General features: G+C 40.9%; 3 protein-coding genes and 1 pseudogene across 4 annotated transcripts; 3 read left to right on the forward strand and 1 right to left on the reverse strand.

The window, feature by feature from the left end:
* The first annotated feature begins 114749 nt into the window (after positions 1-114749).
* GRIK2 (glutamate ionotropic receptor kainate type subunit 2) lies at positions 114750-958142 on the forward strand. Of its 2 annotated transcripts, XM_040350159.1 has the most exons (18): positions 114750-114918; positions 129138-129578; positions 420828-420995; positions 445411-445668; positions 538875-539056; positions 546710-546763; positions 551751-551924; positions 658558-658701; positions 663801-663908; positions 666851-666964; positions 675862-676068; positions 717263-717486; positions 748932-749050; positions 813864-814081; positions 875718-875943; positions 917494-917744; positions 922017-922302; positions 956516-956589. In XM_040350159.1, coding segments are annotated over exons 2-18 (2865 nt in total). In that variant the 5' UTR covers positions 114750-114918; positions 129138-129448; the 3' UTR covers positions 956518-956589. The 2 variants fall into 2 exon arrangements, with proteins under 2 accessions (XP_040206093.1, XP_040206094.1); XM_040350160.1 differs by lacking the exon at positions 922017-922302 and having other exon boundaries at positions 114758-114918; positions 956516-958142.
* LOC120937159 (60S ribosomal protein L23a-like) lies at positions 270057-270597 on the forward strand. The gene has a single exon (XM_040350163.1). The coding sequence runs from the start codon at positions 270067-270069 to the stop codon at positions 270550-270552; it is 486 nt and encodes a 161-aa protein (XP_040206097.1). The 5' UTR covers positions 270057-270066; the 3' UTR covers positions 270553-270597.
* Positions 789322-791118, reverse strand: LOC120937158. The gene is made up of 2 exons (XM_040350161.1): positions 790594-791118; positions 789322-790410 (listed from the first exon to the last, which is right to left on the reverse strand). Exons 1-2 carry the CDS (start codon positions 790983-790985, stop codon positions 790191-790193), a joined length of 612 nt encoding a protein of 203 aa, XP_040206095.1. The 5' UTR covers positions 790986-791118; the 3' UTR covers positions 789322-790190.
* A 27687-nt stretch (positions 958143-985829) lies between the features above and the next one.
* On the forward strand, positions 985830-987500 carry LOC120937160 (annotated as a pseudogene).
* Positions 987501-1153433: the final 165933 nt, after the last annotated feature.

The following is a 1153433-nucleotide window of genomic DNA, read 5'->3' on the forward strand; positions in this document are numbered from 1 at the left end:
AAACAATTGCCCATAGATCTCAATGCATAACTGATGTAGCACTTATAATTAGAGTGAGAGAAGCACATTGTGATTTAAAGTTGAAAGTAATAAAAAATGCACATTTGACACCATTCTATAAATGGCTTATAAGTATAAAAAAAATGAAATGCTCAAAATACTGCTTAGTACATAACACACATTACATTATTCTTTTTATAACTACTGTTTTCTGTGTTTATTTTTCCATATTCCCTGAACTGTTACATTTGAATAGAACCATGTTTATTTCAGAACAAAAGATATTTTATGTTTATATTTTTGGCAGATAAACATGCTGTTAATTAGTTACTGATGTGAAGAATTCAAATAGTCTCCGCTCAGCTGCAGAAAGCTATAATCATAGGATGTAAATGCTTCCTTTGACAAGTCTGTAGAACTCTATTGTATTTAACTGCCTGTAAAAATAGCATTCAAAGATCACTTGATTTACATTCTGAGTTTGGTATCCCAGCACAGGATAATGGGAGATATCAATTGTAAGTAGAGATTTGCATGTCAAATATATAGAAACAAATTGGTGATCAGGCCAAACCTATTAAATTATATTATTGGTTTGTGCATTGAAAAGTAAGGGGGTCATTTACTATCATGAATGTGTGTGTTCGTTTCCACTAGGACTTTTTTTGTACAGTACACACTTGTGTGGGATTTAATAAAGTAAAATAAATCAAAGGGAAATTAGGCAAAGAGCAGTGTTTAAAACATGTAATGTTTAAAACATGTAATCTTGTACAAAAGAAATGTTTTCTTTTTACATTCCTGCAAATTACTATACGAATGAATGTTTGGAGGAAGCACAAGCTTATCTGACTTTACTTCATTTTTATAAACCATCTTACAGTACATTTATGCTAGGATTCAAAATAAATTAAACATTGCCTTTCATCCCCTTAAAGGTGTTGTAATGTAATGTTTTCAGGGGACAGTCCCCGGATTGAGGACACTGTCCCCAGACCAAGTCTGGGGACAGTTTTGTCCCCGGATTGGATTTGAACAGGGGCTAAAATAATTTATTGAGCCAAGATCTGGCATTGTAATGGCCCCCCCACCCCTAAAATAATAGACATATTGGTGCCACACAGCACGTGTGCTTTGGGGGGCCAAGCCTGTATGGCCACAGGCTCACGGGCCACCATTGGAACATCAATGGACTCATCAGGCACAAGTGTCATGTAGTTTGTTGAGAGTCTCTTTAGGAAATTGTGCAATATGCAGCAGCAAAGTATGACATGGTTCAGATTCTACAAACCTACAGTCCTTGTCTTGTTTGCACTGCCTGTATACTGCTGTTCAAAGTATATAGGCCCAAAAGGTCTTGTCAGGGCCGATCCTCGCTATAGGCTCACTATGCAAGCCGCTTAGGGCCCCGCAAATCTGCAAAGGGCCCCCCAAATTACTAGAGGCCCCGTCTGGTGAGAAGTGATTTTCGCACCCTCACCCGCTGGCTGAGTCATTTACTACAGCAGAACACCCCCTCCCCCCGCTTCTCAACTTTCTTTAATGTGACATGTCACTGTCATAAGCGCCCCCCGATTCTCATTTTTAATTTGCCATGTCATTTTGCTTAGGGCCCCAGGGAGATCAGGATCTGCACTGGGTCTTGTAATGACCTGGGGGGAGTGGTGGCGGGGAAACTCATGCTATTTTTTTCAATGATTTTTATCCATATTGCAGGGACCAGACATTACATTAAAGCCGCAAGCAGTTTAAAATTATTTTTTTCTTATAGTAATCTCATTTTGTGCAGGCACAGTTCTAAACACGTGCCACTTCACAGGCATACTATAGACACCCAGCAGGTACGATATTTAAAGGAATTTTTCATTTTTTTTTTCACTTTAAGCATTATTAAAATCACTGCTCCAGAAAAAACGACAGTTTTTAAAACTTTTTTCATTGATACATGTTCCCTGGGGCAAGACCTGTGTTCTCAAAGATGTTTTAGGACAATAACTTGCATATTAGGCTTTAAAATGAGCACTTTTGATTTCGAACGTTTGAGTCCCATAGACGTCAATGGGGTTCTAAATGTTCACACGAACGGTCAGTCCCTTCGAAGGTTCTGGTGTGAACCAAACCGGGGGGGGGGGTGTTCAGCTCATCCATACTGGTGAGGCTGTATTGATGGACGCTGGTAGGCTACATTTTATGGGTGCTGGTGAGGCTGTATTGATCAGCACTGGTGAGGCCGCATTTGACGGGGCGCTGGTGAGGCTGTATTGATGGATGCAGGTAGGCTGCCTTTGATTGGGGCTGGCAAGGCTGTATTGATGGGCACTGCTGAAGCTGCAGTTGATGGGCGCTGGTGAGGCTGTATTGATAGGCACTGGTAGGCTGCATTTGATGGGCACTGGTGAGGCTGCATTTGATGGGCGCTGGTAAGGCTGTATTGATGGGTGCTGGTAGGCTGCATTTGATGGGCGCTGGTGAGGCTGTATTTATGGGCTCTGGTGGGCTGCATTTGATGGGCGCTTCATTAAAAAAGTGGGGTATACATGGGCAGGGCAAAGGGGGTAGAGCTAAGGGGGGCAGCAAAATGAGATTCCACCTAGGGTGTCAAAAATCCTTTCACCAGCCCTGGTCACAGTATATGTTGGCTATTGTGGTTCTTTTAATGAACTATAGCTCTCCAGTGTCGGCAGTACTCATGCAGCTCCCACCACCATGCTTGACTGTAGGCAAGACACACTTGTCTTTGTACTGCTCACCTGGTTTCTGCCACACACGCCTGACACCATCTAAGTTTTCCTTGGTCTCATCAGACCACAGGACATGGTTCCAGTAATCCATGTCCTTAGTCTGCTTGTCTTCAGCAAACTGTTTGCAGGCTTTCTTGTGCATCATCTTTAGGAAATGCTTCCTTCTGGGATGACAGCCATGCAGACCAATTTGATGCAGTGTATGGCGTATGCTCTGACCACTGACAGGCTAACCCCCCACCCCTTCAACCTCTGCAGCAATCCTTCCTGGCAGCACTCATATGTCTATTTCCAAAAGACAACCTCTGGATATGATGCTGAGCACGTGCACTCAATCTCTTTGGTTGACCATGGCGAGGCCTGTTTTGGGTGGAACCTGTCCTGTTAAACCGGTGTATGGTCTTGGCCATCGTGCTGCAGCTCAGTTTCAGGGTCTTGGCAATCTTCTTATAGCCTAGGCCATCTTTATGTAGAGCAACATTTTTTTCTGCTTCTCAGAGAGTTCTTTGCAATGAGGTGCCAGTGACCAGTATCAGAGAGTGAGAGGAGGGAAATGGCTAATTGGGCCCAATTTGGACATTTTCACTTAGGGGTGTCAATGGGCAAGGGGGGAGGGGGGGCGTTTTGGGGGGGGGGGGAGTGGGAGGGAGGGGGAGGGTACTTTTGGGGCGGGAAGTATTTCAGGTCTCCTAAACACTTTAAACACCATCAGAGACGAGAGAGGATTCAGTCCGAACAAATAGTTGACTGCAGAGTGAAGAGCTACTCTATGTTATTGCTCATATCTATATATTCCCTATGGTTCAAGGCCTATGGCTTGGAGAATTAGGTCATGGAATGTAAGAGGGCTGGGGGATCCTACTAAGAGAGCACTGGTTTTGGCATCAATGGATGGGAGGGGACCAGGGATACTCTGTCTACAGGAGACTCATTTAACAAGAGACACTATGGCCCATATTCTCGTAGATTGGCGCATATTTAATCTGGCGTAGCGGATCTCCGATGCGCACCGCCGGCTTAACTTGGCGAGAGCCGGACCGTATTCCCGGACCACATGCGTCCTACGCTGCGCTCGCGTAACTTAAATGTGTCGGCGTAAGTAGGCGCAAGTGACGGTAGGAGGGATGTGGGCGTGAAGCATTATAATGATCCGTGACCCCATGCAAATGATGTCCAGACCGAACGGCGCATGCGCCGGACGTGCCCCACCCTCTGCGCATGCGCACAATGACAATAGGCGTAAATCCCTGCTGAGTTGGGCCGGCCCAGTGTATAAAAGCCTCATCACATCCGCCCAGCTAGTGCAAAGTGACTCCCTTGGATTTCCTGTTTTTTGGAGTTTACACTTTGCTGCTATGCCAGGCCCAAGGAAAGACTGAAGAAAAAAAAACTTCAGCCATGCTGAGAGGGCAGTTGTTGTCTCAGCAATGGAGCGTTTTGATGCCAGGCTCCATGGTGCTGATAGTGGCAGCATGAGCAAAATTAAAAAGGAGGAGATTTTAAAAAGAGTGGCGGCACAGGTCAATGCCCTTGGCCATGAGGTGAGGACCCCCCAGGACATAATAAAGAAAATGAATGACCTGCGGGGTGTGGTCCGAAATAAAATGGCCACCATTGCCAAACATGCCAGGGGCACTGGAGGTGGGCCACCCTGTCCGATCCGGCTTACAGAGGAGGAGGAAGTGATAGCCCGCTGCCTGCGGAGGGAGCAGGTGGAGGGCCTGGAGGGCCATGACTCCAGTGAGCCGCCCATGAGGACAGGTAAGTGTGTTTTATCTTCTATCTGGTGTGTAGCATGTTTGGGGGGGGACAAGTGTGTGGGACCACCAACATGTGAATTTTTTGTGTCATCCACAGGTGTGCAGGAGGGAGCTGGGCCGTCTACTGATGGCAGTGTCCGTCCAACACCATCCCCCCAGCAGCCTGCTTCAGTGGCTGACCCCCTGGGAAGCCAACAGGCTTTGTTGGAGGGGAGTGGGCAGTCCTCCGCGCAGGAGGTGGTTGAGGAGGAGATTGCCCATGAGGAGGTGGTGGGCAATGAAGAGGAGGTGGTCCAGAGCGAGCAGGAGGTGTTTTTATTTTTAGAGGAGTCACATGAGGTGCCCGGACCATCACAACAACACCGCATCTCCAGCCCCTCAGGGTCTTCCAACACCCTCTCCAGCCCCTCCCGTCCCATCCCCCTCATCACCAGCCCATCAAGGTCCTCCCCCGATTCAAGGGCCCCAGCCACTCCTGTCCCCAGGAAGGCGACCCACAAAACAAGGGGTGTGGCAGGAGTCCTGCAGGAAAAGCTGGCCAGGCAGCAGGACCAGCAGAGCCGCCATATGGGGGACATTGTTGAGGAATTGAGGCGGCTGAATAACAGCCTGTCCTCCTCTGGAGCAGTGCCCGATGCTCTACAGGATGTGGCAGGAAACTCTGCAGCCACAATTACCAGCCTGGGTGAGCTGCATAACACCACAGCCGAACTTGTGGGAGAGGTCAGGTGCCTGCAGAAGGCTGTTCAGGCCCAGACTGCTTGCCAGGAGGCCCTGCTTACCCGCATAGCAGTGGCTTTAGAGGGCAGACAGCCAGCCAGGGAGGCACCTGGGGATGCTCCTCTACCCCCAAATGAGGCTCCCCCCAGGCAAGTGAGGGCCAGGAACCTGGGCACCAGGCGCAGTCCGCGCCGGGGCCAGTGATATTTTTTTTTAAGATTTGTGCTCTGATTAAGAGTTTATTTTATTATTTATGCTCTTATTAAGAGCTTTCTTATTATTTATGCTCTGATTAAGAGTTTATTTTATTATTTATGCTCTTATTAAGAGCTTTCTTATTATTTATGCTCTGATTAAGAGTTTATTTTTTTTTGGGTGCTGCACAAAGTAGTGCATAGTACAGTGTGAATGGTGTGTGAATGTGGGGGGGTGACACTCCTGCCAGTAAGGGGTGTCACCCTCGGTCGCTGGGGATAAGTTCTCCCCAGGTCCGTGTGAAAGGTGTATGAATGGACAGCAACATCATTGGGGCCTTGACACGGCGTTGCTGCTCCTTAGTACCGTGCGGTGTACTTCGGTCTAATCCAATGGGATGTGCATGTGGGGTGTGTGTGCTAGGGATCACAGTGGTATGCGTGCATTCTCATTGTGCAATGATTAATGTGTATTTTTAACGTTCAAAGATTCGTTCCACTAGACATCTCCTGATTGCTGATCCCTCAGAAGACGGGGTACCCTCGGTTAAGGGGGTAATGTCTGGTTGTGGGGTCAGGTCATCACGTAGATCAATCTCCAGGCCCTTTCTCACTGCAAAGTTGTGCAGCACGCAACATGCAGCGATGATCTGGCACACAAAGTTTGGGGAATACAGCAGGGTACCCCCAGTCTTATCCAGGCATCGGAAACGGGACTTCAGGAGGCCAAAGGTGCGCTCCACCACTGCACGGGTGCATATGTGTACAGCATTGTATCTTTCCTCTCCTGGGGTTTGTGGGTTCCGGAATGGGGTCATTAGATGAGGTCCCAGTGCATATGCCGAGTCACCTGGAAGGGAAAAGACAGGAGGATGTTAGTCATGCATGTGCCCCTCGTGATGTCTGCATCATGGGGGGGACAGTCATACCTGACACCCATGTCACTCACCAACCAGCCAGCTGTCCCCATACACGTTCTCTTCAAATTGTCTTGGGATGTCGCTTTGACGGTAGATGAAGCTGTCATGGCTGGATCCTGGGTGTTTGGCACGGACGTGCCATATGAGGCCATGGGCATCCACGATCACCTGCACATTGATGGAATGCCAGTGCTTCCTATTCATATAAATGTGCTGTGTCTCATGGGGGGGCTGTATTGCCACATGGGTGCAATCAATGGCCCCGATGGTGCGTGGGAATCCAGCAATTTCGCAGAACTCACGCATTACCTTCAGCCGCTGGACCTCCTGGGTGGGTCTGATGATGTGGTGGGACATGCGTCTTAGGATTGCAGGGACAACCTGGTGCACACATCTGCTCATGCTGGTTTGTGATATCCCAATCACGTCTCCAGTGGCCAGGAAATGCAATGTTGCCAGGACCTTCACCAGTGGCTGCACTGCATGTGAGCGTTGTGTTGGGCTGGTGATGTCATCCTGCAGGGCTCTGGTAATTTCCAGGATGGCATCAGGGCTGAATCTGAAACGCCGATACACCTCCACATCAGCCATGCCAAAGAGGCTAATGCGCTGTGGGTATACCCTCTCACGTGCCCTCCTACGTGCCCTCCTCCTTCTACGAGCCTCTGCCTCTTCCTCTGCCTCTGCATACACTAGTAGTGCTAAGACCTCGCCTGCCCCCGGCATGTTGGCATACGAATGTGTTGTCCTATAAGTGTGGTTGCTCAGCTCGTCCGGGATGGTGCTGCTGTATTTGCTTTCAAGCTGACTTACTCAGGTCTGGAGCAAAGTTAACCGAGCTTTATGAGGAGTAACTTTCAGCCGGACATTCGTCTTACGCGCACAGCGCGTAGCCTACGCCGATCGCGCGTAGGTTCGGGAATCTGCTTATGTACATCATTTGCATATTTGAATACTAATTCTATGGCCGCGTAGGATGCCTTCAGTGGAAATATGCGCCTACGCCGCGTAAACTTAAACGAGCTAGGACGGACGGGAGCAGCCTTGTTTCTGGCGGATCTGGTTCTGTGACTGCGGCACTTAGATAGGACGGCGCATCTTTACACTTACGCCGCGCATCTCCATATACGCCGGCGGAACTTCTTTAAGAATATGGGCCTATGTCCCAATTGGGCATGCGTAAATTCCCATTTCGTTACCACTCAATATATTCCTCATACTCAAGAGGGGTCAGTATACTGGTGAGTAAAGGACTGGTATTCTCCTGTGAAAACAGTTGGATAGACGAACAGGGACGATACATTTTTTTGGCTTGTACAATAGAAAATAGACCCTATGTATTAGCCAACATATATGCCCCCCCCCTTTTAATTTTACTGTTCTACAGAAGCTAGTTGAGTTTATGTTGGATAAACCAGATATCCCTTTGATAGCAGTAGGGGACTATAATGAAGCCCCTGACAGAGCGTACGATAGATTCCCCCCAAAACCTGACTTAAAAACCGAACGTGGGGGTCGACTGGCTCAGTTTATGGAGGAGGCAGGGCTAAAAGATATCTGGCGTATCCATCACCCACAGACTCGTCAGTATTCCTGCTTTTCTAGCTCCCATGCCACCCTGTCGAGAATTGACCTGGCCATGGGCAACGAAAGATTATCGAACAGGGTGAAGGAAATAGAGTATGGCCCAAGAGGGATCTCAGATCACTCACCATTAGAACTAGTAATTAGGAAACACGAACGACCAACCCCACGGGAGTGGAAAATCAGCCCTTATTGGCTGGAATTAATTGGGGAATCACAAGAACTGGTTAATAACCTTAGGGAATATGTGCAAATTAATGCAGATACGGCAGATGCAGACGTGGTCTGGGACTCCTTGAAGGCATACTTGAGGCGTTTGTTAATACAGAGGGTGGCAAGACTACAAAGTGAATCTAGAAAGTGGGAAGAGGAGATTAGGAAAGAAGCGATGCAAGCTGAGTGGCGCTACATAGAGGACCCCTCTCTGAGTAGACAAGGTGAATGGCTGGAAAAACAACAGGCTTACAGTATAGCAATTAAGAGAAAGGCTGAGAACCGCCAAATCTTCCAAAAACAATCTCAATTTGGGGAACGAGAGAGGGTGGGGCGTGTGCTGTCGCTTTTGAAACGGACCAATACTCCTTCTTCTAATATTGGGGCCATTAGGGGTCCCATAGGTGAAATAGTAACTGAAGGGAGCGAGATAAGACACATATTCCATGATTTTTACAAATCCATATATAAATCTAGGGGCGAGAATGAAGGCATGAAAGCTTTCTTTCAGGGAATCCCGTTTCCAAATTTGCCAGATAGCGAAAGAAAAAAACTGGAATCCCCGGTCACCTTAGAGGAGCTGAGAGGCGCTGTGGCGGAGATGGCTAACCATAGACCACCTGGTCCCAACGGGCTTCCAACAGAAATCTACAAGAAATACGGGGATGGAATGCTACCGGAGCTATTGCACACTCTGAAATTCGCCTTCTCTGAAGGACATCTCCCTGCCTCCATGATGGAGGCAACAATTATCGTCATCCATAAAGAGAGTAAAGACCAACTTGACCCCTCCTCGTATCGTCCAATATCACTACTCTGTACGGACGTAAAAATCCTTGCAAAAGTTCTTGCAACACGCCTCAAAGGGTGTATTGAGAACCTTATTCACCCTGACCAGTCAGGATTTATACCAAATAGATCAACAAGCCTTAATATAAGAAGGGTCTTCTTAAACATACAGCTCCCTACTGACAATGTGGGCCCTAGGGCATTGCTGGCTTTGGATGCTGCCAAGGCATTCGATAGCCTGGAGTGGACTTATCTATGGAGAGTATTAGAAGGTTTTGGATTTGGCCCGTCCTTTATTAGGTGGGTCAAGCTTTTATACAATAAGCCATGTGCAAAAGTCAAGATCAATGGGGAAGTTTCAGACCTATTTGAACTAGAGAGGGTAACGAGACAGGGGTGCCCCCTGTCCCCACTCCTGTTCGCACTGGCTATGGAAACCTTAGCCATCAAAACCAGGCTCAAGAAAGACATCCAGGGGTTCAAAAGGGGCTCAGAGGAAGACAAGATAGCGCTGTTTGCAGACGATATCCTATTTTTTATAGGGGACGTTAGTAACTCGCTGACCCCAGTGATCCAAATGGTCGGGGAATTTGGTAAGTTCTTAGGACTGATGGTCAACTGGGACAAGTCGGCCCTGCTCCCAATAGATACACTACGAGATCAGACGCTAGCCGAGATGCCCCAGCTAAAAATTCTAGCTACATTTAAATACTTGGGGATTTGGATTACCCGAGATGTCAGAGATTACATCAGCATAAACATAGCCCCATTACTCCTAAAACTGAAGCAAAAGAAAGATGTTTGGAGCCGCCTCCCTCTCTCTGTAGCTGGGAGATGCAATTTAATTAAAATTATCTGGCTCCCCCAGATATTATACGTCCTCCACAACTGTCCGATCTGGGTGAACCAAACATGGTTCAAAAGATTGGAAACACTTTTCCGTGAATTAAGGGGGATGAGAGGGAGGGGGAAGGGAGGAGATGGAAATAGGGTAAGATAAGTTGTTATATGTAAACTATGATTAGCACAGTTCCCTTTGTTTATCCTGGAAATGTGTATTACATACAATGTGTACGAATATGTGCAATCATGTAAAGTAATATCTTTTGGAAAACAATAAAGAAAAATTAAATTTAACAGGGGTGTACTCAATTTTGTTGCCAGCAATTTAGATATTAATGGCTGTGTGTTGAGTTATTTTGAAGGGACACCAAATGTACACTGTTATACAAACTGTACACTCACTACTTTACATTGTAGCAAAGTGTAATTTCTTCAGTGTTATCACATGAAAATATATAATTAAATATTTACAAAAATGTGAGGGGTGTATTTTGTGAGATACTGTACAACACAATATGGGGTAGATGGCTATCTGATGACGAAACCTGAATTTAATTGAATGTGGTTCTCTACATTCCTTATAGTTGATGATTAAGTACTCTTATACATACAGTCTGCTCTTGTACCTTATAATCATATTTGATTTCTACTGCATATACCCACCATTAGACAAACTATGAGCCACAATGCGCATTGTACTGTGATCTCTTGTTTAAATTTACAATCTGTATATGTCCCCACTTGTTTATTGTTTATACCTTATTTCGCTTCAAATACTTGTACCATGTACGTTCTTCCAATAAAGTTGGTTTTTCTCATTTAAAAAAAATACATTGCATTTCACTATATTATACATGCACAGATTGTGAGTGAGAAACCAACATGGCGTTAAATTATAATCATTTTAGAGCCCGAAACTATACGAAGCTGATTTTACTCACTAAAAAAGGAATTCACTTAAAATTAAGAAATGATTTCCCCTCAGAATGTAAAATTGGCATCAAACTGACTTGCATATATGCATACATTAGTTGGTTTCTCATTTATTCTTCAAAACAAGAAAATGTCTTCTCATTTATGTTGCCATTGCTGTGTGTAGTTTCACAATGTTTTCAGTCACTGACCAAGGACAATCATGCAACAAGTGAAGTCAGATCTAATGATCTTAATGCTTTCTCCAAGTGCGATTTAATCCATTTAATCGGCAGGACAGACAGGAAACTGGGAGCATTTTCAGAAGGATATGTTAACAATATTATCCTATGAATTCAGTACAGCTTTCCTTTAATATAAATCAGCACATACAGCTACTTAACATATTACTACTTACTACACTAAAGTATGATGTCCCAAACTTATGTTTGATATTGCTGAAATATAGTAGAATAGCAATATAGTCATAAAATATAAAGCAATACATTCGATCTCTGTAGCTGAAATTCTTGTCACAAACTCAATACAGTGGTATCCACATCCCTTCAAGGGCTATCCTAACTAACATTGTTTATCTTGGGACTGTTCTAAAGGGTTTTTTAATTGTATTGCTCTTGTGCGGTAATGCCAAAAGTCCCAAAATAAATATTAGTTTTGATAGCTAGTTGTAATAACTATGAAATATAACTTTGAGTGGAATGTTAAAACCAGTGTACATCAGCAACAGAATAAATAGATACAATGCTGTGCCCTAGGTTCACTCTATTGGTGGTGTCAATGGCATGCACATTGCCTTCTTTTCCCTGCTACACTGTTTGACCACATATAGTGAAGAAAAATACCTGCTACTTCTGGGTGCAAGGGACATACTTTCCTTACATGGGACAGTGCTGGTGCTTGGTGATTATTTGCTTATAGACCCAGTGCTGGAAGTGGAGAAAGAGTCCCCAGTCTGTATAACCTGCTAGAAATGACTTGGAGCTTACACAGAGCAAACTTTGCTTTGACCCTGGTTAACCAAAGCGAGAACAAGGGAGTAAAGGGAGCTGCTAGGGCCAGCATTAAAGACAAACTCCCCTTTACCCCCAATGTCCAGTCTTCTGGTGGGTCCACTGACATCCTTTTTCTTCTTTTCTGGCATTGGCAGTATTTCCTCCTAGACAAACTTTGCTTACTAAAAGAAGAATACCCATTAATTATTTTTATATAGTGTTCTGTACCTCAGGAAGCAAAATACATATAATATTGTACTAGCTCCCTTTGTGTTGTGGAAGGCTAGTTATGTGGCAAGACAGAAAGCCCTCCTACTATACCCCACTCCACTGCATTAATCACCACCACTTGTCTCCATTTTCTAACACTTTCCCTACACAAGCACAAGCAAAGGGATGGGAAGTTTACAAGCCCCTCCCACCTGCATTCCTCTTTCTTGCGCATGTGTTTAAGGAAAGTATTTGGAAATTACTTCTTTAATGACCTGCGAGTTAAGTGTCATGTCATCAGTTTGGCTGGGTGCATCAAATCCTGTGAGAATGGCCCTGAACAGTGTAATAGTCACTCTATCAAAGGTGCTGTCCCTCACAGACTCACCAATCTTCTTTTGGATTGAACGATGAATCGTTATGTGGTGCTACTCTCTGCAGCATTTAGGATCTGTCTTCCACCAGAGAAAGAAGAGAATAAAGATGCCTCATGATGCCACATAACCAGATCAAAAATCCAAGTAATAAAAGGTATGTATACAGGTCGATTTAAGGGTGCTAGGGGGCTCCCAAGGGGAGAAAAACAGAAGGGAGTCCCAAGCATGGATATGGGATTTAGATCTTCCAAATACTTAAAAGGATACTGGAACGCGGATCTCTGTACATTTATCTTAGAGTTTATTTAGCCTGCAGGAATTTCAACTGCTTGAAAAGTGGTCTCTTGATCTGAATGGATGCAAGACTTCCTGTGACAACCATTAGCATCGAACAACTGACAGAATTCCTCTACTGCACTGTTTAGTGGCTTTCTCGGCTATCCATCATATGACTTAGTTGCCTACCAGATCAAAGAGGCAGTCACAAGGGAGAAATGGAGTGCATCTGTCATAAGAACCCCAGAAACAGTTGTTAAAGGATGCCTCATAGCTGCTTCTGTAGATAAATCAGCAGGATTGAGTGAAATCTGTAAGTCTATGGAGAATATACTATAATAACAGAAGAAATAAATGATAATAATCTGACCAACGGTGTGCCATAAAATAGTCATGCATAGAAATATTGGTGACCACATGACCTTCTCAATGCAATTTAGTAGTATCATTAAAATGTTACGCTAGCAAGAAGTCCACTGATCTGAACCAAATTATTAACATTACATTTATATAAGTGTGCATGTGTGCCAGTGTGTGTGTGTGTGCAAAATGTGACACAAATTTGGTAATATAAATATTATCTTGCAAATATGACCTAATTAATCTTAAACAGCAACAATTTCTATGCCTAAAATATGAGTGCCATATTTCATGCCTGTAGTCAATCTGCTTTGCTAAAAGTAAATAAATATGGAATATGAGACCTAGCATATTATGACAGTAGGCTCTGATAACAGCTTCAATGATTTATTATCATAAAAGTGTATTGATACGGTAATGGAATTTGTCATTCTGTATTTTACTTACAGTCGGTGACAGCCTCAGCAGTATGGCTTGCAGATGGGGCTCAGTGATTTCCTACATTTTACAATACCCTTACATATGCCATTCAGCTATTTATTTTCTGCATTTGTCAAAATATTCTCTCTGATGTGGCTGGAATGATGTTATTTACATTCATTGAGCACTATTCACATTCAACTCAATTCATATCAGGCAAAGCTTTGCAAGTGGTGTAGTTGAATTACAAATGATGCAATTTAGTAACAAATTCTAAAGTACATCACCTTTTATTTCCCCTTTTTCACATTTGCCTGTTAAAAAAGCAAGCCAGAGGCAAATAGTGTAATTATGTGCACCAGTTATTCAATATTTATGTTCAGAGCCAAGGCACTGCATAATAATAATAAAATGTGTTGATCAATCAAGCCACTTACAGTGGAAATATATTTCTAGGGTAGATTTGGCATATTACTTCATTGTTCCGTGTTAATTAGGTACACTTTGCTCAGCTTGCAAGCCTTTTAAAAATTATTTTGTTTATTGGAAATCCTGTCTCTTTTAAATTCTATTTCTATGGGGGTGTTTACTGTAGAGCTCGTGCTGCTGCTATTAGCTTCCCTTTCCCTTTCTCTCAGTTCAGCTAAATGGAAGTGATAAGCATTTACAGAACATAAACATAATGTTTCTTCTTCCTTTATTTCTTTTAAAGTTAATAAAAGAGGATCCCTTTTGCAAAATTTATTGGTATGCATTTAGCTGTGTTATCTTCATTGCAGCCCGAGGCAATTGAACTGAATAATTAATTTACATTTGGACATGCAAGAGTGGTTGTAATTAAAGCATGTACTATAGGTGCCAATTAAGCTGCAAGTCACAGAAAACAGCAGAGGCCAATCACACCCAGTCAGGCTCATGTCTGTACCTCCTTGTTCCTTCATTACAATACACTCATTGACTATTTATTTACTCACTACAAAAAGCTGCTGTTTTATTTTTCCTTTTTATTATAGGATCTTTTCAGCCTCTGAACTATGAAAACTAACTCTACGAACTGGTATAATGATGCCTAATTCTGTTTGTATAAAAAGGTCTTAACCAAAACATTTACTGTAGTTTGTTTCTGAATGAATAGATTAATATAGACTTTCTGGAACGTTTTAATGGTCATACTCGGAAACCAGTGTAAGAACTAAAACAGTGATTGGATAAAACAATGAATGACCATAATGTATTTCTAAAAACAACCTAGTGAAAGTAACACCAAGCTTAATAGAGGGAAGATCGTTTATTACAAGTAATGAATATACTGTGGATGTTTGCATGATTAACAGGACAAGACAACAGTCATGTGGTATTTAATTATGTTATATAGGAAATACTAGAAATGTATGTCATGCAGGAATTTCTATATTACAGAAATGATCAACCTAAGTATTATCTTTCTTTGTAAAAACAGTCACAAGAAACATCAAAGGCCTGATTGTATTCCCCCTTCTTTACTGTACATGAAGGGAAACACGGTTCCGGCTGACTGAGATAATATTTTTTTATAGAATATGCCTATACAGTCTCACAAAGTACAGCTTAAAGGGGTTGTAAAGGAATTTTTTCCCCTAAATAGCTTCCTTTACCTTAGTGCAGTCCTCCTTCACTTACCTCAATCATTCGATTTTGCTTTTAAATGTCCTTATTTCTTCTAAGAAATGCTCACTTCCTGTTCTTCTGTCTGTAACTCACCACCGTAATGCAAGGCTTTCTTCCTGGTGTGGAGAAAGCCTCTTGAGGGGGGAGGGTGCGAGCAGGAGTGTCAGGACGCCCACTAACACACAGCTCCTTTCTCTATGTGCAAAGTAGAGAGTGTCCTGACTTGCCTGCTCGCCCCCTCCCCCCTCGAGAGGCTTTCCCCACACCAGGGAGAAAGCTTCGCATTACGATGGTGAGTTACAGACAGAAGAACAGGAAGTGAGCATTTCTCGGAAGAAATAAGGAAATTGAAAAGCAAAATTGAAGGATGAGGTAAGTGAAGAAGGACTGCACTATGGTAAAGGAAGCTATTTAGGGGGGAAAAAATCCTTTACAACCCCTTTAAAGGCTTTTTATTGCACAATTCAACAGTACTGCTATGGCCAAAAGTGGCATGTTTTGCATTATAGGTATGCATCACCTTTTCTGTTCTTACGATTTTGGGTTCTTTAAAGTGGTAGTAAACTCCTGAATGTAATTTTTACCTACAGGTAAGCCCATAATAAAGCTTATCTGTATATAAAATGAATATCTCCTAAACTTGCACTGTTTAGGACAGGGATATGCAATTAGCGGACCTCCAGCTGTTGCAAAACTACAAGTCCCATCATGCCTCTACCTCTGGGTGTCATGCTTGTGGCTGTCACAGTCTTTCTATGCCTCATGGTACTTGTAGTTCTGCAACAGCTGAAGGTCGGCTAATTGCATATCCCTAGTTTAGGAGATATTCCAGTGAGCAGCATCCAGTGACGTCACCTTTCTATGCTGTTCCTTCAGAGCTGTGTGCCGCGGCCGAGATGACATAATCACAGCATAGCCATTCAAGCACCTGCAGCTTGGGAACCCAGAAGGAACATCCAATGACGAAACGTGTCTGGGAGGACATGCAGTGACGTCATCGCGTTCAGGAGGAAGGGCTCCGCTCTGTGTGTTCGCCGGCCTGCAACAAACTTTTAATGCTCGTTTACTCTTTTAACAATGTGAGTAATTTTCTATTGCTTTTTTTAATAAATATCCTTTGCGGAATTACACTATATTTGCTATCCTTTGTACAGGATCGTGCGGTGGTGTTTCTGTCACGTCTGCGGGAGCCAAGGTATAGATTCTGATCCAGGGAGTGGGATCTCTCCCAAAAGGCCGCGGCTGGGTTACAGCCGACTGCTGTCTATTACAGTCCATCTGGTAAGCTGCTTGAAATTAGTGGTGGTGGGCTCTCACTGAAAGGAGTGTGCTGTGGAATCACGCTGGTGACTGAAATATCCTATGTATAGCAGATTCATGCCCAAGTTGGAAGGAATATAGACTTTTTCTCACCATCACAGTTTCTATTGAGGATCAATATTATATATATGGACTATAGATCATACTGAGTCCGGGTGCTATGGCGCAGTTCTAAACCCCTCTTTTTTAACCCAGAAGGAAGACTGGGTTAAAATGTAAACCTCTGCAGCAGTGACAGCGCACCACTGGAGGGCTTTGTTTCAGGTTAAGTCTTTAATAATGTGCTAGTATGCAATGCACACTAGCAAATCCTAAGTGTGTACAAGTACATACGGCACTCCTAGGAGAAGTGCAGAGTCACTTGGGCCATTGGAACTTAAATTTGTATCTTCAGACAATCAACAGGGTAGAAAAAGGGATGAGGTAACTGGATGGATGAAAGAGTAATCGATGGATGGCTGAGCAGGAGAAGGGATCGAGTCTGGAACTTCGGCAGCTCCCGCAAAAGATCTGGGTAGGGTCACCTTATGTAGAATAAAATAAACAGCGGGGTGCAGAGGTCAGTTTCAAATAAAAAAAATCACTTTATTAAAATAATCAGCAGACTTACATTGAAGTTAGCATGAAACAGCACAGACAGGGTACACCAGGGACCAAGCAGCTGTGATCAGTGTGAGGCTGTAGGCATAACTTTGCAAACAGAGACTGAGGATGACAGAGAGCCAGCCAGTTCAAGATATGGATTTTAGCGGTGGTGTTCTCAACTGCACACAAGGATGACAGCTGTCAAAATACCTGATGGATGTCGCATTTTCAGAGACTTTGCCCTCTTTTCCAAAGGCATTTGAAAAGAGGGCGAAGTCCCTGGAAATGCACCATGCACACTCCCATTCCCCCATCCCCCATGCTGCATGTAATTGTAGGGTGTAATTTGCTTTCATTCTTTCTCTCAATAGTGAACAGTCTGAAAAAGGGTGTGCATCAAATCTGTAAAATTACTTTTACAGATTCCCACTCTTAACAAAGGGTTTGGAGTTGTTGTAAAGATATTTGCTATTTCCATATTCACTGTCCATAACAAAGGCACTGATATACAATGTTCTGGTATAAAATGTCTGTCTTCTCTATCCAATTTACAGACTGCCCAGCTAAGCTGTATACTTTTTTTCATCCTCAGTGTGTGTTTTGTTTTGCAGATGCTAAATGCCTTCTCAATCTCTCAGAAATTGCAGCCTGTTCATACAGGCTTCTAGCTGTGGTGCACCTGTATGCTGTTTCCATTATAAGTGTCCAAAGATGGATGCTAAATCTGTAATTACACGTACAGCTTTAAAGCATCCCCCAAGCATAATATTTAAAGTAATTACATATTTTTTATGTTCCTTTATGAGACAATAAAATAAAAAGCCATTTTAAATTGTTTTCCTTGATGTCTGCCAGGTCAGTGTCCAGCCCTCCATGACCTTTATTTTTCATTCTCTTGACTTTTAGCTTTAAAATGACTATTGCTGAAAATGGACATCCAGCTTCCAATAAATTCAATGGGGTTCAGATTCAGAATCAGAACTTTGATAACTTTTATCGAACGTTTGCCAAATAAAACCTGGGTATGTTCAGCTCAACGATAGTCATAAGGAAATATGTAAAATGTGATGGTTCACTGGATGCTAAAAATTCCTACTGTTCAATATATGGATTTTCAAATACAATATTGTATATGGATTATTGTCTATTGTATCTGACACAGTTGCTTAATTGGGACAGCACTTGTTATCCTCAAGACTCAATTGAGTGAAGGCACTGGGACATAAATGAGATTCTGTTCTGTTCTGACAAATGAAGTGATAGCTCTGCACTGGTGGCACCACAACACACAAGTAGCCTGCAAAGGGTGTAAATGTAGGGTTATACATACAGCAGAGGGTGGAAAAATAGGGCTATGCATACAATTGAATAGGATTGCCTTTATTTCCCTACTCCCCTGCAAGTGATAACCCTGACAACAGGGGGGGGGGGCATCACCAAGGGAAGATGCTTATTGGGTAGTGCAGCCAATGCTGGGTAGGCATTTCCTCCCTTCCCCCAGACATTTAAAAGCAGGTGTACATGCTTTTCCCAATGTCATGAATGAGAAGAACCCTCAGGCCCCATACACACGAGAGGATTTATCCGCAGATACGGTCCAGCGGACCGTATCCGCGGATAAATCCTCTCGAGGATTTCAGAGGATTTCTATGCGATGGCGTGTACACACCATCGCATTGAAATCCGCGCTGAAATCCTCTGCCGATGACGTGTCGCGCCGTCGCCGCTATTATGACGCGGCGACGGGCGCGACGCTGTCATATAAGGAATTCCACGCATGCGTCAAATCATTACGGCACGTGCGGGGAATCCCTTTAGACGGATGGATCCGGTAAGTCTGTACAGACGAGCGGATCCATCCGTTGAAATGGATTCCAGCAGATGGATTTGTTGTGCATGTCAGCAAATATCCATCTGCTGGAAATCCATCCCAGGGGAGATTTATCTGCGGATAAATATCCGTTGGCGTGTACACACCATAGGATCTATCCGCAGAAACCCATTTGATGGGATTTATCTGCGGATAGATTCTATGGTGTGTATGGGGCCTCACAGTTTAGCTGCTGCTGTTGCCAATGAGTCAGTTATATGAACGTTTTGATATTGTGGTTTCGGTTATACTTTCAGTTTAAACATATGCATGCAAGAAAGTACAGTAGTGTACAAATTATTTACTACTCTATTGGCAGTTGTTTAAATAAAGAATATAACACATGATACAACATGAATTTACCTTTTTGGTGTTTGGGGCATATCCTCTGTTTCGGATAAAGCACTTGAGTCTGATGCACCACTTGGTTGAACAGTACAATCGGACTCTCTGGGATCATCTGAGTCAGCTAAAAACATCAGGTCTTTAACCACTTAAGGACCGCCTAACCAATTTTGTTTGGGAGCCACATCGCACGACTGTGCAATTGTCAGTTAAAGTGACGCAGTGCCGAATCGCAAAAACTGGCCAGGTCCTTTACCTGCATAATGGTCCGGGTCTTAAGTGGTTAAAGTTTCACAAACGTGGCGCATATGTAGCACAGAGTTGCTATTAAAGGTATTATGTTAAATAGCTTATTATTTCTTAAGTAAGGGTTTGGGTCCCTCTAGTGACCGCTGAAACTTGACCAGGATTTATTTCCTTCAATTAAGAAACAAACAGTTATGCATTGTGGGATATATATAGTTTGATGATGAAGTGACTCATGTTGTTAAATCAGTCTGGGAACTTCTGGATCCACAATGCCAAGACATAGACCCACAATGCCAAGTCCCAGGACAGCCTGCTGGGTAAACAGATAAAAGGGACAGGCGTGGCATGTTTTCTCTCTCTCAGGACACCATTCAACAAATAGCAGGAGGTCTGCGGCCTACAGTAGGGAGCGGATCGTCCGCCCCAGAGGGATCCCTGTGAACAGCCCTGCTGACCGAGCAGGAGGATCAACCTGCGCTTCAGAGCATTTGAAGCCATCTGCCTTCCAGCACACCGAGAGGAACAGCACGGCGTGGGAGTGCCATCTATACTGACAGAGACACCTGCAGGAGGTTCCGGACAAATGATCCGCCTCCGTATGCTCCGTAAGCTCAGCGGGGATCGGTACGTTGATCCCCGCTGAGCCGACGGATGACAGGGTGGTCCCCGCACACTGTGCAGGGACTGCCCTGTCTTTTCTCCGCTCTCCCCCATGGGGGGATCGGATGAACACGGATCTGCAGACGGGAGAAAAAATAGGGTTTTCTTCCGTCTGAAATATCGGATCTTTGCGGAGGTGGACGATTACGGGTGTCAATTGATGTTCATCCGCTGACACCCGCATTTACATAGGGACCAATGTATGTCCCTTTTTCATCCGCAAACGGATGGATGAAAAAGCGGACATACGGTCCGCATGTGTGAAAGGGGCCTTAATGTTTGTTATGTTGTACATGATTGAAAGGTCCATTACACATGCATAGACACTTGTGTTTGTTCCACTTTGCTCGCAGACATGTTGGTACCTCCTGGATGACGCAGGCTTGCTGTACTTTTTTTTTTTTCAGTGAATGAAGTGTGAAACACTGAAGTAGGTCATTCTTGCCTGGTTTCTTTATATTTTTCCTGCCATGTCATAGAAGGTGTAAACGGTCCATTATACATGCAAAGACAAATGTGTTTATTTCACTTTTCCTGCAGACTTGTTGGCACCTCATCAGACTTTGCTGTGGTTTATAGTTTTTCCTGTATTAATATGATTATATAGTTGTATTCAAACATGTGTTTAAGATTTTTCTGTATTTTTTTCTTCTGGTTCAAACTGTCCGGGGATCATGCACAGTTCTGTTTCTTAGGTCAAATCGTACAACTCTCCCATTAATGATACAAAATTTGGATGGGTTTTTCGTAAAAAAAAAAAAAAAAAAAACACGTTGGATCAGTTAATTTCAGCTGTTGTATGAAAATCGCGTGTCACACATACCACACTAACTATACGTAAAACGAACAATTTTATTTTTGTTTTGTATTTTGTTCGAAATTTGCACCGTGTATGGCCTGCCTTCGCTTGATTATAACAGTACCTTTTCAACAGCAGCAGAGTCCCATTCTCCCTCATAATTGTGTGAGAAAAATATGGTATTGTGGGTAAATCGTATACCCATAAACACATGTTCTTTCCTTGTGGTTAAGAGGGCAGGGCTGGAATGGAATGGAGCATTTGTCTTTTAGACACATGCCCCTTCTATGACACTGCAGTGAGAGGCGTGCCTCCACTGCAACATTTTTATTGGACAGCTGGGGAACTTTACCATTGGTCCAAGACTCCAAGCTGTACATTGAGCTCAGTGCCTCTGACAAGAAGTAAGAATGGGCACTATGAGCTCAACCTCTCAGTCTGCTGCAAAACAGAGTGTGCCAGCTTGTATTTAAACTGACCACTCTGTATGTAACTTCTGACAGGCTGCACAAGGATCTCTGTATCTCTGGTCTTATGATCACTACCAGTGGTGGGGCAGGAGTTAGGCTACCTACCCCCCAAATTTGGGGTCTCTGTGACCCCAGGTCGCTGAGCTACAACCCTCAAAGCTCAATTTTTTTATTTTATTTATGTTCATGGCAGGTGAGGCTCTGCCTCATTTGCCTCCCCTGACTGCACATCCCTGATCCAGAGGATGGGTGCCTTACACTGCTCCCAACTATATTCAGAACAGCGTTACCATTATAGCCAGCACATCTTACACTAAAAAAATGTGTACCTAGTGCAGAATAATACTTCTAGGACACCTAAAACTGTACAAAGATACACCCAGCTGATTGTAGAATCTTCCAGCCAATGCACCTAACATTCAGAAATGTTATACCCAGCATGCTTCACATTGCAGAACATCATATCATACACCGGTACATTACACCCAGCATTAGATACACTGCTGAGCATTACACTCAACAGCATATCAAAGGACAATGACACCACAAAAAATTTGATCTGGTTTGTCAGTACTGTATGACCACCAATGCACCCATTGAGCATGGACTGCAATGTCCAGGCATGCAAATATTGCAGCTTTCAGCATCTCATAATCCTGGGCAGCATCTGGTTCCAGGTCAAAATAGGCCTTTTGGGATTCTCCTGTCAGAAATTGTGCTAGCATTCCTGCCTATTGAACTTTTTGCCATCCTTCTCAAACAGCAACTCTTTCAAAAGCCACTAAGTAAGCTTCCATATCATCTGCAGGTGTCGTCTTCTGCAGGAAATAGCTGGCACACACCATTTTCTGTCTCACCAGCAAAGGTCCTGCAGACCCCTTCTTTAACTCCACCAGGGCCTCCACAAACTGGCAGTTATTTTCCTGATGGGCTGCAATGGCCTGGTGATTTTCCTCCTGCTGCGCTGCAGCGGCCTCTGCAATCACCAGGCTTCCTGATGCTGGCCATTGGCTTGCTGCTGACGTAACATGTCCTCCATCATTCCACTTGTCCAGGAAGATGCCTGCCAAAAATCCACCATATGTGGGGGTTAGCTCAATGGGGATCACCTTCCCTGGAAAAAGCAGTAGCATAATGCACACCCAAATCATAACATCAGTAAATATAGTTATTTACCTAAATGTGGGTGCTATGACCATAGATTGAAGACAAATTGAGAAATAACACACTCTAAATTAATAAAAGACAGCACCCCAAATGCCAAATAGGAATATGACATAACAGTAAATTATAGAACATGCACAAGATCTCCCTGCCATTCCTCTTTCTAGACCAAACAGGCTCTCACCTACAAACACCATATCCATTCTTATTAGAACATGGAGCATACCCAGGTAAAAATACAGCAATTAACAAACATTAATACACCTGGGTAGATATCATAAAGAACTTTCTGCTGGCATATGGCACAAGCTTGCACCACAGTTCCTCTATCTAGAGGTTTTCTTCTGACTGGATAGAGAAACTGTGGGGTGATCCTGTGCATGTACTATCATCTCCACCTGATCCTGAATGTCTGCATGCCAGCTGAAGGATCTTTTTAGTATCTATACATATGTATTAATGTTTGTTAATTGTTGTACTTTTTGCCTGGATCTCCTTCCTGTTCTAATGAAAAAGAACATGGGGCTTGTAATTGCGTTTGCTTCTGTCTATAAAGAGGAACTGTGAGGAAACCTTGTGCATGTACTACAATTTATGGTTATATCTTTACATGATGCTTCCTTTCATAAATGAAATGGCATTTGAAAAGTTAGTTGTTTTGGAGTACTGCTTATTATTTATTTTGAGTAATTTAACTGTCTTCATCTATGCTACTGCAAGCCTAACTAGTTGTTATTTAGGTTGGATGACTGGTGTTTGTAACCTGTTGATGATTATGAGACTGTAAAAATTGTTGTCACCTATTACCGGGTACTCTGCTTTTGCTTGAGCTGCAAACTTTTCTCCACGTATGCTGCTGCTTACTAAAGTACATTTTCTATTAGAGCTGAAAAGACTGGAAAAGTCTTTATGTGAATGGATATGATATTTATATCCTTCCAGGCAACACTGAGGCACATCACTGTTAATAGGTTCCTTACTGGGAAATTGCTCATATACACATGGATTTCCCATACCGATTTATGCTGATACCTTTGAGTTACTTTTAAAGAACATATTCTGATAGCCAGCTGCATGTCTCTAAAACACCACGGTCCTCTAGGCAATTGTTTTATGTCTTTAAGGGAACTTTAACTATCTATATTGGGAACTTGGTACATGCAAGTGATCTTTACACATTCAGATAAAACCACAGAGATAAAAGTGCCATGTGTAAAAGGTGCTGAAAATTATTTTGCATGGATGATGATGGAACTACCACACAGGGATATAGACCTGTAATAACTCAGCTGGAGTCAGAGTCACACAAAGTGCTGTAAGCAGGGGGTACGAGTGAATTAAACCCAGATTACATTAAAACCTCTAGCTCTGACTGGTGGTAAATGTATCCAAGTGGATTCCTACTATTAACATGCCTGGTTGCTTGTGCAGGTCTTCATGTCCTTGAATTAATCACATGATTTATGTGTATAGTGACTATAGTTGAAACTGGGGACAATACAAAATAATGGATAAAGAAGATATAAAGGGTTACTTTCATATTTGTGTCGAGATGAACATGCTGGGGGGAAATTTTAAGTGATTTAAAATTTTTGTATGAATTGTTAAATCTGTGCAAAAATTATTTAGGATTTTGTATAATGTTTAGCAATATGTTTTTTGTAATTTTGAAGTAAGTTGATAAGTTTGCAGGGGACAACTAACTGTACTGTATAAGCTGCCATTCGTTTTGGCACTAGACCTTGGCTAGTAGATCTTACTATGCATTCTTTTTTCTACAGCAGGCCTATATGGTGAGGAAAGCAATCTACAGTATAACCTTTACTTGTTTAAAATCTTTGCATATTTTCATTGAATACAGCTGGTAGTTAGAGTTGAGCGAACCCGAACAATTGGAAAAAGTTTGGGTCCGGGTTCGGAGTTTGGGAAAAAAAAATGCGCGGAGGTCCCCACAAATTCAATAACCAGATCCTTTAGGTCTGGTATGGATATTAAGGGGAACCCCGCCGTCAATTTAAAAAAAAAATGACGTGCGGTTCCCCCTAAATATCCATAACCAGATCCTTACTTGATGTAAGTGCACATCTGTTTTTACTATTGAATAAACCAAAGGATTTTATACTATGCGAGTTCCTTCTTCCTTCCCATTTATATTCCTTGCTGGCATATGGATTGAGACCTCTATCATATGATTGTCCCGGGTTGGAGATACGTTTAAAGATACCATCTTGCACGCTGTTTTTTATCTCCTATAATTTGGAGATCATTCCTTTTCGGTAAGAGGCAGTGTTTGATCTTGGTGGAAGTGCTTCTCTCATCACTATTTCCTTGGATTGTTTTTTTTGGGACCCTTTTTCACCTGGGAGATTACCCTCTATGAACATTCTTTCTTCACGTATTATTAATCATTGTGGACTCTATAGCGAATATGTTCTATTCATAATTGTGCAAAGATTTTTGAATTTTTTTACCGATTTTTGAATTTTTTCACTCATTTGACCTATTGATGTTCACAAGTTTACTTACAGTCGCTAAATTTACTGTTTGCACTCAGTCACACTGGCCACAGTGTATCACATTTAAATGTATATTATTATCACGATTCTTTCCATTTATAAGTTAGTTTCATGTAGTATAACATTTTTAGTCGCTGCTTATCTCTTTCTTTTTTGAACAAGCGCAGTATTTTTTCCATTATTGTACATCCTTCCTGAGGACTGGTGCCCAGAACTTGACAACATACTCCAGGTGTGGCCAAACCAGGGTCTTGTAGAGTGTGAGAATTATTATTTTATCTCTGGAGTTAATCACCTATTCTGTTGGCTTTGCTTGCAGCAGCATGCATACCATTGCTGAGCCTGTCATCTACTAGGGCCCCTAGGTCCTTTTCCATCCTAGATTCCCCCAGAGGTTCTCCCCCTAATTAGTAGATATCATTCATATTTTTGCCACCCATATGCATTATTTTACATTTTTCTACATTAAACCTCATTTGCCATGTAGTTGCCCACCCCATTATTTGTTCAGATCTTCTTGCAAGGTTTCCACATCCTGCAGAGAAATTATTGCCCTGCTTAGCTTAGTATCATCCACAAATACAAAGATTGAGCTGTTTATCCCATCCTCCAGGTCGTTTATGAGTAAATTAAATAGGATTGATACCATTTTCATTACTAAAATCGTTTATAGTCCCTTATCATCCTTGTCATCTTTAGTTGTATAGATGAACCAACCAGGTATACCTCTTAAGCAAGGCAACAGTTGAATGCATGACAACTGATGATACCATTGAAAACAGAATGGCAAAGATACCTATAACCAAAATTATGATTGTTTACTACATTAACTACTACTACTACATAAATTAATATGTTTATAATTTGGATGCCTAATATGATGGCCAATCTCTTTTATTAAGGGGTAACTATGTGACACAGGCTGGAGACTACAATCGACAATTACAACACAAACTACAAAGGCAGGTTTTACTGTTGTCACCATCAAGAAACCCTTCCTGAGAAAAGCCATATAGTCATAAAAGTAGCGTGTGCATGTAGATAGGAAGTGGCATGTACTGTGGATGGGAAGGGGCTTCAAATAGCTTCAGGAAATCAGCAGCACTGAGATCAACAAATAATTTAAAAAGTCACACAGAGCTTTAGCAAACAATATCATTAAGAGAGGGTTGACATCTACTGTTAGGAAGAAAAAAAAATCTGCTGCATCATATTTATAAGCTAATAGCTTCTTACATTTATATTGATAAGGACAAGGGTGTATCAGCTACCCTTTATTTGCAAGATAATATAACTTTCCAAGTGAGTTTACCAAATATCTCAGTTAACAAATATCAATCCCTGCACATATTTTGGCATTGAATTTGCTTTGACCACACATAGGTTTATACAAGGGATGTACCAAGACCCACATAAGAAATCAAAACCTTTGACAATTATGTTATCAATTACCCCTCAATTGCTTTCTTTTGAGCATCTAGATTTATTGATTTTTAAGTGAACTCCTGACAATATAGTACATGAACCTATTATCCAAATAGAAAATGTTCTATAATGCCAGTGTAATTGACTTATCTTTTTTAAACTGTCACATTAGAGATGAAAGAAGCACTGCCAAGAACATGAAACCAATCAAGATGCAATACAAAAGACAGTTAATATGAGCCCTAGTAAGACCAAGAAAAAAACAGGAAGATTTTGAAGACCGGATCTGAAAATAATAAGGTAGACAGACATACTTGAACTAACATTCACAAGCACAGACACATGCGTTCTACTGTATTATAATATTGCGACACTTTACTGCTGATTTTGGAAAAGTATTGTTTAGGAACAATTATTTAATTGGAAAGGCATTGGGCATGTGTGTAGACTGTTTGAAATGAAATGTCCTAATGGCAATTTCAAAATGTGAAGTGTATTTGATCAGTGTGTCAAGCTGAAATATGTGTGTGAGGATATAAGTAAAGCTTAAGGGTGCTCTTGCAGCAAAATTTAAAGATCATCTCACCATGTCACTGTTACAAAGAGCAAGTGTTAATGAGTAGAGATGTCTAAATGGAATGATTTATTTATAATGATTTATGATTGATTTATAATTCCAAGTGCCATTTAGATTTGATTACAACAATCACCAATAATAAATCACATTTCAGTTGAGAGAATCCAAAAAAGCAGTGCTTTTTGCGGTGCTTGCCATGTTTTTGGACATGCATTTTTACAGTGATTTTGCAGCGATTTGCATTTTTTTACACTGTATATAGCTGGTTGCTAAGGGGGGGGGGGGGGCTGGGAAGCCGACCGCCATGTCCTTGCCAAACGATGAGTCATCAGCTGTCATAGGGCTTCCCCGCTGAATGTAAAAAAAAAAAGAATTAAAAAAAGAGAGTAAAAGCTGAACCAAACATAAAGTCCACTGAAGCCAAAAATGTTAGACTAAATATAGTCCAAGTGTGCACCAATCAGTGTGTACACAGATAATTCAATCTTGAGAGATATGCTCCAAAACTTCACACCACAATGACTTATTTTTTAAATAAACCAATCATACGGAATTATGCTATGGTGCACCTTCTTTCTACACATGTTCATTCGGTGGAGTCTATGAATGTGAAGGAAGCCAGCTCTGGGAATTTCCACCTCGGAAATCCACTACAGCTTGTAAAGGCCGCTGCTGGGCTATAGCCGATTGCTAATCGAGCTTGCCCTTTTGGTAAGCGGCTTTGATACTTGGTGGTGGGTCTTCATCTAAGTGTGTAACATCAGTGAAGTCACTGTGGTGTGAAGTTTTGGAGCATATCTCTCAAGATGGAATTATCTGTGTACACACTGATTGGTGCACACTTGGACTATATTTAGTCTAACATTTTTGGTTTCAGTGGACTTTATGTTTGGTTCAGTGGCGCAGCTTTTACCCTCTTTTTCATCCCTGTTCTGTGTATCGCACGCAAGCTGCTGCCTTCCCTATTATTTAATTAATTCAATAAAATTTTTATATTTATTTTTGTCTGATTGTTTATAATTTGCAACTAGCGCAGTTTTTCTTGTTTTTCCAAAAAAAAAAGAATTGCAGACTAAAAAAAATAACCGTGAAAAAAAATGTCATGGGGTCCCCCCTAGGTTCATACCAGGCCCTTGGGTCTAGCATGGATTCGGAGGGGACCCCCCATGTCATTTTTTTTTAAATGGTGTGCCCCCCCCCAAAATCCATACCAGAGCCTTATCAGAGCATGCAGCTTGGCAGGCCATTCACCCCAAAAAAGTAGTGTAGTGTTTTGACAAGTCTTTTATTAAAAATATCTTCTTCACCGCTTCTTCCTCCAGTCTTTCTCCATCTTCTCCCACCTCTTCATCCTCTGGGCTTCTCCTTCTCCCGCTGCTTCTTCTTCCACTCTTCTTCTTTCTTCTTTGTCTGGTATTCTTCTTCCTCTGCCGCCACCCCCCCCCCCGACGACCCTCCTCCGATGCTGCGTCCCGCTGATCTGTCCGCGCCGATGTCAAGCATTTCTTAGATAACGACGGGCATGGCAATCAGATTATGTTATCCAGAGGCCACACCCCCTTGCGACGTCACTGACCCATCATGCCACGGGCGGTGATGTCACAAGGGAGCGGGCCTCCAATAAAAGTATGTTTTGTAGTGCTTCTACTACTTTATATTTTTCTCAACAAATAAATGAATTTTTCAAAATTTAAGACTTCATGATAAAACATGAAAAAATAATGGCAAGTCTGTTCAAACCGTTTTGATTGAATAGTTAATATTATGCATTTCAATGACTAAATAAAGCTGGCATAGTAGTAGGCTGATACATTGTGGCCCAAAAGACAGTAAGGACCCATCAACAATCTGGAGCATTGGACAGGGTAGGATAGTATCAAAGTGTCAAGATATGAAAAAAAGGGTATAGTTGGACTTTACTGGTATAAAAGGGCAAACACATAAATGTATAAAAACATTAACACAAAGTTTATTACAGGTTTTAAATCACAAAAAAACATTCCAACAACCAATGGGACGCCTATACAGCAGACCTCCCTGGCGCTCTGATTGTAGGTCTGCCTGTTTCTTACCATAAGCCATTGAGATGATTTAGGTGTCCCACAAATCCAGCCAGTATTCTGTCTGGTTAAATCCAGCTCAAAACCAAAACCGACATACATGGATAAGGAATGGGAAGGCCCAAATCCACCTGCTAGAGATCCCCCAGGGCGTCCCACAGTATATATGATGTTGCCTCAATCTTCACTGCTAACACAGTGGACCTTTTGAGTCCACGCTAACAACGTTCGGACCAACGCTACTTGTTTTGGTGGACTAGCAGGCCTACTTTTACTTCCAGATTCATTCCCCCTACCTTTGCTGTTCCCTTAACTCCACCTTTGCCCTACCCCACCTTTAGCCTTAAAACCCCCTTTTTTTTCCTTTTCTATTTTTCTCTCCTGGGAGTCAGCTCCCCCTCTCCCCACCGCCTGACCCTCTTACGGCACTTGTATTTCTGGACACCTCTCCCACTTGACTTCAGCTTTTTTTCACATTTATGCTCCAATATCATGGTGCTTCATGCAAGCAGTAAGCACAGAGCAGACATTATATACCCACATATACCCACAAGAGACGCATTTCCACAGAAATTGCATATACATCTCCACAATGCTTATTATCCTAAGGTTTATCACACCTCGAATGATCCCTCTAAACCAAAAGGGGTTTCTATACTGATAGCTAAACATTGCCCCTTTGAAGTAATAGACTCTCTAATCGATCCTGGAGGCTGACATCTTTTTCTCAAAGGGTGCCTGGGGAACAGACCAATGACATTGAGGAATATACTGTATATAGTCCATTTTCCAGCCTGCAAATCTTTTTCTAAATTAACACCACCTCTGATGTGCCTCCCCTGACCCAATGGCAGGCTCACAAATGTCTTGTTCAAGGTAAGCCTCTGGCCATTGCAACTGAATGCAGGTGGCAGAAACAAGCAACCATCTGAGTGTTAACTAACTAGATTTGGAACTTGGAGACTGCACACAAGAAAACCCAGGCTGAATGAGTCTTCCATGAACTTACTCTGGTCCGGTCGTTTCTGCTGGAAGGACTAGGCAAAGTGACAAAGCAAAAGTTTGCCTTGACACAGAAATTATACTACAAGCAAGGCAATAAGAGTAGCAAGCTTTTAACCGGAGCCCTACAGGCTAAAATGGCAAACACTACAATACAACAAATACAGGACCCAGACGGCTGTCCTTTGGGCACTACTCAAGCCACATCCCTTTTAGACTGGTTCCAGAGAATCAACAAAATTGCATAAACTAAGGAACTTATTGCTATTTTGCGTGATACTCTCACAATATAGCAATAGGTTTATTACTTGCTGCTCCTGTTGGACGCATTTTCAAACAACAACAAAATACACCCGCAAAATGGATATTAATCCTGACCAGTCCACGTAGGAAGTGAAGTCCACTCTCAACACGACTGTCACAAAGACCCCTGATGCCCTTTGGGGATCCTGAGTGGAGATATGGGGGAGGAGGAGAAATAGAGGGTCCCCCTCTGCCTACCCACTCTTTCCTGTCTACTGTTAGGGAACACCCCCTTATAGGTCCCACTATACAATGTTTCCACGAGACCTGCAAGACCTCTCTCTCTTCTACACCAGGCCCCTTGACACCCCTTTGCCTCAACCCTGATTTCCCCCGGGGATGAATCGACAGTTCTTAACCGGGACTTGGCCTCACACGCAAGTACTGACTAAACACTTTTTTTTAGAATGGTAAACTTCTGAGCCATGACTCTGTCACTTCCCTAACCCTGGCCAGTTCACATAGGAAGTGAGGCCCACTCGTTCCCTCCCAACACTACTATCACAAAGACCCCTAATGCCCTTTGGGGGTCCCTGAGTAGAGAGATGGGGGAGGAGGAGGCATGGAGAGTCTCTTCACTCTACCCACTCTTTCCTATACCTCCTTCCCTTCTACTCATATCCTTCCCCCCTTTTTTTCTCCTTTCCTATGACTATGGTACTTATCCAGGCCTTTCAGCTCCCTTATATATATACACAAAAAGAGATTGTGCAAAAATACAAGCACATCAATACATAATTGTGCAAACACAATATACCATGTGAATAAAACAATATGTCTCAATAAGTGAGTAAGATAATCAATAATTGATTAATTAATTATTATCGAGATGCAGTAATGGTGGAACCCCCCTGTGAGGGCTACTGATGTATTTGTGAACTTTTTGTGCTTTTAAATCAAAGTGGGCTACCAGACCCTTAAAAATTCAGTTCTGGACTGGCATACTCACTAAAAATGCACCTACCGCTGGAGTCTGTTTGATAATTGATTAATTAAGTTATTATCGAGATGCAGTAATAGTGGAGCCTGCCTGCTCTATCTAACTGAAATAAAATGACACTCTGACACTCTCTATCTCTCTCACAACGCCACAACACACTACACAAGGCGAATGATCAAACAGCTGATGTTTGAGTCGAACTCAATAGGGATGAGCCGAACACCCCCCCCGTTCAGTTTGCACCAGAACCTTCGAACAGACCAACCGTTTGCGCGAACATTTAGAACCCCATTGACGTCTATGGGACTCGAACGTTCAAATTCAAAAGTGCTCATTTTAAAGCCTAATATGCAAGTTATTGTGGTAAAACGTCTTTAAGAACCCGGGTCTTGCCCCAGGCAACATGTATCAATGGGAAAAAAGTTTTAAAAACGGTTGTTTTTCCTGGAGCAGTGATTTTAATGATGCTTAAATAAAAAAAAGACAAAAAAGAAAAATTCCTTTAAATATTGTACCTGCTGGGTGTCTATAGTATGCTTGGGAAGTGGCACATATTTAGAACTGTCCCTGCACAACATGAGATTACTATAAGAAAAAAAGTAATTTAAAACTGCATGAGGCTTTAATGTAATGTATGGTCCCTGCAATATGGATGAAAATCATTGAGAAAAATAGCACAGACACAGACAGTACACACACCACGTAGCTTTAGGTGCACACTGCAGAGTACATGGGCAGTACACACTATGTAGCTTTAGGAGCAATCTGCAGAGGACACGGGCAGTACCCACCAAGTAGCTTTAGGTGCAAACTGCAGAGGACAAAGGCAGTACACACACTACGTAGCTTTAGGTGCAAACTGCAGAGGACACGGGCAGTACACACCACGTAGCTTTAGGTGCACACTGCAGAGGACACGGGCAGTACACACCAAGTAGCTTTAGGTGCAAACTACAGAGGACAAAGGCAGTATACACACCACGTAGCTTTATGGTGCACACTACAGAGGACACAGGCAATACACCACGTGAGAATACTGCAGCTAGCACAATCACCTGCCTGTCAGTAAATTAGGAAGAGCTGATCTAGCTAAACTATACAGTGTATAAATATATATACAACACCTGGGATGCATATATATCCTATACACACTGTAACTTTAACTGACTAGCCTGCCTGCCTGCCCTGCTCTATCTACCTACTAAAAATGACACTCTCTCTCTCTCTCTCTGTCTTCTCTCTTTTAACCAATGCAACACACTACACAAGGCTGACCTGCAGGCGGCCTTTTATAGTGTGGGGCATGTACTAAACCCCCTGAGCCTTATCTGGAACAATGCTTCCCATAGGATTGCACAATCAGTAGTTTACGCCCTTAAGCATAGAGGAGGGATGGCGGCGCCGGACATTATTAAATACTATTATGCTTCTCACCTCCGTATATTAACCTCTTGGGTGTCTAGAAAGGCCCATTCCAGGTGGGCAGAGATAGAAATGGGGATTACTGCACCGGTGCATCCCTGTTATATGCTTTGACCATCGTCCGCTAAATTTATGCCCCAGCTTAGATCTTTATGTCTACCCCCAATGCTGTTTACCCTGACTATTTGGAGGAGATGTGTGGAGCGGTTCTCCCTCTCCTCCAAGTGTTCCCCTCTAATGAACGTTCTTTTCAATCCAGATGTTCCTGATGGCCTGTCATTTGGGAGAATGTATCCCTGGACTCAAGCTGGAATTTTTCAGTTGCGACATTTGGTTAACCCGGTCACACGTATCTTTCTATCTTTTTCAGAATTACAGGCGAAACACGATCTGCCAACTTCTCTTCAGTACTCTTATCTACAATTTAAGCATTTTTTCCTCTCCATGTTTCCCTCGTTGTCACTAGAGAGACCCACAAATTTTGAGCTTCTATGTGTAGCACCTCCCTATGCACCTAAGCAGATCTCATCAATATATAAAATTTTACATGAAACCCCCCCCCCCCTCTGACTGACTCCACGCATAACTATATGAACAAATGGTCTACTATACTTAAGCGCCCGATTTTGCTGCTAGATTGGGGGAAAATATGGGCTAACACTTCAAAGATTTCACGCTGTGTAGTGCATATGGAGACTGCCCTTAAAATTTTGTTATTTTAGTATAGGACCCCGGACTTACTGCATACCCGTGACCCTACCCTCTCTAAGTTTTGCTGGCGATGTGTGGGGGCCGTGGGCTCTCTTTTTCATATTTTCTGGGAATGTCCTCTCATTGGCCCTTTTTGGATAAAGATTCAAGAGCTCCTACAGGCGCTGCTATCCCATCCCGTACCCTTGTCACCTTTACATTTCATATTGGGCCTGCCCCTTATGGGTTTGCCTAAGACATCGCAGAAAGTTATGTCCTTTGTCCTTTTAGCCGCGAAAAGAGCCATCCCTAGGCTCTGGCTCTCCACTTCACCCCCCACTATTCATCAGGTTCTTTCAATTATAGTAGATACACGTAGGATGGAACACTTAACTGCTAAGATACTGTGCCTTTGTTTGAGAGCATTTGGAAACTGTGGGATGATTCCGAGTTCTCATCCGGTTACCTATCTGAACCATCTTAAGAGTCTTGGGGCCAAATCCACAAAGCAGATGCGCCGACTTAACTCGAGATTTCTAATTTTACTCCGCGCGTATCTTTGCGCCCGATCCTCAAAACGAAAAATCCGGTTTTTCCGTCCTACCTAAAATAATTACTCCGGCGCATCCTCTGACGCAAATTACGCTAGTCACGCCGCTTTATTTGATAGGCAAAGATGCAAATGAGGGAGATAGGGCGATCCTCAAAATTAAGTGTGTGCGCCGTAGATTACGCCCTGTGCGCCGTAGATAACGCCCTGTACGCACCTGTTAGTTTTCTGGAGCAAAATTAGACTTTATAAAAGCAGCCCTAATTTTACACCAGCCCTGTAAAGGTCTGCTGAAGCAACACCATTCAGGAAGAGCTGCCAACACTTCTTTGCTGGACTTCATTGTGACTGCCAAAATGCCCGGGCCATCCATGATTATAACGGCACTCGCAACTTTACAGGCGCAGAGAAGGAGGAGGGCACAGAGGAGGAGGAGGAGGGCACAGGAGAGGGTATACCGCCCACGCCAAGATCTCTTTGGCATGACTGCGTCTGAGGTCTTTGGCAACTTCAGATTTAACCAGGAAGCCATCCTGGAATTAACCAGGATCCTGCAGGATGATCTGAACACCCCAACCCAACGATCCCATGCCCTGCCAGCTCACATTAAAGTTATGGCCACCCTGCATTTTCTTGCCACTGGGTCTTTTCAAAGAACATGTGGAGGTCTGGCTGGGATGGTACAGTCCTCGATGAGCAGGTGTGTGCACCAGGTTGTCCCTGCAATACTGAGACGCATGGGCAGTCAATTTGAAAAGCCCACCCAGGAGGACCAGCGAATGAAGAGCATGGCCGACTTTTATCAGATTGCCCGATTCCCACGGACCATCGGGGCCATTGACTGTACCCATGTGGCACTACAGCCCCCCCATGATACAGAGCACCTGTTCAGGAATCGCAAAAACTGGCATTCCATAAATGTGCAGGTAATCGTAGATGCCCATGGCCTCATCTGGCATGTCTGTGCCAAATTTCCGGGTTCGTGCCATGACAGCTACATCTTCAGGCAGACCAACATATCACGTGAATTGGAGCAGAACGTGTATGGAGACAGCTGGCTGGTTGGTGAGTGACATGGGTGTCAGGTATGACTGTCCCCCCCCCATGATGCAGACATCACAAGGGGCACATGCATGACTAATATCCTCCTGTCTTTTCCCTTCCAGGTGACTCTGGATATGCCCTGGGACCTCACATGATGACCCCCTTCAGGAACCCCCAAACCCCAGGAGAGCAACGCTACAACGAGGCTCATATTCGCACCCGGGCAGTAGTGGAGCGCACATTTGGGCTGCTGAAGTCCCGCTTCAGATGCCTGGACAAGACTGGGGGTACACTGTTGTATTCCCCAGACTTTGTGTGCCAAATAATAGGGGCTTGTTGTATTCTTCACAACTTTGCAATGAGAAGGGGACTGGAGATTAACTTACGTGCTGACCTGACCCCCCACCCAGGCAATCCCCCCCTAGCCCACTCTACCTGGTCTACTGAGGGCACAGTAGCCAGGAGACGCCTCGCAGAAGGCATCTTTTCTCAGTAAATGGCCATAAATCATGTCACAATGATATTATTTGTTTTCACTGCAAACGCACATGAATTATGTCACAATGATATTATTTGTTTTCACTGCAAACGCACATGAATTATGTCACAATGATATTATTTGTTTTCACTGCAAACGCACATGAATTATGTGACAATGAGAATGTTGCTTTGCACAGTAAACGCACATGATTAATGACACATTGAGAATGTTTTTGTCTCTGGAAACGCACATGATTTATGTCACAATGAGAATGCATGAATGCACACCACTGTGGTCCCTAGCACAGACACATCACATGCACATCGAATTGGATTAGATCCAAGTACCCCCCCCCCCCTTTGGTACTTGGGAGCAGTAACGCCACGGCTCCAATTATGTCACTGTGCATTCATACACCATTCAGGAACCTAGGATCACTTCTCCCTGGTCCTGGGGATCCCTTCTCCACCAAAACTGAGGGTGACACCCTTATTTTGTCAGGAATGCCACCCCCCCACATTCACACATCATTCACACACATAAACCAAATCATAAGTACAGTATAATAAACAAAATTATAAAACCAAAAAAAAAAGTACCCCTGGTATTTAAGTCTGGCGGCGAGAGCTCCGTCTGGGCTGCCCACGGGCAGGGGCACGGGCACGGGCACGGCCACGGGCACGGGCACGGCCACGGGCACCTGGAGGATCTTCACTGGGGGGGAGCAGGGGAGGGAGTATCTTCATTGGGGGGGGGAGCAGGGGAGGAAGTATCTTCATGGGGGGGGGGGCAGGGGAGGGAGGAGCCTCCCCTGGTGTCTGACCTCCGGCTGGCCTGCCCTCCAAGGCCACTGCTATCCTGTTCAGGCAGTCAGTGATGGCAGCCATATTGGCCTGGCCAGCCCGTGTGTTGTCCTGCACAGCCCGGGTGTTGTCCTGCACAGCCCGGGTGAGGGCAGTCACCTCCTGGCCCACGCCTGTTGTGGCGGTATGCAGGGACCACAAACAGGTGATGACACCCAATGAATTGGTGGCCACATCACTGAGTGACTCCCTCATTACATCCAGGCTGTGCTCCATCTTGGCCATAGTTTTTTTGATGTCACCCAGACTGCGGGTCTGCTGGGCATTGTCCCTCAGCAGACTGGCCGGCAGATGCTCAGACCCCCCCTGGTCTCCTGGGTCGCCATCCTGCCTGCCCCTGAGGCTTGTGGCCAGGTAGGAGGGGATAGAGTGACCCTTGTGGGTTGCGGCATGTTGTGGGAGGAGTGGGAGGGGCTACCCCTGATGGTGGCCTGACTGGTGCCAGCCTCTGGGGTAGCCTCTGGGATAGCCTCTGGGGTAGCCTCTGGGGGAGCCTCTGGGGTAGCCTCTGGGGGAGCCTCAAGGGGAGCCTCAAGGCTAGCCTCAAGGGTATCGTCAAATGTCATGAGATCAGTGGCAATAATGATTTCCCAGCCAATCTGGAGATCTTCTTCCTCCTCCCCCTCATCCTCCTCCCCCTCATCCTCCTCCCCCTCAGCCTCCTCATGAGGGGAGGTTTGGCCACTCCCCTCCCCTGGGGACTCCTCAACAGCCTCCTGTCTTTGTGGTGGTGCAGCAGCCTGGCCTGATGGCCCAGCAATCTCCTGGTCATCTGTGGAAGACACCAAACAATCACAGGTTTGAGGATCCACACACTTGGCACATGTTCCCTTCCCCCACCCACACATGCTAATCACCAAATAGAAAAACAAAAACCTTACCTGGCCTCACAGGAACATCAGACTGATAACCAGGCAGGCCCACCACCTGCTCTGGCTCGAAACACCGGGCCACTGCCCATTCCTCCTCAGTCAGCCGGATGGGGCATGGTCCCCCTCCTCCAGTGCCCCTCCTATGCGCAGTGAGCTTGGCCACCTTATTGCGGACCACGCTCCTCAGATCATTGATCTTTTTCTTAATGCCAGCAGGGGTCCTCGTCTCCCCTCCCCCCGCCGCATTTATGTGATCTGTAATTTTTGCATATATCCTCTTCCTTTGGGCCGGGGAGGTGTTCCGGCTATCAGGCCCATGTAAATATCTTCCATATTGGATGATATACCTGGCAAGGATTTGCTTTTCAACATGGGAAAAATTCAGCTTCCTGCGTTTGGGAGCCATCACAAACACCACACTGCAACAAGAAAACAAACAGGACAAACACACAAAAATACACACCAAACAAATACACAAAAATACACACACAAGCAGACAGCTACTACAAAGTCAAATACAAACACACAAAAACCAAACACAAAATCCAAGCAGAAAAAAAAAATATATAAACTTAGCAGAAACAATCAAACAAAAAATACACTTATCACAAACAAACAACAACTACTATCTACTACTCCTCCAACACTTCTCTATCACACACAACTTACCAACAAACACTGACAAACTAAGAGCAGAAGCAAATTGCTCATGGAAGGAAACACAGGGAAATACTTTTGCAAATGAAGTGTGTTTGACTGGAGCTAGTTAAGCACAGGGCGATCCTCAAACTAAGTACACTTGGCCTTTTACCTATCTCACTGATTGCGCCAAGCAAAGTTCTGCACATGCGCAGTGAGCAGCAGATTTCTGCGCGCATGCGCAGTACGGCCGGACCTTCATTTGCATGGGGTCACGGCTCATTACAATGAAGCACGCCCACTTCCTTCCCACTTGCCATAACCCCGCCTTACGCCTCCGAATTTAGGTTACGGCAGGCGCAATTTTGTGCGCAAATGCGCTGTGGATACGGCACTTACGACACCAACTTAGGGCGCCGTAACTTAAATGACATAAGTTTTAAAAAACTTATTTTGCGCCGCTGGCTGTGGATTTGGCCCTTGATTCCCATGGTGCATATTTTATTTTTATTATTTCTTTGTTTTCATTTTCTTGTTTTTTTTTATATCTTTTATCTGGTAATGGTTAATTTTTTTATAGTTCTGTCTGTCTTAGACTGTGGCTAGCTTACATTGCCTTGATACTTGATTATCTTGCATGATTGTGTCAGATTGTGCCTGTATCTCCACATTGTCTAAGATTTGTCTGCTATGTATTACCAAAAGTTGAATTTACTTGATACATTGTCATACGCTGTATACTGTTTTTGAAAATTTCATAAATAAACAATTAAAAAAAAAAAAAAACCCTGAGCCATAATTGGCCAAAGCCACCCTGGTTTTGGCCAATTATGGTTTTCCGTTTTTTGCAAGCTGTGATTGGACAAGCATGTGAATTATGGGCTGTGAAACGTAACTCGAATTTGGTACGAACAGCCCAAAACTTTCGTAATTCGACAAACGATCGAACATACGAAATTCGAGTCGAACATGAGTTTGACTCGAATATGAAGCCCTAATATAGAATGTCACTTGGCTAAGCCCCTCATGCGTTTCATCATGTAACTTCTGATGAAAGGTATCAAGGGCGGGGGCCACATGACATTATCACATACGCCCAACAGAATGAAGACATTTTACAGGTGTTGATGCCAATGGTTCTTCTTAAGGGGGTAATACTTTTACATTAAAGGGGCAATTACTCTCTGTGTATTGAGTTGGTTGCACATCATTTGGGAGTGTTTTAAAAAAAACAAAAAAACAAAAGGGGACTGTGTTTGGAACATACTGCACTATGAGAGTTATTTTATTTCTTTGAACAACTATTACTGAGGGAAGGATTGGGACATCTGGTATCCAGCCCTATTTAATGGGCAAGGCACAAATAGACCTTACTTCACAGTGAGTCAAATATAAAGTTAAGCACTTTGTTTGGACAGTGGTGGAGCACTATCATTGGTGGTGTGTAAAATAATAACTGGGCACATATACACATTTGGAGGTAATGAACTTTGGTATAGTATGAGTTGTGATTAAAATACACAAAGCAAAAGCAGAAGACATTTTTAGGGATATATGGACATTTATTTACAGGTGAAATTGGAAAAAATGTAATATCGTGCACAAGTTAATTTATTTCACTAATACAACTTAAAAGTAGGGATGAGCTGAACACCCCCCAGTTCGGTTCACAGCAGAACATGCGAACAGGCCGAAAATTTGTTTGAACATACAAACACCGTTAAAATCTATGGGACTCAAACATGAAAAATAAAAACTGCTAATTTTAAAGGTTATTATGCAAGTTATTGTCATAAAAAGTGTTTGGGGACCTGGGTCCTGCCCCAGGGGACTTGTATCAATGCAAAAAAAAGTTTTAATGCTTAAAGTGAAACAATAAAAGTGAAATATTCCTTTAAACTTGGTACCTGAGGGTGTCTAAAGTATGCCTGTAAAGTAGCACGTTTCGCGTGTTTATAACAGTCTCTGCACAAAATGACATTTCTAAAGGAAAAAAAGTCATTTAAAACTACTCGCAGCTATAATGAATTGTCGAGTCCCGGCAATACAGATACAAGTCATTGAAAAAAACTGACATGGGTTCCCCCCTTAGTCCATTACCAGGCCCTTTGGGTCTGGTATGAATATTAAGGGGAACCCCGAACTAAAAAAAAGGGGGGTCTCCCCAATCCCATATCCAATCTCCTGGATTTTAAGGGGAACCCCCTGAGAAAATGAAAAAAACATGGCGTGGGGTTCCCCCCAAAAATCCATACGAGACCCTTGTCCGAGCACGCAACCTGGCAGGCCGCAGGAAAAGAGGGGGGACGAGAGCGCCCCCGCTCCTGAACCGTACCAGGCCACATGCCCTCAACATTGGGGGGGGGAGAATGTCAATGTAAAGGCTCAGGAACCCTTTGCAGGTGTGGCTTAATTAGCTGATTAGAGTGTGAAACTTTTAGCCTAGAATATTGCACCTTTTTCACAATATTGTAATTTTCTGAGATTGTGGATTTGGGGTTTTCATGAGCCATAAGCAATGATCATCATGATCACCATCACCGCGATCGGTCCCCGGAGCTGAAGAACGGGGAGAGCCGTGTGTAAACACGGCTCCCCCTTTCTTCACTGTGGCAGCGTCATCGATCGTGTGATCCCTTTCATAGGGATACGATGTCACACCTACAGCCATACCTCTCTACAGTTGTTAACACACATGAGGTCACACATAACCCCATCAGCGCCACCTGTGGTTAACTCCCATACTTCAACTGTCATTTTCACAATAAACAATGCATTTTAAATGCATTTTTTGCTGTGAAAATGACAATGGTCCTGAAAATGTGTCAAAATTGTCCGAAGTGTCCGCCATAATGTCGCAGGCACGAAAAAAATTGCTGATCGCCGCCAAAAGTAGTTAAAAAAAATAATAAAAATGCAATAAAACTATCACCTATTTTGTAAACGCTATAAATTTTGCGCAAACCAACCGATAAACGCTTATTGCAATTTTTTTTAACAAAAATAGGTAGAAGGATACGTATGGGCCTAAACTGAGGAAATTTTTTTTTTTATATATATATTTTTGGGGGATATTTATTATAGCAAAAAGTAAAAAATATTGATTTTTTTTCAAAATTGTCGCTCTATTTTTGTTTAAAGCGCAAAAAATAAAAACCGCAGAGGTGATCAAATACCACCAAAAGAAAGCTCTATTTGTGGGAAAAAAAGGACGCCAATTTTGTTTGGAAAACGTTGCATGACCGCGCAATTGTCTGTTAAAGCGACGCAGTGCCTAATCGCAAAACCTGGCCGGGTCCTTTAGCTGCATTTTTGTCCGGGTCTTAAGTGGTTAAAATTTTGACTTTTTGTGGAAATATGAAGTTATACCATTATTGATTATTTTAATATTTTAACTGCTTTTATTTTGGTTGCACTTCGCTTATTTATATAATTTGGGTGGATGTGGGAATGCATGATAGTGATTTAACAACAACACTCAGCCACATGCTCCTGCTCTCTGCTTTTCCCTCTCCACAATCTACAGCCGTGCCCAAAAGTTTAGAGAATGACACAAATATTCATTTTCACAAAGTCTGTTGCCCCAGTTTTTAGGTTAGAAATTTGCACATACTACAAAATTTTAAGAAGATGATCAGATGAATTGCAACTACTTGCAAAGTCTCTTTTTACCATGGAAATTAACTTGAGATTCCATAAAAAAAATTCTACTGCATTTGTGAAAAAAGCTTCAGGGCGCCCAAGAAGGTTCAACCAGCACCAGGTCCATCTCCTACAGTTGATTCAGCTGTGTGATTGGGACACCACCAGTAAAGAGCTTGTTCAGGCAATAGCAGCAGGCAGAAAAAAACATTAGGGACAGACTGATATTCTGTAAAAGGTGCAGAGATTTGACTGCTGATGACTGTGGTAAAGTAATTTTCTCTGATGAATCCCCTTTTGGATTGTTTGGGGCATCCATAAAAAACCTTGTCCTGAAAAGAAAAGGTGAGCGCTACCATCAGTCCTGTGTCATGCCAACAGTAATGCGTTTTGAGACTATTCATGTGTGGGGTTGCTTCTCAGCCAAGGGACTGGGCTCACTCACAATTTTACCTAAGAACACAGCCATTAATAAAGGATGGTACAAAAACATCCTCCAAGAGCAACTTTTCTCAACCATCCAAGAACAGTTTGGTGGCAAGCAAAGTCTTTTCCAGCATGATGGAGCACCTTGCCATAAGGCAAAAGTTGTAACTAAGTGGCTTGGGGAACAAAACATTGAAATTGTGGGTCCATGGCAAGGAAACTACCCAGACCTTAATCCCATTGAGAACTTGTGATCAATCCTCAAGAGACGGGGGGGGGGGGGGAACAAAAAAAATTCTGACAAACTCCAAGCATTGATTATGTAATAATGGGCTGACATCAGTCAGGATGTGGAAGATAAGTTGATTAAAATCATACCAGAAAAAAAGGGTCAACACTGCAAATATTGATTCTGTGCATAAACTTAATGTAATTGTAAATAAGCCTTTGACACTTATGAAATGCTTGCAATTATACTTTAGTAAACCATAGTAACATCTGACAACAAGATCCAAAAACACTAAAGCAACAGACATTGTGAAAATTAATATTTGTGTAATTCTCAAAACTTTTGGGCACAGCTGTACATTCACAGTTGCCATACACAGGATGTTACCTCCTGATCCGGCCATGTGTACCCACTCTCTGCTGCACTCCTCCCATTGCCTTCTGAGTTCACAGGCGTTACAACTACAGAGGAGGCATCAGGTATCATTGTGCAATGTTAGTGCTTTGTGAAAAAAAACATTGGGCCGATATACATCAGCCACAATATTGACTTGTGGTGGAACCCCTGGGGACTTCTCTCGGAACCTTAGTTTAGAGGCCTTGTGTCATGGATTTGCAAAGTGGTGCAGGGAGGCACACTGTTAATTACTGTGCTGTTCCTCACTGGTCCTCCTCTTCTGTCTGTCCAAGGCTCTTGTATGTGATATCACGTGGGATAGATGAGAGGTGGGCTAGCAGGGATCAAGAGAAAAAGGCATGTTACAACTAGACATATGCACACTGAAATATTTTATTTCGGAATTTCGTTTTCGTCCGAAAAATAAAATTATTTAGTTACTTCCAAAATTCTTTTATATTTATTTTGTTTTGTTAAAAAATGCATTAGTCTGAAAATCTGAATGAATTAAGGTTGAATCTGTCATTGAAGGCTCATGGTGTCTGTCGAATGTAATAAGGAGATTTGACAAAGCAGCTAAACTGTACGATTCCGCAATCATACATTTCCGGTTAAAATGCTCCACCCACAAGCTATAGTAGAATTCTAATGTTGTATGACTAGTAATAATTATATTTATAAATTATTATTACTAGTCAACCAACATTAGAATTCTTCTATAGTCTTTGGGCCACGTCGACGCGTCGTAATTTCACGCAAAGCGCGTCGGGAAATTTGCGAACGGAGCATGCACAATACGTCCGGCGCGGGAGCGCGCCTAATTTAAATGGTACCCGCCCCATTTGAATTGTGCCGGACGTGTTTACGATACACCGCCGCAAGTTTACAGGTAAGTGCTTTGTGGATCGGGCACTTAGACTGAAAACTTGCGGCAGTGTAACGTAAACGGGTTACGTTACGCTGCGCCGCAGGTACGAGAATCTGGCCCTTTGAGTGGAGCATTTGACCATAAATGTCCGCTCGTGGCAATCGTATGTTTTTAGCTTCTTCGTCGAATCTTCATGTCTCTTTAATGTCAAATCTTTTCTCTCTATGTCGAATAATCTTGGACTAATAAAGTTAGGTTAGGCACATTCAACCGCAGGTTCGATAGACACAGATCGCTAGTGTCACCGTCATGTCGAATCTTCTGTCTATTTTGAACTGTTGTCGCAATGAAACGAAAATAAAGCATTTTTTATATTGGATCTTTTGGATTTCGGACTCTGCACATTCGTTATCGTTTGTTAAAACATACGTGAAAATCCCTGAAATTTGTACAAAAATGCATTAGGACAAAACTGAATGCACATGTCCAGTAACAACAGCTGCATCCCTGCGCTGCTCCGCAATGTGGAGGAAATCAACTCTCTATGGGCCAGATTCACAAAAGGGATACGATGGCGTATCTCCTGATACGCCGTCGTATCCCTGTTTCTATCTATGCGACTGATTCATAGAATCAGTTACGCATAGATATCCCTAAGATGCGACAGGTGTAATAGTTTTACACTGTCGGATCTTAGGATGCAGTACCGCGGCCGCCGCTGGGGGGAGTTTGCGTCGTAAACCAGCGTCGGGTATGCAAATTAGGAGTTACGGCGGATCTCCGACAGATTTTCGTGTTCGCTACGTCGCCGCTAGTCTAGTTTCCCGTCGCAAAGTTAGTCGTCGTTTTAGGTGCCCTAACTTTAGTCAGCAATCGTATTTCTGTCTAAAGTATGGCCGTCGTTCCCGCGTCGAAATTTAAAATTTAACGTCGTTTGCGTAACACATCCGGGAATACAGAAGTACGCTACACGCGTCACCGTTCGAAAAAATTACGTCACGGCGCGCAAAGCACAGCGGGAGTTAGGAAACGGAGCATGCGCAGTAGGTCCGGCGAGGGAGCGCGCCTAATTTAAATGGCACACGCCCATTTGAATTGGCCCGCCTTGCGCCGGAGGCCACGGTGTAGTTTTCATCGCAAGTGCTTTGTGAATCAGGCACTTGCGATGAAAACTTGCGGCGGTGTAACGTATCTACGATACGTTACCCCGCCGCGATTCTACGTGAATCTGGCTCTATGTGCTTATCTCAAGTTTGACCCAGAATTGAGCATCTGTGAAGAAATAAGCAAGGCCTGGTTTTACATTGAGGAAGCAAGTTATTTTATTCCATCATGTAATGCTGTTTGCTAATTGTTGTTATATCTAAAACTCTCTGATCTGATCCAATGTTCTGTGAGCTGTAGCTCTGAAAATTTGTTTTTAGGGGTTCCCTGAGATTCCAAACTTTTTACCAGGGGTTCCTTCAAGGTGAAAAAGTTGCAAAACCCTGATCTAGAGAGACAACAAAACCACTATGCTGTGATGCAGCAGCACTATGGTCGTGCAGGCATAGTCTTCTAATATTATCATGTGAACCCTTAAACTGCATAAAATAAGATTGATTTGGGCTATTAAGGGAAACAATAACTTTGGTTAACTGCTTGCCGACCAGTGCACGACTATATACGTCGGCAGCATGGCACGGACAGGCAGAAGGAAGTATATATACATCCCCTTCAAGATCGTGGCATTGTGGACACGTGCGCAAGCCCACCGCAAGCTCTGTGACTTGATCGATGCAGGATACCCGCGATCGTCTCACAGTAAGGAAGAATTTTCACAGTATATCAGTGCATTTTTATAGCACTGATCGCTGTAAAAATGACAATGGTCCCAAACATGTGTCAAAAGTGTCCAATGTGTCCGCCATAATGTCGCAGTGAAGATAAAAATCGCTGATCGCCGCCATTACTAGTAAAAAAAATGTTAATAAAAATGCCATAAAACTATCCCCTATTTTGTAGATGCTATAACTTTTGCGCAAACCAATTAATAAACGCTTATTACGATTTTTTTACCAAAAATATGTAGAAGAATACGTATCGGCCTAAACTGAGGAAAAAAATATTTTTTATATATATTTTTGCTCTATTTTTGTTAATAGCGAAAAAAATAAAAACCGCAAAGGTGATCAAATACCTCCAAAAGAAATCTTTATCTGTGGTAAAAAAAAGGATGTCAATTTTGCTAGGGATCCGCGTCGCATGACCGCACAATTGTCAGTTAAAGCGACGCAGTGCCGAATCGCAAAAAGTGGCCCGGTCATTTAGCAACAAAATGGTCTGGGGCTTAAGTGGTTAAACAGGACAGTAAAATTTTAACTAGTATTTTAACATTATAGATACAAGTTTAACTAGTATTTTAACATCCCTGTTTAATAATGGAATTAGTTGGTAGTATGCACATTGAAAACTATATTTACCAGGTTTATGTAATAGAATAATTAGAGCTTCCACAATAGAGTTATGCCGCATAAACACGATAGGAAATTCCGACAAGAAAACCGTGGATTTTTTTCCGACTGAATTTTGGGTCAAACTTGTCTTGCATACACACGGTCTCACCAAATTCCGACTGCCAAGAACGCGGTAACGTACAACACTACGACGAGCCGAGAAAAATTAAGTTCAATGCCTCCAAGCATGCGTCGACTTGATTACGAGCATGCATAGGATTTGCAGATGATCGGAATTTCCAACAAGAACTTTTCCAGTCGTAAAATTTAGAACCAGCTCTCAATTTTTTCTTGGCGGAAATTCCCACAGAAAAATTCCGATGGAGCCTACACACAGTCGGAATTTCCCACCAAAAGCTCACATCGGACTTTAGGTATACTTAAATTTTCAATTACCTCTAAAAATAGACTATGCAATTTGGCAGGTGAGCATATCTGAGCTGAACTGATACCACTTGGGTTTTGTTAGGGAAAGGAGAGTGAATAGCATCAACTATCTCTCCTGTATTGATCTGTTTATTCAGTGACTGTCTTTGGGCTTGGCTAAGTTTTGAGAAAACCCCAAAAAAGGCATCTAAATCAGACTCAGGGAATGGTAGGGCATTAGAATGTAAATGTTCATAATAGTAGATTATATTGATTGTTGTGGGATCTTTAATAGTAATACTGTCAGGTAGGCACATGCTAGGGATGGTGGTATTGAGGTAGGAGTAGTTCATATCTAAATAATGGCAATGTCCTGCTTGAAAACTCTTTCCACCCTGCTGACAAAGTTATCTTTTGTAGGGAGGCAACATGTGCATGATCTAAGGTCTCTGTCTACTTCCACATCACTGCCTTTGTGATAAAGCTGTGAGTGTCTGCTGACCTGGGTGAGCCATACTTACTACCTCAGAGAGAGAAAAAGATTGTATCCCTACCAGAACTCACTACTGTATATCATTAAGAGCCTTGTATTCAGGTTCTTTAGTTATGGCTCACTGGTAAGGAAAAAAAAATTGCATACATGGCACCAGTGTGAGGTTTTGGTAGGTTTTGAGGTTGGGGAGAGTTATTTCATTCATGTGTGGCTGTATTTTGCTGAATGTGTTCAAATTAATTTGACCGCTGGGAAACATGTCTTCACTCCTGCATGTCCAAGCCACATCCCCTGCATAATTAAGCCCTATTGCTGTGTCTACCCCAGTATGGATAACCTTGCAAATAAGGACGAAAACAGATGAGCAGAATCAAATACAGTGACTTTGTTTAAATGTAGTTTTAAGTATTTACTCATTCATTTGATTAAGCAAAACAAATAAGTTACAACTTGGATATTGATGAGGGAGCATCTTATGTGATATTCTACATGACAGATATACAGTTCTATGAAACCAACTAAAAGAGAGCTTGAAAATTATAAAGGACAAGAAACTCTGGGCAGGATTTAGGCAAACATCCCGTTCACTTTGCAAGTGCAGTTGCACTAATTTTCCCTGAGTGTAGTAAATAATGGTAAAGCTCTATTGATTTGCATCATCCAAGCATGTGCAAATAAAAATGCTGTTTTTTTTTCTGGTACCTGATTGGATACTGAATGCAACTTTACTTGCATAGTGCACAGTCTACTTGTCTTTAGTAAATCCAACACATCATTATTTTGTCCACTCAAGAAGACCACACCTGGGAGAAGCTAAGCAGCTGCTTCCTTTTGGAAGAATGAATAGGAAGAAAAGAGTTCCCACATAGGAAGTCAAGTGACTGGTGAAGCTCTGTTTAGTGATTACTTCAGTGTTTGTGATATTCACCAGTCAACATGGCTTCAGATTTTCGAAAGAGAAGGTTTAATGGAGATCAAGCCTAGATGCAGAAGGACTTCCCCCTACTTGGAATGTTGAAAAGGAATAAGACTTGCCCCTTTTATGTGAAAGCAAGACAGGAAGGAAAGGCCCATCGATACTTGATATTTTGGTTCATCAATTGTGAGAAGAGAGGTTTTAGGGATCTTCATTTCTGGATGGTAGATGGTGCTAAATCCATGAAAAGCTGGATTGCAGTCCGCTGCAAAGTGAGTTCAGATTTGATTCTGGCTGCAGCTATCAGTTTTTCTTTAATTCTGTTGACGTGTGGCTTGACTATTAGGTCCATTATGTCAAGGTGTGGTAAGGGCACAGTGAACCCTGTCCACCTCCATCTGGTGGGGCAAAATGTCAGATATTGGGTCTTTCATCAATGCATGTATGGCCTCATTCAGATGACTGACTTTTTAAAGGCCTTTTCTACGGTTGTTATAGCTTTGTGATCTGTTTTCCCAATCCTCAACTTTTGGGAGGCCCTGATCCCGTTGCGCTTGTAGATTGGTGATCGTGTGAGAATTTTGGTTGACCTTGGTATGGTGTTGTCCATATTGGAGTTGATAGTATGCAATCATTTGCCAATGTTACAGCTGCTCAGTTAGCAGGATCAATGAGGGGAGGTCTGTGCTGTGTGAGCAGGAGAGTTGCAACCTGCTGTGTCCTTCTGGCCCAGCAATAAAAACAAAATATCACCAGCACTAAAATGTGGATCGGTGTGAAAGTTCAAGTGCAGAAGGGGGAGCAGAAATCAACAGAGAGGGGTCTAAGCCCAGTGCAGCTGGATGAAAACCATAGCTGGGGTGTACGGATATACACAATCAAAACACAATACTCCAGCGCTCAATGGGCAAAAAGAGCAGGCAGTCTAATAGCAGGTGCAAAAAGTAAACTAATTTATTCATCCTGAATGGGAATAAAAACCAGTCCTTAATAAAAACACTGAATATGAAAAGATATATAAGCTTGTGAAGTCACCTAGGATCCACTGTGCAACGAGGAGCCGACAATCCTGTTCGGTTCAGGTCCCTCACAGCAAGGGGGAAGATGAAGGGGAGAGGCGGCCGCCAACAGCCTTGCTGTGTGGTGATCAGAAATCAAACATGCGGACCAGCGTGTGGATGGTCTTCTGACATGTAGAAAGCGGAGACTGGAGAAGCCAACTTCAGAGGGATGGACTGGAAACCCTGTCCCGTGAGTGTCAGTGATGTCAGTCCAGCTGAGACACTGACACAGAAGACGTGAAAAAGCTGCAAAGCTGCGCTGCCGCACTGGGTGAACCGTGGGTAATTTTTCCACATGAAGGTCCATCCCCAACTGGTTGCTAAGGTGGAGATGAGTGGAAAGATCACACCCTATGAGGAATCCTGAGCTGGGCAGACCTGCTGGAAAGGCTGTCACGCTACCAAAGTTGTTTAAATGCTAAAAAATTGTGGCAAATGGAACATGGTGCATCACAAGCAGTCCTGGCTTGCCTTGAAAATGTGTTTTGCGCACATGCGCTTTGTCATAGTCCTTCCGGCCCAGAGCCATCTTTGGTGAGGCAGGCAGGTACAGGGATGGATGTGTGTCTAAAGGCTGCTATGCCAGCTGACAGGGCTTTTTTTATATGGTCCTACTGATCTTTGATGTCTGGGGGCTTTAAAGTTTGCTTGGGAATTGAACTCGCTTCCCCAAGTTGCTGAATATCACTGTGAAAGCCAGAGGTGTGCAAAGCCCAGTCAGAGCTTGTCTTTCTATGGGGCCACATGCCGGTGCACTTACCCCCCTCCATTTTCATCTTTCTCCCCTTTTGCTATTGTGGTTTTTATTTCTTTACCTGTACATATTTTCCCAATTTTCCTCTTTCTTTCTTTTTCTTCTCAGGTGGGATTTCAATCTTCCTATACTTTATGCTACTTACATATGTTCAAATTTCTACTGGCATATGCTCTATTTAAAAGGAAATTATTTAAGAGAATAATTCTTTGAAAGGAGAATTAGATAAAATTTGCAACTGCATTTGCAACTGCAATCTTGCATTGGATTGTTTGAATTTGTAAATATTTTTTTTATATTTTTCGATATTTGTATTATTTTTTTCATGTGTATGAGGGTAAAGACTAATGTTTTTTTGGGGACAGGGCTGTGATATTTACATATGCTACCATCAGGTAAGATATCCATCTATGGATTGATGTTATTTGAGGTGCTATTTGGGGTATTATTGATAACATAGTAAATAATTATGTCAACAAGTACCTGAACTCCTTACTAAATAAATTATGTTCACATTGGAGTATGTTTGATTGTTTTAACTATTACTAGTCGATGGACCTTTTATGTCTTCCTTCGAATGCCAGCACATGTGAATATATTTAAAACAATGTTGTATTTAAATATATGTTTTGATTTTTGGATATACTGTACATGTTTAAGATGGAATGGGATTATGTGGAAGTATTTAAACTTGCCTGTCTATCTACTGATGACTCTGTGCCCTGATGACTCTGTGCCCTAGGAGGTAAGGTGAAATGCATCACTGGATAGAGTGTCCTCTCTGCTTCCCCTGTGCAATAAAACATGTAATGAACATTATGAATGTTATTGATTATATGGAGTGTGCCCTCAATATTTAAAGTTCTACTGTTTGTGGAAAAAGGCAAAGCATGGAGGGAATTCTGCACCAGTGACTGGTGATATGAGGTACTGGAGGAGCTTGAAAGGGGATATTGTGAGGCAGGGGCATCGTTAGGCCCGGGCTTAGGGGGCTGGAGCCCTGAATGGGTCCCCATAAAGCCCTCGAGTCATGGGCATTTAGCACTCCATTGTTAGCCCCGAGCCTTTTCTGATCCCGAGCGCAGCCGAGTGCCGCTGATGGAGAGGAGGCACTGGCAGATCAGTGCGCTTTGACAATTACAGAACCGTTGCTGTGTATCTCTTCCTCTCCCTCCTGTCAGCATCATTTCTGTAACTGTCACAGCGCACCGATCTGCCTCCCTGTTCTAGCCGCATGTGATCCTCCTATAGGTGCCTGGTCTCCCCCCAGCGCTGCCTGTTTTCTTCTTCCTGAAAGCTGGGGGATTCGTCAGACACTGAGAGCGGGGGAGGGCTTGCCTGTTTTAATGCACAGGCACTTCTGCGAACTGCCCAGGGGTCCTAGTTGCATGGGGGGCCTTTGAAGTTTCCTCCCAGCAGGTTCGGGCAGCAGTGGTAACAGGTCTCCTCACGTTGGCTTTACAGGTGAGTTCTGTTATCTGGCTGTGTCTGCAATGCTCTCTCTCCCTCTCTGGCATCTTCCTCCCCTCCTCAGACACTATCTGGCCGGCCGTCCTGCTCCCTGACATCCTCACACAGATCCATTCCTCTTTGCCTGTCACACTGCTCCTCTCAGATGGTTATCTCTCCCCCCTCCCCCCTCCCTTCCCTGACTTTTCCCAGACTTCACCTTCACGCATGTGTGTGTGTCCTGGGATCTACAAACATTACACATGTCTGTAACCCCCCCACCTTGCACACCCCTAACACTGTCTCTTTACTAGGAAATGGAGATCACTCCCTCTCCCCTCCCTGTCAGACAGCCCATTTACTTTTTATACTATGGCTAACTATTAATAGCTGAGAGTATGCCTCATGCCTATCTCTGGTTATCCCTCTCCAGTCCCCTTGACAGCCATCTATCTGAATTTTTTTCAATGCTTAAAGATGAACCCCGAGGTGGACCATATTACTACTGCTGCTTGTGTGGGTGAGTTGTGTACTGTGTACTGCGCCAATCCCTGCTGACCCTCTTCTCCTATTCATCCCATGTGATTGGCGCAGTACACATCCCACATGCACAATCATAAGTAGTAAGATGCTCCACCACAGGATCATTCTTTAAACCCTGCAAAGCACCTGAAGAGAGACAAAAACTCAGATGGGGAAGAAAGAGGGGAATTGTAATTTCTGTTGTATATTTAGCCCAGTAACAGCCTGCCAGAATAGATAGGATCTGTGACATCAGCTTCCCTGCACAGCTCTGCTTCAAGAGACCATATCTGTATTCTACATTACTGCCTCTATACAATACCTTCTTCCCCCCTGTACTATGTCCACTTTCCCTCCCCCTGTACCGTATCTGCCTAACCCCACCATACTGCGCCCTTCTGCCCCCGTACTGTACTTTCCTGTCCCTCTCCTACTGTGCCCCTGTACTGTACCCTCCTAACTGCTGTACTGTGCTCTCCTGCCCCCTCCCCCCACACTGTACTCTCCTGTTCCCCTGTAAGTTTATAAGTTTTGTTGTCCTTGTGTATGCTAAAAATTATGAAATGATGAAAAAGGAGACATCAGGCCAGCGGAGGAGCGATCAGGGCCGATAGCAAGGTATTTAAAAGGTAACCCACACACACATGCTTGTCTCTGGTGGTCCCCTACAGGCCAGACAAAATGTTGTGCAATGCACATAGGATTCCATTGCCAGTATTAGCTAGATTAGAGGCTTTCTGCCCCCTCCCTGGAGTTCTCGGTCCTCTCCATGGTTCAGGCTCTGCATTTGTTTTACCATGCATAGCTCCCTGCAGCCAGACTCTCTATCTTCTCTGGGATCAGCAGTTGTGCCCCCTACCTGCAGTTCTGGACACACAGGACTCTGCCCAAATAAAAAACACACCACGACCACCCTGGATCCCCCTCCCATGTCAGGTAGGTAAGTGTATGTAGGTCAGGTAGGTGAGGTCAGTGTATGTCAGGTAGGTGTATGCAGTCAGTGTATGTATGTCAGGTAGGTCAGTGTATGTCAGGTAGGTGTATGCGGATCAGGTAGTCAGCGTATGTATGTCAGGTAGATGTACGTATGTCAGGTAGTTAGTGTAATGGTCAGTGCGTCAGGTAGGTGAGTTTAGTGTTCAAAATTGTTGGGCAATGGTAAGCCAGGCAGCAACCAGCAAGTGAGCTTACCCCCCCACCACACAACCCCACCGCCCAGCCAAAAGACCCAGTGCCATGACCATCCCGGATCCAAAGCCGCCGACCCCCCCCTCGCTGCCGGCCTCGGGCTGAAGCCCCTGGTCTTCTTGCCACCTAGCAACGCCCCTGTTGTGAGGCATTTTTCTTAAGTTCATATTTTTTTCACTATGGAAATTCAAATATTTGTCTCCCGGTGCTGAAGGCTAAAGTACCTTCATGTGAAATTTATTTTTGTCAGGATTAATGTTATTGCTTGGGTCACCTGCTGGTGGCACTATTACTTTCAGCACCAAAAGGTGTAGTTATGGTGGCCCCAGCGGGTGTCTCCCAGCAGATGGACGTTCTGATGATCAAGCTGCACCTGACGTGGAACTGCTGGGAGTATATAAGCCTGTCCTTCACTGAGGCTCAGGGCTTCAGTATTCCCTCTGTAAGCCTTGTCACTGCCTGTACCTGATCTGTTTCCTGCCCTGTCCTGGAATTCGTTTCATGTATCCTGTCATTGAGACCTGTCCCCTGATACCTGCTTCCAGCTCCCCCTTGCTGACTGCTCCCAGTACTTGGCCTTCTGTTCCCTTTTTCTCTCGCCCCTGCCTTGTTTATGTGTGTGTTCCCTTTACTTGTGTATATATATATATATATATATATATATATATATATATATATATATATATATATATATACAGTATATATATATTAGTTAGGTAGTTAGATTAGGTGTATTGGGGTTTTCTTTGTATTAATTTCTTGTTTATGGTTTGCACATGTGTCTTTACCTTAAATGAATATATATATATTTTCCCTTACTTCGTGCCTAGTTCCTGCCCACTGATCTGTTTACCGTGTGCTGGATGCCTGCGTTAGGCATCCTTGACACTCTTACTGTAATCACCTTTTAACAGTACTTAACTAGTTCTGAAACTATTGTTGTATTACCCACTTGCAGACATTGCTTTTGTTATTTGCCAGAAGATTAATGCATAGGTCAATGTCTTGCAAATTTAGAAAATGTGTCAACAACCACTTTTTTGTAAGTTGTAAGAAAAGAAATGGCTGCACATCCAGGATTTCCGATTGCCTTTTATTGTTCAAAGTGATAACACCAAAGACACCAACACGAGGTCACGTAGATGCGTTTCATGCAAACATCTTGTGCTTAATCATTACTTTTTTGTAAGTACTTTATGTTGTTCTGCCTTTAGACATCTGAGCTTGCGTAGGTGCACATTATGAATTTCTCACTGTATGTTGCCAGCTCCACTCACACAGCTCTTTTAAGAAAAAATTCACAGCAACTGAAAAATCTGTATATAAACATGTGGATGAGCTTGCTTTGGTGATACATTTTAAAATATAAAAGGTAGTTGTTCTTAATTTTCCACTGTACAACAAAAGTTAGGTAAAAAAAATGTTTGATAGCGAAAGCCTATAAACTAAATATACAAGTACTCCTCACTTAACGACCATGTTCATTTCCAATGACCAGGTCATTAAATGATTTGGATGTTAAACGTGGAGCCACAAGTAATCATTATTTTAAGCATTCTTAAAGGGGTTGTAAAGATAAATGCATCCTATGCATTAAGGTGAAAAAACATCCGACGGTGCCGCCCCCCCCCTGAACCCCCGTTTTACTTACCTGACCCCTGGAAAGTCCCGCCCACGTCCACGTGATTCTCTTCGGTTCCCAGCCTGGCTGTTGATTGGCTAGGCTGGGCGGATTGATAGCAGCGCAGCCATTGGCTGGCGGCCGAGTGATACAGTCGGCGGTTATGCCCGCCGGTTATGCCCGCCGCTGTATCACGGGATGCGTGCTCGCAAGAGCTTTCCACCATGCAAGCTCGCTCGCATGAAGGTGGAAAGCTTTTGCAAGGAGGAGCCGAGACAGCCGCCGAGGGACCCCAGAAGACAGGGTTAGGGGATACTCTGTGCAAAACGAGCTGCACAGTGGAGGTAAGTATAACATGTTTGTTATTTTTATTTATTTTTTTAAGTTTGCCTTTAGTGACCCTTTAACAACTGTACTGTACTGTATTGTGAAAAAAAGGTCTAAACACATAGGGCCAGATTCAGAAAGAATTGCGTTTGGGCGGGCGTAGCGTATCTCATATATACTACGCTGCCGTAACTTAGAGAGGCAGGTACCGTATTCAGAAACAACTTGCGTCCTAAGTTACGGTGGCGTAGCGTATATGGGCTGGCGTAAGCCTGCCTAATTCAAACTAGGCTGGTAGGGGGCGTGTTGTATGGTAATGAATCGTGACCCCACGTAAATGACGCACCTAACGAACAGCGCGTGCATGCTTAGTATCACGTAGAATTTTCACCCTAAGTTATGCCAGGTCAATGTTTAGTCGACGTGAACGTAACCTACGCCCATCCCCATTCACGGATGAATTACGCAAACGACGTAAAATACAACGCTGTTCCGACGTTTCCGACGTCCATACCTAACATGACTTACCCCTGCTTTATGAGGGGTAAAGTTATGCCGGACCGATGCCTTACGTAAACGGCATAGCTAAATCCGACGGGCGCAAGTACGTTTCTGAATCGGCGTATCTACCTCATTTGCATATTCAACGCAGAAATATACGGAAGCGCCCCTAGCGGCCAGCGTAAATATGCACCCCAAGATACGACGGCGTAGGAGACTTACGCCGCTCGTATCTTGGCAACAGTGAGGCGTATCTGATTCTTTGAATCAGGCGCCAAGATACGACGCCTCACATTCAGACTTACGATGGCGTATCTGGAGATACGCCGTCGTAAGTTGTTTCTGAATCCGGGCCATAAACTCCAGCTCAATGACGTTGTGTTAATTTGCACAAGTACAGCACACAAACAAAAATTCTGTACTCTGCTGTACAATACAATGATGTATAGCGCGTCGTTCAGGTGGAGAGAGCTGGTCATAAGTCTGAGTGGTCGTTAAACAGGTAAGTCATTAAACAAGGAGTATCTACATATATAGAGCTAGATTCACGTAGCTGTGCCCCTTCTTACGGTGGCGCAGCATATCGTATTTATGCTGCGCCACCGTAAGTTTGAGAGGCAAGTGCTGTATTCACAAAGCACTTGCCTCCTAACTTACGGCGGCGTAGCATAAATGGGGCCGGCATAAGCGCGCGTCATTCAAATGATGTTGAGAGGGGCGTGTTTTATTTAAATTAGGTTGACCCCACGTATTTTACGTTTTTTACGAATGGCGCATGCACCGTTTGTGAAAAAATCCCAGTGCGCATGCTCGAAATTCCGACGCAAATCGTCATTGCTTTCGACGTGAACGTAAATTACGTCCAGCCCTATTCGCGAACGACTTACGCAAACGACGTAATAAATTCAAATTTCAAAGTGGGAACGATGTCCATACTTAACATTGGCTGCGCCACCTAATAGCAGGAGCAACGTTACACCGAAAAAGCCTTGCGCAAACTATGTAAAAAACTACCGCCGGGCGCACGTACGTTCGTGAATCGACGTAACTAGGTAATTTGCATATTCTACGCCGAAAACAATGGAAGCGCCCCTAGCGGTCAACGTAATATTGCACACAATTATACGGCGCGGCATTCAAGTTACGTCGGTGGATGAAGCCTATTTTTTTGACGTATCTGCCTTTGAGAATCGGCGTATCGCTACGCTGACACAGATTTAAAATTACGGCGGCATATCTGGAGATACGCCGCCGTAATACAATGCTGAATCTAGCCCTTAGTATATACTGTGTGTGTGTGTAAAATATAAAACGTTATTATTGGTTAGAAACTTAAAAAAAAAAAAAAAAACATAAGGCAAAGTTGCTTGGCAAAGGTAGTCACAATGGGCCAGATCCACAAAGAACTTACGGCGGCGTATCTATTGATACGCCGCGTAAGTTCTACAATGCGCCGTCGTATCTTTGTTTTGTATCCATAAAACAAGATACGCCTGAATGTGGGCTAGATCCTACTGACGTACGTCTTAGTACGCCGTCGGATCTTAGGTGCATATTTACGCTGGCCGCTAGGTGGCGCTTCCGTTGATTTCCGTAGAGTATGCAAATTAGCTAGATACGCTGATTCTCAAACGTACGTCCGCCCGGCGCATTTTTTTACGTCGTTTACGTAAGGCTTTTTTCGGCGTAACGTTACCCCTGCCTCTATGAGGTGTACGCAATGTTAGGTATGGACGTCGGGACAGCGTTGAATTTTCCGTCGTTTGCGTAAAACGTTCGCGAATAGGACTTTGTGTAAATTACGTTCACGTCAAAAGCATTGACTATTTGCGACGTGATTTCGAGCATGCGCACTGGGATACCCCCACGGACGGCGCATGCGCCGTAAAAAAATACTTCATTTACGTGGGGTCAAGATGAATTAACATAAAACACGCCCACATCTTAGTCAATTGAATTTCGCGCCCTTACACCGACACATTTACACTACACCGCCATAACTTACGGTGCAAATTCTTTCTGGATAAGGAACCTTCTTGTGGATCTGGCCCAATATGTTTAATTGTAACTATACAGGATTATGTAAACGTTTGTTTCCTCTGCTCAAATTGCATGGTTTGTTGATTTTCTCACTATAAAAAAGTTAACATAACCTCTGCAGGGAACAAACTTAAACATATGCTACTCCAAAATTTAAAGAACAGTTACTATTTTTTGATGAATTTAATAGCCTGCAATAAAGAAAATACAACTTGGCTTGTGTACACATATAGTACTTTTTAAATGCCTTTAGCAAAAATCACAAACTATGTGTCTTGTAGTCAGATAACATTTGTTCTATTCTTTATAATTCTGTTCTTGGTATATGCATCTGGTTCTGGAATATTTCTAGGCTGTCCTGAGGGCACTGCCCTCAGGATTTCAATAACATTTACATTTAGGGACAGCAAAAGCCGAAGCAAAACCTTAGGTTATTAATTTTCGCAGTAGTAAAAGCATATCTAAACCCCCCAAAAAAACTAAAATGAGTTATGCCCTGTACACACGATCGGTTCGTCTGATGAAAACGGACCGATGGATTTTTTCATCAGACATCCGATGAAGCTGCCTTTCATCAGTCTTGCCTACACACAATCGGTTAAAAATCCGAGCGTGACCAACGCGGTGACGTAAAACACAACGACGTGCTGAGAAAAATTAAGTTCAATGCTTCCGAGCATGCGTCGACTTGATTCTGAGCATGCGTGGATTTATGACCGATTGATTTCCCCACAGACGATCTTTTTTTTCTATTGTTTTTTTAACCATAAGAAAAATTTAAAACAGGTTCTATTTTTTTCACCGATGGGAGAAAAAAAAAACGATGGGGCCCACAAACGATGGGGTCCATCGGTCCGTTTTCATCAGACAAACCGATCGTGTGTACAGGGCATTACTGTATATTGCAGCTTACCAGTTCTTAGATGAGATGTCTCCTTTTTTTCCCTTTATTTTCATTCAGCAATCCTGAAAATAACACACTTTTGTCCCTAGATTGCTACACTCACTCCTCTACTGTATCTATTAAGAAATCCATTGTTTCCAAGCAGGCTGGACTATAACCATTTTTGCTTTTGCTTCTCCATTACATGGCAGTTAGGGAGTTTAGTATTTTACACATAACATTGTTTTATGCTTTCATTTAAGCACACAGAAAGTGACAGACTCTGTGTCTCTGGCAAGATCAACCAATATTTTCTGTAGTTATGGAACATATACTGAAAATGAAAAACCCTGCCATGAAGCCACCACATCTAAGGATCGGTAAACAGAAATATATTACATTTTAGTTTTTTGGTTTAGTTATCATTTAGTGACATATTTCAGATTATTGCATTGGTGGAATATCCAACTTCATTTAATCTTCCTTAAAAATGTTTAATGACTATGGAACATTAGCCCCCAAGATTTGCTGAACCATAATATAATTAATTTATTGTACTGTATGTTTACAATACTTCCTATAACACTGACTGTACCACAATCCAAAAACATAATTACTTATCAGTTGGCAAAGTGCCTTTTTAAAATAATTTTCCTTTTAAATCCAAACATACCTTTGGCAAATGTTGCCAAAGTGTACAATTTTGTTTTGTTAGGACACAAGATTTGCTACCTAATGCCCCTAGCTTATCTAAGTATTACATAATTTGAATTTTGTAATGGAATTACATGGATGCTACAGTTTGCAGCACCATTTCATGTTTAGATTTATTTCAAGAAAATATTGCGTTTACTTATTTTCATTGAGAAGGTCACATTTTGCAAAAGGGCATTTATATGTTGTGAGGCGCTGGCTGGTATGACTGCGGATAGCGTGCATATGTCACTTAGGTTTCTCACATACACATGATGAGGGGCTTTAGGGTTTATTGATGTAGAGAAAATAAACTTTATGTTTTTCTAGAATGTTAACAAGTTTTGTTTAGGGTCTTGAAGCCCAGAGGCTTTGTGATACTTTGGGTGGTATAACACTTATTCCTAGACCTGCATCTTTCCTGGTAGCCAAACCTTGCTATTAATCTGACCTGGGTGGGCTTATATAAATACAGGCTGCTCAGTCTTCTGGTAAAGAAAATCAGAGTGACCAGAGTGCTGAATTAGTAAAGTGTAACAAAGTTTATTTCCAAACATAATATCCTCATTTACATCAAGGTCAAGAACCAGCAGCTTCCAAAGTAGAAGGGTACACTGTGAGCAGACACCGACCCCTGTGACATGGAACTGAGCAGCTGGAGTAGCGTGGATCCAGACCTGCCTGTTCTGCCCATCAGGCTTCTATTCAGTTTATGTATGTTTATGTGCCTGAAATAACATGTTTTTTTTTTTTTTTATGTATACCAAGATAGTTATATGCAGAGCGCAGGTGCCAACTACTGTTCTGTTTTTGGTATAGCTTGCTGTTTTGCATAGTTAATTATTGTATTCTCCTAGAATGTGTTAATAAAGTTATTAGGAACCAGTGCATTCTGGGAAATTCTCTAGAGGAAGTGAGTCAGCCACCATTTTAAGAATCTTCAGCAAAGCTGTTTCTCCAATCTCTCGCCATCACCTCTTAGCGAGCTTAAAAATTTCATCTGGCTTGTTCTAATAAATCAAATAAAAAGATCAAAGACATATGATATTTGAAGTTTATGGAGCGGGAAGGTTTAGCTCTCTGTCCTACTGACAGTACACTGCAAAAACAGAGAGACATTGGCGGAGTTTGACAGCCTCCTTCTTGCTCTGAGATTGCAACTGAGATCGGAATGAGGGCAGCCGCAACCCTTTGGAGGACTGGCCTCCTTTGTCAAATGTGCCCAGGAAGGAAATTAACTTGTTTTTAAACCAGCGGATGACAGAGAAATTAAGGAATCTGCCACAAGCTGGCAGAAAAATAAAAAGGGAAGGGCAAGCAATAAGCAATGCTTAGTTCAGTATGACAGCAGGACTGGTGGAAAAAGCTTACACAGTGGGGACAAAGCATAAAAATACATTATATTACCAAAAGTATTTGGACACCTGCCTTTACACACACATGAACTTTAATGGTATCCCTGTCTTTATCTGTAGGGTTCAATATTAAGTTGGCCCACCCTTTGCAGCTATAACAGCTTCAACTCTTTTGGGAAGGCTGTCCTCAAGTTTTAGGAGTGTGTCTATGGGAATGTTTGACCATTCTTCCAGAATTGAATTTTTGAGGTTTTGCACCGATGTGGACGAGAACACTAATTTATCACAAACGTGTTCTATAAGATTGAGGCCAGGACTCTGTGCAGGCCAGTCAAGTTCCTTCACCCCAAACTTGCTCATCCATGTCTTTATGGACCTTGCTTTGTGCACTGGTGTGCAGTCATGTTGGAACAGGAAGGGCCATTCCCAAATTGTTCCCACAAAGTTGGGAGCATGCCATTGTCTAAAATTATGGTATAAAACATAGACTGCGTGCCAGGCCTTTTCGTCAATATCAGTGCCTGACCTCACAAATGCACTTTTGGAAGAATGGTCAAACATTCCCATAGACACACTTCTACAACTTGTGGACAGCCTTCCCAGAAGAGTTGAAGCTGTTATAGCTGTAAAGGGTGGGCCAACTCAATATTAAACCCTACGGACTAAGACTGGGATGCCATTAAAGTTCATGTGTGTGTAAAGGCAGGCGTTCCAATTCTTTTGGTAATATAGGGCCAGATTCAGGTACATTAGCGCCGGTGTAACGTAAGCCGTTTACGTTACACCGCCGCAAGTTTTCAGTTTTAGTGCCCGATCCACAAAGCACTTACCTGGAAACTTGCATCGTACTTGTATCGTAAATACGTCCGGCGCAAGGCAGTCCAAATCGATTGGGCGGCTAACATTTAAATTAGGCGCGCTCCCGTGCCGGACCTACTGCGCATGCTCCGTTTCTTAACTCCCGCCATGCTTTGCGCGAAGTGAGGTCATTTTTTCGAACGGCGACACGCGTAGCGTACTTCCGTATTCCCGGACGTGTTACGCAAACGACATAAAATTTTTTATTTTGACGCGGGAACAACGGCCATACTTTAGACAGCAATACGATTGCTGACTAAAGTTAAGGCACCCAAAACGACGACTAACTTTGCGACGGGAAACTAGACTAGCGGCGACGTAGCGAACGCGAAAAACCGTCGTGGATCGCCGTAACTCCTAATTTGCATACCCGACGCGAACTCCCCCCAGCGGCGGCCGCGGTACTGCATCCTAAGATCCGACAGTGTAAAACAATTACACCTGTCGGATCTTAGGGATATCTATGCGTAACTGATTCTATGAATCAGTCGCATAGATACTCTGAGAGATACGACGGAGTATCTGAGATACTCCGTCGTATCTCCGCTGTGAATCTGGCTCATAGTGTATATACACATTTACAATACATAAGAAATTCATGATAATGATTACCATCAACATTTTTGCATTAGTAATAAATGTTGTTGTAACTGAGGATATTGGGGCAAATCCACAAAAAACCTGCCTAACTTAACTTTCAGCAGTTAAGTTACACTGGCGGAAAATTTCTACCTAAGTGCCCGATCCACAAAGCACTTACCTAGAAATTTTCGGCTGTGTAACTTAAGTGCCTCCGTCGCAAGGCGGTCTTCTCATCCAGGGGGCGATGACAATTTAAATGAGGCGCGCTCCCGCGCCGGACGTTCTGCGCATGCGTGTGACGTCATTTTTCCCGACGGGCAGCGCGTGAAATTACGTTACGTCGGGCTTTGTGGATTGCGACGGGACAATAAAGTTGCGTCGAGAAAAAGAAAAGTTACGCGGCAAAAGATAAAATTTGAAATTTAAAAAAAATAGCGGCGATCGAAAAAAAGGTATGTTTTTACAAGGTGTTACTAGTTTACACCTTGTAAAAGCATCCCTAATTTTACGCATGCAAAACGTAACTTACGCAGAAAACACAAAGCTAAAAAGCTTTGTGGATCTGCCTAAGTACTCATTTGCATACGCAAAGCGGCATTTCGACTCGAAATGCCCCCAGCGGCGGATGCGGTACTGCATCTTAAGATCTGACAGTGTAAGTGTCTTACAGATGTCAGATCTGCTGCCTATCTTTGGAAAAATCCTTTTGAGGATCAGATCCAAAGATAGGCACAGGGATACGCAGGCTGAACAGCAGTTCCGCCTGCGTATCTCCTTTGAGGATTTGGCCCATTATGTTTACAAATAAACTTTGTTACACTTTACTAATTCAGTGCTCTGGTCACTCTGATTTATTTTTCAAGCTGCTTTGGATCCTTCCCAGATCTGGTTTACATGAGCTGCGAATTACAGTGTAACCTTCTATTACCTTGATGGCTTCCACTCAGAGTTAATTGGACTTGCCTTAACGGCTAAGTTCACTTTTTTTCTAAAATCCAGCTCCCCTATCTACCAATATACCAGTAATATAACTCTGTTGCACAAAAATAAAAAAATTCTTTGGTTTTGAAGACCAGGCCTCACCTCCATGCATGGCTGTAGTTTGCAGATCACTTCAGAATTTTCCTGGTAGACAGAGGACAGACACACAGGACGGAACAACCAGCATGACCCAGGAAAGAGTTTACCAGCTGTCCACATTAGCACACCTTCACCCATTAACTAAGTTTTCACAGCACTCCTGGCATTCCTCCATGTGTGAATTTGCCTGACTTCCCAAGCGTCCCTTCGGACGTGCTCAGGGTGCATGCTAAATTCCCTGGGGCCACGTGCAACCCATGGGACTGCAAGTGCCTGCCTGATTGAAGTGATTGGATTGATGGTTTATTCTCCTATTATATTGTTTTGGAAAATCTAAAAGAGATTGTACAATCAGCTTGCATAGTGTATGGCCACATTTATACACCTAAAATTACCTAGTTGCGCTTTTAGTGTCATCAATTGTTAACGACACACAAACACAGAAGGAAAGACACATTTTGCTACATGAAAAAACAGGTGACAAATGCAGTAACACATTTACAAAAATGTCCTATGAGCCACTTTGCCAGATGGAGCGCAGCCCATTGAAATCAACTGGAAAATGAGCTAAAAACATGCACTCCCACAACTCTAGGCGTGAATAAGGCCTGAAAGGGAAATTGGTGCATTTACAGAAGAAGAATAAAGCTCCATTTACATCTGTGTGTTTCCAAAAGCATTGCAGACTGCACATAAAATGTACGCTTTGACATGAGTTTCATAAATGCTGCAAATGTGCATCGTGTTTTTTGTGTCATCACATGTTAAAGGCTCCCCAAGTGCGGCAAACACACTGAAAACTGCAGTAACACACCATGCGTACTCCAAAAATTGTTCTGGAGCTTTTCTGGGGCGATTGTTGTGCGAAGGGCAGTCTATTCTGGTGAATAGGCTGCCCTATGCGTGACGAGTGAAAACACTCCAAATCTCACAAAACAATCGCATGCAGTAATGTGAGTTTTGTTAGGTGGAGATGTGAATGAGGCCTCATGACTGAGTGTCTCCGTCCACTCCCTCCTATGTACCCACCCACCTGAACAATCCATTCAATATGTAGAAAAACAGGCAGGCCCTTGTACTACATACCTGATGGGAGAGCTAAAGGAGATTGCACAATCAGATTGTATGGGAAGTGGGTGGAAGGTGGTATTGTGATGAGGGGGGGGTGGTCCGGAGAGGTGAACACACCCTATCGCACTCTCTCTTCTGTAATGCAACAAGGAAGTGATGGCTTCTGGGAGATGACCTAACAAAAAGTGAATGCTGATACAAGCTACAGGAAGTGATGTAATCTGACAATTCATTCAAAGATACAACAAGACTGACAAGAGTCTAAATATTATGTGAATGAGGTAAGTGAGAGAAAATCACACTGGGAGGATTGGGTCAGGAATGGCATTGGAAAATGCCTCTATTTAATATGAAAAGTGAAATTCTGCCCAAAAAGGTGAACTCATCCTTTAAATCCCAGATGGTATTGTAAGTGTGGTTTGATTCAGCCACAAACTGACCTTTTTTGCAGACTGATTAATATTAACTTTATGCTATGGATCCCCTTACTGTAGGTTTACTACTGCTTCATTGGCAATTGCACTGTGTTTTCCTCTGTATAGCATTTGTATTTTTGAGCGCTGAACATATGTTCCTTTAGTTATACCTGATCAATGTTGCGGGGTCTCTCTCTCTTTGCTTTGAGAACCTCCTACTAAGTACAGAGGGTCTTAACTGAAGAAAAGCCGGCACTCTGGATATATCATCTGTGGTCTTTATTGTATCATGGCAAGTATAAAAAGGACAAGCAGATGTGTTTCGGCACAAGCCTTGTTCACAGCTCTGTGCAAGAATGACAAACACAACATATATATACACAAGAAAATGCCCTCCAATCAATCAATTTTATCAAATGATGTCAATTAACACAAGTGGGAAACATTTGATGCATGATTGCGAGGGAGGTGCAGGATTTGGCTGCCCAATGCGATTCGGCACTGCGTCGCTTTAACAATTTAGGCCGAAATGTATTCTTCGATATATTTTTAGTAAAAAAAAACGCAATAGGTGTATATTGATTGGTTTCACAAAAGTTATATCGTCTACAAAACAGGGGATAGTTTTATGCCATTTTTATTATTATTATTTTTTTACTAGTAATGGAGGCTAATTTTATCGTGACTGTGACATTATGGCGGTCACATCGAACACTTTTGACGATATTTTGGGACCATTGTCATTTATAAAGCAATCAGTGCTATAAAAATGCACTAATTACTGTGTAAATGACACTGGCAGGGAAGAGGTTAACCACTAGGGGGTGAGGAAGGGGTTAAGTGTGTCTTAGTGAGTGATTCTAACTGTGTGGGGGCTGGGCTACCAGTGACACGACATTAACCACTACTTCCGATGACAGGGAGCAGTAGATATAGTAGTAGTGTCCTGTCACAAGGCAGAACAGGGAAATGCCTTGTTTACATAGCCATCTCCCTGTTTTGCAGCTCCGTGAGTGACATTGAGTCCGCGGGTCCCGCGCTCACGGAGCTTGCGGCTGGAGCACGCGCGTGCCGGCGGCGCACGTGCATGGCGGCGGCGCACTTGCGCCCGCACAGCGGCAGATTTAAAGCAACGTATTTGTACGTTGCTTTGCGCAGCCGTGCCATTCTGCCGACGTATATGTGCAGGAGGCAGTCGGCAAGCGGTTAATATTTGCCGTGGAACTTAAAACAAAATGCTTAATACATTCAATACTTGTGCATTTGCGGTGTGAAGAGATCACAGTCTATCAGTAATAGATGTTTTGAGAGGGAAAACATGTTTTTTACTTGTTTTCTATTGCAAGACAAGAAACTATTGAATTTGAACCCTGAGACTAGAATAGTAGGAACAGATTGGGTAAACTGCCTGTAGAGTGTTATTTTATATATTTGGATACTTAAGAGTATATTCTCTATAAGAATTGTGTATGAAGCATATGAAAGATGACATGAATAGTGAGTAAAAAGATAAATATGTTTTAAAGCAAGCTTTCAATTTGAGTTTGAGCTCTGTTTCCAGATTTCAAGTCTGTAGCTACTAATACCTGCTGAAAGAATATTGGGAAGATTTATAAGGAAAACAATGTCATTTTTGTCCTTGAAAAATAAAATAAAGTCTGGATGTACTCACTGGTTTTGGAACAGTGTAACAGATATTTTATATATGTTAAAGTCACGGATTTATTAATTTCAGTGAATATGGTCCAAGATTATTCAGATGAATCATTTGTCTCCACAAAATAGATAGATAGATAGATAGATAGATAGATAGATAGATAGATAGATAGATAGATAGATAGATAGATAGAGTGCATCCTCACTAAAGGTTACCTCTTTGACTTAATTCACATTTATCACAAATTTATTCTAGATTTACTTAGTCTATGTAAAATCCATTGACACATGCCGACCATTCAGATCCGCCTGTCCTTATTTCAGGCGGACCTGAACGGGCGCTCCATGTACCTCTATGGAGCGTAGGATGTCAGCGGTGACATGTCCGCTGACATTCGATCAGCCCCGATCCGATCCTCTCTGCAAAAGTGTGATGGATGCAAACGCTATTTTGCATCAGTCTGGCGGATCGTATGAAAACGGACAGACGGTTCATTTTCATCCGATCCCCCAATAGAGAAGAGTGGTCTCTGACTGGTCTGTTTTCGCACAGTGTGCAGAGACTGACTAGTCATCCGCTGGCTCAGCAGGGATCAACGGAGCGATCCCTGCTGAGCAAGCGGATGTTTAAAAATAGATCCTCACGGGAACTGCACATGTGAAAGGGGCCTTAATCTGTTTTTCAATATGGTTGGCATAGCACATTACTGTACACAAGTTTATAAAGCAATTTTTTGTAACGTATATTATAAAGCTTTTTTTTATTTTTTTACATGAAGATCCTGCCAATAACATAATTTCCTGTTATGAGCTGGCAAAGCTAAGCCACTGCCTCTCAATTAGCAACAACATTGTTAGATCATGTATCTGATGGACCTGATAAGCAGTCCAGTGGCCAATTGTATAACAGACCAGAAAATGCTGCTTCTATTCAGAAGGCAGTGATATTGTTAACCTGCAAAAAGGAAGTGTTTTTAACAACAACTTCTTCAGCTAAAATGTTCTTTCTTTTTTTTCTTAGACTAAGATTGAAGTCTAATTTGAATTTAAAAAGACACTGCAATAATACAATCTGCTCATTATAGTCCTAAACAAAAGGCTAAACTTTACAGGAGATATTTTTTACAAAAAAATGCTTTATTTTATTTGTCTGCCCAGAAATAACAGGATAATGGCATAATTGCATTTCTTTCTTTTTCAGTTTTTTGGCGTGTGTATTAAATTGAGATACCAGAAAATAAAAAAATATTCCAAACTGATTTAGTAAAGATTGTTAATAGAAAATATATGTGGTGTTTTTTGGGTATTTTTTTGGTAATATTTATCAAAATATACCCGGTCTTTTTAGCCAAAACTGATGTAATCTAATAAGGGGGTTATCTGCTTTTTAGAATCAAATTTCCTCTCATCCAGTATTCATTGAATGCATTTAATGGTGGGCACAGGAACCCTTCCTTTGTTAGAATGATAACAAAAAACAGTCTTGTAAGACTGGACTTTGAATACTTCAATCATATTCAATTTTATCAGCAGAAAGTGTAAATTACTGAGGAATGAAGGAACTTGAAAGGGTGACATAGAGACATTGGCCCTGAGCAGGAGAGAAAAATAAAGAATCACTGGCAGCACCATAAAGCATTAACTGTAGGATCTGCTGCCTGGGTGTGTGCCTCAGCCACTGGCAGTGTCTTTGGCTAAGTTAATCTTCCATTAAATTGGTAGATGGATAGTAGATCTCAGAACAGGGTTTCTCATTCAATACTTTCGTGTGAGGACATGTGTTTGTATTCTGCAGTGCATGCTTTACGTTTTTCCATATGCTTTATGTTAAGCATAACACCAAAACTTTAATTTCAGTGGAAGTATTTCTCTTTTTATAAATTTTGATTTGTATTATTTATGCAGAAGCAATACAGCTGGATCATACAATTTGCGGATTAACTTTTAACAGGAACAGTGTCCTATACTGAAACATTGAGTAATTATTATCTGACAGCTGTGAGTGCACACAGGTATATGTCTCTGACAGTTCTGATCTCCAATAATGATGGAGAACTAATTAGTGTGGTTCCTGATTAGTGTGTGAATACTATGAAATAGATATCACATGAGGTTTGTTAGTAAACAAAGCCTGTATTACTTCCTGTGCACAAAGAAAAAGAGTATATAAAGAAGAATAGTGCTTACAAAAATGTTTACATTTAGTTTTTATTTGTCAGACGATAAGGCTTAATGTACACGGGATGTTTTGCAACCTCTCCTGTATGGTTTAACCTGACAGATAGTAAGCAACATTTTAAAACGTTAAATTCCAATCGTGTGTATGCGGCATAAGGCTCCATTCATACCTGAGTGTATAGATTTACTGGAGTTTTTTCGAGTGTTTTTTTAGCATGATTTTTACAAGCTTTTTTAAACACTTAATCACCCTGGGGCGCGCACACAGGAGTATGCGTGACCGCCGGGTCCAGAGGACTTGGCGCATCACGGTAAATGGCTGCTGATAGCGGCCATTTACCATGTGAATGCTCTATTAACCACTTACCCCCCGGACCATATTGCTGCTCAAAGACCAGAGTACTTTTTGCGATTCTGGACTGCGTCGCTTTAACAGACAATTGCGCGGTCGTGCGACGTGGCTCCCAAACAAAATTTGCGTCCTTTTTTTTCCACAAATAGAGCTTTCTTTTGGTGGTATTTGATCACCTCTGCGGTTTTTAGTTTTTGCGCTATAAACAAAAATAGAGCGACAATTTTGAAAAAAATTAATATTTTTTACATTTTGCTATAATAAATATCCCCCAAAAATATATACAAAAACATTTTTTTTCCTCAGTTTAGGCCGATACGTTTTCTTCTACATATTTTTCGTAAAAAAAAATCGCAATAAGCGTTTATTGATTGGTTTGCGCAAAAGTTATAGCGTTTACAAAATAGGGGGTATTTTTATGTCATTTTTATTATATTTTTTTTACTAGTAATGGCGGCGATCAGCAATTTTTTTTTCCGGTACTGCGACATTATGGCGGACACTTCAGACACTTTTGACACATTTTTGGGACCATTGGCATTTTTATAGCGATCAGTGCTATAAAAATGCATTGGATTACTATAATAATGCCACTGGCAGTGAAGGGGTTAACACTAGGGGGCGGGGAAGGGGTTAAGTATGCCTGGGTGTGTTCTTACTGTGGGGGGGGGTGGCCTCACTAGGGGAAACACTGATCCTCGGTTCATACATTGTATGAACCGAAGATCAGCATTTCCCCTGCTGACAGGACCGGGAGCTGTGTGTTTACACACACAGCTCCCGGTCCCCGCTCTGTACCGAGCGATGGCGTGTGCCTGGCGGCGATCGCGCCCGCCGGGCACACGCACGGGAGTCGGGGGCGAGCGGGGGGCGTGCGCCCCTAGTGGCGGCTGGGAGAGAGGACGTCATACTACGTGCTCTCGCCCAGCCGAGCCAACTTGCCGACGTATAACGGCGGTGGGCGGTCGGCTAGTGGTTAAATGACGGATCGATCACATGTAAACAAACCGGCACCACGTCCGGTTCCTCTCTCCCCTCTCTGTACCGATCGGTACAGTGTGAGAGGAGAGGGGAGAGATCAGTTGCACTCACATGGGCACTCAGTTTGTAATTTTAACCTGCTTGATGCACAGTTGATGAATTTATTAATATGGAAACACTTACTCCTATTAGAAGATCAAAACATATTGCTTATTTCAACATATTTAGAGATATTGCATCCATTGCACTTGAACATACCAACAAGATTTCTAAATCTATCCTTACAACTTACTTTTTACAAAAATGTTCATCAAACATAGCTCTTCTAACTATCATACTTGGGTATGGGCCCACAATTCCAGCTATTCCTGGATTAATTAGAATTCCCCTTAGAGCCCATTCACACAACGCACTTCTAGGCAACTTGGACACGACTTGAGTATGAATCATCAGGCAACTTACAAGGCAACTTCAAGTCGCCTCCAGGACAGGACGCTTTGCAGTGGTCAATCAAACAACAATCAGTCTGTGGGAGGGAGGGGGGGTTAGGGGTTTGCCTGAGAAATTTATGTTATCTTCCTGTATTGTTGCTTCAATTAAGACAGTGATCCAACTTTTGAGGCGACTTCCATTGAAATCAATAGCTAAAAGTTGCCTACAAGTCGCCTAGAAGTCGGATTGAAGAAGTACAGGAACCTTTTCTGAAGACAGAGCGACTTCATTGGTGTACATTAAAACGGCTCCCATTCACTTCCATTCATTTTCTGGACCGCACGACTTGGGGGAACTTGGGGTGACTTGAAGTCGGATCCCAGGTCGCCCCAGTGTGAACTGGCTCTTAGAGCCTTCCAGTTAGACCCAGATGTAGTAATTAGGCCTAACAGGATGATCATGATTTTGTTTGTTTTTAACTGCAGCATTATCTTCTATAAGGGTTCAATGGACATACAAATCCCTTTCTAATGTGTCAGAAACCTTTTGCCCTTTTAAATTCTGAATTTTTTTTTTTTTTTTTGCTAGAGCCCCTCACTTCATCATAATGCAGCCAGAGGGCGAGATGCTCACTGAACCTCTGGGAGTGATAAACTATAGACTCTTGCCATCAGCCTAGATGTAAACAAGCATAGACTGCTACTCCTATGGCTACACTGTGTCTGTTTTGATAGAAATGACCTTATAAAGTTTAACAAATTTGCAATAAATGTATAAGTCTCATCAAATCCCTCAAACCCCTGACAAGGACATTCTCATTAGCTAGGACATGTGTAAGCCATGATTTTAGGTTGCTTTTGGTAACCTTAAAATAAGTCAGAATGTCTATACACTATGGGCCGGATTCACGTAGCTCGGCGCATCTTTATACCGGCGTAGCGCATCTCATATGCGCTACGCCGACGTAACTCAGTGAGCAAGAACAGTATTCACAAAGCACTCGCTCCCAACGTTGCGCCGGCGTAACGTAAATTGGCCGGCGTAAGCCCGCCTAATTCAAAGTAGGAAGGAAGTGGGCGTGATCCATTTAAATGAACCAAGACCCCATGCAAATGAATGGCCGAACAAATGGCGCATGCGCCGTCCCGTGGACGCTTCCCAGTGCGCATGCTCAGAATCACATCGGACCTAACGCCTAAGATACTTCGAATCACTGAACATAACCTATGCCCAGCCCTATTCCCGTAGTTCTACGTAAACAATGTAAAATCTGACGGCTGTTCTGACATCCATACCTTTGCATGGCTTGCGCCTCCTATGTGGTGGAATAACTTTACGCCGGACGTAAGCCTTACGTAAACGGCGTAGATTACTGCGACAGGCATAAGTACGTTTGTGAATCGGCGTATCTCGCTCATTTACATATTCAACGCGTAAAACAATGGAAGCGCCCCTTGCGGCCAGCGTAAATATGTGCCCAAGATACGACGGCGTAGGAGACTTACGTCGGTCGGATGGAGCCAAAATTCAGGCGTATCTTATTTCAAGAATCAGGCGCAGAGATAGGACGGCGCATCCGTGAACTTACGCGGCGTATCAGTAGATACGTCGGCGTAAGTCTTTCTGAATCCGGCCCATTGTATATAGATGGAATTAAATATCCTGGAAGATTATTTATTACAATTGTAAAGTTTACATTTATAGATTGAGTGAAATTACCAGTTTACATTTATAGATTGAGTGAAATTGCTAGTTTACATTTATAGATTGAGTGAAATTACCTTTTTAAAGGATTTTGTCAAAAAAAGTTTCATTTGTTTTGCAAAAGTTTGAGCATTTTTATTTTTTATATTTTTCCATCTTGATGTTTGTTATAATTTCCTAACTTACTTTTGAAATCCTTTTATAACCATTTTCATTATATAAACTGTAACAACTGTCCTTCTAAGGTCCTCTGAGATCATGTTGGAGTTCAACATCAATCAGGTGTGAAGAGAAGAATACCATGTATGCGATCTTTTATTCTACTGCCCCACTTTTTCAGTCCTTGTTTTTTTAAGCCATTTGGTATTGAAAAATACAATGCGTTGTTTATTAAACAACACTGTCCTACTGTTAGCTTTCAATTAAATTCAGATTAAATTTTAATATCCAATAATGCATATCTGAAAAAAATCTTTCTTGCACACCTATACCTGTATCCTATGAACCAGAGAAATTATTATATTGTTGCTATAATTCAGCAATAACTTTGCCATTACTGTATAGCTTTATTTTATTTTTATTTTTTATTTATTACTGTATAGCTGTATTTTACAACAAAAAGGACTTATTTTGGTGATATTAGCTTGCAAAAATGTTTTTATTTTTTATGTAAACCATAAACAATTATATAAAAAATAAGCTGCGCTCACATAATGTGAGTAATCACAGATAGTGAATAAAAAAAACAAAGAACACAAAGAACACAAATACAATACTAGTGAAGTACAGAACGTAATAATGAAAAAAAAAACAATAAATGAAAATAAAAATGAAAAAGTCTCTATGATGAAACGCATCATCAATAAAAGTCCACATAACAGGAATAAATTCCACAGTGTGGGAAATGGTAATTCCAATGGGGTGATAGAATCCAGATTCCTTCCACCTTCACCAAGAGAAAGAAGAAGAGGGGGATTTCTTGAATCAAAAGAACCCCACTCGATACGTGGGGACCCTTACCCGAACTGGTGGACTCCCTAAAGAGCAAGGACATGTGCGCCAACAGATTTAGCCCTCTGCGGGGTCTGATGACCCTCCATATATTTGGAACCCTCCAGTTGCATATGGAAATCCTCCATGGTATCCTAACTGGAATTAGAAAGGCCGGTCTGGGGGGCGCACTCTGATGAGCTGCCAGACATGCTATATGAGGAGTGTCCACGGTCTGTATATACACGGCACGTCTATATCTCTGCCTTCCCCAACACAGCTACAGACAGGGTGTAGGAAAAGAACAGATAATGTAGGAGAGGAGGGGATGAAATTAAAGGCGGGGGAAAAGGGTGGGGGAAAGGGAGGAATTAGGTGTCGCATCCAAGACCAAGATCCCAATCAAGTGCTAAAAATGCATTTCACAACTATTAGGAAATAGAGAAAAGCTACCAAAAGCATTAATACTCATAAAGCTATTGTGAACTCGCAGAAACATCGTCAGAGGCCATTAGCTCTGCCTATCGAGGAGTGGACTTGAATTCCAGCCGGCATGCCCGAATTTTAATAAAGGAGGACGTAATTCAAAAGTAAGGTCTATCATTTCATAAATATGATCTATGGCTTGGAATCATAGTTTTAGTGAGGGTACCTGCTATTTTTTTCCAAAATAAGGGGATACAAAAATGCTGTTGCATTACAGCGCTAGTAAAGTTAAATGGGTTGTAAACCCTCATGTTTTTTCACCTTAATGCATTCTATGCATTAAGATGAAAAAACTTGTTTCAGTCACCGGCGCCCCAGCCTCCCCGCTTTACTTACCTGAGGAAAGAGCACACCAACTATGGCTGGTGTCACATGTCCTGATTGGATAGATTGATAGCAGCGCACCCATTGGCTCCCACTGCTGTTAATCAATTCCAATGACGTGGGTGCCGAGTCATACATTCGTGGCTATGGACGCCTAATGAATGACTCGGAAGCGCGTCCGCAAGGTAACCCCCTCTGGAGAGCGCGTTATTTAAATCGGAGAGGAGCCACGAGAGCCACGAGGGACCCCAAAACAGATGGATTGGGGCCACTTTTTGCAAAACGAACTGCACAGTGGAGGTAAGTTTGACATGTTTGTTATTTAAAAAAATAAAATTGACCCCTTACAATCACTTTAACATAAAAAAAAGAAGAAAAAAAAGAGGGGTCCCTTCTGCAGGTTTAAGCCAAAATGTGCTAGTATGCACTGCATACTTGCACATTATGTTAGACTTACCTTTAGAACGGATCCCTCCAGCAATGCTCTGTCACCACTGACAGGGGGTACATCTTCACCTGATCTTCTTCCGGATTTGTGAACTCCGGCCTTCTGATTGGCTGGACCCACGATGACGTCACTTCAGTGCATGCTCACAGGAGCCCTGAAAAAGCAGAGCTCTGAAGGAACGGCACAGGTTTGCTGTTCCTCAGAGCGCATGCACTGATGATGTCACCCGGCTGCTGCTCACTGGAATATCTCCTAAAGCAGCCGTCATTAAATAGTGGCCCGCGGTTCAGGCACGGCCTGCCGGACGCTTCTGCCCGGGCCGCCAGGCCGCCAGTGTAGTACCAGTCATTGGTTTGCTGGGACCGCGGGTTTCCCAACAACCAATGACATTGCGTGTATGCACCCCTTCTCCTGCTTCTCACCGTGGCTCTCACTCTCTCTTGGCCGGGCGTGACATCATGCGTGCCCCGTCCCTTGCTATTTGCAGCTCCCTGCTCCTGGCTCTGTTAAGTGGCACGCTGATGGGCACAACTAAATGTGCCCATCAGCATGCCCCTTAACGTAAAATGTACCCATCAAAGTGCCCCCTAACATAAAATAAGGGTCAATCTGATGGGCACATTTTATTTTAAGAAGACACACTGATGAGCACATATTTTGATAGTGGGGGAACGCTGATGGACAAATATTATGTTAAAGGGGCACTCTGACGGGGACACCTGAAGTGATGGGGACACCTGATGTAAGGTGGCACGCTGAAGGGAATACCTAATGTAAAGGGGCACTCTGATGGGAACACCGGATGTAAATGGGCACTCTAAAGGGCACCCCTGAGGTAATGGGACACTCTGATGGGGACACCTTATGTAAAAGGGCACTGTAATGGGGACCCCTGATGTAAAGGGACACTCTGATGGGGACACCTGATGTAAGGTGGTGCTGTGATGGGGACACCTGATGTAAGGTGGCACTGTGATGGGAACACCTGATGTAAAGGGGCACTCTGACGGGGACCCTGATGTAAAGTGGCACTCTGATGGAGACCCCTGATATAAAGGGGCACTCTGATGACAGCACCTACTGTAAGGGGACACTCTGATGGAGACAAACAATGTAAGGGGGCACACTGATGGGAGACACTGATGGCACAGACTTGTCATTGGGACCTCGGCCATAAAAAAATCTAGTGACCGGACCTCCTTGAATTTTAATTCACTACCCCTGTCCTAAAGAGTGCACGTTTAGGAGATATTCATTTTACCTACAGGTAAGCTTTATTGTAAGCCTACCTGTAGGTAAAAATGTCACAAAGGGTTTACTACCACTTTAAGTAAGTGGGGGACAATGGAACATTTGCATGAACTTATAGATTCAGGAGAGCAGTGGAATAGAATGTTGCACTTTTTTAATGCAACACTAAAACAATCATTGAATAAAACTAATAAACATAAAAAAAGTTTAAATATTAATGGTTAGAAAAAGAAATTAATTAAAATAAATAAGCTGGAAAATAAAAGTCAAGTGGAGGAAGAGAAGAATGAGTTACTTTGGGTGGATTAGGGTAAACTGGGGGTTAAAAAGGAATATATTTTAATTACTTTTTTTTTGTAACTTTGTAACTCATCACGTTGCTTTAACGGATATCATTATGCAGATTAAGCTCATCCCTTTGATCTGTAGATGAATTAAACAAAGATACAAAGTAACAATATGACTTTCTATTTCACATCTGATCAATGCCTTTAACCCCCTTGGCGGTATTCCCGAGTCTGACTCGGGGTAATATTTCAATACCAAAAGCGGTATCCCCGAGCCAGACTCGGGCTCGCCTCGCAGCATCCACAGGCACAAGTTATTTACCTTGTCCCTGGATCCTGCGATGCATTCCCGCTGTGTGAGCGAGTGGCGTCCTCGCTCGTTTCACACAGTGCCTGTGTGCCGCCGATCTCCATTCCCTGCGACGTTACGACGCACGGGGGCGGAGAACAGCGCCAAATTCAAAAAAGTAAATAAACACAATACATACAGTATACTGTAATCTTACAGATTACAGTACTGTATGTAAAAAATACACACCCCCCTTGTCCCTAGTGGTCTGCCCAGTGTTCTGCATGTACTTTTATAAAATAAAAACTGTTCTTTCTGCCTGCAAACTGTAGATTGTCCATAGCAACCAAAAGTATCCCTTTATGTCAAAAGTGATTTTAGAGCAGCTAAAAAACAGCGATAATAAATTATAATCACTTGCAGAATTGAGCGATAGTGATTTGTGTGGAAATTTGTCATAAAAAAATAAAAGTAATGACAGCGACAATTCTGCAACTGAGCAAATTTTAGTGTTTCTGATTTGATTACATTATTGAATATTTTTTATTATAATTACATTATTATTTGTTATAATTATTTATAGTTATTTATTATATTATAATTTATGTTTTGTGTTTTAAACGTTATCATACCTGGGATATCTACTAGACTCTTATTTGGACAGATTTAAGTGAGTTATTCCTAAGAATTACAGGCCTACAATGTAAAACACCAAATTTCCATGCAAAATAATTGTACCGCTTTTGGTACAAAATTCCAGACATAATCATACCGCCAGAGAGGTTAAACACTGTTTCAGATAGTCTGTTTTCTAACAGCAGCTTTAGCATCTGCTACGGTATATTTATTAAGAAACTAATTTTTGCCATTTACAAGTGCAATGGAAATAGGGGGTAGAAAAGCAGGGCAGAGGTAAAGGACAAAAAATGCCCTGTGTACTTTGGTAATGTTTTTTGGCCATGTTTGGTACACCCAGTGTCCACAGCTGGTTAATTATATTGGTGTTAAAAAGAACCAACAGAAGAAACAAACTTTAAGCATGTGGGTATCCCACATACATTCTTTCACAAATTACATAATTTTGTCACTGACATTTCGGCAAGTGTTTTTTTCAGATTGTAGAGAAGTAAAAAAAAAAAAAAAGCAAAGCTCCTTAGCAAGCTAATTTATACACTAAACATCCCAAAAAAGTCAATTTTAATTATAATTCACTGGTCTTACTCATATACCAAATATATTATCATGCAAAGATGCTTATACATGGCAACAGCAAAAGAGTAATTGCAGGTAAATGCATTAGGCACAGTACTCAAGGCTTTCCTATTAGGATGAGTATCTTTCAGAATGAGTCCAAGCTAATTGGAATTATTGGGTTTACATAGAATTTGAAATATAAATATAAGTATGGTTACTATGCAAAATGGTGACCGATTTTTATAGTACAAGACATGGTGCACTTAATAATCATGATTAAAAAGGAAAGAAACTGTTTCAGTGCATGTCCTTTCAAATCAGCAAATCAACCTCTCCTGACGGTTTATGCCATTACATCACTTCATCAGAAAGAACAAGAGTTTGCACTTACATTGTTAAGTACTTTTGGATGTCATGTGGTGTTAAATTAGACTGGACTATTTGACATAGCTTATAAAGTAAAAAGAGAGCCTGCAGATTTTCTGAGGTCAATGTTTATATTTTATTATACTTTCAAGTATTTCTGTTCCCTACAGTTATGGTTTATATCGCTGGAATCTGCTTGCCCCTCTTCTAGAACAAGTAATTTATATACTGTGTATATATACATTACGATATTTGTACTTGGAGTCTCTTGTAGATAGTCCAGGAAAGGTAAGGGAGGAAGGTGGGAAAAGTAACCGGGGTGTGCCGTGGTCATGAGGTCAGTATGCCTAAAAGAAGAGCGTATTTATTGGCATATAACGCGCACTTTTTCCCCTTAAAATCAGGGGGAAATCGTGGGTGCCCGTTATACGCCGATCCTGTCTTTGTCGGCTGTCTCAGAGCGCCGACCGACAAAGACCGAGCCAAGCCGAGTGTACTGGGCACTCAGCTAGGCTCAGCCACGCTTGGCTCTGCCCGTAGCCACGCGAGAGGAGCCGAGAGAAGCCGAACACACTGGAAATCGGGTTCTGCACAGCTCGACCGAGGCGCCAAACTCAAACAGACAGACGCCGGACAAGGCCGCCGATGGACGCCGGGCAAGACAGCAGACGGACACCGCCAAGGCTGGACGGACCCCGCGCAAGGCCGCAGACGGACGCCGGACAAGGCCGCCGATGGACGCCGGGCAAGACAGCAGACGGACACCGATAAATACGGTAATTAGTAAATAAAGAAGAAGTAAAACAAAGGGGGAATGGGTGAGTGGGTTCTAACGTAAAAAAGAAACTCTGACAGGATGAGAGGATTGAGGGCAGGTATTACCAGGGTCGAAACTCCTCCTAACAATTCAGGCTGACCGCCTTCCTATATATATATATATATATATATATATATATATATATATATATATATATATATATATATATATATATATATATATATATATATATGAATCTGACAATTACCAAACATTTACAACAGGTGAATCTTTCTAGTGTATTTTTAAATGACAGTGACTGAGTCTCAGTTCACAGCATTGTGATGAGACTTTGATGCAATTTACAGTGTGATTATGTTGTGCGACTTTGATGCGACTTAGCATATTCTATGGGGTCTAGTCGCAATGTAAATCACACCAAAGCAGTGCAGAAACCTTTTCCAAAAGTGCATCATCCAGAGTCACATTGATTAGAACAGACACCAATGAAAACAATGAGAATTCCCTTTGGCTTGCCACTCTGTTCAACTCAAGTTGCATCAGAATAAGGCCTGATTCGCCACCAGTGTTGGTATGAGTCAAATTCACTATTGCCCTTTCTCAAAGCACTCAGGATACCAATCTTAATTCACTCCTTTTGCACAGAGAAAATAAATCAGTATAATCTATTGCATTTTTCTCAAGCAAATAATTCTGAAAGTGGAAATAAGCCTACCAATTTGTATCTCAAAACAAATTAGATACTGTATGTTTAATAAATATGAAAAAATCCTCATGTTAGAAATGTTTAATCAATGTTTTTAAAACCTTAATCACAAAGAAAACAATGTTGTTTTTTGCAATGTTTGTTATTTACACTCTGCCTACTAGTACTTACGCAGTGTATGATACATCATATGCCTATGGTAATAACTGTCAGAGTAGCTAGTGTGCTTATTGTGCTTAGTGTGCCCTCAAGTCATATTTTTTAAGCCCTTATGATCATAGCTGATCATGTGTGCAGCATAATGGAAATGTCAGATCAAAATAAATGCTAAGATGGCATCATCTTTGGATTCAAAAGGATAGCAGAGTTTCATCTTAAGTTAAAGCAGAGTTCCAAATGTGGCACTACCCCCGAAGGAGCTGCTGGATATTTTCAGGCGGCATGTTACCTCTGTCTTCTTGCCGTCTAAGGTGGTAGATGAGAGTTGAGAAAGTTCAATGTCCACACTTTAGACTTCTTTTTCTAAGATTTATTTGTAGAACTTGGTAAGGAAAGAAGAAGTAGATGGAAAAGGGTGAAAGGGTAATAAGTAGATGCAAGATTCCAATCCAGAAACACTTCTGCTTCCAGTGACACAGCTTTCGTCGCCACTCTAGCCAGAGTGGGTATTGCGCACCGGTTAGGACTCTCTCACCGGCATAGCAACTGGAGTGGCGCACGGAACAAAGTACAGTCTCTGCCACAGACCTTCCTTTGAGTTGAGACACTTTCAATCCAGAATCCCCTATCTCAGGATTCAGCACCCGGATCTCTTTAGGTTAATTCTCGCAGAATTCAAGTCTGATAGGCGATCACCATCAAGCCTCTCAGTACACGGTGCATCCTTTGATGAAACTTCCAGGCCTCTCCCGAGACACAAGCCTCCAGCTTGATCCTCTCCAAGATAGGTCCTTCATCAAGTGGCTTCCTCCCTCCAGGACAGACAGCACAGGATCACCTTGAAACCGTAAACCCAGTCTGCTTACTGGGCCTACTCAACATATCACAACCAATGTGGTCCCGGAGCCAGGATTGCAGGAGCATGCACCCCCAGCCAGGAGGGCTACGAGGTGGTGGGACGACAGACCAATGATCAACGACCTTGGCTCCGTGGCATCTGTTTCTTAAGTACCCCTCCCCAGCATGCACAGTGGGACAATCAACCCCCACTGATTGGCTGCTGAGGGAAGACACCCAATATCACCCTGATTTAGCTGCTACCACCCTTGGCCTGGGGTGGTAGCAACACCCCGGACAAATAATGGTGGTTACTCTCAGCACAGCCACAGCTGAAACAAATTTAGCCAAAGTTATACATGTCTGGGTTAAAGTGGAGTTTCCATCTAAAAATGTTTTTTTCGCTTTATAGTGGACATTAGTAATAACAAAATAAAAAATATAGTGGACATTAGTAATAAAAAAATATAAACATGTTTTTACTCACCTGGAAATGCCTGTTGCTATGCGGTCCCACGAAATCTGCCTTCGGATTCACCCAGGATCCTGACGTCAGCTCCCTTAGCTCCTCAGAACGCTCCTCAGAACGTGGTGACACACATTTCCCAGGATGCCGTGCGCTTCCCCTAGGGCAAGAATCGCGTTACTTCGATACTGGAAGTGATGCGATTCAATTAATATTTCGGCTGTATGAATCTCCCGGCTTGTTCTTGTTTATGGGTTGTCATCACAACCGCCGCCGCTCGTTGTGATGGCAACCCAAGTGGTTAACAGTGCGGCGCTGCTGCTCGCTTGCGTATGTGCGAGAATGGGGCGGGACGGGTGGCCCTTTCAGATTCATCACCAGCGGATTCACAGAAGTAATTGCTTGTGGGCCTACAGCCACGCCCCCTACAGTAAGAATCACTCCCTTAGGGCACACTTAACCCATTAGCGCCCCCTAGTGGTTGATCCCTTCACTGCCATTGTCATTTTCACAGTTATCAGTGCATTTTTATAGCACTTTTTGCTGTGAAAATGACAATGATCCCAAAAATGTGTCAAAAGTGTCCGATGTGTCTGCCATAATGTCGCAGTCATGAAAAAAATCGCTGATCGCCACCATTACTAGTAAAAAATAATAATAATAAAAATGCCATAAAACTATCCCCTATTTTGTAAACGCTATAACTTTTGCACAAACTAATCAATAAACGCTTATTGCGATTTTTGTTTTTTTTACCAAAAATATGTAGAAGAATACGTATCGACCTAAACTGAGAAAAAAAAATATTTTTTATATATATTTTTTGGGGGTATTTATTATAGCAAAAAGTAAAATTATTGCATTTTTTTCAAAATCGTCGCTCTATTTTTGTCTATAGCGCAAAAAATAAAAACCGCATAGGTGATAAAATACCACCAAAGAAAGCTCTATTTGTGGGTAAAAAAGGACGCCAATTTTGTTTAGGAGCCAAGTTGCACGACCGCGCAATTGTCAGTTCAAGCGACGCAGTGCCAAATCGCAAAAACTGGCCAGGTCCTTTACCTGCATAATGGTCCGGGTCTTAAGTGGTTAATACAGCAGCATCCAATGATCATGCATACAGCCCTGGCAAAAAGTTTTGAGAATGACACACATATTAATTTTCACAAAGTCTGCTGCCTCCGTTTTTATGATGCCAATTTGCATATATTCCAGAATGTTATGAAGAGTGATTAGATGAATTGCGATTAATTGCAAAGTCCCTCTATGCAATGAAAATTAACTAAATCCCATAAAAAAAATTCCACTGCATTTGCGTAGAATGCTTCAGGGCATCCAAGAAAGTGCAACAAGCACCAGGACCCTCTCCTACAAGTGATTCAGCTGCGGGATCGAGGTACCACCAGCAAAGAGCTTGCTCAGGAATGGCAGCAGGCAGGTGTGAGTACATCTGCACACATAGTGAGGAGAAGACTTTTGGAGGATGGCCTGGTGTCAAGAAGGGCAGCAAAGAAGCCACTTCTCTCCAGGAAAAACATCAGGGACAGACTGATATTCTGCTAAAAGGTACAAGGATTGGACTGCTGAAGACTGGGGTAAAGTCATTATCTCTGATGAGTCCCATTTCCGATTGTTTGGGGCACCCGGAAAAAAACATGTCCGGAGAAGAAAAGGTGGGGTCAGAGCACTGGGGGGATATCTGGGGTGTAGAGGGGTCAGAGTTATGTGCGGATATCTGAGGCCTGGAGGGGTCAGAGTGCTGGGAGAATATCTGGGGCTTGGAGGAGTCAGAGTGCTGGGGGGTTATCAGGGGCATAGAGGGGTCAGAGTCCTGGGGGGATATCTGGGGTGTAGAGGGGTCAGAATGCTGGAGGGGGAATCTGGGGTGTAGAGGGGCCAGAGTGCTGGGGGGTATCTGGGATGTAGAGGGGTCAGAGTGCTGAGGGGATATCTAGAGCATAGAGGTGCCATTGTGCTCAGGGGGCATCAATCTATCAGATATATTATATCCACAGGACAGCTTTGTTACTTTATGTATGTAGTATTTTGCCCACTGTTTCTTTGATGTACAGAATAATTGTTTATGTAGTTAATGTGCAGCTCCACCCAAAAGGGGAAGCTCCGCTTGTCTGCCTCCTACCTACTTGATGTCTGTTTACCTGCACTTTATCCATTGTAGGGGCCCCAGAGCATTACTTTGCCCAGGGGCCCATGATGTTATTAAGAAGGCCCTGACTTCTCTCAACCATCCAAGAAAAGTTTGATAAGGAACAATGGGGTAGATTCAAGAAGCAATTGCGCCTGTGTAACCATAGGTTACACAGCGCAATTGCTTACTTGCCCCGGTGTCACGAGTGCTCCTGATTCAGGAACCTCGTTACGCCGACTGCAGCCTAAGATCTGCGCGGCATAAGGCTCTTATGCCTGCATATCTTAGGCTGCATTCTTGCGGTGGCCACTAGGTGGCGTTCCCGTTGTGCTCAGTGTATAGTATGCAAATTGCATACTAACACCGATTCACAACGTTGCGCGAGCCCTGCGTACGCAATTTACGTCGTTTACGTACGGCGGTTTTCGCGCAAGGCTGCCCCTGCTATTGGCTATTAGCAGAGGCAGCCCATGTTACGTATACCCGTCGTTCCCGCGTCGCGAAATTTGAATTTTACGTAGTTTGCGTAAGTAAATCGTGAATGGCGCTGGACGCCATTCACGTTCACTTTGAAGTCCTTGCGACTTCATTTGCCGCAATGCACGTCGGGAAAGTTTCCCGACGGAGCATGCGCTCTACGATCGGCGCGGGAACGCGCCTAATTTAAATGATTCCCGCCCCCTACGGGATCATTTAAATTGCGTGCTCTTGCGCCGGGCATTTTGCCGGCAAACTTCAAGCATTAATTATGCAAGAATGGGCTGTCATCAGCCAGGATGTGGCTCAGAAGTTGATTGACAACATGCCAGGGGGAATTGCAAATGTATTAAAAAAAAGAAGGGTCAACACTGCAAATATTGACTCTTTGCATAAACTTAATGTAGTTGTCATTAAAGCCTTTGACACTTCTGAGATGCTTGTAATTATACTACAGTATACCTTAGTAACACCTGACAAAAAGATCTAAAAATACCGAAGCAGCAGACTTTGTAAAAAAATTATATTTGTGTCATTCTCAAAACTTTTGGCCACAGCTGTACACATAAAAACAAACAAGTGTAGGCTGATATGCTTATCCTAAAAAAAGTAATTTAACAGCAGTGTTCAAATTATTGTAAGCAACAGAGAGCAATCAGTTTCCAGTTTCCTGCAATCACGTCAGTACCGGGGTGGCTTTTGATTGGTTGGTTGGTATGATTACACTATGCATGTCTTCATTGCTAAATGCATCACCTTACTGAGTAAGCCTGCAGATGTTGAAATCTGTACAAAAGAGTTAGAACTAAACAAGAGACACTTATTGCCTGACATTGCAATCGTCATGAATGTGTGATCAAGCTAAACAAACCAAAATGACTGCAGAAAATTACTGTGATCAAGCAGTACAAACCAAAATGATTGTATTGCAGCCCAATTCTCTGTATTTCTCTTTTAACCAATGGACAGGAGTAGACAATACATTGTTTTTATAATACTTTTATGGTTCAGCATATACAGTACATTTGGCTGTTCACTTGCCATTACAAAAAAACATGATGTGCAGAAATCTCCATGTAAATGGTCATGGTTAGTAATAGCCAATTTAAATTCTATTTGATTTTTATTGACTGGTTTATGTCATCATTTTGGTTGCTTGCTCAGTGGTGTCCTTTACATGCTGGCCATGTCCAGCATTCATATGGATTAGTATTACACATAAACATAAATGATATACTTAGATTCTCAAGAAAATGTACTTGATTGTTCTGCTTTTGTTGTGGAACTATTACAGCTGGGTTTGAATCATCCAGTTGATTACCAGCTGCAGTTCAATGACTTACTAATGCAGAACTGCAGTGGCCTTGGTTATCCTTTCCTGTGTGATGGGCTCATCAATAAGTACAATTTCTCTAGGGCTGCGGTATTGTTTTGATGCTTAATTTGCTTTCATGAAAAACAAGAAATATTCCGTTGCCTGATAGGTTTCTGTAAACATGACAACAATAAATTGACCAGATGGTCATATTTTCATGTTTATGATGCTGTAAGCTGAGAGAAAACAGAGATTTTTTTTTTTCCATCATGTGTCCTGAGATAGATCTTCAGTGCAATAAAGTAAATGTATAATCTTCACAGGAAAAAAAAAAACAACTAAAGAAGCTCTCTCAATATTATTTCCATTGTCCCTTGACTAGCTGGGATTTTAGGTCAATGCATACTAAAACAGCTTGCTTATTGATGTTCACACACATGATTGATTGTTGAATAATTAAAAAAACTCTAACACAGAGATCACTGTTGGATGAAAGCTGCATTGGACATTTCTTAGCTTACAGCGACTGATCTTCCAATGAATGCAGTTGATGCTGTTCACTTTGACGTAACTTCACAAAGGAAGGCATGTAATTGGCAGAGGTAGGATATGCCTATTTCCTTGTTCATTAACATACAGTTATATGTTTGGTGATAGGTAATTACTCTTTCTGCCATGAGACAATCAATACCATTTTAAAGCAGTCTGTTTTAAATATACCTTTGTCTTGTGGAGTGCACACATTTGCATGTAGCTCACAATGCTGACAACAGTATACTATGAAAGTTCATTCTCTGAAAATGATTGGGCTTTTGCAACTGTCAGTATTTATTTGAGATAAGAAACATTATGGGAAAGTTTACAAATTTACATGATTTCTGCTTTGTTAATGTATTAAAGAGAAGTGCCACAAATATTTGTTTGTAAAAAGCTGCATATCATTTGTGTCATTTCAGAATAAAGCAGCAAAAAATATTTCTGTAGAAAAATTCAATTTGATGCCAATTCATCAATGTGACAGATAGATATAAAAAAAAAGTTAAAATGCATATCACCAAAGTGGTCACTCACTCAGTATATCACAGATCATTGGGTCTAAACCGCTAAAACATTCTTTACCCCTTCTCATATTCTAATCTATGTAAGCTGTGCTGAGGGTTGCCACACATCCTGTACAATACAGGATTATCCTGATCTCAAAATAAAATATTACTTCCTGTGTTGGTTCAATACAGGATGCAGTGAGTCACATATTTGTGGACATCTGTTCATACCCCTTCCTGGTAGGGTTGCCAGCTTATTCCTTTAAAACTAAATGCATATTAATTACACAGGTTCTGTGGCTGAGGTGGTAATTAAACTAACTTGATGTCTTATGTGAAATAAATTAGCCTCAGAGCCTGTGTAATTCATATGTGTAACGGAATGACCCGTGACACAGAGACTTTTGAAGGATAGGGGGTACTCCTGTGCCAGCGTCACTAATGACTCTTGGGTCTAGGGTCACCCTGTGCCCCTGTTGGGCATATGGTGACTGAGAAATATTAATTATAAATTAAATGAGATGGGACATAATTCATGTATTGCAGGAGATCTGGACATATTACAGGTGATTTCATTCTGACCCCCAACCGGTCAATAAGAGTGTCTCCTTCAATGCTAATACGTTTTTGTGTGAAAAGTCGATTGATGATAGAGGTGTTGTGAGTTAGCAGTCTAAAGGTCAGATGTCTCCTTTCAGGGGTAGGGAATTAGCATGTCAATTATGTTTATTAAAGGAATGTGTATTATGCAGGTGAATCACTTATTGTCGGAGACGGAACATCTAGGGGATAATTAACTCCTCTGAATGTCATTATCTAAAAGAATGTGATTGAAGCCCCATTGTGTGATGTGTGGGTGGAGAGTTTCTTTGTCCCTGTGCTTAACTGTAACATGCTTGTACTGTATATAAGAAAGCTAAGATACCATTAACCACTTGCCCACCAGGTAAATTCTGGCACTTCTCTCCTTCATGTGAAAATCACAATTTTTTTGCTAGAAAATTTATCAGAACCCCCAAACATTATATATTTTTTTTTAGCAGACATCCTAGGGAATAAAATGGCAGTCATTGCAATACTTTTTGTCACACCGTATTTGCGCAGCGGTCTTACAAGCGCACTTTTTTTGGATAAAAATCACTTTTTTGAATTAAAAAATAAGACAACAATACATTTTGCCCAATTTTTTTATATATTGTGAAAGATAATGTTACGCCGAGTAAAATGATACCCAACATGTCACGCTTAAAAATTGCGCCCGCTCGTGGCATGGCGTCAAACTTTTACCCTTAAAAATCTCGATAGGCGACGTTTAAAAAATTCTACAGGTTGCATTTTTTGAGTTGCAGAGTAGGTCTAGGGCTAGAATTATTGCTCTCATTCTAACGATCGCGGCGATACCTCACTTGTGTGGTTTGAATACCGTTTTCATATGCGGGCGCTACTCGCATATGCGTTTGCTTCTGCGCGCGAGCTCGTCGGGACGGGGCGCTTTAAAAAATTTTTTTTTGGTTTTCTTATTTATTTTTATTTAGTTTTATAATTTTTTACACTGAAAAAATAAAAATAAAAAAAATTGATCACTTTTATTCCTATTACAAGGAATGTAAACATCCCTTGTAATAGAAAAAAGCATGACAGGTCCTCTTAAATATGAGATCTGGGGTCAAAAAGACCTCAGATCTCATAATTAGACTTAAATGCAAAAAAAAAAAAAAAAAAAATGTCATTTTTTCAAATGACAAAAAAAAAAATGTCTCTTTAAGAGGCTGGGCGGGACTGACGTTTTGACGTCACTTCCGCCCAGCAGAGCTATGAGGACGGGTGAAGGAGATTTCTCCTTCAGTCCCGTCCCCGCTCAGCTGCCGGACACATCGGATCCCCTCCGCCGCTACCGACGGCTCCGGTAAGCGGCGGAGAGCGCGGGAGAGCGGCGGGAGGGGGGGGGGCCTCTCCCGCCACCGATAACGGCGATCTCGCGGCGAATCCGCCGCGGAGACCGCCGTTATCGTGTACACCACCGCCCCCTGAAAAGATGAATATCTCGGTTGTGGCAGCAGCTGCTGCCGTTATCGAGATATTCAACTTTAAAAAGGAGGACGTCTTTTTGACATGGGGCGGTGGTCAAGAGGTTAAAGGTTCATTCATTTGACTCAGAACACAGAGTGTATGTCTCGTCTCTCTGAGGGAATTCTTATGGATCGTGTCTGCTGGATTGTGGAGTGTCAGATAAGCTGTCGTTGGGTGATGGAATGGGAATATTGTAAACGGTGGTGACCGTTACAATATGTGTTCAGGTTTAAAGGGATAAGGTGGCAACCCTACTTCCTGGCTTATCAGTCTGTATAGTAAACAAGCAGGCTGGTCAAGAAACAGGAGGTGATTTCATAAGGGAGAGATTCATGATATACTGTTGTACCTGCATCACTTCCTGCTGGCTGCTCAGCCAATAAGTGCTGTGGCAAGTAACTCACACACAGATGGGCTGCCCATCATGGTGACAGTTCCTTCACAGGATGCACTCTGCACAGGAAATGCCTAGCATCAGGTCCATGTTTGCGGCAGCATGGATTTAAAGCCTACATCAAATGTTTTTGTTGTTTTAGTGTGGGTTCTGGAGCAGGATAGAGCAACTCTAAGTGGGGGCTCTGAGGTGGGATGCACAGAGCACTGTTTAGGAAAGGGGGAGTCCCTGAGCTCAATAGGTGGCCTCCCAGAGCTGACATCCTGCTCTGAGCACACTTCTGGACAATGAAACTCTGGAAAGCTCAATGAGTTAATCACAATGGGGAGGTCCTCACTTGCTTTATGTGTTACTTACTCCTGATCCCTGCACTCTGTTGGTACACGCTCATTGCCTCTGTATTCTCTGCATTACTTACTCCTTACCTCTGTACACTGTGTGCTGTGCATAACTGACCTCTGCACTTTGTGTTTTACTTGCTTCTGACGTCTGCATTCTGTGTTTAACTTACTCCTGACCCCTGCACTTTGTGGGTTACTTACTCCTGAATGTGAATTTTTCCCTTCTGACCTGGGCACACTGTGTGTTACTCCTAATCGGTGTACTCTGTGTGTCACTCCTGACCGCTGTGCTGTGTGTTATGCACTGTTGATTCCTGCATATTTAACTTTATACATCAGACCCCTCCCCGTCTTGGTAAAATTTGGCTAACAAGTGAGGAGGGAATTTCAGTAGTCGAGGCGATCTGACCAGAAAGTGAATTAGAAGCTTTGTGGTGTCATTGGTTATGAAGGGCGTATTTTGGAGATGTTGTGTAGGTTAAGGCAGCAAGTTTTGGACAGTGATTGGATGTGGGGCCAAAAGGATAGTTCAGAGTCCAGGGTTACACCTAGAATCTTGGCATGCAGGGACGGGTTTTTAGTTGTGCCATGGATCTTAACGGAGAAGAGACACATGGGGGCGGAAATAATATGAGCTTGGTTTTGGATAGATTGAGTTTGAGTTTAAGTGAGATGAGGGGTAGAGCGATAGATTTGGGTGTCATCAGCATAGACATGGTATTGGAAGCTATGGGAGGCTATCAACTGACCCAGGGAGGAGGTGTAGATCAAGAATAGGAGAAGTCCAAAAATAGAACCTTGGGGGACCCTGACAGAGAAAGGAAGAGGAGGTTTTAGAATTGTAAATTATGCTAAAGGTACAGTGGGAAAAGTAGGATGAGATACAATGGACAGTAAGGCCACGGAGTCCAAAGGAGTGGAGTTGTTTGAGGAGAAGGTGGTGGTCTACTGTGTCAAACACCTCAGAGAGGTCCAGGAGTAGAAGAACAGAATAGTATCTATTGGTTTTAACCATTAGTAGATCGTTTGTGAGTTTTAGGAGAGCAGTTTCTTGTGACAGCTAGCATTTCATAGAATGTGGGGGCAACTGTGCCAGTCCCCCGCCTGGTGTACCAGCATGCTTCTTATATGACCAGGAGGATGCTACCTATGTTGAAATTAGCTTTTTTGTTTAAACTGTAACCTAGTCATGAATTCATGAAATAAAGCATGTGGAGTGTTAAGGGTGAAATCTAGATTGAAAGGGATCAAGAAGTTTATTCTCTGTGAGATGGTCAGTCAGCCGGTTGTAGACTAGATATTTAAAGAGATTGGCTAAAAAGCAGAGCAAGGAGATGGGGTATAGGTTGTTATGCTTGACAGGGTCCAATAAGTATGGGGGTGACTAGTGCATGTTTTAGAGCATTGGGGAAGATGCCAGATGAGAGGGAGAGATGTAAGATGTTAGTTAGGGAGTGTAGGCTGCAAAATTGACAAGGATTCTGTAAGAGCTAACCTAAAATGAGACTGAACTATCTCAAAGAGGATTGCACTAAATATCCTCTGAGCTTGTGAGAAAGACAGCCCTGAACTTCTTCAGCCTCAGATGTGGATTCAATCATCTGACCCTCCTCAAGTTCTATCTCGACCACTTCCATATCATTATCCACCCATTGTTCCTCCATAACTTGAGAGGGAACTAGTGAGGGGCACCTCTTCCACTTCTTAACGCTTTGCACCATGGAGGTGAGCATGCCAGCAATTTTCCCTTCCAGGCTAGCTAAAGCAACAACCAAGTTGTCCTTAGTAATATAAGCTATGGTTGATGCCCCTGCAGTGGCACGCAATATCAGACAGATGCAGTGGCTCAGATGCACCTGTCACCCTTGATCTTAAGGAGATAAAAACTCAACAGGACTTCAACTACAGTCCTCTGGACCTGACGGTGGTGCAGCTTTACTCACTTCCAGTTGTACTCCCCTTCTCACTTTCTGGAAGACTTCTTCCAAGTGTTCTGGTAAATCATAGGGCTCTACCTCAAGCTACCCTCCATAGTTTAAGAGAGTGTGCTAGTGAACAGCGGTAATGGGGGAACCTTGGAGGACCACCCAGTTGCCAGCATCCCTTCCCAGGGGTTTACTTACATACCCCTATTTAAGAGCGAGAGCCTGCCCTGTGACCCATTGTTGCACCTGAGTATAAATGGACTTAACTGCCACCGCTGCCAGAAGCCCCAAGGAAAACTCTGGCTTCTTTCTTTCTAATCTGCTTTACAGAGATTAAAACTTATATACTGTAGATACAGCAGCACAGGAAACATGGAATCACTGCCCCTAGAGGCCAATAGTGAAGCAACACCTTAGACAGTTATAGCTGATCCCACTTAAATTGGCCCCAACAACAAGAGACTCGCAGGTTCTAGCCACAGGATCCTGACAAAGACAAGGTCAAGGATTCATCTTTCACTCATCATGGCGGGCTTGTCCCTCCAGACCCTCAGGGACTTGCTCCTTCCTTCTTTTGGGATCCACTGCCATGGGCATGTACAGCACCCTACTGGAACACCTTTTGTCAGTACAAGAACTGTCCAGTGTACCATGTCTGCAGGGTCCAGGTACCATCCATCTTAGCATCCCTGGTGTGGGAATGGATCCGGTCTACCAAGTTTACCAATCTCTTCATCCCTGTTGGAATCAGTTGAGAACGCGGCACTATTATGCAGAGAACTGCATTTCAGTGACTATTACCTTACAGACACTTTCTGTTTCAATGATTTTAATAGAAAATTAACATTTAAACATTTGAGATTAAACATCATTCCATATCTCTGTATTACTATACAGTGAATGTTTCTAGAAGAAAAAGTTATCATCTTTTGGCCTGCACTTCTGTTGCAGCTTATTGCTCTAAATCAGAAGAGGAGAAGAATAAAAAAAAACTCTCAGGAAGTGTGGGAACTTTCTAAGTAAAGAAAAAAGGGGGTTCCCATGGGTGGACTTTTAAGGCACTAATAATATTTCAAAATATACAGGATATTGAGAGTAAAAAAGATTTTATTCACAATTGTACATATTCATCAAAAAATGTTTAAATATTAAATTAAAATACAGAGTTCCAAAGATTGTCACCATATAGGTAAATACAAGAAGAACCTTCTTTACACCCGACGCGTTTCGGGATAACCTTCTTCAGGGGTGTGTAGAGAAGGACAATTAGTTCATCTGGAGCGTAAGAATACATAGAGTTAATTACATGCATGTATAGCATTATTAAATATATACAAAAAGTTTTTATGTAATATATATATATATACACATGTAATTGTTCACTTACGTATTATAAAGGATGGTGAATATTTCATTGTATATGTTTTAAAAGAATTGAAAATATACAGCACGCTGGGTTCAAGCAATGGGGTTGCCAGTCAAAAAAGGTATCGGGATGTACAATTAATGCAAGTTTTGGATGTTCATCCCGTTAGGGAGAAATTATTCCAAAGATCAAGATGCCGGTGGATCAGCCAGAAGGGATATACTGGGACTGGATTGGAGGTCCCTAAAATTATATAAGATAATAAATACCAATGATAGAATGTACCCAAATAAGGCTAAATAGTACATATTATATAGAGAGAGTAATAATTTGGTAAAATAGCAGCTTATATGTTAATGAAAGGTTATATGTACATGTACCTGATTATATGAAAGCCGCAGCAAACCTAATAATGTCCGCTGTCAAAGAGTACACTGAATTACTACAGGGATAGAAAAAGATATGACATTACTATAGGGATTTATCTAGTCTTCATTTTAACCTCTATTTTAAAAAAAAAAAACTTTCTAAGTAGGAGAGCTTATATTGGGTGAATTTCTGTCTGTTCTTTCTGCCAGTGTCCAATCATCTATAGGTGGCACAAAACCCAGGTAATCATGGTTTATTGCCTATATATTCCTGTGATGTATGATAAAGAAAAAGTATTTTTTTTTCCAACAGGTACATGTGTCATATTGTTTTAGACAGCTGTCTATTGAAAAGTAAAACAATTTACCCCAAGGTTTCAAAAATGCTTAAAAGATCCCAAGAGGTAAAGGTTTTAAAAAAAAAAAAAGAAAAGAAAAGGAAAACTGCAATGTTATTTTGCATAGATAGACATTAATGATACTGTGCATGAGAAATTTGTGGCCCTGACTTCATTGGAGGGTCAAAGAGAATGAGGAAGAGGAAGCTAGCCAGTGATGTCTTTTTTGAAGTTGGCAGCATAGGTTTCAGACCCAGTGGGGATAAAATACCATGGAGCCTGGACTGAAGATGAAATAAAGAGGCACGTAATTGTACCAACTGTATTGCTTGACAAAGAAGATTACATTGTTGTTGCTGTAAATGGGGTGATAAGGTCCACTTTGAGAAATGTGTATTCAGTGAAGCATTGTGCCACCACACTGAGAAATTGATTTTGTGTTTCCATGCACCTTTGCTAAACCCACACCAGTAAAATTAGTCTGTATATCCAGTAAATAATGTTTGTTATACTTACTGTGGAAGGGATTAATCCTCTGCACTGTAGAACAAGGATGTTTGATCTTGTATGCACAGACCCTCCCCTTCTTGCATTGCCCCCAAAACATGTCTGCATAAGACAGTTAGTGGAGTCAGTATGCACATGCTCTGTTTTGTGGTAGTGAGCTTTTTTTCTTGGGAGAGTGCATGTGATCAGCACAGGGCTAATCAGCACTGTCCACACAGAGGGTCAAGGGCCCTGCATCCTGATAGGACAGCCAGTGCAGTAAGAAAACTCCTCCTACAAGCTTTAACCAGGCACTGATAGAAGTATATATACTGAATATACTGCTGATGAGAAAAGGTATTTTGCAGTTTATATTTACTAAGATTATTGCATTTCCACATTCTGTGTGCTGTGGGAGACCATATATAGTGAATGCAGGGTCCTGGGTTTAGTAATACTTTAATGGTTTAATTGCAAACATTTACCATCTCCCTCTAATCTTCTGATGACTATGGCTGACCATTTTGTGGATTTATTTTGTCAGCAATGTTAGGTGACAGTGCATATTGCAGAGCCACAGCTCAGGAGATATATGTCCCAGCCTATTATTTTCTAATTCGTTAAAGTGGTGTAGCGTTTCCACATTTCCAGTATAATTCAAACATCATAAACACACAATGCAATACAAAAAATGCCTGAAGAATTTACCAGAAATGCAGTAATCTCCTAAACATATGTAGTATGTAGTAGCCCTTCTTTCTCATTTCTATAGCTGCTTCTTGTTTACGTTTCCATCCTATACCAGGGCCTGCTGACCCCGCCCCCCTCCACACACACACGCCAGCAATTTCATTGCTGCTGCATTTCTGGCAAATATCATGCATTTTTTTTGGTACTCACTCACATAATTTTTAAAGAAGAACTCTCACCTAGTTTGAAGTTCAGAAAGGAACTCCCCCTACCCCCACTGCCATTCAACAGAGCCACAACTGCTTGATAACCTGCATTTATCTCTACTCCAGACCCATGACATGTGGCAACAAAAGGGAATGGAGAGGGGCAAGGGCAATATAAGACTTCCACCCCTCTGTATTCCTCTTGCCACTGCTTGTCTTAGGCAAGTGCTTGGAGCTGAGACAAGCAACAGTTATCAAGCAGCTGACTACTTACTAGCTGTGTTGTCAGATGGTAGCGCAGAAGGGGGGTCGAGGGGGGTGCATGTAATTGTCCCCTGGGTAACAAGACACAGAAGCAATTAAATTAAAGTGAGAGTTCTAACTTCAAGAAATGTGATTAATGTTTATTTTTTATACTCAACCATGCTATTTTAACAAAAATGTTGCAGAGTAGTGTTTTATAGATGATACGGTCATAAATCAGAACTGTGTATAATAGTAACCAGTGAAGATTATACATTGAGTGGTGTGACTGGTTGGAAATGCACATAACCAATAATGTACAGTATATGCACCAATCAAAATACAATAGTTGCTGATGTTGCATGTACCCATTGATTAATAATACTTTCCATTAGGATTCTGATCATTAAGCTCTTAGAGTTGATTTAGTTAAAAGCTTTTTGTAGTTTTTAGGCTGTTGTTGGACACCACAATATTGGAATGTATTGAGTTTGGCACCTCTGTGGACAAGAGACTGACCAGGATAATTTTCTATAATTTGTGAACAAGATGAGGAAGAGTGTTTTATTGTGAAACAGGGGTAAAACATTTTAAATAAATCTTTTCCTCCCACAAATCTGTGTATATACAGTATATAACATACGTCAGGCGCACGCAGGTACATGAATCGCCGTATTTCCCTCATTTGCATGTTTGAATGGCTAATCAATGGGAGCGGCACCATACACCCAGCCTAAATGTGCGCCCACCCTACGCCGGCGTAAGCAAGCTACGTCGGCGGGGTGTAGCCTGGTTTTAGGCACATATCTGTTTGTGGGTCTGGCGCACAGAAACGACGGCGCACTTTTGCACTTACGTCGGCATAACTTGTTATACGTTCGCGTAAGTGCTTTGTGAATCTGGGCCTAAAAGTATTAACTATATATATATATATATATATATATATATATATATATATATATATATATATATATATATATATATATATTTTAACCTTTGTTTATAATTTGTTCTTGCTTTCCTTTCTTTCCCCCTAAGTGGTGTCCCTAGCATATAAGTCACCTGCATACCTGTAGCAACCTCAATTTCAGCTTTTTGGTTTTCAGATAGAGCATTAGGCTAGATTAGGATGGAACCTCTGTCAGATTTTTATAGGCATTCATGCCCCTATTGGGGCATTTCCTTTTACTTCCTGTAAAAACAGAAAGTAATATTCTATTCTATTAGGGACACCAACAAAATTAAAATATGTTTTAGTAGAGTGAGTTAGTGTTAAAACATCTGACGCCGAGTTTATTGCCACCCATGCTTTCCTGTCCCATTGACCCCCCCCCCTCCCCATTCTTTTCTTGTACGAGCATTAAAGAGACAGGAAATGAGGGAACATTTCCCAAATGGGCTTCTGGACAGATATACAAAAACTGACAACAATTTTAACTCTCTTCCACATTTTTCAAAACAAAAAAAGTACCTGCTCTAATACAGTATATGGCGGGGGTGTTAACATTGCTTAAGCCAGGCTCCACACTGACACAAGTATTTAATTATCTCTGCCTTGGCTCAAAGAAGTGCATACTCTAAGCTTCTGTACTGTGGAGCATAATGTAGTTATTGACTATTTTCCATTATTTAATGAGGTGGCAAAACACCTGTAGAAAATCAAAATGTGTCAGAAGAGTATGCTTTGAGTTTGCAATGCCAGGAGCATATTTTAGTAGCCTAAAGTGCTGCTACATTGGGTACAAACTATCTTGATTTTGTCCAAAACCTTTTCCAACTCTTCATAAGTATTTTTTCAGCATGATTAACTGTGAACGAAATCAGTGCAGAAATGATGTTCTTGCTGTCAGTATTTGTCAGGTTTCCCAGTAGGAGAAGGAAAAAGGTGCGAAGGGAAAACAGCGGCCAGTTATACTGGTTAAAGCATGCAGCAACTAATCTATTGTTTGGCATTTCTACTCTAGATGGATCAGGTAAAATATGGCCTGCCAACATTTCAGTTTACACTATGATAAGAAGTAAGAGAAGCAGAGGTTGAGTGTGTTGCTTTTATGGAATGCATAGAAATAATGCAAAGAGCATGCAAAGAATTAGGATATTTTTCTGTTCTTCAAGACTGACCATTCCAGTTCTGGTGTTATGTTTCCTTGTATTGTTGCCATAATATATCATTGTCACAAACACTTACTGAGCTGATACACTGGCTAAAAAAGAAGAATATTTTCCTTGGTTGTATTTACAGCTACTGATGGCATGCAATTATACAGAATTTCAGGATGGTGCTGATTTTTGAATCATACAAGTATGCCTTGCTATAATACATATATCTTTAAAATAGAGGCAGCTGGGTATTTACTATCAGGGCTGAACACATGCCATACATTTTGTAAAAAAATTGGATACCAGTGACTGCACTAACAGCAACTTGTTCAGGTGAATGTTTTGTTTTCATACTATCCCTCCCATACTCTTTAGCATCCTATTTCCTTTTACAAGGAATGAGTAGTATATATTTGTATAACACTGTGCATATTAACATTATTTTTTAAAGCAGACTTATATGTGTGGAATAGAATGTCTTAATTTGTGTAGATATTTTTTAAAATTATTTTTGAACTAACAATACTAATGTAGAAAAAATATGCCAGATTGCATAGATTGCTACAAATGTGAATTTGGCCGAGACTGCAAAATAATTTGAATGAAAAATTAAACCCATCATTTTTCTAGGAATAACTTTTGGAAGACCAGTAATGCACAAAAGTCAGCCAGTGACCTTAGTAAATAAGGTGAATCAATATTTGTGTCAATGTTCTAGGAACATCCATACTGCAAAATGAGCATTCAATTTTGATGGTGAAAAAAGTACCGTATATAATACAATAGCCGTTGTTCCCTTTCATTTATTTATGGTCCTTTTTTATTTAATTATTGGCTTGTTTGTTTATTTTTTTTATTTTAATTAGTATAATTATAATTTTACTGACATTAACAAATAGCATTTGTTTCAGTGCAGACTAATATGGGTTAAAACATTAATGGGGATTTTTTTTTTGCTAAATCAAACAGAAATTTATTGAAAAAGCAATAATCAGATCAGCTGGGACCAGGCAAGGAACTTTTCAGCCTTGGTGTCCAAATTTAGTGAATTTTCTCACTATCCTTGTGTTAGTAAATACATTTTCCAGCCTGATAGTGTTGCCCATTTGATTCAGCCACTCCTTCACTGTTGGGGGATCCGTTGAGTGCCTCAAAATTAATTCCTAGCCTGGAAAACAGCCCTGGCTATAGCTAGTCTAGAGCCCTCCTCCACTGGAACTTCATCTGCAATTCCGAACAAGCACAGTTCATGGTTTTCGGTAAGTTGGATCTGAAATACTCTGTTGATAATCTCCATCACCTCCCTCCAATAGAGATGCAGTTTTGGGCACCTCCACAACATATGGATCAGGTCACCTCAGGTCACAGTGGCCCCTCATGCAATGAGTACAGGAAGGATCCTCACTTACACCCATCCCGCTCGTCAAGCTGGTGTGTAATGGACACACAGGAGCAGATATACCTGGGGATAGCCTTTGGGCCCCATTTAAGGAACTCTGTGGGACTGCCGTGAGTGCCTCCTCCATTGGTCCGCCTCCAAAAACTCCAACACCCCTCTCCCATTTGGAAATTACCCCTGCGGTACTGTCAGGAAGGAATTTGTTAAGCAATATAGAGTAGCTGCATGAGATAAAACTCTTGTATAAGGTCACCTCCCACTTATAGTCCATGCATCTAATTCCAGTTGGGCCTTGACCACATGTTGGAGTTGGAAATAATAAAATAACATGGACAAAGGGAGTTTAAATTCTACCTGGAGATTATGGAATGGGCATAGCTTACCATCCCTAAATATTTTGGCCATATGAGTAATCCCATAATGTTGCCATCTGGTGCCATATTGTAATTTCTCCAACTCCAAGTACCGCCTGTTTCCCCATATGGGGCTGAACCTAGTAAATACCTCAACTTGTTGTAATGCTCTGGCTTTGTTCCATATTTTCTGCAATCAGGTTGTAAGTGGGATACAACTTGTTTGATTTAGAAAAATGCAACGCTTCCAGGCCCTCAGCCACCTCCACCCTAGTTGTAAACTGGAGGAGCCGTGCTGTCCAGTCTACCAAATTCAACCCCGGAGCTTTATTAGGGCACAGAACTCTGGGTATGTGTTGTAGTTGGAAGGCCAGATAGCATAGTCATGGGTTCAGATATGCCATCCCACCTGCTTCCTTAGGGCGCTGCAACATTTCCAGTTTCACCCTGGCAGTTGAATTGAGCCAAATAAGGGACCGAAAAATTGAGTTAATTATATGGAAATGCTTCAATGGAACCACCATTCGAGAATTGTGGAGTATATAGAGAATTTGTAGCCTAAAGGTCATTTTGATTAAGTTGATCCTGCCTATCGGGATAATTTCAATCTAGAACATAATTTAATCCGGCAAAGGGGTCAGATTTAAAGTAATGTATTCTAGGGGATTAGGTGTGCCCTGTATATCTAAATACTGGAATTCAGTAGATACCGGGATATCCATTAGGTTTTCCAGCTGTGGGTCAGGTTTCTAATCTAATAGCATGAGAGATGACTTAGTCCAGTTAATCACTAGTCCTGAATAAAGGCCAAATGTTTGAACAACCTTCATAGCCTCCTTCAGGGGCGATGACATGTCTCCCAAAAGGAGCATGGTGTCGTCTGCATACAGCATCACTTTTTTCATGGAGCTCTCATACTGAAAGCCTTGGATATTAGAGAAAATAAGAGCTGCCAATGGCTCTATGGCAGGAGCAAACAAAAAGAGGGGATAAGGGGCACCCCTGAGTGTCTAGTGCCCCTAAATAGACTAAAGTATGGGGATACCTTCCCTGCCTCCTTAATGGCCGCTTTTGGGGAGCTATATGACAATTGGACCCACGCTATATACTCTTTCCAAAACCCAAATGTATGCAAGATAACCCATAGATAGGTCCACTCAATATTATCAAAGGCCTTGTGGGTGTCACGAAAGAGCAACCCTCTGTCCCCCATATTATTGGACCTGGATTGTAGATAAAAAAAAAAAGGCTAAGTAGATTTATATGATATTATCTTATTCAATCTTAGGGCAAACACGTTAGCCAGTATTTTTACGTCAGATTGTAATAGGGATATCGACCTATAGGAGCCATGGTCTAAGGGGTTCTTTCTGGGTTTCAACAATAAAACTATAATGGCTTTTGTCATAGAGGGAGGAAGGTATCCGTTTCCTTTGGCTTCATTGAACACCTAACAGTTTAGGTAATAAATGCGCACTGTATTGCTTATACACCTTGGCAAGAATTCCATCCTCTCTTGGTGATTTGGAGTTCAGGAACGTTCCAGGCACCACCTGTAGCTCCTCCAATGTCAAATGAGCATCTAGATGTTGCCTAGCTGTGTCAGACAAAGTAGGTAACTTCACCCCTCTAAGAGAAATGTGTAAAGAATCTTCCATGTAAGTCTGATGAGAATTATATAAAGCTGAATAATATGATCTGACATGATAGCATCCAGAGCATTGGCTACTATTCCATTGGATGACGTTAAGGCACCAATAGATGGAGATGCCTGTTGTGAGTGGGCGATTTTTGCTAAAAGGCAACCAGTATGTTCGCCCTTCTCATAGAATGCTAATTTGCTGAAAAAGCATTTCCGCTCTGCTGCTGAGGAGGTGAGATGACTTAATGCATCCTGAGCTGACAACCATGCTTCCCTACAGTCCTCAGTGGGGTTAGAAATAAACTCGACCTCCAAGTCATGCACCAAATGTTCCACCCCCTACTTTTGTGCATTGGATTTCCTCTTGAAAGCTGTAATTTCCCTAATAAAGTGCCCGAAGAAAGGCCTTGAAAGTTTCCCACACTACGCCCTCATCTGGATGCCCCACCTGATAATGCCATAAATCAGCAATCTTTTGAGATATCTGGGCCTGTGCCAGAAGGAGATTAAGCCAGAAGGCATTTAGCTCTGGCCACTGTTGAGAAAGGAAAAAAATCCAGATTCAGAACAAGCAGAGAATTATCTGAAATTCCCCTAAGGGCATAGTTAATCTCTGCCTCAGATCGGACCTCTGTGTCCAAGAAGATCTATGCGTGACAATGATAAATGTGATTTTGAAAAGCAAGAAAATTGTCTCTACCCAGGGTGTTTACCCCTTCATGGATCAATCAAACCCACTTCCTCAACTAGCTGCGCAGAATATGCCTCTTCCTGGAGCCACTGGGGGTGCTTATCAAATAGGGGTCCAAGTAGCAATTGACGTCATCCAGAATATATAACAGCACATCTGGATGACCCAGCTGAAACTCAAGCACAGCCGACAACACCTGATGGAGGCGGGATATAAACAAAGGCAAGTATACATTTCTATGAAAACAGGCGGCAATACAAAATTACATAATTTTCCTCATTGTCTACCAAGTTCCTGTAAGTCCAATGAACTATGTATTATTACACTCACCCAGTGAAAATTCAGGCAAAACAGGGAGTCAGGGGTGAGGTGAGTCTCCTGTAAAGCACAGATAGCAGGGATATATTAACATAATGAAGAAGAAACCATAGTACACTTAAAGGGGTTGTAAAGGTTAATTTTTTTTTCTAAATAGGTTACTTTAAGCTTGTGCATTGTTGGTTCACTTACCCTTTTCTTCGATTTCCCTTCTAAATGTTTTTTTTTCTTTGTTTTCTTTGTCTGAATTTCTCACTTCCTGTTCCTCCTCAGTAAGGTGTTCAGTAAGCTGTTCTAAATGACTTTCCACCGCTCAGATGATGGTGGAAAGCTTACTGAGGAGAAACAGAAAGTGAGAAATTCAAACAAAGAAAAAAAAACATTTAGAAGGGAAATCGAAGGAAAAGGTAAGTGAACCAACAATGCACTAACTTAAAGGAACCAATTTAGAAAATAAAAGACGAACATTTACAACCCCTTTAAAGGGATCGCCAAGCCCCCTAACGTTCCATGACACCACAGATACAGTAGTCATCACCCCTGCCATGGTAAATATACATCAGGATACATAATAAATGTTACACTCCATAGTAACGCACGTCCCTTCCACCCGCCTAAAGTCCAATGGCAATGAGCCAACAAAAATCTGAGCATGCGATGAGAGGCCCATAGTGCCTGAATGTTAATTTTTTTTAATTCTCTGTACTGCACTGGATAACAAGTTTGAAACAAACTGAACCTTTGAGTGCAACGAACAAACTCAGTGGGGGTTATTTCCTAAAGGCAAATCCACTCTGCACTGCAAGTACACTCGAAAGTGCACTTGAAGGTGCACTGAAAGTGCACTTGGACATGCAGTCACTGTAGATCTGAGGGGGACATGCAAGGAAAATAAAAGAATAACATAATTTTAGCTTGCACATGATTGGATGATACACTCAGAAGAGCTTCCCCTCATTTCAGATTTTCCCCTCAGATCTACAGCGACTGCACTTCAGTGCAGTGCACTTGAAGTGAAAAGTGGATTTGTCTTTCGTAAACAACCCCCAGTGTGTATAATCCGTATAGTAGCAGCATGGCGAAAGGCAGATGTTGCAATGCATGGGTCTCTACAGAGACCCCTACATTTAACAGGAAAAGTCTTGCAATAAAGCATTGAACAGCAGACTTAATGGGGATATTAATTAAAAAAAAATGCTATATGCTCAGCCCCATCTAGTGACAAAAAATTGATATTTCTCAATAATACCTTGATCAGGGAATACCGCGTTATGGCCACTAGATGAAGTTAACAATCATAAATAAATATATTAGACACATTATGGGGGTTATTTACAATGGCTGCGTGAATGTTGAAGACATTTTCTTAAATAAATTGATCCCCCAATGTTGTTTCTTACTTAGCCGTCCTAAAGAGGAAGCAATGTATGCTTTAAAACTCTTTGAGTTTTAACTAATCTTAATACATTTGGAGTTTGGAGTATGGAGTTTTATATTAACCTCCCTAGCGGTATGATTATTTCAGATTTTAGATGCTGAAAGCGGTACCATTATTTGCAAGGAAATTTGGCGTTTTATACTGTAGGCCTGTAATTCTTAGGAATAACTCACTTAAATCTGACCAAACAAGAGTCTAGTAGGCATCCCGGGTATGAAATATTTTTAAAAACAAAATTATAAATGATAATATAATAAATAATTATAACTAATTATAACAAATAATAATATAATTATAATAAAAATTATTCAATAATGTAATCAACTCAAAATCACTGAAATTTGCTCAGTTGCAGAATTGTCGCTGTCATTACTTTTATTTTTTTTATGACGAATTTCCCCACAAATCACTATCGCACAATTCTGCAAGTGATTATAATTTATTATTGCTGTTTTATAGCTGCTCTAAAACCATTTTTGACATAAAGGGACACTTTTGGTTGCTACAGTTTTTTAGGCAGAAAGAACAGTTTTTATTATATAAAAGAACATGTAGGGCACTGGGCAGACCACTAGGGACAAGGGGGGGTGTGTATTTTTTACATACAGTACTGTAATCTATAAGAATACAGTATCCTGTATGTAATGTGTTTGTTTACGTTTTTGAAATTGGCGGCGTTCTCCGCCCCCGTGCGTCGTAACGTTGCAGGGAACGGAGATCGGCGGCACACAGAGGCACTGTGTGATTCAAGCGAGCGCCCGCTCGCTCACACAGCGTGGTGGCATCGCTGGATCCAGGGACAAGGCAAGTAAACACTGCCTGTGGATTCAGCGAGGCGAGCCCGAGTCTGACTGCGCTCATGCCGTGTTTATCTATAATCATCATTAACCTCCTGGGCGGTGTTCCCGAGTCTGACTCGGGGGGAGATTTTTGGGCAAGGATCGGTAACCCCGAGTCAGTCTCGGGCTCGCCTCGCTGGATGTACAGGGAGTTTTACTTACCTTGTCCCTGGATCCAGCGATGCCACCGCGCTGTGTGAGCGAGCAGGACCTCGCTCGATTCACACAGTGCCTCCGTGTGACGCCGATCTCCGTTCCCTGCGACGTTACGACGCACGGGAGCGGAGAACGGCGCCAAATTCAAAAAAGTAAACAAACACATTACATACAGTATACTGTAATCTTATAGATTACAGTACTGTATGTAAAAAAAACACACCCCCCTTGTCCCTAGTGGTCTGTCCAGTGCCCTGCATGTCATTTTATATAATAAAAACGTTTCTTTCTCCCTGCAAACTGTAGATTGTCCATAGCAACCAAAAGTGTCCCTTTATGTCAAAAATAGTTTTAGATCAGCTAAAAAACAGCGATAATAAATTATAATCACTTGCAGAATTGTGCGATAGCGATTTGTGGGGAAATTCGTCATAAAAAAAAAAAAATAATGACAGCAACAATTCTGCAACTGAGCAAATTTCAGTGATTTTGATTTGATTACATTATTGAATAATTTTTATTATAATTACATTATTATTTGTTATAATTATTTATAATTATTTATTATATTATAATTTATAATTTTGTTTTTAAAAAAATGTCATACCCGGGATGCCTATTAGAAGCTTGTTTGGACAGATTTAAGTGAGTTATTTCTAAAAATGACAGACCTACAATATAAAAAGCCAAATTTCCTTGCAAATAATGGTACCGCTTTCAGCATGTATTTTCTGAAAGAATCATACCGCCAGGGAGGTTAAAGTGGTTGTAAAGGCAGAAGGTTTTTTATCTAAATGCATTCTATGCATTAAGATAAAAAAAACATTCATGTGCAGGAGCCCTGCTCAGTTCCCCTTATACTTACCTGAGCCCCAGCTCTATCCAGCAATGTGCACCAATGCCTCAACCATCCGGGACTCTCCCTCCTGATTAGTTGAGACACAGCAGTGGTGCCATTGGCTCCCGCTGCTGTCAATCAAAGTCAATTAGTCAATCAGGAGAGAGAGGGGTGGGGCCGGGCTGCGGCTCTGTGTCTGAATGAAAAAAAAGAAAAGAAACAATATCTAACGAGTGGACATTGATGGTCAGACTTTAAGGCCAAGGAAGTAGTTTAAAAAAGTTTTAATTGATAGCATATAAATACAAAAGCAGATACAAAAATAATACAAAGAATTGTTATAATTATTAGCCACTGTATATTCCTCAGAAGTCGCCAACGCACGTTTCGCCGTGGGGCTTCTTCAGGACGAAGACGAGGAATGCATGTTTAGCAGGCTTGGGTGCCTGTTGGTCTCAATAGATGTGGAGGCACTGTATTCATCTATTCCACATGATAAAGGCCTCCAAATTATTTCCAATTTTCTTGCCGAGAAGGGACCAAAAATGGACAAATTAAATGGTTTTGTGCTCAAATCTCTCTCCAACATCCTTACGAAGAATGTGTTTTCTTTTGATGGGTCCCACCTCCTCCAGGTACAGGGAGTCGCTATGGGCACTTTGTGTGCCCCTAGCTACGCGAACCTGTACCTGGGGGGGTGGGAACGAAAACTTTTTTCTTCTGATTCTAATACCTATTTTTTATCATTTGTACTAAGCTGGTTTCGATACATCGATGATGTGCTGATGTTCTGGACGGGTACAGTAAAGGATCTGCTTGCTTTTATGAGTTTTTTAAATTGCAATGAATTTAATTTAAAGTTCACTATGAACCATAGTGACTCTGCCATTGCCTTCCTTGACATAATGATCTATGTCGATGAAGGCAAGGGCATACAAACATCCTTATACCGCAAACCCACCGCGGGCAACACTCTGCTACATGCAGCTAGTGCCCACCCGGCACCATTACTAAAGAGCATACCGTACAGCCAGTACCTTCGACTACGTCGAAATTGCTCTGATAATACGAAATTCAAAAGCGAAGCGGATAAGCTCTACATCAGACTTAGTGCGAGAGGATATAGCAGATCCTGTTTAAAGAGGGCATTCAATCGAGCAGCAGAAAGAAAAAGAGCCAGTACTCTGCTTAAAAGTAACCCCACCAAAAAAAAGTCTGACAATGTGGTGATGCGTTTCATCACAACTTTTTCAGACCAACATGTCCAAATTCGGCAGCTCATCCAGAGACACTGGCACCTCATCACGGCAGATGCCACTCTCTCTAAATATGTGGCAAAGAATCCCAATATTACATTTAGACGATCCACATCGGTAAGAGATCGATTAGTTAAAAGCACTTACTGCAAGCCTTTAGCAGGTCTGTCAGAAATACCGGGCCTCTATAAATGTGGGCACTGCAAATTTTGTCACCTTATCAAAGAGGGTCAGACCGTTGAACTCCCCAATGGGGAAACACATAAATTACACAAGCATGTCACGTGTCAAACTCAAGGAGTTATATATATAATTTTTTGTACCTGTGGATGCTTTTATGTGGGTAAAACTATTCGACCCTTATGGAAACGGGTCAAAGATCATATGTACTATATTACCAATGGTCTACTAAATAAGACCATGGGTTACCACGTTTCTTTCACACACGGCTATGTAACCCCCCGAATACATTTTTCGGTATTGGATTGCATAGCCGAGGACCCCAGAGGGGGCAACTTTGATCAGAAAGTCCTACAGCGGGAAACTCAATGGATCTATCGCCTTAAGGCAAACGTATGGCCAGGGTTGAATGACTCAATGAGCTTCAAGTCATTTCTATATGTCTAATTATCCTTAAACAAGGTCTCTGTCACTTACCCTTCATTTTCTGTGCTATTGTAGGCCTGTCATCATCACCCCTGTTTAACCTGCAATATCCTAACCTCTCCCACTTTTTCCAACTGAGATGGTTTATGCATTAGATTTTAGATCATATGTATATGGATGCTCTCTATAAATACAGTATAAACGATATTTGGAGAAATCAAAAATAAGAAAAATATATGTTTTACTAGTTATTTTTTGTCTTATAAACAATGTTAAAATATATGTTATGTGCTATTTTTTCATCATAATGATAATGGAACTACCATACCAAATCTCAGGAAGTAATGTGCAATCATATATTTTTATATAATCTATGGATGAGTATTTTTAGATGTTTGGATATCTCTTTGTTGATTGCTTGATCGCTTGGTCCTCTACGGTTGTACCGGGGGCAGATGTATTGAGTCTATGACTCACTGTCAGCATTTTTGGATTCGGTTGCTGCAATCTACCATTTTTATTATTATTTTTTATATTTTTGGCCTCACATCGGCTAACCTGGAACTGATCAAATATTGGCTGTATTTACTTTCCTATTTTTAGGATATAATCACTATCCTCTATGTATATACACACTCTTCTAATTTTTTCCTTTTAATCTATAGTGTGTCTACCTTACTATCCCCTTTTTTCAAAGCTTAATATCTGCCTATTAATATAGGATGTCTTGTCCCTATTTGTCCACATGATGGCAAGCTCGAGATCGCCAAAGTATCCACTATTTTTGATATTTAAATACAAGCTTTTCCCTTTTCCCTAGTCTTACTATGTGAGTCCGTTTTTTCTCTATAAATTCCTTCTTTCCTTATTATTTATGGTCCCTCTTTATTAGTGGCCCAATCCTCCTATGTGCGCTTTTTTAATAGCCTTTGCTTGGCCGTGATTCACGGCTATGCTATCATATTTGTTCCGCTGTCACATCGATAATTGCGACCTGTCTATGCGCCGCCGTATTGAGTGGGCGCATGCTAATGACGTCATACGTCGGACGCTGACGCAGGGATGTGCCCTATTTAAGGGAACAACAAACGCACTTGCCTTGTGTTGCCTCGTGTACACCCTGGGACACAGATACCCGTTAACTACGCTGCTCTATGGTAAGTACTTATGCTTTTGCGCCATCGGATGTCCCTCGATGCTTTCTGAGAGTGTTATCTGTTACACCTCCATTTATATCCCCTCTTATTCATAGACCCCCTGTTTGAATTGCAGTGTATGTTCACCAGCGGCGTCACCGGTCTGAACATTTGGATTCACATGCTGTACATGTTGACCACTATCTGTTGTCCCAGCAAGCCTGAGACCATTTCAATTAGGTAAATTAAGGCTCTCCCTCTTGTTTTCAATACTGGTTATTATTTAGCTGCTCAGCATGAGGTGCTTTTCTATTTATTTATTTATCTTTATTTATGCATTTTTTCTCCTTCTTTGCAAACACAGTCTTTTGTGAGCTGTGCAGCTTGTTGGGGATTTTCTAGCCCTGCAACCCACGGACCCTTTGCTTTTGACCTCTATTGGCCCACCAAAGGTGATTTGCTGCGTTGCTATGTCAAAAACGCTATACCTTTATTATCAAGGACATTTCTATTATTACCTATATAATTTCTCTCTATTTTTGTATCTATACTTATTTCGGCTATACTCTAACCCCTATTATATGTCTTCTTTTTTCTTTTCTATGAGTGTGCTTACATTGTGGATCTTGATTACCACTTATTCAGCATATGTATATAATAATCTTTTTTACACTAAATCAGATTCCTGGTGTTACGCTTGAAAACTTCTGCCAAATTGCACTTTCGACGAATGCTGTCGTTTACTATGCATCATATATGCCCTATGAATACTTCCATTGAGGACCATATGTCATGTAATTATACACTTAGATATTCATTCTTTTTATTTATTTAAAAGCATCATATATGCCCTATGAATACTTCCACTGAGGACCATATGTCATACACAAATCTGTTTTTCTGCTAAACATGCATTCCTCGTCTTCGTCCTGAAGAAGCCCCACGGCGAAACGTGCGTTGGCGACTTCTGAGGAATATACAGTGGCTAATAATTATAACAATTCTTTGTATTATTTTTGTATCTGCTTTTGTATTTATATGCTATCAATTAAAACTTTTTTAAACTACTTCCTTGGCCTTAAAGTCTGACCATCAATGTCCACTCATTAGATATTGTTTCTTTTCTTTAATACTTTACAGATGTGGCCCATGTGAGTGCTTTCCTTACGTTTTCTCCCATTTTTTCAATTTTCTTCCCTCTTCTTCCCCCTTTTTTCCCCCCTCCCCCCCCCTTTTTTTTTTTTTTTTTCTCCCCCCCCTCCCCCTTCCCCCCCCCCCCTCTCCCCTTTCTTTCTTTTTTATTTCCTCTTCCTTTTTCCTTTTTTTTTTCTCTCCCCCCCTTTTTCTTTTTTATTTTTTCTTTTTTGCCCCTCATCTATTCCCTTCCTTCTTGAAATCTGTGTCTGAATGGACACACAGAGCTGTGGCTCGGGTGCCCCCATAGCAAGCTGCTTGCTGTGGGGGCACTCAAAAGGAGGGAGTCAGGAGCACTGAAGAGGGACCCAATAAGAGGAGGATCAGGGCCGCTCTGTGCAAAAGCAATGCATAGAAAAGGTAAGTATGATTTATTGTTTTATTATGTTTTATTTTTAAAGAAAAATAATGAGACTTTAGTATCACTTTAATATCTAGTGAGTCCTTTCCCTGGGGTATGCTTTGTTGCTGGTTACAGAAACACTTAGGCTGGCCATACATGGCTCAGATGTTTAATTCAGCCAGTAGGCTGAATGAAAAAATCTGAACTTATTTCTCCATCCATATTATCAAAGTGGATAAAGGAATCCTTCCCTTTGTGCTATTGTACTCTGACGGGGTCAGAATACACAGATCAGCACATGCAGACATTGGCTTCATGCGCTGATCGAGTGGCTGCAATACAACAGAGCAGTTGAACAGAAGTCAAATGATAGATCGACTTCCGTTTAAATTCAGTGGCCACATATTAATTGAAATTTGGCTGGTCCCTGCTAAACTGGCAGAATTTTGGATCTTGTATGGCGAGTTTTAAATGGATTATTTTTAACTACATACATTCAAAGCTTATTGTGGTTAAATTGCAGAATCTTAATACACAAGCTTTTGCTGAGATATATACTAGTGTGCTTTCTTGTTCACCTGTAAAGGTAAGCATTGTATATCAAGTAAATTATTCATCTGAATCCACTGAAACACTTAGCAGTGTTCCTTCTTTTTTGCTTTTTCAATATATATTCTCTTTTGAGAATTAATGGTCAGCTGCATATTTGGCAATGAATCTCCAGGCTTACCCAGTTTGTAAGAGGTATTGAACTTTGTTTGTGCATCTTATCTAGCCTAAGATAGTTCAGTTTTCTTTTTTTTATAATACCATAAGTAAACAAATGACTTTTGGAGATTGAAAGCCTGAGGCACTGGAGGAGTAATATGTTTGGGTAAAATAGCACATTAAATAAACAGCATAGTCAATATTAGCAAAGTCGATGTTAGTCATAGTCAGCCAACATCAGCAAATTAAAAATAATATTATGTACCTTGAGACCAGTTACATATTTAGTATAATGGGAAAAGAAAACCAGTTAAAATATAGGCAATAATAAAGTCAAACAAACCAAAGCTGAAAACAATTCCTTTACAATTTTTTTTCTCTAAATTACAGTTATCCGGTCCCCTGTAAATTTCATTAGAACTAGAACTGTCAAAAGACAGATTACTGTAACACAGAGGTACTGTTACAACTGTACAATAAAGAAGAGGTTAAGGTATGTATTGTAACTGTTAATTAAAGATTTGTAATAATAAGAAAAAAGCTTCACCTAGAAAACTCTTGAAAAATACAACTTATATTGACTGAACAAAAAGGGGAGTATGGCCTCATGTATAAAAAACTAAAAATAGTACCTTTTCATCCTGGTTATGAATAGAATATAAGGCTCAATACCTATATGTTTAGACATACTACTTTTATTTACACCCAGATTTTCACAATCGACCATCCCCTTGTCCGCCGCGGGGGGAATCCCCTGGGCCGCCTGTTTTCCGCATATTATCAATTGACTCATTTGGTAAGCGATGATTAATGTTTTTTATTACTTGTATATTGTATTGCTGATGTTTGTTACATACTCTTATTGCATTACTCTTATTGCATTACTCTTTAGATTGGCAGTCCTGACGAAGCAGCAACCCCGCGAAACTAGTCGACGTTTGACCAATCATCGAAGTGTTTTTATCTGTTTTGCAATGCTTATATATAAATAAACTCTTTTACATTATTATGTTTTATGTATTTTTATCAGTACCGAGATAGTCCCTCCCAAACCATTGAATGGGTGGCGCCGGGTCCAACTTCAGCTATTGGTCCCTCGCCCCCTTCTATTCCTAACTTATATTGACTGTTATCTCTGATTGTTTGGGAATCATTAAACTGGCAAACCTTTAAGGGGCTCCATAAGCTTTTGAATGATGATTTTATAATGTGCATTGGGATGGCCATGACTATAACTGGCCACTACACTTCAGAATTCATGGAATGGTCCAACAACAAGAATAATTAAGAAAACAAAATCAGATTGAAAGCAATAGATGATTAGTTTAAAAGTCATGCAAGAGTAACCTCAAAATAGCCAAGTGTAAATTGTGCACTTATTCCACACATTAGTTTTGTTAAAGGGTTTGTAAAACCTTGTGTTTTTTCATCTTAATGCATCCTGTGCATTGAGGTGAAGAAAATAGGATTTTTAAATACAGCTTACCTGTAAAATCCTTTTCTTGGGAATACATCATGGGAACAGAGCCTTAATTACTTAATGGGTTATGTAGTCACCACAGGTGATTGGACACCAGCAAACCCAATTAAAATTGAGCTCTTCCCCTATATAACCCCTCCCAAATGGAGAGTACCTCAGTTTTGTAGCAAAGCAATAAGTGTTCCACGTTAACTCTGAAGAGGGGTGGGGGCTCTGTGTCCCGTGATGTATTCCCAAGAAAAGGATTTTACAGGTAAGCTGTATTTAAAAATCAAATTTTCATCATGGGGCACAGAGCCTTAATTACTTAACCTTCCTGGCGGTATGATTATTTCAGATTTTAGGTGCTGAAAGCGGTACCATTATTTTGCAAGGAAATTTGGCATTTTACATTGTAGGCCTGTAATTCTTAGGAATAAGGCCCCTTTAACACAGGGCGGATCAGTCAGATGGATGGAAAAGGAGGTTTTTCCTCCGTCACACTTTGGCGGATCAGAGCGGTTCGGATGTCAGCCCATGTGAAAGAGCCCTAACTCACTTAAATCTGTCCGAACAAGAGTCTAGTAGACATCTCGGGTATGAAAAAGTTTGAAAAACAAAATCATAAATTATAATATAATAAATAATTATAACAAATAATAATATTTTAATTATACAAATTATTCAATAATGTAATCAACTCAAAAACACTGAAATGTGCTCAGTTGCAGAGTTGTCGCTGTCATTACTTTTATTTTTTTATGACGAATTTCCCCACAAATCGCTATCGCACAATTCTGCAAGTGATTATAATTTATTATCACTGCTTTCTAGATGGTCTAAAACCACTTTTGACATAAAGGGACACTTTTTGGTTACTATGGACAGTTTGCAGGAACAGTTTTTATTATATAAAAGTACATGCAGGACACTGGGCAGACCACTAGGGACAAAGGGGGTGTGTATTTTTTACATACAGTTCTGTAATCTGTAAGATTACAGTATACTGTATGTATTGTGTTTATTTACTTTGAATTTGGCGCCATTCTCTGCCCCCACTGCTCGATCACACAGTGCGGCAGCATCGCAGGATCCAGGGACAAGGTAAGTAAACTATGCCTGTGGCTGCTGCGAGGCCATCCCGAGTCTGGTAACCGATTTTGGTTCTGAAATTCCACCCCGAGCCAGACTCGGGAATACCGCCAGGGGGGTTAATGGGATGTCCCATAGCAATGCTAACATTTTGAGGGGAGAGAGACACAGATCAGAATAAGACCACCATCGATCCAGAGGATCTATGCTGCTGCCTACAGCACACTATGCCCGAAGGCAGCAGCCGCCTCGTACCCTCTCACATCTACCTGATAGAATTTGGTCAATGTATGGACCGAAGACCGAAGTAGCAGCCTTACAGATCTGAGCCATGGAGGCCTGGTGATGCACTGCCCATGAAGCACAAACTGCTCTAGTCGAGTGCGCTTTCACCTGAAAAGGAAGGATCTTCTATTCTAAATCATAGGCCTGAATAATGACTTTTGACGCTGCCTGGCCCTTCTTTGGTCCTTGTGGCAGAATGAGCAGACAATTAGCCATCCTTACGACTTTGGCGTACCAGGGTCTCCTGGGCCAAGCCGGGGCGACCAAAATCACTGTTGAAGTCTATGGCCCCGTACACACGTCAGAGAAACTCGACGGGCAAAACACATCGTTTTGCTCGTCGAGTTCCTTGTGAAGCCGCCGAGGATCTCGCCGAGCCAACTTTTCCCATTGACTAACGAGGAAATAGAGAACATGCGAAAAGTGTACACACGACCGTTTTTCTCGGCAGAATACGTCTGCCATCGAGTTTCTGGCTGAATTCTGCCAAGAAACTCGGTCGTGTGTACAGGGCCTAAGGGACACAAACATGAAAACTCAAAAGTGCTAATTTTAAAGGTAAATATGCCAGTTATTGTCATAAAAAGTTGTTTTGGGACCTGGGTCCTGCCCCAGGGGACATGTATCAATGCAAATTTTTTTTTTTTTAAAACAGATGTTTTTTCGGGAGCAGTGAGTTTAATAATGCTTAAAGTGAAACACTAAAAGTGAAATATTCCTTTAAATTCCGTACCTGGGCGGTGTCTATAGTATCCCTGTAAAGTAGCGCACGTTTCCCGTGCTTAGAAAAGTCACTGCACAAAATGACATTTCTAAAGGAAAAAAGTCATTTAAAACTACTTTTGGCTATAATGAATTGTCAGGTCCTGGCAATACAGATAAAAGTAATTGAAAAAAATGACATAGACCCCCCCCCAGTCCATTACCAGGCCCTTTGGGTCTGGTATGAATATTAAGGGGAACCCCAAACCCAAAAAAATGTGTGGGGGTCCCCCAAAATTCCATTACCAGGCCCTTCAGGTCTGGTATGGATATTAAGGGGATCCCTGTGCCAATTTTTTTAGACCTTTAGGTCTGGTATGGATTTTAAGGGGAACCCCGCACCAAAATAAAAAAATGGTGTGGGGTTCCCCCCAAAAATCCATACGAGATCCTTATCCAAGCATGCAACCTGACAGGCCGCAGGAAAAGAGGGGGGACGAGAGAGCGCCCCCCCCCCCCTGAACCGTACCACATGCCCTCAACATGGGGAGGATGTCCTCATGTTGATGGGGACAAGAGCCTCATCCCCACAATCCTTGCCTGGTGGTTACACTTGGGTACACTTGGAGGCAGATTTATTAATACTGGTGCACTCAGAATCTGGTGCAACTGTGCATGGTAGCCAATCAGCTTCTAACTTCAGCTTGTTCAATTAAGATTTGGCAATAAAACCTGAAAGCTGATTGGTTTCTATGCACCAGATTTTGCACTCTCCAGTTTTAGTAAATAACCCCCTTGGTGTCCTGCTTTCAATGGCTTATTCCTTGCTAGCAGTATTAGCAATGGGCAAATAGCCCTCTCAAAAGTCCCTGAGATGCTTCAGTGACCTCTCGTTGTAGAAGGGGGGCCCAAACGGCCTTTTCCCAAAAGCCTTCTGTGATCAATGGTGGTAAACAGAGGGCTAGTGGATGCTCCAGTCTCCCTGCGCCAGCGATGCAGGTGCTATGATGTGGTGCACTGCCCCTGGGTGTCCTCACTCCCAGTCCCAGGCTTGGATCTCTGCTGGTAGAGTCTCCTGATGGTAGACAGAGGGCATGTTGAGGGCATGTGACTTGGTATGGTTCAGAAGGGGGAGGCTCGCTCACCCCCTCCCCCTTTTCCTGTTCTGCCAGGCTGTGTGCTTGGGTAAGGGTCTGGTATGGATTTTGGGGGGATCCCACGCCATTTTTTAAAAACATTTTGGCTTAAAATCCATACCAGAATAAGTAAAGGGATGGTTAGCACTCGGGATGACATCCCAAATAGTATTCCTTTAGAGAGTTGAGCGGACACCTGGATGTTCGGGTTCGACGGGTTCGGCCGAACTTCGGGAAAAAGTCTGGGTTCGGGACCCGAACTTGACCCCGAACCCCATTGAAGTCAATGGGGACCCGAACTTTTCAGTACTAAAAAGTCTCTAACAAACTAATGGAAAGGGCTAGAGGGCTGCAAATGGCAGCAACATGTTGGTAAGAGCATGACAAGTACTCTGCACGGTGTTCCGTATGTTAGTCAAATCTATACTAGACCCAAAGGGCCTGGTATGGACTGGGGGAAGGGGAGGGGAGCATGCTGTTTTTTTTTTTTTAAATAGACAGGTGTCGGCAATTGCAACCTTGAGTCAATTTAAATGTGATTTGGCTTTTTTCTTTAGATATTTTATTTTTGCTGCAGCAGGTTCTATGCTTGCTACAGATGTGCCACTTTACATACAGACTAAGAGGACCCCCCATGCACTATATTTAAAGCAATTTTTCATTTTTATTGTTTCCGTTTAAGCATCATTAAATTAACTGCTCTTATAAAAACGATTGTTTTAAAAAAAATGGCATTGATACATGTCCCTCAGGACAGTACCAAGGACCCTTTGTATGGCTAATTACTTGCACATAAGCCTTCAAAATGGAGACTTTTAATTTCTCATGTTCGGCTCCCATAAACTTCAATGGAGTTTGTTGTTCAGGGCCAAACATTTCCCCTATTTGGGAGTTCTGCTGCGAACCGAACAGGGGGTGTTCGACCAGATTAGTATGTCCAATTGATACATACTAATAATAAGTATAGATCCACCAAACAGCATCTTTTGAATTTCCTAACATACAATTTAAGAATGTTTTTAGTGTTTCCACACTTGAGTATGTCATGCATAGAACACTACATCACAAATATGAGAACACTGATTACATCTTCAATGCCTGAGTGCACTCTTAGAAATTCCTCTGGAAGGATCCTGGGATTTTTTTTTTTTTTTACTTAGATGCACATTTTATTCCCTGGAAACTTGCTCCATTTACTCTCAGTGCATCTTACCAGCATTCTGGAGATAACACACAGCGATAATTATAATGAGCTCTGTTTATCCTTTGCATCTTGGAAAAAAAAAAAAAACTTATGTTAGCTAAATTAAAAGCTATGCCATCTTGCTGGATTTGTAAAATAGAATTGAGAATCATCCATAGCACATAACATATTTTCTTTGTCAGTGATGCAACTAGTGATTTTCTCATTCGGCTGGAAGCTGCATTTCAGATGTAGTGCCATATATTACCCTTTAAATAAATGGAAGAATAGGGACTCATTAAGTGAACTTTATGTGCTTTATATAAGATAAATGTTCTATTGCACAGAGTCCACTCTATATTTACAGATGGATGAGTAGGGGAGCCTTTGTATAAACATTGATGCTGCTACATTAAACTCCATCGTGGTGTATGTGATCAGAGGGGTTCGTGTTTGATGCATATACTGTAGCGTGTTCATGTATTAGAGGAAGAAAGTAGAGAGCAATGTTGGACATCGTTCGCACTAACAGTGGGAGTGTCTCTGTCATTCAGCTCTTAGGACTCTTTCTGTTCCAGCGTTACTGCCATAGCTGAGGTCTAAGCCAAGCCAAGCTGTCCCACCCTCCCCAGCCAGTAATCGCTTTTCATCAAACAGCCAGCAGCCCGGGGGCTGACCTCGCCTTGACAAAGGTAAGAGTTCTCAGCACCGGGACACATGATCCTGTACATGGCACCCGACCCGATCATTGAGACAGCAGCTATGTAACTACTGACACCCTAGACTAGGGGGAGTCGCCGGGCTTGTCCACTAGACTCCTCCTTTCCCTCTTTTCATTTGCCTTGGCATGCCATTACTACCTGTCACTACACAGGTGACTCCTTCATCAGAGTCTCCTTAATTCTGTCATAAACAATCTCATACAGTATGTTAAGCTTGCATTTCATCCATGGCATCCACTAGTCCTGCCTTCATCTGTAAAATGTTTCACATTCCAAGACAATTCATTTTCCAAGATTGCCTCTACGATAGTAGGATCAATAGTTAGATAATATCATCCTTGTTTTTCCAATAATCATTATTGGGAAGGGAGCAATGGTCATAGTTCAGTTTCTATTCATATGATCAGTCTTCTATACAATGTGATTGGATAATGCAGTTTCCAATAGCAACCAAGATCTGATCAGTCTTATATAAAATGTAATTGGCTACTTCAGGTTATTTTACTATTGTCGGATCAAGTTTATCTAGTTAGATAATATCTAATAATCATTATTGGGAAGGGAGCAATGGCCATAGGGCAGTTTCCAATAGCAACCAAGATCTATTCATATGTCAGCCTAAAATGTGATTGGCTACTTCAGGTTATTTTACTATTGTCGGATCAATAGTTAAATAATATCCTGCTTGTTTGTTTTTTTGTTAATCATTATTGGGAAGGGAGCAATGGCCATAGAGTAGTTTGCAATAGCAACCAAGATCTATTCATGTAACAGCCTTATATAAAATGTGATCGGCTACTGCAGGTTATTGTACTATTGTCGGATCAATAGTTAGATAATATCATGCTTGTTTTTCTATTAATCATTATTGGGAAGAAAGCAATGGTCATAGTGCAGTTTCCAATAGCAACCGAGATCTATTCATATGTAAGCCTCTTATAAAATGTGATTGTCTGCTTCAGGTTATTGTACTATTGTAGGGCTAAACGTTAAATAGTACCATGCTTGTTTTTTTTTTTTAATTAATAATTATTGGGAAGGGAGCAATGGCCATAGTGCAGTTTCCAATAGCAACCAAGATCTTTGCATATGTCAGCTTCAAATGTGATTGGCTACTGCAGTTTATTGTACTATTGCAGGATCAATAGTTAGTTGATACCATGTTTGTTTTTTTATTGATAATTGTTGGAAAGGGAGCACTGGCCATAGTGCAGTTTCCAATAGCAACCAAGATCTATCAGCTTTATATAAAATGTGATTGGCTCCGTCAGTTTTTTTGTACTATTGTAGGATCAATCCTTTGGTAAAAGCATACTTGTTTTTCTATTCATCATTATTGGAAAGGGAGCAACGGTCATAGTGCAGTTTCCAATAGCAACCAAGAACTATTTATACGTCAGCCTTATATAAAATGTGATTGGCTACTTCGGGTTATTGTACTTTGTACATCCCTGCACATTGTCATTGGGCTTTGACTCGATTTTGTTATTATAAAAGGCAGTGCAAAGGACAAAGAGGACGTGTAAACTGCAATACCCATGACAACAAGTATCCCTTGTAACTGGTCTGACAATAGTAAGCTCAACTTTGGTTGTCCTAATCTGCACTACTTGAAGGTACCCTTATTACTAATACTCATTGATCTGCCTTCTGAATGAGCTCTTTAAATCATAAGCATTGCATATCTAGCATTGCATATATTACATCAGTGCTTTAGTAACATGATGTCCTTATGCCATAATGCAATCATCTGCAGCTTTGCAGCAAATCTATGCATGTCTGAGAAGGCGGGTAATTCTTATTTCTTTAGAAAATAGACAAGATAGAGAGAACTGGGATTGACTAGAACAGTAAATCTGCCCCCAGAAAGGATCTTTGATTAGATAAAACTCCAGATTTGATAGCAGGGAAACATTAATTACCATCTTAAGTTGGCATTAATCATCAACCTAGTAGGGGCAGATCATAAATCAGAAATACAGTGAGCTAAATTAGGAAGCATGGGAAATCCCAGACTCTGTATATTTAGAGGGAGTAGACAGGTATGTAGGGCCTTTGTCCATCTGATAAATCAGAACAGATAACAGCTGATTAGTTAAATCGGCACCTACATTAAGTCAAGTGATATGCAGAAAGCTGGTGATGTGTGTATGCCTGACCATCCGTTAATAATGGCTGCTCTTCACAAATAGTATATTATGCCTTCACCAAAGCTTGCAGTATCTGATCACCAGTTCTCATGCTTAATGAACAGAATCTGAAAACAGTAGCCCTTTTATAGGTACTGCATTCACTGAAGCGTCGTCAGAGCCCCTCATTTAAACTGAACGTGATATGTTAACATACATTGTTACTCTTCATTAACTGCCATACCTAATGTTGATTACTGCAACATCAGATCTATTCAATTTTGACACTCAGGAATCAGGAAAAATCAGTACTGCAATTAGATAAAGAACAGAGCAAATGATAGAAACTTAATGAGATTCAGTGGTGGGAAAAAAAAATACCTTGAAATGCATTCATAAACACAAGCACAACAATGCTGAACACTGTGACAAATGTTGTGTTCCTGGGGTTTTAAGATTTGCGCTTGGTTCAGGTGTTTGCAATGCTGAGTCAGGTAATGATTTGTCTTCATTATGAAGTGCTGTATGATATCTTATACAAAGAATGGAGGAGCAAGTACCGTCTTTATAATACACAGTACATAGCAAAAAAAAAATAATCATTGCAAGGGTTATAGAAATATGACTATACGGAGGGACATGCAGGAGGCAGACATTGATATACTAAATGCATTAATAAGAAATCAATCAATCCCCAAGTATAATTGTTTTTTTTAATCCATTATTTTAACTATTTAAGCTACCACTTTGGCCTCAAATCAAATATGTACTTTGCTAAGACTAGGCAAACTAAGCAATGGACTCCATATTGTACATGCTGTTGCCACCATTGTAATGTTCCCCTATATCAATCATCTGCTGGTGCCCCTAAAAAATCTTTGCAAGGACCATCTTTCTGAAAGTTGATACCTTCACATGCTTTCCCCAACACTTACATGACAGAGTCCTGTTGTTTGGTTAATTAGGAACCTATGTGCACACATGTACCCTGTACCCAGGGTACACTGCCATGGGTACAGGGTACATGTGTGCAGATGGGGTTGCAGATGGGGGAGGGGAAGAAAACTGTAGACACCTTGTACCTGCTATGGCTTTTTATCTACGTGGCCTGCATAGAGCATACTAAAAAAAGTCTACTGATCTAAAGCCTACACACAATGAACACATGAATAGTTGGCTACCAAGAGCTTTGTTGGTGTTTCACATGAATTGAGCCTGCACACAACTTTTGCATTCAGTCAGACCAGGCCAGACAAATATTGCTGCTCTCATGCAGATATATAATAATGAAGAATAAAACATTAACCCAGTAATATACTTGTTTTTACATTTAAATGACCTCTTTCTTTAAACATATATAGTATAATTCACCTTTGAAGACCTTACGAGCCTAAAAAAAACTGCTAATACGATTTTAGGCTTATCCAACAAACCCTAGTTATATATGCACACATTGCAATAATATATAACATCCATTTATATTTGGGTTCATTGTAATGAGACTAGAGAAGAGTAAATTCGTATTAGTTGTGTGTATCAGTGCAGTGTTCATTGCTGCGTGCCTTGTTGGAAAGTGCAATTTATCATTTTATTGCTGGTAAGGTCTCCAGTAGTAAACAAATACAATAAAATACCAGTTTAACCTTTTATCAGCATGAGAAGCAAGGTCTTTAATAATCCACAAAGGACATCTGAAAAATAACATCAGCACATAAATAAAGCCTCAAAACTTGGATTTCATAATTAAGTCTAACCTATATGCAGCTGAAGCATTTCCAGACACCTAGGAACGTGGCTACTATGTAGGCATACTACATTTAAAAGAATGATACAAACTTCAATACGTTTGACTCTGACATTAACAGGCTTGGACAAAAATTCAAACCGAATAGTCTGTTTATTGATTTTACAGCGATCTCAAGCCTGTAGTTCCCTGAGCTCAGATATTTAAATACACAGGCCCTCTCTAAGCACATCAGCAACACTCACTCTCAAAACATATTTCACATTTGGAAGCCAAGGTAATAAAAGATACATTCCCACAATATAGCATATCAATTCTGAGATAAGCTTGCTGCAATGCAAAGGAAAACACATTTTTTTTTGCTATTCTCAAAGCAGCGCCTTCAGTTCTGTGGTGTAATAAATCAACCCAACGCACGTCAGTACGTGTCAGATAAGTTCCAGGCTGGCGTTCAGTGGGTTTTGTTGAGGTAAACATATGGTGCAAAGTGTCCCTTTTCAATTGTTTCGGTGCGAGGTGCACAATCTAAGCGCATTGCTGCAGGCCTTCACAAAAAAATAAAAATAAAAAATAGTGCTGCAATCAGTGTAGTTTTAGCAACGATCTATGTAGCAATTGAGTTTGGATCTGGACCCTAGGGGTGCGGAAGATCTAGTAGTGACGGTGATTGGATCCACAGATATCATGCAATCGTGACTCAGAAGTCAGATCATGTACTAGTACGGTGCTCTCCAGGGTGCTGAAACTACACACACCATTACAGCACCCCATTAGCACCAATACGCGTCAAATCATATGCTACAACGGGACTGTCCTTGGTGCTGAAATGGCACACACAATAACTATAGCCTTATGTATCATACCAGTACCACTAGGATGCAAATCAAACTATTCCCGAAACGTGTTAAAAACAACAAACAGTAGTCCTATTTTCCTCATCAGTATTACAAGGAGTCAGACACTCTTTGGTGCTGAAATGTAATACAAATCCCTACTGCCCCATGTCCCTTGTTCATATTGCAAGCAGCCAAGTCATGTTACTCTCCCAGATGCTGAAACGTGATAAATACAGTGGCGTCCCTAGGGTTGGTGTCACCTGGTGCGGTAAAACATGGTGTCACCCCCCCCCACTAAGTAGGCTAGTGTATCGTGTGGCTCTCCCCCCTCAACCTACCACAATGGATGGAGCCGGGATGGGTTTGGGGGGAGGGGGTGGAGCTGGGATGGGATGAGGGTGGTGGATAGAGCCAGAATGGGATTGGGGAAAGGATGTGCCAGAAAGGGATCGGGGAGATGGATGAAGCCAGGATAGAATCAGGGGAATGGATGGAGCTGGGATGGGGTGGTAGGTGGAGCCGGGATGGCATCAGGGTGGTGGATGGAGCCCAGATGGGATCAGGGTGGTGGATGGAGCCTGGATGGGATCGGGGTGGTGAATGGAGCCTGGATGGGATCGGGGTGGTAATGGGGGAGGCGGGTGCAGCCAGTGGGAGAGAGATATGATTGCAGCATGTGGGAGGTCGGACCCCGGGCACCTCTGTCTCACTCCCTCCTCCTCCACTCCCCCTGCACGACGCGTGCAGCTGAGGAGATCCCGGAAGGGAAGGAGGGAGCCATAGAGACTGTGCCAGTCAGACCGGTCTGAGTCTGGTGTCACCCTCTGGCGGGTGTCACCCGGGTGCGGGCCGCACCCCCCTAGCAACGCCACTGGATAAATAATAGCAGTAGTTCCATTTTTCTCATCAGTACAACAAGGAGTCAAATTATGTCCAGGCAGCACACTCTATCCCTAACCCCATCAGTACTACAAGTAGCCAAATCTTGTTACTTCCCTTTGGTGCCCAAATAGGACAACACAGTCACAGCAGTCCCATATTTGTCATCAGTACTGTATACAAAGAGTCACATTATGTCCTAGCACCATACACTGTCCATAAACCCATCAGTACTACAAGCGGCCAAATCATGTTACTTCCCTTGGTGCTGCTGAAATAGGACAACATAGTAACAGTAGTTCCATATGTGTCATCAGTACTACAAGGAGTCACATTATGTCCTTGCACTATACACTGTCCATAAACCCATCAGTACTTCAAGCAGCCAAATCATGTCACTACCTTTGGTGCTGAAATAGGACAATACAGCAACAACAGTCCCTTATTTGTCATCAGTACTACAAGGAGTTATATTATGTCCTAGGAGCACCATACACTGTCCATAACTCAATCAGTACTACAAGCAGCCAAATCATGTTACTACCCTTGGTGCTGAAATAGGACAACACAGTAACAACAGTCCCATATTTGTCATCAGTACTACAAGGACTCAAATGATCTCCTAGCACCCTACTCTGTCCATAACCCCATGAGTACAAAGAAGACAAATCATGTTACTTCCCTTGGTGCTGAAATAGGACAACACAGTAACAACAGTCCCATATTTGTCACCAGTACTACAAGGAGTCACATTATGGCCTAGCACCATGCTCTGTCCATAACCCATAAGTACAAAGCAACCAAATAATGTTACTTCCCTTGGTGCTGAAATAGGACAACACAGTAACAACAGTCCCATATTTGTCACTAGTACTACAAGCAGTCACATTATGGCCTAGCACCATGCTCTGTCCATAACCCATAAGTACAAAGCAACCAAATCATGTTAATTTCCCGTGGTGCTGAAATAGGACAACACAGTAACAACAGTCCCATATTTGTCACCAGTACTACAAGGAGTCATATTATGTCCTAGCACCATACTCTGTCCATAACCCCATGAGTACAAAGCAACCAAATCATGTTACTTCCTTTGGTGCTGAAATAGGACAACACAGTAACAACAGTCCCATATTTGTCATCAGTACTACAATGAGTCACATTTTTTCCTAGTACCATGTCCTGCCCATAAACCCATCAATACTTCAAGCAGTTAAATCATGTTAATTCCATTGGTGCTGAAACAGGACAGCACAGCGACAACAGTCCCATATGTGTCATCAGTACCACAATGAGTCACATTATGTCCTAAGAGCACCATACACTGTCCATAACTCAATCAGTACTACAAGCAGCCAAATCATGTTACTACCCTTGGTGCTGAAATAGGACAACACAGTAACACCAGTCCCATATTTGTCATCAGTACTACAAGGACTCAAATGATCTCCTAGCACCCTACTCTGTCCATAACCCCATGAGTACAAAGCAGACAAATAATGTTACTTCCCTTGGTGCTGAAGTAGGACAACACAGTAACAACAGTCTCATATTTGTCACTAGTACTACAAGCAGTCACATTATGGCCTAGCACCATGCTCTGTCCATAACCCATAAGTACAAAGCAACCAAATCACGTTAATTTCCCGTGGTGCTGAAATAGGACAACACAGTAACAACAGTCCCATATTTGTCACCAGTACTACAAGGAGTCATATTATGTCCTAACACCATACTCTGTCCATAACCCCATGAGTACAAAGCAGACAAATCATGTTACTTGCTTTGGTGCTGAAATAGGACAACACAGTAACAACAGTCCCATATTTGTCATCAGTACTACAATGAGTCACATTATGTCCTAGTACCATGTCCTGCCCATAACCCAATCAATACTTCAAGCAGTTAAATCATGTTAATTCCATTGGTGCTGAAACAGGACAGCACAGCAACAACAGTCCCATATGTGTCATCAGTACCACAAGGAGTCACATTATGTCCTAGCACTGTGCTGTCCCAGCTGCTGAACTGTTCTATGTCCCCCATTAATATTGCACAAAGCCAACAATGCTACCTCCCTTAGTGCTAAATAACGATACACAATAACAGCAGAAACATTATCTCCTCATCATTACTACAATGCACCTGTATAAGTGCACTATGGTATACCTCATCACTATTACAACAGGTCAAATCAGGTACTAATGGTACCAGTACCTCAAGAGTTAAATCAAGTACTAGTGTGGTACTGCCCTTAGTGCGGAAATCTAGTCACTGTCTGCTCTGCCATATTCCTCACCAGTACTACAATGCATTAAATCAGATACTAGGGTACTGTTCTTGGCGCAGGAACATCCTTTACACGCAACTTCTGCCTCATATTCCTGATTGTACTGCAGGGTCTTAAATCGGGTACTAATGTGATGTTGTCCATAGTGCAGAAACATCCTACACACTGCTCCCCTATATTCCTGATCAGTACTGCAAGGCGTTAAATCAGGTACTAGTGTGGTACTGCCCTTAGTGCAAACATCCTACACACTGGGGGGCAGATCCACATACATACACTGCGCCCGGCGCAGATGTAAGATACGCTACGCCGCTGTAACTTACTTGGCTTTGGTTTGAATCCTCAACGAATTTGCGCCGTAAGTTACGGCGGCGTAGTGTAGGGGGGTGTGTCATTTAAATGAAGCGCGTCCCCACGCCGAACGAACTGCGCATGCGCCGTCCGTAAAAACTCCTAGGGTGCATTGCTTCGCAAGGACGTCTTTGTTTTCAACGTGAACGTAAATGGCGTCCAGCCCCATTCACGGACGACTTACGCAAACGGCCGGTCATACGTTCGTGGATCGTCGGAAATAGCTAATTTGAATACTCAACGCGGATTACGACAGGAACGCCACCTAGCGGACGCCGAAAAATTGCATCTAAGATCCGACGGCGTACGAAGACGTACGCCTGTTGGATCTAACACAGATGCCGTCGTATCTTGTTTTGTGGATACCAAAACAAAGATACAACGCGCAAAATTTGAAATTACGCGGCATATAGAGATACGCCGTGTAATTTCTTTGAGGATCTGCCCCTGGGGGTTATTTACGAAAGGCAAATCCACTTTGCACTGCAAGTGCACTTGAAAGTGCACTTGGAAGTACAGTCGCTGTAAATCTAAAGGGGTAGATCTAAAATGAGGGGAAACTGCTGATTTTATCATCCAATCATGTGCAAGCTAAAATTCTGTTTTTTATTTTCCTTGCATGTCCCCCTCAGATCTACAGCGACTGCACTTCCAAGTGCACTTGTAGTGCAAAGTGGATTTTCCTTTAGTAAATCACCCCCACTGTCTGCTTCCCATATTCCTCGCCAGTACTGTAAGGCAATACATCAGATACTAGTGTGGTACTGTCCTTGGTGCTGGAACATCCTTTACATGCAACTTCTGCCCCATATTCCTGATCAGTACTGCAGGGCCGTACATCAGGTCCTGGTGTGTTATTGCCCATGAGGCAGAATCATCCTACACACTGTCTGCTTGTTCATTTTCCTCACCAGTACTGTAAGGCAATACATCAGATACTATATAGTGTGGTACTGTCCTTGGTGCTGGAACATCCTTTACATGCAACTTCTGCCCCATATTCCTGATCAGTACTGCAGGGCCATACATCAGGTCCTGGTGTGTTATTGCCCATGGTGCAGAATCATCCTACACACTGTCTGCTTGTTCATTTTCCTCACCAGTACTGTAAGGCAATACATCAGATACTACAGTATATAGTGTGGTACTGTCCTTGGTGCTGGAACATCCTTTACACAGAAACTTCTGCCCCACATTGCTCATACTGTAAGGCATCAAATCATGTACTATTGTGGTATTGCCCTTGGTGCAGAAACATCCTACACATTGCTCCTCCATATTCTTTGATCCGTACTACAAAGTGTTAAATCAAGTACTACTACTGATCTTAGTCCTTAAACACCCTACTCAATTACAGCTGTTCGGTCCCATGTTCATCATCAGTACTGCAAGGTATTAAATCAGGCAATATTGTGGTTCTAATCGCACCCTACTCAATAACTGCTGCCCCATATCCTCACCAGCAGTACAGGACGTTTAAACTAGGCATTATTATGGCACAATCCTTTGGTGCTGAAACATCCCCGTCAATAACTGCTGCCCCATATTCCTCGTCAATATTATACAACGCATCATTGTCAATATGGTGGTCAGCCACAATCTGTCTCTTAAATGACCAGCCAATGTGTACTTGTACAATATGGCTAGATAACCAGATTTTAGAGCAGCTGCCTTTCAAGTGAATATGCATTGTCCTCTGGGGGATACTGTGACAAGCTTTATTATAAGATGTTTTCCGACGATGCATGCACTCCTGGGTAGGCACTACTGGAATACTAAATTGAAGTGGCTATATTTAGGCAGAACTGAGAGCCCGAACACATAGGGGATAATATTCTACTTGCATTTGATCTCCATGACAGTAATATTGCTCTGCTGATGTTTACTACACGTGCCTGGTGCTGCTAATCAACAAGAGCTTTGCACCTACTTTTTTAACATGGGATTTCTTTTAAACCCTGGCTAGGCTCTTAGCACATCTTCAAAGCCAGTCATTCTATATTACCATCTATGGGTAAATAACATAGCTTAGCCTTTTTAATTTGAAAGTGGCTGTTGTGTGTTTAAAAAAAAAAAAGATCTATGCATGTATATAGGAACTGAAGGAGTCGCTAGCTCCTTGATTTTTGTATAGCTATTCTCATAGAGAGCCTGCTCCAGCCACAGCATGCCTTCCAGATATCAGCCCCGGCCATTTGTGATACTTACTTTGACACTGCATTTATGCCTCCATTTGGAAGGGCAATGATGCTGAATAATTTCACAATGGGCTATTGATATCGACAAACTATTTGTCTTCAGTAAATATATTCTGATTCATTTTGGAAACCTATAGAGCAATCCATATTTCACAAAACACAGCCTTTTTTTTCCATAAAATGTCATTTTATTTGGAGGGGGAGTGCATTCAAAATTCCATAATATAAATGATCACTTCTGTGATTGAATGGAGTAACCTTTTCCAGCATCAGTATTGGTATGTGACATGCTGTAGGAGGCACTTCAAAGTTAAATCCCACTTTCTCATCCCCATCAGTAGCTCTTTACTAAGAGGAAGGGCAAATCGCACACATAATGAAGGCAATTGCTGCATTAGCTGTGTTTCAATGTTAATCCCCATCAAAGCTCTTTTTTCATAAGGTACAAAGTGTAGGTGTAACTCATTTTAGTAAGTTAAAGCAGCTTTTTTCAACCAGGGTGCCCAGGTACTCTGGGGGTGTTTGATGTATCTTCAGGGGTGCTTTGGCAAATGCCTACAAATTCCCCCCAAATTATATACAAGCCAATAGAGGGATGAAGCTTGACTTTTAGTCACACAAAGCCACAGGTTTTCACTGTGCACCATTACAACCTTCGAGCCATCTGTGTCACAACAACCAATGACCCTACCCTGCCCCTTTCTGTCAGTGCTGGGGTCACATTAGCTGAGTGATGGAGAAAAACTAAGGGAGAAGAGAAACATTAGAATACTAGTCACAAAAGTATATTGGATATGGAATAATATATCACCTCTAAGGCTGCATTCACACCTGAACGCGGCGTATGTTACCGCGATTTGCCACGACAAATTGCGGCGTTTTGTCCCGCGATTTGCATTTTTAAGCCTAACATACGCCGGAGGGGTGATTAACATTGTCGGCTATGCCGAACGCCGAAAGCCGCCTGAAAAAAAGGGTCCGGGACTTGTTTTGAGCTTCAGGCGTACGGCGTTTCAGCGTTTGGCGTGGAGATGTGAACCATCTCCATAGCCGACAATGTTAAATCTATAGATTTAGAGGGTACCTTGAGATTGTCCATAATTTTAGAAGGTGCCTTGAGATTGTCCATAGTAGTTTTAGAGGTGGCCTTTAAATTGTTTATAAATTTAAAGGGTGCCTTGAGACTGTCTATAATTTTAAAGGGTACCTTGAGACTGTACATACATTTAGAGGGTGCCTTGAGACTTTCCATAATATTAGAGGGTGCCTTGAGATTGTCTATAGATTTAGAGGCTGCCTTGAGACTGTCCATTATTTTAGAGGGTGCCTTGAGACTGACCATAATTTTAGAGGGTGCTTTGAGATTGTCTATAGATTTAGTGGCTGCCTTGAGACTGTCAATCATTTTAGAGGGTGCCTTGAGATTGTTAATAATTTTAGAAGGTGCCTTGAGACTGTCCATCATTTTAGAGGGTGCCTTTAGATAGTCTATAAATGTAAAGGGTCTCGTAAAACTGTGCATGTTTAAAATGATGCTTTGAGACTGTCCATCATTTTAAAGGGTGCCTTGAGACTGTCCATAGTTTTAGAGGGTGCCTTGAGACTGTCCATAGTTTTAGAGGGTGCCTTGAGACTGTCTATAGTTTTAGAGGGTGCCTTGAGACTGTCCATAGTTTTAGAGAATGCCCTGAGACTGTCCATAATTTTAGAGGGTGCATTGGTGCTGTCCATAATTTTAGAGGGTGCATTGAGGCTGTCCATAATTTGAAAGGGTACAGTGATATTGTCCATAATTTTTGAGGGTGCCTTGAGATTGTCCATAATTTCTGAGGGTGCCTTGAGATTGTCCATAATTTTAGAGGTTGCCTTGAAACTGTCCATAATTTTAGAGGGTGCTTTGAAACGGTCTATAATTTTAGAGGGTGCCTTGAGACTGTCCATAATTTTAGAGGGTGCCTTTAGATTGTCTATAAATTTAGAGGGTGCTGTAAGATTGTCCATATTTTAAAGGATGCCTTGAGACTGTCCATCATTTTAATGGGTGCCCTAAGACTGTCCATAGTTTTAGAGGGTGCCTTGAGACGGTCCATAGTTTTAGAGGATGCCCTGAGACTGTCTATAATTTTAGGGGGTGCCTTTAGGTAGTCTATAAATTTAGAGGGTGCTGTAAGACTGTCCATATTTCAAAGGATGCATCACAGCTATGCAAATTGGATGCGGTCTTCCCCGCATCCAATTCGCATGACAGGAGATTGCGACAGGCTCTCTATGGAGGCTGGTTCACATATATCTGTTGCGGCTGCGGAGCGGCTTGCACAGGAAGGCTGTGTGTCTTTGGCTCCATTTCGGGGTCGAATTCAGGCAAAAATTAGTCAGTGAGAACAGGGACACACCGGGTCACTGCTGCGAGCCGCATCCGTTGGAGGTGTGAAACCAGCTTAAAAATGCAGTTGCACTCTGCAAGTGCAGTTGCTCCAGAGCTTAGTAAATGAGGAAGGCTTCACTTTACAAAGAATACTTAAAGTGGAGGTTCACCCTCAAAAAAAATTCTGACATCACATGGAGTCGAACCATCCTACCGACAGAATGCCGGTGTTTTTTTTTTTTTTCTCAGCACATACCTCGTAATCACGATTTTCACCCCCCCGGCAATCCCGCGGGACTGGGCGTTCCCAAGCACTGCCTGTGATTGACAGGCTTCCGAACGGAGCATACTGCGCGTCACAGGTTGCCGACAGAACCCGAACGTCGGTGCGCAGGCAACCTGTGACGCGCAGTATGCGCCGGTTTGAAGCCTGTCAATCACAGGCAGTGCTTGGGAACGCCCAGTCCCGCGGGATTGCCGGGGGGGGGGGGGGGAAAATCGTGATAACGAGGTATGTGCTGAGAAAAAAAAAAACACTGGCATTCTGTCGGTAGGATGGCTCGACTCCATGTGATGTCAGAATTTTTTTTGAGGGTGAACCTCCACTTTAGTCACGTGCAAGGCAAATAAAAAACAGCGTTTTTGCTTGCGCATGATTGGATGATGGAAGTCAGCAGCGCTCTCCCTCATTTACCAAGCCCTGGAGCAACTGCACTTGCAGAGTGCAATTGCACTTTCAAAAGTGCACAGTTTAGTTGCCTTTAGAAAATCAACCCCATAGAATAACACTGAGCTGCTTCTACACAAAACTTCTGTTGAAGCAGCGTTTTTTTTTTTTTTAAAGCCAGTGTGCATGGAAATGATACCAGAAGCGTTTAGCCTGGAGTAGCATAGCCCTTCCGCCAGGAAAGGGTTAAACCTAGTGATAACTGGAACCTAGGAACCCGACACATCTCAAAGTTGCTGGTTTCCAGCATCAGCATCATCAGCAGCAGCAGCCACAGTCACCTAGCGATCAGCACGTATTGATCTTCTTCCATAGGAGGCTGATCGCCACCAGCCTCCGTAGTTGTCGGGCACGACTGAAAAGCATGCAGCACGGGGGGAATCAGATCGGTTGCTGAACGCTGGCTGGCTGGCAGCCTTTAAAAAAAAAAAAGAAGCGATGTGAATTTCTCTCACTTAATCTTGGCTGCACGTCAGAAGCTGTGCAGCAGTGCAGCAGAAAGGGGAAAGCAGCAAAGCACTTTTCCCATCACTAAATCGCTTCTACACACAGACTTCGCCCCTCTGCTACTATAGCTCAGCGATTTTTTCTTTCTTTTTTTTTCTTCCGAGCTGGATTATCTATTGATTGCCTTTCCCTCCCTCCCTCCCTCTTCTTCCATCCCTTCCAGGCTCACCGGGATGGACATAGGCGTTTGGATTTCTCAAGGATTCTCCCCCCTCTGACTAACATGGATGTCCCACCATTCCTTGCAGTTGAAGGTTGCTCCTTGGCGCAGTGAATGAAGAACATGCAGGGATTGCTAATGGCTTTGGGAAGCGGATCCCTCCTCGCTGTTGTCTGTGTGACCATGCCGTGATCGTGTCTGAGGGCCAAGTCTCATTCTTCTTACCTTTGCCTGGAGGAAAAGCTCAACGCTCTATAGAGGCTGAAGGTGGAGGGGGGAAAACAATAAATATAAAATAAAAATAAAACGTGCGGATGTACGCTGGAACCATGAAGAATATTTGCCTTTTTCTAACTCATCCGTTCTTCAGGTGCCACCTAACACTGGCAGCTTGCTTGTTTTGGATTGGCTATACTCAAGGGACAACACACGTTTTGAGATTCGGTAAGAGATTTGCTTTTTTTACTTTGCCATGGCAAGGATGCTCCATGTCTGAGGTGGGCTTATTGTGTGTGTGTGTGTGTGTGTGTGTAGCCAGGTCCCTGTGATAGGAAAACACACACTCTCCTACATCTACTGTGCCTGCAGAAATGGATTATTGTCACTGCAGTCCATTGGATGATAATGATGGATATATAATAGGAATGTGTCATTGTAGCTTTAGCACCATTCATTTAAGATGTGTGTCTTTTGTAGCATGTTAGTCATCCCTTTCCTGTGTGTGTGTGTGTGTGTGTGTGTGTGTGTTTTTTTTTTACAAGCAATTGTGTATTGAATGTCTGAAGGGGAGTTGCTAGTCAGCAGTCACATAAAAATGTCAACAATAGTATTTCTTTCAAAGCCCTGCAAGCGTTTTCCTTTCCCACTATTTAGTTTATTGGGACTAGGCTATCTCAACAGCCTTTTTATTTTGTTTTAATGGTCTCTTTATTATAAGTAGCCATAGGCACAATTTATAAAGCTATATGCACTTATTAAGACTTGTGGGGTGAGGAATGTCACCACCTTATAGTTGGAGAAAGAGGCACCATGCTTGATTCTGTACTTCTGCCCATAGTGGGCTGTTACTCATCATTAAGAAACAATCAGGGAGCTGAGTGTTAAAGTGCATCTATCTTTGGCATTCTCAGTTAAGGGTTAAACCTTCAAACCTGCTAGCCAATCCATTTTCTTGAAAAGTCTGAGAAAACTTTATCCAAGTAGAACTAGGCAGAGCTATGCCATCAAACAGGTGCTGGTGAAAAAAAAAAAAAAACACTTATGGGAAGGGCATATTGTTAAAGCCAACGCTTAGCTTCCTTTTCAATGGTACAATGGTTCTAGTTTAGGGTTACCACCTCACCCCTTTAAGACCCAACACATATTAATGACACAGGTTCTGTGGCTGATTATGGTGGTAATTAAACTCACTTGGTTCCTCATCTGCATTAGCCTCAGTGTAATTCATATGTCTTTGGGCTTAAAGGGATGAAGTGGCAACCCTATTCTAGTTATTCCTGCATTTTGAAATGTAGACCTATCAGGTCCATATAACGCAAAAGGACGTTTTTTTTTTGGGGGGGGGGGGGGGGTTAAAGGTTGAGTGTGTATAGTGCTCCATTTTTCATGGTCACTTAATGGCTAAGTGGCACCTATATTAAATGCTTGGTAAATAAAAAAGCCCAGATCTTGCAGAACACATTGATCTGCTAATGTTTTGTGTTTATAGTGGCCTTCTCCTTTGCCTTCATCTGCTTATAAGGTGATGCTTGAAGCACGTTGCTCATAGAAACGGTCTCTACGAAGACTGGTTTCTTCTGTATAGCCCTGCCTGAATGGCTCTGCACAGTATGAACAGAACCAGTGTATCACAATACAAGCAACGCACTGGTTAAATATGTTTTTGTAATGATGGCTTGACAATGTCACTCATCCATTAAAGCAATCACTTGCTAGCTACAGCATATGTGTCTACTCCTTCAACTTCCAACTACAGCTGTTTAACTGATTGGGAAATGTGGGGGAAAAAAAAGCCATTGTCTCCTATAAATCATATATAACATAAGTAATCGTGCTGTCAAGTAATATAGAAATATGAAGTAATGTTACTTGTACATCAGCTCCTCATTGTCACTTATCATTACTGGAAGCCACCTTATAGAGCACTATCCATGGATATGTCTGAAGAGTGTGCGGCTGACTTGTATACAGTGCCTGGGCTACAACGTGGATAGGAGTGATGAGGATGATGTTGATGATGACCCTTGCCTACCACCACACTGGGGAATGTTTAATACTCTGCAAGCACTGGGCGTTTTACAGAATATTTCCCTTTGCCATCGCCTCGTTATTTGACCGTGACAGCTGGCTTGCGGATGTAACTCAGCCTTCATAGTAACATGTGCCTTCATAGTAACATGTTTTCCCACATCAGTCCCCTTTCCAAAGACAATGGAGCATTCTTTTCATTCTTTCATCCAGCTTTTTACACAACATTAGACAATATTAATAACAATAGTACGAGCAATCTTCACGTTCCCTTCTGCTCGGTTGAGGTCAAGAGTTGTCTGAAGAGAGTCTTCAAGGGACAACTAGTCGCTGATTTTCTGCCTTTGCCTGCAGCACTATGGCAACAAGCAAGTCTTTAAACAATCGCTGTGCTTTGACGTCCTATGCAAGGCAACAATGCAACTGTACTGCCTACTGACACCCTCACAACCCCTCTATGCTTACCTACTATAGAGCCAGGAATCCAGCTTGTATCATGCTTTAATGGAAATGTGATCCAAATTCATAAAATGTCACTTACAAATTATATTATACCTCCTTGTGTTACAGTATTTTTATATTGATAAACTGTAACACAAGGATGTATAATTTTTAGATATATACAGATTAATGGCACATTACATGTGTCATGCCATCAGTTAGAAATGCACAGAAACATCTGTCCACTATTCATTGAATGAATACAAGTCTCACTGCTAGGCAACCTGTTTTACTCATTATATTCTCCCCAGTTATTAATCCAGTATTCCACATTTGTTCCCGCATATGCTCTTAGTCATAAGTTTAGAACATTGCCTGCGCTTATCTGTCTGTGGTGTTGTGTCAGTGAGGCGTATAAGCCAACAAAATCACAAAATGTGATTCATTTGTCGAGAATGGCAAAGAAAAATAACTGGCATGGGTATCCTTGTTCTGTTTTAGTATTTTTACCCCTCACTAACAAGTCTGGTGGCATATTCATATATTTATGAGGCTAAGTAATGGTAATATTACATTTGTTTTTAAGAATCATTTTTACTAAGGCCACTTATTTACATTGCCTGTATGCAAATGTACACTTTATAAAGGTAGACTTATGGTACATCAAAATACATAATTCTAGTGAAAGCATTGTTAAATGCATTATACATGTACATTATAGTGTTGCACTATGCTTTTATTTTCTCAGGGATATGCATCTAGGGATGATTACAGAAATAAAAAAATGAGCAATGGTGATTGTGGTTCTTAAATTGTTTAAGAAACTAGACTTAAAATTGAAAATATTGAACATATTGCATTTATGATGAACCATTGTAAGAGGTGTTCACAATCACAATACTATGGGACAACTATTACATTAACGTGCTGTGCTGATAGCCACTGAATTGTGTTATATAGACACATTTTAAATATATATCTAAAACAACGACTCTTTTTGTCACAGCTTGAAAAATTCACCCATTCTGCAGTCCTATTTCTTCCCTCATACAAGCTACTGTCCATCAGTTCCATCAAGGTTATATCATATCAGGCATCATTGATAAATGAGCCAAAGGGAAACTTGGTGTTCATCAGCTCAAGAACTTTAAAGCACATGAAAACACCTTGGTAGAACGTGAGGTTGAATATCCCTTGAAGGGAAGAGTTGAGGAGCATTTTTATTGACTGGTCCAGATTAAACACCAGAGAGAAAGATTTCAATTTGATAACGTCACATCCCTTCCTGTTTTTCTTTGCTTTTTCTACTGACAATTTTGTAAGGTAATTAAATTGGCTGATTGAAGTCACAGTGGTCATGGGGTGATAAAGACAATTTGGATTTAATGGAATTTAAAAACAACAGCGAATAGCATACAACTCTTACCGACCAAGAATGTTAATGGCCCATTCAGGTGCTGAATAAATAGAACATGCTGAATATGTTTAATTGAAAGGGCAAACCGGATTAGCTGTATACCATCTTTATAGCGACAGATAGGGGAATTAAAATTATTATCCCTTAAAAAGAGTCATTATTACGTTATCAAGATTTAATGTGGGTTAACTAAGCTTGCTCCAGTACAGTTTCCAGGATAGAAAGTACTTAATAACAACAACTAAAGCACTGTTAAAAAAAAAAAAAAAAGGCTGGTGAGTACTGGTGATATTATATAATTCAGTTTAGACATTCCTTTGGTCTGCAGGGTGTAATACCAACAATATACTAATTGTAATATTAACACTGAATATAAGTTCATATATTGGAATATAATTTTGACACCCACTATTGCACATTTCTAACATTCTTTTTCTTAGTTACCCGTCTGTGGTGAAGTGCATCTCTATGCATGGTTTATTCACATCTAGGGATGCCAATTTTCTAAATTGTACACATACAGTAATGGTATCAGCATCCTGCCAAAATGAGTAGTCAGCTGAAGACACAATCATTTTCTATCCACATAGCACGCATAAGATATATTGCAGAAAGCACAGGACATACCGCTTCACTAGGTTATTAGGAGCATTTTCTAGGCAGTGTCATAGTCATTCACTGACACATTATAGGCCCTTTAGGATCCTTACCTCCCTATTTTTCCAGAGATAGAAATCTCATATTGAGTCTAACAGCTTATGTGATATATATAAATCTCTCTCTCTCTCTCTCTCTCTCTCTCTCTCTCTCTCTCTCTCTCTCTCTCTCTCTCTCCCTCTCTCTCTCTCTCTCTTTCTTTCTCTCTCTCTCTCTCTCTCTCTCTCTCTCTCTCTCTCTCTCTCTCTCTCTATATATATATATATATATATATATATATATATATATATATATATATATATATATATATATATGGCTAACCCACAGGAGCTCAAAGTAATGTTTCAGTGCAATTTATTTAAATTGTTTTATTCATTTTTGGGATCAATATATCATGCAGTTTGAGGCAGGCTCTATAGTTTTGTCAGCATTTACTGCAGTGTTAGGGTAATAGAAAAACATCATGCATAAAGGTTACTTACTCAGCTTTTCAAATGCTGTTTACCACCTTGCATACTACAGGTAAATTCATATTATTCAGCATGATAAAAAAGAGCTTTTCTGAATATAAGTGCAAATTTGTAAAGGGTTCATTTTTGGTTCTTATGCTGTTATGTAGAGCTATTTATAACAGTACAAGACAGTATATTGATAAAAAGTGTGCCACGCAGACTACTTTTCATTGTTGTTGTTGCTATTATTGATATAATCATTACTGTTATTCCTTTAATCCATCTACGTTGAGTTGGTTTACGCTGTAATAAATAGTGGCCAATATGTAATTTGCGTAAGAATATGCACTTTAATGTGCAGGTCATTTATATGTTGACATACACAGCTTTAGTAAATAAACCCCATTGTGTACTTAAAAGTAGGGTATGCCTGTATACTGTTAGCTTATAAAGGCATGCAAGCAAATGGCTTTCTTTCTTGACCTTAACAGATTCAGGGCAATTTGGGCCTACATTCTCACATTGTTAAGCCATGTGATATCAGTGGAATTTATTTTAGAAACATAAAAAAGGTTCAGGTTTTTATGAATGCAGTGTAAGGAAACCATGGTATTACATGTAATCCTCTTAAGTCTAGCTTGATACCAGAGATAGCAAATGCGGTGTCAACAGACATTTTCAAATCCAAATGAACAAGTGGCAACCTAGTAAATGACAGCCTGGTGCAAATTAATAGTGACCTAAGGTAAATATTGACTTTCTGTGAACCTCGGCATTGCTATATGCTAATATAATAGAAGCAGACTCACAAGCTAGTATGATGCAGAGATTATTTATTAATGTTGATAGATATTTCATAGAACTTTGGTCATATCTTCAAATGTAGGCTTATCAGCGACATATAAACCAGGATCACAATGTGGTAGAGCAAACCAAGTCACTGGTGAAATTTATTTTACTTGATTCATAATGTGCTGCCAAATAATCAAGAATGGAATATCAGAGCTTTTTTTTACATAAAGCTTCAATACTGTTACAGCAAGCCTTACATAGTCAACATCTTTTAATGCTGTAAAATGCCTGGACATTGAAGACAACTAAGTATTGGTTTTATGAATAGTTGGTATCTTGAAGTATTCAAAAAACATTCTAAATCGATTCAGTGTCGCATTTATTTTGTTGAGAAGAGGTCTTCTATACGTAATAACTCATGACATAACTGTTTTGTATTGGATAGTGATGAAGAGTGTCTTTCTAAGGCCTCTTTTTGGAAATGTTTTCTTAGATCCTACCCCAACAACAGCATTGTAAGTTATATTGGAACCTCTATCAGTTATTTTCTACTATCTGTAGACCAATTGGGGGGATTTACCTTCACTTTCTTTCCCAAGAACAGTGTATCACCAGAAAAAGTCAAAGAACATCTCAAAGGGGTTTCTTTACTAAAGGCAAATAGACTGTGCACTTTCCAAAGGTAGAACTTTACTTTGCAAAAAAATTCCCAATCACGTGCAAGGAAAAAAAAAAAACAGCATTTTTTCTTGCACATGGTTGGATGATGGTAGTCAGAAGAGCTTCTGCTCATTTATTAAGTTCTGGAGTGATTCTGAAGTCGATTTGCCTTTCGCAAATAAACCCCCAAGAGAGCAATAGAAAGCTGTTATCTGGTGAAAACCCAGTGTGGGATACAACTTTTTTTCTTTTTGTTTAGGATAAAATAGGGAAAGGTCTGTTGTCAGTTTTTTTTTTCCACTGTAAAAAATGCACATCACCAGCACAACAGAATGTTCATCAGGAGCATATATTTTTCACCTAGATATCAACTTTTCAAGGCTTGATGAAGGGTATCTTCTGTGGCCCTTAAATGTTACAATACAAGCTCTTGACAAGCATTTCAGTGGGCTAGTGATGCTTATATTTCACTGGGTTTGGTTACAAATTTTCCATCCATTGTTTTGTCAATGTACACTCTATCAGCATCTACTGTGTGTTTATACACTGTATGGAAAGAACCTGAAGATGTGAATTTTGTTATTGCTGTCTCCCTTCTGATACTTTTTTGTTCAGCTGTATATGCCATCTTGCCTCATTTTAATATGAGCGTCACAGCAACAGGAAGTGAGAACAAATCTGCCCAAATGAGGTCATACAGAATAAAAAACCCAAGAGACATTTGATTTAAACCTCTTTCCCACCCTGGTGCTAAAAACAAGATTGCTGTAGTTTGAATTTAAGGCAATAAATAGCTTCCTGCTTGTAGACTAATGTTATACCTGCAGTAATGTAGTTTAGGAATGAGTATCAGTGGAGCATTTTTACGGCAGAAGTCAATTCACAATTGCAGGTTTCAGGGCTTTCTGCCCACGTTTATGGCTGAAACTCACACACAAGGGTATATTCTGCATGATACAGCAACATGGGCCATAAAAAGAATTAGCAGCCTCATGGCTTCCTGTCTTTCAGTTCAAGCTTTTTGCTAGACTCTTCTGGTGTGTTCTGGTCACAGACCAAAATTCTCTTGAAAGTCTCTAAGGTTAGATATCCTACTCAAACACTGCGTCATGAAAGGTTGTTTGGGTGCAGCATGTTCCATTATGGGCTAAGGCCCACTGGACTTCTCCATTGAGCTGCTTGTTATAAGATATCAGGTATCCTTTCTCTATCAATTATGATTTTAATTTTTTAATATTCAAAGCAAACTCTCCCATCCATCCATGTCTCCATGCTTGATTTTTCATAGAAATCACTTTGAAAAACATGCTCCTAGCATTTCAAGCTGTGGCCATCTTGAGTAAGGGCAGTTGATTCATGAAGCCTTTACTTCCTGGAATTCATCTGCCCTTGGCTCAGACATGCAAACAGGAGGGTGTGTTAGCTTATAAAGCTGCTCCTCCCCTCCTGAAGACTCCTAAGATGTTTGACATCATTGCTGAGGCCAGAAACCAGGAATTAACTGCAGAAATGTAAAACAAAAGTTTAAAACAAGTAAATATAATATTCCTTTCTATGTATTTACTAATGCTAGCAGCACAAGGATTAAAAACAGAGCGAGGTAGGGAGCTGTGGTGGCTCAACGCGATTGGCACTGCGCTGACAAGCCATTCACCTCTGCAGCTAGAGGTTCGGATCCCGGTCTCGGCTTCATGTGAATTGAGTTTGGTGGTCTCAGCCCGGCTCCCGGTGGGTGTGCTATGCAAGGTAAGCCTGTGCTTAGTACGCCCACCCCCCTCCCACAAAAACCACCACACCTACACAGGCACTCTAAATTGGGTTAACACACTCACATTGACCACGCGGTCTCTAAAAGAGAGGCGAAGGACTAATGGGGCTGGTTGAGCGGGCTAATCCTCTCACTCCCTTATAGGGAGTCCCTCTGCCCCGTTGGGCTTCAAAGCGGAGCAGGTAGGGCGGGCTGTGTGGGAGGACCCCCTCACACACCTGCCATTGCCACCCGGGGCATGGAGAAAGGTGGCAGATTGCCTCTGGGGGAGGCCTGCCTACTCCCAACTCCTGCAGTCCGGCTCCTCTCTCGAGTACACGCACAAAAATACACTTTAAAAAAAAGAAAAAAAAAAAAAACAGAGCGAGGTGGGGTTCACCGTTCCAGGTAAATCCCAAGTGCAATTGTGGATAAGTCCAGGTGGATATGGGTGCTGGCAATGCACTAGGCAATGGAAAGTAGCAAAGGACGGATGGACGGCCGCACACAAAAACAGCCGACGCGTTTCACACTTGGTTAGTGCTTATTGAATAAGCACTAACCAAGTGTGAAACGTGTCGGCTGTTTTCTGCTGTGTATTTGCGGTGTTTGCTTATGTTCCTTCAATAAAGACAACTCAAGAGTTCTTTGGTGTGCGGCCGTCCATCCGTCCTTTGCTACTTTCCAAGGATTAAAAACAGTTCATGCTGATTGAGAGAGTGAAGTTCAACTTTAATGACTAAACTCTATGACTAAAATATTTTAAACTAGTATACATTCTCAGGGGATGAGAGAGAGTGGGTGATTGTCAGTCTTTAAGTAACAATTTATACCTGAATCTAAATAAAAGATTTACAAGGTAAAATTGTGTATAATATACTGTAAGTGGCTATATGCCATGTACAATGGGGCTACATTTTCAGGTGTATTTTAAGAAAGAACATTGAATAGTAATACACAAACTGCGTAATCCATAGAAAACAGTCAGATTTTAGATTACTTTAGTCACAATCAGGAAATTGGATTCTGTTAAAGATTGTTTTTAGCACATCTTTGTTGCTGTCAGTATTGCTTTTTTTAATAAGCTAATAATGACCTAAATAGAGTGCATTGGTTAAAAACATGTAATGTACAGTATAGCAGAATGTATAGCAGGACAAAGCACTTAATGTATAGCACAGCATGGAAAACAGACTGAAGCAATCTCTCCCTTTATAAAAGCCCCCTTTGGTAGCCAGTGATAAAGCCTCCTCTTAAATTGGAGTCACCTACATAGAGGAACATCTTGCAACTTACCACCATTGTAAGGGAGTACGTCACTGAAAACCAATAAAAGTGGGTACTTTAAAGTAATCTCCAACTTGGTTGTGTTATGTTTTTATAAAGATACACTAACTTAGTGGTCACTGGTGAACTGTTCCTTACATTTATGATCAGTAAAGAATGTGCAAACCTAAAGTGTTAATGAGCCCTTAACTTGCAAACAACCTTTTCAGTTTAGAATTGAAAAGCAACTGAGAACAGAGAATAAGTGATCACTTACAAGGATAAAAGGTGTATATATATTCCATTTTTTTTATAAGTGATTATATAATCTCAGTTCTCAGCTTAGGGAGCTATACAGTCAATGGCTGGGAGGGGGTGACTGCATGTCATGGGTTGTAGTGTGACTGCGTGCCATAGGTTGGAACATGGGCAGGCAGGGTGCAGCTACTGTTGTTGTTACTAAATCCAGGTAATAGAGCCAGGCAGGTGAAGAAGCATTTTGATGGTAATTATACTCTATTAGCTTTCGATGACTGTGGTTCCCCAGGCCATGGTCTAGGTGGCCTGGGAAATCCAGGCCTGTGCTAATCATGTTGTAACATCACTGAAACAAAGCATCTGACATACATGTGGATTATGCTGTATGATTCAAAATAATATTATATTGGCTTTCAATAACTGTGTTTTTATCAACATCCATATGTGGAGAATATGATATCCTGAATATTAACGAGCACTGTATTTAGTGCAATTCTTTAGAATTACACTGTAAGTATAGAAAAGGAAAAATCTAGATTTGTGAAACATATTGCTGTCTGCCCCCATTAATTGTATTTTTAGTTACAATAGCAGAATTGTTAAACTTATAATATGTATAATCAAAAGTATGACAGTTCAAAGCTCAGATAATACTGGAAATAATATTTTAATATTTATAGAAAATTAACCTATTCAAAGAACGATAAAAAGTCATGCTTTATTTTAATTTCTAACTTGTTTTACGTATACAATACAGAATAAAAGAATAAAGAATAAAATACACTTACATTTTTTTTTTATGAAAAAAGAGTTCAAAAGTCATCTCTGGGAAAATATAAACCCCTTTGCCACATGCCTCTAACCTGTCCTGCAGGTTTTTTTTCCTACTTAGTAAGAAGAAATATATACTCACCTAAGTCTGCTGCCTGGTCACTTTCCAGTGCTGTTTCTAGATAAGGGGACTGCTAATTCAGAGCTGCAGATGTGCCCATGCTGGATGGTCCCTGACAGTTGTCTCACACAAGATTACCAATGCAGACTTCTCCTCTAGATCCTGAGAGAACCTTACAACTGGACAGCCAATAGGATGTGTTCATTCTATGCAAGTAGTGACATGGACACCAGAGGAAGGACCCTGCCTCCTGTATACAGAAGAAAAGAGAAAACTTAGGACTGGAACATCAGGTGACCGCAGCCTTAGGTGAAATAAAAGAGCATTTTGATATTTTACAAAATTTTGTAATGCCAGAATTAGTTAGAGGCGGGTGGGGGTTAAGCACAAGCAGAGCCTGGTGATTATCTTTAAATTCCAGGTATGACTTAGGCCGCGTACACACGATCGGTTAAAACCGATGAAAACGGACTGAAGGACCTTTTCATCGGTCCAAACCGATCGTGTGTGAGCCTCATCGTTCAGTTAACCTTCGGTCCAAAAATTTAGAACTTGCTTTAAAATTTAACCGATGGACTGATAACCGATAGGTCAAAACCGATGGTTAGTATGCAAAAGCATTGGTTAAAAATCCACGCATGCTCAGAATCAAGTCGACGCGTGCTTGGAAGCATTGAACTTAGTTTTTTTCAGCACGTCGTTGTGTTTTACGTCACCGCGTTCTGACACGATCGGTTTTTAACCGATGGTGTGTAGGCACATCAGACCATCAGTCAGCTACATCGGTTAAACAACGACAACGCTCCTTCGGACCGTTCTCATCGGATGGACCGATCGTGTGTACGCGGCCTTATCCTAGGCAAGGGGTTTCAGGTTTGAAAATGTGAGCATTACACTTTTGCAGTGGGTGCCAGGGTTTTCCTGAATTTGCCTTCCTGTGATATTAAAGCAGTATTTAACTCAAAAGCAAACATTTATTATATTGAAGATTACCAATTTTTAGATGTGATGGCTGCATTAGTCTTCTTAGGCTTTATTTATCTGATGACACAGCCACTAAGCTGTCCTGTAGATTTAGCGTGGTATTGTCGAGGCAAATCATTTGACACTGACAAGGTGCTTACAATGTTCCGCTTTTTTATTTATATAAAACCTTTATTTCACTGTTGTAACTGCTTATAAAGCATTAGCTGTATTTTAGCTTCCCTTGTTAGTGTGTCTGCTAGTATACCTAAAGCTCCCCGTCTTCCTCCATGGACACACTTGCCCCCTTACTACACACAGAATTAGGCCCTGACCCCTACAGCCTTTGCAAACAGATGACACAAGAAGTCTCAAAAAAAGTAGCCACACTCTTAAGAGCCTGTGGCATAAGACAAGTCTCAGAAAGACTTCAACTAATATAAATTTGCTCTACAAAAATACAATTCCTGCCTCCACATTGCCAAGAAGACTAAATGTATCACTCTCATTAACACCCTCTCATCAAGTATTCATCAATTCTTCTATATCCTTAAAGCCCCTTACACACGATCGGAAATTCCAACCGTGTGTATGCCCCATCGGAGTAATTCCATCAGAGTTTTGATAGAGAACATGTTCTATTTTACTCCGATGGAATTCCATCGGAATTCCGATGTGATTTTGGTCGGACAAAGGTCCGATCGTGTGTATGGGGCTTAACTCTCTACTTCGTCCTCCAGTGCCCACACCCACTAACTTACTCACTATCCAGGGGATAGCCAATCACTTCAAAAATATGAGTGATGTGATTTGTGATGCAATCCCCACTGTACAGATATTTCCCTCACTTAACACTCCATGTACACAGGTGCACTCTATACTTCGCTCATTCCAGAACGCTACTATAAACAAGGTTGTTAAACGTTTTTCTAAAGCCCACCTAAACACTTGCCCCCTGGACCCTGTTCCCTTACAAATATTGTGATCACCCTCTGCCTATATCCTACACTCTCCCTCTTTTCTGACATCTTTGCCAACTCTCTAAAACATGCACTAGTCACCCCCATACTTAAAAGGCCCTCATTGGATCCCACCAATATTAACAGCCTTTGTCCCAGCTCCTTGTTCCCCTTTCACTCCAAGCTCCTTGAATGTCTGGTCTACAACCAACTGAGCTATCACCTCACTGAGAATAACCTTCTCAGTCCCCTTCAGTCTGGATTTTTTTCCCCTTACTACTCCACAGAAACTGCTCTCCTAAAACTCACAATTTACTAAAGGCTACAACCAATATTCATTGGTCACTACTGTGTACTCCTACTCCTGGACCTCTCTGATGCCTTTGATATGGCTGACTACCCGCTCCTCCTCAAAAAACTCCACTGCTTTGGTCCCCATGACTATACTCTTTGTTGGTTCTTTTCCAACCTTATATTGTAACTGTACCACCTGCCCTCATGTTGTACAGTGCTGTGCAAACTGTTGGTGCTATATATCATAATAATAATGATATCTAACAGTAGCCTTCCTCCAGACTGGCAGTGCTGCTGTTCAAAGGCTGATCCTTCATCCAGAGTGTATGTACCCTGAAACAGGAGGTGTGTTATTGGCCAGATCACCAGGTGAAACCAGAGGGAAAGAAGCCCCAAAAGAAAAAGAAAACGAATGCAGCCACATCTAATGATTGGTAAGCGGAAATCTATTGCATTTTTGGTTACGGTTTAAAACCGCTTTAAGCCAGTGTGCTTGTAGCTGCATGTGCAAACACATTAAAATCACAAGGAGATGATTGATACCATTCCCATAAACCCCCCCCACCTCTTCCCTTTTCTTCTTCTTCTATCCCCCTGTCTTCAATACCCAGACACTCCTTTGCCTATCCATCCCCCCTTTACCCCCCTAGTAATTTTCCCTTTCCCACAGGTTGATATATTTCGATATCACCAAGCAACCAAAGATAAAAACACCTTGCATACACCATATAGGAACCTCTCACAACACATCACACAGATCCCCATAAAGTTAAAACCTCCTTTCCTGCCAAGAGAGACACCATATGGAATCATACACCAAAACACTGGTACTCCCAGAAGGTTACCAGAACATAATATCTCTTTCCAAGCCCATGCGCAATGTCGCAACTAAAATACTAAAGAATTTCTGAACCAAATATTGAACACTGCTCACTCTAGGTTAAGCCGTGAGACTGGAATCAGCACACCAAGGTTTATGCTGGGTAAATTGAGTTGGATTATGACTGTGTGTACATATACTTTTAGCCAGTGTTGATGTACCATTTAAGTCAAATGACAACCCGAACACTGCTCACTCTAGGTTAAGCCGTGAGACCAGAATCAATACACCAAGGTTTATGCTAGGTAAATTGAGTTGGATTATGACTGTTTGTAAGTATACTTTTAGCCAGTGTTGATGTACCATTTAAGTCAAATGACAACCCGAACACTGTTCACTCTAGGTTAAGCCGTGAGACCGGAATCAATACACCAAGGTTTATGCTGGGTAAATTGAGTCGGATTATGACTGTTTGTAAGTATACTTTCAGCCAGTGTTGATGTACCATTTAAGTCAAATGACAACCCGAACACTGCTCACTCTAGGTTAAGCCGTGAGACCGGAATCAATACACCAAGGTTTATGCTGGGTAAATTGAGTCGGATTATGACTGTTTGTACGTATACTTTTAGCCAGTGTTGATGTACCATTAAGTCAAAACAATCTGTACAATGTTACATGTAATTTTTCTTGATTTCATCAATAAAATATTTTGTGAAAAAATAAAAAGATTTAACAAATGCAGTAAAGGGCATTTTTTAATACCGCAAGGATCGACAGCCCATCTAAGAAATCTTTGCTGTTATTAAATCCGCCCTATGGAGTGTATATTGTCCCTCAGGGTAATATAGGAAGACAGCAACATGTGTGCATTTCTAAAAGAAAATAAGGAAGTGTTAGATATTATTTTCCAGCCTGCAAAATAAAAAAGATCATCTAGATTGGCTTGTTTGCTCTCGGCAACAAAGCTGCTTTGCTTTCCTACTTGCTTTATACATAGAGCAAAGAGAAATATATACAGTGAAAACATATAGCGAAAGTTGATAAAAAGCAAAAAGACATTTACTAAGGCAGGATTTTTACTCTGGTCTGTTTTCATTTCAAACAATCAATTAAGGTCAGGGGAATTGAGCAACAATAGAAATGTTCCCAGAACTCGATTTGGTATTTGAAGTAAATACAACCTAAGGTGAAAAAAAAGCATTACTTTAGTAAATACATATAGTCACACATGCAGGGCTTCCTTTATTTGTGATTACTAAAAAACAATTACAAAATGAGAAAGATATGTAATCTGTTATTTTTTGAATAGGCTCAATATGTTGATCTACAGTTAACTAATATATTTAGGAGCCCAAGCATTTGTGATTTTTGATTTATATGATTTACTAAAAATGCTATTTACTGCTTTGCCTGATTTGCAAATAGAGTTGCTAAGCAAAATGTGTAATTTAGAAATATAATTATAGTCTTACACCAAAAAAATGACTGAATACTGTCATCTCCCCTATAAAGAGAACAGTTCCATTTTGGGCCTCCGCTGCACCCTAAGTACAAAGAAGGAATAGCTTACAGCGCCATAACTTTCTGTCTCTGTTGTACTGTAACCTCAAAAAGTAATTCTTTAGGCAATCTATATATAGATATATATCTATATATAGATATATATAGATATATCTATCTATATAAAGAATAATATATATATATATATATATATATATATATAGATATAGATGCATATCTATAGATATATATATATATATATATATATATATATATATATATATATATATATATATATATATATATATATATATATATATATATTTATATACACACACACACACACACAGTAAAATGTTGGTTTGAGAGTATCTTGGTTCAAGAGCGTTTTTTAATACAAGCTAAATTTTTAAATCAATTTTGACTTGATAAGCAAGCGATGTCTTGATATACAAGTAGCATCATGTCACAACTGAGTATAAAAGAGAAGAGAGGTGCCTCTAAGTGTAGCAATATGGTTACATTTATTGAAGGTACAACATTTAGCAACTCACATGGTTGATGATTAAAACAGGTACATCTAAGTATGCAGGGATCCGGTGTAAAGCTGTCCACATAAACCGTCCCCCGCACTGCCATCAACGTCATCCCTTCCACTTTGCGCTCCACGAGCGTTTCAAGCCTCACTTTAAGATTTCTCTACTGCAGGGTAGTCCTCCCGATCACGATTGCAGACTGACAGCGGTGAGAGCCGGAGGTGAGGAGGATGCCTGTTTTAATAATCAACCATTAAATGGAACCATATTGCTACACTTAGAGACGCCTCTGTTCTCTTGTATACTGTGCAGCTCCTGTTGGATTTTGCTTCTTGTCCCCTTGTGAAGGCTTCCATTTGTGGATGGACATTTTATGGTTACACAACCTATCACGTTGCTATATTCTTTTTATATGGACTATAAACTGAAGGACTTAATGGATGAATAAATAAATGGTTGTGGAACGAATCATTTGAGTTTCCATTATTTCTTATGGGGAAATTTGCTTTGATATACAAGTGCTTTGGATTACAAGCATGTTTCCGTAACGAATTATGCTTGCAATCCAAGGTTTTACCATATATATACCTGTGTGTGTGTATATATATATATATATATATATATATATATATATATATATATATATATATATATATACAGTTTTAAATAACTAATAGCTGTTTGACAGTTGCCAGATCCTAATAGACATTCATGTAACTGTTAGACTGTTGGAGTGTGAGTTACATATTCTTGTGCAGCCAACCTCTGTGTTCACAGTTCAGAAATCCAACCTAGCAGAAGTTTTTGTGGTTGCTGTTTAGCTGTTGATCTTCTCTCCCTTGCAATTGTTTCCTCTTATTTCATCCATTTTTATTCTTTGCGTGGTAAAAATGGTTGGAGTATAGTGTTTCAGGGTTTGTTTACTTTTGGGGGGATACAGTATGTTTTTATTTTTTGTTAGGGACTTTTTTATTTTGGGGTACACAATGTACACTTGCTGTTGACACAAGTAAAGATACCCTTTGTAGCATACTTCTGCAATAAATTACTGTGCACCATAACACTGCATATTTTCCCTCTATTGCTATGGCTGACTTTAAATTTAGTCAATCCCCTTTATTACAAATATCAGACCTAAATAGAAAAGCAGAGGTTCTGCATTTGGAGGTGTTAGGAGGTAAGGAGGTTCTACAGAACAGATAGGAGATCTCTGTCTTTACTTACCCAGAATGGCTGCCATAGCACACACAGGAGGAAGTTGAGTGGCTGACAAAGTATTCATATATCCCTTTCAGGCACAGAAAAACATAAAGTTATACAGAGAAACAAGATGTCTGCAACTGCTAGTTGCTATTCTTCCTGCTCCTCATCATCTAATAAACCTGCCCGTAAGCTGGCAATGATCAGTTCACAGAAATGTTTGATCACATCATCACTGACTTGCTGCAGAATTGTGATCTTGGTCATGTGTAAGCACTCCTCATTTCAGATATTGGGGATGAGGATGGTCAGTATTTTTTTTTTTTTTTTTTACTTTTCAAAATAGTTTATTGAAAGGCAGTACAGTACATAGTATGAGCCTCCAGCACATCCTGGGGCTAAAAGGTATACATACATTTCAGAGACTAAAGTAACAATATTGTCAAAAGGAGTTTAGATCAAGGACATCACTTATACATGTAATAGGGTATTTTCACCACTTTGGGACTAATGTCTTCAGAATGGGGAAAACGAGAATAAGAATGCGATTAAAAAATAATAAAATGGCAACTGGTACTGACTGCATTCCCGGCACCCCCAGTGGGTTCATACTGTGCCTAAGAACCAGTGAATACTTTCAGCTCGCAATGTGTGCCTAACTAGGGTGAAAGTGGACCCCCTGTCCCGGAATAACTGATATTTCCGGGATCATGGATCCATCCCAACGTAGGGATTAACCTAGCCTAATTCCCTATCTTAGTGAAAGCATGAGACTCCTGACGAGAGCTTACTAAACAAGCAGTAATCTCCAGTGCTCAATATGACACATAAGCATAAACAAAGAAGAGAGAAGATAAAGTTCTCTACTGTAATCTTTTCTAGGTGCAACTGCCTAACATACCTTAATGTTTTTATAGAGATATGTAATGGAAAAAGAAGAAGAGAAAAAAAAAACAAAAAAAAAAGGGGGAAAGAAAAGAAACAGAGAGACAGAGGGAGACAAGAAAGAATGAGAAAGAGAACATAAATTATTGTCGCCAGCTACGGACTATATGATTCGCTCTATACGTCCCAACATCAACAAATAACAGCAGTCCAAAAAGGATGGATATCCTCCACCCTCCCTTATCCCTATAACAGAGAGATGCCTATATATCTAGCCCAGGGTTCCCATACAGCCTCGAAAGATTTAGAAGAATTGAGTATTGTACTGACCATTTTCTCCTGGTGCATGATCCATGAGATTTTACTTTTGGTCTTCTGGAAAGATACAGACTTTTGTTTCCACGCCCCAGCCAGTGTGATCCTAGCCCCAGTGAGCAAGAAAGCTATCAATTTTTGAGTGTATTTGTTGGCCTGGGGGACGTCAGCCCCCAATAACGCTATTTGTGGAGATTTATCCACCGGTATCCCGGTCACCTTCCTTATGAGGGAGAACACCTTGTTCCAAAATCCCCTGATTTTAGGGCATTCCCACCAGGTATGCAACATAGAACCCTGGGCTAGGCAATTTCGGAAACACAATGGGGATGTGGTTGGGAACATTGCAGCTAGCTTGCAGGGGACCAAATACCACCGCATAAATACTTTGAGGTTAGCTTCTATTAGAGAGATGTTGATGAGACCCTTGGACGCCCTCGACCCTACCTCATGCCACTTCTCCATGGTCCATGACATCTGTAGATCCCTCTCCCACGCTTCCATGTAGGAAGATTTGGATGTAGGTTCTGATAATGAATTGTATACAATGGAAATGCCACCTCTTTGTTCTGTAGATTTGATGCACCATTTCTCATAAGGAGTGAAGTCAGGGGGATTTGGCTTATTTTTCCAGATTGAGTTAATAAATTGAGATATTCGGGAGTATCTAATTTTTTCTGTATCCGGCATTCCTAAGGTCCCCACACAATGTGCTAACGAGATCAGTCCCGATGGGGCAAGAAAGTGTCCAATCCTATAAAGTCCCTTGTCCGACCACCATCGAAAAATTGTAGAGTCCCCCTTCGGGTTAAAGTAGGGATTTTGAAATAGATTAGCCAAAGGTTGTATGGCAGAGGTTATAGCTGGAGATTTCCGCAAGTCATCCCAAAGCCTGAAAGCTTGGGAGAGTGTAGGGGCCATAATGGCCGGTCTCAATCTTTGGGGAAACCAAAGCAGGTCATCCCAGTATTTTTTTTTTTAATGCTTTGTTAAATGTCCACCATGGCAGTACCCAGCACGCGCTGCCCTTTTTGACAATAGCTTTCCTATTAGCCTTGAAAATGGTCTGAATTAAGAATACAAATTCCTCCCTCCTCCTTTCACCCTTATAGACCTCATTGGGGTTTGCTGCCTGGGTTTAGTGGTTATGCCTATGTGTGATAGTTTAGTATACAACATAAGTAGACATAGATATCCTTTAGATGGTTATTGTAAAACAGGCACATTTACCATTTGTGGATTATCTTCTTGTACCTCTAACACAATTGCATATGGTTTCCTAAATTCCTTTTTCTAAAACATTTTGAATGATAACATATATATTTTTAGAATATGAACTATATTCAGCATAATTTAGCTTGGCTGGAGCATTGTGTAAGAAAAAAAAAAATATACAGTCGTTTTTTTGTTCTCTGTGGATAGCTTTGCTCTTCTATGCATATTCATACAAAAGGAAATCTAGCATAAAAATACATGTGCCAGGAATATTGCATTTATCAGCAATGGAAAAAAATATTATTTTGGCTTTCATATATTGAACCAAATATTAATGATGCATTGCTTTGATTTTAGTTCTAAAAACCCCCAAAAACATTTTACTTGGCTTGTCAGTGAGTGACAATATTGAACTCTTTAGAAAGGCACTCACTCGATTAGAGTTTAAGGCCCCGTACACACGAGGAGACATGTCCGATGAAAACGGTCCATGGACCGTTTTCATCGGACATGTCTCCTGGGAGCTTTTGGTCTGATGTGTGTACACACCATCAGACCAAAATCCCCGCGGACAGAGAACGCGGTGATGTAGAAGACACCGACGTTCTCAAACACGGAAGTGCAATGCTTCCATGCATGCGTCGAATCAATTCGACGCATGCGTGGGATTTCGGGATGCTGGTTACACGTCATAACCAGCGGACATGTCCGATTAGGTGTACTAACCATCGGACATGTCCGACGGACATTTTTCCAGCGGACAAGTTTCTTAGCTTGCTAAGAAACTTTTGTCCGCTGGAAACCTGTCCGCTAGGCCGTACACACGGTCAGACATGTCCGCGGAAACTGGTCCGCGGACCAGTTTCAGCGGACATGTTCGACCGTGTGTACGGGGCTTTAGTGTCAGCCTCTGAAGTTCCAGACCAATCACTTTATCTCTGTGTGTGAACCAAAAGCAATTGCATTTTTTTTTTAAATTTCAAACTTATTCAGAATAAAAATGATATGGTTTAAAGGATAAGTTCACCTTTACAAAAAATAAATAAAAGAATGTGCATTTTTATTCAGGTTAAAAATGTGCATTTGTTATTTTATTTTATTAGGAGCCTGTAAAGCATTGCACCCATGATCAGCAGATTGATAAGTCAATTTAGCATAATAAATGGATAATGAAATATAATATACACAAAGTACATCAAAAACAAAGGGAAGAAATCAAGAAAAAGTGTCTGAGACAAACTTTGTCCCAACTCTGTCTCAACTGGAGTAAAGCCAGTCAGCTTTTATGTTGTCATTTTCTAAACTGTGGAAAAAATGAAAAATATGAGCTGATTAGTCGCTATGGGCAACAGCACCACTTGAAAAAAAATATGCCTTTTGAATATTAATAAAAGCAATAAGTAACCAGGAAGGTAATCATTTTAGAATCCACAAGGATATGCAGAAATGAATTCATAATATATTGCTAATCTTATTGATATATGTAGTAAGTTTTACTTCCATTCATTGTTGAATGGGTACAGAGGACTTTTTGAAACATTTAATGGTTAAGAGCATCAGATACAACCAACATGTTTTTGGAACCTTTACTTTCTCCTGTCAGGAGACACCATCCTTATCCAGCCTTAACCAAGGTCCCTTTGTGCATTCTGTTGTGATTTTAATAACACTGACTGCTCAAGATCTGAAAAGGGGGAGGAGTCTTTTTTATCCCTGAACTGCGTTGGCAGTATTTGATGATCCTAACCATTAACTGTTTCAAAAAGTCTGTTACAAGGCATTCCTCTATAAATGTTCAAGAAGATACTATATAAAGAGTACTTCCTTGTTTCACTGTGAGAGAGGTAGCAGACTAGGACTAGAACAGGGTCCACCTATACTAGACCTAAATACTTAAATCACAGCAATCATTTTACAGTAGACCAATTGAAACCATTTTTTATTATTATCGGTCCAGCACATTCACACACATATCAGACATCTTCAATTCATTGTTAGATAGGCAAATACATTACTATTAGTAATCATGCAAGCAGGTTGGTCATATTCAGAGGTGATGTTGAGCTGTTGGCCCAGTCCCAACGCTACAAAGGCATCTACCATTGCTGGAAACATAATGCATGGTGGATCTCTAGATGGATACACAGGGCCACCATGAAGACAATGTAGGTATTAGGGGATCTTGGAAGAAACTATCAATATGAGGTCCAGCCATCCAAACTTCACATCACTTCATTAGCTGCACCCACAACCTTCAAAGGATCTGTGTCAACTGGCTTTTGTTTTCTTTAGAAATGCTTTTTCCCCATGGAGACTACGAGAATGCAAAAAACAGCTGGAACAGTTAAATACAGGTCAAATGTAGTTTAAATATACCTGCAATGAATTGTGTTAAAATCATGTTTTTTATTGACCCATAAAGACTCTTTAAGGGTTACTAAGGAGACCAGCTGTGGCTGGCTCTGGCACTTGGCAATGGAAGAGGGATATAGCAGACTTAAAAAGCCACCTGAGTTGATGTATCTCCAGGTCTCTGTATTATATATTCACATATGTTAGGAGTTTTAGAGATATAGTGGGATAACCTCCACACAAATATCTTTTTCAATACCACTCTTGTTACAGTTTAATCTTAGAGAGAGTATAAGTAATCATATTAACTATTAAAAGCTGAGGGGGGTGTAGTATATTAAGACCTGTACAGTTTCAGTGTATGCAGCATATCCTATTTTAGTGGCATAGTTTCAATGATCATGTGCTATTCTGCTACCCTGTATCAACTGGCAAGCTTAAATAAGGCTATCCATACTCCTCTCTAGGCTATTTTTTGTGGAAAAATAATATTATTTGTTCTTCGCACATTGCACAGCAATTTTGAGTATATGATTTTTCTTTAAGATACAAAATTACTATTGATGCCTACAGTCATGTATTTTGTTACTTACAACTAACTGTTTCCCCTATAACCTTCCCCCATTTCTTCTTCTTTTATAAGATTATTGTACCATGTACCTTTTCTTAATAAAGTTGTTTTTTCCAATTAAGGAAAAAATAAGGACATTCAGATGAGGTTAACTATTGGAAGCACTTATCTAAAGTTTGTGGGTCATAATTTTTTTATGTGTTCACAGTTATTTTGTGTGTTATTTTGTGTGTTAGGTTGATGATTACGTCACCAGGTCTGTTTTCTGCAAATGCTATTGATTTGTATTGATTCCCTTTGAGAAACCCAATGTTTGCATTACCTACATGTTTTTTGCATTTGTCTTCATGTCAGTAGTGATGTGAGGAACCATTATAATGACACATATAATATTCTTTACCATGTCAAATACCACTCTGAATAATGCAGTGACATAGTAATCATTCAAAGTTTCCATTTTAATAATCTGACTTTAATAACAATTGTTTTTGTATCAAACATGCTAAAATAAGTGTATTCAAATGTCTGCAAAATTAAATAGTGTTTCCTCTACTTTATTAAATAACTTGTATATCTTAAACAACTGGTACTCTGGTGATATTTTGTGTCAGACTCACAATGTATGACTTAATTTGCTCTAATAAAATGGCGTATTGGTGGTTATTTACTAAAGGCAAATCCACTTTGCACTACAAGTGCAAACTACAATTGCAAAGTGCACTTGAAATTGCACTGAAAGTGCACTTGGAAGTGCAGTCACTGTAGATCCGAGGGGGACATGCAAGGAAAAAAAAAACAGCATTTTAGCTTGCACATGATTGGATGATAAAATCAGCAGAGCTTCCCCTTTTTTCAGATCTGCCCCTCAGATCTACAGCGGTTGCACTTCTAAGTGCACTTTCAGTGCAATGTCAATGTCAGTGCCTTTTGTAAAAACCCCCATTGTGTTAATATGTTCTTCAATTTAGATGCACCTGTCTTTTTGGCTAGAATACTATGCAGGATTAAAAAAAAATTTTTTTAAACTAAAGCCCCATTTTATAACAAGTGTGGATTTTGTGTTGTAAAGTTAAAGTATAGCTCCACCTAAAACATATTTATTTTGCTTGGAAAGACTGAAGAAGGGTTAAAGCCTCTGGCAGAGTATTGCTGCAATATGTGTTCCTACTGAGAGTATTTTATTTACTTCTTGTCCCAGTGATTCCCTATGCAGTTTCTTCAATGAGGACACATTTACTAAAGGCAAATAGACTGTGCACTTTGCAAAGTACAGTGGCACTCTGCAAGTGCAGTTGCTCCAGAGCTTAGTAAATGAGGTAAAGCTTCAATTTGCAATAATTACCCAATCACATGCAAAGAAAATTAGAAAAATGAATGTACATGATTAAGCTCTGGAGCAACAGCTCTTACAGAGTGCAATTGCAAAATGCATAGTCTATTTGTCTTTAGTATACCATAATGCATTTGTTGCAAATGTTCTTTATTTCCTAGCTCGGTACAGCTAGCTTTACAGAAAGGGCCAGCAAATCTTCAAACTGATTATGTTAGAAAAAAAAACTACAAACGGTTCTATCCTTTCCTCCCTCTGTCCAAAACTCTTAATCAACATTGACTATTTTTTAATCTTAAGGAGAAGTATAGCTAAAGCTCTTTTGGCTGTACTTCTCCTATGGATCACAGGAGTGCAGTTCGTACTGTTACCCATTTTTTAGCCCGCTGTCGGCTGCTGTCACAGAGCCAGTCATATGGTCGGGTGGATCCCGACCATATGGGATCCACCCATAAGCCTGGACCGGCAGCTGGCTCAGCTTCTCAGAGAGACGCTCCTGCCCTCTCTATAGGTAAGTGCTCCAGTGAGCGCTGGAGGGGCAGAGCAGAGAGTCAGTGACTGACAGTCATTAGCTATTAGCTCATGGAACACTAGAAATGAGTTATCAGTGGTTGTTGGTCACTCAGTTCTCAATCTTAGAGCCAGCGGGGGACAGATGCAGCACTGGACTGATGCTGCATTCACCTAGGTTAGAATATATATATACCCCTTGTTTCTCTTATAGGTTGCTAACATATTTACTTGTTTTAAACTTTTATTTTTATATTTCTTCAGTTACTTCCTGGTTTCCAGGCCTAGGCAAATTATGTTATACATCCCAATGGTCTTCAGGAGGGGCGGGTGGGTTTTCTCAGCTAAGTACACCCTCATGCCACCATGCCTGAGCAGGTTGATTCCATGAAGTAAATGCTACATGAATCATCTGCCCTTAAAAATGAACATTTCCTTACCCCATTTTTATCCTATCTCACCACTAGGTAATAACTTGAAATATTGATGGATAATTGACACCAAACTGTCAGGCGAACATACATCTTACCCTGCAGGCAGTTTTGCTAGGAAACAGATCACGTCCATGGCAAAAGTTTCTGAAACCATTATGATATTTTAAATCAGGATAGATAAATTATATATTTTTTTACAATAATAGTATTCTTTTAATCTTTTAATTGACTGTAAATATTATGTCATCATTTTGCAAAGGTGATAACATTATGACAGTACTGGGACTGATTAAAAATAATCTTTAGGGAATACAGTTAGAAGGAGTTAGACTGTCCTTAAAGGAAAATATGGCTAACTGCTGGTTGTTCAAGGGCCAAGACTATGCCATCAGCAGCTATTATTATTCTGACCCAGATCTCAGCATGTTTTCCAGGTAGCTGCATCCTGGAGATGTAAACCGTGATAGTATGCATCTAGGTTAATCAGGCAATACTCATTATAATAATGACTATTGAATGAGGTAATAATAGAGAAATTGTCTCTTAGAGAAAAACCCTGTAAATAGCTGTTTGCAAAATGTGACCTGTTGCCTGCCCTTAACATTATTATATAGATTTATAAAAAAAAAAAAACATAAGCTGACTTGTATCTCATGTATGCAGTAAATTAATACAGTATGTAAACCTTTCTTTTTTAATTTCATGAGACCTCTTTCTCCACAGCTGTAAAATAATATTTGTTGTTCAATCTATTCATTTAAGTAAATAATTTCACAAACATTAAAAATTTAGTTGAACATCCTAAATTAGAAACAATAGAAATAGGGTTCTGCCTTGTGATGGCAATATCTTACTTTACAAGGAATTTGCAGTTTAAACAATAACAAACACTAGATTCCTGATGGAAGTTCCTCTGCATAGTATTATGAAGAGAGCCTGTCTTCCTGCACTTGCCCCATTTACCTGCACCAAAATGTGTGATTTTTGAACTTCTGTGTATTGCCACCTGCAGGTAAAATTGGTGTAGTGAGCTAACTATTAATGGATATGTTACCCCAACATTTAAAATGTCTGATAAGTGTATGTGGTAATATGTACGTAATAAAAACTAGTCTGTTCTCTTTGCATTGCATCCTCTTTCAAACTGAAAAACAGGACATGGAAGCACATCCATCCTAGCGTGGTCAGTCTGCTTTTTTGTATTCTACGTGGAAGCACAGCCTGCTTGTATTCCAGTGGTCAGAGTTGTTGATACCCATTGCAAAGCTCATCACTGTGAAAATCAGTGTACTGCTGTTTCTCTGCCTCCTACTTACACACCTCCCTGCCTAGATTCTCTCTATATTTCTGTCTCGCATTTTACACTGGAGTGTGTCTGTGTTCTCTTCAAGTGGCTGCTGTCATGCTCTTCTAAACTTTGGCCAATCAGGGTGCAGTAAAAGCTGGTTGTTAAGGAACAGGGCCGGGAAGCCGGCCGCAGCATCCTTAACAGCAGACGAGTCATCAGCTATCAATGGGCGTCCCCGCTGACAGCTGAATAAAAAAAACATTTGTCTGTAAAAAAATTGTTTAAAAATGGCGTAGGGTCACCCAGTCTGCACTCATTGACCGCTGAATGCCTCCTTGCCCACTTGACAGTTCTTATATAGGTAAGAGCATGGCCACCTGGCAACCTCACCTAGTGGCACCACCCCTTCTGATGTCAACGACAAAGCATGCACCAGTTTGTTATGTCACAAGGGGGGTTCCACCAGGTGACAATGCCAGGTGGCTCGGCCCTTACCTATATAAAAACTGTCAAAGGATGAGGAGGCATTCGGCAGTCAGCCGTCAATGAGTGCAGAGCGGGGTTTTTTGGGTGCGGTGGGCAGCGTGATTGACCATAGATTTACATCGGGGGACACTTTTTTTTAAATAAAGGAATTGTCAAAAATAGTTTTTATTATTTTTTTAAAACAATTGGGACATCTCAGGCACTATATTTAAAGGATTTTTTCATTGTTACTGTTGCACTTTCAGCATAATTAAAATCATTGCTAATGAAAAAACGATTCAGACCCCCATACCCCTTTTATGGCCAATTACTTGCATTTAACTCTTCAAAATGGGCACTTTTGTGTTTTCCTGTTCAGCTCCTATAGACTTCAATGGGACTCGCTCTTTGAGTGAAAACTTTTCCCCTGTTTAGGAGTTCTGTTGCAAACCGAATGGGGGGCGTTCAGCCTATCTCTAACCACTAGGCAAACATCTCGTAATTAAAATGTTCAATACTTTCTTAGAAAGAAGTCACAACACATTTGTTTCATCCTGTTTCAATACAATTAATGCCTCATACACACGACCGTTTTTCTCGGCAGGAAAAAAATTATTTTTTTCCCAACGGGATTCCTCTCAAGCCTGCCTTGTATACACACGTTCAGGCCAAATACCGCCCGTCCAAAGCATGGTGACGTACACCACGTACGATGGGACTATAAAGGGGATGTTCAATTCAAATGGCGCCACCCTTTGGGCTGCTTTTGCTGATCCTCGTGTAAGTAAAGGTTTGGTGAGAGACGATTCACGCTTTTCAGTTTTCCAGCTTTTTAGTCCGTTACAGCGTGATGAATGTGCTATCTCCATTCCGAATGCTAGTTTTACCAGAACGAGCGATCCCGGCATACACACGACTGATTTACCCGAATCCCGGCGGGAAAAAAGAAAATATGTTCTTATTTTTCCCAAAAGGATTCCCAGCGGTTATCCTGTTGGGAAAACTGCGATGGAGCATACACACGGTTTTCCCTGCCAAAAAATGTCATGGCAGTTTTCCCGACGGGAAAACCGGTCGTGTGTACGAGGCATAACAGTTTGAATTTTTCAAATTTTTGTGAAAAAAATGCTCAGCTGAAATTTGTTTATATCTATTATACTTATCTTAAAAAGTTGTTTTTATTTATTTTACTGTAATATTAATATATATTAATGATAGTAATACATTTGTGGAACACCTAGTTGGGTGTAGACAAAAAATTATTTTAAAAAAATTACGTTTTCCTAACCTGGCTGCCTGTTAGACACAAACTCGGGTAAATAGGTTAGCATTTCTCTAAAATATTGTGTATTCTCACACTGAGCACTTAAAAGGATTTTTACAGTGTATACTTAAAAATGTTCATTAAAAACAGTGTGTGTTTTAAGAAGATTCAATAACTTTCACTGTATACTGCTGTATCAAATTGCTTAGCCGAATGAGTTTTATATTTTAATTAGGTTCACAGTGTTTCAGTGTTTTTATTCTGTAATGAATTTGGGTCAAAGGTTATATCAGAGTTTTGCTTGGAGGATTCTATTATATGGTGTCTTCATCCTTTGAGTTAAATAATAGCTCTTTAAAAATTCCACTTATGTTGTATTAATATGTATATGTCATCATTTGGATGTTATTCACAGTGCCACTGGAAAAAATAATATCACAGTCTTGGTGCTACTGGGGAATATAATGATGGTAATTAATCATGAAAGTAATGATTATTTTGTGTTTATTATACAAAGCAAAGGGCTTTCATGTTAAACTTTGTTTAAATGTGTTATAGCTTCACTGGCAGGCAGTCAAGGGGCATATGTTTAACTGCTTTTCCCTGCTGAAACCTAAAATGCTTTCAATTCAGTTTTTTTTTATTTATTTTTTATTTACCATATATAAAATGCAATTGTTAAAGAGGAACTGCAGTCTGCTCAAATAATATGTAATAAAAATATCTTTACCGTTCTGAAGCTTCCCTCCAACCACCTTGCATATTGTTGTGTATATACTGTGATTCTGTACTTACCAAATATGCTGCAGAAATCTCCCTCCACTGAGACTGGCTGCTTCCATTGTAACTATCTGTTCACTTCCTGGATTAGTAATAAGAAATAATTCAGCGCTGGAAAAAATATAAAAACTAAAATATGCAAGCCAGCACTAAGGTAAATTCAAATAAAACACCTCACATGGATATACAATAGTAATAGTGCAGCGCAAAACATGAAATTAGATAAATAAAATAACATACACAAATTATACAATATAAACTATATAAAGTCCATATATAGTGCTCAAAATAGATCCAAATCGGAATAAATTATATAAATAAATGATAAAAAATCCATTTAAAGTGCTCTGGTGCAAATAAATTCCAAATACGAATAAATCAGTGCAAAAACTCCAAAGGGTGAATCCAGAAGAACCTCCACCATATGACAGGAATGGCCTCTCACCTTAATGCTTCGACCTACAATAGGTCACAAAGCTTAATCAGAGAACCTCCCTGTTCTCAGAGGACAGCAGCCACATACAGCAGAAGCACCACAATGTAATCAAACTCAGGGACAAGCCATGGCAGTCAGGGCATGAAAGACAAAAAAGAGGGAATCTAGTGCTCTCTGAAGCCAAAAGCCAATCATTTATTAAAATACAAAAGAGTACACTCACATTTAAAAGCACTCTCAAGCAAGTGCAGCGATAAAGCATAGTGAGACATCCATAGCAGCATGGGTTTCTCTGTAGGTTGGCGATCGCGGGTGACGTCACACGTGGCCCCTCCCCCTCGTACGTCGTTACGTCCCTATGGGCGGGACTTCATCAGCGCAGGGATCTTCCTGGATTTACACAGACAAACATAGGTACACCTCCAGCTCTGCAGCTCTCATTGGCCCTCTTATGACTCACCCCCTCCCTTCCTGTCAAACTCTTGTGAGAGTGAGAAAGAGAGAGCTGTGCATGATGTCATAAACCTAGGCTAAAATAAGGATAAATACCCTGAGGAATACACCTTAAAAACAAAATCAGTAATTGCAGCCAATTAGATCAAGGTTAAAATAACCCATTGTATTTGCAATGCCAAATTTGTTTGCTTAAATTCTAAAATCATTGAAAAAACATATTGAATGAAAAAAAAAAAAAAAACAGGAACTAAAAATTAATTGTATCATCATCCCACCATAAAAATTGTTTTCTTTTAGCAGCCGCTGTGGGTAATATACAATAAACTTTTCTCTTTCAAGACACCTTCTAGTTGCAGGGGTTTACATTGGTGGACCAGGAAAGCTAATGGTGGCATAATACAGTACAGAATATAGCAATAATATCCTAGATAGTAATGATAATTAAATTCCTTACTAACATATTTTCATTTTCAGTTGTTTGCATATTTTCAATAAATAGTTTGATAGATGATGTGTCATTAGCATGGGTTTGAAATGTATTCAAATATCTCCTGGTGTTGGGTATAATGTGAAAATAAGTAAGCTGTCTTTTCAGTATACATTGTAAGAGATTCTACAGGCTTCCAGACTAAAGTTTCATCTTGTTTTTAAACTTACAGAGCCCACAGGGATTAATGAGATATCTCGAAACGACAATGTGTGTGAATTTATAAATCATTTTAAAAGGACCTCTCAGACTTTACACCTTTATCTTTCCATCAAATGCACTTCAGAGGGGAGCTATTTTGACATAGTTCTTTTTTTTCTATTTGCGCACAGAATCCTAATAAAAAATGTCAGAGATACTTTTGGAAAAAATGGCAAGGTTGTCATTGGAGTTTATAAGGAAGTTTTAATGCTGTAAATAACAACCTGTATGGAGATTACATTTTATCTATAATTTCTTTGCTTAAATATTTTTTGTTCTGTACTTAAATTTTTTCTGGTCTGCAATGAAATAGTCAAGCAACAGCCATAGTAGCCTATGCATAGTAGGTCTGCAATGAAATAGTCAAACAACAGCCTTAGTAGCCTAAACTAGTCTAATCTGAAATTGTTTAGTGCTTAGGAACAGATTCATTAAAACCAGGGAAAATAAAAGAACACTTGGAATTGTTACTTACAACAACCAATAAAATGTTACCTTAGTAAGAATTCTTATTGGTCACTATGGGCACAAGCTCCAGTTGGACACATTTTCAAGCCTACTTAGAAAGTTAAGTTTGAGATAAGAAAAGGGGAGGTAGCATGTCAACCACAAGTGCACTGCTTTGTAGATCCAATCCGGTCACCCATGAACTGTAGGCTAGTTGTAGCAGGTTAAGAATGATCTTCCTACACATGACTCTCTGGATCCCCTTGCACTGGCTATTTAAAGAATATAATGATCATGTTTTTGACCAGTTTTAATCAAAACCAAAAGCAATATAGGCACACAAACGGCTCATACAACAATGCGATTTAGTTGACCCTTTTGTCCATCAGGATTAGAAACACTAATTTATTTCCTATTTGTTGTTTAACCACTTAAGCCCTGGACCATTTTGATAGCCAAAGACCGGGCCACTTTTTGCAATTCGGCACTGCGTCGCTTTAACTGACAATTGCGCGGTAGTGCAACGTATTTTCCAAACAAAATTGACGTCCTTTTTTCCCACAAATAGAGATTTCTTTTGGTGGTATTTGATCACCTCTACGGTTTTTATTTTTTGTGCAATAAACAAAAATAATTGAAATTTTTTTTTTTTACTTTTTGCTATAATAAATATCCCCCAAAAATATATATATATATATATAAAAAAAAAATCCTCAGTTTAGGATGATATGTATTCTTCTACATATTTTTGATAAAAAAATCACGATAGGCGTATATTGATTGGTTAGCGCCTACAAAATAGGGGATAGAATTATGTAATTTTTATTATTAATTATTTTTTTACTATTAATGGCGGCGATCTGCAATTTTTTTATCGAGACTGCGACATTATGACATCAGACACTTTTGACACGTTTTTGGGACCATTGTAATTTTTACAGAGATCAGTGCTATAAAAATGCACTGATTACTGTGAAAATGACACTGATAGTGAACGGTTTAACCACTAGGTGGCGCTGAAGGGGTTAAGTGTGCCCTAGGGAGTGCTTCTAACTGTAGGGGGGATGGGCTATGTGTGACAAGACTGTGATCACAGCTTCCGATTACAGGAAGCTGTGATCACTGTCCTGTCACTAGGAAGACTGGGGAAATGCTTGTTTACATCAGCATTTCCCCATTCTTCCTCACCGTGACACAATTGCGGGTATGCCCGTAGACATAGAGTCCACGGGACCCACAGTTGGAGTCATGGAGCTTGCGGCGGGCCCACATAGCCGCTCCTTAACCACTTGACACCCGCACGCCGTCATATGATGTCCAAAACGGGGACCTGTTATCCCGGGTGGACGTCATATGACGTCCTGGGCTTTGCGGGGGGATATCTCAATGATGCCTGCACCCGGAGGCATCATTGAGATATAATTTTTTAGCAGCGTCGATCCTGCGCACCGTAAGAACGATCATAGCGGCGGTTCCACCGCTAGATCATTCTTACAGGCGGCGGGAGGGGACATCCCCCCTCCCGCCGCCATCCAGTGCTTCTCCGGGCTCTCCCGTCCCACCGGGGGCCCGGAGAGATGATCGCCGTCCGCCGGATGTTTGCCATAGAGAAGACTGGTGACCAGATGGTCACCAGTCATCTCTATGACCGTCGGAGGCCCAGGCGCGATGTGATGACGTCACGCCCGGGTCCCCGTAAGTAAACAAACCGCAATTGCGGCTAGTTTAAATGAGATCTGTGAATTTTTTTTCACAATCTCATTCTTTCCAGACTGGAGGAGAGATGTGGGGTCTTATTGACCCCGCATCTCTCCTTAAAGAGGACCTGTCACACACATTCCTATTACAAGGGATGTTTACATTCCTTGTAATAGGAATAAAAGCGATTGAAAAAAAAAAAGTGTAAAAAAAAGTGTAAAAAATAAAGAAATAAGTAAAATAAAAAATAAAAAATAATAATAAAACAATTAAAATGCCCCTGTCCCCGGTAGCTCGCACTCAGAAGCGTACGCACATGTAAGTCCCGCCCACGTATGTAAACATCGTTCAAACCACACATGTGAGGTGTCGCCGAGTGCGTTAGAGCGTGTGCAACAATTCTAGCACTAGACCTCCTCTGTAACTCTAAACTGGCAACCTGTAAAAATTTTAAAGTGTCGCCTATGGAGATTTTTAAGTAACGAAGTTTGGCGCCATTCCATGAGTGTACGCAATTTTAAAGCGTGACATGTTAGGTATCTAGTTACTCGGCGTAACATCATCTTTCATATTTTACAAAAAAATTGGGCTAACGTTACTGTTTTGTTATTTTTTAATTTATGAAACCATTTTTTTTACAAAAAAAAGCCGTTTGAAAAATTATTGCGCAAATATGGTGCAAGATAAAAAGTTGCAATGACCGCCATTTTATTCCCTATTCCCTCCATGCTAAAAAAACATATATAATGTTTGGGGGTTCTGAGTAAATTTCTAGCAAAAGAATGAGGATTTGACATGTAGGAAAGAAGTGCCAGAATAGGCCCGGGAAGGAGGTGGGTTTTAAAGCCCGGTATTGAAGTGGTTAAAGGGGACATATGTATACGTCCTTTTGCCTGTCCGTGCCATGCTGCAGATGTATATCTGCGTGTGGCGGTCGGCAAGCAGTTAAAGAGGGGGTTCACCGAATTTTTTTTTTTAACATGACATTCAGCCGAGTTGTCAGAATGACAATCGGCTGTTTTTTTTCAGTGCCGTACATACCGTATTTTCACCACCGCTTCCGGGTATGTAATGTGCGGGACTGGGCGTTCCTAATTGATTAACATCTTTCCGACCGGTGCATACAGCGTCACGAGTTGCTGAAAGAAGCCAGACTGCGAGTCGGCTCTATACGGCGCCTGCGCACCGACGTTCGCCTTCTTTCGGCAACTCGTGACGCGCTGTATGCGCCGGTCGGAAGGATGTCAATCAATTAGGAACGCCCAGTCCCGCACATTACATACCCAGAAACGGCGGTGAAAATACAGTATGTACGGCACTGAAAAAAAAAAAAAACAGCCGATTGTCATTCTGACAACTCGGCTGAATGTCATGTTAAATTTTTTTTTTTTGGGATGAACCCCCGCTTTAAGAAGAGTCACATAAAGGTATATGTAGCATATGTAAATGCATGTTTTGCACATTAACTTGCAATCATATGGCTGTGTTTATAAACAAAGGGCCATTGTTACCAATAGGCTTAGCATTATAGTTAGCATTAGGTATAGAGGAATTATTAGGGTTCATGTGGATCCAATATAGTTAAAAGGAGCTTCTCTAACCCTCAGGGTCTATTTTAATTATAAAGGCTTGGGTTTATTTCCTTTTAAAATAATAAACACATCAAACTTACCTGCTCTATGAAATGGTTTTGCACAGAGCAGCCTTAATCCTCCTCTTCTCGAGTCCCCTACAGGTGCTCCTGGCCCCTTCCCCTTGCCGAGTGCCCCCAGAGAAATAATTCACAAACTTAAGCTTAGGTTTACATGGTAGTGGGTCCTGTGTGCTATGTTTGTGTAGGCACAGCAGCATATTGATTTGAATTGGGTGATATACCTGATGGAAGTACAGGGAAAACGTTTCTAAACTGTTTCAAAAAATGTGGGTGCATGGATTTGCATGGTGTTCCGGCACCATGTGGTTTCATACACCCAAAAATGTGCTGTATTTTCAGATTCGTCCGGGTACCACTATGAAGTAATATCACCCCTATGCATCTGCAAAAGAGTAGCACATTTTGCCTTTGGGTTGGGGACATGTGTGATTTACGCAGATTCCCTGCTTAATAAGACACGCTAAAAAACATCTACAAAATACAGTATGGAATTTCAGACAGCAGCATGTTCATCCCTTGTAATAGCAAATAGGTTGATCCAAAAAAAGATAAAAAATACAGTGTAATATTTAAAAAATTGCTCCTGCCCCCCCATGTTGAAATGTGAATGTGCAGTCCTGTGCGCATATGTAAAAGCTGACTGCACCACACATGAGGTATTGCTATGAACATTAGAACAATAATTCTAGTGCCAGATCTGTTTAACTCCAAACTGGTAACAGGTAAGTCTGTAAAGGCTTTTAAAACATTCCCTATGGATAATGTGTTGTGATATGTTAGCTATCTATTTACTCAGTGTAACCTCATGTTTTGCATTTTACAAAAAAAAAAACATGTATTCTATTGTGTTTGTGTGCAATAAAATTAAATAAAGTGTATTTTAGCATCAACAATTTATGTTTGATAAACTGTTGAGCAAATATTGTGTGACATAAAAATTGAAACAACCACAATTTTATTCTCCAAGGCCTTTGCTTTCATAAAATATATATTGTTTGGGGTTCTAAATGATTTTAGAGCAAACAAATCCAATTTTTACATGTGTGTGAGAAATGTCAGAATTGGCACGGTAGTCATGTGGTTAGCATTTAATCTGATACCTGACTTATTGGTGTACATGAAGCTCTGTGTGCACATCATCTGCAAATATAGCTGAAAAGTAGTATGCCCAGTGTTTATTTTAACACTTGGTGTTTTTTATTTATCTTCTTCAGTGTATAGCATTTTTATTTTGAAGTGTCCTGTATACCTAAAGTTAAACCTTACTTCGCCCAATCATGGCATCAATCATCAACCAAGCAGTAGGTTTATTTTAAAACCACTTCCAGACCACCCACTGTATATATATATACATGGGCGTCCGCTCCATAGGGCAAGGGGGGGCAATTGACCCTCCCTGGAAAATCGAGAAGATATTGAAGAGTTTTGCACTTGCGGGCTGTCCGAGCGGTCCCGGGCTGGATGTCACACAGGCACAGCGAGCAGAGTGAAGCCACCCCCCTCCAGTGTTTATGTGTACACAGGAGGAGGGAACCTGTTGTGTCTGTGCCGCAGTGATGGCTAATCTGAGGTACTTAATGGGATGGGGGGAGGGGGGTCCGTCTGTGCTGAAGGGGGTTTGTGCTGAATGGGGGGTCCATCTGTGCTCAAGGGAGGGTCTGGACTGAAGGGGGGACCTGTGCTGAAGGGAAGGTCCATCTGTGCTGAAGGGGGGTCTGTACATTCTCTAGGCTATATTTATATGGGCATGGAGTGAAGATGAATTATCGCAAGAGCTATTTCAAACTGCCAGCTGGCCGCGTTATCGGTAAAGCGACGCTAAAAAGTGACGCTTTACCATCGTCTTAGCTGCACTGTTCAGCCGCTAGTGGGGCACAATTAATCACCGCTAGCGTTTTCGAAGAAAGGGTATCGCAGCTGCCAAAGCGCCCCTCCCTGAAAAAATGTCAGCGGACGCCCATGTATATATATATATATATATATACGTCTACACTTTAAAGATGGATATCTCGGTTATGGCAGTAGCTGCTGCCATAACTGAGGTATCCATCTTTTCAGCGGGCGGTCCGGTTTACAATAATGGTGGTCTCAGCGGTGGATTTGCAGCAAGATCACCGTTATCGGCGGTGGGAGAGGGCCCCCCGCCGCTTACTGGAGCCGTCGTAGCGGCAGAGACGATCAGGTATTGTCACGCCAGTGGTATGGATACGAGTGAGGACAAGATGGCCCCCACCCATCTCCATACCATAGCAGGGAGTAAGCAACGTCAAAACGTCACTTCCGTCCATATCTCTTAAAGGGCCTTTTTTTTGTATTTTTTTTTTTAAGAGGACCTGTCATGCTTTTTTCTATTACAAAGGATGTTTGCGTTCCTTGTAATAGGAATAAACGTGACCCATTTAAAAAAAAAAAATATGTTTTAAAATCAATTACTGTAAGTAAAGTAAAATAAATAAGATTTTTTTTTTTTTAAAGAGCCCCATCCCGACGAACTTGCGCACAGAAGCGAATGCATTTGTGAGCAGCGCCCGCATATGAAAATGGTGTTCAAATCACACATGTGAGGTATCACCGCGATCATTAGAGCAAGAGCATTAATTCTCGCCCCTCCTATGTAACTCAAAACATGAAACCTGTAGAATTTTTTAAACGTCGCCTATGGAGATTTTTAAGGGTAAAAGTTTGATGCCATTCCACGAGCGGGAGCAATTTTGAAGCGGGACATGTTGGGTATCAATTTACTCGGTGTAACATTATCTTTCATGATATAAAAAAAATTGGGCTAACTTTACTGTTATCTTATTTTTTTATTAAAACAGGATTTTTTTCCAAAAAAAGTGCACTGTAAGACCGTTGTGCAAATACGGTGTGACAAAAAGTATTGCAATGACCGCCATTTTATTCTCTAGGGTGTTAAAAAAATGTATAATGTTTGGGGGTTCTAAGTTTTTTTCTAGCAAAAAAAGTGTTTTTAACTTGTAAACACTGGGGCAGATCCACAAAGGTATTACGCCGGCGTATCTCTTGATACGCCACGTAATTTCAAATTTTGCGCGTCGTATCTTTGTTTTGTATCCTCAAAACAAGATACGACGGCATCTCGGCTAGATCCGACAGGCGTACGTCTTAGTACGCGGTTGGATCTTAGCTGCAATTTTTTTTGGCGGCCGCTAGGTGGCGTTTCCGTCGAATTCTGCGTCGAGTATGCAAATTAGCTAGTTACGACGATCCACGAACGTACGACTGGCCGGCGCATTTTTTTACGTCGTTTGCGCTCGGCTTTCTCCGGCGTATAGTTAAAGCTGCTGTTATGAGGCGTACTAAATGTTAAGTATGGCCGTCATTCCCACGTACAATTTTGAATTTTTTACGACATTTGCGTAAGTCGTTCGCGAATAGGGATTTGCATAGAATGACGTCACCGTCGTGAGCATTGGCTTGTTTCGGGTTAATTTTGAGCATGCGCACTGGGATACCCCCACGGACGGTGCATGCGCAGTTAAAAAAAAACATTGTTTACGTCAGGTCACGATGTATTAACATAAAACACGCCCCCATCACTGAGATTTGAATGGCGCGCCATTACACCGCCACAGATACACTACGCCGCCGTAACTTACGGCACAAATTCTTTGAGGATTAGAAAAAAAAGAACACAGTTACGGTGGCGTAGTGTATATTAGATACGCTGCGCCCGGCGCAGAGGTACATGGATCTGCCCCACTGAGTCTAAAAAACAGGCTCGGTCCTTAAGTGGTTAATGCCCAGCTCTCCACCAGTACATACTCTCATTTCCTTTGCTTCGTCATAGCTCTATATGGCTGCCCGGAGTGAGGAGAGGAAACCCCGTTTATGTTTCAATATTTATGGTGAGAGAATGAAACACTGTAGAAACCCTCTAGCCATCCTCATGTGACAGCACTGAACCAGGCATAAGCTTTGAAAATGACCCCCACATTACAGCACTGAGACAGCTATGCTCTTCTATAATTGAAAATATCAGGCATTCCCTTTGTAGCAAATAAATGTAAAAATCTGCACACTGGTTCTAGGCCAGTGACTCTGAAAACAATTAATTCAATAAATCACCAGGACAGCAAGACAATCTTGTATTTTCAAAAGAAATTTAGCAATGGCAGCCTGCTTTTTTTTTTAACTCAACACAGGTTTGCTTGAACCATTTAGAGGTGTACTGGGACTTTTAAAGCTAATATCTGAAGGAAACCTTATTTGGTGCCTATGGAATGAACTTTACAAGTATGTCTGCTGCAGTGGGACAGATTTCTGTGTATGAATGAAGATACTGTAAGGATGGAGCCCCACACAGCTCCACTGATTTCAAATGTTACAGTGGCTGTGGTTTGAGGGTAGGGTGAGCCAATATACAACTTGTTACATAGTACACCCTAAATAGTGGGGTAACATATACCATGGTGCAAAAGATGAAGTTAGCCTTTAAATGTCATATATTACTTAAATGGTGATAACAGTAACTGTAACTTCCTGTTGTTTACACATTGCACATTCAGTGCTGCTGCCCCCTTTAGATCATGCCATCTCTATGTATTAGGAGGAGCCATGGCACCAAAATACATATTATATTATCTATTACACTGCAAAGCAAGAACTGGCCTAAAGTAAGAAAAGTAATATCATTAGTGCATAAAAGGAAATGTAATTTTTACGTGTTTAACAAAAGTAGCAAAACCTATTAACTTTTTTTGTATTGACAAATGCGTCCTCTTTAAGAACATGTCAAAAGAATCATTTATATTAATAGCACAATATTGGATTTTCTAAATGCTTTTATATGATTAATCCTTGCAGTATTGTATCAGGGAATAAAATCAAATATTATTCTTTCATTTAAAACAGATCTTCACCTTCCTGTCACTTTCCGAACTCAATTTAGTATCGGCCTCTCGCTTCATTGCACACAGTTATAACTAGCAGTAATAATAATGGTTTGACATAGCAGTGAGAATCTAGAGTACAAAATCTTGCCAACAGTAGCCATGAATTAATAAGGTGAGATTTTATTCTCACTTTCAAGCTATTAAAACTTGGCACAAAGTAGAAAAAGAATCATATAGGTTTAATACTTCTCAAACATAAAAAAAAACATTCTTATTACTGCATATGTTTACCTTTAATCAGTTTATTATTAAATATTTAATAACAGTTTATAAAAAAAAAAATTAAGGTCAGCTGCACTCCAAAAATACATTTTAGTGTGGTTTGGTTGCTGGCTTGGTTTCCATCTATTAGGGATTAAGGATGAGCTGAACACCCCCCTGTTCAGTTCTCAGCAGAACACCCGAACAGGGGAAATGTTCTAACCCAAACGGCAAACCCCATTGAAGTCTATGGGAGCCAAACATGAAAAATCAAAAGTACCCAATTTGAAAGCCAATGTGCAAGTAATTGGCCATAAAAAGGGTATGGGGGGTCTAAGTACTGCCCTGGGGGACATGTATCAATAAAACTTGCGACAATAAAAATGAAAAATTCCTTTAAGTATAGTGCCTGGGGGGGGGGGGGTCCCCTTAATGTGCTTTTAAAGTGGCGCATCTGTAACATGCATAAAACATACTGCAGCAAAAAATACATTCTAAAGAAAAAAACAAGTCAAATTCCATCTAGATGACTCGTAGTTGACTCATAGTTACAATTGCCGGCACCTTTCGGGACTGTGGTTTTATTTATGTTATGGATTTTACATTAAAGAGATTTATCATACCTCGGAGTGCAGCCATTAATTTCTTCTTACCCTTCGGGACTGGTATGGATTTGGAGAGGAACCCCACGGCAAAAAAAAAGCATCCCAAAAATCTATACCAGACCCTATCCAGTCATACAGCCTGGCAGAAAAAAAGGCGGGGGCAAGCGAGGACCAGGCCACTAAACCTTAACACATGCCTTCAACAAGGGGGATGGGTCCTTTGGGAGCCCCCTGCCCAAAAGAACCATGTCTCCATGTTGCTGGGGACAAGGGCCTCTTCTTGACAGCCCCAGATCCCGGCCCCCCATGTGAATGAGTATCGGGTATATAGTACCCCTACCCATTCACCAAAAAAGTGCCAAACAATAATAAACACAAAAAAACTGTTTTGGACAAATCCGTTATTTAAAAAAAAAAATAATGTCCCTCGATTACATCCATCATCAATCATGCCGTCCGCTGACCTGAAAAAAAAGCTTCATCTCCTGAGAGGCCTTCTGCCAACTGCCTCCTCTCCACTTTGACATTTCTTTTATAGCTACGTCATCTGATGACACCGCTCCTTCTGACATCACAGACTGCTGCATGCTGGGCATGTGACATCATGTGGGAGTGGGGGCCACCATATGATGTAGATATGTGGCCCCGCCCCTTATCTATATAAGAAATGACAAAGCGGAGAGAAGGCTGTCGGCGGGAGGCCTCCCAGGTGGCGGAGCATTTTTTATTTTATTTGTAGGGTTAGCGGGCGGAGTGATTGAAGATTTATTTATTGTAATGGACACTATTTTTTAATTTTGCAAAAACTGTTTCTTGTGTTTATTACTTCTAGCCACTATGTACCCGATACTCATTCATGTGGGGAGGGCGGGATCTGGGGCCCCCTTGTTCCAGATTCTGATAAGACCCCTGTGCGCAGACCCCAAAACCACAGCCCAGGGTTGTCAGGAAGAGGCCCGTATCCCCATCAAATAGGCAGGAGGTGTTTTGGGGTGGAAGGGGCAGAGCTCCCCCTGCCCCCAAAGCACCCACCCCCCATGTTGCATAGTTACTCTGGCTGAAAAAAGACACAAGTCCATCTAGTTCAACCAATAAAAGGAAAAAAATGTACATATATATATACAAATATAAACACACATGTATAGTCCTATATATACAATCCTATGCCTACAGTTGATCCAGTGGAAGGCCAAAAAACAACAACAATAAAGCATAATTCAATTTGCTTCAGCAGGGGAAGCAATTCCTTCCTAATCCCCCAAGAGACAAACAAATATTCCCTGGATCAACTTTACCTATAAATGTTAGTATCCAGTTATGTTATGAACATTTAGGAAAGAATCCAGGCCTTTCTTAAAACAATCTACTGAGCTGGCCAGAACCAGCTCTTGGCGGAGTCTATTCCACATTTTCACAGCTCTTACTGTTAAGAAGCCTTTCCGTATTTGGAGATGAAATCTCGTTTCCTCCATACGTAAAGATTGCCCCTTGTCTGTCATTAACCACTACGCTCTTAATTCTGTTTTTAGACAGTATTCTATTCAAATACAAATTTTTCCAAGCCTGTAGACTTTACTTTACACATTAACCCTGTTTCAAACGATTTGGCAAAATCTAAATATACTAATTCCACAGCCACCCCTCTGTCCAGGGTTTTACTTCTTCATAAAAATAAATCAGATTTGTCCTTCATGAATCTATGTTGTCTGTTATTTAAAATATTATTATTTTTCGCAGCAAGAGCTCATTAATGTGGTCTTTTTTTTAAACTCTTCAGTATCTTCCCAACTATAGAAGTTAAACTAACAGGTCTGTAGTTACTTGGTAAAGCCTTTGATCCCTTTTTAAATATAGGCACCACATTGGCGGAATGCCAATCCGGTGGGTACTATTCCAGTCATTAAAAACTCAGTCAATGACTTTGAAATGACAAAACTCAATTCTTTTAGGATCTGCTGGTAAATGTCATCTGGTCCAGATGGTTTGTTCACCTTTATTCTATCTAAATATAGGGGAAATGACTGATCGCTGTTCATACATTGTATGAACAGACGGTCAGGCATTTCTCCCCTGACAGGACCAAGAGCTGTGTGTTTACACACACAGCTCCCGGTTCTCGCTCGTTAACGAGCGATCGCGGGTGCCTGGCGGTGATCACGACCGCCGGGCACGCGCGCGGGAGTCAGGAGCGAACGGGGGCGCACGTGTGCGCCTCCTAGTGGCGCGCGCGAGCCCTTATTGGCTGCTGGGAGAGATGACGTAGATCTATGTGATCTCGCCCAGAAGAGCCGACCTGCCGCCATAAAACTGCGGCGGCTGTTTGGCAAGCAGTTAATAAAACTAATGCAAAATACTCTGAAACTGGTCTAAAAATAGATATCCACAGAGCATTTCTTGTAAGACCTAAATAAATAGTTAGTTATGTTTAACCTCATGATAATTTTTCTTTGAAATCCATGATATAAAAAATAATTATAAAACGTGAATCAAATATGACCTTTTATTATATACATCTATGCTTCACACATTCTATTAACATTGATTACTACAAGTAGCAAATTATATATAAATTAAATAATTTCAGTGGAATATTCTTACTTATGAATTTGAAAACATGTTGTCTGTTATTTAAAATATTATTATTTTTCGCAGCAAGAGCTCATTAATGTGGTCTTTTTTTAAACTCTTCAGTATCTTCCCAACTATAGAAGTTAAACTAACAGGTCTGTAGTTACTTGGTAAAGCCTTTGATCCCTTTTTAAATATAGGCACCACATTGGCAGAATGCCAATCCGGTGGGTACTATTCCAGTCATTAAAAACTCAGTCAATGACTTTGAAATGACAAAACTCAATTCTTTTAGGATCTGCTGGTAAATGTCATCTGGTCCAGATGGTTTGTTCACCTTTATTCTATCTAAATATAGGGGAAATGACTGATCGCTGTTCATACATTGTATGAACAGACGGTCAGGCATTTCTCCCCTGACAGGACCGAGAGCTGTGTGTTTACACACACAGCTCCCGGTTCTCGCTCGGTAACGAGCGATCGCGGGTGCCTGGCGGTGATCGCGACCGCCGGGCACGCGCGTGGGAGTCAGGAGCGAACGGGGGCGCACGTGTGCGCCTCCTAGTGGCGGGCGAGTGCCCTTATTGGCTGCTGGGAGAGATGACGTAGATCTATGTGATCTCGCCCAGAAGAGCCGACCTGCCGCCGTAAAACTGCGGCGGCTGTTTGGCAAGCAGTTAATAAAACTAATGCAAAATACTCTGAAACTGGTCTAAAAATAGATATCCACAGAGCATTTCTTGTAAGACCTAAATAAATAGTTAGTTATGTTTAACCTCATGATAATTTTTCTTTGAAATCCATGATATAAAAAATAATTATAAAACGTGAATCAAATATGACCTTTTATTATATACATCTATGCTTCACACATTTACATCTATTAACATTGATTACTACAAGTAGCAAATTATATATAAATTAAATAATTTCAGTGGAATATTCTTACCTATGAATTTGAAAACATTTTAACATTACTGTCGCATTTGTTTATATTTTACATCTCAAATTTATAATATATATTAAATGAACCATTCAGTAGCTGTTGATAAAGGTTTCTGTTCTCCTGCAGTGACCACGAGTAAGTTGAAACACCAGTCAAGAATACTATCAGGCCCCATACTCACGAGCAAACATGTCTGCTGAAACTGGCCCGCAGGCCAGTTTCAGCAGACATGTTTGGTCGTGTGTGGGCGCGAGCGGGCCGAATTCCAGCAAACATTTGCCCGCCGGGCCTTTTCCCAGCAGACAAATATTCCTGGACTTGTTTTAAAACAGCCCGCTGGAATTCTGCCCGCTCGGACATGTACGGTCGTCAGTACAGACCTACCGTACATGTCCAGGCGCCCGCCGTCCCTCGCATGCGTCGAATGACTTCGACGCATGCGTGGAAGCATTTTAAAGGCGGGCCGCCCACGTCGCCGCGTCATTGTCGCGGCGACACTGCGTCATCGACGCGGCGACACCGCGGACACGCCCCGCGTATTGTTTACGCGCGGACTTCTGTACGATGGTGTGTACAACCATCGTACAGAAGCCCTCTGGCAGACATGTATGGTGAAAACGGTCCGACGGACCGCTTTCACCATACATGTTTGTCCGTGTGTACCCGGCCTCAGAACTGTTTGCCCACCTACTGCAGATACCATATACAGTAGAATTGTACTCCACTACATTTACGCTGCTTTAAAGTGGAGGTCCACACAAAAAGTGAACCTCTGCTTTTCAAAACCCTCCTCCCCTCCGGTGTCACATTTGGCACATTTCAGGGGGGAGGGAGGAGCAGATACCTGTATAATACAGGTATTTGCCCCCACTTCTGGGCATAACCTCCCCCCCCCGCTGTCTTCTAGGAAACACACTGGTCCCAGGAGACAGCGGGGACCAGTAAAGACACGCAGCGCGACTTTCCCATGCGCAGTAGGGAACCGTAAAGTGAAGACGCAATGCTTCACTTCCTGATTCCCTCACAGAGGATGCCGGCGGGGGCAGCCGAGACCCGAGCGATTGCTCGGCTTCAGCTGCCGACTTAAAAGTCAGCAGCTGCAGTATTTGTAGCTGCTGGCTTTTAGGTGACATTGAAGACATAGATGCTGGGACTTGTTGGGTCTGGATTTGTTATACAATTTTTGCAGAATGGGACTGAGTCTTCCCACTGATAGTATTCACACATAGAGATGCTGGAACTTGTTTTGCTAGAATTTGTGACACAGAACTTGAATTTAAAGGGGTTGTACTGCTATTGATCTGTGACCCATTTACTCCATCTTGGTTTTTGGTGGGATGTAAACTTCTTTTATTTGAACTAGGTATACAGCTGATGATTTTTACGAGTTCCTATTATACAGTACATACAGTGCCTTGAAAAAGTATTCATATCCCTTGACATTTTCCATATGTTGTCATGTTACAACCAAAAACATGCATTTATTTTAAAGGGATTGCATGTGATAGACCAACACAAAGTGGCACATAATTATGTAGTGGAAGGAAAATTATAAATGTTTTTCATTTTTTTTTTTACAAATAAATATGTGAAAAGTATAACCACCTTTTGCTGCAATTACAGCTGCAAGTCTTTTTGTGGATACCTCTACCAGCCTTGCACTAGAGAGTGAAATTTTTGACCATTATTCCTTGCACAATCGTTCAAGGTCTGTCAGATTGGATGGAGAGCATCTGTGAACAGTAATTTTCAAGTCTTTCCACAGATCCTATATTAGGATTTAGGTCTGGACTTTGTTTTCAATCTGAGTTTTATTAAGTTCTAGTAGTTCCCAGTTATACATACATTACTACTATAATCGTAGCAATCAAGCATACAAATATGATACATATTATCTTAACCAAAACGTCTAACAAACATACATGAGGGAGATAGAGGGAAAAAAAAAAAAAAAAAAAAAAAAAAAAAAAAAAAAAAAAAACAAGGGGGGGGAAAGAAAGAGGTAGAAAAAAAAAAAAAATAAAAGGGATAGGAAGTAATCAAAAAAGGGTTATGATCCACTAGTGATAATCCCCCCAGCATGGCTACTCGTCTATATGGTTCCCTTTGACCCAGCTTAAGAATTCATCTGACTTTCGAAATTCAGACCATGCAGTCCAGGTATAAGAAAACTGCTCTTCCCTTCCCATTTCCCGTGCCAATAGGCTTTCCAAGTCCCTAGAGCGTTCCAATTCCTTCGCCCATTCCCCCAGGGAAGGCACTAACCTCGTCTTCCAATATCGCGGGATAACTACTCTAGCTGCTGAAATGAAGTATCCAAGCACCTCATCTCTTGCCTTTTTTAAGGGACCTGGGGTCATGTTTAGGAGAGCCACTCTGGGTGATGCGCAAATTACTGTACCCTCCAGTTTTCCATATAAATCGAAAATTTGTTTCCAGAACCTTCTTACCGGCGGGCAATCCCACCAGACATGTAGCATGCTACCTTTTGCCTCATGGCAACGCCAACAGGTGTCAGGTATATCTTGATTAATTTGGTGCATTATAGAAGGACACCTATACCATCTACTCACCAGCTTATATGCCTTTTCTTGTGATCTTGTGTCTATTGAGGTTTTATGAGTCATAATGAAACTTTTTTGCCAATCTGGTAAAGCTATATTCTCTTGGAGTTCTTTCTCCCATTTCCGTGTAAACGGGGGTAGATCTGGACGAATTAAAAGCAAAAGGATAGAATATATTATAGAAATTGAGTGTGACAGTGGTTCTTTTTGTAATAACAAAGATTCAAATGCGGTTGGTTCGGCATAGAAATCTTGTTTCGATGGAATTGATCGTATATAGCATAAGGCTTGATGTCTCTGTAACCACTGCGCAGGGTTCTGAGAGGTCTTAGTCAACGGAGAATCTACCACTGATAATGAATCTGTCTGAAGTACTTGAGCAATTCTCCTATGTTCTTGTTTGTACCAGGGCCCAAAGGTGATTGCGTGTAAAGCTGGTATAAAATCCGGTGTTCCAAAAAAAGGGGTCATGGGGCTCAACTGTTTTGATATTTTATATATAGGTATCAATCGGTCCCATATATACAGTGTTTGCCTAGTAAGGTCTACTGGTATTGAAAGGCCTTTTCGTAAAATAGGCGATGTCCATGGAAGGGCACATAAATCTATAGGATTCATATGTCCTTCCAATTGAACCCATTGCTTCGAGGAGGAGTGGTGAAACCAGTCAATGATACGTACTAATATGGTCGCTTTATGATAGATCGAAACGTCTGGTACCCCCACTCCACCTTTATTTTTTGGTAGAGACAGTGTCTCAAAACTAATTCTTGACTGGACTGAATTCCAGATAAACCTAGAAAAGAGTCGATGAATTTTACGAAAGAACACTGCCGGAAGATGGATTGGGATTGTTTGAAACAGGTATAGAAGACGAGGGAGTATGTCCATCTTAAGGGTATTAATTCTACCAAACCACGAGAGACGTTTAAGTGTATATGATGTCAGAGTTGTTTGGATTTTATTGAGCATAGGGAGAAAATTTAGAGAATATAGTTGTGCTGGTGACGCTGGGATACTAACCCCCAAGTATCGAATCGACTCCATACACGTCTTAAATGGAAAGTCCTTCGATATTCGCTTCATTTTGGCTTGCGGAACAGATATATTGAGAAGTTCTGATTTGTTATAATTGACTTTAAAATGACTAACTTCGCTAAATCTCTGGAATTCTAAGAGTATAGAAGGAATAGAGGTATGTGGATTTGTTACAAATAATAATAGATCATCTGCAAATAGGGCCAGTTTTTCATGTAAGGGACCTACTTGAATGCCCGTTATGTTTTCATTTTGTCTCAGTGCATTTGCAAGATGTTCCATTATTATAACATACAACAATGGGGAAAGAGGACATCCCTGACGTGTTCCATTAGAGATATGAAAAGCTAGGGACAACGATCCATTCACCCTAACTCTAGCCGAGGGCAAATGGTAAAGAGACATAATCCTTGCCATCATACAGGGACCCAAGCCAATTTGTAAGAGGGCAGCTCGTAAAAATTTCCAACTAACCCGGTCAAACGCCTTTTCGGCGTCAACTGTTAACAGACATAAAGGAATCTCATGAACACGGGCATAGTCCGTCAGCAGGAGGGTTTTAAGCGTGTTATCTCTTGCCTCTCGACCACTGACAAAGCCAACCTGATCTAAATGGATTAGTTGAGGCAATAGTGGTTGTAAACGGCCTGCTAGAATTTTTGAAAATATTTTTACGTCTACCCCAATTAGAGATATAGGTCTGAAATTTGCGCACAGCGAAAGATCCTTATCTGGTTTCGGAATAAGTGAGATATGTGCTTCCAGCGTTTGTTTCGGAAAAGTAGATCCGTTTGCTATAGAATTAAATACTCTAGTTAGAAAGGGAGTAATAAGAGAAGAAAAGTGTTTATAAAATTTTGGTGTAAAGCCATCGGGGCCTGGGCTTTTACCCCCCGGGGTATTAACAATAGCTTTGGTAACTTCTTCTTCAGTGATTACAGTTTCCAACTCTTCTACTATATTTCTCGCCAAAGCAGGTATCGAATTATCTACTATGTAAGATGTTACTTTATCTTCTTCATTATCAAATGCGCTTAGAAATTTGTTTGGGGGTATATTGTATAAAGACTGATAAAAGTCACTAAATGTATCCCTAATTAAAGATGGTGAAGATATTATTTCACCATTTGAACCCTGAAGCTTTGAGATAAAAGTAGGGGTCTGGTATGGATTTAGAGAACTAGCCAACGACTTTCCGCACTTATCACTAAATTTGTATTGGTGTAACGCCACCTTACTTGAATATGTGCGGGCAGATGACTCATATAGTTTACGCAGACATGACCTTGCTAAATCAACCTCTAATAGAGTTTCTGTCGTGTTTAATCTCTTGTGTTCTGTTTCTAAGCTTCTAAGTTTTTGAAACGCCTTTGTAATATCTGCTGACCGCTTCTTTTTCATTCGGGTACCTAATTGAATAAAAGACCCTCTCAAAACTGCTTTCATAGCTTCCCATTGAATGGGAAGTGACGTAGAATCTAGGGCATGGTCTAACAAGAAATTTGAGATAGTTTCCGCTATATGGTTAGAGCACTCTGTATTTTCTAATAATGCGTCATTTAAGCGCCATGTCCATTCTCTAAGTGGAACAGAGGGGATAATAAGTTCCAAAAAAAGAGGTGCATGATCTGACCAAACCATTGTACCGATATCACATGTTGGTGACCAATCCAAGCAATTATGATCAACAAAAAAGTAGTCAATTCGACTATAGGATTGGTGGACCGTTGAGAAGTATGTATAGTCTCTTGATTTAGGGTGTAGTATCCTCCAAACATCTATCAAATGATAATCATAGAGAGTACGCTTCAATGTCTTCAACCTAGACCCTGAAACCACTTTTCTTAATGGGGAGGTGTCTATTTGCGGGTCCATTGGAAGATTAAAATCTCCCCCCAGAATAAGTCTCCCCTCCATGAAGCCAGACAGTATTTCCAAATATCTCATTGCTATTTGGCTTTGGTTTGTATTCGGTAGATATATATTTGCCACTGTAAATTTAGTTCCCCACAAGAAAAACTTAACAAAAACGTACCTTCCCTGAGGGTCTACCATATCATCAATTAATTCAATAGGCAAGGTTTTATGGAACGCGATAGAGACTCCTTTAGTCTTCTGTTCTGGATTAGTGCTATGAAACCACCGATTGAAATGTCCACTAGGGCAGATGGGGAAAGAATCAGTCTGAAAATGGGTTTCTTGAAGAAAGAGCAAATTAACTTTATGTTTATGCATTTGATATATAATTTGCCCTCTCTTAGATGCTATGTTTAGGCCCCTAACATTGTAGGAGCATATCTTTAGCACTGGTTGGGACACCATTGTAGTAGCCATGATAGAGAGAGAGAAAAAGAAAAAAGAAAGAGAAAGAGGAGAAAAAGAAAAAAAAAAAAAAAAAAAAAAAGGGGGAGGGGGGGTGGTGGACGTCTCGAAGAGACCCTAATGTACTAACTTGTGCAGTACACTGTGTGATATTTCACACCATAGGCACAAACTGTGCCTAGCCTATATAGGGGGTGAACAACAATACTAAACACACAAACGACAAAACTACAAAAAAAAAAAAAAAAAAAAAAAGGGGGGGGGGAGGAGATTGGGAAACACAGAGAAAGAAAAAAAATAAAAAAATAAATAAATAAATAAATAAAACCCACCCCAGAAAAAGGGGGGAGGGGGAGAAATAAGAAACACAAATTTAACAAAACCACGAGATGCGCTCCCTGCGCTATCGCAGACTTTAAATCATTATTGAATTTAAGGGAAAGTGTATACCCAATCAATTCACTAGTTATTCTAAAAAGCTTTTTAACACATATCACAGAAATCATATCCCCTTATGTTCAAGTGGGTTAAAGTACCTATCACATCATATAGTTTCCTACTTACCACTAAACAAAAGGCATTTAATATGTAAATTTCCCTCTACCCTATCCCCTTCCCTCCACTCACCCTCCTCCTCTGCTTACCGCTATAGTTCACTATCTGACCAAAAAAGAAATTCAAACAGAAATCCGACCAGGGCTGGTCGTTTCTCCATATTAATCCCATTATGAATCGCCGTCAGACTGACGGATAAAAAATAACTAGGGGGGGGGGAGAAGGGAAGGAAAGGGACAAAAAGGGGGATACCTAGAACTTCCAACTTTATTCTAACTAGTTTGTCCCTTGATTAGCGTCTTGGATCCCAGATCGAGATCCAACACTTCCCTGTTGCTGATTACGGGTGACAGATAGTCTTCCTGGCTGGCGGTGTTCCTCTGGTGGATCAAGCCAATTAGGGATAGGAATATGATTCTGTCCAAGAAAATCAAAAAATGCTGGAAGAAGTTCTGGTTCATAGAGGACGAACGTCTCATGTCCCTTTGTTACTTGTATACTAAAAGGGTGACCCCAAGTATAAGTAGCGCCTGATTGGCGAATTAAGTCTAGTAGAGGACGAGCCATCCTTCGCATATACAATGTATTCCTAGACAGGTCTGGATATAGGTGGATAGTGGAGTTTTCATTGACAACCGGGCCGTGACTTTAGAGTGTAATAATGCACTCGACATACAACATCTCTAGGGCGACTGGCTTGATCCCTCATCCCTCTCCCCACTCGGTGTACTCTGTCTAATTCGATATTAGAATCAGTCTCCCTACCCAAAACTTGATTAAAAATAGCAACCACTTTAGGATTTAAATTAGCGCCTGAAATATCTTCTGGGATCCCTTTTAGACGGATGTTATTTCTCCGGTTACGATTTTCGCTATCTTCAATACGTAGTTGGTGTTGACGAAGACGATGTATGTTTATTTGGGATGCAGTCTCCAAAGCAATAAGGCGTGCAGTGTGATCTTCTTGTGTATGGGCAATTCCAGATACTACATTACTGGTAACTGTTACTTGTTCTCTAAGTGTACTTACTTCGGAATGAATAGAAGATTCAATTTTTATAGCCCATGATTCAAAATCAGCCCTAAATGCAGAGATTAAAACAGCTATTTCAGACCCCGAGCCTAAGGAGTCCCTTGACGCGCCTTGCTGCGTTGTGACTGGACCCTTCCCAGTATGTACTGAAGAGGAGGATAACTCCAAGTCCATAGGCCTAGCCTGGTTAACATTATCCGTATATGGTACATCTACTCCATCTGTTCCTTCTATCGTTGTTGCCTTGTAAGTTGCCTTATTTGCCCTTGCAGCTTCCTCTCCTATAGACTCCTCAATTCTATCAATTTTATCCATTTTATTAGATTTGTTCGATTTATCAACTTTAGTTTTATCAGCAGTTTTTTCAACAGTTTTATCCATGGATAGCATGCTTTCTTTATCTAATTGGAACGATGGAAGAGACTGAAAGGCAGCGACTGCTGCAGCGGCCGCCGCTGCCCTAGTAGATAAAGAGGATTTTGTTTTACCTGAAGTCATCTTGTCTCTGTCGCTGAGAATAACTAAGTTTTCGATATTGCAGAGAAATATAGAGAGAAAGGGAATAACGGGGTATGAAAAACACCGCTATAGACCAACCTCTATAACCAGCCACTATAATTTATGACCAGTGTATAATCAGTAAGATCGGTAAAATCAGGAATCAGGAATACGTTTCTTAATAATAGATCTTAACGTCTGTAGCGGTACTGTAGCGGGCACTCCAGCAATCTTTCTAGGGGCACCTTGGGGGTTCCTCTCTTCCCCCTCACCACCACAGGCGGTCACTCAGCGTCAGCTGGTAAAAGTCTATATAATTCTATAGGAGTCTGTTGGAGTCTGTAGTCTATAGTCTGTAGGAGAGTATATTTATTTATTTATTTTTTAAACCTCTCAGGCTTCTCCCACAACACCTTGGGGGTTCCCCTCTCCAACACCACCGCGGGTGACCACTCAACGTCAGCTATTTGAAAGTCTGGTAAAAGTCCTTTAAGAAAGTTTTTTTTTTTTTTTACCTTTTAGACTTTCTTTTATATTTTCTCCGGATCTCCTGGTCTCCTGGTTTTCCTGATTCACCTGCAACAAACACTCAGACAGACAGCGGCAGCAGCTGGCACCAGCACCCGACCTCCAACTACAGAGATGTGCGGGTGTACGGATGAAAATATGTGACACTGTCCGCATCCACTCACATCCACGCGCCGCCTGCAACTCCCTTCAATCTCCGGTAACAGCTCAGATAACCGCTCAATTCACCGCTCAGTTCAGCTCGGTTCAGCTCAGTTCAGGCTGTTGCACGGATTTGCACGGCTTTGCGGGGTTTTGCGGTTTTGCGGGGTGTAGAGTGTTAAGTGGGGAGTGGAGCGGAGGAGTAGAGCGGGATGCACACCAACACACACGCCAGGCACGGATCACGCCAGGCACAGGTCACGCCGGTCACAGGTACACAGGTACCGCTATTAGATCAGGTTGATAGATCTGGTCGGCGGGCAGCAGCTCTGTTCCCTAGGTCACTAGGTCACTAGTCATCCACAAAAAAAAACGATCGGGAATCTGACACCTCCAGCGGCAGCACAACGGCAATGGTAACAGTAGTGGTAACAGTAGCGATGAGTAGCGATGAGTAGCGATGAGCAGGGGGAACTCCCAGGCACAGTCAGGCATCAAAAGATCAAAGGGATCAGTCCAAGATAGCACCCATGTAACCAAATGTATCCAAATGTATCCAAATAGTGTCCACACAGAGTATCCGCTCAAACAAGCTCCAGAGAGGCTATCTGTCCATTCAATCTGCCTGTTGCAGGGAGACGCAGAGCTCGTGGAACACGTGCACGCTCAGCAGCTCATTGTTAACCCCTGTCTGGGCTGCTAAATCCTGGACTGGACTTTGACTGGGCCATTCTAACCCATCAATATGCTTTGATCTAAACCATTCTATTGTAGCTCTGGCTGTATGTTTAAGATCGTTGTCCTGCTGGAAGGTAAACCTCTGCCCCAGTCTCAAGTCTTTTGTAGACTCTAATGTCGCGTACACACGGTCGGAATTTTCGACAACAAATGTTCGATGTGAGCTTGTTGTTGGAAAATGTGACCGTTTGTATGCTCCATCGGACATTTACTGTCGGAATTTCCGACAACAAATGCTTGAGAGCTGATTCTCAATTTTTCTGACAACAAAAGTTATTTTTGGAAATTCCGTTCATCTTTATGCAATTCTGATGCACAAAAATCCTACGCATGCTCGGAATCAATTCAACGCATGCTCGGAATCATTGAACTTAATTTTTCTCGGCTCGTCGCAGTGTTGTACGTGACAGCGTTCTTGGCGATTGGAATTTCTGACAACATTTGTGTGACCGTGTATATGCAAGACAAGTTTGAGACAACTGTCACAATGGTACTGATGTGAGCCCACAGGCAAGCAGGTGACACGGGATCCCCCAGGGAATCTAAGGGCCAGCGGGTATTCTGCCAGGGACCCCCTCATGAGGGTTTGGGCTTAGCTGCGTGCTGACCCCAGGTCACGACCCCCAGGTTCACACTGCTCGTGAGGAGAGTACTAGAAGATACAGTCAGACACGGATGGATGGATGAAGCAAAAGGAGAGTCGGATAGCGAGCCAAGGTCAGGGCGGGCAGCAGACAACATAATCAGGAAAACTAGCCGATTTGGTGCACAAGAGATCAGTTCACGAGAAGTCAGGTAAGCAGGTTACAGGAAGGGTGCTCAGAAACAAGTGTTGCTCAAGCAACCAGAAACTGGTCTGAGTGGAATTTAAATAGGGAGGCACAGGGGGGGCTGGACAGGAAGTAGCAGAAAGGAAGGATATATTAAACTACAGGTGAAGCCGGCGACACCCAAAGCTGCTGAGTGCAGCCAGAGCTGAACACAAGCTTGTGGAACAACAGTGCCAGCCAACCTACAGCAGTAAAGGTAAGACACAGATCTTGTGTACGCGGCATAACAGGTTTTGTTCTGAGATTGCCCTGTATTTGACTCCATCCATCTTCCCATCAACTCTGAGCAGCTTCCCTGTCCCTGCTGAAGAAAAGCATCCCCACAACATGATGTTTTACAGTGGGTATTGTGTGTTCAGGGTGATGTGTAGTGTTAAGCCCTGTACACACGATCAGTTCGTCTGATGAAAAGGGACCGATGGACAGTTTTCATCAGACGAACCGATCATGTGTGGGCCCTATCGTTTTTTTATCCATCGGTGAAAAAAAATAGAACCTGTTTTACATTTTTCCTTTGGATAAAAAAAATATAGAAAAAAACGATTGTCTGCGGAAAAGTCCATTGGTCAAAAATCCACGCATGCTCAGAATCAATTTGACGCATGCTCGGAATAATTGAACTTTTCAGCATGCCGTAGTGTTTTACATCACTGCGTTCTGACACGATCGGCTTTTTAACTGATGGTGTGTAGGCAAGACTGATGAAAGTCAGCTTCATCGGATATCTGATGAAAAAATCCATCGGATTAGATTCCATCAGATATCCGATTGTGTGTAGAGGGCTTAAGTTTTACACTAGATTTTAGTTAGGGGTATCATAGCAAAGGGAACTGAATACAAATGCACGCCACACTTTTAACATATTTATTTGTAAAACATGTTGAAAACCATTTATCATTTTTCTTCCACTTCACAATTATGTGCCACTTTGTGTTGGTCTAGCACAAAAAAATCCCAATAAAATAAATTTTATGTTTTTGGCTGTAACTTGACAAAATGTGGAAAATGTATAGGGTATGAATACTTTTTTAAGGCACTGTATACCATGATAAAAGGAATGTTCCATTCATAGTAAAAGGGAAGCATCTGCGTTTGGTTCTTTTGATGCTTACATTTTAGCATACAAAGTGTTCATATGGGTTATGGAAATCTATTTACAAGGGGGAGATTTATGCACATAAATTGCACTGTCTACATATTACCCAGTGGACCTTTTTTCTCTAAGGATATTGTTGGAGAATATTTTTTCTCCACTGTAAAATAACTATATTGTTTTTATTGACTATAAACCGAAATAGCGACTAAGTCTTAAATATGTTTTGATCTAGAATTTAAAAGTCTGATACCACACAAATGTTTATATGTGTATATTTTATTGAAAAAGACAGTACTGAAGTTTAGTTATAGTGCAATCTGTATTGTAGGTGTGGGATAACATTTTAAATAATTTTAAGTTTTACTTTGTGAATAAATAGATGCTTGATTGCAGTCTTCCTTGATAAATTCCAATAAATAGTATATTGTTCTAAGTCATTATATAATGTGATAATAAACCACCTGTAATAGTCATATAAACTATTTTTTGTTGTTATAATATTAACTGCTAATGAAGCAACAGAATAAATACTTTAGGATGCCCACTGATTGGTATTTGCTGCTTACAGTTGTGATCATTTCCAGCTCCATATTCCAGGCCTGCCTAAAACAGTGCTGATTATTGGCTTTGGCTTGTCTAGCAGGTGCACAATAATCTATGTACCTCCTATGCTCTTAAACCTAAAAAGTTCAACTTAAAAATTAAAGTAATTTAGATTTTTCCACATTTTTACCTCTCTCATTTACAAATGAATGCTAGTAACACTCTTCAAAAACTTTCTAGTTACTTTAGGGAAAACCTTGTATTTTTGCTGCATGGGGCACATTATAAATGCCGCCTAATTAAAAAGTGTGATGTTCTTGCGTCATCTCTATGTGAGTGTAATCCACATACCTGGGTAACATTCAAAGCTTCAGAGCCTAACATTTTTCAGGATTACAGGTAACTAGAGGCGTGGGACTGTGCACTACACCAAGTTAGAGACATGGTCAAAATATGTATTTTAGAAGACATCTTTAAACATTAACATCTTGAATGTCAGGGATAAAACCTTAAGCCCAGGTTCACACTGGGCTGCGGGAGTGAAGCCATGCGAGTTCAGCTGAACTCGCACGATTTCACTCCCACTGGCAGTCCCGATTTCGGACGTGATTTAAGAGACATCTGTGCAGGTTTCTGCACAGACGTCAATGTAAATCGAGGGCCGAAATCGCAAAAAGTAGTACAAGAACTACTTTTTTAAATTGGTGAAGCGCCGCAGATGCAGCGTCGCACCGATTAGGACGGTGTCATTGCCGACAATTGCCGGCAAATGCCGCCGATTTGAGATGCGATTTGACATGTGAAATCGCATCTCAAATCATACCATATCATACCCAGTGTGAACCTGGGCTAATACTAGTTTCTTCCGCAGGTCCCAGGTGTAACTGATAATAATGACACTGAGATCATTACTTTAGTCACTCCTTAATCAGCAAAGTGATAAAATGATAGTCCCAGAAGTACCCAGATCCAGTAGTCTATATAGACATTGCAAAATAAAAATAAAAAGTATGCTGCAACAAAATACATTCAGAGAAACTTGTCACAGAAAAGGATATTTTTCCTAGGGAAGGACTATATACAGAATGGAGAAAGCAGAGGAAAATTGCAGTTAAAGGGAGAAGCTTGGGGAAGTTAGGAGGGCAATGGAGCTGGAGGCAAGGCACAATACATGAGGTAAGCTGGAGGCAGAGAAGAGACATAAGCAACACTGGATGAAAAGGTGAGACATGGTAAAAAGAGTGCAGAGGACCAAAGGAGTACATGAAGGATGCAGAAGAAGTAGAGGTTCAGTATAATGAAGATGTTAAAGTGGGTAGATGTACATGGAAATTTTTGCAACCTCTCCTGAACAATTTAACTTGACAGATAGTAACCCACGTTTAAAACTTCCTCTTTGTCACGTTTACATGCCGCGTTTGCATTTAGAAGTGTTTAAAAAAAAAATGGTTCAAAAATGAAAAACGCTCATAAACGAAATGCTGCTAAATGTGTGTTTTAGAAGCGGTTGGCATCTGAAATGTCGGAAACTTCGGCATCTGAACTCATTTTTTTGCTTTCAAAAAAGGCCTATAAACACAACTGCCTAAAAACGATAGTAAACAAACCTGTATACATGTACACATAAGATAACATTGAATGAGTTCAGGGGCAGTTGAAAAAAAATGTCCAACTGCCTCGTTTAGAAGCAGCAGTGTACAAGGGGCCTCACTGTACAGTGGATCACTGGTGAAAAAGAAATTTAGTACAACAAGGAGGCTCAAGTTGAAGGAGAGGAACAGTACTTGGGGGGGGGGGGGCTGTAATGGAAATAATATATGCAGTAATGTCTAAACAGTTCATGTCTTTTGATGGTCTTAGCAATTGTCCTCTGTCTATTTCTGTCAGTAAGCTTTGACTTTGAACTATCAGTTGCTTCTTTTTGCTCATGATAGTACCTTACACTAATAAAAGCTAACAAGGTTGTAACATAAACATATGACTTTACAAAATATGCAGTGTCATTATGGAGATAAACCAATTGTTTTAAATACATTCAAAAATGTGAAATACACATGGAATGAAGAGAATAACATTTCTAACCATCATGTATTATAATATTTTTTCATAGTGCTCAAAATATATTGTCATCTGTAGAACAGCATGGCTGTGCTTCACTTAGTACTATTGAGAATGACCTAGGAGGGCTTAAGGCTTTGAGCCTGACAGCATGGGCATGCGGTCGCCCCTCCCCTCAGAAATAAAAAAATATAATTAATTAAATAAATAGGTAAGGATAAGTTTCAAGTTAATGTATTTGGGGCAATGTCCCTTTAGGAGAATTTCAAATGCAGGCTGGGGGTGGAGTTAACGGTCTCAAGGCTATTGGGAATTTCCCAGATGGTCATGTGACCACTTTGGAATGTTCTGGATAGGGGCTTATTATATATACGACCCTCTCACAGGTGTATTCCAGCCAGTTCCCAGCCAGACAGTGAAGGTGCAATAAGCTCCCCCCCCCCAATCCCTTGTCGCTAAGCACGATTATGTGGTCTGTCACCCTATGTGATGTAGGGGGGACTTTGGTTATAAATATTCTGTATGCTCAAGTCCTTTAAGACTGAGCTGTTTGAAGTTGATTCTTTGAAGTGTAAGAATTTTATGAAGCAAAAAAATTATCCAAATATGGTTATTTATTTATTGATTTGAATACACCAATAAAAGTGCTGTGGCCAATTTTTTCCAAAGTAGTGGTTTGAGTTGTTATTTAAATAGGTATATAAGTTCTGGTATTCGGGGAGGGTAGGTGCGGCCTGCATTCCCATGCAAAACACAGCATGATGATTTGTAAAAGTGATTAATGCTACAACTATTGTTATGCTATTAACAAATTACCTTTAGTTATTAAAACTTTCTATTCCCTGTACAGTAATATTCCATATAAGCAGGACATTCATTAATCAAAAACTCTACATCTACAGTAATTGATAGCATTAATAGATGTGCATTGTCTTCAAATTGCAATGTAATGTGAAAATTTGCAATTCCTTATCCACATTTATATATATTAAAGGCCAACTCTGGGCTTTGTGCTCCCCCTCATCAAGAAGACACCCCTCTTAAAGCATGCATCGTTATGTTTTCTTTTTACTTTTTTCTGGTATCTTCTGTCCGATGGATGGGTGTTCTTTCACGTCAGTTTTTTCCCGGTGGTGAGTATTCCTAGGTGAGGTATAGAGTGGTGCTAATGTGATGTCATCTGCAGTTCTCTTTATATCAATACACTGTGAGTGCAGGGTGCTCTGCATAGGGCATGACACCCTACACTGACAGTCTTTTTCAGTCTTTTGAATTAGGTGACACTGGGGATCATCCAACCTGGAAGACTGGGGATATCCCTTTGACAAGAAAAATATACTGCAGGGTATAGCTCTGGTTTGAATGTGATTTTGTTTTTGTTCTTGTTTAAAACCTCCAGGGGAACGTTAAAAAACCAAGCCTGGTGTTGTTCTCTAATGTTGTCTTTTTACAGCTATACACACATTTAAAATGTATTAAAATGTCAAAGAGTACCAATCCTAACTGCATTTGAGGAAGAATTAGAACATTTAATCTTAAAGGAGAAGTACAGCCAAAGCTTGTTTGGCTGTACTTCTCCTGTGGATTACAGAAGTGCAGTTCGTTCTGCACTCCTGTGACCCATTTTCTGCTGAAGCCTGCTGACAGCTAGTGTCACAGAGCCGGTCCAGGCTGGTGAAAGATCATGACCATATCATAGGGATTTACTTAGGAGTCTGGACTGGCACCTGGCTCAGCCTCTCAGCAAGCCACTGAGAGACTGAGCTAGCTGCTCTCACCCCCTTCCACAGCCCAGCGTGGGAGGTGGAGCAGACAGGGGCGACTGACATTTATCAGCTCTCTTTGGGTGGACCACTGAGAACTGAGTGATCAGCTGTGATTGATCACTAATTTCTCAGTCTTAGAGCTGGGGGGAGCAGATGTAGGATTGGACTGATGTTGCATCAATCTAGGTAAGTAGGATTAAAAAAAAAAAAAAAAAACTTGTATCTTAAATTATTATAATGCTGCTGGCTTAATTGTAAAATATTTCATTCTTGAAAACTTTGTATTCACACATTCTTTGTTTTTAATCAATTTATCTGGGGATGACTATATGAGGTGTGAGAGGCATTGTAAGGTCTAACAATAGCTACCTTGTCTAATTCTGGAACTTAGGAATACATATGTGTAGCGCTAAAATTAATAAATGAATATCAAAATACCAAGATGTGTGTAATATTAAAAATAAAACACATATAACATAAATAAATGTTAGACACAAATCGTAAAGCATGTGTGAATCCCTCTAATGCGAGGAGTGACAATTGTGCCAACTGGCACGTGATCTGATACACCTATGGTAGTATCAGATATAAAAGCAAAGTCCAACACAAAACTGTAGTAATCCAATATGTGTGACGAAGTTCATCAAAATCCACAGATCATTCAAGTGAATAAGTGAATCAATAAAAAATGCGTGACTTCTTTATCGTGACAATCCCACCACCGATAAAAGTGCAGGCTTACCGGAACTTGTTGACCACTGATGGCGTATACCAAAAGAGGTCAATCAAGGCTTAATATGACAGATATTAAACAACGATCCTTGGCAGGAAGCGTAGGCCCAACTGGTTGGTAGGTCTTTGGATGGAATGGGTCCCCAGGAGTAAGCAGGAAGCTACACTGATGTTGGAATCCCGGAACCAATTGGCTCAGTATATTAATGGTGCATAGAGAAAATAAAAGAAAAGTGGCTACATAGCGTAACTCCGTATAAAATTAACAAATTAATTAATTAACAAATTAATCAATTAATACATTTTAACAATAAGACTATATTATGTAAAAAAATTATGCATATAGAGTACATCATTCTGTATTAGCATAATGTCAAGCAATTGACTATGTTAAGCTAAAAAAGAGATCAAATACAAATCATGCATAGATAAGCCCATTTATTTGTTCTAATTTAGGTGTAGTGCTGGGCTGGGCTCCTTACATTCAGCCTATGAGTACTGACAAAATCAATGCAGCAAGAATGTTTTTTTAGTCCTTTTTTTTCCTCCTTGATTGGCAGCCAAGGAAGAGAGGAAACTTGATTGAGCTCTGAATGGTTGCTGCAGCTGAAGAGGGCCCTAGCAGGAAGGGCTGAGGATAACTGTAATTAGATGCTTGGATTTTGGTTGGTCAGCACATTTAACCTCACCAACCACATAGAAGAAGAGCAGAGACCCACATTAGGCATGAGGGAAGAAGAGTTCCAGGAAAGTTTTTGGCAGTATCTCCTTGTATTGTCAGGATGTGGGCACAGAACAGGGGCAAGGGCATGCAGTGAGCCCAAGGAATACGTGAGTATACAGGGGCTCAGGGCTGCTACTGCAGAGAACTTCATGACATTCCACATGCTGAGAGACTTCTGCAGAGTTCAGAACTGAGGGCTCCCTGCACAGAGACCTTGCTACTGAATGATCAGGCAGAGTGAGTGTCATTACTGTGACCATGGTGGTACTGTTTACAGAGGCTGCTGCTGTTTCCACTGCTGGAGGATTGAGACTGAGAGACGTAAGCTACTGCACAGACTGTCTGCTGCTGATGAAAACCAAGGGCCGGGTTCAGGTAGATCCGCGCATCTTTCTGCCGGCGTAGCGCATCTCATATGCGGTACGCCGACGTAACACAGAGAGGCAAGCAGAGTATTCACAAAGCACTTGCTCCCTACATTGCAGCAGCGTAACGTAAATTATTCGGCGTAAGCCCGCCTAGTTCAAAGTAGGTGGACGGTGGGCGTGATCCATTTAAATGAACCGTGACCCCATGCAAATGATGGGCCGAACGAACGGCGCATGCGCCGTACCGTCGACACATCCCAGTGCGCATGCTCAGAATCACATCTAAAATATTACATAAGATACATCCTACGCCCAGCCCTATTCACGTAGTCCTACGTAAACGATGTAAAATACGACGGCTGTTCCGTGGTCCATACCTTTTCATGGGATGCGCCTCCTTTAGGTGGAATGACTTTTTTGCCGGACGTACGCCTTACGTAAACGGCGTATATTTCTGCGACGGGCGCAAGTACGTTCGTGAATCGGCATATCTCCCTCATTTGCATATTTGATTTGTAAATCAATGGAAGCGCCCCTTGCGGCCAGCGTAAATATGCTCCCACGATACGACGGTGTAGGAAACTTATGTCGGTCGGATGAAGTCTAATTTCAGGCGTATCTAGTTCTATGGGAACGGCGCATAGATACGACGGTGCACATTGACACTTATGCGGCGTATCTCGAGATACGCCAGCGTAAGTGCTACGTGAATCCGGGCCTATATGACCACTTGCTGAGCTTCTTTTTTAGAGCTGATCCAGTTTCCAGAGTGTTACAGCTACCACTGCTTGTTATAGTTAAAGATGTATGAGAGGGGAGCTGCGGTGGCTCAACGCGATTGGCACTGCGCTGACAAGCTATTCACCTCTGCAGCTAGGGGTTCGGATCCCGGTCTCGGCTACATGTGAATTGAGTTTGGTGGTCTCAGCCTGGCTCCCGGTGGGTGTGCTATGCGAGGTAAGCCTGCGCTTAGTACGCTCACCCCCCTCCCACAAAAACCACCACACTTACACGCACTCGAAATTGGGTTAACATGCACGCACTTTGACCACGCGGTCTCTAAAAAAGAGAGGCGAAGGACTAACGGGGCTGGTTGAGCGGGCTGGATCCTCTCACTCCCTTATAGGGAGTCCCTCTGCCCCGTTGGGCTTCAAAGAGGAGCAGGTAGGGCAGGCTATGTGGGAGGACCCCCTCACACACCCGCCATTGCCACCTGGGGCATGGAGAAAGGTGGCAGATTGCCTCTGGGGGAGGCCTGCCTACTCCCAACTCCTGCAGTCCGGCTCCACTCTCGAGTACACGCACAAAATACACTTTAAAAAAAAAAAAAGATGTATGAGAGGAAGGACTTGATCACCAGTCACCTAAGTGGCTTCTTGGTACAATAATTGGGAGTCATCAGTGGTAAGAGGCCTGTGACCACCATCTTGATGATCTAACTGAACTTTCCAGTGCAAGGGCTTCATCACCTGCAGGGCTTAAATAGTGTACGACTGGCCTGGCTAATGAGTTCTGGCCTGGCTATTTCACAGGTAGCAGGGGGAAACAAACATTGCCATTGTGGTAATTGGTGTTACAAAACTGTAGTTGCTCTACTATTATTCTAATTGTTTAACAAACCCTTTCAGTATGCAGGGCTTTTCCTCTTGAATACAACTCATTGAAACATTTAGAGGTTTGTCAGTTTAGTTGGTCCAGATAAGGGCCAGTCATTACAGGTGCAGGACAGAAGGGACCCAATACATCCAGCGTCTCCTTCTGGGGTGAGCGCTACATATAAGAGAAAATATCCACATTCTTATGTAAGTTCCTTTTGAAGAGAAACAAGTGGACAGAAGTTGTTTTTTTCTCTGAAAGGTTGCAGTAGTGCACCTATTCTTTAAAGGTCTTGACCCATGTTTTTCTCTCCATACACCTTAAATTATATCTGTCATGTCCTTCAAATGAAATGCATGCAATTTTGTAACAAAGTACAAAATGGTTTTGTCTTTGCTAAGACCTCATTCCTGCCAGTTCAATAGAAATTGAACAGTTGCCATTTGCTTCAATGACAGGTACATCATCTATCCTAAGTTTAATAATATTTCCTTCCTGACACTGCATGCTCTATTACCTTGAGCTTAAGAATCTGCCATGCTCAAAATCACATAGACATCTGGGAAAATGTATGTTGACTATACTGTGGACACATTTAATTTTTTTGGGTGTACTGTATATCTTTACAATAAATATGGCCATACAAATCATGCAAGTGGATACAATATATTCAACAAAGCTTTGTTTATTGCAATTAGAATAGCTTTTGGAAATATTTAAATGTGGTAATTTCTATATTAGAACTTTGCCATGCTTGGTACTGTAGCAAAAATGTTATATTTATTGTATGAGATAATAATTTTGATAAATGCCATCTTTAATAGTAAGCAAGCCTAGTTGGGTGGCTAGTATCCAACAACAACTTTAGGTTGCCTGTTAATTTACAAGGTTATGTGCTAAAGAATATTTACAGAGAAGGCTGTATAATGTGTGTGGTAATTGATTGGAGAAACTACGAATGTGATAAAAGATTGTAGAGTAATCATTATCAGTTCTTATACAGTAGGCGCCATTTTCAGCCTATAGTGAAAAAAGTATACCTATATGGATTTATAACAACCTGGGTTGTATCTAAATCTGTGTGGACGTTCTTAAGACATCTAGTGCAAAACTTCATCTCTAAAGGTTTTTGTTTAACAGTTCCAGAATAACATTCAAATGTACCACCAGAACAATTGGCACGATATTTATACTTTTTTAACAAGTGTCACTTAATGTAGTGTATAAAGTGCAGGGACCCTAAGTTAATGACAAAGGTTGTCAATTATAGCTTCTTGTAACAGAGTCATACTTATTTTTTGTGATTTTTGTAACAATAGCTATCCATAAGATCCCAAATGAGAACATGTATATAATTTAAGGACTTAAAAGGACTTACATTTTTGTTTGTAAAACAGAATTTTAATTTCAGTTTTGTTTCATATGAAGTATTACAATCACTTTTTGCCTAACAACTAACTTGCAACCATAAATGTACATGCTACCCTGCAAAAAAATACAGAACATTATTATGAAGCCAAGTGGTATCATGAAAAAGCACAAGGATTACATTTCCTACTAATGTGGACCATTTTAAATAAAGCAGTTTCTATGTTATCCTACTTTCCATCTGAATATATATTATTATGCTGTATGTTGAAGATTTACATACATTTACATATTTTGTAGTCTAATCAATTTCAATATATGGGAAGTTCATCTTAAAAACACATTGTTACTTTACAGAAATACTGTGTCTTAGCTTTATAATCACATTAGCCATTTTTTTCTTCCCTCCCCCTTTCCCCAGCTGTTTTATAATAGACCATACTTATCTGCAACCCTGATCCTCACATGTGCCCTGTACACATGTGCTCCATACCACTTATTAATTTCAATAGAAAACTAGTCTGTCATCCTGTCATCCTGTATGGCTGCAAAAGAGATTTCCAAAAAAAAGAAAATTTAATAGAGAAAAAAAATCAAATGAGAAATGTAGGCTCACATTCCCAAAGTAAGAGGGTTGCTAGTGTGTTGATCTTTGCTGTGTTAATACCAGTTCACATTCCCTTTAGAGTCAGGTGGGTGCTTTTAGTGGAGTGCAGGTAAGTACACACTTTCCTTATACATAGGTACAGGTCCCCTTTACTTGCAACTCTCCTATATCCACAAGAAAGTTTTTAGGGCACAACTAATGTAGAAGAATCCAGAGCTAATGAGCACTGTGGTTTTGCCAAGTGTGCCTAATTTTTTTACACCCTTTTGAAGAACACGAGTGATGCTGAAAGGACTGTGTGCTGGGATAACCAATGGAATATAATATAAATCCTTACATGTTTTTTAGTGTTAGAAATTATCCCGCTTATTTTTTATTGTATCGTAGAAGCAGAAATAATATCACTAAAAAAAACGTACCATTTTGTTGGAAATGTGCTTTCTTTTTTTAATGCTTTATTAACAATAGACTGTTGTTAGCTACAGTACTATAGCATCCCTGTTGTTCACACCCTAAGTAGAGTTTGTCTTAAAATGACTTTTTTTTTACAAGAGACATGACCCAGTTTTGAGATGCTGTCTGTAAATCATTCATAGTGTATAAATAATGTATATTTGCTTCTCAGATATATAATAACACTATAAAAAGGTTATTTGCCAGCTTCCAATTCACAAGTAAATACATCTGCAATATTCACAGCAACAAAATCATGAATATGATATTTATTAACATAATCAAATAAACATCTTATTTATAGTGTCTGACAATCCATCCAAATTTTAGTTTTTGGCTGATGCTGATGAAGGGCAATTCCAGCCAACAAGTGATATTAGTTAGTGAGTTACTGATACAATGCAGCAAACACTGTAATGGTGCTTAACTAGAAAAAAAAACCTCACCCAATTTACCCTAATCAGTGATCCCACTCATCACAGTGAGTGCATTTCATATTCAAAGTTCCAGTTCAAGTATGAATCTCGTTGGGGACAGTAAGAAACTGCTGAGTACTGTCAGGCTTTGTGTGAACCTCAGCAAGGAGTCTGCAGTGCATTTGTTTTGGAATTTCTCTTCTGCATTGAAGGTAGAGGGTCCTAGATAATCACTGTACTACCAAAAGGGAATAGTGTGGATTGGTGTACTGAAACAATGCCCGGATAAGAAACTAAATAACTAAACAGGTATGTTGGGCTAAATGTATGCATATTGAGGATACATTTACAGTTTGACTGGAGACTAACTTTAAACATTGACAGTTGATCATTTATTCTAGCTCTTTTGATAGCTATGTGCTTGAACTGCACAACAGGCGCAAGCTTTATATGGGCAACCTGTTCTCCATGTTTTGTTTTGTTATTTGTTTTATTTTACATATTATGGAATTTGAAATAGAATGAATGGGAAGGAACACAAACCTGGCAACAACATTTTGTTAATGGAATCTGTAAATGATTCATATATTTAAAGAGTGATTCAAGAAATAAGATTCTATCTATATCATAAATATCACATTTTTAATGGCTGACCCTTTAAATTGTTGAAGAATGCTTAACTTGGGAGGCATACATACATTTTCTAATTTTGATCTGCAATAGAGTACATTCCAGGCTGTTACAGGTTAAACAAAGATTTGGTTTAAATAACAGTTTTTACCAACACTACCTGAAGACTAGCAATTCTAAGATGTTGCTAAAAACCAAGAGTTCTTAATTAAAGCAATGCTAATAGGTTTTGTGCTAAATTAATCTATGATCAAGAACAGCATAAGGCAACCTACATTTTTTTTTCAAAAGTGTTGTCTGTGCAAAAATAAATCATGAAGCAAATACTGCAAAGCATTACAAGGTCTAAGCATATGCATGTTGAAAAGAAGACATATGGGGTTCCATATGTTATAATGCTTAGTCCGAGATGTTAGAAAATTGCAAACAAAGGCTAAACCACGTGGTGATGGTTACAAAGTGCCTTACATATCGTTATCACGTTTAAAATATTTAGAATCATTTTTCAGAACTATCATTTTTATAATAACCCTTTTTGTACTGAACTTTTATTGAAAACTATCTATGGCTTGTGAGCAGGTAGTAGGTAGGGTAGTATGTACAGCAATATCTCCCTACTACCCTCCTAGTCCTTTTGTATTGAACTGTATTGTAACTGTACTCTGTCCCTTATATTGTAAATTGCTGTGCAAACTGTGGGCATTATATAAATCTTACATAATGAAAATATGATAGTAAAAATATCAGTCAACTTCAGGTTTTAAACACACAAGTTATGCAATGAAAATAACATAATGTCTAACAACAACAAGTGCAATAGGGAAAGAAAGTATAATTCCAAGGTCACAATAGAGCAGCTCATATGCATATAGCATGCTTACATGTGGGAATCACTGCTACAATTGACAACTGTGCTGAACCACATTATCTTACAATCATTGACATTCTTGTTCAAACTGCTGACATGGGTGCAGGAAAAGCCCCAAAAGTCCTCATGATGCCACAGGGTTTTTAAGTGAGCCTCAGTATCATTGCTAATAGCAGGAATTTGCCTTCACTGTATTAAACGAGAATGTGAAAAACAGCTTCTAGGACTCTTAGACAAGATACGAGATCTAGAATCAAACACAAACGCACCCCAACGCCCTTATTGGAAACAGAACTCCTGACTGTTAGGAGACAAACGGTAGACCTGCTGCACTACAAACCCAAAGCGGCACTCCAAGTCTGTAGGAAATTATCCTAAGAGTCGTGTAACAAGTGTGGGAAGCTGTCGGCTTATGCAGACAACCAACATATATACCCCACATTATCTCCTTATCGGGACACAAAAAGTTATGCCCACCCAAATTGCACGTTAGTTTAAGGAGTACTATTCCTCCTTTTATAACCTCACAAAACAACATACCAGTGACACAGATATGAGAGACTATCTTACCCAATTGGACATCCCTAAACTTTCAGAGGAGGCAGGGGCAGCCCTGGAGGAACTTATTACTTTGGTGGAACTGCAGTGCGCCATCAAGGGCATGAAATCAGGTAAAGCACCAGGCCCAGACGGCTTTACCCACAATATTACCAAACTCTTTTGCTGGTACTAGGTCCACACATAGTCAAACTATTTAATAATCTTATGGACGGGGACACTTCCAAAGAGATACTTTAAAGGCCCTTATTCCTAAAGAAGGAAAAGATCCCGCCGCTTGCGGCAGCCTTCAGACCTATATTCCTCCTGAATATAGATCTCAAGCGCTTCACTAAAATCTTGGCCAACAGACTATCTCAATACATGACAGGCCTCATACATCTAGACCAAGTGAGTCTTTCCCCCTTCCAGAGAGGCCAGAGACAACACCATAAAGGTACTCAACCTGTTGGTTGAGGTGTCCCTTCCAAACCTGATTAAAGAATTTGAGAGATATGGGAACATGTCTAATTTGAAAATTAACTTCGACAAGTCTGCGGCTATGGGCATCAACATGACACCAGCGGTCATGTCTCCTCCGAAATCTAATTTTAAATTCAAATGGTCTAACAGTCACCTCATTTACCTGGGGACGTGTATCCCAAATGACCTGACATGCACATTTGAACTCAACTTTCCCCCACTGCTGACAAAAGCTGACAAAAGCCAGAGGACTGCTTGAGGAGTGGAACTCCACTCCTGGTTTGGTAGAAGCAATCTTCTCAAAATGTGCATTCTCTCGAAATTCCTATATCTGTTCCAAGCTCTGCCAATCAGGATCCCAGCTCTATATTTCAGACAAGTACAATCCCTCTTTACCAAATTTTGTAGACGGAGATCGGTGGCCATAGATTCAAGCACTAACGTATGGTATGGGTAGTTTCCAACTTTCGTTTTGGAAAGCTATACAGTTACACCACTTTATCCACTCGATACCAGATCCCATACGATTTACCTGCGACTTCACAACGTTTAAAGAATACTGTAGAGAGGAAGGGGTACTGCCCCAAGTACTCACGAAAACATACTCCCTACTTAACACCCCATCTACACAACCTGAACTGGTGTTTTTACGAACATGGGAAAAGGACCTACAACAGACTTTAACTGACAGGCAAACACAAAACATCCTTAGATTTTCCCTAAAGTCGTCCATTTGCGCAAGAATCCAAGAAACAAACTATAACATACTAACTAAGTGCCAATATACCCATCACCCCCGTGCCGGTTTCCCCCCCTTTTTTCTCCCCCCTCTTTGCTTTCTTTTCTTTTTTTTTCTTTCTCTGGTTCTATCAACTGTTGGTTTTATGAACAGATATGTGGAGGCCGTGTACCTGGCCAGGACACGGACACTCCGACTGAACATGCTATTGACCAAAAATGCTTTTGAGTGATTAAGGTGGCATTTTGGGTGTTCGCACCCTAGATCGGGAACGTTTATGGTCAAATTGTAAGTGCTCTAGGTTATTTCACCTGTCTGTTGCGACAGCTTAGGTGTGTTATGTTACAGATAGAAATGGGACCCTCATTAGAATGCCTGCATGTTTGTTTTATTGTCTACTTTGACCACAGTTGTTCTGTACCTTTTCTGTGTTTCTTTGTGAAAAAAAACTAATAAAAAATGTATAATTGAAAAAAAAAAATCTAGTCCATGGAATCCAACATTGACTTTTCTTCAAGGAGAGGTTTCCCTTTATCTACTCGGCTCCCATGCTGCCATCTTGAACTTTTTTTATGCAATTATGTAAGAGCGAGGAGGGAGGAGGCAAGTGAAATAATTTTATGTAAATAGTTGAAGGTCTTCTTTAACCACTTAAGGACCGCCTAAGGCCGATATACGTCGGCAGAATGGCACAGCTGGGGACAGGTACGTCGCCTTTAAGAGCCCAGCCATGGGTCCTAAGCTCCGTGACCGTGGCCGCGGGACCCGCAGACCCGATCGCCGCCGGTGTCCCGTGATCGGTCACAGGAGCTGAAGAACGGGGAGAGGTGTGTGTAAACACACCTTCCCCGTTCTTCACAGTGTCATTGATCGTCTGTTCCCTGATATAGGGAAAGACGATCAATGATGTCACATGTCCAGCCCCGCCCCCCTACAGTTAGAAATACATATGAGGTCACAATTAACCCCTACAGCGCCCCCTAGTGGTTAGCTCCTAAACTGCAATTGCAATTTTCACAGTAATCAATGCATTTTTATAGCACTTTTTGCTGTGTAAATGACAATGGTCCCAAACATGTGTCAAAATTGTCCGATGTGTCCGCCATAATGTCACAGTCATGAAAAAAATTCGATGATCGCCGCCATTAGTAGTAAAAAAAAATATTTATAAAAATGCTATAAAACTATCCCCTATTTTGTAAACGCTATCATTTTTGCGCAAACCAATCGTTAAACGCTTATTGCAATTTGTTTTACCAAAAATAGGTAGAATAATACGTATGGGCCTAAATTGAGGAAAAAAAATGTTTTTTTATATCTTTTTTGGAGATATTTATTATAGCAAAAAGTAAAAAATATTGATTTTTTTTCAAAATTGTCGCTCTATTTTTGTTTATAGCGCAAAAAACAAAAACCGCAGAGGTGATCAAATACCACCAAAAGAAAACTCTATTTGTGGGAAAAAAACGACGCCAATTTTGTTTGGGAGCCATGTCACACGACCGCACACTTGTCTATTAAAGCGACGCAGTGCCGAATCGCAAAAAGGGGCAAGGTCCTTAACCTGCATATTGGTCCGGGTCTTATGTGGTTCAAGCTCCCATGTGACATTCTAAGCATTATCATAATCCAATTACTATGTGATACATAAACCTCATAATGCAAAATAATGACTACCTTTACTTTCCTTGACTGAGCCAAATCCTTTTTCATTTGTCCCTCACATGCCTCTCCTCCTTCCCCAGACCCTGTATCATCTTCCTATCCCATGGTAGTGCAAGCAGACACAGTACATGTAAGAGCATCATCTCTGCTCTGAATTCAGGAGCAGTTCAGCATCATTGCTACATCATCACAGATTACTGCATTAGGGCTCTTTCACACGGAGCGGATCTGTATTGATCCGCCCCGTGTGTGTCCGTCTGCTTAGCGGGGATCGTCCGTAAATCCCCGCTGAGCTGTCGGCGTACAGGGCGGTCCCCGCACACTGTGCAGAGACCGCCCTGTCTTTCCTCCGCTCTCCCCTATGGGGAATCAGATGAATACGGACCGTGTGTCTGTATTCATCCGATCCGTTCCGCCAGACGGAAGAAAAATAGGGTTTTCTTCCGTCTGAAAAAGCGGATCTTTGCGGAGGCGGATGTTTGCGGACGTTAGCGGATGCTCAATCCGCTAACGTCTGCAATCCCATAGGGAAGCATTACAAGTCCGTAAACGGACTTGTAAAAAACGGACCGTTTATTCAAGCATTACTATTGTTCATCAGTACATTTAATCTTTATTATATCAGTAGTATAGTGATCTAAGAACCTCTGCTTGTGATGAAGTATATCTATTTTCAAACACACCCACTGCAGGATCCTTGCTGTATCTCACAGAAAGTTTTACATAAAAAAACACCACTTGCTGTTTCAAACAGCCTTCAATTAGATTCAGACTTGGAAGTCTGAATGTCAATAGTGATACACAACACAGACAGAGAGTAAGTTACTAAGCACAGATTTCAAAAAGTACACTTCTAGTTTTCAATTTAAGGCACTGAATATTGTCGGCAATTCATATTTGAGTTCTTAAGATTAGGTGGATGAACTTTCAGCTTTAGCAAGCTGCAGTTCTTGCTGGGAAGTGTTAATAGCTCATTGAATGGCATTATTTGTTGCCCAGATATGCTCTTAAAAATCTAGAGATGTGTTTATCTTTACAAATCAGCTCCACTTGCATCCTAATATACCAACAGCTTAAAGTTTTTGAAGTGTGTAGGTACACCACGATGCATATCAAACATGCCCTTTAAATGGAGCTTCAAAAGGACCCCTCTCTCAAAACTCTAGCCCAGTAATGACAGAGACAGGGCTCTTATGTACCAATAATGTCCCAATAAATGTGGTACAGAAATTGTGGAGGAGGTGCGTAAGAGTTGGTACAGCATCCCTATAATTTGTCAAAGGGGGGGAAATTATTTAAACTAACACCCGATGATGTTAAAATAGAGCTAAACAATAGAGATTTCATTTATATTCACTGTTGTGTTTTAGATAATAATTTTATGTACGTATTTTGATAGAAAATAATTTGATATGGGCAATCAAAGGTCAGTAATCTCCAAAAAGTAAAGAACAAATGAAAAGAAAAAAATACACATACAACAGAGACCTAAATAAAAAATCCCCACCATGGATGACCATCTTCTTTATGATAAATGAACTTTAGGACATTTTCTTCAGATTTTTGTGTTGTGTGATATTCCCTGTATATATTTTTACTTAGCTTGTCTTTAAATTTATTTTGCATGATTGTGACTTGTTTTTTAACTTTCATTTGTTCGTACAAATTTTGCAGTGGCACTGGTTGTACGGTTCCCTTGCAATATTTTAATATGAACCCAAGCTCATAATTTGGGTGCAGTTACAAGAAGCACAACACAGATACCGTATACTTGTATTCTACAATTGGTACATTACACCAATTCCCTGGTGTAATGTACACTCATCCAGGGGTCAAGTCCTGGGAAAAAAAGTGTGGGGTCTCCCACTCAAGATCCACTCCCCACCAAAAAATAAATAAAAAATGATACGCTCATATGCATGATTACTAAACCGCATGTTTTTTTTTTCGATCCACTGTACCTTAGTAATCCTTTATGTTACTGGCCGCTTCCTGTATATGAATTCATATGTACGGGTATTCTGTCACTTCCTCGATGCCTCGATGCCGCAATGTCTCCTGGGAGCTTTTGTCATTGTTCCCAGGAGACATTGCGGAGGTCTGCCGCAAGTTATCGCGGGATTTAGAAATAAGCAAGTTCTTTCTAAATCCCGAGATAACTTGCGGCAGACCTCCGCAATGTCTCCTGGAAACAATGACAAAAGCTCCCAGGAAACATTGTGGCATCGAGGAAGTGACGGAATACCCGCACACAATACCTGATGAATCCATATACAGGAAGCAGCCAGTAACATAAAGCATTACTAAGGTTCGCCTGCCCCTGACAGTGACTCGAGCTGGGCATCGCCGCTTAGTGAAGGATTGGCTTGGGCGGCTCGGCTGCTCTCGGCTGCTCTAGTTCGGCAAAGGGAACAGAGTTCCTCCGTTCCCACGCGTTCCCGCAGGACTTGAGCCCTGCACTCATCACATTGCATTCATCTCACCTGTTTTGTTACAATGCTCGCAAGTGGATAGTGATATGTCCTTGACGTGTTTCTGAAATCTGCTTCCTCAGAAATGACATTATAAAAAGTATCTAGAAATAACATAATAAACTAAAATAATTTCACTGAACACATAGGTACTTACTATTGCTTTAGGTACTTACCTGTTATGTCATGTGCCTACACAAATGTATACCCAAGGGGAGACTAAAGGGAATAAAAAAAGTCACCAAATAATCCTGTCCCGACTATGACCCTAGAATTTACACATCATAGCTTTAAAATATGTTCCAATTCTGCATCTGTGCTTTATGGTCTAATAAAAAAAAAAAATTAGACGTCAAAGGCTAGCTTGATTTCTGTTCTGAGTGAGTGAGTGAGCAACTTGTATAGCACTAACAAATGCAAACTAAATTGCTTCAAGGCGCTTGTATCCAGAGTCATCCTTGTCCTTCAGAAGAGGTTGGTCGTCAGTTTGTTCCTGAAGGCGCAATGGTTATCTTCCATGCGGATGATCGTTGATAACACGTTGCACAGCCGTGGCCCCTGGACTGCAAATCTTTGTTCTCCTTTCGATTTGTAGTGGGTCTTGGAGATGCAGAGCAGGTTTTGATTTGTCGACCATAGAGCCCGCCCAGGGTTGTTGTGGCGTATTTTCTCACATGGGTTTTGCAGGGCTTTTCCTTGTTCTGTACTTCTCATTGAACAGACTAGTATTTAAGTAACTGTTACACATCAATATCATGTACACATAATCTATTTATTACATCTAAAAGTGTAAAAAGCCCAACAATTATTTCAAGTCAACCTCCCACTGCTGTTTGCTCATTAATAGATAAGTGAGTTTACTATAATTGCCTTGTAAAAAAAAAAGGGGGACACAAAGCAAGTTACCTCCAGAAAATGGGGGATTCAATCCCGTGTGGCTGCAGTCTCCAATAATATAATACATTAAGGGGCTGACCAATAGCAACACACTTTTATATACATTGGTAAAAATTTTAATTTTTATAAAAAGGGAAATAATCAATGTCAACCACATAATAAACATAGTGAAAAAGTATAACAAGAACAAGTTGGTCTATTATTAAAAAAAAGGTACAGATCATCATTGAGGCCAGGGAAATGTATTGTTCTCAGGTTATAAATAACCAATATTTAATGCAAAAAAGGTGATAACCAATATGCCATGGCAGTTATGGTACATGTCCATGTGCCCAAACATGGGGGTTTAAAATCTGCCCCTATGGAAAGCATACAGATGACCATAAATCCTCATTTACACTGATGACATAAAGGTGGACCCATCTGATATGGTGAATTTTTCACTCTGAGTTTGCCATGATACTAGGTGCAAGAATCGCGCCTTAATGTGCATTTTTTTTAGTACAGAGAATTTGCCATTATTGTAGTTGGAAATGGCTTCATATCATGTGACATCAATTCGATTTGGATCATCTAAAGGTGAATTGAGGATATTCGCTTACATATTTGTACACTATAGTGTCACTATTCAAAAGGTAACAATATATAACATTTCTTGGTGACAGCAAGTATATTGTGTGATTAATAGTGAATAATCACTATTGTGGTTAATAGTAAATAATCATATTGTTAATAGTGATTAATCATTGTATGTTTAGGGTGTCTTTTCAAAATACAGTAACACCTTGGATTGAGAGTAACTTGGTTTGAGAGTGTTTTGCAAGACAAGCTAAATTTCCTTATAAATTTGGACTTGATAAGCAAGCGATGTCTTGATATACAAGTAGCATCAAGTCACAACAGAGTATAAAAGAGAAAAGAGGGGCCTCTAAGTGTAGCACTATGGTTACATTCAATGAAGGTACAACATTTAGCAACACACATGGTTGATGACTAAAACAGTTGCATCTAATTATGCAGTCATCTGGGGTAAAGCTCTCCACATAGACCATCTTCTGCACCGCAATCAATGTCATCCCTTCCATGCTGCGCTCCATGAGCACTTCAAGTGCACTTTCAGATTGCTCTACTGCAGGGTAGTCTTCCTGGTCATGATTGCAGATTGACAGCAGTGAGAGCTTGTTGCTTATGTATGTTTTTTCTCTTGAGTAGGGCATTTCTGTGCTATTAAGCTAAGGAGGTCCTGAGGAAGCATGTTGCAAAATGCGTCAACCCCTTGAATCATACAGTAATAAGATAATTGATGTCATTTCATTAATATGACTTTCACCGCGTTAGAAAACTATTTTCTATGTTTTAAAAAAATATTTTTACTGTGATTTTGTAATACATACATATTTTTAAAATATGTGTGTGACCGTCTCTCTCTGGTACCAGTAAAATCCGAAATACAAAAGGTTTTTGATAGATGCTTAAAATAAAAATAACCCATAGGCTTGTTTGGACATTAGCCCCAAGGGCATCTTGTAACTATTCCTGTGAACAATGCCTTGTAGCAATACTGAAGTTTCAGTGACCATGCATTGTATAAAAGGTGTATCTTTCAATATAAGAGACTATAATCCCATTATGCTGGATGATATTCTTTACCATCTTTCCATAGCAACATTGTGATATAACAGCCGACACTTTGATTTTCATGAAAAATAATTGATTAAAGTTCAGACAATATACATAGGAGTGACTATACAGTATTGCTGGATTTGTTTGTCTTTAATTTAAAAAGGCATACATTTTTGAACATCTTTGGGACACTTTGAGGAGTCATTAATGGCTTCCCACGTTATTTCATAAATATTTAGATATACTGGTACATATTACACTCAATATATATATGAGGCTCTGTACACACGATCGGACAAAACCGATGAAAACGGACTGAAGTTCAGTTTCATCGGTCCAAACCTACCGTGTGTGGGCCCCATCGGTCAGTTATCCTTCGGTCCAAAAATGTAGAACTTGCTTTAAAATTCAACCGATGGATGCCTAACCGATAGGTCAAACACGATGGTTAGTGCGCAAAAGCATCGGTTCAAAACCCGCGCATGCTCAGAATCAAGTCGACGCATGCTTGGAAGCATTGAACTTCATTTTTCTCTGCACGTCGTGTTTTACGTCACCTCGTTGGACTCGATCGCTTTTTTTAACTGATGGTGTGTAGGCACATCAGACCATCAGTCTGCTTCATCGGTTAACCGACGAAAACGGTCCTTCAGACTGTTCTCATCGAATGGACCGACCGTGTGTACGGGGCCTTAGAGGTGGACTTTAGGATGATCCTTTTAGTAACTCAGTCCCTGTACAGAACTTTACTATACCATATTTGAGCACTTTGTAAATAAAAAAAAAAAATTACATCTTATAAATAATTCAATATCCATGGATTCTTGTAGTGTGTGTTGTTTTTAGGGGGTGTTTTAGTTTTTTTTTTTTAGTTCTAAAATAAAGTATTTGTTATGGGGAATCGGTTCCATTGAATGTATTTTAGGCACCTGCAGTTAATGTAGCTACAGTGTTGGGTTTGGATTTGGTCCACTGGGTCTAAAAACATTTATAGAGAGACTCTGGACTGCTTGCAAAGGGTTTGCAGGTCATTTTGTTGATTTTGATGGCCATTGAAATGTTTTCAAAAATAATCAGCAAACTCCAATTGATTCTGATTTACTACCACAAGGTACTTATGGAATGTTTTCTTAAATACTGCTGAGTACACAATAAATACACATCTTCCCTTAAATGTACTTTAATTCATCTTTTCAGTTAATTTCTTTCTCCATTAATCTTTCAGGTTTATCCAACCATTGCAAATTTAGGCCGCAGAAAACAAATTAAAAAAAAAAGCAGTTAATTGACTTTATTTGCTTTAATGCTGCCAGTCCATATTATCTGCTTTTTCTTAAATTGAGTTTTGGACTGCCAACTTTGATGGTATTACACTGCGTCTTGAGCTCCTGCCAGCATATCCTCAGCAAATATATTTAAATGAAAACTAAGCTTCTTAAAATATTCATGTTATGCTCTAAGTATAGTTTATAGAAATGTGAAACCATTTAAGGCTTTAAAACCTGTTATTTAGTCAAAAAGATTTCAACTGTGAACGCACATATGGGCATTTATAACAATTTGCCCATCTTACCAATTCAAAAAAGAAACATTTATAATTTTTGTAAACAGTCCTAATAATGCATCAGCAATAAAGTATGACCCACATTTTTTCAGCAATTGTAAAAAGATCAACTTATTGGTTAGTCATACATTTACAATTAGGGTAAATCAAACTACATTATGTCTTAACCCAGGAGCAAAACGATTTAATAGTTTAACCATTAAGGACCAATCCTCTTTCTGAGATTTGTTGTTACAAGTTAAAAACAATTTTTTTTTTGCTAGAAAATTACTTAGAACCCCCAAACATTTTACTTTTTTTTTAACACCCTAGACAATAAAATATTGCAATACTTTATGTTACACCGTATTTGCGCAGCGGTCTTACAAGCGCATTTTTTTGGGAAAAAATACTCTTTGAATTAAAAGATAAGACAACAGTAAAGTTAGCCCCTTTTTTTTATATTGTGAAAGATAATATTACGCCGAGTAAATTGATGCCCAACATGTCACGCTTCAAAATTGCATCCGCTCGTGGAATGGCGACAAACTTTTACCCTTAAAAATCTAGACTAGGAGGACGGGACTGTCACATTGAATTGCCGTGGTGGAGGGAGTATAAATAGACAGTGATTGCGCCGTGTAGCCACGCCCTCTGTTGAAGTCAGAAGTGACGAAACGCGTCAGGGAGTGGCTACAACAGCGTAACCAGGAAGGAAATTGCGTTCCACTGTGTTCCACCGCCGACCAGACAGGTCTCATCTGCATAGTGCTGTTCAGCATGCGCGCGGCCCCTGTGTCCGGAGGATAGTGGTGAACCATTTATTAATACCTTACATGTTCTTGACAAGTGTTGCTTTTGTACGTGCATTTGAAGCAGGATTGTATTTTTTAGGGGGGCATTTAACAAAACAGGATTACACTATTTCAGTACCTTTGTTTTCTATGTGCCCTGATTGAAATTAACCCCTGCTGTCCCTGGAGAGATGGAAGTTTGAGTAAGAGGAATTGCTATTCAAGGCTCTATCTGATTTTTCTTGTGGTGAGTTTGAACCCCGGAGGGGGAGTGTGACCCACGCTCGAGGTGAAGACTGGGAATTGGTGTAGGGTGCACTACAATATCTGTCCTAGGATCACTTATCACCCTAGAACTCTTACTTCTCTCTTTGGATTTTTATGAGGATTTGGACTCCATCCAATTTATTTAGCGCTGTTTATCATTTGGACTTTTGTTCTATGGTTTTGATATTTTGTTTCATATATAATTGTGCAGTTGTCCGGAAGTGGTTAACTTACCATTTTTTTGATGTGGTGGCTGCATTCCTTTTAATTTTTTCAGGATTTTCCCTTCCTTTTAACTTGGTGATCTGCCAGTAACACATGGGGTGACAATGCTCACTTAATGTTACTAAAAAGAGTGCACATGAAATTGTCAGCTGAAAAGATTCCTGGCAAGATCTACTGGTATATAATAAAATGTTTTTAATAGTATACTTAAGGCCTTTTTCACACGATAAGCCTGTTTGGATTCGCCTGTCCATTTTTCAGGCAGATCTGAGTGGGCCACCCATTGACTTATATGGGCAGGCGGTTGTCAGTAGAGATGTATCCGCTAACACCCGCCTGCCATCCGAACCGCTTAAGACAGACGTATGGCGGATCGGATGAGATTTGATGAAAATGGACATGCTGTCCGTTTTTGTCCGATTTCCCCATAGAAATCAGTGGGGCTCTGACAGGCTCAGTGAGCAGAGATGGAGCTGTCATCTGCCGGCTCAGCGGAGATCAACGGGCCGTAGAAATGTGCCATTGATGCAGATATCTGACACACAGGGCAGGATGAAAAGTATTTTTATGTTTTCTAAAATACCCCAGTCCATTATAACCTCTTCACTATTCTGCCTCAGGTTATCTCTGCTCCCAAATGCTCTCCTAGGATGTGCCCATGGGCCAATTCTGGAATTACTATTTTGTCAGGTACCACCAGCTACTCAGTGGTTTCCCCTGCCATTTATGATACCCAGTATAATAGTTTATTTTCCGTGATGTATGAGAGAGCAAACTCCTTCTCTGGCTGACCAGTTTTCCATCTACTTATCCCACATACTCCAAGCCCCTAATTAAAATGCTGTCCTTTAATTGTTCAGTGCTACACGTTTCTCTGTGTACCTTCAAATTGGAAAACTAAAAAGGCTTTTGAACCTTTTTTCATGATGCAGGATCCTCCCAAGGTCCTGTTGCTTCCCCTACTAACACAGCAATGGAATCCTTGTATCCTAATTAATGAAGATGGGTCTTAGCAATCCCAAAGTTGTCCGAAATTTTGGAAAATCTCTTCCAACATTTGCAACAAGGAGCTGGTTGGAAAATAGATCTACCTAATGACACAGATTACCTACGAGAGGTCTATAGCCATTGATTCTGCTTTTACCAATGTTACCAGGCTAACTACATTTAGCAATACAACAACATTGTTACCATTAATACATATTTTGCATAAATGTTTCCTTTTTCACATTATTGCAGTGCATGTGACTGCTGAGAATAGCCACTGATGCTTGTCTCTTAGAAAATCAGTGCATAGGCTCATGTACATCTGGGCATTTGTTGCTGCAATATGTTCATCAGTAAAAAAATAAAATTCAGTTATGAACGTTCTGCACCTAAACAGCCAGGGTTATATCAAGTCATGTCCATATTTACCCTTTCAGACTAGTATAGTCCCTTGCTTCCTCAGGATTTTGGTCATAGTAGGCCCCTTCGAACTCTACAAATAATAGTGGGCCCACTGTTCTTTAGGGCAACTTCCCCATTCAGCATTCCTTTCAAAATGGTCAAAAACACATCAGGTAGATCATCCACTGGCATTTATAAGAGTATGGGGAAAGACAGTGTATTGCTTGAACCACTCTTGTCATTAGCCAGTTGTCTCTCCACAAACTGCTTCATAATTGTCCTAGTTTGTTTCTGATATTTCTGCTGCTGCAGTAAAAGCAATTCCCTATGGTGGTCCTCGGCTGGATCGCAGCACTTTTGTGTTTTTGTCATTTGCTTGCTGTTGATTAATATTTCACACCACTAAATCAAGGAAAAGAAAATTAGTCAGCAAACAGTCTAAATCTGGGACAAATATATTTCCTGCCCTGGACAAAACCAATAGTTTTTATTGGCCTACTGTCACTATATTTAAGGGCTAGTTAACGCATTTCTATTTTTCAACATGTTGTATGCATTACTTGAATAATTACGACGTTCATTGTTTACTGCATACAGAGGCAATGCATTATAAAGAAGTACAGTATATATGCAAAGGAAACTAAAGATACAAGTATGGTAAAATATCCAAGTCATTTATTGAAGCATATAAAACAATGTGATGGCTGTAGCAGTTTTATCATAGAAAATACTGTATTATGCATTCATTAAAAATGAAGAAAATAAATCTCTCATTCTAAGGACATATATCAAATGTACTGTGATTGCACAATAAATGCAACCTTAATTAAGCTCATATACATATTCTACAATTAATCAAGTTGATAGGAAAAAAAAATTCTCTCTCATTTAGCTTACAATAAATCACATAATAACCGACACTTTATGATGGTAAAATACAGGACAAAATCTTTTTCCTCAGTTCATGGTGATGGAAGAGTAAAAAAGAAGATTTCAACTAGCAACATTTCCCTATTACGAACCATATATTCTTATATTAAACTGTATACATAAAGTCATAAATGCAGAAAATATGCATTGTCAGTACCAGCCCATCACCGTCCAGTGCTTGATTTCTGTAAGAATCACCTCACTTTTTGCCTTGTCTCTCCTCTGTTTTATACTTGCACTTGGATAATTGGCAGAAAAAAAAATGTTAACCTGTAAAAAATCTTGTCAGATGATAGGTTTATATGCTCTCTGCCTGTTCTGCAGTCTTATCAGTTATATCATTCCCAGTTAACTCTGAAGACTACAAACCCCCCTTCCATGTTATGAAGAATAGGAGAGTGGGAGGTTTCAGTAGTTTTATCTTTGGGTGACAATGCTGCTCTTCCACCATAGAACAGGATGTGTGTTACTGACAGAATCACTAGTTGAATATAATTGAAAAAAAAAAAACTGATGCAGTTACCACATCTAATGAGTGGTAGACTGGAATACATGCCATTTTTCTTCTTAAATTTGCAGCAGATACATTTTATTACATTTTTTAATTACTGCTTTATCTATACAGCCTGTATGCCACAAATCTATTGATATTTGTTGTGTAATTATGATCAATTTAAAACAAATTCAATTTGGTAAGCTGGGGCTTGTGGTGTTGACAAATTCTTCTTTCTTACTTCCATATATATATATATATATATATATATATATATATATATATATATATATATATATATATATATTTCTTGCTTTTACAGAAAGGACTGGACACACATGATCTTGCCTTAATGTACCCATGCTAAATGGTAAAACAAACGTACAGTATGAATTCAAATACACATAAAAGTAAAGGCTGCAGATTTAAAGTAATCAATTCATTCACAGCAACCTCCACAGTTTATCATTATTTGTTCATTTTGAAGTGAATTGCGAGATGTCTATCACAATGAAAAGAACATAATGATAATTGGAAGTATATTTCTTTACTGTGTGTACAGGCTCTCATGTAATCAGAAGTAAAGTTAGAGAAATAATTTAGGGAGTGACTGTATAAGTCTTATTATTCACTATTCAAAGAGAATTATTGTTCAGCTTAGTTAAAGCGGGGGTTCACCCAAAAAAAAAGTCTAACATTACATTGAGCCGAGTTGTGAGAATGACATTATGCTGTTTTTTTTTATTCCCTTGCCGTACAAACCGTTTTATCTATATTTTCACCGCGGCTTCCGTGTATGTAATCTGGGGGACTGGGCGTTCCTATTCACATGCTAATTGATTGACATGCTTCCCACCCACGAGTTGCCGAAAGAAGCCGCATAGAGCTGACTCGCAGTCCGGCTTCTTTCGGCAACTCGTGACGCGCTGTATGCGCCGGTGGGAAGCATGTCATCAATTAGCATGTGAATAAGAATGCCCAGTCCCGCAGATTACATACCCAGGAAGTCGCGGTAAAAATATAGATAAAACGGTTTGTACGGCAAGGAAATAAAAAAAAACAGCATAATGTCATGGGCTAGTACAGAGGTATTGAATAAGGAGACCAAACAACAATTTGATACAACATTTTTATTTAACTTTGGTAAAATTGGCCACGGTGTCATCCATAAAATGTGGGGGCGGGGTTACAAAAATTTTCTCAATAAATAAATTAAATTACAAAAGGCCAAATTGGCTAAACTTAAAACTTTAAAATCAAATTAATTTCTGTCCATCCAGCAGAAGCTGGACGACTACTCCCCCCATACAGACGACCCCATGACTTATTATGACAAACTGACAGGTAAGGGTGGGCGGGCGGGCGATGCTGCTTGTCAGGAGATGTGACTGAGCAAATCGCCTCAGCCTCTCCCTTATATAGGCTCGTCCAGTGCGGGTTTTACCTCACGCGAACGGACCTATCAGGGAAGGGGGCTGCCGCAGCTGACCAATCAGAGGCTGTTACTACCCCAGAGCGCGGCAGCCCACTTCTCCCTCTGCTCTATCCCATGCAGGCTCAGCATACTGCCGTAGCCTCACATGGGCTAGTACAGAGGTATTGAATAAGGAGACCAAACAACAATTTGATACAACATTTTTATTTAACTTTGGTAAAATTGGCCACGGTGTCATCCATAAAATGTGGGGGCGGGGTTACAAAAATTTTCTCAATAAATAAATTAAATTACAAAAGGCCAAATTGGCTAAACTTAAAACTTTAAAATCAAATTAATTTCTGTCCATCCAGCAAAAGCTGGACGACTACTCCCCACCGGCCGGGGCCAACCGCGAAGCTGTTGGCCGAGGCCCCCCCACCACCGTGGCTGATTCGATCATGGACTGGATACCCATATTAAAAATGTCCAGGCCAATGCCTGACAGATGAATTAGGTCAACCCGAAACAACCCAGGCAAAAAACCCTCTAACTCGGAATGACGAAAGGAAGAGCCACCAATTGAAGGCATAAAACTATGAATCGTCCTATTTAGCCGTCTGCGGATTCTATCCACGTAGAAAAGGGTGCCGTGCGGCGACCATAACAGCCTGGGAACCATCTCAGAATATACTAACACTGAACCTGGGAACATTTGAGTTATGGAATAGAGATCCCTTTTAATTTCACATAACAAGTCCCATGTGTTGAATTTACCCAAGTCATTAGCCCCCACGTGGATAACTATCACTTGGGGTTGAGGCCAGACAGAAGACAAATAAGCTAGGTGGTCTTTTAAATTGCGCCACCGCATACCTCTAACACCTGACCATAAAATTAAAAATAAATCAGGATCAAGCCCCAGGTTAGCAGAGTATGATCTGGATCCGGAGTGCTTGTAAGCCCAGAACACGTAGGAGTGACCTATGACCCAAGCGATATTCCTGGATAAATCTGAAAGAGAATCATAAAGTTAGAAGACTGGGACGAACATATAACTTATATCTATTGCTGCCCCACCTGCCCACTTTTTTAACCTTACTCTCTGAAAAACCTATAGAATCAGCTGTGGTGGCAGCGCCAATTCGGAAAGAATGGGAAGAAAATTGGTACCCAGATAAATTCAAGCGCTTCAAACAGGAGGCCAAAACAGCTGAGAACTGGTACCTAGTTAGAGAGGACAAGTCTTCATGAATAAAAAAGGAATCGTTACTCAATGGTCTGACCAAAAGATAATTACGAACATGAAACACGGGACAGATAGCCTCATTAGGAGAACTGGATAAAGAAAACCACTGGCCAACCTGAGAGGACTTTGATCTGGACAAAAACAGACGGACAGAACCGACGTCAAACTGAACATGAGAAAAACGGAGAAATGAAAAAGCGTTTCTATTTGCTGCAGTAAACTCACCTAACCGAAGGGCTCCAAAGAATGCTATAGAGAAAGCAGCCTTAAAAAGCAAAGATTCGAAATTGGATGAGCAGACATCTTGAAGGATCTGAAGAAGATCGATCAAAATGGGGATAGATATGGGACGCCTATTATCTAAAGAGGGCCTAGACTTTTTGAGGCCCTTCAAAACCTGAGTGACCTGAAAGAAAGAGGTAAGAGCAGGAAGGCCTGCAAACTTAAGGAAAAAAGAAACTCCAGCCAATATTTTACCTATGGAAGCCGGGGACAGATTAGACTGAATGAGAAAGGACAAAAAAGACAAAGCCACGTAAGAAGACACATCTAGTGGATCCAAACCCAATGGTTGACAGAAAGAGCACCATTTGTGCCATGAAAGCCTATAATCCCTCCAGGTGTTTTCCGCTACTGAAGCCTTGAGATTCCGGAATATTATTCCCAAATTAAGCCCCAGAGGAAGTCTGGGCAAGGGGTGCCATGTTGATCCGCTGATGGCGCCAACTCTCGGAATCTCTTGAACTGTGAACGAGATAAAGAATCTGCTATGTTATTTCTTTACCTGCAATATGCTCAGCTCTCAACCATATATTACAGTTCATACAATGAAGTACAAGGAAACGCAATAACCTCAGAACGGGATCAGACTTAGAGGACAGAGTATTGATGGCAAAAAAGACACCTTTATTATCCGTATGAACTAAGATTCTATGATTCCTAAAGATGTCTTCCCACACAACCACTGACACAATCACTGGAAAGAGCTCCAACAGAACTAGATTTTGAAGTATCTCCTTCTGGAGCCAATCAGGGTGCCAGGACTGGGCGCACCAGCGCCCATCCAAGAAAGCCCCAAACCCAGCAGAGCCAGCTGCATCGGTGAAGAATTCCAACTGAGAACTATTAATAAAGTCCATTTGCCAGGCCGAGGAACCATTAAACTCATTTAAAAAAGCATCCCAAATTCTTAGATCATCCTTGATGCTTTTTGAAATTCGGAAATGAGCGTAAGGGTTCACCATACCTTTTATGGCTAACGAGAACCTGCGCGAAAATACCCTCGCCATAGGGATGACTCTGGCTGCAAAAGCAAAAAGACCCAGCAAAGATTGTGCCTCCTTTAAGCACACCTTCTTACTGACAAGAAAGGTTGCAATCATAGACTTCATTTTATGTATCTTCTGTTGTGGTAATCTGAATTCCATTCGCTCGGAGTCAACCGTGATCCCCAAAAATTCAATAACTGTCGTGGGAAAAACTGTTTTCTCCTGGGCCAGAGGCACGCCAAAGTCATGACAAACGTCAAAGAAAACCTGTAAAGCTTCCATACACACTGATGACCCCCGGGGACCTAAAAACAAGAAGTCATCTAGATAATGTAGGATAAGGCCTTGAGGGATAACGACTGACACGACCCAATGTAAGAAGGAGGAAAAAGCCTCGAAATAAAAGCATGACATAGAAAACCCCATTGGCATGCATTTATCAAAATAATATTTAATCAAAAATTGAAAACCCAAAGAATTGAAGCCTTGTGGATGCACGGGAAGAAGGCGGAAAGCCGACTTAATATCAGCCTTTGCTAGCACAGCCCCTTGCCCTGCTTGCCTCAAAAGACACAAAGCCTCATCAAATGAGGCGTAGCAGACTGGAGCCTCCACAGAGGCAACTTCGTCATTGAGTGACGAATGCGGTGGGTAAGATAGGTGGTGGATCAGTCTGAACGCACCCAGCTCTTTCTTGGGTACGATGCCCAAAGGGGACAACCGGAAATTAGAGAATGGCGGGTCATTAAAGGGGCCAGCCACCCTACCCTCAGACAATTCTTTGCAAATTTTCTCAAGCACTAAGTTAGAGTGCATGGATACCGATAGTAAATTTTTAACTGGTGTACACCCTGAACCAGTAAAGGATGGCACTAAGAAACCATTGGCAAAACCTTCAGTTAGCAGAGCCGCCATCCTGTGGTCTGGATAGCGCTCGAGCCATGGGCGCATTCTTGCCAGGCTCACCGGAGTCGGGGCCTTTCCCATGTGTGTCCTTGGGTCCTGAATGAGAGGAACTAGCGGCAGCTTTACGAAAACATCTGCTCGCCGCGTGAGTACCGCCACAATAAGAACACTCATGTTTGTATCTACAATTCAATAAGAATTTACATTGACCCTCATTGAATGCAAAGCATACACCCTTCCTGACTGGACTCTGACCATTTGAAGCGGGGCGAGGGGTGAACTGGGGCCTAAGTGGCAGCATAAGGTTTAACCATAAACCAACGTCCTTAGCCCCCCCAATGCAGCGATGGGTGCACAGCTAGTTTTTGACGGAAATTCTCGTCATATGAGAACCATGCGGAGCCGCCAAAGTGGCGAAAGGCCTCCGCAATAATATCCAGGTGTTGGAATAAACCTGAGCACTTCCCCGGGAAGCGTTCTCCCATAACTGCTGAATAAATACAGAACGCTTGCAGCCAGTTTTGAAATGTCTTAGGAACCGCTCTCCTCCTATCTTCCTCTGTTCTTTCGCTGGACTGCCTGTCAGATTTAGCCAAAAACTCCTTAGAAGCAGGGAGAAGTGATAATATATCGAGATATTCACCCCTCCAAATTTTTTCTTTGACTGACTTAGACAGATGAAAACCCAGCGGGGATAAACTGCAAGGGAGGGGTTCCTTAAAGGAAGACTCGCTGACCATAGCAGCCGAGGATCTGAGGGGTAAAGTATTATTAACAGCAGGACACCTCACACTCGATCTGACAGTAACATCCTTATTTAGCAGAGAGGGATGACCAGCCTCATGCCACACCACACCAACCTCCTCCATATCAATAGCATTATCGCTATTTCCAGCACCAGTCTCCTGTGCACTCTGACTTACTGTGCATGCCTGAGTACTCAGACTCTCACCTGGTTGCACATACATATTTACATTTTGTGAGGTAAAATCCGCATCATGTATACCTTTGAACTGCTGCACAATGACAGACAAAGATTCAATTAGACTAGCAAATGCAGATAACTGGTTAACATTACTGAAAACAACTTCAGGTAAAACATGCTCACCCAAGTCCCCAGGAGGGGGGGAAGAGGCAGCGCTGCTCCCTTGCTGGCAAGAAGCACCTCTTGTTGCAGCTCCCTCAGCTTGAGGAGCTAAATTATTGGTCTTACATTTCTTTTTTCTTCCAGGCTGTTTCCTGGGGGCGCCCACGCTCATCTCTGGTACTGCAGCTGGGCTGACAGATAAAACAGAGCCACTCTCCTCAGACAGGCAACGCTTCAGCCACTCTTCACCTCCCCTGCTCTCCGCCTTCTCTAGGAGTCTACATAAGAGCTCCTCACGGCTGTCCTGCACAGCGCGCTTCATCCTGAGAGAGAAGGAGAGGCGGGCGATGCTGCTTGTCAGGAGATGTGACTGAGCAAATCGCCTCAGCCTCTCCCTTATATAGGCTCGTCCAGTGCGGGTTTTACCTCACGCGAACGGACCTATCAGGGAAGGGGGCTGCCGCAGCTGACCAATCAGAGGCTGTTACTACCCCAGAGCGCGGCAGCCCACTTCTCCCTCTGCTCTATCCCATGCAGGCTCAGCATACTGCCGTAGCCTCACATTCTCACAACTCGGCTCAATGTAATGTTAGAATTTTTTTTTTGGGTGAACCCCGCTTTAACAATATGATCTTATATAGTTTTATCACATTGTATTTCAAATTTAAATAACATTCAGTGGTAGTTACTGACATGCAAGCTTTCCATTTTGTCTAGAGCCATGAAATGACCCCATAACTTATTATATAAATAATAGGAAGCACATCTGAAAAGCTTTGAAATAAATGCATCAAAAAGCCTCATGGGGAAAATGTAAAATATGCCTGCTCTTATTGAGGTCATCATCACTATCATTGCCTGGAAATGGCTGAATAATACAGTGGCCAATGAAATGACATAGTTTGACAAGCATTTACATCCTTTGACCCATAGCAGCTCACTTTTAAGTTTTTACTTTGCGATGCTTCAAATTTATGCTGATATTACTTGCACATGAAAATTGTTGCATCAACATAATTCACGCAATAACTGTCATATCCGAGCACAAGCTTTATATACCAGGGTGGATTTTCATTAAGCTCGATGTCATACACTGCATTTGCTAGAAATTATTTCCCATCCTTGCTGCCTCAGACAACTATTTGTTTTTAAACATCTAACTTTATGGCTCAGAATAAGGATACAAAGTGCAACTTTATTTTGTACATAAGCATGCCAAAAATGCCATAAGCTGTACTCACTAAAAAAAAGGGATGGAGCAAATTTGCTTGTAATTTATTTTAAATGTACTTTGCAAAATAAAATACTTTAGTGTAATTAATTAATGTGTCTTGTTTTAATATATGTGATCACATACTGTCCTATTTCAGTTCAGGCATGTGTATATATTCTGCAATGTAAAAAGTAATTACATCTCACAGTTACAAACCAAAATGTTATTATTAAAATTGATTCTTATTTGGTATGCTCTTATTCCTGTAAATATGCAATCTTTGCTCTTTTACAGGTTAGAAAATGCATTTCAAGGGCTAAAGATATGAAAACACCAACAGTAAACTAAATATAAAGCCCAAAGATGTAGTACTAGTAGAACAGGGGCATATAGGCCAATCTGTGACAGAGTCAGTTTGGTCAAAAAAATCAAAAAGGGTTTGAAGGAGGAAGTTGGAGCCTGCATAAGTATTAACACAATATATACAAGGATGGGTGTCTGTCTGCCTTATTTCTGACCTTTTAAGCATTTTAAGACCCATTCAGACTTATGTGTTGATAATGTAAAACTGGCTTTCTAACTTGCTAGACCAAACTCATACTACATGATCATGCATTTGAAAGCTCTGTGTTTGTTTACATTGACATTTGTTTCTAAACTTCCATTAAAAACACCTGTTTTAATTTTACTGTAAACACACAATGGGGGAAACATTTACTAAAACTGGGGATGACACAACCTGAAACTGTTGCACATAGCAATCAATTAGCTCCCTACTTCAGCTTGTTCATTTAGGCTTTGAAAATGAAAGTTAGAAGCGTATTCGTTACCATGCACAGCTGCTCCAGATTAAATCAGCTCAAGTGACCATTGCTGTTTAATGTGGGCCAGATTCTCAGAGACTTACGTTGGCGTATCAGTAGATACGGCGTCTTAAGTCCGAATCTGCGCTGTTGTAAATTTAAGCATATTCTGGAAACCAGATACGCTTAAATTAGGCTAAGATACGAGCGGCGTAAGTCTCCTACGCCGTCGTATCTTAGGTTGCATATTTACGCTGGCCGCTAGGTGGCGCTTCCATTGAGTTCAGCGGAAAATATGCAAATGTCTAGATACGCCAATTCACGAACGTACATGCGCCCGTCGCAATTAGTTACGCCGTTTACGTTAGAGATACGCCGGCGTAAAGATAAAGCTGGTCTCTAGGTGGCGCATCCCATGCAAAGTATGGACGTCGGAACAAGCGTATCTTTTTACGTCGTTTGCGTAAGTCGTACGCGAATAGGGCTGTGCGTAAATTACGTTCACGTCACAGGCATTGAGCCGACGTATCTTTGGGCGTAAATACGACGTGATACTGAGCATGTGCGCACATGCGCCGTTCATTCGGCCATGCATCTACATGGGGTCAAGCCTCATTTAAATACAACATGCCCCCTACAGCCTACTTTGAATTACGCCGGCCCATTTACGATACGCCGCCGTAACTTAGGAGGCAAGTGCTTTGTGAATACAGCACTTGCCTCTCTAAGTTGCGGTGGCGTAGTGTAAATACGGTACGCTACGCCCGCGCAACGTAGATCGGCCATACCTGAATCTAGGCCTAGGTGTTTAAATGGCTTCTTGTAGTTTCCATGAAATGCCTGTGTGACAAAGTGACAACACAGGAGCAGAATTGGGAGATGGTGGCAAGAAACTTGTCACAATATAATACGACATTTCCAAAGAAGGAGCTTCATGGATTACCAGGAATTATTTTACCAAAAGCTGTAGATTACAAAAAAAATGTAAACTGAAATTTGAAATGTAACTAATATTTAAAGCAACTAATGGTTAAAGCTTATATGAGATTTTAGGCATTATGTTTACACATACTTTATGTTAAACTTTCTCTGTGTATTAAACAGAAATGTTTCATCATTAGGAATCAAGTGAAAAATAAAATAAAGATTAAAAAAAATAAAACAGAACTCCACTGAATTAATTTTCTACATTTTGTTGTTACACTTACTACATTTCCTCCACGGAGTAGTTACTGTGCCTGTAAAAAGAAGAACAATTCCACACTGACTTAAATGGAGGTCAGTATAAATTGTAAAATATATTTTTATCTTAACCCCTCCAGCAACAATTAATTAGTGTTGTTTATGTCAATGTGGGATTTCTCCTTCTTTGCACAGTCACAAAGGATGGGCAGCATAATACTTGTGTTTATACAGTAAAATAAATATTTTTTTTAATTTTATTTCAATGATACACAAAAATCAAACTGCTTTCTATGAGCAAACACATTGTTGATATGCTGAAAGCCTGCAAGAATTTAAGAATCCCACTACACAGTGGATCAGCTCTCAATAATGGAGCATAAAAAAATCACAGTCAAAATGATTATTAAATGGATCTAATTCTCTATAATAATCCAAGTAGTCATTCAATAGCCAACAGCAACTAGTGTTGGGATCCTGTCCCCCAGCAGATCCAGATTACAGATTCAGATTGCATTTCACATTCCAATGCTGGGATCAGAAGAGTTCAACAGTACAGGTATTCAATAATGAAAAGAAATATAGAGGGCACTTTGGGAAAACACCAAGAGGTACAGGAAAAAAACAGGAATATACCACCAAATTTTGAAAGACCATACATTTTGCCTGGCACTGATTTTTTATTTATGTTTCCTTTACTGAGCAGACATAAGGCATGTCATATTATATATGTGAAAACATATTAACACTGCAATTAAAATGGTGCCTGATGTCAGACAGGCAGTTTTGTAGCAGAAGCTGATTAATGCTACAAATTGCAAATTCAAGTAATTACCAGTGATCTGTTTATTGTGAACAGTGATCAATTTATTGCTAGAGTCACTGGTGATTTGTCACTAAGAAGTGATTGTAACTGCTGCAAGCTAAACTAGTGATTAGTTGAGGAACTGGATGGACAGCCGCACTCCAAAAAAACATAAGGTTGTCTTTAATATAGCCATGATTAAGCACTGATTTGTAGTGTGAAACGCGTAGGCTGTTATTCCCATTTTCTGCTTGTTTTTGTAGTGCATTTTTCCATTTTTATATTAAAGACAACCTTATGGTTTTTTGGAGTGCGGCTGTCCATTCTTTTTTCCTCAACTAATTGCTTTGTGCATTGCCGGCACCCTTGATTTCCTGAACAGTTGCTGATTGTTCAACATACCCACCTGAAGCGGTCACTTCCTTTCCCTAAGCTAAACTAGTGGTACAGTATTGGGTTGGTGTACTGTGTTACAAATCACTTTCCTTCAGCTGGCAATCTTGACACCAACGTTTTTAAGCCTCATAGTAGTTGCAGATATATGGGGGTAAAGGGTACCATCATCAAAAATGATTTGAGAAAATTGGGACATGGGAACATGTCCCCAATAGGTTACCACAAAGGGAAAAAGGACAATTGGGATGGACTATCATGGTATCAAGTTGAGCAGAATACACAATTAATTATAAGTAAAATATATTTTATTAATACAAAATATTAAAGTGTAGGATATATATGCCAAAATTACATAAAAAAATCAAGTTTTATACGTTCTAATGCTGTTCAGAGGTATATATCAACATTAAATGAAAATAACTGAGATATATCAACACATGCAAATCCAGGTTTGGTGATAGTTCTTATGAAACAGCTATAAGGCCTCGTACAAGATGGCGGCGACGGCATTGAATGTGGTAGTCGATGATGTCACCGCGATCTTGCCATTCAAAAGAACGGCGGTTCTTTTGAATGGCCCGTGTGTACACTCAGCGAGCAAAGAAAGCTTGCAAGGAATCTCGTCAGGAAAACCAATGTTTTTTTCCTGACGAGATTCCTGGCCGTGTGTACAGGGCTTAAGACTATTAAAGTGATGGCATGTTGCTTATTTATTGATTTAAATGTTTGTTAACCACTTGCTTACTGGGCACATAAACCCCCTTCGTTCCCAGGCGAAATCTCAGCGTCCGGCACTGCGTCGCTTTAACTGACAATTGCGCGGTCGTGCGACCTGGCTCCCAAACAAAATTGGCGTCCTTTTTTCCCCACAAATAGAGCTTTCTTTTGGTGGTATTTGATCACCTCTGCGGTTTTTATTTTTTGCGCTATAAACAAAAAAAGAGCAACAATTTAAAAAAAATATATATTTTTTTTACTTGTTGCTATAATAAATATCCCAATTTTTTTTTAAAAAACTATTTTTTTTCTCAGTTAAGGCTGATACGTATTTTTCGACGTATTTTTGTATAAAAAAAAAAAAAAATCGCAATAAGCGACTGGTTTGCGCAAAAGTTATAGCGCCTACAAAATGGGGAACAGAATTATGATTTTTTTTATTATTTTTTTTTTTTTACTAGTAATGGCGGCGATCTGCGATTTTTATTGGGACTGGGATATTGCGGCGGACGTATCGGACACTTTTGACACAAATTTGGCGCCATTCACATTTATACAGCGATCAGTGCTATAAAAATGCACGAATTACTGTATAAATGTGACTGGCAGTGAAGGGGTTAACACTAGGGGGTGAGGAAGGGGTTAACTGTGTAGCCTGGGTGTGTTATAACTGTGTGGGGGGAGGGGGGTGACTGGGGGAGGGGACCGATGCTGTGTCTCTATGTACAAGAGACACAGATCGGTCTCCTCTCCTCTGACAGCACGTGGAGCTCTGTGTTTACACACAGAGCTCCACGTCCCTGCTGTCACCTGCCGTGTCACCGACGATCGCGTGTACCCGGCGGACATCGCGGCCGCCAGGTACACGCATCGGGTCTTCGGCGATGCGCCGGGACAGTTTTTACCCGCCGCGCGCCACCCAGTGGCGCGCGCGGGTAATGCACATAAAAGGCCGTTTTTAAACGGCCACTTGGCACTTGAGAGCCGCGCTGCGGACGTATTTCGTCTATAGCGCTGATCTCAAGTGGTTAATATAAAGCTGCTTTTTTATTAAATTTCCCTATTTATGTGTTATCTACTTTTGTTTAAAACCGTTAGAATGCACAAAGGTAATCATGCCAATATAATTAGTACTTGTACCTTGTGCATGTTACGATAAACTGTTGAAACCTAAAACACACACACCTTATTACCTAAATTTGGTAAACTACAAAACCGGATCAACACTAATTGAATTTTACAGTTTATAATCATATGTAGGTGGTACTTGTACAACTGTAAAATATGTTGTGTTAAAGGCTATAGCTTTATTCCAGCCTCCTGCAAAAAATAAATAAATTGTCTTAAGCAATTGTGCAGATTAGGGCTAATCTTTTTTTTATTTTTTATTTTTAAAGTTTACTATATGATTAAAAAAAATAATTGTTAGCTAAACAATTACATTACATTGTAATGCCCTTCACCATGGGTCTTCAAACTACGGCCCTCCAGTTGTTCAGGAACTACAATTCCCATCATGCCTAGTCATGTCTGTGAATGTCAGTGTGTTACAATGCCTCATGGGATGTGTAGTTCTACAACAGCTGGAGGTCCGTATTTTGAGGATCCCTGCCCTACACAAACAGAATGAGATAGTTTACTTCACATTCTGACAAACAAGGATGAGACCATAAGCATATTATTGAGCTCTAATGCTGCACAAATAGGAGTTACATTTCTAGAACATTGAGCTATTGAGAGTTCGAACACTAATGCTGAGTACACATGGTCATTTTTTGTGATGAAATAAAACAACGTTTTTAAAAACGTAATTTAAAATGATCGTGTGTGGGCTTCACATCATTTTTTGTCTTAAAAAAAACGACCAAAAAAAATTCGAACATGCTTCAATTTTTTATGTTGTTTTTCAAAATGTTGTTTTTTGTGTCATTAAAAATTATCGTGTTTGGGCTAAAACAACGTTTTAAATAACGTTTTAAACCCGCGCATGCTCAGAAGCAAGTTATGAGATGGGAGCTTGAATGGAACAGAGTGCCGTCGTACGTGTTGTACGTAACCGCGCTTTGCTAGAGCATTTTCAGAAAACTATGGTGTGTGGGCAACGTCGTTTTTTATGATGACGGTTTTTTTTTCATGATGAAAAGCGTCATTTTATTTCATCACAAAAAAACGACCGTGTGTACGTGGCATTAAAGTGATTGTAAATAATCACCTTGCCCAACAGCCCATTCAGTTTAAGTACCTTTTTTATAAGCGTTCTAAGCTGCATAAGAGCTAGGGGGAGAAGAAGCAGCAGCACACTGAGCTTCCCAATTACAGGCTGTGTGTGTGTGTGGGGGGGGGAGAGTTGTCAGAACATGCTTTTATGTTTACAAGTTATATATTTGGGCAGCTTTATAGCTGCACCTATATGTGCACTATTTTCAAGCAGAAAGATATGCTCTACTATATTTTTACTAGTTTAGAAAAAAGTAAGGAAAAACACTGGATTCTGGGTATTTCTGCACTTTTGCTTTGATTAACCCCCCAAAAATGTACTTCTTCTATGTTTACATGATATTTCACCTGCTTCAATTCCCCGTATGGATTTGCTCAGCTTGTCCTTTGTTATGTTAGTATTCTCAATAACTGTTGCACCAAAAAAAAGTTGAAAAATGTGAATGCAAATAGCAATATCATATAATGACAGTACATAATCTAAATTATATGTGAATGTAAATAATGCTAAATAATACAAGTTTACCAGTGATTAAAGAAATAAACTGACCTAGCTAGTAGTAATTAGATGTGAATTCATAACATAAACATCAAGGTAACTTTTTTCTTTGTGTGTTGTGGCCATTAATATTGGATGCATGTGGATGTCTGTGCAATTAGCCATTACCCCTGACATTGCATTTCTCTTGGGGAATAGCAGTCTACTGTGAACAAAAAAATAGTCTGGCAAATAAGCATTTCCCCTGAGAATGACTGGCTTAGAATATCTGCAGGAGCCCATTGCCATTGCAGTTGTCTTCTAATATGGCTGAACCTTTCAGGCGGTTATCAAATGACTGGTTAAACTTTAATTCTCATCCATTTCCAGCATAAATGAAAAAATGTGGTTGTAAGATAAAATAGGTAAAATATATATATATATATATATATATATATATATATATATATATATATATATATATATATATATATATATATATATATATATATATAGTATATATATTTTATGCTGTATATAATATAGGTAAAATAAATAAACCAAAGCTGCCTGCCTATATAGTCAGTTAGTAAGTAGTGGATCTGTAGTCTGAAGTGCTGGAAGTGCTGTTTGATTTAGGAACACAAACCTATATATACTGTATTTGTTTCTGTTTTTATACTGTATGTTAGATGCTAAAGCTTCCACTTTGCTTTAATATATGTTAATATAAACATCTGTATAATCAATGTTATAGTTTACCATGTAAAGAAAGATCTTTGACAAAAATATGCTACAGTATTTGATCATACATAAAAGCTGACATTCATGGCTGTTTTACGCCTACAATACTTTTTTTTTCTCATTTTATTATTTCTTATGCCCCGTACACACGATCAGGCTTTTGCCCGGCCAAACTCACATCAGAATTCCGACGGAATTCCATCAGAGTAAAAGAGAACATGTTCTCTATCTAAACTCCGATGGAATTCCTCTGAATATCCAATGGAAAACTCAGATGGGGCATACACACGGTCGGAATTTCCGATGGAAAGAGTCTGTTGGACTTTTTCCATCGGAAATTCCGATCGTGTGTACGGGGCATTACACTCTTAATTGATGTACATTTTATCAAAGTAAAATAGCTCTCAAAACAGAACATTTTAAATCAAAGTTACCTCTGGTGTCATAAGTTATGTTCTCCAATAGTGCATTTACACAAAATATTATAGTAACCAAAGTAGCTACCATAAATTGATAATTATTTCTTTAGGACAGCATCAAGTCAAAGCACAGGCTCAGTTACACACGATTCAACAAATTGCATCCTAGGAAATCTACATATGCAAACAAACATGAAAACAAAATGCACAATACTTTCCAGCTATCTGGTGGAACGGATATGACGTCTTGGTATGCAAATGAGCAGAACTTAAATGGTCAATTCTTCTAAAACATATATTTTGATTTTTAAAAGTTAAATCACCTGACACTTTATTTATCTTTTTAAACCTATTAGTGAGATCTCCATTCACTCTTGTAAGTTTGTCGATCTGCACACCTGCTATAATCATTATAATGATATATATTGTATTTTGGATAATTCAACAAAAGATTCTGGAACACTGAAATGTGGATGCAAACACAGGAACAGTATCTGGCATTATGACAGGATGGTCTTGTTTGATTATCCAAGACAAATAAAAATCTAGAAGGCATCTTAGCTCCTAAGGTTCCAACTATGACTAAAATGTTACTTTTCCCACTTTTGCATACACTGGACCTTTAACATATTGTCTGTTATTTGGCCTAATATTTTCATAACTGAGCTGAAAGTGGAACTTCGGATAAAAAAAATGACATGTACAGTATCTCACAAAAGTGAGTACACCCTCATATTTTTGTAAATATTTTATTATACCTTTTCATGTGACAATACTGAAGAAATGACACGTTGCTACAATGTAAAGTAGTGAGTGTACAGCTTGTATAACAGTGTAAATTTTCTGTCCCCTCAAAATAACTCAACAAACAGCCATTAATGTCTAAACCGCTGGCAACAGAAGTACACATGAAAATGTCCAAATTGGGTCCAAAGTGTCAATATTTTGTGCGGTCAGCATTATTTTCCAGCATTGCCTTAACCCTCTTCGCCGTGGAGTTCACAGGTTGCCACTGGAGTCCTCTTCCACTACTCGATGATGACATCATGGATCTGGTGGATGTTAGGGACCTTTTGAGCCTCCACCTTCCATTTGAGGATGCCCCACATATGCTCAATAGGGTTTAGGTCTGGAGACATGCTTGGCCAGTCCATCACCTTTACCCTCAGCTTCTTTAGCAAGGCAGTGATCTTCTTGGAGGGGTGTTTGGGGTTGTTATCATGTTTTAAATACTGCCCTATGGCCCAGTCTCTAAAGGGAGGGGATCATGCTCTGCTACAGTATGTCATAGTAATTGTTGGCATTCATGGTTCCCTCAATGAACTGTAGCTCCCCAGTGCTGGCAGCACTCATGCAGCCCCAGACCATGACACTCCCACCACCATGCTTGACTGTAGGCAAGACACACTTGTCTTTGTACTGTTCACCTGGTTGCCACCACACATGCTTGACACCATCTGAACCAAATACGTTTATCTTGGTCTCATCAGACCACAGGACATGGTTCCAGTAATCCATGTCCTTAGTCTGCTTGTCTTCAACAAACTGTTTGCAGGCTTTCTTGTGCATCATCTTTAGAAGAGGCTTCCTGCTGGGACAACAGCCATGCAGACCAATTTGATGCAGTGTGTGGCATATGGTCTGAGCACTGACAGGCTGACCTCCCACCCCTTTAAGCTCTGCAGCAATACTGGCAGCACTCATAAGTCTATTTCCTAAAGACAACCTCTGAATAGGATGCTGAGCACGTGCACTCAACTTCTTTGGTTGACCATGGCGAGGCCTGTTCTGAGTGGAAATTGTCCTGTTAAACTGCTGTATTGTTTTGGCCACCATGCTTCAGCTCAGTTTCAGGGTCGTGGCAATCTTCTTATAGCCTAGGCCATCTTTATGTAGAGCAACAATTTTTTTTTCAGATCCTCAGAGAGTTATTTGCCGTGAGGTGCCAAGTGACCAGTAAGAGAGAATGAGAGCGATAACACCAAATTTAACACACCTGCTCCCCATTCACACCTGAAACCTTGTAATACTAATCAGTCACATGACACCGGGGAGGGATAATGAGTAATTGGGTCCAATTTGGACATTTTCATTTAGAGGTGTGCTCACTTTTGTTGCCAGTGGTTTAGACATTAATGGCTGTGTGTTGAGTTATTTTGAAGGGACAGCAAATTTAGCCTGTTATACAAGCTATACAATCACTACTTTACATTGTAGCAAAGTGTAATTTCTTCAGTGTTGTCACATGAAAAGGTATAATAAAATATTTATAAAAATGTGAGGGGGTGTACTTACATTTGTGAGATACTGTAATAGGATGTAGTCTACCAATAGCATTTACACAGAAGTTGTTATCATTGCCCACGTAACACTTTTATTGCCTGTTAGTCCTGCCAATAAATCCATTATATACACTTTCTGTAACTGGACACATTGTGCAGCAAATGGGGCAGTTGGAACATTTGGGATAATCTATTTAAAGTGGTGGTTCACCCTAAAAAACTAGTTTCTACCATGAAATCCAGAATACTAGCGTGAGCTACAGTATGCCTTTATTTATATTTTTGTGCCGTACTCACAGTTTAATCCCGTAGTTAAGTTTCAGACTCCCCGCGGGGAATGGGCGTTCCTATGCAGAGGGGAACATGATTGATGGCCGGCTATGGCGCGTCACGCTTCCCGAAAATAGCCGGAGTAGGACTCGGCTCTTTACGGCGCTACACGGCGCCTGCGCACAGACTAGGAGCTGACTGCGCAGGCGCCGTGAACCCCCGCTTTAACAAAGTTGAGCTGGGGGGGTCATAAAAGGCAGCATTTGTTCATATGGCTTAAAACGTTTTTTCTCCAAATATATATATATATATATATATATATATATATATATATATATATATATATATATATATATATATATATATATATACACATATACACATCAGGTGTTGTAACTGTTTAGAAAGTATTAGCTAAAGATGGGCTTTTTTTGTCTTAAGCTTCTACTTAAAGGCTACCCTGTCCAACCCAGTGTATAAGCTACTGTGCAAGTTCACTTCAGAATGAACAGTATTGTCACCCTATTACAGAAGTGGAAAATAACAAATATACTAGCAGGATCAATGGGTAATAAAACAATGTTATGGGGGTACTTTGAAGAAAAAAAAATATGTTGTTGATGCTGTATAAGATTGCTTTATTTGTGTTCATAGTTAAACTTCAAATGTAATAATTTAAATCACAAAATATTGATAGGTAGATAGATATACACAAATGCATACCCAGCTCAAGTTAATTGTAATGTACTGTATCTTAAATGTTATATATACTGTATCCACTGCCTAAAAACATTATTCCCTTTTTACATGTATTACAATAACATTTTTGTTGAACATTTACTTTTTATTTTGCATGTTATAACTGCTAAAAGCTATTTTATATAGGCTGGCTTATTGTATTTGGTGATTTTATTGCCAATTGCACTTCTGCATTGCACATTGCTATTTAAAAAAAAGATGATTGCCAAGTTAAAATGATGAGTCCCTGGGGATTGCATAGCTGAATTCGGGCATACATTTATTGTCTATAGTTTTTTTTTAACCCGTTTAAAAAATGCTACTAAAAAATGTGTAAGAAATACATACAGCTAAAAGTGTGCCACTTTAGTATCTTTACCGCCAAATGCCTTCTTTAATCTTTACACTATATTTATTTAGGTTAATGTAAAAACAAATACAAAATGTATCATAATATGTTTGCATGTTATAACAAAAAACAGTTTTGCCTTTGTTAAAAGAAAAACTCAAAGTGAAATCCAATTGTTCAAGTCCAAACAGAAAATGGCATCTGCTAGTGGTGGATGTTCAATATCCACTGACTAGTTCATTAATCTCTACTGGAATAGGTTCTGTTTCTATTGGATTTCATTGATTTCATTAACTACTTAAATTATACCCTTTTTTGCTCAGTGACTTTGAAGGATTTTTTTTGTTTTTGCTGCATCGCTTAAGTTTGTCATTGTCCTTTTACTTAAGGAAAATTGCTGCTTATTAACCACTTCCATACCGGGCACTTACGCTCCTTCCCGCCCATGCCAATTTTCAGCTTTCAGCACTGTCGCACTTTGAATGACAATTGCGCGGTCCTGCGACGTGGCTCCCAAACAAAATTGGCGTCCTTTTTTCCCCACAAATAGAGCTTTCTTTTGGTCGTATTTGATCACCTCTGCGATTTTTTTTTTTTGCGCAACAACAAAAAAAGACTGAAAATTTAGAAAAAAAATGACGTTTTTATTTTTTTCTGTAATTTTTTTTGTAAATAAGTAAGTTTTCTCTTTCAATTATGGGCACTGATATGGCGGCACTGATGGGCACCGATGAGATGGCACTGATGGACATCGATGAGGTAGTACTGACGGGCACAGATGAGGTGGCACTGATTGGCGGCGCTGGTATGCAGCACTGATGGGCACACATAGGCAGAACTGATGGGCACACATAGGCGGCACTGATGGGCACTCATGGGCGGCACTGATGGGCACTCATGGGTGGCACTGGGCACTCATAGGCGGCACAAATGGGCACTCATGGGTGGCACTTATGTGTGGCACTGATGGATACTTATGGGTGGCACAGATGGGCACTGATAGGTGGGCACTGGGTATGGATGGGCACTGTGGGGTGGCACTGATGGACACTGTGGGGTGGCACTGATGGACACTTGGGGTGGCACTGATGGACATTGTGGGGCAGCACTGATCTACCCATGTTGCCAGTCAGTGCCCATTTGTGGGCACTGATTGGCATCTTTTTTTTTTAAAAGCTTTTTTTTTTACATGCTTTTTTTGTTTTGTTTGGCCCACCCTGGTGGTCCAGGGTGGGCTTCCCTGGTGGTCCATGTGGCGATCCGAGGGGGGGCTGCGCTGATAAACAATCAGCGCGAACCCCCCCTGTCAGGAGAGCCGCCGATCGGCTCTCCTTTACTCGCATCTGTCAGACGCGAGTGAGGAAGAGCCATCAACGGCTCTTCCTGTTTACATCGTGATCAGCCGTGATTCGACACGGCTGATCACGTGGTAAAGAGTCTCCGCCGGAGGCTCTTTACCCACGGGCGCGCGCGGCATGAAATCCTGCAGGACGTCCATGGACGTCCTGTCAGGATTGTGTAACCACTTCCCGGACGTAAATCGGCCATAGGCTGGGCGGGAAGTGGTTAAACAGGTTTGTACTGTTGAAGTTTAGAAATATAGTAAAGTGATTATGGACTATTGCAAACACGCACACACACAGTTTATCAAATTACTTTGTTCAGTTCATTGGCTGAGCCCCAACAGGCAGAACAAAGGAAAGTTTACCAGTTTATTCAGAAATACCCTAAACCAATACTAGGTTACATGATGGGTTGCAAAGTACCTGTTGCAGATTAAAGTAATCTTTAGGATATCCATTGTGATATGGTACACTTTTAAAATAGGTGAGTAGAGGAAGAGCCTGAAGCTGACTAGCACTTGGCTATCATTTTTTTTTTTAGCTTGTATCACAGCAAAGCATCTTCTTGTTATATGATAAAACAGCATGACTATTAGACCAGGCTGGTAACTTTTGGGGCAAACTGTTATTTTTTATTTTTGGAGGGCCCATTAACACCTATCAATTTTAAAACGCATTCTTTTCCACTGTCTGACTTCCTTAAATTTCCCTTCTAAATGTTTTGTTTTCTTTGTCTGAATTTCTCACTTCCTGTTTCTCCTCAATAAACTTGCCACCATCATCCGAGCGGTGGTTAGTCAGGCAGAACAGCTTACTGAACAGCTTACCGAGGAGGAACAGGAAGTGAGAAATTCAGACAAAGAAAAAAGAACATTTAGAAGGGAAATCAAAGTAAAAGGTAAGTGAACCAACAATGCACTAGCTTAAAGGAACCTATTTAGAAAAAAAAAACCTTTACAACCCCTTTAACTGATTGCTATAAACAAGATTTTCCAGTAAACTTGTATGTTTTCCTCATCTATGATGTAGTGCGGTGGAATAGGGAAACGTTTCTTCCTTTAATCTGTCATTTTTTATTGATGTATGGAAATGAGTTTCACAAAACACATCCCATATTTAAAGAATAAATTCACCTTTTTGGGAAGAATTTCACTTTTCATAATAAATAGGAGTGTTTTCCAATGCCATTTCTGGCCCAACCATCCCAGTGTGCTTTTCTCTCACTTACCTTATCCACAGGAAGTTTAAAATCTTGTCAGTTTATTTGTATTTTTCCCCCCACAAACAGAGCTTTCTTTTGGTGGTATTTGATCACCTCTGCAGTTTTTATTTTTGGCGGTATAAACAAAAAAAGACTGACAATTTAAAAAATATATATATTTTTTACTTTCTGCTATAATGCATATCCACAAACAAAATATATATATATATATATATATATATATATAAAAAAAAACGAATTTATTTATCAGTTTAGCCAATATGTGTTATACTACATATTTTTGCGCAAAAATTATAGGGCCAGATTCAGGTAGAAGTGCGGCGGCGTAACGTATCGTAGATACGTTACACCGCCGCAAGTTTTCATCGCAAGTGCCTGATTCACAAAGCACTTGCGATGAAAACTACGCCGGCGGCCTCCGGCATAAGCCCGCATAATTTAAATGGGCGTGTGCCATTTAAATTAGGCATGCTCCCGCGCCGGACCTACTGCGCATGCTCCGTTTCGTAACTCCCGCCGTGCTTTGCGCAAAGTGACACCATTTTTTCGAACGGCGACGCGCGTAGTGTAATTCCGTATCCCCGGACGGCTTACGCAAATGATGTGAATTTTTAAATTTCGACGCGGGAACGACGGGCATACTTTATACAGCAATACGTTTGCTGTGTAAAGTTAAGGCACCAAAAATGACGACTAACTTTGCGACGGAAACTAGACTAGCGGCGACGTAGCGAACGCGAAAATCCGTCGTGGATCACCGTAACTCCTAATTTGCATACCCGACGCTGGTTTACGATGCAAACTCCCCCCAGCGGCAGCCGCGGTACTGCATCCTAAGATCCGACAGTGTAAAACAATTACACCTGTCGGATCTTAGGGATATCTATGCGTAACTGATTCTATGAATCAGTCGCATAGATACTCTGAGAGATACGACGGAGTATCTGAGATACTCCGTCGTATCTTCGCTGTGAATCTGGCCCATAGTGTCTACAAAATAATGGGATAGATGAAGGGACTTTGAATTTTTTTAAATGTTTTTACTGCTAATGGCAGCGATTTTTAGCAGGACTGCGACATTGTTTATTCAGAAATACCCTAAACCAATACTAGGACTGCGACATTGTGGCAGACAAACCTGACCCCAAGTGACACTTTTTGGGGACCAGTGACATTATTAGAGTGATCAGTGCTAAAAAAAAGTAGTGATCAATGTATAAATTACACTGGCAGGGAAGGAGTTAACACTAGGGAGGCGATCAAGGGGTTAGCGGCTGTTTTCTAACTGTGTGGGGGGTGGGATTACTGGGACAACACAGAGATGTAATTTAAATGTCATTTAACCACTTAAGGACCGGTGCACGACGATATACGTCGGCAGAATGGCACGGCTGGGCACATCAACGTATATGTACGTTGCCCTTTAAGCCCAGCCGCACGCCCGCGACCCGGTCCGAAGCTCCATGACCGCGGGACCTGCGGACCCGATTGCCACTGGAGTCCCGCGATCGGTCCCCGGAGCTGAAGAACAGGGATGGTTGTATGTAAACACAGCTTCCATGTTCTTCACTGTGGCGGCATCATCGATCGTGTGATCCCTTTTATAGGGGGACACAATCGATGACATGACACCTACAGCCACACCCCCCTACAGTTGTAAACACACTTCAGGTCACAAATAACCCCATCAGCGCCCCCTGTGGTTAACTTCCAAACTGCAACTGTCATTTCCACAGTAAACAATGCATTTTAAATGCATTTTTTGCTGTGAAAATGACAATGGTCCCAAAAATGTGTCAAAATTGTCCGAAGTGTCCGCCATAATGTCGCAGTCACGAAAAAAATCGCTGATCGCCGTCATTAGTAGTAAAAAAAAAAATAATTATACAAATGCAATAAAACTATCCCCTATTTTGTAAACACTATAAATTTTGCGCAAACCAACCGATAAACGCTTATTGATATTTTATTTTACCAAAAATAGATAGAAGAATACGTATCGGCCTAAACTGAGGACAAAAATTTTTTTTTATATATTTTTGGGGGATATTTATTATAGAAAATAGTAAAAAATATTGAATTTGTTTCAAAATTGTCACTCTATTTTTGTTTATAGCGCAAAAAATAAAAACCGCAGAGGTGATCAAATACCACCAAAATAAAGTTATATTTGTGGGAAAAAAAGGACGCCAATTTAGTTTGTGAGCCACGTCGCATGACCGCGCAATTGTCAGTTAAAGCGACGCAGTGCCGATTTGCAAAAAGGGGCCTGGTCCTTTAGCTGCATTTTGGTCCGGGGCTTAAGTGGTTACAAAGGCCGTGTGTGGGCTTCACATCATTTTTCGGGTTCTGAAAAACGACAATTTTTTTCGAACATGCTGCATTTTTTAACAACGTTTTAAACAATGTCATTTTTCGGGTTGAAAAAATTATCGTGTGTGGGCTAAAACGACGTTAAAAACCTGCGCATGCTCAGAAGCAAGTTATGAGACGGGAGCGCTCGTTCTGGTAAAACTACCGTTCATAATGGAGTAAGCACATTCATCACGCTGTAACAGACAGGAAAGCGTGAATCGTCTTTTACTAACACGGAATCAGCTAAAGCAGCCCCAGGGGTGGCATCATCCGCATGGAACTTCTTCTTTATAGTGCCGTCGTACGTGTTGTACGTATCTGCGCTTTGCTAGAGCATTTTAAAAAAAACTATGGTGTGTGGACAACGTCGTTTTAATGATGAAGTTGGAAAAACTTTGTTTTTTTTTCATGCCGAAAAACGGCCTTATACAGTGAGTTTCGTTTTTTCCCCCAACAAAAGTGATAATTCTGTCATAGACATTTGATTGTTTAACCAAAATCATCTGGTACACTCTTATCAAACTCTTCATCTTTGGCAGGCTAAGGTGTAATGTGTGCTTTGGCAATCAGAAAATATTTATGTGCTTTGATCTGTTTGGCATCTATGCAAGCACTACAACAAAGTAAGCTAGATAGAACACCTTTGGCATCTACATCAATCCTCTTTATATCAGGAATTGTATTTGGTATGAATACAATATTTTTGTTTCTGATACAGAGACAGATAAATTCATAGGTATACACATCTGTGGCAGTAGAAAAAGGTTGTCCTTGCCTTAAATCGGGATGTGATCTCTTGAAAATGTTTTAGAAACAGCCTTGCAGTATCTATGTGCCATCTTTGCTTAAAGCTGAGCTTCAGTAATTTTTTCAAATTTCCATCTATTAAATCCTCTGCCCGTCGTTTTAACTTTGGATAGTATAACTTTTTTTTTTTTTTGCCAGTAAATACCTTATACATCACACTTCCTGTTTATTGTCTGGTCATTACCCTAGGCATCTGACATCATGCACAGCTTTCTCTCTCACTCTTGTGAGAGTTTGCAAGGAAGGGAGGGAGTGATGAGTCATAAAAGGGCCAATGAAAGCTGCAGAGCTGGATGTGTGCATCTGTGTGTCTGTGTAAATCTAGGAAGTGAACTGCTTCAGCTGCCCACAGTTAAAATGGCTGCAGCCAAACGTAGTGGAGGGATATTTCTGCAGCATATTTGGCAAGTATAGAATCACAGTATATATAAAATATTATGCACAGTGGTTGGAGAGAAGCTTAAAGGAGAAGTCCAGTCTGAGCTTTTTAGGCTGGGCTTCTCCTCTGTGCAATTCGCTTTGCACTCCTGTGACCTGTTTTCAGCGGAGAGCGGTCTGAAGTCCTCGCTCCGCTGATGTCACTGTCATCAGTCGAGGCAGCGCGTCATCACGACTTCCAAGTCAGAATCTGCCGCAATGTCTCCTGGGAGCTTTTGTCATTGTTCCCAGGAGACATTGCGGAGGCCTGCCGCGATTTATCGCGGGATTTAGAAAGAACTTGCCTAAAGTTCTTTCTTGTTTAACCACTTAAAACCCGGACCAAAATGCAGCTAAAGGACCCGGCCAGGTTTTGCGATTCGGCACTGCGACGCTTTAACAGACAATTGCGCAGTTGTGCGACGTGGCTCCCAAACAAAATTGGCGTCCTTTTTTTCCCACAAATAGAGCTTTCTTTTGGTGGTATTTGATCACCTCTGCGTTTTTTTCTCAGTTTAGGCCGATACGTATTCTTCTACCTATTTTTGGTTAAAAAAATTGCAATAAGCGTTAATCGGTTGGTTTGCGCCAAATTTATAGCGTTTACAAAATAGGGGATAGTTTTATTGCATTTTTATAATTTTTTTTTTTACTACTTATGGCGGCGATCAGCGATTTTTTTAGTGACTGCGACATTATGGCAGGCACTTTGGACAATTTTGACACATTTTTGGGACCATTGTCATTTTCACAGCAAAAAATGCATTTAAAATGCATTGATTATTGTGAAAATGACAGTTGCAGTTTGGGAGTTAACCACAGGGGGCGCTCCCCGCTCTTCAGCTCTGGGGACCGATCGCGGGACTCCAGCGGCAATCGGGTCCACAGGTCCCGCGTTCCTGGTCACGGAGCTTCGGACCGGGTTGCGGGCGCGCGCCCACGACCCACGGCTGGACAATAGCACAGCACGTACCTGTACAGGAGGCGGTCCTTAAGTGGTTAAAGTTCTTTCTACTTAAGCAAAGTTGTAAAGTAGGGTGGAGCTCCGATTTAAAAATTACAACGTTGTCACATACAGGTCTGGTAACTGCTCACACCACACACCATCAAGAATGCTTCCAACAAAGTTATGCCCCATTTTAGTAGAGGAAAGGACAAAACTGTAGTGATCAATGGGGAATACTCCATGCGTACTCTTTAGCAGTTGATTCCCTTTGTTTGCCCAAGACCTCAATAGAAAGCACATGCTGGTGGGAATTGCTCTATGGATGTTAATCTCTTTAATGATTTATAAAGTATAAAGTAGAGTTAATGGACATAAATAACTCTCATAAGCACAGGGAGGTTAAATCCTAATAATTCAAGTCCCAAAATCCAGCCTAAAGTCTAGGCAGGCGACTGTGGCTTGGCATACACTGGCCGGTACGAATACATTGGTATTAGACACCACTGATGGAATATAAAGGCTGCACAAGATCCAATTAAGAAATGTACTCAGACATCCACAGGTAACTTACTAATCATCAGCATCCCATAGTAAGTGCCTGCACAGAAGTCCCATGGAGCAGACACCTCTCTCTGGACTGTAAGGCCTTGTACACACGGTCCGCGGACTGTTTTCATCTGACATTTCTGCTGTGACGTGCGCGAACCCGGAAGTTCAATGCTTCCACGCATGCGTCGAATCACTTCGACGCCATGCGCGGGTTCTCGGGCCAGCGGACATGTCCGATGAGTCGTACTGACCATGGACAGGCTTCCAGCGGACAAGTTTCTTAGCATGCTAAGAAACTTTTGTCCGCTGGAAACCTGTCTGCTCGGCCAGGAATCCGGTCCGGTAGGCCCTACACACGGTCGGACATGTCCACAGAAACTGGTCCACGGACCAGTTTCAGCAGACATGTTCGGTCGTGTGTACGAGGCCTTAGAGGAACTAGTCTTCCCTGTGCCAGACAGCACTAATCCATCAACGTGTAATGGTCAAATGCCCTTACCTGCCATGAGCCTCCAGCCTCAGGTGCGTATTCTCACAGCAGCCGACCTGCATGATGCCACAAACGTGATATCACTGAGACCGAGCTTCTTCAGAGCGAGCCTGACTTCAAAGCCTCGAACCTCTAGACTTGGCCCTTCTTTATTTTTGCTGCCTGCCTATTCCCTTGCCCATAAAATGTTCCTCTCCATTTGTTGCTGTCTCCTATACTCTCCTAATTGTAAATGGGTGGGCAGATTTTTTTTCTAGGTAACTTTTATTTTTAAGTTTTTTTTATGTCGATTTTGGACCTCATGATGGTTTTGGTTAATCCTCCCAACCCTAATGTGCAGCAACATGACACCTGCATATTTTTTTGAGGCTAATATTTCATTGTCATCACCAGATAGGAAAATTAGAGGGTTTCGTTTTGTGCTAACGAATGTGATGGTAAGTGAAGATAATGTACAAAAAGTGTTCTCAGTAGGCAAAGCGGTGAAAAGTGGTCGGCACCTGGATTTACCCTGTGGAAATAACCATATTTTGCTGAAAGCACCTAAAATCATATTGAATTTGACTTGCCAACTTGCCAATTTGACAACCTCTTACTTATATGTTATTTGCATCATTATTATTATTTTTGACATGTTAAGCTAGGCATATCCATCTTTAAAACGTCAACATTTTTAATTTCATATGTAAATGTATCATATGTCAAACAGAGAGAAACTCAAATTTACATCTGCAGCATAAATAAGGCAAATCTGGCTCCACCAACTGTCACTTGACAGGTAGTGATTATATTATTTCCATGACTGTATACAATTGCCAGCTAAAGATAATTGTTCTGGCTCTTTTTTTTATTTTGATGCTGAGCTGTGTTTTCTTATTTTGTTTAATGAAGTTAATGGAAATTGCAAACAGACAGCAGGGCTGTGGTTTACATTAAGAAGATGGCAATTGTAGAGAATACATAATGTAGGCATAGATAATAATGTATTAACATGGCCAACCCTTATTGTTACTTACTGGTTACTGTGTATTACACATACAGTATATCACTGCTCTGTGCATTCACTCATGAATTACATTACAATCCATGTTAATAAGTATATAGACACACACATATACACAACCACAGGCACATATAAAAAGTACACTAACTAATTTGTATGACTTAAATCAGGTACTTATAACTACTTCAGGTCTGTGTAGATGCTGCTGGATTCAAAAGTCACCACACCAAATTTCTGTACCTAGATCCCCAGATCCACCCAGCTGCCATGGTCATCACTATATTAGGTCTCACTTTTACATTATTATTTCTAAACAGACGCATAGCCTGCTCTCAACAATTTAGAAGAGTTCTTGTAGCGCAAACTATTTGCAGATGATGGGTTTTAGTATTTTCTTTTTGTTATTATGCATTAATAATGGAAAGGTCAATAGCCATTACTACAGATTTAATAAATACTTTCTCCAAGTCTACAACTTACCACTGCATGAATAGTCACTTTGACATTCATTCTGTTTTATCTTTTATGCTGTAAAATGAACAATTTAGCACAGTGCTCTTTTAAGATGCAGACTCTCAAATTAGGAGTAATTTTGTGCAATGTAGTGAAACCATGAGCTATACCAATGACTTGATTTTAACTCCCAGCACATGTTCTTTTGTAATATCTATTCAATCTACAACTTGAAGGACACGGTACTAACAAATAATTAAGATGCAATGTATTATATTTTTCACATTAACAATAAAGAAAACAAATCCAAAGCCTCATATAGCATACTTACAATTTTTTTTTAATTAATCCAGCATCTAGAGGCATTCACCATTGTTTGCAACAGACACACTTTGTTGCTTTGGTTGAACAGAACAAATATTGTAAAAATTGGGTGCATATAATTAAAAGAACTACAAAAGCGTTGCTAACTTTAGTGAATCCCTCATGCACCATTCCCTTGCTTTGACTGAAGCTGTGATACTGAAAATGAAATAGTGGCCATCAATGCTATTATATTTGCGTCATCAGAAAACATTACATTTTTTGTGTTAGCAGGGGCATTGTTCATTGTGATTGATGGATCTATATTTGTAACCTTGCCAGGAGACATGGGTGTCATCTCCACATCGCTTGTGGGGGTCTGTGAGGGGATCTTGCTAGAATCTGGAAGCCCCTTTAACCCCTTCACGTCTAAGGGTAAAACAGATATTATTGCCTAAGCACAATTTTTTAACTTTGACACTTGTTAGTAAAACTGTACGTATCAACTACTTAATGCATCCAGCTAGATTATTCTTTGTTTGTTTTTTCAGAACAAATTGGGCTTTCATCAGTAAATAGTAATAAATAACTCCTGATTTTTTATTTATTAATAAAGTAAAACTGGCCCAAAATAGTATTTTTTTTTTAAACTTAACTGTATATTTCTTGTTACTACCATAACCTACCATCAAAGAACAACTCGAAAATAATCCTGCTTCTGACAATTGCAGCTATATCATATATGTGTATGTTATTTGTTGTTTGTACCCATAGTACAAACCAGAAACAATAGTGTGCAGTTTGCTTCTTCTTTGTCCTACCTAGACCTAGAGCTGCATGATTCTAGCCAAAATGGGAATCACAATTTTTTTGCTTAGAAGATAAATCACGATTCTTTCATGATTCTTGCGACGTAACATTATCTTTCACATTAAAACCCCAAAAAATGGGCTAACTTTACTGTTTAATTTTTTTTTTTTTTACGGAAGTGTATTTTTCCCCCAAAAATTGCATTTGAAAGACCGCTGGGCAAATACAGTGTGACATAAAATATTGCAGAAATTACCATTTTATTCCCTAGGGTCTCTGCTAAAATATATATAAGCAAAACATATTGTGCCAGATTCACGTAGAATTCCGGCGGGGTAACGTATCCCATTTTCGTTACACCGCCGCAAGTTTTCAGCGCAAGTGCTTGATTCACAAAGCACTTGCCTGTATACTTGCGGCGGCGTAACGTAAATCCGTCCGGCGCAAGCCCACCTAATTCAAATGGGGCGTGTATCATTTAAATTAGGCGCGTTCCCGCGCCGAATGTACTGCGCATGCTCCGTTTTGTAATTTCCCGCCGTGCTTTGCGCGAAATGACGTCGCACTGACGTAATTTTTTGAACGGCGACGTGCGTTACGTCCTTTCCTATTCCCGTACGACTTACGCAAAAAAAAATTCTAAATTCGACGCGGGAACGACAGCCATACTTTAACATGGCTAATCTAAATATAAGCCATTGAAATAGCATGCGTAACTTTACGACAGGAAAAGCCGACGTAAGAGAATGCGACGAGCGCGCGTAGCTTCGTGGATCGCCGTAAACAGCTAATTAGCATACCCAACGCGGAAAACGATGCAAACTCCACCCAGCGGGCGCCGAAGTATTGCATCCTAAGATCCGAAGGCGTACGAAGCCGTACGCCTGTCGGATCTTAGCCAAATGCCGTTGTATCTTTGTTTGAGAATTCAAAATAAAGATACGACGCGGCAAATTTGAAAGTACGCCGGCGTATCAGTAGATACGCTGGCGTACTCTCACTGTGAATCTGGCCCATTGATTTTAACTTAAGAGACAAGTGTCAGAGAAATATTTAGGGGCAGATCCACATACAATTAGATGGGCGCAGCGTATGTGAGATACGCTACGCCGCTGTAACTTACTTTTGTCAGCTTTGAATCCACAAAGAATTTGCGCCGTAAGTTACAGCGGCATGGTGTATCTCTCGCGGCATAACGGCGCCTAATTCAAATCGGCGAGTAGGGGGGCGTGTTTCATTTAAATGAAGCGCGTCCCCGCGCCGAACAAACTGCGCATGCGCCGTCCCTAAATTTCCCGCCATGCATTGCGCAAAATGACATTGCAAGGACCTCATTGTTTTGACTTGGACGTAAATTACGTCCATCCTGCAATTCACGGACGACTTGCGCAAACGAAAAAAAAAGCAGGTCTAACTATACGCCACGAAACAGCAGCTTTAACTATACGCCGGAAAAAGCCGACTAGAGACGACGTAAAAGAATGCGACGGCCGCTCGTACGTTCGTGGATCGTCGGAAATAGCTAATTTGCATACTCGACGCGGAAAACGACAGGAACGCCACCCATCGGACGCCGAAGCATTGCATCTTAGATCCGAAGGCGTACAAAGACGTACGCCTGTCGGATCTAACCCAGATGCCGTCGTATCTTGTTCTGAGGATTCAAAACAGCCATACGACGCGGGAAATTTGAAAGTACGCCAGCGTATCAGTAGATACGCCGGCGTACTCTCTCTGTGGATCTGCCCCTTAGACTTTAAGTGGTTAAACTTCCTGCATTTACACATAGAAGTTTGATCTAAGAAGTAAATTAGTTACAATGTTTCATGTTGTTAAAAACTTGGCAGACTGCCCATATTTTTTCTTTACACACACAGATAAGTTTATCCCTTTGATCTAAGAAGGATGCATTAATTACAATGTTTCCTGTTAAAAACTTGGCAGACTGCCCAGATATTTTCTTTTGACAGCTGATAAGTCTCTCCACTTGTTATATGAAAGACTCAACAACTCTGCATTCAAGATCGTCAGGGGGGTTGAATCGAGATCACGATTTTTTAATGATTAATTGTGCAGCTCTACCTAGAACACACTAACAATAATGCTAATAAAAAAAATAATCCTGCAATGCTATGTCTCCTTCATCAGTGGCTGATCAGTGGCTCCTCATCAGAGACTGATGAAGGAGGCATGGCTCTGCCTTCCGAAATATGCTCCGGTTGGCCAATTTGACTCCAGACCAGACAGCGCTCTTACAGCTCCTGTCATCGAGAGGTTCCCCTGGTGTCTGCACGACTCCCTGCCCATCCACACATGGAGGAGTCTGCTACATGCTGAAAAGACCCAGTTCCCTCAAGCTGACACCCAGCATTTCCTACATGTCTATCTTTCTGGACACTGTGAGTGCATTAATTGTGTTCTTATCATTGTTCCTACCTAATAATCTTTCACTGCACTATAGGTGGCTTTGGCGCTTCTCTCTCTCTCTCTCTTCTTCTCCCTTCTTGTGTTCACAGTGTTTGGGTCTCCCAACCCACCATCGAGGCTGCCTTTCCCCCTTCATGCAGTATTTTACATAGATTGATTGAACTCACATATCGACTAGCCATTTTACTCTCTGGAACTATTGAACTTGTGTCTGTTTTTTATTTTTTATAATTTTTTTGCTTTATTTTCCTTTTATAAGAAAATTATTTTTCCCTGGGTTAATACCACAAGAGTTTTTTATACTTGTATACTCCATGAACAATAATTCAGATAAGCCCCACACACAGTCCAATTTTTCTTGCTTCAAATTTTATGGTTTGTTGACAATAAGTGTAGCGCTAAGCATAACATTTAGTTTGTTGTTTTTATGTTACAAAAAGAAAAAAATATAATTTAAATTGTTGGGTATTAAATTACATTTCCCTACCACTTCATTCTGTTTGTTAACAAAGTGGCTGGGAATTCCCGTCATCCCTACCAGGCCCTTATTTGGAGTAGGATCTTGTATGGGTTATAAGGGGACCTCATAAGAAAGTCCTAGCTATTGAAGATTCTGTCTGGACTGGTCACATGTGTCCTAGTTATCAATCATGACACCATTTGTTGCTATGATCCTGGTGGTCATACAGTCATGGGTTGTTATGGTGCATCATAACAACTGATAATGCTTTGAAATAAATGGTGTGGTGCTTCGCTCAAGCATACATACCAGACCCTTATCTTTGATGAGGGTATGGTATTGATTTTATAGGGACCCCATGCAAAAAAAGTGGGGAGGAGGCAATATCTTTGAGCCCCCTATCAAGTTATTTTTAAAGAGGGCTTCCATATTCTAATTATTCTCTCCACAGACCCACATGTGTCCCTTGCAAGGTACCCATCCTATGTTAAGGGTTACCAAAACAGCCAAAGAATTTCCTTCTTCCAAACTAGACTCTTATTCTGGGATGGCAGCCTGTGCCTTAGCAGTCAATTATATTGTTGATTGCTATGATGCTGGTGACCATACAGTCATGGGTTATTATGATGGATCATAACAAAATAATGCTAAGAAATGGTGTGGCACTCTAAAAAGGATAAGAATGCAGTATTGATTTTTGTTTTTTGTTTTTAGGTGTATTTATATATGAATCATTAAATCTTAGTAATCATTCTTTAGAAATACTAATCAGTTTATAAAGTTGACTTTCTTACATCCTACAGTGAGACTGTAGGTGTCTGAATTTTTAAGCTCTGTTTGTAAAATTAGTTTGTATAAGATGCAAAAAGTATATTATCAATCAAACCTGAGAAATATTTGTATTATTTTTACACTAGAATCAAATTGGTATTTGTCATTAATGACTCCTTAGGTATAATTTCGCTGTATTGCATCACCACAGCTCATGATTCCTACCTAGTAAAATTTCCAGATAGTTAGAAAAAATAGACATTCTGTAAAACTGCAAAAAGCAGTTCACATAAGGTCTTACATGACTCAATTCAACAACACTTTCTTAAATTATTCAGTAATTAAGTGAAAGTTCTTATAAAAAGGTTCACTCTGTGTTTTTTACAGTAGTAGATTATATTTATTATATGACCCCATCATATAGTCAGTGTCAATCTTTCATTACATTTATAAAACATTTATTTTGTGAGTATTTGCCTCACTAGGTGTGAAAAAATTGGGAATTTCACCACTGCTGTTGTAATTTCTTTTAAATAGCAAGTGTCCTGTAAAAAAAAAAGGAAACAACTGACAATTGCTAACTATACTTGTCAATTCATTGAAAAGCCGTTGTGCCATTAAAATAATTAGGGGAATTATTTCAACTGCCAGTGATATTTTGTGGAATGCTTCACAATAAATGAGATTTTACACCACTAAATAGAACATTTATTATATAAGTCCCAAATTACTCTGGTGCAGATTTTTATTACATGCTGAAATTTTTCGTTGGGATTTGAAAAATCTTAAAATAAGTATGTTATTCACATTCTGTGCGTCATGTTAAACTTTACATATGATACCTAGTTAGGCTTAATAAAGGTATTGGTATAACTGTGCAGAATATGTCATAGTGGTGTGGACAGGTTTACACCATGTATCTGTAAAAAGCCACTTGTCATATTACAGTGATAAAATGCAATCAGTAAGCAATCCTGTGCAGAGCTGTTGACAGTTTGATTTCTAACGGCTGATAATAAAACAGATATATCAACTACACACCAACCACTCCTGGATAGTGTGCAGTGTCACGCCAGTTGTCACTAGTTCTGAAAAAAGTTCAATCCAATTTGCACAGGCTAAACATACTCGATTTTTAGATACAATACATACCTTCAATTTGTATCTCTTGTAAATAATAGTGTGTTAAAACAGATATGTAGTACTTTTCAGGATAGTTGCAACTATTTTTTTTTCTAATATGTTTGCTTTAGTGCTATGATCTTCTTCTTATGCCTACACATACATATTTTATTAACATATAAGTAGGGAAATGTTTACAAATAATAACTATTTTTCATCCTACTAAAAATATGACATGCATTTTGTTTTCATTTTATATTATTTGTGTACTGAACTATTATGCCAAAAAAAAAAAAAAAAACTTTTTAACATATTGTCTTTATTTAGCATCCATGGTTATCGGGTAAAAGAGCATCAATTTATATGCATTAACACACCCAAATATGTGTTTGTCTTGGTTTTTACATGCACCCATATGGTGGGTCTTGATGTGATATATTGCACAGCAATCTGCTACTGATTTGCACTGAACATGCATGCTTCTTAGAATTTTATTGTGGAATAATAAGGCTGGCTCCATCAGTAACATTAAGATGACAGAGTGTAAGGAATTGAAGACACTGGATATTAGCAGGATGCCTTGCAGAACACTGAAGAAAGCAGATTTAATTTACATTAAATTGTACTCTGTGTTGAACAATCTAGCAATGACTTAAATTAAAAGGTCCAGGATGTAATGAACCACTAAATCACTCTGGCGTTTGAGTGAAATAAATCTCTACACAAAGGAAACGCACACCTTATTTATACACACATTTTACATTTAATTTTTAATAAACATTCAATATATCATACAGGCATAGGTTGTTATTCAGTTTCAGTGCCTTTGGTTCAAATTTTCATTAGTGTAAAATGAAAGCAGCAGCCATATTAACTGCAAGTACAATTATGTCATACATTCTATTGATGCTGATGACATCTACACAAAGAAATTAACAAGACAAAACTGTAGCCTTTTTGCCTAGCTTTACCATGTAAAATATTAATATTTTAATCTAGAAATAAATGTTATAGAGTACACATTTTTCCCACAATAACAACGTTTGCATTGATCTATTAAATTGTCTTTGAAATTTCCCTCTTATCAAAGTGGGGCCATGCAAATCCTGAATAATTAATAATTTAAATAAAATACGTTTTCTTTAAATAAACCATTTAAATAAATTGGTTATTTTATTAAGACTAAATTATAATATTTCTATTTTGTATCAATATTTATTGTAAGAACTTAGTTCATGTTGAGAAATTATAAGATTTAAAATTAGGCGTTGCTATCCTGGGCCTCCTGTTATTTCTGTAAATGTTTGGAGGTTCATCAAAAAAAGCATTTCAGTGCCGGGAAAATTCTGGTGAGTTTCCTATTACCCTAGTGAATGACTGCCTTACATCTAAATTTTCTTCCCTTTAACAGCCAATCAGGTAGTAAAATGTTATTAAAACAACCAACATATGAATGCATTGCAAAGCAGTCTCACAATGTCATTACATTCTATTAATAGATTATTCGCAGATAGTAACTTCTCTCAAGGGTCAGATTTCTGCATAGCCAAGACAGCCCATAACCTAGGATGACAGGACTGCCATGGTAGCACACAGTCACTTGCACATCATGTTGCCACACATCATGCTGTCAGCAGCACATTCCTGTGTGTACTAAATAGTTTTAGAGTGCTATTCTGCATGCCAGTGCAATCAAACCTTATTTCTGATGACCCTGCACAGGTTGTGCATTTATGTTGCTGAAATAGTGCAATGTGTAATAATAGTACACCCATCTTAAGTTCATAAATGCAGAACCAAACTACTATGTTCAGATAAATTCTTGGCCATAAATTTTAAGTGCTCACTTTTCTAAACCCAACTATACATTCAAAAGAACTGCGATAGGAGATGGCAATACATAAAAACAAAGTAACAGGCACAACATATGGTATACAATGTGGTCAAGAATATAAAACAATATGTGCTACATTAAATTAGGATACTATATACCAAAGAATCCACTATATAAATATAAAACCACCAAAAAGAAATTCAACACATCCAAAAATATGTTCATTGGCACCTTTAATTAATATTTAATGTGGTGTGTTTTTTTGGTGACACGTTTTATGTATATTTAGGGCATGCTGTGGAGCATCACTTTTGAAAATAAACACTTCCAAAAAAATTGCAAATTAGCTGGTGAATTGCACCAATGTACAAACATTACACATATATTTTATGTAGTTGTCATTCATTAAAAATTTCAATACACTGAAGAGTGTTATCTACCCTTGACGTACAACTCAATACTGTTTCTCAACTAGTCCATTAAAATACATGCAGGTGAATATGATTCGGGTGTTGGCAGTAGTTTACGTGAATGTACATGGTGAAATATAACACAAAATACAAGATAATACAGCGCTAATAACTTAACCTATGACAATTATGTGTGAAAAAATAACCAATAATGATATGAGTGAACACAATGAGTGAATAAGGCAGCCAATCCCCGTAGACGTCCGTATTGCGACGAAACGCGTAGGAGGAGCTTAGCCGTAGTGACGTCATCGCGTTAGACGGAGAGACACGTGACGAACGGAAGTACGAGGCAAACGGAAGGTCGAGGAAACGCCATCCTCTCCACGCTATATCCCACATGCAAATTTACCAAGTCTTTGTTGTAAGTGCACACTTGTTTTTATTAAATTCAATCTTTATACAGTAACGCACTATGTGGTTTCCTACCATTTTTTATTTTATGAATATATCAACGCCAAATTGCTAAACTGGAGTGGATCTGATCAGGATCTTGTCCCCTGGAGCTCTTATGCTGGTGTTAGTAGCAGTGTCTGGAATAGTCTTTTTCAAGAAAGACTTTAAACATCCTTATACCCTATGAGACCGTTGAAAACCCGGTCTTTTTCTCTGGTAAGGAGATTTCATTTCCCACACATTGGGTGTCCTTTTATTTCATCTTCGGTGGAGGATCTTTTCACATGCAGATATTGTTGGTCACTTAAATTGGACTCAATTCACCGTTTTTTATGGACTATTTTTTATCACACTCATTGACTAATTGGATGTGTCCGATATTTTGAATGGTTTATTCTTTATTCACTCATTGTGTTCACTCATATCATTATTGGTTATTTTTTCACACATAATTTTCATAGGTTAAGTTATTAGCGCTGTATTATCTTGTATTTTGTGTTCTTTTGTTTACTATGGTAATTAGTAATTAATACTGGCAGCTTTTTTAATTCACACGATCATTTAATTGATTTTATTTTGTTAGCGCAGTGTTTTTTTCTGTTAAGACAGAGAAATCCCTTTCCATGGTGAAATATAAGACATAGTAGTTATAAACATTTGTTTTGCATGTGGCAATTGATGTGGAGGCTCCATATTCTTCACCTCTACCTTAATTTATCTCCACCTTCCTATTTTTGTATAATGTGGTATACACTGAAGATGGTGACTATCCCACAAGTTCATGTTATGTGTTTTAAGTAGCAGTCAGACATTGAGATAGGGTTATTTTTTTATTTTTTAATAATTTATAATTAAGCCTGGGACAGCAGTGAAAAATGTATCTGGTAAGGTGTTTTCCATGTTCCCCTCATAGGGATCTTACTATTGTAAGTACTGGACTATTTTTGTGGGCTTCTCTGACCCTATAGGGGTCAGAGAATCTTGCTATGTTTTGTTTTTTATCAATTTTTTTTCTTCTCTGTGGTTTTTTTGAGTCTAGAAATGGGTCTACGCAAGTTTTGTTCCTTTAATATCAAAAGTTTGAATTTTCCATCTAATAGGTCTTAAATCCTATATTCTCTTCATAAGCAAGACCCATTTTCGCCCGAATCACATACCTAATATGCACAATTTATATAATTCAGCATCGCATAATTGTTCCTTTCCTTTGTCTAAATCCTGGGTGCTTATATTGTGATTCATACATCTCTTTCTCTTGAATATTAGATACAGACGGACGGTCTCTGCTCCTAAAACTCTACATTTATGGCAGGGATATGCAATTAGCAAACCTCCAGCTGTTGCAGAACTACAAGTACCATGAGGCATAGAAAGACTCTGACAGCCACAAGCATGACACCCAGAGGCAGAGGCATGATTGGACTTGTAGTTTTGCAACAGCTGGAGGTCCGCTAATTGAATATCCCTGATTTATGGGAACATTTATAATATTGTTCATTTATACCTTCCAAATCAGGGTCATATTATAACTGGGCTCTTTGGACTTCCTGGAGTGATCAAAAGGGTTGATTCCCATTGGGGGTGATTTTAACTTTGTCCTTCATCAGAGTCTTGACACTACTGCTCCTCGCCCTCTTCGGGGCTACAAATAAACAGATTTTTTTTAAATGCACTTCAGAGAGATACCAATTGCTAGACACATGAAGGTTCTTGCATATGACAAGTAGAAACTACTCTTTTTATACTCTTTATATTTAAACATGGCCTGACTATGACTCCTCGGTCATCATTCAGAAATTTTCTTTGGTCCGATCATGCTCTGATTTTTTGGAGTTGACTCTCCTGGATCACCCATGTTGGTCTTAGAGATTAAGTGACAATCTCATTAAAGATTCACTTTAGGCGTCTGAAATTGGCAGGCAATTTTTGACTTTATAGCAATTTATGAGACTGATTTCACTTCCTTTCCAATGCAGTGCGAAGCTTTAAAATGTGTTGTAAGTGGTATTTTAATAAACATTGCACTAGACTAAAAGCAGATAAATCTCGTAAAATATCTTCCCTCTTAAAGGAAATATCGACTTTAGAAACAGTTCATAAGCAGAATCCTAACTCTGATATTTTAATGGGTCTTTCGGACAGACATACTGTACCGAATGATAGCTACCATTGAATAAAAATACTCTTTTCACCATAGACGCATGCACGGAAGCAATGAACTTAATTTTCATGGCTCGTTGTAGTGTTGTACGTCACCACGTTTTTGACGGTCGAAAGTTCAGAGAACTTTTGTGTGACTGTGTGTATGCAAGTCAAGCTTGTGCAGAATTCCGTCAGAAAAAACATCCAAGGTTTTCCCGACGGAAAATCCGATCATGTGTACGCGGCATTAGTGTTACTAAGCAGGCTGTGTTTTTATGTAGACCACCCTAGGTAACACACACATGTGATGCTGATCCTCTGTGATTGAAAGAATTGAATAGGAGGGGCAGACCAGGGAAAATTAGGCTGAGCTGGAAAGAGCTGAGATGATGATGGACACAAGGAAATTAGGCAGATTCTGTCTGACTTGCTGCGGTTACTAATGCACACACTGTGAAGTTGCCATCATCTCCATAGCTCCCAACTGTGCCTGATTTGGAAGTCTATCTGTCCCTCTTTCCTCTTCATTTGTTCCTCAGTTTGGTTTGATCTATTTAGTTGTATACAGTATAACATGCACTTTTTATCTTTCAAAAAGTGTTTCCCAGTGCTAAACCTTCAATCAGTTTCTAAATTGCTACATTTGTAAGTTTGAAAAGCCAGTATAAAGAAATAATAGTGGTAAAAAAGCACTTTTGGGTTTAACCAATCTTTTTTTTTTGTATAATTCTTCTTTAAAGGAGGGGTGGCAGAGTGTGTGTCCTATGCCTGCATACTTTTGCTAATAGATGTCCTTTGTTCCCATCTTAAAAGGTTAGGAGGTATGCATCCCTCATATATACAACACAATATCATATTCCTGTAATAAGATTTTAAAGGCAACCAAGAAAAAGGGTTTTTACATTTAAACAGTAAACATTATTTACAATGTAATAAAATCATCATCAATAAAACATTTTTTTTTATCAACAAACTGCAGAATGATGTTATTATATAGCAATATGCAAATTATATTATGATACAATAACTTATCTAAATTCAAGTGGTACTCCCAGAACTAGTTTACATCGTACAACCATAGAATCTCTGATTGAAAGCTTGTTCATTAGACTGGGACATCCAATGCATTTTGAATCTTCGAAAATACTATTTTCATCAGGGATATAGTACCACTCTGTAAAAGAAAACAATCATATTATAGATGTGTTGTTCAAAGCATTTCAAAATAATCATTAAACATAGCACTTATGATCACATCACAATATCAAACATCCTCTCATATCATAGTGTGGGAGCCAGCCATCCAAATGGGCAAAAGAATCAGGTATGCAAGGACCGCACACAGGATCACACCAGCCCCCATGGAATACTGCCATTATAATGATAGAAGGGAATCAATATTAAATTAAAGTATGTCCCTCTGCCTCATCAATATTCTAAAATATAGGGACCAATACAGCTACCAAAGATATGCCAAACACATTTTTATGGTCCAAAGCAAGGAGCTTCCCTAGTACCCCCTCCATTATGTTTGTTGCAAAACTCTAAATATATAAGAAAAATCTGCTTACTCTAAACAGAAAGGGTAGGGGAGTTATTTTAATAACACTTACACCCAGGGATGATCGCTTAATGATGGCGTCAAAAGATTGCATTTAAGATCCCTCAATCGCAGTTACAAGCATAGTGGTATGTTAACCTTTAAACTATTATGAAGGGTCTTTCTTTCCCTGATTACAGTTTGTTATACATTAAAAAGGTGCAAAAAGACAAGGGAGAACCCACTTGCAGGAGCACTGAGAATCCATGGTGAGTTAGAACAAAGCTGAGGAATCCTGCTAAATGTCCAGCAGGTGACATAACTAATTAGTCTCCGCCTACAACATATTTAAATAGTCTGACCCTGAAATTATATAATATTTAGCATTGTTCTTTAAAATAAATAAATGCACATTTTTTTGCAGGTAAAAGTGCATTTACTATTGTTTATGAGCCTGGAAAACATTGCACCAGCGATCAGTAGTTCGCTGATGCCATGCAGGTCTGCAGACTGTCAGTATGAGCTGTCTGCCCTGTACATCATACGGTCAAGCAGTTTCACACTGACAGGAAGACTCAATGAACTACCAAAGAGCTCAACAGCACCATGATAGTTCATTGAGAACTACAAGCCGACAGCCTCAAAGGATGTCTGGACTTGCAGTTTATTCATACACAGATCTCTGTGAATGAATGATGTGGCTCTCAGGGCAGAGCCCCACACAGCTGTACTGTTGTCAGAAAGTGACAGCTTGTAAGGGCAACTTTTCCCCATAATGCTAAGACAGGGAGAAAGAGAGCAGCGGTGAGTGGCTGCAGCAGTGGGAACGTGTTACATGTTCCACCCTAAAAATAGGAGGAACATGTAACATGTTTTCTGAACTTATCCTTTAATTGTAACACATTCTTTTTTCATATGTAACCTGATATGAATACCTTTGCCAATATATCATGATGAAGTTATTTTGCATTCAGAATATTTATAAAGGGATTTTCTTTAACATCAACCTTTCCACTGCAACATAAGCAGTTTTAAAAATTCTAAATATGTTTAAATATATCACCTTTCATGTCCACAAAGGTTTAACTGGTTTGCATAGTGAACTTGACATACGTCTTCTTCTCCTAAAACCTCTAGAAGACTGTTCATCTTTTAGGCCAGTAATGATTAAAATATTTCTCACCTTTAATACAATATTAAACCTTTTAAATCTAAGAAGCCAAATCTAATCTTTTTAAGATTGGGAACTACTATACGTTAGTGATTGCCATTTATCTAGCTTAAGTTCCTACTTCACATTCAATCTATGTGATAATTTGAGGAAAGAATAACTGAAAGCTGGACTGGAAGACAGTCTTCTGTAAATGTAATAGAGTATAGAATAAACGTTATTTATTGTCAATAGAGATGTGTTTTGTACATTATTAAATGGTAGTTATTTAAAGTGATTGTAGTTAAAACTAAAAACTAAATAACAAACATGTTATAGTTACCTTCTCTGTGTAATGGTTTAACCTTGAACCTCTTTTTCTAAATTCCTTCCATCCTGCTACTTGCTATGTGGTCACTGGATGCAAGTTCAATGCTGAGCTGGTCTATGTGTGTCATTTACACACATAGCTCAGCTTAGCCCTACCCTCTTTAGTTCTAGAAGCCCAAAAGGGTGCAGAAAAGGTCAGTTATTACCATATACTGTATTGACACCTTGTGACACACCTAACATAAAAATGTACACATATTGTGACCATTATACGATCTGGCATTAAGGCCTGGTTCACACTGGTATGATTTGAGATGCGATTTGAGATGTCAAATCGCATGTCAAATCGGCGGCATTTGCCGGCAATTGTCGGCAATGGCACCGTCCTAATCGGTGCAACGCCGCATCTGCGGCACTGCACCGATTTAAAAAAAAGTAGTTCCTGTACATTGACATCTGTGCAGAAACCTGCACAGATGTCTCTGAAATTGCGGCCGAAATCGGGACTGCCAGCGGGAGTGAAATCGTGCGAGTTGAGCTGAACTCGCACGGCTTCACTCCCGCAGCCCAGTGTGAACCTGGGCTAAACAGCAGTTGATCAGTAAAAATAGACCAGACTATTTTTAGACACATATATGCTGAAATATACCTACTTCCACTGGTCTTTGTTTAACCTTTTGCCGACCAGCCGCCATTGTTATACGGCAGCAGGTTGGCACAGCTGCGCAAAAGGCTTAAGGTGAACGTCGGCCGCTTTAAGAGGTATAGGGGGCGCGACACCAGAGCTGCTGCGCGATGCTGCGATGTCCACCGGCGACCCCCGATCTCTCCTGAGAGAGACAGAATGGGGATCTGTCAAACAGACAAATCCCTGTTCTGTCAGGGAAGTAGAGAGAGATCTGCTGTTCCTAGTGATCAGAAACAGCGCTCTATCTCTACCATCTCCCTAGGGAGCACTAAACCCCTTGATTGCCCCCAGTGTTAACCCCTTCCCTGCCAATGACATTTATACAGTAATCAGTGGCTATTTATAGCACTGATCCCTTTATAAATGTCAATGGTCCCAAAAAAGTGTCAAAAGTGTCCGTTCTGTCCGTCGCAATGTCGTAGTCCAGCTAAAAAATGCAGATCACCGCCATTACTAGTAAAAAAAATTATTATAAAAATGCCATAAATATATCCCCTATTTTATAGACGCTATAACTTTTGTGCAAACCAATCCATATATGCTGATTGTGATTTTTTTTTTACCAAAAATATGTAGAAGAATACATATTGGCCTATGGTATTTAAGAATAATTTTTCGGGGGATTCATTAATGCAACAAGTAAAAAATATTGTGTTTTTTAAAAATTATTATCGCACTTTTTTGTTTATAGCGCAAAACATAAAAACCACAGAGGGGATCATATACCACCAAAAAAAAGCTCTATTTGTGGGAAAAAAATGACATACATTTTGTTTGTATACAACGTTGCATGACTGTGCAATTGTTAGTTAAAGCGATGCAGTGCCATATTACAAAAAACGGCCTGGTCATTAAAGGGGCAAATCCTTCCAGGGCTGAAGTGGTTAAAATACACTTATTCACAATGTAGTTATTATTGTAATCAACAGGATTACCAACAGTGGTTTGATATTTTATTATAAAATGTATTCCTATTTTCTTTAATGCAAAGCTACAGCAGTGCCTATTTGAGGATATTAATACTCTGCAATATATTATGATTAGTTATTCAGGTAACATGCCAAATTCAACAGTGCAGCACAAGTATGATTTATGACCTCATAATCTTTAAGGGTATATTTTATAATTGTGTAGCACTGCAATGCAAACAACTGAGGCAGTATAACGGCGTATTAATGTCTTAAGAGCTGATGTAGGCAATCAAGCATATGGCTGCAATAGTGCAATTGACAATGACCACTACATGATGCCTGCATACATCAGACAGTTTTTGCATAGTAAGTGGAGCTTATACAGTATCTACAATTTAAACTGTAGAATCAAAACATTGTAAAAAAAATTTAATGATTTATTTAAGACATTGGGGGTCATTTACTAAAGGCAAATCCGCTTTGTACTACAAGTGCAAATTGCACTTGAAATTGCACTAAAAGTGCACTTGGAAGTGCAGTCGCTGTAGATCTGAGGGGGGCATGCAAGGAAAATGAAAAACAGCATTTTAGCTTGCACATGATTGGACAATAAAATCAGCAGAGCTTCCCCTCATTTTAGATCTTCCCCTCAGATCTACAGCGATTGCACTTCCAAGTGCACTTTCAGTGCAATTTCAAGTGCACTTCAAGTGCAAAGTGGATTTGACTTTCATAAATAACCCACATTGTGCAAATGCAATATATAATTATGTCCAGTGTTGCAAACTGCATGTCTGCACTACATAAGCATTACTTCAACAGGTCATATAAATTAGAAGTCACTTAAGAAACATACAATCCTTCTGAGGTGCAGAGCTTACAAAATGTTGGCATGGCCTGGCCTTAATGTAGTGAGGACAAGCCTGCTCTGAGCTCCTGTTACCCTGGGCCGATTAGAGCTACAGCTGTGAACCTTAGCCTCCCAGTACACACCAGGGCATGCCAGCAAAATGCCACCTGTATTACTAACCACCCAGTGGTGGTGTCTCTTGAGCGGGGGTACTGGACTCCTTTTTCTCCCTGCATTTAGATAGCTGTGATGCTGCAGCCAAGATGGCACCACATGTCCTCTCAGTCTTCCTCTCCTGCCCACATTAGTGGATCTCCTGGACCCTCAGATGCCTCTTAGGTACCGTTCCCCAGCCCCACCCCTTCTTCCCACTCTGGAGGCAGACCATCCACCCCCTCAGATCTTGGGGATATTGATAGGGACTGGAACCTCCAGGAACATATGCAGGCTCTCCCCACTATGGTAGACATTACTTATGATTACCACAATTGAACATTCCTTTAAACAAGCCATTGAGGAGCTCCATGTGGTGGACACAAAGGCACTGGAAAATGTGGAGTTGAGACCCTGGAGACTGGGAAAAATGATCTTATGCAGACTGTCACTGCCTTACAGGACAATGCCAAGCATCATGGGCATTTTTAAACTTCCTACTAAAATCGAAGTGAATAGGGGAACGGAAAAATAACAGAATATTTGTATCAGGGGTCTTCCAGAGGCAACCCCTGCATCTGACATAACACATACAGTTCAGAGCTTATTTTAACAGATCCTGAGAAATGCTGCACAAGTTTTAAAGGGGTTGTAAAGGTAAAAAAGATCTTAAATAGCTTCCTTTACCTCAGTGCAGTCCTCCTTCACTTACCTCATCCTTCGATTTTGCTTTTAAATGTCCTTATTTCTTCTGAGAAATCCTCACTTCCTGTTCTTCTGTCTGTAACTCTACACAGTAATGTGAGGCTTTCTCCCTGGTGTGGAGTGTTGTGCTCGACACAGGGTTCAAAGAGACTTGCTTCCTGTTCCACAGGATGCTGACTGGCCCAGGGATGTCATCTGAAAACGACACAAATTCTTGCTTAAAGTGGTAGTTAAGCGTGTGGCACGTTGTAAGCCACACAAAGACTTTGACGTCACTAAAGTTTCCCTTTTTCCAGACCTGGCCAGAAGAACCCTCATGCAAAGGCATACGCTCCTCCCCCTGCTGGAATGTAGCTTGTTTCTGGGGGTTCCCTTTCCACCTCATGGCTATGAAGAATCAAAAGTCAGCAGTTATGTGCAACAAAGATCATCTGCCTCAGTTCCTTGACACTCTGGAACTTCCAACTGTCGATTTCCTAGATTGTTGATTGCAAAGCACCATCCCTCTACCACAACGTCTCACTCACATAGCTGACAAAGGAGCTAACAGCTCATGGTAAACAACACAGCAAATCCTCTATGGATATCACAGCTCATACAATCCATCCATCGGTGGTCTTCTCATCACAGTTTCTACTCTGCACCACAGGGGTGAGCCTGAATCACATCAACACTGGGAAGAAGATTGCTCACTGCATGGAGCTAGAAACATCAGGAGGGAACAGATATAGGGGGTGATTTACGAAAGGCAAATCTACTTTGTACTACAAGTGCAAACTACAAGTGCAAAGTGCATTTGAAATTGGAAGTGCAATCGCTGTAGATCCAAGGGGGACATGCAAGGAAAATAAAAAACAGCATTTTAGTTTGCACATGATTGGATGATAAAATCCGCAGAGCTTCTCCTCATTTCAGATCTTCCCCCCAGATTTACGACTGCACTTCCAAGTGCACTTTCAGTGCAATTTCAAGTGCACTTTGCACTTGTAGTTTGTATTTGTAGTGCAAAGTGGATTTGCCTTTAGTAAATAACCCCCATAGTGTCCATTTTATTAAACTAAATTCACAAAATAATAAACTATTTAAAAAATGCATCCAAACGCAGTAGTGTATTTACTCTAATGGCCATCAACTCTAATCCAAAAGCAATAGAAGAAGGAAAATCACCGCTCAAGGTGGGTCTGCTATAGGGTCATACACAGGTGTAGGATTCCAAGGGTGCTGGCAGTGCACTAGGCAAGCATGGGCGTAAAATGAAGGATGGATGGCCGCACTCCAAACCAAACAGGTTGTCTTTATTTAAACGAACAGCAAAACATACCAGATCACAGCAACAGAAACAGGAGGATAACCGACGTTTCGCACTGACTTAGTGCTTATTCATGGCCATGAATAAGCACTAAGTCAGTGCGAAACGTCGGTTATCCTCCTGTTTCTGTTGCTGTGATCTGGTATGTTTTGCTGTTCGTTTAAATAAAGACAACCTGTTTGGTTTGGAGTGCGGCCATCCATCCTTCATTTTACGCCCATGCCATCAACTCTAATACTCTAATGACCATCAACTCTGAAAATGGAAATGATGGTGTGACATCAGCACATAGTCCAATGCTTTGCGAGGAAATGTCTCAAAGGCTGCAGGCACACAGCCTTTGTTTACTGCCTTTGTTTACTGCTGTGATTGATGACAGCGATCAAATGGTACAGAGCCAATCTCATTGGCCTGTACCCTGATATGTAACCCATGTCTGAGGAGTACAGCAATCATAAAGCACACTGCAGCATTCCCTAAAGGGCACGCATTAAGTGTGCGATTGGGAGTACATACAGGTACATCCTCCCTCATCAGGGAAGCTCCTGTCTGGCTGTTTATATAAAAGTTTTGTAAATGTTGGTCATATATGCAAATGTGGTTGGCACTACAGTGCCTTTTAAAATTGGTATTACATCCATGACATAAATAATCTGCCACAACAATTTGATCTACTTTTGACGTTCAGAGAAAATCATGCTCAATGAATATTACTTTGTTCTTTGATGTCCTTACACCACTAAGTTCAACTCATGTATTCTTTTACTTGTCAGCTAAGTACAGTCTGTGTAATTTTTGACATTTACAAAAGCAATGTAGAACAAACTGTACCTGTCACAGATTGTGTTTATTGCCTTTTTTCTAACCTATTTTATTCATTTTCATGAGGCATCAGACATGTAGACAATATAAATACAGCCACAATTCATATGCAAGTGTCATATATGTACAAATGTCAATCATATAATTAAACAATTATAGTTATGAAAGGTGCAATTAGTCTTAAGACTGCCTAGAAGTATAGAATTATAGATGATTGGACCAGTTGACATACTTATTAAATAGCCGCCAGTCTTTCAAAGACCACCCTTAACTGCAATCCTACATTTGAGGTCAGTATGCAAGGCTTAAGATTTTGGGTTGATTGATTTTTTAGCAATCTGCCAAATATATCAGGACAACATGGTTATTTATTTTATCACATTTGCCATAAGGATTGTTTTTTGGAGAGTGATAGGTGTCCTGGGAGCTGCACATCAAGTCAAAGCCTGCTGTGTGATAGTGAATGGCAGGCTAGGCCTTAACCCCCACCAGGCCTTGCCCCCTAAATGTTTCACCCTGCCCACCAGAGCTTACTCATGAGGATCACTCTGGTGGGTGGAGTGAAACATGTTGGGGCGTGGCCTTGTGGGGGTCCAGGCTGAGGCTACCATTCACTGTCCCACAGCAGGCTTTGACTTGATGTGCGGCTCCCAGGACACCTATAACTCTCTACCATTGCCTGGAGCATAGACAAGCTCCCTGTTCTAGAGTGACAACGTGGTCTCAGGTACTGTACCTATGGAGGGTCAGCACTGAAAGTTTAGGACATGAACTGTGCATGGATTACATAACAGTTCCTCCTGTCTCTTCTGTATATTAAAGAGGGTGGTCTGTTGTCCATAGAGAGCACTGTGAATATTGTTAAAGCTGAGTTTCAGCCCCCCCATTAAAAATTTAAAGTCAGCATCTACAAATACTGCAGCTGCTGACTTTTATTATATAGACAGTTACCTTTCCACGGAGCCCACAATGTCGGAACCACATCGATCTTCAGATCGTCTGTCGGGTGCAGCCGCCACCATTAATGGTAAGGGAACCTGGCAGTAAGCTTCACACATGGTTCCCTACTGCGCATCCACTAAGCGCGCTGTGCATTCTAATTGGCTCAGCGGTGGAGGAAGGTGGAGGGGGCCAAACTTCCAAAAGACGGCGCCGCGGCATCATCTCCAGAAGGTGAGGTATTTGTTCCCCCTGCAAATGTGGCACCGGAGGGGGGAGGAGACGGATAAGCGGAAGTTCCACTTTTGAGTGTAACTCTGCTTTAAGTGATAACAGTGGGACACTAGTAAAGTGCTCAGGAAGCTCAGTAGATTTCTGGCAATATCAACAGATATTTTTTTTGTCAAACAGATATAACAGACCACTTTCAATGTTTTTTTAACAAACCAAAAGGGTGAAAGTAAGAGTTTTTACTGATCACAACTCTGGATCTGAGCTCACCAATAAGTGTAAATCCTATACACTGTGGCCCAGATTCACAAAGACTTACGACGGCGTATCTCCATTCTGCCAAGATACGAGCGGCGTAAGTCTCCTACGCCGTCGTATCTTGGGTGCATATTTACGCTGGCCGCTAGGTGCGCTTCCATTGATTTCCACGTTGAATATGCAAATGAGCTATATACGCCGATTCACAAACGTACGTGCGCCCATCGCGTTTAGTTACGCCGTTTACGTAAGACATACACCGGCTTAAAGATAAAGCACGTCTCTAGGTGGCGCAGCCCATGCAAAGTATGGACGTCGGAACAAGCGTATCTTTTTATGTCGTTTGCGTAAGTCGGACGCCAATAGGGCTGTGCGTAAGTTACGTTCACGTCGTAGGCAGTGTTCGACGTATCTTAGGCATTCTATCCGACGCATGCACACTGGAATACGTCCACGGACAGCGCATGCGCCGTTCGTTCAAAACGTCAATTACGTGGGGTCATGCTTTATTTACATAAAACACGCCCACCTCTTCACAATTTGAATTAAGTGCGTTTACGCCGGCACATTTACGCTACGCCGCCGTAACTTAGGACGCAAGTGCTTTGTGAATACAGCACTTGCCTCTCTAAGTTGCGGCGGTGTAGCGTAAATACGATACGCTACGCCCGCCCACACTTACGCCGCCCTACGTGAATCTAGGCCTGTATATAGTACCATTTAAATAAATGCACATTTTGTCATGTTTGAGGGCTGTTTATCTTAAGTGTACCACTCACCACACAGTCTACACCAGATATGCTGTTTAAGGGCTTGTTGGCCAGCTTTTAATAAATCAGAATGAGAAAATACAACAGAACAAATGGTTTACCTCACAGCGGATTCTACCATCAACAACTCTCTTTAGCAGTGACGCTGCCCAGGCCTTGTACTCCAGTCCTCCTGACCATCTAACAAAGCATCCCTGTGTTCATGTACAAACGCTGTACCTCTGTGAGCTCTCCTTCTGGCAGCCCCTCCTGCTCCGGCCCTGTCTGTCCTATCACAGACTGCATTATGCAGACATCCAAACTTCTGGCTGCATCTTTGCGACAACTTGGACTCCTCAAAGATGTACTTAAAGCTGACCTACAGCTTAGACCTGTGATTGGTAGATAAGCACATTACAGGTATTCTTGCTACAACTTGACCTGTTCCTTTAACTTCTATAGGGTGAAAATGATGTGCCCGTGAAGCAGCTAGAGCAGCCGTAATTACATTTAAATTTTAAGTAGAGCCAAAACATTGTGTTTTGTTTTGGTTAGAGTAGGGAAAAGTTAAAACCCAGGGGGCAGAGATCACATTAAAAACTTGAGGGTTTAAACTTTCTGTACTCTAGCCAAAACATTTTTTTGCACACATTTTAATATGTTGTACGTTTAAAAATTGTAAATTAAAGAAAAATATAATTAAAAACATTAACTTTTTAAACACAACTCTCTTTTCTATGGAGAACCTCATTTATAGCATTTTAAAGTAGGACGTCTTCAAAGGCAAATCTTCCACTGCTTATCACAGTGATGTTAAACATAGACTGATATCCATACCTTTTATTAATTTATAACTTAGACCATTAAATTAAATGTCACAGTTATCAATGAAGTGTGCATATGAACCCATTACTGTAATCATCAGAGTAATTCCCTTAATGGCACTAACTATGAATATTGGTTTTGTCAATAATTAAAAACGATTCAGTATGAATATGTATTGAACAAGAAATTAAATATCAGCTCTAGAAAGCAATTCTCCTGGACCTGCTTTTAATCTTATAAGAAAATCAGGCAAAGGAAAAAAAATTAAAGCAGAACTTCACTCAGAAGGGGGAGTTCTACTTGTTTGCATCTGGTACCTGTTTTTTACAGATGTGCAGTGGGAAGCCGATTGTGAAGCCTTAGTTAAGATTCCAACGCCTGGACCCAAAGCTGCTTGAATATTTTTTTTGGGGGGGGGCTAGAGCTCCTCGTTATCATTAACAGATTACAGTTTTAAGTGCTAATTAGAAAAATAGATATCTTATTTAAGTATATGTAAACCCAATCACTGTTATGTTCTAAATGTTTTAAAGCAAAGGTAAACCCATACTAAACAGCATTCATTTTTATAAAGCGCTGTGTATCATAAACAATTGACATTATTCAAAATAAAAAAATATATTCTCACCTTTTTCCATTTGTTGCATCTCAATGCTACTGATCTTCTTCAGCCTCTTTCTCACTACATGCATATATTCTAGTGAAGGCTACATGGCATTTCTCAAAGGTTTCCTGATGGTGAAAATATAGAACCATACTCGTGTAATGTATGTATAAATAGCCACTTGAAATCTCCATAGAAATCCCATTAGAAATCCATTTTTTATGAAATCTGCAGATTTTAATTAAATATATATATATATTTTTTTAGAGTATGACCCCATGCAAATACTTTTAGCCTTCTGTTTAAATTCATAGTTAAACCATACATCATTTTGAAAATTGTGTATACTCTTCTTTCATAACAAAGTTCACAATGTCTCTCTTGTTTAGTCAATTCTGAATCAATAGATAATGTCAAAAAGGGGAAAAATTTTAAAGTTTGACACTAAGCTGTGATAAGAAACAGATCCATAAATAGTCACTAGGTATAAATTAAATATGTTCATACAACAAGAATATAGCCCAGTTTCTCTAAGAGGGCTAGCTGAGATACCAAAAATGACATGGGTTTTATCATGTACTCTTGATGTTTATATAAACTATACAGTGGATCTAAATTAATACATTTTAGATATGTTACGATTTAGAGAAACACACACATTGTGTAAAGATTCATTCTTAAAGACCAGTCACCAAAAAGACCAGAGTAAATACAAAATGCCTGGAGGTGATGAACTCCGATGGGGTTAGTGATTGATTGCTTTGGGAGCAACATTATGAATTAGCCTTTAGGATAGAATTTTAATCTAACAGTACAGTTCCTGAAGGAGTCTTGTGTTATGCTTCATTGGTAATGATTGCACAGTAGAAAAAACACAAGAGTAACACTGTTCTATCATCCAAACAAAGAATTGAAGACCCTTGTGTGTCCTACAGGCTTGCTTGAAGCAAAGTTGGATTGCAAACCAAGCATTTATTTTTCCAAACATCTTTTTCACAAGTTGAAAAATGTTTATCTTACTTTATCTGCATGACACCATCCTAATTTTGCTAGTCTGTTTTTTTTCCTCTGAATTCTAGCTTTTATATTTCTTAGTTCAGTTCTTATATTCTGCTGCCTATAATATATTGGGAGCACTAGTCTCTCTCCTAAAGCAAATATATGGCCAAAAAAATAGGGATTTTTAAAAGATTTGCTACAGTAGTAGTTCTGTCTTCAACCTGTGTTCATTTCAAATACCCAATCAGGAAAATATGTGTTTACATATGTTTAAGTTGTTGGCTAGCTGTTATTCATACTTTTTCATTTTCCTAATTACATTGAAACAAAAAATTGTACGAAAGGGAACTGGTAACTTGTTACTGTTGATCAACATGTTCCTTATTTCAAACCTTTTAAAAAATATCATACACAATTAAAAATTAAACAAATTATAAATCAAATCAAGCATTTTTATGCCCCGAATTTACCTCTACTTTTCCTCTAAACTGGTTGACCTACTTTGAAAATATTTGTAGACAAGATCCCTATGCCATTGGCCTTGTCTGTTGCCTATACCTCCAGCTGCTAGACAAGACTGATTTGAACCCCCCATGCACACATGCCGATGGGAGCAAGAGCCTGGACATTCTTATAAAGCCATTCATTTAACTGATGTTTGGGCTGCAAACAAATCCTCTGTGCAAAATATCAGTGCCTTAGAGGCTAATTACAAAGTCTTAACCCACTGGTCCCCAGTGTCTGCTTGAATCTCTAAATTTGTCCCTAACCATCCTCTAACATGCTTTTGAAGTTGTGCTGGCAGCAGGCGGAGTTCAGAGAGTGTTCAAGACAAGCTGGGTAAACATCTAGAATTGGGATACAGAATTACAGGAACACAGGATACTGTCACGATCAGGCGTCGGGCTTGAAGACCAGTAGCTATAGCAGTTGCATGACAGGTATACAGACAGTCAATTCTGGCAGATGACACAGGCTCACCTGAGGTGCGGAGTCTAAGTACTAGCTGGTGTTCACCAGAGCTCCTGATGGTGGAGATGGATTTAGCTCCGAGCTAGTTCCAGGTCGCGGTCCTCAGGTTTGCCCCACCAGGGTGTGAGCAAGCTGGGGTCCAGTAGCGGATAAGCATATAAGGGTTAAACAGCAGCATGGTCAATAAACAAGCCAAGAGGTCAATCACGAGTGGTTTCAGGTTGGGATTAGGCAGTAGAGTAGTCAAGGAACAAGCCAAGGGTCAATCACGAGTGGTAGCAAATACAGATGGCAACAGGGCAGACAAATAGGAATGCACTGGCTGAGAAGGCACAATAACCTGGCAAATAGGAAGTGCTGAGACAAGGATTTATAGGAAGTTCATGGGAGGATCAATGAGTTCAGGGTTCAATAGCAATCAAGACACAAGGCAGAGTTGTCCAATGGATAAGATAGGATTGTTTCAATAGATCAGGCATGGAGCTGTCCAGCATCCCAGATAGCTCAATGGATAGCTCAATAGAGTCAATAGAGTCAATGCCAGACACAGAAGAGGTCCCAGGCTCAAGCCCATGCCCTGACACATACAAAGGAGTCTGAAGATAAAGCAGTAATGACCCTGAGCACTGGTCTTGTTTAAATAGCCCATTTGACACCAACATCTGTCACAAGTACAGTATGAACATTTGAATTTGTCAGAGCACGAATGGCAAGATGTGTTATGCACAGAGCTTCATCCAGAGGAGCCATCTTTTCCATTGGCATGCCCTTTCTTACAATTTATTTTAGCAGGTAAACAATAAACCATGTATTTATCTGTTTGCCTTGCATTTTTAGGTAAACATTTTCAACAGATATAATGATAAGTATAGTACTTACGCTCTTGTGATTCAGTGGTCATTGGAAACTAGCATAATATATACCATGAGATAACAACATTGAAGGTGGGTATACAAGAGAATTAAGAAAAGGAAAGAAAAATAGTATGGGAGAAGAAATAGCCAGGGTAGGGTTACTGAAAATATAAAAATACATCTATACCCTGACTGAATAACAATAAGTTTGCTGAATATTTTTTTACCCTTTACCCATATGCTGTTAAAGTCTTGCTGCCTCTTTGCAGCTGTTTTCTGTCTGCATGCATGCACTCTAGTGATGATGACATGAAACATTGTCCCTGTTAGAGTACTGAAGGGTTTTTCATCACTGCCTGGCCCTCTGTCCTCCTTTTAATTCAATAGGGAGTGGGAAGATATCACCCCAGACCCAGACAGTAATAAAATCCTCCCCCAGGATCCTACACCAAAACCTGATCCTACACCAAAATGTAACCATTATCATTTTTACTATAACGTTAATATAACGTTACTAAAATGTTAATGTTTTCCTGCACCAACTCTCTGCTGTTGAAATGTCAACTTTTGTGCTGTATGGACCCTGTCTCAAAACATTTTTTATTGCTGGCCAAGTGGCTAAATATTAGAGCTTTTCCATAATAAATAGGAGTGATATAGACAGAAACCATGAATTTCTAAATGTTTTAGTCCTGTGTGTTCATCTAATGTATACAACATATATTATTCATATACTGTAAATGTGGCTGGTCCTTTTGAACTGTGTAATGGTTTTAATGCTTTTACAGCATTGTACATATGTGTGATTTGTTCTCCCTGCAGTATATAATGATTTGATTTCAAGGTCAATATGGAAATCTCTAAGCTTATCTGGTACATGTAAGTTCTTGACAGCTAAAACCTATGATGTGCACCCACCACTTCCTTCATAGCAGAACTTCTTATTCAGCATTCACAAAAAAGTGAAGCTTACTAGTAAATTTTGCTTTAATTGTGCTCATCAGAGCAGGTTTAAGAGGCAGATATCCTTCATAGTGAACTTTGCAGATTTTCTTACTAATATTGAGCCACATGGATACCCACAGTGCATCAGGATTCTCATTATCTCGTTATACTCAGGTGACAAGTCTTACAATGTGTCTCCACAATGACAACTCTGAGAGTTGTCAAAAAGCATTGAGGGATGACAATTCAAAGACGTTTTATTGCAAGTATGCATACCAGATAATAATACTTTTATTTGTAGTACTGGTATGGATGATTATTAGGAACAGGTATAGACTTAGGTGCAAGGTACATAGCTTTGCTTTATGTTGTAACATTTGTGGCTACAGATATAGGGCCAGATTCAGGTAGCTCGGCGTATCGTTGAGCGAGCGTAGCGCATCTCATATGCGCTACGCCGACGTAACTCTGAGAGGCAAGAGCAGTATTCACAAAGCACTTGCTCCCTAAATTACAATGGCGTAGCGTAAATGGGCCGGCGTAAGCCTGCCTAATTCAAATTTGGAAGGTAGTGAGCGTGTTGTATTAAAATTAACCGTGACCCCATGTAAATGAATGGCCGAACGAACGGCGCATGCTCAGAATCACGTCGCATATACTCCCTAAGAAACGACGGCTCAATGCGTACGACGTGAACGTAACCTACCCCCAGCCCCATTCTCGTACAACTTACGTAAACGACGTAAAATACGACGGCTGTTCCGACGTCCATACCCTAACATGACTTACCCCTGCTTTAGGTGGGAAAATTTTACGTCGGACGTACGCCTTACGTAAACTGCGTAGCTTACTGCGACGGGCGCAAGTTCGTTCGTGAATCGGCATATCTAGGTCATTTACATATTTGATGCGTAAATCAGTGCAATCGCCCCTAGCGGCCAGCATAAATATGCACCCAAGATACGACGGCGTAGGAGATTTACGTTGGTCGGATGGAGCCAGAATTCAGGCGTATCTGGTTTCAAGAATATGGCACATAGATACGACGGCGCATCCGTGGACTTACGCAGCGTATAAGAAGATACGTCGGCGTAAGTCGTTCGTGAATCTGGCCCGTAGTATACTTTTATCTTAGAAAAATATACATAACATACATTTTATGACAACTTTTGTGATATTCTAGGATATCTTCTCTTGAAGATTAAGCGGTGTTTCAGAAATCATCAAAAAATAAGTACATGGGGATATTATACACAATTTTACTACCTAACCTAACCTAACCTATTAAATATAATCCTAACAATAATGATAAATAGTTGTACAAATAATGATTGAAATATTTCTAATTTATTGTTATTGCATTATCAATTTGTAGATCTCCTCTAAAATTAATACTTAATACACATCAAGTGCACATTCACTGCCTTGTATCTTTTAATCATCCTTTATTTGATTTTAAACAGCAAGGAAAACAGAGATTCACAGGTACAATCCAAAGAAAGAAAGGAAAAAGAAACCAGACCCGAGGAATATTCCTCTGGATTAGCCCCCTCAAATCACGTATAACAGGGATATCAATTTAATTTCCCCCCCAAAAGAACAATTCAAAAACATTTCCCCATCATATCATTCTTCATTTATAGCCAGGGGAAGGGAAAACAAAGTATATTTGAATATTTTTATCTTATCCCTATTTCTTTCCCCTCCCTCAATCCTCTGAGTTTGGGGCTCTCACCCTAATAACACCTTTGTTACCCCATTACGGTTTTGTCCCCTTCATAGCGGGGAGCCAAAATCCCGCCATGGTTGGGACATTTCCCCTGTGTCTCCTTGTTTACTTTACTTAATCCCCCCAAATCCCTAACCCAACCCCCATACCCAACCAAACAGAACAAAACAAAACATAAAAGAGAAAAAAAAAACGCAAACAAAACACCTGCCTGTCTCCACCCCCACGGACCTCGCAGCAGTCGTCCCGCCTTCAGTCCACATCCATCAAGGCTTTCCCCTCCTCCGAATATCTGAATCTATTCCATTCCGCCCACGTTTCAAAGTAAACCCTCCGCTTCTGCCTTGAGGTCCATACCAAGTCCTCCATTCTGTTCAGGTCTTCCACTCTGTTAAGCCACATCTTAATGGATGGGGCCCTTGTCTATTTCCACAGCCCTGGAATACAAGCCCGGGCCGCATTCAGGAGATGACACACCACTGATTTTCTGTAGCGCCTCACTGATATCTCCACATCCTGGAGTATAAAAAAAGACCATTCAACTGGTAATTGTTCCCTACTAAATCTTTGCGTTATTTCCCGAACCCTTCTCCAATAACTTTGAATTTTGGGACAGGCCCAGAAAATATGCATTAGAGTTCCTCCTTCCTTCCCACATCTCCAGCATCTGTCTGTCGTATCTGGATAGCATTTACTCAAAATCTCGGGGGTCCGATACCACTGGGACAAAATTTTGTAGTTCATCTCTTGTGTCTTTATACACATGGATGTTTTAAAAATATTCCCTATTATCTTGGTTTTTTGATCTTCTGTAAAGGGTCTTCCTAATTCCCGTTCCCACTTATTAAAGAAGGGCATCTGAGAATCAGCTGTTGGAGTATTAAGTAACTCACTAATTCTTGACAGGGAGTGCCGTAAAGTCCCCTGTCCGCTGCAATACCTCTCAAACCTTGTCAGTCTTCGATAGTATCTAGCTGGTGGTTTTAAAGTGTCTAAGAAATGGTGCAGTTGTAAGGATCTCCAGAAGTCTAATTGGCAAGGCGAGTCTTTCCTCTCCATTTCCTGCCTAGAGATCCAAGTACCCTCCTTCAAGAAATGCGATGCTTGGAACCGCCCCTGTTCCATTAGTTTACTAAAGGGACCGTTCAACGACCCTGGTTCAAACTGCGGATTTCCCAAAATTGGGAAAAGGGGTGAGTCTTCCGTTGATAATATCCCCCTCACAAATAGCTTATGTGCCACCCGCAAGGTGGGGCCTATCAACGGATGTCTTTTCATATCTATTGGAAGAGCCCGGTAACACCATGCTGCCCGATGTAGGATACTGCCACATTGGTCTTGCTCAAGCCCTGGCCAAAGCTTTACTCCAGCATGTCGGCTCCAATCAATGAGTCGACACAATAATGTTGCTTGGTAATATCTAAAAACATCTGGGGCCGCAATTCCTCCGTCCCGCTTAGCCAATGATATTATGCGAGCCTTGATTCTTGGGCGTTTGCCCATATGAACCTATTAATAAGAGACTGTACTTGCCTGAAGAAGGATCCGGGAATTGCTATCGGGAGGGTCTGAAAGAGGTACAGAAATTTAGGTAGTATACTCATTTTAATGATGCTAGTTCTTCCAAGCCACGAATGAAACCCCCTATGCCATCCATCCAGGAGGACCCGTGTTTTGGATAACAAAGGCAAGAAATTACGTTTATAAACTTGTGTTAGGTCCGCCGGGATGGAAGTTCCCAGGTATGTAAGGGCAGTGTCAGACCATTTAAATCTGAATTTTGATTTCAATATCCTTAATTCTTTCCCCGGAATCTCCACTCCCATCGCCTCCGATTTATCATAGTTAATCTTGAAGTTTGACAGCTTACCGTACAAACCTAGTTCTTGTTCCAAATTGGAAAGGGATTCCATCGGGCTGGTCAAACTAAACATCATATCATCAGCGTAAGCTGAAATTTTGTATTCTGTACCTCTCAAAGACACCCCCTTAATACCCGGATTCAGGCGGATCCTGCTCAGAAGTGGTTCCACTGTCATAGCAAACAAAAGCGGTGACAGGGGGCAACCCTGCCTTGTCCCGTTTGATAATTTAAAAGATGGTGACAATATTCCATTCACTCTAACCTGTGCCATTGGTTGTGTATAGTTACTTATGATCCACTGCAGCATCTTTCTCCCGAACCCCATGTGCCCTAACACTGCAAACATAAATTGCCAATTAATCCGGTCAAATGCTTTCTCTGCATCTGTTCCCAGAAAGACGCATGGGGTTCGGGTGGTGCCCACCAGATGGATCAAATTCATAGTCTTAACCGTATTGTCTCGGGCTTCCCGCATCTGGACAAACCCCACCTGGTCTTTATGGACAAGTCCTGGTATGTTCTGCTGTATCCGCCCTGCCAAAATCTTGGCAAAGAGCTTCAGGTCTTCATTCAGCAGCGAAATTGGTCTATAACTCCCACATTGGGAGGGGTCCTTTCCTTCTTTAGGGATCACCGCTATCACCGCCTTTAATGACTCGTTATGGAGGGTACCTGAATCCCCTAGGCCGTTAAATAGTTTCACCATAAACGAGCCCAATTCAGGCATAAAAGTTCTGTAGTATTGAATGGTATATCCATCCGGCCCTGGTGTCTTCCCTCCCTTCCCCTTTTTCACTACTTGTTGCAATTCCTCCATTGTAATTGGTTTTTCCATTTCCTGGCTCATTTCTAATGTTAAACTCGGGATGCCCGAGGTTTCTATGTAGTTACCCATTTCCGCCTGATCCTGAGGGTTTGTTTGTAGATTATATAGGGCGCTGTAGAAATCCCCAAACCTCCCTGCTATCTCTCTAGGCAGCGCAATTTTCTCCCCCTCTTTACCCTGAATCGTCGGGATATAGGTTTTGATCTGTTGTTCCTTTAGTGCACTAGCCAATTGTTTTCCACTTTTATTACCCATTTCGTAATTCTGCCTTCTGCCATTTTGAATTGCCCATTTAGCCCTCTGTAGGAGTAATTCTGTAATTTGTCTACGTGCCGCCCTTAGGTCGCGTTCCAGCACGGGGTTGGGATTATGTTTATGTTTTGTTTCCAAATTTGCAATTTCTGTCATAAGGGTTGTTACCCTCAGCTCCCTCTCTCTTTTTATCCTTGCCCCGTGTTTCATTAGAACCCCCCTAATTACCGCCTTGTGGGCTTCCCACACGACACCCAGGTTACAATTTGGGGTCATATTGGCCTCGAAATACCACCTCAGTTCCTTCCGCACGTCCTCTAATACAACCTCCTCCTGTAATAGGCTTTCGTTCAATCTCCAAGATCCCATCCCCCCTGCCCATGAGTCCCCCAGCGCATATTTTAGGACAATTGGTGCATGGTCTTTCCACGTGATCTCTCCAAATACAACCTCCTTTACAGCGTGTAACTGGTTATGTGGGGTGAAGTAATAATCTATGCGCGAATAACTCTTGTGCGGAATGGAATAAAAGGAATAGTCTCGCTCCCCTGGGTGCGTCAGTCTCCATACATCTGTCAACCTTGCCTGATGCAGTATCTGCTGGACTCTCTTCCGGGTCCCCCCCCGTATCTGATGATCCACCCGAAGATGTATCTAACTTTGGATCGAGTGGCATGTTCAGATCTCCACCCATTATCAACTGTCCTTCCTGAAAGCCTGCCAATTTATCTAAAAACCTTCTCAAAAAGCGGTCTTGGCATGTATTGGGGGAATAAAAGGTGGCAAGGGTTATTACCTTGCCACCTATATTCCCTTTCAGGGCCAGATATTGGCCCCCCGGATCCACCAAGGACTCCGTCAGAGACCATGGGGTATTATTTGATATTAAGATAGACACTCCCCTTTTCCCCAAGATGACACCGAAAGCGAAGAAGGAAGCTGTCCCTGCCAAGACTGAAGCAAAGTCTAAGGCTCTGAAGGCCAAAAAGGCCGTGCTAAAAGGAGTACACAGTCACAAGAAGAAGAAGAAGAAGATGAAGAAGAAGATCCGAACCACTCCTACATTCCGGAGACCCAAAACCTTGAGGCTGAGGAGGCAACCCAAATACCCAAGGAAAAGTGCCCCCACACGGAACAAGCTTGACCATTATGCCATCATTAAGTTCCCTCTGACCACTGAGTCCGCAATGAAGAAGATTGAGGACAATAACACTCTGGTTTTCATTGTTGATGTCAAAGCAAACAAGCACCAGATTAAACAAGCCGTGAAGAAGTTGTATGACATTGATGTCGCCAAAGTGAACACCCTCATTAGGCCAGACGGTGAGAAGAAGGCGTACGTTCGTCTTGCTCCCGATTATGACGCGCTAGATGTTGCTAACAAGATTGGCATCATCTAAACCGGCTGGCGCGCATGTTCTGTACAGAAATAAATCCTTTAAAAAAAAAAAAAAAAAAGACACTCCCCCTCTTTTAGCCTCTGGGTTTGTCGCATGGTATACCAACGGGAAAGGTCTACCTGCAAGAAAGGAGGGACCCCCCATCCTAAAATGGGTCTCTTGTACCAAAGCAATGTTACATCCCCTTTTCTTCAGATCTTGCACCAAGATCCTCCTTTTTTCAGGTATGTTTAGACCCTTGGCATTGATTGATATCACTACCAATGGATCCATTTCTGAAACCAGTGTAGTACCCCCTCAGAGTTCCCAAATATCCCAAAACCCGGAACGCAAGGACGGATCGCACCGCGAGGGCCGTGGAGGAGACGACACAGAGGAAAAAAAAAAGAAAGAAAAAGAAACCCCCCCCCTAAACTACCCCCCGAATCTAAGCTGGTATCACCTAGCAGCGGGCAGGAGATCTTATACCCCCCCGGGATACCACCAAGCCAAAGCTTTGGACACTCTTACCCCCTTACACCCTACGAGTGTTGGCCTAACAGGGGAAGATTGCTTGCGCACGCCCCAGTGAGGGATCCTCCTCGTCCCCCTACCCCGCTCCATCCATCCACCCCTTCCAGTCTAAGAAAGGGAGAAAGGGAGAAAAAAAAAAAGAGAGAAAGAAAAAAACATCTTTCCCTACCCTCCTCTCCCTTCCCCTCTCCCTCCCCCTTGATCCTCTCAGGAATTATATCCTCCTCCCAAACAAGGAGGGAAAAAAAAAAAAAAAAGGGGAAGGGGGAGAAGGGGGGCAAGCCCCCCCCGAACCAATAGAAACTCCAGGCAGAGCTGGCACAACTAATACTGATAACAGACACCGACTTTGCCTTGTAATATCAGCCAAAAAAAAAAGAGACTGAGACTGAGTGAGAAAAAAAACAAAAAAACATTAATAATTTACCCCCCCCTTAATACGCCTACTAGTGCCCCCCCTCCCCGGGTACCCCCTTCCCCTAGGTTCCCCTAGGCTCCTGCTTTACTCCTTATATTTAGCCTTTAAACTTGGCCCCTGCTCAGGCCTTCCGTATCCATTATTCTTCCCAGCGTTAGAATAAAAATAATGATGGTTAGTACTAATTGTAGACACTGAGAATCCATCCCCTTGATGGTTTATTCCAGGCATCCATATGCTCCCCTCCTAATAAGCCCAAGTTCTTTGCATTTATCAGTCGATCAAGGTGGGTTCAGGAAGAGTTCAGGCTGGGTTCATACTAACTCTACAGTGCCAATCTTACCCCCTGCCTCCCCCCTCCCCTCTTTCTCTAGTAAACTCCCATCCCCAACCCCTTAAACCCCCCCCCCCCCCGGGTGCCCCCGTGCTCTTCTTGTGCTACTCTTTACGACCAGGGTCCCAAATAAGCAGGATTAAACCGTGACACAAAACAAAAAAAAGAAATAAAGTTTATTCTTTTGTAATACCCCCCAAGTGGGAGGGAGTCCAGGGGAGGGCATTCAGCCTCAATCCCCCCCTCCCCCTCTTCTACGTGCTATATTAAGTGATTCCCTCCCACCCCCCCCTCCTGTAGTGAGTGACATGTACTGCGTGCAGTCCTCTCTACAAACCTACCACCTCCGTGTCGGAGAGAAAAAAATATATAAAAAATGTAATAAAGAAGAAAAAAATAAAACCAAGAAACTTAACCCCCCCCACCCCACCCCTACTACTTACCCCAACCATATGTCACTAATTAAGTTACTAGTTTCTTAATATAGGTCGAGGGGAAGCACCAGGATGCTGAGAAAAAAATAATAATTGTACATCTCGCGGGCGTCTACTGTCCTTTGATTTGGGACCAAGGGCCCTATGCACTCTGTCCATCTCATAGTTTACTAAGGTAGAATCGTTCATCAAATTCTGCAAAATACCCTTAATGATTTCTTGTAAATCCTCCTGGTCTGCCGGTTCTGGGACACCCCGAACCCGTATTTTGTTGCGGCGGCTCCTGTCCTGGAGCTCTTCCAATTGTAATTAAAAAAGATATCGACACATCCCTGTGCATGTCTCTCTCATTCTCTAGCAGCCCCACCCGTGCCTCCAGGGCCTTCAGCCCGCTCTCTCCTACTGACGTACGAGCCTCTAACTCTTGTATTTCACCTCGAACTTGCTCAAAGTCCCTAGTATGTGCCTCTTCCACTTTAATGATCAAGTCAGTAATATCGGCCCTGGTAGGGAGAGCTTGAATCAGGGTTTTCAAAACATCAATCTCACTCTTCAGCCCCCCAACCTCTCGTGGAGGGAGGTTTACTGAGGCCCCCGGTGAGACCGCCGAAGAACGAGGGCTCAGTGGCGGAGCCTGTAGGACCTCCATATCTGATCTAGTAGACATTTGGTGTTGGGGTACAGTCCTATTGAGGGCACCAATCGTCTGCCCCTTACCATCCAGTGCCCCGCTCTTACCTTCGGGGAGGCGACCCCCCCCCTGAATTGCCGGGAAGTACCGTTGAATCTCTTGTTGTTCCGCGGGTCTGAATGTGTGTATTGATATCTGTGGATGTGCTGCCAGAGCCGCGTTGCGTGATGTCCGACTCTCGCGCTGCTTGCCCGGGAGCATCCCTTGTGTTCCCCACCACTACTTTCCGATCCCGTAGCAAGGGCTCCCACAGTCTGAGTACTCAGCTCCCCCCTCTCAGCACAACAGCAGTTATTATCAGAAATTAGCCAAGAGAGTCATAGAGATCTAATGCCGATAATGCTGAGTGTATTAAATGTCCAGTCCAGTATTGCTCTGTAAGTATACAATATTAGTAGCTGCCAGCTGCCCGGGAGAAACTCAGTCTCCACACCTGCTTTCCTCTCTCCCCGAATCTCCACGTGGGCGCCGAGAGCGACAGAAGCCGTCAGTGCTGTTTACAGTGCTATGCTGTTTACACCCGGCGAGTGATCTAATTTTCCCGGCAGGCGGGCGCCCAGTACAAGCAGGTATCCGGGTATCAACGAGTAAGCAGCAACCAGTGAGCACGCTGCCCTCAGAACCGCTTCATCCGCCGCTGTGCCCCCACTCCGTCCTGCTCCTCTGACCTGTCAGCTGCTTCGCCTCGGTCACACTCCACTCTCCCAACTATGCACGTGTGTAGCGTGAGCTGCTACTGCCGACACACTGCACAGATAGCACGATTGCAGTGTTCTCACCCCGGCGTGTCAGTTCTCCTCATGCTATGCTGGGCAAGCGGCACCCACCCGAACAGGCAGCTGGTATGCGGTCCCCTAGTTTGCCGGTAGTTTAGTCCTGGAGCTACGGAGGACGGGAGCTCACCATCTCACTCCCTCACTCCTCCATGCGCAAGCCACACCCCCTCCTTGCTCCTGTCACTGCCTTGTATCATGCTTAAATAATGTAATGAATTTTATTTTTATTACAAAAATATTTAATTGTTATTTATTTGTGTCAGAATTGACAAGATGGTTATGTGGCTTGTCAATATACTAAGGAGAAGGCCCAAATGATTAGTAGCACCTTCTGACATAATATATGCCACCAATTAGGGATGAGCTTTATGTTCAGGTCGAACATGAGTTTGACTCGAACATTGGCTGTTCGCCGAATAGTGAACAATTTGGGGGTGTTTGCGGCAAATTCGAAAGCCGCGGAGCACCCTTTAAAAGTCTATTGGAGAAATCAAAAGTGCTAAATTTAAAGGCTTGTATGCAAGTTATTGTCATAAAAAGTGTTTGGGGAACTGGGTCCTGCCCCAGGGAACATGTATCAATGCAAAGAAAAGTTTTAAAAACTGCATTTTTTTCGGGAGCAGTGATTTTAATAATGATTAAAGTGAAACAATAAAAGTGAAATTTTCCTTTAAATTTCATACCTGGGGGTGTCTATAGTATGCCTGTAAAGTAGTGCATTTTTCCCATGTTTATAACAGTCCCTGCACAAAATGACATTTCTAAAGGAAAAAAAGTTATTTAAAACTACTCGCGGCTATAATGAATTGTCGGGTCCCGGCAATACCGATAAAAGTAATTGAAAAAAACAACATGGGTTCCCCCCAGTCCACTACCAGGACCTTTGGGTCTGGTATAATTATTAAGGGGTACCCCAAACAAAAAACAAAAAAGCATGGGGGTCCTCCCAAATTCCATTACCAGGCCATTCAGGTCTGGTATGGATTTTAAGGGAAACCCTGCGCCAAAATAAAAAAAAATGTTGTGGGGGTTCCCCCCAAAAATCCATACCAGACCCTTATCCGATCACGCAACCTGACAGGCCACAGAAAAAGAGGGGGGATGAGAGAGGCCCCCCTCCTGAACTGTACCCGGCCACATGCCCTCAAAATGGGGAGGATGTCCCCATGTTGATGAGGACAAGGGCCTCATCCCCACAACCCTTGCCCGGTGGTTATGGGGGTCTGCAGACATGGGGCTTATTGAAATCTGGAAACCCCCTTTAACAAAGGGGACCCCCAGATGCCAGCACCCCCTATATGAATTGATAATGGGGTACATTGTACTCCTACTGTTTCACCCAAACAAGTGACAAAAAAGGTAAAAAAAACACACACAAAGCTTGGGACAAGTCCTTTAATAAAAAATAATAATAATTCCTTCTACGACCCAGACCTGCCTCCACAAACGATACAGCCTCCATAGGTGGCACCCGGCCGAATGACGCACGACCGTCTGACAGCTCTTAAATACCCAAGGGCGGGGCCACGTGACATGGACATGCGACTCCGCCCCCTCTGACTCATCAAGGTGTCCGGCGGTTTTTCCGTGGTGACCCCGCCCCTCTCACATGCCACAGGAAACCCCTGTTGCATTATAGAGTAGTTTTAAATTACTTTTTTTCCTTTAGAAATTTCATTTTGTGCAGGGACTTTTCTAAGCATGGGAAACATGCACTACTTTACAGGCATTCTATAGACACCCCCCCCCCCAGGTACAAAATGTAAAGGAATATTTCACTTTTATTGTTTCACTTTAAGCATTATTAAAATCACTGCTTCTGAAAAAACATCTGTTTTTAAAACTTTTTTTTTGCATTGATACATATGCCTTGGGGCAGTACCCAGGTCCCCAAACACTTTTTATGACAATAACTTGCATATTAACTTTTCAAATTAGCGCTTTCGATTTTTCATGTTCGTGTCCCACAGACTTTAACGGTGTTCGCATGTTCGAACACAAATTTTGCCTGTTCGCTTGTTCTACTGCGAACCGAACTGGGGGGTGTTCGGCTCATCCCTACCACCAATGATAAATCAAGGTCTTGGAATTATTAGTTAATTTCTTCCTAACATTGCATATAAGATAGATTTATGAAATGATTTCTCATGTTAACGCCATTACTGTATTGGAATGGAATCTATTCAGATTGATCATGGAGTCATGATAAATGTATGTTGCATTTACCATTCATTGCTATTTTTTCACACTGTGAAGCTTAATAAGACACTCATTTGAACTCTAACATAAGATCCTGCTCTTGTGAGTAGTTACAAGACCGAGAGAATAGGATTCATTGAGTGCTTAGTATTCTGGCAGTGTACATACTTTTCCATATGGTGAGGCAGGACACATCCAATCACTTTATCTACTCATTCAAACCAGTCTGCTGCAGGAAATTAGCACTGTTCACACTTGTTTAGACTTAATAAAAATCATTTTAGCTAAAGCTCAAAGTTAAGGTCACCATCTGCTGCACAGAAATGCCAATATGAAATGAACAACAACAAGAAAAGAATACCTGAAACTCACAGTAGCATAATCCTATGTTTACACAAAATGTAATTATTTGTTTAAAATAAGTATCTAAATATATATATATATATATATATATATATATATATATATATATATATATACATATATATATATAGTTAACTGTTTACTATACAAAAATATACTTGGACAGGCTAAAAGGATTAAAAAAGGACACAAATAGCTCTCACTAGTAAATAGTATTGTTATTGTGTGTGGACATAAGGGATACAATTGTAGACCTGCACAAGGCTGCGGTGGGATACATGACAATAGGCAAGCACTGGCAGCTTGGTGAGATTGCAACAACTGTTGGCGCAATTATTAGAAAATTATAGAAGTTCAAGATGACGGTCACTCTCCCTCGGTCTGGGGCTCCATGCAAGATCTCACCTAGTGGGGCATCAATGATCATGAGGAAGATGAGGGATTTGCCCAGAACTACATGTCAGTACCTGGTCAATGACCTGAAGAGAGCTGGGACCACAATCTCAGAAAGAAGAAAAACCATTAGTAACACACTACGCCGTAACAGATTAAAATCCTGCAGCGCACACAAGGTCCCCCTGCTCAAGCCAGTGTGTGTGCAAGCCCATATAAAGTTTGTTAAAGACCATCTGGATGATCCAGAGGAGGAATGGGAGAAGGTCATGTGATCTGATGAGACAAAAATAGACAAAAATAGAGCTTTTTGGTCTAAACTCCACTTGACGTGTTTGGAGGAAGAAGGATGAGTACAACCCCAAGAACACCATCCCCACCTTGAGGCATGGAGGTGGAAACATCATTCCTTGGGGACAGGACGACTGTACCGTATTGAGGGGAGGATGGATGGGGCCACGTATTGTGAGATCTTGGCCAACAACCTCCATCCCTCAGTAAGAGCATTGAAGATGGGTCGTGGCCGGGTTTATCAGCATGACAATGACCCGAAACACACAGCCAGGGCAACTAAGGAGTGGCTCTGTAAGAAGCATCTCAAGGTCCTGGAGTAGCCTAGCCAGTCTCCAGACCTGAACCCAATAGAAAATCTTTGGAGGGAGCTAAAAGTCTGTATTGCCCAGCGAAAGCCCCAAAACCTGACGGATATGGGGAAGCTCTGTATGGAGGAGTGGGACAAAATTCCTGCTGCAGTGTGTGCAAACCTAGTCAAGAACTACAGGTAACATATGATCTCTGTAATTGTAAACAAAGGTTTCTGTAAAAATATTAAGTTCTGCTTTTCTGATGTATCAAATACTTATGTCATGCAATAAAATGCAAATTAATTATTTAAAAATCATACAATGTGATTGTGATTTTCCCCACCCCCCTGCTTATTCTGCCTCAACTGGCAAAAAATACCTGATGCTTCTAAAGCCCCTAAACAGGGGCTGAATGTATGGAGACATGCATGGAGACATCGGCCGGTTAAAAAAAAAACAGCCAACATTCAGCTCGTCTGTATGCCAGCTATGGCCGGTTTCTGTCAGACGAGTATGCTGGAAAACCAGCAGCCGACCATCTCCCGATCGGTGCCAATGGTGGAGAGCGTTAATAGGAGTGCTCTGGCAGAGGGGGGGGGGTGCCCCCTGTCAGAGCACAACAGCTCAGCAGAGATTATTGCTATACTAACCGTCAGTTGTTTCCTTTTTCGTTCAACCCTCTGGGTTGAACAAGAAAAAACTCATAGTGTGTGTCAGGCTTAAGTATGGGAAAACAAGCAATCTTCTCCTCCTTATAGACCACTGTCACATGGTGAAAGGTAATATGTCACTACTCACTCTAGGCTCTGGCACCTACTGACATTGGGTATTTTGGTGCCAGCTGTGACAGAGGAAAGAAAGAGGGGGAGTGCTGGAATGGGTGGAATGATTAGTTGTTTATTTAGGGAGGGGGATTGACTGATGCTATCCATTTGTCCTTAATGGGCAAAGTGACATGTATCCTGAAAGTGAGCACAGTTTAACTAAGTAAAAATACATTTTATTGGTAAATAAAATCAATGGTGTATAAGTTTTAAACTATTGGTATTGATATAAAAGAATTCAGTGTGAAAAAAGAGACTACAAAAAGATAAATAGACATCAGTAAAAATATATATTTATATAATATAATTATTAGAGGTTTTCTACACTTTGGACCACCAAAAGCCTTCTGCCCAACCTGTATTCAATGTTAAAGAAGAAGTAATTTGCAAATAAAAGAACTCCCTCCTCCTCTCTGACCCCCTGCTTCTCCTCATGACAGCACAATACTTCTTCACATCTGCGGTTCTTTACTGGCATGGTCAAAGAGCAGCTTGGCCATCATGATAGCAACCATGGTGGGCTTAACCCACATCTTCATCCTTATGCCGCGTACACACGGACGTTTTTTGTCTTGTAAAAAAACATTGTTTTTTCTCATGAAAAAAAACGACGTTTTTCAAACTTCATTTTAAAAAACAACGTTGCCTACACACCATCGTTTTTTCAAAATGCTCTAGCAAAGCACGGTTACGTTCAGCACGTACGGCGGCACTCTGTTCCATTCAAGCTCGCGTCATAACTTGCTTCTGAGCATGCGCGGGTTTAAAAACGTTGTTTTAAATGTCGTTTTAGCCCACACACAATAATTTTTTATGACACAAAAAACGACGTTTTGAAAAACGACATAAAAAAATGAAGCCTGTTCGAATTTTTTTTGTCGTTTTTCAGAAGACATAAAACAACATTTTGCCCACACACGATCATTTTAAATTACGTTTTTAAAAATGACGGTTTTTTTCATCACAAAAAATGGCCGTGTGTACGCGGCATTAGATTTGTGAACCTTACTTTTTTTTAAAAAAGCTGCTTTGGGAATGCATGTATGCACAAGTAGAAGAATCAATTCGGAGAGTTGAGGAATATCTACAAACAAATTGTTCATAGAAACTTTACAGGGAGTAATGCAAACGATCAAGAATAGATGTGTTCTGCAGCAGTAATAGTGGGCTGCAGTCTATGATAGTTATATTTGTGATAGAGTAGAGTTCATTCAGAAGGGATATGTTTTAAAATTAAAAGGGGCTCTAGGGCACCTAAATGCACTACTGGGTGTGGGGTGAAATCAAATTTATGGCACCTAGCTTTTTTTTTAAACTACAAATGGATAAAAACATATTATTTAGCTAGAACTTTAAACTAATTCACTACTGTAGTATTTAGGGATCCACACTGTTAATTATTATAGGTATTTTGAAATGAGAAATCTTGACATTAAAACATGAAAGAATATACTGCCATCTTTGTACTCAGATCATCCTGGGATTGAAATCTGGGCATTTTACAAGGCCAGGTATAACTTAGGGCTCCATGACAATTTGCCCTCTTTGGTGGTAGACCCAAATAAGTCCTGGAAGATGGGAACATTATTTACAGCTGGAAAACCTATAAATAATTTTGTTAATGGAAAATATTTTACACAGATTTGGTCTAACTTAGAGCATTTTTTACTACAAAAAAAAAGAAAGAAACTGCTGAACCAATAGATAATGCCCATGCAGCAAGTGCAGTAGATAAAATAGTTACGCCATAAGCCGAAAAAGGGATTTATTTCAGAAAATAGAAAAGCTGAGATTTGTGCATCTAGGCAGCACAGCATATACACACTGCAGCTTAAACTATCAAACAGGTGACAGTTTTTATCTCATGGCAGATGTTTCCATCAGTATTCTAATTATTTTAATCAGTTCATAAATATGCATTATCTTATTCATCTTTTTATTTAAAAAAATCACATAACATATACATGCAATAAATAAATGTAAAACTGCAATAAAAATTGCTCACTATAGAAAACTGCACAATAACAGTCTAACCTGGTTTAAAATTTAGACTTTCTTAAATTATAAAATATTTCAACTTACCAACATGGAATGATACCTTTATATGTCTGTGAAGTCCGGATCATGTTTCTTGAATTTCTTCAAGCAGATATGAACTTCAGTGACCCTTGGGAAACTCAAACTTAATTAAAGGTTTGTTCAACTCAGGCACAGCTTGACAATTTGATTTCTATGAGTCTAAACACTGCATATTTTTTCGAAGGACACTTATAATTAATGGAATGATCTGAGAGCTTCTCTGCTATTTTACCTGAATATTTTTATTTTGAAACACATTCTTTTTACATTTCTTTTTAGCTTTCTTCTTTTCTCATTTCGTTCTTTTTTAATATCTAGCAATAGTGATGTGGAATGCTACATTTGATGAGATAGGGGTATGACATAGAGTGCTCCAAAACAAGGTCATAGATTGCTGTATGAGTACTGCATTTCATAATCCAATCTTTAATAATCTAATCTAAAACTATTAATGTGGCTAACCTTTTTATAATTTACTTTTATGCTTGCTAAGAACAGCATTGATTGGTATATTTTCTTTATAACAGGTAAATTAGCACTAATTTGAAACAAGGTAAAAACATTTGCTCTATATTTTTCAAAAGGATTATATTTGTTGTATGTAGCTTTACTTATATATGTAACTATATATGTAGAATCTGAATACCTATTTAGTGCTGCATGTTTAGGAGAATAATGTTATGCAGGAATACTTCTAAAAAACAGAGAAAATGCCAGCTGCCCAATCAATTAAAAATGTAACCAATATACATTGAAAAACACTGAGCCTAAAAGCCCCCATGTACATACTTTACCAAAATCAGCTGGAAACCTGGTGCAGAAGCTTCAGCCTATGTTAGACCCAGTGGTGCTCCTGTCCTTTTCCAAACAATGAAGCCACATGATATTGAATATACATGATCCATTCTTTATTGGCTCGAATAGAAAACCATTTCTATCTGGCTTGTAAGTAGAAAAATCTTGGAAGTTGCCTGCTAATCTAAGGCATGTACAAAAGAATATGCATAGTATAGAAAGGATAAGGGATGCTGTTAGGCTTAGGTTTCTTGAGAGTATTGTTATTCTTTCATGGGCTGGGGATGCATTGGGGATGGCAACCAAATAAAGGCATATAAAATACAAAAAATCCTTAACACCCCTAGAGGTTTACGACAGTCTGAATATTATATTTTATGCATAATCCAAACAAATATTATTAATCAAAATTAAATATTTTAGAAAGGTTTAAAACAAACTGTTTTATACACCTCTACAGAAACATCTTATAGGTTTGCATTTTTATGCCAATGGCAGCAACCAATTAGACATGTTTGGTGATCTTGTACAGATGTAAGAGAGCATTAGCCAGTACACTTAGGTAGACATAATCAAAATCAAAATAAAATAGTACCTCTCTCTTGTTATTTTGGTATATTTATTTAAAATACAGGTTTAACCTTTAGAAATTGTAGCAAAAGCTATATGCTTTATTTGTTTGCATTGCACCAGGTAGATCAAAATTAAATTAGTTGGTAAGATTTATGTTTATTTGACAAATTCTGAAGCCAAATGAATGGCAATAATCATAACATCTAGGAACTATTGCTGTAGTTTTGTTATTCTATCCTTAATTTACATTTATGATTAACAGCGTGAATATACTTTTTTTTATATCTACATCATATGTTTTTTGACTTAGGTTGACTACCTTTTTTTTTTAATTGTATTTGATCATGTGTTGAATATTGCTAAGCATTCTACAGATGTCAGACATTAGAACTTTATTAAACCAATCAGCTTCTAACCTCAGATTGTTCAATTAAGCTTTGTCAATAAAATCTGGAAGTTGATTGGTTTCTATGCAGAAGTGAGTCTGATTTTGCACTCTCCAACATTTTAGTAAATAAACCCAGGTATGTCTTCTTTTGCCCTTGAATTGTTTTTACCAATGACCAACATAAATATGTACAGTATATGTGAAAACGTATATCATAGGAATATACCTGTTTACTGATCATGTTTTTCAAATGAACCCGTTACTTGCTCAACCCTGCAATTACATACAGCATCATGTAATTATTAGCTGGAAATAAATGATTTTGGGTAATGACTGGAAAACGAGCACACAGAGATACTGTACATTATGAGGAATGGATGTAATCAGTACCGGCAATGTATTTTCACAGCACATGAACAATCTTGTTTTCCTATCAGTTTCAAATCCATTTCAGCTAGTTATCCAAAGTACAATTGTTGTCCGTCATTATGATAGTCATGCTTTTCACACCTGAGTGGAATAGTTCATTTAAAAGCATAAAGTCATAGAACATCTGCAGCCGTTAGTTAAGTGATATTTGAGCCAGTTAACATGATTAATGTGGAGCACTACTAATAACATAAATTCTGTCTGTGCCACCTAGAATGTTGAATGTGATTAGTTTTCTTATCTGTAGAGCAACAGAGTATATTGTGAATTACCTGTGGAACTGTGAACAAAATCTTGTATTTGTTTTTTTTATCTTAGCTAAATTGAACTTTTCCAGTTATAGTGTCTGAAATATGGGAACTTTTAAAAACACTTCTGGTTGTCTTAATGCAATGGATTGCATAGATAAAACTAAAACTCCCTGAGTTCCTGGATATGCCCAGCAAAGATATGTTTCTCTTCCAGCAACTCGTGGGGGGGGGAGTGGTTACACCCGATAAGGCAAAGGAAGCTGGGAAGTTCTACAGACAGATGAGATGCACTCCACTGTCAGAACTAGCAATCAGGCAGCCGAGCCAGAGCCTAAAAGTAATATTACTCCAGATGGAAGCAGGCATACTACGACCCCTGCAGAAATGACCCAAATACATCATTGATTGGGTGATTTGACAAGGATATTGTGGGGCCTGATTCAATTGAAATCTCACCCAATCAGGCAGAACTGAGCTTTATCTCCTTACGGGAGGAAGCAGAAAGATTAATTATTCACCTCCCAGCCGAAGGTAAAGGATTTAATTTGCAAGCTAGTTAATTGCTTAGAAGCATTGTATAGCCATGTGGCAACATTAGGGGACCTTAGAGTCCACATCATCTTCAGAAAGCAGAGCATGGGAGAATCAATTCCACAATATTCAATGTAACTGCAATATATAGCACCGGAGATGCAAAAAGGAGAAAGGGGCACTGGTAGTATGGCCCAGCTGGAGTGATGCTGCAGAGTCACCTGCAATTGAACAGGTAGCTTAATGGGAGGTGGCCATCTGGAAAATGACAAAAGGGGTGGCTCCCTTCAGACAGAGATATACAAAGTCCAGGCAGCGGTATTTGCATTGAAGCACAGAAAGAAATATTCTTACAAATGGAGAGGGTGAACACTGCCTTGGAGGCAGCCCAGGAAGCAGGGTCACCATCCCCATACTGAAGCAGTTGAGTTGGGACATTTCTGGTGAGACTATGAAAGCCATACAGAGTAAAAGCTGTTGCACTAGACTCATCATTGATCTGGCAGGTTGTACTGTCAAGGGCCTGGGATCTCTTAATGGAGGCCCATGGAAACAGATCACTGTGGTGTCCGCAAAATGTTCATCTAGTTCAAGAGACAAGACATTGTTAATTTGTCTCTTAATTTGTCTCTTTAATTTTCCAAACAGTGTGTGGTCTATTCGATGTTATAGGGAGGCAGAAATTCCACCTCTAAAAATCTAAATAATGCTACATTACACATGCCTCCAATAGTAAGTCCAAATTCAGTTTAAAAGAATAATAAAAAAAAAATGTTATTAATATATATTAAAACCATACTGACAAATATTAAAATACTGTATATACTCAAGTATAGCTTTTGCCACCCGTGTCCTCATTCATATCCATCCTATGTCCTAATACCACCCCTTGGTTTCAGTGCTGTTGTGCTGACATTTATTGCATTTTGATTAGTCTCCTGGTTGCGTTCCAATCTGAAGTGCATGTGGGAGGAGTCCTTTGTGCCATTTTCATTTTGCTGCATTGGTGGATAGGAATCAAGTGCAATCCGGATATGACGTGGTGATGCCATGTCACTTCTGGTTCCGCTGCTGGAAGCTCCAGCTCCAGCTTCAATCTGCGCAGGCATGTGTCCATAATAACAGCTTTCCCATATGGAAGCATGTCATTGTGAATGAGTGGGGAGGAGCCTGAAATTGACTGTTTTAAATTTTTAGTGTCTTTTATTGCATTGCAATGATATTAGAATATCTACGAGGCCTGTAAGGTCCTGAGAAATAGGAGGTTTCCCGCAAAATGCGTCAACCTCTTCACAGCGACCTCCTTGACACCCCATCTGAGTTTCAGCTGTTGAAACATTTATGACCTGAAATATGTATTTTTACATGGTTTTAATGTATATTAATATAATTTTAAGATTATTCTTGTAAACTGAGTTACTATTGAAGGCATATTTATAGTCCCATTATTTAGCTGTTTGTGCTTTGGATATATATGCAGGGATGATGCCTCCTTTGGTAAGAAGTCTTATATGAAGACCAGGGATGAGCCGAACACCCCCCAGTTCGCAAAAAATTTGTTTGAACACACGAACACCGTTAAAGTCTATGGGACACGAACGTGAAAAATCCAAAGTGCTAATTTTATAGGTTAATATGCAAGTTATTGTCATAAAAAAGTGTTTGGGGACCTGGGTCCTGCCCCAGGGGACATGTATCAATGCAAAAAAGTTTTTAAAAATGGCAATTTTTTCAGGAGCAGTGATTTTAATAATAATAAAAAGTGAGACAATAAAAGTGAAATATTCCTTTACATTTCGTACCTGAGGATGTCTATAGTATGCCTATAAATTGGCACATTTTTCCCTTGTTTAGAACAGTCCCAGTACAAAATGACATTTCTAAAGTGCTAGAGCATCTTCTTGCAAAAATTGAGATATACAGCGTACCCTGATGTCTCATTGGAAGGGTGGTGATGAACCTGTGGTTTGGAAGCTGGGGTAAGGTAAGTATATTTACTCACTTTTTACCCTCAAAAATATTTTTTCTATTTTATTACATCATTTCAACATTGGGGGTTAGGGACGTGAAAAAAGTGGACTATGCTTAGGGATTCAAGGTCCACCTTAAGGATGAATAACTCTACAGTATATGCAGCTAGAGAGTTTATTGAGAGCTTGGAACTCCTCTGGCCACAGATTTACTTTAACCTTTGTTCACTTCATTACTTCAATTACGTGAAAGCTTAATCTTGTTTTTGTTTTCCCTTGCAAATCATTTACAGTGTTTAATAGCTTTATAAAATTAACTAATCTTAGCTTAACATTCAAACTTACATTTTCTACTCCTTTAGTGAATCAACCTGACAATCTCAAGCTGTCCAGTTAGTTTCCTATTACTATACTGGTCATTTCCTTACATTTTCTTCTCAAAATCACTATTTCATTTAATAGTTGTTACTTTAAAAAGTGAATACAGTTTACCATTACCATGATGCAATTGTTTTCTGAATATGTATAGCTATAACCGGTGCTTTAGGCAAGTTTTAGGTGGTTACTGCATTAGGAAATATAACAGCTGCAGTATTGATTTCGATAGCTCAGTAACCATTTGCATTGTCATCAAAAAACAAATGCCATAATGCATTTAACGTGAATCTAATATGTATTTTTGTACTTAGTGCAATGTAGTTTCAGAAGATGAAAGCATAATAAGATAAATATTCATACATGGCTTGTGCAGAATACTAAAAATATGATATTATATTTCCTTGTCAGCTACATTACATTGCTGGTAAATCAAAAGATCAATTGCAGATAATTAGGCATGGTTCTCAGAAAATTGCTTAACCCATTAACCTTCTGTAATTTCAGTAAGAATTTGTGATAACAAAATCTATTTTTTTTTTTATGTTTTTTTTTTTTAGAAAATTAGCATTCAAAAAAAGGTTTGAATAAGAAAACTGTGTTGATTTAGTTTGAAAGTTGTGAAAAAATGTAATAAACATTGTGAAAATAGAAGAAAGCAATGGTGGATATTTTAAAATAGATTTTTTTTTTGTACCTAGTGCATAGGTGACAAAATACCAAATGCTGGTATCTTGTAAAACAGACATGACCAGATATGTATGGCTCTGCACAGAGATCACCAGGCTCAACAATGAATGAAAGTCAGGGTGAAGCTAGACATTCTTTCACCCGGGGCAAAGACCCCCCCCCCCCCCCTCCAAAAAGCAGCAGAGCAGAGGTTGGTGTCAGTAGGGCAGTGGACACTGTCAGTAGTTTTTAATTTGTATTATTTTATTACTTTGTACAAAACATGGACATTTTTTTACTGAAATATGACAGAAACTCTTATTATAATCTAACAGAGGAAGAGGGGGTGGAGCGAGAGAGGGGGAGGAGGGGTGATAGGAATAGGAGGGAAAGAGAGAGATAGGTAAGTAGGAGAGAGATGAATAAAGAGGAGAAAGAGGGGGGGAGGAGGTGAAGGGAGAGGAAGGGAGGTGAGAAAGGGGTTGTGAAAGAGAGAGAGGAGTGAGAAGGGGGAGTAGGATAGATGGGGTGATGGGGGTTAGAGAGAGGGGTGAGAGGGCAGAGAGGAGGTAAAAGATAAAGAGAGGGGGTGAGAGAAGGAGGAAGGGGTGTGAGAGAGAGGGGGTCAGAGGGTGAGGAGAGGTGAGAGAATGGGGTGAGAGGGAGAGGGGGAGGAGGGAGGAGAGAGGGGGCTAAGAGAGAGTAGAGGTCTCCCCTATTCCCCCATACTACACCAGGGGACCACCCCCATCCCCCAAAATTACAGCTTTTAGATAACTGATACCTGTAATGTACCTTGATCCTGGATGCTATCAGCAGGGTTATCCAATTACTGCATTATACCTGATGAAGGAGTCAGTGCTTCGTTATTCAATCTAATATCACTGACTCCTTCTTTACCTTCCCACTGCCCGCCAACTCCCATTCACCATCTATTGTCAGCACTAGGGATGAGCCGAACACTCCCTGATTTGGTTCACAGCAGAACATGCGAACAGGCAAACAAATTTGTTCAAACACGCGAACACTGTTAAAGTCTATGGGACACGAACGTGAAAAAGTGCTAATTTTAAAGGTTAATATGCAAGTTATTGTCATAAAAAGTGTTTGGTGACCTGGGTCCTGCCCCAGGGGACATGTATCAATGCAAAAAAGTTTTAAAAACTGCAGTTTTTTCGGGAGCAGTGATTTTAATAATGCTTAAAAAAAGTTTTGACCCCTTTTTTAAGTACCGAAGTTTGACGCCCTTCCACGAGTGTGTGCACTTTTGAAGCGTGACATGTTAGGTATCTATTTACTGGGTGTAACTTAATTTTTCACATCATGCAAAAAAATTGGGCTAACTTTACTGTTTTTTTTTTAAAGCATGAAACAGTTTTTTTCCCAAAAATGCATTTGAAAATTGCTGCACAAATACCGTGCGAGATAAAAAAAAGTTGCAATGACCGTGCAGCTTTGAGTACAGTTGAATATTTCTCTTGCTATAGGTTTAGGCCATGTACATACCTTATGAAGCCTGACCTGAAAACTCCCAAAACATTGCTAGGACATTGTTAAATGCAGCACAGGTATTATTTTTCACATTCACTATCTGAAGAGTGAGGCCTCGTACACACGACCTTTTTCCTCGACAGAATCCATCAAGAAACTTGGTGGCAAAGCTTTTTTGCCGAGGAAAACGTGTGTATGTTTTTCATCAAGAAAACTGTCGAGGAACTCGATTATAAAAAAAGACAACAAGTTCTCTTTTTCCTCGTCGGGAGTCTTAATTTCCTCGTCGTGTTCCTCCCCGGGCTGGTTTTCGCCGAGAAACACGTTCGTGTGTATGCTTAGAAACCCGCGAATGCTCAGAATAAAGTATGAGCCGGGAGTGCACCTTCAGTAAAAGTAGCGTTTGTAATGGAGATAGCACATTTGTCACGCTGTAACAGACTGAAAAGTGCAAATTGTCTCTTACCAAACTTTTACTTAACACGCAGTAACATGAGATTAGCAAAAGCAGCTCCAAGGGTTGTGCCAGTGGAATCGAACTTCCCCTGCCGTTGTACATGTTGAACGTCACCGCGTTTGAGAACGACAAGATTTGGTCTTGACAGTGTGTACGCAAAGAAAGCTTGTCAAGATTCTCGACAAGCCTAACAAGGAACTCGTCGAGGAAAATTATGTTTCATTTACGACGAGTTCCTCGGTCGTGTGTGCGAGGCCTGAGCTCTCAACTCGGAGCTCAGATTTACTGCATCAGGGGAGAAAAAACACATATGAGAAGGTTTGAATCAGAGAAAAAGCTCACTCTTGTAATAGTGAAGACAGCCCTCAAATTTTCCACTTGTGTACTGGAAAATGAAGGCTGGTGAGAAGCTGGGCTGCCTGGGAGCAGAGGAGCGAGTACCACTGGCGGGCGGGGGGATCGGGTTAGCCATTCTCCAAGCGATCAAACCGGTGAAGAGAGCGTGGAGGAAGAGGAGAGCTACAGGATTACAGAGCGTGGATAGAATGCTGTTACAGCTTACATTACAATTGTCTTCACTCTGCTTGCCGTCACACACAGCCCCACCTCCTCCTGACCTGCACCTGTGATAGACAGAATGTAGGTCAGCTGCTGGGAAGCATTCTGTCTATCACAGTCACAGGTCAGGAGGAGGCAGGGCTGTGTGTGATGGCGAGCGGAGGCAATAGTAATGTAAACTGTAACAGCGTGCTACCTGTGCTCTGTGATCCCGTGGCTCTCCTCTTTCTCTAGTCTTGATATGGCTGCCCTCTCTCTTCCTCTGCCCAGGCCAGGCTGCATTGGTGGGCACAGTGTGGCTGCTATAGTGGGCAGTGGGCACAGTGTGACTGCAATGGGCACAGTGAGGCTGCAGTAGTGGGCACAGTGTGGCTGCAGTAGTGGACACAGTGTGGCTGCAATGGTGGACACAGTGTGGCTGCAATGATGGGCACAGTAAGGCTGCAATAGTGGGCACAGTGAGGCTGTACTGGGCACAGTGTTGCTGCAATGGTGGGGACAGTGAGGCTGCACTGTTGGGCACAGTGAGGATACAGTGGTGGGCACAGTGAGGCTGCACTGGTGGGCACAGTGAGGCTGCAATGGTGGGCACAGTGAGGCTGCAATGATGGGCACAATGTGGTTGCAGTGGTGGGCACAGTGTGGCTACAATGGTGGGCACAGTGAGGCTGCAATGGTGGGCACAGCGAGGCTGTAATGAGCACAGCGAGGCTGCAGTGGTGGGCACAGTGAGGCTGTAGTGGTGGGCACAGTGAGACTGCAATGGGTACTGTATGGCTGAAATAAGCACAGTGTGCCTGCAATGGTGGGCACAGTGAGGCTGCAGCGGTGGGCACATGTGAGGCTGTAATGGTGGGCACAGTGTGGCTGCAATGGTGAGCACAGTGTGGCTAGAAAGGTGGACACAGTGAGGTTGCAATGGTGAGCACAGTGAGGCTGCAATGGACACAGTGAGGCTACAATGGTGGGCACAGTGAGGCTGCAGTAGTGGGCGCAGTGTAGCTGCAATGATGGGCACAGTTAGGCTGCAATGGTGGGCACAGTATGGTTGCAATGGTGGGTAAAGTATGGCTGCAATGGTGGGCACAGTATGGCTGAAATGGGGGGGCACAGTGAGGCTGCAATGGTGGGCACAGTTGAGTCTCCATTGATGAGCACAGGTGAGGCTGTGCTGAGGGGCACTGATAACGTTTCTGTTAATATTTATTTTTGTAACTTAATTCTGCATAAAAAATGTCAGTGTCATTTTATGAGATCATTTATGAGGGCGAGTTTAGGTGGCGGAAATTAGGAGCGGGGCAGGGTAGGAGTTGGGTGGGGCAACTGGTGGCAAATAACCCTGAGGCTTGGCTAATAACACAGGACTTGCAATTTTGAGCCCTGGGTGAAGGTGAATAGTAATAGTTGGGCCTCATTTAGCAATTTCCTAGCAATGTTCTGGGAGTTTTCAGGTCAGGCCTCATTGGGTACACACATGGCCTACACCTATAGCAAGGTATTATTAAATTTTGGTCAAAGCTGCACAGCTTGTTTTCAGCTGCAGACATCCTTTATTTTTGATAAAGGTGAATTAACCCTTTAAAATATTACTGATTTATTATAAAGCAGGTTGATTATTAGAAAGCAGGTTGTATAACTATATCTTATTATAATGTTTTATTATATTGTCAAATTACTGCACTTAGACTTTTATTTTCCTGAATAAGCTAATTAATTTATTGTAGAGAAAACAGTAGCGAGCTTTGCATGAAAATGCTTAGCCTAATGTAACAATATTTTCCAGGCCATATTTATTGCACTCTGTGTATTTCAATTCCAAAAATAGAATTAGCCCATTGAGAAACTCAAAATCAATGTATAACTCATTCAGTATTAATTGGTTACATTAATTAAACATGTAAAATGAAATTCCCAGAACCATGGATAAAAGCCAAACGGTGCATTGTTTTGAGAACAGTTGCAGGTAGTAAATCATCCAATTTCAGAAATGTCAGTAAAGCCTCTCAGTGGAACAGGCCACTTTCTGTGCTTGTGTAATGAATATGGCATTCATCAACTTGCTAAGCATAAATAATAAGATTATATATTGTGTTATTTCATATATACTATAGTAATAAATGTATAAAATAAATGCAGATAAAGCACAATATTTAAAATACACAACACAATAAACCTGAACTATTTTTTTAAGTGCAGAAATTAAAACTTGTTTTCATTAACTTTCATTAAGTTAAAACAAATGTATTTGATCAAAAACTCAACAAACTAATTGATAGCAGTTGAATTTATCAAAAAACTTACAAACTAAAGAAGGAAATTACTTCAATCGCAATTTACAACAGATGCATTGGCGTAAAGTTTTTTAGGCCGTGCAAAGGGCATTGCAGAATTGCAAAGTGCAGTCATTCAAACTAACCAACCAGCTTTCAGTTTATAGTAGGTGATTGCTAAAGGATGTTGTTTTTTCATCTGTTAAATAAGGGGGGTAATTGTCCCCAATTAAAATGTATCGAAACCCAAGAAAAATATTTATTATATTTCAGCTTTTCAGTTCATTAATTGTGGTGGCTAAATACATTTTATTCTGTCAGTGTTTTTTTTCCCCTTATTTTCACCTGATCCCACCCATAACACAATTCCTTTCCTAAGGTGACAATGCTTACTCACTGTGCTGTATCAATGAAGTAGCAGCATTATCACCCTGGGGCAGGAGTTGTTTTAGGCTACAGAAAAAAACACAATATATTTTTCTTTTTGATTTATTACATATCACAATTTAAAAAAGAAATGAAAAATTCCTCAGTTTAGGTCGATATGTATTCTTCTACGTATTTTTGGTAAAAAAAAATTGCAGAACGCATATATTGATTGATTTGCGCAAAAGTTATAGCGTTTACAAAATAGGGGATAGATTTATGGCATTTTAATTTATTTTTATATTTTTACTAGTAATGCCAGTGATCTACCCGTGACATTGCGACAGACATATCGGACACTTTTGACACAGTTTTGGGACCATTCCTATTCACAACAATCAGTGCTATAAAACTGCATTGATTACTGTGTAAATGTGACTGGCAGGGAAGGGGTTAACACTAGGGGGGCGATCAAGGGGTTAAATATGTTTCTTAGAGAGTGATTCTAACTGTAGGGGCGGGGACTCACAAGGGGAGGAGACCGATCTGTGTTCCCCTGTACTGGGAACACACATTGTCTCCTCTCCTCTGACAGGACGTGGATCTGTGTGTTTACACACACAGATTCACGGTCCTGCTGTGATCACGGCCAATCGCGGGTGCCCAGTGGACATCGCGGGCCGCCGGGCACGAGTACCGCTTCCCGAGCGATGCGGCGGACGCGTGCGCACTGCCAGCGGTGCATGTGCACCCCCTAGACAGCCGGGAAGCCAAGGACGTCATATGACATCCACCCAGGATGGGAGATCCCTCCTGTGGATGTCATATGTACATGGGCGGGATAGGAAGTGGTTAAAGTGTAGCAAAATATGTGAGTATAATCCTCCTTATCATACTTTATAAAGGCACCGAAAGATTTAAAAAAAGAAGAGGATCTTAGAAGTGAAATGGTATTATAAATTGCTATGGTAACTGTACAAGAGAAAGCCAATAGGTCTAGAGCTAAAAATGAATAACAATGCAATGCTTTATTAGCACAATTCCATAAACCACTCTCATATTTTTCTTTTTTTCTTATGGTATATTTATTTTATAATATTACCTTGAATCAATGTCACCCTGTAAAACCACAGAAAAAAAAAACTTTTAACATTATTTTTTCCCATAAAGCATCTAATGCATACAAAAAGGGCACAATATTCTGAACAGGAAAATATAATTGAATAAATCTCATATTTATGTAAATCTTATTGAAGAGCAGCTAAGAAAACTCTGCCATGATTATAGGATTCTGAACCAAGAGAATTGTTCTCTCACTGTCACATTTTATCACAAAATCAATCAGGGTAATGCTTAAATTATTACACATTGGTGTTTATGGTAATAAAAAAGCAATAATTGCAAACACTTATATTGTAGTTTTGTAAACCCCCCCCCCCTTAGATTAATTATTGTATTACACTGAATATTTGTATGATCCTATTTATTTTAGTATAATTGACCTATTTCGAGACTAATGTTAATAAGTACAACTAAACTAGTTACCAGCACCATCAGTTTCTTTCTATACCAATTCAAGCTTGTGACACGGCTCAGACAGACAAAATAATTTCATGTATATGAGGCAATAGAAAACAACATTTCTTAACAGAAAGATCATTGCATAAAATATTAAAAATAGAACTGTAAGATGGTCTTATTGTTGTAGTTGTAGTTTACAACCTACCTAAATGTGAGACTGTTCCTTGCTCTCCCCAGAAGCACATACATTGAGAGTTATATCCAAAGTTGTAGCTCACACAGGAATTGTGAAAATTCTGTGTTACAGTACCGATTGGCCCAGTGTTGTCACATGAAGTGGTTTACAAGCTCCATCAAATCAGGGGTACTGGTGTTTCTATCTGTTTCCAGAACTAAACAAAACTGTAAATAAGTGAAGGGAAAAAAATGTATGTGGGGGGATGTGATGCCAGCAAACGTGTTGCTTTGCTTTGAATGGTTAAAGCACACATTTTCTTTAATATAACTCAGCTATAGAATTTTCATTCAGAGGGGAGTGAGTTGAGTGTGCTCTTGGGCTAGGTGTCACACCTTAGCGTTTTGCAGTGTGTTTTCAAATTTACAGAAATGCACTACAGTCCATTTAACATGATTGTTCACATCTGTGTGTTTTTAAGTGGTGCATTTTTAGAAAGGACAAGGGTCAAGGACTTTAAGGACTTTTTTGCCCGCAACAGATTGTGTTTTTGGTTGCCTGAATAACTCATGTAAAATAAATGAATGTTGCTCTCAACCTCCTTCAGAACTATGGATATTGCTCTCAACCTCCTTCAGAACTTTGAATTTCTTTTTTTGGTTCTGTGATCCGACTTTCTGTTAATTCACCATGGTCTAACTGTAAGTAGGAAAGTAGCCATCATCTCTTGCTTGCTCTCAAGATGGAATAGGGACTTGTAGTGTGCATAAAGCAGTGCACATGACCTCAACTAACTAGCACTGATCATTTCAAATAAATTACAAGGGAAGGGAAAAAAGCGAGGCTCAGGAGCTCACAGATGACATTGCAGGGATGCAGAAAAACACAGTAAGAAATTATTTAATGAAAAATAGATGACAGGAACATACAGCACCTTGCAAAAGTATTCACCCCCTTGTTTTTTTTATTTTGTTACATTACAGTCTTTGGATCAATTTATCTTTTAATCTGAATTATATGTGATGGGTCAGAACACAATAGTCTAAGTTGATGAAGTACAATTAGAAAAATATATACATAAAACTATTTTTGAGAAATAAAAAAATGATAATTGGCATGTGCATATGTATTTACCCCCTTTGTTATGAAGCCCAAAAAAAGCTCTGGTGCAACCAATTTCCTTCATAAGCCACATTATTATTTTAATCATGCCCACCTGTGTGCAATCTAAGTGTCACATGATCTGTGATTACATATACACACTTTTTTGAAAGGCCCCAGAGGTTGCAACACCTAACCAAACACTGCCATGAAGACCAAGGAACTTTCCAAACAAGTAAGGGACAATGTTGTTGAGAAGTACAAGTCAGGGTTAGGTAATACAAAAATATCAAAGTCTTTGATGATCCCTAGGAGCACCATCAAATCTATTATAATTGAATGGAAAGGACATGGCACAACAGCAAAACTGCCAAGAGACACTAAAACTCATGGACCAGGCAAAGAGGGCATTAATCAGAGAGGCAGCACAGAGACCTAAGGTAACCCTGGAGGAGCTGCAGAGTTCCACAGCAGAGACTGGAGTATCTGTACATAGGAAGAAAATAATCCATACACTCCATAGAGTTGGGCTTTATGGCAGAGTGGCCAGATGGAAGCCATTACTTTCAGCAAAAAACAAAATGACACATTTTGAGTTTGCGAAAAAGGCTTGTGGGAGACTCCCAAAATGTATGGAGGAAGGTGCTCTGGTCTTATTTTTTACTAACACTACAGTGCTTAAAAATGAGTTTGTACCTGGCTAAACATTATGAAAAAGAACCAGTGGACCATTACTTCCCAGAGAAAAGTTTGTCCACTGGTACTTGATTGTATTACCTGTATTGTCAGAGCAAATATGCTTTTTGTCAGGATGTAAAGCCCTCCAAGGAAGGTAACCTGTCTCTTGCCTAAGCTCAGAGCTGATAACTGCCCCCTCCCCCCAAGATGTGTCAATTACTAGAACAATGTATTTTCTTTCTTGTAATCCTTTGTTATATTTGAGTATCAATGTTCAGCATTAAGCACAGGCAGTAGATAGATTGACACAACTTAACATTCAGTCTTCTCTGACAGGGAAAACGGACAATCAAGCTTTGGGAGGTAATTCTGAACTAATATAACAAGTCAGGAATAGGTTATTACATATGCACATTGATGTCTGTTTCAATTTAAATTTAAAGAGAAGCCAAAAACATTCCTAAAATAGACTCCCCTTAGACCCTGTCTACTGTACACACATGAAAAAAAACACATTTTGTGGTATTTAGAAAATAATGAGAAACAGTAGAGAAACATCACATTTTTGTTAAAAATTAACAAGCATTTTATTCACAGTACAAGGAATGATACAAGAGCAGGTTTTTAAAAACATCTTTGGATATGAAAGGGATATGAATAAATAATTTGTATAGTCTTCTTTAAGCCATCATACTTATTAATTAAATGTATGCATAAATGTGTGTGTTGTATGTGTGCTTAGAATATGAGAGGTCATTCTGCTAGTCATTTGCTAAGATGCAGTAGAAAATTTACAATACCCTGTGGCAAACAAGAGAATGACAATATGAGGTATAAATTAACAACTTGCCGGTGATCCCCACACAATAACTCCTGCCAGTATGAGGCATTTTCCAGCAGTTACCATCTGGAAATCATACAGATTAATGGCTTTACAAAAAAGTTTTCATAGTTGAATTAATTGACATGCATTAATAATGATAAATCATGGTACACTACACTAGAGCTAATAAAACAATTACTGAGAGCAATCAACATTTTTTTTTCAAGCCACATTCACATTAGTTACTAGAATAATAAATCAGTAATTGTAATTGATCTAATACCCTTTTTTTTTAGTAAAGGCTGCATAGCTGTATGATTAGCATTGTTTAATTCTCAAAGCATGTACATCTGCAGGGGACATCAAGCTTAGCATATATATGATGTTAAGATATTTGTTGAGTAACATACATTTTAAAGACATTACACAGTTTGGCAACCTTTCTGCTTCATAATTTAACCACTTGCTTTGTGGACACTTATACCCCCTTCCTGACCAGGCCATTTTCAGCTTTCAGTGCTCTCACACTTTGAATGACAATTTCGTAGTCATCCAACACTGTACCCAAATGGTGGTATTTAATCACTACTTTTTTTTTTTTTTTTTTTGCTAAACGAACAAAAAAAAAGACTGAAGGATTTGAAAAACAAAACAAAACGTTTTTTAATATTTTGTTATAAAATTTTGCAAACAGGCAATTTTTCTCCTTAACTGATGGGCACTGATGAGGTGGCACTGATCGACACTGATAGGCTGTGCTGATGGGCACTGATAGGTGGCACTGATAGGTGAAACTAATAAGTGGCACTGATAGACATCACTGATGGGCACTGGTAAGTGGCACTAGTGGGCACTGATTCGCAAGAGCTGGAGGGCACTGTTTAGCAGCACTGGTGGGCACTTGGAGGGCCGATGTCCCTTTAAAGCCCTGTACACAAGATCAGTCCATCCGATGAGAACGGTCCTTCGGATGGACTGAACGCGGTGATGTAAAACACAACGACGTGCTGAAAAAAACGAAGTTCAATGCTTCCAAGCATGCGTCGACTTGATTCTGAGCATGCGTGGATTTTTAACCGATGCTTTTGCATGCTAACCGTCGGTTTTGACCTATCGGTTAGGCGTCCATCGGTTCAATTTTAAAGCAAGTTCTACATTTTTTGACCGAAGGATAACTGACCGATTGGACCCACACAAGGTCCTTCAGTCCGTTTACATCGGTTTTGACCGACCGCGTGTAAGTGGCCTCACAGAAGCTGGGTAATGGCTTTCTTCTTTTCTTCACGCTAATAGTTCTGTTTACTTCTGTGATCAGCTGCCATTGGCTGACAGATGATCATGTGGTAAAGGGCCTGCTGTGATCGGCCCTTTGCTCTGTGATCAGCTAAGGACTAAGCAATCACAGAGCATGCGCACACATGGTGAGAGAATGGTAGGATGTCCATGTTCGCTCTCCCAGCACAGGAAGCCGGCGCTGTAGGCATCTTTCAGCTATAGCACAGGTGTCAAGTGGTTAATATTGTTTACACAAATTTCTAACTGTGTTTTTAACCTATTGTTTTTATGTGTTGATTAGAAATGAATCCTAATCATGTAAAAAAGGTAATAGAAAATAAAAGTAAAGCAATAGCTTTTCAAGCTGTGATAGAAACAATAGAATTTGCAAGGATTCTATTGATGTAGCCTTAGAAGTCCACATACCACAACTGTTTTGCAATATTGTACATTAATTCTTACCTAAAAAGTATGTACTGTACATACAGTATACTTTTTAGTTTATGCATTCCATTTATCAATATAATAAATACAGGTAAAGAATGTTGCTTGGTTTACATATTTTAAAATAATAAATTCAGTTTTTTTTGTAGTGTTGTTATTAATCTTAGCCTTATAAAAATAAAAAAAATGTTGTCATTATATTTAAGCAATTATTAATTCATTCTATCAGTAATTAGGTAGCAAATCATATTGTGAATTTGTAATTGTTCCTTTGTACAATGTGACCTAAGCACACCTAGGGAAAAGTAAATAAATACTGAAAATATGGAAGGTAAGGCTTCTCATATCAGTCAATATGACTGATATGAGAAGTGCTTCTCATATCAGTCAATATGACTGACATGTCTACAGTGTTTTTATACACTGTAGACATGTTTTTTTAATATCAGTTAATCGGACTCCTGCTGTTCTACTGTGAGATTTTCCTCCAATGTTTTTATACACTGTAGACATGTTTTTTTAACCTGCCCCAAACATTTCTATAGTTAGATTTCTGGGAGAAAGAAAATGTGAGGGTTGACTTTCTGCAATATAAAGCTTACATTTGTATATAATGCCTTATGAGATGATAGAATTACTGAAAAGTTATATCAGTTGTGATTGAGACAAACTTTATAGAAACTCATAAGCTTCCAAAATTTGGAAATTTGAAACTGGAATTTCTATTGAAGTCAATGTGAATCTGAGCTAGGATCCAAATAAGTGAGAATTACAGAAAAGCAAAGGATTCAGCTTCTGCCAGCCCCTATCAGGATTATGAGGTCTAAATGTGAAACCAAAAAAAAAAATTGGATGTACTCTGGGGAACCTTTAATTTGCTTAGCAGCAAAATGAATATGGCCAGAACTAGTTTAAGTATAAATAACATGAACTGCATAAACAAGGCTTTTTTTTACAGAGCCTGCAACAAAAGTGGGCCTGGCAGGTGCCAGGAGCCTAGAGATGGCAAAGTAACTAGAGATGATAGTCATGACAGATAGATTGATAGATGACAAAGATGCACAATCAGTTTGAGCCACCAAGTCTCCCATAAAAACACTGAAATTCAGATTTGGTTTGGTTCATTTAAAATGATTAGTTTGGTCTAACTCTAAGGCCCTGTACACACGATCAGTCCAAACTGATGAAAACGGACTAAAGTTCAGTTTCATCGGTTCACCGATGAAGCAGACTGATGGTCTGATGTGTGTACACACCATCAGTTCAAAAACCGATCGAGTCCAACGCGGTGATGTAAAACACAACGACGTGCTGAAAAAGTTCAATGCTTCCAAGCATGCGTCGACTTGATTCTGAGCATGCGCAGGTTTTAAACGGATGCTTTTGCATACTAACCATCGGTTTTGACCGATTGGTCAGGTGTCCATCAGTCCGATTTTAAAGCAAGTTCTAAAACTTTGGTCTGAAGAACAAAAGTCTGATGGGGCATACACACGGTAGGTTTGGACTGATGAAACTGAACTTCAGTCCGTTTTCATCAGTTTGGACTGATCGTGTGTACAAGGCCTAATGCTTTCCAAATTTGAGATCATTTATCAATGTGATGATAGTAAGTTTGTAATACTTCTTGTTCCTTGACAAGTGAATCTTACCTTCAGTTGGCCTGCACCTGATTTGCATTCTTCCTCATTCAAAGCTGCTTTACATTCTCAAAATCATTTGGGCACAATGATTGACATTTCTCAGTTAACAACAAGTAAGTACAATTATTAAAGTTAGGTATTGTTGTTTCATTTTACTTCATTACATGTGGGTCAAATTAACTGAGTGGCTTAAAGTGGTTCTAAAGGCAGAAGGTTTTTTCAACTTAATGCATTATATGCATTAAGATAAAAAAAAACGTCTGTGTGCAGCAACCCCCCTCAGCCTGCCTTCAATCTTTGACCCTATATTTGGGAGGGGGGGTAACTTACAGTTAGTAGTGAGCACTGGAAGTTGGCAAACACCGGGGTTTTACGAAAGGCAATTAGGCTGTTCATGTTGCAAGGAAAGTTGCACTTTGCAAGAGGATTTGCCAAAGAGTTTATTGAATGAGGTAAAGTTTCATTTTGCAAAGAAAAACTTTAACCTCTGCAGCTCCGGAAGGTTAACCCCCCCCCTTCACAACCAGGCCATTTTTTTGCGATACGGCATTGCATTAATTTAACTGACAATTGCATGGTGGAGCGATGATGTACACAAATAAAATGTATGTATTTTGTTTTCTTACAAATAGAGCTTTCTTTTGGTGGTATTTGATCACCTATGCAGTTTACATTTTTTTGCGCTATGAACAAAAAAAGAGCGTACATTTTGGAAAAAAAAACAATATTTTTTTACTTTTTGCTATAAGACACACACAATACCATTTTGAAAAAAAATCTAATTTTTTCATCTGTTTAGGCCAATGTGTATTCTGCTACATGTTTTTTGTATAAAAAAAATCCCAATAAGTGTATATTGATTGGTTTGCGCAAAAGGTATAGCGTATAGAAATTATGGGATATATTTTTTTCCCTTTTTTTTATATAACATTCTTTTATTTTCCAATAGATAGGCAAGTACATATTTACACCAGTCATAGTAGTTACATCTTAACATACCGTCAACATGTATTTCAAACCACTAGATAAAACATAGAAAATAACAGACAAGAGATTCATAATATGGTCTTCCATATTTAAACCTTGACTTATTAAACATATTACTTCCCTTCCTGTTTCCTACAGTCCGGTGTTCCCTTAAGACTGGCTACTCCGTAAAACAAGCATCTCCTATCTAGTATCTTCCCCCCCTAAGGTCCCCCTGCCTAAACAAAACAACCCCAAAAAAGAAAAGAAAGAAGAAAAAAAAGAAAGGAAAACAACCCCCCCTTCCTATCATGCCCCCTTGACGGGAGGTCGACCCTATGCACATTTTATGCCCTGCCCTTTTCAAATCTCCTAATTCACTTCGGCTTCTAGCAGAGTTCCCCCCTCCTCTGAACCAGAAAAGAGTTCCAGGGCTCCCAAATCTCTAGGTACCTTTCCTGTTGTTGGCGTGAAGATAGGACCAAGTCCTCTAACCTACTAATCTCCTTCACCTTCCGGGCCCACATTTGTGTTGTTGGAGGTGCTGCAGTTTTCCACTTCAATGGTATGCAGGCCTTCGCCGAATCTAATAAATGGCAAATAAGAGACTCTTTATATCTTTTCTCTGACATGTCATTCATGTGTAGGAGGCAAAGTGCTGGGTCTTCCGCTATATTTAAATCTGTAAAGCATTGGGTAATTTGTATGATCTCTGCCCAGAAGGTTCTCAGGTCGGAACAGCCCCAAAAGATGTGCAGCATGGTACCTATTTCCTTCTGACATCTCCAGCATATGTCTGGGGTGTCTGGAAAGATCTTGTTCAATTTTTCCGGTGTTTTATACCATCTAGTAAAAATCTTAAAGTTTGTTTCTTGTATTCTCGTACACCTTGTTGTCTCGTGTATCAACCTGCACATCCTCTGTTGCTGCTCCTGACCGAAAGTCCTCCCCATTTCTCTTTTCCATTCCCGTATACATCTCAGTGTGGATGCCTCTGACTGTATTATTAGTAGTCTGTAGCACGCTGAAAGTGTGTGGGTTATTACTCCCTTTCCATTACAGAGCTTCTGAAAACTAGTAAGAGGTCTAACAAACCTGTCTGGTTCTGGGAGTACACTGAAAAAATGAGCAAGTTGAAGTGCACTCCAAAATTTAAGCCCAAATCTACTCCCTTGCTCAGTCATTTCCTCGATCGTCGGCCAGGCGCCATTTTGAATGAAACTGGACGCATAAATGCATCCAGTGTCCCTCAAAAATCGGAAATCCTTTCCTTCACATCCTGGTTGAAATATAGGGTTACCCAGTACCGGGTACAGAGATGAGGTTTCAGGGACTATCCCCAGTGTAGGGAACAATATCGAGCAGAGTTTAGCCGTATTTTCCACCACCGGGTGTTCCCTCATTTCTCTCGGCAGTACCATATAGCACCAGGAAGCTCCATTTAATAAAATCCCTAATTGGGCTTGTTCTATCTGAACCCATAATTTAGTCTCCCTGTGTCTGTTCCAGTCTATAATTATATTCAGGTGTACAGCCTGATAGTATTTCCGTACGTCTGGTACTGATAGTCCTCCCTGTGCCTTATTAAGGGTAAGTTGTTTACGCTGTATCCTCGGATGTTTGTGTGCCCATATAAATTCAAATATTATCCTCTGACACTGTTTGAAATAGTTTGGAGGGATATACACTGGCAATGCCTGGAGTAGGTATAGAAATTTAGGAAGTATACTCATCTTTACGATGTTACATCTCCCTAGCCACGTGTGATATCCCGGGTTCCATTTATCTAATAGGTACTTTACTTTTTGTAGTAAAGGTGGAAAATTTAGGTCAACATTTTTTGCTACATTTGTTGGGATTAGGGTACCTAGATATGTTAAGGCTTTATCCGTCCATTTAAATTTAAAGTCTTTTTTCAATTGTATTATCGCTATTTGTGGAAGATTTATCACCATTGCCTCAGATTTATTAAAGTTAATGCGTAAATTTGAGATCGAACCATATCGTTCAAACTCTCTCATCAATTTTGGTATTGTAGACATGGGGTTAATGAGTGTGAATAACATGTCGTCTGCATAAGCCGAGATTTTACACTGTATATTCTTTATTTGTATTCCTACTATGTCTTGATTTAGTCGGATCGTGCAGAGAAAGGGTTCCAGCGACAGGGCAAAAAGGAGTGGAGACAGGGGGCATCCCTGTCGTGTCCCGTTAGAGATTTCAAAGGTTTATGAAAATATTCCGTTGACCCTTACTCTGGCCGATGGGCAAGAGCAAATGGCGGAAATCCATTGTAGTGCTTTCTCCCCGAAACCTATATACTGTAGTACCGCCTGCATATACCTCCAGTTCACCCTGTCGAAGGCCTTTTCAGCGTCTGTGTTTAACAATACCGATTGTGTCTTTGTTATATTTACTACCTGTAGTAGGTTAATAACTTTGTAGTATTATCTCGGGCCTCACGTGCGGGTATAAATCCCACCTGATCTAGGTGTATGATATTCGGTAGATATACTTGAATCCTATTCGCCAAAATCTTCGCGAATATTTTAAGATCTTGGTTTAGGAGGGAGATTGGGTGATAGCTTCCACAGAGTGCCGGATCTTTCCTTTCTTTCGGTTTTAATGCTATATACGCTAGTAGGGTTTCTTTTGTTAACGATGCTGAAGACCCGAGTGCATTAAAAAGTTTAATCATATAATCCACTAATAAGGGGAGTAGTGTTCTATAGTATTGCACTGTCAATCCATCCAGACCCGGCGATTTCCCCAGTTTCATCGCTCCCACCGCTTCTTCTACTTCTTTTTTGTGATAGGTTCCTCTAATTTCTCCCTAGCTCCTTCCGGGAGTTTAGGCATTAGTGAATCTGAAAGGTATTGCTCTATTTGGTTTGCTGTGGGGGTCTACCCTGAAGATTATACAAGGCATGGAAATATTTTTGAAATTCTTGAGCTATATCCCTTGGTTTCATCACTTTAGAATTATTAGATCTAGTAATCTGTGGGATATAATTACTTAACTTTTGGTCTCGCAGGGCTCTAGCCAATAGTTTCCCACATTTGTCTCCTGACTCATATGGGATAGATTTATGGATTTTTTTGTTTATTATTTTACTAGTAATAGGGGCAATCAGCAATTTTTAGCGGGACTGCGACATTGCAGTGGACAAATCTGACAGTAAGTGACACTTTTTGGGGACCAGTGACACCAATACAGTGATCAGTGCTAAAAGATGCACTGTCACGGTACTAATGGCACTGGTAGGGAAGGGGTTAACATCAGGGGTGATCAAAGGGTTACATGGGCTCCTAGGGAATGTTTCTAACAGTGCTGGGGATGCTTTGGCTGTGAGAAGACAGAGATCCGTGTTCCTGCTTAGCAGAAACACAGAATCTCTGTCTCCCCTACTAGCAGAACAGCAATCTGCCTTGTTTACATAGGCAGACCTCCGTTCTGCCTCTCTCTAGGGAACAACCGGCGACATTGGGTTTGCCGAACCTGCTTATTGGCTCCTGCTGTGTCCAATCACAGCGGGAGATGGTTGCTGGCAGCGTACGTGCGTGTCGCAACCCCAGAAGAGCTTAATCACGTGCCAGTACATGAGTTTGTGCAGGAGAGCTGCCGCCCTGCAGTATATGTACGTGGGGAGGTTGGCAAGTGGTTAAAAAAGCAGAGCTTCACCTCATTCACTAAGTTTTAGGGGAAATTCCCTTACAAAGTGCAACTTAATTTGCAGAGTGAACAGTCGTTTTGCTTTTAGTAAATCTACTCTACTGTTTCATCGTTAACAATTGTGCTAATGACAATATAATCTCCCAGTGCACTGTGACTGATAATGGATTGACTGTGTCTGGTTATGCATCCTCATCTAATTTACAGTGTGAACAGGTGAGATGTTGCAAGTCAAGATAGGGAGAGAATTTAGTAAAGCAAAGGGAAGCAGGCCAAAGGTCACAAAAAAAACTGAAAATGGACACATGCACACTTCAATCCCCCTAACAGATTTGCTTTTATGGAAGAAACAACCTAAACAATTGCAGTGAATCTCCTTTATTTTTATAATGTTTCCAATAAGCCAACCATTTTTTATATCAGCATATAACTATTGTCCAGTATTTTCTGTTCAAATGTATACAATATAATAGAAACAAAAAGACTAAATCATTTATATAATGTTTCCATTGTTACAAGATTGCCTTGGACTTCTTTTAGTATGTTCTGGCATACATGTACATGTGTAATACAATTTCCCTAATAAACATTACCAAAATATGAAAATGGTTCAAAGGGCCAACATTACATTGATATCCATATCAAGCTAACTGACATGATCTAGTTAAGTCCCGGTCAGCACAAATCACTTCAAACATCTCTACCTAACAACCTGAAATAAACAAGCATACCATTTAATGCTGTATCATGCAATTTGCATTTCAGGAGGAGGTGGAGAGAAATAAAATCTTTAAACAAAATTTTGGCTGAGGCTTATAGGTTATTTTGATATAACTTTTTTCTTTGACATTGATAAATAAACTTGCTGCAGCTTTTGTGATAATTCAGCATATTTAATTTTCTTACCTTCAGTATTTCAATAGATCATAAAATTGATGATACTTCCAAAGTGAACACACAGACTATGCATGAAACCACTTAATTAAAGAAAGATATCTGGAAGAATTCTGAACAGGATTTCTGCATCTTGTGTTTAATTTTTTAACATAGTAAATTTGCACATATGGAACTGTAGGGTATATTGGGTACATTTTGTTATGCTTTTTTTAATAATGTATGATGTTTTCTTTCTCACTTGATGTGTTCACAAATGTGTCTACTTTGTCATAAGTAAGGAGTTCTTACAGTGCATGTTTTTTTGCTAGTGTAATTTGGACACACACACACCAGACTAGTATAAGTGAATTTTACTTTTTGTAAACTACCTTTTAATTTGTTGGAAGAATTAAACATATGCAGCCCTTACATATTTATTTATTTTGCAGTTTAATGGTTTATTGGTGTATAACAATTAAGATTCCATCTTTATTTTGCTTGTGCCTTATTGTAACTTATTTTATTTCTGAAGAGGGCCTGGATTTTGATCTGAATTGTAATGAATCATGTATGTGTCAGCAGGTATAAAAAAAATGTATGTAGTAAATAGTGCAATTCTTGTTTATGATCAGCTTAGCATTTTATTTGTAAAGGGTAAATGTATTTATTTTCAAGAAAAAACAGAAAATACATTGTTCAAAACAATGACATTATATAGGATCACAAACATCATATGAAGTACCATTCACATATAACATCAGGAAGTTTAGCTTCCGTGTAAAATTGCATATCATGTTACCGATCCATATATTCAGCCAAATTAACAACAACCTCCACCCCTTTCTGGTTAAGTTCTCTGTACTCATATCATGGAGAGAACATACAAAACAAACAAACCCAACATAGGCGCTAAAGTATTCCACTTTAAGTAGGACATGGTAGCTGCAACTCCTACATTCCACCGTGATATCTTTTTGGAGTCCCGCTAATCTGCATACCACCCCTTTTGGTCCCCTCTATTCAGCATTTACACCACTATCTCTCTGGACACTGATTTAATCCAACCTGTCCATATTTGATTAAACTTTTTCGGGCATCCCCTGGAAATGTATGTCAATTTGTATTTTGGTAAAGCCTCTTTAAACAGGTCCATCCAGAACTGAAGGGATGAGGTCTGGTATCTTTCCATTTTATCGCTATAGCCTTCTTTGCTTGGAAAGAGAGTACACACACTAGAGTCTTTTTGGATTCTGATAATTCCTCCTCCCCAAGTCACCCAGTAAGCATCTGGCTGGGTCATATATGTTTGGAAGGGCTAATTTTTCATCCATAAATTTCAGAATTGCTGCCCAGAACCCCCCCCCCCCCACCTGGGGGCACTGCCACACCATATGGAAATTGTCTCCAACCGCCATCTTATACCTATGGCATTCAGGAGTTTCCACCCTGCCCATCTTGTGAAGACGCACAGGTGTACAATTAACCCTGTGGAGGTATTTGAACTTTTGTCCCTGGCCGAAATCACAGACGGCAACAATGAGTCGATGACCCAGGCCCAAGATTCCTGTGTAAGAGCTGGTATATCACCTCTCCACTGGGCCTCCACCCTCGCCATCCTAGATGAAGAGGAGGACAGCAGGGCAAAATAATATCTTGAGATAAGCTTGGAGTGATCTCCGTCTAACATTAATTTCTCCAGCTCAGAGTGAACAATTTGGACTCCCTAAAGACCAAATTGGGCTGCCACAGCGTAGAATAATTGCAGATACCTATAAAAATAGTTGTTGGGGCAACAAAATGCATTTTGAATATCCCTGAATATTTCTGTAAATTTGGGATTGCACCACAAGGGTGCATTCGGAGAAATGGACAGCGGGCTACCCCCCATTTGTTTATTACATAAATGGAAGATCTTGTATGAGAGGTTGAGAATGTCTACCCCTTGATAGAGGTAAGGGACATTCATGTATATCACATTGGTGAGTGCTTTAAACAAGTGCGTCAGGGCAGCCTGGGTCTCCAATAAAGCTACCTCCATCTTTGGAAAATACCACCAATGAATGTGCATTAGTTGGGCTGCCAAATAATAGCACTGTAAATTTGAAAGAGCCAGACCACCCGACCGAACCGGTAAGAACAGAGTATCAAGAGAAACTCTGGGTGGTTTCGTACCCCATAAGAATAGGGACAACAACATATTAATTTCCATAAATAGTTTTTGGGAAAATAAGTTGGTGCATGCCATAGTATATATAAAAATCTAGGGAGGTACACTATTTTGAATATATTAATTTGATCAAGGTGGTTGAGGGGCAGCTTTGTCCAGGTCTGGAGGTTATTCCTCAGGCGTTCTATAAGGGGACATATATTATTTTTGATATATACCCTCACTGGTAGCTGGACCTCAACCCCAAGGTACCAAAACCGAGAAACCACCTTCAGAGGGTCATCAGGGGGCAGGCACGGAGAGTAGTCCGGGCAGATGGGCAAATACAGGGACTTTCCCTAATTGACTTTAAATCCGGAGTACCATACAAACCCAGTGATTCTGCTCAATGCTGTGGTCAATGAGCCCTCTGCTTCCGCCAAGTATAGAAGCATATCATCTGCATATAGAGAGGTTTTCTATTCCTTGGTGTTTATCCAACAACCCTTCACCTCCCCATACTCCCACAACAGGGTTCTATAGCCAGGGCAAATGACAGGGGCGACAAAGGGCACCCCTGCCGCGTGCCCCTGGCTATTTCAAAGGTATCTGTTACAATATTTTTGACCCGCAACCGTGCCAAGGGTTTAGCGTACAGTGATTTTACCCATGCTATGAATTTAGGTCTGAAGCCCAACCGTGCCAGGACTGCCCATAAATAGGGTAACTTAATAGAGTCATATGCTTTATGTGTGTCCAATGACACTACTACCCGGGTGTCTGGGGTGGGTCCTTCGGATTGCAATACTGTAAAGAGTCTCCTCTGGTTTATAGCCATTGATCTCATGGGGATGAAACCCGTCTGAATGGAATGAATAATAGAAGCTATTACCATGTTCAAGCATTTAGCTAGAATTTTGGCTAAAATCTTTACGTCAACATTAATTAATGAGATAGGCCTATATTATTCACAGTACTCATGGTCTTTGTGGGCCTTAGGTATCAATACAATTAATGCCTCCCTCAGGGAGTCTGGGATCACTCCCCTCTCCAGTGCGTCATTATATACCTCTGATAGTTTAGCTGCCATGAACTCTTTATAAGTACCATACCACTCGGATGGGTAGCCATCCAAACCAGGGGTTTTGTTCAAATTTAAGGATAGCATTGCAGACATAATTTCATCTGTACTAAAAAGAAGGTCCAAATCCTCCGCCCTCTCTCTAGGCAGTACCCAGAGAGGAATTGTTGCCAAAAACTGGCCAACCTCCTCCTCTGCATAATCCATTCTGGAGGTATAAAGACCAGAATACAATTTAACAAAAGCATCTGCTATATCCTCGTGTCTGGTGCAAAGAGCATGTTGATAATTATAAATTCGAGGGATAGAAGCTGATGTTTGCTGCGAGTGAGCCAGGTATGCTAATAGTTTACTATTTTTGTCACCAAACTCTAAGATACGCTGAGTCTGGTATAATATATTTTCTGAGTCTTTTCCACCAACACCAGGTCCAATTGGCTAGCCTTCTCCCTCCAATCCCTGAAATTGTCTGGAGTGGGGTTTCTAATATATTCTATTTCTGCTACTGTGACGACCTGTTCCCTGTCTTTAACCTTCCATTCCCTATCTGATCTCAGTTGTTTAATTAGCCTTGAGATGGATCCACGAAAGTAGCTTTAAATGCAGCTCAAGTAGTTCCAAGGGGGACCTCACCTTTATTTTCAGACCAGAAGTGTGCAATATCAGTGGCTGTTGACCTCTCAAAGCACTCCTCCTTTAGCCATAATGGGCTCAATCTCCACAACATATAATCTTGCGACTGGGTCATACTCAAGGAGATCAGCAAGGGAGAGTGGTCTGAAATGGCCATGGAAAGATATCTCACATGAGTTACTCTCGCCAACACCTCCCTAGTCACAAAACACATCAAGTCTGGATAAGGTATTATAGGAGGAGGAGAAACATGAATATTCTAGAGCCTGAGCATTCTTCCATCGCCACACCTCCTCCAGCCCATACTGTTCTCCGAGCTTGGATTCCTGGGATTTGTGGTCCGCCGCCACCTCCCAGACCATTATCATAAGCGGGTTCAGATCATCTTCAATCGCACTGATGTGGTGCTCGGTAGTGGTGGCCCGGGTTCCTCATTTTGTGGACATCATCCTTTAGCAGGGCAAAGTCCACTCAGATGGTCTCAATCTGGGTTGAGAGGGACGCATGGCATCTCTTAATGGTCGCCATGATCTGGGACAGTGACGGCTCGCCTACCTGGGAGCCTGAGTCTGTGGCCTAATCATCCGAGGGTGGGACCGGGATAGCCAGGGGATCTGTAGCATCCATCCATTCCACCTCACTTTCTGCCCAAGGCTGTTCCACTACAGGTGTGTGTGGCCTCCCCTCTTGGTGTCGGGCGCCATCTTGGCCAGCATCATGGGCTAACCGTGCAAGCCTGTCCACGGGCGACGGGTCCAGGCTCGGCCCATATTTGACCATATTTGTGCTCCTTAAAGCGGAGGTTCACACAAAAAGTGAACCTCCACTTTTTGGAACCCTCCCCCCCTCAGGTGTCACATTTCGCACCTTTCAAGGGGGAGGGGGTGCAGATACCTGTCTAAGACAGGTATTTGCACCTCTTCCTGGTTCTGAATCCCATGGGAGTTCGGCCCCCCTACGTCACCCCTCCGCTGTCTTCTGGGAAACACTGTTCCCAGCAGAGAGTGGGGACCAGTGATGGCGCGCCGCGATACTCGCGCATGCGCAGTAGGGAACCGGGCAGTGAAGCCGCAAGGCTTCACTTCCTGATTCCCTTACCCAGGATGGCGGCGGAAGCACCCGAGGACCGAGCGATCGTCTGCTGACATCGCGGGCACGCTGGACAGGTAAGTGTCCATTTTTTAAAAGTATTTGTAACCGCTGGCTTTTGAAAACAAATTGGCGGAACCTCTGCTTAAAGTGTTCCCCGATCTATCTGTGGGGTTGCCGTGGGTCAGCTCCGGTGTATAGTGGCACAGGATACTGTAGGATAATAGCGTGGTTCACATACCGGAAGTCGACAAACCCCCCCATCAGCTTAGCATTTAGTGACTAGCAACAATACAGCCATCAGCTCTGTTTTTAGCACTCTTATTATTTTTCACCATTCGTTAGTCTTGAACACAGCAATCAGTCACAGTTTGAATTTCAAACAGTTATATTTTCCAAGCACAGTACCTATATTGCTTCTCAAAACATCATTAATATCACATCAAATGCTGCTGTCATTTAGGGTGTAGATAAAAAGAACTAAATAAACTTAATGACTGTGTAGAAAAATATGTAAAAATGTATTTTAATTAGTAAGCTTGGTGCAGTTTAGAAAGGCATACACTAGAAGGCTGGATTACTGATTTTTTATCTAGTTGGTGAAGCATATGTTCAAAATCCACATTCATTATCTGGATAAGAATATAATTATATAAAAAGCAACACTTTGAAAAGGTAGCTGTTTGTTAGTTTAATAAATACTTTTCATTTTGTACCAATTTACTTAACAGGTTTCATTTCATTTAAAAATATATTGTCAAAAAGGAATAATATAAGGGTGTATTTACCAAGATGTGAAACATAATGTACTATAAGTTTTAACCCATTTTATAGATAGCTTTATCATGGCATGAATGTAGTACTTTTGAAAAGTCAGTGGGATTTTGCAAGTTTTCCAAATTCTTGGCTACTTTAAAATACACTTTGTTTTTTTTTGTTTTGTTTTTTATATCACAAGTGTATTTTCAGGCAACTGAAAGGGTGGCCTATTCAGTTGAATTTAGTTTTGTACGCTTTTTAAGTTATTTCCTATAAATCAAACACAAGTTTTGCCGGTTAAAAATGAGTGCCTTTCAGAATAAGCATAACATTACTGTAACACTGTTTATTAACATTTTAATTAACAGCTCTTGAATGTATTTTCAATTCCAAAATATTAACAATGCTTTCTGTAATAAATGGTTAAGGGTCCAAAGCATCCCCTGCTGGTTTACAACACAGAGTGGCAACCTATGGAAAAGTAAACTGTAGCTTAAGGCAGTGGTCATCAACCCTGTCCTGCAGGGCCCACTAACAGGCCAGGTTTGCAAGATAACTGAAATACATCACAGCTGAAATCATTTGCTCCTCAGTGATTGCAGTATTCTAGACTGCATTTCCCCAATGTAATACATAAAACCTGGCCTGTTAGTGGGCCCTGCAGGACAGGGTTGATGACCACTGGCTTAAGGCACTGCGCTCTCCAGCCTCCAATAAAGGTGTAGTTGATTTGTTATAAATGGAGTCCTGCAGGAGTTTTCCTGCCTCCTCTCACTATTTACAGTACAGATCAAGAAAACTTTGAAAGCAACAAACAACAAAACAACAATAGTTGATCTAATAAAGAGTTATGAGTTTGGAGAATCTCAATCTAGTCTCCATTTTTTTCAAACTGCTTTGCTGAACAGTCACAAACTTGACATTGCCAGTGTTTCTAAAATCTTACAGCCTTTTACCCTAGTGCATTCTATGCATCAAAGTAAAACAAAAATGTTCTGTGCACCCCTATACTTACCTGAGCTTGATCTTGATCCAGAACTGTGCAAAAGAACAATGGCTTTCTTGGCACTCTCTCTCCTCACTGGTTAGATTAATAGCAGTGGGAGCCATCCTCTAATAAGGGATCAGGGGCAGGGACAAGCCACTCTGTCTGTGTCTATAGATGCAGACAGGGTAGTTCAGGAGCAAGCCCACATAATATGTTTATTATTTTAATTTAAAAAACTGAAGCTTTAAATTCTTTTTTTTTTTTTTTTAAGTGGTTGTAAACCCACATTTTTGACTTTTGCCCACAGGTAAGTCTATAATAAGGCTTACCTGTAGGTATAACAAATATCTCCTAAACCTGTACGGTTTAGAAGAAATTCCCCTCGCAATGCGCTGCTGATTGCAGCGGCGCATGCGCAGGGGGGATCCTCGTCTGAAGGGCCGGCATGCCGGAATGAAATCTCCCGCGCGCATGCACGGGAGTGACGTCATCGCCGCTCCAGCCAATCACAGCGATGGAGCGGTGATACCCGGAAGACACGCTCGACTCGGCATGGACCAGGTAAGTTCCCTACACCTCGTTCCGAGGTAAGTATTTCATAATGAGCTAATATGCGGTGCATACTAGCTCATTATGGCTTTTGCCTTGCAGGTGTAAAAAAAAAATGTATATGCGGGTTTACAACCGCTTTAAATTACCAAAAAAAATACATTGGGGAAAAGCAAAATACATGCTCATAAAACATGCCCAACATTGTCACTTCATTTGGTGATGATATAGCCATATGCATGATAAAATGTATCTATAGACAAAAAAATATGTTGTCTTCATTTCTGGTTAAAGTGGAGAAGGATTAAAACTTCTGTAATTTTTTCTTTGCAGACTCTTTTTGCGGACTCTTTTTATTGTTACTTGTTTCCCTTTTGCAGATTTTCCTCACTACCTGTCTTTTAAACAGTTGTATCTAGAATGGACAGTAAAGAGTAATCGATTTAATGGAGCCTAAGATATCAATAAAACCCAACATTAACATTTTGGAATTGTACCTAAAATGAAAACCCAAAAAATTTCATTGGGGGTATAGATATTTTTTAAGATACATTTTTTTTTCCATGTCATGGTTATTAATATAACAAATGCATATACCTAATAGTGAATGCAAATCAATTAACTTTCAAATGGAAGTAAACAATATCAGACATTAATAAGAAAAAAAATTAGATGAGTATAGAAATGATAAGAGGGCATGAAGCAATTGTTTTGTATGAAGATCCCGAAAATCTCTTAACATAGGATACACCAATGTGTAGATTATCCTATGATATACAGTACTTTTGCTTCTGAATAGTTTAGAAATAGGGATGGTCCAGATTGGACCAGGGATGGTCCAGAGTGTTTGTTTGTTCGCAGAACAAACAAACATATGGGGCGTTCGCTGCAAATTCAAACACCTCAGAGCACCCCATAATGCACTGTAAGATCGCAGTGCACTGATGGCTGCTGATTGGCCAAAGCATGCACCTGACCTGCATGCTTTAGCCAATCCCAGCATGATCTGCTGCGAGAGCCATGATTGGCCAAAGGCGCTAAGTCCATGCCTCACACTATATAAGGCTGCTTACACAGCGGCCGTGTATAGTGGGGATTAATGGAGAGAGATTGAGAACTTGAGAACTTGAGCTAGATTAGGTAGGTTAGTTAGTGGCATGCAGGCAGTTTAATATATACATTATATATACAGAGTAGTCAATGTAGAATATATATACAGTGCAATCAGTGCAGAGTATATAATAATGCATAGAAGTGGTTAAACAGCATGCCCCCCCAATCCATACCAGGCCCTTTGGGTCTGGTATAGGTTTTAAGGGGAACTCCACGACAATTTAAAGATAAAACAGTGGGGATCCCCCAAAATCTACACCAGGCAATTTTTGTCAGAAGGGAAGCTGCATGGCAAAATTAAAAAAAAAATAATAATTGGTGTGGGGTCCCCCCAAAATCCATACCAGACCCTTATCTGAGAAAGCAGCCTGACAGGCCAGGAAAGGGCTGGCCAGGAAAGGGCTCCTCCTGAACCATACCAGGCCACTTGCCCTCAATATGGGGAGGGTGCCCCCAAAGTTCTTTGTCCCCATGTTGATGGGGACAAGGGCTTTTTCCCCACAATGCTGGCCCGGTGGTTGTGGGGGTCTGTGGGTGGGGGGTTTATCGGAATCTGTAAGCTCCCTTTAACAATGGGGCCACCAGATACCTGCCCCCCATGTGAATGGTATAGGGTACATTGTACCCCTACCTATTCACCAAAAAAAGTGTCAAAAAGTAAAGACCACAATATATTTTTTTATAAAGGAATTGCCACAAACTAAGAAAGTGTCCCATGTTGTCCATCCGTCTTCAATCACGCCCGATGGATCCAACACAAATAGAAAAAAAAGCTCTGCCTCAATGGGAGGCCTCCTGCCGACTGCTGTCTCAATGCTGTCTCTTGGCTGTGGCAGCTGTTATTTAGGCAAAGGCGGGGCCACACGGTGATGTAACTAAGTTACCATATGAAATAGATTTGGTAAGTGCAATTTGTTCTAGATGGCCATATGTTGCTTATAGTTCACGACTTTTAGCCCCTGTTCACACCCGTGTGGTTTAAAATCGTGCTACTTCAGCGCGATTTCAAAGCCGAATATCAGTGCGATTTTCATTGCCTATTTAATTTCAGTTTGCGACTTTAAACGACAGAAGTCTATGCAAGTCGCAATGAAAATCGGCAAGAAGTAGTGCAGGAACCTTTTTCAAAGTTGCTACGGCATGAGTCATAGCAATTTGACCAGTTTCATTACCAACAATGTGGTGCGACTTGTCATGCGATTTGGAACAGTCATAACAAATTGCACCAGTGTGAACAAGGGCTAAATCTCTCATATTGGGTATGTGCATCAGTTAAATTTTATTGCATTTATGTTTTTAATTAAAATGTGCTGTAGCTGTGATAATAATTTTTAGTGTTGCGCTTGAGGTAGGTTATTGTATTCTCCTGTAAAATTTTTATCAGAGCAATATTTATAATTTGCCATTATCCTAAGATCTCTTTACATTCTTCTGGTGCAGCACTAGTTTTCATGTACCAAGCAGTGCTCCTTTTACATGTCTAGAATAGAATAAAAAAGCCATGCAGAGTTTCAGACTTTATAGCTCAGACTTTTAATGTGCTAACCAATATGCTAAAATGGTAGACTGAATTGATGTGGCATTGTTATTGCAGTACAATGTGGTTTCTAATGATTTGCTATGTCCATTTAAAAGTCATTGTGCTACACAAGCACTTGTGACCTCCAAGTTAAATTTAAAGATGCATTAATATTTATTGTGACAAAAAATAATACCCTTAGGCACTCACAAAGAATCTGCTGTTTTTATGTTAGTTTTAACTCTCTATTATTTTTCCCTTTAGCATGCCATGTGATTTATATTGTGTTTTTTCATCCAGGAGCCTTTCTGGGCTGAATTTTTTATAACTGAGATAGAATCTTTTATACGGTAAAAAAATTAACTTCTGCATTTATCTTAATATGCCCCCTGACTGGCCGATCTCTTTCTTTGTGAACTGCAATCAATCAAGTGCACCACAGTCGGTGGCTTCTGTGCATTTCACTGTTGCTGACTATCAAACCTGTGGCAGCCTGACACATTTCAGATCTTAGCTTTTTTCCCGTCATTTATCTTTAATTTACTTTAATGTTATTGAATGCTGGCTGGCAGCATGAGTAGATTTTACATTAATTTATTTTTGTGCCTGTGTTTTTCTCTGTATGAAGCTACAGTGAAATATATTATGTGCTTTGTTTGTTGCAATACTATTTACACATGTTAGATTTAGGGTTAGGGAATATTAGAATTACTATTATTTTTATCTAAGTTGTTATATTAGCAAATTGGAAAACTTAGTATAACTAGAAAGTCACTATTTAAAAAAAAATATATATGGAGTGATTAAATGTGATATCTTTGTTTCAGCTAGAAAACATTTTGTTGTTTTTTTTTTTGCTGTTTTAAGATGGTCGTCAATCTATTTATATTATTATACAGCACTGCAGATCGACTACAATGTATTTTGTTAATTGTGCTTTATTATCACACCATTTTTTGCTAGATGTAAGAACAACAGAACCATACAAATAATATTACTTTCAGGGAATTAGTCACTCAGCCCATTCAGGAGAAAATGTCAAGTGCTCTTGATAATCCTTTCCCAACCCTACCACCGACAAATTCTGCTCTTTTCAGCTGTCCTCCTTTACTCTGTTTGTCCTCTGAAATACTTCAGGTATGGGGAAGCATGTGACCTTTACCCTTATTTCCGGGAGCTTTCACACTGACTTGACACATAACACCAATAAAATAAGTGGGGGAATGCAGTGAAGGTGAGTAGGTAGGTGGATGGTAGCTGTCTAGAGAACCTGTCTCTTTAACCACTTCAATACTGGGCACTTTCACCCCCTTCCTGCCCAAGCCATTTTTAAGCTTTCAACGCTGTCACAATTTAAATGGCAATTGCGCGGTCATGCAACACTTTACCCAAATTAAATTTTAATAATTATTTTCCCCACACATAGAGCTTTCTTCTTTTGGTGATATTTTATCACCTCTGCGGTTTTTATTTTTTTCGCTATAAACAAAAGAAGAGTGACAATTTTTCTATAATAAATATCCCCAAAAATATATAAAAAAAACGTTTTTCTCAGTTTTGGCCGATACGTATTCGCAATAAGCATATATTCATTGGTTTGCACAAAAGTTATAAATACAAAATAGGGGATAGATTTATAGCATTTTTATTTTCTTTATTTTTTTACTAGTAATAGTGGTGATCAGTGAATTTTATCATGACTGCGATATTGCGGCGGACACTTTTGACACTATTTTGGGACTATTCACATTTATACCGCGAACAGTGCTATAAATATGCACTGATTACTGTGTAAATGTGACTGGCAGGGAAGGGGTTAAATGTGAATCCTAGTGAGTGATTCTAACTGTGGGAGGAGGGGACTGACTGGGGGAGGTGACCAATCTGTGTCCCTATGTACAAGGGACACAGTATCAGTCTCCTCTCCCTGACAGGATGTGGATCTCGCCGGGCACGCACATTGCTTGCTTTTTTCCAGTACCAGGGGATAGGGAGATTAGTAGTTTACAGGAGGGAGAGGGTATTGAATTTCAAGCAAGATCAACAAGCATATTCTGGGCTTGTTAAAAATTAAAGATAAAACTAATGCAGCCACCATATCTAAGGGAATGATAAGTTGCAATAAATTCATGTGTGCTCTTGGGTTACATTGGTTTAAATGTTAAAGTTGCAGAATTAAAGATCTAAAAGACAAAACACTCTTAAGCCGCGTAGACACGATCAGTCCATCCGATGAGAACGGACCGACGGACCGTTGTCATAGGTTAACCGATGAAGCTGACTGATGGTCCGTCGCGCCTACACACCATCGGTTAAAAAAACGATTGTGTCAGAACCCGGTGACGTAAAACACAATGACGTGCTGAAAAAAACGAAGTTCAATGCTTCCAAGCATGCGTTGACTTGATTCTGAGCATGCGTGGATTTTTAACCGATGATTGCGCATACTAACGATCGGTTTTGACCTATCGGTTAGCATTCCATCGGTTAAATTTTAAAGCAAGTTGCCATTTTTTTAACCTAAGGTTAAATAACCTATAGGGCCTACACATGATCAGTTTGGACCAATGAAAGCGGTCCATCAGACCGTTATCCTCTGGTTAACCGATCGTGTGTACGAGGCCTTAGGCCTCATGTACACTGTGGCTGGTAAACCGATGTATAGGAGCATTTGGGCATTTTTTTTCAGAAGCCCCTGAACTCTCCTCAATGTTATCTTACATGTACACTCTGGCATTTATAGTAGTTTAGAAGCAGTTGAGATTAGAAGTATTACGTTCTTGACAGTAGTTTAGTGGTATTTGAAATGCCAAGTGCTTATAATAGCACATAAATATGTCTAAACACAGTAACCAATGTTTATAAGTGTTTTCGTTTATAGGCATTTTCAATGGGGAAACATTTCTGACCATTTACCATGGGAAAAATGTATTTTCCTGAACCCTTGTTGTTGGCTGCAAGGAGAGAGAGAGAAAGAGAGAGAAAGATATTTTCCTACATTGTGGGCATTTGGGAGGGTCTACTGGGGTTAGCTGTAAATAACGCTTCTAAAAGCAAACGCTAATAAACGCCACTAAATGCGCATTAAACGACCGAGCGCAGTACACTCGTGTATAGTCGGGCAGGCTCGGCTACTCTCGCGTTCATGTCCTGTACGTCCAGGACGTGAGCGCTCAGTATATGCCGGCGCAGTATTCAAACTCGGCGCGGGAAAGCGGGTATCGGCGTATATCGCGCACCCACGATTTTGCCCTGATTTTCAGGGCAAAAAAGTGCGCGGTATATGCCGCTAAATACGGTACATAAAAGAAGATTTGCTAAAGGCAAATAGGCTGTCCACTTTTCAAGAGAAATTTCCATCAAATCAATTGCAAGCATGCAAATTATATATTTTTTCCTATCACGTGTCTGGATATTTTTTGCAAAGTGAATTTTCACTACATTCGCTGAGCTACTAGAAAATTCCCTGGTAATGTGAAAATTCCCTTGCAAAGTGCAGTCTCCTTTTTTCATATTACTACATTTTGAACATAGACAGAATTCTCACCGCTCCAGGTGAGCCTCGTGATGATCAGGGGTTGTTGAACCACCAGGGTGCTGGCGATGCGGTAATAGCAAAAAACAAAAGAACAAAAGCTGGACAGCCGCACTCCAAAATTTTCTTTAAAAGAGATGTCTTTTATTTTCAACTGTGCATACAGTCACTGCAAGCCCACAAAAATCGGTATGGCCAACGTTTCGCACTGGCGTCAGTGCTTAGTCATGGCTCAAGTGCCAGTGACGCCAGTGCGAAACGTTGGCCATACCGATTTTTGTGGGCTTGCAGTGACTGTATGCACAGTTGAAAATAAAAGACATCTCTTTTAAAGAAAATTTTGGAGTGCGGCTGTCCAGCTTTTGTTCTTTTGTTTTTTACATTTTGAACATGACTGGCTTGACCCCTTTCCAGACCCAGAGGAGTAAAGACAACTTCTCATTTGACTATTTCAGCATGCACAATTGTATCCCGAATGGAGGGATTTTGCCCAAATGCCTGCATCAGAATGTTTGTGAATTCCTCAGTGTTAGGATAAGCTTTATATAATTATGGTGTACTTTTTTATATGCTCTTTTTATTGCAGACTTTCTACAGAGCAGAAGGAACTATCTTTTATTATGTATCACTAGTTACACATGCTGCTTAATCCTTATTACAGTGCTTCCCTTTATGCATTTGACATGTCATCCAGTGGCTAGCCTGAATCTATTTTTCCTCATTATTTGGTATCTTGCTGTATGTGTCATATGGTGTAAAATGGGAATAGCTTGACAGGATTTTTGAACCTTTATGAGCAAACAAATTATGTTAGCTGCAACCCCTTTGTTATGTATATGTACACAGAGGGTAAAATAGGTATTGAACGAGTCACCATTTTTCTAGGTAAATATATTTCTACAGGTGCTATTGACATGAAATTTTCATCACATGTCAGTAACAAACCATGTAATCCAAACATACAAAGAAACTAAAACACATACCTTCAGAAATTAAGTTATGTGTAACAACATGGAATGACACGGGAAAAAATATTGCACACATGAAGATAGACAGGTGCAAAAAGGAATGGAAAGCCAAGACTCCAGCTGAAATATATCAGTAATTAGAAAGCAGTCCTGCCCCTTGTCAGTGCAAATTAATATCAGCAGGTCTCAACTGATGGCCTATAAAAAGGTCACTCATTTCCAAGGTGTCACACAAGAAACATCTCATGATGGGTAAAAGCAGAGCTCTCTCAAGACCTTTGCAACCTTAATGTTGCAAAACATACTGATGGCATTGGTTACAGAAGGATTTCTAAATTTCTGAATGTTCCAGTGAGCACTATTGGTACCATTCTTTCACCATAAAGCAGCCCCGACCAGGTGTTCCTCACAAGATTTCTAACAAAGGAGTTAAAAGAATTATCAGAAGAGTTGTCCAAGATCCTAGGAACACCCGTGGAGAGCATCAGAAAATCTAGATTTAGAAAGTACAATTGTATAAAAAAAAAAATTAAGTAATGCACTTGGCCTGTATGCATGATCACCATGCAAGACTCCACTGCTGAAGAAAAAGCATGGTGAAGCTAGTTTAAAGTTTGCTGCACAACATTTAGACAAACCTGTGAATACAGTCTGATCAGGTGAGACCAAAATTGAACTCTTTGGATGCCATAATACACACCATGTTTGTAAGTCAAACAGGACTACACATCATTCCAAAAACACCATGCCAACAGTGAAGTTTGGAGGTGGGAACATCTTGATGTGGAGCTGCTTTTTAGCATACTGTATTTGAAACTTCATGTCTTTGAAGGAAGGATGAATGGAAAAATGTACCAAGAAAAGGACCTTAATTTTGCACAGGTGTGCAGTCATGTTGGAACAGGAAGGGACCATCTCCATGAAATTGTCCAAAATACCTTGGTATGCTGACAGCTTAAGAGTTCCCCTCACTGGAACTAAGGGGCCAAGCCCAACTCCTGAAAAACAACCCCACACTATAATACCCCCCACACCAAATGAAGTAAGGTCCATAAAGACATTGATGAGTGAGTTTGGGGTGGAGGAACTTGACTGACCTCAACCAGATAGAATATCTTTGGGATGAATTAGAGTGGAGACTGCGAGCCAGGCCTTCTAGTCCACATCAGTGCCTGACCTCACATATGTGCTTCTGGAAAAATTGTCCAACATTCCCATAGACACACTCCTAAACCTTGTGGAGAGCCTTCACAGAAGAGTTGAAGCTGTTATAGCTGCAAAGGGTGGACCAACTCAATATTGAACGCTATGGACCAAGACTGGGATGCCATTAAAGTTCATGTGTGTGTAAAGGCAGTAATCCCAATACTTTTGGTAATATAATATATATATATAGATAGATAGATAGATAGATAGATAGATAGATAGATAGATAGATAGATAGATAGATAGATATAGACATATATAGAAAGATCGATATATATCTTTATAGATATAGCTATCTATAGATAGATAGATAGATAGATAGATAGATAGATAGATAGATAGATAGATAGATAGATATTCTTAGGGTGCTCATGTATTTGCTTTATTATGCTAAATTACATTTCACAAAAAAAAAATTGTCATTCCCATAGTTTATCTAGTTATGTTGGGAGATTTTAACAATTCATCTAGATGTCAAACAATGTCTGGGAATAAGATTTTTTTCAACAGAATTGCACAGAGCTGCCAAAATACTAAAATGTATCTGACCAGGGATGTTTGTGGATTTCTTCTAACCTCCCCTATTACCTCACACAAGTAGTTTTCCCAACAAAAGAGCCACTGTCTACGGCAGATTTGATTTATTCTGACACTGCAAGAGTAAAAAAAAATGCAATCACAGTATTAAAACAAATAGAATGTACACTACAGGACTTCCTATTACAACACAGGTAGGACTCCAGCCATCCAGAACAGTCAGACAAAGGGAGACTTTTAATGCAGTCATAAGCCACAAACAATAAAAAGGAGAAAATCCTTTTTTGTTAGACAATCTAATTATGAAGTGGAAATTCATGGCGAATTGCACATTCAAATTTCATATACTTTTTCTATGAAGCTTAGCTAAATTGCATAAATAACTTGCCAGATGCATACCATTTACATTGCATTATTTCAGAAAACCGTTGGAAATATAAAGTGCCTATATTGGCTTTGAAAGACACTACGGGGAGTTTAATTATCGCAGCATTCATTCAACACATCATTACCACTTTTGTCATCATTATCAAATAGGGAACAAACTGTTTAACATTTATGAAATGTTCAAAAAGTTTACCTCAAAATATAAGCCTATAAAATATTTAGATAGGTATTCAGAAAGTCAACTTCATTCAGCATTTTGTTGGGGTATATTTCATCAATTACATTGGGGATTATTTAATTACAGTTCTTAGTAGTAAGCACAAAACCTGAGAGATATGGGAGTGGAAGACTCCTAACACAAGGGTCCCAAGTAAATAGTGCATGTCCTTTTTAAAATTAACTTGTGTTTTGGCCATGTAGAGAGCCCCCATGCTGGTGGGGCTCATTTTAATGGTGGCCCCACCAGCTAATTGTACTTATTTTATACTCTCTTCCTTGCCACTCCTGTTAGCCAATAGGAGTGAATAGAGGAAGCTCTGTGTGAGCTTCAAGTCATCTCCCTGTCCCTAAACTAACTGACATTGCAGTAAGGAGATTAGTGCTTAGTGTTTCCTTTCCCCCAATGGCAAATAGATCAGCAGGGTAGTGAAGAAAAGGTATATATATATATATAGGCATCTTGAAGGGTCCCCAATAATAAAAAAGTTGAAGTCTGGCCACAGAGTATGTAAATTCTTGAGGAATAAAAATACCTATTATCAGGTGTGCTAAATGTTCAGATCAGTTTTCTTTACTATAAAAATCCAATTATATACACCAGATACTATAGCCAGTACTGTTCAGTAAAGCAATCTGAATATATTTTTCTACGCCCCACACACAATTGGCCATTTACAGAATGCCTTACATTCTCTAAACCAATTACAGTGCTGGCTGTAATATCCATTGTATAATAATGAATGAATTATTAACACACATTGAAAGAGGTAACTTTTCCCCCCTAAGAATTTTTAGAGATGTCTTTGGCTGAAGTTCAATTTACGTTGTTGATTTGCATAGCATGAGTTGGTTTGTTTTAAGTGGAAATCTTTGATAAAAAATGTTAAGTTTTACAGGATGGGTCATATGAATACTGTACTTACAATACAATGTACTAACTTGATAAAGCTTATTTGGTGGAAGGTGAAATAACATGCACAGTTAGTGGAGATAAGCCAATCTGCAAACATCCTGTCATGTAATTTGCGGCTGACCCTGTCACGCAGAGGGGGACCTTTACTATAGCCCAGGCTGGGGGACCACTGATGTTGGGACAGTGGGTGTGAGAGCATGGAGAGGTGCGAGTGTCTGTGTAGTCTTCCGCTGGTAGCAGTGATGCATAGCAAGTGCATCACCAAAGTTGGCGGATAACTGGAGCAGCAGATGGCAGGAGGAGCAGCAGACCCTGGGCTAGTAGACAGCAAGCAGCACGCAACAGTAGGTGCAAAAAGACTGACTGCCCACAGCAGAAGAAGCACCAGTGGGAGCTAGGCAAGATGCAAGCAGGACAGATGAATAACTGAATGTGAGGTCAGACAAGCCAGGTCAGCAACTGAAGGGTCAGATGCAGACATAGGCTGGAAACAGAGAATCGTCAGGGTACAGGTAGAAGTCAGCAACACAAGATCAGGCAGATTAGCAGAAGACAGAGTAAAGCCCAGGGACACGCCAAAGTCAGGGAAGGTAGTGTTCAAGCACAGTCGGGTGTAAGCTGTGTCAATCACAGAAGTCAGCAGAATCAGTAACAGGAACATGGGTACAGATGTAGATCAGACAGCAAAAATCTAGTGCAGCTGCTGCACTTATATGAGCCATTTGGCACCAGTGTCAATGGTAAATGTGTACAGCAAGGCGGGCTCCCGTAAGGCCGCACCTGTGCATTTGCATGCGCCTCAAAACTTCAGCTGCACTTTGGCCAGAACTTTCCTGATGCACCCTCTCCCATGGCAGTTTTCTTAAGCCACTCCAATCAGATCAGAGGTTTTGTACCTGTGCTGACTCACTCCTCTTTACCATTCTAACATTTTTAACTTTTTTATGTTAAGAGCAAATAGTTCAGTGTGTCAGATGCAATGGGCTTGTATAAGTGAAGTAAAAAAGAGCAGGCAGTTCTTCTTCACCTCTTGAGTTTTAGTGAGGCGCAAATCTCTTAAATATTGTAGACTTGCATTAGCTATGCTGATACCAGCCATGTGGCTTTACAATAGTAATTTACTGCATACAGTATATACAGTATATAGTGATGAGCAAATGTGTCTTGGCTTCATTCATAGACCTTTTGTCAAACCCATCGTAAATTCAGTATATTACACATTTTAAACAGTCTACAATCCCTCATAAGTTTCAGGCTGTCTTTTGTTATCAGCACCTGTGTCTGCAGCCTGCTCCATTATCTTCCTGTTTATTGTTGTCTGTTTCCTGATCTGCATCCCTGTGCACTTCTGTCTGCCCCTAGTGATTCCTGTTTGTTTCTGTATATTACTACTCACTTCTAGTAATTCTGTGAGTCACCATACACTACTACCTATTCCTAGTGCCTCTGTTTGTTTTCATTCACTCCTTCAGGCTTGGGCTGTACTACTTATTAACATGTTAATCCAAAATCCCAGCTCTGTAAGGGACACTTACCTGCTTATCATACTTTAGTTCCCAGTAGCTGCCTGCTTGTGTGAACCAGAGGGCCACAACCTGGGAATCATCTGAAGCACAACCCATCTCCACCATCAGGAGCACTGGAAATTTCTAGATTCTGCACGTTTGCCCTTACCATTGTTTTTAGCTCTGCTGAATGTGTAGACATTCTTAGTTCTTTTCCATCGATACCAATGGATATCCTCCCTGTCCTAAACCCATTTGCACCTTTGTGTTCCTTATACATAGCCTTATCCCTGCTTCCTGAAACCCAAATCCCACTGCTGCAGTATACCCCTGCACTCCTGCTTACCTGTAAAGTCAAGCCCCCCCCCACCACGTGTGATGTACTATACTGCTGCCAAATATGTGGTCACGTTAAGTGTTCTGTGCTTTTACAGTTCCTTATTTCTTGTGCTTTCTTGTTCCTGATCAGTTGTAGTTTTATGGCTAAGAAAATTTTAGTAAGTACAGACAATACCTGTTGATCTGAAATATCATTTTTACTTCCTGTGAACCGAAAAGAAAGCACAAAGTCCTTTCTTGTCTAAACTAGTGGTCTCATCAACCAACCATGAAATATAGATGACAAAAATGCGAACATGATATCCATGAGTTTAATATCCAGCCTGTGTGATCATGCCCCCTACATATAGAGAAAATAATGTAGACAAGAAGGAACAATAAACAGGTGCAAATAAAGAAAACCAGTGCTGCTGCCACATCTAAACACTGGTAAGCTGCAATATATTATATTATTTTTTTGTTTTTAGGTGTAGATAGAAATGTGTCAGCCCTTATGGGGTAAGGTAAACATAACCATACTTTCCTTGGGATAAATAGCCACCTTTTTTTGGGAATCAGTGTAGAAAAGTTTGGTAATCCTTCAGGACTAACTTGGTGCTTTTGAGAGAATTGCAATGCTGTAATTTAGGATCCCATTCCTCCTGAAACAATGTCCCATTTCAGACAGGCATTGCAAGATAGCTTTACATTTTTAAAAAGGGGAAATGCAGGATTGGTTTTGTGTATTATTTGGTGGGAAGACTAACATTTGTAAATATTATATCAATCCTGCTGCAAGGTCAGCTTTCAGTTTACACAGTCAGGTTCACTTTCTTCTAGAAATACCCATTCTAACTGGTTCCTGCAGTCTAGTTTTGTCATTGTCCTATGAAATAAAGATCTTATTGAATAATACAGTGGAAGGATTTGGTAGAAATGCATTGGAATACGTTAAAACATAAATCATTCTATACTGCAGATGCTAAATCAAATTAAATGGAAATTTAAAAGAAATCCATATGACTGACTAGGATTATGAAATTAATGTACTGTAGGTATGAAAAACTGGCATTGAATTCATAGCATTTCATAAATCACGTCTAAAATGTATACATCTATTTATGTTAAAAATGTAGAAACTTGTATGATAATCAGGAAACAAAAAGATAATTTCCAAAGGCTTTTAGTAACTGTGGAAAAGTGAGAAACAAACAATATTATTACTTTTTCCTTTGTTTAAATATATACATTTTCTCTGGAGAGCTAATTGCATTAAGAATAGGTTAGACGACTTCTGGTGTACAAATTGAGCTCAAGAAAAAGAATTTAATTATACCTTATTGATGCCAGCAGTTGGTATTTTGCTTGTCTAATTCAAAGAGAGTAAACCCCATACTGGGCCCATTCATTTAAAATACTGATTTCAAACAGAGGAATGAATAGCTGTGGGGCGTTGAATACACAATTAATGTCACCATTTGTGGTAAGTTTGCCATTTAAGTATTTGGAAATACTGTTTGTCCTACTTTGTTTAGCTACAACAAAAGTTCCACTTTTGTTTTTCTTTCTGTGATGAAAACCTTTCTTAGCTGCTCCAAAGTTACTGCTAGTACATACAGTATACTTACAATATAAATAATACGGTAGTTTATGCATAAACTATGCAACATTAAGGTGATAATTTACTAAACAATGAATGTTTTACATCTGTGATTTGTGCATCTCTGTTCGTTTCAAATAAGCAATCAAGTTTGAAAGTGTAAAAACAACCTTTTTTTTGTTTTAAAAGACACTCCAAAGTAATCCAGCATATTGGAATAGGTGTAGCAGGTTCAGTTGGACAAAAAATTGAAATTTCATGCTTCGATGGTCATATTCTATAAGTCAAGAGCATAAGGCCATGTACAGACGACCAAACATGTACGATGAAAGCGGTCCGCCGGAACCGTTTTCACCGTACATGTCTGGCCGGGGATTTCTGTACGATGTCTGTACTAACCATCGTACAGAAACCCGCGCGTAAACACTACGCGGGCGTGTCCGTGGCGTCGCCGCGACGATGACGCGGCGACGTGGGTGGGCCTGCCAGTTAAATGCTTCCACGCATGCGTCAAAGTCATTCGACGCATGCGAGGGATGGCGGGCGCTCGGACATGTACGGTAGGTCTGTACAGACGACCGAACATGTCCGAGCGGGCAGGATTCCAGCGGACTGTTTTAAAACAAGTCCAGGAATATTTGTACGCTGGGAAAAGGCCCGGCGGGCAAATGTTTGCTGGAATCCTGCACGCTCGGGCCTACACACGACCAAACTTGTCTGCTGAAACTGGCCCGCAGACCAGTTTCAGCAAACATGTTTGGTCGTGTGTACGGGGCCTAACATTCCTAATATAAGCTTTATTCACAGCATGTGTCTTGGTTCTTTTAAAATAGGAATCATTTGTGTAAGTTTCTTAGGATCAAACGCTGAACATGTTTTTGTTTAATTTTGTATAACGTTTGAATAGTTAGAACCCCTATCAGGTTTTTAATGGCACCTGTGCTCATACTGGGGGTCTAACAGGGACACTTATTTGTCCTGGTGACCACTCTCACTGGGGCTAAAAGTGTGTTAAACATTTGGAGTTGTCACTGTGTCAGGAATGGGGGCCATTTTCCATTGGGGACACTTTTCCAGTAACAACTGTCCAAGAGTGTATTTCATAAATTTTTGAATTAAAGTGGTTTTAAACCTAAGTCATAGAATCTGAAAAAAAGCCAATACTGTATATCTGTAGTGTTTATTTATCTATCTCTAAAGCGCTAAGTGTTGTTTCTCTCTGGTACTTCATTTTATCAGCAGTCACTTCTGAGAAGTTTTACCGACACAGGAGATACATTTCTGGTGGGGAGGGAGCTCAGCTTTTTTATTCAGAACACAGCTCTGTTCATTCCTTCCCTCCTGTTGGCTATGTGGAGAGGAGTGTGTGCCTAATAACTATTTACCCGCCTCAATACCACTGTACATATATATACAGCCCTGTATACCCTGAGTTGGGTACCAGGATAATGCAGCTACAGACATGATCCTGGTACTATTCATTTTAACTTGTGATTCCCTTTCTTGTAAAAGTAGTCTGAGTAGCTATACATTCTATATAAAATGAAAAGTGCCTCTGGTCCTCAGAGAATACGCATGTAGGTCCCGAACACATATGTAAATGGCGAGCCCCCACACATGTGAGGTATCGTGGTGAACATCAGAGTGAGAGCAATAATTCTAGCACCAGACTCTCTGTGTTAAAACTGACAACCTGTAAAGGCTTTTAAAATGATGCCTATGGATAATTTAATGTAATGTAGTTTGTTGCCATTCCACGGACGTGTGCAAATTTCGAAGCATGACATGTTTGTTTTCTATTTACTCATCTTTTATACTTAAAAAAAAAAAATGGGTATTATATTGTGTTTGTGTTCACTATATTTCATTAAAGTGTATTTTTCCCTGAAAATTTGTGTTTGATAAACCACTGCACAAATATTGTGTGACATAAAAAAAAATCAGCACCAACTATTTTATTCTCCACAGATTTTTCTTTCAGAAAATATATATTGTGTTGAGGTTATAAGTAATTTTCTAGCAAAAAATGCTGATTTTTAAATTGCATAATTTGTCTGATTTTGAAGTGATTAGTGCCCACAGACCCTCCAATTCCACTTTAAGCACTCCTCACTCCCTTTTTGGGGGGGGATTAGGGGCTTCAGTAGGAGTGGGACTTCCTGTCCCACTTCCTCCTTACATCCAGGGACCGCCTAGGCGACTCCTCCTCTCGCCTTAGGTGGCCCCTCCCTTTAGGCGATCTCCTGGGACACTTGACAAGTCCCGGGAGATTGCCTATCCACTCATACAGTGCAGCGTGACTCGCGCATGCGCAGTGAGTGCCTGGCCATGAAGCCGAAAGCTGCCCACAATGTGAATGGAGGCGCCGGCGGAGCGGGGGACCGTTCTCATTGGATGGACTCATCCTTCTGACCGTTCTCATTGGATGGACTGATCATGTGTACAAGGCTTCAGATGACACAACACTGAATGTTTTTTTTTAATTGATGTAATAAAATAATGTTTTGATATTCAATAAGCTAAAGGAAAATTCCTTTGCAAAAGTGAACTGCCTGGTTGCCTTTAGTAAATCAATACCACTGTGTCAACTCACAATCTAAATATGTTACTTGAGAGTCCATCAAAAGGGATATAAGGGATGGGTATGTTTTGATAAACTGTTCTCTGCTGAAAAATCAGACAGAAGCCACTCTGCACATGAGGAGATAATCATCTTACTACCTTACCTAATGTGCATATCAGATGATAATAATAGACCTGTTTGGAAATTAATGTTCAGATTCTTTTTATATATAGCCACATTTCATCCTTTTTATTGCTGCATTTAACCACTTAAGGACAGAAGGTGTTTTTCAGATTCGGCGTTTACAAGACTAAAACATTTTTTTTTGCTATAAAATTACTTAAAACCCCCAAAAATTATATATTTTTTTCTAACACCCTAGAGAATAAATTGGCGGTCATTGCGATACTTTTTGTCACACCGTATTTGCGCAGCGGTCTTACAAGCACACTTTTTTTTGTAAAAAAAAACACTTTTTTTAATTAAAAAATAAGACAACAATAAATTTGGCCCAATTTTTTTATATATTGTGAAAGATAATGTTACGTCGAGTAAAATGATACCCAACATGTCACGCTTAAAAATTGCGCCCGCTTGTGGCATGGCATCAAACTTTTACCCATAAAAATCTCGATAGGCGACGTTTAAAAAATTCTATAGGTTGCATTTTTTGAGCTACAGAGTAGGTCTAGGGCTAGAATTATTGCTCTCGCTCTAACGATCACGTCGATACCTCACTTGTGTGGTTTGAACACCGTTTTCATATGCGGGCGCTACTTGCGTATGTGTTCGCTTCTGCGCGCAAGCTCGTCGGGACGGGGCGCTTTAAAATATATATTTTTTTATTATTATTGATTTTATAATTTTTTACACTAAAATAATAAAAAAAAATGTATCACTTTTATTCCTATTACAAGGAATGTAAACATCCCTTGTAATAGAAAAAAGCATGACAGGTCCTCTTAAATATGAGATCTGGGGTCAAAAAGACCTCAGATCTCATATTTAGACTTAAATGCAAGAAAAAAAAAAGGAAAATTTGTCATTTAAAAAAATGACAACAAAAAAATTGTCTCTTTAAGACGCTGGGCGGGACTGACGTTTTGACGTCACTTCCACCCAGCAAAGCTATGAGGACGGGTGGGGGTCATCTTGCCCTCACTCGAGTCCTCACTGAAGAGCCAGCAGCATCCGATCTCCTCCGCCTCTACCGACGGCTCCAGTAAGCGGCGGAGGGCGCGGAAGAGCCGCGGGAGGGGGGGGGCCCTCTCCCACAAACCGATAACGGCGATCTTGCGGCAAATCCGCCATGGAGACCGCCGTTATCGTTTACACGCCCGCCCACAGAAGAGATGGATACCTCGGTTATGGCAGCAGATGCTGCCGTTACCGAGATATCCATCTTTAAAAAGAGGACGTATATATACAGTGAGCGGGCGTTAAGTGGTTAAAACAGTATAAAACCATACATACACATAGCTGGGTCATAGTTTTGAACTACACAGTGCTTTATAACCACCATCTTGTTTGTCTAAAACAGCAGTGCAAATGTAAGTGCAGATGTCACAAATGAGGACAAATGGCTTTAATGATCTGCTGCATTGTGTTTCAAATCATCCCCAGTGTCACTTAATTAGGCCGATTCATATAGCTAGCTCTGAAATTTTTGGTAACGTGTTATTTTACTGCCAGGGAGAACAAGTAAACTAAAAATATGCATGAAACATAAGCTGTTCATAATTGTTAATGTGGCAAGCCATATATCAATGTCTTTAAGTGGAATCACACAACTTCAGAGTCAAGGTCTATTCCCATGAAGTGAGTCAGAGTCTGCAACACATTTATCACAATACAAAAAAAAAGAAAGAAAAAGATTTCATAATTAATTGTCACCCTAATTATAATCCCCATGTGTCACATGCTACCCATCAACGGAACAACACAATGATGCAATTGCCGAAAGCGTTTTAGTTTAGTTATGGTTATCTGCAATTTAAAAATTAAAAGACCAGTTATTTAATTCACAATAAACAAGTCTTTTAACAAGTTAAAGTACAGGGTGGGCCAGTTATATGGATACACCTTAATAAAATGGGAATGGTTGGTGATATTAACTTCCTGTTTGTGGCACATTAGTATACTGTATGTGAGGGGGGAAACTTTTCAAGATGGGTGGTGACCATGGCGGCCATTTTGAAGTTGGCCATTTTGAATCCAACTTTTGTTTTTTCAATAGAAAGAGGGTCATGTGACACATCAAACTTATTGGGAATTTTACAAGAAAATGGTGTGCTTGGTTTTAACGTAACTTTATTCTTTCATGAGTTATTTACAAGTTTCTGACCACTTATAAAATGTGTTCAATGTACTCTCCAGTGACATGCGCTGAGTGCTACGCTGTGGGCTCTTGCTGAATGAAGCTAGGACAGCCACTGATGTTTCTTCATTAGACCCCTTTCACACTGGATATGCCTATAGCGGAACGTTAAAATCGCAGTAAAACACCGCTATTTTACTGCGATTTTACCGCAATTTTAACGCTCCGCAATAGGCGTATCCAGTGTGAAAAGGGGTCTAATGAAGAAACATCAGTGGCTGTCCTAGCTTCATTCAGCAAGAGCCCACAGCGTAGCACTCACTGCATGTCACTGGAGAGCACATTGAACACATTTTATAAGTGGTCAGAAACGTGTAAATAACTCATGAAAGAATAAAGTTAGGTTAAAACCAAGCACACCATTGTTTTTCTTGTGAAATTCCCAATAAGTTTGATGTGTCACATGACCCTCTTCCTATTGAAAAAACAAAAGTTGGATTCAAAAATGCCGACTTCAAAATGGCCGCCATGGTCACCACCCATCTTGAAAAGTTTCCCCCATCACATATACTAATGAGCCACAAATAGGAAGTTAATATCACCAACCATTCCCATTCCCATTCTCACAGCGACAATAATTCTTTGCAGTGTTAAAGATCCACTAATTTGAATTTAATTGCCTGATTTGTGGCAGGTTCCCACAATCACAAATATCTCTACAAATATTGGGTTATTTAGATGGCTCATAGCACTTGTTACAGATGAAAGTACAACAACTATAATTGCTTCCTAGTAATCAAAACTCATTCATTGTTTTATAGTATCTTGATTTCCCCACTAAAGTCATAAAAAAAACAGAAATGTTGGTCCTACAATATAGCCTTATAGCATATGTACAGGTTACTATTTGTCACTTTGCAAAACGTTTTTAGGGAGACTGATGTGTTTTTACATTGCTGAGTTACTTTAGAACATATGATGCATAGCGTAGGAAAAATATCCAAAATATAAACTTAAAAGCCAACTTGGCCTTCATTGTCTCTGGCTGCTATAAGATGCCCAATGATTGAAGATTGCAAGTTTGTGTCCCTTTGTGATTGCCAATTATATTGTCCAAAACCTATATAGTTTGAGATATATTGTTCATTGTGCTATGATTTTGTAAAAAGAGATTGTACATGAGTACAAAGTGTGAGTGAAAGCTTCAACAAAAATAAATGTATTGGTAAATAATAAAGTGCTCTAAATCTAACAAACCGGCCATCTATCTATTTAGAGAAAATAAAAATGATTAAGCAAAAAGAGATTAAAAATGGTGTCATTAACCGCTTCCATACCGCGTCATAGGGAAATGACGGTAGCAGGAACCCCTCGCTGATCCAGGTGGACGTCATATGACGTCCTGTGTTCCCGGCGATCTAGGGCGCGCGAGTCGCCGGCGGTGCGCGCCCGCGGCAGTGCTCCAGACCCAGTGCGGGTTCCCGGCGGCCGCGATTGCCGGTAATCACGGCAGGAGTGTGGATCTGTGTGTGTAAACACACAGATCCACCTCCTGTCAGCGGTGAGGAAACCAATGTGTGTTCCCAGTACAGAGGAACACACATCGGTCTCCTCCCCTTGAGAGTCCCCTCCCCCCTACAGTTAGAACACACCTTAGGGAACATATTAACCCCTTCAGCGCCCCCTAGTGGTTAACCCCTTCCCTGCCAGTCACATTTACACAGTAATCAATGCATATTTATAACATTAATCGCTGAATAAATGTGAATGGTCCCAAAAACTTGTCAAAAGTGTCCGATGTGTTCGCCGCAATGTCACTGTCACAGTAAAAAATTGCAAATCGCCGCCAATACTAGTAAAAAAATGAATAAAATAAAAATGCCATAAATCTATCACCTATTTTGTAGACGCTATAACTGCGCAAACCAATCAATATACGTTTATTGCTATTTTTTTTACCAAAAATATGTAGAAGAATATGTATTGGCCTAAACTGAGGAAAAAAAATGTTTTTTTTTTAAATTATGATATTTATAAAATAAAAAAGTAAAAAATATATATATTTTTTAAATTGTCGCTCTTCTTTTGTTTATAGTACAAAAAATAAAAACCGCAGAGATTATCAAATACCACCAAACGAAAGCTCTATTTGTGGGGGAAAAAAACATAAAGATTTAGTTTGGGTACAGTGTTGCATGACCACGCAATTGTCATTCAAAGTGCAACAGCGCTGACAACTAAAAATTAGTCTGGGCAGGAAGGGGGTGAAAATGCCCTGTATGGAAGGGGTTAAGTATCTTTAATCAAATAACTCAAAAAACACATCACAACACAAACCATTTCCATCAAATAACCCTATCTACCAAAAAAAAAAAGGAAAACAAAAAAAAATATTATATTTGCGCTCACCAGACACTTCAACCATTACTCAGAACCCTCCATCACAGCATGTCCATTAACCATCCCTCTTTTTAAGAAAATTAGCAGCAATATAAAACTAACCTGAGTACTGAGTATTAATTAGACATCGCTGCCTTTAGAGAGGATAACGTGTCTCCCCTAAAAAAAGTGTATCTTCAACATATTAAGCAATCTTATCCTCTCCCAGAGGTCTACGAAACCCAATAATATTCAATGATTGACGAATAGAAGCAGCCAAAGGTTCAAGGGCCAAAGCAAAAAGTAAAGGTGAAAGTGGGCATCCCTGTCTTGTTCCTTGTTGCAGTGAAAAAGGCTCTGATACATGTCCATTTACCTGTACCCGTGTCACCGGGGCAGCGTAAAGGAGTTGTATCCAACTTATAAACTGGGATGCAAAACCAAATTTTTCTTTAAACAATGGCATAAAAAAAATCCCATTCTATACTATGCTTTTGCCGCATTGAGCGACGGTATAGCTCTGTTGCACAGATTTTCAGATTAAGAAATAAGCGCCTTATATTCACTGAGGTAGATCTATTTGGAATGAAGCCAGATTGATCTCAATGCACTTTAGATATTAATTTCACCAATCTAATGGCTAACACTTTTGCCAATAGCTTCACATCCGTTGTAAGTAATGATATTGGGCGATATGATTCAGGATTATTAGGAGGTTTGTCAGGTTTTAACAAAACTATAATAATGTATTCATTTATAGAGGGTGGGAGATAACCACATTCCAATTGAAACAGGGCATAATAAAACCCATTTTAAAGAAACCCTCCCTTGACCCCAAAGACCCAAAACACCGTCGCCCCATAACAGGCCTAAACGTCTTCTCCAAGGTAATGGAGAAAGTAGTGGCACAACAGCTGCAACAACATCTAGATTCCCATAATTTGCTCGATCCTTTTCAATCGGGTTTTCGTCCCAGTCACGGGACAGAAACAGCACTGCTTAAAATATGGGATGATGTTCTCGAGGCCGTAGATGAAGGAGAATCTTGTCTTCTGGTACTGTTGGACCTAAGCGCAGCTTTCGACACGGTAGACCACAAACTACTACTAACTTGGCTAGCTGAAGTTGCCAGAGTCGCGGAATGTGATCTATCCTGGTTCTCCTCCTTTTTGGAAAACCGATCACAAATAGTGAAATTGGGACCTTTCACTTCTGAAAAACGCACGGTGTCATGCGGGGTCCCGCAAGGATCCCCCTGTCGCCGGTACTATTCAACATCTACCTCCGCCCTCTCTTTGAAATCATCAGTAGCCAAAAGCTACTTTACCACTCTTATGCAGATGATACACAACTGTACTTTCGAATCTGCAACAAAAAGGATCATCATCTCGGTTTAGAGAATTCCCTCTCTTTGATAGAAAACTGGATGACAAAGAGTTATCTTAAACTCAACGGATCGAAAACAGAACTTCTCCTGTTTCACGCCAATCGAAAGAATCAACTGGAAACAACTTGGACACCCCCGCCCATTCTGGGCCAAATCATCGCCCCTAGCACCAAAGTCAAAAGTCTCGGAGTCATCTTCGACACTTACATGACAATGGATGCACAAATAGGGTCAGTAGTCAGCGGATCGCACCATCTTCTGCGCCTACTACGTAGACTTATTCCATTCATTCCCAAAGAAGACATAGCAGTCGTGGTGGGAACAATTGTGAACTCCAGACTGGACTATGCAAATGCCCTTTACCTCGGACTCCCTAAGTACCAAATCACCCGTCTGCAAGTCGTTCAAAATACGGCTGATAGACTGGTGACTGGGAAAAAACCATGGGAATCAATCTCACCTTCACTGAGATCCCTTCATTGGTTGCCAGTAAAAGACAGAATTACTTTCAAAGCACTCTGTCTGACGCACAAATGTGTTCAAGGAAATGCCCCCCAATATTTATGCGAAAAACTAAAAGCTCACAACACCAATCGCGTTTTGCGATCCACCAATCAAAATCTACTCCAGATACCCAAAGCCAGATACAAGTCCAAGGGAGAACGAAGATTTGCGCTCCAGGGCCCCAGACTATGGAACACTTTACCAACCAGCATTCGGTTGGAGGAGAATCACCTGACCTTTAGGAGAATGATCAAAACCCATCTCTTTTAAAGAGAAATGGACAAACGAGCGCCCAGAGGCGATTTAGTTCGCATGTGCTGCGCTATATAAGTTTCTCACTCACTCACTCACTCACTCACTCACTCACTCACTCAATGCTGTGTTAAGTACCTCTAATAATTCAGGCAACAAATCAGCTCTTTGAATTTTGTGAACTTCCCCCGGTAACCCATCTGCACCTGTGGATTTATTATTAGGCAAACTAGCAGTTTGGAGTTCTTTCTAATGTCAACGATTGATCCAGCATCTCCCTATCAGCCACTGATAATTTTGTTAACATAATAGAATTAAGAAAAAGTTGTAGTCAGCCTCCTTATAGGATACTTTACTACTATATAAATTCGTAAAGAAATCAAAAAACACTGATGAAATCTCTAAGGTAGATCGTATAGTTTCAGTTGGAGGTTTGTGGTTATACTACCTGTGTCATTGACTTTTGAGCTTTCACTATTGTTGCTAAAAGATGGGTTGCTGAAGGAAAAACCATTTATGTGCTGCTTTTTTACAAGAGATATCAGCATATATATGTTGTTTTTGTATCCACATCTGTTGTGTTTCTGTAGTAGGATTCGATATATATAAGAGTTCAGCCTTTAAAACATCTTCGGTCACTGAACGTTCCCATATAGTATTGAACACAAACAGTAAGACAAAGTCTAAGATGAACACATTTATATGTAAGTGCCAGGGATATATGTATTCCATATTTACCATTAAACTGTGCACAATTTCCCCATTATGATGTCCAAAAGAGCCTTACTAACTTCTCCCTTCTAAATGAGTGGATTGTAATAGAACTCACTTGCATAGGCTTGCATGGGGTAACTCAGATTGGTGGGCCTATACATTCCATTTATTAAAATCTGACTCATCTCTTCAGGATTGGACAATTCCCAATCCCCTTTAGTTAGCATAGGTCAGCCCCCTTTCATGCAAAAATCCTTAGCCCAGCCTTTTTGGAAGGAAAATGCTGCATTGTTGAAAAGACAGCAACCCTCATTGCATATCTAAATCAGGGGATTATTTGAAGTGGATATATAGAGTTGGTTTCTATTGTCCAGGTAAAATAACCTGGCCTTGAACAATCTGTATATATTGGAATATTCCCGCAGGCAGCAATTCCCATGTATCTTCAGAAGATGGAGATATCAGAAGATATAATTCTCACACACACTGATCAAACTCTAACTAAATATATTCAAAATTACAATTATATTATATCTGTTTATGGAGTTTTCAGATAAACTCATGTGTAACTACAGTATATGCAGTATCCTAGAGATACAGGAAACATATTAGGGTATTTCTCTTCAGTAGCACACCATGTGAAAACATATTTTACCCCCAAAAATACACCTTAGTAAAAAAAAAAACGTTTTATCTTTATAAGGCGTACTCTAGTACAACAGTGAATGTGACATTTGCCAAACTTTTACTGCAGGTGTACCTTCCTGTTACATGTGTTGTAAATCAGTTATTCACCTATTGTAAAAAGTTAGTGAATGTGATATTTACTGCTCTATAAATATGCCTCAACATAGTTAATTCATTATTGTTGTTTAAAAGGAATAGAACATATTATGCTTGAAAAATTAATACTCATTTTGTAATATGATTGTTCATTTAGTTTAGCAAATAAATGAAGGTGTGTGCACTTCAAATGCATAATTAGGTTTAGAGTATTTTAACAGAAACAGGATTTTGCTTGTTTGGATGATTTAATAGAACACAACGTTTGCCTGTTTAGTAAGCTCAATGAACTTTCTCTTTACAAATTGAATATCCTCTCACCTCAGCCTTCACAAAAGTTTCCTTTAACCACTTCAGCCCCAGGAGAGTTTTACCCTCTTAACCACTTAACCCCCGGACCATATTGCTGCCCAAAGACCAGAGCACTTTTTGCGATTTGGGACTGCGTTGCTTTAACTGACAATTGCGCGGTCGTGCGACGTGGCTCCCAAACAGAATTGGCGTCCTTTTTTTCCCACAAATAGAGCTTTCTTTTGGTGGTATTTGATCGCATCTGCGGTTTTTATTTTTTGCGCTATAAACAAAAATAGAGCGACAATTTTGAAAAAAATGAATATTTTTTACTTTTTGCTGTAATAAATATCCCCCAAAAATATATATAAAAAAAAAATTCCTCAGTTTAGGACAATACGTATTCTTCTACATATTTTTCATAAAAAAAAGAACAATTAGGGTTTTGAAAAAAAAACAAACAATAATTTTTACTTTCTGCTATAAAACATATCCAATAAAATTTCTTAAGAAATCAAATGTCTTCATTGATTTAGGCCAATGTGTATTCTGCTACATATTTTTGTTTAAAAAAATCCCAATATTGATTGGTTTGCACAAACGCTATAGTGTCTACAAAATAGGGGGATATATGTATGGCATTTTTATATATTTATTTTGTACTTTTACTTTTTTAGCGGGACTACAATTTTTACGGTGGACAGATCGGACACCTAGCTGACACTTTTTTGGGAAACAGTGAGATTTTTACAGTGATCAGTGCTAAAAATATGCATTCAAATTGTACTATTAACATCAGGGGCTAACATCAGGGGCGATCAAAGGGTTAACAGTGTTCCCTCAGTGTGTTTCTAACTGTGTGGAGGGATTGGCTCACTGCATGGATGCTCTGATCTGTGTTCCTGATAAGCAGGAACACTAGATTAGAGTGTCCATGCCTGACAGCACGGCAATCTGCTTGTTTACATCGTCAGACCACCGTTCTGTCTCCTGGAGGAACGATCGCCAATCTCAGCACATGATCTTGGCTCCGGAAGAGCGTGTGCGCCCCCAGTGGCCATCGACAAAGATACATTCAGGTACCTGATTTTCCAAAATAGAGCCAGCTTGTCGCAGTATATATACGGCGGGAGGTTGTTAAACAAAGCATTGTCCCTTTAAAATCTAATGGATATCTTTTTAGGGATTTACAGTACTCATAAAGCTCTCATTTTAACACCTCATAATTCTATAATTCATAATAAGTCATATATTTTATTTAATTTATGTCTTTACGTACACATTTAGTACATCTTTACATTTAAGCACTAGTAAAGGTCATTGCACAATATAGGGCTAAACTTTGCTTTGAAATCCCAAGTATTATATATGTCTGACATTGTCATATTAACTATATACTATATAATATCTAAAATCTTAATTAAGCTCTGCTCAAAAACATTACATTTGAACTATAGTTGTATATTCAGTAAATATAATATTTATTTTTTTCTCATCATAATATGAAGAAAATGCAGATATATGGCTATTTAAAGACATCTGCTATCTGTGTAGGTTAAATATGTTTTTTCTTCTCACAACAAGTGCTTTTATTGAAAACAGGAACTGCAGTTTTAGAATCCAATCTTCTGGTAAATGTTGATGATGCATTGAGAGATACAGTTGTATATGATTATTTGGGCTTCAGTTGAATGAGCAATGTAGACTACAAGTATGTTAGACCATGCTCTTACCCAAATAGACCACCACATGTCCACAACTGCAGATACCATTGGTCTCCGCTGTGTCTGCTCTTCTTCCCCCTAGTGCGTATTAGATTGCTACAAACAAACAAAAAGTGGAATGTGTATCCATAATGAGGATTGCCTGCTTGACCACACTACCTGCAGTCACCAGCATCCATCTACACATACTGCACCCCTCTTCAGTGCCAAGGTGGACTTTTATTTCTTCCCACCATTTCCCACAGAGGCACACTTATCTTTTATAAAGTTCACATGCCTGTCATTATGGGTAAATTTGAACATGATGCTTTTGCCTGGATTTGGCTATAATGATGGGCATCTGGACCCTGTAAAAGGTTAGTATGCCACTGTTGAGGTTAAATAAAAGGTTAAACTGCTTTCAAAGAGTTTTATGACAACGGTTTAAACTGTATCTTTTAAAGGAATTATGTGTAGGGAGAGATATGCAGGCAAGCATTGTGATCACCAATGGCAGCTTCAATATTTCGCACATCTGGTTCTGTTATTTTCACCTGAAGTACTATGTTATTTTAATGTTCAAAAAAAAGAACACTAAAATGTAATCATTATCTCAAATAAAATACTATTTGCATAAGGAATTTAAGCTTTAGTGCATTTACAGGCACTGTGTGATTTTTCCTTCAAATGCTTTCAATACATTAATTGCTTTTCTGACTGCTTCATGTGGATTTACTGGAATTAGGAGTTGGGTTGTATTTGTGTACAGTAATGCTGGCATTTTCCTAACCAAGTGAGATGACACTTGGCCAGTTGGAGAAGAAAAATGTAACAGAACATTATCTTTAACCAACTGTACAATATATATTAAAATATTGTATCACAATGCAGTGCTTTTGTAAAATAAACACATTTAACATAAGTAAAAGCAACAGCAAAAGACTAATAATAAAAAATATCATTCTTGTAACTGTGCCATCAGTTTCAGCAGAAACAGCATTGTTTTTAGTAACCAAGGTCAAACATCTGATTACCAATACTTAAAGATGGTTATGACATCAGAAGGGAGAAAACAAATAGGACACAAAAGTTTGAAGAGCTGCTATAGTCTGTTTAAAGGTTCATCTTTTTGTTAAATAGTGCATCAATGTGGTAATGTTTTACAACCTTATTTCTAGGTATGTTTTTCTATATACATGTACATAGGGGTAGTCATATTAGTCCACAAAACGATATATTTAAACTGTAAATTCTACTATGTAGTGCTTTACGGTAATTGTGTATTAATATTCCTTCTTAATAAAAGTCTACCAGACAGGCATGTCAAATTTAAAACAATGCTGTAGATCAGGCAGACAAGTGTGAATACAGTGAAATATAGATATCACACTAGTGACTAATCTACAAATCGGTACATTGAACTAAATACAAATTAAAAAAAATAAGAGAATTATGAAATTTGATAACCAAAATAAACATTATCATATACCTTTTAAATATAATTTTTAAAAATGCTCTCATTTAAAAAATGAGAGGACTTTTATAGTTCCCCATTTAAGAGATTTGAGTCATTCTAAAGCTTACACAGGGATGATAAGTGTTTCCCTGCCTCTTTGTGACAGCACTACTCCAGCTATTTTTTTTGCATGAGGGAAAGAGGAATAGGTCACATGCTTCTCCATTCCTAGAAGTACTGGGTATTTTTTTACCAAACAAAACAATGAGGGGAGGGTGATTGTGTGCTGCTTGGGTGGGATGCTGGCTGAAAGTACAGTACATCTTGTTATTCTTCACTGCATAGCACAACACATGTTTTCTTTGCACTGATCATCCATGGGTAAATGATCCCAATTTCTGATAGAAAACAATATTTTAATTTCAAAATAATAACTTATACATGCATTTGTTAACTCCACAATGTTAACATTGCAACAGGAACACCATATATAATCTGTTATAGGCAACAAAAAGATAGCACTTGTCCAGGACTTGAAAAGACTGTTTTTTTTAATAGTGAGAATCACAAGAAACTGCACTTATAGAAAAATAAAAACACGATTTAGAAGCTTGCACAATATTGAATATACAATATAACATAAATGCAATATATAAAATGTGCTATGTCCTAGATCCATCATCAGCTATGTAGTACAAGTGCCTGTCTGATTTGATACCAATTGAATGGATTGGTCAGGTGCAGCCTCCTATTCCATAATTCTGGTAAATCTAAAGGAAATTGTACAGAGATTGTACAATCAGATTGCATAGTGTATGGCCATGTTACCTGTAAGTTATATTTGATATTTATTATCTCTCAGATAGTATTTGGGTTAATGAGAGTTCTTTGACCACGAGTGAAAGCTTTAACACAATAACAAAAATATATTAGTAAGTAGTAAGAATGCCTAAACTAATACACAATAATCTATCTATTGTACAGGAAAAGGATTAACATCACAGATTACATGAAGGAATACAAATTACTACAAATTACTACATAATTACTACATAAGACATTAATCTACAAAGCAACAGGACAGAGAAAGACATAAGACAAACATTTAGATATAAGTAAAAGGGATATTTCCCATAGTTACCATGCTTCTGCCCACCAATTCTGGTGACTGCTCTACCATAGAGTGTTGTCTCCCCTCCCATCTAGTCTGTGTATAGCATTATAGGCCGGTGTCTCATTGGTTGGCATGGTGTGGCTCTGATTGGTGGGCCTCCCCATTCCTGGTTAAGGATTGGCTAAATCTCCAATCCCTGTACTTTGTCAGCCCTCTACTAAGTCAGCCCCCTGTAATGCAAATCCTTGGCACAGACTATTTTCAGTGAGAGATTTAACTCATAGGTATGTGACCTTTGCAGGGAAGTTCTGGTAAAACTAGCGTTCGCTATGGAGATAGCACATTCATCACGCTGTAACAGACAGAAAAGCGCAAATCGTCTTTTACTAACACAAAATCAGCTAAAGCAGCCCCAAGGGTGGAGCCATTGGATTTGAACTTTCCCTTTATAGTGCCGTCGTACGTAGTTTACGTGACCACGTTCTGACACGATCGTTTTTTTTAACCGATGGTGTGTAGGCACGACTGACCATCAGTCAGCTTCATTGGTTAACTGATGGAATAATCCATCAGACCGTTCTCATCGGATTGACCGATCGTGTGTACAGGGCATTAGTCTTTTTTGTTAGAAAATGACTTATTACCCCCAAACAGGTCCTCTTTATGGAGCAAACTGGGGTCAATAAGACCCCAAATCTCTCCTATGCCTTTAAAATCAAAAGATAAAAAAAAAAATCTTTTGCTTTAAAAAGAAAATAATGCATTCATGAAAAAAACATTCGCTGGCTGAAAAAGAAAAATACCAGGGTTATAGCTGATAGCTTCAGCCATAACCCTGATAAAACAACTTGCAAGCCACAAGGTTTATATACTGTACATATTGAAGTCTGCAAGTGGATTGCTAAACAAATTGAAGTTCAGAACATATTAAATGGAGGATGATAAAAAGGCAGACATGGGACTAATTTACTACAAAAAAACACTGCAAAAGAGGAAACCTGTTATGTCTTACTTTTGTACTTGATGCAAATTTTTGTTAAATGGCTGCATTGTCTTATATAGAGGACTCGTGGCTCATCATGAAGTATTGTGTTAATGTATCTATAACTTTGTATGAGTGAATCATCCACTGTATTTATTAATGAACAAAAATGATTGTTTGCCAATCACTATAGACAGTGGCTTTGTTTAGTTTGAAGGTTTTTAAGATTTTGTAGGGTCAGGTTAGAAATGAAATGTAGACCAAATACACATAATGTGCATATACAGGTACATCCCATGTGTCATTTGTTTAATGTATGTTCTTCTGCCAGTATGCGTTACCCAATAGACATAAAATGGATTCAATACGCCGAATATAAGGTAATATAAGAGAACTGTGGTTAAGTTAGTTAATTGTTACAAAGTTATGTTAAAATAATTTTTTTGCTAATTTGGATGTTTCTTAGTTTTAGATAATTTAATTATTATACCCTAACACTTTTTGGCACCATGCAACATTTTTACCACAGTCAAGTACTTACATTATATTGTGGAGGTTTGTCTATATACAAATTGAGAAAATTCAAGTGCATGGAGCATTTCTTCTAAAAATAAATTATAATGTGAAACATAAGTTTTAGTGGACTATTGTTGCTATATTTCCTTGGTTATATTACTTCTTTGAATTTCACACTTTCAGGCAGAATTTTACTTTCCATAATACATAGAAACCATTTCTAATGTCCTTCCTGCCCAAGCCTCCCCACTGTGCTTATCTATCACTTACCTCATCGATTGAAGCTTTGAATTTTCACCTTTCTGTTTGAAATTTTAAAAAAAAATTCTTCTGCATTGATTACTTCCTGTATGTAGATCATGTGGCCATTTAGGAAGCTTCATGTCACATCATGCGTTGCCTTATGCATCACAGAATCTCCTTTAGGTCTACCATCATCTATGTAGTGCTCAGGTGTGTCCTTGTACAATCAGATTGCATAGTGTATGGCCATCTTTACACAAGTACATAGGAGGGAGTGGATGGAGACACTCTACTGTCAGGCTTGTTCACACCTCTACATAATGGGAACTCATTTTTTTTGGAGCGTTTTGGAGTGTTTCCGCTCGTCATGCATAGGGCAGCCCATTTTTTAGAATGGTGTGTGACACATTTTTTTACTGCTCTTTTTGGTGAGTTTGCAGCACATTTGTTGCGTGGCAAACATCCACCTGTTACCTACTCTTGTTGTATATATAGTAATTTTGTTTTCAATTTGTTAAAAAAAAAATTACAATTGCTGTTTCTTTTTTTTAGGATTTTTTTTTACATACTAGTGAAATACAGTATATGCAGCAGTGATTTATGTGAGCCAAACGGCGCCCAAACTCAAACAAATCAATCAATCAAGCGCTTATGGAAAACCAGCCTATAGATTGAAAATAAATGTCACAATTAGTGATTACAGCTGCTGCCTTATATCAAGGAGACTCTTTGTAAACAAAAAAACTCACGTAGAAATAATTTTTGCACAGGGTAAATATAAATTCACAAAATATATAAATATCCACCAGGCAGCGCTTATGTATATATGTGCCAAAAAAAAAATTGAACATATCAATGATCTGATTAATTTCTGTCCATAACATGTATTAAACCCATTAAAAAGGATTTGTAAAAGAAAATGAATAGTCCAATTAATCCCAAAGAGGAAAAGATGAAATCCTGTTGCCAGAAGACTACACCACCACGCGTGTGCTGAAAAGAGAGGGGGGGGTGTGGATAGCAGCCCCCTCTTTAGAAAGACTCTTACCAGAAATCAATCAAAATACAGCATAGGCATAATCAATCAAGGATCAATCTTGGTATATGTCTCCTCAGCTGGACCGATTATTTACTCAGTGATCACCATAGGAAGAAAAAGGAGTTGGACATAGCGTAATCCCATTTAAAAAGTTTTAATTAAATTTATACAAAATCCATCTAGATGTACACTCACATAAAACATAAAATCATCAGCATTTTGTCATGAAATACCATAAACGCCCAAAGGACAGGTGTGTAGATAGCGTCTCCTACCACTCTCTGCTTAAGGAGCTGTGGGGGTAGACACACTCAGCTCCAACTCCGTTGGCATCCTTACTCACGTTACTTGACTCCGCCCTGACTAGTTTCGTCATTCGACATCATCAAAGGGGAAATACAGTGAAATACAGTGTTACCATAATAATAATGTACTACTCTGGGGAGGTCATTATTTTTTATTTTTTTAAGTTACACACTATGACTGCTTATAACTGTCTTATTATTGCTTATTACTGTTAAAAGCAACCATTTTTTATGAATAAAATGCATTTATTCAGTGTGCACTATTGTGGTTAGCTGTTATTGGCCACAGCTAATCACATTGTACAGATGGGCTATGATTGGCCCTGTCTGTACCATGTGATCACTGTGACCAATCACATAGACCAACACAATAGAACACCATGAATGGTATGAGTGGAAGCCATTCATTGTTTACAATTGCTTTGTGTTCTGCTGTGATTGGTCACAGTAATCACAATGTATCGGCAGTGGCCCAGTACACCGATCTGTCATCTGCTGTGTCAAGTGGACACAGTGGGTGACAGATGGTACTGTAGCACAGCCTGGGGAGCACGTGTGAGGTGATATCCTGGGAGGACATCATATGCCATCCACCCAGGATGAGAGAGCTGGTGAGATGAGAGCGGTGGTTAAATATTAAGTAAAGGATTATGGTATTATTGAATTGTATACATATGCTTTTATAATAACAGTTCAATGGCCTATTGTAGACAATAACAGTACATACACTATAACAGGATCATGGTATGAAAGTGTCCTTACATATCAAATGAAATAAAGATGGGTAGAATATCTTAAAGTAAATAACAATTCCAGACAGGTGCCATTCAGGTTGATAAAGTGTTTCTTAAACAACTATAAATATCCAATTTATTTTTATTATATAGTGTTTACTTTTTGTTCATCCTTTGTTGCATCTCAGTGTTGTTGACATTTTGGAGCCTAGTTCAGCCACTTCCTGCATTGTGCTGCCCCAATAGGGGCATAGAATATGAGATGCATAGCCTCAGTGAATATTAGCATTGTTATATAGATTAGAGTTTATATAGTGTGGTTTGCCTACTATTTTCTCATAGCTAAATCTATGTGTTATCCTATGCTGCCATCTAGTGGCCTTTGTTGTAATGCACATGTTTTTATGTGATTCTTTGAGTTACCACATATTTTCACTGTATGTATGCCCCTCCCTGCTTCCTGTGTGGAGTACTTCCTGTGTCATTTCTTCAGCCAGCAAGCCACATGTAGAAGGACACTCATGTACTCTGCTCAGTACGTAGGAAAGGCATCATCTTTTGACCGCACAATACTATCACCATTCATCTGCTGTTCCTGTTATCTGCTGTAACCCCTGAAGTTTAAAGAATAAACACCTCTTTTGAATGAATCGGTATTGACGAGTTCAGCTGTCTGACAAGGATTGTCCACAGTGAGTATATCTGCTTATACAGGCCAGGCATAGAGGTCTCAGCAAGGGATATATCGCTATCACAACAATCGGAGTCAGAACAGTCAAAAGATGCATAGAATTCTTACCGCATGCTGGGTATATGTGTGTGCCTAATCTGCAATCAAGCTCAGTGCCAGCCGCCATCTTGTGTAAGCACATGGTCGCACAAGCTTACTGCGCTTCATGTGAATGTTGAAAGCTGTTTTTCTAATTGAACTGTGTTACCCCACCTGTCTAAGCTGCTGTTCGTCTTCTTAAAGAGACAGTACCATTTTTTACAAAACCGTGAGAAATGTCTAGACAAGGCTCTGAACACTCTTTTACGGCTGAACCAACGCAGATTCATCATGCCTCTGAACCCGCAGACGTACAGGGAGCAGACTCTGCAGATATTGCTGAACAGAGTGTAAGACCCAAGCGTACAATAAAACCAATACAGAAACTCAGAGAAAACTATGAATACACTAGAGATAAGTTCTCCAGCAAGCTATCAGACTTCTGGGACAGAACTTCACACTGCATGTCAGTTTTGCCACACTTTAATGATCGACCAGCTGAACTAGGAGATTCTATAGTTCGCCTATCTGCTGCGTATGAACATTACCAACGGCTGTCTGCAAAATACACTGCTTTCTTGCAAGACTGTAATATAGAGGACTCTTCAGCAGAACTGACCAAGACTGATGCACTGAACCAACAAAGGGATCTCTTAGTGCAAAATGCTCAGTGTAAGGCAGAACTCCGCATTGCTCAACTGCAAGAGACCAGATCTCACAGATCAACATCAACCAAGCACACTGCACGTTCTTCTAGATCCTCTCGCTCCAGAAGTTCAACATTAAGCGACAAGCTAATAGAGGCCCGCGCTGATGCTGAATCCAAAAAAGCGCAAAGCTCCCTTGCTAAGAAAGAAGCAGAGATGAAGGCCCAAAGCAAAGCTCTTGAAGCAGAGATGGAAGCCCAGAGCAAAACTCGCCAAGCAGAAATGGAATCCCAAATAAAGATTCTACAAATAGAGAAAGAGGAAGCAGGTGCGCTAGCAAGGCTGAAAGTCCTTGAACAAGCAATGGGTCAAAGTACTAATTCAGACTGTCTTATCCCAGCAGAACTGGAAGATCCAATTGATCGCACCAGTGATTATGTGCTAAAGCATAATGTTTACAAAGATACAGAGTCATCTCCTGTACCTCCTACTAACAACACTGTTCTGACTCTCAACTCAGGGACCTCCCAGCTCCAAATGCCTGAGTCTCCTCAAGTCCACAACGCAAGAGCATCTACGCAGCAAACCACATCAACTCCTGCCATCAACAAGGTGACTTCCAGCGACAAGCCGCAGCTCCAGCCACAGCCAGCAGAAGCCTTAAAGACTACACCAAAGTTAAGCGCTCATGCAACATCATTTCATCCTGGTAAACCTCACCCTTCTTCACCAGAGAACTTTCACACCCAAGGGGTTCCACAGATTACTTTGGCACCAAAGAGTGAGAGATCAGACTTGAATGACTTAGCCAGCTATATGGCGCGCCGTGAGCTCATTATCACCAGCCTCTCAAGGTTTGATGACTGTCCAGAGAGCTACAGGGCCTGGAGATCAACCTTCAAGGCTGCTATTGCTAATTTCAACCTTACTAGCAAGGACGAACTTGATTTGCTCATAAGGTGGCTGGGGCCAGAATCTGCAAATCGTGTTAAAAGACTGAGGACAGTACATGTTGACCACCCAGATGCAGGTCTTGTTGCCACATGGGCAAGACTTGAGCAAGCCTATGGTAGCTCAGAAGCCATAGAAAGCGCTCTATTCAAGAGACTGCAAAACTTCCCAAAAATAGGGAACAAAGACTATCGCAAGCTCCAAGATCTAAGTGACCTCCTCATGGAGTTAGAGTTGGCAAAGACAGACCCACGTCTACCTGGACTAAGCTTCCTGGACACTGCTCATGGTGTCAATCCAGTGGTGTCTAAACTGCCATACGGCCTGCAGGAGAGATGGGCGCAGCAGGGCTCAAGGTACAAAAGAGACTATAACGTATCCTTTCCTCCATTCTCATATTTTTGCAGGTTCATCAGTGAACAAGCCTGGATGAGAAATGATCCCAGCTTCAGCTTCAGTGAACCCAACTTGCCTGCTTCATCACCATCTCCAAGGTATGACAACACAGCAGCTAAACACAGAGACTTTCATAGAGCAATATCTGTTAAAAGGACAGACATCTCACCACCCGTATCCTCTCATGCATACCAGAGTGATTCGGGTGATAAAGATAAAGATCCTAATCGTCAGTGCCCTATTCACAAGAAGCCTCACCCTCTTAAGAAATGCCGAGAGCTGAGAGCAAAGACTTTACAAGAGCGCAGGGAGATTCTCCAGAAACTTGGAGTATGCTACAGGTGCTGTGCTTCTTATAGTCATTTTGCCAAGGACTGTAAAGTTGTCATCAAGTGCACAGAATGCAGCAGCGAAAGAAATGTGACAGCTATGCATCCTACTCCACTTACAGACAGCCCACAGCAGCTACCTACCTCCACCCCTCTCTCAATTCAAGCAACGAAGCCACGCTCTAGCCCAGGAGAATGTTTCTTCTTCATGCACAGAAGTCTGTGGAGAAGGTTTAGATCACAAGTGCTGTGCCAAGATATGCCTTGTTAAGGTATACCCAGAGGGTCAACCTGAAAAAGCTGCCAGGATGTATGCCATAAAAGATGAACAGAGCAACAGATCCCTGGTCAAGCCTAAATTCTTTGAGATCTTTGGCATTGAGGGTCATGCCACACCGTATACTCTCAGAACCTGTTCTGGTCGCGTAGAGACTTTCGGCAGAAGGGTCGATGGGTTCATGGTGTCTCATATCGAAGGGAAAGAGGGCATACTCCTACCAACATTAGTCGAGTGTGACCAGATACCAGACGAAAGAGAAGAGATTCCTACTCCAGAGGTTGCATATCACCATCCTCACTTAAGGCACCTTGCTGATGAGATTCCCGCAATGGACATGAATGCTGAAATCTTAATCTTGCTAGGAAGAGACATTCTTAGAGTACATAAGGTACGTGAGCAGTGTGATGGACCTGAGGATGCCCCTTATGCACAAAGACTTGATCTAGGCTGGGTAATAGTGGGCGATGTATGCTTGGATAGAATGTGTACATCATCTGAGATCCACTCCTTCAAAACTTACATGTTAGGAAATGGACGTGCATCCCACTTCAAAGAGTGCCCTCACCATTATGAAATAAAGGAGAAGCCTCTTGACATCATCCAAGTACCTGATGTCACTCCTATCCTTTGTGATGACAACCTAGGTACCACAGTGTTTTGTACCACAAGTGACGACAACAAAATAGCCTTGTCAGTTGAAGACAGAGAGTTCATCAAAATAATGGACAAAGAATTCTTCAAGGATGAGTCTAACAGCTGTGTTGCACCATTGCCTCTTCGTGCTGCAAAGGTCAAACTGCCAAACAATCGGGAACAGGCTTTATCCAGATTCAACTCACTTCAACGGACATTAAAGAACAGGCCTGAAATGAAGGACCATTTCATTACCTTTATGAAGAGGATCTTTGACAATGAGCATGCTGAGCCAGCTCCACCTCTTCAAATACACGATGAGTGCTGGTACCTACCCTTCTTCGGAGTGTACCATCCACGTAAGCCAAAACAAATTAGGGTAGTGTTCGACTCCAGTGCCAAGCATCAGGGCGTATCCCTGAACGATATTCTTCTCACTGGTCCTAACCTTACCAACAACCTTGTAGGTGTACTCATGAGGTTCAGAAGAGAGCCAGTTGCCATAACTGCGGACATTGAACAAATGTTTCATTGCTTTATTGTACGAGAAGACCATAGGAACTTCCTAAGGTTTCTGTGGCACCGTGACAACAACATGAACAATGAGATGATTGAATACCGCATGAAGGTTCATGTTTTCGGAAATAGCCCCTCACCTGCCGTCGCAATATACGGTCTACGAAGGACTGCTCTTGACGGAGAACAGGAGTATGGTGCAGATGCTCGACATTTCGTCGAGAGAGATTTCTATGTGGACGATGGACTTAAATCTTTACCTACAGCGGAAGAAGCCATAGACCTGCTCCAAAGGACACAAGTTATGCTTTCTGAGGCTAACCTCAGACTACACAAGATTGCCTCAAACAGTGTTGCTGTTATGAAAGCCTTTCAACCTGGCGATCATGCCACAGGGTTTAAAGACTTAAATCTGGGGATGGACATGCCACCTGTGCAGAGAAGTCTGGGCTTACGGTGGGACTTATTAAAAGACAGCTTCGGCTTTCAAGTCAGCTCTGCAGACAAGCCATTTACCAGGCGTGGAGTTCTGTCAGTGGTGAACAGCCTATACGATCCAGTGGGATTTGTGGCTCCCATCACCATACAAGGTAAATCCATACTTAGACAGCTCTCAGAGACTATCAAAGATTGGGATGCCCCACTACCAATAGACAAACTTTCAAGGTGGGAGTCCTGGAAACAGTCGTTACATGCCTTAGATGGAATCCGTATACCACGATGCTACACTCCGACTTCCCTTGCTACCAGTCGGAGGAAAGAGCTGCACATCTTCTCAGATGCATCTACTGAGGCCATAGCGGCTGTTGCCTACCTCAAGGTAAGGGATTCAGCTAATCTAACCCATGTAGGGTTTCTGTTTGGGAAAGCTAAGTTAGCACCCAAGCCTGAACACACAATTCCTAGGCTTGAACTTTGTGGGACTGTGCTAGCTGTAGAGATTGCAGATTTCATACTGCGTGAGCTAGACATTCAGATAGATGACGTCAAATTCTACACAGACAGCAAGGTTGTTCTGGGCTACATATACAACCAGACTAAACGTTTCTATGTCTATGTCAGCAACCGTGTAGAAAGAATAAGAAAATCATCTAAACCTGAACAATGGCATTATGTTCCATCTGAAATTAATCCTGCAGATCATGGCACCAGGCCAGTGTCTGCGAGTGCCTTTGTAAATTCTTCTTGGTTAACAGGTCCTGAATTCTTGCTGACTGATCCAGAAGAAACCACGGCTGACGTCTTCAGTCTTCTAGAACCCGACAAAGATCCAGAGGTCCGTCCTGAAGTTAAAACCCTTGTCACCAGAACTGAACAAAGACGTGCCTTGGGCTGTCAACGCTTTGAACGTTTCTCCAAGTGGACAAGGCTGGTACGCACCACCGCAAGGTTAGTTCATATTGCACACTGCTTTCACACGAAGCTCACAGATGCTCACTGTCAAGGTTGGCACATGTGCCAAAAGCTTCTTTCTGCAAAAGACATTGCTGAAGCTGAACTGATCATAATACGCAGTGTACAACAGGATGTCTTTGGCTCAGAAATCAGACGTATCCGTGACAAGGGGGACATTCCAAAAAACAGTCCAATTGCTAACCTGAACCCATTAATTGACAATGATGGCACGTTAAGGGTTGGCGGACGCCTAAACAAGGCTAAGTTCAGTGAGCAAGAACAGAATCCTCTCATTATACCTGCTCGCCATCACATCACCACTTTGCTCATACAGCACTATCATGAAAGGGTGAAACACCAAGGTAGACACTTCACAGAGGGAGCCATAAGAGTTGCAGGCCTTTGGATTATAGGAGCAAAAAGACAGATTACAGCTACACTGCACAGCTGTGTTCAGTGCCGCAAACTAAGAGGGAAACATCAGCAACAGCAAATGTCAGATTTGCCAGCTGACAGGTTAAGTACTGACCCACCCTTTACTCACGTTGGTCTGGATGTCTTCGGACCATGGATGGTAACAGCCCGCAGAACACGAGGTGGCCAAGCCAATAGTAAGCGATGGGCAGTGCTGTTCACCTGCATGAGTGTACGTGCAGTACACATTGAAGTAATAGAATCTATGGATGCCTCAAGTTTCATCAATGCTCTAAGACGGTTCCTTGCCATCAGAGGACAAGTCAAGACACTAAGATCCGACTGTGGAACTAATTTCGTTGGAGCTTGTCGAGAGTTACAGCTCAACTCTAGGCCAATACAAGACCTTTTAGCTGAAAGAGGCTGCACATGGATTTTCAATCCTCCTCATTCTTCCCACATGGGTGGTTCATGGGAGAGAATGATAGGAATCACGCGAAAAATACTGGACTCAATGCTCATGGACTTGAATTCCACAAGACTTACCCATGAGATTCTAACCACCTTCCTGGCAGAAGCATCTGCCATAATCAATTCAAGACCACTTGTTCCAGTGTCTACAGATCCAGAGACCCCAACTATCCTTACTCCAGCCACTCTTCTTACCCAGAAGCTTGGGACTGTTCCCGTGCCACCTGGAGACTTTAAATCAGGAAATCTGTGCTACGATCAGTGGAAGCGAGTACAACACCTTGCCAACTGCTTCTGGAATCGTTGGAAGATGGAGTATCTTTCTACTCTGCAAGGACGCAGGAAATGGCAGCGCCCGAACCTCCAACATCCAAGTTGGAGATCTCGTTCTGCTTAAGGATCAGCAAGCTGAAAGAGTCGAGTGGCCTATGGGTCTTATTGTAAAGAGCGTTCCTAGTGATGACGGTAAGGTACGTAAGGTGGAGGTGAAAGTTTCAAGACAAGGGACTGTAAAGACTTTCATCAGACCTATCACGGAACTCATTTTGCTCTTGCCGTTTGGAGGCTGAACTTACTTGGGTATGCTGTTGGATCCTACCTGCAACTTCGAGAAGGAAGTATCTGGAACTTTAGTTGTCACAACTTGAAGCCTTATATTATAGATGTTGTTGCATTATATGCATGTTCTCCATTATGTCTTTCAGGTTTTCAAGACATCAAGCAAATTGCGCTGTTGTTTATTTGCATAACTACTGTTGTATTATGTAAATAGTGGCATTATCATGCCAGACGGGGAGTGTGCTGCCCCAATAGGGGCATAGAATATGAGATGCATAGCCTCAGTGAATATTAGCATTGTTATATAGATTAGAGTTTATATAGTGTGGTTTGCCTACTATTTTCTCATAGCTAAATCTATGTGTTATCCTATGCTGCCATCTAGTGGCCTTTGTTGCAATGCACATGTTTTTATGTGATTCTTTGAGTTACCACATATTTTCACTGTATGTATGCCCCTCCCTGCTTCCTGTGTGGAGTACTTCCTGTGTCATTTCTTCAGCCAGCAAGCCACATGTAGAAGGACACTCATGTACTCTGCTCAGTACGTAGGAAAGGCATCATCTTTTGACCGCACAATACTATAACCATTCATCTGCTGTTCCTGTTATCTGCTGTAACCCCTGAAGTTTAAAGAATAAACACCTCTTTTGAATGAATCGGTATTGACGAGTTCAGCTGTCTGACAAGGATTGTCCGCAGTGAGTATATCTGCTTATACAGGCCAGGCATAGAGGTCTCAGCAAGGGATATATCGCTATCACAACAATCGGAGTCAGAACATGCATCCATTCACCCACTCCATCATTGGCAGCAGTGGTAAGCTATTGCCCTGGACTGGATTTGTGATAGTGACAACAGTAATACATGCCAACAGAATGTGTGTCAGCATTGCCACTTGTAGTCTTCACAGACAGGGTGAAAATTCAGGAGCACAATTGGGAGACAGCTGGCATCTCCTAAAAGGAAATTCCTGATCAAGGATCTTCATAGCAGAATCATCAGATATTATTTTAACAACATTTTTTTTTAAACTGCATTATCATGTTAAAGTGTATATAATATTTTGCTGATGGTTTTATGTCTGAAAATTGCTGTAGGCAGTATGCTAACTGAAAGTGTGGACATATTACATGTACACTGACCAAAACTGCACCTTATTAATCTGTTGGAAAGTTAGAGAAAGTGTGTCTATGCTATAAATTATCTTAAATAATGTGTTCTGTGCAGTGTCCTATTAGATATTTTGTATAACACAACAGCTCCACGTTCCCTCTTATTCCCTCTTATTCCATCTTATTCTGTCTTAACTTGGGTATGTTAGCTGTTTAGATAAAACTGAAAAAGTCTTAATAATTTTATATATGATTCTTCTATTACCACAAGAATGATAATACAACTTAACATTAAACACCGTCAACACAAAACATTTTCCATTAATATAATTGTTAATAAAAGAAACATTGTTCCAGTAAAAGCAAGAAGCAAGACAATGAAGTGTTACATTTGATTCATGACACTAGACATCATCTAGCAGCTAGCATTCTACAGAAAACAGCGAGCCAGACAAATAATAAAACAATTGTAAGTTATACTGCGACACCCTTGCATATTTCTATGTATAAATAGCTGCCTGAAGTAACTATATATTGCTATCAAGGAAACAATGCACAAAATAAGAGCTCTGACAATAAAAACATAAAATACAGTCTGTTCACCCAGTCACAGAAAAGTAGGTTTTTATATTTTATAAGAAGAAAAAGAATAGAGTCATTTTTCCACTTATCTCACTGAAGTATCCTTATAATCAGCTTCACAGAACACTGACAAATAATATGTACGTTCCTTCAGTAGTTGAACTGCAGTTTACTCTGGGATCATGCACAAGGGTTGCACAAGCTTCAAAGCATAAGGGAATAAAACGAAATGCATAATTAGTGCAGTAAAACACTTTATTAAACTGAAAAGATAAATAAATCAAATGCATTTACATTACCCAGAACAGGTGTGTGCTTTTAGACATTCCACATAGATTACAGAAGAATCCTTGTCACAGATACAATGTTTCACAACATCCTCTCTCTCTCTCCTATTGTAGGCCATGCAGGCAGACAGGGGAAAGGATCATGTGCACTCCTGGCTGGGGTCAGCTCCACAGCGAAACCCACAGAGTACCGTCAGTGTGTGGAGGAGCAGGCCATAGCCGGGGTGCATGTGATATTTCCCCTTGTCTTCCTGAACAGCCTGCAGTGAGAGAGAGGAGGTTATGAAACATATATCAGAATTCTTTTGTGATCTATGTGGGATGTTTAAAGGTGCACACCTTATCTAGTTAAACACTTAAAGTGGCATTCCACCCAAAAGTGGAAGCTCCACTTATCTGCCTCCCCCCCCTCTGGTGCGACATTTGGCCCCTGTCAGGGGAGCGGGTACCCGTTTTTGACAGGTACCCGTCCCCACTGCCGAGAGATCTCACCACAGCGAGATCACTTGGAAGTTCAGCCCCCTCCTCATTGCGCCGGGTGATTTAGAAAGTGCTTTACGCATGCGCAGTAGGTAATGGCTGTGAAGCCACAATTTCCCTAACAGCTAATGGTGGCAGCAGCACCTAAGAGCCGATAGAAATATTGGCTGGGGTGCCAACATCGCTGGATTTCAGGTCAGGTAAGTGTCCTAATATTAAAAGTCAGCAGCCACAGTAGCTGCTGACTTAATTTTTTTTGCTGGGGGGTGGAACTCTGTTTTAAAGACCATCCCATAGCATGTTTACTTCTACAGGGTTGTTCTGCTGTGCATAATTATGTATATATATATATATATATATATATATATATATATATATATATATATATACACACATGTGATTCTGCACTTGCATTTGCAGGGAGTGGGCACATGCCACCGTCGGGCAGCAGAAGCCGATCAACAGTAAAATACACAGAACGGGGATCTGCCTTTGTAAACAAGGCAGATCTCCATTCTGACAGGTGGAAGGGATGGATTCCTGGAAAGCAGGGAACAAAATCCATCTCTTCCCTTAGTATAAGCACCAAACACAGTACACAAAAACACTGGCTAGGCACACAGTAAACCCTTTGATCGCCCTAGATGTTTAACCCTAGCCAGTGTCATTAGTACAGTGACAGTGTATATTTTTACCACTTATCACTGGTTCCGCCAAGTGTCAGTTAGTGTCCACCGCAATATCGCAGTCCCACTATCGCCGCCAATACTAATATAAAAATAATACATAACGATATACCATAGTTTTCAGACGCTATAATCATCCCTTAAAATTTCCGAAGTTTACTTTGTTTAGGTTTAGGTTGTTCGGACCACCTAGATACCAATCACCAGCTTGTTAATAGGAACAGTTAACTTTGGCAGCTCCTGCTCCCCTGTGCAGTGCTGTGCATCACTGTAATGCAGCGTACACACGATCGGTCAATCCGATGAGAACGGTATGATGGACCGTTTTCATCAGACCAAACCGATCGTGTGTGGGCCCCATCATTTTTTTATCCATCGGTTAAAAAATGTGAAACTTGTTTTAAAATTAACTGATGGATACCTAACTGATAGAAAAAAAACGATCGTTTGTAGGCACGTCCATCGGTTAAAAATCCATGCATGCTCAGAATCAAGTCGACGCATGCTTGGAAGCATCGAACTTTGTTTTTTTCAGCACGTTGTTGTGTTTTACGTCACCGCGTTCTGACACGATCATTTTTTAACTGATGGTGTGTAGGCACGACTGAGCATCAGTCAGCTTCATCGGTTAACTGATGGAAAAATCCATCAGACCGTTCTCATCGGATTGACCGATCGTGTGTACAGGGCATTAGTCTCTGCATCAGTAAAAGTGTCATTCATTGGTTTGAATTTTTTAATGCTATATTAAATTACATCAATGTCCTTTGAACTTGGGTGTATTTTATTTCATATTAATGTATCCTAATTGACTGCAGTTTTAAACATCACATGGCAATGTATAACATTTTCAGGCCTATATGTCTCCATCTTTCTCTTTACTGGTTCTTTTCAGATACATAGCACAGGGTAGAAACAACATAGTAAGGGTTATAAGAGTTGTTTTAGAGAAATATGAAATAGAGCTTAAAATCTTTTACTTGTGCAGGTGTTTCTGGTTTTCTTCTAGTAATGGATCTCCCAGTGGCAACCCACAAATTCACTACTACCTTACTATTATCGAATAGACTGTACAGATATAACATTAATTAATTAATATAATTTTGTTAAGACTTTTTATTAATGTATAAATCTATTTGTAATTGTTTATAATTCTGTTTGTCTATATACTTGCATTAATGCATACCATACATACAGTAGCTTCAAGGGACCATTCAAGCCAAACTGTTTCCAGATCAGTTAATCTCATCTGAATTGTCTGAAATTTTTATTTATACTAGTGTGTAATTAGAAGATGTTAAATCATGATGATTTTTCTGTGCCATCCTACTGGAACAGTAGAAGTGAAGTTGAAAGATTTAAACATTATTGTCAAAAACATTATATTCAACATTTAATCTTGTATATGTATCATAAAAATAGCAATATTTATATTAAATAAACTACTTATTTTCACCTTATGTTCATCTTTGTATATAAGCTCTGCCAATCTCCTGGAGCATCTTTGCAACCATACACTGACTAGATGTATGTTCTCCAGAAACTGCTACAGTATATGCCATTTTCTGGCCTGATTTTCTGATGATGACAGCAAAGAAACATGCCTGTAGAATGTGGGCCAGATTCAGATAGGTCAGCGGATCTTTAGATCTGCGTAACCTATCTGATTTACGTTACGTTGCCGCAAGTTTTTGAGGCAAGTGCTTTATTCAGAAAGCACTTGCCTCTAAAGTTGCGGCGGTGTATCGTAAATCCCCCGGCGGAATTCAAATTCCGCGGCTAGGGGTGTGTAAAATTTAAATCAGGCGCGTCCCCGCGCCGAACGAACGGCGCATGCGCCGTCCGTAAACTTTCCCAGCATGCATTACTCCAAATGACGTCGCAAGGACGTCATTGGTTTCGACGTGAGCTCTTTTCTGAATTGACTTACGCAAATGACGTAAAATTTAAAAAATGGCGTGTGAACGGCGGCCATACTTAACATAGGATACCCCTCACATAGCAGGGGTAACTATACGCCGGAAAAAGCCAAACGCAAACGATGTAAAAAAAATGCGCCGGGCGGTTGTTCGTTTCTGAATCGGTGGAAATCCTCATTTGCATATTCGTCGCTTAAAAAAAACGAAACCGCACCTAGCGGCCGGCCTGGAATTGCAGCCCAAGATCCAACGGTGTAAGTCACTTACACCTGTCGGATCTTAGGGATATCTATGCGGAACCTGATTCTATGAATCAGGCACATAGATACGACCGACGGAACTCATAGATACGACGGCGTATCAGGAGATACGCCGTCGTATCTCTATCTGAATCTGCCCCAGTGTGTGGATGACACATAGCTATATAGGGACAGAATGTTGTCAAACTGAAAGGGTCTTCACCAGCACCAAGTTCTATTTTATTTAAAGTGCACCTGTATCTAGATTATAGACATTAACATTTTTATATATACTGAATTTATAAACTAGTAAAAGAGCTTTAAAACAAGCCATCTCTGACCTGCCTAGCTACGTGTTCTGTGAATGAACTCATTCTCAAAGACCCTCAGAAAGCAAAAAAAAGAATCTAAAATCACCACTTTAGAACCATCTGCTGTGTGTTTACATTTGAGGCACTCCAAGATTATGGTGTGCATGGTCTGAGAACTGGTTCACTTTAAGCAATAAGTCTTGGCATATTTATTCTTCAGGGTCATGTACATGGGGATGTGGCAGGGGTGTGCCCTTGTCTAAAAAATGTCCCTCTATCGTATCATAAAATATTAGAAATTATTTATTATGTACAGTCCTCCAATTTTTAACTACATTCCAACAATAGTAATGTCGCATGTGGATCATTCAGCCAGAATCATTTTATAGTTGGTGCAATATATTGATGCTATTTCCTGTAAATGTATTTGTGAGATTTAAATGCTTTTAATGAATACTGTATACACATATATAATTTTAAATGATCCAATATATATGTGTTGGAAAAGCTTTTTATTTCCACTTTTAACCGTTTAATACAGTTATAATTTATTCTTTTATTCCCTAAGATTTTAATAAAATGCTTAAGCATATGCTTGAAAATACGCTGTTTAATAATCCCCAACTGTGCAGCTCTGCAGTTGATATCAGGAAAAGACACTTCACAAAATAAATGAAAAACATTGCATTTTATTGGAGGAATAATAAAGAATCATGCCATTAAAATTGATTTTTAAATGAGTAATTTTCACAGCTCCTGCTGCAAATTTGCCCATATCAGTACTGCATCGTCTTTGATTATTAATTGCTTAAGTTGTTTGGATGGCACTGTCTTGCAGTTGAACATCTGCTTCTGTTTTCTGGATTATTAAAAGCGTTATCTTTTGGTATGCAGAAATGTACTTAACATATTATGAAACCAAACTCTTTATTGAACATTAAAATATAACCTTGAATGTATCCTTGTTTGTATTTTATAAAATGATGACTATTAATAGTATTTTTTAAGAACATTTTTAACAATTTTACCAGAAACCGGAACTTGCTAAAAGGTAGCTTAGAAGTCACAGGGCTTGCTACTCATCATTATATACATTTACAATGCACTTTACATAGCCATTTTAGTGTTTCTAATGGAATTAACTGAATGAAAATGTTCCATCCTTTCATCACTCATATAAGGCTGATGGGGAGTTTGCTAGGCCAAATTGTATTTATTATATGATTAATGAAGGGAGCAGTTTAGGTAAAGTTTGAGTAATGTAAAGTGAAATAAAGTAAAAATATGTGTTTTTTTAATAAACTTTGTGCTGGGTAAATAGATACCAAGTCCTATTTTTCTATACATGTTCATTGGGAAAGTATGTATCAAATTATCATTTCCCATCATTTCCCATCATCCCAGCATCATCTGTGTTTCAGAAGTGCATGACATCTAGCAGAATTGAGCTTGAATTTAGAGAGGTGGACCTCCTTTTGTCAGGGAAGATTTGCCGTAGTGCAAATTAGGTGTCCCGGTGCATACATGTCACTTATGCTGGCACCAAACAGGCTATTTAAAAAGGCTGCAGTATTGGCTCCTTTCTGTTTGGTCTACAGCTTCTGTGTGCTCCTTCCTAAATTCCTGTGTTTGACCTTTGATCTTGACCCAGCTTGCTCCTGACTTTTGTTTGTCTGTTCCCTACTCAGGCCTTGGCTTGTCTCTAGATTCTGCTTCTTCTTCGTCATGTTCTTGCCTGATCTACCGCTGTTTTCTGTCTTGGCTTTTGACCCGACTATCCTGCTGCCTTCTGTCTATGCCCGATTTGCCCAACTGTTACTGACCCAGCTTTCCTGACTCAGCATCCTGCTTAGCCTGCTACAGTTTTTCAGTTCAGCAAGCTTGCATCTGGTTCATGCTTCCTGCTGCATATCCACAGTCTTTCACCAGCCAAGCTTTGCACCAGCTCATCTGCTACCAGACTGTTCTGCTGCCACATCTGCCTGATGATTGCTGCCACACAGGCAGACTACTGGACTGATCACAGACACTCATACCTTGCCATGCTCCCATAGCTGCTGTCTTAATACCAGTGGCCTCCAAACTGGAGCTGTACGAGAGGCCTTCCTCTTCACAGTACCAAACAGCCATGTCTCTGAACCTGCCAGAGGTCTCTCTCAATTGGGTGAAATCTGTCAGCACCTTTCTGCTCTTTCACAAGCAGTTAAGACCCTGCTGCTCAAACAGAAACTCCTGTAAGCCCTGGAGTAATGATGCTATGCCCTGAACCTCGAATGCCGACCCCTCAGAGGTTTTATGGTGATCAGAGTAAGTTCAGAGCATTCTGCAATGCATTTCAATTCTACTTTTCTCCACAGACACCGACTTTTTCCTTGGAATTTACCAAGGTTGGGTCCATTATTTCTCTACTCCAAGGTGAACCACAGACCTGGGCTTATCGATTATTGGAGGAGAAACGCGCAAAACTGAATACCATGTTCTCCTTCTTTGATGCTATGGCTCAGCTATATGATGATCTGCAATTCTTCATGCACTTTAGCACCGGTTTGCAGATACCAGCTGGAATGACACAGCCCTGCATCAGTAAATCCGTTTGGGTTTCTTAGAGGTCCTTTAAGGATGAACTTGCTTGGGTTGGTGTGCCAAGCTCTTTGGAAGCTCTAAACACTCTATCAATCCACATTGATTGTCACCTTTGCAAACACAGATTTAAAAGATCCATTCAGCAATCCCATTCTGCATGGCTGAACCCTAAGATTCCTGTTCATCCTGTCAACCCAATACCCAGTAATTCTGCTCCATCTGCATGAGAGGCACCTGAACCCATGCAACTTGGCCTGATCCATCCTACATTAACCCCGGAAAAACACCAATGCCATTCTCTGAACAAACTCTGTATTGTGGAGAAGCTGGTCACTACGTGCGCACCTTCCCAGCTAAGCTGCGCAAGTGTTTATCCCACTCTTTGGCTAACCAGTCACCCTTGTCTGCCAGCTAAGCTCATATAGTTCTTCCTGTTTTCTTCCAGTTTATGGGAATAGTTGTGTGGGTGACCGAAATTATTGATTCAGGAGCTTGGACCTGTTATTTGCAGCCCGGCAAAACATTCCACTACTAACTAAAGGACAAGGACTTACTGTATTTCTGGCTGATTAATCTTGCATAAAATAAAGACTTGTGACTAAAGAGACCCCACCACTCATGACACTCACTTCCACCAACCATCAGGAACTGCTACATCTAGATGCAATCTCATCACCATTATTCCCTGTCATTTTGGGCCTACTATGGCACAGGCTCACAGCCCACAGATTGACTAGAGTTCTGGAAGTATTAAGTTCCTGTCATCATTGCCAAAAACACTGCATGTCAGTATCATCTCTGCCATGCACCAACCTACTATGTATGGACTTAGATGTACTAAACAAGCAGTCCCAAACGCCTACCATTAATACTTCCACATTTTCATTAGATACTCTTCCATCACACAGACCCTATAATTGTCCCATTGAGCTCCTTTCTGGAGCCAGAATTCCCTATGGATGCATCTTTACATAGAAACATAGAAAAGTGATGGCAGAAAAAAGACTGAATAGTCCGTCGAGTCTGCCAGTTTTGTATGTTTTTGTATTATTATTATTTTTTTTGGTAACCTTTTTGTCTGAGTAAAGATCTACAGATCTATTTTTTTCCCAAGCATTTTTGAAACCATTTATTGTTGACTGTCTCACTATGTCTGCTGGAAGTTTATTCCAAGCATCAACTACCCTTTCAGGAAAATAATACTTTCTAAAATTAGTTTTGAACTTCAGTTCCTCCAGTTAGTTTGAGGTCATGTTCTTGATTTTGGTTCCAAGCTTATTCACCCTCTTGGTGTATTTAAAGGTTTCAATCATGTCTCCCCTTACCCCTCTTTCCTCCAGACTGTAAATATTAAGTTTCTGAAGTGTGTCTTGAAATTTTTTATTCCCCGCACCTTTCACCATTTTTGTTACCTATATCCTGGAGAGTTCTATCGCTCTATTTATTGTGACAGTAGGCAGGTTAAATCCCCTGGTTTCATCCAAGATGCTGTATTTATATCTCCTAGGTTCAGGCTTTATGCCAGTTTGTACCTCTAGGGGGAGTGCTGGGAGTCCTGCTGGGAGGACTTGATGAGCCCAGCTGAATTAGGTGGGCTCGTTAGGTCCTCTACAAAAACTCCCAGCATGCTAAGAGAGATGCTCCAACCTGGAACCAGATCTGTGTGAATAGTCTGGGTAGTGTGTGTGCGGTGAGACCAATGCCTGTGTGGCTACTATTACTAAAACTCTAAACATCTGGGAGTTAGGGACTGTGGCAGCACAAGGCTGTACCCAGTTGTTAGTTAGGGACACCTACGTGTAGAGCGAGCAGGTCAAGTTGACCAGGATTTCTTTTTGTATTTCCTTTGTTTTCTGTCACATTTCTTTTTGTATATAGTTCAAATAAAACCGCACCTTTTTGTTTTCCTCCTACCATTGTCTGCTGTGCCTAACTTTTTTGTGTGCTGAACCTATACAGGGGGTCACACACACCCGCTGACAGGCTAATCCCCTCACACTATCTATCGTGTCCAAACTTGAGGCTTTAAAGGAATATGTTGATAAAAATTCTTCTACCTCACTGGCCAGTGCAGGAATATTTTTTGTGGAGAAAAATAACCTGAATAAGATCACAGTAAAGAATCACTATACTCTTCCCTTGGTACCTGAATTTTTCCAAAGACTTAAATCTGCAACTATGTTTTTGAAAATGGTCTTGAGAGTCCATAATTTGGTCCACTTCCGGGAAGATGATGAGGCGAAGATTGCGTTTCATACTCGTTTCGGTTATGTCATTCGGCCTATGCAACACACCAGACACTTTCTAGCACTTCATTAAGGTGATTGTAAATTCTTGTTTTTTTTTTTCTTTTAAATACCAAACATGTTATACGTACCTCCTCTGTGCAATTAGCTTTGCACAGAGAAGCCCAGATCCTCCTTTTCTCGGGTCTCTCTTTCACTGCTTCTGGCCGCTCCCTCCTGTTGAGTGCCCCCACAGCAAGCAGCTTTCTATGGAGCCGAGTCCCAGCTATGTGTGTCCATTCAGACATGGAGCCCTGACCTGGACCCACTATCTCTCTGTTCTGATTGGCTAGCTGACTTTGATTAACAGTCTCTGGAGCCAATGGCACTCATGGACATCGCTGAAGAGAGCTGGAGAGAGATGGACCTTGGGTAAGTAATTGGGGGGTGCTGGGGCGTCTGCTACACACAGACGTTTTTAATCCTAATGCAGAGAATGCATTAAGATAAAAAAATATTCTGCATTTACAACTCCTTGAATTACATTTTAAAGACTTCCTAGATACCTTTGTCTTTGTCTATTTTGACGATATCCTGATATTTTTTGTATCACTTAAAGAGGAAGTAAACCCTCAGGGACAACTTACACCTACAGGTAAGCCTAGATTAAGGCTTATCTGTAGGTGCTTGCAATACCTCCGAGACCTACACAGTCTCTGAGATATTTTCAATTTCCCTGAGCGACGCCTTCAACGGCACATGCGCCATTTTTAAAGGGCACGCTGTGCCATTTCAAGCTGAGGTCATGCGGTTAAAGGCGGCTCACACGTGCATGCATGAGAGTGACATCATGCGACTCCAGCCAGTCACAGAGCCTGAGTTCGTTGCCCCCTGAAGAAGAGGGCTGAAGAATGGATGCTCGCTACCAGCATGGAAGACAGTGACATTGCAGACTTTTCCTGCATTTTTACAGCGTTTTGAGCATGTCATTTTTTCCCCACAGAACAAGTCTGTTCTGTGCAAAATTATTGTACCAGGCAAGTAAGTTACAATGCTTGTTATTTAAAAAAAAATTGTAGGTTTAATATGACTTTAACACCTGTTAAGCTGAGTGGAAGTAGTGGCTGCAGCTGAATTCCTCTGTTCTCTGCTGGTGTGCTGTTTGGTTCCCAATCATTTCAAGGTATTTACAGTGTTTGTTAAGTAACCATTGAAGCTTTCAGGTCTGTTCATCTGAAATGAGGCTCTCATTTTCTATATTGGTGGTGGATGCATAAGGTGTTTTGATGAAGCTTTGATATCATTTGATTACACTTATATTAGATATTGAACTGATATACACATATTTTGCAGTTAAGGGTGTTATGCATGTTTTTTTTCTAAGCTTCCTATTATAATCACCATTTTGATCATTCTGGAGTTTCAGTTGCAAAAAAAGATCACAACGCTTCAGGCATTCAGCGGAAAATCTCTCGGGATTGCTAGTGATTTCACACAAAGGTTGAACTGTGTGTAGAGTGTTTCACCTCTAGGGATTCTATTCGCAGTGATATTTGACCAGCATTAAATAAAGTCAGAGAATACTTTTATCTTTCTGTAAGAGGTGCTCACAGTCTCATTAATTACAGTGATTCTGTCAGATAATTCATAAGTAACATACCCTAGCTGATCCCAAGGGATTATGAAAGTGCACATGTGCAACTTGTCACTTGCCAAATTGAAAATATAATAAATATTTTACTACACCACTATATTTACCTGTAGTATGACTTAAGACTGTCTTGGGCTCCTGTTCTGCTTTTATTAAAAAATATTTTAATGAAACAACATGTGCTAGAAATTAAGAATTAGGGTTTAGTAATATATATATATATATATTCTGTCTAAACTGTTATTATTGTTTATTTATGATAAAAGGCATGTACATATTTGAAAAAAACAAACAAAGGAAAATGCAGAAGAAATTTTTACAACCCTTTATGATTTCAAATTTAAAAAAAAAACATAAACTGTACTGTATCTTATGGTGAAAAAGCACCTGCAGAAGACATATATTTCTGTAGGGCAGACATTTTGGAATGAAGCTCACACCAACACCTTTTCAGCTATAGTTTTACTTTATTAAAGTGTTACTAAACCCACAACAGTAAAACCAGTCTGTATATGCAGTAAAGCATGCTTGTTATTCTCATTGTAAAACCTAATGGGTTAATTCTCTGCATTGTGTAAAAAGGCAGTTTAATCCTCTAAGATCCTCCTCTTCTTCCACTGACTCCAGAACAGGTCTGGATAGTACAGAGGCTTTGGAGTCAGGCTTCACATGCTCAGTTTGGTGTGTATTGCTAGAGTTTTTTTGGGGGGGAGAGTGCATGTGATCAGCACAGGGCCAAACAGCACTGTCAAGACAGAGGGTCAGGTGTCCTGGATCCCGATAGGACAGCTCAGTGCAGTATGAAATGCTTCCTACAAGCTATAACCAGGAGCTAGAAGTCTCAAAACCACTATATACTGCTGATGAGAAAAGGTATTCAGCAGTTTATATTTACTAAAAGGATTACATTTCCACATCCTGTGTACTGTGGGAGACCAGATATAGTGAATGCAGTGCAATAGGTTTATTTTTATTTTTTACTTAATAGAAAGTTTTAAACAATTTCAAATAAGCCATGTGAATGATAAGAGGGGGGGGGGGGTGTTAACATAACACTGAAAGTAGCAAAACTAAAGGCTAAATATAAAAAAAAATGGTGAACAGGCAGTTTTTTTATTATTGCAGAAGAGACATTTTGTGTCTTTTCTGCAATACAGTACACTTATCTGTCTATTTGCAATTGTTTGTGTAATATATACTTTACATTCTGGGATGACTGCGTTTCGGCGCATACATAGAAGTGATGTCATTTCACACCAGCCAAAATGAAACAGCCAAACAGCCAAAGACCGAAACCCTGATAAACCTGGGTAGAAGATGCTAGAAGATTCGCCTTAATACAGTCTAATAGGTCAGAAAATATACCACATTTAAGTGTTGGGTTGTGATTCATTATCCACAACTTTGAGATTTAAAAAGATATATGTTCTAAATGGGTACTATTTGACAATACATTTGGCAGTTAGAGACAGAATTAGGTGGGAGTATAGGAAAATAAGTAGGCATTATTATTAGTATTAAAAAAAGTAAGGTCAGGTTAAAATGGTTGTAATTGTAAACCTGAAAAACATAAATTAATCTAATCATACAGTTGAATAGATATTAGCTATACTAATCATTTGAGCTTAGTTTGGTAACTTGACACAATCCATCCCCAGAAATCCTGCTGACTTCATTAATCCAATCATGTACAGGTAAAAACACAATTTTTTTGTACTTTCCTTGCATGTCATTGGGCATTCTTTGCAAATTGAATTGTCACCACATTCAATAAAGTAAGAAACAATTCCTTTCCAAAATGAAAATGTACTTTTCTATTGCTAGTAAATTAACCACTTGACCACTGGGTACTTAAACCCCCTTAATAACCAGATCAATTTTCAGCTTTCGGTGCTCTCACATTTTGAATGACGATTACTCAGTCATACAACACTGTACCCAAATTAAATTTTTGTCCTTTTTTCCCCACAAATGGAACTTTCTTTTGGTGGTATTTAATCACTGTTGTTTTTTTTTTATTTTTTGCACTAAAAAAGAAAACATACTGAAAATTCTGTGAAAAAATGAATTTTTCTTTGTTTCTGTTATACAATTTAGCAAATTTGTAATTTTTCTTCATAAATTTTGGCCAAAATTTATACTGCTACATATCTTTGGTAAAAATAAGTACAAATTGGTGGATATTATTTGGTCTTTGTGAAAGTTATAGCGTCCACAAGCTATGGTGCCAATATCTGAAAATTGATCACACCTGAAGTACTGACGGCCTATTTCATTTCTTGAGACCCTAACATGCCAGAAAAGTACAAATACCCCCCAAATAACCCCTTTTTGGAAAGAAGACATTCCAAGGTATTTAGAAAGAGGTATGGTGAGTTTTTTGAAGTTGTCATTTTTTCCCACAATTCTTTGCAAAATCAAGATTTTTTTTCCACAACATTTTCACATTAGCAGGTTATTTCTCACACACAGCAAATGCATACCACAAAATACACCCCAAAACACATTCTGCTATTCCTCCCGAGTATGGCGATACCACATGTGTGAAACTTTTACACAGTGTGGCAACATACAGAGGCCCAACATGCAGGGAGCACCGTCAGGCGTTCTGGAGCACCCAGACCAATTCTGACATTCCTCTCCTTCATGTAAAAATCATCCTTTATTTGCTAGAAAATTACATAAAACCGCAAAACATTATATATTTTTTTTAGAAAAGACCCTAGAGAATACAATGGCGGTCATTGCAACTTTTTATCGTGCACGGTATTTGCACAGCAATTTTTTGAACGTGTTTTTTTTGGAAATAAAAATGTTTTGTGCTTTAAAAAAAATAAACATTAAAGTTCACCCAATGTTTTTGCATAATATCAAAATGACACACGCTTGAGGAATGGCGCCAAACTTCGCTACTTAAAAACCCACATAGGTGACGCTTTAAATATTTTTACTGGTTACATATTTTTAGTTGGAGAAGATGTCTAGGGCCAAAATTATTGCTCTCGCTCTAACGTTCGCAGCGATACCTCACATGTGTGGTTTGAACACCGTTTTCATATGTGGGCGGGACTTACGTGTGCGTTAGCTTCTGTATATGAGCACACGGAACAGGGGCGCTTTATTTTTTTTATTTTTTTATTGTTCATTGAACTTTATTTATTTTAGTTTGACATGTTTTTCCCCAAAAAGGAATGTTTTGATCACTTTTATTCCAATTACAAGGAATGTAAACATCCCTTGTAATAGGAATATAGCATGACAGGTCCTCTTTACAGTGAGATATGGGGTCAATAAGACCCCACATCTCACCTCTGGGCTGGGAAGCCTGTAATAATAATAAAAAAAACGATCCTGGCTTCAATCGTAGCAGTGAGTCAGAAGAAGCACCGGAGGGCGACGGGAGGGGGGGGATGTCCCATTTTGCCTACGATCAAGAGGTGGAACAGCTGCCATGATCATTGTTATGGTGTAGAGAATCGCCGGCTGAAAAAGATGATATCTGAATGATGCCTGTAGCTGCAGGCATCATTCAGATATCCCTGCACAAAGTCAAGGACGTCATATGACGGCCGGCGGGGCAGGAAGTGGTTAAAACGCATTTTTTTCCAGAGTATTTTCCGGGTATTGCAGAGTATTGGTCGGGTATTGCAGAGTATTGTCTGGGGTATTGCAGAGTATTGTGCGGGGGTATTGCAGAGTATTGTGCGGGGGTATTGCAGAGTATTGTGCGGGGGTATTGCAGAGTATTGTGCGGGGGTATTGCAGAGTATTGTGCAGGGGAATTGCAGAGTATTGTGCGGGGGTATTGCAGAGTATTGTGCAGGGGAATTGCAGAGTATTGTGCAGGGGTATTGCATAGTACTGGCAAGGGTATTGCAGAGTATTGTGCGGGGGTATTGCAGAGTATTGTGTGGGGGTATTGCAGAGTACTGGCAGGGGTATTGCAGAATATTGTGCGGGGGTATTGCAGAGTATTGTGTGGGGGTATTGCAGAGTATTGTGTGGGGGTATTGCAGAGTATTGTGCGGGGGTATTGCAGAGTATTGTGCGGGGGTATTGCAGAGTATTGTGCGGGGGTATTGCAGAGTATTGTGCGGGGGTATTGCAGAGTATTGTGCAGGGGAATTGCAGAGTATTGTGCGGGGGTATTGCAGAGTATTGTGCAGGGGAATTGCAGAGTATTGTGCAGGGGTATTGCATAGTACTGGCAAGGGTATTGCAGAGTATTGTGCGGGGGTATTGCAGAGTATTGTGTGGGGGTATTGCAGAGTACTGGCAGGGGTATTGCAGAATATTGTGCGGGGGTATTGCAGAGTATTGTGTGGGGGTATTGCAGAGTATTGTGTGGGGGTATTGCAGAGTACTGGCAGGGGTATTGCAGAGTATTGTGCGGGGGTATTGCAGAGTATTGTGCAGGGGTATTGCAGAGTACTGGCAGGGGTATTGCAGAGTACTGGCAGGGGTATTGCAGAGTATTGCATAGGGGTATTGCAGAGTATTGTGCGGGGGTATTGCAGAGTACTGGCAGGGGTATTGCAGAGTACTGGCAGGGGTTTTGCAGAGTATTGTGCAGGGGGGTATTGCAGAGTATTGCGCAGGGGGTATTGCAGAGTATTGCGCGGGGGTATTGCAGAGTATTGCACAGGGGTATTGCAGAGTATTGCACAGGGTATTGCAGAGATGGCCGAGCAGGGATGGCTGGATTTGTGACTGCAATAGTCACAGATCCAGCCCACAGCGCTGCTGACACCCGCTCTCTCCTCTCACACTGTACCGATCGGTACAGAGAGAGGAGGTAGGAACCGGCATCAACAAATGACGCTGGTTTGTTTACATGTGATCGCTTCGTCATTGGACGGAGCGATCATGTGGTAAATGGCCGCTATCAGCGGCCATTTACCACGATCCGCCAGGTCAAAAAGACCTCAGATCTCATATTTAAACTAAAATGCAATAAAATACGGCTCCGGTAAGTGGCAGAGGGCGCAGGAGAGTGGCAGGGGGGCCACTCTCCCGCCACCGATAACAGTGATCTTGCGGCGAATTTGCCGAAAAGACCACCATTATCATTAACCGAACTGCCGCCTGAAGAGATGGATACCTTGGTTATGGCAGCAGCTGCTGCCATTACCAAGATATCCCTCTTCAAAGTGACTACATATATAGTCGTGCGACAGTCGGTAAGTGGTTAAAAAAAGAAGCCAGGAGGGAAATGTAATTTTATTACAATTTATAACTCATTTTGTGAAAAACTCACATGACATTTTAAAAACATTGGGCCGGATTCAGATACCTGAGCATATCTGTCAGGCCGGCGTAACGTATCTCCGATACGTTACGCCGCTCTAACTTTGAGTGCGAGTTCTTCATTCAGAAAGAACTTGCGCCCTTAGTTACGGCAGCGTAACGTATGGGGATGGGGATGTAGGGGGCATGTTTTATATACATTTGGCTTGACCCCGCGTATTTGACGTTTTTTTTGAACGGCGCAAGCGCCGTTCGTGAAAACATTCCAGTGCGCATACTCTAAAATCCGCCGCAAAACATCATTGCTTTTGACGTGAACGTAAATTACGTCCAGCCGTATTCGCGAATGACTTACGCAAATGACGTAAAATTTCAAAACTCGGCGCGGGAACGACGGCCATACTTAACATTAGCTACACCTCATATAGCAAGGGTAACTATACGCCGGAAAAAGCCGAACGCAAACAACGTAAAAAAAAAGCCCTGGGCGGTCGTTCGTTTCTGAATCGGCGTAAATACTCATTTGCATATTCCTCACGTAAGAATACGGAAGCGCCACCTAGAAATTGCAGCCTAAGATCCGACGGTGTAAGTCACTTACACCTGTCGGATCTTAGGGATATCTATGCGTAACTGTTTCTCTGAATCAGTCGCATAGATACGCCGTTGTATCTCTTTCTGAATCCGGCCCATTGTTTTGCATTAGTACATGTTCCCTAAAGCAGTGCCCATCCCCGTGCTTTTTTTTTTTTAACATCCCCTTTGAAGTATAACAGATTTGGCTTCAATGATTTGATTGGGGTTCAGATCCGGCATCGGAACTTATTTAAAGTTCAGTAAACCCTTGCTCGACCCAAGCCCAGGACAGTTCAGCTCTTCACTTTGTTAATGCCAACTTTTTGTAAACTACTTTTCCATCCAATGAAGTATTGTTACAGCTGGAAATATCTGTGCTATACTGTTGATGGTTTCCCTTATACCTCTTTTTTTGTTGAAAATTTTTTGATTATAACTTCTTGCCAGGATGTCATAAATGGATAAGCACAAGATCTGTATTAAACCTGGAAAGGCTCCTCTTCTTATCTTTTGCTAAAGATAAATAATAATATTTTTTTTAGTGTAGTCTGTTTTGTTAATGTTGTGACATTATCCATTGGGTCATGCGTTGTTGAATTTAAAGTGGTTATAAATCTTAGACATGAAATATGAACAAAGCAGATCCTTTTATAGTGTGTACTTGTCTCAGTTAAGAGCACTAAGTGTCATTTCTGTCTGCTGCTTTATTCCTCTGCTATCAGCATTAATCACTTCTGACAAGTTTTCCTGACACCAGGAGAAAAAAGGTAACAAGGAAGAGAGTTCCAACGGATTGAAAACCTCAGTTCTGTTCCTGTGTGATGTGCGAAGGGGTTGTGTCCCTTCCCTCCAATCAGCTCTCAGAGCTGTCCCCACTGAGCTCTGCAGAGTATAACTGCAGCTCTCCGCCCCCCTTTTTTGACAATTCAGACAAGTTTAAAAAAAAAATGGACTTTAAACAGCTGTGGAGAAGAGATAAACATGTAGAACTTATGTAGGAGGATGTGTTACATCTCTGTGTGTCACCTGAGGCCAGTCACTTCACTGGGTACATGTAATGCCGCGTACACACGGTCGTTTTTTGTGATGAAATAAAACAACGTTTTAAAAAACGTAATTTAAAATTATCATGTGTGGGCTTTACATCGTTTTTTGTCTTCTAAAAAATGACCCAAATTTTTTTCGAACATGCTTCAATTTTTATGTCGTTTTTCAAAATGTTGTTTTTTGTGTCCTAAAAAATGATTGTGTGTGGGCTAAAACTACGTTTAAAAAACGTTTTTTAAACCCGCGCATGCTCAGAAGCAAGTTATGATGCAAGCTTGAATGGAACAGAGTGCCGTCGTACGTGTTGTACGTAACCACGCTTTGCTAGAGCTTTTTGAAAAAACGATGGTGTGTAGGCAACGTCGTTTTTTAAAATGAAGTTTGAAAAACGTTGTTTTATTTCAGGACAAAAAACGACCGTGTGTACGCGGTATTAGGGTTTACAACCACTTTAAGACTTTTTGTCTGCTTTAATGAAAATATAATAAATAACTGACATTTTTCAAGCACCTTATTATATCTCCACTCGCTGAATCATTCCTATTAATCTCCACATCTACATCTCTTATCTGTATATATTACTGCGCAGTTTTAGTTGAATGCTAAACCTTTGCTAACATGACAAAATAATCAGCATATGAAAAACAACGCATACTGCAACAGCTGTACACTGTACAGTAATGCTTTGATGGCATAATTGTTTAAGTTTGCTAATTTTATATAGAACATATGATAAGAAGTTTGCTGCTACTCCTGTAAAGGATGAAATGTTTACTTTTTTATTTGAAGCATTCAGCACTCTCACAACTAAAAGCCCTGCAGTAAGGATTTTTAAACTATAGAAAGCAATTAATCTTGGTTCAGTGGCAGCACAGGAAGAAAATAAAATAAAATTCAGGTTAAAGATTTTATTATATATTTTGTAATACTAACACTTTTTGGTCTGTGTACACTTTTTCAAATCATGTAATATAAAAAAAAACTAGTGCCACTAGTACTAAAACGGGACTGTATATAAAAGTAATACTATGAATACTTTTTAGTTACATATGATTTGCTAATATAAATATACTTTTTACCAGCTTGACAAAAAATACTCTCATTAAAAATACTATTTTTAATGGCTATTATTTTTTGTTAATTGAAAGTTATTGATGTGAACTGGATATCAGTTTTTGAAGCATGGTAAAAAGCAACATTCATATTTAAAAAAACTCCCACGCTTAAAAATCTGCCATAAAATTTTAATGGGATTGCTTTATTAAGAAGTGGTGGTTGCTCAGGTAGGCCCCTTTTACACTGGGGCAGTATGTGTGGTGGCGGTATAGCGTCAACATTTTTAGCGGCGCTATACCATCGGAATTGCGGCGATATTTGGCCGCTGGCGGTGCAGTATTAACCCCCGCTATAATCTGCTGAGGCGCATTGCTGGCGGTGTCCCATTGTTTTCAATGGGAAGGAGCGGTATACACACCGCTCCTCTCACCACTCCAAAGATGCTGCTGGCAGGACTTTTGGAGTGGTCCCGCCAGCACATCGCCTCAGTGTGAAAACTCTTGGGCTTTCATATTGAGACTGTAGGGAAGGAGTTTTTCAGGCGGTATTTAGGTGCTATTTTTAGCGCTAAACCGCCTGAAAAACTCCTCAGTGTGAAAGGGGCCTTATTAAACTGAATGTTTATTTTAACAAGCGCATGATCACTAAGCCATGTGAAGCTCAATTAGGCTGGCCATACATTATACCATTTTCTTATTCAATTTCCTTTACCTTCAACTATGTCAGTGGTCTCCAAACTGCGGCCTGAGGCCCTTTGCTTGTCTTTATCCGGCCCTTGGGGCACTATCCCTTCCACTGATATGAGACACTATTATGCCATCAGACACCGACAGTGGAGCACCAACCTAAACAGCAAAGTGTTTAGATTTTGACCTCATATTATATGGTTTTGGTTAAACTAAAGGAAAATTGTACAAGATAATTGTACTATATAATGTATGGTCAGTCTTAGCATAGTGAATGAAACTGCATTCAGCCAGTCAAATAAAATAAAAATCCTTTTCTAAATGCCATGTTGTAGTTATAAGTTACCATGGTTTCTTCTGCTTTGCTGTCTTTGTTTTTTTTTTTAAAGACTACAAAATTGAATGCTCACTTTGCAATAGGAATAATCATTTGGCTTATTAAATAATGTGAAGCTATGTTTAAATATAAAGAAATAAAAAATTTGGTGCAGAGAAAATTTGTAAAACAGGGTTTTGGATTTCAAGTTGTAAATGATTGAGGTAAGAGGAACTTTCTTACTATCTTAAGAGAACATTCAATTTACAAGCTGATTAGTCCCTCATTTAGTAACTTAATCTTATGCCATGGTTCACAATGAATATAATTTTTTTTTTTTCACATCAGCAGGATGTGGCAGTCGACAGGTAAGTTGTATATAGTGTACACAGTATATTTACCTAGTTCCTTCTATCGGGGGGGGGGGGGGGGTGGGTATGCTTGAAGGTTTCCAGACGTGAAGCTACCAGTCAGTATTGGTATTGTGCTATGCTTTCATGTGAAGTTCAGATAGGCTTTGCTAAAGAGATACGTTTTCAGATTTTACTTAAAGGCAGACTGAGTAGGAGATAGACAGAAAGATTGTGGTAGGTAGTTCCAGAGGAGGGGAGAGAGTCTGGAGAAATCCTGAAGTTATGAATGGGAGAAGGTGACAAAAAAAGATTGAAAGCAGGGGGTCTTGCAATGAGTAAACAGAATAGTTTAGGTGATATTTTTGGACAAGCTTGGTGATGTTTTTTAACAGTCACCAATTATATTCAAGCCTTCCTTGGCAGTTTTAAAGTAATTGGTAACAAAGGAAATTAAGGGAGAAAGATAGTATTACAACATGCTTCAGGAACTCAAATCCTTCTTCTATTAAGCCTTTTAGATGGTCTGTGAAATCCAATCACTGTGGACCAATAAGCCCTAAAATAAAGATTAAGCTAAACTGAGTAAACAAAAGTTCATAACACTAATACAGTGTTTTATAGCATTAATAGTTCATTGTTTGTGTTTACCTGTTGCCTAGAAGTGTTCTTTAAGAAAAAAAATTGCAATATTTGCTTTTTCTATTCACTTTAGCTATAAAAATTGTTGTACAAAGTTTTCTCTGTTGCAGCTGTTTATTATAAAAAATATAAAAAGGTGCCCATTGATGTGTGCTATGCATCATCATCATAATAGAAACTCAGAGTCCAGTGTATCTAATCATTATAATGAGTGTTTGCATAATGGACCATTCTATCCTTCTCAGTACCATAATGTTGTCAATTTGTGCAGGTGCATTTATAATAATTCACAGAGTTATCCTAATTAGTGTCTTTGTGCATTTAATGTGCCTTATTGTTGTCAGATTGGCTATTGAAGGCTTCACAAATGATATTTAGATCCAGCTGTTTAAAGTCAGCTATTTGGTTTTATCACACTTTATTTCACATTAACAATACTCAATTCAACTAAATAGTCTTGCTTTCAATTGCATGTGTACATTATCTTTGTTTTATCAGTGAAATTCATGAAAATGTATATTGAATTGAATTCACAGATTTTCAGGGAAGCTACATTTGTTAAAAAATGTACTTAAAAATTGTATATTCAACCCTCTCTTTAACCGCTTCAGCCCGAACCATTATGGTGGTCATAGACCAGGCCACTTGTAGCGATTCGGCACTGCGTTGCTTTAACTGACAATTGCTCAGCCGTGGGACGTGTCTCCCAAACAAAATTGATGTCCTTTTTTCTCACAAATAGAGCTTTCTTTTGGTGGTATTTGGTCACCTTTGTGATTTTTATTTTTTGCGCTATAATCAAAAAAAGAGTGACAATTTAGGAAAAAATTATATATTTTGTACTTTTTGCTATAATGAATATCCCCAAAAAATATATAAAAAAAACATATTTTTCCACAGTTTAGGACGATACGTATTATTCTACATATTTTTGGTAAAAAAAAAAATCGCAATAAGCGTTTATTGATTGGTTTGCTTCTACAAAATAGGGAACTGTTTCATGGCATTTTTATTTAATCTTTTTTTTTTTACTAGTAATGGCGGTAAGCAGCAATTTTTATCGACATTATGGCGGACACATTAGACACTTTTGACACCATTTTGGGACCATTGTCATTTTTACAGCGATTTTACAGCTATAAAAATGCACTGAGTACTGTAAAAATTACACTGGCAGTGAAGGGGTTAACCACTAGGTGGCACTGCATAGTGATTCTTACTGTTAGGGGGCATATGGCTTCACATGACATGTCACTGATGACCGTTTCCGATCACGGGAACGGTCATCAGTGACAGTGTCACTAGGCAGAATAGGGGAATGCCTTGTTTACAAAGGCATTTCCCTGTTCTGCCCTTGCAGTCCGCAATCGCGGGACTTCCGGGAACACCGAGTTCCCAGGACCTGTGGCTGCACTCACGAGGCACGGGGCGGGTGTGCGTGCCCACTGGGCAGCAGATTTAAAGGGACATACTTGTACGCCAATCTGCCTGCCCGTTCCATGTTGTTGACGTAAATAGTCATGCAACGGTCGTCAAGTGGTTAAAGCGTAGTTCCGACATTTTTTTATTTTAAAGTCAGCAGCTACAAATACTGCAGCTGCTGACACTTAGACATAAAGAGACTTACCTGTCCAGGGCGCCCACAATGTCGGAAGTTGTCCCTCGGCTCTCGGGTGCTGCCGCTGCCATCTGCGGTAAGGGAATCAGGAAGTCTCCCAGAAGACAGCTGGGGGTCAAGGATGTGCCGAATGTGGTGTAGAGCTGTGGCTCAGCTATCTATGCCCGGAAGTGGGAGAAAATACCTGTATTATACAGGTATCTGCTCCCCCCTGAAAGGTGCCAAATGTGACACCGGAGGGGGGGAGGTTTCTGAAAAGTGGAAGTTCATTTTTGGGTGGAACTCCATGTTAAACTTGAAAGAACATTTCAATAAACCCAGTCTATTGATGTGAAACCATTCCTTTCTTTTGTGACAACTGAATAAATAAAAAACGAATTGGCGTAAAACTTGGAAAAATGCACATATAAATATACAACATTCTTATGCACACGTATCTAAAATACAAACTCCAATAGTACTGTACATTGAAGCTTCCAGCAGCGCGCGTGCCCCTATTGGCTGCTCGGCGAGGTGACGTATAACTACGTGCTCTCGCCCAGCAGAGCCAACCTGCCGCCGTATAACTGCGGTGGCTGGTCGGCAAGCAGTTAATAATAGATAGGATAGCAAAATTAATTAATAGATGAGCAAAATTAAGAGTTTTTATTTTTTCCCAAATTGTTATAATTTTAATTATATTTATTTCCACAAAATGTGGTAGTTTTGTGGAAATAAATAGATTAAAAAAAAAGAAAAGATGGAGTATTTTGGTGATTTTTAATGATGAAATAGACTTTGAGGGTTATGGATGTACCTTTGTATTATTTTGGACATGTTCTTGGGCATCCTCATTATTTTGCAACGGAAGAAAATGAAAGCAAGTAATAAATGTATACAAGTAATGATTAAATTCACAAAAAGGGAAAAGCCCACAACAGCAAATTAAGCCATATTCTGATTTAGCAATTTTTTGGAATTTATGGAAATCACTCTGCTCATTCTATGAATACATTAAATTAGACAATCAGTTATATCTCTATACGCCAAAAGCTGCAGAGATGTCAGACAAGCTAACTTTTTTTAAAAGGCGACTAACTAAAATTATTTAAATGTTTAAATAAGCCACCACTGAAAATTAATATACTGTATTTTATATTATGTATACTATATTTACAAAAATACAGTACGTATATATATATATATATATATATATATATATATATATATATATATATATATATATATATATATATATATATATTTTATTATTATTTGGCTCAGTAAACTTTTATAACTTTTGTGAAGTTTGCAGCACTTTGCACTTACCGGCACTTTGATTTATTGATAGAAAAGACATTCCATGATGTCATGGCAAAACACAAAATTCCCTTCCCATGTCACAAGATTTATGCCTAAGATTTTCTTGGAAGATTATTGTATTTCAAAAACATTATTGATTCACCTGGGGAAAAAGTAATTATGGAATGAAGTTTCACTGAAAAGCTGTATACAGATTTAAGAAGGCAATGGAATTATTTTATTGCAAGACTGTATACATTTTCTACTAAAAGCTCTTATAGTAAAGCATTGAAATGAGCCTTACATTCCAGATCTAGTGACAATATGAATGTTTGTAAAGATCATGACGATGATGATGCCTCTATAGTTTTTATGCACTTACTCGCCGTGTTTCCTCAAGCACAGCTGTGTGAAACTAGTTTAGTTCTCAGATCTGAAATTGTGCCAGACAATTGCTGTTTCGTGAAGTACAAGCTCACAGCAAGTTCCTTCATCTGTTCCCATAAAATAAGAAGATCTGATCTGAGCACTGCAGTGCAGTGAAAGTGCCGACATCTTCATTTTTACATGCTCTTGATTTTGAGTTACAGTACACTGTTTCTATTTATCTTGTTATTACTGTTTAAATAAGACATTCTATCAAGTCTTAATCACTGCAGAACCTGTGTAATTTTTCCCTTTTAAAAGAACCTGCTATCATTTGGTTGGTTGCATCAACAATGTCTTGTTTTCTGTCTCATATTCAGAAAATGATGAAGCATTAAACAAAACTTGATTTGTACCTTTTAAGTTTGTTCCTGAAAACTTTAAGTCGAATCAAGATACCTGAAATGCAATTGCTTCTTATCTTGTGTAACTTCTCTATATGTGTCCTCAAAGGAACTATTTACCACCTTTCATAGAGGCATATTTAAGCAGTTAAGAATTTTCACTTCAGTATTCACTTCAATTATCCAAACGTATTTTTGCTTTAATTACCCAGTCATGCGCAGATGCTTTTCCATGACTAAGTAATTAAAGTTAATTTTCACAAAATTTTTCTTAAATGAAGATTCTCAACTCCTCCTAGTTGAGAATCCACTACCCAATTGTTTCTGTATTATGTAATTTTCATTCATGGTCATGTAAAAAATGTAACTTCCCATAATATAAGAGGTAAGATGATAAACAGATTCAAATATATCTAAAAGATAAGTTACAGATTATATTTCTTCTTGCTCAGTCCCTCACCATGTACAATTTGAATTGGGATGATGAGATTTTATTTTTACTTGATTTCCCAAAAGTTACAAAATGGCAAAAGGAGATCCTGCTAGTACTGTGGGATCATACTAGCAGGCTTTATATGTGCATCTATTTGCTGTGTAGATGAAACATGCTGTCTTTGGACTTGCATAAATATTTGAGGTTTCAGCCACTCAAATGGAAATAAAAGGGGTCGCATGCGCAGCTTCTGAAGATGGTGGACGTGTAGAGGGAGAGCTCTGGTCCCTGTTTCACTGTCCGCGGCTCCTGCAAAGCATCCAAAGCTGACACGGCCCCAGGAGTGTACTGAGAGAGTGCCCGAGTCTCCCCTCAGCATCCTATGGGAAAAATCAGCTTCCAAAAAGCCAACTACAGAGGATTTGTTCCGCCGCCGCACCCGAGGCCTGACCCCAACATGGAGCGCTTCCTATATAGGCCGCAATCCCCGGCCTTGAGTATCCCGGCCAGCCCGCCGGATCGCGCCAATTCCTGTTCAGCAGATGTGACGGCCCTTTTGGCAGACAACGGGTCTCAGCAAGCCCAGTCATCGGGGACCACAGACGTGGTCACAGTGGCGGTTCTGGACCATAAACTGCAATCGCTCCTCCAGGACCTGACCCATAACATCACCAAAGAGGTGGGTAAGATTACTTAAGAGCTCCGGAGGGAGATTTATCAGTTAGGGGAGCACACAGACACGCTGGAGAATAAATTTGACAAACTTACCCAATATTTACATGTTTTGGAAGAAGATAATGCTGCCATTAAACATACACTTTCCCAAATCCAATTGCAACAAGAGGATTTAGAGAACAGGGAAATGCGCCAGAACCTTCGGATAAGAGGGGTTCCTGAGTCGGTCTCTGATAAAGAGCTACGTCCGTATCTTTTGGGACTATTCGTCACTTTGGCGCCCCACATCCCAGATATTGATTGGCGCCTGGATCAAGCTCATAGGTCTCTGGCCCCTAAACCACCTGCTGGCTCCAACCCCAGAGACATTGTTGTTCGCTTTCATTTTTATGAGAGCAAAGAAGCCCTTAATGTTGCGACCCGTAACAAATCTCGCATTGACTTTAAACAGGCCAAAATACAGATATTCAATGACCTTTCTCCTATTACCTTAGCAAAAAGACGCAGCTTTCGTCCTGTTACAACCCATCTGCAAAATCATTAAGTGCCCTATCGCTGGGGGTTCCCCTTCCGCCTATCTGTCATGAAAGATGGGGTCCAATACTCTCTGAGAGACCTCTACGAGAGTGAGGCCTTCACCCGCAACCTAGGTCTCCCACCCATCCCTGAAGAGGATCTTCAACTCCCCGTCTTGAATCCTAAGCCTCTTATGACACCAGCCAAGATCTGGACCCCTGTGCAGCGCAGATCGTGAAAGGCCTTCTCTACTTCACAACGAGCTGATCCTTCCAGATTCCAGACCAGAAGAGACTCTCTCCTGTGCAATTCCTTGCAACCCCCTTTTTTTTCTCTTACCTCGTGGTCAGTTGATGTTTGATCTGACCTTGCCAGAGGTCATATGCCCAAAGTTCACTGCTTTATGGTCATACAAATGATGCCTGTTTGAACTTCCGGTCCTATCCTCTTTGATCCTTCTTATTTTGGAAGTGACTGCCGCCATGGACAGCCCTTTAGATGCTTTATTCGATGGCTCTTCACAGATCGGTGCTGACTGTTTCTTCCGATGGGGGGACCCACCCTTGGATGTTGCAGGTTGCCATGCCCCTCGCCCAGGCCCCATGCTGCTGTCTGGGTTCCCTGGAGTTTTTTCATCCTTCAGGGCTTTTTGAAAAAATGTGTTTTCAATTATGTTTTTTTTTCTTCAATTTTTTATTTTTTTTATTTTTGCACTTTCTTTTCTAGGTCTTTTTTTTTACCTTGTTCTGGTATCTAGTGCTTTTTTTGTTGCACCATTTCAACTTATAAGCTTGTTTACTACACTATGTTTTGCACCATGGTTATTTTACAGTTTGGTTATAGTTTCTGGTATAATAGCTGTATTTTTGATTGACTTACTATGGCTCTAAAGATTTACTCCTGTAATGTGAAGGGTCTGAATTCCATAGGTAAAAGATGGCAAGCTTTGAAGGAATTCAGGTCCTCCGCTGCAGAGGCGATTATGGTTCAGGAGACTCACTTTAAGCCTGGGGGTTCCTTTAAATTTGCGTCCAAACTATTTCTCACAGCATATGTGGCTTCTGACCCATATGGAAAGGCAGAAGTACAATCCTTATTAAGCGCTCCTGTCCGATCCGGGTCCTTTCCTCAACCTTGGACCCTGGAGGTTCGCTATGTGCTCCTGGACTGTAGTCACCTGAATACCCAGTTTACATTAGCAAACATATTTGCTCCTTATGTGGGCCAGATTGGTTTCCTCTTGACAGTCTTTGAGAATTTACAAACAATCTCCCATCCCTTTATGATTTTAGGGGGTGATTTTAATGTGTGCATGTCCCCGACCAAGGATAGACAGGCCCTATTCCAGGATACTCCGAGAAGTGCTGTCCAGAAATTGTCTGCCTCATTTCGCAAACTGACTAGATCATATAACCTTTTTGATACACGGAGAGTGAAACACCTGACTCAGAAGGGGTTCACTTTTTATTCCCCGCCCCATAAGCTTTATTCCAGATTGGACCACTTCTTTGTAACGGCCCCCCTGCTTCCATATCTTGTCTCTTCCGAAATGAACCCAATTACCTGGTTGGATCATGCACCCATTGAGATCGATATTGTACTGTCTGATCCAACCCCCAAGACTTGCCATTGGCATCTCAATGAGTCCCTGATTAAGGATCCATTGATGCAAGCCCAGTTGCAACAAAAATTGTCTGAATTTTTTCATTTAAATGTGGGTTCAGTGGCGGAGATTTCCACCCTGTGGGAGGCCCATAAGGCTTTTTTCAGAGGGGAGTGCATTTCTGCTTGTTCTCGTTTAAAACGTGATTCCATGAAGCTAAAATCTGATCTTTTGGTTCAGCTTAGGGCTGCAGAGGCACTCCCCCTTGATTCCCCCACAGTGGAACGACTGAGAGTGGTGACGTCATTGCGGAATCGGATCAAATATTTCAATATGAATAGGATTTCTAATGCCGCGTACACACCATCACTTTATGTGATGAAAAAAACGACACTTTCTGTGAAGTAAAAAATGACGTTTTTGAAACTTCAATTTTCAAAGACGAAGTTGCCTACACACCATCGTTTTCTCACAATGATCTTGCAAAGTGAGGTTACGTTCCACCACGTTTTACCATTGAAGCTTGCTTCATAAGTAGCTTCTGGGCATGCGTGGATGAAAAAACGTCTTAGAAAACGACGTTTTTTGCTACACACGGTCAATTTCTGTGAAGTAAAAAGTGCACTTTTGAAAAACGACACATAAAATTGAAGCATGCTTCAATTTTTTTTGGTCGTTTTTTACAAGACCTAAAACGACGTTTTCCCCCACACACAGTCAATTAAAGTGACGTTTTTAAAAACGTCATTTTTTTTCATCACATAAAGTGATGGTGTGTACGCGGCATAAGTCTTTGTTATGGGCTAGACAAAAGTTCTACGAATACGCTAAAAAAACGCATAGAATGCTTGTTAACAGACTGAAACCACATCCCCACCTCTCGATTCCTGATCATCTAATGCAACCGGACAGTACCCCCACGTACTTTCCCAAAGCTATGACCCAGGTTTTTGGAGACTTCTATGGGAAATTGTATAATTGTTTGAATGCTGATTCGATGCCCCAATTCTCTCAGGTTAATTTTGATACCTTTATGTCTTCCTTGGTCCTACCCAAGTTGTCTAGTGAACAAAACTCAACACTTAATGCTCCTGTCTCTATTGAGGAGATAACGGAGGTGATAAAGGGTCTCCCAGCTCATAAGTCCCCAGGCCCAGATGGACTCTCCTATGTATATTATAAAACCTTCTCAGATATTTTGAACCCTCATCTACAATCTCTGTTTTCCTCCTTACTCAAAGGTACCGTCCCCCATGCGCACTTTTTACATGCATTCTTAACTGTTATTCCAAAACCGGGTAAAGACCCCTCATTACCATATAATTATCGCCCCATTGCATTATTGACCTCAGATTATAAGATTTTTACAAAACTATTGGCCAATCGACTTTCCCCATTATTGACGACATTGATCCATAAAGATCAAGTGGGTTTTGTTTCCACAAGACACGCAGGTGACAATACCAGAAGGACTGTAGATTTGATAGATCTTTTAACCAAAACTAAGCAGGCAGCAGTTGTACTAAGCCTTGACGCGCAAAAAGCATCTGAATGCCTTAGCTGGCCTTTTATGTTTGCTGTCCTTGACAGGTATGGGTTCTTGGGTCCTTTTATTCGAGCCTTGCAAGCTATTTACTCCACTCCTTCATCTCAGGTACAGCTTTCCACCTGTCTGTCTCTGCGGTTCTACTTAAGTAATGGCACCAGACAAGGGTGCCCTTTGTCGCCCTTGCTGTTTATTTTGAGTCTTGAGCCTCTGGCGGCGGCCATTAGGCAGCATCCAGATATACTGGGGGGTCCCGTTGAGACAGAGGGACTATAAGTTATCACTCTTTGCTGACGACATCTTGCTGACCCTCACTCACCCTTCTTCCTCCTTACCCGCTTTACACGACACTCTCTCCACGTTTGGTGCCCTGTCAGGGTTTAAGATCAACCGGTCGAAAACGGAGGCTTTACCAATTAATGTATCACCAGACATGCTTAAATCTCTCCAAGATAGGTATAATTATCATTGGTGCTCCTCTTCACTGAAATACCTGGGAGTGTATATCACATCCCCGTACTCCACCCTATATCAGGCTAACTTTCCCCCCAAGTATATCACATCCCCGTACTCCACCCTATATCAGGCTAACTTTCCCCCCATGTTTGCAGAGATAACCCGTCTCTTGAATCTGTGGACCTCTCTTCCGATCTCTCTCTTGGGCAGGTTTAACGTCCTTAAGATGTCGATACTCCCTAAAATGTTGTACCTTTTCGAGACACTCCCAACCTTGGTCCCAATGTCGCAGCTGAAACTTCTCCAGAGGCAAAGCCTCAAGTTCATATGGAATAATGCTTCCCATAGGATCGCACAATCTGTAGTTTATGCTCTTAAACATAGAGAAGGTCTGGCGGCGCCAGATATTATTAAATATTACTATGCTTCTCATCTTCGTACACTAACTTCCTGGGTATCTAGAAAGGCTCCTTCTAGATGGGCAGAGATAGAGATGGGGATTACTGCCCCAGTACACACCTGTTATATGCTTTGGCCTTCCTCTACTAAATTTATGCCTCAGTTGAGATCTTTATGTCTGGCTCCGATGCTGTTTACCCTTGCTATTTGGAGGAAGTGTGTGGAGCGGTTCTACCTTTCCTCCAAATGTTCTCCCCTAATGAATGTCCTTTTCAATCCGGATATACCTGATGGTATGTCCTATGGGAGGATGTATCCATGGACTCAGGCTGGAGTCTTCCAGCTGCGACATCTGGTTAACCCGGTCACACGTATTTTTTTATCTTTTTCAGATTAACAAACACAATATGACCTTCCAGCCTCCCTTCAGTACTCTTACCTACAATTTAAAAAAAAAATTCTCTCTACATTCCCCTCTGTCTCGCTGGAGAGGCCCACAGATTTTGAACTCTTATGTGTTGCTGGTCCCTATGAACCCAAACAGATCTCATCCATACATAAGATTCTACATGAAACACCTCCCCTAACGGAATACACTCATGGCTATATGAAAAAGTGGTCTACTATACTACAACGCCCAATTTCGTTACTGGATTGGGGGAAAATATGAATATAAAAAAGTGTAAACATAAAAAAATATTTCTTTTTACCTGAAGCCATTATTGTTTCCTATTAGGAGATTCTTTGAAATGTCCTGTCTAGCATACCTTCAATGCTGTGATAGGAAAGATACAAATATATAGCCATCAATAAATTTTTTCTCATGCACAGCTTCACTCTAATGCCTTGCTTTTGTCCAAAGCACTGTTGTAAACCCCTGCTGAGAAAATTTCATCCATAACCACAGGTAGACTTGGACTGAAATATGCAGGAGAGATGTCTGAATTGTTTGTGTTTTCAACAAACAATGAACAAAAGACCTCTATATTCCTGAACAGAGTTATGACAAACTCAACCTACATTTTTTTATTATATTCTTCTGTATTTGTAGATCAGGATACCACTTATATGTACTTGGTTAATTTAACATTATTATTATTTTTTAATTTGGATATGCAACACAAGTCATAGGTGAAAATAAGCTGTGAATTCCCATATTGTTATTTTCACACTAGTCACTGCAGCAACAGTTAATATTACACTTGATAACACAGGAGTTTTTTTAAACAAATGTTTTAAGTTTCAAAAGCACTTGCCTATTTACTCATCCAGTATCATATTGTGAATAAAGATCATTGCCCCTTGTGACAGCACTTTCAATTCAATGAACAATTAAGGCAATGGGCTGCCATGTGCCTCATGAATATCATTTTTCCCATTTAGAACAAAAGGCTTTTACATTTGTAAATACTAAGGGGCAGATCCACAAAAGGGATACGCCAGCGTATCTACTGATACGCCGTCGTATCCATGGGCGTAGGAACCGGGGGGGACGGGGGGGGACGAATCCCCCCCAGGAAATAATGCGGGGGGGACAGGTAATGTAAAATCCCCCCCAGGTTAAAAGGACTTTTTCTGAACTCCGGTACTGTTATTGTCACCACCATTTTGCGGCAGATGGCGCCCTGGGATTGGGCGAATGTGATCAGGTGCTCCAGCGTGGTTGGCCAGTCCTTGAACGCGGGCGGCGCATGCGCGAAGGCAGCCCGCGCATCTGTAAGCCGCCGCCGTCTTCTCCTCCACCCTTCCTCTCTGACCGGACCTGGAAATGCTCAGAGCCTTCATCTGGGACCGGGAAGTGGAACAACTCGATGGACAACAAAAAGTGAGTCACGAGTGAGCCTGTGAGGGAGGCAGAGCAACCACCGGTCAGCAGCAGCAGCAGTTAGTTAGGGAGAGGATAGTATAGACAGCGAGACCGTTACATGCCAAAAGTCCCCTCCCCTCAGGAATCAGATTAATGGATTTACTGAGCTTCATGATAGTATTCCTCAGGGCTTTCAGCATCATGTAAGGGGTTAAATTATGAATCCTGCTAGGTATTTGGCATGTCGAATTCCCTGAGGGATACATCATATAGCAGGATTATTTAACCCCTTGGGGTTAATCCTGCTATATAATGCATAATGCTGAAAGCCCTGAGGGATAACATCCTGAAAATCAGTAAATTATTAATCCGGTTCCTGAGGATTAATAATTGCACCTATTGACATTCATTTATTTATTCATTTAGCGCTGTACTTCATTTTACATATTTCAGTGTAGGTGTATGTGTCAGGTAGGTGTCGGGGGTCAATGTATGTGTCAGGTAGGTGTCGGGGGTCAGTGTAGGTGGCGAGTAAAAATGCTGTCCCCCCCAGATTTGTAAGGGTTCCTACACCCATGGTCGTATCCCTGTTTCTATCTATGGAACTGATCCACAGAATCAGTTTCTCATAGATAGGCAGAAGATCCGACATGTGTAAGGGACTTATACTGTCGGATCTTAGGATGCAGTACCGCAGCCGCCGCTGGGGGCATTTCTTGTCGAAATCCAGCGTCGGGTATGCAAATTACCACTTACGGAGATCCACAAAGCTTTTACGCTTCGTTTTTTCTTCGTAAGTATTAGTTTGCCGTTGCAAAATTAGGGCTGCTTTTACAAAGTGTAAAGTTAGTACACCATGTAAAAGTAGACCCTTCTTTCCCGCGACGCTGTCAAATTTTTTAATTTTTTTTTTTTTCCCGCCGCATCTCTTTTTTTTCCCGACGCAACTTTTTTTACCCGGCGCGATTCACAAAACTTGGCGTAACTTAATTTCGCGCAATGCACGTCGGGAAAATCGCATCGGGAGCATGCGCAGTACGTCCGGCGCGGGAGCGCGCCTTGCGCCGGCCGGATTTAAGTTACACCACAGAAAATTTCTAGGTAAGTGCTTTGTGGATCGGGCACTTAGGTAGAAATTTTCCGGCGGTGTAAGATAAATCCGAATATTTAAGTTACACACGCTGGCTGTGGATCTAGGCCCTAAGGTTTCTTGGATGGAGATTTGCAGTGTTTAAAATCCCCATGTTTCATGAACCTTGCCCATGTTGCTTTTCAATAGCTACTGTATAGGACCATCGTCCTGTGTGTTTACACACCTAGTTTTACAAAGTGGATTATAAATTGACAACCAGGCATTGTTTGCAGGTTTAGAAAATGTATTGTTAATTTTATTAATGTGCGTTAATTGAAAAAATACAGAATCTGAGACTAAAAACAACAAAAAAATTATTTCATGTCGATTTTATTTATACATTATTGCGTGAAAAAAAACTGTGTCCTCAGAGCTCCAGATCCACAGTTATAATAATAAAAAGAGAGTTGACGAGGAATGTTGAAAGAGAAAGGACGGGTGTGCTTAATTACATCAAACTGTTTCCAAGTCAGTTTAAAAATATAACCTAGGGGTTGGTTTTCTAAAACTAGAGATTATAATGGTGCAGCTTCTAATGTCAGCTTGTTTAATTAAGTTTTGACAAAAAAAAAAACTACAAGCTGATTGGTGTCTATGCAGAGCTGCACCACATTTTGCACTCTCAAGTTTTAGTATATTACTCCCTAGTGTGTTTTGACTTATTACTGTGTTTTTTTAATGCAAATTAAGTTATTTACAATAGCCACTAAAGTTTCAGCTTACTTAAATTAGTAGTAAAACACATCCAAAAAAAACATTTTGACAGTCTTACCAGAAAACAAAGCCCTCCTGTGGTGTGCTGTCACTTCTAAAGGCACTTCCATCTTCACTCTGTCTTCTTTCCAGGTTCGCAGGCTTTGGCGATATGAATGGCCAAGTGCGCGGGAGTCGCTGTTTACAGGATGGCTCTGAAGGAACAGTGACGTCACCGGCTGCATCTAAAATAAATATCTCCAAAACAGTGCACGTTTAGGAGATATTTACAATATATAGCTAAGCCTTGCTCTCACTTTAAATTATTCTAGAATGCAACATATTGTAAATGGCTGCTATGCATTATAGCATTTACCTAACATTTTTTTAGTTGGAAGTCATAAGTAATGAAAAATTTATATTTGACAGTGTTTCATTTTTTTCAACTGTACAGAACACTCCTTTGCCTGAATTTTTTTTGAAAACAAGAAAAATAAAAAACACAATACAAGTCTTCATAGCCATCATTACCAATTGTTATTTGAAAATGAAAATACATTTAAGAGCTCATATACTAAACATTGTGTACAATATATTTTATTGTTTGAATTATATTTTCTATAAAATGTATTTTTTTCATGTTTTTTTCATAGCTCAAAGAAACACAACAGAAGCACACAAATTATAATGCTTCAAAATTATTTTCTTGTCAGTATTGGCATATTTGCTCTAGACAAAGTACATCACACAATTCGCATGAAATGTCTCTTTGTATATACAGTCACTTGTGAGAGGATACCTATTATTACACAGTGCTGAGAATTCTGAAAATGAATTGTAGAATAAACCAAGTTACCTTAAAACTGATGTCTTCAAAAGTGTGTGTGTACTACTTTCAAGTAAAAAAGGGCAGGCAACTGTACAATTATAATATAAAATTGTATTATGTTCTTTGCCCCGCAGTCACAGCAGCACAAACTACATGGACCCTCACTCTCTCCTTCTAGCTCCCTCCCATCCACCTCTATGTCTCGAGCAGAGGGACACCTAAGCTGGCCATAGATAAGGCAATTTTCCCCTTGGGGGGAATCCCTCCTGCTGAGCTATTGTATTTTACGGGGGGAGCTGCCACACTGTGATTATTGCCAGCAGCTATAGCTGCTGGCAATTATTACATAAAAAATCTGTCAGGCTGTGTGACGGATCTCAGATACCCCAGGTGGGCACATCCGCCAGACCTGTGTCTCCTGTCCTCCAAACGCACCCGCACCCTAATCGCCATAACCAGCCCTTAACCCCTCAATCACGAGACAATCCACACAGGTGTTGAGGGTTAAACATGCAGAGCATAAACTGTTTATTAAATACAAAACATACACTTTTACACACAGTTAGGGACACTCCCCTTAGGCTTGTCATAGAGGGGAGGGGGTAGGGGACAAGGAACAACCAATGGTAACTGAACACTTGTACATTGAAACAGAAACTACAGATAAACATAAAGGGAGAGACGTCTCCAGTCCAGACCATTGTCTATGTGACATGAATCAACACAATTAGACACAGCAACAAGAGGGGGGGAGAAGGGATGTAGCATTACATTACATTATCTCAATGCCAGCTTGTCCCCAGGTCTCCAGTCTCTTCTGGGCCATAATCTGTGGGTAGGAGGCCCGCCCACAGTCCCTTCCAAAACACACAGTGACAGTGGGTTCTGTCACAGGCTGGTTGTACCCAAGTTGATCAGCTATGGGGAAGACTGCAAGCACAGAACGTATTGTTTTGTCTCTCTGGAGAAGAGACGCTTGAGAGAACACTGTACTGGTGAACCCACAATAGGGATACAACTTTTACATTTAAAAAGACACATGGCCATTTACTAAAATTCGAAGAGAATCGGTTTAACCTTAAACTGCATAGAGGGTTCTTTACTGTTAGTGCAGTAATGATGTGGAATTCTCTTCCACAAGCAGTGGTTTTAGCGGGGAGCATTGATAACTTAAAAAACTATTAGATAGGCACCTAAACGACCACAATTTACAGGTATATACAATCTAATATTAACATAAAAGCATACACACACAGGTTGGACTTGATGGACTTGTGCATTTTTTCAACTTCACCAACTATGTAACTAAATATAACTATGTAACTGCATGCAAATTCACTTTTTGTAAATGGGGAATAACAACTATTATGCTAATATTTCTCCAGTTCAAAATGTTTTCATTTACAGCCTTTATGTATATGATTTATAAGAATAGCGAAAAATCCAGAAAATATTGCATTATAATCGCTAGATGAAGCTGGTGGTCATAGTAGATACGTATTTGAGTGTAATGAATCAGCTCAATGCAGAGTGAACTGCTGTACAAAATTGATACAATATTTCAGAGGTGAAATTCCATTGTTTGACAAGTCTACCAGGCTGAAACCCCTTACAGATCTAAAATAAATAACGGAGTTTGGTCTCTGCAACATTGTATTAGTTCTCTGCAGTAGCTGATTCACTACATTGTCAGTGGTGAGCACAGGAATCTCTGTACACTTAACAATATCAGTCTCCAGCGCTTAAGTGTTTTGGGTATACACGGGTGGTGTAGTCCACTGTTTGGATTTAGGCAAAGCCTATAATCTTGCAGCCCTCCTTGGAACAATGAGTATTCTTTAGAACAAAAAAAAAGGCAAATAGGAGGGCGCATCGACCTTGTGCATTACCATTGATAAAATATTTTATTACGAACATAAAAGCAATATATATACTCATAAACAAGCAATAAACAAAGCTTGTCAAATGATCGGACTGCGTCCCATGGCACCTGCAGACCGGACCTGATGTTGAGGGGATTTGATGGTACCCCAAACAGCTGATGCATTTCAAAGGTGTACCTTTTTTCTCAGAGATCTCTGTACACTTAGCAGAGGTCTTACTCATATTGGTTCCTCTTTTGGTTCAATACTTTGAGCTCCCATTCATACCGATGTGTTTGTTATGCAATTTGACAGTTCCAAATTGTAAAGTGTATGTCTGAGCAAAATAAAGAAAAATTCCAAACATTTCTATAATATATGCACATTTCACCATCTTTTGTCTTCTCAAAAATCATCTATAAATACTTGCTGTTGCTGCCAGAAATCCCTACATACTGTAGTGAACTGACAATATTGCCTCTGTTTCACTGAAATCAGAAAAGTGTTGTCAGCCCTGTCTGAGTTCTTCTCTGCTGGACTGGACTACAGAACATTTTCCTCTATACCCATCCCCATAAAACAAGGGGGTGCTGTGTAGTCCAGAAGAGGAGAACTCAGATAGAGATGGTGCAGCAGAAGTGGTGTTGACAGCTTATTACAGGGGCATAAGAAGCTCATTGGTTTTCTTGCAGGATCAACATGTATTTTGTTTGCTTGCAGGGTTTTTAATGAAGCAAAATATAGAGAAATATGCATTTATTGCAGAGATGTACTGAATATTGTTTTTATATTTACATTTTCCAGGGCATTACCTTTAACCTTTTGCCTACTGGACACTTAAACCCCCTTCCTGCCCAGACATATTTGACAATTGCGCATTCATGCAACATTTTAACCTAATGACATTTTTATATATTTTTTTCACACAAATAGAGCTTTCTTTTGGTGGTACTTAATCACTGCTGGGTATTTAACTTTTTGCTTAAAAAAAAATTGTCAGAAAATCTTGAGAAAAAAAAAAACAAACCTGTTTCATAGTTTGTTATAAAGTTTTGAAAACCAGTAATTTTTCTCCTTCATTGATGTGCACTGATGAGACTGCACTGATGGGAACTGATGAGCACCGATAGGCTGAACTGGTGGGCACTGATTGGCGGCACTGATGGGCACTGATAGGCACTGGTAGGCTGCACTGATATGCACTGATAAGACAGCACTAATAGGCACTGAAAAGCACTGATGAGGCAGCACTGATAGGTGGCACTGATGGGTGGCACTGATGATTGGCACTGATAGGCAGCATTGAAGGGCACTGATAGGTGGCACTGATGGGCACTGTTAGGTGACACTGATAGACAGCACTGATCTGTGGCACTGTTGATGAGGCACTGATGGGCATTGATTGGTAGCACTCATGGGCATTGATGGGTGAAACTGGTGGGCACTGGTAGGTGGCACTGTGGGCACTGATACAGTAGGTGGTACTGGTGACTACTGATAGGGGGCACTGGCAGGCAACACTGGTGGGCACTGATGAGGCAGCTGCGGCTCTCTGTGTGAGGAACCAATGTCCCTGTGTGAGGGACCAAAGTGATCTTCTTTTTTCCCTTCATCAGTGATTAGAGGAGTCCCATAGATGTCCGTAGATGCCCTCCGGGCAATTAAGGCCCGGGTTGTAGCCGTCTTTCAGCTATAGTGCAGGCGGCAAGTATTTAAATAACGATGCAAAAGATAACATCTTAACAGGTGTAAGATTTATTTGTGTAATTTGTTTATTAATATTATAATAAATGCAAAATGAATAATAAGAATAATGATAATGACAAATAAATACATAAATAATATCTTAATAGGCCTTTTTATTTCTGTAATTTGTTTAGATATATTTTGTGATTATCATTTTGAATCGGCAACACATTAACACAGGTATCTATTGAAATACAGATGAACATGTTCTGCTGCAATGGAACTTTTTTTTATCTGATTGAAAATATAGTTTCAATTCTTCTAAAAACTATTTTTTTTATTTTTTTCCCTTTTAAATGTCCTTCTTGAAACTTTCTCTGAGGTATTCCCTTAAGATTTTTTTTAAAGTTTGGCTTAATTAAGTTTGAAATAAAAAGTATATTGCAGCCACACAGCTTTTATCTGCGAGTTAAAAGTATAAAGATGTAAACAAATAACCGTTGAGGGAAAATAATAAGACTAATTATTTAAATGCACTAAATAGAAAAACTCTCAAGGGACAGACTCACAAAGAGCAGTAAAAAGTACTTGCAAAGTTATTGATGTGTGCAGCCGTTAACTACAGGAGAAGAATTAGAAAGGACTATGCTTTGCAGCTAAGTTGACAGAATTATCAATTTATCAGGTTCACAGTTTCTTAAGACATTTTTACTGCCTTCCGCTAGCATAATAACCAGAAAGTAGGCCAGAAGAAACATTTCTATTAATGTTGTGTTCATGCAGTTGTCCAAAAGAAAATCTAGGTAATAACTGCAGTTAAGTGCACAGATGTGAAAGACAGGCTGAAGTAAATATAAAATAACTTAGGATTTTTAACCCCTTCATTTCCTAGGAAATGCTGATTTGTTGTGCATTCCATCACCACAGGATCCATGTTAACCATTTATTACCACCAGAGCATGTTCTAATTAGTACACATGACTATCCATATAAATGCACACATTTGTTTGTATGGTATGCTTTCCATGGCCAGGTACACAGCCAGGAGTCACAGTGAAAGTTGTGCTTCACATGCTATAAAGTGAGGTAAAGTTCTGTGAAGTTATCCTGTGTTCATTGAAAACATTCAGTCATTGGTAAACTCTAAGGCCCCATACACACGGGAGGATTTATCCGCGGATACGGTCCAGCGGACCGTTTCCACGGATAAATCCTCTCGAGGATTTCCGCGGATTTCCATCCGATGGAGTGTACTCACCATCGAATCGAAATCCGCGCCGAAATCCTCTGGCGATGACGTGTCGCGCCGTCACCGCGATTATGACGCGGCGACGTGCGCGACGCTGTCATATAAGGAATTCCACGCATGCGTCGAATCATTACGACGCATGCGGGGGATCCCTTCGGACGGATGGATCCGGTGAGTCTGTACAGACCAGCGGATCCATCCATTAAAATGGATTCCAGCGGATAGATTTGATAGCATGTCATCAAATATTTATCCGCTGGAAATCCATCCCAGGGGATAAATATCCGCGGAAACAGATCCGCTGGAGTGTACACACCATAGGATCTATCCGCTGAAACCCATTCGCTGGGATTTTTCAGCGGATGGATTCTATCGTGTGTATGGGGCCTAAGATTTTAAGTTCCAATGTAAATGATTGGATGTTTATGTGTACTTCACTGCACATCACCTTACTTAAATTGTAACTGCACTTACAATGAATGAGTACATCAATGATGAGTACATCAATTAATTAATTAATTAATTATACAAGTAACATAATCACATTGCTTGGAATGCTCAAGGAGTATACTAGTAAGGTTGTTCCTTACAAGGAATGATAGAATATGCGGCATCATTTCTGCATGCCCCAAAACATGATCTTAAACATGATATGAATAATAGGGAGGCAATGGGAAGCTGGACAAAGGAAAGTGGGGGAGGGAAAGAAAAGATATGGAAAATGTTTTGAGGAACCCAAGCTGATGAGGGGTAGCCAGTGGAGACAGTATCTGCAGGGCTATGGAAAGGCATGAGTGCCAGGGCACAGACACTGACAACTGGAACTTGGGAGTGCTCTTATCAGCTTAGCAGGGCACAGTTGGAGGTACACCATGGATACAAAATGTTTGGTTATGAGTGGAGTTGAGTCAAAAGCTAGGTCCTGTAGCAGCTCAGCAAGAAGGCACCAAATTGTTGTTAGTATCTGAGGGAGGAATAAGTAAAGGTTGTCATTCTGCAGGGAGTGAGGTTCATAGTTGATGGACAGAATCTTGGTCAGAGGTTAACGTCAAGGATAATAGTGAAGATGAGAGGCAAGCATAGGCAAAAAAGGGTAATCCAAAACCAGGTCAGTTAAGCTGGGTCGATAACAAGGTCAGCATATGTTTTAGGACTATGTTACAGGAGTAAAGACTGAAAGACCATTCAACAATGATCCTATATGAAGCTCAGGTTTAAATAGCCCACATGGCACCAGTTGACGAGCCTGCATGCTCGCACCCACACTATGATGTGTGTATGCTGGTGCGCACATGTGTGTGCAACATCGTGCTTGTAGTTAGGTTTCTATGCGCATAAACATGTGCACTTTTAGTGGGGGGCACATTTTTTAATGTTTGGGGTACCAAGGGATGTCTCATGCCGCGTACACACTACCGTTTTTCGGGTTCTATAAAATTATGTTTTTATTTATGTCATTAAAAACGACCATGTGTGGGCTCTAGAGCATTTTTCACGTAAAAAATTGCCATTAAAAATTTAGAACATGCTCAAATTTTTCACGTCGTTTTTAACGTTGTCGTTTTTAAAGTGGATGTAAAGTGGATGTAAACAATGTCACAATGTAGAGAATAAGATTTCCTATCATCTGTGCCCAGTCTTGCCACACATAGTTAATCCAGCTCTGAGCAATCCTCTTGTATTGCTCAGTGAAAAACAAACTTCCAGATAAAAACCTGTCTAAATAAAAAGTCCTTTCCGTCCCCTTGCTTCGAGTGACAGGGTTTTTACATATCTCGTGCACTAGCTTGGACACATGCACATTCCTGGATGTTTATCATAATATGGGGGGTGATCCACAGTTCATTGTGAGAGGTAATGTATGTCACTTGAAGCAAGGGAACGGAAAGGACTTTTAATTTAGACAGGTTTTTATCTGGAAGTCTGTTAAATTTTCACTGAACAATAAAAGAGGATTGCTCAGAGCTGAATTAACTCTGTGTGGCAAGACTAGGCACAGATGATAGGAAATATTATTCTCTACATTGTGACATCCACTTTAATGGTTGTGTGTGGGCTTTAACGACGTGAAAAAAACTTGCATGCTCAGAAGCAAGTTATAAGACGGGAGCGCTCGTTCTGGTAAAACTAGCGTTCGTAATAGAGATAGCACATTCATCACGCTGTAACAGACTGAAAAGCTCAAATCGTCTTTTACTAACACAAAATCAGCAAAAGCCCCAAGGGTGGCGCCATCCGAATGGAACTTCCCCTTTATAGTGCCGTCATACGTGTTGTACGTCACCGCGCTTTGCTAGAGCATTTTTTTCACGATCGTGTGTAGGCAAGGCCGGTTTAACAATAATCGGGTTGAAAAAAACTTTGTTTTTTCTAGATCATTAAAAATTTCAATTTTTACAACCCGAAAAATGGTCGTGTGTACGTGGCACTAGGTCTATTTAGAGCTAATAGAAAAGTGATCAGCATATTTTGCCAGCTTTACAGGATACATTAAGTAAAAGGCAGTTTGATATTTGAAACTCAATTGGAATCATTATTTCGCTTAGGATTTTATTTTCAGTCCTAACACTGTTTCCTTTTCTGATTCTTTTCACCATCTGTTGAGGGAGTCTTGCGCTCTTGATGACTTCCAACTAAATGTGAATTGAACCCCTTCTCTGTTTGCAGAAATTCCAGCCAACAAAAGTTATTTTCCTTTACATGCAGATGTGATGCTGTCCATTACTGCACCCAAAGGTGCACTGTAGCACTTTGATAGAAAGACAGCTCCTCCCAATTTTGAGATGCCAAAAGCATTTGAATGGGGATTTGTCCTGCTGACAAATTATGCATGCATGCTATAGCATGCCAGCAGGGCTAATAGTCTGTGCTAAATCGACATCAACACTCACAGATCAAACTGTGTCTTGCTCTCCATCTGTCCTTTTAATTTTTCTAGCTACTTCAAAGACTAGTAACAATTACTTGATGAAAGATGCAGTCATCTGCTACGGCTATTTTATTAAGATCACTTTTGTCCACCTTAGATACTTCTATCTATCTAGCTATCATGTGTGCACATACAGTGTATATATTACAGTATAACTCTTATTTAAAAAAAAAAAAGAAAATACAATGGAAAAAGATAATAACTAATAGAACAGTTTTGTTCATACTTATTTATGTTATGCATTTTTTTTTTATTTGGTTTAAAAAAAAAGAGATTGTTTTAGAGCATACAAATGTCTGAATCATAACAAGAAAGTATAACATGTACAAATAAACAATGTCCACATATGCAGAGCAGAGGGTGATCTGTACAGTATATATATTAAAAAAAATGAACAACTCGTAGGTAAATACCAAGAGACAGAACAGAGGTCAATTATGAAAATAAGAACATTTTTAGGGGTATACAAGAAGGAACAGAGATCTCCAAAAGGTACCAATTGGTATGTATCAAAGGGGGGTTAAGAGGAGGGAATTTACAGAGGTTAATACAATTTAAGATGTAATGGTTGGCAGAGGGGTCCCATAGCCTGATCGATCCCAAGATTCCCAGATTTTTATCAAATTGGGGAATAGCGTCATGCACAGAGGCCGTCAGGTGTTCAACCCTTCGAATCTCCGCTTCCAATTGCAGAAATTTGGACCGCGGAAGAGGTGTATTGGACAACCAGCACAGTGGAATGAGCCTTTTGGCAGCTAGAAGGATATACAAAACCAGTCGGTTGTCTTTTTTGGCTATGCCTAAAAAGGGAAGGCCTAATAGATAGTTTAAGGGATCAAGCGGAAGGGACACATCCACCACCCTTTGCAGTAATAACATCACTTCATGCCAAAAGGGCTGGATCTTAGAACATTGCCAGAAAATGTGAAACAAAGAGCCTACATCAGTCCCACAATGCCAGCAATGTGCCGGGATTGAGGAATCATATTTGTGAATGACTTCAGGGGTTTTATATAAATATAATATAAGCACCACAGGTGAAACATAAACGTGTCCACCGCCCCATTTATTGCTGGCAATCGCAGTAAGTGGCATAGGAAGGCTAACACAGATAACAACAAAACCTGGGGAATGCCCAGGGAAAAACCAAGCCTCCTTACTGACCAGCCTGCAGAACAACCAAACTAACATGTCTAACAGTATGCGTTAAAAACAGGGGTTTTGTCCGCACATATTTGTAAACGCATCTGTTGTGACCTAACCTTAATTTAACTGCAGCGCACCACAGCAAGGAATATATGTGTTGTGGTGCACTGCAATGCTGGAGTGTTGCCTGCTATTATATGGTTGGATTCACACAAACATGCCTTTGTCATTAATGGGCTGTGTAAAAAACAAAGAACAATGCACATCAACAAATCATGCAGATGGGAAGTATCCCCATTTAAAACAGTGACTAGTCTCTGTATATATATTGGCATGCTTTAAATAATGTGCAGTAAATTTAATAGGTGTAAAATGGCCCAAAAAGTGCATTGTGATGCAGTTCGCATCATCCACACCTCACCACACCACAGTTTACATGTTACTGTGTGTTGTAGTAACATGTATCAAAACACACTTTTTACTGCATGTTACTGCAACATGTATACGCAAACTTAAAAGCAGATGAATTGAGAGAAAAGGCCTAATCTCAAAACTGTCAAGCGCTCTTGGTACAATGAAACAGATCAGAAAAAAATAACACCTATATAAAAAAAAGGTATATATATATATATATATATATATATATATATATATATATATATATATATAAAATTATAAATATAAAATATATAGAAATTGCCAACCCTAATGGCGAGAGCTTCTACCTAAAATAAGTTTTATACAAAACAAAAAACAATGTTATACAATATAAGTCACATGTGACCCAGGCAGCGCTTGTACATATAAAAGTTCTTCACAAAACATATGTAATATAATCAATAAATGTCCATCCTGTGAGGTCCATGAACAGAAATGTAGAGGTGTGTTTATATACAAGAAAAGCTATAGTCTTTAAATCCCTTAGAATCCTGCTGATGCCAGAAAATGACACCTCCATATGTGCACTTAAACAGAAAGGAGGGGGGGTGTGTATAGGAATCCCCTCTTGGTTCAACTCTTACCAGAAAAAAGATAACATCCATAATATCTCCAATCCCTGCTCAATCCCGGCCAGCCACTCTAATCACTGTTTCTCAACATTTTTGTTGAGGTTTCCCATCAGCACTGTTGCGCTGACTTCCATGTCATCTCCGGCCAGCTGATTGAAGACCCTTCGGAACTGCCGATCTTCATCATTCTCATTTGCCTGAATGACAGAAGGATGGCTTCTGGCAGGAGGAGAATCTGGTTTGTAGTTTGCCGCAGCCTCACCCGGGGATGCGCTCTTCGGTTCTGGGAATCCATTCCTCTTCCTCCTTCTCGCTGGACCTGAGGAAGAGCAAATCCCCGGGTGAGGCTGCTGCAAACTACAAACCAGATCATCCTCCTACCAGAAGCCATTCTTCCGGGAAATGAGAATGATGAATATCAGCAGTTCAGAAGGGTCTTCAAGCAGCTGGTCGAAGATGACATAGAAGTCAGCGCAACAGAGCTGATGAGAATCCTCAACAAAATTGTTGTGAAACAGTGATTAGAGTGGCTGGCTGGGATCGAGCAGGGATTGGAGATACCCAGGTGGATTGCCTTTCTAACCAATGACACACATGCTGTTCTCATAGCTTTTTCAGGTAAGAGTTGAACCAAGAGGGGATTCCTATGCACACCCCCCACCTTTCCGTTTAAGTGCACGTGTGGAGGTGTCATTTTCTGGCAGGATGGACATTTATTGATTATATTACATATGTTCTGTGAAGAACGTTTATATGTACAAGCGCTGCCTGGGTCACATGTGACTTTCCTTTTGTGCTACTGTCTGATATATCACAGGTTTTACAACAACTAGCACACCATTTTAGATATATGTTTAATTATGGAAAAATATACTCTGCATTAGCGTTTTCTCAGTGGTAATCAATATGCCTGCAAGTTCATGTCATATTTGTAGTCCCGTGCTAATGTCTGTTAAATACTGTCAAAATGAACTGCTGTATGTAATGTGTATACATTGTGGAGATATTCTCCGGAGTACATAATTAAATTATGTTTCATATACAGGACTGGCACAAGACATTTCAGAACAAAGCTGATTTTTGGAAAGAAATGTACACAGATTAATTTAAAGATATTTTTAATTTGGTAATAGTAACAGCAATGTTTCCCTTGTTCATGTCTTCACATTTCTAAATGTTATCAATGTTCTAAGTTGTTTTCATTATACTGAAAGTTGTCAAATATGTTAAAACAGTTGTGGCAAGTTACCTCTTCATTTTAGATTGCTTTCTATTTGCATTTAAATTATTTTTAAAAGACAAGCTGTGCACAAGCAGTGAAAACCTACTGCTGATAACTAATTTCAATAGGGGAAGGAGGCCACTGGATTCAAAGACAAAATCTATTTATAAAATAAATGTGTGCATTTGTCCTTATGCATCTTACAATGAGACTGCTAGAGTCTATATATTCTGGAAAAATACTGTAATTTTCCAGCAAACATGTGTGATTTTTAAAGTATACATGCATGAATAATTACTTAGTTAAATATGTGTTAAAACCTTCTTCGCTTCTGCCAATTAAACTAAATTAATCAATGCAGCCAGCACCATATATTAAAAACTATATATGGTGCATATGGTTGCACCATAATTGGATTGCTTTTGATTGCACTTTATGTTGTATTTGAAAGTGTTTTAGCACTGCACATATTTTTACTTCATAAACAATTTCGGCTAAAATCATTTTAAGTTACTGTAATATTTTATATTGGATTTTGCAAATGTTACTAAATTAATTAAAATCACCTGAGTATTACATTTAATATGCTTTATTTTGGGATCAGAAAGTGTTTCTATAGATTCAATAGTTGATATTCCCCTGGGCCAAATATAGGGATGAAGGAAAGATTGAATCAGAAGTAATAGATATGTGGACATTGAAAAGTTATTATTTAATATTTACAAGCGAACTGTGGTGCTAATAATTTTAGTTTTATATGTAGACATCAGATAAGCGCCCAGAGGCGATTCAGTTTGCATGTGTTGCGCTATATAAGTTTCTCACTCACTCACTCATCAGATAACTCTAGACAATATTCCTGTGTGGATCTATATTACCCTTTATTACCAAATGAGGCACATTGGGCTAGAGAGTAGAGAATGGGCAAATACATTTTTCTCTTCAAAATGTGATGTGTGGATTAAAAAAAATAATAATAATTTTAGCTGACTAAAGCCTAGTTGAACTCACATAGTCATAGTCAAATAGATATTGAACTAACAACCATTTTTCTAGTCTTACCTCCATGTTCCTGTTACATCAATTGTAAAGAATAGCTAAGCAACTCAAGTGCAGTCTAATAGGCATCAGAGTTAGACTCAGTAATTCAGCACCCAGTAACTAGTATGACAAACCCATAATATTGCTCTGCAAATTGCTATTAGGTACAAGGTTACTACTGTATTTTGTCAGCAAATAGTGCTGGTATGAGAAAGCAGTATTTAAGGAAAAAATACATTTTAGGACAATTCCCAGCAAACATGAATTACAAATCATGACATGGAGGCATAAGGGCATTTAAAGAGATATCACTGCTCCCAACCAGTGAATGAATGAATATAGCGCAACACATGCGAACATACCTGCCTCTGGAACTGGTTATTTAACCAAACAGAGTCCAAACAAGCTATTTAAACTCAATATAAGTACCCTCACAAATGGGGTCAGATCATATCCAGATGGAGGAAAAAAATGGAGGGAGAGACATAAAGGGGAGGAAGGGTAAAAGCAAGGGTAGAAGGGAGAAGGGAAATCTGTATTACCTGTTCATTCAGTGTAAGGATCCAGCTGCAGATGCAACGTAGCTTGATCAGCAACATGCCCCAGCCTTCTAATTTGACAATGTGGCACTGTAATAAGTTCATTATCCTCTTCTTATTCAGTTAGAAGGATCCCTTTCGACATGTGTTGGCAGTGGATGTAGCCGGATACACAGGCTGCAAGCCCTGCTGAATATCAGCACAAACATCCTGAGGGCGAATCTCCCATAACTTCTTTTTGGACACCAATGCTACCGCAAGCCTCCTTAAGCATGGGGCTACACACAGACACCTCCATCCCAACTTTTTGACATGTCCAAGAGTGGCAATAGCACCCGCCATTTCCAGACCCTGCACATTTTTTAAAAAGCCTGTAGCAAACAACTTTCCAGCACAAGGGGATTGTGGTGACTGCCATTCAGATGCAGATGACACAGCACTATTAGAGGAGCTGCATGCCACTCTGGGACACAGTGAGTAACCTTACTATAACTTCTGTTGCATGGCCTTCTCATGCCTCTAACCTGGATGAGCCAGAACCCATTCTGAGTGACATTCTTTTAGCTGTCACCTCATGCAAATCCTCCATCAATGAACTTACATCAGAGATTAAAGGGGTGAAAACTGAAATCTTCTTCATTCGCCATGACATGCAACAATTGCGGAATCATATGGCTTTTTTGGAGGGATGCTTGAGCACATTGGAAGATGGGTGGGCACCATTACAATGGGATGTGCATTATCAACAATCCTTGTTTGCTAAGCATGTCATCAGGCTGGACAACATGGAGAACCATCTCCGTAGAAACAACATAATGACCATTGGTGTCCTGGAGAAATTGAAGGGAAGAATCCAGTCACTTGCATTAAGAATTGGATGCTTACCATATTTGAAAAAGACACCTTCTTATCCATGTTATCCGTAGAAAGGGCGCACAGGGTGCCCCCTCATCCCTTACCACCTGGAGCTCCCCCTAGACCGTTCTTGTTCAAACTACACAAGTATAAGGACCCAGATGCAATACTATTCAAAGCAAGGTCTTTGGGAGTGGCCCTAGTGATTAACAACTTTAAAGTATTTTCGGCGGAGGTCCAAAAGCAAATATACCAGTTTACGGAAGTGAAAAAATATCTCTGGGCTTTGGATCTTCAGTGCGCTATGCTTTACTTGGCACGCTTATGTGTGGTGGCCAAGGATTAGGGAATACTTCTTTTAAAAAAACTACTAATGCCGCATACACACAATCATTTTTCAGCATGAAAAAAAACAACGTTTTTAAAAAATGTCATTTAAAATGATCGTGTGTGGGCTGCACATCATTTTTCAGGTTCTGAAAAACGACTAATTTTTTTTCGAACATGCTGCATTTTTTAACGTCGTTTTAAACAATGTCGTTTTTTGGGTTGTAAAAAATGATTGTGTGTGGGCAAAAACGACGTTAAAAACCCACGCATGCTCAGAGGCAAGTTATGAGACGGGAGCGCTCGTTCTGGTAAAACTACCGTTCTTAATGGAGTAAGCACATTCATCACGCTGTAACAGACAGAAAAGCGCAAATCGTCTTTTACTAACACGGAATCAGCTAAAGCAGCCCAAAGGCGAATGGAACTTCCCCTTTAAAGTGCTGTTGTACGTGTTGTACATCACCGTGCTTTGCTAGATAATTTTTTTAAAACGATGGTGTGTGGGCAATGTCGTTTTAATGATGAAGTTGGTAAAACTGTTTTTTAGACATGCTGAAAAACTACATTTTCTTTCATGCTGAAAAATGATCGTGTGTACGCGGCATTAGTGTCGCAATTGCTTGATAGAGAAGAGCATTGCCTCAGAGAAGAGGTGACTAAACGTTGGCAGAAGACCTGACACCACAAAGCCCTACTTACCTAGTTTTACTGCCTCAAGTACTGTTGCACTTGCCCACGAAGATCCTGGTAAGGTGGATGTCCCTGAGTGTCCGGCACTTTTGGTTCTTTTGTTAAACTCGCTCATTTAGTGACGTATTGTACAAGCCAATTTTTTGTAGCACCCCAGGTTACTAGTCCCAGGTTTACACTTTTTTCAAATTGTTTTACCAATGTGCCTCTGTACACTTGTTATAATAACCTTTTCTCTTAGGCCTTGTACAGACGAGCAAACATGTACGATGAAACCGGTCCGCCGGACAGTTTTCACCGTACATGTCTGCCCGGGAATTCCTGTATGATGGCTGTACTCACTATTATACAGAAATTCACGCGTAAACAATACGTCGCGAAGATGACGCGGCGACGTGGGCGGCCCTGCCAGTTCAATGCTTCCACGCATGCGTCAAAGTCATTCGACGCATGCGAGGGATGGCGGGCGCTCGGACATGTACGGTAGGTCTGTACAGACGACCGAACATGTCCGAGCGGACAGGATTCCAGCAGGCTGTTTCTAAACAGGTTTGGAAAAAGGCCCGGCGGCAAATGTACGCTGGAATCCTGTCCGCTCGGGGCTACACACGACCGAACATGTCTGCTGAAACTGGTCCGCGGACTAGTTTCAGCAGACATGTTCGGTCGTGTGTACGGGGCCTAAGATTCATGTTATACCAATGCATTCTGTGCCATATGGTAGTTTTTTCCAGAATGACTTACTGTATTTTATGGATATTTCTTATCAGCACAATAAAAAAAATCTGATAAAAACTAAATAAAAATACTAGTTCCTTAATACAGTAAAAAAAAAACATATTACGTAGAATACAAATAATCAATTATGGCTACATCTACTGTGGAAAAAAGTAATTTTGTGTACTTTTTGCTTTTAACACATGTACAGTAATGCTTGCATTTCATCATATACAGTATATGCTTCATCAGTGGACCATTTATTTTGATAGTATGAAGTATATAAATAATTCTGCAGATATGTAGGCTACATGCAGGAGCAATTATGTTCTTAGGTTACCTGATACAAAAATGTTGAATACAGTAAATTTTCATGTTTCACATGGATTCCTGTGGACAATTTCTTGGCCTTAGTACAACCTCATTCCATGGATGAATACACATATGTCTATTACTGTTTTCTAGCAATAGCATGTTTATCCTCTAAATGTTTAAACACACACGGGAACCCCTACTGTGCTAAATCCTTATGTGCATTCCATCATTTATGTTAAAAGCCTGTTTTCAAATAAAAGCTGTATATTTGACATTATGAACCTCAACTATAGGATTGTTCTGCCTAATTATTCATACCTGTATTTATTAGCCTATTCACACTAGCACTATGCACATAGGATTGTAGTGAGTATATAATTTAGCTGCAACTAAACTGAACATGTGTTTGTTTTCCTTTATGAGTGATCTGCATCTGCCTTTGTAAATATTTTATAAAATAAATAAGTCATCTAAATGAGGGAGGACACAATTAATGGCCCCCTGCTTATATTTTACTTTAATTATAAATAACTTTTAACACATGTTTGTATAGCCCTTTCCGATGAATAACTTAACTATTTGTAAAAAATGTAGCATAAAAAAGTATTGCTAGTTTTCGGATTTGCTCTTAAACTCTTAAACCAAAATCATCATTTACTGGGAAATGGCTGTCATGAAAAAAGATGAAAATTCCACTTGGGAAATCAAGGAAAGAAAGTTACTTTAGGACATATATGTAGCTTGTTGTGATCAAATGTTTCAATCCTGTATCATTACAAGAGAGATGTGAAGTTAGAAAACTAGTGTACCAATGTGCATATATTATATTCTCCTAAACCTGTAACTGTTCTAAAATATGATTTTGCTACAATTGAATGACATACTGTACACCTATTAATGAGAGGCAACACTGCATTATTATAACAACTTTGAATATTTTATGATTCTTCACATTATTATTGTCTAATTTTCTGCTTGATTTTTCCGCCCAACATAATGATGCCTAAACCATATGTTTGAAGTACTATTCATGTATGTTTTGGAACACAGAATCCCTTGTATTCCTCTTTCACTGAAGACTAATAAGCAAAAAAGGTGTAAAGCAGCCTAGATATACAACATTCAGGGGAGTTTAATAAAACATTAGCACCATGTTTCTGGTGGTATAGCACTTTAAAAGGTCCTGAACCAGATTCAAATTGCCCTGCTGTCAACTGTCGAAGGACACATTGTCAACTGGTGTATAGAACTTTCACAGACATTTATTTTTCTGCTTTTTTGATTGGCTCACTGATTTGCCTAGACATCTGATCTAAGATAACAAGTCAGATTTTAGGCATCCTCTGCAACACAAAATGTATTTCTGGTGAGGTACATCTAAAGGGATAGTACAAAGAAAATATTGCGCTTATTTTAGCAAAAATTATGTGAAGCTGCGATCAAAAAGTGTTATACTACACAAAAACAGATTATAAAGGAAAAAAGATCGCGCTATAAAATAACAGTGAGTGGTGAACAAAGTTTCGTCGCAATTGGACTTCATCCCGTGATCAAGTCCAATTGCGACGAAACGTTGGGAGGCGGCGTGCTGACGACACCGCGTACCTTTCACCCGATACGGGCTGTGATTCCAAAGCTGGCCGGCTTTTATGTGCTCGTTTTTAACTACTTCATGTAAGTGTGTTTGCATTTATCTTCTCCATTAAAACATAAGGATTTTACACTATGTGAGCCTTTGTTTTCTTGCATACCTGTGGATGATCTACTGGGAAGTTTCTGGCTAATGAGGACTTGCTGTGATAAGGATTCCAATGCTGTGGTTGCCTATGTGATTATTCCATTACCTCTTATCATGCTGTGTGAGATCTCCTATAACTTGGAGATCAATTCCATCCGGTAAGAGGCCCTTCTTAACCTTGGTGGAGGATCTTTCCTTTTAAGCACTCTTCTTGTGGATTTCGTTGGTGCACCTGGGAGATTACTTTATTAATTTGCCTGTGTGGCGGGACTATTCACATTGATTTGAACTTTGTTCACCACTCACTGTTATTTTATAGCGCGATCTTTTTTCCTTTATACATCTAAAGGGATGCGGATCCTGCAATTTTCTTTATTAGAACCCTTTAAGTGCATTAGCTGATTAACACTGAAAATGTCACTCATTCAGATTCACTTTACATAATCAAACAACCTAGAGGAGATTGTTTTGTTCTTAGCAAAATTCGAGTTACTCTTTAATCTACTGCTACTGCTAATGTACTGCTCCACTCAACAAAAGATATCCAAATGATAAAAAGCAAATAATAAAAGACGGTGCACATAATAACAACGTGTAACAAAATGTAATGTCTAAATCAAGCTAAATAAAATCTGTTTTTCAAAATGTATTACAAATAAATGCATTTGTATTCAGCCCCCCTGAGTCAATACTTTGTAGAACCAAATTTGGCTGCAATTACAGCTGCAAGTCTTTTTGGGAATGTCTCTACCAGCTTTGCATATCTAGAGAGTGACTTTTTAGCCCATTCTACTTTGCAAAATAGCTAAAACTTTGTCAGATTGGATGGAGAGCATCTGTGAACAGCAATGTTCAAGTCTTGCTACAGATTCTCAATTGGATTTAGGTCTTGATTGGGCCATTCTTACACATGACAGCACGGCGAATGACGTGGCTTGCGCAGTGACAGCTCTTATATAGGTGAGGCAGGGCCACCCGTCACGTGACCCATACCCCTCTGACGCACCCTTTGACTACGTCACTGGGAAATCCCAGACTTTCCCTTGCGTCAGAGGGGGGCAGGGTCACGTGCCGGGTTGTCCCGCCTCACCTATATAAGAGCTGTCACTGGCTCAAGCCGCATCATTTGCCGATGGAGACAGGCAACCGGCGATGCATGCGCTCTGGATGCCGGACCTGGATGGATCTTCTCATCGCTGGACCCCGGCAGAAAGGAGATCACCCGTCGCTGGATACTGACAATGTTGGAGCGGGGATCGAGAGTGCATTAGCACCGCTGGATTTTTTTTCCTTTTTCCACGGTGTGTGTGTTTTTTTTATATTATTTACACTTCCTTAGTGAATTGGTAGAGGTACAATGTACCCCATTACCAATTCACATAGGGGGGCGGGATCTGGGGGTCCCCTTTGTTAAAGGGGTCTTCCAGATTCTGATAAGCCCCCCGCCCGCAGACCCCCACAACCACCGGGCAAGGGTTGTGGGGATGAGGCCCTTGAACCCCATCAACATGAGGACATCCTCCCCATGTTGAGGGCATGTGGCCTGGTACGGTTCAAGAGGGGGGGCGCTCTCTCGTCCCCCCCTCTTTTCTGCGGCCGGTCAGGTTACGTGGTTGGATAAGGGGTCTGGTGTGGAAGGGTCTGGAATGGATATTTGGGGAGAACCCACGTAATTTTTTTTTTAAATTGACGGCGGGGTTCCCTTTCATATCCATACCAGACCTGAAGGGCCTGGTAATTGAATTTGGGGGACCCCCGAACTTTTTTTTTTATGAATGAATTTTCTCTGAATTGCCGGGAGCTGACAATTCATTATAGCCACGAGTGATTTTAAATGACTTTTTTTCCTTCAGAAATGACACTTTGTGCAGAGACAGTTCTAAGCACAGGAAACATGCGCTATTTCACATGCTTACTTTACACCCCCCAGGTATGAAATTTAAAGGAATATTTCACTTTTATTGTTTCACTTTAAGCATTATTAAATTCACTGCTCCCGAAAAAACTGAAGTTTTTAAAACTTTTTTTGCATTGATACATGTCCCATGGGGCAGGACCCAGGTCCCCAAACACTTTTTTAGGACAATAACTTGCATGTTAGCCTTTAAAATTAGCACTTTAGATTTCTCCCATAGACTTTAACAGGGTGTTCCGTGGCTTTTCGAATTTGCCGAAAACACCCCAAATTGTTTGAGTCGAACATGAGTTTGACTCGAACTCGAAGCTCATCCCTACACATGGGCTTTCACACTGAGACTGCAGGGCAGGAGTATTTCAGGCGGTATTTAGGCGCAATTTTTAGCTCTAAACCGCCTGAAAAACTCAGTATGAAAGGGGTCTTAGGGGTATCAGAGTAAAGGGGGCTGAATACAAATGCACACCCCACTTTTCAGATATTTATTTGTAAAAATATATGAAAACCATTTATCATTTTTCCTCCACGTCACAATTATGTCAAGGGGTATGAATACTTTTTCAAGGCACTGTACTTGACAGGAACTCACTGTATCAAAATGAGCACCCATTTAAACATCAAAGTTTAAAGTCAAAAAGCACTTGATGTCTAAAGATGATGTCTCTTTAGATGAAACAAGATGGGACGAGCCCTGCTGATGCCGTTGTGTTAATTTGATTGCTATTGAATACTCTTATAAGTGCTTTTTATTCATTGAAATGTGAATGTTCCTGTTTTTGGTTATACCATATGAATGCATACCATATGAATGGCCCATCCTTTGTTTTGAGGCTGCCAGTCCTGATGGGTTATTACCACAATGAGCCATTCAAGGAACGGAGGGCTCATCTCCCATTCTAGCCAGGATTAAGATGCTTGGAGGTTCCATTCTATTGGTATATACACCTCAAGCCTTGGTGACTCATTGGGCATATGCCCTATTGAGTCCACACATTCCGGTAGTCCTTGGTGGTAGTTGTCTCCTTTACATATGTGATCCCTATGTGATTCCCACTGAGACCATAAGGACGTAACCTTCTTTTTTGGGATCCATTTCAGCACTTGTTCTTCACCTATTTGGACTCATTTGGATTTATATTTGATCTTTTCTTCATTTTTTCTCCTTTGTGTTTAGTCACCTTTTGTCACATACACTAAATCTGGTTCAATGTTTATTCAAATATCAGTGTAAGATTTATAGTCATGTATATTTCTTGGTACTTTGTAGATTTATGATCTTTCACAGTACACTGACTTTTGTTGATGCACCTATCTGATCATACTGTACATATATAGATATTTTTCACTTTAGCACAGCACATAACTCCTTTGTCAACCAAATTTGTCTCTTGCTGTGCTGGCTGCTTTAAATATTTTTGGGTTATCAGCATTTATACAATTGCATACTTATTTGTTAGTGAGATATCCATCTACAGTAAACAGAGTTCAAGCTCATATAAGGAAACAAGTTTGATTACATGGAGAGAAGATTAACAAATGCTTTTTTACTTACTTTAAATAGTTGGGTATTTTGATGTGGTGAGTTCCAGCTGAGAAGGTGATGGGATGGCACCTGGATAGTTGGGTGTTAAGTATTCAAGATTGAACAGAGAGATATAGACTATTCTTTAGTCTGTTGACTATGATTTGTTTTGATTGATTTATACAATTGTTGCTTGTGTTATTATGTGAGCTGTCTATTATTCTTTGTTTTTTGTTTTTCATATATTTTGATGATATTAATATGGCAGTGGAAGACCAAGTTATACATATTTTGAGTTATTATATATACATATATATATTTTTTTATTATTGTTTGAATTTAAGAGTTTTGCAGAATGGTGATTACCGTTGTGCACCAATACCAACAAGCTTGCCTTACTATTCATTTCAAATAGTAAAACTGTACCATAAAAAGTTTTTAAAGTAGACCTGTACTGTAAAATAAAGTTAAATAACATAGTGTATAACAGTTATTATTAACATACATTTTGGGGGAGGAGGTTGCATACATTTAAGCTCTGCAGAATGTCCCTCAACAAACCCAGAGGATTTTTCTATTTTCCTATAGGAATACTGACTTACAGAATTGGGCATACCACCTATACTTTTGCACTGTGTGATGTAGGTTGATTCCTATACTTTCTCTGTCAGGTAGTCCAAGGATCATAGGAAATTAGGGTTGTCTTCTCTGTAGGTCCTAAGGATTATTATGAAAAACATAAGGCATGTCTTAGCAACTTTTTGTTCCCACAGTTACTGTAAATGCCAAATATTTGTACTTCCTTCAACTACAGGTTTGCTTTAAAGGACATGGAAAGAATATATTTAATATTTATGAGTTTAAGAAAAGAACTACAAACAATCTTCTGAACAATATAGAGCTCATCCCCTAAGCATATGAGGTGAAAGTGAAAAAAGCAGTCAATCTAAGCGAAACTGTTTGCTCGTAATGCACATATTGTTTATGAAGATAGCAGAAGAACATTGTGTTTCTGCCTTCAAAGTAGCCTAGATTAATTTTATGTGAAGGATCCTATCACAATTGATTGTTGCAGAAATATATGTCTTCTTTTAAATTCTCCATGGAGGCAGTGTTGGAAAATTGCTTTCCTCAGACAAAACAAAGGTCTGCTTCCTATCTTACAAGGAGCCGAATTTGCCCATCACGAGCACATTAACTGTGTCTATCATTTCTGTTTAGAATTCCATTGTCACTTGAGAAACAATCTTCCACTTCACCAGCATGCCAGCTAACATGCTTCAGATTTTTGTATTCATATTCCTCATGTAACAATTTTCCAGTTGCCTTAACAAAATCTATCAAATCTATTGTTATTTTCCTTTTACTTGAGCCAGAATTTTCTACTTTGCTTGTCAGTTCCTTTCTTAGTGATTGCCCAGCCCTCATTTATATTCCGGCAAGGTTTTGTTTCCCTCAGTTCTATCTACCATACCATAACTATGTCCTTACTGTGACCTTCATGGTATCATTCTTTCAAGGCAAGACAAATTGTTCCAGTCATTAGTTTGCATTTCAAACGCAAACTCACATATATGTGTGAGTGCACTAACTCAAGACAGAGCCTGAATACTGAAATGTTAGTTACAAGAACTTTCTAGTGAATGCTCCTATATGGATTTTAAAAATATATTTTATTGTGTCTAAATCTAAATGATATCGAACCAAACTTAATTGTTTACAAAACGTATCATTCTTATGGTTTTATTGCTACATGCACTGCTTATTTTAAGCTATGAATTCTTTTTTGTTAAACTGAGCTAGAAATCGATATTTTTCCTATCTAGAAATGTATGATTTTCTTCAATTCTGATTTATTTTTACATCATTCGCAATATTAACAAAATGGTTGACTGCAGCATATGACTGTGTTTTACCACTATAAGTTAATTGTATCAGCTAGGTATTTCTGCATTTAAGTACAAGCATATAACCTCTGAGAAGTGTACATTTTCATGGTTAATTTATATGATTCAGATCTGTATTGAGACTATTTTGATTAGCATGTGATTTGCCTTTCACCATCACTTTTGTTAATTAAAACATTTTCTTTGTACACCGCTTGTTTGATCACTAGATATATGATAAATAGCTTGTGAAAATAACATTTGATTTATGTATCAGGCCTTTTTGCTTTAAACTTTTCCTTGCATCGCAAGGAAGTGAGAACTATGGCCCAGATTCACAAAGGAGTTACAACGGCGTATCTCCAGATACGCCATCGTAACTCTGAGTGCGGGCCATTGCAACTCGACGCCTGATTCATAGAATCAGATACGTCTCACAGTTGCCTAGATACAAGCGGTGTAAGTCTCCTACGCCGTCGTATCTTAGGGTGCATATTTACGCTGGCCGCTAGGTGGCGCTTCCGTATATTTCCACGTCGAATATGCTAATTAGCTAGATACGCGATTCACGAACTTTCTTTCCACCCGGCGTATCAAGATACGTCATTTACGTAAGACATACGCTGGCGTAAAGTTACCCCTCATAAAGCAGGGGTAAGTCATGTTAGGTATGGACGTCGGAAACATACGAACAGTGTCGTATATTACGTTGTTTGCGTAAGTCGTCTGTGAATGGGGCTGTGCATATGTTACGTTCACGTCGACTAAGCATTGAGCGGGTGTAATTTACTTTGAAAATTCGACGTGATACTGAGCATGCGTGTGCATGCGTCGTTCGTAAAAATCGTCATTTACGTGGGGTCACAACACATTTACATACAACACACCCCCTAACAGACTAGTTTGAATTAGGCGGGCTTACGCCGTGTCAGATACACTACGCCGCCGTAACTTAGAGCACAAGTTGTTTCTGAATACAGGACATGGCGCTCTAAGTTACGGCGGTGTAGTGTATCTGAGATACGCTACGCCCGCCTAAAGATAGGCGTTTGTATGTGAATCTGGGCCTATGTGTCCAGCTTGTTTCTCTCAAAAATTGTTCTTTTGATTTCCTTTTACAACCTCAATTCCAAAAATATTGGGACGCTGTGTAAAATCTACTTAAGAACAGGATTTGCAAATCTCATAAACCCATATTTTATTCTCAATAGAAAATGGAAAACATCAAATGTTTAAACTGAGAAAATTTACCATTTTAGAAAAAAAAGTAATTTTGAAAATGATGGCAACAACACGTCTTAAAAAAAGTGGTACTAACAAGCAAGGGCTGGAATAACATTTTGCAACTACTTTGTTTAATTGGCAACAGGTCAGTAACATTAATGGGTATAAAAAGAGCATATTAGAGAGTCAGAATGTCTTGGAAGTAAAGATCGACAGAGCTTCACCAATCTATAAAAAATGCATCTATAAGTGTGAAACAATTTCAGAATGGTGTTCCTGAATGTAAAATTGCAAATAGTTTAAATACATAATCATCTACAGTATATAATGTCACCAAAAGATTCTGAGAATCTAGAAAAATCTCTCTGTGCAAGGGACAAGGCTGAAAGGCAATACTGAATACTTGTGATCTTCAGGCCCCCAGACATCACCACATTAAAACTAGCTATGATTTTGTGATGGACATCACTGCATGGGCTAAGGAATACTTACAAAAAACACTCTCTGTGAACAAAGAGTTCTTACCTCCATATCTAAACATGATTCAGAAATGAATTTTCTCTGGGCCAAAGCTCACTTAAAATGGTCTATTGCAAATTGGAAAACTGTTCTGTGGTCAGACAAATTGATTTTTTTTGGCAATCATGTGAGAAGATGGACCTTCTGGGTTGTTGTCAGCACTCAAAAGCCTTCATCTCTGATGGTATTGGGGTGCATTAGTGCACATGGAATGAGCAACCTGAGCATCTGGAAAGGCACCATCAATGCTAACTTTATTATCAATGCTGAAAGATGTATCCGGGTTTTAGAGCAGCATATGCTCCCATCCAGATTATGCATTTTTCAGGGAAGGCCTTGGATAATTCAGCATGACAATGCCAAACTGCATACTGCATATATAACAATAGCATGGTTTCATAGTAGAAGAGTCCGGGTGCTTAACTGGACTGACTGTAGTCCAGACCTTTAACCAACTGAAAATACTTGGTGCATCTTGAATTGAAAAATATGACAAGGAAGACCCATTGCTGTTCAGCAGTTAGAACCAAAGAATGGGAGAACATGCTTCTCCCTAAACTCCAACAACTAGTCTCCTCAGTTTCTAGACATTTACAGAGTGCTGGTAAAAGAAGAGGGGATGCTATACTGCGGTAAAAAAAAAAGACGTGTTGCTGCCATGAATTTCAAAATTACTTTATGTTTTCTTTTAAACATTTCATATGTTTTCTTGGTCTATTGTGAATGACATATGGGTCCATGTGGTTTGCAAATCACTGCATTTTGTTTTTAGATAGATTTTACACAGTGTCCCAACTTTTTTTAAATTAGGGTTGTGTTTGAGGCCCCATACACACGACCTGATCTATCTGCTGGGATTGATCCGCGGATCAGTTCCAGCAGATAGATCCGGTCGTGTCTACATCCGAGCGGACATTTCCCAGCGGATAAAAATCCAGCCGACGGATTCCCAGCTGATACATTTTTTTTAGCATGCTAAGAAATCTATCCACTGGAATCCTGTCCGCCGGACTTATCCGGTCGTCTGTACAGACTCACCGGATAAGTCCGTCCGATCCCACCCCTCGCATGCGTCGTATTGATTCGACGAATGCGTGGAAGTATTTACCTTCCAGGGTCGCGCACGTCGCCGCATCATCGTCGCGGCGACGGCGCGGCCACGTCACCGCGGATGTATTCCGCAGGGATTTTGATCTGATGGTGTGCACAGCCATCAGATCAAAATCCGCCAGCGGATTTATCCGCTCGTCTGTACGAGGCCTGAGGGTATCTAAAATGATCACATTGTATTTGTATTTCATTTGCTTAAAATGTACAGTACTATACAAAATTGGCTTCACTTATTTACAATGTTCCTTGTTGTTTCTCCTATTGAGATCAAGTAATGTGTTGATCTGCAACAATATGACTGAATCATCAGAAATCATATTACAGGAAGTGGTGATTTTGACACACATACAAACAAATACTTTGTCGTGGTCATCCAGGCATATAATGGTTAATGGTATACAGTACATTCCAATACACACTGCCCTTTCAGAAGCAGTGGCCAACAGTAGTGAGTCTTTATATCATAATCAGCCCAGTTGCCAATAAAAAGTCCACACTGTGATATAATAATCAGTTTCTTCTAATTTTGACATGTATTGCACTTACTGCAATATGAAACATATTGCTCTTTTGCTCTTTATATGCCCTGTAGAGTGCACATGCCTTTAAAACACCTTCAAGAACATCATGATAATTAACACAATGGATACTTTATTCCACATCCAACTTTTTTTTTAAATGACACATGGGTGCAGAATCAAAAGGTTGCACAATAAAGTGGCATTCTACTTTAAATTTTCTACTACCAAAGTTTGTGATTAATTTAAGTCCCTTGCTCTGATTATATTGATGTTCTACTGTATTGAACTTATTTAGCCTGGAGTCCCCCTCCCCAGTGGTCAAGTATCTGGAATGCATATATTAGAAAATTGTCTGGTCTCAACCTTACCCAATGTCTGAAACACCTGCATGGAAGTATTCATATGGACCCAACATATAGGTTTTACTAATTCTCCTGGATCAGAGAATTGCACATGTGTTAGATTAGATACATTTATATGTGTGGAGAAACACATGATGCAGAATGCATACATTTGTGAATATTACATTTTATGATGATCTGCAGAAAGGACAATGAACTGCCATGTATTTATTAAAGGGGTGGAGCTCTTTAAAAATGTATTTTTGCTTAGCTTAAAGTACAACTTAAATCTCATGTTTAAGAGTTTAAATAAGTATCAAATCCAGTTACTATGTGAGGCGCAAACCTCATAAAGTAAAAAAAAAAATATCCTTTATTTATCCTGACTCAACCAAACCCTCCTACGTTTGTATCTGTTATGTACCTCGTAGTAGAGCATGAAATGTAGGGGGATATCTATCTTACATCCCTGGCTCAGGAGCCACTGGAGTGGGGACTGTAGCCTCGAGAGCGACATTAAGGACTGGGATGCAGGTGACAGCAGAGGCAGATGCAGGTCAGTGATCCAGTGAGCTGGATGGTGCAGGATCAGCAGCAGGCTGGAGCAGGGTGAGACAAGCTGGGTCAAACACAGGTAATCAGACAGAGCAGGGCAGCAGGCTGGAGCAGAGTCAGTCAAGCCAGGTCAATACAGATAATCAGACAGACTAATGCCGCGTACACACAATCGATCAAACCGATGAGAATGGTCTGATGGACTGTTTTCATCGATCCAAACGGATCGTGTGTAGGCCCCATCGGTTATTTATCCATAGGTTAAAAAAAAGCAATCTTGTTTTAAATTTAACCGATGGATACCTAAGCGATAGAAAAAAAAGATCGTTTGTAGGCACGTCCATCGGTTAAAAATCCACGCATGCTCAGACTAAATTAGGGGACGGGAGCGCTCGTTCTGGTAAAACTAGTGTACGTTATGGAGATAGCACATTCATCACGCTGTAACAGACAGAAAAGCGCGAATCGTCTTTTACTAACACAAAATCAGCTAAAGCTGCCCCAAGGGTGGCGCCATTGGATTTGAACTTCCCCTTTATAGTGTTGTCGTACGCGGTTTACGTGACCGCGTTATGACACAATCGTTTTTTTAGCCGATGGTGTGTAGGCACGACTGACCATCAGTCAGCTTTATCGGTTAACCAATGAAAACGGTCCATCAGACCGTTTTCATCGGATGGACCGATGGTGTGTACAGGGCATAAGGCAGTAAGCTGGAGCAGGGTCAGATGAACAGGCAGTGGTTGGCAAAAGGATATCAAGCAGGAAACCTTTAGCAGGGTCAAGGCAAGCCAAGGTCAGGATTGGAGAAACCAGGTAAGTCAGCAGAGCTGGGTCAAAACAGGTAATCAGATAGCAGGCACAGGTTTCAGGACACAGTAAGCTGCAATTAAAACAGTACTGCACAAGTGCAGCTGCTGTTCTTTTAAAGGCCCATTGGTGCCAAGCAGCGTCTAGCGCACGTCCATGCGCATCAGGAATGCATGTAACACACACACTGCTGCCCAGCTCATTGGACTTGAACCTGTGTGCGCACGCACACACCTCCGTCTCACTACAGCAAGTCCCTGACAGTATCTCACATGCTCCCCATCCTAGGCACTGCAGCATGCATTGGGAAGATTTCAAAAATAGAGGCAATGCTTTCAATCCATAAAACAGATTGCTTAGCTGCTAAATGACATGCTTCAGGCTTGTGAATCAGTAACAATACCAATAGCCATGCTACCTGCAACATTTTATCCCACTCTAGTGCAAGCAGGCACAGCCTACATAAGAGTGGCAGCTCTTCTCTGAATTTAGGAGCAGTGCAGCATCACTGACACATCCCCATGGGAAGCTGCATTAGGTGGACTTCATTGGCATGCTTAACAGGTACAGTATTTGTAGAAGGTGGGGGGGGGGGGCTAAAATAAATTTGTAAGTGTACATACACCTTTAAAAAAATCCTGGAGCACATTTGCTATGGAATAGCATGAAGCAAAAATAAATGTTTTTATTTATCTTGTACATTATTAGGTATTATTATTTAAAAAAATGAATTTCCACCTAGCTAAACCTCATTCTTCAATTTAAGTAAAAGAACATCTTACAAAGTAAACTTGTTCTACCCTAATTATAAGTAATCCCCTAATATCTATACTTAATACAAAATTTGTGATTTGCCAATTTTTATTAAGTGTGGATCAATTTCCTCATCCCTACTGCAAATGATTTTTTATAGTATATATTAACCACTTAAGGACCGCCTCCTGCAGATATACGTTGGCAGAATGGCACGGCTGGGCACAAGCACGTACCTGTACGTCCTCTTTAAGTGCCCAGCCGTGAGTCACGGGCGTGCGCCCGCGACCCGGTCCGAAGCTTCGTGACCGCGGCCGCAGGACTCGCGGACCCGATCGCCACCAGAGTCCCGCGATCGGTCCCCAGAGCTGAAGAATGGGGAGAGCTGTGTGTAAACACAGCTTCCCCGTTCTCCACAGTGGCAGCTTCATTGATCGTGTGTTCCCTGATATAGGGAAACACGATCAATGACATCACATGTCCAGCCCCACCCCCCTACAGTTAGAAAAACATATGAGGTCACACATAACCCCTACAGCGCCCCTTAGTGGTTAACTCCCAAACTGCAATTGTCATTTTCACAGTAAACAATGCATTTTTTTAGCATTTTTTGCTGTGAAAATGGCAATGGTCCCAAAAATTTATCAAAATTGTCCGATGTGTCCGCCGTAATGTCGCAGTCATGAAAAAAATCGAAAATAAATTTTGTGCAAACCAATCGATAAACGCTTATTGCGATTTTTTTACCAAAAATAGGTAGAAGAATACGTATCGGCCTTAACTGGGGGATATTTATTATAGCAAAAAGTAAAAAATATTGCATTTTTTTCAAAATTGTCGCTCTATTTTTGCGCAGAAAATAAAAACCGCAGAGGTGATTAAATACCACCAAGAGAAAGCTCTATTTGTGGGAAAAAAAGGACGCCAAATTTGTTTGGGAGCCACATCGCACGACCGTGCAATTGTCAGTTAAAGCGAGGCAGTGCCGAATCGCAAAAACTGGCCAGGTCCTTTACCTGCATAAAGGTCCGGGTCTTAAGTGGTTAAAGACTTGCTGTGTTTCATCAACCTACTGTACCTTAAATAGATTTCTTATTAGACTTTTGTAAATGGAAAAGATATGAATTAGTAGAAACTTTTGGAAGTTTATTTTCAATGACAATATGACCTATGGACATTTATAAAATGTGCTTTTGTAAAGATAAATTATTTGAAACAAGGGCATTAACATTTTTTTCCATAGCTTATACATACAGACAATAATAGCCCATAAATGGTTTAAACATTTCACTCTTGAGTTTGTATTGATTTCATCTGTCTCATAAATTAACTTTACATAATGTTAAAGCAGATTCAGGTTGTAAACAATCTGTTGGCATACATTGTTACCAAGATGAAATACATTGTCACTTGAAAGTATTTGGAAGACATTAAAAAAAGAAAAGTTCAGCTAATTTTAAACTTCCTATTTCAAAAAGTTTGTCTATTTTATTGGAAATGTGATCTTTAATAAATATGGTAAACTATGAAGTCTTTCTATAATTACGATTTCAGATGTAGCTTTTTGGCAACAATAGAGCTAGCGTGTGTTTCACAGCAGGAGACTCCATTCTGTGTCCTATTATTTTCTTGTTCTTTATCTTACAGTAACAGTCACAAAAATCTTCTTTTACAAAGCACTGAATAATATCCCACTAATTCCATAAATATAATATGTGCTTACCTCCTGTGGTTAACATAATTTAGTATTGATATCAAAGATTTTGTTAGGCAGATTAGTAATAATCACAAATGTCTTTTATGACAATAGCATTATACTTTCTGGCAGCCACCATGTCATCACCTTCATAATGATATACCATTAATACAATAATGAAAATAAATGGATGAATGGTTTGCTAATGTATTTGAATGAAAAAAAATACTTATAATAATCTAAGTCTAAAGATAATATTTATACTATTATTGAGAATCTTTTTGAAAACGACATTCAATTGGTCTGCACGTTGCCAATTTTACGACGATCCTCTATGATAATTGAAACTTCTGGTTTATTGTTCACCTTATACTTATTTTTAATCATTAAAACTGGGCTTCCAAGGTGTAAGCTTAAAGTAGTATTAAAACATCAGCATTTTGTAGCTTCAAGTATATGTAAACCCTTAACTTGTAAAACAACCCATTCAGTTTAAAACATTAATCAAAGGCAAAACATTTGTGCACAAATATAAAAAACATTATAAATACCTGTTTTACCTTTTTTTTAGAAGTAATCACATACCTTCTGTTCTGAGCTGCATAAAAAGTCAACAGAGCTGACAGAGAAACTGCAGCACACTGATCTTCCCATTGCTATGCGGGGGGGGGGTCTGGGGGGCAGGGCAGGGGGTAGTTTCCAGCATAGCCAGAAAACTGACCTCATGGTGTTTTCGTGCCTAGTGTAGTCAGTTTTTAATAGGAAAGCAAGGATCTAGCAGGAACATCAGGTATTTCACACAAAGAAAACAATATAAAGAGAGCAGGATATTTTTCATGCAAGTATATGGTGTGTAGAAGACACATATCAGGAATAGTGTACAGTTCAGTCTCAAGCCAGTCTATTACCTTTAAGAAGGGTGGAGGAGGAAGGAGCAGGGGAATGCCTTGCCATCCTAGGCTACAGGGCTGTATGTTTATATTAAAGTACATAGTGTAGGAAGACACAACTCTATTCAATTCATACAAGGGTGACTCTATAGGATGCAGAAAGTTAAAGGGGCATCCTGAAACAGGAAACATGAGCTAAAGGTCATGGCACCAGCTTAAAATGGAACATAGGCAAGGATTAACAGACAAAGAAGCTGCATACTCAATTAGTGATTCAATTGCTGAAAGTGCTTAAAAATGTTGAGTTTATTATTACTTTAAGTTTATTTCCCTTTGAATTGACTTGGTGTTTGAAAGGTACACATGTTGTAAGGCCAGTGTTACAATTACTTCTTAAATATATAGTAATGCATGGTCACTTTGCAAGGAAATGTTCCTTAGTTTAGTGAATGTGGTGCTCAATCACATGCAAAGAAAAAAATATTTTTGTAAATGATTGGATGATTGAAGTAATCAAAGCTTCTCATCTAATTCACTAAGTTAAGTGAAAATTCCATTGCAAAGTGAAAGTTCACTTTGCTAAGTGAATAGCCTAAACCCTGTTAGCAAATCATCCCCAGTGTCTTATTTAATCAGAATTTATCACACATAGCCTTTATTCTGGGTCAATTGCCTATTTTGAGATAAATCAAAAGCAAACATAATATAGATAAAAAGGCAGTGTAAAAAGCAAAGTAAAATGTATCTTCACATGTATGAATATCAGAAACACAATAAACCCAGGAAAAGGAAATTACCGTATTTATCGGCGTATAACACAACTGAAAAAAGTGTGAAAATCGTGTGTGCATGTTATACGCCGATATATATATAAAAAAAAGCATTGGTACATACTTCATAGAGATCGCATGGTGAGTGGACACCATCGAAGACATCCTGGGGGACCTGGGAGTCCCAGATCACTCAGATCCAGTATTGTGACCTCTGGCAGCCACCCCCCACTGCAGTACACACACAGTAAGTCAGTCTCTCACACGGCCGTCTAACTCTCGCAGCCGTCAGAGCGTAACCATGGAAACCCTCTGCACGGCTCGCGGGATTTGAGCTGACAGGGATAAGACGTGAGCAGGTACAAATGACAGAGTGGGAAAAAGTCTGGGAGGGGGTTGAGCAAAGATACACACTGCCTGACGGGGAAGGCAAGAGACACACACTGTCTGACGGGGAAGGCAAGAGACACACACTGTCTGACATCCCAGCCCTGAATACAGCCATTCTAGGAAATCTAAATTCCACCTAAATAATGTAATGGGGAATTATTAGTTCCCAATAATGGATATGAGAATATTAAATCTGCCATTAACGTAATAAGTGGTATAAATATTCATAAAAAAAGTTTTGAGCTACCATTATTTTACTTCAAAGTTGTTTATTTAAAATGTATTTTTTTTTCTGAAACTTTCCTCTTAAATTGGGGTGTGTGTTATACGCCGGCGCGTGTTATATGCCGATAAATACAGTAATTATATTTTTATGTTTGTCCAACATAACAACTGACAGTTAGAAATGATAGATGTTCCATATAGAACGTAGCCTACTATTTCTTATGAAATGTATCATTATATTATTCCTTGGTGTTTTTACTGACATGGCAAGAACTTAAAAGACTAATTTGTAGATGGTCCAGAGATCTTGATGATTTTGAGGTCTGAACAAAGCACTATTTGTAGCAACCGCCAAGATGTTTTGCATGTTGATGTGTTAAATATTTGCAATGTATGACATTCATTTTTAACTTTATGTCCTTCCTAACCTTTTTTTTATTTTTTATTGTAGGGGGGATTTTTGAATATGTAGAGTCTGGACCTTTTGGAGCAGAAGAATTAGCCTTCAGATTTGCAGTGAATACAATTAACAGAAACAGAACTTTACTTCCAAATACAACTTTAACATATGATACTCAAAGAATAAACCTCTATGACAGCTTTGAAGCATCCAGAAAAGGTATTGTTCTTGTTTAATGCAGCGGCCAATGTTTTTCATAGACCCGCATATGCATATATTAGCACTTAGAAAATGGTCTTTAATGCAGGATTCTATTAATCTTATGTACAAAAATTGTCATGGAAAGAAATGCCTCAATGATGCCCAATGTTCAGGAAGAGAGTTACATATAGTTACATAGTTAGTCTTGTTAAAAAAAGACACAAGTCCATCCAGTTCACCCAATAGAAGGGGACAATATTTATACAATCCTATATATACAATCCTATACCCAGAGTTGATACAGAGGAAGACAAAAAACCCAAATAAAGCATGATCTAGTTTGCTCCAGCAGGGGGAAAAAAATCCTTCCTGATCCCCCAAGAGGCAATTTGATGTTCCCTGGATAAACTTTGCCCATAAATAATTAGTATCCAATTATATTATGTGTATCTAGGAAAGAATTCAGGCCTTTCTTAAAACAATCTACTGGGCTGGACAGAACCACCTGCCAATGTACATAGATCATCCAGAGGAGAATGTTTTTTTCTCAACAAATGTGGAGTTACTCTTTAAGCCTATGATCTACCAGAACACCCAGATCCTTCTCCAGCATTTACTCCCCCAGCTGTTTTCCTCCTAGTACTGTATGTAAGATGTGTTCATGTTTCTAGCCTCCAAATGCATAACTTTACATTTATCAACATTAAACATGTGCCACATGGTTGCCAAATTAATCAGTGCATTGAGGTGTGTGGGGAACTGTGTCAAACTCTTTTGAAAAATCAAAATATACTACATCCGCAGCCACGCTTTTGTCTAAGGTTTTGCTCACACCCTCATAAAAAGAAATCAGATTTGTTTTAAAACTTCTCTTTCATAAATCCATGCTTTTTTTCCCAGCAAGAACTGATCTATGTGGTCTTTTATTAACCACTTGACCTCTGGAAGATTTACCCCCTTCATGACCAGGCCATTTTTTACGATACGGCACTGCACTACATTAACTGACAATTGTGCGTTTATGTGACACTGTACCCAATATATTTATGTAATTTTTTTCCCCACAAATAGAGCTTTATTTTGGTGGTATTTGGTCAGCACTGCAATTTTTATTTTTTGCGCTCTAAACAAAAAAATACTGTACATTTTCATATTAATCAGTGTATTAACCATGGTAAAACTAGCAGTTATTTGGGTAACACATGCATGAGTGACATGAATTTGTACTACACCATTTATAGCCGCTTCTTTGAACAGGCAGATATCTTTAAAACAGCTGCTGAAGAGGCATTTAAAATGTCCCCTAATCACTCTCATGACCAAGATTTCAATGCAAGTTTGGAAAAAATGCATTTGCTCCCATTCCAGCTAATGGAATGGGTCCCCTTATGCAAGTTTATGACCTGTACGTTACTACAGTGGTAGGAGCCCAGCCACAACTTTTTTGTGTCAAAGCCCATCCTGGTCTTCCACCAGCATGTGGAAGGCAATGTGTCCATCTTGCTGGTTCGGGGCTTGAACGGGGACTCCCTCCCACTATTATCTGCCACCATTCCTGGGCTGGAAGCAGTTTGGTCAGCTGAGCACAGAGGAGAAGGAGAAACATCTATTCCTCCCCTCCTCTGTGAGGAATGGAGCCAGAAACAGCATAAATATTGTCATTTCCAGTATTGGTTCTTTGTTTACCTGGCAATTACCAGCCATGGAGGTAGCTAATCAAACTACTCTATGTATTATCAGCTACTTTGGAGGGCAGAGGGGGAGACGGGGGTCTTTACACCTCTGATCTCTGAATAAAGAGTACATGTTACTTGTCCTGCCCAATCTATCACAAGGGATGTTGTTTATCCCCTGTGGTGGCAATAAAGTTGACAAAAAAATGGAAAAAAGGTAAAAACAATAACATTTTAAAAATATGAAGTGCCCCCATCCCCCTGCCCCACATGTCAATGCAAACACATATGTAGGTCTCGCAGGCACATGTAAAAGCTGATTGCCCTACACATGTGAGATATCACCATGAACGTCAGAGTGAGAGCAATAATTATAGCACCAGAGCTCATGTTTAATTGTAAACTGGTAACCTGTAAAGGCTTTTATAGCATTGCCTATGGAGATTCTTAGGAAACATAGTTTGTCACCATATCATGGACATGTGACCTTTTAAATCTTGATGTTTGGTATCTATTTGCTCGGTAACATCATCTTATATTTTACCAAAAATGTGGATATTATATTATGTTTGTGTGCATTAAAATGCATTTAAGTATATTTTCGATTGAAATATTTGCGACTGATAAATGTCTGCACAAATATCTTGCCACATACAAAATTACAGCAAGCACTTTTGTATTCTCCAGAATCTGTGTTTTCAGAATATATATTATGTTTTCAGGTTCTAAGTAATTATACCGCAAAAAATGCTGATTTTATCATGTATGTCAGAAATGTCAAAATAGGCCCGGATGTCAATTGGCTAAGAATACGGGCGGCATCTAGTCACCATCCTTTTGGTGTTCTTACTGAAGCACCCAGGGAGTTATGTAATGGAGTGAGCACAGAAGGTACAATAGCAGGAAAAAGAGGAAGAGATGCCTCAGAACCAGCAGGATATTTTGCCTACTGCCTACATCCCTGTGGAGCAGAGGCAGCAGGAGGCAGGGGAGGAATGAGAGAAGGAAAGTTAGGAAAGCTAGGGCTGAGGAGGGGGTGAAGGAAATGTTGTAGACTTCTAGGGTATGTTTCAGCCCTCCCAAACCCCAGGAGTTGTACATGGGTGGGATAAGATTGTTGAGTACACTGTTGTCCTCGGCATCACCAAGGACTCTGGGTCCTCTGCAAGCAATTTGTGGCAGATTGGCTCATTCATGCATAAATGTCCGCACAAGGACCCCAAAGCCATTCAGGCTATAAAAGAGAGGGACCATTACTGGGTTACCACCCTTTTAGATTCCTGATACAAAAGAAAAATGGACCAGCAGATAGGGAGGAGAAGCAGGCCGAACTTACATTGCACAGGAGGGACAAACCAGACTCCTAATGTATCAGGAGCGAGCCATCAACCATGTACAGTCACATCTGTTTCTCCCAGGACACCAGTCTATGGCTCCGCAGTGTGGGCCTTTTTTAACGTGTCTGCTGCAGAAAATAGTGTTGCCATCTGCAGCCTTTGCAGTCAACGCATAAGTCGTGGTAAGCCCAACACTCACCTAGGGACGACCGCCTTAAGAAGGCACCTGGCCTCCCATCACTGAGCCCAGTGGGAGCAACGCCATCAGAACCCACAAAGCCACACTCCAGGCTCTCACCATCCAGCCTCTTCTCCTTCTCCTCTATGCTCACAATTGTCCTCCACTCCACCTTCCATCATGCCGTCCTCACGTTTTTCTGCAAAAAGGCAGGCTTCCGTGGCCCAAATGTTCGATCGTAAAAAAACAATGATGCCGGATAACCCTCTTGCCCAACGATTGACCGCTGGCTTGTCGGAACTGATAGCCTGCCAACTACTACCATATAAACTGGTGGACTTGGAGGTCTTTTGAAAATTTGTGGCCATTGGAACACCACAATGGAAGGTCCCAGGAAGGAAATATTTTTCACAGAAGGGCATCCCAGAGCTATATGGCCATGTTCAGCGGCAAGTGAATGTATCTCTGGCACACAGTTTCGGTGCCAAGATACATCTGACCACAGACACGTGGTCTAGCAAACACGGGCAGGGAAGGTATATACATTTTACTGCCCACTGGGTGAACCTTCTGACGGTTGCCAAGCATGTAACCCGTGGCACCCATGTAGATTTGGTTTTACCGCCACGGATTGCATGGAGGCCTGCCTCTTCTTCTCCTCCTCCTCCTACTCCATCCTCCCTCTTCTCTTCGGCTGACTCCTCATGTCATTAAGCATTTGCCTATGAAGGATAAGGCTACCAAATCTAACCATTTATTCGCTTTGCCCGTGTTTATAGGTTCATCTGTGTAGAGTTTTGTATAATATAGTTCTAAGGTTTTACTTATGCCCTTCAGAGATGAGGAGAGGGTGTTTTTTAGGGTGGTGATGTGGGTTGGCCGATATGTATTGCTGCATAATCTAGCTAATAACTTCCCTGCTTTGTTCCTGTACTTGGAATTGTAGATCTACGTATGACGACTTGATGTTTTCTACATTATCAGCCCAGGCATCAAAAAGTCGCTTTGCTTAGTGCCACATTTTTAAGTTATTTAGAGTATGTTGTTTATTTAATTGGGTTTGTGCTGCTTGCAATCTTTCACTAGCTTATAGATAATTTTGTTGGGGTGTTTTTCTTGTTTGTGGCCACATAGGATACAATCCTACCTCACAAGAATGATTTTCCTGCTTCCCAGTAAAGGTTGGGCTTTGCCCTGTGAGGGGCATTTGTTTCTGCATATTCAGACAATGCCTTTTCCAACATACATCTAAAGCATTCATTTTGTTTTAAGTAGGCCAGAAAGCACCATTGTCTGGTATTTGTAGAAAATTGTCAAGCTCAATTGAAATAGGACTATGGTCTGAGATGACCGGGTCATGTATGGTGGATTCTCGTAAACTGGGTAGAAGGGTGGGTGTGCAGAAGATTGGATTTGATTGACAGCAGTGGGAACCAATGGCTGCGCTGCGATCAATCTATCCAATGAAGAGCAGACAAGACGTGGGGAAAGTAATGCGGGATCGCGCCCACTGAAATTTGGGGCTCAGGTAAGTAAAACGGGGGCTCAGGAGGGGCGGACACAGCAAGGTGTTTTTCACCTTAATGCATAGGATGCATTAAGGTGAAAAAACACAAGGGTTTACAACCCCTTTAAGAACCGGGGGCCTATTTTTCAGACTCTGGCCCGGATTCACATACATCGGCGCATATTTATGCGGGCGTAGCGTATCTAATATACGCTACGCCAATTCAGCGCACAGAGGCAAGCACTGGATTCGCCAAGCACTCGCTCCCACTCGCTCTTAAAGATACACTGGGTTTCCTCTGCGTAAGCCAGCGTAGGTGGAAGTGGGCGTGAGCCATGCTAATGAGGCGTGACCCCATGTAAATGATGGGGCAAGCGCCATAGAAGTACTTAAAATGAACGGCGCATGCGCCGTCCCGTGGCCGCATCCCTGTGCGCATGCTCAGAATCACGTCAGAACTACTCCCTAAGATACGACGGATCACTGCCTACGACGTGAACGTAACCTACGCCTAGTCATATTCACGTGCAACGTAAACGACAAAAGATACGACGGCTTGTGCTCCCTGGTCCATACCTTTGCATTAGTTGCGCCTCCTATATGTGGAATAACTTTACGCCGGACGTATGACTTACGCAAACCGCGTATATTATGCGCCGGGCGCAACTACGTTCGTGAATCGGCGTATCTCCCTTATTTGCATATGTGCATAGAAAATCAATGGGAGCGGAAAATGCGCCCAGCGCAAATATGCGCCCACGATACGATGATGTAGGCAAGTTACGTCGGTCGTAGGAAGCCTATTTTTAGGCGTATCTCAGATTGTGGGCACGGCGCACAGATACAACGGCGCATAGATAGACTTATGTGGCGTATCTCGAGATATGTCGGCGTAAGTGCTTTGTGAATCCGGGTCTCTGTGTTTACTAGTTGAAAATCTTTTTTTGCTAGAAAATTACTTAGAACTCCCAAATGTTATATATATATTTTTTAGACACCCTAGAGAATAAAATGGTGGTCATTGCAATACTTTATGTCATACTGTATGTGCACAGAGGTCTTACAAGTGCACTTTTTTTTAAAAAAAATACACTTTTTGACTTAAAAAATAAGACACCAGTAAAGTTAGCACAATTTTTTTTACATTAATTAATTATTGGTATTTTTTCATTATATAGAATATGAATATTCCCCCTAATTTTTTGTTCTGATGAAGTGGATGTTGGTTCTTGAAATGTGATAACTTTGGCTCCTCCAACAATAGAAAGATGGACTATGTGATTGCTCAATATGCTTGAATTTATGAATGTAGAATGAGTTGTTTTCTGACTAAAGCACAGCTAAATGTATTGACTGTCAAGCCTTATAAATGTCTATAGTAGGCTAAACTAGAAAACAGTACAGTCACCGCAATCGTTAGGATGAGAGCAATAATTCTAGTCCTAGACTTCCTCTGTAACTGAAAACTGGTGATCTGTAGATATTTTTAGACATCGCCTATGGAGATTTTTAAGGGTAAAAGTTTGTCGCCATTACATGAGCGGGCGAAATATTGAAGCGTGACACGTTGGGTATCAATTTACTCAGCGTAATATTATCTTTCACAATATAAAAAAATTGGGCTAACTTTACTGGTGTCTTATTTTTTTAACTTAAAAAAATGTATTTTTCCCCCAAAAAAATGTGCTTGTACGACCGCTGAGAAAATATGGTGTGGCATAAAGTATTGCAACAACCACCATTTTATTCTATAGGGTCTTATAAAAAAAATATCATGTTTGGGTGTTCTGAGTAATTTTTTAGCAAAAAAAAAAAATGTTTTTAACTTGTAAACAACAAATCTCTGAAAGAGGCTCAGTCCTTAAGTGGTTAATAAAAATGTTTTTTTTAGCACAAATATTGATTTGGAATTACATTTTTGTTGTCCCACATAATAAAAGCAATAGTTATTGATTCAATTAATGGGATGTGCATAACAAACGATTGACTATAGAATAAGAATATTCTTCTGCCACATACAGTAGTCGTATATGTGAGTACCTTTATCAAAAGCCATAGCAACTTTAATAGTATGCTTATATCCTTTTACATTGTGTCTGTAAATTCAAATGCATTGATTGAAAATGTGAAATACAACAATATTTATTTATATTCCAATGGCTTAAATGTTAAGATAATTTGAGGTTGAAATTCTGAACACTAAAATAAAAAGGTTACTTTACAACTGTATATTTAGTACTATGAAAGTGGGAAAAACCTTTTACAGGCGCCTTTATGCTATAAATTTGACAAGCTTTTCTATTTATGATTATTTCCATTAGTGAAAAGGAGCAGAGATCATCACAATAAAAGTATGCAAAGGCCTAATAGACATACATATGCACTCCTAGAGTTCAACAAGGAGCAAATCTAATGGATTTTTAAACACACAAAGTGTATTGGCTAGTAGCAGGAAAATATGATCTTGATAAAGGCAAAAAATATTCAAAAGCTGAACAAATATTTTTATTTGACGGTTTTGAATTATTTACATATGAATTACGTATCGCACCAGAACAATATGTTAAATGCAAGCACATTTTTTTGCACAATTATCAATAGCAGACAATACATTTAGGTTGTAAACCCATATAGAGCTACAATTTGTAAATCTGGATAGATTATGGGTAGTTCTGTAAATGTAAGCGATTGTAGTCAAGATTACAATTCAAGATGCCCTGGACAATACATGTCAGTATTAAAAAGTTAGCAGTCACAGCCACAGTTGCATTCCTTCTTTAAAAGCACACCTTCCTTTAAAGGGGCTATCTATAAGCCCAGTGTGAGCCCAGTGTGTCACACTGGGCTGCGGGAGTGAAGCCGTGTGAGTTCAGCTGAAATTGCACGATTTCACTCCCGCTGGAAGTCCCGATTTCAGCCACGATTTTTATGACAACTCTGCAGATTTCTGCACAGATGTCAATGTAAATCGCGGGCCGAAATCGCAAAAAGTAGTACAAAAACTGCTTTTTGAAACCCGTGCAGTGCCGCAGATGGGCGTTGCACCGATTAGGACGGTGCCATGCCGGCAATGTCACAACGCACCAGTGTGAACCAGCCCTACAGGATTTATGCCCAGGGATCCTTTAAGGTTATTTGCTGTGTTAACTAGGTCAACCACTTTAACCACTTCAATACATGGCACTTTCACCCCCTTCCTGCCCAGGCCAATTTTCAGTTATCAGCGCTGTTGTACTTTGAATGACAATTGCGCAATTATGCGCATCATTTTTCCCCACAAATAGAGCTTTCTTTTGGTGGTATTGGATCACCTCTGCAATTAATTTTTTTTTGCGCTATAAACAAAAGAAGAGCGGCAAGTTTGAAAATAACACAATATTTTTTTACTTTTTGCTGTAATAAATATGCACATTTTTTTAAGCAAAATTTTTCCTCAGTTTAAGCAGATATATATACTTCCACATATTTTCGGTAAAAAAAATGCAATACACGTATATTGATTGGTTTGCGCAAAAGTTATAGCGTTACTAGTAATGGCAGCGATCTGCAATTTTTATTGTGACTGACATTGCTGCGGACATATCGGACACTTTTGACACATATTTGGGACCATTCACATTTATACAGTGATCAGTGCTATAAAAATGCACTGATTACTGCATAAATGTCACTGACAGGGAATGGGTTAACACTAGAGGGCAATCAAGGGGTTAAATGTGTTACCTAGGGAGTGATTCTAACTGTAGGGGGTGGGTACTCACAAAGGGAGGAGACTCGGTGTTCCTCTGTACTGGGAACACACCATCGGTCTCCTCTCCCCTGTTTACACACACAGATCTACGGTCCTGCTCTGTTACCGGGCAATTGCGGTTACCCGGCAGATATCACAGCGGCCGGGCATGCGCATCGGATCTCGAGTGACACAGCGGCGCGCACGCACCCCCTTGATGGCCGGGAAGCCCAGGATGTCAGATGATGCCACCCCAGGATGGGAGATCCCTCCTATAGATGTTATTTGACAATGGGCAGGTAGGGAAGCAGTTAATATCAGGCCTTTTTTTGACATTTGTTGCTTACCAGTTAAAATCTTTATATGTTGCTAAAAAATTACTAAGAACCTCAAAACCTAATGAATATTTTTTTAACAGAGACCCAAGATTATAAAATGGCGATCATTGCAATATTTTATGTTTCACTTGTATTCGGGGAGTGGCCTTTCCAACGAATGTTTTTGGGAAAAAACGCCTTTATAAAAAAAAAACAGTAACGATTGGATATCTGATGGAATCTAATCCGATGGATTTTTTCATCGGATATCCGATGAAGCTGACTTTCATCAGTCTTGCCTACGCACCATCAGTCAAAAATCCGACCGTGTCCAAACGCGGTAACGTATAACACTACGACGTGCTGAGAAAATCAAAGTTCAATGCTTCCGAGCATGCGTCGACTTGATACTAAGCATGCATGGATTTTTGACCGATGGACTTCCACACAGACGATTGTTTTTTCTATCGTTTTTTTATCCATAGGAAATTTTTTAACATGATCTATTTTTTTTCACTGATTGAAAAAAAAACGATTGGGCCCACACACAATCGGTTTGTCCGATGAAAACGGTCCATTGGTCCGTTTTCATCAGACAAACCAATTGTGTGTACAGGGCTTAATGTGTAAGATCATGTTACGCCAAGTAAATACTGTAGATACCTTAAATATCATGCTTTAAAATTGTGAAAGCTCGTGGAATGGCGACAAACTACGGTACTTAAAAATCTCCATAGGTGGAGCTTTAAAATGTTTTACGTTACCTGTTTAGAGTTGCAGAGGAGGTCTTGCGCTAGAATTATTGCTCCTGCTATAACAATTGTGGTGATACCTTACATGTGTGGTTTAAACGCTGTTTATATATGCATGCCCGACTTACATATGTGGGCATGACTTACGTATGCGTTTGCTTCTGCGCGCAAGCTCGGAGGGATGGGGCGCTTTGAAAAATATTTTTTTATTTATTTTACTTTTTATTTTTACACTATCCCTTTCTTTTTTTAATTTCTTTCCCTTTTATTCCAATTACAAGGAATGTACAAATCCCTTGTAATAGAAATAAGCATGACAGGTCCTCTTTATTGAGAGGCGAAAGTGGCTTCAAACGTCGCTCCGTTCTTCCAAGGGCATAGAGCCCTAGTGGGCACTATCTTTCCCTTTACTTGGCTTTCTGCCCAACCATCGATCAGATAGGATCTCTTCCGGGTTTACTAATGGCTCCCATATACCCGAAAGACACCGGGAAGCTACGAGGTGGGGGAGTACCTCTTCTGCTACCTATAAAAGTGATCTCTTGGCGAATCCACTGCTGAGACCACTTTTATCAATGTAAATAAAGATACCAGGGTTATGGCAGCTACCAGCTAGCAGGTTATGGCAGCTAGCTTATGGCAGCTAGCTGCTGCCATAAGCCTGGTATTTAATGTCAAATTACTGTATGTGAATATACTCCAAACACTGTAGGAGTATTTACATAAACAGAGATAAATCTAAGGACAAAAGAAGTAGTTCAAGCTGCAATATATATTCATTAATAGGGTTACATAATATTTACAAATGACACACTAAACAGTATTTACAACACAATGTACAGCACGATATGTTACATGCTATTTACAAATTGCACAGAAAAACATATTTACAATACAATGTACAGTACAAGCATGGAGTTAGTTTACCTCTCAGCTTCAGGGCTTAGTTTTTGTGTTCCAGGATAAAGAGAAAGCACAGATTGATAGTAAATAATTACGCCCCTCTCTTCAGTGGTTGAAATAATGAACCATATTGCAGACTGTACATTAATCTCTTTTTTTTTGTTCACCCAGTGGCTTAAGGGAAAAAAAAAATCTGATTCCTCGATCCACACTTTCAATGTGGATTGTGGAATCACTCCCGCTATTGTGTTCTGACTTTCCCTACATCAGAACACATTGATTGGTCTTTCTGGTTATAGCCAACCGCACTGATCGTTCGGGAAAAAACAGACAGGTTGGTTGTACAGAAGTACAATGCTGTTTTTTTTTCTTAATTCTGTCATAGGATTCCCCTTAACCACTTTAATACAGGGCATTTTCACCCCCTTCCTGCCCAGACCAATTTTCAGCTTTCAGTGCTCTCACAATTTGAATGACAATTACTCAGTAATGCAACACTGTACCCAAACAAAATTTTTATAATTTTTTTCACACAAATAGAGCTTTCTTCTTTTTTTTTTTTTTTTAAAAGAGCTACACTTTTGTTAAAATAAACACTTTTTTTTAGTTTATATTATAACATTTTGCAAATAAGTAATTTTTGTTTATAAATTTGGGCCAAAATATATACTGCTACTTATCTTTGGTAAAAATAACCCAAATTAGTGAATATTATTTAGTCTGTGTGAAAGTTATAGGCCCGGATTCACAGACAGCGGAGCACATTTATGCCGCCGTAGCAAATCTCCTGTACGCTACGCCGACGCAGCGCAGAGAGGCAAGCATGGAATTCACAGAGCACTTGCTCCCAAAACTGTGCTGGGTTTCCTAGGCATAAGCCGGCGTAGGTGGAAGTGGGCGTGAGCCATGCAAATGAGGCGTGACCCCATGCAAATGATGGGCCGCGCGCCAGACAGATACGTATAACGAACGGCGCATGCGCCGTCCCGTGGACGCATCCCAGTGCGCATGTTCACAAACACATCGGAACAACTGCCTAAGATACGCCTGATCACTGCCTATGGCGTGAACGTAACCTACGCCTAGTCATATTCACGTCCAACGTAAACTACGTAAAATACGTTGGCTTGAGTTCCCTGGTGCAGACCTTTGCATGTCTGCTGCTGAGTTACACCTGCTTTATGGGGCTTAACTTTTTTTGCCGGACGTACAACTTATGCGCACATCGCATAGCCTGCGTCGGGCGCACTTAGGTTTGTGAATCGCCGTATTTCCCTCATTTGCATATTTGAATGGCTAAACAATGGGAGCGTCCATCCTAAATGTGCGCCTATGCTACGCCGGCGTAGGCAAGTTACGTCGGTGGATTGAAGCCAGTTTTTAGGTGTATCTTAGTTTGTGGCTCCGGCGCACAGATACAATGGCGCATATTTTCACTTACGCGGCGTATCTCGAGATACGTCGGCGCAAGTGCTTTGTGAATCCGGGCCATAGAGTCTACAAGCACATCATAAACATTTTTATCACACTTGATGTACTGACAGCCTATGTCATTTATTGAGGCCCTGAAATGTCAGGACAGTACAAATACCTCCAATGTATTTATTAAGAGGCATGGTGAGTTTTTTGAAGTTGTAATTTTTTCCCACAATTCTTGGGAAAATTAAGATTAAAAAAAAATTACACAAAGTTATTTCTCATACACAGCATATGCATACTTCCAATTACACCCCAAAATTCATTCTGCTACACCTCCTGAGTATGACAATATCACATTTGTGAAACTTTTTTACAGCCTGGCCATTATAGAGAGGCCCAACATGCCTCAGGCGTTCTAGGAGCATAAATTACACATCTAATTTTATTCCTACTATCACACATTTGAAGGTCCTGTAGCACCAGGGACAGTGGAATTACCGTCAAATTACCCCATTCGGAAAGAGGAACACCCTGTGAAGCAGAAGGGGGACAGCAATTATGCCCTAAATATTATTAGTGCTGCTGTGCCAAAAAAAAGAAGGAAACCACTGCTGTGCTTACGCAGAGGAATAACACCTGTGACACAGAAGGGGGTGTACTAATAATACAGCAACATAACCTGATGCTGTTGCTGCTGCTGCAAAAACAAAAAAATTATCAATGAAAAAAATAGGATCAGTGGGGTGTCACAGACGTTGTATACATACACACCAAAACTTCAGTGGCACCACTACACTGTGTTATTCACTACACTATTTTGAATGCACTAAACTGACTGAACACACAATCCACTAACTACCTGCCCAATCTCCATTATCACACACTATGCAAGGCCGCCATGTAAACAGCCTTATATAGTGTGGAGTGTGGACTTAGCCCCTGAGCCATGATTGGTCAAATGCACCTTGCCTTTGGCCAGTCATGGCTCTCACAGCAAGTTGTGCAGTGATTGCCCAAAGCATTTTGGTCAGGTGCATGCTTTGGCCAATCAGAAGAAGCAATCAATGCACTGCAAAATTGCAGTTTATTATGGGGCATTGCCTTGCCATGTGTTGCAGGTATGCCACAATGTAATACAGCCAAGAGTTCATAAAAGCAATGCCATCTCCTTCTTTTAGGTGTTGCAACTGTTTTAATTTAACTCTAGGCTTCTTTTGCTTCCTAAATATAGTATTTATGGAATCTTTTTTAACCATCTTTGTTATTGATTTGAAAGGAGGACTTAAAAGAGTACTAAAACCAGAAAGTTTGATGCTTGATTAAAACAAGCAATACATACAATACGTAGAACAATGTACAATACTATAAATAAGAGATTTTGCCTCACATAAGGGTCGAGTTCCCCATTAGGGCTCCTAGAACAAAGAAAAGCAGATCACTTCCTGGATATTCCAGTAGTGGAGCATGAAGTTATTTCACGTAGGTGCTGTTGTCATAGTGTCATCTCCAAGCCACTGCACCCAGACTTTAGTGAACTTATTGGGGCAATCCCTGTTACTATAAGTGTTTTGATACAAAGGTAGGTGTGAGTTCACTAGTTGCTTCCAGAATTGGATAGATGGGGAAGAAGGTCTTTTTCCAATTCATAGTTTGGTTCTTCCTGGCGCAAAACAATAAATAGTTAAAAGTGTTCTTTCTACACCTGTATGAACTAAAACTTCCACCGGTCCCATCAGATCCTGGGTGAAGAGACAAGGTAGATCTGAGCCATAGTGTTGATGTTGCAGATTATTTGAGAGATAGATGAGAGATAGATGAACAGGCTCAGAATATACTGTATGAAAAAAAATTGATTGATCACCAGCAGGCTGAGGAAAATGCATGATTTAGTCTTTAAAGGCAGTATGGGGTGAAATACGCACAATGAAGAATTTTAAATTGTCTATGTTTTAAATCTCCAAGATTAGGGCATCTAAACGCTCTATGGTCAGTGTGAACAGTAACAATGAGAGTGGATATTCTTGCTTAGAGCCCCCCAGGACAAAAGCAGAAGACAGTTGTAGTAGTATGTGTTGTAATATATATGTATGTATGTATGTATGTATGTATGTATGTATATATATATATATATATATATATATTATATATTATATGAGTCTAACATATACAGGCCGGATTTCAAACCTGTGATTCAAAGAGACAGGAAGAGTCTCAAACCACTACTCAATCAGTTGAATTAGATTAAATGATAAGTCTAGTTTACACATCAGGCCTGTGACATGTTGCAAGTCAAAAGAGGTTTGTCTATTGTCAAAAAAGACAGAGACAGGATGGAGCCGTTTTTACATATCGAACCATTATTCAGATCACATGCAATCTAATTACTTATTAGAGGGGGGCTTATTAGTATGCAAGGATGCATACTAATTAGTGACTTCGGCTGAAGTCACATCCTGTCTTTTAAGAGTGGCAGGTAAATATGTCCTGCTGTCTTTCAATTAAGAGACAACCAATCAAATTGGTCAGCTATTCAAAAGAAACAATATATAATATAATGTTGGGAATTTCTGGCTATCAGTTAGAGAATATACCCCCACGTATTCTCTGCATGAACATGTGAAGGCACAGATCTAGAAGGGATCAGAACATGTATTCTCTAAGATGAGACTTTGACACTACATTACTTTGTTGGATTCTTGTATCATCTGTGGACTTTGTATGTTATTGGAAGATCCATTAAATGAGTTCTCTGGAGAACCTGGTGTGAGTTGTTGCGGAACAACCTAATTTACTCTCTGACTTCAGTACATTGGATCTTATGGTTCTGTGTTGGACACTATACATGATCACTACAACAGTCTGCCTCACTCACAAATGGCAACAACCATATAGTTTATACCATGAGATAAAAGCACTCCAAAAAAACTGAAAAAAAATGAACATTTCCAACATCACCCTAAGATATGGCCATTTTTTACTGTCAACTTGCTTCCTTATTGTCTGAGTGCATTTGCATATAAGTACGTAGTTAATGGAGTTTAATTGTTGAAGATTTGTGGTAGATTTGTGTGGCATACTGTAAAGCCAGCATGATCAAGGAGAATAATTGAGGTAACGACCCAATCTCCTAGATATATGGCAAGGAAGAATAGGCATGAGCACAATACTCCTGGGCTCACATTGGGGAAGTTTGGGCAAACTCATAAACAAATCAGATGCTGAATCCAAACACAATTGAAGTCATTGAGAGTCAAATATGTTCAATTAATTTTCTCTGTTAATGTGGCAAATATCCAAAGCAAAGCAAAAAAGTTTTGGAAGCTGTGCACTGCCCTATGTAACATGTACCATGGCAAAACAAATGATAAAAATATCTGCAGGGAGTGGTGAAAGCTGTATTAAATCCAAAACCAAAATATAATACATTGCAGCTTATTAATCATTAGATATGATTGCAATATTTTTCTTTACTGTAGGCTTTTTGCCCCTGTTTTCACCTGGTGATCTGGCCAATAATACACCTCCTGTATTTGAGTGCCCCCATTCTGTATGAAGGAATACAGGGGCACCTCTGGACACCAACTTGAGGGAGGAGGTGTTAGATGTACTAGCAGATTTACATACACTAACAAATTGAAGCCTACTCCAGCCAACACTGCATTTTCACAAGCAGGTACAGCAACATTTTTTATTTTCTTTTAGGATAAAGATTTTACATAAATAAATAAAAATTGATCATTGTAGTCACCCCTGTCAGTAGTAATTGGTTTGTCTCAACCCTCAAATTGCTAAATGTCCATGAGAGCTTTTTTTTCTGAAAAACAACAGGCCTTATGGCCAAATTATCAGATGAAAATAAATACAAGAAAACCTAAAAAAGACAATTAATGCAGCCACCACATATAATAATTAGTAAGCTGCAATCTAACAATTGTTTGCTTTTTGATGTACCGTATTTTCCGGCGTATAAGACGACTTTTTGGATGCAAAAAAATGCATCCAAAGTCGGGGGTCGTCTTATACGCCGGGTACGGTCTCCGTGCAGCTGCGATCGTCATAATTTCAAAGCTGCGCGCCGTCTTCTCAGCACGTCCTCGCTGTCCTGTGATAGGCGGAACAGAAATCTTCCCAGCAGCGCCTCTGTTCTGTTTTCCGCCTATCACGGATGCCTTCTCATCCTCGGACGAGATGAGAAGGCATCCGTGATTGGCGGAATATAGAACAGAGGCGCTACTGGGAAAATTTGTGTTCTGCCAATCACAGGACACGCTGAGAAGACGGCGCGCGGCTTTGAAATCATGGATGCTCGCAGCAGACGGAGACTGTCACCGGCCTGCAAAACGTGAGTGATGGCACAGTGGGGGGGAAAGTGGGGGCATGCAATGTGATGGCACTGTGGGGGCATGCAATGTGATGGCACTGTGGGGGCATGCAATGTGATGGCACTGTGGGGGAATGCAATGTGATGGCACTGTGGGGCATGCAATGTGATGGCACTGTGGGGGAATGCAATGTGATGGCACTGTGGGGGAATGCAATGTGATGGCACTGTGGGGGCATGCAATGTGATGGCACTGTGGGGGAAAGTAATGTGATAGCACTGTGGGGGCATTTAATGTGATGGCACAGTGGGGGCATGTAATGGCACAGTGGGGGCATGTAATGGCACAGTGGGGCTTGAAAAAAAGGGGGTAGTCTTATACAGTGAGTATATCCCAAAACCAAAAATTTTCCTGGAAAATTAGGGGGTCGTCTTATACGCCGGGTCGTCTTATACGCCGGAAAATACGGTAATACTGTGTTATAGTATTTTACTTTAATGCTTAAAATACAGCATTAAAAATTCACTGTTCCCCCTAAAAAAACTTATTGGGGGGTTCCCTTAAACCTACCTATGAAGCTTTTAAAATGCTGTTAATTCACACTTCCCTAAAAGTGTTCTTAATTTTGAAAATAATGCAATAGGGGTTCACAAGATACATGTCAGACCCTCAAGGAGGGGATTCCCCCAAAATCAATACCAGACCCTTTGGATTTGATATGAATTTTAGATGGGCCCCATGCAAATGCAAAAACAAAAAAAAGACATCTGCTCCCCCAAAAAAATCAATGCCCGTCCTTTTGGATCTTAAATGTTTTTTTTTTTTGAGGAGCAACCCCTTGCGAAAAAAAACAAGCAAATGGCATGCAAATCCCACACACACACACTCCAAAGAAAAAAATCATACCAGACCTTTTGGTATCAGGTACAGATTTTAGGGGGGGAACCCTGAGCAAAGGAGTAATGGTGTGGTGCATAAGATAAAGCAGAGGTGGGGTGCTACTACACAATAAGATGAAACCTTTTTTAGAGCTACCTGGGTGCGAAAAGGCAGTCACACAGCTGCAATGGAATTCATAGAAAAAGATAGTCCACAACAAATCTGCAGAAGTTATTGGTTCTCCATAAAAGACACAGAATCAGCTGTCTGATACTGTGTCTTTTATGGAGAACCAATAACTTCTGAAGATTTTAAAGAGCAAGCAATGGTGTGGTGCCCCTTCAAAATCAATATAAGACACTTAATCTGAGCATGGAGTGTGGAGAATAGGATGCTCTGGATAACAAGGATACTTTAACAAATAGTGCATGACTGGCTCTTGAGATGTGATTAATGCACCACAGCAGCACTTCAGAAAAGAAACGCACACTCTATAGGAAAAACAAAGCAGAGAAGAAGGCACTTCAAAACCACTTTAATGACAAGGAAGGGTTAAAAACACTTACAAGATCAAAGCGAAAAACAGGCATATCAATGAATCCATAAAGTCCAGCGGGGTGCCTCCTGGGAGTAAAGACAACTACAGATGGAAGTTCCAGCTGACCAGCGGTGGTAAACACTGTGTCTCTGATCCAAATTGGAGAGTCAGGATCAGCATGGAATCCGGGCAACTGCAAATTACGTCAGAGTGGGCAGTACAAGTTTCGGAGCATGCCCAGTCGCTCCACCTTCAAACCACCAGGAGCGACTGGTGGTCGAAAACCAGAGCATGCAACTTAGCAGGCCAGGAATGGGGGAGGGCAATATTTGTACACTGAGCAAAATTATAAATGCAACACTTTTGTGTTTGCCCCTATTTATCATAAGCTGAACTTTAAGATCTATGACTTTCTCTATGTACACAAGAGGTCTATTTCTCTCAAATATTGTTCACAAATCTGTCTAAATCTTTGTTAGTGAGCACTTCTCCTTTGCCGAAATAATCCATTCACATCACAAGTGTGGCTTATCAAGATGCTGATTAGACAGCCTGATTATTGCACAGGTGTGCCTTAGGCTGGCCCCAATAAAAGGCAACTCTAAAACGTGCAGTTTTATAACTCAGCACAATTCCACAGATGTAGCAATTTTGAGGGAGCGTGCAATTGGCATGCTGACAACAGGAATGTCCACCAGAGCTGTTGCCCTTGAATTGGATGTTAATTTCTCTACCATAAGCCGTCTTCAAAGGCATTTCAGAGAATTTGGCAGTACATCCAACCGGCCTCACAACCGCAGACCAGGTATAACCACACCAGCCCAGGACCTCCACATCCAGTATCTTCACCTCAAAGATTTCTGAGACCATCCCCCCTGACAGCTTCTGCAACAATCGGTTTGCATAACCAAAGAATATCCACACAAACTGTCAGAAACGGTCTCAGGGAAGCTCATGTACATGCTTGTCATCCTCATCGGGGTGTTGACCTGACTGCAGTTTGTCATTGTAACCAATTTAAATGGGCAAATGCTCACATTAAATGGTGTCTGGCACTTTGGAGAGGTGTTCTCTTCACGGATGGATCCCGGTTTTCACTTTACAGGGCAAATCGCAAACAGCGTGTGCGGCGTGATATGAATGAGTGGTTTGCTGATGTCAACATTGTGGATCAAGTAGCCCATGGTGGCGGTGGGGTTATGGTATGGACAGGTGTATGCTATGAACAATGAACACATGTGCAGTTTATTGATGGCATTTTGAATGCACAGTGATACCGTAAGGAGATCCTGAGGCCCATTGTTGTGCCATTCATCCACGACCATCACCTCATGTTGCAGCACGATAATGCACGGCCCCATGTTGCAAGGATCTGTACACAATTCCTGGAAGCTGAAAACATCCCAGTTCTTGCATGGCAAGCATACTCATACATATCACCCATTGATCATGTTTGGAATGCTCTGGACCTGCGTATACGACAGCGTGTTAATTTTCCTACCAATATGCAGCACCTTTGCACAGCCATTGAAGAGGAATAGATCAACATTCCACAATCAAAAACTTGATTAACTCTATGCAAAAGATATGTGCTGTACTGAGTGAGACAAATGGTGGTCACACCAGATACTGACTGTTTTTTGAACCCCCCTGACCCTCCCATCACAGTAAAACTGCAAGTTTTAGAGTGACCTTTTATTCTGGCCAGCCTAAGGCACACCTGTGCAATAATCATGCTGTCTGATCAGCATCTTGATATGCCACACCTGTGAGTTGGATCAATTATTTTGGCAAAGGAGAAAGTGCTCAGATTTGTGAACAATATTTGAGAGAAATAGGCCTTTTGTGTACATAGAAAAAGTCATAGGGCCAGATCCACAAAAGGGATACGCCGGCGTATCTACTGATACGCCGTCGTATCCCTGTTTCTATCTATGCGACTGATTCACAGAATCAGTTACGCATAGATATTCCTAAGATCCGGCAGGTGTAATAGTTTTACACTGTCGGATATTAGGATGCAGTACCTCGGCCGCCGCTGGGGGCATTTCTCGTCGAAATTCCGCATCGGGTATGCAAATTAGCACTTACGGAGATCCACGAAGCGGTTTCCCTTCGTGAAGTCTCCGTAAGTTGTTAGTTTGCAAACGCAAAATTAGGGCTACTTTTACAAAGTGTAAAGTTAGTACACCATGTAAAAGTAGACCCTTCTTTCCCGCGACGCTGTCAAATTTTTTTTTTATTTTCCCGCCGCATCTCTTTTTTTTCCCGACGCAACTTTTTTTACCCGGCGCGATTCACAAAACTCGGCGTAACGTAACTTCGCGCAAAGCACGTTGGGAAAATCGCATCGGGAGCATGCGCAGTACGTCCGGCGCGGGAGCGCGCCTAATTTAAATGGGACTCGCCCCATTAGATTGGGCCCGCCTTGCGCCGGACGAATTTAAGTTACACAGCTGAAAATTTCTAGGTAAGTGCTTTGTGGATCGGGCACTTAGGTAGAGATTTTGCGGCGGTATAACTTAAATAGGAAAAGTTAAGTTACGGCCGCTCGTTGTGGATCTGGCCCATAGATCTTTGAGTTCAGCTCATGATAAATAGGGGCAAACATAAAAGTGTTGCATTTATAATTTTGCTCAGTGTATTAGATACACATTTTCTTTTGAGTGTATGCAATTGCTGTTCCACCTGAGCTTCATATAATGTTGTGATCATTTTAACAGCATTTATTTCTGTAATAAATATGTCTGGCAAGAAGGCTTTAAATATCTCCCAACAGGTTTGGAGGTCAGGAAAGGCAGCATTTACAATAAATAATTTTCCTATCTATTGCTCAATAGAATTATGAGAGGTAATGAGATGTAACCAAAAGGCATTTCGTTTTCTAAGGGGTCTAAAAAATAGGCAGTTTAGCTTAGGGCCAGGCAATTAGGAGAAAGTGATCAAAGACTCATCTTGGATCATACTATATTTTAATTACAATATGAACTGTACTGGGATACCTGACACAAAGATTTATTCCAGAAATTAAATATGTCATTGAGAAAAACAGGAAAACTGGGGCTCTTTAGGGAAAAATATCCTCCATATGTCAATCCAACCCATATTCCCTATTTTTACAGTGCCTTGAAAAAGTATTCATATCTCTTAAAATGTTCCACATTTTGTCATGTTACAACCAAAAAGTTAAATGTATTTTATTGGGATTTTATATGATAGGCCAACACAAAGTGGTCCATAACTGTGAAGTGTAAGGAAAATTATGAATGGCTTTCAATTTTTTTTTTACAAATAAAATTGTGAAACGTGTGGCGTGCATTTGTATTCACTCAGTATTCATCATTTACTCTGGTACCCCTAATTAAAATCTAGTGAAACAAATTGCCTTCAGAAGTCACCTAATTAGTAAACAGAGTCCATCTGTGTGTAATTTAGTCTCAGTATAAATACAGCTGTTCTGTAAAGCCCTCAGAGGTTTGTTAGAGAACCTTAGTGAACATACAGCACCACAAAGGCCAAGGAACACACCAGATAGGTCAGGGATTAAAGTTGTGGAGAAGTTTAAAGCAGGGTTAGGTTATAAAAAAATACCCCAACCTTTGAACATCTCACAGAGCACTGTAGAGCATCATCCAAAAATGAAATGAGTATGGCACAATTCCAAACCTACCAAGACATGGACGCCAACTTAAACTGACAGGCCAGGAAAGGAGAGCATTAATCAGAGAAGCAGCCAAGAAGCCCATGGTAACTCTGGAGAAGCTGCAGAGATCCACAGCTCTGGTGGGAGAATATGTCCAGAGGACAACTATTACTTGTACACTCCACAAATCTGGCCTTTACGGAAGAGTGGAAAGAAGAAAGCCATTGTTTGAAAGAAAGCCATTGTTTGAAAGAAAGTCATAAGAAGTCCCTTTTGCAATTTGCCACAAGCCATGTGGGGACACAGAAAACATGTGGAAAAAGGTTCAGATGAGACCAAAATTGTACTTTTTGACATAAAACATAAGCGCTATTTGCGGAGGAAAGCTAACACTGCACATCACCCTTAACACACCTTCCCCATTGTGAAACATGGTGGTGGTAGCATCATGTTGTTGGGATGCTAGGGACAGGGAAGCTGGTCAGAGTTGATGGGAAGATGGATGGAGCCAAATACAAGGCAATCTTAGAAGAAAACCTGTTAGAGTCTGCAAAAGACAACCCTAAACATACAGCCAGAGCAACAATGGAATGGTTTAGATCAAACATGTTCATGTGTTAGAATGGCCCAGTCAAAGTCCAGGTCTAAATCCAATTGAGAATTTGTGGCAAGACTTGAAAATTGTTGTTCACAGACGCTCTCCATCCAATCTGAGAAGAAGAATGGGCAAAAATGTCACTCTCTAGATGTGCAAAGCTGGTAGAGACATACCCAAAAAGACTTGCAGCTGTATTTGCAGTGAAAGGCGGTTTTACAAAGTATTCTCTGGTGGTAGGGGTGGTGCTGAATACAAATGCACGCCACACTTTTCACATATTTATTTGTAAAAAAAAAATGAAAATCATTTATAATTTTCCTTCCACTTCAACAGCCTATGTAAACAAGGCAGATTGCCATTCTGTCAGTACAGTGTGTGTAAAGCGGAAACACAGATGTGTACATTCCACTAGTAAAAGCACCTCCCCCACTACACTGAATCACCAGCTAGGCACACATTTAATCCTTTGATCATCCCTGATGTTAACCTCTTCCCTGCCAATGTCATTAGTACACCCCTAGTGCATTTTTTTAGCACTGATCACTGTAACAATGTCACTGGCCCCCCAAAAAAGTGTCAAAAGTGTCAATTAGGTGTTCGATTTTGTCAGCCGCAATATCACACTATAAGTCGCTCATCGCCACCAGTTGTAAAAAAATCCATGAATATATCCCATAGTTTGTAGACACTATAACTTTTGCGCAAACCAATCAATAAACGCTTTTTGTGATTATTATTTTTTTTTACCAAAAATATGTAGCAGAATACATATTGGCCTAAATTGATGAAAAAAACAACTTTTTACATTTTTTTATTGGATGTGTTTTAGAGCAGAAAGGAAAAATATTGTTTTCTTTTTTCAAAAAAGAAAGGTCATACATTTTATTTTGATACAGTATCGCAATTGTCAGTTAAATGATTGCTGTCCCGTATCACAAAAACTAGTCAGAAAAGGAAAGAAAATCTTCCAGAGGTGAAGTGTTTAAACTAGCACTAGGGAGGAGAGCTACTGTATATAGCAAAAGAGGCACTTGCTGAATCATGAATGTTCATTCCAATATTACTTTAACATGCTGATCTTAGGAGGAGGATTCATTATTGTCCAGCCATGTAGAAGCATCAGCAGCAGCCTAAAATAAATTATTCCAGCAGTTTAGTGGGCTAAAGTATCGCATCAGGTAATAAAATGCATTGCAAAACAGTTCTTCGAATGGCAGGGAAAGTAATTTATGCTGGACAAATGATGCACAAATGTTCTTGTCCATTAAGTTTGCTTTATAAATGGTTGGATAATGCCCACATATTTTTGGGCAACGGTTGGGTGAATTTCAGGCAAATTGGACATAAACGTGTTTATATGTAAAAAGGACCTTAAGAATCGTAACCTAGCCATGGGCACCTCTATGTGGCACACTTAACAAGTTTGGAAATTTGTCTAAATATGGGCATTCAGTATCAACATTTTGTGGGAATTTGAGTCTGTTCCTGTAAAAAATATATGAGGAAAACAAAATGTTAATTTATTGGCCACAGATATTTTTGAGGCAGACACTGCAGACAATACTGATGCCAGATCTGTCAATATTGCTTCTTTTTAGCAACTAGAATCAATATGCAGATTTGTAATACCTCTAGAGAAAGTTGGGTTATTTGTGATCTAAAGCTATAGGACAGAAAACAAGCAAAATAATTAGTACATAAGCAAAATTAAAAAAGCACTTATTTCTGCATTTAGGGAGTGTGTGACCTCTATGAATATGTGTGGGCCTTGTCCTAAAATGCAACTAAACACTTTTTCGTTTTGGATAAATTAAGGGAGGGTTATAATCCCTATCAGTTTTTTTCTTGGCATCTGTGTGCAACGAAGGAGATTTCCGTTCACTTACTGCCATGTAGCCAAAACGACAAATCATTTCAAAATAAAGGAATACCTGGTTGACTCCATGGTCACCAGAACTAGTGTCCCCATTTGAAGATCCCTCCTCTATTCCTGTCCTGACGTCAACCCAAAATTTAGAATTTTTTACTTTAACTCTCTATGATAACAGTAAACAGGACAAATATAGAAGTTGAATCTCCCTAATGGGGGCACAGACAACAATAAAATATGATAGGGGGTCTAATCCTTCTCTACTCTAAAACTATTTATTGTTTTGCCTTTAGTGACACTTACAGGCTAGATTATAGGCTAGACCTATTGGTAGGTTGAAGCCTACTGTATATTAATTGTTGATAGAATTTGCTGTGAATAACCATGCAGATTGGGGCATCCACAAAATTCCTCCTCCCATCCAACTTTACAATTGGGGAGGGATATTATTAATAACATCTTTCATCATCATAATGCAGCAGTTATTTGAAATTATGCTTTAGTGTTTGTGTACTATTGGTTAGTATAGTAAGACCGGTGTTCTAGTAGTCAGTGGTCAGTGCAGTGACATTTTGTTGACTAATAAAAACTTTAAGACTTTATTGTCATTGTATAAAAACACACAATAACATTTTCATAAGTATTCCCTGAAAGGTGTGTTAATTATTGAACACAGTCACAAAATAATACAAATAAGGAACCAAAAAATCGTTTACTGATTTGTTGTGGTAAAACAGACTAGTAATTTAATGCTTCTTTTTTTTCAGCTTGTGAACAACTATCCCTTGGAGTGGCTGCAATATTTGGACCTTCTCACAGTTCTTCAGCAAATGCAGTGCAGTCTATATGCAATGCACTTGGAGTTCCACACATTCAGACTCGATGGAAGCATCAGGTTTCTGATAACAAGGATTCTTTCTATGTCAGCTTGTACCCAGACTTTTCATCACTTAGCCGAGCAATCCTTGATTTGGTGCAGTTTTTCAAATGGAAGACAGTGACTATCGCTTATGATGACAGCACTGGTAAGAATGACTTCTTATAAACAGACTAAGAGTGTTCAATGGAAGTGATAAATAGATTTGCTACAATGAATAGCTTTAGCAAGCTAGTCTTTATCCATGTCATTTTCTTTTAACCTAGCTTCATTTTAAAGATCTAAAACTGTCTGAAGAAACTATTGATTTAGTTAGATCACTCTTTTGACCTTCTGTCTGAGTAAACAACACAGCATTTTCCTCTCTGACCTTCCTAAATGTTAATCGAACCCAATCCAAACCACTGGGGACCCAAGACACCACTATTTTTAACATGCTGCCTCAATTTATTAAAAAGTGTTTGAATGTAATAAGACATGTATTAGATAACTGGAATATGTTATTAAATTTTATTTGATGAACTGGAATAGGTGTACTGTCGCTAAAAGTTTCTTAATGTTCTGCTTTAATTATTGAACACAGCATTATCTGAAAAATCGAACTAAATAGGGACAAGTTACTAAATTAGTAATTTACTTTAACACAGGCTATGATACATATTAAAGCCCATCTCCACACCAAACCAATTTTGAACCTTATTCAATCTCTCACTCATCTAGAGCAAGCCCCTCTTTTTTTTGTATGCTTTAATCGTGTTGCTGTAAAACCTTCTTCAAAGTTCAAGTGACACCATCAAAAAGCTTTTCCCTACTTCAGATCTTCTTACTTAAGAAGTGTGGGCAGCAGGAGTCTGCATGGGTTTGTCACATAGACTTACCCTGCAGAACTAGAGGGGAGGGGAACAGGGAGGAGTCCAGTCATTCAGCACATGGATAGCTGGCTGGGGTGACCAGTTTTCCCAACAGCAAATGCTGTGGATATAACAGCCAATAGCATTTCTCGCTTGCAGTGGAGAGAGCAGACTTCCTATTCTACCAGAGGGCACTATCCAATGGTGCAGGTCACTACTACCTCCCCAGGACCACTCTGCAGAGTTTAGCAATCTTGTCTTTTTTAGCACATGTGTTGCTTACAGCACCATGGTGATTTTCAGCCTCTGTCTGCAGCCTATCGAGAGTAATAAATATACCACATATTGGTACCCCTTGCATGATTAGACACATGACTGTTCACCACAACTCTCGTGGGAGCAACACATCAATGAAACTGGAAACCAGAAAGACACCTATGCTCCTCCCTTATCAACCCCTCCCCCCACTCACAAGAATATTCATCTGCATCTGTTGCAACTTCAAATGGAAGGGCTGGAAGCCTACACAAGTATAGGCACACGTAGGCTTCAACCACGCAGTAAATCTCCTAACCCAATTCTGCTGTCTCCAACAGCCTCTTCGACCAAGCAGGCGGCTCTTCCTAAGCTGCTGGAGCATTAGAAAAATATTCACCTATGATGATGGCCAGTGTCTTGATGTCTGTTTATTGGCTTTGCAGTTGCTACTGCTTCAGTTCAGTCTTCTCCATTATGCAACTGTGTGGCATGCTAATTTCTCTATGTTGCTCGACCATGTCATTGCCAGGGTGTACATAACTAAAAAAAAATATCCAGAGTGCTCTATTATGTTGGCCTGGATATATTTGGCAGAGGCTGTAGAAGATACTAATTACTGCTAGAGCTTTAGTGCCCCCCCTATGTCCTGCAACTTGGTGATGGTGGCAGCAGCTCAGTTACCTCTAACCCCTCCTTCTCAATGGCCTCCCCCAAGTGTTCAACCTAGACAAAGGCTTGTAAAAAATACTGTTTTACAGCTGATTTTCAGCTTGTATTCTTGGGAGACAAAAGCCACACTGGACCAGGGATTATGTCAGCTTTTTAGGGACAGTTCAAGAGGTGGCTGACCTCTTGTCATTTTGTGCAAGTCAAGGCCATGTGTTACAATGGCACCATGACACCAACCTGATGTCTACAATTTAGCAGGGTTAAGTTCACAGATGTGCTTTATCTTGCTCATGCCCTTAGCCTGGTGGTCCAGAGTTTCATAGTTAGGTACTCTTTCTTTTATGATGTGCTGCAGCAGGCCAGAAGAGTGTATTACCACTTCAGGTATAAGGGTCTGGGACTGGGACAGATTATGAATCTTTTCACCATATCAGTTGCTTCTGATTCAGGTTACATACACACTCGTGTCACCATTTGAAGGGGCGACTAGAACAAAGCAAGGATCAGCAAAATAATCCCTCTGATGTTCCTATTTGACTAGCAACTGCATGGTGCAATAAACTGGGCACTAAAGGCACAGCAACAGGAGAAAGAATAGGACTGCCTGATGACTCTTTCAAAACTGACTCAATTTTTATGAGGCAGCAGCAGGTAAAAAAGGAGCATGAAGAAAAAGAGGATGGTTGGAGTACTGGCAGAGAGACATAGGATATGGAACAGGCTTCTAGGAGTATGTTTTACCCCTTCAAAACCTTGAGAGTTGTATATGAGTGTGGTAAGATCATTGAGTCCCCCTGCTTTTGGAAACATTTTTGCAAATTGGCTCATTCATGCTCCAGTGTTTGTAAGGACCCCAGGATTCGGGCCCTAAAAGAGGGGGGGAGTTCGTGTCGTAAACCAGCGTCGGGTATGCAAATTAGGAGTTACGGCGATCCACAAAACGTTTTCCCGTCGTTACGTCGCCGCAAGTGTTAGTTTGCCGTCGCAAAGATAGGGCACCTTTTACAAAGTGGAAAATTACTCCACCATGTAAAAGTATACCCGTCTTTCCCGCGTCGCTTTTGAATTTTTTTTTAATTTTTCCTTTTTCCCGGCGCAAGTCTTTTTTTCACGTTGCGATTCACAAAACGTTGACGCGTCGTAATTTTGCGCAAAGCACGTCGGGAAATTTGCGTCGGGAGCATGCGCAGTACGTCCGGCGCGGGAGCGCGCCTAATTTAAATGGTACCCGCCCCATTTGAATTGGCCCGCCTTGCGCCGGACGGATTTACGATACACCGCCGCAAATTTCCAGGTAAGTGCTTTGTGGATCGGCACTTAGACAGAAAATTTGCGGCGGTGTAACGTAAATCGGTTACGTTACGCTGCCGCCCGGGCTACGGTGAATCTGGCCCAGAGAAACTAAATTGCCTGTCCCCCTGACAGTGTGGCCAGCTCAATTTTGATAAATTACCATCATCTCCTGCCCCCACTGCTGGCCTGCTGCCATTACCCTCTCACACTTCCTTACTACCATATTCTGATGCTTCAGGCACTGCAAGTGTTCCACACAATTTTTCCACAGATGAGCCTTAGCTGCAGATTTTTTTTGTCCTGCAGGCTAATTCCTACATTATGCTTCAAAGAAGTATATTGTTGAGTTTAGGCACTGTCAAGGTGCTAAACATATTTTTTTTACAGCTGTTCATCCACTGCAAGTTTTTTCCCTGAAAGTTATACACGCTAAACTGATTTTTTAACTGTTGTCCCTCATATTTAAAATGCAGCTCATCAAAAGTGCTTTAATGCTATCTATGTTAAATGTGAGCTACAATAGAATGCTGAAACACTGGGGTTGATTTTTTAAAACTGGGGCATGCAACATCTGGTCCAGCTCTGCATATAAACCTGAAGCTGAGATTTTGCACTCTCCAGTTTTGGTAAATCAACCCCAATGTCTATTTATTCTGTAGGATATTCTTAGGATATGTTTACACTGTGAAAAATATATATTTATGTTTTTCTTTTTTTTGTCATTAAAGGGGTTGTAAAGGTAAAACATTTTTTCCTAAATAGCAATTTTGTTTTTAAATGTCCTTATTTCTTATGAGAAATCCTCACTTTCTGTTCTTCTGTCTGTAATCTACACACAGTAATGTGAGGCTTTCTCCCTGGTGTGGAGAAAGCCTCTTGAGGGGGGAGGGGACAAGCAGGAGTGTCAGGACGTCCACAAACACACAGGTCCTTTCTCTATCTGCAAAGTAGACAGCGCCCTGACCCTCCTGCTCGCCCCCTCCTCCCTCAAGAGGCTTTCTCCACACCAGGGAAAAAGCCTTGCATTACTGTGTGTAGTTATAGACAGAAGAACAGGAAGTGAGGATTTCTCATAAGAAATAAGCACATTTAAAAGCAAAATCGTGAAAGAGGACTGCACTAAGGTAAAGGAAGCTATTTAGGGATTTTTTTTTACCTTTACAACCCCTTGAAAAGCTATACAAGGAATGTGGTTTAACAAATGAGGCCAACGCGAAAATGTATTAACTTCTTACGTTGCAGTGTGTAGGTAATAATAAGCTTGGTTGGGATCCCATTTGTAATATGATGTGTTGCTTTCTCAAGGCAGATCTGATAGGTGCAAGTTCTTTGCATTTTTTGCCCGTGGCAACAGATACTGTAGAGTGAAAAAGTTGCATATGGCTCTGGGAATGGCAACATATTTTTGGCAGATAGGAGAATGCATTCCTTAGATTGAAAGAAGTGGAGTCTTGCCAGCACATCATGAGGTTTTTCTGCTGGTATATTGCACGGTTTGAAAGGTGATCAGTGATGGGACAGTATTTTAAAGAATTGTTACAGGCAGGGGTCACCTCTGCAGGTGTGAGGTTTCAGAGATACCTCTAATTTTGAGGTTGTTCCTGCGAGAGTGATTCTCTAAATCTGCAATGTTTGTGGTGATGCATTGTAGCTCTTCCGCTTGGTGTTGTGAGCATCAACCAATTCATTGTATGCAGCAGCATATTTACTCAGTTAGGGATCCTATTATATCAGTTACTGCACATCTCTAACCTCATGTGCTAACTTACCTGTTTGAAGACAAATTAAGGCGGTCTTGCTGATCCTAAGAATTACTTTGTATTCACCACTTTCATTGCTTCTCCACTCTCTTTGCTTTGCTTATTTTCTTTTCTTTCTTTTCTTTTCTTGTTTCTTATTTTTCACTCTTTCCTCTATGGGTCTTTCCTCTCTGTCACTAGACCCAAAGATGATCTTATTTGTTTTACCATAATTATATGTTATATGATTCCTAACAAGTTCCTCTAATTTGGATAATACCTACCTGTGATGATTGTGGAAGTACATATGTACTGTTTTCAATTGTTACTCCTTTTTCCCCTCACCCTCTTTTATTTTGTACCCCTTTGAAATTTTTATAATAAAAATATATTCAAACTTCATTATATGTAATTCTAATGACATAGCTGACTCTTCCAATAGACATAGACAAAGATTTACAGCCCTCTCCTTTTTTACACAGAGGACCTTTATGACCCCTGGTGCTGTCTTAAATACAGTGAAAGGCATTATACATTTTATTCTCATACTTAACAATCTTACTTGAGAGTTGATCTTTTCCTGACAGATAAAAATACACTACAGGCTGTCTCCTCCACCCATATTTGGCTAAACACTTGGTCGCATTAAGCACTGGTCTCCATTATACTGACTATTAAGCATTCCCTGTCTTCAATCCGCCTTTTGACTGTGACACCCAATCAACCTGTTAAGCTATTCAGGGAATTCACTGACACTGAGATTAGCGCAGCAATCTTCTCCCTTCCCATTCATAAAGGTCCAGGCCTGGGTGGGTTCAGGATCAATATTATATATTATTAAATTAGTCTATAGAGCTTCCATGTTGGAGCACTTAAAATATAATTAAGGCAGTCAAATTCTCCTCAAAGTGCAGGAGTATTCTGGAAGCCCAGAAAAAGACAATGACAGATGAAAGTGTCCAATGTGTCCCCATGCCAGTTCCAGCAAGCAAACTAGATAAAAAAGGCAGCTACCCACAATTTATAACGTAGCTTTTAGAGCATGGTGCTATTAGACTTGAAACTGTCCTGAATTGATTTTTCAAAAGTGACTTCAACAGGGTTTGGATTAAAGTTTGCAATGTCCAGAATTTAAACTGAGATTGACAAACACCCTACAAGTATAACCCAGGCACATATGCTCATCATTTCTAATAATAAAGGGAGCAATTTAGTTGGTGATCGTGAAAAGTTGCCTCTTGCCACAAAGGCATCCTGTAACTAATAGTAAATCTGGACCTGACTTTGGTGCTGATATATACACAGAAAATGTCATCTATATTTTAGTGACATCTGTAAGGATTGTGGTATACTCACATAATGCAATCTGCAGATTCCAAATGCATATAAGTTTAATATGTGCAAAGCAAAGTGCAATCTGCTGCTTTCCATATACTGTTCACTTCAATACTAATACCACAAATAACCAAAGGGAATTGCTAATGAGGATGAACTGTAGACAAATGCTCACTGTGTCCCGAGACTTAGCAAATCAGCCAAATGTGGCTTTGTTAAGCTCTGATTTTAATTTAATTGTTTCTGTGGAATAGCTGATTGTTATAGTCTGCTTAATAGCCTTATAGTTGAATCATAAAGCTGATGTACAATAAGCTGCAGATATTGCCCAGAGAGGCTTATTTTATTGATGACCACCTAGTGTAGCATAGCCTACGCAGGGATGATAAATGATTTGGGCAATATATCATTAATAAATATATTAGCATGATCATGGTTGAGACAGATTTTAAAAATGTTAAAGTTGAGTACATATTGCTTTGCTAAAATGTTTGGAACAGTAGTCATCAATGCTGCAGTAGAAGAGGCTGTCAAACTGTGCTGCAGAAAACACTAAAGCACTATATGGGGACAGCCTAAAGAGTTATGTCAGCAGTTTGACACCTTTGAGGGGTACGGGTCTTAAATGATACAAGGAAGCATCTAAAAATTGTTAGGGAATTGAAGACTGAATTTTGCATGAGGAAAATCTAAAGTGCTGCTGGGATGTCTGAAGAATTGCAAGCTATGTTTTGGAGTGCTGCACAGGGGTTCAAAGTTTTGAGATGAGAGTTGATGTAAAGGGAGTTTATAGTAGTTTAAAGTATGCTCATAGTAGGGGAATGAAAGTATGAAAAATACAATTTAAAATAAATTATACTGCAATGTGCTGTTGTTAATAATGCAATTGTTTTATCTTCTATTCTTCTTAGTAACATGGCATCTATGTTGTGTTTATTGTCAAATCCACATGCATATTATTTACCAACTCTCTGGTAGATTTTTCGTATGTCAAAATTGTTGGCTAGTAGTAATGGGTGGTGGAAATTAAAATTTCTTAATTGACTGGTTTGAGGGCAAGTAGGTTCTAGATTTGATAATGCATGCGCTATATTTTGTGCTTTCAGTTTTCTTTTATTTACACATACTGTACAGCATATAAGAAAGGATTTCAAGTCACTCTTGTTTTACTTTTAATAGCGGCATCATCTTTTTTATGAGGTCATTTTGTTCTAAGCTTCCAATTGGTTACATTATTTCCAAGTTCCATATAGTAATGGCTTTATAAATTAGAGACTTTTTAGATGAAAATGCTGAGATTTGGTTTACATTCAGTTTGAATATCACTTTTATAATAAATGGAAAAGGTCAAGGGAGCAGGACCTCGGCTCATATGAATGATACAAAACTAATTTGCAGGAATACTGTAGTCAAAATAAAGATAATTGTAATGCATGTGAATTAATATTTTGAGTGAATAATACAAGATGCATTCTTCCCCCTTGAGAGTTCCTATTTGACATGAAGTGGTTGTGGAGCATGAAGTGTTGAATCTCAAATGAAGGAAATCCTATTCAGAATAAAAGGAATGGAACATGCTGGTATAGCTGGATCAACGAATATGGTCTGTGGATTTAGACATCCTCTGAATCGGACCCCATGAAAAACCCACGCTTACTGCTTGATGCGTTTTCCTGTCAACAGACAACTTTCTCAGGGGTGGTGTGGCACAAGCATAGTTTATTTATGAATTGAACTCAGTTGTGTTTTTAATTATGATACTCTCACAAACTGGATATCTGGCAATTCAGTGCAAGAATGTATAGGACAAACATTCAAGCGTTTGTCCGTTCATTTTTTCATTCAATGATACATTGTTGTTTGAATAGTGTCTATGTTATTAGAGTTGGATGCCATCCTCTTGTTCTGACATTTTTCATACTCACCTATTTTCACAGACTTTATAACTCAGTACAGGAAAACATGTTTGTGGACATAGAACACAGTGTTAATTTTTAAATGTGTTTATATTTTTGTTCAGCCTTATGTTCAGCCTTATAGGTTAAAGTGTGCGATTACATACTGTACCAGTTATAAGGCCCCATACACACGACCGAGTTTCTCGGCAGAATTCAGCCAGAAACTCGATGGGAGATGAATTCTCCCGAGAAAAACGGTCGTGTGTACCCTTTTCGCCGAGAAACCCACCGAGGAACTCGTCGAGCCAAATAGAGAACATGTTCTCTATTTCCTCGTTGGTCAATGGGAAACTTTGGCTCGCCGAGAACCTCGGCGGCTTCACAAGGAACTCGACGAGCAAAACGATGTGTTTTGCCCGTCGAGTTTCTCGGACGTGTGTACGGGGCCTTAACACTTTCTGGTGTTTCTGGTGCCAGGTCTTTCCCTTTGTACAAGCTGCAAGCATACAGCCAATCAGAGCCCATCAGCACTGCAGCCAATCAGAGGCCATTGGTGCACTGCCAATATGCTGCCAGGTACTGTGCTAAAGGCTAGTGCAAATGTTACTCAATGTTTTAGCAACACCTGACTGCTTTAGTTGACCCCCTACATCTCTTGGTGTCTTCCTGAGACTCTCTCTATTCTCCTGTGTACTCCAGCAAACCTCTATGACCCTTATGCACTTCCATTGAATCTGAACAATGATGTATTTGGTGTTGGCTTGGGACTATGAATCCCATATGAACTTTAAAGCAGAGTTCCACCCAAAAGTGGAACTTCCGCTTTAAGCACTCCTCCCCCCTTACATGCCACATTTGGCATTAATTTTTTTTGGGGGGGAGTGGGGGCTTCGGCAGGAGTGGGACTTCCTGTCCCACTTCCTACTTCCACCTACGGGCCGCCTAGGCGACTCCTCCTCTAGCCTTAGTCGGCCCCTCCCTCTAGGTAATCTCCTGGGACACGTGACAGGTCCCAGGAGATCGCCTGTCCACTCCTAGAGTGCAGCGCGACTCACGCATGCGCAGTGAGTGCCCAGCCATGAAGCCGAAAGCTGCCACGGGCCAGGTGTCCACAGTGTGAATGAAGGCGCCAGCGGAGAGGGGGGGAGCGACGCTCCGGGTAGCCGCATCGCTGGACCGTGGAGCAGGTAAGTGTCTGTTTATTAAAAGTCAACAGCTACACTTTTTTTAGCTGCTGACTTTCAATAAACATAAAAAGGCTGGAACTCCGCTTTAAGTATTTCGGTACATGTTAATCTTGTGTACTCCTAGAGAGCTTCCAGATTTCCTACACCTGTGTGCCTTGTGTACTCCCAGAGAGCTTCCAGCATTCCAGAGTCTTTCCACCCAGCTGTGAACTTCCAGCAAGCTTCTAGTGTTACTATATCCATGTGCCTAATGTATTGCCAAAGAGATAGTATTCCTGCACCTGAGTGTCCTTTGAACTCCTAGTGAGCTTCCTATGTGTCCAGCATCCCCATTCTCGCAGAACCTTTGCCACTCTTGCATTTCTCATCTGTTCAGCATTCCAGTGTTTCCAAATACTGCTTCACCCTTGTTCACTCCTTTTGTTTCCTGAATTCCAATGCTGTAAAGACCCTCACTCCTGTGTTAATGTGTTTTCAACACCCTTGTGCTCCCAAAGAGCTCCTGCATTCATGTGATCCCAGAACCCCTGTGCCCCCATGGAGTCTCTCTCTTCTCCATTCATGCAATGCCATCACCCCTCTGCTTACAGAGGCCCTCTCTTTTTTTCCTGTAAATCCTGCTCAATACTGAGCTTTTGGGCTTCATTGGCTGTGGCACCACATTCTGTAAATTTCTGTATAACGTAATAATGCTGTTTTACTGACTGTGTCTCTGCTAGGGGTATTCACTTTCTCTCTGTCACTATATATTAGTAAGGCACCTGTTACAGAGTATTATAATAATAATGATGAATAGACCAGCATAAAATAAGACATTTATTTTATAGCTCAGTTGCGAGCTATCTCTGTTTTTTTAGACACAGGTCCAGCAGCAGGGATCTTTGTGAACACTGTGGATCATGCTGACCATATTGTGAACTCTTTTAGCATTATCCAATATAGACCCTAGTTTGTGAGCATCAATATTTATAAGTGAATTGCAGAGTTGTTTTTCTTGCTGCTAACTTAGCATACAATGCTGTTCTGCTTTCAAATTGTTACAGTGGGTGCAGGGAGAAGATCCCCCGCTCGCTGTCATAGAGAGAATAAGGGGAGTGCAGGCAAGTACTGTAGTGTAACATGTTACATGTTACACCCTAAATACGGGTGTAAAATGTAACATGTTACAAAGGAGAACTTCCCCTTTAAAGCAGAGGTAAGCTGTGAAGCAGTCAAACTATGAACTGTGTTGGATATTAATCCCTGTGAAATGTTTACAGCCTTTTTTTCTTCCCAGAATCATCTTTGTTTTTTAAAGAGCTTTGTAAATTACTGTGTTTACTGGGATTCTACTAAGAAATATCATAGAAAACCCAATGTGTTTTCCAAATGACACAAGTGTAACTAATGTTATGTACGTGGAGCTTATCACTAACTGAAGGTTTGTTGTATTGCTTCTATATTTAATTTCAACACTTTAATGTTTTTATAAATGGCATGCAGTTATTCAACTTATTATGCATGCCGAATAATAAATTTGTTTTAGGAGGCATCGCATTCCTCTTTAAAAATTTGACCACATTTTATTATGCATTTTGTTATGAACATTTGTTGTTCATTTCAGAAATGCTATAAACTATTTGATTCATTGAAAAATTATTTCTCTTAATCAAAAAATGAGACAATGTTCTCTTGGAGAAAGATTAGCAACCAGACTGGCTACATACTGTATACAGTATGTGCTAGGTTGTATAGCCACACTTTTGGATTATTTTTAGAAAATAGTTTTAGTTTCAAACGGGGCAACCAAAAAAAAAAACGTTCCATGTCCATTTTAGATTTTTGTTTACCCCCCCTGGCGGTATTCCCGAGTCTGGCTCGGGGTAAGATTTCAGGACCAAAAGCGGTATCCCCGAGCCAGACTCGGGATCGCCTCTCAGTGTCCACAGGCATGGTTTACTTACCTTGTCCCTGGATCCTGCGATGCATCCCCGATGTGTGAGCGAGCGGCGACCTTGCTCGATTCACACAGTGCCTGTGTGCCGCCGATCTCCGTTTCCTGCGACGTTACGACGCGTGGGGGCGGAGAACAACGATAAGTTCAAAAAAGTTAATAAACACATTACATACAGTATACTGTATGTAAAAAATACACACCCCCTTTGTCCCTAGTGAACAAACTCCTGTAGACATCCCTCCAGTGGGATCATTAGCAGCCGAAAGCTCCACCTCCACCTCTATAGTCTTTCTGCCAGCAGCACTGGAGAACACTGAGTGGGGGTGCTGGGGAATGGCAGGGAGGGAGGAGCCTTCAGGTCGGTGCTGTAGTCACATAGCAGCGCTGTGTTAATATGGTGATGCCGTACATTTACTTAGCAGCATTGGTGCAGCTAATGAGGGAAATGGTCAGGGCCAGACTGGGTATAAAATCTAGCCCTGGAAATCATTTCATACCAGCTCTGTAGCATTATTATACCAGTCCAACTGCATTAATTTCTTGTTCATAAAAGGGAAAACCATGCATTTTAAAGCACATTTGAAGAGTTTATTATACTTACCAGTGCTCATCAGTGCAGCGTCATCAGTGCCCATCAGCGAAGCCTCATCAGTGCCCATCAGCAAAGCCTCATCAGTTCCCATCAGTGCCCATTCACTCAGCCTCACCAGTGCCAATCAATGCAGCCTCACCAGTGCCCATCAATGCAGCCTCACTAGTGCCCATCTAATACAGCCTGATCAGTGCTTATCAATGCAGCTATACCAGTGTCCATCAATGCAGCCTCACCAGAGGCCCATCAGCCCATCAGCTTAGCCTGTTCAGTGCCCATAAATGTAGTCTGTTCAGTGCTCATCAGCTTAGTCTGATCAGTGCCCATCAATGCATCCTGTTCAGTGCCCATCAGCTTAGCCTGATCAGTGCCCATCAATGCAGCCTGTTCAGTGCCCATCAATGCAACCTGTTCAGTACCCATCAATGCAGTCTGTTCAGTGCCCATCAGCTCAGCCTGTTCAGTGCCCATCAATGCAGACTGTCCAGTGTCTATCAGCTCAGCCTGTTCACTATCCATCACCAGTGTTGTGCTTATTATAGGAGCTAACACAGGAGACAGGACTTCATATGAAAGCTGGGTAAGTGGGAGATCCCCACTCTGTATAATTCAGTGGTGCTCGTCCTCCTCTTCCAATCTGAGACAGCCCAAGCCACAATGGGCCCAGCAGGACCCATGGTAGGGCCGGCCCTGGGCACCCCCACTCTGCCCCAGGCTTGTGGTGCATATGCTTTGGATCGGCCCTGCAAAGTGAGGACAAAACTGGGGATGTCTGGTCACCCTATTATCTGACAGTGTGGGTAAGTAGTAGCAGCTGGAGGTTCAAATAGAACATATTTTGGTTTATAGCAGCTCACAAGTTTTTTTTCATTATGGAGCTTGGTATGTATAGGTCATATACAGAGAGAAGAGGAGGTGAAGGAGTTATTGTGCAGGTCACATAAAATAGCAAGATAGACAATGTGCAGAATAATGAATGTGCAGGGTTAATATAGAGGCCACAACCAGAAACATAATATATATGTAGGAGATAAGGGGTGGTAAAAGGTTTAAACAATATCCCAGTGGTGGTGAAACGGAATAACTGGATCTGCTGCTGTTGCTGATCTTTTCATTCCTCCCCCATTCACAACACAAGTTACTTTGTTCTCTCTCCTTCCTCTGTTGTAAAAGAAGGGGAAGGGATCAACCATGTAAACAAATAGCATGTGATCACTGTGATGATCAGTGTGTTAGTGTGTCAGCAATTAGCGATTGAAACAGCGGCCCATGTCTATTTTTTCAGTGCCATTTATAAATGGCCCTAGTTAAATAATAGGCTAGTGATTTACCTGTTTAAAGAGGTACCCTGGTGGAAAAGGGGTTACAATTATTTAAAAATATTACATATTAATAATATTTATTTAGCATAACTGCAAATTAATGCAGATAAAAAAGAGCATGCTAACTGTAAGAAAATATTGTCAAACATATTTTAGTAGGTTACCAGGCTTCTCTGTCTGTATATATAACATGTACACATACACTACTATATACTGTAAAAAAAGCTGAAGACACATCAGAACATTTCAAAACACCAAAATGAACACCATCTGCAATGTGTTATCACAGTCACAGTCAGTTTACATTAGAAGCAGATCTCAGGGAAAACAGCCTGTGTTAAGTTTAATTAATAAAATTGTGAAATCTTGAAATGTAGCATTTTGTACAAGTGCTGTTCATGATACAGAAATGTATGGGTATAAAAAAGGTAAAAAAAAAAAAAAGATTTTCATATCACTAAAAAACAAACATTGAAAAAACTGATCTTCACCTTAGTCATGGTCAGTAAACTAGGTACAGTAGATTTGAAGTACAGTTTGCGGTGTAGGGGTTTGTGGCAATTAGATCATTTGTGTAATGTTGACAAATTAGAAAAAGCAAGCTATAAACAATTCTGTGCAGTACCTATCCATTGACGTACAAACCCCTGGACCTTCCTTGTATCACCTGAGGCAGGTACACGGCGGTACCAGACCGCCACTTTGCAGATTTCTCCATAATCATTTTGCCCTGAACTTAAAGACGTAGAGATGGACCTAGCTGAATGAACCTCTATCACTTCTAGAGGCTCTTGCCTGGCCACACTGTATGTTTTTTGAATGACCTTGACAGTCCAAGATGACAAGGTTTTGTTGTAGCTTCCTTCTCCAAAGGAGGTGGTGATCCACGCTATAGCACTGGTATCAGTGGTTACAAAGGTCCAGGATAAGGAACCTATCGGATCGGATTGAGTAAGGGTCCCTTCACATACCCATAACCAGAGGCTCCTGCGCATCTGAGGAGAAGCACTTTGAATTTTCTCAAGTGTTGCCTTCTGTGTTGCAAAAAGGAAATTCTTTGGAATGTTCAGAGAATCCGGTGTGCCAAGGATAGCATAGGAATGCAAGACACCATTGTTTACAGTAGATTCCTGCATTGGGAAGCTGTCAACTGATTGGTCCATTCTGATAAGGAGGAGAAAAGTACTCACTTGAGCATTGAACTGGGCCTCTGTACCAATACCTAGTCAGGTCTGAAACTGTCTTTGCACATCCTATCCAGGCAACACTTCACAGGCTGACCAAAAAAAATCCCCTTTTGAACTAGTAGGTCACCTGGACTCTGAGCCAATAGTAGAATACTACTAATAATTAATTTGACCCCTGTATCCTCAGAGGGGATTCACAGAGATTAGGACCATAAAGGTCATCGGTGAGGTGGTGAGTCCTGAATGCAAGGCACACGAACTGAAAATGTCCATCTCCCACCAAGGCTGAGTTTCTTTAAATTTAAGGTTGCAGCTTAGGTGCGCAGAGAAAACACATGCAGCATGGACTCCAGCAAACAAACAGCAGCTTAAGTGCACCACATGAGGTTCTGACATCTCTAGTTGGAGAACTCCTCAAAAGACCACCAGAAGGGGCTCCCCACTTTGTTGATACATTTAGCAACCTAAGATGTGGAACTGAGCCTGGGAGAGGCTCAACCCAGGTGGACTCCAACTCAATCGACAGGTATTGACTTATCACAACATCAGTCTTGTGGGTGTGGATTTTGAGGACAAAAAGGAGAATGGATGCTTTCCTTTCATAGATTTAAACAGGTCCTGTGGATGGATATATCACTATATCACATGTATGTTTACTATCCTTCAGACTTTAGAGAAGCCAGGCTGTGGCTAGTGGGAGTAGAAAATGTCCTGGCATCAATACCAAATGCCCTTTACTGGTGTCCATGAGAAGAATGGTATTCCATGTCTCCGTGTTCATCCGATCCGATCTGCAGACGGGAGAAAAAATAGGATTTTCTTCCGTCCGCAAAATCGTAGCTTTGCGGAGGTGGGTGATTAGGGGTGTCAGCGGATGTTCATCCGCTGACACCCGCAATCACATGGGGACCAATGTATGTCCCGTTTTCATCCGCAAACGGATGGATGAAAATGCGGACATACGGTCCGCACATGTGAAAGGGGCCTCAGTGGTGCCCTTGTTTCTCTCTTTTTTTTAAATAACAAAATGAAGTGCTTATGTAAACATTAAATGCCCTATGTATTTTATAGATTTTTTGTATAGTAGTCTTTTATATAAGTATATATGTTTTAAATTTTATAACGTTTATACCGCCCTTGCCCTTCTTTAAAATAATACCTAAAAAATACATTCTATGACCCTAACTCACAAACCAATTATACAGTATGGCTATTTGTGAGCAGATTGGTTTAATGTTGATTTTTACAGCTTGATTTACTTATCTGTAAAAGCAATGTCCTACAGATTACAAAGACAACATGTTTTGTGCTCATCTCTATTTTTTGACAGCTGGGCAATCCTAATTTGCATTCTGCAGTTAATAGAATGTGTAGATTTTACTACAATATGTTATAAATCATATTACAAAAAAGCAGAATTAATAAAATATTGTGTTGATTTTTTGTTCTGTCTTAAAAAAAAGATCCAGACAAACTTTTTTTATATTTTTCCTTCAAGCTGTATCTTAGTACTCCACATTTTCCACACGATGACATATCACTGGAAACCCAGAGCAGGATATGGCAGCTCCTGCTACTAAGAGTTTTGTGCTCTTTATATTGATACTCCAGGGAGTCTTGCAAGCTGAAAACTGTTGAATATGTGCCAGCATGCACTGTATTTATTTATAAGGCTGTGCTGGGAAAAACAAATGCCCCTTGCTATTTGTGCACTAACAGAGTAAATATACACCAGAAGTGTTTTATTATAGCCCTTTTTAAGGTAAAGTCTCTTCAAGCTTGATGCTTATAGAACTATTCCCTATTTACTTAGCCAAAATGCATAATACTATTCTTTTGCACAATGCGCTATTGTGGACACAATTCTTCTAGCTGAGCTTTTAAAGAAACACATGTAATCAATTATCAAACAGCAGAGTACAGTAGCTACGGTAATAAGAACTGATCAGAAATAATATTTTTGATAATCCTATAAGTTAACTGAAATCATTTGTCTATTTGTTTCTACACTTTGCATATCATCATTGCTTTCAGGCCTGCCACATTAAAAATGGGCAATAACACTGAAGAAACTAAATTACACTTTGGTTTTGTGAACCACCTAGTATAATAAAGGGCTATTAACCGTCGCATTAAAGGGTACTTTCACCCCCTTCCTGCCAAAGCCATTTTTCAGCTTTCAGTGCTGTCACACATTGAATGACAATTGCCCAGCCATGCAACATTGTACCCAAATGAAATTCTGGTAATATTTGATCACCTCTGCGTTTATTTCTTGCGCTATAAACAAAAGAAGAGTGACAAGTTTGAAAAAAACACAATATTTTTTACTTTTTGCTATAATAAATAGCCACACTTTTTTTAAAACACATTTTTTCCTCAGTTTAGGCCGATATGTATTCTTATACATATTTGTGGTAAAAAAAATCGCAATAAGCGTATATTGATTGGTTTGCGCAAAAGTTATAGCGTCTACAAAATAGGGGATAGATTTATAGCATTTTTATTATTATTTTTTTTATTGCGGCAGACATATCTGACACTTTTAACACATTTTTGTGACCATTCACATTTATACAGCGATCCATGCTATAAAAATGCACTGATTACTGTATAAATGTGACTGTCAGGGAAGGGGTTAACACTAGGGGCAATAAAGGGGTTAAATCTGTTACTTAGGGAGTGATTCTAACTGTAGGGGGAGGGGACTCACAAGGGGAGGAGACCGAACGCTGTTCCTCTGTAGAAGAAACAGGAGTGATGCTAGAGGCAATTTACAGCACACACTAATTTTGGCAGCATAATTAATAATGTGAAATGTATGTATGTATGTTTTTGTGTTAAAGAACATTTATTGTTATCAAACTGTTATGTCCCATTCACACGATCAGAATTTACGACAAGAAAAACTTGGATTTTTTTCCGACGGAATGTTGGCTCAAACTTGTGTTGCATATACACGGTCACATAAATGTTGTTTTAAATTCCAAACATCAAGAACGTGGTGAGGTACAACACTACAACGAGCCAAGAAAAATGAAGTTCAATGATTCCGAGCATGCGTAGGAATTTTGTGCGTCGGAATTGCATACAGACGATCAGAGTTTCCGACAAGAACTTGAAACCAGCTCTCAAATTTTTGGAAATTGTTCGATGGGGCCTACACACTGTTGGAATTTACGACCAAAAGCTCACATCAAACTTTTCTTGTCGGAAATTCCGATCGAGTGTACGCAGCATTATAGGTAAAGTTCTGCTTTAAACACACAAACATGCAGCATGTTCTATTTGTAAAAAGATGCACTAGGCTACCATGCACTGAAGTAAAATGCCCACATAGGAATGATTGGGGTTTCTACCTAAACTGTATTTGCAAGCAGTAAAATGCATATATTTACAGCAGAAAAAAAAACAGAAGTGAAACGATCTATCAGTCATACTCTTAGGCCTTGTACTCACGGCAGGACATGTCCGATGAAAACGGTCTGCAGACCGTTTCCATCGGACATGTCTGGCCGTGGACTGCCCGTGGACTTCTGTTCGATGGCTATACACACCATCGAACAGAAGCCCGCGCGTAAACATTACGCGGGGCGTGTCCGCGGTGTCGCCGCGTCGATGACGCGGTGTCGCCGCGACAATGACGCGGCGACGTGGGCGGGCCGCCTTAAAAATGCTTCCACGCATGCGTCAAAGTCATTCGACGCATGCGAGGACATGTACGGTAGGTCTGTACAGACGACCGTACATGTCTGGGCGGACAGGTTTCCAGCGGACTGTTTTAAAACAAGTCCGGGAAACAGTTGTCCGCTGGAAACCTGTCCGATCCGTCCCAAAATGGTCCGCTCGGGCCAACACATGGCCAAACATGTCTGCTGAAACTGGTCTGCGGACCAGTTTCAGCAGACATGTTTGGTCGTGAGTACGGGGCCTAAGGCTGAATGCCTTTCACTTGCGAAAAAACATGAAGTAAGTAAAAACATGAAATCATTTTGGAAGAGCCTTTAACCTCAATTCTATGCAATTATCTTTTTTTTTTTTTTTTAACAGAAATGTTTTTATTTACCTCCAAAAGGAGAAATAACATACATACAAAGTACTCAAAATGTACCGTGAGATTCAACACAGTATACATTCATATAGGGCACATTTAGTACAAAAATAAATGGTACATCTCTAAGTACTCTTGTAACAGTATTAGATGCAATGAATCTAGAAGAATCATCTTCTTGCTTAACTACTTAAGCCCTGGACCATTTGGCTGGCCAAAGACCAGGTCGTTTTTTGCGATTCGGCACTGCGTCGCTTTAACTGACAATTGTGCGGCCGTGCGACGTGGCTCCCAAACAAAATAGAAGTCCTTTTTTCTCCACAAATAGACATTTATTTTGGTGGTATTTGATCACCTCTGTGGTTTTTATTTTTTTTGCACTATAAACAAAAATAGAGTGAGAAAATAATAAAAAAATATATATATTTTTTACTAGAATAAATATCCTATTTTTTTTTTTAAAACAGCAATTTTTTCCTCAGTTTAGGCCGATATGTATTCTTCTACATATTTGTGGTAAAAAATCACAATAAGTGTATATTGATTGGTTTGCGCAAAATTTATAGCGTCTACAAAATAGGGGATAGATTTTTTTTACTAGTAATGGCAGCGATCTGTGATTTTTATCATGAATGCAACTTTATGGCAGACACATCGGATACTTTTGACACATTTTTGGGACCATTGTAATTTTTACAGCGATCAGTGCTATAAAAATGCACCGATTACTGTGAAAATAGAATTGGCAGTAAAGGGGTTAACCGCCAGGTGGCGCTGAAGGGCTTAAGTGTGTCCAAGGGAGTGATTGTAACTGTTAGGGGGAGGAGCTACCAGTGACACGTCACTGATCACTGTTCCCGATCACAGGGAACAGTAGATCAGTGACATGTCACTAGGCAGAACAGGGGAATGCCTTGTTTACAAGGGTACCCCCCTGTTCTGCCTTTGCCGACCGCAATCGCGGGCCGCACAGGAACATCGAGTTCCCAGGACCTGTGAGCGCACTCATGAGGCACGCGGCGCGCACACACTGGGCCTTTGTCCGACCAAATTCACATCGGAAGTAAAATAGAACATGTTCTCTATGTAAACTCCGATGGAATTCATCGGAATTTCCGATGGAATTACTTCGATGGGGCATACACATGGTTGGAATTTCCAATGGAAAAAGTCAGTCTGCCTTTTTCCATCGGAAATTCTGATCGTGTGTACGGGGCTTTAGTTAAACAATGTTTGTGGCGCATCATCACTAAGGTTACTACATACGCACTTGATTTCACCCCAGCACAATTTCCCCTCAACACTCCACCTCTACAAACCATGGATTCTTCAAATCCCTCACCATGTACATGGTAAATGCTGACAAACAGTGCTTACCAGTCCATTGGGGGGGCCTCACTTACAGAATGGTTATCTAGAATCGCCAGAACGGTGGAAATGGAACACCTCCTCAGCATAACTAATGACAGACCCACACATTCTCCTGCAAATGGGCCTGCTAAACCCACTTCCAGACAACAACAGATTACCAGGACCTTATTACCCTCAACATACCACAAGAATGTGCCCCACGAGACATACCAACGTAAACCACTTCATGATCAAGCTTATATATAACATCATCTATATTATACCACCAAAATCATATTGACCCCTTATCAGCAATCCTCAACTCAAAGCCCAAATATACCCACACTCACTCCCATGGAGGGAGAAAGTAATGGTAATCAACCCACTCCCTCCATACCCCTTGCCCACCACCACCCCTCACCCACTCTCTTACCTACACAGGCTATCCCCTCCCTTCCCTCCCCCTCCTTCCTTTCCCCCTATTCCCCTCTTCTCCCCATTCCACCCTAAACCCAGAATAAACTATATTTTGTATCCAGACCTATACTTCACGTAAGAGATGCATTCTACTCTAGACATAACAGTCCAGCTGGAAGACACAACAGTTTACACTATAATCTCCTTACCTCAATCACTGAACAAACATACACTCTCAATACATATCTGCCTACTATTCAGTTAATAAACTTTAAATTGTCTGCCAAACACTTTGCACTTGCCCGACAAAGAGTGTAAATAGCTTATCATCCAACCACTATGGGCTAGTCAGGCCCCCTTAAACATGCCTCCTTTGGCAGTCACAGCAATATGCTGAAATTGCTGTAAATCATTCAGCCCTTACTAGAAATGTATCAAACATTCTTCCGTTTATATGGCTAAACCTATATTATGCTCAATTTTCCTGCAATGTTATCTGTATAAGAAATATATTATGTACCATTCATTGTATGCTACCTGTTTCTGTAACATAATCTATTATGCTGGAAAAAATAAATAAATGTTGTGGCGTCACCTCCACAGCCTTCTATTTGGACAATTAGGGAGTAGCAACACACTGCTCACTCAGTCTTTCTTAAAATAAAAGCTGTTTTACATAGTGTTTTTATCTACTTGTATGTAGTTTTAATGGAAACTGCACAAAAAGGCATGTATCATTTGTGTGTTTTTATGCATCTACACTACAGATAACACATGCTGATTTTGCATTCTGAATGAACAAATACCATGTATAGCATGCAAAACAATGCACAAACGCATGTTATACACATATCCAAAATATCTGTTACTGCATATACATGTATGAAAAGCCCCAAAGGTTTAAAGGATTTGTGAGTGCCAAATGGAAAGCTGAAAGAAACTTCAGACAATGGAGGGAACATGAGAAATCTTATAGGAGATAGTGTGAGAAGGGAACTAGAAGACATGAAAGGAAGAACAAGGATTACACTTTGGAGAATATTTGTAAATTAGGTACAGGCATACTTATCACTTTCAAACGTAACCACTTTCCACCTTGGCAATTCACTTATACATCCCCTATAAAGTATGTGCCTCGCATTCCCCCTGGTGCATGAGTAGTACGATCTGTGATCTCTGTGTTCGATCGGCTGCTATGAGCGGTGTTGGTACCATGTGATCGCTTTGAAATGGTCACAGCAACCACAGTTACAGTATGTAAATCTGATGCTTGTAATTTGTCCAAAGCACATATATTTGTAGTATTTACATATCTCTCGCCAAAGCTCTAAGTTCAGTTCTTGACAACAGAGATAAAACCAGCCTGAAATTTGTGTCAGGGTGGTGGTATAAATAGATTAGCAGAGAGCTGGTCTATTCACAGCACAGCTCTGCAAATTCCTTACTTCCTTTGCCTATGTGGAGTTGGGGTGTGTGCCTTTCCTCCAATTGGCTGCCACACAATGTATGCCAAGACCTTACTGCCAGTGCTGACAGGAAGAAAAAAAACTCTAACACAATGTGCACTTTCTAAAGAATATAGCAAGCTGAATACAGCAGATATAAATGGAAAATGTATGTAGGGAGATTTGTTTCATCTCTGTGTATCATCTGAGGCTGTTCACTTCACTTGGTATATGAGAGGGTTTACATCCACTTTAAGCAAGGCTATCAGTCCTGACTCATTGCTTACTACTATGTGATCTCTGTGATTGATCACATTGATCACATTGTACCAGGGCCAGTCACATTGGCCTTGTACCAAGTGATAGCTGTGACCACAGCATCACAGTAGTAAACAAGGTTTCACAAATGAGACCTTTGAATAGTGTTACATGATTGTTAAAAGCAATCAGAGTGTAGAAAGAAAAATCCCTGATACCCATCCCCCTTCCCAGAGTAGTACAGTGTCCCTATGGTAACGCTGTACTCTTCTGGTGACAATATATTTAAAAAAGGTTAAAGAAAATTGTCAGTGTCAGTGTCCAGTGTCATTATGATGACATTGCACTGCTATGGCAGTGATAATGTATACTGGCCGTCTGCTCTGATATCACTGTATATCAGTGCTGTCAGCCATTATCTCTGATCACTTCCACTGGAGTACAGTTTCACCACACCAGTGCTTACAGTCAGTATCCCTAATACTGCGACACCAGTCAGTGTTCCTAATCACTGCAACCCATTAACAGTGTTCCCAATCACCACTGCACCAATAATATTAACCCTGATCACGGCAGCACTAGTCGTATTGTCCCTGATCACCACCACACCAGTTACTGTGTCCCTGATCACTGTCACACCAGTCACATTGTCCCTGATCACCATCACACCAATTACACTGTCTCTGAACCCCACCACACCAGTTACAGTGTTCCTGATCACTGTCACAAAAGTTACAGTTTCCCTGATCACAGCCACACTGGTGCAGTGTTCACTCTGCTGCCTGTACTAACCCTGTCCCGTTTATTGACCACATTTCTGCCTGTTTCCTGGACTGATCTTTTGCCTGTTTGCTGACCATGTCTCTACCTGTGGCCTGAACTGACCCATATGCACATCTTACCGACCACATTCCTGCAAGTCAGCAGCCCAGTGGACATGACATTCCTGGGGGCAGCTATGCACCAGTAGGCTAGGATTCCTTGGCTTATTAGAACTGGGACTGCTATAGGTGATGCTACACTAAGCTATATTTCCTGATTACCTGTATAGAGGTGACCATTACAGAACAGTAATTTTTTTTGAAACAATTGGTTAATTTGTGTGATGCACAAGATACAATATCTGGTACAGACAGTAAAAAAGTTTCACACATGTGATATCTATATTCTTGGGAGGAGTAGCAGAATGTGTTTCAGGGTGTAATCCTAAGTATGCCTATGCTGCATATGAGAAATATCTTATTAAATTGAAAACTTTGTGTACATTTTTTTTTCACATTTCCACATTTTCCAAAAACTTGCAACTATGAAATTAAGTCTTCAAAAGACTCGCTATGCCTCTTAAAAATACCTTGGGGTGTTTAGTCTCCAAAGTGTGCCCATTTCTGGTGCTCTAGGTCCTAGCAGAATCTGTCATTTCAGATATGCATTTGCTGTGTATGAGAATTAATTTGTTAAATGGGCAACTTTGTGAAAAAATGTATTTAATTTCTCGTGACAACAAATTACAACTTAAAAACTCACCATGCATTTTACTAAATTCCTTGGACTGTCTTACTTTCCAAAAAGAGGTAATTTTGTGGGTATTTGTAATGTCCTGGTATTTTCAGGCCTCAAGAAATGAGACAAGCAGTCAGTACATCAGCACTGATCAATTTTCAAAAATATATACTGTACCATAGTTTGTAGATCTCTATAACTTTCAAATAGACTAACTAATATACACTGATTTGGGTTATTTTTACAAAAAAAAAGCAGCAGGACACATTTGGCCTAAATCTATGAAGACAGATTATTTATTTATTTATTTATTTTTCTGACTTTTTTTATATAGAAAAAAAAAAGTGGCAAGTAAATCTGTCCCCCAAAAAAACGGTAACGATCTAAAGTGGGTTCAGTGTTGCGTGACTAAGTAAATGTCATTCAAAGTTTCATTCAAAGTGTGTCAGCAGTGAAATCTGAAAATTGGTCTAAGCAGGAAGGGGGTGAAAGTACTTGATATTGAAGTGGCTAATAGATCAAGAGAAATGTACCAATCAAATAAAGTTTAAACTGATTAGACCTGCCCTTAATGATGCTGTATTCAGTAACTAGCCTTCTAAACTTAAATCCTGTAAGAAAAAAGAAATAAAAATAATGTCATAGAGCTGCAGGTTATGAGAAGAGACAAGACAGCTGTCCATGTCTGAACTTAATCATGCCTTATGTCTCCACAGAGACCACTAGATCTACTGGTCTGAAAGATGGATATTTATGTATTCTGAGATAGATCATGAAAACAAATTTCTTCCATTACAGCTAGCATTGATTGTACACTAGAACTATGAATCCCATCAAATATTTAAGTGCATGGCTGCAGTCTCATGTCACCAGTTCAAGTGAAATGTTACCAATATGTCAAAAGCATGGGTATTAGACATGACATTTTGCTTTCCCATAGCATCTGGTACTGGATGAAGTATAGCGTACACACCAACAGGCACTGAATAGTGTGTAGCATCTTTCCAGGTTCCAAGTAATTTGTGAAATATATTGATAACACATATTTAGCAAACATCCTCTCATTCATACTTAGTGGTGTTAAGGGGAGTGTTTGTTTAAAATGTTTATACACAATTTTTCACACATTTCCTATTACTACTGTAATAAAAAGTCATAGTCATGTACATAACTTGACTCTTGGCTGTGGTATTATACACCTGCAAAGCAAGACAAGACAATACTTCTATTACTACTATTCTACAGTTAAATATATGAAAAATATTATTATGTATGGAGTCAACTGGTTGCTAAACCAGTAAAGAACATTATTATCATTATTATTATTATTATTATTATTATTATTATTATTATTATTATTATTATGTATTATTATATTTTCAAGTAAATGTTAATTGAGCATTTTTATAGATATAGATTTTAGGTTTCTTTCTTAGTGTCCTTCTTTGATTTCACACATGTCAAGATATTTCTAGGAACAGTATTAATATGTTTTCTCACTGAGTATTTGATATTGAGCTTCTACTTGCAGCAATGCTTGAAGTGTATTAGTGAATAAAAATATTTTTGAACTTTGGATAAGGAAGGGAAGTGTTACAATACCTGTACATTTTTATTGCTGTCCATGACCCCCTATGACACAATTGGGAGATTCACACACAATCTTGTGGTGACCATTTTCCCTGGAACAGAAACTGATAGAGAAATCCAAACTTTGAGGGCAAGTCTTTCAGTGAGGACATTTGTTACCCTAAACAGTGATCTATGAGGTGATGTATTATCATTAGAGATGAGTTCTATGTTCATGTCGAACATGAGTTCGAACATGTTGGCCCGTTTGCCGAACAGCGAACAATTTGGGGTGTACGGCAAATTCGAAAAGCCGTGGAGCACCCTTTAAAAAGTCTATGGGAGAAATCAAAAGTGCTAATTTTAAAGGTTAATATGCAAGTTATTGTCATAAAAAGTGTTTGAGGACCTGGGTCGTGCCCCAGGGGACATGTATAAATGCAAAAAAAAAAAAACATCAGTTTTTTTCGGGAGCAGTGATTTTAATAATTCTTAAAGTGAAACAATAAAAGTGAAATATCCCTTTAAATTTCGTACCTGGGGGTGTCTATAGTATGCCTGTAAAGTAGCGCATGTTTCCCGTGTTTATAACAGTTCCTGCACAAAATGAAATTTCTAAAGGAAAAAAAGTAATTTAAAACTACTCGCGGCTATAATGAATTGTTGGGTCCCGGCAATACAGATAAAAGTAATTGATTTTTTTTTTAAAAGTGGGAAAAAAACTGTGCTAGAACCCAAATAAACAAAGAAGGGAGCTGCTAGCACTCAAACAAACAAAGTCTGGTATAAATGGTGGGTAATTAGTGCAGTGCTAATGATCAACAATATAGAAAGGTACTCTTACCAAATGGGGTGGACACATCTGGCATACAACGGTGGGTCATACAGGCTTGTAATCCCAGATGGTCTGGATCAGTGTTAGATGGATCCTTGTGGTCCCCAGAGGCCTGAATCAATCCTGAATAGAAATGGTGGTCCAGCAGGCTTAGGTATGGAGTTCACACTCTTCCACTGACAGATGAATACCAGGGTAATTCCATACGAACTTCAAAAATAAAAAAGGGAATAGAAAGAAATGCTCCCAATGGTACAGGTCAAACTGGTTTATTTATAAAAATGTCATACATGAATGACAAATAAATAGTGATCACAATAAAACATACACAAAGCAATGTGGGGTGCAGTAATGCTCGCCCAAAGCGTTTAGACTCTAGCGGTCTTCAACTGGGGCATACCTCTGTACCCCCACATTGCTACTGAATTTATAACTTCAAACGATCTGGGACCGCTCAAAATGAGAGGGCGGGGCCCGAGGTATGCTTCCCAAGCCTCATTCTGGCTCAAGATATTTTCAATAAGGAAAAACTCTCAATGCTCCTATATACAAAAAGGACATCCAAAGAGCAAATAATAAAATTGCAGTAGACAAGATAATAGTGTTTCTACATTAATAAACATAATTGACATTGCAAGATAAACATGGCTGTTTGCACTCCAAGCCTCCTTCTCACAATGTTTCCTGCTTGCTCTTAATGGCCAATCAATGGTCTACACAATAATACCTGTAGCACATGATCTACTGTGGCTGTGACCAATCAAAGGCAGGGAGGTCACATGCCCTGAAACAGGAAACATTAGTTAACATCAGTGACAATTGGATGGCACATGTCACATGATCATCATTGTGGCCATTGGCTAAGCCAACATAACATGGCCGTTTGCACTCCAAGCCTCCTTCTCACAACGTTTCCTGCTTCCTCTTATTGGCAAATCAATGGTCTACAAAATAATAGCACATGATCTGCTGTGTCCAATCAAAGGCAGGAAGGACACATGACATGAAACAGGAAACATTAGTGAACATCAGTGACCATTGGATGGCACATATCACACGGTCGTCATTGTGGCCATTCGCTAAGCCAACGTAACATGGCCATTTGCACTCCAATTTTTCTTCTCACAATGTTTCCTGCTTGCTCTTATTGGCCAATCAATGGTCTACACAATAATATCACATGATCTACTGTAACTGTGACCAATCAAAAGCAGGGACGTCACATGACACAAAACAGGAAACATTCAACCTGCAATTCCACTTGGTGTCAGCAAAGAATATGTTAGGAGTCAAAGTTCCTAGTCTACAGGAGGACTGTTCTACATATTAATCCTCACATAATCCATAAAAAAGCAAAAAACTCAACAAACAAAAGACTAATAAAAACCATATACCTGAACCCACCTAAAGGGCAACCAATGGTGACTGAAGTATGTGTAAACACCATGCAACCTGAAATGAAAACTTAGCCCACCCTTAGTGAAAAGGGTGCCACTGTCAAAACTAATCCGTGACTACACTAGCATGGATACAGCCACTCAGAGGGGCCATATGGGGAAAGGCTCAGATCAGATGCATGGATGTGTATAAAATGTTTAAAACTAAAAAGGCAAAGCATATTGAGAACATATTGTAAAAAAAAAAAAAAAAAAGGGGAAGGAAACATGAGCTCAGGGTACTCATGCCCGGTTGATGTAACAATTGATGTCCCAATCAACATTCATACCGTGGGGTGAGTAACACCTGAGCTCTTGTATCCAATATGTCTCAAGTCTAGACACACCTTGTAGACAAGAATCACCGCTCCAATGAGGGACGAATCTGTTGATCACCTGGAACTGGGTGCCACTGGGATCCCTTCTATGGTGTTCCAAGTAGTGACGTGATACAGTGTGTTTGATGCACCCCTTACGTATAATGGCAAGGTGTTCTTTGACCCTGATGGAAAAATTCCTGATGGTACGGCCTACATATTGTTTTTTGCAAGGGCACGTTATAAGATATACTATGAATTTAGTCACACAGGTGGTACAGTGTTTTATAGAATAAGTGCGCATGGTAGTTGTGGACATAAATGTTTCTGTTTTACGTTTGCCAAAAACGTTATGTAGGCAGACATTGCACTTCCTGCCTGGGTAACAACCCTTGCATTGAGGGAAGAAAGACAGTTTGTTGGGAGGGATCTACAGTGTTGGGAGCAATGTCACTCTGGATAGAGCGTGCACCCCTAAAGATGACCCCAGCCCTATCCGGAAGAGAAGGTCCCAGGTTTTTATTGCTAAGAAGTACTTTTAAACATCTGTTTAGGATTTTCTTAATTTCGTTGTGCTGGATGGAAAAAGAAGTGAGGAAGGACCATTTAAATTTTTAATCCATAGTAGTTTTAGGTTTGTCAGTAAGAAGGGAAGCTCTATCAACCCTAAAATCTGCACCAATGTCGATATCCAAATCCGAGGACTTGTAGCATTTTGTCTATGAATTTCTGCCTCAGAATGTTAGACTGAGACAGAAAGTCACTATCATTGGAGCAGTTTCTCCTAAGGCGGAGGAACTGAACCCGGGGTACAGATTGGAGCCACTGGCAATGGTGACAACTGTCCACTGGAATGTAGCCATTCCTATCTGTGGACTTAAAGTGTGTTTTAAACTCCAAATGGCCATTGGTAGCTGAAATTTCCAAATCCAAAAAATGGATAGAGGTTGTACTTGCCTTGTAGTTCAAGATGGTACCACGATCATTGCTATTCAAGATGGCCATAAACGAGTCCAATGACCCTCTACTGCCCCTCCAGAGGAGGATGTCATCTATATACCTGGCCCACAGGACCAATTCTGGCCTGTTAAAGGCATAGACGTCAGGAATAAGAATATGCATGCATCATACATGCTAGGGGGAGTACAACTGGGGGGATCTGTAGTGGAGAAGGATCTGGGGGTCTTGGTAGATCATAAGCTCAATAATAACATGCAATGCCAAGCTGCGGTTTCCAAAGCGAGCAAAGTCCTTTCTTGTATTAAGAGAGGTATGGACTCCAGAGACAGAGATATAATTTTGCCCCTGTACAAATCATTAGTAAGACCTCATCTGGAATATGCAGTTCAGTTTTGGGCACCAGTTCTCAAAAAGGATATCGGAGAACTGGAGAAAGAGCAGAGAAGGGCAACCAAACTGATAAGAGGCATGGAGTTATTCACTTTACGGTCAACACTGAGGACAAGGGGGCACTCTTTACGTCTAGAGGAAAAGAGATTTCACCTCCAAATACGGAAAGGTTTTTTCACAGTAAGAGATGTGAAAATGTGGAACAGACTCCCTCCAGAGGTGGTTCTGGCCAGCTCAGTAGATTGCTTTAAGAAAGGCCTGGATACTTTCCTAAATGTACATAAAATAACTGAGTACTAAGATTTTTAGGTAAAGTTGATCCAGGGTAAATCCGATTGCCTCTCGGGGGATCAGGAAGGAATTTTTTCCCCTGCTGTTGCAAATTGGATCTCATGCTCTGCTGGGGTTTTTTGCCTTCCTCTGGATCAACTGTGGGTATGGAGTTGAGTGTATGGGATTTTACTGTGCTTTTTATTTTGTTTGTTTATTTTTTGTGGTTGAACTGGATGGACTTGTGTCTTTTTTCAACCTGACTAACTATGTAACTATCCTCCTCCCACTGGGCCATGAATAAATTGGCCAGACTAGGGCATATTTTTCCCCCATGGCCACACCTAAATCTGAGAAAATAAGGTGCCCTGGAACCAAAAATAATTGTGCTTGGTGCCCAATTGGTGCGGAATGCACGTATACAAGCGGATACATCTGTTGTAACCAGGATAATATCATGGTATTGTATGGTCTCTACTACCCCTACTATTTCACAAAAAAAGTGTCAAAATGTTAAAAAACACAGAAGACAGTTTGGGACAAGTCCTTTATTAAAAAGAAATAATAGAACAAAAAAAAAGATTCCAACAATGTAATCCAGCCTCGAGCGATACGAAAAAAATCCCTGCTGCTAGCAACATTACCGCCTCCATAGGAGGCACCCGGCCGAATCACGCTCTCCTGGTGTGACAGCTCTTTTATAGCTGAGGGCGGGGCCACCAGTCACGTGCGCGGGTGACCCTGTTACCTCTTACGCGTCACGGGAAACCCCGGCCTTTCTCCTTGCGGCAGAGGGGGTGGGGTCACCCGCACACGTAATGGGTGGCCCCGCCCTCAGCTATAAAAAAGCTGTCAGGCGGGAGAGCATCACTCGAACAGGTGCCTCCTATGAAAAAGGTATCATTTGTAGCGGCAGGGATTTTTTTCCCGTATCGCTCGAGACTAGATTACATCGCTTTTTTTTCCTTTTTTCTTTTTAATAAAGAACTTGTCCCAAACTGTCTCCTGTGGTTTTTAACATTTTTGCACTTTTTTGTGAAATGGTAGGGGTACAATGTACCCCATTACCAATTCAAATAGGGGGGGGGATCTGGAAGTCCCCTTTGCTGTGCCCTTGTCCCCATCAACATAGGGACATCCTCCCCATGTTGAGGGCATGTGGCCTGGTACAGTTCAGGAGGGGGTGCACTCTCGTGCCCCCATATTGTCCTGCGGCCTGCCAGGTTGTGTGCTCGGATAAGGGTCTGGTATGGTTGTACTTTGCAGCGGAATAAAGAGGAAGTAAAACCCATCAGGGTTTACTTCCGCTTTAATTTTAAATATGCAATATTGATGTGGTATTAAAATGCACATTTAAAATGTTATCTAGATTAGAGGTATGTAAAATGCATTTTTCTTTCCAGACTCCTATTATTTTTTCTGAGGCTACAGTTTATCTTCCCTATAAACAGTGAACAAAAAGATTTTGCTAATTTTCACAGTGTAAAACAGACTCGTGAAGCGAGACATTATTATGCCAACAATTTTGAATAGTTTCATAGCATTTTCAAGAATAACCATTAATACCGTTTTAGCTCTGCATTGCCAAACAATAGAAAATGTTACCACCCTTACTGGCAGGAGTATGCGTATAGTGGCAGACATCCCAAAACTTGTGACTGGAATAAAAAAAATCATATGTCTACATAATTTAAAACAATATGCACAACTGTGCCATAGCATGCCTATAAAACCATTTATTGTAACTTCTAAAAATAAATAGTATTATGAATCTGACCATTGTTCTAGTAAAAATAAGGACCAAACTAGCCATGTTATTCAAGGTTGAATTAGAACCTTGCAAGCATACAAGTTTGCAATATAATCTATAAGTTCTAATTAAACAGTTTTCAGGTACAGTACAGCTGAATTCTGAGCATGTACTGAAAATGTAATTGTGTGTTGGTTAGTATGACATATATTTTAATTACCACTGGTATAAGAACTGGAATTAATCTATTAACTTATTCCCTATGTATATGAGTACATGGTATACAATCCCGCCCATTTAAATCTAATGTCAATCATATTCTCCATCCAGTGATGTAGATCAATGATTATGAGCGACAGACTGTTGACCTCTGTAATAATTAGCTGCTGTAACAAAGATGATGCCCAGTCACTACTTACATCACAAATTACAGATCCCCAGTGCTTCTAGAATGTAAATAACAGTGCTGGGGATCATGGCTAAACTTACTGATCAAAACACAATGAAGTATTCCTAAAAATTAACAAAGGACCCTTACCAGACATGCAGCCTGGCTGGCCAGGTAAGGGGGAACAGTGAGCTTGCAGCACCCTCCTGAATCATACCGGGCCATATTCCTTTAACATTGGGAGGGTGCCTTGCAAGGTGGCAAACCAATCCTTCCTCTTACAAGGCACATTGTCTTCATGTTGATGGTGACAAGGGCTTCATGTCCACATTATGTTCAACCAAAAAGATGTCTGAAAACCTAAAGGATATGGGGTAAATGTCGCCCGATGTAAGTCCAATGTCAGTCATACATAATATGTAAATCAGCAGTGTCAATCACGTTTGGTCAATGACAACACACATGATTCCTGGTGCTGTTTATAGTTCAGCAGCACCAGTAAATTTGTCATGTCAATTATTGCAAGTCCACTAAATAACAGACTTTTTACAAATATCAGCAAGAAGTTCAGGCATGTGAACTGGCCAAATATGGCCAGTTTGTTCACCAGTTTGCGAAACTGGACCTGATCCCAAAACTCTTTCTTAACCACTAACATTGGTTCACAGTGAATCCAAACTTAAGTTAAAGTGCACCTAATGCAAAAGTTAGAGTTAATGAACCCTATTCTGACTACTTCCCTCTTACCAATGGCATCTGGCAAGGTTGCCCTTCATTTACGCTGATCTTCATTTTGACCTTGGAACCTCTCTTATGTACAGTCAGAGACCACCCCCCTATTGCAGGCCTCAAAGCATCCCAAAACAAATAATAAATGTGGCATATTCAGACAACTTTTGATTTTTGTCTTCATAGATTTCTTATATGTTCTGCCCTCCCTAACCTTTTAAATCTGAAAATGGAGAACTGTAGAACTTTAAGGTCAATATAGTAAATCAGAGGCACTTAAAGTTACTCCCAACTGACATGCAAAAACTGAAGGAGACATACCATTTAATTGGACACACTCATCTTACATTTTTGTAAGTTAAAATTACTCCTGATCTCCATAATTGTATGAAAATATATTTTGCCGCTTACATGGAAAATTTGAACTTTGGAAATTGAAATCTAACATGGTTCAGGGATGAAACGTGTTTAAAATTGCCATTTTAACTAAACTTATGCAATTATTCGTCTTTGTGCTATGCTACCAATCCTACATTAGGGATTAAACAGCATCCGTGACTAAGTTACCCATTCCTCTTCCTCCCTAAAGTGGACAGTGGCCTATGGACTTCCAGATATTGACACATTTAACACAACCCTCAACTTGACCCAGATAGTTTCACAGTGTTCTCACTCAGCACCTAAACCCTGGGTCATAGTAGAACAAGACTGTTCCTTACCTCTCTCTATTGGTGTGGCTCCCCTCCATATGACCAAAGGTGCCACTCTCTTTTCTGACCTTATTAGCCTCAATGATCTCTCCGGTTCCTTCTCTCTTTTAAGTGATGGTACACTGGAATTTCTCCCAGAAATAGCTCAAGCATCTTTCAGAAACTGCCAAGGTTAGCACGAGATATTGTGTTGCAAATCAAGTCTGGCTTGATGGTAAGAAAATTTGGAATTTGCTTTCCCCTCCAGTAAACCCCCCTTAAGCCAATTTCCTTCGAAACAGTTCACTAGGGCCACTCTCAGCTTTAGGTTTCTCATAAATAACTTTGGTAACATCGTATAAGTAAAGGCCGGTACACCGGGCAAACATGTACGATGAAACCGGTCCGTCGGACCGTTTTCACCGTACATGTCTGCCAGAGGGCTTCTGTACGATGGCTGTACTAACCATCGTACAGAAGTCCGCGCGTAAACAATACGCGGGGCGTATCCGCGTCGTCGCCGCGACGATGACGCGGCGACAAGGGGTGCCTGCCATTTAAAGGCTTCCACGCATGCGTCAAAGTCATTCGACGCATGCGAGGGACGGCGGGCGCTCGGACATGTACGGTAGGTCTGTACTGACGACCGTACATGTCCGAGCGGGCAGGATTCCAGCGGACGGTTTTAAAACACGTCCAGGAATATTTGTCTGCTGGGAAAAGGCCCAGCGGGCAAATGTTTGCTGGAATTCGGCCCGCTCGCGCCTACACACGACCGAACATGTATGCTGAAACTGGTCCGCCGACCAGTTTCAGCATACATGTTTGGTCGTGTGTACGGGGCCTAAGAGGTTCGAGATATTGGCAAGATTGATTACATTACAGTGCTGTGAAAAAGCATTTTCCCCCTTTTTGAATTATTTTTTTTGCATAGTTATCACACTTAAATCAAAAAAGTTGTCCAAACCTGCCTGGCTTTATGTGAAAAGGTAATTTTCCCCCCTAAACCTAATAACTGGTATGTGCACCCTTGGCGGCAACAACTGCAATAAAGTGTTTGCGATAACTGGCAATGAGTTTTTCACATTGCTGTGGAGCAATTTTGGCCACTCTTTGCAGAATTGTTTAATTCAGCCACATTGGATGGTTTTCCAGCCACGGCCTGTGTAAAGTCATGATACGGCCATCTCAATTGGATTTAAGTCCGGGGTTTGACTAGGCCACTCCAAAACCTAAATTTTGCTTTGTTTGAACAATTTGGAGGGAGGACTTGCTGTTGTGTTCGGATCATTGTCCTGCTGCATAACCCAAGTGCACTTGAGCTTGAGGTCACAAACTGATGACCGGACATTCCCCTTTAGGGTTTTCTGGTACAGCTCAGAATTCATGGTTCTATCAATTATGGTACAGTAGGTGCACGCGATATTGTGTCAATCTCGCTCCCTTTCTCGGCAAGATTGAGCACCTACGAGCCCCATCGCGGGAGCCAGCGCCGAGCTGGCTTGCCGCGATAGAGACAAAGCCGTCATAGAAGCGACGGGAGATCCGACTTGGATTCCCGCCAATTCTACACGTGTGCAGCGTTTGTTATGAATCCTGAGGGGGAAGTCCCTGACGGATTTTAAATAAAAATCCGGCATTAGTTCCCCCCTCAGGAGCATACCGGGCCCTTAGGTCTGTTATGGGTTGTAAGGAGAGCCCCCCCTACGCCGAAAAAAACGGTGTAGGGGGTCCCCCTACAATCCATACCAAACCCGTATCCAAAGCACGCTACCCGCCGGCCAGGAAAGCGCCCCCCCCCTCCTGAGCCGTACCAGGCTGCATGCCTCAACATGGGGGGGTTGGTGCTCTGGGGCAGGGGGCGCACTGCGGGGCCCCCCACCCCAGAGCACCCTGTCCCCATGTTGATGAGGACAGGGCCCCTTCCCGACAACCCTGGCCGTTGGTTGTCGGGGTATGCGGGCGGGAGGCTTATCGGAATCTGGGAGCCCCCCTTTAATAAGGGGCCCCCAGATACCGGCCCCCCACCCTAAGTGAATGGATATGGGGTACATCGTACCCCTACCCATTCACCTGGAGGAAAAATGTTAAAGTCAATAAACACAACACAAGAGTTTTTAAAAATAATTTATTAGTCTGCTCCGGAGGCCGCCCCCTGTCTTCTTTAGCTCTGTTTACCAGGGGGGGCTTCTTCTTTGACGTCTTCGGGTGGGGGCCACTCTTCGCCACCGTCCGGTTCTCTTCCACCGCCGGGGGGGGGGGGTCGCTTTTATAAAAGCGCCCACTCCTCGGCGGGTTTCCTCCGACGTCTTCGGCGGGGGGTGGTGTGCTTCTTCTTCCGCTATCTTCGGCTATCCGGGGGTCTTCTTCACTCTCCGGGGGTCTTCTGCTATGTTCGCCGCTCTCCGCTGTTGACTCACCCCCCCCCGGTTCTTCCTCCAGCTGTCCGGTGCCTTCTCCTTCAGCGCTGAACGACTATCTTCTTCTTCCGTGCTGTGACGTATTCTTCTTCTTCCGGGCTGTGACGTCATCTTCTTCTCTTCTCCAGATGTTGACACGCCGGCTCTTCTCGCTGAAATGACGGATGCGCGGCTTGCATCGGACCTATATAGGCCTCACAGTCCCATCATGCTCTGTACCTACCCATGTGATACCTACCCACGTGGGTAGGTATCACATGGGTAGGTACCAGAGCATGATGGGATTGTGAGGTCTATATAAATCCGATGCAAGCCGCGCACCCGTCATTGCAGCGAGGAAAGGCGACGTGTCAACATCGGGAGAAGAAGAGAAGTGAAGAACATGACGTCACAGCACGGAAGAAGAAATCACAGCACGGAAGGAGAAGAAGACGTACAGCACGGAAGAAGAAGGCACTGGACAGCAAGAGGAAGAACCGGGGTGCGCCGAGTCAACAGCGGAGAGCGGCGAACATAGAAGGAGACCCCCAGAGAGTTGAGAAGACCCCCCGGATAGCGGAGAAGACCCGTCAGGATAGCGGAAGAAGAAGCCCCCACGCCGGAGGAAACCCGCCGGGGGGTGGGGGCTTTTTTAAAAGCGACCCCCCCGGCGGTGGAAGAGAACCAGATGTCGGCCCCCACCCACCGAAGACGTCAAAGAGAAGCTCCCCCTGGTAAAAGAGCTAATAAAGAAGACAGGGGAGCCTCCGGAGCAGAAAATAAAATTATTTTAAAAACCCTTGTGTGGTGTGTTTATTAACTTTGACATTTTTCCTACAGGTGAATGGTTAGGGGTACGATGTACCCCATATCCATTCACTTAGGGTGGGGGGCCGGTATCTGGGGGCCCCCTTATTAAGATTAAGGCCCCCAGATTCCGATAAGCCTCCCGCCCGCATACCCCGACAACCAACGGCCAGGGTTGTCGGGAAGGGGCCCTGTCCTCATCAACATGGGGACAGGGTGCTCTGAGGTGGGGGGGCCGCAGTGCGCCCCCCCTGCCCCAGAGCACCCAACCCCCCCATGTTGAGGGCATGCAGCCTGGTACGGCTCAGGAGGGGGGGGGGGGGCGCTCGCTCGTCCCCACTCCCTTCCTGGCCGGCCGGGTAGCGTGCTTTGGATACGGGTCTGGTATGGATTGTAGGGGGACCTCCTACGCCGTTTTTTTCGGCGTAGGGGGGCTCTCCTTACAACCCATAACAGACCTAAGGGCCCGGTATGCTCCTGAGGGGGAACCCATGCCGGATTTTTATTTAAAATCCGGCGGGGACTTCCCCCTCAGTATTCATAACAAACGCCGCACACGTGTAGAATTGGCGGGAATCCAAGTCGGATCTCCCGTCGCTTCTATGACGCGCTTGCTGGGATGTGCTGTCACTATTCCAGTGAGTGCGAGATGTCTGCGAGATCTCGGCACCATGTCGCCGAGAATCAGCGCGATGCTGGTTGTGCTAAAAAACACAATATCACAAACACCTACTGTAGGTCATCCAGGTCCAAAAGCTGCAAAGCAGCCCCAGACCATCATGCTACCACCACCATGTCTGACTGTTGGTATGATGTTCTTGTTATGAAATGCTGTATCAGATTTATGCCAGCTGTAACAGAACAAATCTCTTCCAAAAAGTTTTTGTCTCATCAGTCCACATAATATTTGCCTAAAAGCCTTGGGGATAATAAAGATGCTTTTTGGTAAATGTGGGATGAGCCTTTTTGTTATTTTTGGTCAGCAATGGATGCCATTTTTGCCCAGTCTCTTTCTTATTGTTGAATCACAAACACTGATCTTACCTGAGGCAAGTGATGCCTGCAGTTCTTTATATGTTGTTCTGGGTTATTTTATGACCTCCTGGAGTCGTCGTCATGCTCTTGGATGGTAATTTTTGTAGGCCGGCCACTCCTGGGAAGCTTTACCACTGTTACAAGTTATCTCCATTTGTGGATAATTGCTTTCCCCATGGTGAACTGGAGTTTCAAAGCCTTATGCCGCGTACAGACGGTCGTTTTTTGTGATGAAAAAAAACAAAGTTTTAAATCATGAAATAAAACAACGTTTTTGAAACTTCACTTTCAAAACGACGTTGCCTACACACCATCGTTTTTTTCAAAATGCTCTAGCAAAGCGCGGTTACGTTCAGCACTCTTTTCCATTGAAGCTAGCTTCATAACTTGCTTCTGAGCATGCGCGGGTTTAAAAACGTTGTTTTAAACGTCGTTTTGCTCACACACTATCATTTTAATTGACACAAAAAACAACGTTTGGAAAAACGACACAAAAAATTCAAGCATGTTCGAATTTTTTTTTGTCGTTTTTCAGAAGACATAAAACAACGTTTTCCCCACACACTGTCATTTTAAATGACGTTTTAAAAAAATTACATTTTTTGTACGCGGCATAAGAAATGGCTTTGAAATCCTTCCTAGATATATGTTTGTTTCTAATCTGTACTTTTTTTTAGCTTGTGGCATGATGTGTGGCTTTTTGTGATCTGTAAGGCCCCATACACACGGTCGTTCCAAACCGATGAGAATGGTCCGATGGACCGTTTTCATCGGTTCACCGCTGAAGTGGCCTGACGGCCTGATATGTGTACACACCATCGTTCCAAAAACCGATCGGGTCAGAACGCGGTGACGTCAAACACACGACGTGCTTAATAAAACAAAGTTCAATGCTTCCAAGCATGTGTCGACTTGATTCTGAGCATGCGCGGGATTTGAACCGATGCTTTTCTGTACTAACCATCGGTTTGGACCGATCGGGCAGCGGTCCATCTTTTCGGTTTTGAAACATGTTTCAACATTTTGGACCGAAGGAAAACAGACCAATGGGCTATACACACGGTCGGTTTGGACCGATGAAACTGAACCTCGGTCCATTCTCATCGGTTTTGTCCGACCGTGTGTACAGGGCCTTAGTGTGCTTCACTTTGTCAGGCAGCTTCTATTTATGTGATTTCTTGTTTCAACAGGTCTGGCAGTAATCAGGCATGGGTGTGGCAAGTCAAATTTAACTCAGCTTTCCAAACAATTGTGGTTAATCACAGATCCTTCCTGATTCATCATGGGAGGGCGTACACACGATCGGACATTCTGACAACAAAACCGTGGATTTTTTTCCGACGGAATGTTAGCTCAAACTTGTGTTGTATACACACGGTCAGACAAATGTTGTCGGAAATTACAAACATCAAGAACGCGGTCACGTACAACAACACTACGACGAGCCAGGAAGTTCAGTGATTCAGAGCATGCGTCGAATTGATTCTGAGCATGCGTACGATTTTTGTGCGTCGGAATTGCATACAGACGATCAGAATTTACGACAAGAACTTTTGTTGATGGAAAAATTGAGAACAAGCTCTCAAATATTTGTTGTCGGAAATTCCAACACCAAATGTCTGATGGAGCATACACACAGTCAGAATATCCGACCAAAAGCTCACATCGCACAATTATTGCCGGAAATTCCGATCGTGTGTACGTGGCATTAGAGGTGCTCAATCTTGTGGTGTGCTTTGTTGGTACACCAAAACTCCTCACCCGCTCTCCTTGCTACACAAACTACTTATCGCCCCACTCGCCAAGATCTTATAATGGAAAACTACTCAATTCTACTACTACTACTACTAATTTCTAAGCTCTATCTATCTTATACCAACACTTTTTGTAACTTTCTGTATAGTTTTACTGAATTATAATAGCGCCCTTTTTATTCACCTTTTCATTATAGGAAAAAATAGCAGTCTTTAAGTTGATATTTTATAAGTCTGGCGGTGTGTTGCCACTAGTTACTAACATCCACGCATATTCACCCTGTTGCCAGACATCCATACGTCACACTTGTAGACAATGAAAAGTCTTTTGCATTGTTTTGTTGTTTTATTTGGGGGATTGAACTTGGTTGGGGGAAGGAATATGGGATGCCCATAGGATAAATTGGTATGTGCAACGTTATAGCTGTGCCGGCTTTACATTGAAAATGCAAATGTTATAGTGGTAATGCTTTACATTTCCTTGTATAGAAAAAAAATGGTGGACTCTATTTTTGACAGCGTGACTTCAAACCATTCTCCTCCTCTGCACTCTCCCTGCAGACTTCTACCTCCAGGACACTTCTCCTCCTGCGCATTACTTTCCTGTCACAGCATTAGAAATCCTGTCCCACAATCTTGAGCTGACTAGGCCTCACACTGATTAAGTCCTAGGAGTGGTTTCACTTGATGATTCTTAATAGGCCAGGGGCCTGCAGTACCCATTCTTGATGGCCCTGAACATTTAGTTAGAAAGAATATTTGATGATGGACTACTGATCCCAGCAAGCCTGACTTGCTAATCCTGTGCCCTCAGGCTGCAACGATTTGGCACAAAACCCCACAGTCTCTTCTCTGGCTCTGCACCCAACTCCCCTGGCATGCCTCTTCCAGATCTCCACTGTGCTTCACTCCGGACCGTGCGGACCAACTGCTTCTCCAGCTCCTGTTCTAGGACACTTCTTCATGACCGTGTAAGGAGAGGCTTCCTCCCAGCTCCCAAGCTCCTCCATCAGATCCACCCCCCCAGATGGGGGTGTTTCTCCTGCATGCAGTCTAGCACTCTATCCTTCAGTTCACCCAGCCAACAACTCCTCCCCCAGCAGGCTGACTGTGAGCATATGTAGGAGGCCTGCCCCCTGCCAATCCTAGTTGGGGATTGGTCAGGGCTCCTCACATCCATGCCACTCCAACTCTTAGCCCTGCCCCTCTTCCAGAACATTCTCACTGAAAGCAGGGGAGGTTCCCAAGAGCTGAGGTACATGTCAGTCACACCCGCTGCTACACTAACCACTCCCTGCCCCCACATCAAAAACAAACAGGCCTAGCTCGCAGCATAGGCCTGCTTAAACTTACCTGCACTGACAGAACCTACAAACACTACACCTCTAGCCCCTACCTCTGGTAGAGGGTACTACAAGGATAATTTATATATTTTTTTTATATTACTTTGCATAACAAAATCATGACCTATTTATTTATACATTTTATACATTTTATTATCTGAGTTATGGGCTAAATGTAGTTTATAATTTCAAAAACAATGCTTGAAAGCCCGGGTTACTATGTAACTGTTGCAATTTCTCCTTTTATGTATCACTGTTTCTGTGCATGTTTAATCCCTTAAATTTTTCATTTCCGTTGTTCTGTTCAACTCTCTCTACTGATGGCAGAGAACGTAATGAAATATAAGTAGTAATCAGAGACTGTCAAAGTCATGTAAGGATAGATATAAAAATGCCTAACTAGAAATTACTTGTGAATCTCTGTTGAACAGTAAAGGTATGAGAATAATTAATCTATGGACATAACTTTTGTTAGCTACCATAAATGAGAAATAGGAGCAGTGTGCCCTAACAAGAACTGTTCTTTGTTTGATAAACTAGAACTTTCTAGAATAGCTATTTAAATTTCACAATGAATGTTTTTATACATGTACGGTGAGTCTGTACAGATGACCGAACATGTCCGACGTACAGGCTTCCAGCGGACATGTTTCTTAGCATGCTGGAAAACGGTCGGCTGGACAAATGTCCGCTGGAAACCTGTCCGATCGGCCATACACACGACCGAACATGTCCGCTGAAACTGGACGTGTGTACGGGGCCTTAGGCCGCGTACACACGGTCGATCCAAACCGATGAGAATGGTCCAATGGACCGTTTTCATCGGTTCACCGCTGAAGTGGCCTGATGGTCTGATGTGAGTATACACCATCAGTTCAAAAACCGATCGGGTCAGAACGCGGTGATGTAAAACACACGACATGCTGAAAAAAACGAAGTTCAATGCTTCCAAGCATGCGTCGACTTGATTCTGAGCATGCGCGGGTTTTGAACCAATGCTTTTGTGTACTAACTATCGGGAAGCGGTCCATCGGTTCGATTTTAAAGCAAGTTCTAACATTTTTGACCGAAGGACAACTGGACTTCAGTCCGTTTTCATCGGTTTGGACCGACAGTGTGTACGCGACCTTAGGCCTCGTAAACACAATAGGTTTTCATCGGTCCAAACCGATCGTGTGTAGGCCCCATAGGTTATTTAACCTTAGGTTAAAAAAATGGCAACTTGCTTTAAAATTTAACCGATGGATTGCTAACCGATAGGTCAAAACCGATCGTTAGTATGCAAAACCTGCGCATGCTCAGAATCAAGTCGACACATGCTTGGAAGCATTGAACTTCGTTTTTTTCAGCACGTCGTTATGTTTCACGTCGCCGCGTTCTGACACAATCGTTTTTTTAACTTATGGTGTGTACACACGACGGACCATCAGTCAGCTTCATAAGTTAACCTAGGACAACGGTCCTTCAGACCGTTGTCCTCTGGTTAACCTATCGTGTGTACGAGGCCTTAAGGTTTGACCTCATATTATATGGTTTTGGTCAATCTGAAGACAAAAATCTGCAGACAATTTAATATTGTGTATGGGGCCTTACCCATATAACATATGCTAGTATAATTTAAACATTGATAGAATAAAACTAAAGCAAACCCAGCAATATATATCATTTCTGCATATATTACTAAGCGTTATTAACCCAACATGCAGAGTTTCTTGTCATATCAGTTGGAAAATCATCACTTGTGTGACAGCTCTGAATGTGCAGAAAATATATAAATAAATATTTACACTATACCCCTTGGCAGAAAAAGGCACGCATAATGTTTTGTTTTTGTGTCCCATGCTCTCTAGAAATAGCATATATATTATGGTCTAATATGTCCCCTGCTGTAAAAAATAACAATATTGCAAGACACTAAGGAGATCAGCTACAACATAAAGCCACAAAGCTCCATTTATGAGATCACTACACTCCAGGTGTCCTGCAGTCTCCTAATTATACTCTGTAGGGGTTGTTTTATGATTTCTACTACACAGGTAAGGCTGGGTTCACACTACGGTTTTCCCGTCCGTCAGCCGCATACGATTTCAGTATTGAAAACGTACGGGCCCGGACGGGAAAACGTATAGATAGAGAATGCATTGCAAATCGTATGCACTCAGATGCATCCGGGTGCGTACGATTTGCTGGCAAAACGTTTTTTAAACGTCCGCAAAACCGTGTTCAACCACGGTTTTGCGGTCGTTTTTAAGACAGTATGGCAAACGCATACGTTTTCCTTTAACATTAATGTTAATGGAAAACGCACATGTGTGCGGTACCATACGTTCCCGTCCGTTTCAGCCGCATACGGTTTTCCATATAAATCGTATGCGGCTGACGGACGGGAAAACCGTAGTGTGAACCCAGCCTAAGATCAGGAACCAATGCTCCACTGTTCTATGTTTTGTCTAAAAATGAAGAAAAACAAAAGGTTACACATTTAACGCACAATAGATACATTTTAATGGTAAAGTAGGAAATACATTTTTTTTAAAATTATGCTTATACATTTATATGTTTGAATAAATAGCAAAATATTCATATTATTTTTGGAAGTATTATTTTTTCGCACAGCAATGTAAAATACCTGTATATTGTACAAATGTATGAGTATACAATGTGTATGTAAGAAATAGCTATTTTAGAAAGGTTATAGAAAGGTATGTTTTATTAATGCATATTTGTATGGAGAAAGATGTGGGGAAAAACATATATCAGTTTTGCTAGTTCCTAGAATATCCAAACAAAAAAATTCAATATTTTGCCAATGCATCCAGGTGTAATTTGTCATTTATATTTAAAGAATAATTTTGACTCTGTATAATCCTTTATGGGTAAAAATAAAAATAAAACTTTTGCATGATTGATTTTTCTGTTTAGTCTCACAATAAATTGTGCTTTAAGGTAACATTTAGCAGTAGTATGCTTAAGTGCATTATTAATATAATTTTTTTTCAATACTTTTTATTGAATATTAAAGTTGTACAGTAAACTTTGTATAGGCAGTATATTAAGAAAATAATACAGCGTATGGCTCACTGTACTGAAACATAGAAATAAAGGAAAAAATCAACAATGCTGAAAACAAAGGAGTATACAGGCATTTAAGGGAGGTACATCAGTTGCGCCAGTGGGGTGGATGAGATGAAGTCAAACTCAGGGTAGAAATAGATTCACATTCAATTTTGGAAATGGAATTTTCTGACCAGATTGCCCAGTTATGCTCAAAGGTTGACAAGGTAAGAGAATTGCTAGCTATCATTCATTCAAGGGTGTAGTTTTGTTGGACAATACCCAGAATATCAGATATATTTAGGGAGTCTTGTGACTTCCACTTTTTAAGTATGAGTGTACAGGCTGCTAACAGTATGTGCGTAACTACCTGTCTAAAAGAGGGGGGTATGAGTCGATACCGGTGTGGAGTATAGCTAAGCATATATTAGGAGACTGAAGAATTCTTTGTGAGGGAGAAAAGAACTTAAAAAACTTGATTCCAAAAACTCTTTAACTTGGGCATTCCCAAAAGGCATGGAGTAGGTGGCCAACTTGACCGTACCCTCTCCTGCACAGGGGAGAGGTAACTTGGTGAATTTTAGCTAACCTATATGGTGTGAGATGCCATCTGTTAACTATTTTAAAAATCAACTCCCAATGGTTGTCGCAGTGGGTCCTTTTTTGAATTTCACAGATTCCCCTTGGTTCAGGGTAAAATAGAAGTACAGATCAGATTCCCACTTTAAAATTGAGTTTGTTTTCCTGGGAGATATCTTTTCTTGTAGGTTATTGTAAAAGAGGGATATACCTTTGAACCTAGGTTTTTGAGAGGAATAGAACTGCCCTGCAAATTCCCGTATGTGTAATGTAGGGATAGGGAACTTTTGTAGGAAGTGTAGAATGCAGGAGCATGTGAATTGGGCTGCATTAGGGAGGCTAAGTTAATCAGTTTTTCCAGGCTCTTAGGCTTGGAATCTTGTATGAAATCTTGTACGTAGTTCAGCCTGTACATACTTAGTGAGCAAGCTGAGAGCCAAGGAATCATGGCTTCGAGCATCCCTAAGGTGATTTTAGAATCCATGCTAAGAGGGAGGCATGTAAAGGAGGCGATAAGGTGGAAATGTTCCGTGGTTTCCATAAGTCACTCATAAGGAGTAGGGAAAGATTCTGTGTGGGAGCTATGGCTGATTCTATTCCTCTGAAGCCTCAGGATTCCCCAGGTGGCTGTGGCCATCTTGGAGCTCAGTTGCCACGCCCCCTGTTAATATCTATTTTTGATAAAAAAAATACAGAAGCAGAGTTGTTTTCAACATATACTTTGAAGTACCATATGGATTTTGTACACTTTCTGCCCTATCTCAGCTTGTGTGCAAAACTTTTGTACATATGTACACAGCTTTTCTGTGCAGTAAGTCTCTGATAGTGATATATGCTCTGTAGCTATGCTAGCCATAGACATTATCGGATGGTTGGGCATACTGTGCAGCCATAATCTGACAACTTTTAGATCCAGTCCAGGTTTGCAAATGAATACATGAATGAAGGCATTAATGTTTATAGTAAAAAATAATTGAGAAGCTTTGAGAAGGGGGATTGGAAACCTCATGCTTTGATTTACAGTACATCAGGGGAAATAAAAGGAGGTGGATAACATTTTACAACCTGATTACTATTACCTACTCTACTGCTAATATTTGCGGGTAGGTAAAGATATAGGATTGTCTCCCAATCATGTTTTTACAAACAATGATTCAGTTGTTAAACTCTTGTTATGAGATTGCTCTGTGTGGTAATGAACATTTTATCAAGAGTAAATATAGTAGCTACCTATTGATTTTCTACAGTTTTTATTATCATTATTGATCATGTTTGTGATTTAATCAATATAATTTTTATAAAAATAACACAAAAAAAAGATTGAATAAGATAATAATTGGATAAGATACATTGAACATTCAATATATAAAATGCATTCAATATCTAAATATACATTCAATATATAGGATATATGCAATATATAATAATATAAAATAATACAAAATTTGGGTTTGAGGATTCTACAAACTAAACCTTTGGAAGTACTGTGAGGCTACACAGAAGGGATTAGTGCCATGATACAACTGTCTTCTGTTAGTAATTAGTTAATAATACAATTATATTGTGCATGTAACTCTGCTTTATGAACCTTCAAAGATCATTATATTGTGTCAGAAATGTTTAATGAGTGGGAAGTAAAGGTCACATTGTTGTTTGCAGTTCTGGGATCCACACATGCATCAGGTAAATAAACAGCTGTTCTCAAAATGCAAATATAATGGTTTATTTTCATGAAATAATGGGGCTTGGCGTAATATTTTTTCTAATACATTAAAAATAAAATGTCACAGTAATCAAACCCTGTTTTAAAATTTTTATCTACATAAAAAAGTAATACCAACATTTTTTAAATATAAAACATATATTTACCTTTTTTTCTATGAAGTTTAGCATGGTAGATCCTAATGCAGGATTGTGACTTTTTGGCACCAGTCTAAGCAAAGGCCAGCCTAAAGTTTTTAGTGCATTACAAGGTAAGTAAGGGCAGCTTCACACTGCCCTGCTGGTCTTTTACTAAAGTGCAGCAAACCCATGTTTTTTCTTTCTCATAGACTTCTATGAGGACCTGCTTCTGAGATGCAGTTTCAGAAAGGGCACCAAAATTCCTGCATGCAGCATCTTTGGTGCACTTTCTAAAACCGCAGACATTATTCTAAAACCGCAGACATTATAGAAGCCTATAGGAAAGCACATCTTATTCTCAGTAAAAAACACAAGTTAGCTGCGCTTTTAGCAAAAGCACAATGGGTCACTGTGAAGCTGCTCTTATGCCGCGTACACACAAGTTTTTTAGCATGTAGAAAAAACTATGTTTTTCCAACTTCATCATTAAAACGACGTTGCCCACACACCATCGTTTTTAAAAAATGCTCTAGCAAAGCGCGGTGACGTACAACACGTACGATGGCACTATAAAGGGAAAATTCCATGCAAATGACGCCACCATTGGGGCTGCTTTAGCTGATTCCGTGTTAGTAAAAGACGATTTGCGCTTTTCTGTCTGTTACAGCGTGATGAATGTGCTTACTCCATTATGAACAGTAGTTTTACCAAAACGAGCGCTCCCATCTCATAACTTGCTTCTGAGCATGCGCAGGTTTTTAAAGTCATTTTAGCCCACACACGATCATTTTTTACAACCCGAAAAACGACATAGTTTAAAACGTTGTTAAAAAATGCAGCATGTTCCTTGCCACTCTGTAGTGTTATTTCAATAGAAATAGAACATTCCTCCAATGTTATGGGGAACAGGAGAGGGGGAGGTATTTAGTAGTTCTGAAATGCTTTCTATCCTAGAGTCACATTGCTGCTCCCCTATAGATATAGTACAATGAGTAACTGTTGTAAGCAAAAGACAGAAAGCTTGTTACTGAAAAGATCGCCAGGTGAAAATACAGAAAACATCCTAAAAAAAAGATAACAAATTCAATCACCACATATAAAAATTAGTAAGCTGCAATATATTACTATAATGTTTTTAAGTCTTAAATTCTTTAATTAATTGCATTTAAATTAGTGTTAGAAGTTAGATTAAGTTTAAGAATTAGGGGTTTAATGATAAGGTTAAACTTTATTGTGATAAAATATAAATAATAGTGCAGTGCTCATGATGTAGAAAGTGAGAAAATAATACCATGCAATGAACAAGTATTGTGTCAATAGGTTTGACAATAAGGCCATAAAACTGTTAATATAAACATAAAGTCCAAACAGCAAAATATAATAGGTAATTTCATGCTGTGATCAATAATCATGCCTTCAAAATAAAAGTTCAATAAGATAGTCCACCAGGAAATTGAAATCCTTGAGATCAAGATGAAGATACCCATGTGAAGGCACAATAGAAAAATTATTGTCACTGGTTTGTGTAATCCACTACTAGGGATGAGCTGAACACAACCCCCCCCCCCCCCGATTTGGTTTGCACCAGAAAATGCGAACAAGCAAAACATTTGTTTGAATATGCGAAAACCGCTAAAGTCTATGGACATGTATCAATGCAAAAAAAAGTTTTTAAAACTGAAGTTTTTTCGGGAGCAGTGATTTTAATAATGCTTAAAGTGAAACAATAAAAGTGAAATATTCCTTTAAATTTAGTACCTGGGGGTGTCTATAGTATGCCTGTAAAGTAGCACACGTTTCCTTTGTTTAGAACTGTCCCTGCACAAAATGTAATTTTTTAAGGAAAAAAAGTCATTAAAAACTACTCGTGGCTATTCGTGAATTATTGATGGGGACAAGGGCCACATCCCCACAACCCTTGCCCGGTGGTTGTGGGGGTCTGTGGGCTGGGAGCTTATCGAAACCTGGAAGCCCCCTTTAACAAAGGGGACCCCCAGATTCTGGCTCCCCTATGTGAATTGGTAACATGGTACATTGTACCCCTACCATTTCAAAAAAGAAAGTGTAAAAAATTGTAAAAAAAAACACACAGACACATTGGGATAAGTCCTTTATTAAAAATCAAAAAATCAAAAAACATTCCAGCGATGCAATCCTATGTCCTGCGGTGATCCAATGTCCAGCGATGCTGCAGTCTCCACTCCACATGAAACCCCCATGACGTAAGAGGGGTCACCCGTCCACATCATAGGGTAAGCCCCGGCTTTCTTCGGCAAGCGGGGGTTACCCAATGATGTCGTGACATAGGATTACATCGCTGGAAAGGTTTTTTTATTTTTAATAAAGGACTTATCCAGAAAAAAAAGGGGGGTAAAACTGCGCTAATGGTATGTGAATGAAATTTAATAGAAAAAGCTGTGACACAAAAAGCATGTGATAATCATGTGAACAGTGTGAAATTATACTAATAATAAAGGAATTCACCTTATATTAATGTACAAATAAAACCAAATTAAATACCAAAAAAAATGATGTATGGGTGTTTCAAAAACATCTACTAGTGAAAATAATGTTCATATATTAATCAGACATCCATAATGTCAGTGAATAAACAACACCACATATGGAAGAAACGCAATTCGCAATGTCCACAACCAGATAATGGAATTCCAGTCCCGCAGGAAAAACAGGATGGGCAGTGAAGAGTCCAGGGGATCAGACAGCCGTCCACCACCACCGCAATAGATTCCTCCTCGTGCACAACACGTAAAAGAAAGGGGGGACCCTTACCAGATTTGTTGGACCTTAGATGGCAAGGTCATACAGGCTTAGCAGATATACCTCTGCAAGGTTTAAGATCGCTGGGCATCTTCTACAAACCTCATCTCTATCCACTCAGGGGCCAGTGGAAGCATGAAGGTAGGGAGTCTTGCAACCAAGGAACAGGAAACACTTGTCTTTTCCCCGGTGTGTGTGTGTGCGGCAGGCTGGGCTCCTCCAGATGAATAATATCCTCTCTTCTCTCCGGCTGCTGGATGTCACACTCCTCTCTCAATCTCTCTCCCCGGATCTCCTCTGCCGCCAATCTCCAGCCCTTATTCCCCCACACACAGTAAAAGGAGCTCAGTGTTACTGGGGGACTAAGTGAATCAACTAGCAGGGAGCACAGTAAGTGCAATTTACAACTTACTGTGCTCCCTGCTAGTTGATTTACTTGGTCCCCCAGTAACACTGAGCTCCTTTTACTGTGTGTGGGGGAATAAGGGCCGGAGATCGGCGGTAGCGTTTTTAAAACTTTTTTTGCATTGATACATGTCCCCTGGGGCAGGACCCAGGTCTCCAAACACTTTTTATGACAATAACTTGCATATTAACCTTTAAAATTAGATTTCTCCCATAGACTTTTAAAGGGTGTTTCGCGACATTTCAAATTTGCCACGAACACCCCAAATTGTTCGCTGTTCGCTGAACGGGCGAACAGCCAATGTTCGAGTCAAACTCATGTTCAACTCGAACATAAAGCTCATCCCTATCCACCACCAAGCTTTGAGAGCTTTTAGAGCTGGACACAACAGAGAGTTTTACACTATGTGTGGTCATTTATTCCATACATATATGTGTGGGAGCGGCCTTTCTTTCTGACATTTGCTGCCCATTGGGAGTTTTTTTTTTTTAAAGTGGAACTTCTCCCTCCAGCCGGTGACTGGGTGAATATAGACCATGCACCCGATGCAGCTGGATATGGTGGAGGTATTTTCTTAATATATGTTTGTTGACTCATTAGAGTCCACACTCTCTGGCAAGCGTGCCCAAACCAGTGACAAGATTTTTTTCTATTGTGCCCTCACATGGGTATCTTCATCTTCATCTCAAGGATTTCAATTTCTTGGTGGACTATCTTTTATTGAACTTTTATTTTGAAGCCATTGAAATTTATGCATTCATAAGTTTTGCATTATTGATCACAGCACCGAATTCACTATTTTATTTTGCTGTTTGGACTTTATGTTTTGTCATTTGTGTGCATATTAACAGTTTTATGACCTTATTATCACCCCTATTGAGATAATACTTGTTCATTGCATGGTATTATTTCCTCATGTTTTACACCATGAGCGCTGCACTATTATTTATATTTTACCTGTTAGCACAATTTGTCTAGTGAGTGCCAGCTGCTTTTTTATTATCTCAGAGCACAATTTTTTATTTCTTTCATTAGACTTTATTCTGACACATTAGGGTTAGATGTTAAGGATAAATTTTATGCTAAAGGTCAGAGTAATAATGAGGTTGAAGGTTAATTATTAGTATAAATGAAAGAAGATCTCCATCCCACCACACCAGAGTTCACTCAAATTATCCATGAACCTACATGCACTTTTTTTTTCTATTCCTTACATACATACTTTAATTCAAGCTGTCCAGTCACCTATGTAATGATATGAAAGTGCTTTTTGGTCCTGCAGTACTGTCAAACGAGGCTGGGGTGATGACAAACATCATGGATGAGATGGGCGTTGATCCACCAAGTTCTATATTCATACCGTTGTGATGTGCAATACATGCCTATTATGCATATGGTATTTTTATATTTCAATAGTTTTTATTATATGAATGAATCTGTATTTGGTTTTATATTTTGTTTGTTTTCATTTGAGTGCCACAAATAATATCCCCCTACTCCAATCTCCTGTTGAATAGTTTGGAGGTGTTTTTTCTGCTTAGCCTTTAATATTCTCCTGTTTGAGATGGGACATCCTACCCAAACATCAGGGTTAATAAACCTCACTATTTGATTATACCTGTGTTTCTATCATCCAGTTATACCTACTTCACTTGTGAATTACACCAACGCTTTTATATTAGAACAATGTGTGTGCTAATATGCATATATTAATAAAGAGTTAGGGGATTAATATATCTGTATAGATTCATAATATTTATGTCTGTAACTGTGTTATATCTTAGAAAAGATTTTGATGAATTAGGCGGTGTCATTTACTGCCACTGACACACACAAACACTAGAAAAATAAAAATGAAGAAAAAACTTGTTTGTTTTATATGAGAGATTTTCTATTACCAAGCAAAGCATTCTTTCCTGCTTTTATGAGTTTGCAATTGCAGAAACTATTTGTAGTGCTATTCCCAATTAAACATGTTAGCTGCCATAATCACATACTTGTCTATCTCCACCAGTGAAAGTAAAAAAAATAAATACTGGGCAATGAGGGATGCACAATGATAAGAACAAACAAATAGAAAATTGTATACTGTATATAACTGTGTGTGTGTGTGATTTTCACTGACTGATTTAAACTCACAGTATATGATTGATTTATACATTTTTGATTTTACTTAGCAAAGTGAATGTTTCCATTATAAATAAAGTAAAGCTGCATTTCTTTTCAATAGCCCAGTCACATGCTCACAAAGATTCTGTTGTATTTAATTTTCCTCACACAAGATTAAATATTCAAAGTGAACAAAGTTCCTTGTAATTTTCTAACATTCACTTTGATAATAAAAAGACCTTATGCTTTTAGTAAATCAATTGCATTGACTTGGTAACTAAATTAAATGATATTGGCCACAAACTACAACAGTTTTCTGCAATACTGAGTCCACTGTGAGTGACACCACATCCCAAAATTACACCATACCATATGTCCAAGTGCTATGAGACTGTGCTGTGTACACAAAAGAAAATATAATAACTTTAAATTCATCACTAAAAAATATGCACAAACAAGTAATACTATGTATTTGTTGGTACAACATAACATCCAACAACAATGCCTCGGTATGTATACTATTCATATCCTATCCTTGGTAGTTACAATGCAAGAACATTATTGTACAATATTGTACAGTATTGTATATATAGAATTATGATTACAGCTACTGTATATGTAAGTGGACTTATGTCTTGTTTATCTGCAATTCTATATATACAACACTGTACATTAATATTATTGTAGTGTTCCTGATTCTATCCTGTATTTTCTGAAAAAATGTATTTGGTCCGAGAAACGTGTCAAAGAAATGACCTCTCTCCTATTATTTTTCAAACTTTAGGGTATTCTAGAATGATGTTTTTCTCTTCTCTGAATATATTAGTTAAATATTGCACCTATGGCTCTTATTAACCAGTTCCTGCTTGGCCTGTAGCAAAATGACAGCTGGGTGGGACTTTTGTTGATCCGGGTGGACGTCATATTATGTCCTTCCAGATTGCTCCTCATGTGCAGCCGCACTGCTGCATGATCTTTTACCGGCTGTGCCCATTGGGCACAGACGATGAGTGATCAGTGTACCGGCTCCATGTCAGTACCATGTGACTGCTGTAATGAATTACAGCAGGTCACATGATAGTTGTAAACAATGGATGGCTTCCTTTCATGCCATCCATTGTTTACAATTGTGTTGCTAGCTGTAATTGGTCAATGTGATCACATGGTACAGACAGGGCCAATCACAACCCATCTGTACCATGTGATAAACCCTGGACAAACACAACAAATCACAACAAAACAAAATTAATGAATCTGTTTCATTCAGTAAAATGCTTACTTATAGCAATTAAATTCACTGCTATAAGCAATTACAATTTGTAAACAAGAACAATACTAAACACTTCCCCAAAGTAGTACAAAAAAAATAATAAAATGAAATTGAAAAAAATATTATTTTTTTATTTATTTTTTCAAACTGTCACCAGTGAGTGTCCCAGATCACTGCCACACCAGTTATATGATGATACTGTGCACTGGTGACAATTGTTTTTTTAATCTCTTAATTTTCCCAAATTTATGACCAACAATTATAACTTAAAAGAAAATTGCCATGCCTTGGACTGTCTGTTTCCCAAAAAATGGGTCATTTGGGGGATGTTTGTACTGTCCTGACATTTTTGGGCCTCAATAAATAAGATAGGCAGTCAGTACATCAGGATTGATCAATTTTCAAATATATACCAATGTTTGTGGAGAACTTTCCTACAGACTAAAAAAAATTATGACAGAAACAAAGAAAAACACAGTTTTTTCAAAAATGTCTTTTTAAATTTATTTAGCAAAAAATTAAAACTCAGTGATGATTAAATACCACCAAAAGAAAGCTCTAGTTGTGTGAACAAAATAATACACATTTTGTTTGGGTACAGTGTGGCATGACTGCGCAATTGTCATTCAGAATGCTACACCACTGAAAGCTGAAAATTGGCCTGGGCGGAAAGGGTGTAAAAGTGCCCTATATTGAAGTGGTAAAATTATTAACTTTTCAAAAGCTATTATATTTTATTTTGTGTCCATGTGACACCTTAAATGTCCCATTGCAGTTGAATATATGGTACGTTATAGAGCACAGTTATGTCAGTTGTGGTGGTCTCAATTTTATTTCATACAAAGTGAGTACACCCCTCACATTTTTGTGAATATTTTATTATATCTTTTCATGTGACAACACTGAAGAAATAGCACTTTGCTATAACGTAAAGCAGATTTGCACTACAAGGCAGTAAACACACAAGTTCCAATGCAAGAGGGCTTAGTACAGCAAAGCAGTAGCAACTAACAGATCATCTGCTTGTCTGAGCCACTAAGTGAACTTATGTCAGTTTCTGACTGATAGGGTGTCCCCCAATGAGTGACCATTATATATTTACAGTATATCACATGTAAAATAATAGTACATTTGACCAAAGGATCCCCCCTCATAAACATGTGTATAATTTTGTTTAAATGTATTTCACTGTTAATAAGAATACATAACTTATAAGTAACAAATCAACAGAGAGCAGAACTGACTGGCATTTTTGTCCAAGTTTTTTGGAAACTATATTTATATATACTATATTAGAGGCTATCTTTGTTTATTTTGTAACAAAAGTACATAAATAACAAAGTCATGTTTATTAGTGTCAATTGCTGGAGAAAGAAAGAGAGATTCTGATAAAAAAAGGGAAAATTCAAGTTAGGTGGAACAGCCTCTTTATCGAGACTCACGAAGATGTCCTTTTGATAAATTGTTAAAGTCTTTGATCAAAGATTGAATCATTTTTGACATCAAAGAAAATGTGTTAAAAGAGAGACTCTGCAATGCAAATCAACTCTCAGATAAAATCCTCCAGATATGTCATGCAGAAGAAACTGCAAAAAAAGCAAGAAAAATATATGAAATCACCCTAGTCAGACATGAATAGCCTAAATATGGCTAGCAGTAGCTGAGTGAGAACACTTACTATAATTTGCATATGATAAAAGTCTAGACCAAAGTAATTGGCCATCAACACAGTATGTATCAGTATTTTTATTCAAGTGCAAATACATGAATAGGGATTTAAAGGAAACTTGTAGTGAAATGTACTGTATATGTGTGCTACGACTTCTAGCTTAACCCTCCTCTTGTGTTAGGGTCAGAACCGACCCGTTTTCAGGTTTTGAATGTCTATAAGTATCACATAAATTTATTTATTGCATTAAGATTTTTTTACTTTGTCAGGAACCTCTATTTAAACAATGTAATAGAAAAAGAATCCTTTTCACTAAATTATAAAATACTGTGGTGAAAATTAGGACGTTTATGGTGTTAGGGTCAATTCTGACCCAGTTATAATATAGGATTATAGGACACTAATAAGTGCCAAAACTGAAATCATAAACACTCTCTCTGCTTAGTAACACTGACAGCCAATCACCTCTCAACCCTGTGAGCTGTAGTTAGGGAGGGGCCTATCTCTTTGCCTGCTTGTCTGCTTCTCTAAATAAAGTAAAGAAACATAGGACCAATTTATAATATTCTATTGAGGTTTATTTTACCATTTTTTAAATTTGAAAATGAGAGGTATGCTATCAAAAGAAAGGTCTAAGGGGTCACACCAAAAATATTAAAACCAATCTTTTCAAGGATAAAGTAACAGAAAGCTAACAGGAGGGTTAATTCAGAAAATGGTATTTGCTAGTCTGCCAAAATAATCCAATGCCTTTACTGACCAAAAACTATTGTATGTCCTGATCTGCATAATGATTCTGGGCTTATGATTCAAATATCCATGAAAACAATGGTTTACCATGATAAGGGACTATAAATCATTAAGTTACTAAGGTGGGGACTGGAAATTATTGTGTTGTTATTATAGGGAACTAAACATTAATGGGTCACTATGATGATAGCTAGAATTCTCAGGTTAATAAGATTACAAGTTCTGTTTGTCAACTGGTACAATCATATATGACAGCATGATGTGATCCATTAATTCATGGTGTATCAGTAAATGAAAACTGGACAAAATGCATTATAAGAGTAGATTACAAATTTTTGAAATAATATACATGTTATTAAGGTACTGTATATGCTTTTTAAATATATATATATATATATATATATATATATATATATATATATATATATATATATATATATATATATATATATATATATATATATATATATATATATTTTTTTTTGTTTGTTTTTGTTTTAATCGTTTTTATTGGAATTAAGTTTCAAGGCTTACAAACAGGTAGGTGCATAGAGTATGGTAGTAGCATACATATCTGTCGAGCTATGCAAACAGTACAGCTGTACAGAACCATACACATAAATTACAGGTTTGATAAACATTATTAGTTAACTTCAGCAGGGAAAACTACCATCTGTTGTTTTATTTTTTTAAGCTTCATTCCAGTGGTTAACACAGTGGGGTTCATTTACTAAATGCAAATAGACTTTGCACTTTGTAAAGTGCAGTTTCTCCAGAGCTTTGTAAATGAGGTAAAGCTTCACTTTGCAAAGAATACCCAATCACATGCAAGGAAAAAAAATCATTTTTGCTTGCACATGATTGGATGATGGAAGTCATCAGAGCTTCTGCTCATTTACTAAGCAGAGGGCAACTGCTCTTTGCAAAGTGCAAAGTCTATTTGTCTTGTGACTTGTTGGAGAACATTGGGATTTTGGCCTCTAGTAGGTGCAAGGAGAGCTGATATTCCACTTTTGTTGTTATGTTGGTGCAGTGGTTATACAGAAACCTCCAGGCTTGTATGGATACCTTTATGGAAGAAGGGCTTCCATAGGTCACCTATAAGGATAGCAATTGGGTTACTGTTAGGGGCTAGGGTCTTTTCCACATGTAGCCAGAGTGGGTCAGTGCAATCACTAAATCAGTATCTAAGGTGGTGCAATCTAACTGCCCAATAGTAATCACAAATATCAACCAGACCTGCTCCCCATACAGACTTGCACATTATCAAACTTGAGCATGGGTATTTGGCTTTTTTAATGAATTTCTGCATTAGACTCAACAGGGTACTGAGGTAATAAGTAGGTATGGGAATAGTAAGAATCCAAAATACATAGAGGAGTTGGGGTAGTATTTTCATCTTAAAGGCTGGGAGCCTTCGTGACCAGGAAAGTTCACAATATTTTTTCATTGGGCTTCAAGTTTGGCAATTAAGGGTTTGAGATTAGTTGCTGTTAGTATTATGCCTAGGTAGGGTATTCCTTGCTTGCTCCATGTATAGGGTAGAGTATGTTGAAGCGTTTGTCTAGTGGTCGTTCACACTCCAAGGTCCAAAATAAGATACTTGGTGAAATTTAGTTTGCAGTAAGATATTGCCTAATTCTGTTAGAATCTGGTGGGCTCGCAGAAGTCTGTCAAAAGGAGAATGACATAGTCTGCAAACAAATCAATTATTTATGGTCTGGAGCTACATTTGAAACCCTTAATTGAGGGATGGGAGTGGATCGCCTCAGCAAGGGGTTCAATCATTAGGTTGAAAAGGGTAGGTTGTCGGGAAACCCTGTCGAGTCCCATTGGAAATCTGAAATGTTTTAGATAAGAGTCCTGACATGTACAGCTGTGCTGTTGGACATGAGTATAACCCTAAAACAGCAGTTAGAATGTAAAGTTGTAATCCAAACTTGAAGAGCACCATTGGCATGTATTGGCAGTGGACCCTGTTGAAGGCCTTCTTTGCATCTATAGAAAGCAGAAAAGGAGGTGTTTTTTCAGCATGATATATAATATTCAAAAGTTCAATCAAACTCCTAGTAGTGACTGTGGTCTGTCTCCCCTCACAAATATGGTCTCGTAGTATCAAAAGGGAAATGATATCTGTCAGAAGTTTTGCTAGTATTTAAGCATAAACTTTCATATCAGAGTTTAAGAGTGAAATTGGCCTGAAGTTAGCTGTTGTAATGGGGTCTTTTGCAGGTTTAGATAGAGTGGCTATGTAGGCTTTCAGCATCTCCGGGGGAAATAAATGCATATATGGTTATAGAATGGTGCAGAATAATTAAAAATGTTTGTTAGAGAAGTCGCCTGGGCCCAGAGATTTACAGTTTGGCAAGGTAGTAATAAGTGACTTGCAGAGGTTTGCAAAGGGGGCATTCAGCTCTTGGAGATGGGCTTCTGACAGGGTGGGGAGATTTAGCTTCTGTAGAAAGTTTTGTTTGCCCTCTGTGTTTGTTCGGTTGGGGTGTTAGGGGGTCATCTCATAGATTGTAAAGTGTGCTTTAATAGTCGGCAAACTGCTTGGCAATTTCCTGAGGATTAACAATTTTATGATGGAGAATATAATGTATGAGGTGGGATATTCTTGTCTTGGAGTGTACCATTTTAATTCTGTTAGCTAAGTATTTGCCCGCTCTATTAGCATTGGCATAACATTGTATTTTTAAGCATCTAAGATGCTTGCCATATTGTTTTGATAAAATCTCTCTCAGATTCTCCCTGTGTTTGGTGAGATTAATGACGAAGGTCGTAGTAGGGGAGGCTTTGTTTTAGGACTCTAGCTTGTGAATCTTTGAAATTAGGGTATTAAGCTTTAAGGTATAGCTCCTTTTCTCTCTAGCACCTAATTGTATGAGGATGCCTCTCATGAATGCTTTGTGAACATTCCATAGGGTGCAGTGGTCTACCACTGAAGCTTCATTATCACTGAAGAAATCCCAGAGATGCTGAGAGATCAAAGAAAGAGTTTGGGGCTCTTGTAGGAGCCTAATGTTGCAACACCAGATGGGAGTTGAAGGGGGGACATCCTGTTCAACGATTGACAATGATGTCGCAGTATGGTCTAATCATGTTTTGACAAGGATGTGTGTTGAGGACACTTTTTGTAATAGCCATTTGTCAATTAGAAACATGTCTATGCGTGAAAAGGTACAATGTCCAGGTGTAGTCTTTTTTTGATGGTGTGATGACACCTTCACGAGTCGTACATTTCCTCAGTGTGAATCAGGTGACGTAGTGACGCGGTGCGATTTTTAATTTGAGCTGTAATGTTCAACTGTGGAACAACTTAAATTGAAGTCTCCGCACTGGAGGTGAATTGTGTAAGTTTATGAATAGAAAAAAAGGAAAGAAATGGTTCAACGCTATGGTTTACCTTTGGTTAATACACTTTGAGTTTGCACAGCACTTTTACATAATATATTGCATATCAACAGCAGCACCACAAACCACCTCAAAACTGTCCCTTTTTATTAATTTAAGTTTATGGATAGGTTACTTGCACACCCTTGCAACAAATGATAAGATAAACAGCAAATTAGCCTCCGACAAGTCTAACACATCACTAGTCTATCTCCTTCTACAAGGTAGTGTATCACTTTTTACCTTTGGTTGCAGTAGAGCATTACAAATCTCAGATACAAGGCCATAGTTATTATCTGCTGAAATTACACAAGTCATTATAGGGGTATCAATGAGCCTCTAAACACAAAGGTTTCTTGTGCCAGCAAGGTGTGGCATGCTTGTAGGTATTGATAAAAATATTGGTTGGGAAGTCTAAATTCTTAACATAACAACTGGAATGGTTTAGGTAGGCTACCCTCATATAATTGATAAATCAGCTCTATGATACCAGGATATCATGCTAATATGTATGTGGGATTTCCTCAAAGAGGAGAACATTTAGTGGAACCCTTATATTATAGTGGGCATATCTGCCATTAGGCCTAGTTATCTGGCCTCAAGGCTAGAATTTTGCAAATTTGTATTTTCTTAATAGGAACCACACAATCTATGTATCCCTATTTGGCCAGATATTGGGGTTGGGATGCTAGGTAGGAAAGTTTGGCCTTAGGAACTACCAGGCCTCCCACATCCTTAGGGTAATATAAATACTTAAATTAAATAATTTGGGCAATGTATCCACCATATAAGAGCACAACATATAGAGTATATGTACTTACATATTCTTTTGTAGTAGCCAGTAGTTGTGGTTTACAGATAATTTCAAACATTTTATTGTTCATTTTAATACTGGTATTAAGTTGAGATCCAGGGGCACAGAAAAAGGGTAGAGACAGTAATGTTTTTATTGTTAAACAAATCTACAATATTGATCATTGCAGCACAAGTAGGTAATGGGTGTGTAATGGATCAACCGACATCACTATGGATTTGTCCCAGTTTATCATAAAGCCAGAAAAAAAGCTGAATTCCTGTATTAATGCCATTTAGGTCCACAAGTGATAAGGAGATGCTGAAAAGAAAGCAGCATGTCATTTGTGTATAGTAAATATTTTTCTATTGGTTCCTGTCTACAAAAGCCCACTATGTTAGGGTCAGATCAGATAACAACAGCCAACAGTTTAAGGGCCCAGGCAAAAAACAAGGGAGGCAATGGACATCCCTGTTACTTGGTAATTGAATAGGTTCAAACCTGGATTTAATGGAAAAAGGAAGGTGAAAATATCCTCACATGTAGTGTACATGTGGATATTTGATTATAAGAATGTGCCACGTCCTAATACGTATGAACAAAGGAATAACTGGGGGCGAGTTGTTGGACTTTTCAGGCACTATTGACTGGTCAGGATATAGTCACACAGAGAATTTTCTCTAAAAAGTTTGGAATTTATTAAGACATAAAAAATATACAGTACATGTTAAAAAGAGATTGCCATCAGCAGCAAAACTATCTGGTAAACCAACTTAACAATGCAAGAACCTCCAAAAATATACCAGGAATATAGAAAGTAAATGGTCATGAATGAAAACAACAACGTTTCAGCGATAGGGTTGAAAGCTTTTGTAACATAAAAGATGATAAGGCTTGCAAAGTTAGCTGACTCGACCGGTTTCACGCTTGTTACAGCGCTTCCTCATGGAGTCTCAGTATGGTTAGCTGCAGGACAATAATAAAAGAAAAAACACAAGAAAACAAACAAGTACAAAAGTAAATTAATTAGACAATGAATATATTTAGTAAATATATAAAAGAGCACATAAGTGGGCGTGTAGATAGCGTCAGTCACCCTCATAAAGAAAAGAAAAGGGGGGGAGGGGTTGTGGGGGATTGGTGGAGAAGAAAAAATGGAAAAGAATAAATGTGGTTCTAGGGAGCGGACCAGGAAAATAGATAGAGGGTCCAGTGTACAGTCATCTCACGGGCATTCACTCAATAGTATAGTGGAAGCAGGGATATACAGTAGTAATGTTGAATAGACGAGAGGGTGGGAGTCATAAAATAAAATTTGTAATGACAGCAAAATTAATTTGAAAAATTAATATACTCACAGATAGTGTTTAAGGCATATTAGTAATCCAGTAGTAGTGAGTACAAAGCATAGGAAAGGTAACTTCCTAGCAAAGGATTGAATAGCTAGGTCCGGGCTGCTGGACGTTAGGTAAATGTAAAACAAACCCAAAACGGGTTGACGTCATACAGCCGCACCGTGCTGTACGTCTTCTCCGCATGGTCCGGGGCTCTATTTAAGCCTCCACGTTAGAGACACCCATTGCTGCAGTCTCCCGGGAGGCTTGTAGATTGAGGGTGCCGTCGCCATTACTATACAGGTAAGACTCATCCAGCTTTCTTGCTACGTCTCCTGACTCCTTCCCCTTCATGAACAAACTTTACTGACAGCAATTGTCTGTCTTTGTTCTTTTTTACTCACCAGGATTCTTTTTAGAGAAAATTCTCTGTGTGACTATATCCTGACCAGTCAATAGTGCCTGAAAAGTCCAACAACTCGCCCCCAGTTATTCCTTTGTTCAAACCTGGATTTATTCACTTAGATCCTTGCACAATTTGAATACAGTAGCGGAACCAAAAGGACAAATCCTGAGCCAAAGTTGTATGTCTGCAAGACTCATCAGAGATGCCACCACTCTACACTATTAAATGCCTGGGCATCATCTAGTGAAAAAATGGCATAATTACCTAAATTGTCTGTAGATAGTTGTAAATTGAAATGCATCTCTTGGATGGCTAGGTAATATTTGTGAAGTCAGTCTATAGCAGGGACATTGGCCTGTGGGTGGTGCATTGTTTTTCCTTTGTTTTGATAGTACTTCCATAGTAGGAAGCATGTGGAGGGCACCCTGTGTTTTAGACTCAAGATGAGCAGTTCAGTAAAAAAATTTTGTACATTTCCATCACTACCAGGAGCTTTATTATTTAAGGATGTGGCTACTGCTAGTTGAAATTCCTGAATAGTTATGGGAGCATTCAACATTTTCTTGTCTGTCTCTGTAACCTAAGGTAGAGGAACTGAGACACAAATCTGTCTTGGTCACCGGGTCATACATTGGTTTAATGTTATATCACTCATAATTATTCTGCATAATTCTGCATATTAGACTTGTGTAGAATAAATTGGGCATAAATGGGGTATCTTTAAGCATTCCCCCTTGTGAGGAGACAATGGCATCTACTTGTGTTGGCGGTATCTGTGATTTAGCTATGAGGGCTAGCAAGTGGCCAGTGTCTTCTGTTTCATCATAATAATTTTAATAATAAAAATAGTAGGGCTGTGCAAATTAACTTTAAATTAATCAATTAATCTTCAATTTTTTTGATCGATCAAAATATTTTTGATCGATTAAAATTCTTTTGATTGGTACTCACCTCTCCGCTGGCTTCTGGGCCTTCAGGGAGTTACGTTGGAGATCCAGTAATGTCACGGACACTGGCAGGGCTTGCCGTGTCCATCTGAAGGGCTCCTTTGCTGTGCCTTCATATCTGCATGCCAGCGGGACCTTACTATCTGCACACGCAAGGGCTGTTACACTTCCCTCTATCTCTTCCCTCTATCAACCTGGGATTCTACAGCCATACACTGGGAGTTGTGATAGTTCCCTTCATGGGACATCTACATGCCAACGGACTGATGTTAACCTTCTCTTCCACGTCTACGCAGACGACACCCAGATATACTTCCGCCTTCCCAGGACCAACGAGAGGCTAGTTGAGCTTGCCTCTTGTTTGGAGGAGATTAGAACCTGGATGGGAGCCAATTACCTCCAAAACTGAAACTATGATCTTCAGTAACCATGATTGCCCTAGTAAGATGCCCGACTGGCCAGACTCCTTTAAACAGATTCCGGTACCAGTCTCTAAGGTCAGGGACCTGGGGGTTATCCTTAATTCTAAGTTGGCATTGCGTAGCCAGGTGAATCAAGTGGTAAGTGTATGCCACTTCCACTTGAGACTCCTGAGATCTACGTTTCGCTTTATCGAGGACTCTGACAAAATCTCTATGGTCAATGCAATGGTTGGTAGTCGACTTGATTATTGCAATGCCCTGTATATGGGTGTGTCTAAGAACATCTTGCACAAGCTTTAGCTGGTACAGAATGCGGCTGCCAGGCTACTCACGGGCGTGGACGGTACGGTCACATAACTCCATCCCTACAAGCCTTACACTGGCTGCCCGTGGCACAACGGGCTCAGTTCAAGACGGGGTGTCTTGTGCATAAGGCCATCCATGGTTTTGGACCGGGCTATCTCAGAGAAAAATTCATCAGACTTTAGCTTTGTTGAACATCCCCAAATTTGCTAAAAACAAATGTGGTGGGAGGACCCTGGAAGTTCAAGGAGCTCAGTTCTGGAACTCCTTGCCCCTTCATATAAGACTGGAAAATGATCTCCTAATGTTTAGGAGATTGTTAAAAACATGGCTATATATCCAAGCTTTCGGGGTGACTTAAATATTAAGTATTCTAATAGCTCAAAAATTTTATATATTTAACTTTGTATGTTTTATATTTTCTTATTCAGTGATTGTTAGTGTTTGATTGTCACTTGTTTGGTCGATGTAGTTTTTGCCCCTTTTCTGTTCTGTTTTTATCCCGCCAGCGCATCGAGGCACGTGTGTAAGACTGCACTGTTGTTTTATAAGCATTTTATTAAATAAATAAATAACCTCTCCTCATCTGGATTCAGCAGTGGTATCGTTGTACACATTTTTATACCAGTATCATACTTAGCTACATGTTTTTATGACTGCTTTTGGTACCGTTTGGTATTACTCGCACCATTTTTACAGTTTATGTAGCTACATCGATTTTATCTCCAGTGCAAAATTTATTTGGTTACCTACTTGAAGACTATAAAAGTTTTAATGCTATTCCCATCGAGCTCTGCCTTTGTGTGTTTTGTGTATCCCGCTATCCATTTTTCCAGTGGTTGGTAGCTGCACTGGGAATCAGCCTGCAAGGAGATTAGCTAAAAGTAGTTGGATCTGTATGTGTGTTGTAATTAATCGAAATTAGTCGATTAATCGATTAAAAAAAAAAAACGATTAATCGAACAGAAACATTTTGATCAGTAACAGCCCTAAAAAATTGTGTTTTATACAGTTGTTGGGCATTTACTGGTTCTTTATAGTGGTTAGGGTCAGGTCAATTGAAATTTTTCTACCACTGTCAAAGAGCCTGTTTCCTATATCTTTGTGTTAGCTTTGATGCTGGATATTTCTTGTATTCATCATCTCAGGAAGGCCTTTATGATGTACCACATAATAATACTAGGGGCCATGCAATTATAAATCATAAAAAGAAGGCACCTCTATTTCAGTAGTTTGACAAATGTTGTCTCCCCTGACATTGCTGGGGTCACACCAACTCTCTGCATATCCAAAACATAATTAACATCGTTTTTAAAGTACCGTATTTTTTGCTCCATAAGACGCACTTTTCCCATCCAAAAAATGTGTGTGTCTTATGGAGCGAATACTGACCAGGAGAGCCGCTGATAAGGGGACTGTTTCGACGGCAGAACGATGTCCTATGCATCTCTCTGCCCCAGCTAAATCAGCCTTCAGCTGCTACAGGGAGAGAAACAAAAGGGTATTGTTCTTTATTTAACCCCCACAGGATCGGCATTAATATGTAAATTGTGCGGGAATTGTTATGTTAATGAGGCCACCGCGATTCATATGCAAATTACGCTCACACCTCTGCATGCCACCCACCAAGATGATGTAAACAGGATGCAGGTGAGCATAGGGGGCATGTAGAAGTGATCAAGGGGGGGTTTGAGGTGAGCAGAGGAGGTGTGTAGAGGTGCAGAGTTGAATAGGAACGAGGGGTTGGAGTGCAGAGGTTAGAAGATGAGGGATTTGGGGGACAGAGGTTAGCAGATGAGTTAGAGGGGCAGAGTTGTACTGAGAGGGAGATAAGAATACAGAGAATACAGAGATTAGTAGAGAGATAGGGGGGGGATACTGTAAATACAAAACAACAAGGGAAGAGGCGCCTCTGGGTGTAGTAGTTTTAAAACAATTTTAATCATAGAACATAGGTAATGTTCACTCACATTTTAGAGGTGACAGGTAAGCATGTAAAAAGGTTGTTCCAAGGAGGGAGGGGTGTCATCCGGCCCTCAGTCACTGTCTTCTGGGTCCTGCTGCAGCGCTGTGTGTGGAGGTAGAACTTCCACCGCTGATGTATAGTAGCCGGCTGCGATGGGGAATCCTCAACCGAGGCGTTGAGCGCAGATGGATGGCAGACGGAGGGTTCCCCCCCCCCTCCCCACCACTCCTCCCCCACCTCTCTCCCCCCCGGCAATGCATAAACGTGTGCATATATACGTGGACTTTTACGCATATGTGTATGTACATTTCTGCTTATATATACTTTATGCTGTCACATACGTGTATATATATATATATCCAGGTGTTTTTATATTCATGGTTTTATATTTATATTTCTGTTGTTATATTCCTGTTTTTACATTTCTGTTTACATTTCTGTTTTCATACTGGGAAGCATGTGTATATGTGTATATATATATATATACCTTCTATGCTTCTCCCCCCCCTTCCCTCTACCATCCATACTTTATACCCTATCCCACGGCCATACCCCTCATTACCTATCACCATCCATATCATCTCTCTTGCAGCCCTTACTCCCTTTCCCATCGGCTCCATTCTTCTAAATTTCCCCTACATGGCTTACTTTTATGCCCCCTCCATCCACTGCCTAATTTATTTTATTTTGTTTTATTTTATTTAATCCTTTTCCTTCTCCCCCCCCCCACCTCCATAGTTTAATACAGTTCGCTTTAATACCCCCCTAAAAACCTTTCCTTTTAATCAACCAATATTTCCCCAGTACTTTAATTATTCCACCAGCTGTCAGTTATAGACTTGCTCCTATCTGCAGTTTTACAGCCGATCTGTTTCTCATGCCACTTTATCTAATTAGTTTCTTCCTTTCTGTCTTCTTCCCCCATTCCCCCCTCCTTCTCACTCCTTCATCCTATCACTGTGTCTCCTGTCCTTCCCCGCCACTCCCCCTTTGCATCCTCCTTCGTACATTACATGCTCGCTCGCCCCGCCCCTTCTCACTTCTTAAAATTAGCTCCCCGCTCCTCCTTCCATATGCTTGACAAAGGAGTGCGGCAGCCGCGGCAGCCGCTGCCTGACCACTCAGAAACGCGTAAAAAATAAAAAACCCATCTTATTGATACTGTAAATACACCTGTTACATCACTGATCAGTGTAAATGTCTCTATACATTGGTGCTTGATGCAAATACTCTTGTTGTGTTCATGTAAATGTCTGTCACGTACCTCAGAGGGTGAGCCCGACGTGCAGGAAGTGGCAGCCGTTACTCCTCTGATTCCGGGACCCCTGGTAGAGTAGACAGGGGGAACGGAAATACAGAGTCGCACAAGCGCCTGGAGAGACGCTGATGCAGGGGCTGGTGGTTGCTTCTGCAGGATCTGATGGAGTCTCTGGAAGGCAGGTGCAGCCTGGCAAGTAGCAGACCGGTGGGAAGAGGTCTTGTAGATCAAGCAGCAACAAGTCCCAGAAGACAGTGAAAGTCCCAGAAGCCGGAGAGAAGCTGGACCAGCCGATCAGGCACAGGAAGGTCAGGATGGTAGAGGGGTCGTCAAGCCGGGTCAGTAACAGGCGGGCGGCAGAGTACCAGGGATGAGGCAGAGGGATGGTCGGAGCAAGCCAAAAGGTCAGGGCAGGCGGAAGACAGGATCAACAGGAACAAGCCGGGTATCAGGATCAGGATTCAAGCAGGGGTAACAGGTACTGGCAGGTTCAGGAAACACTTCAGACCGGACAGCAAGAGGCCAGACTCTCAGGACGCCTTAAGTACCTTGTTTTGGCGCCGAATTGCCGTTTGCACGTGCCCGTGCGCCGTTGCCGCCGGTGCGCATGCCCGTGCGCACCGTAGTACCGCGAACGCGCGTGCCCGTGCGCCGTTGCCGCGATTGCGCGTGCCCCGCGCGTGCCGATGCGCCGCTAGCGCCATCTGGTGGCTGAGGTATTTCATGACATTGCCCCCCTCCAATGGGCAGCCTCCGGATGCCCAATCGAGACATCTCCAGTGGATGCGAGTCCTTAAATGATTGGATTAGTCTCTCAGCATGTATGTTGTCCTCTGGTTCCCATGAATTCTCCTCGGGCCCATACCCCTTCCACTTAACGAGGAACTGAATTTGGTTGCGTCTCCTCCTGCAATCAAGGATGGATTCTACCTCAAATTCTTCTTCCCCATTGACTAATACCGGTTCTGGGGGACCAGTATCTCGTTCAGGAAAGGGGTTGGGAACATCCGGCTTGAGCAAAGCAACATGGAAGACTGGATGAATTCGAAAGGTTTCTGGTAAATCAAGTTCGTAGGCTACCTCATTTATCTTTCTTTTAACAGAGAAGGGGCCCACAAATTTAGGGCCTAGCTTCTTCGTGGGACATGCAAGTCTTAGATTCAGAGTGGACAAATAAACTTTGGTTCCAGGTTCCAGATTGAGTTCTCCTCTTCTTCCCTTGTCAAAGATCTCTTTATTGCGTTCCTGTGTCTTAGTCATTGTCTCCTGCAGGATCCTGTTATTTGTGTTGAAAAAATTTAAAGTGTCCTGGACAGCGGGTACCATACTCTCCGGAATAGAATTAGACAGGAACAATGGATGAAACCCGTAGTTGGCATAAAAGGGTGACTGTTTGGTGGCGGAGTGAATAGAATTATTGTAAGCGAATTCCGCTAAGGGCAGCAGGGACACCCAATCTTCTTGAGAGAAAGAGGAGAAGCAGCGGAGATACTGCTCAAGAGTCTGATTTGTTCTCTCCGTCTGCCCATTTGACTGTGGGTGGTATGCTGATGAAAAGGAGAGACCGATTTTGAGACTACTGCAGAGTGCCCTCCAGAACCTGGAAGTGAACTGCACCCCCCGATCGGACACGATGTCCGCTGGGACGCCGTGAAGCCTAACAATTTCCCTGATGAAAACTTTGGTTGTTTCCGGGGCAGAGGGTGTGCCTTTCAAAGGGACAAAGTGTGCCATCTTTGAGAGCCTGTCCACGACCACAAAGATAGTGGTGAAGCCTTCTGATGGGGGAAGTTCCACAATGAAATCCATGGAGATCATTCTCCATGGTCTCTCTGGCACTGATAACGGTTTAAGGAGTCCCCAGGCTCTAAGCTTGCTTCCCTTGTTGCGAATGCACGTGGTGCATGACTCCACATAGTCCTTGCAATCCTTCAGAAGTTGAGGCCACCAAAAGGTGCGTTGCAAAAGTTCCGAGGTTTTTTGTATCCCAAAGTGACCGGCCAACTCATGATCGTGACAAGAGCTCAGAACATCAATTCGTAGACTCTCGGGCACGAAGATCTTGTCCTGATGCCATAGCAAACCATCCCTGGACTGCAGCTCCGAACCAGATAAAGGGGAAATTCCAGCAGAGGCTTGCCTGATTTGCGGTAATAAGTCCCTTTGTAACAACAGAAAGTTTCCTGATGACAAGATGGTGTCAAGGGGGCTGAGAGACCCTGAATCTCCGTACATGCGGGAAAGAGCATCCGGCTTGGTGTTTTTTGACCCTGGCCTGTACGTGATGTGAAAAGAGAATCTCGTAAAAAAAAGTGCCCATCTGGCCTGGCGTGGTTTAAGTCTCTTGGCCACCTTCAGGTACTCGAGATTCTTGTGGTCGGTGTAAATCAAAATTGGGTGCGCTGCGCCCTCCAGGAGGTAACGCCACTCCTCCAGAGCGGCCTTTATTGCCAACAACTCTCGGTCCCCGACGTCATAATTTCTTTCTGCTTCAGACAACTTACGGGAGAAGTAAGCAACGGGGTGTAACAGAGCCTTGGGGCCCTGTCTGCGAAAGAACTGCCCCAACCGCGGTTTCAGACGCATCCACCTCAAGAATGTATGGCAAACTCGCGTCGGGGTGTCTGAGAATGGATGCCGAAGTGAACAAGTCCTTCAGGGTTTCAAAGGCTGTTTGGGCTTCTGTAGTCCAACGGAAACGAGCAGTCTGTTTGGTCAAATCCGTTATAGGAGCAATGATGTTGGAGAAGGCTCTGATGAATTTCCTATAAAAATTCGCGAAGCCGACGAATCGCTGAACGCCCTTTCGGTCAGTAGGTGCTGGCCAGTCAAGAATCGCGGAGACCTTCTGGGGGTCCATCTCAACGCCTTTTATGGAAATTATAAGCCCCAGGAACTGTATACTTGAGCGTTCGAACTCGCATTTATCGGGTTTGGCATACAGTCCGTGGATTCGGAGACGCTCAAGTACATTCCTGACGTGTAGCCGGTGTTTTTCCAGAGAAGGGGAGAAGATCAGGATATCGTCCAGATAAATGATGACAAAGAGGTCCAGGTAGTCTCTAAAAATGTCATTCACGAAGTGTTGGAACGTTGCTGGGGCGTTACAGAGCCCGAAGGGCATGACTAAATATTCGAAGTGCCCGAAACGGGTACGAAAAGCGGTTTTCCACTCATCCCCTTCACGTATGCGGACTAAGTTGTAAGCCCCACGGAGGTCTAGTTTGGTAAAGACAACCGCGGACCCAAGACTTTGAAACAGTTCAGGCACCAAGGGGAGAGGGTACCGGTTCTTAATTGTTATCTTATTAAGTTCCCGATAGTCCACACAAGGGCGAAGGGAATGATCCTTTTTTTCCACAAAAAAGATGCCCGCTCCCGCGGGTGATGTGGACGGGCGGATGAACCCCTTCCTCAGGCTGTCATCGATGTATGTTTTTAAAGTCTCTAGTTCAAGTCCTGTTAAGGGAAAGATCCTTCCGAAAGGAACTTCAGCACCTGGAAGGAGTTCAATGGGGCAATCGTAGGCCCTGTGTGGTGGAAGGGTCTCAGCCCCCTTCTTGCTGAAAACATCCAGGTAGTCATGGTAAGCTTCTGGAACAGATTGACGGGTCTCGATGTCGAAGTCCATACAAAGTAAAGGCAGAGGAGGAGATGACACTTGTAAGCAGTGCTGTCGGCAGAACAGAGAACCAAAGCTGACCTTGCCCGTGGTCCAGTCAATCTGCGGGTTGTGAATTTGAAGCCATGGTACCCCCAGTATGACAGGAAACAGGGGAGAATGAATCACATCTAGGCATAGCAATTCATGGTGATTTTCAGCAATGGTGGTGGGGAGAGGCTGGGTTTCTCGGGTGACTGGTCCGGATTTTAACACCGAGTCATCCGCTAGGTAAACAGAGAGTCCAGTAGTCCTGGGACGAAGAGGGATCCGATGCTTGATGGCGAAGGACTGGTCCAAAAAGCAGCTGCAGGCCCCTGAGTCAATTATAGCGCTGACTTGGATGGACTCTCCTGGAAGCTGGAAGAGAATAGGAATAGCCAGATGAGCGGAATTACTTGGCAGAACAGGTAGGTGAATGGAAGACATGGACAGACACTTACGAAGTTTGGCAGGGCAGGTCCTCACGTAGTGCCCGTCCTCTCCGCAATACAGGCATAAGTTGTTGACCCTGCGGCGTTGTCGTTCTTCGGGCGTCAGGGAAGGACGGAGGAGACCCAGCTGCATGGGCTCTGAGGTGTCAGGAACAGATGAGGCTGAAGGAACCGGAGGAACTATACTGGAAACGGGAGGCACCCGTGGCAACATCCAGACCGGACGAGATGGGGCAGTGGTCCTTTCCGTTCGGCGCTCCCTCAGGCGCCGATCGATCTGGATGGTCAGGTTAATTAATGCATCCAGGGTCCCTGGAACCCCTACCCGGGCCAGTTCGTCCTTCAGTGGCTCAGAAAGACCAAGGCGGAATTGGTAGCAGAGGGCCGAATCATTCCAGGTTGTGTCTGAGCTCCATCTGCGAAACTCGGACACATAGTCCTCTGCTGGTCTGCGACCCTGTTGCAGGGCGTGCAAAGCGGCCTCCGCGGAGGCGGCCTGGTGAGGGTCCTCATACAGCAGAGACATGGCTTGGAAAAAGGTAGTAACATTGTCAAGTGATGGATCTTTGTTTTCCAGGAGGCGATGGGCCCAAGCTTGCGGTTCGCCAGACAGCAGTGAGATGGCGAAACCCACTTTAGTGGCTTCTAACGAAAAGGTCCGTGGCTGCAGAGCAAAGTACAGTTCGCAAGCATTGCGGAAGGCCCGGTATCTACTACGCTCACCCGCGAACCTCTCGGGCATAGGGACTTTGGGTTCGGGCGGCAGCATGATCACTGATGGGGAAGCAGATGCCACAGAAGCCACTGCAGTGGTGGTGGGAGTAGATAGAGCCTGGACACGATTCTCCAAACACGTGTAGCCTTCTTGTAGGGTTTCGGACGGCCTGGGTCAGTCCCTCAAGATGGCGGCAAAGTTCCTGCATAGGATCCACTCCCTGCGTGGGCTCGGACATGGCTGTCCGGTACTGTCACGTACCTCAGAGGGTGAGCCCGACGTGCAGGAAGTGGCAGCCGTTACTCCTCTGATTCCGGGACCCCTGGTAGAGTAGACAGGGGGAACGGAAATACAGAGTCGCACAATCACCTGGAGAGACGCTGATGCAGGGGCTGGTGGTTGCTTCTGCAGGATCTGATGGAGTCTCTGGAAGGCAGGTGCAGCCTGGCAAGTAGCAGACCGGTGGGAAGAGGTCTTGTAGATCAAGCAGCAACAAGTCCCAGAAGACAGTGAAAGTCCCAGAAGCCGGAGAGAAGCTGGACCAGCCGATCAGGCACAGGAAGGTCAGGATGGTAGAGGGGTCGTCAAGCCGGGTCAGTAACAGGCGGGCGGCAGAGTACCAGGGATGAGGCAGAGGGATGGTCGGAGCAAGCCAAAAGGTCAGGGCAGGCGGAAGACAGGATCAACAGGAACAAGCCGGGTATCAGGATCAGGATTCAAGCAGGGGTAACAGGTACTGGCAGGTTCAGGAAACACTTCAGACCGGACAGCAAGAGGCCAGACTCTCAGGACGCCTTAAGTACCTTGTTTTGGCGCCGAATTGCCGTTTGCACGTGCCCGTGCGCCGTTGCCGCCGGTGCGCGTGCCCGTGCGCACCGTAGTACCGCGAATGCGCGTGCCCGTGCGCCGTTGCCGCGATTGCGCGTGCCCCGCGCGCGCCGATGCGCCGCTAGCGCCATCTGGTGGCTGAGGTATTTCATGACAATGTCCCAGTTACATTGAAGATCAGTGTAGGGTGCCCCCTTACATTGGTTGTCAGTGTAGAAATATTATTCTGTTATATTATATGAAATATTTTAGTACACCATTTGGTTCAGGATATTTTTATTTTTTTCATATTTTCCTCCTCTAAAATCTAGGTGCGTCTTATGGTCAGGTGCATCTTATGGAGCGAAAAATACGGTAACCTACAAGGCATTTGATCACATCCATGTTAAATGATGGGGATATACTGTATATATGGTACAGAAGGTGTATGAAGCAACCATTTCTCAATAGCATCTGTGGGTGATTTACCCTACATTTTGTTTGGTATCCTAATGATTTAGAGGTTATTTAGTCAAAGACAAGTTTCCATGTCTTTAATGTGAAGCTTGTTTAGAGAACTTGGCAGAACTGAGATGCACATCTTGTTTGAGATGCAGCATGTCATCTCCTATCGCACTTACCCTTCTAGTTCAGCCGCCCTCTCACAGATTTTTTTTGCATTTCTCCTTAAAGGGGTTGAAAACCCTTGTAAAAAAAAAAAGTGCAATTCATTTTGAGTGGCCCTGGTCTACCTTTTCTGGGGTCCCCCCAGAGATGCTGGTAGCTCCTCCCTGCATTGGGTGAAGTGCTCTCCTTGATGGACATCTGTGTGGGCATGCTTCAGAGTCCTGCTTTTGTGTGTATTCACACACAAAGCAGGACTTCGCCCCACCCCCCAGTGGCCGCCTCATTGGATTGATTGACAGCAGCTGGAGCCAATGGCTGCACTGCTATCAATCTATCCAATCAGGACACGAGGCACCAGCTAGAGTTGGTGTGCTTGTTCCTGTCTGGAGGAAGATAGCATTGAGGTAAGTAAACTGAGGGGGGCTAGGGGGCTGCAGCACTAGAAACGATTTTTCACCTTAATGCATAGAATGCATTAAGGTGAAAAACCATGAGGGTTTACAACCCCTTTAGAGAAGCCCCATAGATATTAACTGCAACTAATACCTATCCCAATTCCCGATGACACATCTGACTGCATTAGAAGAGAATCAGGATCTGTAGCAAAAACTCAAGGAGTCCCTAGGGTCAATTTTATTAAACTGTAAATGTGTGTATTAATTTTAATTTTTGTTTTTTCTCTGCTTTATGTTTCCTATTCATTTAAGTCCTTAACCTGTAATTTACTCTTGCTGTTCTATTTTGAAAATAAGTGTAGACATTGAAAATCTATCAATTATAAGGCCATTAGATAATTTATTATTGTGTTTTACGTGGAATATAACGCTGTTGTATCCTAATTGCAATGCTTTTTGTCACTTCTGCATTTTGCCCTTCTTTTTTTGTTTGGTTGCTCACGGTGTTTGTTTTCAACTGTTAGTGCATATAACAGGAAAGTTAGAATTAACCACCTGCCAACCGCTCACAGTAAATGTGCTTGATCAAGTCTGTACCTGCTGCCTATCTCTTCATCTTTAATGCTAAACATAAAATCCTATATATTTATTTTTATTTTTTTAAATAAAAGTTATCATTTGCATTTTAGCTAGAAACAAGTAGCTTTTAAACAAGTGCTTTAAATGTTGCCGCAATAACTTGGAACATGAATGATCCATTAAACATTTATGAATTATTTAGACAATTCAGCATCCATCTATTTTTTATACAAAATGTTATCATCACCACAAAATACTTTTTCTTTCTAAAACACAACTTATTATAATTTTAAAATAACTACAATGCAGTTCATGAATTTGCCAGGAATTTCAACTTGCTCTGTTATTTTGATCTAAAAAGTAATCATCACCTAAAAATACTTCTCTGTCTGAGCACATCCTATTATAATTTTAGAAAATCTACAATGCTGTATAAGATAAAAAAAAGTTACTTTGGTGATGGTGTCCTAATTCCTATCACTTCCAATCACATGTGAGAAAATTTTAATATTTGCTTCATTATTTCAGCACTTCCCTACTGTATAGATTCAAACTAGTTCACTTTTTATGTTTCAATGTTCTGTTCCATATAAGTTATGCTGACAAATTTCATAATATAATAGAGAGGTTGCACACTCGCATAGTATGTGTCAGTTCCTGGCATATAAGTGGTTTACTATTTACAAGGAAACTAAGTAAAATGGTTAATTAATTTGAATCTTAATTTTCATTAATTAGTTGTTTTAAAACATGATCCTGTTATTAACATTGGGTAAAATGTTTTTAATAAGCTTGTACTAAAAAAATATAGGCTACCATTACTGACTTCTCTCTGAAAAGGCTGTACCTGCCATTAATGTATTTTGAGACAATGACCTGGAACACGAAAAGCAGCAAGCAAAGTCACAGTGAAGTCATAAATATATATTGATTGTAATGCTTGTTCATTAGTGATTAAGAAGAGAATGATGTCATTTGAAAAGCATGACAGCCAAACAACTATATTTTTTTCTTGCATTTCCTGCATCCTGGTTAGTATAACCATCATTTTTAAATTACATACAAAATAATGGTTTCTTTATTCTACGTGAACAAATAAGGCAAGCAATAGCCTTAAAACCTCTCAGCACTCCTATTGTATATGGATGTCTACACGCACAGAACGTTCACAGTGCCAGGAGGACATTAACCAACAATGTTGTTATTAGATATCACAGTTCTCTTCTGAGAAACTCTTAGTGCCAGAACCATTGTCTTCAATGAGGTTTTCTTTTTGAATTTAAGGGGAAAACAAATAAATAACCCTTAAGGTCTGGTTTGGATTTTAAGCAGGAACCGCACGGAAGAAAAAAAGAAGAATATTGCCATGGCAAGTGACCAGATATTAACATGGCCATAGTGGTCAATGATTACTGATGTCAGCCACCACTTGCATTCAATCCAATATGATACCCAAGCAGAAAGAAAATCATATGAATAATTCTGCTTTTTGCATTGACCTTTTATGCACACAAAGAAAAAAAAACTACTTCTATTTATTTTGTTTAAGTTTTAGTTTAGCTCAGACAATGGTATAAGAAATAGTAGAATCCTACCTGATTAAATATATTTCAGTTTTTCCCGGTTACAGAAACTATTGGTTTTATATGTTTTAACTGCTTTGTCTTTTTTTTTCTGTAAAATGTAAGATTGACTGAGGTCATTCATAATTTTTTTAGAGGTGTCAGATAGTGAGAAAAATTTTAATGGTAAATATAAACAATCAATGGGAAAATGTAAATTGTATTAACCCATCTCCACACAGTTTTTTTAATTGTTATTTTAGTTGTGGACAGAGTGGGGATGAAACCGCATACATTAAGACTTTGGCAGCAGTAAATGAGTCCATGGTTTTAAACCAGATTGATTAAAAGACCTATTTTAAAACAAAATTCTCATATGAGCTCATATGGGTTATTTGTGAATACATGATAAAATGCACTGCAAGAACCTGCTATCTAGATTGGCTCTTTTTTTGGCTCTTAGTTTTTTTTATATATGAATCTCATGGTTGTTACTGCCATGGTTGTCTCAAAATACCTTCACTGCATTTATTTGAAAAAAAATGTACTGCAAGAACTACCAAACTCAGAACTAGGGATGGGCCGAACACCCCCCAGTTTGGTTCGCACCAGAACACCACAAACAGGCAAATGTTCTAGCAAACATGCAAGCCCTATTAAAGTCTATGGGGCACGAACATGAAAACTCAAAGTGCTCATTTTAAACGCTTATATGCAAGTTATTGCCATAGAAAATGTATGTGGACCCGGGTACTGCCCTAGGGGACATGTATCAATGCAAAAAAAGTATTTAAAAGGGGCGTTTTTCAGGAGCAGTGATTTAATGCTTAATGTGAAACAATTAAAACAAAAGTTTCCTTTAAATATCGTGCCTGGAGGTCCCCTTAGTCTGCCTGTAAAGTGGCACATCTGTGCAATGTCTAGAACAGTGCCGCAGCAAAATTACATTTCTAAGGGAAACAAATGTATTTAAACCTTGCGTCTGTAATGTATTGTCGACTCCCGGGGGTCTTATTGGAATCAGGGCCCCCAGGCCCCCCCATGTGAATGGGTAGGAGTACGTTGTACCCCTACCCATTCACCAAAAAAAGTGTCAAAAAGTAAAAAAAACACAATAGACAGTTTTTAACAATTCCATAAAAAATAAAAATAAAGTGTCCTGTGATGTACGGACCCGAAAAATGAAAAAAAAACCTGGAAAAAAACATACCCCCATGAGAGGGCTCCTGACCACTTCTGTAACCAGATTCTGATAATACCCCACCCACAGACGCTGACAACCAATGCCCAGGGTTGTTGGGAAGAGGCTCTTGTCCTCATCAACATGGGGCCAAGATGCTTTGGGGGCACCGGCCTGGTATGGTTTGGGGGGCGTTAGCTCCCCCCCCTTTCCTTGCTTGCCAGGCTGCTTGCTCACATAAGGGTCTGGTATAAATTTTGGGGGACCCCACACCATTTTTTTTAAATATTGGCATGGAGTTCCCTTTAACCACTTAAGACCCGGACCATTATGCAGGTTAAGGGCCTTGCCCTTTTTTCCGATTTGGCACTGCGTCGCTTTAACTGACAATTGCGCGGTCGTGCGACATGGCTCCCAAACAAAATTGGCGTCCTTTTTTTCCACAAATAGAGCTTTCTTTTGGTGGTATTTGATCACCTCTGCGTTTTTTAATTTTTGCGCTATAAACAAAAATAGAGTGACAATTTTGAAAAAAATGCAATATTTTTTACTTTTTGCTATAATAAATATCCCCCAAAAATATATATAAAAAAACGTTTTTTTTCCTCAGTTTAGGCCGATACGTATTCTTCTACCTATTTTTGGTAAAAAAAATCGCAATAAGCGTTGGTTGGTTTGCGCAAAATTTATAGCGTTTGCAAAATAGGGGATAGTTTTATTGCATTTTTATTAATAATTTTATTTTTACTACTAATGGCGGCGATCAGCAATTTTTTCCATGACTGCAACATTATGGCGGACACATCGGACAATTTTGACACATTTTTGGGACCATTGTCATTTTCACAGCAAAAAGTGCTATAAAAATGCACTGATTACTGTGAAAATTACAATTGCAGTTTAGGAGTTACCCACTAGGGGGCACTGTAGGGGTTAAGTGTGACCTCATATGTGTTTCTAACTGTAGGGGGTGGGACTGGATGTGTGATGTCAGTGATCGTCTTTTCCTATATTAGGGAACAGACAATCACTGACACTACCACAATGAAGAACAGGAAGGTGTGTTTACACACACCTCTCCCCGTTCTTCAGATCCGGTGACCAGTCCCGTGCTCGCGACCCCACGGCTGGGCCTTAAAGAGACACGTACAGGTACAGGCTTGTGCCCAGCCGTGCCATTCTGCCGACGTATGTCGTCGGTAAGGGGTCCTTAAGTGGTTAAAATTTATGCCAGACCCAAATAGCATTGTATGGATTTTGGGGGGACACAACGCTGTTTTTTTTTTAAATTGGGCGTAGAGTTCCCCTTAAAATCTATACCTTTTTTTAATTCTGTCATAAGGTTCCCCTTAACCACTTCAATGCACTGTATAATATACTGTACACTTACTGCACTGTGTGTATATATACAGTAAACCACCTGCACGCCACTAATTAACCTGTCTAATCTACCTTAAGTTCTCTCAATCTCCACAGTATCACACTACATACAGTCATTGTGTAAGCAGCCTTATACAGGGAGTGCAGAATTATTAGGCAAATGAGTATTTTGACCACATCATCCTCTTTATGCATGTTGTCTTACTCCAAGCTGTATAGGCTCGAAAGCCTACTACCAATTAAGCATATTAGGTGATGTGCATCTCTGTAATGAGAAGGTGTGTGGTCTAATGACATCAACACCCTATATCAGGTGTGCATAATTATTAGTCAACTTCCTTTCCTTTGGCAAAATGGGTCAAAAGAAGGACTTGACAGGCTCAGAAAAGTAAAAAATAGTGAGATATCTTGCAGAGGGATGCAGCACTATTAAAATAGCAAAGCTTCTGAAGCGTGATCATCGAACAATCAAGCGTTTCATTCAAAATAATCAACAGGGTCGCAAGAAGCGTGTGGAAAAACCACGGCGCAAAATAACTGCCCATGAACTGAGAAAAGTCAAGCGTGCAGCTGCCAAGATGCCACTTGCCACCAGTTTGGCCATATTTCAGAGCTGCAACATCACTGGAGAGCCCAAAAGCACAAGGTGTGCAATACTCAGAGACATGGCCAAGGTAAGAAAGGCTGAAAGACGACCACCACTGAACAAGACACACAAGCTGAAACGTCAAGACTGGGCCAAGAAATATCTCAAGACTGATTTTTCTAAGGTTTTATGGACTGATGAAATGAGAGTGAGTCTTGATGGGCCAGATGGATGGGCCCGTGGCTGGATTGGTAAAGGGCAGAGAGCTCCAGTCCGACTCAGACACCAGCAAGGTGGAGGTGGAGTACTGGTTTGGGCTGGTATCATCAAAGATGAGCTTGTGGGGCCTTTTCGGGTTGAGGATGGAGTCAAACTCAACTCCCAGTCCTACTGCCAGTTTCTGGAAGACACCTTCTTCAAGCAGTGGTACAGGAAGAAGTCACCATCCTTCAAGAAAAACATGATTTTCATGCAGGACAATGCTCCATCACACGCGTCCAAGTACTCCACAGCGTGGCTGGCAAGAAAGGGTATAAAAGAAGAAAAACTAATGACATGGCCTCCTTGTTCACCTGATCTCAACCCCATTGAGAACCTGTGGTCCATCATCAAATGTGAGATTTACAAGGAGGGAAAACAGTACACCTCTCTGAACAGTGTCTGGGAGGCTGTGGTTGCTGCTGCACGCAATGTTGATGGTGAACAGATCAAAACACTGACAGAATCCATGGATGGCAGGCTTTTGAGTGTCCTTGCAAAGAAAGGTGGCTATATTGGTCACTGATTTGTTTTTGTTTTGTTTTTGAATGTCAGAAATGTATATTTGTGAATGTTGAGATGTTATATTGGTTTCACTGGTAAAAATAAATAATTGAAATGGGTATATATTTTTTTTTTGTTAAGTTGCCTAATAATTATGCACAGTAATAGTCACCTGCACACACAGATATCCCCCTAAAATAGCTAAAACTAAAAACAAACTAAAAACTACTTCCAAAAATATTCAGCTTTGATATTAATGAGTTTTTTGGGTTCATTGAGAACATGGTTGTTGTTCAATAATAAAATTAATCCTCAAAAATACAACTTGCCTAATAATTCTGCACTCCCTGTATAGTGTGGGGCGTGGAATTAGCCCCCTGAGCGATGATTAGCCAAAGACACCCTGTCTTTGGCCAATCATGGCTCTCAAAGCAAATTGTGCTGTGATTGGCCAAAGCAGCCATAAATGCACTGTGAATTTGCTGCAAATGCATATTCTTCATGAAATGAACACATATATGAAGTTGTGAATTGTTTGACAGGGAATCTTCATCTAATTTCTTTTTCAGAAAAATAAGAAAACAACTAATTAAACTTATACTAGAATATCATTTTATGATTTTAGATAAAATAATTTCAGTTAGACACTTCAGACAAAATATAATCTTCTTGGAGAAGTACATTTTAGTTTGTGCAAATAAAATCTTATTGCTTCATTGATTAGACACTCTCAGACCCTGAAGCCAATTTCCTTTTTTTTAAAGTGAAGAAATGTTTCACTCAGCAGTCTCACATAAGGGAAAACAATGGCCAAATTTGCTTGTAATTTGATAGTCAGAATAACTTGGTTTCATACTTTCAGCTCATAGTATTTAAAAAAACGTTGAATGCTTGCTTTGGTGAACAGAAATATAATTCATAATACAGACACACTTCACACGTTGATGCATTTCTTTGATTACATTTTAGCCTTACTGTAATACAGAATCACCTGGCAGTGAATTGACAAATGCCACTGCCCACAGCTGTGTTTGTGATCTCTATCAGCCTAGGTCACTTCTCACAACTAACTATATAGATATTGTACAGCAGAATCACAATATACTGTAATTCAAACAAAATCTCTCCTCTGCCAGCCACTAATTAACCTACTTTCAGTTCCTGACTAACAAGTGCCCCCTAATGAGTTCTAATGGGTTTCCCAAAACAAACAGACAACTTATGCAATAATAATAGTAATAATAAACTAGATCATTTTGTATGGATCACAGGTTAAACTAGCATCAAATATCACCCCTAGATCTTTCAATTTAGACAGAAGCTCAAGTACATTGCCATCTATAGATAAGCTATTAGGACTGTCCTTACACAATTGATGTGGCATACCAATAAGCATGACTTCAGTGTTGTTTAACCACTTAAGGACCTGCTTACGACTATATACATCCTGTTTTTAAAGATGGATATCTTGGTAACGGCAGCAGCTGCTGCCACAACCAAGATATCCATCTTTACTGTGAGGGGTCCTGTAAACGATCACAGTGGTCTCCACGGCATATTCGCCGCAAGATCATCGTTATCAGCGGCGGGAGAGGGGACCCCCTCCCGCCGCTCTCCCGCGCCCTCCGCCACTTACCAGAGCCGTCGGTAGAGGCAGAGGCGATTGTGTCCTGTCCCCTGCTCGGCTGGGATACGAGTGAGGGCAAGATGGCCCCCACCCTTCCCCATAGCATAGCAGGGCGGAAGTGACATCAAAACGTATTGCAATGACCGCCATTTTATTCTCTAGGGTGTTATAAAAAATATATAATGTTTGGGGGTTTTAAGTAATTTTCTAGCAAAAAAATCTGTTTTAGTCTTGTAAACGCCAAATCTGAAAAACAGCCAAGGTCCTTAAGTGGTTAATTGAAGGAAATTATGTGCCATTCAAGTTTTTATATTACAAATACAGTTAGATACGAGAGAAGCAGCAAAAGTAGAATCCGGTTTAGTGTGCATGTATATCTGAGTGTCATCAGCATATGAGGGATAATTGAGCATGTGTGATCTAAGCAGTTGAATAAGATGAAACATGTAAATGCTAAAAAGTAAGGGACCCAAGACCCGAGCCCTGAAGAACACCATACTTGACTAATAAAGTTTAGCTTAATGATGTGACTATCATCAGATATAATGAGGCACAGGCCACCAATATTAGGTTATTATTAGGCATACTATATAATTATAGGCCAATGCCAACAATGTTTAAAGAGCCTCAAATATTGGGTAAAATGGCAAAGGGGCTATGTGCACCCCCCTGAACCCCCACAACGGTCCCAGGTCTCTCCTGCATGTCTTTGGAATTTTGGGAAAAGTTGCTCAGAGTGGCTGGTGGTGGTCAATCTTTGAAAATATATTTACTGATCCCCCTCTGAGGGATGAACCACAAAGCACTCAGAATTAAACACTTTTGTGTTTACAGCTGGCTGGTGAAAGAAGCAGATCAAGGATCAGTTGTAAGTTAAAGCAGTCTGATTTTCTAGGAATCAGTTTTACTGTGCAAAACTTACTCATGGCTATGCTTATTGAATAAGCACTCACAGTTTAAATGCCCCTGAGCTTAATCAGCTTTTCACAATAAAAAAATGTGATTAAGTCAAATCTAATAGTGTTGCTATTGTTCAAACAGCTGTTTTGAATAATACTGCCTGTCAGACAAGGACAAAGATAAGTGCTTATTTTTTTACTATGAATATTTAGGCCTCATGCACAGATGCCATTTTTTTTCCTCTTCTGGACACCTTTGCTCAAGGGATGAAAAGGAGTAAAAATGTGCCTAAAGTCACATTTTGCAAATATGAGATGAGTGTCACAAGTCTGGACATTCATTCCACAGGGCAGAATATCAATTTATTATGACTATTATAACAAATAAATGCTGAGTCAATAAATGCATCTATTGCTTAACCTCCCTGGCGGTATGATTCTTTCTGAAAAAAGGTGCTGAAAGCGGTACCATTATTTTGCATGGAAATTTGGCGTTTTAGTTTGCAGGCCTGCAATTCTTAGGAATAACTCACCTAAATCTGTCCAAACCAGAGTCTCTAATAGACTATGACAAAGTTTGAAACACAAAATCATAAATTATAATATAATAAATAATAACAAATAATAATTTAATAATAACAATAGTTTTTATTCAATACATTTTAACAAATAATATATTCAGATACTCTGATTTTTTGGGGGGTCAAACAGGGGTGCAAAATGATAATTCAATAAATGTCTCGGGTGTGGAAATCCTTAAAGCACGGTATGGCGCAAAGTCCAACATCACAGTCGAGACAACAGTAGCGCGTTTCTTTGCGAATTTTCCTTCCGCTGGCGTCGCGCTTGGAGCAGCAAACCACACACATCCGTGTGGGTGCTGCTTTTTTTGGAGTGGGTGGTACATATTCCAAAAAATGACGACCAGTTAGTCGCTCTGGATTTACAACCCTAGAAGCCCGTCGTCCAGAACGGTTTACCGCCGTTGGTGTTTGGTTTTTGAGGAAAATTTGTTCAGCCACCTTCCACATAAAGTCCGCATGGACGATAGACCTGACATTTTTTTTTTTGAGCAGGATGAAAGAGTTCCAGAGACATTGCTCCAAAAGATGTCGGAAAATCTTTTTATAATATTTTTTTTGCTGCTTTCTCATTGCAGGGTAAAAAGTCATGGCCTGGTCAGCCCTGTCCACACCTCCCATCGTGTGGTTGTAGTCCAACACCACCTGTGGCTTTAGAACGTCTTTCCCACCTTTGGTATGGACCATGGCGGTCGAGGTGTTGTGGACCGTGCTCAAAAGGGAAACGTCCTTTTTGTCCCGCCACTTCAGAGCCAACATTTTCCCCTTTTGCCATGCAGCTACTTGTCCTTTCCCGAGCTTTTTGTCTGGAAATCCTGACGGCATGTCACGCCGGTTAGGCCTCACAGTCCCATAAGCGTCTGTCCTATTCAGAAGTAGGAACTCGTATAGTTCTGGGGACGTATAGAAATTGTCCGTAGTGATACAGTAGCCCTGGTTGAGCAAGGGCTCTATCAATGAAAGCACTGACGCGGTTGCCATCCCAAAATCACTGAATCTCGGGGAGAATTTGGTCCCTTTGCCAGTATAAAGTACTGAGTTCCAAATATATCCCGAGCTGGACTCACATAACATAAAGGATTTTATCCCAAAGCGAGCGCGCTTAGACGCAATGAATTGAATCCAGCTTAGGCGACCTTTGTAGGCCATGAGACTTTCGTCTATTGAAATGTCCCTCTCAGGTATGTAGGTCCGCTGGAAATTCTGCAGGACCATTTGGTAAATATCCCAAATTTTTTTAAGCTTTGGAGCTGGATGAGACCGTTCGTCAAATTCCTCATTATTTGCAAAGTGCAAATATTTCATTATAAGTGAAAACCGATATTCGGACATTACTGTTCCAAAAAAAGGTGTGGCCAATAATTTATTTGTGGTCCAGTACCACTTTTGGAGTGGTTTTCCCACCACTCCCTGCAAAATTAGGAGGCCAAGGAATTTCCATATATCCTCGCTGGTCACAGGCTCCCATTTTCTGCGTCTTGAAAATAACTGCTGGGTAGCAGATTGCTGTTCTTCATACCGATTGGTCTCCAAAACAATTTTGTCGATCACCTCATCGGTCAAAAATAGTCGGAGGTATTCTAAGGGATTGTCATCCTCTATGTCCACTTTTATTCCAGGTGATCCTGTGAACGGAAACCTAGGGGGCGCTACGTGCTCCGTAGCGCAATCAATTGCGCACCAGGTCCGCACGTCGCTGGGCACAGGTGCAGGATCGTCAACCACATCACTTTCTGCATCCGACGATGAACTTTCCCACGCGTCGCTGTCGCTCAGCTCCTCCGCAATGGATTCGGCATCGCTGTCGCTGTTTGGCAGCAAGTCGCATAATAAGTTTGATGCAGAGGCGCGCTTTGCCATTATTGCTGTGCAATATACAGACACTGATACAGTAATTCTGCAGACAGGGCACTGGAAAGCACTGGGGGGGGCAATCAAAGGTCACTGTATTTTTTTTAAATTTTATCCAATGATATCAGTGTGTTTTTACTGTGTTTTACTTTGTTTTACTTTTTATACGTTTGAATTTCCCGCCGCCCCCCCCCTCCTTCCGCCCCCTGCGTCGCGACGCTCGCAGGGAAGGGAATCAGGGGAACACACAGCATCGAGCGGACATCCGCCCGCCGTGCACTGCGAGGATTCAACGCTGGATCGCGGAGAAAAGGTAAGAAAACCTTTTTTCTGCATCGAGCGAGGCATGCCCGAGTGTGACTCGGGGTAACCATTCGCAGCCTGAAAATCTCACCCCGAGTCACACTCGGGAAGACCGCCAGGCAGGTTAAGCAAGTTTGGATGTGTTTACATTCATTTAGGCTCATAAGGCATTTTTTTCTTCCCTTAAACTGTCAGTAAATGTCTATGTGTGCAAGAAAACATAGGCTAAAGTAGAGGGTTGTTCAGAGGCAGAAAAAAACTCTTGATTAAAAGTTGTGTTTTTGACACCCAGCATGTACTGTACGAGGTCATAGCATTTCACAAAATTTACAAAACTTGCTTGATCAGTTACAGGATTATTACTTTTGTACTTAGTGTACTGTCAGCAGTCAGCCCTATCAACCAGCAGCAGGAGCTCACAACAGAGAGAGTAAGAGAGAGTCATGTGCATCAGTCAGCTCATTAGCTCTGATAAAGAGGGACTAACACTCAAAACACCTAAGCTCTGTATCTGTTAGGAACTGGGCTTGAACCTGGGACCTCTTGTGTGTCTAGTAGTGACTCTGCTTGCTAAGCCACCTGGAATGCTGGACAGCTCCTTGGACAGTTCTTCGGATAGTTCCTTGAATGATCTTGTCTTGAATCCTGTTTGCCTTGAACCTTGAACCCTTTGCTCCTCCCATGAACTTCCTATAAAAGCCATGTCCCTGCACTTCCTGGTTGCCAGAATATTGTGCCTTCACCAGCCAATATATTGCTCATGTCTCTCTTGCTGCCAACCGATCTTTGCTACCATTCGCTACCGACTTTTCACTCGTCCCCGACTACGCTTCTGCTGCATCCCAACCTGCAACTATCTGTTACCGACTTTTGACTCGTTTCCCGACTCCGCTTCTGCTTTAGACCTACCTGTTATATCTGCTTCTGGACCCCGGCTTGCTCACCTCCTGGTGGGGCTATCCTGAGGACTGTGACCTGGCACTAACATGCAGCAAAGCCCATCTCCACCATCAGGAGCTCTGGTGAATACCGGTTAGTGCTTAGACCCCGCACCTCAGGTGAACCTGTGTCATCAACCAGGGTGACCTGTGTGAATATCCGCTCTGCTGCTATAGCTACTGGCCTCTGAGCCTGACTCCAGACCGTGACAGAATATTCTAGCCCAAAACATGGAGGTGCTGTAGCTCCTCTCAGGGTGCAAATCGCTGAGTTGCAGACATTTGGTGTTAACTACCAGGAAAAATCTTCTGAGTTATAAATTGAAGTGAAAGCACTACAAGAGGAAATCCTTGATCTGAATAAACAATTGCGTGATTTTCGTGCCCGAGACACTGCTGCCGTAGATACTAATGCACGAATGCCCCTACCACTTAAGTTTAACGGAGACTGTCGCCATTTTAGAGGGTTCCTTAATCAATATTGTATATACTTTCAGATGCAACCTGCTGCATTTACTTCGGACAGGAAAAAGGTGCTGTTTATTATCAACCTCCTGACTGAGGAAGCTTTAGCCTGGGCCTCCCCTTATGTGGAGAAAGATGATGTCGTCCTGGATGATTTAGATTCTTTTGTGACTGAGATGAACCAAGTTTTCAATAATCCTAACCGCTGCGCTACTGCTGAGGCAAAATTGCACAATTTACGGCAGGGTAGACGCTCTGTTGCAGAGTACACAACTGAATTCCGACGTTGGATCTCAGATACCAATTGGAATACAGCAGCACAAAAGAGTCAGTTCCATCAAGGACTCTCGGAACAAGTAAAAGATGAGCTTGCCAGAGTAGAAAGTCCTGACGACCTTGAGGCTTTTATTAAATTATGTATTCAAATTGATCAGAGACTTACTGAAAGAAGAAAGGAGAGACTGGGAATCTTAGGCAGTAATGGTGGCATGCGTTTTTCTACTACTCAGTATCCTCCTAAGTTTTTCCTGATTCTGACACTCCTGAACCTTTGCAGGTGGATGATATTAAAATATCTATTACTACTTAGGAGAAAGAAAGATGATGTTCAGAGAACTTATGTCTTTATTGTGGAGACTCTGGACATTATGTAGTTAATTGTCCCAATAAATTTAAAAGAACAATTGCAGCAACAGATATTACAGTATCTGAACAAATAAACTAAATTTCTCAGTCCGTCTCTCCTTTGATTCAGGAAGCAAATAAGGTTAATTCTTTATCAACTAATTTTGTCATCCCAATAAGGCTTATCATTGAAAGCAATGAAATACCTTGCTCTGTTATGCTGGACTCAGGGGCCGGGGGAAACTTCATGGACATCTAATTTGCCCAAAGTAATAACATTCAAATAAGAAATAAACTCACCCCTATTAATATGGAAACTGTGGATGGCTCACCTTTGTCTTCAGGACCAGTTATCCATGAGACCATCCCTCTTAAACTCCTAATTGAGACTGACCATCAGGAGACTATCAGCTTTGAGCTGATCACATCACCCAAGTTCCCTATTATCCTAGGCATTCATTGGTTCTCTATCCATAATCCCTCCATTAACTGGGAGACACGTTCTATAAGCTTTACATCTGACCATTGCAAAAAACATTGCAAAGAATCTTATCAAATAAGCCCTCCACCAACCCAAGAGTTACAAGCATCTTTGGCAACTATCAAGTAATACGACAAGCTACCCCCACAATATCTTGATTTTCGGGAATTTTGTGATAAAAAGAACGCAGATCACCTGCCTCCTCATCGCTCTTGTGATTTTCCCATTGAATTGCTTCCAGGGGCAGAAATACCATTTGGGCACCTTTATTCTTTATCGGAACCTGAGCTAAAGGTGCTCAAACAGTGGATTAATAAGAATCTAGAGAGGGGTTTTATCAGACACTCAACCTCTCCTGCTGGGGCAGCCTTATTCTTCTTGGTGAAAAAGGACTCCACTCTGCGTCCATGTATTGACTACAGAGATTTAAATATGATCACAATTTAGAATCGCTATCCACTCCCACTGATTCCAGAAATGCTTGAGAGACTCCGCTCCGCCAAGCTCTTTACCAAATTAGATTTACGGGGGGCATACAATCTTGTCTGCATTCGCCCCGGAGATGAATATAAAACTCCAGATATGGACATTTTGAGTCTTTGGTCATGCCCTTTGGGCTTTGTAATGCTCCTGCAACTTTTCAACATTTTATTAATGATGCTTTTCAAGATTTTCTTGATCAGTTTGTAATAGCATATTTGGATGACATTCTCATTTTCTCTGATACTTTGGAAGAACACCGCAAACATGTCTGTATTGTTTTAGAGAGATTACAGGGGAATAAACTTTACATCAAACTAGAGAAATGCGAGTTTTAACAAACTCAGATCCAGTTCTTGGGATACATAATCTCTTCTGAAGGGGTAAGCATGGATCCTGATAAGATCAAAGCAGTGATGGATTGGCCTGTCCCTAGGAATGTTAAGGATAAGGAGATACAGTGATGTGTTGGATTTGCCAACTTTTACAGAAGGTTTATAAGGAATTTCTCCAAGGTAATTGCTCCAATTACACAGCTGACAAAGAAAGGGGTGCCCTTTTTGTGGTCACCTGAGGCACAGGCTGCCTTTAGTAAACTGAAAACTCTTTTCACTTCTGCACCAATACTGGTACATCCAAATCCAGAATTACCTTCCATCGTACAAGTAGATGCTTCTAATTCTGCTGTGGGAGCTATCCTTTCTCAGCGAATTGGAGAAAAAATGCAGCTTCATCCTTGCGCTTATTTTTCTCGACTTATGTCTTCAGCCGAGAAGAATTATGACATTGGAAACAAGGAGTTGCTGGCAATTAAGGAAGCATTTTCTGAGTGGAGGCATCTGCTGGAAGGGGCTAAGAACCCCATAACCGTTCTTACCGATCATAGAAATTTAGAATTTATTAGGTCTGCTAAAAGGTTGTCATCTAGACAAGCACGTTGGACCCTTTTTTTCTCCAGGTTCAATAACCTCAAGTACAACAATGGTTTTTGAACTCAAGCGCATTGCCTCTATGTACCTGAATCAGTTCGGGTAGAAGCCCTCAGGTTGGTACACGACTCTAAACTTGCCGGTCAATTTGGGGTTTCTAAGACAGAAGAACTCTTATCATGTTCCTTTTGGTGGCATGGGTACAAGAAAGATGTAAAGAGATATGTGGCTTCATGTCTAACCTGTGCTCACAATAAGACACCCCGATCTTCTCCTCTGGGGTTACTTCTACCACTGTCTGTTCCATCAAGACCATGGGGGTCAATTTCTATGGACTTTGTAGTCGACCTGCCTCTTTCAAAAGGGATGACCACCATTCTGGTAGTCGTTGACCGTCTCACTAAGATGGCTCATTTAATTTCAGTTAAGGGGGTACCCTCTGCTGAACATACTGCTGAGGTAATGGTTAGAGAAGTTTTTAAACTTCATGGAATTCCTGATGATGTGGTGTCTGACAGAGGGGTACAGTTTACCTCAAAATTTTGGAAAAGTTTTTGCTCAGCTTTGGGTGTAACAATTAATCTGCCCTCAGCTTTTCATCCACAGTCTAATGGTCAGACCAAGAGGATCAATCAAACTCTGGAGCAATACCTTCGATGATTCGTGAGTTATCTCCAGGATGACTGGTTGGACTACCTTCCTACGGCAGAGTTTGCTTATAATAACTCTAAACATAGCTCCACTTCCCAAAGCCCATTTTTCCTAAACACCGGGTATCATGCAGTTTTTATTCCTGATCTCCCTATCTCAACTTCAATTCCTGCTGTTACCAACAGACTAACTTCATTACATGAGATCCAGGAGAAATTGACTGATACATTGAAGGAGGCGCAGGAATATTACAAGAAGGCTGCTGACAGACACCATAGGTCTATTCACACCTTTCAGGTAGGTGACAAAGTTTGGTTATCTACCAAAAATTTAACGGTTCAGGTTCCATGTGCTAAGCTGGGTCAAAAGTTTATTGGACCTTTTGAGATTTCTGCTCAAATCAACCCGATCACTTTTCGCCTAAAACTTCCTGACAATATGAAGATTCACCCTGTTTTTCATATATCGCTACTCAAACAGTTTAATGAAAATACTTTTTCTGAGAGAATTCATCCTCCTTCTCCACCTGTTGAGGTACAGGGTGAAGAAGAATTTGTGGTGGGAAAAATTATTGACTCCAGGATCTCTAGGAACAAATTACAATATTTGGTTCAATGGGAAGGATATGGGCCAGAAGAAAATTCTTGGGAGCCTGAAAACATGTTCATGCCCCTAGATTAACAAGGGAATTTCACCAGAGGTTTCCTCAGAAACCTGGCCCTAAGACGTCCAGGGGACATCCTGGGAGGAGGGGAGTACTGTTAGGACCTGGGCTTGAACCTGGGACCTCTGGTGTGTCTGGTAGTGACTGCTTGCTGAGCCACCTGGAATGCTGGACAGCTCCTTGGACAGTTCTTTGGATAGTTCCTTGAATGATCTTGTCTTGAATCTTGTTTGCCTTGAACCTTGAACCCTTTGCTCCTCCCATGAACTTCCTATAAAAGCCATGTCCCTGCACTTCCTGGTTTCCAGAATATTGTGCCTTCACCAGCCAATATCTTGCTCCTGTCTCTCTTGCTGTCAACCGATTTTTGCTACCATTCGCTACCGACTTTTGGCTCATCCCCCGACTACGCTTCTGCTGAATCCCAACCTGCAACTATCTGTTACCGACTTTTGGCTCATTTCCCAACTCGGCTTCTGCTTGAGCCCTACCTGTTATATCTGCTTCCGGACCCCGGCTTGCTCAACCTCCTGGTGGGGCTATCCTGAGGACCGCGACCTGGCAGTAACACACAGCAAAGCCCATCTCCACCATCAGGAGCTCTGGTGAATACCGGTTAGTGCTTAGACCCCGCACCTCAGGTGAACCTGTGTCATCAACCAGGGTTACCTGTGTGAATATCCGCTCTGCTGCTATAGCTACTGGCCTCTGAGCCTGGCTCCAGACCGTGACAGTATCCCTGTGATGGGCATAGTTTGGGAAACTGTACTAGATTGTGAATTTGTGCCTGAAACTTTCCATCCTTTGTGAGCATATGGAAGCTTGTTTTTTTATCATAAATGTTAACTTGTGGTAATGCACAGGGCCGGTGTGCCCTCTTTTTTCTTGTCGTATATCATTATCAGTCAACTCACATTTAAAAAGGCCTGTGTACAAATGAGATTAATTAGGTCATGCTGCCAAGTACGATGTGAAACCAGGAACGGAGGGCTTTCCTACCCAAAGCTATACAAAGTCTTCAGGTTCCAGGATCCAAAACAGAACCTATTAAGATCAGAGAAAACAAAAAGTCTGTTTTCTCCATGTCAGGCGCAGACCTTGAAGTCCCTCACCATATGGAGATGAAAAACCTAGGTGAAAAATGTACACCAGCCTCAATCTTGCCAATGAATGCTTCACAGCACCCACCGTAGTTTTACCATGGCAGGTCGGCTCGGCTGCGCAAAATCACGTAATATAACGTGATTTTGCATTTCAGCCACTAGGGGCGCGTGCCCCCTGCTCGCTCCTGGTGCCAACGCACGTGCCCGGGGGTGCGATCACCGCCGGGCACCCGCGATTCCCCTTTCAGGTGGAGAAATGACTGATCACATGTTTATACAATGTATGAACAGCGATCTGTCATTTCCCCTAGTCAGTCCCACCCCCCTTCAGTTAGAACACAATGAGTGAACATAATTAACCTCTTTCTCACCCCGAACTGTTAACCCCTTCCCTGCCAGTGACATTTTTACAGTAATCAATGCATTTTTATAGCACTGATCGCTATAAAAATGCCAATGGTCCCAAAAATGTGTCAAAAGTGTCCAAAGTGTCCGCCATAAGGTCACAGTGCTGATAAAAATCGCAGATCGCTGCCATTACTAGTAAAAAAAAAATATTGATAAAAATGCCATAAAACTATCACCTAATTTGTAGACGCTATAACTTTTGCGCAAACCAATTAATAAACGCTAATTGCGATTTTTTTATAAAAAATATGTAGAAGAAACTGTATCGGCCTAAACTGAGGAAAAACTTTTTTTTTTATATATTTTTGGGGGATATTTATTACAGCAAAAAGTAAAAAATATTATTTTTTTTTCAAAATTGTCACTCTATTTTTGTTCATAGCACAAAAAATAAAAACCACAGAGGTGATCAAATACCACCAAAAGAAATCTCTATTTGTGGGAAAAAAAGGACGGCAATTTTGTTTGGGAGCCACGTCGCACGACCGCGCAATTGTCCGTTAAAGCGACGCCGTGCCGAATCGCAAAAAGTGGCCCAGTCATTGACCAGCAAAATGGTCCGGGGCTGAAGTGGTTAAGTAAAATAACAATATCCTCTATTGGAAGAGCAACATTGTTAATAATGGAAGACAATGGTAATCTCACCCAGCATGTATGAGGCCATAGCAGTTCACTAAATTTACAAAACATGCTTCATCAGTTACATGATGATTAGTTGCTACTGAGATAAGGAACAGTGTATCACATTTAACATCAAAGATTTAACTAGAACAAATATGAGCACAAAAAGAAGCACGATCCATTTGAAACAAGCGTGTGATATAGGGAAGATAATTAAATCAGTTTGTAGAACTTGTATTACCTTTTTTTAGCAGCTGGTTTTATACTTGGACATGACCTATGATACATTCATACAACATTTACTTTTGAGGTGTCAATAAATTATTATAAAATGCATATGGTTTCTAAGCCTAAATATTTTTTAATTACTCAGCAGAAGGGCATAATATAAATGAAACACGAAGCAAGGAAGAAAATAAAGCTTCCATATGGCATTGGGTCAATATTAGACAGCTGCTTACATCATGCCTCCTCACAGACTTTTGTATAGCAGCATTCATTTATAAACTTCAAAAAGAAGCCATTATTCATTAAATTGATATATTTAATGTATCTAAACATTAATTTATCTGAATATTGCCTTCATATAAACGTATATGTTACTGACTTAGGGGAAATAACTTCATTATGTTTTACCATATCACTAGCTAGTGGCTTCTGATATTTCCAGCTGTCCGGGGGAACACGCCATTGGGCATGTTAGAAAACTGTGTCTGTGCACATTTAGATTGCATGGTTTGAAATATCTGTAAGCATTAAATTGCCTAATATTACCTGCATCACTGTAGTTAAACAGCTAGGTAGGACAAGCATCATTATGGGAGGAGATACTTATACGTCTTCCCGTTTTGGGCACTTATGCGTGTCAGGACAATCTGTGATTACTGTGTCCACCGGGCCTAGAAGATCAAAGATCTTCCACTGTGATTGGCTTTGTACCTTGTGATCTCTGTGAACAGATCATAGAATCAATCGTAAACAATCGCATTTATTTATTTTGACATGATTGGCCACAATTATCACATGGTACAGTGCCAATCACAGTAGTCTCAACTCAATGGCTGCAGGAATGCAGCTGAACAGAGTAAATGATGTCACTATGGTGACATGTAAAAAAGGATATTTTTTTATTATATATATTTTTTTTACATAATGTCACCAGAGCAAATGCAGTGTCACTATGGTGACAAATTGCAATTTACTGTTGTGGCGGTGATCATGTATAATGGCTGACTGCTTTGATATCACTGTATGTCAGTATCACCACCACAGCAGTACAATGTCACCAGATGAATGCTGCCAGTCAGTGTCCTTAATCAGCATCACACCAATCAGTGTCCCTAATCACTGTTGCACCAATGACAGCATCATTGATCACCACCACACCAATCATATTGTTTCTATTCACACCTACACCAGTCACAGTGTCCCTGTTCACTGCCACGACAGACACAGCATCCATGCTGCCTTGACCAATTCTTTGCCTGTTTGTTTGTGTCTGCCTGTCACCTAAACTGAGGCATCTGCAAATCTGATTGAATGGCGAGACACCAGTCCCAGCCATCCGCTGCAGACAACTGTACTCCTGGAACCACAGAAACTCTTTTGTTTTTCCTTTCTTCCATCTCCTGTACTTCCTGGCCACTAAATATAACATTCCTAGGGGCAGCTACGTACCAGTGTTCTAGGCTTGCTTGGCTTTCAGGAAAGGGGACTTTGATAGGTGACACTACACTATACTATATTCTCTGACCATTCATGCAGAGGTGACCATTACAATGCATTTTCCAAAAACTCTTCCAAACACCATGCCTCTTAAAAATATATTGGGGAGTTTTATTTTGTGAGTGTTTCTACAGGGTCTCCAAAAATTTGAACGGTAGTCAGGAAATTAGATGCGTAATTTATGTTAATAGAAAGCACGATGGTGCCCCTTGAATTTTGGGCCCTTCTATGTGGTTTGGCTGTGAAAAAGTCTCACACATGTGGTATATCCATATTTGGAAGGAGTAGCAGAATGTGTTTTGGGGTGTAATTCCAGGTACATCAATGCTGTGTGGGAAACACATTTTAATAAATTGACAACTTTGTGTAAAAAAAAATCATTTTAATTTTCTTTCCTCATTTTCTAAAAACTTGTAGCAAAAAAAGTATTTAAAGCACTCACCATGCCTCTTAAATTTTTCCTTTGGGTACTTTCTTTCCAAAATGTGGTCGTTTTGGTGCTCCAGGGCCTCCAAAATGTGATAGGTAGTTGGAAAAATAGATGTGTAATGTATTCTTCATGAAAGCACAAAGGTACACTTTGGATTGGGCCCTTCTATGCATGTAGGCTGTGAAAAAGTCTTACACATATGGTAATCCATATATGTGAGGTATAGCAGAATGTGTTTTGGGGTGTAATTGTAAGTATGCCTATGTATTCCTATGCTATGTGTGAGAAATAACTTACTTGTAACAAAAAATTACAACTTAACAAAAACACTTACCATTCTTCTTCCTAAATACTTTGGACTGCCTACTTTCCAAATAAATTACAACCCAAGGTATACTTCTTGTATGATTATTAGTACTGAAATGTTTCTAAATGCAATATTTTGCTTTAATGCTTTGTTTTGTGGTTGTGCATCAAGTTAAAAAAAAAATATGATTCGATTGGCTGTCTGAAAAAAATAAAATAAAATCATGTATGAATATGAGTGGTACAAGTGACTGAGTTTTATATGTTTTGTATGAGTAAATCACAAAGCAAAATTACCCAGCAGGTTTTCACCTTGCTTACAGCTTTTTTTGTCTCTTATAGGTCTCATCCGATTACAAGAGCTAATAAAAGCTCCATCACGGTACAACTTAAGACTCAAAATTCGACAATTACCAATGGACACAAAGGATGCCAAACCACTGCTGAAAGAGATGAAGCGAGGCAAAGAATTTCATGTTATCTTTGACTGTAGTCATGACATGGCAGCTGGCATACTTAAGCAGGTAAAGGATGAATATCATGCTTACGTTTGCTATCTAAGCTTTTGAAAAAATAATCAAACTATATAATCAGTAAGGTTAATTTATAAAAGCTAAAATTTGTATAATTTTGTTCCCAAAAGGTAATCTACTTATTTTCTTCTTAGCCTATGTTTACTTCAAATACCCAAATATGTTCAAGATACATGTACTCTTATTTAATTATCCTGCACTGATCTGCCTGAATTAAATTCACATGTTTAGTAAGTTGACCCATTATTTTTATGTTGATGTACCCTCAAAACTTCTGAAAAATAAATAAGCCAACAAAAAAAGTTACTAATATTTATTGAGCATTGCTTCACAGAGTTTACAATTCTAGCCACTAACACTCATTTTCAAATCATCCAAAGTTAACTTGTTTTGATTTGAAAGTCCCACCCTCTTGTTCCTAATTTCTCTTGTTTTGATTTGAGTCTTTTTTAAGTTAAAGGGTTTCAGATTTAGTCCAAAGCATTTTGGAACTGTTGAGCCTCTTGGCCTAACATATGAGACAATAAAGTATTTGTCAGACTGAGATGTTACAGATATTACATTTTTTTGTACTTGTTAAAAATGTACAATTTGAAGTACATTTCAAATATGTGACACTACTTTTACCTTCATTGTCCTAAATGTATTGCATTACAGTAAACATGTGCTTCACCCATTTAGGGCCTCCTATTCCCAACTGTGACAGCTCTGAGCCAATGAGCACAGCTCTATGTGAACTTTGACTACAGTAATTTGTAACTTAGGGCCAGTAAGTCAGTTACCCGCAACCGACAGGGGAGATTTACAGTACTAAAACTGTTACACACAAAATATGGTGCAGCTTTGCATAATAAACCAATTAGTTTCCAACTTCAGTTTGTTCAATTAAGCTTTGACAATAAATCCTAGAGGCTGATTGGTTACTCCGCACAGCTGCAACAGACTGTGTGGGCACCATTTTTAGTACATCCCCCAATGGGGGTTATTTACTAATAATGGAAAATGCTAAATCTGGTGCAGCTCTTCATGGACACCAATCAGCTTTAAGGTTTTATTGTCAAAGCCTAATTTAACAAGCTAAAGTTAAAAGCTAATTGGCTACCATACACAATTACACCAGACTCTGAGTGCTCCAGCTTTCATAAATTTCCCCCACTGTGCCAGTTTTCAGTAAATGTTTTAGGATTCATTATCATGGCCTTAAATCAACCTGTACCTGATTTCATGCATATGTCCACCTGCTGCATTCAAACTTTGCAAGTTTGGTAAGTCTTCCTGCAAGGATCCTCAAAAAAATAAGAACACAGTGTACTTGGGAAGTAAAGAGAAAGTGTAAATACTTCTGATATGCACATAATCGGACATACAAAGTGAACACGGCTTCACCTTATTTATTCAGCTGGCAAATATTAATTTTGCAGCGTAATAATTCCTTATGTTAATTGAACAATTTTAAAACTTTAGTAAAATGACCCCATTTATGCCATCAACTTTATAAAATATAAGCCTCATTTTCATAGGCCTAACGATCACTAGAACCCTGTGCCGTCTTCAACAGCACTGGATGCACAGGTGTTCCAAGCAGACACAGGTGTTTAGATCGGTACCCCATGTGACTGAGGCCTACAAGCTTTACCACAGTAGACCTGATTTGATAAAAGGTTTGCATGTATTTTAATGCATCAGTTATGCATGAACAAAAAGAGTGTTTACTTATAGGCCCCGTACACACGACCGAACATGTCTGCTGAAACTGGTCCGCGGACCAGTTTCAGCAGACATGTTCGGTCGTGTGTAGGCCCGAGCGGACAGGATGCCAGCATAAATTTGCCCGCCGGGCCTTTTTCCAGCAGGCAAATATTTCTGGACTTGTTTTAAAACAGCCCGCTGGAATCCTGTCCGCTCGGACATGTTCGGTCGTCTGTACAGACCTACCGTACATGTCCGAGCGCCCGCCATCCCTCGCATGCGTCGAATGACTTCGTGGAAGCATTGAACTGGCAGGGCTACCCACGTTGCCACGGCGACGGCGCGGCAACGCCCCGCGTATTGTTTACGCATGGATTTCTGTATGATGGTGAGTACAGCCACCATACAGAAATCCCCGGCCAGACATGTACGGTGAAAACGGTCCGGCGGAATGGTTTCATCGTACATGTTTGGTCGTCTATACGCGGCCTAGAGTTTACTTTGTACCTGCAATGCAGCTTACATATGCATAATTTATAAAAAAAATGTTGTCAGCTGTAGAATGTAAGTTCTAGTGTCTGAATGTATATCAGTTATGCTGTTGAAATGTTCTTGGCTCCATCCAGCTACTGTTAGTATTTGTTAAAAGTATATTCCGTCTGGAAAAAAAACAGTGCACACTCCTAAGAAAAAAGTCTAAATGAGTAATATGTGGAGGACTACCAGGTACTGCACATGAGGTATCTTTGGGGCTGATTTACAAAAGGCAAATAGGCAGTGCGCTCTGTCAAATAGGCAGAGCTTAGTAAATGATGTAAAGCTTCACTGTGCAACAAATACCCAAACACATTGGGGGTTATTTACGAAAGGCAAATCCACTTTGCACTGCAAGTGCACTTGGAAGTGCAGTCGCTGTAAATCTGAGGGGTGGATCTGAAATTAGGGGAAGTTCTGCTGACTTTATCATCCAATCATGCGCAAGCAAAAATTTTGTTTTTTATTTTCCTTGCATGTCCCCCTAGGATCTACAGAGATTGCACTTCCAAGTGCACTTTCAAGTGCACTTGCAGTGCACTTGTAGCGCAAAGTGGATTTTCCTTTAGTAAATCACCCCCCATTGGGTATTTTCACAAGAAATAAAAACAGCATTTTTGCTTGCACATGATTGTATGATGGAAGTCAGTATTTTGTTTTGGAATTTCATTTTCGTCTAAAAAATAAAATTATGTTGTTACTTCCGAAATTCGTTTTTATTTATTTTGTTTCGTTAAAAAATGCATTTGTCTGAAAAACCGAATTAATTAGGGTTGAATCTGTCATTGAAGGCTTATGGTGTCTTTCGAATGTTCTAAGAAGATTTGACGAAGCAGCTAAACTGTACGATGCTGCAATCGTACATTTCCTTTCGAATTATCCACCCACAAGCTATAGTAGAATTCTAATGTTGTATGACTAATAATAATTATATTTATTAATTATTATCACTAGTCAGCCAACATTATAATTCTTCTATAGCCTATGGGTGGAGCATTTGACCATAAATGTCCGCTCATGGTAATCATATGTTTGTTTTTAGCTGCTTCATCGAATCTTGATGTCTTTATAATATCAAAACTTTTCTCTCTATGTCAAATCTTTTCTTTCTATGTTGACTCTTTTCTCTCTATGTCGAAACTTCATGTCTCTATAATGCCTAATCTTTTCTCTCTATGTCGAATAATCTCGGACTAATAGAGTTAGGTTAGGCACATTCAACCACAGAATCGATAGTCACAGATAGTCATAGATCGTTATTGTCACCATCATGTTGAATCTTCTATCTGTATCAAACTATTGTCGCAACAAAACGAAAATAACGATTTTTTATGTCGGAACTTTCGGATTTCAGACTCTGCACATTCGTTATTGTTTGTTAAAACGAAACCGAAAATCCCAGAAATTTGGACGAAAATGCATTCGGATGAAAACAAATGCACATGTCTAGAAGTCAGCAGAGCTTCTGCATTTTTACTAAGCTCTGGAGGAACTGTACTTTGCAAAGTTCAGTGTCTATTTGTCTTTAGTAAATCAATCCCATTGTGTTCATGAGCAGAAGTATTAACACTAGCTAGCTCATGAGATTTCAAATGCTGATTTCAGAGATAACCACATACTGTATATCCCTTTTCCTTATGACACACCATTTTGATTGGCAAATGCAGATTTTGTTGATTTTTTAGCCACTTTTTTCTAAATATTATTTATTTTCAGAAGAATGTTGATGTCACATTCAATAGTGCACCTTATAGGAACAAAAAAGTATTATTATTTGGATGTTCAATGTGCTTGGCAAACTAAAACAACATCTTATCCATTAACCATCAATGTGTGATATGTTAAATAAGTTTTAAATAGGTTCAAGAATTGCTATGAACTGAAAGCATAGAAGAACACAGATGGCACGTAGGCCTAGCATATTTTCCTGAATACATGTTTTTATTGAATAAAATAGAGGTGAATAGACTCACAAACCAGTACTTGTGTCATAGCATAATCATAAAATCATCCGCTTAAGTCGGTGTGAGTACAAGTGTTGTGGACTTTCGCATATGGACTTAAGAGGGTGATTTTATGATAATGCTATGACACAAGTACTGATTTGTGAATATATCTATTTTATTCAATAAAAATATGTATTGAGGATAATGTGATAGGCCTACATGCCATCTGTGTTCTTCTCTGCTTTTAGCTCATTTGGACTTCCCCAGTCTTTGGCAGGCAGTGAAGTGTGCATTATACCAGTAGTTCTCAACCCTGTCCTCAGGTACCCCCAACAGGTCATGTTTGCAGGTTTTCCTTTATCTTGCACAGGTGCTTTAAAAAGTCAATGGCTTGGTATTTTGGTATTTGCTATTAAATCTAAGAGAAACTCCCAAAACATGGCTTGTTGGGGGGGGGGGGGGGTACTTGTGGACAGGGTTGAGAATCATTGCATTATACTAACATGTCAAGATAAGAGTCTGATAACACATTGGGACGTATATCACATTGCAGGAGAGTGAACATTGTGATATGCTCAGGGATGGCTATATGTATGTTCATAGACATACAAACCTTTGATGCGCATGTATAATAACAATTTGTTCCTGTTCTGGTAACTTTACTTTAGTAAATAAGACCCAATGACTTTGGAACTAATGGGTGAGCCCAGTCCTATAATAGCAACACATGCTAAAACACATTTCCTTTTGACAAACAGCAAAGTTAAGCTTATTTTTGTTTAAATGCGAATAAGAAAGTCTAACATTCTTGCAGACTATTAAATCCAAATAAGCCCTGAGCCTAGGGCAAATCGGAGCATATATTTGTCAACACCAAATCAAATTCAGAAACTGAGATGTTAAAATATACCTTGTTAAATCTGAAAGATCCCTGTTTACCACAAGCTGATACATTATGCACACATTTTAATTGCTTGTTAGAATATTTTATGTTTATTTATTGATATGTAATATTCGGCAAAGATGTTGTGATTTAATGTAAGTCTTGAAATGCCATACACTCTAAATTCATATTTACACTATTGCAGTACTTAAAATCCCCTGGAATGTTGTAAATATCTAAAACTATTTACTTACAAAAAATACTCAGGCTATTGTGAAAATGTATTGCTTAAAGCATTCCAGTATGCATTATTTATAAAGTTATTAATATTGCAGAGTCTAGCAGTGAGCAACCTTTCATTTAATTTTATTGTCAGCTAAAATAAGTTGTTAGTGGCAGAAATATTTTTATTTTACATTCCTATGGGTCTTGCTAAGATTTTCTTACTTTTACAGCTGCTAACTTGTTCATTTTAGCTTAAAGAAATAGTTTTGTGTTTATTACTCTTCTCTTAATTATAAAACTAGAAAACCCCTTTAAGCAATGCCAGCCCATGTTCATTTAACTAGTAGTATTTTAAATTGCAGATCGTTTTGTACTCTTTGGTTTGTATTAACCTCCCTGGCGGTCTTCCCGAGACTGACTCGGGGTTAGATTTTCCTGCTACTATCGGTAACCCCGAGTCAGTCTCGGCTCGCCTCGCTGAATCCACAGGCACTTTTTACTTACCTTGTCCCTGGATCCAGCGATGCCACCGCGCTGTGTGAGCGAGCGGGACCTCGCTCGATTCACATAGTGCCTCCGTGTGACGCCGATCTCCGTTCCCTGCGACGTTACGAAGCACGGGGACGGAGAACGGCGCCAAATTCAAAAACGTAAACAAACACATTACATACAGTATACTGTAATCTTATAGATTACAGTACTGTATGTAAAAAATACACACCCCCCTTGTCCCTAGTGGTCTGCCCAGTGTCCTACATGTCATTTTATATAATAAAAACCTTTTTTTCTCCCTGCAAACTGTAGATTGTCCATAGCAACCAAAAGTGTCCCTTTATGTCAAAAATAGTTTTAGATCAGCTAAAAAACAGCGATAATAAATTATAATCACTTGCAGAATTGTGCGATAGCGATTTGTGGGGAAATTCGTCATAAAAAAAATAAATAATGACAGCAACAATTCTGCAACTGAGCAAATTTCAGTGATTTTAATTTGATTACATTATTGAATAATTTTTATTATAATTATATTATTATTTGTTATAATTATTTATAATTATTTATTATATTATAATTTATAATTTTGTTTTTAAAAAAATGTAATACACGGGATGCCTATTAGAATCTTGTTTGGTCAGATTTAAGTGAGTTATTTCTAAAAATTACAGACCTACAATATAAAACGCCAAATTTCCTTGCAAATAATGGTACCGCTTTCAGCATGTTTTTTCTGAAAGAATCATACCGCCAGGGAGGTTAAAGACATTAAAGGGTAACTCCATTGACCAAAGAACATAGCTCAATACGATTTTTGGAAAACTCTAACCCTTTATGTAACTACAAATTTTATGGTGCCAACATGCCTGTAAATTGTAATTGCATACATAGTGATTTTAGCGTTTGTTTTCAAGTATAGGCACTCCTTATTTTATAACTAATGATTATGAAACAGGAAAAAACACAGCTTCTGCAATTATATTTTATATTTGTATATATTTGTTTCCTTGAACTGGTGAGGAAGGTTAGGATTGGTTGTGAAAGAGAGCCATTGGTGTATGGCTGATGCTCAAAGATTTGAGCACTACCCAGATTAATTACACCTTTTATTCACTCATTCATATGGGCCTACTTAGGCCACATCCACACAGGCGTAATTAAGTGTATACCTGTGTGAGGGCCATGATTTGCCTGTATGGGATGTACAGGTGTTCTGTGCATCCACGTGCAGGCAGTCCTATTCATGTAAATTGTGATACATTGGCTGCATTGGCACAGCCTCTGCTCCAAATTTGACACCTGTGTGGATGCATGTCTCTGAATACAGACGTGTGCATTCAGGTACATGCATCTGCACCTACACCAATGTCAAATTTGGAGCAATGACTGTGTCCATGCAGCCTCTGTGTCCCAATGGGACTGTCTGCACACTGATGCACATTACCCCTCTGCATCCCATGGAGACAAAACATGGCCTTCACAGAGGTGTACTCATATGTACACCTATACAAAGAAGGCCATAGATAATAGTTCTAACATTATATAGTATGGATGTGTATGTTATTGTTGGCAGTCTATGTAATTAGGCTTTAGGTGATTTGTTACCGAATAATGAATCAAAGCAAATGTTCACTCCTAAAAAATCATCTCAATTAAGTTTTTCTCTCAGAACCCTTTCATTATCGTAGTATTTCTGAGCTGGTGTTTTTAGAATTAAATATTTTGGATACAGCATTTGTACAATAATTTTTGCAATCTATTGATTTTGACTGACTTATCTGATTATTATTTGTTGATATACAGTAGTTTAGTAAATAGTCCACATAACAATGTGATTTTTTTGGTTGATGCATTTTATTATTTATCTTCTAGGCATTAGCAATGGGAATGATGACAGAATACTATCATTATATATTTACCACCCTGGTAAGTAATACAAATATGATCATGTCATTCAATACTTTCCTCCTTCACATTATTATGTCCAATTGCAATCACACATCCACAAATATTTTTAAATTCTCTCTGTAGCACATTTCTTTAAAAAGTCCAAAATAGATATATAACTTTCATTGATGCACAGCTAGAAATAAATTCCTTGACCGACTGGGAAATCTAGTTCTAACTAAAGGTAGACTTTCTTGCTAGCATTAGTAAAAAATACATTTTTCATCTTTATCCCAAAAGAAGTGCCTCTATTAGGCACACCTAGAAGAAGATTCACAGAGTTTCACTTTAGCTAAATAGGTTCTATTCAAAGCATGTGATGGATGCTATACCTAAACTTAGGATAGGTGCTAAACTTACACTTGTATCTTCTGCAAGCCATAGTAAATAAACCCCAAAAATATATACTATAGGCAATGCCCACACTTTTTTTTTTTAAATGCAAAATTGTTGGGTTGTTTGAGAAGAATCTTAGCACAATATCTTCATTTTATTCTAAAGAGGAATATGCAGATAATCTTTTATTTTAATAGCAGCACTACCTCACTAATTCATAACTAATCAATAACTTAACCATAATGGTGGAACACTCTGATGTATGATATTCTCAATAAACTTCAATATTACCTCAATACCAGTCTCTGTGATATGTAACTACACATAAAATACACATCAAACTCAAAATAAAACATACAAAATGTAACTTAGTAGGGATTGTGGAACCCCCTCCTATAGATATGTGTCATACAAATTAATAAGGGCAATAATTCAAGTGAGATGTAATACACATCAAAATGATCCCTGTATCAGGGATGGTGGAAACCCCTCCTATATGTATTTGAAATACAAATTAAATGCAGTAATTTATATCAAAATAATAATTAAAACACAATAAATTCATTGCAGCAATCTAAACTAAAGATTTTATTTATATAAAAAAATACCTTAAAACACGCACATTTTAGTGTGTACTAAAATCTGTGCACATACCATAGATATACAGCTTGCCAGGTACAATCACATTGTCCACTTTAAGAATCCAAGATATCAATAAGACAGTATACCACATTATCACTCCCTACTTAGCATGATGACTCTGCCTCAAACATGTTTCATCACCAGTCACGGGACTTCCTCAAGGAGAAAGAGTCATAGAGCTATCTTACTGGCTATATACCAGGGAATGTGTATAATGAGTTTCTATGAGACCAGTGCCATTTTGTTGGAGTCTATCAGTGCAATACACATATCACACTCCATTGAATTGATAGCCTAACTATCCATAAGATTCATAATGATTAGCTGCATTTAGTAAATGTTTAGACTCACACCTTACTCACACCTACAGTTAACTTATTTAAGCATAAATAAAACACATTATTATTTTTAACAAGCAATAAAAACTAAAAAGATGACAATGTTAATGATTACTGTACTTTCCTAAAAGTAGCAATGTTTTCAGAATAGCCAACAGCAACCTGTCATCTATTTGGCTGTATTGGACTAAAAACAGATCAAAAACACCTTGTATAAATTAAAATATATATTTTTTTCTATACAAAACTAATATTTTTTGTATAGAAGAAAAAAAATGTAATTAGCATTACCTGAAATGTAAGTGCCATATGAATTGGGAAATAGGCTATTAATCGATTAGCTGAGGAGCGGTGATCCCTCAAGTGCATGGTTACCTGCGGAGGAGAGTTGGAGGATCTGAAGAGCAGATAGCCACAGGATAAGACATCTGAAAGGAGAAAGTGTATTGGGGCCTCCAAATAGGTCTGAGTTCATGGTGAGGACATTCACTGACTGGTGGGGGATCACAAGGCTTTGTTTGAAGCTGGGGCTCACTGTGGACATATGCAGCTGTCTGGATACATGTATTGGACATTTAACCGACAAGTTATTATTTTTGCTTCACTCTATTCACAAAATGAAGACCTTTTAGTTGGGAAGTTTCCACCATCATTACACTTTGGATGTTTTTTGCTTAGTTTAGATTGCTACACTTAATTTATTATGTTTTAATTATTTTAATGTGAATGATTGCACTTGAAGTTAATCTGTATTGTAAATATCCATAAGAGGGGTATCCCTGTTAAGTTTTATTAAATGTTTTATCATCATGTTGATGTGCATTCCATGTGAAGTCACATACAGTATCACATTAAATATTGCACTCGTGTTTTATTTTTAGTTTAATATGTATAATAGGTGTAGTTGCATAGCACAGAGACTGGTATTGTGGTACTAGTGAGGTTTATTAATAATACTATGCATTAAAGAGTTCCACCATTATTATTAAGTTATTGATTAGTAAGGTTGTGCTGCGATTTTTTCTGTGGTGTGGGAACACATAACAGTGTTTAGAAGCAAGCCTTTTACTCACAATATTTTTTATTTCACCTCCAATAGTTTATTGCAAATAGTAGCATGGTGATTATATTTCATATTTATGTCCATAGCATTAAACAAACAAAACATCTGCTCAGCTGGGCCACTAAGGCTGCATTCACACCTGAGCGTATCGTTTTTAGTTGTTTTTTCCGACGTTTTGTCGCGCGTATTCACACGTATTCGCGCGTTTGCATACAGCGTTGTCCGACGTTTTTGAACTTCAACGTTTTTTTTTTATCCAATAGGAAAAATGATCATCTCTTGTTGCTATGTTTGTAGATTTTTTTATCTTCTGCCTGGGTGAAATGTTCTATTTCACAGGGCAGATTAAAGCGACAAAACGCCTGTAGAAACTTTCTATGGGAATACAAATGTTCTAAAACGCCCAAATCCGCCCAATTCGCGCAACAAAAAAGGGTCCGAAACTTGTTTGAGCTTCAGGCATTCGGCTTCAGGCGTTTTGGAGTGGAGATGTGAACCATCTCCATATAGAATAATGTATTTTTTCCCCTCTAGCGTTTTGGAGCTTCATGCTTCAGGTGACAAAACGCTCAGGTGTGAATGCAGCCTAATTTTGTTAGTTGCTGACTAACAGGGTTGATGAAAAACAAACAGACAGCACTCAAAGCACTTAAACATTTTTTGGTGTTCTTACAAAATGTTTTCACTCAGCTGAAAGTTCACACAGCAGAGATAATTGCTGGCTTGTAGAGCTAATTTTGGAGATAGCCCTTAGAAGCAGTAAATCACTCCACAAGGGGCTCCAGTCCATGCATACTTTTAGGGTCTGTATGTCTGATAAATGGCAGTAGCTTAACATGCAAGACCCTCATGTAATGATCACAGATCACTTGCTACACAAATAGGCTTGAGCAACTCTTTTTTTAAACCATTTGTTTGTAATGTGGAAAAAATCATACATCAACAAAGCAGTGGATGACTGGATCTAGGGGGTGGTGCTCCACGCCAAAACCCCTCTCTTCTATGGATGCTTTGTTATTTGTGGGACTCTGTAAGCTCTCCCTCCCATCCTGGAGCTGCACTTAGGCTTGACACAGGATGTGCAGCTGAGTGGTTCTTCCCTACACTGTACACAGCTATTTTGATTATTTTTCACATTTACATAGAAGCACTCTTCTTATCCTTACACCATCATTGCCTGCTAGCACAAACCTCTACCAAGAAATTGGAAAATCTCCATTGGTACTTAAGGTAGGCCATGGATGGTATAAAAAATGTGCACAATTTCCCCATCAAAACACAGACAGTGCTGATAGGGAAATCCCTCCTTCTGAGACATTGTAATGCTCTTGAGGTGCTAAAATTGCAGGGCATTGCAAACCCCCCCCAAATGACCCAATTTTGGAAAGTAGACACCCCAAGGAAATTGCTGAGAGGCATGTTTAGCCCATTGAATATTTTATTTTTTTTGTCCCAAGTGATTGAATAATCACAAAAAAAGCTATTTTCTGAGAGGCATGTTGAGTCCATGGAATATTTTATATTTTGCCACAAGTTGCGGGAAAATTACAAACTTTTTTTTTGCACAAAGTTGTGACTAAATGATATATTGCTAACACATGCCATGAGCATATGTGGAATTACACCCCAAAATACATTCTGCTGTGTCTCCTGAGTACAGGGATACCACATGTGTGGGACTTTTTGGGAGTCTAACCATGTACTTTGCTTAATGTTCAACTGCAATGTATCCACCAAAATGTCAAGCAGTATTGTTGAATTGAATATTATTAAACATTTTGTAAAAAAAAAAAAAAAGGAAGAGATCATGAGGTTCTTGAAAATGTGACATACTGAGGTTGATTTACTAAAACAGGATAGTGAAAAATCTTCTGCTCTGCATAGTAAACTAAGCTTAATTGCACACGCTGAAGTTAGAAGCTGATTAGCTACCATGCCAAGCTGTACCATATTTTGCACTCTCCACTTTTAGTAAATTAATCCCACAGTTTTTTTTTGTGCATGTACATTACCCAAACAGAAGGAGGCAATAAGAAAATGTAAGCACTCACACATTTTGGTTGGTCTGCTCAGTAGCCAATTCTATACCACCGCTATGGCTCTGTCAGAAAAAAGTAATAATAAATCAACAGTAGCCTGATAACATGGTTCTACAAAGAAATGGTCTATATATTTATGAATGTAACCATGTGCAACCTAATTGCACCTATACACAATTTGTGCATGCCAAAGGTTAGTTTAAATAAATGTGACAAATTCAGTTTAATTGTATCATAATGTTTCTAATTATTTGCAAAAGAGTATGGTCATATAGCTGTTTCCCCCTTCCCACAATAGACTGACTTCATATTTTAATGGAACTAAGTATTTGAAATTATAATTAAAATATTTTCAAATGCGTGACTCCCAAACACCTCAATGAACAGAAGGTATATAAAACAGTACATGTAAGTTAAATTAACTGCTGCAGGTCCTTATATTTGACATTTTGGTAAATTACCTTATCTTCATTAATACAGATACTAATAGCCAGAACATTTTACAATCTGTAATTAAATTGTCCTTTGTTTTCATTTCATGTCTTCAGGACCTATTTGCATTAGATGTGGAGCCATATAGGTACAGTGGCGTTAACATGACTGGATTCAGAATTTTGAATATAGAAAACAGCCAAGTTGTATCTATAATTGAAAAATGGTCTATGGAAAGATTGCAGGCACCCCCTAAACCTGACTCAGGATTACTGGATGGATTTATGACGGTAAGATTTCTTGAGTAAAGTTTGTTTAAATGGTTGAACGTACAAAATTATAGTTTTTTTAAAAGTTTTTTTTACATGGTTTAAAGTATCTAATTATAGTTAGGACACCTCCACATTTCATGTGGTAATACAAACTATAATACCAACTCTATAATTGCTTTGCATATCAAAATTAAATATTTTTCCAGCATATATTAGACTTTTTTCTGCCCTTGATTATTATAGACAGACAATTGAACAAATAACAAATAGCATAGTTTTTTTTTTTTAATTCGTAATTTGCCAACAAACGATATCGTTGCCTATAGTTTTCAGCAAAAAAATGTATTTCTGATTTAACCTGGTTACATAGACCCCAAATACATGTAGGTTATGCACATGTGATATGGGTATGAGTATGGGTTGAAAAACAACTGTGCTTATTTTTGAATGGTAAGTAAGCATTTCATAGATGAAATGAATTAGCAGATCAGCCTTGCAACTAATCAGTGGAAATTCATTAACAAATTAATTAGCCTATTAGGATAACTCAGTTTGATATGATTACAGTCTAGTCAATTAAAATGCTATATCATCTATTAATTAAACTCCATAATGTTATCGATAAACCTAAAACCACCTTACAGAACAGTCTATGGCATCACAGTTAATTAACTAGATGTTGTTCATTTAGATATGTGAATGTTTACTGCAAAGTGAATATTCACTGAGCTTAGTACGTAAGCTTAAGCTGTTCCAATTATGTGCTAGCAAAGATTCAGGTTTGTTCAATTTTCCTCACACCTGATTGGGTATTCTGAGTGAACACCTTTTCACTTTGCAGAGTAACCCTTCCTTTTTAAACCTATGCTGTCTTAGTAAATCAACTTTATTGTAAAGGTATCAATATTTGACCATGATGAGCTTGACAGAGGGACTTGAAAGTTAGAAGTATTTCTTAGGCCAGCCATAGATGGTTCGAATTTGAATATTCAAACTGTGTATGGGCCAAGATGATTTACTTGTGATTATCACTAGCGGATGCTAAAGCCACTAGTAATAATCACTGTCTTCTCCTGGCTGAAATGGCTCTGCCCCCACCTTCCTTCCCGCTGGGAGGATACAATGTCTCAGAAGGAGGGATTTCCCTATCAGCACTGTCTGTGTTTTGACGGGGAAATTGTGCACATTTTTTACACCATCCATGGCCTACCTTAAGTACCAATGGAGATTTTACAATTTCTTGGTAGAGGTTTGTGCAAGCAGGCAATGATGGTGTAAGGATAAGAAGAGTGCTTCTATGTAAATGCTAACAGCCCTTTCAAAAAAGATCAAAGCAGGTCACAGAAATACAGCTGCTGGTTTGAGTACAAACTGTTGTCTCAGGGAAATTTCTGCCTGCTGAGCCTTAAGTTGTGGTACATGACTTAAAGCGGAGCTCCACCATATATACCTGAAGTGCCTGTTGCTAGACAGATCGTCCTAATCTGCCACTTCCTGATCCGCGGTCCATCTTCTTTCTTCTCCTCCTCCACTGCCTCCTGGGGAATGGGGGAACTTATGTGTGTCCCAGGAGACATTGCCCATTCACGTTGCACCGCGCGGCTTGTGCATGCTCAGTAGGGAATAGGGCGAGTGATTTCTCAGCTTCGGCTGCCGTCATCGCGGGCACCCTGGACAGGATAAGTGTCCTTTTTTCAAAGTTTTTAAACCGGACCTCAGCTTTAAGTGGGGTACATACTGTAAGAAAATTGGGCAAACATTCTTCCGATTTTTCTTGACGTTTCACAGCAAATCGGAACCAATGTAAGAAGATTCTTACGAATATTCTTGTACGACAAAGGCTTTTTTTTGTTGTTTGTTGCTTCTGATCATGCTCAGTCTTTATTTTCAGATTTTTCTTGTATGAAAATCAGTTGCAAATGGTACACATTAAATGAAAATCGTTTGTTCTGTTTTGGAATTTGTCCTTCGGGAGTTTTCTTATGAAAATTTGGAATCAGTTGTTGAAAGTTGTGTGCACACTGTACGAAAATCGTATGAAAATTCTTTGGACGAAAATGTTTGCCCAATTTTCTTATTCTGTATACGAGTGTTTAGGGACTGATTTAGATTGGATTCTTATAAAATGAAGCATGCAGAGTGGTGCTTGAAGCATGTGTTTGAGCAACCTTAATTGTCAGAGGATTTTTGAATCTTAGTACAAAAACAGATAATAAAACAGATGCATTAAGGAATCATTCATCCATGACTAAACTGTTGTCAAAATGTTTAAAATATAAACAAAATACAAAGTCAGGTGAACGAATAGGTGTTACAAGAGGCATACATATGCTTTAGAAATGTTATATAAAAAGAGTTTGGCTAAGGAACAGATAATAGGGTAATGGGGGAAGGGGGTAAGTAGGGAGGTAGGGAAGTGGTAGGGGGAATAGCGAGTGGAACCTAACGGTTCAAATAAAAAAGATATAATACCAATCTATCTCATGGAGTATATTAGATAGGATACCTCAACATCAAATAGGTATAGTTATGAAAGTAGAGAAGTCACTTGACTAGTTTAACCTCCCTGGCGGTATGATTCTTTCAGAAAAAACATGCTGAAAGCGGTACCATTATTTGCAAGGAAATTTGGCGTTTTATATTGTAGGTCTGTAATTTTTTAGAAATAACTCACTTAAATCTGACCAAACAAGATTCTAATAGGCATCCCGGGGTATGACATTTTTTTTAAAAACAAAATGATAAATTATAATATAATAAATAATTATAATAATTATAACAAATAATATATAATTATAATAAAAATTATTCAATAATGTAATCAAATTAAAATCACTGAAATTTGCTCAGTTGCAGAATTGTTGCTGTCATTATTTTTTTTTTTTATGACGAATTTTCCCCACAAATCGCTATCGCACAATTCTGCAAGTGATAATAATTTATTATCGCTGTTTTTTAGCTGATCTAAAACTAATTTTGACATAAAGGGACACTTTTGGTTGCTATGGACAATCTACAGTTTGCAGGGAGAAAAAAAGGTTTTTATTATATAAAATGACATGCAGGACACTGGCAGACCACTAGGGACAGGGGGGGTGTGTGTTTTTTTTACATACAGTACTGTAATCTATAAGATTACAGTATACTGTGTGTATAGTGTTTGTTTACGTTTTTGAATTTGGCGCCGTTCCCCGTCCCCGTGCGTCGTAACGTCACAGGGAACGGAGATCGGCGTCACACGGAGGCACTATGTGAATCGAGCGAGGTCCCGCTCGCTCACACAGCGCGGTGGCATCGCTGGATCCAGGACAAGGTAAGTAAAAAGTGCCTGTGGATTCAGCGAGGCGAGCCGAGACTGACTCGGGGTTACCGATAGTAGCAGGAAAATCTAACCCCGAGTCAGTCTCGGGAAGACCGCCAGGGAGGTTAAAATTCGTCCATTTTAAGCAAACTTATTCGGCAGGTGACATATTAAGCATTAAGTAGTTGGAATTCAGGAGAGTATGAGCATAGAATCCAAGGTTGTCAGGTTTCATTAAAATTCATACTATTCTCCTTTTTCATGGCAGCAATTTCTTCCATTTTGTAAATGTGGTTTACTCTATCCAACCAATCCCTGATTTTGGGTACATGTGTGGTCTTCCAGTGGAGGGGGATAAGTGTTTTATCTGCCAGTAAAAGATGTCTGGTGAGAGATTTCTTGTATTTGCTTATGGTGATGGTGTTTACATTAATCAGGCAGGCAGCTGCAGTAAGCTCTAGTTTGGTTTCTGTGATGAATGTGATCCATTTTCTAAACTCATCCCAGTATGTAAGAATTTGTGGGCAGTCCCACCATATATGGAGAAAGGTGCCAGATTCATTACCACAACGCCAACACAAACCTGGGTCTGTAGGGGACCACCTCACGGCCCTTTGCAGCGTAATGTACCACTGACTGAGAATTTTGTAGGAAATCTCCTGATATTTAGAGCTCAAAGAGCATTTGTGAGTCATAATACATGCCTTCTCCCATTGTTTTACCGATATCCTAATGTTTAGATCCCTTTCCCATTTATCCTTATGTTTTGAATCATCCATATGCTGAGCCTGGTTTAACCAGGAGTAGGCCAGTGAAGTGGTATTTGCTACTGGTGTTCTCTGGAAACAGAGATTCTCAAAGGGAGACATTGGTAGGCAGTATGATGATTTATATTTGCTATTCGTCAGGAAATCTTTTAATTGCATGTAAAACCAGAAGCCCGGAGGTGGTCTGTCCCACTCCGACTGCAAGGTATCTAGGGTTTTGACCCCTGAATCAGTTAGGCATTGAGAGGCTGTGCGTATCTGTGTATTCAAATGTAAGTCTGGGTTATTGGTGATTGGAGTTAGTGGACCAGGTATTGAAGCAAGATTGTGTTTACCGGCTGTTTTGTGCCATATGTCAAGAGTGCTCACCACTAGAGGGTTTGTCAGCTTTTTATTCAGTTTGGAGTGGATCGACCAAGTGTAGAAAAAGTAGGTTGATTTGAGGATAGATCTTGTTCCAATTGAATCCAATCTTTCTAATCCTGTACCTCCTCTGTGTTTGGGAAAAGTCAGTAAACTGAGTTTAATTCTTGGTTTCCTATCTGCGTAAGCTACTAAAAAAGGTCTCTGGGATTTTAATGGGAAGGGCATTAAATATGTAGAGCAATCTTGGGATGACTCTCATTTTCAAAATTGAGGCTCTACCGAACCACGAGAAGGTCTTTGATGACCATTTCCTAAGATCTCTAAGCAGTACAGTAAGTAGCGGTTTGTAGTTGTGTTGATAGAGGAAGTCTAAATTGTCAGTCAAGTTTACTCCCAGGTATTTCAGTGTGTTTTGTTCCCATCTATAATTAAAATTGTCCTTCATTAACTTTATTTGTCTTGGTGGAAGGTTAATATTCAGGGATTCAGACTTAGATTGATTAATTTTAAAATTGGAGATAAAGCTAAAGATTTCGAAAAAAAAATTGAGATTAGGAATAGAGATATGGGGCTGTGTTAAAAAAAATAAGAGATCATCCGCGTAGGCGGCAACTTTATATTCTCTCTTCCCCACCCTGAATCCCTGCATGTCCGTAGTTATATTTATTGTCCTTATTAGGGGTTCCAGGGAGTTCAGGAGTGATTTGATGTGTTTAAGGATCCTATAAGTTACGGCAGTATGACCTGTAGACGTGTCCTTGAGGGGAGAGAGGGGGATGTTGAAATATCCTCCCAGAATGACACATCCTTCTGCAAACCATTTTAGCTCATCTGCCCACTCGCCTTTGAGGAAAAGGTAGCGTCCATCAGGATCTATAAGTTGCTGTTTATCTTTGAAAGGAGAGTCTTTGTTGATTAATATGGAGACTCCTTTTGTTTTGGCTAGGGGGTTTGTGGCATGGTACATTTTTGTAAATATGTTGTCTGTGAATGTAGGGACATGTTTGCTTTTGAAGTGTGTTTCCTGTAGGAATACTATAGGTAGACAGGATTTTTTAATCTCTTTTAGAAGTTTAGACCTCTTCTCGGGTATATTGAGGCCCTTTATATTGTGAGATATTAAGGTTGGAGATTTCCCTAAAAAAGCATATGCCATGTTATGTCCTATGCGGTTTGTTAGCAAATAGGTATGCATTAAGTGAATATCTCCTGAGAAAGGATTAGATTATTGTTTGCTCAAAAAAAAGGGGGGGGCTCAAAGGGGAGGGGAGGAGGTGCAACGGCGCGAACCCGGTGATGAAGTGGTGTTCACTGTAAGTAAAACACCTAGGTGGATTAAGTGTAAGGTTCTGTCTCATAAATAACTGAGATATAACTGAGAGACCTGGGTCTCGTGTTTGTAGAACAACATAGCGTAGTCTTAAACCGTCAACTTTAAAATAACAGTAATCAAAATTGGCGAAAGTGGACATTTTTTGCCATATAGGCCGAAAAAAAAAAAATAATTAAAATATGCATACATCTGTAAAACAGAGAAATTCTAGTCTCTATGTTGCACATGATACAAATATCATACTATTTTGCATGCGGTAGAAAGGCGCAGCAACACAAAAATAAAGTGAAATATTGTGAGCAATAAAATATATGCGCATCAAACATCAGTCTGTAATGATGGGTCAACCCTAGATCTAAGTGGAATAAATCAATAGATGACAACTGTTTGTTATAAGTTTCCCCTAACGTGTGTGTAAAAGAAAATGTGTTCTAGTCTATCATCTAAAGGTATTTGTAGTAACACTAGAAATTTAGGACAGTGTATTCATTACACAGTCATCTTAGTTCCTGGAGTCTGCAAGATAAGTCATCTTTCTCCTCCCTGTAAGCATAACTACTGCATGGAGGCCAGAAGAAGGTAATACACCTTCTAGTGAAGAAAAAAAACAAAACAAACAGATAACAATAATAATAGGAAGGCGGCTTTGAGAGTGTTCTAGCATTTTGGTGCAAAGGACACTTCAGCCCAGCAGAAATGTCCATATTCTTTGTTTATCTGGCATTTCTGCCCTAAAGTATGTGTAATATGTTTAAGTAGTATACTCACTGTTCTGCTGGGTTTGTAACAAGGTCTCTTGGTGTAGAAGTGTACTCACATGGCCTTCTGCCTGTAAGGCCGGGTACACACGAACAAACATGTATGGTGAAAGCGGTCCGTCGGACCGTTTTCACCATACATGTCTGCCAGAGGGCTTCTGTACGATGGTTGTACACACCATCGTACAGAAGTCCGCGCGTAAACAATACGCGGGGCGTGTCGCGGTGTCGCCGCGTCGATGACGCGGTGTCGCCGCGACAATGACGCAGCGACGTGGGCGGCCCGCCTTTAAAATGCTTCCACGCATGCGTCGAAGTCATTCGACGCATGCGAGGGACGGCGGGCGCCTGGACATGTACAGGTAGGTCTTGTACTGACGACCGTACATGTCCGAGCGGGCAGGATTCCAGCGGACTGTTTTAAAACAAGTCCAGGAATATTTGTCTGCTGGGAAAAGGCCCGGCGGGCAAATGTTTGCTGGAATTCGGCCCGCTCGTGCCCACACACGACCGAACATGTCTGCTGAAACTGGCCCGCGGACCAGTTTCAGCAGACATGTTTGGTCGTGAGTATGGGGCCTAATAGACATCAAACAGACTGAACCTAGGAGGGCTTGAGGAGTGAGAAGAGCAGAATTGCGGAGACATAAGCGTCTCGGCTGTTCTCTGCCCCCAGCAAGGATGAACCCCTACAAAAAGAAAGGAGTCATTATGCAGATTAGAAAAATACAGAATCAAATTATTTCAACCCTCTATGAGCTCATATTCCGCTGTCTGTTAATATTATGAATACTGTGATCAAAGGTCCACGCTGGAGGTGTGAGGGTTAAACCATAGAGTCCTATCCTATGCCAAAAATAGAATGAAACAGGGATGTTTCGTGACAGGTTCCCTTAAGTCTGACGATGTGCATAGACCAACAGTACACATCCTGCCCGCTAATGTTCCAAGAGGGGACCCAGGTCTCTTGTAGTGTTTTTTTTTAAGGAGGGGCTTGTCACTTGAGCAATGCAGGTGTATTTTCCCATAAAGAGGGACAACCAGACAAACTTGTCAATAGATCAAAACTCACATCTTGGCTCCCTCTAGTGTGTGTTCTCGGGCGATAATCTGCGTCTTTCATGTTATAAAGGGAATTTTGTGTTAGACCCACGCATTTGTATCAGTAGGAACAAAAAAATAAAATAAAAATTGTGATAGGGCTCATATAGCAATAATAAACACAACTGTTTAGGGTAAGAGATTAATTCATAGCTCATGGCATTCAACATGTATGTATCAGTGAAGATCCGAATAGTCAAAAGAGTTGAAAGGTACAAAAAATTGTTTATTTCAGCCTTGGACTTTTAGTAATGTATTTGTTATTGATAACAAATTGATTCCTATTCAGTAGAGAATATGAAATAAAGCATTTGCATCACAAATACACAAGTGCTGTATTTATCCATTGACTGGAAAAAAAAATAGCGCTGATGCCGTGCAAGTCACTTGAGACTGAGAAGAAAGATGTCCACTGATCAATCTTTGCAATGAGACATCCAGGGATCCATGGCCAAAACATAATTTGTATGTGCTGCTTACATGCTTATGTGCTGATTTATGGTATTGTAATTACAATAACAGATTTTACCTGTCAAGCTAATATCTGTCTCTGCAGGAAATTTCTGTAGCAAAAAATATATAAAAACGTTCCCAATATCTCCATGTTTAGTGGTGGTGATTTAATGATTAGGAACCACATACACCCATTATTGATCTTCTTTTCCAGTCCCATTGCAGAGGGCTCTCACAGAGCACACCCCATCTGAACACAGGGCAACTTTTCTATAGTTGCAAACTTTGCTTGTTTCAATATGACCACCATCATTGGTTAAACATAGTAATCACTTTGGGCAAAAACAGAAAATAGTTTCCTGATTTCTTTTGCAGTACCTAAGCTTCTCTGATCTCACAGCTGGCTGTACTGAATCCAAATACACACAATAGTCCTTTAAATGGCAATTGTAAAATTTACATTCTCCAATTAGAGCACTCAGAAAGAGAGTGTAAACATACAGTAAAGCCTTGGATTGCAAGCATAATTTGTCCGGAAGCATGCTTGTAAGTCAAAGCACTCGTATATCAAAGCAAATTTCCCCATAAGAAATAATGGAAACTCAAATGATTTGTTCCACAACCATTTATTCATAAGTCCTTCAGTTTATAGTCCATATAAAAAGATTATAGCAATATGATAGGGTGTGTAACCATATTGATACACTTAGGCCCCGTACACACGGCCAAGAAACTCGACAAGCAAAACACATCGTTATGCTCGTCGAGTTCCTTGTGAAGCCACCGAGGATCTCGGCGAGCCAAGTTTCCCCGTTGACTAACGAGGAAATAGAGAACGTGTTCTCTATTTGGCCCGACGAGATCCTCGTCGGTTTCCTCAGCCGAAAGTGTACACACAGCCGGGTTTCTCGGCAGAATACAGCTCCGATCGAGTTTCTGGCTGAATTCTGCCGAGAAACTCGGTCGTGTGTACGGGGCCTTAGAGGCGCCTCTCTTCTCTTTAATACTCAGTTGTGACTTGACGCTACTTTTATATCCAGGCATTGCTTGTATATCAAGGCAAAATGTATTTAAAATTTGCTTGTCTTGCAAAATGCTCTTATACCAAGTTAATCTCAAACCAAGGTTTTACTGTACTATAATATTAGCTCCAGTATAAAATTGCCTTTATTTCACCAAGTGTAAATATGCCAGCTACCTACCTCATTATAAACACAGAAACACACAGATGTGCGCACATGCATGCGCAGGAAGCCTCCATGTTGACACCCATAACTTGCCAACAATTGGAAATCCTAAAGATGAAATAGTTTAAAATAATATTAATTAATAATGCCAATCACAATGCTGATACCCATCAACCTGCTATAAAAAAAATACCCATCAAATGACAAGTAGATTAGTTGACAATTGATAAAAATAAAAAGGCAGGGTCTCCTAGGTGATATAATTTGCCATATATGGATATGATCATATTTGGTCAATAATATCATGGGATCCCATTGACGTCATTGAACATATATAGTCAGTTACATCACCCAGAGAGAGCCCGCCTCTTTGTTTATAACAGCTGTCATCTACCCAGGCATGTTATTTAGTGGAGTTTTGCATTTTTAATATTTACTTTAAACATTACAAAGTTGTTGCTTCCAGACAGAATTTAAAAACATGTTTTTTTTTTTTTGTTTTTTTTATTTATTTTTTTGCTTTGGTTCACTTTCCCTAGAGCAATGCCCAGCCCTCCATTGACAATTTTCTGGCTTTAGCCCATAAAGTGGCAGAACACTGTTTTTTAACAATTTTGTGACTATTAAACTGTATAGGAAGTTCAGATCCAGAACCCAACTTAATCCTGTTTTCCCGAACCCTGCTTGAACCAAACCCAGGTTTTATTTATTACCACACATTTGCTTTTCAGGAACACTAATCTCATAAACAAAACCTAATCCTTAAAGGTGATAAACTCACCTATCTGTTGTGGTGAAAAATAATCCCTTCACAAAGAAATGTGATCTGCTAAAAGCTTGCAGTCAGAAAGATTAATGAAGTGCTATTTTTTACTGTTCCCTTCAACTGGTGGCAAATTAGTCTTGCCTTTCTGTTGCACCCTTTTTCTCTGTGTCTCTGGGATTCTCCTTTATGGAGATCCTTCTCCTTACTCCTTTAGATTTCCCTTCATTGTTGGTCCTCTTCTTTTCCCTTGTAAAAAAAATAACATTACAAAAAAAGTACAAAATCAGATTTTTTTTATTGGACCTATTTCTTTAGACACCTCTATAGTACAAGAGTATAATCTGGCTGGAGACGTGGAACTGGTATGGCGCCCATTATCATTATGGAATAAGCGGTTGTGATATTGTTGGAGCATATATAGGAACACACACAGTGAGTTGAGACCTATTTATGGAAGACTTTTGCTTAACCACAAATAATTGTATACAATGATAGATTGGATGTGTTCGGATAGATGCCATTTTTCTCATTCATATACAATTCCAGATGGTTTATAGATGGTTGGGCATAGCAATATGTACAGTACATTGTAGAGCAAATGTATGGATAATGGGCAAGGTCCATGATTATTAATAGGAGCAGGAGAGATCTTGTCAGCATAGAACTAGAAAACATATCTAATGCTATTGTGTATATTCTGCATATATACAATATTCTGTATAGATAGTTATGTTCATGTGGTGGAAGGGTCTACAGAGCATGGTTTTATTGAGATCTTTTTATACCATGGTATTTTTATTCATTGTGTACATTAAAGGTTCCATTAAGGGTACCGTTTAAAGTAATATGCTTTTAAGTGTACATGGAGATACATGTTTTGATCCATGGTAGACCTATAAGTGGGTTGGCCCGTTTTTGGTGTTGGTTTCTATACAGTAGGTTGAAACATGTACGCTTACCTATTCATTTTGATGATAAAGTAAACCTGAGAAAATATGGGGGATGTTGACCCTCATTCTGCAATTTGGTTCTCTGTCCTTTTGCTAACCTGTTAACTTTATTATTTTAATTTACCAGCTCTGAGAAAGTATGCATATTAGAAAAGGCAATATAAAGTCAGAATTCCATATTTCATACTTGCACAGGGATGGTTACTCAAAAGGTGAAGCAAATTAGTATGTCAGTTAGGTAACAAGCTTTTGGAGAATGACAAGTGCGTATCTTTTATCATATTTTTGTAGGGCTTCGACTGCATTTTTATAATTTTGAAATCATTTTAAAGATGTCACAACAAAAATAATATACAGTATGTTTATACAGAAGTTTATGGTTCCCTTGTAATACCTCTCCGCTCTCTCTCTCTTTTTATATATATATACTATATATATATATATATATATCTATATATATATATATATATATATATATATATATATATACGTAGCCCATGGTTGCTACTTAAGGTATTATGTTGAATAGTTCATTGTTTCTTAAGTAAGGGTTTGGCTCCCTCTAGTGACCGCTGAAATTTTATCAGGACCTTTACCTCTTCTAAGAAGTAAACAGTTATGCATTGTGGGATATTAGGTTTGATGAGGAATAGACTCATGTGTTAAATCAGTCTGGGAACTACTGACCCACAATGCCAAGTCACAGACCCACAGTGCAAGTCACAGAACAGCCTGCTGGGTAAACAGATAAAAGAACAGGCGTGGCCTGCTTTCGGCCTCTCCGGACGCCATTCATCAACCAGCAGGAGGTCTGTGTGTGACCAGGGCTGAGAGACTGCGGCCTACAGCAGAGAGCGGATCGCCGCCCCAGAGGGATCTTTGTGAACAGCCCTTCTAACCGAGCAGGAGGATCGGTCTGTGCTTCAGAGCATTTAAAGCAGCTGCCTTCCAGCACACCAGGAGGACCAGCCGCATGGCAGCAGCACCATCTACACTGATAGAGACACCTGCAGGATGTTGCGGACGGAGTCTGCAGCCAGCTGGGATCCATAGTGGTGAGAAGGCATCTGCCTATCCAAGTAGTGACTGTGGTTTTGCTAAGTGAGTTTCTTCTGTACAGACTGCCGCTGAGACCTGTAATCCTGTGGCTGTGGATCTGCTGCACCTGAGCATCCTACAACCAGATTTTGGGGCCTTGTTTTCCTTTCCCCCATGCTGTAAGGTCAGTACTGTATTACTCACACATAGAAGGAATTACAAGTGGGAATAGTTCTTCAGTTAAGGAATTCATAGCATCTTATTCCACAGTTATTGCTATTTCTCTGTTTCTTGTGGATAACAATTAATCACACTGCAGTATAAAATAAGCTATCTGAAGACATAACTGGAACTTGAGAGACACTCATCGCTTTATTCATTTGCAAAGCTCTACATTGAGAATTGTTCTGAACTGAAACCTAGAGGGAGCCATTTAGTGGAATGTTGTTAGGACTTGCATTGTATTACTGTATTCACTGCTTGTGCAATTTCTGTGCGCATTGGTCTCTGTGCTGAGGCCTCAGTGGGAAGGTATTAAATACATGTGTTAAAAGTATTGAGGATCTATCTCCCTGTGCACCTGTTCACATATACCCCCATTAACTTATTACTGGGTACAAGTGTAAGATATTATTGCATTGAACAAATACCTCCTGCCAATCATAACCTCTGTTTATTCATCTATCTTATACGATTTCCTTATGTTATTCTTTACCATAGTAAACATTTACAGGTGGTTCATTGATATTGTGTGTAAGTCTCTATTTACTACCTCAGCTGATGAAGTGACGGAACCCAGGGTTTAACAATATAGTGTTTTATCTCTGTTGCTGGGTTCCACACTAATATTATCAAATAGGTGTGCCAGAGGGGTTGAGACCGTTCTTAGGATTGAGAGGCAGACAGGGTGCTGCCACCCCAAATTGAGAAGCCAGGGGAGTGTCGCAAGTTGACGGCCGTCTTTGGGTGCTGACGAACAAACAAAGAAAAATTTTAAAAAAGGGGGGTGCCATCCGGGGCCCTGGGAACCACCGGGCCCCTTAGAGGTCGGGGGGCTTTGGGTGTTGACAAAAAAAAGCCCCCATTTTAAACCATATCAGCCAGGTAGCTCTGTCCTTACCTATATACTGTGATAACTGTCAAGTGGGCAGTTAGCCTTCGTTGACGGCAGAGCAGGTTTTTTTAATCTCTTTTTTTGGGTGTGGCAGCGGTGGCGTGATTGATGATGGAATACATCCGGAGACTTTTTTTTTTTAAATAAATGAATTGTCAAAAACTGTTTGTGTTTTTTTTTACTTTTTGACACTTTTTTGGTGAATAAGTAGGCATAATATGTACCCCATACTTATTCACATGGGGGGCAGGATCTTGTTAACCACCTCAATACAGGGAACTTTCACCCCCTTCCTGCCCAAGCCATTTTTCAGCTTTCAGCGCTGTCACACTTTGAATGACAATTGCGCGATCATGCAACACTGTACCCAAATGAAATGTTTATAATTTTTTCCCACAAATAGAGCTTTCTTTTGGTGGTATTTGATCACCTCTGTGGTTTTTATTTATTGCGCTTTAAACAAAAGAAGAGGGACAAGTTTGAAAAAAACACAATATTTTTTACATTTTGCTATAATAAATATCCATTTAAAAAAAAAAAAAAAAAATTTCCTCAGTTTAGGATATGTATTCTTCTACATATTTTTGGTAAAGAAAATATTGAATAGGTTTATAGCATTTTTATTGATTATTTACACATCGGACACTTTTGACACATTTTTGGGACCATTCACATTTATACACGATCTGTGCTATAAAAAAAGCATTGATTGCTGTATAAAGATGACTGGCATGGAAGGGGTTAACACTAGGGGGCAATCAAGGGGTTAATGTGTTCCCTAGGGAGTGATTCTTACTGTAGGGGGAGGGGATTGACTGGGGGAGGTGACCGATCGGTGTCCCTATGTACAAGGGACACACCATCAGTCTCCTCTACCTCCGGGCACGCGCTTCAGGTTCCCAGTGACGCACCGGGCACGCACCCCCTTGTGGCTCGGGAAGGCGCAACATTGTATGACGTCCGCCCAGAACGAGAGGCTCATCATCCCGCCGTCATGTGATGGCGGGCGGTGGGCTAGTGGTTAGAGGAGACCACCAGATTCCGATAAGCCCTCTGCCTGCAGACCCCCACAACCACAGCCCAGGGTTGTCGGGAAGAGGCCCTTGTCCCCATCAACATAGGGACATGGTACTTTGGAGTGGCCCTGCCCCTGAGCACCCCTCATGTTGAGGGCATGTGGCCTAGCATGGTTCCCTTGTCCCTGTCCTTTCCAGCCTCAGATAACAGTCTGTTATGGATTTTAGGAAGACTCAACAACATTTTTGTTTAATTTGGCGTGGGGCTTCCCTTAAAATTCATACCAGACCCAAAGGGACTGGTATATAAGGAAAAAATAAGGAGCGACAGGCGCAGACCTGAGTGTAGTATTAAAATTATGACTTTAATAGGATACGATTAAAAACACTTACAGAATGAAAGAAGATGCATGCTCATCAACGTAAAGTGCAGTCCTGGCATTCCACATGAACTGCACTTTACGTTGATGAGCATGCATCTTCTATCATCTTGTAAGTGTTTTTAATCTTGTCCTAGTAAAGTCATCATTTTAATTTGTTTCCAATAATTTTTATTGGTTTATGAAAAATTGTATGAAATAACAAACATTTGAAGCAAAATAAGAAAAAAAAATACAAAGTAAAGACTACAAAGAATGCCAGTACAGTTTAGAAACAACTTCATTGTATAATCTAGTTCCATATACTCCATAACACGGCAAGGTGGCGTGTTGCAGGACATTGATTGCCAGAAGGCGTTTCAAAGGTATAGTTTTGGTCCATTGTTTTCACCACATCAGAGAGGTTTGGGGTGAGATTAGATTCCCATTTTGTACCACTAAGGCCCCATACAGACGAACGAACATGTCTGCTGAAACTGGTCCGTGGACCAGTTTCAGCAGACATGTTCGGTCGTCTGTACAGCCGAGCGGACAGGATTCCACCGTACATTTGCCCGCCGGGCCTTTTTCGAGCGGGCAAATATTTCTAAACATGTTTAGAAACATGCCCGCTGGAATCCTGTCCGTCGGACAGTTCGGTCGTCTGTACAGACCTACCGTACATGTCCGAGCGGCCGCCATCCCTCGCATGCGTCGAATGACTTTGACGCATGCGTGGAAGCATTGAACTGCCAGGGCCGCGCACATCGCCGTGTCATCGTCGCGGCGACGGCACGACCTCATCGCCGCGTATCGAGTATGCGCAGATTTCTGTATGATGGTGAGTACAGCCATCATACAGAAATCTCCGGGCAGACATGTACGCTGAAAACGGTCCGGCGGACCGTTTTCATCGTACATGTTTGCTCGTCTGTACGAGGCCTTAGAGACAGGCTTCAAGCAAAATATGGGTAACCACATATTGGAACTCTGCTGGATATAGATCAACAGTATTCCAAGGTTGAGTATGGCTAAGGCAGGGTCAGGTTTTTTTAAGGATCCCAGTGCAATGGGCGAGTTATTGGAAGACTTGTTTCCAAATCCCCAGACGGTGTGTAGAAGGTTGCCTACCTCTCCACAACTATGCCAGCATAAGGGGAATAAGGCAGGAGAAAAGTTGGCCACTCTAGCTGGGGTGTAATACCATCTATTGGTGATTTTTAGAGCTAACAATGTGTAGTTAGTGCAATTCAAGGCTTTAAAAATAGATTTTATGGCAGTTCGCCATTCAGAGGGAGTGATAGGTATATGGAGGTCTCGTTCCCATAATATCATATCTTTTGTTTCACATAGTGAAGAGAGTAATAAAGTAAGGGCTACATAGGGGATGAATATTTTTACCTTGTAAGTATGCTGGAGGGCAACAGCTAATGAGGACTGTGACGCCTGCATACAAATGGCCACAAGCTGAATGACGGGGGGACGTCTATATTGCGTCCGGCACGTGTGTGAGACTGCCCACCAATGTCACGCTAGCTCAACAATGCGGGAGGCGGGCCCACAGCTGGGCGGCATGAGTACCCACCCTGAATAAGCGTATTATGAAGGATAGTGATACGATATAAATCAGTATCATTGTGATGTAGGTTATTAGTGATGATAATGCATCTCAGGTAAACCAATGACATATTATATCCATTAATTAATTAATTAGTTAATCAACTAGATTAATACTATGTAGGTGAACTATAAATTCACCTACAATTTTTTTTTTTTTGTAGGTGAATTTATAGTTCACCTACATAGTATTAATCTAGTTGATTAACTAATTAATTAATTAATGGATTTAATATGTCATTGGTTTACCTGAGATGCATTATCATCACTAATAACCTACCTCACAATGATACTGATTTATATTGTATCACTATCCTTCATAATATATAGTATTTTTTATCATTTAATCCCATTCCCACCATCTAGTTTTCCCTGCATTTATTTTCCTTCATACAACTTTAATTTTAGATGAACCCTTTTACCCAGCAATTTTTCATCATATTTATTTGCTTCATTTGCATTGTGTCTTCTAAATGTTAACTTCCCCCTGAATTTTTATTCATTATTTTTCATTCTATGTTATATTCATTCCACTTGCATTGTGTTTGATTAATGTTCTTGTTTTCCCCCTAGCTTTGCTGACCCCTTTTATTTTATTTTTATTTTTATTTTTTCCCCAAATCTCCATAATGGCCACGCCCCCTGTCAGCCTATAAATGTCCCACCAAGCTCTCACACACTCTATGCTTGAAAAAGAGGTGTGGTCTTTTTTCCATCAATGGCTTGCTAGCTTCGAAAAATGTCGCATGTGTGTGATGTCATTGCCGGGCGCCGTGCTGTGATGCTCCTCTAGTCTCACTCTTAATACACGACCGCGTTTACTTTTCAATCTACATAGACAGAATGCACACCAAAGCCACAGCGCGGCTTGCCATAACCACTGACTTTTGTAACTCTCTTGCTGTGACTTGCAGTCCCACTTTCATCTCTTTAGCCCAGCAACCGGATTTGAATGCAACTTATCTGTTCTCCATGTGAGTGGATGTTGTTGTTTATTAAATTATTCTTATGATACATACTCAGAGGCGCCCCTCTTCTTGTTTTTTTTTGGGCTGAGCAGCACACAAAAAATAAAAATGAATATAAATAAAATATGGAATGTAAACGAGTCATAAAAAATACTAAATACTGGTTGATCAGAATAAATTCCCATAAACGCATATAGCTACATCATTGTAAGCCCAACGCATCTTCAACACTGTAGACCACAAAACTCTACTCATTCACCTTAAAGAAGTAGAAAGAGTCACAGATGCAGATTTACCTTGGTTCGCATCTTTCCTAGAAAATCGTTCCCAGACAGTAAAACTAGGAGCCTTCACCTCTGAAACTTGCGCAATTTCTTGCGGAGTCCCTCAAGGATCACCCCTGTCACCCGTGCTATTCAACATCTACCTTCGCCCACTCCTCAAAATCATCAGTAAACAGAACCACTCATACGCTGACGACACTCAACTCTACTTTCGCATCACTGGGAAAAAGACCAATATAACGGTCTAGAAAAATGCCTCGCATTGATCGATGATTGGATGACTGAGAGCTCCCTCAAACTCAATGGATCCTAGACAGAACTTCTTATCCTCCACGCAAACCGAAAGACAAAAGCTGAGACTTCATGGACACCACCCACCATCCTCGGACAGATGATCACCCCAAGCACCAAAGTCAAAAGTCTCGGAGTCATCTTTGACTCTGAAATGTCGATGGATGCACAAATAGGATCAGTACTCAGTGGATCCCACCACATCCTCCGACTACTGCGTAGACTCATCCTCTTCATCCCAGAAGAAGACATAGCAGTAGTAGTTGGAACTATCATCAATTCCCGACTCGACTACGCAAACTCCCTCTATATTGAACTGCCTAAATATCAGATTTTGCATCTACAAGTCATCCAGAACACGGCAGCCAGACTGGTAATGGGGAAAAAACCCTGGGAATCCATCACCCTTTCACTGAGGACCCTAAATTGGCTAACCGTAAAGGGTAGGGTCACATTAAAGACCCTCTGTCACCCACAAGTGCACACAAGGAAACGCTCCTCAATACTTGTGCGAGAAAATAAAGCATTACACCCCCAATCGCATTCTCCGATCAACCAACCAAAACCTCCTCCACATCCCCAAGTCCCGCTACAAATCAAAGGGAGAATGAATATTTTCAGTCCAAGGACCACGGCTATAAACGTTTACCCACAAACATCTGCATGGAAGAAAACCATTGGGCCTTCAGGAAAAAATGTAAGTCGTATCTCTTCTGAAGGATAAGGACGACACTGGATGGAAATAAAGCACCTTGAGGCGATTCAGTTTGCATTTGTAGCGCTATACAAGTTATTCACTCACTCACTCCTCTTTGTGGAGATGGAACATTCTATTGGGGGGATAGCCGGAGTCCATATGTGGATCCACTGTGAGATTGAAATCCCCACACATCAATAGTTAGCCATACCTTCATGAAGCAATGGTCTTGAAGACGTTTCTCAGGAACCCGAGTTGATGTGAGTTTAGGGTGTATATGTTGAGCAAAGTGTATGACTTGGAGATAAGGTTGCCCATAATGATGATAAATCTGCCATCCAAGTCTAGGTGGGATTTCTTGAGTTGAAAGGACACTAACTTGTTGATGGCTGGCAAGACATCCTGTTTCTTCTCTGTAGTGCTGGCCATGAAGATGTGTGGATAGTCTCTGTGTGAGCAGTTAGGGGAGGCCACGTTATGGAAATGAGTCTCCTGTATACAAACAATGTCTGCCTTGGCCTTGATTGCCCCTTTCCAGAGGAAGAACCTCTTGGCAGGGTGGTTGAGGCCCTTTAAGGGAAAGGCAGTTCAGGGTCATGGTGATACCAGTGAGTATTGGCGTGCCTGGGGTCAGTGGTTATATACCCACCAGGTGTTTTGCTCAAAGATGGCACAATGCATGGAACCAGAGGACTCGTACTGGAAAAACAGGAATGATGAATAAAGCGAACTTTGTATAACCGTGTGAACATTCTAATAAACAAGAATCTAAAAAAGGTGTCCCTTGGAAAGACTGTGAGCAGAGAAGTCTGCTGCTTCACTTGAAGAGGGACCTAAGGAAAGAATCAAACATTCTCTCAGCCAGAGTGTGTGGGTGTCTGTGTGACTGAGATAGATTAGGAGCCATCTTTTGTTTTCTTTTGGGTAACCACTTGCAGGAGAACACCTTCCAATTGGAAATCAGGGTTTCGGGTTGATAATGGTGGGAGGCCACAAGTGGGGTCACGAAGGATACCCCATTGCTGAAGGGCACAGAGACCCTCATCCAGGTTAGTTATTCTCACTGTCACTCCATTGTGGGTGATGGAGAGTGTGGCAGGATATCCCCATTTGTGGAGAATTTTGTAGTTATGCAGTTCTTTGGTAATTTGTTGCCAAGTTCTTTCGCCATTGTAGAGGTCTGGGAGCAGTTGAATCGCAGAAAAATGCTCCCGAAGGCTGGCTGCTTGGCCAGGCTGCAGGTGGTGGGTGAAGCTGCCGCTGATGAGTCTCCGCTGCCCTGGGGTCTAGGTGGGCTGCTAAATTTCCCTTGTGAGGCTCTGGGCCCTGCTGGATGCCATGATGGTGGCCCGCAATCACTGCCATTATGGTGTAGCCTATGATCGCAGCCATTTTGTTGTAGCCCGTGGCTTACCTTATTGAAAAATCCTGCCAATTTACAGGGCTGTGGAGGGGCTTTATGATAGTGTGTCATGCTGCTGCTTTCTGGCTGCATGATGGAGGCTTCAGAAGCAGTGTTGGGCTATCAATGGCTCTGATGGTGGATAACCACGACGGCTGAGCGGAGCTTCAGGTTGCTCGGACACCACGCCCCCTAAAGTCTTCATTTTAATACTACACTCAGGTCGGCGCCTCCCCCTTCCTGTTTTTTCCTTACATGTCTTTCAGAATTCTGGATACACTCTGAAGGATAGCTGCCTTCTTTTTCAACCACCGAACTTATGGATACATAACCATCCAGCTATTACAGCCACAGACTATACCTAAGGATTACTTAATTTGGAGTACCAGATAAACACTGACTATGCTGCTAAAGGGCCTGGTATTGATTGGGGGGGGGCAGTGTAGTTTTTTCCCCCTGATTTTTCTATTGCCGGAAATGGCATTGTATTGAAATGTCATTTTTGTTTCTTTAGAAATGTCAATTTTTCTTCAGTAGGTTCTATACATGGTACAGATGTGCCAATTTACAGGCAGGCTAAGGGGACCCCCTAGGCACTATATTTAAAGGAATTGTCCCTTTTTATTTGTTTCACGTTAACCACTTGCCGACCGGCTAACGCCGATATACGTTGGCAGAATGACACGGCTGCGCAAAGCAACATACCTGTATGTGCGCGTGTGCTCTGTGATCGTGCCCACGGGACCCGCCGACTCAATTTCCGGCAGCTGCCCGCGATCATGTCACTGAGCTGCAGAACTGGGAGATGCCTATGTAAACAAGGCATTTCCCTGTTCTGCCTTGTGACAGGACAGCGATCTACTGCTCCCTGTCATCGGGAGCAGTGATCACTGTCATGTCACTTGTAGCCCATCCCCCCTACAGGTAGGACACACTTAACCCCTTCATCGCCCCCTAGTGTTTAACCCATTCCTTGCCAGTGTCATTTACACAGTAATCAGTGCATTTCTATTGCACTGTTGGCTGTATAAATTACAAAAAAAATTCCATAAAACTATCCTCTATTTTGTAGATGCTATAACTTTTGCGCAAACCAATCAATATACGTTTATTGCATTTTTTTTACCAAAAATATGCAGAAGAATACATATCGGCCTAAAACTGAGAAAGACATTTGTTTTTTTATATATGTAAAAGTAAAACATTGTTTTTTCCAAAATTGACGATTTTTTTTGGTTATAGCGCAAAAAATAAAAACTACAGAGGTGATCAAATACCACCAAAAGAAAGAAATCTCCATTTGTGGGAAAAAAAGGACGTCAATTTTGTTTGGGTGCAACGTCGTAAGACAATTGTCAGTTAAAGTAACGCAGTGCCGAATCGCAAAAAGTGCTCTGGTCAGGAAGGATGTAAATTGTTCCGGGGAATAAGTGGTTAAACATCATTAAATTCACTGCTCCTTTAAAAATAATATTTTTTAAAGTTTTTTTTTGCATTGATACATGTCTCTCAGGATAGTATGCGGCCCCATTCCCTTTTTATGGCCAATAATTTGCATATAAGCCTTCAAAATGGGCACTTTTGATTTTTTCTGTTCGGGTCCCATAGACTTTTGCTATGTTCGGGAGTTCTGGCGTGAGCCAAACTGGGGAGTGTTTGGCCAATCTCTACTCTTGAGTACTCAACAATGTCTTCAAACTATCCACCTTAAACAGACCACAACAAAATAGTGAAAACAATACTTGCCATCCAGGACACATTCTTGGGGCCAGATTCACAGTGAGAGTACGCCGGCGTATCTTTAGTTTGAATCCTCAAACCAAGATACGACGGCTTCTGGCTTCGATCCGACAGGCGTACGGCTTCGTACGCCTTTGGATCGTAGGTGCAATACTTCGGCGCCCGCTGGGTGGAGTTCGCGTCGTTTTCCGCGTCGGGTATGCTAATTAGCTTTTTCCGTCGATCCACGAAGGTACGCGCGGCCGTCGCATTCTCTTACGTCGTCGCTAGTCGGCTTTTCCCGGGGTATAGTTAAAGTTGCTATTTTGTGGCGTATAGATAGACTTGCCATGTTAAAGTATGGCCGTCGTTCCCGCGTCGAATTTAATTTTTTTTTTTTGCGTAAGTCGTCCGTGAATAGGAAAGGACGTAACTCAGTCTACGTTCAAAAAATGACGTTGGTGCGACGTCATTTCGCGCAAAAGAAAGGCGGGAAATTTTTAAACGGAGCATGCGCATTTCAATTGGTGCGGGGATGCGCTTCATTTAAATGAATCACGCCCCCTACCCGCCCAATTTGAAATACGCGCCCAGAAATACACTACGCCACCGTAACTTACGGCGTGAAATCTTCCTGAATTCGAAATTCCGCCAGGTAAGATACGGCGGCGTAGCGTATCTCTGATACGCTGCGCCAGGGCAATTCTTTGTGAATCTGGACCTTGGTGTCCTGTACAAAATACATACATTTTATATTTTTTTTGGAATAGCAAAATGAATAAAAAAATTATTTGTTGCATCGTACCTATTTTTATGTGTAGGTGAAATGAAAAATAATGTTCAGAGCACAGCACAAGGTTCGACTTAAAAGTACAGAATCTGAATAAAAGCCAACCCTAGGAAATAATACCTAGGAAATGGTTGCGCACACATTCTCAAAATATCAGAGAACAAATGTAATGAAAGAAATTGCAGGCCTGGTATTTCAAGAGCCTCTTTTCCTACTGAATACTTCACTTGCATGATATTCTTATTCATGTATGTGTACAAATGATACAAAAACTTGAATCAGCTTCTAACTTTTTTTTATGTCATTCGCAACTGCAACCCATGAAGGTCCAGGAGGTGACATATACTGCATAGTTAGGAATAGCCAAATGTGCTTCCCATGGATGTCTAAATGCGAACTATAAATAAAGCTCTATCAAGATACCATCTTAATGAATGTTTTTAAAGAAAAAATATATATATCTTAAGTATGAACAAGAAAATGTGTTGAATATCAATTTCATTTCATTATACTGTATGTCTGTAATACAATTAAAATCAATACAAATAATAAAAACAAAATACATGTACAACATTTGCCTATCATAAGCATAACAGTAAAACAATAGAATTCATAAACATTTATATTTGGCTCATTTATTTGCTGTGTCATATTCTGTACTTGTTTTCTCTTTTGTACATATTTTTAGCCAGATTTAACATTTCTTTACTTTGTCTTTGTGTTTTTTGCTGCTTCGTCTTACATTATATTTGAAATCTTTTTTTTTTTTTTTTCATTTCATTCGATTTTTTTAAAATCATGACCCAAACTGCAAATTACCTAAATTTAGACAACAGTCACAGACCTTAATTTCAATAGTTTCCATGTTAGCACAATTATCTGGTTTTAATCAATGGAACAATGTGCAGCATTTGTTCCTCCTTTGTTTGCTTTTTAAGGTGAAATTAATTAAGGCAAGTGTTTGTTGGTGTTGGTGGTTTTCCTGGAGGGTATTGAATTGGATTTTACAGTTTAACGCATGTTATTATTTTTTGGAATACATCTTATTTTGCGTTTTTCACTCACATAAGACATATACATACATCATATGCTCACCGTGGCTTATCGCAGAATTATCTCAGATAATAGCCATTTTATTATGAAATTACTAAATTATAAAAAAAACTGAAGAGCTCAGGAGGAGTTGTTGTACTAACAATCTAATGTTATTACGCAAATCTCCTCTGCTGAGCTATTGTGTGTGTTCTGACAGGGGGACTGCCTCCCACCAGAACACACCAGTCAGCCATTCAGCAGACCTCTTCCTGTTATGTACACAGAAAACAAAATACTCCTGCGCATGAGTGGGTCGTCAAACAATCAATAGGAAATACCAACAGCGATACCACTGGCCTTGCTGCCCTTCATGGATGGGGATATCCTAGTAGCAAACAAGAAAAATAAATAAAAAGTTACACCAGCCTAGTGTATTACCATTAAAGCAAATTTATTTGAATAAAATATACAAGACCTACTCACAACTGTGGTAGAAAGAATCGCAGTAAGATATTTTTTCCACACAAGCTGCAGCATGTAGACCTCCAAATTAGATTCCAATAAATTTGCTTTAACAGTAATACACTAGGCTGGTGCACCTTTTTCTTTCTCTTTCTTTCTCTTGCTGTTATGTCCCTTTGACAGAAGTGGGCAGACCAGTTGCCACACACGGGCTGAATGTCAGCCGGTTTCTACTGAACTGGCCAATGCTGCCCGATATTTGGCCTGTGTGTGTGTCCCTTTAATCTGGAGCTCATATATACTAACCCTTAATTGCTTTGTTTCCATGGATGTAAGGCATACAGACCTACAGAACTGTTTCCAGATGGCCAGGTCAGTATGATGTAGGTTAGCTGCATTTCTCGTTCTGTTATAAGCTCATGGTTGCTTCAGTAAACTCCTGATTCTGATGCTGAATAAATGAAAATCTATAATAAGTGGTTAATAGCCCACTGACCATAGCAATTCGTTCAACAAGTGACAAGTGCTGCTACACTGACAATGGTCCTCCCTGTGTTCCCTTCACAACCCAGATCCCCCTTGTCCTCCAATACCCCCTACTTATCTTCCTACTTGAAGCAGGGGAGACATCAGGCAGTTCAGGGGAGAAGTGGCCAGTGAGCATCTAGAAGATCCAGGCAGGCATCAGCAAATAACTTCAGTCTCCTTGCACAGCCCACTGTCTTCACTAATATGCCTGCTGCTCTCCCCCTACTTGTGGTGGAGATAGTGGGTTGTGCAGGGGAGAAATGTGCCAGTGCCCAGTGGGGAGGATCTGTCTTCAGGATGGCAGAGGATTGATAAATATGATAAGTCATAATTACCAATCCTTTGCCTGTCTTGAATAAACACCAGGTGATCAGTATTGATCACCTGCTGTTCATTTCTAAATGACATGGTAAACATGAATAGTCATTTATGCTTACTGTGTCTGTCTATAATAAGCAGTTCTGGCTCAATGTGTCAGTGCAACTAGAGCTACAATAGAGAAGAGACTATGGGCCAGATTCACCAAAGAGATACGACGGCGTTTATCCTAATATCTCTGTTTCTATCTATGCGACTGATTCATAGAATCAGTTACGCATAGATAGCCAGAAGATCCGACAGGTGTAATTGTTTTACACTGTCGGATCTTAGGATGCAGTACCGCGGCCGCCGATGGGGGGAGTTTGCGTCGTAAACCAGCGTCGGGTATGCAAATTAGGAGTTACGGCGATCCACGAAGATTTTTCCCGTCGTTACGGCGTCGCAAGTGTTAGATATCCATCGCAAAGATAGTGCACCTTTAACATGGTGTAAAAGTACTCCACCATGTTAAAGTATGCTTGTCTTTCCCGCGTCGCTTTTGAATTTTTTTTTAATCTTTTATTTTTCCCGGCGTAAATCTTTTTTCACGTTGCGATTCACAAAACGTCGGTGCGTCGTAATTTTGCGCGAAGCACGTCGAGAAATTTGCGACGGGGGCATGCGCAGTACGTCTGGCGCGGGAGCGCACCTAATTTAAATGGTACCCGCCCCATTTGAATTGGACCGCCTTGCGCCGGACCTGTTTACGATACACCGCCGCAAATTTCCAGGTAAGTGCTTTGTGGATCGGCACTAAATCGGAAAAATTGCGGCGGTGTAACGTAAACCGGTTACATTACGCTGCGCCCGCTGTACGTGAATCTGGTCCTATGTCCTCAAATATCTTCCTATGTCTCAAAAGTGAAACAGGCCCTTGATATTTCAGCAAAGTCCTTCAGTAATAAAAAATAAATAATAATAATAATAATAATAATAATAATAATAATATCTATCTATCTGTCTATCTATTTATCCATCTATCTATCTATCTATCTATCTATCTATCTATCTATCTATCTATCTATCTATCTATCTATCTATCTATCTATCTATCTATCTATCTATCATATCATCAAAATCCTTTCTAGGTCATTGATTTGTCGGCCTGAAAGAGCAAACATGTAAACAATAATCTGAGCATCTGAGATATTGTTTCTTGGACACATTTAGTGTCCATTTGCACATAGTTCATTAATTGTTTGAAATAGATTTGAAATAATTTAGGACACCTCCAAATCATATGGACTAAAGTTCCGGTATCACTCAGACATCTGGGACAATTAAAAGATGCTTCTTTTCTTAATACATACTTATGCGGGATATGATAAGTAATGCAATGTACTATTGGAAATGTTGAAAAAAAAATGTGTTTGGGAAGGTGGTATTGCTCTGATAAAGATTGAAATGATAATAGGAAATTATTATGCTATAATTGGCAAATGAAGAGGATACCAGTTTGTTTCCAAGTATCAGATTAAATAGAATCTGGCATCTATTTTGAACCATCTATGACCGGCTTAAGTGGGAAAATGAGAAATAAACAGAGCTAAATAACATTAGCAACCATAGAACAAATATGTTCAAATATGTTCCTCGCAGCAATTACCATGGGGCATTAGTGTAGTTGAACGAAAGTAAAGGCGATGTTGATTATGCCAACAAGAAAAAAACTGAGAAACAGTCACTGCAAGGTTCTTGGTGTAGTCTTGAAGAGGGTGCGGTACCATTCATTGTTAATTGCATCTCAATGCACTATGCTAACATGTGCATTGCAGCTAGGGATGAGCCGAACACCCCCTGTTCGGTTCGCACTAGTACCTTCGAACGGACCGGCCGTTCGCGCGAACATTTAGAACCCCATTGACGTCTATGGGACTCGAACATTCAAATTCAAAAGTGCTCATTTTAAAGCCTAATATGCAAGTTATTGTCGTAAAACATCTTTGAGAACCCAGGTCTTGCCCCAGGGAACATGTATCAATGGAAAAAAAGTTTTAAAAACTGTCGTTTTTTCTGGAGAAGTGATTTTAACCACTTCCCACCCAGTCCTTAGGCGATTTTTGTCCGGGAAGTGGTTCTGAAATCCTGACTGGACATCTATGGACGTCCTGCAGGATTTCATGCCGCGAGTGCCCGTGGGGGCGCGCAGCGCGGCGATCGGTGATGCGGGGTGTCAGTCTGACACCCTGCATCTCCGATCTCGGTAAATAGCCCCCGGCGGAGACTCTTTACCACGTGATCAGCCGTGTCCAACCACGGCTGATCACGATGTAAACAGGAAGAGCCGTTGATGGCTCTTCCTCACTCGTGTCTGACAGACGTGAGTAGAGGAGAGCCGATCGGCGGCTCTCCTGACAGGGGGGGTTTGCGCTGATTGTTTATCAGCGCAGCCCCCCCTCGGATCGCCACACTGGACCACCAGGGAAGGACAAAAAAATGGAGCAAAAAAAAGGGCAGTAAAAAAAAAGGCAGTACAAAAAAAAGATGCCAATCAGTGCCCACAAATGGGCACTGACTGGCAACATGGATACATTAGTGCCACCCCACAGTGTCCATCAGGGCCACCCCACAGTGCCCATCCATACCCAGTGCCCACCTATCAGTGCCCATCTGTGCCACCCATAAGTATCCATCAGTGCCACCCATAAGTGCCGCCCATGAGTGCCCATCTGTGCCGCCCATGAGTGCCCATCAGTGCCACCCATGAGTGCCCATCAGTGCTGCATACCAGCGCCGCCAATCAGTGCCCATCAGTGCCACCTCATCGGTGCCCATCAGTACTACCTCATCAATGTCCATCAGTGCCATCTCATCGGTGCCCATCAGTGCCGCCATATCAGTGCCCGTAATTGAAAGAGAAAACTTACTTATTTACAAAAAAATTAACAGAAAAAAATAAAAACGTAATTTTTTTCAAAATTTTCTGTCTTTTTTTAGTTGTTGCGCAATTTTTTTTATCACCACTGGGTAATTTTTTCCCTCACTGATGTGCACTAATGAGGTAGCACTGATAGGCACTATTAGGCAGAACTGATGGGCATTGATAGACTGCACTGATTGGTACTGATAGGCAGCACTGATGGGCACTGATAGGGCTGCACTGATGAGGAGGCACTGATGGGCACTGACAGGTGTCTCTGATGGGCACTGATAGGCAGCACTGATGGACACTGATAGCTAGCACTTATGGGGAGGCACTGATTGGCAGCACTGATTGGCAGCACTGATGAACACTGATAGGCAACACTGATGGGCACTGTTGGGGCTGCACTGATTATTAGAACACTGATGGTCAGTGCCCTGATTATCCATGTAGATGTCCCCTTTCACACTTGCCAGTTATGGGCTCTTCTATCCTTATGCTGTGACAGCATGTGGAAAGAAATGCTAATAATTGGCAAGTGTGTTTGCATTGTGATCAGCTGTGATTGGACACAGCAGATCATGTGGTAAAAAGCCTCTATGACTGGCCCTTTACTCCGATTTGTGATCATTGGTTTCTGGAGGACACAGCTATCACAGAGCGCTCCAGATGCATGCATGTGTGAATCTGAAAGGATGTCAATAGACACCCTCCCAGAACTGGATGCCAGTGCTCGGTCATTTGGCCACAGCATGGTCTGCAAGCGGTTATAGTAAAAAAAAACACCAACAGCTGTAAACTCTATTGGGTGTAATGCCATTGCACATATTACCTGAATATATTATCAACATTAAATATATATATATATATATATATATATATATATATATATATATATATATATATATATCCTTATTCTTAAAAAACACGCAGGTCCCAGAAGACAATAGGGGGGCTCGCAGCACAAAAAGGAAATGATACCCTGTGTCGCGGACCGGATGAATCGGAAGTACAGGCTGAACTTCATATAAAGATATGATAGAAGAAGAAAAAATAAATCATATCCAAAAATGAGGGGAGGAGAGTTGGTCTTTTGTTTAAGAACACCTCTCAAAAGTGTGTGGAACTCTGCTTTAAGCAGAAACCACAACAGCCCCTTCCCTCAGATAAGAATCCTGGCACTTCAGGGTGTCTTCAGTGTGTAACATTACTACTTTTTGGTGCATTTCATCATGATTTCCTCAGGATGTGATGTCAGACCCAGGATCACTGTTAAGTTGTCAATTGTAGCCCTACTGCAAACCCATACTTCCACAACTACCACCATATACTTACAACTCAGTCCCCTAGTGACTTCACAATCAAAAAAAATCGAATTCAATAGTAAATATGCACACTCTTTTTAGCTTAGATGTGTGCAATTAGTTTCAGATAGAAATTTGGATGAATTTTCAGTTATAGAAGAGATCTGATATATCCAAATTTTCAAATGAAATAGTAATGAATTTCATTGAAATTCATTTAACTTTATTTTGTCTATTAGTTTTTTAACGAAGCCCGAATTTTAAGAACAATTCAAATTCAGATCGGTCAAAATGATCAACCAATTCTAATTCTGTGTGATTATTAGCTGGTTGCTAAGGGGCATTCCGGGAAGCCAGCCACCGCCTCCTTAACGACAAATTACTGATCAGCTGAAATGTAAACAAAACAATGCCGGCAATGAAAACTGGTGTACATTTTAACGGGACCCCAAGCCAACATTTAAAAAAAAATGGCACACGTCCCCCAAAATCCATACCAGAGCCTAATGCCACGTACACACGACCATTTTTAAGACATTAAAAAGGACAATTTGAAAAACAACCCAAAAATTTTGAGCATGTTCTAAATTTTTAATGGCCGTTTTTAATGTCGCGAAAAATGCTCTGGAGCCCACACACTATCCTTTTTAATGACATAAAAAAAATGGTCCCCATGAAAAATGGTCGTGTGTACGCGGCATCATTCGCGTACACCCTCATCATGATGGGCACTTTGAGACTTTTGGGGCCCACCCTAAAACACCTTGTCCCCATGTTGATAAGTCATCGGTTTTTAAGGAGGCATCGACCAGCTTCCTGGCCGACTTCTTAAAGAGGAAGTAAACCCTGATAGGTTTTACTTCCTCTTTGTTTCCCTGCAAAGGTAAAGCATAAGGGGCTACTATGCATTGCACATTTTTAAAATAGATAATATAAATGTCATGCTACAATTTAAATACCTTCCTGTTTCTTATGGAAAGTATTTCTTTTTTTTACAATTCTGCATTATCACATTCTGTTACATAATTCTGGGCAGCATGGTATGCACATGCCACAACTTCTTATATAATTTTCAGTGCTAGAAAAATATAGGACACTCAGCAATGATCTTAGCTTTTGAGACAAATACCTATTATTGCTATCAGTACACACTCATTTGTCATGTTATAGCTCCACAGTGCTTACACATTACGCCTTTACTTTAGCTGAAGAAATAAATAGAAAAGGGAATTGGATTCATGGATGGGCTCACAAGGATCAGTTAACTCATTTAATTGGTCCCTAAAGCAGCAGTCAGAGTTTAAGCATTTATCAAGACAACATTGAACTATTGCTCTGTTTTTAAAAATGTGTATGTGCAGGTTGATAATACAAATGAGTGACTGAGGTAATTGGTATAATTTTAAACACCGTTGTCAACAATCTTTTTTTCCCTCCTTGTAATTGTATTTAACACTGGATCTTTTTGTTACTTAGCTATCAACATGAAATTACATAAAATGTATGATTATTTCTGTAATTATACAAATAATTTTTTTCAGATGTCCAAACTACCTTTAATAGCTGCTCATGGCTTAGATAACTGCTTTACTATATTGTAACCAAACAGTAAACTGCAAAACTTTATATAGTTTAATTTTACACAATAAATTACAGGAAATGTTTAACAATGTTGCTCATTTTATTTCTATCTTTATTATGATAAAGAGAGAGCTGACCATTGAAACAGAAAATAGTTAAGACTAATCCAGTTAGGCCCCTTTCACCTGGGGGCACCAACCGTGTCCGCTTGTCAGTTTTTAATTCAGGTCTGGTATGGATATTAAGGGGAACCCTGCACCATTTTCTTTTTTTAAATGATGTAGTGGTCCCCCCAAATTCCATACCAGGCCCTTTAGGTCTGCTGATGGATTTTAAGGGGAACCCTGAGCCTAAAAAAATGGCGTAGGGGTCCCCTCCAAAATCCGATCCAGACCCTTATCTGAGCATGCAACCTGTCAGGCCACAGGAAAATGGGGGACGAGAGAGCACCCCCTCCTGAACCGTACCAGGCCACATGCCCTCAACTTGGGGAGAATGCTTTGGGGTCCCCAAAGTACCTTGTCCCCATGTTGATGGGGATAAGGGCCTCATCCCCACGACCCTTGCCCGGTGGTTGTGGGAGAGGACCCATATCCCGCTCCCCTCTATGTGAATGAGTACCCTTCTCATTCACCAAAAATTGTGTGAAAATTTAAAAAATGACAGTAGACAAAAAGTCCTTTAAAAAAAAACTTTCCCACAATGTCCATCCATCCTCAATCACAGCGTCCAACGACCCGAGAAAAAAACACGATAACTCCGCCTCCATGGGAAGCTCCCGCCGACTGAATCCTCTTTGCGATGACAGTTGTTTTATAGCTGAGGGCAGGGCCACCTGGTGATGTAAACGGGTGAGCCCACCCCCTTCTGACATTATGTGACACCATGTCCCACAGCTGCTGTCATCACAAAGACGATTCAGTCGATGGGAGCCTCCCGTGGAGGCGGAGTTGTTGCGTTTTTTATGCCCGTTTTTTTTCGGTCTGTCGGATGCTGTAATCGAGGACAGTTTATTACATTTTTTTAAATAAAGGACTTGTCCCAAATTGTCTATTGTCATTTTTAAAATGCTGACACTTTTTTGGGTGAATGAGTAGGATTACAATGTACCCGATACCCATTCACATGGGGGGCTGTGAACTGGGGCTTCCAGATTCCGATAAGCCCCCCACCCACAGACCGCCACAACCATCGGGCAAGGGTTGTGAGGATGAGGCATCCTCCCCATGTTGAGGGCATGTGGCCTGTTGCAATTTAGGAGGGGGCCGCTAACTCATCCCCCTTTTCCTGCGGCCCAAAGGGTCTGGTAATGAACTGGGGATGAACCCACATTTTTAAAAAAATTTGCATTGATGCATGCCCTTGAGGCAGGACACAGGTCCCCATGCTGGTTTTTTCAATGATTTTTACCTATATTGCTGGTTTTCGACAATATATTACAGCGGCGAGCAGTTAAATCACTGTTCCCAAAAAAACTTCCATTATAAAAACCTTTTTTGGCAATAATTTGCATATAATCCTTTAAAATTAGCACTTTTAGTTTTCCATGTTAGTGTCCCATAGATTTTAACGGTGTTCCGTAGGCTTTCAAATTTGCTACGAATACAGCATAATGTTTGCTGTTCGGCGATTAGGTGAACACCCGATCGAGCTCATCCCTAGGGCTGATAATTTTTCCCTAACTGCAGGTTAACCACTGGATACACAGATACAAGTGAACAGAATCACAGAGGAGTGGCTCCTGTCATTTCTTTGTACAGGCTTCCAGGCCTCAGCTGTTTTAATCCATATATATATATATATATGTGTGTGTGTGTGTATGTATGGGACCATTCATAAATAATTATGCTTTTTTTTTTATCAGGACGTTGTTATAAAAAAACACATGTATTTATGAATGATCCCTCTCACATAGGTCTTTTATTAACATTAACATAATTTTTAAACACTTAGGGCTAGATTCACATACCTTTAGGCGGGCGTAGCGTATCTCCTATACGCTACGCCGCCGTAACTTTGAGAGGCGAGTATGGTATTCTCAAAGATTTTGCCACCGAAATTACGGCGGCGTAGCGTATTACGGCCGGCATAAGCCCACCTAATTCAAATGTTGAAGCTGTGGGCGTGTTTTATGTATATTAAGTGTGACCCCACGTAAATGACATTTCGATCGAACGGCGCATGTGCCGTCCGTGGACGTATACCAGTGCGCATGCTCCAAATGACATCGGCAAATCGTCAATGCTTTCGACGTGAACGTAAATGACAGCCAGCCCCATTCACGGACGAGTTTCGCAAATGACGTAAAATGTGAAAAATTTTACGCGGTTCCGACGTCCATACTTAACATTGGCTGCGCCATCTTTTTGGTGGTTTATCTTTACGCCTGAAAACCCCTTGCGTAAACGGCGTATCTTTACTGCGTCTGCCAGGCGTACGTTCGTGAATAGGCGTATCTAGCTGATTTACATATTCTAGGCGTAAATCAGCGTACACGCCCCTAGCGGCCAGCGTAAATATGCAGTTAAGATACGACGGCGTAGGAGACTTACGCCGGCCGTATCTTTGCAACATTTAAGTGTATCTCAGTTTGAGCATACGCTTAAAGTTGCGACGGCGCACATTCTGACTTACAACGGCGTATCTACTGATACGCCCGTCGTAAGTCTACCTGAATCTGGCCCTTATTGTTTTGTTTTTAATTTTACTTTTTATTTAGGAGTATTTGAGCTGCTGATCTTGTGAGATCATGTGTCTTAAAACTCACTTCTGGTACATATCACTGCCATTTACCACATAATTTCATTCACATCTGCAAATGTTCATTAACTGGCTCTCCACTGAGTGGTTTATACACGCTGAACGGCCATGATATGTTAAGACAGGAAATATCACAGTTTAATAAACATACACCAATATGTGAAATTGCAATACATCCTACTGGTGCAAAATGGTGTCCTTCTCAAATATATATTTGCAAATCGATAAGAATTCCAAGATTTATCATGATGAATGATCAAATCTGTCTGAATTTGGTTGGATCCGAGGTTAATGAACCCAGTGGCAAATTCACACAGCCTGAACTTAGTACTGAACCCCATTGAAGTCTATGGGAGGAGAAGCACATTTTCTGAAATTTTTTCAAGGCTAATAGACAATTTATTGTTTAAAAAAAAACATGAGTAGCTGGGCACTGCTAAACAGGACATGTGCCAATACAAAAAAAAATAATAATTAAAAAATACTATTCAGCAGAGAAAGGGTACTTTTATGTGGCTTAAAGCACAACATTGAAAATACACAAAGGCTGATACACCTGAATTGAGAAAAGAAAGCAGTAAGGAACTATCACTTTGAAAATGAGCTACACCAGCAGTATAGATTTCACTGCAAGATCAGCAGGGAAATGCCAGACCAGCATAATTCTTACATGTTTCCTCACTGCTGGGACTTCCTCAGAGGGGATGTGGCCTTGACTATATCTATCTATATATATATATATATATATATATATATATATATATATATATATATATATATATATATATATATATATCTATATATATATATATATATCTATATATATATATATATATATATATATATATATATATATATATATATATATATATATATATATAATGTAAACTCTACAGGGAGTTTAGGCTTTAAATGTGTGTCTTGCTTAATTTTATTATTATGCGCCGCCTCATCTATGTAGATGTGTACATTTGTGATACATTGAAATGCAATGGATATATTTATATATCACTAATACTTGAGGTTACATTTAGAAATGCTATTCAGAAATATTTTGGCTTATTTTCTTATTATTTTTAAAGGTTTGCATAGTTTGAAGTGATACCCCTTATTGGCTTCTTTAAATTAATAAAGATGCAAGCTTTCATGATGACCTAGATCCCTTTTTCAAGCGTGAATTTTTTTTTTTTGCAGACCTGGCAAAAAAATTGACGATTCACTATAATAACCATTATGCACTGTCTGGTCTTTAACCTTAGACCAGCTGGCTTAAAATGGACAAAATATGAAACTTTAGAATATGCTAACCCCCTTGCCATAAAAATATGGCCATACTCATAATGTGCTTATGCTGTAATAGGGAAGTGTGAAATGGTGATCAGTTTGTGGAGCTATGGCAATATTAGCAGAATCAGAGGAGAAGGAAAAGTGTGCATTAGCAACATTTGCAACCAGTTGCTTTGTGTCTGAGAGGTTGGCGCCAATTCTAGCTAAAAGATGGAAGGACAGAGCAGAAGCCCAACACAGCCCAATGGCAGCTAAAGATCTCCAAATGTATACTTGGAGATTTTGATTCCAATATATGGGGAGAAGTTTATTGGATCCTGAAAATGAGATGACTAGTGGGTCTTCGTTTGAGGTGAGCAAGCATTTCACACATAGGTGGTGGTGACTATTATCCTCTTTATCACCTGTATTCTTCAGAGTGTGTCATGGAATTTGGGGACATTGAAATTCACGTTTTTTTCATCACTGAAGTTTTTATTTTCATCTGATTTGCACGTGGACAATTGCACAATTGATTTTATTTTCATATATTGCATATATAGTGCATCATATATTGTATTTTTGGGGAGGTTTAGAGCACTGTTATTCTTATACATATTTCTTTATTGGTGTCAGATCACTTGTGAATATTTGCATCAGCCCCCTATTATTTTATTTCATATCATTATCCCATATCAGTGCTTAAGTAAACTTATATTATATATCCTCCTAGAGTATTTTAATGGCCTATTATTTATATATCTGGACTCCACTAATTTAATATTTGGATTTCACCAGTGATCACATCATTTTTTAAATGATTTCTTCACTATATTGATACATCATATCACATTTGCTTGATTATTTTAGGCGTTATATGAGTTTGATATTGTGTATGCTTAGAGTGGAGGTAGTGCTGTGACACATTTGACAACATTGGTGGACTGGACATTAGGGAGTGTTGAGTTTTTTCAGCTGCCGTGTTAGTATATTGGGATGGATTTGTATTTGGATAATGCAGGGTATATCATTTTCACTCTTTCAAATAATATGTCATAATTTCTATTGTAATATAATATCTCCCTCTTATACAGTGAGGGAAAAAAATTGATTCCCTGCTGATTTTCTTGACAAAGAGATTATCAGTCTATAATTGTAATTATAGGTTTATTTTATCAGTGAGAGACAGAATAACAACACAAATATCCTGAAAAATGCCTTTTAACCACTTCCGGACCACCATCGTTTACGTCACTACTTTGAAGAGGAATACCATTGTTGTGGTAACAGCTAGCTACCATAAACCAGAATTCTCTTCAAGAGCAGGGGTCAGCTTCAAGATAAAAGTGGTCTCTGCGGCATATTCTGAAAGGCAGAAATCTTGCTGATTGATAGGGGATCAAATACTTATTTCACTCATTAAAATGCAAATCAATTTGTAACTTTTTGAAATTTGTTTTTCTGGATTTTTTGTTGCTATTCTATCTCTCACTTTTAAAATAAACCTACCATTACAATGATAGATTGATCATTTATTTGTCAGTGGGCAAATGTACAAAATAAGCAGGGGATCAAATACATTTTTCCCTCACTGAATTGTGGCCTATCCAAGCTGCTGTTCATACTGTGTCTCCACTAAACAATATTTGTTGCTAGTGTATCTCAGATTTTAAAACCTAATTTTTATTGCAAAATAAATCTTAACCTCGCGGTCTTTCTATTTGCTACCTATTCAAGTACTTGTGTACTGTCCTGACACTAGGAAATTTCTAAAAACACTGGAGTCTATATTTAAATATTTTGGGTTTAAGTAGGAATATAGGGGTTGGGGGTCAGAAAATTTTGAGTACCAGTATTTTTGTGCACTCTGTAGTGTGATACTGCAAAACTATACTATTAAACTGTTTTCTTTTCAACTTGAAATTAATCATTTTGGATGACATTGCTATACTGAAGCCAAGCTGAATGTATAAAAGAAAAAATGTATTACACATCAAAAATATGTGATGTCAGAAAAGGGTGTCACTGACATAATACTGTATACAGCTTAAATGAATTTCTCAGGCCTTTTAAAGGATTGGAGACTTTTGCATGTCACCCTCAAAGTCATATTAAAGGGACCTTCTCTTTGCTGTATAGTTTTTTTTTTTTTTTTAGATTTGCTAAATGTCCCCTATAGCAATGCCCAATTCTCCATTCCTTTTTTTTACCAATAACTTGCCTATTATCATTGAAACTGTCCAGAATGACAAACTCCTAGTAAGTTAAACATGAGCAAATTTGCTTACCCCTACTGTATGATGGCTGGCATGAAATAGCTTTCTAGGCAAGATGGTAGTGAAAATAATCTCCTTTTTAGAATGGCTATGAGTTTTTATAATACATTTCGCTTCTATTTTTTTTTTAAAACGAAAAGAACTAAAATCTTTATTACATCAGCAAATCATTGACAAAACCAGTTTGACTTTATTATACACTGATTCTTTTTGATTTACAGAAAAATGATTTATCCACTTTAGTCATTGGTACATATGGTCATATGTATACAATTGTAACCGAAATTAAACTTGCAATATGTAGAGAAATAATCAATTTAGTGGTCTTCAGTAAACTGAAATCGGATGTTGTCTGAGTTGCTCATCATTACACATCACCATTGCTCTTTGTATTTTCTTTCTTAAAAAGCCTAAGCCAAAAGATAAACAATTTTTTTTTTAATTCAATGGTTTTTATTAAATTTTTCAATTCGTATTACATAGTACAGTTAAGACTTGTACGTCGTGCAACGACGTCATGGAACATGTATCAATAACGTATTACGTTCACCAACATATAGCAAGATTATTAAACATAAGGCAAAGAATACAATGGATATAAAACACATGTTCGGTCCTCTTCCCTGACGCTACACCCCGTTTAGGATCATTAGTGTCGCATGAGTGAAGAGGGGCTATATAACAAAAATCCATTGTACGGTGCAATTTTCCTGTAGGGGAATTGTCAAAGCTAGTAGTCAAAAAGAAACAAAGGAAACACAGTAAGCGTCAGCGTGAGTACTATAGTATTGCTCGGTCAAGAACTATACCAGAAGGATCATATGTAGTATCATGAGGAAGTCGCAGCCCTTGTCCAGTCGATCCAGGTTTGCCAGAGCGTCCATGTTTTGGGAGCCTGTCCAGTACTGGCTGCTGTCATAGTCTCGTAACTGAAGTGAAGTGCTACTAGGTCAATGACCTGTGCTATGGAGGGGATCTGATCCGACTTCCAGTGTCTTGTTATGTTGAGCCTGGCTGCCAGGAGTATGTGTGTGGTCACGTGTCTTAAAGGATGGGGGATGCCTTCAATGGTTAAGTTAAGGATAGCAAGAGCAGGTGAAGGGGGTCGATTGACTATAGTAACGTCGGAAATTAGCTTGAAGGTGTTCATCCAGTAGTTTTGGATGTTGGTGCATGTCCAAAAAATGTGCATTAAGTCCCCTTTAGTGACTTTACACCTCCAGCAAGCGTCGGAGTTGCAGTTGCTAAACAATGCCAGTTTGGTGGGAGTGAGGTACCATCAAAGGGAGATTTTCTAAAGATAAACATTTTTGACACTAAACTGATGCCAAATTTTGTTTCGAGAAACACCTTACCTTGAAGTTCTCTCTTGAAAATAACATGAAAATATAAACAATAAACAACATACAATAGAAGGAAAGGAATGCATAAAATGTAGAACAACATTATTTACTTTATTTAAAAGTCGATTTGAAATACAATTTCTACTGCAGTAGAAAATATAATGTAAAGTTGAAGAAGAAAGTATTTAGGCCATGAATTCCGCAGTAGAAATGTACTCTGCTTTCAAGCCTCATCCTCTTATATACCTATTAATCTTCGAAGCTGTAGTGTGCCTCAAGTCAAAGCTTTGTATGCATAATTAGTATGACCTAACAAGTGCTACAGATTCGTTAGCATAAAGTTTTCCTTACTAATTGCTTTTTGCCATCATTTCATTTAGTTATCTGCTTTCATCATATGTGGATTAGGGTACAGTTGTTCTATTTTAAGCAATAATCCTATACTTTGATGTTCCCATTAGAGCAAGGTGCAATTAAACATTACTTTCCAGGCCTATGTTATCTCAAGACTAAACTGGAACTTCCAAATTATTTATGGTATTGCAGACAATGTAAGAAAACCCTTGTGTATGTATACAGTAAAAAAATAAATATACAGTATAAAAATTGAGAGCTATCAACAAAATATTTAATCAGCCTTTCTATAATTCTATCCATCTGTATGTCTATATACACACACACATATTGAAAAAATAAATTAACCCCTTCCCGTCGCTGCCTTCTGGCCTTTTTTAGAGGTTCTAAATGCTGGGGGGGGCAGAGGGGGGCATTCTAATCATGTGACCACTGTGATTGGCAGTCACAGCAGTCACATGATCGGAAAGCTCCCAATAGCAAGTATGCATCGGGGCTTTCTGGTACCCCCTGATTACTGTGGCGAGTGCATGCAGGGAGCATGCACTTAGCACAGTAATGTGTTTACATAGGACCGCAAATATCTCAGCATTAAAGCCCACCTGCTGAGAATGTATATGGCTAGCAGGAAGTGGTTAAGTTCCTAACAATACACTAAGTGGGCTAACTTTTCTGTCAGTAGAGCTTCAGTCCTTCTTGAAGTGTTATCATACAAATTTTGATCTGGATCTGGATGTGATAGATTACTGAACTTTGCATCAGGAATAAAAGCCCCCTATTCTTCAATGGACAAAGGGAAAAGAATGTTGAAATCCATATTACATATTCTAAGCAAAAAGGTTCAATATTGTTTATAATATGGTGAATGAGGAGGCCATTGAATGTAATTTACTTCAAGAAATAACTCTTGAATTTGATTAGCTGCTTTATCATACCTTGTGAAGAGAAGAAAGTCCCTGTGCTCTTCTTCAAGGATGAGTGATTAAAACTCTCCTTAACAAATCATGATGCTGTGTTTAAACTGCCACCAATTCGTGACGCACCACCACCTTCCAAAATGGGCACTCACCAGAGATCAACATTAAAAATGCCTGGTTCAGTCACTCCTCATCAGAATGTATAAGAGTCTGGGTTTTCCAACTGGTATCTCAGTAATCATTCCATGATATTTTCACTTAGTGGGTATCTTAAAAACTCTTAGGAAACAAACGATCATCATTGCGCAACATTCTTGTATATAAAATATTGCACTTACAAATATGGTGCCTATAGACCGGCACTGAGTCCTTCCAGTGATCTTATTTAGGGCCTGTGCTTTCCGTTCTGTGTAAAGGAACTGGCATGCGTTGCAAGCCTCGTTCTCATGTGGGTCTGGGACAGGATGTGACATCAGCGTTACCCAGAAGCCTCTGCGCATTTTGCACCCAATCATGCATCTTTAGGAAGCTTAAGGTGCCATCTTGCTTTAGGTTTTTATGTCTTCACTACAAATTGCTTAACCAATCGGCTTGCCACGGAACAGGAAGCTGGCTTTTCGCCATATTGGTACTTTTTGCCCATCTTCGATTCTATTGGTTTTCTACTCACCCCCTACTCACATTTTATCCACAAACAGAACTTTAAGGACACATTACTGACTCCCCCCTTTTTGTCATTATGCACTAAAATTCTTTAAATATGTGCGCTGAAATTGTATATAAATAAACTTGCCCCAAAGAGATGGATGGGAGAACTTTTCAATCTTAATACATAATTCATGTTTTATGGATCATTAAAAACACTGTCTAGACATCAATATTATTAGTCTCATTACGTATGAACTAAACTTAATCTGGTTAATTCATACAAATCATTATACAAGTATATAAATTCAAATTAGGTACAAAGCTTATAGAATTAAAATAATTAAAAAATAGTTTGGATTTAAGAAGAAAAAGGTTCTGAAGGTACTGACATTGACATTTCATAGATAGGCAACTCCTATCCTCGTATTGATTAGTGGTTCCAAATTAATAATAACTACTGCAGTAGGGAACAAACACACAAGATACACTCAGCATCTTTCCAAATAACCGTTCTCCTTTATTATGAAGCAATTGAAGGTTTTTATACACATGATTACGTAGGTATCACATTAAAATTACAATTGTACTTTTATGGTAACAAGGGGCGTAACATAGGCAGACTAATTCTAATCAGCACTCGAAAGAATGCAAACATGTACTGAAAACATTATTAGTGCTGTGTGCACAGTGAGTGCTGTGTGCAATACATACAAAATAGAATACAATTATATACAGAACTTACAAATTTCCTTAACAGTACACAAGCATGGAACAAAACTACAGGGAAGACCAATCATTAGTGGAATTGATTCCGTTTATTTCAGACTGGGAGAATACCTGGACGTATTCTTACAGCCTTTGTCAGGGAAGGCGGTTATCAAATTTTATCAAAGACAGTAGAGATGTTATTAACATATTGAAAGAGGTATGTGTAGATGACTCCACACTATTGGTGACAATAGATGTGGAGTATCTATACACATATAAAAAGCAAACCAATGCACTGGCGGCAGTGGCATGGGCACTAAAAAAAGGTCAGATTTTAAGTTAAAACAGAGGAAATTTATATTGGAGGGTTTAAGAATGGCCATGTGCAACTCTTAATCCAAAGCATCTCCTGAAGCCTAAATATTTATTGCAAATGCTTTCTAAATGTTTCCAAAGATCCTGAAATGATAATTTACTGTTTAATATTTATCATTAAAATGCCTTTCAGAGGTGTAATCATTGATAATACCAGTGTTTTTTTGTAGCAGCTACTGTATATATTACCATTGGTCTGTTACTACAAGCAGAGTAACTGCTTGGACTCTGTGGTTCTAATTGCAACTTATAAAGGGTGCAGTGGAAGGTAGCTGGACAAAGTCGGAACTGTAATGCTAGTGCAATAATGAGAATTGTGTAGAATAATTACATTTTCTAGTCAAATAGTATTTAACAGAAATAGCATTGTATAATGGACCTAAAATTGATATAGGTCTTTGCATACCTGTCTAGTCTCTCACAGCAAGTGTATTTTATTTTATTATACAAAATATATATTTTTCCCAATTAGTTCTGTTATAACTTATAACAATTGCCATCTAAATTATCAATCGTGACAATTATAACTTTGATAAAAAAAAAAAAAAAACCTCTGCTATATGTAAATGTTAAGTGACCCATATTTCACAATTCTCTAAAAATGTATTTTAATACTGCTATTTAAATATACATTAATGACATGGTCAGTAGGCTGTTAGCTTAAACCCATAATGCATAAAATATACAATTTTTTGCATATGGTACAAGTTATTTTACATTCTAACAATGTAAGGCCCTGCACACTCTTAATTTTAATTTAACAGAGAAATGCTGTTTCTCATTAGACCATAACATGCCATTAGCAGCAAACTTTATGCATTGTAATCATGGGAGACTGCTTGAGAGTGAATTATTACTAATTTATTCATGACTTACATTTTTTTATAACACAGTATTAAACTCTAGGACTTTTGAATAATCATTTTTTGTCAAATTGGTCCAATCAAGATAGCAATAATAATAGTGTAGAGGTTAATAAATAGAATGGGAGTTATCTAACAGCAGTTTCACAAGTACATATCATGTATATAATAATCATAGCTGTGAAGGTCAATGGTATTTATTTTATAATGTTGCTGTTTTACACAGTGATAGTTTACTTAGTTTAATCAATCTAAATTTAAACGCAATTTTTTTTATACCGTTAATACTGCAACATTGTCCTTTTTTTGTGATGATTTACATCATTGTTTACCAACCAGTGTCTTGACAACTTCTTATGGCAGCCCCCCATCAGACTGTACTCAGTAAATTTGTTTGTCACTTGCAACATTTAAATAGGACTGGAACTGTAAAAGCTGTACCCAATAAAGGAAAGCAGAAAGAAAATAATTTGTCATGAGTACTGTCTGTAGGCTCCATGCAGTTGATCTTTTACCCATCATTGGGTTAAAATACCTTGTTCCACATTGTGTTTCTGTGTGCAGACAGACATTTTGGTAGAGAAGTAGGGCTTTGTTTTCTAACGTTACAGCTCACCACTGATGACTAGTGGTCTTATGACTAATAGAGGAATAAACAAGAAACCAAGGGGGCTGTGGCTTGGTAATGGCCTTGAACTCATACATGCCAAGAGATCTTAGTCTGATATTAGACTTTAGAGAACCCTGAACCCTAAGTTCTCTCATGGCTCACAACAACAAAAATAAATTGCCCTTGCAGAACCCCTGGGATGACCTTAAGGCCGTAAGTTTTTTTTATTTTTAATACCCTACTAAACAGACCAGTAACTGAGTGTATAAGAATTAACAGGGTTCATAGAACCAGAATTACTAAGACACAATCTTCCTTCCTTACACAATGTTCTGTGCCTGCTGTGGAGGAAATTATGGCCATGGTACAAGCCACCAAAAATATAAGACTTTGATGGACTTTTTATGGACTTTGAGTAAAATTTGCTTAGCTTTCTGTTGTACTTGCTGAAGGATGGATCAGCACCACTCACCATATCTTATCCATTTTACATGCTTTCTACTGGTTCACCTAGATCAGGGGTGTCAAACTCAATTTCATCGTGGACCGCATCAGCATTATGATTGCCCTCAAAAGGGCCGATTGTATCTGTAAGGATAGATGTCCAGCGCATACCCTCCCCTTACATTAGATGTTAAGAGCCACCCCACCATCAGAAGTTGAGTCCCCCACTCTCCCTTACATCACAGTGCACCCCCCTTTATTTATGCTGCTGCTGGGAAGAAGCTGAATGCATTGCTTGAAAGCAGAAAGTAAGGGTCTGGATGGGGACCAGAGGAGGGCTAGAGCTCTCCTGCAGCTACAGGAGAGGTGCGAGGGCCACATGAAATGACTTGGAGGGCCGGATTCGGCCCACGGGCCGTGTGTTTGACACCTGTGACCTAGATTGACATTTGATGCCAAGTTTACTTTTCTAAACCCATACTGGATAGGTGGACTGGAACATTTAACAAACTTGCTTCTTTTCACTGACATATATTTGGCTTAACCTTTCTATTAATAAACACTGTTATGCATTGTAGTTCAGGGATGAGCCGAACACCAACCCCCCCATTCGGTTCGCACCAGAACCTGCGAACAGACCAAAAGTTTTTGTGAACTTTAGAACCCCATTAAAGTCTATGGTACTCCAGCGTTTGAAATCTAAAGTGCTAATTTTAAAGACTAATATGCAAGTTATTGTCATAGAAAGTGTTTGGTCCTGCCCCAAGTTTTTAAAACGTCAGTTTTTTCGGGAGCAGTGATTTTAATAATGCTTAAAGTGAAACAATAAAAGTAAAATTGGCAAACCTGTGTTACATCAGAGGGGGGCGGGTCACCCGCACGTCACTTTAAAAGCCTGGGTTTTCCCTTGCATCAGAAGGGGACATAATTGCATCACATAATCGCATAAAGACACACTAAAAACATGTGGTTATAGATGAAATTAAAGCACTTATCTGGGCAGGCGCATGTGTAGATTCTGGCCACGGTGGATGCATAATGTGAGTTATTCCTGCCCTTTTGCTCTCTTCCACCCCTGCTCTGCTTCCAACTGCTGCCATTGTTTCAAGCCTACGGTATTGGACCTATGAGCACACAGAGCACTCTATGGGTAAGATAGGGTGGCATAAAACCTCATCTCCACCTCTGCCAAAGCCGTGAGCTCCTACCATTCTTTACCACTTCTTGACTAGGCCTGCATCCTTGGCCTCAAGTATTCAGAGTGACTTGTCCCAACTCAAGGACCCACTCACAGCCATGGAAGAGGAGAAACATGGCATCTCTCGCTCTCATCCACCTGCATCAGCTACTGCATTAACTACTGAAGTGCTAAACAAAATGCTACAGACTTTATTGCAAAAGCTCACACATAATTTCTGTTGAAATGGGCAAAATCACACATGAATCAAGAAAAGAGATCACACAAATAATGGAGCACACTGAAAATTTGGAGACTAAATTTGACGACCTAGCCAATGCGTCCATGTATTGGAGGAAATTAATTTGGCCTTACAATACACAGTTACTAAACAGGAGGGCTTAAAAAACAGAGAGATACATCAACCTTCACTCACATCTAGTGGGCTTATTCACCACCCTAGCCCCAAATATACCAGACATAAACTGGCATTTGGATCAAGCTCACAGATCCTTGACTCCCTAACCACTTTTTGGTGCTAGACTCAGGGATGGTTATTGTATGTTTCCACTACTATGGCAGAAGAGAGAAGCTGTCTATATTTCAACTTACAACTTACAAAAATTGTTGATTGACTACATAGGGGAGAAGATCGAGATTTACAGTGACTTGTTACCCATTACCCAAATGCTGTCATTTATGTCCTATTGATGTTCACTTACAGAATCATTAGATCCCATATCAATGAGGCTTTAATTTTGACTAATCGCCATGAAAGATGGCACCCAACACAGCATGCATTCTCTCCAGGAGAGTGAGGCTTTCTTTGGAAATCTGGGGCCTCCACCCTTTCCAGAAAGTGCTCTACTTCCAATGTCCTCAACTCCTCTGTCCTAAACTCTTAGCATGATATGGACCCTGGCTAAGTTAAAAACAAAGAAGCCTCTGTCAGTACTTCAGTGTCTGCCTTCCCCCAGACAACCCACATGATCTTACTGGTAGGACTGAGATTTCTATCTTTGGGCAATGCATCTATTGGTATGCCTACAACTGGAAAGCAGATGGGGGCACCCACCAAGATACAGTAGTCTACATGCTCCTTTCTTATCATGGAGGCTATGGCCTTTTTGTCTCTCAGGCTTAATGTTTCTGGTAATACTATGTTTCTGTTCTTTATTGGACCTCCGATTTGTTTATTTTCATGATTTGTTAACCTTCACTTTTTAATTCCCTTCTTGTTATTTTGATATTTTGTTAATCTTATACATTCCAGAAGGTTTACTTCTTTACAATGAAGATATAACTACTTCTAAGATTAATTCCTGGCATGGCTCTGTGGTTTCTCTCTTATAACATTAAAGGTTTCAATTCTTTTAAGAAGAGATGGTTGGCATTGAGGGAATTTATATCCTATGGGGAAGATGTGACTATGACTTAGGATGTATTTTCATTCAGGGATAATTAAAATTAGCTTTGAAGCACTTCCCAACCACATATGTATCCTCCGTTCAATCTAGGAAAGCTGGAGTTGGCCTGTTTGGATTAGGTGCACCTGCCCTCTAAAGATACATTCCTCCTTTTATGTAAACAAGCATTTCCCCAGTCTTCCTAGTGACAGGACAGTGTACAAAGCTTCTTGTAATTGGAAGCTATGATCACTGTTGTGTCACACATAGCCCATCCCCCTACAGTTAGAACACATCCCTAGGCACACTTAACCCCTTCAGTGCCACCTAGTGGTTAACCCATGCACTGCCAGTGTCATCAGGAGTGATGAAGTCATGTGACCGTGATGAATACGCGTCGAGACACCAGAGGCACCCAAAGTGATGGGTGTGAGCATGCTGCTTGTTTTATGCTGATTTTTATGCACTTTATTGTGAGTACCCTGATTTTTGTTTTTTATCAATAAATATTTTAAACTACTACACCATTAGTGTATGTATCTCCCTTTGTAAGGATCACTGCTGATATATCAGATGGGGGCCCCACAGGGAGACTCTATTTAGATTCCTAGGTTAAACAGTATCAAGAGACGCCTCACCAGGAAACGGCTGGAGTCTATGCCGCTTGTACCTAGAAAGATCTTTATATGCTGTTACCTTACAGTAGTAAGGTAAGGGGACATCCTCACTAATCACAAGGGGAAAAGGAGCACTTTTCTATTTGCTATCCACGTTGGCAACCTGACACCAGCACTGGCACTTTATGTTGTTACTGTTTGCACATGAATACTGAAGTTTATACATGGTTGCGATATTGAAGATATTTGGATACAACATTCTTTTTGAGGACTTTTTTTCGTTATGCATGTTTTTTGCACAATTGCACTCAGCACTTTAGCTTTTTAAGGTTTATTTATTTTGGCTTCATATTTGTTTGAGTGTTACATATGTTTCATTTGTTTTAACATATGTCTTACATGTTTTACATTTGATTGACTGATCACCATTTCTTAATACTAGTTATATTCACTTAGGGCCTAATCCACAGCCAGCGGGTGTAACTTAAATATTCGGATTTAAGTTACACCGCCGGAAAATTTCTACCTAAGTGCCTGATCCACAAAGCACTTACCTAGAAATTTTCTGCGGTGTAACTTAAATCCGGCCGGCGCAAGGCGTTCCTAATTTAATGGGGCAAGTCCCATTTAAATTAGGCGCGCTCTCACGCCGGACGTACTGCGCATGCTCCCGACATCATTTTCCCGACGTGCTTTGCGCGGTTTTACGTTGCGCCGGGTTTTGAGAATCGCGACGGGCGAAAAAAAAAAAAACAGTTGCGGCGGGAAGAAAAAAAATAAAAAAGACAGCGACGCGGGATAGAAGGGTCTACTTTTACAAGGTGTAAACAGTTTAGGCCTTGTAAAAGCAGCCCTAATATTGCGACGGCAAACTAATACTTACGGAGAAAAAACGAAGCTTAAAAGCTTTGCGGATCTCCGTAAGTGCTAATTTGCATACCCGAAGCGGCATTTCGACGAGAAATGCCCCCAGCGGCGGATGCGGTACTGCATCCTAAGATCAGACAGTGTAAGTCCCTTACACATGTGGGATCTTCTGCCTATCTATGTGGATCTGTGGATCAGTTCCATAGATAGAAACAGGGATACGACGGCGTATCCCTTTTGTGGATTACCCCCTTAGTCCTTTTCCACTCACCCTATACAGCGCAGCATTACCCCCCTTTTTTTAAAGTAAAAAATATTGATTTTTTTTCAAAATTGTCACTCTATTTTTGTTTATAGCGAAAAAATAAAAACCGCAGAGGTGATCAAATACCACCAAAAAAAAGCTCTATTTGTGGGAAAAAAAGGATGTCAATTTTGTTTGGGAGCCACGTCACACGACCGCGCAATTGTCAGTTAAAGCGATGCAGTGCCGAATCTCGGGTCTTTGACCAGCAAAATGGTCCAGGGCTTAAGTGGTTAAACTGCTTCATTCTGAAGTTGATCCTGATTTTTTTTAAGCCAGGGAAAGCGGATTACCTGTATTTCATTAGATGGGAAAAAAAGAGGTGATACAGTTACAGGATGTGATGAAAGGAAAAATAATTTGCACATTTACTATAATAACACAAAAATAGAGAAACATGCCACAGGATAGATGGAGGTATAAAAAAATACAGCACTTTACACAAAAACAAGAGCACATATAAGGAAGAGAGGGATTCTCCTCCAAATATAGGGATTTTTTAAGTGAGATGCTGTTCGTCATATTTAAGGTAAGCACACAAAACACGTATGTTTTTAGAAAAATATAAAAAAAAAAAAATTTCATATAAAAATATTTCCATATAAAACAAGTTACATGATATGACCACAATACATTACAAGGAATGAAAGAGAGAGAATATATTATATGCAGATTGCCGACTAGTTTCGCACTGTTGTGCTTCGTCAGGGCTTGCAATTCATTCTTTCTGAATTTAGTGGTCAATTCCTTACAATTATCATGTAACTTGTTTTATATGGAAATATTTTTATGTGAAAATATAATTTTTTTGATATTTTTCTAAAAACATACGTGTTTTGTGTGCTTCCTTAAATATAACGAACAGCATCTCACTTAAAAAATCCCTATATTTGGAGGAGAATCCCTCTCTTCCTTATATGTGCTCTTGTTTTTATGTATCTAAGGATGGGATTGTGAGTCACTGCCGTTCGACTTAGGAAACCATTTACCTACCCCTCTGTTTTTCTATACAGCACTTTACACAATCACTACCTCAGCCCAGTGGTGTATTTAGGTTTTGTGCTGCCATAGGCCTGATTAAACTCATGCACCCCCTAATTTAAATATGACCCACCCTTTCTGTCAATGTCACACCCCTTCCAGTTTAAGACCCACCCTGTCATCTGTAAACCACACCTATTTCTCTTTAGGCTCCACCGTTTCATCTTAGAGCCCAACCTCTTCCTCTCTGTACATTAAAAATGGGTACCAAGTGCAGCCTCATCAGTGCCCATCAAGGCCGCCTCATCAGTGCCCATCAATGCAGCCTGATAAGTGCCCATCAATTCAGCCTCACCATTGCCCATCAATGCAGCCTCACCAGTGCCCATCAATACAGCCTCATCAGTGCCCATCAAAGCAGCATCACCAGTGCCCATCAATGCAGCCTCACCAGTGACCATCAGCGCATACGCATCAGTGCCCACCAATTCAGCCTCACCAGTGCCCATCAGCACAAGCTCATAAGTGCCCATCAATGCAACATCACCAGTGGCCATCAATGCAGCCTGATCAGTGCCCATAAATGCAGCCTCACCAGTGCCCATCAATGGAGCCTCACCAGTGCCCTTCAATACAGCCTCACCAGTGCCCATCAGTGGCCATCAATGTAGCCTCACCAGTGCCCATCAAAGCAGCCTCACCAGTGCCAATCAATGCAGCCTCACCAGTGCCCATCAATGCAGCCTCATTAGTGCCCATCAATCCAGCCTGATCAGTGCCCATCAATGCAGAATTACCAGTGCCCATCAGCGCAGCCTCACCAGTACCCAATAAAGGTCTCCAATTGCATTCTAATCATACCAAATTATGTGAGCAGACTTCATTTCCTCTTTAACCACTTAAGACCCGGACCAATATGCAGGTAAAGGACCAGGCCCCTTTTTGCGATTCGGCACTGCGTCACTTTAACTGACAATTGCGCGATTGTGCGACGTGGCTCCCAAACAAAATTGGCGTCCTTTTTTTCCCACAAATAGAGCTTTATTTTGGTGGTATTTGATCACCTCTGCAGTTTTTATTTTTTGCGCTATAAACAAAAATAGAGCGACAATTTTGAAAAAAATGCAATATTTTTTTCTTTTTGCTATAATAAATATCTCCCAAAAATATATTAAAAAAAGTTTTTTTTCCTCAGTTTAGGCCGATACGTATTCTTCTACATATTTTTGGTAAAAAATCGCAATAAGCGTTTATCGATTGGTTTGCGCAAAATTTATAGCGTTTACAAAATAGGGCATAGTTTTATTGCATTTTTATTAATACATTCTTATCATACAGCACCGAGCCATATAAATACAAAATAACCCCTCATTAAAAAGGGTGTCTATGGGACATCAGGAATATAAAATTAGCTTATATCCCTATGATATTTTACTTTATGTTAATTACCAATCTTGCTAAAGAAATTGTATGGTCAACACATAATATTAAGAACTTTAGTATTTCCCTACCTAAAGAAGATGACACAAATCTTTAACAGAGTTTGGTCTTTTCTCCTTTACTCCTGTAGCCTCGTACACACGACCGAGAAACTCGACGGGCGAAACACATAGTTTTGCTCGTCGAGTTCCTTGTTAGGCTGTCGAGGATCTCGGTGAGCCAAATTTCCCCATTCCCGTAGAGGAAAAAGAAGACATGCTCTCTTTTTGGCTCGACGAGATCTTCGACAGTTTCCTCGTCAAAGTGTACACACGACCGGTTTCCTCTGCAAAAAAAACAAAACAGCAAGTTTCTTGCTGTTTTTTGCCGAGAAACTCGGTCGTGTGTACGAGGCCTTATAGTTTCCACAAGCACAGACTAACATACAAAGGACCATTGTAAACATAGACTTATTTTCTGACATCATGTACCTATAAAGCTGTTATAAATGGCCTGGTCTTTTCCAGCGATGTGCCTGATTTAAGTATCACTTGTGAAGATTGGGTACTCGAGGAGATTTCTAGTGACGTATAATAATTTACCACACATAAACATTTTTCCTACTACTTAAAAGACCTATTCACATCAGCTGAGCCAGAGAGAGGATTGCAGAAAATCTAGTGGTTCAGCGATGCTATCATTGTCAAATACCCTATCCCGCCTTATTTTACTTGCAGATTTCACTGTCTATGGCCAGAAGTAGCCATTTTAGTATTGTTATGATTTGTCATAATTTTAAAGAATCAGGTTACAATTGGATTATGATGTAAATATTGTTTTGGAAGATATCATCAATAAAGCTTTGCTAGGGGGAAAGGTTATCATATGTTTTGGATCTCTTTAGGTTGTATCCTATTTTTATAAACAAGAAAATACAGCGGTAATGATCCTCTACACAAAGATGCACTTATGCTTATGTTTTATGAGAATATGTGTGTATTTGAATACAGAGGAATTAAAAAAAAAAGTTAAAGAATTAAAGTGGAAGTAAACCCTCCTGTTGTTTTCAGTCAATAAATCTGCCATCTTGGCCTCTGTTTAATCTTCAACTGCCATAGTGCTGCACATGTGATCAGTTAGGACACCAGCCATTGGATGGTTTTACAGTTTGGTTGACCAATGTGACAGGTACATTCCCCGCACGTGTCTGGAATGTACCTGTTTATATAACCTGGTAAGTCGTACAGGCATCCAACTGTCATCTTCATTCTGGATCTTGATTTAGTCTTTCAGATTTTTTTAAGCTTGTTCAACATTTTCATATTGTGTGTTTTCAAATGCCTCATTATACAAGATAAATACCTAACCTTTGTAGCAGATGTTAGTTATATCCATTAATAATAACACTAATTTTACCTGTACAAATGAAATTAACTGACAAGGTAAACATCATTGTTGAGTATCTCAAGATATCTGAATATTATTATCTGATTCTGTCTACAGCTGGTGTAGAAGAAAACAAACTGTGGGAACATATGGAAGTAAAGCTGTAGTCTCTCATATTTAGTAGTCAAATAGTCCAGAATTAAATAATAAGACCTTCAAAAGGAAGTAATGGAATAACATTAACTTTTGAGTTCAGTGGACAGTTAGAAGAGCTAATGGAGGAACCATGCTGTGGAGGCATACATTTTAGCTGAATTTCCTTATGAAGAGGTGATTGAACATTATGATATGAATAGCTGTGCTAAACACATGGAAATTTCCTGCCAGAAAATGAGAAGATTAAGGCTTCTCTGCTAGATAACGGCTCACTGGAGGAATGTAATAGTAGTGAAGTAAAATCTGAAAACAGATGATTTCCCATTTAATAGTCCATTGACTTTCCTCTTAGAGTCATCGCCTTTACTGTGATGGAAATGCTCTTTATTTTCATTTCACAATCAAGCTCAAGCTGTTTCAATATGGCCCAGGATGGTGTTTTGTTTTTCTTTTAAAGGAAAATAAGCTTTATTCATTAAAGCTAAAATTGTTCTTATTGTTTCACTAAGCTTTCTTCAGTATTATATTATTCCTCATATTATTGGAGAAGCAGTTAGAGACAATGTCCACTAAATACTCAAGTGTTTCTATTACAATGTAATCCAATACATCAAACCCACACACGCAGAGAGATTGTTGGCATTGTTGCTTTATATTATACCTTTGGAAATGTTTGTTGCATTTTAATCCAAATAAATAATATTCTTGTTGAGCTATCAATGCCAAACAAATGTTATTAACTGTAAGGGCTTTATAATAGAACAGAACGCTGCATCAAGTGCCTATCCACAAATATTATTAGTGGGAGACAAATAAATACAGTTTGCTGTTATTGTTAGTGATGTAATACATATTCAGACACATTTTGCTTGCATTGTCTATGTATGTGATGTGTATTACCTCATGATGCCCTAGTCCATTTTTAAAACACATTGAATTATACAGTACATTCATAATTAGCCTGTGAAAAAAATGGTCTTATTTTTATAATAAATAGATTGCAATGGGATTAGTCCAAATGTAATTATAACCATAGTTGTCATTAAAAAGAATAGGAGATTTAATAGGGAATATGCAGTCAACAGCAACCATTCCTATTTCGTTGTCATTTTAATAGTGCTTAGTGCTAATAGTGATTTAAAAATGGAAGCTAATAACCGACTAGGTGCTAAAGCACACTAAACATACTCAATAGTCAACCAAATTAGGTTATTTACAGTAAATTATCAATATTTAATTGGAAATGCAAAGCATACTTGACAACACATCTTTTTTTTTTGTTGTTATTTATAACCAGAAGGCTTAGACAGTTGGGTTGAGTTACTAATTGTGTAGACCTTGTTCACATAGGATATGGGATGTTCACTTTGCAAAGTGAATGTTAGCCAATTGGGTGAAGTTCTGTTTACTTTAAATAGCTGTTCTGTGTGAAGAAAATTAAATAAAGGGATTTTTCTTTCTTGTACATGATTGGGTATTCAAAGTAAACACAGCACAAGGTGTGAACTGCTGGTTGCCAAAAAGGAATGAATTACCATTGCCTAAACAGAGGAGCATTGTGCAAAGAATGGTAAGCTAAATATTGGAGATGCCAGTTATATCGGATACATAGATGCCGTTTAGAACATTTTCATTTTGGTATGTATTTTGTATTTGATATCAATTAAATTTCACTATTCATATTCCATAAAAAAAATCTAAGTAACATCTAAAATATGAAAACATAAATATGCACATTAATTTAAATATACGTACTTTAAAAAAAAATGTGGTATAACAAAGATAATACTGTTTTGTTAATGGAGAATTTAGAATCTCTCAACCCAAATACATCATACATATAGGATTTATTATATTTATAACAAATGTAATGAAGAAATAGATCATAGTATAGCATTTTAGAAAGAAATGTAACACGTTTAATAATATGTTATTTCTTATGGTAATTACTTATAATTTTACATTTGGGAAAAAGAGGGGAAGAGAAGGTAAGGCCTGATCTAGATTTACTAAAATATGACAGAAAGAACACTAAAGTACAGGAAAGTGAAACTGGGCCTAATTTACTCTACTGGAAAGTGAAATAAACTTAAACTGTGTTCGCTTTAAAACATCTTTTGAAAAAGATTGTTTTTTTGGATATGAAACTCACTTCACTACACTTCACACATTAGTACATCAGGCTCAGAGCTTGTGAGAACGAGAGGGAGAGAAAAGGAGGATGTGCTGCACAACTTACTGTATACTTTATTACAGTCTAATACTATGATGTTTTATTTTAAAATTCAGAATTTTTGCATATATAAAGCCATACTATAAACTTCATTCTCTTTTAAGTGGAAAAGTGTGCTTGGATAAATTGAGATACAGTACCACTGCTTGTTCTGGAACCCCTATACAGCCATTGATTGGAGTGCATTATCCTTGTAGTGGTACACTTAAAGCATGCTAATAAACCACAGCATGCTAATTTACAGTGTGAAACAGGATGAAAACACGAACTACTGTTTTTAAAAGCTTCTGTGTGTGACAACTCTGTGCTAGTAGCAAGCAATTAAATGTATTAAAAGTGCATGTTTTCACAGTCTTTTAGCCATAGATTACTAAAGATGCATATCTTATAATTAGAATTTTCCATTCTCCCCCTAATGTCCTGTTAAGGAATGCATTGTAATTCTGTCAGCTAGACTACACAGTTGGCCTATGTTTCTTTTGACATTTGATGTTTAAATGTAGACACTTCATTTAAATAATTAATAATAGCAACCAGTAGATTTATAATAAAAATATGCCTTTGCAACATTGACTGGGCAGGGCATACAGGAATACAACACAACAAATATTGAAAAAGAACAAAAGGACAAAATCATTTAATTCAATATACTGTTTTAATAGAAGACACTGACATGCATACATCTATGTGCAAGCAGAAATCTTTCATAAATGGGGTTCTGTATAAAAAATTCACAGTTGCAGATGTCCTAAAAAAATTCACACAGGGGCCATAAATGATTACCTTATTGTGTTTGTAAGGTCTTGTACACACGATCAGTCCAAACTGATAAAAACGGACTGATGATGTATGGCCCATCAGACTTTTGTCCTTCAGTCCAAAGTTTTAGAACTTGCTTTAAAATCGGACTGATGGACTGATGACCGATTGGTCAAGGTCAAAACCGATGGTTAGTACGCAAAAGCATCGGTTCAAAACTTGCGCATGCTCAGAATCAAGTCGACGCATGCTTGGAAGCATTGAACTTCGTATTTTTCAGCACGTCGTTGTGTTTTACGTCACCGCGTTGGACTCGATCGGTTTTTGAACTGATGGTGTGTAGGCACATCAGACCATCAGTCCATCAGTCCATCAGTCCATCAGACCATCAGACCATCAGACCATCAGACCATCAGTCTGTTTTCATCAGTTTGGACTGATCGTGTGTACAGGGCCTAATACGTTTATCCCCTATGATCATCAGCTCCATATAGTGACCACAATATGTATTTTTTTTAATTTAGGTATTTCAGAAAAATATCACATTATGGCCACTAGATGGAGATAACAATCGTAGGAGATAATCATATTACAAACAATATGACAATCATTTGTAGCGGTGTGCAAATGCCCAAAAAACATCTGCACAACAATTTTTTTAATACATAGATCACACTTATAGTGTAGTTATAGTTATATTAAAAGGATCTTTTATTATTATTATTATTATTATTATTATTATTATTATTATTATTATTATTATAATACAGGATTTATATAGCGCTAACAGTTTACGCAGCGCTTTACAATATAAAAGGGAGTCAATACAGTTGTAATACAATAAAATACAAGAGGATTAAAGTGGATATAAACCCGAAATTATTATTTATTTTTTTGATGTCACAATGTACAGTACAAGATGTTCTACCATCTGTGCCCAGTTTTGCAACACAGAGTTAATCCAGCTCTGAGCAGTCCCCTTTTATTGTTCAGTGAAATAAAACGGACTTACAGAGAAAAACCTTAGTCCATTCCGCCCCCTTTCTGTGAGTGACAGGTTATTTACATATCTCATGCACTAGCCTGGATGCATTATTTTTTAAGTCCCACCCCCTACTCTTTTTCTAAAGTCATGTGGTTACTTTCTGGATTTTGACTGGATGTTAGTGATCATAGCAGAATTTAGTGTAAGGAATACACAGGAAAAAAATCCATGTTGACAAGGGAAGTGTAGAGAAGGGTGGGGAGTCTACTGACATCACAACTCTACCCACAGAGCTCCAGACAACAGATCCACCCACAGAATCTGCAGTTTTTCAGTTCTTATAACAGACAGAGGGGAAACATTTGATAGGTAAGGATACATGCAGGAGGCATCTATATCCTTATAGATCAGAACTATGGCAGTAGTTTAGAAAGAATGAGAGTGGGTTTACATCCACTTTAAGAGTGACCTATTTAGAAGAATTTACAATCTAATAGGGTGGGGCAGGTAGTACAAAAGGTTGTAACTGTGTGAAATGAGCTGATGGAAGTGGTAAAAGATTAGTTGGAGACGTGATAGGCTTCCCTAAAGAGATGAGTGTTCAGGTATCGCCTGAAGGTAGCAAGAGTAGGGAATAGCTGGACAGATTTAGGTATTGAGTTCCAGAGGATGGAAGAGGCTCTGGAGAAATCCTGGAGATGAGCATGGGAGGAAGAGATGAGAGAGCTTGACAGTAGGAGGTCTTGAGAAGAGCGGACAGTTTGGGTTATGTTTGGAGAAAAGATTGGTGATGTAGCTCGGGGGAAAGAGTTGTGGATGGCTTTGTAAGTTGTGGTTAGTATTTTGAATTTAATTCTCTGGGTGATCGGGAGCCAGTGTAGGGATTGGATATTATGCTTCATTCCTTGCATAAAGTATTTTGTATGCATTATTCAGCCTGTTGCTTGTGTTATGCTCCCTTAGTGCAGCTTATGTTCTTCACTGGTGAATATCAGTACTGCTTTGTATGTTTTATATCTCATAATACTGTCAAGTTCATTTAGATTCTGGTAGCCAGACACTGAAAAACAAAATGTAATATATTGAGGCTTCTCATAACAGATGTGGTGGGTGCCTCAGTTTTCTTTTTTTCAATTATTTTCTTTTTTCCTTTTATTTTCACTTTGTAATCCAGCAAATAACACCCTTTCTGTCACTGGAAGTTCAAACATGTCTTTCTTTGTTCATTCCTATAACATTGGGGGATGAGGAAATTCAAAGTTTACAGAATGATAACAACGTTTATGCTTCCAGTTCATATCTTGAAACAACATTCTCCATTGATATATACAGGTTTTGAGTCTGTGCATTTGGAAATAACCTGATCTGCTTTGTGTTCCACCATCCAATCTGTAACTTTTTTTTTGTTCGTATCCTCTGTTCTATATATTCAAGGCCTGAAAATGACTGCATTAACACAATTTTTAATTTGCAAACCCACATTTTTTGTTACTCTTGTTACTCTTGCTTGGATTACTGTGTACTAAACAATAAAGAAATGAAGCCCATAACTGATTTCAATAAGATACCCACAGACATTAGCTGACTTCAGTTGTCATCTTTTGTAGAGATTCCTCTGGGAAAAGACCATGTGCTAGATTTAAAGCGGAGTTCCAACCACAATTAGCATTTTTTAAATGTATATCCTTTCATCCTGCGTTTTTATAATATAAATCTGGTCACTTACTATTTTACAATCCACCGCCGATCTGCAAAGATATTCAAAAAAGATAGTTTATAAAACTATGTCTACACCGTTGTCATTTTGCTTGTGGGCATTGTGAATCCTACAAGCACTTACTTCCTGGAAGTCTTGGATGGGGAGTGATAATTGGACAGCGCACTGCATCCTGGGAAATGATGACACACATTTCCCAGGAGCATTAGAGGGAGATGATGTCAGAATCCTAGGTGGTTTCAAAGGCAGATTTCGTGGGACTGCATAGCAACAGGCAAGTTTTTTTTTTACTTTTTTAGGTCTAATGAGCACAATAATTAAAAACAATTTTTGAGATGGAAACTTCACTTTAAGTTGTAAAATACAGCTTGCAGTTCAGTTCATATTAAATTGGTCACTGTCCCTAAAGCCTGGTACACACGATCAGATTTCCAGCGGACAAAGTGTCAGCCAAAAAACACGAAACTATGTGTTTTTTCAGCTCTTTAGCACCACCCTTTGGTGAACTTCTGCTAAGGCTGTGTTATGGTGAGCATTGTTTCTGAGAATGCGTGTTTGCACTTTGGAATTTTGTCCGACAGACTTGTTTAGAAAATCCGACAACACACAATTGTTGGTGGAAAATTTTAAAGCATGCTATCCAACATTTGTCCATGGAAAATCTGACAACAATTGTCTGATGGAGCATACAAACGGTCACATTTTCCAACAACAGCCTGTCATCACACAATTCCCGTCTGAAAATCTGACAGCACATTTTTGTAGTAAGATAGCATGTCTTTCAAACAAATCGCCAGTCCAGTTATTTTTATGTGTCTTTTGATGCTTCTATAACGTTGGAATTGTATCTGGAGACCTTAACTATGGCTTTAACTCCCTCCTCCTACATTTATAGTGAATAACCAATGTAGGAATTTAGTTAGGTACATTTGCTGTGCTAAATCCCACTCTATGCATTTTTATATACCTTAGCCAGAAATAAGAAGTTAGAACATGAAATGCTTCAAATTGAGCAAATTAATCATGCACATTTTTATTAGTGTAGGATTTTCAAACTATATTGTTATAATAACTGACAGCAGTGGAAAAGCCCAGAGGCAAACCAGAAAAAAAAACTCTTAGATCTTATCTCAGATTAAATATGTCGAGATAATATTTGAGACCTATTTATAAAAAAGTTAAATAAAAACTAGATAGCTTTTTTATTAATTATTTTTCTTGATAATACAAAAGCTGTGGAATTTTATGTTGATATTTCACTTAATTTATCACTGCAACATAGTGAGATTTCATGTTTTTTTACACCATCCATTATTTTTCCTTATTATATTTTTGTCCCCTAAATAAATAAAATAATAGCAGCTAAGCACACAGTAAATATTGGTCTATTTTAAAAACAGTGACTGTGACTTTTACTAAGCATTCTCTTTTAAAACACATGGACCAATAAGACTTTCCTGCAGTGAATGTTATCTCAATGTCAGATCTACTGCTTTAAAAATATGCCATTTGTAGACAAGTTGGAACCCTGGCGACCCTCATGGTTGGAGTGCCAGCACAAAATTCTATTATTACAACCTTGGTTCTGGGACACATGATAGTCTAAAATGCCAAGTGATGGTTTTATAATTGGAATCAAACACAAAAGATCCATTGGGCAAATTGAATTATGACTTAATGCAACAGGTATGGCTATTAATATACATCAATAGTAGTGTATGGTATGGTTAATCCACGCTACCCCTACCCTATGAGACCGTGCAACAAAGTGCAACTAAAATATCAAATGTCCCCCCAGGGACCATGTTCAGAGTGAAAACTCTAATAAAAAATAAAAAAGGTGCTGCAATTATTAAATTAGTTTGAATAGTGAACTAGGGTAGACATGATAGAGTAAAAAATAATGCGCAACCTAAAAAATTGCATTAATAAGCAAAAATATGAATGTGTATGTATATGAAAAATTGTAAAAATTTTAACCACACCAAAGTTACTGGTGAAAAAAACTCTAAGGATTTTTTTTACCATAGATATATAGAAGGGATTGGCACCCACTCCAGCAATGTAGGTTGGAATATTACAAACGCACTATATAAGAACAATGCATAAAGCTTATTGCACACACTCTGCAATAATCAATTTAGAGTCCAATATAAAACGACTGCACAGATTCTGTTGGACTCTGGAACAGGGGTGCAAATCTTCAGCTTATACTTCCTTCAGGTAAAGATATATGAATTGGCCGCTTACCGACTCTGTTACGGAGATCAAATGGGCTCAGCATATGGAGGTTAATCCGACAGGCTCAAACTCTGGAAGGTTAATTCACAGCAGGAATCCTATACTCCTTGACTAAGGGGACCCCCAGATTCCGCCCCCCCTATGTGAATTGGTAACTGGGTACATTGTACCTCTACCATTTCACAAAAAATGTGTCAAAAAAGGTAAAAAAAACACAGACAGCTTGGGAGAAGTCCTTTATTAAAAAATAAAATATTAATTCCAGCGATGTACATCCTTTCACGACCTGGACCCACGCTACTCGCCGCTACCCGCCGATACGAACGATACAGCCTCCTCCATAGAAGGCTCCCGGGCGAATGACGCATGAGCTGTGTGACATTGTGACGTGGACGAGTGACCCCACCCCGTTCTGATGTAACGGGGGTTTCCGGCGGCTTCCCTGTGGTGTCACGGGTGACCCTGCCCCCCCTCTGGCACGCCACGGGGTTGGGGTGGCCTAGGATAGGTGCTGATGAAAACAGTTTCTTTAAGGTCTTCAAAACTTCTTGTGCTTCTGAGCTCTTGTCGAATCACAGGTACAGTTTGGGCAACTGTGTGATGGGGTGATAATTGCAGAGAACCCCTTGATGAATCTTCTATAGGAGTTGGCCAACCCCACAAAATGCTGCAGCCTCTTCTTGTCGGTGGGTGCAGGCCAGTCCAGTATGGCAGAGACTTTCTGTGGGTTCATCTTGATTCCTGCTGGGTAAATCACCAGCCCCTAGATCTGAATACTCTGGCACTCAAATTCATACTTCTCTATTATGGCGTAGAGCTTGTGTTGGCGGAATCACAGCAATATACTCTTAACATGTCTTCAGTGTAAGTCAAGGAACATGGAAAAGATCAGGATGTCATCCAGATATACAATGACAAAAATGTCCAGAATGTCTTGAAAGACGTCATTGATAAAGTGCTGGAAAGTGGCTGGAGAATACAGAGACCGAAGGGCATGACCAAGTATTTGTAGTGGCCGAACCTGGTGTATTCTTCCACTTGTCCCCTTCTTGAATGCAAACCAAATTGTATGCTCCTCATAGGTCCAACTTGGTAAAGATAGTTTCTGCTCTCAACTTTTAAAATGGCTCAGGCACCAGGGGAAGAGGATAATGTTTTTTAACTGTGATCTTGTTTAATTCCCAGTAGTTCACATATTTTTGTAAGGAGTGGTCTTTCTTGGCCACAAAAAAGATTCCGGACCCTGCGGGGAATGTAGAAGGGCAGATTAATCCTGTTCTCTGGTTTTCATTCACATACACCTTTAACACCTCTGACAAGGGAAAAATACATCCAAAGGGGATTTCCACCCCAGAAAGTTACTCAATTTGACAGTCATATGGTTTATGAGGAGGCAGCGTGTCTGCTCTTCGTTTGCTGAAGACATCCTGATATTCCTCATAGGCCTTAGGTACTGGCTAACATGCCTCCAGATTGGAGTCCATACATAGTAGTGTGGTTGAGGCCTAAGAGGTCTTAGGAATACAATGTTCTTGACAGTACTATGACTGGAACTTGAACTCTCCAGTGATCCAATCGATCTGGGGGCTATGGGCTTGGAGCCAGGGTAGACCCAGGATGACGGCGAATAGTGGAGAGGTAATAGCATCCATGCTTAGAAAATCTTTATGCTGAGCTGGAGTAGTTACAGGTATGGGCAATGTATTTTGGGTGACTAGTCCTGACTTGATACAAGAACCACCGGCTAAGTATACAGAAAGACCCTGCATCTTTGAACGTAGCAGGAAGAGTTACTGGGTGGAAAACATCAGGTCTATAAAGCAGCTTCAGGCTCCTGAGTCAATTCTCTTTTTGAAAGCTGAAATGAGAGAGGAAGACCAAGATGAATTACTTGAGCTGACAAGGATGACAGATGGGCTGGGGGTATAGTTGGGCACGTACACAGTTTTGCTGGGCAGGAACATACATAATGGCCAGCCTCTTTTCAATATAGACATAAGTTCCACAGTCTTCAGGGACAAATGTGGGAAGTATTTGCCCGATCTGCATGGTTTCAGGCTGGCGAAGCTTGTATGGGTCATGGCCAGGTTGGACGGTATGTGGTAAGCCAGGATTGGGGCTCTCAGCATCATCCAGACAGGCTGGTTTGGTTAAATAGACCTATCTTTCCTGCGAACATAAAGCCATCTATCAATTTGAATCGCCTGTGTAAATAAGGCTTTCAGGGTACTCCAACCCGGGTGCTTTTTTCCTTGAGACTCTTGGAAATGCCAAGGCTGAATTGATGGCACAGGGCTGCGTCATTCTATTGGGTATCTGCACTACAGTGCCTGAAGTCTGTGACCTAGTCCTCAGCCGCTAGACGACCCTGCCCAAGTGCGTGAAGACCCATCTCGGTCGTGACAGTCTGCTGAGGGTCATCGTACAACTGTGCCATTGTCAAAGAAAGATGGCATCTCCTGAATATGGGCGTCATTGTGCGTCAACCTGTGCGTCATTCTTTTTCAGTAGCAGGACTGGGGTTTCCCTTGCAGGAGATAATGAACCCCACATTGGTGGCCTCCAGAAACAAAGTCTGTGTTGGAGGGCATAGTACAACTGGCACGCATTGCAGGAAGTCCTGAACTTGCTTCGATCCCCAGAGAATTGATCGGGTGTGGGAACCTGAGGCTCTGGTGGCAACATCCTCACTGTAATTGGAGGAGCCACCTGGGCTGTAGCTGAAACTGCCGGAGGGCAGATTGAGGTAGCTAAGCACTGCAACCATTCCTCCAGCTGTACATACTGTAGTTATCTTGTAGGGACTTGACAGCCTGTGTTGACAAATCTCATCTGTGGGAGAGGGTCCTCTTGCAGGCTCAGTCATGGCTGTCTGATACTGTCACATACCTTTGAGTAGAGCAGAGTAAGACCTCTCATACAGCCCCGGTTAAAGGACCACTGAGGTTGCAACAGCGGCCACGAGAGCACGGTGAGGTAGGAGTGCCTGCGATGTTCTCAAGTAGCAGGTAGGTAGGAGAAGCAGATGGCAGCAGTAGTAGAAGGTGTAGAAGGTGTGGGTCTGTTGTGGATGCAGGTGTGCTGAGGATGCAGGTACGTTGCAGGTTCGAGGCTGTAGGAAGCTGAGGAGACTGGTGCAGAGTCAGACAAACCAGGTTATACATGGGAGATCAGATATATCAGAGACATCAAACAAATGGTCAAAGTTCAGGCAGAGGTTTGGCAACAGAAGAATCAAGGTCAAGGCAAGCCAGGGTCAGGATCGGAGAGAATCAGGATGGTCAGGAAGCCAGGTCAAAATAAGATAATGGTCAGGCACAGGTACAGGATACAGGGGAAAGCTGATGATCAGACAGAAAAGCCCTAGTGCAGCTGCCATCCTGTATGTCATTTGGGCACCAATATTGCGCAAATATTTGTGCGCACACGCATATTCAAACATCTGCCAGGAAGGGTATTTGTGGGATTGTGCCCACGCATTCGTAATTGCCTTTGCCCTTGAGCATCCGCTGCGCTATGGCCAGCATGTCCCTGACAGCCACCTTTATTGCATATCTAAACAAGGGATCCTTTGAAGTGAATATGTGTAGAACAAAGAGGTTTTGGGTCCCATTGTTTATATAAACGAGTTTAGGCACCAAAGCGTCTGCGAAAAACCTTCTCACCTACAGATTAATTAATTTGAATATGGGCTCCTGGCAACTTAACCCATCCCAACCTGTATAACAGGGTCTTTTGGGAAGCTACATTACACACCCACATTGATACATATTTATAATTACAATATTATTTAGAGCTGTTAATGGAGATTTCACATAAACCTATTATGTAACAATTGTCTGTGTTACATATGCTATTTGCATGTTACTATTAGCTTGAGAAAAGGCAGGGATGCCTGAAACATTGGTGGACTGTGTTTATACCTAACAAGCAATAAAAGTAAGCTCTTTGCCACAACACCTTTTGATGTAGAATGTGAAAGTGCCATGGCTAAAATGCGCAAGTGCATTTTATTTGTATATTTGTATGCAAACAATGGTATCACTACCTGTTTTTGCCCCATTTAATTAACATAATTCTATTTTGTTCTTATTTTAACAATTTTACACAATTTTACCAACAATGTGCATTTACAATAGACATAGGGCCAGATTCACGTAGAGCGGCGCACATTTAGTTAGTCGTAGCGCATGTCATTTACGTTACGGCGGCTCAATTTTGTGACGTAAGTGCCGTATCCACAGAGTATTTGCGCCCAAATTTGCGCCAGCGTAACGTAAATTCCAAAGCGTAAGGCAGGGTAATTAAAAGTGGGAAGGAAGTGGGCGTGCTCCATTGAAATGAGCCGTGACCCCATGCAAATGAAGGGCCGGCCGTACTGCGCATGCGCGCATGAATATGCACCTCACTGGGAATGTTTAGAACTCGGCCCGGCGCAATCAGTGAGATAGGAAATAGGCCAAGCATACTTAGTGAGATACGCCCTGTGCTTAAATAGCCCCAGACAAACGCCCTTCTATTGCAAAAGTACATCCATGTGTTCCCCTTCCTGAAGTAAGGTGCTTTTGTTCTGTTGTCTGTGGCTGTTTGTTGGTTAGTGTTGTAGTGTTAGAGTAAAGATTTATTGAAGTAGGAGATTGTAGTAGCTGTTTGTATTTTCGTGGTGTTTTTTGTGTCTGTATTTTCTGTGTGTTTTTTTGATTTTGTATTAGCTGTGTGTTTGTGCTGTTTGATTTTGCTGTCTGGTTTTTGCTGTCTGATTTTTGTGTTTGTTTGTTCTGTGTCTTTTTGTGTCTGTTTGTTCTGTGTCTTTTTGTGTCTGTTTGTTCTGTCTGATTTTTGTGTCTGTTTGTTCTGTCTGATTTTTGTGTCTGTTTGGTGCTGAGTGCTGTGTGGTGATATGGCACCAAAGAGAAGAAAGCTCAACTTCTCGGTTCGGGAGAAGGAAATACTTACTCGGGCCATCACCCGATATGGGCGATATTTGCATGGCCCTGAGAGCCGGGACATCACCCCGGCCAGGAAGAGGGCGATCATCCAGGAGATTACTGATAAGATCAATGCAGGGGGGTGAGACGAGGACCCCCAGTGGGATCGCAAAGAAGATCAATGATCTGAGGAGCCTGGTCCGTGAGAAGCTGGCCAAGGTAACTTCCCATGCCAGGGGCACTGGAGGGGCCAAGGTGGACTGATGAGGAGCGTGCAGTGGCTTCCACAGCCAGCAAGTGGTGGGCCTGCCTGGCTTTGACTCCGATGAGGCCGTGAGGACAGGTAAGTTTTTTTTTCTATCTGGCGAGTAGCATGTGTGGGGGGGAGGGAATATGTGCCAAGTGTGTAAATCCTCCAACTTGTGTATGTTTTGTGTCATCCACAGATGGCCAGGAGGTTGCTGGGCCATCAGGCCAGTCTGCACCAACCCCCCGACATCAAGCTGCTGAAGAGCCTCAAGAAAGGCAGTAGTCCCCAGGGCAGGGGAGTGGCCACAACTCACCTCATGAGGAGGTTGAGGGGGAGGAGGATGAGGGGGGGAGGTTGAGGATGATCGGATGGACCTTGCCAGGGAAATACTTGGGCTTTTGGATGTGGCTCCCCTTGTGGCTGACAGCAGTCAGGCCTCCATCAGGGGTAGCCCCTCCCACTCCTCCCCCAACAGGGCTCCCCCAAGGGTCTCTCTCTCCCCTCCTCCCAGGCCACAAGCCTCATCTGCAGGCAGGAAGGCCACCCAGAAGACCAGGGGGGTGGCCGAGTTTCTGCCTGCAAATCTGCGGAGGGACCAGGCCCGTCAGACCCAACATCTGGGTCAGGTCACCCGGACTTTGGCCCAGATGGAGGACAGCCTGTCCGCCATTAAGGACTCGGTCAATGATTTGAGCACAAACTCGTTCATAACTTGTTTTTGTGACCTGCAGACTGCCACAGCAGGCGTGGCCCTGGAGGTGAGTGCCCTGACCCAGGCTGTCCAGGCCAATACCCAGGCTGTCCAGGCCAATACGGCAGCCCTCACTGTGGGCCTGAACAGGATAGCGGTGGCCTTGGAGGGCAGGCCAACAGGTGGGCAGAGCCCAGGGGAGGCTCCAGCTTCCCCTGCTTCCCCCCATGAGTCTCCCCTGAGGGCCTGTGGCCGGCCCAGGAGTAGCTCACGCCGTCGTTAGGGATGTGCTTTTGATTTTCTTTTTTTTCTTTTTGTTTTTGATTTGTACTGTGATTATGATTTGTTATATTTATGGTGAATGATGTATGAATGTGGGGGTGACATTCCTGCTGAAAAAAGGGTGTCACCCTCATTTTTGGTGGAGTAGGGATCCCCAGGACCAGTGAGAAGTGATCCCAGGTCCATGTGAATAGTGTATGAATGCACAGTGACATAATTTGAGCCTTGGCGGGGCGTTGCTGCTCCCTAGTACCATGCGGGGTACTTCAGTCTAATCCAATTCGATGAGGATGTGGGGTGTGTGTGCTAGGGACCACAGTGGTGTGCATGCATGCGTTCTCATTGTGCCATGTTTACTGTGCAAAGATGCCTTCTGCGAGGCATCTCCTGGCTGCTCTTCCCTCAGAAGATGGGGTACCCTCGGTCAGGGGGGGAATGTTTGGTTGGGGGGTCAGGTCATCACGTATGTCAATCTCCAGGCCCCTTCTCACTGCGAAGTTGTGCAGCATGCAACATGCACCGATGATCTGGCACACAAAGTTTGGGGAATACAACAGGGTACCCCCAGACTTATCCAGGCATCGGAAACGGGACTTCAGGAGGCCAAAGGTGCATTCCACCACTGCACGGGTACGTATGTGTGCAGCATTGTAGTTTTCCTCTCCTGGGGTTTGGGGGTTCCGGAATGAAGTCATGAGATGGGGTCCAAGTGCATATGCAAAGTCACCTGGAAGGGAAAAGACAGGAGGATGTTAGTCATGCATGTGCCCCTCGTGATGTCTGCATCATGGGGGGGGACAGTCATACCTGACACCCATGTCACTCACCAACCAGCCAGCTGTCCCCATACACGTTCTGTTCAAATTCTCTTGGGATGTTGCTTTGACGGTATATGTAGCTGTCATGGCTGGATCCTGGGTGTTTGGCACGGACGTGCCATATGAGGTATTGGGCATCGACTATCACCTGTACATTGATTGAATGCCAATGCTTCCGATTGCGGTACATGTGCTCTGTCTCATGGGGGGCTGTAGTGCCACATGTGTGCAATCAATGGCCCCCACGGTGCATGGGAATCTGGCAATTTTGTAGAGATCTGTCATTGTCTTCATCCGCAGGTCCTCCTGGGTGGGTTTGATGATTTGGTTGGCCATGCGTCTCAGGATTGCAGGGAAAACCTGGTGCACACATCTGCTAATGGAGGATTGGTGACATCCCAGCCAACAATCCACTTGTGCGCTGAAAAGAGCCAGTGGCAAGGAAATGGAGTGTTGCCACTACCTTGACCAGTGGCACCAGTGCATGTGAGCGGCGTGTTGGGCTGGTGATGTCATCCTGCAGGGTTGTGGTTAATTCCATGATGGTTTCAGGGTTGAATCTGAAGTTGCGATACACCTCAGAAACAGCCATGCCAAACACATCTAGGCGTGTGCGGTTCATCCTCTCCTGTGCCCTCCTCCTCCTCCGTTCCCTCCTCCTTCTGCGTTCCTCTAAAGTCACTAGTATAGCTATGACCATGGATGCCCCTGGCATGTTGGCATATAGATTGTTGTCCTGCAAGTGTGTGTGCTCAGCTCGTCCCTAATGGTGTTGCTTTAGCTGACCTGTACACGGCTGGTGCAAAGTTAAGGCAGCTTTTATAAGGTGTAACTTTACACCGGGAAACTAGCAGATACACACAGGCCTACGCCGCACAAGCGTACTTTTGTGGATCGCCGTATCTCCCTCATTTGCATATTTAACTTGAAAATCAATGGTGTGTCTAGTGTATTTTGCGCTCCAAGATGCGCCGGTGTAATAGTTTTACGTCAGACGGAAAAAAATGGTTTTCAGGCGTATCTCGTTTTGAGGATACGGCGCATTGATACGCGTGGCACATTTTTCTATTACGCCGCGCATCTCTGGATAAGTCGGCGTAAGTGCTTTGTGAATCTGGCCTATAGAGCTGGGGCCCTGTTAGTGTAGCAAAGGTTATAGTAAATAAGGTCAAAGGACTGAAGTCCATAAACATTTTAACCACTTTTTTACCAGGACAACGTTTTTATTTTTCACACACATGTTAAAATCAGATTTATTTTGGCTAGAATTTACTTGATCCCCCCACAAATTACACATTTTCTTAAATCTGAGTTCTTATAGAAAAAAAATAAGAGTATTTGCAGTTTTTTTTAATGTTTCCTGTTACTTGTGCAGAGTTGATAACATTTCCAATGGGCAAGGCTTTTAAAGCCTTTACATGTTATCAGTTTAGAGTTTATATAACCGAAATAATTGTTTTGTGCTTCTCACATCAAACAATAATACATATAATTGAATCTAAAAATACAAAGTGATAAATAAATCAAAGAGCGCTGCAACTCAGCAGTGAGTCTGAACACAAGACTAAAGATGAATATAAAAAAAAGTACCAGTGCACTTATGAATATGCTATAACAACTTTCAATCCATCAATTTCACATTTAAAGCGGCAGTTCACAAAGTTTAAGTAAAACAGTATAATAGTTAGATGGATCTTCCAGTGCTGAGGAAGTGTTCCAAATCCGAAAAATCAGCGTAAAATGTACTCAAAAGTTTTCCATCCCTACATAAATTCACGCCTCTTCCCAAATGGTTAGTATCTCCGATTATAGAGATCTATTTTAGCTATATAAAACATCCACAGAGCCCAGCAGATAGGACAAGATCATCCTGATCAGATCCTCCCACCGGTGTTATCCAAGGCAGTCAATGGGTAGTCAAATTATTTTTGTGACTATAGGTTTAGTAAGAGAGTTGTTTGTTTTATGCCAAGTTTACAAGATCTGTGGTCCTCTTCTGTCTGCCTACTTGATCTATTTTTATTAAACAGGTAAATAGTAATCTGCTAGCAAGAATTAAGTAGAACATTTGTAATTAGAATTGAGAAGAGCGATTAGCCAGTAGTTAGCTCATGAAAGTTAATTTCTTCACAGGTTTAGGTTCGTCTGATATATATATGAGCGCAGAAATTGAGAGTGGGGGACCATATCAAAATGTCAAACAGCATATAGGGGGAACTATAAAGGAATAAACTGTTATATTATGAATTCAGCAATCCATCCAGGCCATTAATTTTTTTTATAGTCACCTTTAGCAATATTGGTTACTGAAGGTTTGCATAAAAATACCTAACAATGTAAAACAGCCTTAAAGACATTATAGAAAATCCCATTTGTGTTTAACCACTTCCAGACCTTAGGTGTTTTTCAGATTCGGTGTTTGCAAGACTAAAACATTTTTTTCTGCTAGAAAATTACTTAAAACCCCCAAACATTATATATTTTTTTTTCTAACACCCTAGAGAATAAAATAGTGGTCATTCCAATACTTTTTGTCACACCGTATTTGCGCAGCGGTCTTACAAGCGCACTTTTTTTGGAAAAAATTCACTTTTTTGAATTAAAAAATAAGACAACAATAAATTTGGCCCAATTGTTTTATATATTTTGAAAGATAATGTTACGCCGAGTAAAATGATGCCCAACATGTCACGCTTAAAAATTGCGCCCGCTCGTGGCATGGCGTCAAACTTTTACCCTTAAAAATCTTGATAGGCGACGTTTAAAAAATTCTACAGGTTGCATTTTTTGAGTTACAGAGTAGGCCTAAGGCTAAAATTATTGCTCTCGCTCTAACGATCGCGGCGATACCTCACTTGTGTGGTTTGAATACCGTTTTCATATGTCGGCGCTACTCGCGTATGCGTTCGCTTCTACGCGCGAGCTCGTCGGGACGGGGCGCTTTAAAAAAATTTTTTTTTGCTTTTCGCATTTATTTTTATTTATTTTAGAATTTTTAACACTGAAAAAAAAAAAAAAAAAAAAAATTATCACTTTTATTCCTATTACAAGGAATGTAAACATCCCTTGTAATAGAAAAAAGCATGACAGGTCCTCTTAAATATGAGATCTGGGGTCAAAAAGACCTCAGATCTCATATTTGGGCTTAAATGCAAAAAATAGAAAAAAAATAAAAAATGTCATTTTTTCAAATGACCAAAAAAAAAATTTGTCTCTTTAAGAGGCTGGGCGGGACTGACGTTTTGACGTCACTTCCGCCCAGCCGAGCTATGGGGACGGGCGAAGGAGATTTTTCCTTCAGTCCCGTCCCCGCTCACCAGCCGACAGCATCCGATCGCCTCCGCCGCTACCGACGGCTCCGGTAAGCGGCGGAGGGCACGGGAGAGCGGCGGGAGGGGGGGGGGGCCCCTCTCCCGCCACCGATAACGGCGATCTCGCGGTGAATCCGCCGCGGAGACCGCCATTATCGGATTCCAGACCGCGCACCCTAAAGATGGATACCTCGGTTGTGACAGCAGCTGCTGCCGTTACCGAGATATCCGTCTTTAAAAATAGGACGTACATCGTCGTGCGCAGGTCTGGAAGTGGTTAAGGTACATTACCACTTGGCATCAATAAGCCACTGGAGCAAACTAAACCTATTATGCCCTGTACACACGATCGGTTCGTCTGATGAAAACGAACCGATGGATTTTTTCATCATATATCCGATGAAGCTGAATTTCATCAGTCTTGCCTACACACCATTGGTTAAAAATCCGATTGTGTCCAACGCGGTGATGTAAAACACAACGATGTGCAGAGAAAAATGAAGTTCAATGCTTCCAAGCATGCGTCGACTTGATTCTGAGCATGCGTGGATTTTTGACCAATGGATTCCCCCACAGACGATCGTTTTTTTTCTATCGTTTAACTGATGGGTCCATCGGTCCGTTTTCATCAGACGAACCGATCGTGTGTACGGGGCATAGGTGAATTTTCCTGTATGTAAAATACTATGACTGATGAGGGTATCTTGAAATGCATTTGCACTAAAGAAATACTGTAAGAGCACAATTTTGGCCTGGTTTGTGATCTTCAGCCGGTTTGAGAATAAGTTGATGCTATAAAGTACATGGATCAGCAAAAGGCTCAATTAGTGAACACAAAATATATTCTAGAGATATAATAAAAAAAATAGGTTGCCATATGCAATGGGCTTACTCATAGGCACTTAAAAAAACTTTAATAAGTGTGTGCAAAAAATAAAACGACCAGTATCAGATATACTCCTGTACCTTAAAGGCAACTCCACCCATGGAGGCAGATCAGAGACAACTATAAATATTCTAAATCATTTTTCTCTACAGCCTTTCACTTGTGTGTATTCATGAAAAATTCGACAGGAGACTTTTGAGATATATGAAGATATTTCAAGTATTGCTTTAGGTCAATATAAACGTCTTTAAATCTCAGTGAGCTGAAAATAACTTTAACCTTTTTTTTTTAAATTAGGTTATTTATTCTGGCTTTGGGAAGTGATAATAATGATAATATTGTATATACATCTGTATCACAAATCAAGTAAAACAAAAAATCATATTACAAGCAGATTTAAATGATTAATGTAACACAATGGAAAAGTTGCATTATTCATTTAAACCTTTGGGTGTCAGTGTATCCACAGCAGTTCATCAATGTTATACATGCTAAATGTGTATGTACAACTCCACAAGAGATTATAATGCACAAACTGAGAGGAACAATCATTTGTATGGATAATTAATCTTAGAATTAGGCCTAGTTATTACTGATGAAAACATTACTATACATGGTTCTAAAACAGCACATATTTGATTTAATGTTTAATGAGGTAATCTGCAACAACCAACGTTGATTACTCAGTCATGTGTTTTTATGTTTTACTTAAAAATGTCTGCTTTGCTCCATGCTATTGTATTTATTGTATTGTATTTTTTTTTCAATTCCATTTAAAGGCTGCAGCCATTATATGTTATGTTGACTTCTACCTGAAAGGTTATAACTTTTCAGAGAAGCTATCAACTGTTATAATGGGTGATGCTTTTTGCCACTGTTTACACTTCAGAATGTAATTGCCATAATTTAGTTGACAGTTGCTACTGACTAAAAATATGTATTCTGTCTACTGCAGACAAATGACAAACAACATTAGAACCATGGAGTCCTATCAAACTTACCAGCATCTAAACTATCATTGCACTGTTGACGTATGTTTACTTAGTATTTGATAAATGATTACGTAAAGATTTTACCGACCAAAACTGGCATAAACATTTAGCTGCAGTTCCTAATGTTATCTTAATATTGTAGTATTAACCATGGCATGTTATTTTCTTTTATTTAAACAACATGTAATGTTTTAGCTTTGTATCTGTCTTTTTTATGGTATACTATATAGCAGTGGTCATGAACCCTGTCCTGCAGGGCCCACTAACAGGCCAGGTTTTATGTATTACCTTGGGGAGATGCAGTCTAGAATACTGCAATCACTGAGGAGCAAATTATATCAGCTGTGATGTATTTCAGTTATCTTGCAAACCTGGCCTGTTAGTGGGCCCTGCAGGACAAGGTTGATGACCACTGCTATATAGGACTGATGATCTGTATATTAATACAGTAAAGGAACGTAGCACTTCATGATTTATTTCCCTAAACTGTATTTTATATACATTCTTATTTGAATTTTTTTTTCTATAAATTGATATTTTTATGCACATACAGTAAGCTATAGGGATTTCTGAATGGAAGGAAGGTGTTGATCATAACAACTAGATGCTTACTTGTCGAATGACCACAACGATATAACAGTTGGAATGCGAATGCTAGAAAAATAGAAACTCACTCCACTCTCCTCAGGTTTTTTACCACAGCCTCAATGTAGCATAATACATACAGTGTAGGTGTTGATTTTGGAGACTGGTGCAATTGTGCATAGAAACCAATCTACTTTAAAGCCTCGTACACACGATCAGTCCATCCGATGAGAGCGGTCTGAAGGAGTTAACCGATGAAGCTGACTGATGGTCCGTCGCGCCCACACACCATCGGTTAAATAACCGATCATGTCAGAAAGCGGTGACGTAAAACACAACGACGTGCTGAAAAAAATGAAGTTCAATGCTTCCAAGCATGCATCGACTTGATTCTCAGCATGCATGGATTTTTAACCGATGGTCGTGCCTACTAAGGATCGGTTTTGACCTATCGGTTAGAAATCCATTGGTTAAATTTAAAGCAAGTTGGCTTTTTTTTAGCCGATGATTAAATAACCTATGGGGCCCACACACGATCGGTTTTGACCAATGAAAACGGTCCATCAGACCGTTGTCCTCTGTTTAACTTATCGTGTGTACGAGGCCTTAGTTTTTCGCTTTTTTTTTGTCAAAACTTTATAGGACAAGATGAAGTTAGAAGTTGATTAGCTACCACCCACAGCTGCACCAGATTTTGCACACCCTGTTTTTAGTAAATCAACCCTATACTGTTCATTCCAGTACTGAAAGTAGGTCTACTACCTTACCCTCTCCCTTGTGTGATGCCAGTTTTATTATATTGTTTCTCAATTTTTTTTCTGGGCTAATTGATTAAAGAAGAAAAATTTATTAGTTAGCAAAGTAAATGTTCACTTATCTTAGTGCAAAGGCTGAAGCTATATTCACGTCAATCCTCTGATCATGTGTAAGCAAGAATCCTGTATTTTTTTTCTCCTTTTAACATGATTAGGCATTTAAAGTAAATATAGATTCAATGTATTCATTAAATTGAGTGAACATTCACTGTGCAAAGTAAATATTTGGAACTCTGTTACCAATCTAAATACTAATCAGGTGTTTTGCTTATTTGTAGAGGTTACAATAATTCAGTTTAACCACTTACCCCCCGGACCATATTGCTGCCCAAAGACCAGAGTACTTTTTGCGATTCGGGACTGCGTCGCTTTAACAGACAATTGCGCGGTCGTGCGACGTGGCTCCCAAACAAAATTAGCGTCCTTTTTATCCCACAAATAGAGCTTTCTTTTGGTGGTATTTGATCACCTCTGCGGTTTTTAGTTTTTGCGCTATAAACAAAAATAGAGCGACAATTTTGAAAAAAATGAATATTTTTTACATTTTGCTATAATAAATATCCCCCAAAAATATATAAAAAAAAATTTTTTTCCTCAGTTTAGGCCGATACGTTTTCTTCTACATATTTTTCGTAAAAAAAAATCGCAATAAGCGTTTATTGATTGGTTTGCGCAAAAGTTATAGCGTTTACAAAATAAGGAGTATTTTTATGTCATTTTTATTATATTTTTTTTACTAGTAATGGCGGCGATCAGCGATTTTTTTTTTCGGTACTGCGACATTATGGCGGACACTTCGGACACTTTTGACACATTTTTGGGACCAGTGGCATTTTTATAGCGATCAGTGCTATAAAAATGCATTGGATTACTATAAAAATGCCACTGGCAGTGAAGGGGTTAACACTAGGGGGCGGGGAAGGGGTTAAGTATGCCTGGGTGTGTTCTTACTGTGGGGGGGGGGTGGCCTCACTAGGGGAAACACTGATCCTCGGTTCATACATTGTATGAACCGAAGATCAGCATTTCCCCTGCTGACAGGACCGGGAGCTGTGTGTTTACACACACAGCTCCCGGTCCCCGCTCTGTACCGAGCGATCACGTGTGCCCGGCGGCGATCATGCCCGCCGGGCACGCGCACGGGAGTCGGGGGCGAGCGGGGGGCGCGCGCGCCCCTAGTGGCGGCTGGGAGAGAGGACGTCATACTACGTGCTCTCGCCCAGCCGAGCCAACTTGTCGACGTATAACGCCGGTGGCCGGTCGGCAAGTGGTTAAAAACTATGATTACTGTGAGTATAGCTGTTGCTAACACTAGTATTAACTTGCTCTGTCTACTTTTGTTGCACTTTTTCACATCACAACAACATGGATGAAAATGTCAGGAAATCAATGATTTCAAAATTAATTACAATCAAGGAAGCTTTGCTCTGCTGACAAGAGATATAGAGGATGAAAATAATCAGATGAACTATTGTGGTCGAGATTCTATTGATTCATATAAAAGGAGAGCCGTAGGAAATACCTATTGTAGAGATGGATAGACTGCTGTTTAACAACAACATCTAAAGATAATAGATCATGTTTTTATCTTGAGGACAAGTGCATGACCTCCAGAAACACAGGAAAAAGCTGTTTCATCTGTCATTTATTATTACTGACCATTGTTAACAAAGCATAAAAAAATATCCTTTATTTTTTGGCAATAGCTAATTCAAAAAATTACACCTTAAGAAAAAAATAGATGTTTATCTATAAGTGGATTTAAATCATATTGTCATCATGGCTCATTTATGTAATTGATGAATATAAAGAAAAACAATAGTCAATGCTTGTATCTTCTTGTATGCAAGATAAACAATGTTTTTAATTATTTGCTTTTATCCAATCAGAGTGAAGGATTAACAAAACAATATATTGTACCTTATGTTAAATGTAGGCTTGCTTTGTAACTCAAAGATAGTAATGACTTCTCTGAAGAAATCTAACTATACTATTGCCTTTCAGGAGATGATGAGGCTCTTCACCTTGCAAGGCATTGTTCCTAGAGTTTAGTGAATGTGGTGAAATATGACTTTACAAACATTACCAGATCACAAGAAATGCAAGAAAAAAACAAAAAACAGCTTTTTTTCCTGAAGATTTTATGATGGGAGTCTGCAGAACTTCCCCTCATTCACTCAGCTCTGAGGAAAATGTCCTTGCAAAGTGCAACTTCCCTTTAAAAAAAGAATATCCAGTTTTTCTTTGCTAACTCAACCCCAAATTGTTTCTAGTCGTATTTATTTTTAATTATGGCTGTTAGGTTGAGATCCGGTGATGACAGCCATCTCAACACACACAAATGGTGTTAAAAATGTGAAAGCAGAAACTAATATGCATGTTTGCTACATAATTTCCTGGCTACTGTATAAAATGCTTACAATTAACTTCTTTTTAGCAAGCCAATAGCAAATGGACAAAGCACATTTATCTATAGAAACAAATGAGTGCTAATTTTTATTTTGCATACTTTCATAAAGTGGTTGTATAGGCTAATTTTTTTTACTGGCACCTGTAAAGGAAAAAGCATATTGAGCTAGTATGGTTGAGTGGGAAGGAACTTTTCTATATGTTTTCTCCTTGTTCCTTGAATCAATACATTTAAGTATAATGTGTCTGTTAATTGTAAGGAACTTTAGCAATCAGTTTTGAACAGAGGAACATATAATGTTGTGTACGTTCTGATCTCTTAATAAATGAGGCCTCCTTGTTTCACTTTTTTATGTTTCTTACAATACAGAAGTTAAATAGCACAATTAGGGGGACTAATAATTAAAAAACGTTTTGGAAGAAAAAACTAAATTTTAAACCGTGTCGAATCCCTCTATCAGAATAATACACCTATAGACTTGTATTCTAAAAAAAATGGTGTCTTTATTACACATTCATTAAAAAAGTTATTTTGGGGTATTCACTGGGCAGCACAGTGGTGTAGTGGATAGCACTCTTGCCTAGCAGTAAAAAGGGTTGCTGGTTCAAATCCCAACCATGACACTACCTGCCTGGCATTTGCCTGTTCTCCCTGTGCCTGTGTGGGTTTCCTCTGGGTACTCCGGTTTCCTCCCACCCTCCAAAGACATGTTGGTAGGTTAATTGGCTTCTGTCTAAATGGATGAATTTGAGTTAGGGACATTAGATTGTAAGCAACTTGAGGGTATATGGACTGATGTAAATGTACAATATATTTATATATGTTAAAGCGCTGCGTAAATTGATGGCGCTATATAAGTACCTGTAATAATAAAAACATGAAAATGTTGAGCACACCATATTAATTATTGCAACCCCAGTTTAGAGGACCTCTTCTCTACCATATCATACAGAAATATTAATGAAGTAAAGCATCACATATATCGAGAAAAAGAGGGGGAGCAGTGCCTCATTCCAACGCATTTCCTTCAATAGGCTTCTTCAGGGATTCAAGGGGTGCAGCTAAGTATAAAAAGAGGAAAACACATATTATATGCTGAAAAAAGGAAAACACATATTATAGTACAGACTCAAGTATATAATATATAATACACAATAAACAATACTGCAATGTAATTTCTAAAACATACAAAATATATCAAGGACAGTAAATCATGTCCATCCCTGAAAGATTTGTTTAGCAAACATTCATGATCTCACCCAGTGTGGTCCAAAATGTGAGTAGTGTAAGATTAAAACCAGTGTGGACGTGGATTACCAAGCAAGAAGAAGTCTCACCCAGGGGGGTCCCAGGTGTCACCCAAAGGAGGTGAATGGCCTCAATTCCCACTGGTTCAGAATCCTGTATACAATAATAAAGGTGGAATAAGTATCAATGGGAACGCAGAAATGGGGGGAGGGTGCAGCACACTTTTTATGGGTTAATGTATGTGTAAACAAGGGATATGTAAACTACAGTATTCAAAGTATACACACCTCACATGTATACAGTTATTGTGCACACATACATTTCTGCAAAGCAGATGTCACCACTATATAAAAGTTCTGAAATGACACAAAGTATACATCGACAATTAGAAACCAGAATGCCTGGATGTGTGCTTCACATGCACAAAATAACTCCTGCTCTGTCCATGGCCTATATCCATGTTGGTGAGTGTTCCAAAATGGGTGTATTCAAGTGTTACACACTCTGAACTTCTAATTTTCATTTTCTGGTGGTGATATAACTTTACAACAAAATGCTGGTGGTTGTATGGGAACGGGCTCCTCTGGAGACACACCTATTTCAGGTAAGTAAATGCCTAATAATAGTAGTAAAACTTCTAGCCCTTCATCTCTCATTCTGGACCACCCCCTTTGGGGGACAACAGGAAGATGTTCAGTCTGGGACCATACCTTGTCAAAAAGATTTAGCTCAGGACAGGATGAGGATTTTCAACTTATCCTCCCACAAATTAACCCTTGGTGAAGAATCTATTTAGAGACTGGGGCTGAGTTTCTGCCCTACCCGATATATCAACCAGTTAGAATTAGCCAAAGATGTTATTCGATTTTCTAGAAAAATTATGCATCATGTCATCCTTGACAAATCAGAAATGCCATAAACATTCATAGCTCGGGACATGGAGCTGTGAAAAGATTTTTCAATAAATAATTTTCCAGCCCTTAGGGACTTTATGCTCCTCTGGGAAAAAAGAAACCCAGAGGATCCTGGGGACTCTGTTACACCTCATGTTTCGACACTAAACAAAATAGTAGATCTCAAGTATAAAAATAAATCACAAGCCTTTCCACTCTTACAGCAGAATTTATACATCTGGGCCTTTGTTCAAAAGATCCTTCATAATATCAAGCACATGCCAGATGAACCATCGGTCAATGCTAATCTAATCCCTCACAAAAAGTAGCTTTGACTAGTTTGAAAAATAACACCAATGTAATTATCAAACTTTCTGATAAAGGAGGAAATGTAGTAATAATGGATCGACCCAAATACATGAAGATGTGTATGAACATATTAGACAATAAAGCATGGTATTAACACATTCCCCAGAGGAAATTTAAAGCATTCTACCAGAAATTCAGGGACATCATTAACTATGTGGATGATATCATTGATAATAATACATATGCATTTCTGAATGTTCAACATCCGGTTACACCAACCTTTTACTCATTTCCCAAGATACATACGAATACACAAACTCCCCCCTTGCCGACCAATAGTGTCAAGAATTGTTTTTATTTCAGGAAAAGATAGCTAATTAATTGCGGACTACTTAAGATCCTTTGGAACATTTTTGCCTTTGTATGTCCAGGATACAAGGCATTTACTAAGGATTTTGGGGGACATCATGGTTCCAGCTGAGGCATGGTTTGTAACCATCGATGTCGAGGCTCCCATTCGGTAGGATTAGCAACAATTACTGAATTTCTAAAAGAGAAGAATCAATCGGCCTGGCAATATGATGCATTTGTACTTGAGTTTCTGCACGATATCCTTTCCAGGGATGTGTTCATGTTCAATGGCTTAAACTACCTCCAGGTGCAAAGGGTTAGTGATGGGGAGTAGATGTGCCCCATCATATGCCAATCTGTACCTCAGGGGGTGGGAGTGATCTCTATTCATTGGTGGTGGTGATTCGTCGATGTACCTGTGCCTAGACAATACATTATATTTTTCTAATATGAACTGGCTCAAGAGATGAGCTTGATGAATTCATAAGTTGGATTGGCTTGGACACATTCAATCTAAGTTTTACTATGGAATGTGACCAAATTGGAGGCATCTTCCTAGATATTCAGATTATTAAAAATTCTGATGGCTGTCTGATTATGGATCTATATTAAAAACCATTGGCAGTAAACACTATACTACATGCCTCCAGTGCCCATCCCAAGGCACTAAAAAACAGCATACCTTATAGTCAATATCTAAGACTAAAAAGAAGCCTTGAGGAGGATTTTTTGATTCAGGTCAATAAGTTACAAGATTGTTTATCACAGTGAGGGTATAGTAAAAAATGTCTGAAAGAGGCATTCAATAAAACTAAACAAAAATCTTGTGACTCACTCCTGTACACCCATCTGGGGCTGAAAAAAACACCTCTGTTATCACTCGTTTTTCCCAACATCATTTACAGATAAACAAGATTTTATAGCAATACTGGCACTGCTTAAAGATGACCCTACAATAGCTAGGTATATAGGCCAAAAGCTCCAAATTACCTACCGTCAAAACCATTGAAGTATCATCTTACCCATAGCTACCTAAACACTAGAGTCTCCTCAATTCAATTTGCCCAACGGTACCTGCAATTTTTACAATTGGATTTGGTGTCCGAGGCGCCATCTTTAACACATGGCAGCTGCCGTTGGAGTGAAACGGCTACCAGGATGAAGAGGAGTCATAGTCAGACAGGCTCCACGCCGGTCAGGTGCCAGTGTGTACCAGGCTGTGCGGGGTGGGTGAGACCAGTTGGTGCCAGCGGAGGGCCCAATGGAGGAGAAGGACAGGGTGGAGAAGTAGACATCTGTGGTTTGTTTCATTGCAAATTAATATTCAGACCATTTTTTTTGTGTTATTCACAGATTCGGATAAAACCGAATAGCCAAATTACAATATAAACACATTTTACCAACTACTCCGATTAATGTAACTGAAATTCTTCAGAATTTCAGAAATTCAGCATGTACATTCATGACCTACATGATTTGGATGGTTCTTAGCACAACGGGAAGTGACCTTGGCTCTCCCCTTTCCTCCTCCGTCTCTATCTCCTCCCTCTCCCCTCGGATGTCACCTCATCGAGACACTACCATGCATATGTGGCAATCCTGTGCATGAGCTTGACCGCCAACATTCCCCAGGGCCCACCCACTGGCTGTCTCACTGAGTCTACCCACTGGCCACCCCACAATATTCATTCTGTACGATATGGGGAGGTCCTCTAAACTGGGGTTGCAATAATGAATACTTTGTTGGCAGAAAGGTGTGGCAGACACTAAGTGGCTGACAATGTGGATGAGTCTGGTAGCAGCATTCATGATAGACTGAAGGGACTGTGGTAGAACTAGTCCAATGATGAGGAATTTGCAGTAGACAAGGCAAGGGATATAAATTGATTAAATTAGTAGCTTGGTGGTGTCATTGGTTAAAGTTGTTGTAACCCTAATAAAAAGACCCTGTTCCTTTAAGGAATGCTGTATAGCACAGTGATTGTGCTATGTAATTTCTCCCTTCCTAACATGTAAAAAACCTGTCTGATACTTGCCAGTTTCTTTGTCCCCTTGCGGCTGCTGAGCTCTGATTACCGTGGTCAGTTTACGCGCCTTCATCATCCACTAATCACCTCTGGCAGGTTCTCCCCTCTCCCCTCCTTCCCTCCCTGTCATCATGAGAGAGGCTCTCCTGCCACCCCGCCCACCGCTATTCAGCTGCATAATGCAGGTAATATACAAGTATCTCCTCTGGGCATGCTACTATTCACTACAGTGGGTTTGTTTTTATTAAATACCTTTTGCCACACCTCAGCTTTGCAGTCACATGATCCCCCTGTGCTGGCCTGCCGGACTATGGCAGGAGGGGCTGATATTCCCCTGTGAAGTTAGCCGGCCAGCACAGAAAAATCTATGCCCCTTATGGTTCTCTCCATAGATTAGGGCTGGCCAGCAAAGGGGGATCACGTGACTGCAGAGCTGCGGTGTGATAAAAGGTATTTAGCCTTTTCATTTGTACAAAAACAAACCCACTGTAGTGAATAATAGCATGCCCAGAATGGATACATGTAAAGTCACATAGTGACATGAGGAGAAGGAATGATAGTCGTGCTCTTGATCTTGATGGAAAATTAGGAGAAGAGGGAATGGCAGAATAAATATGAGCTTGGTTTTATACACAGAGAGACTGATCGGGCGAGTGAAAGAAAATATAGATTTTTAAGTATTCACCATAAAAATGTTACTGGAAGCCATGCAAGGTTAACAACTGGCCAAGGAAAGAGGTCTAGATGGAGTAAAGAAGGGGTCTTGGGACAAAGTCTTGGGGGTCGTTTGTGAAAATAGGAAGGATAAATTGTAGGTGACACTGCAGGAACAGATAGGTAGAAGAAGAATCAAGAAAGAGTAGAGTTTTGAAGGTCAAGGTAATGGATCGTTTTAAGTAGGGATGAACATCGTATGTTCAATCGTTCATCGAATTACTGAACGTTTTGGGCCGTTCGCGCCAAATTCGAGTTGTGTTTCACAGCCCATAATTCACTGCGGAATCGCAGTGCATTGCTGGCTGATGATTGGCCAAGCATGCACTATGACCGCATGCTTGGCCAATCACAGCTTGCAAAAAACGGAGAGCCAGGGTGGCTTTGGCCAATTATGGCTCAGGGGGTTTAGTACACACCTGCAGGTCGGCCTTGTGTAGTGTGTTGCGGTGGTTAAAAAGAGAAGACAGAGAGAGAGAGAGAGAGAGTGTAATTTTTAGTAGGTAGATAGAGCAGGCAGGCAGGCAGGCTAGTCAGTTAAAGTTACAGGGCTGGATTCAGATAGAATGGTCTATCTATGTGGCGGCGTAACGTATCTCAGATACGTTACGCCGCCGTAAATTTGGGCGCAAGTTCCGTATTCAGAAAGAACTTGCGCCCTAGTTACGGCGGCGTAACGTATTTGGTCCGGCGTAAGCCCGCCTAATTCAAATGGGGATGATGTGGGTGTGTTTTATGTATATTAACTGTGACCCCGCGTATTTGACATATTTTAGGAACGGCGCATGCGCCGTCCGTCGAATATCCCAGTGTGCATTGCTCCAAACTACGCCGCAAGGACGTATTGGTTTTGATGTGAACGTAAATGACGTCCAGCCCTATTCGCGAACGACTTACGCAAACAACGTAAAATTTTCAAAACGCGGCGCGGGAACGACGTCCATACTTAACATTAGCTACGCCTCATATAGCAGGGGTAACTACAGTACATGTTGCCGAGAATGTGTTTCTAGCACGACAGCATCGCGCTGATTCTCGGCGACATGGTGCCGACATCTCGCACTCGCTGGAATAGACAAAGCACATTCCAGCGAGCGCGTCATAGAAGCGACGGGGATCCGACTTGGATTTCCGCCAATTCTAGCTGCGGCATTTGGTATGCATTCCTGAGAGGGAGAACTCCACGCCAATTTTTAAATAAAAAACCGACATGGGTCCCCCCCCCCGGAGCATACCAGGCCCTTAGGTCTGGTATGGGTTGTAAGGAGACCCCCCCTACGCCGAAAAACCGACGTAGGGGGTCCCCCTACAATCCATACCAGACCCGTATCCAAAGCACGCTACCCGGCCGGCCAGGAAGGGAGTGGGGACGAGCGAGCGCCCCTCCCCCTCCTGAGCCGTACCAGGCTGCATGCCCTCAACATGGGGGGTTGGGTGCTCTGGGGCAGGGGGGCGCACTGCGGGGCCCCCCCACCCCAGAGCACCCTGTGCTGGCCATTGGTTGTCGGGGTCTGCAGGCGGGGGGCTTATCGGAATCTGGGAGCCCCCTCAAATAAGGGGGCCCCCACATACCGGCCCCCCACCCTAAGTGAATGGATATGGGGTACATCATACCCCTACCCATTCACCTGGAGGCAAAGTGTTAAAGTTAATAAAAAAAATGACACAGGGTTTTTAAAATAATTTATTAGTCTGCTCCGGGGGCCCCCCCTGTCTTCTTTAGCTTTTTTAGCAGGGGGGGCTTCTTCTTCCGCTCTCCGGGGGGTCTTCTGCTCTACGGGGGGTCTTCTCCGCTCTCGGGGGTCTTCTCCGCTCTGGGGGGTCTTCTTCTATCTTCGCCGCTCTCCGCTGTTGACTCGGCGCACCCCGGTTCTTCTCCCGATGTCCGGTGCCTTCTCCTTCAGCGCTGACCGCCCGCTATCTTCGTGTGTTAGCTCAATTACTAGCAGGTGACCAGCCCGACTCTTCTGTGACATCGTCGTCTTCTTCTCTTCTCCTCTTCTCCCTTCTTCCGATGTTGACCCGTCGCCTCTTCTCGCTGCAATGACAGGTGCGCGGCTTGCATCCGACTTATATAGGCCTCACAGTCCCATCATGCTCCGGTACCTACCCACGTAGTACCTTTTTAAAAATTGGCGTGGAGTTCTTCCTCTCAGGAATGCATACCAAATGCCGCACCTAGAATTGGCAGGAATCCAAGTTGGATCTCCCGTCGCTTCTATGACGGCTTTGTCTCCATCGCGGCAAGCCAGCTTGGCGCTGGCTCCCGCGATGGGGCTCGTAGGTGGTCAATATTGCCGAGAAAGGGAGCGAGATTGACACAATATCGCGGTCACCCACTATATACGCTGAAAAAAGCCTAATGTAAACGACGTAAAAAAATGCGCCGGACGGTCGTACGTTTCTGAATCGGCGTATATACTGAATTAGCATATTCCTCGCGTAAATATACGGAAGCGCCACCTAGCGGCCAGCGTAAATATGCAGCCTAAGATACGACGGTGTAAGACACTCACGCCGGTCGGATCTTAGGGAAATCTATGCGTAAATGATTCTCTGAATCAGGCGCATAGATACGACGGCCCACACTCAGAGATACAACGGCGTATCTGGAGATACGCCGTCGTATCTCATATCTGAATCCGGCCCACAGTGTGTAGAGAATATATATGCATCCCAGGTGTTGTATATATATTTATATACTGTATAGTTTAACTAGATCAGCTCTTCCTAATTTACTGGCAGGCAGGTGATTGTGCTAGCTGCAGTATTCTCACGTGGTATATTGCCTGTGTCCTCTGCAGTGTTCACCATAAAGCTACGTGGTGTGTACTGTCCGTGTCCTCTGCAGTTTGCACCTAAAGCTACGTGGTGTGTACTGCCCGTGTCCTCTGCAGTTTGAACCTAAAGCTACATAGTGTGTGTACTGCCTTTGTCCTCTGCAGTTTGCACCTAAAGCTACGTAGTGTGTACTGCCCGTGTCCTCTGCAGTGTGCACCTAAAGCTACATGGTGTGTGTACTGCCTGTGTCCTCTGCAGTGTGCACCTAAAGCTATGTGGTGTGTGTACTGCCCATGTCCTCTGCAGATTGCACCTAAAGCTACGTAGTGTGTACTGCCCGTGTCCTCTGCAGTGTGCACCTAAAGCTACGTGGTGTGTGTACTGCCCGTGTCCTCTGCAGTGTACACCTAAAGCTACGTGGTGTGTGTACTGTCTGTGTCTGTGCTATATTTCTCAATGATTTTCATCCATATTGCAGGGACCAGACATTACATTAAAACCGCAAGCAGTTTTAAATTACTTTTTTCTTATAGTAATCTCATTTTGTGCAGGGAGAGTTCTAAACACATGCCACTTCACAGGCATACTATAGACACCCAGCAGGTACGATATTTAACCACTTAAGGACCACCTCCTGCACATATACGTCGGCAGAATGGCACGGCTGGGTGCAAGCACGTACAGGTACGTCCTCTTTAAGTGCCCAGCCGTGGGTCACCCTCCCATGATCCGGTCCGAAGCTCCGTGACCGTGACCGATGAACCCGCAGACCCAATCACCGCTGGAGTCCCGCGATCGGTCCCCAGAGCTCAAGAACTGGGAGAGCTTTCCCGTTCTTCACTGTGGCGCTGTCATTGATCGCGTGTTCCCTTATATAGGGAACCACAACCAATGACATCACACCTACAGCCACACCCCCCTACAGTTATAAACACAGATGAGGTCATACATAACCCCTTCAGTGCCCCCTTGTGGTTAACTCCCAAACTGCAATTGTCATTTTCACAGTAAACAATGCATTTTAAATTTTTGGGGGATATTTATTATAGCAAAAAGTAAAAAATATTGCATATTTTTCAAAATTGTTGCTCTATTTTTGTTTATAATTCAAAAAAGAAAAACCGCAGAGGTGATCAAATGCCAACAAAAGAAATCTCTATTTGTGGGAAAAAAAGGACGCCAATTTTGTTTGGGAGCCACGTCGCACGACCGCGCAATTGTCAGTTAAAGCGACGCAGTGCCGAATCGCAAAAACTGTCCGGGTCCTTTAGCTGCCTAAAGGTCTGGGTCTTAAGTGGTTAAAGGAATTTTTCACTTTTTTTATTTTTTTTATTTAAGCATCATTAAAATCACTGCTCCAGAAAAAACAACCGTTTTTAAAACTTTTTTTCCATTGATACAGTTCCCTGGGGCAAGACCCGGGTTCTCAAAGACGTTTTACGACAATAACTTGCATATTAGGCTTTAAAATTAGCACTTTTGAATACGAACATTCGAGTCCCATAGACATCAATGGGGTTCTAAATGTTTGCACGAACGGTCGGTTTGTTCGAAGGTTCTGGTGCGAACTGAACGGGGGGGGGGGGGTCGGCTCATCCCTGGTTTTAAGGAAATGTGGGTGGTCGATTGTGAAAGCAGCAGAAAGGTCTAATAATAAGAGTACTGAGTAGTGGCCATTGGTTTTAGTGGTTAGTAAATCATTAGTAAGTTTTAGGAGGGATGTCTACATAGTGTGGTGAAAGCCAGAATATAAGGAGTCAAGAAGGTAGTTATGAGTGAGGTATCAGGTTAGAAAGTTGTAGACTAGGAATTTTAGAAGTTTGGAGGTAAACAGGAGCAAGGAAATGGGTCTTGTATAAGTATTATTTGGGTTTGGTAAATATAATGTTTCCAGCTGGGTACTTAGTGATACAGTATATATAGTTGCATTTCACATTAATAGTTTGTGCTCTACCATGCCTATATTATATTGCAATTCTCAGTTTTCACTTTCATACTTTTCTAAACTAATATTTTCTTAAGTGTTTTATCTCTCTGCTTTCCTTACATGTGAAGGTTAACAGTTCATACGCTGGATTTACATTTAGGTTTTCTCATACACCTTAAACAATGACATTTTTACAGCTTCACGGCTATACTTACATGCTGGAAATAGAATTATTATTGTTAGTAATATAGCATTATGTTTGTTTCCTTGGAAACCGCAGAACAGGACTTTGAAATAAAGATGTTTCCTATCCTAGCATACAGTAAAACAGTCATTATACTGTGTGTAATGACCTCAGGCACTTAGCAAAGAAACTGCATAAACCCTGTTGTGACATTATAGAGCAGGAATTTAAATAACATTTCTTGCTACATTTCCATCAAGTAAAGTCAATATTTTCCCCAAAAATGTGTTGTATCTTTGTTAGAACAGTTAGTTGGATGATGACAAAAGCTTTCATTTGCAGAAGCATTCTACAACATAGAAGGCAATTAATGCCACTGTTATCAGCTTACAGTCATCTAATTCATGGAAGGCTTGCTTTCTAAGGAAAAGACCTAAGAAAGATAATGCTGAACTAAACATAAGGAAAGAGTGATTGCAAGTTAGCTCATCAGGAGTGAACAGTCAAACGTACCCAGGTGAACAGCTTTGAAATCAATGGGAGCTGACTTAAAGTACTGGCTCATGTGCTGGCTTAAAGGGCAACATTGAAAATGTGCAATTCCTTTAAATAGCATGCTTGGAAATGCCTTAAAGCTATGTGTGGTTTTACAGAACATTTCAATGTTCAATTTAAATTTTCAGAGACAGCCTCAGTGATACTGTACTATGATATCACATAAATTACATGCATTATAGCTTAGTTTACTTTTACATTATTTGTTGGCCTACATATAGCCGCAGCATCTCAATACGATTGTTTTCCACTCAAAAAATTAATTTTTAGTTAATTTTTACAAAGACAACTGATTTGTTTGTATAGGAATGATAAACCATAGTTCAGAGTGGAAGTAGACAACATATCTATCAGAAATCTATCAGAAAGTATATTCTTTGAAAAAAAAAAGCAAGTTAACGCTTTCAACTTCATGCAAATTACCAACAAACTTGCATAGCTTGTTTTAAATTATTTGTATTATTTTTCACAAAAAAACATTTACATACTTTACAAAAACATAAAAATTACAAACCTTCCTCAAATACACATAAATACATTCATAAAAACATACAATAATACATGTATGGGTACATAGTAGGGTCCATCCTCTAAAATATGTGCCTAAAGTAGATCTGTCTATACCATAGCGCATTCTCTTTTGTCTTCCAAAGCCTCTCGGGAACACATGGATCAGAGCAGAAAATCCCCTATGTTGAAACCTATTTGGGGCATAATACCCCACCAAAGTCACCTCCTGATCCCCTATGGTCCCCTGTAAAAGTAAATATCTACCCGTAGGGTCAGCAATTTCGTGAGAGCAAATAAAAGGTAGGTCACGCCGAAACGCTATCAACACTCCCCTATGTTTCTCAGGAGCAGATGCAGAGAAAAAGGTTGGGTAATGAGGGGAGAGGTATCGAGGAGCAGAGGACTGAGAGAACCGTGTCTCCTGCAGGCAGACCACATCTACGGCCTGGGACTTCAGATGATGGAACACTTTGGACCGTTTAGCAGGGGAATTGAAGCCATGAATATTTTGGGAATAGATCTTCAAGGGTCTCAGAGCCATATTGGACACAGAAGGGTGAGCCGCAGCAATGAGTGACGAGCAGAGATCGCACCATCAAAGATCATGCTCATTCGACGAGTCCCGAGTCCGCGAAAAGAAAAAAAGAAGAAAAAGGAGAAAGAGGAAAGGAAAAGTGTGAAGGAAAACTGAAGCATAAGCACATAATGCATCAGAGGTACAACACATAGTGGGCGCATCCTACTAGGAAGGATACACATGGGGGGTGGCCCTACCACTGGGCACATGGCTGCACCATGAGATCTAATGAAACATCCATGAGGGGGGTGAGCAGCCGTCAAAGCTGCTGGGGGGAAATGGGAGTTTGTTAAGGGAAAAATAATAAAGAAATAAACCAAAAATACGTACATATAATGCATACATACAAACAAACATACATATACAGACACACATACACACACACATACATTCATTCATATACGCACACACACACACACACACACACATACAAACATGCATTCATACACACACATTCATACACGCACACATGCATTTATACCCGCACACACATACACGTGCACACACACACACACATATACGTTCATATACGCACTCACACACGCACTTGCATACACATATGTACGCATGCATACACAATACAGTGAAACAATTCGGAAGAGGGGGAGGGAGGGATAGGGAAAGTTTGGGATAAAAAAAACATGAACAGTATCCCAATAACTACAGTAACGTAGCACAAATTAAGAGCAGAAGTGAACTATGACATAAAAACATACATTGCCCCAAAAAATAAAAATAAAAAAAATTATACACACATATACCCATATATACATACACATACATACACACATATACACATATATGCACACATATATATATATACATACACATACATGTACACATACATGCAAATCAAATAATAATAATAACAATAAACAAATAATAAGAAAAATAAAAACGTCCACCACTGAAAATAAGCCACTCCAGAAATACAGACCCACCCAACCTTAAACAACCAACCATGTGGGCCCACAGGTCAGAAGCGTCCCAGGCACAAAACTTGCTGTAAAAAAAAATAAACCAAAGAGCGCAAGTCTCCAGCATCGACATAGTGCCAAGATAACTATGGTAAGGTGTTCATCAGCCATTGGAATACAAATGCGTAAAGGTGGCAAGACACGTGGCTGAGGCAGTGGAAAGTGGGGAAAAAATAAAAAAATAAATAAATAAATAAATAAATAAAAAGGGGGGGGCGGAAGTCCCGGGAAATTCAATCCGGTACCAGCAGGAATGGTGTAGTTCACGTCTCAAATAAGGAGAAACCCGGGAGGGCATCATAGGCCAAAACTGTTCACATCATACAAGATGAGGTCACAAACAAAATGGAAATCGAAAGGTAGAACCAAGGGGCATAACGCCCAACATTAGGCAGTCCAGATCAGTATACCGGCAAGGTCAGGCGACTCCCAACCCAGCGGCCAAGCCGTACAAAAAAGTGAAAGAAAAGGCTTACCCATTCATGTCTCAACCTGGGTTAGAACACAGTGATCCTGATTGCGGAGGGGTACCAGGGAGGGAGCGCTTACGGCTTCCAACTTTCTCCAAAATACGACCCAACTGGCTGGAAGGAGGATGTGCACTGGAATGCTGCGCCGGGCTGTTATCCCGCGGGGGTAAAAGGTGCAGCGCCTCCAGAGTTGACTTGGCCTCCTCCGGGTTGTGAACCGTGTGGTTCCGACTTTTGTGGGTGAAGGTGAGCTTGAATGGAAAGCCCCATTGATATTTGATTTGATGATTCAGAAGGGTCGATGTGTAGGGCTTCATCATACGTCGTTTCTGTATGGTGGAGGGTGCCAGATCTGCAAAAAGTTGGTAGGGATGGCCCTGAAAGCAAAGATCACATTTGTCCCGGGCCGCCCGCAAAAGTGTTTCCTTTGTGCGGTAGAAAGTAAACTTTATTATAATGTCCCTGGGGGGGCCATCTGTTTTTTCGGCCCCAGGGCTCTGTGTATACGATCGAATTCAAGACGCTCGATCGGCAAGGCAGGCACCAACTCCTGGAAAAGTGCCGTTGCGGTGGAGGTGAGGTCAACAATGGACTCAGGCAGGCCGCGTAGACGCAAATTGCCCCGGCGGGAGCGATTTTCAAAATCCTCCAGCTTCAGCAAAGCTGTGTCGAGATCCTTTCTTAGGTCAGAAATGTCCTGCTCATGGTTTTCAATTACTGTAGCAGCGGCGTCCATCTTGTCTTCCAGGACATTGGTGCGAGTGCCCAGCTCCCTGATTTCTCAGGTCAAATGGGCTGCCAATTTAGATGTGGCTGCTGAAAGTTCACCCTGCAGCATCATTTTAAACCTGGCCAGCAAATCGGCATCCCGCAGGGCTGGCGGCGGATGGTCGGGTGACAGCTCTTGCAGGCTCTCAGACTCGGACAGAGCGTCCGGATCCCCGAAGAGGAGCGGCGGGGAAGGCTCCATACTACAGACCGCGGCTTCTGGATCTCCGGCCAGCGGGAAGGCCGCAGCTCCGCGTGAGTTTGTTGATCGCGAGGCGGAGGCTCTAGTGTTCATGGTCCGTCTCACCATGTGCGACCGCAGGGTGGAGGGAAGGTAGAAGGTACCGAGGAAGGGGGAATAGGGCTCTCCTGGATGCTCAAATTATGGCTGATGTTCCCGGCAGTGGAGGAGCGAGGTTAGCAAGCAGCCATCTCCGTTCGCTGCTCACGAGCGCCCCCTCACTACCAAAATACCAGATTTCACGTCTACAAGTCGTCCAGAACACGGCAGCCAGACTGGTAACAGGTAAAAAGCCATGGGAATCAGTCTCTCCGGCCTTGAGATCCCTCCACTGGCTGCCCGTACAGGACCGGGTGACATTCAAGACACTCTGCCTCACCCACAAATGTATACAGGGGAACGCTCCCCAATACTTAAGCGAGAAAATAAAACCCTACGTCACCAAGCGCGTTCTCCGGTCAACCGACCAAAACCTTCTCCAAATTCCTAAATCCCGCTACAAATCGAAGGGAGAACGTAGATTTTCGGTCCAAGGACCACGGCTCTGGAATGCTCTACCCTCTACAATATGCTTGGAAGAAAACCATCAGGCCTTTAGGAAAAAACTAAAGACCCACCTCTTCTGAAGGACCGGAATGACTCTGGACGGGAAGCGCCTTGAGGCGATTTAGTTCGCATTTGTTGCGCTATACAAGTTACTCACTCACTCACTCACTCACTACCACTTTTACATGGAATTAACAATATGTGTAAAATCAAAAAGAGCACACAATCATTATATAATTTATGGCTATTGAAGAATAAGTTTGTGTGCCTAGGGTTCAACCTTAACATTTATTCACTACTGTAAAAAAAAAATTGAGGTGTTTAAAAAAAAAATTTTGGTGTACTGTTCTCCTTGTTTATGCCCAGCCAGTTTATATTTGCTTGCTTGCCATTTTATTACATCATGCATATTTAAGTTACTTCTTTATTAAATATTAATTTTCTGACGTATTCAAAAGCTTTTTTTTGTTTACCAACAATTTATGTAATTATAAAGTAATGCACTTGCCATTTTAGTATATTTGTATTGCTTGCAACTACTTTTCATGAACCAGACTGCTGTTTTCACAGTACACCAAATTCTGTTCAATCTTTTTTGATTGTAGAAAAATGTAAAGCATTTTAATAATAATATATACATAATAAACAAACCAACACCACCATCACTAATTATATAAAGCACATATGCTAAATTACCAAATGTAATACAAAATAAGGCATATAAACTTTAACAACAAAAATAATATTTTAGAGAAATATATAAACACATCTTTTTTTTATTACAAGAAAAAGTTCCTCTAGTGCATAATTAATGTGTTGTAATAATAAAGTCAGCCTAAACCTTCTGTGTCCAGATCAAAATAATCAGTGATCAATTTCACTGATGCAGTGCATTACAACTAAAACTAATGCCTCCTACACACGACCGTTTTCCTCGGCAAAAACCATCAAGAAAAATGCTGGCCGAGAAAAACGGTTGTGTGTATGTTTTTCGTCGAGAAAACTGTTGTGGATCTTGACGAGAAAAAAAGAGAACATGCTCTATTTTTTCTCGTCGGGAGTCTCAATTTATTCGTTGTGGTTCTCGTCGGACTGGTTTAGGACGAGAAACGCGTTCGTTTGTATGCTTAGAAACCCGCGCATGCTCAAAATAAAGTATGAGATGGGAGCGCACCTTTGGTAAAAGTAGCGTTCGTAATGGAGATAGCACATTTGTCATGCTGTAATAGACTGAAATGCGCGAATTGTCTCTCACCAAACTTTTACTTAACACGCACTAACATGAGATTAGCGAAAGCAGCCCCAACAGTGGCGCCAGTGGAATCTAACTTTCCCTTTATAGTGCCGTCGAACGTGTTGTACGTCACCGCATTTGAGAACAATGAGATTTTGTCTCGACGGTGTGTATGAAAGGAAAGCTTGACAAGAATCTCGTCAAGCTTGACAAGAACCTCGTCAAGGAAAACAAAGTTTCTTTTACGACGAGATTCTCGGTCGTGTGTACGAGGCCTAACACTTTTTCACAGTTTTAAAGTTATCAGGTTCTATTTTGTAAATATCATAGGATGAAATCTATATAGAAAATACTAGCTGAATGCTCTACTTAAACTTACATTTTATATTATATTAATGATCTGTAATATATTAGTTTTTTTTACTATGCCTTACCTTAGAAAGTGCTAGTTACCTTTGCTGAAACAGAATGGTAGAATTATTTGGTGAGTGACATTTCTGATCAGAGGAAAACAAAAAGTTGATTAAATTAACATGTGAAATTCTTTAAAAATTGCAGAATCACATCTGTTTCCTTTGTATTTAAATACAATATTATAGAAAAAAATATATAGAACACATTGAAAATGATTAGAAACCCAGGATAGTTTAATAAAAAGACAAAACTGTTAATACCATATGTTTCCTGAAAAATACAATACGGCAATTTTGACCTTTAAATAAGCCCCACATAATATATATATTTTTTTTAATAGCTGTAGTTCTGAATTAGCCAAGCTACAGAGAAAGTGAAGAATAAACCTAGGTCCAATAAGCATACAACACAATTTAACAGTTCATAAAACAGCAAAATTAAATCCTTCTTGAAGATTTATAAAATGTTATTGAATAAAATGGTGTGTGGGATTTGTCAGCAAGTGTGAATTAGGTAAAATGATTTCAGGGACAATCTATTTTATTACCTGTTGATGTTGTGAACTATTCAATTCAGCTCTTGTTAATTCATATTAATCAACTAAAGTATATAAGATTACAAATACAAAATAGTATGTATTTAGAGGTTTTAGTACAGTCACAGTAGACTAAGCTTGTAACAGCCAAGGCTTTCTAGAAATAAATCTTTAAGCCAATTGGCAGCACAGTGACCAAGTGGTTAGTGCTTCTTCCTGACAGCACTAGAATCATCGGTTCAAATCCCATACATAAAACTACCTACACTGAGCTTGCATGTTCTCCCTGTGCCTGCTTGGTTTCCTTCCACACTCCAAAGACATACATATAGGTTAATTGGCAATCTTATCTTGTAATTTTATGTAATTACTAGATTAATAGACTGGTTTGACCATCTAAATACAAATTGTGGGTTCAGTTGGAATTAGCAATGACATCATTGAACCTTTGGGCATTACCATTGGTTATTTCTGTTCGCAGGAGATAATAATTCTGTCCCAGATCCTATGACTCAAACTCTCTCTATTGGGACTGGATTATCTACAGACTTCAAGTTTCTCATTATATTGGCCCTGTGACACCTTTCTTTAACCACTTAAGACCCGGACCATTATGCAGGTAAAGGACCTGGCCAGTTTTTGCAATTCGGAACTGCATCGCTTTAACCGACAATTGCGCGGTTGTGCAATGTGGCTCCCAAACAAAATTGGCGTCCTTTTTTTACCACAAATAGAGCTTTCTTTTGGTGGTATTTTATCACCTCTGCGGTTTTTATTTTTTTTGCTATAAACAAAAATTGAGCGACAATTTTGAAAAAATATCTATATTTTTTACTTTTTGCTATAATAACCACCCCCAAAAAATATATAAAAAACATATTTTTTTCTCAGTTTAGGCCGATACGTATTCTTCTACATATTTTTGGTAAAAAATCGCTATAAGCGCTTAACGATTGGTTTGCGCAAAATTTATTGCGTTTACAAAATAGGGGATAGTTTTATGACATTTTTATTATTATTTTTTTTTTTTACAACTAATGGTGGTGATCAGAGATTTTTTTCGTGGCATGCGACATTATGGAGGACACATTGGACAATTTTGAGACCGTTGTCATTTTCACAGCAAAAAATGCTATAAAAATGCATTGTGTACTGTAAAAATAACAATTGCAGTTTGGGAGTAAACCATTAGGGGGCGCTGTAGGGGTTATGCGTGACCTCATATGTGTTTCTAACTGTAGGGGGACGGGGTTGGACATGTGACGTCACTGATCGCCTTTCCCTAAATCAGGCAACAGACGATCTGTGACATTGCCACTGTTTACACACACCTCTCCCCGTTCTTCAGTTCCTATGACGGAACGCGTGACACCGGCGATGTTCGGGTCCGCAGGTCCCGCGGCCGCGGTCATGGAGCTTTGAATCGGGGCACGTGCCGCGGCACGTGCGTGCGACCCACGGCTGGGCACTTAAAGAGGATGTACAGGTACGTGCCTGTGCCCAGCCGTGCCATTCTACCGATGTAAATGTGCAGGAGGCATTCCTTAAGTGGTTAATAATCTGGCTTTTCCACCTGTTGTAAGAACTCCAGTATTTGGCTCATGGTCTGAGGACGTTTATCATAGAATAGGCCCAGTAATACAAACAGAACCTAGTCTTATCTCTATAGGAGCAGGTTCATGTGAAACCAGAACCATGGGCCATTTGTTTCAGAGACACCAACTACAATTTATTACATATATCCTAAGGGCTCAGTCACAACCCACCCCACTAGAGGCCATTTTTCTTCAAGAAGCTCAAGAAGCTCTATGTAATATCTGCTATATACTCAATTTATCAATCTTACTTGCATACCTCCTCTCCCTCATATGCAACTACCTAGGAAAACTAATCTCAAATAAAAACTATTAAAGAAGAATGGAGCACGTTTCACTTAAAGTCACAAATAGTTTATTGCTAATACAATTCAAGAAAATAACTTTAATGGGCCGTACACACGACCGAACATGTCTGCTGAAACTGGTCCGCGGACCAGTTTCAGCAGATATGTTCGGTCGTGTGTAGGCCCGAGCGGACAGGATTCCAGCATACATTTGCCCGCCGGGCCTTTTTCCAGCGGGCAAATATTTCTGGACTTGTTTTAAAACAGTCCGCTGAAATCCTGCCCGCTCGGACATGTTAGGTCGTCTGTACAGACCTACCGTACATGTCCGAGCGCCCACCATTCCCTCGCATGCGTCGAATGACTTTGACGCATGCGTTGAAGCATTGAACTGGCAGGGCCGCCCACGTCGCCGCATTATCGTCGCGGTGACGGCACGGACACGCCCCGCGTATTTTTTACGCACGGATTTCTGTATGATGGTGAGTACAGCCACCATACAGAAATCCCCGGGCAGACATGTACGGTGAAAACGGTCCGGCGGACCGGTTTCATCGTACATGTTTGGTCGTCTGTACGTGGCCTAAGTTGATCACCAGTTGGTCAAACATCCAGATATCTTGAAATGTATTTATTCTACTGTACCTTAAACTTGTCGGTGATGATGGACATCTGGTAGGAATGTTTTCCTGTTAAAAATGTTTGGTTCTTGATTCTTAATCTTTATCGTACGCTAATGGCAACTCAAACTGGCAATAAACCTTTGGCTTTGTTACTCACTATCATCCTAGGCCCTACTAAATTAGGATTAAAAATATGTTCTCAGGCACTTTCTTTTTGCAGCAAGACCCGACTTTGGAAGTCCATCATTATACCCTCCTTGATGGAATAATCAGTGGAACTAGACACTTTTAGGGATAAAGAATGGCTATTATCACATCACAATCCCCAAGATGGTAAGCTGAACTAATTCCAACATGGATGACACTTGTGGGAAGCCCTGCTATGCAACCAACATGAGGTGCGAGATGACCGGTGTGGGCAGCTGGGATATGCTGGCGGCACATCAGTGAGGGCAATTTTTTTACGTTGTTTACGTAAGGCTTTTTTCGGCGTAACGTTACCCCTGGCTCTATGAGGCGTACGCAATGTTAAGTATGGACGCCGGGACAGCGTAAAAATTTCCGTTGTTTACGTCGTTTGCGTAAATCGTTCACGAATAGGGCTTTGCGTAAGTCACGTTCACGTCGAAGGCATTGACTATTTGCGATGTGATTTCGCGCATGCGCACTGGGATACGTCTACGGATGGCGCATGCGCCGTTCGTAAAAAGCGTCAATTATGTGGGGTCATACTAGATTAACATACAACACGCCCACTCCAAGCCTACTTTGAATTACGCTGGCTTACGCCGGCAGATTTACGTTATGCCGGCCCGCATATGGGAGCAAGTTCTTTGTGGATACCCTAAGGCCCCATACTCACGAGCAAACATGTCTGCTGAAACTGGCCCGCAGGCCAGTTTCAGCAGACATGTTTGGTCGTGTGTGGGCGCGAGCGGGCCGAATTCCAGCAAACATTTGCCCGCCGGGCCTTTTCCCAGCAGACAAATATTCCTGGACTTGTTTTAAAACAGTCCGCTGGAATTCTGCCCGCTCGGACATGTACGGTCGTCAGTACAGACCTACCGTACATGTCCAGGCGCCCGCCGTCCCTCGCATGCGTCGAATGACTTCGACGCATGCGTGGAAGCATTTTAAAGGCGGGCCGCCCACGTCGCCGCGTCATTGTCGCGGCGACACCGCGTCATCGACGCGGCGACACCGCGGACACGCCCCGCGTATTGTTTACGCGCGGACTTCTGTACGATGGTGTGTACAACCATCGTACAGAAGCCCTCTGGCAGACATGTATGGTGAAAACGGTCCGACGGACCGCTTTCACCATACATGTTTGGTCGTGAGTACCCGGCCTAAGAGCCACTCTGATTTACGGCAGCGTAGCGCATATGAGATGCGCTACGCCCACTAAATATACACCCGTGAGGTGTCATTGGTGTTCTATGTGCTCATCTCAGCTGCGGATGGACTTTTATATATACGTATATATACATTTTTTTATCATTTCTTTTTATTGTCTACTATATAGCGCCCAAAGTTTATGGTATTACTGACAAAATCATTGAAATCGTTAATTGGTTACCATGACTTTGACCATGATTTCCAAATGTTGTTCTGAGAAGGGTTAACAAGTCTAAATAAGTATACCAGTTTTCATAAATTGCTCTAAAAATGTACTATAAACAAGTGGATATGAATGTGCCACTGGCCTCTTGGTCATTAGATGATTGATTTCTTGGTTTACCCAATTTTTTCCGGATGCTTTTTTTTTAAGAATCCATTTCTGTATGTACATACTAAAAGCACTTTTGCAAGATTAGCCACTCCTGGCCTTGCAGGTTCTTTTTTTTAGATGGAATATTTCTTTAAGTTTCTGTTTAGGAGAAAATTCCAATGTCTTGGCTAAAAATTTGTAGCCAATATAGCACTGTTCTATTTATTTATGCAGCTATAGTAGCAGCAACAACTCCAACCATTTTGTATACACCTGAATACTCAATATATAAAATTGCATGTATGTCCAACAACATATTAATGTCTAGAATCATTTGTGGTTCATCAAATCTGTCATCTCTATGTTTTGCTGTAAAAACATGAAGTTTACATCAGAGGAACAAACTTTCTTTTCATTAGATTTAATGCTTTCTCTATGCCATTTTATATGTAAATTAAAAACTAGATAATCAGCATTCAGCATACTAAACTTGCCATGTGCCAATCACTGTGAGTTCTTTGAAGAGCAAGTAGGCATTATAAATACACATTTTGTGCACTTTACTGCTGACAGTTCAGTCGAATTTATGTCCTATAACTTTTAATGATAGTTCTGTATATTTCAGGAATGCCTAAGACACATTTTAAGAAAGGAACTGTCAACTGAAGTAATGATAAGCTCCTCAAAATGACATACCTTGTACTGCTGCTGAAAGCTGCTGAGTGACAATAAGTTGCTACTGACAATCACAGTGCATGCTTTGTTGTACTATTCAGTATGGGTTTCCCCAAATTCTGTGGCTCCTCCAGGCTTCAAACATGAAGACGGTGGATGGATTGTTTTATGCATTATAGATGATATGCCAGTCTGTTACCAAATCTCAACTGTCTGTCTAAATTTCAAATCATTTATGTGCAAAGAAAACTTTTGCAGATTTAACCATATAACTTAAAGCTATTATTATACCAGTTTACCTTTTTTTTGTTTGTATTGGATAACTCAAAACAATTTTATAGCTCAGATTTTTACCAAAAATGTTTACCTAACCCCCAAATAAATTTAATAAACTGTAAAAGACTAGAACACTAGCCATGAACGGACTTAATTTTATGAAGCTTATTTACTTATAAACTCAGTTCACTTAGATTTTGTAATACATTTTTGAGGAATTTTTATATACAGTGGGGATCGAAAGTTTGGGCACCCCAGGTAAAAATTTGTATTAATGTGCAAAACAAAGCCAAGGAAAGATGGAAAAAATCTCCAAAAAGCCATCAAATTGCAGATTAGACATTCTTATAATATGTCAAAAAAAGTTAGTAAACAGTGAGATCAAGTTACAGAGATACCGATGGCTGCTTGAGACCAATGGCATCCAAACTCAAAATTCAAAGGGAATGAGGGGAAGCAAAAGGGATTTTGGTTGGGACTTTCACGGCACTGATAGAAGACAAGGTAATAAAAAATAACAATATTTATTTAACATAAAACAAATACAGTATAAAAACATTTAGGGACAGGCCCCACATTGCACATCAGAAAACAGAACCAACTGTGTCTTAGTGAGAGGAGCCAGTGACCTTGATCGGTTTCGCGGTGGTACCACTTCTTCAGGAGGGTCTAGAGGGTGTTTATAGAATATATAATGAACAAGCAAAAAATACAAAATATGTAAACATTACAGTAAAAGCACATCAGCATGTTACTTGAGGGAGCGAGGACTCACCTAGATTGGTCACAATGATCAAGCACAGGGCCTGGTGAAAGCCTTCTTTGGCGCATGGAGGGGGATATTAACAGAACGGATTCTACTGAGGTGAAAAGTATAATCAGTATAATATAATACGGAATAATTAGTAAGGTCGGACACCCAGTCATGAGGGAGGGAGGTGGGGAATAGTGGGGATGGGGTGTGATGAAGTGAAGATTGGGAGTGGGGGAGGGGTGTAGAAGAGACCAAAATGGTGGGAAGAGGTGTGTGTCCCCCCTCCTTCCCCCCCTCCCCTTCCCCCCCCCCCTTTTTTCCCTCTTGCTCCATACCTTTATGTCCCAAATTCTTCCCTCTCTCTTCTTTCCCCCCCTCACCCCCCCCCCTTCCCTACTCCCTATTTTTATACCTTTCCTTCCATCCCTTCCTTTCCCTTCCCTCTTTCTCTTCTTTTTTCCGTCCTTCCCCTTTTGCTCCCCTCACTCTACACACACCTCTTCCCACCATTTTGGTCTCTTCTTCACCCCTCCCCCACTCCCAATCTTCACTTCATCACACCCCATCCCCACTATTCCCCACCTCCCTCCCTCATCACTGGGTGTCCGACCTTACTAATTATTCCGTATTATATTATACTGATTATACTTTTCACCTCAGTAGAATCTGTTCTGTTAATATCCCCCTCCATGCGCCAAAGAAGGCTTTCACCAGGCCCTGTGCTTGATCATTGTGACCAATCTAGGTGAGTCCTCGCTCCCTCAAGTAACATGCTGATGTGCTTTTACTGTAATGTTTACATATTTTGTATTTTTTGCTTGTTCATTATATATTCTATAAACACCCTCTAGACTCTCCTGAAGAAGCGGTACCGCCGCGAAACCGATCAAGGTCACTGGCTCCTCTCACTAAGACACAGTTGGTTCTGTTTTCTGATGTGCAATGTGGGGCCTGTCCCTAAATGTTTTTATACCGTATTCGTTTTATGTTAAATACATTTTGTTATTTTGTATTACCTTGTCTCCTATCAGTGCCGTGAAAGTCCCAACCAAAATCCCTTTTGCTTCCCCTCATTCCCTTTGAATTTTGAGTTTGGATGCCGTTGGTCTCAAGCAGCCATGTAACTTGATCTCACTGTTTACATATTAAATGGGATGCTGGCACATCTTACCATTTATATCACTACTTTAAAAGAGGCCATACTCTCCCATTTTCAAAAATCAAAAAAAGTTAGATTTTATTTCCATCGTTTACACTTTCAAAATTACGGAAAACAAAAAAATGACGTTTTCAAAAGTTTGGGCACCCTGCAGAATTTATAGCATGCACTGCCCCCTTTGCAAAGCTGAGGCCTGCCAGTGTCATGGATTGTTCTCAATCATTGTCTGGGAAGACCAGGTGATGTCAATCTCAAAGGTTTTAAATGCCCAGACTCATCTAACCTTGCCCCAACAATCAGCACCATGGGTTCTTCTAAGCAGTTGTCTAGAAAACTGAAACAGAAAATAGTTGACGCTCACAAAGCTGGAGAAGGCTATAAGAAGATAGCAAAGCGTTTTCAGATGTCAATATCCTCTGTTCGGAATGTAATTAAAAAATGTCAGTCATCATTAACAGTGGAAGTTAAAGCAAGATCTGGAAGACCAAGAAAAATATCAGACAGAACAGCTCGCAGGATTGTGAGAAAAGCAATTCAAAACCCACGTTTGACTGCACGATCCCTCCAGAAAGATCTGGCAGACACTGGAGTTGTGGTACACTATTCCACTATAAAGAGATACTTGTACAAATATGGTCTTCATGGAAGAGTCATCAGAAGAAAACCTCTTCTACGTCCTCACCACAAAATCAGCGTTTGAACTTTGAAAATGAACATATAGGCAAGCCTGATGCATTTTGGAAACAAGTTCTGTGGACCGATGAGGTTAAAATTGAACTTTTTGGCCGGGAATGAGCAAAGGTACGCTTGGAGAAGAATAGGCACATAATTTAATGAAAAGAACCTCTGTCCAACTGTAAAGCATGGAGGTGGATCTATCATGCTTTGGGGTTGTATTGCAGCCAGTGGTACAGGGAACATTTCACGAGTAGAAGGAAAAATGGATTCAATAAAATTTCAGCAAATTTTGGATGGTAACTTGATGCCATCTGTGAAAAAGCTGAAGTTAAAGAGAGGATGGCTTCTACAAATGGATAATGATCCTAAACACACCTCACAATCCACAGGGGACTACATCAAGAGGCGTAAACTGAAGGTTTTGCCATGGCCTTCACAATCTCCTGACCTCAACATAATTGAAAATCTATGGATAGACCTTAAAAGAGCAGTTTGTGACAGACAGCCCAGAAATCTCAAAGAACTGGAAGACTTTTGTAAGGAAGAATGGGCAAAGATACCTCAAACAAGAATTAAAAAAAAGACTCTTGGCTGGCTACAAAAAGCATTTTTTTTTAAAGTGTAAATGTTAAAAATAAAATCTAACTTTTTTTGACATATTATAAGAATGTCTAATCTGTAATTTGATGCCTTTTGGAGATTTTTCCATCTTTCCTTGGCTTCGTTATGCACATTAATACAATTTTTTATCCGGGGTGCCCAAACTTTCAATCCCCACTGTATGTGTATATATATATATATATATATATATATATATATATATATATATATATATATATATATATATATATATATATATATATATATATAATTGAAAGGATTGCTGCACAAACATTTATTTGAAAAACATACAAAAAAGTCCATTTAGGATATTCTATTATGGGTATTCCATCACTACAGTTTCGGGCTATTATCGATAGCGCCCTTACGTTTTTCACGCAATAACAAAAAATAAACACAAATAAAAGAACAGCGAGTTGGATATGATCATCAACATCACTTTTTTTCTTATTTGGCGTCACTTGGTATGGGACAAAAACAACAATAGTAATGGAAATAAAGATATGAAACTTTCTATACCTGTAAACCATCACTACGCAAAAATATTCGCAAAATCATTGCAAAATATATATTTTTCTTAAAAACCTCCTCAGTACTATCCCACATGGGAGAAGAAGGTCAAGAACTTTTTAACACAGTATTTGAGGAGATTTTAAAGAGATATTTACACACACTAAAATATATAAATCCATGACAAAGTTTAACCCCTTGGGTAGAATTGTATCTAAGGAATGTATCCACTGTACTTCTTTTTTTCATAAAATTTGTTCACAGCTACCACCTTGTCTATTGGGAATAACCCTATCAATAACCATGAACTTTAACTGGGAGATCACATGCCTTTTTTTCAATACAATGTCTAGAAAGGGTAACTGTATAAGTATATCTCTAATTAAGCATTTGTGGTAAGCAATGCAATCTTTAATCTTGTGTGTGGTCTCACAGCCTACAGATCTGATATGACTTTGTGGGACAGATTAGTAAGGATTAACCAATACCGTACACTCACCTCAGCTGTAACCCTTTTAGGTCCTCAGAATACTGTCTCTTTTCCATGTTTAAATTGCATTCAATGCAATTCCATGAAGAAAGGGAAATCTCGTTCTCACCCACATAGAGGGTTAACAAGTCTAAATAAGTATACAAGTTTTCATAAATTGCTCTAAACAATGACATCAGGGGATATTATACCTGCTAATATTCTTATGTAATATATGTGATCAAATGTCCCCATGGGATGAGACCACACAAAAGGTGAAAGATTGAATAAATGCAATCTCCAAGTTAAAGTTTATGGTTTTTGATTGGGTTAATCGCAATAGACGAGGTGGTAACCTTGAGCTAATTTTTGTGAAAAAAATACAGTGGATACATTCCTTAGACAATAGACAATAGATATTGATAAATCAAGGAAAGATAACCTTTAAAAGTCAGAGGTGAAGGTGAGCTTGATATTTATTTAATTAATATTCTATTCATTATATTAATGAATAGATGTAATCCCTCTGTAGTCCCTCACCAGATGACCAAAACGTTGTCGATGTATCTTATCCAGAGGTTCACATGTCAGATATATCGACAAACAAAAGACCTCCCACTCCTCCCACCATCCAAGATGAAGACCTGCATATGCGGGTGCCCAAGGAGCCCCCATAGAGGTACCACTTACCTGCTGATAGTTTGTTCCAGAGAACTGAAAGCAGTTATGGGTAAGAGCGAAGTCAAGTAACTCAACAATGAATTAATTTTGCAAGGCCATGGAAGGATATTTCTCCTCCACAGATATATCTATATATATTGTGATGGAACGCTTGCCATCCCGCTTGGATGCATCCGGCACATGGTACCTCCTGCCCTACAAACCCTTTTAGCAGACTGAGATCGAATACCAGCCCATTCAACCCAAGCAACGCACACAGACAGGATGTTTAGGTAAAACCAAAGGAATGACTATTTATTAAAACTCAGACACATACTTTATACGCTCCAGAAGGGTATTTCCCTCTTGAGGATATTCGCATGACAATGCTAACTTCAAACACCAATCCAATTAACAGCTAACCACTAACAGGGATCTTCATTAAACAGTAATCTAATTAACAAACATATACCATCCCACAGTAGCGCCATAACAAGGTAAAGTGTCCACAATATTAATCACATCTCCAAGAAACAGACAGAAACAAAGGTGACTCAATTAACAATAGGAATGTACACCTAGGGGGTACACAATGGGACAAAGGCACACCAAACAAACAGTGATCCCACCCCACTTCAGACTGTCCAGCAAAGGTCTACAACTGTCTATGATACAAATTCATACAATGTTCCATTAGTCTGAAGAGGTGGAATTAATTTATCTTCATACATTTCTTGAGAGATATTGTTGATAAATATTTCTGTCCAAAGTAAAGGACCCTCTCCAACCCAGTCTGCAGGAGGGCCACCATATTAACTCCGATTATTAACCTGTAAAAGATTATTATTACACATTTCCATGCACTCCAGAAGGGAAGCATTATTGTCCATATTCAGAGAATGAATCTCCCAGGATTTATCACGTGATTCTCCATCATTAGAGAATGATCTGCTTTCTCCAAGGGCCATAATCAGTGGCTAGGAGGCTTGCCCCTAGTCCTCTCCAAAAGCCCCTGTATACGTCGGAAGAATGGCACAGCTGGGCACAAGCACGTACCTGTACGTCCTCTTTAAGAGCCCAGCTGTGGGGTCGCGAGCGCGCCGCCGGCGGCTCGCTCGCTCGCGACCCAGGCCAAAGTTCTGTGACTGCGCCCGCAGGACCCGCGGACCCAATCGCCACTGGTGTCCCACGATCGGTCACAGGAGCTGAAGAACGGGGAGTGGTGTGTGTAAACACACATTGTCAGTGATTGTCTGTTCCCTGGTATAGGGAAAGACAATCACTGACGTCACATGTCCAGCCCCGCCCCCCTACAGTTAAAAACACATATGAGGTCACACTTAACTCCTACAGTTCCCCCTAGTGGTTAACTCCTAAACTGCAATTGTAATTTTCACAGTAATCAGTGCATTTTTATAGCACTTTTTACTGTAAAAATGACAATGGTCCCAAAAATGTGTCAAAATTGTCCAATGTGTCCGCCATAATGTCGCAGTCATGAAAGAAATCGCTAATCGTCGCCATTAGTAGTAAAAAAAATATTAATAAAAATGCCATAAAACTATTCCCTATTTGGTAAACGCTATAAATTTTGCGCAAACCAATCGATAAACGCTTATTGCGATTTTTTTACCAAAAATAGGTAGAAGAATACGTATCGGCCTAAACTGAGGGAAAAAATGTTTATATCTTTTATGGGGATATCTATTATAGCAAAAACAAAACATATTGAATTTTAGCACTATAAAACCGCAGAGGTGATCAAATACCACCAAAAGAAAGCTCTATTTGTGGGAAAAAAGGACGCCAAATGTGTTTTGAGCCACGACCGCGCAATTGTCAGTTAAAGCGACGCAGTGCCGAATCGCAAAAAGGGGCAAGGTCCTTAACCTGCATAATGGTCCTGGTCTTAAGTGGTTAAAGTGATATTAAAGGCAAAAATTGTAAAAACAAATATGTCATACTCACCTGCTCTGAGCAGCGGTTTTGCACAGAGCAGCACCGATCCTCCTCTTCTTTTTTCTACATTAGGTGCCTGCATGTTTTTGCACCTACTTGCCTAGTAGGTGGCTATGAGCTGTCTATGCAAATGTTAAGTGTTGTGTCCTGTCAAAGAAACCTGTATCCCAGTATAAACTGCCTATTTCATAAAGGAAGGGCAGCAGTGATATTAGGAACTACTCCTAGAATACCATTTTACAATGCATAGATTAGTGACAGGTGAGGTGGTGTATTTTGGTTGCTGAAAAGTACTTATACATGTTATATTTATCCCTCAAAAGAAAAACATTGTCCATAGAGTCCACATTTGGGATGTTCTCTAAATCATGATGGAGGATTAACCCCAGTCACAGTGAAAAACAAAAGAGAGTTGGATAATACCAAACAAACCAAACAACATTTTGGTCAAAGAAGAGCTTTCTTTGTTATGTTTATGAATTCTTTTAAGTCAAGTAACATAACAGTCACAGAAAATCAATCAAAGGAATTAATCTACTATGTCGAGTTGAAGAACCAAAAGAGTATGAGCATTTTACTTTGCATAGTGAAGGTTTACTTAGCTTAGTGAATGAGGTGACACAGCATTCCCCTCAATCATCTCTTCAGGTGCAAGGTCCTGTTATTTTATTTTTCTTTGCACATGACTGGGTATTGAGTAGCCAATTGAATATTTTCTACTCATTTATTGAATCACTACCACTAAGTAGTTAACCCCCTGAGGGTATTCCTGAGTCTGGCTTGGGGTGGAATTTCAGGACCAAAAGCAGTAACCCTGAGCCAGACTCGGGATCGCTCGCAGTGTACACAGGCAGGGAATTACTTACCTTGTCCCTGGATCCTGCAATGCCTCCCCGCTGTGTGATCGAGCTTTGTCCTTGCTTGAATCACACAGTGCCTGTGTGCCACCGAGCTCTGTTCCCTGGGACGTTACGACGCACAGGGGCGGAGATCGGTGCCAAATTTAAAAAAGGAAATAAACACAATACATACAGTATACTGTAATCTTATAGATTACAGTACTGTATGAATAACATACACATCCCCTTTGTCCCTAGTGGTCTGCCCAGTGTCCTGCATGCACTTTTATATAATAAAAAACTGTTCTTTCTACCTGGAAACTGAAGATTGACCATAGCAACCAAAAAGTGTCCCTTTATGTCAACAGCGATAATAAATTAGAATCACTTTTGCAGAATTGAGCGATAGTGATTTATAGGGAAATTCGACATCAAAAAATTAAAAGTATTATTTGTATTATTATTATTATTATTATTATTATTATTATTATTATTATTATTATTATTATTATATTATTTGTTATAATTATTTATATTTAATTATTATATTATAATTTATGATTTTGTGTTTCACATTTTATTATACCCGGGATGTCTACTAGACTCTTGTTAGGACAGATTTAAGTGAGTTATTCCTAAGAATTGCAGGCCTACAATATAAAACGCCAAATTTCCATGCAAAATAATGGTACAGCTTTCAGCACCTAAAATCTGAAATAATCATACCGCCGGGGAGGTTAAAGTGATTGTAATCAACCACCTTTCTAAAACAACCCATTCAGTTTAAATAGAGATGAAAGGCATATCTGTTTGTATAGATATGAAAAAAATGATAAATACTTTTTTTCCTTTTTAATAAGTGATCACATTCCCTCTGTTCTCAGCTGAATACACTGAACTTCCCAGTAAATGGCTGTGCAGTGGGGGTATCACGTCTGATCATTGGAGGAGAGTTGTATCAAAATACCTTTACTGTAAATTATATATTTATCTTATACAGATAAGAGATTTTTTTTACACCTGAGAATGTTCACTTAGCTTAGTAAATAAGCTTAATGTTCACTTTTAATACCTAATCATGTGCAGGGAAATAGCTGATAATATTTATTGTAAAGTGTACAGTGATTGTTAAAGTGTGGCTGCTTCTTATTCAGACTCGGGAGGGCACTATGGAATAATTCATTTCACGCAAGGCATTTCTTGTCTGAAGTCCCATAGCAACCATATATATATGTCCCATTGAATAACTATTAAATAATAACAATGACAATAATTTTAGCTAAATAGAAATGTTGGGTAACCCTTGTTTTGGAATAATAGTCATTGCTGATACATTACTGTCTGAATGACACATGTTTTAATAAGTTATAATTATGCATTTCAGACGGATGCAGCCCTCATGTATGATGCCGTTCATGTAGTTTCAGTAGCAGTACAGCAGTTTCCACAAATGACAGTCAGCTCATTACAATGTAATCGGCATAAACCATGGCGATTTGGTGCTCGGTTTATCAGCCTCATTAAAGAGGTAAGTTCTTGTTTTTAACATTACACAGTTACACAAATAAAACATAGAACTGGTATAGAAATGTTTTAAACAATGCTGCACATGCAAATACATGCTTATATAATTCAATATTTAAATATAATGTTACATTGATCAATCATGCAAAGGCTAATCAATCATACTGTATAATCGAAATAATGCTGCTTGATTTGTCAATCCACTTTGGTTTTCAAGAAAAGCTCCATCCAGTATTATCAGTATCTGAATCAGTCATATGATGCATTAATATTATTCCTTCATAATGTCAGAAATTTGACAAGTTTGTCATTTAAAACAAATCTTTTCTATAACTGTCATCAACACATGCATATATGTGAATTTCTATTCCAGTGCATTGCCATGCCTTCACTTAAGCATTTCTTCTATTCAACTCTGTCAGATGAACTGCCATCTACATTGAAAAAGTTCTACTTTTCCTTAAAGTGTCACTGAACGCAGGGCTCTTTTTTTTATATTGGATAGAGTAAGCGGGGGTTATAACCTCTTTGAGTTTTTTTGCCAACTGTTTCCCTTTAGGTAGATTTCTCTTCACCTCCTGTCCCATAGCCAAAACCAGAAGTGAGAGAAAATCCCTCCAAAGTGTGTAAATCCCAGCATGGTACTAGGGTCACCAGAACTAGTGACCCCGTTGGAAAATGTACCCTCTATTCTTGTTCCAATGTAAACCAGCAATTTGTGATTTTCTTTTACTTCCACTTTTGATGATAATGGTAAACAGCAAAAATGGAGAGGCTAAATATCCCTAACTGGGAAACAAACAACATTAAAAATTGACAGGTGTTTTAATCCCTACCCACTCTATCCATAACTAAAAAAACATTTTGCCATTAGTAACACTTTAAGTAGGTCTAAATCTTACTACTAAAATGTATATGAGCTGTTACTGTAACTTCAAAAGTTTTTTTCAATCTGTCTGAAGTTTTCATTAAAATAATACATTGAGACCTTGCCATCAAGGTCCTTGTTTAGGCAGTTACTGTTAAAAAGTGATGAGCTGTTGATCTGATGTTTGCTTTTGTGGAGGTTTGGCAAATGGACAGACTAAATTGGTGCTTGGCCAAGACAAATCTCATATAGCAGCAAGAAGTGAAACATTCAATAGCAGTGCCCACAAGTAATAATAGAAGATTTTTTTTTTATTCATACAACAGGTTTTGCAGTAGTTTTTAGAGAATTAGCAATTATCTAAGTAATGAAAAACTTGGAAAGAATGTAAAAATAAAAACAAAAAATGAAAAGTAAGATTACAAAGGGAATTTATATACCACATGTACTAAATGAATAGGTTTTAAAAATATTTTAGTTCATTCATTTTTTTTAAAGCCATTCCATTCTTTGTTAAAGGTTGGATTGTTAAACCTTACAACACATTTATAAATCTCTCAGAGGTGAGATCTTTGGGCCAGATTCACAGTGAGAGTGCGCCGGCGTATCTACTGATACACCGCGTACTTTCAAATTTGCCGCGTCGTATCTTTAGTTTGAATCCTCAAACCAAGATACGACGGCTTCTGGCTTCGATCCGACAGGTGTACGGCTTCGTACGCCTTCGGATCGTAGGTGCAATACTTTGGCGCCCGCTGGGTGGAGTTCGCGCCATTTTCCGCATCGGGTATGCTAATTAGCTTTTTCCGTCGATCCAATGTCTGTGAATCTGGCCCTTTGTTCCTAACCACTTAAGGACCGCCTCCTGCACATATACGTCGGCAGAATGGCACAAGCACGTACCTGTACGTCCTCTTTAAGTGCCTAGCCGTGGGTCGCAAAGCTCCGTGACCACGGCCGCGGGACCCACGGACCCGATTGCCGCTGGAGTTCCGCGATCGGTCCCCGGAGCTGAAGAACAAGGAGAGCTGTGTGTAAACACAGCTTCCCCGTTCTTCACTGTGGCGCTGTCATTGATCGTGTGTTTCCTGATATAGGGAATCACGATCAATGACGTCACACCTACAGCCTCACCCCCCTACAGTTAGAAACACATATGAGGTCACACTTAACCCCTTCAGCGCCCCCTAGTGGTTAACTCCCAAAGTGAAATTGTCATTTTCACAGTAAACAATGCATTTTTATAGCATTTTTTGCTGTGAAAATGACAATTGTCCCAAAAATGTGTCAAAATTGTCCGATGTGTCCGCCATAATGTCACGGTCAAGAAAAAAAAAACGCTGATTGCCGCCATTAATAGTAAAAAAAAATTATCAATAAAAATGCCATAAAACGATCCCCTATTTTGTAAACACTATACATTTTGCGCAAACCAATCGATAAACGCTTATTGCGAATTTACCAAAAATAGGTAGAAGAATACGTATCGGTCTAAATTGAGGAAAAACATTTTTTTTTATATATTTTTGGGGCATATTTATTATAGCAAAAAGTTAAAAATTATTGAATTGTTTTCAAAATTGTCGCTCTATTTTTGTTTATAGCGCAAAAAATAAAAACCGCAGAGGTGATTAAATACCACCAAAAGAAAGCTCTATTTGTGGGAAAAAAAGGACGCCGATTTTGTTTGGGAGCCACGTCGCACGACTGCGCAATTGTCAGTTAAAGTGACGCAGTGCTGAATCACAAAAAATGTCCGGGTCCTTTTCCTGCATTTTGGTCCGGGTCTTAAGTGGTTAAAGGTTAAGTTCACCTTTAAACAAAGGTGGTCATCAACCCTGTCCTCAGGGCCCACAGGCCAGGTTTGCAAGATTACTGAAATACATCACAGTTGATATAATTTGCTGCTCAGTGATTGCAGTATTTTAGTCTGCATCTCCCCAAGGTAATACGTACAATCTGGCCTGTTAGTGGGCCCTGAGGACAGGGTTGCTGACCAGTGCTTTAACCACTTAATCCCCGGACCATATTGCTGGTCAAAGACCAGAGCACATTTTGCGATTCGGCACTGCGTCGCTTTAACTCACAATTGCGCGGTCGTGCGACGTGGTTCCCAAACAAAATTGGCATCCTTTTTTCCCCACAAATATAGCTTTCTTTTGGTGGTATTTGATCACCTCTGCGTTTTTTGTTTTTTTGCGCTATAAACAAAAATAGAGCGACAATTTTGAAAAAATTGAATATTTTTTACTTTTTGCTATAATAAATATCCTCAAAAATATATAAAAAAACATTTTTTTCCTCAGTTTAGGCTGATACATATTCTTCTACATATTTTCATTAAAAAAATCGCAATAAGCGTTTATTGATTGGTTTGCGCAAAAGTTATAGCGTTTACAAAATAGGGGGTATTTTTATGGCATTTTTATTAATATATTTTTTTTTACTAGTAATGGCGGCAATCAGCAATTTTTTTCGGTACTGCGACATTATGGCGGGCACTTCGGACACTTTTGACACATTTTTGGGACCATTGGCATTTTTATAGCGATCAGTGCTATAAAAATGGATTGTATTACAGGCAGTGAAGGGGTTAACACTGGGGAGCGGGGAAGGAGTTAGGTATGTTCCCTGGGTGTGTTCTAACTGTAGGGGGGTGACCTCACTAGGGGAAATGACCGATCTTCTGTTCATACATTGTATGAACAGAAGATCAGCATTTCTCTTCCTGACAGGACCGGGAGCTGTGTGTTTACACACACAGCTCCTGGTCCCCGCTCTGTAACGAGCGATCGCGTGTGCCCGGCGGCGATCGTGCCCGCCGGGCACACGCACGAGAGTCGGGGGCGAGCGGGGCCTGCGCGAGAGCCAACGTATAGCTATGGGCTCTTGCGCAGGGGAGCCAACCTGCCGCCGTAAAATGACGCCGGCAGGTCGACAAGTAGTTAAAGCAGGAAAAAAGGGCTAAACTTATTTTTATTATTTTGCATAGAATAAAGTACAGTTACAACCCGTCATGTCATGTATTTCCTATGGGGAATATTTTACTTCCTGTTTCATAGCCACAACATAGCCCTCTTTTGCTGCTCTGGTGACAACTCAAAATATGGGATTTTGTTTCACATTTACTCTTGGAGATAATGGTCACTAGGGGTGGAGATCCCTAATGGGAAACAGTCAGAAAAAAAAATGTTGTAATCCCTTTCCACTCAATCCAAAATTTTAAGTTTTGCCTTTATTTATACTTTAAAGTGTAACTCCACTTTTATTGAGAAAAACATATTCCCCTCATGGTGATCTATGTACATTACAAGGATTTTAACAAACTTTGTTGCAGATTGGTACCTTTTGTTATTTTGAAGAAATCACTGTTTGTTCCTCTGTGCCCCTGGGTTAAGTGAGTATAATGGAAGGGGTTTCAAAATGATCAACCAGCTGCTGTACCTGCCAAGCTCTAATGAGGAAAACTGCAGGGTCTGTATCTTTTTAGACGTTATTTCCTATTGGTAGTATCTTACCAAAATTTAATTTTTGATGCAGGGGATGCCAAAAAGCAGACTTGTATCTTAATGTAGAATTCTGGGAAAATCAGAAAGCCAATCACACAAGCAGGAAATTATGTTTCTGATGGGGGATTGGGCATTCTGTATGCATTTTGTGTATATGCTTTCTGCATATTACATAAAATTACAGAGCTGTACACAAAACACCTCCAGGTAGACATATTGCAATTGCATATTACATACAATTACAGAGCTGTAGATTGAAAAGGAAAGGGGATTTTAAATTTTAAATTACAAAACGACTTTTGTTATCGAAAAAAAAATTAGGATTTTTTTTTTCAACAAACAATACATTCCAATCACGTAATCACGTAATATGTTTTACTGTTGTTAACCTCTGCTAAGTTATTATATCATATGCATCATTAAAATGTATTATGTGGAGGAGTTATTTTTACATATTTATATCAGATCAGCTGTTTGGTGTAGTCAGTCACCTATAACACTTTATAATTCAATGCTTTTTACAGGCCACACAGAAATAAATTATATTTTAGTTACAATATCAAAATATGTAGAAACTCTTGCAAGCACAAGTACTCTGACAAAACAAAATCAGCCACAAGGTAAATTATTTAAATGTGTTGAATGTTTTATCTTTTTATTTTTGCAAACATTAATATGATCTCTTTTGTGTACCTTACTCATGCAAATTGCATTTTTCTACCTTAGGCTCACTGGGAAGGCCTCACAGGCAGGATAACTTTCAACAAAACCAATGGCTTACGGACTGACTTTGATTTAGATGTGATCAGTCTCAAGGAAGAAGGCCTTGAAAAGGTACTTGATATGTTTAAACTTATGGATCAGGGTTAGCACAAATATTGAAATGTGATGTGAAATGTGAGGTTTTCTTTGATCTAGTGGTTGTTTATAGTTTGCTTCGTCCTGAGATAATAAATTGAATTTACACTATTAGTAATACAATAAACTGCTAATGACCATGCCCAGGAGTGTTTTTAAAGAACTGAATCTAGTAAAATGCTGAAGGTAAATTAAAAATCTACATATTCCCTGTACAATATTTGCCAAGTAATTGCATCTGATTCATTATGCACCTGAATAATATGATGTATGCTGAAAGCTAAGATAAAAACTGAACATGTATTAAAATGTTTTTGTATATATTGAGGTTGATTTACTAAAGGTGTAGAGGGTGTTCAAAGTAAATGTTATTAAATAAGGAGAATTGTGAGTTTACTTTGGATACCCAATCACAAGAGGAAAATGTCAAAATAAAATAGATTTTTGTTAAAACATGATTAGTTTTTTTAAGTAAACCTAAGATGATTTGATTTGCTAAAAGCAAATAGGTTGGGATATGGCTGTACTTCCTGAGCAAGCCTTTATGAGTTTCTTTGAATCACTTCACTTTCCAACACTTAGTACCCCCCCCCCAGCAGCTCCTCTTAGATAAACCTATCACGTTAGAGGAAGTAACTATGGCCATACGTTTATTACCAACAAGTAAAACTCCGGGTCTAGATGTCCTCCCCTCTGAATGGTACCAGGCACATATAGAGGATTTGGCCCATAGGCTTTCAGGACTCTCTTAACCCCCTGGCGGTATTCCCGAGTCAGGCTCAGGGTGGAATTTCAGCACCAGTGTCTCCTCGCTCGATTCACAGTGTCCCTGTGTGCCGCCAAGCTCCGTTCCCTGCGCCGTTACGACGCATGGGGGCGGAGAATGGCGCCAAATTCAAAAAAGTAAATAAACACAATACATACAGTATACTGTAATCTTACAGATTACAGTACTGTATATAAAAAATAAACACCCCCTTTGTCCCTAGTGGTCTGCCCAGTGTCCTGCGTGTACTTTTATACAATAAAAACTGTTCTTTCTGCCTGCAAACTGTAGATTGTCCATAGCAACCGAAAAGTGTCCCTTTATGTCAAAAGTGATTTTAGACCAGCAAGAAAACAGTGAAAATAAATTATAATCACTTGCAGAATTGAGCGATAGCTATTTGTGGGGAAATTCATCACAAAAAAATAAAAGTAATGACAGCGACAATTCTGCAACTGAGCAAATTTCAGTGATTTTGAGTTGAATACATTATTGAATAATGTTTATTATAATTATTTATAATTATTTATTATATTATAATTTATGATTTTGTTTTTCAAACTTTTTCATACACGAGATGTCTACTAGACTCTTGTTTGGACAGATTTAAGTGAGTTATTCCTAAGAATTACAGGCCTACAATGTAAAACGCCAAATAAGATATTACACATGAGTTCTGAAATAATTTGGCTGATGATGCATTTGAGGCCACCAACACAGGAATGTTAGTTAAAGTGTTTATAAATTCAAAACGTTACTTTTTATTTTGGAGGAAGTGATGGAGTATTAGAACCCCAGTAAAGTTTTCATTGACTTCCATGCCCTGACTAGGTAGATTATTCATAGTCAGGGAACGCCTGTTCTAGGAACAGCTGTCTAAGAGGGAATTTTACTGTTTTCATAGATTTCCTTGTATTCCCTGTTGCCTCTACAAGAGAATAGGAAATATATTTAACACTACAAAGACAGCAAAAATAAACTTAAAGGGAGTTTACCAATTTTATACTTTACCAGAAATTAAAGAAAAAAGTTTTGTCTATGTTTTGAACATGTGTTGGAACTGTCTATTAGCTATAATGGTGCGCTGGTTTCAGCTAAATTATTAGCTTTACACATATCCAGTTGCTCTTTCCATGTTATTGCAAACAGCAATAAAGAAACATCCCCCTTAACTGAAAGCTAGGCTTCAACTAAGTTCATCAGTTGCTGTCTTTTATGACTAGCATGGTAGCCAGGCCTAAAACATATTGGTTACTTTGCCTCACTTATCAGAACAGGAAAAACTAGAACACTAACATCCTTTGGTTTTATAGAGCCACAGGTTTCATGACATGATTGTGGGGGTGATTTACTAAATGAGAAGTGGATGTTTACATTGTAAAAGCTTAGTATAGTAAATAGGGTGAATCTCTGTTTATTTAAATAGCCAAAAAGTGCAACAGAAATTAAAAATGTATAGGCTGATTAAAGTGAACACACCTTCACCTTATTCACTAAGTCAGCTTAAAGTGGTTGTAAACCCTAATAAAAAAAATAAAAATAAAAAAAAAAGCCTGCAAGACAAAGGTATAATGAGCAAGTATGCATAGCATACTAGCTCATTATATATTACTTACCTCAGAACGAAGCCCCTGCGGTGGTTCTCATCTCACCCTCCAGCCGTGACATCTCTCCCAGGGCTTATTTCCAGGTATAGCGGCTCTGGCGCTGTGAATGGCCGGAGACGCGATGACGTCACTCCTACACATGTGCGCGGGAGTGCTGACAACGGCACAAGGACTGAAGCAACGCCACATACGTGCCATTGCTTCAGTTTCCCCAGTGTGAATGTGCCAATGGCATTGGCACATGCAGGGGGCAGGGGATATCTCCTAAACCATGCAGGTTTAGGAGATATGCTGGGTAGCTAAAGGTAAGTCTTAATATAGGCTTACCTATAGCATAAAGTGATTGTAAAGGGTTTACAACCACTTTAAAATACACTTTCAAAGTCAACACTCACTATTTCTTTAGTGAATCAACCATAACACTACGCAGAAATCTTGCATTTTACTTTCTGATGTTGTTCTGATGTTGTATCCGTCAGTTAGTTTTTATATAGTAAGTTATGGCTGATGCTAGTTGCTTATTTTATTGCAATCCTTTCTTATAGATTGGAACTTGGGATCCTGCAAGTGGCTTAAACATGACAGATAATCAAAAAGAAAAACCTGCAAATATAACCGATTCTCTTTCTAACCGGTCTTTAATTGTAACAACAATATTGGTAAGCTTTTTTATATAATTCAAATAATGTAAATTATTTTTAAAACACATCCATACTTCAGTTTGAAATATTCTACTTCAAATCCATTGAATACACTACAATAATGTACTATTAAACTGGATAAAAACAAATAGATATATGCCATTAACACATAACCATGGATAGCCAGGTGCACATAGGGCCTAAGGCTTTTTATGGTCATATAAGAGTTCAATGTCAAAACTCTGTCACTGTTGCCCTTCTTCCTATATATTTTTTGGGAATAAGTTGTTCACAGTGCCTGCAGTTGGGTGAAAATCAATTTGTGCATAGAGCCTGCTTTGTTGTAGTACAGCATAATTTGACTATAGTCAATTTAGACCATTGTTATGGTCAGGGACTAGAGGTTGACATTGAGGCCTCATACACACGACTGTTTTCCTCGACAGAATCCATCAAGAAACTTGGTGGCAGAGCTTTTTTGCCGAGGAAAACGGTCGTGTGTATGTTTTTTGTTGAAAAAACTGTTGTGGAACAAGTTCTCTTTTTCCTCGTCGGGAGTCTCAATTTCCTCGTCGCGTTTCTCGTCGGGCTGGTTTACGACGAGAAACACGTTCGTGTGTATGCTTAGAAACCCGCGCATGCTCAGAATAAACTCCGAATAAACTATGAGATGGGAGCGCACCTTCGGTAAAAGTAGCGCAAATCATCCCTCACCAAACTTTTACTTAACACGCAATAACATGAGATTAGTAAAAGCAGCCCCAAGGGTGGCGCCAGTGGAATCAAACTTCCCCTTTATAGTGCCGTTGTACGTGTACATCACCGCGTTTGAGAACTACAAGATTTTGTCTTGACAGTGTGTACGCAAAGAAAGCTTGTCAAGATTCTCGACAAGCCTAACAAGGAACTCGCCAAGGAAAACGATGTTTTATTTACGACGAGTTCCTCGTGTGTACGAGGCCTCAGAGTTAAGATCAGAGTTTAGTTTTCACTGACTTGTTGGGTGTCAAAAATAAGCAGAGTGTGGTAGTGTCAAAATCCCCCAAAACATTTTTTTAATTATTTCATTAATAGTCCTTAGAAGTGGTGGTTGCGTTAGCTTTATTTTTTCTAGCATTTTCCCTTTGTTTGTACCAAAAAAAAACTTACTAGTAATGCATGTGCTGTCCTAGGGTAATAATTCTTACTCACTGTACCATATCTATGGAGGATCAGATTGTCATCCTAGGACAAAAAGTGTGTTAGGACTACAGAATACCTTCCTCTGTACTCAGCTCTATAATGTAGGAGATGCCCTGTAGTGTACAGAGACAGCTGGGATTTATGCTGGCTAATAATAGCCAGCAAAGGCAAAAAAAAACTAAGAAGGTTATTAGCACAAAAGATTGTGGTAGGATTATCAGGTATTTTTTATACATATCAAACAGATATAATAAAACACTATCAATAGTATATTTAACACAATATAGAATACAATTGAGAAGTTCATTGTTAGAGTTTGCATACATATTAAAGGTGAGGGGGGGGGGTAGTGTTAAGGTTCAACTTTATGGTTAGATTCAATTTAATATATATTACATGTATTAAGGTGAAGGTTACATTTAAGGGTTAGGGCCAGGTTTAAGGTGAGGGTAATGTTTTAGGATTAACCACTTAAGCCCCAGACCATTTGGCTGGCCAAAGATCAGGCCACTTTTTGCGATTCGGCACTGCGTCGCTTTAACTAAAAATTGCGCGGTCGTGCGACGTGGCTCCCAAACAAAATTGACGTCCTTTTTTCCCCACAAATAGAGCTTTCTTTTGGTGGTATTTGATCACCTCTGCGTTTTTTGTTGTTGTGCTATAAACAAAAATAGAGCGTCAACTTTTTGCAATAATAAATATCCCCAAAAAGATATAAAAAAACACATGTTTTCCTCAGTTTAGGCCGATGCGTATTCTTCTACATACTTTTGGTAAAAAAATTGCAATAAGCGTTTATTGATTGGTTTGCGCAAAAGTTATAGCGTCTACAAAATAGGGCATAGTTTTATGGCATTTTTATTAATATTTTTTTTACTTGTAATGGCTGCGAAATTATGGCGGACACATCAGACACTTTTGACACCATTTTGGGACCATTGTCATTTTTACAGCAATCAGTGCTAGAAAAATGCACTGATTACTGTAAAAACTGGCAGTGAAGGGGTTAAGTGTGTCCTAGGGAGTGATTCTAACTGTTAGGGGGCGTGGTTACGAGTAATAAATCACTGCTCCTGATGAGAGGGAGCATTCGATCAGTGACATGTCACTTCGTGACACAATCGCGGGATACTGATGGACATCGAGTCCACGGGTCCCACGGGCACGGTCACAGAGCTCGCGACAGGGCCGCGTGTGACCACTTGCTGGTAAATTAAAGTAAAGGGAACGTACCCGTACGCCCATTTGCCTATCCGTGGCATGGGCTAGTACAGAGGTATTGAATAAGGAGACCAAACAACAATTTGATACAACATTTTTATTTAACTTTGGTAAAATTGGCCACGGTGTCATCCATAAAATGTGGGGGCGGGGTTACAAAAATTTTCTCAATAAATAAATTAAATTACAAAAGGCCAAATTGGCTAAACTTAAAACTTTAAAATCAAATTAATTTCTGTCCATCCAGCAAAAGCTGGACGACTACTCCCCCCATACAGACGACCCCATGACTTATTATGACAAACTGACAGGTAAGGGTGGGCGGGCGGGCGATGCTGCTTGTCAGGAGATGTGACTGAGCAAATCGCCTCAGCCTCTCCCTTATATAGGCTCGTCCAGTGCGGGTTTTACCTCACGCGAACGGACCTATCAGAGAAGGGGGCTGCCGCAGCTGACCAATCAGAGGCTGTTACTACCCCAGAGCGCGGCAGCCCACTTCTCCCTCTGCTCTATCCCATGCAGGCTCAGCATACTGCCGTAGCCTCACATGGGCTAGTACAGAGGTATTGAATAAGGAGACCAAACAACAATTTGATACAACATTTTTATTTAACTTTGGTAAAATTGGCCACGGTGTCATCCATAAAATGTGGGGGCGGGGTTACAAAAATTTTCTCAATAAATAAATTAAATTACAAAAGGCCAAATTGGCTAAACTTAAAACTTTAAAATCAAATTAATTTCTGTCCATCCAGCAAAAGCTGGACGACTACTCCCCACCGGCCGGGGCCAACCGCGAAGCTGTTGGCCGAGGCCCCCCCACCACCAGGGCTGATTCGATCATGGACTGGATACCCATATTAAAAATGTCCAGGCCAATGCCTGACAGATGAATTTGGTCAACCCGAAACAACCCAGGCAAAAAACCCTCTAACTCGGAATGACGAAAGGAAGAGCCACCAATTGAAGGCATAAAACTATGAATCGTCCTATTTAGCCGTCTGCGGATTCTATCCACGTAGAAAAGGGGTGCCGTGCGGCGACCATAACAGCCTGGGAACCATCTCAGAATATACTAACACTGAACCTGGGAACATTTGAGTTATCGAATAGAGATCCCTTTTCATTTCACATAATAAGTCCCATGTGTTGAATTTACCCAAGTCATTAGCCCCCACGTGGATAACTATCACTTGGGGTTGAGGCCAGACAGAAGACAAATAAGCTAGGTGGTCTTTTAAATTGCGCCACCGCATACCTCTAACACCTGACCATAAAATTAAAAATAAATCAGGATCAAGCCCCAGGTTAGCAGAGTATGATCTGGATCCGGAGTGCTTGTAAGCCCAGAACACGTAGGAGTGACCTATGACCCAAGCGATATTCCTGGATAAATCTGAAAGAGAATCATAAAGTTAGAAGACTGGGACGAACATATAACTTATATCTATTGCTGCCCCACCTGCCCACTTTTTTAACCTTACTCTCTGAAAAACCTATAGAATCAGCTGTGGTGGCAGCGCCAATTCGGAAAGAATGGGAAGAAAATTGGTACCCAGATAAATTCAAGCGCTTCAAACAGGAGGCCAAAACAGCTGAGAACTGGTACCTAGTTAGAGAGGACAAGTCTTCATGAATAAAAAAGGAATCGTTACTCAATGGTCTGACCAAAAGATAATTACGAACATGAAACACGGGACAGATAGCCTCATTAGGAGAACTGGATAAAGAAAACCACTGGCCAACCTGAGAGGACTTTGATCTGGACAAAAACAGACGGACAGAACCGACGTCAAACTGAACATGAGAAAAACGGAGAAATGAAAAAGCGTTTCTATTTGCTGCAGTAAACTCACCTAACCGAAGGGCTCCAAAGAATGCTATAGAGAAAGCAGCCTTAAAAAGCAAAGATTCGAAATTGGATGAGCAGACATCTTGAAGGATCTGAAGAAGATCGATCAAAATGGGGATAGATATGGGACGCCTATTATCTAAAGAGGGCCTAGACTTTTTGAGGCCCTTCAAAACCTGGGTGACCTGAAAGAAAGAGGTAAGAGCAGGAAGGCCTGCAAACTTAAGGAAAAAAGAAACTCCAGCCAATATTTTACCTATGGAAGCCGGGGACAGATTAGACTGAATGAGAAAGGACAAAAAAGACAAAGCCACGTAAGAAGACACATCTAGTGGATCCAAACCCAATGGTTGACAGAAAGAGCACCATTTGTGCCATGAAAGCCTATAATCCCTCCAGGTGTTTTCCGCTACTGAAGCCTTGAGATTCCGGAATATTATTCCCAAATTAAGCCCCAGAGGAAGTCTGGGCAAGGGGTGCCATGTTGATCCGCTGATGGCGCCAACTCTCGGAATCTCTTGAACTGTGAACGAGATAAAGAATCTGCTATGTTATTTTCTTTACCTGCAATATGCTCAGCTCTCAACCATATATTACAGTTCATACAATGAAGTACAAGGAAACGCAATAACCTCAGAACGGGATCAGACTTAGAGGACATAGAGTATTGATGGCAAAAAAGACACCTTTATTATCCGTATGAACTAAGATTCTACGATTCCTAAAGATGTCTTCCCACACAACCACCGACACAATCACTGGAAAGAGCTCCAACAGAACTAGATTTTGAAGTATCTCCTTCTGGAGCCAATCAGGGTGCCAGGACTGGGCGCACCAGCGCCCATCCAAGAAAGCCCCGAACCCAGCAGAGCCAGCTGCATCGGTGAAGAATTCCAACTGAGAACTATTAATAAAGTCCATTTGCCAGGCCGAGGAACCATTAAACTCATTTAAAAAAGCATCCCAAATTCTTAGATCATCCTTGATGCTTTTTGAAATTCGGAAATGAGCGTAAGGGTTCACCATACCTTTTATGGCTAACGAGAACCTGCGCGAAAATACCCTCGCCATAGGGATGACTCTGGCTGCAAAAGCAAAAAGACCCAGCAAAGATTGTGCCTCCTTTAAGCACACCTTCTTACTGACAAGAAAGGTTGCAATCATAGACTTCATTTTATGTATCTTCTGTTGTGGCAATCTGAATTCCATTCGTTCGGAGTCAACCGTGATCCCCAAAAATTCAATAACTGTCGTGGGAAAAACTGTTTTCTCCTGGGCCAGAGGCACGCCAAAGTCATGACAAACGTCAAAGAAAACCTGTAAAGCTTCCATACACACTGATGACCCCCGGGGACCTAAAAACAAGAAGTCATCTAGATAATGTAGGATAAGGCCTTGAGGGATAACGACTGACACGACCCAATGTAAGAAGGAGGAAAAAGCCTCGAAATAAAAGCATGACATAGAAAACCCCATTGGCATGCATTTATCAAAATAATATTTATTCAAAAATTGAAAACCCAAAGAATTGAAGCCTTGTGGATGCACGGGAAGAAGGCGGAAAGCCGACTTAATATCAGCCTTTGCTAGCACAGCCCCTTGCCCTGCTTGCCTCAAAAGACACAAAGCCTCATCAAATGAGGCGTAGCAGACTGGAGCCTCCACAGAGGCAACTTCGTCATTGAGTGACGAATGCGGTGGGTAAGATAGGTGGTGGATCAGTCTGAACGCACCCAGCTCTTTCTTGGGTACGATGCCCAAAGGGGACAACCGGAAATTAGAGAATGGCGGGTCATTAAAGGGGCCAGCCACCCTACCCTCAGACAATTCTTTGCAAATTTTCTCAAGCACTAAGTTAGAGTGCATGGATACCGATAGTAAATTTTTAACTGGTGTACACCCTGAACCAGTAAAGGATGGCACTAAGAAACCATTGGCAAAACCTTCAGTTAGCAGAGCCGCCATCCTGTGGTCTGGATAGCGCTCGAGCCATGGGCGCATTCTTGCCAGGCTCACCGGAGTCGGGGCCTTTCCCATGTGTGTCCTTGGGTCCTGAATGAGAGGAACTAGCGGCAGCTTTACGAAAACATCTGCTCGCCGCGTGAGTACCGCCACAATAAGAACACTCATGTTTGTATCTACAATTCAATAAGAATTTACATTGACCCTCATTGAATGCAAAGCATACACCCTTCCTGACTGGACTCTGACCATTTGAAGCGGGGCGAGGGGTGAACTGGGGCCTAGGTGGCAGCATAAGGTTTAACCATAAACCAACGTCCTTAGCCCCCCAATGCAGCGATGGGTGCACAGCTAGTTTTTGATGGAAATTCTCGTCATATGAGAACCATGCGGAGCCGCCAAAGTGGCGAAAGGCCTCCGCAATAATATCCAGGTGTTGGAATAAACCTGAGCACTTCCCCGGGAAGCGTTCTCCCATAACTGCTGAATAGATACAGAACGCTTGCAGCCAGTTTTGAAATGTCTTAGGAACCGCTCTCCTCCTATCTTCCTCTGTTCTTTCGCTGGACTGCCTGTCAGATTTAGCCAAAAACTCCTTAGAAGCAGGGAGAAGTGATAATATATCGAGATATTCACCCCTCCAAATTTTTTCTTTGACTGACTTAGACAGATGAAAACCCAGCGGGGATAAACTGCAAGGGAGGGGTTCCTTAAAGGAAGACTCGCTGACCATAGCAGCCGAGGATCTGAGGGGTAAAGTATTATTAACAGCAGGACACCTCACACTCGATCTGACAGTAACATCCTTATTTAGCAGAGAGGGATGACCAGCCTCATGCCACACCACACCAACCTCCTCCATATCAATAGCATTATCGCTATTTCCAGCACCAGTCTCCTGTGCACTCTGACTTACTGTGCATGCCTGAGTACTCAGACTCTCACCTGGTTGCACATACATATTTACATTTTGTGAGGTAAAATCCGCATCATGTATACCTTTGAACTGCTGCACAATGACAGACAAAGATTCAATTAGACTAGAAAATGCAGATAACTGGTTAACATTACTGAAAACAACTTCAGGTAAAACATGCTCACCCAAGTCCCCAGGAGGGGGGGAAGAGGCAGCGCTGCTCCCTTGCTGGCAAGAAGCACCTCTTGTTGCAGCTCCCTCAGCTTGAGGAGCTAAATTATTGGTCTTACATTTCTTTTTTCTTCCAGGCTGTTTCCTGGGGGCGCCCACGCTCATCTCTGGTACTGCAGCTGGGCTGACAGATAAAACAGAGCCACTCTCCTCAGACAGGCAACGCTTCAGCCACTCTTCACCTCCCCTGCTCTCCGCCTTCTCTAGGAGTCTACATAAGAGCTCCTCACGGCTGTCCTGCACAGCGCGCTTCATCCTGAGAGAGAGGGAGAGGCGGGCGATGCTGCTTGTCAGGAGATGTGACTGAGCAAATCGCCTCAGCCTCTCCCTTATATAGGCTCGTCCAGTGCGGGTTTTACCTCACGCGAACGGACCTATCAGAGAAGGGGGCTGCCGCAGCTGACCAATCAGAGGCTGTTACTACCCCAGAGCGCGGCAGCCCACTTCTCCCTCTGCTCTATCCCATGCAGGCTCAGCATACTGCCGTAGCCTCACATTCTGTTGACAAAAATATGTGTGCTGCGGTCCTTAAGTGGCTAAGGTTTATTGAGGGAGTGTTATGTTTTAAGGTGAAGGTTGAGGTTTAGGTTTGGAGTGGTTAAGCATTAAGGGGTCACTTTAGGGGTTATATTCGGGTTAGGGTGAAGGTTACACTTTAGGTTTCAGGCTTATAATACTAATTGTATAAGCAGGGAATACATTTTACCGTGGTGTGGTTAAGAGGAAAATTTTAGGAAAAGGTTAAAAGTTCAGATAGGAAAAGGCTAAGTGTTTTTTGTAGAGTGAATTTGTTGGATAAGTCTTAGGAGAGCGGCAGGTTTTAACCTAGTTATTGGTGGCTAAAGCATCTCACTGAAAACACCATTTAAAGCAAATGCATCAAAATTATAATATATCTCTGTATATTTTTTTGATAATCCAGCAGCATGAGTGTGCAATCCTAAAATGAAGATAATTGCTAAGCTTTGGGTTTTTCTTTGTTTCTTCTCTTGCAGTGAAGGTTTTTGGAGCTGTTAAATTAGACGGATCATAATATATGTATGGGGACATTATTTTGTATAAAACAGTTCGATTTTTATGGTATTGTGTAGGACATGTGTAGGAAATGTGTATGACTATAGGGCATATTTAATTTTTAGAGCAATATGTTTAAAGTTTCTAAAAAGGCAACATTACTTTTTTTCATTTTTGTAGATGCATGAATCAAAAATACTTCTCTTATTTAAACCCACCATTGCACAAATAAAACATTTAAAGAAACTGCAGGTGCAAGACCAGAACTGTTGAATTAACAATAGAGAACAATTTCAAAAGATTTATCAAATTGTCAGATACAAATAAGTAAAATCATATTTGATTATACCAGTTACTTCTTTTCACTGATACCTCAGAGAAGGAAAAATGAGCCAATACAACACATTAGGTTTACATTTACAGCATTTTATTCTTTACAACCTTTATAAGGAAACACTGGGTGTCAGAGTGTGTTATTGAAGTAACAGAGTTCAGAGTAAAATGACTAAATGAACAAAAACACATTTCTTTTAACAGGAAGAACCTTATGTGATGTTCAAAAAATCTGATAAACCACTTTATGGAAAGGAGAGATTTGAAGGCTATTGCATTGACTTACTTCAGAAATTATCTGAAATTCTTGGATTCAAATATGAAATTCGGTTAGTGGAAGATGGCAAATATGGAGTTAAGGAGGATACCACTCAACAATGGAATGGAATGGTCCGTGAGCTAATGGATCATGTAAGTTTAATATTATCAACATTGCATTTTTTGCTCACAATTTCCTTTTGAACTAATCAGTAAAAAATACCAATATGAATTACCTTTGGAATTACTGTCACAAATCTTGATAACAGCAAACAAATGTAACCACTTGATCTCTGGAAGTTTTTATCTTTTTCATGACCAGGGCATTTTTCGCTTTTCAGCACTGTGCTATAGTACAAATACCCCCCAAATGATCACTTTTTTAAAAGTAGACAGTCCATGCTATTTAGTAAGAGGCATGGCAAGTTTTTTCAAGTTGTATTTTTTTCACAATTTTTTTATACATACTGTCGCCAATGCAAAACAGTGTCATCATATGACTGGTGTGGCAGTGAACAGGGATACTGACTGTTGACAGTATTTGAAAAATATATTATATATATAATATATATATATATATATATATATATATATATATATATATATATATATATATATATATATATATATATATATATATATATATATATATATATATATATTTTTTTTTTTAGATATATCTATATATCTATAGATGTATCTATAAATAAAAAACAATAATAATTTTTCCAGATTTATTTTCTTTCTTTTTTTTTACCTAGTCACTGCAACCATTACTAATCCTTTAACCACTTAAGGAATGCCTAACGCCGATATACGTCGGCAGAATGGCATGGCTGGGCACAAACACGTAACTGTACGTCCTCTTTAAGTGCCCAGCCGTGCCCAGTCGCGCGCCTGCTACCCGGTCCGAAGCTCAGTGACCGTGGGACCCGTGGACCCGATTGCCGCTGGAGTCCTGCGATCGGTCACAGGAGCTGAAGAACGGGGAGAGGTGTGTGTAAACACACCTACCCCGTTCTTCACAGTGGCGCTGTCATTGATTCTAAGACGCTAAAATTAACTGAAGTGGTGAAACCGTGTACAACAAGAGTGTATTTCCTGAACCAATTAAGTAAATACACATATACGAGTGAAACACAAAATACAGGTCAAAATAGCATAAATCACACAATAGTCCCAGTGTATATGCTGTGAAGACACACGTGCAGCACACCCCCTATGGAAGGAGAGTCAATTCGTAGTAATGACTTGCAAATAGTATTGCTGTGTGGGATGAACCCTCTGCCCTTCTTGTGACTGCCACAGACACAGGTGTCAGATCTTCAGAGCAGCACAGCTCATAAAAGACAGGGAAAGAAAACAAACCCTCATGGTGCAATACTGCTAAAAAACAGAAATGGGACATAGACTGCGGTTTGTACAAATGCGCTCTCACGAATCCCCGGAAAAAGGAAATCCAATAACACTCCTGCTGCCGCTCAGGTTGATGGTCTCCTCATATGGATAGAAACTCTGTCGTTCCCGTCATGTGGCTTCTCCCCCACACGTTACATCACTAGACACGTGACTTAGTCATGAGTAACTGCAGGACAGAGCCCAGCTGATCTTATTTATAGGGATGTCCATAATGATGGAAGACACAGCGCAGGGAGCTACTCATCTGGGACTATTGTGTGATTTATGCTATTTTGACCTGTATTTTGTGTTTCACTCATATATGTGTATTTACCTAATTGGTTCAGGTAATACACTCTTGTTGTACACGGTTTCACTACTTCAGTTAATTTTAGCGCATATTTATTCGTATTATTCACTTTTTTGGTTTGGTTCACCTTTGTTGTATGCAGCAATTATTATTTAGTTATTTTTGTTGTATCCTATATTTAATTATTTAGTAGCGCTATAGTACTATTTTCCTTATTGATTCTAAGACTCTGTTTGGCAGAAACACCCAAACGGGTGGGGTCTGAGAGGAGTTTTTCAGCTGTAAAAACGAATTTTCTAAACATTCCAAAAAATTTACATAAATGCTAAAAACCATGGTTTACCAGTGTTTTTTTTATGTTTTTGATCCCATTGAAAAAAAAACCCACTAAAGCGGAAAAAAAACTCACTGCAAAGCTACTGCCATTTTTATAATGTTATTATAATGTCCGGTGTGCATAAGGCCCTACTGTTAAAACTATCAAATCCATTTTTTTCATCTGTAAACACTGAAGAGAAAAAAAAGATTTAACCACTTTAGCCCATATTGCTGGTCAATAACCGGGCACTGCGTCGCTTTAACTAACAATTGCGCGGCCGTGCAACGTGGGTCCCAAACAAAATTGGCGTCCTTTTTTTCCCACAAATAGAGCTTTCTTTTGGTGGTATTTGATCACCTCTGCGGTTTTTATTTTTGCGCTATAAACAAAAATAGAGCGGCAATTTTGAAAATAAATGAATATTTTTTACTTTTTGCTGTGATAAATATCGCCAAAAATATATAAAAAAAATATTTTTTTCCTCGGTTTAGGCCGATACGTATTCTTCTACATATTTTTCATAAAAAAAATCGCAATAAGCGTTTATTGATTGGTTTGCGCAAAAGTTATAGCGTCTACAAAATAGGGGATCGTTTTATGGCATTTTTATTAATATTTTTTTTACTAGTAATGGTGGCGATCAGTAAATTTTATCGGTACTGCGACCTAATGGCGGACACTTCAGACAACTTTGACAAATTTTTGGGACTATTGGCCGAAATGCGAGATGACGTATAGCTATGTGATCTCGCGCAGCCGAGCCGACCTGTCGCTGTATATCTGCGGCGGCTGGTCGGCTAGTGATTAATACATCTGCCTTTCCCTGTCATGTATGACCAACTTTCTGTGTTCATCTGTTATGGGACCTATCTGTTTCTTTATAACTTTTTATGATTGATGTATTTAAAAAAAATGTTTAGATTTGTTTTACTTGCTGTAGCAATGCATTTCTCACATTCCATTGTATCCTCCTTGATTGGTCCCTTGTGTTTCTTGTTGCATTCTTTGTAAATCTGGAATGTTGAGGGTGTCCTCTCTACTTTTTTGGTAAATTGTACAATCAGAATGTTTAGTGCATGGCCAGCCTTGGACACTATGGGGTTGATTTACTAAAGGCAAATAGACTGTGCACTTTGCCAAGTGCAGTTGCACTTTGCAAGAGAAGTTGCTCTAGAGCTTAATAAATGAGCAGAAGCTCAGCTGAATTTCATTATCCAATCATGTGCAAGCAAAAATGCATTTTTTTTTATTTTCCTTGCACGTGATTGGGTACTTTTTGCACAGTAAAGCTTTACCTCAGGGGGGCGTGTCCGGACGTACAGCAAGGAGGACGTGTGGATGCTGAGCTCCACACAGGCAGACTGCATCCACTGCCATCCCAGCCCCTATCTTGGACTTTTGGATCCATTTTTCTATCACCCACGCTGGGCCCACTCCTGCCTTCTTCTCGGCCGACTTCTGGACGGATTGTCCCTCTCTGAGGCCGGGGGTGAGACCCGCTCCGCTCCACGCCGCCGCCGCCATCTTGCGGCCTGTACCTCCGGAGCGCTTCGTTCTTGCCTCCGGTGATTTGGTCACCGGATCCCCGCTATCTGCCTCACCGCTGCACCCCCGGAGGATGTGACATCTCCACCCTGCTGTGGGTGAAATTCCGGAGGGTCCTCCCGTGGATTGCGGTGCTCCGCGGCGCTCCGCGGCGTCTACTTGCGGCCTACGGACCGGACCACTTCCATCTCCTGGGCCACAGTGAGTACCGGATCCCCGGCCCACCAGCCAGCTCTGAGGTTCCGATCATTGCACAGGGGAGAAGCCCTGATTCTTGAAGCTCTATTGGCCGGATCCACATTTCAGGAAAGTCCGCGGCTTCGGCCTACTGCTGGAAGCTGGCAGCCATCTTGCTAATCCAGGTACATCCAACCCCTCCTATTGCTACAAACAATTGATTCTCATTACCTGGCACCTTTTCACACATTGCTCTCATAGCCTGGCCAGATCCATTTATATGCTAACGTTTGATACATGTGCAGCGAACTAACTCCTACCCCTCTGGCTATGTAGTCTGCCATTAAAGAGTCCACAGGGATTCATCTGCACACCGAGACCCTCGTGATGCGTTCTTAACCACCTATAGCTTCGGGGGTAAGCCTTTTCTCTTCTTGCCATTTCATTGACGTCCCATGGGCAAAGTTGGCCAGCAGCAGCGATATTATAAACCTCTGTTTGGATACTCTAAGGGATCAAGCATGGAACGTTTTGTCACTAGGCCACAACTTGCGGCCTCCAGTCATACCGCAGATCCCTTTGCCACAATGGATCCATCCCTGGATTCGGAGCTTGCTAACAATTCCCAGCCATCCCCCTCCCAGGGCTCGGACCCTGGTCCCCTGCTTCCACACGAAGTCCTCACCCCAGACATCCTAGATGCCAAGCTTGATGCCAAATTGCAATTATTGCTCCGACAGATTACAAATAATGTTTCGGCTGAGGTGAGCAAGCTAGCTTCAGAACTTAGAGGAGAGATTAATCAAATTGGAGAACGTACAGACACCCTTGAAAACAAATTTGATGAGATGATCAACTATGTAAAAGCCATAGAGGAGGAAAACCTCAACCTCCGCCTTTCTGTCTCCCAACTACAACTGCAACAGGAGGACCTGGAGAACAGGGAAAGACGGCAGAACCTGCGCTTCAGGGGTATCCCGGAAACGGTGAGTGACTCTGAATTACGTGCTTACCTCCTGGGTCTTTTCAATGTTTCAGCCCCCACTGTGGTGGACATAGACTGGCGCCTAGATAGGGCTCACCGTTCTCTGGGCCCTAAGCCTCCGGCTGGAGCCAGACCTAGAGATGTCATAGTGAAGTTCCACTTTTTTGAAAGCAAAGAGGCGTTGACCCTGGCAACGCGCAACAAGTCCCAACTTACATATAAGGGGGCTAAACTGCAAATCTTCAGCGACTTATCCCCTATTACCCTTGCTAAGCGTAGATCACTGCGCCCAATCACATCCCACCTTCAACACCACAAGGTTCCTTACTATTGGGGATTCCCCTTTCGCCTTGTTGTATCCAAAGATGGAGTTCAACATACCCCTGCGTGAGCTACAGGAAGGAGAAGCGTTTCTGAAAAGTCTGGGTCTGCCTCCTCTTCCGGAAGACGACTTGAATCCTCCCTTCGCTTCAGTACGTCCTCTACCCAACACTCCTAACCGCATCTGGACCCCCGTAAGGGGAAGATCAAAGAAACATCTCTCCACTCCACAACGTCCACGTTTCTCCAATCAACCCCCTTGAACTCTCCTTATCCCCCCCTTTTGTCTTTTTTTTTTCTTTGCCCTTTCTGGTTTTTTCCCTTGTGGATCCATACCCTGGTGCTCCATGTATCCTACATTTTGGCTTCTTCGTCTTATGAGAATCTCTTTTTCTGGCCAATTTTATATTTTTTTTTTTCAAGATATTGTATCCACCCTGTTCCTGGTTCGGGGTGGATCTTTTTCCCAGCCCATGGGATAAGTTCTAAGCTCTAACTTTTGTTTCTTTTTTTTTTATATACTCATGTTGTCAGTCATCCATGTACATGTGCTGATTTTTTTTTCTACCCCTTCATTAGTTATGGATCTCGGACTACTTCACGCTTTTTGGTAGCTACCAAGTTCATAAGATGTGCAGATGACCCTTCCCTGTCTCCTCACCCGGAGTCTCCTGATGGAAGTCCGTTCACGTCCCTGCTTGACCCCGGGCTTTGCCCAGGGCCTCCTGAGTGTTGTTTACAACTCAGGTTTTCAAAGTTTAGAATTTTTTCTCTTTTTTTTGGTCGTTTTTTCTTTCATATTTTTTTTATTTTTATTATTTGTATTTTCTGTGTCCACATATGTAGATCAACTCTGTAGGTTGAAGTTACATGGTCTTTGTTTTATAGTCTCACTGAATTTCCTAAACAGGAAACACTTATTACTTTGCAGGTTCCGAGGTGACGTTTTTTTTTTTCTTAGAAATGTTTATGTGTATCGCAACGCCTTTATTAGGCTCATGCCCTTTATTTTGTACTTATATCTGTTTTCAATATATTTTACACCAGCCTGTCTATCTAGCCTACATTCATGGCCTTAAGGATTTTGTCATATAATGTGAAAGGTTTAGGTTCTGTCCACAAGCGCTGGATGGCCCTGAAGGACTTCAGGGCCTCTGGCGCAGATGTTATAATGATCCAGGAGACCCACTTCCGTAAGGGAGGTTCGTTTAAATTTGCTTCCAGATTTTTCCCCACCTCTTTCCTTGCCTCAGACTCAACGGGGAGGGCGGGTGTGGCTGTCCTGGTGAAAAGATCATGCCCTATTAAGGTGAAAAGCTCGTATGCAGATCCTCACGGAAGATTCCTCATTTTGGATTGTGAGTTTCTGACTACATCGTTCACCCTGGTCAATCTCTATGCCCCCAACACTGGCCAGATAGCCTTCCTTAACAAACTTTTTGATTCCCCCCAATATCGTGCACAGCCATTTATGATTGTAGGTGGGGACTTCAATTTGGTTATGTCCCCCACTAGAGATAGACAAACTCTTCTCAATGTCTCTCCATCCAAAAGACTCACGTCCCAGACCAACGCTTTTCGCAGGTGTGTTAGATCTCACCAACTTTTTGACTCATGGAGGATCAAGCACCCACTTTCTAAACAGTTTACCTTCTACTCTCCAGCCCATAAAATGTATTCTCGTTTAGACCACTTTCTTATATCGGCCCCGACTATCCCCTATGTGGTCGAGTCGGATATTTCACCCATCACATGGTCTGATCACGCCCCCATTGTGTTGGATCTCATGCTTTCCCAGGCCCACGCTAAGACTTGTCACTGGCGTCTTAATGATCATTTATTGCAATCTGAGGTTTCTCGTTCAATTTTAGCCAAGGGCTTGGGGGAATTTTTCCAGCTCAATGTGGGGTCAGTTTCTGATTTTTCGACACTATGGGAGGCGCACAAGGCCGTATTTCGTGGCATATGCATAGCTGAAAGCTCTCGGCTTAAAAAAGATCGCAATGGACATCTTCAGTCCTTGACATCTGCTCTGGTTCTCGCAGAGCGGAGGCTGTTGTGCGCACCCACGGTGGCGAAATTACGTAGAGTCACAAACAGAAATTTACGAGTTCTCCAACAAACCACACAGAATGTTAGTCAACAAACTACATCCACGCCCATTCCATTCCTTTCCTGACTTTCTCCTCAGGCTAGATGGATCTAGGACGCACTGCCCCCGCGAGATGACAGACACTTTTGGCAAATTCTACAGTAAATTGTACAACTGTCTGACCCCAGAGAATCAATTTACTTTTACCCAAGATAAGTTTGAGTCCTTTTTCTCTGACATTAAACTTCCAAAGTTGGCTTCAGCAGACCTAGCCGGATTGAATGCGGCGATATCAGCTGAGGAACTTTTGGCTATAATTAAAGATCTTCCCCTACATAAATCCCCTGGCCCTGATGGTTTATCTTATTTCTACTATAAAACCTTTATAGATATCTTATCCCCCCATATGCAGACCCTCTACAGCTCTTTGTTTACAGGCACTCCCCCGCATTCTCACTTTTCCCACTCTTACATTTCAGTTATCCCGAAGCCTGGTAAGGACCCCTCCATTCCAGATAACTATAGACCCATAGCTCTTTTAAATTCAGATTATAAGATATTTACCAAGATTCTCGCTTCCAGATTGTCTAGGCTCATTTCCAAACTAATACATAGGGATCAGGTGGGATTTGTCCCCGGTAGACATGCGGGGGACAACACCCGTCGTACCGTGGATCTGATTGATCTTCTGGACAGGACCTCCCGCACGGCACTAGTTTTAAGTTTAGATGCTCAAAAGGCCTTTGATAGGTTGAGCTGGCCATATATGTTTGCCACTCTTAAATTGTACGGTTTTAAGGGCCCTTTTCTGAAGGCTTTAGAGGCCTTGTATTCAACAGTCACGGCCCAAGTGCGGATGTCGTCCTTCCTGTCGTCTCGTTTTCCCATGACAAATGGGACTCGGCAGGGGTGCCCCCTATCTCCATTGCTTTTCATTTTATGTTTGGAGCCCCTTGCTGAGTCCATTAGATCTCATCCAGACATTCGTGGGGTGGTGATGCGACAGGGGGAATATAAATTGTCGCTTTTTGCGGACGACATCCTGCTTACTATTACCAACCCACTGATCTCTCTCCCATCTCTACATAAATTACTATCTTCCTTTGGTGCCATTTCCGGTTATAAGGTTAACACTTCCAAAACTGAAGCGCTCCCCATACATATCCCGCCCACATTACTGTCTCAACTTAAGGGATCATATCCCTACAGGTGGTGTACTGAGTCCCTTAAATACCTGGGAATTCTCTTGACTCCCTCCTATTCATCTCTTTATTCTGTCAATTACCCCTCCTTAGTTTTAGACATTAATAAATCTTTGATGACCTGGACGAAATACCCTCTCTCCCTTCTTGGCAGGATTAACGTTCTAAAGATGTCCGTCTTACCCAGATTGCTTTACCACTTTGAAACGCTACCGGTCGCTATACCCTCTTCCCAGCTGAAAGTGCTTCGGCGTAGTTTTCTAAGGTTCATATGGGGCGGCGGGGCTCATCGCATAGCGAGCTCGGTGGTATTTGCTCCCACGTGTAGGGGTGGTTTGGGAGCTCCGGATATTGTAAAATATTATCATGCCTCGCACTTGAGAGCGGTTGTTTCCTGGTCCTCGCTACACGCTCCGAATCAATGGGCCGCTATTGAAAAGGGGGTGCTGTATCCGATCCACCCTTGCTCGTTGATTTGGGGCGCCCCTCTCCCCCTAGACCCTATTTTTAAACGACAATGCACGGCTCCAATGGCTTTTACTTTAGCCATTTGGCATAGGTGTCTCAAAAGCCACTCCCTTGCCTCACCCTGTCCTCCATTGGCGAATGTTTTGTTTAATCCAGATATACCTGATAGCATCTCATTAGGTAGGATATCTCCGTGGCTCAGTGCACCACTATTTCAACTTCGAAGTCTGGTCCATCCTGTCACACGGAGATTGTATAGCTTTGATGTTCTACGTAAAAAATTCAACATACCCAATCACCTCTTTTATTTTTACCTGCAGGTTAGGCATTTTTTTCAATCCAAATCTTCCACCCTGACCCTTGATAAACCAACGGCTTTTGAGTACTTATGTGCCCAGGGCCCTCACCAATTGCACCTAATATCCTCTATCCACCGTATCCTCCATGAGTCAATTCCTCTTTCTGAAACCACACATCTTTATATGAGAAAGTGGTCACACATATTGGGTAAGCCTATCACGGTCCAATCCTGGGATAAGATTTGGTCCTCTACCTTTAAATCCTCTAAATGTGTGATCCATCGGGAAACGTCCATTAAAATTCTCATGTTTTGGTATAAAACCCCTGATATCATACACACTTATGTTCCCTCAGTTCTGCCGCATTGTTGGCGTTGTGGTAATGATATTGGCACTTTGTTTCATATTTTTTGGAACTGTTCCCGAGTTCAACCCTTTTGGCGAGAGGTGAGACAGCTGGCTCAGGAGGTGATAGAAGTGTCCCTTCCGTTTGATCCATTACACTTTCTTTTGGGCCTCCCATTCCCAGGTCTGACCAAAGGTGCTAACCGCTTGGCCGCCTATATTTTATTGGCCGCCAGGAGGCTCATACCAGTGTGTTGGTTGTCTGATGCCCCGCCTCCATGGCCTAGATTTCTCCACCTGGTTGCTGAAATCCGGAGGATGGAGTACTTGACAGCCTATGTCAACGATTCCATACCACAATTTGATAAAATCTGGGAACCCTGGGATCTCTCGAGATATGGGATCCCGGTGTCGTTGCCCTCGCCCTAGTGTATGTATTATGTTTGCTCTACCACTATTTGCCTAAGAGTTGTTTGTTTTATATGATCTTGTTAAGTCATGCAGACCTCTCCTGTGTTCTGCGTCCTTGGACACTATGTATATGTTTTATACTTCCATGTTATTTCTTTGTACAATCTCGATATTGTCATTGTGTTGATTCTTTCAATACTTTGTATCTTATAATATTGTAAGGTCTTACTTGTTTTTTTTTTGTTTTCTATAACTCAATAAAAAAAAAATACAATTTTGAAAAAAAAAGCTTTACCTCATTTATTAAGCTCTGGCGCAACTGCACTTGCAGAGCGCAACTGCACTTTACAAAGTGCATAGTATTTTTGTCTTTAGTAAATTAACCCCAATTTATTCAGTTATTCAGTCCCAGATTTTTACTGCTTAGGTGAATTCTGTAAATTCCTGTGAGTAAAATACTACTACATTTCCTATAATACCAGGCAGGCATTTACTGTAAGTGTTAATTCAAGCTAATGAAGTAATGAATTTGAAAACAATTTCTAATATTGATTTCAATAAAGATATGTGGCAATGGCCATAAAAAAATAGATATCGGGTAGTTGGGATAGTGTAGAAACCTGAAGTTTGGATGTAAATTATTTTGTAAAATTTACTATGGGCTATTAATAATGAAAATTAACTTTCTGTTCATAAAACATGTGTGTATGTGCAAAACAAATCATGTGTGAGCGTATCACGCTTTACAAGTGTTACATTTAAGCATTCAAATTTAACATCAGGGCTGAACATTAGGTTTGGGTTGATCATGAGTTCAAACCAAAACCAAAGCCAAACCAAACTGATTGCTGTTCACCAAATGGGTAAACAAAATTACCACATTTGACCAGATTGTCCACCTGCCAAAACCCCTGGCTGCTGAAACTGGAAGTTATCCATTTTGTGGTGGTATATGGTAATTACTGCCACTAAATGACATTTACTGGCCACCCACCGCCTTGTTTCAAATAGTAGATAAGCTTCCAGGTAACTTCATTGACCAAACATTGAACAATATTTTGTTCCATGGTGTGGATGTTTTTATTTACTATTTATGTTTTGCAAAGGAGTAACAAAATGTACTATTTGCCCCGTATTCATTCATGTGGAGGAGGGGCAAAGCCAGATATATGGTGGCCCACTTGTTTTAATGGGGGCTTCCAGACTCCCAGAAGCACTGGACCCATCAACATACTTTTCAGGGGGAAGCTTTTTGCCCCCTGCAATTGACTCTCCTAATGTTGAGGGCCTGTGGCATAGTATAGATCAGGAGGGGGACACATACTTCCTGCACCATCTTTCCTGGCCAGCCAAAATGCATGCCAGGAGAATGATCTGGCATGAGTTTTAGAGGGGCCCAAACCTTATTTTTGTCTATGATCACCCCTTTAGGGTCTGGCATGAATTTAGGGGGGAACCACATACTTTTTTCTTAAAATGACAGTAAAAACATTTTAAACAACATGTACTGTACGTTTATCAAAACAGGTCAAAACAGGTCTAGTATATATACATATGGAAAGGGGCCTTGAGGATCCCATGCCATGCCATCTTTTACAAATATATGTATTTTTTTGTGGGAGTAAATTGCATAGCTTCACTGCTTTAAAGGGGTTGAAAGGTAAAAAATGTTTCCCTAAATAGCTTCCTTTACTTTAGTGCAGTCCTCTTTCGCTTACCTCATCCTTCAATTTTGCTTTTAAATGTCCTTATTTCTTCTGAGAAATCCTCACTTCCTGTTCTTCTGACTGTAACTACACACAGTAATGCAAGGCTTTCTCCCTGGTGTGGAGAAAGGCTCCTGAGGGGGCGAGCAGGCAAGTCAGGACACTCTCTACTTTGCAGATAGAGAAAGGAGCTGTGTGTTAGTGGGCATCCTGACACTCCTGCTCGCCCCCTCCCCCCTCAAGAGGCTTTCTCCACACCAGTGTGGAGTTACATTCAGAAGAACAGGAAGTGAGGACTTCTCAGAAGAAATAAGGACATTTGAAAGCACAATCGAAGGATGAGGTAAGTGAAGGAGGACTGCACTAAGGTAAAGGAAGCTATTTAGGGAAAACAAATTCCCTTTACAACCCCTTTAAGTGCAGGTTGAAGGCATCACCCAAGCATGCTATGTTACATAAATGTTGTATGTTTAACATTGCTTTTTGGGCCTTATTAAAAAAGCACTCCCTGCTAAACAAAATGTTTTATAATTATTTTATAATATGTTTGCATAGGTACATGTCCTCCATGACAGAGCCCAGCTATACATGTTCTTTTATTTTTTTACCAAAAGATTTCAAATTGGAAAAAATAAATAAAAATTCAGCTCCTATTGACTTCAACATGGTTCAGAAGCTATGTTTGATCCTTCTGAAAACCTAACCCAGGCCAGTCTATTCTTCACTACTGTGAAAGTACCTTTGTGACCAATGTGGGGCCAGACTTTTAAAACATGAATCATATCAAATAAGAATGTGAATTGGTTAGCATCCTACAAAACATGCAAGTGAGTGAAGAAAAAGGGGGCGCTAGCAAGTGTTGACCTACTATATATAAACAAATAAATAGTTATGTCAATAACAGTGATTTGTCTAAAGTGATGAATAAATCCAAATGTACATATTAATAATGCCACAATAATACATTAATGTCCATAATTAGTGCAAACTCCCAATTGGGAGAAAAATAATTAAATTAATGTGCAGAAAAAAGTCCATAGGTGAATGATGATAATTAGAACTTTCAAGATGATTTCTCTTAATTAGTACAGATTTCCACCTCCACCAGAAATAGAATAGATCACCGCAAAAGTGCACATGGATGGCACCTTACCGCAAGATGTTGACCACCTTAATTAAAAGGAAGGTCAAATAAGGCATAAAATCAACCATGGATTCCAGGCTAACTTCTGGCTGTCTTGATATTGCCACTCTCCACACCACATGGATTTGGTCAAAAAAAGAAGAAGAGGAAGATCACCATAGAATGATACCAATTGGGAGTTTGCACTAATTATGGACATTAATGTATTATTGTGGCATTATTAATATGTACATTTGGATTTATTCATCACTTTAGACGAATCACTGTTATTGACATAACTATTTATTTGTTTTTATATAGTAGGTCAACACTTGCTAGCGCCCCCTTTTTCTTCACTCACTTCCATGTTTACACATCACTGTAATTGTGGGGAGCAGCTTAGCATTTATATTGTTTAATATTGTTTATTATTTGTGTATTCATTTACATTTGGCGCAAGATTTTACCCCCCATCCTACAAAACATAATTTGTGAGAAATGTGATCATTTACTTTATTCATGCAGCAGAAAATACATTAACACCATGATGGCAGTTTAAAAATTTAGAAAAGCTTCACATAACAAGAACAGATATAATTTACTGACTTTAGAACTCATAAAGGATAACAATCCCAAAACCCAGTAAAGAAAATGAAGGGGAAATATGACAACGGTTTTGTTTAAAAAATAGCAGGAAAAAATGCATCATGCATGAGATAAAAACAAGTACCACGTACATTATTGAACTGGATTATTTTATTTCTAAGAGACACAATCTAGTAGGGTATGCTTTTTCTAATTAAACACTGATATTGTGCTGTATTATACACCACAACACAGGGGGTTGACATACTAAAGGAAACAAAAAAAATGTTCACTTTGCAAGGGAACTTTCCCAAGAGCTTAGTGAATGTGATAACATTTCAGTTTGCAAACAATACTAAATCACATGCAAGGGGAAGAAAACAGCATTTTTTTGCTGGTACTTGATTAGGTGATTAAAGTCAGCAGAGCTTCACCTCAATCACTAAGCTCTGGGCAAAACACCCCTGCAAAGTGAATTGTCTGCTTACCTTTAGTAAATCAACACAAATCTAACAATTCCAGAGTCTGCTGGAGGGAATCAACAAATAAATGAAGCCATTGTTACAACAGGATCCCCATTTGTTTGCTTTTTTCCTCTAGCAGTCTCTAGAAGTTCTACGTGTATCTTCTCTTACATAGAGGAATTTATCTCCTATGACACCCAGCTTCATCTAGGTTTTTTCAGATTCACACTATGTTAGTTATGAATGAACCTATCACTACTGCCCATAATATTTTAAGAACATTTGACCAGAAGAGAAAATAGCCTAAGACTATTTGACCTTGCCCTATTTTACATAGAATAAAACCACTCAACTGGTTAGTTTGCAAAGAATGAATGTACATAGAGTTTTGAAGGATGAATAGCTATGTGAATTTGTTTATAAATAGACCATGAGTGCACCGCTTTGATAGGAAATCTAATTATGATTCTAGATATGCCACCACTTATCTATCACTGAATGCTGGAGCATGTGCTGCTAAGAAAGCCAGATTTACTATAGAATTAACTGTATAATCATTGCCATAGTTACTCACTCACTCACTTTGATTATCTCTGCCATCATTGCATTCACATAGTAAATATTGTGGTAACACAGTTTGGGTGAGAGACATTGATGCAACTGCAAAGGAATATGTTTTTTAGTAACTCAGGTCCAGAGTGTAGACATGTATTTTTCGCATTGAACATTTTCACTTATACAAGTAATTTTGTATTAGGAGCATTTTGCACACCCATATACAAACATTTAATAGAAGATGATCATTTTGAACACTCTTACACAATTAAATAGCTTACAAGGTTTACTAAAAAAACATAAATTTGTTCACAGTGAACAAATTAATAAAGAGGCTGTTTTTATTTCCCAAATTAATTATCAAATCGTGTTTTCCTAATAGTATGTCTAATGTAGCTATCAAATAAACTGAAGCTAAGTATATATTCCTAAGAGGCAAATTAAAATGTATGTTGAAGTGCACTTTTAATTATAGTTTTGCATTTAATATGTTTGCTTTAAAAAGAAAGAAAAATGAAGAATTAATGTATTTCTTCAGGCATACTGATTCTGTAGTGCAGAGCTGGTGATGTACTGTATAACTGTGAAAAAAAAATTATACTCTTGCTTGTTTAAAAAGTATTTCGATCTAAAATTAGGACATGACATTTCACAAACAAACGTTTTCTCAGCATACGTATCAGCTAGCATGCAAAAAAAAACCCAATATGCATTAAAAACAGAGGTTTTATTTTCCAACATTTATAAATATACAGTATGTGAAAGATTTTAGACATTTAAGACTCTCCATATTGTAGAATATATATCAGTGGATAAATTAATGGCTACATTCACTTTTGGAGCATGTCAAACGATTTATTGCAGCTTTTTCATATATTTTTAATGCAGGCAACTAAAGCCTCTGTTTTTAATGCTGTCTCCATGTGACAGCAGATGGTGGTTCTCCCCCCTGCACCCATTGTCACGTTTCAAAATTGGCAAGGCTATGCAGGACTCTACCCCAACAGCTACATCATTTATTCAAAGTGATCTGTGAATGAAGAAACTACAAGCTCTGTCTTCCACCACGGCAGATGGCTTGTCATGCTCAAAGAACTAAGAGGGCGCTCATGAATTCATTGACACTTCCTTTCAGCTTCGTAACAAAAAGGCCGTATGGAGTTATGAGCAATAAAGCTGGATTAAGTGTCTGCAAGAGCCTGGATTTTCATCCATAAACCACTAATCATGGGTACAACGTTTTTCATGCCCCTGGGGGAAAAAATTATAAAGGCACTTTTTTTCTGAAAAAATATATGCATTTATAATTTTTTCTACAAAAGTGAACTTAGCCTTTATGGGCAGGTATGCCTGGAGGCAGCCCTTTTCTCCTTAGGGCACAGAGGCACATTAGAAGCTAAGCAAGAGTACAATGACAGCTGACTTACTGTTCCAGCACTGTCCAACAACTTGCATTAAAAATAGAGGTTTTAGTTGCACACATTTGCAAATATATTTGGAGGCCACACTGCCTAGTCAAAGTTCCTCTGTAAAGTGCAATCCAAACTCTTAAATGTGACAGTCTCTATATTGGAGCATATATAGCAGCAGATAAATTAAGAGCAGGTATGCCTGGATGTAGCCCATGCCTCCTTAAAGTTACATATATATTAGAAAACCAGAACATTAGAAGCCCAGAGCACAAAGGCTTGTGAAGGCATCCAATGTGCCCTCACATCAATTTATTCAAGCAAGCTATATAAAATGGCAACCATGACATTGCTTAACATGAACATTTGTGCAAATGTTACTGTCTCATGGTATGCAACTTACTGAATGCTCCTGTAGAATCACTAATGGTTAAAGTAAACAGCTGGGCTTGTATTAGTGAAGTAGCTGTGGAATTAGAAGTTTCAGTTCCCTAAAAATCAAGTGACATCATACAACAATATCAAAATGCATGACTGGGTCTTTTTTTTCCTCTTTCTTTGAAAAAGTAAAAGTATCATCTCATATCAGCAGATTTTCAAACTGTCCTCATAATAAAAGGTACACATCAATAATTGATATATCATTAAAATTGTCCATTATATAGTTTTTTTTAGCACTATGGTGTCCGTTTAATAAACTGTGAAGTTTTTTCTCTGTTCAGTTCACAGCAGTTCACGGCAGTTCTCATGAGGAGAATTATCTCCTCTGCAGCCGGTTTAATAAACTGAGAACTTCAGTTCTCAGATGGTGAACAGAGGTGAAGTTTTTTCTCTGAAAACAGCCGAGATCTGTGTAAAACTGGGTGGACTGCCTGTAATCTCGTGAGATATTGTGAGATTATGGTGCAGCCGAATTCAAACAGTGAAACTAACATTTAAAAGAACATGTAATTAATGTTTTCAGACATGTGATAACATATATATACTGTATATATATATATATATATATATATATATATATATATATATATATATATATATATATATATATATATATATATATATATATATATATATATATAAATACTGTATGTATATGTATGTGTGTATGTGTGTATATATATATATATATATATATATATATATATATATATGTATATATATATATATATATATATATATATATATATATATATATATATATACCGTATTTATCAGCCTATTGTGCGCACCCGCGTATAGCGCGCACCCCTACTCTGGACGTGAAATTTCTGAATTTTATTTATTTTTTATTACTTACAGTTTTGGTGTCTTGCCTGGCGTCCATCGGCGGCCTTGTCCGGTCTGGCGTCCGTCTGCAACCTTCGTGGTGTCCTCCCCGCTGCTCCTGCGCTGTCTCTGAGCCGATCCCTGCTTCCCGCACTGTGTTTGAACGCCGCCGCCGCCGACATATACCCAGCGCAGTACACTCGGGCACGCTCGGCTCCTCTCGCATAACCTAGAAGGGAGCCGAGCCTGGCCGACTGTACCCGAGTATACTGCGCTCGGTATATGTCTGCGGCAGCGTTCAAACAGCGCGGGAAGCAGGGATCGGCGGCAAAGTTCAAACACAGTGCGGGAAGCAAGTATCTGCGTATATCGCGCACCCACAATTTTGCCCTGATTTTAAGGGAAAAAAGTGCGCGTATACGCCGATAAATACGGTATATATATGTGTGTGTGTGTGTGTGTATGTATGTGTATATATATATATATATATATATATATATATATATATACACACACACATACACACACACATATATTGTTGTTAATATTCATTTTTAACCCACTGGTGTTGAAATTAGGAAGAAATAAGCCTTCTTCCTCTTATCACACCAGCTTCTCTCCCAGATTCTCCACCTCTGAGCTGGTGAATCTGGAAAGGAGATATTTCAGGTGAAGAGCTGTGAAATCTTCAGATCACGGTTTATTAAACTGGCCGTTTGTGACAAAACATCCATGTGCTGTGAAGTGAAGAATGTGTTCTCTGCTCCTTATCACAGTTTATTAAACCGGCAATGCTCTGTGATAAACAGTGATCAGCCGTGATCATCATGATCTCCGCTTATCACGGTTTATTAAACGTACACCTATGTGTGTTGACTGAAGGTGAGGTTTCCAAGGTTTTGGATCCCTTAGGTTGTTGGAAGCAATGTTAACCTGGTGGATTTCTGGTGGAAAAAAACCTTTGGGTCCCGCAAACCCAAACCCAAACTCAAAGCCTGACTTGCATGGTCTCTATATAAAAATATATATATATTTAAAGTACTGGTTTCCTTTGGGAGATACAGATAAATCTGCCACTATGACGACATATGATGCATTGGTCCTCTTTATATACACAGTGCAATGTGCAACATAACACTGGTGATCAGGTAGAATCATTAGTACAGATGATACATTCATAAATACAGGTATGAAAGTGATAAGCCTAACTTGATATGATTATATAGTGCAAACATAATTTATAATATTTCTAGCCCAAATTATTTCTGTATAAACTTTCTTGAAACAGATGTATATTTTGACAGTTTAACCCCCCTGGCCGTATTCCCGAGTCTGGCTCAGGGTAAAATTTCAATACCAAAAGCGGTATCCCCGAGCCAGACTCGGGATCCCCTCCCAGCATCCACAGGCACAAGTTACTTACCTTGTCCCTGGATCCTGCGATGCCTCCCCGCTGTGTGAGTGAGCGGAATCCTTGCTCGATTCACACAGTGCCCGTGTGCCGCCGATCTCCGTTCCCTGCGACTTTACGATGCATGGGGGAGGAGAACGGCGTCAAATTCCAAAAAAGGAAATAAACACATTACATACAGTATACTGTAATCTGACAGATTACAGTACTGTATGTAAAAAATACACACCCCCTTTGTCCCTAGTGGTCTGCCCAGTGTTCTGCATGTACTTTTGTATAATAAAAACTGTTCTTTCTGCCTGCAAACTGTAGATTGTCCATAGCAACCAAAAGTGTCCCTTTACATCACAAGTAATTTTAGACCAGCTAGAAAACAGCGATAATAAATTATAATCACTTGCAGAATTGAGCGATATCGATTTGCGGGGAAATTCGTCATAAAAAAATAAAAGTAATGACAGCGACAATTCTGCAACTGAGTAAATGTCAGTGTTTTTGATTTGGTTACATTATTGAATAATTTTTATTATAATTACATTATTATTTGTTATAATTATTTATAGTTATTTATTATATTTTAATTTATGATTTTGTTTTTCAAACTTTATCATACCCGAGATGTCTACTAGACTCTTGTTTGGACAGATTTAAGTGAGTTATTCCTAAAAATTGCAGGCCTACAATGTAAAACGCCAAATTTTCATGCAAAATAATTGTACCGCTTTCAGCACCTAAAACCAGAAAGAATTATACCGCCAGGAAGGTTAAAGATTAACAATCATGGATAAAGTGTTAATAGCTTGTGATCAAAACTCATCCAATTAATATAAGGAAGGCTACAACCAATACTTTAATTTTCTCACTCTCTCCCTTCTTTGTTGTGTTTTTTATTTTTATTTATACATTTTTAACTCTCCCCCTGTTTTTGTACTTATTTGTACTTGTTTATTCCTGGTCTGTTTGCTGGTTTATTTAGGCAATATAAACTGCACTATAATCTATTTTTATATTGATATAAAAGAATACAATCCTAAAAATCGAATTTTGTGTGCTGAATGTAATTCTGAGTGTCTCTTGTTCCACTTAGATTTAAAATAGAATTTCACTTGTCCAGGTTAATTGTGTTAAGTAACATGTGTGTCTCAAGTGTACATATTTAAAATTAAAATAATGAAAACCGTATTATATCATAGGCTTAATGTTATACCTTTGTAATGTGTACACACAGAGAACAGAACCTAAATAATTAATAGCATTATACGTTTAAACTTCATTATATTCATACAAACCCTCACTAGAAGAATTGAAATGCTGAAAAAATAGCAGTATTCTTTTGGCAATAAAAAGGTTCATCTTGATTTGGATACTTAGAATTTTTTGGTTTTATTCGATTTTTTTTATCTTTATCATATCGAATTGAAAATAAATACTCACTTGCCTTTATTTTTTTTATATTAATCAAAGCAATATTATTTTATCAAAATACCTGCACTTGTTATAATTAATAAACCCTAAGAAGCTGGAATAAATCCTTATTCCTTCTGGATAGGACAGAATAAATATCTAAATATACCAGCACTAAAATAAAATGGTCACACATATGCCCCTCCACAATATCTCATTGTAAATATGTGTGAGACACTATAGTGCACAGTACAAAATAACGGACACTACCTGTGTGCTCTTATTTGACCCAGTTTGTATCTGCTCTTACTTTGTATGACCTGGATTGCACTGACCATGCTCTTTCCTCACTGCTGTTTTTGTACTGTTCAGACTCTGACTTACACATGTGAGAACACAGATCATTTAGACTACCATTCTGTGTTACCCTCCTGTGTTATCAGATGCATCATTCAGCACATCTGCAGTGTTACCTATAGTCCTGGTCTGGCATTGTCACAAGCAATACAATTAAAGGGGTGGCCGACCAAGTGGAAACCACTACAGTCTCAAATATTTGCCCAAGTATTTTGCTATTTTGGTTGTCAAGTTCAGGAACTGGCCACCCAATTCCTCCACCTCCAGTGGGCAAACCTATACAGCTGTTTATCTAGGAGCACACATGCTGTTTATCTAGGAGCACACACGCTGTTGTAATATGGGACTTTATCTATATTGTGGCCTCAATGGTCATAGGCTTTGCTTTTGCCCCACAGCAAACTCCAGGATCCTATGTGATTGTAAAGAGGTCACCCTATGTCTGGTTTCATCTCCTCAAAAAGACAGTTGCTTAATGATCCTGCTGTTATCCACCATGGCACTGGGTCTCATGAGCTTCTGGCCCGTGTGGATTCCAGAGCCATTGGAAATTGTATTAATAAGACTCTGGTCACCCACTTGTCTCTGAAAACTCATACGTTAGACTGCACTGTCTGCCTGATTTCTATGGATGATCAGCCTCTTGCATAAGACCAAGTGATACAAGACACTAACTCTTTTCATATACACTTCAGCCTGACCCTTGTGTTATCAGACTCAATGTTACTACTCAGCCTAATCTGACTTGCTCCTGCTATGCACCAATCCCATTGCTGCCCTACTGACCTCTGCAGTGGTGCACCACAAGTGCCAGCAAGCCTGCTTTGCCTACAGCTCTCTTTTCTGCTAAAATTCCCCCAGCTCCTCTCTTGGCACAACCCCCTCCCCCATCACACACACACACAAACAATTCCCCAGTTCTCCTCTTAACTAAATTTTCCCCCAGCTATCCTCTCTGTTTAAACCCCCCCACCCCAGCTCTCCTACCTGCTAAAATCTCCCTCAGCTCTCCTCTCTGCACAAATTACCCCCCACTCTCCTCTCTGCAAAAATTCCCCCAGCTCTCCTCTCTGCATAAAAACCCCTGCCCCCCCCCCCCCACACACACACTTACGACACTTTCCCAGTTCTGCTCTGCACAAACCCCCATTTTGACAGTTCTACTCTCTGCACAAATCCACTCTCCCGAAAGCTTTTCCACTCCCCTTTCGCAGCTCCCTTACCTCTTCAGGAAAGCTGCCACCATTGTATATGGTATGCGCTTGCTCTTATGTTTTAAATTCAGCACAGCACATTATGATGATTTGAAAGTTCCGCCTATCAGAGCTATTGGCTTTGTGCTACAATGTCAGAGTAGTGCTGGCAGGCAGGGATGGAAGCTGCCTCCCGAATCACTACAAGCAGCTGCAGTGGAACCCAGGGTACTCAGGGCTCAGGGGCAAGGCTTGCTAGTACAGAGAAGCCAGTAGAGGAAGTGAGTTGTGCATAAAACTCTACCGGCAAGTGTTACATGACAGGTTGTAGAGGAGAGGGCTTCCGGAGGTGAAAAAAGGCAATTCAGGCAGAAAAAATACCATAAATATATATATATATATATATATATATATATATATATGTACTGTATATACCGTATTTATCGGCGTATAACACGCACCCTAACTTTAAGAGGGAAGTTTCAGGAAAAAAACTTTCCACAGCCCCCTGCATATAACACGCAGGCACAGTTTACACTCCATTTTCAGGGTAAAGTTCTCTCTAGCTCCCTTATCACCTCCTCCCATATTCGCCTCCAGGACTTCTCCCAAGCCTCTCCCATCTTCTGGAATTCCCTACCCAATCTGAAAGACTGTCTCCAAATCCATCCACTTTTAGGCGATCCCTGAAAATGTTTCTCTTCGGAGAAGCCTATCCTCCCTTTACCTAACAACTGCACTTCTAATTTCTTCATCGGCTCATCCCCCACAGCTATTACCATTTTTTATCACTTGACCCTCCCTCCTATATTGTTAGTAGGGCCCTCTGAATCCTCTAGTATTGAATTGTATTGTAATTGTACTGTCTGCCCTAATGTTGTAAAGTGCTGTGCAAACTGTCGGTGTTATCTCTCTCTCTCTCTCTCTCTCTCTCTCTCTCTCTCTCTCTCTCTCTCTATATATATATATATATATATATATATATATATTTTTTTTTTTTTTATGTTTTTTTGGGCTCATCTTTTTTGCATGTATATCTAATAATATATTGCAGAAACTATTCATTGCTTTTTGGACAAACAACAGAGGAAATTGTTTCTTTACTTGCTACTACAAGAAATAATTGTTTATGTGGCCTAGATCAGAACACATATCCAGTGAATTTTTGGATTTTTCATGACCTGCAAAGACTGATAACTGTTAGTGCCAAGGCCATCTGATTGTACTATTCTAATATAAGTATTTAGCCTTTTTTTCCATTTTCTTTTTGTATAAAGAAGAAAGACATTGGGTCTTAAAATATAAATAAACTATGACAGGAAAAATCACTAAAGTGAGTATTGAGAAAATAAGAATGTAAGAAGCTTGAAAGAATTTTATACTCTGCTTCAAGCATAAACCCTTGCAGTGATACACAAGAGTAATCTTCGACTAGTATGTCCTAAGGATTAAAGTGAACTTTTCCTTTTCTATCTGCCTCAAAGGCAGAAAACTGAGATTAGTTTATGTTTCATCTAGTCACCCAGCTGTACCTTTTATATGTACAATCAAGCAGTGACTGATATTCTCTATCTTATGAATATGACATCCCAAGGCATTAGAAAATACATGAAAAAAACTAAATAAATAAATAGAATTTTAAACAACTTCATAAAAGTAGTAACTGCAAGTCCTTCGGTGAAAGATAACAATTTTTCTTAATAATAATTTCCTAGAGATCTTATATTAGTCAATACAGTACTCACAAATTAGGTCAATCTGACATACTGTAATACCAATCTACTGTAACAGAATAAGATATATGCTTTTCTTAGATTGGTTGGTTTGTCATCCATGTATTTCAGTTTTTACAGGAGTGGAAGAATGTAATACAATAAAAAAACATAAACCAAAGGAAAAAGACAATCTAGTCTCCTTTTAATTGCAATTAAAAATAAATAAATAAATGGCATACAAAAGATGCAATTTGTGTTCATACACTCTTCATATTAATAAACAACAGTTTCCAAAATCTGCTGTATGTGATTTTCATTAGCTTCTTTAGTTAAAGCAGTGTCCAGCCATTTTATTTTATTTTATTTTTTAAGTCAGCAAATACAAACTGTAGCTGCTGACTTTTAATAAGGGCACGTACCTGTCCAGCGAGCCCTTAATGTCGCCCCCCCCCCAGGCCGATCTGTCCATTCCACCTAAGGGAAACCGGCAGTGGAGCCTTGAGGCTTCACTGCCCGTTTCCTACTGTGCATGCGCGAGTCACGCAACGCTTTGTGAATGGCCCTTTCATCTTCTGGGACACACACAGGTCCCAGAAGACAACGGGGGAGCTCGCCAAAGACAATTGAAGTGATACATTTTTATCTGGCAGGCAAAAACAAACTAGTTTGAGTAAACTTTTAGTGTACAGACCCCAAGCTCAGGGTGGATTAGGTGTTTTCCAACCCTTTGGTTGTAATATCTCGCAGCCAGACTGGTCCAATTAGCTCAGTGGAATGCCCCTCCAGCGCACCCACCCTGGCTTTACTTTGAAGGCTCTTCTATAGCACCATATTATCTCCTGGGCCTTTTATGGACACAGTCAATTCATCCCAAAGATCTAGCTCCCTTAAATGAAGTAGTAAGTCAACCACTACATTTATGGTCTCTATAAAAAGATAAATATAACCTGAGGTCCTCCATACCTTTGTTGGTGTCCTTTTGTGGGTGACCCTGTGTTCCACCCTGCGTTTAATTTCAAACTGTAACTTTTCTAGATGGATTGAGAATGATGTGGTTACGTTGGAGTCCTTAATACGAGAGCCCCTCTTTTTCTCCTTTTCCTTTCTCCAACTTAACCATGCTCTCCCACAGTTATTTTAGACGTTTTTTTCCACCCTGGCAGCTTGGAAACCACCTTCAAACAGTTATGCCGGTCATCATCTAGAGATAAGGGTACTATCTCCACTATCTATAACTATGTTAAGGAAAGGGATCTTCCAGCCATATCCTCAGTGATGCTTGGTTGGGAAGCTAAAACAGTTCAGGAATTTTCCTCAGAAGATTGGTTATATACTGTATGCTTTCTAACATGCACAATTATACACGATCCATGGCAGTGAAGAAGATGGTGGTTTAGCTCCACACCAGGGGCATGGCCAAGATGTGAGTAAGGATGGAGTAAGGATGAACGTGCTCTGTATTCTGGTGTATGCCCTGATATAGATCTACAGCTGCTCTCCGACATTCCCTGATGCTACAGGGACATCTTTCATGGCTTCAAAGGCTAAGGGTAAGCCACAGTCAGACTCACAGCCCCATCACTTAACATGAGACGGGTACTCAGGCTCCGCCGACACCATCTTGCTGAAGCCTTCAGCTTCTCCCCACTCTCCACCACATGACATGAGGATGGAGTCTCCTGCAGCCGCACCGAGCTCCAGCGGGGCCCCTCTGAACCTGTTGTTCTTCCTTCTAATCTTGAAGCCGACACAACAATGATTACCAAGCCCATTCTGGAGGCTATTGATGCTAGCAAGGTGGCATTAATGGTCAAAATTGACCACCTGCTCATTTGCTACGACCTGGACAAAATGAGGGACAGACTGTCGACTGCAGAAGGCCGCATTTCTGATGTGGAGGATTCCACCACTTCTCATACAGCTCAGCTAACAGATCTCCACTTATGGTAAGGGCATTGCAGCACAGAGCAGATGGCACGGAGGATCAGCAGAGGAGAACAATTTGTATGTAGCACTACCCCTGAAGGAGCTGCTGGATATTTTCAGGTGGCATGTTACCTCTTTTTTCTCATTGTCCAGGGTAATGGATGAGAGTAGAGAAAGTTCAATGTCCACACTTTACACTTTTTTTTTAAAGATTTATTTGCTAAACTTGGTAAAAGAATAAAAGAAGTGGTGGAAGGGTGGAAAGGTAAATATGTTCAGGTGTATTAATTCAGTTGGGAAACACTCCTGCTTCGAACAACACAGTTTTCATCGCCACTCCAGCCAGAGTGGGTATTGCGCACCTGGATAGGTTTCTCTCACTATCTTAGCCGCTAGAATGTCACCCGAAACATGGTACAGTCTTTGCCACATACCTTCCCACAGATATAGATACTTTCGGTCCGGAATGTTCATAGCTTAGTTCCAGATCTTCTTGCAGAACTTTGAACTGACAGGTAATCACCATCAAGCCTTTCAGTAAACGGTGCATCCTTCGATGAAGTTCAAGGCCTCTCTTGAGACACCAGCCTCATGCTCAGTCCTCTCCAAGATAGGTCCTTCATCAAGCGGCTTCCTCCCTCAGGACGGACAGCACATGATCACCCATAAAAGCGTAGACCCAATCTGCTTACTGGGCCTACTTAGAAGATCACAACCCCGGACCAACGTGATCCGAAGCCAGGATTACAGGAACACGCACCCCCAGCCAGCGGGGCCACATGGGGTGGTGGGACGACAGACCCAGGATCGAGGACCTCATTCCAATGACGTCTGTCTCTTAAGTACCCCTCCCCAGCATGCACAGCGGGATGATCAATCCCCACTGATTGACTGCCGAGGGAGAACACCCAAACCACCTTGACCTAGCTTCTGCCACTCTTGGCCTGGAGTAGGAACGACATCCCAGGCGAACAATAGTGGTCTCTCACAGCACAGCCATGGCTGGAACAGAGGCCAAATTTCCTCAAAATTACACATGTCTGGGTCAATTAACTCTCAGACCTACCCCTAAATTTAAAGCAGCGCAGCCCAACAGGAGCAGGCTGCTACATGTAGATGATGGTATTTCCTGAAGGGGCTTAGGGTGTTAAGACCACTGTTTCCTGAGCAGTTCTTTAAACAGCTACTGGCTTTAGAAGATCTCCTTCCAATTTATGTTGTGGAACAAGACCATCGAGTTCCCACTTGTAATCGCCCCCTGGTGTGCCTGTTAAACCTTTCTTTGTGGGATTTTTGAACTACCAAGATAGGGAACGGATACCAGCAGAAGCCAGGAAACATCCTGAATTGTGATATGAGAATATGAGAGTTATAATGTTCCCTGACTTTTTGGCAGAAACCCAGAAAAGACAAAGTTATTTCACTGATATCTGGAAGTGTTTGAGAGAAAAAAAAGCCTACAATACAGTATGCTTTATCCCAGCAGGCTCAGAGTGCAGCATAATGGCACTGTGAAATTCTTTGACACCCCATAAGAGGCATGCGACTGGCTGGAAGCTATTCCATAATATTACCTGGGAACTAAATGAATGTTCCTACTGCTGAAATTACTTTTTAATGTTTTCTACAAATCCTACCTCAGAGTTATCTTTTCTCCTGAGGTTTGCCAAAGTTCACTCAGTCTGAACCAATTTTCCTGAGTCCCTTTTTTACTCTACCATGTGCCTTACTTGTCTACAGAGAGCTTGATTAGCCCCTCTCTGAACTAGGGGTTGGAGCCCTGTTAAATGTTGCCTGATTGATATTACAGAGTCTCCCACATAGGTTCTTCATGGCAACAACAGAACAGCTGATTCTTGGAGCTACGGTTGAACTCCCATTTTTGTTAGTTAAGTTGTAGGTAAAAGCTAGAACTGTTTTTCTTTTGTTTTGGTTTCTAATAAGAGCCGGTTCACACTGGGGCGACCTGGGATCCGACTTCAAGTCGCCCCAAGTTGCCCCAAGTCGCGCGGTTGAGAAAATGAATGGAAGTGAATGGCAGCCGTCTTAATGTACACTACTGAAGTTGCTCCGACTTCAGAAAAGGTTCCTGTACTACTTCAATCCGACTTCTAGGCAACTTGTAGGCAACTTGTACCCATTGATTTCAATGGAAGTCGCCTCAGAAGTCGGATCACTGTCTTAACTGAAGCAACAATACAGGAAGATAACATACATTTCTCAGGCAAACCCCTCCCTCCCCCTCCCTCCCACAGAGCTGATTGTTGTTTGATTGGCCACTGGAAAGCCTCCTGTCCTGGAGGAGACTTGAAGTTGCCTTGTAAGTTGCCTGATGATTCATACTCAAGTCGTTTCCAAGTTGCCTCCCAAAGTCGTGCTAGAAGTCGTGTTGCCCCTGTGTGAATGGGCTTTAAAGCAGAAGGGATGGACTTTTGTTTTCATTTTTGGTCTTCCTTCTTTGACTATCACATTTTCTTTCCCTTTCTATTGCATTACTGGCTGGTTAGTCCTTAAGGTCATCTGATACCTTACCCTTTTCTCACATATACTAGATGTTACTTATTGTTCTGATACCCATGACTAGTAATGTTAAAATTGTCTTGTGGAATGTTAGAGAAATGAATGATACATCTAAAAGGGCTTCAGTTTTTCTATATCTTATGCCACTAAAGCTACATGTGGTACTCCTCTAGGAGAATCTCCTTGATGGAAGCAGAATTATGGCCCTCCGCAGACCTTGGGTACAGCGTGCACTGCATGCCACCTTAGCACCTTTTTTTGCCTGACTTCTTGTTAGCAAATCTGTTCCCTGCACTATCCATCAGGTGATCCCTAATCCGGGAGGTCAATATCTGTCAGTGGTACTGTATATTTTCTATCATAATATGGTTATTGTGAATAATCATGTGCTGCCCCCATTTCAATCAAAGGTATTATATGAGTTGTTGCTAAAATTAGCCCCCTCTGCCCAGCACCCTGTAATGTTTATGGGTGCTTTAACAACATTCTAGATGTCACTCTGGACTCATCCAACCCTAATAGGTCCAGCTATACTGAGCTTGCCTCTTGGGCAGCAGCAGCTGGCCTGCTTGAGATATGGTGCTGAAAAAGCCCTTTTAGAAAATGCTACTCCCATCTTTCTAGAACCCACATAGATATGGCTTTTTGCAACTCTGAGTTTCTGTCACTGGTGGGAGATGTTTCCAATTAGGCCAGGGGTTATCTGATCATACCCCACTGTTGGTGGGCCTATAGATTTCTGTTGGAACTGTTAGGGGCACTTGGAAGATGTCTCCCGGCTGGTTGCAAGTAGACCGGGTCTCCATGCAATTGCACACAGCTATTTCTGCTTATTGGCCCATTAATGGGGGTTCTACCAAGCCACCGTCAGTCTGGGATGCATTCAAAGCGGTACTTAGAGAAGAATGTGTTTTTGCCTATTAATACAGCTAATAAGTGGGCCTGATGGCTTTATAGGGGAATACTACAAAACATGTAAATCCTTACTTAATCCGCACTTAGCAGAGGTTTATAATAATGCTACCTCCTCTTCCTCTTTTCTCTCGGAAATGCTTAAAGCATTAGTTGTAGCATTATCAAAGACCGGGAATAGATCCAAACACACTGAAAAATGTCAGACCCATTTCATTGCTGAACAATGATTTAAAACTATATGCCAAACTTCTAGCCCACAGATTGGTGGATTTACTGCCATATCTCATACACTTTGATCAATCTGGGTTTACAAAGGGATGTCAGACAGCAGATGCAATGAGACGTCTGATCAACATTATACATTTGGCTAACAAGACACAAACGCCTTCTCTGCTCCTGGCTTTGGATGCAGAGAAGGCGTTCGATAGAATACATTGGGAGTACCTAGCATGGGTGCTTACCAAATTTAGGTTTGAGGATCGAATCTACTCAGCTATCATGGCATTATACACAACCCCATCAACTCAAGTGTATATATCAGGCATGCTCTCCACACCATTTAAAAAAAAACTAATAGGACATGTCAGGGGTTCCCACTTTCCCTGCTCATTTTAAACCTGTGAATGGAACCTATTTCCACATGTATTCGTTCCCATACCCAAATAAACCAGTTTAGGATCAAAGACACCACACACACTATTAGTCTCTTCACAGACGATATCATCCTAATGCTCACCAATGTTGATTCTTCTCTGGCTTTGGCTTCCCTGGGTTTGGCTATTTACCACAGTGTCATACTACAAGGTCAACGAGACTAAATCATATATTTTAGACTTAGGAATTTCTAATAAAACCAAGCAGGATCTATGCAAGAGGTTTCCATATACATGGATAAGAAGGGAATCTCATATTTAGGTATCACCCTTACTCCTAAGGTATCTGAACTGGTTAAAGAAAATGATATTCCCCTTTTACTGTCTCTCCACACCAAGCTGGGGAAACTGGCAAAATATGAACTATCCTGGTTGGGTAGATTGGCAGCCTTTAAAGATGCAAATCTTCCCACAATTGCTGTATCCCTTTAAAACACTACCCATTCCTGTCCCTAACTCCTTCTTCTCTTCTGTACAATCTACTCTCCATAACTACTTATGGGTGGGAAAAAATTCATGTGAATTTAGTAGACTTATAAAACACAGAAAGGTGGGAGAAGTGGGCCACACACATAAAAAAAAGACACCGCCTCTATTCTAGCTCAATTAAAGGGATGGTTTACCCCATATCGAAACTACTTTGTTGACCGCACTTGAACAACACCAGATTATGGGAAGTAATATCTATAATTAGCTCATTAGTCTTTTCCTCCCTCGCTCATCCTACATGATTGGCCCTACCATTCAGGCATCTATAGAGGCATTACTTACCCATAGAACACATATGTTCCATCAAGCCAAACAAACTACACTAAGATTCCCACTGACAGCTCTCTCTTCCCTTGCATTTCTCTGGTGATCTAGCACTCAAGGCATTCAGAACTCTCCAACTGGAATTCTTCATTCCCCAATCGGAACACTATATATACATTCAAATTTCACATTTACTGAGACAGTCTAGGAGATTATCTACATCACATTCACTCCTATGGAAAATTGTCCAATATTATCTATCTAAAACCACAAATATTAAAGTTATATCCTTATTTTACTAACATCTTCAAAACAAACAAGAATGTAAAAAATAATTTCCTATGCATGCATGGGAAATGGATTTTAATAAGATATACTCAGGTGACCAATGGCAAAAAGCATTGACTGTAATGTACTCCTCTACTGGGAGGGCCAATCTTTGGGAACTCTTCCAGAAGATACTGTTACGTTGGTACCTTACCCCTTATCGGATATCCAAGTTTGCCCCCAGTGTCTCTCCCTTGTGCTGGAGACACTGTGGGGAACAAGGTCCCTTAATTCACCTTCTGAGGTCCTGCCATAAAATATAACCCAATACTGGAAACTAGTATTTAATCTCATAACACAGGTCCTAAAACTCAAAATAGAGCCAACACCTGGTATGGCACTACTATCCTTGGGGGTGGAATCTGTCCCTCCTCTGAGGATTTTTATAACCCACATCCTTTTAGCAGTCCGAACAAACCTGGGCAGGCACTGGAAGGACACCAAAACCCCTGATATATGAGAAAACATCCAAATAATCAATACTCATGGTACTTATGAAAAACCCTGTGCGTCTAGTGTGGGTAGATACTCAATAATTGACAAGTTATGGCATCCCTGGAATAAGTGGTACAATACAGTCGCTAGTTCTTGACCTAATCCTAGTTCTTGATAACCATTGAGAAGGTTGTGCTTATAGCATCTAACTGCATTTCTTATTTCCTATTCCCAATTTTTGTTTTACCCCTTTGTAATCTTATTCCTGTTTTACTCTAATTATACGAGTATTACTGTTAATTACAGTCTTAACTTCAACTTGAAAGTTCAATGACATACTAATTTGAAGTAAACACTTATGTACAAGCCACTTGGAGTATGTTTGACTCAAGAGATTCTATTTGTTACAGTTAGCCATTAGACCTGGCACATTCATTGCACTAGATACCTCTTGTTCTAATGTGTTGTATTGTATGATCTACAAATCTACTGCATCATTCAGATGTCATGTACTCTTTACCTTGTACTTGTTAAAACCTAATAAAAATGTATTGAAAGTAAAACAGCTCGTAAGGATCATAATAGCTTCGTGAAGGAAATACAACATAGGGAACGGGATGGGCAGAGGAACATGCTGAGTCTCCAACACTCACTTACCTCACTTTTGGAAGCCAGGCGTCTTCTCTCCATACACTTCTCAAACCTGGCACATACCGAGTGTAGACACAGGGCTATGTCTCTTTTCAGCCAGGGTGACAAAAATGGCAAGCTACTTGTCATGCTGGTGGCCGAGCATAAAATCAATTATGACTTGAACAACAAAAGGTGGGACTTTAAATGAAGCACATTACTGAAAAATTAACCAAAATATATAGTAACAATATTTTTATTAAAACAAAGGAGGCATGACATATACAAAATGAGATGGTATAATGGTACTCATGGGTTAAAATGGAGGCATACTAGCTATTGCCTCAACTAAAAGTCCCAATCTTAGCCTTAGGCCCCTTTCTTCCAGAAAATCAATTATAATATCCCAGCGATAAAAACTATGGGGGGGGGGGTTACTTACTAACCCACGGGACATTTTAGAGGAATTTAGGAGATACTGTACCGTACTTTATTCTCCTATGACGCCATATGAGGTTAGCTCCTTGGAGACCCTTTTGGATAGCCTGAGGTTGCCGAAACTTACTAAATCGGACTGTGCCATCTAAGAGGCTAAAATCACCCCCATTGGAAATTTAAGCACATAAGGGGCCGAGCCCAGATGGGTTTCCGATTATCTATCGAACCTATATGGAAGAGGTACAGTAGACCCCAGATTATGTACACTTTTTGCATATTGTCTAGAGAATCAGACTCTCCCTCCCTCCATGATGGAGGCCTACTGTATATGGTATTAGTGCCAAAACCTGGGAAGGACCCCACTGAATTCTCCTCCTACAGACCGATTTCACTTTTAAATGCTGACCTTACAATCCTTACCAAAATTCTAGCCACAAGAATAGCTAGGATCATTCCATCCCTAATAAACATAAATCATACTGGCTTTATGCCTAGTGAATCTACAGACACAAACCTGCGTAAGATTTTTACACACCTTCAACTTCCGTATTTGGGCCAGCCCACAAGATTTCTAGTGTCAATTGACATAAAAAAAGCACTTGACTTAGTGGACTGGCAAAAAATGCACAAGGTCCTGGAAAAGATGGGGTTTGGTCCACAATTTTGTAAATAGGTGGCACTTTTATATACAGTATCTCACAAAAGTGAGTACACTCCTCACATTTTTGTAAATATTTTATTATATCTTTTCATGTGACAACACTGAAGAAATTAAACTCTGCTATATTGTAAAGTAGTGAGTGTACAGCTTGTATAACAGTGTCAATTTTCTGTCTCCCTCAAAGTAACTCAACACACAGCCATTCATTTTTAAACCGCTGGCAACAAAAGTGAGTACACTCTTAAGTGAAAATGTCTAAATTGGGCCCAATTAGCCAGTTTCCCTCTCCGGTGTCATGTGACTAGTTAGTGTAACAAGGTCTCAGGTGTGAATGGGGAGCAGGTGTGTTAGATTTGGTGTTATCGCTCTCACGCTCTCATACTGGTCACTGAAAGTTTAACATGGCACCTCATGGCAAAGAACTCTCTGAGCATCTGAAAAAAAAGAATTGTTGCTCTACATAAAGATGCCTATGCTATAAGAAGATTGCCAAGACCCTGAAACCGAGCTGCAGCATGGTGGCCAAGACCATACAGCGGTTTAACAAGACAATTTCCACTCAGAACAGGCCTTGCCTTGGTCAACCAAATAAGTTGAGTGCACATGCTCAGCATCCTATTCAGAGGTTGTCTTTGGGAATTAGACGTATGAGTGCTGCCAGGATTGCTGCAGAGGTTAAAGGGGTGGGGGGTCAGTCAGTCAGTGCTCAGACCATATGCCGCACACTGCATCAAATTGGTCTGCATGGCTGTCGTCACAAGAAAGCCTGCAAACAGTTTACTGAAGACAAGCAGACTAAGGAAATGGATTACTGGAACCATGTCCTGTGGTCTGATGAGACCAAGATAAACTTATTTGGTTCAGAGGGTGTCAAGCATGTGTGGTGGCAACCAGGTGAGGAGTACAAAGACAAGTGTGTCTTGCCTACAGTCAAGCATGGTGGTGGTAGTGTCATGGTCTGGGGCTGCATGAGATGCCGGCACTGGGGAGCTACAGTTCATTGAGGGAACTACATGCCTACATGTACTGTGACATACTGAAGCAGAGCATGATCACCTCCCTTAGAAGACTGGGCTGCAGGACAGTATTCCAACATGATAACGACCCCAAACACACCTCCAAGATGACCACTGCCTTGCTAAAGAAATGGAGAGTAAAGGTGATAAACTGGCCAAGCATGTCTCCAGACCTAAAACCTATTGAGCATCTGTGGGGCATCCTCAAACAGAAGGTGGAGGAGCGCAAGGTCTCTGACATCCACCAACTCCATGATATTGTCATGGAGGAGTGGAAGAGGACTCCAGTGGAAACCTAAGAAACTCTAGTGAACTCCATGCCCAAGAGGGTTCAGGCAGTGCTGGAAAATAATGGTGGCCACACAAAATATTGAGCCTTTGAGCCCAATTTGAAAATTTTCACTTGGGGTGTACTCACTTTTGTTGCCAGCGGTTCAGACATTAATGGCTGTGTGTTGAGTTATTTTGAAGGGACAGCAAATGTACACTGTTATACAAGCTATACACTCATTACTTTACAATATAGCAGAGTTTAATTTCATTGTAGCAAAGTGTCATTTCTTCAGTGTTGTCACATGAAAACATAAAATAAAATATTTATAAAAATCTGAGGGGTACTCAGTTTTGTGAGATACTGTGTGTCTTCCCAGGTAGCAATTAGACTTGGATTCTCTGTTTCTCCCTTTTTTCCCCATAGGTAGGGAAATCCGGTAGGGTTGCCCGCTGTCGTCACTCCTTTTTGACATCATGATTGAGCCTCTGGCAATAGGACTAAGATCCTCCCAGGAAGTAAAGGTGCTTTAAAATGTAACAATCAGCGAATGTCTTGCGCTATATGCGGATGAACTTTTCCTTAATGATCCGGGGCCCTCCTTACAAGCGGTGCTAGCTATTTTTACTTTGCATCCTATTCTGGGCTGAGGGTGAATAGGACTAAATCCTCCATTCTGCCACTAGATGTGGGTTCCAAAGAGGCAGCGGATTTTTCACTCCCCTTGAAATGGGTTCCAAAATTAACATATCTTGGAGTCCAGATTACAGCACATGTAAATTATTATATGGCTTTGAATCTGTCACCATTAATCCCCTACTTAAAGCAAAGCATCAAGGCCTGGAAAAATGTTCCCCTATCTTTGATAGGAAAAATTAACATCATCAAAATAAAGGCATTGCCGGTTATCCTATATTTTGTACGACACGCACCAGTGTGGGTCCCTAAATCCTACTTTAACAATCTAGATGAGCTGGTTAGCACTTTCTTTTGGCAGCAGAAGAGACATACTAAGTTTAGGTAAAATTAGGCTTTAAGTGTTCCTAAAATGTGTTTTTAATTGTATCTATCTATATATATATATATATATATATATATATATATATATATATATATATATATATATATATATATATATATATATATATATATATATATATATATATATAGATAGATATTTATATATATATATATATATATATATATATATATATATATATATACTGTAGATATCTATCTATCTATCTATCTATCTATCTATCTATATCTATCTATATATATATATATATATATATATATATATATATATATAAAAATATATATATATATATATATATATATATTTTTTTTTTATATATATATATATATATATATATATATATATATATATAATCATTTTCAATTTTGGCTTTGTTCATGGACTGTTAATTTGGGTCCAAATTGTAATTACATCCTATCATGGGTTATCGTGAATAAGTTGAACCAATACATTTGATTGAGTTTTGTGGAAATATAGTTTAACCTGCCTGGCGGTATCCCCGAGCGTGACTCGGGGTGGGTTTTTCATGCTGCGATCGGTATCCCCGAGTCACGCTCGGGGTAGCTATGCAGAGCCTGCAGCGTGCGCTGGCTTATCTTGTCCTGGATCCAGCGATGCCACCGCGCTGTGTGAGCGAGCGGGACCTCGCTCGATTCACACAGCGTCCTCCTGTGCCGCCGATCTCCGTTCCCTGCGAAGTTACGACGCACGGGAGCGGAGAACGGCGCCAAATTAAAAACGTAAACAAACACTATACATACAGTATACTGTAATCTTATAGATTACAGTACTGTATGTAAAAAAAAAAACACCCCCCTTGTCCCTAGTGGTCTGCCCAGTGTCCTACATGTCATTTTATATAATAAAAACCTTTCTTTCTCCCTGCAAACTGTAGATTGTCCATAGCAACCAAAAGTGTCCCTTTATGTCAAAAATGGTTTTAGATCAGCTAAAAAACAGCGATAATAATTTATAATCACTTGCAGAATTGTGCGATAGTGATTTGTGGGGAAATTCGTCATAAAAAAATAATAATAATGACAGCGACAATTTTGCACCTGAGAAAATTTCAGTGATTTTGATTTGATTACATTATTGAATAATTTTTATTAGAATTATATTATTATTTGTTATAATTATTTATAATTATTTATTATATTATAATTTATAATTTTGTTTTTTAAAAAATGTCATACTCGGGATGCCTATTAGATTCTTGTTTGGTCAGATTTAAGTGAGTTATTCCTAAGAATTACAGGCCTACAGTATAAAACGCCAAATTTCCTTGCAAATAATTGTACCGCTTTTGGTACGTAATTCCAGACAGAATCATACCGCCAGGGAGGTTAAGAAAAAAAAGCAAATAAATCAATTTAAAAGGAAATAAATTACTGATTTATATGGTATATTACACAATGTTTCAGGTAGGTAACAGCTAAATAATTTTTCTTTTATCCAAGAAAAAACTTTATTTATTGTTAGAACCGTAGATTTGCCATTAAATGCAATTTAGTACACTGTTGAAGTGGGTCAGAATTAAGCCAAACAAGAACAACAGCAAAAAGTCAAGTTGTTACACAGAAAGTATGCAGCTGTATTGTCAGGATCGCTACATACATGCATATGCAGAACTGAATCTAAGCACATACTGTATTGCATGATCCCCCAGTTTTAACTCCCAACAATCTGTCCATAATTTGATCTGTGGGCGCTAGCCCAGGAGCATCTAACCAATGTGTCCATAATTGTTTGTACTTGTTCAGGCACTGTCTGTGCTAATAAACATATTTCTCCAACCTCAAATTACTTCCAAAATTCTTAATCCATTTTCCCAAAGTGGGTGGGTCCTCTGACTTCCAGTGTATGAGTATTAATTTACAAGCCTGAAACAATGCTCTTACGATTGCCTCATTAGTAAAAGTCATTCAGCATACTAAGTACGTATACAGCATTTTGGATCCAGGGGAAAGATACCTGAAACACTGCATTCAGCATGTCAACCACCCCTTTCCAATAAGGGTGTACATTTAAGAATCTCATTAGGAGATTAATCAAGTCTCCATTGTCCCGTTTGCATCTGGTACATGAGAGTCTGTGAGGAATATAATATACCCATAGTAGGATGTACAATTGGGTCAACCTCTGTGTCACATTTAAAGAGCAAGTCACTACTGATTGAAAGGCCTCCTCCTATTGTTCACACGCAATCTGACCTACATCACCATCCCATTTCTTCACCACCTGTAAGGGGTGCTACTTAAGAAAAGATTGTAAAAGCATGGCATAGCATTCTGATATGAAGCCTTTAGAGGATTCAGCAGCCCTAATAAGGTTGAAAATGGGATTAGGGGGACAACATCCACTCAAAGAAATTACTCTGAGCCTTAATAGCATGACTTAGCTGCATGTAGTAAAGATACATGGAGGATGGTAGGTTAAATTTGTTCTGGAGTTTAGCAAAAGACAGAAGAGTCCTGTCATGAAAGATGTGTAACCCCATATAATTTCCACTTTGCATCGTATTGTAACTTAGCTGGCTCTACATAGGTGACATTATGACAGATAGGACTGAATTCAGTAAAATCATTTACTCTCTGAAGGTGTTTAGTTTTATTCCAGATTTTCTGAATGAGGTTAAACGTAGAATAAGATGTGTTCGGTTTTCCAAAAGCCTGAGCTTCAAGGGCCTGTGGAATGGATTCACTGCGGGTAGTGTAAAGCATCAAAGCATATGAAGAGCTACGATTAGAACTATTATCCACCATATTCAGGGTTCTGAGCAAATGATGCAACTGAGCCGCCAGGTAATACAATCAGGGATTGGTCACGGCCAGACTACTATTGTCTTTAGGGTGCTACATATGTTCTAGTTTAATTCTAGGAACATGGTCCTTCCAAATTAGAGTTTTAAAAGGGGAATAAATTGCCTGAAAATCTTATGAGGGGTTACCATAGGGCAGTGTTTCTCAATTCCAGTCCTCAGGCCCCCCCAACAGGTCAGATTTTCAGGATTTCCATTATTTTGCACAGGTGATTTGATCAGTTTCACTGCCTTAGTAATCACCACAGCCTTTTCATCTGAGGGAAATCCTGAAAACCTGACCTGTTGGGGGGGCCTGAGGACTGGAATTGAGAAACACTGCCATAGGGGCATTAAGAAAAAAATAGAGTAACTGAGGCATGAAAATCATCTTGATAAAATGTACCTTTTCTGTCACCGAAGGGGAAGGGAATTCCAGATTTTAATGCGATCATGAAACTGCTGTAGAAGGGGTAGATGTTCAAATGGCAACATTCAAAATGGATTGAGACACCTGGACCCCTAAATATCTAAAATAAGTAATAATGGGAATATGGCACACTAGAGCTACTGACTGTGTATTATCCCCATCTAGTAACATTAGAGCAGATTTATGGTAAATCCTGAAAATCTACCAATCTACCAAGTGACCATGGCCTCCTGCAAGGCAGAATCTGGATCACCAAGTAGAAGCAGAGTATCATCTGCATAGAGCATTACTTTATGGTTTATGGCAAGTTAGTGTTGGAGAGAATTTGCAATTTTTGCCAAGAGGCAGCTAGATTTCTTCCCTTCTTCAACAAAATGCCAGTCTGGAGTTAAACCTTTTCTTCCCCACTAAGGAGGAGATTAAATGCTCATAGACTGACTGTGCAGACTGCCAGGCCTCCTTAGTGGAGTCAGAGGAGTTATCAATATATTTTTGGTTCAGCTGTTGATCTTGGAACTCCACCTGATCCTGTACATCAGGCCCCTTAAATAGGCCTTGAATACTTTCCATTGTATGAGAGGGAAGCCATAAGGGTCCTGATGCATAAATAACTCAGCCATTCTTCGCTCCACCGCACCATGGGATGAGAAATGTTGTAGCTTAAAGGTGTTGAACTTCCATGGAGCCTTAGACAATGTAGTAGGCAGTGACACCTGGAGCCTCACTACCAAGAGAGAATGATCCAAGACACTTTGGGGTCTATAGGTAAATTTGGCAACATAGGGAAGCATAACTGGTTTACCCACACTGAGATCGAGATGGAGACTCGAGATGGGAAAATTGTTTAGTCAATGGATTCTGAAATCTGTAGACATCCATCCAGCCCACCTCTTGTGATAACCTTGCCAAAGGTTTACCCCTCAAATGGGCAGAGTCTGGTGAACTGAATGCCTGTCAAGACAGGCATTCGGGTAATAGTTGAAATCACCAATAATTAGCAATGGGAGATCCGGCTTCTCATTTAATAAAAAATCAGAAGCTGGAGCACCACTTTAGTAAAAGGTGAGGGAATATGTATACATGCTAAAATACATTTCAAGGTATCTATGCAAATAGTGCAGAAACATGTAGCTATCCTCTGAGTCTACCTTAACATCATATTCTTTGAAACCTAAGGAGCCATGTATCAGGACACTCATTCCATGAGGACATGATGTATGCATGGAGTTATAGGCCTGGCCCACCCAGGAATAAGGGAGGCAGCACTGGGCATTAGCAGTCAGTTGAGTTTCCTAAAAATAGCAGATTGAAGATTAATTAAGCAGGAGAAGTTCATAGTATGTTTAAGGGGTTACAAACCCCACCTAATGTTTCAAGACTTCACTAAGACTTCTGTTATGTAGGTTTGCAAAATAATAAATAAGTCAGTACCAGATTAGATGGATCAGACAAGCATCTTATAGGCCATTGGAGTAACTTCACAGACAATCCCATGCAGTATACAGAAACAAAGTCTATGTGCAGAGAACCTTCAACGGTCTCCACAGAACAGCTCTTCCAGGTGGTTTCATTTTGTTAATGCTTTGTAATGCAAATGCACAATGGTGCTAACCCATGTTACACCATACATATTGATACAGTGACAAAAAATAAGAGTCAAAGTACAAAAAAAAATAGTAGCTGTCAATAGGGCAGAACAGTTATCTAAAAAGATTGCCGAGCATGTAGAGTTAACTATCCAGTAGGTATCTGGTAGGAAATTTACAGAATGTGGCTCGCAGCTCAAACTGCGATATTATGCCCAGCCAGAGAGCATCAAGAAAATAGTTTGAAATGGAAAGAGGCACATCTTACATTTGAAGCCAGAAAAAAATAGTTGCGCTCCGTCTCCTTCATCATCACCTTATTGATGGCTGAGGGTTTGTTCATTACGGTCCAGCCAGGCCTGAGGCATCTTTTGCGGATTTGAAAAAATGCACTTGTCCAATGCCTATGATATTAAGCTTAGTAGGGTATAACATTGCATAGGTCAGTTGGAGACGCTGTAGGAATGTCTTAACTTTTTTAAACTCTCTGTGGCAAGTCTGTGGAGGTGCCATCTTGGGAGTCTGGGGCCACTGCATCTTCCTTCCCTTTCTGAGTCATCTCTCTTGTGCAGAGGGCCAGTGGTGGTTTCGGGGAGGTTGCAGAGGTATATGCCAGGAGGACAAATGGGAGCAGGGCTAAAAATCAGGCTGGTGGAGGATCACTAACCAGATTGATAGCGGGAGCTGTGGGGGAAGCCACCTCTAACTTGCAAAACCTTACTTAATGAAGAACAGATCATAAGATTGTTTACCCAAACCTCCTACAGTGGTAGACTGCATACCATCTAACTGTACTTATCTTGGAAGGACAATTACGTTTTTCTAGGGCTCCAAAGGGGGTTATGATTTTCCAAAATGTTTATACTGCTATCAATTAATCTCAAACTCTTTTATCAGAAAATATTTTAAAATATTTATCCCCCCAATTGCTTGAGGGTATAAATAAAAATCAGTGTGGTAAATCAAGTGGGTGTAGCTTAATGGAATTGACTAGTGTTGCACCATCCTCCCAGAATATAATATATGGTTTGGTTTAAGAGAAATTGGGAGTTGAATAATACCCATCAGTAATATCCTTGGAATTGGTGTCAGCAAGAATGAGAGTAACTTTCAGCATTGGTGTCAGTGGTCGCAATGAATGTCCCCAGCAGCAGTGTCAGTGGCAATACTACTTTACTCTTGCTAGTATTAGGGAACAGTGGCAGTGATATTTAAACCCCCTATGATTGTCGGTTAGTTTCAATGCAGTTTAACCCCCCTAAACTGATGGTCTGTGGCAGTAAAATTTTACGTCCTGCACTGGTGATCAATGGCACTGCAATGTGCCCCCCCCCAACATTGATAGTCAGTGGCATTAAAATGTATACCCCCAGCACTTGAAGTTAGTAAGAGTTTTCCCTGCATTCGTTTTAAGTGTTTTCTTATCTTAGCGTCAGCTCCAACATTGCTGCCTCTTGCTAGAATTATATAAGGCTCAACCTATACTTGCACTGTCCTGCAGAGATCTCTCCAACTGACAGTATCAATATTTTAGTGCTTTTTAGGATCCAGTATGCCACTGCCACTCCTGGGACATAGACACTGCAGCACAGGGTCCAAAATCCTGGGACACTTGGCAACTATGCTGTACTGATGCATTGCAGCACAAAAGGGCTTGCATTTGAGAAAAAAACTAACCTTACTGTGTTCATGTTTACTTTGGACATCATCTATGTAGGGCTAGATATATAAGCTCTCAATTAAAATGTTATGGCATGTATTACTATGGAGTTTTGTCTACTAAAGTGTAAACTGTTTTTATACATTTCTGAGTTGAATTTAGTTAGTTTTTCTGTTAAGTTTGAGTCACTCACTATCTTTCTTGTGTTTTGTTTTTATCAACAGAAAGCTGACCTTGCAGTTGCACCACTGGCTATTACCTATGTGCGAGAACAGGTTATCGACTTCACCAAACCGTTTATGACTCTTGGAATAAGTATTTTGTACCGAAAGCCTAATGGTACAAACCCAGGCGTCTTCTCCTTCCTGAATCCTCTTTCCCCTGATATATGGATGTATATTCTGCTGGCTTACTTGGGTGTCAGTTGTGTGCTCTTTGTCATAGCCAGGTAACATATCTACTACTGTGATTGTTTGACAGTTATGGACTTTTATATCTTGATATGTAACTGTCAAAAGTCACACGTGCTTTACATTTTACTTTGTTTCAATATTCTGATGTTTTGAAATGCAAGTCCTTTGAGGCTCTCACCAAAAATTGTGTGTCTATGATACTTATAATGATTGATACTATACATTTTCACATCTATATTTGCTGCAACTAAGTTATTATTAACTAATAACTGCATATGTCAAACTCTATTCTGAATCTTACTCTTCAAGAATCCTATTCTGCACAAGTAAATCTCTTTCTTTTATGTAAACATAAAAAAATCTAAACCCACAACTGCCTTAACATTGTTTGTATAATCTTTGTTAGAAATTGTTTAGGGCTAAAAGCAAATATATGCTTTATTTATGGAGGTGAGCTTCCAGCAGTGGTATTCGGTAGCTTTCCAAAGTTTGCTCAAGCTTGGTAAACAACCAATCAGCCATATAATCTGTATATTTTAAGTATTTTAGCAATTAAGATTATAAATTAGCAACTCTAAACCCTTTTTTTTACCTAAAAAACACAATGAGGTTGACTTGTGTCATTTTTTTTGTTAACCAAGTGGATGCTCAAGTGTATATGAGCATAACATTTTCTAATATCTCCTTCTGTATGTGTTTAATTTTAATCTATTAAACAGCATCATGGAATAAAACATTTTTGTACATAAAAATTAGGATGAAAGCCAATAACTTTACATTACAAACAATTCTCAGTGTATCTGTGCATTCAATGAACAAATTAATAGTGTAGCAAAATTCACATATGTCAAGATAAAAATAGCATGTCACATCATTATTAGAAAGTCCATTGCTAAACTGACCTAGTAAGAACTGAGTTTAAAACAGTTATGCCAAGTGCCTATCACTTTTTTTTACTTTTTATAGAGTTTAAAAAAGGTTATATATGTTTTTTTTCTGGGTTATACTTCGACCTGTGTTATCATTTCAGGGTATATACTCTATCTTTCTGCTCCAGTCACATAAACAGCAAATGGTTACTGTGGAGTATGGTTTATTTGGGGTATATTGTTCCCACAGTTTCTTCTTTAGTTCTGGGGCTTATATAACACTAGAAATAACTCAACATGATAAATAATAGGTGTTTATACACTTTGTCAAATGGTGTCACCCCCTTGGGGGCCAAAACACTACAATGTCCCTAAATCACTCTTCCTTCTCAAGATATTGAGATTCTGCAGGGAGGAGTTTCCATCAGATAAAGCAACAGCTGCACCTCAGTGATTTTGTCTTTGGCAAGGTGAGGCCAGTGATAGAATCGCTGGTGTGATGTGGGCCTAAAGCTAGCCAAACACTTTTAGATTTTTCGCTTTCATTCTGCTAAAGGGTGTAAATACACTATCTACACTGCTAGCTATGGTATTAGCAGTTGTTTGAATAAAAGCTATGAAGGCTATTGTATCGTGCTGCTGTTTAAATACTCAAACAGTGACTGCATCTGAAAGGGTTCGATTTCCACTCCAGTCAGTTGGTAACGTTTGTCGAGACAGTGGTGCCAACAGGGCCATCTACAGCTTGAATTTCAACACGAATTGGCTGACATTTGAGCTACATATGACTAGATTAATTTTGCTCCTCTCTATACAAAAGAAAAACCTTTGAATGAAAAGAGATGCCTTTTGAATGCAATTACACTATAATGAAACTCTAGATACAATTAAAGCTATAAGGAATGGAGATATAACAATCATAGTGTTTTCAACCTCTTTTTAAATTATTAAACATGAAAAGAATTTAAAGTAGTGATAAGGGAATTCTGATATGCCAAGCTATGCTGGATTTAAGGCTGACACTACAAAGAAGTTATTTAAAAATCTGCTAAGTATCTGTGCTGTAAAAATCAAAAGTCTTCCTCCATAATGTTGCTTATCAATATATGAACACTGTTTTTGCATAGAACCACTGAGGCACATTTTACTTACTTTATAAAACCGCTTAACATTTCATGTGTTGGCTCACAGCCAAAGAGCAATTTCACATATCACTAAAATATTTCCATTCCCATTACAGCATTACTATCTGAACTGTTTTTCAGACAGTTTAAGAGGCACTTTTTTAAGTCATAAAAGAGATACATCACCAACCATCTTTCAGTGCAGGTTACTATGCTATGTTAATAAATAATACATTACTTTGATTTAGCTCCCATGTTTATTTAATAGAATTCCCAATTTATTCCGGATGGTTTTAGCCTTCAGAAAATATTTCCTACTATATACAACAGCTTTTTATTTCTTTGCCCTAAAAGGGTATGATATTATCAGCCAAAATATTTAAAATGCCAGTAGCATTTAAATATATAATACCTAAGTGTTCTGAAGTTATCCTTAAAGATTTAAAACATACTCAGTGACATCTTTGTAAATACAACCAACCATAATGCACATATAATTTAAGGATCATAGAGTGCTTGAAAATGAAAACAATTAGTCTACAGACTTTTTGAAGGTATATATATATATATATATATATATATATATATATATATATATATATATATATATATATATATATGTATATATATATATATATATACTGTGTGTGTGTGTATATATATATATATATATACATAGTATATACACAGTATATATAGTATATATAGTATAGTATATCTATCTATATCCTGATGATAGTACATCTATCTATATCCTGATGATAGCAATAGTATGTTATGGCGATTTTGACCATTGCTTGTTGATTGAGCAATTACTAATCCATTAGAGGTTGATAAAGATGCCGTGGAAAGCATATGCTGCTGTGTATGTATTTTCCAACATGCAGAAACATTTCTATGCAACTGGATGCCCATCCTTCCATTTTCTGTATAGAAAAATTAATAAGACTTTCACTGCAAAGCCTCTTTTCCTGCGCTAAATGAAGGAAAGGATCATGTTGGAAAAACTCTAACAATAAAAGGAAGAGTGGTTAAATGTTTTCTATATAAGAGATATTTACAAAGATTTATATAAGAGATATGAGCATTCATAGCAATCTTCAGGATATCACTAAAAAATATAGTTCTCTGATCTACAAACACTCAAATGAATCAAATGCTAATCTTTTTTCTTAACTTGAATCAAATAAATGGTAAGTCCCTATCTCTCTAAGAAAAAGGGAATCTAAAGTCCCCACAATAATGCACACACCCTATAAACAGCTGCTGGACCTCCTTACCCTTTGATTATATATACATATAGCTAAAAGGGGGGACATACAGTAATAGAATGATTAATGTAATAGCATAGATGGGCTCTTAGTAAAGATTGGGGTTAAATAAACATTTAACTCCACTATTGTAAATAAAGTGAAATATTGTTGCAGTAGCAGAAAATAATGTTGGGATAGTTAAAGACAAAGGTGAGTGGATAATCATTCAGGCATGCTTATCTGATTATTAGATAGCACGCACATGCAGACAGGGTTCTAGGCTAAAAAGGACAGTGGCTTACAAATATGGGATTGCTGGTAAAGCCCTTGCGAGCTATTTCTAACCAAATGAGTGCCTTGTACCCCATCAACTGCTTTTTTTTTTTTAAACCACACGTCTAATTAGTTATGCTTCAAAGAGGTTAAGGCCTATTCAGCAAGGCTAGAAGATATAATGATGTGTAAACTACAGTAGCTTATAGCAACCAATCAGATTTCAGTTGATTGAATTTAGATTAGACAAGAGAATTGAGCTATTTTACAGATTTGTGTGCACTTGTGTGTACTGCCTTTCTTAAAAAGGCTGTGTTTAAGTCTAACACACAAGTAGCAGAATGTGTAAAGTAAAACAGTATCCCAAAGGCATCAGGGAACACGAGGAAGGAGGCATATTATTGTTGGCAAAGGAAAAGGGGAGGGCGAGGATTTGGTCCTGCACATGTCCCTGCAAGACAGCCAATGAATAATTTTTAAAATCATAAATGAATACAGATGAACTGGTGGAGGGCTGGATACTTTATAGTAAATATTGTTCAAAGACATATTTACTTACCATCCTTTTACTACCCTACAAATCATCACACTCATGGCTTAAAAAAGGTTGTTTCAGCTGTGATTGGTTCAGCGCTGTCAGCTAGAGTGAGTAACATATGCCTGCATACTCAGAAGTACTTTCTTCAGCTACCAATGCCAGAATCATGGGGGGGGGGGGGGCTGAAGCAAGGGAAAATTTATCATACTGCAAATAGGGAGATTCAAGTTAAACTGTTGCTTTGCCCTGGATATAATTTATAGTATTCCTTTAGAATTTACCAAGCTGTAGTAAGACATTGCTGACAATGTGCATATGATTTGCACTAATGACACCTTGCTTGACAGAATTCTTTGTAGAAAGCTTGTGTAGAACAACTGTTATAATCCACCCCAATACCAAACATTCTATAAATAAAGCATATGATGTTGGCCTGTACTATATTTATGAAACAACCCCTACTCTGATTTAAAACAAATGTCATACAAATACAGTATTTGTAACATCCCTATAATTCTATCCAGTATGTTAATATTCATTTCTAGTTCAATTTATTTTTTGTCAGTGCTAGCTGTCCACATTTTTGCTTGCTCAGCTTTTAGACACCTCTTGTGTATTGCTTCTTTCAGAGCTGATTCAGAGCTACAATAAGTAGAACAACAAGAGTAGAACAGATCAACAAATGAAGATTAAAAGACCAATACATTCCAAGGGAAAACAAGGGCATAGATGTAGGTTTATTTCAACAACCACAATAAAAACAGTTTGTTGTCTAGGCAATAAAGTGAAATAAACAAGTCAGTTATATACCATGTAAAAAAAATCATATTGCAATCTGTTGAGTACACTGAATATGCCTGGCATTTATAGAAGTAAACATTTCTATAGGGAATATTATATAATCCCAAATAAATGGCAAACATTGTAAATAATGCTGGGGATTTTATACCATGTATAAACAAAGATAAAACATATTATGATTCTCTAAATGTTTCTCTAAATGCATACAACACAACACACAACCCTAAATGTACAATTAAAAATTAAAAAAGTAAACTTTTTAGACTTTTGGACAATTCTTGGTGAAAACCTCTTGGACTCTTTTTAATAGGGCTTTTGGGCATTGTACAGTAAATCATAACAACCATTAAGAAAGGAAAGTATATGTGTCTGTTTACACTTTTCTTGGCTGATAATCAGTGATTTTGAGAGACAACTGTCATGCGCATTATAACGCTTTCACCGGATTAAAAAATAAAGGTTAATGCATTGGTTGTAGAAAAAAAGAAGATATGTAAACACATAGGTTTTTTTTTTACTTATTACAGCCTTTTTTTTATATTATTATTATTATTATTATTATTATTATTATTATTATTATTATTAATATTATTATTAGATAAGCCTATGATAACGTTTAGACTATTTATTAGTTTTATGGACAATATGCCCTCATGTTCTATAGTAAATGTTTTTACCTTGCTTCAAATACTTTAATTGGCACTGTATAGTAAATATTGCTCAGAGGAAGTAGAACTATTTTTTCATTTAGCACAAAAGAAAAAGAAAATAAAACGTTTTTTTTCATTATTGGTATGATAAAATGTATAGCAACATAACAGTGTTCTGTCATTATAGTATAACTATGTATATTGTCACTGAAAATCTACCCAATGCCAGACACACTGATCCAATGTGTGCAGTGCGCAGATCAAGAGTTATCTCTGACCTGGCATGCTGCATTCTACTTCTGGGTTAGTAAGTCTGAAGCTATTGTTGCTAGAGTCAGTCAAGCGTCTAGAATTTTAAGAAGCATGACAGCAATGGCAGCTTCCAACAGGTTTTCTTTAAAAAAATAGGGAAATAAGCAGATTTTTTTGGCAGAGATTTTCAACATATCTTCAAATCTTGAAGACAACCCCAAATGGTTTCCTTTTAAACCATAAGAAATACAATTATACCTTCATTACATTTCAGCTACAGCCTTTAGTTTTCCAAATACAGACCAAAAATCCACTGTAGGGTTGATTTACTAAAACTGCAGAGTGCAAAATCTGGTGCAGCTCTGCATTGAAACCAATCAGCTTCCAAGTTTTTTTTTTGGTCACATCTTAATTGAACAAGCTGAAATTAAAAGCTGTTTGGCTACCATGCACAGCTGCACCAGATTTTGTACTCTACAATTTTAGTAAATCAACCCCTGTGAGTCCAGCAGTCATATAACAGGGATATACATCTCATCAGCAAATATGATCTTTGTGAAATCTTAGTCTGCTTATAATTATTCACCAGAGACACCAATTAAAAATGTTGTGTCTGATGAAAAAACTTGGTCTGTAAGCAAACTTCGAGGACAACAGTTGTAAAGTCCAGTAAACATATATTTATCAGATCAGAACTAGTATTTACAATGGACCAAGATGGGCAAAAACATGTTTTAAATATTCACAATATAGCAACCAGCATCTCCTGTATCTGTAAAAAAAGCAGAACTCCCCTTTCAGTGCCACCTGTTCATGTCAATAAAATAGAAATGTTCATACTTTCAAGGGATCTGAATGTAAAGGAGTCATTCTGAATGTAACAGGTTTGTATGCCTGTCATTGCAAGGTATGACATTTAATGTACATTGAAAGGCAGCTGTGAATTATTATGCAGTTTAAAATTGCAAACTGTTTAGCTTGGATTTCCATTGCTGAAATAATCTGCTGTCAGAGAGGCTGTTGTCATACTGGAATAATATGCCAGTTACATTTAGGACTCATGTGCCCTCAGGTTCACCTCATCACATACATCAATTTGCGCAGGCTTATAAATTTCTGCCTAAGTGTTGAATATACACATCAAAGTGAATTATTGCAAAAAAACTCTTAAAATTGTTCCCACAAAAAATACCAAATGCATCTAAAGCAATAGACACAGCAGGATAATTTAGTTTGTCAAGATATATGTTTAAAATAAGAGTCATAGGGGAGCCGAATATAAAATATGACATGACTGGAGAAAAAAACATAGTTTAAATTTCGATGTCAGTAAATATAGCAAAAAAAAAAACATATTTCCCATATCAGCAACTAGTGTCTTCATACATACTTAACTGTTAGGCTGGCCTATGGCATGCATGACGTGTTATTTATAGCTGTGTACTGTGTAAAAAAAGAGACAGATCATAAAAGAAACCTACATGTTTTCTGGGAGTTGTAATCTTTTTAGGGAATAGCATGTAGTGTGGGCAGATCTTGTAGTCATCTAAAATGCCTAGTTCTGACATGCCAGTAAAGGTAACATCAAAGCTTTTATTTTTATTTGTATGCTTTTATTTGCTTTATATTGCTTGGGATCAGTCTGAATCCAGAAGGAAGCTGTCAGTGCTGGCCCAATCAGCTGTGGCACATGTCATTGATCTAATATGATCATATGGCTATATTAGGTCAATGATGTCATAAGCATCCCTGCCCTGGTCACTTGTGATTGGGCTGGCACTGACAGTTTTTTTTGTTTTACAAATCAGCTTTTAGTATGGGTTACACCAATTACACTTCTGTCACAAAGCATTATGGTTTTCTAAAGAAAGATAACACCAAAAGCGGTTTCCTTAGACCCTCTTATTAAAATTCCATGTAGCCTGTTCTTAACAAAAGGGGAAGGAGGGACTATTTACTTCTCTGACTCATTCACTATGGTGTGTACATTTTCATACAAGGCATTGAGCTTTAGCAACAGATTTGCCTAAATACAAAAATAAAAACTCTAGAACACAAAGTAACAAAGAAAAAGGCAGACTTTTAGGCACAATATGAGGCAGAAAAAAAATAACATAGTTTATTCCACATTCTAAGAACATATCATCTTCATAAAAACATTACCCCAACAAGGGGACATATATACATATAATATATTTCCCCTCGTTGGAGGGGGATGTTTTTAATCAAGATGACATGTTTTTAGAATGTGGAATAAACTATGTTATTTAATATGTTTTTTCTGCCTCATGTGCCTAAAAAGTTTTCCTTCTTTGTGTTCTAAAGTATTTTGTTAATTTGTTTTGGATGTGGCATGGTGAGAGTCTCCCTTTTGGATACTAAATAAAAGCTTTTTTTTTTTTTGTATTATTTACTCTGACTGAAAACAAATTCAAACATAAGATATATTTGCAAAACATATTCTCTTTAAGGGCCAGTTCACACTGCAACGATGCGGGAACCCTGCAAATCCACTGCGGGTTCCAACAACGCATGTCTCCCGGCAACGGTTCACACTGCCCTATGCAAACTGTTGGGAGTGTCAATTAAAAGTTAACGACTCCTCCAAATCAGTTTGCATATTGCAGTGCGAAATGCAAATTCGGACAGGAATCGGATCGCATGGGTATGAACACCCATGCAATCCGATTTTGCTGCAGACCAAAAGAAGGGTTCTGTGCGAGTTTGGTCCAAATGTGATGCAAACTCAGCCATACTACCTGTATGGCTGAAATCACATCGCACAGAGATCGCATGTGATTTACACTGCAGTGCGAATCACATCCTATGTCGGACAGCACAGCAATGTGAAACGACACTAAAGAGCGATTTATTTTTTATAAAAGTACACTAAGGGCATTAAATGCCCTCAACTTAAATAGTACCGCTAAAGGAAGCATCCTGATATAAACAGCTATCTTAAATTTGTTGTTTAGGTGCGGAATGAATAAAGGTCTTTCAAACATATGTTTGTTTTGAATAGACAATTGTGATTTTTTTCTGAAAATAAAAACATATATCTTGATTTTGTTATGCTGGCAGATCTTTAGTAAATCATCTCCTACGAGTGGATAATGTTTGAGTTCATAAAAATTGACCTATTAACCCTCTCAGCGGTATTCCCGAGTTTGGCTCGGGGTGGAATTTCAGAACCAAAAGCGGTAACCCCGAGCCAGACTCGGGATTGCCTCGCAGTGTCCACAGGCAGAGTTTACTTACCTTGTCCCTGGCTCCTGTGATGCCTCCCCACTGTGTGATTGAGCTGTGTCTCCTTGCTCGTTTCACAGTGCCCGTGTGCCGCCGAGCTCCATTCCCTGCGACGTTACGACGCACGGGGCGAAGATCGGTGCCAAATTCAAAAAAGTAAATACACATAATACATACAGTATACTGTAATCTTATAGATTACAGTACTGTATGAAATAAATACACACCCCTTTGTCCCTAGTGGTCTTCATGCACTTTTATATAATAAAAGCTGTACTTTCTGCCTGGAAACTAGAGATTGTCCATAGCAACCAAAAAGTGTCCCTTTACATCAAAAGTGGTTTTAGACCAGCTAGAAAACAGCGACAATAAATTAGAATCACTTGCGGAATTGAGCGATGGGGATTTGTGGAGAAATTTGTCATCAAACGATAAAAGTAATGACAGCGACAATTCTGCAACTGAGCAAATTTCGGTGTTTTTGATCTGATTACATTATTGAATACTTTTTATTATAATTACATTATTATTTGATAAAATTATTTATAGTTATTTATTATATTATAATTTATGATTTTGTTTTCCAAACTTTATCATACCCGAGATGTCTACAAGACCTTAGTTTGGACAGATTTAAGTGAGTTATTCCTAAGAATTACAGGCTTTCAATGTAAAATGCCAAATTTCAATGCAAAATAATGGTACAGCTTTCAGCACCTAAAATCTGAAATAATCATACCGCCAGGGAGGTTAAGATCTGAGTTTCATTGTTATAAGTTTGTTGATTATATTTGAAGCAAGGTTGAAAAACTTGAGTTATTGATTGTTACTGGCAGTTTCTGATTCATGATGAGGAAAGGGCAACAACTGTCATCTAAGTTGGTTCAGAATATGCATCAAAATTTTTATCCTCTAAAATGAAGATGTGGGTAAGTGACACACTGTTTAGTACATAATACCTTAAAATGTCCAGATCTAAATGCATGAGCAATTTTAGTTTAATCAATAGCAAAAAACACAAAACTGTATGAGAAAAACATTGGCCCCAATCCGATTACAACTTTAAAGTGGTCGTCATTAAAATAGAACATGTCAAATAGTTGTACTGTACCTGTAATTGAAGATTGTAAATGCTAACCTTTCTTCCTTTTTTGCTGCCCATACCACACCATCGAACTCCACTACATTCAGTAAACATTCTTCTTTTTCTATGGGAAACCTGACATTTCTGAAAGTATAAATTCCCCTAATCCTCCACAGCTTTCACTGGTTCCTCTTAATGACCTGTACTGTATTGTGTAATGACGTGAATGTCAATAGGAGGAACCAGCAAGAATTGTAGGAGACCAGAGGAACAACACTCCTGAAAGTGTGAGTTTCCCCTATGATCTTCAGTGGAGAATTTCTACTAAACAGAGTAGTGTTTGGCAGCACAAGCAGCAGATAATGTAAATTTTTACAGTTTTATTTTACAAGTATGTCTATTTGGTATGTTTTTATTTTATTGACAAGGTCACTTTAGGCAATCTGGAAAGCTGGCTTTTTGATTGTATAAGATTATGCACATTACTTATATGTTATTTAATAGGCCCATCTTTGATATACAGTATTGTTGATTCATACACACAGGAACATGCACAATCACACGTACACTATATTACCGAAAGAATTGAGACTGCCTTTACACACACATGAACTTTAATGGCATCCCAGTCTTAATCTGTAGGGGTCAATATTGATTTGGCCCACCCTTTGCATCTATATCAGCTTCAACTCTTCTGGGAAGGCTCTCCACAAGATTTAGGAGTGTGTCTATGGGAGTGTTTGACCAGTCTTCCAGAAGAGCATTTGTGAGGTCAAACACTGATGTGGAAGAGAAGGCGCGGATCACAGTCTCTGCTCTAATTCATCCCAAAGGTGCTTTATTGGGTTGAGGTCAGAACTCTGTGCAGTCTACTCAAGTTCCTCCACCCCAAACTCGCTTAGCCATGTCTTTATGGACATTGCATTGTGCACTGGTCAAAAGCATTTGGTGGAGGGGGGATTATGGTATGGGGTTGTTTTTAATTGGTTGGGCTTGGCCCCTTAGTTCCAGTGAAGGGAACTCTTAAGGCATCAGCATACCAAGACATTTTGGACAATTTCATGCTCCCAACTTTGTGTGAACAGTTTGGGGATGGCCCCTTCCTATTCCAACATAACTGTGTACCAGTGCACAAAGCAAGATCCCAAAATACATGGATGAGCGAGTTTGGGGTGAAGGTACTTGACTGGCCTGCACAGAGTCCTGACCTTAACCCAATAGAACACCTTTGGGATAAATAAGACTGTGAGTCAGGCCTTCTCATCCAACATCAGTTCCTGAACTCACAACTGCGTTTTTGCAAGAATGGTCAAACATTCCCATAGACACACTCCTAAACCTTGTGCACAGTCTTTCCAGAAGAGTTGAAGCTGTTATAGCTGCAAAGGGTGGGCCAACTCAATATTGAACCCTATGGGCTAAGACTGGAATGCCATTAAAGTTCATGTGTGTGTAAAAGCAAGCATCCCATTACTTTTGGTAATATAGTGTATATATTCATACAGTCAATTTTATTTAATCTATCACAAGGATGGCTGTGTCTGAGAGAGGCTTCAGTAAATGTATCTAGGTTACAATCTTCCCAGACATAAATAGTTTCCCTGCCAGTGATGCTAATCCTTTTGTATCATGGTAATTTAAGCTTGTAAACCCAAACTACTTTATTAGTGCCAATTTTACTGAAGCCCCCGAGAGAAACTATTTTCTATATTGAAAACTCTCTTTCGTTACAGGTTTATGATTTTATTTCACATAGGCATAAATTGTATGTATATGTAACATAAACCAAGTTATATGAAATCCTTTAACCAACTAAATACTATATATTATTTTATATAATGATGACATATTGCCATTAGTGTAATCAACAAAGTAAAATAGATATTTACAGTAATATATTACTGACAAAGTAAACATATGTGTTATAACCTGAAAATAAAAAGTAAGGTGTAGGTGTAGAAAAAAAAGCATAATTTCTAATATTGTTTAAGAAGAAATTGTAAGTTTATTTAAATAATATGATAAGGTTCAAAATAAACTGTTTTTGTTATATTATCTTTAGGATAATTGGATGCTCTGAAATGAACACTGGGTCTGTGGACCATCACAACATTTATTACTCTTTTAAATGTATTACTTTTTTCACTAAGTCATCCTCTTCCTGGTTTTACAATAGCTCAATATTAGTGGGATATTCTGCATGTATTACTTCTACTGCAAATCCAAAAAATAAGAACTTTATGCCTCCTTAAAAGATAGTGGGCCTTGTCATGCAAATCCTTTACCTAGGGCCAAATGTGCATTAAGTATTGTGGGTTTACAGCAGAGATATGGCTTTATCCCTTTGTGGATTTGTATAGGAAGTAAGAAATGCAGATACCTTGTATTTCAGGAAGGCTCTATTGTAATTCACACTAAACAAGCTCGTTTTTTTTTTTTTAGCCCAGCTCACCATACCATGCCTGGTTATTTTTTTGCTATGCTTCCCAAGTCCTACTTAATAGAAACCATGTTTTTATAAACTTCATTGATGATGGCCAACAGACCTGAAAGAGCTGTATGCAATTTGGAATTTAAAAAAGTTGTAAGCTAGCAGTTCTGAGTTCACTTTAAACCAAGCAATACAATTCCCAACATGCTTACCAGCTAGTCTGCAGAAAAACAAACTGACCCGTTAAACAATTTGAATTAAAAACAGAGGGTTTATTTGTATACATTTACAAATTTATGTGGATGCCACAGTGCCTTGTCAATCCTCCTCTGTATACTGCAGTCCTAACTCTGTATTGTTAGATAGACTCAACTTGTTTATTTGCAGGCTAGCTGGTAAGTACTCTAAGAATGTTTTGTTTGTGATATGCAGAGCCCTTTCAAGTGCACCGTACTACTAAGTCTACAGTAGTTATAAATTGGTGTGGTTGCCAACTTTTTGTAAAACTTTAAACCAATAGGGGGATCTGCATGGCTTTAAAAACATATAAAAAAAATTAAGAATTTACCTCCTATGTTTAGATTTGTGATGGAAGTGAGATATGCAGATATCTTCTGTTTTAAGAAGGCGCCATTGTGCTGTGTAATGGTTTAGAGAGGGAATATTTAATTATTTTTAGCCTGTCTTAAAAAAAAAATCTCTATTTTTCTTGAAAGAAACAAAATCTTTCTATCTTCATTTCAATGTATCTGCCACTGAAAATATTTATTTCCCTTGCATGAATTATTGGTTAGGAGAATTTATTTTAAAAAATCCAATGCAAGTTATATACGGTCTAACTATACAATAGTAATTATACATAGTTATACATGGTAAGTATTATATACAACAAATTGATTTGCACCTTCTAACAAGTTTGTATTATGTATGGATGTTTAACGTCCTGTGTTTTTTTTTTTTTACTAAAATGGAAAGATGATGACCCAATTAAATGTTTATAAATGTCATCTCCACTATCTTTCCTATCTTACAGTGAACTGAACTTAATCTTTGATCCTCTTGTACCAAAAACAGTTTTCAGATAATCATTTGAAATTTCACCTTTTTAAATTGAATTTGTTTGTTTTTTCGATGAAATCAATAACCTTAAACAATGACCACCAAATATTCCATAATTTCACGTTTTATTGTGTATATCACTGTGTGTGTTAGTAAACTGAAAATCTGAGATAAATTTAAATACGCTCTCTCTCTCTCTCTCTCTATCTCTCTATCTCTCCCTCTCTCTCCATCAACATCTATTTTAGAAAAAAAAGATCACTATAGCAATTAACTCTTCCTCAAGATATTTTGGGGTGTTTTCTTAGAATAGTTTTGTATAGTGAATTAGTAAATATTTTTAACACCACTATTGGGGTTGATTTACTAAAGGAAAATAGGATCTTTGATTTGCAAAGACATTTTCACTTTGCAAGGGAATTTCCCCTTAGCCTAGCGAATGGGGTGAAGCTATGCTTACTCCAATAATGTGCAAGTAAAAATACATTTTTTCCCCTTAAACGTGATTGGATATTCTTTGCAAAGTTAAATTCACTACATTAAATATCTGAATATTTAAAATTCTTTTTTTTTTTTGTGCTTTATGCCATTTTTGATATGTAAGCACACAACCTCACTTTAAGTGAAAACATTTAGTAAGCTATTAATGCTATTCAGAAAAAAGTCAGAAAGATCATTAAATTTACACACACATGTCTCTAAACAGGATATAGTTGGGAGTCAGTAGAAATATATTTCTCGATGGCTGTGCCATATCTTTTTCAATCCCTCTGCTTTGCAAATTACTTTCAAGACAGATTTGAATTTGATCGATGGCTATGAGAAATGGCTTAGTAATCTTTTCAAAACATCAGGCTTATTGTCTGTGGTGTAACAGAAAGCTGGGTATTCCTATATTATCAGGAAGTGTGTTCCATTAACACCAAATTACAGACACAAATTGGATAAATTGTTACATTAAATGAATGTATAGATTAAAACCTGAACTACTCAAAAGGTACACTGTGCTTCCTGTTTGCACCTCAAAATTCAGTTCTCTAGTTTTACTGGGGAGTTCCCTTGTAATGTAGGAGACTTTTAAAACTCAATCAGGTTAAGGTAAAGCATAAATATATCCTAGTATGATCAGATTTAAATAGCCAAATGTTTTTTTGCTTTGATCTATCTTTATCTAGGCTTTGAATTTTGAAGGAAACCGGACATTAGGATATTGAGAAAATATAATTTTTTTCACATAATAATAATAATAATAATAATAATAATAATAATAATAAATAAATAAACGTTATTATATATATAGTGCATATATAGTGCCTTTAAAGGCAGCTTCTCAAAGCGTTTTACAATGATAACACAAGAAAGACACAGGATAAAACAAAGGAAAAATTAATAATTAAGTGAAAGCTTGTCCAAAGAAAAACGTTTTTAGATTTGATTTGAATGAGTTTAGAGAAGATGACTCTCTGGTGTTCTTGGCCATGCCCCCCCCCAGCACCCGAATCATTGGATATGCATGGATTGCTGCACTGCTATCGATCTATCCAATGAAGAGCCGAGAAGCCCGGGCCGAGATCCAGCGCGTTCTTGACGTGGGACTTTCGAGGGCTCAGGTAAGTAAACCGGGGGGCTGGGGGGCTGGTAATTATCGGATGTTTTTTCACCTTAATACATGGGACGCATTAAGGTGAAAAAACAGGAAGGTTTACAACCCCTTTAAAGTCTATGCGAAACCAGACAGCTAGCCAGTGCAAGGACTCTAGGATAGGGGTAATATGATCACTTCTAGTCAGAATTCTGGCTGCAATTTTGTACATGTTGTAGCTGATTAATGGTGGATTAAGATACACAAGCAAGTAGAGCATTGCAGCAGTCAAGAGAACCAAAATGTATGGATCAGCTTTTTACCTATAGTGTACTCACTTGTGTCCCTTGAGCATGTATATGCAGCAAGTTAATCTGTACACCTAACTATATCTGTAGCCAAAAACCCAACTGCTAGCAGTGAAGGGCAACAGTTTTGTTGTTGGCTTTAGGTGTATTGACAAATGACTCTCTATTATGGCTTCTCTGTCCCAAGCTCAATGTGTCTTGAGCAACTATGATGTTTGATTTGTTTATTGTGATACAAAGGCTAGTCAGTTCACAGATGTAAGAGAATTGCCTGAAAAGATAAAATAAAAAAGAACAATGGTGAGTAGATACTGATAAGGATGGAAAGTATCTGCATAGGTTATAAGAAAAGTTGTTGGGACTTTAAATGAGACAGAAGTCTCCATCCCTATGCATACATAGAAAATTGTTTTTTTGGGGGGGACTTTGAATGAGGTGGGTAAGTGAGGCCAAAGGATCAGTCACCATTATACAAAATAATTTTATTGGTAAAAGTAACAGAGTAACATGATACATACCCAAGTATGGAATAACAGTCACATAGACTATAAACACCATGATTGATACATTGTGAACAGAGTAAAAAATACAAGTGGTGCAGGGAGAATGATCCTCAATGGGTGATGAAACCAATCTAGAATGCACATAATCACAGGACTTCTGAGTAAAAACATACTGATGTATGAAACTTTTAAAGGATATGATAGTTAGGTGCATAATGTAAATACTGATGCGTTTCTTGTATCAAAACTCTCCTTGGTGCAGTTAGCACCAAATGTCTAAAAGGGAATATAAATGAATATAAATCAATCAATGAAGTTTGGTGTGCATTCTTGGAGGGAGGGTATACATATGGGGGAAGAGAGATGACCACTAATCCCAAATGGATACTCACATGCCAGTGGAGAGTGAACCCCATGAAGGCCGCAGCCGCAGGCCACCAAATGAGTCATGGCCAGGAGCTAAGGGAGGAGCTCAAAAAGGGAAGACCAAGCGCACAGAAAATTCCCCATAAAATAAAATTGCCCACACTGGTGATGAATAGTGATAATGGTTATGTTACTTAATTGGAATATAATGTAAAATGTGAATAAAGTATAACAAATATTAACATAAGTGCCAGTGTTGTGGAATGTCTAAGATAAAAAAGAAAAATGAAGACAAAGAAAAATAAAAATAAATAGAAAACAAGAAAGAGAAAACAAGATAGCAAAAAGAAAGGAAACCATGACTAATTGATTTATTTATATTAATTTATATTCCCTTTTAGACATTTGGTGCTAACTGCCCCTGTGGAGTGTTTTGATACACAAAAATGTCAAAATTTACGATATGCACCTAACTATCAACTCCCTCATAAGGTTTCATACATCAGGCTGGGGGCTTTTACTCAATCACGGTGTGTATACTATGTAAGAGAAAAAACAAGAAAGAAAAGCGCCTCTGAGTACGGTGTGTATACTATCTGACTGTTATTCCATACTTGGGTATTTATCATGTTACTATGTTACTTTTACCAATAAAATGATTTTGTATAATGATGACTGATCCTTTGGCCTTACTTTCCCACCTCATTTAAAGTCCCAAATACCCCCCCCCCCATTTTCCATGAAAGTATCAACATGGACTAACAAAAGCTTCACTTTAATTATGTAACTGTGTAATCTGCTAACTAATTAGAAGCAGGCACAGGAAAGCATCAATGTCCCTGTGGCATCACAAATACCAATGATGTTCCGAGCACTGTGTAAGTGTCTGAAGAAAAGATCCCTGTTGGTCCTTGTGGGCTTTGTTACTTGTGACTTGTTATACTGAGAGTCTCTCTGGTAATGACCACAACCTTTCATCAGCTTCATCATTAATGAATAATGTCTACCATTAACTCTGCCAGTTAAAGCCCTGGCAAGTCCTTTTCCACATGTGCAATTGTCTTGCTGATTTTCCGAGAAATCTGCACAGCAATAAAAGTCAAATTTAGGCATCCCCTGAACTAGGAGTTTTAATTTTGGTGGGATGCTCCTTAATCCTTAAACCTCCAAATGTTTCCTTATTAGAACACTGAGATTTACTCAAGTGGTTAAACTGAAGACTGAGAAAGAGTATGGTGAAACAAACCACAGATTATTTAGAAAAGAGAAAGGTATAGATCTGTAACTACTTTACCTTAATCCTGGCAATGTGTGTGAATCACCTAGAAGTGATTGTTATTTCTTCTCAGCAAAACTGTAGTTACACTTTAAATAACTTTTAAAAATGTATGATTTAACATTTGCCTGGTACATTTATTATTTTATAGAATTAAACATATAAAATGTTAAAGAAGTGCTGCTAAAATACCAATAAGTGTATGTTAATACATTTGGAAGGGAAAGTTAGAGTATTTATGGCACATAAATAGTTCTGCGACATCTAAACCATTGCACAGTGGTTTTAAATAGAGCATTTACAGAGTAAGGGAAGAAAATCACTCATTCTTTGAGACTCCCAGGAGATTTAGTAGCAGCATATAGTGGAAACAGTGGCAGAATATTGATTGTTCTTGTTTAACCTGATGATGCTGTTAATTATTAACCTTTCCACCTCATTTTGTTCTCTTGAAAGCTGGCAGGAACTGGAACTTTAGATTAGATAACACTAAGTGACTGACATTTAGTGTCAGAACAAAGACCTAACATCCTCTTTCACAGAAAAAAAGCACTGATTATATAAACAAATCTGCCCTCTCGTTATAAAGTTATATGACTTTAACATCGCTTAAGGGTAAGACTTATTTATCATTGTCTTGCATTTTGTAATTGAATGCTCATTAAGTTTTTTTTTTAATAACAACAGAACTAAAATAGTGGATATTTTCCTAACATACCCATAAAAAGGTCAATGCATATGGACATTACCAATACCTACGACTGTACAATGCACAGCTCAATTAAATATCAGCCTTGCTAAGTATTTTTTGAAACAATGTAGATCATTTGATTATCTGGGATGCATGTGACCTCCTGCTTGGATGTCTTGTAAATGGTAAAGGAAAATCACAACAGCATCAGTTTGTGTATACAGTCACTTTGGAATTTCTATTTGTCCCCATATAATGCAAACACACAGCAGTACTGTATTATATAGTTGTAAATCTGAATAGCAAAAACAGACATGGATAAAAAATCTTTACTTATATGGGCAGCTCTTTGGGTAAAGAAGACCATAGGGCATACATAAGTTCAAGTACAATTCCACCTTCGCAAGGGCAAGCTTCAAAGCAATCCATAAATGGTAAAGGCCAGCTTTGCCAACCCCACACTGCACCCATGGATGATCTGCCCCTGGTTGGTACCTGGTGAAGTTTGACAGTCGGGGTGATCGGTGGGGCGGTGGGGGCAGTTACAAGCACCCAACTCCCTGTATGGCTTTCAATGAAGCAGCTGAAAGCCACTTTTCCTCCTCTCCTTCCCATGAATTTTAAGCGGCTTTTCAGAAGGAGCAGAGTCAGTGATCACTGACTCTGTCTATTCATAACTGACGTTTGTGTTTGTGTCTGTGTTTACTATGCTTAATTTTATAAATAAACATGAGCTCTGTTTAGACCCTTGATATCTCACCTGGCCCCCCAAAAGGGCTGAAAAAAATGTAATTGTAAAAAATATCTAAAAAAAAATGTATTGAATTGAAAAAAGCTACTGACATTATCCACTCCTCCCCCAATAATGCAAACATACATTTAAGAGAATAATAAAAAAAATTAATTGTAATAAACAAATAAATACAAACAAAAAAATACTGACACTTCCACTGCCCCCCCCCCCCCCAACAAAATAAAAAAGCATTGTGAAAAAGGTTAAAAACAAGCGTGATGTCATTTTTTTGTTAACATAAATAAATAAATAATAATAAAAAAAAAATACTGACACATCCACTGCTCTACTGCTTCTGTCTCCTGCCAGCCCCCCCCCCCCCCCCCACCAGAAGCACTGTGAAAAAAAGTATTAAGAACATGAATCTTGTGTGGGAGGGACAAAGCATTTTTCCCAAGGTCTAAATCTGCCTGAGATAAGCATGTGAAGGGTGCAGGTGTGAACAGCCAATTATTCACTGCCATTATAATGCAGGGCTTGGCTATAGTGCCGGTCTCTTGTTAAGAGACAGATGTACTCCACCCAAAGTCCAGGAGATTTCAGGCTAGGAGACCGGAGAGCTTCAGACAGGTGTCAAGAGATTTGCCATAGGCCGATGCTGCAGGGAGCTGGAGAATGGTATGCGGAGGATGCATGTAAGAGCTGCATGGACTGCCTTTGTGTACAGTAGGTGCTATGAACCAGACCAAGAGGGCAACCTGTAGGTCTGAAGTCGAGGCTGGAACAGCAATGCTGCAAAAGAAAGATCCAGGAGGCAAATTATCATTTATTTTGTCAATTTGGTACTAATGGTTGAAACCAGTGGATTTTTCATTTGTTTTAAATACAAGCATTGGTATGAACTTACTAACAAGTTCTACACCACATTAAAGCCCCCATAATATCTACCTATCTTTCTATGTATATGTATATATATATATATATATATATATATATATATTTATGGTCGTTACCCTCTGACCGAGAGAGATGTGGATCACATAAACACGCGACAAGACTTACAACATAAATAGACCTGAAGTGTGCCTTGGTGGTCTGGTCAGTATGCCAAGAAAAGGGGGCATACCCAAGGTAAGTAATGGGTAGTTAATTGAAGAAGGATATGCTGAGAAGTGCCCTGAAAAAGGGAAGGGCGGGAGGGTGTCGAATGCGATTGAATGCGCAGACTCACGGACATGAGGTGAGCTGGAAAGAGTCGGCCCAGTGACGTGTAGTACTGCACACTGAACCGACAAAGAGCATGTGTGAGTGGGCTGCTTAAATACCCTCCGGGCTCCTCCCATAAACTCAGGCCACCATACTGGCCTTCTTATATATATATATATATACTGTATATACACTGAGAAAAATTATAAATGCAGCAATTTTGTGTTTGCCCCATTTATCATGAGCTGAACATAAAGACCTACAACTTTTTCTATGTGCACAAAAGGCCTATTTCTCTCAAATATTGTTCACAAAGCTGTCTAAATCTAGTGTTAGTGAGAACTTTTCCTTTGCCAAGATAATCCATCCACCTCACAGGTGTGGCATATCAATATGATGATTAGACAGCATGATTATTGCACAGGTATGCCTCAGACTGGCCACAATAAAAGGCCCTCTAAAATGTTCAGTTTCACTGTATTGGGGAGTCGGGGGGTCCGAAAACCAGTTAGTATAAACTGGTGTGACCACCATTTGCCTCACGCAGTGCAGCACATCTCCTTGGCATAGAGTTGATCAGGTTGTTGATTGTGGCCTGATAAATGTTGCGCCATTCCTCTTTAATGGCTTTGTAAAGTTACTGGATATTGGCAGGAACTGGAACACGCTGTCATATACGCCAATCCAGAGCATCTCAAACATGCTCAATAGGTGACATGTTCAGTGATTATGCTGGCCATGCAAGAACTGGGATGTTTTCAGCCTCCAGGAATCATGTACAGATCCTTGCAACATGGGGCCATGCATTATCATACTGCAACATGAGGTGATGGTCCTGGATGAATGGCACAACAATGGGCCTCAGGATCTCGTTACGGTATCTCTATGCATTCAAATTGCCATCAATAAAATGCACCTGTGTTCATTGTCCATAGAATATGTCTGCCCATACCATAACCCCACCGCCACCACGGCACACTCCATCTACAACGTTGACATCAGAAAACCACTCACCCACACAATGCCATACATGCTGTCTGCCATCTGCCCTGTACAGTGAATTAATTGGATACATTGATTCATCCATGAAGAGAACACCTCTACAAAGTGCCAGACACCATCGAATGTGAACATTTGCCCACTCAAGTTGGTTACAATGACAAACTGCAGTCAAGTCGAGACCCCAATGAAAATGACAAGCATGCAGATGAGCTTCCCTGAGACTGTTTCTGACAGTCTGTTCAGAAATTCTTTGGTTATGCAAACTGACTGTTGCAGCAGCTGTCTGGGTGACTGGTCTCAGACAATCTTGAAGGTGAAGATGCTGGATGTGGAGGTCCTGGGCTGGTGTGGTTACACGTAGGTAATCCCATAGATTCTGGAAAGTCTTTATTGTTCCAAATTGAAGGATAAAGAAATTCCTGACTACATAACAAACAATGGGTGCACATTTTGTGTCAAGCAAGCTAGTTAGATGAAGGAATTTGTAATCGCCTCTGGAGGCAAAAGCTCCTTGTGAATATGGAGAGCATACAAAAAATGTATGTGAGGCAGCATGTTCATTATTAGTGTACGCTGAGTTACCAGGGATCCAGTCCCTCATATATTTGATAAGAGAGGACAATTTTTTTAAATTAAAGATCAGATAGGTCCCATGTCCTAATTCCCATGTAACTAGGGGGTTGATGTAAGGTGTATTGACTTGCAGTTGCTCTTCTACTGCCCCAGATGAACTCCTGAAACATTCTATAAATACATTTAAGGTCCAAACTTCCAAGAAAATCATGGAGAACCTGTATAATATAGATCTATAAATTTAGTAAAATCCACCATTTTATAATTAAGCCAAACATACCCATATGTTAAAATGAGACCAAGTGGTGAGTGTTGATTTAAGTGAGTAAAATATGGGAGATATTTGGATCCTATATAAATCATGGGGCTTCTTAGGGATTGACACTCCAAGATATGAAATTTTGTCTTTTCACCAGATACAAGGATAACGATTGCCAAGTAGACTTATTATGTTCGATTAAATCGAGTGCCTTTGATTTGTCAAAATTAATAGAATAACCAGAAATCTGAACAAAAGATGTAATACGAGACAATATATGAGGAATCTTTACTTTTGAAAAGTCTTGTGGCCTTGGAATGTGGTTTTGGATTCTAAGAGTCACAAAAAGGTCCAGTGCAAGGATTAATAAAAAGAGGTAGGCTTATCTAATACCTTAGGACTTTGGTATGGGAGAAGAAATTTGGTTATCAATTATTAGAATTGTGTGGGGATTAGGATAAATATATTGGATATTAGAGAAAAATGTTTGGCCAAGGGCACTTTTATTGTGAAATGGTAAAGGGTACAATGTACCCTGTTACCAATTCACATGGTATGGCGAGATCTGGGGGTCCCCTTTGTTAAAGGGGGCTTCCAGATTCTGATAAGCCTTCCACCCACAGACCCCCACAACCACCAGGCAAGGGTTGTGGGCATGAAGCCCTTGTCCCCATCAACATGGGGACAAGATGCTTTGGGGTCCCAAAGCATCCTCCCCATGTTGAGGGCATGTGGCCTCCAGACATATACCAATGGGGTATTAGTTAGAAAGCACTAACAGTAACTATAGAATGAGCAGATGCTTTGGGATTGGCTTACTAAAATTGGGGAGTGCAAAAACTGGTGCAGCTGTACATGGTAACAAAAAAATCTGGAAGCTGAGCTGCACCAGATTTTGCACTCCCGCCCGGCCTATAGCAGAATGACGGCCGGGCAGTGGTTCAGTTATCCTGACTGGGCATTATATGACATCCAGCAGCATAACAGCTGCCAAGCCTGTGGGGGCATGTATTGCGGCGATCGGTGGTGCAGTGTGTCAGTCTGACACACTGCTACACCGATCTTGGTAAAGAGCTGATGGAGGCTCATTACCACATGATCACGGCTGATCATGATGTAAACAGGAAGAGCCATTGATCGGCTTTTCCGCACTCACGTCTGACAGATGCGAGTAGTGGAGAGCCGATTGGCTGCTCTCCTGACAGGGGGGTCTGGGCTGATTGTTTATCAGCACAGCCCCCCTTTGAATGCCCGCCCAGGACCACCAGGATGCCGCCAGGACCAACAGGGATGGCCACCACACTGGACCACCAGATATGCCACCCTAGACCACCAGGGATATGGCAATCAGTGCCCAGGCTGCTGCCAATCAGTGTCCAGGCAGCTGCCAATCAGTGCCCAGGCAGCTGTCAACAGTGCACATCAGCAATGCCTGCCAGTGGCAGTGCCATCAGTGATGCCTATCAGTGTCATCTATCAGTGCCACAAATCAGTGTCCATCGGTGCCACCTATCAGTGTCCAGCAGTGCTGCCTATCAGTGCCACCCATAAGTACCCTTAAGGACAGCCCATCAGTGTCGCCTATTAGTGCCCATCAGTACCAACCATGAGTGCCCATCAGTGCCGTCTATCAATGCCCATCAGTGCTGCATATCAGTGCCACCCATCAGTGTCACTTAGCAGCGCTCATCAGTGCCGCCTATCAGTGCCCATCATCAGTGCTCATCATTGGCCATCAGTTCCACCTCATTGGGGCCACTTCATTGGTGCCGCCTTATCAGTGCCCATAAATAAAGGCAAAAACGTATTTACGAAATGTTATAACATAAACAAAAGAAAAACTTTTTTTTAAAAAAAAAATTGGTCATTTTTTATTTGTTTAGCCAAAAATGAAAACCACAGAGGTGATCAAATACCACCAAAAGAAAGCTCTATTTATGGGAACAAAATGATAAAAATTCTGTTTGGGTACAGTGTAGCATGAACGCGCAATTGACATTAAAAAAGTGATGAAAGCTGAAAATTGGCTTGGGCAGGAAGGGGGTGTAAGTGCTTGGTATTGAAGTGGTTAAAGTGAAAAGTTTCCCTTTATTAAACTTTTACCTTTGTATATTTACATCAGTTTTCAGATGTATGCCTACAATTGCAGAATCATAAAAAAAATAGCCATAATTAGAATTGTCCTATCCAATAGTTGCTACTGTAGAATGTATTTATTTCAGGCATTTATTTAAAACCAACAATTTACACAGCACATTTTCATACTGTACATTTGCATCAGTCCTTGCCCTCAAGGAGCTTACAATCTAAGATCCCTATCTCACATGCATACATACACACATGCCAAGTCCATATTAGACAGGAGCTAACTAACCTAACAGTAGGTATTTGGAGTGCAGGAGGAATACCAGAGGAAACTCATGCAAGACAGAGGGAACATTCAAACTCCACAAAGATTGTGTCCTGCCAGGATTTAATTCAAGGGCCCTAGTGCTGCAAATAAAATGTGCTAATTTTTCAAGCCATTGTGCTGCTTATCTATCCTCCATGGGTCCAGTACTTACCATTTAATGTAGCTTATTATTTATGAAGTTTATTTATATGTTTTTGCACACTCTTAAAGTGTGGAGGTTAAGGTTAGAATTATACATATATATATATATATATATATATATATATATATATATCACTTGTTATGCATGTAATATGTCTGTGGTGCATCTGTAGTATGGAATAGGCTGATATGTAGAGGTATGTCAGTTGTCTCTCTGTATTTTCCAGACACTTTTCTGAATCTAAATGCATATTGGTTTTATTTCCTCGGTATTGTACACTTGAGCTGCAGTAAATTGTTTCAACATTCCACTCTCTAGAGAAATCATTGGAGACTATTGCAGTTTTCATAACTTTTAGCATTAAGTCAAATCTGAACAGTCTAAGAATAAAATAAACTTTCATGAGCCTTATCACAATGACAAATAAATTGGGTCATATTCTTTGTCATATATTTTTAATTATAACCTTCCTAATCAGCCCTCTGAATAATATGACAGTTTATCTATAGAGTGTGAAATGAAAATTCTTTGTTTTTCAAGTACAGGCTTTTAAGACAGGAGGTGTTCTAATATTGTATTAGTATAGTGAAAATGGAGTGTTTGATCCTCTGAATATTAATGTCTTGGAAAGAATATCGTAAAGAAAATTGAATTCTCTGAAGTGACAGAAACCTTATTCAAATAGTTTTGATTAAATGAAAGATATTCACACAATTGAGAGGAATGAATAGCATTTCAGTTCCGAAGTGGCTTTTAAAATTGAAGAAGTTGGGTGGAAAACACTGTGTCATTAGCAAAGTAATTAGACTTCCAAACATCTTTAATTAGTCACTGTCTTTTAGTCTGATGTCCTAAATTGTTTCATTGCATGCATACAGTAGGGCTTATCTTTTATTTTTGAAGTGGGGATATGTTTTCATTTTCCATTTGATCATATTTACAACTATAAGAGACACAAGTGGCAAGCTTGTATTTGAAAATACAATACATAGAAAAACATTGATAAATAGTAATCCAAAATTAAACGTAAATGTTTCAGTGTTACATTACTAATACAAGGTAACGCAAAAAAGTGCTCAGTCTACAGTGCATGTGGTACTGAATTCTATAATTTGGAAATTTAAATTAAAGTTTTAATGTTTTTGTTTTTTTCCTTGTTATGCAGTCCAATATGCCCCTACACAGTAAAAAAAATCATAATACCTAAACTTGGAGTACAGTTCAAGAGGCACTTGCGACAACTGGGGTCCTGGACCATTGCATAGGGGAAAATAGTAGACTGTTAAGGATAAAACATAGCTAAAGAAAAAATAATGCCATTTTCTTCTTGCTATGAAGCCTGAATGCATAACAGGTAAATAAAGTAATGCCGTGTACACACGACCATTTTTCATGACGAGAAAAATGCAATTTTTTTAAATGGTCATTAAAAACGATCGTGTGTAGGCTCCAGAGCATTTTTCTCGACGAGAAAAATGGCCATTAAAAATGTAGAACCTTCTCTATTTTTTCTCGTCGTTTTTCACGTTGTCGTTTTTCTCATCGTGAAAAACGGTCGTGTGTAGGCTTTAATGATGGGGAAAAAACGTGCATGCTCAGAAGCAAGTTATGAGAAGGGAAATTTGCTTAATCAGCCCAAAGGGTGGCGCCATTCGAATGGAACGTCCCTTTATAGTGTCGTTGTACGTATTGTACGTCACCACGCTTTTCGTGAGCATTTTTTATCACGATCGTGTGTATGCAAGGCAGGCTTGACAAGAATCACGTCGAGAAAAACTTAGTTTTTTTCCATGACATGAAAAACAGTTGTGTGTATGCGGCATAAGAATTAGTTTGGACTTCTTTTTACGTGTTCTTGCATTGATAGTAAGGGGCAATATTTTTTATGTTATTGACTCTGGTTCATACCTAGTGACCTCATTGTGTTCGATTCTGTCGATAAATCAGTATAACATATTTGGCAGAATTCACTTAAAGTGGTTGTTAACCCACCAATATATCTTTATATAATCCTCTCTGTTTTTTAATGCAGATCGTTGATCTGCACTCACTGACCTGCCTCGCTATTGGCCCGACAGATGCAACGGGTGGGGCCGGGGATCCCCCGCTGATGTCAGTCAGGAGGGGAGGAGGATAGAGGTGGCCCCGTCCGCTGCATATGTCGGGCCAAGGGAGGAGAGAGAAGCGGGACAATGCAGGTGATACAGGGGGCCAAATGACCCAGCACAATCACAACATGCTTTAAAGGAGCAGGATCTTTATTCTTTGGGTTAACAAATGCTTTAAGGTTATCACATGCATTATGTCGGTCACGTGACCACTTAACGCGTTCAATAATAATAATATAAACACTAAAAATGCTCATTTAATACCACATTAAAAAGCATTAATGCAAAGAAAATAAATAAATGCATGCAGTAATTAAGTACTGGTCCAAGCATTCAATAACTATACGATAAACTATGGCAATGGTCAGACCCCGCCAGTGATTGGTTGAAAAAATTGGCTGGAAAGTGCAAGCTGGAGCAGGTGTCTGCTAGATTTTACTCAGAAGTTGTCTCTGGAGGCTGGCAGATGGCATAGCAAAGAAGATGGAGCCCTTTGAATCCAGTCTTCTGGAATTTAAAGCAACGAAGAAGAGGAGCAGGAAAATAAAATCTCAAGTGGCCCTTTTAAGGAGCGCTCACTGCTGGATCAATTTACGGATGTTGATACCCTGCAGAAGTTCGGGTTATCCTAGTCACTTATCACGGAGCTTTATATATAATACAACTCATAGGGTGCCTTGAACCATGTTATACCAGCCATGACTAAATTGCTGGCTGCCTTACACATTTTTGGAAAAGCATGATATCAGATGCTTGCAATAACTTACTGCATGGTTTCATGTTAAGGCTTACCTGTAAGTGCTGGAAATATCTCCTAAGCCTACACGGTTTAGGAGATATTTACAATGTCCACGAACAATGTCGTTGTCTGCACATGCGCCTATGTATTCAGCGCATGTGCACTTTAGAAAGGGCACGCTGTGGCCTTTCTAGAGCTCTAGTCCTCAGCCCCGGAAGGAAGAGGGCTGAAGATGGATGCTTCCAGCCAGCGAGGACATTGCAGGCTTCGGTTTCAGCTAAGTGACACATAATGGGCTACTATGCAATGCATAGTAACCCATTATGCTTTATCTTTGCAGGGAAATAAAACATGGAAAAAAATCATGTTTCATTGTTTTAAAATTTTGCAAACATGTAATTTTCTCCTTCATTGATATGCGCTGATGAGGCGGCACTGGTGGGCACTGATAGGCTGCACTGCTGGGCACTGATAGGCACAGATAAGGTGGCACTGATAGGCAAAGATACGGCTCACTGATGGGCACAGATAAGGCGTCACTGATGGCCACTGATAGGTGGCACTCATGGGTGGCACTCATGGGTGGCACTCATGGGGGCACTGATGGGCACTGATAGGTGGCAATTATTGGCACTGGTAGGTGACACTAATGAGCACTGGTAGTGGACACTGATGGGCGGCACTGGTAGGTGACACTGATAGCTGGCACTGTGGGCTATGATAGGTGGCACTGTGGGCACTGATGGGTGGCACTGCAGGCGGAACTGTGGGCACTGATGGGTGGCTTTATGGGCACTGATAGGTGGCGCTGGTGGTCACTGGTAGGCAGCACTGTTGTGCACTGGCAGGTGGCCCAGATGAGCATTGGTCCCAGTCTCCTTCATCGGGACCAATGTTCCTCTAACAGCCACCGGTGAGGGCCTTTTTTTTTCTCCTCACGCAATCAGCATGAGGAGGAAAAATAGCAGATTACCAGCTCTGTTTACATCACATGATCAGCTGTAATTGGCTGACAGCTGATCATGTGGTAAGGGGTCGGGATCGACCCTTTACTCCGATCTGTGATCAGCTGAGTCTCATTGACTCATTGATCACTGAGCGTGCCGCACGTGCCCTGCAGGGGGCACGCAGGCCGCTCGAGCATGGGAGGACGTCCAGGGATGCCCTCCTGACAATTCAGGTCCACGCTGTAGCCATCTTTCGGCTATAGCACAGATTTGAAGTGGTTAAAGTGATTGTAAAGGTTGTCATCTTTTTTAATAACAAACATGTTTGTTCAAGTGTTTTATTGAGTTTTTAATAAACAGGTCTTACATTGACAGTATCTTTAAGATAGCTCTGTGTACAAGAGTTAAAGTGATAGTGAAGTCAGGATAATAAATAACTTTCATCCCCCCCACTGTTTTAGCAAGATATAAAGTACTATGTGTCTGTTTTTTTTTAATTCTAATCCTAAATACCTTAACTCACAGCATGGATGAGCAGCCACAGGACATTCCTCTGTTTCCCCGATGTAAGTAATATGATGGGAGGGGCTGAGATAACCCTCTAATATCCACCGGTCATCAGAGAATTATCACAAGACCACTGTGAGATAAGGAATTTAGGATTTGATTGCTCTCACACACAGACATCAGAACTGACAATCAGGGAGGAGAGGGGGAGAGGGAGAGACAGAGGAGAGACAGGAGAGCAGCGGGCGACGAAGACACTTAAACTGACCGCAGTATCAGGGCTCAGCAGCCATGATAAACTGTAGTCAGTTTACAGAGGGGAAGGCAGAACCAGACAGGATCAGCCAGGTATTTCAGGAGATAGAAGGGGCCAAATACACAACACAAGCACTGTGCTGTATAACATGCTTTAACCACTTCAGCCCCGGAAGGATTTACCCCCTCTTCCGACCAGGCAATTTTTTTGCAATATGGCACTGCATCGCTTTAACTGACACTGACAATTACGCAGTTGTGCAACGTTGCACCCAAACAAAATTGACGTCCTTTTTTTCCCACAAATACAGATTTATTTTGGTAGTATATGATCACATCTGTGGATTTAAATTTTTTGCGCTATAAACAAAAAAAGACCAACAATTTTGAAAAAAAGCTATATTTTTTACTTTAAGGTATAAGAAATATCCCCCAAAAATAAAAAAAATAACAAATTTCTTCCTCAGTTTAGGTCGATATGTATTCTTCTACATATATTTGGTAAAAAAAAATCGCAATATGCATATATTGATTGGTTTGCGCAAAAGTTATATTGTCTACAAAATAGGGGATAGATTTATGGCATTTTTATTATAATTTTTTTTGTTTACTAGTAATGGTGGTGATCTGCGATTTTTTTCTGTACTGCGACATTGCAGCGGACAGATCGGACACTTTTGACACTATTTTGGGACTAGTGACATCTATACAGAGATAAATAGCCACTGATTACTGTATAAATGTCACTGGCAGGGACACGGTTAACACTAGGGGGCAATAAAGGGGTTAAATGTATTTCCTTGGGATTGTTTCTAACTGTGGGGGGATGCGACTGCCTGGGGGAAGAGACCGATTGTTGTTCCTAAGCAGCAGGAACAACAGATCAGTCCCCTCACCCCTGACAGAACGGAGATCTGTCTGTTTACATTGACAGATCTCCGTTCTGTCCTTCTCAGGAGCAATCGCGGGTAGCTGGCAGCCGTTGCCATTGTGATTAAGAGCAGCATGAACCAATGGCTCCCGCTAATGTGTGAGCCAATGAGGAGAGAGAGACCTGGGAGAGCAGCTGCTTTACTGCACATGAACACCGGATTGAGATGGGGCTTCAGGTAAGTATGAGGGGGGCAGGGGGGAACTGCACCCAGAAGGTTTTTTACCTTAATGCATAGAATGCATTAAGGTAAAAAAAACTTCTTCCTTTAGAATCACTTTAAGCTTCTAACATTTTGCTAAGGCTACCTTTACACAGGCCAGTCTCTGGTAAAAATCAACAGGATGATCATAAGTCAATAGCAGTAGAAAAACAATCTTTGCAATAACTACAATTATATTGTGAATACCTATTTTTAACAGTTGTAGTTTATACAATGCCAGGTATAATTTAAACCAAAATTCTCTGTTTTTCTAATGATCCTCGGATAATATTTCTTTAAGATGGCAACATGTTGCAAAATAATTTTTATATCTGCCATTGTTGTACATCACTAGAAATCCTCTAGAGTATATGCTACACTTACCATTTGTTTTCATCATAGCTTTACTGTATTGATTACATGAAAAATGAATGGCCAGTCTAAGTGTGATACTCAAGGAATTCCATCAGGTGAGAGAAATCTCAGCAGAGAAATTCTGTTGTTATCCAACCAAAACTCTGTGATCAACTAAATCATTTGGAGCAATAGTGAGCCAACTGTGAATGACGTGTATAGCTTTAAAGCGAAACTAGGATAAGTGAATATGTTTTAAAAGAGTGAAACACATGCACCTGGAAGGTTAACCTGCAGTGAATTCTTAGTAAATGTCACATTCACTGCTTTATAAATATGCCCTTTAATTTAGCCCATATAGCATATGTGGAATTATAAGCTAAAATATATTATAGTATATATTTAACCTTGTATATAATATCATCTGTTACATTTTCTATTATATTTATGATTATAACGTAATAATATGGTTAATATTTGGTGAGTCATTTTTTAAGACTTTTCTTGATTTCTTTATTGTAAACATATGCAATTGTTACATTAGATTTTATTTTTTTAATTGTAATCTACACATAGTTAAACCTAAAATCATAAACAATGATTACAAATATCAAATATAATCTAACTTTTCCCATGATGAATATTAAAGTTGTTTATACTTACCATCCGCTAGTTGACAGTTCTTTAGAATACTGTTTCAATTTAAAATAACTTCTTGTTTTCTGTTTTTTTGCAGTGTATGTTGGTGGACATATATTCTTCCTGCTGCTTTAAAATATTCTTTTTTCCTTCACTTGCCACAGGTTTAGCCCATATGAATGGTATAACCCACACCCTTGCAACCCTGACTCAGATGTTGTGGAAAACAATTTCACCTTGCTAAATAGTTTCTGGTTTGGCGTTGGAGCTCTCATGCAGCAAGGTATACGATTCAGCCTATTTTATCACATGGGCACCATGTCCCACTATTTGCTGGGGATAGATCTAACAATGGTACAAGATGCTTGCATGGGTGCCTCTGTGCATGTAGCAATATTCAGCTTTACATTCATAATGATGCATTAAATTGCGTGCATCATCTAATCCCACCCAGTAAATTATTTTTAGAACCTCAGAAATGTTCTTACATACATCACCATGACATTTTATTCTAATCAAATGTAGGAACATTTCATAAATCAACAAATTTCCATTAACAAATGCAGAGTATGGCTTGTAACATCCTCATATTCTAACATCATTTACTATTTCTAACCTGCCATTTTAATTTTGTATCTATAAAAAGTTTGTGTTTACAAATATAAAATCATAACATAATATGCCATATTATTGGCAACGCTACATTTTTTGAAATAGTAGCAAACAATACATAAGCACCAATACATTATTTTAAATAAACAGTTTGAAGAAGTTGTTTCTTGGAGAAATATTTTAAACCTAAAAATAGTGAACACCTTATTTCCTTATTTTAATTAAAATGATCAAATTACTAATGTAGTAACATCAAAGATGTTACTGTTTTTACTGTATACAGTATCTTGTCCTAGGAGGGACAGATATAATGATCAAAACACAGCACAGAGTAATATACTAGAGTTTTTTTGCTGGTCTATTAATACATATATATATATATATATATATATATATATATATATATATATATATATATCGAAAGAGAGAGAATGTACAATTAAGAAGTATACATGATAGAGGAGACCCGTACATTTCTTGCTGTCACCTCCTTCTCAGGAAACGGTGGGATATGGTGCTGGACTTAACGTTACCTTGGGTACATGACACTCTGCCCCCAACCGGCACTTTGGTATAGTATTAAGTCTGCCAAGGAGGCTTCAAACTTTTTGTGTTATTTATATTTTTTCTTCTTGTATTTTATTCTAATATTTCTAAAATGAATAAATGGAAGAAAAAATATTCAGTAGCAGCTACATACTGTATGTGATGAAGATGTATATTTATAACAACAATATGGATCCGCGCTAGCATTAATTATTTCCAAACTACTATTCAGAATGCTTTGTGCCTTGCACTGCTTTAGGAAAAAATGTAGAGCTGGTTGGTAGGATTGTCTGTCAAACATTTATGAAATAGTAAAATGAAATTATAGATATGTTGATTTTTTTTCTGTAAGCAATAATCATTTCTATACATGAGTTTAAGCAATAATTTCAGCTCAAATAATTCTTGTAAAAATACAGTTAAAGTCCTAAACTCTTGGGGGACAATAGACCAACACGATTTCATTTTACTTGGCATATATGTCTGACAAAATATAAAAAAATGGGCCTAAGAGAAATGTTTTCATTATTTTCTAAAATAACAATGTTAAGCTAGACATTTTAGACTGCCTATTTAGCACTTTCCAGATATGCAGATTCATTGTTTTTATTTAGTTGTTGCCTTTTCCTTAGCTGATGAATCACTGAAAGTGATGAACATGTTTTTTGAAAGACATAATGCTATATATTTTTTAAAGGAATGCATATCTGAATTTTAAAGTTTTCCAACATGTTATTCCACTAAATCCTTTCACGCATTTTAATTCATTATCTTGCTTTCATTATTAACCATTTCAAAAATGGTTATTTTTTGTTTTGTTTATTCAGTATTGTACATTTTTTATTCAATGCAGTTAATTAATTTTCATTGCATGGTTAAGATTCTTTAAAAGCGGAACTATCTGACAGTTTTTCTGCCATTGTTTTTCATGCCTGCTATACTGTCAGAGGAATCATCTTACAAATTATGCTTCATGTGTGGCACAGTCAGAGCACTGACTTGCATACTGAGATACTACAAAGTTTATTAGGTCAAGTAAAATATTTCTTGGTGCCAACAGCTTAGTGTTAAGAGTTCTAAATGTTGTGCTTTCTCCAGGTATAATTTTCATGTTCAATCTTTTTTATAGGAAAATCATAGAAGTTGAATGATACAGTATAAAGCTAAAGTTATACATCCGTACATTATAGACCACATAAATTGATATACTGTATACTTGATACTTGAAAGAGATATAAGATAAGAGGTATATAGGTTTAAAGAGAGAAGAGGGAGGCAAAAGGGATACACGATGATGTAGGGGAAGATGTGGGGGAGTTGAAAAGGTGCAGGTTGGTCCAGTGAGCTAATGATATTAGTGTTACTGTTTATGAAGGTGCCTATCAAGGTTTTAGGGCAAACTGACCCTAACAATTAGGTAGACAATACCTTTTTAACTTAAATGAAACAATTACATTTTATTACAATCATGTACCTAATATCTGTAGTTTAGCTGTCTAACATATATTAATTAACACAATTTAATGGGTACTGTGTGTAAAGCTAAAACATTTTTTTTTCCAGTCTTAGAAAGAACAAGGAAGGTTAAAGGGATTGTAAAGTCTAGTTTTTAGAAAATAAAAATAACAAACATGTTATACTTACCTGCTATGTTGCAGTGGATTTGCACAGAAAAGCCCAGATCCTCCTCTTATCTGGTTCCTTTTTGCTATGGGAGCACTCTAGCCGAGTCAAAGCTCCCTGTGTCCATTCAGACATGGAGCCCCGACCTGGGCCAACCACCTCTCTCTTCTGATTGACTAACTGACTTTTATTGACAGCCACGAAAGCCAGTGGTGCCGCTGCTGTATCTCAGCAAAATCAGGAGGAGAGCCCCAGATGGCTAAGACACTTGTTGACATCACTGGAGAGAGATGGGGCTCAGGTAAGTAATTTGGGGGTGCTGGGGCAGCTGCTACACACAGAAGGTTTTTTATCTTAATGCATTAAGATAAAAAAACTTCTTTAACCACTTGAGAGCCGCACTATAGATGAAAGATGTCTACAGAGCGGCTCTCAACTGCCGGATGGCCGTCCCTGAACGTCTTCCTGTTTACATTCCCCCCGTGCGCCGCCAAGGGTGCGTGGCGGGGAAAAGCTGTGCCCGCTGTGTCATGTAATTCCGATGCTCGTGCCTGGCGGCCATTATGTCCGCCAGGTACTCGCGATCGGCAGTTACAGAGGCAGGACATGGAGCTCTGTGTGTAAACACAGAGCATCCATGTCCTGTCAGGGAGAGAGGAGACCGATGCTGTGTCCCTTGTACATAGAGACACAGATTGGTCACCTCCCCCAGTCAGTCCCCTCCCCCCACAGTAAGAATCACTCCCAGGGAACACATTTAACCCCTTGATCGCCCCCTAGTGTTAACCCCTTCCCTGCCAGTCACATTTATACAGTAATCAATGCATATTTATAGCACTGTTCACTGTATAAATGTGAATGGTCCCAAAATAGGGTCAAAAGTGTCCAATATGTCTGCCGCAATATCGCAGGCCTGACCGAAATTGCAGATTACCGCCATTACTAGTAAAAAAATAAAATTAAAATAAAAATGTCATAAATCTATCCCCTATTTTGAAGGCGCTATAACTTTTGCGCAAACCAATCAATATACGCTTATTGCGATTTTTTTTTATTTGGATATTATTATAGCAAAAAGTAAAAAATATTGTCTTTTTTTGTTTATAGCGCAAAAAATAAAAAAACGCAGAGGTGATCAAATACCACCAAAAGAAAGCTCTATTTGTGGGAAAAATTATAAAAATATAATTTGGGTACAGTGTTGTATGACCGCGCAATTGTCATTCAAAGTGCGTCAGTGCTGAAAGCTGAAAATTGGCCTGGGCAGGAAGGAAGTAGTCCACCCTCTACTTAGAAATGTACAGAGTGGAGTGGGCCACCCTACATCCACCACCACCCCAAATGAATTTGTATACCAGCAAATGAAGTTTTTTAAAGAATGCAAATGGTATTGGAATCAGCAATGACCAAAAATATTATAGGATATGAGGCAAAACTGTCTTCTTAAAGGCCGCTTCTCTACCCATCCTGGAAAGAACATGTACCTGCCAGTTCTTTAAATCTTGTTCAATGGAGTTATAAAGGGGGGTATAGTTAACCAGAAACAATGTGGAAATGTCCAGAGTAAGTTTAATTTCAAGATATTAATGTGCTTGTGTACACCATTTAAAGGGAAAATACTTCTGTACAGTTTCCCGGACTGAGTCTGGAAGATTTATGTCCAACGCTTCCGATTTGGATTGGTTAACTCAGTCCAGAGACAGTCTCAAACTTAGAAAGTGTAGCAAATAAGTTGGGCAGGGTTGTGATAGGATCTGTTATAAATAGCAACAAATAGTCGTCAAAAAGAGAACATTTATGAGTTACACTGTCATTAGAGACACCTTGAATATTGGGATTATCTCAATTGGCAACGGTCAATGTTTCTATTGCTCTGCCTAGTCCCACTCCTTATCTTATTAGCTGAATTTTGAAAATATAAGTTAAATCAATTATAAATATCATACACTTTTTCGTATCTTTCAGCTTTCTTTAACACATGAACACAATATATCTATATCATTCATTCAAAAACACAACCTGACAGACTGTGAGATGCAAAGCAATTTTTTTTTCAGAAGTTAACCTATACAGAATAAAGTGATACAGTGGAGTCGATTTACTAAAGGCAAATGGACTATTCATTTTCCAAAGAACGTTTCACTTTGCAAAGGAATTTTCTCCAGAGATTGGTGAATGAGGTGAAGCTCTGCTGACTTCCATCATCCAATCATATGCAAACAAATATGCTGTTTTTTTTCTTTGCACATGATAGGGTATTCTATGCAAAGTGAAAATGTCACCACATCTACCAAGCTATATAGAAAATTTCCTTGCAAAGTGATTAATATATTTGCCTTTAGTAAATCAACTACACATGTTATAGAAAAAAAACATTAGTACAGCAAGTACTAATCAAATTTACCTTCAAGGTAAAATAGAATTATTTTCATTTCTATACTTGCCTTGTCGTGCACCATGAGGAACCCAACACCCACTGCACCAGCGTAGGGTCTGACAATGGGTCCAAGGATTTCATCCCGATACAGTCAGGGTGCCATCCCAGCAGTCAGGGTGCCATTGTGTAGCCTGTAGAGGTCTGTGCGTCCCTCCATGGTTATGCCTCCCCAGACCATCACTGACCCATCACCAAACCGATCATACTGAACAATGTTACAGGCAGCATAAAGTTCTCCTCGTCTTCTCCAGACCCTTTCACGTCTGTCACATATGCTCAGGGTAAACCTGCTCTCATCTGTGAAAAGCATGGGGCACCAGTGGCGGACCTTCCAATTCTGTTGTTCAATGGAAAATGCCAATCGAGCTCCACAGTGTCCGACAGTGAGCACAGAGCACACAAGAGGACGTCAGGCCCTCAGACCACCCCCATGAAGTCTGTTTCTGATTGTTTGGTCAGAGACATTCACATCAGTGGCCTGCTTGAGGTCATTTTGTAGGGCTCTGGCAGTGCTCATCCTGTTCCTCCTTGCACAAAGGAGCAGATACCAATCCTGCTGATGGTTTAAGGACCTTCTAGGGCTCTGTTCAGCTCTCCTAGAGTAACTGCCTGTCTCCTGGAATCTCTCCCATGCTGGGAGACACGGCAAACCTTCTGTCAATGACATGTATTGATGTGCCATCCTGGAGGAGTTGGACTACCTGTGCAACTTTTAAAGGGTCCAAGTATCGCCTTGTGCTACCAGTAGTGACACTGACCCTAGCCAAATGCAAAACAAGTGAAAAACAGTCAGAAAGGATGAGTAGGGAAAAAAAATGTCAGACACCTCCACCTGAAAAACCATTCATGTTTTGGAGGTTTTTCATTGTTGCCCATCTAGTGCATCTGTTGTTAATTTTAATAAGCAGCAAAGCAGCTGAAACTGATTAACAACCCCATCCGTAAACACCCCTCCCCCTCTGCTACTTAACTGACCAGATCAATATCCCAGGAGTTCTTATTCAAAAGTGTCCCTTTAATCTCTTTAGACCCCTTATACGAGCATATATCCTAGATGGGCACAAAAGGGGAGGGGGGCCTTCCTGGACAGTACTAGGCCACATGCCCTCAACATTGGGGGTGTTAAAGCACCTCATCCCCATGTTAATGAGGATAGGGGCCTCATCCCCACTACCCTGGACAGTGGCTGTGTGGGTCTGTGGACAGGGGCTTAATGGAATCTGTAAGTCCCCATTTATAATAGGTGGGCTCCCAGATACCACCCCTGATTTGGATGAGTATTAGTACCCTTGCTTATTCACACGAAAAAAAGTTACAAGCTAGAAATAAAGACATCCAAACATTTGACAAGTTCTTCATTAAAAAAAGGAAAATCCACAGAAAATGTCTATTGTTGTAAATCCATCGTCAATCATGATGCCTGTCACCAAATGACTCGGCAAAAAAGAAAACCCCACAACTCAATACACATGACTAATCCCAACAATGGGGTAAACAGTTTAATCTCTGTATTTGTGGATGACACAAAGCTAAGCAGAGCAATGCATTCTCTGCAGGATGTGGAAACCTTGCAAGAAGATCAGAAAAACAATTAATGGGGTGGGCAACTACATGGCAAATGAGGTTTAATGTAGAAAAATGTAAAATAATGCATTTGGGTGGCAAAAATATGAATGCAATCTACTCACTAGGAATCTAAGATGGTAAAGGACCTGGGGGTCCTAGTAGATGATAGGCTCAGCGATGACATGCAATGTCAAGCTGCGCTAACAAAGCAAACAGAATATTGGCATGCATTAAAAATGGGATTAACTCCAGGGATAAAGCGATAATTCTCCCAGAATTTGGTCCGGCCTCACCTGGAGTATGCTGTCCAGTTCTGAGCACCAATCCTCAGGAAGGATGTACTAAAAATGGAGCGAGAACAAATAAGGGTCTGGAGGATATTAGTTATGACAAAAGGTTGCGAGCACTGAACTTATTCTCTCTGGAGAAGAGACGCTTGAGAGTGATATGATTTCAATTTACAAATACCATACTGGTGACCCCACAATAGGTATAAAACCTTTTAATGGAATGGAGTTTACTAAGACACATGGCCACTCATTAAAATGAGATGAAAAGAGGTTTAACCTTAAACTGTGTAGAGGGTTCTTTACTGTGAAGCCTCGTACACACGATCAGTCCATCCGATGACAACAGTCTGAAGGACCGTTGTCATCGGTTAACCGATGAAGCTGACTGATGGTCTGTCGAGCCTACACACCATCGGTTAAAAAACGATCGTGTCAGAACGCGGTAACGTAAAACACAACGACGTGCTGAAAAAAAAAATGAAGTTCAATGCTTCCAAGCATGCGTCGACTTGATTCTGAGCATGCATGGATTTTTAACCGATGGTTGTGCCTACTAACGATCGGTTTTGACCTATCGGTTAGGAATCCATCGGTTCAATTTAAAGCAAGTTGTCTTTTTTTTAACCGATGGTTAAATAACATATGGGGCCCACACACGATCGGTTTTGACCGATGAAAACGGTCCATCAGACCGTTGTCCTCTGGTTAACCAATCGTGTGTGTGAGAGGCCTAAGAGCGGCAAGGATGTGGATTTCCCTTCCACAGGTGGTGGTTTCAGCAGGGGACAATGATAGTTTAAAAAACTGATAGATAAGCTTCTGAACGACCACAACATACAGGGATATACAATGTAATACTGACATGTAATCACACACATAGGTTGGACTTGATGAACTTATGTCATTTTTCAACCTCACCTACTTTGTAACTAAGTAACTAAATAGAACTTTCTTTTGATGCAATTTGATCACCCTTGCGGTTACCCACCCTAGTGTTACTCGGCTTTAATATGGTGAAGTTAAAAACACTACAATGGTCAAACTCACATTGTATGAAGATAGATACAGCGTAAGGATTCCACTGTGGCCACATTCATATAACCACCACAAGATCCTGACAGGGGAAGGGGGAGCCATGGACATTCAACCTAGCTGCCCGGTCCTGGCAGCACATCCGAGGCTATCCACCGCCACGCTAAACATGCAGATCCTAATGCCCTGCTCTTCGAGGACACACAAACCCACATGAGCAGGATGTCACACAGTGGCATTTATAAAGTATTATCTGGATACTGGAGGAGAGGCAGTGGAGGGCCCTGTATCCCAAAATGCAGATCCAACCACTTCCAATTTGTACAGGGCAGCTACTGTATATGGTAATGTTATTTGCTTCTGTGTGCAAGAAAAAGCATCAAGCCAGCCAGTGATACTGTTAGTGCCAGACAAGTGCAGAGGCATTGAGCATTATTGCCAAAGGCAGAGCTTTTTGTGTCAACAAAGTGTTGGTTCCAGCAAGTGACCATGGTAATCTTTCTATGAACATCTTGAGCTGGACCAATCCAAGCTTCAAAGAGAATAAATCAAAGTATAAAAATCTGTCTTGCAGAGAAATCACAAAAATGCCTGCTATCGCACCATAACCTAAAGAAACAGCGCAGATAATTTCCTCTACATCACTTCCCCTTTAAGCACTTCACCCTAAAAAGCAACACTTTCATGGGCGTTTGACAAGCTTTCTTGATGCTTTCTCAATGCTCCAAAAACACAACAAAAACATGCCAAAAACACATCGAAAAAGCTATGGTATGTTACTTCTTAATTCTTCATAATCAACACACGTGTGAATGAGCCCTGTGTTGTGTGTTCCAGCATCCATCCCCTAGCTTCCAAGCTTGCTACCAACATGTTCTATTCTATCAGTCTGTGTATCTTGGGCCTTATTCTAGCATTGGTCTGTTCTCCATTCAGTCCTAGTTGCTTTATTTTTCTGACACTCTGTACCTTTATCAATCAAAAATATATTGGGGAATCAGTTGAGAGAAAAATAGGGTCCATGTGTTGTCTTCAATTTTTAGCTTACTGTAGCTTAAAATATAATTACATATGTATTCACCCTAAAGAGACAATTATCTTTACTATGGACACTTAACCAAACTGTTCCTAGGATCTTCTAGAGGCGTTAAAAACCAAAGTACATCAATCCATGGGAACTAATAAGATTCAAGTTTGATCTAATCATATAGTAAATCAAGCTTTCTGATTGGCTAGTGTGAGCTACTGCACATTGCAAAATGCTCATATTCTATAAGCCTGAGAATGATAAAGTGCTAAATTAAAATGGGAAAAACTTGCAGATTATAAATTCTTTTTTTTTTTATTACTGTCCATATTTACCCAAATAACAATTACTACTTCACTCACACGTTAACATTACTTAACAAAATTCTAGCTGAGCGCTGATAATGCCTACACTAAGCTAATTACAGATAGAAAAGATGACTATAATACAAAGTGATGCTTTTTCACTAAATAATAAGCTACCTTGGAAAAAAGGACTACATTTTAAATCAGTCAAAAATTGAATGTATTATAATGCTAAAATTAAAGTCACTTTTTTTCTTTCTATTATTAGATCTATTTAATCAGGAAACTATTTGTGAGCCATGGTCATGTAAATTTTTTCAAAAGCGCTAAAAGTCCTTTTTTTTTGTTCTGTAAAACTTAAAGGTTAAAAAATGGCCAACAAAGAAATATACCTGTATTAAAATGGCTTCTGATTTTCTGTATTTATGGGGGCCTGGTATTCCTACTGTTGGTGGAATCTACTAAAGACGTGTCTGCTACAGACAGCATGCAATGTATATGTAATGACATTTTTTTTATTTATCAAACAACAACCTACAAAGTTCATGAAAAAAATGATTTTTTTGTGTACCTCCACTATGTTGCCTATACCATCTTGCACTCTCTCTAGGCCTTCTCCAAACAAATCTGTTACAGCCAAATATTTAAACTTGGACTCATTAGTCTGAAGCACCTGCTGCCATTTTTCTGCTCACCTATTCTTGTGTTTTTGTGCATGGGCTAATCATTTGGCATTGTCTTCGTGTTGGATGTAGCGGGTTATCCTCCATGAAGACAATTATATCCAGACTTCTCCAGACTGCAGATTGGTGTAATGGTTGAAGACCCAGTTAGTTGGCACCTCATCCCAGAAAGTCAGATATGAAAGAGATGGAAAGGAAAAGGGGACTGTCACGGTGCTTACAAATAATAATGGAAACCAAATATTAAAAGAAAATAAATAATTTTAATAGTATTCCTGTGTTAAAAAATACATCAGAGCTGATTAGTTCCAAAGTATCAAACTTTTCATGATTAAAGTGGTCGAAAAAGGCAAATGTTTCATCTAGGCGGAGAGTTTTCATATTCATATATTAACTCGGCAATAGCTTCATCAGGGGATATATACGAATCGATCAGCAAATGTGTATACAAATCAAGATTACAGAGAAACACCATCGCCAATTAGGGGAAAGCCAATCGACCCAGGATCAAAGAGCTCTGTGCAGCCACAGAGGGCACACATTGACCAGGTTAAAACTAGTCAATTCAAAGCAAGGGGTGGATGGCGAGTGAACTGTATATTGAATTATATCCGATGGAAATGGAATAGATAATTCTGAAATACATAAAAAGTAGCATACATATCACCCTCCAGCTCTGGATTTTTTTTTTAAGAAAAAAAAACAAATAATATATAAATATATATATAAATTTTAATAGGAATAGTGTTAAAAAATACATCAGAACTGATTAGCTCCAAAGTATCAACATTTTCATGATCAAAGTGGTCAAAAAAGGCAAATGTTTAATCTAGGCGGAGTTTTCATATTTGTATATTAACCTGACATGTTTTGCCTAATAGCTTCATCAGGGGATATACGAATCGATCAGCAAATGTGTAAAGTGTACAGAGATGAAAGAAAAACACACTATAAGTACAACATATTGCAAACATAGTAGTAGAGCAACTTTTTTCACCCACTTCCATTCCTCCTAAACAGTTGAATCAGTTTGATTTATTTATTGTATTTTAATGTATATGTTGTTGATCATTAGCATCTGTGTGGTATAATTGTTTGACCACACACTGGATCATGTGTCTCCTAAATCCTTAACTGTATGCAAGTGTACCTTGGAGAATTGATGTTGTTTTAATGGCAAACGTTAGACACACCAAATACTGTTTTGGCTTGTCTTGGCTTGTAAGTTGGAGACATCCTGTAAGGATGTTGTTACACTGTTATTACACTGCATAGCTTGGTGTCATCTGCAAAGACTGAAATTGTACTTTTAATCTTAGACCCTAATTTATTTATACATATATTAAAATGTAAGGGTCCCAATACTGAACCTTGGGGTACACCACTGATAACCTTAGACCATTCAGAATAAGAATCATTATCCATTACTCTCTGAATTCTGTCTTTTAGCCAGTTTTCTATTCATTTACAAACTGATCTTTCCAAGCCTGTAGACTTACTCTTACACATGAGCCATGTGTTGGGGAACTGTGTCAAACGCTTTTGCAAAATCCAAGTATACTACATCCAAAGCCACCCCTCTGTCCAAGGTTGTATTTACCTCCTCATAAAAAGAAAATCAGGTTTGTTTGACAACTTCTGTCTTTCATGAAACCATGCTGTCTGTTGCTTAAAATATTTTTTCCAGCAAGAACTCATCTATGTCATCTTTTATTAAACTCTCCAGTATCTTCCCAACTATAGAAGGTAAACTAATAGGTCTTTAGTAACTTTGATCCTTTTTAAAATATAGGCACCACATTGGCCCTACGCCAATCCAGTGGGACGATTCCAGTCATTAACGAGTCCCTAAAATTAGAAACAATGGCTTTGAAATGACAGAGCTCAATTCTTTTAGGATCTGTGAGTGGATGACATTTGGTCCTGGTGCTTTATCCACCTTGATTCTGTCTAAATGTGTATGGACCATATCACATTTGGGCCATTGTGGATCATTTGGGGTTGTGTTACTACCACCCCCATTATAGACACAAGCTCCCCCATGCTCATTTGTATACACAGAGCTGAAGAAAATATTTAATACATTTGCCATCTCTTTGTCCCCAGTCACTCTTAAGTTGGACTTTTGTTTTGTTTTTGCCTGTATTAATAAACATGGGCTACCAGGCCCTTAAATGTAGTTCCTTTCTGCCGTGAACTCACTGTTACAAATGCATCCACTCCTGAGCTAATGATCCACCATGTTACAATTGATGGAGGATGCGGGCAACTGATAGTGGAATCCAGGTTTGCTCCAATGGTGCGTTCATGACAGGAACTGTTGGCTGTGTGTGGAAATGCAGCCAAAGGACATTGTTGTAGGTGGTGTAACTGTGGAAAAAGAATCAGGAATTTCTGCTGTGAACAGTGTTAAAAGTTTCTGTTTGTGTGACTGCAAGAATAGGGTGGTCAAAGTGGAAAAATAATGTGATCCTTGCTGAGGAAAAGGAAAGAATATTGTGGCAAGAGGGTATTTAGCCACATACCCCAACCAGGCCACAAATCCAGTTGTGTGGGAATTCGCAGTGTACTGATGCAAATTAGTTGTGTCACTCCTCCCCATTAAAGGTATGCAACCACGTGTGGTAAAGAGGAGTATGGTCATCCATGGCAGCAACATACAGGCCAGCCATGTTGTCTGACATACAAGGAGTCTGCCTGCCCAAGGTCATGACCAGTGGTGGCCTCAAGAGTGGTATCCCACCGCAACAAGGGAGAGCCAGTCATTGAGGAGTTGGCAAGAAGTTACAGCCCAGAGTCAAGTACCATGCTTGGAGTGTGGTCAAGTGGGGCATGTGATCTTTACTTCTGGAAAGGCTGCAATGTTGCCCTGCATCTACATGGGGCAGTAGCCTGTGAAGAAGCAGCTGTGAGACAGCGCACTAAAATGAAAACAAAATAACCTACTACAGGATCTGGTAAGACTGTTGCAGCTTATGGAACTGATCCCAGTGAAGTAGGAGAGTCCAGTGGGGAAATCTTCTGCAGTGTGCTACTCTGAGTAGTGGGGAGACAGGTTTTAGCTGCAGCAAGGTTAAGGACTGAAAAGGACTTGAGGACTCTGTATGTGCCTGGTGTAATCCAGAAGAGTGCTGGGAATGTTAACCAATGAGTGACCAACACAGTCCGTGTGCCAGGTTTCCTAGGGGCTGCAGTGTTGCCCTGAGAAACCTCTCAAGAGCCTGCAGTGATGGAGCGAGGGGTTTCCAAGGTCAGCTATGAGGCTGTCCAAGTGATGGTTAACAGGCCAAGACAGCCCACAAGAGATGCTATGTCTAATGATTATGATGCTGAAATACAGGTATGTATGTATGTTGACGATCACTAATTATAGTGTTCACTAATAATGATGAAGGGGGGATATCTTCCTTGGCAACGAGAGGCGGAGCTACAGGGTTACCCATTGGAAGTCTCAGGGGGTCTCAATGTGTTGGAACCAGAGATTTCCAAGACAACACTGATACTGCTCTGGTGGAACACAGAGGTTATGCACCATGCTGGGAGAGAGTGTGGGAGCAGTCCACTCATCCTATATGTAACTCAGTTAAAAAAGGGTTAGGTCAGCCTGGCAAAGCTGAAAGTATAAAGCTGTGTGTACAAGTAGTGCCATCAGAGCTGGCGGGTAAAAGTAAGGTATTATAGTACATTGTGGTTAAAAAAGTGTTATCGCAAAGTAATGCGTATAATAATAAATGTACTGTATTTACTGTTGAGTCCCAGGTTTCTGTGGTGCCTCCTAGAGCAGGTGATGGGGTACTGCGGGGCACCCATGATGGAAGCACATTGGATTGGGACAGTTGGGCCAAACAATTGATAGCCATGCTAGACAAGGCTATGGTTTGTGACAAAGGAGTGTACATAACAACTGCTATGCTAGAAGGAGGGATTGAAGAGGGGCCAATGGTTGAGAGCACGTTGGCCCCTATGAAGGTCAGTTCACTCCAGTCAGAAGGACCTGTTAAAGGACATGAATGGTAGAGGTCTTATCCACAGCCCAACAGCTGAAGAGGGTCAAGTGTAACTGCTTATGACTTGCAGTGGCTAACTGATGCTGAGGCTGAGGGTATAAGTGTAAGACATACACCTGACAGTGCTCCGAGGGAAAACCATGCTGCGATGCTGGTTACCTCCAGGGAAATGGAGGTCTCCTTAAGTGTCTCAACCTCTCAGGCATCAGAAAATGAGCCCCAACATGTCTGTGACATGGGTTGTGCATTTAGACATGGAATGTATTGAGATGGCTAATACATGGTTGGAAATGCTGGAGCTTGTAAGAGTACATTCACTGTACACTTGGGTGTCTCCAACTTAGTTGGACAAAGTGGTAATGCATAATACTAATTGGTGGAGCCAGGTAGGCCAAGCTGTGCTGGGTGACAGTAATCACCAGTGAAATTGGTGGGTACAATGCCTATTAATACAGGGAGTGCAGAATTATTAGGCAAATGAGTATTTTGACCACATCATCCTCTTTATGCATGTTGTCTTACTCCAAGCTGTATAGGCTCGAAAGCCTACTACCAATTAAGCATATTAGGTGATGTGCATCTCTGTAATGAGAAGGGGTGTGGTCTAATGACATCAACACCCTATATCAGGTGTGCATAATTATTAGGCAACTTCCTTTCCTTTGGCAAAATGGGTCAAAAGAAGGACTTGACAGGCTCAGAAAAGTCAAAAATAGTGAGATATCTTGCAGAGGGATGCAGCACTCTTAAAATTGCAAAGCTTCTTAAGCGTGATCATCGAACAATCAAGCGTTTCATTCAAAATAGTCAACAGGGTCGCAAGAAGCGTGTGGAAAAACCAAGGCGCAAAATAACTGCCCATGAACTGAGAAAAGTCAAGCGTGCAGCTGCCAAGATGCCACTTGCCACCAGTTTGGCCATATTTCAGAGCTGCAACATCACTGGAGTGCCCAAAAGCACAAGGTGTGCAATACTCAGAGACATGGCCAAGGTAAGAAAGGCTGGAAGACGACCACCACTGAACAAGACACACAAACTGAAACGTCAAGACTGGGCCAAGAAATATCTCAAGACTGATTTTTCTAAGGTTTTATGGACTGATGAAATGAGAGTGAGTCTTGATGGGCCAGATGGATGGGCCCGTGGCTGGATTGGTAAAGGGCAGAGAGCTCCAGTCCGACTCAGACGCCAGCAAGGTGGAGGTGGAGTACTGGTTTGGGCTGGTATCATCAAAGATGAGCTTGTGGGGCCTTTTCGGGTTGAGGATGGAGTCAAGCTCAACTCCCAGTCCTACTGCCAGTTTCTGGAAGACACCTTCTTCAAGCAGTGGTACAGGAAGAAGTCTGCATCCTTCAAGAAAAACATGATTTTCATGCAGGACAATGCTTCATCACACGCGTCCAAGTACTCCACAGCGTGGCTGGCAAGAAAGGGTATAAAAGAAGAAAATCTAATGACATGGCCTCCTTGTTCACCTGATCTGAACCCCATTGAGAACCTGTGGTCCATCATCAAATGTGAGATTTACAAGGAGGGAAAACAGTACACCTCTCTGAACAGTGTCTGGGAGGCTGCGGTTGCTGCTGCACATTGCAATGTTGATGGTGAACAGATCAAAACAATGACAGAATCCATGGATGGCAGGCTTTTGAGTGTCTTGCAAAGAAAGGTGGCTATATTGGTCACTGATTTGTTTTTGTTTTGTTTTTGAATGTCAGAAATGTATATTTGTGAATGTTGAGATGTTATATTGGTTTCACTGGTAAAAATAAATAATTGAAATGGGTATATATTTGTTTTTTGTTATGTTGCCTAATAATTATGCACAGTAATAGTCACCTGCACACACAGATATCCCCCTAAAATAGCTAAAACTAAAAACAAACTAAAAACTACTTCCAAAAATATTCAGCTTTGATATTAATGAGTTTTTTGGGTTCATTGAGAACATGGTTGTTGTTCAATAATAAAATTAATCCTCAAAAATACAACTTGCCTAATAATTCTGCACTCCCTGTAGTGTAGCAAGTGATACCACAGTTCCCTGTGAGGGTGCTTCCAGTGACTGGTTTGTGTTGGAGACGCTCAGGAGAACTAGTGGAGATGTTAGAGGTCTCTCCCTTTGATGTGGTGACACAGAATACCTTTGCTAGTACGGTCCGAGGTGCAGCTGGGCATTGGTTACTAAATGGCGCAAATACTGCCTCCCATGCTAGACCATGCTAAGAAGGAAGGGAATAGATGCAGCACTAGTCAGGATTATTTTGGTCACCCGCAAAGAGGTACAAGTTGAGCTACCCGGAGACACTCTGACATACAGAACTGATGGTATTATTAATTATGAAAAGGGTGGTTTGTTGCAAAATGTTACTGTAAAAGATGGTTTTATTTCCGAAAGTAACCCTGACAAGTGTAATTCATTATTGAGTGTTAATGTAAATAAGGTGTTGGTTGCTGTAGGTAACCATGAAAGGGTTGATGAACCCAAAGGAATATTGAGAGTGATTGAAGGTGGTTCAAATAAGGGGGAAGTGGTTGTACATTAGGCATAGTAATGTTCCTACAGCTTCAGGAGAGAGTTGGGGAGACATGTCAAGAAAGACAGCATACCTGGAAAAGGGTTTGGGCCTATGTGGTTGACAGCTGGAAAAGAGGCATCCTAACCAAAGCGATTGGTTAATGTGTTCTGCCCCCTACTGGGTCAAAACAAGATGGGGGGGTGACAGTACTAGGCTCTGTAGTCATGGAAAGGACATGGGGAAAGTATAGGGTTTTCACACTGTAAAGAAGTGGTCATCAACCCTGTCCTGCAGGGCCCACTAACAGGCCAGGTTTTATGTATTACCTTGGGGAGATGCAGTCTAGAATACTGCAATCACTGAGGAGCAAATGATATCAGCTGTGATGTATTTCAGTTATCTTGCAAACTCGGCCTGCTAGTGGGCCCTGCAGGACAGGGTTGATGACCACTGCTGTAAAGTATTAATTTTGAGCGGAGAAAACTATTTTGGAGATTTCTCCAGATTTAAATATTTCTGGATGGGGCTCTATAATTCTATAATGTTCGGATTTTGTAGTCAACCAGCAGGGTATAGGCCCAGGTGCACACAGCCCTTATAATTTTGGTCTGCTGAGAGTTGCAGGGGGAGAGGCGGGGAGTTGGAGCAGTGGCTGTCATTGAGAGGAGCTCTGTGTGGAGATAGATGCATTGTGCATTAAGAAACTCAAAGCTGTGTGCGTTAAAGGGCTTGAGGGCTGTGTGCATTAAGGAGCTTAAGGCTGTTTGTTCAAGAATAGTAAAAAATAGGAATCTTCTGCGCTAGCCAAGTAAGTTTAAAATACTCCCTAAGATAGGACGGCTCAACGCGTATGACGTGAACGTAACTTACGCCCAGCCCCATTCACGTACGACTTACGTAAACGACGTAAAATCCAAAAGCAGTTCAGACGTCCATACCCTAAACGACTTAGACCAGCTTTTTGGTGGTTTAACTTTATGCCGGAAAAACGCCTTACGTAAACGACGTAGATTACAGCGACGGGCGAAAGTACATTCGTGAATCGGCATATCTTGCTCATTTACATATTCCACGCGTAAATCAACGAAAGCGCCCCTAGCGGCCAGTGTAAATATGCACCCAAGATACGACAGCGTAGGAGACTTACGTCAGTCGTATCTTGGCAAAATGTAGGCGAATCTCATTTAAAGATTTAGCGCATAGATACGACGGCGCTAATTTGGACTTACGACGGCGTATCAGTAGATACGTTGGCGTAAGTCTTTGTGAATCCGGGCCATAATGTTCAAGATAACTTTACTGATGAATTGCACCATGATAGTACAACATGAACAATATTCTTTCCCTTATCCTAACATGATGTAGTGGCCTAGGTATACCTCTGTGAGGTGAGAGTCCGTATAAGCATTATGACTTAAATGCTATCTGCAGCAGTCTCCGAAGGGTGAATACTCGTACAATTTCTACCCTCCGATCTTAGCAGTCCTCTTTTTTATATATCACAGGTGGGCCTGCCAAAATCAAAAAGCCAAGGGAACTAGCCAAGGCAAAATGCTTAACCATTTCTCTATACTGGCTTCTGGAAACTAACTGTATGCATTTCAACCTGCCTACAAGCTGCCTACAGTGTAGAAGCTGGAGCAGACCAGAGGAGTCCAGCTCATTTCCTGGTTTAAGTATGTACAGCATCATCCAGGCTTTTCTTCCCCAACTTATAGTTGCCAACATTAAAAAAATACTAATAGGGACACTTTTTTGTCTGTAGGCAGGGTCTTGCTATAACTAGGGGGTGGGGCATGCGTTTGAAGGTGGGACGCAGAGAGGCAAAAAACGGGCTTTGTTTAAACAAAAAATTGGGTGTGGCTTAAAGGGGGAGAGAGAAAGAAAGAAAGAAAGAAAGACAAAAATAGGGAGGAAAGGAGAGAGAAAGAAGGAAAGAAAGAGGGATGGAGGGACAGCAGGCCCAGTTCCTTCACTACAATAGAAATATGTGTATTCCCGAAAGTTTAACAATCAGCAGATAAAGATACTCCAAACAGCTGTTGTTAGCGCTTCAATCATTCCTGGTCCATGGTTGTTATGGTGTCAGGATGATTGAAGGGCATTATTTATATTATTACATTGTAAAATAAAGTGAAATACTTCAACTCACCATAATGCAGAATCAGTGGGAGCCCTGAGCGTGTCACTTGCCACGTCGCCTGCCACCAGGTTTCCCCAGCAGAGTCCCTCCTTACATCACGCATTCCCAGTATAGTCTCCCCTTACATCAGGAATTCCTAGCAGAGTCCCTCCTCACATCAGGCGTCCCCAGCAGAGTCCCCCGTTACGTCAGGTGTCCCCCGCCAAGCTTCTTCTTACGTCAGGTATCCCCAGCAGAGGCTCTCCTTACATCAGGTTTCCCCAGCATAGCCCCTCCCTACATCAGGTGTCCCCAGTTGAGTCCCTCCTTACATCAGGCGTCCCCAGCAGAGCCCATCCTTATGTCAGGTGTCCCCAGCCAAGCCCCTTCTTATGTTTGGTGTTCCCAGCAGAGTCCCTCCTTACATCAGGTGTCCCCAGCGGAGTCCCTCTATACATCAGGTCTCCCCAGTGGAGTGCCTCCTTACACCAGGTGTCCCCAGTGGGGTCCCTCCTTACATCAGGTATCCCCAGCAGGGTCCCTCCTTACATCAGGTGTCCCCAGCAGAGTGCCTTCTTACATCAGGTGTCCCCAGCGGATATTCTCCTTACACCAGGTGTTCCCAGAGGAGCCCCTTCTTACATTAGGTGTCCCCAGCAGAGTACCTCCTTGGATCAAGTGTCCCCAGTGGAGTGCCTCCTTACATCAGGTATCGGTGTCCCCAGTGGAGTGCCACTTTACATCAGGTGTCGATGTCCCCAATGGAGTGACTCCTTAGATTAGGTGTCCCCAGTGGAGTGCCTCCTTACATCAGGTGTCAGTGTCCCCAGTGGAGTGCCTCCTTGCATCAGGTGTCCCCCGCAGAGTGCCTCCTTACATCAGGTGTTGGTGTCCTCAGTGGTGTACCTCCTTATATCTCAAGTGCAGTAGAGTCCCTTGGCTCTGTCTGCCTCTCAGCAGCAGGCCACAAGGCGGAGGGTTGGCGGCAGCTCCATGTGTCTTTGCAGGTGGGTCTCGTTTCACTGTGTTCAGTGGAGAGGGGCCTCCGATGTGTGCAGCTAACCAGCTTCAGTGTACAAGAGAATTGTCTACTTGAACACAGAATAGAGAAGCCAATTTGCTGCATGGTTCGGAGGCCCCTCCCCTCTCCACTGAACACAAGGGGAAAGAACCTGCTTGCCGGAAAGAGATCTCACGGCGGCGGACATATTTTTGGAGCCAGAAGCTGCGGTTCCAAAAACAGTCCCGTGAAAATCAGGACTGTTGACAAGTATGCCAACCTTACTGTCCCTGGAATGAACCCTTCACTAACTGCATTTTAGTTCCTTTAATCATGGAGGCTAAGCATCACATGTGGATTTTTTAAAATAATTCCACTCAAAGACCAGACCACTGCTTACATCAAGGCTGAAGGCTTTTGAGAAGAGTGCTAAGACAGGAGGCTGTGATATTTTCATGAAGCAATGCGGTGCACCCTGCAAACACTGCTGATCAGCAGAGGTTTAAAATAAGGCATGTATGCAAATGAATTTTTTTACGTAAAAGGGGGAAGGGTGTAGCTAGGGGAGGTAAAAATAAACAGATTCAACTTTAGCTATAGGTCACTAATGAGGTTTAATGTATTTCTTAAAATTGAATTCAGGTGGGTACAAAACACCATTTAACTCAGGCATTTATTAGAAAAACAAAACTTATTTTTTACACATACGACTAGCAAAATTATTTAACCTGTCTTTGAAATAAGTCTTCTGTGAGCCCCTGCAAAATAGCATTTAGAATAGAGAGAGAGCAAATTAAAGCAATTTTGATTCGAACGGTGTTGTATGGCTTTGATTACAGGAAGAGGAAGCTGAGTGATAACCTAATCATGATGGCAGCCCATGCACAATGTAGCCAGCAGCTCTACATTACATTGTCTTGAGCATCCCTTACTGTAATTGGATTTTTAGACTTTTTACTAAATAGGATGCAAGTAGAGAAACTAGAGTTAATAGAACATTAAAGTTAATAGTAGATTATAAAAGAAGAGCTACTGAGAACTCCCCAATATTACTAGATGGTGAGGAGGTTGAGCAGATGAACAGTTTTAGGTTTCTAGGATTGTTTATTATGGATGAACTTTTTTTTTTAATTGTATTTTATTAACCACTTACGGACCGCCCACTGCAGGAGTGGAATAAAGCAGCTAGCTACCATAACCCCGGTACCCTCTTCAAGAGCGGGCGGTCTGCTTTTAGATAAAAGTGGTCTCTGCAGTGGATTCGCTGCCAGATCACTTTTATCGGCAGCGGGAGAGGTCCTTCCTCCGGCCGCTCTCCGGTGCCCTCCACCGCTTAGCTGGAGCTGGCGGAGGCGATCGGATGCTGTCCCTGACTTGGTAAGGAGACGAGTGAAGGCCCCCACCTGTCTCCATATGACATCATTGCAAGACAGAAGCAACGTCAAAACGTCACTTCTGCCAAATGCTCTTAAAGGGCCGATTTTTTAAATGGCATCAATTTCAAGTAAAATTTATAAGAAAAAATATATTTTGTAAAGCGCCCCGTTCCGACGAGCTCACGCCGCAGAAGGCAAACGCATACGTGAGCAGTGCCCACATATGAAAACAGTGTTCAAATCACACAGTGTTCAAACCACACATATGGTTTGAACAATAATAGTAACTCAAAACATGCAACCTGTAGAATTTTTTAAACATCGCCTATGGAGATTTTTAAGGGTAAATGTTTGTTGCCATTCCACGAGCGGGCGCAACTTTGAAGCATGTCATGTTGGGTATCAATTTACTTGGCGTAACATTATCCTTCACAATATAAAAAAATTGGGCTAATTTTACTGTTGTCTTATTTTTTTATTAAAAAAAGTGCTTTTTTTTCCCAAAAAAGTGCACTTGTAAGATTTCTGCGCAAATGTGGTGTGACAAAAAGTATTGCAACGACTGCCATTTTATTCTCAAGGGTGTTAGAAAAAAATATATAATGTTTGGGGGTTCCAAGTAATTTTTTAGCAACATTTTTTTTTTTAACTTGTAAACACCATGGGGCAGATTCACAGACAATTGGACAGGCGCAGCGTATCAGAGATACGCTACGCCGCCGTATCTTACCTAGCGTAAATTTGAATCCAGGAAAAATTTGCGCCGTAAGTTACGGGCGGGTTTCATTTAAATGAATGAAATGCGCATGCGTCGTTCCTAAATTTCCCGCCGTGCATTGCGCTAAATGACGTCGCAACAACGTCATTTTTTTAACTTAGACGTGACTTACGTCCATCCCTATTCACGGACGACTTACGCGAAAAAAAAAAATTCAAATTTCGACGCGGGAACGACGGCCATACTTTAACATGGCAAGTCTATCTATACGCCACAAAATAGCAGCTTTAACTATACGCCGGAAAAAGCCGACTACAGACGACTTAAGAGAATGCGACGACCGCGCGTACGTTCGTGGGAAAAAGCTCATTTGCATACCCGACATGGAAAACGACGCAAACTCCACCCAGCGGGCACCGAAGTATTGCATCTGCAATCCGAAGGCGTATGAAGCCGTACGCCTGTCGGATCTTACCCAGATACCGTCGTATCTTGGTTTGAGGATTCAAACTAAAGATACGACGTGGGAAATTTGAAAGTACGCCGGCGTATCAGTAGATACGCCGGCGTACTTGCTCTGTGAATCTGCCCCCAAATCTCAGAAAGAGGCTCAGTCCTTAAGTATTTAAAGATTTTCACATTACAAATACAGCTCAATAAGCTTGGGGAGAGCTGGAAGGAATCAAACAAGAAATGAAAAACAAACAAAATGAAAAAAGTTACCGGCGGATTCGCCGCAAGATTACTTTTGATCACTTTTAAGAACGTTTTAACATTTCACTGACATCTTTAAGCAGGGGAACATAGTTGGCCTTATACAGTGAAGTGTAAGTTGGGGTGATTTGCACACCTAGGTACTTGAGGGAGGAGGAGCACCAGTAGTGCGTAGCGATGAGCTTCGAGTTCGAGTCAAACTCATGTTCGACTCGAATATCCATTCCAGACCCTTCAGGTCTGGTGTGGATTTTAAGGGGAACTCCACCCCAAATAAAAAAAATGGCATGGAGTTCCCCCAAAAAATCCACACCAGACCCCTAATCCGAGCATGCAACCTGGCAGGCAGCGGGAAAAGTGGGGGGACAAGAGAGCTCCCCCTTCCTGCATGTAAAGATGGGAGGGAAATATGTGGGATAGTGAGAGTCAATCGAATATCATCCGTAAATAAAGATAATTTACAATCCCTTTGGGGCATGAGTATACCTCGGATGTCAGGATGGGACCATATAGCCCCTGCTAGGATTTCTAGACAAAGGATAAAAGGTAACGGGGAGAGATGGCAGCCTTTCCTGATGCCATTAGTCATTGGGAAGGTCTGAGATAAAAAGGAGGCCATTTGGACCTGGGATGAAGGGTTGGAATAAAGGGTTTTTAGAGCCTCAAAATGGGGCCTCAAAATCCGAATTTGGTTTGGGTTGGAGCACATGTAAGGCCAGCTCAGTTTGTCAAATGCTTTCTGAGCATCTAAGCTAAGGATTATGGCAAGTCTGCGTACTCTAATCAACATGTCTATTAGGTTTATGGTATGTATAGTTTGTAGTCAGTATTTAAAAGAGCTATCAGTCTATAGTTGTCTGGTAGGGATGGGTCTTTGCCCAGCTTGGGTATGACGGAGATGTAGGCGTGTAGAAATGTGTTATGGGGATCTTGCCTTTTTAAAAGGGAGATGTATAGAGACAGTAAATGGGGCGTTAAGGTCTGTGAAAACCTCTTGTAGTAAAAATAAGGAAGGCCGTCTGGTCCAGAGAATTTGCAGGAGGGTAGGTGCCTGATAGTATTGGTAAGTTTGTCTTCAGTAATGGAGATGTTTAATGTTAATGAATCTGATTTGCCCAGTTTAGGTAGCTGAATACCGTTGAATGGGGGAATGGAGAACAGGGGTTAAACAATTGTATAGTTTATCATAGAAGTCGCCAAAGACCGGGCCATAGTCCAAGGGCAATGGGTAGGCAACTAGGCATACCATCCGATTGTTTCAAGTGGTCAGGAAAGTAATAAAAGGGTCTATGAGGCTATGAGGCTTATTGGAGAACTCATAGAATTTTTGTTTTGCCCAGAGAAGGGACTTGACTATGCCAGATATGTCCAAAGATTTTATCTGATTTCTCAGTGAGGTTACTGCTCTTAGCCAGGCCACTGTGCGAGAAAGCACCAGAGAACACTTAGCAGTTTGTAGTTTGGATAGTAAAGAGGTTTTTAAAAAGGCTGTGTATCTCTTCCTGCGGGAGCTCATACAAATACATTGCTCTCTGAAAAAGGCATTATGAGCCTCCCAAAAAGAGGATGGACTGGGGACATAACGCATGTTGAGTTGAAAGGATTCGGTTAGTGCCAAGAGAAGTTTTCCTTTGGTATCAGGGTGGTTCAATAAAGACTCATTGAGTCTCCAATGGCTTGTTTTGGGAGAAGTAGTAGAGAGGGAAAGACCTATGGTTAGGGGAGCATGGTCTGATCAGGTGATAGGGCCCAGATCAGAAGACACCATGTTAGGCAGAAGGAGGGTAGTCACAAACAAATAGTCTAACCTGGAGAACATTTTGTGTGTGTGGGGGGGGGGGGGTAGAATGAGAACTGCCTGCTGGTGGGGTGTTTTATCCTCCAGGTGTCAAAGAGATGCTGAGCCCATACCAATTGATAGAAGGAGGAGGCTAGTGATTACACAGGGAGAGGTAGCTTAGTTTGGAATAGGAGATAAAAGAGCATTGAAATCACCCCCTACAAACTTAAAGAGCCTAATGAAACGTTTTAACAGATCAAATGTTTCAGTGAGGAATTTAAGCTGATCCAAATTAGGTGTGTAAACTTTCATAAGGGTAAGAGGACTAGACATGAATACACAGTGCAGTATTGTGTATCGATCATGTGGGTCCAAGTGAGAGGACTGAATTTGGAGAGGTCAGGAATGTCTGACAAGCACTGCAACTCCAGCCTTGCCAGATGATTCCGAAGCCATATATGATACAGGGAAGTGTTTGGAAGCCAATTTTAATGAACCTCTGGCTCGAAATCAGGATCACATCTGCACCGGTCCCCCCTGAATTCCTTCAGAGCCAGCCATCATTTCTTGATGGAGTTCACACCCTTCACGTTATAGGACAATAGTGTTGCTCACGAATATTCGTATTGCGAATATTCGGCTCGAATATGGCATATTCAAGTATTCGCGATATATTTCTAATTTCGCAGTGAATATTCGCTATTCTGAATATTCGCATTTTTTCAATTTTATTTTTAAAACAGATCACATCCTATCGACGTCTAAAAGCATTGCTGGTATGATTAGAGACCCTGGGCCGAGTAGCTAAGCTGAGGCGATCCTTTTATGTTGCCGAATATAAAAAAACAAAAATTGCGAATTTTCGCTAATGCGAATGCGAAAATGATTGCAAATTTTCGATAACTGTGGTAGGAGAACTCTGATTGTCTCTGATGCAAAAGGGGGGGGCTTTGTGTATGTTTCTGTTATGAATATTTGTATGTTTGATATTATTTTTTTTTGTAAGAAGGAAAAAATTGCGCATACCTTAAAAAAAGGGGAGAATACAGCAGCAACTCAAAAATGTTATACAACATAAATTAATACAAGACAGAAAATGGAGTCGCTCTACAAGAATAAAAAATATGTCTAGTGACAAGACATGTGGGCAAATTATAAAATAAGCAAGCGCAAATAACTTGTGAAATACACAGTGAAACAAATATATAAAGAAATATAGTCCCAATAATAGAAAAATAATCTTTCATAAAAATGTCTTTGATATGTGAAGTGAAAAAAAGTCCAAAGCATGCAGCATGAACGTGTTCAATCTTCAAGGTGTTTGATTGACAAACGGCTGTGACAGATGGATAGAGTAAAGAATCACCACCAATGCAAAACACTTTTTATTTTCTATTGTAAAATATCACGAATATTCTGAGCCAATCAGAGTGCTCCTTCCGCATTTGCCGAATATTCGCAATTATTTTGTATTGTAAAATATCAAGAATATTCTGAGCCAATCAGAGTGCTCCTTCCGCATTTGCCGAATATTCGCAATTATTTTGTATTGTAAAATATCAAGAATATTCTGAGCCAATCAGAGTGCTCCTTCCGCATTTGCCGAATATTCGCAATTATTTTGTATTGTAAAATATCACAAATATTCTGAGCCAATCAGAGTGCTCCTAGCGCTGTTGTCAAAATTTCGCCATCAATATCGCATTCGCATTTTGCGAAATTTCGATAAAATATCACGAATATTCTGAGCCAATCAGAGTGCTCCTACCGCAGTTATCGAAATTTCGCAATTATTTTCGCATTCGCAATAGCGAAAATTCGCAATCATTTCATTTCGATAAAATATCACGAATATTCGAATTTAGCGAATATATCTCGAATATTCGACTACATATTCGAGATATATCGCGAAATTGAATATGGCGTATTCTGCTCAACACTATAGGACAATATTTTTAGAGCCATATGTGGGCTAAATTAGTAAGCCAGAGTACCCTTAGTGCAGTGAGTAATACCCCTATCGTATGGAAACAGAGCAGTAACCTTGTATATAATAAAACAGTATACTGTAACCTGGAAGGCAAAGATAAACAATAACAATGAGAATAAAAAACAAAGAAAAAAATTTGAAAAACAAAAAGAGTCCTCCGGAAAAAAAAACTGGGCAGAGATCAGTAACGTGGTAACAAGCAGGCCAGAATGGCCTAAAAATGTAGAACAGAACAACTGTTGCAGGCCTGAGAAGCAATAGCATCTCAGGGATCCCCGCCAACAGTCAAAGGATATGAGGGGAAGCAAGGCGGTCTCCAGTAGATATGTGCATTCCCGTTCGTACGAATGTTATTTTCGTACGAAAATTTTCATTTTCGTACCCGCAGAATAATGTGTACATACGAAAAAATTAAAGCACCAAAATACGAAAACAACGGGATTACGAATGAGCCGCATAACGAACAACCGCAAATACGAACGAACGATCTGACGAAAATACGACAAAACGAAAACGGCAAAAGAACGAAAATTACATCTATAACAAAAGATTTGCATTCTGTATCCTGTTTGAATCCCCTCTCTGCTCGTATCCCCAGTCGCATGCTCACACGACATCCACAACAAAAGATTTGCATTCTGTATCCTGTTTGAATCCCCTCTCTGCTCGTATCCTCAGCCGTATGTTCACACGACATCCACAACAAAAGATTTGCATTCTGTATCCTGTTTGAATCCCCTCTCTTCTCGTATCCTCAGCCGTATGTTCACACGACATCCACAACAAAAGACCTGCACTCTGCATTTTGAATTCCTTTTTTCTGTTCATATTTTGGATTCAACAGAATACAAATCTTTTGCCACAGATGTCACATGAACACACGACCGAAAACACGAACAGAAAAAGGAATCCAAAACACAGAATGCAAATCCCTTGCCACAGATGACATTTTTGTTTTTTTGAATGGGCAGTGAGTGTAGTTAGTGAAGCAGCTTCTCTTTTGTGCTGAGTAGTACAGTAAAGCCAAATAAACTTTTCTGTGGATTTTCATCTGAAGGGAGATCAGTTGGCCAGGCTTTTGAACCCAAAAATGGTTTTCTGATGGAGTTTAAAAACAAACACATTTTCTGAGAACGAACGGAAAACGATCGTTTTTATGTTTGTTGTTAAAAAAGTCTGACCAAGTGTACTGTATGGGGCTTAACAATAGTTAATATAGATGAGCCGCATGTTGAAAGTGCCGCGAATCCCGCAATATATTTACGAAAGTACAAAATGACGAAAATCCTTTTTCTGTTCGTATCTTCAGTCGCATGCCCACATGACATCCACAACAAATTGTCATAGATGTCACACGAACACACGACCGAAAACACGAACAGAAAAAGGGATCCAAAACACAGAATGCAAATCATTGACGAAAATTCACGAAAATTATTGTCTAACAAGTAACGAACATGAATTAAACAGAATAACGAACCATCCCGCATGTACGAAAATAAAACGGTAACGAAAATACGAAACTAACGGAATACGAAAAAATCTCATCGTACGAAAAACGAACGGGAACGAACAGGAAAACGTGCGTCTTACGAAAAACAAACGGAAACGAACCTATGGAACGATACGAAACAAAACAAAAAAAAAAAAAAAAAATTCTGTGCACATGTCTAGTCTCCAGTGAGGGTGAGGCAATGTGCCCTGCCAAGCCGCTCCATCTTTAGCTTGAGCAAGCAAGAGTCTCCTTAGAAACCTTCTATGAGTCATCTAGAAACAAAACCGTTAAAGGCATTTCAGTGGGAGAACAAAAAATCAAAGATCAAAGTTTAAACCCGTGTAAGGGGTAACAGGGGGTTGGGAACTCAAGGGAAGAATCATGAAGATCATCTCACAGATGGTCAGGTTGGTTGCTGGGGGCACTGAGGGCGTTATAGCATGGAGCAGGCTTTTGCTCCTCTTCTCACTGGAGTCCAGATTCAAGAAGGGGCCGTGGGAGCCCGGGAAGTGGTGGGAGTTGGCTGGCCATCTTCCACTGGTAGTGGTAGTAGGCCCAGATTCTTAAGGAAGGAGTCCCCTTCTTGCAGGACTCAAAGGCCGTGTTAAACTCCATCCTTTGTGATGGACAGACAAGTAAGGAATCTTGTGTTGTTGGAGATAGGAAGTGATAGTCTGTAAAGAATGTCTTTTTGCCAGAGTAATCAGGGAGTGGTCGCTAAAGATTTGGATTCTGTCCCCCTTGTAATCAATGTGAGATCTGTTGCAGGCTGCCAGGGTGAGCGCTTCCTTACTTTTAAAGTAGTGGAATCGCACCATGAAATCATGGGGCCTAGCACCCACCGGGGGTTTAGGAGCCAGGGATCTGTGAGCACGGTCCATACGCCAGTCGATGTCAGCAATGTCTGGAGCAAGACTATTGAACAAGCCCAGGAGGAATGATCTGATATTGTTGTCGGACACTTTTTCTGACACTCCACGGATCCTGAGGTTTTGGCGTCTCTCTCTGTTTTGCATATCTTCCTGGAGCTGTAGTTGAGAAATAGAGTATTTAAGGGACACATTTTCCTCTTCTAAAGCTTGCAGATAGTGAATAGTCTCATCGCATTTTTGTCTCAAGTGTGTTCACCAAGCTGAACTATTTCGCCCCTCTGTTTCCCGTAGATCTTCCACACTTCCTGGGCTATGCCCCTGGTGAACTATTGTGCGAGGGCCTGGAGCTTGATGTCCAGCAGCTCAGGGGTTAATAAAGCTTAGGAGGGTGAGGGCTGCTGCAAGGGGGGACCTGGCTGTGGGGGAGCCAGCTGTGAGTCATCTTCCGACATTAGGGTGCAGACATAATCTTCCGGATCCTGAAATTGAGACCGGGGATTGAGGCCTAGTGAAGGATTTGTCCATAGTAACGGTAGGCCATGGCGTTACTATGCAATCGGTGGCAGATGGAGCTGTGCAGGGATGATGGAGGGTGCCGTGGGTCCGGAGCTCACTGGTTACATGTCTGTCATCACCGAGAGCTGTGCATGCGCCCCTTGGATGACCTTTTATGAGTGGCATATCACCTGTGGTAAGAAGGGCACAGCAATAGCTATTTTCTGAGGAAACTAAAGAAGGATAGATTCTCTGAACAAGTCCTCTTTATTTTTTGCAGGGGTGCAATAGAGAGTATAATAATATACCATGTCATAATATAGCAGGAGATGTGTACAGTTTAGAAGATGAAAGCTCTTCAGAAAGTGCTAAACATAAAATATTATAGGTACTAGATTACAAATTATTAAGGATATTGGAGAGATTAAGGCCCAGATTCGCGTAGATGGGCGCAAAATTGTGCGGGCGTAACGTATCTCATTTACGTTACGCCGCCGCAAGTTTTTCAGGCAAGTGCGCGTGCGCCGTCCCTAAAATATCCCAGTGTGCATTGCTCCAAATGAGGTCACAAGGACGTCATTGGTTTCGACGTGAACGTAAATAACGTCCAGCCCCATTCACGGACGACTGTCGGATCTAATGGATATCGAAGATTTGCAGTCCAGGGACCTCGCCTGTGGAATGCATTACCAACCACCATCCGACTGGAGTCGGACCACTTGGCCTTCAGGAGAAAGATTAAAACCCATCTCTTCTGAGGTCAAGGGGTTCCTTACCCATGAAATGGATACAGCGCCCAGAGGTGATTCAGTTCGCATGTGTTGCGCTTTACAAGTCTCTCTCTCTCTCTCTCTATCTATGCGTAACACATAGATACGACGGCACTATGCAGAGATACAACGGCGTATCTGGAGATGCACCTTCGTATCTCTTTTGAGAACCTGGGCCTCTTTGGAGAGCTTATAGTATTTTAAAGGATTACAAACATCTCAACTTTTTAATTTGCTGCAATCAGATAGGGCATTTAGCATGAGGCATGAGGCTGCAGCCAGATCCTCTCATATAGGTGGATTCAGGTAGGCGGGTGCATATTTGTGGCGGCGTAGCGTATGGCATTTACACTACACCGCCGTAAGTTAGCGAGGCAAGTACATGATTCACAAAGTACTTGCCTGCTAAGTTACGGCGGCGTAGCATAAATCGGCCGGGCGTAAGCGCGCATAATTCAAATTCGTCTGAGGGGGAGTGTTTTATGCTAATGGGGGGTGTCCTTACGTGATTGACGTATTTTACGAATGGCGCATGCGCCATCCGCTTACATATCCCAGTATGCATTGCGGCAAAGTACGCCGCATGGTCCTATTGGTTTTGACGTGGACGTAAATGACGTAAATCCCTATTCACGGACGACTTACGCAAACGACGTAAAATTTTCGAATTTCGACACGGGAACGACGGCCATACTTAACATTACTATTCCAGCTATTTGATGGAATAACTTTAGGCCTGATAATGCGTTACATAAACGGCGTATCTGTACTGCGTCGGCCGGGCGTACGTTCGTGAATAGGCGTATCTAGTGATTTACATATTCTACGCCGACCGCAATGGAAGCGCCACCTAGCGGTCAGCCTAAAAATTACACTTTAGGATACTTACGCCGCTCGTATCTGAGCCTAATTTAAGCGTATCTGGTTTCCAGAATACGCTTAAATTAGCACCGTCGCACATTCAGACTTAGGCTGGCGTATCTACTGATACACCAGCCTAAGTCTTTCTGAATCCACCTAATAGAGTTTGACAGACTGCCTTCCCTTTGAACCTAAACACTAGAGAGGCCCATGACATTATAAGCATTACACAACTGTTTTTGAAATATTTAGAAAAAGCTTCTCAATGTATGAAAGCTCTCCATATTAAACATGTGCAGAACGAAAACATTTATTTTGTTTTTCGTTTAGATTTGTTATTTACATAAATACATTTAGTTAAATTTGTTTAATTTGTTTAATTAGTTTTTCGGAATTTGTTTTGTTTATTCGTTTTTGAATCGATTCGAAAAGTTTTCGAATCAATTTCAAATAGTTTTCAAAATCTCAAAGTTTTCCAATTTCCAAAAATAATAAAATAGAATAGAAAGTAAAGGAATAGACAATATATATTTTTTCTATTCTATTCCTTTATTTTTTATTCTATTTTATTGTGTTTGGAAATTTGAAAACTATTCAAATTCGAAACAATTTCAAATTCAAATTGGAAAACTATTTAAATTCGAAAACTATTCGAAAGCTATTCAAATATGAATTTCATCCATTTTTTTTTCGTTATTTCGGATTCATTTAAACTTGGTTCTATGCTAATTTGGAAATTCGAATACATCCGAATTTCCAAATAGCGAAAATGAATCCAAATTTTAATTTAGAACGAAAGAAACCACACATGTCTACTCCATATATGCATTTTGATATTGGGGTGATTAGCAGTAGGTGCATTTTTAGTGAATTGTGCCAGTCCAAAACTATGGGCCAAATTCTCAAAAAGTCTGTCTAACTTAAATTTCAGCAGTTAAGTTACACTGACTTAAAATTTCTACCTAAGTGCCCGATCGTCAAAGCACTTAGGTAGAAATTTCAGGCCGTGTAACTTAAGTGCCGCCGTCGTAAGGCGGTCCTCCTCTCCTGGGGGCGTTTAAAATTTAAATGAGGCGCGCTCCCGCGCCGGCCGTACTGCGCATGCGTGTGACGTCATTTTCCCGACGTGCAGCCTACCCACGTGCACCCACCACGTGGGTACCTGCCGGAGCATGATGGGACGGTGATGCCTATATAAATGTGATGCAAGGCGCGCTTCCATCATTACAGCGACAACAGGCGACGAATCAACATCGGAAGAGGGGAGAAGAACAGAAGACCCTGACGTCACAGAAGACCGCGCCGGCTGCCTGTTACTAATTGAGCTAACACACAAACATAGCAGGCAGCCAGCGCTGAAGAAGAAGGCACCGGAGAGCTGCAGAAGAACCGGGGTTCGCCGAGTCAACAGCGGAAGAGGGGAGAAGATGGAAGAAGCCCCCCGGAGTCCGGAGAAGCCCCCCCCGGAGAGCGGAAGAAGAAACCCCCCCCGGAGAGCGGAGAAGACCCCCGGAGAGTGGATGAAGAAGCCACCCCCTGGTAATTGAGCTAATAACAAAGACAGGGGGGGCATCCGGAGCAGAATAATAAATTATTTTAAAAAGCCTTGTGTTGTGTGTTTACTAACTTTTACTTTTTGCCTCCAGGTGAATGGATAGGGGTACGATGTACCCCATATCCATTCACTTAGGGTGGGGGGCCGGTATCTGGGGGCCCCCTTATTAAAGGGGACTCCCAGATTCCGATAAGCCCCCGCCCGCAGACCCCGACAACCAATGGCAAGGGTTGTCGGGAAGAGGTCCTGTCCTCATCAACATGGGGACAGGGTGCTCTGGGGTGGGGGGGCCCGCAGTGCGCCCCCCTGCCCCAGAGCACCCAACCCCCCCATGTTGAGGGCTCAGGAGGGGGGGGACGCTCGCTCGTCCCCACTCCCATTCCTGACCGGCCGGGTAGCGTGCTTTGGATACGGGTCTGGTATGGATTGTAGGGGGACCCCCTACGTCGAATTTTCGGCGGAGGGGGGTCTCCTTACAACCCATACCAGACCTAAGGGCCTGGTATGCTCCTGGGGGGGAACCCATGCCGGTTTTGAATTTAAAAATCGCCGTGGAGTTCTCCCTCAGGAATGCATACCAAATGCCGTCGCTGGAATTGGCCTTTACAATGTGTGACTAACTTTCCACATTATAAAACCAGCCCTAGTTTTGCGCAGGCAAATTCGGAACTTAGGCAGAAATCACAGTGCTGAAATGCTTTGAAAATCTGCTTAAGTCCTCATTTGCATACGCAAAGCTGCATTTCAATGAGAAATGCCCCCAGTGGCGGATGCGGTACTGCATCCTAAAATCTGACCGTGTAAGTGTCTTACACATGTCAGATTTTCTGCCTAACTTTGGAAAAAGCCTTTTGAGAATCGTTTCCAAAGTTAGGCACAGGGATACGCAGGCTGAACAGCAGTTAAGTCTGCGTATCTCTTTTGAGAATCAGGCCCCATATTTTTAAGGGCATGGTAGCCCACTTTTATTTAAATGAACTGAAATTTCCACAAAAGACATCAGTTGCCCATGCAGGGGGTTCCACCATTACTATAACTTGTACAATCAGAATACTTCAGCCTGTCTTACTTTCTGTCTTACTTTCTTGACACACAGCTGCTTCAGGCTTTAGGTCTACTCCTCAGACCAATACAAAGAGTACTTTTAAAGTAATTTGCACGATTAGAGCGCAGTAAAAGCTAGTTGTTAAGAAGCAGGCCCGGGAAGGCAGCCGCAGCGTCCCTAACAATCTATGATTTGTCAGCTTCCCCACTGACAGCAGAATAAATAAAAAAAATTGCCAGTAAAAACAGTAAAAAAAATGGCATGGGGGTCCCTTGGGGTCTGATATGGATTTTAAGGGGAAAGAAAAATAAAAAAATGGCTTAGAACCCCAAAAAATATATACCAGACCCTTACCTGAGCATGCAGCCTGGCAGGTCAGGAAGGGGGGGGGGCAAGTGCCCATCTCCTGAACCATACCAGGCCACATGCAAGTGCCCCCCACCCCAAAGCACCTTGTCTTCATGTTAATGGGGACAAGGGTCTTTTCTCCACAACCTTGGGCTGTGGTGGTGAGGGTGTGCAGGCAGAGAGCTTATCAGAATCTGAAAGCTCCTTTTAACAAAGAGACCCTCAAATCTTGCCCCCCCCCATGTGAATGAGAATGGGGTACCCATTCACCGAAAATAGTGTAAAAATAAATAAAAACTATGGCTACAACGTGGACCTACATTGCCAGGAGGCCGTCAATAGACATCCTACCCTTTGCATGCTCCCTGTGCATTCTGTGATCACTGAGTCAATGAGAGCTGATCATGTAATGTAAACAGAAGATTGGTAATCATTTTTTTTCTCCACACGATTTAAAAGCCTTTTATAATTCACTGGTGTGGATTGCAAAAAAAAAAAAAAAAAATTAGAATAATTAATAATAACAGACACAAGGTATTCTCAGGCCTCGTACAGACGAGCGGACCTGTTCGATGAAAACGGTCCGCGGAACGTTTTCATCGGACATGTCTGCTAGCAGATTTTGGTCTGATGGTTGTACACACCATCAAACCAAAATCCCCGCGGACAGAATACGCGGTGATGTGGCGGCGACGTGACGGCGATGTGCGCGAACCCGGAAGTTCAATGCTTTCACGCATGCGTCGAAACCTGTCTGGTCAGCTGGAAAATTGTCCGGTCGGCCCTACACACGACCGAACATGTCTGCTGAAACTGGTCCGACGGACCAGTTTCAGCGGACATGTTCGGTCGTGTGTACGAGGCCTCACAGTTGACTATTTCAATAGGGGCATAAGCAAGTTTTATGGCTCAGCACCAAATATTATTTATTATTATTATTTTATTTAACTATTATTTAAATCCTAAATGAGTGTAAACAAACAAAAAAATGGGTACATGAAAATAATGCAAAAAAGTATAAGGATCTGATTATCTATCTTGGTTATTTATTATCCATGGAATTTATAGAACCCCATTCATGTTATAGAGAAGGACTTTGGGATAGTCCCTGGGGCTAAATGTATCTGAGGGACCTGCCCTGAAGTACGAGAGCAGAGCTGAAGCCATCCTTCATTACCTGGTTTCGTTTTGATCACAGTAAATCGGCATCCTATGTGTGATCAGTTGCCATTTTTCTGTAGTATATTTTAGCCTGGTGAGTTGTTTCATATGATCTGAACAGTTCATTACATGTCTTGTTGGCTAGTAACAATGATAGGAGCATTAGAGCGGTACTTTTTTGTTTGTCCATATATTGAAAAGTTAATCTGAAACTTGTTTCTTGCTGCACAAAAATGTATTTTGCCGCATCCACTGACAGTGATGAAATGGATATTGGCATTCAATTTAAATATAAAATTAGAACAGTTGACTTTTCAGCATAGGGGAGCTCTAAACAAATTTCCAAAGAGTAACTGGTCTGGTATAAAACTGGTGAGAATATGAAAGATGCTATACGCTTAGAAATGTAATCAGAAACCAGAGAGATAGTATAAATTAGAATGTAAAAAAATGTAATGAGGAACTTTGTTTCGTTTTTGCTTTGTGGATGTGGTTTGTTCTGAATTTTTATGTTTTTCTATAGTATATGTGTTGATCGAAAAATATGTTTTCAATAAATAACATACTGTATGGATAAAAACATAATTGGTGGCAGACACTGGAGCAAGTGCATGTAGACTGTAAAAGAAAACCCCTTTGCAAAATGCAGCTTCATTTGTAAACTAAGCAGTGTACCGTATTTATCGTTGTATAACACACACAGGCGTATAACACGCACCCTAACTTTTAGAGGGAAGTTTCAGGGAAAAAACTTTCCACAGCCCCTGCGTATAACAAGCAGGCACAGTTTACCCTCTATTTTCAGGGTAAAAAAGTGAGTGTTATACGCCAATAAATACAGTATATGCTTTCAGTAAATCAACCTCAAAGTGTTTTAAAAAGGCTGGAGGACAAACAGGACAGGGCATTAGCGATCTCAATGTCTTACAGTTATGGTTTACATTTACTTTAATGTAGCATTTGTCTTCTATGGGGTTACCATTTTAATTTCTACAAACACCAAAAAGGAAAGAAAATTCATCTAACCTCACTATACTTTTTGTTTCTAATTAATTTCTCTTCCTGTAACTCTATATTCTTTTGCATTTGCTCTCCTTTGCAAAATGTTAATTTCCTTTTAATTTTTTTCTCCTATTACCACGTGCAAAGCATTTTCTTCTTTTTCATACCAATCCCCTCCTCATTTTCTAAGGTAAAGAGTACATCACCATTCATTGTTGAAAACAGACAATAGAAGGATAAAGGGTAGCCTGTACCTTAATTTTATTAATGATAATCAATCAGTGATCATATTTATCAATGATATCTTCATGTTAAAATGTCTCATATGCTGTTTTCCTATTCTCCTTTTTTTAAATTTTATTTATGTTATATTTAGATCTAATATAGTCATACAACAATCACACTAAAAAAAGCCTCTTTACACGTACTGCTTGTATGCCACTATCATATCTTATCACATGAGCTATTCAATTTACATTATTTTAATTGTAATATTATATGTACCGGTATTTGTTCTTGCTGTTACTTGTTTTCAGTCTCATAGTGAGCTAAGTTCTTTGTTTCCATTATCTGTGCTTGTGCCATGTAATCTTTGTGTATATGATCAATATAGTATTTCCTGTCTAGTTATTGACTTCCAAGCACTTATTGTAATTTTCACAACATTATTGTGAGCTGTGTTTTATACAGATTAACTTCTACTTTCTCATAAAGCTATTAATTGATCCTGTCTTCCCTATCTTCTATACTGTAGTTTACGTATACTGATTGGTGTGACCCAAACCTTCCTTCTTGAGGTTTCATTTACAACACTGTGCTATTTCCTGATCTGATTATTTCCTCTCCTTTCTCTCTGCATTCCTGTAGAGCTGAAATGCTTATCATATATTTCTACATAATTTCTATCTCACTTCCTACTTTTTGGTACTTTACATCCCCTGCCTTACAGGGGATGTAAAGGTTCCTTTAGGCTATTCCATTGTTGGTTCACTTACCTTTTCCTTCGATTTCCCTTCTAAATTTTTGTTTTCTTTCTCTGAATTTATCACTTCCTGTTCCTCCTCAGTAAGCTGTTCAGTAAGCTGTTCTGGCTGACTAACCACCGCTCGGATGATGGTGGCAAGTTTACTGAGGAGAAACAGGATGTGAGAAATTCAAACAAAGAAAAAAAAACATTTAGAAGCAAAATCAAAGGAAAAGGTAAGTGAACCAACAATGCACTAGCTTAAAGGAACCTATTTAGAAAATAAAAAACAAATCTTTACAACCCCTTTAAGCCTTACACACGATCGGACTTCCATCTGACTTTTCCATGGATTTCTGACCAAAGTTGTCCGAGAACTTGTTCTGCAGACACGCGCAGGACTTTTTCAGCCAACTTTCACCAAATCATGTGTTTTTCAGCTCTTTACCGCCACCCTTCGGGCAACTTCTGCTATTGTTGTCTGATCTTTAGCATTGGTTCTGAGCATGCGTGTTTGTACTTTGGACTTTAGTCCGATGGACTTTTGTACACAGAAACGAATTAGCCAACGTAGGACATTTGTTGCCAGAAAGTTTGTCTGGTTTTACAGCGAACATTTGTCCGATGAAAAAGCGAAAACATTTGTCCGATGGAGCGTACACAAGGTCGGATTGTCTGATCAAACAGGTCGGTCGGACATTTGTTGACAAAAAGTCCTATCGTGTGTATGGGCCTTAATATTTGCTACTATAGTTGGATGTTCCTAGCTGTTCTTCTTTTTTAAACCTCCCACCAAATATCCCTTTTTTTAGTTTTTCCACCTATACTTTGTTAACACACAGGGATTCTATGCAAATGAAAAAAAATCCCTAATCTCATAACTATAAAATCTACAACTATTCTCAGTTTTAAGATATTTCATGCATTCCATGTTCTGAATCATGTGCCATGGTCCTGTATTATAATTGGAGATTTTCCTACCCTCGGGGACGGAAAATATAGATTTTATTAAAAACAGGAGGCGAGTATTATGCTATAATCTTTCTTTACTGTCATCCAGCAGCAAGAGAGTTAATGAAAAGAAAAAACGTTACACAGATAGGTATGCAAATGAACATAGGTAGACTGTCCAATCAGGTAACAGGAGTATGTTTTAAAGGTGAGGTGCAGGTGATATTCTTCCTCTTTCTTGATGATAAAACTAGACTGGAAATAACTTGAACTGGAAACTAATTGGAACAACTTGAACTTGAAGTCCACAGTAGAATAGGCGCATTAAGCTGAAAAAGAATGCATTATGTAAGAGCAAAATAAATCTTGAAGGGTAGGGTATTAGGGTGGGATAATACTCGCCTCCTGTTTTTAATAAAATCTATATTTTCCATCCCCGAGGGTAGGAAAATCTCCAATTTTATGGCAAACAGGAGGCTCATATTATGCTTGTTCAAAGCTGTATGCTCTAGAGCATTAAATAAACGTACAACCTATAGTTATAATACATTCATAGACACATGAGATTCAGGTCTAAAGTAGAAATTCTTAAAAGTGGATTCTGAAGACCAGTTTGCGGTTCGCATTAAATCTGATAGAGAACCACCTGATTGAAATACCTTAGTGGCCATTGCACCTCTGGTGGAGTGGGCGCCAAATATGGAAATGTCAATGCCTGCCAAATCCATGGTTTGTCTCACCCATCTAGCCAAGGAGGGTGAGGAAACTGGATGGAAGGGTTTGCAGTAGGAAATTAGTAATTGAGATGAGTCAGGGTCTCTAAAAGGTTGAGATTTGGTTTCATAGGTTTTTAGACATTGGACTACACAAAGGTTTGGATTGAAGGGAAAGGCCGGATAGAAGACCGAATGTAAGTTGGTCTTTGTGCGTCTGAAAATGGAAAATTGAACACCCTGGGGAGAGAATTGTCTACGGGATATATCTAGGGCTTTTACATCCGCTACTCTTTTAAGGGAGATGAGACAAAGTAGTACTGTTAGTTTGAAAGATAGAAGTTTTAAAGACAGATTCTCATTATCACCCCAGGAGTTAAGAAAATCTAAGAGGATGAGGATTCTGAAATGGGTATAGTAGAATAGAAGGGAATACTGGGAGTAATCGTGGGTAGTCTATGCTCATCTCCAGAGCCTGAGGGAACCATGTTTGGGATGGCCAGTAAGGGGTTATCAGAACTATGTTCGATTCTAGGTAACGTGTCAGAAGGAGAGCCCTTGATATTAGAGCAAAGGGGGGGAAAGCGTAAGATGTTCCTTTCGGTCAAATTTGTAGAAGGGCATCTGTCCAAAATGCTTCTGGGTCTGGACGCCAACTGAAATATGTTGGAATCTGTCTGTTCAGGCGTGATGCAAACAGATCTATCTGGAAAGGACCCCACAGGGAGTTTTAGATGTTGAAAAATTGTCTGGTTCAACATCCAATCGTTGGAATCTGTTAGATAACAGGGAATTCCAGTCTGCAATGGAATTGGATAGGCCTGGGATGTATTCCGCCTTCAATATAATGTTCTTGTCCAGGCAAAAATGCCAAAAATCCTTTGCAATGTTCGCCAAAGGTTTGGATTTTGTACCTCCTAAGCGATTGATGTATTGTACTGCGGATATGTTGTCCATGCGCAGTAGAATACAACAATCGGATCTGTCTCTCGCAAAACTCTTGAGAGCAAATGATCCCGCTAAGAGTTCGAGACAATTGATATGTAACAGAGCTTCGTCTGGAGACCATTTCCCTCCTGTTGTAAGAGGGCCGCAGCGAGCACCCCAACCTGAGTTGCTTGCGTCTGATTCTATTATTAAATCCGGATGTGGATGGAAGATAGTCTTCCCATTCCACATCTGGATGTGAGTCAGCCACCAAAGTAATTCTTCTTTGGTGTCCGGAGTTAGTGTTATCTCGTCGGAATATGCCAAGCCGTCTCTTAGATGTTGGGCTTTTAGTCTCTGTAGTGCTCTGTAGTGTGAAGGTGCCGGAAATATCGCTTGAATGGAAGCTGATAATAGACCGACAATCCTCGCAATTGTCCGAAGAGATATTTGACTTTTGTTCAGGACTGAGCGAATCTCTCTTCTGATCGTCTTCAATTTCCTGTTTGGAAGACTCAGAAGGGATAGTTGGGTATTGACAAGAAAACCCAGAAATTCTACCTCCTTTGAAGGGGTTAGGATGGATTTCTTGTAATTGATTATGAATCCCAGCATGTTCAGAAGGGATATCGTCCATTGAATGTGTAAATGAATAGTCTGAAGTGATTGTGCCATGATCAAAATGTCGTCTAAATATATTATTAGACGAACACCCCTGCTCCTTAGAGCTGCTACTACTGGTTTCAGTAGTTTCGTAAAGCACCAGGAGGCAGAAGACAGACCGAATGGGAGACTGGTGAATTGCCATTTCTTGTTTTGCCACAGGAATTGAAGAAATGGTTGGGAATTCTCGTGCATGTGCACTGAAAGATAGGCATCATTCAGATCTATTTTTGCCAACAAGTCTCCTTGTAATAAAAGGTCTTTTAACAGGTGAATACCTTCCATTTTGAAATGGCGGTAATGGATGAAATTGTTTAGATATTTCAGATTTATTATTGGTCTGAAACCTCCATCCTTATTTTTGACCAGGAACAGGTTTCTCACAAAACCTGGAGTTTGCAAGGGAACTTGAACTATGGCCCCTTTGGAGTAAAGCTCTTTTATCTCCAGTGAGATGAGCTTTTTGTCCTCTTCTGAGAACCTTATTGGAATAGGATCCTGACTTTGAGTCGGTAAAGAGGTGAAATCTATCTGGTAACCTAACACGGTGTTCAGAGGGCCTCTGGGGAAATGACCTTCGGTAGAAGATCTGTTGGAAATCGGCCCTTGAGTTTCCCAGCTTTGGGAAAAACTTTGGTTGGAAAACCTTTTTGAGTGATGATTGGGCCTTGTCTAAAGAAGTAAAGAGAGCTACGTATTTGTTGATCTCTTTAATAAAAGAGTCACCAAAAAGTAGACCCTTGGTGATGGAAGATGGTTGAGATGAAGCGAGATGCATAAGCTGTGGATCCAGCTTCATCAGAATCGATCTTCTCCTTTCGCTAGAGATGGCCGCATTCGCGTTGCCAAATAGTACAATGGCTCGCTGAGCCCAACCTTTCAGGACATTTAAATCTATTGGGGTGTTAGATGAAACTGCTTCTTCTATTAAATCTAGAATCTTAGCTAAGGGGCCTAACATGTCTAATAATTTATCTTGACAGAAACGATATGATCTGTCCACCCCCTTTTTTGGGTGTTTTCCTGATTTTAGAAGGGATTTAACTAATGCGGGGTCTAATTAGGGTGTATTGGCTAATTTCTTTGGGAGGGACGGTCTTGGGCACTCTGCTCTTAACTTACTAGCCTCGTTCTTATCTAATGGTTTCTGGATCCAGAGGCTTAAACATTTCGTAACTAGGGAATGGGTAACCCATTCCCCTGAACGGGGATGTTTAATTTGACCTGGGTCGAAATACGGATCACCAGAGCCGTCTATAATAGCAACCTCGGATTCCTCCTTTTCAAGGGTATTCCTTCTTCCGCATCAGAGACATTCTCATATTCAGAGTCTCTTCCTTCTTCTGATAAAGATTCCTCATCAGAAGAATAATTGCTGGAAGAGGTACGGTAAGAGTCTGGTTTTTGCCTCTTTGAGGCCATTTTTACCCGTTGTAAGATCAACTCCTCCCGGGCAGAGGGTATAACGTGTGACCTAGCAGACAAATCTTTCACCGCTCCAGGTGAGCCTCGTGTATCATTAAGGGTTGTTGAACCACCAGGGTGCCGGCGATGCTGATTATAGCAAATGGACGAAAAAACTCTGGATAGCCGCACTCCAAAGAGTGCGGAGTGCGGCTATCCAGAGTTTTTTCGTCCATTTGCTATAACGTGTGACCTCTTGTCACTGACAGTAGCCTTTCCTTTACTAGGAGGCTTAGAAGATTCACCCTGGTTCTCCATCAGGACCATTCTTTTAGAATGGGAGGGACCAGTATGAGATATATGATGTCGTTTTTGAGACACTTTACCCGCTTTTTTCAATCCCTGAATCATGTGGGATGTAGAGTCCTCCGCTGACCAATAAATGTCAGATGGGGTAATAGGTAAAGGTTCAGGGGTAACCTGAGGTTTACTTTGAGACAGGGCCATGACTACCGATTGTGCAATGGAATCATGCATGGCCGTCTGCATAGCAGATTGGATGGATTTATCTATTATGGATTGGATTTTCTGTTTTTCCTCAGGGATATCTGAGGGGGTAACAGTAGTGGAATCTTTATTAGACATAGTGAGGTGTGAGTAAATGTGATTGACTGAAGACAAATTATTCTGAAAGAGAACAAATAATAGAACAACTAATTAATATATATGCAGCAGAACTATATATATTTTTTGTATCAGCAGACAACATATATGTCAGCAAGAGGGCACATATATTATGAGCGTATACCCAAACATATATATATATATATATATTTATTACTAATATTCTGACTGCAGTTCAAAGTGTGTAAGTATATATGTATATATATATACATACATCTATACACATATATATATATATATAAGTATATATACATATATCTATATGCATATATCCATATGAACAAACATATGTTTATTTAAATTTGTTTGTGTAAATGTGTTACTATTTGTTTGTGTGTGCCAAACATACACCCCTGAACCTAAACCGTGTTCAGGTTTGGTATGTGGCAGGCACACACCCACACAGGAGAACGGACTTTCTGTCAGGGAACGGCGGTATAGCAGCGCTGCAGCGCAGTGAGGAGACACACTGCGTGTCGGGCCGCGAATCCGCGCGGGACCGCGCCACAGCTGAGCACCAGCTGTGAGGAAACGATATCCCGGACTGCCGGGATACCGCCGAACGGCCGCGGTGAGGGGACGCGGGCCGTCCGAGAACAAGTGAGTGTGCTGTAAGCGGGGGTATTGGAATGGTGAGGAGACCACCTGGGAAGATAATGAATAGAAGGGGGGTGGGCAATGCTGGGACTGCCATTAAGGATAAAAAGTACGGCCCTGCAAACTGTGACAAGCGCAGGTTTTGCAGGGAAAACTCTGCAGAAAATGAATATAAATATATATATATGAAATGAGTTATATATTGTGACAGGGTACATGATTCCATGTATGTCAGTGAGAGGTTGTAAAGATCAGCTTTCCCTTTCTTAGAAAGGGTTAAGCCTGGCCAACAGGAAAACCTCCTCTCTTTCCCTATTAATTACACAACACCTGATAGAGACTGGAGGAGGGAGAGCTCAGCCTGAGGCATGCTGAGCTGAACAGGACAGGTTGGAGACTGTCTTCTTTGGAGAAACAAGGTCTGTCACAGACAATCCCTTATTTGGACTATTATTTGTTTATTTGTTTTATACTGGAGGCTGGAATAGCCCCTTCAGTACACAGTAGTCAGGGACCGTACTGTTAGTTAGCTTCCTAAGCTGAAGTAGGCCGTTTTGTTTTTGTATTATTTCTTTTGAGTGCAATAAAGCCATATTTATTGCTTATGTTCAGCGACTTTGCTGCATTACATTACCGCTATTCCGTGCGACCTTGTCACAATATATATATATATAATATATGTAGAAGCACCTGAGGAAAACATTTCAATGTACTTATCTGGCTGGAGCAGCAAGAAAGAGGAAGAATATCACATGTACCTCACCTTTATAACATACTCCTGTTACCTGATTGGACAGTCTACCTATGTTCATTTGCATACCTATCTGTGTAACGTTTTTTCTTTTCATTATTTCTCTTGCTGCTGGATGACAGTAAAGAAAGATTATAGCATAATATGAGCCTCCTGTTTGCCATAAAATTGATAATTATTATTTTTTTATCTGCATAAAAATATACTGGTTTGAGGAAAATTTGTTGTTTTCCTTGATTGGGTCACCAGGCCTATTTTAACATTGAGAAGCACTTGTCTGATTTATAGATGGGTTGGCTTTCCAACATTCTACATACATTTTTTTGGTATTATTTCCCCTAACTTGCAAGTCAATAGGGACAGTATTCAATTACTGATGGTGCTAACTTACTAGGTAACAAGGCTGCCAATAGGCTCCTTAAATATTAAAATCCTCTATTAACATTAGTTTTAAATTCTGGTCTGCCAGGAGAGTGATGTTTTCGGAGTGGAACACTTTTCCAGATATGAAGTAATTTTCCATAGATCTTAACCCATTCCCGTCTGACCTATTGTAAAGTGAAGGCCAGGCGTGAGCACTGTTATTCTGGGAGGACATCATATGATGCCCTCCCAGGATCATACCTCGCACACACTCACTGTGCTCTGGTGTGATCTGTCACCTGATGTGTCCTTTGGACACAGCCAATGACAGATCACTGTACGAGGCCGTTGCCGTTACATGTGATCGCTGTGGCCAGATCACAGATCACATGACAATTGTGAACAATGGATGGCTTCCTTTCATGCCATTCATTGTGTACAATTGTGTTGATCACTGTGATTGGTCACAATGGTCACATGTTACAGACAGGGCCAATCACCGCTCATCTGTAACATGATATTGACTGTGGCCAATCACAACAATACAAACTGAATGGATCTTTTTAATTAAGTAAAAATGGTTGTGATATTCACTGTTATAAACAATCATAGTTTGTAAAAAAATAAAAAATAAATCCTGATCACCTCCCCAGAGTAGTACAATGTTACTATAGTAACACTGTATTGCTCTGGTTGCAGTATGCAAAAAAAAATTAAAAAAGAAAAGAAAAAAAATGTAATAAAGAAGAAAACAATATTAGGAAAACTGAAAAAATCATGTATTTTGTTTTATATGACAATGCTGTACTGTACTGGTAGCAGTTTGTACAATTGTTTATTTATTTTAAATGTGAAAAAACAATATTTTTTAATTTCTTATTTTTTTAAAAAAAGTTGTGACAAAAAATTACAGCTTTTCAAATCTTGCCATGCCTCTTACTAAATGCCTTTCACTGTACATTTTTCATATACACACACACACACACACACACACACACACACACACACACACACACACACACACACACACACATCATAGTTTGTGGGCTTTCCTACAGACTAAATAATATAAACTGATTTGGATTTTTTCACCAAAGAAATGTAACGGTATACATTTTGGCCTAAATTTATGAAGACTGATTTTTTTATTTGCAAAATGTTATAACATAAACAAAGAAAACTTTCATATGCACTTACCTGATTGGTACTTTTAGGAAAAAAATATACACATGAAACTGAGTGGTCATCATTTATGTTTTATATGTCAATTTAAAAGGAAGTTTATTTCCAAATTCTTTGAGGGCTTCCTATTATCTCAACTACTAATTATACAGCCAGCTCACAGATATTCTAGAGTCCAAATGCCACATATAAGGTCTAAGTGCCAGATACAATATATAAAAAAAGAACCATTAGTTATAATTGTACACCCCCTTTCCCTTTCCCCTTCCCTTTCCCTTTCCTTTGAATCAATACTCAACAGATGTATACTGTGCATACTGTGCTGCAATACTTGTTCTTTATAAACATTTAGGCCCGGATTCACATACATTGGCGCATATTTATGCCGCCGTAGCGAATCTAATATAGGCTATGCCGACGCAGCGCAGAGAGGCAAGCACCAAATTCACAAAGCCTCTGCTGCCCAAACTGCGCTGGGTTTCCTCGGCGTAAGCCGGCGTAGGTGGAAGTGGGCGTGAGCCATGCTAATGAGGCGTGACCCCATGCAAATGATGGGCCAAGCGCCATAGAAGTACTTAAAATGAACGGCGCATGCACCGTCCCGTGGACGCATCCCGGTGTGCATGCTCAGAATCACGTCGGATCAACTGCCTAAGATACGTCGAATCACTGCCTACGACGTGAACGTAACCTACGCCTAGCCATATTCAACGTAAAAATACGACGTTCCCTGTGTTCCCTGGTCCATACCTTTGCATAGGATGCGCCTCCTATATGGGGAATAACTTTATGCCGGACGTACGACTTACGTAAACCGCGTATATTATGCGCCGGGCGCAAGTACGTTTGTGAATCGATGTATCTCCCTATTTCCATATTTGAATAGGAAATCAATGCGCCCACTATACGCTGGCGTAGGGAAGTTAGCCTATTTTCAGGCGTTTCTTAGTTATGTGAGCACGGCACACAGATACAACGGCACATATTTACACTTACGCAGCGTATCTCGAGATACGTCAGTGTAAGTGCTTTGTGAATCCGGGCCTTAGTGTATATGCTATGGAATGCTTGACAAACATTTCATCATAATTTACCTAAGCTATGTATTTTATATTTTGTTTATTTAATAAACTGAATACATAAAAATGTATAGAGTTTGAGCTTAATTGCTTGTCCCTTTAGGTGTTTTAGTTTAAAATTCACAATTCACAACTGGTCACCTACATTTGAGCTTGTAAAATTAGTTATAGTTAATTTAGGCATTGCTTTACGGGTGCTGAGATGACTTGTGGAGTTTGTTACATGCATTTTATGCTGAAACATTCTTAGGTGTTATGGGTTTTCATTTTGTCAATATTTGTTTCCTTGTCAAAGAGGTTTATTGATTGCACAATAGAATGAAAGTACAGTTTTTACATGTACAAGGATATATAGACAAGCTTTTTGTTAAACAATAGCAATTATAAATGTAGGTAACATAGTATGTTTTGGTTTGTGCTAAATTTCAATGCACACATATAATGAACTGTTCAATGTTATTTTATCATGTTAGTATGAATATTATAACTATTAATGCCTAACAAAAGTTATCCTTTAAGAATTAATTTGTACATGTGTAGGTCAAACATGTATTAATATTGAGCTGATATATATAAACAAATATTATAAATTAACTCATAAGGAAAAAAAAGACAAGAAAAATAAAAGTAAGAGAGAGGGGGTAAAGGAAAGATTAGATAAAGGGTAAGTTCACAAGGTCGTTCCAGGTACCAAAGCGTGGTTCAGCACAGTTATTCCCTGTATGAATAAAAGTGTGGTTTCTCGGTTTTGTTAAATAAAGAGTTACAATGGCTGAAGAACTGAATCATTAAAATGTGGGGGTAGATGAGTTTTTATCCATGGATTCCATATTTTCTTGAACTTTGGGATATGGTTACCTTTAATGGCAGACATTTTGGCATGAGACATTGCAGAATTAATTCTGTTCTTTGTTTCAGCCAATGCCAGTGTTGGTGATTTCCATGCTTTTGCCATTGTTTGTTTAGCAGCAGTTGAAAGTTGAACAAAAAGCTTAAATTGACAGAATGTTAAATGGTCAGGTTTCATATTAAGTAATGCTATGAAATGGTCTGGTGATAGCGGTGTTTGGAAACTTTTGGAGGCTAGTTCAAAGATTTTTCACCAAAAAGATCGAGCTATTGGGCATGTCCACCATATATGCAGGTGTGTACCTGGATCTGTACAGCCCCTGAAACAGAGGACTGAATGGTTGAGAGTGTATTTGGCCACTCTGACAGGTACAAGGTACCAGCGGGTTCGGACTTTATAATTTGTTTCCATCACTGTAACATTGGGCGAGGAATATTTAGTAGTTAACCATATTCTGGACCATTCTGCATTGTCTAGTGTTTGTCCCAGATCTTCCTCCCATTTTTGGACATGGGTTATTTTATCAAATTTTGAATTAGTCAAAAGTTGTATCTAAAGAGATGATATCATTCCCTTAGCAAGTGGGTCATTTTTGCACATTGATTCAAAAGTGGAAAGGTGAGGTAAGGGTGATTCAACATTTGTAAGGGGTGTGAATTTTTTTGATTTGTAAATTACTGAACAGTTCTCACTGCGGCAAACCATAGCTTCCCCTAAGTTCCAGGAAGGATCGGAAGGATTTAGGAGTGACTAATTCATGATGTGTTAAGAGGTTGGCATTTGACCAGGCTTTAAATGATTTTGGGTATATCCAAGCCGGGTAAATTGCAAGATTTTTGACAAAGGATAATTGGGGATTATGTTTTGATTGCAATTGATATTTTGTTTTCGGGCTGTCCCAAAGAGATGCAAAATATTTGGTTATAGGATTACTTAGTGCACGACAGTCTTTCGTTTGGAGCCATAATAAGTTAGAGATTGAAAGTGGATCACATTCTGAGGCTTCTATAAGTTCTCCATAATGTGATTTCCTTTTTTGTATGATACTTGGTGATACTGGTCGGATGGGCGGCTTTGTAATCGTTGGCAAAATTGGGGAGACCAAGCACTCTATTAATTCTAGGGACAAATAATGCATGTTCCAGTATATGTGGTTTGATAGGGCCCCAGACAAATCATATTGCTATTTGTTGCACTAGTCTCAAATAGTAAGATGGGATAGAAATTGGTAATACTCAAAATAGGTATAGTAATTTAGGCAAAATGGTAATTTTGGTTGCGTGTATTCTTCCTATCCAGGATAATGGGAGTTGTGACCATTGTTTCAATAAGGTTGTTATTTGTTTTAATAAGGGGGGGTAGTTGGCTGATAATAGATCTGTGTGAGAGGCTGTTAGATGGATTCCTAAATATGGGATAGACTTGTCTGCCCATATAAAGGGGAGTGCAGCTTTTGCTGGTATCAATTCTGCATCAGTTAGTGAGATATCGAGAGCCAGACATTTCTTGGGGTTAATGGCAAGACCAAAGATTGACGCAAATCTACTTAAAATAGGCAAAAGATTAGGGCCTGAAATTTGTGGGAATGACAGGAAAATAAGGATTTCGTCCGCGAATATGCAAAGTTTATGCTGTAGACCAACTACATTGATGCCAGTAATCGTGGGGTTGTTCCTAATAAATTGAGCTAAGGGTTCTAAAATAATAATAGAGCGAATAAGAGAGGGGGTAGTGGGCATTCCTGTCTTGTGCCTCCTTCGATATTGAATGATTCAGATTTGTGTCCTGCATATTTTATGTACGCCTTAGGCTTGTTATATAGTGCCATTATCCATTTTATGAAATGTGGGCCAAACCCCCATTTTTGTAAAGAGTATTGCATGTAAGGCCATGAAACTGTGTCAAATGCACTCTTGATGTCTAACGAAAGGAAACAAGAAGGGATACAACGTTTTTTGGCAACGTGTACCATAAGCACTGCCCTGTGCACATTATCGCCCGCCTGTCTATGCAGCATAAAGCCTATTTGATCTTTGTGTATTAAATGACATATTATTTGATTAAGGTATTTTGCTAAAACTTTTGCTAACAGCTTAATATCTATATTTAGCAACGGAATTGGTCAATAACCTGCAAGGCGGTAGTATCCGAAAGGGGCTTTGGGATCATGCATACTATTGCCGTCAAAGATTCTTGCTTGAAAGAGTGGTCGTCTATGAGTTGGCTAAAATAGGGGATAGAAGTTCTGTAAACGTGCAGTAATATAGGGGCGAATAACCATCTGGGCCCGGTCTTTTATTCATCTTTAGTTCTTTAATCGAAGCAGCTACTTCATCCGTTGATATACAGTAGGTTCTTCTAAGAGTGCTTTATGATCATGGGATAAGTCTAGTAATGTGATATTAGCAAAGAAGGAATCAGCTTTAGTGTCATAAAAATTTTGAGTTGATTTGTGTAAAGATGCTAGGTGTGTTTTGAATTTATGTACAAATTTGACTGGGTTACTAGTGTAATTGTCTTTAGACACCTTCAGGCGAATTGGTTTGAATGATTTATTTATTGAATTCAGTGCTCATGCTAAATATGTGCCTGGTTTGTTGGTTTTCATATAAAAAATATGTCTAGTGTGTTTATAGGTTTTATCTGCTGATTCTGTAAGAAATAAGTCGTATTCTATACATGCTTTTTCCAATTGGGATTTCGTATTGGGTGATGGATTATTTTGAAATGAGCTGCATTAAAGTCGTTTTCTAGTTTTTGGGCAAGGATTTCACGTTCCATTTTGAACAATGTAATTTGTCTCTGTATATTGCCCCGCAATACCGGTTTGTGGGCTTCCCAGAGTGTAAGGGAGGATGTATCTGGTGTATTATTGTGCAATAAATATTCTTTTAAAGCCTGCTCAACTTTCTAGCATTGTGATGGGTGTTTTAGCATTATGTCCGGTAGGTACTAAGTGTGCCTTTGGTATAGTGGAAGCTATGGTTGTAACTACCGCATTGTGGTCTGACCATGGAATGGGGAGTATATCAGATGTGAGTTCCTCTGGTATCATACCAATATTTAGGAAAATATGATCAATGCGGGAGAAGGATTGATGAGGGTGTAAAAAGTAGGTGTATCTTTTTTTTATTGGATTGGTTTCTCTCCAAATGTCAACCAAGTTGTATTTGGAGAGGAGATGAGAGAGAGACAATTTGTTCAATGTATTGTGAGGAGTATAGGGTGATTTGTCAAGGAATGGAAGGAGAACCTGATTTGAGTCTCCACCCATAATCACTGTTCCAATTTTGTGTGTATTCTCCACTTGCAAAATATGTGAGAGGAAGGAGGAAGGTTTTTTGTTAGGAGCATAGTATGAGACAATAGTAACTGCCGTATCAATCAAATGTCCCCGAAGTATTGTGTATCGTCCTTCTGGGTCTATGATCTCCAATAATAAAGTGAAAGGGGTGGATAAGTGGAAATCTATAAGAGTTCCACTTTGTTTAGAATTCGCTGAGGCAGTAAAAATTTGTGGGTAAAAAGGGGACATGTATTTAGGCGTGGAATTATTGCCTTACGTGCATGAAAAGTGTGGAATGCTTTGGTCCTTTTTTGTGGTACATTTAAACCCTGAACATTCAGGGATAATACATTTATCAGAGCAATGGTAGCTGGATTATAGAGAGTAAACTTACCAAGAAGTGTCCAATTCAGGATTGGTGAGACGACCTGTGTGAACTTAGAAGGAATAGGAGAAGAAAGAGATCTCATAGAATCTGAAGTGGAAAGGAAAGAGAAAACAGAAGCAAAAAAAGGTTAACATATATATTGCTTGATTTGAGACAAATAGATATGCAAACATTTAAAAATTAAAAAAATTAAAAAATTTCAAATATGGCCCATGATAGGGTATGAGGAAAAAGAGCCTACTTCGGACTCCCACATAATATGTGTGGATTAGCGAGGTAGACCAAGGAGGGTGCACAGATCTTCCTCGTGCAGGAAAAAGCCCTAAAGTGAGAGCATCAATAAGATGCATATATTTCGGGCTGCAGGTAATTTGAACAAAGGGCCAGATTCATTTAGAATTACGGCGGCGTAACGTATCCCATTTACGTTACTCAGCCGCAAGTTTTCAGCGTAAGTGCTTGATTCACAAAGCACTTACCTGTAAACTTGCGGCGGCGTAGCGTAAAGCCGTCCGGCGCAAGCCCGCCTAATTCAAATGGGGCATTCCTGCGCCGAACGTACTGCGCATGCTCCGTTTTGAAAATTCCCGCCGTGCTTTGCGCGAAATGACGTCACCCGACGTAATGTTTTGAACGGCGACGTGTGTTACGTACTTTCGTATTCCCGGACGACTTTCACAAAAAAAAAATATTGAAATTTGACGCGGGAATGATGGCCATACTTTAACATGGGCTGTCTAATTTTACACCACCTAAATAGCAATCGCAACTTTACGACGGGAAAAGCCGACTAGCGACGACGTAAGAGAATGCGGCGAACTTGCGTACCTTCGTGGATTGCCGTAAACAGCTAATTAGCATACCCGACGCGGAAAACAACGCAAACTCCACCCAGTGGGCTCTGAAGTATTGCAAAAGAAATTGGGAGCAACTGCGCTAATAAAATTCTAATGTAATGAAGTAGTACTCCTAAGGAGTACTAGTCTGAAAAAAGCTGCACCTTACTGTGTACGGTGAAACAGTAAAAACATAAGAAAAAATAACAAGATGCGCTAAATATAAACAAAGTATAACAATATGTCACAAATAAATGTCCATAGGTGAAAGTGGAAAAAAAAAAAAAGAAGAAGTAATGTTTGATGAAAAAGAAGTCCTTAAAGAAACGGTAAAGTTTCTATCCACCCATAAAGTGAAAATCAAAAAGGAATGAGCCAATTGATCCACAGAAGAGTCCAAGGATAAGAGGTAAATATCCCAGAGTAGTGATCCACCACCAAGAGCAAACGTAGCCTCTTACCGGATAACCGGCGGTCTCTTAACTAAAAGAAGACCCCAGAAAGCATGATAATAGATGAACCTTTGGAGATCAAATCGCAGGTGGGCTGAGCTGGAAGACAGTCTTTATCCCGTTCCAATGTTTACGAACTCGATCAACAGGTCACATGAAAAGATATATAGGGACCGCAATAGTGTGATACCATAAACGTATTTATTTTAAAAGAAGTCAAAAACACACTTACATTAAAATGATGATAAAAGGGCATGTCAATTGGAGCTCCGGCCGGAAGCTAACCAAAAAACCCGTTCAGTAATGAAGAAGTCGTGCAAGTATGCGGGGGGTAATCCGATGCAGCACTCGTTCCGCCCGACCGGTTTCGCGAAAAATCGCTTCCTCTGGGGCACGGGTGACACACCGGATCACCCCCCTTTAAATAGCAAACATAATTGTAAATGGAGCAGCGCCACGGCCGCGCATGCGCAGTGGCAGCGCAGACCAAGCCTCGATCTGGGCTGCCAGTGGGGCGCAATGGTGATTAATACCCCGTGGACAAATAATAAAAAAATACCCCATAAATTATTATGTAGGCGCCAGAGAGTTGACAGACAGACCGAGAGGCAACAAGGGGAATCAATTCTGTATCCCCGTGTGTCCTCCTCCAGGTCTAATCTGTCTCGTCCTGGAACGCAAATGCGGTACTTCCGCATGTCGTCATCACGCGCGTACGTCATCACGTGTCAGCGCGAGACCACGCCAGCCGGAAGTCAATTAAAGTCATAGGCCAATATACCGCAAGACAGTGCGGGCCAAGCCTCTATTTGAATTTAGAGAGAATAACCACACACTGGATGCGGCGATTGGACAGGAGCGCCTCACTACAGGAGGCGCAAAGGACCAAATAGGAAAAGATCTCAAAATAAATAATATACCGCAAACAATGTCTATATGGCACTGCAGGGCGAGACCCGATGCCATCACAGGTTAACCCCCCGAGTGCCAACACAAATCACTTATTTTCCCAAACTAAAATTAGGAAAAGAAGAATTTGTTATGAAAATGTATTTGCATAAAAATCGGTGATTAAGAAATGTTTAAACATTGGAATCTCATACTGTACAAGCTTATATGTGGCTGCAACATACAAATAACTCGTACTACCGCCTCTATTGTTTTTCAAATACATATTATGAAGTTATTATGTGTCAAAACTCCTGCTAGTCTAGAGAAGCTACAATAACATGAAATAGCAGTATATAACTGCCGCAAAAGAGAGAAAACCTAAAACATAAATCTTTAAAAAGTCATATGAATATTACAATAGCAGAAAATAATATTTCATATCTTATAAAATATTTTAAAATATTTTACTGTATCAGAAAAGGGGGCAAAAATTGTTAAGAATTATTAATAAAAGCGTTAATGTCTGTATCGATATTAAGCCCAAATGGCGTGTATGTTTTGACACGGTGAATCCACGCCATTTCTTGTCTGGAGATTTCCCTGACAAGATTACTGCCCCTCCAATGGGGGCGATATTTGTCGATCCCTATAAATAGGGTTTTGGAAGGGTCCCTATTATGCTTCAGATCGAAGTGTCTTGATACCGAATGCTTATCATACCCACTCCTAATCTTAGAGATGTGTTCATTGAGCCTGACCGATAGTGCCCTCTTAGTACGGCCAATGTACTGAAGCCCACAAGGGCACTGAATAAGGTATATAACCCCTTTTGTAGAGCAGGTGATCAGAGGCTCAATGACAAACCTTTGTTGGGTTGCTGAGGACTGAAAAGAACAGACCCTCCTATCCCTGCAGCTGTTCAAAGAACAGACTTGGCAGCGTTTACACCTATAGTAACCGGTCAGATTTTCCAAAAAGGTCCTAACGGCTTTTGGTGGATCCTGTACACTTGGTGCAATGCGACTACCTATCGTAGAAGCACCCTTAAAAATCACATTTGGTTGTGTTGGAAGAATGGGTGCTAAAACTTGGTCTGTAGTTAAAATGTGCCAATGTTTCTGTATAAGTTTCTTCACGCTAAAATGTTGTGCAGAGAAAGTTGTGATAAAAGGCAAAGAGAATCTCTCATTTTGAGCTGTTGGAATTTTATCTGCTAATAAGGAGGCCCTTGCAGTATTCCTGGTTCTATCCATGGATTGGGTCAAGGAGACCATATCGTAACCCTTCTCCTCAAATCTTTTAGAGAGTACTAGAGCTTGACTCTCAAAGACTTGGTTTTTGGTGCAATTCCGTTTGAGACGCATAAATTGACCTAGGGGTACAGATTTTAGCCAAACTGGAAGATGACAACTGTCCAAAGGTATAAATGAGTTACGATCCGTGGGTTTAAAAAAGGTGGATGTAACAAATTCCCCATTCTCAATGTCGATCTGAAGGTCTAGAAAATGTATGGAATGTTGGCTAGACTCAAAGTTAAGCTTGATGCCCCTGGTGTTCAAATTCAACTCTGCCATGAACTTGATAAGTTCATCACCACAACCATCCCATAGGAGGAGGACGTCATCGATATACCTACGCCAGAGTAGAACCTCAGGGCGGCGGTGGTGATCGATGACGTCCTCCTCCCACTTGGCCATAAAAAGATTGGCCAAGCTTGGAGCGTATTTGGCCCCCATCGCCACACCCCTATCCTGTCTATAAAAGACATTGTCGAATAGGAAATAATTGTGGGTGGCTGCGTACCTCAATAAATCCATAATGAATTCAATTTGGGGTTTAGGAAGACCAGAATCCCTATCTAGGTATAACGAGACTGCCTCTAATCCCAATTGATGTGGAATAATCGTGTACAAGGAGGCCACATCAGCTGTGACCATCCATGTACCTGATTTAGGGGAGATGCCAGCAAGTGTGTTAATTACCTGTTTTGTGTCTCTAATATATGATGGAATTTTCTGAACGAGCGGTTGCAGAAAAAAGTCTATAAACTTGCCCACCCGGGACGTGATAGAATCAATACCACTGACGATAGGTCGACCCGGGGGGCAAGTTAAGCTTTTGTGTATTTTTGGCAAATAGTAAATAACAGGCGTTCGTGGGGCACTAGGTACCAAGAACAAAGTCTCCTTATTATTCAAAATGCCACATTGAGACCCCCGCTTCACTATTACCTCAAGATCTTTTTTATACCCACGTAAAGGGTCTCTATTTAAGGGGGTATAGGTGTCGGTGTCATCAACCAGACGGTGTAATTTCTTCAGATAATCACACTGGTCGAGAACAACGATCCCCCCACCCTTATCCGCGGGTCTAATGACTAAAGATTTGTTTTGACACAATGACTCCAGTCCTTTTTTCAAATCACTATTCATATTGGCTTTGTTAATTTTAAGGCAATCTAAATCTTTCAAAACTACATCCCTAAACACCTTAATGCTAGGCGCTAGAGACCCTGGGGGATTGAATAGAGAAGCATTAGACAGTGGTGTATGTTTAAATTCACCATTAGACTGATGGCTTGAAATGGGGTTTGAGAGGAAATGGCGTTTGATACTAAGTCTTCTTGTAAACTTGTGGACGTCCATGTATGTTTGGAATTTACTCAGGTTTCTGGGTGGGGCATATTTCAGTCCCTTATCCAAAATTTGTTTCTCTGTGTCCGACAATTCTTGTTTACTGAGATTATAGATACCAATACCTAAGTTCTTTTTCGCTTTGGCCGACTGGGCCCTCCTCCCCCCTCGGGTGCCTCTCCTCGTTTTGTATTGCCGCTCTGGCTGAGAGGGGCCCTGCGAAAATCCCAACTCTGATTATATGTGTTACCAGGTGGGTTAAAATAGTTTTGGGTTGGGCCATATTGGCTGTTCAATGCCTCATGATAACCCGAAGGGAAAATAGGAGGATTCCCGGGCTGGCGAGTGAATCCAGATGCCCCCCTATTAGATAAAGATCCATTACCACTATCATAATCAGAAATGGGCATGAATCGGTTATGGGTAGGGATATTAAACCCAAAAGCACTGTGGCCAGCATCCTGCGGTAGCCCATAGTTATGGCCTGTAAAATTCATGTTAGGAGGTGGAAAGTTACAGTAATCGGGTCCCCTGTTCCACATGCGGGGAGGTGGGACCTGTTCATAATTTATCTCACCCCTTCCTGAATTATTGACATAAGGTCGTCCTTTAGAAGAAGTTGCCTTCTGGTTAGGTCCCTTTGGAGGGCCCCTCCCCTTCCTAGTAGTGTTTTTGAATACATAAGATGGGGCACCTTGTTGGGGTGGGTGTGATGTTAATACCCGGGGTTGTGAGGCAAAGGGAATAGTTGAAGGGGTGGAACCAACAGGTAAATGTGATGTGGTATCCATCCCTAAATCACCTTCATTATTGGTGGAAAGCTTTTTTTGCCATAGAAAAACAAGATCGGACTTATAGTCATCACTGTCTCGAATGAATTTCTTTTTCTTTTTAGCTTTCTGTTCCCTTTCCTCTTTGTCCAGTATTTTGAGTAAACTAGTGGATTGATTATTATATTCATCACTATCTTTAAAGGGAGTGAGTAATTCTTTAACTGATTTAATTTCATCATCCAAGGTAGCCAACTTATCAATCCTCCTTTGGCCGAGGAATCGTAAAAAGGCCACACCTGAATCATTAAAATATTTGTACCACCCAGCTACATCGGTGTCTCCTTGCTGGGGGGACACTTCCCATCTCAAACTCCTGGGTACCATAGAGGCCTTGACATAGGTTTCCAAAAATGCGATATCCCATTGGGTGTGTATTTCAACAACCATTAGGTTTTTCAACCGCATAAACAAACCTCCCACATCGGACCCTGGTACACTAGGGGTGGTGTCAAAAACCCCTTCTAGATTAACGACTCGTTTAGAGCGAAAATCAAATATATCCATAGTGAAATGGAAACAAAGCTGCAATTGTAAACGTAAAAAAGATATGGAAAAGAAATTGGGAGCAACTGCGCTAATAAAATTCTAATGTAATGAAGTAGTACTCCTAAGGAGTACTAGTCTGAAAAAAGCTGCACCTTACTGTGTACGGTGAAACAGTAAAAACATAAGAAAAAATAACAAGATGCGCTAAATATAAACAAAGTATAACAATATGTCACAAATAAATGTCCATAGGTGAAAGTGGAAAAAAAAAAAAAAAGTAATGTTTGATGAAAAAGAAGTCCTTAAAGAAACGGTAAAGTTTCTATCCACCCATAAAGTGAAAATCAAAAAGGAATGAGCCAATTGATCCACAGAAGAGTCCAAGGATAAGAGGTAAATATCCCAGAGTAGTGGCGCTGCTCCATTTACAATTATGTTTGCTATTTAAAGGGGGGTGATCCGGTGTGTCACCCGTGCCCCAGAGGAAGCGATTTTTCGCGAAACCGGTCGGGCGGAACGAGTGCTGCATCGGATTACCCCCCGCATACTTGCACGACTTCTTCATTACTGAACGGGTTTTTTGGTTAGCTTCCGGCCGGAGCTCCAATTGACATGCCCTTTTATCATCATTTTAATGTAAGTGTGTTTTTGACTTCTTTTAAAATAAATACGTTTATGGTATCACACTATTGCGGTCCCTATATATCTTTTCATGTGACCTGTTGATCGAGTTCGTAAACATTGGAACGGGATAAAGACTGTCTTCCAGCTCAGCCCACCTGCGATTTGATCTCCAAAGGTTCATCTATTATCATGCTTTCTGGGGTCTTCTTTTAGTTAAGAGACCGCCGGTTATCCGGTAAGAGGCTACGTTTGCTCTTGGTGGTGGATCACTACTCTGGGATATTTACCTCTTATCCTTGGACTCTTCTGTGGATCAATTGGCTCATTCCTTTTTGATTTTCACTTTATGGGTGGATAGAAACTTTACCGTTTCTTTAAGGACTTCTTTTTCATCAAACATTACTTCTTTTTTTTTTTTTTCCACTTTCACCTATGGACATTTATTTGTGACATATTGTTATACTTTGTTTATATTTAGCGCATCTTGTTATTTTTTCTTCTGAAGTATTGCATCCTAAGATCCGAAGGCGTACGAAGCCGGACGCCTGTCGGATCTTAGCCAAATGCCGTTGTATCTTTGTTTGTGAATTACAAATAAAGATATGACGTGGCAAATTTGAAAGTACGCCGGAGTATCAGCAGATACTCCGGCGTACTTTTTCTGTGAATCTGGCCCAAAGTTACTATTCAAGGAATTTCCATGTAGTTGCCTTGAGAATATAACATATTTAGTTAACTGGTTCTATTGTCTAGAGGCAATTTAGAACAATGAAACAGTGGTACCGAAGGAATTAATAACTGGGATAAACCTGAAGTAATAGATGTAATTTTCATTACCCATTTCTTATTTATACTACAATAGTGTATCTAGGACGGTTATTATCTCTATTAACTGTGTCCACATTCAAACTATTATATTGGACAACACTAAAAAAGCTGTATTATCTCGGAACAAATATTAACCAAGTGAGCATACCTGGGCTAGTAAGATTATAAGAGGTAGTAGTTAGAAAAAGGGGATTGTCAATCTACATCAAACCCCAAATTAGCCTAAACCTTTACTGTATTTTGCTATTAGTCATTTCCTGAACATTTTGGAACTAGTAAAAAGAAAAATTTATAAGGAAAAGTAAAACATTTTCCCAAGTATCCTCTTAGGGTATAAGTAAATTAGAATTAATTTGTATTTTACTCATAGAATTTGAGAATAAGACGTTGTCGTTGTTTGTGGGAATAGGTGAAGGTCCTATGAGTTCATATGTTCAATCAGTATGTGTTCATCTCTTTTGAGAAAATATGACTGCAATTACTATGGGTTGATATTATTGGTTCATGGAATCTTCTTGGTCCAAAGGATTGGGAGCATATCTTGTTCTTTTGTGGGAATGATGTATCCTATTATTCTTTGTATTTTGGAATGTGTTTTTTGTTGGTGAAGATGGGGTTGCTCTTCTCTGTTGTGGGGAAGCGCTGGTTGTTTCTTACATCAGGTGGAGGTTTATTCGGGTTTATTAGGGTTTGTTGCAGTTCTTCAGCTGTTCTGGAGGTGTATCTATTGCCTTGATAAGTGAATTTGATGGCAAATGGGAAACCCCATTGGTATACAATATTGTGACGTTGGCGTTCCAGTAATTGGGGTTTCATTGAGCATCTTTTGGCAATAGTAAGCTGGGATAAGTCCGCAAATAGCTGGTACTTAAATCCTTAAATCCTCTCTAGCTGCTGACAAATTTGCTCCTTTGACCTGTAATAGTGGAATTTAACAATTATGTCTCTTGGGGGAATGTCTGTTTTCTTTGCTGTGAGGGTAATCGTTTGATAGGGATGGATGGTTGAAGTTCTTGGAATAATGCTGTAATTGTAATTGTAGGTCTATCACCATTTCTGGAATTCCTCTTATTCCTAAACTGGATCTCCTGGCCCTATTTTCAAAGTCCTCCTGTTTAGCTTGAAGTATTAAATTCTCCACTTTTAAATTCTCCATTTCAGTCATATTGTCTTGTGCATTCAGTTCTATTTCATAAATTTTTTAACTCCAAGGCAGCAGTGCGGTTGCCTAGCTCTCTGATCTCTTTAATGAGGCTGCTAGTTATCTGTTCAGAGGTCTGCTTTAATGCCTTATGGAGCATTCTCTCAAACTGATGCAGAAGTGCTGGAGAGACTGTGGATATTTGTGAGGGGCTATGTGAAGGAGTTTGGTTTCTGAGTCAGCCAGAGAAATTGACTGGGTTACTTTTTGCCTGTGAGAGCATACTGAGGCAGTGAATGAGGAGGGAGCCGACACCATTTTAGCTGCGGTGCACCCCTGTGTGTCCTTTGTGAGGAGAGTTTTGAACTTGCCACAGTTTCCTTCCAAAACCATTGTGGCGGTTTAAAATGGTATCTGCCTGTTCCCTGGTACAAGTGGGTGCTTTGTCCCTTATTAAAGCAGCTTTTTCCCTCAGCGCCGTGGGCTCTCCATGTCTGTTCCGCTAGACTCCGCGCATGCACCTCTGTCAATATTTGTTTACCCATGCCATTGCTTTGGCTAGATTATTTTATGGGTAGTTTGGTAAACGTTCAATTCAATTAGATATACAATGAGAGATGTTAAAGATATTTTGGCACTGTAGCAAGTATCTTATGTAAGAAAAAAAGGGTAAAGTCTAATGCCTCCCTTTATGTTGTATTTAAAGCAAACAGATATACACTCACCGGCCACTTTATTAGGTACACCTTGCTAGTACCAGGTTGGAGCCCCTTTTGCCTTCAGAACCGCCTTAATTCTTTGTGGCATAGATTCAACAAGATGTTGGAAACATTCCTCAGAGATTTTGGTCCATATTAACATGATATCATCACGCAGTTGAGACACGAGAGAGTGCCCCCCCCTCCTGAACTGTACCAGGCCACATGCCCTCAACATGGGGAGGATGTCCCCATGTTGATGGGGACAAGGGCCTCATCCCCACAACCCTTACCCGGTGGTTGTGGGGGTCTGCGAGCGGGGGCTTATAGGAATCTGGAAGCCTGCTTTAACAAAGGGGACCCCCAGATCCCACCCCCCCATGTGAATTGAATGAACGGGTGACCCCGCCCCCTCTGATGCAATGGGAAATATGCGTTGCGTCAGAGGGGGGCGGGGTCAACCGTACATGTCACTGGGTAACCCTGTGTTTCCCAGTTGCGCCAAAGGGGGTGGGGTCACCAGCACACATGACAGGTGGCCTCGCCCTCAGCTATTTAACCGCTGTCAAGCTGGAGAGTGTCATTGGTAGGCTATCTCCCATGGATCATGGGCAGGATCATGTCGGCGTCATTGGTATACAGTACAATTCCTTTTGACCAAAAAGGAATCAAAAGTGAATGTAGATTATTTTTCTTTCCTAAATACCAAAACGATCCATACAAATATTGATATTAAACAAGGCAATTAGACAACAAATACAAAGACTTTTTAATCATGTACGAAAGGTAGAAATGTAAAGCCTTCATTAGGGCCAGATAGAGCTAGAGAATTAAGACGGAAGATCCATCTTGCTTCCAGTTTTAATAGATGTTTATCCAAGAAATCAATGAAAGCTGAATCTGTCAAATCAAAAATGCCCATTGTCTGGGCTAATACTTCACTTTTACTGTAGCACATCCTACAGCAAGATTTAAATAGAAATGTGTAGTGTCCTCCCCACAAATGCTTTCTAGACCGTTTGAGTCTGGCATGGTTTTTAACCTCCCTGGCGGTATGATTCTTTCAGAAAAAAGGTGCTGAAAGCGGTACCATTATTTGCAAGGAAATTTGGAGTTTTATACTGTAGGCCTGTAATTTTTAGAAATAACGCACTTAAATCTGACCAAACAAGATTCTAATAGGCATCCCAGGTATGACATTTTTTTAAAAACAAAATTATAAATTATAATATAATAAATAATTATAAATAATTATAACAAATAATAATATAATTATAATAAAAATTATTCAACAATTTAATCAAATCAAAATCACTGAAATTTGCTCAGTTGCAGAATTGTTGCTGTCATTTATTTTTTTATTTTTTTTATGACGAATTTCCCCACAAATCGCTATCGCACAATTCTGCAAGTGATTATAATTTATTATCGCTGTTTTTTAGCTGCTCTAAAACTATTTTTGACATAAAGGGACACTTTTGGTTGCTATGGACAATCTACAGTTTGCAGGCAGAAAGAACAGTTTTTATTATATAAAAGTACATGTAGGGCACTGGGCAGACCACTAGGGACAAGGGGGGTGTGTATTTTTTACATACATTACTGTAATCTATAAGATTACAGTATACTGTATGTAATGTGTTTGTTTACGTTTTTGAATTTGGTGCCGTTCTCCGCTCCCGTGCGTCGTAACATTGCAGGGAACGGAGATCGGCGGCACAGGAGGCCGCTGTGTGAATCGAGCGAGGTCCCGCTCGCTCACACAGCGCGGTGGCATCGCTGGATCCAGGGACAAGGTAAGTAAACACTCCCTGTGGATCCAGCGAGGCGAGCCCGAGTCTGACTCGGGGTTACCGCTCGCAGCATGAAAATCTAACCCCGAGTCAGACTCGGGAATACCGTCAGGCAGGTTAAGGGAGTACCTCACACTCTAAAAAATGTGTGAGGTCCTATTGAAAATCCACACTAGGCCCTTACATGCAGCCTAGCTGGCCAGGAAAGGGGGAAGATGAATGAGCAACCCCTCCCCTGAACTAAACCAGGCCACATGCCTGCAAGAATGTGGGGGAGGTCTTGATGATGACAAGGGCTTTTTTCACAACCCTGGCCTAGTAATGGTGGAGCTTATAAGAATTTGAAAGCCTACTTTAAAAGGGGCCCCAGAATATAAGTCAGGTGGGTCTGTGCTCAGTTGTCTGTCTGTACTCTGATCTCTGTAATTATTTAATAACGATGCTGTACCAAGATCCCCAATATTCAGATAACCATATTGGGGAGAAAATTCTGTCTATGAAATGCCTTCATGGTTGGGTCATTGTAGTTATGTTATTGTAACTACAGAAAAAAAAAACAGGAATGGAAGAGCTACAGATGTTCTTAGAGGCAAAGATACTGCCTGGCAAGCATAAGGGACTCAGACAATAATCAATATCAAACTCAGTGAGAAGGAAGAGGGGGTAGTGACTACAGTGCTGTGAGGAGGCTCCCCCCATAGAAACACCTATAAACTAGGCTTCAGCCTGGAGTGAAACTGACAGCCAGCAAAAAACAGGAAAAAATAATTTTATCTTTCAACCACAGTACTGTTCTGAACAGGACCAAGTGCTACATGTACATTGCATTGTTCTGGTGATTCACACATTTTTATATAGTAACTTCAACACAACAGACACACAAAAAAACACCTTTCCTAATCTAAATCTCTTTACAAGAAGTGTTGAAAAATCCATTTATTTTAGTTCTGATGGTACACGTAGTACCATTCTATGTCATTTGGTTATGTGAAAGATATTGAAATATATAAAAGTTTCAGCATCTGGCCATAGCTCCATTAGATTGATTATTTGCATTGGTACACTTTCAGCAGCTATCAACCAAAGCCTCAAATTGCTCTGGGACACTTTTGTCGCACTCCTTATCATGGAACCTTTGAACAGCAGATTTTTAAACAAAGTTCTGTAAAGATCTGATCTGAAAACGGACTTTGCCTAGGATTTTAGTAGCAATTCTATCTTTAATGTTAGCAATTGGGTGCATGTTTGGGGTCATTGTATTTGTACAGGACACAGTTACAGTTTGTTTCAAACTCTCAGGCCCCATACACACCATAGAATCTATCCGCAGATAAATCCCATCAAATGGGTTTCTGCGGATAGATCCTATGGTGTGTACACGCCAACGGATATTTATCCGCAGATAAATCTCCCCTGGAATGGATTTCCAGCAGATAAATATTTGTCGACATGCACAGAATATCTATCTGCTGGAATCCATTCCAACGGATGGATCCGCTCGTCTGTACAGACTTACCGGATCCATCCGTCCAAAGGGATTCCCCGCACGCGCCGTAATGAATAGACGCATGCGTGGAATTCCTTATATGACAGCGTCGCGCCCGTCGCCGCGTCATAATAGCGGCGACGGCGCGACACGTCATCGGCAGAGGATTTCAGCGCGGATTTCAATGCGATGGTGTGTACACGCCATCGCATTGAAATCCTCTGAAATCTTAGAGAGGATTTATCCGCGGATACGGTCCGCTGAACCGTATCTGCGGATAAATTCTATCGTGTGTATGGGGCCATAGACTACTAACCAGACATTCCCCTATAGAATTCTATGATTTAGGAGCAACAGATGGTCCTTCAGTAATTGCAAGGTGCCCAAATTCTGTGGCAGTCAAACCTCCATATATATTTACAAGGCTATTGCAGTGTTTGGCTGTTGTAGAATGTTCTTACTATAACAAATTCATATTTGTTTTTTACTAGATATATTGTGGACTTCAAAAAAAATTTGATCAGTTACCAAAACATTCATCCATAAGCCTGAATTGACATCCCAATCATTTTGTTGAACTATAGACTTGCAATATTTTTTGTGAAGAGTGTTTTCTATTTTATCACCATGTATTTAATTTTGCACAACATCATTCCCTTTCTTAAAACATCTTAAAACATGAGCTCTGACTAATATGAAGGAAGCTTTTACTTGTTTATGTTTTAAGGTTTATTTCTGAACTTTGTGATGGCGATAACGTTTAGGTAGATGGACTTGTATTCTAAACTTTAACTACTTTAAAAAGTATGGTTTTTGCCTTTGGTTCAGATAAGGTTCATAAAATAAAAGATTCAAAAGTCATTGTCTAACCTGGCAAGACTGATAGCCTTTATCAACTTTTTTTTAGCAACTCTTCTTTTCTTAAAATGACAAGATGTGCTCTGTGAACTTCTTTTTGCCAGCTTGACCTTTATTGATGAAAATTATATTGGCGAGGGCTGACTCAAATCATACCTGATTGTATTTAAACAGCTTACTCTAATTACAACCAATTTATTTCCACTCCAAAAACATGATGTTACCATAAACTTTTTCCTTCTCTCAGACCTAATTTATATACAATTTGAATAGAAAACATATATAATTAGAATGCTTAGAGTATGCTAACTTTTTCATTTGCATATTTAGGACCCATTTAAATGTGCAGTGTGTTAATGCATGTGCATTAACAAGTGTTATGCCATGTGTTAACATGTAACACATTAAGTCAGCCTAATAAGGTCAATGGGTTTCCAATGCATCAAAATGTCCCATAAATCAAACACATCAAAAAAAAATCTGCAACACGTTAAAGTGCTTTGCCATGGTGGTAATCAAAACGAATGGCACCACATAGCATCAATGTAAATTATGTTGCCCTGCATTGCAGCAATGATTCAGTTGCTTCATTTCAGTGCTTCTTTTTCATCAAAGCTGTGTGCAGCCTTACTATTTGACTTATAATGACTATGTACAAATCCATTTGACTTTTTGCTATAGTGCCAAATTCTAGTGAATTTTATTTTCAGTGTTCAGGATCATGTGCAAGGAATAGTTGATTAACTTGAATCATGTTAATAATATATCCCTTGATTTTTATTAGGTTCCGAACTTATGCCCAAAGCTCTTTCTACAAGGATAGTGGGAGGAATATGGTGGTTTTTTACTCTTATCATCATTTCTTCATATACTGCCAACTTAGCTGCCTTTCTCACAGTGGAACGCATGGAATCCCCTATCGATTCTGCTGATGATTTAGCCAAACAGACTAAAATTGAATATGGTGCTGTTCAAGATGGTGCAACAATGACATTTTTTAAGGTATGCAATTTCTTATATTACTTTTTATGAATTAAAATGATAATAAGGTCATGGTTGAAAACTACCAGTGGTGCAAAACGTTTTTTTAAAGTGGGTTGTTTTATTGAAATGTATTGGATTTTCTGTGAAATTCTGTTACACATATGCTATACTTTTTGTCACTGGGCCCCAAGATGTTTTCAGGAATAATTAAATATGTGAAAAAATATCCATATCATTTATCTTACCCTTCATTAGCTGTGGTGACTGCGTTAATTTTTCTTTTTTAAGTCTAAAAAATATTTTAAGCAAGTATAACATTTTGCTAGAAATGCAGTATCAATATTACTTCCTGTGCACTGAACTAAAAGCATACACCATGTTTTCTTCATTCTAAAAATTACTTATCTACTCATCCTCCATGTAATGGGTGGAAAATAAGAAAGGCAGGCATGATAACAACCATAGATTCTGACAGATATGGTGGAGTGAGCTTAGCCACTGGGTAACAGGAAGTGAGGTATTTGCAGGATTACTAGGTTGAAATAAGGAAAAAAGCCTAGAACACCATTTAAAAATAAACGTATTTTAATCCTAACTGGAGGAGAGCACTAAGTGATGAAAATGAATGACTTATCCGTGTAATTGTCCAAGGAGCTGGCTGCAGGCACTGAGGTGATGCCATGGTATATCATACCTCTAGCAAAGAAAGTGGTTAGACCCTCCTAGTTGTGAAGTCTGGCTGAGGAACAGGAAATATGAAAATGGCTAGATAGAAATTCTCTTTTGTTTAGTCATTTTTTTAGTGTCACAAAAAAAAATTATTTGATTACATAATTACATCGTTAATCTGGTTGAAAAAAAAATATCCATTCAGTTAAACCAATTAAGACATTTGAAAACACTTTGCCATGCTTTGTACCAGAAATGCCATTTAAATTTAATTATAAATAGAACAAATTATAGAATTGAATGTAAACGTTTACCTATAGTAACACTACTTACCTTAAAACTAACACTGAACAAAATAGAAAAAGCATAATTCTAATTTTAGTATGTATTTTTGTCTATAGATTACTTGGAAAATAAAAAAAAGTTTTTGAAAGAAAATATTGCCGAAAAGAAGCCTTGCTGTGCCAAAAAACATTGCATGTATTACATTGTTATCTTAAATAATGTCACTGAATAAACAGGCCCATAATGGAAGTGTAAAAACTGCTCTTGTTCATAGGTGGTATACAAGTATAAGAGCTAAAGTTTTTAAGCTTTTTGCCTGGATTTAGGTCCAATTCATAGCCATGTTATTACTACTGCCACTAATGAATGGGAGCTCCTCAATAAGGTCTGTGGTTACTAAGACACCACCCACTGCCAGCGTCCTAGCAACCAATTACATATCCCTGGCCCCATTTAGTGGTGCCAGGAATGCTGGTCAATATTTTTGGCCAAGTATAGCAGTGAATTGGGCCTGAATGTGTCACTGTTTGCTAAGACACTGGTGACTGCGGATGTACTAGTAACTATCTTGCTATGCATGACATCATTGAAACTTTATTCTCTCTAAATAGGAGGAGAGGATTGTCATTGGACATTTACTTTGTGAGGCATTATTTTAGACATCATAGAACTTATTTTTTTTTTATATTGCGGGTCTTTATATTTTGGACATCATGGGTCATTATTATTATTTCAAAAAAGAACTACACTGTATGTACGGTGCATGTTAATTTGCTTTCTTACTTTTTTGGTACTATGTACCACTTACTCATTCACTGGCACAAACCCACTACCCCCCCTTTTCTGGCCAGTCAGGCTGGATGCTCAGATGAGGGTCACTTTGATTTTTTGTTTTGTTTTGTGTGGGGTTACCCCTTAAAAGGCTTTGTGTCTGGTATGCACTTTGGAGGTTTTCTAAGCCTTGTTTTTTCTTTATGCAAGGGTTTTTTCTTACAAACACACCAGACCCTAACTACTATGGATCATTGGTTGCTAGGATAAATGTATAATATTGATGTTGAAAGGAATTTCACAGTGGCTGGGAAATTCAATTTGCTGGCAATTTGAATGTTTTTTTGTTTTCTTTGTTTTTATTGGAAAAAGAGAACAAATTATACAAACATGTAGAATTGTGCATTTTTAGTATTGCAATTTAAGACTTTCTAAAAATGCTGCTTTCTGTCATTTTTTTTTTCTTTGTTACAAGTTCCTCTTGACAGTACCCAGCTCCCTATAACCTTAGTTTGACAAATAATTTTCTATTAACATTTAAAATGGACAAAATGAATTTGCTTGATCCATCCCTTGTAGATTTCAGTGGGGTTTGGGGAACATCTGCAATTTCCAAAACACAGACATTCAGTTCATGATTGAATGAAGCACTCCTTGGATTCCTTTTCCCCTATTAAGTCTAACGAAAGGTATCGGGAGGGGCATGAAGTCTGACATCATTACACCACGTGCATGCGCACTGAGTGCCAAACCTAATTTGTAAAAATACCAACTGTTTTATGTGAGTATACTCCTTGACAATCAGTCAGTTCTGAGCAGAAAGTGGTAACTGTCAGTCACCAGATCTCTGCTCTGCCCCTCCAGCGCTTACTGGAGTTGCAGGCTTTGGAGAGAACATGAGCTGGCTCGGTCTCTCAGCTGTGTGTTGAGAGGCTGAGGAAATCTGTCTCCTAGCTCCTACACTTCAGCTCTCAATGTTTGCACACGGGACATTATGTCTGTGTGCAAAGAGATTCCTAATGAAATAAGCATGTCTTTTAACCACTTGTCGACCTGCTCACGCAGATATACTGTGGTAGGTCGGCTCTCCTGCACAAACTGACTTACCTGTACATGAGTCCATAAAAGCAGGATAGCACACCCGCGGGTCCTACAGACTCTATGTCCATCAGCGGCCTGCAATCATGGCAAGGAGAGGCAGAACAGGGAACTGCCAATGTAAACAAGGCATTTCCCCATTCTGCCTAGTGACATGACAGGGATCTACTGTTTCATGTTTCAGTAAGCTCACCCCCCCTACAATTAGAACACACTGAGGGAACATACTTAACCCCTTGATCGGCCCCTGGTATTAACCCCCTTCCTGCCAGTGTCATTTTTACATTAATTATTGCATTTTTATAGCACTGATCAATGTAATAATGTCATTGGTCCCCAAAAATTGTAATTTGGGGTCAGATTTGTCCGCCACAATGTTGCTGTCCCTATAAAAATCACAGATTGTCGCCATTACCAGTAAAAACAATAAAAAAAAAGAAAAGTCCCTAAATCTACTACGTAGTTTGTAGGCGCAATAACTTTTGCGCAAACCAATCTATACACGCCTTTTGCGATTTTTTTTAACAAAAATATGCAGAAGAATATATATCTTGATGACTAAATCAGCTTTTTTTTTGGATATGTATTATAGCAGAAAGTAAAAAAAAGAGGACTTTTTTTGTTTATAGTGCAAAAAACAAAAATAAAATACCACCAAAGAAAGCTCTATTTGTGTGAAAAAAAGGACGTCAATTTTGTTTGGGTACAGTGTTGCAATTGTCAGTTAAAGTGATGCAGTGCCATAATGCAAAAAATTGTCTGATCATTAAGGGGTCAAATCCTTCTGGGGCTGAAGAGGTTAAAGTTGGTTTGATTATTGTCTGGTTTGCTGTAGGATAGGCATAGACAGTATCTATAGATCCCCTAGTGTTATCCAGGGATGGAATAGGTATAATTACTTCTGTACAGCCTGTGTTAGACTCTGGAATACAAGGTCTTAACTTGGCTGGTTTCTCTGTGAATTGTGTTGACAGTGCAAGTGAAGCCAGGGTGGGATACTGTTAGGAACAGCACATCTTCTAAAATCCTGTAGAAAAGCTGGTGTTGGATGCCGAGGAGAAGCAGCTGCCACCGTGTTGACTGTGTCTCTGGGTAGATGAAAAATGAAAAATCCATTAGCCTCTGGGGCTGCAAGCTATCTTCCCTGTTGAAAGCCATGTTGCTAACACTGACTAATGTAAACCACAGGGATAATTTGTGGCACCACTAGGTGAAGCTAGAAGGACCCAGCACCACTGGAAGAGCAAAACGTTTGATTGATTCAATTCACATGCTAGCTATGTCCCCTGTTTTCTTTTTTATTTAGGTAATGTTTTAAATAAACATTTTACATTTCACTGGAGCTCTTGACTCATACATGTTTTCCTATATCACCTTACCCCATTTCAAAAAGACCATAATAGATCAAGATGAAATGTATGCACACAATTCAGTGGGTTTTGATTGACTAAAGGTATAGAGAATTATCAATTAGTATATTAAAAAAGTATACACTGGTTCATGTTATCTACTAAGCTAAATGACCCTTCATTTTGAAAAATGAGAACATTCTACTACTGTACTTTTAGTAAGTAAATAAAAAGGGTAGTGATTCATACATTATCATTCTGATCTGTCTGAGGTTCCAGTAAGAGACAGTGTGCCTCTTCCTCTTGCCAAGGAATGTAGTTGAGCTGTGTTCTTTCCTTAGCAACTTGAATAAATGGCAGTCATCTGTAACTGTTATATAATCCTAAGAAAAAAGAGAGACAAACAATATTTGCCACGCCATGTGTAAAATTGTAATTTATTTATGTTCACTTATATTAAATGCCAACTCCTCCTACACCTAAAACTTTTTTTTTTGTGGGAAGCATTACCTATCAGGGTCATTTACAGTATACAGTATCTGACTAGCTATTTAGTCATTAACTTTCCTGCCTAGGCCAATTTTCAGCTTTCAGTGCTGTCGCACATTGAATATAAAATGCGCGGTCATGCAACACTGTACTCATATGACATTTTTATAATTTTTTTCCCCACAAATAGAGCTTTCTTTTGGTGGTATTTAATCACCACTGTTTTTTTTTCTAAACTTTGTTTCTGCTGTAAAAAATGTACAAATAAGTAATTTTCGCCTTCACTGATGTGTGCTGATGAGGCAGCACTGACGGGTTCTAATAGGTGGCACTCGCGGGCATTAATAGGCAGCACTGATGAGGCTGCATTGATAGGCACTGATAGGCAGCACTAATGGGCTCTGATTGGCAGCATTGATAGGCACTTATTAATACTGTTGGGGCTGCACTGATCATCAGGACACTGATGATCAGTGACTTGATAATCAATGTAGATGACTCCTCTCACACTTGCCAGTCATCGGCTCTCCGAAGAAAATGTATATAACTGGCAAGTGTGCTTACATTGTGATTAGCTGTGATTGGACACAGCTGATCACATAGTAAAGGGCCACTGTGATTGACCCTTTACCCCGATCTGTGATCAGCAGTCTTTGAAGGATGGATGTGGGGTGCTGTTCTGCAAGGATGTCAAAAGATGCTCTCCCAGAACTGGATGACCATGCTGTAGCTGTCATTCGGCTATAACATGGTCAGCAAGTGGTTAATAAATGCTTACATGTATTTTTAAATGCTTACATGTATTTTTAAAGCAATGTATAAACCTGAATTTAACTTGTAATCAAATCTCTTGCTGTCCCTGTACAACAGGGCTTGCCTTTGAGAGGAAAAGGCAGAACAAAGTGCCAATGAGTTCATGTGCTAACAAGAAGCATGATGATAGGAAGAGAAAGCAGGGTGACAGAACAAATTAGCTTCTCATTATTTACTTTCTGCTTTTAAAACACATGCAATAAAAAAATGTAAAAAAACTCTAATTTGTTCAATACTTTTGGCCAATATGTATTCTGCTACATATTTTTGGTAAAAAAAAATCACAATACACATATATGGATTGGTTTGCACAAAATGTATAATGTCTACAAACTATGGGATATATTTATGGATTTTTTTTGTATTATTTTCTTATTAGTAATGGCGGTGATCAGCGACTTATAGTGGGACTTTGATATTGCAGCAGACAAATCGGACATCTAACTGACACTTTTTTGGGGACCAGTGACAATATTACAGTGATCATTCTAAAGATATGCACTGTCACTGTACTAATGACACTGTCAGGGAAGGGGTTAACAACAGTGGCAATAAAATGGTTAAATGTGTGCCTAGTTAGTGTTTTGGTGTAGTGGGAGTGGGGCTTTTACTAGTAGAAGACATTGATCGGTGCTCCTGCCTTACAGGAACACAGGATTCATGCCTTCTGTACTGACAGAACAGCAATCTGCCTTGTTTACCTAGGCAGACTGTCATTCTGCTTGTGTATCAAACAATCAACGGGTGCCGGTGGACATTGGGCCTGTGGGACCTGCTGATCAGCTCCCGCTGTGTAAAATCACAGCAGGAGCGAGCCGCCGGTGGCGCGCACTCGTGCCCGATACCTGGAAGTGCAGGATCATGTATTTATACGTGATCATGCACAGCATGTCCCCTCTGTAGCAGTAATTGTGCTATAGTGTGGTCGGCAAGTGGTTAGGGTATTGTACCAATGTGTAAAATATCATGTTCTTAATCCACATTTTGTAGTAGTCATTGAAAAAGTTTTACAAATATATAAACATGACTAGTCTATAGTATTTCTTGCAAATGTACATGGTAAATAGACATAAATATTGTTGTTATTTAACTTTAGCTTATAATAACACATTTTGGTGTAGGGCAAATGTGTATAGTAATATATATATACAATGTATATGGATTGTACATGTCCTTGCTATTATAAATTAAGTTATTCTATGCTGTTTCATGGGTATTTTAGACCATAGATTGTTCAGCATTTACATTGATTTCAAGACTGACACCAGTGTTACATCAAGCAATTTTACAGGTGATTTCATTTAATCATGAGAAAAACAATGACAATGTCTTCAGGAGCATCCATAGATCATAAATATGAAGCTGTCCACTTGTGTTTCCATGGAGCTAAATATCAATGTCATAATGACCTTGGATGCAGCATTCTGAATTACTGCTACATTTTTCATACACAAATAATAAAGACATCAAACATTAGAACTAGGAAATAGAAAGTAATCCCCAATGCCTCATGTTTTAGACACAATTCATCAGTTGCTAATGTATTAATTTCAATATTATTTACCGTAATCATTTAATCGTTTTCATTTTTTTAACAATATATATTACTATAAAGTGCTTTTCCATGACATCATACAGTAGGGGAGATTTACTAACACTGGTGCGCACAGAATTTGGTGCATAGTAACCACTTAGCTTCTAGGTATATTGTCAAAGTTTAATTGAACAAGCTAAAGTTAGAAGCTGATTGGTTATTATGCATAGCTGCACAGGATTCTGTGTGCTCCAGTTTTAATAAATCCCCCCAGTATGTAATATAGAAACACTGCAAAGTATAGCAACATATACAATATCTCACAAAAGTGAGTACACTCCTCACCTTTTTGTAAATGTTGTATTATATATTTTGTGGCAACACTAAAGAAATAACACTTTGCTACAATGTAAAGTAGTGAGTGTACAGCTTGTATAACAGTTTCAATTTGCTGTCCCTTCAAAATAACTCAACACACAGCCATTAATGTTTAAACCGCTGGCAACAAAAGTGAGTACACCCTAAGTGAAAATGTCCAAATTGGGCCCAATTAGCCATTTCCCTCCCCAGTGTCATGTGACTCATTAGTGTTACAAGGTCTCGGGTGTGAATGGGGAGCAGGTATGTTAAATTCAGTGTTATTGCTCCCACTCTCTCATACTGGTTATTAAAAATTCAACATGGCACTTCATGTCAAACAACTCTCTGAGGGTCTGAAAAAAAGAATTGTTGCTCTACATAAAGATGGTATAGGCTATAAGAAGATTGCCAAGACCCTGAAACTGAGCTGCAGCAAGTGGCCAAGACCATACAGTGGTTTAATAGAACAGGTTCCACTCAGAACAGGCCTCGCCATGGTCAACCAAAGAAATTGAGTGCACATGCTCAGCGTCATATCCAGAGGTTGTCATTGGGGAAATAGACCTATGAGTGCTGCTGACATTGCTGCAGAGGTTGAAGGGGTGATGCACAAGAAAGCCCTCAAGCAGTCTGCTAAAGACAAGCAGACTAAGGACATGGATTACTGGAACCATATCCTGTGATCTAATGAGACCAAGATAAACTTATTTGGCTCAGATGGTGTTAAGAGTTTGTAGCGGCAACCAGGTGAGGAGAACAAAGACAAGTGTGTCTTGCCTACAGTCAAGCATTGTGGTGGGAGTGTCATGATCTGGGGCTGCATGAGTTCTGCCGGTTCTTCAGTGTTGTTACATGAAAAGATATCATAACATTTTTACAAAAATGTGAGGGGCGTACTCACTTTTGTGAGATATTGTATATATAAAGCTTTAGCCTCTTTAAGTTAGTAAAATACTGTGAGTATGCAAGTGTAGTAAACTTTTGAAAGCCTAGTGCACTAAAATTAAACATAATACCTGCCCGGCCCCAAAGCCAATTTGTGTGGAGGATTCTTTATTTTGTATACATTTTTTTAAATACTAGTATGTAATTTATTTTTGTTTATAACATGCATTGGAGTAAACAGGTTGCTTTAGAAGTTTTTAGAATAACTCAGTACTATTTGTGACCAATTTTATGTTTTGACAGAGGATACCATTTTTTTGGGCACTTCTCTTTAAGAACTCACATGATACACATGGGTTAGTATCAACATAGCAGGACATCCACTCTTGCAGTGGTTAATCCTACATGCTGAGGTTTTGTAACATTATTTTAAGAGAGGAATTCATATTTACCTGACACCTGATAAACTAGTGATACTCCCCTCTCCCCTCATAATATACCACTATCCTTGGACCTTGAAACTATGGTAGTGCCACTTATAAACTTTGATTATTGTATCACACTCTCAGAGCACCAGTGACTGCAGAAGAGATACATGCCTGTTGGGACTAGGCTAGTGTTTTAATTGCAGAGCCACCTTCATGAAATACTTATCCAATACTGAACAGCATAAAGGGATCAATTTACTAAATGCAAATAGACTGTGCACTTTGCAAGTACATTTGTTCTAGAGTTTAGTAAATTAGGGGAATCTTCACTTTGCAAGGAAAAAAATGCATTTTTGCTTGCACGTGATTGGATGATGAAAGTCAGCAGAGCTTACCCTCATCATTTACCAAGCTCTGAAGCAACTGCACTTGCAAAGTGCAGTCTATTTGGCTTTAGTAAATCAATCCGATAAGCATATATTGACATAGCATAGAGAACACATATGCATTGCATTCTGGTGTACTTAGCTAGTATCTTATGATGGATTTTAACAAAAATAACAGATACAATTTGAAGGAATTGAAATGGATTAGTTAAAGTAATCCCCTAAAAGTGATAATGAAAGTGGCTCAGAAAAACCTCTTGTGTAGAGCATTCAAAAGACCACACAATCTATAGAGGCAAGTAGCTCCAATGCACAAATTGTAATGTTTCATGACATTGAGTAAATGTGAACATGAGTACCCATGTTCAACCTTTTTGAGCTGGCAAATGCTGAACTGTTAATATAAGCATCTCTATCATTTAAAGTGGACGTAAACCCCTGCATACACCCAGTGAAGTGAACAGCCTCAGATGATACACAGAGATTGACCAAATCTCTCTACATATGTTTTATATGTATATCTGCTGTGTTCACATTTATATACTGTTTAGAAAGTTGAGATTGTGTTAGGAGATTTTCTCTTCCTGGTTAACACAGAGTGTGATGTCTGGGCATACAGCCAAAATAGCTAACATTGCTGATTGGAGGAAAGGCACACACCCCCTCTCCTCATAGGCAGAGACTCTCAGAGCTGTTTTGTAATAGGAGATGCTCTTTGCTAACCTATTTTAGCAACCTCCTTTGACAAAAGATTCAGGCTGCTTTTGTTTAAATAGTCAACAAATATGTCAAGAGTTCTCAGGCTGATAACAGAGAAACCGTTCAGAAGAGAGCTATAAGGCTCATTGAAAAAGATAACAAAATACTACAGATATATGTGCCCAGCTCAAATTTCATGAATTGGGTTTACATACACTTTAAAGCTTACCAGTCCCTATACACTCAGCTATTATGTCATTATATTCCCAATCCTCAGCAAAGGTGATCTCCTCAGGATTAATCTCCAAAAGCTTCAATTTGTCCAATGGCACTAGACAAGGATGCCCACTTTTCCCAATAATATTTTCCCTAGCAATAGAGCCATTAGCTGAATATATACGCACTAATCTGGACATCAGCGGCATAAAAATAGAACAATATGATCACAAACTGGGTCTTTTTGCAATTGACATAATCTTAACCTTGACAAACCCCGACATATCTTTTTATAATGTTCAAAAAATATTAGACCAACATAGTAATGTGTCCTACTATAAAATTGATTAGTTAAAATAAATGTTATATCTTACCCATGAACCTCCACAAAGTTCAAACGGAAAAACTTTGTGAGAAATACATATCCTTCTTCCAAACTATACGATGTCAATTTTCCAAAACTTGTAGAACAAACTAATAATGATCTGCACCAAATCCATAAAGCTCAACTTTCATGGGTTGGGAAGATAGCAGCATTTAAGATGCAAATATTGCCCAAAATACTATATTACTTTTGCTCTCTCTAATTCTGTTACCCTCCAAATTCTATAAACAAATAAACACTAAATGTAAATATTACATATGAAATGGGAAAAAACATGAGTAGCATTCTCAATACTAACTGCCAACAAAGACCTAGGAGGAATGGGACTGCCAGACATCAGAAACTATCATTATGCTTCTTTATTAGACATAATGAAATATTGGTTTACCTCTCCTAAGAATAAATTATTGTTGAATATCGAAAAGGAAATTGCTGTAGGTCATGAGTAGGGTTGAGCGAACCCGAACTGTAAAGTTCGGGTTCGGTACAGACTTTGGGTTTTTCCCGAACCCGGACCCGAACCCGAATAGTTGGAAAAAGTCCGGGTTCGGGTTTCGGGTATATTTGGCGCGCTGCACGGCAGCCAATCGCCTTTCTTTTAACAACTGTGACTGTAAACTGATCACAGCCATGCCTACTTATGGCATGGCTGTGATTGGCCAGTGCAGCATGTGACCCATCATGTGACGTGCCTCTATATTAGATAGAGGCACACAGCACAGATCGTCACTCTGCTGCACTCTAGATAGGGAAAGGCTGGTAGAATCTGCTGCATAGGGAAAGTTAGGTGATCTGGCTCTATTCTACTTATGTGAGGGAAAAGGTTCCTGATTGTTCTTTAGGGAGAGTGTTAGGTCTGTGCTGTGATACTGCTCCAGAAATTTCAAGAGGGACACTTAATTCATTTGATATCTGCATCATCTTATTGTATCTGGCTCGTTGTCACTGCTGTACTTATGTGAGGTGGAGGCTTCCTGATTCTCATAGGGACAGTTTTAGGTCTATTGCTGCAGAAATATCAAGAAACACTCATTTATGTGACATCTGCTGTGCTTCATATACTTTAGGAATTTTGTTCAACTATAGTGGCTGTTTGCAATCTATAGCTAACTGAATATTTCATCAACAGTACATCTACCACAGCACCCGTGCACCCGTGATATTCTGTGTTCTTGTCAAGTTCCATTAGCAGGCACAGTTTGCTGACATATTTCTTCTGTAGTGCCAGTCACAGTCATTACTGTATAGGTGAGGTGACAACATTACATCTGCCACACCACCTGTGCACATCTGTGCTATTCTGTGTTGCTGTCAAGTTCCTTATCAGGCACTGTTTGCTGACATATTAGTTCTGTAGTGCCAGTGACAGTCAGTACTGTATAGGTGAGGTGACAAGTATTTCATCAACATTACATCTGCCACACCACCTGTGCACATCTGTGCTATTCTGTGTTGCTGTCAAGTTCCTTATCAGGCACTGTTTGCTGACATATTAGTTATGTAGTGCCAGTGACAGTCAGTACTGTATAGGTGAGGTGACAAGTATTTCATCAACATTACATCTGCCACACCACCTGTGCACATCTGTGCTATTCTGTGTTGCTGTCAAGTTCCTTATCAGGCACTGTTTGCTGACATATTAGTTCTGTAGTGCCAGTGACAGTCAGTACTGTATAGGTGAGGTGACAAGTATGTCATCAACATTACATCTGCCACACCACCTGTGCACATCTGTGCTATTCTGTGTTGCTGTCAAGTTCCTTATCAGGCACTGTTTGCTGACATATTAGTTCTGTAGTGCCAGTGACAGTCAGTAGTGTATAGGTGAGGTGACAAGTATTTCATCAACATTACATCTGCCACACCACCTGTGCACATCTGTGCTATTCTGTGTTGCTGTCAAGTTCCTTATCAGGCACTGTTTGCTGACATATTAGTTCTGTAGTGCCAGTGACAGTCAGTACTGTATAGGTGAGGTGACAAGTATTTCATCAACATTACATCTGCCACACCACCTGTGCACACCTGTGCTATTCTGTGTTGCTGTCAAGTTCCTTATCAGGCACTGTTTGCTGACATATTAGTTCTGTAGTGCCAGTGACAGTCAGTACTGTATAGGTGAGGTGACAAGTATTTCATCAACATTACATCTGCCACACCACCTGTGCACATCTGTGCTATTCTGTGTTGCTGTCAAGTTCCTTATCAGGCACTGTTTGCTGACATATTAGTTCTGTAGTGCCAGTGACAGTCAGTACTGTATAGGTGAGGTGACAAGTATTTCATCAACATTACATCTGCCACACCACCTGTGCACATCTGTGCTATTCTGTGTTTCTGTCAAGTTCCTTATCAGGCACTGTTTGCTGACATATTAGTTCTGTAGTGCCAGTGACAGTCAGTACTGTATAGGTGAGGTGACAAGTATTTCATCAACATTACATCTGCCACACCACCTGTGCACATCTGTGCTATTCTGTGTTGCTGTCAAGTTCCTTATCAGGCACTGTTTGCTGACATATTAGTTCTGTAGTGGCAGTGACAGTCAGTACTGTATAGGTGAGGTGACACGTATTTCATCAACAGTACATCTGCCACACCACCTGTGCACATCTGTGCTATTCTGTGTTCCTGTCAAGTTCCATAGTCAGGGAGAGTTTCCTGAAATATATTTTCTGTAGGGGCAGTCAGCACTCTATAGGTGACTCTGTATATTTCACCAGCACAGTCTACCTGTCCCCTGTGATATACTGTCTGTGCAGTACATTGTTTAGTGCTGGCTTCCTGCCTCTTGCTATAGGTGGATAAATATATAGGTGAATCTCTGCCTATTTCACCAGCTTACACTTTTTTGTATTTAAAATTTCTCAAAATTAGGGCAAGACCCTAAATTTGAGAAATATGAGGAAACCGTCAAATAAGGGACGTGGCCGCGGGCGTGGTGCTGCTGGTGGAGCTCCTGTTAGAGGGGGAGGATGTGGTCAATCTGTGCCAGCTACAAGCACAAGTGAAACACCTTTCTCAGGTGCGAGTAGCCGACAGAGCCTGCAGCGGTATTTGGTCGGGCCTAATCCAGCTCTACGAATGTTGAGGCCAGGAGCAGAACAGGCGGTAGTAGATTGGGTTGCTGACAGTGCCTCCAGTTCCTTCACATTGTTTTCCAACCAGTCTTGTGCTGAAAGTTCAGAGTTGGCGCCTGCAGCCGATGTCCACCATCAGTCTTTCACCTCACCCCCTTGCAAATCAGCCAAGCAGTCTGAGCCCCAAAGCATGCAGCAGTCTCTTCTTCTTTTTGATGAGTCTGTTAGCATGTGTTCCCAGGGCCATCCAACTAGCCCAGGCCCAGAAGGGGAAGAGATTGAGTGCACTGATGCCCAACCACTTCTATTTCAGGATGAGTTCATGGGGGGGCCATCACAGCACGTCTTGCATGATGATGATGATGAAACACAGTTGCCAACTGCTGGTGCTTTTGCAATTGTGCAGAGCGACAAGGAGGGCAGTGGTGAAGACTGGGTGGAAGATGATGTGCAGGACGATGAGGTCCTCGACCCGACATGGAATCAACCTCGTGCAGGTGACCCATGTAGTTCGGAGGAAGAGGCGGTGGTCGCACAGAGCCACCAGCACAGCAGAAGAGGGAGCAGGGTGCCAAAGCAGAGCGTCCGTCCCCTAGACAGTACGCCTGCTACTGCCCAACCCAGCAAGGGTCCGAGCACACCAAAGCCAGGTCCAAGGAGTTCCCTAGCGTGGCAGTTCTTCACACAATGTGCTGATGACAAGACACGCGTGGTTTGCACGTTGTGCAATCAGAGCCTGAAGCTAGGCATAAACGTTCTCAACCTGAGCACAACCTGCATGACCAGGCATCTAAGTGCAAAGCATGAGCTGCAGTGGAGTAGACACCGCAAAAACCAAGAAAGGTCTCTGGCTCTTCCTGCTTCCTCTTCTGCATCAGTCTCGGGCCTCTCTGCCTCTTCATCCACCTCCATAGTGACAGTGCCACCTGCCACCCCTCAATTAGAGGACCGGCAAGCAACACTACCACCTGGGTCACCAAACATCTCCACAATGTCCCATGGAAGCATTCAGCTCTCCATCTCCCAAACACTGGAGCGTAAGAGGAAGTACCCCTCTACCCACCCCCGAGCCCTGGCCCTGAATGCCAGCATTTCAAAATTACTGGCCTTTGAAATGCTGTCATTCCGTCTGGTGGAGACGCAGAGTTTTAAAAGCCTGATGGCATTGGCTGTCCCACAGTACATCGTGCCCAGCCGCCACTACTTTTCCAGGCGAGCCATCCCTTCCCTGCACAACCAAGTGGGGGACAAAATCAGGTGTGCACTGCACAACGCCATCTGTGCTAAGGTCCACCTAACTACGGATATGTGGACCAGTAAGCACGGTCAGGGACGTTATATCTCCCTAACAGCGCACTGGGTAAATGCAGTGGCGGCTGGGCCTGAGGCCGATAGCAGTTTGGCGCATGTCCTTCCACCACCGAGGATTGCAGGGCGCTTCAGTTTGCCTCCTGTTCCTAACTCCTTCTACTCCGCTTCCTCATCCTCTGCCGCCTCCTCATCCAGTCAGCTTAAGAAACTCACCACCAACTTCAGCACAGCCATGGGTAAATGCCAGCAGGCAGTTTTAAAACTTTCCTGTTTGGGGGAAAAACCACACACCGCGCAGGAGTTGTGGAGGGACATGGAACAACAGACCGATGAGTGGTTGACGTCATTGAGCCTCAAGCCGGGCCTGGTGGTGTGCGATAACGGGCGAAATCTCGTAGCAGCTCTGGGCCTAGCCGGTTTGACGCACATTCCTTGCCTGGCGCATGTGCTGAATTTGGTGGTGCAGAGTTTCCTGAAAACTTACCCCGATATGCCACAGCTGCTGCAGAAAGTGCGGGCCGTCTGTGCGCACTTTCGGTGTTCTCACCCTGCTGCTGCTCGCCTGGCAGCGCTGCAGCGTAACTTCAGCCTTCCCGCTCACCGCCTCATATGTGATGTGCCCACAAGGTGGAACTCCACCTTGCACATGCTGGCCAGACTGTGCGAGCAGCAGCAGGCGATAGTGGAGTTCCAGCTGCAGCACGCACGCGTGAGTCGCTCTGCGGAACAGAACCACTTTACCACCAATAACTGGGCCTCCATGCGAGACCTGTGTGCCTTGCTGCGCTGTTTTGAGTACTCCACCAACATGGCCAGTGCCAATGATGCCGCTCTCAGCGTGACTATCCCACTTCTATGCCTCCTTGAAAAAACCCTACTGGCGATGATGGAACAGGATGTGGCACAGGAGGAGGAGGAGGAGGAGGAATCGGGATCATTTGAAAGGCTTTCAGGGCAGTCATTCACAAGTGGCTCCGAGGGTGGGTTTGTGCACCAACAAAGGCCAGGTAGACAATTGTCTAGCAAGGGCACAGTTCTGGAGGATGACGCGGTGGAGGATGAGGAGGAGGAAGACATGGAGGAGGAGGAGGAACCATGTTCACAGCAGGATGGCATCCAGACCAGCTCATGGCCAGTACTGGTGCGTGGCTGGGTGGATACAGAGGAAACAGATGATACACCTCCCACAGAGGACAGCTTTTCGTTGCCTCTGGGCAGCCTGCCGCACATGAGCAATTACATGCTGCAGTGTCTCCGCAACGACCGGCGTGTTTCGCACATTATGACAGGTGCTGATTACTGGGTGGCCACGCTGCTGGATCCCCGTTACAAGGACAATGTACCGTCCTTAATCCCCTCACTGGAGCGTGAACGCAAGATGCACGAGTACAAGCGCACGCTGGTAGACGCGCTGATGGTGCAATTTTCACCTGGCAGCGGGGCCACAGTGGAAGCAGAAGGCGAAGGCAGAGTAGTAGGAGGAAGAGGTCGCCAACGCAGCAGGGGCACCGCCAGCACCTCAGAAGGCAGGGTTAGCATGGCCGAAATGTGGAAAAGCTTTGTCAGCACGCCACAACAAAAAGCCCCACCAGCTGATATGGAACGTTTTAGCAGGAGGCAGTATTTCAGCAACATGGTGGAGCAGTATGTGAGCACACCCCTACACATACTGAATGACGGCTGTGCCCCCTTAAACTTCTGGGTCTCCAAATTGGGCACATGGCCTGAGCTTGCCCTTTACGCCTTGGAGGTGCTGGCCTGCCCTGCGGCCAGTGTATTGTCTGAACGTGTATTTAGCACGGCAGGGGGCGTTATCACAGACAAGCGCAGCCGCCTGTCCAGATCCAACGTGGACAAGCTCACGTTCATTAAAATGAACCAGGCATGGATCCCAGAGGAGTTGTCCGTACCTTGTGCAGAATAGACACCGGGCCGGCCTTACCCATCCATTTTTTTTCTGAGCTTTCTAGGGTTGCCATCTCATCGCTTTCAAAGCAAAAACATATTAATTACACAGGTTCTCTGGCTGATTAAGGTGCTGTTAATGAAACTCACTTGGTGCCTTATCGAGTCTATCGACATTAAATTAGCCCCAGAACCTGTGTAACTCTGTGTTCAGGTTTAAAGGGATGAGGTAGCAACCCTAGAGCTGTCTAACTATTTTGGGGTTTACCCTAATTTAAAAAATACATCAATTAAAAACCAAAACCTGCTGTGTTGGCTACCTCCTCCTCCTCCTCCTCCTCCTCCTACACCGCCGCTTCCACCTTCAGTCACATTCTTAGGCTTGCGCACTGCAACTGCTTTCTTTAAGTCCCACCAGAGGTTCTCAATCGGATTTAAGTCTGGTGACTGCGATGGCCACTCCAAAATGTTCCAGCCTTTAATCAGCAACCATGCTCTAGTGGAGTTGGAGGTATGCTTGGGATCATTGTCCTGTTGAAAGGTCCAACGTCTCCCAAGCCTCAGGTTTGTGTCGGACTGCATCACATTGTCATCCAATATCTCCTTGGTACTGAAAAGAATTCATGGAACCTTGCAGACGCTGAAGCTTCCCTGTACCTGCAGAAGCAAAACAGCCCCAAAGCATGATTGACCCCCCGCCATGCTTCACAGTAGGCAAGGTGTTCTTTTCATCATAGGCCTTGTTCTTCCTCCTCCAAACATAGCGTTGATCCATGGGCCCACACAGTTGTAATTTTGATTCATAAGTCCACACAACACAATCCCAAAACGTGTGTGGTTTGCCCACATGACTTTCGGCATACTGCAGTCGACTCTTCTTATTCTTTGGAGACAGCAAGGGGGTGCGCCTGGGAGTTCTGGCATGGAGGCCTTCATTACGCAGTGTGCGCCGTATTGTCTGAGCAGAAACTTCAGTACCCACATCTGACAAATATTTTCTCAGTTCCTCAGCAGTCACAGAGGGACTTTTCTCCACTCTACGCTTCAGGTAGCGCACAGCAGTCAAAGTCAGCATCTTCTTTCTGCCACGACCAGGTAGCGTTTCAACAGTGCCCATTGCCTTGAATTTTGCATTTACTACTGTATTACAAAACCAATTGATATCATTTTAGTTGCATATGGTTCTTTATGAAGTCCTTGTAGGATTTCATTCTGAATACAATTACAAATGTACACTAAATTCCCTAAAACCCTTTACAGCATTGGGGGGTTGAATATTTTTGAACAAAACTGTATGGACCTCGTCCTCCAAGGTCAAAATCATTATATTTTTTATTTTTATTTTTTTAGGTTATTTTGAGTTATTTCCCTATCCACATTTATTTCCAGAGTACTTGCCATGCTCTTCCCGACATTTTGCTGCCATCTGCAGCCCTCCAGCACTTTCCCTTAGTTTTTTAGAGACATTTTTGTAGTCAAAAGTCCGGGTCCCCATTGACTTCAATGGGGTTCGGGTTCGGGTCAAAGTCCGGGTTCGGGTTCGGTCCCGAACCCGAACTTTTTTTTCAAAGTCCGGGTTCGGGTCCAAACCCGATCATCCAGGTGTCCGCTCAACTCTAGTCATGAGCCATTCACCCTTTATATGACAAAGCATGTAAAAACCAAAAAAATATTTGTTCCAAACCTCCTTTCTAGTAAATCATCTTTAATAGCTTTGAAACATATTCTAAAAACCAAAAAAGGAAACTTGTTTGCTAAAACAGCATTGCCCAGGCCACAAGAATAACAGACTACTGTAAAATATGTCAATCAACAAAAGAATGGACCAAACACGGCCTCCAAACTTATAATTACCTACCAGAACACTTCAAGAACACAGTGGAAGGCAAATTCAGCAAATGTGCATATCTAAAAAATATGAACCTATCTGACAACATTGATATCCTAACAGAAATATGGCAATATTTCAAAAAGTAAGAGGAATTAGGCTTTTCTACAACCTTCTCTCCCCTTCCTCCCCAGAAGAAAAAAATCCCAACATGTTAAAATGGGAAAAATACTTTTTACAAACCTGCACATGGGAACAATGGCATAAAGCCCTATTGATAACTAGTAAAGCATCCTCATGTATATGACATTGGGATAATTCACAACATATTCTTAACTGATGGTACCTGACACCTTATAGATTTGCATTACACCATTGCTCTTTGCGCTGCATTTTAAAGAATGATCCTGTATACGCAAATAATAATGATGCAAATGCTTTCAGTTTCTGGCTTATGATGGTGTTCTGCTAGAATTAAAGGAGACTAGACAGAGTCATTGATAAAGATGTTCTTATATTTTTAGCTCTCTTTTTGTAGAACTATCTAATGAGCTTGTTTCAAATCACAGCATGAGAAAAGTACTTCTTCTGTAGTGTATAATAAACTACATCGTAAAATGTTGCATGAGCAGTTCCTACTACTGATTGGATTCTGAATGTTATAGTTAAAATCAGTCAGATGTAAAAAATGTGCTGTCTGTCAGATGAAAAGTAAACTTCCCCGGAGGCTTTTGTGTTGGGTATGAAGTTCAATAGCCTTTAACCGTTTACCTACATATTGAAGTTCTTAAAGTGTTGAATAAAGGAGACTCTGAAAAATGCACAAGCATAAATAAAATATGTACTGCATCATATAATAGAAGACATAATGCAAAAGTATTACCCATATCCGCCATCCAGATTCCAAATGTAACCTTTACCCAGTTTAAGAAATGAAATGTAATATTTGATTTGATATATTATCTTAAATTATGCTTGTTGTTTTATAAGATCAGCAATTCAATGACTGATAAAAATCATAAAGTAAATCTAGTCTGTTTAGGGCAGTAAGTGCCTTATACTTACCTATTTATACTAATTTTGTCTTATTTAATAAATCAGTACAAAGGCCAATTCTTAAATCCTTTAGTATATGTTAGAATTCTCTTTACTGATGTAAATTCCCAAAAAGATATGTTATGGAAATATTTCTGATTGGGACTCAAAAAACAGAAGTTACTACTGCAGCTGCAGGAACAGATACACAGGACACAATCACTGTGTGTAAAATGTCTGTTCAGTATCAAAATGTATTATTACATGTTATTTTATACATAGACAAGAAAGGGGTGGTGTGAGATGTTATTCAAAACTAACAAATAGAAATATGTTATTAAAAGCTAACAAATAGGAATATATTATCAAAAGCTAGCGAACAGAACAATTGCAAAAGTAAAACCTTGAGAGGGGAGGGGGGAGTAGAGACAGAGAGAGCAGATGTGTCTGTATGTTAGATGAAGGTTACAGAACACATTTCAACAGCGTGAACAAGATGGAGTCACTTGTGCTTTAATGAACAATATAGTGAATGTCCATGTCATTTCCCTCCTTTTGTTTATTTGACACCATTATTCTCCATGTTACATTCAGCTGATTGCTGGTAACTCCTGATACATTGGCGCAGAGAGACAGTGTGCTGTTCAGCTCTCTCCTAGTTTTCTCACAATAATGGTCATTAGTAGGGTTGAGCGAACCCAAACTGTAAAGTTCGGGTTCGGTACGGACTTTGGGTTTTTTTGCTCCCGAACCCGAATAATTGGAAAAAGTTTGGGTTCAGGATTCGGAGTTCGGCTATTTTATGGCGCGCTGCACGGCAGCCAATCGCCATTTGTTTTACTAGTGTGACTAGGAAGCCATCACAGCCATGCCTACTAATGGCATGGCTGTGATTGGCCCATGCAGCATGTGACCCAGCATGTGACCAGTCTCTATATCAGATAGAGGCACACAGCACAGTCGTCACTCTGCATTAGCTAGTGTAGGGAGAGGCTGCTGCTGATTGAGGGACAGTGTCAGAGAGGTGTATCCTGCTTCAGAAATCTACACAAGCACTCTTTATTTCTGTGAGATCTGCATCTAATAATTTAGTGAGAGGTTCCAGCTATTTGCTATAGGGACAGGCTGCTGTTGATTGAGGGACAGTGTCAGAGAGGTGTATCCTGCTTCAGAAATCTACACAAGCACTCTTTATTTCTGTGAGATCTGCATCTAATAATTTAGTGAGAGGTTCCAGCTATTTGCTATAGGGACAGGCTGCTGTTGATTGAGGGACAGTGTCAGAGAGGTGTATCCTGCTTCAGAAATCTACACAAGCACTCTTTATTTCTGTGAGATCTGCATCTAATAGTTTAGTGAGAGGTTCCAGCTATTTGCTATAAGGACAGGCTGCTGTTGATTGAGGGACAATGTCAGAGAGGTGTATCCAGCTTCAGAAATCTACACAAGCACTCTTTATTTCTGTGAGATCTGCATCTAATAGTTTAGGAATTTTTTCAGCTATTTGCTATAGGGACAGGCTGTGTTGATTGAGGGACAGTGTCAGAGAGGTGTATCCTGCTTCAGAAATCTACACAAGCACTGTTTATTTCTGTGAGATCTGCATCTTATAGTTTAGGAATTTTTTTCAGCTATTTGCTATAGGGACAGGCTGCTGTTCATTGAGGGACAGTGTCAGAGAGGTGTATCCTGCTTCAGAAATCTACACAAGCACTGTTTATTTCTGTGAGATCTGCATCTTATAGTTTAGGGAGAGGTTCCAGCTATTTCCTATAGGGACAGCAATCTATAGGTGATTCTCTGTATATTTCACCAGCACTGCACCTGCCACCACCTGTGATATACTGTGTGTGTCCAGTACATAGTTTAGGGAGAGGTTCCAGCTATTTCCTACAGGGACAGCAATCTATAGGTGACTCTCTGTATAGTTCACCAGCACTGCACCTGCCACCACCTGTGATATACTGTGTGTGTCCAGTACATAGTTTAGGGAGAGGTTCCAGCTATTTCCTATAGGGACAGAAATCTATAGGTGACTCTCTGTACATTTCACCAGCACTGCACCTGCCACCACCTGTGAAATACTGTGTGTGTCCAGTACATAGTTTAGGGAGAGGTATCAGCTATTCCCTATAGGGACAGCAATCTATAGGTGACTCTCTGTATATTTCACCAGCACTGCACCTGCCACCACCTGTGATATAATGTGTGTGTCCAGAACATAGTTTAGGGAGAGGTTCCAGCTATTTCCTATAGACTTTACCATGTTTGTAACCACACCAGTAAATGTCTAGAAGGAGCTGAGTATCACAGTCATTTTAAAGCTGCCTAATTGGTGCTTATTAGGCTTTATTGCTGCTCCCTGACATCCACAGGTGTTTTCAATACCTGATTGAAAATACTTCAATGAACCTCTGTTCTTCAGAGTGGTAGTCTTTAAGGGGTTGAATAATTGTGTAAATGAAGAATTCACAAAATAAACATTTACTACTGTATTACAAAACCAATTGATGTCATTTTAGTTGCATATGGTTCTTTAAGAAGTCCTTGTAGGAATTCATTCTGAATACAATTACAAATGTACACTAAATTCCCTAAAACCCTTTACAGCATTGGGGGGTTGAATAATTTTGAACAAAACTGTATGGACCTCGTCCTCCTAGGTCAAAATGATTTTATTTTTTTTTTATTTATTTTTTTATGTTAATTTAAGTTATTTCCCTATCCAAATTTATTTCCAGAGTACTTGCCATGCTCTTCCCGACATTTTGCTGCCATTTGCAGCCCTCCAGCCCTTTCCCTTAGTTTTTCAGAGACATTTTTGTAGTCAAAAGTCCGGGTCCCCATTAACTTCAATAGGGTTCGGGTTCGGGTCAAAGTTCGGGTCGGGTTCGGTCCCGAACCCGAACTTTTTTTTCAAAGTCCGGGTTCCGGTCCGAAACAGAACATCCAGGTGTCCGCTCAACTCTAGTCATTAGGGCTAGTGGACCATTTGTTGGTACAGCAGGTGGTCACACAGAGGCATAGCCTGATGAGGAAGTAAATAACAAATATGAGAAATAGGAACATCACAATGTAAGCACCTAGTTTCTGTAACCATGTTGCTTTGCCATATAAAAAGTCACTAAAACCTCCTAAACCCTTAAAGGTGTTCCATCCATCTTTAGCAATATATCTGGCTTTATTCTGTAGTTCTCTTATCTTAGCAAGATGCCTTTTAATAATGTCCTCATTATCAGAAATGTATATACAACAGTCAGTGTGAAATATATCCCACCTTGAGCTGCAGTGAGATAATTTAGCGTTAGTCTGTGCTCTAACACTCCTTTTTTAAGCTGAGCCATTTCTTCACTTAATAAACCTATTTCCCCATCGTGTCCAGGAAGGGAACCATAACCATGTCATGTCATCTTCAGTGAACAGCTCTATTTTGAACACTAAAGGGTATTCTGGACTTTGATCTGGTCACACTGTATCTTTGCGAACAGCCAAAGCAGGTGGTAACTTCCCAATTTAACATATACCTGTAACATTAGCAGGAAGCCAGGTGTAAGCTATATTTCCATAGGGCTTCAAAGTCGGTTGGCTACATGGAATACCTGGGAAACTAGTGCAATTAAGAGCTGACCAGTTTTCTAGGGTCCTAACTAATATCTTTAATCTTTCCATAATACAAGCAATTTTTCTGCTTTGTTCAACATTTACTGTTATCATTCCTGTTCCAAAAATGACTACTGGCAGGTCGCAATCACTTCAGTGGGTATGGAGTGCTTTAAGGGTTGGTTTTTAAGCATCTTAAAGCTAGCCTACCTGCCATTTTGGATCCATTCCAGTTTGCTTATAGAAGATGTTATTGCCATAGCCTTACTGGGTTGAGTTATTTATAATATAATTTAGAACATTGAGATAGCTATGTTATTCATAGACTACAGTGCAATCTTTAATTTAACTATTCCATGCATACTAGTTAGTACATTGTCTGATTTAGAACTCTCCTTATCGACCTGTTCCCAAATAAAGGTCTTTTTTATGAATTGTCCACAAATCATAAAAGCTAGCCCTTATCTCCCCTCTACTAATTACTGGTTCTCCAGAAATATGTGTGTTGAGTCCATTACTGTATGCCTTTGGCATCACTGTAACTCTTCCTACTAATACTATCATTGAATTTGTGGATTATTCTATGGTAGCTGGTCTTATTACAGGTGGAGATGATTTAGCATACTGAAATTGGGCCCAGAAAGTGGCTATGAGGTGTTCAGAAAATAATTTGACAATGAATATTGCAAAAATTTAAAAAACAGTCTTGTTGACCTTAGGAAGCATAGTGCAGTCCTACTCCCACTGTACATTAATGGAATGCATGTGGAAAGGGTACGTAATTTTGCCAATCTGCTGCATTCAATATCCACCTCAACAACAGCATATTCTACCTCCTTTCTGTCCAGGCCTTGTTGAGATTTTAGCAGTAATTACTAACAACTGGGTTTTTAATTTGTTACTATAAAAAAAAAAGAAACAAAAATGAAAGAAACAAACAATTTCCATTACTTTATGTTATAAAACATATTAAATAATGAGTTGTTCTTCATAAATTTAGACCAAGTGTATTCTGCTATACTGTATGTCTTTGTTAAAAAAAAAAAAAAAAAAGTACGGTATGTATTGTTTAGTCTATGTGAAAGTTATAGATTATACAAACTATGGTAAATATATTTAAAAAATATGATCCCTGATGTTCTGGCTGCCTATGACAATTTTTTATACCTTAGAATGCCAGGAAAGTATGCACGCCCCAAATTGGTCCTTTTTTTGACACCCCAAGGTAACATGTAAAAGCCATGTGGAATATTTTGAAAATATTTTTTTTATTTTTCAAAAGTTTTTTGAATTTCGCATTAGATTTTTTGACTGCTTATTAAAAAAAATTTGAAGGCCATGCATTGCAAGAAGCATCCACAAAATGACCACATTATGGACAGCAGACATACTATAAAAAGATAAACACAGGCAATGAATATGATCAGCTAACTGAAACCATAGAACTAGCATTGAACCACACACTGGAAAAACTGGCACTGGGTGTAATCTGGCACTGGTTGTAATCTGCTGCTGGCTATGATCTTTTACTGGCTTTAATTAGATACTGACTGTAATCTGACACAAGCTTTGATTAGGTGCTAGCTTTATTCTGGCATTGACTGTAATCAGGCACCAGCTGTAAGCAGACACAGGCTGTAATTAGGCACTGGAACTGTGAATGGGTAGAGGTAATACGATCAGGCAGGGGCAGTGTGAACACCTAAATTTGACATTGGAGTGCTGGCTGGCTGTTATTGTCTCTGCATTTTCTGCATGTGCACAGCACTGTGCCATTTGCAAATGTGTATACAAAAAGTAGGATACGATTGGGTGGGACTTTGTATGTACCTTATAGGGTTTAATGAATACACAAATCAAAGAGAAAATGAACAAAGTTTTTATTTTACATATACAAATACAAAAAAAACATTACAGTGGTAATTGGTAAAAACAGTTGTATTGTCAAGGGTGTTGTGTATACTGGCTGAAAAATCTGAAAGATTGGCCTACACGTTTCGCTGGATAACCTGTTTCATCAGGGCCTTGGCTTATACTGTAATTAAGATATATACTGTAGTGACAATGCATAAACTTGTAAACAGGGGGGAACTAATGCGCGAAACCAAACTAACCAAACTGACCATGGGCAACTATACTATATAGATTAAAATTAATAAAATGTTTATATAGCAGCAGCCACTACTAAAACGGTGCTCACGCACCCAATGACATATGTAAAACAGGGAGTGTAATGGCGCTTGCTAGTGGGAAGTTGCAATAATAAATAATAAAGTGCAATAAACGACGCACAGCAACGTATGAATACTAATCAATAAGCAATATAAACGTGTTCCACTCTTGAAGGCCCTTCATAACATCCACAGCTGGGGTGTAAAGGGTAGGAAAAGTGGGGATAATGGGTAAAATAAAAGCTACAATGAAATTATCAAAATCATTGAATGGGTAAGGATTAATTCCAATCCTAATAAACTCCAGTGCTGTCACCAAAAACAACCAAAAATTGGTGAAAGAGTGAATAGTGATGACCTTAAAATGATCCAAACAACACCAAATGAGACTCCTCTGTGTCTGGAGGTAAAAATAATGTGCACCGAAAAATTATTATGTGCAAGATGAGCAAAAATAAATAAATATATAATATTCAAGCATTAATCGATAAATATGGAAAAAATGAATAAATGAATAGTTCAAATTAATACAGTGTTCAAAGTGAATAAACACTCAATATACAAATAGTTCAAAATAAGATGAAGTGTTCAAAGTGAATTCCAAAACTTGCTGAAAAAAATATTCCAAACATGCAAAAAAACAGTGTGTAAAGGGTGAAATTATTAGGGTGCTTAATTCCACAGTTTCCCAAAAGTGTAGAAAGTTGCCGTAATCACCACACTCTCCTCCAGTGTGGTGATTACGGCAACTTTCTACACTTTTGGGAAACTGTGGAATTAAGCACCCTAATAATTTCACCCTAATAATTTCACCCTTTACACACTGTTTTTTTGGAATATATTTTTTTCAGCAAGTTTTGGAATTCACTTTGAACACTTCATCTTATTTTGAACTATTTATATATTGAGTGTTTATTCACTTTGAACACTGTATTAATTTGAACTATTCATTTATTCATTTTTTCCATATTTATCGATTAATGCTTGAATATTATATATTTATTTATTTATGCTCATCTTGCACATAATAATTTTTCGGTGCACATTATTTTTACCTCCAGACACAGAGGAGTCTCATTTTGTGTTGTTTGGATCATTTTAAGGTCATCACTATTCACTCTTTCACCAATTTTTGGTTGTTTTTGGTGACAGCACTGGAGTTTATTAGGATTGGAATTAATCCTTACCCATTCAATGATTTTGATAATTTCATTGTAGCTTTTATTTTACCCATTATCCCCACTTTTCCTACCCTTTACACCCCAGCTGTGGATGTTATGAAGGGCCTTCAAGAGTGGAACACGTTTATATTGCTTATTGATTAGTATTCATACGTTGCTGTGCGTCGTTTATTGCACTTTATTATTTATTATTGCAACTTCCCACTAGCAAGCGCCATTACACTCCCTGTTTTACATAATGCATAAACTTATTGTTTTTTTTTTTTTGTTTTTTTTTTAACAATTTTATTGAGAATTCAGAAAAAATAATCAAGCACATACAGTTACAGGACTGAGTTCAGTACTAAGTACACATTGGGAGGCATATGAGCAGGTACAAATACAATCATACATAACAAACGGGTTACAACAAATCACATATGTAACACAAAATATGTAACAGTAAACAGCTGTCATTCGAAGAGGAGAAGGTCGCCTAGGCTGACCTATGAGACTTGAGTCGACCATCTCAGTTAAGTGGGGGGAGACTGTATAGTTGAAGCGAGCAGGAACCATTACTGATCGTCCCCACTCCCACCCACCCCAACGGGGAACAATCTGTGGGCAGGAGGGGCGACTCATAGAGTATAATGTGACATAGCATCAGGAATGGTTCAATAGGGGGAAAAACCTGTCCCCCCTAGTAAATACTAGAAACATAGCCTAGCTGATGGTGACAGGGGCGTAATGTACATTTTCATACATCTGATCGCAGGGAAGCATTACAAGCACAGGGAGGACCCCAGCAGTCTAACATCCTAAACTTCAAATTTGCATGTTGGAAGAGAGATGGGGATGGCAAAGGAGGGGAGCCGAGGGGAAAAGGGGGAGGGAAGGGAGCAGAGAGCGACCATGCAGGGTAGAGTCAGTTCAAGAATCAGACACCTGGACAGGATCTGTAGGGGAGTCAGTAGGAACAGTTGGGTCCGCCCGACCCAGAGACTCCCTGTAGTGAGTCCAGCAGGCCCATGTGTACCTGAACTTGTCGTGGGTGTCATTGGCTCGGTTGATGAGTTGCTCCGATTCCTCAATTTTATTGACTCGGGTGCGCCAGTCCTCAACTGTTGGAGACGTCGTGGTCTTCAATCGCAATGGGATACATTGGGTGGCCGCGTTTATGAGGTGCAATGCAAGCGATTTACGATACTGCGATCTCGGTAGAGATGTGTGATGCAGTAGGTACTGTGCTGGGGGAAAATTCAATGTTGAAAGTAGTGATCTGGACAATAAGATCGTGTACCTCCCTCCAGAACGGTTGTATATGGGGGCAATCCCACCAAATGTGGAGAAGCGAGCCCGTAGCCGAGCTGCATCTCCAGCATTCGGGGGGAACGGCAGGAAAAATGTTATGCAGTTTGTCAGGGGTCCGGTACCATCTAGCGCAGAGTTTAAACCTATTTTCCTGGGCCGAAACGTTGACGGACCCCTTGTGCATGTGTTCCCACACATGGTACCAATCGTCATCAGACAGGCCCCCTGATAAATCATTGTCCCATAGTGCTCGAATATTAGCATTGGGGCTTGCGCTGGACAGCAACAAAGAGTACAGTGATGAGATCAGATGTCGTTGGGGTCCCTGAGAGTTGCAGATTAGTTCTAGAGGGGTAAGGGCCCTAGACCATAGTGAGGGTGTAGGGGCGCTATTGAAAAAGTGTCTGATTTGTAAGAATTTAAAGAATGGCAGGGCCAGATGTGGAAAGGCAGCAATCATCTCCGAATGGGTGAAGAGAGTGTCATTATGGAAGAATTGGTGAGCCCTAACCTGGATGGAGTCAGAGTCAACCGTTGGGTCAGTAATTGCAATGTCAGGTGGGAAGTCTGGGTTGTGAAGCATAGGAGTCATAGGTCCGGGTGAGGGGACTACTCTGAAGGAACGGTACGTGGTCCTGAAAGTAAGCAGGGTAGTTCCAATCAATGGGTGTTCTACGCATGGTCTAGGGATTGAGTGAGTGTCAATCCAGGGGAGATGAGAGATGGGAAAATCAAGGAACGCATTTTCTACACTGACCCAATCTTTGTCACCCCCATGAAGGTGCCAGTCCACCAATCTCGTGAGCTAACAAGCTTTGTGGTATAGGGCAATATCCGGCAAGCCAAGACCCCCCTTTTGTTTCGAGAGGATCAGCTTGTCCCAGCTCAACCTTGGGGAACGTCCAGCCCAAAGGAAGGTCCTGCAGCACCTCTTAAAAGCATTAAAAAAGGATTGAGGAAGTTTAATCGGGACGGCCTGTAAAAGGTACAAGATTCTAGGGAGGACGTTCATTTTAAGTATTGCCGCTCTACCAAACCAGGAGAAATGACCTCTCTGCCAGCTAGACAAATCTTCTTTATTAACCTGTAGGGCCGGCAAGAAGTTAGAAGCATAGAGATCTCTCAAATTGGCAAGTATCTTAATGCCCAGGTAAGTGATGCCACCCGTTTCCCATCTGAAAGGGAAGTTTTGCTTACAAAGGGAGAATAGTGAATCCGGGAGGGTGATATTTAGTGCAGTCGACTTTCCAAAATTTATCTGGAGATTAGAGATTAATTTAAACAAATGGAAGTCTTTGAGGAGATTCGGAATCGTGGTGATTGGGTTCGAAAGGAACAATAGAATATCATCCGCATATGCGGCTATCTTACACTGTTTACGCGAGATATTGATACCCTGAATAGTTGGGTTTTTCCTGAGCCTACGAAGAAATGGTTCCATCGTGAGGACGAAAACAATGGGGGATAAGGGGCATCCCTGTCGGGTACCATTTTTTATGGAGAAGGCGCCCAACAGTTGGCCGTTCACTCTGATCCTAGCTGTGGGGACAGAGTATAATGCCAGAATCATCTGGGTGAAGCGGATCAGAAGTCCCAATTTGTCAAGGAACTGCCAACATGTAGTCCCAAGCCACCCTGTCAAACGCCCGCTCAGCGTCTAGGGAAAGAAAGAACCCCTTATTGTGTGAAGACGTTAACCAATGGTGAATGTTTAGAGCCTTAGTGGTGTTATCCCTGGCTTCCCTCCCAGGGACAAAACCTACTTGATCAGTCAAAATAATTTTGGGGAGGAGTGGTAGTAAACGATTCGCCAGGACTTTAGCGTAAAGTTTCACGTCGACATTGAGCAGAGAGATCGGGCGGTAGTTCGAGACCATCGTAACGTCTTTACCCGGTTTAGGGATAAACTTATTGTTAATGACAACATTTTCAATATGTTTATGCATTGTCATTACAGTATATATATTAATTACAATATCATCCAATATTGTCCTTCTTTTTGTATATGCTCTTTTGGGATGGTACCTGTGTAGGGTTGTAATTATCTCACACGCATCCCCCACATCCCCTATTAACACATTCAACATGTGATCACTTGCAATGTTTACAGTTGTGAGTGATGTTCTTGGTCAAAGCAATAACATGTGTGATATGCATTGTCCTTTGACAGTGTGACAACCATTAGCCTGTTTGCATGTGCACTGGGGGGAGGGGGGTGCATGCAACTGCTTGAGTGCATTCCCCCGGGACAGGTGAGCAGGGTTGAACTGAACGGCCTCATGCACATGCAAACACAGGTTTAACTGAGTGGACTGGTTTATTTATTCAACCTTACAAACTATGTAACTATGTAAGAAGTTTATAAACAGCCATTGACAACAGGAAGTGTGCCTGAAGTGGTTCAGTACAGTAGTATTTGCATGTCCTAAAAGTTCTCAGGAAAAAAAGCCTGAAAGAAAAACTGCTGGTAGTCTTCTACTGCACTTCTATTGAAAGTGTATTGGTGCACAGCTCAGAAAATTATTGGCTGTTACTTAATGTCTTTGTAAGATATTTTAGACTTATAGTGCCCTTGAAGAGCTAAACCAATTTGAAGGACTCTTCACAACTAGAACCTCGCTTGTTTGACCTTTTGCCATGGACCACCAGAGCACAGACAAATAGATTTAAGCACAGTTTATTTCCTAAGGTTATCAATATGTTGATTGCAAATAAACACTTACAGGTCTATTTATAAAAAGTTCTCTTTGTGAATGTCTCATCATTCACACAAGTGTAATGCCGCATACACACGACCGTTTTTAATGTCATGGAAAGAACAACGTTTTTCTGGACGTGATTCTTGTCAAGCCTGCCTCCGCATACACACGATCGTAAAAAAAAATGCTCCCGCAAAGCGCAGTGACGCAAAACACGTCCAACAGCACTATAAAGGGGAAGTTCCCTTTGGCCTGTTTTTGCTGATTTCATGTTAGTAAAAGTTTGGTGAGAGACGATTTGCGCTTTTCAGTCTGTTACAGCGTGACAAATGTGCTATCTCCATTACAAACGCTAGTTTTACCAGAACGAGTGCTCCCGTCTCATAACTTGCTTCTGAGCATGCGTGTTTTCTTCCCCGTCGTTAAAGCCTACACACAACCATTTTTCACGGCGTGAAAAATACGAGAAAAAATAGAGCATGTTCTACGTTTTTAATGCCCATTTTTCACGTAAAGAGCCTACACACAATCGTTTTTAATGACCAATTTAAAAAATTGCATTTTTCAAGTCATGAAAAATGGTCGTGTGTACGCGGCATAAGAAATAATACTTGTAATGTGTGTGCAATTGTTTATGTGTTGCCTTTCACCAAGAACATTTATTTTTCCCTAAAATTTTATTCTAAGCTAAAAAAAAAAATCTAGCATCAGTCATGAAGAACATTGCCCGCTGATCACCGAAACATACACTGACCCTCCCACTCATGCTGAACTCTAGCACTAATGACAGCCCTCAACTTTTTTTCATAATCAACCCCCAAGAACCCAAACCCTATTTTGTTTTACAGTATTTGTTTGTTTACAGTTTTTTTCTCATGCAAGGAGAAAAAGATATATGTGGGTGAAGTCCACAAACAAAACAAAACGTGACAATATTGAGTCCATCAATATAACTTGTGGATGAATGATGAAGAAGATAAACGTATGACCATGCAGATCCTCATAGGCAAACAGTCATTCCTGCCAACTAAATATAGATGTGAATGCGCTTACCAGAACCAGTGAATCCACCTGTCAGCGACAGCAGATCATGTAGACATGAGAAATCTCGGGGCGAATCGGCTTCACTGGAAAGTGGGAACCATGAACTGGATATAGGAAAACCAAGGATCTTCAATGGAGGACCATAAATGAACGATATCCTGGAACAGTGAACCTGATCTCCCAAAATGTCCACTCCAAATCCAATGGATGGAAGAGATGGTAATGTGGCCTCTTAAGGGGATAAGGCACAACGGAACTGAAAAGCTCCAAAAACATGTGGGGAGTAGTGTTGAGCGGAATACGCCATATTCGATTTCGTGATATATCACGAATATATAGACGAATATTCGTGAAATATTCGTTAAAATCGAATATTCGTGATATTTTATAAAAAAAAATATTTTTTGCGAAATTTCGCTAATGCGAATGCAAAATTGATTGCGAAATTCTCGTCCGCGCATGCGCGCTAAGAACACGCGAGAACTGAGATCATTTCCTGAATCTTTGCCAGTCGATTTTCGGATCGCTATTTTGTGCTGCCCAGCGAAGCGAAGATGGTGGGGAGTAACTTTTCATCCAGAGAGGAAAAACTGCTGATTAGTGTAAGTAATTTCACCACTGTTATTTCATTATCTTTAACTGCATTTTAGACTAGTTTAAAAGTTAGGATATAAGATCAGATATTAGTATTTCCCAAACAGTGTGTCTCCAGCTGTTGCAAAACTACAACTCCCAGCATGCCTGGACAGCTGCAGACACCCTGGTTGGTAAATGTGTATTTAGGCACTTTCCTTGCTATTTAGCATAATTAACATGTTGTGGACATAGGACGTATGCGAACGTCCTGACTTCAGGGTCCTTAAGGCCCAAGGACAGATTAAACCACCAAAAAGAAAAAGTGAAATAAATAATGAAATAAAAAAAAATGAATAAGTGAAATAAATAATGTTTTTTTAATTTCATTATTTATTTATTTATTTATTTATTGTTTCATTATTTATTTCACTTTTTCTTTTTGGTGGTTTAATCTGAACCCCTTATTTCATATATATGTGTGCGTGTTCACATTTATTTAGTAATTGTACTGATATGAGTAGCACAGATTTCACATTAGTGTCATAACTTAGTGGTTCACATATATGCTGCTCACCAGTTTTTCTAAACTTATTTAGTTGTCTCATTTCTCCTTTAAAGATATTAGCAATTTCCTTCTAGGATTTTACCCAGGGTTTATTATACAATTACACCCTTGGTCTGATCTATATTCTCATCCCCCACCCTTCCTTATACATATAGGGATTGTAGAGACAGCGCCACCACCCCCACACCCCATTTTCTACATTTTCTGTATCTCCTCTGGGGGATACATAATAGGGGGGGCTGCAGTCTTATATTTATTATATTTTAACATCTTCATCCTAAGTGCGGGTTACCCCATATATACAGTCCATTCATGGGCCACCCTGGGTGCCACACATAAGAGGGTGTCAGTCCAGGGTGTGTCGGCAGGGGGCCCAGGGGTGCAGGGGAGGGGGGCTGCTTGTCTCCCCAGTCATCAAATCAGGCAGGGCTGTCCCTCCACGATCTTCAATGCCTCCCGAGTAAGCTGGAGTTGGTGGGCAGGGATGGGGGTGTGGCTGCCTCCTCTACTCCACCCAAAGGCTTGTTCATTGGCTGATCCTGGAGGAGAAGGAGGAGCGTACACAGGAGCCACGAATGTCTGTATCTGCAGCTACACAGTAAGTGAGCACATTGTCACTCACTTTATACAGCCGAGCCTTAACCTGCCCCTATGGTACATTATACAGCCCTAACCTGCCCCTATAGTACAATATACAGCCCTAACTCAGTGTAGGTAGGTCAGTGTATACAGGTCAGGTCAGTGTATGCAGGTCAGTGTAGTCAGGTCAGTGTAGTCAGTGTATGTAGGTCAGTGTAGTGTGGTCAGGTCAGTGTAATCAGGTCAGGTCAGTGTAGTCAGGTCAGTGTAATCAGGTCAGGTCAGTGTGGTCAGGTCAGTGTAGTCAGGTCAGTGTATGTAGGTCAGGTCAGTGTAATCAGGTCAGTGTAATCAGGTCAGTGTAATCAGGTCAGGTCAGTGTGGTCAGGTCAGTGTAGTCAGGTCAGTGTAGTCAGGTCAGTGTAGTCAGGTCAGTGTATGTAGGTCAGGTCAGTGTAATCAGGTCAGGTCAGAGTAGTCAGGTCAGTGTAGTCAGGTCAGTGTAGTCAGGTCAGTGTATGTAGGTCAGGTCAGTGTAATCAGGTCAGGTCAGAGTAGTCAGGTCAGTGTATGTAGGTCAGGTCAGTGTAGTCAGGTCAGGTCAGTGTAATCAGGTCAGGTCAGTGTAGTCAGGTCAGTGTATGTAGGTCAGGTCAGTGTAGTCAGGTCAGGTCAGTGTAGTCAGGTCAGTGTATGTAAGTCAGGTCAGTGTAGTGTGGTCAGGTCAGTGTAGTCAGGTCAGTGAAATCAGGTCAGGTCAGTGTAGTCAGGTCAGGTCAGTGTAATCAGGTCAGGTCAGTGTGGTCAGGTCAGTGTAGTCAGTGTCTGTAGGTCAGGTCAGTGTAGTCAGGTCAGTGTAATCAGGTCAGTGTAGTCAGGTCAGTGTAATCAGGTCAGGTCAGTGTGGTCAGGTCAGTGTAGTCAGTTTTTTTTAGTTTACAAAATGCATGCAGTTGATAAGGATTAACCGCTTGCCAACCGCCGCACGACGATGTACGGTGACAGAATGGCACGGCTGCGCACATGGGCGTCCAGGTATGTCCCCTTTAAGATGCGGAGCCATTGGTCGCGAGCGCGGCGGCATGTTCATAGCTGTGCTGCAAAGTGTCCCTGGAATTTTTTTTTCAAATGTTGGCAACTATGTAAACTAAGCTACCTTAAAGAAATGTACACTTACACTAACTACACAGAAATCTATCTAACACTAAGCTACACTAACCTGGACAAAACAACACAAATCTGAGCTTTTAGAAAAGCTGTTGGGTCTTTTGCTTTGAAAAAAGCAGTTGGTTATAGAAGCAGGAAACTCAGAACTGAAAGCACTATAGGAAGCACAATGCTCTAAGCTCTAAGATCGCAATACACTGGAAAAACGCACAGAAACACTCCACTCTCTCTAGCCACCTTGTGAATCTGCACTGAAATACTGCTGGGAGTGATCTTATATACTGGTCGTGCAGGCAGGTTCCTATTGGTTGCTATGGAGGTTGCTAACCTCTGACAACTGTGGTAGGAGAACTCTGATTGGCTCTGATGCAAAAGAAGGGCGGAGAAAGTATTCGCGAATATTCGTAATATGAATATTCGCGAAAGTGAATATTCGTCAACATAAAAGGATAGCCTCAGCTACTTGGCCCAGGGTCTCTAATCATACCAGCAATGCTTTTAGACGTCGATGGAGATCACTAGGATGTGATCTGTTTTAAAAATAAATTTGAAAAAATACGAATATTCGTAATAGCGAATTTTGACCGCGATATTCGAGTTATTCGCGAATACTCGAATATGCAATATTCGTAACGAATATTCGCAATACGAATATTCTTGAGCAACACTAGTGGGGAGAAAAGAAAAAACACCTGCACCATTGGGGCTCTGTTTTTTCTTTTCTCCCCACATGTTTTTTGGAGCTTTTCAGTTCCGTTGTGCCTTATCCCCTTAAGGGGCCACATTACCATCTCCTCCATCCGTTGGATTTGGGGTGGACATTTTGGGAGATCCGGTTCACCGTTCCAGGATATCGTTGATCTATGGTCCTCCATTGAAGATCCTTGGTTTTCTTATATCCAGTTCATGGTTCCCACTTTCCAGAGAAGCCGAGCTGATTCGCCCTGAGATTTCTCATGTCTACATAATCTGCTGTCGCTGACAGGTAGATCCACTGGTTCACATCTATATTTAGTTGGCAGGAATGAATGTTTGCCTATGAGGATCTGCATGGTCATACGTTTATCTTCTTCATCATTCATCCACAAGTTATATTGATGGACTCAATATTGTCACGTTATGTTTTGTTTTTGGACTTCACCCACATATATATTCACCTAATATTGGTTGCTGTCACTATCATCACTGTTTCAGTACAGTGACTATACATTTATTCATACACTCATTTAATTAATGAGAAATTATTGTTTCTTTTGTACCACTTTCGCTACATTTTCTTTACATCACTATTCAATTTTTGTCACATTGTTGTGTAGCAGCTGTTTCTTAGTTTATTCATTTCAATTTAGATAAGCGCAATATTTCCCCCTTTTTTTCACAAGGAGAAAAAGATGCAATGTATCTTTGTCTCTATTCAAGAAGAGAAAGAAACACATGGGCAGGCTGTACAGTGACTGATCACTGTGATAGCTAATCAGAGGCTATCACAACGATCAGATGATCATGAACCAGGCCTCCTTGGTCTCTGCTAGGAGTGTGCTGTACAGGGTGCTCTCAGGACAAACACAGCAGCACATACATCTGGGCCCATGGATAAAGACCCACTTCCACTAACTTACTATGTTTTTTTTTTTTTAAGGAATCAACTGAAAATGTTCAAAACTTTACCCTGTACCTTTTTTCACTCAATGTTACATATTTATTTGTGGAATCACACATTTTTATGATCATTCTTTGGGCCATGGATCACTTAACGAAAATATGTCTCAAAACTAAAATCAGCTAATGGCACATTTCTCTGCATCATTTTTCTTTTTATGGCATGGTTTTATATGCAAGCATTTACATATCCTCCATACATTCTGAATCTAAGAGGATTAATGCAATGCTCTGACTAGCTGACAGATATTCTGTTTTTCGCCAGTAGCTACGTTCAAAGACAGTTGAAAAAGTGGCGTATGTTTTTTTTTTCATTTCCTTCAGCATCAACAAAAGTCTTCCTAAAACAAAATTACAATTGGATGAAAAAACTATTTATTTTCCCTACACTTATGTATACCAGCAACTCCATTACTGTCCGATACACACTGCCTGCTTTTTTTTTTTCATTTTAACTCTATGGACCATGGAAACTGCTATTAGATGAGAAAGGGTGCTTTCTGAGCCACTGTATTTGAAGCGTTTAGGTGCTGACACAATATATAGTATATACAGTAGTTGAATTATTTAATTTGTTGATGCCACTGAACAGTCCTAGATGCTACAAATACAAAGAAAGAAATCATTTACATGCTTTAAAATATGCTTCTACTGCTGCTTATATTGCCTATTTTCATTTTTCTATTTTTTTTTGCAATACATAAAATGTAGGGCTGGGAAAATTAAAGATTAATTCCTCGATTAATCTTTAATTTTTTTGATCGACCAAAATTCTTTTGATCTATCAAAATTCTTGACGTCACCGGACAGCCTGGACAGTGAGACTTACCCTGCTGGATGCGAGCAAACTGCACCCATTGGATTGAGGTACCTTTGCATCTGTGGAGCAGGAGGATGCACCAGGGGAAGGGGGCAAAAATAACCATTGTTTTCCTGTCCTAAGCAGTTTTGTGCAGACAATTCTTTGTGTATCGGCAACATCTGTTCCGTGTTCAGTTCTTCAGGGTATATTGTCAATAAAATGCGATCATGTCTGCTTCCATACAATGCAAACACTCTGGTATGTCTGCGTGACTGGCTAAAGTGATGCCTACTTGCCTACTATAAAGTAACTGACAGTCAATATACTAGATACGTTTTATAATTAAAGTTAAACTAACTTTTTACTTTTTTCTTAAAGTTTAATAAGAAAAAATTACTTATGTCAGTGCTACAGTTTGAATTTAAAACGTATTTATGTGAACTGTGAAGTTAAGTTATGGATTGTGGAAACGAACTAGTGTCGGGTTGATTGTATATAGTGTATACCACATTTACCACTGACTAATGCAGAGTTGCAATGCAAGGAGATCTGCTAAAAGTAGTTGGATCTGTATGTGCGTTATAATTAATCGAAATTGGTCGATTAATCGATTAAAAAAAAAATGATTAATCGAACACGAACATTTTAATCAGTAACAACCCTAATAAAATGCAAAATGCTAATGATAAAGAGAGATTTATTTTGTCAACATTCCAGGAGACTATTTTATATTGAAAATATGTGGGGAGAAAATTTCAATCACTTTTTCAAAAGATTTAGGCCCTAGTACAGATGCAAAAGGGCCTAGGAGTTTGAACAAGGAATACACTGTTCTTTATAAAAAATTGAGATAAAAGAAAAAGAAGAAAACAAAACCTGTTTACCCTTAAAAATCTTCATAGGCAATGTTTAAAAAATTCTACAGGTTGCATGTTTTGAGTTACAGAGGAGGTCTAGAGATAGAATTATTGCTCTTGCTCTAACGATTGTGCCAATACCTCACATGTGTAGTTTGAACACCGTTTTTCATATGCGGACGCTGCTCAAGTATGTGTTCGCTTCTGCGTGCAAGCTCGTCGGGACGGGGCACTTTAAAAAAATAAAAATGGGTCACTGTTCACATTCCTTCTATTACAAGGAATGTGAACAGTCCTTGTAATAGAAAAAACAGGTACTTTAAAATATGAGATCTGGGGTCAAAAAAAAAAAATTATGTAATTTTAAAAAGTAAAAATATTGTCCCTTTAAGAGCATTGGGCGGAAGTGACGTTTTGACGATGGGTGGTATGAAGATGGGTGGGGGCTATCTTCCCTTCACTCGTCTCCATACCCAAACAGCGACAGGATCCGATCACCCCCGCTGCTGCCGGCGGCTTCCAGTAAGCAGTGGAGGGCACCGGAGAGCGGCTGGAGGGGGGGACCCTCTCCTGCTACCGATAATACACTGCAGAAACCACTTTTATCTGAAAGTGGACTGGCTGCTCTTGAAGAGGGTACTGGGGATTATGGTAGCTAGCTGATATCATAACAACGGTTTATCCTCTTTAAAATAGCGACGTATAATGACGACGGTCGGGCCGTAAGTGGTTAAAAGCTATATGCTGTCATCAACCTGATAACATACTTGCCACTTACCTAGAAGAAGACCCTGATATGATGAGGAAGGCTTCCCTTACACGTTTGACTCAGGGCTCCTGATTAGAGTAGATAGGGAGCCCAGTACTGGGGAGTGGCATGAGTGCCTAATGGTCTTTCTAACTACAGGGCTGGACAGGGTCTCTCGAGTCAAGTAGCGAATGGTCGTCCGTGAATCACAGCGATAAGAGATGCCAGGTAGCAGGAACTGACTGGCACTTGAGGCAGCAAGCAGGTGAACCACAGGCAGGTAACAGGCAGATGGAGAATAGGCACCAGTGGGTAACAGGCAGATGTTTTCAGCTTGGAACTCCAGTAATGACTGGAACATAGACAGGGTCAGACAAGCCAGGTTATACAGAGACAGACAGATTAGGTACAGATGCAGAAGCAGGAGTGAAGTCATGGTACAGGCCAGTCCAGTAACAAATCAGCAGAATAGCAGTAATGGGAACAGGTAAAAGCAAGGTTAGGGACAAGCCACAGTTGATGCAGGTGGCATTCAAGAGTGGTTAAGGCAAGCCTGGACAATGACTGGAGAAAGATGCAGAGTAACAGGTTGCATCTAGAGGACAAGGGGGCACTCTTTACATCTAGAGAAAAAGAGATGTATTCTACAAAAATGGAAAGGTTTCTTCACAGTAAGAGGTGTGAAAATGTGGAATAGACTCCATCCAGAGGTGGTTCTGGTCAGCTCAGTAGATTGTTTTAAGAAAGGCCTGTATACTTTCCTAAAAGTACATAATATAACTGGGTACTAACATTTATAGGTAAAGTTGATCCAGGGAAAAGTCTCTTGGGGGATCAGGAAGGAATATTTTCCCCTGCTGTAGCAAATAGGATCATGCTCTGCTGGGGTATTTCGCCTTCTTGTAGTTCAACTGTGGTATTGAATTGGGTATATGGGATTGTATGATATTTTTTATTTTATTCATTTTTATGGTTGAACTAGATGGTGTTGTGTCTTTTTTCAACCTAACTGTGTAACTATGTAGGTTAGCATGGGCATGCTGTAGACAAGACAGCACTGATCCTGAGTACTGGCCCAGTTTAAATAGTCCATTTGGTGGAAACATCTGTCATTTGTTTGCACTATATAAGTTTCTCACTCACTCACGGGGTGTGCGTGCGAATAGGCACACGCGTGAGCATGACCACTTGTACATTTCCTATGTGTATGTAAAGAACCATGAACAGGAATCTGCCCATCTTGTCTGCTGGGATGTCCTTACTGACAATCCTGTACTGGGTGCTGTATATGTAACAAGCAGATTTTAACCCTTGCAAATAGGGATGGGCAGAGAATTTAATGCAAAACTTATTTCAAATGGATTAAATCCAAACGTTAGTGGCATTCAGCCAGAATTGCCATAGAGCATCCTATAATGCATTGCAAAAACTGTCATTGGAAAATACTTTCACCTGACGTCTAACCAATGATGATTTTTAACACAGTTTCAGCACACACACACACTGTAAAAGGTGTCTGTCCAATCGGCCCTTTGTCAGTGTGTAGACATTTAGTGTGAGGGACAGCTAACAATAATGCAGGGAGAGAGTTTGCAGAGTTTGTATGTACAGTGTTATATACAACACTATATTCAGTGCTGTATATTGTCAGTTTGTGTTGCTAGGGAGAGTGTAGTGTAAACCCACCTGCATCATTGTGCTTTCATATGACCCAACAGTCCTTTTTTGGGTGTCCTTTGGTTTTTCATGTCAGAAACAACCTTTGTTCATGTGTTTCTTTTTTTTTCTCCTACTTTTTTGTTTGTTTTTTGGAGGGGCTTATTTTTTTGTCTATATGTGTACATTTCTATATTTTATTTGGCATTTAATTTTCTGCATTTAAAAAAGGGTCTTATTTTGTTTGCCTTTTTTTAGAATTGGTGTTTTGAATTTTTGTATTATTTTTTTCACTTCAGATGTATTTTATGTGTGTTTAATATTGTTAGAGACTTTTATTAATTGTCTTTATTTCTGATGGGAGCAGCAGCAACAGCAGTGTAAAGTTGTTTGTGACACCAAAAAGTTGCCATTTGTTTGCACCGCAAAATATTGTTGTGCAATCTAGTCCACAAAGTCAGTGTACCCAAGCACTGCATCAACGACATACAGCTCTTGCCATTGCTGTTAATAGAAGTAGGGAAGTAGAACAGCATCCATATCCAAAGCTAAGGCAGTGGTTGGGGTGCAGAATCTAGAGGCAGGTCACTTTTGCGAATGTGTGTAAGTTGTTCAGCAAACATTTTATACATGGATTATTTAATGTTTCTTCATTGTTCTTTTTAGTTTGGATATATATTTTTTTATGCAGGCTATATTATGCTGTTTGTATTGATATTTTGACTGATCTTGATTACATTGCCATGATTCCAAATTATTTGGACATAGAAGTGTAGCCTAAATTGATTCTTTAAATAGAAACTACCCATTCTTATGCCTCGTACACACCAGTAGTTATTTATCATTTAACCCAGTAGGGCTGAACTAAACAAAAACTAACAGCTCAGGAGGAGACGCTGTACTAACTGTGCAATGTTAGTACATCAATTAACCCTGCTGCTTTATTGTGTTTTGACAGGGGGACGGCACCCCTACCAGAACACTTCCTATCAGCACTCTCAGCCGTTGGCTTTTCTCCCTTACTCGTGATTTGGGCCCAAAAATATATATACTTTACATTTTGGGAGCTAATTTGTACACTTTTTTAAAAAAAAATTCACAGGGCAGATACATTTTTTGTTGAAAATAAAGATGAAGTCAGCCTGCTTCTCCCTTTTTAATAGCCTCCTATTGACAAAATAATTTTGTGCTGCTGAGCTATATATTTATACATTATGGGCCAGATCCACAAAGAGTGGATCTATTGATATGCTGCGTAATTTCAAAGTTCCCGCGTCGTATCTTTGTTTTGTATCCACAAAACAAGATACGACGGAATGAGGGATCGATCCAACAGGTGTACGTCTTAGTACGCCGTTGGATCATAGGTGTATATTTACGCTGGCCGCTAGGTGGCATTTCCGTCGAATTCCGCGTTGAGTATGCAAATTAGCTAGATACGGCGATCCGGTTTAATTTAGAGCATGCGCGTAAGTCCTTCGCGAATAGGAATTTGCGTAGAATGACATCACCGTCGTAAGCATTGGCTGGTTCCGGTTTAATTTCGAGCATGCGCACTGGGATACCCCCACGGACGGCGCATGCGCCGTTTAAAAAAAAACGTTGTTTACGTCGGGTCACAATGTATTTACATAAAACACGCCCCCATCACATCGATTTAAATTGCGCGCCCTTACGCCGCCGTAACTTACGGCGTGCATTCTTTGAGGATTCGGAAAAAAAAATAAGTTACGGCGGCGTAGGGTATCTTAGATACGCTACGCCCGGCGGAAATATGCTCCGCTGTACATGGATCTGCCCCTATGTATCTCAAAAAAATAAGAGTGCAAATAAATATTTTGGGCTGAAATATGACTTTACTTTCCTTCCAAAATTGAATCCTTTATAAAAGGATAATATTTTTTGCATGGAATCTTAACATCTTTTAACCTGTCTCTAAAAAATACAGTATATTACTGTATATTACTGTGTAATTACTGCTATTAGAAATTCCATCATAATATACTGTAGTGTCTTAAAAAAAAAACAATATCTTTCTTTATTTCTGACTGAAACATGTATACAGTATATTTAATTATAATATGATTTTCATATTGTGTCTTTCTAGACATTTGTTATTCATAAATTATTATTGTCTCAATTAAGAGCACTACAGTAAGTGTCATTTTTGTCTGATGCTTCATTCCTCTGCTATCAGCATAAATCACTTCTGACATGTTTTTCTGACACCAAGAGAAAAATGGTGACAGGGGAGGGAGCTCCAGCTGATTGACAACTTCAGCTCTGTTCCTGTGTGCTACATAGAGAGGGTGTGTCCATTTCTACTAATCAGTTCTCAGAGTTCTCTTCACTGAGCTCTGCAGAGTGTAATGTTAACTCTCCACCCCCTTTTTTTCTGAACTCCTTGAAAAGGTTTATAATTCAGCAATTTGAATGGATGTAAAGAAGAGAAGACAACAGATAAATAGGTACAACGTATGCGGATGATTGGTTTTATCTATGTGTATCACCTGAGCCAGTCACTTCACTTGGTATATGTAAGGGTTTACAACCACTTTAAGGATACAAAAAATACATTAATACTCTTCATAAGTAGCTGCATGTACAGTGAATCCGGAAAGTATTCACAGCACTTCACTTTTTCCACATTTTGTTATGTTACAGCCTTATTCCAGAATTGATTCAATTCATTATTTTACTCCAAATTCTACAAACAATACCCCATAATGACAGTGTGAAAGAATTTTGTTTGAAATCCTTGAAAATTTATTTAAAAAAAAATCACATGTACATAAGTATTCACAGCCTTTGCCATGACACTTAAAAATTGAGCTTAGGTGCATCCTGTTTCCACTGATGATCCTTGAGATGTTTCTACAACTTGATTGTAGTCCATCTATGGTAAATTCTGTTGATTGGACACGATTTGGAAAGTTACACACCAGTCTATATAAGGTTCCACAGTTAACTGTGCATGTCAAAGTACAAACTAAACCATGAAGTCCAAGTAATTATCTGTAGACCTTGAATCACCAGGGCTCTTCCTAGAGTGGGCTGTCAGGCTAAACTGAGCATTCAGGGGCAAAGGGCCTTAGTCAGGGAGGTGACCAAAAGCCTGATGGTCACTCTGACAGAGCTCCAGCATTTCTCTGTGGAGAAAGGTGAACCTTCCAGAAGAATAACCACGTCTGCAGCACTCCCCCATTAAGGCCTTTATGTTTGAGTGGCCAGTCAAAGGCCACTTCCCAGTAAAAGGCACATGACAGCCCACCTGGAGTTTGAAAAAAAATGCACCTAACGGACTCTCAGACCATAAGAAACAAAATTTCTCTGGTCTGATGAAATAAAGATTTAACTTTTTAGCCTGAAAGGCAAGCGTCATGTCTGGAATCACCTGGCCAATACCATCTGTACAGTGAAGCATGGTGGTGGCAGCATCATGCTCTGGGGGTGTTTTTTTAGTGGTAGGAACTGGGATACTAGTCAGGATTAAGGGAAAGATGAATGCAATAATGTACAGAGACAAAACCTTCTCCAGAGCGCTCTGGACCTTAGCCTGGGTCGAAAATGTATCTTCCAATAGGACAACCACCCCAAATACACAGCCATGATAACAAGGGAGTGGCTATGGGACAACTCTATGAATGTCCTTAAGTGGTCCAACCAGAGCCCAGACTTAAACCTGATTGAACATCTCTTGGGTGATCTAAGAATGGCTGTGTACAGACGCTCCCCATTAAGCCTGATGGAGCTTGAGAGGTCCTGCAAAGAAGAATGGGAGAAACTGTCCAAAAATAGATGTGCCAAGCTTGTAATATCATACTCAAAAAGACTTGAGGCTGTAATTGGTGCCAAAGGTGCTTCAACAAAGTATTGAGCAAAGGCTGTGAATACTTATGTACATGTGATTTTTTTTTTTTTTAATATATTTTAGAAGAGTTCAAACAGACCTAGGTATTGTTTGAAGAATTTTGCAGAACATAATGAATTTAATCCATTTTGGAATAAAGCTGTAAAATAAAAAAAATTGTAAAAAGTGAAGCGCTGTGAATACTTTCCCGATGCAATATATGTAGAGATTATTCATAAGAAATACTTCACAAAACTTTTGGCATCTTTCTGGACAAATGTGCTGAATTTTTTTATTGTAGCTAATGCATTTTAGTAAAGAGGGGAGTAATTAAGTGTTTAAGACTGGTTACAGGAAAAGTATGGTGTATTTTCAGAGATTGTATATTATGAGGTAATGTTGTAGTGCACATCTTGAAGTCATTTTTGATATGACTGTAGAACTACCCCCGGAGGAGCTGCTGTTTTTTTTGGGTGGCACGATTACCTGTGGCTCCTCTGAATTCCTAGGGGTGCATGATGCATTTAGTAGAAGTAAAGGAATGTCTGCAACAGGTGCTCTTTGCTGTGCTCTTTATTACCCAGCCAGGTAAAAACGATAAAACTTGTGGTGAGGAAAGTAAAGTTTAAGGAAGAAAGGAGAATAGCAAATTCAGGCATAATGATAGGGAACAGTCCTGATCCCAAGCGTAACACTTCTCTGCACCACTCTTGCCAGATTGGGATTAGCGTACCCGGACAGGCCTCCCTCACTGACCTGGTAGCCGTAGTATAACTCGAACATTTGTAGGATAAAGTCCCTGCCACAGACCCTCCTTAGTAAACTTGAACTTGAGGAAAACGTCTCTGCCACAGATCCTCCTTGGTGAACGTCTGGAAGACACCTCTGCCACAGGCCCTCTCTGATTTGTAGATCCTCCTTGCTGAATTACGCCTGGGTCTCCTTCTACTTGTCGCCAGGGACCGACTGACAGGTGATCAATCCTTCAGTGTCCGGCTACCTTGATCCCCGGTGGTTTGTCAAGGCCGTTTTGGACCGCCAACCTCTCAATGGCGCTCCTCAGACAGACTCCCCACCATACAGCACTACCGCTTGGGATCCTCAAAGTGGGAACCCAGTCGCTCACTGGGTCCCCATTGCTGCTGCTCAAATGTTCCAGGCCAACACGGCTCTGGAACCAGGAACACCACGTAGCACGCATGCCCCGGGGCACCGTGATGTGGCCAACCTAAAGGTGGGTGCCACACTGGATAAAGGACAACCCAGAAACAATGTCGTCTGTCCCATAATTACCCTCCCCCAGCATGCACAGAGAGGCCAAACCCTCCTGATTGGCTGCTGGGGAAGAGCACCCAAACCTTGACTCCTCTGTTGCCACATACTGCACAGGGGTTGGAAGACAGCCTAAACCTTGACTCTTCTGTTGCCACCTACTGCACAGGGGTTGGAAGAACACCCCAGCACAACAGAATAAGCCCACAGCACAGCCAAGCTGAGACAGAGACCCAGTTTTGCACATAAAAATATAGATCAGAGTTTAACTACACTCTGATCTCCCTCTAAATTTAAATAATACCAGTACCTAAAGTAAGCAGGCACTACATGACTTTATATTTTTGCCTCTTGCTCTTCCTTTTTTATTGTATTTTAACAAGAAATGTGCAGATTAGCCACTAGAGGGAATTATAAGCTGCTCGGTGTAGTTACACGGTCTCTCTTTCAACAACTAACAAAGTAGGAAATCAGCGACATAAGGAATGTTCTATTTTTATGGGAACGAATAGTAAAATGTATTCCCTTTATTTCCTCTGTTCTCCTTCAGAATATACAGTACGTTCATCTCTTCTCACTTAAACACTGGAAGACACAAAAGCTACTGTGGTCCTGCACAGGACAGGCATCTGAATTGTTAAGTTATATTTCAAAAAGTTACTTTCTTTGCTTAAATATATAGGGCTAGATTCAGCAAGAATTTACGCCGGCGTATCTATTGATACGCCGGGTAAATTCAAAGCTGCGACGGCGTATCTTCTTTCTGTATTCAGAAAGCAAGATACGCCGAAATTAGGCTAAGATCGAACTGGCGTAAGTCTCTTACGCCGTCGTATCTTAGTTGCATATTTACGCTGGCCGCTAGGTGGCGCATCCGTCGATTTCAGCGTAGAATATGCAAATGAACTGGATACGATTACGTCGTTTGCGTAAGGCTTTTTCCGGCGTAACGTTGCTCCTGCTATATGAGGCATAGCCAATGTTAATTATGGATGTCGGACCAGTGTCAAATTTTGCGTAGTTTACGTCATTTGCGTAAGTCGTTTGCGAATAGGGCTTTGCGTAAATTACGTCCACGTCGAAAGCATTGACTATTTGCGACGTGATTAGGAGCATGCGCACTGGGATACGTTCACGGACGGCGCATGCGCCATCGTGAGAAACGTCATTTACGTGGGGTCATGTTTTATTTACATAAAACACGCCCACCTCTTCAGAATTTGAATTCGGCGCGCTTACGCCGGCAGATGTACGCTACGCCGCCATAACTCAGGTTCTTTGTGAATCCAGCCCCAGCCTCACTAAGTTACGGCGGCGTAGCGTATCTGAGATACGCTACGCCCGCACAAACTTACGGCGAGCTTTATGAATCTAGCCCATAATACTGTGCATTGGCTTCATAAAGACTGGTAGTTTAGGTAATGCCTTTAAATGCACTGGTACAGTTATAGTTCATGCACAGTATACAGTTTAGTATACTGTATAGTTTTTCTGTACTTTCTGTTTTTTTTTTATGTACTCTTAATGAAGAACAAAGTAATTTACCACTAACCTTTGCACAGAAGTAAATCTGAAGTGTGGATACTTTCCCTTTTTTTAATACTTTGCTGACAGCTTTTTTGCCAACTTAAGATTGCATCTAATGTCATTAAGAGTTTGTGCATAATGACTGTGTAAGTCTTTAATGTCTGTTTAAACTTAAAACTAGAAATCAGCATCAGCAGCATCAGCAGAGGCATTGCAACGAAGGGCTTCATCATTTAATTAACTTAATTATACGGTTCTGTTCACATCGGTGAGCCTGAACATGCCAAAGGAGATTCCTCATTGGATCAAGTGACAAAAACAAAAATTAATCATTATGAATTATTTATTAGGCTTATTAATGGCATTTATGATTTCTATGTCTTTTATGTATTTGTTATGATATGGTTACTCAAAATAAATTTCCATTGTATAAAGCTGACACAAAGTAAACACATTAAGCTTTTTATTACATTATATATAACAGGATATTTTAGCACTGGGACTTTGGTTCCTGGAAGATTAGGAGTAAGAGAGTAATCTTGGGCAAATCTGCTTGTGTTCGAATTGCTGAAGGTTCAGTGCATCTGGCTCGAAGTTAAGAAAACCGTAACTTTTTGCCAAATCCTGCTGAGATCAATGAGGGCAAATCCTGCCTTTAAATTTTGCATATTTTTGGGGTTAAACAATTGTAAAAAAGGGGTATGTGAAGTTGGGCCCTACATTTTGAAACATTTATATCAGAAATCTGGGTTCAGAGATGTTGGAAATTTCTATTGTGTTACCAAATGTAAAGCCACAGTGTAAGGCACCTTTCACATGGCCGCCTCTGTTGGCCAGACTCTGCTTACTCAGTGGGGGATCGCTCTGCTGATCCCCGCTGAGCAGGCACATGACAAGCCCATCTCCACTCATTGTGCAGAGCGGAGACGGACCCAGTGCCGCTCTCCTCTATGGAGAGATCGGGTGTAAACGGACTGGATCGGATAGCAGTGTGTCAGCGGTCACCGCTGACATCTGCTGCTCCATAGAAGCAAATGGAGGGTCCAATCAGGTCTGCCTGAAAAACTGACAGGCTGACCTGTATCTGAGAGAAAATTTCCACAGATGTTGTTCAGTGGCTGGACAGTCTATAATTAGTTTAGTTAGGCTACAGTATAATAGAAATGTGGCAGCTGAGGTCCAGCTGCAGAAACATTGTATGGCACCTTTACAATGTTGGATGACTAAACTAGGCCAAAAACTTCAAAGCACAATGCAAATCTTTCTCTGCTGCAAACATTAAAGATTTGACACCTAAGGTCCAGCTGAAAAAACATTGTGTGGTATAGGGTTGGAATACCAGCAGAGGTGGCATAAATGACTAATTAAGGATGGGCGAACAGTTCGGCCCAAGCATAAGTTTGGGCGGAACATTTGCCAGTTTGGCCATTCACTGAACATCCGAATTTACAGGGTGTTTGCCGGTGGTCTGCACAGACGAACACCCTACAATGCACAGTGCATTCTGCACCCTTATTTTATTCTGAGTAAAAATATTTTATCAAGCAAAAAATGGTCAGTCTTACTGTTTTTTTTTTGTTTTATAAAGGGGGTGCTTCAGAATTCTCTGCCTAAAGGCTCCTCAGATATAAATATGACCCTGGCTGTAAATCTCATTAGACTGCACAAAAAAATAGTGTGCCAAATTGCATTATACTGCAGTACCATGTGATCTAGTATTCACAAACACAATGGGATTGCAATCTACTTTTGGGGTTAACAATGTATTATAACCCACAGTAGATCAGAAAGTAGATCACAAAGTCAGTGTACAGTATTTTAAACACAGTACAGGAAACACACATGGAACATGCCTTTCTCGCACCGCCTTTCTGGTGTGAACCGGCCCTAACAAAAGGACACTGTGCCCCCTGTGATCTTTAACTTCATCATTGTTGTTCAAGTACATCTTGATCTCTCTAAGGTTGCCTACCCTTGGCCTAGAGGCTTATCTGATTTCCCCTTTAGCAATAGATATACTTTTATGGATTACCCCTAACACAAAAAGAATATGGCCTTCTTTTTTTTTTCCCACAAAAGGTTTTTATTAAGGCAAAATCAAGGATACAATACAAACGTTTGTCAAGTTGCATAGTTCCAAAACAGATATATAGAGGGCTTCATTGACAAACCCGTAACAATATATGCATCAGACATAACATTGAATCATAAAATAAACAGAAAAGAACATTAGGAAGCAAAAGGGACCTAGAAAACAAAACATGGAGTACATCTGACATATAGTTTACGTAGGGCAGAGCTGCCCCGGGTGTTGCAAAAGTTGTCCCATTGTAGGAGAAGAAGGTTAGTCTACCCATATCTGACTTAGAGATGCAGCAGGGATGGATAGGGGTAGGTAAACGTGCAAGTCCTGAATGAGCGGGTGGTCAGAGTGGGACAGCAAGTTGGACACGAGTCCACTGCCAGACTGGGAACGAATTCCAGGGATGGGGTGGTGGACTAGAAAAGAAAGGAGAGGACAGGGACTAGAGCAGAAAGGAGAGGACAGGGAGAGAGAAAGAGGGAGAGGGGAGAAGAGAAGGAAGAGAAAAAAAAAAAAAAAGGGGGATGTGTGGATGGGAAAGAGCAAAGGAGGGGGGGGGAAAGAACGGAATGGGAGGGGGCCACTCCTCCATCGCAGCATTTCCAGACATAGTAGCCTGGGAGAGGGGTATATAACGTAAAGTGATTTCACAAAGCCGTGGGGTGAGTCACGTTTTAGGTGGGGAAATGGGATTTATAGCGGTCAGAGAATGTGAAATGGGTCCAACAAGCCCAGGTTTGTGTGAAAGTTTGTAGCCGTTCCTGAGAGATAGCGATTAACTCCTCTAATTCAGCTATTTTTGCTACTCTGGACAGCCATTCCCTAATGGTGGGTGTGGCCGATGAGCGCCAATGTGTTGGTATGCAGAGCCTAGCCGCGTTAACCATGTGCATGGCTAAAGATTTGTGATATTCACGTTTAGAGAGGGTTGTGTGATGGAGGAGGTACTGTGCCGGGCTGTAGTCCAACTCATACGTGGTAACGCTTTTAATGATGGAGTGTACCTCGGCCCAGAAAGGCTGGACGGACCTACACTCCCACCAGATGTGAATCATCGATCCCACATCATCATTGCATCTCCAGCAAATATTCGGGATGTCAGGCGAAAATTTGTGTAAGCGTGAGGGGGTCCTGTACCATTTGGTCACAATTTTGTATCCATTCTCTTGGATCGCCACATTCATGGAACCTTTATGAGCAAGAGTATAGATGTTTCCCCAGTCTTCATCATCAAAAGTTAGTTTTAGGTCCCTCTCCCAGGACTCGTGCAGTCGTTTAGACACCAGGGGAAGGGGATCTACCTGGAGGAGAGCGTAGAGGAGAGAAATTAGATGTCTTTGTGGTGGAGGGCGTGAGCACAAGGCTTCAAACGGGGTAGGTTGCCTAGACCACGTCGTGGTCGGGGTTTTGGTCGTAAGGTAGTGTCTCAGTTGTCTGTAAGACCAAAAGGGAAAGGTCTGGGTACGTGAATCGGCCACCAAGTCCTCGTAAGAACGGATGTTGCCTTTTTGGAAGAAGTGTTTCGCTAGAATGTCTGCGTGTTGCCATTCCTCTCGGAGGAATGTAGAGTCTCCTGGAGAGAAGTCCGGATTCCCTCTCAAGGGCGTCAATGGACTTAAGTGGGAGGAGATCTTATACTGAGCGACTGCTTTATTGAAGGCTGCAAGGGAGGGGTATATCAGCGGGTGGGCTTTAAGTGATTGGGGCCAGTGACGGGTTGGTAACCAAGGGAGTACGTGTGTGGGTGTATGAACAAAGTGTCTCTCTAAGGTGACCCAAGCTTTCTCCAAATGGTGTATCTTCCAGTCCACAATTCTTGTCAAGTGGCATGCGAGGTAATATCTGTGGAAATCTGGTAGGCCAATTCCACCTAGATCTTTGGGGAGAGTGAGACGTGAGTATTTGATGCGTGGAGGTTTGTCGTTCCACAGGAAAGCTGTGCATGCTCTCCTATAAGACGCAAAGAAGGAGGGAGGGAGATGGATAGGGATTGACTGCATCAGATATAGTAATCGGGGAAGCACTATCATTTTGATCAAAGCCGCTCGGCCAAACCAAGAAATATTCAGGTTGGCCCAGTCTTTTTAGGTCTTTCTGAGCCCTAGAGAGCGCCGCCAAGAAGTTCAAGTTATAAAGGTCTTCCATTTTTCTGGCGATTCAAATTCCAAGGTAAGTGATTGCAGTCTCCTTCCACTGAAACGGGAAAGATTCCTGGCAGTGAGTAACTTCCTGTGGGGGCAGAGAGACATTTAAAGCGTGCGACTTAGAGTAATTTATTTTTAGGTTCGAGAGTTCTCCAAATTGGTGTATGTCTTTTAATAGATTGGGCAGGGAGATTCTGGGGGCCTGTAGGGATAGCAGAATGTCATCCGCGAAAGCGGCTACCTTGAATTCTTTGCCTGCAATGGGCACACCCCTAATGTCCGGGTTGCTACGCAGTCTGTTCAAGAGGGGTTCCAGCGTCAAAACAAATATCAGGGGGGATAAGGGGCAGCCCTGCCGCGTTCCATTACCGATAGAGAAGGCGTTTGACAGGAGGCCGTTGGTCTTCACCCTTGCCGAGGGATTGGAATATAGGGCGTTGATATACGTAGCCATGCGGGGCATGAGACCAATACCTTTTAATACCTCCCGCATATAGTCCCAGGCCACCCTGTCAAACGCCTTCTCAGCATCCAGGGATAGGAAAAATCCCTTGGAGCCCGAGGCACGTAGCCAGTGCTGTATGTTCAAGAATATGGCCTTCTAATTAAACATTACTTAAAATATTGACTAGATGAAAAACTCAGGTGCCCCCCTCCAACAACTACTCCCACATGTTGCCATGTTAAAAGCACATGGCTTGGTGTGATTTAGGATGTGGGCCACATACTCATCACACTTTTTTTCCTGACCAGTCAGGCTTTGTGTCTGTATAAGGACATGGTATTGATTTTGTAGGGATCCCATGATTTTTTCTTGTTTGTATGCATGGAAAACATCTATTCCAGATTTGAAAGGTTTGGTACAAAATTTAGGGGCGTGGGGCACACTATTTTTTTTGCTTTTTTTTGTGAAGTATCTCTTAATATCCATACTGGACTGGACCTTTATCAAAGATAAGGATCTAGTATGTATTTTAGGGGGACCAGAAATTAATGAGTGAATGCATAGTGACTTGTATAGTGCTACACATGCCAACTGAATCGCCTCTAGGCGCTTTTTGCAGCCAGTGTCTTCCTGGCTGGTACAGTCATTTACCCCGTAGGATCTCAAAACGCTTGGGACACACAGTCATACACACATATATACATATATACTGGGCCAACATCTATACTAGACCCTTGTCTAGGATAAGGGTCTAGTATAGATGAAGGGAATTCCCAACCCTGTTGTTTACAAATAGAGGTAAGCCTCCAGAAGCTGTAATTTCCCAGCAATTTAAACTGCATTTTTGTAATTGTAAATGCTTTTTTTGCTGTAGTAGGTTGCATACAGATGTGGCACTTCACAGGCAGGTTTAATGCATTATCCAATCATCGTAAATAACAACTTCACGATCACACTATAGCTGAAAGATGACTACAGTGGGGGCTTACGTTCCCGGGAGGGCGTCCATAGACGTCCATCTGTGATAATACTGAACACAGATTGGGGAAAAGGGCCAAACACAGCAGCCCTTCACCACGTGGTCAGCTGTGCCCAATGATAGCTGATAGTTTTTTCAAGACTGTTGGATTTTTCTTTTTCCTTTTGTTTAGCAAAGCATAAAAAACCCAGTGGTGATTACCGTAAATACCACCAAAAGAAAGCTCTATTTGTGTGAAAACAATTATAAAAATGTCATAAATGTGACAGTGCTGAATGCTGAAAATTGGCCTGGACAGCAAGGGGGTAAAAGTATCCAGCAGGCAAGTGGTTAAGGGATATTTGCTATAATTAAAATAGCTTCTCCCTGCCAAACTGAGTTTTTAATGTTATCTTAACCAGTTGCCGATGGCTGGCCGTCATATGACGTTCTGGGCTTTGTCTGGGCTGTGTGCGGGTATAGCTGAATGATGCCTGCAGCTACAGACATCATTCAGATATTGTCTTTTTCAGCCGGTGATTCCCTACACCATAAGAAAGATCATAGCGGCTGGTTAGCTTGTTCTTACGGGCATCGAGAGGGGACATCCCCCCTCCCACTGCCCTCTGGTGCTTCTACCAACCCACCGCTGTGATTGGTGAGACGGAGAATGGTTTCGCTGGCCCCAGATGTTTACCATAGAGATTTCTGGTGGACCAGATGGTTGCCGGAGTCTCTATGATCGTCGTAGACCAGGCGTGATGTTATGACATGTTATGCATTCAAACAAACGGCGCTGCTTCGGCTGGGAAGATTTTTTTTTTTAGGCTTCCCAGCCTAGAGGTAAGATGTGTGGTCTTATTGACCCCATATCTCACTGTAAAGAATCGATCATGCCATATTCCTATTACAAGGGATGTTTACATTCCTTGTAATAGGAATAAAAGTGATCAAAATTGTATTTTATTTTTTAAAGTGTCAAACTATTTTTTTTTAGTAAAAAAATAGTAAAACTACCAATATTTTTTTTAAAGTGCCCATGTCCCCGTGTGCTTGCACGCAGAAGCAAACGCATACGTAAGTCCTGCCCACATATGAAAAGGTTTTTCAAACCACACGTGAGGCGTCGTTGTGAATGTTAGAGCAAGATAAATAATTCTAGCCCTAGACCTTCTTTGTAAGTCAATACATGTAACATGTAACCAGTCTCTAACCAGACTCTTGTCCACATCTCCCTTTCCTGACCTGCCAGGCTGCATTCTCAGATAATGGTCTGGTATGGATTTGGGGGGGGGGGGCGCACCATATATATTTTTTATATTTTGGAGTGGGGTTCCCCTCAAATCCATATAATACCTGTAGGGCTTGGTATGGATTGGGGGGACTGCACACCATTTTTTGTCTTGATTTTTGAATAGCTGGATTTTTGGAATTCCACACCATAATATTATTGAATACTTATATACCATTGTATGCATTTGAAGAGTAAAAATCATGAAATCAACCAAACTGATGTGCATTCACTAATTATGCTGCTGAGTACAATGCAAGTTTTCACTAGGTGATACCATCAGTGGGATTTAAATCCATGGCTTGAACCCATGGCTTGAGCACAATTATGCATAGAAGATACAATTACTAATGTTTGATGCTTTTCATTCCATACAATAATGTTTTGCATTTGAGGCAAATAATATTATGGTAACAACCATGCTCATGTGGCATTGGCTATTAGGCATTTGCCTATTGTCAGCATTTGCTGCTGATTAAGATGTAAGCTTTGTGCTTTTTTTACAGTATATAGCTTGTTGCTACACAAGGGACCGGGAAGTGTCCTTAACAACTGATGAGTCATCAGTTGTCAACAGTATGACTGTACAAAAAAACAAAAAAATACTGTACAAAAAAATTTGAGAAAAAAAAACGGCATAGGGCCACCCCCCAGGAACTCACCAGGCTCTTTGGGTCTAATATGGATTCGGGGGGGACCCCCATGCAAAGTGAGCACCCTCCCTTACTGAACCACACCAGGCCACATGCCCTCGATATGGGTTGTAGGGGTCTGTAGTTGGTGACTTTTCAGAATCTGGAAGACCCCTTTGACAAGGGGGCCGCCAGATTCTGCCTCCCCCTATGTGACTGGTTATCGGCTATATTGTACCCCTTACCCATTAACCAAAAAAGCAGTGAAATGTAAAAAAAATACAAGAGACGGTTTTTGACAAGTCTATTATTGTAAAATAGCTCTGAGCCATCATCTCCCTAAGCCATCTTCTTCCCCAAGCCGTGTCTCTTGCTGCCATCTTCTACTTGTGCTGTCTCTGTCACCATCTTCTCCTGTCGCCATCACTCCCACCGTCATCATCTCCTGCCGACGTCTTTCTTGCCACTCCCTTCTTCTCCCGCTGCTGTGTTATTCCTCGACACTGTGTTCCTCCGTTGTGTTGTCACCTGCTGTCTGGCATCTCTTACATAGCCATGGGGCATGGTCATCCGAAAGACCTCCGCCAGAGATTCCGCCCCTTTTTAAAATAATATATATTTTTACACTTCCTACTCAAGGACTTGCACAACCAAATACTTTTGTATGCAACTAGATTTAATACAGATTTGAAGGGGTATGAATTGTTTGCACTTCTAAAATATGTATTTTGAGTCTGCAAAAATCTAACTTTGCAAAAAACAATTAACTCTTTATTTCAACGTTAGTATAAACATTTGGTACATTAATGTACTTGGGCCAAAATAAAAGCCATGGAAATGATGCTCCAGCATTTGACAATTTAGTTAGAAGGGCCCTACTCAAAAGAGCTTACAATCTACAATGGTATGACACAAAAATGTTGAAACATTAAACAAATCACATTAGAAAAGCAGGGACTAACCTTTTTTTTGATCAGAAGTCCTCGCCCCAAACCCCCAAAAAGTTACATGGCAGAATTATCATAAGCAAAAACAGACAAAATGAATACAAAAGCCAAAAAGGCAGCACACAAACTACATTGACACACACAGCAGGAATGAATTAGCAGAATCCTTCCTTTGCATCTAAAAATTAAATAGCAGTTGTAAGTCTAACATGTGAGATTTAGAAGCAATCAAACAGACTTAGTGGGGTGAGGGACAGGAATTATGCACCCCCAAAACCCACAAAAAAAACATATCAATTTGTAACCCAATATACACAATTTTTTTATTTTTATTTTTTTATTAGTCTCAGTAAACGGACACACAATCCTGGAGAGCGAATATATCACTGACCTGTTAATTCAGCATTGACAGCAACTGCTGTAACATCCACAGCAATTGTCTTCAGACCCACGTCACACCGGTACTCAGGCTTTTCCTGTATTCTCATAGAATTTCACAAACTTAGACATCCATATCTGGGCCAAAACACCCCATTCTAGATTTAGTGCAAACCCACACTTGCTTGATTTATAATGTGATTTATTGGGGTTCCATTATGTGAAACCCATCAAAAATTGTACTATTAAAAAAAAACTTTAACACCACAACCATGGGCGTCCGCAGAACTTTTTCCAGGTGGGGGGCATAATTTCACCTATGCTCCGCTTCTTTGACAATGTCATGAAGGGGAGGGGCTTAGCCATTATCCCATAAAGCGCAGGCATGTGCCCATGATATGCAGAATCACTGTGCTGATCAAATGTACAATACAGAGGGTGTACAGTATGTGTATATAGAAGGGGTGGATGGTATTGGTATATAGAGGAAGGAAGGTGGGTATATACAGCTCTATATACAGGACAGATGATGTATATCTGCAGTCAGTGATGATGGAGGAATACAGGAAGGAACATGGGTGTATATAGCTGTATACAGGACAGGACAGATGATATGATCTTTCCTATATCTGGCACCCCCCCTTCACTGATCATACCTGTATGTACTCAGCTGCCCCCCTCATCTGTATATATGTCAGCCCCCCCCCCCCTGTACACAAACAGCCTTCTCCCTTCACTTGTACTCACAGCCCCCACTTGTAAGGTCACTGTGGTCTTCCTTCTCCCAAGTCCTGTTTCCACATGTCCCTTTGAAAATACATTACAGGCAGCAAAGCAAACACAAGGGCGCACATACAGGAAGCGGCCAGAGGTGGCAGTAAAGAGCTCTGTAAGCTCCGTGACACTGATCTTGCAACAGCTGTGGAGCCGACTCACACAAACACAGAGAGAGTCAGCACAGCTACAGATGCGAGCATGGCAGACTCTTGCCGATTCCAGGGGGGGTCACTCGCCCCCCCTTAACCCTATGAGCGGATGCCCATGACCACAATGCACAAACATCTAGCCAGGTAGCAGGATTGGAATCTGAACTCAGAAACTCAGGGCTGGTAGGCAGAAAGCGCTAACCCATTAGCCATTATGCGGACACTTTTTTTTATGCTGCATCTCTGTGGTGTCAAACTGCCCTAAGTCCCAGGGGTGCAAGAAGTTAATTAATGCAGATGTACTGTGGAAGGTCAGGGAGACACTGAACAACCATCTGTTTTGAAGTCTGATTATGGCTGATTACTGTCAGCATTCTGAGCGCTAAATAGCTGTCATTTTGTTGGTTTGGGCTTGGTAAGAGGCTACAATTAGTACTGGTGGGGACATGTTAAGGCTGATTAGAGTGCTTGCCCATGGAAAACATATGACATCATTTGCAATGGTGGTGGAACCCTCCTACATGTAAATACAAAATTTAGACATAATTTATGTAAGGACCTGAGTCAGGAGTTATGTTTAACAACAAAGGGAGATCAGACAACTTCTCTACATGAAGTGGCATGTTTGGTATTCAAACCCAGAGCCTCAGTGCTGCTAAGCAGAAGGGCTATCCCATTAGCCACTGAGCTGCCACATGCGGAGCCCTCCTACACATACAGTAAATACACATATACTGCATTTCTGTGAACATATAGGTGGTGGAATAACATTAGTCAGGAGTTATTCTTCTTGATTTATTCTATGATATTTGGTGGTTATTGGTGTTTGAGGGTAGAATAGTGTTGTTACCCTCCGATTTTTGCAAATTACATTTTGATTTCTGATGTTGGTACACATATCAAATTCTTTTGGGCTCAAATTGACAAAGAAAAAAATATTTTACCAAAACATGAAAACATCCTAGCATTCTTAAAAATAAAATAGATGATGAAGAAGCAACATTGTTGCAAGGACAATTTATTTGAGAGAAAGATACATTTTATCTCAATATGAAAAGGATTTGTTGGGGAAGTTACAATTGTACCATTATAATCAATGGCTGAAACTTGCACTGGCCTACATATTTCTCATTTTCACTCCCAAAAAAACGCTCTTTAACCCAGTGCTCATTTTGGTATTTACTATAACTCTTGGTAAAAAAGCCATAGGAGTAAAAATGAGAGTAGTTTGCATATCTGAACATGCTCAGTTGTGCTGGCACCTAGTTGTAAAGAGACAGGAAATGTATCTCTTCTCTGACTTTTAAAGATATTTAAGTGTAGAAATCAATTTTTCACACATTTTAAAAGCAGGTTATCTTTAAAAAATATACTGCATACTTCAGTACCATTTAGGCAATCATATCATGCTCTAAAAATTATTTCCATGTGCAATTCTCCAGGTGCTAACAAGAGTAAGGATTTGGGCGCTATCTGTTTTCTGGGAGCTATAGTAAATACAATTTTGGGATTATTTTTGCATCAGCGCTATAGTGAATTTCATTTTAGCACTAATAACTGCAATTATGGCATTTTAGCCACAATTAGCGTGCAACACTATAGTAAATGACCCCCTATGTTGCACATTATATACTTTATACTGCTCCATTCTGCTTACTATATGTGATTTACATAATTTGCACTGATAGTTAACACAGTGTTTTGATAATAATAAAGAGCAATTATTTTGATTTCTTAAGCATCGTACACACGATCGAATATCTGATGGAATCTAGTCCGATAGATTTTTTCGTCGGATATCCGATGAAGCTGACTTTCATCAGTCTTGCCTACACACCATCAGTCAAAAATCTGACCGTGCCAAAACGCGGTAACGTAAAACACTACGACGTGCTGAAAAAAATTAAGTTCAATGCTTCCAAGAATGCGTCGACTTGATTCTGAGCATGCATGGATTTTTGACCGATGGACTTCCACACAGCCGATCGTTTTTTTTTCTATCCGTTTTTTATCCATAGGAACATTTTAAAACATGTTCTATTTTTTTTCACCGATGGAAAACAAACCGATGGGGCCCACACACGATCGGTTTGTCCGATGAAAACAGTCCGTTTTCATCGGACAAACCGATCATGTGTACAGTGCTTAAGATTTTGTTTTTCAAATGTCATCACATTCAACTAAGCCCATTTTTGTAAATAAAAACAAAATAAGGTAGAAGTAACAATTTTTACAGAGCCAGTGTTTTTTTAATGTACTCACCATAGTATTGTTTACATGGAAATCATGTTGTGTTATTCAATTTTCATGCAAAAAAATAATTGAATTTGTCTTTCATCTTGATAAATAGCATTAGCTACATAATTTTACTTGAGCTAGAGCCAAAATTATTCCTGGATTCTGCATTTCTTTAATTTAATCAATTTTATTTAGAAAATCATTGTAATATCTATTTGACAAAATATTTTTAATGCCAGTGTGAGGTCAATACGTATTTTTAATAAAAGGTCTAACAGCGTTATGTTTCAGTTGTTTATTTTCTTGTTTTGGCTAAAGTTTGCTAAAGTCTTTTTAGAGGTTTTGATCAAAACTACAGCCAAACTTCCTATTATTTATCACTTCTGGACTGGAGCTAAAGGATGCTTTAAGAGATTTGGACGTGCTACCAACATCTTGGTAAATAGGTTGACAATCTTTGTTTAAGGTAATGCTTTTAAAACTGGCTTTAAAAGCTAAAATTAAAAGAAAACTGCTGGAATTCTTAGTGAAAAAGAAATGGGAAGTTTTAAAAAAAACATGTGGACTGAAAATTGAAAGTAAGATTAAATTATAAAATTGCTATGGCAGGAATTGCATCTGATATATCAATGTTTAAACAAAAGTAGAGTTGTTAATTAAATTTCTAAGACAAGTCCAACTTTTTTTCAGCCAAAAGCTGTGTTATACTGCTCCAGACACCCTGGGCCAGATTCTCAAAGAATTATGCCGGCGTATCAGCAGATACGCCGACGTAACTCCGAATCTAAGCCCCTTGTATGTTTAAGTGTATTCTCAAACTGAAATACACTTAAACATGCCTAAGATACGACAGCCTGCGCCGTCGTATCTTAGGGTGCAATATTTACGCTGGCGGCTAGGTGGCGCTTCCATTGCGGTCGGCGTAGAATATGCAAATGAGTCGTTATGCCGATTCACGAATGTACGCTTGCCCGTCGCAGTAAATTTACGCCATTTCCGTAAGAGATACGCGGCGTAAAGATAAAGCTGCCCCCTAGGTGGCGTATCCAATGTTAAGTATGGCCGTCGTTCCCGCGTCGCAATTTGAAAATTTTACGTCGTTTGCGTAAGTTGTCCGTGAATATAGCTGTACGCCATTTACGTTCACGTCGAAACCAATGACGTCCTTGAGACGTCATTTACCGCAATGCACGTCGGGAAATTTTAGGGACGGCGCATGCGCAGTACGTTCGGCGCGGGAACGCGCCTAATTTAAATGATCCACGCCCCCTACCCAGATCATTTGAATTAGGCGGGCTTGCGCCGGGGGGATTTACGATACGCCGCCGCAACTTTACAGGCAAGTGCTTTGTGAATCAAGCACTTGCCCGTAAAACTTGCGGCGGCGTAACGTAAATGCGATACGTTACGCCGCCGCAGATCTACCTGAATCTGGCCCCCCGTGTTTCATAGCAGTGACTCTGTTTTGAGTATTAGGATTTAAATGCAGCCTTGAATAGTCAGTACATAAATATAACACAACTATAATATTGGTTTAAGTTAAAGAGGTTATAAAGCTTCATGTGTTTTCACCTTAGTGCATTCTATGCATTAAGGTGAAAAAACACCTTGCAGTTTCCAGCCCTCCGAGCCCCGTTTTACTTACCTGAGCCCCGAATTTCCGAGGGCACAATCCCACGTTGTTCTCCCCGTGGCTGATCGGCTCTTCATTGGATAGATTGATAGCAGCACAGCCATTGGCTCCCGCTGCTGTCAATAAAATCCAATGACGCGGCTGCTGGGGGTGGGGCCGAGTCATACAATCGGCGGCTATGGACACCGATTGTATGACACAGGAGCACGCCCAAAAGGTAACCCCCTCAGGAGAGAGCTTCCCAGAGGGGGTTAGCTTTTGCAGGGAGGACTTGCGAGACCCACTGTGGGACCCCAGAAAAGGACGATTGGGGCCACTCTGTGCAAAAAAAAACTGCACAGTGGAGATAAGTATGGCATGTTTTTTTTTGTGAACCTTTAGTGTCACTTTACAGAGCCCAGCAGATCATGTTCAAATTTACTTATTTACCCATCCTATGCTGTGCTTTCTCTTTTGAAAACCCATAATGTCCCACCAATGTTGTGTTGTGTGTGTAATCTGTAGTAAATGAAGCAAAGATTGCAAATACATTTAAAAAAAAACAGATACAAGATATTAATTTCAAAAACTCATAATCTTTACAAAAATTACTTAAAAACATAAAAGTTTCCTTTTCATATTCGCATTATACTCCTAATTTATTTTCTAATATTGCTTACAATGATTTGCAGCCATATTTGAATTTATCTCTTCAGAAATGTATTTGTGCTTTTTACATAAGCCTTTCAATAGGTGCACTTGTTCAACTGTAATTATGTCAATGCATTTAAATAACCATGTTTATTACATTACATTTGAATGTCATGAGCTGTATTTTATATTTAATTAGTAATGATTTAAGGTTGAAGTTATATGTATTTTGTTAACCCCTCCACACAGTCTTATGTTTTTTGTCCCTGTTTAAACTCCATCATAAATAATTTTAATTTCACCAACAATTTAAAAAAATGATATTAAGGTTATATGTATTCAGGTCTGGTGAAAATTCTTATTCATATGATATATTCATCTGATTTCCAAGTGCTTTAACAATTATACAATATTTTTATCCTATTCAAATAAATGTTATTAGGTCTTGTTATTTTATTTTATTCTATTCAGCAGTGCAGTATTAAAAATCTTTCTGTATAAACGCAGGTTTTATGTTTACTCCTCCTATTACCTTTTTGGTTGCATATTGATTTAAAAGGGTACTTGTATTCTTTTCCAGAAATCCAAAATTCCAACTTATGAAAAGATGTGGGCCTTCATGAATAGCAGGAGCCAGTCGGTGCTTGTCAAAAATAATGAAGAAGGTATTCAGCGTGTACTCACCTCTGATTATGCCTTTCTAATGGAGTCAACAACCATTGAATTTGTCACGCAGCGCAACTGTAACCTGACACAGATTGGAGGCCTTATAGATTCAAAAGGTTATGGTGTTGGAACTCCCATGGGTATGTATTGTGTCAATTATTTTGTCTTTGTTCATTTATCTTAGCTGGCACAAGAATAAAAAAAAATCATTTTTTTTAGTTAAAACATATGTTTTTCTAAATGGATATAGCCTTAATTTTTTTCCTAAATACTGACAAACCTTGGTGGGCAACTTTACACTAAATTATTAATTATTTAGGAGGAAAAAATTGCATATATATAATTGTGTCTCAATTCAAAAATGTATTTCTAATATAATGGGTTTTAGGCATACTGTATTTTATACATAGAAACATTTTTCTAAGTTTGATGTGACTCTTGTTGTCACTATTAGTTTTTCCTATCAAACAGTATAAACCCTGATATGGTTTTTGCAACTAAATGGATAGCATTGGTTTATGCAGGTAACTTGAGTTCTTAAGTTCAAACACAATAAAAGCTAATTTCATTTTTTTTTTTTGTTAAATTTGTATTTGTGAAATTATTGTTAAAATTAGGCATCTTATTATTGGGTTTATTATCCTGCTTCTCCATTTTTCTCTATATTTATTAAACATGACAGGCATTGAATAAAAACATGTTCTTACATAATTTTATGTATAGTATTTAGCAAAACATTTACAAATTTAATTATTATTGTTGTAGGATGTTTTCTCTGTATATTTTTACACCAACATCAAATAATTTATTAAATATCATATGCTGTGGAATAAAGCCACGCCTGTTGGGAACTCATATTATTATTTCAAAGCATTATCTATATTCAAATTCTTTTTGTTCTGTCACTTGTAAAAAGCATTCATCAAAGGCTAAACCAAGTCTTTCATGAAAGCTCTTCAGTGCAGTTGGTACAAGTCTGCCAATTCATCAAAGGCATAAGAAGAGACTCTAATTGATTGAGAACATAGCAATTTGCAAGGGTGTACTGTAACTGATCAGTGTAAGAATCAGCTTGCCTAAATGGGAAATAAAATAAGGTTCCATAATTCTCCTAGTGGTAAAAGAATATGAAAAGCCAACAATGTAACCAGAATGTCCAAAATATATGCAAAGTAACATTTGCCTATAGTACGCTTTGCACTGCTTATAAACCTGATCTCTTAATAAAATATGTATATAGGTATATGTATATGTGTATATACATAGTGTAAGTGATCATATTTAATTAACGAGTTCACAGAGAAGTAATCCAGATGCCAAAGTGTGTATGAAGGGCTTTCTGCTTACATTTTATCATCATTGCTGCAGCAAAAACAAACAAAAGATGTTCCCTTGCAGGGGTAAGTCTCTTCACAGTCAACAAACATTAAATGGTTTTAAGCCTCCTGTCTAGTTGTGAGATGACACTGGGTCTGCTCAAACCTTCAGACATGTTCCATCTCAGAATGTTTGCAGTCCAACACACAAAGCCCCTATTAAGCCCAAAGAAAAACAAATGTTGCCCCTGGTGGGGGAAAAGATATGGCCAATACTAGAGGGACCCATCACTGCCACCAGTTTATCTTATGAAACTCTACAACCTAGGCAGTAGGAAAACTCCATCCACAACTCTTCCCTGGACAGACAAGGGCTGTTTGTTACATACCCACCCCTTCTGTTTGAGCATTAACTACCGAAAAGTGGGTTCCAGAGCATGCATTTGCGTTTTTCTAAATACAACCCACCCAACTCTCCACTTAGAAAAAAATAAATCCTGGAGGACCAGGAAACAGCAGGAAATCATTGAATAGCGCTTCTTGGCTTGCGCAATCGGAATAGACCATGGAGAAAAAAGCAGGCACCACGGTGAATGACAGCAGAATGGTTATCATTTTAATAAAACAGTGAAGTACAGCCATAAAACATGACAGCATGTTTTCATCCGTTTAGACCTTAATCATGGCTACCATATGGGCATAACAAACACTTTAAATCACATATATGTGTGAAACCCAATGAATATATGCAAATAACATAATTGTACAAAGAAACCAAAATGTTATTATGTGAGTCCAGTACAGTCTCTGCACGTGAAAAGTAAAAAAATCAATAATTGCAGTGAAAAAAACTTTTTTTGCAGCAACTTCAGAAAATATGTTTAAGTAAAAAACACCTCTGCTGCAGTGACCAATACAGGGTATGCTCTCAACCTATTATACTGACCCTCACAAAAAAGGTCCAAATGTGCTGTTGTATAATCAATCATTTCTAGCACACCCTCTGCTTGATCTTCCAGGAATAAGCCTTATAAACTCCACTGGACCTCTAATCGTCATCAGCAGTTCAGGTGATGGGTGGATGGGTCAGTGCAAGTTACATGCTCATAAGACAATAGAAATTAGCATTTTGCTCACTCGTTTTTTTTTCATAAAAACACCAATAAAATGCCACTCATATTAAAAAAGGAGAAGAATGCGTATATCACTTTACACATATATACTAAATTAAGAATAAGCTTAATAAAATATACATAAACAACCCCAACAGAAAAAAAGGGGAGAGATACTATTAATAAAACTGCATTCCCCTTCACAATCCAAAGAACAACAAAAGTTATTTAGCCTCATGGATAGTTGTGAGATTACACTGGATCGGCTCAGAGTTGCAGAAGCAGATACTTGGAAAACACCCCATACCACATAACCAATGTGTATGGTGCTGTATGTCGCCTCCCTAATATTAGAGTGTATACATTATTTTAATGGATTAATAGAAGGAGGATGGTGTAACGTATGGGAAGGGGGCTTGTGAATGCCTGGAAATAGGTTTTAACTGTAAGTGGAAAAAGTTGGTCTATGTTTTTTGTCAAATATGCCTATATCAAAAGATTAGCTGAGCAGAGTGATAAATCCATTGGCAGGCAACACAGTTGACATTTTCATATTTCAACTGTGTATTCAGCTGTCTGCCTGGACTTCAGCTTTAATGCATAAAACTGTGCCAAATCATAAACCATGTCCAAAAAAAGTTTTAGACAAAGCATATGGAAATCCTTCATTTGCTTTTTTCGACATGTCTGTTAATGGTAAATGTTTAAAATGTTGTTTTTTTTTGTTTGTTTTTTTCTGGGTTATACGTGGATTCTCTCATATGTACTCAGCACTGGCAGAATAAATTGTCTTCAATAAATGCAGGAAACAGTGAAATGGTTTCCATGAAGCTTAATAAATGCCTGATCCGCCATTAATTTAATCTATCCCTAGGAGCAAACAAAAAGCAATTTGCTAGAAATGGGTTAAAACTCATTCTGGTGTCACAGTATAAATCAGCTTCCCTGTGTACTATAGCAGATGGAAATGCAGCATTTTTAATGCAGCCTGCAGGTGTTTTGAGCTGTGTCTCTGATCACAAAAAAATCAAGCAATTTGTGCTTTGTACTGTGAAATTAAGCCTCACATCATTCCCACTGTATATGATAGTGTTTAACACCTAGTATTTATAAATATGGAGAATACTCAATATTTTGCATGTCTAGAAGACTTTCTAAACTAATATTTTTTTTTTTCCAAATATAAACTATTTTAGAGCTATAGCTTAAGGTTTAACATAATTTGTATTAATAAATATATTACAGGGTTGGAAAAAATAAATTTACATATATATAAATGCTACAAATTGGATCTCTGTTCAATCTCTGTGAAAACATATAGTTATATAGACATGTAAAGTAGATATATATTTATTCTCCATGAAAGCCTAACGTTCTATACATATATTATAGACATATATAAGATGGACACAGGTACCCATTCTGTGTGCAAGAGGCATTTGTTTTGCTGTCTGCACCTGCCCCCAGCTGCTTGGAGGTGGATGCTGAAGCAGCAGCTGCACAGTCACATGTCAGGATTTGACAGCTATGCAGGAAAAGGTGTACAGCCCCCAAACACACACTGTCTGTGTTTGGCACTATGCATCATCTCCTGATTCCTGCACAGCTGTCAATTTTTTAAGATGCAATTGTGTCTGTACAGCCCATGCATCTGCATCCACCTCCATAGTCTGTCCGTAAACAGCTGGGGGTAAATGCAAATGCCAAAACACACGCTCTGTGCATGCAGTATAGGTGCCAGCACCCATCTGAATGAGACCATATATACAAGTAGATATCTGTTCAATTTCTATCCAAACAATTTGCCTCTGGGTATGAATGCTGCTTGCGCAAAACAGTGCATTAACATGGGCATTCAGAATCTGCTCAAAATCCGCTCAAAATCCATAGATACCTGTAAGTCAATATTCACTTCTGGTTATGAACATGTATGTACTCTATTGGGCTTAAAGCAAGCTTCAAAAGACCCTGCAAGCTTTCTCTTTACTGTATACATTTTACCTTTCAAAATCTTGTAATAATGGGTAAAAAACCCTTAATGTACAGTATATAAAAAAATATAATTGTCTTAAAATAAATAATTGCTTATGGGGGCAGTTATGAGAAATGGCCCTCTCCAAATAGGATATTGTGCTAACCCTGTAGGTAAATAAGAAAATCAGAACCTTTGCTAAGCGGAAGAGTGGGTTTGATAAAATGTTGGCAGCGTCTCCTTCCAAACAGGGCCTCTGTAAACAGATGGGATTCCCTTTCTGGCAAATTAACCACTTAAGCCCCGGACCATATTGCTGGTCAAAGACCAGGCCACTTTTTTGCAATTCGGCACTGTGTCGATTTAACTGACAATTGCGCAGTCGTGCGACGTGGCTCCCAAACAAAATTGGCGTCCTTTTTTTCCCACAAATAGAGCTTTCTTTTGGTGGTATTTGATCACCTCTGCGGTTTCTATTTTTTGCGCAATAAACAAAAATAGAGCGACAATTTGGAAAAAAATCTATATTTTTTACTTTTTGCTATAATAAATGTCCCCCAAAAATATATAAAAAAACTATTTTCCTCAGTTAAGGCCGATACATATTCTTCTACATATTTTTCGTAAAAAAAATCGCAATAAGTGTTTATTGATTGGTTTGTGCAAAAGTTATAGCGTTTACAAAATAGGGGATAGTTTTATGGCATTTTTATTAATATTTTTTTTTTACTAGTATTGGCGGCGATCAGCGATTTTTATCTGTACTGCGACCTTATGGACACTTTTGACAAATTTTTGGAACCATTGGCATTTTTATAGCAGTCAGTGCTATAAAAATGCATTGATTACTATAAAAATGCCACTGGCAGGGAAGGGGTTAACACTAGGGGGCGAGGAAGGGGTTAAGTATGTTCCCTGGGTGTGTTTTAACTGAAGGGGGGGGGTGGACTGACTTGGGGAAATGACTGATTACACACACAGCTCCTGGTTCTCGGGCATGTGCGTCGGCGTCAGGGGCGAGCGGGGGGCCCTATTGGCTGAATGGCAAGATGACACAGATCTACGTGATCTCGCCCAGCAGAGCCGACCACGCGGCTGGTCGGCAAGTAGTTAAATAGTAATCTAATCAAAGTAATTGGGAGCAGAGGATTTAGTGCAACCAGCTTATAACATTAACCACAAGCATATAGATGCACACCAGTATGGAACTTTTACAAACTTTAAGTAGGAAAAGATTAATAATAGTACATACCTGTACATCCAATGTACAAACAGTTATTATCAAGAAAGTGTCCAATAAGAGTCCTGGTGGAATTATGTACAGTGTTATGACGTTATTAATAAAGATACCTCCAGAAAATTTTTGCATCAAAGTTCAGTTGTAGGGGGCCCTGAGGATGATCTTTGTGATGGAGACCTGGAGAGAAGATCAGTGATGATGGGAGGTCTCCCAACTGTTGTTCAACCAGCTTGAAATGATGCTACGTACTGGCAGAAACAGGTTCACATACTAATGTACTGGAAGGTGACAACTACATATATTCAGTAGCACAGACCTAGCTATATGGCACTGTGCATGTGAGATAATAACAATAGGATTCAGAAACACACTCAAGAAAAGTGAAGTAAACCATTTGGAAAGATTTTCTCTAAATGTTGTGATGAATATTTGAATGTCTTTTTTGTCTTATGCCGCGTACACACGATCATTTTTTGGGTTCTAAAAAATTACGTTTTTAAGGGTCTAGAAAAAACAAATTTTTTTTTAACCCGATCATTAAAGCAGCCTTGCTTACACACGATCGTGAAAAAAAATGCTCTAGCAAAGCGCAGTGACGTACAACACGTACAACGGCACTATAAAGGGGAAGTTCCATTCGGATGGCGCCACCCTTTGGGCTGCTTTAGCTGATTTTGTGTTAGTAAAAGATGATTCACGCTTTTCAGTCTGTTACAGCGTGATGAATGTGCTTACTCATTACGAACGCTAGTTTTACCAGAACGAGCGCTCCCGTCTCATAACTTGCTTCTGAGCATGCGTGTTTTTTTCACGTCGTTAAAGCCCACACACGACCATTTTTCATAACCTTAAAAACGACAACGTTAAAAACGTAGTGAATAAATAGAGCATGTTCGAAATTTTTAATGCCCATTTTTTAGATCGTGAAAAATGCTCTTGAGCCCACACACAAAGTGATTGTAAAGGGATTTTTTTTTAAATAACAACCATGTTATACTTACCTGCTCTGAGCAATGGTTTTGCAGAGCAGCCCTGATTCTCCCCTTCTGAGTTCTCAGACTCCTCCCCCTTGCTGAGTGCCCCCAGAGCAAGAGGCACTCATGCAGGCTAAATACCAAGCTGCACTCTGTGTGTCCAAAGACACACACAGCACAGCTTGGTCCCACTCCCTGCTCTCTCCTCACAGGCTGTGATTTGTAGCCAAAGGAGCTAATTGCTCCCACTGCTGCCTCCATGGCCAGTGAGGAGAGAGAGAGCAGAGAGAGCTGCTGCTCTTGGGCACAGTGCTGGATTAATAATGGGCTCAGGTAAGTATCAGGGGGCTGGGGGATTTTAATTACAGAAGGGTTTTTTACCTTAATTCAGAGAATACATTAACCCCATACCTCCCCCCATCCCATAACTTCCATACCGGGCTATTCTGGCACTTCTCTTCTGTAAAAATCATATTTTTTTGCTAGAAAATTACTCAGAACCCCCAAATATAATATATTTTTTTATCAGAGACCCTAGTGAATAAAATGGTGGTCATTGCAACTTTTTACGTCACACTGTATTTGCACAGCAATTTTTCAAACTCATTTTCATTTTTTTGCAGCATTTCATTTTTTTTTACAGGTTACCAGTTTAGAGTTACAGAGGAGGTCTTGGACTAGAATTGATTTGATGCTCTTGCTCTAATTCTCACGGCAATACCTCACATGTGTGGTTTGAATGCCATTTACATATGTGAGCGCTATTTACGTATGCGTTTGCTTCTGTGCGTGAGCACATGGGGATGAGCAGGCTTTACGGTTTTTTTTGGAATGTAAACATCCCTTGTAATAGGAATGGTGCATGATAGGTCCTCTTTATGGAGAAATGTGGATTCTATAAGACCCCACATCTCTCCTCTAGGGTGGAAAGACCAAGATAAAAAAAAGAAAGCCTTTTGGAATTACTCTTTCAACACTGGAGGGTGGATTAGCCTTCAAGTGGTGCACTATTTTACTTATCTTATGAATCATTTGGTAAACCTTATGACAGCTCATATGACATCCTAGTTGCATATTAAATATTTTTTCTTGCACCCTTATAATGTGTTAAAGTTTTTAAAATGTAATTTTCAGGAGTAAACTTTCCTAGTTATATTATTCATTAGTCCATTGTATATTTTGTTGATACAAAAAGTTAAATTGGTATTTAATTATTAGATCATTTAATACCATTGCCCTAAATGAGGAATCACATGTTGTCCAAAACCAGTTGCAGTATATGATTTTTATTAAAGAAAAAAAGTCTAAAAGTGCATTGAAAATGCCTTCTAAGCACCAGTGGAGGAGAAAGCTAGAACGGTTCAGCTGTATTGACTTTCCTTTGCAAGTTGCCCAATGATGTTGGCTCAAACTTGTCTTGCATACACACGGTTGCACAAATGTTGTCGGAAACGGCACTATTAAAGGGAAGTTCAATACTAGTCGTGTTAGTAGAAGTTTGGTGAGAGACAATTCAATCCAGCTTTGTGCTTTTCAGTCCATAACAGCGTGACAAATGTGCTATCTCCATTACAAACGCTAGTTTTACTACACCGAGCGATTCCGTCTCGTATTTGATGCAGAGCATGCGTGGAATTTTGTGTGTCGGAATTGTCCACACACGATCAGAGTTTACGAGAACGGATTTTGCTGTTGGAAAATTTGAGAACAAGCTCAAATGTCCGATGGAGCCTACACACAGTTGGAATTTCTGACAAAAAGCTCCCATCGAACATTTGTTCTTCATTTGAAATTCCGACCGTGTGTATGCGGCATTACATTTAAACTGCCCACTTCTTTTGATGTAGTTTACCACCCACATCTTCTCAAAAAAATAATCCAGTCCCTTAGCCTTCATGACTATGCTGTCTGTTGGTTCCCCTCTTACCTATATCATCACAACTTATGTGTCAGTTTTACTTCCTCCTCTCACCTTTCGCTTTCATTAAGGCCCCCCTTTAATAGTCCCATTTTCTGTCTACACCTCCTCCCTGAGCCAGCTAAGATTTTTCTCTACTTCTCTGCACTCTCAATCACCTAATCAATAGATGTCACACCACTTTATAAAACTTATGCCGCGTACACACCATCACTTTATGTGATGAAAAAAAACGACACTTTCTGTGAAGTAAAAAATGACGTTTTTGAAACTTCAATTTTCAAAGACGAAGTTGCCTACACACCATCGTTTTCTCACAATGATCTAGCAAAGTGAGGTTACGTTCCACCACGTTTTACCATTGAAGCTTGCTTCATAAGGAGCTTCTGGGCATGCGTGGATGAAAAAACGTCTTAGAAAACGACGTTTTTTGCTACACACGGTCAATTTCTGTGAAGTAAAAAGTGCACTTTTGAAAAACGACACATAAAATTTAAGCATGCTTCAATTTTTTTTGGTCGTTTTTTACAAGACATAAAACGACGTTTTCCCCCACACACAGTCAATTAAAGTGACGTTTTTAAAAACGTCATTTTTTTTCATCACATAAAGTGATGGTGTGTACGCGGCATTAGTCTTACCAAAGTTGAGCTTATACATTTTTCTGCCCCCTTCTTTGACTTCTCCATTATGATCAATGGCACATACATCAGTCTCTTCCCTCACGCCAGGGGTGCTATGTGTAATCCTGGACCCTGACCTCTCCTTTCAGCTCACTTTCAATTACTGTTCAAATCTTGCCACCCTAACCTTTGCAACATCTACAAAATAGTTCCCTTGCTTACCAATGACACCACAAAGCTACTAACTCACCCCCTGGTTTTTGCCTTGGCTATCGCATTTTCCTCCTCATTGGCAAACTTTTACATAAGCTATCCCCCCTTCAGATTATCATAAATTTAGCTTACAGACTCATCCACCTTACCAACATGTCTGTGTCTGTTACCCTCTCTGTCAATAAAATTAAAAATGCTACTAACAGCAAACAAAGCCATCCATGACTCTGCACTGAGCTATATCACCAACCTTGTCTCAAAATATCAACCAAAATGTCCTCTTTGTTCCTTCCAGTACTCCACATTTATGTTTCCCTTGTCACCCCCTCCTGTGCTCGTCCCCCATGATTTCTCATGAGCCTCTCTCATTCTCTGAAACTCCTTACCCCCAACCCTTCCTGCTATTTCCTACTTTGTCTGCCTTTAGGTGATCCTTAAAAACTCATCTCTGCAGACAAGCCTATAAACATAATAAACTGTAGTTTTACTTTCTCTATATTCTCACCCCTCACAATTATTACCTTTTGTATAACTTGACCTTCCCTTTTAGACTGTAAACATTCATGAGCAGTGCCCTCTGATCTCTCTTGCACTGAATTGTATTTTAATTGCACTTTCTCCCTTTTTTTTAAATGTTGCACAAACATGGCAATATTACTTTCTGCGTATTGATACAGGCTCAGAGCCACAGGCCCCCATGCTTTTGTTATATTTCCGACTGCACAGGCTCTCAGATGTCACACCAGCAGTTTATTTAACTGTGAGGTTATTTCAGCACAAATATGTGTGCAATTAAATATGTAAGTTGATATCAAGAAAATACAACAAATATTATTATTAATATAAAAAAACAATATCTGTATATATTGTGCATCACTACCCCTGAAGTAGCTGCTGGTTTGTTTTGGGTTACCTCTGTTTCTCCGCTGTCTATGGTACTTGATGAGAATTGTAGTAAATGGAATGTCCACACAACAGGTGTCTTTTCTGTGCTTTTATTACCCAGCCGGGTAAAAACAGTAGAACTTGGTGAAGTATGAAGAGATAGCAGAAATGGAGAATGACAGATTCAGGTGTATGTAGATGGGAAACAGACCCGCTTCCAACGACAACTTTTGTTTCACCACTCTAGCCAGAGTGGGTATAGCACATCTGGACAGGCCTCTCTCACCAGCCTGGCAGCCAGAATGTCACTCGGAACTTGGGGTTAAGTCTCTGCCACAGGCCCTCCCAATGGTTGAAAATAATGTAGATAATAGTGGTCCGGAATCCTCCTTAACAGATTCAATACCCGGATCTCCTTCGGGTAGTTTTGGTTAGGTTACCGACTGATAGACGACCAATGTCCATCCTCTCAATACCTGGTTTCCCATGGTCCCCGATGGATAGTCAGGCCCCTCTTGGAACACCAGCCTCTCTTGGCACTCCTCAGGCAGACCTCATCAGATTGGGGACCCAGTCGATCACTGGGCCTCAGCCGCAGATCAAATGCTCTGGGCCAACATGGTCCTGGAACAAGGAACACTGCGTAGCACGCACACCCTGGCCCGGAACGCCATTTGCCGGGGTGCCGTGGTATGGCTACCCTGAAGGTGGGTGCAACACGGGAAGAAGACCCAAGAAAATGGCGTCTGGTCCATAAATACCCCTCCCCAGCATGCACAGCGAGGAAACCTCCTTCTGGTAGGCTGCTGGGAAGAAATATCCAAACCCTTGACTCCACTGCTGCCACCTGTTGGCCTGGGTTGTTATCAGCACCCCAGAAACGACAGCATGAACCCACAGCACAGCCAAAGCTGGGACAGAGGCTTCAAATTTAAACAAATTAACCTGGTCAGAGTCACTTAACTCTCTGACCACCTCTAAATTTACACTAGCACCGGTTCTGAAAAGTAACCAGGCGCTACAATTGCTGCTGGCGCCAATCAAAGTAGAACTACTTTCATTTTGGATAGAGTAAGGAATGATTATAACCCCTGCCAGATTTTTTTGTTAGCAGTGTCCTATTGCAGAGCTTTCCCTTCATGTCCAGTTCCATAGGAAGTGAGGGGAATCCCTGCAAATTAAGAGAATGCTTTGGGGACCCCCATGTAACCAGAACTAGTGTCCCATTGGAAGATTCTCCTCTGTTTACATTTGTCTGGAGCTGCCCCTAAAGGAAGGGTTAAAATATATGTCAGGCTTTTATTTATGTGTGTGTCTCATTGTGGAGATCCATCTATGCCATCAGTCATGGAGACCATTATAATCTAGCACAAAAAAATAAATAAATGAAAACTTGTGTGTCACTGACAAGATTAAAGATACATAACTTCCATATTGGACAAGGGTGCCAGTGACAATTTTTAAAGGTGGGCTTTCACTTAACTTTTGGGAGATTTCCACTCACATCATTTCATGTGTCTGGAACAGGAAGTGAAGGGAATTATCTTCAATGAATAGACATACAACAGTAAGAAATACCTGTCCATGCTGTACTTAAAACAAAAATATTTGGGTTGCAGTTTAGTTGTAACCAATATACAGTATACAGTTAAACTACCTTGGTGGAGGTTTATTCACCTACTTTCAATGCTATTTCCACGTTTGATTGTTCAGTATTTACTTTTACCATTCACATTGGGACTTTATTTATTTATTTACACTTTACTCATATGTATTTGTATATCATTTTATTTATTTATTGCATTGATTATGCACGTATATGTTCAGTTTGTGTTATCAGATTTAATTTAGTGCAACCTTATTCCCCCTTTTTTTCCTTACTATTATTTCATGAGTATCGCATGTTTTTAGGTGTCGCAGCTTTGTTTTCACCAACACTTTTTTTCAATGTATTTACATTTAGCGCAGTATAGCACTTTTTTGTAAATGTACACAATTATGATCAGTCAGACGCAAGCTGTATTTTGAGAAGTGCTACCTTGTGCGGTGATCTTTGTGAGTTTACTCCTTTATTACTTTAGTGCAAGATCAGACAGAAATGTGATGGAGCAGAAAAAGAATTTGCTTAGTTGCTATGGGCAACACAGGCAGAGGCATTGTATTCATTAGACATTTGTATTAATAAGCACAAATAGCTTTTTAGGTACCCTTACTATATATATATATATATATATATATATATATATATATATATATATATATATATATATATATACCGTATATATATCTCAAGATTAGCAAAAATGAATTTCCACAGCTTTTCCCACTTTTTGACATTTGCTACTCTACATGTGTTTTCTGTATAGAATACAATGTTCTAAAGGTTTACCCTGCAAGTATTAATGCTACTGAAATTGAAAAGCTTGTTCTAGAAATTGTGTTACGCACCTGTATTTCAATTATGCTAGTCATGTGGAAATTATAGCAGCATTGTTGCACTGAGTCGAGCTATTCACTATGAAATGGAATCTCTTATGGAGATTCAAATGTGACTAGCCTGTACAGAGATGTTTTGATTAACATCTACAGCCTCGTTGCATGCTGTGTGGCAGCAGGAAGAGTTATGAAATTGTTAGCATGAAGCCACATAAAAGACAAACGATAAAACATGTGATTGCTTTTGGAGATTTTTATGTAGATCCTAGTTTTACTGTTTTTAAAGCAAGGAAGCATTTATTGGTCTATATTCTTTTTTTTATATGTGTGTACTTACCAGCCACAATCTTATTTTCTCTTCTTTTATAAAATAGCTTTGTCATAGCAATACCTTTTTACAGTGTACATTGGAGCAAGCTTAAGCTGAATGGTACATCTAAAGCTGAACTCCAGGAATAGTCTATCTTTTTTATTACATTAGGCCAGCTAAGTTATATGTAAATATGTATATGACACATCCAGAGGGCTACTGGGGATTCCTAAATTCAACATAGTAGTCCTTGCCACATATAGTAAGCACTCTCCTACAGCAGTATATTCCCATTCCATTAAAACAAAAAAACATTCTCTGATTGTAAGAGGTGTAGTGGAAGGGTACAGTATATCTACCTTCATTGAGTCAGTGATTGCCTTGTATTCATTACAAAAATGAAAGACAGTTTCTGAATGATGGAGGTGTCGAGCAAGGGACTGTCTGTCTTCAGGTGCAGCAGACAAGAAGTCTCTGCAGCAGAACCCAGAAATGGGCAGCATTGTATGTAGTAAGGCTTACTATGCTGAATGTTAAATAGTGAGTAGGAGTATTGGCTCCTTTCAGAGATTGAAATAGCTGGGAAGTAGGGCAATGTTATTAACAGAGCTGTATCTTGGCCTAGGCCGACAAGCCCTAGGCCTAGGGTGGCACTTTGCAGGGGGCATCGTTTTGATTTCAGTGGGCAGGGGCGCTTTAAGAGCGGTGTATTCACCACTCCTAATACGCTGCAAATAAGCTACTGGCAGGACAGGGTGGGTCTTAAATAGGAAGGGGTGTGTCCTTGACAGGAAGGGTGGTTCGTATTTAAATTAGGAGGCGCATGAGTTTAGTCAGGCCTAGGGCAGCACAAAACCTAAATACACCTCTGGTTATTAATATGGATGATTTTCAATATCCTGCTATTGATTGGGCAAAGGGAACTGCACAGTTAACAAAGGCGTACCATTTCTAAAATTGCTAAACAATTTCATGGAACAGAAGGTGGAATCCTGAAGAAGGAAAAATGCTCTAATAATATGGATAATTTTGATTAGCCTGATATTGATTGGGCAAATTGAACTGCATAGTCAGCAAAGGCTTGCCATTTTGTCAATTGCAGGACAAGATCATGGAACAGATGGTGGAAACCCCAGCAAAGAAAAATGCTCTATTTGACCTTTTAATTTAAAAAAACACAGAGGTCATTACAGATTTTCAAGTTAGTGAAACGTTGGGTAATAGTGATGGTTTAATCACATTCCCTAGGTTGCAGGAAAGAGAAGCATGTGGGTATAACACAAACTCTAAATTTCAAAAAAGCTAACTCCAATAAGCTGCAATCCTTACTACACAGCACTCAGTGAGACTATATACTGTATCTGTAACAAAGAGCACACAGAGAAATTGGGAGTGTTTTAAAGTTGAATTAAACAAGTCCATTATTCACTGTATTCCTCTGGGTGACAAACATAAAAGAACAAAATTAAAATGATCAAGAATTGTGGTACAAAATTACCATCTGTCGGTACCATACTCTGACAGTACAAAACACCATATACCCCTATCTACCAATGACCTGTTCCTGATGTGGACTATACCCTGGAGATAAATTACCTTTTTATGGTCCTGCCCAGCCTTTGGATGCCTTCTGGATCCAGGACCACAAGATAATTTTCTTGAATTCTTATAATTCTCTCTCTTCTATAAATCCCAAATCTCCAAGGTTCCTTCACTTACTGTATGTCAGTACTAGGATTCCTTTAGGACCCAGCACAACTCACCTGACACAGCCTTTGCCTGGGAAACAACAGTGATTGGCCAGCTCACCTTTAAATCACCTGTGTCATCATCGAATCTGTGCTTGTGATAGAGTTACCTTTGTTTGCCACTGTGTGAATCAGCCTGACATTCTGCTCTGTGTATTTCGTGTATGACCCGGCTCGTTCGACCCTGTTTGTTCGCTTCTGATTCGGTACCGTTTGAACTCTGATCTACCTGTGTATGACCCAGCTTGCCTAGACTACGCTTTGCCTGATTCTCCTGTAGTACATCCATCTGCAGTGGTGAACTACAAACACCAGCAAACATTCATCCGCAGCGGTGAACTACAAACACCAGCAAACATCCATCTGCAGCGGTGAACTACAAACACCAGCAAACATCCATCTGCAGCGGTAAACTACAAGTCCCAGCTGATCTGCTCATCTCAGACCTGCTCATGGTATGTGCTCTTGTTCTTGAACTGTTTACATAGTTAGCACACCTGAACAGTTATCTGCTCTTAGCCTGACATTATCACGAGCCATCAATAAAAAGGAAAACCTATCATGGATCCTGAGCAGGCTCAGTTGTTTGCACAGGAACTTTGCCGTTTATCCCATCAAGTTCAGGAAATGGCCACAGAGCTCACCAAGGTGCAATCTCCTACTACAACCGTTACAAAAACTTTGTCTGAACCAAAAATTCCTTTGCCTGGCTGGTTTTCTGGTGACCGTAAAGGGTTTTGCAACTTTAAAAACAGCTGCAAATTATATTTCAAGTTAAGGCCATCCTCGTCTGGCTCTGAAACTCAGAGGGTTCAAATCATTATCTCTCTGCTACAGGGTGATCCCCAGGCTTGGGCCTTTAACCTTGAACCAAACCATCCAGCCCTACTAACAGTAGATGCCTTCTTTGAAGGCCTCGGGTTGCTGTATGATGATCCAGATCATGCTGCTACTGCAGAATCAACCCTGCGTAACTTGAAGCAAGGAACTACCACAGCTGAAATGTATTGCTCAGAGTTTCGCAGGTGGGCCCCGGAATCTGGCTGGAATGATGCAGCTCTCCGCAGACAGTTTAGAATAGGTCTTTCAGATGCAATTAAGGATGCTCTGGTCAACTTCTCCTACCCAGCCTCACTGGAGTCTAGCCATTAGAATTGACCGACGCCAACGAGAGAGGAGGCAAGAACAAACTATATACCTCCCTTGCCACCTGACCATTCCACCACCAGTGCCAGTCCAGTGGAAGAACCTACGCAGTTAGGCTCCACCCAGTTATCTGCCCAGGAACACACACGCCGGCGTAACATGGGACTCTGCTTATATTGTGGCCTCAGGGGTCATATGCTCCGTTCGTGGCCTACATGTCCTGGAAACTCCAGGACCTAGGTGATTATGGGGAGGTCACCTTAGGTCTGCTTTCATCTCACCAGGTGGACAATCGTATACTTTTACCCACTGTTATTCACTTTGGGACAGGGACTCATGAACTGCTGGCCTTGGTAGATTCTGGAGCTGCTGAGAATTTTATTGATAAGACTCTGATTACCCCTTTCTCCCTGGAAACTCATGCGATAGATTGCCTATTACGCCTGATTTCTGTGGATAATCGGCCTCTCTCACAAAATCTAGTGCTTCAGTCCACCAACCCCTTTCAGTTACAATTGGGGGCCTTGCACTGGGAGAAGATTTCATGTCTTGTCATTGACTCTCCATCCACTCCTTTGATCCTAGGCCTTCCTTGGCTTCAGAAGCACAATCCCGTAATTGACTGGCGAACAGGAAATATTCTGGCTTGGTCCAATCAGTGTAAAAAAATTGAACCCAGCACCTGTTCGACTTGCTACCTGTCAAGTGGGAATGGAACAGATTCCGCATTGTTATAAGGACTTTCAGGATGTGTTTTCTAAAGGGATTGCTGACACTTTACTTCCTCATCGCAGTTATGATTGTCCCATTGACCTCTTGCCTGACACTACACCTCCTCGAGGGAGAGTCTTTCCACTGTCTGAGCCAGAGAATCTTGCTTTGCAAGAATACATCCAAGAAAACCTAGCTAAGGGTTTCATACGTCCCTCTACTTCTCCTGCAGGAGCAGGTTGCTTCTTTGTCCCGAAGAAGGATGGGGGACTAAGACTTTGTGTTGACTACAAAGGTCTAAATAAAATAACTGTTCCAAATCAGTACCCTCTTCCTCTCATCACAGAGTTGTTCTCACAAATCCAGGGAGCAAAAATCTTCTCCAAATTAGACTTAAGGGGAGCCTATAATCTAGTGGCATCCGTCCCATAGGTATCAATAAGTGAAATGGCCATAGTCAAAGATATGTATGTATCTCCTAAAAATAATAAAGCTTCATCAGCAAAAATAGCTATTCTTTCATCTAATCCATTTCTGCGAAGTCCTACAATATCCGAACAGTTTTGGATAGCCTCTGCCAATGGCTCCACAGCCAACGCAAAGAGGAGTGGATACAAGGGGCAGCCCTGTCTCGTTCCTCTTTCCAGCAGAAATGGAGAGGAGACGGAACCATTAATCTGTACTCTTGCACTCAGGGCGCTATATAGCAGTTTTATCCACCTTATAAATCGTGGTCCTATTCCAAATTATTCTAGACATGCGCATAGGAATTCCCATTCTATACTGTCAAATGCTTTAGTTGCATCTAATGACATGATGGCTCTATTCCCTTTATTGTCTACAGGTAACTGTAAATTTAGAAACAGTCGTCTGAAATTATTGGCTGCTGATCTATTTGGAATAAAGCCAGACTGATCCCGATGTATTAATTTACCGACATAGTTTGAAAGTGTACCTGCTAATATTTTTGCCAAAAGTTTGACATCAGATGTCAACAAGGAAATTGGACGATATGCGTCAGGCTTAGTTGAATCTTTTCCTGGTTTCAAAATATAGATGATCACTGCTTCATTCATCGAGGGGGGCAAAGACCGCTCTTCAAAAGCGTGGTTGAAAACTGAAAGTAAGTCAGGTAGCAACACCTCTCCATATATTTTATAAATTTCCCCTGGTAGGCCATCTGATCCCGGTGATTTATTATTAGATAGGTTTGCTGCTGCGTCTCTCAGTTCCTCCATTGTTAGTGGGCTCTCTAATACCTCTTTTTCCTCTTCTAGTAATCTCGGTAAGTTAATCTTCTGTAAGAAGTGTTCAATATCCCCTTTCTGGCCTTTTTTCCAACTTTTATATAGTTCATGATAAAACGTCCGAAAAACCTCCAGGATCTCGGGTGAATTATTAACCTTCCTATCTAGGGAGTCTTGAATTTGTGTTATAATAGTAGTGGGGTGCTGCGTCTTAACTACAGAGGCCAATACATGTCCCGTTCCCTCTCCCTCCTCGAAATACGGTTGCTGAAAAAAAAATCTTTTGTTTTCAGCTCTCTTTTTAGCTACCTGTGCATATTTTTATGTATCCATTGGGTTTGGTTATCTTTAGTGGGGTTAAGGACATACGATGATTTAGCTTGCATCATGTCATCAGCCAATGTTTTTTCCCATTTCCCAAACTCCTTCTTTTTTTGATATTTGAGAGATAAAAAGTCCTCTGAGATAAGCTTTCTGTGCATCCCAGTATATTAAGGGTGACACTGTAAATCTATCTATTCATTTGCTGAAAATTTTTCCTTGTCAAAATATCTTTATTTGTGATTGACAAAAGATTTGTTCAAACATTGTAAGATGAAAACATTACAATTAGGGTGAAGATTCGTTCATAAAGATGTTATCTCGAAAGATTTCAAATAACGTTAATAAAGCAACCTTAGTGGAAAAGTATATACCATTCTTGTAGCATGTTAATTCTGTGGTAGTATAACTTGTAAATAAACTTAATGCCGTATATTCCAAACTGATAAACCCGATAATTAAGTCTATTTATCTTATCTTGTCAAACCGTGGAAGCTTCATTTTCCCGTTGTCCACCTAAGATTACTTAAGCAAAATATATACCGAAATCTTTGAAGCGATGAGTGGAACAGAAGAAAAAAGAAAGAAAGAAAGAAAAAGAATAAATAAATAAATAAATAAAAAAAAAAAAAAAAAAAAAAAAGGTGGGGGGAAGGAGGGGATGCATAGTTCAGGGGAGTCTGCAGAACCAGGCCGGGAGGCAACTTTACTTGAGCAAGGAATGCAGCTATTGCTACGATGGCTGGGCTACCAAGGCATCATCACATCATCATTAAATGCATTTGACATTGTGTAAGTGATCCAGGGTTTCCACTCTTTTTCGAACTTGGTAATCGTGTCCGAGTCTATGGCAGACATTTTGGCATGAACCATTGATGTATTTGTTCTAGATATAACTTCCATTACTGACAAATTTGGGGATTTCCATGCTTTTGCAAGAGTTTGCTTGGCGGCTGTGAAGAGATGCCTAATAAGTATAAATTGTGTATGCGATAATTCATCAGGTTTTAAATTGAGTAAAGCTATTTTGGGGTCTAGATGAATATTCTTTTTTGTCAGGGTGTTAGCCAATTGAAATATTTCCAACCAGAATGTCCGCGCTTTCGGGCACGACCACCAGACGTGGTAATAAGTTCCTGTGTTAGAGCATTCCCTAAAGCATAGCTCAGAGTAATTATGTGTGTATTTAGCTATTCTAGCTGGCACAAGGTACCATCTAGAAAGCACTTTATAGTTCGTCTCTGACGCAAGTACATTTGGGGATGCTGTTTTAGTGTTAGACCATATTTGGCTCCAGTCTGAGTCACTCAATTCTGTTTCCAGGTCCTCCTCCCATCGGCGGACATATAAAAGTTTCTCGATGTTGGGTTGCGTGGTTAGTTGGGAGTAAAGGGTAGATATCAAGCCTCTTGCGTGCGGGTCTTTTGTACAAAAGGTTTCAAAAACTGATAGCTGAATTGGTAGGGCAGGTACGTCTGCCATGGGTAAAAAAAAGTTTTTAATTTGCAGGTACCTGAATAGTTCCTTTTGAGGGATACCGTATGATTCACATAGTGTAGGGAAGGGGATCATGGAGGAAGAATTAAATTTTTTTTTATGTTTTTGGATGCAATCCCTTTTCACCCATTCTTTGAAAGTGCCGGGGTAAACCCATGCTGGGTAAAAAGCCGGATTCTTGAAGAATGAGAGTAACGGCGAATGTGGGGATTGTAGGCGATTCTTGGTTTTAATTCTATCCCATAAGGATAGTGCGTGCTTAAGGACGGGATTACTTATATGTTTACGTAAGTTTGGGGTGATCCAGAGTACGTTGGATATTGAGATAGGGTCGCATTCTAACGCTTCTATAGATATCCATAGTGGTGTCTCGTGCGTTGCATGGTATTTCGCTAAATTTGCTAGTTGTGCTGCTTGATAGTAATGTAAGAAGTTGGGATAGCCTAAGCCTCCGTTAGTCTTGGGTAAATGAAGGGTTTGGGGTTTAATTCTTGGTTTGGAGGAGCCCCATATGAAGGATGAGACTCTTCTTTGGAGTATTCTAAAATAGTAAGCCGGGACAGGGATGGGAAGCACTCGAAAAAGATAGAGTAGTTTTGGTAGGATTGTCATTTTGATGGCATTTATTTTACCAAACCACGACAGTGGAAGTTGGGTCCAGGATTTCATGAGGTTGGTTACTTGTTTTTGCTGAAAATTTTGAATCTGTAATTTAATATAGTCTGAAGAAAGAGATGTCACCCAATAGGGATTAACTTTCCATAGCTTGTCCCCCTTATTGATCTTAAAGGAGAAGGATACAAACAAAGGAGAGTGGTCTGATATTCCTCTAGCCTCATATTTAATCTCACTGAGATAAGGCAGTATAGAACGGGATCCCAATGCCAGATCTATTCTCGAGAGAGATTTGTGTGTACTTAAAAAACAAGAGAACTGTCTAACCAGTGGGTTTTGCAGCCTCCACAGGTCAATCAGACCCATCTCCTTTATATATTTAGCGAAAATCGTAGAACCCTCCGGATATTGTTAATCTGATACAGAAAGTGTTTCAATTGATCATACACTTATTAAAATCTCCAATTAATAACCAAAGACAATCTGATTTATCAGATACAAACATAATAAATTATTTCAATATTTCTGGTGTGTAAGAAGGAGGGATATAGATATTTGCCAATACACAACTCTGCCCCGCCACCAAACATTCCAGAAAAATATATCTACCCTTATCATCCTTCTTAATATGTCTGCATTTAAAATATATTGTATTGGCTATGAATATAGATACCCCTCTAGAATATGATGTACATGTAGAATGAAATTGGGTTCTAAACTGCTTATTCCTTAAATAGTGTACTGTACTTGGGAGTAAGTGAGTTTCCTGTAGGAATATTATCAAGGGTGTAGCTCTTGTCAAAGATGTAAAGACTGCTTGTCGTTTAGAGACAGAGCCCAAGCCTCTAACATTCCATGAAACTATTACATCCTCTTGAGAAATCTTAAAGCACTATCTTTATCAAGTACAACTTCAGTTATAGTTAGCCAAATCATATGTAAAGGGATGGAGGGAAGAAAAAGCATAGTAACACAAAGTCAACATAAATTTTAACTCCAGTTTTAACTAGTTTAGATAATCTATCCATACCATATAAAAGGAGGAGAAGAGGAGTAGAGTCACAAAGATAGCCCTTAGTGCTAGACAGAGGGATTAAGTTAGTACGCAAATACAGATACAAAGACAAACATATATACAAAAAAACAAAAACACACATCACAAAAAAAAGAAAGAGTAGAATTAATTAAAGAAAAAATAATAAACAAAAAAACATTCATTGGGGTTTTATGATCCAAGAGAGCCCCAAAAAACAGAACCCCCCGACCCCTTTGTTAGAATACACCATCCCTCTCTCTCTCATCTGTTTGCCCTCTCCAACCCACCCCCTTCAACATAGCCGAGTGGAGAAGGGAGGAAAACAGAGCGGAGGGAAAAAAAATCAATTCAAATCCCTTCAGTTCCACTCCCCCCCCCCCCCCAAAAAAAAGAAAAGAAAGGGGGAGAAGAAAAGCCGAAGCAAGTTTACAGAGATGTTATTTTTTTCTTCCACCCTAAAAAAAAGTCAATATAACAGTATATAATTGGCCATCCAAAAAACTGCAAAAAAGCTATCTTAGGGAATTAATTTGGCCCTGTATTCCAGCCATTGGGATGCTAACTCTGGTGAAGTAAAAAAAAAAACGTATTGTCCTTAGTCTTTACTCTCAATTTTGCTGGAAATAACATTGCGTAAATCAATTCCTTTTGTCTCATCCGTCGCTTTATCTCCATAAATCCTGCCCCTTGGTGCTGCACGCTAGCCGAAAAATCCGGAAAGAAACTAATTTTTGCACCGTCCAGTCTTATGTCACCCAGTTGTCTAGCTCTTTGCAATATTATATCTCTATCTTTATAGTTCATCATATTCAAAATAAAAGTTCTTGGTTTTACATACTCTCCCTCAGATGTGGACCGTGCAGCAACTCTATGTGCGCGCTCTACTGCAAAGAGGGGGGGTGAAATGATCTCCTCCCAGAACTTCTTTAGGCCATTTTCTATAAATTCTACTGGCTTATTGCCTTCAATCCGTTCTGGTAACCCAACCACCCTAATATTGTTTCGTCGGGAGCGGTTCTCCAAGTCCAAACGAGAGTCATATACCGATAATCGTTGTAATGTTTTTTTCTCTGATTTCATGATTATCTGTAAGGAATCTTCAAGTGTACTTATTCTTTCTTCCGCACCTGATATTCTTTCTCTAATTGTATGTATATCTTGTCTTAGCAGACCTATTTCCTCCCTCATTACCTCTAGCTTTTGGGCCAGAATATTCACAGAGATATTACATCTGTTAATTGCTTTCATAATATCTGTCAGCGTAGTTACATGTTCTGTATTAGGGCTACCTGGGGTGGTGTATCATGGAGGTCACTCTCAATAGATGATTTACTATTTATTTATTCAGAAACTACCCCAGCTGCAATGGCTTGTTTATCGTTATCTAGATCTTTGTCTGTGTCTCTTAGTTCATGACTTGGAGCAGCAGCAACTGAATGCAATTCTTCCCTAGGCAAAGAAGCAACAGCAGCAGGGGTATGGGCAAATTGTTCAAGCCGGGCTGTTATGTCTTGCTGTTTATTTTGAGACTTTTTTAGGTGCTTTTTCTCTGAATTGCTTTGTATGGTGCCATCATTAACAGTGTATTCCTTATTCCCCACATCTTTCCTCTTACTGTGTGTCATTATTACAGACTGGAATTCAGATATATTTGCTAGTTGCTTGTTGTCACTCCACTCACACCAGTCGCTGTACTTTGTATTTTTTTATACTTTATATTTTTGCTTTCACCTAGTGTCTGCCTAATTATATGTTGAGGAAAGGAGGAAAGCAAACCTCAGTATACCTGCTATTACAGATATCTCAGCAACTCCTCTGAAAATGTTATTTTTGCCAAGCAACCATCCACAATCCTCAATAGGGTATTTCAATCCTCTCACCAAGGGAAAAAAGGGGAGATTATTTACCCTGGGTTACCCTGGGTTACATAAACTTGCTAGCTTGAGAGGCAAAGGCTTGAAAAGCAAAAACGTTCTGTTTATATATTTTTATTAGCCACCAGGTTTATAAACAAAAAAAAAAGTCCACAAGACTATATGCTGACAAGTATTTTGTTGGTTACCTGAAGTCCTGAGCAGAGATGAACAGAGATGAGGTCTGGGAGCAGTCAGCCAAGATCAAATATACCGCCTGGAAGCCGTCAGCCAGTATCACATATCAGATACTAATTCAAATTTACCGCCTGGAATGTCTTGCGGAGCCGCGCAAGAGCCGAGAGGCGCGGCAGCCACTGCACTCTCGTCTGGACCAAATGGAGCCTCCCTCAGGTCTTCACCACTCGCTCTTCCCCCACCTTGGATCAGTCCAAAAAAGAGCCTGAAAGGTGCGTCCCTCAAGCAGGGGGGACGGGAGCCATCAGCCCTGAGCCGAGCCAAGCACCAAAAGCGCCGATGGACACCAGCCGTGTTCCGCGATCTGCAGCCCGGGATATTGCACACAAGATTGCACACAAAGCTATCCCTCTCAGGTTTGTCTTAGGTGTAGCCTTATCATCCTTATTCCTCAAAGCCTGTCAGCGATAGCAGCATTAGCACAGGTAGCCGAGATAGCAGCATTTACACATTAGTCACTATTAGCATCAAGATAACAGATGGTAATTGATGAGGAATTGATGAGGACAGCTGAGTGTGTAGTTCATATTATCACTTTCGTTAGAAGCACCCACGCTTGATCATCCTTGAGATCCTTGATTTCTGCTGGTGGTTGTCCAGACAAGCAGTCCAGATAAACGGTTAAGCAAGTAGGCAGATAAACTGCCATAAAGGTACGGATGATGAACGGATAGGGATAATGAGCGGATGGAGGGTCAGTCAAATGAGGAGCTCTCTCTCCTGAGTCCTCTCACATCCTCTCACACATACGTGCCACACCCCCCTGACTTAGTACGTTTCTGAGGTATGTTAATACCCTGAACATTCAGGGAGAGAATGTTTAAAGGTGCCATGGTAGATGAATAAAGAGATGGTACTTACCAATTATCATGCAATTCTGGCAGTATGAATCAACCTATGAGGACTTGGAGGAGGTTAAAAAAGAGAAGAACCCAGGGGAGTATCTAGTAAAGAAATAATTGAAAACATATAAGGTTAGGTAATACAATTTTTGAACAAACTTATAAAGAGATTCGAAAATTGTCCATGATAAAGGATAAAAATCCCTATCAGGGGGTGAGGGGCCTTCATCGAACTCCCACATATTATGGGTGGGCGATCGAGGAAGGCAAAGTAGGGCACACAGGACATCTGAGTGTAGGAGAAAAGCCCTATAATAAAAACATTATAGATGTATAGGTGTTTAGACCTCAAGGCATTAGGTGAATGCAGTGCTAGTGCAAGGGAAAATAATGAGATGTATATGAGATCTTCCAAAGAGAGACCAAGAATATCAAAGTGGTGGAGAGGGGATGATTGTACGATAATAATGGAATTGTGTGATTTTATTGCGTGGGGGACCATCTGTTTTTTTGGTTGTGAGGGCCCGGTGTACAATAGCTGGCTGGAGTTCATGAAATAATGCCATAATGTTAGATTGCAAGTTGGTAACCATGTCAGGAATACCCCCGATGCACAGATTAGAACGTCTGGTTCGGTTTTCGTAGTCTTCCAATCTGGTCTGTAGCGTTAAGATTTCTTCTACAAGATTTTCCATTTCAGCTATATAGTCCTGTGCAGAATTTTCAATTTCATCCACTCTGAGCTCTAATGCAGCTGTACGGTTGCCCAGCTCACTTATCTTCTTTGTGAGGCTGTTTGTTATATGTTCAGATGTCTGGTTTAGTGCTTTATGGAGCATTCGTTCAATTTTTTTTAAAAGAGCTGAGGGAGCAGAGGAGTCCTGAGAGGAAATTTGTGAGAGGATTTGTTCTGTGTCCGACTCACCTGGAGAGTCTGACTGTGGTAGCTTTTGCCTGTGTAAGCGCACAGAGGTATTGAAGGAAGGAGGAGCCGGGGCCATTTTAGCTGTGGCTCATGCCTGAGTATCCTTAATGGAGGAATTCTTTGACTTGGTTCGGCTGCATCCTAGCACCATTTTTGTGGCCAAAACGAAGCTCCAGGTTCCCGGGAACTAGCGGGAGAAGATGGGTGTATTATTAGCTGGTGGTCTCGGTTATATCAGCGGCTTTTCTCCCCCATGGAGCGAAGTTCTAACAGTGCATGTCCGCCCTGTCAGACTCCGCGCATGCGCCCTCAACCAACTTGTACTTTCAACCCATTCTCCCGCCCCAGCACTCATTTTACCCATTCCTTCTTTCTCCTCTCTACTTAGTTTTACCTGCTTACAGACACCTTTCCTTTTCTTGTACTCTCTCCCAGATGAAAACAATACCTTTTGATGGCAGGAATGTAACATCTTTCCCACTCTCATTTTTCCTGGGTTACAGGAAAGCAAATTGCTTGATTCCCCCATCAACACAGTCTGTGTTTATATGGAAATCCCTCCCGCAATGTTATTGTGTTCTGCGAGCGGGTAGCCTTCCCTGTCAGAAGAACGCTTGCAAAAAATCCAACTGGATGGTACATAGATGTTTGTTTTATAGTGTTACACTGATATATATATATATATATATATATATATATATATATATTTCATTAGTTTAATGTGTGAAACAAATAGGAGTGTGAGCAGGTTACTAATTAAATGTATCATATTGAATAAAAGGTTAGTAGCGCAAGTTTAATATTAATCTTCACCCATGTTCTTTTTTCACAGCAGAGTATGATGAGATGACAAACAATAAAAGTAGTAATACAAATAAAAAAAAAAAAGAATTGTGTGCCACTTCTGTTTTTTACATATTGGTAAAGGTCCAAATTGCAACTTGAAAAATACAGAGATAACGTTAACACAAAAAAGTTGCGCTAAAATCAACCTACTAAATTAAATTCACAACTGATACAAACATAATGTGATAAAATCCAAATAATCATATGCAATAATTAGTGCACTAATAAGTGAACCAATACTCATAAATTCAAAGAGATTAACATAATAGAAAAATGTCCATAAAGCTGGTGAGAATGAGCTTGTCTGGTGTGAAGTAATCACTGCAAGTGGTTCCTGCTGTTTAACAAACACTGCTCTTCACAAGCTGATTGATACAGTTTATAGGTGCTTTTTTTTAAAGTTCCAGGATTGCTTCAAACAACATGGATCTCAATAGAATCAAGGAAAATAAAACATAGCGCAATATGGTAGAAATGACTTCTGAAGCTGAAGTGTGTAAATGAACTCACATTCGGTCAGATGGAAAACAGTGCATTAAGTACGATCAGCTACAATGTACAGCTCCTCAGTCTCCTGGGTCTCGTCACTAGGCTCCTCCCCTATCCCCAGTGTACAGAACAAAGGGATTAGGACTGAAGACAACCCAGCAATAAGACTAGGAAGACCTCAGGTTTACATAAGTCCCTGAGCTCCAGGATCTGTGGGTGTGCCTGTGCATGCACGTGTGTGCTGTGGTTCTTCTAAGTGAGTGAGTGAGTGAGTGAGAAACTTATATAGCGCAACACATGCAAACTGAGTCGCCTCTAAGTGCTTAGTATCCTTTCCCTACTGTACTTTTGCCCTCAGAAAAGATTGGTTTTGAGTTTTTTTCTGAAGGCCAGGTGATTCACCTCCAACCGGATGCTGGTTGGTAGAGCGTTCCATAGTCTAGGTCCTTGGATTCCAAATCTTCGTTCTCCTTTGGACTTGTATCTGGCTTTGGGTATCTGGAGTAGATTTTGGTTGGTGGATTGCAGAACGCGATCGGGGTTGTGACATTTTAATTTTTCGCATAGATATTGGGGGGCATTTCCTTGAACACACTTATGTGTCAAGACAGTGTGCCTTAAAAGTGATTCTGTCTTGTTAGATGTGCTAGGTGTCATGTACTAAGTCTAAGTCTTGTTAAACTCCTATGCTCATGGGCATGTGCTCTTCTCTGTACATGCACATGAAATTGAGCAGTTTTTGGTTAATGAAGTCAGGGGATCCCAGCTGATGTAATTGAATAAATACAGTCATGGAATTTGGGGGTATAGAATTTGGGTGGACCCCATGGCAGTTGTTTCTTGCAAACTTACCCAGAATCCAAACTCTGGGAGTTTGTCTCATTACTAACAGTAATCTGGCCTTGAAATGAAAACATGTAATAACAGTATAAATATACAGTATATTCAAAGGAACATGCAGATGTAGAATTGTACTATTCAAAATAACTTTTGGGAGTGCAGCAAAAAAGCAATTAGTACATGACACCTAGCACATCTGCTAACAAGTATAGTTATCATTGCCCAGCAGTTAACTTTCAAGCTTCTTTGTCTATTGCTGCCTGGTGTTTTGAAAATGTTTCCTTTCATGTAAGGAAAGCTTTCTATAACATAATTTCTATGCTCTAGGAATAGAGTTTTAATCAATAGTTCAGTGAAGCTTAGCACATGAATTAGTTTTAAGGAAACATATAAATTTAGTGAATTATCTTCAAGTCATACCACTGGGATTCTGTAGTGGATTGGAACCTTTGTTTTTTTTTGCTACACTGTTTGAAAATCTATAAATAACATTCCAGTTTATACTCGAAAAAAGCAAAGGAATTAAATTATTTTAGGCCTGGGGCTTCAGCATAGCACTAAAAAAATCAAAGCAGTCTACTAATATGCATTGTGATATCTTCTTCTCAATTTTAAGACAGTTATAGTTAATATTGCATTCAATATATTTGGTATACCAGTATGCTGACTTTATTTTAAACTACTTAGGCTGCGTACACACGGTCGATCCATCCGATGAGAATTGTCCGACGGACCGTTTTCATCGGTTCACCGCTAAAACAGACCGATGGTCTGATGTGCGTACACACCATCAGTTCAAAAACCGATCGGGTCAGAACACGGTGACGTAAATAGGGCTTTGCGTAGAATGACGTTCACGTTGAAAGCATTGGCTTGTTGCGGGTTAATTTGGAGCATGCACACTGGGATACCCCCACGGACGGCGCATGCGGCGTTCAGAAAAAACGTCATTTATGTCGAGTCAAGACGTATTAACATAAAACATGCCCACATCTTATCTATTTGAATTGCGCGCCCTTACGCCAACACAGTTACACTACGCTGCCGTAACTTACGGCGCAAATTCTTTCATTATACGGAAAATACACTGAAAGTTACGGCGGCATAGTGTATCTGGACGGAAAAATGCGCGGAGGTATGTGGATCTGGCCCATTGTTGCTTGTCTGTCTTGCTGATCAGTGGCCTAAATAACCCCCAACCCTCCATAATCCCATAGGACTGACTCAGGAAATTCTGAGTTCAAGGACATGTCCCAGTGCAAATTGCTGGAACACTGATTCTATCTATGCAGGGGCTGTTGAGTGTAATGATTTCCTGCCCAATAGTACCTGCATCTGAAGAAGCAGAAGGAGGCAATAGTGTTGGACACAGATGTTGCCCCTGTACATTAATAAACACATAACATACACAGAACATCTTTCTTCCATTGATGCCTGGGCATAATTTCTCATGCTCAGCAGTAAAACCAGAGCATGTTTCTATTCACTGCACTGATGCCTGAATACTTTCCCCCACACTGGCTTTAATCCTGGGGCATTTACTTTCCTACATACACTGGGGCAATTTTTTACTGACACAGGGCATTTTTTCCTCCACTGAACAATGACTCTTGAAAATGTTTACTTTTCCCTGAATTTGGGCCATTTGTCCTCAAACAGACAATGCCGCTATGATATTTTTCCCACCCATTGACCAATGACACTGGGGCATTTTCGTACCATTGACACTGAGGCATCAGATTTAGAATACTTTATTAATTCAAAAGAGAAATTATTGCTACACAGCCACCCCTCGACAAAGACCACACAAGATCACAACAATGAACAGAACAAGAGACAATTACACAACAAAATTACCAGTAACAGCAATTAGCACCAATAAAACTAATTAAAACTATACTCTAATAAACCATCCATACAATTAAAATATAGAATAGAATAAATAACAGATTAAAAAATAACAGAAGATCGAAATGCAAATAATACACCACTTTCTTTAGCATTACCCCAAATATTAATACCATAATACCAACATACTATAAAAACTACATAAAAATCCTGACCATAAACCAGATTTAATTCTTCATCTCCAGCCCTCACAGAGAAGAATTATATTACTTGATGGCCACAAGCAAAAATGTCCTGTGTCGCTCTGTGGTGCATAATGGTTGTAACAACCTGTCATTGATAGTACTCCATAGACAGACCAGCATACTGTGGAGTGGGTGGGAGGAGTTCTCCAAGATTGAACATACCTTGAACAACATTCTCCTCTCCAACACTGTTGTTAAACACTCCAATCCCAAAAAATCACTGGCCTTGCAAATCAGTTTGTTGATTCTGTTGGTGTCGACCACCCTAAGCCTGCTTCCCCAGCATGTCACAGCATAGAGTAGAGCACTGACCCTTCTTAAGCTGTTTTTTTTTCACACACTGACACCGGAGCATTTTTCTTCATGCAAACACTGACACCACACCATATTTTACAGGGTATTTTTTTTCTCCCACTGACAAATTGACATTGGGAAATGTTTATTTTCCACTAAATGTGGGACATTTTTCCTCAAGCTGTCAATGTCACTGGGACATTTTTACAACCATTGACCAATCACTGATACTAAGGCGTATCTCCTTCAATGTTCTACTGGCATTTTTTCCCTCCCACTTACTACTGACACCATGAAATTGACTGACTACTTACTACTGACACCAGGAAATTTTTCCTCACAATGACACCAATGCCAGGGATTTTTTTCCTACCTTTAATAGCCAGGGTACTTTTAAGTCTTACTACTTGCTGACACCAAAGCGTTTTTTACCACCACAGCAAAAGGACAATGGCTTGTTTTAGCTCCCTTTAACCAGTTATGCAAGGGGCACTATCTGACATAATTCTAATCACTGAACTTCGTAAACCGCGTTGTACATTACATACTCCTCATTCCTGCATTCTACATATTATATATCACATAGTCCATTTTTATATTCCACCAATAGATCCCTTATCCACTTTAGCCCCGGGCCTGTTTTTCAGAGTCGGTGTTTACGAGACAAAACCATTTTTTTTTGCTAGAAAATTACTTAAAACCCCCAAACATTATATATATTTATTTTTCTAACACCCTAGAGAATAAAATGGAAGTCATTGCAATACTTTTTGTCACACCGTATTTGCGCAGCGGTCTTACAAGCGCACTTTTTTTGGAAAAAATTCACTTTTTTAAATGAAAAAATAAGACAACAATAAATTTGGCCCAATTTTTTTATATATTGTGAAAGATAATGTTACGCCGAGTAAAATGATACCCAACATGTCACGCTTAAAAATTTCGCCCGCTCGTGGCATGGCGTCAAACTTTTACCCTTAAAAATCTTGATAGGCGACGTTTAAAAAATTCTACAGGTTGCATTTTTTGAGTTACAGAGTAGGCCTAAGGCTAAAATTAATGCTCTCGCTCTAACGATCGCGGCGATACCTCACTTGTGTGGTTTGAATACCGTTTTCATATGTCGGCGCTACTCGCGTATACGTCTGCTTCTACGCGCGAGCTCGTCGGGACGGGGCGCTTTAAAAAAAATGTTTTTTGCTTTTCGCATTTATTTTTATTTATTTTACAATTTTTAACACTGAAAAAAAAAAAAAAAAATTATCACTTTTATTCCTATTACAAGGAATGTAAACATCCCTTGTAATAGAAAAAAGCATGACAGGTCCTCTTAAATATGGGATCTGGGGTCAAAAAGACCTCAGATCTCATATTTAGGCTTAAATGCAAAAAAAAAAAAAAAATTTGGAAATGTCATTTTTTCAAATGACAAAAAAAAAAATGTTTCTTTAAGACGCTGGGCGGGACTGACGTTTTGACGTCACTTCCGCCCAGCGGAGCTATGGGGACGGGCGAAGGAGATTTTTCCTTCAGTCTCGTCCCCGCTCAGCTGCCGGATGGTCGCGATCTCCTCCGCCGCTACTGACGGCTCCGGTAAGCGGCGGAGGGCGCGGAACAGCGGCGGGAGGGGGGGGGCCCTGTCCCACCACCGATAACGGCGATCTCGCGGCGGATTCGCCGCGGAGACCGCCATTATCGTTAACACGGCCGCCCACAGAAGAGATGAATATCTCGATTGTGGCAGCAGCTGCTACCGTTACCGAGATATTCATCTCTAAAGTGATGACGTATAACGGCGGTGGGCGGTCGGCAAGTAGTTAAACTGTCAGAAAGCAAATGTCTAATACGTTTCCAAGGAAACTTAAAGCGGTGGTTCACCCTGCTGAACAACATTTCAGCATACAATTCGGCATCGTAGCGCGAGCTACAGTATGCCGGTCTTAAATTTTTTATCCCCATACTCACTGTTTAATCGTACCTAGACGATTCCGTCTGCCGCGGGGAATGGGCGTTCCTAGCAAGAGGGAGGGTGATTGACGGCCGACTCTGGCACGTCACGCTCCCCGAAGACAGCCGGAGTAGGTCTCGGCTCTTCACTGCGCCTGCGCACAGGCTATGCGCAGGCGCCGTGAAGAGCCAAGCCTATTTCGGCTATTTCCGGAGAAGCGTGGCGCGCCAGAGCCGGCCGTCAATCACTTTCCGTCTGGATTGGAACGCCCATTCCCTGTGGGCAGTCGGAATCGTCTAGGTAGGATTAAACAGTGAGTACGGGGATAAAAAATGTAAGACCGGCATACTGTAGCTCGCGCTACGATGCCGAATTTTATGCTAGAATAATTTTTTTTTTTTTTTTTAATAGGGTGAACCCCCGCTTTAAGTTGAACTGCCTGGCAGGTCACATGCATATCACATGATAAAACAGTTCTCAACTAAATGCCAGAACTTGCAGATCAAAGATGCAAATGATATATGAGCCATTCAAAGCAAGACCCGAGTTAGTGTCTCAGACCTAGTAGTGCCAGATCCTAGCAGTGCCACTATTTTACGTTACGCTCCATTACAACTTAGGTCTCATTCTAACATACCGATGCTAAGAATATAGGGCCAGATTCACGTAGAATCGCGGCGGTGTAACGTAGATACGTTACACCGCCACAAGTTTTCATCGCAAGTGCCTGATTCACAAAGCACCTGCGATGAAAACTACGCCCGCGGCCTCCGGCGCAAGGCGGGCCAATTCAAATGGGCGTGTGCCATTTAAATTAGGCACGCTCCCGCGCCGGACCTACTGCGCATGCTCCGTTTCCTAACTCTCGCCGTGCTTTGCGCGCCGTGACGTCATTTTTTCGAACGGCGACGCACGTAGCGTACTTCCGTATTCCCGGATGTGTTACGCAAACGACGTTAAATTTAAAATTTCGACGCGGGAACGACGGCCATACTTTAGAAAGCAATACGATTGCTGACTAAAGTTAGGGCACCTAAAACGACGACTAACTTTGCGACGGGAAACTACACTAGCGGCGAACGCGAAAATCCGTTGGGGATCCGCCGTAACTCCTAATTTGCATACCCGACGCTGGTTTACGACGCAAACTCCCCCCAGCGGCGGCCGCGGTACTGCATCCTAAGATCCGACAGTGTAAAACTATTACACCTGTCGGATCTTAGGGATATCTATGCGTAACTGATTCTATGAATCAGTCGCATAGATAGAAACAGGGATACGACGGCGTATCAGGAGATACGACGGCGTATCAGGAGATACGCCGTCGTATCCCTTTTGTGAATCTGGCCCATAGTGTTATTAGTTACTTACCTAATGCATTAAGCTTTTGATACAGTTAAATAGAAATATGTTTTCTATACCCATAGCAGCAGTTATAATTCTAATGTTTCCTTGGTGTAACAGTGAAAAATTATGTGAGAGCAATAAGGTATGCCACCAGTGTATTTTTTGCATATTGGTGTTATGTCAACATGGTTTACTTCAATGTCTTTATGGACTAAAATGAGAACAAGATGAAAAGGCATTTACTGTATGTTCAAATCTCACCATAGTCTGTCTAATAACCTTCCACACTAAAAACTTTCTAAATGTTTCAAACTAAAATAAATCATCTCATAAGACATAAAACTCTATATTTTGCTGTTCAAGTTTTAGAAAAATTAAGTCTAAAAACAACTTGGACGTTTTTACCTCTACCATATGTCCAGACACATAATATGTGTGCTGCAGGCTTTTACTGACTTTGTTGACTCATGCTACCAGGCATCTTGGCCAGCTAAACTACAGCAATTTCCTGTTTATTCAGGAACATTTTCATATCAGTACAGCTTGTAATTCACAGCATACAAGAAAATTGTATCTTGGATTTTTGTTTACTTTTATTTATTGTTAATAAAATATGTATTCTGTTTGTCACTTGTTTTGGAAATTGGTAATCAGTACTTTCGTGAATGTTGGCATTGTAAAATAGCATTTTGTCTACATTGTTTTTACATGCTGCACAATCGGATAGTTTAGGCCCCTTTCACACTGAGGCGCTTCTAAACTGCCAGTAAAACACTGAGCGCTTTTTAACAGCTTTTGAAGGCAAAAATACGTGTATATATACATAAAAACTTTGGCCCAGATTCTCAAAGTTACGCCGGCGTATCTCGAGATGCGCGGCGTAAGTGTATATATACGCTGGCGTATCTATGCGCTGTACCCACAGAGCCAGATACGCCTGAAAATAGGCTTCTTCCGACCAACATAACTTTTCTACGCTGGCGTAGCGTGGGCGCATATTTACGCTGGGCGCATCTTGCGCTCCCATTGATTTCCGATTCAAATATGCAAATGAGGGAGATATGCCGATTCCCAAACGTACATGCGCCCGACGCAGGCTACGCACGATGCGTGTAAGCTGTACGTCCGACCTAAACTTACCCCTCATAAAGCAGGGGTAACTTTGCACCAGACGTGTGCAGGTCAGCTGGAGAGCAGCTTCAGCAGCACCGTTACGGACGAGCTGAGCAACCACACTTGCAGGACAACACACCTGTATGCCAACATGCCAGGGGCAGGCATGGTCATAGCACTACTAGTGTGTGCCCAGGCGCGTAGAAGGAGGAGGGCATGGAAGAGGATATACCAAACGCACATGAACGTCTTTGGCATGGGAGATTCGGAGGTGTATCGCATCTTCAGATTCAACACTGATGCCATCCAGGAAATAGCCACAACCCTGCAGGATGACATCACCAGCCAGACACATTGCTCACATGCAGTGCAGCCACTAGTCAAGGTACTGGCAACACTGCATTTCCTCGCCAGTTGATCTTTTCAGCGTACAAGTGGAGTTGTGGCTGGGATGTCACAAACCAGCATGAGCAGATGTGTGCACCAGGTTGTCCCCGCAGTCCTCAGACGCATGTCCCACCACATCATCAGACCCACCCATGAGCATCTGCGGAATAAGGCAATGGCGGATTTTGTCAGAATTACTGGATTCCTACGCACCGTGGGGGCCATTGATTGCACACATGTGGCACTACGCCCCCCCCGTGCCACAGAGCACATATGCCGCAATCATAAGCACTGGCATTCCATCAACGTACAGGTGATAGTCGATGCCCAAGGCCTCATATGGCACGTCCGTGCCAAATACCCAGGGTCCAGCCACGACAGCTACATATACCGTCAAAGCACCATCCCAACAGAATTCGAACAGAACGTGTATGGGGACAGCTGGCTGGTTGGTGAGTGACATGGGAGTCAGGCATTACTGTCCGACCCAATGATGGAGACATCACGAGGGGCACATGCACGACTAACATCCTCCTGTCTTTTCCCTTCTAGGTGACTCTGCATATGCACTTGGGCCCCATCTCATGACTCCATTCCGGGATCCCCAAACGGAAAGGGCCTGGAGATTGACATAGGTGATGACCTGACACCTGAACCAGACATTCCCCCCCCCTGCCCGAGGCTACCCCGTCTGCTGAGGGAACAGCAGTCAGGAGTTGTCTCGTGGAACGTATCTTTGCACGTTAAACACACACATTCATCATGTCACAAGGAGAATGCACGCATGCACACCACTGTGGTCCCTAGCACACATACACCACATCCACATCACATTGGATTAGCCCAAGTCCAACATGCCGGACTTGGGAGCAGCAACGCCACGCCAAGGCTCCAATTACGTTGCTGACCATTCATACCACATTCACACGGGTCGTGGGGATAACTTCTCCCCAATGACCGAGGGTGACACCCCTTTGCTGGCAGGAGTGTCACCCCCACATTCACACACCAGTCACACTATAATCTGCACGCCTCACCGTGTGCAGTAATTGAAACAAAACAAAAACGCTCTTCACCAGAGCACAAAATAAATAAAAACGCTCTTCACTAGAGCACAAAACGGCTCCATAACTGCCTGGTAGAAGGCTCAGGTGGGGGGGGCATCAGGTGGAGGAGCATCCACCGGTCTCTCCATGGCTGGAGGCCTGCCCTCTAAAGCCACGGCAATGCGGGTGAGGATGGTGTTAATCTCTGACTGCACCTGCTGCGACTGTCTCCCCTCCGCCTCAATGGCAGCTGTGTTGCCCTTGACGACCTCAGTCAGGGACCTCACCTCTGTCACGAGGGTATCCATTGTGGCCTGCAGCTCCCCCAGGCAGGTGATCACAGCTGCAGTGTTGCCTGCCACATCTTGCAGGCCGTCATTGATGTGGCCCGTGGAGGCCAGGCTGTCTGCCACTCACCCATATGGCGGGTCTGAGAGTCCTGGGCACTGGTAAGATTCTCAGGCAGGAAGTCAGGAACCCCCCTGGTCTTCCTGGTTGCCTTCCTGGGGCCAGGAGAGGCTTGAGGCCTGGCATAGGGGGAGAGACTTGAGGGAGTGGGTGGGTTGGGGATGGATCCAGAGGGGCTGGATGATATGAGGCTTGACGTCCGGGACGGACCAGCCGAGAGGGAGGACTCTTCAAGATACAGGGACACCTCCTCACCCAGATGTTCCGCATCCTCCTCAATCACCTCTTCAGTGGAGGTCTGGGCACCACTCCCCTCCACCAATGCCTCTTGGCTTCCCAGGGGGTCAGGGGCATGATGATCAGGGGATAAAGGTGTGGGACGGGCAGAGGCACCAGATGGCCCAGCTCCCTCCTGGACATCTGCGGATGACACAAAACATTCACATGTTGGTGGACCCACACACTTATCACATGTTCCCTTCCACCCCCTCACATGCTACACACCAGATAGGAGAAAAAACACACTTACCTGTCCTTAAGGGCGGCTCAACTCCCTCCACTTGCTCCCTCTCAATGCAGCGAGCAACCACCTGCTCCTCAGAAGTCAGCCGAATACTAGAGGCTGGCCCACCACCAGTGCCCCTGGCATGCCTTCTCATATTGGCCAGCTTCTCCTTGACCCTCCTGCGCATGTCATTCATTTTCTTGGCATTGTCCTGGGGTCTCCTCACCTCATTGCCTAGGGCATTCACCTGGGTGGTTATCCGCATCAGGATTTCATCCCTCTTGCCCTTGCTGGTATCCTTGCTCTGTCCCCCATGGAGGCGAGCGTCATATCTCTCCATGGCCGCTATTATGATGGCCCTCTCCTCTGGGGAGAAGTTCTTCTTCCTATTCCCACTACGCCGAGCAGACATGGTCAACAGGAAGAGAGCAAAAGTACCTACATCACTAACAATCAGACGGGTGTACTTTTGCTTTCGACGGGCGCATGTCTGGGCGTATTTATGCCCTGGGCATAAACGGTGGGCCGGCGTATCTCAGGATTTACGCCAGGCATAGTTGTGAGCATGCGCAGAGGGGCGCGGGACATACGATCACGTCACGGCGCATGCGCCGTTCTTTCGGCCCTTCATTTGCATGGGGTCACGGTTCATTTAAATGGATCACGCCCACTTCCTTCCTACTTTGAATTACGCCGGTTTACGCCAACTATTTTACGTTACGCCAGCGCAAAATTGGACGCATTTGCTTTGAGAATACGGAACTTGCCTCTTTAAGTTACGTCGGCGTAACGCATATGAGATGCGCTACACCGGCATAAAGATGCGCCGATCTACGTGAATCTGGGCCCTTATATATATTTTTTTCTTTTTTTTATAAGTGATTACATACCCTCTGTTCTCAGCTGTACAAGGGGCTTGGAGCAGTGGTGGTGGAGAAACAGCAGCACACTGATATTCACAGTGAATGGCTAGCAGGCGGTGTGCCAGCACAAGTATGACCATTGGAGGATAGGAAGTCTGTTTTCCCACCACAGCCATAAAACTGGTCACATTGGGATGAATATGCTCTCATGCCTAGTGTGGTCAATTTAAGATGGGAAAGCAGAGAGATCGGTAGGTTCACCGGGTATTTCACACAAAGAAAGCAATACAAAGACAACAGGATACTTTGTAACACAAGTACACGGTACAACAAACACATATCAGGAATATGAAATGTTGGGGAAACACACAGTTTAAATGATGGGAAATGATTAAGCCCTGCCTAGGACCACCACTCTTTAATGTTTAACTTAAAACAAGCTTAATCAATTTCATGTTCAAGTTTGTTTTGGAGAGAGAGGCATGGTTGCAGTGTGTTATATTTGGGTCTAACAAAGTTGGATTGGATCTGATATCATCAGTGTTCAACTGCAACTTTCTTGCTGAGTTCATAGAGTGAGGTTGGGCTCCCTTTTAGTTGCCACCCAGAATTTTATAGGTGAGGGTCCGATCTTCAGACAGGCTTGAACATTTCTCTAAATGCTTATTTTCTATCATCTGTCACAGAACATTAACTAAATTAAAAATATCTCAAATTGATAAAGCAATAAATCACCATTTTAGTGAAGTGTAAAAAGTATAGAACTCATGTTAAAGCGGTTGTATACCTGCAAAAACAAAACAAAAAAAACTGTAAGGCAAAGGCATAATGAGCTAGTATGCATACTAGCTCATTATGAAATACATACCTTAGAACAAAGCATCGGCATTGCATCCTGGTCACCGCCGAGGAGCTGACATTTTCCCCTCTGCGTTTCTTCCAGCGATGTGAGTGGCCAAAGCTGTCATGATGTCACTCCTGCGCATGGATGCATGAGTCCTTCATTCCAGAAAAGTCTGGCAGCATCCTCTGGACTTTTAAAGTGCATGCACCGCTGATGTCAGCAGCTGCATGCAAGGTGAGATATTTATTTTACCTACAGGTAAGCCTTATTATACTGTAGGCTTGCCTGTAGGTAATAATGTGCTAAAGGGGTATATGTTTATGGTAAATTGATTGTAAAGTCCCCCCCCATATTAATAACAAACATGTAATACTTACCTGCTCTGTTGCAGTAGATTTGCACAGAGCAGCCCAGATCCTCCTCTTCTCAAGGTCCCTTCTGCCTTTACAACCCCCTTAATGTTTCACCACTTGCAAATTTCCTCCCGATTCCAATCCCAATGACACCTTGCAAATGTTTCTCAGGGGTTTGCAGGGTATCAGGAGGAAAGGAAGAAATGGGAAATATTTCCAAAGTGACACAGAAAACAGTAAAACCTAAGAAAAAAATCTTCAAGTTACTCCTTCCAAACCTTCCAATTGACTGAACTTTAGATGTGAACAAAAAGCAACAGCTTTCCACTAATGATGTAGAACAATACATGCCACTGTCTTGTGCAGTAAAATAATTATCCAAGTTATAGAATGTATATACATAGCACTTAAAAAGCAACAAGAAAGTACTAGATTATTTACATTGCAAGGTTATGCAAACAAGGGGGCAGATCCACAGAAGAAGTACGCCGGCGTATCTACTGATACGCCGGCGTACTTTCAAATTTCCCGCGTCGTATCTTTAGTTTGAATCCTCAAACCAAGATACGACGGCATCTGGGTAAGATCCGACAGGCGTACGGCTTCGTACGCCTTCGGATCTTAGATGCAATACTTCGGCACCTGCTGGGTGGAGTTTGCGTAGTTTTCCGCGTCGGGTATGCAAATTAGCGATTTACGACGATCCACGAACGTACGCGCGGCCGTCGCATTTTCTAATGTCGTCTGTAGTCGGCTTTTTCCGGCGTATAGTTAAAGCTGGTATTTTGAGGCGTATAGATAGACTTGCCATGTTAAGTATGGCCGTCGTTCCCGCGTCGAAATTTGAATTTTTTTTTGCGTAAGTCGTCCGTGAATAGGGATGGACGTAACTCATGTCTAAGTTCAAAAAATTACGTTGTTGCGACGTCATTTCGCACAAAACCACGGCAGGAAATTTCTGGACGACGCATGCGTAGTTTATTCGGTGCAGGGACGCGCTTCATTTAAATGAAACCCGCCCCCTACCTGCCGATTTGAATTCCGCCGCCAGAAATACACTACGCCGCCGTAACTTAAGGCGCAAACTCGCTGAGGATTCGAATATATACGCCAGGTAAGGTACGGCGGCGTAGTGTATCTCTGATACGCTGCGCCGATCTAAATGTATGTGGATCTGGCCCAAGGTAATTAACATATGATATATCTGTTTTTAATACCATCCAAAGTCCAGAACATTTCTAAAAGACAGATTCGTTGGCTAGTCTTAACAAGCTCACTTGGAGCGAGAAAACGTAGAGTTTTCTTTTGCTTGTTTCCACATAACAACATATACCTTTCACACATCTACACATTCTTATTTATTAAGAATACAGGTCTGTAAGACATTTCACGAGTAGCAATTATATATATTTTGTGTGTGAAATGTTTTCCTTTTGGTTGACTAAGTAGCAGAATTTCTATAGAAGTCTCCTACAGGATTTCTTTTTTTATATTGTATACTTTTCTATGAGGAGCGTTTCAGCCCACACTGTGCTATAATACAGGCTATTATGGTGTATTAGTAATAATTTCCAAATATATACATTTTTGATTATTTTTAAATGTGAAATAAGCAGTATAGTATAATAGTATATTAATTAAAATAAACTATGCACTTCATATACAGGTAGAATTACTTTGATCTTGACAAGTAGTGCAAAGACACACATCTGGTTCTTTTAGCATTCAGAGATTCCTTCTTAGCGTCCAAAAATATAATATAGCCATTTGTTATTCTTTTCATGTATTGTATTTATAATAAGTCATTTTCCATCTCCTCTGATGTAGAATGGGATAAAACGAAATTTGCATAAAAATAGCATTGGAAATAAGCTACCAATATTTATATTGACTCTCGAGGAAAAATAAAATATGAGTTAATGATTTATTAGGAAACTGAAGTCAAAGCAAAATCTTCAACCTTGCTTTCTAGCATTACCCTCCCTTTTCTTCTCTGTTGTGGATAGTATAGAAAGCTGCACTGTCACTTTAGGCCTCATTAACATGGGCTGATTACATTGGTGCCACATGCAGGGCCATGTTTCACCAGCAACACCTGTGCATCCCTGTGTCGGAAGTCCCATTGTTGACTTTGGGACACAGCCACTTTATCTCAGAATCACATCCGTGTGGGTGCATGTCCCCAAACTCATACTGGGTATACTGGAGGCCGTGTACCTGCACTAATAACTTAAACTATTACTAACTTTTAAATTATAGGTATTGGAATTTCCTTTCAAATTTGTCTGTTAGCGAACATAATGAATAAAAAATATTCCGGATCTGAAATAATGAATGCCATATCTAAACGAATGGAACATAACAAATTAATAATACTAAATAACAATAATAATACAACTTCGCATTACTATTATTATTAATGTGTTCCATTCCATTTGTTTAGATGTGGCATTCATTATTTCAGATAATTCGTAACTTTGGATACATTTGTTTTAGTTATGTTGGCTAACAGACAAATTTGAAAGGAAAGTCCAATACCTATGATTTAATAGTTAGTTATTATTAGTTAGTTATCATTTAGAATTTTCTGATTTTTCTTTCTTTTTTTCTGATTTTATAGTTTTCGGATTTTCGATTTTACGAACTCACAAATTCTCAAATATATGAATTTACCAATGGCGATCAAAACTAATTACCCAAAAAAAAAGAAATGAAACAAAACATTTTTTGGCTGTGCACATCTAACCTGCACCCACATTCACACAGATGTCATATCTGTTCAGCTGCTATGTCTTAATAGACAACAATTGGATTTCCGGTATGGGGATTCATGCAACATCTATGCATCCCCATCCCAGTAAGCACGGCCCTGCACAAGGCATGGATGTAATCTCCTTGTGTGAATGAGGCCTTAGATTTGAAGTTTATACACTGAACTTTTGTGTTAGAATTCAATATAAAGATTGATTGAAACAGAAATAAAAAAAAAATTATAATGAATTACCATAATCTAAATTTTACATATTAAATGCTGTAATCTATGGTGATTAAGAGTCACTGCAATGAGTACAATATGAGTACAATACAATCATAGTGATGTATTTTCATTCTTGCAGGTTCCCCTTATAGAGATAAAATAACCATAGCCATTCTTCAGCTTCAAGAGGAAGGAATTCTGCATATGATGAAAGAAAAATGGTGGAGGGGCAATGGGTGCCCTGAAGAGGAAAGTAAAGAAGCCAGTGCCCTAGGAGTACAGAATATTGGAGGAATTTTTATTGTTTTGGCTGCTGGACTGGTCCTTTCAGTATTTGTTGCAGTCGGAGAGTTTTTATACAAGTCAAAAAAAAATGCTCAGCTAGAAAAGGTAAGTAGGCATTAAAGAAAAAACACTGTAAGCTAAAAGTAGTAGTCACATTCATCTGCAATTCATCTCCTTACCCCATCCTCCTCTTAGGAGCTGGAGAACAACTGTGCTTTATAAATATTGCTGAAGGCAGTGCTTTAACACACATCCCTTCACTTCCATCATTGCTTTCCTTGACATCACAGAACCCTTTTCACCCACACCATACGCACCCTTAGAAAGTGCAGGAGACAGAAACTGCAAGCAGCCCAGAAGACATACAGAGTCAGTTAGGCATGACTTACACAGACATGTAAGAAGCTTTATTTGGAAAATTAGGAAAAACCTTGTTGTTTTAGGTAAATGCTCCAGGCTTGATGAAAGCTTATTATTATTATTATTATTATATGAGCGACTCCAGTGGGTAGATCACTCTACCAGGGTTCCAAATTCGTCCCCTCTACTATAGACCTGTGTGTCCTGTTTGTATACATATGAGATTAAATCTCTCTGATGTACGATTCCTCTATTTCATGAAGGATCCACGTATTTATTGTATATTGTTCCTGCACTACCAGTAGTAGGTAAAATATGTTATCAATACCTAACTGGATATGATTTTAGGATCAATCTGGGTGCTATGAAAATGGAGGCCCATCAGTGGTATTATATGCAAGAGCCAAATGCAGAATTCCTAGTTTAATATTTATTAGAAAACATGCTGTCTTGGTGCTGTTTTGGCACTCACGCCTATTAGGCTGGACTCACTCTTCTTCATGTGCATTGCAGTATGAGTGGTGACATACATGCACTGGTGTGAACTGGCCCATGTCGTTTCTCATCAAAACACACTGAACTGTAGCACATAGATGTTAACCAGCCACATAGGAAAGAATAGGATCTCCACTAGGGGCGCATGAGTTTTGCTGCATTAAAGCAGAAAAGGGTGAATGGGCCATATGCGGCTTGCAAGATGAAAAAACAGAAAAAAATATATATATACAGCATATCCTATCATAACTATAACAAAGGGTGTGCAGAAAAGGTGTAGACTGAAAAACATATACTGTAGGTCACTGTTAAAGCACCTTTTGCATGAACAAATGAGTCTTACTATATTTTACATTTAATCATTAGCTATATCAGTGAAAGTCAGTGAAATACTTAAAAACATAAAAAAAATTGTGTTCTGGAATGAAGAGCCTGGCCTTATTCACTGTGGGACTCTGCTTAAAAACAAACTATGTTAATCCTGAGTTCTTCTGAGCATTGTGAATGTGAAATGCATGATGTAGACAATCTCCTTACTGGGCTCCATGGATGTCTGTACATACATGAAGTTCCAGGAGACTTCAGAAGCTTTGATAACAGAATTTATGAAGAAGAAATCCTTTGATAAGGCTACACAAATATTGTATCTTCAGAATAAACCACTACACAAAAAAGATGAATGGCATTTTGACCAAACAGTAACACTAATTACTTGAATTAAATTTTATTCAGCTGAAGTGGGGTATTAGATACAAATTGTATTTTATGTAACCGTAATGCAAAACACACTTTAGATATTGAAATATGCTTACACTTCAGATGTACTGTATATCTTTTGCTTGAGACCAAAATGAAAGACTTAAGATATGTAATTCTTTTTTTTTTAATGCCTTAAGTGAGATTTAGGCTGAGCAGATATAATATTTACATACATTGATTTGCAGTACCAAGAACCCAGTCCCAGTAATTATCTGCACAAGGATTCCATTTGATGAACAATCGCCCTACACTTAACCCTGACAGTTTTCTAATTTTTTAAAGTGGAACTGACATTTAACCCTTACCCAAACACTAAAATGTAATCTAAATCATAAAATTAACTCTTTGGGCCAGATCCACAGACGAAGTACGCCGGCGTATCTACTGATACGCTAGCGTATTTTCAAATTTCCAGCGTCGTATCTTTAGTTTGAATCCTCAAACCAAGATACGATGGCATCTGGGTAAGATTCGACAGGCATACTGCTTCGTACGCCTTCGGATCTTAGATGCAATACTTCGGTACCTGCTGGGTGGAGTTTGCGTCGTTTTCAGCGTCGGGTATGCAAATTAGTGATTTACGACGATCCACGAACGTACGCGCGGCCGTCGCATTTTCTAACGTCGTCTGTAGTCGGCTTTTTCCGGCATATAGTTAAAGCTGGTATTTTGCGGCGTATAGATAGACTTGCCATGTTAAGTATGGCCGTCGTTCCCGCGTCGAAATTAGAATTTTTTTTATTATTTGCGTAAGTCGTCCGTGAATAGGGATGGATGTAACTCACGTCTAAGTTAAAAAAATGACGTCCTAGCAACGTCATTTAGCGCAATGCACGGCAGGAAATTTCGGGACGACGAATGCGCAGTTCATTCGGCGCGGGGACGCGCTTCGTTTAAATGAAACCCGCCCCCAACCCGCCCAATTTGAAATCCGCTGCCAGAAATACACTACGCCGCCGTAACTTACGGCGCAAACTCGCTGAGGATTCGAATATACGCCAGGTAAGGTACGGCGGCGTAGTGTATCTCTGATACGCTGCACCGATCGAAATGTATGTGGATCTGGCCCTTAGTACTTAGCATAGCATAAAAATGTAAACTTCATTGTCATCCCTGGAAATAAATATTTAAAGTGATGCTGTAACTTTAACAACAACAATTGTATAAGGGCAAGAGTCAGTAGGCATACTTCCACATTGCCAGGGAATGTTGGAACTTTGTCTGATCAGAAAACTCCTGTATTTAGATAAAGTATTGTAGGTGGACTGAAATCGAAATTAACCTTAAACACTTAGGCCCCTTTCACACATACGGACTGTTCATCCGTTTTTAATCTATCCGTTGACAGATGAAAAATGGACATCAATGCATTCCTATGAAAAAACAGATGCAAAGGATGATCATTCATTTGCATCTGTTTTCATCCGCTTACGTCAACATCCGTATTTTTGAAACCCTATTTTTCATCCATCAAAAAAAAAACAGAACAATTTCATATGATATGTTTCTGTGAAAATAGACCTTGTAGGCCAACTTTTTAGTTGTTACTGTATGTTATCTTTTTCCTGTTAAATTTCAATAAACATATTGAAAGTAAAAAAACAAATGTTAGCGGAAGACATTTGCTTACATCTGATCCGCTGACATCCGTTTTTAAACTCGTTTTTTTCCCCTCACTGTATAACAGCTGGTTGCTAAGGAGGGGGCCAGGAAGCCATACGCTGCATCCATAACAATCGGTGAGTCATTAGCTGTCAGCTGAATCTTAAAAAAAAAGTAAAAAAAAAAGTGGCAAAAAAATTGTGAAAAAAAGGGTGTACCAGACCTTCAGGTCTGGTATAGATTCGGAGGGGACTGCCCCATCATGCCCAATTTTGTTTTTAAAAAGGGCGTGGGGTCCCCCTCAAAATCCATACCAGACCCTTATCAGAGCATGCAGCCCAGCAGGTCAGGAAAGTGAGGGAATGACCGAGTGCTTCCTCCCGGCTGCTGTCTTCTTCCTCAACGCTGCTGTCTTCCTCGCTGATGGTTACCCACTAATAACAAAAAAGCCGGTCTTCTCCTGAGGCTGTCTTCCTCCGTTGTGTTGTCCCTGGTGTCTGCGCAGAGCCTCCCTGCCCTAAAGCACCCACCCCCCATGTTGAGGGCATGCAGCCTAGTATAGTTCAGGAGGGGGCACTCGCTCGTCCCCTCCCTTTCCAGACTTTCTGGGCTGCATGCCCGGATAAGGGTTGGGTATGGATTTTGGGGGGCACCCCCTTCCCTCCAAATCTATACTAGCCTCAAAGGGCCTGGTATGGACCTGAGGGGGGATCCCATGCATTTTTTTTTTTGCATTTCTGTTTATGCCGTATTTTTTTTTTTTTTTTACATTAAGCTGTCAGCTGGGAACCCTGCTGACAGCTGATGACTCATTGGTTGTTAAGGATGTGTCAGCTGGCTTCCTGGCCCCCTCCTTAGCAACCAGCATTATACAGTGTTTTAAGTTCAGTTCAGTCATTTTTTTTGTAAAAAAATGGTGAAAAACTAAAGAGCATGGGTGGAAAATGGATATAAAACAGACAAATTCTTCATCCGTTTTGACATGACTGAACTGATGAAATGAACGGTCCATATGTGTGAAAGGGGACTAACATTTACTCTAAACTGTTGTCACTTAAACCCTCATACCCTAGCTTTAGCTTAATCTCCAACAGCCTCTACAAAACTATACTTGTCAGCTAGAAAAACTACTGGTGCTAAAACTACTTTTTTCCTGTCAAGATCTACAGCTCCAACTTCAGGCCCTCTGAAACGCATTGTCCTAGCAACCACCCGCACACTTCACCAGCTGCCGGCCCTCCGAGTCACGTGGTACTGAGGGCGGCTCTAGCTTGTCTGACGGCCAGCGAGTCTCCTTCGAATGAGACCTGTCAGTGTGCAGAGTGTCGGCAGCTGCACCCTGATTCGGATATCCTGTCTCCTAGTATTAGCTGCAAGCCTTTGTCCAGGACATGTAATGCTGAGGGAAGTCAACTAGCGGATGACAAGCCTATATCTACTCATGTTTGTGAGTGTATTAATTTTATACTTATTTTATCTATTGAATAAAAAGGTTTTGCACCAGAGCCTGTGCGCTCTTTTTTCCATTTGTGTTTCCAAATTCACAAAGTATAAAGTCACAACTTTGCTTAAATCCAATCTTCACTGTTTGTGTCTTGAAATATTAAAGTATTGCCCATTTTTCAATACTCTATGTACCAGTATAAATGTATGTATCTGCAATAAGGGAATATTGCCTTGGCGCAGAAGAAGGGTCTCAAACTGGTGGCCCTTCAGTTGTTGAGCAACTACAAGTTTCATGAGGCATTGCAAGGCTGACAGTTACAAGCATGACTCCCACAAGCAGAGACATGATGGGACTTGTAGTTTCGCAACAGCTGGAGGGCTGCCAGTTCGAGACCCCTGGCGTAGAAGAACATGTGGCTTTTGTTCACAAAGTAGCACAATTAACATGCAGTTAAAAGCAGATCTTTGATAATGTGTAGCTTTTCCTATAGGTTGCTATTTTTATTATGATCACGTACAGCTCTGTACTTGATTGTGTTTTATTTCTGTTCACACAGCAGAGCGATCAAAAACATATAGATAGCTGTTTTCATACCCATCCTTTGTGCGAGAATATTTTTTTTTCTCTTTAAAAATGTATAACTAATACTGAGAAGATTTATTTTTGCTGATATATATTGGAAATTCAAGAATATAATATAGGTGTTTTCTTAAGATATATGGAGGATTAAAGGGGGAAAAATTACAGTCTCACAGCTTATTTCAAGTAAACATTAAAGACATAAGAGAGCATTAAACAAGTAGTACATCATTTGGAAAATTGTAGTAGCTCAGCCATTTGCATACTTGCATTGCTTTCCTGTAACCACAAGATGGTGTATTGTTATGTTAAATGAAATTATTATTGTTTTATGCACTGCAGTTGGTTGGAAAGCAATGTAGTATGTATTACTGAAAATATGCGTGTTGAACAGTTAAGAATTAAAAAATGCTGAATGTTTCCAATCATATATATATATATATATATATATTATTCAAATAATATATTTGGGGAAATGTATTGTTTTTTTAGGATTACATAACCTATTCCGTAAATCTTTTTTCAGTTTTTATATCTTACAGAAGGTTCTAGACTCGATCAAGAAAAAAAAAATCAGACTTGAATCTTAAAAGTCTACTATTAAATTGTGATGCACCATTAACTTCCTTAATGTTATGTTTCCCACAGGAAAAAACATTTAAACACGTTAATTCAAAATGGGTACCGATGCTGCATGTTAAAATAGACCATTTTGGGCCCAAAAATTACTTAAAATTCAGAAAAATGTACTAAAACATTTTTAATTTGCTAAATGTTGCTTGATATTTGTGCTACTTTTTGGTTTAAATAGATACCAAATATGTCAAGCTATAAAATTACATCAAATAGGCAATACTTTATAAAGCTTTTCAACTCATCAATTTAGAGTTGACCATAAATAATTGCATAAACATTCTTCCTCTCACTCTGCTGTGGACAGTGACACCTACTGTAATATGTGTAACCTGAGTGCTGTTTACATATGGACATCCTGTGTGGATAAGCGTGTGTGTGCGTGTGCTTGGGAAGGTTCCTTTTAAATGTTAATTTTTTTTTTGGATTTTTTTTATTTCATGTTTTCCCTTTACTATAATACTTTTAACACTGCTGGATATAATCTGACAGCAGTGACCACAGAAGTGCTTGAGAGCAGAGCCCTTCTGGGCTCGCAAAAAAGTGAGAGCATTGGTGAACAGATGTTCACCAATCCGCCACCACTTGCTATCCTAAGGATTCTCAACCTCCTTAATATTAACCCAAAGTGTTTCTCAAGCTTGGGACATTATGTAAAAACAGCCACCTTGAGTAGCACACTGGGTTACAGTTTTTACATTAAATTCTGAGCCCAAGAAATGGTCAGGATTAAGAAGTAAATAAAAAATTGGGGAAGACCCCATGCCATTTTTTTTATTGCCAGTAATTCTTATTTTTCCATTTAGCGGTCAGAGGGGTATCTCATCAGCATCATAAGGTTGATGAAGGAGGCATGGCATTGCCTCTGAAACATGTTCCAATTGTCCAGCACAGTGGTAGGTGGCACCTAGGTCTAACAGCTCCAGAATACTCCAAAACCGAGAGATCAACTCGGCCTCTCCCAGAGTCTTTGCCTTGCGGCTTCAGCTGACACACCCAAGACTCCCTCTTTTCTATACTGTCTACCTGACAAACCTTTCCCACTGAGCACCATGTGAGTGTATTCATTATCATTACCTTATATTTTTGCAACATGTTAAATAAACAATACTTCAGTAGAAGTGGCTTGGTGCTTCTCTTCTCTCCTGCCCCTTCTTTTGTTTTCACAGTAATTGGGTTCCCAGCCCATCCTGGAAGCAGCCTCGCCATCATTAGCAGCCACACATAAGAGACTTACAATATGTGTATCTGACCTCTAAAATCCCTATTGGGATTAATCTAAACTCACCATCTGGACTGATTTGATGCAAATAATCAGCATTATTTATATGCGATATACATTATCCTTAGTCAGGAGGTCCTTGCGCTGAGCTCTACACTTTGAGTGTCATCTCCTCTTTTGTTACAACAGGAAAGTTCACTCACTTTATTTAAAAAAATAAAGATAAAGGGGCAGATTCAGATACATTACGTTGCTCCACGGCAGCGTAACGTATCCCATTTACGTTACACCGCCGCAGGTTTACAGCGTAAGTGCCTGATTCACAAAGCTCTTACCTGTAAACTTGCGGCGGTGTAACGTAAATCCGCTCGGCGCAAGCACGCCTAATTCAAATGGGGCGGGCACCATTTAAATTAGGCGCGTTCCCACGCCGAACGTACTGCGCATGCCCTGTCGGGAAAATTACCCGACGTGCATTGCACTAAATGACGTCGCACGGACGTCATTTGTTTAGACATTAACGTAAATGGCGTCCAGCGCCATTCACGGACGACTTACGCAAACTACGTGATGTTTTAAATTTCGACGCGGGAACGACGGCCATACTTAACATATCTTCCATATCTTCCAATTTTGTCATTAAATGTGAAGTTTTAAAAGGAGGTGTCCGCACAGTATCCAGGAGGGCTCCATCCCTCAGCAGTTTGTTATCCCCCAGTCTTTTTTGCAGTAGGCCCACTCCCACCAATTGGTTATCATTTAATGGAACATTTAGATGTGGTGGTCGCAGTTGCCCATACTGCCCTTTCATCCAAAAAGGGGACACCGTTACTTCCACCTCTACAGGGAAATCGCACAAGCTACATTCTTTCATTAATTGCAACACACGATATGTAGTATATGTGATCACATGCAAACTTTGTTTAACACAATATGTTGGTAGGACAACCAGAAGACTTAAGGATCGCCTCTATGATCACCTATACGATATCGATAAAGACCATGCCACCAATGTCGCACGACATTGGAACATTGCTCATAACAAGAATACTTCTAGTTTAGTCATTCAAGGGCTAGAAAGAATCACAAAACCAGCTAGAGGTGGGGATAAATTTAACATACTGTGCAGGCAAGAAGTCCGATGGATTTTTATTCTTAACCACTTAAGGACCGGACCAATATGCTGCTACAATTCGGCACTGCGTTGCTTTAACAGACAATTGCGCGGTCGTGCGGCATGGCTCCCAAACAAAATTGGCGTCCTTTTTTCCCCTCAAATAGAGCTTTCTTTTGGTGGTATTTGATCACCTCTGCGGTTTTTATTTTTTGCGCTATAAACAAAAATAGAGCGACAATTTTGAAAAAATGCAATATTTTTTACTTTTTGCTATAATAAATATCCCCCAAAAACATATATAAAAAAAAAAATACTCAGTTTAGGCCGATACGTATTCTTCTACCTATTTTTGGTAAAAAAAATCGCAATAAGCGTTTATCGATTGGTTTGCGCAAAATTTATAGCGTTTACAATATAGGGGATAGTTTTTTTATTTTTATTTTTTTTACTACTAATGGCGGCAATCAGTGATTTTTTTTGTGACTGTGACATTATGGCGGACACTTCGGACAATTTTGACACATTTTTGGGACCATTGTCATTTTCACAGCAAAAAATGCATTTAAATTGCATTGATTATTGTGAAAATGACAGTTGCAGTTTGGGAGTTAACCACAGGGGGCGCTGTAGGAGTTAGGGTTCACCTAGTGTGTGTTTACAACTGTAGGGGGGTGTGGCTGTAGGACTGACGTCATCGATCGAGTCTCCCTATAAAAGGGATCACTCGATCGATGCAGCCGCCACAGTGAAGCACGGGGAAGCCGTTTACACACGGCTCTCCCCGTTCTTCAGCTCTGGGGAGCGATCGCGATGGGGTGGCTATAAACGAATAGCCGTGCCGTCGTCCCGGATTGCTCCCCGCGGGAATCCGACCGCCGCATGTAGCGGGGGGGGGGGGGGTCCCGACCCCCGACCCACGTCTAGGCAGGGACGTACAGGTACGCCAATGTGCCTGTACGTGCCATTCTGCCGACGTACATTTACATGCGGCGGTCGGGAAGTGGTTAATTCCAGACGCCCTTCGGGGCTCAACTTTGAGTGGGATGTGTCCCACTTTTATTAGTTGGGTCTGGCTGGTTCACATGATCATTCCATACCCCATTATACCCCATTATATATGAAACATATAATTTTCTGTTTTGTTTCAGATATTCTTATTGTATATACTTCTTTCCTTTGGCCAAATTTTTCTGATCACTTTTTCTCAAAATGAGTAGGTGTTTTCTCTTTTTTGGGGACATTAGGAACATTGCGGCTCCTTTATCATCCTTCTTTCTAAATAGGCACTAATTCTGTGCCTCAATTTAAATAAATAATATAAAAAATAGAAGATGGGCGTGGCTTGACTGGCGGCCGGGATGGACGCACACTAGGAGAGCTCCGTGAACTGACACAGCCGACAGCTTCTCTAACCGCTCGAAAGACCCCAGAAATGGGCAGAGTGAACCACCAAACCCCGCACACCAGACTTCGCCGAGGTTCGGTCACCTCCTCTACCCGGAGCATCTCTGAGCTCTTCAAACCCTCTGGGAGCAACGTGGCGAGTTCCAAGATGGCGCGGTCCCAACAAGACGAGGATGACTTCAGCGAGGACTCGCAGTATACAGTACAGCCGAAGATTCAGGTAGGAGCCGCTCCCGCTCCAACAAGCCGCTTACATTCGCTGACATGTCAGTGTTTGCAGCTGACATAAAGGCCACGTTTTCGGCGGCGATAACGGACCTGAAGTCCAATCTGCTGGTTCTATCAGACAAGATGGAGGCGGTAGAAGTGAAGGGGAAGCACAGGGACAGAGCCATACATAGATTGGAGAGGGTAATGGACAATCAGACATCCCACTTTATTGAAATAAACCGCCACTTAGAGGACTTAGACAACCGCGGACGCAGGTGCAACATTAGGGTGAGGGGGATCCCTGAGTCGGTGGAGAATGACCAGATCATCCCTGCATTGCAAAGGGTATTCAATAGCCTGTTGGAAAGACAAGAGGATACCATGATCGACTTTGTTAGAGCTCATAGGGCCCTAAGGGCAAGGGGTCCGGAGGATGCACCTCCTAGAGACATTATATGCTGTCTCCAGAGCTTTCCACTAAAGGAGGACATCATGAGGAAAGCATGTGGTAATGAGCACATAGTCTTTAATGGCGCGCATATAATGTTATTCCAGGACCTCTCCCAAATCACACTAAAAAACCGCAGGGCCCTGCGCCCCCTGCTGGAGCAGCTTCGGAGGAGAGACATAAAGTACACCTGGCGTTTCCCCTTTGCTTTAGTTGTTACGCTTGCAGGCAAACAACATATCCTGCGCACCCCACCTGACCTACCAGGCTTCTGCGAGGCCCTCAACCTGGAATTGATGGAGCTCCCTGAATGGTATCAGAAGTTCATTTTACCACCGCTACCTAGAAGCCCTCCTGATTCACCCTTCTCTACACCAGATAAGCACCGATCTAAGAGGCCAAAACATGGTCGCGGAAGTGGATCGCAGGCTGGAACTCCCGCACCGTGTCACACTCCTGCCAGGGGTTTAGTAACAGACTGAGTGCTTAATTATCTGATGTCTGGTCCCTCTGCTTGATGACTTTTCTTTGTCTCACCCTGGGACTTTTGTAGATCCTACTACTGATCAAAGTGGACATGAAGGATTTCTTTTTGCTGATACCTTACACGGTTCTCCCTGCTCTGAGCACACCTCCGTTCCGCACAACAACTGAGACAAACTGATTTTTTCTTTTTTCTTTATATCATTTTTTTGTTCTTTTTTTTTTTTTCTCTCCTATCAGAAACCTGGACTCTGCTCAGTTTGGGCTACCATTTATATATATATATATGCGTATATAATATATATATATATATGATTTTATTTTTAGTTTTGTCCATTTTATTTTTTCAATTTTTCTTTCACTTTTTCTGTTTGGGTCTCAGACGAACATTGTGAGTAATTGCAGGGTAGCATGCATCTCTCCTTGATCTGCAGTTTGGTATAATTGTTTTTTTCTTTCTTTTCCTCTCCTTAAATATGCATTATACCCGTTCAGGGCCTTGAGTTATTCTTGCTGAAAGAGGCTGTGTCGTTCCATTGTTAATATTTTAGAGCTTTAAATTTTTCAGAAGTTTTTGTTATCTGAGTGCTGCTTCCTGTTATCCGGGTCGCAGACAAGTGACGTTACCCACAGAGTACGTCTAGAGGCGGATTTTCTACCTCAGGCGTACTACCTTATTACTTTAGTAGGAGTATTCTTTCACTAAAGTGTACCATATTTTCTCCGAGCAGCGTCGGCTCTCTATCCACACGCTGATCCTTTGATGTACCTTTCTTCCTTTTTCCTTCTCTCAGGTCTCCTTCTTTTCTATTTTGTGTCCTTTCCCCTTCCTCACCCCACCCCGCCTCCCCCCAACCTGTCCCCCCCCTCCCCCACCTACCAACCCGGGCAATCTACTCGAGCAGGCCCTACTATCTTGTGGCAGGTTAGACGAGCTTTCATCTGTGTCTCAGTCTGTTACAGATTCGCTGCAAATAGCGCCTCATAACCGCTCTGATGGCTTTCGCTTCCCTGGGAAAGGCCCCGACGGTTGTAACACTCAACGCTAAAGGTCTGAATATACCGGAGAAGAGGGTATCATTTCTTAGGGAACTTCAAAAGGGTAAGCCACACTTCGTATTCCTGCAGGAGACTCATTTTCGGACAGGCCACACACAAAAATTGACTAACGCTTACTTTACAGCAGCATATCACTCGACAAATGACATTGCAAAATCTAAGGGAGTAACCACTTTAATAGGCAAGAATGCACCCTTCACACTTCAGGATAGCTTAATAGATCCCGGGGGTCGTTTTGTCTTTTTAAGGGGCACTTATAACGGTAAAGCACTAACCTTAGCGAATGTCTACTTTCCCAATTCGGCACATGTAGCATTCTGCCAAAAAATTACCCGTGAATTAATGGGCTTTGCCTCTGGTGTACTTATCCTAGGAGGAGACTTCAATGCTCCCTTAAACCCAGGGGTAGACTCTTCGTCCGGGACCTCATGTATACCCTATCGTGCCCTTAAAAAAATGAAAGTCCTACTCAACTCCCTACAGTTAGTCGACACCTGGAGGTTCCTCCATCCCGATACAAGAGACTTCACATTTCATTCAGTCCCGCACAATAGATACTCCCGCATAGACTATCTATTTGTCACACAACGGGACCTGCACTCAGTGACAGGAGCCAGGATTGGCATCCAGTCTTTGTCCGACCACGCACCAGTTTCCCTCACACTTGATTGTGGTATGCATGCCCCTAGATCAAGTACCTGGAAACTTAACGCTTCTCTGCTAACAGACCACGACCTGTTACCCACCATCACCGCTTCTTTGACTGACTATTTCAGACTTAATAATACGCCGGGTATGGACCCATTGTCGGTCTGGCAAGCACACAAATGTTCAATAAGAGGTGAACTGATCAGGTTGGGATCTCACAGGAAAAAACAGCAAGAGCAGAAGATCAGGGATTTAACAGCCACGATCCATAGACTAGAATGTTTACACAAACAGTCGCTGTCGCTGCACTCCGCTCGGGAACTTCTTGACACCCGTAAAGCACTACAAGACATATTTGATGATAAGGCTAAGAGAATGTTATTCTTTAAAAAGAAACTTTATTATGAAGTGGCCAATAAGTCGGGCAGGTTCTTAGCGAGAGCACTGAAGGAAACGTCTATGGCTAACCACATCCCCCAGATTAGAACTAGTGAGGGTTCGTTGGAAACAGCCACGGATGCTATTGCAGCGCAATTCCAACGCTTCTACACAAAATTGTATAACTTACCGACACCGCATAAACCCCCGAACTTACAAGGGGACAGGGCTACCGAGATCTTAAACTTTTTGCGACAAAGTGGACTTCCCAAGTTAGATGATTCACAATTAACCCCTCTCGAAGACCCTATCACGATTGAGGAGACTCAGTTGACAATTACAGAGCTCAAATCAGGTAAAAGCCCTGGACCAGACGGGTTCACGTCAATTTATTACAAGACATTAAAAGATATTCTCTCAGCCCCTCTGACAAAGGCCTTGAACTCACTGGCTACTCCCAAACCCATTCCGACAGATTTTTTAACTGCCCACATTTCACTTATACCGAAACCGGAAAAAGATCTGGCCGAGTGCGCCAGCTATAGACCCATCTCACTGCTGAATCTCGACCTAAAAATGCTGGCAAAAATAATGGCAAACAGGCTGAGACCCTTGCTTTCCTCCCTGATCGGCCATGAACAGGTGGGATTTATGCCCAACAGGGAAGCTAGAGATAATGTGATTAAAGCCTTGCTCCTAACCCACGGGGCTCATAGCTGCGGTTTCGAGGGCCTTCTCCTGTCCACAGACGCGGAGAAGGCCTTCGACAGGGTCGCCTGGGACTACATGTTCGCAACATGCGGGCACGTGGGACTTGGTCCCCGGATGATGTCATGGATAACAGCGCTATATGACAAGCCGACAGCGAGACTCAAAGTTAATGGTTCCTTGTCGGGAGAGGTCAGGATTTCCAATGGTACTAGGCAGGGGTGCCCCCTTTCGCCCCTCCTATTTATCCTATCTTTGGAACCGTTCATCAGGTCGGTCAATAAGGAACAGTCAATAGCTGGCTTTAAAATATCTGGTAAGGAAAATAAGATCGCAGCCTATGCTGACGACCTTTTGTTTTTCCTTACCAAACCCCACATTACCATGCCCAACTTGATGAACCAGTTCCTCTTATTTGGATATATGTCAAACCTTAAAATCAATTTCACTAAATCTGAGGCCATGAACGTCTCGCTGAGGGTGGACACCCTGGAGCGGACCCGTGCCAACTGCCCCTTCAGATAGGTCAATAGTGCACTCAAGTATCTAGGAATATGGCTGACGCCCAAGTTGTCATCTATATATGATCAGAATTTCCCGATCCTTATAAGAGCTATTAAAAAAGATTTGCAAACCTGGAACTCTAAGTACTTTTCCTGGTTCGGGAGGGCGGCGGTCATAAAGATGGTTGTTCTGCCGAGGCTTCTGTACCTCCTCAGAAACCTGCCAATCAAAATCCCTCAAGCTTGCTTTCAAACCCTTCAATCTACCCTCCTATGGTTCCTATGGGGGGGGCAACAGGTCCAGGATAAAATTCTCCCTTTTGACTAGACCTAAGAAGAAAGGAAGGATGGGATTACCTAATTTCCACAATTACTACCTAGCTTCACATTTAACCAGAATAATTGACTGGCATTGCCATGGCCCCTCAAAATACTGGGTGGGTCTGGAAGATTCACTGACTGGGACCTCCCTGCGATTCGCTCCCTGGATCTCCTGGCACTGTCTAAACGACTCTATCAAAAAACAGCCACTGACGGGCACCACTCTATCGTTATTTAGCTCCATTGCCACAAAGACAGACCTGACCTCCACTATCGGCCCACTTTCCCCGATCAGCAACAACCCAGATTTCCCTCCTGGGTTGGGTAATCATTTATTCCAAGCTTTAGACCCCATTCCTCCACTTGCTATGAAGGATTGTTTCCACAAGGGCGTGTTTAAGACCTTAACGGCACTCAGGTCTGAGTGCGGACTGCCAGGACTTTCTTGGTGGCAGTACTTTCAATTACGAGATTATGCTAACATGGGCACACGGAAACCCTCCTTCATTAGGAAGCTGACAGAACTAGAGAAGACTTGTGCCGATGGTTCACGATTTCTGAACCCAACCTCTGTAACCTACTCATGGCTTCAGAATGCTCTTGCCCCTAAGGACGACAGATTCAAACAGGCCTGGTCAAGAGCCCTACACATAGACATTACTGACAAACAATGGGGGACAGCATATATTTTGGCTCATCAGTGCTCAGTGAGTACTAAAATGCAGGAAACTTCATACAAGCTTCTGACACAGTGGTTTGCCACCCCGGAAAGGCTTAAGAAATGGTACCCTCTCACCTCAGACCGATGTTGGAGATGCGAAATGGATGTGGGCAGTCTCAAACATATTTGGTGGGACTGCCCGGCAATAAGTGAATTCTGGGATAGAGTGAGAGAATATGTGAAGCTCATAACGGAGACTAGAATTGTCCTAGACGCTGCCTGCTGCTTGCTTCATATCACTAATTTCTCTCTCAAGAGATACAAGAAATCGCTGACCAAACATTTGTTGAATGCTGCCAACTCCCTTATCCCGCTCACATGGAAAAGCTCCAGGGTGCCATCTATTAAAGAGTGGCTCAGAAAGGTAAATGACACATGTTATATGGAAGAATCCGTTGCCCAATCTTCAGATAGAGTGGAACAATTCCACGATACCTGGTCCCCGTGGTTTGTTTTCAAAACTTCTCAGGCTTACCTGGGGGCCTTACCTCCTTGAAGTTATTACAATTGAACCTATAATCTAACAGATCTCTGGTCCTACTGCCACAAGATCCCTGGTCACCCCTCCCCCCACCCCTTCCTTCCCTCTTCCCTCTCATCTTCAGTGTCTGTCTACACTCTTTTGCTCCCCTCTTCTCTCTTTACATGGTTTACATCGACAAAAGTGATGATTGCAGACAATCTAACACATATTACGCTTGAACTCCAGATGAACAAGGTCGGTCCTTTACCTTTTTTTTTTATCCTTTTGGTTGTTCTATTAAATAGTTATGGGACTGATCCGCCCAACGTCACTCTCCATCCAATTATCTTGATTCTAGTATCTATGTATGTTACGTTGTAGTTTGGTCCAGGCCTAGTCATAAGATACTCATGTAATCTCTGTCAACTAATTTGGATTTCACTGTCTTTATACATTGTAAAGCTTTATAACATGCTTCCAATAAACTTGAATGTTTAAAAAAAAAAAATAGAAGATAAATGATAGTGGAGCTTTTCAACAGGTTCTGCCCTTGACACATACCGCTGCGTCATTTCAGGTTTGGTTTTTGTTCATTATGTCATTTTTTGAAGAAAGTTTTTTTTGGAGCATATATATTGCTTCCTTTTTTCTTTCTTTTTATATAGACATTACAATGACTATATACGTTTAATAATGACATGCAAACCAGAAATGCGCAGCAACATAGTGCATGGTATCATAACCACACATATACCATTTTAATTAAAATATCGTATTTTTATACATATAAATTTTGTTTGTTTTTAGACATACAAAAGGCTGCAGTCTTCAGAATTTCCACATTCTTTATTTATTGCCTATTTCACCCTATAGCCACACATGTCTACTTCACAACCTTTTTATAATGTCACACAAAATGTATTATTATTTGTTTTATTTGTTGTTGTTCATTCATCCTTTTCACTGGTTATGACATATATATATGTGTCTCACACATGGGGCCTCTCCTCTTTTTTTTCTTTCTCTTGTTTGGTCTCATCATCAAGAGTTTGAGAAATGAGATATTTTTTCATTCACAAATCTTTTTCAATCTCATACACAGGAGCACCTCATGTGTGATACATCAAGGAAAATAGTGTTCCTTTGACTAATGATCACCTGGGAGTGTTTGGTGAAACGCCCCATTCACCTCTTTCCCTCCCCTATTTAAGCACATTTTGGTCATTTGTTCACTAGCTACGAGTAAGCATCACAGGATGCGAAACATGTCAGCTCTTTTTTCCTAATCCACTTCTTGGTTGACTGCATGAATTTTGGCTGTTTTTTCCATTTGAATTTTTGTTGTTTTTTCATGTTTTGAATAAAGACATCGTTTTTTGAGGAGTGCGGCGATCCAGGATTTTTCTTTCATCTCATGGTAATTGAGCACAGCCAGCACCCTCTTGGTTTGTTGGGACGGAAGCAATGGGGATTGATTGTTTTTAGAGCGGTATACTTTTCTTCCATACTTAACATTGCTTAGAACACCTAGGAGGTAGCCCTAATTTTAAGACGCGTATCTCGACGGAAACAACGTAAATTTAGATTGACGGGCATCGCGGATGTTCGTGGATCGCCGTAACTAGTCATTTGCATATTCTACGCCGACCGCAATGGCCTCGCCACCTAGCGGCCGGCATAGAATTGCATCCTAAGATCCGACAGTGTAAGTCAATTACACCTGTCGGATCTTAGGGCTATCTATGCGTAACTGATTCTATGAATCAGCCGCATAGATAGGACGGGCATATCACAGAGATACGACGGTGTATCAGGAGATACGCCGTCGTATCTCTTTTGTGAATCTGGCCCAAAATTCTCATCTTCATACAAATTGCATTGCAAAAGTGTTATAGTATCACATCCCCATGACTAAGCTCCAGGGGGCAGCATGAAACATGTGGGGGTGTGGCCTGGCCTAAGTCCAGGCAGAGGTTGCCACTTCACTTGTTACAGTAGGACACCATAGATGTGTGACTTCCAGGCCAGGGGTTACCCTTCTTTTCTTGAACTGCAACAGTGTTATAATATAGTAGGTGAGCCTCTTTTTCATAGTGCCACACTGGATTGTCTTACTAGTTCCCCAATCCCCAATTATTCCTCAAAAATTCAAAATATAGACTTTAGCAAAGAAATTGAATAGTGTCAGAAAAGTATGCAAGCACTTTAATAATAACCCCCCCCCCCATTGTAAAAGATAAAATGTGGATAAATTCAACCAAGATTATTTATCAGTGTCCATATTTAAACATGATCAAATAAAATATTGTAAAGTTGTAGCTGTTACAGCTGCAAAGGGTGTGGCTGCAATACTGCTGCTCTCCTGAGCTCCAGTGAGGCCTACTGATCCAGGGAGCTTGATTACTCCCTATACCCAGAGTGGATGCAGGAATCTGGGGTGGACCCAGGGGAGGATCCCCCAGATGGCCAGAGTACTGGTCCTCCCATACCAGTGTTTGAGACCGGGGAAATTGCCCAGCTAAAGGCGAAAAGCCTGGCAACCTACAGAAAGAAGGTTTGTGCTAAGATTGCGAGAATCGCTAAGGAGGAAGAGATACTGGAGAAGTTGAAGTTTGACTTCAAGCATAAAAAAATTGCAAGTAACCGGCTTCACAGTTAGTGGCCAAAGTGGAAAAGCAGAGCCTGCTGGTGGCCATATTAAAAGAAACCAGCGGTGCTTTCAAGGAGAAGTATGGCAACGACGACCGCTTCCGTGCAATGCACAGAGGGGCCATAGAGGTCAGTGGAGGGCAGGCATCATCAGAGTGCGAGAAGCCAAGGTCAGTGCAAAGCAAAAAAGTTTCTGTGGGCTCGGATTGTGTTTCTGGCCAGCACACTGGAAAATGTTTGCATCCTTAGCCAATTATCAGTATGTCTGCAGAAAGTGTAGAAAGCTCTGGCACACAGGCTGTGGGTGATCAGCAGTCAACTGTTTTGACTGGCTGTATGTCATCGGGCCAAGGAAGTTCTGTGCCCTTGCAACCGCAGCAGGAGGCTATAGAGCAAGATGATCCAACTGAGCTTGTGAAGGGAGCAGGTATACTAAAGTTAATTTCAGAAATGGAATCACCTTTGCATGGTCACAAGTTTGCTGTGTCTGGATCATCTAAAGGATGAAGAAGAGGATAACGATGTCCACCCAAATCCTTTGAAACAATGGGTGACAGAAAAAGGTTTTTGCTTATCACTTGCCTATACAACACAATGGAGGTGTAGTTCCTATGGATGGTGCAGTAGAGGGCAGCAGAGAGCAAGTTTATCTCCTGGCTGAGACTTCCACCTGTGTACAGAAAGCCAGTGAAGAGTTTGTAGAGGACTCTGCTGTGAAGAGTGCTGATAAGGACTCCACTGTTGGTAACCCTTTAGTTACTGGTAATAAAGTAAGAATTACCAAGGGTAATATAAATGACATTTCTGTGTCAGAAGTCTCTGCTCCATCTGTTCCTGACAATAATGTTGTTACTACTTTATCTAAAGAAGGGTCTGTAACTAAAAGTGATGTGTGGGATGTAGCAAGGAGTGTGGTTATTTTCTATCCTGCAGCAGTGGCTGCACCTGTCCCAAGGGTGAGTAGGGCCAGTTATTCTCTGGTCACTAGGAGTGATGTGAGTGAATGTTAGGCCAATCTGACACCATCTGGTAGCTCCTTTAAACGCTGCAATGTGGTCCAATTGAGGTGGACTGGAGAAGACCCTCCCCTAAATAGGAGAGATGTAGTTGACCGTATTCTGGGAATAGGTTTTAAAGGAGAGAAGATTTTTGCCCTTATCAGCCCAGTTGGGTCATATGAGTATGACCTCTGCTTTGTCAAGGCAGAAGGATTAGATGTCTTTTGGGAGAGGTATGAGCAGAGGTGGAAGGAGTCCCTAAGATGGGCAGGTTTGTCACCTAAAGTAGTCTCTCGCCAGCCATTATACAAGAACATCACCTAGTGCGTAATGAGTCCATTCCTGCTGCGGATCTGGTGGTGTGATTGGAGAGATATGCGGATGTCCAAGCCCCCTTGAGGAAAGTTGTAGATGATAGGGGGATATGAACAGGAGGTTGGACAGTGTTAGTAAAACTGCATGTCACGGGTAATGTTGTTAAGCACATCCCTTCGTCTGCCTTTATAGATCGTGACAGGATTATTACTTTTTTTTTTTCCACAAAAGATTTTTATTAGGTAAAAAGTAAACATACATATACATGTGCATATAAATGTATATTTAGCAGAACATGACAAATCTGCTAATGTAAATAAAATAGAATACCTTACATGGTAGTATGAGTTGTTATGACATCAGTAAACATTTATATGTTTACCGTGTGGTACTTCACATATCACCAGTTCTAGAAGCTTAACAACAACTTGAGGATAACCGACATTCTTGTGACTAAAGAACGGTGCCTAAATAGAATCAAGGAGTAATGAGAATAATTGCAACGCCCCAGAGGCCAATATCAACAGGCCTAACCGCGGCCGTAACTAAAACTTTATGCTTGATATCCCTAAAGTAGGGAAGACAAAAGGTGTATAAGGTATGGAACCTGGAAAAATTTGGTTGGTTATATCGCCATAGGGGCACAGGGCCCTATGGATTGTTACTTTTTATGCAGGACAACCAAAGCTGTGTCATCGCTGTGGTGAAAAGGGCATTTTTCAAGCTCATGTTCTGTGCAGAAATGTTCCCTTTGTCAGGACTCATGGCATGTTGCAAAGGACTGCAATAGTATTCGTTGTAATCTTTGTAACAAGTTAGGTCACCCCTATAGCCTTTGCCCTGAAGCCCTCCATAATCAGCTGGAGGTGACGGAAGAACTGCTGAGGATGGAGGAGGAGGAGGAATGTGGGTGGCAGCAAGGGGTTGGTGGAGCTGTTTCAGCTAGTCCTGAGGGGCCTCCCAAGGTGTCAGTTTCCCAATCTAAAGGTGTGACCCCTCTTGTGTCTGCTCCCCAGTCTATGCTCCCTACTGTGTCGGTGTCTTCTTCTGTTGTGTGTTCTTCCCCAGTGTTTCAGGTGGCCAGTGTTCCAAATGTAAATAAGTCATTCAGATTGGCTGAGGCTGCCAAAGGGGCAGATTCATGCCGATTTGAGGTGGCAGCTTCATCGGGGCATTCCCTGAGGCAATGTAAGACCTCTAGTGGAGGTTCTAAGGGAAAGAAGGGGGAAGTTGCCACTGCTAATGATGCACATGAGGTATTTCAGGGTAATGTTTCAGGGGAGGAGGGAGAGTGGACCAAGGTGGGCAGAAGGAGGAATAAGGTAGTCCTAACCTCTGCCTCCTCGGTTTCATCTTTAGAGGTAGATGATCTACCTCTGAGAAACAAGTTTGGGTCCTTATCTGAGGGGGAAGAGGAGTCTTCTAATTCCATGTCTCAGATGGAGGAGGATGAGGTAGAGTGTTCCCTAAAGAGGTCAAGGTCTCCAGTAAGGGGGGAGGGAGCTCAGGCTAATAAACGCCTACCTCAATCATCCTGATGGCAGTTCCCACTTCGATAAAGGTGGCAACGATTAATGTTGCCAGCATACAATCTGTAGGGGCTCGTAACATGGCCTTATTTTTGCTCAGCGAGATGAATGCTGATATTTTATTTTTGCAAGAGACCCGGCTAAATAGCCTTGCCGATGTCCACCTGGCAAAGAGGGAGGGGAGGCGTGGGCCCTCCTTCTGGTCTCTTGCGGCCGAGCCTTACAGCGGAGTTGCAGTACTTTTTACTGGCATGGTAATGTGTCGGCTGGTTATGGAGGTAGAGATTGGAATGTGTATGGTCCTGGACGTCTCTGTGAAGGGGCATGATCTGCGTTTAATAAATATTTATGAACCACAAACTAGATGGGAGACGAAATGCCTCTTTGCAAAGCCTTTCCTTTTTACATCTCGGCAAGTTGTCTTTGGAGGTGATTTTAACACTGTTACTAGGTCAAAAGACAGGAAAGGCTCCACTAACAGCCTGAGCTAAGATAGCGTATTTCTTAATACGATAGCCAGGGAAGCAGGTCTGAAAGATGCGCATATTAAGCGTTGCCCAGACAGCACGGGGTACACAAGGCAGTTGTGAGAGCAGGATAGACAGTTTTTTTTTAAGGGGGACTCCTGAGTGTCGTATGGTGGAGTTCTCTGATCACCTTATGTTGTCTGTTATTCCCAATGCTTCACATATGCCAACTAAAGGAAAGTGTATTTGGAGGATGAATTTGGCTCTGTTGGATGACGAGGAGATAAGACAATCTTTTGAGGATTTTTTTTCAGGTTTGGGTAACCATCCTGAATTTCTGCAGCAGTAAGTCAGAGTGGTGGGAGCTAGCCAAAAGCTGGATTAGTGGGTTTTTCAAGGCCATAGGAAAAAGGAAACAGCTTGGTAAGTACATTGCCTACCAGTATCTGCAGAGAAAACTTCATCGCCTTGTCTCGAGTGGTGGAGATTCAGGGGCAATCTCTGAGGTAAAACTTCTCCTTCAGGAAGTATCAGTATGACCGGCACGCTTCTTTGGTTCTGGAAAGGGACTACGGGAAATATGACTCACCCGACCCTTATCAGAACTAGACATATTCACACTAAAATATTTTGTTTCGGAATTTCGTTTTCTTCCGAAAAATAAATGTATTTAGTTACTCGCAAAATTAATTTTTTTTTATTTTGTTTCGTAAAAAATGCATTAGTCTGAAAATCTGAATTAATTAAGGTCGAATCTGTCATTGAAGGCTTATGGTGTCTGTCGAATGTTTTAAGAAGATTAGACGAAACAGCTAAACTGTACGACACTGCACTGCCCGCAAGCTATAGTAGAATTCTAATGTTGTATGACTTGTAATAATTATATTTATAAATTATTATTACTAGTCAACCAACATTAGAATTCTTCCATAGTCTATGGGCGGAGCATTTGACCATAAATGTCTGCTTTTGGCAATCATATGTTTTTAGCTGCTTCGTCGAATCTTCATGTCTCTATAATGTTGTATATTTTCTCTCTATGCCAAATCTTTTCTCTCTATGTCAAATAATCCTAGACTAATATAGTTAGGTTAGGCACATTCGACCGCAGGTTCGATAGACACAGATCGCAATTGTCACCGTCATGTTGAATCTTCTATCTATCTATATCAAACTGTTATAGTGTAAAAAGAACTCTGTGCTATGGTCAAAATGTGCAATAGTAAATAAAGCAGCCCTAAAGTAACAACCTTAGTAATGTGGGGGGGGGGTGTATGGTGATAAGGGGGTGCTAATAAAGTAAAGTGCAATAGTGCAATAATCAATGATAAATAGATAACAAACATTAAATGATAAACGTGTAACTTAGAAAGCAGTATATATAAAAATTAAATAAGCCATATAATCGTGCAGAAATCAACCTGAAATAAAGTGCATGTGCTTTGTACTGACAAACAAAAGGTGCAAAAAACAAATCCAGTATGTAGCAATAATCAGCCGTGAACAATTAAAAGTCCATGCATTGAATACAATTCCTTGATGCTTTAACACTGTCACCATTGCAACAATGAAGAGCTAGCGACACCCAGTGGAAAATAGAGGTAAGTGCCTACTTACCAAACCACCATGACCTATTGTTTAAAGAAAGGTCATGTGGGGCTTTAGTATAGTTTTGATCCTGAGGTCTGTACTGGTACCTAGAGGGACAAGCCAAAGAATGGACTCCACCAAATTGGTTGTCAGGAAAAAAATGAAGAGAGGCAGACCATAGTGTAATTCCATATTTAATAAAATAAATGGATAAAAACTCAGGCCAAATGGCCACTTACTTTTAAAAGTGCCTAGACCTTGGCACTGAGGTCTCAAGCGTAATAACAGCCAGATATGCCATGGAGCATTCACTGCATTTGGTATCACTTGCGTTGGCAAATCGTGCGTTCCACCGCCTCAAAGTGCCAAAACCGGAAGTGGCTGGACAGGGTAGAGTGGCCAGGATGCGCCTCGACGTTTCATTGTGATGACGTCTTCAGGAAGCGTCCTGGTCACATGATGGATCTCATATTTATAGCCCCAAGTAAAAGGCCATTGGTTGGAATGGACAATAGGGAATGTAATGACAATGTCATCTAGTGGACATAAAATATCATCACCGTCTATGTGAGACAAATTGAGCCCTGCTATTCACAGCACATCTGACAGACATTGATGTTACAAAATTATAGCAATGGCTTACTTTAAATGAATTAATGATAAGTTCATTGGGGAAACAATAGGTTTGTCTTGATATACAGGAACAATCTTAATAAACCCATACATAATCTTAAAAAAGTATAAGGCAGTTAAGATCATTAATGGCGACCCTCCCAGTAGTTCACCAACTTATACTCAAAACGCAACTTATACTCAAAAATTTTGAAAATATATATAAAAAAATAATAATAATTATATATCATTTTGTTTACACTATACGACTGAATGTTAATGAGGCCTATTCATTTGTTAAAAAACTATTTAAATCAACATCAATGTTGAGGCCTGCAGGTTGTAGTGTATCTAAATTGTATAACCACTTGGTTTCATTTTGGGAGACAGATTTTTTTATGTTTGTTCCTCTCCAATGTTTTTTTACTCTATTAATACCAAAAAAGGTTAATAATGTGGGTTCATGATTATGAAAAAGCCTGAAGTGGTTATATACACTATGCTTTGGAAAGCCTTTGATGATATGTGTTCATTAATCCTTGTGCGTAACTTGCGTGTGGTTCACCCTACATACTGCTTTGGGCATGGGCATTCCAAAACATATGTGACATTTTCTGAGTCGCATGTAATCAACGACTTAATTTTAAAATTGTGTTTGGTTACCACTGATTTATTTTTGTTCTCTTGGAGGTTCTGCACGCTTTGCAGCGAGTACAGTAATAAAAGCCCTCCCTGTCAAGGAAGGTGGACAACGTTTTTGGAGGTTCAGGGATGTTGGATGTGATCCTATTTCGTAGTACTGGTGCCCTTTTTATAAATTAACTGTGGTTTTGTGGGTAATAAAAGTTTTAGGTCCTTGTCTTTTAAGAGGATAGGCAAATGTTTTTTCAAAATGTGTTCTACCTTTTTATACTGGCGGTTAAAGCCTGTCAAAAAAGCTGTATCTGCTCTAAATAGTAGCTTTGTTTTTTTATCAGGAGGTTCTCTCTATTCATGTGTGATACTTGTGTTTGACATTGCTGCAAAACTTGTAGTGAATAACCCTTTTCTATAAATCTCTCAGTGAGAACCGAGGATTGTGTCTCATAATCTTTCACGGTATCACAATTCCTCCTGATCCTCATATATTGTCCCCTGGGGATTGCTGAGAGCCATTTCGGATGATGGCAACTTTGTATTGGTACGTAACCATTATGGTCAGTATGTTTAAAAAATGTATGTGTGGTGATTCTTTCATTTTTATTAGTTAATACTAGATCTAAGTAGCTGATTGATGTTTTTCCCATTCGGCTGTGAACTTTAGCCCATATTTGTTGGAGTTCATCATCTCTATAAATTTAACTAGGCTGATTTTGGGGCACTCCCATAATAATACAATGTCATCTATATACCTCTTGTATAATTTGAGGCCTTCCCACTGATGTTTGTAAATATGTTCCTGTTCCCATTTGTTAAGCACCAAGTTGGCCACGCTGGGGGCATAACGAGCCCCCATTGCGACCCCTTTTATTTGGTTGTAATGTGTCCCTTGGTACCAGAAATGGTTATTTGTCATAGCCAATACAAGTCCTTCCAACAAATATTTGATTTGTGATGATTTTAGCTGTGATTGGGTTTTTAAAGCCCATTTTACGGCTGAAAGTGCGTATTTTTGTTTGATGTTTGTATATAGGGACTCTACATCCACTGTAACCAAATATGTATTTGGATTAATGGTAGTTTTGAAAAGAATATTAATAAGTTCCCTACTATTTTTGAGGTAGGATTGGCCTTTAGTGACTAATATTCCCCAATTCTCGAGAAAAGAGATCCAATCCCACCCAGTATGGGCTTTCCTGGGGGATTCTCCTTGTATTTGTGGACTTTGGCGACAATATATAGGACAGGGAGTATAGGGGCCAGAGGTACATGATGCTTGGCTTCCTTTTTATTAAACATTTTGGACACAATCCTTTAATGCAACTTTTAGCTTTGGTGTGGGATCCCCTTTTAGTTTTTTGTAAGTTTTTGTATGACCTTGTAGTCTCAAAACGTCTTTTTTGTTTCTATCTTTGGTTAGTATCACCAAACCCCCCCCCCCTCTCAGCCGTATTACCACGTTTACATTTTTTTCTAATTTTTTAATCCCTTCCCAAATTTTTGTGTTATTTTTATACCTTTTAGTTTTAAATTTTTTTACCTCATCCTCAACCATATGTTTGAATACTTCTATAAAATGGTGGGTACCTTTTTTCGGGTTGAATCCAGAATTATTTTTAAGCCCACTATGACTAAATTATAAATGGTGTCTTCTTGCCACTTAAAAAATCTCTGTTCAACAAAATCTTTTAGGTCCCTTTGGTATTTCTTATTTTTTTTTTCTGTTTTGTTTCTCTGTCATACTTTGATAGATAACTTTGTAGTTTTTGAGCCTTTTCCTGGTATTCTGTTGTATCTTTGAATGGTGCCATGGTTTCTCTTAATTCAGTGATTTGGGCTTCTAATAATTGTTTTTTGGCTTGTCTCCTCCTAATCTTTAGTTGCATAAGCTTTTTCTCACATGAATTAAAGAATTGGTACCATTCATATAACAAATTAAGATCTTCCACACCGTCAAGGGGACTCACATCCCATCTTAAGGCCCATACACACGGTCAGACTTTTTGCCAACAAACTTCAAAATTAGCAAGTTTTCAAAATAGTCCGACCGTGTGTACGCTCCATCGGACAAAATTTTTCGGGTTTTATTGGACAAAAAGTTCGGTCTGCAAACGGACAAACTTTACGTCAACAAAAGTCCGATAGTGCCTAGTCCGACTGTGTGTACAGCAAGCAATCGGACTTTTGTACAAAGTACAAACGCGCATGCTCAGAAGCAAAGACCAGCCGGAAGCGATCTGTCTGGTAGAACTAGCGTTCGTATTTGAAAGAGCACATTCGTGATGCGGCAAGTTCTGAAATCAAGAAAAGCAGCGCACATTCTCTTCTTCTTTATAATGTGATAATACTAAAAGCTGCTTTGCTGGTGATACTGATGGAGTAAAAACAAATGTCTTTACTTTGGATTAGTGTATTTTGGTTATATGATTTAAACATGTTTTTATATTTTTTTTTGTGGGTCAAGTTAGCACAACCCCATTGCGAAACATGTCTGCTTGATGAACGGACGTTCAGAAACTAACAAAATTGCACAAAACTCAAAATCGCAAATGCACACAGACGAAACCTCTACTAACTCTCAATTAGCAGAAGGAGCCCAAAGGATGACGCCGGAGAATTGAACTTCCTCTTTTAAACTCTCGTCAGTACGTTGAAACGTGTGTGTATGCTATGGGTGTGACCGGACAACTCCCTTCGGACAAAAATCCAAGGGAAAGTTAGTTTGATGTCCGATCGTGTGTACGAGGCTTTAGATGTCGTGGTGTGAGGCTTTTGGTTATATACATTTCTAGTGAAGCTGTGTCCCACCACAGCCTGATTTGTTTTTCCATATCGTGCTGCAACTAGTCTTGGTGTTTTGTTGGAAACATTCATCAAGATCTATGTGTCTTGCTTTCATAAAATCAAAAACATCCATTGCTGCGTGAGTAAATGAGCTTATAGAATAATATATTCTACAAGACCATAAAGTGTAATAGTGTAAAAAGAACTCTGCGCTACGGTCAATGAAGTGCAATAATCTATGATAAATAGATAACAAACATTAAATGATAAACATGTAACTTAGAAAGCAGTATGTATAAAAAAATAAATAAACTATACAATCATGCAGAAATCAACCTGAAATAAAGTGCATGTCTCTCTCTAAACTGTAATCGGGCTACATTTCGCATGAATCCTTGGAATTGCAATGAATGTGGGAGGCTACACTAGGCTTGTACATGTGAACAAGCCCACTTCAACATAAATCACACCCCCTTATTCTGAAAACAGCAAGCCATACATAACACATGGTATGATAGGTTACAGCCTTATAAATGCAAAGCATTTTAATATAAGTGCATATTAATATAATATTCATTTAATGCATTTAATATAAATGCAAACCAGTGCAGCTTATCAGTGACCACCAGTGCTGCATGTCAGGGACCACCAGTACCATATGTCAGGGACCACCTGTACCACTTGTCAGGGACCAAACAAGGTACATATGAGAATTTTACCTGATGAATGGTGGCCTATGCCTGGCTAAGATGGCATGGGGTCATACACCTCTTGGCATGGGCCTGTAAAGCTGAAAGAAGTGTTGGCCCAGTGTGCTTTCTAATTTCTATTGAATACGTTCTGGGGTGATTACTGGTTCTGAATAGTCAAAGGCTGAGTTGAGGCCAATGATTAAAATGGGTGCAAGTGTCTGTGCTGTCACAAATGTACAAGAAACTTTGCGTCACCCCGTTCTTCAACAGTATGCCCCGTACTGCATCATCTTCAGGTGCCAACAGATTGCCCCATTGTGCCATAAAGGATATGTAGCATCCCTGCCCATGCTTACTGGACCAGATGTCTGTGGTCATACCCTGCTGCTGACAATGTGGTCCTGTGACACAGACAGATACAATTTTACATGCAGTTGGATGGTAGGGATGGCATCCTGGGCAAAATATTGGGAACTGGGTAACTGTCACTGTAGTGTAGAACAGGTCATAAATGCATTGAAGTGGGTTGATTCCATTAAAGTGGAGTGGCTGAAAATGTATTTGTTCTGACAAGCTGGCATTACGATTCATGAGTTGCATTAAATGACTCAGGATATATTTTATATATATGCCAAGGGTAGATAGATAGTAACGCACTAGTCTTCCCAGTGAATAGCTGTGCGGGGGGTGGGTTAGCACATGCCTAGAAACTCACCATGATGTTGTCTTATGCCTAGTGAGGTACATTTTTAATAGGAAAGAAGAGAGACTGGCAGGATCACCAGGAATTTCACACAAAGGAAGCAGTGTATAGAGAACAGAATACTTTCCATACAATATGTGGTACAGCAGGTACATATTAGGAAAACTGAAAAAATGTTGGGGTAACATCTTTTTTAAGCTTTTGAAACCTCTTGTGAGACTTCCCTCCATGTCACTAGATCTTGTATAAGTTACAGCAGCTCCTGTAGAAGAATCTGGGGGTGGGGTTCGCCCGGTGGACATTTTGCGGCGAACTTGGCGATGTTTGCTGCAGTCCGCAATGTTACATGGGTAAGAACTTTGACCTATGACACATCCATCAGGTGGTGCAGGACAGCCAATTGAGACATTTCTGCACATGGACATATCCCCTACCTTATAAATAGACCTGATCTGGTGGCCATCTTACATTCTGCTTTTTATCAGTGTAGGGAGAGGTTGGTGTTTGGAGCAGGGACAGGCTGTATTCAATCAAATAGCTATCTAAAAGGTCCACAAAGGTCATTTTAAGCACTGGTATAGGTGTGCTACTTGCTCTGCAGTATATAGGTGTGTAATACATTCATATACTTTTTGTCAGTGTAGGGAGACAGGTTGCTGTTTCCAGCAGGGACAGACTGTAGTGACACAAATCGTTACCTAACAGGCCCACAAAAGTCCTTTCAAGCACTGGTATAGGTGTGCTACTTGCTGTGCAGTACATAGGTGTGTAATATATTCATATACTTTTTGTCAGTGTAGGGACAGGTTGCTGTTTCCAGCAGGGACAGACTGTAGTGACACAAATCGTTACCTAACAGGTCCACAAAACCTGTGATACTAATGATACTATTTTAATCAGCAAATTCTTTGATATGATCCCTTATCGTCCCCTTCAATAGTTTAGAAACTATTGATGTAAGGCTGACTTTCCTGTTTCCTGTTATGTATCGTGGCCCTTTTTTGAATATTGGTACCACATTAGCTTTCTGCCAGTTCACTGGTACTATTCTGGCTAGTAAGCTGTCCTTAAAGATTAGGAATAATGTTCTAGCTAAAACCTGGTGATTCGTTTACATTAAGTTTTTCAAGTGTTTTAAGAACACCTGCTCTATTAGCCATAAGGGTACACTCCTTTCTGTGTTGCTAACACTATCATATTGTCTATTATACCTCTCATTTTTCATTTTGGTGAATACTGAAGAAAAGAACATATTCAATACGTTTGCCTTCTCCTTGTCACTTTTCCTGACTATCCTTTAAGGGGCCAATATGCTTTGACTTTGCCTTTTTACTATTTATATATTTTTAAAAAATTGGGCGTTCTTTTTACTCTTCTCTATAACATTTCTCTTGTTTTCAAAGCACTGATCACACTCTTACATGTTTTACTGCATTGTTTGTAGTGCTGGAATGTTGATGGTGTCCCTTTTGGCCTTTTATTTTTTAAAGGACATTTTTTTCTCTTAAATGTGCCTTTTTACACTCAATTTTAGCCACCCAGGTTTAACCTTAAATAAAAAATAAATCCTAAGCTCCAATCCTTTAATGTGATAATGGGAAGCCCAAAAAGCTGCCGACACTAATCACAATCCTACATATGTATCAATACATTTAATCACTACCCGCCTGGCCTATAGAAAAATGATGGCCTGGGCAGAGGTTCCGTTATCCTGACTGGACGTCATATGATGTCTTTCAGGATAACAAACCGGCGCATGCCCGTGGAGGCCCAAAGCGTAGCGATTGGGGGGGGTGTTGTGTCAGTCTGACACACTGCAACACCGATCTCAGTAAAGAGCCTCTGATGGAGCCTCTTTACCACATGATCAGCTGTGTCCAATCACAGCGGATCACGGTGTAAACAGGAAGAGCCATGAATCGATGTTTCCTCTATCACAGCTGATTAGCTGCTCTCCTGACAGGGGGGTCTGCGCTAAATTGATTAACCACCACTGATGACCACCATTTATGCCACCCATGGCCACCAGGGATGCCAATCCGTGTCCACAAATGATGTCAATCCGTGCCAACAAATGATGCCAATCAGTGCCCATTAGTAATGCCTGCCATTGCCTCTTTAGCAGTGATGCCCATCAGTGCCATCTATCAGTATCCACCAGTGCCACCCATCAGTGTCCATCAGTGCCACCTATCAGTGCCCATCCATGCCCATAAGTGTCACTTATCAGTGCCATCTATGAGTGCCCATCAGTGCCGCCTATCAATGGCCATCAGTGCTGCATATCAGTGCCATCTATCAGTGCCCATCAGTACCGCCTATCAGTATCCATCACAAAATTTTATAACAGAAACAAAGAAAAAAATACTTGTTTTATTTGTTTAGCAAAATATAAAAACCCCAGAGGTGATCAAATACCACTAATAGAAAGCTCTATTCGTGGGAACAACATGACAAAAAATAGTTTGGGTACAGTGTAGCATGACCGTGTAATTGTCATTTAAAAAGCGACAGCGCTAAAAGCTGAAAATTTGCTTGGGCAGGAAGGGGGGAAGTGCCCTGTATTGAAGGGGTTACAAAATCAACTGTGGAGTTCTTAAAACTAAACACACTAAAGTGCATATATAGTGAAAATATATAAGTATTCTGATGATACCACAAATATCACTTCATATGTGAAACCAATATAGGTTTAATCTTAGTTTTTTTTAAATATGTGTTGCCCATTGGAAAACACTGATTAATGCAATTAATTGAAATGTTATTAAAGCACTCCCACTTTTCCTCCATGTTTTTTGCTTCTAGAATATCTTCCCATGTAATGTCATGAAGTATGGAGCACAGTTTGGTAAAGTTATCTCTCTTGAAACCGAATGTATGTCCTTCCCTTGGGTCTGCATTTCCTATGATTTACAGTGATCAGAATTGCCCTGGGATTGCTGTTTCCCAAACTATCCCTTACTACTACATCCACTATGAGCTCTGTTAGGTCTTCAAACTGTGAACACAAGAGGTTAGGATAAGAATATGTTGCTTGCCACACTGCAAATCATAGCAATTTAGCACAGTATAGCACTGTATATTTCTCCCTAAACTGACTGTAAGCTGACCCTAAACTATCCAACTCACGCTGACAAATAGCAGGGGGCTTAAACATAACAAAGCCCCCATTATTGACCCTTCTATGCCAGCTAACCTAATTTCAAAGGCAATGCAGTGCATTATGGTTACAAAGAATTTGGTCTGACAAATTCCTGCATTTGATTGCTTGGTTTGTCAACCTCAAACATGGAGGGTTCCCTCTGAACCCATGGTTGCATCAAACCTGAAATTTTTTCCTAGTTTTTACTTTAGTCTGAACCAGGTTTTTTGTCTGAATGCTGAATGTTTAGAGTGTTTGGTGTGCACGAATGTGACAGCTTCTGATTGTCAATGGTTGCTAAGGAAGCAGTGGCTATGTCCTTACCAACCACTGACATCATCCAGCAAATTCACTTGCATGGCAAGGAATCACAGAATATGTAAGCAAATGGGTGGGGAAGGAAGTGTTAAATCCCTAATTATGTCTAATTATGGCCACACGGCCATATCTGGGCAGTATCATTGCCATTACCATATCTGGGCAATTCTGTCACCGCTATTCCCACCTTTTCATTTATATAGCTGATGACAGTTCAGGGAGCTGTTATTTAGCTACTGTTACAGTAGGGATCAGTTGCATGTGCCCAGTTGTTTTTTTTTTTTTTTTTTTTTTTTCAGAGGGGTGCATCATGATTGACAATGGATTTACAAAGTGGGAAATTGTGAGGGTGTTTATTTTTTTAACCATTTCAATATTGGGCACTTTCATCCCCTTCCTGCCCAGACCAATGTTCAGCTTGTCGAACCTTGAATGACAATTGCTTGGTCATGCAACATTGTACCCATATGACATTTTTATAATTTTTTCACACAAATAATTTCTTTTGGTGAATTTTAATTACCAATGTTTATTTTTTATAAAGACAGAACATTTAGATTTTTTTTCTTAGTCTCTGTTATAAAAGTTTCTAAATTAGTTTCTCCTTCACTGATTTGTGCTGATAAGGCTTCACTGATGGGCACTGATAGGCTGCATTGATGGGCACTGATAGTCTTCACTGATGGGCCGCACTAATGGGCACTGATTGGACGGCACTCATGTGCACTGAGGAGGCCGCACAGATAGGCACTGATGAGGAAAGTCTGCACTGATATGTGGCACTGCTATGTGGCACTGATATGCAGCACAGATGGGCACTGACAGGCATCACTGATGATTAGCACTAATTGGTAGGACTGATGGGTGCAGATTAGCAGTTCTTGTGGGCACAGTTTGGCAGCACCTATGGGCACAGATTGGCAGCACTTGTGGGAATTTTTGAGGCTGCACTGATCATAAGGACACTGATGATCAGTGCCCTTATTATCAATTCACCCTTATTATCAGCCACTGTAATTGGCTCTTTAACCTGATCTGTGATCAGCCATGTCCTAAAGACACAGTGATCACAGATCCATGCTGATGCACACCGATCACAGGAGGACGTCCATGGACACCCTCCTGGCAATGTGAGCCCTCGCTGTAGCTGTATTTCACCTATAGCATGGGCAGGGAGTGGTTAAAGTGATTGTAAAGGCCTCATTTAAAAAAAAAAACAAAAAAAACATGTTATACTTGCCTTCTCTGTGCAGTTAGTTTTGCACAGAACAGCCTGGAGCCTCCTCTTCTTGGGTCCTTCTTTGCTGCTACTAGTCTCTCCCTCCTTTGAGCGCCCCTCAGCCAGCAGCTTGCTACAAGGGTCACCCAAGCTGAGTCAGATCTCTGTGTATCCATTCAGACACAGCGCCCTGGCCTGGCCCCACCCCCTGTCTTCCCTTATTGGCTAACTGACTTTAATTGACAGCCGAGGGAGCCAATAGCGCCACTGATCTGTCTTAGCCAATAAGGAGAAGTGTACTGGATGGCTGAGGGGATCGTGGACATCACTGAAGAGAGAAGGAGCGTATGTAGGTAATTGGGGGGTGCTGAGAGGGCTGCTACACACAGAAGTTTTTTTTATCTTAATACATAGACTGCATTAAGATAAAAAAAACTTCTGCATTACAACTCCTTTAAGAACCCTCAGTCAGGTCCTATACTTCCCTACATGTATTATTACAGTGGTAAATAGTTCTGTAAAAACATGTGGAAATGTAAGAGAAAACCAATCTACCTTTGCTTTCAAAAGTCTGATCTTACCCTTTATATTGGTCAAACAATGCAGTTGACTTACTTACTTAAAATGAACTTAAACCAAATTTTAAATAGATGCATCTAACTGTTTGTACTATTCTGGTTGTTTTGCAGTACAGTAGTTCATCGTGTGAAGTTTTGCTCTTTTTTCAGAATAAGTGTCATCTGTTACTTAAACTGTTTATTTACCTTGGAACCTAAGTTTTTTTACGTAATTTGCCAGAAATTTTGTCAATGCATTGTCAATTATTTTGCTAAAATTTTGTTTCAGATGCTAGTTATACAAGGCTAGATTGAAAACCTCCAGCTGTGTAGCACATCATTCAAATTCCCAGAAAGAGTAGCCCTGTAGAGAAAGAAACTTATTAGGAAATAGATCCACAGGAGGGCTTGCTATGCATTCAAGGCTAACTTCAGTCAAGATGGAAGCATTTTGATTGATGTATACTAGAAAATGTGAAAACATTGACCTCTAACACAAGCTATAAGATGCAAGATTACTGCCATTATTGCTTTAAGACATTTTAACAAGGTTTCAAACAATATCTGACGTGCAGTGCTAGAGGTAATAAACTTCTGAACAAACCTTGCACTTTCATTTCGAATTTTGTAAGTGTCTCTCACAGAAACAGTATCAAAGGGTAAAATAAAAGATTCAATTCATTTAAAGCAAATGAATACAATTTTCTTTTTTCCTTCAAAGTTAAAAGCCAAAGTAATTTCTGTTAAATCACATATCTGGATTAGATCTTTTCTGTTCTCTTGAGCTATAATAAATTGACACTTTTTAGGTACGATATTTCAACTATAATGTTACCATTAGTACATTATTTAGCCACATATAAATTCTTAATATGATTGTTGTCCTACTAGGTGGAAAATTACTCAGAGGCATGGAAAAGTTTATAACATAGCTTCAAGGTGTTTAGTGACACATTATTTAAGTCTGTAAGAATCTGTAGAAATAGATTTCACAGCTTTCAGGTATAAAAAATAAACTGTCAAGATAAAACATCCAGTAAAAATATAGTTTTGTGGTAGCTAAACAAACTGTAGATAAAACATAATTATCAGCTTTCAGGTATAAAAAGAAACTGTTAAATTACAACATCCAGCAAAAATATAGATGTGTGGTACCTAAACAAACTGTAGAAAACAAAAAATCATAAAAAAATCTAAAAACAATTTACTAACATTTTTAAGACAAATACAATTTCAAATGAACTCTTTAATGCCAATGTAATGTATAATACCCAAGGTGGAAAGCAAAAAAAAAAAGCAAACCTAGAATATGAGGTCCAGTTGTGGGCACTACATTGTTAAAATGACAAAAGTTCAGACGAGGGTTCAGAGGTAAGCAGCTAAATGAATCACAAATGGAAAATCGTACATAAACAAAGTATAAGGGAATATAATTTTTACATGGAAAAAAAAGACAGTTGTTTTTATGAGTTTAGAAAGGGGTCTTTGGTAAGAGTGATTAAGCTTTGAAGTGTTTTACCAAGAGTAATGCCGCGTATACACGATCATTTTTCGGCATGTAGAAAAAACAAAGTTTTTCCAACTTCATCATTAAAACGACGTTGCCCACACACCATAGTTTTTTAAAAATGCTCTAGCAAAGCGCGGTGACGTACAACACGTACGACGGCACTATAAAGTGGAAGTTCCATGCGGATGACGCCACCCTTGGGGCTGCTTTAGCTGATCCCGTGTTAGTAAAAGACGATTTGCGCTTTTCTGTCTGTTACACCGTGATGAATGTGCTTACTCCATTATGAACGGTAGTTTTACCAGAACGAGCGCACCCATCTCATAACTTGCTTCTGAGCATGCACATGTTTTTAACGTCGTTTAAGCCCACACACGATCATTTTTTACAACCCGAAAAACAACATAGTTTAAAACGTCATTAAGAAATGCAGCATGCTCGAAAAAATTATTTGTAATTTTTCAGAACCCGAAAAATGATGTGAAGCCCACACACAATCATTTTAAATTACATTTTTTTAAAACAACGTTTTTTTCATGCCGGAAAATGATCGTGTGTATGCGGCATTAGAGTAAACATACTGCAAAATTTTCTTGAAAATAATATCTAGATTTGAAACGACTAAGAACTCAATATTTTGATCCAGGAAAAATAGCCAACCGACCTTAGAGAAGAGATTTCTTTTCTCCTCCATAGAAAAATTGGCAACAGCTGCAAGGGTTTTTGTTTGTCTTTCCTATGGTCCAAAGCTGCAAGAGCTGGGAGAGGTCCAGTTTGAGTTTCCTCTAGGAATATTTCCTCTTACCTGTCCTGGTGACAGATAGGGGTAGACAGGGTAATTCAGACATTGCTTACCTTCTAAAGACGCTGTTATTCTAAATGCTTTGCTAAGTCTCTGACTCATGCCGCGTACACACGATCGGTCAAACCGATGAGAACGGTCTGATGAACCGTTTTCATCGGACCAAACCGATCGCGTGTGGGCCCCATCGGTTATTTATCCATAGGTTAAAAAAAGCAATCTTGTTTTAAATTTAACCGATGGATACCTAACCGATAGAAAAAAAAAACAATCGTTAGTAGGCACAACCATCGGTTAAAAATCCACGCATGCTCAGAATCAAATCGATGCATGCTTGGAAGCATTGAACTTCGTTTTTTTCAGTACGTCGTGTTTTACGTCACCGCGTTATAACACAATCATTTTTTTAACCGAAGGTGTGAAGGCACGACTGACCATCAGTCAGCTTCATCGGTTAACCAATGAAAACGGTCCATCAGACTGTTTTCATCGGATGGACCGATCACGTGTACGCGGCATCGGAGCAAGTGTGCAGATCAGATGAATCAGAGAAATACCAGTTGTCCTAATCTACCAACTTCTGGTTCAGTAATTCAAAGAGTTGGAAAAAAGAGGGTTTGCATGATATCCAGGCAACTAGAAATTTCAAAAGCCAAGGTCAGCAGTGGAAGTCTGTGTTTATCACACGAGGAGTTACAAACCTCCCAAGCTTCTAAGATGATAAAGATTGATGTCTTTTAGCACAGAATAGTTAATACAAGGACACATCCTACTACACTTCCTTATTACATGGACGTTAACTAATAAAAAAGCAAGAATGTTCATCTAAAACCACCTTTTCATTACTACTTTTATTTCAAAAAAGGATTTTTAAATAATCAATGCATAATGTAAAAAAATAAAAGTTTAGTCTGATATAAACAACTTTATTAAAATATGTATTTATACAGATCTCTACACCAGATTTAAAATAGAAATCTTAGAAGTTGTCAACATGTTTTGTTTCTAAAAGAGGGACTTCTCCACTTGAAAGCTATGGTAATGTGTTAAAGGATAACTCCACAATAAAATATAGCAAATAGAAAAAATAATATGGCATATACAATTGCTACACAAGCCATATTGTAATTTAATATTATTAGGAATTACCTTTTGTTTTCAATCTGCACCTGCTGTAATTTCCTATAAAATTCAATGCAAAATGGCAACCTGGAGGTGTTTTGCTTACCATCGGTGTACAGAATGACTCCAAAAATGTAATTTCCTGCTTGTGTGATAGACTCACAAATTTTCCCAGAAGTCTGTTTATAGATACAAATGATATTTTAGGCATCTTCTGAAATATGATTTTTTGGTGTGTTACTCCCTTAGAGTTAGCTACTTCCAAAGAGATGCAGACACTGCAGCTTTTCTCATTAGAACACTAATGCCGCGTACACACGATCGGACATTCCGACAACAAAACCGTGGATTTTTTTCCGATTGATTGGTCGCTTGCATACACACGGTCACACAAATGTTGTCGGAAATTCTGAACGTCAAGAACGCGGTCACGTACAATACTACGACGAGCCGAGAAAAATGAAGTTCAATTATTCCAAGCATACGTCGAATTGATTCGGAGCATGCATAGGATTTTTGTGCGTCGGAATTGCATACAGACAATCGGAATTTCCGACAAGAACTTTTGTTGTTGGAAATATTGAGAACCAGCTCTTAAACATTTGTTGTCGAAAATTCCCACAGCAAATGTCCGAAGGAGCCTACACACAGTCGGAATATCCGACCAAAAGCTCACATCGAACATTTGTTGTTGGAAATTCCGACCGTGTGTACGCGGCATTAGAGTGCACATGTTGAATATAATCAACCAGACCCCCACATGGGTAATGAGTCTGCAAAGCATATGGTAAACTTTTTCTTTAAAACAACAACATTTGTTAAAATCCTTGATCAGTAGATTGATCACCCAGAGGGGATTGTTTTGTTTTGTTTTTCTCAACAAAGGTGGAGTTACACTTTAAGTACTGTCTCAGAATTAGGAGTATACTTTTAAAGGAATGAATGTAACATTCACTAAATGTTGAGTGCCAGTGTGTCTTCCTGGTGCATGCATTTACAATTGGAGTGATTGATTGACCTGCAGCGAATGTTTGGTGAATATCACAAAGGCAACGTTGAAAAGTAAAGTACTGTACCTCATATCAAATTTCACTGTATGCCAGTCAGATGAAAGAATAATACATTTTGCTTATTTGCTATGGTTATTTCTCACTTTTCTCTGTGCCTTATCAAATAAACCTGTTTAACTCTGGTATAAAAATTATTATACTTTTGTTTATAGAATTATATGATTGCATTAAACATAGGCTGAATAACTACTGAATGTCAGCAGAGTTCACAACGTATAAAAGTAACAATTTTCCTAACAAATATGAAAATGTGCAAAGTACAAATGTTTTAGATGTAATTTCCATAGTACATGTCTCAAATGTATTTGCCCATAATGTGCATCACCAGGCACTACTTGGCAGATAAATAATTTTAGTGACAAGGTGAAATTTTCAATGAGCTCTCACAGCTTGATAAGTCATTTTAATTACTATGTGATGCATATTTAAGTGACAGCGGTTTGTTGGAAGCTTCAGGCAGAAACATGGTAAATTTGCAGGTTGCTTAGCTGACACGCTGTGCCAAAAGAATAAATCTTTAATAGTTTATGTACCTCATATGAATTTTGCTTGCAAATTTTGCTTTATACAAAAAAAATATTTATGTTTGTGTTCACAGAGATCCTTCTGTAGTGCCATGGTGGAGGAATTAAGGATGTCACTAAAATGCCAGCGACGACTGAAACATAAACCACAGCCTCCCGTAATAGTGAAAACAGAAGAAGTAATCAACATGCATACATTTAACGACAGAAGATTGCCAGGGAAAGAAACAATGGCATAGAGCTGGGTGTCAAGCATCCCCAAGCACAAACTGTCAGCTTTTTGTTTTCCTTTTCCAAACAACACTGCAAGAATGTTTCCTGTGGAAATATGCAACCTGTGCAAAATAAAAATGAGTTACCTCATGTCGCTGTATCTATGAACTTAAGACTTGTTACTCTGATTTATCTGTCAGACTAGAACTACAAGAGTCATGGATAAATCACAAACGTCTGCGGAGGTTGAACTTTTTTCTTTTATTTTTTATTTTTTTTAAGGGGTCCACCATTCTTATGAATGTAAACGTGTGTACGTTTTGTGGTTGCTTTACAAATAAGGTCCCCCCAAAAAAAAAAAATACATAAAAGGTTATTTTTCAAAACTTACTTCATTCAAAGAAATACATTGAAAATAATAGTAAATGCCAGTAACTATTGAAGGAAGAAATCTCCTATAAACTGTATCAAAATGACTGTATGCTCTTTGCCTTTCCATAGCAAAGATGACAGATGATTGGATGAAATATTGTTAAATGCCCAAATCAAAATGGCAGAATTCTTTTTTTAAGCTGAATAGGCAACACAAAATCACAAGAATTGCATTATAATTCATGAATTTACACAAAAACACTATGAGAAGATTCTTATCTGCTTTGTGGACTCTGTGTTTCACTGTCGTAAATAAAACAAAAATGTCAGTAAACAAGGCAATAATTGTATTGTTCAATTCAACCCAATGACGGCATTTCTGTGTGCAGAATGGTAGATTGACAAATAGCTGTTATGTTGCTCAGAAGAATGTATCTCAATTTTGAATAACAAAGAGGGAAATTGTGGCTCTGGTGGAGAGGATCCAGCTTAGATGAAATGGATTTTAAACACATGTCCCTGTAACCATGTGAGCTCCACTGAGCCTCTGCAGTTCCTTCCAGCTGTGGAAAGTATATGGGCAACTTAGAAGAGCTTTCCACGTGGAGATGTAAATGGACTGCATTCATCAATACAGTCAGTGTTCAACAAACAAATTCCTTGAGCAATTTTTATTTAAAAAAAAAAGAAAAAAATGTTCAGGTTTATTTGTGGAAATGCAAGATTTCTATAAAATAGTTTTTGTATGGAGATTTTTGTAATAATTTTTATCAACAAAATCCAAACATACGTCTTTTTCATCAGGGGTGTGATGCCAAGCATGAATGGTAGTGTGTATGAGCACCACCAACGTTTGGTGAGATTATTTTTATCAAATTCAAGTTCAATATAAAGCAAAGAGAATTATTTTTAAGTTCAGTATTGCTATTTGCACTACCAGAACTGCTTCCCATGCTACACCCCTGATTTCCACTAAGCTACAAACATACTGTAATGAACAATTGTGTGTAAATGGTAAAACTACACAGTCTTCTTGACCACATTGTGATAACAGTTGAAGTTCACACAGTTTCCTGTTTAAATTCAATGCACAAAATAAACATAAGCAAAAACAAAGTGGAATTATCTATTTTATTTTATATGACAAAATTAAACATTACATTGCATATTTTCTAAACACGCTGTGATGTTAGAACTAGAGTAACATTCTAAACATACAAAAAAGTAAAATGATCCTGACAGTAAAGGCATGTTTATATTTGATGAATATGTTTTATCATTGGGTAGAAGTAGTGGTTGGTAGATTTTCTACTTCTTAATTTCCAAAATTAAAATCGTGAGTAACAAAAATGGTTGATGAAGAACTCAAATCAAATACATTCTACAGTACATTTTTGTTTTATTTCAGTAGTCTTTAAATACAGTACTTTCAGCTCAATTGCTGCAATTGCCACTATTCGAAAGCTGAAATCAGACTTGCGTGGCAGACTGATGGCTTGGAGGGTGAGATTTATTTAGACTTCCATGTGAGAAAAAACTGAAGATGGACTTCATCAGCATGGAGATTAAAAAAAAGGCAGGAGATGGCACAGTGACATTTAACTGTATAACTTAAGATTTATTAAGAAAGCTTTGGCAACTAGTGAACCGGAAGTGCTGGAGTTACAATTCCTCTAAATTTGTTTACGCAATGTGAGATTTCTGTACACAACCCATTGCATTTTGGGTATATGTTCGTACCATCCATGGGAAGAATTTTTAACATTTTACTTCAAGTCCTCACTAGGGTTAGGGATGAGCGAATGTGCTTGGGTTTGGTTCACAGATCATTCATTGAACCCATCATAAATTTTAACCATCAATAACTGGCATGATTTAACTTAGTAGCCCCCAACTTCATACTGGCCAATGGCATCGTTTAATGGTATAGTTTGTGCTCTTTTTTTACTTTGCAGTGCAATACTACATTGTCTAATCTCAAAAGTTTAATTAACTGTCAAAACTGAGTCCTTCAAAACACTTCAGCAACACACCACCACATTCCCCAAACCCCCGTCCTTACCCATATCACTAATTATTCCCTGATTAATGCAAATATAGACTTCAGGTGTATGTTTGGTGAAAGTTGGCTAGTGTCAGTACAGTACCTAAGAACTTAAACAGGCAACAAACTGAAGGGACTCTTCAGTGTGGGCTTCTACTGCCAACAGAACCATTGCAGTGTATCAGATGTGGCAAAAGTGCATGCATTTTATGTATAATAAAACACATGACTATGCACCAAACAGCCTTTTGGGAGGAAACCAGAGCATACTGTTCAGCAGCAAGAGCCTCACACTCAGTGCTGGTACAAGGTCTATTAACATCCAAGGCAAAAAGGACAAAGTGCCCCCCCTCCTCTCCATGAGCTGTGAAACAGATCAGCAGCATAGTATGAAAATCCTTCCCATTTTTCATCCTCATCCAGCTGAAGAGTCCAAGGTGCGCTGCCAACTCTCTTCCTTATTTGTCAATGTCACTATCCCCCATCTATGAGAATCGAAGGACCAACACACCAGATCTTGATCCAATGCAGAATCCCTGTTGCCTGATGCCCCAATTCCAGCGGAGAAGGCAGCTGGTAGTTGAGAAGATGATACCATCCCAGTAAGAATAGCTTCACCATTTTCTGCCTCTATTACCCTTAAAACTCAGGCTATTGCTCATGAGTCTACTCTGTGGGATGTTTATACTGCTATTCAGCAATGTATGGATTCACTTGGAAGATTTAAGAATCATATCATTGACATAAGGGAGGACATCTCACTTATAGGCCTCGTACACACGACCGAACATTTCTGCTGAAACTGGTCCTCTGACCAGTTTCAGCAGACATGTTTGGTCATGTGTACAGCCGACCGGACCGTATTCCTGGCCGAGCGGACTTTTTCCAGCGGACAAATGTTTCTTGGCATGCTAAGAAACATGTCCGCTGGAAGCCTGTCCGTCGGACGTGTTCGGTCGTCTGTACAGACTCACCGGACACGTCCGATCGGCCGCCATCCCTTGCATGCATTGAAGTGATTCGACGCATGCGTGGAAGCATTGAACTTCCAGGGTCGCGCACGTCGCCGCATCATCGTCGTGACGACGGCGCGGCCACGTCGCGACACGTCACCGCGTTTGTTTTCTGTTGGGATTTTGGTCTGATGGTGTGTACAGCCATCAGACCAAAATCCGGCAGCGGACATGTCCGATGAAAACGGTCCACGGACCGTTTTCATCGGACAGATCCGCTGGTGTGTACGGGGTCATACACAATGATTTACAAATAAATAGGGACTGCACCTCAGCTCTGGAGGGCCATGTGAGTGGACTAAAGGATTCAGTTGCCCAATTATACTCACATGTAAAGGTCACTTTCCAGTGGACTCATGCACATGCCCTTAAAATGGAGACATTGGTAAACAGAAAAAGGCGCAAAAACAACCTTTCACACTGGAGCAGGGGGGGGGCGTCTGCGGTAAATCGCCACTATTTTTAGCAGCGCTTTACCATCGTTTTTGCGGAGGTATTCGGACACTAGCGGGGTGCTTTTAACCCCCGCTAGCGGCCGAAAAAGGGTTAAAAACTAAAAACCACCCGCAAAGCAGTCCATGACCCGCTGGTCATTCATTTCAATAGGCATAAGCAGTAGAGGAGCGGTGTACAAAGATGCTTCTAGCAGGAGTTTTTTCAACATCCTGCCAGCGCATTGCCTCAGTGTGAAAGACTGCAGGGGACCTGTTTTGGGGTAATTTTTCAGGTGCTTTTGGGCTAATAGCGTCTGTAAAGCGCCTGAAAAATGCTCCAGTGTGAAAAGGGTCTTAGGGTGATGTGGTTCCTGGAGTGTGTAGAAGACTCCAATCCTTCAGAGTTTTTGGGGCAATGACTATGCACCACACTGGGCAAACAAAATCTGTCCCCGTTTTTTGCTGAGTGCAGATATTAAACAGGATAAAGACCTTATACCAGAGCTTATTCACTTGGGAAACTTAAAGTGTCTGTTAAGCCACTCTAACCTTTATACACCATAAGCACTGCCTCCTAATTCAGTGTACCCTCTGTGTATGATTTATAAAAATAAATACTGCAAATACCTAATTTCACAGCTGGAAATTGCAATCACAAGACTGGGCAGCTTTCTCCTTTCCTATTCTGACATGTGCAGTGGGAGGGGCGGAGATTCTCCTGCTGACATTAGGAGGAGAGAGCTGGTCAGTCATATGATCACAATCTCGATTGCGAAATGAGGTATTTGCAGCATTTATATTTATAAATCATTCACCGGGGGGACACTGCAATAGGAGGCAGTGCTGGTGGTGTGTACAGGTTAGTGTTATGCAAACAGCTTGAGGGGGAGGGGTGGCACTGTCAGAGCAGGCAGGGAGGGGAGGAGGACACAGGAGCAGAGCAGATAGCAGGATTGTGGATGACTGAGGCACGTAAACTGACCACAGTGTCAGGGATCAGCTGCCATGATAAACCGTGTTCGGTTTACATAGGGTAGGGCAAAAACTGTCAGGATCAGTCAGGTTTTTTAGGTGTTATAGGGGGGCCAAATGACACGGGATAAGCACTGTGTCATATTACATGCTTTAAAGGAGCAGGATACACTTTTGGGGGTTTAATAAATGCTTTAAATTCGATTGCAGTAAGGTAATGTTGTTTTCAGGCTTCTGATGGTCTGATTTCAAGACAAAAAGCTGTAACTATCAATACTCTATGCTATACCAGGAATGTTATGTGTTGTAGCAAATAGGCAAACCCATTTTTTTGGACACCCCTTAATGCCACAGCAAAATGGATGGATTGGCAGGGCAGAAAAGACACAAATTCTTAAGACTCCTGTACATTCTGCAATAAGCTGTTCAAGATTGTAATAGGATATGCTGAAATTGTTAATCCCTGCCCTTCATTTTTGACTCTTAGCTACTGTCATTAGTTTCTGGTGGATTTTCTTAAAGTTCATTACGCCAGCTGGTTACAAAACAGTGTGTTACTTCCTTATGTGACAAATTTGGTGCTCCTCTTTTCTATTTAGCTTTCTATTCCACAGTAAGATTATGTCACTATAGTCCTGATTGGGAGGCCACTCATTTACAAGGAAAACTATTAGGAATGGTAACTCTCTAATCTCTTTACTACATGGAGAAAGTTGTGTTCACTGTTAACATTTCTCAACATTGTATGTTTTGTTTTTGTTTGGTTTTGGCCTTTCTTACACACTTTTTTTACATCTACATTCTCATATACCCTTTGGCCAAGAAGTTGTTGCTTCTCCTTTAATCCGGGATGGCTGCTTGTAACCAGGGGACTCTCCCAAATGGTATATCTCACCCACTGGGCTGCTGTTAGAAATCATAGGGCCCGATACGGCCTAACTGACAGGCCCCCCTTTCCCCTGGCCAAATGTGACAGAGGACATAGATTTATCAGTTCTTTTTCTCTGTAGCCTCAACTGCATAGATGAATGAATAGGAAGTGCTCTGAGGCTTTCTGCTCATTCACAAACTGAAGCATAGTAAACGCAGTGATGCTTGAGTGATGAATAGACACAGGAGTGGTTGATACTGATTGCTCACTGTGTAAATTTGGGAAAGGGAGTGGCCAGCAAATGACAAAAATTACCAGCCCCTTCCCCTGCTCCCCATCTTGAAACATCACCCTGTGTGAGAGGAGCAGCATTCAGAAAACCCATGTAGCTCATAAAACCTGTAGATATTTGAAGAAACATTTCTCCTAAGTTCTCATAAACTCATGTTACTCAATTTGTGCTCAAAGTGTAAACATTCTTGTCTATTATGCCGCATACAGACGGTCGTTTTTTGTGATGAAAAAAAACGACGTTTTTGAAAACGTCATTTAAAATGATCGTGTGTGGGGGAAAACGTCGTTTTATGTCTTCTGAAAAACGACCAAAAAAAATTCGAACATGCTCGAATTTTTTGTGTCGTTTTTCAAAACGTTGTTTTTTGTTTCACAGAAATTGACCGTGTGTACCAAAAAACGACGTTTAAAACGACGTTTTGAAACCCGTGCATGCCCAGAAGCTAGTTTCAATGGAAAAAAGTGGTGAAACGTAACCTCGCTTTGCTAGAGCATTGTGAAAAAATGATGGTGTGTAGGCAATGTCGTTTTTGAAAATGATGTTTCAAAAACGTCGTTTTATTTCATGATTTAAAACGTCGTTTTTTTTTCATCACAAAAAACGACCGTCTGTATGCGGCATTAGAGTCTAAAAAAATTCTGCCTGTAGATTAAATCAGATAGATTGGGCAGTAGGGATGAGCTTTATGTTCAGGTCGAACATAAGTTTGACGTGAACATTGGCTGTTCGCCCATTCACCGAACAGCGATTAATTTGGGATGTTCGCAGCAAATTCGAAAAGCCACGGAACACCCTTTAAAAGTCTATGGGAGAAATCTAAAGTGCTAATTTTAAAGGTTAATATGCAAGTTATTGTCATAAAAAATGTTTAGGGACCTGGGTCCTGACCCAGAAGACATGTATCAATGCAAAAAAAAAGTTTTAAAAACGTCAGTTTTTTCGGGAGCAGTGATTTTAATAATGCTTAAAGTGAAACAATAAAAGTGAAATATTATTTTAAATTTCGTACCTGGGGTGTCTATAGTATGCCTGTAAAGTAGCACATCTTTCCCATGTTTATAACAGTCTCTGCACAAAATGACATTTCTAAAGGAAAAAAAGTCATTTAAAACTACTCGCGGCTATAATGAATTGTCGGGTCCCGGCAATACAAATAAAAGTCATTGAAAGTCATTGAAATAAAAATGCATTGGGGTCCCCCCAAATTCCATTACCAGGCCCTGGTCTGGTATGGATATTAAGGGGAACCCTGCACCAAATAAAAAAAAAAGGCGTGAGGTTCCCCCCAAAAATCCATACCAGACCCTTATCTGAGCATGCAACCTGGCAGGCTGCAGGAAAAGAGGGGGGGGACAAGAGAGTGCCCCCCCTCTTGAACCGTACCAGGCCACATGCACTCAACATGGGAAGGATGTCCCCATGTTGATTGGGACAAGTGCCTCATCCCCACAACCCTTGCCCAGTGGTTGTGGGGGTCTGCGTGCGGGGGGCTTATCAGAATCTGAAAGCCCCCTTTAACAACGGGACCCCCAGATCCTGCCCCCCTATGTGAATTGGTAACAGGGTACATTGTACCCATACCATTTCAACAAAAAAAAGTGAGAAAAAAGCAAAAAAAAACACATACGCAAATTTGGGACAAATCCTTTAATTAAAAAAAAATGTAAAATTCCAGCGTCGTAATCCTTCTACGATCCCGGACCCGCCACTACGAAAGATATATCCTCCATAGGAGGCTCCTGGCCGAATGACGCGCAAGCCGTCTGACAGCTCTTTTATAACCGAGGGCGGGGTCACTCGTGATGTCAGGGGTGCGGGGTTACCCATCCACATCACGGGTGGCCCCGCCCTTGGTTATAAAAGAGCTGCCAGATGGCTCATGTGTCATTCAGCCAGGAGCCTCCTATGGAGGCGGTATCGTTCACAGCGGCGGGTCCGGGATCGTAGAAGGATTACGGGGCTGGAATTTTTTTTTATTAAAGGACTTGCCCCAACTTTGTGTGTGTGCTTTTTTTGCTCTTTTCTCACTTTTTTGGGTGAAATGGTAGGGGTACAATGTACCCGTTACAAATTTACATCGAGGGGCGGGATCTGGGGGTCCCCCTATTAAAGGGGGCTTCCAGATTCCGATAAGCCCCACGCCCGCTGATCCCCACAACAGAGTTATGGGGATGAGGCCCTTGTCCCCGTCAACATGGGGACATCCTCCCAATGTTGAGGGCATGTGGTCTGGTACAGTTCAGGAGGGGGGGCACCCTCTTTTCCTGCGGTCTGCCAGGTTGGGTGCTCGGATGTGACTTTTAATAACTTTTACTGTATCTGTATTGCCGGGACCCAACAATTCATTATAGTAGTTTTAAATGACTTTTTTTCCTTTAGAAATGTCATTTTGTGCAGAGACTGTTATAAACATGGGAAATACGCACTACTTTACAGGCATATTTCACTTTTATTGTTTCACTATTATTAAGCATTATTAAAATCACTGCTCCCAAAAAAAATGCAGTTTTTAAAACTTTTGTTTTGCATCGATACATGTCCCCTGGGGCAGGACCCAGGTCCCCAAACACTTTTTATGACAATAACTTGGATATTTAACCTTTTGATTTTTCATGTTTGTGTCCCATAAACAAATTTTTTGCCTGTTCGCATGTTCTGCTGCGAACCGAACCGGGGGTGTTCGGCTCATCCCTATTGGGCACAATAGGGATTTACACTGTAAATTAGGTTCCCAAATCTTTGCTATTCCCGGTATTGGTGATTGTTTAGATGTTAGCACAGATAGAATCCCACTTACCTCATTCACTAGCCCACCTACTCAATTACCATTTGCCACCTCAGTGTGTATTATCTACATTTGGATTTGGCCCTTTTTTTCTCTATATGGGTCAACCTGTTGTATGAAAATCCAAAAGTTAAGATATAGGTCAGCGATTCATTGTCTCTATTCCTTAAAGAGATGTAAACTCTCACATATAGCCATTGAAGTGAACAGACTCAGATGATACACAGATATGAAACAACTCTCCCTACATAAGTTTTACATTTATGTCTTCTGCCTTCAGCTTTAAAAAGTGTTTAGAAAGTGTAAGTCATGTTAGAAATGTTCTCTTCTTAGTTCCCCTGTAGGTGTGGATTATTCCTAGACTGTGATACAGCTGATTGGAAGAAAGGCGGACACACACACCCTTTCCACACATGCACATGTGACTAGTTTAGCTTTGTGCTAATCTATTTATAGCAATCTCCCCTTACACACAGTTCAGGCTCTCGTCTCGGAGAACTTGTCAAAAGTTATTAGGCTAATAACAGAAAAATGGAACAGGTCAAAGCTATGGGACATAGTGCTTTAAAGAGAGAGAGAAAAGAACAATACAGATATATGTGCTTTAAAATGTAATAGCTAAGAAAAAAAGGGCATTAAATGCCGATGATATCTTACTTTTCGTGGCAGACACTGGACCTTCATTAACTAGGGAATGGTATTTATTCACTGAAAAATGCCTCCAATTCTTTTTTGAATGTGCACATTCTGTAAACACTTTGATGGTCTGCTTTTTCAATAGGACCCACTCCAGCCATTTTAAAGCCCAACTCCAGGCTGGAAGAATAAAAAAAAAATGTTAAAATTCTTGTTAAGTCTAGGAAGAGATGAAAAGGCTGTAATACTTACCTTACACTGCACCCCACTCAGCCTCTGGTACTCTCCTCTTCTCCCTCTGGTGTTCCAGGATGTGGATGATCCCTCTGTCATTGCATACAATTCAGGGCTTTTAACCCTGCAATGTATGTAAAGGGGGGAGGTGTGCAGCCATGGCCAAAACACCGTAGCAAGAGCAGTTGTACAACTTAAGGGAGTTTATTTGGGGTGGGGGGCACAGTGAAGTGTCCTTCTAAAAGGTGGCTGGGCTGGAGTGATTGCTCAGAGGCTCCAGTCGCTATAGCCTGCACTTGTAACGCTGTGCTGAGTGCGCTGAGTCCTGCACACCCGACACAAGCCTACACAGACAAGCTTTTCATTTGCCTTGTGCCCTGTCAGTGGAGATTCTCCCCGACAGGCGCTCTGTACTGTAGTCCCGGCCTGGTGTGACGTCACCAGCTGGGAGGAGCAGATCTCCTCCCACTGTGATGAGAGGGAGGAGATCAGATCTCCCACCATGATGGGAGTAGCAGAGAGCGCAGCGTGATGGGAGGAGGCGCAGAGCAGCAGGAGATCAGACCTCCCACCAGGATAGGAAGAGCAGAGAGCGCAGCGTGATGGAAGGAGCAAAGAGCGCAGCGTGATGGGAGGAATAGAGAGAGCTTGAGCTACAACCTAGAGGAGGCGAGGAGGAGGGATTAAGCTCTGCATCGTGCAAGATCTCAAGTAAGCCCATACTAGTATTAATACATATTAGTAAATAAACTACTTCATTCTGGGGTTGAAGGGGGGGCGAGGGTGTTTTGGTAGGGGTCAGTGGGGGGGGTGTGGTGGTGCAGGCAGGGTGTCTGGATGGCTGAGAGGAGGTGGATTCTAATTTGAACATAGAACATTTCGTTTTCTGACTCTCTACCTAATAGATAATATTACCTCTGAAAGTACTGTATTTCATCTACAGTCTTGTTCACATTCAGAAGGCCTTTCTGTAAGCACATTTGTTGCATTATTATTTCAAAGTGCCTCCAAAAAAAATACATATACAGTAATTAAAATGTGTGAGTGAACTCTGTTTCTATTGCATTAAACCTAATTGAATTTGTATTGTTTTAAGTATATTCTTGTTTTGAAACAACATTGATGCTTTCTTAAAAATGGGGGGGGGGGGTTTGCCATCTTCACCCTGGGCACCAAACCAAATGGCCTTGTCCCAGCACTGCTTGTATGAATTCACTATTTTTACTTTTTAATTATGTTTATTGAGATTTTCACAATACATGAATAGAAGCAAGTACATAACTTAGAGCTCAGTAGCCCTGATTCATAATTATGAACATAAAATAGAAAACCAAAATCTGAACACGGATAAGGGAAGGGGCAGGGGGAGGGAGGAAGGAAAGGGAAAGGTGACAGGGGAAGTCTATATACCCGTAAACAATAATGTGACATTGCATTTCAAAGTGAAACAACATAGTAGATATTAAGTGGAAGCAACGTTGTGTACATCTGAGTAGCGATCTCAGGGAATGGCATGACAACAATTATATCAACAGAAAAAGCAACCTATTTTGAAGAAAAGATCTTGAATTGTCAAAAACACTTGCAAAGGGGTGGCAGTTCTAGGGTGGTAGAAATATGGAGGGATCCAATAAGTTGGATACTTTAAGTTTACCTAGGGAGTTTAAGAGGTCTTGTTTTAAATACCAGTCTGTGAATCGAAATGGATAATAGTATACGTTATTTCCTGTTGGGTGAACGTGACCTCCATATATTTATACCATCTTGCAAAAAAGCATGAAGTAGAGTGGAAGTTCAGTTAGATGGTGTCCAGTGTCTCAAGGTTGAAGAACGATAACATTGACCATTCCACAGCTGGAGGGCTGGGTGGTGTTGGTTTAATCAAAAGGGAAATGATCAACCTACAAGCAACTAGGAGAGTTATCTGAGCCCATTGTGTAAGGTTAAGTGAGCCTGATGATGACATTGTGGAAGTTGGTGGTGCACAACCAAATATACACAATAATGGATTGTTGGTTAGCCGGATCTTTTTCGATCTTGAAAATGTATGCTAGCACCAAGTTCCAATATCTAGTAATGGTTGGGTATTCCCAGAGGCGGTAGAGTAAAGTAGGACGTGGTAGTAAACAACAGGGGCATTGTGCTTGAGTAGCGTCTTCCATATTGGTGTAGAATGGGTAATATGACCTGTGGATTATTTTAAATTGAGTTTCACGCCACATCTCTGAGATTGTGAGTTTGTGGATGTATCGATATCCCTCTAGGATCCTTTCTGTAAGTGTGTTGTCGTTGAAGATGGGAGACCATTTCTTGAATGGATCAAGATGACATTTATCAAATTGTTGTGTAATGAGGTATAAGTATAAACTACATCAATAAACGATTATTGAAGGGGATCAGTTCGAGGTCAATAGCAAGACAGTAAATAGGCTAGTATTTGATAATAGAAGATGTGCGATGTCGGCAAAGAAAATTCTCATGATAGGGTTTTAAAAGACTTTAATTTACCAGGTTTGTCGTGGTATAGGGAGGTTATGTTAGTGAGTCCAAGAGTGCACCATTGGTCAAAGGCTTTATGCATGATTTATGGGAGGAACGTGCCCTGAATGGTTAAATGGCAGGATATACTCAAGGGCAACCCCAGCAGTCCCTGCATTTCTCTCCATGCAATAATCGTGTCTTTGATAAGAACACTTGATTTAAGGTGGGGTGGTAGAGCTCGAAGTTTAGAATGAAGGAATAGCTGAAAGAGTGTGCAGACAGACCAGAGCTCTCTCGAGTATAGTATTAGAGTACCTTGATTTTCCAGACAACCAATCAAGACCTTGCCTTAGCAGACAAGAGAGGTTGTAAAAACATATATTAGGCAAGCCTGCTCCACCCTTGAACCTAGGGAGACATAGTTTCTGTAATACTATGCATGTTTTTTTGTGGGACCATATGAAGGCCACAAGTGCCTTGTGGATTTTCTGTACATCAGAGTGTTTTAATAGAAGAGGTATTGGTTTGAATTGGACAGAGTAGACGTGCAAACGATACAATTTTAAAGAGGTGACATCTCCCAAAGAGCGAGAGGGGGAGGGTTGCCCAAGCTTCCAACTCCTTTACAATTTTGGTTATCAGAGGTTCGTAGTTAACACCAGGGCTCAAAATTTCAAGTCCTGAGCTACTAGCCAGGCCTCAAGGGTTACTCGCAACACCAGTTACCCCACCCAACCTCTACCCTGTCCCACCCCTAAATCCAACCACATAAACTGTCTCATGAAATTACACTTAAATGTTTAATGCAGAATTAAGAAACTTTATCCATGTCCACCAATGCAGCCTCACCCGTGTTCACCAATGCAGCTTCACCCATGTCCACCAATGCAGCCTCCCTGTGTCCATAATGCAGCCTCCCTGTGTCCGTATGTCAGCCTCCCTGTGTCCATAATGCAGCCTGCCCGTGTCCATAATGCAACCTGCCCCTATCCATAATGCAGCCTCCCTGTGTCCATAATGCAGCCTCCCTGTGTCCATAATGCAGCCCGCCCGTGTCCATAATGCAGTTTACCCATGTTCATAATGCAGCCTACCCGTGTCCATAAGTCAGCCTCCCTGTGTCCATAATGCAGCCTACCCATGTCCATAATGCAGCCTCCCTGTGTCCATAATGCGGCCTACCTGTGTCCATAATGCAGCCTGCCTGTGTCCATAATGCAGGGGAGCTGAGTAGAGGAAGAGCATTGCCGGCCGGATTAAAAGAGCGCCAAGGGACATTACTGGAACAGCTTTGATTTCAATTGCTGTGTTCCAGCCGCTCTGCAACACATACAGCCCTGCCCCCTGGCCGGGGAACTTTGATACACATCACTTGGATTGGACGGGTGATCTGTCTATCAAATTCCCTGGGAAATGCAGGGAACACTCAGCTATTGAAATGAAAGCCGCTAGTGATGTCCCCCGCGCTAATCAACCAGCTGACTTTCTCCTCTCTCATCCCCTCCACGGACGCTGGTAGAAGTACTCCCATACAACCCTCTGGACGGGTCGCCCCCCCCCCCTCGCTCCCAGGCAGCCCTTCCTAGCCAGCCCTCAAAATCCACTCTCAAAATGCGAGCAGGTGAGTGGATTTTTTGAGGGCTGGTTAAGACTGTATAGAGAGGAAGGTTCTCAGCCTATATGGATACCCAAGTAGGGGATGTGGTGGGCTGCCAAGGTAAAAGGGGATGATAACCTCCATTTAGTGGATACCTGGAGGTGTAGTGGTAGAGTCCCACTTTTGTGAAAAAAAATTCTGAAGCCCAGGCTTAATCGAAAGGCCGCAAAGAGTTCTCTGAGTTTGTCAAAGTCTGAAAGAGGACCGGTGTCATCCGCGAAAAGGCGGAATGGAATATTGGGTTATCCACAGTGATGCCACTGACTACATATCCTGGATAGAGGCTAGCTATATTGAAAAGTAGAGGGGAGAGGGGGTATCTTTGTCTCATTCCTTTTGTCAAAGGGATTGTGTCTGAGACAAAATCAGGAGTGACAAGACGAGCTGTCAGGGATGCAAACATTTGTTGTAGAAAATGTACAATTGGGCCAAAAAAACAAATACGTCTATTACTTTGAATAGCCACAACAAACTGATATTGTCGAATACCTTTTTGACATTGAGTGAGATGATAGCTAAATCTAGATCAGGGTGTGATTTAGCATATTCCAGCACCATCAGGACCTTATGGATGTTTAAGGTGGCGGATCGCCCTGGAACAAAACCAGATTGGGCTAGGTGGAGTAAAGAGGGGACTAATGGAGCTAAAAATTAGGCTATTATTTTTCAGATATCAATTTAACGTCTACATTGATCAGGGAGATTGGATGATATGAGCCCGGGTGTAAGGGGTCTTTTCCTTTTTGGGAGATTAGTCTAATGTGTGCCTGCGTTCCCATTCGTAAATAAGGGCCACCATCCCACATAGCAGTGAATACATGTTTCAGAGTGTTAGGGATAAAGTCTCCTGTTCGCTCTAAGCGTGAATTCCTACTTTTTTTTATATATACTGTATTATATATATATATATATATATATATATATATATATATATATATATATATATATATATAGAATTTAGACATAGGGCTAACAGGGCCTGTTGGGTGATAACTTACTTGTGCAATGCTGCTTGTCTGTGCATCTGCATCTGCCAGCCACAGAAAAATTACCACTGCTAGGCATCTACTCCACCCCTGGGATTTCATGACTTATCCTCATCATTCCCTCCGAGATTTTGGTGTATCCTCAGTCTTTTGTTAAGGCTGCTATTCCTAAGTGACTGACCATGCTAGTCACACTTTTGTTTATTTGATGGGTATTGCACCTGACCTTTCTACTAATTTTGTTTTTGTTTGAATGTGGTAGTGGTTAGTATTGCCTTTTGAATGTGCAATGTGAATCCAGATACAATTATGTTGGTTTAAAAGCCAGTTTTTGCTCTTTCATTGTGTGAAATGTGCAAATATGTCCCCATATTTGTGGTAATAGCAAGTTCCTAATTTGATCTAGCATATCATGCATTTGTTTTGATTACATAATTGAGGAATGATCAGTCTATCTTTTTTTCAGGGCCAAATTACTATTGTTGTATAGACAGGATTACGTTACCAATGCCATTCGTTTGACGTAATATATGATGCGTTCTATGAATATTGCTTAATGCTTAGCAATGTTCCTTGTTTCTGTAACACTTGACAATTAATACAAGGTACACTTATTATTATATTTCTAGTCTTTCAGGTTTTTACTATGGTGTTTGTTTTTAATAGAAACAATTTTTGGAAGAAGGAGGCCATAGACATTGCAATATGGGCAATACTTTGGTCTTTATTTCTATTTAATATAATTCGTAGACATATATTTGATTCATCCTCAGAGTGTGAACAATATTTCCCTATCTGCGGCCCACCAGTGGTGGCCCCTTCTTCCCTTTGGACGCCAAAGGCCACTATGTTTGTCATGCGACAAATGATGCACTATGGGACCCTTTGAGTCAGTGTAATTAGGGTGGTGACATTTTCGGTTTTGTTTCCTAATGTTTACGTTCTTTCTGTATGATAGATCTTCATTATGAAGTACAACTACCTGATGAAGCTCAATGTGAATCACGTTAAGTAAACTACTGATTATCTAGTAAATGAATATTCACTATTTATGAATTAGTCACCAATGTGCCAAACAATAAGTGATGTATCTGTGTAATAATTATACAAATTACTTTTTTAACATGGTTGATGGTCACTACCATATTTCTCACTTAAAGTGAAGGGATTTAACCATGATTTAATATAGGTAAATACGTATTTTAAGCAATGTTTGTGTTCATATTGTTGGAACTCTAAAAGCCCCACGTTTTATGGTATTTCCTCAATATTAGGGATGTGGGGCACAAGTTATTTCCCATCAGTCCCTGTTGGTGATTAGGTCATTAAATCATTAATTCAAGGGACTGCAGGTCTTTATATAGTCATTAGTCTATAAATATCCTAAATGTTTTGCAGCTTCCATATTTTGTATTTCAATGGTTGTCACTTTCCTTAACATTGTATGATCTATCTGATTAAACCATAATGTATTAGGCAGGGCTAACAATAACTTCCAATGTCAAGACAAACAATTATTGGCAGAATGTAATAGATGAGGGATTAAGCATGATGATTTTTATAAGAAATTAGTAAATGGTATATCACCTTACTGTACCCTGATGAGTTTCTAGGGACCTGACTTTTCCCCTTTTCCAGTCAATGATAGCAATGAGGAACACCATGGTGTAAGTGCTGTGGAGGATACAACTTAAAAAAATACTATCCTTCAGACCTGGAAGCAACATTCTGAGCCCAGTGATGGGCATAATGGGGAAATATAATTCCATTTGTGTTATGGAGACTATACAATTGACATAACACCAAAGGTGTACATGGGAAAGAATTGGGGGATAACGCTCTATAAGAAGGATTTGAATAAATTAATCCTAATAAGTATTAACACTTGTGTAGTGGCCTGCTCCTGTTGAACAGGCGCTGCTCTAAATTTAGAGAGGGTATGAGTCGTTATTTGGCTCAGACAAGTCTAATTATGGGCAATTTAGCCTCTGTTCCAGCCATGGCTGTGCTGGGAGTAACCATCATTGTTTGTCTGGGGGTGTTATTACCCTCCCAGGCCAAGGGTGGCAGCAACAGAGTCAGGGTGTGTTGGGTGTCCCCCTCGGCAGCGAAGCAGTGGGAGTGATCGTTCCGCTGTGCATGCTGGGGAGGGGTACTTAAGGGACAGACGCCATTAGGGCGAGCTTGTCATCGTGGGTGGCTGTCGTTCCACACGCCTCGTGGCCCGCCTGGCCTGGGATGCATGCTCCTGAGTCCTGATTTTGGGACCATGCTGGTCCGGGGTCATGGTGTAGCTTAGTAGGCCCAGTAGTCAGACTGGGTCTGTACTTTCAAGGTGATCCTGTGCTGTCTGTCCTGAGGGAGGAAGCTGCTTGATGAAGGGAGCCAGGGGAGGACCTATCCTGGAGAGGACCATGCAAGAGGCTGGTATCTTGGGAGAGGGCCTGGAAACTTAATCGATGGATGCACCATACACTGAGAGGCTAGAAGGTGATTGGCTGTTAATTTGGAGAGATCCGGGTGCTGAATCCTGTGTCAGGGGATTCTGGACCAAAGGTGTCTCCTTGTAAAGGAAGGTCTGTGGCAGAGACTGTACTTTGTTCCATGCGCCATTCTGGCTGCTAGGCCAGTGAGAGGGACCTATCCGGGTGAGCAATACCCACTCTGGCTAGAGTGGCGATGAGAACTGTTTGCTGGAAGCAGGAGTGTTTCCTACTTGATATTACACCTGAACCTACCTACCTACTTACCCTTCCACCCCTCCAACTTCTTTTCTACTAATTTCTGCAAATAAATCCTAGAAAAAGAAGTGTACAGTGTGGACATTGGACTTTTTCAACTCTCTTCTACTACCCTGGACAGCGAGAAGATAAAGGTAACAAAATATTTAGCAGCTCCTTCAAGGGTTAGTGATACACTTGAAAGCTCACAATAAATTTTCAGCTATTTTTAAAGGTTAGGGATAGCAATGGATGCCTGTTGAATATAAAGAGTGTAACTTCTGCATGTGCTGCCAGCTTATGTTTCTGGTGATTAATTTTTATGCAATGTATATCAAGGTTCATTCTAACTGAATTCAAGAATGGTTCAAATTAAATAAATATTATGGGCAAAATATATCATCTGCCTTGTCACATTATACAGAGTAAACAGGGGTGAGGGCAGGTTATAAGTCCTAATTTTACTGTTGGCTGACAATAAAGAGCACTAATCATATTAAGTATCTTTGGTCCAAAACCACATTATTAAGGAAGCTGATTCACTAAAGACAACCAGACTGTTCATGTTGCACTGAAAGTTGTACTTTGCATTGTAAACTGCATTTTGCATATATATGTTTTCCCAGAACTTAATAGATGAGGTGACACTCTGCTAACTTCCATCATCCAATCATGTTCAAGCTAAAATGTGTGTTTGTTTTATTTGCCTTGCACCTGATTGGGTATCTATTGCAAAATGAAATGTCACCACATTCACTAAGCGCTGGGAATAATTTCCATGTAAAATGCAACTTCACTTGCAAAAGTGCAACTTCACTTGCAAAAGTGCAACTTCACTTGCAAAGTGCACAGGATATTTACCTTCAGTAAAACAACCCCAGTTGAGTTGTCTTAAACAGTAATGCCCTGTACACACGATTGGTTCATCCAATGAAAACGGTCTGATGGATTTTTTCATCAGATATTCAATGAAGCTGACTTTCATCAGTCTTGCCTACACACCATCAGTTAAAAAAACGATCGTGTCAGAACGCGGTGACGTAAAACACAATGACGTGCTGAGAAAAATGAAGTTCAATGCTTCCGAGCATGCGTCGACTTTATTCTGAGCATGCGTTGATTTTTAACCAATGGATTTCCCCACAGACGATCATTTTTTTCTATTGTTTTTTTTAACCATCAGATAATTTTTAAACAGGTTCTAAGTTTTTTCACCGATGGGAAAAAAACTGATGGGGCCCACACACGATCGGTTCGACTGATGAAGACGGTCCATCAAACCGTTTTCATCAGACGAACTGATCGTGTTTCCGTGGCATAACTCTACTTTTGTTGGGAAAAAAACAATATGGGAGATCAGTGTACATTGTAGGAATTTTAACAAATGATGTTGCAGATTTCTACCTGTTTTTGCTCTAAAGAACAAGCTGTTTGTCCTACTATGTCCTTTGGATGTTGATTCTGAATGGAAATGACAGCTTTGTTATAATCAACTGGTGCACGCTTTGTGTTCTAATGAGGAAAGTTGCAAGGTCTGCATCACTTTAGATGTTTTTGTAGAGTATCTCACCAAAATGAAAATTTATTTTGCAGTGGGTGTCTAAAATTTAAACTCTACCTTAGTGAAGACATCTGGGAAAATTTGTGAGACTATCACACAGGCAAAAAATTAAATTTCTGGGGGCGTTCTGTACACCAACCATGTACAGAATGACTCCAGGTTGTCATTTTGCATAAAATCTTATAGAAAATGACAGTGGCTGCTCACTGAAAAGGAAAGGTAATTGTTAATAATATCAAATTACAATAAGGCTTTTGCGGAAATTGTTTATGCTATATTATTTGCTATATTTTATTTCATAAAAGTGAAGTTATTCTTTAAGGAATCCTCAGCCTACTCCGTCAAAAGTTTTTTCTGCATCACTAGATAATACGAGTGTTGACTGGTGGCTCCTATTCAGAAAATGTATGAGTGACATGGCCCTCATTCATTATGTATAGCCTCTTTTTGCAGTTTAATTAGTATTGGTCAAATCAGAAAACAGCAGTGTGAACCTTAAAACCAATACCTTAGTATACAGATTTATGTTCATGTTTAAAAGTGAAATTTGCCTCTAACCCGCTGGTTCATTGGCTTGGTTGTGAATCAGTGAGATATATGCAAGAAGTGTTTCTAGTTGAGGACTCATGCCGCGCACACACGATCATTTTTCGGCTTGTAAAAAACAATGTTTTTCGGCTTCTGAAAAACGACAAAAAAAAAATTCGAACATGCTGCATTTTTTAATGATGTTTTAAACGATGTATTTTTTCGGGTTGTAAAAAATTATCGTGTGTGGGCTAAAACGACACGAAAAATCTGTGCATGCTCAAAAGCAAGTTATGAGACGGGAGCGCTCGTTCTGGTAAAACTACCGTTCGTAATGGAGTAATCACATTCATCACGATGTAACAGATAGAAAAGTGCGAATCTTCTTTTACTAACACAAAATCAGCTAAAGCAGCTCCAAGGGTGGCGTCATCCACATGGAACTTCCCCTTTATAGTGCCGGCGTACGTGTTGTACGTTACCACGCTTTGCTAGGGCATTTTTTTAAAACGATCGTGTGTGGGCAACGTCGTTTTAATGAAGAAGTTGGAAAAAACTAAGTTTTTTCTAGATGCTGAAAAACGTTGTTTTTTTTACCAGCCGAAAAATGATCGTGTGTATGCGGCATAAGAACTGTTCCTTCAGCTAAATAATTTGGATGCATGGAGAAAAGGATATCTTTAAATTCTTTATAGTAAACAACTGAAACCCATAAAGTCCTGAACACCTGTCTGTGGTCATCACAGATGATGCACTGGAGAGTTCTGCTTCAGTATTGTATTTTTTCCAACAAAAGATAATTAGTTTATATTAGTTTAGATGGGTTTGCTTTACAAAGGTAAGCCTTTATTTTACCCACCGGGGCCGGGGGGGGGGGGAGTGGTATTCTAATGATCACCTTTGAGTTTTGATCTTACGTTTGAAACTGTTGGGTACTGGCCATGATGCTTTTTTATTTAAACTAACATTAGAAGAAGAACATTTGATTTATTAGAGCAAATAAAAAAGTATCACAGGCTGTAGTTAATTGTTTTGTTACATGTGCACTAATACAACTACTATCACCTCAAGCTTAGATATAAAACACGTTTATTGCTTCCGTTTTAATGCACAAGCTAACAGTCTACCTCATTTATTTCCCTAGTCATAGTGATTTCCAGAAACTAAGAACAACATTTATTTGCAGTAAGATCATCATATCACCCCTAGTTCATCTATTTTCACTACTAGAGTTTGCAAGCAATGTAATTGAATGTTTTTTTTTATGTAGTCTATCCAGTTATTAAAAAAATTCTTCTGAAATTCTTCTACTGTCTTTGCTATTGTCTTTTTTTCCCCTCCTACCACCATGCACTATATATTTATAATAAAGGCTTTGTGTGCCTCCCAGACAGTGGGGTACTATTTTTCTGGAAAAAAGATTGACAGCTATAGAACTACATATTGTATAATTTAATAAAGATGTGTTTAAGTTAAAAAATCAGGGATTCAGGGGCTTTGAGTGTATAACAGAAGAGGGAAATCATAGGACCGTGATCCAACAATGTTGTTGTAAGGATACTCAGGTATGTCTGAATGAAAATGATCCACAAATATTAAGCTGATTCTAAAACAGTAATTGTGTAGGTGTTAGTAAATGATGTAAACTTTTTCTGATTAAACATAGTTGTTGATATGAAATCACTGTACAGCTCCTTGAGAGATCCAATAGTGGTTTGAGGGCTAAGTTAAGTCACCAGATCAAGTAAGAACCCTTCCTTAAAATTGCATAAGTTTATTAGATCCCAATGAAGAAATTAGGTGTGATTCCGTTTGGAACAGTTTAAAGTTGCTATGCTATATAATAGCATTTATATAAGAACCGCCTTTCTGAATCTACAATCCTGAAACTGATTTTAATGTCAGCTTGTTTGCTAAACCCAATTTCTTCATCCTTGTTTCATTTATCAGAAAAGCTGTGAAACAAGCAAGGGAATTGATTAGTCTTAAGGTTAATTTTTACTGATGCCCTTAGGTGAGCTTCCTATAGGCATACAATAAATACGGAATAATGCTTAAGTTCATGCAGGATTGTGTGTCTTTTTACTGATAAATTAGGACCCTTGACATTGTATGAAATTACTTTCACCACAGTCATTGATCCAGTCGTATCTTCTTTAGAATCTGACACTCTGGGGATTTAATGCTCAGAAAAAAAAATACAAAGACACACAGACTGATTATAATGACTGCAAAACAGATTAAAAATAAACAAAGGAAAATGGGGAGTAGAGCTCACAGCCACTTCCGCTGCAAGAGACAGGCACTGGTTGAATGATTGAATCCCTACCCCCTTGTAAGTTTTACTCTCATAACATTATAGCATTGCCTTGTATTAAAAAATGCACAAGATCTATTCTGGGGGGACTTGGGGGCCAGGTGTTTATTTTTTTATATATATATATATATATATATATATATATATATATATATATATATATATATATATATATATATATATATATAAAAATTATTGCGCTCCCACCTAGAAAATGTAAAATTATCATACAAAATCAAGTGACCTTCAACAATAGTGTTCATACAAAAAACAATAACGTGTAAGTTCATAAATACTAAAGGGTTAACACTGAAGATTTGTTCCAATAGATAAATATGAACGGACTCATGAATGGCAAAGTCCATATAAATTAAATGGGATAAGGAAAACCTGACAGCAGGTGAATCTACTCTTGTGTTCTGTCCATCTGGTAAAAGAAAGGCCTTAACAGCGGCTTACCAGATAGAAGATCATATAACGCCCATCAGAATATACTCCAGCCAGGCCAGGATAATCATCCAGGGATTCCTCCTCCAGGACACACCGTTCGCATTGTACTGAATTCTGTTCGGCTTACACTGGATTCCTGCTGCGGTATACTCCTCACCCGATCGGATCACCGTTCACATGTAACACTCAGGCAGGATAAAAAGAAGAAAGCCTCATGGTGTAGTATTAAGGTTCAAAGGTGTTTATTTAAAAAGTTGCACTGCACTGCAAACACACAGCAAATACACCAAAGGACATGCAAAGATAAAAAAATACTGCCGCGGCTGACAGTCCGATCAGCTTGTGCGTGGTGACGTATAGAGTACCGACTCCACCCGGGTTCCAGAACCAAGCAGCTCCAAAACGTGCGTAAGAGAGTACCCCTGTCTTGACATCCTATGAAGCATGTGTCAGGAACCAGCGGGTAGATTCTAGCCATCTCTTTGATGGAGACTGAGCCTGTGCATTTATGCATGTTAGTAACCCTATCCTGCCAGTCTTCTGCTGAAAACTTCTGAGCTGTTTCTGTCTCCCACCCAGTGTCGGCTCAAGACATTGTGCTGCCTGGGACCAAGAATGAAATGCCCCCCCCCCCCCAAAAGGCCCCCACATTCATTATATTATATCATGATAACTAAAGGGGACCCGTCATGGCTCTAAACATGTATATAGGAATATAAAGAGGACCTGCAATGGCTCTATACATGTATATAGGAATATAAAGAGGACCTGTCATGGCTCCATACATGTATAATAGGAGTATAAAGAGGGCCTGTCATGGCTCTATACATGTAGATAGAGGACCTGTCATGGCTCTATACATGTATATAGGAGTATAAAGAGTATGTGTCATGGCTCTATACATGTATTCAGGAGTATAAAGGGACCTGTGCATTGCCGGCGGCCACAATGTATTTTGCGCAAAACTAATCAACGTACGCTAATTGTGTTTTTTTGGTACCAAAAATATGTAGAAGAATACATATTGGCCTAAACTGATGAAGAAATTCATTTTTTTTATTAATTTTTGGGATATTTATTATAGCAAAAAGTTAAAAATATATATATATATATTTTTTAAATTGTCGTTTTTTTGTTGTTTATAAAGTCCAAATCTACAGGCGGCACAGGGGCACAGCAGCACACATTATTTTTTTTTTACTTACCCTCCATGCTGCTTTCTAGTATCTAGCTTCCTGATGCACCTGCTAGGGCTGGGTCAATGTTCAACATCGACGAGCTGACCACCCCCTCACCCGGGTCCCGGCCAATCACATTGCAAGGCAACCTAGCAGCAGGGAATAAAGAGGAGCGAGGGGGATGCTCTGGCTTTTTTAATGACACTCTAATGATGCTTGCACCAAGGCAGGGCCGTCTTTAATATTAACCTTCATGCATTTCCGCTCTCCACCCCCACATCTTAAAAAACAAACTCCTTTTGGCCTGTGATAAAGATCACCCCAGTGTTCTGAGATATAAAATAATAGCAGCTAGACTTAAAATCAGTTTACTGCAGCAAATCAGGCAGCTACCACAATTGGTTGCCAAAGGTTACCGCTCACTGACTGGTTGCTAGAGGTTACATCACACAATGTGGCTCCCTGATTCATTGCTAGAGGCTTAGCTATGTGTGCCACAGCGAAAAGTGGTCATGGTTAAAGTGGTAAAAGTGGTAAATAAAATACAATACAATTTGAGATGACTTACATTTTGTAGACATCATGAGATTTGATGTTATGCCGCTTCTAATTCCAAGGCTAGCCAACAATGGACAGGCTGGAATTCTGCATTGGGGAGGTGGTTAACAGGGTTGGCAACCCCCCCCCCCCCCAGGACAGGTCTGGGGAAGTGAAGGTGAGATTTGAGAGAGAGTGAAGAGAAGGAGATAGAGGAAGGAGGGAAATGGAGAGAGACAGAGAGAAGGGGGAGGGGGAAGGGGGACAAAAGAGAGGGGGGAGGGGGACAAAAGAGAGGGGGGGAGAAAGGGGAAAAAGGAGAGGGCGGCTAAAGGGGAGAAAGATGAAAGAAAGAGGGGGGAAAGGGGGCAGTGTTGGGGTTGGTGGGGAGAGAAAAAGAGAGAGGGGAAACGAAAAGAGGAAGGGGAAATATGAGAGGGAAAGAAGGTGGATGAGAGAGAGGAAGGGGAAGAAAAGAAAAGCAGGAGGAGAAAAAGAGATATGGGAATAAGAGAGAAAGGGAGGGGAACAAGCTGGAGGAAGGTAGAAGGGGCAAAGATAGAGAGAGTGAGAGGAGGGTAAAAAGAGATGGGGGGTAAGAGAAAATATATGGGGGGAGAACGATGGAGAGGAGGGAGAGAAAGTGAGAAATAGAGGGGGACAAGAGGGTGAGGACTGAGGAAAAGGAGTGAGACTGTTGGGGGGACCATGGGGTGGGGTTGGGGGGAGGAGAAAAAAATAGAGGGAGATAAAGACAGGAGATAGGAGGGAGGAAGAGAGGTGGAGAAAGATGGGGGAGAGAAGGAGGATGAGAGAAAGGTAGATGAAAGAGTGATAGGGGGAAAAAGAATGGGGGGGGTGAGGAAGAGAGAGAAAAAGAGGTATGAGAGAAAAGGGCAGAGAGAGTGTGTGTGTTTGTGTGTGTGTGTGGGGGGGGTAAGAAGGGGAGAGAGGGAGGGAGAAGGGGGCAGAACAATTGATGGTGGGGGCAAAAGGATTGTTCACCATTTATTGCCTCCCCCATTCAGACTGCATCCCCTTGGGTGGCTTAGGCAGCTATACTTGTATTAAATCTCCCACCTAGCTGCTTGTAGATCCCCTTTCATTGCACACTGCGGGCAATGCAGGGAGTAGGAGTGGGAGGGGTTAGGCAGATCCAAATGGCAGCGCAGTGTGGGATTAAACAGGCGGACAAAGTGAGGAAGGGGCTGGGGAAAGGTAGTGACATGACACGGAGCGCAGCGTTCTGGCAGGCAGCGGGCTCAGGATGGATACTGTGGCATATGCTTCCAGCCAGCGGGGGGGCAGCGGCGGCGGCGGCGGGTGCTTGTCAAACTTTCTCCTCTCCTCCTCGATAGCACCCGGGTGCCGCGCACGGCAGGCTGTCAGCGGCGCAAGTACCACCCTGATGGCGGCGCAAATACCCCCCTGATGGCGGCGCAAGTACCCCCCTGATGGCGACTCTGACAACACCTGTTGTCCTTCTCACTTGCTGACTGCTCCACTCCGCTCCTCACAGGCAGCGGAGTGGGCGGGCTGGCTGGCTGGCGGACGTCAGAATGCCGCTCCCCTAAAAATGCCGCCTGGTACCAATGGTACCACTCGGTCCCATCATAGGGCCGGCCCTGCTCCCACCCAATCATGGTTGTAGATTTGGTTGTAGTATTGTGGTCATTAAGGTACTGGTATAAGGTTGAGATAGTCCCCCTATCTCTGGAGGCCTCCACGCCTTGCGCTAGGGAGTTAGAAAAAAAGTGATGTAATTACAAATATTCATAGAATTCAGATCTACGGAGGGCAACATTTTGTTGTACGTGTTCAAATTAGCAAAAGGATGTGCCTTAAAATAGGGACTCCAGGGTTACAAGCCCCTGTGAAATTCAGCTGTGGAATAATGGGCCTGTGTCAAAGGCCGGAGGGAACCGGGGGTTCTCCAAGGAAAGAGGCCAAGTGTGGTGGATTAGAGCGCAATTTAAACTTCTCTCTGTAGAGAGACCAGAGATAAAAGGACTGACCCACAATACCGTTAAGCAGATTAATGTCTCTTGGGGAAATTGAGCGTGACCAGAGGAGACCTGGGAGATAGTTATGCCATGTACACACTATTGAAATTTATGACAACAAATGTTCAATGGGAGACTGTTGTCAGAAATTCCGATCGTGTGTACACAATTGCGACACACAAAATTCCACGCATGCTCGGAATCAAGCAGAAGAGCTGCACTGCCTATTGAACTTCATTTTTCTCGGCTCATCATACGTCTTGTACGTGACTGCATTCTTGATGTTCGGAATTTCCGACAACATTTGTATGACCGTGTGTATGCAAGGCAAGTTTGAGCCAAAATCCGTCTGAAAAAAATCCACGGTTTTGTTGCCCGAATGTCTGATCATCTGTACGCGGCATAAGAGGCTAATGAAATCTTCTCGAATTGTAGCCATAGTACTGATGCAGGGGAGGTGTGCCATTGTGCCATTTGAATGAGGTGGGATTCTAGGAAGTATTTCTATAGATCCAGGCATCCTAAGCCACCTCTAGATCAGCAAGCGGCTCATTTGAGGTTTTTTGTTTTGCCATATAAATTTGAGCATCTCTGTTTGAATAGTCATAATCTTGGAGTAGGGGACAAAAAGATGCAATGATCTATACAAGTGAGATCACAGGACACTATATGGTGGTCAGACCATGGACATATGTGAATATTTGCCATAGTCATTTGCCCATAGTCTGTAGACGCTATAACCTTTGTGTTTTTCTTTTCCAAAAATATGTAGAAGCATAGGCCTAAACTGATGAAGAAATTTGTTTTTTAAAAACATTTTTGGGGATATTTATTATAGCAAAAAGTTAAAAAAATAGTTTTTCTTTCAAAATTGACGCTTTTTTTGTAAAAAAAGGAAAAAAAGGACACAAATTTTGTTTGGGTACAGCATTGCCAAATTGTAAAAAGTGCTCTGGTCAGGAAGGTGGTAAAACCTTCCGGGGCTGAAGTGGTTAAGCAGCTCAGGTCTGAAGTTCACAGCCAGTTTTAACACAGCCAATGTAAACATCAAGAGCAGATTTGAGGAAAACACTAGAATTATACCAAGCTGAGTCAAACAGAGCACAAGTGTAGAGCCACAAAAAAACACTCAGGAACAGAACATTAGCAGCTGTGGATAGCAATTATTATCAAAATGAATGAATCTTAAGTACTTCAACACTGTATCTAAACACAGTATCCAGGAAGTAGGGGTAAAGGTTGTATTTGCCCATAGACATGCACTTAGTGACTCCAATTCATATGCTGGTACTGTACAGAGCAAAGGGTTTACACAGCTCAGACACTAAGCTTTGAGACAGTCCAATTTCAACTTCAGGAAAGATACCAGTACACTCCAACCTTGGCCATATGCCCAATTCCTTGGACAACCTTAACTTAACTTATTTCTCTTAAACCTTAAACTGCTTTTTCCTCACATGAACTTACTAATTAAAAATGACTCTGCATTTTCTGTTTTCCAGGTTGTTGTGCTCTCTTCAGCCAATATCTTCCTCTTTGCATACCTGCTGCTGTCCTTATCTTCCCATCCAGTGACGTACTGGTATCAAGGGATAGCTTTGTTATCGCTGCAGATTTTTAATGTTGGCTATTCCCTTCATTGTAAAAGTAATCCTTGCAGCTATAGGAATGCTGTATATGTTTTACAAGTGGTGGAAGGGGTTCCTTCCCCACTCCCATCGCTGTCTTTACCAGGCTCTCCCAAGTGATCTGGGAGCCCTGTAAGGATGCAACAAAATTTACAGTAATGGCGCACACTAACAGAAGATATAATGATTTCCCAATAAAAGTCTTTAGAGCTGAAAGCTCTAGAGTGAGAGAACAGTCTTTAAATCTGGGAAACCTTGCGTGGGGAGCCGAAGCTGAGCTCCAAACATGAAACAGAAGAAACAACAAAACAGGCGCCACTTAGAAAACTGTAAACTTTAATATAAAATCAGCATCAAAGCACTAACATTGAAGTTGCTGTATACAGGCATGTAGATGTGGTCCGGAAGGCAGTCAATTCTCAGCCGTGGTGTGTAGTCCCCTATCGCTGTTTAATCCGTTCGCTGTGCTTGTGCTGCACATTGAGAAGCAAATGCCTGGTTCACCACAGGTGGTTTCTGGGAGAGCTGTGCGGTAACCAGATAGAGGGCTGGAGTGCACGCTGGGATGCAATGGCGTGAGGGGGGATGACATCACTTCAAAGGACCAGAATGAAACGCATTTCGGTGCGTGCACCGTGAATAGCTGGAAGTCACAGCGCGCACTTTTTTCAAGAGCTTGAAAAAGGTGCGCGCTGTGACTTCCAGCTATTTACGGCGCACGCACCGAAACACATTGCATTCTGGTCCTTTGAAGTGACGTCATCTCCCCCTCATGCTGTTGCGTCCCAGCATGCGCTCCAGCCCTCTATCTGGTTACCGTACAGCTCACCCGGAAACCACCTGTGGTGAACCAGGCATTTGCTTATTCATGTGCAGCACAAGCGCAGCGAACAGATTATTCAGCAATAGGGGACTACACACGATGGCTGAGAATTGACTGCCTTCCGGACCACATCTACATGCCTGTATACAGCAACTTCTATGTGAGTGCTTTGATGCTGATTTTATATTAAAGTTTACAGTTTTCTAAGTGGTGCCTGTTTTGTTGTTTATTCTGTTTCCTGTAAGGATGCGACTGGGGGCATACAGTTCCTATGACACAGTGAGAGGAACTGATGTTGTTCCTCCCACTATGTGATGTCAGAAAATAGAAGTGATGACAATTTCATGACTTCCTGTTCCAGTCTCATGTAAACAAGCTTTTACTGGCATGAACACACATCTAAACAAAGCGATCTTGGTTTAAGCAAATGCTTTAGAGGCCAGAGGAGAGATATGGGGTATAATAGACCCTAACTCTCTCCATAAAGAGGACTTGTCATAGCCAATGCTATCACAAGGATGTTGTTCATCTTTTCTGATAGCATTAAAATAAATAAAAAATGAAAGATACTGATTAAATGTGTTTACTAAAATAAACAATAAAATAAAAAATTACTCCTGGATCTTGAAGCCGCGGCGTCAGAGTCTGGTCCTTCCGCCCCGGGCAGCGGCCTCCCCGGTATCAGCCTCCATCCGGGGGCCCGGGACCTGCACTGGCCAGGGCAGCATGGCGGGAGCTGGTGGAGGCAATGATATTCAGTGGTGTTTTTCTTAGGTGAAAGGAGCCGTAGAGGATGATGTTTCAGAAGCTGATATTATATCTACAGTAGAATTTAACCATTCTGGAGAGTTATTAGCCACAGGAGATAAGGGAGGACGTGTGGTAATTTTCCAGCAGGAGAGTAAGAGCCCGTATCATAGAGGGGAATACAGTGTGTATAGCACTTTCCAAAGTCATGAACCAGAGTTTGACTACTTGAAGAGTTTAGAAATCGAAGAGAAAATCAACAAGATCCGATGGTTACCACAGAAAAATGCAGCACAGTTCCTGTTGTCTACAAATGATAAAACTATCAAGCTGTGGAAAATCAGTGAACGTGACAAGAGACCAGAGGGTTACAACCTGAAGGAAGAGAATGGAAGGTATAGGGATCCAACCACTGTGACCACACTCAGGGTGCCAGTATTCCGCCCCATGGACCTGATGGTTGAAGCAAGTCCTCGTAGGATTTTCGCCAATGCGCACACATATCACATCAATTCCATCTCAGTCAACAGTGACTATGAGACCTATTTGTCAGCAGACGACTTTCGGGTCAACCTTTGGCACTTGGAAATCACAGACAGAAGCTTTAACATCGTAGATATTAAACCTGCCAACATGGAAGAGCTGACAGAGGTGATCACAGCAGCAGAATTCCACCCACATCATTGCAATACTTTTGTATACAGCAGCAGCAAAGGCACCATCCGTCTGTGTGACATGCAAGAGTCTGCACTGTGTGATCGCCATTCTAAATTGTATGAGGAACCAGAAGATCCCAGCAATTGGTCATTCGTCACAGAGATCATCTTTTCCATATCAGATGTGAAGTTCAGCCACAATGGCCGATATATGATGACCAGGGATTACTTGTCCGTCAAAATCTGGGACCTAAACATGGAAAGCCGTCCCGTGGAAACATATCAGGTACATGAATACCTCAGGAGTAAATTGTGCTCCTTATATGAAAATGACTGCATCTTCGACAAGTTTGAGTGCTGCTGGAATGGACCTGACAATGTTGTTATGACCGGGTCCTACAACAACTTTTTCCGAATGTTTGACCGCAATACCAAGCTCGACATTACTCTGGAAGCATCGCGGGAAAACAGCAAGCCGCACATGGTGCTGAAGCCACGGAAAGTGTGCGCCAGCGGCAAGCAAAAGAAGGATGAGATTACGGTAGACAGTCTGGACTTCAACAAGAAGATCCTGCACACAGCCTGGAATCCTAAGGAAAACATCATTGCTGTGGCCACAACCAATAACCTGTATATATTCCAGGACCGAGTGAATTAGTACTGGCCTTTCTGAGTGGGACAGTCCTTTGTCCACCTAGTTCCAATAGTCAAGCCTAGAATTCGTAAATTCCCTGTTCCAAAACCGAAGAAAAACTTCTGACAGTGCAGGAACTTTGCCAGTCCCTCCCCATCTGACTTTTCCAGTGTTTAAGGTGCCATCAAATGTCCTTTTTATAGCTGCGCAGGGTTGGGCCCTGCTCCTGCCGTTTTCTAACGACAGGGTTTACTGTACTTCTTTTATTTATTTTTTGTCTTTCTTTTTAACCATCTTGCCTAATATGTAGATTAACTTTTTGTCTATTTTATTTTGTGATGTCAATGGCATTGCCAGCCTATACCCCATGGGACCCTTTCTGGTGGAGAGTGATCAGCCTGGGTTCATGGTGTAATCATGTTTTCCCCTTCCAAAGTCAGTCATATTTGTTATTTTTTTATTCACTCCATTTTCTTTTCTCTTCGTGGCTTCTTTCTTTTTATTTTTTTTGCCCCCTACATGTTCTTTACACTTTGCTCTCTTTCCTGGTATCCATCCCTCCCTACTTCCTCTCCCAACTCCTGCTCGTCCTCATCCTGCCCTGCGCTGGTGCAAATCCGACTGCTAGAAAGCACACAGGGAGATGGGTTAACCACGGCAGGGTTGGCAGCATGGGGGGGGAACAAGGCTATTACTGAGAGTTGTGTCCTGGTCCCTCATTTATAATGACGACCTGACTGTATTCACTTCTTGCCTTGTCTGGCGCTGAAAAGGGGAGGGGGGGAAGGACTTTAAAAAAAAAAGCCAAAAAAGGATAAAAAACTACTGAATAAAAGACAAGTGGAAAAAAAATTACCCCTGTTCTCCCGTGCTAATGCTCAAATGCAAACGTGCACATTTGTCCCGCACGCATATGTAAATGGCAATTACACCCCACATGTGAGGTATTTAATAAATTACACATTAAGGAAAATATTTTTGTGCCAGACCTCCTCTGAAACTCTAAATTGGTAACTTGTAAAAGCTTTTAAAGCATTGTCTATGGAGATTTTTAGATACTGTAGTTTCAAACAATTTCACAGGCAATTTTAAAGTGTGACATGTTTGGCATCCATTTACTCAGTGTAACTTCATCATTAATATGTTACCAAATAATTGGGTAGTATATTGTGTTGAAGTGTGTTTTTTGCACATTAAAATTGATTAAACCGCGAAGTGCGAATTTGAATTTCAGTGTATTCAGTTCTTAGGTCTGATAATCTCTGTTGAAGGCATCAAGATGGAGCCCCAGAAAGTCACTGCCATCTTAGATTGGCCAGCTCCTGTGGACAAAAAGGGGGTTCAATGCTTCATTGGGTTTGCCAACTTCTACCGGAAGTTTATTAAGGGGTTCTCTGCTATTATTGCCCCCATTACCGAACTAACTAAACAAGGAACAAGATTCCTCTGGTCTCCCAAAGTGCAATCAGCCTTTGAAGCCCTCAAAAAACTGTTCACTTCAGCCTCAGCACCCTGACCCTGCCTTACCGTTTGTTCTTGAAGTTGATGCCTCAGAAGTTCAAGTGGGGGCTGTGCTGTCTCAAGAAGCTAAAGCCCTACTCTACCGGTTGCTTTCTTTTCCCGCAAATTATCTACAGTGGAAAGAAATTATGATGTGGGAGACCGTGAGCTTTTGGCCATCAAGGCCGCATTAGAAGAATGGAGTTACTTACTTAAAAGGTGCAGCACATCCCATTCTGGTCTATACGGACCACAAGAATTTAGAATATCTGAGAATCGCTAAGAGATTCAAAATTTACACAAATTTACAAAAATAAACAATAGTCAGCCACAGATGTGAATAGACACCAGAATTAAAATTGTTACAAACTCCACAGATATGTAGAGCACAAATTGGATGTGGCTAGTGACATGCCCTCGACATGTTTCGTGACCAAGTCACTTCTTCAGGAGGCGTGTCTAGCTTTAACATCTGGAAAGATATATCATATAATCAAAACATGCTTCATTATAGCGAAGCTACAGATAATACAGTTTATTTGAAGATAAGATGATAATGAATAAGAACAAGAGAACATGACTCACCCAGGTAAGCCAGATGGGCTGTATGCATCAATTATGGGACACCCAAAGTGGTGTTCCCCACGGGGCGGACACGGGAGGTTGTGTGACGGTACTAAAAGGTATATATAATATATGGTAAGTATATAAGTAAGGATAATGGCGCTGCATAGGTGTACACCTGTCTCGTAGATACCCTAGGGTAGTATGCCTGTTCCCAGGGCAGGGACAGGCAACAGACAGCCCCAAAATGGGTACTAAGGTGCCTAATATGCTGAATAGGACCGTAGTAGATATGGGCCCCAATGTCCTGTGGGGACTTATGTGCACGAACAATAAGGACTAACAGCTACACTTACAGTACTCCAATAGTGTGTAACATATGTGGGCAAATGTAAAAATGTACACTCTATAGAGCAGTAAAAAGTTAGTCAGTTGAGTGTGTATAGTACCCTGTGATGGCAATATAAACCTGAATGTTACAAGAAAGGCATCTGCCTCTATACAACACCTATGTCAAAGGCAATTTTTAAAATAAATACAAGAATGAAAGTAAAGCTGGTGCCTAGGCAGTTGCCCTCTGTGGAGAAAAAGACAGATATGCAAACCAAGTGTCTAAATCCGGCACCTGCAAAAACAAATCATATTAAATTGCAAATCTCTATAATAAGAGATAAATCATGAGTCCGTGCATTAATGGATGGATTCCAGATGCAGTGGCAATCTATGGGCTACTGCCCCCTGTGGGAGAAAAACAGCACTACTAGTACAATATATGATCCAGTAGATATACACTATCAATAATGTCCGTAGTCCTTGGATTTAAGGAAAAAAATGCTTGCAACTATAGTTCAACCATGACCACTAGGCCATAATTCATACTGTCAGAAACATATGAAAATTCTTGGAGAAACATTTGGAGTCCAGCAGGCAAATTAGGTGTGAAAGGGGTGCTCCTACTACACAATGCGACGTGGTCCCGGTGCTCCCCTCAGGGTTCCCCACTCACCAGATATAGGTCCCCTCTTGGGGTGGCGTGCATATATCAAGAGCTCCTGTAGCCGCTGCTCCGCTCTGCTGCTTACTCTTTCCTCCAGATGAATTTTATACTGCAAACTGTCCAAAACATCCGGCTTCCTTGGTTCCTCAATAAAGAAACAAACCCGGGGGTCTCCGATAGTGTAATATAGTATGACACCGTAAAACTTAACAAAAGTTTGTTTATTCAAAAACACATATGTGGTTGAACTATAGTTGCAAGCATTTTTTTCCTTAAATCCAAGGACTACGGACATTATTGATAGTGTATATCTACTTGATTAGAAATTGTACTAGTAGTGCTGTTTTTCTCCCACAGGGGGCAGTAGCCCATAGATTGCCACTGCATCTGGAATCCATCCATTAATGCACGGACTCATGATTTATCTCTTATTATAGAGATTTGCAATTTAATATGATTTGTTTTTGCAGGTGCCGGATTTAGACACTTGGTTTGCATATCTGTCTTTTTCTCCACAGAGGGCAACTGCCTAGGCACCAGCTTTACTTTCATTCTTGTATTTATTTTATAATTGCCTTTGACATAGGTGTTGTATAGAGGCAGATGCCTTTCTTGTAACATTCAGGTTTATATTGCCATCACAGGGTACTATACACACTCAACTGACTAACTTTTTACTGCTCTATAGAGTGTACATTTTTGCATATTTGCCCACATATGTTACACACTATTGGAGTACTGTAAGTGTAGCTGTTAGTCCTTATTGTTCGTGCACATAAGTCCCCACAGGACATTGGGGCCCATATCTACTATGGTTCTATTCAGCATATTAGGCACCTTAGTACCCATTTTGGGGCTGTCTGTTACCTGTCCCTGCCCTGGGAACAGGCATACTACCCTAGGGTATCTACGAGACAGGTGTACACCTAGGCAGCGCCATTATCCTTACTTATATACTTACCATTTTACCCTGTCCCCTAGGGGACAGTTTATAGGGAGGCAGCAGCCTATAACCTCAGATGTCCCAGCGCAGGTTTTCATCTATTTATATATAATATAAAACACATGGTAAACAGCAATTTAAGGGTGTAAGGGTAAAGAAAAAAGAGGGAGTAGGGACAAAGCTTTCTCCTCCTCCCCCTCTTTTTTTACACTTTTGTTTTTGGGTTTAGGTAAACTTTAAGTGAATAAAGTGTACATTCCAGAGGTGCAGTAACCTCAGTGAGACACCCAGATCTGCTACCATCTGTCTTTCAAGGTAAAAGATCGGTAAATGCCTAGCTTTAGCACCTCCTTTTTTTGTTATGTTACTCACTTAAAACTGCAATAAATATTTCAAACATATTGCTCTTCAAGCCAGTTCTAGTAATTAGTTATTAATCATAAACAGAAGCATAAAGGTGATCTATTTTACTGTATTGTAACAACTGTTCAGTAAACACTTATGAAAGCAAGCTGAGTTGATTTATTTCATATTATGCAATGTAGGGCAGTGTGACAGGAAGCCATATGAATTCCCTGAGGATGGCACAGGGTGATATATTAACTCCATCTAATGTGCATAAATAGGAAGGGTGCTGCTGGCTACATTTCAAGATTAAGATTATTTGGGACATGGAAATACTGTGGAAGAAAATAATGTTAGAGAACACATGCAAAAGCATGAATGAGAAAGTCAGCATAAAAAAATGGCAATATGATTCACACCGAAATTGTTAGGAGTTGAAAAAAATAATACAAAACAAGACTGTTCTCCAACTTAATAATATATCTATCTATCTATCTATCTATCTATCTATCTATCTATCTATCTATCTATCTATCTATCTATCTATCTATCTATCTATCTATCTATCTATCTATCTATCTATCTATCTATCTATCTATCTATCTATCTATCTATCTATCTATCTCTCTCTCTCTATATATATATATATATAAAACTCAACGTGTGTGTATGTATGTATGTATGTACGGTATGTATGTTCCAGCATCACGTCCAAACGGCTAAAGATATTAACATGAAACTTGGCACACATGTTACTTATATGTCAGCAACAAACATAGGATAGGTGGTTTAACCCTTACCCACCCCCATTTGCCATGGTCAGGGTTTTTCTTTAAAGTCCCATTCAACTCTATGGGAAATACATGTTACTTCATGTTCCAGCATCACGTCCAAACGGCTAAAGATATTAACATGAAACTTGGCACACATGTTACTTATATGTCAGCAACAAACATAGGATAGGTGGTTTAACCCTTACCCACCCCCATTTGCCATGGTCGGGGTTTTCCTTTAAAGTCCCATTCAACTCTATGGGAAATACATGTTACTTCATAACTTCCAAACGGCTGTAGATATTGCGATAACACTTGGTCACATGTTACTTATATGTCCACTTAAACTATAGGATAGTTAATTTATCCCTTAACTACCCCCATTTGTGATGGTCGGGTTTTTGTTTAAAGTCCCATGCAAATCAATGGGAAATGTATGTTCCCACATAACTTCTGTACGCCTGGAGATATTTCAATAATACCTGGTACACATATTACTTATATGCCAAATAAAAATATATGACAGTTAAATTAACCCTTACCTACACCCTTATATAAAAGATGGGTATATTTATATTACTATGATTTTCCTCCCCAAAAGGTTAAGATAGGAAGACCGGGCAACGCCGGGTATTCAGATAGTTATATTATATATATATATATATCCTGTTTCAAGTTATTATGCAAATTCTATTTGAGTGTTACAAAGATTAAATATTTTGTTTTTCAGTTTAACTCATGGATGGCATTGTGTCTCGGGGCACTTTTGATCACTGAAAAAAATGATAATGATAATTAGATTGCCAGGTGAGCCCAATTAAAGGAAAAACTACTAAAGGAGGGTGTTCCACATTATTAAGCAGAGCACCATTTTCAAGCAATATGGGGAAGAAAAAGGATCTCTCTGCTGCCGAAAAGAGTGAAATAGTTCAATGGAGGAGGTATGAAAACATTAGATATTTCACGAAAACTTAAGCGTGATCATCGCACTATTAAGAGATTTGTGGCTGATTCAGAGCACAGAAGGGTTTTGTGCAGATAAAGGCACATTAAGGAAGATTTCTGCCAGATCCATGCATCGGATCAAGAGTGCAGCTGCTAAAACACCATTACATAGCAGCAAACATATATTTGAAGCTGCTGGTGCCTCTGAAGTCCCACGGACATCAAGGTGTAGATTCCTCCAGAGTCTTGCAACTGTGCATAAACCCTCAATTCAGCCACCTTTAACCAATGCTCACAAGCAGAAACAGCTGCATTGGCCAGAAAAATACATGGAGACTATTTTTCAAGCAGTCCTGTTCACCGATGAGTGCCCTGCAACCCTGGATCGTCCAGATGAATGGAGTAGTGGATGGTTGGTGAACGGCCACCCTGTTCCAACAAGGCTGCAACGTAAGCAAGACGGTGGTAGAGTCATGTTTTGGGCCAGAATCATGGGAAGAGAGATGGTCGGTCCCTTCTGGGTCCCTGAAGGTGTAAAGATGACCTCTGCAAAGTATGTGGAGTTCCTAACTGACCACTTCCTTCCCTGGTACAGAAGGAAGAACTATGCTTTCCGTAATAAAATCATCTTCATGCATGACAATGCACGATCTCATGCTGCAAAGAATACCTGTGCATCAATGGCTGCTATGAAGATAAATGGAGAGAAAGTCATGGTGTGGCCTCCATCCTCCCCTGACCTCAATCCTATTGAGAACCATTGGAGCATCCTCAAGCAAAAGATCTATGAGGGTGGGAGGCAGTTTACATCCAAACAGCAGCTCTGGGAGTCTATTCTGACATCTTGCAAACAAATTCAAGCAGAAACTGTCCAAAAACTCACACGTTCAATGGATGTAAGACTTGTGAAGCTGCTATCAAATAAGGGGGCCTGTGTTAAAATGTAACGTGACCTGTTAAAATAAATAAAATATTATTCAAACTTTGATTTCAGTAAATATGCTGCAAACACAACAAATGACAATTTTCAGTTCTTTACAACCTATAAAGTGTTTTGAAACTTACTGGCCCAGATTCAAGAAGCTATTGCGCCCGCGCAACCATAGGTTGCGCGGCGCAATAGCTGTTTTGCTCCCGCGTAGCGAATGCCCCTGATTCAGGAACATCGCTACGCTGACTGCAGCCTAGGATATGACAGACATAAGCCTCCTTATGCCTTCATATCTCAGGCTGCATTCTTGCGTTGGCCGCTAGGGGGCGCGGCCATTGTGATCGGCGTATAGTATGCAAATTGCATACTAACACCGATTCACAAAAGTTGTGCGGGCCCTGCGCACGCAAGGTACGGAGTTTCCGTACGGCGACTTTAGTGTAAGGCTGCTCCTGCTAATAGTAGGAGCAGCCAATGCTAAAGTATAGCTGCCCTTCCCGCTCGTGAAATTTAAATTTCACGTCGTTTACGTAAGTGATTCGTGAATGGCGCTGGACGCCATTCACGTTCACTTAGAAGCAAATGACGTCCTTGCGACGTCATTTGCCGCAATGCACGTCGGGAAAGTTTCCCGACGGAGCATGCGCTGTTCGCTCGGCGCGGGAGCGCGCCTAATTTAAATGATTCCCGCCCCCGGCGGGATCATTTACATTAGGCGCCCTTACGCAGGGCTAATTAGCATAGCGCCCGCGCAATTTACGGAGCTACTGCTCCGTGAATCGCGGGCAAATCTAAATATTTGCGTGGGCGCAGAGCAAAAATCGTTGCCCTTTGCCACGCAAATATTGCGCGGATCTACCTGAATCTGGGCCACTGTGTGTAATAATTTGGAAAAGTGCATTGTAAGTTTTATATTTAAAAAACAAAACAAAAAAAAACTGTTATCATTAGGAGGTTTGTTCAATACAATTTGAATTGTACTCTTAATAGTTGATAACATGAGAATTATGCTAACTGTTGTTTACATAAATTATTTAGGTAAATGAGAAAAATATCATTGGCATAATAATTTGGAACAGGGGGGCATATCCACAAAAAGCCGGCGCAACTTAAAAAATCCCATTTAAGTTACACTGCCTTAAAATTTCTACCTAAGTGCCCGATCCACAAAGCACTTACCTAGAAATTTCAGGCTGTGTAACTTAAATCCGGCCGGCGTAAGGCGTTCCTCTTCATCAGGGGGCGATTCCCATTTAAATGAGGCGCGCTCCCGCGCCGGCCGTACTGCGCATGCGCAAAGTTACGTTACGCTCAGTTTTGTGGATCGCGCCGGGTAAAAAAAAGTTGCGTCGGAAAAAAAAAAAAAAAATTGACAGCGTCGCTCGGCATGCATTCCTGAGGGAGAACTCCATGTCAATTTTCAAAGAAAAAAACGGCATGGGTTCCCCCCCCAGGAGCATACCAGGCCCTTAGGTCTGGTATGGGTTGTAAGGAGACCCCCCCTACGCCGAAAAATCGACGTAGGGGGTCCCCCTACAATCCATACCAGACCCGTATCCAAAGCACGCTACCCGGCCGGCCAGGAATGGGGCCCTCATGAGCCGTACCAGGCCACATGCCCTCAACATGGGGGGGTTGGGTGCTCTGGGGCAGGGGGGCGCACTGCGGGCCCCCCCACCCCAGAGCACCCTGTCCCCATGTTGATGAGGACAGGACCTCTTCCCGACAACCCTGGCCGTTGGTTGTCGGGGTCTGCGGGCAGGGGCTTATCGGAATCTGGGAGTCCCCTCAAATAAGGGGGCCCCCAGATACCGGCCCCCCACCCTAAGTGAATGGATATGGGGTACATCGTACCCCTACCCATTCACCTGGAGGCAAAGTGATAGTTATTAAACACACGACACAAGGGTTTTTAAAATCATTTATTAGTCTGCTCCGGAGGCCCCCCTGTCTTCTTTAGCTCTAATACCAGGGGGGGCTTCTTCTTCCGCTCTCCGGGGGGGTCTTCTCCGCTCTCCGGGGGGGGCTTCTTCTTCCGCTCTCCGGGGGGGTCTTCTCCGCTCTCCGGGGGGGGCTTCTTCTTCCGTTTTCCGGGGGGGTCTTCTCCGCTCTCCGGGGGTCTTCTTCTATCTTCGCCGCTCTCCGCTGTTGACTCGGCGCACCCCGGTTCTTCTCCAGCTGTCCGTTGCCTTCTCCTTCAGCGCTGGCTGCCTGCTATCTTCGTGTGTTAGCTCAATTACTAGCAGGCAGCCAGCACGGTCTTCTGTGACGTCATCTTCTTCTCTTCTCTTCTTCTCCCTTCTTCCGATGTTGACCCGACGCCTCTTCTCGCTGCAATGATGGAAGCGCGCCTTGCATCCGATTTATATAGGCCTCACCGTCCCATCATGCTCCGGTAGGTACCCACGTGGGTAGGCACCCACCACGTGGGTACCTACCGTGCTGGTACGCCGGCGTATCCCTTTTGAGGATATGGCCCAGGGTGTATATACATATATATATGTGTGTGTGTGTGTGTGCATACAGACTAGACATGTGCACACTGAAACATTTTGTTTCGGAATTTGGTTTTCGTCCGAAAAATACATTTATTTAGTCACTCCCGAAAATTCGTTCTTATTTATTTTGTTTCATTAAAAAATGCATTCATCTGAAAATCCAAATTAATTAAGGTTGAATCTGTCATTGAAGGCTTATGGTGTCTGTCGAATGTTCTAAGAAGATTCGATGGAGCAGCTAAACTGTACATTGAATCGTACATTTCCGGTCAAATGGTGGACTCTATTTACTAATTAGGTGACTTCAGAAGGCAATTGGTTCCACTAGATTTAAAGGAGTTGTAAATAAAAAAAAAATGTTATGCTGAAATGACTGTTTACAGGGTATAGAGACATAATAGTTAACTGATTCCTTTTAAAAACGATTAAAAATAGATAAAAATCAATCATATAATGTACCTGTAGTTTCTAGTTTTGTTTTTGCATGTTGTTTCCTGCCTCTCTGCTGTACAGTACAAAAAATTCTCCTGCGCTCTGGTGTTTTTGTTATGGGGTAATGCAGTCCAATCGTGAGATAGGATCACAGGTCTTGTAGCCCTCCCCTGAACCATGGGTGTTCATAGACTAAGAGAAAAAAACAAAAGAGGGAGGGCGCACCGACCTAGTGCATTTATCATAACAGATTTTTATTTGAATAAAAACAAGTAAATTATACTCACAAACGAGAGTTTAGATACAGCTTAATCAATTGGTCAGACCAGTCATCTTGGTCCCTGTCAGCAAGATATGATGATACCGAGGATTCAATGGTACCCTTTTACCCGACCGGCTAACGTTTCTGGGGCACACCCCTTTCCTCAGAGCCTAAGGCCACGTACACATGGTCGTTCCAAACCGATGAGAATGGTCACACGGGCCATTTCCATCGGTTCACCGCTAAAGTGGCCTGATGGTCTGATGTGCGTACACACCATCTTTCCAAAAACCGATCGGGTCAGAACGCGGTGACTTCAAACACGCGACGTGCTGAATAAAATGAAGTTCAATGCTTCCAAGCATGCGTCGACTTGATTCTGAGCATGCGCGGGTTTTGAACCGATGCTTCCTGTACTAACCATCGGTTTGGACCGATCGGGCAGCTTTCCATCGGTTCGATTTTGAAGCATGTTTTAAAATTTTGGACCGAAGGAAAACAGACCGATGGGCTATACACACGGTCTGTTTGGACCGATGAAACTGAACCTCGGTCCATTCTCATCCGGTTTTATCCATGTGTACGCGGCCTTAGAGGTCTGTTGTGGCTCTCTCCAAAAGGCCCTCCAGTATATATGTGTGTGTGTGTGTGTAAAGACACGCACCTGTGCATGGTGAGCTAATCCCGCCCCCAAATCAGTCCCTAAAGGGGAAGGCTTGAATCTGCCTCCCTGAAGTGTATTAGCAAATGCTCAGCTGCGACGAAAAAAAGAAAAACAAATTAAAATATAAAAAATATATATATAATAACATGAAATAGGGAAATGGAAAATAAGAGGAGAAAATTATATACACATATATACATATAGACATATGTATACATATATATATATATATATATATATATATATATATATATATATATATATATATATATATATATATATATATATATATAGAGGGAGCTAAGGCTATAAAAAAAAGTGTATTAGCAAATGCTCAGCTGTGGAAAAAAAAATACTAATAATAAAACGAAATAGGCAAACGGCAAATAAGAGGAGAAAATGATATACACATATAGACATATGTATATGTATACATATATATATAGAGGGAGCTAAGGCTATAGAAAAAAAAAGGGGGGGAAGCGATCAAGATCTAGTGGAACCTAATTCACTGACCCTCAGTGCATAGCTACACACAAACACACACAAAGGCATAGGGCGCAACATAGCTACATATTAGTGTACCATATCACAGAGCTAAACCACCAGCCATAGCCATACGATATGCACAATTAGTATGATGATTCACCTGATATTAGCACTATGAATCATCATACCAAGTTCTTTAAATATAAATGTTGGTAATTTTTAAATAATCTAGAATTTCGAGCGCTGGTTTTTGCACTTAAAATTTGTATTAATTTATTTTTTATATATATTCTAGAAAGGGTTATCCAATATTTTATTAATGTATTTTATTATATCTATTATATTGCATTTGTATCTATTTCAGGCAATACTGGGTGTTCCTTCTCGTAGGCCCCACGCACTGTGTGCATATCGTATGGCTATGGCTGGAGCTTTAGCTCTGTGAAATGGTACACTAATATGTAACTATGTTGCCCTATGCCTTTGTGTGTGTTTGTGTGTAGGGATGAGCCGAACACCCCCTGTTCGGTTCGCACCAGAACGTGCGAACACACCAAATGTTCGTGTGAACTTTAGAACCCCGTTAAAGTCTATGGGACTTGAACATTTGAAATCTAAAGTGCTAATTTTAAAGGCTACAATGCAAGTTATTGTCCTAAAAAGTGTTTGGGGACCTGGGTCCTGTCCCAGGGGAGTGTTTGGGGACCCGGGTCCTGTCCCAGGGGAGTGTTTGGGGACCCGGGTCCTGTCCCAGGGGAACGTGTGGGGATCTGGGTCCTGTCCCAGGAAACATGTATCAATGCAAAAAAAAGTTTTAAAAACGGCTGTTTTTTCGGGAGCAGTGAATTTAATAATGCTAAAAGTGAAACAATAAAAGTGTAATATTACTTTAAATTTCATACCTAGGGGGGGTGTAAAGTCAGCATGTGAAATAGCGCATGTTTCCAGTACATAGAACTGTCCCTGCACAAAGTGTCATTTCTGAAAGGAAAAAAAGTCTTTTAAAACTGGACTCGCGGCTATAATGAATTGTTGGCTCTGGCAATTCAGAGATGATTCATTCATAAAAAAAAAAAAATAGCGTGGGGGTCCCCCCAAATTCCATTACCAGGCCCTTCAGGTCTGGAATGGATATTAAGGGGAACCCCGCCGTCAATTTAAAAAAAATTACGTGGGGTTCCCCCAAATATCCATTCCAGACCCTTCAGGTCTGGTGTGGATTTTAAGGGGAACTCCACCCCAAATTTAAAAAAAAAATGGCGTGGAGTTCCCCCAAAAATTCACACCAGACCTCTTATACGAGCACGTTAACCTGGCCGGCCGCAGAAAAGAGGGGGGGACAGAGTGCGCCCCCCCTCTCCTAAACCGTACCAGGCCACATGCCCTCAACATGGGGAGGATGTCCCCATGTTGATGGGGACAAGGGCCTCATCCCCACAACCCTTGCCCGGTGGTTGTGGGGGTCTTATCAGAATCTGTAAGACCCCTTTAACAAAGGGGACCCCCAGATCCTGCCCCCCCCATGTGAATTGGTAATGGGGTACATTGTACCCCTACCATTTCACGAAGGAAGTGTAAATGGTTGGAAAAAACACACACACACCGTAGAAAAAAGTCCTTTATTAATAAAAAAAAGAAAAAACTCCAGCGGTGACACTCGGTCCCGGCTTCCTGCTCCAACGTTGTCTGTATCCAGCGACGGGTGCGGGTGATCTCCAGCGATGAGAAGATCCATCCATCCAGAGCGCAGCATCGCCGACCTCCTCTCTACGCCGGACACAGCCCAACGGAATGACGCTGCTGGAGCTGTGACATTTCTTATATAGGGGAGGCGGGGCCACCCGTCACGTGATCCTGCAACCTCTGACACACCCTCTGCTACGTCACTGGGGAAGCCCAGTCTTCCCTCTTGGTGCGTCAGAGGGGGCGGGGTCACGTGACGGTTGGCCCCGCCTCCCCTATATAAGAAATGTCACAGCTCCAGCAGCGTCATTCGCTGGGCTGTGTCCGGCGGAGAGAGGAGGTCAACGATGCAGCGCTCTGGATGGATGGATGGATGGATCTTCTCATCGCTGGACCGGAGATCACCCGTCGCTGGATACAGACAACGTTGGAGCAGGAAGCCGTGACCGAGAGTGGATTATCACAGCTGGATTTTTTTTCTTTTTTTTTTCTTAATAAAGGACTTTGTTCTAGGTGTGTGTTTTTTTCAAACTATTTACACTTCCTTCGTGAAATGGTAGAGGTACAGTGTACCCCATTACCAATTCACATAGGGGGGGGCCCACGTAAATGACATTTCTCACGAACGGCGCATGCGCCGGCCGTGAACGAATCCCAGTGCGCATGCTCCTAATCACGTCGCAAATAGTCAATGCTTTTGACGTGAACGTAATTTACGCAAAGCCCTATTCGCAAACGACTTACGCAAACAACGTAAACATTGTAAAATTCGACGAGGGAACGATGTCCATACTCAACATTGGCTATGCCTCATGTAGGAGGAGTAACGTTACGCCGGAAAAAGCCTTACACAAACGACGTAAAAAAATCCACCGGGCGCATGTACATTTCTAAATCGGCGTATCCAGCTCATTTGCATTTTCTACGCTGAAATCGACGGCAGTGCCACCCAGCGGCCAGCGTAAATATGTACCCTAAGATACGACGGCGTAAGAGACTTACGCCAGTCGGATCTTAGCCTAATTTTGGCGTATCTTGCATTCTGAAAGAAGATACGCTGGCGCAGATTTGAATTTACGTGGCGTATCAATAGATATGCCGGCGTAAATTCTTTCTGAATCCAGCCCTATCCCTGCATAAATACGTTTGGAGGCTGTTTGAAGCTTTGCAGAGAAAATATAAAGTAAAAGGTATTTAGTAACACAGCAAAACTCAGGAAAATCAGCACAAAAAGAGTAGTATCATTTTAACATAGAGAAGGTCATGGCAGGCAGAAGAAAGTAGAGGTATCTGGTAACATAGCAAAGGGCAATAACTAACACATACACACAGGGCTGCTGATAGGGGGGGCACCAGTCCTCCTGTAGGGGGCCCCGGGCACACAGGGGGGCCCAAACAGCAGAGGGAATCAGTGCGGTCAGATGGAGCAGCAATTATAGGATGCCCTGTGCGGCTCTCTGCAGCAGCTGAAAACTGATTTCTCTCCCTCCCGACGACTTTCAGCTGCTGCAGGGAGAGACACAAACACATCTGCCGGCTTCCCTGTCCCATAAAAAAAAATGTAATCCTGTATTATAAAAGAAATAAATAAAGAGCAATAAATGTCCAATAAAAATTGTAGTAGCGCTTTTCGTTCTGTTTGAAATTACCAAACTTCTTTATGCATTGCTCCTCATAAAGGAAATCAACAGACAATGAGATGAGATAGAGGTGCTCAAAAGGTGCAGTTCATTACTGATAGCGATGAGAGGATCCTCTTAACAGTCCACCGTTCACCCATACACCACCTCGTGAACACAGGAAGCCCCTCTCAGGGATGCACTTACCCCAAGGATAAGAGTATATTGCCTTGAAATCACAAAGTCCCTTCCTTCTCCCCTTTGAACCTTTCTTAAAGCATTAAACAGGGCACATATATAAACAGGATCCATTGGGCTCATGCAAACGACAACAGAATTGTAACGGTCACCACCGTTTACGACCTTCCATCAACCCAAGACAGCTTCAGACACTCCAACCATCCAGCAGACCCGAACCATTCCATAAGAATTCCCTCAATAACGAGACTTGCTCTGTTACTGGTTTCAAAATGCAAGAAAAACTTTAATGGCCAGCTCTGAGCTTTTAAACAGTTACAGCATGTTACAGTACTCAAAGGAACAAAACCACACCCCACCCATCACACGATGAGCTTCAATCACATTCTTTTAGATAATTACATAGAGGAGTTAATTATCCCCCAGACGTTACGTCTCCGACAATAAGTCATTCACCTGCACAATCCACATTGCACAGACGTCTGACCTTTAGGCATCGTACACACGACCAGACATGTCCGATGAAAACGGTCCGCGGACAGAATACGCGGTGACGTGGCGGCGACGTGCGCGCACCAGGAAGTTCAATGCTTCCACGCATGCGTCAAATCACTTTGACGCATGCGTGGGATTTCGGGCCAGCGGACATGTCCGATGAGTCGTACTGACCATCGGACATGCTCGACGGACAGGCTTCCAGTGGACAAGTTTCTTAGCATGCTAAGAAACTTTTGTCCGCTGGAAACCTGTCCGCTAGGCCAGGAAAATTGTCCGGTAGGCCCTACACACGGTCGGACATGTCCGCGGAAACTGGTCGTGTGTACAAGGCCTCAATGCGTGGAAGCATTGAACTTCCTGGTGCGCGCACGTCACCGCGTCATCGTCGCCGCCACGTCACCACGTATTCTGTGCGCGGGGAATTTGGTCTGATGGTGTGTACACACATCAGACCAAATGATCCCAGCAGACATGTCCGATGAAAACGGTCCGCGGACCGTTTTCATCGGACATGTCTGGTCGTGTGTACGAGGCCTCAGAGTCACAACACATCTATCATCAATAGCACACAATGAAAGGTCTTCCAGAAGCCTGACTCAATTAACAACTCACTAGCTAGGGCTAAGCATTGAAAAGAGTCATTATTGACTGGTATGGTCACAATATTCTTTACAGTCATTAAAGCATATATGGTAGATTACTGTCCATGTTAAAACAATCCAATATATGTCTATTTATTTCCTGGCTCAATCTATGCCCAAAAGTGACTCCTGTTACAAGAATAAACACCATAGCGTGATATTGTTTAAAACTTTAAGGTCCCACATGTGCCCCCTTCAATATATACGTACTCTGTACAGTATTTCAATTCAGCAAAAAAAAATGCGTGTGCTTTGAGAGACTTCAATACCGGTTTGGGCAGCCCTCAGACGAAGTCCGGAAGTGACGAAATGCGTCAGTGTCGTGGTCTCTACCCTACACCAGGAAGTGACGTTTGCGCTCCATAGAGCAATATCCGGAGTCTTTGTTGTCATCGCACAGACGGCTGCCCAAACTGGTATTGAAGTCTCTCAAAGCACACACACATTTTTTGCTGAATTGAAATACCGTACGTATATATTGAAGGGGGGTGCATGCAGGACATTAAACTTTTAAACAATATCACGCTATGGTGTTTATTCTGTTGTCGTTTGCATGAGCCCATTGGATCCTGTTTATATATGTGCCCTGTTTAACGCTGTAAGGAGGTTCAAAGGGGAGAAGGAAGGTCTTTGTGATTTCAAGGCAATATACTCTTATCCTTGGGGTAAGTGCATCCCTGAGAAGGGCTTCCTGTGTTCACGAGGTGATGTATGGGTGAACGGTGGACTGTTAAGAGGATCCTCTCATCGCTATCACTAATGAACTGCACCTTTTGAGCACCTCTCTCCCATCTCATTGTCTGTTGATTTCCTTTTTGAGGAACAATGCATAAAGAAGTTTGGTCATTTCAAACAGAATGAAAAGCGCTACTACAATTTTTATTGGACATTTATTGCTCTTTATTTATTGTTTTTATATATCTTTTTACATTTTAAGTGGCTTCTGTACATTTAGGTGTGATTAAGGGTGTGTATCCATATCACATTTATTCCTACATCTATTTTTTCATCCATTTTATCACACATTGACCCCCTGAGCGCTGAGCCGTGCTAAGATAGGAGGGCCAATTTAGCATTTTTTACATGTAATCCTGTTTTGTTTTAATCCCTTGTAAAAATCAATAAAATTCTTGGAAAAATAAAAATTGTAAAAAAAAAAAAATAATAATTTTCAAAATGTTTAAAATAAAATAATTTTAATACAGTTAAACATTTTTTTTTATTATAAAATGTTTTTTTTTTCAAAATGTAAAAAACTGTTTAAAAAAAGGGCTAATTCACACAGCTTTTCTGTTATCTTTGTATCCACTAAGAATGATTTTAGTATATTTTTCGTAAAGATTTTGTTTTGATATATTTAAGGGGGGCCCTGACAGGTAGGCTGTACAGGGCCCCCGTGATTTTCAACAGCAGCCCTGCATACACACAAAGAATACAGATGCACTTGATCAGCAGGTAAATGACTCAAGCTTCTTTTGTTATCTGAAACCCTTTGACCCCAGAAACATGTTGGCTGTTTTCTTTGTGCAAACCAGTAATTTAATTTGGACTCTGTGTTCCTTCCATTGGTGCATGTTTTTTTTTCTGATCACAAACACTACAGCACTAATCAATTATGCTTAAATAAGGTGCTTCATATACTGTACCAGGGACCAATCCTGGGCATGGGTGGCATGTTACTAGTAAAAAGTACAAACAAGCAGCGAGAAATTGTAAACTGGAACTGTTTTTTTCTAGTTTAAACTGGTGGAACTTTCTTACTGAACATTTAGCATGGGCAGACAAGGCTGAAACCCAGGAATGTTCTTTAGGATCATGGCCTCTCCAATGAACAAAGGTACTGAAGGGAGTTTCTGAACATGTGAATGGTTATAATGGGGAAATTATGCCCAGAGACTGATTAGTCTTTTCAGTCTAGCCATTAGACTGAGGGTGAAGGGCTGAGGAAAAAGATAGGGAATTTGAAATCAAATCGAGGGCCACGATTAGAAAAAATTAATAAGGAGATTCCATGTAATCTGAAGATATTCTGTATAAAAAAGGTTTTCAGTTTGTTAGCTAAGGGCTAATGCTACAAAGTGTGCCATTTTAACGAAACATTCAACTGTTGTGCAGCTAAATGATCAAGAAAGGTCCCTGATAAAAAAAAAAAAACACTGAGGTGGGCCCATACTGTAGATGGCTAGAGACATGTTGGTATACAACATTCTGGTATCCTGCAAAAGTATGTGTGACTAAGTGTATCTACACAGAGAAGACCAGACTCAGATCTAAATGCAAAACACAATGATGTTTTTTACATAGAGAAAAACACAGACGAGAAACAAAATGAACACTTCACCTTATATAACACCAGTGTAAACACATGCAAAGTACAGACCACCTAACTATTCAAACGGGGGTTAAAGGGAAATCAGTTAAAGCAGAAGCAGGCAGGTGAACATGGAATAATAGGCAAAACAGGTCAGGAACAGTTCCAGCATTGGGTTTGGGTTCATGGGGAACAGGTACAGATGCTAAGATAGGATCAGGAAGTTTACACAGTGCAGGTGCAAGAAGCAGAATCAGAATCACTGAATTCATGAAATACTGAATAGAGAGCATAGGCACACAGGTAAATTGCTGAGTCACTGAGAGCTAACTATTCTCCCAGGGAGGGGGACACCCTCTGGTGGAAATGTATTTCAGCTTCCAACAGTGCCCCTTCCATTAAGGAGTAGGGATGAGCTTCGTGTTCGAGTCGAACCCATGTTCGACTCGAACATCGTATGTTCGATCGTTCGTCGAATAACGAACGTTATGGTCCGTTCGCGCCAAATTCGAGTGGCGTGTCACGGCCCATAATTCACTGCGGCATCGCAGTGCATTGCTGGCTGATGATTGGCCAAGCATGCACTATGACCCGCATGCTTGGCCTATCATAGCTTGCAAAAAAAACGGAGAGCCATAATTGGCCAAATTATGGCTCAGGGGGTTTAGTACACGCCCCACACTATAAAAGGCCGCCTGCAGGTCAGCCTTGTGTAGTGTGTTGCGGAGGTTAAGAGAGAGAAGACAGAGAGAGAGAGAGAGAGAGAGAGTCATTTTTTGTACGTAGATAGAGCAGGCAGGCTAGTCAGTTAAAGTTACAGGCCCGGATTCTCAGAGGACTTACGACGGCGCAGCGCCATGTACGCCGTCGTAAGTCCTAATCCGAGCCGTCGTATCTATGCGCCTGATTCTTAGAATCAGTTACGCATAGATATCCATTAGATCCGACAGGCATAAGTCTTACGCCGTCGGATCTTAACTGCAATTTTCCGCTGGCCGCTAGGGGCGTGTAAGCTGATTTACGCGTCAAAATATGTAAATTAGCTAGATACGCGAATTCCCGAACGTACGCGCGGCCGACGCAGTAAATTTACGCCGTTTACGTTAGGCTTTTCCCGGCGTAATGTTGCCCCTGCTATATGGTGGCATAAGTGCGGCGCAACAATGTTAAGTATGGACGTCGTTCGCGCGTCGAAATTTGAAAAAGTTACGTCGTTTGCGTAAGTCATCCGTGAATGGGGCTGGACATCATTTATGCTCACGTCGAAACCAATGACGTCCTTGCGGCGTACTTTGGAGCAATGCACACTGGGAAATTCCACAGAAGGCATATGCGCTGTTCGGGAAACGTGTTCGGAAAGGTGTTGTACATATATTAATACACTGTATAGTATAGCTAGATCCGCTCTTCCTAATTTTCGTTGGCAAGCGTACCTCAAAGAACAAAGCGGACCTCCCCTTGCTCCTCATTAGCTGGGATCTTCAACCCCACCATACCCTCAGTCCTCTCTGAAGCCTGCACTGATAGGACTGAAGGTGTAGAATTAGGTGTGTCACAGCCAAGTACTTGTGGGCAATCTACTATCGGTACACCGATGGCAGATTGTACCAGGCAAAAATAGGTAGAAGAATACGTATCAGTCTAAACTGAGGAAAAAAAAAATTTTTGTATATATTTTTGGGGGATATTTATTATAGCAAAAAGTAAAAAATATTGATTTTTTTCATAATTGTCACTCTATTTTTGTTTATAGAGCAAAAAACAAAAACCGAGGTGATCAAATACCACCAAAATAAAGCTCTATTTGTAGGAAAAAAAGGACGCAAATTTTGTTTGGGAGCCTCTTCGCATGACCGCACAATTGTCTGTTAAATCGACGCAGTGCCGAATCGCAAAACCTGGCCGGGTCCTTTAGCTGCATTTTGGTCCGGGTCTTAATTGGTAAAGGAATTTTTCCTTTTTTTTTTTTCACTTTAAGCATCATTAAAATCACTGCTCCAGAAAAAAACAACCGTTTTTAAAACTTTTTTTTTCCATTGATACATGTTCCCTGGGGCAAGACCCGGGTTCTCAAACCCGTTTTCCGACAATAACTTGCATATTAGGCTTTAAAATGAGCACTTTTAAATTTGAACGTTCGAGTCCCATAGACGTCAATAGGGTTTTAAATGTTCGCACGAACGTTCAAAGGTTCTGGTGCGAACCTAACGTGGGGGTGTTCGGCTCATCCCTATTAAGGAGCAGCCTATGGATGCTCCAATACATTCTGGATGACAAAGCTCCTGTTTCTCTCTGGCATTCCAGCACAGCAAAATCTGCAAAATAAATAATCAATAGCAAATCAATAGTTCATGTCCATGTGGTACTAGATGAATCCATGTTCTTGCAATATATACACAAATAATAGTGCACTTACAGTTAATCACAGTGCAAAGGTAAACAATACTATAAGTGTACAAAATATGTAATTTAAACAGTGAGATTAATGATTCAATAAAATGTCCATATGCCACAAGCAGATATCACATATAGGGCCTGATTTACCAAGCCTTTACTCCATGACTCATGGAGTAAAAGCAGGAGTAGCAGCCGTTTTGCCATTTACTAAAGAAATACGCTGCTAGTGCAGTGTATTTCCCTAGTTACTAATGTGCTCCGTGCGCCCAGGAGAGGGTGCATTGTGCACCAGTACAGACCTGGCGCACGGCACATTGAAATGTAAATTGCGGGGGTTTGGGTGGGAGTTTATTAGGGGGGAGGTGGGGGGATGCAGGGGAAGTGAAGTGACATGTGTTTGAACGTGTTTGGCGGGCCGAATTGAAAGGGAAAGTGTTTTTTGAAAACAGATCCCCGTACGCTTGCACAGTGCGCCTGAACCTCGGGAGGTTCATTTGCATACTGGGCATGCACAGAGAGAAATTTCGGCGTTTCCCGTGAGCCTTGTCAGTACGCCGTGAAAATCTTGGTAAATACCAAGCGGCGTACCCGTGAATGCGCTGCGTGACGCGGTGCACGGGAATCTCTGAGCTGTTTTCAGCCATGAAGGGGAACTCCGTGCCAAATTTCAAACTTGAAATCGGCGCGGGTCCCCCTCCAGGGCTACATTAGGCTCTTAGGCTTGGTCCGGAACGTGAGGGGTTAAACCCGCGCCAATTCGGTTCCCCCCCCAGATCCAAACCAAGCCCTCATCCCAAGCACGCAGTCTGGCCCGGACAGAAAAGGGGGTGGGGACGAGCGAGCGCCCCCCCCTCCTGAGCCGTACCAGACCGCATGCCCTCAACATGGGGGAGTGTGTGCTGTGGGGGAGGGGGGCACTGCCCCCCCACCCCACAGCACTCTTGCCCCCATGTCGATAGGGACAAGAGCCTCTTCCCAACAACCCTTGCCATTGGTTGTCGGGGTATGCGGGCGGGGCTAATCGGAATCTGCGAGCTCCCTTTAATAAGGGGGCCCCCAGATGCCGGCCCCCCACCCTATGTGAATGAGTATGGGGTACATCGTACCTCTACCCATTCACCTGGGGAAAATGTAAAGTTAAATAAAACACCACACAGAATAAAATATTTTATTAATCAGCTCCGGAGCCCCCCTTTCTTCTTTAGCTCTCTTACAAGGGGGGGTTTCTTCTCTCCCGATCTTCTGCCGGGACCCTGGGCTTCGGTGATTTCTGCCGGGGGAGGGCGCCATCCCTCGGTCCTCTCCGGAGCCTTCCGCCGGATGCCCCCACCCCATTTAAGCTCTTTTACATTAGGGGGGGGCATCCGGACTGGGGGTCTTCTGCCGGGGGATGGCGCCTATCCCCCGGTCTTTCCGGTGCCTTCCGCCAGGGTTCCGGTCTTCCTGGTCTTCTGCCGGGGGTGCGCCAACTCCCCGGTCTTTTCTCTTCTGTCTTCTCTGCTCCCTCTTCTGCCTGGCTCCCCCGAGGAGCCAGGGCTTTCTTCCGACTTACGCAAGTCCCGCCCACATATATAAACATCGTTCAAACCACACATGTGAGGTATTGACGCGTGCGTTAGAGCGAGAGCAATACTTTTACCACTAGACCTTCTTTGTAACTATAAACTGGTAACCTGAAAAAAAAAGAAAAAGGTCGCCTATGGGGATATTCACGGAATGAATTTTGGCCCCATTGCAGGAGTGTTTCCAATAGTAAAGCGTGGCATGTAAGGTATCTATTTACTCGGTGTAACATCATCTTTCACATTATCACCAAAAATTGGGCTAACTTTAGTGTTTTGTAAATTTTTAACCACTTGAGCCCCGGACCATATTGCTGGTCAATGACCGGGCCAGGCTGGAAAGCATGAGATCAGGAAAAAAAAAAAAAAAACTCTCATGCCATTGCAGCTTGGTTCCTACATGTGTGATGAACTGAGTCTGCTCAAACACTTAGAAAAAATCCTTTCTTTTTAAAAGGTGAAAATCACTTGGATGGTCATAGAGCGTGGGTTGGGTTAATTAACCAGGTGTAAGCTCACCCACACTAGAGACTGCAATTTGTTCATGTGATTTCAATTGCTTCATTACTAGCACATGTTATAAAAACCGTGCATCGATCAGTCCTCAGCTGCCCTCATAGGGGCAGGCAGAAATGCTGTTGCGGAACACAAATGTGGTTTGTTGCATGGGTTTTCATTTTGCCAATGGTTTTTGTTTATTTTTAAATGATGTTCACTTTGATGTATTTGTCTCTGTGGCCTTATTTTATGAAAAAATTGTGAAGATGTTGCGACTTTAAATCTGTTTATTTTGAGTTTTGAAATGTATTTTTGTTTGTGTGTGTTTGTTTGTTTTTTTTCTTTCCTTGTTTTGTTGACCAATAAAAATTACTTTAAAATTTTGAAGTTTGTTTTTTGTTACTTTTTCATGCAACATATTTTGACAGCTGCAGCTGAAATAGGTTTGGGCCTAACAAATTAGATGTGATTTTTGGCTAAGCTTCTTTCCTGGTGTGTAATCATGAAATGTTTGCCATGTTTATTCCCCATGACTTTAAAGACAAACTGGTAAGTATTTTCTTTTAACTGTAGTGGTCCTCAGCCCTCAAGTACCCCCGACAGTACATGTTTTGTGGATTTCTCTTATCAAGAATTGCTGTCCAGACTGTCTTTTAAAGCACATGTGCAAGATGAAGGAAAACCTGCAAACATGGCCTGTGGGGGGGGGGGGGGCTATTGGTGGACAGGCTTGAAGTGCTGATTTACAGCACTGTGCTTAAATCTAGGGCAAGGCAATCCTATTCTAATTGTGGGTGTTTGAGGGAAGCCAAGTGAGTGTTAGAACCCCTGCTTGTGTTTTTTTTTGGGGGGGTTGAGCTTTTTGTCCCTTTTCTTAAAATTGGCTTCACTTCCTGTCACACAGCTGAACAGGAAGTGAGGTTAAAACCCTACCAGTGTCTTTTCTTGGGGACACAGGTCAATCTAACTAGTGTCCCCATTAAGCAAATTGCACTCCAGCACTGCTGTGTACACCCCAAATCATGGGTCTTCAAACTACGGCCCTCCAGTTGTTCAGGAACTACAATTCCCATCATGCCTAGTCATGTCTGTGAATGTCAGTGCATTACAAGGCCTCATGGGATGTGTAGTTCTACAACAGCTGGAGGGCCGTAGTTTGAGGATCCCTGCCCCAAATGATTATTTAGTTTGGGGTTTAGTAAAGGCAAAGCCACTCTGCAGTACAAGCATAGTTGCTGAAAATCAGAGAGGAAGCACTGATGGTTTTAACATCCAATCTTGTAGAAGCAAAGTTGTTTTGTTTTCTTCCTTGCTTTGCACTTGTAGTGCAAAGTGGATTTGCCTTTAGTAAATGGACCCCAAAGTCCAATATCCCTAATAATTTGGGGTGTACACAGCAAAATGCTAGAGTGCAATTTACATAATGGGAAACTATTTAGATTGATCTCTGTGTCCCCAAGAAAAGATATTAGTAAGGTTTTACCCTCACTTCCTGTTTGGCTATGTGACAGGAAGTGAATGAATTTGAATTGGAAAGGGTGAAGACACCTCACAAATGTTCTCACTATCAGGGGTGCAGACATCCCCAAAAAAATGAGCAGATAATACTTATTTGCAAATTAATAATTTTTTAGTTAACATTGGGTGGGGTGCTCTAACACACACATTCCTACATATTAGCAACGCTGTATCCTGGCCTATTGGCATGGTTATATTTTCTTAGGGCTCTCAATAAAACTCTATGAAATTTGTGCTTAAACTAGAACCAGGGGCGGACTGACAACTCATGGGGCCCCCGGGCAATAGAAGAGTATGGGGCCCCTCTGGCTTACAGATGGCCACCACGCCAGGAGGTAGTGCAGAGGCGGGCAGCTAAAATCTTGGGATATTCACATTAAAAGCATGTCATTTTCGGACATATCAGGGACAGATCTAAAAAAAACACAGATTTTTACATACTGTCCCTGGTTTTACTGAGCCTGGCAACCCGGATGGGGCCCCCTAGTGGCATGGGGCCCTCGGGCAGTGCCCGAGTGACTCAATAGTCAGTCCGCCCCTGACTAGAACTATAATCAACACGTTTTATTTTCTTTAATTTTGGATAGAGTGAGGGAGGGTTATAGGCCCTGTCAGTTTATTTTGTATTATCTGTGTCCAATTGGGGAGATTTGCCTTCACTTCGTGCCCCATAGCCAAACAGGAAGTGAGAGAAAACTATGCAAATTAACCACTTCCCGCCCAGCCTATGGCCGATTTACGTCCGGGAAGTGGTTACACAATCCTGACAGGACGTCCTGCAGGATTTCATGCCGCGCGCGCCTGTGGGGGCACGCAGCGCGGCGATCGGTGATGCGGGGTGTCAGTCTGACACCCTGCATCTCCGATCTCGATAAAGAGTCTCTCACGGAGATGGAGACTCTTTACTACGTGATCAGCCGTGTCCAATCACGGCTGATCACAATGTCAACAGGAAGAGCCATCGATGGCTCTTCCTCACTCGCGTCTGACAGACGCGAGTATAGGAGAGCCGATCGGCGGCTCTCCTGACAGGGGGCGTTCGCGCTGATTGTTTATCAGCGCAGCCCTCCCTCGGATCACCACACTGGACCACCAGGGATGCCCACCCTGGACCACCAGGGTGGGCAAAAAAAATAAAAAATTTGGAAAAAAACAAAACAAAAGCATTAAAAAAAAAGATGCCAATCAGTGCCCACAAATGGGCACTGACTGGCAACCTGGGAAAATCAGTGCCACCCCACAGTGTCCATCAGTGCCACCCCACAGTGTCCATCAGTGCCACCCCACAGTGCCCATCCATGCACAGTGCCCACCTATCAGTGCCCACCTGTGCCACCCATAAGTATCCATCAGTGCCACCCATAAGTGCCGCCCATGAGTGCCCATCTGTGCCGCCCATGAGTGCCCATTAGTGCCGCCTATGAGTGCCCATCAGTGCCGCATACCAGCGCCGCCAATCAATGCCACCTCATCTGTGCCCGTCAGTACTACCTCATCGATGTCCATCAGTGCCATCTCATCGGTGCCCATCAGTGCCGCCATATCAGTGCCCGTAATTGAAAGAGAAAAACGTATTTACAAAAAAATTAACAGAAAAAAATAAAAACGTTTTTTTAATCAAAATTTGCAGTCTTTTTTCAGTTGTTGCGCAAAAAAAAAAATCGCAGAGGTGATCAAATACCAACAAAAGAAAGCTCTATTTGTGGGGGAAAAAGGACGCCAATTTTGTTTGGGTACAGTGTTGTATGACCGCGCAATTGCCATTCAAAGTGCGACAGTGCTGAAATCTGAAAATTGGCTTGGGCGGGAAGGTGCGTAAGTGCCTGGTATGGAAGTGGTTAAGGGAATCCAGTGCCCCCCTCCCCCCCAGAACTAGTGTGTGGGTCCCCTGAAAATTCCTGGGCGGGTCATACAAAAACAGGGTGTGACCTTGACAGGAAGGGGTGGGTAATTTTTCTATTAGGAGGTGCAGATATGTAGTCAGGCCTAGGGCAGAACAAAACCTGAATATACTACTGCATATTAGGGCTTATTTAGACCGGATCCGATTTACAGCGTGTTTTTATATTGTGGGAGGAAACCCACGCAGGCACAGGGAGAACATGCAAACTCCATGCAGATGGTGTCACGGGCTGGATTCGAACCAGCGACCCTTTTGCTGCTAGGTCAAAGTGCTATACACTACACCACTGTGCTGAACGAACATGATTGCAGCTGAAAGCATGAGATCTTTTTTTTTTTTCAATACCATGCTTTCCAGCCTTATTGACCCCGCCTCTCTCCATAAAGAGGACCTGTCACACACTAGTCCTATTACAAGGGATGTTTACATTCCTTGTAATAGGAAGAAAAGTGATTCAAAATCAAAAAAAGTGACAAAAAAGTGCAAGAAGAAAAATATGAGGTAAAAAAAAATAAAAATAACGCCCCTGTCCCTAGAAGCTCGCACTCAGAAGCGAATATGCATGTAAGTCCCGCCCACATATGTAAACACCATTCAAACCACACATGTGAGGTATTGACGCGTGCGTTAGAGCGAGAGCAATAATTCTAGCCCTATACCTCCTCTGTAACTCTGAACTGGTCACCTGTAAAAAAAAAAAACAAGCATCGCCTATGGATATTTTTATGTCTCGAAGTTTGGCGCCATTCCATGAGTGTGTGCAATATTAAAGCGTGACAAGTTAGGTATCTATTTACTCGGAGTAACATCATCTTTAACATTATCCATAAAAATTGGGCTAACTTTACTGTTTTTTTTTTTTTTATTCATGAACCGTGTTTTTTTTTGGGGCCAAAAAAAAAAGGCGTTAGAAAAATTATTGTGCAAATACCGTTGGAAATCAAATAAAAAATTACCGCCACTTTATTCCCTAGGGTGTCTGCTAAAAAATTATATATAATGTTTGGGGGTCCTGATTAATTTCCCAGGAACAAAATATAATGTTTACATGAAGGAGAGACGTGCCAGAATAGGCGCGGTATGAAAGTGGTTAAAGTGAAATAATAAAAGTGAAATATTCCTTTAAATTTCATACAGGGGGGGAGGGGGGGTACACGCATGTTTCCCGTGCTTAGAACTGTCCCTGTACAAGATGTCATTTCTGAAGTGAAACAAAAAAAAGGAAGTTTAAAGTACTCATGGCTATAAAGAATACAGTCATTGCTCATTAAAAAAAAAAAATGGGGGTCCCTCCAAATTAAATTACCAGGCCCTTCAGGTCTGGAATGGATATTAAGGGGAACCCCGCCGTAAAAACCCCCCAAAAAAATGGCATGGGGTCCCCCCAAATATCCATACCAGGCCCTTCAGGTCTGGTGTGGATTTTAAGGGGAACTCCACCCCAAATTGAAAAAAATGGCGTGGAGTCCCCCTAAAAATCCACACCAGACCCTTATCCGAGCACGTTGACCTGGCTGGCCGCAGAAAAGAGGGGGGGACAGAGTGCGGCCCCCCTCTCCTGAACCGCACCAGGCCACATGCCCTCAACATGGGGAGGATGTCCCCATGTTGATGGGGACAAGGGCCTCATCCCCACAACCCTTGCCCGGTGGTTGTGGGGGTCTGCGGGCGGGGGGCTTATCAGAATCTGGAAGACCCCTTTAACAAAGGGGACCCCCAGATCCTGCACCCCCCTATGTGAAATGGTAATGGGGTACATTGTACCTCTACCATTTCACCCCCAAAAAAATGTCAAAAGTGTTAAAAATGACAGTAGCCGGTTTTTGACAAATCTTTTAATAAAATCTTCTTTTCTTCTTTCCTTTGGGTTTCTTCCGCTGCTTCTTTCTTGGGTCTTCTCGTTTACATCTTGCCCGACGTGTTCTTCTATCTTCTCCGTCCGTCCTTCAGCCTTCTGGTCCCGCATCTTGCCCGTTGTCTTCTCCTGTCTTCTTCTCCGTCCGTCCGCCAGCCTTCTCGTCCACATCTTTTTCTTCCCCGGACCCAGCGCTTGAATTTGATTTGGCCGCCGTGTTCCCGCTCCTGGGACCCGCCCCCCTCTGACGCCACAGGTAAACTCATATGAAAGTCCGCGTGTGGCATATGTGCGTCAGAGGGGGGCAGGGTCACATGAGTGTGACACGGCGGGAACTTCAATTGGAAGCGGCGGCATCTTCTTCTCCGGGCGGCGCGCTTGAAATTGAATTCCCCCGCCGTGTGACGCTCTGTGACCCCGCCCCCCTCTGACGCACATGACCTTCTAAGGAGTTTACTTGTGGCGTCAGAGGGGGGCGGGTCCCAGGAGCGCAACACGGCGGCCAAATCAAATTCAAGCGCGGCGTCTGGGGAAGAAAAAGATGTGGACGAGAAGGCTGGCGGACGGAGGGAGAAGAAGACATGAGAAGACAACGGGCAAGATGCGGGACCAGAAGGCTGAAGGACGGACGGAGAAGATAGAAGAACACACCGGGCAGACGAGAAGGCTGAAGGATGGACGGAGAAGATAGAAGAACACGTCAGGCAAGATGTAGACGAGAAGACCCAAGAAAGAAGCAGCGGAAGAAACCCGAAGGAAAGAAGAAAAGAAGATTTTATTAAAAGATTTGTCAAAAACCGGCTACTGTCATTTTTAACACTTTTGACATTTTTTTGGGGGTGAAATGGTAGAGGTACAATGTACCCCATTACCATTTCACATAGGGGGGGGCCAGGATCTGGGGGTCCCCTTTGTTAAAGGGGTCTTCCAGATTCTGATAAGCCCCCTGCCCGCAGACCCCCACAACCACCGGGCAAGGGTTGTGGGGATGAGGCCCTTGTCCCCATCAACATGGGGACATCCTCCCCATGTTGAGGGCATGTGGCCTGGTGCGGTTCAGGAGAGGGGGGGGCCGCACTCTGTCCCCCCCTCTTTTCTGCGGCCGGCCAGGTCAACGTGCTCGGATAAGGGTCTGGTGTGGATTTTTAGGGGGACTCCACGCCATTTTTTTTTTAAATTTGGGGTGGAGTTCCCCTTAAAATCCACACCAGACTTGAAGGGCCTGGAATGGATATTTGCCGGGAACCGCACGTCTTTTTTTTTTTTGGTTTTTACGGCGGGGTTCCCCTTAATATCCATTCCAGACCTGAAGGGCCTGGTAATTTAATTTGGGGGAACCCCTACACATTTTGTTGTTTGTTTTATGAATGAATCCCTTTAGAATTGTCAGAGCCGACAATTCATTATAGCCGCGTGTGAATTTTTAAATGACTTTTTTCCTTCTGAATGTCACTTTGTGCAGGGGCAGTTCTAAGTGCGGGAAAAATGCGCTATTTCATATGCTGACATTACACCCCCCCTAGGTACGAAATTTAAAGGAATATTTCACTTTTATTGTTTCACTTTAAGAATTATTAATTTCACTGCTCCCGAAAAAACGGCCGTTTTAAAAAATAAAAAAAACATTGATACATGTCCCCTGGGGCAGGACTGAGGTCCCCAAACACTTTTTAGGACAAAACTTGCAGATTAGCCTTTAAAATGAACACTTTTGATTTCTCCCATAGACTTCTATAGGGAGTTTGGCGCGGCTTTACATATTACTTTCAATGCGCCGGCTGCTACGCTGGTTCATGCGCCTAATTAAGGCTTCACCCGGCGCACTAATTAAGGCATGAACCAGCGCAGCGCACAGAGCATAGTAAATGAGCCCCATAGTGTTTTAAAAAAATTGGGACAATAGTCAATTTCTTCTTTTAAATAGTGATGTAATCCACTAAGCACCAAACCACGTGGAAAGTTTGTTAAAACCACTGGGGTAGATTCAGGTACCTTTGCGCAGTTTTTACGGAGGTGCAGGGCAACGTTTTTTGCCCTGCGCCCCCGCAAATTTTCTGCGCTACCCGCGATTCACGGAGCAGTAGCTCCGTAAATTGCGTGGGCGCCCCGGCAAAATGCCCGGCGTAAGCGCGCGCAATTTAAATGTTCCCGTAGGGGGCGGGAATCATTTAAATTAGGCGCGTTCCCACGCCGATCGTAGAGCACATGCTCCGTCTGGAAACTTTCCCGACGTGCATTGCGGCAAATGACGTCGCAAGGACGTCATTTGCTTCAAAGTGAACGTGAATGGCGTCCAGCGCCATTCAGGATTCACTTACGCAAACTACATAAAGTTCAAATTTTGCGACGCGGGAACGACGGGTATACGCAACATTGGCTGCCCCTGCTAATAGCAGGGGCAGCCTTACGCGAAAACCGCCGTACGCAAACGACGTAAACTGCATACGCAGGGCTCGCGTAACGTTGTGAATCGGCGTTAGTATGCAATTTGCATACTATACGCTGAGCACAACGGGAACGCCACCTAGCGGCCATCGCAAGAATGCAGCCTAAGATATGCGGGCATAAGAGGCTTATGCCACGCATATCTTAGGCTGCGCGCGGCGTAACAAGGTTCCTGAATCAGGAGCATTCGTTATGCCGGCGCAAGTAAGCAATTGCGCTGCATAACTATGGTTACGCAGGCGCAATTGCTCTCTGAATCCGGGCCACTGTACATACATGCCCACTACTGCACTGAAAGCCTTTTACTGGATCAATAAGATCCCCAATTATAGAGATCAAGCATGCATACTGAACAGCTGACACCTTCTGGCATCCTAGACTAATGAAATTCAGTCCACTGGGTCTCAGAATAGAGCAGGGGTAGGAAACCCCGGCACTGGTGCCGCAAGCAGCACACAAAGCCTCTTTTGCCAGGACTTGACTCCCTCCTCATCAGCAGAGCAATACAAAGAAGTGTCAGTGAGACACTAATGCATTCCAATTTCAGATTTCCCCACACCCTACCTGCACTGAAGGGGAGGCACTGTGCCCCCACACATTGTAAAAGATGGGAAACATTTTTTGGTTCTCTAACTTTGCTGTAGCTGCGATTGGTGACTTTTGTGATGGGGAAGAGTTTGGGTGCAGTTCTGCTGGGGGGTGGTCGTTGTTTCAAGGAGGATGACTGTCATTGGCCACTGCTAAAGCCAATCACAGTCCTGATAGCCCCACCCACCATCTGGAGGAAGATGACTCACTTGGTTGCCACTACCAATCTCAGAAAGAAGGGATTTCACTGATTGAGAAAACCACAATCAGGTACAGTTTCTGGAGTTACTGTTGAGCTTCTGGAAACTTTGTTGAAATTATTCCTGAACCTTTGTGTACCTTACTACTGAACCCCTGCACGTTGTATCCCTTTAAGCCAGAGCCAGTATTCAGCACAATTAAAATCACACCGAAATTTTCCTCTGGCGCAGAGCGCCACACTTTTTCTTAGCTGCAGAGGCCCAACTTATGATCCTGCAAACAGGCCCACTGCTTTCAGAAAATGCCCCTGATCTGAGCTTATCATTGTGCATCCCTTTAGATGCTTGTATGTGATGTCACATACAAGCACATGAGCTGGATTTGAGAGTTGGATCAGCAGGATGAGTGTGTTAGGACAGGTAGATGTTTCATCTATGCTTCCTTTCACCACTCTGCATATCACACATATCATAGATGAAAAGAGGGTACAGCGGTGGAGCAGATGAGCAGGAGGGTACAGCGGTGGGGAAAATGACCAGGGGGGGTTCAGAGGTGGGACAGATGTGCAGAAGGGTACAGCGGTGGGGCAGATGTGCAGGGAGATACAGTGGTTGAAGACATGAGAAGGGGGTTCAGCAGTGAGACAGAAGAGCAGGGGGGTTCAGTGTTGGGCCAGATGAGCAGGGGGGTTCAGTGTTGGGCTAGATGAGCATGGGGGGTTCAGTGTTGGGTCAGATGAGCATGGGGGTTCAGTGTTGGGCCAGATTACCAGAGGGGGTTAAGTGTTGGGCCATATGAGCAGGGGGGTTCAGTGTTGGGCCAGATGAGCAGGGGGGTTCAGTGTTGGGCCAGATGAGCAGGGGGGTTCCATGTTGGACCAGATGAGCAGGTGGGTTTAGTGTTGGGGCAGATGAGGAGGTGGTTCAGTGGTGGGACAGAAAAGCAGGGGGGCAGAGCAGTGGGGCAGATGTGAAAGAAGGTGTATTGGTGGGACAAATGAGCAGGGGGTTACAGTGGTGGGGCAGGAGAGCAGGGACAGCAGAGTTTTTGGAAGAAGAGAAGGGGGTACAGAGGTGAGACAGATGTGCAGGAGGTACATTGGTGGGGCAGAAATTGAAAGTGGGTTACAGTGGGGGGCAGATGATCAGATGGGTTCAGTGTTAGTACAGATGAGAAGGTGATTCAGTAGTGAGACAGAAGAGCATGGGTATATGGCAGTGGAGCAGATGTGCAGGGCGTTACAGTGGTGGGGCAGATGTGCAGGGTGTTACAGTGGTGGCGCAGGTGAGCAAGGGCGACAGTGATCTGAGGTGTGAAGGTGCATTAATTGGGGCTGATCTGAGGCGTGAGATTGCAGGATGTTAATTTCTCACTACTAAAGTAGTTTACAGCATTTACGTTATAAAAAATCCTTTTCGTGATTGAGAGTGTGATGTTGACATTTTTCTGTTATTAAATCGGCACACTTAATTTCTTTGAAAACATTTTTGGGCACACTGTCTTGAGGTCACAGATTACCGCCATGAAAAGAGAAGAACAAAGGGCACACATAACGTGAATACTGCTAATGTGAATTTATTGTTAAAAAAAGAAGAAAGGTACTCACATTGTTAAAATTAAACATACGCAATCAAACAGCACAAAATGCCTCATCGACAGCTGTCATTGGCGGCCGTGATAACGTTACAAGTTCTGGCACCACCCAATGTGTTTCAAATACCAGTGTATCGTCAGGGGTAACAGGAGTGTGAATGTGCGACATCATACTGTAGCAAAAAAATATATAGACTGCTTCAGTCATATGTAAGGAAAAATACACAAGAAAATTGCGTCCGACATAGGTGGACACTAGAGCACAAATGAGGACAAAAAAAGACGATCTGTACTTGACAGTAAATGGATACTCTATTGCTGATTGAAAGAAAAATTATTCAAGGCTAAATGATAGAAGGTCCTGAGGCATATAAGCGTATTGGAATTGAAAGGACATGTAAACAAATAAGGTGAGCACCCTCTATAATAAATAAGTACCAAATAAAGTTGAAGGTCATTGAGTACAGAGCCATTTTGTGTTAAAAAACAGAAATAATAAAATATTCCATACCTACCGTATTTATCGGCGTATACCGCGCACTTTTTTGCCCTGAAAATCAGGGCAAAATCGTGGGTGCGTGGTATACGCCGATACCCGCTTTCCCGCGCCGAGTTTTGAATACTGCGCCAACATATACCGAGCGCAGTACACTCGGGTATAGTCGGGCAGTCTCGGCTCCTTCCGCGCTCACGTCCTGGACGTACAGGACATCAGCACGGGTAGCCGAGCATTGCCAACAATACACGAGTGTACTGCGCTCTGTATATGTCGGTGCAGTATTCAAACTCGGCGCGGGAAACGAGCGGGGAGGATGCGAGGACGCCGCAGAAGGACGCCACCGGACCCGCCGAAGAGGACACCGGACCCGCCAAAGAGGACACCCAACCCGCCGAAGACCGAACCCGCCGAAGAGGACACCCGAAGCCGCAGAAGGACACCGGACCCGACGAGGCCGCAGATGGACGCCGCGCAAGACACCAAAACTGTAAGTACAAAAAAAAAACTTTTTTTCCACAGGATTGGTGGCCACTTTAGGGGTGTGCGGTATACGCGGGAGCGCGTTATACCGCGATAAATACGGTACTTAAAGTGGAGGTCTGCCCTCCGCTGCAAAAATTTTAAACTAGCAGCTACACATACTGCAGCTGCTGGCTTTTAATAATAGGACACTTACCTGTCCTGGAGTCCAGCGATGTCAGGACTGCAGTTGATGTTTCCCTCAGCTGTTGGGTGCTGCCGCTACCATTGTGGGTAGGGGAACCCGGCAGTGTAGCCTTGCGTATTCACGCCATGGAACCCTACTGCGCATGCACACGGCTTCACTCCTCTCTCCTACTGATCTGGCAGCAGAGGAAGGAGGAGGGAGGAGGAGCGAGTCCCAGTGATGATGTCAAAGGCCGTGCCACCGGACTCCCGGAAGTGGTATTAGGATACCTGTGAAAGACAGGTATCGGCTCCCCCGAAAGGTGCCAAATGTGGCACCGGAGGGGGGAAGCAGGCAAATGAGCGATGTGAAAAATTACATTTTTTTTAATGTCATTAAAAACAATCATGTGTGGCCCTTTTAAAAATTTAGAACATGCTCAAAATTTTCGCATAGTTTTTCACGTTGTCGTTTTTAACGTCGTAAAAAAAAAAGCGCATGCTCAGAAGAAAGTTATAAGACGGGAGCGTTCGTTCTGGTAAAACTAGCGTTCGTAATGGAGATAGCACATTTGTCACGCTGTAACAGACTGAAAAGCATGAATCGTCTCTCACCAATTTGTACTAACACAAAATCAGCAAAATCAGCCCCAAGGGTGACGCCATCCAAATGGTACTTCCCTTTATAGTGCCGCTGTACTGAGCATTTTTTTTCACGATCGTGTGTAGGCAATAATCGGGTTAAAAAAAAACATTGTTTTTTCTAGACCATGAAAACTTAGTCTTAGGACTAAAATGGCATTTTAGTTTTAGTCCCATTTTAGTCTTCTGAAAGTGTTTTAGTTTTAGTCTTATCCCGCGTACACACAATAATTTTTTGGCTTGTAAAAAACAACGTTTTTCAGCCTCTAGAAAAAAACTGCATTTTTTCCAACTTCATCATTAAAACGACATTGCCCACACACGATCGTTAAAAAAAAATGCTCTAGCAAAGCGCGGTGACGTACAACGTGTACGACGGCACTATAAAAGGGGAAGTTCCATTCGGATGGCGCCACCCTTTGGGCTGCTTTAGCTGATTTCGTGTTAGTAAAAGACGATTCGCGCTTTTCTGTCTGTTACAGCGTGATGAATGTGCTTACTCCATTACGAACGGTAGTTTTACCAGAACGAGCGCTCCCGTCTCATAACTTACTTCTGAGCATGCACATTTTTTTCACGTCATTAAAGCCCACACACGACCATTTTTTACAACCCGAAAAACATTGTTTAAAACGTAGTTAAAAAACGCAGCATGTTCAAATTTTTTTTTGGTCATTAATCAGCCCCCGAAAAATTATGTGAAGCCCACACATGATCGTTTTAAATGTTTTTTTTTTTTAAACGTTGTTTTTTACATGCCGAAAAATGATCGTGTGTACGCGGCATTAATGCCGTGTACACACGATCATTTTTCGGCATGACAAAAAACGATGTTTTTCGGCATGTAGAAAAAAACTAAGTTTTTCCAACTTCATGATTAAAATGACGTTGCCCACAGACGGTCATTTTAAAAAAATGCTCTAGCAAAGCGCGGAGATGTACAACACGTACAACGCACTATAAGGCTTCATTTCCATGGACGTTTTTACAGCCACTTTCTTTAGCCTTTTTTACAGCTTAAAAACGCCTGTCCATGTTTTTTTTTTTTTTTTAGCTGGAGCTCAAAAACGCCGCAGTATCGTTTTTTGAGCGTTTGAGCGTTTTTTAACATCTGGCGTTTTTACAGCTCTACTCTGGAGCTTCAGAACGCACTGGTCCTGTTTTTTTTTTTGCAGCTTAAAAACGGCTCAGCCATCTACAGCTCAAAAACGTCATGGTGGGCATGAGGCCATAGACTAACACGGAGAGCTGTTTTTAAGCTGCAAAAAACGTTCAGAAAAGTGGCTGTAAAAACGTCCAAAAATGTCCATGGAAATGAAGCCTAAAAGGGAAGTTCCATGCGGATGACGCCACCCTTTGGGCTGCTTTATCTGAATTCCTGTTAGTAAAAGACGATTTGCGCCTTTCTGTCTGTTACAGCGTGATGAATGTGCTTACTCCATTACGAATGGTAGTTTTACCAGAACGAGGGCTCCTGTCTCATAACTTGCTTCTGAGCATGCGCAGGTTTTTAACGTCATTTTAGCCCACACACGATCATTTTTTACAACCCGAAAAACGACATTGTTTAAAATGTTGTTAAAAAATGCAGCTTGTTCGAAAAAAATTGTTGTCGTTTTTCAGAACCCGAAAAATTATGTGAAGCCCACACACGAAAATTACATTTTTTTAAAACAACGTTTTTTTGTCTTTGACTAAAATGCCATTTTAGTTTTAGTCCCATTTTAGTCATCGTATTTTAGTCGACTAAAATCTCTAGTACATTTTAGTCTAAGATAATCATTTTAGTCAACTAAAATTTAATGTGCACAGTACACAGCCCCCCACCCTCTGAACAATACCCAGCCCCCCACCCTCTGTAAAATACACAGCTCCCCACAGTACACAGACCCCCACCCTCTGCCCATTACAAAGCCCCCCACAGTACAAAGCACAGCCCCCCACCCTCTGCACAATACAAAGCCCCCCACAGTACACAGCACAGCCCCCACTTCTACACAATACAAAGCCCCCCCACAGTACACAGCCCCTACCCTCTGCACAATACAAAGCCCCCCACAGTACACAGCACAGCCCCCACCCTCTGCACAATACAAAGCCCCCCACAGTACACAGCACAGCCCCCACCCTCTGCACAATACAAAGCCCCCCACAGTACACAACACAGCCCCCCCACCCTCTGCACAATACAAAGCCCCCCACAGTACACAGCACAGCCCCCCACCCTCTGCACAATACAAAGCCCCCCACAGTACACAACACAGCCCCCACCCTCTGCACAATGCAAAGACCCCCACAGTACACAACACAGCCCCCCACCCTCTGCACAATACAAAGACCCCCACAGTACACAGCCCCCACTCTGTGCACAATACAAAGCCCCCCACAGTACACAGACCCCACCCTCTGCACAATACAAAGCCCCCCACAGTACACAGCACATCCCCCACCCTCTGCACAATGCAAAGCGCCCCACAGTACACAGCCCCCACCCTCTGCACAATACAAAGCCCCGCACAGTACACAGCACAGCCCTAACCCTCTGCACAATACAAAGACCCCCCACAGTACACAGCACAGCCCCCACCCTCTACACAATACAAAGCCCCCCACAGTACACAGCACAGCCCCCCACCCTCTGCACAATACAAAGCCCCCACAATACACAGCCTCCAACATGACTGTTCACAATGCAATGTCGATAAAGACATGGATGAGCGCCTTTGTGGCGGATGAACTTGACCAGCCATTGGGATGAATTAGAGCGGAGACTACAAGCCAGGCCTTCTGTCCAACATCAATGCCTGACCTTACAAATGCGCTTCTGTAAGAATCTTCAAACATTCTCATAGACAGACACTTCTAAACAGTGTGCACAGCCTTCTCAGAAGAGTTGAAGCTGTTATAGTTGTAAAGGGTGGGCCAACTCAGTATTGAACCCTACGGACTAAGACTGGGATGCCATTAAAGTTCATGTTGTGTATAAAGGCAGACGTCCCAATAATTTTGGTAATATAGTGTATATTAGAAATATTTAGGCCAAACATAGTGAATAGGCATAATAGGTAGAAATGGAGCTCCGTGTTGCCCACCAGCTCAGGAATCCCCTAATGTAATGCCACGTACACACAATAATTTTTCAGCATGAAAGAAAACTTATTTTTTCAGCATGTCCAAAAAACGAAGTTTTTCCAACTTCATCATTAAAAACGTCATTGCCCACACACCATTGTTTTAAAAAAATTATGAACAAAGCGCGGTGGCGTACAACACGTACGACGGCACTCTAAAGGGGAAGTTATATTCGCCTTTGGGCTGCTTTAGCTGATTCCTTGTTAGTAAAAGACCATTTGCGCTTTTCTGTCTTTTACAGCGTGATGTGCTTACTCCATTATGAATGGTAGTTTTACCAGAACGAACGCTCCCATCTCATAACTTGCTTCTGAGCATGCGCGGGTTTAAAACGTGGTTTTAGCCCACACACCATAATTTTTTACAACCCGAAACACGACATTTTTTAAAACGACTTTAAAAAATGCAGCATGTTCGAAAAAAAATGTGGTAGTTTTTCAAACTGAAAAACGATGTGCAGCCCACACACGATCATTTTAAATGACGTTTTTTTAAAAACAACGTTTTTTACATGCTGAAAAATGATCGTGTGTACACAGCATGAAGGTTCTGTTGTCTTTGTCTATTCTTCAGGCCTTCTTGTTGAAGTTAGAGTTCAGAGGCATGATGCTTAAGTGAGAGATTATCCTTTTCCAACACATTGACATATTGCACAAGATCCTTAAACTTAGCTTCCAAATGATCAGTTCTCTTCCCAATGAGTGCAACTTCTCCTCTGAGTTCCTGAGCAAGTTTACCCACTTCAAAAGAAATGCTGCTGGTTGTTTATCATCCTGCACTCAAGCAGTTAAATAGTGCTCAGGCGTCAGTTGCTGGTAGAAGGAGAGGGCGCTGCTGTCATCTCCTATAGCAGTGATGGCGAACCTTGGCACCCCAGATGTTTTGGAACTACATTTCCCATGATGCTCTAGTACACTGCAAAGTGCATGAGCATCATGGGAAATGTAGTTCCAAAACATCTGGGGTGCCAAGGTTTGCCATCACTGTCCTATAGCAATCAATGGGTTTGGAGGATCAGCATGGATGTCATGTGAGGTGGAAGGCAGGGAAGCTGGCTGTAGCAGGAATCAATCCATGGTAGAATAAGAAGAAAGCCCATGTTCTTGGGGGGTGAGGTTTTCTCAAAATGTTGCCGATATGTGTCTTGTGTAAGGCAGCTCCCCCCCCATGCTAGTTATCACTCTCTGCAGCTAAGTGGGAGGTGAAGAATATAAGCACTCAGCAGAGCTTTGGCATCACACGTATGCCAAGATGGAGTTCCGTGCATATGCCCTCTTCAAAGCACTTCTAAATGAGCTCTTAATGTATTACTGTTTAACAACTTTAACCAGTTATGGCCCATCCATAAGAGGCGCATAGCCACCGCCCCCCATCTATGTGTCCGCCCCCCATATCTACATACAGGGCGCTGGATACATGGATTCCAATTGTGTTTTTTTTTTTAAGTATGTTATTAGAGCCAATTTGTTTTTTTATATACAGTATACACCCCCTGGGCCTATTCAGAACACTGAAAAAGCCATTGAGAGTGAAATATAACATGCACAGTAATATCAAAATATCACAGTCTCTAGTGTATTGGTATATTATCAATCAAAGTGATATATTATTTGATCATAACCAGGTTGGTTTGCTGAAATTTCAGTGCCTTGAGCAGGAATGCTTGCAAGCACATATAAATTACTGTTGTATGAAAAAAAAAAACTGTCATGTAGCAATTTGAAAGAGCACACATTTCTTGATATACACTTGGTAGCTGTTGCTATAGGTAACCTAGTACAGTGCAGTTGTTAAAGGTGAACATCCAAAACCCCTGGTGTTGTACGCATTCAAACAACAGTAAATGCCTGTTAATCCCTATAGGGGGCATAATTAAGTTTTCTGCCACAATAATATAAGGTCTAGAGCAGTTTTCTCCAAACTGTAGTCTGGGGGCCAGTTGCGCCTTTTGTTTGCCTCTATTGAGCCCTTGGGACACTATTCCTCCAACTGACACCAATTATGAGGCACTATTCCTCCCACTGACACAAATGATGAGGCACCATTACTCCCACTAACACCCTTATTGGGATACTATTCCTCCCACCGACACCATAGATGGGGCACTATGGGGCACTATGCCTCCCACTGACAGCATCAATGGGAGATTAATTGTCCCATTGATACCAACCATGGGGCACTGGAGAAGGGCCAAATAACCCCAGTTTGGTTTGCGCCAGAACTTTCAACAAAAGTTTGGAGCTGAACAATAAACCCCATTAAAGTCTATGGGACCTGAACTGGAAAAATCAATAGTGTCCATTTTGAAGGCTCATATGGAAGTTATTGGGCATACAAAGGGTATGGGGGTCTGGGTACTGTCCTGGGGGACATGTACGTATCAATGCAAAAAAGTTATTTTTTTTAAACTTAATTTTTAAATGAATAGTGATTTAATGTTGCTTAAAGTGAAACCAAAAAAATGAAAATGTCATTTAAAAACAGACCCGGGGGTGGGGGGGTTGGGTGATATCTGTGCCATGTGTAGTACCTGGTGGTGCAGCAAAAATTCCATTTATAAAGAAAAACAAATGACATTTTCCCTGCAAGCTTTCTTTATTTTGAAAATAACTGCTTGGGAAGCCAGTCTGTATGACCAAAACATACTTGGGGAGGCACACCCTAAAATGCTATACATCTAAGATGGTGCTGCTATAAGACCAAAGACAGTACAAAACAGATTATAGCGCACACATGCAAAAATGACATTCAACCAGCAAGGCTAATTAAAAACACCTGAACATATTCAAAAATACGGGGGTTTGGTCACACTATATGGTCATATAGTGCTAAGCCCACTTACTGCGACAAAGTACCCCGAATTAATGGGTCCTACCCTAGTAATAGAATGAAAGAACCTGTGTCTCAACCATGGGAGATAACCTCCTCTATGTGGGAGAACTGAAGGGATTCTTCCTATACACTGGTGGCCACTAATGTGAGGTAATGAAGAGGGGGAGGGGTGCTCTAGCCCAAGAAACCTGGTCAGAGTCTATACAAAATACAAAAACATACTTGTCTGTATGACAAGGCTACAATTTAGTGCACTCGGAACAAGATTAGAGATTTTTTGGGATAAATTCTGGTGTTTCTGTTTCGCAGACTTTGGATAGAAGTAACAGGTGCGGAAAAAATTAGCTTTCGGTGTTGGTGGTGCCTTTACACCTTAACCCTATTGAGGTAATCTTGATGAAAGCAAGAATTGGCATTGCTGTAAAATCCTTGGGTGTTAATTGGGCCCCTGAAGCCTATGCCAAAAAAAATCTTCCAAATAAAATCAACACCCACAAAAGCTAGGCAGCCTAGACAGTCTTGCAAAGATTTCACATCCCAAAAAACACTTAGGGCCAGATCCACAAAGAAGTTACGCTGGCGTATATATTGATACGCCGCGTAACTTCTAGTTTGCTCCGGCGTATTTTTGTTTTGTATCCACAAAACAAGATACGCCTGAAGCTGGGCTAGATCCGACTGGCGTACGTCTTAGTACGCCGTCGGATCTAAGGTGCATATTTATGCTGGCCGCTAGGTGGCGTTTCCGTCGATTTCCGAGTATGCAAATTAGCTAGATACGGCGATCCACGAACGTACGTCCGGCCGGCGCATTTTTTTACGTCATTTCCGTAAGGCTTTTATCGGCGTATAGTTACCCCTGCTATATGAGGCGTATCCTATGTTAACACAGAGAAAAATATTGCGCATACCCCAATGACCAAAACAAACTAGCTGCGTCTCAAAGATGTCATACAACATCAAACAAACATGAAACCCATTTTCTCTAAAATCACATGTAACACTGACCCGTTACGAGTTATCTAGAAAACAGTTCAGGTCTACGGGTCAGTGTTACATGTGATTTGTTTGATCATTATGTCTGAACAGAAGGTCTTAACCTTTTTTTTGGTAATGAGGGGCGGATACCAAGGAGGTTTCATATACTGTCAATATGTATTGTTAACGTCTCTTATGCCAAATGAGTATTTCCATTTTGAGGGAGATGATTGTTAATATTGTGTATTTATGTCACTATGTGGATTTATGATTGGTAATGACCCGGGATGGATCCAGTCAGCCGCAGCTTTTTAGTTTTGTATTTTTACCTTTTAATACTGATTAATGATTTTTGATAATTTTAAGGATTACACTGTCCCGTTGCATTTAATTATACTGCAGGACTGAGACTGTTGGATCGAGGTTTTGCTATTCTTCCTCGCTCCGTTTTTTTAGGCTTTACTTTTGCCGGCTGTTTAAATACAGATGCCGTGTTGAGGTAAGCAGAGCTAGACTGTCTAGCAATTTTTTAGTGTTCTTTGTTTCCCTTACTCCGTTCAGTGATTACTATGGGTATTTACTGTGGGTTTCCAGGAACTAAGATGGAGGCTGTGTGGCTATCATTGGATCCTTCCTGGGGTTAGCCCCGCCTCTTTTTTCTACATTACGCGGTGATTCAGAGCATCTCCTTACCCCGTGAACAAGTCCCTGTTGAGATGAAACGTCGGGAGGAGACGCTCTGACGTCACCGCGTTTGCACGTGTGAGGACCCGGAAGTTCGGGACGCACGCTTCTATACAGGCCGGCCGGCTGTGTGTTTTTATGCTCGATATATGCTCATTTTAATAGGATTGATGTAAGTACGCAATCTGCTTTTTTTTACAATAAACCTACATATAGTATTACGCTATTGTGCTCTCCTTGGTTTCTTCATATGTTTTGGAGCTCTGCATCGGGCTGCTACTAAGTGGGGATATTCATCATTGAGGCTTCAATATGAGATTAAAAGATTGAATTTGGCCCTGCAGTGGAGATAGGATATCTGTGTTATCCTGATTTTAATTTGACTTGCGGTAAGAGTCAGTGTTATCCGTGGGTGGAGGTCTCCTGTCTGTACTGATCACTACGCCGTGGATGTATTTGGCACCTTGGGATCTACTGCTGTTTTCATCAATATATTTTGGGACTGTGTTCAAATCTTTTTGCTCTGCTTTTTTATTTATTTTTTCATTTTTTTAAATTTTTTTTCAATTTTTCAATTTTTCCTTCATTGCACTATGGTTAATCATGTCGTATTGATATTGTCATGAATATTTATGCTATCACATAATCTCACTGAATAATTGCCATTTATTCTATTGACACCTATTTAGTGTCTTTTCGTATCCTATGTTAAGTATGGACGTTGTTCCCGCGTCGAATTTGGAAAATTTTACGTTGTTTGTGTAAGTCGTTCGCGAATAGGGCTTTGCGTAGAATGACGTTCACGTCGTAAGCATTGGCTTGTTGCGGGTTAATTTCGAGCATGCGCACTGGGATACCCCCACGGACGGTGCATGCGCTGTTCAGAAAAAACGTCAATTACGTTGGGTGAGGTAAAATTAACATAAAACACGCCCACATCTTTAACATTTGAATTCCGCGCCCTTGCGCTGGCAGATTTACGCTACGCCGCCGTAACTTTAGAGGCAAGTGCTTTGTGAATACAGCACTTGCTTCTCAAAGTTGCGGTGGCGTAGCGTTAATACGATCCGCTACGCCAGACTAAAATTACGATCCGCTACATGGATCTGGCCCTTAATCTGCGACATTGACATCTGGGATTTAATAGCTGCTGCTAATCCAGGAATGATTCAGCCGGTCAACAGAGTCTGTGGACAGACGCACTATTTTATCTTTCACAAAACCTCCAGGAACAGTGAATAACCATTTGGAAAGCATGCTGGATGCAGGGCAGCCCAGCAGCTAAATTGGGCAAGTTCTGGCCAGTTGTCTATTCTCCAGACCCAGTAACCCAGGGAATTGCTGACTGGAAAGCTCTCCATGTCTGTTTTTGCCCTTAGATAATCTTCCATCATATGATACAGATGTAGCCGATGGTATGCGGAAGGTGACAATCGTGGGCGCAGAGGACAACAACATTTTTTAAATGCATCACTGAGGCGGCCTTCTTCTCCACTGCTTCGCCTTTGACCAACAGAAGCCTCAAAACTAGCTTGTTCCATGAGACTGTAACCTACCAGAGTCTGGAAAGGTGTTACATAAACTCTTTAACTCTTTAAGGTGTCCTCAAGATATTTCATCCTCTGCTTCCTCTGTGGGGATGCGATGAGTTCCAAGATTTTCCCCTTGTAACAGTGTTCAAGGAGGGTTGCCAACCAATAATGACCCTTGAGGGCTTTGAAGAATAAGGGAGCGCATGCACTGCAAGTTTGTGGAGGCATGAGAAGCACAGTCATTGGGGTCATTGAGGATTGCAGTATCTGGAACTGCCTCCTCCCAGCACATACTACTCCTAAGGTTTCTGAAGACTGAAAACCAACTCTTAAGGCTTGACTAATGTCTTCCTCTGCTTCTATGCCATCAAAACTGCCAGAATCCTCCTCCCTCTCCACCTCCCTCTCCTCTTGTGTGTTCTGTGGTGTCTGAATAAAGGGGGCCTTGAGAGGAAAGGAAGTCTTCCTCTCACTGCTCTGCCATGAGTGCCCTGTCCATAATGCCATGCAGAGTATGCTCCATCAGGGACACAAGATAGGTTGAGTCACTGATGCATGCATTGTCACAGCTCAATATCCTTGTCGCCTCCTCAAACAGTGACAGTGCAGTGCATGCATCATTTTTCAGCAGCCATTGGCATGGGGAAAAAGTCGAGCTCCCCTGCATCTGTCCTTGTGCCGTACTCACACAGGTACTTGTTGATGGCCCTCTGCTGCATGTGCAGCCCCTGCAGCATTGCTAAAGGTGAGTTCCACTTGGTAGGCATGTCACAAATTAGGCGTTTTACAGGCAGGTGAAATTCCTGCGGAATTCCAGCCAACCAGATACTGGCTGTGTATGATGGCCTGAAATGGCTACAGACTCTTCTGGCCTGCCTTAGAAGATCTTACAAACATGTAAACCTGTTATAAAAGCACTGCACCACCAAATTGAGGATATGGCCAGGCAAATAGCAGTCGCATATTTTCACATGTTTTTTTCTAATAATATGTGTTTCTGTATTGCCCTATTTTAGTCTATAACTGCCTCCCCATGTTGACAGTCATCAACCATTATATCCACAGTCTCTGGTAATTTCTTCTATCATCGCCACAGTCTCTGACCGTCTCCTGTATTATAGCCGCAGTCTTTGACCAAATCTTGTGTCATTTACACTGTCTCTTACCATCTCTTGTATAATGTTGACAGTCTCTGACAGTGTCTGTCCACCTCTTGTCTCGTGTCTGCACACTCTGGCCATCTCTTGTATTATGCCATTAGTGTTTGACTATATCCTGTTGTGTGTCTGCTTTTTCTCATAGTAATTATTCACCAATATTTATGTGCCACCCTTTGGTGATGTCAAGGGCCGCACTTGAGACCCTCCATGTTAGGAAAGTTCACCACCACTGTTTAAAAGCACATTAATGAAAGGTTGGGACCATAGGTATGCACAACCTATTGCATTAGGGTGTGCACCCCAAAGCTCAAACACACATGTGTGTATGTGTATACATATTGACAGTGTCAGTAGAAAAAAGGACAGTGTCAGTAGGGCAGAGACTGGTGTCGGGAGGCAGTGCACAATGTCAGTAGTTTTTTATTTTTATTATTTTATTTTTTATTTTTTTTACAATATTTTTTTTATTACAATTTGTTTAGGAGCCCCGTTGGGTATGGGAATCAGTGGGTCTAAACAGGGGTAATCACCTGGCATCTGGCACACCCTGTGCGCACGCCTACTGTATGGTTGGGACCAACATAACTATGTATATGATGTACCAAGCCGATGTTGCTGGAAGCTGGAAATCACTGTAGACACCACTAATTCAGTGATCTCCACTTGCTTCTGGGTCCCGCTTGAGTAGCTATTTCCCTGCATTGTGAACACAGGAGGTTGGTCACTTGGCGCATGCACTATTCAGAGAATGATTGGCATTTTCTGAATGAATGCAAAGCATTCTTTGATTAGATGAGGTGGAAAGTTGGGCTGTAACATCACGCTCTCCAATCAGGGAAAAATTTGGAATTCATTTAGAAGTGCAAATCATTATCTGAATGGCTTCCGTATTGATCAGCCAGTCAACGTCCTGCATTCATAACATAGCGCAGAGATCACTGGAGCAGTACATAGTTACCTTGGTTCAAACTGCTTGAATTATTCTTTAAACCTTCCTTTTTCTATATTTTATTTATTTATTACAGGTACTTATATAGCACCATCAATTTATGTAGCTCTTTACAGATACTGTATACTGCATATTGTACATTAACATCAGTTCCTGCCATCAATGAGCTCACAATATAAGATCCCTAACCCGCATTCATATATAAACATACTAGGGCCATTTTGGACAAGATCCAATTAACCTACCAGTATGTCTTTGGGGTGTGGGAGGAAACCGAAGTACCCGAAGGAAACTCACCCAGGCACAGGGAGAACATGCAAACTCCAGGCAGGGAGTGGTTGGAATGCGAACCGACGACCCTAGTGATGATAGGTGGAATTGCTAACCATTTACTGAACATTCTGTTTTTGCATTTGTCACTGAATTTATAACATCACTGATGAGTTCTTATTAAGTGAGAAAATGTATACTTTATATATTTATAACTTTAACCCATTGTATGTGGATGATGCATTTATTCTACGCATAGTAAAGTGAAAATCCCAGGATCATAAACATTATTAGCCAGATTCAGAGAGACTTACGACTGCGTATCAGTAGATACGACGTCGTAAATCCGAATGAGCACCGTCTTATCTTTGCGCGCATTCTTAAACTGAGATACGCCTCACAGTTGCCAAGATACAACCGACGTAAGTCTCCTATGCCGTCGTATGTTGGCTGCATATTTACACTGGCCGCTAGGGGCGTGTACGTGGATTTACACGTCGAATATGTAAATGAGCAAGATACGCCGATTCACGAATGTACGTACTCCCGTCGCAGTAAGCTATGCCGTTTACGTAAGACATACGCCGGTGTAAAGATAAAACACCTCTATAGGTGGCGCAGCCCATGCAAGGTATGGACGACGGAACAGCCATCGTATTTTACGTCGTTTGCGTAAGCGTACGTGAATGGGGCTGGGCGTAGGTTACGTTCACGTCGAAAGCATTGAGCCGACGTAGTTTCGTAGGGAGTATTTGCGACGTGATTCTGAGCATGCGCTCGCATGCGCCGTACGAACAGCCCTCATTTACATGGGGTCACGGTTAATTTAAATGTAGCCCGCCCACTACATGCCTACTTTGAATTAGGCAGGGTTACACCGGCCCATTTGCGCTACACCGACGTAACTTACGGAGCAAGTGCTTTGTGAATACTGGCCTTGCCTCACTATGTTACGTCGGCGTAGTGCAAATGGGATGCGCTACGCCGGCCAAAAGATACGCCGCTCTACGTGAGTCTAGGCCTTTATGTGCTCTCTTTTTTGCATCAATTAGCAATATGGAGTCTATTAATATAAAACAAATATATATTTTTTCACTCAATTAAAAATGCTTGTCTCTTAATAACTGAATTCAGTAATTGGTATATAATTGTAACTTGTCTGCAGTTCCAAACTATTACAAAGAGAAACTTAGCAAACAAACTCAACTTTTCCCATTTTAACTTTTTGATGTATACATCTAGTCAATTTAGTTGTAAAATAAAAAAGCATATAAATTCTTTCATCTTTGTGGCCTAGTTTAAAATGATGTGTAATTCAGTGCACAAATCTTTTCCTAGCAGGGAATCATTCTTTCAACTACAAAGAAACAAATGAGATGCTGGAGCAAGAGCCCATCTTTTCTGTTCAACCATATGCTTAGCTCTCAATCAATTTCAACAATGTTATTTTTGGAATACAAAAAGAAATGCTGTTATGAAATTTGTCATCCTAAAACACTTACGGCATAATAAGGTTGGAGTTTAGCAAAGTACTGACTCAGCAACTTAACTCTGTTTTATAAAAAGTGTGAAATTGATTAACTGAGATAGTAACACTTCCACTGTTCTTCATATTAAAGGAAGCCCATACTGCAAGATATATGTGGATTGTTGTTGCAAACCCCTCTATGAAGATGCTAGTTGTCTTACCTGAAGCAAGCATGTAAATCAGAAACCTATAATTTGTTATTATTTATCTGCACTGTCATATGATTACCCAGGAGCAGGGATGAGTTTCAGGTTTAGATCCATGGGTTTAAGCAGGGCCTTCTCTCCCGTGCACAGATCAAGGAAGTTACGTGTATGGCATCACTTCTTGGTCATGAGTTGCCCAGGGAAGTGGCTGATGGAACATGATCTACAGCAATGGGGGAACAAATGCAGCACAGCTAACTTGTCTCACACCTTCCCTGGTGCTTAGTCAATTAAGGTGATTATATGGGAGTGCGGCCATCCCAACTCTTCACTTAACCACTTGCCGACCGGCTAACGCAGATAAAAGTTGGAAGAATGGCACGGGCAAGCAAAGCAATGTACCTGTACATTGCTTTGAATTTTCCGCCTAGCAGACGCGCCCGCCGTGCACCTTGGCAGTGTGCCTGAGGGTCCCGCAAACCCAATGTTCTCTGGCGGCCCTCGATCGCCATGTGGAGAGGCAGAACGGGGAGATGCCTATGTAAACAAGGTATTTCCCTGTTCCGCCTAGTGACAGGGCAGTGATCAACTGCTCCCTGTCATCGGGAGCAGTGATCAGTGTTGTGTCACTTGTAACCCAGCCCCCCACAGTTAGAATTATTCCCTAGGACACACTTAACCCATTGATCGCCCCCTAGTGTTTAACCCCTTCCCTTCCTGTGTCATTTACACAGTAATCAATGCATTTTTATAGCACTGGTCGCTGTACAAATGACAATGGTCCCAAAATAGTGTCAAAAGTGTTCGAAGTATCTGCCGCAATAACGCAGTCACGATAAAAATCTAGGAAAAAATAATAATAATAATAAAAATGCCATACATTTTTTTAAATGTGGGATATTTATTATAGCAAAAAGTAAAAGATAATGGCCCGGATTCACATACATCGGCGCATATTTATGCCGCCGTAGCGTATCTCTTTTACGCTACGCCGGCGCAGCGCACAGAGGCAAGCACTGGATTCACAAAGCACTTGCTCCCACTCGCTGTTAAAGATATGCTGGGTTTCCTCTGCGTAAGCCAGCGTAGGTGGAAGTGGGCGTGAGCCATGCTAATGAGGCGTGACCCCATGCAAATGATGGGCCAAGCGTCATAGAAGTACTTAAAATGAACAGGGCATGCGCCGTCCCGTGGCCGCATCCCTGTGCGCATGCTCAGAATCACGTCGGAACTACTCCCTAAGATACAATGGATCACTGCCTACGACGTGAACATAACCTACGCCTAGTCATATTCACGTACAACGTTAAACGACAAAAGATACGACGGCTTGTGTTCCCTGGTCCATACCTTTGCATGAGTTGCGCCACCTATATGGGGAATAACTTTATGCTGGACGCACGACTTACGCAAACCACGTATATTATGCGCCGGGTGCAACTACATTCGTGAATCTGCGTATCTCCCTCATTTGCATATGTGCATAGAAAATCAATGAGAGTGGCAAATGCGCCCAGCGTAAATATGCGCCCACGATACGACGGCGTAGGAAAGTTACGTCGGTCGGATGAAGCCTATTTTCAGGCGTATCTCAGTTTATGGGCATGTCATAGATACGACGGCGCATACTTACACTTACACGGCGTATCTGGAGATACGTCGGCGTAAGTGCTTTGTGAATCCGGGCCATTGTGTTTTTTTCAAAATTGTCGCTCTTTTTTTGTTTATAGCACAAAAAATAAAAACCGCAGAGGTGATCAAATACCACCAAAAGAAAGCTCTATTTGTGGGAAAAAAGGGTGTCAATTTTGTTTGGGTACAGCATCGTACAACCGCAAAATTGTCAGTTAGACGCAGTGCCCGAATCGCAAAAAATTGCCTGGGCAGCCTATTCTTCTGGGGCAGAAGTGGTTAATGCTTCCTGATGCATGCAGGGCCAGCACCCTTTCCACATGCAAAGGTAATGGAGTCAATGGATTTTGTTACCTGGATCGGTGTGTTTCTTCTTCATAAATAAAATTTAGATTGTAACACAAAAACTTTCCCTGTATTACAGGGTAAACAAGAACGCCCAAGTCCATTTAACTAATTTCTTTAAATTGCATTTCCACATTAATGGTCTTAAAAGCCTTTGGAAAAAAAACTCTCCTAATCTGTTGGTCCTCGCCTTTAATCGCCTTGATTAAAAAAAAGATGACAGCCATGATGAGTCAAATGCCTTACTATTTTGTCTGCTCTACAAAGACAATGAGTCCCATACATTTCTCTAGTGAGACAAGTTTGTAGCCCACAATTTTCTTTTCCAACATTTTTATTGAAAATTTTAAGTAAAAGTTCAATAAACAACATTTGTCATTGCAATTTAAATAAAAGTACAATAAATAATATTATTCATTGTATATAAAGTTTGTATATGCATACAACTCATACATAGATAAATCCTTGGTGGTTCAATCATGTAGCTAAGAAATGAGTTGTGTATTTGAGTTTCCTTGTTGCATCATTCAATTATTATAGTCATTATTATTAACAAATTCAAACCAGAAAAGAGAGAGAACCAAAGAGAGTAAAGGAAGAAGAAATAGAAAGAGGGAAAGAAAAGGGAGGTGTACTCCATTTTAGAAGAAGAATACTTGGGGTCAGACCAGAGCATTAGGTGGTTGTAAGATTTTTAATCCAGGGATCTCACACTGTATTAAACCAAGCAATATTATCACCCCTAAGAGCCGATAAGTGAACATTCATCATTATCCAAGATAGTTTGGATTTCAATAAATAAAATGGAACTGTAGGGGATTTCCATGATTTGACAATGCATACTCTTGCTGCAACAAATATAAAAGCAATCATTTTTTTTCAATTGCTTTGATGTCCCCTTCCACTGGGTGTCCTAGAAGTGCACTCAGTGGGGATTTAATGAGGTTTACTTGGGTCAGGGAATATATAAAACTATAGGTACGTATTGTAAGGGGTTAGCTCGGTAGCGGGGTGTATGACCCCTTGGATGGGTTCACTACACACTGAATGTATACAGACAGGCAGTCGAAGACGGTTGAAAACAAAGATTTTGGTTTATTCTTCCTTCTTGCTGGAAACAAATGCAAGCATCCAAACAGCATAAACAAAATCAAACATAAAATAAACCCTGGCCACTTGGGGCGTCTACCTTCACCACACAGGAACCTATCTAGGGAGTCTGGTACAACCTAGTGCTGGGCAGACACTGCTGGTCATACAGCAGAAAAACAATAGTCTTTTGATTTTTATCACACAGAAAAATCAATCACCTTCTCACCTCCTCAGAAGACTTTCAGTACACTGCTCTCCTTACTCACAAAGCCTCAGGATGCAGCAAATCAGTGGCAATCCTCTGGATTACTTATAGAGGCCTTAATTGGCTCATTCTGAACAGCTGAAGTTTTCCAACGCCCTTAGACCTTTTCTGGCTACTTTTGCAGCCGATGCCTAATAACAATTGGTGTATTGTCTAAACAAGGCAGAAATGTATGTCCCGTCTGTGACAACACCCACAGATTTACCTGACTTCCTGTCACAGTATCCAGAATTTTCTCACTTTCTTGCAAGTCCACCAAGTGTGGTACATAGTGCCCTCTGTATTACATCCCCTAAAGCATCGCAAGGATGCTCCTGGGACAAAAGAAGCCACTCGCACCTGGGACCAAGTACCACCTCAGAAAGACCTTATAATTTCCCTCTATCAAGGAGGTATTAATAAGTGATGGATCAATTTACTCCCACATTTTTCTGCGCTGTGAAAATTATTTTCTTTATATAACAAATGCCCCTTTCACACAAGGAAAATTGCAGCTGTGATCCACTTGCTTAGCAGGGGATCTGTCCACTGATGCCCACTGAGCAGACATAAGACATGTCCGTGTCTGCACCACTTATGCAGAACGGACACAGACTGCTCCCCTCTATGGGTGGCTGGATGTAAATGGACTGCCTGTCTATTTAAACATGGCTGCCATCTGATCCACTCTGATCTGCTGAACAGAAGGGGAATGTATGAAAAAGCCCTAATGCTTTTCAGGATGAGGTCAGAAATGGTAGCCTGCTTGTTACTCTTAAGGTAAGTGTACCTTTTTCAGGCTAACAACAGGAACTGATTTGAGATCTCTACAAATTGTGGTCAAATCCCTTCTTAGACAGTCTTTACAGAAACAGGCGTTCCCAAAAGTGAATACCCCCATGACTCATTCCCCAAAAAAATTAAAATGAAAAAAAATATCCACATTGTGAAATAAATGCCTTTATTAGAAAAAAAATTTGAGTAAGCAATGTCCCCTGATGTAAATATAATGTGAATTACATTGTCCAGCCATGTAGATCCACCTGATGATGTTGACCTGCTGACACCACAACCCAACACCCCTGGTGATCTTCACCCACTGCTACTTCCATCACAAATGACATATCCCCGGTGGCTGTCTTTGTCAACAAACCATCCGGGGATGCTGGGTGATGCTATTGACCATATGTGGTAATTATGTCCATGCAACTTTATTGTGGCAGCGTGTAGCATCTGTACCACATGGTCCTATCCACACGATAACTTAAAAATGTAAATAAAGTTAGTACTCTCATAAGTGAGAAAAAACTTTGAGTTAAATGTTAAAAAAAAAATCTGTTACTGGGTTCACTTTAATGATAGCTAATCCATTTTGGAGATGCATGCATGGTAATGTGCAATTGCATGGAGAAGGCAATAAACTGGAATCTCCGTATATGTTTCTTCTTTGAACCAATCCTATTAATGGAAAATGTATACTCTTGTTTTTGTTTTTTTTCTGAAAAATGCAAAGGTCTATAGAAGACCTTGTCAAATGTTGTCAGATTTAATATAATCAAAAGCCAATACATCAAAACTGTGGGCCGGATTCAGATACATTGCAGTATCTGTTGGCGCGGTTTAACGTATCACATATACTTAGGGCGCAAGTTCCGTATGCAGAAAGAACTTGCCGTTCGTGAAAAAATCCCAGTGCGCATGCTCAAAATTACGCCGCAAGTCGTCATTGCTTTAGACGTGAACGTAACTTACGTACAGCCCTATTCGCAAACGACTTATGCAAACAACGTAAAATTTTCAAAACTCGATGCGGTAACGACGTCCATACTTAACATTAGCTACGCCTCATATAGCAGGGGTAACTTTACGCCGAAAAAAGGCTAACGTAAACGACGTAAAAAAACGTACGTTTCTGAATCGGCGTATCTACCTATTTAGCATATTCATCGCGTAACTATACGGAAGCGCCACCTAGCGGCCAGCGTAAATATGCAGCCTACGATACGACGGTGTAAGACACTAACGCCCGTCGGATCTTAGGGAAATCTATGCGTAACTGATTCTCTGAATCAGTCGCATAGTTATGACCAGGCACACTCAGAGATACGACAGCGTATCCGGAGATACGCCGTCGTATCTCCTTTCTGAGTCCGGGCCTCTGTGTGTAATGATGGAGGTAATTATCTAATATAATCAAGAACAAATACTTTAAAACTGCGTGACTAATCATCAAAATAAGCTTGTTACGTTTGGAGATGAATAAAACATCATCTTGAACTAATTTTATCTCATCTTCTGTTTCCTCGGTATACTCTTGTCCATCCCATGCACCATACATCCCACATTTTTACACATGTTTGTCATAACCTCTTCCAACAAAATAATTTTATAGATCATTTTGACTGCAAATTAAAATAATGATGGCTTAGACAGATTGATTTTGGTAGACTCTTGTGGACTACTAGAAACTGGTAAAAAGGTATGCCCATTGGTGGATTTTCTATAATCCATAATGATTTAATCATCTCTCTTAGAACAAGCTGCATGTCCCAAAAGCTTAGCATCTAGTATTACAATGACTTGTTAAAGTAAAGGAGGAAAATGTATTATATTCAACTTTACAAGTAGTATATTAAATATTCATGGGGTCTTTATCATTGATGAGGTAAAGGTTCAAGCATTCATCTAAATGCTGAATGTTGTCCTCATCAGCATGGGGGCAAGGTGCATTGCAAGGGGTATCCTTCCTTCCAAGATATCTGTGCATGTTGAGGGCATGTACAGTAGCCTAGCATGGATCTGTAGGGGACCCCTTTTCCTGCATGTGTGTATAAGGGTCTGTTCTCCCCTTTTCCCTTATTTTTGCATTGGTTTTGCCATTTACATTCATACCAGACACTCATAAAGGATAAAAGTCTGGTTTGTATTTTTAGGGGTAACCCTATGCAATTTTTTAAGGAGGTGCCTCATTAACATCTATAGAAGATCCTCATCTAGAAGTTAGCGGCTGAAGCTGTCAATTACCAGCAAACATATTTTTTGTTCTTTGTCAGCTTTGCTTTAGAAGGCTGTATACATCATACAGATGCACAACTTCACAGGCAAGTTAAGTTCACCCCCCCCCCAGGCAATGTTTCACTTTAAGCATTGGTTAAAATTGCTGCTATTTATAATACATAATTAAAACAAATGTTTGTTTTAAAACATTTTCAAGGCAGTGTGCAGCATCCCAGGCTTTATTTTAATTTTTTACAATCCCATGCCTATTAGCCTAGAAAATGGCTGTTACTAGTTTATAACATTTGGCTCAGATCCCACCTCGAATTGAACCCAGGTATGTTTGACTCTTTCCTAATATTTATCCCACTTAGAAATAAACAATATATGCAATACATATGCAATATCCTGTAATGTTCTAATCTAATCTAAAATCATTGTTGCTCAAAACATAAATATGTTTGCTGAACTCAGGGCTATTCATTTTCCTAGCTACATCCACTGTCATCCAATTTAAGTTACAGTATGTGCCCGCTCACTGTGTACATTGGTTTGTGGTATCATCATTTTTTAAGCACCTGACAAAAGCCTGAAACAGTGAGCTTGTTATTGTATTGCCATCTCAACTCTTTATTTACTCTTTATTTACTGACATGTGAATTAAAATAGGTTTGTGGTTTAGTGATTGCAGATACAATACTGACCAATTAGCCAGCGGGACCATGTCATTTAAATATGTCACCAAACAAAACTTGGTTGGTTATTAAGAGGGGACACTGTGTTTACCTTCAAAGTAAACAAACACTCATGAATTAAATTAACCTAATTTAATTGTAAGAATCTTTGTTTGTCAATCTTTTGAACTTTTGTTATAGTCCCACAGATGACTTAGAACACAACATACTGAATTTATAGCTATGGACCGTTTATAGCTATAGACCATGACCAGGCAATTTTGCACAGCCCATTAAACATTTCTTTTGTCACATAATCAGAACAAATTTTAACTTTGCCACTTTTGTTAAACAACTTTAAAGCAATTTTCTGAAACTGCTCTTTAATAGCATCATGTCTGGCAACTGAGTAGATAAAGACAAGACAGATGTCACCAAGAAACCAAACCTGTCTCCTAATGGTCATCTTTCTAAATATAAAATTGTTTATATAAATAATTCTGTACTTTCTTTATATTTGAGAAAGGCTTTGAAAAAAATTAAATTATTTTTTTGCAAATTCTCATGGAATAATATTACTTTACCATAATTTTCTTCAAACTGAAAATTGAAATGCAATTACTGTTTTTTTTCCCTTTAATGTAACATTAAACCTGTCATGAGTTGATGTCTTTTAATAGCTATTTAGAGCTATAAAAAACTGAGATGCTAAGACAAAGTTTTCACTCAAGATTCTGATGTTTACTTACTAAAAGTAAGTACTTAAAATATTCACAGACAGATAGCAATCATTTTGTGATATTTTTGTTTGACACTCAGATGGAGCATAAAGGTAAACTTTACTTTACAGTGTCAGACACAGGGAGTAAATCAGTTGTCCTGCAATTTCCCCATAGTTTCAGAGGGCCAGATTCACGAACAATTACTGCGGCGTAACGTATGCCCTTTACGTTACTCCGCCGCAAGTTTTCGTCGTAAGTGCTTGATTCACAAAGCACTTGCGTGTAAACTTGCGGTAGCGTAAAGCCTTCCGGCGCAAGCCCACCTAATTCAAATGGGGCGTGTACCATTTAAATTAGGCGCGTTCCCACGCCGAACGTTCTGCGCATGCTCCGCTAGGAAATTTCCCACGTGCTTTGCACGAAATTACGGCACCCCGACGTGTTTTTTGAACGGCGACGTGCGTTACGTCCTTTCGTATTCCCGGACGTCTTACGCAAACAAAAAAAAAATTGAAATTTGACGCGGGAACGACGGCCATACTTTAACATGGGCTGTCTAATATTACACCGCCTAAATAGCAAGTGCAACTTTACGACGGGAAAAACCGACTAGCGACGACGTAAGAGAATGCGACGAACGCGCGTACCTTCGTGGATCGCCGTAAACAGCTAATTTGCATATCCGACACGGAAAACGACGCAAACTCCACCGAGCGGTCGCCAAAGTATTGCATCCTAAGATCCGAAGGTGTACGAAGCCGTACGCCTGTCGGATCTTAGCCAAAAGCCGTTGTATCTTTGTTTGTGAATTACAAATAAAGATACGACGTGGCAAATTTGAATTTTTTTTCTAGCATGCCATCAAGCATACTAGCGCGAGCTACAGTATGCCTTTATTTTATTTTTTGGCGCCGTACTCACAGTTTAATCCCGTAGTGAAGTTTCAGACTCCCAGCGGGGAATGGGCGTTCCTATGCAGAGGGAAGATGATTGACGGCCGGCTATGGCGCGTCACGCTTCCCGAAAATAGCCGAAATAGGACTTGGCTCTTCACGGCGCCTGCACAGTCAGCTCCTAGTCTGTGCGCAGGCGCCGTATAGCGCCGTGAAGAGCCGAGACCTACTCCGGCTATTTTCGGGAAGCATGACGCGCCATAGCCAGCCGTCATTCATCTTCCCTCTGCATAGGAACGCCCATTCCCCGCGGGGAGTCTGAAACTTCACTACGGGATTAAACTGTGAGTACGGCGCCAAAAAAAAATAAATAAAGGCATACTGTAGCTCACGCTAGTATGCTGCATTTCATGGTAGAAACTTGTTTCTAATGGGCCATACACACGACCGAACATGTCTGCTGAAACTGGTCCGCGGACCAGTTTCAGCAGACATGTTCGGTCGTGTGTAGGCCCGAGCGGACAGGATTCCAGCATACATTTGCCCGCCGGGCCTTTTTCCAGCGGGCAAATATTTCTGAACTTGTTTTAAAATAGCCCGCTGGAATCCTGTCCACTCGGACATGTTCGGTCGTCTGTACAGACCTACCGTACATGTCCGAGCGCCCGCCATCCCTCGCATGCATCGAATGACTTTGACGCATGCGTGGAAGCATTGAACTGGCAGGGCCGCCCACGTCGCCGCATCATCGTCGCGGCGAAGGCGCGGCCACGCCCCGCGTATTGTTTACGTGCGGATTTCTGTATGATGGTGAGTACAGCCACCATACAGAAATCCCCGGGCAGACATGTATGGTGAAAACGGTCCGGCGGACCGGTTTCATCGTACATGTTTGGTCGTCTGTACACGGCCTTAGGGTGAACCACCGCTTTAATAATATGCAAGTCTGACAATCACAGCCTACATTTTACTTATCTATTGTCAGTAAAGTTATACCACTTAAATATATGGTATCTTTACTTATGCTCATAGATATGTCTGACATACTTCAAAAGGAACTTCACCCCCTTCTATCCCCCCCCCCCCAACCCTCATAGCTGGGTTGTGCACAAGAAAATACTAACAAATCTGGTGATTCAGCAATATTCTCTAGGGATTCACCATGCTGCCACAACACACATGGTCACATGGTCCCATGCCGCCATGTTCTTCTGATGACATCAGGGGTTGCTGACTTTTTACCCCAGGATGTACAGAGCCCACATGGGGACTAGGATGTGATGCACTATGTCAGAGGGAAGCTGAAAAAAACATGAACAAACAGCTTGCACCCCCTGATTATGTGGCATGGTGAATATGCAGAAGACAACCACACAGCCTCTTTGGGTCTATGGCATAGATACAGTATCTCAGGGGACGATGAACACTGTAAATGTCATTTTTGCCTAGGAAAGAAATGAGGACACATAGAGGGTCCCCAAGAACAGTATTCCCTCACCCATAAAAACTACAAAATTCAGAGAGAGAAGGGGGGCACAGAAAGTGAAATATGTTGAGGGGGAGGGTGAATGTCTGCTTTAAGCTCTTGCTGGCCACGTAGGACCAGATCCACAAAGAACTTACGCCGGCGTATCTATTAATACGCTGTGTAAGTTCTTAGATGCCCCGTCGTATCTTTGTTTTGTATCCACAAAACAAGATACAACTGAATGTGGGCTCGATCCGACTGACGTACGTTTTAGGCCTCGTACACACGACCGGACATGTCCGCTGAAACTGGTCCGTGTGTACAGGCTAGCGGACAGATTTCCAGCGGACTAAAGTTTCTTAGCATGCTAAGAAACTTGTCCGCTGGAGACCTGTCCGTCAGACATGTACGCTGGTTAGTACGTCTAACCAGCGGACCAAAATCCCGTGCATGCGTCAAATTGATTCGATGCATGCATGGAAGCATTGAACTCGCGCGATAGAGAACGTCGGTGTCGTCTACGTCACCGCGTTCTCTGTCCGCGGGGATTTCGGTTTGATGGTGTGCACAGCCATCAGACCGAAATCTCCGAGCGGACATGTCCGATGAAAACGGTCCGCGGACCGTTTTCATCGGACATGTCCCCTCGTCTGTACGGGGCCTTAGTACACCGTCGGATCTTAGGTGCATATTTTCGCTGGCCGCTAGGTGGCACTTCCGTTGATTTCTGCGTAGAGCATGCAAATTAGCTAGATACGCCGATCCTCAAACGTACGTCCGCCCGGCGCATTTTTTACGTCATTTACGTAAGGCTTTTTTCGGCGTAACGTTACCCCTGGGTCTATGAGGCGTACGCAATGTTAAGTATGGACGTCAGGACAGTTTTGAATTTTCTGTCGTTTATGTCATTTGCGTAAAACGTTCGCGAATAGGGCTTTGCGTAAATTACGTTCACGTCGAAAGCATTGACTATTTGCAACGCGATTTCGAGCATGCACACTGGGATACCCCCACGGGTACCATTTACGTGGGGTCAAGTAGAATTAACATAAAACACGCCCACATCTTATCCATTTGAATTGCGCGCCCTTACGCCGACACAGGATACGGAAACTTTCAGGAAACTTTCAGGATACGGAAACTACGCTCTAAGTAACGGCGGCGTAGTGTATCTTAGATACGCTAAGCCTGCCTAAAGATAGGCAGATATTTGTGGATCTGGCCCATAATATTTATATGTGCAGTGTCAAGGAGGGTGGGATTTAACACCAACATGCCACACATATGCATCCATTTTGGTCAAGGTTTTTGTGCTGAGATTGCACTCACTGCAAGCTCACAGCATAGTGACTGAGCTGTCACAGACAGCCTCAGGTCTATGGTTATGATCAGGAGCTGCCAGAACAAACTCCAAATCATGTACCTCTATGACAGCCAACCACATTGATCATATGATCAAAAAGTCTGCCTTACCCCTCGGCATAAAGACCCAGGGTAGTATGTGCAGGAGAGGGGTGTGGAGTGAATGGCAGTGGCAAGTATGTAAAAGGGTCTCTGGATGGGGTGGGAAGGGGTTAAGGTAGTTATTTTCTGTATGCAAAAATGGACAGCATCATTTCACACTCATTAAAAAGCGTTCATTACATTTTATTTCATATTTTGAAAACAGAATTATTGACATACAATAGCTGCGGATAAGAAAATTTACTACCGTATTTTTCGCTCTATAAGACGCACCTGACCATAAGACGCACCTAGGTTTTAGAGGAGGAAAACAAGAAAAAAATATTCTTAACCAAATGGTGTACTAAAATATTTACCAGTGCCCATGAAATGCAGCCTGACCTGTGCCAAAGAAATGCAGCCTGAACTGTGCCAAAGAAATGCAGCCTGACCTGTACCAATAATGCAGCCCGACCTGCAGTCACATCCAGGCCCCATTAGAGACTGAAAAGGTGTATAATGGGACTTGGAGGGGGGCCTCTTCCTAACAGAGTGTACAGTGAACACCTTCATTCACGGGACCCCCTCCTTGTACCACGACTCTCACCCCTGCCCCAACCTCTCACAAAGTAGAAATAAAATTGGCAATGTGTAGCGCTCCTCTAACCTTAACTATTGGTACTGTAGCTATGGCTGGCTCCCATGTCCTTTGTGGTTGGCTAGCTCCCACTTCCTCTGTGGCTGGCTGGCTCCCACGTCCTCTGTGGCTGGCTCCTGTAACTGGCTAGCACCCTGGCTCTGCTGTGGATGGGTCCCCGTGGCTGGCTGGCTCCCTGCTGTGGCTGGGTCACCATGGCTGGCTGGCTCTTGTGTGTGGCTGGCTGGTTTTCTGGTGTGGGTGCATCACCCTGGGTGGATGGCTTGCACCCTGGCCCTGCTGTGGGTGGGTTTACTGTAGGTGGCTGGCTGGCACTCTGCTGCGGGTGGATGGCCTGGCTCCCTGCTGTGGGTCAGTGGGTGGGTGGCTGGCATGGTACACCCTGCTGCAGGTGACTGGCCTGGCTATGTGATTTGAGTCAGTGGGTGGCTGGCATGGTGCACCCTGCTGTGGGTGGCTGGCATGGTGCATTCTGCTGTGGGTGGCTGGCTGGCATTGTACACTCTGCTGCGGGTAGCTGGCCTGGCTCCCTACAGTGGGTCAGTGAGTGGGTGGCTGGCACGATGCACCCTGCTATGGCTGACAGAGAGGGGAGGGCTGATAGAAAGAGGTGGGCTGACTGACAGAGTGGGAGAAGGGCTGACAGAGGTGGGCTAGCTGACAGAGGGGGAGGAGGCTTATAGAGAGAGGGGGGTTGATAGACAGAGGGGGAGGGGGGCTGACAGAGGGAGAGAGGGTGCTGATAGAGGGGGTGGGCTAACAGAGGGGGAGGGGGCACTGACAGAGGGGGTGAGCTGACAGAGAGGGAGGGGGTGCTGACAGAGAGGGGTGGGCTGATTGAGAGAGGTGGGCTGACTGACAGACGGGAAAGGGGCGCTGACAGAGAGGGGGCACTGACTGACATAGAGGGAGGGGGCACTGACAGAGAGGGGGGACTGATAGAAAGAGGTGGGCTGACAGAGGGGAAGGGGGGCGCTGACTGACAGAGAGGGGTGGGCTGACAGAGAGGGGGGGCTGATAGAGAGAGGTGTGCTGACTGACAGAGGGGGAGGGGGCTGACCTACAGGGGGGAAGGGGCTGACAGAGTGATCAGAGGGAGACCTTTAGGAGACACACAGCCGCCAGGCAGAGGGGCGGGACTCACAGGTGCAGCTGGTTTGGTCGCCATACAATGTGATCACTCATAGACCAGCCCCGTCTCCACATGTGACAAGCTCGGCCGGGACCAATTGCGGGCGCCCACAAATGACCCCATTTGGCCAATCACAGGGCGCTCGTTGCCCATCGCTAAGCTGGGCTCACAGCAGTCACTGTATGTGAAATGTGCCGGCCGCCGGGGGCTGCATTTGTGCGGGAGGCGGCAGTGGGAAGACCTTCGGCTTTTTCTCGTGCAGGGGGGGTGGCGTCTTTGATCAAAACACAGCACTGAGCGGGGGGACATTTCTGGCAGTGGTAGGGGCATTGCCAGCGGCGGCGGGGTGCCTGCGGTACATTCGCTCCAAAAGACGCAGAGATGTTTTCCCCCATATTTTTGGGGGGGAAAAGTGCGTCTTATGCTCCTAAAAATACGGTATGTTGAAAGCATGAATGTGTGTAATAATAATTACTAATTATTAATAAATAAGTGATTCATATATTTACCACGGACTACAATTTTGCAGTGAATATTACAATTTCTAAAATTATCTAGTGTAAGAAGCCCAATATAGTAGATAATAAATATGTATTTCTTATAATTTCCCCCATGGAAATAAGGCTAAAGCTCTACATATTAATAAAAATTTTAGCCTTTTGGTTAGCGTGTGCTGTCATTTTGTAAGGTTATAAAAAATTTATTTGCGCTAGGTGTAAAATGATGATTAATATATGAACAAAGTGAGTGAAAACAGATCTCTGATAGATGTCCTGCAGCTAAACACAATAACCCTGATATGGGGCACAATTGGAATATATACAAAAAAAGTGTAGCGCTGGATAATAAGTGAATAAGTGACATAAAAGAATAACATTTATGAAATAATCAGTGCACTGTCCATAGATCATGTAGCGGTCTTTGTAAACATGCTTGAACAGTTCATAAATGTGAATATCCAGTGAAATCAACATTGTGGAAATAAAGGTTATGTCAATCAAATCATGTGCAGCCCGCCACCTCAGGTAAAAATGAAGGCTTTCCGAAAAGCCTGCGACCACCCTTGTTAGGGGAAGTCAAACAAGGCTTAGCAGAATAATGGTGTCCTCACTGAATGATGGGATGCTCCTCAATTAGCTACAAGTGATGATGGGCTATAGGCGATGATTTGCACGGTTGGAGAGGCAATCCATACACATCAATGTATATAACTTGTCTATAGGAGATGTCACTGGAAAGCTTCCTTATGTCAAACTCGAGGCTTTGTTCTGCCTGGGCCACACCTGGTCATAAGACTTTATCCGGACACTGGGCCCATAACCTGTTGAGTACGATTGCTGGGTGCAGCGGAGTTGATTCAGATCAGACGTTGTGGAGTAACAGGAACTGGCTTCTCAAGGATGAGTATAAAACTCATAGACAGATCACTCCTTGTGTCCGCCAGGATCAATCCACTTTTGTATTTTATTGTTTTACATTAATATTAATAAAAATTGTATTTTGCTTTACATGTGCATTCTTTATATTTGCTTATCGTACCGCAATATTCCAACCGCCCACAATCTCCCTGGTTTTTGGTTTGGGACCCAAATTCCAACCTTTATTCAACTTAAAATCCTGGATGATGGTACTTTTAACTAATTCTACACCAAGTGTATCCTGTAGAGGCCAATCTTATACCACTTTCCCAATGGTAGTAATTCCTACAGTCCCCAGACCACACCTCTGTGTGGATAATCAACCTTTGAATTGTCTCCAAATATCACCTTCCCCCATTTGCTTTTTAATAATCAATTCCACTTATATTTCCAGGGGTTAAGGACATGAAACAAAAAACACAAGTACCATAGTTTTCTCTAAAAATGCCCCCCTAAAAAGTTACACTCATGCCGTGTACACACGACCATTTTTTGGGTTCTAAAAAATTACGTTTTTTTATGTCAGTAAAAACGGTCGTGTGTGGGCTCCAGAGCATTTTTCACAGTCTAAAAAAATGGCCATTAAAATTTTCGAACATGCTCTATTTTTTCACTACGTTTTTAACATTGTTGTTTTTAAGGTTGTGTGGGGTTTAACGACGTGAAAAGTCCGTGCATGCTCAGAAGCAAGTTATGAGACGGGAGCGCTCTTTCTGGTAAAACTACCGTTTCTAATGGAGTAAGCACATTCATCACGCAGTAACAGACTGAAAAGCGCAAATCGTCTTTTACTAACACGAAATCAGCAAAAGCAGCCCCAAGGGTGGCGCCATCCGAATGGAACTTTCCCTTTTTAGTGCCGTCGTACTTGTTGTACGTCACTGCGCTTTGCTAGAGCATTTTTTTTCATGATCGTGTGTAGGCAAGGGCATTTTAATGATCGTTTGAAAAAAAACTTTGTTTTTTCTAGACCCTAAAACAAATTATTTTTTAGAACCCGAAAAACGGTTGTGTGTACGCGGCATTACAAGAAATAACAATAAAAACAGCATGTATCAAATCACCAGCTCATTCACCGCAGATCTAGACTCACAGTGCTTCGCCTAACATCACAGATTCGACTCCTCCCCTCTAAACGTGTGTCGGACTTTCATTGGCCTTCATCAGTAAATTATTTTGTAAGCACAGAAACAAATCACTTTAATGGTGAATAGAAATTACCAGCACATACAACAAGGGCCGGTGCAAGGATTTTTTCTCTACTCAGATGAAGGTGAATTTTAGTGACACCCCACCCCACACTCTACCTCTCCTGGCACCCTAAGGTGGCTGCCTAACAGGCCTTAAGCCTCCAGGATATGTGCCTGACTGTCGCAAACTGTCCGCACTTCTAATAAAAGTCTGTGGTCGAGCATCTGTACGAGGTCCTCCTGCAAAAAATCCAAATTGCTCCTGCAAAAAAAAAAACTCTTTGCCCTTGTACATTGTTATGAGTTACTCCACTTTCACATTGTTAATAATTATCAAGTCTGATGGTGATTTGCACTGGCCCATGAGAAATGTGGCTGAGCTATAGCATCTTGACATAAAATAATCTTGCATTTAATGTAACTTGTTTGGCAAGCATGTTGTAAATAATTGCATGTGTCCCACTACTTCCATCAATGCCAAGTGTGAGCTGTGCTGATTGTGAACTTGTCATAATCCTCATACACAGAGGGGTGAGTGCCAACTTGGAGCACTTCTGCTAAAATTGTTGTGGCCAAGGTTATGTGGAGCCTCAGGTTTCAGCATCCATCTTGATTGACAGTAGGGCATATCACAAGTAAAATAACTTTAAAGCAAGCCCTTTTCAACTCTGTAACCATAAACACTGTGGAAAAAAAATAATCTTCAAATGCATAACAGAAGCACTAATCTGATACTATGCCCTTTATCTTTATATTTATCACTTCAGATGCCCTTTATATTTATCATTTCAGAATAAAAAACTCTAATGTAAACAAATGTGGTATACATGTATGTGATTTAAATTAAATATATCTTATTTTTATATTTTTCTGCATTATAGTTTTCTGTCTAAAATATGATACATGTTTATCAAAAACAGTGAACTCATGACCTAGTAGAAACATCATCACCTCTTTTCAAGCAGATTTTATCACTGGAGCTAGAGGGCATTCATTTTAGCCCTAAATCCAAATCTGCAATTGTAACTCTTTTAACAAATAAGCGCATATCCTCTGCACTTCCAAAGATGTTTTAGAAGACTATTATACTTGCAAAGCAAATCCTTTAGTCCTGGGTTATGCAAAGGTTTATGAATGCTTAACATTACATTCAGTATCTGAAAATTTCTCTCGAAGCAAAGAATTACAGATAAGATACAAAACCTTATCTAGTTACTGAGCTGAAACAAATTAATAAAATGATATGTAGACTCCTAAAGCAAAGGGTAATTAAGGCTGTTTAATGCATTCAATCATTTTCGCAGGCTAATATGATTTCATTTAAGTGAGTAGCTAAATTATCTTCTTTTGTCATTATTGGTAATTATAGTGATAAGCAGTTATTCATTTTGTAATATTGAGATAAAACACTTCATTACTTCAGAAAATTTAAGCACATCCCACAGACACCCACAATCTACTCATTGTAATTATTGTTGTATGTGTATTTCTATCCAACTATCTATCTATATGATGCAAATTGATGGTCATAGTATCTACACATATTTTGTTTATCTTCCTTTAAGAGATTCTGTCACCAGGAGTAGGCCAATTGGATTTGTAGCAGTTCACTAAATATCCAAAATACCACATTGCAGCCACATTTTTCAGTGTCTATATTAATGTTACAAAATTATAGCCTTTTGGCCTGGGTGCCAACTTGTTAATGAATCATTTGCAATATCTGTGTGCAACATAGGTTCCTACTGTGTGTAGACTATTTGACACTTTACATAAAAATGTTAGAGTGGGAGATTTAAATAAATGGTGTTCAATCGTCTTATATTCTGCTGTTGATCCTATGGCAGTAACACCTTAAATTTGAAGTAAACTTACCATAAACCTGGACAATTCAGATTGAGCATAAGATGAAAAAAATTTAAAAACAGAAGTTACCTTGTCAAAACGACATGTCAATACAATCAATAAAACCAGATATATAGGCAGTTTAACGATGGCTTTGAGCCAAATGTATTGGATCATTTTTTTTCCTCAAAATATTTTATTTTCAAAAGGTACACAGTACAATTTTTTGCATTACATTTCATAAACAGCAGGTCCTGGAGGCTGACAACTTGAAAAAAATTCCATATATCCTATAGATTTATGATGAGAAAAAAAGACCTCTGTAATTATAGCATCAGCACGTCAAATAGTCGGTAAAGCACATTCGAGCTAGGCCACCTCAGGGAAGCCCCGCCTAACAGGCCATTTGAGAGACAAGGATCCTCCTGACCCCACGGCACCCCTATTGGGATCACACTGTGCCGAGGGAGAAAGTCTCCCATCTCCCTATGGCCTCACCCCATGGCCCCCAAAGCCTCTCGGCCAGAAGGACCTGACTATGTAGACAAGACTCCAGGCCAAGTTGTCTGTCACTTCTCTTTCTAAAGAGTTAGAAAATAAAAAGTTTTCCCTGAGGTCATCTCCAGGTTCCCCAATAACAGGGGATAGAAAAAAAGAAGAAAATAAAAAAGGGGGAGGGGGAAGAGGATAAAAAAGGAAAGAGGAAAGGGGATGGGGTATGTGCCTACCCTAAGGCTGTTGAGGGGTGAGGGACCGATGGAACATCAGGAATAAGTGAGATCCCAACAAATCTAGCCCATGGTTCCCAGATCTTTTTCGAAATTCAGGATTGTATTATTCAGGATACTGGCCAATTTTTCTTGGGTCAATATCCATGATATTTTCTATCTGGCTTCAGAGAGGAAGGGTTTAGGTTTCTTTCACACTTTGGCTATTGTTAGCTTGGCTCCTGTGAAGATAAAGTGAATTCGTTTTTGTGTAGCCTTTGGTAATTGAGGTATATGGGCATTTAGAAGGGCTACATATGGGGACCTGGGAACCAGGCAATTAGTCACCTTGAGGATCAAACTGAATACTTTGCTCCAAAAGGGGCGGATCCTAGGGCACTCCCACCAGATATGGGCCATCGACCCTGAGAGTTGGCAGCCTCTATAATAAGTCGGGTCTGCTGTTGGATATACGGCTGCAAGTTTAGTGGGGGTTAAATACCACATGGTTAAAACCTTAATATTAGCTTCAATTAGGGATACCTAATTAACCTCCCTGGCGGTATGATTCTGTCTGGAATTACGTACCAAAAGCGGTACAATTATTTTGCAAGGAAATTTGGCGTTTTATACTGTAGGCCTGTAATTTTTTAGAAATAACTCACTTAAATCTGACCAAGCAAGAGTCTTGTAGGCATCCCGGGTATGATTTTTTTTTAAAACAAAATTATAAATTATAATATAATAAATAATTATAAATAATTATAACAAATAATAATATAATTATAATAAAAATTATTCAATAATGTAATCAACTCAAAATCACAGAATTTTGCTCAGTTGCAGAATTGTCGCTGTCATTATTTTATTTTTTTTATGACGAATTTCCCCACAAATCGCTATCGCACATTTCTGCAAGTGATTGTAATTTATTATCGCTGTTTTCTAGCTGATCTAAAACCATTTTTGACATAAAGGGACACTTTTGAACAATCTACAGTTTTTAGGCAGAAAGAACATTTTTTATTATATAAAAGTACATGTAGGGCACTGGACAGACCACTAGGGACAAGGGGGTGTGTAATTTTTACATACAGTACTGTAATCTATAAGATTACAGTATACTGTATGTAAAGTGTTTGTTTACTTTTTTGAATTTGGCGCCGTTCTCCGCTCCCGTGCGTCGTAACGTCGCAGGGAACGGAGATCAGCGGCACACGGGGAGACTGTGAATCGAGCGAGGAGGTCCCACTCGCTCACACAGCGGGGTGGCATCGCTGGATCCAGGGACAAGGTAAGTAACTTGCCTGTGGATCCAGCGAAAGGTAAGCCGCGCCGCTGCACACTCTGCACGTCCAGCCCGAGCGTGACTCGGGGTTACCGATCCTAGCATAAAAAATCAACCCCGAGTCACGCTCGGGTTTACCGCCAAGGGGGTTAAGGATTCAGGAGGGGTTCCGGATTCCCTTGAAAGACTTTGAGAAAGCTGTATGCCAGGTGTCCAGGTCCCAGCTGTATTCGAAATCTTTTTCCCAAGCTTCCATATAGGAAGATTTCGCTGTAGGGTGAGTGAGGGACAAGTATATCACAAAGATTCCTCCCCTTAGCTCCATGGCTTGTCCACACCATGTCTCGTATTTCGTGAATTGGGGTGGTAATGGTTTATCCTTCCAGACTTGGTGTAAAATTTGTGTCATTTGACCAAAATGGAATCGTTCAGAATACGGGAGTTCCAATTTTTTTGACGCAGTGACTAAGGGTTATAAGACCCCCAGAATTAAAGAAGTGTGCTCTATGGTATTGTCCCTTGTCTATCCACCATTTGAATGCTTTTATGTCTAAGCCCGGGGGAAAGTCTGTGTTATTGAACAGGTGTGCAAGAGGGTGCCCTGCTCTGCTGAGACAAGGGCTGGGTGATTCCTGAGGCTGTCCCAGAGTATACAGGATTGAGATAGGGAGGGGGGTAGTATGGAGGGTCATTTTTTGGGTGGACACCATAAAAGGTAATCTAGGGTGAAGCGGGGTACTGCCTGTCTTTCGATATTGATCCAGTCCGGTTTTCAGACTAGGAGTAGATCTTGGAGAGTTGTGCTAGTCTTGCTGCTATAAAGTATTTGTGTAAATCGGGGAGGCCTAGTCCTCCCTTACTTCTATGAAGGAACAGGGTGTTTTGGGGTATTCAGTAGCCAGTGGTTCCCCAGGTGTATTTGAGTTTCTTGCTCTGAAGTGTTTTCAATTGTTTTTTTTTTTATAGGGACGGGAAAGTGACCTAAAGTAATAAATAATTCTCGGGAGCCAGGTCATTTTGATCGGGTTGATCCTGCCCAACCAGGAGAGTTTGTTTTTGGACCAAGTCTTAAGATAATTTTCAAATTTTTTGTATAGTGGGGGTAGTTGTGAGCATAGGGAGTCTCTGTGCAAGCTGACAGTGTGATGCCCAGGTATCTGATTGAGGTGTCATTCCATTAAAATTTGAACGACTGCTTCAGCAGGGAAACACTTGGGAGGGGGAGCGAGACATTAAGGGTCTGTGATTTGGTGTAATTAACTTTAAGACCTGTTATCTTAGAAAAGTTATTTAGAACTTGGTAGATGTTGGGAAGAGAAATCAATGGTGATGTTACAAACAGAATGATGTCGTCCGCGAACAGACCCCATTTATGGGTCTGGTCACCACAGGTCACCCCTTTAATGTTTGATTTTTGACAAAAAGCTATTGCTAAAGTTTCAATGGCAATGGCAAAAATGAGTGGGGAAAGCGCCCCTGCCTAGTACCCGGTACTATGTCAATTGGTTTAGAGTAATGTCCTCTAAAGAGTGAGATGAGATTAGAGTGAGTGTAGAAGACCCGTGAAGCGCTCCCCAAAGCCCCAGCGTTCTATGAGGGAGAATATATATATGGCCAGGACACTGTGTCAAAGGCCTTCTGTAGGTCCAATGCTACAAGAAACCCCTGTTGTTTCGCTCCACCCTCCCAGTTAGATTGAAGTATTGAGACCACATCTATCACCTGTCTTATTTGGTCTGGGCCTTGTCTGCCCGGGATGAAGCCCACTTGGTCTTTATGTATGTACGGTAGGTATTGATAAAGGATGCTAAATGGTTGGACAGTATTTCTGTCATAATCTTCGCATCATTATTTATGAGGGAAATTGGGCGGTAGTTGCTAACTTCTTCAGGGTTCTTGTCTGGTTTGGGAATCATTGTGATATATGCTGTGTTCAAGTGGGTGTCCTTGTGTTTTAGCATTGAAGAACTTAATTGTGGTGCTTAGGTTTCCGCAAAGGCCTTATAATAGGAAATGGATAAACCATCAGGACCCGGTGCTGACCCTGTCTTGAGGTCCTTAATGACCTCTGGAACCTCCTCCACTGTGAAGGCAGCTTCGAGTACATTTTTGTGTGTGGTGTTGAGGGTTGGGATGGGAAGGCTGTCTAGGTACCTAGAGATTGAGTCCTTATCAAGCTGGGAGGGTGAGCTCTATAGGTCGGATTAAAAGTCTTGGAATGCGTCCAGAATTTTGACAGGGTTAACTGTAGGGGGTTGGCCTGCTATTCTGATCTTAGGTATAGTGCTAACCCTGACTCGGGGGGAGAGTTTCACAGCCATTAGTGACCCCATTTTATTTGCATGTAAATAGAATTTGTTACCGCTCAAGCAGATTGCTTTCTCTGCCTGTGTAGTAAGGGCTAAGTTGAGATCTAGTTTGGCTTTATCTATCAGGGCAATGGGTACCTTGGAGGGGTCTCATTTATGGCTAGCTCTTAGGGCTTTATACTCCATTTCTAAATGCTTTATGTTCCCGTTTAATTTGTGTGGAGATCTGAATAATTTTACCCTGTATAAAAGCCATGTGGGCAGCCCATAGCATTTCAGCAGAGGTGTCTTCTGTATCATTAAGAGAAACGTATTCCTGAAGTGCCTTATTGATTTCCTCAGCTCTAGCCAGATTAGAAAGAATGGATTCATTAAGTGTCCAATGGCCCCTTTTTCTACCTAGTGCACTAGAGCAGATATAATTACCACCAAGTGTCTGTGTCTTTGATGTGAGCACTGAGTATGAATGGGAGAAGTGGCATAGGGGTCAGAATATGATCTATTCTGGCATACATGTTGTGTGGGTGTGAGTAATGTGTGAAGTCCCATTTAGAGGGATTCAGTTCCCTCCAGGTATCAGCAAGAATATGGGCTGAAAGTATTATGGTGATTTTGTGGCTTTCTTTGGTCGGACAAATCATTTGGGCCCTGTGGGGTTTTTATTTGTCCAAAGCCTGATTGATTGCATTATTTGAGTCTTCCCCAAATATAATCGAGCCTGCTAGCATAGGGCTAAGGGTGTCCATCATGGTCTTGAAGATGCAGCTTGACCCTTATTGGGGGCATAGTAGGATACTAGGGAATAAAGGTGTCCTTCTATTGTGCCTTTTACTAAGAGGATTCTCCCTTCGGGATCAATGTATTCAAAGGTCTTCTAAAATGTACATGACTTTGAAAAAAAAAGGCTACCCCCTTGGTTTTAATTTCTGCACTGGCTAGGTGAAATTGGGGGAAATGCAGGTGTATGGGACTATGCTGTATAGGAAAGTGTGTCTCTTGAAGTAGGAGCACATACATTTTGAGAGATTTGTAGTAGTCTAAGATTGTTCTCCTTTTGATTGGGGAATTTAGACCCTGGACAGTGTGGGAGGATATTTTAAGGTAGGTCTGTGTGTTATCAACCATGAAGACTAATAGGGATGTACCCATTGAAGTTGTCCCAACTCACCCTTAGTAGTCTTCTGTCTGAATTAGTTTCAGGGGCCTCCTTCAATGGGCAAGTGCGGTGTATGGTGTCCATCATTAATCTGGGGATTCAAAGTTCATGTAGGTAAGAGAAGAAGAGCAGAGAAGGGGAAAGAGGAAGGAGGGAGGAGAAAGGCTAGAGAAAAGTCTCCTAGCATGTAGCACCGAGGTTCGGGAGGGGGGATGCCCCCGAAGCACTACAACAAAAAAATAAATGTCTAACCCTTGGGATTCAGACAACCTAACCCTCAGAGACCCGCGGGTTTCCAAGGGGTAGGTGGAGGCACATGTGGACCACACTTGCACAGGGTGCCCACAATAGATATGAACATTAGTGATAGCACGGCAAAGCATTCTTTGGCGTGTATTCAATGTCATGCCACCCAGTGTATCAAGTCAAAAATACTCCTCCCGGCTCCTAACAAAAACAGGGGGGCACTGGGTGTCCATGATCGTCCTCCACAATTGTGTGCAGTGGTCATTGTTGTTAATACCCCTCGGCCGTGTCTTCACAGTGAGCTAAGGTACAGTGCTTATTTGCCTTGTTTGGTAGTTGCTCCGCTAGGGAGGGTGGCTAAGAATGTGAGGATTACCATGTTTGACTGGGGGTCTGGTAGTTTTGGTAGTTCAAAGGAACAGAGTTGAATCAAAAAGAGAGAATAAAATAGTAAGTCCATGGAACTATGAAGAACCATTGAACAGACATGGGGAACATAAAGAACTTGGGAGGGGAAAAAACCCTAACAATGGTCACAGACAGGTATGTGGTCAGACTCTAGGTCCAAGAGAGAAACATGGTGAAGATGTGTGAGAAGGTCTTTGGTCAGGTGGGACCATTGTCCTTAACTTTCTTTGTCTTTCCTTTGTTCCACAGGGGGGATTGTGGGCTTGTTGGGGTGGGTCTTTTAGCTGAACCAGTACTGGCGGAGGAGGTATACATATCCGCTTCATGGGTGATGAACTTTAGTTGTAGCAGTATTTGTTCCCCTTCCGGAAGGCTGGAGTAGGATCTCCCTTTGTCAGAAAACTTGACCGTAAAAGGAAAGGCCCATCTGTAGTTTTATTTCTGTGTCAGGACCAGTAATAATGGTTTCAGTGCCCTCCTGTGATGAATCGTGGACGGAGAGAGATCCGCAAAGAGCTGGATCGGGTGGCCTTTGCATATCACTTGGGGGAGGATCTAGCCTGTTTCATGACCTCTTCCTTCACAGAATAAAAATGGGGCTTGGCAATGATGTCTCTGGGTTTTCAATCTTTCCTAGGGGGTCCCAGGGCTATATGGGCCCTATCGAGTTCCAGACGATGCTGGGGGACATTAGGTAGCATGGTTCTGAACAATTCCTGGACTGCTGTTAGTACGTCCAGAACAGTTTCCGGAAGCCCCCTAATCCTGATGTTGTACCTGCGGGACCTGTTCTCCAGGTCATCAATTCTGGAGAAGGCATAGTCCAGTTGTTCCTGAACTGTGTGTATATGTTTCATGTTTTGATTTAATTCAGCCACCGTTTCTTCCAGTTTGTATTCTATTGTGTATATCCTTGCTCCCAGATTTTGAAAGTCAGCTTTCGGGTCCCCAATAATTTTGGCTGCTGTTTGCGCTAGTCCCCTGTCCAGGTATGAGAACTTCTGAAATAAGTCCACCTTCTGATATGCCTGATCCTTGAGGATAAGCTTCTGAGGTGACAGAAATGGTCTGGACTGCAGTATTGTTCCCAAAGGAGGAGAGGGCATAGTCAGATATTGTGCGGCCAGTGAGGGGCTCAGTGGTGGCTGGAGCAGAGATGAGTACCTAAGAGAGTCTTGCCTGAGGTCTTGAGGTGAAGTTTAGGGCCACTGAGGAGATAACCTGCCTTTGTTTTGTGTGGTAGAGCGCACTAGAGGCTGTATGATGTGCTGTGGTGGCCATCTTGGATTTTTCGTCCGTGATTATGGATTCAAATTGCAGCCGTAAATCCCTTTTTGCTGAAGGTTTTAACATGTGGGGGTGTGAATGAAATGTAAATAATGCATTGTACATCATTTACCTAACTCATCAGTCTTGATTCCAAACACCTCTTCCTAGGTCACCCTGTATTGTAATGGATCAAAGGCTGAGCAAAGGACCAAAGTGCTTTATGAGCAAAGCTAATTTCTTGTCCTGGGGACCAGGAATTTTTATTTTTCTTGTTATCTTCTTGAGCACTGCTCCTCTCACTGCTCCAGTGAGTTCTTCATCTTCTGGAGCCTAAGAGAGTGGGCCCAGCTGCTGGACTTACCTCTGCCAATATAATACTGGTGACCACCCGCTCCTTCTCAAACTCTGTTCCCTTGGCCTCCAAGATTCTGCTCTATCCTGGTTCTCCTCCTACCTATCACAGCACTCCTTCAGTGTTACCTGCAACTCTGTCTCCTCCTCTCCATTGTCCCTTTCTGTGGGGGTCCCCTAAGGCTCTGAACCCCTTCTCTTCTCTATCTACACCTCCACCCTTGGTAACTTGATAACCGCCCACAGCTTCCAATACCATCTATACGTCAATGACACCCAAATCTATCTGTCTACTCCTCATCTTACTCCTTCAGTCTCCTCTCGCATTACTAACTTACTAACTGACACATCAGTATGGATTTTGCATCACTTCCTTAAACTAAATTTCGCTAAAACCTTTTCCATCAAAATGCAACCATCAATTCCTCCCTTCATGCCAGGGTACTGGATGTAATCCTAGACTCTGACCTAACCTTTCAGCCTCAAATTCAATCGTTATTGAAAGCTTGTAGACTTCACTTCAGTAACATCTCTAAAATACGCCCCTGTTTAACAAATGAAACCACCAAGCTACTCATTCACTCCTATGTTATCTCTCACCTTAATTATTGCAACTCCTTTCTCATTGGCCTACCTCTCCATAGGCTATCCCCTCTTTAGTCTGTTAATTGTAGGAAAGCACTCATATGGCCACATCCGTAGAAAGTTAGATAAGAGAAAGGAAGGAGACACTATGTTATGACCCACAGGTCGGACTTTAGAGGCACAATGAACAGTGGAAAAGTGTTACCAAAATATTACAATATTTATTTTAAATTTATACATGGTACATAAAAAACATTTAGGAAAATTAAAAACACATATACAGAATATATGATAAAGAGTGAGGCCCTGTGTGTCAACGTGTTTCGCCGCTAGGCTTTGTCAGAAAACATTCAGGGATCATTGGAAAGGGAACGGGTCTCACTATCTAGGATAAAATAGGATTTTTATAACAGCTGACCTGTAAAATCAATTTCATGGAGTACATCACGGGACACAGAGCTGCATAGTAATAACTATGTGGGTTATAGGCCACCTTCAGGTGATGGACACTGGTACACCCAAGACAGGAAGTCCCATCCCCTTTATAACCCCTACCATACAAGGAGTACCTCAGTTTTTGTAGCAAAGAAATAAGTATACCAAGAAGAGGGGTGGGACCTCTGTGTCCTGTGATGTACTCCAAGAAAAGGATTTTACAGGTAAGCTGTTACAAAAATCCAATTTTCTTTTTCGTACATCACGGGACACAGAGCTGCATAATAATAACTATGTGGGATGTCCCAAAGCAATGCCATTTGAGGGGAGGACGATACAAAATAAAGTAGTGTGCCATCAGACGTGAGGACCTATACTGCTGCCTGCAGCACTTTGCGCCCAAAGGCGATATCTTCATGCCTTTTTACATCCACCTGCTAAAACCGAGCTGGTAATAGTGAATGTATGGACTGAAGACCAAGTTGCGGCCTTGCAGATCATGGAGGCTTGGTAATGCACCGCCCATGAAGCACTAACTGCTCTGGTAGAGTGCGCTCCAACTTGAAAAGGTAGAACTCTGCTTTTCAAACCATAAGCCCGAATAATAACTTGCCAAATCCACTTTGAAAAAGTAGATGCTTACTGCCCCTTCCTGGGGCCTTCTGGCAGTACAAACAAAACATTAGTTTTACGAACCCGAGCAGTCACCTTCAGATAGGCTTTAACTACTCTCACTACATCCAGAGAATGTAATGACTTTTCTTCCGCAAAACAAGGTTCTGGAAAAAATGAAGGGAGAACAACATCTTGGTTCAAACGAAAACCTGACACTACCTTTGGTAGAAAGGTTGGATAAGGACGTAACACTACCTTGTCCTTGTGAATAATTTAATATGTCTCTTTACAAGAAAGAGCAGCCCATTCTGATACCCTTATAGCAGAGGATATAGCAACCAGAAACACTAATTTCCTTGTAAAAGGACTAAGGAAATATGGCTCAAAATCCATTTCTGTAATACCAACAAAACGAAATTCATGTCCCATGGGCACAAGGGTGACCTAACCAGTGGATTAATAAGTGTTACCCCTTGCTTGAAGGCCCAGGCCAAAGAATGCGCAGCAAGCGGTCTTTGAAACATGACTAAATAAAAAAAGGGGGAAAACTCTGCGCTAAACCCACTTACAAGTGAGGAAAAATTGATATATGACCTCTAAATAGAGGAAGGAATGAAAAAAATTTGTGAAAAATGAATTTAAATAAGGGAGTGCTGCTGCCTATTCAAAGCTCAAATACTTAAACTTCAAAGACATACATACAAAAAAGAAATAAGCGCGCAACTCCAAACATTTAAATGTGCAATCACAAGGGAGTGAAATAATGTTATATCAAAACCATAAAGTGATGAAAAAATTGATGTGTTGATACACCCTGTACCAGGTGAACACAAAAGATATAAATAAACCCAAAACGAATAAAGAAAGAGGTAATTGAGTGATCAAAGTCCTCAAAAAAATATATTAAAGAAAATCCTGACCACCAGATACTTCCAAGCAATAGTTCATTAATCGCTGCAGACTTTAACCCAACATCTTGAAGAAACTTGAATCTTTATATTCAGCTGAAGAAATATAAATACTGACTCTTACCCAATCGTTGAACCCCGGTTTTAAGGAGGTCAGATGAGCTTGTGCATCAGCCTGCCGGCCCCGATGTATAATCACTTATCTTGGGGAGGAGTGCTTCTATCTTGCAAGAAGGAAGAGAAAAGACTTCAGCTGTCTTTCTAGACCGTATGACACAAGAAGAATGGTAGTCAGATTTCAGTTTTCAGCTTGAAAGATGCGGGATAATAAATTCTGAACACGTAGACTCAGTGGCAATGGAGGGAGAAAAAAGAGATCCTCATAGTGTAGTATATCCAAAGAATTTATTAAAAAAACACTTTAAAAACTTCACAGCAGGCACCAATCCACTTTTAAAATTCTCACAGCAAGTCACTTCATCTCCTTTCCCAGTTGAAGCCAGTTATGGGGAAACATGTCGGGTGAAGCTATTCTTAAAACACCATCACACTCATATACTCCAGCTCTTTGGTTCGCTCCTTGGCTGTATATTTTATATTGAGTCTCCTTTCCCAGTTGAAGCCAGTTATGGGGAAACATGTCGGGTGGAGCTATTCTTAAAACGCCATCACACTCATATACTCCAGCTCTTTGGTTCGCTCCTTGGCTGTATATTTTATTTACAATACATTTTTTTTTGATGTTGTGTTTTTTTATTTTTCTATCCTGAGTTATTACATATTTTTTATGATGAAGTGACTTGCTGTGAGAATTTTAAAAGTGGATTGGTGCCTGCTGTGAAGTTTTTATAGTATTTTTTTTTTAATTCTTTGGATATACTACACCAGTGTTTTTCAACTCCAGTCCTCAAGGCACACCAACAGGTCATGTTTTCAGGATTTCCTTTAGATTAAAACGACTGTAGTGATTACTAAGGCAGTGAAACTGATCAAATCACCTGTTCAATATAATGGAAAGCCTGAAAACATGACCTGTTGGTGTGCCTTGAGGACTGGAGTTGAAAAACACTGTACTACACTATGAGGATCTCTTTTTTCCACCTCCATTTCCACTGAGTCTACGTGTTCAGAATTTATTATCCCGCATCTTCCAAGCTGAAAACTGAAATCTGACTACCATTCTTCTTGTGTCATGTATTTTTTTCCCACAATTCTTTGCAAAATCAAGATTTTTTTTTTCACAAAATGTTCATGTTCACAGGTTATTTCTCACACACAGCATAGGCATACCACTAATTACACCCCAAAACGCATTCTGCTATTCCTCCCGAGTATGCCAATACCAAATGTGTGAGACTTTTACATAGCGTGGCCACATACAGAGGCCCAACATGCAGGGAGCACCATCAGGCGTTCTCGAACACCCAGACCAATTCTGACATTCCTCTCCTACATGGAAAAATCATCATTTATTTGCTAGAAAATGACATAGAACCCCAAAACATTATATATGCTTTTTTTAGCAAAAACCCTAGAGAATATAATGGCGGTCATTGCAACGTTTTATCGCACACGTTATTTTCGCAGCAATTGTTCCAATGCTTTTTTTGGAAATAAAACGGTTTTGTGCTTTTAAAAAAAAAAAAACATTAAAGTTAGCCCAATGTTTTTGCATAGTATGAAAGATGAAGTTACACCGAGTCAATAGATACCCAACATGTCACCCTTCAAAATTGCACACACTCGTGAAATGGCGCCAAACTTTGCTACTTAAAAATCCCCATAGGCGACGCTTTAAATATTTTTACTGGTTACATCTTTTTCCATATGTGGGCGGGACTTACGTGTGCGGTCGCTTCTGTATATGAGCACGCAGGAACAGGGGGCGCTTTAAAAAAAATAAAAATATTGTTCATTTCACTTTATTTATTTTAGTTTGACATGTTTTTCCACAAAAATAAATGTTTTGATCACTTTTATTCCTATTACAAGGAATGTAAACATCCCTTGTAATAGGAATATAGCATGACAGGTCCTCTTTACAGTGAGATGCGGGGTCAATAAGACCCCACATCTCACCTCTAGGCTGGAATGCCTGAAAAAAAACAAAACAAAAAAACGATCCTGGTTTCGATCGTAGCGGTGAGTCGGAACTAGCACTGGAGGGAGAAGGGAGGGGGGATGTCCCCTTTCGCCTCCCGTATGAACAATCAAGAGGCGGAACAGCCGACATGATTGTTCTTATGGTGTAGGGAATCGCCGGCTGAAAAAAATGATATCTGAATGATGCCTGTAGCTGCAGGCATCATTCAGATATCCCTGCACAAAGTCAAGGACGTCATGACGGCCGGTGGGCGGGAAGTGGTTAAAAAGCATTTTTTCCCAGAGTATTTTCTGGGTACTGCAGAGTATTAGCCGGGGTATTGCAGAGTATTGGTGTGGGGGTATTGCAGAGTATTGGTGCGGGGGTATTGCAGAGTATTGGTGCGGGGGTATTGCAGAGTATTGGTGCGGGGGGTATTGCAGAGTATGGTGCGGGGGTATTGCAGAGTATGGTGTGAGGTATTGCAGAGTATTGGTGCCGGGGTATTGCAGAGTATTGGTGCGGAGGGTATTGCAGAGTATGGTGCGGGGGTATTGCAGAGTATTGTGCGAGGGTATTGCAGAGTATTGTGCGGGGTATTGCAGAGTATTGGTGAGGGGGTATTGCAGAATATGGTGCGGGGGTATTGCAGAGTATTGGTGCGGGGGTATTGCAGAGTATTGGTGCGGGGGTATTGCAAAGTATTGGTGCGGGGGTATTGCAGAGTATTAGTGCGGGGGTATTGCAGAGTATTGGTGCGGGGGGTATTGCAGAGTAATTGCGCGGGGGGTATTGCAGAGTAATTGCGCGGGGGGTATTGCAGAGTAATTGCCGGGGGTATGCAGAGTATTGCCGGGGAGTAATGCAGAGTATTGCCGGGGTATGCAGAGTATTGCCGGGGGTATGCAGAGTATTGAGCAGGGGGGTATGCAGAGTATTGCGCAGGGGGGTATGCAGAGTATTGCCGGGGGTATGCAGAGTATTGCACAGGGGGGGTATGCAGAGTATTGCGCAGGGGGGTATGCAGAGTATTTCGCAGGGGGGTATGCAGAGTATTGCCGGGGGTATGCAGAGTATTGCGCAGGGGGGTATGCAGAGTATTGCGTAGGGAGTTATGCAGAGTATTGCGCAGGGGGTATGCAGAGTATTGCGCAAGGGGGTATGCAGAGTATTGCGCAGGGGGGTATGCAGAGTATTGCACAGGGGGTAATGCACAGTATTGCATGGGGTTGCAGGGATGGCTGAGCAGGGATGGATGGATCTGTGACTGCAATAGTCACAGATCCATCCACAGCGCTGCTGACACCCGCGCTCCCCCTCTCACACTGTACCGGTACAGAGAGAGGAGGGAGGAACCGGCGTCATCAAATGGTTTGTTTACATGTGATCGCTCCATCATTGGACAGAGCGATCACATGGTAAACGGCCGCTATCAGTGGCAATTTACCGCGATTTGTGATCGGCCGGGTCCTCTGGACCCGGCGGTCACGGACATTCCCGTGTGCGCGCCCCAGTTAAGCAACCGCCCTGTAGACGTATATTGTCTATAGGGCGGTGATTAAGTGGTTAAAAAAGCTTTCTAATGTGGTTGTGTATGCTTTCAAAACAATTCTTGCGAATTAAGTTCACTACCACAAGTACCTAAATATGTGTTGATAACAGATTAGGAGGGAATTAGGTTTTGCAGCATGTGCTGATAGGAGAAGAGGAGAAAAATAAATATTGGTGAAGAGGAGAATTAGATATATTGGTGACTCTGGTTTGTTATTATTGAATTAGGCTGTGGGCAGGAAGGTGAAACCAATGGTGTCATCCTCATGGCTGTGCTCTATGGCAGGGGTGTAAAGCCCTCTACACGCGATCAGTCCATCCGATGAGAACTGTCCGTCGGACCGTTCTCATCGGTTAACCGATGAAGCTGACTGATGGTCTGATGTGCCAACACACCATCAGTTAAAAAAACGCGGTGACGTAAAACACAACGACGTGCAGAGAAAAATTAAGTTCAATGCTTCCAAGAATGTGTCGACTTGATTCTGAGCATGCACTGGTTTTTAACCGATGCTTTTGCGTACTAACCATCGGTTTTGACCTATCGGTTAGGCATCCATCGGTTGAATTTTAAAGCAAGTTCTACATTTTTGGACCGAAGGATAACTGACCGATGGGGCCCACACACGGTCGGTTTGGACCAATGAAACAGACCTTCAGTCCGTTTCCATCGGTTTTGACCGACCGTGTGTAAGCGGCCTAAGAGTCACAAAGTGGATTTATAAAATTACAAACTTTTTATCACATAGGCAAGGTCATATATGTATTGCAACTGTGGTTGGTTGTTTATCGGGAGTTAAGCTTTATGTATCTCAATCTCCCTGTAAAATCTACCCCGTCAATATTCAACTCCTTCCTATTTGTTAATTAAACTGTTCATTACATCAAAATAAGCAATATGAAGGTTTTAAATACATGGATCAAATTTGACTTGTACATCTCATATTTACCTTCAGTTTAGCCAGGTGAACCAACAATCAATGTCACTCTCACTGAGAGTTCAAGAGGGTTTTCTAATGACCCACTCAGTCAGAGGAAAGAAGTTAATGATGGTGTTATTACCAACAATCTTTTGTTAAAATATTAAAATTAAATCCCAGTATAGTTATCTGCACGAGTTGCTTCACTTGGGAGTTCACTACATAAGTTACTGTACTCAGATAAAGGAAGGAAAGCATTATGTTTGAAAGCTTGCTTTATTTGCCTGAATACAACAATGTAGTCAAGATGTTTTTTGAACGTGCAATTAATCCTTAAACGATAAAAGACAGCAGGGTGATATCTTTGGCAATGATAAAATGTTAATCTGTCCCATGGCACAAGCTGACCCAAGAATTCAGCTATTCAGAATTTTTGTTTAAGTTAAGTCTTCTCTGCCTCAACACTAAATTTAGAAAGAATAAATATATATTATGAAAACAATATATATTTTTAAAATAAAAAATATGAGTGCTTTTCTAAACATAAACATTTAAAACACACATTTATCTAAAGTGTTGATATGGGTCCAGTATATGTTCGGAAAGGCAAATGTATTATATAATAGAAGCTGTATCTCATTGTGACATAAACAGAAAGTAAGCATTTACCCATTGAGCAATGGTGAATTTTAGAGAATTAAACACAGCTTTAGAAAAGCCAAATTGCTTTTATTAAAAAGTCAGAAATATCTATCAATTTCAACTGACTACAAATACCACTTGCTGTAGTACAGACAACCAAATTCCAACGTGTTTACTCATAAACCTAAATTAAACTACAGCTGTACCTTAGGGTAACATTATACTCCAGAAAGAGTCTGCCAATATCCAGTTAAATCTGCACTCTGCAGCTGTCCACTATGCCCTTAAGTCAAAAATGAATACTGGTGTGTAAAATTGAAAGTGTAGAAAACTGCTCAGTTTAGAACAAAATTAATAGATAAAGATAGCCTTAGCAAATTCCCACGTCATAGTAAAGATAGCTTTGGGCTTTCATGTAAAACTTTAAGCTTTGAACAGCTGTACTTTGAAAAGTGCTGCATGACATTTGAAATTAACTTAACTGCAAAGTGTTTCTTAGTCCATATACATTTTCTTTTGTATTTGTTGGTACACATTACATAAATAAAACACGTCAGCCAAAACAAAAACTCATATTTTTATTTTGATATTATATAGTTATATTTTACAACCCCATACTACAAAAACAATAGCATTTGGTAAAAATTAGGTAAAGTTTAGCATACCAATTTTAAAACTTTTTTAACAGTGATTCCTTCACAAATTCTCTCTAAAGTGCTCCAGTGTCAGATTGGAATGGCTACAGGTATCAGGAGGCAAACTTTATGGAAATTGAGTTTGCATGTTTAAAATATTTACCTTGGACAAAATACTTTTAAACTCTATGGGCCAGATTCACAAAGGACTTACGACAGTGTATCTCCACATACGCCGTCGTAAGTCCGAATGTGAGGCGTCGTATCTCAGCGCCTGATTCAAAGAATCAAATACGCCAGAATGTGTCTAATATTCGACTAACGTAAGTCTCTTACGCCGTTGTATCTTAGGTGCATATTTATGCTGGCCGCTAGGGGCGCTTCTGTATATTTCCGCATCGAATATGCAAATGAGCTAGATACGCCGATTCACGAACGTACTTGCGCCTGGCGTAAGGCGTACGACCGGCGTAACTTTACCCCTCATAAAGCAGGGGTAAGTCATGTTAAGGTATGGACGTCGGAAACGTCGGAACAGCGTCGTATTTTACGTCGTTTGCATAAGTCGTACGTGAATGGGGATGGGCTTAGGTTATGTTCACGTCCACTAAGCATTGAGCCGGCGTAACTTAGGGAGAAAATTTGACGTGATACTGAGCATGCGCGCGCATGCGCCGTTCGTTAGGCGCGTCATTTACGTGGGGACACGATTCATTTCCATACAACACGCCCCCTACCAGCCTACTTTGAATTACGCGGGCTTACGCCGGCCCATTTACGCTACGCCGCCGTAACTTAGGGCGCAAGTGAATACGGTACTGGCCTCTCTAAGTTACGGCGGCGTAGCGTATATGAGAAACGCTACGCCCGCCTAAACTTAAGCCATTCTTTCTGAATCTGGCCCCAGAAGTCAATTTAATGTCAGATGATAAGTTCTATGGACTAATACATTGGGTTAAAGTACTTACTGTAAACACAACAGAAAGTGAGAGGAAATCTTTTCAAAGTGAATTCCCCACAATATGGTTGTCAACGAAACAAGTGTTCCTGGAAGATTGCCCCAATATTCCTGTTTTGATGACAACTCAGTTTTTTGTCATTTCTCTCACTTTAAGTCCCAGTGACCATGTTTGAAATTGTCACAACAAATAGAGAAAATCTTGGGATGTGGCTTGCGGTGCGTGGAGTAAGGCCACTCTCTCCTTTACTCCTGTAAAGAATCCTGACTGCCACTATCTGCTGCATCGCATTCACAAGTTATGCACAGCCCAGTATACAGCACACAGGATGAGAAAAACAGAGGGCGCCTCCAGGTTAAACGTTTGAGAAGCTTTTAATATACAGACAACAGTGTAAACTTACATTGTAAAATCTTAAAATCCCGTAGGAAGTTAACTCGATAGATGCTGAGAGGGGGGGGTTGAAGGGACGTCTATCCGGGCTGGTTGTAGTGCTGTTCTTGCTCTCGGGTGTCACTCCTAAGCCAGTCGGTCCTGTTGCTGTAAGAACAGCTGGTCCGGAGGGATAGTGGAAACGAGGCCCGGAGCGCAGCGTAGGCCACGGTGACGTCACCAGGTGCGACAACGTTTCAAAACTGGCGCCGTCGGATGACTAAGCGCGCTTCTTTCTCAAGCATCAAGCAAGCATTGGAAGGCTTGCCCTAGGACAGCGTTTTTGGGACAATAAGCTCATCACAGAACAGTGTCTCTCCCTTCACGACCCATCGTACCACCTACCATTCCCAGGTTTCATCCATTTTATTTTATTTTTGTTATTATATATCTTTTTAAATTTCTTTTATTTTTATTGTAACAAGGATTCATCACCTATGCAGCGGACTCTCTCTACCCATGTGTTACTAATTTGCAGCGCCACAATTTTCTTTTGCAGTATACAGCACAGCTCAGGCTCCTCTTCAGTGCTTGTTTCAGCCACCACCAACATGTCCAGATGTGGTAAAGATGCACAAGCAGTTTTGGACCACACTGCTCGAGATGGCAACCACACACCATGCTTAGCTAGGGGAAGCAGAACAGAAGTTGTTTGCCAAGACATCTCAAAAAGACACTCCTGCAAAACGGACTCTCTTGCCACCAGAACCAGCTCCAGATGTACCTGCTGAGGAAGAGCTTGATCCCAACTGGCATGAGGATCCTGTGGAGTCTTCTATGTGGGACGCAGTGAGTACCCCAGCTATCCTGGCTTCTGACTATGAGCCCAGCAATGCAGGCACAGAGGACCCCAAGCCCACACTTAGGGAAAACCTAACAGCAGTTACCTCCTGTAATCTTACTCTTAATAACCTGACAACTGAAATTAAGGGTGTAAAGCTGGAATTAACATTAGTCAGATAAGATATGCAGAAGTTGAGAGATCACACAGCAGCTCTAGAAGGCCGCATAAGTACTGTTGAGGATGATATGGCGCCATTACAGTGTGAAGTGCGACATGTGCAATCTCTAACTGCTATTCACTCAGCAAGATTGGAAGATATGGGAAATAGGATGAGGATAAAAAACATGAGAGCTGTGGGTATACCAGAAAAAGCTGAGGGGAAGAATCCTGTCACATTTATTGAGCGCTGACTCACAGAAACAATTGGTAGGGAATCTTTCTCCCATATGTTTGCAGTGAAATTGGCCCATAGGGTACCCTCAAGGCCTCCACGCCTTGGCGAACCACCAGTGCTACATTTTGAGGCCTTTGGATCTCACTTTTCTTGTTTATGTCACTTACTAGCATTGACACAGTGTATGGACTGCACGAGGGGACATGTGTTGCGGTGTTAAACTCCTTCTTTTAACCGTGTGGATGCTTATTTGTATTGTCATCAATAAGGATGTAAGTGACAAGTACTCTGATGGTCTGTATATATTACGGGCCTCACCAACAGATGTATTGTTGTACAAAGTGTCCATTTGATTATCTTGCATTTCTTATAGATGTGAAATGCTGTTACCACCCTGATGAAGGAAGAAAAAAAAATGTTTTCTGAAACATGTCGGTTTCAAGAATCCACATCTTTATTATAATTTTTATGTATTCATGTCTATGTACTATTTATGTGTTTTCAATAAATACTGTTCATATATTTCTACATTATTATTATTTTTGTGGTAGTGCCTTCAAAGTCCCACCCTAGGGGTTTCCTGTCTTTTCCTATAATTTTTGGGATGTGGCACACCCATCTTTAGTTTCATTTATTAGATCCCCTTTTTCATTCATGTTTTGGTAGTAGATACCATTCCCTGCTATTTTTCTGATAGGTAAAACTTTACTATTACTTTAATGTAATCTAGGCACAGGAGAATATCTTGTGCCTATGAAAGTTTTTCAAAAATAATTTGTATACATTTGATTTACTTTTTGAGTTATTTTACTATGGCCATCTTTCTTACTTAGTATCTCTTGGGATATTTTAATGTTAGGATATTTAAAGGACTTTGGCAAAAATGAACATGTAGACTCGGAGGTTAACAATTTGTACCTCAAACTGACCAGGACTCTCAAAAAGAAATCTTCGATGTTCTGGCATTTGAAATCTTTCAAGGACTATATAAGAGAGGACATGAATCCCCAATTTGGAGGGTCTGGAGTTCAAAGGACCGTGGGAAAAAGTACTTTGTACCTGTTCAAGGGATATGATGCAATTATTGATTGCTGAATATGAAAAACGATCAGGGGCACTGGATGGGGACATAGGGAATATGGGCTATATTCACATACCTTTAGGCGGGCGTAGCATATCTCCTATACGCTACACCGCCGTAACTTTGAGAGGCGAGTATGGTATTCTAAAAGATTTTGCCACCAAAGTTATGGCGGCGTAGCGTATTAGGGCCGATGTAAGCCCGCCTAATTCAAATGTTGAAGCTGTGGGCGTGTTTTATGTATATTAAGTGTGACCCCGCGTAAATGACGTTTCGATCGAACGGCGCATGTGCCGTCCGTGGAAGTATCCCAGTGCGCATGCTCCAAATGCTGTCGGCAAATCGTCAATGCTTTCGACGTGAACGTAAATTACGGCCAGCCCCATTCACGGATGAGTTACGCAAACGACGTAAAATTTGAAAAATTCAACGCGGTTCCGACGTCCATACTTAACATTGGCTGCGCCATCTTTTAGGTGGTTTATCTTTACGCCTGAAAACCCCTTACGTAAACGGCGTATCTTTACTGCGACGGCCGGGCGTACGTTCGTGAATAGGCGTATCTAGCTGATTTACATATTCTAGGCGTAAATCAGCGTACACGCCCCTAGCGGCCAGCGTAAATATGTAGTTAAGATACGACGGCGTAGGAGACTTACACCGGCCGTATCTTAGCAACATTTAAGCGTATCTCAGTTTGAGCATATGCTTAAAGTTGTGACGGCGCGGATTCGGACTTACGACGGCGTATCTACTGATATGCCTGTCGTAAGTCTACCTGAATATGGCCCTATATGTTTGCAATTACAGACATTTAAGACCCACAAAACATTTGTAGACAGAGAAACAAAATTACAGAAACATCTGGAAGAATTCAATAAAGAGATACTAAGTTAGAAAGATGGTAAATATGGTAGAGATCGCAATGCCTTTGAAGAAAATCAGACATATAGATGGAACACTGGCCAACAACAAATAAATAGATTTAAAAACAAAAAAGACCATTATTCTTTAATTTCTCAATCATCTTCCTGTCTATCCTCTGTCTCCTCACAGGTTTCTGCAAAGAACAAGAAAGCACCGAAAAGATCAGGGTGGACTGGCGGTTCTTTAAATTGCCCCACAGTGCAGCTATTACTGAAATTTTGGGTAGAGTTGAAGCGCAGGTTGGGAATTATGGGTTTTATTGCTTATACCCCTATATGGGTCAACAGATCCTACACTGAACTGGGTAAACTTGTGAATTAATCTGTATGGATAGAAGCTGGAGTTCAATATTTGTCACATGTTTTTAAATGGGCAAACATTGAAATCCTGTGTATAGAGTTCCCCTTACTACACAATCAATATTATATGTATCTGTATCTACGTCATGCTCTCAGGATACAGGGTAGAAGTTACGTTAAACATAGAGGACTCAGATTTTCTTAATACTATTTTCTCCACTTTGGATAAAAAAAAGGACTAATTTCTCATATCTATGCTTGTTTGCTGTCTCATATCCAGGCCTCAGATTTGCTGCCTTGCAGAGAAAAATGGGAGTTGGATTTGGCCCTAGAGATGGAGATACCCGGGAGCAAATATCAGCGGCTGGCCCACTAGTGTCTGTATCATGCTGCGCACAAACTGTCCCATTTATTTATTCTCCACTGTGTGCATCGCACACCAGTACAGCTCCACAAATGGGGTGTGTATATCGCACACCAGTACAGCTCCACAAATGGGGTAGGAGTAACTCCCCTATATGTTCGAAATGTCAAATGCACCAGGGGAAATTTAATTTACATGCTATGGAAATGTCCTAAACTAGTAAGGTATTGTTAGGAAGTTATCAGGACCATTAACCGTACATATTTGGTATAACTTGAATTGAACCCAGTCACATGTATTTTAGGTGGTTTAGTAGAAGTATTTATCGGCGTATAACACGCACAGGTTTACAACATGCACCTTAATTGTAGGAGGGAATTTTCAGGAAAAAAACATATTTTTTAAATAAATCACTTTGAAGAAAAATGATGGTCACTGCAGCCTCACCATCTTTCATCAATGCAGTGCAGGAAATCATTGAGCTGTCATCTCCTGTTTACTCAGCTCTCAGTCAGCATACACAGTCCCGCCTCTGCCATCGGCATTGGACCAGCTCCTGTGATAGATGGAACACTGGTCCAATGCTGGTGGTGGAGACAGGACTGTGTGTGTGATGTGAGAGCCCAGTGATCCGAGTTAGAAACGAGTAAACAGGAGATGACAGCTCAGTGAATTCCGGCGGCGCTTGTCCCCCTCCTTCCCCTGCGAGGTACACTATCAGCGTAAAACACGCACCTGTGATTTGCCCCCTATTTTCAGGGGAAAATTGTGTGTTATACGCCAATACGGTATATCCTCCTCCCACTTATGTTGCAGTTATCAGGCTGCTTTATTTAGCCCGAAAGCTGATAGCAAGATTTTGTTTATTTTCACAAGCCCCCACATGTCAGCAGTGGATTCAACAGGTTAATATCATTTTAATTTGGGAGAAAAATATGTATTAGTACAGGAACATACCTCAATTCCCAAATTGGCAGGAATGGCTCCTTTTCAGCTTATTCTTACCAAATGTTCTTACCAAATGTTTGCCTTAATACTTATGGAGTTTGTACTTGGAATGTTTGTACTTTATGTCAATAAAACTTTTTTTTTTAATCAAGAAAAGAGAGTAAATTTTCATAGCAGGGAAACAGATAGCAATACAAACTTGACAAGAGTAACCCCTTATCACTCTTTGCCAAATAAAAAAACAAAAGATTTTGGGTTTAACACTAACTACTACAGATGCAGGAATTGTTTACCTCAAGCCTTTGACACTATATCGGGACTGAGCAGCAACAAGTATTGCACACAGAGTTATGTCGCGTACACACGATCGGTTGGTCTGATGAAAACAGTCTGATGGACCGTTTTCATCAGACTAACCGATCGTGTGTGGGCCCCATCGTTTTTTTATCCATCGGTTAAAAAACTAGGAACTTGTTTAAAAATTATCTGATGGTTAACTAACCGATAGAAAAAAATGATCGTCTGTGGGCACGTCCATCAGTTAAAAATCCACGCATGCTCGGAATCAAGTCGACGCATGCTTGGAAGCATTGAACTTCATTTTTCTCAGCATGTCGTTGTGTTTTACGTCACCGCGTTCTGACACAATCGTTTTTTAACTGATGGTGTGTAGGCACGACTGATGAAAGTCAGCTTCATCGGATATCTGATGAAAAAATCCATCAGTCCGTTTTCATCGGATGAACCGATCGTGTGTACAGGGCATAAGGCATAAGGTCCCCCATCTGTTATTCTAGTCAGTGCATTGGAGGTATTTGATGACCCACAATTCTTTTTGCCTAAAAAGGACAGCTTCTGATAAGGATATTTAGCACTGTTACGTGTTGGTAAACAGTTACAGTACATATTTAAAAATAAAAGAACACGTTTGAAGAAGTATGTCATTAAAGAATAAAATCATCTTTTAAAAAACATAATAAATGCACATCTTTTTTTGAACCCTGGAAAGCATTGCACCTACGATCAGCCATCCAAACAGTGATGGTACCATGCAGGATTCCTACAGACTTCTCAGTTTATCTGTCTGCTCATACTGTACCTCAAACAGGCAGACAGATACACACTGACTCTCAACAGTGACATGGTAGTTCATTGAAACTACAAGCCGACAGCTGCAAAGGCTGTTAGGACTTGTAGTTACCCATTCACAGAGGACTGTGAATGACTGATGTTGCCAGGTGTGCGGAACAGTGACAGCAGGCACCCTGAGAAGATGCCTGCCTTCTGTCACTGGGGGGGAGAGGCTGCAGCTGCTGGAACATATTACATGTTCCACCCTAAATACAGTTGGACCATGTAACGTTTCAAAAGGTGAACTTATCCTTTAAATTTAATCTAAAGAAAAAAGTATCCCCATTCTGCATTTTGATGTTACATACTAAATAAACAGAAAGCAGGTAGATGTAATTTTTACATGTTTACCAGTCTAACTTTAACCGATTGCCGACCAGCCGCCGTCATTATACTGCGGCAGGTCGGCACGATCCCGCGAGCAGTCTTATCTGTACTTCAGCTCCTTTAAGCGGGATAACAGGTGCGGGGGTGCCGATGCTTGTGACCGGCGGTCGCGATGACCACCGGCCACCAGCGATCGCGAGCATGAAAGGCAGAAAAGGGACGTGTGTGTGTAAACACACAGATCCCTGTTCTATTCTGAGAGGAGAGGCAGATTGTGAGTTCCTAATAGCTAGGAACCACGACCTGTCATCTCCTATAGTCAGTCTCCTCCTCCTACAGTTAGCACCCTAGTGTTAACTCCTTCCCTTCCAATGACATTAACACAGTCATCAGTGCATTTTTATAGCACTGATTGCTGTGTAAGTGCCAATGGTCCCAAAAATGTGTCAAAAGTCTCCAATGTGTCTGCCATAATGTCGCAGTCCCGATAAAAATCGCATATCGCCACCATTACTAGTAAAAATAATAATAATGCCATATATCTATCCCCTATTTTGTAGATGCTATAACTTTTGCGCAAACCAATCCATATACGCTTATTGCGATTTTTATTACCAAAAATATGTAGAATACATATCGCCTAAACTGAGGAGAAAAAGTAAAACATTTTTTTTGTTTATAGCGCAAAAAATAAAAACCGCAAAGATGTTGAAATACCACCAAATGAAAGCTCTATTTGTGGGGAAAAAGTGGATACAGTTTTGCACGACTGAGCAATTGTCAGTTAAAGTGACACAGTGCCGTATCGCAAAAAATGGCCTGGTCATTGAGCAACCATATCTTCTGGGGCTGAAGTGGTTAAAGTGAACCTTTTGCTTTCTCTTGGGCAAATCAACAGGGTAACTGCAAAGGTAGGCTCCTCAGCATCTTATACTTGATTTGCCTTTGCTTCCCTATTGCTCCATTAGCTTCCAGTAGAGTATTGAAGAGTTGTTCCAGTCATAGCCTATAACAGGGCTGAAGAATTTTTCCCCGGCATCCAAATGGTATCTCTGGTGCCTGAGCAGATTGAGAAACAATGGAGCTTTTATGTGGGATACATTATAATGCATAACATCATGCACTATAACTGGAGGTAACAGTTTATCTTTTCACTCATTAAAACAAACAAATCAGTTTGGGAGTAAATAGAACATATTTTTGTGCAAGAGGGGGCAAGTACTAAAGTGATTCTGTGTTTTCCCGCATCAACAAAGCACTAATTTATTTGAACTGAATGAGTCAATGACGTGGTAAATCCCCACTCTATACCATTTTCTTCGTAACTTATACTAGGATTGAGTAAATACATTTTTGAAAGTTGAAATTGCCCAACTCCAAACCAGGGTTAGTAATACAGCTCACAAGTAAACCTGAATCACTCAAAAAACTAGAAAAGTGGTCCAAAGTACCAAGTAATAGTTCACTTCCAAGCCTCCCAAACAGGAACTGGTGCTCCGTAGGCGTTCAAGGGGCTACGCAAGCAAAAAGATGCCTTGCGGTGCTTGAATTGGTATGCTTAGGGGACAGGAGCCACACTGGGGCAGAGATTATGTCAGCTCTGCAGGGGCAGGCTCAGAGGTTGTTGACGCCATGCCAGCTTCAGCCAGGAATGGTTGTATGCGACAATGGCACCAACCTTCTCTCTGCCCTCCGACAGGGACACTTGACCCATGTTCCCTGTTTGGCTCACATCCTGAATTTGGTGGTGTAGTGGTTCTTGAGCAGGTACCCAGGCTTACAGGATCTCCTGAGGCAGGCCAGGAAAGTATGTGGTCATTTCTACCGGTCATATAATGCCAGTGATGGGCTGGCTGACCTTCAAAAGGAATTCAACCTGCCCAAGAACTGCCTCATTTGTGACATGCCCACCAGGTGGAACTCATCGTTGGCAATGCTGCAGCGGCTGTACACGCAGCAGAGGGCCATCAATGAGTACTTATGCAAGTATGGCACCAGGACAGGGTCAGGGGAGCTTGGCTTTTTTTGCCACGCCAGTGGCTACTGATCAAGGATGCATGTCCTGTCACCATTTGAGGAGGCCACGAGTATGGTGAGCAGTGACAGTGCATTCATAAGTGATACTGTCCCTCTTGTCTTCCTGTTGGAGCACACGCTTTGTGGAATAATGGCCAGGGCACTTGAGGCAGAACAGCGGGAGGAAGAGGAGGACTTCCTTACCTCTCAAGTCCCCCTTTATCCTGATAGTATTCCTGCGAGCCCACCAATCACACAGGAAGAGGAGGAGGAGGGTTGTGTCAGCATGGAGATGGAGCATAACACTCAGAATCAGCAGCAGTCTTCAAAGGATCGTTTTCAGTCCCCAGAAACCCATGGAATTGTATGTGGCTGGGAGGAGGTGGCTGCAGATCATGTGATTCTTAGTGACCCAGAGGACGCCGGATCAAATGCCTCAGCAAACTTAAGCTGCATGGCCTCCCTGATCCTGGAAAGCCTGCGAAAGGACCCAAGGATTCATGGTATCAAGGAGAGGGATCATTACTGGCTGGAAACCATTCTAGACCCACGTTACAAGGGTAAGGTTGCAGAACTTATCCAGCCTTTAAAGAGGGAGCAGAGGATGAAACATCTTCAGGAGGCCTTGCAGAAAGGTTTGTGCATTGTGTTTCCAGAGCCTTGGAGGTTAAATTTTCCTGGTGCTGGACAATGTGTTGCTAAGGCTTTGGTCAGTCAAAGACAGAGTGGTGGAGAAGGTGGCCTTCAGACAATTCTTTGGTTCCTCAGCCCCAAGGTCTGATCAGTTTCAGCAACCATCACCAGCGTCTGAATTACATGGTGCAGGAATACCTAGGTGCAAGATCAGACTTGGAGACCTTTCCAACAGAAAATCCACTGGTTACTGGGTCTTGAGGAATGACCACTGGCCAGAGCTTGCACAATATGCAATTGAGCTACTGGCCTGTCCTGCATTCAGCGTTCTTTCTGAACGCACATTCAGTGCTGCTGGAGGCTTTGTAACCGATCACAGAGTGCGCCTGTCCACAGACTCTGTTGATCGGCTCACATTCATAAAAATGAATCAGTCTTGGATCACCAGCTACCAAGCACCTGATGCTGATGTAACTGATTTTTCTATGGATATGGGATCCCTTGAAGACTGCCGATGTTGAGTGACTATCCTATTATGCTGAGTGACTATCCTATTCCTCCTCAATCTTCATGTTGATGGCTTCTAAGAATATGTTTGTTTCAGGGCACCACCACCACTGCCTAAGGCCCAATTTTCTGTCCTTGTTTAACAGGAGGGTGTGAGCAGGGCTCGTTCCTGTGCTCAACTAGAGTATCTGTGAAGGGTTGCAGTGTTGTGGCACCACCACTGCCTAAGGCCCAATTTTTCTGCCCCTGTTTAACAGGGGCATGTAATTACATTTTCTGCTGTAATATTTCACAACAGGGCTCGTTCTTGCACTCAACTAGAGTATCTGTGAGGGGTTGTAGTGTTGTGACACGACCACCACAGCCTAAGGCCCCATTTTTCTGCCCCTGTTTGACAGGGGCACATAATTAAAATTTTTGATCTAATATTTATTAGCAAGGTCCGTTCCTGAGCTCAACAAGTGTATCTGTAAGGCTTTACAATGTTGTGCCACCACCACCGCCTAAGGCCCAATTTTTCTATCCCTGTTTAACAGGGGAATTGTCACAAACTATGGTGAACGGGAGTGAACCACAACTGCGGTTAAGGAAAGAATGCAATGCACCTCCCTATGTTATGTGAGATTTCAGTATTGGACCCCAGGCGTCACTCCAATCAGAGAACAGGAGTTTGGGGGTTCACTACATCATCTCTCTCACATATAGGAATACGTTGAGCTACTAAAGGCGGAGGTATTACAACATGCCTCCAACCGTTAGCATAGAAAAATTACAATGAAGATCAATGAGCACAACTGCACTAAAGATTCCAATGCACTTCTCTATGCAAGTGATTATCAGTACGGGACCCCAGGCGTCACTCCAATCGGAGAACAGGAGTTTGGGGGTTCTCTACATCATATCACTTTACATACGGGAATGCATTAGACCACTAAGGGAGTAGGTATAAAATACCTTCAACCCTTAGCATAAAAAAGTTAAAGCAAACATGTTCAATATTTTATGGCAGATGCCCATATACTTTTAACAACACAAGTCAAGCACGTAGCATATATTAATACTGTATGCAAGTAATATTTGCGTTGGAGAGGCAAGTATAGTTCAGTTGGGTTGACAGTGTATATCCATTTAAGATATTGCAGAGCTATTAGCTGAGACACCCTAAGTTAAATCAAGCAGCAGGCTATTATTAATTATAGCAGATCCAGTTAGTACATTCTGTAAAGGGTATGTAAATATGAGTAACTGTAAAGGAGTAATAGTACTTATCCATTTGCAGGCTTGAGTAATTCCAGTAAGCTAGTAGTAGTAGTGCAGGCTCTCCTGGAGGAAGGATCTGTTAGGGTGTCGCAGCAATGCCAGTATGCATGGCAGCATGGGTCCAGCTAGGATATTAGCTTGATGGTCTTAGTGATCAAGCATGTCATGGCTTGCAGTCCAGGGATTGATGGTAGCAATGAGATGTAGCATGGCCAGCTACGGCTGACAATAATAGAACAGCGTTCAATTTTTTTGCCCCTATTCAACAGGGGCATGTAATTACAGTTCTTGAGATTATATTTCACAGTAGGGCCCATTTCAGTGCCCACCAAGAGAAACTGTGAGGGCTTACAGTGTTGTGGCACCACCACCACCACCCAAGGCCCATTTTTTTCTGCCCCTGTTCAACAGGGGCATGTAATTACAATTCTTGAGCTAATATTTCACAGCAGGGCCTGTTCCAGCGCCCACAAAGAGTAACTGCGAGGGCTTACAGTGTTCTGGTACCACCAACACCTAAGGCCCAATTTTCTGCAAAGTATATAGGGCAGGTCATCTAGTACATACAGGCGGTCCCCTACTTTCAAACATCCGACTTATAAATGACTCCTACTTACAAACGGAGGGAGACAACAGGAAGTGAGAGGAAATCTACCCCTAGGAAGGGAAATTCTCTCCTGTAAGGCCCCGTACACACGAGAGGATCCATCCGCTGGAAATGATCCGCGGACCGGCTCCAGCGGATAGATCCCCTGGTGTGTACAATCCAGCGGATCTGTTTCCGCGGATTTTTATCCCCTGGGATGGATTTCCAGCGGATAAAAATTTTAAGACATGCTTTAAAATCTATCCGCTTGAATCCATCCCAACGGATTGATCCGCTGGTCTGTACAGACTCACCGGATCAATCTGTCCGAATGAATCCCCGCATGCGTCGTAATGATTCGACGCATGCGTGGAATTCCTTATATGACAGCGTCGCGCATGATGACGCGGCGACGGCGAGACACGTCATCGCGATGGGATTTCGGCACGGATTTCAATCCGATGGTGAGTACACTCCATCGGATAAAAATCCTCGGAAATCCTCGAGAGGATTTATCCGCGGAAATGGTCCGGTGGACCGTATCCGCGGATAAATCCTCTCGTGTGTACTAGGCCTAAGAGTTAATATGGGAAAAAGGTGTCTCCACTGATGCTTTATCACCAATCCTTGTTTCCCTAAAAACCCCACATTTTCAACATCCAATTGTCATTGGGACAGAAAGTGAGGTGAAATTTTCTTAACAGGGGCACAGACAGCAAAACAAATGTTACAGAGGTGTTATCCAAAAACCTTAAAAATAGATTTTTTGGCTGGAGCTACACTTAAAAAATGTACCTGTTCCAAATTATAAACAGGTTCAACTTAAGAACAAACCTACCATCCCTGTCTTGTTTGTAACCCAGTGACCACCTGTATACTGCTGTTCAGAGTATATAGGGCCTGGGGGCACCACGCCATTTCTTTTTTTTATTTGGGTGCGGGGTTCCCCTTAATATCCATACAAGACCCAAAGGGCCTGGTAATGGGCTGGGGGATACCCATGCAGTTTTTCTCAATAATTTTCATCTATATTGCTGGGACCCGATACTACATTACATCTACAAGCAGTTTTAAATGACTTGTATTTCTTTAGAAATTTCATTTTGTGCAGGGATTGTTTTAAACACGGGAAAAACTTGCCACTTTACAGGCATACTATAGACACCCCCAGGTATGATATTTAAAGGAATATTTCACTTTTATTTTTTCACTTTACGCATTATCAAAATCACTGCTCCCCGAAAAAATACAGTTTTTAAAACTTTTTGTTGCATTGATACATGTCACCTGGGGCAAGACCCGGGTCCCCAAACAGTTTTTATGACAATAACTTCCATATTAGCCTTTAAAATTCGCACTTTTGATTTTTCACGTTCGGGTCCCATAGACTTTAACGGCGTTCAAGTGTTTGCATGAACTTTCGGTCAGTTTGCACGTTCTGCCGCGAACCAGGGGGTGTTCTGCTCATCACTACCTGTGAAGACTGCTCAGGACCAGGCTGGGCTGGGAGGATGACCACATACCTCTTCCACAGTGTCCTGTGCACTGCTATGTGGCTTTGCTGGAGATGCTGAATCACCGCCAATACAGATTGAGGTGTTGGAGCTGCCTTTTCTCTTTGAAAGAGCTGGGTACTATCTTTGAAATACGGTTAGTCTCTGGGGACTGTAAAGGGGTGTGGAAATATGTTTTTATGGCTGGGAACTGGGTGCCCTGGGATCTGCCCCCTGTGGTCCTGCTCTGATGCCGCATACAAACGATCGGTTTGTCTGATAAAAAAGGTCTGATGGACCGTTTTCATCAGACGAACGGATCGTGTGTGGGCCCCATCGTTTTTTTATCCATCGTGAAAAAACTAGGAACTTGTTTTACAATTATCTGATGGTTAAAAAAACGATAGAAAAAAACGATCGTCTGTGGGTACGTCCATCAGTTAAAAATCCACCCGTGCTCATAATCAAGTTGATGCATGCTCGGAAGCATTGAACTTAATTTTTTTCAGCACATCGTTGTGTTTTACGTCACCGCGTTCTGAAACAATCGTTTTTTTAACCGATTGTGTGTAGGCACGACTGATGAAAGTCAGCTTCATCGGATATCTGATGAAAAAATCCATTCGACCGTTTTCATCGGATGAACCGATCATGTGTACAGGGCATTAGGCATCAATAGTGGCTGTATATGTGGCTGTACAGTATGTGTTGATAACAGGCAGTTCTGGTAAGGCGCTCTGAATTGTGCCTCACACTGCCATAAGAAAGCCAATGCCCCCCCACTTTAAAGCAGGTTGTAGAAAAACAGTTATGGTCCTTTTCACTAGTTAACAATTTATTAGTTACTAGTAGAGCAGTTTCCATTATTCATGAATCTCTACACCTGTGTACAGAATTTCCATTTAGAGAGAAACAGTCTGATAGGAAGTTTCAAATACGGTACTCTCTTCTTAGGCCCTGTACACACGATCAGTCCAATCTGATGAAAACGGACTGAAGTTTTGTTTCATCAGTCCAAACAAACCTACCGTGTGTATGGCCCATCAGACTTTTGTCCTTCAGACCAAAGTTTTAAAACTTGCTTTAAAATCGGACTGATGGACTGATGACTGATCGGTCAAAACCGATGGTTAGTACGCAAAGGCATCGGTTCAAAACCCGCGCATGCTCAGAATCAAGACGACGCATGCTTGGAAGCATTGAACTTCGTTTTTTTAGCACGTCGTCGTGTTTTACCTCACCGCGTTGGACTCGATCGGATTTTGAACTGATGGTGTGTAGGCACATCAGACCATCAGTCCATCAGACCATCAGACTTCAGTCCATTTTCATCAGTTTGGACTGATCGTGTGTACAAGGCCTCAGAGACACAAAGTTCTATGTATTTAAAAAAATCAAAGTTGACCAAAATCATTACATTTACCCTTTAATAGGTATAAATCCATGATTACCACTGGTGGCACTCAGATAAATCCCAGCCTTAACATATTGCTATTTTTTTTTTAAATCTGCCTACTGCCTATCTTCCGAAGGCCATTCCACATTTTCAAAGCTCTTACAATAAATATTCTGATGCTGCATATTGAACTTCTTCTCTTTTCAGTCAAAAGGGATGTCATTTTTTGTTTACTTAACTGAGAATTGTTTTCTACTTAAATTTCCTGTATGGACTTTTTATACATTTATATAAGATAAATAAATAAAAACTAAGCAGTAGTAAAGAAAAAGGGATCTGGGCAGTGGCAGCTGGTGCTCAAAATTTTTGGGGGGTGCAAACGAACTGAACAATTATGAAAAATACTGAAACAAAAACATCAATTGTGCCCTACAAATATGCCTATAATATCAATGGTCTCATGCACTGATCAAAAATAAACATTAACAGCGCTTAGTTTTAAGCCTAACGTGCTTAAACTATAAATAAATGTGTCACCACATCCTGCTATCTAAAGATTATAGGTAATAAATAAAAGCCATAAAACTTCAAACAGTCCTTGATGACTTTAAAACCAAATACAGGCATACCCCACTTTTAAGTACACAACGGGACCAGAGCATGTATGTAAAATGAAAATGTACTTAAAGTGAAACAATACCCCTTTTCACTTCAAGGGTATAGTAGAGGGTCAGGGACTGTAGTGGGGGTGTCAAGAGCTGTAGTTGAGGTCTCAGGGGCTGTAGTGGGGGTGTCAGGGGCACACTGGAACAGGGTGGGGTATGCTCTCGGAGCTTCAGCTCCTTCTACTGCGGCTGCAATATGTCCGTACAGTACTTGTAAGGCACTTTACATACACTCGCAGGTATGTCCTTACTCGCGAGTGTATGTAAAGTGAGTGTACTTAAAGCGGGGTATGCCTGTAAAGCCTCAGAATCAATCACAAAAAGTCCTTGATAAAATTAAAATCAAATCAAAGCTCCTCAGACAATGATATATGTCTGGTAAAATAGATGCACAGTCTCACAGTGATCTTCTAAATGTCCTATAGCCAAAAGGAGAACTTTAAGATACACTTCTGTAATGACTGTAATGATGCAGGCATTTGACACGTGGGGATCCCCCAAAAAAACCTCACTCACCAGACCGATGTCATCAAAGGGCATGTAACGCTGTCTCTCTGTCTGTAATGGATCACAGTGCAGCTAGATCTCTCCTGGTCCTTCTATTACCGTCTGGTGGGCTTTGTTAATGCTCAAATGGATGCATTCATATGAAAAAAACAAGAGGGAGACTCCACATAGTGTAACACAGTTTAATGTTAAAAACGTAAAGCTCTCTTCAATGTTATGCTTACAGCTAGTCAATTCAAATATGGCGCTGTCTCAATCTGTGGCTTGCATGCCCTTTGATGACATCGGTCTGGTGAGTGAGGTTTTTTTGGGGGATCCCCACGTGTCAAATGCCTGCATCATTACAGTCATTACAGAAGTGTATCTTAAAGTTCTCCTTTTGGCTATAGGACATTTAGAAGATCACTGTGAGACTGTGCATCTATTTTACCAGACATATATCATTGTCTGAGGAGCTTTGATTTGATTTTAATTGTATCAAGGACTTTTTGTGATTGATTCTGAGGCTTTATTTGGTTTTAAAGTCATCAAGGACTGTTTGAAGTTTTATGGCTTTTATTTATTACCTATAATCTTTAGATAGCAGGATGTGGTGACACATTTATTTATAGTTTAAGCACGTTAGGCTTAAAACTAAGCGCTGTTAATGTTTATTTTTGATCAGTGCATGAGACCGTTGATATTATAGGCATACTTGAATTAATGAACCGTTTATATATAGTAGCTGCTAAACTGCTACCCATATTTGGTGACATACGTTTTTTGGCTAGTGCAAAAAAAACGTATAAGTCAACTCCCATTGTCGCGCTGGGCCAGTACTAATAGCTTGATTTCTATCGGGCATTTCTACTGATTTTTTTACTTGTGCCCTACAAATGCAGCCAATTGTGCTCCATCAATTGCAGCCTTTGTGCCTCCCTGCCTGCCCACTGTCTGTCCGGCACTTACCCCATCATGGTGGTGGGTCAGGCAGCAGGACAGGCAGTGAGCTGTGGGGCAGGTAGCGCAGGCGATAGCTCTGTGTCCTCAATGCGTCTTCTACCTGTTTTGCTAGGCGGCCAATGAGATCGCATCTATCTTCAGCCAATTAGGTGCCTAGTATTACACCTTGGCCTCCTGATTGGCTGAGAGCTGGCTCTGTGTTAGCAAAGAAAATATTAATTTGCTTTGCTAACACACCTGGGTGCACTGGGAGCCTATGGCTCTAATCAAAGTGCTTAAAAAGTAACCCCCCACTGCTGTAATTCAGGTTCCCGGCACCTGAAAAGGGTCCGGAAGCCTGAATGAGGGTGGCTACAGTGTCCGTGGATAGATTCATGCAATGCATGAATCTATCCATAGTACACAAAGGGGGTGGCTGGAGAGAGTGGACGGCGCTTAAGCGCCCCTAATGAACGCACTGCCACTGGATCTGGGCCTCTTCACGGACAAAGTGAAAATGTTGTCTTTTTTAGTCTCCCTATTGACCAGTGATGATGCCCATAATGCTCTGTAGCCAATAGTTAAGTTAGGAGAGCAGTAAAGAATGGACTATACATTAACCAGAATATGCACCGGTTGTTTGTTTTTTCCCTTTAATACCATTCTTGGATGCTAAGGCAAGCAGGGCTCCTTTCAGAAAAGCACGGTTAGTATGCAGCAAGCAACTGTTCATTGCTAGGGCTTCCACAAATTTGCTTAGAAAAACTTAAGGCCAACTTCTTGTTATATTAGACTGCTGATATAGTGTTATGTAATGCCTGGATTTATGGATTTTTATTAAACAAAAACCCACTCATATTGTAGGTTGTGATGCACTTTGCCTGCAGCATAATCAAAAACACCTACCCCATAGGAAGAAATATCTTTAGAGAGCTGATCATTGTATTAATATTCTTAATACAATGTGTATTCTTCATCACAATTGGATTGCAAATCATTTTTCTTGGAGGAAATGCAGTACAGATGAATGAATATAAATTAGTAAGTTAAACAGCCAGTTGCAGTAATATATTTTGCTTTATGTAATTGTATTTAATTGTCAAATATGTCTATTTTAATTTTATGTTGATTACTGCCAACATTAATCTTAATATTAGCACTTGTGCTTACTTATTGTTTGGCAATATTCAATTTTGTACAAGACAAGTATATTAGTAAGTATGGTTGCTGTTCCTGTTTGGCAAAATACTAACTTCATCATGAACATCAGAAATTCAGTTCTGAAAAGCTAGAAATGTATATATGTGATGTTTAATGACAATTTAGTACAAATAATTCTCTAAAAGCATTGTAGCATGTATTTATTCACACAGTGGTAAATGTGCATATATTTAAAGTCACTTAAAAAGTCAGTAGGGGTCTATGTACATTGTTAAAATAATACCCAGTGTGATCTGGTTTATACATAGGCAATATATTGCCACCAAAATAACAGAGAAAGCTTCCATGCAGCTGTGGGGGTATGTAGTATTTGAACATTTAAAAACATGGTATTAGTTCCCCCTTAACATTTCAATCGGACTCCTTTTCAGGTACGCAGCCTGGGTGACCAGGAAAGTGAGGACAGTGAACATACAACCCTCCCTTCCAGAAAATATTGCAGGCAACATGTCTTTCCAAATTTGGGGGTACCTTGCAGGGGACATCAAAGCCTCCTACTCCAAATGGTGGCTCTTTCCCAAAAAAGTGGGAACAATAGTAAATTGAGGGTAACAAAATGTAGTCAATAACATTACCTGCGATTTCTGACAGTATTATTGCAGACGATTGGTTGACATAGATTACATAACTTGATTTAGTAATACATCACCGGAGGCCCTGTCTGATGTTGGAATTACTTCTGGGGACACTGTTAAGCTTTATTTTAAAAGCTAGTAAGTATGTGTTTGTGTTTTATTTCATTACAAGATTTTAAGTTCAGTGTTGTCCTTTTTTTAACTTTAACTTTTGTACTCATTCCCTTTGACAGAGTGAGTTTTAGTCAACCCTTTATATAAAAGGGGATTTCAGATTCCACCATACAGTATGTCCCTCCCCCAGCTTTATTATTAGCTATTGGGGCAAATAAATATAAATATATAAATACAGTACAGACCAAAAGTTTGGACACACCTTCTCATTCAAAGAGTTTTCTTTATTTTCATAACCATGACAATTGTAGATTCACACTGAAGGCATCAAAACTAAATATAAAAATAAATAAAATATATTTCATATTCTAGGTTCTTCAAAGTAGCCACCTTTTGCTTTGATTACTGCTTGGCACACTCTTGGCATTCTCTTGATGAGCTTCAAGAGGTAGTCACCTGGCGCAGCACCCTATTACTCTCCTTCTTGGTCAAATAGCCCTTACACAGCCTGGAGGTGTTTGGGGTCATTGTCCTGTTGAAAACTAAATGAGGGTCCAACTAAACGCAAACCGGATGGAATAGCATGCCGCTGCAAGATGCTGTGGTAGCCATGCTTGTTCAGTATGCCTTCAATTTTGATTAAATCCCCAACAGTGTCACCAGCAAAGCACCCCCACACCTCCTCCTCCATGCTTCACGGTGCTTCGACCGGGTCTACAAGTTTGTCTGCAGTTTCCGGACCACCATGGCTTACCCATTTCTGCAGGGTGTTAGGAAGAGACCTAAGAAATTTGTCCATGACTACTCGCTCCAAAATTTTTGGTCCGGACAGAGTTTCTGGCTGCAGCCATTTCTTAGCCAAATGGATGAGGTCATACATCTGCGACCGAGGTGGCTTCCTCTGCTGATAACTCCAATTGTGGACCCGCTGAGCACGGACATCCAGGGTTACACCGAAACGTGCCAATATTTCCTCTTTCAATCGATCATAGTTTTTTGCGTCTGCAAGCTCCAAATCAAAATATGCCTTTTAGGCTTCTCCAGATAATAGGGGGGGCACTAGTCCAGCCCACTGGTCTTTAGGCCAACTCTCTCTTTCCGCTGCTCTCTCAAACGTGGTCAGAAACATCTCAGGGTCCTCATCTGCAGTCATCTTTGGCAATAAGTGTCTTACCCGAAAAGTCAGTATGTTACTGGCCTGACTCCCAGCCTCGGTCTGCTGTCTCTGAAGTTGTTTCACGATGGCCTCCATTTGCTGCTGGTGTCTCTGTTCATAGCCTGCAATGCTTTCTTGGTGAGCCTGTTGTTGAGCTGCAAGGCTCTCTTGGTGAGCCTGTTGTTGAGCTGCGTAAGCCTGTTGTTGAGCTGCAATGCTCCGCGGCAAACCTGCATTCGTCTGCTGTTGATTTGCATTTGCTATAGCCAGCTGTTTCAGTATCTCCTCCATTTTGGGTTTACTTTAATTGCCCGCGGCGCTCCACCATATGTAAGGGGTTAGCTCGGTAGCGGGGTGTGTGACCCCTTGGTTGGGTTCACCACACACTGAATTTATACAGACTGGCAGTTGAAGACAGTTGAAAACAAAGGGCCTGATCCTCAAAAGGGATACGCCGGCGTATCTACTGATACGCCCTCGTATCCCTGTTTCTATCTATGGAACTGATCCACAGAATCAGTTTCACATAGATAGGGAGAAGATCCGACATGTGTAAGGGACTTACACTGTCGGATCTTAGGATGCAGTACCGCAGCCGAAATGCTTCGGGTATGCAAATTAGCACTTATGGAGATCCACGAAGCTTTTACGCTTCGTTTTTTCTCCGTAAGTATTAGTTTGCCGTCACAATATTAGGGCTGCTTTTACAAGGCCTAAACTGTTTAGGCCTTGTTAAAGTAGACCCTTCTATCCCGCGTCGCTGTCTTTTTTTCTTCGAATTTTTTTTTTCCCGCCGCAACTCGTATTTTTTTTTTACGCCCGTCGCGATTCTCAAAACCCAGCGCAACGTAAAATCACGCAAATCACGTCGTGAAAATTACGTCGGGAGCATGCGCAGTATGTCCGGCTCGGGAGCGCGCCTAATTTAAATGGGACTCGCCCCATTAAATTAGGAACGCCTTGCGCCGGCCGGAATTTAAGTTACACAGCCGAAAATTTCTAGGTAAGTGCTTTGTGGATCGGGCACTTAGGTAGAAATTTTCCGGCGGTGTAACTTAAATGGCAAAAGTTACGTTGCGCCGGGTTTTTGAGGATTAGGCCCAAAGTTTTTGGTTTATTCTTCCAACTTGCTGGAAGACAATTGCAAGCATCCAAACAGCATAAACAAAATCAAAACATAAAATAAACTCTGGCCAGCGTGGGCGTCTACCTTCCACACAGGAACCTATCTAAGGAGTCTGGCTCAGCCTAGTGCCGGCCAGACAGTGCTGGACATATAGCAGAAAACAATAGTCTTTTAATTCTTATCACACAGAAAAATCCTTCTTCTCCTCACCTCATCAGAAGACTTTTAATGCTGCCCTCCTTACTCACAAAGCCTCAGGAATGATACAGCAACACAGTGGTAATCCTCTGGGCTACTTATAGAGGCCTTAATTGCCTCATTCTGAACAGCTGAAGTTTTTCAATGGCCTTTAGCCTTTCTCTGGCTATGTTTGTAGCCGACGCCCGATAACAATTTGTGTATTGTCTAAACAAGGCAGAAATGTATGTCCCATCAATGACAACACCCACAGATTTACCTGACTTCCTGCCACATAGTGTAAAAGTTTGGTTTTACCACAATGTCTCTAGGAGATCCATCCTTCCTGGGGGTCAAAGGGACCTGTGAGCTCTATCCAACTCTAATTTATGAGCCTGGACTGAAGGGATCAAGGATTATTTTAAAACATCTAGTACTGCTGATTGTATGTAAGTAATAGATTCTGGCAATCCTCTGATCCGAAAAATTCTCTCTCCTTGAACGATTCTCAAGGTCATCAATCCGAGCCTTAGCGGCGTCAAGCTTTTCTTGCATTGTTAGTGAAATCAGGCTGTATGCGGTCCTCCAAACCGGCGGACATCTGGCGATGTTCGCGGCGGTCCGCAATGTTACATGACCTATGACACATCTATCAGGTGGTGCAGGACAGCCAATTGAGACATTTCAGCACGTGGACATACCCCCTACCTTACAAATAGACCTGATGTGGCGGCCATCTTACATTCTGCTTTTTGTCAGTGTAGAGAGAGGGTGCTGTTTGGAGCAGGGACAGGCTGCATTCATTCAAATAGCTATCTAAAAGGTCCACAAAAGTAATTTTAAGGACTGGTATAGGTGTGCTACTTGCTCTGCAGTATATAGGTGTCTAATACATTCATATACTTTTTGTCAGTGTAGGGAGAGGGTGCTGTTTGGAGCAGGGACAGGCTGCATTCATTCAAATAGCTATCTAAAAGGTCCACAAAAGTAATTTTAAGGACTGGTATAGGTGTGCTACTTGCTCTGCAGTATATGGGTGTCTAATACATTCATATACTTTTTGTCAGTGTAGGGCGAGGTTGGCGTTTCCAGCAGGGACAGAGTTTAGCGACACAAATCACTACCTAACAGGTCCACAAAAGTCATTTCCTGCACTGGTATAGGTGTGCTACTTGCTCTGCAGTACATGATAGTGTGTAATACATTCATATACTTTGTCAGTGTAGGGCGAGGTTGGTGTTTCCCACAGGGACAGAGTTTAGCGACACAAATCGCTACCTAACAGGTACACAAAGGTCCTTTCAAGCACTGGTATAGGTGTGCTACTTGCTCTACAGTACATGATAGTGTGTAATACATTCATATACTTTTTGTCAGTGTAGGACGAGGTTGGCGTTTCCATCAGGGACAGAGTTTTTTTTTTTATTAATCAAGAAAAGGTTTATTGAAGCAAAAAAGATAATCATACAGTACTGTAGGATGCGTACAAAAAAATAAAAACAGCTTACATGTGTTCACAACTGGGCGAATGCCCATCCAAATAAAACATTTAAGGATATACAGTAACATTAGTCCGTACAGTATTGCTTGTACATGGAACCAGCATCCTTGAGGACACCAACCTTACGTAATGGAGGTCAGCACCTCAATGCACTGGACTCCAGGCTCTATTCCGTCTTCCCAACTATCCCAACACACCCGCATCCCTCCACATATATCACCCCATGCCTCACGGCATAGGCACTCAATGGACCTGTTTTATGTGCCATTACCCTGTAACTCGTGAAAAGACAATGATCCAAGGATCCCTACCACACCACAACCTGTCGCACGAGACACACCTGGACATCTCACTACCTGTCCTGACACCAGCCCACCCTTGCCCAACCTTCAATTATCCCCTTACCCTTGCAGTAGTCTCTCCATGATCAATTGGGTGGGGCCCAATCCCGGTACATCCAACCAGGGTTGCCATAGTGAGTAAAACTTCTTAAGTGATTTCCTATGTTGATAAGTGATCTTTTCTCTTATTAGCAGGCTATTTACCATCTTTACCCATTGTCCCTCTGACGGTACTCTGGGGGTGATCCACAATCTAGCTATGGCCTTTCGTGCCACATACAGCAGCCTCAGTACGGCTGTATGACCATTAGGAGAGAGTGATGGTACCTCGAGGGCACCTAAAAGGCATATCACTGGGTCATGTGACAACGAAAAGCCATATGCCTGGGAAATAGTGGTAATGACATATTTCCAGTAGCGGAATAATTTCGGACACTTCCATAGCATGTGTAGTAAATCTCCCTCTTCCACATTACATTTGGGACAGATTGGGGAGTCTCATATTCCCCATTTGTATAGTCGGGCGGGGGTTCTGTACACTCTACGGAGGAGGTACAAATGCGAGAGTCTATGTTGCGCTGAGACTGAGACCAAAGGAGCAGAGGTCACGCACATCTCCCATGTATCCCCGTCAATGGGGCCTAGATCAGTTTCCCACCCCTTCCTACATGGCAATTCGGACGCATCGTGAGTGACACTCAGCAGTCTGGAGTAGACTTGTGAAATCATGCCCTTTTTGTCCTTGTTGAAAAGCACATCACTATGGAGGGGGTGTCTCACTATACTTATAGGGAAAAGTCTGGCTTCTTTCTGGGCTGCATGCCGTAATTGAAGATATTTATAAAATTGAGTTCTGCCCAACCCAAACTCCTCTTGTAGATCTGTAAATGACTTAAGGATTAGACCATCAAACAGTTGTGTAATGTATTGGATCCCTGCATTGCCCCACGGCCTGAAGCCTTCGAGTTTAAGGAGCTCCCTGAAGTAAGAATTTTTCCAAATTGGGGTGAAAGGGCATACTCCTCTGACACCAAGACTGGACCGGACATATTTCCAGAGCGTATTGAGCAGTATCACCGTGGGTAATGTCTGGTCTAGATGCGTGAACCCCGCTTCTAGGTGTGACACCGCCGGGAGCGTTGACCCCTGCGGAATCAGCGGCGCACGTACCGGGTCCCCGTGGTCTATCTCCCCCCAATTTCCTACATGTTGGATTTGCGAAGCTATAAAATAATAACGAGCATGAGGGACCGCTAGACCACCTTGGTCCTTGGCAAGTTGTAGTGTACTAAGTTTTATGCGTGCAGTCTTACCACCCCATATCAGATCCCTAAACTGAGCATCAATCTGAGAAAACCATCTATGTGGTATCCAGGTCGGGGCATTATGAAAAATGTATAAGAGTTGGGGGGCCCACACCATTTTGACAAGGTTTGCTCTGCCTGTGACAGATAGAGGGAGTTTTTTCCAGGACGCACACTTCTGTCTGAATTTAAGTAACAGTGGTGTCAGATTCTTGGCCAGGTATTGGGTAGGATCGGGGGTGATTTGAATACCCAAATATTTAAATTCATTTACCACCACTATATCCCTGGCGCAGTTTGGGAGACTGTTTGTCATGGGATCCAGTGGCATGAGTACCGACTTGTTCCAGTTGATGCTGAAGCCAGACAGATCCCCAAAATCGGCTATCAAAGACATCACATTACGCAAAGACTCCCGTGTATCACCTAAATATAATAGCGTGTCGTCTGCAAATAGAGAGATAACATCCCGCCCCGTTCCCCTGACAAAACCTGCGACCCCTGGAGACGCTCTCACGTGAATCGCCAGGGGCTCCAGTGCCAGGGCAAACAGCAGGGGCGACAGTGGGCACCCCTGCCGCGTGCCCCGATAGAGTCGAAACGACCCGGATACCTCCCCGTTGACTCTCATCCTCGCTGTTGGGGAGCTATACAACAATTGCAGCGCCTCCCAAAGGTATGGCCATTCCACGCTATCGAATGCTTTGGCTGCATCGAGAGAGAGTATGGCCCTATTACCTGGATTGTCTACTGGGACCTGAATATTTAGGAACAGCCTACGTAGATTTTGTGCCGTGGATCTCGTGGGAATGAAGCCTGATTGGTCCCTATGCACCACATTGTGAATGCACTTGGACAGTCTGGTTGCCAGGACTCTAGCCAGAAGCTTGACATCGAATGTCAGGAGGGAAATGGGTCTGTATGAATCTGGGGAGAGCGGATCCTTCCCAGGCTTCAACAGAACTATAATCAGGGCCTCGTTCATAGATGGAGGCAGCACTCCAGTTTCAAAGGCCGTGTTATATATTTTCAAAAGGATGGGGATGATCTGTTCTGAATACCTGCAATAGACCTCTGATGGAAGGCCATCGGCTCCTGGCGCACGGCCATTGTGTGCCTGCGCCAGTGCCTCTAGGAGTTCCTCTCGGGTAAGGGGCACATTAAGCATGGTAACCTCAGACTTAGAAAATGTCGGTAACCGATATTTGTCCAAGAATGAGTGTATTTGTTCCTTAGTGGGGCTAACCTTAGATGAATATACATTTTGGAAAAATTCCTTAAAGCATTCTAAGATGGATTGCGTGGAATGACACATCGCACCCCCCGCATCAGTAACCGCTGCAATATAGGAATGGGGCTGCTGTGATCTAGCTAGAATCGCCAGCATATGACCTGTGCTTTCCCCCTCTTCAAAATGCTTCTGCTGCAGAAAGAACCTCTTGTTCTCGGCTTTTTGAAAAGAGAGGTCCTTAAGCATGTTCTGTGAGGCTAACCATTTCCGCTTTGCGTTTTCGTCAGAGGGATCTGCCACATAGTCTGCCTCAGAGCGACTCGCTTCGTCTAACACCCGTGTCTCCCACTCCTTAGTGTCGGTTTTGATATGATTGATGATTTTAATAAATTGACCGCGCATATAGGCCTTAGCCGCATCCCACACAACTTGGATGTCAGCCGTTCCCAAATTATCCTTAAAAAAATCTGTTAAGAGTCGTGGCATTGGATCCTGATCTGGAATAAGGGACAACCAAAACGGATTGAGTTTCCATAGGCTCTTACCCCTCTGTACCCCTAGGCCTAAATCGACCGTGAACGGAGAGTGGTCTGAGGTGTGTCTCGGGTGATATGCAGAGTCTTTAACCATGGGGAGCAAGAGGACATTGCCAAAGCCCATATCTATCCTAGACAATCCTCCCACTGAAGCTGACCTACAGGAATACACTTTGGCATCTGGGTTACGGATCCTCCAGACATCCGTCAAACCCAACTCCCCCATCAATCTAGAAAATGGCGTGGGGCCCCTTCTCACATGTCCCCCTATCCCTATATTATGCTTCAGTTTGTCTTTCTCATATTCCATCAGGTTGTTGAAGTCCCCAAGGACCAACACTGGGATACCAGGAAGACAAGACATGAAATCAGCAAGTAGTTTCAATACAGTCGAGGAGAATGGTGGAGGAATGTACACTCCAGCCAACACGCACTTAATCCCATACAAAGAACAATATATGAAGACATATCTACCCTCAGGATCTATTTTAGTAGCCATATTTGAGTATTGGGTGCTTCGACGGATCAGGACACTCACTCCCCTCGAGTAGACCGTATGCGTGGAGTGGTATTGGTGGCAAAACTGCCCGGTCGCTAACCTCGGAGTGGAGCCCGAGGGGAAGTGAGTCTCCTGCAAACATACCACCTCAGCACCCAGTCTCTTGATTGTGCGCAGCACCTCCAACCGTTTCACGGAGCCATTCAGACCTCTTACATTCCAAGATAGGCATCTAGTTATATTAGACATTGTATTAGATTCATATTAGTGACAGGAGAATGTCCTCGTATAAGACCTAGGTAAATATCACTGTGATCAAGTGTAGCTAGCAAACCAGTAGTAAAACCAAGTCTTAGGTATAATGCGACAAAAAACATATAGGTAGGGCAACATTGCAGCAGCATGTGTGGGACAAACGGACAAATGTAAAAGCCTTGATTGGGCCTATCTCTCAAAATTAGGATTGGGAGGTACGTCGACAAAGGTGACCTGGAGCAGGAGAAGTTTCGGAACAGGCATGGTGGTACTCGAGATATATGGTTGTAAGTCAACAGCAGCACAGGTGTGTATTGGTAGTTACTGGTGAAGTTCATGTGGCAGTTCGTGGCGGGATTCCCTAGTATTGAAAATAGTTGTAGCATGGCCAAGATGGCCTGAATAACCACCGGTTGTGGTGTTGTATAGGGCTCAACATAGCCCTTGTGGGGGCAACAGTGGAAGCGCACCATAGTGTCTTTAAAAAGCTTCTCAACAGCCAACTATTAGCCCTTAGCAATCAAAGCGAACAAAAACCGCCTAGAAAACGGATAGTGCGGAGGATGCTGCCTGAAACCCCGGATGACTTGGCAAGTCCTTTACTCAGTCTGCGGGACGTCTGCCCCTTGCTTCCCGGATCGATTGTTCTTCTCGATCTAACCATTGTGCGGCAGCAGACGGGGAATCGAAAAATTGTACAGAACCAAATACTTCCACTCGCAATCTGGCGGGGTATAACATTGCATATTTAAGCTCCAGGTTCCTCAGGCGGCGCTTAACATCCAGAAATTTGCCCCTTTTCTTTTGCAGTTCAGCCGAGAAGTCTGGGAATAGGGAGATTTTTGTGTTGTCTACTTTTAAGGCTGATGGATTAATTCTCGCGTTATGCAGGATAGCGTCTCTGTCCCGGTAGTGCAGGAGTTTAAACAAAAAAGGTCTCGGTGGTGCACCAGGTGGTAGGGGTCTGGATGGCACTCTATGGGCACGTTCAACCGAGAACATAGGGGAGAAAACTTCTCTCCCAAATGCAGTAACCAGCCATTTCTCAATAAATTCGACGGGGTTCTTCCCCTCCATTTTTTCCGGGAGGCCTATGGCCCTAATATTACTTCTCCTCATCCTGTTCTCTAATTCCTCTAATCTAGAGGAATGCTGGTCAATCAAGTGATTATTATATGCGAGATCCCTCTGCATGGGCCCCAGGTCATCCTCGATGGTGCTCACCCTCTCTTCCAATGCGGAGGTTCTTTCCCTCATCTTTTGGGCATCCTGCCTGAGAAAAGAGATCTCGGACTTCATACCCTTAACTTCCGTGGTTAGGCCAGTTATAGACAGATTGCATGAGGTCACTGCCGCAAATATGTCCCGCAGGGTAGGTTCCCCCTCCGTTGTAGGACTCACTGGGGATTGGGGCCTACTGGACTCGGGGTTAGGAGTACTCACTGTGGCCCACACGAGTCCCGCCTGTACCGGGTCTTCTAGCGGTACGGTGTCATCCGCTTCGGATCCACCACCTGGAGAGCCCTCCGGTGTGCTTGGTGTGGCCACCTGATCCTTTGGCTGGGACTTGGAGAACAGTTTTTCCGCCGCCTCTCGTTGTTTCTCCTTTGCTGTGCGGCCTGCATGTGCGCCATTTTGGAACATGTGCTCCGCCGGTCTATTCACCAGCTGCTTCTTGCTGAGCGACATCGCGGGACCGGAGCGCCGAGAAAGGTATGCCCGTGCTCACGGGATAGCGAGGGGCACGAAAATGTGCTTTTGGTCGGTGTGTGGTTTCTTCCTCAGGATGATAGCTAGGATACACGGTGGAGCTCACTTCGATCGCGTCCGGCTACATCCGCTGCCTGGCCACGCCCCCCCAGGGACAGAGTTTAGCGACACAAATCGCTACCTAACAGATACTTATGTATCTGTTGAATGCCTAATGTACCACCAGCCACAGAATACAATTTTTTTTGCTGTCAGGTGAACGCCTGTATTCATGGGCTAATTTTTGGGGCCTGTAATGGCCGACACTTACTTCTGTATCCGTTGAATGCCTAATGTACCACCAGTCACAGAATACAAAGTTGTTTGCTGTCCGGTGAACGCCTGTGGCCGTGGGCTAATTTTTGGGGGCTGTAATGGCAGACACTTACTTCTGTATCCGTTGAATGCCTAATGTACCACCAGCCGCAGAATACAAAGTTGTTTGCTGTCCGGTGAATGCTTGTGGCCGTGGGCTAATTTTTGGGGCCTGTAATGGCTGACACTAAGGCCCCGTACACACGATAGAATCCATCCGCAGATAAATCCCAGCAAATGGGTTTCAGCGGATAGATCCTATGGTGTGTACACGCCAGCGGATCTGTTTCCGCGGATATATCTCCCCTGGGATGGATTCCAGCAGATCGAATATTTGCTGACATGCAGAACATATCCATCTGCTGGAGTCCATCCCAACGGATGGATCCGCTGGTCTGTACAGACTCACCGGATCCATCCATCCGAAGGGATCCCTCGCATGCCTCGTAATGATTCGACGCATGCGTGGAATTCCTTATATGACAGCGTCGCGCACGTCGCCGCGTCATAATCGCAGCGACGGCGCAACACGTCATCGCCAGAGGATTTCGGCGCGGATTTCAATGCGATGGTGTGTACACTCCATCGCATGAAAATCCGCCGAAATCCTCGAGAGGATTTATCCGCGGAAACGGTCCGCTGGACCGTATTCGCGGATAAATTCTATCGTGTGTATGGGGCCTTACTTATGTATGCGGTTAATGCCTAATGTACCACCAGCCACAGAATACAAGGTTGTTTGCTGTCAGGTGAATGCCTGTGGGCTAATTTTTGGGGCCTGTAATGGCCGACACTTACTTCTGTATCCGGTGAATAGCTTAATGTACATGGCTCTCTTATCTGAATGACAATAATTTGAATTTGAGGTTTAGAGGGAATCTACAGATTACCACCATTGACTTTCTAGACTTCAAACTTATGGGAACCAATGGGTGTGTAGTCACAGGTCTACACAGAAAGAGCACAGCGGGTAACGTCCTTCTCCGAGCTGATTCAGCACACCCTAAGCATACCATCAAAGGCATACCCTTCGGTCAATTTTTAAGAATCAAACGTCTTTGTAGCACATCTGAAGGTTTTACCAGAGAAGCAGCTTTTATGGCTTCCAGGTTTAAAGCAAGGGGCTACCCTACTAAGACCATCAATAGGGCTTTATCTAGGGTCAATTCCATACCCAGATCTTGTTTATTAGAGGATAAAGGTTCTGATGGAAAACGGACCAAATTTCCCTTTAATAAGAAAGTTCCAGTCTTCTCTACACCCTATAGCTCAGAATTCAACAAAATAAGACAGATTGTTACTAAGTATCTTCCTGTCTTATATAACGACACAGCATACCAGTCAATACTGTCTAAAGGTATTAAAACAGTTAGCCGCAGAGCACCCACATTAGGGGGCATTCTCTCTCCAAGTTTGTTTCAAACCAAGGCAGCAAAATAAATTTGGCTACACTTTTCACGATCCTTTAGGTGTGGAATTAAAGGGTTCACATTAAGACAGGACAGTACGTGCGCTCGTACACCACAAATAAAGGTTTAAAAATAAAACAATTCATTCATTGTAATACTACTTTCTTAGTTTACGTAATTAACTGTAACCAATTTAATGTCCAATACGTGGGTCGAACTATCAGGAGACTGAAAGACCGGCTAAGTGATCACTTATATGATATAGAGAAGAATCACAACACAAATGTAGCTAAACATTGGAACGCGATACATTGTAAGGATACATCCAGCCTGTCCATACAGGGTGTAGAAAAGATCACTATTTCAGCCAGAGGAGGGGATATATTCAGGCATTTATGTAGACGTGAAGTCTACTGGATTTTCCATTTAAATACGAGAATACCTATAGGGTTACATTTTGAGTGGGACGTCTCTCACTATTACGAGTGAGACGGATACCCATGAATCCTGTGCCTAACATTTATTTATCCATTTTTCCGTTTACTAATCCTGGTTTTTTGTTCAAACAAGAATGAAACACACGCATATCTTTAACCCTGCCCTCCCGCACCGTATTCTACATTTGAGGTCTCTCCCTCCCATCCAGACTCTTTTTCCATCCATACAATTTTTATCGGGCCACCTATATATGTGAGGACTCACACGATCATTGGATCGTAGGAGACAGACCCCAACTTCGGTTTTTACCGATATGTGTGAGTCTCTCCACCTATAATCTATCGATTAGATGGACCTTTTCTCCGCTGCTGAAAGTTGTTTAGATATGTCCAATAGTGCATTTTCTGCATATAGTAAGACTATTATTTAGTCAATGTTATAGATGACTAGGACATGTATCTATACAGAGGTTCTGCTAAACACAATCCATCTATCAGACATGTATTTTATGTTTTCTTTCCTTTCTCTATCCCTTTCTCTATCCCTTTGGAAAGGAAATATATTTTAGATATATTTGAATGGGGAAAGAATATTCCCATCTGGTTGTTCTTATATGGGACGTACTTTTCATTCTATGAAGTCTCTACAACAATACCGACAAAGCATATACTGTAAATTATGATGGTTTCTGTTTTTAACATTCTTTCTTTTTATGTATGATGTATTTTGTGATATATACTTTATGATATATATTATTGTACAGTATAATATTGTAGGTTGGAATGTGTTCCCATTAACATTGGATCTAATTGAATCACCTCTTTATGAGGTTTACATATCTATATGGTGGGATCATATTGTACCACACCCCCAGATATGGATGTACACTTCCCCTCCCCCACAGTTATGATGCGGGGAGTTATATGTATGTGTGTCCAATGCTCTTGCATACATGTATGAGGGTGATCCATTAAAGCGGTTGTAAACTCTGACAATGATATCCATTTAAGCAATATATCAATCAAGTTAGTTATTTTGCATTACAATGCTACTAATGATATGCTCCAAAAGTGTTCTTACTTTTACAAATAAAGTGACTTGTGCATGCTCCCGCATGTTCCCAGCCGCCGCCATCACAACTATGGTCCTTCCGTGTTGGTGCGGTGCTTTATTTCTGCCCTCAGTAGGTTTAACAGGACATAATCTCGCGCATGCGCATTACCGCCGAATCCACGCCTCGTTTTTGTGTCCGGTCACTATGGAAACATTCTCCAGCGAATAGGTGCCGATCCTGTTGCTGCCTTACGTCAGAAGGGAAATGAGTCTCGCGGGATCTCGGGCCGATGCCAGCAGTAGGAAGTGACGTGCCCGGCATAGACGGAGCATTTTTCCGGCCAGGTCTGTTGCTGGCCGGAAAGATAGTTCTTACAGCGCTTGCGCAGACAAAGTAAAACAGCGATTACTCACTAAGGAAGCAGGTAAGAGAAAAATGAAAAATTCCAAATTATACTATAGCCTGCTATTATTAATTCATTAAAAGTTATCAAAATGGGTATACAACCACTTTAAGCATAGCTAGGCATGACCATATGGGGACCTTCTGATAGTACACAAAATATTCCACTACACTAGAATACTCCGAGTTAACCTCCTCCTACCATATCGGTATTTCTCTGATTCATCTCCTTATATGGGATGGTGCATTAATTCAGGAAACCCCACTTTTTATATCTAGTGTATAGCCAACCTTCTATTGTTGTAGATACATACTCTTATCATTTCTTGAGTATGTTGTACATGCATGTATATATCTCTCTTTTGTACTTTTTGGTATTTATTCTTTTAGAGTACTATCCACTACTTGATAGATGGATATATGTCTTATTTAGACATCTACATATCCTTTTTAAGCAGAGAAAAATATATGAGTTTCACACTAATGTACAGCCATGGCCAAAAGTTTTGAGAATGACACAAATACAAATTTTCACAAAGTCTGCTGCCTCAGTTTTTGAGATGGGAAATTGCATATACTTCAGAATGTTATGAAGAGTGATCAGACGAATTGCAATTAATTGCAAAGTTCCTCTTTGCCATGAACATTAACTTAATCCCATAAAAAAAAATTCCACTGCATTTGTGAAGAAGGCTTCAGGGTGTCCAAGAAAGTCCAGCAAGTGCCAGGACCGTCTCCTAAAAAGGATTCAGCTGCGGGATCGGAGTGCCACCAGTACAGAGCTTGCTCAGGAATGGCAGCAGGCAGGTGTGAGCGCATCTGCATGCACAGTGAGGCGAAGACTTTTGGAAGATGGCCTGGTGTCAAGAAGGGCAGCAAAGAAGCCACTTCTCTCCAAAAAAAACATCAGGGACAGATTGATCTTCTGCAGAAAATATGGTAAATGGACTGCTGAGGACTGGGGCAAAGTCATATTCTCTGATGAAGCCTCTTTCTGATTGTTTGGGGCATCAGGAAAAAGGCTTGTCTGGAGAAGAAAAAGTGAGCACTATCATCAGTCCTGTGTCATGCCAACAGTAAAGCATCCTGGGACCATTCATGTGTGGGGTTGCTTCTCATCCAAGGGAGTGGCTCACTCACAATTTTGCCCAAAAACACAGCCATGAATAAAGAATGGTACCAAAACACCCTCCAACAGCAACTTCTTCCAACAATCCAACAACAGTTTGGTGAAGAACAATGCATGATGGAGCACTGTGCCATAAGGCAAAAGTGATAACTAAGTGGCTCGGGGACCAAAACGTTGACATTTTGGTTCCATGGCCTGGAAACTCCCCAGATCTTAATCCCATTGAGAACTTGTGGTCAATCCTCAAGAGGCGGGTGGACAAACAAAAACACACTAATTCTGACGAACTCCAAGAAGTGATTATGAAAGAATGAGTTGCTATCAGTCAGAAATTGGCCCAGAAGTTGATTGAGAGCATGCCCAGCCCAGAATTGCAGAGGTGCTGAAAAAGAAGGGCCAACACTGCAAATACTGACTCTTTGCATAAATGTCATGTAATTATCGATAAAAGCCTTTGAAACGTATGAAGTGCGTGTAATTATATTTCACTACATCACAGAAACAACTGAAACAAAGATCTAAAAGCAGTTTAGCAGCAAACTTTGTGAAAACTAATATTTGTGTCATTCTCAAAACTTTTGGCCACAACTGTACATTCGCATCCATTCACTGATCAATATATACAAATATATACATTAATAGGATACATTTATTCATAATAATGTCTTCCAATGTTCACTTTTATACGAATACATCTATACATATATTATGATTCAGCACAATTTAGCTTTTTTTTACGCACTTTCACTTACGTTCATCTAGGGTTAATGTATTTTTGATACGTCGGATTTTATCCGACACACAACTGTCACCCACAAGATGAATGTATATATGCATTTGCATTTGCACTTTATGTGGTTATTTACACACACACATAAATACCTAAACAATAATTTTATCGCTATTCATACATTAAGTCCATCGGATTTTCTGTATGACTATTGTATTTTATAATACACCACACATATAGATATTTGTTTAAAACACATTCATTATATATAAGAATATTTTTTTCATACACAGAGCCAGTTCCCCTGTATTTCGACATGCTCCAACGGGTTTTTGTTTTTACACCACTACAGTTTGGTATTGTCGCACGGTTGATGCGGCGAAGCAACTGTGGAGGTTTTAGGCCGGAATCACACTAGTGCGTTGCGTTTTGGAGCAACTGCGCTTTAGCTGCGAATCAGGTGCGAATTAGAAGAATTTCTCTTCAGAGCTGCGTTTTTGGTGAGGGCCAATCATTGTTAGCTGTGTGATGATGTAGCTAATACAAGGGAGTGACCTTTCTTGGACTCTTCCTTTTTCACAAGCATTCAGTATTGTGTGGATTTGTATTCGGATTTGTGAAGAAATGTGTGCTGCTCTGCCCATGTTCATGCCTACAGTTGTTGCTGCAACAGCAGCAATCTTGCTGTAAGTTGAGAGGAGGAGAAGAAGGAGGAGAAGAAGAAGAAGAAGATACTAGGTTCATCCCATCATTGCAAATAGGGATTAAAGAGGGCAGTTCATGATATTGTATGAAGATCTCCGTGGGCATGAAGACAAGTTTTTTTAATTATACACACATGTCAATAACTAGGTTATTTTTTTCCCCTTGCTAAACCTTTTCTTCCTCCATTGTTCCATAGTAGATCTTTGTAATTTTTTTAGTTTTTTCAAGTTTTGATGAATTGTTAGGACTAACGTACCTTAGGTTGGAGCGACAGAACACGTGCTACAGAGCAAGCATCCAGCCTGCAGAAAGATTACTAATCACATTAAGGTACTTTTCCCCACCTATGTGCATTGTAAATTTTATTTGGGAGCATGTAATCTTTTGTGTGTTGAACTATCCAACTGGGTACTGGCCTGACATTGGTAAGTGTATGTGTGTTTTTGCTTGTGGCACATATGGCCTTTCCGATGTTGGTTCCTCCCTTGGCACTGTAAATAACTGCAGAACTTGTTCTACAGTAGTTCGCATTTCTAAATATGGCTCAGGTAGTACTTTTTTAATCAAAGGTACAAAATTAAGCGCCAGTATTGTAGCCGGACATAAGAAAGCATCCACCTTTTCAGACATTTTTTGTAACATCTCTAGTAGACGCTCGCTTATGTCCATCTGCGATACTGGCGCTCGCTTACGTGCCACTTTGGCAGGCTGACCAATGATTGCAGGAGCAGAGGAGGGCCCAGGCATCGGCTCAGCCAATCCAGATTCCTCCTCTGGGTTTGGGACCCATAGATTTGACCCTAGTTGCATTTCTGTGAGTTCCTCATTTGGTTCAATCCAAACTGCTGCCTCCGATTGTGCCTCAGAATGGCTCTCTGGTTGATCCTCCAACACATCCTGTTCATCCCAACTTGCTGCGTTCCTGTATTTTGTAGAAAAAAATTCCTTAATAATGCCAAATATATAGGCACGATACATTGATGATGTAGATGATAACTTACTCTCTCATCTCTATGAGTGGTTTCAGAAAATCAAGGTCATCAGCATACATATAGGGCACTCTAGCTGGTGCCCCCGAGCCACTCCTCACTTCTCTGAGATGTTTATTGTATTTTTTGAAGGCATCCCGCATGCTTCGCCACCTTTTCTTTATGTATTCCACTGAAAAACAGAGAAGATAAGAATATATATATATTTTTTTATTTGTTGAAGGTACCTAGCTATAGGGAATTCATTTGGAAGTCTCCAGTATGAGTTCAAGGTTGGAAAATCAACAATATCTGGCATTGTTCATAACACATGCATTGTTTTATGGGAAGAACTAAACCCATTGGTCTTCAAAAAGCCTACAAAACAAGAATGGTTGAAGGTATCGGAGGAATTCTGTAATTTCCCAAACTGTGTGGGAGCCATCGATGGGAAGCACATTCGCATCCTGAGGCCATTTGATAGTGGGAGTCATTTTTTTAATTATAAAAAATGTTTCTTCTTTGTATTAATGGCAGTGGCAGATGCAAATTATAAATTCCTTTATATTGATATCGGTGCTTATGGCAGCAGCTCAGATTCAGGTGTATTTAGTCATTCCACATTTGGGAGAATGCTAAGGGAGAATAGACTGGATTTACCAAACGATTTGTCCTTGCCCGGAACAAATGAGCCTGCCCTCCCATATGTTTTTGTAGGGGACGAAGCGTTTGCCCTTGGGAAAAATATGCTTAGACCTTTTTCGAGTAGAGCACTGACCAATGAAAAAAGAATATTTAATTATCGGCTCACTAGGGCACACCGAGTAGTAGAGTGTGCATTTGGGATTCTTTGCAATAAATGGAGAATATTGCACACTGCCATCAACCTCAGTCTGGAGCATGCTGTCTCTGATGTTAAAACTGCCTGTGCACTGCACAACTATGTGCGAGAACGTGATGGTTACGTTTTTGAGGATTCCCTGATGCATAACATGGAAGCGGCACAGTGGAATGTGACTAGGGGCACTACCAGTGGGAAATTGATTAGAGATCAATTCCAAAATTACTTTATGTCGCCAGCTGGCGAGTTACCTTGGCAGATGCAGTCAATTTAATAAAAAAAAAAGTGTTGTGTTGCCATAAAATTATATGGCCCTTTAACTATTATAACATAACATACTGAGCTAAAAATGTCACTATGTGTAATTTGAATGCAGATTGAAAAAAAAAAAAATTGTGTTTAGAAATATTTATGACTCGTTAATCTCTACCTGAAAATCGCAAAAAATTCATGACTTCATCCGTCGCTGTCTGACACTGTTATGTGTGTTCTGCTGGGTGTCATTGTACAGAAGATGATGTCTTTGTACGACCAGCATGGCCCATAACGTCAAAAGGGGATGACAAATACAGATAGCCACTCCCCCAAGGATCTGCAAACATACTTGGTAAAGTGAGTTTACATATTATTGAAATAGACACGCACGCAGACTCATACAAACAATGACCAAGGATGTGGGAATGAGTCCTTTGTCACCATCAACATGGGGACAGGGTGCATTTGTATTTAGCTAAAACACCATGCCAAGATAAAAAACAGACAGAATGCATGCTTGGATAAGGGCCTGGTCTGGATTTGTGGGGGTCCGCACTGTGGTTATTGGGGTCTAATTATAAATATAACTTTAGAAGTTAGGGAATGAATAGGCAAACCATCTCCAGGCAGAGAAGATGAAAATAAAACTTACCTTTGTCATCTCGAACTTGGGATGAGCACATGCTCCACTCTGGCAAAAGGCTTCTGGTAATTTCAACCCAGGTATTTTGTTTCAGGACGTTGTCCTTATATTTAGGATGCCGGGTGTCATAGAGTTGAGGGTTCACCCTGACAAGGCGGATAAGCTCCTCGCAATCCACACACTCCTTCACCTTTGCAGTCACTTTTTTGCTCCGTCTTTTCGACATGGCTACTCACCTCAGCAGCATGAGGGGAGGTGGAGGAGGAGGAGAGCCGCACCGCAAGGCCTAAAAAACACACACGGTTTTCCGGCAATGCGCAGTGCGAATGCATCGCATATATGTGAACCAGCCTCATTGAAAACAATGTATTTTGAAATGTTCTGCAAATTGGATACGGTTTAAGCTGCACTCAATTCGCATAGGTGTGAACCCGGCCTAATACACCATTTATTACAGTGTTTTATACACTAACTTAAATATAGGGCATGACTATATTAGGTTACCTCCATGTACACATGTGAAGACACTTACTGATCTGCGTTGGGAGTTCCTTTTATTAATTGGTCCTCACCTGCGAAAGGGTCAATGTCAGTCACATGTCTTGGGCAGGAATCATATATATTTGAAATGTGTTTTTCTTTATGTTAGCCATGATTAAGCACTGATCTGTAGTGTCAAATGCATAGGCTGTTATTCCCGTTTTCTGCTGGTTTTTGTAGTGTATTTTCCCATTTTTTACATTAAAGACAACCTAATGTTTTTTTGAAGTGCGGCTGTCCATCCTTTTTTCCTCAACTTAGGCTGGGTTCACACTACTACACTACTTTCATCCTACTTTTCTCTGTGTTCAATGTTTCCCTATGAGAGCGTCTTGTAGCGTCCTACACAAGTCGGTCCGACTTTGAAAATGCTCCCTGTACTACTTTTGGTCCTACATTGATCCTACTTCAGGCCCATTGAATATCATTGAAGTCGGACCAAAGTAGTATCCTGTTCATGAAAGTAGGATGGATGTAGGACCAATGTAGGATAAATGTAGGACCAATGTAGCAGAGCAAAGTAGGATGAAAGTAGTGTAGTAGTGTGAACCCAGCCTAATAGCTTAATGTACCTCCAGCCACAGAATATAACTTTGTTTGCTGTCAGGTGAACGTCTGTCGGCTAATTTTTGGGGCTTGTAATGGCCGGCACTTACTTATGTATCCGGTTTTTCACTTAATACTTCTGGTAGGTCAGTGTCTATGTTGTGGGTTTTTTCTGTCCTTCTCCTTCTTATCTATTTTTCTGTTTACAACTTCGCTCACCATCCTACCTTTTATGATTCCTCTTACACATGCATCCGCTCTCCTTGCCTGATGACTGCTAGAAGGATATTTCCTTCTAGTTGCACTTGAGCAGCTATCTTGGGGTTCAATAAATGGTTCATCAGCTCCTTCCCCTCCACTTCGTCTTATAGCTGGGACCATGTCACAGGCAGTCAGCGAAGACTGAACTTCTGCCCCTCTCTCACCCATTTGTGGGTTCAGAGTATGGCAGCGTGCAGTCCCTCAGGGGATGGCCCATCCCTAAAATCACAGTGCAGGGGCGTTCCCTACTCTGCCACAGCCAGGAAATCTTCAGACTGCTCCTCCCACCACCAGCGATAGCTGAGCCCCGCACCCAGCAGGCATCCCTACAGTCAATCCAGTCAGACCGGCGGAACAATGATCCATCTCCCCTGCACCACACATCTTGTTATCTTGATCACGCAGCTTACCACAATTCGGTCTCTATCGTGAGGCACCTGTCATAAACTACCAATCGTTACTCAGATTTAACCATTTGTACACTTGTACATACTCATAATTCAGCCAATACGCTGCTTCACATACTCTTTCAGCTCATTCACACATCCTACTGCCCAACTCGAATCTAGTCACATTGGCAGCATAACGGTTCGAATCCTCGACATGACACTACACGGTTCCATTGTCACACAGCTTCCGCAGCCCCGTCTCCATCATGAGGCACCTGCCACAAGCCACCAGTCGTTACTCAGTCCATCCATTTGTACATACTCTCAAACTTGACAATATGCAACTCATTATTAGCAGGAATTGCAACTTTAGCCAATGCCAGCTGCTTCACCTTTGCGTCACGGGCCACAGAGCGCATTCTAAGGTCATGTGCTACCTCAAGCACCACAGCACTTCTTGGTTAGGCCAAGTGGCTGTTCAGTGGCTGGGGCTTCACCTTTCCTCACACTGCACTCCCTCAGTGACCGCCCTATTGACGCACGAGTGGAGGAATCTCCTCTCAGCTGCTGGGTGCATCTCTGTCCAAAGTGGACATGTCAGACGAGTGTTAATTTCTGCCTATTGAGCCATCTCTCTGGTGGTGGCATGGCATCAAATAGAAGGTACATGACCCCAATCAAGTTCATAGGCTGGACCCAGCAGCTACAGCAGATTGAGAAGGCAGGACAAATTCAATGTCTGGTGCCTGGTAAAGAAACTCACTCTCTCACCTACACAGCCAACGAACTCCAGCCCTCGCTGGAGTGGCAACCAGTTTGTCAGGCACGTTAGCATCCTTGTGGTTAACCTAGGCCTTGACTATGGCAGCTTTTCCGAACACTCCTTTTGGATCGGAGAGACCTTGCCCGCATCTCAGCAGTGGGCAGATGAAAATCAGCTTGCTTCACTCAGTATATTAATAACCCTCAGGTGGAGCTGCAGGTGCATCTGTTATTATGGTGTCATTTTATGGAGCATGCATTGTCCCTTTCTCTTCAGCCAGCCAAAAAATGTACAGGGGGCAGAACACCACCCACCATCCTTCCTGGGCCCTGACATTACAATGGGGAACAAGGGAATAAGGAAAGCTGATGTGGCAGAAAGACACTAAAGAGTGGCAGAAATAACCTTGGCCCAATCTCCTAGGTGAAGTAATAAACTAGAAACAACAAGGCTTGTATGCCTGTTGCTTAGTTATTTGTTTAACAACCATTACTAGCTATTTGATGAGCCAAGCCAAATATTCCGATTTATATTTTTTGTCTTCAATGTGTGTGAAACATTCAGTGCCTTGAAAAAGTATTCATACCCCATTTTACACATTTTGTCATGTTACAACCAATAACGTAAATGTATTTTATTGGGATTTTATGTGATAGACCAACATAAAGTGGCACATAGTTGTGAAGTATAAGGAAAATTCAAAATACCTTTCAAATGTTTTTACAACTAAAAATGTGAAAAGTGTGACATGCATTTGTATTCAGCCCCTCTGAGTCAATGCTTGGTAGAACCACCTTTTGCTGCAATTACAGCTGCAAGTCTTTTTGTCTCTAAGGCCCCGTACACACGAGAGGATATCCGCTGGAAACGGTCCGCCGGACCGTTTCCAGCGGATAAATCCTCTGGCAGATTTGGATCTGATGGCTGTACACACCATCAGATTGAAATCCGCGTGGAATACATCCGCGGTGACGTGTCGCGCTATCGCCGCGACGATGACGCGGCGACGTGCGCGACGTTGGAAGGTAAATACTTCCACGCATGCGTCGAATCATTACGATGCATGCGAGGGAGGGGAGCGGACGGACTGATCCGGTGAGTCTGTACAGACGACCGGATCAGTCCGCTGGACTGGATTCCATCGGATAGATTTTGTAGCATGCTACAAAATTTTTACCGCTGGGAATCCATCGGCTGGATTTTTATCCGCCGGGAAATGTCCGCTCGGACGTACAGACGACCGGATCTATCTGCTGGAACTGATCCGCGGATCAATCCCAGCGGATAGATCCGGTCGTCTGTACGAGGCCTACCAGCTTTGCACATCTAGAAAGTGACATTTTTGCCCATTGTTATTTGCAAATTAGCTCAAGCTCTGTCAGATTGGATGGAAAGCATCCGTGAACAGCAATATTCAAGTCTTGCACAGATTTTCAATTAGATTTAGGTTTGGAATTTGACTGGGCCATTCTAACACATGAATATGATTTAATATAAACCATTCCATTGTAGCTCTGGCATTATGTTTAGGGTCGTTGTCCTGCTGGAAGGTGAACCTCTGCCCCAGTCTTTTGTAGACTCTAAGGCCGCGTACACACGATCGGTCCAAATCGATGAAAACGAACTGAAGGACCGTTTCATCGGTCCAAACCGATCGTGTGTGGGCCTCATCGGTCAGTTATCCTCGGTCCAAAAAAAAAGAACTTGCTTTAAACTTTGACCGATGGACGCCTGACCGATAGGTCAAAACCGATCGTTAGTACGCACAACCATCGGTTATAAGTCCACGCATGCTCAGACTAAATGAGGGGACAGGAGTGCTCGTTCTTGTAATACTCGCATTCGTTTTTGACATGGCACATTCTACATTTTTAAAATTAGTGTCTCGTTTATTGCAGCGCATTTTTTTCTTCATTCTCTTGCTAGAATAAACACGTTGTTTTGCTGATGCTATTTAGACAAAGTTCTCCCATACTGACTTCTTTTCTTTTTTGCTTGTGATTAGAGTTGAGCGAACCCGAACTGTAAAGTTCTGGTTCGGTACGGACTTTGGGGTTTTACCGAACCCGGACCCGAACCCGAATAATTGGAAAAAGTTTGGGTACGGGATCGGAGTTCGGGAAAAAAAAAATGCGCGGAGGTCCCCGCAAATTCAATAACCAGACTCTTTAGGTCTGGTATGGATATTAAGGGGAACCCCGCCGTCAATTTAAAAAAAAAAATGACGTGCGGTTCCCCCTAAATATCCATAACCAGACCCGTTATCCGAGCACGTTGACCTGGCCGGCCGCAGAAAAGAGGGGGGGACCGAGTGCGCCCCCCCTCTCCTGAACCGCACCAGGCCACATGCCCTCAACATGGGGAGGATGTCCCCATGTTGATGGGGACAAGGGTCTCATCCCCACAACCCTTGCCTGGTGGTTGTGGGGGTATGTGGGCAGGAGGCTTATCAGAATCTGGAAGACCCCTTTAACAAAGGGGACCCCCAGATCCTGACCCCCCCTGTGTGAAATGGTAATGGGGTACACTGTACCCCTACCATTTCACGAAGGAAGTGTAAATACTTGTAAAAAAAACACACACACACCATAGAATAAAGTCCTTTATTAATAAAAAAAAAAAAAACTCCAGCGGTGATAATCCATCTGTTCCCGGCTTCCTGCTCCAACGTTGTTCCGATCCAGCGACGAGTGCGGGTGATCTCCAGCGATGAGAAGATCCAGCGACGGGTGATCTCCGCTCCAGCGATGAGAAGATCCATCCATCCGGAGTGCAGCATCGCCGACCTCCTCTCATCTCTGGACACAGCCCAGCGAATGACGCGCTGAAGCTGTGACATTAGTTATATAGAGGAGGCAGGGCCACCCATCACATGACCCTGCACCCTCTGACGTACCCTCTGCTACGTCACTGGGGAAGCCCAGGAAGAGAGAAGACTCTTTTTTTTTTTATTGACGGCGGGGTTCCCCTTAATATCCATACCAGACCTGAAGGGTCTGGTTATGCATATTTAGGGGTAACCGCACGTCATTTTTTTTTTAATTGACGGCGGGGTTCTCCTTAATATCCATACCAGACCTAAAGGGTCTGGTTATTGAATTTGCGGGGACCTCCGCGCATTTTTTTTCTAAAAGTCTGTGTCCCATTGACTACAATGGGGTTCGGAGTTCGGGTTCGGGTTCGGGTTCCCGAACCCAAACTTTTTTTTTTAAAGTTCGGGTTCGGACCCGAACCGGAACATCCAGGTGTCCGCTCAACTCTACTTGTGATCTCATTTTTAATTATGTTTTTTTTAGAAAGCCAGATCTCCAAAATAACTTTTTGTCAAGTTATCACACCAATGTTTTTTTTTCACCCTGCCTCAAGGGGGTTGTGTCCTTTGTTAATTACACATTGTGGGCCAAATTCTCAAAAACATGTGTAAATTTAGGATTATCTAACTTATGTCATTTAAGTTACGGCGCCCTAAGTTGGTGTCGTAAGTACCGTATTCTCAGTGCATTTGCGCACAAAACTGCGCCATCCTTAACTTAAGTTTCAATGCGTAAGGCGTGGTTATGGCAAGTGGGAATGAAGTGGGCGTGCTTCATTGTAATGAGCCGTGACCCCATGCACATGAAGTGCCGGCCGTACTGCGCATGCGCGCACAAATCTGGACCTCAATGCGCATGTGCAGAACTTTGGTCAGCGCAATCAGTGAGATAGGTAAAAGGCCAAGCGTACTTAGTTTGAAGATCGCCCTGTGTCTAAATAGCCCCAGTCAAACACACTTCAATTGCAAAAGTATTTCCCTGTGTTCCCTTCCTAAAGCAAGTTGCTTCTGCTTTGAACGTTTGTCAGTGTTTGTTGGTAAGATTGGTTTGTGAGAAAAGTGTTTGTGGAGTTGGAGGGTATAGTTGGTGTTTGTTTTTGATAATTTGTTCTTTGTTTTGATTGTTTGCCTGTTTGTTTTTGATAATATTTTTTTTTGGGTTTTGTTTATATTTTTTGTTTTCCTTTTTTGCCTGTTTGTTTTCGAATTAATAGTAGCTGTCTGTATATTTTTTATTTTGGCTTGTTTGTATTTTCTTTGTTGTGTGTGTGTATTGTTGTTTGTTTTTTGGGTGAGTTCCCTGTTGCTGGGTGTTGTCTGTCATGGCTCCCAAGCGCAGGAAGCTTAATTTTACCCTGGCAGAGAAGCATATACTTGCTCAGGGCGTCATTAAATTTGGGCGATTTCTCCATGGCCCTGAGAGCCACACCACCACCCCGGCCAGGAGGAAGGAGATCCTTCAAAAGATCACCGATCGGATCAATGCGGCGGGGGGGGGGGGAGACCAGGACCATCGCTGGAGTGCAAAAAAAATGACTTGAGGAGCGTGTCCCGGAACAAGCTGGCAACGCTGCATGCCCATACCAGGGGCACTGGAGGAGGGGGACCCTGCCCAGTCAGGATGAGTGAGGAGGAATGGGCAGTGGCCCAGTGTTTCCACCCACAGCAGGTGGTGGGCCTGCCTGGCTTTGACAATGATCCTCTTATGAGGACAGGTAATTTTTTTGAATTTCTATCTGGTGATTAGCATGTGTGGGTGGGGGAAGGGAAGATGTGCCAAGTGTATGGATCCAACAACCTGTGATTGTTTTGTGTCCTCCCCAGATGGCCAGGAGGTTGCAGCCCCATCAGCCCAGGAGGTGGCAGCCCCATCAGCCCAGGAGGTGGCAGCCCCATCAGCCCAGGAGGTGGCAGCCCCATCAGCCCAGGAGGTGGCAGCCCCATCAGCCCAGGAGGTGGCAGCCCCATCAGCCCAGGAGGTGGCTGGCCCATCAGGTCAGGAGGTTGCAGGCCCATCAGGGCAGGCTGCTGCACCACCCCCAAGACAGGCTCATGCAGAGTCCCAAGAAGGGCAGGATTCGCCATGGGAGGGGAGTGCCCACAACTCCCCTAATTTGGATGTTGAGTGGGAGGAGGATGAGGGGGAGGAAGATGACAATATTCTGATTGGGCAGGAAATAATGATGGGCCAAGATATGACCTTTGAATCATCCCCTGAGGGAACCCCACAGGCGCCCAGAAGTCAGGCCACCATCATGGGTCGCCCCTTCCAACCCTCCTCCAACATGCAGCAGCACCCATGGCTCACTCCAACTCCTCCTCCAAGGCCACAAGCCTCAGGGGCAAGTAGGATGCCGGCCCCTGAAAACAGGGGGGGGTTGGTGCGTCAGTCTGTTGAGGGACAATGTCCGGCAGACCCGCAGTCTGTCTGCAATACAAAAAACAATGAGCAAGGTGGAGCGCAGCCTGGGTGCAATGAGGGAGTCACTGGGTGACGTGGCCACCAACTCCGTGGGGGTCATCACCTGTTTGTGGGACCTGAGGAACGCCACAACAGGTGTGGCCCAGGAGGTGACTGCCCTCACCCAGGCTGTGCAGGCCAATACCCGGGCTGTGCAGGCCAATACGGCTGACATTACTTCCTGTCTGACAAGGATAGCCGTTGCCTTGGAGGGAAGGCCAGCAGGAGGACAGACACCAGGGGAGGCTTCTTCCTCCCCTGTACAGCCCCCCCCCCCTGAAAATACTCCCTCCCCTGCACAGTCCCCCCCCCCTGAAAATACTCCCTCCCCTGCACAGTCCCCCCCCCCCTGAAAATACTCCCTCCCCTGCACAGACCCCCCCCGTGAAGATCCCCCAGTCGGCCGTGGCCGTCCCCGTGACCGTGCCCGTGCCCGTGGGCAGCCCAGAAGGAGCACTCGGCAACATCCCTAATTTGCAGGGGTACTTTTTTTTTTTTTTTTTTTTTTACACTGTACTTATGATTTGGTTTATGTGTGTGAATGATGTGTGAATGTGGGGGGGTGGCATTCCTGAAAACATAAGGGTGTCACCCTCAGTTTTGGTGGAGTAGGGATCCCCAGGACCAGGGAGAAGTCATCCTAGGTTCCTGAATGGTGTATGAATGCACAGTGACATAATTGGAGCCGTGGCGGGGCGTTACTGCTCCCAAGTACCAAAGGGGGGGGGGGGTACTTGGATCTAATCCAATTCGATGTGCATGTGATGTGTCTGTGCTAGGGACCACAGTGACGTGCATTCATGCATTCTCATTGTGAGATAATTAATGTGCGTTTTGTAAATAAAAAAAAACATTCTCATTGGCATATAAGTAATGTGCATTTATTTTGCAAAATAAAGATTTAAAGGTCACATAATCTCTGTGATTTGTTCTGGGCAAATCAATAACACAAATATAATTAGGATCCATTTACTGGGCAAAGATGCCTTCAGACAGTTGTCTCCTGATTGCCTGGCCCTCAGCAGACCGGGTAGAGGGGTTTGGGGGGGGGGATTGCCTGGGTGGGGGGTTAGGTCAGGACATATCTCCACATGCATGCCCCTTCTTAATGCAAAATTGTGCAGTATGCAACATGCCTCAATAATTTTGCATACAAAGTCTGGGGAATACAATAGTGTACCCCCAGTCTTGTCAAGGCATCTGAATCTTGACTTTAGCATGCCAAAAGTCCGCTCTACTATAGCCCGGGTCTGGATGTGCACCTCATTGAATTTTCGTTCTCCGGGTGTTTGGGGGTTCCTAAAGGGGGTCATCAGGTGGGGTCCCAAGGCATATCCTGAGTCACCTGTAAGGGAAAAGACAGGAGGATATTAGTCATGCATGTGCCCCTTGTGATGTCTGCATCATGGGGGGGGCATACCTGACACCAATGTCACTCACCAATCAGCCAGCTGTCTCCATACACGTTCATCTCAAAGTCTCTGTAGATCTTGGTCTGCCTTAGGATGAAACTATCATGGCACGAGCCGGGAAACTTGGCACAAACGTGCCAGATGAGGCCATGTGCATCTACGATCATCTGGACATTGATCGAATGCCAGCCTTTCCTGTTTCTGAACAGGTGGTCAGTATCATGGGGGGGCTGGAGTGCCACATGGGTGCAGTCAATCGCCCCGATGGTCTTAGGAAAGCCAGCAATATTGTAAAAGTCTGTCATTGCTTGCACATGCTGGTCCTCCTGGGTGGGCATGACAAACTGGTTGCTCATGCGCCGCAGTATGGCAGGGACCACCTGATGTAGACATTTACTCATGGTTGACTGCACCATCCCAGCCACACCTCCAGATGCTCGCTGGAATGAGCCACTCGATAAAAAATGGAGGGTTGCCATCACTTTTTCAAGAGGTGTCAGGGCATGGGAACGTAGGGTTGGGGCGATTAGATCCTCATGAAGGAGTTGGGTGATCTCCAGGATGGCCTCCCTATCAAATCGGTAGTTGCCAATCACCTCATAAGCTGGCATTTGCCAAATATCACGGCGTGGCCGATAAACACGCGCCTGTGCCCTCATCCTCCTCCTCTGTGCCCTCCTCCTCCTCCTTTGTGCCTGTAAGGCAGCAAGTGCCGTCAAAATCATCGCTGGTCCTGGCATTTTTAAACAAAAAACTTCACAACTAGAGCTCTAACCTCTAGTCACTACCTTCAGCAAACCCTTCCACAGCATGTGTAAAATTAGGGCTGGTTTTATAATGTGGAAATTTAGTCAGAAAAACTAACAGGTGCGCACAGGGCGGAAAATACGGCACACACACTTAATTCTGAGAATCGCCCTAACTCCCTCATTTGCATCTTTGCCTATCAAAAACAGCGGCGAGCCTAGCGTAATTTGCACCCGGGAATGCGCAGGTGTAACTAATTTAAGTACGGCTGAAAATACGGAAATCTTTGCTTAAGTCGTTTTGACGATCGTGCGCAAATATACGCGCCGTGTAAATTTAGAAAAATGGAGTTAAGTCTGCGTATCTCTTTTGAGAATTTGGCCCTGTATTTCTGAAATGTTTGATGGCTATTCCCCAGAAAAACACAATAGACAAGTATTTTACTTAAATTAAATATCCATTTATTCTGGCAATTAAAAAAAACAAAAACATGAAGGGCAACACTTGCCCAATCTGCTAAATATCTGCTGACTTTGGATACCAAAGGCACATTCCACCATGATCCAGAACAAAAGCAACAACATCAGGACTCCCTCACAATGTGCTCCCCAAATCCCAGAAATCAGAAGCAGCAGCAGATGTCATACATGACCCCAAGCTGTGGTACTACAACAACCTCAGTTTGGGGCCAAATCAGTTTGAAGCCAGGGAATCACTTTCTGGTCTTCCTTACAGCCTTCCTTCTAGGCTGCCTGCATTACTTCCACGGCCCCGTCCACAGCCCCTTGCGGGTGGTGACAATGTGGCAGCAGGAGGAGGAGGAGCTGCAACCGTGTCCCACAATATTGTGGTCCTAGTCAGCTGGTCCCTTCTTGCCCACTGTATCACAGATGCCATCATGTCTTGGGCCAAGCCCTGTTGTCCCTCCCCCAAAGCTTGCAGCTTGTGGGCAAGGTAGGAGCTGTAGCTCTCAGCTGGGTTAAGGGGGGCCCGCATGATTGCAGATGCCTCCCTGATGACCTGCAGGGACTCCTCCTCCAGCTGTGTCCAACGCCTCTTTCTTCTCTGTGAGCGCATCTGGAGGGGAGGCACCTGTGATACAGTGCTTCCGCTGGGCCTGGGCACCAGCTGACTGCCACTCGGCCCAGCCTCCTCCTGACTGCCACTCACCCCTTCCCCCTCCTGGCTGACACCTTCCGGAGCTGCCACTTCCTGGCACATCTATTCCTGTGTAGAAAAAAGGGACATGGTTTAATTTTTAGCAAAATCAATCACACACATTTTCAGGCTCTTGACTGTTGGTTTATTTTTTTTTTTTTTAATTGAACAGACTCTCATTCTGACCCCTGCAGTTGGCATCCCTGACACAATTCTTTCTGCCCCCGACTTTTGTTTGTGTTTCCAAGATTTCCTTTTTGGTTACAAAATCATCTCGTTAACCTCCCTAGCGGTATGATTATTTCAGATTTTAGGTGCTGAAAGCGGTACCATTATTTGCATTTGGCGTTTTATACTGTAGGCCTGTAATTCTTCGGAATAACTCACTTAAATCTGACCAAACAAGAGTCTAGTAGGCATCCCGGGTATGATTTTTTTTTTAAAACAAAATTATAAATTATAATATAATAAATAATTATAAATAATTATAACAAATAATAATATAATTATAATAAAAATGATTCAATAATGTAATCAACTCAAAATCACTGAAATTTGCTCAGTTGCAGAATTGTCGCTGTCATTACTTTTATTTTTTTATGACGAATTTCCCCACAAATCGCTATCGCACAATTCTGCAAGTGATTATAATTTATTATCGCTGTTTTCTAGCTGCTCTAAAACCATTTTTGACATAAAGGGACACTTTTGGTTGCTTTGGACAATCTACAGTTTGCAGGCAGAAAGAACAGTTTTTATTATTTAAAAAAACATGTAGGGCACTGGGCAGACCACTAGGGACAAAGGGAGTGTGTATTTTTTACATACAGTATACTGTATGTAATGTGTTTGTTTACGTTTTAGAATTTGGCATCGTTCTCCGCCCCCGTGCGTCGTAAAGTCGCAGGGAACGGAGATCGGCGGCACACAGAGGCACTGTGTGAATCAAGCGAGCACCGGCTCGCTCACACAGCATGGTGGCATCTCTGGATCCAGGGACAAGGTAAGTAAACACTGCCTGTGGATTCAGCAAGGCGAGCCCGAGTCTGACTCAGGGTTACCGAACGCGGAAAAAAAATGTAACCCTGAGTCAGACTCGGGATCACCGCCAGGGGGGTTAAACCAACAATAATTTTCAGCCAAGAAATATGTTCTAAACTACTATACCTCACTGAAGATGCATAGATCTGGCTCCTCTAGGTCAGTCAGCTCCTGGGCACACTCTGCAGGGGTGGGGGGAACCGTGGAAGGCACGCTGGAAGGAAGACTTGAAATTGATTCCCGTGCCTCAAACTGATCATCCAGAAACCGAAGGTATTTGTAGTACCACAGCTTGGGCTCCTGTACATCATCTGCTGCTGCTCCTGACCTCCGAGAGGCCTGCACTTGTAGATATCTCTTCCTGTAGGTGTTTGTGATGTTATTGATTTTGTTCTGGATCAAGGTGGTAGTCACCTCAGGTATCCATGTCTGCATGTATTTGTCAAATTGGGCAAGTGTTGCCTTTCTGAAATTTAGATTTTTGTAATGGGGGTTTTTTTGCGTCCCATAAACAGGGGGATTTGCGGTACTTGTCGATGAACCTTGTAAGGTTGTCTGTTTCATTGAGTTTTTGCATTTTTATTTTTGGTCTAGAATAGAAAAACACAAACATATAAACACTAGGTCAGCTTTTCCATCGCCAGAATCATTTAACACAATCTTTTGACCTTCAAACACAGTGTCTCCTGCTGCCACTAAAATGCTGCCCAGATCTGCCCCATTGTTGTGTAAAATGAGGATCTACCTGCAGACCCTGTGTTTACATTTCAATAAAAAAGTGGCTTAATAACATGCAAAAGTAATGAGAGCATTCATCAAGGCACCATTCATGTGTATATATCATGCCACTCAGCATTGATGAGATGATACACTGCTTAATTACCTCTGTCCAACAATCACATTTGTTGCCTGATCTGATACACAGTAAAATAAACAGGTTTTGCAGTCTCACATATATATATTGGAGATGTCTCCAAGCAGATGGAGAGCAAAATTGCATGTGGGGCCCCAAGATTAAAAATAGTTGAAGGGTCCAATCAACATATAAACCCCCCATCCCATGACTCAAGTCTATAGGCCTCTGCTGGGCCCATTTTCAGATTTACCGTTGTTTCTGCCGGTCGTCACTTCAGCTCGTCCAAAATCCGTGTAACCAACGTAGTCACATCGTTCTCCTTATATACCCCGCGCATGCGTGATACGCCGCCCTCTTTGCCCGCCCATGACGGATCTTTTCCTCTATTCCACGCCCCTAATCATTGTGAAACGAAAATATGGCGGTGGCACAGAGGCGTGGTATACCCTGTCCCGACAAGGAAAGCCCGGAGGCATGAACGTCACGATCCCGGCCCAGATGCTACAAAGCCACAAATATGTCACTTGAAGAGATGGTGGAGATGGTGGACATACTACAGAGGAAAAATTATGATGGAGATCATGGCCCATACAACACCCCTAATCGGAGGAAGGCCCATATAATGGACAAAGTGTCGAGGAGTTACTTTATGAGTATTTTGGGGTCTGGAGGTCCAAGAAGCATCTCCGAAAAAGGTGGTCTGACTTGAAATTGCTGGAGCCAGAGCAATATAGGAAGATCAAGAAAATAATTGACAAAATTAGGTAATTTTCATGTTTTTGGTGCAATTGACTTTATTATTTTTCGCCATGTTTTTCTCCATGTGCTTGTTTGGCCTGGTTGTACTATTGAAGAGGTCAAATTTCTGTTTCCAAGTTGGCAAAGTGTAGTATTTTCCGTTCGTAGTAAACATCATTCCTCCAAAATCCGATGTTTTCCGCAGATCCAGGAAAAGCACACAGTGTCATGCCTATTTGGCGTAAAACAACGTTTATAAACATTGTTGTCAAGATGATGTGTTTGTTCAACCTTACTAGAATGTGAAAGGAAAACCGGATTCATTCACACAGTGATAATAAGCAGCTGTTTACACATCTGGACTCAGGAGCACATGTGTGTCCCCCATAACTAGCATATTTATTATGGTCTCCCACAAATGATACTTTGGGGGTGCATCCATGTGTGTCACTTTGCCAAAAAACTTTAGTAGTCCAGCTTGGGGTAACTCAGAAAAACAAAGGTGATGTTTTTAGGAAGTATCCCAAACAGACAATTGTACCCCACTTCTAAGCAATGTTTGATATTTCTGCCCTCCAATATCTGTGTGCTGAGTATACCTTTTGTTTCCTTGTATTAGGGCAAAGAAGAGGACACCATTCGGAGGAGACAAGGAGCCACAGACAGAAAAAACCCCACAAACCTCAGCATGTGGAGGAGGTGGATGTGGAAGAAGGAGTGGTGGAAGAAAGAAAGATGGAAGAAGGAGAGATGGAAGGAGAGATGGAAGAAGGAGGTGTGGAAGATGGAGAGGTTGAGATTATCAGCACAACAGGTCAGTGTCTGTCACCCCAGCTTCACAGGGATAAAGAGATGTAGCTAGGCCTGCACATTTCTAATTAACCCTTTTGTATTTTTGTAGGGGATGAACATGGTGGTATCACAGCATCTGCTAGGACACCTTTCTCCAGTGCTAGTGCCCAAATCGTCATCCAAGAAATAATGGAATGCAGTACTGAAATGGACATTATGAGGTGTCCCCCCCCCCCAAACAATTTTAGATGTTATGTTTTGCACACCAATTTGCATTGGCTAATCCACAAGCCAAAATTTGAAGATGCACACAGTGTGTCAACATGTGCTATCTGCCATCACAGGATATCGATTGTCTGTGCTTTGTGGGTGCAACCCCTTCCTCCATACTCAAGTAGGTAAGAGGAAGGGTTTGCACCCCCAAAACACATCCATTGATCACCCATGATGGCAGATGGCACATGTTGACATTTGGCATGGGATCAGGATAGAAATTCCCATTTTGCCGCTCAAAATGTGTGCATCTTCAAATTTTGGCTTGTTCCGGGGTGACATCACCCCATCACATGTGTTTCTAATAAAGTTTAACTTTGTAAGTTCCATTGTTTGTAGATATTTCCTTTTTTTTTTAAAAAAAGCCTGTTTTTTTGTACAACATAAAAAAAAAGAAAAAAATGTTGTTACCTGAAAATTTTAAAAACGCACAAATTGTGCACAGAATAAAAATAAAAGAAAAAATTTACATGGAAAATTAAAAAACGCACATGTTGAGCACAGAATAAAACACACAAAAAAAACAAAAACAAATTGAGTGGCTTCTTCTTTCTATGCTCAATATCAGTTTGTAGATTTAAAAAAGTGAGTGATTACTGTGCAATTGTGGTTATTTACTAAAACAGAGAAATACATTTGGCACTAGAAGTGCACTAGTTGGAGAACCAGGAAGACAGATAAAAGAAACCAAAGCAAGAATGACAAACAACTGTAATTCCAATGGTCAAATTATGTATTAAATAATATTTCTTTCTTTTGGGGGCCGAATTAGAAAGAAATATGTTCTGGCATAGCAATGACCCCCCTACCCACGAAGTACTCAACATATTTGTTGCGTGCCTCGCGAGCAGATTGGGGGGCCAAGCCAGCGCGACCAGTGTCCAGGCCAGGAAAGGTATCTGAGGGTAGTCCTGCCTCAGCACCAATGTTGGTTAGGTACGACTGGGAGTGCCTGCGTAAAAAATTGTGCAAAATGCAACAGGCAAATACAACAGTGTTCAGTTTATATTCCGCCAGGTGTATCGCTGTCTGGAACAGACGCAACCGACTGGCGAGTATCCCAAAGGCATTCTCGACTACCCTCCGGGCTCTGGCCAGCGGAAAATTGAAAACCCTCCTCTCCAGAGTGAGGGTCCTCTGGGAAAAAGGCCGCATGAGGTGAGGTCCAAGCCCGAAAGCTTCATCCGCGAGAAAAAAAAACGGAAGTCCCTCCAAATTGTCTTCATCCCGTGGCAGGGCCAGACCACCAGACTAAAGACGCTTGGCAAACTCCGTCTGCGCGAACACTCCCCCATCAGACAGCCGTCCGTTCTTCCCCGTGTCCACATACAAAAAATCGTACTGTGCCGACACCACCGCCATCAACACGATACTATGAAAACCTTTGTAGTGGCATGGCGTGACAGTGACATGGCGGCACTATGTGGACGTGTTTCCTGTCTATTGCTCCTCCGCAGTTCGGAAAGTCACACCGCTGGGCAAAGTGGGAAGCCACAGTCTGCCATTCCTGTGGCGTGGAGGGAAACTGTGGGGACAAACAAAAAAATACAATTAGTACTTTGGCACATAAACATTGCAATCACAATACAAAAAACTTCCTTGTGCAACATCAGTATAACATTTATTATTGGTGTGAGTATTTCATGGGAAAAAAAGCCCACTTATCAGACTCCTCACACCGCCATTAAACCTTTTTAAGGGGGGGGTTCTAGCTGAGTTTAGGCCCTGAAAATAAATACAGGTAGTACTCTGCCTAAATTGAAGGAGAAAAAAAAACATTGGGACACATTCCAGGGGGGGGGGGCAGAACTACAATGGAGCAGACAAAAATCAGGTTGTAAACAAACTAGGCTAGGTGTGTTTGGGTCTAGGATAGCATGCTGGACAGGATAGTGAAGGGAAAAAAGGAGGATAATTGCGCTAAACCAAAATGTGAACTTATATCAAAAAGGCAAATTAGGCATGTGCCCAAGTGCATGTGCTAAAAAACTTCTAAATTAACACTCTAAGATATAAACACTTCTATATATCACATGAAGTCAGGGGGCCCAAAGCCACCTGGCCCTACTGGGCAATATTGTGCAAGCCCAGTGATGGATACCACAAGTCAATGTGAAAAAAATGTGACAACACTATTTTTAATAAAAATAAACCACAAAGTGGTGTGTAAAGTCTGTGAAATCCAAAAAAGAGAAAAAATAAATAAAAATATGTGATAAGTCCATATGATCAGGAAAACACCCGTGAAAGCTTCAGGAATGCTGTTATTAGGCACTAGACGTGAATCCACCACCAATAATGCAGCTGCTTACCAGAAATCAAGGTCCTGCCGGACCACTATCAACATATCTCTCAACCATAGATCTTAAATCAGCAGTAGATCCTCCACTTGCGCTGCAATGAACTTCAGACTGATAGACTTGGTAGCAACTGCTATTGTGTTCCCACCAGAAACAAAGGTCAGTGAAGGGAAAGATGCATGTAAGCTAAAAAAGGAGCATTGAAAGCTGACAACATGCATGGGGACAAATGGGACATTCACAGCATATTACAATCATGGTAATTAGGGAAAAATGCTAGAAATACAAGACATTAGCATACATTAAAGACTAAGGGGCAGATTCTTGTAGAAGAGCGTATCTTTGTTCCGGCGTAGCGTATCCTATTTACGCTACGCCTCCGCAACTGCAGTATTCTCAAAGCACTTGCTCCATAAGTTGCTGCGGCGTAGCGTAAATAGGCCGGCGTAAGCCCGCCTAATTCAAATGTGGAACAGGGGGGCGTGTTTTCATGTAAATAACTTGTGACCCGACGTGATTGACTTTTTTCTCGAACGGAGCATGTGCCGACCGTGGAATATCCCAGTGTGCATTGCTCCAAAGTAAGCCGCAAGGACGTATTGGTTTCGACGTGAACGTAAATGACGTCCAGCCCCATTCACGGACGACTTACGCAAACAACGTAAATTTTTCAAAATTCGACACGGGAACGACATCCATACTTAACATTGGTATGCCGCATGTACGACACCATATAGCAGGGGGTAACTTTACGTCGGGAAAAGCCTAACGTAAACGGTGTATCTGTACTGCGTCGGCTAGGAGTACGTTAGTAAATTTGCGTATCTAGCTGTTTTACATATTTCTAGGCCTAAATCAGCGTACACACCCCTAGCGGCCAGCGTAAATACGCAGTTAAGATTAAGAGACTTACGCCGGTCGGATCTAATAGAAATCTATGCGTAACTGATTCTAAGAATCAGGCACATAGATACGACCGCTCAGACTCAGAGATACCTGGAGCCGTCGTATCTCCTTTGAGAATCTGGGCCATAGATTAAAGGAGGAAACTTTCCTTAATATACTCCTCCTGCATGACTTGTATGATGGCAGAACACGTCTCCGGTATGATGATCCCAAGCGCCTGGGGAGAGATGCCTGTCGAGAACTTGAGGTCCTGCAGGCTCCTTCCAGTCGCCAGGTACCGCAATGTGGCAATAAGCCTCTGGCGGCCGTGATGACTTGGCACATCACAGTGTCCTGCCTCGTTATAAAGGGGGACAGAAGATCCAATAGACGCTGGAAAACGGGGTCCGTCATACAGAGAAAGTTCCTGAAGTCATCAGGATTATTCTCCTGGATTTCCCTAAGCAGAGGCATATGAGAGAATTGGTCATGCTGGCGCAACCAATTCTTGGCCCATAATCTCCTCCTGTTCCCAGCCAAAGATCGAGCAACATTATGAACTCCAGTAGACAGCCCATACGCAGCACGAACTCAAGCATGAGAACGCACCTCTAACATGGCTTCAAACCGGTCAGATGGTCAGAACGCACTTGAAACAGAAAGCATCCCAAATCCAGCAAGACCTGTAAAGAACGCACTTGAAAAACATATACGAGCGAACAGGAAGGCTCTGCAAAACAGAAACGACCTGACCGCAAGTACTGAATGCCAAATACGAACCCACAGGAACAAACTGAACCCGATAATACGATCTGCAAAGCGTGAATCAGCTCTAACCAAACTTTCACTAACACGCGGTTACATGAAATAAGCAAAAGCTGAGGCAAGGGTGGCGTCAAAGGCTTTGGCCTTCCCCTTTATAGTGATGTTGTACGTGGTTTACGTGTCCACGTTCTGACACGATCGGTTAATTAACCGATGGTGTGTAGGCACATCAGACCATCAGTCAGCTTCATCGGCTAACCGATGAAACGGTCCTTCAGTCCGTTCTTATCGGATGGACTGATCGTGTGTACAGGGCTTAAAAGGTTTTCTTCTAAGATTGCCCTGCATTTGACTCCATCCATCTTCCCATCAACTCTGATCAGCTTCCCTGTCCCTGCTAAAGAAAAACATCCACACAACATGAAAAACATCCACAACATGGATGTTGTCCTATAATGCTGCCACCACCATGTTTCATGGTGGGGATGGTGTGTTCAGGGTGATGTGCAGTGTTCATTTTTCTGCCACACAAAGCATTTGGTTTTAGGCCAAAAATTTCAATTTTGAGTCTCATCTGACCAGAGCATATTCTTCAACATGTTTGCTGTGTCCCCACATGGCTTCTCACAAACTGCAAATTGAACTTCTAATGGTTCTCTTCAGGGGTCAAGTCCTGTGGAAAAAAGTGTGGGAACTCCCACCCAAGATCCACTCCCCCACCAAAAAAAATAAATGATACGCTCATATGCATAATCACTAAACCGCATATTTTTTCTTTTTGATCCACTGTACCTTAGTAATCCTTTATGTTACTGCCCGCTTCCTGTATATGGATTCATCGGGTAGTGTGTGGGTATTCCGTCACTTCCTCGATGCCGCAATGTCTCCTGGGAGCTTTTGTCATTGCTCCCAGGAGACATTGCGGAGGTCTGCCGCAATTTATTGCGGAATTTAGAAAGAAAGTTCTTTCTAAATCCCGGGATAACTTGCGGCAGACCTCCGCAATGTCTCCTATGAACAATGACAAAAGCTCCCAGGAGACCTTGCGGCATCGAGGAAGTGACGGAATACCCGCTTTTTAGAATGAATCCATATACAGGAAGCGTTCAGTAACATAAAGGATTACTAAGGTTCGCCTGCCCCTGACAGTGACTCGAGCTGGGAATCGCCGCTTAGTAAAGGATTGGCTCTGGCGGCTCAGCTGCTCTAGTCCTGCAAAGGGAACTAAGTTCCTGCTGTGAAAAAAGTGCAGGAACTCCGTTCCCACGCGTTCCCGCAGGACTTGAGCCCTGGTTCTCTTTAACATTGGCTTTCTTCTTGCCACTCTTCCACAAAGGCCACATTTGTGGAGTGCATGACTAATAGTTGTCCTGTGGACAGATATTTCCACCTGAGCTGTGGATCTCAGCAGCAATTCCAGAGTTAACATGGGCATCTTGGCAACTTCTCTGATTAATGCACTCCTTGCCTGGCCTGTCAGTCAGTTTAGGTGGACGGCCATGTCCTGGTAAGTTTGCAGTTGTGCCATGCTCTTTCCATTTTTAATAATGGTTTAAACAGTGCTCCATGAGATGTTAAAAGCTTGGGATTTTTTTTAAAACCTAACCCTGCTTTAAACTTCTCCATTACTTTCTCCCTAAACCTGGTGTGTTCCTTGGCCTTCAAGATGCGATTTGTTCACTAAGAGTCTCTAACAAATTTCTAAGGGCTTCACAGAACAGCTATATTTATACCGAGAATAAATTATACACAGTTGGACACTATTTACTAATTAGGTGATTTCTGAAGGTAATTGGTTCCTCTAGGTCTTTAGTTAGGGGTATCAGAGTAAAGGGGGCTGAATACAAAGGCACGCCACACTTTTAAGATATTTATTGGTAAAAAAAATGAAAACCATTTATAATTTTCTTTCCACTTCACAATTATGTGCCACTTTGTGTTGATCTACCACATACATTTTTAATAAAACACATTTATGTTTTTGGTTGTAACATGACAAAATATGGAAAATGGAGTATGAATACCTTTTCAGGGCACTGTATACTTCCATGTAGTATCTATGTGGCATACACTGAGAATGTTTTTTTAATAAAAAGTGTCTTAGCAAGAAGCCAGCCTCCAGTAAGTCTGTTATTGTTAAAATGAAGGTAGAGCTGTTGCTTAATGTGTCTTAATATGTGTGCACCATGGACACATCCTTGGAAGCCAGTGACCACTGACCACATTTCTGATGAACATATTTGCATCACAAACAACCTAGATATTTAGGGAGTGGTATCCCTTCTTATTATGGTATATGTACTCTTTATCAGAGGGGGCACAAAAAGGCACATGCGTACAGTCTAATACACCCATGACATTGAGAATCCCAGTTACAGCATAGAAATGATTAAGGACTTTCCCAACAGTGTCTGTGTGTTTTTTTACAATTTTTTATACTTTCTTTGTGAAATGGTAGGGGTACCCCATTACCAATTCACATATGGGGGGCGGGATCTGGGGATCTCCTTTGTTAAAGGGTTCTTCCAGATTCCGATAAGCCCCTTGCCCGCAGACCCCCACAACCACCGGGCAAGGGTTGTGGGGATGAGGCTCTTGTCCCCATCAACATGGGGACATGGTGCTTTGAGGGGCCACAGACCCCAAAAGCATCCTCCCAATTTTGAGGGCATGTAGCCTGGTACGGTTCAGGTGTTGCCACTTGATCATGTACATGCATGTCAGTGAGTGGGGTGGAAGCACTCTCCTACACAATGGCTTCTGTCTGTCAGATGGAGTCTCACATGGTCATACCAGGAGCTGCCTATGATAGCAGTGATGTAGTTAAAGGGAGGGAGAGTTGCAGCTGTGATTGAGAAGGGTTAGGAAAGCCATAAAATCTCCTAGAAATTTCAAATACATATTTTTCAGCCAAAATGGAGCATTTGATAAAAAATACAGTTGCTGTAAGTGTTTAATATACTGATTTTTATAGTACATTTAACTCTAATTTTTCAACAAAAATTTCAGTTTTTGCACCAGATTATGTTCAGTAGTAAAATGATCCAACTGTTCATACATATTATTAAGAATTAAGATGTTATACCTGCATGAGTAAAGGAAAACACATTTACTGTGTTATTGGGTGTCATCCTGTGGAAATAGGGGAATAAAATGGTCACATATAAATGAAATGGTCATTTGGGCTGCAAAGTACAAGGTTTTATAGCTTTATAAAGTAGTTTTACTGTCTAATTAAGCTGGGAGGTACTTATACTATAATCTGATTTACATTTAAGTTAATTATATCCCATGATTTCCTTTATATTTATCCAAATAGACTTTAAAATGTAATAGTAAATTGTGGTAAGGAGTGTGCTGGAATACATTTTAAAATTCCTGTCTTGTCTAAGAATGGCTAAGGATTTAGTGACTATAGTGTTAGTGAATTTTGCAGAGCTCTGGGGACAATGGCTAGCTTACAACATAAGAGGAATTGGCAAGTTTGCAGTGACTCCAATTATACTGAGATGGATCTCATGCTGATTTCCGCCAAGTGCAATATCTAGGTATCTATGCAGCGTGCTGGTCAGCATTTAAAACAATAATACTGCATATTTTAGGAGAAGTAACATGTATACAGATGTAACTTCACTTATTGTGCTCAATATACTGAGCAGTGGTTGTCACAGCATTTAAAATTTCACAGGATAAAATTGTTATTGAATCTGTCAGGAAAACAGATGGTCCTCTACATAGGCACTCACAGAAATCTTTCCAAGAAGGCGTAAGCATTGTCTCTTGTTTTTTTTTTTTTTTTCTTTTACAGAAAAAGCTAATATTTCTGCAGTACTTTCTCAGTGTATAGATGCTGTCTTTGACGGATTTGTGCAGTATTTATTATTTGAGTTAAAAGTTAATAAAGCAGAGAAAATCCAATTATTCACAAAGGAAATTATTGCAATTTAGCCGCACATTATAAGGTTTACCAGTTTGCGTCCTGTTCTGAGAAAATAGCAAGGCTCTAGCAGTGTTTCACCTATAGCAGCCACCTTTATCTTAAGGCAAGTAGTCCCCCGGGACTTAAAGGATGATGCTATTTTTGCAGAACCCAGGTACTTCCCAGCAAATTCAGAGAGAGAGAGAGAGAGAGTTTACATACCATGTAAGATAGCTTTAAGATGCATAGTGGTTCGAGGCAGGTGCAGTATGCAGGAGCAACCAGGATTAGCAAGGTGGCAATTAGTAGTGTAGTTTATTATACAGGCTATGGTCAGATGTAGTGGATATCAGGAGCAAAATCCCTTTTCTAGCCAAGGATCTGGGCAAAATGTATTAATTAATTTAATTAATAAATTTATCCAGGGAAGGGCCAGGGCAGGCTGCTCTCAGATAGATAATTCATGTACGGACCGCAAGACCAGGCTTAATATGCGTGGCTACATCACGTCCAATGTCCAGTGGCGGAAAGGAGGACATCGGATGACAAAATGTGTAGGGCAGGGCATTGGATATGACACCTCACAAACTAACATTTACCTTTGAATCAAAATGTGTAAAAGGTATGTAGCACTACCCCCGAAGGAGCTGCTGATTTGTTTTGGGCGGCATGTTACCTCTATTTCTCCGCCGTGTAGGGTACTGGATGAGAGCTGAAACAATGTCCACACGTTGCGTTCTTTTTTCTCTGCTTTATTTATCAAACGTGGTAAAAGAACGAACAATAGGTTGAAGAGGTGAAATAGGGTATAGTTAATAGGTTCAGATGTAGGACTTGATAGGAAGCACTCCTGCTTCCAGACATAAACTCTTGTTGCCACTCTAGCCAGAGTGTGTATTGTGCCCTAGCAGCCAGGGCGTCACATGGAACTTTGGTACAGTCTCTGCCACTGACCTTCCCAAAGGTGGAGATATGTTTGGTCCAGAATCCTCTCACTTTAGGATTAAGTACCCGGATCTCTTCTCAAAGCAGTAACTTGTGAAATCAGAAAACTGACGGGCGGTCACTGCTCAGCCTTTCAGTAGTGATAGGTCCTTCAATGAAGTTCAGGCCTCCCCTGAGTGTACCAGCCTCGTGCTGGGTGCTCTCCAGACAGGTACTTCATTCGGCTGCTTCTTTCTTTTATGACGGATAGCACAGGACCACTTTAGCAATGCAGACCCAGTCTGACTACTGGGCCTGCTCGGCAAGGCTTGAATCAAAACCAACGTGGTCCCGGAGCCAGGAAACTCTGAACACCCACCCCCGGCCAGGAGTTCCACACACAGGGGGGGGTGGGACGACTGCCCAGGGCGGGCGACGACGACAACCCAGAACCTGTGACGTCTGTCCCTTAAATACTCCTCCCCAGCATGCACAGCGAGGAGATAAACCCTCACTGATTGGCCACTGACAAAGAATACCCAACACACCTGGATCTGACTGCTTCCACCCTTGGCCTGGAGTGGAACTGACACCCCAGACAACAATAGTGGTCACCTGCAGCCACGGCTGGAACAGAGGTCCATATTTGAAAACAAAATAGGTCAGAGGTAACTAATTCTCTGACTAATCTCTAAATTTAAAGCAGGGCCAGCAAAGAAAAAAGCTGCCTGCTACAGGTAAAAGGTCCTGAAATGTACTTTACTGGCTGGACTGAAGTTCATGAATATACAGTATCTCACGAAAGTGAACACACCCTCACATTTTCTATTCATACGACAATAAATTACACTTTGCTACAATGTAAAGTAGTGAGTGTACAACTTGTATAACAGTTTAAATTTGCTGTCCCCACAAAATAACACACAGCCATTAATGTCCAAACTGCTGCAATTTCACCCGATGAATCGCGGTAAAATTGGGCAAACAGAATAATGCCCGGCGCCCAAAAGAAGTACTTCACAATTTTACAGTGATTTATTGGGCAACAATTCCTGGAAAATTGTGCTGTGATTTGGTGCCAAAGTAATAGGGATCACAAGGGTGTCCCGCAAAATGTGGCATTTCTAAATCATGGGCAGAATCGTGGCGACTCTGCCCGCAAAACAGAATGCCATGGTGTGAATGGAGCCTGTATTGGTATATTTAGAATAATTTAGAATAATGCTAATACTTTGCTTAGTTACAATATGTCTTAGAGACCCACCCCTCCTGCTGATGCTTACCCTCCCATGCTCTCCTCCTCAGTCCTTAACCACTTCCTTACTGGGCACGTATACCCCTTCCTGACCAGGTGAAATTTCAGCTTCTGGCACTGCGTAGCTTTAACTGACAATTGCGCGGTCATGCGATGTGGCTCCCAAACAAAATTGGTGTCCTTTTTTCCCCACAAATAGAGCTTTCTTTTGGTGGTATTTGATCACCTCTGCGGTTCTTATTTTTTGCGCCATGAACAAAAAAAGAGCGACAATTTTGAAAAAAAGTCTATATTTTTTACTTGTTACTATAATAAATATCCCATTTTTAAAAAAAAATATATATATTTTTTTCTCAGTTTAGGCCGATACGAATTATTCTACATATTTTTGGTAAAAAAAAAAAATCGCAGTAAGCGACTGGTTTGCGCAAAAGTTATAGCGCTTACAAAATAGGGGACAGAATTATTATTCATTTTTATTATACATTTTTTTTACTAGTAATGGCGGCGATCTGCGATTTTTATTGGGACTGCGACGTTATGGCGGACACATCGGACACTTTTGACACATTTTTTACGCCATTCACATTTATACTGCTATCAGTGCTATAAAAATGCACCGATTACTTTATAAATGTGACTGGCAGTGAAGGGGTTAACACTAGGGGGGCATGGAAGGGGTTAAATGTATTCCCTGGGTGTGTTCTAACTGTGGGGGGAGGGGGGTGACTGGGGGAGGTGACCGATGCTGTGTCCCTCTGTACAAGAGACACAGATCGGTCTCCTCTCTCCCTGACAGGACGTGGAGCTCTGTGTTTACACACAGAGCTCCACATCTTGTCCCTGTAGCCGCCGATCGCGAGTGCCTGGCGGACATCGCGGCCGCTAGGCACGCGCATCGGCATCTCAGGAATGCGGCGGGCTCGCGCGCCCTCTAGTGGCCTGGAAGAGCGGAGGACGCATATATGCGTCCTGTTAGAGATTTAGAACCACCCTGCGGCCGCACATATTCGTACGGCCGTCGGGAAGTGGTTAAAGCGAAACAAAATACATAAATTTAAAAGTTTAAAAAAACATATTTATATTCCTGGCAAGCTGGAAATGCTAACTATCACATCTGCTCGTGTGTTTTGTCAGAGACAAGAGTCAGAAATATTTCACAGACACACTGCACATCATGTCAGCATTTTTACTAGATTGCAATGGAAGAGAAATTGACAAGGCAGTTTTCATACAGAAAGAAAATTACAGTGTATAGTGTCAGAGGCAAGAGCCAGAAATATTTCATAGACATGTCACACGTCCTGTAAGTGGTTTTACTATGCTGCACTGGAGGGGAGAGAGAGAGAGACAAAACAGTTTGTATTCTGCTATAAATATCACTGTGTATAATATCAGAAACAAATGTCTAAAAAATTGCACAGACATGTTATACATCATATAAGCAGTTTAAAAATGTTACTAGACTGTGATAAAAGGGAGGCAATGATGTTTTTGTTATCAAGGATTGAATTCTGCAGTATACAATGTGAAAGACAGTAGCAAGAAACGTTGCACAGACCCACTGCAGTTATTTTTTATATTTTGTTAGGCCACAATGAAAGAGTAAGAGAAGAGGCAATTTAGATCAAGAAATAACATTTACAGCGTATGGTGTCAGAGACAATAGGCAGCATGTTTTAATGAACACACTGCACATCATGAAGGTTTTTGTTTACTATGCTGCAATGAACAAGGGGGAAAGGCTGGTTTTATTGTGAAATAAAATATAGCATGTAATCTTTATGAGACAAAGGCCAGAAATATTGTACAGACTCTGTAGTCAGCATTTACACAGTTGAAGTAAGGTGCGTGCTGCTGTTGAGACCAAATGTCCACACTAAAGTGTATTTAAGTGTTTTTTTGTGCCTAGGTATTATTTTTACAATTTCCGGTAGGTTTTATTGGCTAAACTATATCCCCATTTAGCTTTGGAGGTCAAATAACAAATTAAAGTTCATATTTTTCTTTATTTTTTAATCGGGTAGTTTATAAAACGTTATAGAGTTCTTGAGTAGAGTTGAGCAAACCCGAACTGTAAAGTTCGGGTTCGGTACGGACTTTGGGTTTTTCCCGAACCCGGGTCCGGTTTCGGAGTTCGGGAAAAAACAATGCGCGGAGGTCCCCGCAAATTCAATAACCAGACCCTTTAAGTCTGGTATGGATATTAAGGGGAACCCCGCCGTCAATTTAAAAAAAAAATGACGTGCGTTTCCCCCTAAATATCCATAACCAGACCCTTTAGGTCTGGTATGGATATTAAGGGGAACCCCGCCGTCAATTTAAAAAAAAAATGACGTGCGGTTCCCCCTAAATATCCATAACCAGACCCGTTATCCGAGCACGTTGACCTGGCCGGCCGCAGAAAAGAGGGGGGGACAGAGTGCGGCCCCCCCTCTCCTGAACCGCACCAGGCCACATGCCCTCAACATTGGGAGGGTGCTTTGGGGTGCCCTTGCCCAGTGGTTGTGAAGGTATGCGGGCGGGAGGCTTATCAGAATCTGGAAGACCCCCTGATCCTGACCCCCCCCTTGTGTGAAATGGTAATGGGGTACACTGTACCCCTACCATTTCACGAAGGAAGTGTAAATTATTGTAAAAAAAAACACACACACCGTAGAATAACGTCCTTTATTAATAAAAAAAAAGAAAAAAACTCCAGCGGTGATAATCCACTCATTCCCGGCTTCCTGCTCCAACGTTGTCCTGATCCAGCGACGGGTTCGGGTGATCTCCAGCGATGAGAAGATCCATCCATCCAGAGCGCATCATCGCCGACCTCCTCTCACCGCTGGACACAGCCCAGCGAATGACGCTCTGAAGCTGTGACATTACTTATATAGGGGAGGCAGGGCCACCCGTCACGTGACCCCGCACCCTCCGACGCACCCTCTGCTACGTCACTGGGGAAGCCCAGGAAGAGGGAAGATATGGATACCTCTGACAGGTTGAAAATTGATAAAAGAGGAAAGTCACAAAAATCAGTGCTATCTGAACATATACACCTAACACAGTGACTTCCAATAGCAAGTATGTTGTATTAAGAATACATTAGGTGCTTCACAAGATTCTGTCTAATAGTATATTCATTCAGATTCTGTCTAATAGTCTATTAATGACAAACCAGGAGTGGCTAGCCAATTCCCCCATCATTTTTCAAAGTTAACAGGATATCTCAATGTTCAAAAATAACCTGTTCAATATGCAGAGTATTCCCCATGTGATGGATTTATTCCTGATGGGTTGGTTGTTGCTCAGACTTCCAACATTGCAATAAAAGATTCTGAGCTTGGAACAAGGCTCTAGAAATAGCTACTCTAGTATGAGCTGATAGTTAATTTTCCTCCAGGATGCCTAATAGACAAGGTTTGGGATTTAGTAATACATTGGTGCAAAAAAAAAAAACATATGAATGGTGTTGTCAATAACTTTGGTCCAAAATCTGTGCAGCTTTGTTAGCACCATAGCATATGTATGCGATCACCATGGTCAGCATTTACTACAGAGAGGAGTCTCGAAAAGGCTCATCCAGAGCACTGACATCACCCTCCTATCTCTCAATAGCTTTGCAAGGATAGTCTTCCAAATAGGAAAGTAACATAACATAGCAAAGAGAAATAAAGTCCTTGGTCATAGTGGCATTTTGTATCAAATTGAACATGGGGGTGGGATAAATCTGCCAGGCCCAGAAGGATCCCTGTACATGTACTGCATGTTTAAGTTGTAATTATAAAAGTGCATGTGAGCTGGGAGGTTATACAGTATCTAGGCTGCAATTCTGAGACAAATAGCAAAGTACCGAAAATGTGTCTGAGATGCGTAATAGCTAACATCTTCCATCTGGGAGCATATGAAAGTTTAGCAAGTTTTGGGTATGGATAATTATAACAAATGGGACTATAGTAAGTAAACCCCATTGCCTGCTGCAGGTGTTTGGCCTTTATCCAAATGCATAAAGCTATATTTTGAGTAGAGTTTATTTGATTTCCTAAAGTGAAATTATTCCAAACCCCCAGGAAGATCATGGGACCTTGTCAATTGCAGGATCACTATTAATTTGCAATCATTTGGAGGGGGGCTGAACAAACTGATTATGCATACCTTGTACATATATTTTTCCCTCAATGCAAGGGAGAAGAACATTTAGGATTTATGACTTTATCTCATGTGACACTACACATATAGTGTATGCATTACAATGCCCCTGTGGACTTCAGTATATAGGCTGCACAAAATGACCCCTGAGAAAATACATCTCTGAACACATATATGATATACATATATGATATTTAAATAGGGTATAAAAATCATAGTGGAAGCACATAATAGAGACGTGATCACTTAGCAATTTTGGGGGATTGAATGTGTGTAACTACATTGGAGCGAAATTATTAGAGTAAGAAGCAATTCACTAAAAGAGACCATACAAATTTATAATATGAATACCCTTAAACCTAGAGGACTAAATACTGAATTTAATTATTTTTCTTTATTAGTGATACATAAATACCCTTTGGTTTCAGGTCCTTTTTAATAATTGTCAGAGTTTATATGATTCATTTATTGATCATATTTTATTGATCATATTTTATTGATTTCATTTTCTAAGGAAGTCGTGTCTCTCATCCCTAATTATTAGGGGTCTACTGTTTATTAGTAAAATAAATGTGTATCTATATGAAATATAGGTATGGACTTAGTCTTATCCACTATCCATGCTTACAGTTATATGTACCGTATATATAGTTTTTTTATGATTAAAACATATATATATATATATATATATATATATATATATATATATATATATATATATATATATATATATATATATATATATATATATATACCGGTATGTATTTGTATACATCTTTCTGATTACATTTTATATATTAATGTGTGAATAATGTGAATTCTTATTAATTTGCTGCAAAACTTACATTAATCTAGGGTGTAATTATATGCTTCGCTGTTATACAGTATGGCCCGGATTCACAAAACACTTACGTCGACGTATCTCGAGATACGCCGCGTAAGTGTAAATATGCGCCGTCGTATCTGTGCGCAGTGCCCACTGAACTAGATACGCCTGAAAATAGGCTGCACGTAAGTTCAACGTCCAGCCTAAAGTTATTCCACATAAAGCAGGTGAAACTCAGCACCGGACGTGCACAGGTCAGCTGGACAGCAGCTGCAGCAGCACCGTTACGGATGAGCTGAGCAACCACACTTGCAGGACAACACCCGTATGCCAACATGCCAGTCAGGGCCGCCATCAGGAATTATGGGGCCCCTTATACAGCTTCAGGCATGGGCCTGGGGGGGGTGCTGCCGCGAATTGAGAAAGACGAAATAAAGAAAAATATATATTAAAAAAAGGGAACTACAAATAATATAAAAAAAAAGGATTTTTTTTTATAAAAAAAAAAGGGGGACTTGCCATCTGGGGTCCTGTGCTCACACACACCACATCCACTTCACATTGGATTAGCCCAATTCCACCATGCAGGACTTGGGAGCAGCAACGCCACGCCAAGGCCCCAATGGTGTTACTGTCCATTCATACCACATTCACACGGTTGTGGAGATAACCTCTCCCCGACGACCCAGGGTGACACACCTTTGCTGGCAGGTATGTCACCCACATTCACACACCAGTCATACTGTAGCCTGCACTACTGACCGTGTGCATTAACTACAAGAAAACAAAAAGGGTTCATGCCATTGGCCGACATGGCATCCCCTTACTGGAGGCCGACACTCTGTGCACCACACTCCAAAAGAAAAAAGCTCATAACCTGAGCAGAAAAAAAAATGGCACTAATTTGCCCTGTCGTGGGCCAGGCATGGTGCCACTGCTCTGGCTCCTCAGTTGTCTGGGGGGAGCCTCGGGTGGGGGGGTGGTGCATCAGGAGGAGGATCATCCCCAGGTCTGCCACTCCTGGCAGGTGCTGGCTGCCTGCCCTCCAATGCCAGGGCAATGCGGGTGAGGACCGCGTTAGTCTGCGCCTGCATCCGCAGCTGGCGGGTGGTGGTGTGCCGCTGGTGGTGCCTCGTCTGCCTCCCCTCCGCCTCGATGGCAGCAGTATTGGCCTGTACAGCCACTGCCAGGCTCTTTACCTCTGCCACGAGGCCGGATGTGGCCTTCAGCTCCCCAATGCAGGTGACCAGAGCAGCGCAGTTGGCACTGACATCCTGCAGGATGTCAGTTATCTGGGCTGAGGAGGCCAGGCTGTCTGCTACACATCGCAGGTCCCCGGCTATAGCACCCATATGGCGGGTCTGGCGGCCCTTTTCCCTCGCAAGATTTTCCACGAGATATTCAGGAACACCCCTTGTCTTCCGCGTAGCCTTCCTGGGGGCAGGAGCGGCTTGGGGCCGTCTGTATGGGGAGGCCCTTGAGGAGCTTTCCCTGATGGAGGAGGCCCTTGAGGGGCTTTCCCTGATGGAGGAGGAGGGTGAGGGGCTTTCCCTGATGGAGGAGAAGGGTGAGGGGCTTCCCCTGATGGGGGAGGAGGTTTGGGAGGGTCCAGGGATGGTGGTATCCTCCTCGAGGTATACACCTTCCTCAAGGTCCCCATGCTCCTCCTCAACCTCCTGTAGAAGAGAGGTGTGGGCACACTCCGCCGGGGATGGCATGGGTCGTCCAACAGCTGACGATGGGCCCGCTCCCTCCAGCACATCTGTGGATGACACAAAACATTCACATGTTGGCGGACCCACACACTTGTCACATATTCCCTTCCACTGCCTCACATGCTACACACCGTATGGGGGATATAAAACACTTACCTGTCCTCAAGGCCTGGTCAATGGAGTCAAAGCCCTCCAGGCCCTCAACTTGCTCCCTCTCCAGACACCTGGCAATCACCTCCTCCGGGGGTTAAGCGCACAGTAGAAGGTGGTCCGCCCCCCGTGCCCCTGTGGTGCCTGCTGATGGCGGCCACTTTATCCCGGACAAGCCGATGCAAGTCATCACCCAGGGATCACCCAGGGCATTAACATCCTGGGTGATCCTCTCCAGGATCTGTTGTTTCCTGGCCCTGCTGGTCTTGGCACTCTGGGCGCCATGAAGGAAAACATCAAACTTCTCTATAGCAGAGATGAGGACAGCCCTCTCATCTGGTGAGTAATGTTTCTTCCTCCTGTCCCTCTCAGTCTGAACATTAGCCATGGCTCCGCGCAAAAGTACTCTGCTCCAGGGGGAAGAGAAGAAAGCTGGTGTACTTTTGCACCGGAGGGGCGTATGGCGCATGGCAGCGCTCGGCCTAAGCCGGTGGGCCGGCGTATCCCAGGAAGTTGTGCCGGCGTGGTTATGAGCATGCGCACAGGGGAGCGGTCATAAGTTCATGTCACTGCGCATGCTCCGTTCATGATACGCTGGGCGTAAAACACTGCTCCACGCTCGGACCATCATTTGCATGGGGTCACACCCACTTCCACCTACGCCGGCTTACGCCTACGAATTTACGTTACGCCGGCGCAACGTTGGGAGCATTTGATTTGTGAATTCCATGCTTACCTCTGTGCGCTACGTTGGCGTAGCGTAAAGAAGGTACGCTACGGCGGCATAAATATGCGCTGAGGTATGTGAATGTGGGCCAAGGTGTTTGCTTGGTGCATTGATGGTTAACAGCAATCCAGAGTAGATTGGTATGCTTATACGAGGAATTTACAGACACTGCTGGCTCACCCTTTATCTAAAGTCATCATAGCAATGAAATGCCATTGAAGGTAGGGCCTAAAAGTGTGTGTCTTAAATTACATAGCATAGGTCAGTGGCCCACGTTCAGCATGATTGACGTTGGATCTACTACAGGGAAATGTATGTATTTTCTGATTTATGAGTAAAGGATTTGTCAAAAACTGTCTGTATGTTTTTTATTTTTACTTGGAACTTTTTTTTGTTGAATGAGAAGGGTACTATGAATGAATGAATGAATGAATGAATGAAAAACTTATATAGCGCGACACATGCGAACTGAATCGCCTCTGAATCGCCTCTGGGCGCCTATGTACCCTACTCATTCACAAAGGAGGGCCCAGGATCTGGGGGTCCCTTTGTTAATGGGGGCTTCCAGATTCTGATAAGTCACCACTCACACCCCCACAACAAATATGCCAGGGTTCTGGAGAAGAGGCACTTGTCCTCATCAACATGGGGACAAGATGCTTTGGGGGACAGAGTCCCCCTGTCCCAAGGCACTTCCCTTATTTTGAGGCCTTGTATGGTTCAAGAGGGGGTGTTCACTCCCCCCCTTTTCTGACCTGCTAAGCTGCATGTTCAGATAAAGGTCTGGTATGGATTTTGGAGGTGACCCCACACCATTTAAAAAAAATTGCAGTGGGGTTTCCCTTTAAATCTGAATCAGATTTGAAGGGCCTGGCATGAATTGGGGGACATAAAAAGAGTAAAGGAGGGCACACCAACCTTGCGAATTACCAATTGTAAAATGTATTAAAAAACTGTAACAGCAGTAGTCATACACACAAACGTATACAAAAAAGCTTGTCAGTCCTCCAGCAAATAGAAGTGCGTCTCTGGACACCTGCAAGCCAGACTGGATATTGTAGGGGCCAGATGGCATCACAAACGACTAACGTGTTTCAAGGGCGTACCCTCTTCCTCAGAGCCAAAGCGGTGAATAACCTTTGGCTCTGAGAAAGAGGGTACGCCCTTGAAACACATTACCTGTTTGTGATGTCATCTGGCCCCTACAATACCCAGTCCGGGTTGCAGGTGTTCAGAGATGCAGTTCTATTCGCTGGCGGACTGACAAGATTTTTTGTATACGCTCGTTCGTGAGTATGACTACTGCTGTTACAGTTTTTTAATACATTTTACCATTGGTAATGCACAAGGTCGGTGCGCCCTCCTTTCCTCTTTTTATGTTTCAGGTTTAAGGATACTCATTGTTCTAAGGAGGGCAGCAAGTCTGCAGGCATTGTTCTATCCAGAGAGTTGGCTGCACCACATACCTATGGACTAAGCCCCCAAGCGCAGGAGATTGTTTCTGTATGGATTGGGGACCCCCATGCAGTTTTTTTTAATGCCAGCATTTTTTGGTTTACATTCAGCTGTCAGCAGGGAATCCCACTGACAGCTGATGAGTCATTGGTTGTTAGGGACGCGTTGGCCGCCCGCTCTTTAGAAACTGGCTATTCACAGTTCGTTAAGGAGTTTTTCCTATTAGAAAAAAAAACGTAAAATGCAAAACTCATGCAAAAAGGCAATACATTTTTGGTGCTGGTCCATTAAAGCCATTTACATGGAGAACACGTGTAAAAAGTCTCTTTTCCTTTAGCACACTGTTATACTGGCCAACTATATAGATTTATACTACATAGTTGCATAGTTCCATAGTAGGTAAGGTTGAATAAAGACAATAGTCCATCCAGTTCAACCTGTGTAGGTGTCCGTGTGTTAGTGCCAATAATTGTTTCCCATATCCCTGTATGTTGTATTCTTAAAAATGCTCATCCAAGAGTCTCTTAAAAATATCAATACTTCCCGCTGATACCATCAATTGTAGAAGAGAGTTTGATATCCTTATCGCTTCTCCAGCGAGAATACATTTAGTTCTTGTAGTCCTTCCTTGTAATTGAGGTCCTATTACTCCTATATTGTCAGTCATGAATCCCGGTCGCTCATGCACCACCTCTGTTCACACAGGCTGTCCATTATAAATAGATGTTGACCACTGGTGCCCAATCAGCTTTAAAAATGAGCTTGGTGGCCCCGAAATGCATTAACCACGCCCCCGTGTCTTCCATCTACTTGAGCCCGGCATTCTTCAGCTCCGTGAGGCCTCCTGGCACCCCGGAATACAGTGGAAATTGGCTGTGTCTTTATATGAGTGGATCAGTGGATCTCCTTGGTCTATTAACATCTCTGCCATTCCAACCCTGGCGGGTCGGACAAGTGCTTATTTTATCTCCCACATGTGAATTGTTTACCGTTTTAGGAAACCTGCTGAGTTGTAATGCTGCACCCAGAGTGGCGCTCTCTGTTTTTTTTTTTTTCGTTTTGCTGCAGATATCTCCACATCTCCCAGGAGCTCCCTTCTAACTGCCGCTTATGATTTATGACCATTGTTGGATTTGAGTTCTATCTGCTTTTGCCTCATGGATTCAGACATTGCCCACTCATTTCACCATCTACACTTTGGATACTTGAGGATAGTGGGCTAGATTCAGCAAGAATTTACGCCGGTGTATCTATAGATACGCCGCGTAAATTCAAAGCTGTGCCGGTGTATCTTCTTTCTGTATTCAGAAAGCAAGATACGCCGAAATTAGGCTAAGATCTGACTGGCGTAAGTCTCTTACGCCGTCGTATCTTAGGGTGCATATTTACGCTGGCCGCTAGGTGGCGCTTCCTTCGTTTTCGGCGTAGAATATGCAAATGACCTAGATACGCCAATTCACAAACATACGTGTGCCCGGCGGAATTTTTTACATTGTTTGCGTAAGGCTTTTTCCGGCGTAATGTTGCTCCTGCTTCTATGAGGCGTACGCAATGTTAAGTATGGACATCGTTCCCACGTCGAATTTTTTATTTTTTACGTCATTTGCGTAAGTCATTCGCGAAAAGGGCTGGACGTAATTTACGTTCACGTCGAAAGCAATGATGATTTGCAGCGGAATTTCCAGCATGCGCACTGGGATTCTTTCACGAACGGCTCATGCGCCGTTCGTAAAAAATGTAAAATACGCGGGGTCAACAATAATTTATATAAAACACGCCCACATCATCCCCATTTGAATTAGGCAGGCTTACACCGGCCCACATACGTTACGCCGCCGTAACTTAGGGCACAAGTTCCTTATGAATACGGAACTTGCGCCCTAATTTACAGCGGCGTAACGTATCGGAGATACGTTACGCCTGCACTAAATTACGCAGGGCTATCTAAATCTAGCCCATAGTGTTTTGGGGAGCTTTGCAATGTGGTGATTGGATTAAACTGGATTGGAATCATTTTGAGAAGATGCGTTACTAATAAAACAAAGGACAACTTTGCCTTTACCAGAAACAACTTGAAGTTACTGACCTCTCTCCCCAAAAAAATTAAAATACACAAATTGATATACAGGCATACCCCACTTTTAAGTACACAACGGGACCAGAGCATTGATGTAAAACGAAAATGTACTTAAAGTGAAGCAATGCCTTTTTTCACTTCTAGGCTGTAGTGGGGGTGCCAGGGGCTTTAGTGGGGGCATCAGGGGAACACTCACATGTAAATAAGCTCATCTGATGCAAGGGGGGCCGCTCCAATCCATCCCCCGGACATCGCGCTGTGCACAAAGGACAGTGCTATTGAGAGGCTGGATGGCATTCTGTGGCTGACAGGGAAGCCTGAGGGGATGTGATGTCACCGGAGTCGGAGAGGCAGCCAGGATACAGAAAGAGCACACTGGAACTGGGCAGGCTAAGTGCTCAGAACTTCAGTTCCGTCTAATGCGGGTGCACAGCGCGGAATATTTGTACTTGTGAGACACTTTACGTACACTCGCGGGCATGTCCGTACTCGCGAGTGTACGTAAAGTGAGTGTCCGTAAAGCGGGGTATGCCTGTACTAATAAAATATACACCCTCCGCCCAAAAAAAAAAAAAAAGATATTCAGTTTAAATAACAGTAAATGCCCCAAAAAATGTGTCCCTCTTTGTAGGCCACAACCCTGCAATTCACTGTAATGTAGCAGAGGCACTATATTAAACTGAATATAGCATTATAGCTTTGTATGTAGCACTGTCTGACTGTCAACTGTACTTCTCATCTATTTACAACAGGAACTACAATAAAGTTGATGAAAGTGTTGGTAGGGAGGGAGAGACAGCACATTTACAAATCACCATTATTTGCCATATTAATCCACCTGACCACAGTTCACAGTTCATGAAATGCATGATGGTAATTTTGTTTTAATGGAATGGCAAACTCATTAGTTTGCTGTTTTCTCAAACAGTGGGCATGCAAAGTTCTCTACCCTAACCTACACTTAAATCTCATCCCTATTACTGTTGTCCTGCATCCTCTTTACAGCCTTACACCATCCATACAGTGAAAACAGCCTGCATGTGTCAGAGAACATTTCATAGAGAATATTTCCTAATTGTTACTGGCTGTAATAGTTTTTTTCACAGGCCTTTATTAAAAATGGTGATGAGAACAGTGGAATATGCTTGGGTAATGTACACCAACACAGAAGCTTATAGTTTTCTTTAGGAGATCATGTAAGCCGTTTACAGACAAGAGATTGTGGGAGAAAGGGGTAGATTATTGTTATCCCATATTACAAATGTTATTTTCATGAAAGCTAAAATAAACATATACTTTCCAAGTCATATCATATTAAAGCTTATATCTTTTTTTACTGTTTTATTATTTTACCTGCACTTTAACAAACTATGATTGAGTGAGTGAGAAATGTATATAGCGCAGCACATGCGAACTGAATCGCCTCAGGGCGCTTGGTATCCATTCCCTACTGTATTTTTTCTTCAGAATTGATGGGTTTTGAGTTTATTCCTGAAGGCCTGGCGACATTGAATAGAATGTCAGCAACAAGTGCCTGATATACTCTAATCACCCCAAGCAAAAAATGTATAATCTCATCTCTTAATCAGTTTATGTATATAGATATGTATACACAGGCAGGACATATAAGAAAATATACAGAAACATGCAATTTAAAGAACTGAAGCATAATGCCATTGGCAGCATGGGTGGCACTGTCTGTGTTTGCAGCATATGCGTTATGGCATTAGCGTCATGGGTGGCACTGTCTGCAGCACATTATGGCATTGGCGGCATGGGTGGCACTGTCTCTGCAGGCAGCACATGCGTTATGGCCCATAACACATGTGCTACCTGCAGACAGTGCCGCCCATGCCACCAATGCTATATTGTGCTGCAGACAGTGCCACCCATGCCGCCAATGTCATATTGTGCTGCAGACAGTGCCACCCATGCCACAGTATATATTTAAGGTGATATTGTTAACTTGTTTTACAATGACTATTCTCATTGCAGCCTTACTGGGGGTTGGTGGCTTATGCAAAGAGAGGTAGAGAGTGGGAGAATTAGAAAGACTAGGGCAGTACCCATTTTTGAGGCTCCAAAGATTATCAACATGTTACATCCCTGCTGTAATGGTGTAGCCACCAAAATAACAGACAAAGTTTTATAAAAGGTTTATGGATATTATGAGCAAAAGAAGGATTCCCGTTGTTCCATTGATGCCCTTATCCTAATGGCTACCCATCAAGGGAAAAATGTTTCATTGTGCTATTCCCCAGATCTTGAAAAGGCTAAGGAATATGTTAGGGCACAACAGAATGCCAGGAAACAACCAATTTATGTAAATTAAATAGTCAAAACATCAGTCTAGAGAAATAATCCTAGGAAAACTATCTCCACTGTTGTAGACCCAAAAGACATAGAAATAATTAATTCCGAAAGAAAAGGTGATCCAGAAACATACACATCATTAGAAAACATCCCCCATTCATGGTTATTAATGCATGCTTTCAGGAGACAGAAAAAAGGGGGAGAAATGTTGGGTATGTTCACATTTAACTACAGGAGAACAAATTTCCTATGATAGGGAAACCAGTTTCTATTTTAGCCTTAATCAATACTACCCAATTCCCAGAAGTACAACTTATTAAGACCCAAAATAAGCCTTTCCTAAGTCAAGGTTTCTCAGAACCACCCAGGATATGTTTTCTAAATGGTGCATTTAAAACCCGAGTAGAAAATGCTAAATTTTGTGGGGATACTACTGTGAATTTTACTCTGCTTGACTTAGAAAAGATTAAGAATCAAGCAATTGATATTGAGGGTCTTAACACAACCATAGTAGGAGATGCCGATGAAAGGATCAATCTATTAGCCGCATATGATATCACTAAATGTGCTAGGTATAAGGAAAAGTTTCGCTCTAGAGAACAGGTTACAAACTGGTTACAGGATACACATTCTCAGGATCGTGGATTACTTCTGAGACAAATCAGCCACCTCCATCCTTAGGAGACTGGATTTGTCTGATAGGTCTCAGAATGAGCTTGTATGATCCACGCACCCAGATCAAAGATAGCAAGGTGAACAGGTGTACTATCAATAAGTATTTAAACAATTTTTCCAGAAAAAAAACTATATGGTCTGAACCCTCACTACGCTCAGGGAGACCCACTATCCTCACGTTCTTCCTTTGCATCCTGTTTTCCATTTAGTCGATTTTCAACTGATAATTAGCAATTTGTTCCCTTATAGTTCTCATCTCCTGCTCAAGAGGGTTCAGGTCGTCCTCCAACAGGCTAACCCTCCCCTCCAAAGCGGTAGTCCTTTCCTGCACTTTTTGCATATTGTGCTCAACAAGGGACATATCTTCCCGGATAGTTTTGAGCTGGTCAGACATCTCATTTAAAGAGGTTTTACAAGAGTTAAGTGCATGTATTACTTCCTTTAATGACGGGTCTGCTTTCTCTAAGGCACCCGTTCTAGATGGTGACTTTGGTCGTTTTAGGGCATCTTCCATTCCCCTCCCCCGCATGGCTTCCTCCAGAGACATTCAATTTCACCGCCGGGGTTACCTGACCTTGTCCCTGGCTTTTTCTAAGCCCCACCCTGTGGTTTGGAGAGCATACTGGTGTGTTGACTCTGTTGGCTATTTTTTTGGGGTCTGGGTTTGCGCATGCCCAAACTTCTCCAATTTTGCAGCAGCTGCCTGGCTCGCCTTTGTTGGGCGCTGCGATGTACATAGTAATGTAGCGCAGGGAAATTGGCACCCAAATGGCTATATTTAATTTAGACATGTGCACACTGAAATATTTTGTTTCGGAATTTCGTTTTCGTCCGATAAATAAATGTATTTAGTTACTCCCGAAATTAGTTTTTATTTATTTTGTTTTTCATTAAAAAAATGCATTCGTCCGAAAATCCAAATGAATTAAGGTCGAATCTGTCATTGAAGGCTTATAGTGTCTGTCGAATGTTCTAAGAAGATTCAACGGAATCTTAAAAAAAAAAAAAGGAGATTCGACAAAACCTGGGGGGGGGGGGTGTATAGTATGCGTGTAAAATAGCGCATGTTTGCCGTACTTAGAACTGTCTCTGCACAAAGTGTCATTTCTGAAGGAAAAAAAGTCGTTTAAAAATCACTTGCGGCTATAATGAATTGTCGGCTCCCTGCAATTCAGAGAGAATTCATTCATTAAAAAAACACCTCCGCTGTCACCATCAGCAGTCAGCCGGGTCTTTGTCCTTTCAGAAAGAGGAATGCAGCATGGCCTCTCACGCCACCGCCGATGCTTCCCAGTCAGATGCACCTCCAACAGAAGAGGGGAAGAAAGGTACTTCACCGCCGTTGCCACAGCACTGCACAGCACAGTGCACTCCACTGCCACCACTGGAAAGGGAGAAGCTTGAATCCTGCTGGGGCCACTCAGTGCAGTCTGTGAGCCGTGCACTGCATGTCATCAAGCCAGGAGCCCCAGGATCACTCGGGCATGGCCGTAAGAGCCTGCTTACCCTGCAACCAAACCAGCTGCCAATCGATCCACACCATCCAGCGTCTCCCCAGGAAGTTGTCAGGGTAAACGGGGAGAGAAGAAGAGGAGAAGAGGAGAAGGAGAGAGTGAGGTGGCTCTCACACACGCGTCCGCATCCTCATCTGGTCACGCCCCCCAAAAAAACGTTAACATCCCTAATACTTTTGCTATCACACTCCCTTCCATGCTCCCAAGATCAATCAGCTCTTTAAAAAAAACATTATATAGCATTTTCTCATGGTGTCTGGGACTGTTTTATCAGACCATTGGTGGTCCCAAACCTCTCTTACAATGGCTGAGTTGATCCAAGAATAAAATATCATATAACTGTAGCACTACCCCCGGAGGAGCTACTGGTTTGTTTTGGGTGGCATGTTACCTCTGTGACTCCGCCGTCTAGGGTAGTTGATGAGAGCTGTAGTAATGGAATGTCTTTTTCTTGTGCTTTTATTTACCCAAAAGGTAAAACAGTTGAACTTGGTGAAGAATAGAGGAATAGCAGAGATGGAGAACACAGATTCAGGTGTAGGTAAATGGAAACAGCCCTGCTTCCAACGACAAACTTTACTTCGCCACTCCAGCCGGAATGAGTATAGCACACCTGGACAGGCCTCTCTCACAAGCCTGGCAGCCAGAATGACACTCTAACTTGGGGTTAAGTCTCTGCCACAGACCCTCCCAATGGTTGCAGAAAATAGTGGTCCAAAGTCCCCTTGGTTGGACTTAACACCTGGATCTCCTTCGGGTAGTTTAGATTAGGTTACCGACTGATAGGCTACCAACATCCAGCCTCTCAGTGTCCGGTTCCCCTGGTCCCCGATGGATGGTCAGGCCCCTATTGGAACACCAGCCTCTCTTGGCACTCCTCAGGCAGACTTTCCATCGAACAGCTTCCTCCAAAATAACAGACTGCCCAGGACCTCTTCAGATGAGACCCAGTCGATTACTGAGTCCCAAGCGGCAGATCAATTGGTCCGGGCCAACATGGTCCCGAAGCCAGGATCTCTGCGCAACACGTGCACCATGGCGCCCCCGGCCATCTGCCGGGGGCGCCATGGAATAGCTACCCTGAAGGTGGGCCCCACACGAGGAGAAGACCCAGGAAAATGGTGTCTACCCCATAAATACCCCTCCCCAGCATGCACAGCAAGGAAGACTCCTCTTGATAGGCTGCTGGGAAAAAGTATCCAGTCCTTAACTCCACTGCTGCCACCCGTCAACCTGGGGTGGAACTGCACCCCAGGAACAACAGCATGAGCCCAGAGCACAGTCAAGCTGGGGCAGAAGCTCAAAATTTGAACTAATTAACAATGGTCAGAGTTACTTAACTCTCTAACGCCCTCTAAATTTTAATAGCACCGGTTCTGAAAAGTAACCAGGCGCTACATGACTGGAACAGAAGACAACATTCTAGATATTAATCAACTAGAATGTTGAATCCTCTTGGATAACGTTTAAACTTCCAGCACAATTACAATCCTTATCATTATGAACTTTCCAGAAGTGGAAAACCCTCCCTTCTCTCAGCTCTAAGAGAGCCCATACATTATTTACCAGCAGGTTGAATGAAAAAAAATACCCGATTCCCCCATCCACACATTTAAGGTAGATGGGGAATCCCTCCTGCTGTGCTATTCCCTGTCGTCAGAACACACTGATCAGTGCTTCTATCTATATCCAGTGGCACTGATCGATTGGGTTATACACAACAGGCTGGTTTTATAGAAGTCCATCAATAGATCAACTTCTGTACTACCAGGGTGCCCATACATAAAGTAAAATTTAGCTGGTCTTTGCTGAATTTCATTCCATGCATGGACGGCTTAACTCACTACTAATATTTTCCTAAAAGTATAGATCCAAATACTACACGCTAAAAATAACTCCAAAATAACTGAGAACAAAAGAAAAACATATTAACCCAAAAAAAAGAACCAAGTATCTCCTTCTGGAGCATAAGCAATTTAAATAAACAAAGCTTGGTATATTTTATTCAGCTGCCTTTTCTTATTTTAAAAATGTTTCTCTTTTTTGTTTCTCTTTGTGCCTCCACTGGTCAAATGAATATACATATAGGCCCGGGTTCAGAGAGATCGGTGCATCTTTAGATAGGCGTAGCGCATCTCATATGCGCTATGCCGACATAACATTGAGAGGCAAGCTGAGTATTCACAAAGCACTTGCTCCCATATTTACGCTGGCATAACGTAAATGGGCCGGCGTAAGCCCGCGTAATTCAAAGTAGCAAGGCAGTGGGCGTGTTGTATTATAATGAAGTGTGACCCAATGTAAATGCATGGCCGAATGAACGGCGCATGCGCGCGCATGCTCAGAATCACGTCGAATTTACTCCCTAAGATATGCCGGCTCCATTCATGCGACGTGAACGTAGCCTACACCCAGCCCCATTCACGTATGACTTACATTAACAACGTAAAATACGACGCTGTTCCCGCGCCCATACCTTAACATGACTTACGCTTGCTTTATGAGGGGTAAACTTACGCCGGACGTACGCCTTACGTAAATGGCGTAGCTTACTGCGACGGGCGCAAGTACATTTGTGAATCGGCGTATCTAGCGTATCTAGCTCATTTACATATTCAATGCGTAAATCAACGGAAGCGCCCCTAGCGGCCAGCGTAAATATGCACCCAAGATACGACGGCGTAGGAGACTTACGTTGGTCGTATCTTGCCAAAATTCAGGCGTATCTGCTTTCCTGAATAAGCGTATAGATACGACGGCGCAAATTTGGATTTATGATGGCGTATCTGGAGATACGTCGTCGTAAGTCCTTTCCTTTACAGTGGGAAGGCGGATCCATTAGCGAAAGTGTTGCTAGTTTTAGCAGCAATTTACTGTAATTTTAGCAGCAATATTCAGCCTCTTTTAACCCTGCTAGCGGCTGAAGAAAGGGTTAAAACCACCCGTGTTGCAGCACTTTGGAAGTGCTTTTGTAGGAGCTTTGGAAGCGCTGTCCATTCATTTATAAGGGGCAGGGGCAGGGTAGGAGCGCTCTATACAGCATTCCTACCCCACCCCAAAGATGCTGCTTGCAGAACTTTTTTCCTGTATCGCAAGCACACCACCCCAGTGTGAAAGCCCTTGGCATGGGAGGCAGTTTTCAGGTGCTTTTATAGGCACTATTTTTAGCGCTAAAATGCCTCAGAGGCGTGTGAAAGTAGAATTAAAATGATGAACCTTTTGAATGCACTTTATTGCACATGACCTCTACATTCTCTGGCAGGTTTTCAATGCCTTCTGTGTCTGTGGGGAAGGGTTAGGGCTTCTGAAAATGTTTTTATTGCGGTCTGTGCTTCCTGACCCAATGACTATCGCAATCCTCATTTCTTGCACAGGTGTCACAGGGACAGGACTTTAAAGAAAGTCTTCTCAATAGAATAATAGACAAAAGAATAACCTGGCAGAAATTCTAGCTCTTCTCCACTTTGTCCAAAACTACACAAAAAGTTACCCAGAGTTAGGCTTTAGCTCTTTTTCCTGTGGAAGGGAATTTTCAGTGCTTAGTCCAGTAACAATCATGTACAGTATAACTGCTCTTTGAATACTGCAGTGGCTTTGGGAAATAGTTGGAGATGAGAATAATGCCGCGTACACACCATGTGATGGAAAAAAACAAAATTTTTAAAAACTTCAATTTAAATGACTGTGTGTGGGGGAAAACGTTGTTTTATGTCTTGTGAAAAACGACAAAAAAAATTTGAAGCATGCTTCAATTTTATGTGTCGTTTTCAAAACGTCGTTTTTTGTTTCACAAAAATTGCAAAAAACGACGTTTAAAACGACGTTTTTAAACCCGCGCATGCCCAGAAGCTAGTTATGAAGCGAGCTTCAATGGAAAAAAGTGGTGAACGTAACCTCGCTTTGCTAGAGCATTGTGAAAAAACGATGGTGTGTAGGCAACGTCGTTTTTGAAAATTGAAGTTTCAAAAACGTTGTTTTTTACTTCACAGAAAATGTCGTTTTTTTCCATCACATAAAGTGATGGTGTGTACGCGGCATAACAGTTAAGCTGCTGATTTTTGGTTATCAATTTCAGCACCATTTAATATGCTGATTCTGCATTTGAAACAGCTAATATAGCAGGTTAAGAAAGTACCTCTACGTTTACATGCTTGGGAATGGAAAGATTACGGTAATTAACATAACATAGTTATCCGGTGGCAGAGTGGCTCTCCTGTGCCAGATCTCATACATTCAAAGTCCTGTGACTATATACTTGCATGAGTTGGTCTGGTGCACAGCAGCTCTAACTCTCACATCGGGTGGGCACCTCAATATTCTGAAGTACAATACAGATAATATTATAGTATACAACAAATGTATTTTATTTTAATGAACTGCACTAAATGCTAGATAAAAATCCCGAAGGAATTTCTCTTTGCTGGTGTTGTGTAAGAAAAACTTTTTTTTTTACATTATAAACTAAAAATATGAAAACGCACTTCCTGCTATAGAGAAAAAAATGGAATGTTTTAACAGGTCAATGGCTTTTGAATAATACTGTAAAATGCTAGAATGCATTCCTTATGATCTTTAAATCATCAAAATGGAAAGAAATGGTAATTGGCAAGCACTGGCTTGTATCACCTTACTTCTGTTTTGTGACATCAGTAGAAAGACTAAAGCATGAAATGTAGTAGAAACACATACAAAAAGCTTAAGAATCCAAGTCTCTTGATCCCCTGATGGTCCTGTGTCTTTGGAGATATTGATTACAGAGTTGAATGATACATATTTCTAGTAAATCTGACAGAGCCATTCACACGCATCATTTAATACCGAACACTGCTACTTGTCAGGCATTAAATGTCTGTTTTTTGTGCATTTGCCCACAAGGTCTCACTGGCTATTATGTACTTCATGCATTTCAAACAGACATTATTTCTAACAAATATTGACATAAAAGAGTCCATTCAGCCAATATAATATACAAGCTAAAATTATTTTGTTTGAGCCAGTCTACATAAATTGAAATGGTATCTCAACATGACAAAAAAGTTCTGTTTTAGATGTCTGAAAAAACTCTCTTCTTATAACAGCTCAAATTTCAAACTTTAAAACACAGTCAAAGCTGCTAGCATGGAATGTTTGACATAGTACATGACATTACTTTAACTCTTGAGTTTACTGATGGCCCCCAATGGTAACTAAGAAATGTGACATATGTTATGAAAGATAAAAAACTGGTCTGTGAACATTTCTAGTGAGAATATAAATTTGGTAACAGAAACATTACTTAACACTCAAGGTGAAAAACCATTGTTTATTTTTTTTTTCCTTTGTATCTTATTAAGTTATAAGATAATGTTTTTTTTTCCCATGCATTTTAATGTCATATCTGGAACACTTTTGCTAGGAAGGGTGGGCAAAAATTCCTAAGGCAAGATGTGCCATGCTGTTCGACTCCTACCCCAAAAGACTGAATGCTGTCAACAAAATCAAAAGGTGCTTCAACAAAGTATTAGTTTAAGAGTGTGAATATTTGTTCAACAGCATTATTGTAAGTCTTTATTATTATAATTTTGTACCCTTTGATGATTTCAATTTGTTTTTTAATTGAATTGCACAAAGCATAGGTCACATTAAAGGTGGAAAAACATTCAGAAGTAATTTATCTATATTTTTTCGCATCTCAAATACCTGCCATTTTATAGGGGTGTGTAGACATTTTATTTCCACTGTATATTACATCAGGCCATTTATATAATGATGCTATATTGTACACTCTCTCAAATAAAAC

The sequence above is a fragment of the Rana temporaria genome, chromosome 4, assembly GCF_905171775.1.
Source record: "Rana temporaria chromosome 4, aRanTem1.1, whole genome shotgun sequence".
Lineage (NCBI taxonomy): Eukaryota > Metazoa > Chordata > Amphibia > Anura > Ranidae > Rana > Rana temporaria.

Bases quoted from the DNA above. Each gene is read 5' to 3' on its own strand.
- GRIK2 (XM_040350159.1), top strand. From the start codon at position 129,449: ATGTACGCTGGAACCATGAAGAATATTTGCCTTTTTCTAACTCATCCG. The intron at 663,909-666,850 runs GTACTTGATATG...CCTTTCTTATAG, and splicing joins AGGAAGAAGGCCTTGAAAAG to ATTGGAACTTGGGATCCTGC. The intron at 676,069-717,262 runs GTAAGTTTAATA...TTTTATCAACAG, and splicing joins TCCGTGAGCTAATGGATCAT to AAAGCTGACCTTGCAGTTGC.
- LOC120937159 (XM_040350163.1), top strand. From the start codon at position 270,067: ATGACACCGAAAGCGAAGAAGGAAGCTGTCCCTGCCAAGACTGAAGCA.
- LOC120937158 (XM_040350161.1), bottom strand. From the start codon at position 790,985: ATGTCTAATAAAGATTCCACTACTGTTACCCCCTCAGATATCCCTGAG. The intron at 790,411-790,593 runs GTCACACGTTAT...TTTGTCTGCTAG, and splicing joins GCTACTGTCAGTGACAAGAG to GTCACACGTTATACCCTCTG.